This window comes from Ranitomeya imitator, chromosome 8 (assembly GCF_032444005.1).
Source record: "Ranitomeya imitator isolate aRanImi1 chromosome 8, aRanImi1.pri, whole genome shotgun sequence".
Classification (NCBI taxonomy): domain Eukaryota; kingdom Metazoa; phylum Chordata; class Amphibia; order Anura; family Dendrobatidae; genus Ranitomeya; species Ranitomeya imitator.
The window spans coordinates 185,829,746-186,866,600 of record NC_091289.1 but is presented as its reverse complement, the minus strand read 5'-3'; the positions used below and the strand labels follow the sequence as shown (position 1 = coordinate 186,866,600).

Genomic DNA, 1,036,855 nt, shown 5'->3' with positions numbered 1-1,036,855 from the left:
GTGTGAGCTAATATATACTGCCAATTTAGCTTACAAACACTGAGGTAAAAATATTGAGCAAATAACGTGTGAACGAGGTCTAATACAGGAGGAGATGACACACCGGTATATACTATATACAGGAGGAGATGAGACACAGGTATATACTATATACAGAGGAGAGGACATACAGGTATATACTATATACAGGAGCAGATGACACACAGATATATATACTATATACAGGAGGAGATGACACACACATATACTATATACAGGAGGAGATGACACACAGGTATATACTATATACAGGAGCAGATGACACACAGATATATACTATATACAGAAGCAGATGACATGCAGGTGTATACTATATAAAAGAGGAGATGACTTACAGGTATATACTATACTGTATACAGGAGCAGATGACACACAGGTATATACTATATACAGGAGGAGATGACTTACAGGTATATACATGGGAGATTACACAGGTATATACTATATACAGGAGCAGATGACACACAGATACATACTATATACAGGAGGAGATGACCTACAGGTATATACTGTATACAGGAGGAGATGACATACAGGTATATACTATATAAAAGAGGAGATGAAACGGGTATATAGAGGAGGAGATGACATACAGCAGGTACATACTATATACAAGGGAGATGACATACAGGTATATACTATATATAGAAGAGATTACATACAGGTATATACAGGAGGAGTTGACAAGTATATACAATATACAGGAGGAGATGACATACAGCAGGTATATACTATTTACAGGGGAGATGACATAAAGGTATATACTATATACAGGGGAGATGACATACAGGTATATACTATATACAGGAGATGACATACACTTGTATACTATATATAAGGGAGATGACAAACATGTATATACTGAGGGGAAAATGAGGTGTGAGGTGAAAATGAAAAGGTGTGAGTGCAAAATGAGAGGAGTGAGGGAAAATAGTGGAGTGATCGGAAAATGACAGATGTGAGGTCGAGATGACAAGTGTAAGGCTGGGTTCACATTGCATTTAGGCAGTCCGTTAGACGGACTATGTTAGACCGCGGCATAAACGTAGTCCGTTACGGCCGCCATTGACTGCAATGTCGGAAGCATCGCTAGTGGGCGTGCGCTAGGGATGTGCCGTCATTGAGTGGCGGACACGGAGACGCGGGCTGCAGCGTTTCCGGGTCAGTCACTGCTAGTGCAGATAGAGCTAGCAGCTGCTCTATCTGCGCTAGCGCCATTGAACGCCGGCACTTGCGCTAGCAGCAGCCCGTTAGCGTATGTGTTGAATGGGCTGCTGCTAGCGCAATGTGAACCTGGCCTTAAGGTGGGAATGAGAGGAGGGGGGGGGAAATAAGAGGAGTGAGGGGGAAAATGACAGAAGTGAGGTGCTATAACTAACCACAGATATTTGCCATGCCGAGCTCTTCAGGTAATATATATATGTATGTGTATATATATATATATATATATATATATATATGTATATGTATATGTATATGTATATGTATATGTATATGTATATGTATATGTATATGTATATATATATATATATATATATATATATATATATATATATATATATATATATACAGTTAGGGCCAGAAATATTTGGACAGTGACACAAGTTTTGTTATTTTAGCTGTTTACAAGAGCATGTTCAGAAATACAATTATATATATAATATGGGCTGAAAGTGCACACTCCCAGCTGCAATATGATAGTTTCCACATCCAAATCGGAGAAAGAGTTTAGGAATCATAGCTCTGTAATGCATAGCGTCCTCTTTTTCAAGGGACCAAAAGTAATTGGACAATGGACTCTAAGGGCTGCAATTAACTCAAGGCGTCTCCCTCGTTAACCTGTAATCAATGAAGTAGTTAAAAGGTCAGGGGTGGATTCCAGGTGTGTCGTTTTGCATTTGGAAGCTGTTGCTGTGAGCAGACAACATGCGGTCAAAGGAACTCTCAATTGAGGTGAAGCAGAACATCCTGAGGCTGAAAAAAAAGAAAAAATCCATCAGAGAGATAGCAGACATGCTTGGAGTAGCAAAATCAACAGTTGGGTACATTCTGAGAAAAAAGGAATTGACTGGTGAGCTTGGGAACTCAAAAAGGCCTGGGCGTCCACGGATGACAACAGTGGTGGATGATCGCCGCATACTTAATTTGGTGAAGAAGAACCCGTTCACAACATCAACTGAAGTCCAGAACACTCTCAGTGAAGTAGGTGTATCTGTCTCTAAGTCAACAGTAAAGAGAAGACTCCATGACAGTAAATACAAAGGGTTCACATCTAGATGCAAACCATTCATCAATACCAAAAATAGACAGGCCAGAGTTAAATTTGCAGAAAAACACCTCAAGAAGCCAGCTCAGTTCTGGAAAAGTATTCTATGGACAGATGAGACAAAGATCAACCTGTACCAGAATGATGGGAAGAAAAAAGTTTGGAGAAGAAAGGGAACGGCACATGATCCAAGGCACACCACATCCTCTGTAAAACATGGTGGAGGCAACGTGATGGCATGGGCATGCATGGCTTTCAATGGCACTGGGTCACTTGTGTTTATTGATGACATAAGAGCAGACAAGAGTAGCCGGATGAATTCTGAAGTGTACCGGGATATACTTTCAGCCCAGATTCAGCCAAATGCTGCAAAGTTGATTGGGCGGCGCTTCATAGTACAGATGGACAATGACCGCAAGCATACAGCCAAAGCTACCCAGGAGTTCATGAGTGCCAAAAAGTGGAACATTCTGCAATGGCCAAGTCAATCTCCAGATCTAAACCCAATTGAGCATGCATTTCACTTGCTCAAATCCAGACTTAAGACGGAAAGACCCACAAACAAGCAAGACCTGAAGGCTGCGGCTGTAAAGGCCTGGCAAAGCATTAAGAAGGAGGAAACCCAGCGTTTGGTGATGTCCATGGGTTCCAGACTTAAGGCAGTGATTGCCTCCAAAGGATTTGCAACAAAATATTGAAAATAAAAATATTTTGTTTGGGTTATGTTTATTTGTCCAATTACTTTTGACCTCCTAAAATGTGGAGTGTTTGTAAAGAAATGTGTACAATTCCTACATTTTCTATCAGATATTTTTGTTCAACCCTTCAAATTAAACGTTACAATCTGCACTTGAATTCTGTTGTAGAGGTTTCATTTCAAATCCAATGTGGTGGCATGCAGAGCCCAACTCGCGAAAATTGTGTCACTGTCCAAATATTTCTGGCCCTAACTGTATATGTATGTATGTGTGTGTATATATATATATATATATATATATATATATATATATATATATATATATATATATATATATATATATATATATATATATATATATATACACGGTATATGTGTGTGTGTGTGTGTGTGTGTGTATATAGCTACTATATAATTGTCTAAGGGTCACTTCCGTCTTACTGTCGGTCTGTCTGTCATTTTGTCTGTAACGGAAATCCCAAGTCGCAGAGTGGTCGCGGCAAAATGGCCGCTCCTTACTCCCCTGCCGTCAGTGCCCGCTCCTTACTCCCCTCCAGTCAGCGCCCACACAGGGTTAATGGCAGCGTTAATGGACCGCGTTATGCCGCGGTGTAACGCACTCCGTTAACGCTGCTATTAACCCGGTGTGACCAACTTTTTATTATTGATGCTGCATATGCGGCTATGCGTGATCAATCAGTGAAGCCAGGGCCAGCTCCAGGTTTTTAAGGGCCCCCCTCTTTAACACATACCACGATTCATGATGCACAGATACAGCAGAGAAATATAGCACAGCCAAGTAGCGTATAACACAGCCCACATAGTATATTGCCCAGCCACGTAGTAGATTGCCCAGTCACGTAGTATACAGCACAGCCACATATTATATTTCCCAGACATGTAGTATATAGCACAGATACGTAGTATATTGCCCAGCCACGTAGTATGTAGCACACACATAGTATATTGCCCAGCCACGTAGTATATAGCACAGACACGTAGTATATAACACAGCCCACACAATATCTAACACACCCACGTAGTATATAGCAATGTGGGCACCATATCCCTGTTAAAAAGAGAATTAAAATAAAAAATAGCTATATACTCATCCTCCGTCGGCCCCCGGAGCTAGCCGAGGCGGTTACCGATGCTCCTCGCGACGTTCCGGTCCCAAGAGTGCATTGCGGTCTCGCGAGATGATGATGTAGCGGTCTCGCGAGACCGCTACGTCATCATCTCGCGAGACCGCAATGCATGGACCGGTCACCGGAGCGTCGCGAGGAGCGGGAAAGGCCTCGGCTGGATCCGGGGGCCGACAGAATGTGAGTATATAATGATTTTTTATTATTTTTAACATTAGATCTTTTTACTATTGATAGGCAGCATCAATAGTAAAAAGTTGGTCACACATGGTTAATAGCAGCGCTAACGGAGTGTGTTACACCGCGGCATAATGCGGTCCGTTAACGCTGCCATTAACCCTGTGTGAGCGATGACCTGAGGGGAGTATGGAGCGGGCACTGACGGCAGGGGAGTAGGGAGCGGCCATTTTGCCGCCGGACTGTGCCCATCGCTGATTGGTCGTGGCCGTTTTGCCGCGACCAACCAGCGACCTGGGATTTCCGTTACAGACAGAAAGACGGAAGTGACCCTTATTATTATTATTCTTATTATACATTTTTATAGCGCCATTTATTCCATGGCGCTTTACATGTGAATACGAGGCAAATATAGACAAATACATTAAACATGAGCAGATAACAGGCACACGGGTACGGATCCGGGAAATATTTTTGAGTTTGAGACGGCAGGAGGAGGCAAGGGCTTGGATATGTGGCTTGAAAGAGAGGGCAGAGTCGAGGATCACCCCGAGGCACCGGGCGTGTGGGACTGGGGAAAGTGAGCAGCCATTGACATTGATGGATAGGTCTGGTGGAAGGGTAGAGTGAGATGGGGGAAAGATGATGAATTCTGTTTTGTCCATGTTCAGTTGTAGAAAGCGAGCAGAAAAGAAGGCTGAAATAGCAGACAGACAGTGCGGGATTTTGGTAAGTAAGGAGGTGAGGTCAGGTCCGGATAGGTAGATCTGCGTGTCATCAGCGTAGAGATGGTACTGCATACCGTGGGATTCTATGAGCTGTCCCAAGCCGAAAGTCTAGATGGAGAAGAGTAGGGGTCCTAGAACAGAGCCTTGAGGAACACCGACTGACAAGGGGCGAAGTGAGGAGGTGGTGTGGGGGAGGGAGACACTGAATGTCCGGTCTGTCAGATATGACGAGATCCAGGAAAGGGCCAAGTCTGTGATGCCAAGAGATGAGAGAATTTGTAGCAAAAGGGAGTGGTCCACAGTGTCAAAGGCAGAAGACAGGTCCAGGAGAAGGAGGACAGAGTAGTGTCGCTTGCTCCTGGCAGTTAGTAGGTCATTGGTGACTTTAGTTAGGGCAGTTTCAGTTGAGTGATGGGGACGGAAGCCTGATTGTAACCGATCAAAGAGGGAGCAGGAGGAGAGGTGGGAGGACAGTTCAAGATGGACGTGTTGCTCCAGCAATTTGGAGTCATAAGGGAGAAGGGATATCGGGCGATAGCTAGACACAGAGGATGGGTCGAGGGAGGGCTTTTTGAGGATGGGTGTGATCTTGGCATGCTTGAAGGATGAGGGGAAGACACCTGTTGTGAGTGAGAGGTTGAAGAGGTGCGTTAGGGTTGGGATGAAGACAATGGAAAGGTTAGGGATGAGGTGGGATGGGAGCGGGTCAAGCGTGCAGGTGGTGAGGTGTGATCTTGACCGGAGGGTGAAGAGCTGATCTTCTGTCATGGTGGAGAAGCTGGTTATGGAGGAGCAGGGTTGAGCAGCTAAGAGGGGCAGTGGGCGCTGTGTGCCAAAGCTTTCTCTGATCGTATCGATCTTCTGTTTAAAGAAAGAGGCGAAGTCTTCAGCAGAAATGAGGGGGGAGGGGAGGAGGTGCTGGGGGACGGAGTAGAGAATTGAAAGTGTTGAAAAGCTGTTTAGGGTTGTGAGAGGGAGGATATGAGAGATGAGAAGTAAGTTTGTTTTGCGGCAGTGAGTGCAGACTTGAAGCTGGCGAGGGACTGCTTGTATGTAGTGAAGTGGTCGGCAGAGCGGGATTGCTTCCATCTCCGCTCAGCAATCCTGGAAGCCCGTCTCAATTCTTTGGTCAGGCTGGTCAGCCAGGGCTGCCTGTTAATTGTACGAGTTTTACTATGCATGAGCGGGGCGGCAGAATCGAGTGTTGCTGTTATTGTGGTGTTATAAAAAGTGGCAGCAGCATCTGTGTCACGAAGGGAGGCTATGTCTGTGAGAGGGAGAAGGGACCCCGAGAGTGATTGTAAGTTGAGATGTTTGAGATTTCTGCGAGGGAGTTTGTGGAGTGGGGGTTGCACATAAGGAGAGGAGAGGGAAGAGAATGTCAGTAGGTTGTGGTCAGACAGGGGGAGGGGTGTGTTAGTGAGATTAGTAAGGGAGCAGAGGCGGGTGAAGATGAGGTCCAGCGTGTGGCCATCTTTGTGAGTGGCCTCAGAGGACCATTGAGTGAGGCCAAAGGAGGCAGTCAGTGATAGAAGTTTAGAGGTAGCTGAGGTGGAAGTGTCAATGGGGATATTGAAATCACCCATGATGATAGTGGGGATGTCGACAGAGAGGAAATGAAGTAGCCAGGTGGTGAAGTGGTCGAGAAAGGTGGAGATGGCTAGTTCTGGGGGGCGGTAGATGACAGCCAGCTGGAGGTTGGAGGGGGAGTAGATGCGGACAGAGTGCACCTCAAACGAAGGAAGAGAAGCGGAGGGTGGTAGCGGGATTGGAGTAAAGGAGCAGGTGTCGGACAGGAGCAATCCAACTCCTCCACCACGTTTGTTGCTGGGGCGAGGGGTGTGAGAGAGGTGGAATCCGCCATAGGAGAGCGCACCTGGAGAGGCCGAGTCAGAGGGGGTGAGCCAGGTTTCAGTGAGGCCGAGGAAGGAGAGTTTGTTGGTGATGAAGAGGTCGTGGATAAATGTCAGTTTGTTGCAGATGGAGCGTGCGTTCCATAGTGCTCCAAGTAGGGGGAGTGGGGGCTGGATGAATGGGTACGAGGTTGTCGTGGTTGGGAAAACGTGCGGAGGATCGTGGCAGGGGGTTAGAAATGATTGTGGGGATGAGTTGGGGAGGGCCGGGATTTGGGGATATGTCACCAGCGATGAGGAGTAGCAGACAGAATATTAGAAGGTGGGAGCAGGATAGGACATGATGTGGCCGTGTGTGTCTGGAGAAAAAGGATTGTATGTGGAGGAACAGTTCTGAGGAGAAGGTGAGATGGCTGGCGAGGATGGAGGGAGAAATGACTAGTTCCTTACTAGGTGGAGGGATTGCAGGAGATTGTAAGAAGGAAAGTAGTATGGGGGTGAAAGAGAAAAGAAATCGAAACATTGTAGTGGTTGGTATTCTGTTACCTTCCAGTCAATTCCAGTCCAATTCAGTCTAATTCAAAATCATAATTAAAAAGATGGAAGTTAAAAGATGAAATGCAGCAGACTGAGTCTATAGCAGACTCCTGCATGTGAATATATCCCCAGTTAAGGGCAATCAGGTGTGAATGAGGAGGTGGCTGGGTATGGGAGACCAGATGTAGAGAGTTAAGCAAAGGTCATAAAGTGAGGGAGGGGTAAGACTGACCACTCAAAGCGATGCCAAGGTCACACAATGAGATACATGAAAACAGGTCATGGAAAACAAGCTGATAGGTAAGAAAGCATACTAAAAGGATTATATGTGCTGCACCAAGACACTCAGATCCAGGGGAAGCATAGAAAAGCCAGTGCAATATACAGAGACATTCAGAAGCCAGGGAGAGCTGGGGAAAAGTTACTGCATACCATGGAAAATCAATGCAATATATAGAGACAATTATATAGTAGATATATTACGAGAGAAGGGGTTGGGGAGACAAGGGAAGGGGATAGCATATCCGGTAAAGGTGTTTTTACAAGAAATAAAGTTATTCACTGTTTATCTGCAACCCCTTCTGAATAGAGTGGAGGTTGAGCATCCACCTCTCTGCTCCATTTATTGTCTATAGTACTGCTGGAAATACTCGAGCAGTATAACTGGCTATTGTTTTAGTCTGGTGACCCCTTAGACAATCGAACGGAGGTTTGTGTTCGACTTCCTCTCCATTTGGACATGATCTTGCAGAACTGGTAGCCACAATGGTTAGACCCTCAGTAATCAGAATTTTATTCCATTTCCCTTGGAAAACCCCTTTAAGATGGTAATATATTGGGTCAGTGTTTACACTTTGCGTTTGTATTTTTCGCAGCGTTTTTCTGTATCTACAAAGGGCATGGTGTTTTTGAAATCTCCTGCACACGTTGCTTATATTTTACTTGCAGATTTGAAGAAGTTTCAATTCTGCATCACGTGAGTTTTTTTAGCGTCTCCACAGCGTTTTTCACTCATTCAAATAAGTGTGAAAAAATGCCAAAATTTGGGATAAGATTACGCAAAGTTTTTGTTGCCAAGAGCTACTTATTTGGTGCCAAAATGCCTGCTACAAATACTTAAAGGGGTTATCGAAGACCATATACATTTTTTACTGAGATTCTAAGATCTAACAGGTTGTTGCTTATTACCTGCGTATTTTTCCCTGTGCTGATTGCGGTCACTGACCACCTCTGGCTGCTATTCTGCAGCTTCCGCTGACATCACGTCGACCCGGCTTCTCTTCGTGCTCTGTTGACGGGCGTGACTGCCGACGTCATGCTGATTGACAGCCGGCTCCCCACTGCCTAACTGCGGGTATCCGGCTGTTAACCCCTTCCCGACCCATGACGCCACGTAGGCGTCATGAAAGTCGGTGCCAATCCGACCCATGACGCCTATGTGGCGTCATGGAAAGATCGCGTCCCTGCAGAGCGGGTGAAAGGGTTAACTCCCATTTCACCCGATCTGCAGGGACAGGGGGAGTGGTAGTTTAGCCCAGGGGGGGTGGCTTCACCCCCCCGTGGCTACGATCGCTCTGATTGGCAGTTTCACTTTCAAAAGCCAATCAGAGCGATTTGTAATATTTCACCTATTATAACGGGTGAAATATTACAATCCAGCCATGGCCGATGCTGCAATATCATCGGCCATGGCTGGAAATACTAAAGTGCCCCCACCCCACCCCACCGATCGCCCCCCAGCCCTCCGATCTGCCCGGTACACTGCCCCGCTCCCCTCCGTCCTGTGCTCCGCTCCCCCCCGTGCTCTTGTCCGCTCACCCCCGTGCTCCAATCACACCCCAGTGCTCCAATCACCCCCCCCCCCGTGCTCCAATCACCCCCCCTGCACTCCGATCCACCCCCCCCCCCGTGCTCCAATCACCCCCCCCCCCTGCACTCCGATCCACCCCCCCCGTGCTCCGTTCCACCCCCCGTGCTCCGTTCCACCCCCCCCGTGCTCCGTTCCACCCCTCCCGCGTTCCGATCCAACCCCCCCGTGCTCCGATTCCCCCCCCCCCCCCGTGCTCCCCTCCCACCCCATCATACTTACCGATCCTGCCGGGGTCCGTCCGTCTTCTCCCTGGGCGCCGCCATCTTCCAAAATGGCGGGCGCATGCGTAGTGCGCCCGCCGAATCTGCCGGCCGGCAGATTCGTTCAAAGTGCATTTTGATCACTGAGATATAATCTATCCCAGTGATCAAAATAAAAAAATAATAAATGACCCCCCCCCCCCTTTGTCACCCCCATAGGTAGGGACAATAAAAAAATTAAGACATTTTTTTTCCCACTAATGTTAGGGTTAGGGGTAGGGTTAGGGTTAGGGTTTGGGTTTCGGTATGTGCACACGTATTGTGGTCCTCTGCGGATTTTTCCGCTGCGGATTTGATAAATGTGCAGTGCTAAACCGCTGCGGATTTACCGCGTTTTTTCTGCGCCTTTCACTGCGGTTTTACAACTGCGATTTTCTATTGGAGCAGTTGTAAAACCGCTGCGGAATCCGCAGAAAGAAGCGACATGCTGCGGAATGTAAACCGCTGCGTTTCTGTGCAGTTTTTCCGCAGCATGTGTACAGCGATTTTTGTTTCCCATAGGTTTACATTGAACTGTAAACTCATGGGAAGCTGCTGCGGATCCGCAGCGTTTTCCGCAGCGTGTGCACATACCTTTAGAATTAGGCCATGTGCACACGGTGCGGATTTGGCTGCGGATTCGCAGCAGTGTTCCATAAGGTTTACAGTACCAAGTAAACCTATGGAAAACCAAATCCGCTGTGCCCATGGTGCGGAAAATACCGCGCGGAAACGCTGCGTTGTATTTTCCGCAGCATGTCAATTCTTTGTGCGGATTCCGCAGCGTTTTACACCTGTTCCTCAATAGGGATCCGCAGGTGAAATCCGCACAAAAAACACTGGAAATCCGCGGAAAATCCGCAGGTAAAACGCAGTGCCTTTTACCCACGGATTTTTCAAAAATGATGCTGAAAAATCTCACACGAATCCGCAACGTGGGCACATAGCCTTAGGGTTAGGGTTGGAATTAGGGTTGTGGTTAGGGTTAGGGGTGTGTTGGGGTTAGGGTTGTGGTTAGGGGTGTGTTGGGGTTAGGGTTGTGATTAGGATTATGGCTACAGTTGGGATTAGGGTTAGGGGTGTGTTGGGGTTAGTGTTGGAGGTAGAATTGAGGGGTTTCCACTGTTTAGGCACATCAGGGGTCTCCAAACGCAACATGGCGCCACCATTGATTCCAGCCAATCTTGTATTCAAAAAGTCAAATGGTGCTCCCTCACTTCCGAGCCCCGACGTGTGCCCAAACAGCGGTTTACCCCCACATATGGGGTACCAGCATACTCAGGATAAACTGCGCAACAATTACTGGGGTCCAATTTCTCCTGTTACCCTTGGGAAAATAAAAAAATGCTTGCTAAAACATCATTTTTGAGGAAAGAAAAATGATTTTTTATTTTCACGGCTCTGTGTTGTAAACGTCTGTGAAGCACTTGGGGGTTCAAAGTGCTCACAACACATCTAGATAAGTTCCTTTTGGGGTCTAGTTTCCAAAATGGGGTCACTTGTGGGGGGTTTCTACTGTTTAGCCACATCAGGGGCTCTGCAAACGTAACGTGACGCCCGCAGAGCATTCCATCAAAGTCTGCATTTCAAAACGTCACTACTTCACTTCCGAGCCCCGGCGTGTGCCCAAACAGTGGTTTACCCCCACATATTGGGTATCAGCGTACTCAGGAGAAACTGGACAACAACTTTTGTGGTGAAATTTCTCCTGTTACCCTTGGGAAAATAAAAAATTGCAGGCTAAAAGATCATTTTTGAGAAAATAATTTTTATTTTTTATTTTCATGGCTCTGCATTATAAACTTCTGTGAAGCACTTGGGGGTTCAAAGTCCTCACCACACATCTAGATTAGTTCCTTTGGGGGTCTAGTTTCCAAAATGGGGTCATTTGTGGGGGATCTCCAATGTTTAGGCATACAGGGGCTCTCCAAACGTGACATGGTGTCTGCTAATGATTGGAGCTAATTTTCCATTTAAAAAGCCAAATGGCGTGCCTTACTTTCCGAGCCTTGCCGTGCGCCCAAACAGTGGTTTACCCCCACATATGGGGTATCAGCGTACTCAGGACAAACTGGACAAGAACATTTGGGGTCCAATTTCTCCTATTACCCTTGGCAAAATAGGAAATTCCAGGCTAAAAAATCATTTTTGAGGAAAGAAAAATTATTTTTTATTTTCATGGTTCTGCGTTATAAACTTCTGTGAAGCACCTGGGGGTTTAAAGTGCTTACTAGGCATCTAGATAAGTTGCTTGGGGGGTCTAGTTTCCAAAATGGGGTCACTTGTGGGGGAGCTCCAATTTTTAGGCACACGGGGGCTCTCCAAACGTGACATGGTGTCCGCTAAATAGTGGAGCCAATTTTTCATTCAAAAAGTCAAATGGCGCTCCTTCCCTTCCAAGCCCTGCCGTGCGCCCAAACAGTGGTTTACCCTCACATATAAGGTATCAGCGTACTCAGGACAAATTGGACAACAACTTTCGTGGTTCAGTTTCTCCTTTTACCATTGGGAAAATAAAAATATTGTTGCTAAAAGATAATTTTTGTGACTAAAAAGTTAAATGTTCATTTTTTCCTTCCATGTTGCTTCTGCTGCTGTGAAACACCTGAAGGGTTAATAAACTTCTTGAATGTGGTTTTGAGTACCTTGAGGGGTGCATTTTTTAGAATGGTGTCACTTTTGGGTATTTTCAGCCATATAGACCCCTCAAACTGCAAATGTGAGGTGGTCCCTAAAAAAAATGGTTTTGTAAATTTCGTTGTAAAAATGAGAAATCGCTGGTCAAATTTTAACCCTTATAACTTCCTAGCAAAAAAAAAATTTTGTTTCCAAAATTGTGCTGATGTAAAGTAGACATGTGGGAAATGTTATTTATTAACTATTTTGTGTCACATAACTCTCTGGTTTAACAGAATAAAAATTCAAAATGTGAAAATTGCGAAATTTTCAAAATTTTCGCCAAATTTCCGTTTTTATCACAAATAAACGCAGAATTTATTGACCTAAATTTACCACTAACATGAAGCCCAATATGTCACGAAAAAACAATCTCAGAACCGCTAGGATCCGTTGAAGCGTTCCTGAGTTATTACCTCATAAAGGGACACTGGTCAGAATTGCAAAAAACGGCAAGGTCTTTAAGGTCAAAATAGGCTGGGTCATGAAGGGGTTAATCTGCATGATGCTGACAGTCGTACCCTGTCGACAGAGCAGAAGGTATAAGGCTAAGGGGGCTGTCAAATGGTCCCCCCTAAAGAAACAAATCCTCTGGTTTCCTCTAAAGACAAGAAGTGCCAGAGATACCGGGAGACCACTGATGTTTTTATTTTTAGGGTATGTGCATATGTTAAAGGGTTTATCCAGGACTAAATTATATTTTTTTTACTATAAGCCAAAAAAAACCTAACAGGCAGGTTCTGGCGCCGGCTCATCGCAGTCACTGACCACTCCTGCCAGCGATGCAGCTGCCCCAAGTCAACACAGCAGCTCCTGTGTTGACTTGGGGCAGCTGCATCGCTGGCAGGAGTGGTCAGTGACTGCGATGAGCCGGCACCAGAACCTGCCTGTTAGGTATTTTTTGGCTTATAGTAAAAAAAATATAATTTAGTCCTGGATAAACCCTTTAACATATGCACATACCCTAAAAATAAAAACATCAGTGGTCTCCCGGTATCTCTGGCACTTCTTGTCTTTAGGGGAAACCAGAGGATTTGTTTCTTTAGGCTGGACCATTTGACAGCCCCCTTAGCCTTGTACCGGGTCATCTAATTGGGAGGTCAAACCTGTGAATTGAGAAGGGAAAAGCTAGTAAAAAAATATTTACGAGAAGAATTATTAAATGTTCTCTGGTCGCTCGTACATTTTGATCATCCATGTGTTAATGAGCTACTGTATCAAAACAAAAAAAATAAATATAAGGTCCAAAAAGAAAACCCTGAACAAAAAATATTTGTTTTGCAGCTGTGGCACGTTCCATCCCTCCTCCGCTCTCGCTCGCTGGAGTACATCCTGTCCTCTTGGCTGGATGGAGAAGTCTAAAGTTTTCAGAACATTTCACAGCTTTTAAATATCCATCCCGGGTTATGGAGCATGTGTGTTTGATCAAATCTCAATTACGGCACTATACTGCGCTCGGAAAACTTATCTTAACTTTATGAAAGATGACGAAACGCGTTGGCCCTAATTGGTTCAGTATGGCCGGAGCATCGGCCGAGCTCGATGTGATAAATAGCTTCCCGTGTTAAAGGTTTTTAAAGAGTTTATGAGTATCTTGGCTTTACCTCTCGATATGAAGGATAAATATTGGTCCCTGGGAACACTTACATCATTGTCCCTCGTACTTATTCACAGCCCTGGATTTAAAATACTGTAATCATCTTACGAGGGTTTACAATAATGATCGCTGGCGTAGTTTATCATCACGGTGGATATCCATTAACGTCCGGCACGATGGCCCGGCTCATTGTTGGCCTGAGATGAGTAATGGACTTTCGAAGAATAGATTTTTCAATCCTACCCTCCTCTTCTTGAGATTGAGTTATTAAAAGAAGTGTATCTTTTATTTTCCATTTGTATGAGGTGCCGTGATGGAAAGCATTGCAAGACCTACATCTGGAAATGACATGAATTTGGAATGGGGTTGTCGTAAAGCGTTCATCCCGCATGTCCGAGCTTGGCGTAAGCATGAACATCCGGGACCTGTGCACTTCCCATCACTTTGCAGGCCTTGCATTGAGGCTAGCCATTGGGAAAATATGGTGTTTTTAGCAAAATACGCTCAAGTTTTTGAAAACTGATTTATTTAAGGTTTCTCTGTCCTTTCACAGAAAGATGTAGAACGGCTTGTTTTTTTTTTGCCCTTTATCCTTTCACATATGTCATCAATATTTCTAATGTTTTGCTTTGTAACTTGCATCCAACTGCTCTTCGTCAGCATTTTTATAGCACTATAGGTGCTGGAACATTTTTGCTCACTTACTAGTATGCATTGCTTCTGGCATTCTCCATTTTCCCTCTCCTGACTGAAAGCATGTATTTCTGTAATTATTATGTATTATTATTATTATTGCACCATTTATTCCATGGCGCTTTACATGTCACTTCTATTGTTACCTCTATACATTTGTATGCAATAAGCTCCCTCTACCAGTGGCCGTATTTAGTGTATTTAGTTATTTCACAGCACCATTAATTCAAAATTAATCTCATTAATTTTACCGACGTTATCAGCACTGTCCCCACTGGAGCTCACAACCTAGATTCCCTATCAGTATGTCTTAGTGGAAACCAGACAACTCGGAGTAAACCCACGCAAAAACGGGGAGAACATACAAACGCCTTTCTGATATTGTACTTGATGGGAATTGAACCCAGGACCCCAGCGCTACGAGGCTGCAGTGCTAAAAACTGAACCACCGTGCTGCCCAGCTATATAAATCTATGTATTTTGAATGGCGTTGCCGTAGTGGTAGTTGTGTACAGATACAGGGAGCTTCTTCTTATGATGGCTGTATAATCTGTATGTAGTGAGCTCCCTCTAGTGATAGTGGTAGCTGTATAAATCTGTATGTCATGAGCTTCCCCTAATGGTAGTTGTATAAATCTGTATGTAGTGATCTCCCCCTAGTGGTGGCTGTCTACATCTGGTTGCAGTGGACTCCTCCTAGTAGTGGCTGTGTACATCGGGATATACTGAGCTCTCCCTAGTGGTGGTTGTACACGTGTATGTAGGGGTCTTTTTAAAATGGTGGCTGTATACATCTGGATGTAGTGAGCTCCCCCTTGTGGTGGCTGTATACATCTGGATGTAGTGAGCTCCCCCTTGTGGTGGCTGTATACATCTGGATGTAGTGAGCTCCCCCTTGTGGTGGCTGTATACATCTGGATGTAGTGAGCTCCCCCTAGTGATGGCTGTATAAATCTGGATACAGTGAGCTCTCCTTAGTGCTGGGCTTTTTAAAATGGTGGCTGTATACGTCTGGATGCTGTGAGCTCCCCCTAGGATGGCTGTATACATATGGATGTATTGAGCTCCCCCTAGTGGTGGCTGTATACATCTGGATGCAGTGAGCTCCCCCTAGTGGTGGCTGTATACATCTGGATGCAGTGAGCTCCCCCTAGTGATGGCTATATACATCTAGATGTAGTGAGCTCCCCCTAGTGGTGGCTGTATACATCTGGATGCAGTGAGCTCCCCCTAGGATGGCTGTATACATCTGAATGTATTGAGCTCCCCCTAGTGGTGGCTGTATACATCTGGATGCAGTGAGCCTCCTAGTGGTGGCTGTATACATCTGGATGCAGTGAGCTCCCCCTAGTGGTGGCTGTATACATCTGGATGCAGTGAGCTCCCCCTAGTGGTGGCTATATACACCTAGATGTAGTGAGCTCCCCCTAGTGGTGGCTGTATACATCTGGATGCAGTGAGCTCCCCCTAGTGATGGCTATATACACCTAGATGTCGTGAGCTACCCCCTAGTGGTGGCTGTATACATCTGGATGCAGTGAGCTCCCCCTAGTGATGGCTATATACACCTAGATGTAGTGAGCTCCCCCTAGTGGTGGCTGTATACATCTGGATGCAGTGAGCCCCAGCCCTTTTGGTGGCTGTATAGATCTGGATGCAGTGAGCCCCCCCTAGTGGTGGCTGCAGGTAGAAATAATTAAATGTGTGAAGAAAAAGGGCTTATGTAGCTTTATCTGTGAAAAACAGATCTCTAATGGAGGGATATTACTTTGGTTCTTCTATTGTTGGTTAATTAGACTTAGCTAATTCTAAGAAATCTTCCATAGTATTAGCTATCAGTAAGCAACTTTCTCCGCGGTGTCCAGACACTGTTCATATATTAAAAAAAAAAGAAATTAATTTGCCACACAGAAAGTTCTGAAAAGTGCTTTTCATTGCAGATACCTTTACCTTATAAAGCAAATAGAATGTGACTCCAGGCACTTACGCTTAAGCTCTTTTTTGGCAAATCAGCTTTTTTGTATCGAATCTCGCTTGATTGAATAGCACTGGAACTGCCACAGCAAATGCTATTATCTAAGTACAGTAATTAAGAAAATAGTCCTTGTCACTCCAAGTGTATAGGCTACGTCTGTTGTAATAAAGTTAAATGATAAAGGAATTTTTAAATAAAGGGCACCAGCTGATGTGTGGTGACTTCTGACACTGCATAAAAAGCTCCTGGAGTAATTATTCCGTCTAGAGCCACCGATCTCTGCGCATTTCAATAAAAAGTCAAGGAAAGTAAGTGATACAGTGTAAAAGTGCAGCTCACGGAACGAAGATCCGGATCTCTGTAATAAGATCGCATTAAAAATGAACCTTACAAACTCCTATCTGAATGCCAATTTTTTTTTTACATTTTTTTTTCTATATATTATATATACTGGGGTTTTTTTGTGGGTTTTTTTTTTGTCCAGCTCAAGTCCATTGATTTTAAAATAAAATTTTAAAATTGGCCATTAATTATTAAACTATTCCTCCAAGCTTGATACAGTCTCCGTGCTGGTCTATTAAATTTTCACGCACCGTCCTTGCGTTGCTTCTTTGCCGGTATTGAAAGCAAGGATATATTTAATTAATAAATGCGTTATTTAATGCTCGGACAAGAACCCGATTGGCCTTTTGAAAGTTCCGAATTTTAGAAGGTCAACTTTCCGTAAGAGGAAAAAAAAGTCAAGGAGCAAAAATGTTAACTTTTATTCTGCTGTTGTTTTTGTGTTGGGTTGTGTGATTGATGAAGCCGTAGGATTTTCTGCCGTAGGTCTATTATTTGGTAGTTTATTCTGCACTGGGCGCTGTCGAGGCACCCGGAGTAAGGTCGTATTGATAGGATTTTATTATTGGCTGTAAGAGGTGGTCGAGGGTTCCACTTTGAAGAAAAACAGATGAAGTACTTGGTAAAGCAAATTACCTTTTTCATATAAAAATGGCACCTTGCATTTGGTGGTTCCAGTTTACGATGAAAAGCACAATAAGCGCGGTAGTTAAAATAGTCTGTAGGTGGCACAAAAAAGTCTAATGGTTTCTTTAGAAATAAATGAGTAATTCAGAATCCACAGGACATTCTTAAATTGGATCTATAATGTCAATATACTTTAAAGAATTCAAAAGTACAAACAACTATAAGAAACTTTCTAATATAAATATGCTTTTTTTTTCTCCACTTATGAGCCAGTTTTTCTCCAATCATCTGCTTCCTGAATACAGATGAACGAATTTGTTCGGATTCGGTTCCGAATACGATCAGATTTGAATATTTTTTTTGCAATATTCGTCGAACTTCATTAGTCAATGGGAGTAGAAATTGCCGAATATGTTCAGAACCGAACATAAGACGTACATTTGGCCCGAGCAGTTTTCGAATTTGGCTCGAATATGTAAAAATCAGATTCGGGGCCAAAATCCAAACAAATTCGCTCATCTCTACGAGTCCTGAACTCAACAAAACCTGCTAAAATCATTTTCAGTCTAAACTAAAGAGACTGCCAGCTCACTGAAGGATCAGGTTACAGTTGCGTATTAAAATGTATGAAAATCCACCTGTCCCCCCGCTATTCCCCGGCGTCTCCCCTCTGTCAATCCCTTCACTGGCTCCCCATTGCCCAGAGACTCCACTACAAAACCCTAACCATGACGTACAAAGCCATCCACAGCCTATCTCCTCCATACATCTGTGACCTCGTCTCCCGGTACTTACCTACACGCAACCTCCGATCCACACAAGATCTCCTTCTCTACTCCCCTCTTATCTCCTCTTCCCACAATCGTATACAAGATTTCTCTCGTGTATCACCCCTACTCTGGAACCCTCTACCCCAACACATCAGACTCTCACCTACCATCGAAACCTTCAAAAAGAACCTGAAGACCCACCTCTTCCGACAAGCCTACAACCTGCAGTAACCACCGATCGACCAAACCGCTGCACGACCAGCTCTACCCTCACCTACTGTATCCTCACCCATCCCTTGTAGATTGTGAGCCTTCGCGGGCAGGGTCCTCTCTCCTCCTGTACCAGTTATGACTTGTATTGTTTAAGATTATTGTACTTGTTTTTATTATGTATACCCCTCCTCACATGTAAAGCGCCATGGAATAAATGGCGCTATAACAATAAATAATAATAATAATAAAAGGAGAGAGATGTTAAGACACATAAATAGGGTGCTGTATTGTTCTAGTAAGGGTTCATCTCACCCTTGTGCTGGATTCCCAGCTACGCTTCTCAATATTAACTACCGTAACCATTACTACTTCTGAATGAAGAGCAGGAATAGCTGTGTGTGCTGACATCCTAGCAGCTAGTCTGCACTCACAAGCTCAGAGACGACAGAAAATTTAAAATACATGTTACAAAGGAGAAAAATGTATGATACAAGTCATCCAGTGCTCCGTTTGAAAACCAAGATTTTAATCAGTATGTCACTGAACACGAGAACAATTTCTAACGATACTGAGTTTCATAGATATTTTTTTTAACCCATAACATGCAAGTAAGGTTATTAATATAACTTTCATAGCAAAATATTCAATTTTACTCAATTAGTTGATCCATACCTGAGTAAACCCCACATTAAAAACTACCGCATCTATTAGTACGACCTCCATGATTTTTAAGCACAGCGCTGAGTCTTCTAGGCATAGAATGACCAAGTTGACCACAGTTTGAAAAATTGATCTTTTTTTTGCTCTTCAAGAACGAGCTCTTTAATATAACCTGGATGCTGGATGGAGAGTTATGCTTCACTTGTCTCTTGCCCGATTTTTGTTCGGATCAGTAGGCACTTGGCCACTGAGTCACTTTCACCCTGTTCTTCAGTAGTAATACAACAGATGTGTGATTTGGATCATTGTCATTTTGGAAAAATGAACGTCAACCAAGGTCACCGTGTGATGGCGGCATCTTCTGTTCAATGTAGAGCAGCATGTATGTGAATTCATGATCCCATCAATGACATGTAGCTCCTCACACCAGCAGCACTCAAGCCCCCACATAAGGTCACTTCCACTTTCATTGTAGACATAAGGCAGTAAATGTATTTTCTTTCTTTCTCGGGTCTTGTGACATTTCTCTACCGTGTGGTGCCATTGCTGCCTGACAGTATGAAATGGGAAGTTGTTTCCTTTGTTATGCTCCAGTATCTAACTGATAAGTAAAATTTTGTTGATCTTCTTGTAGTCTTAACCTTTGTTGTGTAAATACCTTGTGTTCCCAGGTTTTGTGACATTTCTCTACCAGGTGGAGTCATTGCTGCTGACAGCATGAAATGGGAAGGAGTTTTCTTAAAGGGACGTCCATTTATAGTCCCCTGTGTGCTGGCCACCTTGGTAATGAATAATTACACTTACAGGCTGTTGAATTCTTGTTAATTTAGAATTTTGTAGTCTAAACTTCAGCTTTGTTGTGAAGACTTTACTTTTTGCGTGCCGAGTAACAAATCTTGATTGCAATCAATGGCCCGAGAGTATTTTTTAGCATGGTATTCCATAGAAAATGTTGGTTCGGAATGGAAACTAATGGTTTTCTGACAAATCTGTTGGGGTGTACTCATTTATGTTTAGCATTGTATAATGGTCAGAAATAGTTTGACAGTTTTTAAAAAAAAATAGTCACCTGAAATGACAAGTTTAAACTGTTTCTTGCTATATACCAGGCACTTTTTTAACCCATGTAAGGGTGGTTTCACATTTGCGGGTTTTTTTGCGTTTTTGCGGCAAAAAACGCAAAAAAAACGCATGCGTTTTTCCCCCCTATATTTAACAATAAAAACACATGCGTTTTTTTGTATGCGTTTTGACACGTTTTTTTCTGCATGCGTTGTGTTGCAGAAATGCAACATGTAGTATTTTTAGCTGCGTTTTTTTTTGCCGCAAAAAAATGCATTGCTGTCCGTGTAAACGCATGCGTTTTTAACCACATGCGTTTGCATGCGTTAAAAACGCATGCCTTTTAAAGAAAAACAAAAAAAACCACACTGATAAACACTGATAAAAGGGTAGGGTTAGGGGTAGGGTTAGGGTTAGGATCCCTTTAGGGGTAGGGTTAGGGTTAGGATCCCGTTAGGGTTAGGATCCCTAGCTCTTTCTGTTTATAGTGGGTTTTTTACTTTATTTTGATGATTGGCAGCTGTCACACATTTATCTGCATGCGTTTAAAAAACGCAAACGCATGAAAAAACGCATGTAAATGCGTCAAAACGCCGTGTTTTTTCCCCACATGCAAAAACGCATGCGTAAAAAAAAACGCAGTGTTCGCACGCGTTTACATGCGTTTTTTCACCATGCGTTTTTTTAAAAAACGCATGAGTTTTGAAACGCAAGTGTGAAACCGCATACAGCTCATACTGCTCCTATTAAACTCTAAGGTCCAGTGCTCCCTCTAGTGGTGGCTACAGACGATCAGATTTTTTTTGTTTTAGGACTATGAAGAGGCTCTAACTACTATAAATTAATTAGCACAGAAGGTTAAACTTATTCTGATGTAATATACACAAATATCTGAGACACATGACCGAATAATACAAGACCATAAAATACAGAGGGAAAATAAGAAGGGCTGTCATAAAAAAAAAACCCAGTAAGTAACAAAAACGCCAATTAATGACAAAACACAGGAGACTGCAGCAGAGAGTCGTCTCTACATTGTTAAAGTTCACTCCGTCCTTGACTGTATCTTTGGGTGGGGGGATTTCTTAGCTGCGGAACTTTGTAGGGTGAATTTGCTGATAAGCAGAACTGTGTGATGTATGTAGATGAGATGTGATCAGAAATGTAGTACAAGCAAAAATGTGATATTTGTCATTAGTGCTCGATATAGACTTTGTTCTAAAAATTTTGCAGTATTCACTTGAGTGACTTGTTTATATCCTCCTTAATATTCTTGTTGCATTACTCTGCACATTGATTTATAGTGTAAAAAGCTGCTTTTCCATAAGTACATACTACGAGACATACGTAGTTCTTACTCACTTTATCATGCTTTATGATGTAGGAATTTGCAGTAGTTCTTACATATATGTCGGGATCACACTCAGTCGGAGCAGCCTTTGGAAGTGGGAAATCACCAGAAATAATACACAAGACACGTCTTGTATAGTGTATCACTGGGAAGTCTCTGAAGCACGCCTGCCTTCAAGCTGCTATCCCTTCTTTATATAGTGGTTTCAGTAGGTTTAGTGGTTATACAAGTTTTGCATGTTTAAACAAAGAGACAAAACAGGAAAGAAAGAAAAGAAAAGAAAACAGTTTCGTGGGCGGCAGTTTCACAACAAACAGTACAAAGGCAATTCCACAGACAAGAAAAACAGGATTTCATACTATAGCTAAAATGTCCTTGAATGGACAGGTCAATATTTATCACAAATTCTTTTTTTTATTTTTGTTCATTGAGGTAATCATTTTTGTTCTGCTCTTCACAATCCCCCCTTTGACATATTCCATTCAAAACCTTGTCGATCATTTTAGTCATTCTTTTTGTGATATTACAAAAAAAAAACTTTATATTCTCGCATCCATTACACAAAATTTATTTGTACATACCGAGATACCCTTGAGTACAACCTTGAATAATACATATATAATTACAATAACCATAACTGTATGTATTAGGCTTTGCATAATCCCGGTAACCCACCCACCGATCCCTCTGAACCAATTGGCCGGGTTAAGAAAAGAAAAGGTATCTGACCACCAGCTATCCTTATTTTGGTCATTGTCTTTGTCATACTGATCCCTGAGTCGTTGTACGTCTTTTAATTTAAATCTCATACTCATAGTACTATTCGGGTCTATATAATGACAGCAGGTGGGTCCGATGATTTGACACATACCCCCTTGTGAGGCAGTTAGGTAATCCAATACCAGGGTATGTTGGTTAGTGACTATTATAAGCTGATTCTGTACAGCTATACTAGTATTTAATATGTCCAATATATCCCAAATCTGATCATCTAGATAATCCGTGGCTCTAACTAATTTATCCCACATTTGTGTTAACATAGGATAAATAAAAATGGTACTAGCAATTTTGTTGGGAATTCCCATTTGTACTATATGCGGCCTCCCCGAGGGACGTGGTGAGTTATCTGCAGCTCTTTTATACAGTGTGTGCTTGGGCACGGCTTGCATATTCACTTGTTTATTTGAAATTATGAAAGTAGCCGGGGTTAGGCGTCCTAATGTACAAGTACCCTTTATACGTACGGGAAGCCATTTATATGCTCCTTCTCCGCATATCCAAAATGTACCCTCAGGCAGATCCCACAAAGCTGAGTGCTGCAATACCAATCTGTGAGCCAAATCCACAAAACTAGATACATTCTGAAGCATACACCAAGAGGGTTTTTGTCCCAAGGGGCTACAGTACCCGGCTGCGGGATTCCCACATACATGCATTCCGTTGGCATACTCATTGGATTCATTACAAACCAGGTTCCCCGGCTTACTTGTACAACTGTTTGCATCACCTTGGGGGAACAACTCAGAATGTTCCCATTTTCTATTATGTATGTATCTTTCCAATACTGTAGGTTTGAAAGCATCAGAGGAAGGGGTGGTTGTACTGAAACTGAGCTGTAGATTTTCAGTGGGGACCTGTCCTAAATCAGTTAATCCAGTCTTATTCCTAGGTACCCATTTTCCTCCCTTGAATGCTAAATATTGTAAGTTGTCTATTTTTCCTGTAAGATTGCCCTGCCACCAAGGAAATTCTACCCATCCCACAATTGGTATGGCGATTGTAGTATTCCATAGTCTAGTATTGCCAGGTTGGTTGTTGGCCAGGTTGTCTGAACAATTAGGCCAAGCGAATATTTCTTCAGCTGAAACGGGAACTGCTAGAAAAGGTATACTTGTGGCTGATACTGGTGAATGGGTACAGATCCAACAATCTGCCAGGGGTTGCGTATTATTTAACAAGTCATGCACTAATTTTCTATGATGTTGTACGAATCTATTGTTCAAAGGGGCTAGAGAATTCAGTCTTTCCCATGCCTCCGTTGAGGTTAACATTATTAACATCAATATCATGAGTCTTATATTGCTTTTTTGCAATGGCTTGCATGTATCCATGATGCCTTTCCTTCAAGCTTGACTGCTGTTGGAGTTGTTAACAGGACTTGGAAAGGTCCGTCAAATCTCGGTTCCAGAGTCTTTCTGGTGTGTCTTTTCACGTAGACTTGATCACCAGGTTCCAACTTGTGGCCTCCTTCGAGATTTTCTGGATCTGGAAGGGAAGCAAAAACTTGCGAATGCACTTTAGTTAAACGTTTTTGTAATTCTTGTACATAAGCAGTTAAAGTCTCAGTATTCAACATCAGTTGTTGTGGAAAATAACAACCCAAATTTGCTGCTCTACCAAAAAGAATCTCATGTGGTGACAGCTTAGCCTTCCCCCTTGGGGTGTTTCGGATGGAATACAGGGCAAGTGGTAGACACTCGGTCCAAGGCTTTCCTGTTTCTGCCATGGCCTTCTGGATTTTTAATTTTATTGTCCCATTTAATCTTTCCACTTTACCTGAACTCTGTGGATGATATGGAGTGTGAAACTGGTTTTCTACTCCCAACATTTTCATAACATTCTGGAATATTTCCCCAGTAAAATGGGTACCCCTATCTGACTCTATCACCTCAGGCATGCCGTAACGGGGTATCAGTTCATGTGCTATTTTAATGGCAGTAGTTTTTTCTGAGGCTTTACGAACTGGATAAGCCTCTGGCCACCCTGAGAACATGTCCACACACACAAGCACATATTCGTATCCATTGTACCTAGGAAGTTGGATGTAGTCGATCTGGAGTCTTTGAAAGGGATACAGTGGTCTTACATGATGCTTGGTTGGGGTTTTAATGGCCTGACCTGGATTGTGTGCCAGGCATATAGCGCATGCAGCACACATGTTCCGAGCAAAATTACCAAAGCCTGGAGCCAACCACCTTTCTTTTACCTTGAGCGTCATACCATTTGCCGACACATGCGTGGGTAGGTGGAGGTCACTTGCCACTGCGGGGTACCAGGCTCTGGGTAAACACAACAAAGTTCCTTTTTTCCATAATCCTTGCTGATCTTCTGCCCCTTTTTTCTGCAACTGCCCTCGTTCTTCGTCGTCTACCTGTTTCTGAGCTTCCTTCAATCTTTCCTCATCATCTTCAGAGCTATCTAGTGTGTGGGCATGATGTAAGGGTTTACGTGCTGCCTGTTTTGCTGCCTTATCGGCTTTATCGTTACCCCTGGCTTCCTCGGTGTCGAGTCTCACATGTGCAGCTATCTTTATCACCGCTATTTCTTTAGTTTCTTGTGCTGCCTCCAGAATCTGTCTAATGAGGGAGGCATGTTTAACAGGTTGGCCTGAAGCAGTCATATAACCTCTGGCTCTCCATATTACGCCAAAATCGAAAATAATGCCATGTGCATATCTAGAATCAGTGTATATGTTTGCTGTCTGATCTTTGGCTATTTTTAGAGCTTCAACTAATGCCGTAAGTTCTGCTTCTTGTGCAGACTGATTAGCAGGGAGAGGTTCTGCTTTCAGCACTTCATGCTGAGTTACTACCGCATAACCTGTATGAAATTGTCCATTCATATCTGCATATCTACTGCCATCTATGAAAAGTTCAAATGTAGCATTACAGAGTGGCTTGTCACGTACATTACATAAGCCCTGAGTCTCTTGTTCCATTAATTGTACACAATCATGCATTGACTTTGATGGGTCAAAGGAGTTGGAGAGTGCAGTTTCAAAGGAGTTGGAGAGTGCAGTTGCAGTTTCCTCAGGTATGGTACCCCCCTCAGACTCTAAAGGGAGCAAAGACGCGAGATTAAGAGTCTGAATCCTGGCAAAGGAAATGTTGGGCGGCAGTAGTAGGGAACATTGGAGACGGAGGTGTCTGGCCATTGAAATATGTTTAGGTTGGACCTGGTTAAGGGTACCGTCACACAGTGCAATTTTGATCGCTACGACGGCACGATTTGTGACGTTCGAGCGATATAGTTACGATATCGCAGTGTCTGACACGCTCCTGCGATCAGGGACCCCGCTGAGAATCGTACGTCGTAGCAGATCGTTTGAAACTTTCTTTCGTCGTCTAGTGTCCCGCTGTGGCGGCATGATCGCATGGTGTAACATATATCGTATACGATGTGCGCATAGTAACCAACGGCTTCTACATCGCACATACGTCATGAAATTATCGCTCCAGCGTCGTAGATTGCAAAGTGTGACAGCAGTCTACGACGCTGGAGCGATATTGTTACGACGCTGGAGCGTCACGGATCGTACCGTCGTAGCGATGAAAATTGCACTGTGTGACGGTACCCTAAGAATGCCATGTACATCATGAGTGGTCTGAACTAGAAGTGGGTGATCAAGAACAATCTCAGAAGCTTTATCTAATAACAGTGAAATTGCGGCTACTACTCTTACACAAGAAGGTGCGGCTCTAGCTACAGGGTCCAGATGAGCTGATATGTATGCCACAGGTCTCTGTTTGTTTCCATGTTTTTGTGTGAGCACCCCTGTAGCATGTGAGGATATCTCAGCTGCCATCAATTGAAAAGGTTTAGTGTAGTCTGGGAGTCCCAAAGCCGGAGCTGATACCAGTGCTGTTTTCAAAGAGGAAAATGACTGTTTAGCCTCTTCACTGAGTGAATATGGTGTGTTGGCAATACAGTCATATAAAGGCTGCATGAGTTGACTTGCATGTATGATCCACTGTCTACAGTGTGAAACAATACCTAGGAAAGCACGCAGCTGTTTGTGATTCCTGGGTTCAAGCATGTTACGTATGGCTTCCGTACGTTGAGGTGTGAGGTGTCTGATGCCCTGTGATATGCAGTGACCTAAAAACACGACTGTTTGTTGACAAGCCTGGAGTTTCTGTCTATTTACTTTACAGCCTTCTTGCGCTAGGAAAATTAAGAAATTAACAGTTGAGGTAACTGCCGTCTGCTCATCAGGGCAACAAATAAGTAAGTCATCTACATACTGTAGAATGACTACTCCTGGTTCTGGGATGAAATTTTTTAGCACGGTCTGCATTGCTTCTGAGTACAAAGTTGGTGAGTGTACCATACCTTGTGGCAATCTTGTCCATGCTAATTGTTTACCCTTGAATGTAAAGGCAAACAAATGCTAACAGTTCTTATGTAGTGGCACAGAAAAAAATGCGTTTGATAAGTCAATTACCGTAAAATATGCAGCAGTGCTGGGAATTTGAGACAGTAAGGTATGAGGATTCGGTACCACAGGGGTGACCGGTGCCAAAACCTTATTGATTTCCCGTAAGTCGTGCACCATGCGATATTTCACCATAGTTTCTTTGGAGGACACTTTCTTTTTAACAGGATATAAGGGTGTATTGGCGAGTGACCTGATTTCTACCAAAACACCTTGTAACACATAATCCTGAATTTGTTGAGAAATCGCCTGTTCTTGCTGGGCGCTGATGGGGTATTGCCTAAGCTGAGGTAATATGGTTCCCGGGGCAGTTTCTAACAGTATAGGAGCTACTGATAAAAATCCTACATCAGTGTCTCCTTTTGCCCATAGGCTGTCAGGAACCCGAGACAAGTCAATTTTTGCTTGTTGAGTGTAAATTTCGGGAAAATCCTCCATTGCCTGTATTCTAACATATGGTTCCAGAGTTTCTGCATCTTCAGGGATGGTCAGCATAACTGTGCCATCTTCTCTAAAATGGATGTTTGCATGCATTTTACTTAAGACATCAGTACCCAACAAGCAGGTAGGTGCACCTTTAGCAAATAAAAATTTGGATACAAAAGTTTTAGGGCCAAAGCTCACATTTAAAGGTTTTGTAAAGGGCAACGCCTGAATTTTACCATCATACCCTTCTGCATATGTAACCTTTGAGGATATATTGTCAGGATATGGTAAAAAGTCCTGATTTAAAATGGAGGATGTTGCTCCCGTATCTATCAGAAAAGGTACATTTTTACCCTCAACTTCAACTTGTATTATTGGTCTTCTAGAAGGAAGAGAGACCTGCATAACTTTCAGTCATTCTGAGCTGTCTGTTTGATCAGGCACTGGGTTATTTATCCTATTTTTGGGTACAAAGGTTCCTGAATCTATATCTGTTTTTCTCTTCCTACATTCCCTTTGGAAATGTCCTGGCTTCTTACAGTAATGACAAGTAAACTTTTGATTAGCAGAGCCAGTATTAGCCTGTGCAATTCTTACTGGCTTAGAATTTTCTCTTAAGTCCATTTCTATCCCTACAGCTTTCTGTCTAGCCAGGTGTGGGTCTTCCAAGGTTCTCCAATCAGGGGTTGCGGCCTTAAGCTTTTCCTTCACTTTTGGAGACAATCCATCTATAAAGGTTTTTGTAACTAACCTCATCATTCCTGGAGCGGTTAGATCCATGCCTTCATCTCTGAAATTATTTTCTACACTTAGATAATATTCGTCTACTGATTGTCCAGATTTCTGAGCCACCACTCCCGTTGTTCCTCTCTGCCTCTGTCTCTCCCTCATGAAAACCATTAAGTGATCTACAAATTGTGTACCTGATTCTATCGTTTGTAAGGCACCATCTCCTGCTTGGGGCCTATGTACCTGTAGATTTGCTAATAGCTCCTGGAAGAGTCCAGGAGTCATTTTCATTCTACATAATTCTTCTCCATCTGCCCAAACTCCAGCGTGAGTCTGCATAATTTGCTGTATATATTGTGCAAATCTAACTGGACACTGGGTGGGATCTGGTGCGTTATGCAAGAGAGACATGCCTTCAGCGGGGGACCAAGGGAAATATTGTCGAGTTTGGTGATATCTAGTTCCCATTACTCCGTCAGCACCAGGTTCCCTAAAGGGTCTTGGTACTACCCTAACAGGGGCAAGTACAGCGCCATGTCTAGGTGTACCACAGGCTAGGCAATCATTTCTCCAGTCTGGATTTTGTTGTCCACAGTGCGGACATACCCATCCTCCTGGTCCGGCTAAACTTTGAGGTGGTGTTTGGAGAAAAGATGGGGCATGTGGGTTAAGGTATGGGGGTGGGGTATTTTTAGATTCCACATTTTGTTTTTCTCCACAGCCTGTGGGTCTAATACACCACTTTTTACTCTGTTGATTATATGTCCATCCCTCATTTTCTGCTACCCTAGAGACATCAATCAATGCTTGGATCTGATCTATCCATTTCTTGTCTCTGATTATGCCTTTTTTCCTTTCCTGAATTCCTTCCCATAGTTTTCTACTAAAAGCTTCTGCCCTGGTAACTCCAAACTTACTAAAAAATCTTTTTCAGCCCCTTAGTGGCATCTTCACCACTTCTCTCCTTTATGATAGTATAGATATCTAATTCTTCTGGTTCCGACTTTGTTTGCTTATTCCCCATTTTCTTATCCTGAGCTTTCTTGCCCTAGGTGGCGTTTGGGTATGAGAATACCTCGTTACCTTCTTCCTAAGGAGCTAGGATGTCTTTTTCTTGCCCTAGGTGGCGTTTGGGTATGAGAATACCTCGTTACCTTCTTCCTAAGGAGCTAGGATGTTTAAACTGTGTTGATGTAAGAAAATCCTGATTCCTACACCTATAGCAAACAACACAAATGCAACCAGACAGAAAAAGAACATACAACGTATTCTTGTCCCAGGCTAATTTATCTGTCCTGGGCTCATACTATCATACACTTATCCGTCACCAGGTTTTTGTCAAAGACAGGATCAGAGATTGAACATAGGCGCGGAGGTCTCCCCGAAAGGACGCAACCACGTTGCCCAGTGGGACAGTCACTTCTTCTGTTTCAACCCCCTGGGCGGCTTATAGGGCTATTCCCAACTTCCACACACCTTCTATTCACATTCACTCTCATTCAATGCCGTACTCCGTGAGGTGATCAATTCCTAAATAGTTCAAGAACCCGAGCTATAGGTATCCTCCTCTACTAGAACTACCTGCTAAAGAACACGACACAGAAAATCTTACGGACAGTGCAGGGCAGATATAAGAGATCTAACAGTGTCTCTTACCTGGCCAGGTTTTTGTTCATCTGCCGTCCATTATCCCAGATTCTCTTTTCGTTCGTATTCTGCCGGTGTTCTTGAAGGAATACACAGACCTCGGGTCCCTGTTCGGGCGCCAGGAAATGTCGGGATCACACTCCGTCGGAGCAGCCTTTGGAAGTGGGAAATCACCAGAAATAATACACAAGACACGTCTTGTATAGTGTATCACTGGGAAGTCTCTGAAGCACGCCTGCCTTCAAGCTGCTATCCCTTCTTTATATAGTGGTTTCAGTAGGTTTAGTGGTTATACAAGTTTTGCATGTTTAAACAAAGAGACAAAACAGGAAAGAAAGAAAAGAAAAGAAAACAGTTTCGTGGGCGGCAGTTTCACAACAAACAGTACAAAGGCAATTCCACAGACAAGAAAAACAGGATTTCATACTATAGCTAAAATGTCCTTGAATGGACAGGTCAATATTTATCACAAATTCTTTTTTTTATTTTTGTTCATTGAGGTAATCATTTTTGTTCTGCTCTTCACATATACTTCATATGTCTATGGTAAAAAGAAAGTACATTTCTACTCAAACAGAAGTCAGGTGTATCTCCAAAATGGAAAATATTTAGAATTGAGAGTCCTCAGTGGTTGATACCTTTTAATGGCTAACTTACAAGATGGTAACAAATTGCAAACTTTCTACACTACACAGGTCTCTCCATCAGGCATAGACTAACATAAAATCTGATGAATTACATATTTATCACAGAAATAATGCCATAGATAAGACCGGTGACGTGAAGCAGAACTACCAATATGTGAGAGTGATAAACAGTTGTTCTCAATTCCAAATATTTCTCTATCTACTGGCTAACACGGTACAAAGATATGAATGCATATAATAATATAATAATAATAATAATAATTTTTATTTATATAGCGCCAACATATTCCGCAGCGCTTTACAAATTATAGAGGGGACTTGTACATACAATAGACATTACAGCATAACAGAAATACAGTTCAAAACAGATACCAAGAGGAGTGAGGGCCCTGCTCGTAAGCTTACAAACTATGAGGAAAAGGGGAGACACGAGAGGTGGATGGTAACAATTGCTATAGTTATTCGGACCAGCCATAGTGTAAGGCTTGGGTGTTCATGTAAAGCTGCATGAACCAGTTAATTAATTTTTTTTTTTTTTTTTTAATATAGGCCACACAGGGATCGTTAGGTTAATGCATTGAGGCGGTAGGCCAGTCTGAACAAATGAGTTTTTAGGGCACGCTTAAAACTGTGGGGATTGGGGATTAATCGTATTATCCTAGGTAGTGCATTCCAAAGAATCAGCGCAGCACGTGTAAAGTCTTGGAGACGGGAGTGGGAGGTTCTGATTATTGAGGATGCTAACCTGAGGTCATCAGCGGAGCGGAGGGCACGGGTAGGGTGGTAGACTGAGACCAGAGAGGAGATGTAGGGTGGTGCTGAGCCATGGAGTGCTTTGTGGATGAGGGTAGTAGTTTTGTACTGGATTCTTGAGTGGATGGGTAACCAGTGTAATGACTGGCACAAGGTAGAGGCATCGGTGTAACGGTTGGTGAGGAATATGATCCTGGCAGCAGCATTCAGGACAGATTGGAGCGGGGAGAGTTTGGTAAGAGGGAGGCCGATTAGTAGAGAGTTACAATAGTCCAGACGAGAATGAATAAGTGAAACAGTAAGAGTTTTTGCAGAGTCGAAAGTAAGAAAAGGGCGAATTCTAGAAATGTTTTTGAGATGCAGGTAAGAAGAGCGAGCCAGTGATCGGATGTGGGGGGTGAATGAAAGGTCAGAATCAAGGATGACCCCAAGGCAGCGGGCATGTTGCTTTGGAGTAATGGTGGAACCGCAAACGGAGATGGCAATGTCAGGCAAAGGTAGGTTAGTAGAGGGAGAAAACACGAGGAGTTCAGTTTTTGACAGGTTTAGTTTCAGATAGAGGGAGGACATGATGCTAGAGACAGCGGTAAGACAATCACTGGTGTTTTCTAATAAGGCAGGCGTGAGATCAGGAGAAGAAGTGTATAGTTGGGTGTCGTCAGCATAGAGATGGTACTGGAAGCCAAATCTACTGATTGTTTGTCCAATAGGGGCAGTATACAAAGAGAAGAGGAGGGGGCCTAGGACTGATCCTTGAGGAACCCCAACAGTAAGGGGAAGGTGAGAGGAGGAGGAACCAGCAAAACATACAGTGAAGGATCGGTCAGAGAGATAGGAGGAGAACCAGGAGAGAACGGTGTCCTTGAGGCCGATGGAGCGGAGCATAGTGAGGAGGAGCTGATGATCCACAGTATCAAATGCTGCAGAGAGATCCAAGAGAATTAGCATGGAGTAGTGACCATTAGATTTAGCTGTTAGTAGGTCATTAGAGACTTTAGTGAGGGCAGTTTCAGTAGAGTGTAAAGAGCGGAAACCAGATTGAAGAGGGTCGAGAAGAGAGTTATCTGAGAGATAGCGGGTAAGACGGGAGTGGACCAGGCGTTCGAGGAGTTTAGAGATGAAGGGAAGATTAGAGACAGGTCTATAATTAGCGGCACAGTTTTGGTCGAGGGATGGTTTTTTAAGTAATGGATGTATGATGGCATGCTTAAATGAGGAGGGAAAAATACCGGAAGTGAGGGAAAGGTTGAATATTTTTGTTAGGTGAGAGGTGACAGCCGGGGAAAGGGACTGGAGGAAATGTGACGGAATGGGGTCACTGGTGCAAGTGGTCGGGCGAGAAGATGCAAGGAGCCTGCTTACTTCTTCTTCTGTAACTGGTTCAAAGTCAGAGAGTGAACTAGATGCAGTGGGGGAGGGAGGACAGTGCATGGTATGAAGAGATTGGGAGATGATTTCCTGTCGAATATGGTCAATTTTTTCTTTGAAGTAATTGGCCAGATTGTCAGCACGGAGATCCGTGGTTGGGGCCTGCGCTCTTGGGTTGAGTAGGGACTGGAACGTGTCAAAGAGACGTTTAGGGTTATTGGACAGGGAGGTGATGAGGGTGTTGAAGTAGGTTTGTTTGGAGAGGTGAAGGGCAGAATTGTATGTCATATATGTATGATATATATATATCTCTTTCCTGTCTTCAAAATGAATGTATTTTATATGTAGAGGAATGTTATTACTGTAATGCTGCCCTCTATGTAAGAAAATCAAACTGCTATAATACTGCCTTTCTGTACAAGAATAATACTGCCACCTATGTAGAAGAATAAACCTATGATACCGCTCCCTATTCACAAAAATATATTCACTATAATACTGCTCTTATGTACAAGAATATAACTACTGTAATACTGCTCCTATGTACAAGAATATAACTACTATAATACTGTCCCTATGTACAAGAATATAACTACTATAATACTGCCCCTATGTACAAGAATATAACTACTATAATACTGCCCCTATGTGCAAGAATATAACTACTATAATACTGCCCCTATGTGCAAGAATATAACTACTATAATACTGCTCCTATGTACAAGAATATAACTACTATAATACTGCTCCTATGTGCAAGAATATAACTACTATAATACTGCTCCTATGTACAAGAATATAACTACTATAATACTGACCCCTATGTACAAGAATATAACTACTATAATACTGCTCCTATGTACAGGAATATAACTACTATAATACTGCCCCCTATGTACAAGAATATAACTACTATAATACTGTCCCTATGTACAAGAATATAACTACTATAATACTGCCCCTATGTACAAGAATATAACTACTATAATACTGCTCCTATGTGCAAGAATATAACTACTATAATACTGCTCCTATGTACAAGAATATAACTACTATAATACTGACCCCTATGTACAAGAATATAACTACTATAATACTGCTCCTATGTACAGGAATATAACTACTATAATACTGCCCCCTATGTACAAGAATATAACTACTATAATACTGCCCCCTATGTACAAGAATATAACTACTATAATACTGCTCCTATGTACAAGAATATAACTACTATAATACTGCTCCTATGTACAGGAATATAACTACTATAATACTGCCCCCTATGTACAAGAATATAACTACTATAATACTGCTCCTATGTACAAGAATATAACTACTATAATACTGCCCCGCATGTACAGGAATATAACTACGGCCCTTATGTACAAGCATATAATATAACTACTATATTAGTACACTCTGTGGATAAGAACATGCAATTCTATAATCCGTACGTCTGGGTTAATGTGAGATCGATGTGGATATGTCATGTTTTGCACATTCCTGGCGTTGTACGCAGCACGTCTCTATTTATGCAGTGATAACACTTTACTCTCCGCGTTTCGCTCCACATTCCAGGAGAATCACCCTTGAGCTTTGACTATTATATCTCTAGTTAACATGAACATCAACAGCCAACAATTTATAAGATAGTTTGCAATAAATATCCTCCTGCAATATGTTATAAATAGCTGGAGCACTCTGAAAGCCACAAGCAACCTCTGCTGATCCTCCGTTATTAAATCACGCGATGGCAGATGGGAGGTTTCTTGTTTGTATTAACCAGGGAATGTGTTAGGCTGCGGTTTGACTTTGCTAAAATATACGTTGCGCCAAATATTAACGTGAACAATGGGAAACACAATACATCTGGAAATAGGTATGTTGGAATGAGGTGTACAGTGTAATGCAGATGAGGAATCCATTCTAGGGTCACTAAGGTCATGTGTGCACCGTACAAAGAAAGGAACGGTAATGGGTTACAGAAAGGCACCTGTCTTATCAGGACAGATATTCTCCGAAGCTACACCAACATAAAACACCAGTGTAAAAGTGTATGTACTGTATGTGCATACATGCATACCACCGGAGTAATCCGCCAGCATAAGACATAGCATTAGCATAAAACACCAGTGTAACAGTGTATATATTGTGTGTACATACATGCATACCACCAGTGTAGTCTGCCAGCATAGTACATACCACCAGCATAAAACACCAGTATCATACACTAGATGGTGGCCCGATTCTAACGCATTGGGTATTTTAGAATATGCATGTCCACGTAGTATATTGCCCAGCGACGTAGTATATTGCCCAGCGATGTAGTATATTGCCCAGCCACGTAGTATATTGCCCAGCCACGTAGTATATTGCCCAGCCACGTAGTATATTGCCCAGCCACGTAGTATATTGCCCAGCCACGTAGTATATTGCTCAGCCCACGTAGTATATTGCTCAGCCCACGTAGTATATTGCCCAGCCACGTAGAATATTGCCCAGCCACGTAGTATATTGCCCAGCCACGTAGTATATTGCACAGCGACGTAGTATACAGCACAGAGACACGTAGTATATTGCCCAGCCACGTAGTATATTGCCCAGTCACGTAGTATATTGCCCAGCCACGTAGTATATTGCTCAGCCCACGTAGTATATTGCTCAGCCCACGTAGTATATTGCCCAGCCACGTAGTATATTGCCCAGCCACGTAGTATATTGCCCAGCCACGTAGTATATTGCCCAGTCACGTAGTATATTGCCCAGCCACGTAGTATATTGCTCAGCCCACGTAGTATATTGCTCAGCCCACGTAGTATATTGCCCAGCCACGTAGTATATTGCCCAGCCACGTAGAATATTGCCCAGCCACGTAGTATATTGCCCAGCCACGTAGTATATTGCACAGCGACGTAGTATACAGCACAGAGACACGTAGTATATTCCCCAGGCCACGTAGTATATTGCCCAGCCACGTAGTATATTGCCCAGTGACGTATGTAACAGGTTAAAAAATAAAAAAGAAGCATATACTCACCCTCCGAGGGCCCCTTGTAGTCCTGTCGCCTGTGTGCAGTGCACGCGGCAGCTTCCGGTCCCAGGGTTGGTATGAACGCAGGACCTGTGATGACGTCGCGGTCACATGACCGTGACGTCATGGGAGGTCCTTCTCGCATACCATCTTTGGAACCGGAACCTGCCACTTGCACTGCCGAGGACCGCACGCACGTCAGAGGGTGAGAATAACCTTTTTTTTTTATTATTTTTTTTTTTAACATTAGATCGTTTTACTATTGATGCTGCATACGCATCATCAATAGTAAAAAGTTGGTCACATAGGGATAATAGCTGCGTAACCGGAGTGCGTTACACCATACTCCGGTAACGCTGGCATTAACCCTGTGTGAGGGATGACTGGAGGGGAGTATGGAGCGGACGCTGACTGCGGGGAGGAAAGAGCGGCCATATTGCCGCCGGACTGTGGCCGTCGCTGATTGGGCGTGGCAATGGTCGTGGGCGTTTTGCCACGACCAATCAGCGACTTGGATTCCATGACAGACAGAGGCCGCGACCAAAGACAGACAGAAAGACGGAAGTGACCCTTAGACAATTATATAGTAGATGCATAATAACACCAGTATTAACCATACACCACCAGTATAAACTACCAGAATAATCATACATACCACCAATATTATGCCTGTAAACATCCGTTAAAAATCTGGGCAAAAGGTATTGTGGTACAGACTCTACAAACAATGTACTGCACTGGATCCGATTAAAAATGCATTTTTGATTAGAAATCTCTAAAATATCTTGTAAGATAAGGAAGTCAAAGAAATCCATCACACACACATGGACAGCAAAGCAGAGACCTAATCACATAGTTAATATACATACATAGTAATCTGCAATGGAATATTCCTTATGAACCAAGTACCGGAACTGACAAATGTATAACAAGATATTATTAAACTTTCAACATTCCAGTACTGTATATAAAAAAAGTACTTAACAGATAATTCAATACAAAATCAATAGTTACCCAACCTCTGGCTGCACCGTGTCACATGTTTTGCTTTTTGCTTTGGTCCCCTTGATGAAGCATAAAGCGAAACACTCTTTGGGATGTGGACATCTAATCTAAGGTTAGTAGCTATTGAATTAACTATGTCCTTTTTTTTAATATGATACTGAAATTGGAGGTTTAATATATTTTTATGTATTTTCTTGTACAATTTTGTAACTTTCTATACTTGGTTTATATTGAATATTACATTGTAGATTATTTGGATGTATAGTCAATTTGGGATTGATTGGTAACTTTCTCTGTATAACCCTGTCCCCACCACTGATTGGCAGCTTTGTGTGTATAACCCCCTCCCCCACCACTGATTTGCATTTTTCTCTGTATAACCCCGCCCCAACCACTGATTGGCAGCTTTCTGTTCACAATCTATATTATCAGAAACGGCAAGCAGCCCAGTAAGTGATACATCACTGGAATCACTCTCTGTTCCTACATCATGCTGCTCTCAGATTATAAAAACCTGGTGGCAGATTCCCTTTAAGAATAATGTCTTCTCAGTAGCACTTCTTTGTGTATTTTCTTGGGAGATGCATGGTTTTCGTCACTGGTGCCTGTTAATCTTATGGGCATTGTCATGCGTTTTGCTGGTACGTCGGCAGATAGAGCAGCGCATGATGCAGAATACGCCCCGGGCAGCGCTGTTTGTTTGCAGATAGATGATGTATTTGCAGTTGAATGGATTCTTTTAGCATGGCAGAACTCCGCAGGGACAGAGGAGAGGAGCTCGCCATGCAATACTCAATCACATCAGCACTAGCTGGAGAGGATCTGTAAAATGCTCCTGTAATGGAAGTGAAATCCTGCAAGAGTCACTCTTCCTGCACAATCCACACAAATTACCAGCATTGTATCTAAATGGAGGAAATGGCAGTGAAGGAAGGCCGGGGTCAGCGCGGGACCACCGTACACCGCTGCGCACTGATGCGTTTCACAGATGGTTACTGCAATCCCAAAATCAGCCCTCAGCATTTGCTGTAGCAAAGGTCACTGCAAATCCACACCAGCCTCCAGCTTAAGTAAAGGAAAACTTTCCCCCCCAAAATGGAAGTCAAAATCGTTTTCTTAGACTTTATGTCTGTACCTGGGAAAGCTGGATGACCACTTTATTAGAGGAAATCCTATGTCAGATGCAAAGTCCTAACCTCGGGGGCTCATGAAGGTATTCAGCAAGCGGCTCATTCAGTGCGACTGCCTGTGCTTGTCCGGAGCTGGGGCTGCCATGATCTGCCCAGGAAAGAGTGAAATCTCTGCACATGCACACAGGTTTAGGGCATCGGTGATTGATTTTTTTTTTTTTTAATTTTCTTAGACCCTCCCAAACACAGGTCGAAATAATATTTCACATGAGTGGTGTGGGCATATAGGGCAGGCTCAGGAGCTGAGCCTGCAATATACTCAGTGGAGACACAAAACAGCACAGTGAGGTCAAAAATACTCTGTTGTAAAAAAAATCACATATAGAGCAGTCCTAACTAAAGTGTGTGTGTGTGTATATGTATATATATATATATATATATATATATATATATATATATATATATATATATATATATATATATATATATATATACACCTTGACGATTGGTGGAGCAGCTTAGTATACATTTTATTGCAAAAAAAAGTACCAACTAAATACCCTGTTTTTGTTTTTTTTTTTTCATTTTTTGACTAGCACTTGCTTATTACTGTGATTTTTTTTTTTACAACACAGTATTTTTGACCTCACTGTGCTCTTTTGTGTCGTCAAGTTTCTTGGTGGTGTGTGAACAGGTTCCTACAGACTTGTTCAATGTGCAAGTAGCCCGTGTGTTTCTGGTTGTATAATTGTTCTCTTGTTTCTACAAGACTGGGGAGTCCATCACTCTTCTGTGGGTCATTTGCATCAAAGCTGTTCCATCCAGCATGTCCACATGGATTTTCCTTCTCTGAACCCTGCTTATACAGGTACTATACAGATGATCAGGTTTTTAAATACATCAGATAGGGATTATATACATTAGTTAGGACTGCTCTATATGGGTATACCTTGACGATTGGTGGAGCAGCTTAGTATACATTTTTTTGCAAAAAAGTATCAACTAAATACCCTATTTTTTTTTTCATCTTTTTTACAACAGAGTATTTTTGACCTCACTGTGCTCTTTTGTGTCTTCAAGTTTCTTAGTGGTGTGCGAACAGGTTCCTACAGACTTGTTCAATGTGCAAGTAGCCTATGTGTTTCTGAATATACTCAGTGGGTGCCAGCTGTGTTATACAGCCTCTAAACAGCAGCAACCGGAGCTAGCTTTGTTTGCTGCTGTTGAAACCCCTTAAATATAAATCTCTAAAAGCAGCATTTAAGGCACGAGATCCTGCACATTCAGGGGTCCATTATCCCCATAATGACAAGATTGGAAGGTACCAATGGGTTGCCATTGCAGCCAGAGGCTTTCTGGAGGCCCTTTGTCACCACTAGCTCAGCAACCCTCCGCCACCATCTGAGTCTCATAAGAGACCATCATTTTCACCAAATACTACAATATTTTGCTTTTTTTTTTTAAAAAAAAAGTAAAGTAAAAAGAAACAAACCCACAAAAAAAAAAAAAAAACATATTTGATATCTTCGATTCCGAGAAAGTCCAATCTATCCACATAGAAAGTTATTTAAGTCATATGGTAAGCGCCATAAGGCAAATTGCAGTTTTTGGGTGGCTGGACCTTCTCATTCTCCCCTTCACCAAGTAAATAAGAAAAACAATAAAAGCATTGTGTGTACTGCTAAACAGTAGCAATGAAAACTACAGCCTGGTATAAAAAAACACAAAACACTAAGCTCTCACATGGTGATGGTGTTGAAAAAATAAAATTATGACTCTTGTAAGAAAAAGAGAAAGAATAAAAGGGCAAAAATGAAAATTGGTCACGGCTGGAAAGGGGTTAGCAGAACCCTGTCAATTGTTCCAGGCCTCCGAAACGTACACACCGTGATATAATGCCAAAATTCTGCATTACATTCTCATGTCCTTGATGTCCCATACTTTTTTCAATATGTCTGCAAAAACTCGACACTGCGCAAGCGCGGGATTTTTCAAAATAGATTTGAGTGACATCAGGAACGTCATTCAAATTCCGAGAGCGACAACTGTGACTGAATGAAAATAAGCACACCCCTATGACTAAGTGAGCAGGTACGATCGAATCATATAAAGTGCTTTTTGGATATGATTACAGGGCTGTTTTTAATGAAAATAACATGATGCACATTGCGTCACTAACAACGCACCCGAGACAGTTTACATGCTAAAAATTACATGACGGGTTCCCTTTAAGATGCCCTCCTACTCTGCACTCATACCTCTATTAATTGCACCTGTTTGAACTTGTTACCTGTATAAAAGACACCTGTCCACAAACTGAATCACACTCCAACCTCTCCACCATGGCCAAGACTAAAGAGCTGTCTTAGGAAACCAGGGACAAAATTGTAGACCTCCTCAAGGCTGGGAAAGGCTACAGGACCATAGACAAGCAGCTTGGCGAGACGGCAACAACTGTTGGCACAATTATTAGAAAATGGAAGAAACACAAGATGATTGTCAATCATCTGGGGCTCCATGCAAGATATCGCCTCGTGGGCTAAGGATGATTATGAGAAAGGTCAGGAATCAGTCCAGAGCTAGATGAGAGGACCTGGTCAATTACCTGAAGAGAGCCGGGACCACAGTCTCAAACATTACCGTTAGTAACACACTACGCCATCATGGATTAAAATCCTGCAGGACACACAAGGTCCTCCTGCTCACTCCAGCACATGTCCAGGCCTGTTCATAGTTCTCCAATGACCATCTGGATGATCCAGAGGAGGCATGGGAGAAGGTCATGTGGTCAGATGAGACCAAAATAAAAGTTTTTGGTATTAACTCCTCTCGCCGTGTTTGGAGGAAGAAGGATGAATACAACCCAAAGAACACCATCCCAACCGTGAAGCATGGTGGGGAAACATCATTCATACTTTGGGGTGCTTTTCTGCAAAGGGTACAGGACGGCTGCACTGTATTCAAGGGAGGGTGGATGGGGTCATGTACCGCAAGATTTTGGCCAACAACCTCCTTCCCTCAGAGGATTGAAGATGGGTTGTGGCTGGATCTTCCAGCATGACAGTGACCCAAAACACAAAGCCAGTGCAACTAAGGATTGGCTCCGTAAGAAGCATTTCAAGGTCCTGCAGTGGCCTAGCTGGTCTTCAGACCTAAACCCAATAGAAAATCTTTGGAGGGAGCTGAAACTTAATGTTGCCCAGCAACAGCCCCAAAACCTGCAAGATCTGGATAAGATCTGTATGGAGGAGGGGGCCAAAATCCCTGCTACAGTGTGTGCACACCTGGCTAAGAACTACAGGAAACGTCTGACCTCTGTAACTGCAAACAAAGGTTTCTGTACCAAATATTAAGTTCTGTTTTCTTAGTTTTCTTATTGTATCAAATGCTTATTTCATGCAATAAAATGCAAATTAATTATGAACAAATCATACAATGTGATTTTCTATTTTTTATTTTCAGATTCTGTCACTCAAAGTTGAAGTGTATCTACGATAAAATTACAAACCTCTCCATTCTTTGTAGGTGGGAAAACTTGCAAAATCATCAATTTATCAAATATTTATGTGCTCAGCTGTGTGTGTAGTATGCATGTGTGGATATATATACCGTATATACTCGAGTATAAGCCGAGATTTTCAGCCCAAATTTTTGGGCTGAAAGTGCCCCCCTCGGCTTATACTCGAGTCACGGTAGCGGTGGGGTCGGCGGGTGAGGGGGTGAGGGCGCTGAGGCATACTTACCTAGTCCCAGCGATCCTCGCGCTGTCCCTGCCGTCCCACGGGCTTCGGCGCTGCAGCTTCTTCCTCTCTTCAGCGATCACGTGGGACCGCTCATTACAGAAATGAATAAGCGGCTCCACCTCCCATAGGGGCGGAGCCGCTTATTCATTTCTCTAATCAGCGGTGCCGGTGACCGCTGATAGAGAAAAAAGCCGCGGCACCGAAGACCAGGCAGAGGGACAGCGCGAGGATCGCCAGGACTAGGTGAGTATGTTATATTCACCTGTCCACGTTCCAGCCGCCGGGCGTCGCTCCATCTTCCCGGCGTCTCCATCTTCCCGGCGTCTGCACTCTGACTGTTCAGGTCAAAGGGCGCGATGACGCATACAGTGTGCGCGGCGCCCTCTGCCTGATCAGTCAGAGCAGAGACGCCGGGAAGATGGAGGCGCCGGAACGAGACGCCGGGAGCTGCAATCAAGGGAGGTGAGTATGTGTTTTGTTTTTTTTATTGCAGCAGTAGCAGCGGCAGAACAGATTAATGTGGAGCATCTATGGGGCACAATGAACGGTGCAGAGCACCGTATATGGAGCACATCTATGGGGCACAATGAACGGTGCAGAGCACCGTATATGGAGTACATCTATGGGGCACAGTGAACGGTGCAGAGCACCGTATATGGAGCACATCTATGGGGCACAGTGAACGGTGCAGAGCACCGTATATGGAGCACATCTATGGGGCACAGTGAACGGTGCAGAGCACCGTATATGGAGCACATCTATGGGGCACAGTGAACGGTGCAGAGCACCGTATATGGAGCACATCTATGGGGCACAGTGAACGGTGCAGAGCACCGTATATGGAGCACATCTATGGGGCACAGTGAACGGTGCAGAGCACCGTATATGGCACAGCTATGGGGCACAGTGAACGGTGCAGAGCACCGTATATGGCACATCTATGGGGCACAGTGAACGGTGCAGAGCACCGTATATGGCACACCTATGGGGCACAGTGAACGGTGCAGAGCACCGTATATGGCACACCTATGGGGCACAGTGAACGGTGCAGAGCATCGTATATGGCACACCTATGGGGCACAGTGAACGGTGCAGAGCATCGTATATGGCACACCTATGGGGCACAGTGAACGGTGCAGAGCACCGTATATGGCACAGCTAGGGGGCACAATGAACGGTGCAGAGCACTGTATATGGCACAGCTATGGGGCACAGTGAACGGTGCAGAGCACTATATGGGGCACAGCTATGGGGAAATATGAACGGTGTAGAGCACTATATGGCACAGCTATGGGGAAATAATGATCTATTTTTATTTTTGAAATTCACCGGTAAATGCTGCATTTCCACCCTAGGCTTATACTCGAGTCAATAAGTTTTCCCAGTTTTTTGTGGCAAAATTAGGGGGGTCGGCTTATACTCGGGTCGGCTTATACTCGAGTATATACGGTATATAGATACATACACATACACATACACACACACACACACACACACACACACACACACACACACACACACACACATGTACTTCTCATTAAATTAGAATATCATCAAAAAGTTAATTTCTCATTGGATGCCTGCAAGGTAACATGCATGCTCCCCATTACAACTAATAGGACACGTGCACGATTTTTTTAAAGTGACCAATGGACGTACAGGTGCTTCTAACAAAATTAGAATATCATCAAAAAGTGAATTTATTTCAGTTCAATACAAAAAGTGAATCTCCTATATTATATAGTCATTACAAAACAGAGTGATCTATTTCAAGTGTTTATTTCCGTTAATGTTGATGATTATGGCTTACAGCCAATGAAAACCCAAACGTCATTATCTCAGTAAATTAGAATAGTTTATAACACTGGCTTGAAAAATGATTTTAAAATCTGAAATGTTGTCCTACTGAAACGTATGCTCAGTAAATGCACTCAATGCTTGGTCGGGGCTCCTGTTGCATCAATTACTGCATCAATGCGGCATGGCATGGAGGTGATCAGCCTGTGGCGCTGCTGAGGGGTTATGGAAGCCCAGGTTGCTTTGATAGCAGCCTTCAGCTCGTCTGCATTGCTGGGTCTGGTGTCTCTTATATTCCTCTTGATAATACTCCATAGATTCTCTATGGGATTAAGGTCAGGCGAGTTTGGTGCCAATCAAGCACAGTGATACTGTTGTCTGTAAACCAGGTATTGGTGCTTTTGGCAGTGTGGACAGTTGCCAAGTCCTGCTGGAGAATGACATTTCCATCTCCAAAAAGCTTGTCGGCAGAGGGAAGCATGAAGTGCTCTAACATTTCCTGGTAGACGGCTGCGCTGACTTTGGTCTTGATAACACAGTGGACCTACACCAGCAGATGACATGGCTCCCAAACCATCACTGATTGTGGAGACTTCACACTAGACCTCCAGCAGCTCGGATTGTGTCCTCTCCACTCTTCCTCCAGACTCTGGGACCTTGATTTCCAAATGAAATGCAAAATTTACTTTCATCTGAACACAGCACCTTGGACCACTGATAACAGTCCGGTTCTTTTTCTCCTTGGCCCAGGTAAGACGCTTCTGGCGTTGTCTATTGGTCATGAGTGGCCGGACACAAGGAATGTGACACTTGTAGACCATGTCCTGGATAACTCTGTGTGTGGTGGCTCCTGAAGCAATGACTTCAGCAGCAGTCCATTCCTCCTCTAAATTTTTGAATGGCTTTTTCTTAACAATCCTTTCCAGGCTGCGGTTACCCCGGTTCCTTGTGCACCTTTTTCTACCACACTTTTTCCTTCCACTCCACTTTCCATTAATATGCTTGGATACAGCACTCTGTGAACAGCAGCTTCTTTAGCAATGACCTTTTGTGGCTTCCCCTCCTTGTGGAGTGTGTCAGTGACTGCCGTCTGGACATCTGTCAGGTCAGCAGTCTTCCCCATGATTGTGGAGCTACGGACACATACTAAGAGACCTTTATAAACTCTTAGGGAGACTTTGCAGGTGTTTATTGTTAATTATTCTAATTTACTGAGATAATGACTTTTGGGTTTTAATTGGCTGTAAGCCATAATCATCAACATAAACAGAAATAAACACGTGAAATAGATCACTCTGTGTGTAATGACTCTATAGAATATAGGATTCACTTTTTGTATTGAAGAACTGAAATTAATGAGTACACACACGAGAAAATATGTATACTGTTTTTCATCTGTTTTCTGTCATTGTTTAAAAAAAAAATTTTTTTTGGAAAGGAAAATGTTGATAGGTTACCCTGGAATAAGCCTTTTTCTTTTATTAATCATATTTGGAGCCGGGTTTGATTATTTGTGATCCGTGCAGTTTCTTCCAGCGATTGTTTCAAACAGGCAGAGAAACACGTTTAAGCTATCGTGTAGCACACAGGTTCCCTCTCTCCAGATGATGTGTATTTGTATCAGGTTATTGAACTCCATTAAAAAATAAAAGGGGGGAAAAAGGAGTTTGCTTCAAAGTTTGTCTGTGAAATGCTGACACTCAGACTTCTTGGAGACCCCAGCACACATCCGAGGGTCTTACTAAGCTGCGGTGTACGGCCAACTTTAGTTTGCTATGCTATGGAAGTTGTGGCTCTGTCACTTTATTGCATGATAACTAGTCATTTATGTGCAGTATGTATATACTGTTTATGGATCAAAATGAGTATATATATATACATATATATATATACAGTGGGGCAAAAAAGTATTTAGTCAGTCAGCAATAGTGCAAGTTCCACCACTTAAAAAGATGAGAGGCGTCTGTAATTTACATCATAGGTAGACCTCAACTATGGGAGACAAACTGAGAAAAAAAAAATCCAGAAAATCACATTGTCTGTTTTTTATCATTTTATTTGCATATTATGGTGGAAAATAAGTATTTGGTCAGAAACAAACAATCAAGATTTCTGGCTCTCACAGACCTGTAACTTCTTCTTTAAGAGTCTCCTCTTTCTTCCACTCATTACCTGTAGTAATGGCACCTGTTTAAACTTGTTATCAGTATAAAAAGACACCTGTGCACACCCTCAAACAGTCTGACTCCAAACTCCACTATGGTGAAGACCAAAGAGCTGTTAAAGGACACCAGAAACAAAATTGTAGCCCTGCACCAGGCTGGGAAGACTGAATCTGCAATAGCCAACCAGCTTGGAGTGAAGAAATCAACAGTGGGAGCAATAATTAGAAAATGGAAGACATACAAGACCACTGATAATCTCCCTCGATCTGGGGCTCCACGCAAAATCCCACCCCGTGGGGTCAGAATGATCACAAGAACGGTGAGCAAAAATCCCAGAACCACGCGGGGGGACCTAGTGAATGAACTGCAGAGAGCTGGGACCAATGTAACAAGGCCTACCATAAATAACACACTACGCCACCATGGACTCAGATCCTGCAGTGCCAGACGTGTCCCACTGCTTAAGCCAGTACATGTCCGGGCCCGTCTGAAGTTTGTTAGAGAGCATTTGGATGATCCAGAGGAGTTTTGGGAGAATGTCCTATGGTCTGATGAAACCAAACTGGAACTGTTTGGTAGAAACACAACTTGTCGTGTTTGGAGGAAAAAGAATACTGAGTTGCATCCATCAAACACCATACCTACTGTAAAGCATGGTGGTGGAAACATCATGCTTTGGGGCTGTTTCTCTGCAAAGGGGCCAGGACGACTGATCCGGGTACATGAATGAATGAATGGGGCCATGTATTGTGATATTTTGAGTGCAAACCTCCTTCCATCAGCAAGGGCATTGAAGATGAAACGTGGCTGGGTCTTTCAACATGACAATGATCCAAAGCACACCGCCAGGGCAACGAAGGAGTGGCTTCGTAAGAAGCATTTCAAGGTCCTGGAGTGGCCTAGCCAGTCTCCAGATCTCAACCCTATAGAAAACCTTTGGAGGGAGTTGAAAGTCTGTGTTGCCAAGCGAAAAGCCAAAAACATCACTGCTCTAGAGGAGATCTGCATGGAGGAATGGGCCAACATACCAACAACAGTGTGTGGCAACCTTGTGAAGACTTACAGAAAACGTTTGACCTCTGTCATTGCCAACAAAGGATATATTACAAAGTATTGAGATTAAATTTTGTTTCTGACCAAATACTTATTTTCCACCACAATATGCAAATAAAATGCTAAAAAAACAGACAATGTGATTTTCTGGATTTTTTTTCTCAGTTTGTCTCCCATAGTTGAGGTCTACCTATGATGTAAATTACAGACGCCTCTCATCTTTTTAAGTGGTGGAACTTGCACTATTGCTGACTGACTAAATACTTTTTTGCCCCACTGTATGTATATATATATATATATATATATATATATATATATATATATATATATATATATATATATATATATATATATATATATATATATATATATATATATATATATATATATATATATGTATATATATATATATATATATATATATATGTAGAGTCCTGTGCAAAAGTTTTAGGCAGGTGTGAAAAATATGGTGCATAGTTAGAAGCTTTCAAAAATAGAATTAATTTGTTTTTAGCAATTACCAAAATACAAAGTGAATGAACAAACAAGAAATTAAAATCCCTTGGTGTGAACAACCTTTTGCCTTGATTTAATTCTTCTCTGTAACTTGCACAAAGTTTTTGGAGGAACTCGACAGGAGATTGTCCCAAACATCTTGGAAAACTGACCCCAGATCCTGTGTGAGGCTTGTGCGGATCCTTCATGTGACCCCAGACATACGGGATAATGTGAGATCAGAGGTACGGAGCCGGATGATCACCTCCAGGACTCCTCTTTCTTCTTTACCCTGAAGATCGGTCTTGATGACATTGGCTGGATATTTAAGGTCTTTTTTTTCCAGCTGTAGAATAAATTGGGAACAGAGCATTCACCTCCCCAATGACATTACATAATGGATAAATAAGTACAGCAGTGCTGGAACTTTTAGGAACCTTTCATCATTTTACATATTTCTGCATCAATTTGACATAAAACTACTGGAGATGATCACACAAGTCCTACAAGTAGATAAAGAGAACCAAATCAAATTATGTAAATAAAAAAAAGTTAGAATTTTATTTTATTTTTATTATTTTTGTGGAAAATGCTGCAATGTCTCATCAATCAGTGGCAAAGGTTTGTAATCCGTTAGAATTAGCAGATAATTTGAAGATGAAATGAATTACAGTCTGGCGTTATCAATCAATGGGATGACAATCAGGTGTGAGCGGGGGTGAACTGTTTTATTGAAAGAACAGGGATCTATTAAAGTCTAATCTTGAAAAACATTGTGGAAATATATCAAAGCACAAGCAAAATGGCTTTCTGAAGAGGAGGTTCAGAATCCCAGACAGTAGGCTATGGGACAGGTGAGGTGAGAATTATTAGTTTATTTTATTTTTTTACACCCTACTTTTATTATGCACTGGGGCCTGGAGAAACTCCAAGTCATTTCACTTTGAATATCTTTGATGTGAATCGCATTTCATTGATCAATTCACATGATTTGGCTCAATTGGCAAATCTAGTTAAAATAATCATCATTTTAATATAGAAGATGAAAGTCATTAACTGAAACTGAAACCGCTTTGTAGGTTGCATAAAACCGGCTGAGGTACAGCCAAACTCTGTTACAAATGTGAAGTTCTGGAAGACCGTTTTATGTCCTACACAGGGTAGGACTGAGCACAGCAACCAGACACAAAGTAGTTATACTGCATCAGCAAGGCGCCTCCCAAGCAAAGATTTCAAAGCAGACCAGGGCTTCATGATGTGTGGTTCAAGCTCTTTTGAAGAAACTGCAATAAATGGGAAACGTTGAGGACCGTTTAAGCAGTGGTCTGCCGAGAAAACTTAGTGCAGCAGATGAAAGACACATCTGCCATCTGCTTCCCTTCGAAATGAAGACACAAAAGAGCACAGTGAGGTCAAAAATACTCTGTTGTAAAAAAAAATCACAGTAAGGCTGCCGTCACACTAACAGTATTTGGTCAGTATTTTACATCAGTATTTGTAAGCCAAAACCAGGAGTGGGTGATAAATGCAGAAGTGGTGCATGTGTTTCTATTATACTTTTTCTCTAATTGTTCCACTCCTGGTTTTGGCTTATAAATACTGAAGTAAAATACTGACCAAATATTGCTAGTGTGACTGCAGCCTAATAAGCAAGTCCTAGTCAAAAGATGGAAAAAACAGGGTATTTAGTTGATTTTTTTTGCAAAAAAAAGTATACTAAGCTGCTCCACCAATCGTCACCCGCGTCAAGGGTCCCCACACTTACGAGTCCTAATTCTAAACAAGAGCACAAGAAGAGGATTCAGAGATCCTCCAAAAATTAGAAAAAACAACAAAACGAGGCAGACATGCTTACCTGCCTAGGCCTCTAAACAAATGCACTATCAGGATGCAGTGGACCCATGTGGTTAAGATGGAGACTACACAGGTGCAGCATAACCGATGAGGCAGCCACTCTCAACCTACCAAACTAATGTCTGCCTCGTTTTGCTGTTTTTCTAATTTTTGGAGGATCTCTGAATCCTCTTCTTGTGCTCTTGCTGTTTAGAATTAGGACTCGTAAGTGTGGGGACCCTTGACGCGGGTTACGAGCTTGCGTATTTTGGCCAAAGTATAAACTAATACCTCACAAAAAAAATTTTATATATTTTTTTTGTGTTTTTTGCACTTTTTTTTTTTTCGGGGTGCAGTTGGGCCCATTTTTGTCTTGTAAACTGTGGTGTCTGTTCATATGGGGTGCATTTGGATAGCGCTGGGCAGGCCCGCCTGATCTAATAGAAGGGTGTCACTACTAGGCCTGCCTGGATGCTGTGCATCTCCATTGTGTGAACAGCGCCACATGCAAGTCTTTTATGTGCAGCAATGTGCCAAGCAGCCACCCCCTCCATTAGTTTGGTAGGTTGAGAGTGGCTGCCTCATCGGTTATGCTGCACCTGTGTAGCTGTGTAGTCTCCATCTTAACCACATGGGTCCACTGCATCCTGATAGTGCATTTGTTTAGAGGCCTAGGCAGGTAAGCATGTCTGCCACGTTTTGCTGTTTTTTCTAATTTTTGGAGGATCTCTGAATCCTCTTCTTGTGCTCTTGCTGTTTAGAATTACCACAATTGTACCATCGTCTACCTGCAATTCGCATAGGTTATAGCAAACTATGCAGCCGCCAAGGACTCCGTCTCCAATCTAATAATTTATATGCTAATAACCAGGCAGCTTGGTAGTTGTGCACTGGAGTTTGGTAAGTCTAGTTCTATAGATTAGTACTGCTATCAAGCATGAGACTACATAAATTTTTTTTTTCATTTTTATGTATGTTAAATATTCTGCACTCTCAATATGTCTCCGCACCTCTCCCCGTGCATCGGTCCACAGCACTCGCTGCAGCAGAGCACGGGTACCAGGATCAGGCTCTTTCTGTATAATATTGTGGTTGGTTTATGGCCGGGATAGTGCACTGGAAATTCAATGCTTGTTCCTGAATACTTAACCCGGTCATTGTGGAGATTTGTTTAATATGACTTACATCAGCAGACACAGGAAGAGACAAGCCAAGGATCCCTCCCCGCAGATACACAGCACACGGGATCATGACTCTGCTTTCTGTGCCCATATCTATATAATTTCTATTGAACATAAACTTTATTGTTGGCTTCAAATTTCATATTAAAAATGCACAATACAGAGTTCCAGCACTTTATAGTCAATATATAACATTTATCCACATAAGACGTTAAGTCCTTGTGAAAATACATTACTTGTCCTAAACTGACTCTGAGTTACATCCTCTATTGCACCCCAGAGCTGCACTCACTATTCTGCTGGTGCAGTCACTGTGTACATACATTACATTACTGATCCTGAGTTACATCCTGTATTATACTCCAGAGCTGCACTCACTATTCTGCTGGTGCAGTCACTGTGTACATACATTACATTACTGATCCTGAGTTACCTCCTGTATTATACCCCAGAGCTGCACTCACTATTCTGCTGGTGCAGTCACTGTGTACATACATTACTGATCCGGAGTTACATCCTGTATTATACTCCAGAGCTGCACTCACTATTCTGCTGGTGCAGTCACTGTGTACATACATTACATTACTGATCCTGAGTTGCCTCCTGTATTATACACCAGAGCTGCACTCACTATTCTGCTGGTGCAGTCACTGTGTACATACATTACATTACTGATCCGGAGTTACATCCTGTATTATACTCCAGAGCTGCACTCACTATTCTGCTGGTGCAGTCACTGTGTACATACATTACATTACTGATCCCGAGTTGCCTCCTGTATTATACACCAGAGCTGCGCTCACTATTCTGCTGGTGCAGTCACTGTGTACATACATTACTGATCCTGAGTTACATCCTGTATTATACTCCAGAGCTGCGCTCACTATTCTGCTGGTGCAGTCACTGTGTACATACATTACATAAGGCTGGGGTCACACTGCGTTAGTGCAACCCGTTTAGTGCTAAGCGCTAGCGGGTTGCGCTAACGCAATGTCTTTTTCGGGGTCGCGTTAAACGTCCTCGCTCTCGCAGATCCCCGATCTGCGAGAACGGGGAACGGACCTCGGGCGCGCCGCGGACGCTGCAAGCAGCGTCCGAGGCGCGCTACAAAAGAACGGCACATCGCTAGTGTGTGCCGAAAATGACACGCGCTAGCAATGCGCTTTAACATTGCGGGCAATGGGAGCGCTAACGGACGCGTTGCACGGCGTTAATTTCGCCGTGCAACGCTGTCCGCTAGCGCTCACATTAAAACGCAATGTGAACCTAGCCTTACTGATCCTGAGTTACATCCTGTATTATACCCCAGAGCTGCACTCACTATTCTGCTGGTGCAGTCACTGTGTACATGCATTACATTACTGATCCTGTACTGATCCTGAGTTACCTCCTGTATTATACTCCAGAGCTGCACTCACTATTCTGCTGGTGCAGTCACTGTGTACATACATTACATTACTGATCCTAAGTTACATCATGTATTATACTCCAGAGCTGCACTCACTATTCTGCTGGTGCAGTCACTGTGTACATACATTACTGATCCTGAGTTACATCCTGTATTATACCCCAGAGCTGCACTCACTATTCTGCTGGTGCAGTCACTGTGTACATACATTACATTACTGATCCTGAGTTACATCCTGTATTATACTCCAGAGCTGCACTCACTATTCTGCTGGTGCAGTCACTGTGTACATACATTACTGATCCTGAGTTACATCCTGTATTATACCCCAGAGCTGCACTCACTATTCTGCTGGTGCAGTCACTGTGTACATACATTACATTACTGATCCTGAGTTACATCCTGTATTATACTCCAGAGCTGCACTCACTATTCTGCTGGTGCAGTCACTGTGTACATACATTACTGATCCTGAGTTACATCCTGTATTATACTCCAGAGCTGCACTCACTATTCTGCTGGTGCAGTCACTGTGTACATACATTACTGATCCTGAGTTACATCCTGTATTATATTCCAGAGCTGCACTCACTATTCTGCTGGTGAAGTCACTGTGTACATACATTACATTACTGATCCTGAGTTACATCCTGTATTATCCTCCAGAGCTGCACTCACTATTCTGCTGGTGCAGTCACTGTGTACATACAGGATGTAACTCAGGATCAGTAATGTATTATACTCCAGAGCTGCACTCACTATTCTGCTGGTGAAGTCACTGTGTACATACATTACATTACTGATCCTGAGTTACATCCTGTATTATTCTCCAGAGCTGCGCTCACTAGCCAGTAGTGTCGTTCTTGCACTATATAACTACTCACCTCTGTGCCCCTATGATATAGCACATTTGCCCCTTCAGGTCTCTTCACTGCTGATTTATAACCTTACAAGAAGTACACCGTGAGCAGCCAATCAGCAGAGGCCTCGTGCAGCCATCACTACTTGTTTTGTGCTCTAATGAAAAGATTACAGGTGTGTTGCATTCTGGGAAGGTGTCTGTGATCAGTGCCGGCTTCATACTTTATACTATTATACTTTTGGCTTCTGTAACTTTCTTTTGCCTTTCCAGTAATTTAGAATATTTGACAATGCGCAGCTGGTGAAGAGCTGAATTAAAGGAACTTTTTAGTATTATCATAGTGGTCTGGTCCGGGTGTGCGCTCCTGTTCCACCACTAGATGGCAGCAGATTAACTATTTAAATGCCAGGACTATGCATCTTGTCAATCATTTCAATTGCATGTGTCAGTATGTCAATGATAGATTTGTGAGGTCCCGCAAGTCCATGTACTACATTGAAGCTCAGTCCCAGGATGGGGGAGGGGTGCTGCATATTTATCAAGCCAGAGTAATGAACAGTTCAGCGGGGACATGTATAATCAATTCCCTGGGGGGCACTTTGGAGGTTTCTATATATTTCTTTTAATTGAAGTTAAGTTTATGGCTGTGATTGATCTCTGTACATGAACAAGAGAGCGAAACGTTCCAGCGAGAAGGAAAATATCGTTTGATAAGCAGAATACAATGTTAGTGCCAGTACACAAGTATGAAGAGATCACACTCTAATCGTATGTAACCCAGGGTACGGATACACTAAAGGTAGGGCCCCGATTAGGAGAAATGCTCACGTTATAGATGACTAATAATGATTAATATTTATCTTCACAGTAAATCTAAAATAGTAACAAAGTAACAAAACAATAGTTTTGGCCTATAAATCTTTGGGAATAAAGTCCATTTTTTTTTGTTTAATACATTTTGTTACCCACTTTTAGATTGCCACTGTAACTGGAAAATATCACTACTAATATTAATAAACTGCTATAATACTGCCCTTATGTACAAGAAGATAAGCATTATAATACTGCTCCCTATGTACAAGAATATAACTACTATAATACTGCTCCTATGTACAAGAATATAACTCCTATAATACTGCTCCTATGTACAAGAATATAACTACTATAACACTGCCCCTATGTACAAGAATATAATTACTATAATACTGCTCCTATGTAAAAGAATATAACTACTATAATACTGCCGCTATGTACAAGAATATAACTACTAGTATAATACTGCCCCTATGTATAAGAATATAATTACTATAATACTGCTCCTATGTACAAGAATATAACTCCTATAATACTGCTCCTATGTACAAGAATATAACTACTATAATACTGCCCCTATGTACAAGAATATAACTACTATAATACTGCCCCCTATGTACAAGAATATAACTACTATAATACTGCCCCTATGTACAAGAATATAATTACTATAACACTGCTCCTATGTACAAGAATATAACTATATACCCAGAAAAAGATGATACTAGGTCAAAAAGTATAGGATATAAAAATTGATACTTTATTAATTAAAAATTGACAACAGGTGAATGAAGATAAACAGAGTGATATCTCAAAAAAGTGCCGTAAAACAATGGCAAGAGGCGTGTATACAGGAGGTCAGAGTTTACTACATTATCATAGGCAGATCAATGGTTAATAGAACTGTATTGCACTGATATAAAAAAATAACCGACAATGTACATTTAGAGTTGTATACCCCTAATAATTATTCATTGGTCATTATAGTTGTGGGGTGACAACCAGACATTGTCCCAAACTCCTCGAAGTTACTGCATACAGCAGCCAAATAGCCGCTGAGCAAGACCTACATCGCAGTCACAAATGCATAATCAAGGTAATTAACAATATTTTACCCACCACAGTGCAAGGACACTCCTGAGACGCGCCTCCGCCCCAACGCACGTTTCAGGAAACAACCTTCGTCAGGGAGCATTTAGAATCATACACAAACGTGTCTTAAATAAGGGTAGAAACCGAAGAGAAAAAATAGGAGTAGACGTCCGTAATTTAAATATAAAATTACTTTCCAATTTTTATTACATGAAATAAATATGAAAAAAATCACATAACAATACAAGTACTACAAAGTGAGAAAGAGGGAAAAACTAGAACTCCACTGAAAAAAACAACACACATCCGGGAGGACATCCCAAGGAATGTCTGTATAAACAAGTAAAGTGCCACTAGTGCATATCATACAAATGGGCAAGCAAAAGGGTTAGAGGGAGTAAGCATGCTGTACTAAATACTAATACCCGAAACTGGGGTTACCGTTCAAGTGACATACTAAACGCTCACAATCCCTATCAGACTCTTACCCATTTTCCGGACCACCAAGAGAGACCACCGGAGCCCCAACGCACGTTTCGCGTGGGCTTCGTCAGGGGGCAGTCCACGCGAAACGTGCGTTGGGGCTCCGGTATTAGTATTTAGTACAGCATGCTTACTCCCTCTAACCCTTTTGCTTGCCCATTTGTATGATATGCACTAGTGGCACTTTACTTGTTTATACGGACATTCCTTGGGACGTCCTCCCGGATGTGTGTTGTTTTTTTCAGTGTTGTTCTAGTTTTTCCCTCTTTCTCACTTTGTAGTACTTGTATTGTTATGTGATGTTTTTTTATATTTATTTCATGTAATAAAAATTGGAAAGTAATTTTATATTTAAATTACGGACGTCTACTCCTATTTTTTCTCTTCAGTTTCTATGATTGTCTCTTGGAGTGTCCTTAGCATTAGCATATATGCAGTCTCTTTTTTCATAGTATGAACACATGGCTACATGCATGTGTATGAGATCGCATATTTTTTGGTCCACTGTGGGCTGTATTTATTATCGTGTCTTAAATAAGGTTGACCCCGGAGGTACGACGAGGCTGTGCAGCGGAAGTGAAGAGCGCTGTAATGCCAACCCGAGACGCTAAGCGCACCAAGGTACTACGGACAGAGAAGGGCGATACCCTGATACCAACACCGTTGATTACCTACACAAGGGGACACCAGCATATATGCCCTACATATATAACTCTATAACACATCACATTTAAAGGCATAATTACCCATATTAGAAACAATAATAAATCAGCAACAAATAATACTAAATTAGTACATAAGGTGATAGGCCTCAGGGTGGCCTCGTGTGCGATTATGATCCATAGTTGCAGAAAGGATCCTTTCTTCCATGGATCATGGAGAAGATCCAATTTCTTAGAGATAGCCACCTGTTGTGAATTCTGTGGCAGAGCTCCCTCCTGTGGTCACAAGTGGTACTTCGGCTGATTCTCTCTGGGAGCTTCCGTTTGTGGAGGAAAGTGGTACTGCGGCTTCTGAGTTTCCTCCCTCAGGTGATCTGGTGAGGTCGTTAGGTGCTTCTCTACTTAACTCCACCTAACGCTTTGATCCATGCTTCCTGTCAATGTTCCAGTGTTGGACTTGTTTTTCCCTGGATCATTCCTGTGGCCTGCTGCTCTGCATAGCTAAGTTCTTCTTTGCTATTTGTTTGCTATTTTTTCTGTCCAGCTTGTCTAATTGTTTTGCTGGAAGCTCTGGGACGCAGAGGGTGTACCTCCGTGCCGTTAGTTCGGTACGGAGGGTCTTTTTGCCCCCTTTGCGTGGTTTTCTTTAGGGTTTTGTGTAGACCGCAAAATTATCTTTCCTATCCTCGCTCTGTTAAGAAAGTCGGGTCTCACTTTGCTGAATCTATTTCATCCCTACGTTTGTCTTGTCATCTTAACTCACAGTCATTATATGTGGGGGGCTGCCTTTTCCTTTGGGGTATTTCTCTGAGGCAAGGTAGGCTTATTTTCTATCTTCAGGCTAGTTAGTTTCTCAGGCTGTGCCGAGTTGCATAGGCAGAGTTAGGCGCAATCCACGGCTGCCTCTAGTGTTGTTTGGAGAGGATTAGGGATTGCGGTCTGCAGAGTTCCCACGTGTCAGAGCTCGTTCTATTATTTTGGGTTATTGTCAGATCACTGTATGTGCTCTGACCGCTATGTCCATTGTGATACTGAATTGCCTATCACAACAGCCACCATACCATCACAAACTCGCGGGATCAATAGGTCAAGACCGAAACTAGAACAAAAGTAAATGCAGTTAAAAACAATAAATAAAAAATAATATATACAAAACAACACTCTCAGAGCAACGCTCCGATACGCAACAGAACTACAGTGATCACAGAAATGGGGCTTAGCTCATGTTCTCATTCAAACCTGCTGGGTGGAATGTGTTTAAGGTCCAGATCCACCTTGATTCTATCTGAGCCAGTCGTTGAAATGTGCCACCGCCCCGAATCCCCACCTCCAACAGATCAATGCCCCGAATCTAAGGAGACTGGCATCACAATTATGGAATCTCCTGAAGTGGCGGGGCAATGTCTTTAAAAGGGAGATGTCATCAACACCTGCCGCCGCGCTGATGCCCAACACATGCTCTCTGACTCGTGTCTTTAAATGTCTGGTAGTCATACCAATATAAATCTTATTGCACGGACATACCGCATAGTAGATTACATGTTTGATAGTACATGTAATCCTCTTTCCAATTGTGAATTTGCGAGATCTGTCAGAATTAGAGAAAACATTAGTGCGTTCAATGTTAGGGCAAGCAACGCAGCGGCCACATGAACCACACCCCAGATTTACCGTCACAGAATCCAAAAAGGTTGTCACCTGTGTAGTGGTACCTGTGTAGTGACTATGAACCAGAATATCTCGCAGATTCTTAGAGCGTCTCACCGCAATACCCACACTCTCAGGAATATAACGTGACACTATGGGATCAGCCCTAAGAACGTACCACGATTTTGCCAAAATCTTTTTCATACATGGGAACTGGGAGTGATAATTAGTCACAAACCGGACTATCTCATGGTTTTGACTGCTTTTGGTCTCATATAATAAGGAATGTCTGGAGGTGTGTCTGACCCTATTGAATGCCCTTTTAATGCTGCGGTTACTATAACCCCGTGCCATCAACCTCTCCTTCAAATCCTCAGCTTGTGTCAAAAAGGCTCCTTCAGTCGGGAATAATCTCCGAAGACGGAGAAACTGGCCAGTGGGGATCGCTTGTATGACATGGCCGGGGTGAGAGGAGGAGGCATGCAACAACGAGTTCGTAGATGTGGGCGTACGGTAAATGTCAGTCTGTAATTCGCCATGCCTATCTCTTTTGATCATAACATCTAAGAATTCAATAGTATCCTTGTCATACTTATAAGTAAGAAAGATGTTACGGTCATTGATATTTAGTGATGACATAAAATTCTGTAGGCATTCCTTGGATCCCTGCCAGATCATCAATATGTCGTCAATGTACCGCGCCCAAAAAAAGGACGCGGCCCATTGACAACAGATGATCCGGCAGGGAGAGGTCCCTCTCCCACAGCCCCGGGAACAGATTGGCGTAAGTCGGGGCAAACGGAGCCCCCATGGCTGTTCCCTGGAGCTGCAGGAAGAAGGACCCCTTGAAGACAAAAAAGATATGGGTTAAAGCAAACTCCAATAATTTATAAATCAAATGCACCATTTCCCTAGGTAGATTAGAAGTACCCAAGAAGAAGTCAATAGCCCCCAGCCCATCCTGGTGCCTTATGCTGGTATATAATGATTCGATGTCAGCTGTCACCAACATCTCATCTTCCTCAAGGTTTATACTGTCTATGCGCCTTAATAGATCACCAGTATCCCTGAGGAAGGAGGGAAGGCTTTCCACAAGGGGCTGTAGCTTAGAATCAATCCATTGGTTAACCTTTTCAAGATAGTTACCCTTTCCAGAGATTATAGGGTGACCAGGAGGCTTCTGCATGTCCTTGTGGATCTTCGGGAGGAGGTAAAACATGGGGATCGTGGGCTCTGTGACGACCAAGGCAGAAGCCAAATCGCTAGTAATTGTCCCCTCATCCCTTGCGACTTTAATAATATCATTTAATTGACGGGTATAAGTGGACAAGGGGTTAAACGTGAGCTTCTTATAGCATGTTTGATTGTTTAACTGGCGAAAGGCCTCCTCATAGAGGGTTTTTGGCCAAATCACAACGTCTCCCCCCTTGTCCGCTGGTTTGAATACCACGTCTGGAAGATTACGTAGGACATGCAGACGCCCCCTCTCCTCCCTTGTTAAATTGTCATTATAAATATGATGAGGAATCTCCAAGAATTCCTTTGTCACTAGTTGCACAAATAGATCCACATTCGGACAGGTAGAGAGGGGGGGGGGGGGATTTCTTTGATCTTGGGCGGATTGATGTTGGAATCCTACCTCCTTCAGGGGTATTATGTTCAATGGCAAGTTCCTCCAATGTACGGAAGGCTACCTGTTCTTCCTCTGTAGGGAATAACGCAGCCAGGTTACCGTCAAAGAAATGTTTTTTAAAAACTAAAGCTCTAGCAAACAGATGGAGGTCCTTCACCGCACCGAAAACATCAAAGGGTGCTGCCGGGGAGAATGAAAGACCCCTCTCTAATAGAATATAACTACTATAATACTGCCCCTATGTACAAGAATATAACTACTATAATACTGCCCCTATGTACAAGAATATAACTACTATAATACTGTCCCTATGTACAAGAATATAACTACTATAATACTGTCCCTATGTACAAGAATATAACTACTATAATACTGCTCCTGTGTACAAGAATATAACTACTATAATACTGCTCCTATATACAAGAATATAACTACTATAATACTGCCCCTATGTACAAGAATATCACTACTATAATACTGCCCCTATGTACAAGAATATAACTACTATAATACTGCCCCTATGTACAAGAATATAACTACTGTAATACTGCCCCTATGTACAAGAATATAACTACTGTAATACTGCCCCTATGTACAAGAATATAACTACTGTAATACTGCCCCTATGTACAAGAATATAACTACTATACTATGTACAAGGTGTGGTGCAGTGACCAATGTTACAGCTAGGGGGCGCTGTGTGTGCGCTTGAAGATGCGCTTGTAGGCATAAATGTGATGAGAAAAAGTCCAGTAGGAGTGTAAATGACCGGTGTGTGTGTTGCAGAGGAAGACACTCTGTGCTGTCAGTCTGAAGTTAAGTTGGTGTGCTGTGACCTGTAGTCCCACAAGTAATTGTGTAGTTCTAATGGGAGACTGGCAGGGCTAGTTATGAGAGATGGGAGGGTCAAACTAGCCACACACACCCACACTCCCACCCAGGTGAGTGGTTACAGATCTGTAATGTGACCAGGGTGTGGGTCACAGGGTTCCTGTGTTTGGATCTGAGTGGTCCAAGTGCAAGGCCCTGGAAGCCTGTGTCGGAAATCCTGGGAATTCCTGAATAGCACATGTTTGGGCTTTGGCACTGAGTGGACTGTGTGCTGTAGGTCCTGGATGGTCAATGTTGGAGTCTCCTGGGAGTGGAGATGTCCTGGAAGCACCTAGAGACCGTATACCTACAGAGCCTGGGACGGCTTCTGTGCTGGAGTCAACCTGTGGAGCAGGAGCTCCTGAGAGGTAACCCCTGGTATAGGGAAAAGAACTGTGTGCGCTAACAAAGGACAGTTGCTGAACTGTGCAGTCATCCGGTGACTGGAGAGATACAGGCTTAAATAATGAATGATTTGTAAAGCCATATATGATGAAGTAAAGGACTATGTGAGGTCTGTGATACATAACATGGCCTACAGTGGTTTATGCTGAGAGTATAATAAACCACATGGACTGTTTATCTGAAAAAACCGTGCCTGTCTATGATTATTCTGCTGCCAAGAGAGTGTTCCTCAAGACACGTAGTGGGTGAAACGCTACAAAGAATAGAACTACTATAATACTGCCCCCATGTACAAGAATATAACTACTGTAATACTGCTCCTATGTACAAGAATATAACTACTATAAAACTGCCCCTATGTACAAGAATATAACTACTATAATACTGCCCCTATGTACAAGACTAACTACTATAATACTGTCCCTATGTACAAGAATATAACTACTATAATACTGCCCCTATGTACAAGAATATAACTACTATATTACTGCTCCTATGTACAAGAATATAACTACTATAATACTGCTCCTATGTACAAGACTATAACTACTATAATACTGCTCCTATGTACAAGACTATAACTACTATAATACTGCTCCTATGTACAAGAATATAACTACTATAATACTGCTCCTATGTACAAGAATATAACTACTATAATACTGCTCCTATGTACAAGAATATAACTGTTATAATACTGCCCCCTATGTATAAGAATATAACTACTATAATACTGCCCCTATGTACAAGAATATAACTACTATAATACTGCCCCCATGTACAAGAATATAACTACTATAATACTGCTCCTATGCACAAGAATATAACTGCTATAATATTGCCCCCATGAACAAGAATATAACTACTATAATACTGCTCCTATGTACAAGAATATAACTACTATAATACTGCCCCCATGTACAAGAATATAACTACTATAATACTGCTCCTATGCACAAGAATATAACTGCTATAATATTGCCCCCATGAACAAGAATATAACTACTATAATACTGCTCCTATGTACAAGAATATAACTACTATAATACTGCTCCCTATGTACAAGAATATAACTACTATAATACTGCTCCTATGTACAAGAATATAATACTATAATACTGCTCCTATGTACAAGAATATAACTACTATAATACTGCTCCTATGTACAAGAATATAACTACTATAATACTGCTCCTATGTACAAGGATATAACTACTATAATACTGCTCCTATGTACAAGAATATAACTACTATAATACTGCCTCCTATGTACAAGGATATAACTACTATAATACTGCCCCTATGTACAAGAATATAACTACTATAATACTGCTCCTATGTACAAGAATATAACTACTATAATACTGCCCCCATGTACAAGAATATAACTACTATAATACTGCTCCTATGCACAAGAATATAACTGCTATAATATTGCCCCCATGAACAAGAATATAACTACTATAATAGTGCCCCTATGTACAAGAATATAACTACTATAATACTGCTCCCTATGTACAAGAATATAACTACTATAATACTGCTCCTATGTACAAGAATATAATACTATAATACTGCTCCTATGTACAAGAATATAACTACTATAATACTGCTCCTATGTACAAGAATATAACTGCTATAATACTGTTCCATATGTACAAGAATATAACTACTATAATACTGCTCCTATGTACAAGAATATAACTACTATAATACTGCTCCTATGTACAAGGATATAACTACTATAATACTGCTCCTATGTACAAGAATATAACTACTATAATACTGCCTCCTATGTACAAGGATATAACTACTATAATACTGCCCCTATGTACAAGGATATAACTACTATAATACTGCTCCTATGTACAAGAATATAACTACTATAATACTGCCCCCTATGTACAAGGATATAACTACTATAATACTGCTCCTATGTACAAGAACATAACTACTATAATACTGCCCCTATGTACAAGAATATAACTACTATAATACTGCCCCTATATACAAGAATATAACTACTATAATACTGCCACTATGTACAAGAATGTAACTACTATAATACTGCCCCTATGTACAAGAATATAACTGCTATAATACTGCTCCTATGTACAAGAATATAACTACTATAATACTGCTCCTATGTACAAGAATATAACTACTATAATACTGCTCCTACGTACAAGAATATAACTACTATAATACTGCTCCTACGTACAAGAATATAACTACTATAATACTGCCTGCTACGTACAAGAATATAACTACTATAATACTGCTCCTATGTACAAGAATATAACTACTATAATACTGCTCCTACGTACAAGAATATAACTACTATAATACTGCTCCTACGTACAAGAATATAACTACTATAATACTGCCTGCTATGTACAAGAATATAACTACTATAATACTGCTCCTATGTACAAGAATATAACTACTATAATACTGCTCCTATGTACAAGAATATAACTACTATAATACTGCTCCTACGTACAAGAATATAACTACTATAATACTGCCTGCTATGTACAAGAATATAACTACTATAATACTGCTCCTATGTACAAGAATATAACTACTATAATACTGCTCCTATGTACAAGAATATAACTACTATAATACTGCTCCTACGTACAAGAATATAACTACTATAATACTGCTCCTATAATTCTGCCTTCATATAGCCCCATGCATTGTGGGTGCAGTAAGTGACTGGAGGCTGTGGGACTGTACTGAGTACGGGGTGCCTCTTTAGTGTCTCTCAAGTTCTCTGTAATAACGTTTTATTAGGTTAATTAAAAAAATATATAAAATCAGATTTTCAGTGGTTAGAGGGAGATAAAATGTGAGGCAGAAGATGAGGTGGAGGAGCCTTCTAATGGTAATAGCCGTGCAGCGGGGGACATGTATCACTTTATGAGATGAATGATAAAAGCAGCTGTCTGTACTGACTCTCGGGTGATTTATTGGTCGCAGTTAACCTCTCGTCTCATTCGTCTTTCATTCCAACGTGCTATGACTTGACTACAGCAGATACACAGATATACTACATATACGCAGATAGGCCAAACGCGTCTAACATATGTTCCAATAGGAAATTGTAGCAGTCATCCCCGAGCGATAGGATTTGGACCACACCAGCGCCGCGGTCAGGATGTGGCCAGGAGTAACGTCTACGGTGTGGAGCTGTGACCTGGGGTCAGCCGTTCCTACAGGAGCTGACATCCCATTGTCACACCCTAGTGTGAGCTATAGGAGAGCACTGCCAGCTATGGAGACAGGCGGCCATCACTGATCTCTGCTACACTTGCAATAAAGATCTAATATTTGGCTTTTGATATGGACAACAGTAGTAGAGCTGAAAAATATGACCTTCATCTACCTGTGGTGTATGTACAGAGCGGATGAGCGCCTCCTAGCGTAGACTGTATCTTCCAATCCCATCTACACAGACATCTATGTCTGCCAACCCTCTCCATATACATCTGGCCACATCAGGGGTGGGCAATTCATTTTCTTGAAGGGCCACATGAGACCGTGACTGTTGTAAAGGGCCGAACCAATAGGCTGAAATTCGTTCTGCTCAATGTTATTGTTAAAATATAATTAATTGTGTCACTTAAAGTTGAGCAGAATTAAGTATGCGGACATCCCCCTATATACCATTTGAGCCAACACACAGTCCTCTGTATACAGAATAAGCCCCCATAGACTCCTATATACAATATGAGCCCCCACATATCCTCCTCTATAGATTGAGTCCCCACATAGCCTCCTGTATAAAATGAGCCCCCACATAGCCTCCTGTATAAAATATGATGCTTCACCTAGCCTCCTATATAAAATATGATGCTTCACATAACCTCCTATAGACAATGAGCCCCCACATATCCTCCTATATACATTGAGTCCCCACATAGCCTCCTATATAAAATATGAGCCCCCACATAGCCTCCTGTATAAAATCATGCTTCACATAGCCTCCTATATAAAATATGATGCTTCACATAGCCTCCTATAGACAATGAGCCCCCACATATCCTCCTATATACATTGAGTCCCCACATAGCCTCTTGTATAAAATATGAGCCCCCACATAGCCTCCTGTATACAATATGATGCTTCACATAGCCTCCTATAGACAATGAGCCCTTACATAGCCTTCATATATACAGTATGAGCTTCACATAGCCTCCTATATACAATATGAGCTCTCACATAGGCTCCTATATACAATGAGCCCTCATAGCCTCCTATATACAATGAGTCCTCACATAGCCTTCATATATACACTGTGAGCACCACGTAGTCTCCATATATACACCGTGAGACCCACGTAGTCTCTGTATATACGCTGTGAGCCCCACGCAGCCTCCGTATATTTAGCGCGAGCCTCACGTAGCTTCCATATATTTAGCGTGAGCCTCATGTAGCCTCTATATATACACTGTGAGCCCCACGTAACCTCTGTATATACACTGTGAGCCCCACGTAACCTCTGTATATATACTGGGAGCGTCACGTAGCTTCCATATATTTAGCGTGAGCCTCATGTAGCCTCTATATATACACTGTGAGCCCCACATAGCTTCCTATATGCATACAAATATCCCACACACAAAAAACCACATACTCCCCTCGCTCCTGTTCCCCTGGCGGTCTGCTTCTGTCTCCTGTACACCGGGGCATCACGCCTGCTGTCTCACATGCTGATTGGTGGAGATGGAGCCAGTGGCCCCGTCCTCCACCAATGCAGTGACAGTGAGCGGATGGATGTCGGGCGCAGGAGGGCGTGGTGCGGCCCATGGGCCATTGTTTCAGCCCTTCTACTGTCTCAGTCTGCGAGCCAGACTGGAACAGATAGGCCAGTGGGCCACAGTTTGCGCAGGTCTGGTCTTCATTAGGTGACACATCTTAATCATTGAACCCTGGTTCCTTATTCTGTCCCATTGCCCCCTGTGTGTAACATTTAGACCCTTACCACCCCCCAATGTAAAACATACGGCCCCTCATCCTCAGCGCATAACACCCGGTTACCTGCCATGTCGTCAGCCTTTCATAATATGTGATAGAGCGACCGGTGGTGCAGAGCTATGTGATACCAGCGCGGTCCTGTGATAGGAGCCGCTGGGGTAATAATTAGAGATGAGCGAATATTTCAATATTCGGTTCGGATTACGATCGCCGTATTTGCATTATTCGCTGAACGCCATTGGAGTCAATAGGAATACAGATGAGCGAATATGTTCGGAAACGATCGTCAATTCCGTAAGAATATGGAAAATTCAGATTCGGCGATCGTTTTTCAAACATATTCGCTCATCTCTAGTAACAAGTCCGTTCATGACATTTCTTCCTCCTAAATCTTCCCCCATCACCTGTGAGTTGTCTTACTGAAAAGTGGAAGGAAACGCAGAAACTCAGCCACAAAGTGGAGACCCCACAATGTTACAAAGTGGGGGGTGCAGAGAACTGAGGAACAAAGGGCAGAAAAGTCACCACCGCTCTGCTGACCCCATAAAGGCAGAGTCCAGACCTCCTCTGGTATCAGCACAAACACTGCGCCGCCACCGGGAGCTTCATGGCCGAACAGCTGCATGGAGCCGTACATCACCAAGCACAATGCTGGGCATCGGATGGAGTGGTGTAAAGCCATCACCAACGGACTCTGGAAGAGACGTGTTCTGTGCAGTGACGGATCGCACTTTAGCTGCATCTGATGGAGAAGTCTGCATTTGGTGATTCCAGGAGGATGTTACCCCCTGACTGCACTGTGCCCCCTGTACAGATGGTGGAAGGGGATAATGCTATGGGCTGTTATCAGGGGGCGACCTCGGACCCTCAGCTACAGTGAAGGGAAATCTCTATCTTCAGCACAAAACATTGTGGACAATTGTAGCTTCCAGTTTAATGGGAACAGTTTGGAGAAGACCCTTATCTGTCCCCATGACTGTGCCCAGTGCACAAGCTCCATACAGACATGGAAGGGAGAACATGAGGGGCCGCACAGAGCCCGGACCCCCGCCCCATCAAATAATGGAGATTGTGAGCCTGGCCTCCCCCCAAACATCAGTGTCCAACCTCACAAATGATCTTCTGGATGAAGGGACAAAAATTCTCCTCCAAAATCTAGAAAACCTTCCTAGAAAAGCGGAGCCGTTATATCTACGGGGGGCGACGCCATATTACTGGGAGGTCATGAAAACCCTTGGAGGTGGATGTTGAGGGGGCACATACATTTTTCCATGTAGTGCGTATCTCTACCCTGTCCATACAGAGCCACTTATATTTTCCTATTCCACCCAGACAAAGCCTACTGTATCCATCTATATAGTCCCCGCTCCCAGCTCCTGTTCATATTAATCTGTCTAATTGTCTTCTTTCTGTAATTAGCTACATTTCTATAATATCTGCCATCCCCCTGTGCCCTCTGCACGTCCAGGGAATGACACAATTGCTGGGACTCTTTATACTGGTATAATGTTCCGTCACTTATAGCGGTCACCGTATACTTCCCTGTTTTTCCCCACAGTCCGCAGATAGCCGGTGGCGCGGCTCCAGTAAACATATCCTATATCCCAGCCATGAGCTGTATAAACACAGGAACCCTGCTGGGACTGGACTGACACTTCACCTCTCATTCATGCCTTGGCACTACTGCAGACACTACAAAATCTGGGCTCCCTGCCTCCTGTCCCCATCCCAATGTGCCAGGTTACTCACACCTCTGCTGAGCATGGACCCAGGGGCCAGCCAGTGCCTCCCCAGTACCGAGATGGGGGGGACACAAATGGAACTGGCTGGGGGAGGAAGAAACTGACGCTTGTCCATCACCAGCTTTCACTGCTTTCTTTTTGGAGCTTTGTGTCTTGGTCTTTGTTCTGTATTCCGTGCAATGATACATTGTATCCTCCAAGAAGTAACATTAACGAAAACACTTTTGTTTGTTTTTCACCTCTTGGCATTTCAGTGATCACATTTTTTTTTTTAACGGTTTTAGCTTTTTGTTTGTTTTTGTATAAATATATTTTTTTATATTTGTTTTATTTCCAAATATTTTGGTTACATTTGCTCCAACCTTTCAAAGGAGTTTTCTTTCCACTCGTCTTCCATAAATTATCTTGTGTCTTTCCAATATATTTTGGGCTTCAGTAAATCATCATTTGTTATATGTCTGTTTGCTGTCAGTGAATAAAAACAGTCTTGTTGAAAGCCTGGAAATGGCCCCTGATACTGTAATGACTGAATAGCACTATGATCTAGTCCCGTACCTCAGTATTAGGCTGTTTTCACAGATTAGACTTTTTGGTAACTTGTCTGTTTCTATCTTACTTTTTAATGGGTAGAAAAAAAAAACAATGCAACAATGATTATAAATGCTGACACGTGGGCCAGAATTGGAGCCGGAGAATGAAAAATATGAACTATTTTCCATGTATACGAAATACAGAATTTTGTGAAACCAATATATGGGCCCTGGAGGGGAGGGGAGGGGGGTTTCTGTTCAGCTCTTCATTTCTTGATAATAAAATTATTTGAGAAGCCACTAGGGGGTGCTCACTGCATATAGACTTATTCATAAGCCCCACATTATGAGCTCCCTCTAGTGGCAGCTGCAGGTGGTCAGAATGTTACAATTAAGCTCTATAGCTTGTCGGAGGATTTGGAACTTTGTATCAGAAAAAATTGTCAAAAGAAATGACATTTATCAGCAGAGACTTTTTGACGGATCGCAAAAAGGTTCTGTGTAATTGTGATTAAAGGGATCATACACTACTGGTTATCCCCTATGCAGTCTAAAGTAAAAAAAAAACTCATACCTCCTGGCGCCGATCCTACGATGTTGGCACTGTGACATTTAGACCACTAGTAATAGGCTGCTGGCTATGAATATTTTCACACCTTTTTTTTTATCGTTCTTATGTATCTAAAGTGTAAAAAAATGTGTTTGTAATAATGAACAGTTTTGAATGCAGAGGTTCTAAGCATAAAAATGTGTCTCCATAGCTACAGAGTAAGATAAAATCCAACAAAGTGGCCAACTTCCATCTTCTGAGTGTAGGTTATGAAGAACAGGGTCAGTTTCAGTGAAGTAATGCAGGATCAGACTACAAAGGGATTGTTTGTAGTCTGTAACCATGGAGACATAGAACTTTGCATAGGGGCTGCGTACAAAAAACGGCATGTTAATTTCTCATCAAAGCTAGTTGTAAGGGTATAGAGCCTACTCTCTGGTAGCCGCTGGGGCACCAGGTTTTTTATTAGAGCTGATTCCTTGTTACATTGTATTTACCACGCCGTCGTTCGTCAGTGCTCGCCGACAAGCGTTTGTAAAGGCGCCATCTATTTCTTTGTTGATATGCAAAGGCAGCAAGTAAAATGATTTATTTATGTTATAATTAAAATTTCTGGATGGGCCAGTGAGTCTTAGCTGCACCTTTTTATAATTTGTCGGCTGCAGGAAAAGGAAGAGAAATCAATAATCTGATACCACTTATGTTTTTATGGTTACCTTGGGCTCTCCGTAATGCAAAACTGCCAGTCACCTGCCTCCTGTGCAGAGCGGTATAAATCTGGCACATCAGAGCGGCATTTTTATATCTCCGTCACTTGCACTCTCCTTCCTTCTCCAGATATGTGATGTCCTCGATTCTGGTGTCAGGTCTCACGCTGCACCTAAAAACGGATGATGTAGGGGGATGGGAAACCGCCAGTCAGTCGCAGGTAGAAGCGCCTATGGATTTAAGGCTATGTGCACATGTCGCAGATTTGACTGTGGAATTTTCTGTGCAGATTCTGCATTTCTTGGCAGAAAACGCAGGTCAGAATCTGCTCCTGTAGGGAAGCTGCCGAAATGCATTTCTGAAACGTGATCATCCGATACTTTACATCATCTGTTCTGCTCTAGATACATCCAGAGCAGCATCCAAACTTAATATCTTCTTTGGTACTAGATCTAATAAAGGGTATTTAGTGATCGAAGTGCGATTCCTTCAGAGTTTTTCGACTTTGGTAACTACGGTATAGCCCCAAAATGCTGAGATACAAAGTCCTATATACTGATTGCTATAGGATCGTACATCTGTTACCCCTTCTGGTTCAGGGTCTGAATCAATAGTTATTTGCTGCTTTGTAATGGAGGCATTGAAGAGATTTAACTGCGACCCCTTCCAGTTCAGTGTCTGAAATAAAAGTGGTTTGCTGCATTGCATTGTGGGAGATAAAGGGATGAGACTATGACACTTCTTGTTCAGTGTCTGGACTGAGAGTGATCCTCTGCACTGCATGGACAGAGGGATCTAACTGCAAACTGCTGGTTCAGTGTCTGAGCAGAAAGTGACTTTCTCCTTGCATTGTGGACAATGAAAATATCTAACTGCAACCTCTTCTGGTTCAGTGTCTGCATAGAGATATTTTTTCTGCGTTACATTGTGGAAGACAAAGGGGGTCTATCTTTAACCCCTTCCAGTTCAGTGTCTGGGCAGATAGATTTTTTAGTTTTGTTTGCTACAGTTCATTTTGTTATATGCAGAGTTTGCACCAAACATTTTGACAGCTGCTCCTCCCTAGTATAGTGATCTAGGGGGTGATATTCTGCAAGACAGTGGTCCCCAACTTGTAACTCTGGTTACTACTCTTCTACAACCTGCAACATGCTGGGAGTTGTAGTTATGCAACGCTCTTATTTACGTCCGGAATGTGAAAACACGTCCTGACTTATTCCTTTTCATAGCTGAGGTTTTCTGCAGTTTGTCAAAATGTAAGTGAGTAAGCCAAAATCCTTCTTGGAAAAGCATCTTGTGGACAGATGAGACCAAGATAGAGCTTTTTGGTAAAGCCATCATTGTACGGTTTACTGAAAACCTAATGAGGTCTACAAAGAAAAGAACACAGTACCTACAGTCAAATATGGTGGAGATTCAAAGATGTTTTGGGATTGTTTTGCTGCCTGTGGCATTCAGCGCCTTGACTATGTGCTAGGCATCATGAAATTTGAAGATTACCAAAGGATTTTGGGTTGCAATATAGTGTCAGAAATTTGGGTTTGCGCCCTAGGTCATGGGTCTTCCAGCAGGACAATGACCCCAAACATCCTTTAAGAAACCCCTAAAAATAAATGGAAACAAAGCTCTTGAGAGTCTGAAATGGCAGCAATGAGTGCGGGTCTACATCCCATTGATCACCTGTGGAGAAATCTTAAAATTGCTGTTGGGAGAAGGCGGCTTCACATATGAGAGACCGGGAGCAGTTTACAAATAGTCGTCCAAAATTCCAGATGAGAGGTGTAAGAAACTTGTTGATGGTTGTAGGAAGCGATTGAAAAAGGCACAAATTAAAAGAATAAGGTGCAAATCAAAGTCAGACAAAAAAAAATCACATGAAAAAAATAGACAAAAGGAGTAAATGTGGTAATGAATTCAGCCCTTATCCTTCCTGTGAATTGTCACAAGCAATAATACAGAATTTGACTTGTTTTTGGCATTTAATGGTATCGCTTGTCCAGCTGGCATTGCTATTTTGTCTTCATGTAGCACAATGTGTCCACTTCTTAAGGTACCTTCACACATAACGATATTGTTAACGATATCGTTGCTTTTTGTGACGTAGCAACGATATCGTTAATAAAATCGTTATGTGTGACAGCGACCAACGATCAGGCCCCTGCTGGGAGATCGTTGGTCGCTGAAGAAAGTCCAGAACTTTATTTCGTTGCTGGACTCCCTGCTGACATCGCTGGATCGGCGTGTGTGACACCGATCCAGCGATGTCTTCACTGGTAACCAGGGTAAACATCGGGTAACTAAGCGCAGGGCCGCGCTTAGTAACCCGATGTTTACCCTGGTTACCATCCTAAAAGTAAAAAAAACAAACAGTACATACTTACCTACCGCTGTCTGTCCTCCAGCGCTGTGCTCTGCACTCCTCCTGTACTGGCTGTGAGCGTCGGTCAGCCGGAAAGCAGAGCGGTGACGTCACCGCTCTGCTTTCCGGCCGCTGTGCTCACAGCCAGTACAGGAGGAGTGCAGAGCACAGCGCTGGAGGACAGACAGCGGTAGGTAAGTATGTAGTGTTTGTTTTTTTTACTTTTAGGATGGTAACCAGGGTAAACATCGGGTTACTAAGCGCGGCCCGGCGCTTAGTTACCCGATGTTTACCCTGGTTACCGGCATCGTTGGTCGCTGGAGAGCTGTCTGTGTGACAGCTCTCCAGCGACCAAACAGCAACACTGCAGCGATCCAGATCGTTGTCGGTATCGCTGCAGCGTCGCTTAATGTGAAGGGGCCTTAACCCAAACAAGAAATTACAAGTGGTCTGAATTAATAAAGTCCCATGATTACTGCAGCATCTGCATTTATTCATGCAAATCAGTGTAAAAAAAGAAGGGAGCAAGCAGGAGAAAGAAGGATCATGACCGGCTGCAGCTACAATGTATCTGTAATGTGTCTAAGTGATTTCTTTCTTGGGGTGCATTTACATTGCACGATTATTGGGAGCGAGTGTTCCTAGAAATGCTCAGTTCACAATAATTTTGCAGTTCATTCAGGATGCAAACTGCCTCACGAACAAGGAAAATGCTCATTCGTTGGGTGAAATGTTCTTTAAACCTGCTTTCCAGAAAATGTATCGTTCTCGGCAGCACATCGTTCTCGGCAGCACATGTGATAAAATTATTTTTCGTTATTTTACGCCATTGGCTTTAAATTTCATGGAGATGGAAAACTCCTTTACATCAACCATGTGAGAGGAAGAGTTGGGTCATCTGAGTGACCAAGTGACGAAAAAAACGGCCCCAGGAGAACCAAAATGTCTGTCAATAGGCAGAGACAAGAGAGTGGCTGTAGTTTGCACGGCACGATGACTCCCAGTGACTTCTTGTAAGGAGGCAAGTCTTCATATTTGGCAGGAGGAACGTCTCGGAGTCCATGAGGTTTAAAGATCTAACGGGAAAATGGAAAATAAATGGTCTCGGTCATCAGCTTTTTATCTGTGATTAGATACATTATGTTCATGTTCCACAGCAACTTTCTGATATGTATCTTTACTCCAAGGGGAACCGTGATCTGGAAAAAGGGGGTCTTTTGAAACGGGCAACCCATTTAATGCAAAGCAACTGTCTCCACCAAATGTAAGCGATGGGTCCACTTTAATGCAGACAGAGACGAAGGTCCGATAATGCATTGAGAGCCGAGCGAGCGGGGGACGCAAATAATGTGTCCATTTAAACTTTAGAAGTTACTTGATCTACAGTTATCTTAATCCACGAGAGCCAAAAAAAATCAATACGTTGTAATTACAAAACAGTCATCCATCTGCATTGTAATTGATTTATACGTGGGGCCGGTGTTTTAACATTAAATATATATATCGGCTGCTGTTATGTGGACATTAATAATATACTTAAGCACCACGATCAGGACTGTCCTGTGATGGCCCATGAATCTTCATCAGGTTTCATGTCGATGGCTTCCCGTCCGCTGTCGTAAACCATGAACCTATAGAACCTTTCCTGCGTCTTTATTGCCCGGCGGCTCTGGTTATGACAAGGTTTGTGTAATGTTTATGGCAATGTAAACATAGAAAAGAAATCCATAGTTCAACACAACTTGCGATAGAACATGAGAACTAAATTATTTACAGCACTTAGATCCCGGTCCTCTGGGACCATCTCGGGGTGGATGGTCGGGAAGAACCATTTACTGAAGACTTTGGACATTTCAGATATCAGTGAAGATCTGAGTAAAGTGGTGGCAAAGTAGCGAAATATCATGGGTACAACTCGACTTTGTCCCTTAATAGGTACGCAAAGTATAGATGGCGTTGAACCCTACGGAACATTTCCATAGTCAACCCAAGAGTGGAGGGATTGGGGCTTGTTTTTCTTAATTGTAGGAGGGAAGTGTGGTATGAATTTAGACCAGCTTCTCATTTGCCAGTTTTGTTGAAACTGTGCGCTGGATGACCCCTCTCCATTGGCCCCATTGAAGTGGTCTCCAGTATGGGATTTGTGCACCAGAATATTAGAGGTTCCTCCATTGGAGCCATGCTCTAGCTTTAAAATTGGTCTCAAAAGTCCAGCTAAAGACAGCCCCATTTGGGGGTGATTTTGGGTTCCATCACTTACCCCCCAAGCTCTACTTCTTATAGGATGATTCAGAAGTAGTTAGTAGATCTCATCGGTGGCATGTCCTGTGTGTGTAATGATGGCGACAAAGATTAGAAGTGGACGAGCTCCTGTTCTTTATAGATGGAGAGGGGTAAGGGAATATTTCCTCTGGTGGAGCCAAAGAACCCCAGTTTGGCACTGGCTACTTATAGAGTATATATGAACCCACCAAATATAACTTTCCTCCAGATCCAAACTGAAAACAAACCATATCTACTGCGGGTACAGCCTTGGTGCTCCAGTCTCCTCCGCCCACAAGCCACCAGGTGACATCAGCAATGTTCCCTCGCCTCTTATCTTTCTCCCTTTGTCACAGCCCTGCTGATTCCGGTTGGGAAACACAAGACACCCTGTACCAAGCCAACAGGAGAGGAGGACCAACTGGGTCGTTGATGAATTTGGCTCGAGTCTAAAGGATGATGTATTCTTTAACCCCAACCCAATGCAAAGAGGCACGGACTTTCGAAAAGGAATGAAAACCCCCAGAAAAGTAGCCATTAGCAATGGTTGACTTGTAGGAGGACGGAGGGCACCTAGTTGCAGTATCAAGAATGGGACACATAAGCGGTAGTCAGTGCAAAGGTCAAGGAAGGTAGGGTCAAAGGTCAAGGATGAGCATTAAATAAGACTTGGTCAAGTATGGAATCCTGGTGATGCCAAATGGAACAAGAGCAACCTTTTGGAACCAAGAGAATCCTATGACTTGGGCAAGAGGTCTTTGAGGAATCAGCGGCATTTTGGGCATTGACTGAAGTCATGAGGGATTGGCACCCATTGGGTCTTTAAGAGATCGGAGCTGCTGCTGTTGGCGCAGGTGTGGGACCCACAAGAAGAAAGGGGCAATACACAGTGGTAGCTGGGAACAGAACGCCGCGCACCACCATAGTTCGGCCAGTGCGTTGCTGCACCAAACGTTTTCACTCTCAGCGGCATTCAAACTGTATGGAGACTTTGTCCAGAGACCGGTCCCCTTGGTGTAAGTCTTCATTCTACTTTGTCGCCATTTACGTGCGGTACGCTCTTCTGTTCAGCTGTTCGGCACGGATTACATAACGGGCAGTTGTCCTTGATGCCACCCAGCTCTACACAAATGGGCAAAGCTAATGGCGATGACCCTAAAATATTCTGATCACATTGAAATCCTAACGAAGAAGAAGTAAAGTAGTTCAGATCTTAACTTTCATTCATATTACAATTATTCAATTCATTGCAAAAACAAGAAAAAAAAATGTCATCTGTTTTTGGAAGACACAACAGATGTATAAATTATCATTAATGCCATGAATAGCAGCCGCCCCTCCCCCACCCTGATATCGCTTCCAATACTTGGATACCTCCAACCAATATACCAAATAGAATTATTTTCCCTGATTTTCTTATCATGAAAATTTGGAACATTTGTGGAATTATCAATTCACCAAACTCCATCCTGGGTTTGGCAAGCGGCGCTGATAATTCCAGATACTGACGTCCATTGTAATAACAGCTATGTAATGTTTTTCCTTGACGCGCTTCCATATTGCCCGTGTGCGTAGGTACAAGCGCAGATTGGGATGAGATTCAGTGTTCTTCACACAGCCGTCATATGGTGGCAAACAGATGTACAGCAGTAAATAAAAGGAACTGTCACATATCCAAGACAATAATATATATATAAAAAAGCTCAAACTGCCAAAAAAATATGGAAAATCAGCATGAAAACAAAGTGAAAGAATTCAATTAGGATTGTTTTGGCATCGGGCAAATTTCACTGGGTAGAGAAAAAAAAGACAAATTTAAAATCCATTTGCTCTTGAAGGGGTTGTACAGATTTAGTAAAAGGGTCTTGTGTTTTTTTTCCAGAAACAGCGCCACTCTTGACTGTTGGCTGTACTTGGTATTGCAGCTAAATCAAGTACTGTAATTATTTGGATGGCTCCATTTGTATTATTTAGGTGATGCAAGAACAATATAAGGGCCCTTTCCAGTCCAAGAGCTCCTAAAAATGCAAAATTACACTTGCTTTGGAGGTAGAAATGGGCCCTCTTACCTCTTGGGCGGCTGCACAGGTTGCACCAATGATATGTCCGTCCCGGCCTCCACCTGTGTTTTCAAGTGGTTGGTGCCCATGCTGCTGCTGTGGACGGACTTTCTTGTTTTTACATCCATAGTACTAACTGACAAACCCATCTTTGCTACGTCTCAGGGTTACTCTTTAGCTATGCTAGCTTTTCATTGAACTCTGTGACAAACCCAGCTCTGCTATATCATTGGGTAACTCTGATATACCGCTAGCCAGTTCTGCCTTGGTCTCTGTGGCTAATCAAGCTCTGCTGCATTCTTTTGGAACTTTGCTATACATCTGCTCAATTCTGCCTTGGACTCTGTAACAAACATTTGTATCACTGTGTCAACTCGGAGGTACCTACCCCTGCCAGCTTTACTTAGGACTCTGTGACAAACTCAGCCCTGTTATGTCGCAGAGTAAACCGTGCTGTACCAGTGAAAGCTCTGCACTGGACTCTCATATATCACTCTTCTCTATCGTTCTGCTACTTGGGTCTAATATAGGCTCTGCTACGATGAGTTACTTGAGCTACAGCGCCAGACCAGGGTCTATATAGTACCTGCATTTGTTCACCATATGAAAATTTTCTATAGGAACCATATATTACTGTAATACCGTATAGTGATCTTATTTAGGCACAATCGTATTGTGTGGGCACTGTATGGCAATGTTATCTGTTCACTACAACTAAGTGGTACTATGTGGCACTATAGAATAGTCTACTGGGCAATATTATGTTAGCGTTGTATAGTACTGTTAACCATTTACTATATAGAACTATTATATAGCCACTATATAGTATTATTATTATTACCGTATAGTGGTATTATTTAGGTACCCTCCACTCTGCTATATCTCTCTGGTTTGCATTATTTGTACAGTATTGTATGAGCACTAAATGGCAATACTGTCTGTTCTCTACATGACACAATTATATTTGCACTGTATGGTAGTATTATCCACACACTCTGTTGGGCAATATTATGTGGGCTCTGTATACTACTGATATCCATTCACTTTATGGAACTATTACATAGGTGCTATCAATACTGTATGGCAGTATTATTTAGGCACTATATGCATTATTATTTATGCAGTATTGTGTTGGCACTGTATGGCAATACAATCTGCTCAATTACACAATTCTGTTAGCAAAGTACAGCACTACTAGCGTTGCATGGCGGTATTACTCAGGCGTTTCAATATTAGGATAATATTATTTGGGACTGTTATCTATTCATTCTGTTTGAATAATAAGTAGTAGCTATGCGGTAATATTGTTTGCCACCCTGGCACCCTTTAAGGGTATGTGCACACGTCAGGATTTCTTGCAGAAATTTTCCTGACAAAGAACGGACATTTCTGCCAGAAATCCGCATGCGTTTTTACTGAGATTTTACCGTGATTTTACCGCGTTTTTCACACGTTTTTGACGCGTTTGATGCGTTTTTTATGCGTTTTTTCCAAATGCATAGAATAGCGGGAAAAACACAGAAAATCCACAAAATTAATGAACATGTTGCTTTTTTTACTGCGATGCGTTTTTTTTTGCGGAAAAAAAAGCGTCATGTGCACAAAACATGCAGAATGCATTCTAAATGATAGGATGCATAATGTATGCGTTTTTAATGAGTTTTTATAGCGTTTTTACCGTGAAAAAAAGCGAAAAAAACTGAACGTGTGCACATAGCCTTATTTTAGCATCATGGTGCAGTTATCCCATCACTGTAGCTGCCTATTAAGTTTGCTGAATGCGGTGTTATTATTTGTCACTGTATGGCACTATTATAACCTCATGCAGTCCTTTACGGATCTTTATGAATGCTGCCACATGGAGATCGGAGAATAAGGGTGCAGCATGCGATATCGCTATACCCAAGTAGTAATGGCACCTGGTAAAGCAACGTGGGACCCATAGAAGATAAAGAGAAAACAGATTCTTCATACATCCCGGAGATCTATGTGACCGGTCCATCCCCTTTCCCACCATCGCTCTCAGACACCATGGGCTTCAGCTGCTCCGTCTCACATCTGGGGGAGAACAGATGTTTGGGAAAAGGAGACGTTTCTCCAGATTTAACATATTTCTCATATCAGTATACAATGGGTGTATTTGTTCCACCATAGAAGGTTCAGGGCGAGATCCCTTCTAAGGGCAGATAAGATTTATGGTTGCCTGGCATTGTAATAAAGGACAGGGTCAGATTTGGGGTCTACAAGGGATCGGGTAAAGAAATGATATATTTTCCATCACACACTGCATTTCTACAGTCATAGATACATAAGTAATGCACAGTAATTTTGTAAGTTTGTGCACCCCTGGTCAAAATTACTGTGAACAGTTAAGCAAGTTGAAGATTAAATAATCTCTAAAAGGCCTCAAGGTAAAGAAGACACATTTCCTGTGTATTTTAGTCAAAAATATATCAAATGTTCATCCTTTTACATTTTAAAAATTACAAAAAGGTAAATGGGCTGATGCAAAAGTTTGGGCGCCCATCATGGTTAGTACCTAGTAGTACCCCCTTTTGCAAGTATTACAGGTTGTAAACATTTTTTGTAGCCAGACAAGAGTCTTTCAATTCTTGTGTGAGGGATTTTCATTCATTCTACCTTGGAAAGTTCTTCTCGTTCTGTGAGATTCCTCGGTCGTCTTGCATCCTCTGCTATTTTGAGGTCTAGCCACAGATTTTCAATAATGTTCAGATATGGGGACTGTGAGGGCCTTTGACTCCCCTGGAAGAAGTCCCTGGAGGCAAAACGCACGTAGGGGTTCTGGGCAGCACACTGCACCTCTGGTAATATGATTACTTATGTTATGTACTGATACATACCTTTTGGTTTAGTGTTTTTCATACTATGCCTTGACTGTGAGTTTCTCTATATAGGATACTGATTCATAGTGGTTATTGCACATTATTCAACTACTAGCTATTGAACCCGTTCTACGCTCGGGTGGCGAGCATTTATATTGGTATATGGTCTCCATCCTGTCATGTGCTGCTCCATCCTGCGTCCCCATCCTGTCATGTGCTGCTCCATCCTGCGTCCCCATCCTGTCATGTGCTGCTCCCATCCTGCGCCTCCATTCTGTCATGTGCTGCTCCCATCCTGCACCTCCATTCTGTCATTTGCTGCTCCCATCCTGTGATGTGCTGCTCCCATCCTGCGCCCCCGTTCTGTCATGTGCTGCTCCCATCCTGCGCCCCCGTTCTGTCATGTGCTGCTCCCATCCTGCGCCCCCGTTCTGTCATTTGCTGCTCCCATCCTGTCATGTGCTGCTCCCATCCTGCGCCCCGTTCTGTCATGTGCTGCTCCCATCCTGCGCCCCCGTTCTGTCATGTGCTGCTCCCATCCTGCACCCCCGTTCTGTCATGTGCTGCTCCCATCCTGCGCCTCCATTCTGTCATTTGCTGCTCCCATCCTGTCATGTGCTGCTCCCATCCTGCGCCCCGTTCTGTCATGTGCTGCTCCCATCCTGCGCCCCCGTTCTGTCATGTGCTGCTCCCATCCTGCGCCCTCGTTCTGTCATGTGCTGCTTCCATCCTGCACCCCCGTTCTGTCATGTGCTGCTCCCATCCTGCACCCCCGTTCTGTCATGTGCTGCTCCCATCCTGCACCCCCGTTCTGTCATGTGCTGCTTCCATCCTGCGCTCCCGTTCTGTCATGTGCTGCTCCCATCCTGCGGCACCGTTCTTTAATTTGCTGCTCCCATTCATATGCCCCATACGCTGCTCCATAAGACGCTCCATAGTATATGCCCCGTATCAGGTGGCGTAAGTAACAAATAGATGTGGCATGAAGTGCCACAGCCTCATGCCACAGCAATTTGTTACTTGCGCCACCTGATTCTTTTCCGCCGGCATTTTCTTGGTCCTCCTGCTGGCGGAATCGGCGCCTGCGCAGTCCACGCTTTCCGGCGCGGAAAGCGCGGACTGCGCAGGCGCCAATTCCGGAAGCAGGACCAAGAAAATGGCAGCGGAAAGGAATCAGGTGGCGTAAATAACAAATTGCTGTGGCATGAAGTGCCACAGCTTCATGCCACAGCAATTTGTTACTTACTTGTTACTTACCATTTTCTTCGTCCTCCTGCTGCCGAAAGACACACCTGCAGTGCGCAGGTGCCGCCATTTTCTTTGTCCTGTGTCTTGAAGAAAATGGCGCCGGAAAGCGCGGACTGCGCAGGCGCCGATTCCGGCAGCAGGAATCGGCGCCTGCGCAGTCCGCGCTTTCCGGTGCCATTTTCTTGAAGACACACTGCAGTGCGCAGGTGCCGCCATTATCTTTGTCCTGCTGCCGGAATCGGCACCTGTGCACTGCAGTGTGTCTTCAAGAAAATGTCGCCGGAAAGTGCGGACTGCGCAGGCGCCGATTCCTGCTGCTGGGATCAGCGCCTGCGCAGTCCGCGCTTTCCGGCGCCATTTTCTTGAAGACACACTCCGGCTCCTCTGCCTGTGACTGGTCAGTCAGAGGGCGGCGCCGGCGCGCATTAAGCGCGTCATCGCGCCCTCTGAACTGTGAAGGTCACAGCAGAGGAGCCGGGAGACGGAGCCGCACGCAGCGCTGGAACGGGGGACAGGTGAATATACTTACCCTCCTGGCGGTCCCTGACTCTCCGGTGGAGATCGTGGTGTGCGTTCAGTGTTTACGCATACCGCAATCTCCTGGGAGCGTCACTCTGTGGGGGCCAGACTGCGCCGGCGCTTGCGCTTGCGCAGTCTATAAAGGCTTCGGACAGAGTGACGCTCCCAGCGTTATATTATAGATACTACCTACAGTTGTGGCCAAAAGTATTGACACCCCTGCAATTCTGTCAGATAATACTCAGTTTCTTCCTGAAAATGATTGCAAACACAAATTCTTTGTTATTATTATCTTCATTTAATTTGTCTTAAATGAAAAAAACACAAAAAGAATTGTCCTAAAGCCAAATTGGATATAATTGCACACCAAACATAAAAAGGGGGTGGACAAAAGTATTGGCACTGTTCGAAAAATCACGTGATGCTTCTCTAATTTGTGTAATTAGCAGCACCTGTAACTTACCTGTGGCACCTAACAGGTGTTGGCAATAACTAAATCACACTTGCAGCCAGTTGACGTGGATTAAAGTTGACTCAACCTCTGTCCTGTGTCCTTGTGTGTACCACATTGAGCATGGAGAAAAGAAAGAAAACCAAAGAACTGTCTGAGGACTTGGGAAACCAAATTGTGAGGAAGCATGAGCAATCTCAAGGCTACAAGTCCATCTCCAAAGACCTGAATGTTCCTGTGTCTACCGTGCGCAGTGTCATCAAGAAGTGTAAAGCCCATGGCACTTGGGAGAGTTAGTCAGTATCACAAATAACATTTACATCCAGGTACCTTATAGATGATGTCGCCTCTGGAGTCATTCTCCTTCTTTTCTTCATCTTGTCCACATCCCATGATGAGTTTTCTCATCCATAGCCATCTCTGCAGACTTCCATCTTCTCCGCTCTTTTGCAGAAAATCTCCACATCACACCCTTAAAGATACAAGTGTCATTATAATGCTCCTGAATAAAAAATTGCCCCTCACTATATTGTCGGCACAAAATATGACCCCCACACTGTCCCTCTTATGGTACATGCTCTTTACACTGACCTCTCCTTTCCATACCGGCCCCCTCTTCACACTGTACTCTCATACTGTGTCCCCCTATAGGGCTCAGTATTTATACTGTACTCTCATCACACTTCCCCTCCTTGGTATACTGTCCCCTCCTGGCTGTGCCCTTACACTGTCCCTCCATGCTACGCCCCCACTACTCAGTTTCTATTCTGTGCCCATCACTTTTCTGCCCCCATACTGTCTCCTCTTACTATTCCCCTCCCTCCTCATACTATCTCCTCTCACATCCCACCTGTTCACCTGTCTCCTCATAATAATCTTTATTTTTATAATAATCTTTATTTTTATATAGCGCTAACATATTCCGCAGCGCTTTACACACATTATCATCGCTGTCCCCAATGGGGCTCACAATCTAAATTCCCTATCAGTATGTCTTTGGAATGTGGGAGGAAACCGGAGTACCCAGAGGAAACCCACGCAAACACGGAGAGAACATACAAACTCTTTGCAGATGTTGTCCTTGGTGGGGTTTGAACCCAGGACTCCAGCGCTGCAAGGCTGCAGTGCTAAACACTGCGCCACCATGCTGCTCGCATATATTTACCCCCTCACTTTCTATACTCCCTGCTCACCTGACTCCCCATACTTTGTCTGCACACATCCCATCACCCTCACTCCCCTTACTCTGTCCACATCCATTTTTCACATCGCTACTCATACTGTGTCCACACACATTCCCTCGTTCGCTCCCCATACTGTCTACACCCATCCCCCCATATTGTTTCCTCATATATGCCCCCATTTCCCCATACTGTTTCCTCATACATGCCCCCCATTCCCCAGTACTGTTTCCTCATACATGTCCCCCATCCTCCCATCCTGTATGCATGGCTCGGCTCCCCCATCCTCCCATCTTGGATGCATGGCTCGGCTCCCCCATCCTCCCATCTTGTATGCATGGCTCGGCTCCCCCATCTTCCCATCTTGTATGCATGGCTCGGCTCCCCCATCCTGTATGCATGGCTCGGCTCCCCATCCTCCCACCCTGTGTGCACGGCTCCCCCATCCTCCCACCCTGTGTGCACGGCTCCCCCATCCTCCCACCCTGTGTGCACGGCTCCCCCATCCTCCCACCCTGTGTGCACGGTTCCCCCATCCTCCCACCCTGTGTGCACGGCTCCCCCATCCTCCCACCCTGTGTGAACGGCTCCCCCATCCTCCCACCCTGTGTGAACGGCTCCCCCATCCTCCCACCCTGTGTGCACAGCTCCTCCATCCTCCCACCCTGTGTGTAAGGCTCTCCCATCCTCCTCCCCTGTCATACCTTTCTCTCACCGCGCGGTGCAGAACTTCCCGGCATCTCTGCAGCGTCTTCCTTCCTGTATGAGCGGTCACGTGGTACCGCTCATTAAGGTGATGAATATGCGTCCATATTCATCACCTTAATGAGCGGTACCACGTGACCGCTGAGGACAGGACGAGCTGCCGGCGCTGAGACGGAGTTGCAGCAGGCACCGCTGGAGAAGGGTGAGTATGAAGTGTTCAGGGAGGGGACGGGCGGGAGGTTTTAGGGAGGAGGGTGCAGGAGGTTTTAGGGAGGAGGGGGCGGGCGCTTGACCCTGGACTTTATAAAAAAAAAAACCTTGCTCAAGTGCTCCCCCCGCATCCTACCGCCCTAGGCACATGCCCTCAAGTGCCTAGTTTCAAATACGGCCCTGACTGTACGAGTGCTGCTGTATGTTTGCGGTGTGTACTGTATGGCTGGTATATGTACTGTACGAGTGCTGAATGTCTTCTGTGTGTACTGTATAGCTGGTATATGTACTGTATGTCTGCTGTGTGTACTGTATGGCTGGTATATGTACTGTATGAATGCTGTATGTCTGCTGTGTGTACTGTATGGCTGGTATATATACTGTATGAATGCTGTATGTCTGCTGTATGTACTGTATGGCTGGTATATGTGCTGTCTGAGTGCTGTATGTCTGCTCTGTGTACTATATGGCTGGTATATGTACTGTATGAATGCTGTATGTCTGCTGTGTACTGTATGAATGCTGTATGACTGCTGTGTGTACTGTATGGCTGGTATATGTACTGTATGAATGCTGTATGTCTGCTGTGTACTGTATGAATGCTGTATGTCTGCTGTGTACTGTATGGCTGGTATATGTCCTGTATGAATGCTGTATGACTGCTGTGTGTACTGTATGGCTGGTATATGTACTGTATGAATGCTGTATGTCTGCTGTGTACTGTATGGCTGGTATATGTCCTGTATGAATGCTGTATGACTGCTGTGTGTACTGTATGGCTGGTATATGTACTGTATGAATGCTGTATGTCTGCTGTGTACTGTATGAATGCTGTATGTCTGCTGTGTACTGTATGGCTGGTATATGTCCTGTATGAATGCTGTATGACTGCTGTGTGTACTGTATGGCTGGTATATGTACTGTATGAATGCTGTATATGTACTGTATGAATGCTGTATGTCTGCTGTGTACTGTATGGCTGGTATATGTCCTGTATGAATGCTGTATGTCTGCTGTGTAATGTATGGCTGGTATATGTCCTGTATGAATGCTGTATGTCTGCTGTGTACTGTATGGCTGGTATATGTCCCGTATGAATGCTGTATGTCTGCTGTGTACTGTATGGCTGGTATATGTCCTGTATGAATGCTGTATGTCTGCTGTGTACTGTATGGCTGGTATCTGTACTGTATGAATGCTGTATGACTGCTGTGTGTACTGTATGGCTGGTATATGTCCTGTATGAATGCTGTATGTCTGCTGTGTACTGTATGGCTGGTATATGTCCTGTATGAATGCTGTATGTCTGCTGTGTACTGTATGAATGCTGTATGTCTGCTGTGTACTGTATGGCTGGTATCTGTACTGTATGAATGCTGTATGTCTGCTGTGTACTGTATGGCTGGTATATGTCCTGTATGAATGCTGTATGTCTGCTGTGTACTGTATGGCTGGTATATGTCCTGTATGAATGCTGTATGTCTGCTGTGTACTGTATGGCTGGTATCTGTACTGTATGAATGCTGTATGTCTGCTGTGTACTGTATGGCTGGTATCTGTACTGTATGAATGCTATATGACTGCTGTGTGTACTGTATGGCTGGTATATGTACTGTATGAATGCTGTATGACTGCTGTGTGTACTGTATGGCTGGTATATGTACTGTATGAATGCTGTATGACTGCTGTGTGTACTGTATGGCTGGTATATGTACTGTATGAATGCTGTATGAGTGCTGTATGAGTGCTGTGCGTACTGACTTGATGATGTGTTGGTGTTGAATAGAGACGTGAAGTTAGGAGCCATGGTATAGACTGCTTTGCTGGTTACAGGCCGTCCTCTGGGCAATATGTCCTATGCTCAGACCACAGCTCATTAATAAGGTAAAACAAGTTATTAATGAGCTGTGGTCTGAGCACAGGACATATTGCCCAGAGGACGGCCAACAAGCATCTAGCAGGTAAATAGACTCCATCCTCCTGACGGCCGCATAGACTCCTCTGAGTTATGCTCATGAACTAACAAGCTGCTGAAAGTGGCCATTTACAATTATTTGTGATCCAGACAAGGATATTTCTCCACTAAATTAAGATCCGAATGAAGATGTTATAGGAAGCGGGCTCCGGTTCCTGACACCATATTAGATCTGTGTAACAGACACATCGTTTATGAGTCCAGAATGCTAGAGCCACTAATGTGTAGGCCGTAATTAATGGAAATGTCTCCTGCAGGCTGCCGTCACAGAAATCGGCATATCATAAATCTGTTGGCCGCCTCCTCACATGGTTTGATGGATGCGAACTCTCAGGTTAAATATCTGGCAATCAATAATTCAGATACCTGCCCGTTCTATTAAATGTGTCATGTTTATAAATAGGAGGACGACGCGTTCAAGCCCACGGTACATTTTACTAAAAGGAAAAAAAAAAAACATACAGAGCCCCCCCCCCCCTTCCCCCACCCTAATACATTCCATCTTGTGAAATAAATATGTTAAATTGATCGCTTCCTCTAGATGTCTGGTCTGGAAAAATAATCCCCCCTCCCCGGCTTTGATAATTCTAGAAGAAGTCACTAAGACAACATTAGTGCCACCGCCGCTCTGGTCAAAGCCAAGCTTCCTTATCAAGGCCAGACAGACAGTTTTGCAGATGAAATCTTACACAGTATTGAATGAAACCGTGAATTATTTACATAGAGCCCTCAAGGCTTTTGTGCCACAAGACAAGATCACCTCTCCTCGTGAAATCTTAGACTTTTTTCTCGTCTGCCCCTTGAGAGAATCGAAGTACAGGCTGTAAAAAGAAAAATAAAAAAAAATATTTGGAATACAAAAATATTGAAAAATAGAATTCCTAATCGCTGAGGTTCTAGAATCTTACAGAATGAATGTATCAAAGCTTTGAAACAATGTATCAGTTAGCGGAATGTTTCCCTTGTTTGCCGTCATCACATCGCCTTATCATATTATATAGGAGTTCAATAGGGGCCGGCGGTGTGAAGGATGCGGCTGGGAGGAATCTAGACTAATGCTGTTCTTCTAGCGCAGGCCACAAGGTGACCTTCTGCTAATGAACATGTGAAATAAAGAACCCACTTTTCAATTGATCTAAAAATACCAGCAGTGAGACTGTAAATGGTTTATGGCAGGTCACAGAGAGTTAAAGCAACGCAAGATTTTTTTTTTTATGTCGTTGACTTACTACAGGAAGAATGGGAGATGGGGACATGATGGTATAGGACTGTAAAACCTAATCAGTTGGAGGCACTGGTGAAGCAATACGGCTAGAGAGGTTACAAGTGAAGTCGGGCATCATGCCAAGACACCCTCCTCTAATAATGCTGCTATAAGTGACCAATGCAGAAGTAATGGCTTATCAGGATACCTGCACAAGGATATAGCAGAGCTCATTGTATACATACTGTATATGCTTTATTATAATACTGCAAAACCAAAAAATGAGTAAGTCGTAGTAGTACATGTAAAAATAACATAGGTGTCATGGGTTTACCGCGACGGAGGAGCCAGAAAACCGCAGCATCTGATTTATCCTACTTCTGCACTGAGAAGAAGCACTTCACCTTCATATTAAACAGTGTAAATTGATTTTAACAGTGCAGTGGTTAATCTTCTCAGTTGAGAGGTCCTGGAAGCTTTCCTGCATTAAGGCTCTCAGCTGTTCATTGTTAGCCACTCCCATCTCCCATATATTCTGGGCCCTGGCTAACAATCATAGTCAGAGCTAACTTATGCTGCATGGTTAGAGGTTGTTGGTTGTGTGAAGAATTCGTTTGGTGGATGTATCTGTGTTTTGAGTTTGTGATTCCCTTTCTTCTTCTACTTTGGTTAACCCCATACTCTACTCCCTGCTGCATTCCCATGTATATTTTTGTGTTTGGTATTTTCCTTTATCCCTGTTTGCATTACCTTGTTAGTTTGGTGTATTACAGTACATTACTACTCCGTCTCGAAGGGAACAGACGGAGGGCGGATTCAGAACCTAAGGCAAGGTACATGGTCGCGGCGTCTTTACCATCAGAAGCAATCCAGGGAACAGGGTGAGCTAGGATGCCCTTAGCATTACGGACAGGGAAGAGACCTTGGTCCTGGGACACCCGACAACAAAGTCGTGACAATATGGTACTTGGTAAACACTATTTTGATCAACAAAAAATAAAAGCCATCCCACCACAACAGGGTGTACCCATCAAGATGGTCCTAACCTGTCTAGTATTAAAACCTTACCTTGTGTCAAACCACATCAACGTGAATAATGGCAGAGCAGGACAGGGCCCCGACTGTTCGGACACCCATCCATGAGAAGCTATATAAATGAATTACTTAGCTCAGAAAGGGGGCCATGCTGCTGTTTATACAAAGCAAAAGAAATTATAGCCGAACCAAAGAAATTAGCTAAGTATTTAATCTGCATAGCTTCCCACGGATGGCTGTCTCAGTTGGGACCCTGGTTAGGACCATCCTGATGGGTTCACCTTGTCATGGTGGAATGACTTTTTTTTTTTAATCAAAATAGCATTAACAAAGTACCCGATGCTATTTACATGTGCTATTACTATTTACTTGCTGTTGGGTCTTTGCTCATTTGGTTTTTCTTGGGTTTTGTTCATTATAATACTGTATGTGGAGCTAAAGGTGGTCAGGTAAGATCTTTCTCTGAGATCCAGGAGATCCAAGATATGTCCCTGCAGTTATAGGAATTACAACAATGCCAACCTAGCAAGGGGGTGTAGGTAGCTCCTGGCATGGGATGAGATAGTAAAAAGGGGGCATGTGGCCATTTGGTTGAAGTATAGGAGTGATTAGCCCATGAAACAGGCACTTTGATTTATTGGTGGGTTGGTTCTTCCAAGATGAAAGCTTATGTTCGGAGGTCAAGATTTTATGAAAGTTAAGAATATCTGCCACAAGTGGTCGGGACTCAAAAAACAGCCAAAATGGTCAAGATCAGCATATCCCTTTAAGACTTTATTAAAAAAAAAAAGTCAGGTTGGCCACGTAATAATATTTTGTAATTTCTTACACCCCAGTCAAAAAAGGGGTCAGAAGATGGGACGATGTCCCACCAGCCTTTGTGGTGTTCATAATCAGTCTGAGCAGGATTAAAAACATGATTGTATTCTTCTGTAAGATCCAGCAATGATTTCCTTCCTCCCATATTGGAAACATAATGATATTGGCCGACAGACCAGTAACAGCTTCCAGCCGCAGCGTTGTCCCTTACTGGCCACGGACATATTTTATATTTAGTGCTGGAGCCTTAAATACTTTTTACTAAGGCAATTTATTGTCGACATTCTTTGTGTTCGCTCTGCACAGACAACACTATACCTTTCATGAGATTATAAAAGGGATTTCTCATCCTAAAATGGGACTTTTATGATCCTGACAGCTCATACATAATAATGTCCATAAATAAAGCTCATACGGTTCCCACAACATAACGAGCCGCAGAATGATCTGAAAAGTGAAGACCACACTTCCCCCCCTTATCAGTTTTTAGAGTAGCGGATCAGCCATCGCTCATACAAGTAATTCCAGTTAATCAGAGTAAAGTCCAAAGAATTTATTTTTGATAACCCGATACTTTTTTTTTTTTAAAGCTTGTTAGTTTTACTGTTTAGACTGAGACAGAACAAGCAGAGAGATGTCATCATAGAGTATGGTCATGAGTCATCTCATCATTTGAGTGTCAAACTAAGAGACATCTCATTATCATCAGAGGGCGAGTTAATAACAGAATTTTTGTACTTCTAGAGTCCAGAAAGTAAAACTATACACACAGATAAGTCCCTATACACAGCACTATATATCACTCCCTGGTCTCTGGGGGAAGGATGTTCTCCACAACTTGCTACAAATTGTAATATTCTATTTTATTCCCTTACTCTTAGGCATTGCAGCATACAGGAAGCATACCGCCCAATTATGACAGATGAAAGAGGGACAGACTGGGGCAAGTTTTATTTTACACTAAGCCAGTACCTTAAGTTTGCCTGGTTCTTTACATGTGCTCATGTATACATATTGCTTCTAGTAAAGCCCATTTGTTTCCATACAATATGATATTCCTTTCATGGTTTCCACAGGGCCCACCACATACAGAATGATGCCTCCACAGTACATTCCTGTACACACACTGATGTCCCCACGCACAGTATGATGTCACCATGCACAGTATGATGCTTCCAAAGCTTTCTGTACAGTTTGTTGCTTCTCATACAAAGTATGATGCCCCACAGCCCCCCACATATTATATGATTCCCCCACATCTTCCTCACGCACAGTAAAGGTACCGTCACATTAAGCGACGCTGCAGCGATATAGACAACGATGCCGATCGCTGCAGCGTCGTTGTGTGGTCGCTGGAGAGCTGTCAGACAGACAGCTCTCCAGCGACCAACGATGCCGAGGTCCCCGGGTAACAAGGGTAAACATCGGGTTACTAAGCGCAGGGCCGCGCTTAGTAACCCGTTATTTACCCTGGTTACCATTGTAAATGTAAAAAAAAAAAAAAAAAAACACTACATACTTACATTCCGGTGTCTGTCACGTCCCTCGCCGTCAGCTTCCCGCACTGACTGTGAGGGCCGGCCCTAAAGCAGAGCACAGCGGTGACGTCACCGCTGTGCTTTACGGCCGGCGCTCACAGTCAGTGCGGGAAGCTGACGGCGAGGGACGCGACAGACACCGGAATGTAAGTATGTAGTGGTTTTTTTTTTTTACATTTACAATGGTAACCAGGGTAAATATCGGGTTACTAAGCGCGGCCCTGCGCTTAGTAACCCGATGTTTAACCTGGTTACCAGTGAAGACATCGCTGGATCAGCGTCACACATGCCGATTCAGCGATGTCAGCGGGTGATCCAGCGACGAAATAAGGTGCTGGCCTTCTAGCTCCGAACAGCGATGTCACAGCAGGATCCAGATCGCTGCTGCGTGTCAAACACAACGATATCACTATCGAGGACGCTGCAATGTCACGGATCGCTATCGATATCGTTGTTAAGTTGTTCAGTGTGAAGGTACCTTTAGATGTCCCCCCACAAAGTATAATGCACCACACAGTATGATGCCTCTGCATTCTCCACACACTGTAGGACTCCACAGCTCTGCACACAGCATGATACCCCCACAACTACCCTCACATAGTATGATGCCCCCCATAGTATGAGGTCTTCACATTCTCATGCTCAGTATGATGCCCTACAGTCTCCCAAACAGCACAGTATTATGCTCAACCCTGCCCCATACAGTATTAATGTCATCACAGTGAATTCCTACCAATACTATAGTATGATTCCTCGACAACTTTATCCCATAATGTATGATGACCCACACACTGATAACCCACATCTCTTCACAGTATGATCCCACGTACACCGTATTATGCTCCCACTTCAGGGCTGCCACTAGAAATTTCAGGGCCCCATACTGGCAAAATTTTCATGGCCCCCTTGAGACTCTGCCCAGGCTCCACCCCAGCCCCGCCTCCACGCTCCACCCCTCGAACTGTCCACAGTCCCACCTCCCTCTCTTGGAAAAACTCCACTTCTCACCTATGACACATTGACAGTTCCCATCACCAGATCACACATATAGCCGGCAGCTTTTGTTTTGGCCAAAAGATTTTTTAAGCCACCACCATAACACGGTAGACACATTTGGCTGGGCCCTATTCTGCTGTAACCTATTAAATATTTGTTAAAATATGCAATACAATTCAGGTATATTTTTATTTATTTTTCAATTTTTAAAATGACCAATAATATCACATAAAAAGAACAAATACCGCTACACCATGACCAGATGACATATTACCACCACAGTGATCGAATAATATCACATACAAAGAACAAATACCGCTACACCATGACCAGATGACATATTACCACCACAGTGATCGAATAATATCACATACAAAGAACAAATACCGCTACACCATGACCAGACCACATATTACCACCACATAGTGACTGAATACTACAATTCTGATCAGTAATTAAAAAAAAGCACCATACGATCACCATAAGTGCAATTATGCACAGGAGATCTGTACTTAGTATGCAGTGTCTGTGCACAGATAATACAGTGATCACTAGTGAAATTATACACAGGAGCTCTGTATATAGTATACAGTGTATAGTGTCAGTGTATAGGTAACACACTGACTCACCAGTGACGTCTCTAGGTGAAGTCCTTCATCTTTCATCCAGCACAGACCGCCATCATTTCATCCAGCCAGGACTTCTCTCTGCAGGAAATAACACAGTTATCTCGAGCTCCGCTTGTAGAATACATTACTTAATTTTTCCCAACTTCTACATTACACCACATGAAGAAAAAGAGGCGACATAGTGTCACTCTACACAGTAACAGGACCGCCCCCCCATTTAAAACCGTGTCCTCAAAAAATAAAATAAATACGGTACATCACTGCAGTAATAATATCCCTAAATTAGCCCCTATGGTAATAATATTCCCCATCCTGGCCACCGTGTGTCTCATTCCTGGCGTGAGCCATATGTTCTCCCATCCTGCCCTCATGAGTATCCATTCTGCCCCATATGATCTCCCCATCCTGCCCCATATGATCGCCCCATGTGATCTCTCCATCCTGTCCCATCTGTCTCCATCATATCCATCCTGCCCCAGGATCCTGCACGATCTGTCTCCAATTATGCTCCCAGTGTCTCCAATCATGCCCCATGTCTCCATTCTGCCCATGTCTGCAATCCTGCCACTTGTCTCCAATCATGCCCCCTGTCTCCATTCTGCCCCATCTGTCTCCAATCCTCCCCCATCTGTCTCCAGTCATGCCCCCATGTCTTTCATCCTGCCCATTGTCTCCAATTATGCCCCGTATCTCCATTCTGCCCCGTGTCTCGCATTCTGCCCCAATGTCCAGCATTCTGCCCCCGGGTCTCACAGTCTGCCCCTGTGTCCAGCATACTGCCCCTGTCACTGTGTCCAGCATTCTGCCCCAGTGTTTCCAGCATTCTGCCCCCAGTGTCTCCAGCATTCTGCCCCCAGTGTCTCCAGCATTCTGCCCCCAGTGTCTCCAGCATTCTGCCCCCAGTGTCTCCAGCATTCTGCCCCAGTGTCTCCAGCATTCTGCCCCCAGTGTCTCCAGCATTCTGCCCCCAGTGTCTCCAGCATTCTGCCCCCAGTGTCTCCAGCATTCTGCCCCCAGTGTCTCCAGCATTCTGCCCCCAGTGTCTCCGGTGGTCCCCCGCTGCCACTTGCCTCTTCTCCGCCGTCTGGTCCTCCGCCTGTCCCCCGCTGCCGCCTGCCTCTTCTCCTCCGCCGTCTGGTCCTCCGCCGGATCCCTCATCGTCCGGTGGTCCCCCGCTGCCGCCTGTCTCTTCTGCTCCCTACGCCGTCTGCTCCTCCACCATTCACAGGCACAGCCACGTGGTGGCACATCGCACGCTGCTCTGCTCCGGAATGAAGAAGTGGAGCAGGGCAGCGTGTGACGTCACGAACTTGCGGCCCATGATGCACTGCGGGCCTGACCGCCTTAAAGCTACAGGGCTCATTTGGGCACAGTGGCAGCCGCAGCCTGAATAAAAATGTCAGGGGGGCCCGAGCAGAGCGCGGACCGGACGGCTGCCAGCGTGCTCACTCGGGCCCCCCTTTTTGCTCCTCATCACCGGGCCCCATACTGCAGTGATGCCTGTAATGCCCTGATGGCGGCCCTGCCCCACTTAACCACACACAGTATGATGCCCCATAGCTCCCACACATACTGAGTATGGGGACATCATAGTATGTCTTCACAGCCCCCCTATTGGTATCATGCCTCACAGTCCCCCACACAACACAGTACGATTCCCACACAGCTCCACGCACAGTATGTTTCCCTCACAGCTCCCCACTCATAGTATGATGCCCTCACATTCACTCACACACAGTATGATGTTCCACACAGTGTGATGCCCCTGCATCCACCCACAATATGATAACCCACAGCCCTCGCACACCGAATGATGCCCCAACATCTACCACATACGCAGCATGATGTCCCCACCCACCGTATAATTCTCCCACTGCTCCCCACACACTATTATGCCCCCGTGGCCCTCCACAAAGTATGATGCCACCACAGCTTTGCCACCCAGTGATATGTCCCCACAGTCCTATTCACATATTATGATATCTCACAGCCCCCCCACACACAGTATACCTCCCATGATGTATAATACCCTCACAAAATGATGCCCCCAAAGTGTACACACAGCTCTGCTACATCAATAAACACACACCTACCTTACCTGTGTCCTGCTCCTCGTCCCCTCGTTCTAGTCATGCGACCAGTCTGTACCTACACTGCAGTTCCAACTTCACTTGGTGACCTTCCTCCTTTAACATTTGCCCCACTTCCCACAAAGCAGAGGGGAGAGGATCCTGCTGCAGCCGGCTGTATTACAGTTATATGCAATACAGTAAGGAGGAGGCATGTAGCCGAACTCCCCAGATACAGAGATTTCCAGATAACACCCTGGACCTGGTTTTCGCCCGGCTCTGCTCAATCTCCTACCTAGATAATTCACCGTTTCCCCTCTCTGACCACAACATTCTCTCCTTCACACTCACAAATCCTTGCCCACCCCAGCACCCTCCTACCTACCGCACATTCAGAAATCTACATGCTATTAACCCTCATACACTTTCAGACTCCCTACACTCATCATTGTCCCCAATCTCTTCTTTTTCCTGTCCTGATCTGGCTGTACATCACTTCAATGACACTCTTAGAAGCACCCTGGACCAAGTAGCTGCCCTCACCCTCCAAACACAGAGTGAAACAGCCCTGGCTCACATCACAAACCCGATTTCTCCAGCGATGCTCTAGGACTGCTGAACGCTTATGGAGGAAAACTCGCGCACCAGAAGACTTCATACACTTCAAATTTATGTTAAGGACCTATAATTCTGCCCTTCACCTCGCCAAACAGACCTACTTCACCACCCTGATCTCCTCACTATCCAACAACCCCAAGAAACATTCGACAGAAACTGCACTCATCAAAGTGACCAATGACTTTCCAACAGCAAAACGTAACTGTGACCACTCTCTGCTCATTCTTCTTGACCTTTCTGCAGCTTTCAACACTGTTGACCACCCTCTCCTACTCCTAGGCTCCAGTCACTAGGCATTCAGGACACTGCTCTCTCCTGGTTCTCCTCCTACCTTTCTGAACGCTCCTTCAGTGTTCTGTTCTCTGGCTCCACTTCGTCTCCTCTTTCTCTCACTGTTGGGGTACCTCAGGGCTCAGTCCTTGGCCCCCTTCTCTTCTCCCTCTACATGGCCCCAATTGGACAGACCATCAGCAGATTTGGCTTTCAGTACCATCTTTATGCTGATTACACAATTATATACGTCATCCCCTGACCTTACCCCCGCTGTACTACAGAACGCCACTGACTGTCCGCAGTCTCCAACATCATGTCCGCACTCTACCTGAAACTCAACCTCTCTAAAACTGAACTTCTTCTGCTCCCACCATCTACTAACCTCGCTAAAGCTGACATTTCCCTCTCCGTGGATGGCACCATAATAACACCCCGGCAGCAGGCGCGCGCTGTCTGGGTGTTATGTTTGACTCCGATCTCTCCTTCACCTCCAATATACAATCTCTTGCCCGCTCGTGCCACTTACACCTAAAGAACATCTCTAGAATCCGCCCTTTTCTCACCATGGAAAAAACAAAAACCCTCACTGTCGCCCTGATCCACTCCCGCCTGGACTACTGTAATGCTCTACTAAATGGCCTCCCCCTTACTCGACTTTCCTCTCTCCAGTCTATCCTTAATGCAGCAGCCAGGGTCGTCCATCTGGCTAATCGTTACTCGGACGCTCTTCGCCAGTCATTACACTGGCTGCCCATTCATTACAGGATACAATTCAAAGTACTTGTTCTCACCCACAAAGCTCTCCACAGTGCGGCCCCCTTACATCTCCTCCCTCATTTCTGTCTATTGGCCTAACCGACCGCTGCGCTCTGCAAATGACTTTCGACTAATCTCTGCACTAATCCGTCCCTCCCACTCCCGACTACAAGACTTCTCCCGCGCTGCGCCAATCCTGTGGAATGCTCTACCCCAAGATATTAGGACCATCTACAATTTGCATAGTTTTAGGCGCTCGCTCAAAACACATTTGTTCAGAGCAGCCTATCACATTCAGTAATCAAAGTAATTTCATGTGTGTGTGTAGCCCATTCACTATCTCCATCTATCCCCCACCCCCTGAAGATGGCTGGACCATCATGGTAACTACATCATTGTAAATACACACCTGTACTTTGTATCTCCCCCACCTCATTGTAGATTGTAAGTTCTCACGAGCAGGGGCGGCTTATTGTGCTTTAAATTATTGTATCATTAACGTTGTTACTTATGACTGTTGTGTTTGAAACTGTTAACTGTAAAGCGCTGCGGAATATGTTGGCGCTATATAAATAAAGATTATTATTATTTTGATTTTTTTTTCCTTTTTAATTGAGACACAGCAAGATAAAAGAAATGGTCATTGGAAATTTTGTAAATTATTTTTAATTGTTCCTAAATTCATTTTCAAAGTTCTGCTAATTATCTGCTCGTCTAGTGCAGAACATTGTGGTGGGTGATAGCTACAAAGTTTCTAACCTGTAAAGTAACATGACCAAGAGGTGCAGCTTTGTATGTAAAGAGAGAACAAGTGTAAGATTCGGTGGTACCCCAAACTCTGCTACTATGGGGCTGTACTGAGAAGGGGCCCGGCGTTTACATGCTCACCCCATTACAGATTTTTACAGCGTCCATAGTGTTAAATTCTAGCTATAGACACCAATATTTAATGTGATCCTCCTAGCGGTGACTGGAGACAGCAAGAATTTTAACCATATTGATTGAGTAAAGTTCTACAGTTGAAAAATGCAACTCCTTCCTCCCTATGTGCAGGCAGCATATATACAACAGGACAAGTGGCGCGGACTACATTTCTGCAGAGAAAAATCAGAGTAAACAAATTTATTCCTATAAATCTCTTCTTACTCTGTTTGAGTCCAGTGGGTGGTCCTACTCTGTGACTGACAGCTACAGTATGGAAAATAAGTATTTGATTCACTGACGATTTTGCAAGTTTCCACCTTCAAAGAATGGGAAGTCTGTAAATTTTATTGTAGGTACAATTCACCTGTGAGAGACAGAATCTAACAAATAAAAAAAAATTACATTGTATGATTTTTACATAATTAAATTGCATTGTATGAAATAAGTATTTGATCACCTACTAACCAGCAAGAATTCTGGCTCTCACAGACCTGTTAGTTTTTCTTTAAGAAGCCTCCTACTCTGTACTCAATACATTAGTGTTATTTACACCTGTTTGAACTCGTTACCTGTATAAGACACCTGTCCACACACTCAATCACACTCCAACCTCTCCACCATGGCCAAGACCAAAGAGCTGCCTAAGGACACCAGGGACAAAATTATAGACCTGAACAAGACAATACGCAAACAGCTTGGTGAGAAGCTGATAACTGTTAGTACAATTATAGAAAATGGAAATATATTTAGAATTCAGAGTCCTCAGTGGTTGATACCTTTTAATGGCTAACTGCAAAGATGGTAACAATTTGCAAGCATTCAAGACTACACAGGTCTCTTCCGTTTCCGTGCAGCTCCCCTTAGCACCTCCAGATTTGGATTGTAGGTAACTACTAGAGGTACCCGGTTATTTGCACGGAAATTACAACCTTTACTACAAAAAGATGCCCTCTTAAAATCCATTTTTTCAAGACACCCCACTACTGTGTTTTAGGCAGCCCCCAAAGCATAATTGTCAGAGGCTCCCTGTCCTCTCCAACAGCTGCAGGAACCTTTCCTTGCAACCAGAAAAATGTAAAACCTGTCCGTTTATAATGACCACGGACAAGATAAAGATCCCCAATTCACATCAGGACTACAAGATACCAGGTATCTTCAGCTGCATCACATCTAATGGGGTGTACTTAATTATTTGTACTAAATGTCCAACTGGGGGTCTGTATATTGGGGAGACAGGGCAAAAACTGAGAACAAGGATAAATTCTCACCGCCATATAATAAAAGAAAAAAGAATGGATCTACCTGTGGCCAAACATTTTTGTATGCCTGATCATAGCACCATGGACCTGAAATTACTTGTATTGAAAGGCAGCTTCAAATCTCAGAGAGACGATAGAATCTGCGAGTATAAACTTATGACGACCTTTGACATACTTAGTGCAGGAATGAATGTGTCACATGGATTTATGTCTTTTTACATCAATTAAGGAATTTGCTCTTCAGACCATGTGGGGTCATCACAGCACAGAACCAGACCCCAATCAGAGAACAATAAAGCATTCACTCCTAATCTAGGAACTTTCCAATATTTATGGACACAACTGTTTATCACTTATCACTCTCCCATAATGACAGTTCTGTGCTGTGTTGTGTATAAATATGTGATTCTTCAGAATTTGCTCTAGTCTAGGCCTGATGAAGAGACCTGTGTAGTCTCGAAAGCTGCAATTTGTTACCATCTTTTCAGTTAGCCATTAAAAGGTATCAACCACTGAGGACTCTCAATTCTAAATATTTTTCTAACTACTGGCTAATACGGTACCAAGATATTTATCTTTCCTGTAGAAAATGGAAGAAACACAAGATGACTGTCAATCTTCCTTGGTCTAGGGCTCCATTCGAGATCTTGCCCCTTGTGGGCTAAGGATTAGTGATGAGCGAGTGTAGGGGCAGCACGGTGGCGCAGTGGATAGCACAGCAGCCTTGCAGCGCTGGAGTCCTGGGTTCAAGCCCCACTAAGGACAACATCTGCAAAGAGTTTGTATGTTCTCTCCGTGTTTGCGTGGGTTTCCTCCGGGCACTCCGGTTTCCTCCCACATTCCAAAGACATACTGACAGGGAATTTAGATTGTGAGCCCCAATGGGGACAGCAATGATAATGTGTGTAAAGCGCTGCGGAATATGTTAGCGCTATATAAAAATAAAGATTATTATTATTATTATTATTACTCATTGCTTGGGTTTTCCCCAGCACTCTCGGGTGACCTCCGAGTATTTATGACTGCAACCCCCACATGTACTCAGCCTGGCTAGTAGCTGTAAATCATTCAGCTGCCATGATGAAAACTAAATCTCCGAGCAGTCATAAATACTCGGTCACCCGAGCGTGCTCTGGAACGCCCCCCCCCCCCCCCCCCCCGAGCAACAAGTACACTCCCTCATCACTATCATGATTCTGAGAAAGGTCAGGAATCAGCCCAGAACTACACTGGAGGACCTGGTCAATGACCTGAAGAGAGCTGGGACCACAGCCTCAAACATTACCGTTAGTAACACTGGAGGACCTGGTCAATGACCTGAAGAGAGCTGGGACCACAGCCTCAAACATTACCGTTAGTAACACATTACGCCATCATGGATTAAAATCCTTCAGGACACACAAGGTTCCGCTGCTCACGCCAGCACATGATGGCTCTTCTGACGTTCGCCAGTGACCATCTGGATGATCCAGAGGAGGCATGGGAGAAGATCATGTAGTCAGATAAGGCCAAAATAGAACTTATTGGGATCCACTCCATCAACCGTGTTTGGAGGAAGGATGAGTACAACCCCCAAAACACCGTCCCAACCATGAAGCATGGTGGGGGCAACATACTTTGGGGGTACTTTTCTGCAAGGGGCACATGATGACTGCACTGTATTGAAGGGAAGATTAATGGGGTCATGTATCATGACATTTTGGCTATCAACCTCCTTCCCTCAGTAAGAGCATTACAGATGGGACATGGATGGGTCTTCCAGCATGAGTGACCTGAAATACAGGGCAACTAAGGAGTGGCTCTGTAAAAAGCATTTCAAGGTCCTGTAGTGGCCTAGCCGGACTCCAGACCTGAGCCCAATAGAAAATCTTTGGAGGGAGCTGAAACTCAATGTTGCCCAGCGACAGCCCCGAAACCTGAAAGATCTGGAGAAGATCTGTATGGAGGAGGGGGCCAAAATCCCAAATCCCTGCTGCAGTGTGTACAAACCTGGCTAAGAACGACAGGAAATGTCTGACCTCTGTGACTACAAACAAAGGTTTCTGTACCAAATATTAAGTTCTGTTTTTCTATTGTATCAAATACTTATTTCAGGCAACAAAATGCAAATTAATTATGTAAAAATCATGCAATGTGATTTTCTGTTTTTTTTTTATTTTTAGATTCCGTCTCTCACAGGTGAAGTGTACCTACGATAAAATTACAGACCTCTCCATTCTTTGTAGGTGGCAAAATCGGCGGTGTATCAAATACTTATTTTCCCCACTATATATCTGGAAGCATGTTCACACTGTGAAAGTTGTAGGACCGCCTCCTGGACTCATCATTTATTGCCATAGATCTGCTTTGGGCTTTAAAGTTTTACTGAAACTTTTTCTGCAAAACTATATACTAATTTGCTCAGCTTCTACTGACTTATAACATGTACATCCCTCTTTTCGATTTCACCTAAGTAGGGACATATCATTCAGGTCTTCAGAAAACGTAGGTGACCACCCTCACAGTGTGCTGTCATGGCAGCCATATTGGTTGTTATCAATTTGTTTTTTTTTGTTTTTTTTAATATTTACAAATTTACATTTGAACATTTATGAAAAATTATGTTTATATGTGTAGAAAATTCTTTTTAAGAGTTAAATATAAATAAAATATGACTACTGGGTAAAAAAGGCAAATTTTGCTTTTAACTGGACAACCCCTTTAAATTATAGGATGAAAATTGAAAAAGTCACATCAGCGGAGGGCAAATATAAAAACCATTATTAGGTGCCATTTAATAAAGGTGAGGCATGTCTTAAAATAATCCTGACACAGTTTAATAAAGGGCAGTCTCCCGAAGCAGACAATGCTTCCCATGAGTTACTGATCCGCGCTCAGCCCGAGAGCGCCTACAGGCCACCGCATGACTTACTATGGAATAAATCTCCGACACAAATTTATGGCCACAATCTATCAGCTCATTCTGCTGAACGGCCAAGTAGTTAATTCTAAAATGAAGTGCTGCTATTTTCATTAATACCCAAGTGCTAACTACCCATCAAAACCCTCAACAATTAATACCATGCACCGGACACCTGCAGCCGATAAATACTGCAGTTTTGGCTCACGGTTGGCAGGTAAAATACATTAGGATTTCCCATTCCTTTCATAATGTTTGCCCACTTTGATTGCTGCCATATTGTAAAAGATACTTAAAAAATAAAGATTAAAATGTTTGGGAAATTATATCTTTAGTGCTTATAAGGGTATTCTCACCACTTCATCATTTTATATTTTGTGATAGCACTGAATGATAAATATAGATACAATAAGGATGTTTATATAGTGTTCAATAGAGCATGAGCACAACGAAGCACCAATGACTCAATACAAAACGTAAAGTAACTTTATTTTAAGACATACTACACAGCCGCATTCACTATTCTGCTGGTGCAGTCACTGTGTACATACATTATATTACTGATCCTGAGATACATCCTGTATTATACTCCAGAGCTGCACTCACTATTCTGCTGGTGCAGTCACTGTGTACATACATTACTGATCCTGAGTTACATCCTGTATTATACTCCAGAGCAGCACTCACTATTCTGCTGGTGCAGTCACTGTGTACATACATTACTGATCCTGAGTTACATCCTGTATTATACTCCAGAGCAGCACTCACTATTCTGCTGGTGCAGTCACTGTGTACATACATTACTGATCCTGAGTTACACCCTGTATTGTACCCCAGAGCTGCACTCACTATCCTGCTGGTGCAGTCACTGTGTACATACATTACATTACTGATCCTGAGTTACATCCTGTATTATACTCCAGAGCTGCCCTCACTATTCTGCTGGTGCAGTCACTGTGTACATACATGACTGATCCTGAGTTACATCCTATATTATACTTCAGAGCTGCACTCACTATTCTGCTGGTGCAGTCACTGTGTACATACATTACATTACTGAACCTGAGTTACATCCTGTATTATACTCCAGAGCAGCACTCACTATTCTGCTGGTGCAGTCACTGTGTACATACAGTTAGAGCCAGAAATATTTGGACAGTGACACAATTTTCGCGAGTTGGGCTCTGCATGCCACCACATTGGATTTGAAATGAAACCTCTACAACAGAATTCAAGTGCAGATTGTAACGTTTAATTTGAAGGGTTGAACAAAAATATCTGATAGAAAATGTAGGAATTGTACACATTTCTTTACAAACACTCCACATTTTAGGAGGTCAAAAGTAATTGGACAAATAAACATAACCCAAACAAAATATTTTTATTTTCAATATTTTGTTGCAAATCCTTTGGAGGCAATCACTGCCTTAAGTCTGGAACCCATGGACATCACCAAACGCTGGGTTTCCTCCTTCTTAATGCTGTGCCAGGCCTTTACAGCCGCAGCCTTCAGGTCTTGCTTGTTTGTGGGTCTTTCCGTCTTAAGTCTGGATTTGAGCAAGTGAAATGCATGCTCAATTGGGTTTAGATCTGGACATTGACTTGGCCATTGCAGAATGTTCCACTTTTTGGCACTCATGAACTCCTGGGTAGCTTTGGCTGTATGCTTGGGGTCATTGTCCATCTGTACTATGAAGCGCCGTCCAATCAACTTTGCAGCATTTGGCTGAATCTGGGCTGAAAATATATCCCGGTACACTTCAGAATTCATCCGGCTACTCTTGTCTGCTCTTATGTCATCAATAAACACAAGTGACCCAGTGCCATTGAAAGCCATGCATGCCCATGCCATCACGTTGCCTCCACCATGTTTTACAGAGGATGTGGTGTGCCTTGGATCATGTGCCGTTCCCTTTCTTCTCCAAACTTTTTTCTTCCCATCATTCTGGTACAGGTTGATCTTTGTCTCATCTGTCCATAGAATACTTTTCCAGAACTGAGCTGGCTTCTTGAGGTGTTTTTCTGCAAATTTAACTCTGGCCTGTCTATTTTTGGTATTGATGAATGGTTTGCATCTAGATGTGAACCCTTTGTATTTACTGTCATGGAGTTTTCTCTTTACTGTTGACTTAGAGACAGATACACCTACTTCACTGAGAGTGTTCTGGACTTCAGTTGATGTTGTGAACGGGTTCTTCTTCACCAAATTAAGTATGCGGCGATCATCCACCACTGTTGTCATCCGTGGACGCCCAGGCCTTTTTGAGTTCCCAAGCTCACCAGTCAATTCCTTTTTTCTCAGAATGTACCCAACTGTTGATTTTGCTACTCCAAGCATGTCTGCTATCTCTCTGATGGATTTTTTCTTTTTTTTTCAGCCTCAGGATGTTCTGATTCACCTCAATTGAGAGTTCCTTTGACCGCATGTTGTCTGCTCACAGCAACAGCTTCCAAATGCAAAACCACACACCTGGAATCCACCCCTGACCTTTTAACTACTTCATTGATTACAGGTTAACGAGGGAGACGCCTTCAGAGTTAATTGCAGCCCTTAGAGTCCATTGTCCAATTACTTTTGGTCCCTTGAAAAAGAGGACGCTATGCATTACAGAGCTATGATTCCTAAACCCTTTCTCTGATTTGGATGTGGAAACTATCATATTGCGGCTGGGAGTGTGCACTTTCAGCCCATATTATATATATAATTGTATTTCTGAACATGTTTTTGTAAACAGCTAAAATAACAAAACTTGTGTCACTGTCCAAATATTTCTGGCCCTAACTGTACATTACTGATCCTGAGTTACACCCTGTATTATACTCCAGAGCTGCACTCACTATTCTGTTGGTGCAGTCACTGTGTAGATACATTACTGATCCTGAGTTACATCCTGTATTATACTCCAGAGCTGCACTCACTATTCTGCTGGTGCAGTCACTGTGTACATACATTACATTACTGGTCCTGAGTTACCTCCTATATTATACTTCAGAGCTGCACTCACTATTCTGCTGGAGTCACCATGTACATGCATTACATTACTGATCCTGTATTATACCCCAGAGCAGCACTCACTATTCTGCTGGTACAGTCACTGTGTAAATATATTACATTACTGATCCCGTACTGATCCTGAGTTACATCCTGTATTATACCCCAGAGCTGCACTCACTATTCTGCTGGTGCAGTCATTGTGTACATATATTACATTACTGATCCCGAGTTACATCCTGTATTATACCCCAGAGCTGTACTCACTATTCTGCTGGTGCAGTCATTGTGTACATATATTACATTACTGATCCCGAGTTACATCCTGTATTATACCCCAGAGCTGTACTCACTATTCTGCTGGTGCAGTCACTGTGTACATACATTACTGATCCTGAGTTACATCCTGTATTATACTCCAGAGCTGCACTCACTATTCTGCTGGTGCAGTCACTGTGTACATACATTACATTACTGGTCCTGAGTTACCTCCTGTATTATACTCCAGAGCTGCACTCACTATTCTGATGATACAGTAGTGGTCTGTTTGGCTGTTCTTCTGAGATATGTTGCATCCTCCCGGACGTGTTGAGACTATTTTCTTTGCGGGTATCTCTATAGAATATTCAGCACTATTCTGCATATTTCAATGATTGACTTTAATGGCTTTTTCTGTAGTACATTGTAGGTTGATTTCAACAACAGTTTACTGTACAAACCTGTAAGGCCTGAATCGGTGATGGTGCCAAGACTTTGGTTGAATGGATAGTTTTCATTTTCCGTATAGTAAACAATAACATTGAGCCTTACAACTCTGGAACCATCCATTCAATGTCCATCTCCATATGATGTGCATGCGATGCCATTATAAGTCCCCTTACCTTACTACTGGTATATAATGAATTCTGCATAACTACTGCACCAATCCTCTGATCAAATTAAGAAAACAGTGTCTTCTTGCATCCAGTTTGAAAAATTGAGAAGGAATCTTAAAGGGGGATTCTGATGATATACAACTATAATATGCCGTCACATTCCCAAAGATGGGTCATGACTCGAGTTCAGTGAATATGTTCGGAAACGGTCGCCGAATCTGAATTTGCCATACTCAGAATCTGTGATTTCCACTTCCATTGACTCGAATGACATTTGGCTGCGTTCGACGAATATTGCAAAAACAATATTCGCCTCGTATCATAATCGGAACTGAATTTTGAAAACTTCACTGAACTCTAGTCATGACCGCTCAGATCCTAATGGGAATGTAGCACTTAGGCAAGTTTCACATTTGCGTTTAAAAACGCAGCATTTTAAATGTGAACGCAGGTGGTGAAAAAAACGCATGTAAACGTGTGCAAACGCTGCATATTTTAGACGCATGCGTTTTTGCATGTGGTAAAAAACGCGGCATTTTGACACGTTTACATGCGTTTTTTCCTGCGTTTGCGTTTTTGAAACGCATGATGAGAAGTGTGTGACAGCTGCCAATCATCAAAATCAACAAGAAAACCCACTATAAACAGAAATAGCTAGGGTTAGGGTTAGGATCCCTAGGGTTAGGGTTAGGATCCCTAGGGTTAGGGTTAGGATCCCTAGGGTTAGGATCCCTAGGGTTAGGGTTAGGATCCCTAGGGTTAGGGTTGGGGGGTGGCTTATCAGTGTGTATTCTTGTGTTTTTCTATTAAAACGCATGCGTTTAAAAACGCAAGCAAACGCATGTGCTTAAAAACGCATGCGTTTACATAGACAGCAATGCGTTTTTTTGCCGCAAAAAAAGCATGCGTTTTTTTTTGCCGCAAAAAAAGGCCTCTAGAAATTACTACATGTTGCATTTCCGCAGCAAAAGCATAGAAACGACGCATGCAATGTCAAAACGCAGCAAAACTCATGCAAAAAAAGCATGCGTTTTTAATGTTAAGTATAGAGAAAAAAAATGCATGCTTTTTTTGCGCTAAAACGCAGCGGCAAAAAAACGCAAATGTGAAACCAGCCTAAATCAGTAAATGCGGCAATGGTGAAGTCAGTGATTGGCATTTGGAAAAAAAAAAAAAAAAAAACACATTGACGGACTGTCTAGAGATTTTTAATTCTCGGAATCGGTTGGGAAAACCAAGCAACAGCCATGTCTCTTCCCAACAAATGATATTTGTTTTCCAAATCCCCATAAAGAAGAGAAACAGAATTGTGACTATGCCATTAATGTCAAATAGATGTGTCGAGAATTTGTGTCTCGCCTCCGCTGTTTATATAACTTATATAGGTGTAAATGGTGAGCGTTGCCCACATGCATGGCCACCTCTCCATTCTTTCTCCACTTGGATGCCAAGACCGATGGCCGCCTCGCCATGTGAACAGAGGATGGATGACCCCTAATCTGGACAGAGATGCTGGACCTACAATATTTTCGATAAACCACAAATTTCCCTTCTTGATGAGTACATGCTTGTTCCATTTTTATATAGATACATTTTTGTTTTTTTTCATTCAATATTCGCTAAAAATATTTTTATAAATTTCCTTCCACCAATATAGTCATTTCCACCCATTGGGGAAAAAAAACCCAAATCACCTTCCTGAGAAGGATCTACAGCTACTCCATGTCTAATGTTAAGACCAGTCATTGTAAAAGCCCAAACCATATTTCCAGGAACCTCCACCTTCATTACAAAACCTTGATCCAAATCTTTTTTTTTTTTTTTTTTATTTGTAGTCTTTCACCAAACCTTTAATATTTCCACATTTTTTTTTAAAAAAAGAAAGAACTCCAGGACGAGGCGTTAGCATTAGCAATTTTTTTTATTTTCCTTTTTTGTTGCATAGGAAATGCAGTATTCGTTTCCAGTAATTGTATTGTAATGTAAGAGTTGGTTGCACTAATGGCTGAGTACAAGAGTTAACTAATCCACACACCAGCTCAAAAAAAAAAAAGAAAAAAAAAAAAACCTGCAGAGATTTAGTCGGATAACAATTTATACCCACAGTGATTCTCAACCAATTACATTTTTTTTTTCTTTTTCACAGAACACAGTAAAAAAAGTAAACTGATAACAAGCATGAGTAAATACATGGTAGGATAGGCACGGAGAGCCTGATTCATAAAACAAGTGACTGTATTAACGCAGGCACACAAGGATTTCGCTGAAGATCATAAAAAACACCCATTATGGGGCGATTAATTAAACACAAAGATAAGGGTTTAACATGGTCAAGAGCCAGCTTGGCTGCAGCGCGGCATTCAATGAAGAGCCCGGGATTGTGAGAAATGAAGAGATAAAATAAATGGGGGACAGGAGATTCCCACGGCTACCAAATAGATCCCACCTCGTCCTGCCAACAAAGACCCAATTCCTAGCGCAGTCCCGAGCTTGTAAGGATGCCCGTCTTCACCTGCTGTCTGCACCCTTGACTTATGCCAACAATGTATGGTTGTGTGATTTTGTAAAGAATGGGGGACAAAGAACCCATTCAATGGACTATATGTCCCAGAGCGCGCACAGCTGAAGGGTTGGTGCGACACATGGTGCGATGTGCCGAGTCTGTATTGCATCGTGAGATTAAGGGCTTATTATTAGCATTATTATTACACCGTGCATAAATATCAAATATAAAACCGGACGTGAGTCGCATTAGATAAAAGCCGAACTGCACCCTACAAAGGCCGGGCCATGAGACCTGTATCTAAAATGCACAGATATTGTCCTCAAAAATGTTTGTTCGCGTCCATATTCTGCAATCTTCTGGGTTATAACATAAGATGAAAAGTTAAGATTAAAAAAAATACATATAGAGAACTAAAAACATAGAAAATTGAGGAAACCTGCACTTTTTTTATTACAAAATAAAATTGCACAAAAAATGATTACTTTTTTATTCCGAGTTGCCTAAAGACTAGATAGGATAACGTGCAGATTTCCTCTTTTTAATATATTTTTAATTCCATGCAAACCCCCAAAACAAATTAGGAATAGAATTATGATAAATATATATTTTTCGATCTCTAATTTTTTTTTCAGTGGATAATTAAATGTTGGCTAAATAATTTCCATACCATTTGAGGTTTTATTTTATTTTTTTAAATTTTATAGATATTTTATGAGTTTTCTGAGAGCAGCTGTCAAGACAGGAGCATTTCGGCACTTTAGTGGTGACTTGAAAGCAAAAAAAAACCTAAAAAAAATAATAAAAAAATTCTGAAAGTGATAGTTGATCAAGACCAGCTTGCGCAGACGACAAAACTTGCTAAAGGAACTCTTGTTACAAGCCATAAAATATAAAGCGGTCGAAAATTTGCAGACCCGAGGATTTTCAAACTTAAAATTGATGCCGTACATTAACTTGATCTAGAAAGGTTCACATTAATGTAATCATTATGAGGAAATGAGCTGTGAGATAACACATTTATTAAAAAACACTGATGTCAGGTCCATCCGCCACCTAAATTTCACGGAGGGGAGGAGCAGCATAGAAAAATTTGATCAGGTAGAAAAACCATCACACCCGTGTACTTGCATTGTGTAATGATACATAGGTTCATATATTTCATGAATCAGGCCCAAAAGGTTGTACAGAAGAAAATAATTTGATTAAAAACACACAAGAAAAACAACAACAAAAAAACAGGTACATACAGTATATATAGAGCTTGCATGTGAAACCAATTGTCAAAATATTTTTGTACAGGATTTTTTTTTTTTTTTTAAATGGAAGGTCTGGTGTGAAGATGGGAAATCGTTGGCTCACCATTTGTTTCAACCTAGAAAAATCAAGTTGATGAAATGACCTAACAGCTGATCAAACAACTTTTCCATAATAAGTAATTTTGGGAAAAAATAATTAAAAAAATTTAAAAAAAAATTGTAATACTGAACTTAAGTAAGTTGTAAGATGTATACCTCAAAAAAAATACTGAAATACCCCAGAAGAAAGAAAAATAAAGTTAAAAATTAGAATTTGTGACGTACAATAAAAAGTAATGGGCAAAAAAAAAAAAAATTCAGGCTAAGATAAGGAATATTTGTAAGATGACTGAGCAGTATGGGATTGCATGCATATTTATGGTTATTTTACATCAGACGATTCTGACGGACAGCAGAAGGCTCACGGTGTCGAAATTTCTTTCTTTAGCAGAGCATATAATACAGGTTTCACAGGCACTACAATTCAGAAATCAGATATTTTGCTGGTTTTTATCATATATTTCATTCTGTCCTAAAGCTGGCATCTTAATAAGAATGACTTAAAAAGGCAAGGACTGAAAGTTAACGGAAAAGGTTTCTTTTTGTTTTAAAGTTGATCGTGTCTGGTCTCAGGTAGGGTTAGTGCATAGTTTCCATGCAGAGAAGATCACTGCTATGCATTTACATGGATAAACAGAGGAGCTGATCAGCCGAACTAGATACACAGGCCTCAATCGGTTCGCAGGACTATCTTAGCACCATGTCATGAATTTATTAGTTTTCCAAAACCCAGTGGTGGCATGTTGTTTGGGCCATACACATCAGTCCCTTTATTATCTGCACATTAGAAAAATTCTCATCCATTAGGCTGGGATTTAAAAATCATATACAGATGTGTGTTGAGGCCAAAAGACAACGAAGACCTGGCCTCGACCCACGAGCACTTAGTAGTGGATAGCCCCAGCAAAAAAAAAAGTGGCCATGTTGCCTCACCGATTCCCATGCCACTGGACCTCTCCTTTCTTTGTTCTATGAAGGCTTTGAACCCCCTCCCCACACAAGGAAAAAAAATCCTAGTTTACCAGAGACACAATGCAAAGTACAACATTGATCGACTTTTTGTTAGAGAGTAAAGGCCCCGTCACACATAGCGAGATCGCTAGCGAGATCGCTGCTGAGTCACAAGTTTTGTGATGCAACAGCGATCTCAGTAGCGATCTCGCTATGTGTGACACGTACCAGCGATCAGGCCCCTGCTGTGAGATCGCTGGTCGTGTCGGAATGGCCTGGGCCATTTTTTGATCGTTGAGGTCCCGCTGACCAGGGCCGCGCTTAGTAACCCGATGTTTACCCTGGTTACCATCCTAAAAGTAAAAAAACAAACGCTACATACTTACCTATCGCTGTCTGTCCTCGGCGCTCTGCTTCTCTGGTCTGGCTGTGAGCGCCGGTCAGCCGGAAAGCAGAGCGGTGACGTCACCGCTCTGCTTTCCGGCCGCTGTGCTCACAGCCAGACTAGAGAAGCAGAGCACCGAGGACAGACAGCGATAGGTAAGTATGTAGCGTTTGTTTTTTTTTACTTTAACGATGGTAACCAGGGTAAACAGGCCCTGCGCTTAGTTACCCGATGTTTACCCTGGTTACCGGGGACCTCGGGATCGTTGGTCGCTGGAGAGCTGTCTGTGTGACAGCTCTCCAGCGACCAAACAGCGACGCTGCAGCGATCCGGATCGTTGTCGGTATCGCTGCAGCGTCGCTATGTGTGACGGGGCCTTTATATATGTATGTATCACCACAAGAAAATAAAACTATGAAGCTGAAGCTTTTGTGTTGATCTTAAAGAAAAAAAAACATATATATAACACTGTTACTCCAATCTGGAAAAATTTAAGAAAAGCAAAAATAATAGCAAAGAATAAACTGCCTTGGGATCTGCATATTGTTACCGGTTTGCACAGTAGTGAATAGAGGAAGTCTTGTGTGTGTATCTTTTAATTTCTTTGTTACGGAAGGATAGCTTTAATTGAACAACAACAACAAAAAATACTTAAAAAGTTGCAAAATCTGTCTCGAGTGTGCAGCAACCTGACCAATGAACAATGGACTTGCCATATACCGGTCAATGAGAAGACCTTCCTTCATGACCCTGTTCTTCTTCAGAAAAGTGACATCCTTCTACCTCTTCACGACCAAGGAGCATAGAACGTGTGCTTTTGACAAAGTGCATTTCAGAATAAGGGATCCTAGGCAAAGATCACTATGTAGTGTCGTACTAATCACAGCTTATGATCCAAGGAAGGGAAGAGAAGGTAATCCTTAATTATCAAGATGGAACTAATTACAGGAACACAGTAGACTGGCCCATCCTTTGTAAACCCTGTGCTAGCATGCAAGGGACAAAATGCCCACACTTACTAAATATATGCTTCTTTCTTGGTTACAATACAGATATAAATTAAGGAGATGGAAGAGTTAAACTTTTATAGGGTCAGGAAAGAAAGTCGGGTTCTTCCCTATTTAGTATTTGATCACTTGTTGCAAAATAAATAAAAAATATTGCATTATATAAAGTTTAGAATGTTTTTTAGTGATGGTGAAGACTGGAAAAGGCCAAATTTAGGAATTGAGATCATCGATATACCTTATGCAAATTTTTTAAAAAAACTTATATGAATTAATATTTAAATGAAATATGAACTTTTTAAAATTTGAGGATTTAAAAAAAAAAAATTAAATGGCTAAGAAAAAAATCTACACACTAATTGGACAGGATTCTCTCAGGAGGGAGGAAAAACATTAATGCGGCGTATTTTCTATTACGTATATGTAGAGAGAGAGTGAGGGCGATGGAAAAACAATCAATCAATGGCCACGGTGATATATAATCTACAAAATAAATGTCATTGTTTTTGTTAAATATATATATTTTTATTTAATGATTAAAAATTGTATCAATTTATTGTTTTTGTTACCCCGTCTGCTAACATATGTTACAATGGAGAAGGCCTCGTAGTTCTCATTATTCACACTGCATATTTGAAGTTTGCTAAATTGCACTTAATTATGGATATTTTTCTAGGGTTCTTTATGTATAGTGACATATCTATTATTAAGCTGCACACCCAGCATTGCTGCTCATGTGTCAAATGTTGCAGTTTCTAAAAAAAAATTAAAAATAAAGTGGATTTGAGCTTATATATGATTTCTTGCTGTATATTAAATATGGTGGTCGCGTGAGCGCAAATAAACTTCATGAGTTCCATACTTGAAACAAGTTTTGTTATTTAACATCCTCGACTGCCTACGTCATGTTTTAAAGCCTTTAAAACTTTTTTTTTTTTTTACACTTTATCTGAGAAAGTCTTCAGACATCCTCAACCTTTAGAGTCAGACCTTTAAAGTGATCACTTGAAAATACAGCATACTTTTAATGTCCATTTAAAATGGTTATTTAGTGGCCCATACTTCTCAAGTATAGGAATATGCTATACCGATGCGAGAAGAAACTGACAAGAAAAATCATTGTATTTAAATACATACAAGAAAAAGGAAAGGAAACAGGCAAGTTTTAACTTAAATCCAGTTCCTGGAAGGAAAAAGAAAAATAAAAAATAAAAAAAAAAAACACCGCCCACCCTCCAGCCAAAAAAAAAAAAAAAAAATTCTAAGAGCGCTGCAATTTTAATAAACAATCCGAAAAATCTGCAAAGCTTAATTGACAGAAAATTGTCCTCGTTTAAACAACATTACAAAAGTCCTGCATTATAAAATAGGGTAGAATAAATCAGTGTACTCATTAAAACTATACAACATACAAATTACATATCTGAGCAGGCAGTTTGCTCTTTTTTTTTTTTCGCCATTATGTCTACACAACACAATCAACAAAAAAAAAAACAACAACAACAACAAAAAAAACCCTACAACTGCCCAGATCTATTGCTTATTTTGCATGTTTATAAAAGGGTGCGTTCGTATTGTATGTACAACCAATTTACTGGTAACGCCTTGACTTATAGCAAGGTTCTGACAAAATGTTTGTCTAGGCTTTATTTCCCTTCACTGTGAAGCACTGCAAGCTGCTGTTTTTTTTTTTGTTTTTTTTTTTAGTGCACATATGTCAAAAGGTAATGCCCAGCTAAGTGCTATAGGAAAGGCAAAGGATGCTGGCTACAGAAAAATGGACACGATTCACTAACACTCACACAATACAACTACTCAACCACGTATCAGACACATATGAAAAAATCCAAAAAACATTTGTATTCATTTATTTTATTTTTTTTTTTATTTTTTTTTCTTAAATAGAACCGGTAAACAATGGTTTTTTTTTTTTTGTTGTTTTTTTTTTTCCGGAAGTTGGAAGTTTTAAAAACGTGCATATAAAAAATGGGCGTTAGAACCTTTTCACTATTGAACGTAGGTTGATTGCTGTCTGCTAATAAAAATGGGTTGTGGGGGGAATTTTTTTTTTTTTTTTATTAAGGAAAAAAGTCAGTTTTTTTTTTTTCTTCTTTAAGGCTTGCTTGTGATAGGAACGGTTGTAACACACACACACAAAAAAAAAAAAAAAAAAAACAACAAAATAATAAAGTTGCTCAAAGCAGGGTACAGCTTAGTGCTTCACAGTCTGACTGCTTCTCTAAGAGGCCCCTCCTGCATGTGCATTCGTAGTCACAAAGGATACAATGATTAAACACCTAAACACACTGCGTCAAGTACAGCACCAACTTTGGTCAAATAAAAATAAAATAAAAATAATAACATTCAAAAATAAAATTCTAATAAATTCGCTAAGCTTTGACTACAGGATATAAGCAGGTATTGCATATTTTCATTGATCAGGGAAAAAAATAAAAAAATAATAATAATAAAAGGAAGACTCTACCGTAAATAAATTGTCACAATGCAGCAAACATCCCCCCCAAAATACTGATCTCCTACACAAAAATAGCACAGACACTACACGACTAAGCACACTACTACTACTGGTGGGATATAACTAAAATATCTACCTACATGGTGAAGCCTGCAACGTCTGACGGAAAAGTCACATTTACAAGAAAACAAAAATAAAAAGTGTCTCCAAAAAAAAAAAAACAAAAAAAAACGCGTGACCGGGGGATTCTCTTCCCCCCCCGCTATCTATATAGGAACATGTGCAACAATTTCACAAATAATCGCTATCCAGGGCAAGGCACATTGATATGGAATTTATTTCATCTTCGTGCAAATTAACCTATTGGTTGCTAGAGAGGCCTGCGATGTAACTGCAAATGCATCCCCAAGCCGTCCCCTCGCACCCCAAAAAAGTTAAGAAGAAAATTAAAAAAAAGTATTTATTAAAAATTAAAAAAAAAAAATAAAAAATAAAATAAAATGAGGAGCAAAGTGTCTTCCCAAGAATTTCATGGACTTGATTGTACAGGACAGTAGCAAAAAGCCCTCCAATAGGGCAGAACACGCAGAGTTTAACTCCTTCACTGCCAAAAAAAAAGGGCAAGAAAGCCCCCATTACAGCTGCAAACAGGGGGGGAAGAGGGGAAAAAAAGGCAAGTGCCTGGAATAAGGATTAAAATGTCTTGTCTTAATGCACTCTACTTTATTCTACTTAAGTATATAAAAATGAGATACTAACACTAAACATGCAGAGACGTTTTTTTTTTCTTTTCTAGCGAGCAAATCTGTCCGCCAGAAAGTATATAATATATGTATAGTATAGGAAACCTCCTTTAAAAGTTGCATGCGAAGCAAAGGGATGCTCCGCTGTCTGGTAGAAAATAAATCATGTGAATTCTGTTTATTTTGCCTTTTGACTTTTTTTTTGTCCATTTTTTTTTTTTGCTTTATTCTCCAAGTACATAACATACATAAAATCTATAATTTAATTTCATTTTAACTTTTTTTTTCCCAGCAATTGCTGAAATCCCCTCTAGATTGATCAGTATTTATAGTCCAGAGAATAAAAGTGATGGAATTTAAAAAAAAAAAAAAAAAATGAAAATAATTTTTTTTTTTTTAAATGGATAAAATCTGGACATTTATAAAGATCCTGAGGCGCCCGACTAAATCCTATATTGGGACATTTTAGAATTTTTTTTTCTGAATTGGCATAACCACTAATAGTGACTTTAGCTTATAAAAATTAACAAGTATTATGATTCAGTTTGAGTTATGTGCTTTGATAAAAGAAAATGATTACTTAGCATTTAATGTAGTTAACATATTGTGGTAAAAGCACCATTATGTTTTATAATATATATATATTTTTTTTTTAGATTTTTTTTTTACCTTTTAAGGGATACAAGTTTTAACAATAAAAAACATAAAAAGCAAAAATAGCTCCCCTTTCTTTTGCAAGGCTGTTTTTTTTTTATTTTTTTTTTTAAACCCCCATAATTTAGAGTCCCGGGGTGGTAGGACTTGAAAAAACAAAAACAAAAATAGAATTTTCAACAATCTCTATCTTACAAAGATATTTACCTATCCAATGAAATTGCACTTTACTCAATCCAAACATGATTGTTTTGATTGGTTCCTGTCAGTTTCTGTCAAAACAGACCATCTTCCCCGCTTCTGTGTTTCTGTGTCATTGTTGAAAATTTGTCTCAGAAAAGCTTATTTTTGTAAGTGCAGCATTTTTTTTTTTCTTACATGAATAATAAAAGTTCTGGACAATTTTTTTTCTCTCTTTTTTTTTTTTTTAAACATTGCTTTGCAACTCGGATGAAACTATATGTTAACAGCTTCCTCATGGGTGGGGTCATGGATGTGATTACTCCTTGAAAGAAAGAAGAGCGGACGTGTTGTTGATATGTTAGTGAAGCATCTTGTCGCTGTTGTCTCCTTTGATACAACTTCATCAATCCCGCAGTGAGGTGGGGCGGAGGGGTCGTTAAATTGCAAAAAAAAAGGGGGGGGGAAAAGTGCAGTTTGTGATTATTGATGTTACACATTTCGTGGGTTTTAGCAAATCCTTTTTAGTTGAAGTAGCACTCAAAATATTTGCAAAAAAATAAAAGAAAAATATGGAGGCTCTGGACCACGAGAGGGTAAACTTCCATGCTATCAAACAACTGTAGTGTGGTCTTAGTCATAGTAGTAGAAGGTTCATCTCGCATGTCATTTTGCATGTATGTTTACGAGTGCTTTAAGTCCTTTTTTTTTTTTTCTTTTAAAAGGGGGCTTCTCTTCCAAAACTTCTTGAGAAGTTTCACAACCATGGACGTAAAGGAGTGGCATTGCAGAAAATGCTGGGCTTCATGAAGAATGTGTTTGACAGCAAGTAGGTAAGATAAAAAAAAAATACAAAAAAAAGAAGCATCAGACTAAGGCTACCCAGAACCACCTAATGGTTACACTACCAAGGAAACACTTCAAATGCCACGATGCCCAGCTTTTCCCGGCAAGAACTTTCTTCGGACCCCAAGAAAGTAATCATAAAAAAGTAAGGGAAGTAAGGCTGATTATAGAGGGTCATTGCCATGCGACCACGTAAGATTCTTTTTTTTTTTTTGTTTTTCTTCTCATTCAACGTTGTTCTGCTGTTGACACAAGTCTTCCCCTTCCGTTGGAGCGAAGCAACTACGCCGTGTTCTCACCGGTTTCTTCCATGGTACAGAGACGGGAAGGGCCAGGTGGTCTGTCATGTCTTTGATAGAAATCTGTGACCATTATCCCAGGTACCAGGACTGAAAAGACACAAGAAAAAAAACATATATATATTTTAGATATTTGTTTTTATACTTGCCAATTTGTTTATCACAGTAATTTAATGTCAAAGTCAACCAGCTTGGTAATCTCCAAGACATTTCGATGAGTAGAGGAACATGTTTGAGATGACCACACAGGATGTTATTCTACTCTGATCATTTCTATAACAATATGAATGGGGGTTATATTTTAGTGCCATAAAAAAATTTTTTTTCAGAACTGTTAAAGTATTTTCGATAACGTTTTTCCATTCATTTTAACCCCTTTCTGCCATCGGACGGAATAGTACGTCCGATGGCAGAACCCCTGCTTTGATGCGGGCTCCGTCAGTGAGCCCGGATCAAAGCCGGAACATGTCAGCTGTTTGAACAGCCCGCAATGAAGCAGGCCGAATCGCAATCCGCAAGCACCTATTCACTAGTTAAATACCGCTGTCAAACTGACAGCAGCATTTAACAAGCGCTTCCGGCCATCGGGCTGGAAATGCGCGCACCGGTGACCCCCGTCGCATGATCAGGGGTCATCGGTGCGTCGGCATAACAACCAGAGGTCACCTGCAGACCTCTATGGTTGTTGATGCCGGATTGCTATGAGCGCCACCCTGTGGTCGGTGCTCATAGCAATGCTGCCATTCTGCTACATAGAGGTGATCTGAGGATCGCTCCAATGTAGCAGAGGCTATCGAGTTGTGGGAGATTCTAGCCTCCCACGGAGGCTATTGAAGCATGCCAAAATTAAAAAAATATATTTTTAAAAATATGAACAAAAATAAAAAAATATATAAAAGTTTAAATCACCCCCCTCTCGCCCCATTCAAAATAAAACAATAAAAAAAAAAATCAAACCTACACATATTTGGTATCGCCGCGTTCAGAATCGCCCGCTCCATCAATAATTTTTTTTTTTTACCTGATCGCTAAAGCGAGAAAAAAAGTCAGAATTAGGTTTTTTTTGGTTGCCGCTACATTGCATTAAAATGCAATAACGGGCGATCAAAAGAACGTACTGCACCACAATGGTATCATTAAAAACGTCAGCTCGGCGCACAAAAAATAAGCCCTCACCTGACCCCAGATCATGAAAAATGGAGATGCTACGGCTAACGGAAAATTGTGTAATTTCTTTTTTTTTTTTAAGCAAAGTTTTTCATTTTTTTTCACCACTTAGATAAAAGAGAACCTAGACATGTTTGGTGTCTGTGAACTTGTAATGACCTGGAGAATCATAATGGCAGGTCAGTTTTAGCATTCAGTGAACCAAGCAAAAAAGCCAAACAAAAAGCAAGTTTGGGATTGCACTTTTTTGCATTTTCACCGCACTTGGAATTTTTTCCCGTTTTCTATTACACGACATGGTAAAACCAATGGTGTCGTTCAAAAGTACAACTCGTCCCGCAAAAAACAAGCCCTCACATGGCCATATTGACGGAAAAATAAAGTTATGGCTCTGGGAAGGAGGGGAGCGAAAAACGAAAAAGCAAAACCGAAAAAAGCTCCGGTCATTAAGGGGTTATTTGTCACGGTTTCACTTTTTATGAACCAATTTGGAGTTTAGCTCATGAATTTTTGTACTTTGTGTTGGAAATTTAACTGTACGGTGTTTCCACAAAATAACAGATAACATATGAGGAGCACAAATCTTTTACAACTTAAATTCAACAGTTTTGCAGAATTTTACCCCAAAATTAGAGATTCGTGGCATACTGAAAGTACTGCACAGAATCCATTTGTCATGAAAAGATGAGTGTAACGCTTGGAGTTCCCTAGGACTGTATCCAAACCCTTTCAAGCTCTAACGCAAACAGCAGCCTTGACAATATTCAAGTGACCTCATCATATATGACTACAGGTAAACGGATGGTAACTGTTCTTTTCTGTGCAGTTGCACAGTATTTGTACAGTTTCTACAGTGTTTTATAACTTTTACTTCCTACATCTATAGCTAGTGACATCCTCTCACTATCCGGATTCACTACAAAATGGCTGCTGCATTCCCTACTTCTGCTTTTATACAGGCTATGAATAGTCCCTCCTGATTGGCTGTACTATACCATGTGATGTGATAGCTGTAAAGCATTATAGGAAAACCTGCCTGTTGATGTCGAAGGTCATGTGAGCCTTCTCGGGCTGATCCAATGTTCTACAGTGTGTAAAATAGTGGCGGACATTATAGGCAAATTGCCGGAAGTGAATGACGCATTGTTCATTAAGTTCAGAAAGTTCCTAATAATCTGACCTAAATTTGATTTGCTGGATAAAACAACTAGTTTATAAACAGTCTCTGAGAATACTGAAAATGACATTAGCACAAGTCAACTTCACTACAACACTTCCTGCAAATTCCATCAAACTTTATTATTATTATTATTATTATTATTTATTGTTATAGCGCCATTTATTCCATGGCGCTTTACATGTGAGGAGAGACAGGAGAACAAGCATACAAGACAATGAGTGGGAGTCCAGCGATGGCTCTATCATTTCAAAATGGCCGACTCTAGCTGCCGCTTCCTCTCCCTTGTTATATTGTAAGAAAATTAGCTCTGAAGTACAATCTATAATTCAAATAAGTATCCGAACACTTTGGCTGAAAAAGTTTACAGCAGGCTAAATGTTTCTTTTCCTATAATTTTTATATAACATCGAAAAGATATGGAGTTGACCTAAATTATTCAGTAGCCGATTGTTAATTTTTCTTTTTGTACTCATCTTTCACGGGCCCTAACTGGCGCTGACACTCTGGGTTCAAATCCCACCAAGGACAACATCTGCAAGGAGTTTGTATGTTCTCCCCGTGTTTGCGTGGGTTTCATCCGGGTTCTCCGGTTTCCTCCCACATTCCAAAGACATACCGATAGGGAATTTAGATTGTGAGCGCCATTGAGGACAATGATGAAAATGTGTGCAAACTGTAAAGCGCTGCGGAATATGTTAGCGCTATATAAAAATAAAGATTATTATTATTATTATTACAACCCTAATGGCACCCCACAATTGCGTTGAGGATGAAGGGAGCTCCTGCGGAATCCAAGGCTGTGGAGTCTGAGTCCGTTTTGGGTTTTGCTGGAGGAGGTAGATATATTCCAACGCCAATTATTGTTTCAAAATAAAACTCATTAATATTGTTTTATCCATTTCCTAATTGCATAGCCAGTTGCATATTTACTTAGAAAAGTTGACAAATTTTAATTAAGTAAATATAAGCCAAGCTCTATCAATCTACCGTAATTAACATTTTACTAAGTAGTTATTACTAATTCTTATACATGAGCCATTCAGGAAGTCTGATTGTGGGAAAATAGTCGGAAGTTTGGCCGGGATTGGAGTTATCCATACGCTGCCGATTTCTGCACTTTGCACACGCTCTGCCTATTACTTCTGCTGTACATATATGGCTGATGTCATCAAGAAGTTAACAAAGTTTTTGGGGAGCCAAAAAATATTCACCCTTAAAACTTTGTGCCTTTAGTGATGCCATTCTGGTGGTCCCTGCTGGATAATTTACTTTTGCGGTTGTGATGACACGCCGTTCATCCATGTGAAAACTGCAGCCAATCACTGGCCTCATCGGATGTACAACACACAACAGCTAAGGTCAGTGATTGGCTGCAGCGGTCACAGGCATGTACGTGATGTCACTGCAGTAAAATTAAACACAGATTGACAGAGACCACCAAAGCGTCATCTCACTGCCATCTGGTAACAAGACAGTTACTCTCAATCTTGGTGGATCTACTCGAGACCTCCAACCTTGGGGTAACATATAACCTAAACTACATAGAAATTATTATTTTTTTTTTAAATTCCAAATGTGTTTTTTTGTAACTTTTTCCCCCCAAGCAAAGTTGTAAAGCAATGAGAACAGGATATTCCTCCTGAAAAAGTAACATAACAGTGCTACAATAATGCAAGTTATCATATAACTTTATTGTAATCCCACCAGCCAATCGGAGCAGAAGATTTTTACGATTCCTTTCTTTTGCAGGAAAAAAAAAATAATGATCTGCAATTGGTTGCCATGGGATACAGAACATTTACATCCTGTAATTAGATTTAAAGAGGTTTCTTTCCCAGCGCAGTCAGTCAGTTCTTGGCCCAGGCACCAGACTCTTATTACAGACAATGCTTTTCGGCTACCTTCCGTGACCCAAGTTCCAGAGCAGCTGTGCACATGGCTTATGAATGAACTTGCCATGTGTAAACAGCTGGTGCATTGCCATTCTCTTGCACGGTTTCAGACCTAAAGCTGAGAATTTGCACAATGAAAAAAAAAAAATCCGAACTCATGGCCAAAAAATGCACTAAAAATATATTAAGCACTTACAACTAAAATGCACTAAAAAAAAAAGTTTTCTTAGTCTTCATCTTGAGTCCTGCAGACAAGGTTACCCCAGAGCAGATCTGTAATCCTTCACTGAAATAGGCATTATTGATTACTCTGGTCTATTGTTCCCATTTCAACTCCCCAAGTTCAAGTTCATCGTGGTGTTACATCATGTCTGGTTGTTAGCAGCAACCAGACAGAGCCAGACGTGACTATCATTAGCAAGAAAGTCCCGGCTCCCCTCCCACCAAACCTTCCCCTTTTCTCTGACGTTGCAAATCCACTGCAAACACATTGAAGTATTCATTCTGGGTAATTTATGACCCAACTACGAGAATGGGACCCCACACTCCAAAAACAGTCTTGTGTGTTTAATTAATCGGCCCTTCCCTGGTACTTGGGAAAAAGTTAGACAAAGAAGCAATTATTAGGTTTTTCACTTTGCACACTTCTAATAGTCTGAGGGTTGGGGTGCGATTGCACGAGGATCTTCTTTAAAGATTTCTCCTTCTTATTGACGTTTTTGTGAAATATTCCGGCTGCTTAGGGAAATTGATGAGAGGGTGACGCCTATGGAGTTGGTATTCTGTAACACAAATCAACTTCATGACATGCCTAAATTTAAATGCTAACCACACACTCGGAGAGTTACTTTAAAGGTTAGTTTTTAATCAATAGAAGGTGCTGAGTCGGGAGTTTTATTTTAGCTGTGCAGCAAGACTCTCAAGTCTTTGTCTGGTAATTCAGCTTTCAAACTTTCTTCCCACCTCCCCTCCCCGTCTTGATGACCGCTCTTGCAGTGCTTTGCAGATACAGCTCACTCTTGGAATTTGCCAGTACAGGAGTGAACATTTTATGATGGAAAGCGTGAGCTGCACTCCAGATTTCTGGTTGGAGTAACAATCTTGGAACTGATTATTATAGTAATGGACTGTCTTAATAAATAAATACATAAAAAAATGCAGTAAAAATTAAACAAATTCTCTTCACTGCCCCAACCACTTCCTGCATCAGACTACAGCCATCTACATTTTCCAAATTTAGTTTTTTTTTGTGATAGTTGCATATGACTTAAAGAACCACAGAATAGGTAAAACTTTAAATAGGTGGTAAGACCTTAATATCACGATGTTAAAGGGGCTTTTCCGGGACTGCAAAAGCTAATGGTCTGTCTACAGGACATGCCACCCATGTGAGATGGGGATGGCCCGTACATTTTGTAGTTGCAACGTCCGGTACATCTGCTTTCTTAAAGTTAAGGCCCAACAGTTGGCCAAACCAGCCGAACATTTAGTGCCCAAATATGTAACACAGAGGCCAAAACCATTGACACCCCAAAAATAAAACATGCTGGTTCTTGAGAGGCTTCAGTAATGGTCTAAGGGTAGGTTACCACAGCTTTTTTAAAGAGCATCTGGTCCAACATCTACATAAAAAAAAAAAAAATTACCCTAAGGCAGAATAGAGGATGTCGAACACACAGACACATTAGTGTCAGGTTTTGTTGTTGTTTTTATAACCACTAGGGCTGGGATATTGTCATAACTGGAGGTAGAGCATAATGACTGACATGATTCCTTTCGTGGTCTATAGGGGAGCAGTTAAACACTCGGGGTCTTGACATCTTTTTTTTCCTCCAGTGCCAATAAATATTCAAAAAAAAGATTGACTATAGAATCATTGCTCCACCATTATCTTGGCTACAATCCATCAAGAACCAGTGAGTCCAGAAGGATCCTGGGATGGTCTAAATGGCAACTAAATTCCATGTTTTTTTTGTTCATCTATGTTTTATGCAAAGTAGTGACGAAGGGGATAAGGATTATTTTTGCACTTCATATCAGTCTATTTGAAAAACACTAGCGCAAGCTTCTCCCAAAAGGGTTGTAAGACGTTTAATACCCTTTTTCAAATGACTTATTACAGAATGAAGTTAATTAAGGGAAGTTCCTCTTTTGGGACTTTCATTAATAAGCCAAATTGAAGGGTGGCCAGAGAGAGTGTCTGTCTTTCTGAAAGATCTGAAACTTCCATCATTACACAGAGTATCCATCACTATCATTGAGTTTCATGTAATCTTTCACTGACCTGTGGGAGAAATGAACACTTGCTGACCGATTTCTGTGATTTCTAAGATTGTAGTTGTTGATGGGCTAACTCCTCAACAGATTAGTTGTAGAGGATCCTTTCAACAAATTGTCAAAAGTAGACAAAAGCTTAAATCGGTCATTGCATCTGCAGAACAATAGCTTTTGAAGAGTCCAAATGTCCTTGAATAAAACGGGTTATTGGACCAATGGGATTCTATATTTTTCAATTTTAGGACTCAATTTCCAGAAAGTGGCTTTCTCGCCAATGGTTATACCTTCCTGAAAATTCAGTACCAGGAAATGTTTCTACATTCAGGCTATGTGCACACGTTCAGGTTTTTTCGCGTTTTTAGTGACTACAATCCATAATGGATATCAGTCCATCAGGATTTCTAAATCGCCAAGTGTCATGCTAACGCATTTCACAGCCAATTACTATACAAACTCACTGTGAAGTAAGGTGCTTCAGCATGGTGTCTGTAAAAGACTAATAGGAGTCTTGACACCTTGTTCCATTGTATCACAGCTTGTCTGTCTTTAAGAATTTACCTTGTGTCCTCCATTCATTCTTCAAGGAGAAACATCAGACAGAATTCTGCAGTCCAGTATGAGATCTTCGCTTCCCTTTCTCAAGTCAAATGAAGGAGTAATCACATCAGATTGGAAAGTGCTGACTAAGGATTTAATAAAATGCTTGCAGATGTGTGTCATCTCCAAGGTACGCGACTCATGTAATGCAAAGCAGCCCCACGTAGAAGGCTCTTATAAAATACCATTTAACCACTGCAAAGTGAATGGGGTTTTACTGTCCTCGGAGGAGCATTTTGACACTATTTTTTTCCTTTCTTCCCTAATTTACTGCACCATGAAAGCTGAAACACTGACGAACTGGTGTCGGAGGACAGTAGTAAGACTTTATGAACCATAAACAATATACTCTCGGCTGCATTCTAAACAGGAAGTTTCTCTCATTGATATACCTGCTGATCTGTGACCGTCCCATTGTGATGGACGAATACATAGAAGCTTTTGACAATTTCATCTTCACGACAAAACTGCAGACGCAGCTTTTAACACACCATCTTATAATACCTTCATCATTAACATATTTATCTATGTAGTGTACCCGACCGAACAAAAAGATTCACCAAGGGGCGGACAACCTCAAATAAGGCACTGAAGCTACCTGGTCAAGGTCAGGTGCAATCAGCCAGGGATTGTAAAATGTGCTTTCTTCCTGTTCTGTCTGATTGTAGTCTCAAGCTGGATCAGCCACGGACCACGCTAAATGAAGCTGATCTGCTGTTTAGGCTGTATTCACATCTGCATTGGAGGCTTTAATCAGAGCCACCATCACAGATTTTATAATAAGTGCCAAATCACATTGCACTTTTAATTTTTTTCTGATATGGACTGGATGGACAAATGTCTTTTTTCGGCCTTACTAACTATGTTACTATATAATGACAGACACCATGACCGAAAGCTGACGGACCTGAATAAAGGAAATGAAAATTGCAAATGTGAACACTTCAATGGTGGCAAAACAGTTATTACGATTGCTGGAGTTCTGCTCCAGAGGTCAGAATTTACAATGGGGAAATTGGTTAATATGGTGAAGTACCTTAAGATGTCAAAAGGCTCAGTGTCAAAGTGTTGGGCTCATTAGTTGAGGTGGATCTTGAAAGACCATGGTCCAAGTGGCCACATGGGCATTGGTGCAGTAGGCACAGGAGGTACACTGAAAATTGGATGCAGTGGTACAGGAGACCAAAGACAGACAGGAGTCCAGAAACAGGTAGCAGAGGGCCTGGAGACTGCAGGTAGGTAGCAGAGGTCCTGTAAGCCCTGGAACAAGGAGCAGAGATTCTGAAAGTTGCAGGCAAACAGGAGACATTCTGGAAGCCACATGTGGACACACTGCAGAGGTCCTGAAAGACCTGGAACAGGTAGCAGGGGTCCTCGAAGACTGATAACAGGTAGTGGAATATCTGGAAGCTGCAAGCGGACAGTAGACATCCTGTATGCCACAGGCGGACACATAGCAGAGTTCCTGGAAGACCGGGAATAACTAGCAGAGGTCTTGAGAGCGACAAGTGAAAAAGTCCTGGAAGCCAGAAACGGGCAGGTAGCAAAGGTCCTGAAAGACCGGGAACTCGGAGCAAAGTTACCAGAAAACTGGAAACAGGTAGAAGAGGTCCTGGAAACAGCAAGCAGACAAGAGACGTCCTGGAGGCGGCAGGTGAACACATGGTAGAGGTCCTGGAAGACGGGTAACAAGTAGCAGACAGTACTCTGGAGCAACTAAAGTCTTAATACCAAGGGCACAGGTGTTTGTCTTGGTAGGTCTTATATAGGCCCAGGCAGATGATCATATGGGATCATGTTGGGCCATCTGCAAAGCACGACTTGGAGCACCACAGAGTTCAGTGGACCAGGATGAGGGGAGAAAAGCCCGGATCCAAGATAGATGCGTAACACAAAGTTTACCTTCATTGGTAGATTTGGGCTCTATTTTTGGAATACAAATACTCTGAATTGGGACACGAGTTGAGATTTACCAGTGAACCCAATGATGGCCTATCTTGAACCATTCCACTATTCTTCTGGAAGTTCACACGTAAAATTTAATTTGCATTCCTGAAATCTCCTAATAAATTGCTGTGTGGGTATTAGATCTATGTAGAGTAATTCACTAACACATATAAGAGCAAGCTCACCAGCGGTCAGCCTTCAGCTTAAAATACTTGGTTCACTTTTGACAATGCCCTTTCCTTCTTGGGTATAAGATTAGGAGGGGAAGATGTTCATTCGTAGCTTCCTCACTATCCAAAGCTAAAATTAACATAGTGACAGATTCCTTTTAATACACACAATGTACTAAAAAGTACATATCTTTAAGTAATTTATGCAATTTCCCTTATATTTGCAACACGGTATTTAACTATGAACTTCTGCCATCTTATACTTTAAATACCCAAATATTCTCGGGTGATGGGATTATCCAGGTAGAACTGTAGCTCCATCTTCATTCACCATTTTTGACAAAGCACTGGTCTACAGCGTTCATGTAGGTGACACCCAAGGCTGCGCGTCTTCCCGCTCTCTACGTGTAGGATGCTGGAGCGGATCCCCAGTGATTATGTGAGATTACACTGTAACACATTCTGCTTTTGTGATTCTCTTGGCTGCGGTTTCCTAAACACGCCGGAGTAGGAGGATAGCACTCGCAGGTATGGTTGGAGCTCGCATGTGATTGGCAAGCCAGCACTCTCTGCTTTTCAAATTACAAAGTTAAACAAAAGTTCTGAAGGGCAAAGTTTAACACTGAGGAAGGAGATTGTTAATGTGGAATCCAGAGCAGGGTGTGACACTTGGCGCACGTCTCCAAATCGGGGAGTTATTTGAGGACATGTAAATTCTGTTTAACACTTGGAGAGTTGGGGTTTCTGGATTTTGGCAAGGAAACCTCGCCTAGTGAACAATATATCTATTGGCCTGATCTATCTCCAAATAGATTTTCTTCGTAAAATTGATGAAAATCCAGGTAAAAGCTCAAACTCCAACATTATGTAAAAGCAACGTAAAGTGTGAACGGTCATGTAAATAAACGTTTTATTTAACTTTCACTTGGCAAAGACTTCTGTCATTCATCACGCTATGCAATTCCTATTCTTGTCATTGGTGGAGGACTATTTGCATGTCACAGTATAAATGTGTTAATATAATTTTAATCAAAATATCTATAAACATAACTGTTCTGATGTAGTGAAGGTAATAGTAACACGTGACACCGGTTTCCTAGGACTTCTGCATGGTGAATTATTTGTGGTAGCAGGAGTGAATATAATTGGAACGTCTTCTATTTTCTCGGAGCAAAATCTCTAATCTGGAAGAAACTGGCTGATCCAGACTCTACTAATTAATCCTGATCTATGGACTTGAAGGCTCTTCAGAAGTGTGAAGATCAGAGCTTGTTGTGGCCTAGGCTGGTGGCCAGACGATAAGGGGTTATGGGCTAATATCCAGGTGTTTGATGTCATAGTTAATCACGGACAGGCACTGAGCGGGCAGGAAACACTTCAATCCCTTCTATCTGCTACTGCCCTTAAGTAAAGCCGGCCATACACCTTACATAGCTGATGGCTGACCAACAAATTCATTTTTTTCTGTCCAGATCAGCTCCTTCTCCCCTCTCACAGCTCGCAGTCTCACAGACACTCAAAGAGAAGCTGCATCTCCCTCCTCCCTGTCTTATATTTACTGTTACAAACAATATTTAGGCAATCCTATACACTGAAAGCCACAGCTATTGTGTAAACAACCAATACACGTGCACACTGGACTTGGCTGAGCGTGCATGTGTTCTCAATAGGGAAATAAGTTGCCAGACTTCTTTGGTGGGCATACCTCTTTCTTCAAGAATCAATGGATTGGGCATGTTGAAATTCAACCTCCCTGATCAATTTTTTTCTGACATTTATTAGGGAATTCAAGACAACCCTATTAAATGAGTGGCCATTTACACTGAAATCCATTGGTTCTGACGACCTTCATCTATTGTGCATGGCCTCTGCAATTCTTCTTCCTCGCAGTAAATGAGAACAGTGCCGAACCCTGTGCCTGTATGTTTCATCACAAAATAATTTTTCAAACATGCATTCAATTACTAGAATCGGGGGCAGACGTTAATATTTTATCAGTGTAGACTCAACTTCTGGCAATCAGCTGGACTGATCTGCGTGTCACAACCCTTTCATTGCTTTCCAGGCACCCCAAAATATATAGATAGATATGTAGATGTAAGTTCAAGATGAAGTGGATGGGACTGAGCTGCACTACCAGGCGGTCCAATAACGGTAACTGCTCAAAATGATCTCTCAAATAACGATTGGCAGGAGTGCCAGGAGTCAACTCCAACTGATCAAATCCTAAAGGTCTATCTTAGCATAGGCTGTCAATATTAAAAATCCTCTAAAACAGCTTTAAGGAACTCAACGAGTCTTGGCAGATTTCATAGACTTGTAATTAGTTCTTTCACGTTTCCATCTGGGTTTTGGTGTTTTTACAAACAAGAAACACGTGGTAGCCTCTGTTATTCTTGGCAAAGAAAAAAACCCACTGGAAACCCCAACTGTTCTGAAAAAAAGTTATATGTTGAAATAAACAGAATGCAAGCTATATATCAAATATTGTTTAAAGAAATTAGAGGGATTTTCACCGATGTTAATGCAATGGTCAGTTACATTTTAATTTTATTTATTTTCCATTCCCCCCCCCCCAAAAAAAAATATAGAAAAAGAAAAAAACAAACTAATGTGGACACAGAGGTTGACAGGATTCCCAATAGTATTTTAATGTTTTTTTTCCCCCCTTCTTATTAGGAAATGGCATACTACACAGATCAGAGACTTTTTATACTATAAACCCCACTGTATACAAAGCACAGGAAAAAAAGTGAAAAAGAGAGACGTGAGGAGAGGGGAGCTAAAAGCAGCTTAGTATGTGTTAACTCTGCTATTCTGTCGGCTTAAAGTGTATTTTATGCTTGATCAACAGTCCCCTTTTATTATGCTTTTCTTTCATTCATTCAGGACATCAAAGAGAACACCAGCACAGTACCTGATCTTAAAGAGGAACTTGTGAGGGTGTTCTTAAGAAAAACAGGGTATTGGGAGCCATAGACCCCTGTGGACCGAGCCAGTTCAAAGAGAATATTTCAACAATGATTACATTTTGTAAATCTTTTTACTGAGGACAGCTTGTTTCCTGCTTTTTCATAAAAAATAGATTGCAGCCATTAAAACACAGCCCTGGACAAGACTTTCTTCAGACTTAAGGCTCTGCATTGGGATTAAAGGACACAGGAGTCAGAAAATGTGGAAGAAAAAAAAAAACAAAACAAAAAACCCCGCAGCTTAGATCTTCAGCTCGGTCATTTTGCTTCTTAGAATGTTAATTCTTCTTCTTCTTCTTCAGTTTAAAGGGGATGTGTTTTGAAAGAAAAGTTGGCACAAAGGGAGGGGGGGGGAATAGTTTTTGGAGATGTACATTTTGGAAAACTTTGATATTTTTGTTTCCTAATTTCATTTTTTTTTTCTACAGATTTAAGAAAGGGTTGAAACCCTTTAAAAAAGAGACTTCAAATTCTCCAAAGCTTTATGAAAGCAGATCCCCTGCCAACCCTTCCCCATCCCAACCAAAACAAAGGCAATTTCTGAAAGTAACTGTAGGTGGGATACGGAGCGTTTGACCTTTTCCAACCATATGCTCGCTAAATCAACAATAATGGTTAGGAGCCGGATTCCAAGAGGTTTTCCCACTACATTACAGTGAACATACGATATGGACTTTTTTTTTTTTTACATGTTACTGTCCTATTTTATCAAGAACATATGGGCCTTTTGGATTCAGACAATCGGAACGACATCTGATCGCCCCACAGAACGCACCATTAACGTCTATAGCAGACAATGGAGAGGTGTTGATCTTCGAGATCTTGCCAAATCTCTTTGAAATACCCTTTTTTCTATGTTGGCTCACTGGTGTGTAACCTCGTTGCTAGGCAGCCATGTTTATTTGTCCGGGATTTTTTTTTTTTTTGCCTCGTTTTGCTTCATTTTGGAAATCTGAGAGTATTTGTGAACTTTGCAGTAAGTAACAATTAGTGGTGAGTGCAGATATTTGGGGTTTTATCTTCAATTGTTTCTTCTGCCTTGAAAAACAAAATGTAGGTGGTGTTTCCTGTCTTGCCTCCAGAAAAATAAAAAAGGACCAGAATATTTATAAAACAAGTGGTTTAAGAACGTGTAGGAAAATATTCTTAAAAATGGGGTAAACCTGAAAACAACTAACCATCTGAAGCTAAATGTTGTTCTTTGCCTTCCAAATCCCGGGAAATGGTCAGAAACCTCTGAAGACATTGGAGGAAAATTGGCCAACCCACCAATTGTGGCCGGACTATCCACCTATGGTCTGTTTACAACAGTGTCTCCTGATTCTCTCCCAATCAAAGTTTTTCCACATGCCCGATCCTTTTTTCCTTCGTATTTTCAAGAGGTCTGAGATTTTTCAAGATCTCTGGAAAAATACACTGCGGAGATGGGACCAGTGTCACATATATATGTACAGGGCCGTGCTGAGGGCGTAAAATTAGGAAACAAATGTGATTCTTTATTTCAGGATACGCACAGGATGCTTCTCTATGGCTTGTTGGATCCATTACAGCCAGATTTAAGGAATTTTATTGTATGGATGGTTTGTAAGCAGTCCCATGCAATGCACCTAGTGCTGACCGTCTAATAATACGGTGACACATAACGCCATATTGTTCTATAATCATAGTGGCTTGTAACACCGCTATATAGTGCCTATATAAAACGTGTGTGATTTAACCCCTTTATTGCCATAAAATATGGTGGCTGCGTTTGTCTAACTTTTTTTTTTTCTTTGCCTTCTCACATTCGTAGCCATATTTTTTTTATGAAGTAGAAGCTCATTGTTTCTTTGTGGGACAAGTGGTAGCTTTTAGGCGTTATTTTTCCATATCCAACCGGTAAATTATAATACAGGCGATGTCTTAACATCTTAAAGGGAACCTGTCACCCCGGTTTTTCAGTACGAGATAAAAATACTGTTAAATAGGGCCTGAGCTGTGCGTTACTATAGTGTATTTTGTGTACCCTGATTCCACCCCTAAGCTGCCGAAATAACTTACCAAAGTCGCCGTTTTCGCCTGTCAATCAGGCTGGTCAGGTAAGATGGGCGTGGCGACATCGCTGTATCTTCCCCCAGATCTTGCATATATTTCCGTTGGTGGCGTAGTGGTTTGCGCATACCCATCTTCTGAATCCACTGGGCAGGAGAAGTAAAAACGCGCGATTGGCGCTATTTCCCTGGTGATCTGTGGGGGCGGCCATCTTCCTGAGGCCGCGCGTGCGCATATGGAGTCCTCTGCTGCTCGGGGCTTCAGGAAAATGGCCGCGGGATGCCGTGCGTGCGCAGATGGAGATCGCGGCGGCCATTTTCCTGAAGTTGAGATGCGAACCCGGCTTCAGGAAAATGGCCGCCGCTATCTCCATCTGCGCACGCGCGGCATCCCGCGGCCATTTTCCTGAAGCCCCGGGCAGCAGAGGACTCCATATGCGCACGCGTGGCCTCAGGAAGATGGCCGCCCCCACAGATCACCAGGGAAATAGCGCCGATCGCGCGTTTTTTCTTCTCCTGCCCAGTGGATTCAGAAGATGGGCATGTGCAAACCACTACGCCACCAACGGAAATATATGCAAGATCTGGGGGAAGAACCAGCAATGTCGCCACGCCCATCTGACCTGACCAGCCTGATTGACAGGCGAAAACAGCGACTTTGGTAAGTTATTTCGGCAGCTTAGGGGTGGAATCAGGGTACACAAAATACACTATAGTAACGCACAGCGCAGGCCCTATTTAACAGTATTTTTATCTCGTACTGAAAAACCGGGGTGACAGGTTCCCTTTAAGTGGGTAAAACTGCTAAGTGCTTGTAAGTTTGCAGTTTACCAAAACTCATCTTCGTTCTCAAGAACAAAGTTAGTTTACCACTTGTTGACTAGGTTACCAGCCACCTCTGTGATATATCAAAGGCAGCCGGTTTCCTAAGCGAGGAGTGCACGCTTGGAAGCTTTTTGCTATACAGCTTGCAAACAAAACTCAGAAGCTAGCTGGATGGCTGGATCTGGCCGCCTTCAGGGCATCTGACAGTGCAGCGGAGAGTGCACGGTTCAGACCCATGGTGGGACCATGATGCTGGTTTGCACTGTAAATGTAAATGCACTAGAGTGTATGGAGCGTAGGCTGCGCCCACTGGACGGGGGGGTGTATAACTTATTGATACCCTCCATTCCCTGGTCTGAAACTGGCGAATCCCTACAGCGCACACTACATGCTCTGGGGGGATTCATAAGTCTTCAGTCACACAGAGTGACACACATAGTGGCTGCAAACTTATCGATTTTGACCTTTAGGCCTTTTAGAGAACATTTCATCTTCAACTTACTTAGTAAGTAGTTTTGACCAGGGGTGCACAAACTTTTACATGCCACTGTATATTGCAGAAAATGCATAAAACCTTTGTGCCATTTATTGCAAAAAATTATATTCACTCTATTATATGAATTGTTACAGTTACTAGGATGTCAAATATGTAATTTACTTTATTGAAATTTGTTACAAAGTGTTTGTTATAATAGTTTTGTGCCAAGTTTTTAGCAACTTTATAAGAAAACTATTTTTTTTCTTTCTAATCTTGTTCTTCCTATAATGTAGTGTAATTGCACTATGCAGAGATGTCTAACTATATCTCTATATACAGCACATAACGTAGGTGAAAAAGAATATCACTAAAGTTTTCAGAGAGGATTTTCTAATAGGTGGCAGTGCAATCTATGGCTCACCGCTTGTATTTCTGTCTCCGGTAAAGCACATCCTGACTTTAACTTTTATTCTGCCTCTTCTGTTACAAGGATTCTGCAGGGTGTTAAAGTAAATCTGACGGCTGATACACTGTGCCTGAACATCGGGCAGCATGTGTGCAGCGCTGGCTGGATTATTTCAGCCAGTTATGTTTTACTGTGAAACACTGGTATTTTAGAGAAAAACATACATATAAAGGACTGTGCCGCTCTGCTGACTACTCCAGGAAACCATTCCCCAGCGGTTCTCCCTGCCCTGTTACCTTGAGTGACCGGTCTGTCCCTATGCACACACACATAAGGAAAGAATTGTCACACAAGATACAGCGGGGTAGGAAAAGACATCGGGCACCAGTCTCTTAGACTTGTTTCCAAAGCCACCCTGAATGTGCACTGGCAATTTATAAAGCCACTGGCACATTACTATTTTTCTGGGAGAAATCAGAGGGCAAGCTATAGCCCAGTGCACAGACTTTTTTGTGGTTAAATAGATAATAAGATACACTGCAATGCCCATGGGTGATCCCCATGTACATATATATATTTATATACCGGTATGTGTGTGTGTAATTATATATATATATATGTATATATATATACAGTGGGGCAAAAAAGTATTTAGTCAGTCAGCAATAGTGCAAGTTCCACCACTTAAAAAGATGAGAGGCGTCTGTAATTTACATCATAGGTAGACCTCAACTATGGGAGACAAACTGAGAAAAAAAAATCCAGAAAATCACATTGTCTGTTTTTTTAACATTTTATTTGCATATTATGGTGGAAAATAAGTATTTGGTCAGAAACAAACAATCAAGATTTCTGGCTCTCACAGACCTGTAACTTCTTCTTTAAGAGTCTCCTCTTTCCTCCACTCATTACCTGTAGTAATGGCACCTGTTTAAACTTGTTATCAGTATAAAAAGACACCTGTGCACACCCTCAAACAGTCTGACTCCAAACTCCACTATGGTGAAGACCAAAGAGCTGTCAAAGGACACCAGAAACAAAATTGTAGCCCTGCACCAGGCTGGGAAGACTGAATCTGCAATAGCCAACCAGCTTGGAGTGAAGAAATCAACAGTGGGAGCAATAATTAGAAAATGGAAGACATACAAGACCACTGATAATCTCCCTCGATCTGGGGCTCCACGCAAAATCCCACCCTGTGGGGTCAGAATGATCACAAGAACGGTGAGCAAAAATCCCAGAACCACACGGGGGGACCTAGTGAATGAACTGCAGAGAGCTGGGACCAATGTAACAAGGCCTACCATAAGTAACACACTACGCCACCATGGACTCAGATCCTGCAGTGCCAGACGTGTCCCACTGCTTAAGCCAGTACATGTCCGGGCCCGTCTGAAGTTTGCTAGAGAGCAGTTGGATGATCCAGAGGAGTTTTGGGAGAATGTCCTATGGTCTGATGAAACCAAACTGGAACTGTTTGGTAGAAACACAACTTGTCGTGTTTGGAGGAAAAGAATGCTGAGTTGCATCCATCAAACACCATACCTACTGTAAAGCATGGTGGTGGAAACATCATGCTTTGGGGCTGTTTCTCAGCAAAGGGGCCAGGACGACTGATCCGGGTATATGAAAGAATGAATGGGGCCATGTATCATGAGATTTTGAGTGCAAACCTCCTTCCATCGGCAAGGGCATTGAAGATGAAACGTGGCTGGGTCTTTCAACATGACAATGATCCAAAGCACACCGCCAGGGCAACGAAGGAGTGGCTTCGTAAGAAGCATTTCCAGGTCCTGGAGTGGCCTAGCCAGTCTCCAGATGTCAACCCTATAGAAAACCTTTGGAGTGAGTTGAAAGTCCGTGTTGCCAAGCGAAAAGCCAAAAACATCACTGCTCTAGAGGAGATCTGCATGGAGGAATGGGCCAACATACCAACAACAGTGTGTGGCAACCTTGTCAAGACTTACAGAAAACGTTTGACCTCTGTCATTGCCAACAAAGGATATATTACAAAGTAATGAGATGAAGTTTTGTTTCTGACCAAATACTTATTTTCCACCATAATATGCAAATAAAATGATAAAAAAACAGACAATGTGATTTTCTGGATTTTTTTTTCTCAGTTTGTCTCCCATAGTTGAGGTCTACCTATGATGTAAATTACAGACGCCTCTCATCTTTTTAAGTGGTGGAACTTGCACTATTGCTGACTGACTAAATACTTTTTTGCCCCACTGTATATATATATATATATATATATATATATATATAGTGCTTGCATTATATGCTGTCAATATCAGAGGAACTTATTGATTATCTACCCTCTTTTGTTGTCTCATACAGTGAACCTGATTTATTGATTGATTTTCCCTACAGACCCACATATAGGGATATATAGGGATACATAGGGACAGTCGTCGAGGAGCGGGGGCACCATTTGTTGTATCATTTAGGGTGCCAACCTCCACTGCATGGTGACCCAGAGGATAGGGCTACCTAGGGCACCTTCAGGGAGGATTATCATTGATTACGTATATCTGGATTAATTTCCATTTTTAAGTACGGTATATCTAATTAAATTGATACCTTTTAAAGCATCTATGATTGTTTTGATACAGGGTGTTGTGACTGGGGTCTGTGGATTACCTATGTCACCAGGACGTCCCTCAATGCCACAATTTGTGCTACAATTAGGACTGGCACAAAATTCTGCAAAACCTGCTTGTCGGTGATTAATGTTTCTCTCTGCATCTCTGGGAACAGAAGGGAGAAATCGATGATATTGTCAGGATGAGTTCTGAGCTGTCAGTCAAACAAATGTGATTTGATGGAAGTCTGAAGCTGCGCGCGGCTGACGGGGGAAAGATACAAAACCACAGTCAGGTCTGGATCACCTGTGCCGGATCAATGCTTTCAATGAGACGCCCAACCATCAAGCTCCGGCCATAAATAATGTACATTCTGCTGATTAACGTACGTGCAGAGTAAACACAACAATGTGTACGCAAAATACAGCGACGGAACTAAACGTTATATTTTATTCATTCACATCATCTGGACACGTTCTTTCCATCTCTCCCTTGTAACAATTACTGTACCGACCGCTCTGACAGACAGAGTCAATATATCGATCCTTCAGCCTGATGCAGTAACATGGCGCACTAATTTGATACACCATTATCCGTTATGGATGTGTGACCGGACGCTAAATGGACCTGCAAAAGAATCCGCTAAAACAAATGCAAACGGCGGCAAATTAACAGTTTTACTGTAATAAGTACAACAAAACTGCTCAGGGTCTGTCCACGATCTAGCAACAGAAAACAGCAACTGCAGAACTGGATCATTATACTGTGAGGTTTCTTAAAATCTGGAATTTGATCACGTGGGGTTCTTTCTGCCCCTATGATCTTTTTAAACCCCTGAAGAAGCTGAGATACTGGTGATACACGTGGGGTTCTTTCTATCCTCATGACCTTTTTGAAGACCTGATGAAGCGGAGATACTGGCGATACACTTGGGGTTATTTCTATCCTCATGACCTTTCTAAACACCTGATGAAGCTGAGATACTGGTGATACACATAGGGTTCTTTGTGCCCTCATGATCTTGTAAACCCCTGAGGAAGCTGAGATACTGACGATACACGTGGGGTTCTATCTGCCCTCATGATCTTTTTTTAAATCTTTATTTATAAACCAATAAACATCATGCTTTAAAATGACCAGGTATGTGTTACAATAAACATGGAGAGGCAATTGGGGTCATAGAAATGACTAAATACCTAGAGTCAATCAATAAGTCATTTTAAACAATACAATCTGTCCAAGGTTATGGAGAGAGATTTGGTGGAACTGATATAGAAAGGAAGGATGAAAAAAAGTCTGATATAATCATGCATTTTGGAATATTATGGATCAATTTTTCTTTATTTACTATGTTCCCTGCGTTATCCCTGATGCCGCATTTACTATATTTCACATTGCATTTGTTTCACCCATACACATGGGTTCATAGAAACATATATGGATTTGTCTCTGATATTTGCTTATTTAGACCATTTAGGAGCTGTGTGACTATTATAAGCCGCAGCTCTTTTTTATGCAATTTTAGGTGTTTTTAAAATTGGATTGTGGCGTCTTTGCTATGCATGTTCATTGCTAATAAAGATTTATACTTATCTATTTGTTTGTTGGATGTGCTTTTTTACTGGTGCACGTTTTTGTAATGTATAGAATAGATGCCCTAAATTTCTCACATGAGATACAATGTATCAGTGCTGTAAAATGTACAAACTACAAGGACCGGATAGAGCTTTGTGCTGCTGATATCTAGCTTGCAAAATCTTTTGCTTAAATTGGATACAATTGTGACAAACTCTCTTTGTGAAATGCTAGAATCATGGATAGGCAACCATTTTTTGGGGGAGGACAGTGTAGTGACAGAGGCCAGGCTAGGGTCACATTGCGTTAGTGCAATCCGTTTAGCGCAAGCGCTAGCGGATTGCGCTAACGCAATGTTTTCTATGGGGCTGCGGTCGGGGTCGCGGTAACATCCCCGCTCTTGCAGATCCCCGATCTGCGAGAGCGGGGAACGGACCGCGGGCGCGCCTCGGACGCTGCTTGCAGCGTCCGAGGCGCGCCAGGAATCACCGGCGCGTCGCTAGCGCGTGCCGAACATGGCACGCGCTAGTGAAGCGCGTTCCCATTGCCTTCAATGGGCGCGTTAACGGACGCGTTGCACGGCGTTAATTTCGCCGTGCAACGCTGTCCGTTAAACGCGGTCCCATAACGCAATGGGTCAAGACTACAGAAGCATTACCTGATGGATAGTGCCATCAATAATGACTCTTGATGAATGGATTGCACTGTATTTCAACAACACATTGGTTTAGGGTGCATCTGCCTTCATCATATTGGTGATGGGCACCTTTAAGAGACAAAAATAGGAGCGACAAGCAATGTCCGATGGATTCTAAATCAAATGATTTATGAGGTTTTGGATTCCACACCTGTGGCATTATATCAAGCACTGAGCCGGTGTCGAGTTCGGCCATTCTTGAAATAGCGCGAATCGTCGTTTCGTTAAAAATAGAAACAACAGAGATGATGGCTGTTCAAAAGTGACAGACAAGCAAGAAAAAGCGAGACCGTAGAAAAGAAGAGAGAGAAGCAGCAAACACTCCGGAAGTAGAAGAACTGCTGTCAGCTGGATACCAGTGTGGAGCGGGCACATTCACAGGAAGCCGAGATACATATATATACATATATATATAATACACACAAATACACTCAGTGCTGAAATGGCAACACCAGAAAGAAAAAGTAATGGAATTATGGAAATCATAGAAAGGATAGAGGAGTTACTGATCTGCAAATGATGAAAAAATGGAAACAAATAGTTCAAAACATCTTGATTTATTGAATATTGAGTATGGTGCTACTGTGAGCAGCCCGCATGACCTACATTGCGTGGCCTGACATCTCCGGACTTGTCTCCCATTGAGAACATCAGGGACGTCATTGGTCGGAAATAGCATAGGAGCTGCCAGCAGTGGATCTTGATTATTTACCCAAGTGCATTCAGTGACAGAACCTTCCTGAGACGATCATTAAGAACCTCAGTGGCTGTAAATGCCGGGATTTCTGCACATGGCTCATGCTCTAGACTTAATAAATTGAGATGTCTTAAAGGTTTGTTTCCAGTTTTTTCATGATTTGCAGATCACTACTCTATCTATCCATCCTGTGATTTCCATAACACCACAAATTTTCTTTCTTGGTGCTACAAATTGAACGTTGAAAAGTGTGTATGTTTTGGAAAGTGACGGGAAAAAAAAAAAAAAAAAGAGGAAAGTTGCTCACCACCTTAACAGACCTGAATGAGTGCATTGTAACAAGGTTGCCCTTGTTGGCAACTTTGATGGTAATCCATTTTGGTAATTGTGTTAAAGTGCATTTCTAACGAGGTCCCTGATACTTTAATCCAGGGGTCCCCAACTCCAGGCCTCGAGGACCGCCAACAGTGCAGGTTTTCAGGATTTCTTTTGTATTGCATCGGTGGTAATGTGATCATCTGCACAGGTGATGATTCCAACCCCTGTGCAATACTAAGGAAATCCTGAAAACCTGCACTGTTGGCGGCCCTCGAGGCCTGGGGTTGGGGACCACTGCTTTAATCTGATGGCAGCAGATATAGCTGGCAGATCGGTAAGTCCGATCACTCATGCCACTGGTACCACACAGAAAGACCCTCATTTAAAAATCCTAACAAGGACCCTTCAGTCTCCTGATTCAAATCCATTTAACTCTCTTTTCACAATTTATAAGTTGATGCCATTCTTTTTCTACGTCTTATCAAAAGTTAACATTTGCTGACTGGCCGATTTTCACATGACCTTGTCTACAAGACATTTTGTATGTCTCTATCCAGCGTGTGAACATCACTCCATCTGATTTTACACTTTGTAGCGCTGTTGCTGTTTATAGATGACATTTTGTTTGTTTTTTTTCCATGGAACAGAAAGATGAATGTCAGATCTGATTAATGTTCATAAAGGCAGGGATTATGTCCTATGCTCAACACGACCCAGGTCCATCTGTCACTGTGTATATCTGTATATCCAGGGCAAGGGGACAAGATTGGAGGTGTATCATAATTTGCAAATAACAGAGTTGGAAGGACAGAAGACCAACAACAAGATGGACAGAGACAACCTCAGAAATCATAAGAGACTGACAACACAAGTAAAAGTCAGAACTTCTGTTGGAACCTTGTGCTTATAGCAGTAGGAGCGCCCCCAGACACAGGGCCACGAGTTCTCAGTACCGGGCCTCTCTGGTTCGGTTCTGGGGTTGTCACGGTGGCTAGACCCGGTCCGCGACCCTGCTAAGGGGCGTCCAATAAAGGTGGTACAGTCTGTCAAGGGTTCGTGACGCCACCTGTGGTGTTCGGTCAGGGTGACCGACGCTGCTGTGGGGTCCGCTGGGGTGATGGAATGGCAGCTGGATGGTATACCTTCCCACAGGTGAAGTATGTCCCCAGGGCTTCCCAGTAAGGTGGATGGTGATGGTGTAAGGTGCAGTCAATAACGACGACACAGGGTTGCAATCTCTTTACCTTTTACTGAAGGCTTCAGGATCCTCAATCCAGAGTACGCTTAACAGGGCTCTCTGAGACCGGTCGGTCCGATGGGCACATCCAGAGTTTCCGTCGCAGATGGAAATCGTTGCCTACCACTAGCGCCTGTGTGTTGTAGTCCTACCCTGCTGAGCATTCGGAATAGTCCTCACAACTGCTGTTCTCGTTCGTTCGTTCTCTTACAGCTGTCTCTCTCGTTCTTTGGTTCCAGATGTTACCAGTTTCTAACGTCCCCCAGGTATGTTATGGCTAGGATGCCACCCGTATGACGGGAAGGCTCGGAGCTCTTCCGGGACCCTAGAGACGCCCCTCTCCATGCGTTGCCCCCTATGTCTTCGTAGGTGTAGTAAGGTAGATAGCCAACCTATAATTAACTGTTCTGCAGAGTTCGAAGTAAGGCCTGAAGTCAGTTACTCCCGCGGTGTTCCGGCCACCGGCTACGTTCCTCAGTAAGATGTTGCCTCTGTCTCACGGCACGACTCCTACTGGCTCTCCTTTGTGCTTGATCTCGTTTACACTGTTCCACAATATCCTTCCCTTCGTGTCTCTCTCCTGGATACCGCCGCGGGGTGTGCAGGCGCGGTTCCGATACGTTCTGTTCGCTAGGCACCTGCCAGGTTCCCACGCCTGACAGGGACCCCCCTGTGTCTTCTCCCTGCAACACCCCCTGCCACGGGATGTTGCCTGAATCCAACCCAGTCAGCTTCTGACTAACTTCCTCCCCAACCCCTAGTTTTACCAATGTGAGGAGTGGCCCAATAAATAAAGCCTTTTGCTCCCCCTAGTGGCCGGAGTGTGAATTGTAAAGTGTTCTGGTGATATCTGGTCAGGAGAACTCTTTCAGTGCCATCAGACGTACCATCACTCTCCTTAGCGGCAGAGTGTCATACTGCAACGACCAGGTCTCTGGGGCGCTGCACGAACACCACCTTTATGGCCCATAACCGTCATCATCACCCATGGCATTACTAAACCATGGCATTCCTGCAATAAACTGTGTCATTATTTTTGTCCTCTGGTCTTTTGCTCCAGGGATCTCTATCAAGACACCTACTGCTTTGGTCAGCAGAAACTTTCTTGAACATAGAGGTTTCCTTATTTTTGTAACCCTTTTTTAGACTGTGGACAGGAAAGTTCACGATCTCATTAGCGGTCTTACTTCTGAATCTTTCATGTACGGTACTTTTGGAATCTGAGCACACGTTTAAGCTGCAATCTTCCCACATGGCTTTACCTCCTGTGTGACACCTATCCTGACCTTGAGTAGCTCGACTCCTCCATTACCGCTGCTATTTAATTTAGCCAGTTTGGTCTTATCAACCTTCCGTGCTGAGGTTTCAGATCAACTCTGGGGGACTTCAAAGCACCCGAACAGAAACTACAAGACATATTATCTCTGAAAATAGTGGATTTAATGCTTGATTTCTTGGTATGGTTTAAGTGTTAAAGGGAACCTGTCACCTGAATTTGGCGGGACTGGTTTTGGGTCATATGGGCGGAGTTTTCGGGTGTTTGATTCACCCTTTCCTTACCCGCTGGCTGCATGCTGGCTGCAATATTGGATTGAAGTTCATTCTCTGTCCTCCATAGTACACACCTGCACAAGGCAAGATTGCTTTGCGCAGGCGTGTACTATGGAGGACAGAGAATGAACTTCAATCCAATATTGCAGCCAGCATGCAGCCAGCGGGTAAGGAAAGGGTGAATCAAACACCCGAAAACTCCGCCCATATGACCCAAAACCAGTCCCGCCAAATTCAGGTGACAGAGTCCCTTTAAGAAAAAAAATATAATCCTCTGAGTACAAAATTGGGATTAAAATTCAGGGCAAAGGGATAACCAATTACACTGGGTGGGGCACCTTTTAATTAGGGTAATTCAGGAGGAACCCCAATTTCTACTCTCTTCCTCAATTTAGTACTGACCATGACGAATATAAGGAACTATAAGGGCAGCACGGTGGCTCACTAGTTAACACTGCAGCCTTGCAGCGTTGGGGTCCTGGGTTCAAATCCCACCAAGGACATCATCTGCAAATAGTTTGTATGTTCTCTCTTTGTTTGCGTGGGTTTCCTCTGTGTTCTCCGGTTTCCTCCCACACTCCAAAAACATACTGGCAGGGAATCTAGGAAAATTGCTGTCGATTTGAAGCAAAGCTCAGAAACCTATTCCTACGCATTTCACAACCAAGAAGTTTGCAAAAAAAAATGCTTCCCCTGGCATAATCTGCTCAACACCCCAGTGGTCACAAAACAAGCATGACTCCGTCTTTCTTGTACGTTTGCAGTCACTGTTGCTGCTCTTTTGACAAACGGACGATAATGACGAGATACTAAAACCCTCACAAAAGTGACACATTCAAATATCAAAAACAGTAAAAATGTAACATTTCTATAGAGTGCAGAATTGTGTTAATCACATCCAAGTCTTGGGTTAAGTAATTCTTCTGGTTGTGAGAGTATGGAAGGTCTATCATTACAGTGCGTGGTATCATACCGGTTATACCGTCCACTGCATGAAATATATTACCGCTAAGTGCTTGTTCTTAAAACATCTTCTTACCCACAAGTCATATGTATAATGCATGATGTGTATGGTCCTGCAGGGTGAATGAAACTGCCAATGTAAGTTTCTAACAGTGTGGGCCCAAATCACCACTTTGGGTGAATAAGATAACTTGTAAATTACATTACTTATCCCGAATAACATCCTGTATTATACCCCAGAGCTGCACTCACTATTCTGCTGGTGCAGTCACTGTGTACATACATTACATTACTGATCCTGAGTTACATCCTGTATTATACCCCAGAGCTGCACTCACTATTCTGCTGGTGCAGTCACTGTGTACATTCATTGCATTACTGATCCTGAGTTACATCCTGTATTATACTCCAGAGCTGCACTCACTATTCTGCTGGTGCAGTCACTGTGTACATACATTACTGATCCTGAGTTACATCCTGAAATCTCCCCGCATTCCCTGCTTGTTCAGTATTCTATTAGAACTTCTCACATTAATGTCTGTTAGGAGATATCCGTGGTCTCATACCTGAGTCTGTTGAGGGATATTTACAAAGCTTGGATCTCGTGGTCCAACACTGACAAATCGGTTTGCGGGGGAAGTGCTGGGTGTTGAGTAGGCTGTGGATGAAAAAGATATGTAGGGTGAATACAATGCAGCACGATGGAATACGGCACAATGTGAATATAACAGATCTCTGGTGCAGCTGTAGATACCGAGTCCTAGGGAACCTGTGATGCTGGGGGATTAATCGTCCATCTTATCATTTATACAGGAGGATAATGACAATGGACAGCAAGTTTCCAAATACTTCAGTGACATTTCTTAAATGAAAGCACAGTATGGATTACCCATTACCTATTATCCATCTCTTACCTATTATCCAATTCTATCAATCCTATTTATTACACTAAAACACAGAACAAAAGATTGATAATGAACCACATTAAGTGCGCCCCTTTCTACATGTAGAAGATGAGCGTAAAACTGCGGGCTACATTTTATTTCCAGAGTTCTTGTTTGAAAACTTTCATCCCTGTGCCGAGTCTTTCCTTTTTTTCCCCCGTGCTTATAATGCACTTGCAGGAAAACGAGATTGTGGCTTCTTGTGAAGTCCGCACATTATTTCCATAGTCGGGAGGGGAGAAGCAAGAATCAATTTAAGGTTCAAAGCTAGATTGCAAAGTTGGAGCTTGTCCAAGCCGATGGATATTATTCTGAAGCCTGCAAGTCACAAAATGACTAAAGTACTGTAATAATTATATTATAGGCGAACAAGTCTGCAAATAGAACTGGAGCAAGACCGCAAGCTCACCGAGTCATTTACATTGGGTAAACGGTCCCCATACATCCCTGCAAAGTGATTAACATGTACAACAATTTATCAGGGGTTATCCGCATGATCTATAATGATGGAGGAAGTCGTTAAGGGAGATGCACCAGCTCCACACACATGCTCTGAACAGACACGTCCATTAAATAGGCTAGTAAAAAAAATGCATTCCCCTTTAAGAAACTATTCTGCAGTATTTGCTCTTAAAACTCACTGTTCCTCAGTTATTCCTCCTGGAACTGTGAGAAACGCAGACAAATGGGCATTACCACTACCCTTTATGATATGGGTGTGTCTGATACCATTTAAGTATGACCATGTCAGACTAGCATTGTAGAGAAAAGGGTCTGTAATTCTTAATTATGGTAAATGCAATTGCTTAATAAAACAGACATGTCCGGAGAAGTATCCCTGATGGATGGAACTATTCTCTATCATCCAGGGCCCCCTGGTTCATGAGTACAATGCCAGGACTGCTATGATAAGAACAATGGCACAGTACCAACAGATGGTACTCTATTAGGGGCTCATGTTTGGGGGGTTTTATTATTCTGGGATTGTTACCCTTTAAATATCTCTAGGGTCTATGTTTTAGGATGTCACTTAAAATCTCAGAAATTACAAGAAAAGGAGGGTGATTGACATTTGTTGAGCCGCACGTACCCGGGAAAGAACTAAATATATTGGCAAGTGTTACATCCTCTAAAATGACTTCTGATTAGCCAGAATGACGCTTCCTGGTATAATAGCACGGAAGTCTGCAGGACAGAAATAGTTTCTTCAAAAAGTTCAGAAAACCAGAAAAGTTCTAAAAAGATGATAACTGCAAGTAGAACCAGTAGCTTTGCTGGGGGGGGAAAAAAATGCTAAATTTGGAAGCTGGGCTGCAGTATGAGTGGAATGGACAATTTGGGTATTAGAGAAGCTCGTTCCTAGTGGTAAGGTACCCTAAAATTAATGGGAGTTTCCGTCACTGTGCCCATCATTGTGCCAGGCTGCTAGCCTGGATAGACTGGGATTGAGTCTGGCATCTTCCTGTTCCTCTCCTTTAACCCCTGTGTCCCTATCGCATGACCAGGGCAGATTTAAAATCAGAGGATGTAAACCATTCAATGGCAGCAAGCAGAGATATTGAAAATCATTAGGAATTGCTACAGATAATATATTGCAATTTTTTTAAAATTATACAATGAATTTGTTGAAATTGGAATTTTTTTAAGGCTGGTTTCATAATCAGCATTTAAAAAAATATATATATAGTATAATATATATATATATATATATATATACATATATATATATACATATATATATATACATATATATACACACACACATATATATATATATATATATATATATATATATATATATATATATATATATATATATATATATATATATATATATATATATATATATATATATATAGTGTGCAATTTTTCGTTACCTTTTTACATTTTGTTTTTTAGGCAAAAACATTGCGTTCACTTTTACCTTAAGTTGAACAGGTAATATAAAAAGTGCTACAAATAGTGCTTTTTACTTCTGGTGACTTTTTTTTTAAAGGCAGTATGCTCTTGGTATGGCATTCTTTTATATTCTTAGAAGCTTTTCTATAGGATTGAAAAAAAAGTGTAAAACTAAATGGCACGAAAAAATATATTTTCTGTTTTTTTGTTTTTTATTTTAATTTCTGGTGCAATTTTTCCATTTTATAAGGGGAGTGACAGGCTTATCAGGAAGTAGCATAAGGACTTATTAGGAAGAGGAGTGCCAGGTTTAGAGGGAAGAGTAGTGGTGGGCTTATTTTCAAGGAACTGACAGGAGAGTGTAATTTTCTTATCAGGAAGGGACATGGCAGGTTTATCAGAGAGGAGTGTGGTGGGCTCATCAGGAAGGGGTATGGTGGGCTTTTTAGGGAGAAGCATGGTGGGTTTATTAGGGAGAAGTGTGGGCTTATTAGGGAGGAGCGCGGTGGGCCTATCAAGAAGGGGTGTGGTGAGCTTATCAGGGAGGGGCGCAGTGGGCTTATCAGGGAGGGGCACGGTGGGCTTATCAGGGAGGGGCGCAGTGGGCTTATCAGGGAGGGGTACGGTGGGCTTATCAGGGAGGGGCACGGTGGGCTTATCAGGGAGGGGCACGGTGGGCTTATCAGGGAGGGGCGCTGTGGGCTTATCAGGAAGGGGCGCGGTGGGCTTATCAGGAAGGGGCACGGTGGGCTTATCAGGGAGGGGCGCTGTGGGCTTATCAGGGAGGGGCACGGTGGGCTTATCAGGGAGGGGCACGGTGGGCTTATCAGGGAGGGGCGCGGTGGGCTTATCAGGGAGGGGCGCGGTGGGCTTATCAAGCAGGGGATTGGCAGGTTCATCAGGAAGGGGCGTAATTGGCTTATTAGGGAGCGATATGGCAGGCTTATCAGGAACAGGTTTATCCTGTGATAACCAAATAAATTTACTATACCAGACACCATACATTTTTCAAAACTATAGCTTAAATTTATGTTCACCACAACTAATAATGTAGGGGTGACACATTTATTATGAGGCGTATGATTTGAATCAATTTGTCGGTTTTTACTCTGGTGCTCTCGTCATTAGGACGGTGTATGAAATGATGATCTTAAGTAAATATCCCCCCTTTGTATAAAGAAAAGCCGATGGGAATGTTATAGTCACTTAATGAGCTCAGTCTTCTATTTAAGGTAATAAACTAAGAAATGACTGAAAATCCTAAATGATACTGGAGTATTGGGAGGTATTATTATTCTGCGTCTTGAAAGAAACTAATTGGCTCTTTAACAGGCAAGACGCGAGAGTTCAAGGTGTCAAACGCATTTCCACACAGCTCAGAAGACGTAAATGTGACCACAATCTTCCTTCCATAGACGTCTGCTAGTAAATGTGAGCGCTGCTCTGGAATAATGAAATGGGTAAGTAATGACGGCAAATTATAGCATCTTAGTCTCTTATTTAATTATGAAATAGAACTTAAGCGAGCTCGTAAATATCATTAAATGAGCTGTCGGTACCGCGCCACGGCGACGCTCGCCACCATTTCAATCTTATTTTCATACCATCGACAATATTTCGCCCCGGGGCGCATGCGGAGACGGTCTTAATAATTAGCGCAATGTTTTATCCAATTAAGCATCTAAGCTACATGGTGATTCGTAAAGCGGCAACAAAATGATCGTCTGTCAGAGGCAACGGCTCATATATAACGTGATGTGGACGGGATGGCGCACTGTGTGATCTGGAGCAGATACACCGGGGCGGCTCACGTCTTCGTATCATCCTACTTACACAACGCCCTTTATTCACACCACTCACTGGGCTGCATTACATTTTATTAATTATTCTTTTTCTTGGTTTTATGTAAATAAGGTTTAATCACGCACAAAGGGTTTCTAATCTTCTTTGTATTATCGTTTCTCACCATTTTATGAGCTCCGCTTGCCGTCAGTGAATATGAACATTTGTGTTTTCATCCAGAGACTAAAATCTTATTTCCACTTTACACATCTCACAACTGAGGATTTGCTACAGTTGTGTTCAGTTTTCTGTGGCAGCGATTCCAACCTTACTGCTACCCGTGACATAATGTTTCCAATCCCAGTAAACCCCAAATTCCATTCCAGTTTAGTATAGTTATGGGTAAATCATTCCATCGTTCACATCTTGTCCTATTATTGGGTTCAGAGCTCTGCAAAGCGCTTTTGACCAGACTTTTATCCACATAAAAGTGACAGTGGATTTTACATTGATACTTTAGTTCATTACAATGGATTTCCATGTTTGTGACTTGCTTGTATGTGATTTGCATGCTTGTGGTCGCGCGCCGACTAGTCTCATCCAGGTTCTTTAAATTCATGTCTATTGAGAGAAGCAGAGGGTGTCTACTCAACACGTGAGCACATGTGTAAATCACATACATGCGGACACGTGACTGCCTGTATGCACATTACAAATGCTGTCATAATTCAGCAGCCACTTTGCCCCAAGATTGCACAACCTTTTTAATTGTATATAAAGAAAACAAAGAGATGCAGGAGAAAAACAATCCATATCTCCCCTGCTCACTTTATTTGGTGATCATGATCTAATGCAAAAAGACCAGTTACCTGGATCCTCTAAAAGTAAATGTTGGGATGGACGTTCTCTCTGTTCCCCCAAGTTCCTAATTCTGTCCTGTATTCTGTTCTGTAGACTCATATCCTGTGGCATATTGTACAAACTGTCTACAGCAAGGTAACCAAGTGCTTCGATTTTGTGATTCAATCATTTATTAGTAGTCAGCTTTTTAAGGATGTCAAAGTGAGAATCTCTCTAGGTCTCCAATCTCATAGGATGGGACCTCCAGGTCCATGAAATAATGTCCTCAGTCCGTAGTGAATGAATAGGCTGCATTCTCAGTGATGTAATCTATCCATAGTGAACGGTTAGGCTGCATTCTCAGTGATGTAATCTATCCATAGTGAATGGTTAGGCTGCATTCTCAGTGATGTAATCTGTCCGTAGTGAATGGATAGGCTGCATTCTCAGTGATGTAATCTATCCATAGTGAACGGTTAGGCTGCATTCTCAGTGATGTAATCTATCCATAGTGAACGGTTAGGCTGCATTCTCAGTGATGTAATCTATCCATAGTGAATGGTTAGGCTGCATTCTCAGTGATGTAATCTGTCCGTAGTGAACGGTTAGGCTGCATTCTCAGTCATGTAATCTGTCCGTAGTGAACGGTTAGGCTGCATTCTCAGTGATGTCATCAGTTTCAAGTGAATGGATAGGCTGCATTCTCAGTGATGTAATCTATCCGTAGTGAACGGATAGGCTGCATTATCAGTGATGTAATCTGTCCGTAGTGAATGGATAGGCTGCATTATCAGTGATGTAATCTGTCCGTAGTGAATGGATAGGCTGCATTATCAGTGATGTAATCTGTCCGTAGTGAACGGATAGGCTGCATTCTCAGTGATGTAATCTATCCGTAGTGAATGGATAGGCTGCATTCTCAGTGATGTAATCTATCCACAGTGAACGGTTAGGCTGCATTCTCAGTGATGTAATCTATCCGTAGTGAATGAATAGGCTGCATTCTCAATGATGTAATCTGTCCGTAGTGAATGGATAGGCTGCATTCTCAGTGATGTAATCTATCCGTAGTGAATGGATAGGCTGCATCGCCATTAGTGTCCCCAATCCCTAGTGATGGATAAGCTTCTCCTTCAGTGATGTCAGTAGTTTACAATGAGCACTAAATTCATAGTGAAGTTATGCAAATGTGGGGGAACGACAGGTTCTCCTTAAACAGACTAGCTAAGTATGGAGTCTTACAGGCAATGCTTCATAGGAGAAAAGTATTCAAATTGGCTTTCCCTTAGAAGTCCCAGCTAGGGGAGGTAATGTATCTCCTGCCCTCTAATGATCACCGTTAAGGGTCAGACACTGACTTATAGGAGCGATACCTCTTCCAGGTGGTACGTAAGAGTTTCTTTCATTCTGCTGGAGAGATAATTTGCATACTTTCCACCCATGGAGCATTGCCTGTAAGACTCCATGCTCTCTTTGAGGAGAACCAGTAATCCCCCCATGATGCCACAAGGGCGCTGTACTCGGTCACTCAGACCCTGAGATGTTTTGGTGAGGGGCAAGACCCCAAAACCGCTATCTGTAGAAGAGCTTCTGGCTTGCTAGATAATTTATTTTGTTCTGAGAAAAAAAAAAAACTAATTTGCAAAATTATATGAAAAACTTAGTTAAAAAGTGTTGTCATATTTTTCTAATTACCCAGGGACCCATTTTTTTGTCTATAAGGATGGGGCGCTACACAGCACTATCAGTCTTAATGAGTTGGACCCAACGCGAACCATTTCCTGCTCCCATAGACTTTGAGGATCCTCGTTAGAAGATATAACAGGCAGTTACTGCATCTTCCTGCAAACTCAACTCTGCAGAAAAGACCAGGAACCTGCGAGACATTGGTGCGATATCACACTCTGTCTGGGCTGAGCGAGCCCCATTGGGAATAAAATCATAAACCTAATGCGCGTGAGACGCAGCAGCGCTCCTTTATCTGCAGTTACGAGCTTCCTGTAATCAGGCGAGGCGCACTTATATCTCGGGACCATAACTTATTCATAACCAGGAGAACGTTTTCTGCGTCGTTTGATGCAGGATGTCCCAGCTCGGCTCCATCACCGTCTTGTAGGAAGTTACGAGTCAGCAGCACATTACCAGCGGCACTGATGTAATTTACTGTATGGCGTGATCTTCAGATGAGAAGATGACGGACTGAGATGGCAACTGTTGGCGGAGATCCCATGCCATTCACTTCTATGGGAAACATGGCATTCCAAGCTACAAAGTGCTACTATGGTATAAAGGGGAGTAATTATAAAAAGGTGCAGGATCATCATCCCTGCAGAGCAACGGTGCCTCCTCTTCTGCAAATGAAACTATTGCTATTAATGATGTCATAGGAGCCCCGTTATGGATTTTGCTTTCGGACCCAGGGGCTTTAGGTTACCCCTATATTGGTATGGACAGAGTATTAGCTACCAGCTTTAGCCTGCAGTGCCATACATCACAATTTCTGGTTATTATACCCGTCAGAATACACATGTGACGTAGATAAATGAGAAAATGATAATCAGGACATAGGGGGTCACTGAAAAATAGGAGAAATACCCCCAACTTTATAGTACGGTAAATACAGACATCAAAGTATTGTCCCCTACCTGCTGAATTAAGCAATCCTGTCTGTTCTGCAGGGGCCGCACAAAAGGAGAAATGGAAGATTAGTGAAAAGGAAGACAGAAATGTGAGGAAAAATTATTGTTAGAATGTTATTAAATAGGAATGTTTAAAGAGAGAAATCAACAGAGTTCTTAAATATATGTTATCATAAGGACCTCCGCAATCTAGTGATGGATAGGCTGCATTCTCAGTGATGTCACCGCTCTCTAGTGATGAATAGGCTGCATTCTCAGTGATGTCACCGCTATCTAGTGATGGATATCCTGCATTCTTCGTGATGTCACCGCTCTCTAGTGATGGATAAGCTGCATTCTCAGTGATGTCACCGCTATCTAGTCATGGATATCCTGCATTCTTCGTGATGTCACCGCTCTCTAGTGATGGATAAGCTGCATTCTCAGTGATGTCACCGCTCTCTAGTGATGGATAGGCTGCATTCTCAGTGATGTCACTGCTCTCTAGTGATGGATAGGCTGCATTCTCAGTGATGTCACTGCTCTCTAGTGATGGATAGGCTGTATTCTCAGTGATGTCACCGCTCTCTAGTGATGGATAAGCTGCATTCTCAGTGATGTCACCGCTATCTAGTCATGGATATCCTGCATTCTTCGTGATGTCACCGCTCTCTAGTGATGGATAAGCTGCATTCTCAGTGATGTCACCGCTCTCTAGTGATGGATAGGCTGCATTCTCAGTGATGTCACTGCTCTCTAGTGATGGATAGGCTGCATTCTCAGTGATGTCACTGCTCTCTAGTGATGGATAAGCTGCATTCTCAGTGATGTCACCGCTATCTAGTGATGGATAGTCTGCATTCTCAGTGATGTCACCACTCTCTAGTGATGGATAGGCTGCATTCTCAGTGATGTCACTGCTCTCTAGTGATGGATAGGCGGCATTTTCCGTGATGTCACTGCTCTCTAGTGAATGGATAGGCTGCATTCTCAGTGATGTCACCGCTATCTAGTGATGGATAGTCAGCATTGTCAGTGATGTCACCGCTCTCTAGTGAATGCATAGGCTGCATTCTCAGTGATGTCACTGCTCTCTAGTGATGGATAAGCTGCATTGTCAGTGATGTCACTGCTCTGTAGTGATGGATAGGCTGCATTCTCAGAGATGTCATTGCTCGCCAATCTATGGATAGGCTGAATGAACATTTATGTCATCATTTCCGTTGGTTAATGAATCGCAGTCCTCTTTAGAGATGATGTGATTCATGTCCTAATTTAATTGGATTTCCCTTTCCTTCAGTGCTGAGAGGGTTAAGGACTCTTTCCATGCAGGCTGAGAACATACAGCCTGGTTGTTCTTAGCTGCAGCTCCTTACCCTTTACTCCCTCTATATATACCGACTCTGGGCTCTGTGCTAAAGCTAAGTAGTTGAAGTTTGGCGTTGTGGTGTTCTGTAGTTTGCTGTTGTATGTTTGTGTTTATCTCCCAGTCCCTGTTTCCGTTTAGTTTATTCCTCCCTGTCCCTATCCTCCTCCCTATTGTTGGTTGGTGCTTTTGTATGATAGAGGTTTTCTGTTATCCCTGTTGTGTCTGGTTTACCTTCTATTTCTGTCCCATGCCTCATGGGGTGCAGGAGGGGACAGATTAGGGTTTTTACAGGAGCATAGAGAGGTCAGAGATTCAGGCCTCAGTCTCTACCTTTTAAGATTACCCCCGGGACAGGGATAGTTAGGGTGCCAGCTCCAGGCACAGTTTGAGGCCCCTCTTTCTCACTGAAGACCGTTACAGCGTGACAGTATATCCTTATAATTTAACTACTCTCTAGTGAACGGATATGTTGAATTCACATTTCTGCCATCTGTCTCTAGTGAATGGATAGGTGGCATAGATCTAAACATTGTTGGTACTATGTACACATGTTTCAGTACAGATAAGAAATATACACTCTTCATTTTATATTGTTACCAGTCTTTCATGTCCATTTCTATTATTAATTTCACCTTACTAGGAATCTCTTCTGCAAGTCTAACCTCAGGTATATCTGATAATAAATTCAGGCAGCGTTACGTGAGTGCGGAGAATATGAAAGTCTTCATTTTGTGGAAGCTTTTAAATAAATGATGTGAACTGAGCCCCAGGAAGTTCACTTTCAGCTTTACTAAGAAAAACAGCAGAGTTTGCTCACATAAAATCTATGCGACATGTAATTCTCCCTTCTACAGCGGCTGTCACAGGTGATCTAGTTATATAGCACCTGCTAGTAAAGATATAACATAAACTATAGGGACACGCACACAGATACAGTATGCCAGACTATGGACAGAATGGTCACCGGAGCAAACATCCTGTTTTCTGCAGATCACTTTTCAGCTGTTGTTTATAGACTGGGACAAGATCAGCAGAGCAATTTCATTATCTCATAGAGACTATATTAATCTATGGACACTTTTCTGTCCATTGACTCCCATTCATTACAGCAGTACATACCCTGCGATAGTCTATACGTAAAATATAGGAAGGAGGTGTGTGTCCCCCTAAATAGCCACCCCCCAGTGAAGATTAAAAAAAAGCAGAAATAGCTGCAACATAGTTTTATAGTTTTTCAGGTTGAAGCTAGAGATTAGTTCATCGAGTGCTGTCTATAGCCTAACATGTTAATCCAGATGCCAATGGCCCCATATTACAGGAATAATCCCTTCCCAAACATGATACTATAGTAAGAAAATCTTCTAGGGAGACCCATTTCACTTACTCGGAGAAGTGGGAGATGAGGCTCCTCCATCTGTAGACGTTGTCGGAGGCTTTGTGTCTGGCACTGGCAGGGGCACAGGCCTGGCCATAGGTGGCGGAGGAGGTGGTGGCAACATGGGAGTAGGAAGGAATGGATTGTGCACCTTGCCTTGGCTGCTACCATTGGGCTGTGGGGCAAAAAGAAAAAAAAACACAAAGACAGATTAGAGAGAAACAAAACCGTGTTAAAAGGGGGGAGCGGACTACATTTATTACAATCTACCTGTGGCCCCCATGTCTTACACTGCTGCTGTGCTTCTGATCCTAAAGTCATACTCTGTTCTAGCTGCTCCCCCGGCACTTACGGCCTCGTGCACACATTGTAGATGTGTCGTATTATTTTCTGTGCAGATTTGTTACAAAAACATGAACAGATTCCAGCAAAATGAATGAGAATCCTGAAGTCTTATGCACACATTGCTTATTTTTTTACTAGCAGATTTAGAGAATGTTCACATATTGCAGATTTGTTGCTTTTTTTTCTGCTTGGATTTATCACAAAACCTGAAGGTTTTCCTAATGTCAGTAAAGTGAATGAGAATCCTGAAGTGTGAGGCTATGTGCACACGCTGCGGATTTTGCTGCGGATCCGCAGCGGATTTGGCCGCTGCGGATCCGCAGCAGTTTTCCCAAAGTTTACAGTACAATGTAAACCTATGGGAAAAAAAAAACCGCTGTGCACATGCTGCAGAAAAAGCCGCGCGGAAACGCTGCGGATTATTTTCCGCAGCATGTAAATTGTTTGTGCGGATTCCGCAGCGGGTTTCAACCAGCACCAATAGGAAAGTGCTGGTGAAAACCCGCAGAAGAATCTGCAGAAGAAACCGCAAGAAAATCCGCAGTGAAAACCGCAGTGGTTTTGCACTGCGGATTTTCCAAATCTGCTGCAGGAAAATCCGCAGGAAAATCCGCAGCGTGGGCACATACCCTAAGGCTACCTGCACACATTGAGTAAAATTTCTGCAGCTCAGCAGAAAAACATGTGCATTTTTGCTGTTTCTTTTCCTGCAGTTTTTTTTTTTTACTGCTTTAAGTGAAGGCATTGGTGAAAAAAGCATGTCAAAAAGGCATACAAAATGTGGCAAAAAGTGTGATTTTTCAGCTGCATTTTTCCTTCCAAGAGATGAACAAATATTGCACCAAATACGGTACTTAATGTGTGCACATACCCTTAAGTCGGCAGCATGTCAATCAGTGTTTTTGCTGAAATTTTCACATATACTAAGGAGCGGGGAAAAATCCGCTTCACAAACGCTCTTATTTTACGCAGCGTTTTTCCTGCCAAAAGATGGAAAAATGGGGCAGAAATGTTTGCACCAAATACTTAACGTGTGCACATAGCCTTACAGTCCACAGAAGAGGAGGCAGATGGAAGACGATACGACTGCAGAATCAGACTGCACATGGTGTGATTGTGATCTTTACCCATGGAGACACACAGCTCAGCACGGGAGCTGTATACATCGAAAAGAAGAATATTTTTCATCACTATTATCTGCGGTGTTGCTTCATGCATTATTTTAGATGCAGAGGAGAAATAATTTTCTAGTTGTAAATGCATTCATACCATTTTAGTGTATAAAATCAAATATCTGAAATTGACCTGTAAAGCGCTGGATTATCAAATACTGTGGATTACTGACTGTCAGGTTAAAGGATTTTCACTGTTTAATCAGAAAATTAAAAAAATCCTAATTACTTATGAGCCTATAAAAATCTGCAACATATTGCAGTTCGGTGATGGAAACAAGGACTGGATTATCAGAATTTTTAGATTATTGAATGCTGGATTAACTTTTTTTTTTTTTTTTCCACTATTTAATTACATAAAGTTCTATGAATATCCACAATGTAGCGCACTTCTGTGCTGGATTATCAGATTTTCTGGATTATTGGTTGCCTGAGATCACGGTTTACGATTCTTTTCTACCTGTCCGGGGAGATCATTATGTCTGAGTGATTACCCCAGGACAGTATCTCATGGTCCTCCTCTTGCAGAGGGGTTTGCTGCCTTCCAGTGCAGATTTTTTTCTTGAAACATAAACGTTATCCCTTTACACTATTGTTCACACGTTGCGTTTTTGCAGTGCTTTTTTTAAAGCAAATTTTCAGCAGAGTTTTACAGTACCAGAAAAGTCTGAGATGTCAGAAATCTCATGCATACACACTGGTTTTCTTTTCCTGACTGATTTGGAAAACTGCAGCATGTCACATCTTTCAGTTTTTTTTTTCAGCGCATTTGCAACATTTTTCACCCATAACAAATAATGGGTAAGGCTGGTTTCACATTTGCGTTTTTTGCCGCTGCGTTTTAGCGCAAAAAAGCATGCGTTTTTTTTTCTATACTTAACATTAAAAACGCATGCGTTTTTTTGCATGCGTTTTGCCGCGTTTTGACGATGCATGCGTCGTTTCTATGCTTGTGTTTTGTTGCGGAAATGCAACCTGTAGTAATTTCTAGCGGCGTTTTTTTGCCGCAAAAAAACATGCGTTTTTCTGCGGCAAAAAAACGTATTGCTGTCTATGTAAACACATGCGTTTTTAAGCACATGCGTTTGCATGCGTTTTTAAACGCATGCGTTTCAACAGAAAAACACAAGAATACACACTGATAAGCCACCCCCCAACCCTAACCCTAGGGATCCTAACCCTAACCCTAGGGTTAGGATCCCTAGTAACCCTAGGGATCCTAACCCTAACCCTAGGGATCCTAACCCTAAGGTTAGGATCCCTAGTAACCCTAGGGATCCTAACCCTAGGGATCCTAACCCTAACCCTAGGGATCCTAACCCTAACCCTAAGGTTAGGGTTAGGATCCTTAGGGTTAGGGTTAGGATCCCTAGGGTCAGGATCCCTAGGGTTAGGATCCCTAGGGTTAGGATCCCTAGGGTTACTAGGGATCCTAACCCTAACCCTAGCTATTTCTGTTTATAGTGGGTTTTCTAGTTGATTTTGATGATTGGCATCTGTCACACACTTCTCATCATGCGTTTCAAAAACGCAAATGCAGGAAAAAAACGCATGTAAATGCGTCAAAACGCCAAGTTTTTTTTAACCACATGCAAAGACGCATGCGTCTAAAAAACGCAGCGTTTGCACGCATTTACATGCGTTTTTTGCACCACATGCGTTTGCATTAAAAACGCTGCGTTTTTTAACGCCAATGTGAAACTAGCCTAAGTGAAAAAACGCAGCAAAAAACTGCAGGAATCGTTTTTTGATACAAAAACCTAAGGACTTTAAGGCTATGTGCACATGTTGCGGATTTACTGCGGATCCGCAGTGTTTTTTTCCTCTGCGCAGAAACGCTGCAGATCCGCAAGTGATTTACAGTACAATGTAAATCAATGGGAAAAAAAAATTGCTGTGCTAAACGTGCGGAAAAGGAAAACGCTGCGGATCAAAAGAAGGAGCATGTCATTTATTTGTGTGGATCCGCAGCGTTTTTGTACCCATTCCATTACAGAAATCCGCAGGGGAAAAACGCATGAAATCCGCACAAAAAAACTCATCAAATCTGCACCTGCGTTTTCTGCCAAGAGATGCAGAATCCGCACAAAAATTTCCAGAGGCAAATTTGCAACGTGTGCACATAGCCTTAATCAGGCTTTTTTTAAGCTACTAAACTTTATTAACATGCACAACAAACAGCAAAAATGCTGCAATAAAAACGCTGCAAAAACCTGCTTTTTGTAAGCTGCTTAAATGCAGCAAAAACACGTGTGAACAAAGCCTTAGAATCATTTAGGCAAAAACAAAGAAATGGAATAAACTTTCAGCGCGTCTCCTGCCTGTTTCAGCTGTGCACCAGCGTAACCATATATTCAACATTTTATGAGGCCGAGCAGTAAGTTTAATTTATGGAGCAAGAGAATTTAGGAGGCCGAGCACTCGCACCGTCTGACAATATCAGTTTTGACAACAGTCAACAAATGGATCCGCCATACAGGCATCTTACTCTATATGCAGAGCTCTGGGGGAATGAGAACAGGCATCTTACTCTATATGCAGAGCTCTGGGGGAATGAGAACAGGCATCTTACTCTATATGCAGAGCTCTGGGGGAATGAGAACAGGCATCTTACTCTATATGCAGAGCTCTGGGGGAATGAGAAATGGCAACCGGCGCGACCATAAAATGGGGCTATAGTGGTTGTAAGGAACAATAAAATCCTATAGTGAAGCCTTTATAACGTCCATAATTGTGGCGGTGATGTGTCCACCTCACAGCTTATATATATATATATATATATATATATATATATATATATATATATATATATATCTATAATATAACGCTGGGAGCGTCACTCTGTCCGAAGCCTTTATAGACTGCGCAGGCGCAAGCGCCGGCGCAGTCTGGCCCCCACAGAGTGACGCTCCCCGGAGATCGCGGTATGCGTAAGCACTGAACGCATACCGCGATCTCCACCGGAGAATCAGGGACCGTGGACGCGCCAGGAGGGAGGGTAAGTATAGTCACCTGTCCTCCGTTCCAGCGCTGCGTGCGGCTCCGTCTCCGGCTCCTCTGCTGTGACAGAGTCCAGTCACAGGCAGAGGAGCCGGAGTGTGTGTTCAAGAAAATGGCGCCGGAAAGCGCGGACTGCGCAGGCGCCGATTCCTGCTGCCGGAATCGGCGCCTGCGCAGTCCGCGCTTTCCGGCGCCATTTTCTTGAAGACACACTCCGGCTCCACTGCAGGTGTGTCTTCAAGAAAATGGCGCCGGAGAGCGCGGACTGCGCAGGCGCCGATTCCTGCTGCCGGAATCGGCGCCTGCGCAGTCTGCGCTTTCCGGCGCCATTTTCTTGAACACACACCTGCAGTGGAGCCGGACGATAGGTGAGTATGGTATTTTTTTTTTTTATATGGCAGCAGCATACGGGGGCATATAATACAATAGTGGCGCAGGATGGGAGCAGCACATGACAGAACGGGCGCAGGATGGCAGCAGCACATGACAGAACGGGCGCAGGATGGCAGCAGCGCATGACAGAACGGGCGCAGGATGGCAGCAGCACATGACAGAACGGGCGCAGGATGGCAGCAGCACATGACATAACGGGCGCAGGATGGCAGCAGGATGGGAGCAGCACATGACAGAACGGGCGCAGGATGGCAGCAGCACATGACAGAACGGGCGCAGGATGGCAGCAGCACATGACAGAACGGGCGCAGGATGGCAGCAGCGCATGACATAACGGGGGCAGGATGGCAGCAGCACATGACAGAACGGGCGCAGGATGGCAGCTGCGCATGACATAACGGGCGCAGGATGGGAGCAGCACATGACAGAACGGGCGCAGGATGGCAGCAGCGCATGACAGAACGGGGGCGCAGGATGGGAGCAGCACATGACAGAACGGGCGCAGGATGGGAGCAGCACATGACAGAACGGGCGCAGGATGGCAGCAGCACATGACAGAGCGGGCGCAGGATGGCAGCAGCACATGACAGAACGGGCGCAGGATGGGAGCAGCACATGACAACGGGCGCAGGATGGCAGCAGCGCATGACATAACGGGCGCAGGATGGCAGCAGGATGGGAGCAGCACATGACAGAACGGGCGCAGGATGGCAGCAGCGCATGACAGAACGGGGGCGCAGGATGGGAGCAGCACATGACAGAACGGGCGCAGGATGGCAGCAGCGCATGACAGAACGGGCGCAGGATGGCGGCAGCGCATGACAGAACGGGGGCGCAGGATGGGAGCAGCACATGACAAAACGGGCGCAGGATGGCAGCAGCACATGATGGAGACCATATACCAATATAAATGCTCGCCACCCGGGCGTAGAACGGGTTCAATAGCTAATATATATATATATTAAAGAAAAAGTACTGCAACTTTGCAAACAGTATATACATATATATACAACATATACACAGTGAAGGAAGTAATTATTTGATCCCTTGCTGATTTTGTAAGTTTGCCGATTGACAAAGACATGAGCAGTCTATAATTTTAAGGGTAGGTTAATTTTAACATTGAGAGATAGAATATCAAAAATAAAATCCAGAAAATTACATTGTATAAATTATATAAAATGTGTTTGCATTTTGCAGTGAAAAATAAGTATTTGATCCCTCTGGAAAACAAGACTTAATACTTGGTGGTAAAACCCTTGTTGGCAAGCTCAGCAGTTTGTAGTTGTTGATGAGGTTTGCGCAAATGTCAGGAGGAATTTTGGTCCACTCCTCTTTGCAGATCCAGGGCTGCCACTAGAAATTTCGGGGCCCCATACTGGCAAAATTTTCGGGGCCCCCTTGAGACTCCGCCCAGGCTCCACCCCAGCCCCGCCTCCAGGCTCCACCCCTCGAACTGTCCACAGTCCCACCGCTATCTCTTGGAAAATCTCCACTTCTCACCTATCACACATTGACAGTTCCCATCACGAGATCACACATATAGCCGACAGCTTTTGTTTTGGCCAAAAGATTTTTTAAGCCGCCACCAGAACACGGTTGACACTTTTGGCCGGGCCCTACTGTACTGTAACCTACTAAATATTTGTTAAAATATGCAATACAATTTAGGTATATTTTTATTTATTTTTCAATTTTTAAAATGACCTATAATACTACATACAAGGAACAAATACCACAGCACTATGACCAGATGACATATTACCACCACAGTGACTGAATAATATCGAATACAAGGAACAAATACCACAACACCATGACCAGACCGCATATTACCACGACATAGTGACTGAATACTACAATACTGATCAGTAATAAAAAAAAACAACCACAATACTATTACCATCAGTGCCATTATACACAGGAGATCTGTAATTAGTAAGCAGTGTCTGTGTACAGGTAATACAGTGATCCCCGGTGACATTATACACAGGAGCTCTGTATATAGTATACAGTGTATAGTGTCAGTGTATAGTTAACACTGACTCACCAGTGACGTCTCTAGGTGAAGTCCTTCATCTTTCATCCAGCACAGACCGCCATCATTTCTTCCAGCCAGGACTCGTCTCTGCAGGAAATAACACAGTTATCTCGAGTTCCACTTGCAGAACACATTACTTAATTTTCACAGCCTCTACATTACACCACATAAAGAAGGTGACATAGTATCACTCTGCACAGTAACAGGACCTCCCCCCATTTAAAACAGTATACTCAAAAAATAAAATAAATACATCACTGCAATAATAATATCCCTTAATTAGCCCCTATGGTAATATTCGCCATCCTAGCCCCCGTGTGTCTCATTGCAGGCTCCAGCCATATGTTCTCCCATCCTGCCCTCATGAGTATCCATTCTGCCCCATATGATCTCCCCATCCTGCCCCATCTGTCTCCATCGTATCCATCCTGCCCCATCTGTGTCCAGCACTCTGCCCCATCTGTGTCCAGCACTCTGCCCCATCTGTGTCCAATCCTGCCCCATCTCTGTCCAGCACTCTGCCCCATCTCTGTCCAGCACTCTGCCCCATCTCTGTCCAGCACTCTGCCCCATCTCTGTCCAGCACTCTGCCCCATCTCTGTCCAGCACTCTGCCCCATCTCTGTCCAGCACTCTGCCCCATCTCTATCCAGCGTTTTGCCCCTGTGTCCAGCGTTCTTCCCTGGGCCCCCGGAATGATCGCCGCTCTCAAGAAAAAAAAAAAAAAAGAAGTTCTTCTTACCTGGCCGCGCTCCTGCGGCGGGCGAAGTCTCCACGCAGCTGCAGCGTGCATGCACTCGCCGGCGACTGACAATGATGTCAGACGCCGGCGACATGCACGCATGCTGCGGCTGACGTCAGCGCCTGCCAGCCTCAGATTGGCTGGCGGCGCCGCGGCTGTTAACTATTGACGTGCGGGCCCGCGCCCGCACGTCAATAGCTTTAAACAGCTGCAGCGTCGGCGCTAAGGGCCCGGTTCAGCCTGCGGCTGCCGGTAGGGGCCCGGTGAGCAGATAAGACGGGGCCCGATGCGGGCCCCCTCTGCTCACCGGGCCCCATACGCCAGTCACGGCCGTCATGCCCTGATGGCGGTCCTGTGCAGATCATCTCTAAATTATTAAGATTTTGAAGCTGTCATTTGGCAACTCAGAGATTCAACTCCCTCAATAAGTTTTCTATGGGATTAAGGTCTGTAGACTGGCAAGGCCACACCATGACCTAAATGTGCTTTTTTGAGCCACTCCTTTGTTGCTTTGACTGTATGTTTTGGGTCATTGTCTTGCTGGAAGACCCAGCCACGACCCATTTTTAATGTCCTGGCGGAGGGAATCAGGTTGTCACTCGGGATTTTACGGTACATGGCTCCATCCATTCTTCCATTGATGCGGTGAAGTAGTCCTGTGCTCTTAGCAGAGAAACACCCCCAAAACATAATGTTTCCACCTCCATGCTTGACAGTGGGGACGGTGTTATTCGGGTCATAGGCAGCATTTCTCTTCCTCCAAACACAGCAAGTTGAGTTAATGCAAAAGACCTCAATATTTATCTCATCTGACCACAGCACCTTCTCCTAGTCACTCATAGAATCATCCAGATGTTCATTGGCAAACTCCAGACGGGCCTGCACATGTGCCTTCTTGAGCAGGGGGACCTTGCGGGCACTGCAGGATTTTAAACTTTCACGGCTTTCAATGGTTTTCTTCCTGACTGTGGTTCTAGCGGTCTTGAGATCATTAACAAGTGTCCCCCGTGTAGTTTTAGGCTGATCTCTCACCTTCCTCATGATCAAGGATACCCCACAAGGTGAGATTTTGCATGGTGCCCCAGATCGATGTCGATTGACAGTCATTTTGTATTTCTTCCATTTTCTTACTATTGCACCAACAGTTGTCTCCTTCGCACCCAGCGTCTTACTTATGGTTTTGTAGTCCATTCCAGCTTTGTTCAGATCTATCATCTTGTCCCTGACATCCTTATACAGCTCTTTGGTCTTGCCCATGTTGTAGAGGTTAGATTCTGACTGATGGAGTCTGTGGATAGGAGTCTTTTATAAAGGTGACTATGTAAGACAGCTGTCTTTAATGCAGGTAACGAGTTGATTAGGAGCGTCTAACTGATCTGTAGGAGCCAGAACTCTTAATGGTTGGTAGGGGATCAAATTTTATGTTTTATTATGTATACCCCTCCTCACATGTAAAGCGCCATGGAATAAATAGCGCTATAATAATAAATAATAATAATAAATACTTATTTCTTACTGCAAAATGCAAATAAATTTATATAATTTATACAAAGTGATATTCTGGATTTCATTTTTGATATTCTATCTCTCAATGTTAAAATTAGCCTACCCTTAAACCTATAGACTGTTCATGTCTTTGTCAGTGGGCGTACCTTAGTGCTGGACTCAGCTGACTCTGGGGGACCCAGCAATTATTATTCAGCTGTCAAATAATTGCTCCAAAATGTGCGTCCCCTTTTAATGCTCATTTTGGAGTATTATATCTTAAATAATTCCTATTGACAAACGCTCCTTTGGGGCAAACTGTGCACCTATTCCCTAGTAGAATATACACTCCCTATTTGCAATGCGTTACTCTGCAGCACAGTGATCCCGGACCGTTGTAAAACTACAACTCCCAGCATAAGTAGCGTCGAATGTTTAAGTACAATCGCAGATACATGGCGGGGGAATTTGTCCACAAATATCTCTGACATTTGTATCCTTTTGGTTACCCTCATCCCCAATTTACACCGAACCGCCATCCCTCAAGTCCTGATACTGAAGGCAGTCCATTATATTCAGACCCGGCCTCTGAGAGGTCATTAGGGCTCAGATGCTTTTCTGTACGGCCTTTTTCTGCATGCGCAGATCTCCAGACAGATAAATACCAAGCCTAAGAAATTCGCAGTGTGGTATGCAGGGTTCAAGTACTGGTCAACTAGAACTCAAGTACTTGATATACACGTCTAAATAACATCCAGACCTGGAACATCTGTCTTCTCACAAGTTGTTAAAGAACATTTAGCCGGAGCCATTTCATTTTGTAGTTTTATTTCTTCCTTTACCTAATTTATCCCCCCACAACGTAATAGCTATCAGCTAAATTTCATTTAGAGCCACTGTAAACTATGAGCTCTGCAAAATAGATTTAAAAGGGGATTAATGAACACAGAGCTAAAGCTGCGATAAAACACCAAAAACATTAAAAACTGTATTAAAATCCAATGCCATACCCAGAATGCAGAGGGGATTGAGTAACTGGAAATGGCATCATGTGATCACTAAGTAAAGGTTCACGTCTGAGCATCTTGATACAACATACAGTGAAGACCAAACGTTTGGACACACCTTCTCATTTAAAGATTTTTCTGTATTTCCATGACTATGAAAATTGTAAATTCACACTGAAGGCATCAAAACTATGAATTAACACATGTGGAATTATATACTTAACAAAAAAGTGCGAAACAACTGAAAATATGTCTTATATTCTAGGTTCTTCAAAGTAACCACCTTTTGCTTTGATGACTGCTTTGCACACTCTTGGCATTCTCTTGATGAGCTTCAAGAGGTAATCACCAGAAATGGTTTTCATTTCACAAGTGTGCCCTGTCAGATTTAATAAGTGGGATCTCTTGCCTTATAAATGGTGTTGGGACCATCAGTTGTGTTGTGCAGAAGTCTGGTGGATACACAGCTGATAGTCCTACTGAATAGACTGTTAATACAAGAGAAGATAGTATTATGCTACAGATGGATCTGGATAAGTTGGAAACTTGGGCTGAAAGGTGGCAGATGAGGTTTAACATGATAAATGTAAGGTTATACACATGGGAAGAAGGAATCAATATCACCATTACACACTGAATGGGAAACCACTGGGTAAATCTGACAGGGAGAAGGACTTGGGGATCCTAGTTAATGATAAACTTACCTGGAGCAGCCAGTGCCAGGCAGCAGCTGCCAAGGCAAACAGGATCATGGGGTGCATTAAAAGAGGTCTGGATACACATGATGAGAGCATTATACTGCCTCTGTACAAATCCCTAGTTAGACCGCACATGGAGTACTGTGTCCAGTTTTGGGCACCGGTGCTCAGGAAGGATATAATGGAACTAGAGAGAGTACAAAGGAGGGCAACAAAATGAATAAAGGGGATGGGAGAACTACAATACCCAGATAGATTAGCGAAATTAGGATTATTTAGTCTAGAAAAAAGACGACTGAGGGGCGATCTAATAACCATGTATAAGTATATAAGGGGACAATACAAATATCTTGCTGAGGATCTGTTTATACCAAGGAAGGTGACGGGCACAAGGGGGCATTCTTTGCGTCTGGAGGATAGAAGGTTTTTCCACCAACATAGAAGAGGATTCTTTACTGTTAAGGCGGTGAGAATCTAGAATTGCTTGCCTGAGGAGGTGGTGATGGCGAACTCAGTCGAGGGGTTCAAGAGAGGCCTGGATGTCTTCCTGGAGCAGAACAATATTGTATCATACAATTATTAGGTTCTGTAGAAGGACGTAGATCTGGGGATTTATTATGATGCAATATAGGCTGAACTGGATGGACAAATGTCTTTCTTCGGCCTTACTATGTTACTATGTTACTGTTAGAATTTGTATTATGGCAAGAAAAAAGCAGCTAAGTAAAGAAAAACGAGAGGTCATCATTACATTAAGAAATGAAGGACAGTCAGTCCGAAAAATTGGGCAAACTTTGAAAGTGTCCCCAAGTGCAGTTGCAAAAACCATCAAGCGCTACAAAGAAACTGGCTCATATGAGGACAGCCCCAGGAAAGGAAGACCAAGAGTCACCTCTGCTTCTGAGGATAAATTTATACGAATCACCAGCCTCAGAAATCGCAGGTTAACAGCAGCTCAGATTAGAGACCAGGTCAATGCCACACAGAGTTCTAGCGGCAGACACATGTCTACAACAACTGTTAATAGGAGACTTTGTGCAGCAGGCCTTCATGGTAAAATAGCTGCTAGGAAACCACTGCTAAGGACAGGCAACAAGCAGAAGAGACTTGTTTGGGCTAAAGAACACAAGGAATGGACATTAGACCAGTGGAAATCTGTGCTTTGGTCTGATGAGTCCAAATTTGAGATCTTTGGTTCCAACCACCGTGTCTTTGTGCGATGCAGAAAAGGTGAACGGATGGACTCTACATGCCTGGTTCCCACCGTGAAGCATGGAGGAGGAGGTGTGATGGTGTGAGGGGGCTTTGCTGGTAACACTGTTGGGGATTTATTCAAAATTGAAGGCATACTGAGCCAGCATGGCTACCACAGCATCTTGCAGCGGCATGCTATTCCATCCGGTTTGCGTTTAGTTGGACCATCATTTATTTTTCAACAGGACAATGACCCCAAACTCACCTCCAGGCTGTGTAAGGGCTATTTGGCCAAGAAGGAGAGTGATGGGTGCTACGCCAGATGACCTGGCCTCCACAGTCACCAGACCTGAACCCAATCGAGATGGTTTGGGGTGAGCTGGACCGCAGAGTGAAGGCAAAAGGGCCAACAAGTGCTAAGCATCTCTGGGAACTCCTTCAAGATTGTTGGAAGACCATTCCCGGTGACTACCTCTTGAAGCTCATCAAGAGAATGCCAAGAGTGTGCAAAGCAGTCATCAAAGCAAAAGGTGGCTACTTTGAGGAACCTAGAATATAAGACATAATTCCAGTTGTTTCACACTTTTTTGTTGAGTATATAATTCCACATGTGTTAATTCATAGTTTTGATGCCTTCAGTGGGAATTTACAATTTTCATAGTCACAAAAATACAGAAAAATCTTTAAATGAGAAGGTGTCCAAACTTTTGGCCTGTACCGTATAATATATATATATATATATATATATATATATATATATATATATATATATATATATATATATATATATATATATATATATATATATATATATACATACATATACACTTTCTACACATAAACTTCAGTCACATCCAGAGCTGCACTCACAATTCATCAAACAGCTTCTCAGAATCCATCAGCATTGTACTAAGAAATGATAAATGCCTTATATAACATCAGAGCAGATTTCTGATGCCATTGATCTAGTAATGAATGCTGGCAGATTTTAGTTTTGAAACTTGCAGCATTGTAAATTCAGCTCTTGCAGTATAATACAGAATCACGATCAGTACAGGATAAGTAATGTAATGTATGTTCACAGTGACTGCACCAGCAGAATAGTGAGTGCAGCTCTGGGATATAATACAGGATCAGTAATGTAATGTATGTACACAGTGACTGTACCAGCAGAATAGTGAGTGCAGCTCTGGAGTATAATACAGGATGTAACTGAGGATCAGTAATGTAATGTATGTACACAGTGACTGCACCAGCAGAATAGTGAGTGCAGCTCTGGAGTATAATACAGGATGTAACTCAGGATCAGTAATGTAATGTATGTACACAGTGACTACACCAGCAGAATAGTGAGTGCAGCTCTGGAGTATAATACAGGATGTAACTCAGGATCAGTAATGTAATATATGTACACAGTGACTGCACCAGCAGAATAGTGAGTGCAGCTCTGGAGTATAATACAGGATATAAATCTGGATCAGTAATGTAATGTATGTGCACAGTGACTGCAGCAGCAGAACAGTGAGTGCAGCTCTGGAGTATAATACAGGTTGTAACTCAGGATCAGTAATGTAATGTATGTGCACAGTGACTGCAGCAGCAGAACAGTGAGTGCAGCTCTGGAGTATAATACAGGATGTAACTCAGGATCAGTAATGTATTGTATGTACACAGTGACTGCACCAGCAGAATAGTGAGTGCAGCTCTGGGGTATAATACAGGATGTAACTCAGGATCAGCACAAGACAAGTACATTGTTGGTAAAAGAAGCATTTTAGAAACAGTGGGCCGACACTTCTGTAGAATAAAAAGTAGTCCTTACGTTTAGGAACCCCACCTGTCCGGCCTGCTGACCAGCTTCTGGACAGACAAGTTGGACAAACTCTTTCAGAGTCTCCTGCGGGTGATAGCGGATTGCTGGGTGAGAGAAATACGGTCCAGGTTGCTGGATGATGGGTGATGTCGGGAAATGTAAAGTTGATGGCGTTGCATGCGGACTCACTGTCAGGGAGAGAAGAGAAGCGACTGTTATCTCTGTTTGTTGATAAACATTCACAGTTCACATAAAGGTCTGAAGCATTTTCCAAAAACAAATATCCATCGCAATCATAGTGTAACAAAGAGCACATTGATACGATGTATACGCGCAGTGTGGCGGATACACACTTCCCGTCACAGACAGTTTATTCCAGGGACAATTCACAGTTCTTTTCTGCACTCACTCTCTCCTGGAATCGCCGAAGTAGAACTGTTGAGGCACCAACCCCTCATGGATCCCCCTGATCAAGAGAATAAAAGGGCAGCACTGCTAAATCCCATGCACACTCGCACCGGTCAGTCGCTGGGCTGGCTGCTGTCCTCTGCACCTCTGGGAGGCCAGGAGTGCCGCTGTGTCATAGCTATGCAGGAAAAAACGGCAAAACGGTGCAACATTAAATCAGCATTTCCCCTATTGGTTGGATCTGTGACTCCCCTGCCCCGAAGGAATAGAATCGCTAACAAGAAAGGAGATAGAAAATTGACCCTGGGGTCATGGAAGCAACATGAATATCAGTCTCCATAACAGGGGCCCTACAATGGCACTATTATTTTTTGTATAAATTAGATCTGGTATGGTAATGTCAGCAAAAAATAAATCAAGAAAATATTTCCTAATAAATAAATGGGACACGGCAGATTACAGGACAGATAATCGACCCTCTAAGCTATATACGGTATATATATATTTTTTCACTGAACGGCCTCTTTATGGTGTTGAGTATAATGTTCGCAGTCACGTGCGGCATGAATACAATGCTACTACTGTATTGTTCTTGCACAGAAAGCCAAAGTGTTTAATGAAATCCAATACCCTTCAGGCCAGGTGACGAAATAAGGCCTCATCTCAGGTTCTTGGAGGAAGCAGAGATGTTTGAAGTACAAGATCCACCATACTGGGGAGCTTTATGGAAAGTGCTAATTGGTTTGCTGGGCGGTGACCTCATCATGTGGGCATTTAAGTCTTAACCACAAATCAATCTATCATTGTTCTGCGAGCCTATTATTATCATGTGGTGGCAGTACTTCTTACAATGAAGGACTTGAGATATTGGAGGCGACTAAGATTCTCTCTAACAGAATTTCACTGGAGGGAAAGCTAAGGGTCTATTTTTTTTTATTAATTTCATTTTTGTATACCTATAGATATAGAAACCAACCCTAAGGCCTGAGCTTTTTCTCAGTAACGGGTTGCGTCATGTTGCACGCTACAGATGTATACAGGTCGCACAATATTCAAGATACACCACAGTCAGCTGGAAGCGGTAACAGCCCTCGTCACCCCCTAACAGCCCTGTCCGCTAATAGCAGTTCATGAAAATGTATAAAGCTGGCGGTACACGAGACCGCTGATGGCTGCTGACCCCTCCGAGTGCTCAGCTCAACCCAATGGGAAGAGAGCGGCCATCAGAAACCTCCTATCTCCCCAAAAATAAAATGATTGGGAGTTGAAATTCCAAGTGCCCAAGTTGATGATGTTGGGAGAGAGCAGAAGCCTCCACCCAGTAGATGTTGACCAGTGCTGCCGAAGTTGGACAGTCCAGCCAAATTTTAATTAATGTGTTTGGGGGCGTAAACTGCAATAATTGTGCGGCATTTATATCTATATTTACAGCAATGCAGCACTGAAGTGCAAGACTCCCTATCCATCCTGGGTGATCCATAGCTCGTTTTTCCTTTTCTTGGGAGCAAAAAAAATCAGTTTTGAGTCTAAATACCCTGTGCTTGCTTGCACCAGCCTCGACACTCAACCCCTGCGTCAGGTGCTCAACTAGTTCCCATTCCTAGCTACACATTTTCTGGCACATCATTCAAATGCAATCAAATACCTGCCCAAATCTTAAAATTTTGCTACCTAAAATTGAGAAAAGGCAGCAATGAAAAGTTACACGAGTAATGGTATACACCAAGGAATAATGGGGAAGATTACTAAACTTACTGAATACACCACAATTCTGGTACAGTTTACACGAAAAATTCCTGTACGAGCCGTGCGCCACATTTATTTTGTTTTGACACTTCTTACACCTTTTTTCCACAAAGTAGCTTAGCAGGTAAAAAGCATAACTTAGCGGTGAAGATGGGCTGCGTAAGGTACAACACCATGCACCAACATAACACAAGAAATGTGTCCTAACATTTTGGTAAAAAGACATCTAACTAATTGAAGACTACGCAGACGAAGGGCTCGTGCACATTACCGTATTTTATTTCCAAGTGTGATCCTATAAAACATCAGATCGCACTTGGACCAGTATTATAATGGCGCAGGGCACATATTCAAATTTTTTTTAATTGGACCGAATCAGTCCAGGATAAAAAATTGCAGCACGCCCGAGTTTCATAGGATTATTGGATTGCAGTCGGCCACGCAAGTCAATGAGTCCATGGAAAACATCGGACTGAACAAGGATGACATCTGAATGCAATCTGATTTCTGCGCACAAAGAGAACGGACGAGATGGAAACATTTTTTCCCCGTCTTCTCCTTATTCAAGTAAATCGGATCACAATCTGATTACACTCTGATCAGATTCTAATTGGCATAAAGGACCCGATTCTCTCAAATGAGAGTGTACGCTCACGTGACCTGAGCCTGTGGATGTGTCAAATTCATCAAGCAGCATGAGGGACTGTGATAACCTTGACCATCCATGCACAGTCTAAAAATTAGATAGGATTAGTAAATCTGCTCCTAAATATTATTATCTACACAGAAATATATATATATTTTTTTTTTTTTAAATTGTCATTTGTTTTCCAACAACCTTAGAAAAACTCAGCTGTCCAAATATATTGTATCTTTGTAATAACACCCATTTTTTAAATTATTTTATACACATTTTTTGAGATATATTTAGTAAATTATACAATCTATAACATATAATCTATAACATCAATACATTAACCAAAAATAGAAATACAGATCAAAAATATGTAAACAAAAAAAAAAAGAATGCACAAAAACCTAAATTTGACAAGAGTATAGCAAAGATATAACAGCAATAAATGAAGACATGAATCACAGATGCAAATCCCCCCAAAAATATACATATAAAATTTAAGTGTAAACAACAGCACATAACTGTAGCGAATGATAAAACATGCATAAGATATGCGTACCGTGAAGAAAAGGCCAAGTGTTTGGTGCACATTTGGAAACCCACACCCCTGGTGTTAGGCCACATTACAAAACATCAATCGCCCCGTCTACCCGCTCAATTCATTTGTCTTTTAGATTGACCATATCAGAGCGCTAATTGGAAGCGCCACCAATCCTGCTGATGTGAAAGGCTTTCAAACATCATCTAAGAGCCGTCCTTTATCGGAAATATGAAGAGTGACTCTTTAATAGGGGAGGCTGGCAATGCTCCAGGCTCTGCACGGGACTTGCACCCCTGGTGTCTAATGCAGGATATCAGCAAACAGTCATTTTCTACCTCATCAGATAGTCCGATCAAAGCCGGTACTCAACCAGTCAAGACCCCCCCAATGCACACACACCTGCTGGGAATACCTTAATGGTTTGCATTAGTTAGAAATGCTCAAAAGATTAAACCCTTAAAAAGGACAAGATGTCATCTCTGCAAAGGATGAGTTTAGCTGACACACATTCACAGGAAAGAGCACAATTATAAGAGAGCCATTAGCACCGTGCACTAATTAATCTAGAAAACGCCTGTCAACAAGTCGCTCTTCAAGGATACTTCAACAGTCTCTTTGAAACCTAATGACAGATCGCAGATTTCTGCTATGTTAGCACGATCTGCGCTGCTGACGATTTGCTTTCTGCTAATTATTCACTAACTGCACCCAATTTTTTACGTTTTTTTTTGTATTTTTCTAGCAGCAGAAGTCATCCAGTGACTCCATACCAAAGTTTTAAACTTGCAAAATTTCTCTCAGCAGGGTGATTTTTTCACCCCATCAGGACTGGTGCAATTTTTCATTTTCGCTGCTCCTTTTTTTTTTCCTCCGCTTTTTTTTCTTAAATTTCTGTTGACATTGCCGGATGAGGGCTTGGATTTTTTTTTGTGAAACAAGTGACGCTGTTCATTCGATCATACAATGTACTGAGAAACTGGGGGGAAAATTGAGTGGGATAAAACATAAAAAAGAAAAATCTTTTTTTTTTTTTTGAGAGGGGGGTTATTATTATTTGGTATTCACTGTATGATAAGAATGAGCTGGTAACACAATTCAATTATGGTGCTTCCAAACTTATGCAATTTTTTTTACATTTATTCACCATAAGTAGCTTAGAAAATATTATGAAGTTTCAAAATTACAATTTTTTATTTGTTTCTGTCGCCCTTTTCTGAAACCCGTAACTTTTTATTTTTTTGCTGATGGAGCTGGGGTGACAGCTTGTTTATGTTGCATGGCGAGCTGTAGTTTTCAATGATACCATTTTGGGGTAGATACAATGGTTTGGTTACTTTTGATGGTATTTTTTAGGGCGGCGTGGTGACTGATAAACCACAATTCTGGCATTTCCTATTCTTTTTCTCTCTTTACAGCATTTATCATACAGGTTAATTTTATATTTTGACAGACAAGACTTTCATGGACATGGTGTTGCCATATCTTTTTTTTTTTAATGGGGGGAAAGAAAAGAGGGGGAACTTCACAACATTTTTTTTTAACTTTATTTAATTTAGATCCTGAACTTGAACCTATGATTATTTTCATTGTAGTATTGCACAGGTCCCAGGCTGCCATGGTGACCCATCAGTGCCCCGAAATCGCATTGCAGGGTCTGATAAAGTTGATGTGCATGCATTGGCATCCAGTCAATTTAGATGTCGCTGAGTTTGACATCTTCCTCCACACTTGCGGACCCCAACACTAACATATAGGCAAGTCACTTTAAGGTGCTAGACAGAACATGTCATCATAGAATCATCTGTTCTTAAATCCGGCTTTTATGTTATTTGTAGTGATGTGCAAACCCCTGCATCTCCGGGTCCGGACAAACATTAAAAAAAAAGTTGGGTCCTGGTACCACAATGGTAGCCAAACCCAGACCACATTCAGATGAATGGGGGGCGCGAACAGTCGTTGTTCTGCATGACAGCGCAGCAAACATTGCCTCTGATCGGTGGTAAGATCATTACTGCCGGTCAGAGAGCTGTCACAATCTCATGGCGCTTGCGATGATCTCACTGAGGTCACCACAGTTCATCGTCTCAGTGGGAACGCAGCCTCGGACACCTGCGGTAACCTCGATGATGTCACCGCTAATCACTGAAGCTGCGCTCGCAACACCTCACTCTCCAGTGGTTTTCAGGAGAGGAATATGGTTGTTTATTATTTTTTTTACAGCGGACAAAGTCTTCAATTTAATGGGCGTAAAGGGAGTATAACTTTGCTATTTCTAAAGGTGAAATCAACCCCACAAATTTTACCTCAATGACCGCTGTGACAGGGCAAGTGGGAAGAATTGGCACATCTAAGGCTACGTTCACATTTGCGTTGTGCGCCGCTGCGTCGGCGACGCAACGCACAACGCAAATAAAAACGCACGCAAAAACGCTGCGTTTTGCAACGCATGCGTCGTTTTTTGCCGAAATTTGGATGCAAGAACAATGCAACTTGTTGCGTTTTCTTGGTCCGACGCTTGCAGCAAAAAAAACGCATGCGTCGCACAACGCAACAAAAACGCATGCGTCCCTCATGTTAAATATAGGGGCGCATGACGCATGCGTCGCCGCTGCGTCGCCCGACGCAAACCCGACGCAAACTAGCATAACGCTAGTGTGAACATAGCCTAATAGATGTGCCTTTTCTGGTGTGGCTGTGGGCTGCTATTTTTAGCCTGCGGGGGGCCAATATCCATGGCCCCTTTCCAGCCTGACCAGCTTTAATAATCTTACTGCCGGTGTTCCCCACGCTGTCATGCAGATGACAACGTGGGAAACACCCGATGTTTGGGGTGCCCGAAACCGGACAGTAACACAGAGTTCCTGGAGAAGTCAGTGTTCGGGGTCCTTGCTCCTAACAGTAGGTGTTCGGTACCGACCCCGAAATTTACTGCTCAAGTTCGCCCATCACTAGTTATTTGTACATTAAAAATATTGTTTTTTAACATTCATTTATTCATGAGGATTTAAAAAAAAAAAAAAAAAAAAACAACAAACAACAAAACTTGTTCTTTCTAGCAGCCACGTACACATAGGCAGTAATCTTCTACTATATAAAGCTGAATGTGTGTGTGTGTGTGTGTGTGTGTGTGTGTGTGTGTGTATGTGTGTGTGTATGTCCGGGATTGGCATCTGCACCGTCGCAGCTACAGCCACAAAATTTTGCACAGTCACACGTCTGGACCCCGAGAGCGTCATAGGCTATATTGTGAGGCGAAATTTTAACCCCGCGCGTTCCAATTCACCAAACAATTTTGCCCCTATCTACATAATTGGGAAAAAAGTGAAAGGAAAAGTGTTGGAAGCGTCGCAGCTACAGCAACAAAATTTTGCACTGTCACACATCTGGACCCTGAGAGCGTCATAGGCTACGTTGTGAGGTGAAATTTTAACCCTGCGCTTTCCAATTCACCAAACAATTTTGCCCCTATCTACATAATGGGGAAAAAAGTGAAAGGAAAAGTGTTGGAAGCGTCGCAGCTACAGCAACAAAATTTTGCACAGTCACACGTCTGGACCCTGAGAGCGTCATAGGCTACGTTGTGAGGTGAAACTTTAACTCCGCGCTTTCCAATTCACCAAACTATTTTGCCCCTATCTACATAATGGGGAAAAGTGAAAGGAAAAGTGTTGGAGGCGAATTGACAGCTGCCAGATGTGAACAAGGGGGACTTAAAGAATGAGAGCAATGGCGCCAAAGAGTATATACCGATCAGTTGCTAAGGTGGGGCCCCGACATGGGATACTCACCACACACGGGGATATGAACACACACAAAAAATGCGCCAAACACTACCACGTGCTTGAACACATATACCACCCTCAGCACACATTTCACCACAAATACACCAACCTCGCCACATAAAAGTCGAAACACAAAAGTCGCCACTCAAAACTCACCACGCGCAAAACTCGCCACATGCAAAAACTAGGCTCACGCAAAACTCGCCACAAGTGCAAAACTCACCTCATGGAAAACTCGCCACACGCAAAACTTGCACACGCGGAAAAATTGCCACATGCACAAAATTTGCAACACATGCAAAAGTTGCCTCACACAAAACTTGCACATACTCAAAAGGCACCAGACATAAAACTCACCACGTGCAAAACTCGCCATGCGCAAAACTTGCTGCACACAACTTGCTACACTAACCTGTCACATGCAACTCGACACACAAAAAGTTGCTACACGCATGTTGCCACACAAAAATCATCTCACAAAAGTCGCTACATGCATGTCGCCACACACAACTCAACACACACAAGTTGACAAACGAAACTCGCCCTAAAACACACACAAGTCTGGTATTAGCCTTCAAAAATAAAAATCTGATTAATAAGCAGACAAACTACAAGAGCAACAAATGTACCATATAGGAAATACAGCAGCTGTCAGTCACATGACCTGTCTATTATGTGTATGTGTGAGCTAATATATACTGCCAGGGGGAGGGCTTCCTGTTGGCTGGGGATTTATCAGGCTGCCAATTTAACTTACAAATACTGAGGTAAAAATACTGAGCAAATAACGTGTTAACGAGGTCTAATACAGGAGATCACACAGGTATATACTATATACAGGGGAGATGACACACAGATATATACTATATACAGGAGAGATGACACAGGTATATACTATATATAAAGGAGGAGATGACATACAGGTACATACTATATACAGGAGGAGATGACATACAGGTATATACTATATACAGGAGGAGATGACACAGGTATATACTATATACAGGAGGAGATGACCTACAGGTATATACTATATACAGGAGGAGATGACATACAGGTATATGCTATATATAGAAGATGACATACAGGTATATGCTATATACAGGAGGAGATGACACACAGATATATACTATATACAGGGGAGATGACACACAGGTATATACTATATACAGGAGATGACATACAGGTATATACTATATATAGAAGGAGATGACATACAGGTATATACTATATATAGGAAGAGAGGACATACAGGTATATACTATATATAGGAGGAGATGACATACAGGTATATACTATATACAGGGGAGATGACACACAGCAGGTATATACTATATACAGGGGAGATGACATACAGGTATATACTATATACAGGAGATGACATACAGGTGTATACTATATATAAGGGAGATGACAAACATGTATATACTGAGGTGAAAATGAGAGGTGTGAAGTGAAAATGAAAAGGTGTGAGTGCAAAATGAGAGGAGTGAGGGAAAATAGTGTAGTGATCGGAAAATGACAGATGTGAGGTCGAAATGACAAGTGTTAGGCGGGAATGAGGAGTGAGGGAGAAAATGAGAGATGTGATTGGGAAAATGAGAGGAGTGATGAGAAAATAAGAGAAGTGACGTGCTATAACTAACCACAGATATTTACTATGCCCAGGCAACGCCGGGCTCTTCAGCTAGTAGACTAAATATGACTCATGGAATTATATAGAACTTTTCTTGGTATGTGTTGATCTGAAGAAAAAGCATTGAGCTGGGAAAAAAGGCAGTGAGCCGTAATATCTATTGTGAATGGTGGATCCTGTGTTATCTACTGTATATAGAGGTGTCATCAGTCATTGTACAGGAGGATGAGGAGGTGAGCTGTGATATCACCTATTGTGAATGGTGGATCCTGTGTTATCTACTGTATATATAGGTGTCATCAGTCATTGTGCAGGAGGAGGTGAGCTGTGACATCACCTATTGTGAATGGTGGATCCTGTGTTATCTGCTGTATATAGAGGTGTTATCAGTCATTGTACAGGAGGAGGAGGTGAGCTGTGACATCACCTATTGTGAATGGTGGATCCGGTGTTATCTACTGTATATATAGGTGTCATCAGTCATTGTACAGGAGGAGGAGGTGAGCTGTGACATCACCTATTGTGAATGGTGGATCCGGTGTTATCTGCTGTATATAGAGGTGTTATCAGTCACTGTACAGGAGGAGGTGAGCTGTGACGTCACCTATTGTGAATGGTGGATCCTGTGTTATCTACTGTATATAGAGGTGTTATCAGTCATTGTACAGGAGGAGGAGGTGAGCTGTGACATCACCTATTGTGAATGGTGGATCCTGTGTTATCTACTGTATATAGAGGTGTTATCAGCCATTGTACAGGAGGAGGTGAGCTGTGACATTCCCTACTCTGGATGGTGGATTCTGTATTATCCACAATATATAGAGATTCTGCAAATCATTGTAATTCTGTCTGTGATGATAAAGAGACTTAAAATTAGTTTGAACACAACAGCTAAACTAGTATTAGGCCTTGTGGCCAGTTTGAAAATTGAAAGATTTCAAATTTTATTTTTACATTTAGGCTATGTGCCCACATTGCATTTTTTTCCCCAGAGTTTTTCCGCTGCGGAAACGCTTACAAAATGCATCCCATTATATTTAAATGGCATTCCGCATTGTTGTGCCCATGCTGCATTTTTTTTACGCAGAGGAAACACATCGTGGAAAAAACGCAGCATGTTCATTAATTTTGCGGAATTGCAGCGATTTTGCTGCTATATTATGGTATTAGGACGCATAAAAAACGCAAGAAAAACGTGACAAATAAGCAATAAAAACGCAAAAAAAAAAAGTTTTGATGAGGAAAATTCTGCAAAGATTCTGCAATGTGGGCACAGACATAGCCTTAGACTCCACTATTCAGAAATCAAGGTAGAGATGGGATCTAGCATTGGTATACCATTTGTAGTTTTGTTGTGGGCCCCTCTATGTGTCCCCCTCGATGCTGTAGGATACATGAACACATGAAAGTTCATTTCCCTTAGGGTATGTTTCCACGTTCAAGAAACGCTGCGTTTTTGACGCTGTGTTGAGCCGCAGCGTCAAAAACGCAGCGTCCAGATGTTACAGCATAGTGGAGGAGATTTGATGAAATCTCGTCTCCACTATGCAGGAAAAAAACACACATGCGGCGCGTCTTTTCAGAAAGCAGCATGTCGTTACAATGAGCAAAACACGCAAGAACACCGCAGGTGACCTGCCAGTGACCTCAGGTGCAGATTTGGTCAGGATTTTATGCAGGTAAAATCCTGACCAAATCCTGAAGCAAGCCTGAACGTGGACACACACCCTTAGGGTATGTTTCCACGTGCAGTAAACGCTGCGTGTTTGACGCTGCATAGAGAAGCAGCGTCAAACACGCAGCGTCCAGATGTTACAGCATAGTGGAGGGGATTGAATGAAATCCCGTCTCCACTATGCGTGGTAACACGCATGCGGCGGCCCTGCGACTCCGGACATGCGGCGCGTCTTTTAAGATCGCAGCATGTCCTTATACCTTGCGGCGATGCTGTGGCGACGCAAGATATAACACAGGGCCCTATGGTGGGGTGCGATGATCCCGGATGTGTGCTATGAACACATCCGGCATCATCGCGTCCCAGGAGGGGGCGGAGCTTAGCGCAGACCGGGTTTGCCGCTCCGACTAAACCGCCGGCCATCCTGAAGGTGGACACATACCCTTATGATGATAGAATGAGATAACACTAAGTATTGTACATACATTTGTCTTGTACACATTAAGCACCACTCTGCTCTTATCCCTTCATTGCTGCAGATCTTTACCCTGCCTACTTCTCCTTGATCTCGAGTTCATTCTTCAGAAGCGCACTGCTCCTTGGCCACCCTGCTTCTTGCATGCAGTAGGGCTGATTGGTTACTGAGCCCACGGTACGGATTGGTAGCGCTTTGGACGCAGCTCCGCCCAAAGCGCTGCCGGCTTTTGTACGCGCAGTGATTCCGCATGTGCTCATTGAACACATGCGGAATCACCGCATCCTATACATAGACTGTCGTATTCATCTTGCAGAGACTGAGCGGCTCCGCTAGATAGACATACTGAAGTCTATAAAGACGCGCCGCATGTGCGTATACGCAGGTTTGCCACCTGCGTCTTTGAACACATAGCGGAGATGGGATTTCATAAAGTCCCCTCCACTATGCTGTTACATCTGGCCGCTGCGGTTGTATGCAGCCTCCAATCCGCAGCAAATACTCACTGTGGAAACATACCCTGACAGTTCGGCCTGGTCACACAGCTTGTCCAAACAGTGCGCTCTACTATGCTGCAAGCAAAGACAGCTCGGCCTCTGCAGCATCACAAGAGCACGGACACTGAAGAGCTGGAAGGCTCTAAACCAATGAGCTTGCAAATGTGCACTCCTTACCTAGGAAACAGGCCACCACTGATACACTGCAGCAGTGGCCTATAACAAAGGTAACAGACAGTGCACTGTAGAATTAAAAATCCCTCCGATTTTGAGAAATAGGAAAAATTACTCATTTTTCCAAGCACTTCACAATTTTACCTATTTAGACATCTTTAATCAAATCGTCTATACTTTACTTCCCACTAACCTATGATCTGTACCCAAGCCCATCCTCGTGATCGCATATCTCTACTCTTCCTTCATATTGCGGTCATTCTGTATTGCCCCCTCTTAATCGCATCCGATCTCTACTCCTAGTCACTGCTGATCTGTCCTCCCTCTCTGAAGTGCCACAGATCTGTACTTCTCAATCATCAAAGGCTGATTTATACTCCTCTGAATAGCAGCCGATTTGCACCTACTTAATTGGTGCTGAACTGTAATCTCCCCCCTTGCTCACTGCTGATCTGAACACAGCCATCCTACAGTAATTGGAGCTGACTGCACCCTGTCCCCTTTAATCACTGTTGATCTCTGCTCCCTATTAATTACAGATGGCCCAAGCTCAACCTTAATCACAAGTGACCTGAACTCCACCCCGTTATTCATTGCTAGTCTGTATCTCCATAATCATTATCGCCTCTGATCTGTACCCCCCTCTTACATCCTGCGGATCTGTACCCCCTCCTCCTGATTGTTGCTGATCTCTGCATTCTCCTCTTAATCGCCGCTGATCTGTACTCCCCCACAAAATCACCACTAATCTGTACTCCCCCCGCACAATCTCTGCTGATCTGTACTCCCCCTTAATACCGCTGATCTATACTCCCCCTTAACGCTGATCTGTACTCCCCCCGCACAATCGCCACAGATCTGTACTCCCCCCGCACAATCTCTGCTGATCTGTACTCCCCCTTAATACTGCTGATCGGTTCTTCTCCTCCATAAATACATTTATTTGCCTGTAAAATGAACGTTCCGTGGACTTAACAGATCTGCGCTGAACATGTTAACACTGTTCCTGGTCTGTGCAGCGGGAATTCCAAATTAACTCGGCGTGACTCCCCTCGCATCTATCTACGTGCAAATTATGATTGCAATAGAGCTTTCATTTATACTTGCGCTTAGTAATTATTGAGCGGCTCCACAAAGGGAAGGCGACTTCTCATTGGTCCGGCGAACACAACCCCAGCGTGGGGCGATATGGTTAATTTAAAATACTACGAACCTAAGCTCTTCATTACGGGGGAACGGACAGAGCAATCTCCTGTTTAAATATTTCCTCATCGCGGCTGCGGTCCCCTCCTCTGTACAGTGGCGGTTGCGCTGTAATTACATGCTTTCCGCCTTTAATTGCGCGCTTTTCCGTGCACCTTCACAATAACAATTAGCAGAATCGGGCAAAGACAATTAATTTAAAAAAAAAAAAAACCCACTGGGTTATTATTTTAGGATTTCTTTAGAAAAGTTGCCCATTCCCAGCGGCCGATCTCCAGCCGTTTTATTGTACAGTACAGGGATTATGTGCGAAAACAACCCAAGATCACAGCGACGCTCGAGGACGGGCTATTAAGTGCACAAAACCCCTATTATGTAGAGCGTTTTATAAACACGGCAAGAATTAGCCAACACATACTCTCATTAATGACCCTCGGCTCTCCGGATAATTATATGGGTTGACCATGTTATTTATTAAGTGTCCGGTAAAAACTGAGGACAAATGCCAAAACAAGTGCCAGGTATAACGAAACCCGACGCCCATAGATGTCACTGTGCACTAAAGAGACGTCAGCGCTGCCAAGAAACAGGAGATGGGAGGGAAGGAGGGTATATACCGTACGCGGTGAGGCACCCTATAGATGCCACCATAATGGTGATAGGCAGAGGACATTACTACATAGCCAGCCACAATACCCCCCCATGATAATCCCCAATTATCCACAGTACCCTTATAACAGATCAGCTTATAATGCCACCAAGAGAGTATTGTCCGCAATATCCAAGACCAATACCAGAAACACTATTCCTTAAAATGACCACCAGCCCCATAATACTGCCAAGCACAGTGACCTGTAACCGGACCACCGCAATACCCCTATTACAGCATTACCATACCAGCAGGATGCATTTTGATGGGAGATTTATGTGCCGTGTTACTCAGACTGCTGTACGGTGCCAGCTAGTAACACGTTATTTTACAACTGTATGTTGAAGTGTCAGGAGGGACATGCGAGGTCCTGCTGGAGGCGCAGCTATCGGACGTGCAGGGGCCTCAGACTTCCCAATGGACCATAAGGTCTAACTCTGCACAGGGGCCAAGAAGCTTTAAGTGAAGTCTCTGTTTCTTACAATCTATGGTTTAAAGGGAAACAGAAATTTCAGTTATTTTATGGGTCACATCTATATATTCAGAGCTGCATTTAAAGCGAAGATTCACTTGCAGCAAAAGTTACTTGGCGACTAAAGAACTTTAATGGTGTCGGGAATCTGCTTCACTTCTTTTACCAACATATTCTTAATTATTATATCGGAAAAAGTAACAAGAGAAACAGCACTCATCCGATTCTTCTTTCAAGATCTGATTTTAATCCACAAAATAGGTTACATTGATATTTGCGGAGGTGCAGGTGTCAGGGGAGTTTTTTCATGAAGAGAGAGACTTTCCGGACAAAGGCTATTTCACGCCTTGCTAGCGATTCTACGGGTCCAAGTTTCTTAATGATTAAAGGGAACCTGTCACCCCCAAAATCGACGATGAGCTAAGCCCACCAGCATCAGGGGCTTATTTACAGCATTCTGTAATGCTGTAGATAAGCCCCTGATGTATCCAGAAAGATGAGAAAAACAGGTTAGATTATACTCACCCAGGGCCGGTCCGGTCCGATGGGCATCGCTGTCCGGTCCGGGGCCTCCCATCTTCTTACGATGACGTCCTCTTGTCTTCACGCTGCGGCTCCGGCGCAGGCGTACTTTGTCTGCCCTGTCGAGAGCAGAGCAAAATACTGCAGTGCGCAGGCGCCAGGAAAGGTCAGAGAGGCCCAGCGCCTGCACACTGCAGTACTTTGCTCTGCCCCCAACAGGGCAGACAAAGTACGCCTGCGCCGGAGCGTGAAGACAAGAAGAGGACGTCATCGTAAGAAGATGGTAGGCCCTGGACCAGACCGCGATACCCACGCAGCAGGACCGCCCCTGGGTGAGTATAATCTAACCTTTTTCTTATCTTTCAGGATACATGGGGGGGGGGGGGGCTTATCTGCAGCATTCCAGAATGCTGTAGATAAGCCCCTGATGCTGGTTGGCTTAGCTCATCGTCGATTTTGGGGGTGACCGGTTCCCTTTAAGAAACTTAATAACAGGATCAGTGTAGGATAAGTCATGCAATGTACAAGTGTGTGAAAAAGTGTTTGCCCCCTTCCTGATTTCCCATTCTTTTGCATGTTTGTCACACTTAAATGTTTCAGATCACCAAATATAAATATTAGTCAAAGATAACACAAGTAAACACAAAATGCAGTTTTTAAATGAACGTCTTTATTATTATTAAGGCACAAAGAAATCCAAACCTACAGGGCCCTGTGTGAAAAACTGATTGCCCACTCCACCCTTAAAACAAAGTAACTATGGTTTATCACTTCTTTGGGAAGCGGGAGTTCAAGTTGCCTAGCGACACGCATGCCTCATTACTGTCACACCTGTCCTCAATCAAGAAATCACTTAAATAGGATCTGTCTGACAAACTGAAGTAGATCAAAGGATCATCAAAAGCTAGACATCATGCCACGAGCAAAGAAATTCTGGAACAAATGAGAAACAAAGTAATTGGGGTATATCAGTCTGGAAAAGGTTATAAAGCTACTTCTAAAGCTTTGTGGCTCCAGCGAACTACAGTGAGAGCCATTATCCACAAATGGCAAAAACCTAGAATAGAAATAAACCTTTTCAGGAGAGGCCGGCTGACCAAAATTACTCCAAGAGCGCAGTGACGACTCATCTAAAACAGGGGTCCCCAACTCCAGTCCTCAAGGCCCACCAACGGGTCATGTTTTCAGGATTTCCTTTGCATTGCACAGGTGATGCAATTATTACCTGGGCAAGACTAAGGAAATCCTGAAAACATGACATGTTGGTGGGCCTTGAGGACTGGAGTTGGGGACCCCTGATCTAAAAGATCATAAAAGACTCCACAACACACATCCAAATGACTGCAGACTTCACTTGCTTCAGTTAAGGTCAGTGTTCATGACTCCACCATTAGAAAAAGACTGGGCAAAAATGGCTCGCATGGCAGAGTTCCAAAACGAAGGCCACTGCCAGAAAACACCTTGATGATACCCAAGACTTTTGGGAGAATACTAAGGTGTTTGTCCCATTACATCTGGCGTAGAAGTAACACAGCATTTCAGAAAAGGAATATCATACCAACAGTAAAATGTGGCGGTAGTGTGATAGTCTGGGGCTGTTTTGCTGCTTCAGAACCTGGAAGATTTGCTGTGATAAATTGAACCATGAATTCTACTGTCTAGCAAAAAATCCTGAAGGAGAATATCTGACCATCTGTTTGTGACCTCAAGTTGAAGTGCACTTGGGTTATGCAGCAGGACAATGATCAAAAACACATCAGCAAGTCTACTTTTGAATAGCTGAATAGCTTAATGAAAACAAAATTAAGACTTTGGAGTGGCCTAGTCAAAGTCCTGACCTTAATCTGATTGAGATGCTGTAATGACCTTAAAAAGGCAGTTCATGCTCGTAAACCCTCCAATGTGACTTATTTACAACAATTCTGCAAAGATGAATAGGCCAAAATTCCTCCAGATCTTTGTAAAAGACTGCCAGTTATCACAAACGCTGGATTGCAGTTGTTGCTGCTATGGGTGGCCCATCCAGTTATTAGGATTAGGGACAATCACTTTTTCACACAGGGCCCTGTAGGTTTGGATTTCTTTTTCCCTTACTAATAAAGGTCTTCTTTTAAAAACTGCATTATGTGTTCACTTGTGTTATCTGTGTCTAATATTTACATTTGTTTTGTAATGTAATGTATGTACACAGTGACTGCACCAGCAGAATAGTGAGTGCAGCTCTGGAGTATAATACAGGATGTAACTCAGGATCAGTAATGTAATGTATGTACACAGTGACTGCACCAGCAGAATAGTGAGTGCAGCTCTGGAATATAATACAGGATGTAACTCAGGATCAGTACAGGATCAGTAATGTAATGTATGTACACAGTGACTGCACCAGCAGAATAGTGAGTGCAGCTCCGGAGTATAATACAGGATGTAACTCAGGATCAGTAATGTAATGTATGTACACAGTGACTGCACCAGCAGAATAGTGAGTGCAGCTCCGGAGTATAATACAGGATGTAACTCAGGATCAGTAATGTAATGTACACAGTGACTGCACCAGCAGAATAGTGAGTGCAGCTCTGGAGTATAATACAGGATCTAACTCAGGATCAGTAATGTAATGTATGTACACAGTGACTGCACCAGCAGCAGAGTAGTGAGTGCAGCTCTGGAGTATAATACAGGATATAATTCAGGATTGGTACAATACTTATATGTACACTATTAAAACAAATATTTTGCTTCAAGCAAAAATCTTGGTGCTAAGTTTTAGAAAATTAAGCAGAGCAATGTCAATGAAGCAAGCCTCGCGGATTCCATGGTCAGAAGCCTCGGAAGTGGGTGAGATGTATGGCGCTTCGGGCAGACTGTGACACCTATGGCATAGTGCAGCTCTGTGTTCCCTTGGCTGACAGGAGACTTATACAAGGGATGGCGGTTTTACTAGCTCATAAACCAGGCTGCTTACTGACACAAAACATGCCCAATAATTATTCGGTGTTTTGTGGTTGCATGTATTCCACTCTGTAGATAGGACATGAGGACGAGGCCTGTAGAAAATGCCATTAAAATACTATATAATAATACACTTGTACGAGAAAATATTAATGTAGTCTAAACAAGGGGAGAGGACTGCGCTGAGGGTATACGTGGTCATTGCGAATGTAGTGGGGATCAATTAGGTGGCATCATACGTTCTAGATTTAGGTACGTTGGATCAGTATAAAGTATCTCACAAGGTTGGCTTGGATACACTAGATCAGCAGATACTATCACACATGGTAGATTTAGAAATCATTGAACTTGATATAGTGGCTCAGCTGACAGTATCACACATGATAGGATTAGATACAGGGGCTCAGCAGACAGTATCACATGCTCAGATATACCAGTTTAGTCGTTAGTGTGACACATGATAAGTTTGATATGCTTAGATACACAGCTCAATTTAATGCAAAATATTGTGCTGCGACGTCTTCTCTGTATCAGTATCTCATATGATAAGCTTAGATATCCAACTCTTCAGCACAGTATCACAAAGGATTGATTTAGACATTATGCCATCAGGGCAGCTGTCTAATAGGACTCTCCGAGATCTCCACTTTGGCTGCCCTACTATTCTATGTATTCTAACCATCATGGTAACAGATGATCATACAGCCCTTTAATAAGACAACTTGTCTCCCACCACCCCAACTGTCCATACTGCACCATGACCAAGAAAGGAAAGCAACCTCAAGAACAAACACACTTATCGGGAAGCTGTCATATAGATCACAGCACTACCCTACAGATAAGGAGAGAGGCGCCACTGGGCCACGGGGAGCTGAAAGACACAAAGAAGCTCTTTAACTCCTTCCTCCAAGAGGAATAATCCGGGTGCCCCTAATTATGACCCAGCGCCAATTACTAAACTGCAACTTCTATTAGTAGATACATTGCAGAATATGTTCGGCAATTGCCGTCCTTTCAAAAAACGTTTGCATAAGTCAAATCAATAGTATAAAGTAAATAAAAGAAACTTTGGAATATATCTCATCACAGAATTCTGCTTCTTTCTCCACTTCTTATACCCCTGCCTCTTAAACTCATTATTCACGCTGAAAAAAAAACAAGCTTAAATCCATCATATCGAAAGCAAGAGAGACTGCCAGTTCACTGAGGGATCAATTTACAGCTGCATATTGAAGACTATACAGATGGGAGGAGGGTTGCGGAGTAGCGCGAGAAAACAAGCAGATGCAGAACAAATCTGCAGAACTGCGCTGAAGTTAATGAGTAATTTAGCTTATTTCTGAGCTGGATTCATAGCTACACTACTCAGTACTGCTATATTATGTCCTCCATGCTGCCACTACTTCTGAACGCGTGTTACATAGAGACAGAGCAGGAATCACTCATGTCTGTGTATAAGAGATATCCACTAGCTCAGAGACAACTGAAAATTATAAACAGAGTCCACAAAGGGTGAAAACTGATGAAAATGCAGAATGCAAGTCATATAATGGCCAGAATAGTGGTATTCCTTATGTACACACAAACACACGCCAGCTTATTCTGAACGGCAACCTGAATAGGTGAATACTAGCTAACAGACAATCCCTCCATGTGTTGCGGGTGTCAAACTGACGCGAGACATGCAGCTGTGGGGGCTGAAACATATTTCTTAAGTGCTCCTGCCGGCGATTCAGCTGCTCCACAACAACAGGACAGTTCTTCTGATTTGCTTTGTCGAGACTTCATGCTGTTTGATAGCCGACTCCCCACAGTTAGGCAGGAGGTAGCCGGCTGTCAATGGCATCGGCAGTCATGCCCCATCAACAAAGAAGAGTGGAAAAGGAGCCACTGCACATGTCAGCGGATGCCACTGAATTGCTGGCAGGAGCGGTCTGTGTCCGTATCATGCTGGCAGAAATTGGCACTGGGCATAACAGGCAGGTGGTTAGTAGATACCTGCCTATTAGTTCTTAGGCCCATAGTAACAAAATTAAATCGTTCTAGATAATTCCTTCATCTTGCAACTTTCTGTTTAACATTATTGTTCTAAGAATCTACTTTTAATCCCTTAACCCCCAGAGGTATTTTTGTTTTGCGTTTTCGTTTTTCGCTCCTCTTCTTCCCAGAGCCATAACTTTTTGATTTTTCTGTCAATATGGTCATGTGAGGGCTTGTTTTTTTGCGGGACGAGTTGTATTTTTGAATGACACCATTGGTTTTACCATATCGTGTACTGGAAAACGGGAAAAAATTCCAAGTGCGGTAAAATTGCAAAAAAAAAAAGTGCAATTCCACAAATGGTATTGTTTTGCTTTTTTTTGAATAGGTACACTAAATGCTAAAACTGAAAAACTGACCTGCCATTATGATTCTCCAGGTTATTACGAGTTCATAGACACCAAACATGTCTAGGGTGCTTTTTTTTTATCTAAGTGGTGAAAAAAAATCCAAAGTTTGTTAATAAAAAAAAAAAAAAAAAGAAACAATTTTCCGATACTTGTAGCGTCTCCACTTTTTGTGATCTCGGGTTAGGTGAGGGCTTATTTTTTGCATGCCGAGCTGATGTTTTTAAAGATGCTATTTTGGTGCAGTTACGATCTTTTGATCGCCCGTAATTGCATTTTAATGCAATGTTGCAGTGACCAAATAAACGTTATTCTGGCATTTTGACTTTTTTTCTTGTTTAATCATTTAGCGATTGCGTTAATTCTTTTTTTAAATTGATAGATCGGGCGATTCTGAACGCGGCGATACCAAATATGTGTATGTTTAATATTTTGTATTGTTTTACTTTGAATGGGGCGAAAGGGGGGGTGATTCGAACTTGAAGATTTTTTAAAATATTTTTAAAAACATTTTTTTTTAATTTTTGGCCTGTCTCCATTTGAGACTAAAAGCTGCGATAACCCGATTGGCTCTGCTACATACTGGCGATGATCAGACCGCCTGTATGTAGCAGAATTGCTGACTTGCTATGAGCGCCGACCACTAGGAGGCGTTCATAGCAATCCGGCAGTGATAACCATAGAGGTCTGCCTGCTGAAAACTTCCTGGTTGTCATGCCAACCCATTGGTGACCCACAGTCATATGGCACGGGTGCTGATGGGCGGGATTTCCTGCGCGCTTGCCGGAAGCGCATGTTAAATGCCACTGTCAGAGTTTGACAGCGGCATTTAATGGGTTAACAGTTGCGGGAGGATCGTGATTCCACCCGCGGCTGTTACGGCCACATGTCAGCTGTTCAAAACAGCTGACATGGCTGGAAAAGATGTGGGCTCTCAGCGCTGAGATCTCATCTCCCGAGATCTTGGTGCCGAGATCTCCATCTGCACATGCGTCGCCCAAGGCGGCCATTTTCCTTGAGTCCAGCCACATAGGAAACTATGGAACTGCGGGGGGCTCCGGCCTTTCACAAAATGTCGGCAGAGCCCCCACAGCATCGGAGACCCCCACAGCACCGCCAAACACCCCGTCATCCCAGCCTGCAGCAACGGTACCGGTAAGGTATATCCACATTATAAGATGCACCCTCATATTCCCCCCAAATTTGGGGAGAAAAAAGTGCGTCTTCTAATCCGAAAAATACAGTAAGCCTTCTACTGGATACTACTGTATGAATTATGTCGGTCCATTCTTTTTTGTGGGGAGCACTTCTGGCATCTGTCTGCTCATATGATAATATATGTATTCTAAGAGCTCATTTGCACGTCAGTTTTTCTTGTAAGAGTGCTATCCATTTTTTTGGACGGCACTTGTACCTATGATATTCTATGGGGCTATGAGCAAGTTCAATTTTTTCTTTGGACTGAGAGGTCCTTAGAAATATTGGAGACATGTCTAATTTTATGATCCAAGTGTTGGATCAAAATCAGAAAAGACTATGGGTCCGTGAAAAAAAAAACCTCAGACCGCACTCGCGGACTGTCCGAATGGAGAAGGTGGAGGAACTTTATTTTTTTCTCTTCATGTATGAGAAAATGTAATCCAACTCTGATCAGAATGATCGCTACACATGGAAAATACGGACGTGTGAATGAGGCCTAAGGGTGTATGTCGGAAGCTTTTCAGGTTCATACACTGAACATGGCCCATTTCTGTTATCTGTCGCACTCATTCGTCGTTTTGATTGATAAAATTGGACACAAATTTCTGCGACACAAATGTGAACGCGAGCTTGCCTCCATTATCTATGACTAAGTATATCTAGATAGAATATTAATAACCGCCAAACACACCATTGAAGTTTTCACAAACACTGACACATAACCAAATTCCAGGAGTGAAATGAGTAATCTGGATTTACGTCAGGAATTTAAAAAGAAGGCCAGAAAATGGCGGCGGTGCCGGCGTGAGCTTCCTGCCTGCCGCGCGCTCGTTCTGGCTAATCACTTGCTGGAGTCTGAGGTGTAAACAGTGAGCTAATTTCCTCTGCCTAACGAGACATCTGCTCGGAATCTTTACTCAAGGTTAGCGTGGCGATCTCAGCGGACAAATATGCCACTTTACAAAGGAAGAACGAGTTATTTCTGCTTTAAGGGAGGGACCGAGAAAAAAAAATTATTAAAAAAAAAAGATCCTGTCCGGTAACAATGGAATAATAAATATACGGTGGTCCGCAGCTCTTACGAGCAAATGTGTGTACACAGGCCTGAGGTTAAGCAAAGAAGTGACATCACTTATCCATCACAGGGTGAAGGTAACTACAACTTCTAATATGCCCCAGGGAATAATTTTCCTGCATTTTACTAAAAAAAAAAAAATGTATAAAAAAATTTCTTAACGTTCCTCATATAGATTGTTAAATATATGAAGGAAAAGGGCAACTAAAAATAGGATCGTTCTGTATGTTCTAAAAAGAGGTAATGAATATTAATTAAAATGTGTTTTCAGAAAACTTTATCTGAAGTTTGCTGCTGTTTCTGTCATAAGGGGGATCAGTCTCATCTCATTTCGAGGGGAATATATGAAGATTGATAAACAGAAAGAATCCATGAAGACATAATCTTGATCCCGGTAGGAAATGGCCGAGGATGACCCATTGTGGGACAATGATTTACATGAGTGCCATCTCATGATAAATGTCTTATTGCACTACGTAACATTATTCGTTCACCGTCCTGTCCAATCCATCCAACCACTACCCCGACATTTTACTCCAGGGACACCTGTCGCACAAAATACCCGCCGTAAAGTGGTGACTACAATGTGGTGGCGCAGGGACATTTCCTAATCTGCCTATGAAGAGCATTTCCGCCTAAAGCAGGAGTAGATGCAATCAACAAGTTTTCGCCAATGATGCTCGGCATCATTCAAGCTTTCCCAATTAGGCTCGGTCTTCATCTGTGTGAGAAAGGATTTGACAACTGCTAAAAAAGTGGTGCTAAGGTGAAACTTTTATTGGGCCATTTCCGTGGGAACTCAGAAAGTGCAAGGAAAGAGTTGTGGACAAGGCAAAGTTGTGAGCAAATTATAAAGCAAAAGTATAATAAATGCCGCCATATACTGTCATTGTATGGCAGCATAATCATATGAGAGCCAAATTAAAATCTCTACCAGATGTATATGTAATACAGACATTTGCTGGATGCCTTAGACTTCTTGAAAGGGAAATACAATTAAGGTGTTGGAAATGTAAATTCTCCGCTAGATTTCTGAAACTTAACATGGACAAAACAGAATTCATCATCTTTCCCCCATCTCACGCGACCCCCCCAACGAACCTATCCATTACAGTAAATGGCTGCCCACTCTCCCCAGTCCCACAAGCTCGCTGCCTCGGGGTAATCCTTGACGCTGATCTCTCCTTCAAACCACATATCCAAGCCCTTTCCACTTCCTGCCGACTGCAACTCAAAAATATTTCACGAATCCGTTCATTCCTCAACCATGAATCTGCAAAAACCCTAGTCCATGCCCTCATCATCTCTCGCCTTGACTACTTCAACCTCCTGCTCTGTGGCCTCCCCGCTAACACTCTCGCACCCCTCCAATCTATTCTAAACTCTGCTGCCCGACTAATCCACCTGTCCCCCCGCTATTCCCCGGCCTCTCCCCTCTGTCAATCCCTTCACTGGCTCCCCATTGCCCAGAGACTCCACTACAAAACCCTAACCATGACGTACAAAGCCATCCACAACCTGTCTCCTCCATACATCTGTGACCTCGTCTCCCGGTACTTACCTACCCGCAACCTCCGATCCTCACAAGATCTCCTACTCTACTCCCCTCTTATCTCCTCTTCCCACAATCGTATACAAGATTTCTCTCGCGTATCACCCCTACTCTGGAACCCTCTACCACAACACATCAGACTCTCGCCTACCATCGAAACCTTCAAAAAGAACCTGAAGACCCACCTCTTCAGACAAGCCTACAACCTGCAGCTACCACCAATCGACCAAACCGCTGCATGACCATCTCTACCCTCACCTACTGTATTCTCACCCATCCCTTGTAGATTGTGAGCCCTCGCGGGCAGGGTCCTCGTTCCTCCTGTACCAGTTATGACTTGTATTGTTCAAATTATTGTACTTGTTTTCATTATGTATACCCCTCCTCACATGTAAAGCGCCATGGAATAAATGGCGCTATAACAATAAATAATAATAATAATAATAAAATGTAGAATCTCAGTCTCTGTTCGCAGTGAATGTATTCCAAAATGTGCACTTCCTAAGGAATGCTCAGCCCTTTACTAATAGGTATATATCACCTATTTGCCACAGTTAGAAATGCATAATATACTTTTTTTGTGGTGACCTCCAATTAAAGTTTCATGTGCAAAGTCTCATGACTCCCAATAAAGTCTCATGTGCAAAGTCTCATGACCGCTAAATTAAGTCTTATGACCTCCAAATAAAGACTCATGACCACTAAATGAAGGATCATGAAAGCCAAATGAAGGGTCATGTGTGAAGTCCCATGACGTCCAAATAAAATCTCATGTGCGAAGTCTCATGACCTTCAAATAAAATCTCATGTGCGAAGTCTCATGACCACTAAAAGTCTCATGAGTGACCACTAAATGAAGTCTAATGACCTCCCAATAAAGTCTCATGTGCAAAGTCTCATGACCTCCAACTAAAGTCTCATGACCTCCAACTAAAGTCTCATGTGCAAAGTCTCATGACCTCCAACTAAAGTCTCATGTGCAAAGTCTCATGACCTCCAACTAAAGTCTCATGTGCAAAGTCTCGTGACCTCCAACTAAAGTCTCATGTGCAAAGTCTCATGACCTCCAACTAAAGTCTCATGTGCAAAGTCTCGTGACCTCCAACTAAAGTCTCATGTGCAAAGTCTCATGACCTCCAACTAAAGTCTCATGTGCAAAGTCTCGTGACCTCCCAAAAAAAGGACATGTGCTAAATGTGTTAATGCTATGTGATGTTTTGAGAGCCTTATCTTGCCCCAAAAATCTATTATCTGATGAAGGTTCAACATTACATTTTATGATATATATTTAAAATATTGAGAATGTAAAAACCTAAAAAAAAGTTTTGAGGTCTAGACAGGATCAGAGAACCTCATTATGCATTTATTCTAGTTCTAAATAACTTTTTTTTTTTTAAAGAGCAATACACAAGAGTATAACAAATATCCACTGCGTCTGCTACCAAACACAGCCTGATGGTAACATTCACAGACGTTGTCATCGAAAATATTCAGTTGTATTGTACAGCAAAAGAATAAAAATCTACTAAAACCATAACAAAAATTAAAAATAGGAAAAGGGGAAAAATTAAGGTTATTATAAATTTTAAATACATATATAACAATAAATCCTTAAAAACAAAAAAACAAAACCATGAAACAAATCCAGAACGAATATTCTTACTGACCGAAGCTTATTAAACTTTAGGATAATAAGACAAGCAGAACATGAAGCCGCTCACACATTTTCTGATGTGTTATAGTACAAAAAAAGAGACACAAATGATGAATGCAGAATTATTACTAACAAGGCTAAGGTCTACTGAACAAAGGATACCCTATCTGGAAAAGAGCAGGGCTTAACGCAGTGCTGACGGAATAAGGTATGGGGTGGGGAGGGGGCACGTTCTTCGGTTTTGTCCTCACCTCTGGGTCCTGTAATGACAGGTCGATGATGCTGCGTAAAAGCCGTTCCAAGGGAAGAGGTCTGCGAAGGAGAAGGACTGCTGAAACCAGACTTCTCTGACTTCTTTAAGGTAGTAGGCGATGGCATTCCTGGCAAGAATGATTGATAAGTGCAATTTAATAATGCTAAGTCATGGAACCACAGCCTATGCATTGTGAACGTGGGTGCAAAAGCAGGGTTCATTCAGTGATACTCAACCTCCAGAGGCTGCTCCATAAGCTGCCTGTACTATGGCCAAGCTGGGATTGGACAATATAGGCCATGCCGATCTCATCTGCATGATAAGGTGGCATCACAAAAAGTCCACGAGGGCAACCAATAAATGGCTAACTGTTGCTGGATAGACCTAACATGATTTTTCCCGATCTTGATAAATAATCTTGTGGGAATCGTAATAGACTAAGTTGGATTTTTTCTCAATGCGAGAGTTTGCTGCATGATCAATATATGGGGATTCTGTTGATACCTGAAGTGCTGTCAAAATCGGAAGTGACCCTTTAAATAACGATCTTTCCGTGTTTAGGCTGACTGACTACCATTGTTTTTAGGTCCGGGAGGGCAAATCTTGAAAACCCAGCACAGACACAAATGTAAGCTCCTAATGGTATAAGACTCAATCAGTTTAGTGAAAAATAAAATATCTATTAGATTTTTCTAAAACGTCATTTAAGATTCTAAGATATAATAAAGCAAAGTAAATATTTCCTTGGGCAACAAATGCGTCACACCTGGGTTATTACTGCCTCTAGGTCCAGTCTGGTGACGCCTCAGGAGGAGATTTTTGCATTTAGTGTCTAGATTTTTTTTTAAGGTTGAGTATCACTAAATCGCTCTGAAGGGAAAGTATTAAAAAAAAGAAAAAAAAAGGAAGAAAAAAAAACATAAAAAGCAAAGTTCTTTAATAGATTAGCTGAGAAGTCTTTGTCAGTTTTTATGGTACGTTATGATGTGAGTACTAGACCTATTTGTGGTATTATTATATGGTCACTTGGTGGATCTTTTAGGGATCATGACCCATATGTTCAGATCTAAGGCTGAGGCATTGAACTTTGGTATGAGGAAAGAATAGAATATGGTATTTTAGTAGTGGAAAGTGACTCAAATCACGATCAAATTGCATCATTTGGTCAGTAAGGCAAAGATCTGCACTAGGACTTACACGAATTTCTGGAGTTAATCATGGTAAATTGGATGAACTGTGGTTGATGATGGTCTCTTTGTGGAATTGCACCCTTTCTCTCAACCTTTTTAATAGTGATAAAAGGGGTTAATTTAATTAGTGGCGTGGAGAAATATTTGCAACTGCATTAAAATGGTGTAAATTCCCCCATCCCACAGTGTTTCAACTCCTCACTTTATTTAATAGATCTTTCGCTTGCTGTCAATGATATGGAACATTTTGTTTAGATCCATATTATATACACAAACATATCTATCTACCCATCTATCCATCTGCCTACGTATCCACCCAGCCATCTGCCTACCTATCTACCCATCCATCCTCCCACCCATCCATCATCTACCCATCCTTCTACCTATCCATCCACCCATCATCTATCCACCCATCCATCCATCTACCCATCATCTACCCATCTATCCATCCACCCACCTATCCATCTACCCATCATCTACCTATCCATCCACCCATCATCTACCTATCCATCCACCCATCCATCTGCCTACCTATCTACCCATCCATTCTCCCACCCATCCATCATCTACCCATCCTTCTACCTATCCATCTACCTATTCATCCACCCATCATCTATCCACCCATCCATCCATCCATCTACCCACCTACCTATCCATCTACCCATCATCTACCCATCCATCATCTATCCACCCATCCAGCCATCTACCCATCCATCCACCCATCATCTATCCACTCATCCATCTACCCATCATCTACCTATCCATCCACCCATCATCTATCCACCCATTCATCTGCCTACCTATCTACTCATCCATCATCCCACCCATCCATCATCTACTCATCCTTCTACCTATCCATTTATCCATTCATCTACAGATCCATCTACCCACCCATCATCTATCCACCAATCCATCTACCCGTCCATCCACCCATCATCCATCCATCTACCCACCCATCTACCCATCCGCCCACTCATCCATCCATCCATTCATTCACCCATTCATTCATCCACCCACTCATTCATCCATCCACCCATTCAGCCATCCACTCATTCATTCACCCACTCATTCATCCATCCACCCATTCATCCATCCACTCACTCATTCATTCACCCAGTCATTCATCCATCCACCCACTCATTTATTCATCCATCCATCCATCCACTCATCCATCCACTAATTAATCCATCTATTCAGCCATTCGTCCACTCATCCACCTATCTACCCTCTTACCTACCTATCCTTCCTTCAGTTTTTACTATTGAGAGTTTGCTACTGTTGTATCCATCTAAAGCTGCTACAATGCATTGGATCTGTGCTGCTGAGACCAGGCTTAGTAAAGCTGGTGCTACCGTAACAAACCCACAGGTTTGAGAAGTTTTAGATTTGGATGGGTTTTCAGCTTCTTGAATACAAGAAAAAGCCATAAAGGGGAAATTAGTTATAGATATATGAAGATGACATTGGTGACATCTGTGATCTTAAAGGGGTTTTCTGATTTCAGAAAACCTGTGTCCCTAGGACAGTGTTTTTAAAAAACAAACACTGCTTTGCACTGGACCCAGAGAGGGTGGGCAGAGTACCACTGCTGCTCCTGGTGTCTGTTTGGGCCTGTAGTGCTGACGTCATGTCGACAGTTCTTTAATCACAGCCATTTCATCTCACCAATGTCATCTAACGCCATGTATCTATAGGAATCAGGAGATCACTTTTACTACACGCAGCCCCTTATTCTGCATATGTACCCTGTTCTACCTGGGGGGGGGGGGGGAAGAGGGAGTAATAACTGCAATGAACCCTGAAGTTTGAGGGTAAGGGTTAACGAGGTACTATCCAAACCAAGGATTAGTGATGGCGGGAAAATGTGTGGTCAGAGATATGAGGTTTCCTATAGGATAATACATGGTCTTGTACTTTCAGATTGTGTTCCAGAAATTGGTGGAAGAGCTTGCACTCTATAGGACCACAATGGAAAATTGGAGTTGTAAACTTTATCGTGAAGTCTGTATATATAGGTCTAGTGAACGTGCACAGTACATCTCTTTCTATATGGATATTCTCCCTGGGCCTCCAGCTAACCTTGATCCCTGCCAAAGACAGGAAACCAAGCTGAGCCTGTCTGGCCCGTGTTATCAGTGTTATATATAGAAGTGTGTGCTCGATAAGACCATAAAAACTGACAAATAACAGGCACAGTACACGGCTCCATATAATAACCGGGGATGGGGAGTTCAGTGTTAGTTAGCGCATAGCAGTTAGTTCAGAAATCATGGTGCATTGGCAGGCAGCATTATCGGACAGTGCTCGGTTATTGGTCCCAAAGTAACATTGACGTCCGGTTAGTAGGAGAAGCATGCAAAAACATTCGAACATTGATATGATTTCATACAGTAGCATGATACAACAACATCGTCACTGATGCCACAATTAATGCTTCTCCATCTGGAAATGTGATGGCATGGGCATGTATAAATGTGTATATTACAGATCCTTACAGATCTGAGGCCTTTGTATAGTGAGTGTGTCCATTCAGGGACCTGATATGGCAGCACAATAGTGCCAGCATACAAGCTCTGTACATACCGTGTCTAGGTTTCCCTTAGATATGATACAAGTCTTCTATATCCTTTGCATATAAATACTTTGTGGTTGAGAATGACACCTCGGGTGTGTATACTTTTGCATCTAGATTTGCAAGTCTTCCGTTCTTGGTCTACAGCTCCTATGTACATCTATTCATCACCATGGTTACAGGCTACTACTGCAGCGTGATCATGTAGGTTAGCAAGAAGAGGAAAAGAAGTGTTAGGACTACACAATAGTGAAATTTGTAGTCCATGAAGATACATAGATCTGCATAGGAGCTGTAGACACAAAACGGGAGTAGATTTTTAATCACGCTTTTTTTGTTTTTTGATAAATTGGACCCCCCCCCCAAAAAAAGTGTATATACCCTTTAACATCCTTTAGTATGTAAATCCTTGCTAAAAATGATGGTAATTACAAAGTTAAGCAATGGATTAGTGATACAGGCCACTGACGGTCTAATGGCAGAATCCCCCTTCAATGCAATGTGCTCATTATGAAGGCGCATGCACGCCTTCATCCCCCTATGAGAATATGGACATGTGCTGAGAATGGGTTAAAACATTAAGTGGACATCAGATCGTGGCATTCAGTGATGTGACATAGCGATTCCCAACATTCCAGGGCATGCACAATTCGTGGTCTGCTGAAATGCAAGCGCCATGGCCAAAGTCAGAGATCTCATGTAGCAGAAGTCCATTTATATACAGGAAAGCCCCCCAAAGCTGGACGGCTGCCATGGCCTATAAACTTCGCAAACCTCCCTCCTATCCAGATAATGTAGACATGTGGTTTGGAAGGATTGTATACATGAACCGCAACAAGGTCTCAAAATCAAAAGACACAGAAAGATCACCCGGAACACAGTGACCGGTGACCCCAACACAAATCCAACACGAGAAAAACAGGAATCTTATCAGATAAAAAATAGATTGTAAAACAAATTAGTAATAAATTAGAAATTGACTCAAAACTCAACAAATCACTGAATTGTTACATTTTAGAGTGGCAACGATACAATGTATTTTCCTTGATAACTAAAAGAAAAAGACCTAATTATTCATCACTACAAATACTAATTATTACATATCATTGGTCTAGGCTGAATATCATTCACAAAAGCTTTTGTGTCTCAATAGATAACAAAAATTACACATTTCCCCCAACATTTTATCCTTTTAAATAACACACACAACACATTTTACAAAGTGTGAAATAAGTATTGAACACATCACAAATTTTCTAAGTAAATATATTTCTAAATATTATATATACATGAAATTATCACCAGATGCCAGTAGCAACCCATCCAATCCACACAGGCATAGAAATACCATAGGTGTCCATAAATTACCGTATATACTCGAGTATAAACCGAGATTTTCAGCCCATTTTTTTGGGCTGAAAGTCCCCCTCTCGGCTTATACTTGAGTCATACCCAGGGGTCGGCAGGGGAGGGGGAGTGGGGGCTGTCTAATTATTCTCACCTGCTCCTGGTGCGGTCCCTGCTTCCCAGGAGCTGCAGGTTCTTCCTGTACTGAGCGGTCACATGGTACCGCTCATTACAGTAATGAATATGTGGCTCCACCTCCCATAGGGGTGGAGCCGCATATTCATTACTGTAATGAGCGGTAACGGTGACAGCTCAGTACAGGAAGAACCTGCAGCTCCTGGGAAGCAGGGACCGCACCAGGAGCAGGTGAGATTAACGTGGAGCGCAGCGCTGCGCGATATTCACCTGCTCCTCATTCTGGGTGCCGCTCCGTCTTCAGCGTCTTCTGCAGTGACGCTCAGGTCAGAGGGCGCGATGACGTGGTTAGTGTGCGCCCTCTGTCTGAACGTCAGTGCAGACGATGCTTAAGATGGAGCAGCGCCGGAACGAAGTCAGGTGAATATTGAAAGTGCCGGGGGCCTGAGCGACAGAGAGGTGAGTATGTGATTTTTTTTTATTGCAGCAACAGCAAATGGGGCAAGAGTCTGTATGGAGCATCTATGGGCCCATAACGTTTGTGCAGCACTATATGGGGCAAGTGTCTGTATGGAGCATCTTATGGGGCCATAATCAACGTTTGTGGAGCATTATATTGGGCAAATGTGTCTATAGAGCATCTTATGGGGCCATTATTAACCTTTATGCAGGATTATATGGGGCATATCTTAAAATGGAGCATCTTATGGGGCCATCATGAACTGTATGGAGCATTATATGGGTCTCCTGATTCAATATGGATATTCAAAAACACTTCACCTACTGATGTCTCAATTCATTTTACTTTTATTGGTATCTATTTTTACTTTTGACATTTACTGGTAGCTGCTGCATTTCCCACCCTAGGCTTATACTCGAGTCATTAAGTTTTCCCAGTTTTTTGTGGCAAAATTAGGAGGGTGGGCTTATACTCGGGTCAGCTTATACTCTAGTATATACGGTATGTGTAATAATGAGCAATGACACAGGGAAAAAATATTGAAAACGCTTAATGAAATTTATTTAATGCTTCGCACAAAAACTTTCGTTGGTGGTGAAGTTTCAAGATGCCTCCTGTATGCAGAAAATAGTCACAGACATTGCTCAGGTTTGATTGTGCCCTATTTGTTCCACACAAACACTCATCACATCCTGAAGCTCCTGTGATTCCTTCTATGAACTCTGAGTTTTAGTTAATTCCATACATTTTCTTTTGGATTCAGGTCCGGTGACTGGCTGGGAAATTCTAACAGCTTTATTTTCTTTCTCTAAGACCAATTGAGAGTTCCCTTGACTGTGTGTTTGGGATGATTGTCTTGCTAAAATGTTCACCTTCGTTTCATCTTCATCATCCTAGTACATGGGAGCAGATTTTTATCAAATATGTCTCAGTACTTTTGTCTATTCATCCTTCCTTCAATTACATGAAGTTTGCTAGTGCCCTATGCTGAAAAAAAAACAGCCCACACCATAATGTTCCCACCTCCATACTTCACTGTTGGTATGGTGCTTTTGGAGTCATATGCAGTGCCTTTTCGCCTCCAAACACTGTGTGTATTAAGGCATCCAAAGAGTTCAATTTTGGTCTGATCTGACCAGACTATATTCTCCCAGTATTTCACAGACTTGTCTAAATGTTGTTGAACAAACGTTAAATTAAATTGAACATGCTTTTTGTTCAGCAATGGAGTCTTGCAGGAGGAGCATGCATACAGGCCATCGAGGTTGTGAGTTGAGCATGCGTACAGGTCATGGAGGTCGTTTTATATTTTATAGCCAATGTGAACACGCGTTTATGTGCTGCATGTATACCAACTCAAACCAAGCTCAAATTTTGTGTTTTTTCTTTGTATTTTTGCATTCTGTGCAAGTCGGGTGTGGTCTCCCTTTCCTGAGCTGGAAATTACATTTAAAGGCTTCCCCAGACTGGTGTCCACTGGTTGGGACTTTGTCCTTTTGTCTGCCCTTATTCGCACACGGAGGTCAACTCTACACATGGTAAGGTATTTAATATTAGACATTGTATCACCATCCCGATCAGAGTCACGTTGTCGACGGTGGGATGGCTTTTATGTTATTTTTGATCAAAAACAGTATTACTAAGAATCCTGGGTTATTTAAATGAACTTTTGCTTTTTACTTATTTAGTTACTGCAGCGTTTTTGCTCCATTTGTCTCTTGTAAATTTTGTATGTTTTATGGCCAATGTGAACATGCGTTTATGTGCTGCATGTATACCAACTCAAACCAAGCTCAATTTTTGTGTTTCGTGCATAAAGGCCATGGAGATTGAGTGCATTACTTTGTTTTCTTTATGATGTACAATAACAAATTGTATTGTGGTACCATGTAAGCCATTTGTAATGTTGCCTGAAGAAGGAGCCTCTGTGCTCTGAAAGCTTGCAAACATATTATTTTCTGGTTAGCTAATAAAGGTATCACTCCTAGAATACTTCTGTCATCATTGGGCAGAAAAGTATTCACACCGATTTGTTTTTGTTTTTTTTTTAAACCATTGTGCCTGCTGATTTCAGGTCTTTCTGTAGCTCTCCACAGGTGGTCCTTGGCTTTTGGACAACTCTTCTCATAATTCTTTTAACTGAACTCTTGTCAGAGCACCTGGTCATGGCTGGTTTATGGTGAAATGATGTATTTTCCACTTCCGAATTATGGCTCCAACAGTGTTCACTGGAACATTTAGTAGTTTAGAAATTCTTCTGTAACAAAACCAGTATGTTTTGCAAAAATAAGGTTATGAAGGTCTTGAGACAGCTCACTGGTTTTACCCATCATGAGATGTTTCTTGTGTGGCACCTTGGTAATGAGACACCAATTTATAGGCTGTCAGATGAACCAGCTGATATTATTTTTCACTAAAGGTACCGTCACACTAGACGATATCGCTAGCGATCCGTGACGTTGCAGCGTCCTCGCTAGCGATATCGTCCAGTGTGACAGGCAGCAGCGATCAGGCCCCTGCTGGGAGATCGCTGGTCGGGGAAGAAAGTCCAGAACTTTATTTCGTCGCTGGACTCCCCGTAGACATCGCTGAATCGGCGTGTGTGACACCGATTCAGCGATGTCTTTGCTGGTAACCAGGGTAAACATCGGGTAACTAAGCGCAGGGCCGCGCTTAGTAACCCGATGTTTACCCTGGTTACCATCCTAAAAGTAAAAAAACAAACAGTACATACTTACCTACAGCCGTCTGTCCTCCAGCGCTGTGCTCTGCTCTCCTCCTGCTCTGGCTGTGAGCGTCGGTCAGCCGGAAAGCAGAGCGGTGACGTCACCGCTCTGCTTTCTGGCTGCCCGGCGCTCACAGCCAGACCAGAGAAGCAGAGCGCCGAGGACAGACAGCGGTAGGTAAGTATGTAGCGTTTGTTTTTTTACTTTTTAGGATGGTAACCAGGGTAAACATCGGGTTACTAAGCGCGGCCCTGCGCTTAGTTACCCGATGTTTACCCTGGTTACCGGGGACCTCGGGATCGTTGGTCGCTGGAGAGCTGTCTGTGTGACAGCTCTCCAGCGACCAAACAGCGACGCTGCAGCGATCCGGATCGTTGTCGGTATCGCTGCAGCGTCGCTATGTGTGACGGTACCTTAAGTGGCAGGATTGCCTTCTAATTATTGATAGGTTTCAGCTGCTGTCAGGACTTTACGAGACATTTTGTACCTGTCTTAATATATTCAATACTTTTTCCCAGTATCATTTCTCATTATTACACAACTTGATTTATAGACCACTATGGTGATTTTTCTGCCCATGTGGACTGGTTGTTACTGACATCTGTTGAGCATTTCAAGTCAATATAATCTTTAGAAATAGGTTTACATGGGAAATTGCTGAAGTGATCTATACTTATTTAATATTATATATATATATATATATATTATATATATATATATATATATATATATATATATATATATATATACACATACACATATATACACACACACAGTACAGAGCAAAAGTTTGGACACCTTTTCATTTAAAGATTTTTCTGTATTTTCATGACGATGAAAATTCTACATTCACACTGAAGGCATCAAAGCTATGAATTAACACATGTGGAATTATATACTTAACAAAAAAGGGTGAAACAACTGAAAATATGTCTTATATTCTAGGTTCTTCAAAGTAGCCACCTTTTGCTTTTATGACTGCTTTGCACACTCTTGGCATTCTCTTGATGAGCTTCAAGTGGTAGTCATCGGGAATGGTTTTCACTTCACAGGTGTGCCCTATCAGGTTTAATAAGTGGGATTTCTTGCCTTATAAATGGGGTTGGGACCATCAGTTGTGTTGAGCAGAAGTCTGGTGGATACACAGCTGATAGTCCTACTGAATAGACTGTTAGAATTTGTATTATGGCAAGAAAAAGCAGCTAGGTAAAGAAAAACGAGTGACCATCATTACTTTAAGAAATGAAGGTCAGTCAGTCCGAAAAATTGGGAAAACTCTGAAAGTGTCCCCAAGTGCAGGGGCAAAAACCATCAAGCGCTACAAAGAAACTGGCTCACATGAGAACCGCCCCAGGAAAGGAAGACCAAGAGTCACCTCTGCTTCTGAGGATAAGTTTATCCGAGTCACCAGCCTCAGAAATCGCAGGTTAACAGCAGCTCAGATTAGAGACCAGGTCAATGCCACACAGAGTTCTAGCAGCAGACACAGGAAACCACTGCTAAGGACAGGCAACAACAGAAGAGACTTGTTTGGGCTAAAGAACACAAGGAATGAACATTAGACCAGTGGAAATCTGTGCTTTGGTCTGATGAGTCCAAATTTGAGATCTTTGGTTCCAACCACCGTGTCTTTGTGCGACGCAGAAAAGGTGAATGGATGGACTCTACATGCCTGGTTCCCACCGTGAAGCATGGAGGAGGAGGTGTGATGGTGTGTGTGGGGGGGGGGGCTTTGCTGGTGACACTGTTGGGGATTTATTCCAAATTGAAGGCATACTGAACCAGCATGGCTACCACAGCATCTTGCAGAGGCATGCTATTCCATCCGGTTTGTGTTTAGTTGGACCATCATTTATTTTTCAACAGGACAATGACCCCAAACACACCTCCAGGCTGTGTAAGGGCTATTTGACCAAGAAGGAGAGTGATGGGGCGCTACGCCAGATGACCTGGCCTCCACAGTCACCAGACCTGAACCCAATAGAGATGGTTTGGGGTGAGCTGGACCACAGAGTGAAGGCAAAAGGGCCAACAAGTGCTAAACATCTCTGGGAACTCAAAGATTGTTGGAAGACCATTCCCGGTGACTACCTCTTGAAGCTCATCAAGAGAATGCCAAGAGTGTGCAAAGCAGTCATCAAAGCAAAAGGTGGCTACTTTTAAGAACCTAGAATATAAGACATAATTTCAGTTGTTTCACACTTTTTTGTTAACTATATAATTCCACATGTGTTCATTCATAGTTTTGATGCCTTCAGTGTGAATGTACAATTTTCATAGTCATGAAAATACAGAAAAATCTTTAAAAGAGAAGGTGTGTCCAAACTTTTGCTCTGTACTGTATATATATATTTTTTTTCTATTTATTTATTCACACACACTTCCATACATACATATTTTAATATTTATAAAAAAGAGAAAAAAATACTGCAAAAAATAATCCATACTTATTTACTACAAATAAGTAAAAATTAACATATAAATATATTTAATTATATATTATACCCAAGTATATAGTTACCCAGCTGTTCTAAAAAAAAAAATGAGTGACAGATGTGCTAAATTATGCACAGATAAAACCCTGAGAAAGTTGGGTGACAATCCTGTGGGAAGTAGTAATGCCAAACATACTACAACGCCCACTAGTTGGTAATGTGAATGGACATAGATTACAGTCTGCACACCCTGACAATCAGATGGTTGACACCCAGCTTCTCCATAAACAGTTAAAGAAGAATGAGGATGACTCAAGGAAGTATCTGAGTGGTAAACAGCCTTACCATTGGCTACATATATATACACACATGGTGTATATATATATATGTGTGTGTGTGTGTGTGTGTGTGTGCATATATATATATATATATATATATATATATATATATATATATATATATATATATATATATACACATATATATATATATATATATACACACACATATATATATATATATATATATATATATATATATATATATATTACACACACACACACATATATAATATATATATATTTACACACATACATACATACACACACATCGAGACCCTATAGCTTTTGCAGAACTTCCAGAACCTCCAGCTGTCGCGGCATGCTGGGAGTTGTAGTTTTGCAGTATAGAGCCTCTAGCTGGAGACCCTTGCTCTACAGCTTACAACTGATATCTGTACAGGTTGATGGCCGTCGCAGCAGAGGTGGCCGTTTATCTATACTACTCCTTTCTCACATATCAATCAAATTAATGAAAATGGATGACGCCACAGGAGCGAGACTTTAAGTAATGCAAACTGGGAACAAAAAAAGAATTAATTAGCTCTGACAAATATTCAATATGGCTTTTTTCAGCAGCTGCTGTATATCTTTTACAATGCAGTTACACTAATTACCTCATCCTAATTCTTCATTTCACGTTTTATTAATAGTCCTGTGATTTGTCACATAACACAAACAAATCAGGAGTTATATGGGAGGAAGAAAAATCACCTCGTAAATGTGAAATGAATCCTGTACGACAACTTAACAGCTCGCTCAGGAGAGTAGAGGTGGACACTGAGGAGACGGTGGGGGGAGCAAATAAAAAAAAATAGGGACACCTCTGGATGTCAATAAAATCCCATACTGAAAGTTATTTTTTTTTTCAGTTTTCTATGATTATCTCTGCTTGCTCTCAGTGACTGGAAACATTTTCCAGAGGCTACAAATTTGCACTGATCTACTGTTGGGTTGCTACATTGTTCCTCCAGGTTGATATACATTTAAATCATTATAACTAGAGATTAGCGAATCCAAGAGAGAACAATGAAAGGTGGAAATCCACAGGGCGCCACGCTCTGAGTCAGGGACCACCCAGGTCAGATAAGAGTCGATTTGTTCGTTTCAGGGACGATCCGTCCCCTTCATCAGGTGAGGAAGTGGCTATAGGTGATTAAGGGGACTGATCGTCCCTGAAACGCGTTGTGTGTTGAATATATCAACTTCTCTTATCTGACCTGGGTGGTTCCTGACTCAGAGCGTCCACCACTGCCCACCTTTCATTGTTCGGGTAGAGGGTGCTATAGCTCACCAGGACCGCCGTCATTCACCGCCCGGCATGTACAACCACCAGAGGCGAGTTGACCACCTCTTCCCCCTCCGCTTATGTCCTGACATTCTTCACATGGAGCGCCCTCTCTTTTGGTTCAATTTCCCAGAAAAGACCGTCTGTGTGACTTGTAGATATGACTGTGATCAACACTTCATCAAAACCTCAGGAGGCTTCAACAGCTACAAGTGACTTCACCGTGTCCCCGAGGCCCATAACAAAAGTGAATCTGTTCCATGTGAAGAATAATTCCAGCTGACGGGAGGATAGATTATAAGCCGGGGACATACGAGGGAGATATTATATACCGAGGTGCAGCAGACAATACCCACATGCCGGGGAACTCGAGTTAAAAAAAAATAAGATATATTTTCAAGCCCTAAAATTGCTTGAACTGTGAAATCAAGTAATGAACAATAGAAAAGGTCCTGTCAGCAGGAATCATCGCTACGCAAAGTCAGCAATTTCTGCCGAAACCTTATTATGGCCCCGTATTCGATTCTTCATCTCTGTACTATTTCCCTCCCAACAAATAGACTGACTTGACCTCAGCCTGTTACTTAATGCAAGTTGCCTGTCATCTCTCACTAAGCCCCCATCCTTCTCCTTGAGGGTCCTTTTATCCATATAGAAGAGGAGAGTCGATACGGTCAAGCCCAGGTTTGACATAACGCCGCTAATGCCTGCATTAGTCACTCAGGCTGCTTTTTGGATTTCTTAAAAGAAGTTCTGTATGGTTTTCTGTGCTCAGGGGAAAAGAAGATAAAATAACTAAATATGTTTTGTGCTGTTATTTATAATTCTCTGCTTATTAAAATGGTGTCCTGGAGGAGCAGGACGCCGATCATACGAGCTCCCTACAGGTACAGATGGATGCAGTCAATGTCTCCAATCTACAAGGGGCATGTTATTTTATATATTTAGGGTCCACATCTATAGGGAGCACAGATAGAAATTAGATTTTGGCTCTGATGCCAGAGTCCACAGAAATACATAGGAGAACACATGGTAAGTGGGGGGCTCTGTTACCGATTTAAAATCTCCATACATATTTTTAGGTTCACATTGCGTTAGTGGGTATCCGCTAACGGAATCCGTTACAAGGCGCCACTAACGCAATGTAACGGATCCGGTAGCGCACCCATTGACAGCAATGTATGTAACGCATTCCTAACGCATGCCATTTTTGGCATGCGTTAGCGATGTTCCGCTATTTTGTGATGGACCTCGAATGCTGCTTGCAGCGTTTTTGGGTCCGTTCTCGCTAGCGCAGATCGGGCATCTGCGCTAGCGCGATCGCTAAACGCGATCCCTTTTTGGACATTGCGTTAACGCAGTCCGTTAGCGTATGCGCTAGACGGACTGCACTAACGCAATGTGAACCTAGATAAGTCAGCTAATCAGCTGAGATAAGGTAAGGTCTCTGTGTCACCGTGTATCGGGAAGCCAGGAGAGATAACTGTTAGGCCATGTTCACACGTTCAGTATTTGGTCAGTATTTTACATCAGTATTTATAAGCCAAAATCAGGACTGGAACCATCAGAAGTATAATAGAAAAATGTCACCACTTCTGTATTTATCACCCACTCCTGGTTTTACTGAATACTGAATGTGTGAACATGGCCTTATATGAACGATTATTCATCTGCCCAGCTTTACCATCACAGCCAAGAGGTTCAACTTGTCCCACTGTTAAGAGATACACTAACTCTCATTTTAGAAGTCCAAACATTAACCACTGTGTGCCTAAATAATACTGAAATATAGTGCTCACAGAATACTGCCATATAGTGCCTATGCAATAAATATGGCCATAATCCATACATAGGATTAAAGCCAGGTGAACCTATCCAAAGAACTGTCTGGCCATCTACCCATCTACTGTGTATGAAGGCGGTGATCGGGCAGTTGGATTTCAATATGCTCAGTGTACATGTATGTGGAGGGCTCAGAAGAGGGGTCAAACAGTTCTGGTTTTATGTAAAAAAATAAAAAATACAAAAAAAATAGTATGTCACTTTTCATCAGGATGTTTTTTTTTCTTTAGGCCTCCTTCACGCATCTGTGCTTCAACATGTACATTAATAACCAGTAGTGGCGTCTTCAGTGTTTTCGATCATTGTGTCACCAGTGCGTCTTTTTTTTTCACCACCAGTGTGTCACCAGTGTTTTTCCGGGATGGATAAAGAAATAAATTACAAAGCTTCTCCTATACTAGGCATTGCTAAACACGGACAGGACATGGATGGCACACAGATGACGCCATCCCTGAGCTGTACGTGTTTATCATGGACACATAGACTTGTACTGGCCCTTGTCATCCATGATACCAGAAAAAAAACGAACAGGTGGGCAGCATAGGTTATAATGGGACGTGTGGGATCTGTAGAAATAAAAATGGATGGCACACGTCCTGGAAACACGGATGCGTGAAGAAGGCCTAAGGCCACATTCACACGTTCAGTATTTGGTCAGTATTTCACATCAGTATTTGTAAGCCAAAACCAGGAGTGGAACAAAGACGTCACTACTCTTGTATCTATCACCCACTCCTGGTTTTAGCTTACGAATACGGATGTAAAATACGGACCAAATACTGAACGTGTGAACGTGGCCTAAAGTTGGTGGAAACATCATGTCCACCTGACACAAGTGCGTGACTCCGTACAATACATCTTCAGAGAATTGCAGTTTTTTTTTTATAACGCAATGAATGCTCTTATTCACTGCTAATAATCAGAGATGGCGGGAAATTTAAAGCGCAAAGTCCATTAGAAAGTTGCGTGATTACACTTTTTTTCATACAATTCTGGAAAGTTTACAGTCCGGTCCCTTTTAGATGTCGGTGACCTTATTTTCTGCCATCGCAGTGAAAGACGTGTTTACTTAGAGAACAACCGGGCGCATTGTATACAGCGGAGACCGGTTTAACCTACAGATTGAATTTAAATCAATCGCCCCTCGGGGACCTATTGACAGGACGGAGCTTGTCTCGTGGCGCACGTTACTAGGTAAGACGTCTCGTACAATAATGATACCGTGTATCAGCAGAGGCCCGGTTACGTTCTACCTTCCGATTAACACGGCGCCCAACAAAGAGGATAGTGTGCACCTAAACCGCGCTAACCACTTATCAGCACAGGATTAGGAACATGTGTCTGCTTTCTGTTCCTTCTGCTGACAGCCCCATGACAAGCCCGGCATTTTCCTTAGTTAATTAGCCCAAATGGACCTTTCCCTCCAAATAAGAAAAACTTTCACCATATATCGCAGAAAATATTTTGGTTTTATGAGATAGCTTATCTTCCGTCTGGCTGACGCGCTCTGCAGAATTTCCTCGGTTTGGGTTAAACAAACACAAAGCCGAGGTTTTTACAGTTCCCCCCCGAGTCTCTGGGAGAGATGCAGGAACAGGGGTCTGGAAAAGAAAATAACGGGGAAAAAAAATAATAAGCTGAAATTTTTGCGAGATGAGGTCAGTTTTGTCAAGAATGAAGCTGGGCTTGGAGATCAGCAATTGTTCCGTTGAGTTGTGGGTCAGCTCATGGTGCACGGTGGTACTTGTTTTTTGGAGCCATTTAATGGGACGAGACTGGGGAAATCGATCAGAGATACATGGGACAAGTTCACACTCAGGAGACCACTAATAACCAGCGCTCTATGGAATGATACAACTCCTTTGGCTCCGCATAGAGATTTCTGCTACTTTCACCAAAGTTTTAATCAATCTCTAAACAGTGTTAAAGGGGTTGCATCGCTCCACAGAGCCTTTATTGTGGTATATAAGCACACAGAAGCCAACAGTTATGTATAGTGCACCAAGAGCGATTCCAGGTGTGTACCCTGCAGGTACGCAGCCTAAAATATGCAATATGTTTGTGTACCTGCTATGTCAGAAGGCTGGAGGTTGTATTGTATGTAGCTGGATACCACTGAATTGTTGGATGGGAGCTCATAATGCCATATTTGTGCATCACACTGACAGTATCCATCATAATTGATGCCATTTTGCAATTAATTTGGCCTTTCTGTCAACACCTCCAATATGTAAAGTTGTTAATTAAACATCAGGACTTTTATTATCCCACGGGGATATTCTGGCGTATAAGCATCAGGTACAGAAGAATAATGTCAGAGTCGCTGGGTATTGTGCAATAAGTGACAGGGTAGGTCATCAATATTCACTCGGTGGTGGGTGACTCCCTTCTCATCAGATCAGATCTCTCATTATTAATTGCATTGTCTATCTTGATATATGACTCAGAATTCTCTTTTTCTTGTACTTGGCTCCAAATCTACTTCCCTCTACAAAACTTTCGACTTCAGCGATCAAATCCTGTTTTCTTGCAGCCACCACCAGGGGGAGCCCATTGTATATAGATTTATAAATCTCCCACTGAAATCATTGTCAGATCGGCCTACACCGAGCGCCAACCTCCTTTACTAGTGGCGGTTCAGGCAGAAAGAAATTGAAAGCGTGAACCCAAAAATTGCAAGTTCTTACTTATCCACAATATAGGTGAAAAGTTGCCGATGGGCAGAGAGGTCAGACCCCAGTTCCAAGAACAGGTGCTGTAAAATGCCCTGCGCGTTCACACCCCTGCTCCATTCATTGTTCTTGGGACTGCCAGAGAGCCAACTTGAGCCGTCAGCCATCTCCGACAGTCCCACAGACAATGAATAGAATGTTCTCAGGGATTGGTGAGGGTCCTAGCGATTGGATCCCCACCGATCAGCAAGTTATCGCCTCTTCTGTGGATCGGTGAGAACTAGTAATGTTGGGAACACCCTTAAACATTTGCCGTTCTGGTTCATTATTCTGAAGGGGCTTCATCCTCTTGCTCGTACAGACACAGTGTCATATCTGCGGTTGTGACTATGCCCAGCGCTGCAGCTTTAAGTGGATGTCTAGGATTTTAACCCCTTCATGACCCAGCCTATTTTGACCTTAAAGACCTTGCCGTTTTTTGCAATTCTGACCAGTGTCCCTTTATGAGGTAATAACTCAGGAACGCTTCAATGGATCCTAGCGGTTCTGAGATTGTTTTTTCGTGACATATTGGGCTTCATGTTAGTGGTAAATTTAAGTCAATAAATTCTGCGTTTATTTGTGATAAAAACGGAAATTTGGCGAAAATTTTGAAAATTTCGCAATTTTCACATTTTTAATTTTTATTCTGTTAAACCAGAGAGTTATGTGACACAAAATAGTTAATAAATAACATTTCCCACATGTATACTTTACATCAGCACAATTTTGGAAACAAAATTTTTTTTTGCTAGGAAGTTATAAGGGTTAAAATTTGACCAGCGATTTCTCATTTTTACAACGAAATTTACAAAACCATTTTTTTTAGGGACCACCTCACATTTGAAGTCAGTTTGAGGGGTCTATATGGCTGAAAATACCCAAAAGTGACACCATTTTAAAAACTGCACCCCTCAAGCTACTCAAAACCACATTCAAGAAGTTTATTAACCCTTCAGGTGCTTCACAGCAGCAGAAGCAACATGGAAGGAAAAAATGAACATTTAACTTTTTAGTCACAAAAATTATCTTTTAGCAACAATTTTTTTATTTTCCCAATGGTAAAAGGAGAAACTGAACCACGAAAGTTGTTGTCCAATTTGTCCTGAGTACGCTGATACCTCATATGTGGGGGTAAACCACTGTTTGGGCGCACGGCAGGGCTTGGAAGGGAAGGAGCGCCATTTGACTTTTTGAATGAAAAATTGGCTCCACTCTTTAGCGGACACCATGTCACATTTGGAGAGCCCCCGTGTGCCTAAAAATTGGAGCTCCCCCATAAGTGACCCCATTTTGGAAACTAGATGCCCCAAGGAACTTATCTAGATGCATACTGAGCACTTTGAACCCCCAGGTGCTTCACAAATTGATCCGTAAAAATGAAAAAGTACTTTTTTTTCACAAAAAAATTCTTTTAGCCTCAATTTTTTCATTTTCACATGGGCAACAGGATAAAATGGATCCTAAAATTTGTTGGGCAATTTCTCCTGAGTACACCAATACCTCACATGTGGGGGTAAACCACTGTTTGGGCACATGGTAAGGCTCGGAAGGGAAGGAGCGCCATTTGACTTTTTGAATGAAAAATTATCTCCATCGTTAGCGGACACCATGTCGCGTTTGGAGAGCCCCTGTGTGCCTAAACATTGGCGCTCCCCCACAAGTGACCCCATTTTAGAAACTAGACCCCCCAAGGAACTTATCTAGATGCCTAGTGAGCACTTTAAACCCTCAGGTGCTTCACAAATTGATCTGTAAAAATTAAAATACTTTTTTTTCACCCAAAAAATTTTTTCGCCTCAATTTTTTCATTTTCACATGGGCAATAGGATAAAATGGATCATAAAATTTGTTGGGCAATTTCTCCCGAGTACGCCGATACCCCATATGTGGGAGTAAACCACTGTTTGGGCACACGGCAGGGCTCGGAAGGGAAGGCACGCCATTTGACTTTTTGAATGGAAAATTAGCTCCAATTGTTAGCGGACACCATGTCGGGTTTGGAGAGCCCCTGTGTGCCTAAACATTGGAGCTCCCCCACAAGTGACCCCATTTTGGAAACTAGACCCCCCAAGGAACTTATCTAGATGCATATTGAGCACTTTAAACCCCCAGGTGCTTCACAGAAGTTTATAACGCAGAGCCATGAAAATAAAAAATAATTTTTCTTTCCTCAAAAATGATTTTTTAGCCTGGAATTTCCTATTTTGTCAAGGGTAATAGGAGAAATTGGACCCCAAATGTTGTTGTCCAGTTTGTCCTGAGTACGCTGATACCCCATATGTGGGGGTAAACCACTGTTTGGGTGCACGGCAGGGTTCAGAAGGGAAGGCACGCCATTTGGCTTTTTAAATGGAAAATTAGCTCCAATCATTAGCGGACACCATGTCACGTTTGGAGAGCCCCTGTGTGCCTAAACATTGGAGATCCCCCAGAAATGACCCCACTTTGGAAACTAGACCCCCAAAGGAACTAATGTAGATGTGTGGTGAGGACTTTGAACCCCCAAGTGCTTCACAGAAGTTTATAACGCAGAGCCATGAAAATAAAAAAAAAAATTATTTTCTCAAAAAATGATCTTTTAGCCTGCAATTTTTTATTTTCCCAAGGGTAACAGGAGAAATTTGACCCCAAAAGTTGTTGTCCAGTTTCTCCTGAGTACGCTGATACCCCATATGTGGGGGTAAACCACTGTTTGGGCACATGCCGGGGCTCGGAAGTGAAGTAGTGACGTTTTGAAATGCAGACTTTGATGGAATGCTCTGTGGGCGTCACGTTGCGTTTGCAGAGCCCCTGATGTGGATTAACAGTAGAAACCCCCCACAAGTGATCCCATATTGGAAACTAGACCCCGAAAGGAACTTATCTAGATGTGTGGTGAGCACTTTGAACCCCCAAGTGCTTCACAGAAGTTTATAATGCAGAGCCGTGAAAATAATAAATACGTTTTCTTTCCTCAAAAATAATTATTTAGCCCAGAATTTTTTAATTTTCCCAAGGGTAACAGGAGAAATTTGACCCCAATATGTGTTGTCCAGTTTCTCCTGACTACGGTGATACCCCATATGTGGGGCTAAACTACTGTTTGGGCACATGCCGGGGCTCGGAATTGAAGTAGTGACGTTTTGAAATGCAGACTTTGATGGAATGTTCTGCGGGCGTCACGTTGCGTTTGCAGAGCCCCTGGTGTGCCTAAACAGTAGAAACCCCCCACAAGTGACCCCATTTTAGAAACTAGACCCCCCCACGGAACTTATCTAGATATGTGGTGAGCACTTTGATCCCCCAAGTGCTTCACAGACGTTTACAACGCAGAGCCATGAAAATAAAAAATCATTTTTCTTTCCTCAAAAATGATGTTTTAGCAAGCATTTTTTTATTTTCACAAGGGTAACAGGAGAAATTGGACCCCAGTAATTGTTGCGCAGTTTATCCTGAGTATGCTGGTACCCCATATGTGGAGGTAAACCACTGTTTGGGCGCACGTCGGGGCTCGGAAGTGAGGGAGCACCATTTGACTTTTTGAATACGAGATTGGTTGGAATCAATGGTGGCGCCATGTTGCGTTTGGAGACCCCTGATGTGCCTAAACAGTGGAAACCCCTCAATTCTACCTCCAACACTAACCCCCCCACACCCCTAACCCTAATCCCAACTGTAGCCATAACCCTAATCACAACCCTAACCACAACCCTAATTTCAACCCTAACCCTAAGGCTATGTGCCCACGTTGCGGATTCGTGTGAGATTTTTCAGCATCATTTTTGAAAAATCCGTGGGTAAAAGGCACTGCGTTTTACCTGCGGATTTTCCGCGGATTTCCAGTGTTTTTTGTGCGGATTTCACCTGCGGATTCCTATTGAGGAACAGGTGTAAAACGCTGCGGAATCTGCACAAAGAATTGACATGCTGCGGAAAATACAACGCAGCGTTTCCGCGCGGTATTTTCCGCACCATGGGCACAGCGGATTTGGTTTTCCATAGGTTTACATGGTACTGTAAACCTGATGGAACACTGCTACGAATCTGCAGCGGCCAATCCGCTGCGGATCCGCAGCCAAATCCGCACCGTGTGCACATAGCCTAATTCTAAAGGTATGTGCACACACTGCGGAAAATGCTGCGGATCCGCAGCAATTTCCCATGAGTTTACAGTTCAATGTAAACCTATGGGAAACAAAAATCGCTGTATACATGCTGCGGAAAAACTGCACGGAAACGCAGCGGTTTACATTCCGCAGCATGTCACTTCTTTGTGCGGATTCCGCAGCGGTTTTACAACTGCTCAAATAGAAAATCGCAGTTGTAAAACCGCAGTGAAATGCGCAGAAAAAACGCGGTAAATCCGCAGCGGTTTAGCACTGCGGATTTATCAAATCCGCAGCGGAAAAATCCGCAGAGGACCAGAATACGTGTGCACATACCGAAACCCTAACCCTAGCCCTAACCCTACCCCTAACCCTAGCCCTACCCCTAACCCTAACCCTACCCCTAACCCTAACCCTACCCCTAACCCTATTCAAACATTAGTGGAAAAAAAAAAAAATTCTTTATTTTTTTATTGTCCCTACCTATGGGGGTGACAAAGGGGGGGGGGGGTCATTTGTTATTTTTTTTATTTTGATCACTGAGATATAATCTATCTCAGTGATCAAAATGCACTTTGGAACGAATCTGCCAGCTGGCAGATTCGGCGGGCGCACTGCGCATGCGCCCGCCATTTTGGAAGATGGCGGCGCCCAGGGAGAAGACGGACGGACCCCGGCAGGATCGGTAAGTATGATGGGGTGGGGGGGGAGCACGGGGGGGGGGGGGGGATCGGAGCATGGGGGGGTGGATCGGAGCGCGGGAGGGGTGGAACGGAGCACGGGGGGTGGAACGGAGCACGAGGGGGGGTGGATCGGAGTGCAGGGGGTGTGATTGGAGCACGGGGGGGTGATTGGAGCACGGGGGTGAGCGGACAAGAGCACGGGGGGAGCGGAGCACAGGACGGAGGGGAGCCGGAGCAGTGTACCGGACAGATCGGGGGGCTGGGGGGGCGATCGGTGGGGGCACATTAGTATTTCCAGCCATGGCCGATGATATTGCAGCATCGGCCATGGCTGGATTGTAATATTTCACCAGTTATAATAGGTGAAATATTACAAATCGCTCTGATTGGCTGTTGAAAGTGAAACTGCCAATCAGAGCGATCGTAGCCACGAGGGGGTGAAGCCACCCCCCCCCCTGGGCTAAACTTCCACTCCCCCTGTCCCTGCAGATCGGGTGAAATGGGAGTTAACCCTTTCACCCGATCTGCAGGGACGCGATCTTTCCATGACGCCACATAGGCGTCATGGGTCGGATTGGCACCGACTTTCATGACGCCTACGTGGCGTCATGGGTCGGGAAGGGGTTAATAAAAAGTCCATAATAGCAGCAAATATGATAGAATAAAAAAAAGATAACCAAAACTTATTAAATCCCCCTGACTTTCCAGAATCGATGCTCCGATGGTGTCCAACGAGCTTTCTTTGCTGTTGTGATGAGATCATTTGCATCCATGTGACTACTACAGCCAATCACTGGTATCCACATCAGTACGGGAACCAGTGATTAGTTGCAGCGGTCACGTGGATGTATCTTACATCATCATTGCAGCAAAGATCATCAAGGACCACCGCAGCATTGATGCTGAAGAGGCAGGGGATGGAAAAGGTGAGTATTCATATTTTTTTTATCCTATTCGCTGCAAAATTACACCCTAAGCGTTCTGGAAATGCCTTTCAAAATGGAATTTCTGAGGGGTCCTTTTTGACCCCGGCCACAGCTATCTGTGATTGGTAGGGACTTTAGGATAAGTTCAGATGACCTCTGGTGCAAATTGCGAACATGACTGTCCTCTTGTGCCTGCCCCCATAGTGAATGGACACAGCGGCTATCCATTGTGCACTAGTCTGGTCCGTAAGGGAAATTGCCCATGTCCACCAGCACAAAGGCTAATATAAGTCCACGTGCTGTCCGTGTGTGGCAGCAAATGGTCCCAATTCAACAGTCGTGTGAACATATCCTTACGGGTATATTACAAGCACCCAATCAATGCACAAAAAATGTACAATGTTCAGATCCCAATGTGACGTCAGACATTTCCTGCACTATCTCCGGTTGGGTCTCGGTGACCCCGTCCTGCAAGGCAGTGGGTGCAGGTAGGAGGAGGTATTGTATTGTGTGCGTACTTTCATTTCTTCCCAGGTCCTTATAACAAATGGGGTTTTCATAAACAGTTTCCATCTGTTTCTCCTTTGTATAAAATAAGGGCTTTGTTCCCTACAGGGCTGCAAGCTGTCACTTGGTCCACACGTCTGCGGAGCATGTGGTACCCGAGTGACAGGCCGTAGAGAAAGGTAAAGTTCTGCAGGTAATCCCAAACCTTTCCTTCCTGCGCTCTCCACACCCTCTTCATTTACACCGACCCCATTCTCAGCCGGCAGCCGCTATTTATTTGCCCAGGTGCGGCGTGCATGCTCGGTGAGGTCATGCCGAGATAGAATTACACAGCTGGGTTCACTTCAACATTCAAGGGCAATAGCCCCTCCGCGTTCTCGTCTCTCCACAATGTATATGTTGTGGTCTTCTCATAGCTCCCAATGTTAATGGGATAGGTGGCGAACGTCTGCAAGTGCATTAATGCCGGCACTGACGAGGATGGACAAGGTTTAGGATTGGCGGAGTCGTAGTGTTTATTTTTCAGCCATGAGTCACGCCACATCTGGACCCTATGAGGATACATGGAGCTGAACGAGAAGTATCCCATCACCCACATCAGACCTGGGATGTCAATTAGGGACGTTCTCTCCCCAAAATTCAGCAGTTTCAGATCTATCCTGCCCCCAATACGGGTATCAAGAGTCACAACCACACATGGCAACCAACGTTGTGCCAATTAAAGCTGCCGCCCAACTTCCAAAGATCCTGAATGGCATTGTTCTGTAAGTTTTGATAACTATTGTAATTCTGATGTTCTCAGGATAAGCAGAGCCAGATTGGAAATATTTTAATAATGACTGAACACTTAAACTGACACAGGAACAGCGGTGCTACAGTGCACCTGTATTTATACAAAGGAGAAAGTTCACATTCCCAGGCATCAAGCAATTATCTTAAAAAACGAGCGTTATTAATGGAAGTTTTCTGTTCCCTGAATGCAAGAAGTTATCTTAAAAATGGCGATTCGTCAAGTCTGGCGTTCTGTACACCAGTCTTGATGAAGAGTCCAGTCCATTATTCATTTGTCCACCGCGCTCTCCCAAAACCTTTCTGTTAAAGAGAACCTGTCACCTAAATTTGGAAGGACAGGTTTGCGGTCATATGGGCGGGGTTTTCGGGTGTTTGATTCACCCTTTCCTTACCCGCTGGCTGCATGCGGAAAGGGTGAATCAAACACCCGAAAACCCCGCCCATATGACCGCAAACCTGTCCCACCAAATTCAGGTGACAGGTTCCCTTTAAGCTTTACCCAATTATAAAAAAAAAAGTTTATGGAGCTGGCGAAACACCAAAAAATAACCATAAGTTGCACAAAAACTTTTGCAACACTTTTAAATAGTTTTACGCCGGATTCTGTAGCAAACGGTCTGATAAATCATAGCAAAAGTAGATTAGGAAGTTGCAGAACTTTTTAAATAAGCTTCTCCAACATCAGGCTGTGCGGTTTTTAAAAGGGGCTGTCCACTATTCTGACAACCCCATCTCTATTCCTATGTTGCCCCCTGGTTACATCCTCCAGATGCATGTATTGTCTGAAGGCAGGGAGAGTGTAGCCAGTACTGATTGGCTGCAGGGATCGTGTCACGTAACAATCAGCGCTGGCTTCGCTCTCATTGCCTTCCGACAAATCACAACCATTCGAAGGGATCATGTGATATAACAGTGTTATGTGATCGCCGGGAGAGCCAGTGCCGACACCGCTGGAACAGCGACGGCCCCGGAGGAAAGTATAAGGCTATGTGCACACGTATTCTGGTCCACTGCGGATTTACCACGGTTTTTCTGCGTTTTTTTCTGCGGATTTTACTGTGGTTTTACAACTGCGGTTTTTTATTGTAGCAGCTGTAAAACCGCTACGGAATCCGCAGAAAGAATTGACATGCTTGGAATGTAAACCGCTGCGTTTCCGGGCATTTTTTTCCGCAGCACGTGCACAGCGTTTTTTGTTTCCGATAGGTTTACACTGAACTGTAGACTCATGGGAAACCGCTGCGGATCCGCAGCGTGTGCACATACCCTGAGTGGCATTATTTTACAAGGGGGAAACATCAGCATTGAGATGGGGTTATCGAGTAGTGGACAATACCTTTAAGGGTATGTTCAATTTGTGCACCAGACAGTGTCAGGAAAAAAGTTTGTTGCATTTTATGTGGGGCGTTTTTGCAGAATTTTTATGTGCATTTTTCACCCACTCATTTGTATGGTGAAAAGCGCTGCAAAAACACTGAAAGAAATGACATGCTGCATCTGGAAAAAAAAAATCACCGGAGGGCTTATAAGACATGCAGAAAAAAAATTGCAGCGTGTTTAGGAGACTTTAGAAATCTCATTGATTTTACTGGTACTGAAGGACGTTACGGAAAATACTGCAAAAATGCCACGTGTGAGCATATCCTAAAGGGATTTGGGCGAAAACATACACACATGACAAGTAATAAATGTAAGATCTCTGGGACCCACAATTACGGGGTCTCAAAGCCCCTTGTATGAACAGAAGTGAGCATGTGAGACCACTGCTTCACTTCCATAGGATGGAGATTTCACGTGTTCGGTACAACATCACACAAACACCCACACAAGCTGGCACAGAATTATACAACGCCACCCTTGTCCACAGTTTTAAGTGGCATTGCAGTTCAGCACCAGTCACTTCAATGGAGCCGAGCTGCAATTCCAGACTCAGTCCATAGACAGGTGCGGCACTGCTTCTAGAAATAATGGGGCATGTCTTTATAATCCTATACTAACCCCGTGATCGTGGAAAATCTATTACCAAAATGCTAAGCTCTTCCCCCCATCCGAATCAGCATGAGAAAAAAAAAAATCACAGATCTGAGCTGCCCAATAGAATAACGCAGGTCCAAGTGCTATTTGAAGTTTTATCACATAGAATAACGCAGGTCCGAGTGCTGTCTGAAGTTTTATCACATAGAATAACACAGGTCCGAGTCCTATCCGAAGTTTTATCACATAGACTAACGCAGGTCCGAGTGCTATCTGAAGTTTTATCACATAGAATAACGCAGGTCTGAGTGCTTTGTGATAAAACTTCAGACAGCACTCGGACCTGCGTTATTCTATGTGATAAAACTTCGGATAGGACTCGGACCTGTGTTATTCTATGTGATAAAACTTCGGATAGGACTCGGACCTGTGTTATTCTATGTGATAAAACTTCAGACAGTACTCGGACCTGCATTATTCTATGTGATAAAACTTCGGATAGGACTCGGACCTGCGTTATTCTATGTGATAAAACTTCAGACAGCACTCGGACCTGTGTTATTCTATGTGATAAAACTTCAGAGCACTCGGCCTTGTTATATGCTCGTGTGAGCGAGTCCTAAGACAGGTACTACAAAGGTGCAATGCAAGGACTCATATTGTGAAGTTCATGATAACAATGCAAGACACAATATAACAACGCAGACACACAACGTTGATGAAAAACTGCAGCTAAAATGGTGTGTGAAAAGAAATCTGCAGATCTTTCCTCCCTATTTACCCATAAGACCCCATATGCCGAGTTAAAGTAGAAGAATGGCGCAGATAACTGAAAAAAAATTAAAAAAACAACCTCATTTTAAAGCAGGTTTTAAATATGTCATATTTTGCCTGCTGTAAATGCCGCTGTTCTCCTAAATCTGGCGATGTTTTTATTTTTTTCCTTCTCCTCTCCATTCATGAGATATGACCCCTTCTTCCTTGCACGCAAATCTAATCTTTTTATCCAACTGTGCTTGGTCCTAGTGTAGACGCCTGCAAAATGTCAATGCAACGCCCACTTGGCTAACAAGATTAGATTTATATATAGAAATGAGTGGGCCATATCTCAGGAACGGAGAGGCGCAGAAACAAAAGAAAAACAACGCCGGATTCAGGAAACCAGCGGCATTTACACAGGTAATTTTTTTTTACATATTTATGGCAAGTGACCGGTCTTCTTTAACACACACACAAAAAAAAAGGCAAAAATCTGTGATGTGGAAATCAATAGATGAATCACATGTGATATAATCATACACAGGAGTAGAATATATAGCATGTAACATACATAGGATTGTACTACAGTGACACTTGCAGCGTGCAAGGACAATACAATGATTTTTTTTTTTTCAAACAGAAAAAAACAAATAAAAAGCCAAGGCAATATATACGGGAATAATGGTCTACGTCCCATCGTACAGCCAAAAAATAATGAAAGGATAAGACAAGGCCATGTCTGTGCGCCTGTCTCACATCAGAGCCGTGTGCCGCTCGTTCATTCTTACCTGACATTTTTCTTATCCTCTTATGTGCCTCTTCCATATTCGATGTGAAATGCGTTGGGAACGCCGAAATAAAATAAACATGAGCCTTAAACCATAAATGGCGCGTCCACAGCAATGCATTCGCTGCGCTCACGTGTATCTACAGGGTGCGCACCCAAAAAACGACCTGAACTCCGGGTCACATGTGTATCTACAAGGCGCGCACCCAAAAAACGACCTGAACTCCGGGTCACATTTGTATCTACAGGGCGCGCACCCAAAAAACGACCTGAACTCCCGGGGCCTCATTCATCAAAACTATGAAAAAACAAAGGCTGACCAAGAGCAACCAATCAGATCTCAGCTTACATTATTTAAACTGCCATGGTAAAATTAAAGCTTCACTCTGATTGGTTGCTATGGGTAAAAGACATTTTGATAAAAGAGACCATTTATTGCCGATTATACACATTTAAGCACAATGCTCTCAAAGTTCAGCTCCCCAAGGCTAAACTGACTCATCCACCTCCTTGAAATCAGCCAAAGACATGGGACAGGTTAATTTAAACTGTCTTAATTAAGAATTGTCCTTACTGCCCCCATAGCTACCAATCACAATGCGGCTTTCATCTTGCCAGAGCTGTTTGAAAAATGAAAGCTGATCTCTGATTGGTTGCTAAGGGCAACAGAGATAGTCTTGATAAATGAGGCCTATACTGGGCTTCCAGACCCCACCGATTTACAAACGGTTCGAGTTTCTCCACAGACCGGTAGATCTGTGAACTAAAATCTACAGCTCGATAGATGTAGCAGAGCTGAACCAATCTGGGATCTGCCAAAGTCCATTACACCACAAATGGATTGAAAATGACACCAAAACGTGGCATTATTTGGCGCGACAGACAAGCTTCTGTGTGGAGCATCAAAATGCACCAAATTTAATAAAGACGGATCCAAGTTATTGCCACATGGTGGAAGTGCCGCATTTCTTGAGTGCTGCCCCCCGCCGTAAAAAAATTAGGCACAATTTGCACCAACTTAGTTCCATGTAATATTCCGCCCAATTTCCGTGCCTTCATCATTAGCGCTTTTTACCCTCTTTGATATCCAGACTACACTATACACCAAGTTTTCATCAGCGTCCATCAATCACTGCACAAACCCAAACCACGGGCAACAAAGCAGACGACTCTGGTGGTCATTTATGATGGCGCGGGCAGCACCGCGGATCCTGGCGCTGCCAATTCCTCTGCCATTTGTGAAGAGAAATGGGAAAATGTTACTTGGGAAATGTGTCGGGAGGATTGAAAGCATCAATGGGAAGGGTACGGAGGCAGAAATCACAAAAAAAGATAACAATTAATGTTTTTAAAAAATCATCCAACTGAAAGGGGTCTGTACTAGAGGGGGCTTTACTGAACCAGTTTTTGACTGGATGACAACCCTCAGGAGACACATTTTTCCCCTCTTCGCCTTCCAAAAGCCATAATTTAAAAAAAAAAAAAAAAAATGTTCCCATGCACACAGCAGTATGAGGGCTTGATTTTTTTGTTGGACAAGTTGTAGCTTTGAATTACACCGTTCACTTCACCATATAATGAGCGGAAAAAGGGGAGAAAAGCAAATCTACTATTTTTTGGGTAGTTTCCTTTAATAGCGTTGTGTTGGTTTTTTTTTTTTTTTTTGGGGGGGGGGGAGAAATGACCAAACAGCACAATTCCATGGGTCATTATGACTGCAAAAATACTAAATAAACTTATATGTTTATTTTTTTATTATTGTTTTTGGCCTAAAAAAATTCTAAACTTTGTAAAAAGAAAAAAAAATGGAGTTGTCACCATTATTGTTATTATTTATTATTATCGTCTGAGACATTACGGTATGCGAGACCCCTACTTGTTTAATTGTTTAGTTGATTGTTTGCGTTGCGAGCTGTAGCTGTTATTAGTACTATTTTGGGTTATATACCAGTGTGTTATGCAAGTTTTCATTGCTTTTTATCGCATTTTTGTGGGAGGTGCAGAGAGCAAAAAACAGCAATCGCGGTGTTTTCATTATATTTTTCTTTACGGCATTTACTTTATAGCCTAAATAACTTTATAATTTTATAGACTGAATATTTGCAGATGCAGCAATACTGAATATGCTTATATCTATATATATATTTACACACGCACTTTGCATTTTATTTTTACTCCCTATAGAGGACTTGAATCTGCAATCGTTTGATCACTTGTACTTTATATTGTGATACTTCAACATTGCAGTACATAGTGAAAAATCACAGATGGTGGTAACGGGGGCCTTTAGCAGACCGTGGCAACCTATCGGAATTCACGTCAAGTGGGGAAAGCGCTCGGCTTTGGAAGCGGCTACCCCTCTGTTCGTAATCTCTTAAGCAACCCTTTAACAATTGACAGCACCATCTAAGTTACTCGGTTGTTATCAAGGCTAGTTCTTCCTGTAGCATCTACTCTTTGATGCCATCGGTAAAACTAGTGGTTGACTGTACGTTAATTTATTTTGCAACGCGTTTCAAGCTGCAATTTGCATGCAGCACCCCAAAAAGGGAACCAGACAGACCAACTGTTCAAGAAAGCTTCAGGTGGTTGAATAGGGCAATCAGACGGCCTTGGAAGGAGCATCAGGAACTATGTTTTTAGTCAATAAAATGTAACTGCAATGCGTTTTAGAGCTTCATCAAGCGAAGTAAATCAATTTAAATGAACGTGGACCTAAATTAGAGCGTCCGAGAATTACTAGCTGGGTAAAAAAATTTAGACTCAGTGTCATAAAGAACATGAGGAACCAGTTGTTGACTACACATCCATATATAAGCAACGCGTTTTAGGTCAACCTTGGCCTCTTTATCAGACACAGCCAAAAAAACATACATAGTGTCAGAGTATACAAGAGTCTTATATCTTGCCCTTACTATATTGAGAGACCACCTCTTTGACCAGATTTATGGTCTCTGTATTATACGGATTGTGATATGGAATAAAGTGCCCCCAAAAAATTGAAAATGGATTCTGCAGTGTACCACGCATCGTAAATGACCACCAACAGCTTCTATAGACATTTTATCAACAATGGACGACATTCTCTCGTTGACCATGATGAAGGTAAATTAATATTATTATACATACATAAATCCATAATACCATAAAGAAGGTCACTCGATAAAAAAAGTATCACTGTCGGAGGATCAGACCTTGGTATTCCTTCATATTTGGACATTTCAGTCTGGCGGGAATATTACACCATAATATTGCATGTTATTACCTGGTTCCACGTCATGCCACCCGCTTGACTGACTGCCACTTCCTGGTGAACGCCCCTGGTTTGGGTAAAATGGCTCCTCATTAGGACTGTCCATCTCATCCTCTACAGATTTGAGGCGCTTCGTAGAACTTGCAGAGAGGAAGAAAAAGATGAATAAGGAAGACATAATCCACACAAAATTCATACGAAATATTCTATCTTCAATCATAAAGCCATTACATATTAATAAAAAAGCGCCACCTAGTGGAATAATCTGTATGAAAAAAAAAATGTAATAAATCAAAAGCATATTATGAATGTCTTGTAGCGGCACCACTTGTATTTACCTGGTAGAAGACGTGCTGGGCAACGATCTTCTCATTGCACCTGGGCTCATACTGTAGTATGAAGAACTGTCCAAATCTGAAATGGGGAAATTAGGACCCGTTCCTGCTGCTATGGGTGCTGCAACATAAGAAAAGAGAAAGACATTGAGCTGTGGAAAAAACACTTGGCTTTACAAACATCATCAAACTTAGAACATATAAGGAGATAACAAAAACACTGTGACAAAATTGTCATAACCTGGTATAAACATTAAAGAGAGATAAACCATACAAAAGGTCCAGTGCAATAAAGCATAAGAACATATATAGAAAAATGCACATAAAGAACCAAAGAAGTAATAAAATAATGTTTATTACAAAATATTAAAACAGTGTTAAAAAATGTACTAGAATCCAGAGCAGACGAAAGGGGTGAACAGACAAAGCACCAAACCAAACCACATCATAAAACTAATGTTACACTATGGAGGCAGGAAACCAAACCCAAACTAACTATAACTCCGGAATTAGTGACCTCTCCAAGGTTACATTTTTACATAAACTGAAGTGATGGACCCCATGCAAAAATTAGTAACAGATCTCTACACCTATTGTGGGGCCAATAGGTCTCCTCAAGCGTCAAGGTGATTGGGCTGCTACCTCTGCAACCTCTAGAGAGCAGTCCCTGGGTAGTAGGTCTATAACATAGTAACATAGTAACATAGTTAGTAAGGCCGAAAAAAAGACATTTGTCCATCCAGTTCAGCCTATATTCCATCATAATAAATACCCAGATCTACGTCCTTCTACAGAACCTAATAATTGTATGATACAATATTGTTCTGCTCCAGGAAGACATCCAGGCCTCTCTTGAACCCCTCGACTGAGTTCGCCATCACCACCTCCTCAGGCAAGCAATTCCAGATTCTCACTGCCCTAACAGTAAAGAATCCTCTTCTATGTTGGTGGAAAAACCTTCTCTCCTCCACACGCAAAGAATGCCCCCTTGTGCCCGTCACCTTCCTTGGTATAAACAGATCCTCAGCGAGATATTTGTATTGTCCCCTTATATACTTATACATGGTTATTAGATCGCCCCTCAGTCGTCTTTTTTCTAGACTAAATAATCCTAATTTCGCTAATCTATCTGGGTATTGTAGTTCTCCCATCCCCTTTATTAATTTTGTTGCCCTCCTTTGTACTCTCTCTAGTTCCATTATATCCTTCCTGAGCACCGGTGCCCAAAACTGGACACAGTACTCCATGTGCGGTCTAACTAGGGATTTGTACAGAGGCAGTATAATGCTCTCATCATGTGTATCCAGACCTCTTTTAATGCACCCCATGATCCTGTTTGCCTTGGCAGCTGCTGCCTGGCACTGGCTGCTCCAGGTAAGTTTATCATTAACTAGGATCCCCAAGACCTTCTCCCTGTCAGATTTACCCAGTGGTTTCCCGTTCAGTGTGTAATGGTGATATTGATTCCCTCTTCCCATGTGTATAACCTTACATTTATCATTGTTAAACCTCATCTGCCACCTTTCAGCCCAAGTTTCCAACTTATCCAGATCCATCTGTAGCAGAATACTATCTTCTCTTGTATTAACTGCTTTACATAGTTTTGTATCATCTGCAAATATCGATATTTTACTGTGTAAACCTTCTACCAGATCATTAATGAATATGTTGAAGAGAACAGGTCCCAATACTGACCCCTGCGGTACCCCACTGGTCACAGCGACCCAGTTAGAGACTATACCATTTATAACCACCCTCTGCTTTCTATCACTAAGCCAGTTACTAACCCATTTACACACATTTTCCCCCAGACCAAGCATTCTCATTTTGTGTACCAACCTCTTGTGCGGCACGGTATCAAACGCTTTGGAAAAATCGAGATATACCACGTCCAATGACTCACCGTGGTCCAGCCTATAGCTTACCTCTTCATAAAAACTGATTAGATTGGTTTGACAGGAGCGATTTCTCATAAACCCATGCTGATATGGAGTTAAACAGTTATTCTCATTGAGATAATCCAGAATAACATCCCTCAGAAACCCTTCAAATATTTTACCAACAATAGAGGTTAGACTTACTGGCCTATAATTTCCAGGTTCACTTTTAGAGCCCTTTTTGAATATTGGCACCACATTTGCTATGCGCCAGTCCTGCGGAACAGACCCTGTCGCTATAGAGTCACTAAAAATAAGAAATAATGGTTTATCTATTACATTACTTAGTTCTCTTAGTACTCGTGGGTGTATGCCATCCGGACCCGGAGATTTATCTATTTTAATCTTATTTAGCCGGTTTCGCACCTCTTCTTGGGTTAGATTGGTGACCCTTAATATAGGGTTTTCATTGTTTCTTGGGATTTCACCTAGCATTTCATTTTCCACCGTGAATACCGTGGAGAAGAAGGTGTTTAATATGTTAGCTTTTTCCTCGTCATCTACAACCATTCTTTCCTCACTATTTTTTTAAGGGGCCTACATTTTCAGTTTTTATTCTTTTACTATTGATATAGTTGAAGAACAGTTTGGGATTAGTTTTACTCTCCTTAGCAATGTGCTTCTCTGTTTCCTTTTTGGCAGCTTTAATTAGTTTTTTAGATAAAGTATTTTTCTCCCTATAGTTTTTTAGAGCTTCAATGGTGCCATCCTGCTTTAGTAGTGCAAATGCTTTCTTTTTACTGTTAATTGCCTGTCTTACTTCTTTGTTTAGCCACATTGGGTTTTTCCTATTTCTAGTCCTTTTATTCCCACAAGGTATAAACCGCTTACACTGCCTATACAGAGCTGTACCTGTGTAGTAGGGAGAAGACAGCTGTCACTGGGTACTAGGGCTGTAACAGAACTGCACATTTGTAGTAGGGCTAAGTGAACTGTTTCTGGGTAATGGGGCTCAGAGCTGTGCCAGATCTCAGAGTCCTAGATGGGCTGCTTCCTATGCCAAGTACTGACTGCATCTGCTCTAATTCAAAGATGGAACCAAACAAACATTAATGCTGACTGCGTTCACGTTGTTCACCGTTTGCGATGGCTGACTGCGTTCACCGTTTGCGATGGCTGACTGCGTTCACCGTTTGCGATGGCTGACTGCGTTCACCGTTTGCGATGGCTGACTGAGTGCGTTCACCGTTTGCACTGGATGACTGAGTGCGTTCACCGTTTGCGATGGCTGACTGCGTTCACCGTTTGCGATGACAGTGCGTTCACCGTATGCACTGGATGACTGAGTGCGTTCACCGTTTGCGATGGCTGACTGCGCTCACCATTTGCGATGGCTGACTGCGCTCACCGTTGGCGATGGCTGACTGCGCTCACCGTTGGCGATGGCTGACTGCGCTCACCGTTGGCGATGGCTGACTGCGCTCACCGTTGGCGATGGCTGACTGCGCTCACCGTTGGCGATGGCTGACTGCGCTCACCGCTGGCGATGGCTGACTGCGCTCACCGCTGGCGATGGCTGACTGCGCTCACCGCTGGCGATGGCTGACTGCGCTCACCGCTGGCGATGGCTGACTGCGCTCACCGCTGGCGATGGCTGACTGCGCTCACCGCTGGCGATGGCTGACTGCGCTCACCGTTGGCGATGGCTGACTGCGCTCACCGTTGGCGATGGCTGACTGCGCTCACCGTTGGCGATGGCTGACTGCGCTCACCGTTGGCGATGGCTGACTGCGCTCACCGTTGGCGATGGCTGACTGCGCTCACCGTTGGCGATGGCTGACTGCGCTCACCGTTGGCGATGGCTGACTGCGCTCACCGTTGGCGATGGCTGACTGCGCTCACCGTTGGCGATGGCTGACTGCGTACACCGTTTTCTGCATCATGTCAGATTCCAAGATTGCAGCCGCTCCCTGTGCCTGCTCCGCCCTCTCTGCTAAGCACTGGATGTGTTGACGTAGAAGGCAGCCAATACTTAGTAGATGGGGATAGTGCCATCTTAGATTTTGAGCTACTGTGCAGACTTCAACTCGGTTCTGACCAGCTCTCCTTAAAAGTGAAAGTGGAGAGCAGCTCCTTTTATGTCCTTAACTCACGAACCACAGAGAATGACATGGAGGGATGGATTCAGCCCGCGGGCCTTTAGCTCGTCACCTCTGCAGAGCTACAGTGCACCTCTGCTTACAAGAACATGATCTTGAACAAGGGGTATAAATATTAACACAAAAGTATAACCAAAAAGTATCTTGGCTTAATAACCACTGCCTGACTCTCGCCACTTGCTATGATGGGCATTTCCTAGATGCACAAGACATTTTTACTGATCAGCCTTTGCTAGAGGTATGTAGGCAGACACTACAAGACCATTTTTAAGGTCCTGAATCTAAGATTGTGTAGATAAGACACAAATATTAGATTAGTTGGGCTGGACTGTTGGGATTTTAACTGGTCGTGACACTAGGGTCAACTTTTTACCGATGTTGTACCTTACAAAGCAGGCAGAAGAGAGGACCACCAGCAGTCTATAAAACATATGGGATATTATCGTAAAGCCAACTCAGAGGTCCTCTTCTCGCCTATCATGATTGGTGACACTCCAATATCTGACGGAAATACTATTTATGATAATTTTTGGAATCCCCTTTTAAAGTGACAGCGTTTTATTCTCACATGCTGTATATTAAAGGGACAGAGCAATCTCCTGGATCACACATTGACTATTAAAAGTGAGAGAATTCTCTTGCCTCACTTGTTGTATATCAAATAGACAGAGTATTCTCTTGGATGATAGGTAGTATATTAAAGGGACAGAGCATTCTCTTGGATGATAGGTTGTATATTAAAGGGACAGAGCATTCCTATGGCTCGCAACTTGTACATTTTCTATTAATTTTTCTCCGATTTGCTACAAACTGAAAAACTCCAATTCAGATTTCCACAAAACGACAAATGTTTTTTATTTCAAAAGAAATGTGTCACTTTCTAGATGAGAGTCAGCGGCTTCTGCATCATGTTACCAATTATTTATTATTGAGAGCATTTCTAGCAAACACAACAATGATGTCAAGAGCAGCATTTCTCCGTAGACGGCGGTTTGATACGGAGCAGATGTCAGGCTGTCTACGCACCGGACAGTAAATTTTATCACTGCAAATAAATTAGTCCGGATTTTTGTGTAATGTTATATATTAAATATCAAGTTACATACGAACAGTTTTATAAACTGACTCTGTCACAGGTCACTGCTCCCCGCAAAAATCAGCACATTCCTCTGCTAATACATTCGGTGCTTCAGGAGGACGCTTTGTAAATTTTAGTCTGATACTCGCCTCCATTTCCCTCCTTTCAGCAAGAATCTACCTTTGAAACCTACAATCCTCATTATCATCATCACATGACTTCACAGGTCACTTCTGCTAACAAAATCAACATATTCAACTGCTGAAATACTCGGTGATCCTGAAAAATTGACTCCTTCCAATCTGTCACTCCTAATCTTTGACCTCCCTCTTGTCTCCAATATCCTGGTCACCTGCTGCCCTGTCTTCTCTAACAACATGTCCAGCCAAGTAGATATGGGGTCACTGCCTCCCACAAGATCGGGATCTAAGGGGTAAAGTTTCTCCTTATGGAGAGTGACATACCATCTCTGGCTTGTCAAGGTAAGGAGGTTTATTCGCCGTGCAATGCTCCTCTGGGAAATATAATATGCAAATTGCCTGTTCTGAGAAAAAGAGGACTTAAACTCTATAGCGCCACCTGTTGGAAGTAGCGATCCTACAAGCCACAATCAACCCAACGAGTCGTGCAATATGACTTAGGATAAAAGCCAAATCAGTATCTCAATTTGCAGACACGGTGTTTCGGATGGTATGAGATGGTATGTCACTCTCCATAAGGAGAAACGTTACCCCCTTAGATCCCAGTCCAGAGCCTCTCACCTAACCAAATTAGTTTTCATGCTTCGCACTGACGAGGGCCAACAGCCCGAAACACCGTGTCTGCGAATTGAGATACTGATTTGGCTTTTATCCTAAGTCATATTGCACGACTCGGTTGATTGTGACTTGTAGGATCGCTACTTCCAACAGGTGGCGCTATAGAGTTTAAGTCCTCTTTCTCAGAAGAGGCAATTTGCATCCCACAAGATTAGCACACTTCTCTCCTGCTGCTTGCATTATTGACCGATCTTATTGATGAAAGCAGATGACAACGGATGCTACATCCATAAGAAAGGTTACAAAAATCATCACCCCGACTCTCCTCTGGAAACAAGCTTACAAGGGAGGACTCTGATTCTTGGACCTCCTGACAGCAGATCAAAAGCTGTAAAACGGATGAATCTGCATGGAAGGACCTGAAATATGTCCAGCTATGAGTGCGGCCCCTGCAGATAGCAGACTGCTGCAGTACACACAGTGATGGCTCAGAAAAATGACCACATTGCAGTCAGTCTGACTTGAATGGAAATCAATCATACTGGATCGCTGCAGTATCCCAGCCGCACTACTCCCAACAGACGCCCATCAGTGCAGCTCCGGACTGTCAGCTTCCTAAGGGCACAAACTTCAGCTGAACCACATGGAAAATACCGTACTTCTATCTAAAACAGATCAGCAATGGTTCTATATCTCTCTTTTTCTATCTCACTGTATTTAGTAACAATTGAATATCTATCAAATCAATCAATGTATCGACCTATAACTTTGTATTTCTTGCTCTCTATGATAAGAATATATAACCATTTATCTTTTAAAAATTATTTATTTTATTTGTTTTTTTCAGTACTTTACAGACATAATCACTGTCCCCATTGGGGCTCACAATCTACATTCCCTATCAGAAAGTCTTTGGAGTGTGGGTGGAAACTGGTGCAAACATTGGGATAACATACAAACTCCTTGCAGATGTTGTCATTGGTGGGAGTTGAACACAAGACCCCAGCGCTGCAAGTCTGCAAGGCTAACCACTGAGCCACCACACAGTGCTAACCACTGAGCCACCACACAGTGCTAACCACTGAGCCACCACACAGTGCTAACCACTGAGCCACCACACAGTGCTAACCACTGAGCCACCACACAGTGCTAACCACTGAGCCACCATACAGTGCTAACCACTGAGCCACCACACAGTGCTAACCACTGAGCCACCACACAGTGCTAACCACTGAGCCACCACACAGTGCTAACCACTGAGCCACCACACAGTCTTTATCTCATTTCTATTTAAGCTATCCATCTTTTTCTAATTGAAAATGTATCACCATAGTGATCCCAGATTATAATGAGAGCATGTGATAATCTGGTAATTCTGATACAGAATTTGTCCCACTGATGCGGAGTTAGACAACTTTTATTGCAGGCAGCAGTCATTGACGAGTACAGCAGATCCCTCGGATAATATTAGCAGTTTGCGGTAAATATAACAGCAGCCCATGCTCATCATTGGGAGGTTTTTTTCCGGATAAGTGACACTGACTGTATTAGATAGAAATATTTTAGCAACTCTGTGTCTGCGGATGCGGAGCCCCCCGTCTCTTTAGGAGCAGATGCAGCACCAATGTGACATCTAATTAAAAGAAATAATTTCCTAAAATGGTGAGAATTGATGGGACTATGAAAAATCAGCTGCTAAGGGTATATTACAGCTGCAGGATCGCGGAGGAAATGACGAGAAAACGCTTTATAGCTATTCATAGGCGGCCCGGTGAAGCAGGTATACAGGCTGTTCTGGGGCATCATATAGACCATCATAGAGCCCTCTCTAGTTTACGTCTTTACACCCCTCATTAGCTATGTTCATTCTTCCTTGGGGTGACCTGAGCATTTAAGCAGTGGGGAATCTAACCATTGCTGCTCAGTCATTCATAAAAGTCCATTTGCAGCGGTTACAATGAAACAAATCTGCTTATATGCAATGTTAGTCAACCACAAGTGAATCCAGTTTTGCTCTTTTAAGAGAACTGGTGGCCTTTAGAGGTTCATACTAGCCATGGGAAGTAAGAAGGGCCCTTACTGCCCGTTGGAACCAAAGTCAAAAACCTAACCAACAAACTGGGCCTACCTGTCGCCAACTAATGGTTCTGATGTCACCTTCTGCTGAATATGATGTCACATGTGCTACAACAGAGGTCTCCTAGAATACTAGACCTACCCCTCAACTACCAATAATGTTATTAGCCTCTGTATATAATGTCACATGTTCTATAGAAAGGATCTCCTAGAATACTAGACCTACCCCTCAACTACCAATAATGTTATTAGCCTCTGTATATAATGTCACATGTTCCATAGAAAGGATCTCCTAGAATACTAGACCTACCCCTCAACTACCAATAATGTTATTAGCTTCTGTATATAATGTCACATGTTCTATAGAAAGGATCTCCTAGAATACTAGACCTACCCCTCAACTACCAATGATGTTATTAGCTTCTGTATATAATGTCACATGTTCTATAGAAAGGATCTCCTAGAATACTAGACCTACCCCTCAACTACCAATAATGTTATTAGCCTCTGTATATAATGTCACATGTTCTATAGAAAGGATCTCCTAGAATACTAGACCTATCCCCCTCAACTGCAAATTCTGTCATCGGCTTCTCTATAGGATGATGTCACATGTTCTATAGAAAGGGTCTCCTAGAATACTAGACCTATCCCCCTCAAGTGTGAATTATATCATCGGCTTCTGTATATGATATCATATGTTCTATAGAAAGGGTCTCCTAGAATACTAGACCTACCCGCCATTAACTCTCAGAAATGTGACATCATCATACACAGCAGCAGATGACATCACTCCTTTCTATAGAACATGCGGCTCCATTATACACAGGAGCAGGTGACAAGTTCTATAGTGGTGGCAGGGTCGTAACTATAATAGATGCAGGGGTTGCAATCGCACCCAAGCCCTGGAGCTTATGGGGCCTAAAAGGTGCTGTTGACCCATATGAAAAGACCACTACTATTAAAGACTTGCAATAGTTGGAGGCCCCACTGGATCTTTTGCATTGGAGCCCACAAGCTTCAGGTTATGACACTGAGCGGGGGGTCTTCATCCTGTAACCCTTCAGATGTCGCAGAGCCTCAATGCCCAGCATGCAGAGCCACAGGCTGCTGGCCCCAAGATCTACATAAGACGACTGCTAGAAGTTGAGGGTCAGGTATGACACCCTTGGTATGACAAATCTGCCGTACGCCACATGGTAATCAGAATTCAGAGGAACAGAATGAGGCTGGTGCGCTATGTGCGGGGGTCATCTGATACCAAGGTATGAGGTGAGTTCACCACAGACCAAACCTGGGGCACGGGTGTAAGAATGTGACCATCTATAATTAGCTGGGAACCATAATAAGATGTTTTATGTACAGGGCAGAGGGGAAGTGAAACCTCAGCGAATTATCAGCTTACGCCGAACGAAAAATGCATTCCGACCGGAATTATATGGGGTGAAGGCAACATGGCTTCTGAATACATCTATAACATACTGGCCACTCAGTCCTAGCAGGACAACCCTGCTCCACCAGCCGGATCAAGGCATCTAGAGAGCGGGCTCCCCCACTTACGCTGTCCTCTAACAACCATTGACGCCCTACTCGTCAGTACCCGGGATCCTGCTCTCACAAGGCAGCTTACCTAGGGACAGGGATTATTGCAAGAAAGAGCTGAGATCAAGGGCAGACATATCATTGGTGCCACCTGTGCAGCTGCACAGGGGCCCAAGAGGTAAAGGGGCCACTATCGCCTCCAAAGCAAGGGGAATTATGCATTATGACGATGTATGTTATTTTACGATCCCTGTTTGCACTAATTGAACAACAACCTTAAAAAATTATTCCCATTTTGCCCTTTTATAGTAGATACATGTCTTGGAATGGAGTTGTAACCGTGCATGAGAAAACGTTAATTCTTCATTCTCTACTTCTGCAGAAACAGACAATGTTCTGCTCACGGAGCTGCATGGCTCGCTATGGTAATATTTTATAGTTGTGTCTTGTAATAAGCCATACACCTGTATGATTATCACATAAGATACCAGATCTTGGAGTACTGCAGGAAATGGAGAATCCAGCTTGCTGGAAGTTGTAGCTTTAACACAACCGGAGAGTCCCGACTCTTTCTTTTGCGTTCCTCAGCATCAGAGTCGTAGAAATTTAAGGACAAAGATGAACAGTGATAAGTGTAATCTAATTTTCATGTACTATTTGGGAAATTTATTGGAAGAGAACTGGCTAAATATCATAAATAAGAGCGGCCAGATGGTGTTTTCATTCCCTGGAATACTGCAGAGTTTGATTTACCAACATTTAGTGAAAAGTAAAATAAAACGGCTCTATAAAATGATAAGGCTGCATTAGTAACCTTCCATAAATACTCTCCTCCTAATGTATTCACCCTCCAAGAGACGCGGCATTAGCAAGAAACATTATGTGCCGCTAATAAACTTTTTTTTATGGATCAGGAAAGTAGTAGAAGAAGAGATGTTGGACTTATGGATCTTATGGAGAGCGAACCATTAACCCGGCTGTACTCAACACCGCACAATGGTCAATGTAACTGGAATCACACGTATTCGTACTGACTAGAGATGGGTGAATACATTCGCAGGACCCTGGTGCAACGGTCACGTCAGTATTTTGTGGCAGCTGCAAACCTCTACCTACAGTACATGCCGGCAACTGCGGTTCCTCTTTTGATAAGCCGCCTTGGAGTGACATCCTATGTGCGTCACGCCACAAAGAGGACATCGTGCCAGATCGGCTAATTAAGAGAGGAGCCGTGTTCTTGGGGCTCCTCTCCAGCGTCCACTGAATCAGGGGTGTCAAACTGCATTCCTGGAGGGCTGCAAACAGGTCATGTTTTCAGGATTTCCTTGTACTTCACAGGTGATAATTTAATCACCTACACACATAATGAGTTGGTGATTAAATTATCACCTGTGCAGTACAAGGAAATCCTGAAAACACCCCTGCACTGAATAATGACCTGGCCGCTGGAACGGGGTCCTGTGAATCGATTTGCTCACCTCTAGTTCCGACCCTACTACCTACTACTACTTCCGACCTACTACGTGCCATCAATTTATGATCTGCGGGGGTTTGACTTTAGGGACCACTAAAGATCTTCAGGATGATGGGACACCAGTTTCTTCTAAATAGTCCCTGTGCAGTGACGGTCGCAGACGCCTCTCTGCACAAGGAAACACTGCTGCCTCTATTTACTTGTGATTAGATATGTAACAATAAACTAGAACTCCGACCCTTCATTGTCAACTGTGGAGCCCCAGAGGATTGACCCATCCTCACCCATCCTAAATTGGTGTCATATCCTAGGGATATGCTCCTAAAGACTTAATGACAGTTTTCGCTCTGGAAAAAGATGCCAATTGAGGCGCACGTCACTTTTTTGCATTCCTGCCACTCTCGACAACTTTTTAAAAAGTAGGCATTGCTCAGAGGGAGGTAAGTGGGCCTTCCCTTCCAAAAGCCTGAGACATTTACTATAAATTGCAGCAGAACTTGCTGTAAATGATAAAGCCTATGGCTGACGTAGAATTGCCCCGATGGTGGGAGATGTGCTGAATTTAAGAGGTCGGCACCTTGAAACAAATTAAGTACACGATCCAATTAGCTTGATACTAGGGCCATTTATGGAGTCATTTTTGGGGGGTAAGATATACCGTAAGTTCAAATTAATCTGATTTGGGGCTAAACTTACAAATTGTCGCAGGATGTTTGTTGCAGTTCACACACCGTTAAACAAAATACTTTGGTGTAGTAAAGTAAAATGTTACACCTCCCCTACTGGAGTGAGTTTGCGACTTAAAAAAAAAAAAAAAAGTAGCTCAGTGGTTAGCACCCATCAAAGACCACATCTGCAAGAAGCTTGTATGTTCTCCCTGTGTTTGTGTGGGTTTCCTCCAGGTTCTCCTGCAAAGACTGATAGGGAATGCAGACTGTGAGCCCCAATGGGCACAGTGATGATAATGTCTGTAAAGTGCTGTGGAATATGATAGCGCTATATGAGTAAAATAAATAAATAAAGAAAATTGATGAATCTCGCTAAAAAGAATCTCAATCCGAGACCACTTTGACTAAAAAAAAATGGAAAACTGTCCAACGAGGTGAAAAACAATAGATTTGTAGACTGGAGTATAAAATGCCAGTCTTAATAAATCCCACCTCCATGATATGCTTGAGATAGATAATAGATATATAGATAAATAGATACCGTACTTCTGATTTTGCTCTCCTCACTTCATACAATGGATATGAAACGCGTGGCTCTCACTTCAGAATTACTAGTGCCGCTTTCTATTGACCACCTCATTATGCCGAGTTCCATTTATAAACATGGCTAAACCACTAAGTTTATGGAGACTTTTTGTGCAGCTTTAATAGGATATTGATCGAGAGCACGGTTTGAGTGGACTGCCATTGAATTGTGTAATGGCATACAAAAGGCAAGGTCACTGCGACTGCTCATTCTCGGGCTGCAGGCTATTTTTTATTATAATCTTTTTCTTCCCTCTAATATCCCGGCACAAATAGCTCTCGCTTTCGAGAAGCAGAGCGGAGCTCACAATGTAGCGAGGGAGACATTTCTCACGCCGGACTTAGCGAGATGTTGCGTCTCTACAAAAATACAGGCAGATGCTAGGGTGCAATGTGCACGGTGCATCCATAGTGATTTAGGTAACCGTGTTTTATGCTTGTGAGGACAAAGATGAGCTATAGAGAGGGCCCATTGTGTCTCCCAAGGGCCCACATATACCTGAATCCCTCCCCGCTATGACCTGATCTGATTAAATCCTACAAGATCAGACCTTTTATATATAGATTATATACATTGTAACAAATCTATCAAGACAAAAATATAGATTGCAACAACTGAACTGTTTAGAATGGACACTAATGTAACAAACCTTCAGCTGTGAGAAGCAGAAAGTTTGTTGCAGGTTTGCAGCATCTGAATATAAAAGATGAATTTAATTTCCCAGTTTACTGTCAGTAAGGCTACTTTCACACAATGCGTCGTCTAGGAGAAAAAACGCATCCTTCAAAATTGCTTGCAGGATGCGTTTTTTTCTCCATTGACTAACATTAGCGACGCATTGCGACGCTTTGCCCCCCCCCCACCTTCCCGCAACTCACAATGGGGCAGCGGATGCGCTGGAAAAATGCATCCGCTGCCCCGGTTGTGCGGCACTTGCACAGTATGCGTCGGTACGTCGGGCCGACGCTAGTGTGAAAGTAGCCTAAGCAGAGGTCTTGAAAATGTCCAGGGATTAAAATACAAAAGGGCCTATTAATCAATGATTTTGTATCTTTTTTTCTGGAGTGAAAATGGTTCTAGTAGCGACTTTTTTTTACTGTAACTTTACTCGGTTTTGCCTTTTTTTTTTTTTTTTTTGCATTATGAGCGTGGTTTTGCTATCCACAAATGTTTGTGCGATTGTACTGACAGTGCCCTAGTGGAGCACAAAAAGTGTCTTTTTTCCCTGCCGAGTTGAAAACTAATGTGCAACATTTTAAAGCCACATTGTTCACATATTCAGCATTTGGTCAGTATTTTACATCCGTATTTGTAAGCCACAATCAGGAGTAGGTGATAAATGCAGAAGTGGTGACGTGCTTCTATTATACTAATAATAATAATACTAATAATAATAATTTTCCACTAATCATCGACTCCTGGTCTTGTCTTACAAATACTGATGTAAAATACTAACCAAATACTAATGCGTGAACATGACCTAAAGCTTATTAGTGGAAGTGTGCAACTTTTTAATATAAAAAGGCACATAAAAGCAGAAGAGCCAAAACAATAAGCATCTTTTAACTTACACGGATTCATTAGATATTATGTGCCCATTTGGATGAATTTGGAATAAAATGTACAAGGGCAAAAAGAAAGACATGACGAAAAAAGGAGTTAAAAAAAAAAGCAAATGATGAATCAGTTACAATATAATAATAAATATTTATTTTGATTTGGCCGCTAGGTGTCGCTGTATTATTGCTCCCTGCCTAATGTCCTCTATGAAAAAAAGTGATAAAATACCATATAAATGGCTTATAAATGAGTCCGCTAACCACAAATAAGAACTGGTAAGGTAAAGGACAGGATAACAGAACAGAGCAGGACACGTGGAATACGGCATGCACCTTACTAGAGTTGTGGGTGGCCGGGTACGATGAAGGGGCGTCACACATTTCAGACCTTTGTAGCACATCTGAATCATATCTGAGACATAGCTGACTCATTACTGAAATGTAGCAAGAAAAAAAACGTCTAAATAAGAACCAACTGCTCTCCTGACTGAGCTTGTCCTGACTTGACCGCAAATTCTTTCTCAACATCAGACTCAAAGTTCTGATGGGTTTAATGTATTATCTGCAGCAGAGCTGCGTTATCTTATCTACACTTGGCAATGACTGTGGTGGGGAAGGGGTTAATTCCTGGTACGTAGTTCAAAGACAATCCTACACCTGGGTCGAGTATTTAAAGTGCACCTGTCACCCAAGCAAAAAGTTGTACAGCCTGCTACTGGATTCAAACCCAGGACCCAAGTGTTGACCACCAATCCATGGCTGGATTCTACAGCAAAAGGTATCCAACCTGTGGTTCTTCTAGATGTTGCAAAGTTTAAGTCATGCTGAGAGTTATCATTCTAGAACAGTTGGCAAATCGCAGGTTGGAGACCACCAGTTCAATACGATCTATCCAGGACCTCACTGTCTGCTACGGATCCACCATGTTCTGGTGTCCTGACTAGGCCACCATCTTCTGTGTATGATCTGGGAAATAACCATTTAGGATAACACAAAGGTGCGCAGAATAGGTGTCACCAGAGTTCTTGCCTTTGAAGGACATATTGGATTTTGTTTTGTAATTGTGTCATGCTTTAAATATGTAGGTTTTTTTCTTCATGGACTTCAAAGGAAAAATGCACAAAAAAGCTGATAAACCTCCTTGCTCATTTGTTAAAATGTAGTAACTTCGCATTTTTTCCTAATGTCCTTTGGCATGATCTTGAGCCATGGCAACTTGATGGATGAACATATGAAGGAAGGAAGATGGATCTTGTGAAAGCCTAGAACGGTCCACCAGAGTCTTCTCCGACGTTCTCTTGATAGTATGAAGCCATCAGGTTGCTGGTCTTCCTCTTCGACTTGACCATGTTATCCTTCTCCAGTGATCTCTCTCTTCGTATGATGCATGCAAAGTAGGTAAGTCGTAGCTTCGTGATCCCGGCATCAAGTGACATGTCTGTCTTGATTTGTTCCAAACGTGATTTATAGCTTCTTGCCATCCATGGTATTGATGAGATCTTTTTCCAGCGCCACATTTCGAAAATGTCGATTCTTCTTCTGTCTTGTTAACTTGCCATATACTACTGAAAATCATGTAACATTTTGGGTAATTTTAGGTCCAGCTCTTATACCTCTTTCCCAAGCGACTGGAAAGTGTGTGCATACAGTGTTATAGATGAGACTCCATTGAAGAAATTAGACTTTAGATTTGGGATAACAGTGCCAGCGTGACCTTGTCCATGAATGCTGGAAGTAATAGTCCTTCACCAGTATTGTTTTGGAAACCGTTTTAAGCTCCTCAATGATGGGACTTGTTGTGTTCCAACGCCAATGGTTTGGAAATGCATGGTTTTAGACCTTAGTGGTCAGTGACAGTCCATGCTGGGAACTTGTTGTACTAGGACAGTACATGGTCACCGTTCCAGTTCCTGTAGGTCAGGGGTAGCTCATTTTTCGTTTGGCAGAAATTTGGGTCCAACCCGATTTGAACCCAGTTCTCGAAAAGAATTGACATGGGAAGAATTCTGGGCATAGTGTTCAGTAACAGCCTCTTCTAGAACAGCCAGTATTCACAGTGCTGGACCAGTCCCATTCTGGGACTGAGGGCGTCCCAGTATACCAGAAACGTGTCAGGCCATGAGGTTTCTTCTTTTTTTTAACCATGTCTTAACTTTTTTTTCAATAAAAGCTATTTGATTTTACCTGGACAGCTGTGTGGAAAATCTACCTCTTTCTCCAGGTTCCCCAATGTAAGTGGTGGTGGCTTGGGTATTGGGCATACTCCACATTTTGTAACAGTCACTGGCTTTCTTAGTATGCAGGTCACATGGACCTAATCCGCACATTGCAATCTATTACCCTTTTAGAGACTTCTGCTTTATGGATGGATCTAAAGAGCGGAGATTAGTTTTGGGACCCAGTATTTATACCAGGTATGAGGTCAGACGCTGCGTCCTATCTGCCTCTCTCCTCCCCAGCTCACGCTGTAAATTTCCAAGCAATTATACAAATTGACTTTATACGACATCTGCAGAGGTCACAGCGCAGTCTATACATTACTTCTTCCTGGCACAGTATATACATTACTGCTTCGTGGCGCTGTATCCATAGCACTGTGCACACATGGAGTATACAGCTGATGGGGATGGAGGGAAAATGAATCCTAAGAATTGTTAATAAAGAAACAAACAAACACCGGTATTCACGCTGAGATATCCTTTAAAATAATTACTGTCTCTTTAAATGCTCCAACTTGTGGCAACATAAACAAATACAATGTATCAAAACAACACAAATAAGACAAGTGGTTCCTGCAAAAGAGCAATTTAAAGGGAAAGTGACCTGGAATTGTCCTCGGAATTCTTCTAATGTTTTGTTCCGCCATTTCTCGGTCTCCTACACGGATAGGAGATACTGAGTGATACCTATGGCGTTCATGGCAATAATTTTAGGTGACTTTCTACAATAACATTATAAACAGTCTCTTTTTTTTATATAAAGCTAATATAAGGGCTGACGGTCCAGTTGGTGCATATCAACAGCTCCAAATGTGCCATGGAGCTCGATGGGGGTTATCAGTTATAACTACAGCCAGCTGCATTGTTTCTATTGTTCCTATTAGGGCAAATCTGCAACAACTGAAGCAGTCAGGGCTTTCTGGGAGTTGTAGTTTTGTAACAACCAGAAAATCACAACGAATTATTTTAGTTATGCGACGAAGTTGATGGTTGTATAGGGATATGAAATATGGTAAATTTACACATTCTTTAAAAAAAAATATATATATATATATCATGACAACGCGTTATGACCTGCTGCAATTTTGCAACTGAAGACTGGATAGTTTTTATTAATTTGACCAAGTTTACAGATATTTTGGGAGAAATATTCTTCCTTCCAATTCATCCCTAATCCCTTGCCCCACACTTTCTTCCCGATGCTTTAGGCTAGGTTCACATTGCGTTAGTGCAGTCCGTTCAACGCATAGGTTAAGCGGACTGCGTTATCGCAAGTGCCGAAAAAAATCGTGTTTATGCGATAGAGCATCTGCGCTAGCGCAATCTGTGCTAGCGGTGACAGACCCAAAAAGGCTGCAGACTGCGTCCGAGGGTCCGGCACATCGCTAACGCATGCCGATTATGACATGCGTTGGCGATGCGCTACATAATGGCAGTTAATGGGTGCGCTAACACATCCATTACATAGCGTTAGTGCCACTATGGAACAGATCCTATCAGCGCATTGCCATTAACTCAATGTGAACCCAGCCTTACACATCTTGTAAGGAACATTCAGGAGGTTTGCTCTGGCGCTCAGTGACATAACAACTCGGCTTCCGCACTTGTCTCTCATCCGACACTCAGGCAGAAAGCAATGATCGCTCCTCTAATCAATCGACCAGGATGGTGAGAGCTCCTACTCCTGCTAATTCATTGTGCTTAGTGAATATTGACAGGCTGGTAAAGATCGTGCTGAGCGGTGCCATTCACACGGCCGACATCAGCATCCTCTGAAAGGTCAGACCCAAACTCCTGTGTCTACGGGGCAGAGGGACGGCACATATATAGTACGATAATCAGACAGAATATGAGATGCAAAGTGTGCACGGTGACTGCACATTCCAGATTCATTTGGTATGCCTGGATAAAAAAAAGTCCTACAGTTTACTGTATAAAACTCCTATGCGGACCTGTGCGGCTCCATGGTTACAGACTACAAAAAGTGTAGTCTGACACTGCAGCCACTTCCTCTGCCCCCTGTGTTGCCCTGAGCCTCGGCAATTACTACTGTATAGAAAAAGTACACCCAAAAGCTCTGCTTCTTGCAGATGTTATATTAGGATAAATCTACATAATAAAGTGCAATATTCACTGTAAGTAAAGAGTTGGGCCACACATCACACTAATCCTGCACACTATCACATAGTGCAAAGTTAGACATTCGGAAATGCACTAAATTTAATACAATGGCGCATGACGGATGATAAACTTGGTGCGTCTTTGGAATATTTGCCCATCTACCTATTACTTACGTTGGGCTTTTTTGTGCATAAAATTTTGGCACAATTTGACGTTTTCACACTGCCATGCATCTTACCCATGTAAACTAGGCCTAAAACTTAATGCGACATTATGAGCCCCAAGGTCTAAGTGCAAAACAGATCAGTAGATCTTCCTTATTGCTACCGACTCGTTGGCCAGGAATAAAAAAGTGCATCATGGAAATGATAATACGATGAATCCGTACGGAAACGTCCATACTGCGGAATTTCACCAAATGGTGCGGATTCTATCTGCAAGTCTCACCATTTGCATTGCATTTACGGTAGAAATCCGCAAGACAAGTTGTTATGCTGTGGGGATGAGAAATCCGCAGCTCAATTCGATGTACGCTGCAGAAAACCTGCAAGGATCTGCTGCATATCAAAAACCCAAATGGATGCATCCCCCAAAAATTGTACTTTGTGAGCAAAAAAAAGGAAAAAGACCAATGTGCGGAGATTGCTACTTACTTTGCGACACTCTGACAAGTTCTGTAACACTGAAAACACCTGAAGTCACAAAGCTGTCTTGGAAGCCCAAATGTCCTGCAAAACAGAAACACAAACGCAGCAATTAATATTTCAATCCGCCGCCTATTATCTTCCAGCACTTGAAAGATCGAGCATAACTTTATTGATTTTTATAAATGGACACAAGCGATAAACACCATAAACAGAGCGCTCGGCTGAGTTATTGTGCGGTTTGCGTTTTCAGAAGATGCGAAAAGGGATAAAAGATCGGCACCTGGATGGCTCCATAATGCTCCGGCAACTTAACAGGAAATGTGGAACAGATAGAAACTTAATAACGCGTTACCCCGGATAACCCCGTGTGACTGGTAACACATGAGCAGACCAGGGACGATGTACCCCCCCTCCAGGAGTCAGCACCGAGATCCTTGATAGATTTAAAGCCCTTCTATTAAGTAACATCTGATTGGGATTATCCGGAATCACGTTCCAACCAAACTAAATCGCAAAATCCCGTCTCCCAGTCTAAGGTCTGAGGTTACATAAGGGAAATCTCACTGCAACAGCTGGAAACAGTCAGCGAAGATCGCAGGTACAAACGCTGCAGCATAGGGGATCCCAAATATTTACATACACCCGACTATGGAACCCAACGTCACAGAAAAGTGCCAGAATGAAACGGCAGCTGACAGCAACTGAACCAGGCACAACCGAGATAAATAAGGATCAGTAATGTAATGTATGTACACAGCGACTGCACCAGCAGAATAGTGAGTGCAGCTCTGGAGTATAATACAGGATGTAACTCAGGATCAGTAAGGCTACGTTCACACTAGCGTTCTGCTAGTGTGCGTCGCCTTAGCGTCGGGTGACGAAGCGGCGACGCACGCGTCATGCGCCCCTATGTTTAACATGGGGGACGCATGCGTTTTTGTGTGTTGCGTTTTGCAACACTTGCGTCTTTTTTGCCGCTAGCGTCGGACCAAGAAAACGCAACAAGTTGCATGTTTTTTTGCGTCCGATTTTCGGCAAAAAACGACGCACGCGTCGCAAAACACAGCGTTTTGCGTGCGTTTTGCCGCGTTTTTGTGTGCGTTGTGTCGCCGACGCAGCGGCGCGCAACGCTAGTCTGAACGTAGCCTTATGTAATGTATGTACACAGTGACTGCACCAGCAGAATAGTGAGTGCAGCTCTGGAGTATAATACAGGATGTAACTCAGGATCAGTAATGTAATGTATGTACACAGTGACTGCACCAGCAGAATAGTGAGTGCAGCTCTGGAGTATAACACAGGATGTAACTCAGGATCAGTAGTGTTATGTATGTACACAGTGACTGCTCCAGCAGAATAGTGAGTGCAGCTCTGGGGTATAATACAGGATGTAACTCAGGATCAGTAATGTAATGTATGTACACAGTGACTTCACCAGCAGAATAGTGAGTGCAGCTATGGGGAATAATACAGGATGTAACTCAGGATCAGTAATGTAATGTATGTACACAGTGACTGCACCAGCAAAATAGTGAGTGCAGCTCTGGAGTATAATACAGGATGTAACTCAGGATCAGTAATGTAATGTATGTACACAGTGACTGCACCAGCAGAATAGTGAGTGCAGCTCTGGAGTATAATACAGGATGTAACTCAGGATCAGTAATGTAATGTATGTACACAGTGACTGAACCAGCAGAATAGTGAGTGCAGCTCTGGAGTATAATACAGGATGTAACTCAGGATCAGTAATGTAATGTATGTACACAGTGACTGCACCAGCAGAATAGTGAGTGCAGCTCTGGAGTATAATACAGGATATAACTCAGGATCAGTAATGTAATGTATGTACACAGTGACTGTACCAGCAGAATAGTGAGTGCAGCTCTGGAGTATAATACAGGATGTAACTCAGGATCAGTAATGTAATGTATGTACAGAGTGACTTCACCAGCAGAATAGTGAGTGCAGCTCTGGGGTATAATACAGGATGTAACTCAGGATCAGTAATGTAATGTATGTAAACAGTGACTGCACCAGCAGAATAGTGAGTGCAGCTCTGGAGTATAATACAGGATATAACTCAGGATCAGTAATGTAATGTATGTACACAGTGACTGTACCAGCAGAATAGTGAGTGCAGCTCTGGAGTATAATACAGGATGTAACTCAGGATCAGTAATGTAATGTATGTACAGAGTGACTTCACCAGCAGAATAGTGAGTGCAGCTCTGGGGTATAATACAGGATGTAACTCAGGATCAGTAATGTAATGTATGTAAACAGTGACTTCACCAGTAGAATAGTGAGTGCAGCTCTGGGGTATAATACAGGATGTAACTCAGGATCAGTAATGTAATGTATGTACACGGCGACTGCACCAGCAGCATAGTGAGTGCAGCTCTGGAGTATAATACAGGATATAACTCAGGATCAGTACTGTAATGTATGTACACAGCGACTGCACCAGCAGAATAGTGAGTGCAGCTCTGGAGTATAATACAGTATGTAACTCAGGATCAGTAATGTATGTACACAGTGACTGCACCAGCAGAATAGCGAGTGCAGCTCTGGAGTATAGTACAGGATATAACTCAGGATCAGTACTGTATGTACACAGTGACTGCACCAGCAGAATAGTGAGTGCAGCTCTGGAGTATAATACAGGATGTAACTCAGGATCAGTAATGTAATGTATGTACACAGTGACTGCACCAGCAGAATAGTGAGTGCAGCTCTGGAGTATAATACAGGATGTAACTCAGGATCAGTAATGTAATGTATGTACACAGTGACTACACCAGCAGAATAGTGAGTGCAGCTCTGGAGTATAATACAGGATGTAACTCAGGATCAGTAATGTAATGTATGTACACAGTGACTGCACCAGCAGAATAGTGACTGCAGCTCTGGAGTATAATACAGGATATAACTCAGGATCAGTAATGTAATGTATGTACACAGTGACTGTACCAGCAGAATAGTGAGTGCAGCTCTGGAGTATAATACAGGATGTAACTCAGGATCAGTAATGTAATGTATGTACACAGTGACTGCACCAGCAGAATAGTGAGTGCAGCTCTGGAGTATAATACAGGATGTAACTCAGGATCAGTAATGTAATGTATGTACACAGTGACTTCACCAGCAGAATAGTGAGTGCAGCTCTGGAGTATAATACAGGATGTAACTCAGGATCAGTAATGTAATGTATGTACACAGTGACTGCACCAGCAGAATAGTGAGTGCAGCTCTGGAGTATAATACAGGATGTAACTCAGGATCAGTAATGTAATGTATGTACACAGTGACTACACCAGCAGAATAGTGAGTGCAGCTCTGGGGTATAATACAGGATGTAACTCAGGATCAGTAATGTAATGTATGTACACAGTGACTACACCAGCAGAATAGTGAGTGCAGCTCTGGAGTATAATACAGGATGTAACTCAGGATCAGTAATGTAATGTATGTACACAGTGACTGCACCAGCAGAATAGTGAGTGCAGCTCTGGAGTATAATACAGGATGTAACTCAGGATCAGTAATGTAATGTATGTACACAGTGACTGCACCAGCAGAATAGTGAGTGCAGCTCTGGAGTATAACACAGGATGTAACTCAGGATCAGTAGTGTTATGTATGTACACAGTGACTGCTCCAGCAGAATAGTGAGTGCAGCTCTGGGGTATAATACAGGATGTAACTCAGGATCAGTAATGTAATGTATGTACACAGTGACTTCACCAGCAGAATAGTGAGTGCAGCTATGGGGAATAATACAGGATGTAACTCAGGATCAGTAATGTAATGTATGTACACAGTGACTGCACCAGCAAAATAGTGAGTGCAGCTCTGGAGTATAATACAGGATGTAACTCAGGATCAGTAATGTAATGTATGTACACAGTGACTGCACCAGCAGAATAGTGAGTGCAGCTCTGGAGTATAATACAGGATGTAACTCAGGATCAGTAATGTAATGTATGTACACAGTGACTGAACCAGCAGAATAGTGAGTGCAGCTCTGGAGTATAATACAGGATGTAACTCAGGATCAGTAATGTAATGTATGTACACAGTGACTGCACCAGCAGAATAGTGAGTGCAGCTCTGGAGTATAATACAGGATGTAACTCAGGATCAGTAATGTAATGTATGTACACAGTGACTGCACCAGCAGAATAGTGAGTGCAGCTCTGGAGTATAATACAGGATGTAACTCAGGATCAGTAATGTAATGTATGTACACAGCGACTGCACCAGCAGAATAGTGAGTGCAGCTCTGGAGTATAATACAGGATGTAACTCAGGATTAGTAATGTAATGTATGTACACAGCGACTGCACCAGCAGAATAGTGAGTGCAGCTCTGGAGTATAATACAGGATGTAACTCAGGATCAGTAATGTTATGTATGTACACAGTGACTGCACCAGCAGAATAGTGAGTGCAGCTCTGGAGTATAATACAGGATGTAACTCAGGATCAGTAATGTTATGTATGTACACAGTGACTGCTCCAGCAGAATAGTGAGTGCAGCTCTGGGGTATAATACAGGATGTAACTCAGGATCAGTAATGTAATGTATGTACACAGTGACTGCACCAGCAGAATAGTGAGTGCAGCTCTGGAGTATAATACAGGATGTAACTCAGGATCAGTAATGTAATGTATGTACACAGTGACTGCACCAGCAGAATAGTGAGTGCAGCTCTGGAGTATAATACAGGATGTAACTCAGGATCAGTAATGTAATGTATGTACACAGTGACTGCACCAGCAGAATAGTGAGTGCAGCTCTGGAGTATAATACAGGATGTAACTCAGGATCAGCAATGTATGTACACAGTGACTGCACCAGCAGAATAGTGAGTGCAGCTCTGGAGTATAATACAGGATATAACTCAGGATCAGTAATGTAATGTATGTACACAGTGACTGTACCAGCAGAATAGTGAGTGCAGCTCTGGAGTATAATACAGGATGTAACTCAGGATCAGTAATGTAATGTATGTACAGAGTGACTTCACCAGCAGAATAGTGAGTGCAGCTCTGGGGTATAATACAGGATGTAACTCAGGATCAGTAATGTAATGTATGTACACGGCGACTGCACCAGCAGAATAGTGAGTGCAGCTCTGGAGTATAATACAGGATATAACTCAGGATCAGTACTGTAATGTATGTACACAGCGACTGCACCAGCAGAATAGTGAGTGCAGCTCTGGAGTATAATACAGGATGTAACTCAGGATCAGTAATGTATGTACACAGTGACTGCACCAGCAGAATAGTGAGTGCAGCTCTGGGGTATAATACAGGATGTAACTCAGGATCACTAATGTAATGTATGTACACAGTGACTGCACCAGCAGAATAGTGAGTGCAGCTCTGGGGTATAATACAGGATGTAACTCAGGATCAGTAATGTAATGTATGCACACAGTAACTGCACCAGCAGAATAGTGAGTGCAGCTCTGGAGTATAATACAGGATGTAACTCAGGATCCGTAATGTAATAATATAAACTCCTCAACACTGAAATTGCAACACCAAGAAGGAAAGGTAGTGGAATGATGGAAATCTCAGGATGGATGGACATGTTAATATGCAAATGATGAAAAATGGAAACGAAACTTCAGTCATCATATTTATTCAGTATATGTAGCTATACATTATGGTGACTTATATTATGGTGTCATTGGCTTGATAATGGGATGACTCTGGAGTGACTGATAACATGTCCGCCATATAATATTTCATGTCTTGGCTGTACCAGTAAACCCCGGCGTTTCCTACCAGTCAGGCAGACGTCTATTGTGTGACTTCTAAGACGACCCAAGTCCAGTGCAAAATGTATTCAAAGTAATCTCAGGAAAGAAGAAAAAAAAAAAACCTGTCTTCCCGCAATAGAGGAATGAATTATCCCATCCAGAGCATGTCGTGTTCCTACAATGAGCGAACACTTTTAAGACTCTAAATTCATGTAATACAATTCTTGGCTGAATCTTTCCTGTTGAAAAGACAGAATGGTGGTTATTGAAAAAAAGGAGAAAAGGGGGCAATATTTGACAACTGAAATCAGCATAACCTTTTTAGAGCCGCAGTCATGGATGACTGTCCTCTGACCCCGAGAGATTATGTGGGGATTTCAATAACAACAGCTGGAAGTGGCTATGGGTGAATAGAAAACTCCGCGCTGCGGCTTCCTACAAAGGCCTCCACAATTCCAGGCCAGATCTCTGCTCATTGGGAAGGGTTTCCTGGTCCTGGCCTAATAATGAGACTTCTGTGAACCCACAAGTCTGCAATGTCGCTGCAGTATGGCATTTACCGCTGGGTAAATCATAGGAAAAGAGGCTGGTATTTAACTCTGAAGATCGCCGATATACCATGGGCGGTTGGCCGGAGACATGGGGGCAGACACAATGGAGTGTGACTATAGTTGGCGCCAGGAGCGATAGTTATCAGGACTTTCATCTCCCCCAAGAAATCAGTGGGGCTCATCGTCTTCCTCCTGATGATCGGGTGTTACGCTGCGGATGCAGTCCTGTTGTGTGTGCTCAATATGGCCGACGAACACGCAGGACCAACCGACTGTTCTGCTGGTCATGTTGTGGACCTCTCCCTTTCAGGAAAAAGTCGTACACATGGTTTTGTGTGAAAGTGGTGTAAGAGGATCCATATCCAGTGCCAAAAAAATAGACATCTGCACCTTCAGTTGTTCCAGACGTCCCGGAGAAGATTAGGAGAAGCCTGAGGAAATTGATGTGAAAATGATCCCAGTAGAAGCATCTCAGCAGAACAACATGTCACCAGGCACCTTTCCAAGAAACAGGGTTCTTGTTTGGGGGGATCACTTTGTATACTGAGCAAAATAATTACGGTAGTTGGGGTTGTTTATTAGGGCAAGGGAGGTTGTATTGCCTGGTCTTCGAGTCCCTATATCCTGCCTCAGGCTTGGACTGGCCCCACAGGGGAATCCTCCGGTGGGCCCCTGTGCGAGAGAGGGCCACTATCCTCTTATAAGAGCATCGCTTGGTATAATATACTTGAATCACTGCGTACAGACGAAGCCGGCATCTTATTCATTTAATAATCGTTGTTGTATAAATATGTGATTGAGGATAATGTCACATTTGCATATAAAAGTGGGGCCCCGGAGTTGGTTACCGGTGAGCTTTTGGCCCCCATGTCCGACACTATTCCTTCCTTACCGCTAGAAGGGAAACATGACAAACCAGATCTCCCATAGTGTCCTACAGGAACAGTGTTTTGCATTTTTTGGCGGCAGAGATCATGCCGAGCTCAGCAGAAAAATGTAGTGTGCCATATTTGACTCCATGCACAACAAGGCATATAAGAAGGAGAAATGTCGTGACTTAACCCATTAAGAAAAAAAAAATATTCTGCCTCTCGCAAAACTGTAATCTACACTATGTAATCGATGTCATCTCCCACAACCAAGCAGAAATTATCTGCCCTCCCCATTTTAAGTCCTATATAAAGTATCATTGCTGCATTTAATGACATCAATCCTTCAAGTGGTTAAAGTGAAATATCAGAAATTTGCAAGTTTAAAAAAAAAGCAAAAAAAAATGAAAACACTCAATAAATTTTGCCAGCAACGCGAGCTGACGAGGGAGTAATTATGCACATTAACGAGCCTAAAATTCCCAGTTCAATTTGAATTTCATTTTCCCGTGTCAGTTTATGCAAACACCACAATCTCACAAAACTTCTCCATTTTCAGAAACCAAGTCAGCAAAAGAACGGAACATGGGGGTGTAATGAAATGGCTCGAAAGTATTGGGGAAATATACAGGTGTGTCCTTACTCATCTCTTCTCTTGACACTTTCGTACATGTGTGATATGACCGTCTTTGACTTTTTTTTAATTGTGACACTCTGTTGGGAGATGTTTATGCCAAGTATGTAAATGTAAGCATCAGAAATACCAGACAAAGCCAGAGGACAGGTGTGGTGCACGACAGGAAAAAGCAGCCATTTTATTATTAATCCTGCAAAACCCCCTTTAAAACTTTCCATTACAGAAGGGGCTAAACTATCGAATTACCATTTTACCAATAAATCTGTCACTTCCAGACAAGCAGCTTTCCCAGGTTTGGCTCCCAGTATCTTGAATGCTCAGAGTTTTAGATTTGCTTTATGTATAAACGCCAAGTGCGTGCTGCCAAACAAGTGCCAATTATAATGTTTGGGAGAGGAAAATGGAGAAAGTGAGAAGACTTTAGTGCAGAAAATCATTCTAGCAGCAGAAACACTGGGAGGTTACAGTGAAGGGTTTGCACGGGGTCACTCATTAAATCACAGCGACTGCTGCACTACACGATATTGGCTTTTAATAGCACTGCTGCAAGTCGTGTCCGAGCGCTCCAAAAACTGATAGATTTGTGTAATGCCTCTAAATTGTTAAATTAAAACGGGAAGAAATACAGATAAAATAATGTAAATAGCTGTACAGGACAGGCAAGCTAAGGACAGATACGAGGGGTCACTGCTGAGAAGACCCCGAAGAGCTGGGACATTTTTCTCTCTGGTAATACAGCAATGTCACCAGACTCCATGCACCCAGGAGGAGCTAGGCACAATGACACAGAAATAAGGGACAAAAATGAAGTTACAGCACATGTTGTGATGCCAATATTTAGGGATGTGCTTTACGAATTATAGACATTATATAACTACTATAATACTGCCCCTATGTGCAAGAATATAACTACTATAATACTGCCCCTATGTGCAAGAATATAACTACTATAATACTGCTCCTATGTACAAGAATATATCTACTATAATACTGCCCCTGTGTACAAGAATATAACTACTATAATACTGCCCCTGTGTACAAGAATATAACTACTATAATACTGCCCCTATGTACAAGAATATAACTACTATAATACTGCCCCTATGTACAAGAATATAACTACTATAATACTGCCCCTATGTACAAGAATATAACTACTATAATACTGCTCCTATGTACAAGAATATATCTACTATAATACTGCCTCCTATGTGCAAGAATACAACTACTATAATACTGCCAGCTATGTACAAGAATATAACTACTATAATACTGCCCCTATGTACAAGAATATAACTACTATAATACTGCTCCTATGTACAAGAATATAACTACTATAATACTGCTCCTATGTACAAGAATATAACTACTATAATACTGTTCCCTATGTACAAGAATTTAACTACTATAATACTGCCCTTATGAATAAGATACCGTAACTACTATAATACAGCCCATATCTACAAGAATATAACTACTATAATACTGTCCCCTATGTAGAAGAATATAACTACTATAATACTGTCCCCTATGTAGAAGAATATAACTACTATAATACTGTCCCCTATGTAGAAGAATATACCGTAACTACTATAATACTGTCCCCTATGGAGAAGAAACATTACCTTTTTCTTTGCAGATATGAAAGCATTAAACAATTTGTCCAGCTATTACTAATTTTTGAGCACCATGTTACTGTCTCTGTTCCTCTCATGAAAATTCAGGACTAGGCGTTTTCCATTATCCCCTATGAGGAGCCTTGTACTTGGTAACGACCATCAATGACCACCCGCTGCCGGCTCCAGTTATCATCCTTCCTAATGATGATTTGCAGATTATATTTTGTGCTCTGTAAATCTCCAACAATAACATGCTGTTCCTGTAAGCAGTGATTCTGCATAGTTAGTACAAAGTCAAAATTAATGGAAGACATATGATGGTACTGTTTTTAAAGTCTCTGGTGTCCATCTATTAATGGTAACATCTTGGGAACATACAGATGGTGGAAATTTCTCACATCTGAGATTTTGCGTCAATTGTATTTAGTCTAGACAATTCTCTGTGAGCTAACATTCTGGTTTTCAGCCTGATACAACGTATCGGTGCTGGCAAAGTGTATCAAACTATCAGGACAGGAGAGAGAATTCTGCTTCGGGTATGTTCCCACGTTCAGGATATGCTGCAGTTTTTTTTATCGCTGCGTATATATTCAGTGTCAAAACCGCAGCGGCCAGATGTTGCAGCATAGTGGAAGGGATTTCTAGAAATCCCATGTCACTGTGCGCCTACGTGCACCTGCGGATCACCAGCGGAAACTGACATGCGGCAAGTCTTTCAGATCCGCAACATGTGAATTTCTCTTGCGGGTAAGTATGCAGATTTTCCCAATAGACTTGCATTAATAAGGAAAATCCGCATGTGTAAAAAAAATATACCTAAATGTGTGACCGTTAATTTGCATAACAGATGCAGAAATGGTGTGGAAATACTGCAGCGTCAAAACCACAGCAGATCCAGAACGTGGGAATGTACCCTTAGGCATTTAACGGATAGAGGATTGTCTCGACTGGATACAATTGTAACAAACTGTAAGAAGTTTTAGATGGTGATTGATTGTTTCTCACCCTTTGAGCAATAAGCGGAATATCACCTCTTATGAACAGCAAGCAGATATCTTCAGATTGGTGAGAAATAGAAACACAAAGGAGGAAAATGCCTCTAGTCTACTCTTATGGTGAAAAAAAAAAAAAAGTTGCAAACGACACTTTTTGCACAGATCTTTGCAGCAATTTTTTTCCCCTAAATTGACAGGATTCACTTTTCAAAAATGTGATAGTCGCTTAGCTGGAGTCCAAACAGAATTAACAGATTTTATGCCAGAAATTGTTTGTCCAGGATGCTTTTCGATATGTCAGTCTGGTTTAACACATCCGTGATTCACGGTCCGAGTACGGACCACTACGTCCAGATTGGTCATGGATCTCCTCGTGACATATAGGACTATGAGGCTGTTGAGTTTTGGTCAGGAGACCCGCGCCCAGTCCTGACATCACGGTCCATACTCAGACTGTGAATGCCGGGGTTCCTGCATATGAAAGTATATTAGAAAATTGCAGAATCTTTAGTGATACGATAACTATAATTAATTTACGTAATACTGGAAATCCCCTATATTAATTCCCTCCACAGGTGTAACAGGATATGACTTAGTGTAACGTCTGCTGTACGTAAAATTCTCAGCACACCAGTGTGACCCCAGCGTATGACCTGACATAGGGCGAATAATGTATATGGGGAAGCAACATGAAGACACCTGTTTGAGATTCCTGTCCAATCAGACCGTCCGGGGACAGCTGGGGCTCGTCAGACGTGGGGGTCATTCTGCAATACAATGAAAAACATACAGAACATCCGAGCAGCTGAGCAATAAATCTCGAGTGGGCTACAGAGGGTGTGAATGACGAGTCCCAGATAGTATGCAGCAGCGCTCAATGCCAGGAGGCTGCCCTGCACCTTACAGCTGGATGATTATAGATACATTATGGATATGTTTACAGTACACACTCCGTGTTTACATCACCTCTGCTCCAAATAGTCGCCCGGTGGATGCATTATCGCTTTTAGATTATATATGCACCAGCTGATTAAAGTGACCTTATATCACCCTGAGCAGCTCAGGTTACATGATACAGAGGTAATGAGAGGCTTATAGGTTAAATCACATTCTGCATTTCTCGCTCGCAATAACTCAGGAGCTTCGGGGCTCAATGTCCGGTCAGGGACCACCTGTCGGGGTGGAATCAAAACAAAATACAATGATACAAACCTGAACATGATATTGAAGATAGCTGTGACTGCCACATGTACAAGGAAAATAGAAATATACAGATGCCGGAAATAAACATATAATATAGCAAGCGCCATGACAAGCTATCCGCCTGGCGTAATAAGGCAGAATTGGTTATGTTCACATGGAGTTTGTTGCAGGGGAAAAGCTCCAAAATCCTCTCCAAACACAAACACCACTATGTGCACATGGCATCTTTTCCAGGTGGATTCCGCCCAGATTCTACCTGAAAACGTACTGCAAAAACACCCCATAAAATGAATACAATTTACAGCAACATCAAGATGACATTCCTGTGTGCATGTTCCAACTTATGTCACCTATTTCAACAGATTCAGGGTTCGGAAACTGTGGATTGGTTAAAAAGTGACATGCTCATTCTTCGGGTGGCTTCTGCTCGGATGTCGTCCACTTTCTTTACTTCCCGGTATAGAGTAAAAAAAAAAAAATCTGGCGTCAAACCTCTGCAAGAGCAACGTCAAAACGGGGCAGCAACGCCACTTCTGGAAAATGACTGCCGGGATTGTCCAGAAGCAGCTTTACCTGGGAAAACAAGACGCTTTATGCACATAGCCGGCAGCTTCTTCCTGTAGTGAGCGGTCACATGGTACCGCTCATTACAGTAATGAATATGGACCCGACTCCACTCCCATAGGGGTGGAGCCACATATTCATTACTGTAATGTGCGGTACCATGTGACCGCTCACTACAGGAAGAAGCTGCCGATGCCGGGGAACAGACGCGCAGGGACTGCGCCAGGATCAGGTGAGTATAAATCAGTGTGCTATATTCACCTGTTCCCCATTCCACCGTTGGTGCACGTGTGTCTTCCGCGTCCTCTGCACTGACGCTCAGGTCAGAGGGTGCCATGACGTGATTAGTGCGCGCCGCCCTCTGCCTGAACGTCAGTGCACAGGACGGGGAAGACAACGGCGGTCAGCGGTGGAACGGGAAAGTATAGCAAGTGTCGGGGGCCTAAGAGGTGAGTATGTCATTTTTTAATCGCAGCAACAGCATATGGGGCAAATGTCTGTATGGAGCATCTTATGGGGCCATGTGCAGCATTATATGGGGCAAATATCTGTACGGAGCATCTTATGGGGCCATAATCCACATTTGTGCAGCATTATATGGCTCAAATATATGTATGGAGCATCTTATGGGGCCATGTGCAGCATTATATGGGGCAAATATCTGTACGGAGCATCTTATGGGGCCATAATCCACATTTGTGCAGCATTATATGGGGCAAATATATGTATGGAGCATCTTATGGGGTCATGTGCAGCATTATATGGGGCAAATATCTGTATGGGGCATCTTATGTGGCCATAATCCACATTTGTGCAGCATTATATGGGGCAAATATCTCTATAGAGCATCTTATGGGGCCATGTGCAGCATTATATGGGGGCAAATATCTGTGTGGAGCATCTTATGGGGCCATAATCCACATTTGTGCAGCATTATATGGGGGCAAATATCTGTATGGAGCATCTTATGGGGCCATAATCCACATTTGTGGAGCATTATATGGGGCACATTTTAATATGGAGCATCTTATGGAGCCCATCATAAACTGTATGGAGCATTATATGGGGCGTATTTTGTATGGAGCATCTTATGGGGCCCATCATGAACTGTATGGAGCATTATATGGGGCTCCTGATTCAATATGGATATTCAAAAACACTTCACCTACTGATGTCTCAATTAATTTTACTTTTATTGGTGTCTATTTTTATTTTTGAAATTCACCGGTAGCTGCTGCATTTTCCACCCTAGGCTTATACTCGAGTCATTAAGTTTTCCCAGTTTTTTGTGGCAAAATTAAGGGGTCGGCTTATACTCTGATCGGCTTATACTCGAGTATATACGGTACATCATGCTCTTAAGTTTATTAAGGGGTCTTGTTCCAGCAAACCCCCATATTTGACCCTGTAGCCCTGTGGTCTCCTAGCTCTGTTGGTCAGGCCCGAGTCGCAGTCTCGCTCTTTTGCTGGCTGCATCATTGACAAGAATTCTCTCCAGCTGCCAGTTAATGTTCCTTAATTCTCAGCCCCATGATGATTCCCGACAAGACCCTGCTAACTATGTAAAACTATGCTGATGAGTGACCTGTCTACACAGGGGTCTACTAAGAGCTGAACTGTGCATTAACGGCTCAGACCACAAGTGCATCTGAACAGTAAATTGCAGCTAAATTATGTATCCAGCCCCGAAAGGCGAGTGATGTATCCACTCCGCAGCAGGTGTCTGCAGCGCGTCTCCATCCATTACCAGGCTCCACTAGCAACGAATCTATTGACCAAACCTCTCCTGCACACTAGCACTGACCATCACAAAGAACATGGGGTTACCCACCTAAGGGAATATATTAACCCTTACCCAACTTCTGTAAAAAAAAAAAACATTGCACGATGAAAAACAAACAAAAATGACCTTATATCTGAGAGAGCAGGGTGACAACTACTGCAACAAGGGGTTGTCTCAAGTTCTTAAACAAGTAAAAATGCAAAGCCTTTAAAAAAAAACAAGCAATGTTGCAATCTGCCGCCCATTAAAAATCCCCCCTATTACCAAGAGCAGAGGGATTTTTAATTTTATAATGTACAGCTCGTTGCTTAGGTTACCGGCCACCTTGCAGTCTTAGGTCACGTTCACACATTCAGTATTTGGTCAGAATTTTACAAGTATTTGTAAGCCAAAATCAGGAGTGGAGCAACTGGAAGAAACTATACTAGAAACATGTCATCACTTCTGTATTTCTCACCCACCACTGACCAAATACTGAATGTGTGAACGTGGCCTTAGGGGGGCTGGTTACGCCCCTTGCATATTCTATGGTTTAGAGGCCTGCTCACACTGGGGTAAAGCTTGGCTGGATTTATTATTATTATACATTTTTATAGCGCCATTTATTCCAAATAAGGCACACGGGTACATAAGGAGGGAGGACCCTGCCCGCGAGGGCTCACAGTCTGCAGGGGATGGGTGATGAAACGCTAGGAGAGGGTTGGGCAGGTTGTGCGGCGGTTCAGTAACTTCAGGATCACTGCAGGCTGTAGGCTTGTCGGAAGAGGTGGGTCTTCAGGTTCTTTTTGAAGGTTACTATGGTAGGCGAGAGTCTGATGTGTTGGGGTAGATAGTTATTATTATTATTATTTATTGTTATAGCGCCATTTATTCCATGGCGCTTTACATGTGAGGAGGGGTATACATAATGAAAACAAGTACAATAATCTTAAACAATACAAGTCATAACTGGTACAGGAGGAATGAGGACCCTGCCCGCGAAGGCTAGTTCTGGCCAACTTTGCCACTGGTTGCAGAGAAAGAGCTGCCTCCGCTAGCAGCGTTGGCCTTGTGATCAGTGGTCATGACTCTGGTCCGAAATGTCAGTTTTCAGGAGCGCAATGACCCCGGGAAAGCAGGAAGCTGGTAGCTGTGCGATTTTGAAGAAAGTGCATTAGAACATCCCTTTAAGAATATGTTCACAGGTCAGCAACACGGGCTGACACTTATTTCTACGGGGGAAAAAATCCGAGACTACACTTATGAAGCGGATGAGTTTGGGGAGCACAGAGGATTCAAGTGAGGATTAGCCCTAATATTATTCTATGGGCCTAATCCATGCCAATCTATGAAAAAAATGTTGCACCAGGATTATTTCTGCTGCATATAATTTGATTTGTGTTATGATACCCCATGTCCATGCATGCACGGTCCATGGGTTTTGAAGCGAAACCAAGCTAAACGCTGTGCTAAATCAGGTAAGTGTGAACAGATCCTTAACCAGACGTGGAGCACGATTTTATTTGCGATACAGGTGCAAAACTGGCGCAGTACAAAGCTCATCCGAAACAGGCTCAAGACCTAGAAATAGCTGTAACTGGAACAGGTCATAATATGGAACTGAAGTCAAATGCAACCACAAAACATCCTCCTGGGAGTTAATGAGAGATGCAAAAAAAAAGTATCTTTATTTACATGTGAAAGGGGCAGATACAATGTATAGCTGCAGGAAGATTTGTTCAGCAAAGTAAAACAATGATTAGTAGCTTTGATACAAAGTAAAGCAACATTTTGGGGTGAGTCACTTTGGCAGAGGAACGTAAAGAAGTGAGCAGCAGCCGGCGCCAGGGTCATTAAACAAGATTGAAGACATCTTTTTTTCCCCTTCTTCATACACCAATGTACTTAATAATACACGCTGAGACGCATCACCACTTAAACTTTAGGAAATGTGTCTGTACATTAACAGAGGTAATGCAGAGAGGAAGCAGATCGTGGAGAAAAGCTTTCAGCATCTAGAACTTCAGAAATGAAAAGAAGATGCAATGTAATACCTTCAAGAAATCCTGAAGATGCCCATAGACACACTATATGCCCAGATATTAGAGTCGGACCACAGGGTAAGAGGTGAATCTCCCGCTTGGCCTCTGGGCAAGAGAGGGTCAGCCAGCCCCTGATCTGAGCAGTATTTGGCTCAATCCACCGGATTAGCTCTGCATAGTCAAAGGCAGCGTCTCATCATTCATTTGGCAAACGAGCAATCCAGGTTAATATTACACAGAATCCTAGGTCATTTTGTGAATGAGGATTATGTAATATTTGAATGTGACTGACCAGTGGCCCCCAGAGTCAATGTTACTATTGGGTCTTGGAACCCTAATCAGACACAGCCTGCAGTTACCCATAAAACCCCCACAATTGTCACTTCTGAACAGTCATACGGTTTTAATAAGCAGTAGCCTGAAGAACATAATATGATCAACCTGGTAAACCATAACCCATTGCTACTACAATTCTGCTCTCATGTACAAGAATATAACTACTATAATACTGCTCCTATGTACAAGAGTATAACTACTATAATACAGCCCCTATGTACAAGAATATAACTACTATAATACTGCCCCTATGTACAAGAACATAACTACTATAATACTGCCCCTATGTACAAGAATATAACTACTATAATACTGCTCCTATGTACAAGAATATAACTACTATAATATTGCTCCTATGTACAAGAATATAACTACTATAATACTGCTCCTATGTACAAGAGTATAACTACTATAATATTGCTCCTATGTACAAGAATATAACTACTATAATACTGCCCTCTATGTACAAGAATATACTGCCCTCTATGTACAAGAATATAACTACTGTAATACTGCCCGTACGTACAAGAATATAACTACTATAATACTGCTCCCATGTACAAGAATATAACTACTATAATACTGTCCCCTATGTACAAGAATATAACTACTATAATACTGCCCCTATGTACAAGAATATAACTACTATAATACTGCTCCTATGTACAAGAATATAACTACTATAATACTGCCGCTATGAACAAGGATATAACTACTATAATACTGCCCCTATGTACAAGAATATAACTACTATAATACTGCTCCTATGTACAAGAATATAACTACTATAATACTGCTCCTATGTACAAGAATATAACTACTAGAATACTGCTCCTATATACAAGAATATAACTACTATAATACTGCTCCTATGTACAAGAATATAACTACTATACTACTGCTCCTATGTACAAGAATATAACTACTATAATACTGTCCCTATGTACAAGAATATCTACTATATAATTGTCTAAGGGTCACTTCCGTCTTTCTGTCTGTCCTTCTGTCTGTCACAGATATTCATTGGTCGCAGCCTCGGTCTGTCATGGAATCCAAGTCACTGATTGGTCTCGCCAGCTGCCTGTCATGGCTGCCGCGACCAATCAGCGACGGGCACAGTCCGATTAATCCCTCCCTACTCCCCTGCAGTCAGTGCCCGCTCCGTACTCCCTGCAGTCACCGCTCACACAGGGTTAATGCCAGCGGTAACGGACCGCGTTATGCCGCGGGTAACGCACTCCGTTACCGCCACTATTAACCCTGGGTGACCAAGTTTTTACTATTGATGCTGCCTATGCAGCGTCAATAGTAAAAACATCTAATATAAAAAATCATCTAATAAAACATCATTATATACTCACCTTTCCCGCTCCTCGCGACGCTCCGGTGACCGCTCCATGCAAACGGCAGGTTCCGGTGCTAAGGATGGTATGCGACAAGGACCTGCCATGACATCACGGTCATGTGACCGAACTACAAAGGGCCCTCGGTAGGTGAGTATACGTTTATTTTTTATTTTTTAACCTGTGAAATACATGGCTGTGCAATATACTACGTCGCTGTGCAATATAATACGTGGCTCTGTGCTGTATACTACATCACTGGGCAATATACTACGTGACTGGGCAATATACTACGTGGACGTGCATATTCAAGAATACCCGATGCGTTAGAATCGGGCCACCATCTAGTAACTACTATAATACTGTCCCTATGTACAAGAATATAACTACTATAATACTGCCCCATATGTACAAGAATATGACTACTACAATACTGCTCCTATGTACAAGAATATAACTACTATAATACTGCCCCTATGTACAAGAATATAACTACTATAATACTGCCTCTATGTACAAGAATATACAGTGGGGCAAAAAAGTATTTAGTCAGTCAGCAATAGTGCAAGTTCCACCACTTAAAAAGATGAGAGGCGTCTGTAATTTACATCATAGGTAGACCTCAACTATGGGAGACAAACTGAGAAAAAAAAATCCAGAAAATCACATTGTCTGTTTTTTTAACATTTTATTTGCATATTATGGTGGAAAATAAGTATTTGGTCAGAAACAAAATTTCATCTCCATACTTTGTAATATATCCTTTGTTGGCAATGACAGAGGTCAAACGTTTTCTGTAAGTCTTCACAAGGTTGCCACACACTGTTGTTGGTATGTTGGCCCATTCCTCCATGCAGATCTCCTCTAGAGCAGTGATGTTTTTGGCTTTTCGCTTGGCAACACGGACTTTCAACTCCCTCCAAAGTTTTTCTATAGGGTTGAGATCTGGAGACTGGCTAGGCCACTCCAGGACCTTGAAATGCTTCTTACGAAGCCACTCCTTCGTTGCCCTGGCGGTGAGCTTTGGATCATTGTCATGTTGAAAGACCCAGCCACGTTTCATCTTCAATGCCCTTGCTGATGGAAGGAGGTTTGCACTCAAAATCTCACGATACATGGCCCCATTCATTCTTTCATGTACCCGGATCAGTCGTCCTGGCCCCTTTGCAGAGAAACAGCCCCAAAGCATGATGTTTCCACCACCATGCTTTACAGTAGGTATGGTGTTTGATGGATGCAACTCAGTATTCTTTTTCCTCCAAACACGACAAGTTGTGTTTCTACCAAACAGTTCCAGTTTGGTTTCATCAGACCATAGGACATTCTCCCAAAACTCCTCTGGATCATCCAAATGCTCTCTAGCAAACTTCAGACGGGCCCGGACATGTACTGGCTTAAGCAGTGGGACACGTCTGGCACTGCAGGATCTGAGTCCATGGTGGCATAGTGTGTTACTTATGGTAGGCCTTGTTACATTGGTCCCGGCTCTCTGCAGTTCATTCACTAGGTCCCCCCGCGTAGTTCTGGGATTTTTGCTCACCGTTCTTGTGATCATTCTGACCCCACGGGGTGGGATTTTGCGTGGAGCCCCAGATCGAGGGAGATTATCAGTGGTCTTGTATGTCTTCCATTTTCTAATTATTGCTCCCACTGTTGATTTCTTCACTCCAAGCTGGTTGGCTATTGCAGATTCAGTCTTCCCAGCCTGGTGCAGGGCTACAATTTTGTTTCTGGTGTCCTTTGACAGCTCTTTGGTCTTCACCATAGTGGAGTTTGGAGTCAGACTGTTTGAGGGTGTGCACAGGTGTCTTTTTATACTGATAACAAGTTTAAACAGGTGCCATTACTACAGGTAATGAGTGGAGGAAAGAGGAGACTCTTAAAGAAGAAGTTACAGGTCTGTGAGAGCCAGAAATCTTGATTGTTTGTTTCTGACCAAATACTTATTTTCCACCATAATATGCAAAAAAAATGATAAAAAAACAGACAATGTGATTTTCTGGATTTTTTTTTCTCAGTTTGTCTCCCATAGTTGAGGTCTACCTATGATGTAAATTACAGACGCCTCTCATCTTTTTAAGTGGTGGAACTTGCACTATTGCTGACTGACTAAATACTTTTTTGCCCCACTGTATCTACTATAATACTGCTCCTATGTACAAGAATATAACTACTATAACACTGCCCCTATGTACAAGAATATAACTACTATAATACTGCCCCCGTGTACAAGAATAAAACTACTATAATACTGCCCCTATATACAATAATATAACTACTATAATACTGCCCCCTATGTACAAGAATATAACTACTATAATACTGCTCCTATATACAAGAATATAACTACTATAATACTGCCCCTATATACAAGAATATAACTACTATAATACTGCTCCTATGTACAAGAATATAACTACTATAACACTGCCCCTATGTACAAGAATATAACTACTATAATACTGCCCCCGTGTACAAGAATAAAACTACTATAATACTGCCCCTATATACAATAATATAACTACTATAATACTGCCCCCTATGTACAAGAATATAACTACTATAATACTGCTCCTATATACAAGAATATAACTACTATAATACTGCCCCTATGTACAAGAATATAACTACTATAATACTGCTCCTATGTACAAGAATATTACTATAATTCTCCCCCTATGTACAAGAATATAACTACTATAATACTGCCGCTATGCACAAGAATATAAACTACTATAATACTGCTCCTATGTACAAGAATATAACTACTATAATAATGCCCCTAAGTACAAGAATATAACTACTATAATACTGCTCCTATGTACAAGAATATTACTATAATTCTCCCCCTATGTACAAGAATATAACTACTACAGTCATGGCCAAAAGTATTGGCACCCCTGCAATTCTGTCAGATAATACTCAGTTTCGTCCTGAAAATGATTGCAATCACAAATTCTTTGGTATTATTATCTTCATTTAATTAGTCAAATGAAAAAACACAAAAGAGAATGAAGCAAAAAGCAAAACATTGATCATTTCACACAAAACTCCAAAAATGGGCCAGACAAAAGTATTGGCTCCCTCAGCCTAATACTTGGTTGCACAACCTTTAGCCAAAATAACTGCGACCAACTGCTTCCGTTAACCATCAATGAGTTTCTTACAATGTTCTGCTGGAATTTTAGACCATTCTTCTTTGGCAAACTGCTCCAGGTCCCTGATATTTGAAGGGCGCCTTCTCCAAACTGCCATTTTAAGATCTCTCCACAGGTGTTCTATGGGATTCTGGTCTGGACTCATTGCTGGCCACCTTAGAAGTCTCCAGTGCTTTCTCTCAAACCATTTTCTAGTGGTTTTTGAAGTGTGTTTTGGGTCATTGTCCAGCTGGAAGACCCATGACCTCTGAGGGAGACCCAGCTTTCTCACACTGGGCCCTACATTATTCTGCAAAATTTGTTGGTAGTCTTCAGACGTCATAATGCCATGCACACGGTCAAGCAGTCCAGTGCTAGAGGCAGCAAAGCAACCCCAAAACATCAGGGAACCTCCGCCATGTTTGACTGTAGGGACCGTGTTCTTTTCTTTGAATGCCTCTTTTTTTCTCCTGTAAACCCTAGGTTGATGCCTTTGCCCAAAAAGCTCTACTTTTGTCTCATCTGACCAGAGAACATTCTTCCAAAACGTTTTAGGCTTTTTCAGGTAAGTTTTGGCAAACGCCAGCCTGGCTTTTTTATGTCTCGGGGTAAGAAGTGGGGTCTTCCTGGGTTTCCTACCATACAGTCCCTTTTCATTCAGATGCCGACGGATAGTACGGGTTGACACTGTTGTACCCTCGGGCTGCAGGGCAGCTTGAACTTGTTTGGATGTTAGTCGAGGTTCTTTATCCAACATCCGCACAATCTTGCGTTGAAATCTCTTGTCAATTTTTCTTTTCCGTCCACATCTAGGGAGGTTAGCCACAGTGCCATGGGCTGTAAACTTCTTGATGACACTGCGCACGGTAGACACAGGAACATTCAGGTCTTTGGAGATGGACTTGTAGCCTTGAGATTGCTCATGCTTCCTCACAATTTGGTTTCTCAAGTCCTGAGACAGTTCTTTGGTCTTCTTTCTTTTCTCCATGCTCAATGTGGTACACACAAGGACACAGGACAGAGGTTGAGTCAACTTTAATCCATGTCAACTGGCTGCAAGTGTGATTTAGTTATTGCCAACACCTGTTAGGTGCCACAGGTAAGTTACAGGTGCTGTTAATTACACAAATTAGAGAAGCATCACATGATTTTTTGAACAGTGCCAATACTTTTGTCCACCCCCCTTTTTATGTTTGGTGTGGAATTATATCCAATTTGGCTTTAGGACAATTCTTTTTGTGTTTTTTCATTTAAGACAAATTAAATGAAGATAATACGAAATAATTTGTGTTTGCAATCATTTTCAGGAAGAAACTGAGTATTATTTGACAGAATTGCAGGGGTGTCAATACTTTTGGCCATGATTGTATAATACTGCCCCTATGTACAAGAATAAAACTACTATAATACTGCCCCTATGTATAAGAATATAACTACTACAATATTGTACCCCATGTACAAGAATATACAGGTACATCTCACAAAATTAGAATATCATCAAAAAGTTAATTTATTTCAGTTCTTCAATACAAAAAGTGAATCTCATATATTAGTCATTACAGAGTGATCTATTTCACGTGTTTATTTCTGTTAATGTTGATGATTACGGCTTACAGCCAATGAAAACCAAAAGTCATTATCTCATTAAATTAGAATACTTTAGAACACCAGCTTGAAAAATGATTTGAAAATCCAAAATGTTGGCCTACTGAAATGTATGCTCAGTAAATGCACTCAATATTTGGCCGGGGCTCCTTTTGCATCAGATACTGCATCAATGTGGCATGGCATGGAGGCGATCAGTCTGTGGCACTGCTGAGGGGTTATGGAAGCCCAGGTTGCTCCGATAGCAGCCTTTAGCTCGTCTGCATTGTTGGGTCTGGTGTCTCATCTTCCTCTTGACAATATTCCATAGATTCTCTATGGGGTTAAGGTCAGGTGAGTTTGCTGCCAATCAAGCTCAGTGATACTGTTGTTTGTAAACCAGGTATTGGTACTTTTGGCAGTGTGGACAGGTGCCAAGTCCTGCTGGAGAATGACATTTCCATCTCCGTCGGCAGAGGGAAGCATGAAGGGCTCTGAAATGTCCTGGTAGACGGCTGCGCTGAGTTTGGTCTTGATAAAACACAGTGGACCTGCACCAGCAGATGACATGGCCCCCAAACCATCACTGATTGTGGAGACTTCACACTAGACCTCCAGCAGCTTGGATTGTGGCCTCTCCACTCTTCCTCCAGACTCTGGGACCTTGATTTCCAATGTCTATTGTGAAGTTTCCACAGTCAGTGATGGTTTGGATCACTGTGCTTGATTGGCAGCAAATTCACCTGACCTTCACCCCATAGAGAATCTATGGAGTATTGACAAGAGGAAGATAAGACACCAGACCCAACAATGCAGACGAGCTGAAGGCTGCTATCAAAGCAACCTGGGCTTCCATAACCCCTCAGCAGTGCCACAGGCTGACCACCTCCATGCCACGCTGCATTGATGCAGTAATTGATGCAAAAGGAGCCCCAACCAAGTATTGAGTGCATTTACTGAACTTACATTTCAGGAGGCCAACATTTCAGATTTTAAAATCATTTTTTAAAGCTGGTGTTATAAAGTATTCTAATTTACTGAGATAATGACATTTGGGTTGTCATTTAAGGCCCATTCACATTAAGCGACGCTGCAGCGATACCGACAACGATCCGGATCGCTGCAGCGTCGCTGTTTGGTCGCTGGAGAGCTGTCACACAGACAGCTCTCCAGCGACCAACGATCCCGAAGTCCCCGGGTAACCAGGGTAAACATCGGGTAACTAAGCGCAGGGCCGCGCTTAGTAACCCGATGTTTACCCTGGTTACCAGCGTAAAAGTAAAAAAAAAACAAACACTACATACTTACCTATCGCTGTCTGTCCCCGGCGCTGTGCTCTGCACTCCTCCTGTACTGGCTGTGAGCACAGCGGCCGGAAAGCAGAGCGGTGATGTCACCGCTCTGCTTTCCGGCTGACCGACGCTCACAGCCAGTACAGGAGGAGTGCAGAGCACAGCGCCGGGGACAGACAGCGGTAGGTAAGTATGTAGTGTTTGTTTTTTTTTACTTTTACGCTGGTAACCAGGGTAAACATTGGGTTACTAAGCGCGGCCCTGCGCTTAGTTACCCGATGTTTACCCTGGTTACCAGTGAAGACATCGCTGGATCGGTGTCACACACGCCGATCCAGCGATGTCCACGGGAGATCCAGCGACGAAATAAAGTTCTGGACTTTGTTCAGCGACCAACGATCTCCCAGCAGGGGCCTGATCGTTGGTCGCTGTCACACAACGATTTCCTTAACGATATCGTTGCTACGTCACAAAAAGCAACAATATCGTTAACGATATCGTTATGTGTGAAGGTACCTTAACACTAAGCCATAATCATCAACATTAACAGAAATAAACACTAGAAATAGTTCACTCTGTGTGTAATAACAAATATATGAGATTCACATTTTGTATTAAAGAACTGAAATAAATTCACCTTTTGAGGATATTCTAATCTTGTGAGATGCACCTGTAACTACTATAATACTGCCTCCTATGTACAAGAATAGAACTACTATAATACTGCCCCTATATACAAGAATATAACTATTATAATACTGCCCCTATGTACAAGAATATAACTACTATAATACTGCCGCTATGTACAAGAATATAACTACTATAATACTGCCCCTATGTACAAGAATATAACTACTATAATACTGCTCCTATGTAGAAGATTATAACCACTATAATACTGCCCCCTATGTACAAGAATATATGTACTATAATATTGCTCCTATGTACAAGAATATAACTACTATAATACTGCCCCTATATACAAGAATATAACTGCTATAATACTACCCCTATGTACAAGAATATAACTACTATAATACTGCCGCTATGTACAAGAATATAATTACTATAATACTGCCCCTATGTACAAGAATATAACTACTATAATACTGCACCTATGTAGAAGATTATAACCACTATAATACTGCCCCTATGTACAAGAATATATCTACTATAATACTGCTCCTATGTACAAGAATATAACCACTATAATACTGCCCCTATGTACAAGAATATAACTACTATAATACTGCTCCTATGTAGAAGATTATAACCACTATAATACTGCCCCTATGTACAAGAATATAACTACTATAATACTGCTCCTATGTACAAGAATATAACTACTATAATACTGCCCCTATGTACACCAATATAACCACTATAATACTGCCCCTATGTACAAGAATATAACTACTATAATACTGCCGCTATGTACAAGAATATATAACCTAAATATACATTATATCATTTATAGGTACAATGGATCATCATGCTTTTCTCCGAGTTGTGTTTGCTACTTTTGTACATTTTATAGGGTCTGGCACAAGACTTGTAGTGGAAGAAGCCAGGTGTTCAAATAACAGATTTTCTGAGCCAAAAACTAATTTAAGCTAAAATGAGATTTTCTTGGCCTACGTGCTGGAGCAGCCGGGAATAGATCGCTGTCTTCATTCAGGTGAGCTAATCCATTCATCCTCCTTTGTTCACACAGAGCAGAGTAGTCTAGAGGCTAATGTATGTACAGATTACACATAACACATCAAGAATAGGAATAACTGGATCTAAACTGCAACATTCTGGAATTCTGCACAATCCAAAAGCACAACTGCACTAAATTCTGCAACGTTCTAACATAACTTGGGACGGATTCATCAAGGAGAGTTTGCCAGAAATTACACAAAACTTTACCCGAAGTTGCAAAAAATGTTTTGTCATTTTAACAGCGGTGGCAGCCAGCTCCGCTAACTCTTAGAAAAGTAGGAGAGTTCCGGTGAGATGGGGCATGGACATACGTCCAACGAATTGATCACAGGCCGGTCGAGAGCTCCTGTGTAAGGGAGAGACGGCCGAGGTGGCTGTACGCGGAACACTTGGCCAAAACAGTATTCAGCAGACAGTCAACTAATGTGTATGGAGGCCTTAAAGGGAATCTGTCAGCAGGTTTTTGCTATGTAACAGCAGCATGATGGAGGGACAGAGACTCAGATTCCAGCGATCTATCACTTACTTGGGTGCAACAGTTGTGATACAAACACCCCTTTCTCTACTGCAAATCTAGCAGAGCTCAGAATGCTGAGCTGTGTATAACCCACAACATTGATCAACAGCTCTCTGTGTACACTGTATATTGACAGAAAGTGGCTAATCAGTAGTGGGAGAAGGCACAAGGTACTTAGTACTCTAGTGATAATCTCCTGCTGATAAAACACTGATGTTATTAAAACAGCAAAACATAGCCCACAGTAGACACACATTGCTGGAATCAGGGTCTATGCCCCTACATTATGCTGTATTCAGATTGTATAAAAAACTGCTGACAGATTAATTTGAAATGTACTCTTAATGCCCCCATACATATTAGACTTAAGTTGACTGACTCCCCGATATCGACGGATTCGGCCGGCAGTCTAATGCCGACTGCATTGTTCTCCTTGAGATAAGCCGCCATCCAACATGTAATTTTTTTCAAACTACTTTTCATATTTGTCTTGGGGTATTCCTTGATTTAAAAAAAAATTCTGTTGTGCAAAATTCTGCGGAATCCTCATTACATAGTAACATAGTTAGTAAGGCCGAAAAAAGACATTTGTCCATCCAGTTCAGCCTATATTCCATCATAATAAATCCCCAGATCTACGTCCTTCTACAGAACCTAATTGTATGATACAATATTGTTCTGCTCCAGGAAGACATCCAGGCCTCTCTTGAACCCCTCGACTGAGTTCGCCATCACCACCTCCTCAGGCAAGCAATTCCAGATTCTCACTGCCCTAACAGTAAAGAATCCTCTTCTATGTTGGTGGAAAAACCTTCTCTCCTCCAGACGCAAAGAATGCCCCCTTGTGCCCGTCACCTTCCTTGGTATAAACAGATCCTCAGCGAGATATTTGTATTGTCCCCTTATATACTTATACATGGTTATTAGATCGCCCCTCAGTCGTCTTTTTTCTAGACTAAATAATCCTAATTTCGCTAATCTATCTGGGTATTGTAGTTCTCCCATCCCCTTTATTAATTTTGTTGCCCTCCTTTGTACTCTCTCTAGTTCCATTATATCCTTCCTGAGCACCGGTGCCCAAAACTGGACACAGTACTCCATGTGCGGTCTAACTAGGGATTTGTACAGAGGCAGTATAATGCTCTCATCATGTGTATCCAGACCTCTTTTAATGCACCCCATGATCCTGTTTGCCTTGGCAGCTGCTGCCTGGCACTGGCTGCTCCAGGTAAGTTTATCATTAACTAGGATCCCCAAGTCCTTCTCCCTGTCAGATTTACCCAGTGGTTTACCATTCAGTGTGTAATGGTGATATTGATTCCTTCTTCCCATGTGCATAACCTTACATTTATCATTATTAAACCTCATCTGCCACCTTTCAGCCCAAGTTTCCAACTTATCCAGATCCATCTGTAGCAGAATACTATCTTCTCTTGTATTAACTGCTTTACATAGTTTTGTATCATCTGCAAATATCGATATTTTACTGTGTAAACCTTCTACCAGATCATTAATGAATATGTTGAAGAGAACAGGTCCCAATACTGACCCCTGCGGTACCCCACTGGTCACAGCGACCCAGTTAGAGACTATACCATTTATAACCACCCTCTGCTTTCTATCACTAAGCCAGTTACTAACCCATTTACACACATTTTCCCCCAGACCAAGCATTCTCATTTTGTGTACCAACCTCTTGTGCGGCACGGTATCAAACGCTTTGGAAAAATCGAGATATACCACGTCCAATGACTCCCCGTTGTCCAGCCTATAGCTTACCTCTTCATAAAAACTGATTAGATTGGTTTGACAGGAGCGATTTCTCATAAACCCATGCTGATATGGAGTTAAACAGTTATTCTCATTTAGATAATCCAGAATAACATCCCTCAGAAACCCTTCAAATATTTTACCAACAATAGAGGTTAGACTTACTGGCCTATAATTTCCAGGTTCACTTTTAGAGCCCTTTTTGAATATTGGCACCACATTTGCTATGCGCCAATCCTGCGGAACAGACCCTGTCGCTATAGAGTCTCTAAAAATAAGAAATAATGGTTTATCTATTACATTACTTAGTTCTCTTAGTACTCGTGGGTGTATGCCATCCGGACCCGGAGATTTATCTATTTTAATCTTATTTAGCCGGTTTCGCACCTCTTCTTGGGTTAGATTGGTGACCCTTAATATAGGGTTTTCATTGTTTCTTGGGATTTCAACTAGCATTTCATTTTCCACCGTGAATACCGTGGAGAAGAAGGTGTTTAATATGTTAGCTTTTTCCTCCTCATCTACAACCATTCTTTCCTCACTATTTTTTAAGGGGCCTACATTTTCAGTTTTTATTCTTTTACTATTGATATAGTTGAAGAACAGTTTGGGATTAGTTTTACTCTCCTTAGCAATGTGCTTCTCTGTTTCCTTTTTGGCAGCTTTAATTAGTTTTTTAGATAAAGTATTTTTCTCCCTATAGTTTTTTAGAGCTTCAGTGGTGCCATCCTGCTTTAGTAGTGCAAATGCTTTCTTTTTACTGTTAATTGCATGTCTTACTTCTTTGTTTAGCCACATTGGGTTTTTCCTATTTCTAGTCCTTTTATTCCCACAAGGTATAAACCGCTTACACTGCCTATTTAGGATGTTCTTAAACATTTCCCATTTATTATCTGTATTCTTATTTCTGAGGATATTGTCCCAGTCTACCAGATTAAGGGCATCTCTAAGCTGTTCAAACTTTGCCTTCCTAAAGTTCAGTGTTTTTGTGACTCCCTGACAAATCCCCCTAGTGAAAGACAGGTGAAACTGTACAATATTGTGGTCGCTATTTCCTAGATGCCCGACCACCTGCAGATTTGTTATTCTGTCAGGTCTATTAGATAGTATTAGGTCTAAAAGTGCTGCTCCTCTGGTTGGATTCTGCACCAATTGTGAAACCTGTTGCCTTTATGGGTTTCACAGGTTTCTGTTTCCCAGTTAATATCCGGGTAGTTAAAGTCCCCCATAACCAGGACCTCATTATGGGTTGCAGCTTCATCTATCTGCTTTAGAAGTAGACTTTCCATGGTTTCTGTTATATTTGGGGGTTTGTAACAGACCGCAATGAGAATTTTGTTACCATTTTTCCCTCCATGAATTTCAACCCATATGGACTCGACATCCTCATTTCCTTCGCTAATATCCTCCCTTAAAGTGGACTTTAGACAAGACTTTACATAGAGACAAACCCCTCCTCCTCTCCGATTTTTACGATCCTTTCTCAACAGACTGTAACCCTGTAAGTTAACTGCCCAGTCATAGCTTTCATCTAACCATGTCTCGGTTATTCCCACTATGTCAAAGTTACCTGTAGATATTTCTGCTTCTAGTTCTTCCATCTTGTTTGTCAGGCTTCTGGCGTTTGCGAGCATGCAGTTTAGAGGATTTTGTTTTGTTCCAATCTCCTCACTGTGGATTGTTTTAGAAATGTGCTTACCTCCCTTCTGAGTATGTTTTCCTGGATCTTCTTTGTTCAAGTCTAATGTTTTTCTTCCCGTCCCCTCTTCTTCTAGTTTAACGCCCTCCTGATGATTTTTGTCTGTCCCCTTTTGTGACTCTTCAGCATAAAAAGTCACACGTTTTGCAAAATTACTGAAAATTTGCATAAATAAAATTACACAGGACGTGGGGAGGGCTTGGCAGGTGCACATTAGCTTCAACTTGTATCAACTTTTTAAAAAAAGTCACAAATGATGAATCAGTTAAAAAAAATTTAAAAGGCCCAAACCTGACCCACAATGGCGAATACAAAAAGAGACAGGCGAACACATAAGATGGGCAATAGGAAATTAAAAGAACAATTAGGTTCAAATTAAAACCAAGTGAAAAATACCAAAAACTAATTAAAAAAAAGGCGCAAGTGCAAAAAATAATGGGGCAGAGAAGCGTATTTACAAAACATTTTTTCATATCGCAAGTAATCTTTACTCCGAGAGGTTTCTATTATGACTTCGGGGTGCAGAGTAAACCCCCAGTAATCTGGGGATAGAGGCGAAACGTATGGGTGGGATTAGTGGGTCTACAAAGCAAACTGATGGTTGGAGATTTCTGAATCACAATGGCCGCAGTGAACAGAATATTTAGTTTTAGACTTAACGTCAGAAAATAAAGGAATGTGAGAGATGCATCTGCAAGTTCAGTCTTATAAGCGGAAAGTTGGAAAACCGGTTCCTCAAGCTAAATACTGAGGAGGACAAAAGAGCGCTCTGTGACCGCCGAGCTCCGGGCTCCAAGTTCCTCTAAATGAAATCCCAGGTTTGCTGATTTTAATCTCGCTCACTCTTTGGTTTAGAAGAAACAGCTAAGATGGTTCAGATAATCAAGACGTCGGGGCAAATGGAAATTCAGGTTACAAGTCTCCCGATTGTGAGATTCAATTCCGTAAAATGTCTCTGGAAGTTACACTCATAAGGCCAGAGCTTACTCAGCACACTCAGGTTCGGGGCGGCACGAGACGTAGAACGCCAGGATTTAAATGTGTCGCTTTCAAAATGGAACGTAAATAATGGAATTAATGCAGTCAATAAATTATGAATTAAAGTTGTCAATCAGCAGCAAACATCTCCCTATTATACTCACCTTCTGGGCCATCGCTGCTTCTCCATACTCATCGCTATATATACCACTAGACTGCGGGGATCCACATGAGCGCTGCAACCAATCCAAAAGTGAGCGCTGCAACCAATCAGCAGCGACTGATCAGCTGGAGCATTCACACTTTATATGAGTGGAAGAAGCTAAACATGAGCATGGCAGTCATCGGATGCTGATCCCAATGGGCAATATTATTTTTAATTCTTTTTTCACCTGCCTGGGCCCATTAATAAAGAGTTGAACAGGAGTCAACAATCACTTTAAAGGACTAATATTAAATTACAAGAATATAATACACAGGTCAGATTTATACAAAAACTTATGTTCCGTTATTTGGAACAACCTCTTAACCACAATTTTTTTATACGAACTCCCAAAATTGTACATCACCATGTATAAGAACTGTATGGCTTGTTTAAAGAAACTAAAACCCTATCCCATAAATGTTCAGTCACTTTCTAACCTGTTCGGGTCCTGACTTACATCCTGTATTATACCCCAGAGCTGCACTCGCTATTCTGCTGGTGCAGTCACTGTGTGCATACATTACACATTACTGATCCCGTACTGATCCTGAGTTACATCCTGCATTATACCCCAGAGCTGCACTCGCTATTCTGCTGGTGCAGTCACTGTGTACATACATTACTGATCCGGAGTTACATCCTGTATTATACTCCAGACCTGCACTCAATATTCTGCTGGTGCAGTCACTGTGTATACATTACTGATCCGGAGTTACATCCTGTATTATACTCCAGAGCTGTACTCACTATTCTGCTGGTGCAGTCACTGTGTACATACATTACATTACTGATGCTGAGTTACATCCTGTATTATACCCCAGAGCTGCACTCACTATTCTGCTGGTGCAGCCAGTCACTGTGTACATACATTACATTACTGATCCGGAGTTACATCCTGTATTATACTCCAGAGCTGCACTCACTATTCTGCTGGTGCAGTCACTGTGTACATACATTACATTACTGATGCTGAGTTACATCCTGTATTATACCCCAGAGCTGCACTCACTATTCTGCTGGTGCAGCCAGTCACTGTGTACATACATTACATTACTGATCCGGAGTTACATCCTGTATTATACTCCAGAGCTGCACTCACTATTCTGCTGGTGCAGTCACTGTGTACATACATTACATTACTGATCCTGAGTTACATCCTGTATTATACTCCAGAGCTGCACTCACTATTCTGCTGGTGCAGTCACTGTGTACATACATTATATTACTGATCCTGAGTTACCTCCTGTATTATACTTCAGAGCTGCACTCACTATAATGCAATTTGTGGAGCTGAACTTTCACAGTTTTCCCTGCTTGTTCAGTGTCTGCACAAAGCTTGTACTGATGACTTCCATTAAGTGATTTATACATTTAGCTGTAGACACAGAACACCACTTTTACTTCGGCTTAGCCGTTCGGGGTGCCTGATAACAAGTTTCAGTAAAAATTAGCAAAGTTGCACCTGCATCTCTGGAGTATAGGCTGGATCTGTAATAGGTAATTTCATTTATTTTTTAAAGTGACACTGTTTCTAGGGGTTGTCTAATCATTACAAGTGAAGCCCCACATACACAATAGATAGCTGTCGAACGATGAATAATTTGTCCCATCACCGAACTCCTCCATACACCGAGGCTCCGCTAATCTCACTAAGCAGGTAAGGTTGGCAGCCCAAAACCAGACATGCCGGATCATCGTTCCCCCCCAACATCGTTTGCTGTAGAAGCATCAGGACCCCCAGACACACTAGACTTGCAGATGAGCCTGCTGCAGGGGGGTCAGCCTAATGTATATGGGGGGCCTTTAGCCACCTGGGGGTCATACACAATCCGCTGGAGCTACTGTTTTCTGATGTGTCTAAATCCGAAAGGGGATTCGCTCAAGTAAGGGCTGTGTGTCCATAGTGGAGGATACAAAGTATCAAGTTTCCAGCTACACAGTATACAAAAATAGCTAAACTACTGATAGAATGGAGCCTATAAAGAGCCAGGTTCGCTCCATTCCCACCTCTGATGGGGTCATTTACTTTTCATGCACTGCAGGCATTTCACTGATAGCAGCGGTTTTTCCCCCCTGGTTCGGAGCAGATGTGTATTAGGGCTGGATGACGCCCCATGCAGACACCACTGAGGAACAACTTGTATAAACTTATCACATCTGCAAGAAACATTAGTTGCTATGAAGCCCTGAAGTGGCGCCTTCGGCCCATAGTGGGCGCTGTCGGTCTACTTTTCATGGGTGTGGCCATAATGCCGTTACAGGCATATTTGGAATCTGCCCCCCGAATGTTCCTGTGACTACAAGAGGCGAGAGGTTTGCAGAATAAACAGCCTTCTGCTTTATAAATCACAGGGGAGCAGAATATTAGAAAGTAGCATGCGAGCGCCCGGGGGGCTGTAACAGGCAGAGAATGCTACAATAGCTGCACAGCGAGACGGAGGCGCCGCTCCACACTGCGCACTTCTGCATGGAAGCTGCAAACGGCTGACAACAAATGTCACATGAAAAAAACATTACCGCTGGACAATGACATTGATGAGCTGCAAGCGATGTCTCCGTGTCACTGTTTCCGTAGACTGACGGCATCGAGACGCTACACTGTAACGCACAACCAACGACTAACGCACCCAGGACAGAAACTTACACAACAGGGCAGCGAGCAATAAGAGTCTGCGTGACGGATCACCGCGGGGCCCCGATTCCTCAGGGAAAATCATCATCAGCTAGTTCCTAATATAATATATCTTGTATCTTATAAATCGTTTTTTTTGCAGCATTAAAATAAATTTAAAAAAAAGAAAAGATTGGTGCTTTACACTGCAGGTCATTACTGTTCACTCTACAATTAAACTGCTCATAGAGATTAAGGCCTTGCGCAGTTAGGAATGATCTATGTAGAGGTGGGCACAGACAGGCGAGGGCCCCTGTGGAAAGACGATAAATGGGCCCATTGCAATCAGATAGTTCTTCATAATGCATTAATGTGTCTGTGACAGAAGGGGCTTACTGCCTTAAAGATGGAAGTGAGCCACCGGTATGCACAGGTAGGTCCACCCCTGAATCTATGCATACACTGACTATCAGCAGAATAGTGAGTGCAGCTCTGGAGTATAATACAGGATGTAACTCGGGATCAGTAATGTAATGTATTTACATAGTGACTGCACCAGCAGAATAGTGAGTGCAGCTCTGGAGTATAATACAGGATGTAACTCGGGATCAGTAATGTAATGTATTTACATAGTGACTGCACCAGCAGAATAGTGAGTGCAGCTCTGGAGTATAATACAGGATGTAACTCGGGATCAGTAATGTATGTACACAGTGACTGCACCAGCAGAATAGTGAGTGCAGCTCCGGGGTATAATACAGGATGTAACTCAGGATCAGTAATGTAATGTATGTACACAGTGACTGCACCAGCAGAATAGTGAGTGCAGCTCTGGAGTATAATACAGGATGTAACTCAGGATCAGTAATGTAATGTATGTACACAGTGACTGCTCCAGCAGAATAGTGAGTGCAGCTCTGGAGTATAATACAGGATGTAACTCGGGATCAGTTATGTATGTACACAGTGACTGCACCAGCAGAATAGTGAGTGCAGCTCTGGGGTATAATACAGGATGTAACTCAGGATCAGTAATGTAATGTATGTACACAGTGACTGCACCAGCAGAATAGTGAGTGCAGCTCTGAGGTATAATACAGGATGTAACTCAGGATCAGTAATGTAATGTATGTACACAGTGACTGCTCCAGCAGAATAGTGAGTGCAGCTCTGGAGTATAATACAGGATGTAACTCGGGATCAGTTATGTATGTACACAGTGACTGCACCAGCAGAATAGTGAGTGCAGCTCTGGGGTATAATACAGGATGTAACTCGGGATCAGTAATGTAATGTATGTACATAGTGACTGCACCAGCAGAATAGTGAGTGCAGCTCTGGAGTATAATACAGGATGTAACTCGGGATCAGTAATGTATGTACACAGTGACTGCACCAGCAGAATAGTGAGTGCAGCTCCGGGGTATAATACAGGATGTAACTCAGGATCAGTAATGTAATGTATGTACACAGTGACTGCACCAGCAGAATAGTGAGTGCAGCTCTGGAGTATAATACAGGATGTAACTCAGGATCAGTAATGTAATGTATGTACACAGTGACTGCACCAGCAGAATAGTGAGTGCAGCTCTGGGGTATAATACAGGATGTAACTCAGGATCAGTAATGTAATATATGTACACAGTGACTGCACCAGCAGAATAGTGAGTGCAGCTCTGGGGTATAATACAGGATGTAACTCAGGATCAGTAATGTAATGTATGTACACAGTGACTGCACCAGCAGAATAGTGAGTGCAGCTCTGAGGTATAATACAGGATGTAAATCAGGATCAGTAATGTAATGTATGTACACAGTGACTGCTCCAGCAGAATAGTGAGTGCAGCTCTGGAGTATAATACAGGATGTAACTCGGGATCAGTTATGTATGTACACAGTGACTGCACCAGCAGAATAGTGAGTGCAGCTCTGGGGTATAATACAGGATGTAACTCGGGATCAGTAATGTAATGTATGTACATAGTGACTGCACCAGCAGAATAGTGAGTGCAGCTCTGGAGTATAATACAGGATGTAACTCGGGATCAGTAATGTATGTACACAGTGACTGCACCAGCAGAATAGTGAGTGCAGCTCCGGGGTATAATACAGGATGTAACTCAGGATCAGTAATGTAATGTATGTACACAGTGACTGCACCAGCAGAATAGTGAGTGCAGCTCTGGAGTATAATACAGGATGTAACTCAGGATCAGTAATGTAATGTATGTACACAGTGACTGCACCAGAATAGTGAGTGCAGCTCTGGGGTATAATACAGGATGTAACTCAGGATCAGTAATGTAATATATGTACACAGTGACTGCACCAGCAGAATAGTGAGTGCAGCTCTGGGGTATAATACAGGATGTAACTCAGGATCAGTAATGTAATGTATGTACACAGTGACTGCACCAGCAGAATAGTGAGTGCAGCTCCGGGGTATAATACAGGATGTAACTCAGGATCAGTAATGTAATGTATGTACACAGTGACTGCACCAGCAGAATAGTGAGTGCAGCTCTGGGGTATAATACAGGATGTAACTCAGGATCAGTAATGTAATATATGTACACAGTGACTGCACCAGCAGAATAGTGAGTGCAGCTCTGGGGTATAATACAGGATGTAACTCAGGATCAGTAATGTAATGTATGTACACAGTGACTGCACCAGCAGAATAGTGAGTGCAGCTCTGAGGTATAATACAGGATGTAACTCAGGATCAGTAATGTAATGTATGTACACAGTGACTGCTCCAGCAGAATAGTGAGTGCAGCTCTGGAGTATAATACAGGATGTAACTCGGGATCAGTTATGTATGTACACAGTGACTGCACCAGCAGAATAGTGAGTGCAGCTCTGGGGTATAATACAGGATGTAACTCGGGATCAGTAATGTAATGTATGTACATAGTGACTGCACCAGCAGAATAGTGAGTGCAGCTCTGGAGTATAATACAGGATGTAACTCGGGATCAGTTATGTATGTACACAGTGACTGCACCAGCAGAATAGTGAGTGCAGCTCTGAGGTATAATACAGGATGTAACTCAGGATCAGTAATGTAATATATGTACACAGTGACTGCACCAGCAGAATAGTGAGTGCGGCTCTGGGGTATAATACAGGAGGTAACTCCGGATCAGTAATGTAATGTATGTACACAGTGACTGCACCAGCAGAATAGTGAGTGCAGCTCTGAAGTATAATACAGGATGTAACTCAGGATCAGTTATGTAATGTATGTACACAGTGACTGCACCAGCAGAATAGTGAGTGCAGCTCTGGGGTATAATACAGGATGTAACTCAGGATCAGTAATGTAATGTATGTACACAGTGACTGCACCAGCAGGATAGTGAGTGCAGCTCTGCAGTATAATACAGGATGTAACTCAGGATCAGTAATGTAATGTATGTACACAGTGACAGTTCCAGCAGAATATTGAATGCAGCTCTGGAGTGAAGTAAAGTATATAACTAAGTAATTGAAGTCAAAGTTCATAACCGGAGAAGAATCATAAAATCGTGTTACCTAAGCAAATGATAGGTATACTAGGTTGTATCCTTCAGTTAGGAGACTGTTTTTTATTAGAGAAATACAACAATATATTGTTTACAAAATTAATAATTATTTTCTTAGAATTTAATGTTGTGACCCCCATATAAAGTATCATGTATGGATGGACTCACCATTCTCCGGCTGGTCCTTGATATCAGCCTCGCTGGGCTGGCTGGGACTCTCTGACTGACTTGAATCTGGTAACAGAAAATAATGACTTTTTATAATCTGTTTCTGAGTAAAAATACACCAAATTTATGATTCAGGAACATATAAAAAAAAGTTCATTAGTGTCCACAAAAAATGTGATAAACTATACAGCATTATCAGTGTTACATTCTTGAAGTCTGTAACATCTCTGCTCCTGTGACCCCATGATAACACTTCCAGTTGTGCACTCCCGTTTCTCCCTGCTGCAAACATTGTGTGAATCTAAGGCTACGTTCAGACTAGCGTTGTGCTAGTCTGCGTCGGCACCGCGTCGGGCGACGCAGCGGCGACGCACGCGTCATGCTCCCCTATGTTTAACATGGGGGACGCATGCGTTTTTGCTTGTTGCGTTTTGCGACGCGTGCGTCTTTTTTGCCGCAAGCGTCGGACCAAGAAAACGCAACAAGTTGCATTTTTCTTGCGTCCGATTTTCGGCAAAAAACGACGCACGCGTCGCAAAACGCAGCGTTTTTGCGTGCGTTTTGCCGTGCGTCGCGTCGCCGACGCAGCGGCGCACAACGCTAATCTGAACGTAGCCTAAATAACCTTGTACGTCGCTGTGAACATATACACTCACGGCTGGCAGTAGTGGAGGCAACTCTCCCTATGAGATGAAAGAAGCATTAAAGAAAAACTTCACCCCGTGAACTGGAATATGATGCTGCGCTGATCTGATTTACAAAGACTCCACTTCTTACGCTACTTCTTGCTACAGACAGTAGAAGAGAGGCAAGGCACTGCAGGATCAGACTACATAGGGCTTGTTTGTAGTCTGTAACCATGGAGACACATAGCCTTGCACAGTAGCTGGGTACACAAAACAGAGAGATTTTTAATCTCGTTTATTTGCATTTTTTAAGCGGCGGCAATAAAACATTGGTTGCAAGAGTCTATACGCCTACTAGTTAAGTCAATTCCGTCACGTAGAGTCATTTATATAATGAAGGCTGAATGAGATATGCTGATTATTTTCTCTTTAATTAAACAAACCGCCCCCTCTACTTGTCAGAAGTAAAATATCGCCCTCTAGATAGTAAAAAAAAGCCTGCTTCCACTTCGTACAGATGAACTGAGATGATGAAGGAGCCGTCCGGATTTCATAGTCCCCCTGTGCACTAATGTGTAAAACAGTGAGAGCTGTCAATCATCCGGGGGTAACAGGTAATCCGATGAATAGATTAATATCTGCCCATCTATAATGAATGCAAATGACGGATCCATATTGGAAGCATTTCCATGAAATCAATAGCATTACTTAGTGCACAGACTCGGCCGCTCCCATTGACATTGGGTACAGAGCATTAACTCATTGCATTTCCCAGGAGTCATTGCTTCCCTACAGGAACTGGTTCAATCCCCGACTGCACAGAGCTCTGATTTACGGTATTTATCTGTGATTTGGTTTAATTAATAATCGGGAATATCCAGAAATATCTACAAGCTTGTTTAGGGTATGTGCAAACACTGAGTAGTTGCAACAGATTTTCCTGCACCAGGAAAAATGAAGAGTAAAATACACACGTTTTTATGTGCACTGTTATTTCCACTTTGCTTTTCCTATTCACTTAAATAAGTGAAAAATGCTGAAAGAATTGACATATTGCAGATTTGAATTAAAAGGAAAAATTAAGCAGCACGTGCATGATATTAAAGATGGTTCGTCCACTTTGCTAGTACTGTAAAATGTAGCTTTTTTTTTATACTTCATATATGTAGCGTGTGGACAAGCCCTAAACCAGCAGTTATTGTGCACATTATTACAGAAAACAGCTTACGGTAGTTATTGTGCATGTAAAAGTTCTGCAACTTTCTATTGAACTGTATGTTGCAATTGCACAAAATGAAAACATTATTGCTTGCAGTCAGTGAATGGAAACATTTTTGTTCATTTTCAGAAGCAAAAATCCATCCTAATCATGTCCCCCTGACACAGCTTTAGGGCTCATCACAGTGCATCAGAGACATAGGCCATGCCCACACACTGCGGTAGTACGCCATGCATCAAAACCAAACACTTCGGAATTCTGGAATTATTGGATAAGCAGCAATTTGTTGTAAGAGGCGTATGCTGAATTCTGCCCATGTGGCGCCCAACTAAAACATATGAAACCCGCCAGATAAGGGGTTGTAAAGAACCTGCAGCAGATAGATGTGGTCATAACAGAATTTCTAGGTAGGGATGTAAAGAATTGTCCTACTCATTAACAGCAAGCAGAGATCATGAGAATGGTGGGATTGATAGAGTTAAAGTCCATTGGAACACTGCAGCACATTTGTCTAGACTGGATACAATTGTAAACTGTATATGTACTATGTATGAATGATTCAGGCACTGGATACAAATGGCAATGTGTCCGTTTACTAACAAGAAGCAGAAAACAGCAGGAAATGAACATATTAAGTATAAAATAAAGTATTTATTTTGCCATAGAATCCTCAAATATTTGCTTTGTAGAATATTCAAGAGGGAAGTGAACTCTTGACAGTAAGTTTGGACCGGTGGAGATGAAGATCTGGGTGCGGAGACTCCTCCGAGCTTGGATGAGCTGTAGAGGGGCTGAATATTAAGTTTATGGACCCATCTTCATATATTCTTATGCAATCAATTAAGGCAGCAATCTCCTGATTGCATCTCACTGTCCGGTTGGCATCTCAGCACCCAGATCCCACCAATCAAAACGTGACTTTTTTTTTTTAATTACACTTATAAGGGAAATTACACTTCTTGGTTTAGATTGTTCCAGATAACATCTACATAAAATGTGTAGTTACTTTGTACGTATTTTGCTTTTCTTATCTTGTACGGTTTTAATTATTGCTTTCTACTCCATTCACATCTAAAAGCTAAATCCACAATTCGGCTACTTTCCCGTTACCGGAGAGCAGTGCACTGTGGGAGCTTAGACGACTTTATTAGCGCTAAGCTATTGGCTCACAGATCTGACAGTGGGGAGGAGCTAAACTGCTGTCTATTTCTAGGAGCAGCCAGCAGAAAACGGATTGCAGCTTTGGATGTGACTGGAGAAAAAGACTAGTTCCATACCGAGAGGCCATGATATAAGAATTATACGAAGACTTTGCAGACGTTGTATCATTACGCTTTGGAAGTCTCCTGTATTAGACTACGTGACCTGTGTAGTGTCATGTGACTGGGGATAAGTATACGACACGCGGTTTACTACTCCGCAATCTTCTATGGCCCAAATGATAGTGAATTGTAAACCTTCAGCGACCATTACTTAATCTTGTCCCCCCTGACCATAAATCTCTAGGGTTATTTTGCCATGAACGGCTGAGTTTTGGCATGTAGGCAAGTAGTGGCTTCTGGCCATTTTTTATTGCACGCTGAAAAACCCACATCTTTTGGCCGCTGGGAGCCAGATGGCTGCAGGCCCGGCGGACAGCTGAATCTCCACGGGAAAAAAAAAAATGAATGCATTTAAATTAAATCATTTCATCCTTTCCTGGACTTTAATATCAGATAAAGAACCGCAAACCTATGCACAAAGCCTCACACTGGGGGATTCCAGGTTCCCAGCAGCCATTGGGGCCCCATCTATGGCGTTGTGGACCCTCACAAACCATATAATTTCCTTTGGAAACTAAATAAGGATATATTCACACATTGCGTTTTTCAGCAGGCAAAACCTGCCATCTTGGCAGTAAAAAAAAGCTGCTTACAAAAGGCTGGTTTTGCGGAGTTTTCGCTGCATTTTTATCTCTGCATTTTTGCGCTCTTGTGCAGGTTGATAAAGTTTAGTTTACCCCCAAAAAGCCCAAATTTAACTTCTTTAGGTTTTTCCACCACAAACGCTGCAAAAACCGATAGCTGCTTTTTTTTGCTGTGTTTTTCCTGCATCTTTGCACTTACCCATTGTTTCCTATAGTTATAAAATTGCTGAAAAAAAAACGATGAAAGAAGTGACATGATGCAGTTTGCAAAAACGCAGCAGTTTTCCAAATCAGTCAGGAAAATAGAAACCAACGTGTGTGAATTACCGTAGAGTTCTGAAATCTCATAAAACTTTTGCTGATACTATAAAAAAAAAAAAGCTTTAAATTTGCATAAAAACTATGCAAAAAATGCAACGTGTGAACACAGCCTAAAGCGGTTCTCCAGTTCTAATGCCCAACGCTTGGATCACGGAATGTTCTAATTTTTCCACAGTCTTCAAAAGATCTCTGTATGTCACAAGGGAATGGAGTTGACGATTTACATCCAAAGGCTCCGGCTATGTGCACACGTTGCGGATTTTGCTGCGGATTCACGGCGGATTGACCGCTACGGATTCGCAGCAGTTTTCCCTGAGTTTACAGTACCATGTAAACCTATGGAAAACAAAATCCGCAGTGCACATGCGTTGTTTATTCCGCAGCATGTCAATTCTTTGTGCGGATTCCGCAGCGGTTTACACCTGCTCTATAATAGGAATCCGCAGGTGTAAAACCGCAGGTGGAATCCACAAAAAAAAAAAAAAACGCGGTAAATCCGCGGTTATTATGCAGATAATCCGCAGTGTTGTTTCCCTGCGGATTTACCAAAATCAGTCCGGAAAAATCCGCACCACTTTCCGCAACGTGTGCACGTAGCCTAAAAATTCAAAAGGCTAAATCAGAAATGTCACATCTGAGGGTCTGCTACAATTATATCTCATCTAGATAATCCGCTGAGTTGTAATCATATAAACAATCACACATTCCCTACTTTAATACATTTTAATAGCACTGATACATTGTAACAAAGGGAAGGCGTCAGTAGCATCAACCCTCCTAGTCCGTTTATATGGGCATGCAGGTATTGTGAATAAATTGACAACTTGATGTGTGCGATCCGATGTCTTATTCCAGAGAAATCCACACTTTTTTAAAATATGTAAATGAGCTGTTAAGATCTATGGGCCGGACATAGATCTCCATGAGGCTCCGCCTTCACAGCTTATAATGAGAGACAATGTTACCAGTGTGAGACATGTAGATCAGGAGAGCAGACTGTCAGTAATTACATGTCACCCACTGGTTATGCCACCTTCCATTTACAATAATCTCTGGAAACAGATTGTCAGGGAGATCTATGTCTGGCCCAGAGATCTTAATAGCTCATTTACATATAAGAAAAAAGTGGATTTCTCCGGCATAAGACATCGAATTGCAGATACTCCGGTATCCTTTTTTTCAGCTTCCTATGTCCTGCGTGCTCATGTAGACAGTTTAGGAGGGTTGATCCCACTGACTATTCCCTTTAAGCTGGAGTCCTCTCTGTTCAGTTCACAGATAAGCCATTCTTTGGAAATGCTTACCTACCCCATGGTTTTGTTGATGCAATCAATGTGATTTGCAGTTAAATTATTCTGGTGACTGTATGATTGCAAATAGCTTGTTTACAAGATAGCTTAAGATTTTTTTCTACTACAGAGCTCCAAATCTCCAGCATTTCCAGAGCAATTTAATTAAATCCAGCCCGCCTGCAGCGACCACTAGAGGGAGCTTAAGCACCGACTCCGATACACTGATTTCAGTAAGAGCTGAATGCAGAGAGCTCCCTCTAGTGGTGGCTGCAGGAAGACAGAATTTGATCAAGCCTCTTTATGGTCATGAGTAGGACAATTTGGAGTTTTTGATCGGAAAAAGGATCTATACCTTTATATAAATATTTATTGTTTGAACATAACTGCACAGAATATTGGGCATTAATAAATACATTTAAATACATGATGACTGCAAAACTGGCAATTGATAATATTGATGAAAAAGATAGTGATGGTTCGACAAGCAGGAGAAGGAAAAGCTTTTCCGTACACCTTCTTTTTGGCCCTTGATCCCCTGTGTGATCGGATGCAGTTATGGATACAATGTTTGGATCAGATATACTTTTCCATATAGGCCATTATATATTCCTAGGAGCCGCCAGGACCAGAATGGAGTCAGTGCGTCCTGTCCGGCGAGATGTCTCTTTTACCGTCGCGTATTCAAATAAGAAGCAAACAAAAAAATAACGAGCGATTCAGACAAAAGCTGCGTCCATACAAAAGTGGGGTGGGGTGGGGGGGGACACCCTATGTTGTGCTGCGAGCTGGGAAAATATGGGATGCCTTTGTTACTTTTTATATACTTTCTAAAGGGGGATAAAATCCCCAAAGAGAAGAAAAAAAAAACGTAATTGACTCAACCCTTCTCCCTAGACAAAAAATAAACACCCCCCTTGCTTGTTTGTATGCTTGTCAGTAGCTTTCTATGCAACAGCAGCTAAAAACAAAAGAAGTTTTAGATTCTCAGACAAAATGCAGAATCTCCCCAAACAACGCCGAGGGGGGAGGCCGGAGATGGGGCAGGGGAGTGGACGATGTGGGAAGGGTGGGGGGGATTCTTTCAGACAGTACATTCAATATGGCAGCATCAAAAGTCCCCTCACTAATTAAATATGCATCGGCGTGGAGTTTTTGATCGATGCAAGGCATGGATCCGATGACACACCTGCAGAAAAAAATCCTGAGCTCAGAGCTCCCAGGAAAAGAGGGGGGGAAAAAATTCAAGCTCTCGTCTTATCTCTGCTTTCAAAGGCTCTCGATTTCTTTTTGCGTAGAGATCTAATTTAATTCTCTCACCCCTTCTGCAAAGTGGATTAAAGAAAAAAAAAAAAAGTCAATACCGCCTTTGTGCACCGTGCAGGAACACACTGCGCTCCTCTCATTCGATTTAGGCGTGACCTTTCGACCAAGGTAATGACTACTGTCTGGGAGCACCCTATACATCTGTCCTGCAGAGGTGGGTGACGGTAGGGTGACGGGGAGAGTGAATGGGGAAAAAAACGTAACATAAAAATCAAGAAAAGTTCTGCAACTTTGTGTTTCAGATCCTCTCTGCATGCCGTATGTGAACGGAATCATTCTTATCGACAGCCATACAACAGATACTCCTTTGTTTTTTAAAGAAAATGTCAGTAAAAAAAAAAAAAGATCTTGAATCTGTGAGGCATCAGCGTAGTAGAAAGCTGCCATCAGTGAATGAGGACATTTTTTTTTTTTTTTTTGGGGGGGGGGGTCAAAAATCCTGTTACAGCCCTTCTCATATCTGATGGTGTAATACTATTGTATTCAGGCTAGACAATTCTCATTATCCCCTCCCCATCTCTGCTTGCTGTCATTCATTTTCATATCCGGAGCAGTGTAGATGTCGAGCAACTCAAATTAAGCTACAAATCTATTCATACGGTCTAGACCAGAGCTGGGTAAAATGCGACCCATGGGCCACATCCGACCCTCCGGCTGTTCCAGTCCGGCCTGTAGACCGTGATGGCTGAAGGACTGAAGACAGTGGCCCACAGGTCGCACAATATCTTCACCCACCACCCAGCCACCGCCACCCACTCCCTGATAACACCGCTATCCACCTCCTCAAAATACACACAGTGGTTAATACATTGGTGGAAGGACCGGCAGCTCCGTCCTCCTCCAATCAGTGTGTGAGGCTCATATTGTACATAGGAGGCTATATATACACACTATGTGTGAAACCCCATATAGCTATGATAGCTACAAGTCCCATACAGCACAGAGGCTATGTGTGGGCTAATACTGTATATAGAGGCTATGAGGGGGCTCACACTGTATATACAGAGGCTATGTGGGTGCTCACACTAAATAAAGAGGCTATGCGGGACTCACATTGTATTTAGCAGGCTATATGGGGCTCACACTGTATATAGAGAGGCTATGTGGGGGGCTTATACTTTATATAGGAGGCTATGTGGGGGTCACACTGCATATATGAGGCTAATGTGGGGCTCACACTATATAGAGAGGCTATGCGGGGGGCTCATATTTTATAAAGGAGGCTATGTGGGACTCACACTGCATATATGAGGCTAATGTGGGGTCACACTGTATATAGGAGGCTATATGGGACTCACTGCATATATGAGGCTAATGTGGGGTCACACTGTATATAGGAGGCTAATGTGGGGTCACACTGCATATATGAGGCTAATGTGGGGTCACACTGTATATATGAGGCTAATGTGGGGTCACACTGCATATATGAGGCTAATGTGGGGTCACACTGTATATATGAGGCTAATGTGGGGTCACACTGTATATAGGAGGCTAATGTGGGGTCACACTGTGTATAGGAGGCTATGTGGGACTCACTGCATATATGAGGCTAATGTGGGGGTCACACTGTATATAGGAGGCTATGTGGGGGTCACACTGTATATAGGAGGCTAATGTGGGGTCACACTGTATATAGGAGGCTAATGTGGGGTCACACTGTATATAGGAGGCTATATGGGACTCACTGCATATATGAGGCTAATGTGGGGGTCACACTGTATATAGGAGGCTAATGTGGGGTCACACTGTATATAGGAGGCTATATGGGACTCACACTGCATATATGAGGCTAATGTGGAGTCACACTGTATATAGGAGGCTATGTGGGGGTCACACTGTATATAGGAGGCTAATGTGGGGTCACTGTATATATGAGGCTAATGTGGGGGTCACACTGTATATAGGAGGCTAATGTGGGGTCACACTGTGTATAGGAGGCTATGTGGGACTCACTGCATATATGAGGCTAATGTGGGGGTCACACTGTATATAGGAGGCTATGTGGGGGTCACACTGTATATAGGAGGCTAATGTGGGGTCACACTGTATATAGGAGGCTAATGTGGGGTCACACTGTATATAGGAGGCTATGTGGGACTCACTGCATATATGAGGCTAATGTGGGGGTGACACTGTATATAGGAGGCTATGTGGGGGTCACACTGTATATAAGAGGCTATGTCAGGGTCACACTGTATATAGGAGGCTAATGTGGGGTCACACTGTATATAGGAGGCTAATGTGGGGTCACACTGCATATATGAGGCTAATGTGGGGTCACACTGTATATATGAGGCTAATGTGGGGTCACACTGCATATATGAGGCTAATGTGGGGTCACACTGTATATATGAGGCTAATGTGGGGTCACACTGTATATAGGAGGCTAATGTGGGGTCACACTGTGTATAGGAGGCTATGTGGGACTCACTGCGTATATGAGGCTAATGTGGGGGTCACACTGTATATAGGAGGCTAATGTGGGGTCACACTGTATATAGGAGGCTAATGTGGGGTCACACTGTATATAGGAGGCTATGTGGGACTCACTGCATATATGAGGCTAATGTGGGGGTCACACTGTATATAAGAGGCTATGTCAGGGTCACACTGTATATAGGAGGCTAATGTGGGGTCACACTGTATATAGGAGGCTAATGTGGGGTCACACTGCATATATGAGGCTAATGTGGGGGTCACACTGTATATAGGAGGCTAATGTGGGGTCACACTGTATATAGGAGGCTATATGGGACTCACACTGCATATATGAGGCTAATGTGGGGTCACACTGTATATAGGAGGCTATGTGGGACTCACTGCATATATGAGGCTAATGTGGGGTCACACTGTATATAGGAGGCTATATGGGACTCACACTGCATATATGAGGCTAATGTGGGGTCACACTGTATATAGGAGGCTATGTGGGACTCACTGCATATATGAGGCTAATGTGGGGTCACACTGTATATAGGAGGCTATATGGGACTCACACTGCATATATGAGGCTAATGTGGGGGTCACACTGTATATAGGAAGCTAATGTGGGGTCACACTGTATATAGGAGGCTATATAGGACTCACACTGCATATATGAGGCTAATGTGGGGGTCACACTGTATATAGGAGGCTAATGTGGGGGTCACACTGTATATAGGAGGCTAATGTGGGGTCACACTGTATATAGGAGGCTATGTGGGACTCACTGCATATATGAGGCTAATGTGGGGTCACACTGTATATAGGAGGCTATATGGGACTCACACTGCATATATGAGGCTAATGTGGGGGTCACACTGTATATAGGAGGCTAATGTGGGGTCACACTGTATATAGGAGGCTATATGGGACTCACACTGCATATATGAGGCTAATGTGGGGTCACACTGTATATAGGAGGCTATGTGGGACTCACTGCATATATGAGGCTAATGTGGGGTCACACTGTATATAGGAGGCTATGTGGGACTCACTGCATATATGATGCTAATGTGGGGTCACACTGTATATAGGAGGCTATGTGGGATTCACTGCATATATGAGGCTAATGTGGGGTCACACTGTATATAGGAGGCTATGTGGGGGTCACACTATATAGGAGGCTATGTGGGGTCACACTGTATATAGGAGGCTATGTGGGGGTCACACTGCATATATGAGGCTAATGTGGGGTCACACTATATATAGGAGGCTATGTGGGGGTCACACTATATATAGGAGGCTATGTGGGGGTCACACTATATAGGAGGCTATGTGGGGTCATACTGCTCTTAGGGGCTGTGGAGGCTCATACTGTATATAAAGAAGCTATGTGGGTACTCACTGTATATAGGGGGTGTCAGCATACTTAATTCTGCTCAATATTAAGTGATAATACTAATATAAAATAATTATAAATTTAATTAATATGGTAATATTAATTTTTTAGCAGAAATAATTTTAGCCTATTGATCCGGCCCTCCACAACAATCACGGCCCGTCATTTGGAAAATGAATTGCCCACCCCTGGTCTAGACAATCCTCTGTGCGTTACACAGCAATCCCCTTTTCCTATCCAGATAATTTACAGCAATTTAACAGCCCAGGAAAGATGTATCGGTTTTAAGTAAAGGAAAGAATTAGCTGGACTATACAAAACCATCAGCTGTTATAAATATTAGGCCTGTTCCAGTTTGGATTCTTTGACAACAAGCAGAGATCTTGACAACTTTGAACATAAAGTAAATGGGGAAAGTTGTACAGTGATTAAACTTTATTGAAGTAAAAGCGGAAAATCCAATTTAATGGGAAAAAGTTATAATTTGTTAAACAGAGGAATGAGGATAATCGGAGGAAAGCGCAAATCTGTTTCAAGAAGGAAGAAAAGGGGGGAAAAAAAAGAGTTCAAAAGTGCACGGCCGTCTCCTCATTACAGCTGACAACCGCTGATGTATCAATTACTTTGCGTACTTTTAGCTCTTGAGTCGAGTGTCTCCCTAACAGCCATAGAGGAAGGAAAGAAAACACGCTGCTGCCTGTGTACGCTTTCCTCCCTGGATTTCTGCATTTATTTCTAAGCCTGCTATCTAGCTGTATACAACACCTCTACTGCTATATACACATGTATACATGTGGAATGTCATACAGGGAAATGTGGCAAAATCTTGGTCTTTGAAAATCTAATTTCAAATTGAAGAAAGTCCTATATGATATCAGAAAAGATCCGGAAAATGAAGACGACTAGGTGCCAGATTAGAGGAATTTTACTAAACATGTAGGAGGCAGTTATATAAAATATCATCACAATTGAGAGATATGTAAAAAATGACCATTTTCATGCCACCCGTGTCTGCCAACCGCCTGCAGCAGTTCTTCCGCAATGATATAGGCATGCCAAACCCAATCCGTTTTGCTTAGCCTTGACGTGGATAATGAGATATCAAACTGGTCGATATTTGATAGATGCATTTTTTAAGCATTTATGACATATCCAGCGGTTTCACCTCTGAGACCTTAATTGTGAATACAGGGACATGGTAACCCCCTTCACAGATTCTCAACTGCTCATGCTCTATTTTTGCTCAGCTCATGTTTCCCAGAAAATTAGCCACTTTCTTCCCTCCTTCTCACAACCTCAGATCACACCAGTTACTGGCAAGCCAGGAAACCGCCTGCAGCAGAAGACCTTCCCTATTGACTTAGACATTCTAAGCCCTGTCCCTTTAGCTTACACTTGCAATAGTGTCACATCCTCCTGGGAGATCTGGAGTTAGAAGATCACTACGTATTGTGAATTGCAGGATCTTCCATTTAGCCGATGTGTTTGTGCTTCATATTAAATGGGTTTAGTTTTCTTTGGTGCTGAAAAGGTTAATGGCACTTTCATTGCAGGTTAGAAACTTGCAGCACCATCTCACAGCTGTTCCTGACCTGGTCATTTCCTCTCGCTATAAAATCTGGCCAGACCTTCTCTTCCTTGCCTGTCAAAGTTTTACTTCCTTGCTCCTTGTGCAGAGCTGGAGATTGTTGCTTCTGCTGGAGTTTGTTATATGCTGTTTTTGACTGTATGCTTTCCTCATTGACCTATTCCCATTTGGTTTGTACATATCTATGCTTCCCTATATATTCCGCTCTACCTTTGGTCAGTGTTTTATATGATAGTTACTTTTTGTTATCCCCGTTTGTCTTACATGTTTATACAATAGAATTTCTTTCCCAGGCCTCCTGAGGTAGAGGGATGGGACAGCTTAGGGTATAACAGGAGAACACTAAGGCTGGTGGCCCAAACCTTCTCACCTTTAGAGGTACCTTGGGGACCAATTTTCACAGACTGACAGGATGGAGAAAGTTCATTCTTTTTATTTTTATTTATTGTTCACATCTGAGAAGAATGGATCCCACTCTGATCAAAGATTGATTAGCATAATTGGACCATTTTTCTCGGATGGAACATATGGTTGCGTGACTATAGCCTAACTTTCACATATGTGATCATCTCTGCATTAAACGTAGTGCAGCAACCTGGAAGCGATAGTCACCAGACCCCCAATTGTCCTGATGGATGAGGGTTTCTGTCCATATGCCATAATTAGTAAAAAGATAAAACTACCACTGTGAGATAGTACTTACAATTGTAGTAGCAGAACCACAACTCTTACAGTGCCTCATAGCTCTCACTGCATGCTGGAATATGTAGTTCTGTGCTTAAGAAAAAAAAGCCACAGGTTGGAAACCACTGCATTTTACAGAAAATGATGAGCCTTATAGGAGAACACCGCCCTGAATCTGCAGATCAATCTCATTTCATTGTCCTTTCATAGACTTGCAGGGAAATGTGATTTATGCTCCGCGGCCCCACATTTTATGTCGTGATTGAAATTCATGGGACAATTTCAATTTCAAAGAGACGAGAGCGGAATTCTTGGACATATGCACAGATCCGTTATTTCAGATTAATTGAAGGGAAGTGTAATAATTGTAAATTGCTTCCCACACTAATACTTAAAGCACTTTCCCCATGTTTAATCCAGTCAATTTAAAGCCAACATTTTAAGGATTTGTATAATTTCTGAAATAACTGTCAGGAGATATGAGAGGAGAGATCATATTTTCACACTCCCTCGTCAGCGGCGGCAGAAACTGTAAAACAGACCATCAAAATGAAGCTGAAAATATCTAGATATTCTGCTCAAAGAGCCACAATTTGCAATAAATACAAAAGTGACAAAAAAAATTAAAACTTTTTTTTTCCTTTTAAATGTAAATTGGCTAAAATCAAATCAAACCGCTACATTATTACACTGCGTGCCTGTGATACTACAACTCAGCTGTTTTCTACGTCGCTTTCTTTTCGGACGTGACATATTAATTTCCAATTGTTAATTAAAGTGCAACTCCACCCATATAATGTTAAGCACCCTTAAAGGGAACCTGTCACCTGAATTTGGCGGGACTGGTTTTGGGTCATATGGGCGGAGTTTTCGGGTGTTTGATTCACCCTTTCCTTACCCTCTGGCTGCATGCTGGCTGCAATATTGGATTGAAGTTCATTCTCTGTCCTCCATAGTACACGCCTGTACAAGGCAAGATTGCTTTGCGCAGGCGTGTACTATGGAGGACAGAGAATGAACTTCAATCCAATATTGCAGCCAGCATGCAGCCAGCGGGTAAGGAAAGGGTGAATCAAACACCCAAAAACTCCGCCCATATGACCCAAAACCAGTCCCGCCAAATTCAGGTGACAGAGTCCCTTTAAAGTTTTTGAACCATGACGCATTACCCTTTACTATTCTCAATATAGAACAGAAAAGTATATACGGTACTCTCCATATTTTAAGGGCACCATACCAGGATGGCGCCATCTTTCTTCCCCATAGATGGTGTGAATTGCGACGGCCATTTCAGCAAATAATAGCGGGTTAGAGAAACCCAGGGGTCACCTTGCCTTATTCCTGTACAAGGTGGTCCCTGTTTTTATCAGTGACACAGAGGAAAGTGTAAGGATTAAAAAAAAGGGTGGTGCATGACACAAGGACCGCCCAAGAGGAGCCAGGGAAGACTGGATGAGAAATAGACATTGTTCAAGGAGCCATTATACATGGCAATTTTTATTTTTTATTTTTTTTTTGGGGGGGGGGGGGGGAGGAAGAGAGCATGCACCCTACACTTTCATGGAGACGTGAAGCTCCATATGCGGACACCCCCATTTCCCTGACATGTAATGGTGTGAAATATGAAGAAACTTACACTCTGCATACATGGCCAATTCAGCAAATAAAGGGATGCAGCTATCCAAGGATAACCTTGCTATTTTCTCATAGAAGGCAGTTATTGCTATGATTAATGGCGTAAGTCTAAAATACAAAAAGGGGTGGGGCATGATATATGGCCCACCCATGAGGAGCTGTGCAAAGCCAACAAGGAATATTGCTATATCTTCAGTGAAGAGGAAGGCTTTAGTGTGGGGGTATGTTTTAAGTCTTCTGATGGTTGTTTTCACTCTCAACAGCCCCTTATATCATCTTTCTCTATGTAAGTACCGTAGTTATAGTAATGAAACAAGGAAACCTACTTATTTACTGTTTCTAAATCTACCAGATACTTTGAACGTGTGAGACCTTCCATAAAAGGTCACTCGTATGTCAATAGTAGAGACCAGGGATCAATGTCGGTGCCTGTCACCAGAACACTAATCAAACATATATGGGAAATCTATTCAAGATCCCATAGTTGACATAGCTAAGCACTTTCAAGCCGTGTATAGGCCATACAAACAAAATCTAATTATTTTATGTTATTCCTTTATATTCATGGTGGCAATTTATGACTTGTGCTGATCTGACCCTAAAATTTTAGGATCGAGTCTTTGTAAGAAGATAACCTAGCGATTTACACTACCAGAGCAATTCAGTAAATCGCTGCAGTGCTGAGAGTTGTCTTAGTTTTGCAGAGTCAACAATTCCCAGACACCATCCCAATCTTTTTTCGCAGCTTTTCTATTGGATTTATGTGGCTTTCAAGTTTTTTTTTAACTGACTATAATAATCAGTAGAAAAGAACAGACCCTCGTGTTGTAGAGAGATTTCAGACAACACCACAATGGTTATCGGATGATTTAGTTGATTTACTGACATGATGTGTGCTGGGACACTGTCTGTCCAGCATCTTTCATCTCTGTACATTAAATTTAGTGTATTCCATCTGTACAATGAAAATTCCACTAGAGAATTCTGAGAAAATATGGTAAATGCACATTATTTATTCAACTCTTTACAGGGAATATCAACCTTAAGCAACATGTTCTACTTTTTATATAGAATAACTTTACATAAAAAGTGGACTCACTGTGTACATTCATTACTGATCCCGAGTTGGGTTTTCAGGTTCTGTCTGAAGGATCCGAGGGTGGTGGATAATCGGACGTTTTGAGGCATGGAATTCAAGAGGATGGGGGATATTTGGGAGAAATCTTGGAGGCGGTTGTGTGAGGAACGAATAAGTGTTGAGGAGAGTAGGAGGTCTTGGGAGGATCGAAGATTACGTGAGGGAAGATATTGGGAGATTAGTTCAGAGATATAGGAAGGGGACAGGTTGTGGATGGCTTTGTAGATCAGTGTTAGTAGTTTGAACTGGATTTGTTGGGGAATTGGCAGCCAGTGGAGGGATTTGCAGAGGGGAGAAGCAGGGAAGTAGCGAGGAGAGAGGTGGATTAGCCGGGCAGCAGAGTTGATGCAGACTGGAGTGGTGCAAGAGAGTTAGCGGGGAGGCCACAGAGGAGGATGTTGCAGTAGTCGAGGCGGGAGATGATGGGGGTATGCACAAGAGTTTTGGTAGATTGTGGGCTGAGGAAGGAACGGATTCTGGCAATATTTTTGAGTTGGAGACGACAGGAGGTGGCAAGAGTTTGGACGTGCGGTTTGAAGGACAGGGCAGAATCGAGAGTTACCGCGAGGCAGCGGATTTCAGGTTCGGGAGAGAGCGTGATACCGTTTACCATAATAGATAGATAAGGTAGGGGGGATACGCAAGATGGGGAAAGATGATGAGTTTGGTTTTGTCTACATTGAGTTTTAGGAAGCGAGAGGTGAAGAAGGAGGATATGGCTGACAGACACTTCGGGATTCCGGACAGCAGAAGACAGAGTTACATCCTATATTATACTCCAGAGCTGCACTCACTATTCTGCTGGTGGAGTCACTGTGTACATGCATTACATTACTGATCCTGAGTTACATCCTGTATTATACTCCAGAGCTGCACTCACTATTCTGCTGGTGGAGTCACTGTGTACATGCATTACATTACTGATCCTGAGTTACATCCTGTATTATACTCCAGAGCTGCACTCACTATTCTGCTGGTGCAGTCAGTGGGTACATACATTACATTACTGATCCCGAGTTAAATCCTGTATTATACTACAGAGCTGCACTCAGTATTCTACTGATGGAGTCATTGTGTACATACATCACATTACTAATCCTACAATACTGCCTCTATGTATATAAAACTACTATAATACTACTCCCCTATGTACAAGAATATAACTACGATAATACTGCCACCTATGTACAAGAATATAACTACTATAATACTGCTCCTATGCACAAGAATATAACTACTATAATACTGCCCCTATGTACAAGAATATAACTACTACTAGATGGTGGCCCGATTCTAACGCATCGGGTATTCTAGAATATGTATTTATGTATGTATATAGCAGCCACATAGTATATAGCACAGGTCACGTAGTATTTGTCTATGTGGCTGCTATATACATACATATTGTAGAATACCCGATGCGTTAATACAAGCCACGCAATACATAACAGTGGCCACGCAGTATATAACACAGCCACGCACTATATAACAGCCCACGCAGTATATAGTAGCCACGCAGTATATAACACAGGTGACGTAGTATATAACACTGGCCACGTAATATATAGCACAGCCCACGCAGTATATAGCAGTCACGTAGTATATAACACTGCCTACGCAGTATATAGCAGCCACGTAGTATATAACACTGCCCACGCAGTATATAACAGTGGCCACGTAATATATAGCACAGCCCACACAGTATAGAACACATCCCACATAGTATATAACACTGTCTATGTAGTATACTAGATGGTGGCCCGATTCTGACGCATTGGGTATTCTGGAATATGTATTTATCTATGTATGTATATAGCAGCCACATAGTATATAGCACAGGCCACGTAGTATATAGGAGCCATGTAGTATATAGCAGACAAATACGATGTGGCCTGTGCTATATACTATGTTGCTGCTATATACAAACATACATACATATTGTAGAATACCTGATGCGTTAATACAGGCCACGCAATATATAACACAGCACAAACAGTATATAACACAGCCCATGTACTATATAACACAGCCCACGCAGTATATAGCAGCCACGCAGTATATAACACAGGCGACATAGTATATAACACAGGCCATAACACTGGCTCGCGGTCTCGCGAGTCTGCTAAGTCTTCTGGGTAATTTTGCAATGCATCTCTGGGAACAGAAGATGGCGGAGGCCGCGCGCGGCTCAGCGGACTACGGAGGGTGAGTATAGCAGGTTTTTTTTAATTATTTTTAACATTACATCTTTTTACTTTTGTAAAAAGTTGGGGACACACAGAGTTAATAGCAGTGGTTACGGAGTGCGTTACCCACGGCATAACTCGGTCCGTTACCGGTGGCATTAACCCTGTGTGAGCGGTGACTGTAGGGGAGCATGCGGGCGCCGGCCACTGACTGCGGAGACTGGAGGAGAGCATGCGGGCGCCGGGCACTGACTGCGGTGACTGGAGGGGAGCATGCGGGCGCCAGCCACTGACTGCGGAGACTGGAGGAGAGCATGCGGGCGCCGGGCACTGACTGCAGGGGAGTAGGGAGGGACTAATCGGACTATGCCCGTCGCTGATTGGTCGTGGCAGCCATGACAGACAGCTGGCGAGAACAATCAGCGACGCGGGATTTCCGTTACGGAAGTTGCAGACAAAAACGGAAGTACCCCTTAGACAAATATATATATATATATATATATATATATATATATATATATATATATATATATATATTTGTCTAAGGGGTATATATATATATATATATATATATATATATATATATATATACATATATATATATATATATATATATATATACACACACATATATATATTTGTCTAAGGGGTATGTATATATATATATACACATACATACATACATACATACATACATACATATATATATATATATATATATATATATATATATATATATATATATATATGCGTGCGTGCGTATATACATATATATATATAAAATCAGCCACGCGGTATCTAACACAGCCCACGAAGTATACAGCGGGGTGGGCACCATATCCCTGTTAAAAAAAAATAATTAAAATAAAAAATAGTTATATAATCACCCCCTGGGATCCACCGAAGCTCCAGCGATACGCGCGCAGCTGCAGCCATCTTCCTTTCCCAGGATGCATTGCGAAATTACCCAGATGACTTAGCGGTCTTGCTGAGTCTTCTGGGTAATTTCGCAATGCATCGCCGGGAACGGAAGTTGGCGGCAGGCGCGAGCGCATCGTCGGACGACGGAGGGTGAGAATAGCAGGTTTTTTGTTTTTTTATTATTTTTAACATTAGATCTTTTTACTATTGATGCCGCATAGGCAGCATCAATAGTAAAAAGTTGGGGACGCACAGGGTTAATAGCAGCGGTTACGGAGTCCGTTACCGCCGGCATTAACCCTGTGTGAGCGGTAACTGCAGGGGAGTATGCGGGCGCCGGGCACTGACTGCGGGGAGTAAGGAGCGGCCATTTTCTTCCGGACTGTGCCCGTCGCCGATTGGTCGTGGCTGTTTTGCTGCGACCAATCAGCGACTTGGATTTCCATGACAGACAGAGGCCGCGACCAATGAATATCCTTGACAGAAAGAAGGAAAGACAGACAGACGGAAGTGACCCTTAGACAATTATATATAGTAGATAATACTGCTCCTATGTACAAGAATATAATTGCTATAATATTGCCCTATGTACAAGAATATAACTACTATAATACTGCTCCTATGTACAAGAATATAACTACTATAATATTGTCCCTATGTACAAGAATATAACTACTATAATACTGTCCCTATGTACAAGAATATAACTACTATAATACTGCTCCTATGTACAAGAATATAACTACTATAATACTGCTCCTATGTACAAGAATATAACTACTATAATACTGCCCCCATGCACAAGAATATAACTACTATAATACTGCCCCTATGTACAAGAATATAACTACTATAATACTGCCCCTATGTACAAGAATATAACTACTATAATACTGCTCCTATATACAAGAATATAACTACTATAATACTGCCCCTGTGTACAAGAATATAACTACTATAATACTGCCCCTATGTACAAGAATATAACTACTATAATACTGCTCCTATGTACAAGAATATAACTACTATAATACTGCCCCTATGTACAAGAATATAACTACTATAATACTGCCCCTATGTACAAGAATATAACTACTATAATACTGCTCCTATGTACAAGAATATAACTACTATAATACTGCCCCTATGTACAGGAATATAACTACTATAATACTGCCCCTATGTAGAAGGATATAACTACTATAATACTGTCCCTATGTAGAAGGATATAACTACTATAATACTGCCCCGTTATTTTTAGGGATCTGCAAGCTTAGGATGAATCACATACAAGAGTCCTTCTTTCACCATAATTTCTCATTTTCTTGCTGTACGGCGCCTTTCTCCTTTGATTACAGGAAGAACTTCTTCCCCTTTAAACAAGAAATGTCTGAAGTCACGATTCAGAGACATAAGAGGCCCCTGTCCAGGCTCTTGGTGAGAACTCACAATTAGCGAAAGTCAGTCTGTGGTATTTAAACAGTGCGTATTGTCTCTGCGGCGAGTCAGCTCGTTTCCACTTTACTAACCCAAGCACATTGCTTGAATGGAAAACTCTGTACAACTTCCAGTGCTCCAACAAGGCTCAAAACATAAAAGCCCCATTCAGTCCGCCTGGTCTCTCCCCTCCTCCCCCCCCAAAGGACATTTAATTGGATAATTGCTCCATAAAATCTTCCCAAGTGCATAACTGATAAAGAAACGAGCCCTGAATAGAGAAGCCACCGCTGAGCCTGACGTCGCCTTATTCCAATGTTTGCTGAAACCATATTTTTATTTGCACACATGGTGCGAGTTACGCTCCGTTCCAGTGTGCGCCGGAGGTTGGACCCTGTTGTGGTTACTGCAGGCGCTTCCACTTAGTGCTGGTGAGGAAGAGCATTTACCCGCAGACGTCTCGAGTCGACTCTTCTATGGTGGGGTCCGTGCACCTTGTGAGGACACCGAGGAAACGACCTTCACATGGTGTTTCCTTTGTGTCTCGGAAGACACTCCGCATGGCTATGCGACTCTTCGGAAGAAACGGGAGTGAGGGGAACGGTGACCCCCCACCATAATAATGCAAGGGAGACGTAGAGGAGATTGTGTTCACCCATCTCTATGCTACACACATGCCACTTCTTAGCGGCGGCTTCCCCTTCTGCACGTCCTTCAGGTTGACGAGTCACTTGCGGTTTCCTCCAGATCTAGGGAAATGTTCCAGGTTAGAGTGGTCTCTGGTTAACACTGGAGCTACCTGGCGACCGGTGTCACACGGAGATTGCGGTATCACATTGTCGCACTGCAACCTTTCGCAACTGTGAAACATAGTTGCAAAGGTTTCTTAATATGTTGCATTTTTTTATGCTTTTATGCGACGGTTGTGTCAGAGTTTTCAGCATTAAGGTCAATTGAGAACTTGCACCATTTCTTATCCACTGACTGCAAGCAGAGATCTTGAAAATGATGGAGAAACAAAAGGCTAAGTATATTACAAAGTTAGAAAAGTTGTGACGCAGGTCAAGTTCTGCAACTTTATTATACACTTTGCTTCTAAATTCTATATCATTTTCAAGATCTCTGCTTGCCATCAGTGAACAGGAAACAATGCAAATTCTCAAGTGACCTGTGTGGACGCAATTCCTGCCTTGACTGCGGTTAGGGCTCATTCAGACGACCGTATTCGGGGTCCGAGTGAGATCCGACAAAACATTAGATCGCACTCGGACTGATATTATTCTATGAGGCTGTGCACGTCAGATTTTTTTCATGTCTGAGGAAAGAAATCACAGCATGAACGATTTGCATCGGATATTCGGATCGCACTCGGCCATGTAATGAGCCAGTCGAAGAAAAAAATCGGACAGGACTCGGATGACATCTGAGTGTGGTCAGATTATCACTGATTGACAGAATGGAGAAGATGGAGACATTATGTTTTTCCATCTTCTCCTCATCCGAGAAAATCGGGTCACACAATCGTCCCACTCTGATCAGCGTTTCGTTCACGGAGGATTGTCTGAACTGCACGCAATTGTAACAAACCCTCAGCTCAGACAAGTTTTAGGTCTGTAAAACCGCAAACATTGCTCAGCATGGACACCTGTGTGATGTCTGCACTATCTGAGAATAGGGACATAGTGGACGCTGTGACTGATGGGACGTCCCTTTATCACAAGGGTTAAGTAAAACGCACAATAATTCTTCTCCGTCTTCCCTTTAATGTAGAGTCACGGACCCTTGACAGTTTTCATTAATTAAAAGAGAGGGGCTTTTTTTTATATTACAGGAAATTGCGTACATAAAAAGTCTACAATAGTGGCAGCATCCAGCATCGGTAGACATGACAGCAATTAGCAGTATTTGGAAGACCCCCAAACTCCTCTGATAAAATGATAAACCGATCGGGTTGCCATTATTGCTCTCACGGGAGTATAGGTATATACCAAAATCATGATATTTTATACAGTAGACATTATATGGACAGAAAGCTCAGGTTTGGTAGCCATGTTTGTGGGGCTGAGCTTTGTCGTAGGCCTCAATCCGAAACTGCCTTTGTTGCCCTTAGCAACCAATCAGAGCTCAGCTTTCATTTTTTTATACAGCTTTGGTGCAATGAAAGCTGCGCTGTGATTGGTTGCTATGGGCAACAAATACAGATGTGATAAATGAGGCCTACTTTTTCTATGTACAGTGTTGATATTTGAGTTGACATAGCTCAGTCTAATAAGACAAACATGGGCCCTAAAAATCTACGCTTCCCCATCATGTACAAACTTGATGATCCTGCCTTACTCCTAAATATCCATACATCACCATGTTTCAGCTGTCAAAATTACTCACTTCAGACCAAACTGAACTTTGAGTAATGTGGATCCATAACAAGCATAAGAAATTAATTCTGACCTAGTCCTGCTGACGCAGCCGAGAACGGCAATCTAGCTTACCCAATACTAACACACAGTAACAGAATACACCTATGTGAAAGGGAAAAGTCCCATCGGCTGTACTCCCAATATGAAGGACAGAAAAGAGGGACAGTGGGCTCAACCGAGTTACACCCCTAAACCTACCGACAGAAATAGGGGCCCCTAGTGAAGCCCCTTCATGTTGCCACAGTTTAATACCCCCACCTATATACCCCCCCCCCACATCATTTCCCCCCACAATGCCTTCCACATAATAGGATCTTCACAGATGTCCCCAAGACATATATTTATGCCCCCAAAGTGCCACACATTGCCCCTAATGACACATTTACAGTTGAATGTGCAACATGCCACCGACCTCCTGCGACAGCGGGAAAAGCTCCCCAAAGCTGAATTTCGGGACAGTCAGGAGGCAAGCATTGGTAAACAAAAACGGTGGAGACTCCATAACAAAGTAGTTGTCAGCAGATCCCTTTAACATTGGTAGTACTCAATAACGTCCAAAGGCACAAAGGGGCCCTGTATCCCTATATCTGCTGTTGGAAAGGTCTTGGAGTGAGTTTCTTGGTTTGGGACCCCTAAAAAGTGGAGGCCTTTAGGAAACTGCCCCATTTACTTTCCCCTATAATGCAGCCCAGAAGTAAAGTCTTGTTTTCAACATCTGAAAGCAAGCAGGCATTTTAAAAATGGTGGTAAACTGATACAAAGCATATACACAGAAACCCATAAAAGGGGTTTTCTGGTGATAACCTATTGATTGTGGAGTGTCCGACCGCTGGGACCTGCAACGATCAGCAGAGCAGGGAACTTTTTTTTTGGATACAAGATGGCAGGTTGGACGCCCAACCGCTTCACCATTCCTTCATTATGGGGCTGCTGGAAAAAGCAGCCCCCTAACGAATAAATGGAGTGTCGGAAGAGCACATGCAATGCTGCTCCACTGACAGGGATACAACTGGCCCATTTAGCCTATTGTTGGGGGTACCAGCGGTCAGACCCCAAACTAAGTTACCACCTATCGTGTGATTGCATATCCTATGCGTAGGTAATCAATTGTTTTTACTGGAGAAACCCTTGAAGCTTAAGTTGGGAAATACTGCCCTACTGATTGATAGGAGTAGGATTGTTGTCAATGGTATAATATTGGGAAATAGCTGCGGAATGAGAGGGTCATTTTCCAATTTAAATAGGATTACAAGTAAATTACAGAGTGACTCCACTCAATGCTAATATGGAGGAGGGTTGTCTGGTTTGCCTACTGTGAATTGTAATTAATGAGCAGGGGGTCCTATTATGCTGACAACTGGCGAGAGCACCCCCCGACCAGCAGGTGACCCCAAACATGTCATGAGCCTGAGAGCCTGGTTCCCATTCTCCAAAAATGCAGCCCAAGAGACGGAGAATCCAGAGACCCAAGGGCTGTATATTTCCCCAGATCCCGGGGGAAGCCTGGGACACTCATTCCTTCTGTTTCGCTGGGATGCGGCCAAAATCTTTCCAGAGTCTGAAAGGGGTTTACTAGTATAAAAAAAAATATATATATAGAATCCCCCCCCCCCTGTGCCCCGATCATCCACATGGTAATAAATCTGATGTTTCCCACAGTTTCTTTCAGAGCTGAATGTTGCAGTGTCAGCTCTGTGCGCCGGATCTCGTGCTCGCATTGTTCGAGAGAGCGCGCTACAATTTCAGGGGGGAAGTCGTCTTTTCATAAATAGAAAAATGTGAGCGGAGCGTTTTCATGGGGTTGACGTTAAACAGCAGGAACCGTCCATCAATGGCTGGAAAAAAAAAGGGGGGAAACTGCTGCAAAACGTATCCGATCTTTCCAATTCAAACTTTCTATAAAGCGCAATCTCAAACGGGTCAACAGATTAGTGTCCAGCTCAAGTGATAATTCAATCAAGTAGGGATGAGCAAAATGATTGGCACAATGTAAGATTGGCGCTCCATGCAAGCCTACAGATACGAAAACATTAATCTATCGACCTTAAAGGAACACGGCAGGCAATATTAATACATTATGTTACATCATAAGTGGAGGGTGGCGCATAACACAGAATTTCAGGGGGCACTGAAGACAGAATCATGACTGCCCCCCAAATCTTTCACCAGGAATAATACAGTGTCAGTTCTGGCATGTAACTTTGTGTCGGCCACTCATCCATTATGGATAAAGATTTTGGCACTGTTGATAGAACCATCTATCCCAGATTTATCTAGTAGGAAAAAAATGATAGCAGCACTACCGGTACTGGTACGAAGCCCCCAAGGGCCACTGACTGAGGGCCCTATCCAAAAAATCAAAGCAAGAAAAATGAAATTGCATTTTCTAAGTTTAGTAAAGAAAAAGTCGATCTGTATTCACCCATCTGCAACGTTTCAGCTCCGTTCAACTGAACCAATTTCTCAATTGGGCCTGCTCTATGTCTCTATCTATTGTATATCTTTCTATTAAAAAGTAAATAAATCTTCTTGTTTTAGATTTATCTATATCATATCTACCTATATAATATTTATCTTATATCTTCGATTTATCTTTCCGACATCTATTTACGTATCCATTACAGAAAACTATGATAAATAAATAACTCCTTGTGCCTGATGTCATCTTCTTTCCGCAGATATCCAGCACTCACAGATATTTATCCTAAACATCAAACAAGTCATTATGTGGAAGGGATAACAGCTGAGGCTTTGGACAGGATACAGATGGACAGGAATATAACAGAGAACAAAGCGAAACGGCAGACACAGGAAAACAGCACAATACAGCGCAGTATCTGCAGACAAACACAGTGCAACAAAGTATCGCTTCATGCGCCTAACGAGGCCTCGATTGAGGAGAAACGTTGAAAAGTCGACATTCATTTCCCAGTAAAGTAACAAAGGAGACTGCTGCCAAACTTTTTGGAAATCTAGAAACATATTAAGTAATATTCACATCAAACAACATGATGGACCATCATGGATTGTGACAATTATTGTTAAGCCAACATTGTCAGTCTGGGCTGAAATAATGAGTGCCTGCTCATACTATTTGCCAATAGGCATCAGAAGACATTATAACTCACCATTATAACACATTGTTGCTCCTCACAGTGAAATCTAGACTGACTGTCTTTATTAAAAATAATAAAAAGTTAAAAGGGTTGTGTATTTTTTTTCTTTCCGAGCAGTGACAAAATCATGGATCGTAGTGCAGACAAGGCAGCAGGTCCTTGCAGAAAAGGAGGCCCACCCATTAGACAGGTCCTTCTATATTCAAAGGATATAGCTGCATTATTTGTGTATACAGTATATAGTGGTATAATTTGTGTGTGCAGAATATGGTAACGTCATTCATGTGTTCAGTATTTGGCAGCATTATCTGTTTGTAGTATATGGCGGTTATATTTACATGTAATAGATCTTGGCATTATCTATGCATATACAGGATGGGCCATTTACATGGATACACCTGGATGGGCCATTTATAAAGTTGGATCCAAAATGTCCGACTTCAAAATGGCCGCCATGGTCACCACCCTTCTTCCCCCTCCCATATACTAATGTGCCAGAAACACGAAGTTGATATCACCAACCATTCCCATTTTATTTACGTGTATCCATATCGCATACATGGCCCACCCAGGTGTATCTATATTAATGGCCCACTCTGTAGTATGTGATAGCATCATCTTTGTGCAGAAATGGCGGTACAGTGATCAATACAGTAGGATTACTTGTGTTCATATCATAGCACTATAATTTATATTGACAGTATATGGCTACATTAGTTATGTCTAATAGGATATTTTATTTGTGTCAACCATAGTAAGAGTGGGAGAGGTGACTAAGCTTGGATTTTAGATCAGGACCTTTAGCTATGCCTCTATTTGCAACAAACACATTACAAAACTCTTTAAAAAGGACCATACTATACCACTTAAATTAAACCAAACTGATATTGCTATTCTCACTTTGGATAATGAGATGTTAAGACATGAGGGATGCCACCTAAGCAGTTCAAATCAAAGACCACCTATCCAATGAATGAACATATAGAGGTGGATCGTAAGTGGCGTATCTCCTGATGTTATGATGAGCGTATGCCTTACTAGCACTCTTATATACCCCTTTAAATGCTAATGGACAGTTTATTTAGAGATGGCAGAAAGTCTAGATTCTTTGAAGGCTTCCTGCCCAGATACTATTAGTAGGTTAAGAAGTTTCAAAAAGTTTGTTAGGAAATGTAATAAAGTTAATAAAGTTCCAAAAAGTTTGTTCTATAATTTCATAAAGTTCTTTGTCGTCAATCAATAATACCCTTGGAGGAAAAAAAACAACAAATATTCAAATTCAGGAAGATGTCCTGGAAGGCAAGTCAGAAACAACGTGTAGTAGACGGCCTCATCTCCCCAACTTGGCAACAGCCTTTTTGAATGCTGTCCACCTTCTCTCACCTATCCTGGCAAATACATCTACCTGGCTGTGAAGAAAGCCACAATGTGGAAAGGAAAAGCCGTCAGAAGAATGAAAATAGAACGTGTCTAAGGTTTTGGCAGAAGAATATTAAATAAAATAGAGCGAGGAGAAAGTAGTGACTCATTTTGGCAGTAAATCCACATCAACCCCTTCAAAGGCTTTGGCAAGTGGCCTCAGAGGAGACCCCGTGTTTCTGCCAAGCCACAAAACACCACAATTATTATCTGAACAGTCATCGTGAAAACACATTTAGCAAACTGACTTGTTGGCTCATGGAATAAATCAGCTATTAAAAAAAAATAAAAAAATCGGAATCCCAGCTGTTTTGGGTGTCGGATCAAGGATAGAAAATAAAAATAATATAAAAAACAGCTGAGGTTCTACCTTAAATACCTGTGGGAGAGCACACGGCATGTGCAGTAGTTTTATATACAGCATTCATTACGGTGTTGTGGTGTTTGCAAGCGGAGCAGCTCAGTGGGGGTGGTCTACAGGGCGACTGACAGGTCGGTATTTGGCGATCACCGCACACATCAATCCCTTAAAAATTAAAACGAAGGTTACACTTTATTTTCTACATCTATAATATGCATAAAAATAAGAAACTTTGTAATATATATCATATCAGACATATCTGCTTCTTTCTGCAGCAGGACTGATCATTCATTCTCAAGATTCTCAATTCCAGGTGGAAATCTGTCTTCAGTGAAGGAAGATTATTACATTTCTGAGATAGTAGATGACACTTACTATTGGTAAGATTCTATATAGATGGAAGGGAAGGGTGGGAATAGCTCTGCTTCTAGCTCCTCCTCTACAAAGAAGATGATCGTTGCTACTAATAAGATTCTATCTCCGCCATTTAAAAATCTGCCTTCACTGAATACAGATTTTATCCACAAATTGAGAATTTTGATTAGAATTATCAGTCCAGGTGGAGAAATAAGAAGATATATCTGATCAAATATATTGCAAAGTTTCTTATTGTTATGTGTACTACTGATTTATTAAATAAAAAATAAAACAATGGCTACTCTTTGAAGGCACAGAGTGAAGAAAATGCAGATTTGCACATAATCAGACTGTGGTTCCTTGGACCTTTCAGAGGATTCAACCCTCCACCAAATCAGAACGTCAGTCTGCCGATATGCTAAAACTAGCACAAAGGAAAGGTGTTGGAGTGGCGAGTGCCCAATCAAAATCCTTCTTTCATTTTTAAAGGAACATAAAAAAAAATGAGAGCTGGAATTTGATTGGTTGATGTTGTTGACTGTCTAATTTTTTACAACACCCCCCGATTGTATTGCTATCTTTATTCAGCTCTTCAGTTGTTGTCTATTATACCTATTCTACCATGGGATGCCCTTTTAAATTTACATAAAGGCATAAATAATAATAAATAATAATAAAAATGTCTTAATCGTTGCGTATACATAGCACAAACCCATTCTGCAACCCGTCGTCCCTCACGCAGTCGGAGCTGAAATCCTATAATTATAGAGCTTGTCATTTGCACAGAAAGTAGAGCGATCAGATCACTCTTACCTAGTCCTCTTACCACACGAGAGCGCATCCGAGGATTGGTTATATAATCGGCGTCAGAGCCATCTGTTCCAGTGACCTCTAAATGCCCTATCTGTTATCTGGCTACACGGGATTTGGAGAAGCCAATTGTTTCTGCGGTATTATTCTTCCACAGGAGGGGATTTAAGCTTTATGGCTACTTTATCCAAAAATGGATGATCTACTCACATGGGTCACTGTGCCTTTAAATTACGGAGGCCAGGTAGAAACATCTAGGATATGGAAAATTTGTTCCAACCTTTGTGTTGTATTCATAGGCACAAAGAAATTCAGTAATTGAAAACTCCTTATTCTAGGAAATAATAAACAGGACCCCCATCTATTTGCCACAGTGGAGGGCTTCCTGCCCTGGAGGACCTGCCACAGCCATGCATTACACAGACTGTCCACTGATTTTTATTAAGAATTATGCAATGCTTATTTTCACCTGTGGAGGCACTGTAAGAAAAATGATTTTTTCCCCCCCCAGAGTTGATTGCCGGTGATCCAAGCAGGAAAAGACTGTCTGATAAGCTGTGGGACCAGTCTAAAAAAAAAAAAAACTAGAGCAAACAATAATAAAGGCATTTCTACGTAGGGCCACTTATAATTTCACTAATATTCTGTACATTTTGTCTTTGTGCACAAGGTCAACGTTGAAAACCGCCTACAAACCTATAAAAAAAAATGGGCATAATTCCTATGTAAAAACTACTTGTGCACATGTTCAGGGTTTTCAACATCTTTTGAACGTCACTTCAGGTCTCTAAAAACATCAAAGGGTAAAAGAAGTGACCTGTCCATTGTTCTGATGTTTTCCGCTCAGAAGACGCCCTGTACTTTACATTAAAAGTCAATGGGAAGGTTCAACAGAGGCCATGAAGATGATCAGAGATTTTTGGGAGCCTTTCTTTTTTTGAGCATTTTGAAAATTTTTCCTTGAAATCCGCTAGAGGTTCCTTTGCTATTCATTGAAGAGATTTAAAAAGAACAAAAAAAACACAACAGTAAAAAAATATTTCACAAAAGTCTTCCCAAAAAAAAAGCTGGCTGAAAAATAAATCCCAAAAACTTTCAAGAAACAACTGAAAACACCACAACAAGGAAAAAAAAGCCCTAAAGTTTCCTGGAAAGTTTTTTGATTTAAAAACCTTCATGGGCTCACCTAAATGTAAAAGATGTTGTGTGAATGTCGCCAAAACCTTAAATATTGCAGATAAGCAAACCCTTAAGTATATATACACCTTGTGTTATAGTTTTTCTGTGCGTCAGAAGACAAACGCAACAGGTAATCAAAATGTTATTAAAAATCTCAAATCTTTCAAAATGTTTCGCCCCGTTGAATTTTGTAGTCTTCACCCCCCAAAAAACAGATTGCAATGTTTGTTTTTTCTAGCTCTAGTATATTTTAGAAGCAAAAAGTAGTAAAAATAAAAAAAGTTATTTTTCCTTTAAAATAAAAAAAAATGTGCAAATGCCGATTTTACACCAGAAATCTGATTTTGAGCACAAGCCAAGCTCTGGAGTCCTTGGAGCGTGGACAAAATTTGTAGACTTTCGTCAAATTGTAACCAACGTATTTCCCTGCCATCTTCCAGCAGTGACATTGTAATGGCCAAAGGAAAAATAATATTTAGACTTTTTTTTAATTTGCAAAAGTTTTGTCAGTTTCACTTAATAGATTTTTGGCCATTTTTTGGGTCTCTACCGGTGCCGACAGTGAGAGGTTTCTCTGCTCTGACGCTTCGAGCAGTAGGTGAGCCACAGTAACTGTTCCACGACGTTACCCTCTCTCCTGCGCGGCGGCATCGGCAGCGACAACTTCACCTCTCGCCGTCTCTCTTGGTGGGATCCTGAACATCCCGTGTGCCAAGAAGGACGCTGAAGCAAATCAAACACAGTGACTTCTCTAAGCCTCTGGATGACACTGGAAATGCTCGTGCCAAATTTTTTTTTTTTGCAATTTTCAGTGCCAAGTGCCGAATCTTTCACATCCTGACTGACCGACCGACCGAGAGAAGTTGGTCACCATTTTGAAATGGACGTTTCTTTCTCCTCGATCTCTCTGCACAGACTTTGGCAGCCATCTTACAGCTTGGCAACCATTTTGAGGATTTATCTGGCAGCCTCACACAGCTGCACATTCAGCTCCGAGCGCTCGGTGTATCGGTTCCGCAGTTATAAATAAAACGCAAAAAATGAAAAAGAAAAAAAAAAGTAAATGGTTAACAGTCCTGTAGTAGTCAAGAAGCTGGCAGGGCGATAAGGATATTTTTGCAACGCTTATTTGTTTTCTTAACAATTGGTCTTCCTATGTTTTAGGTTTTGCAAAAAAAAAAAAATCATATCCTCAGGATGGTTAACCCTTTAGGGCCAGATTTCAAGCATCAGTATTTTTGGAAAGCCCAAAATATGTATATATTTGCATACAATGTAAAAATTTTCTCAGTTTTCAGTTTTTGCTCTTGATGAAACTTTGGTGTGTTTTTTTTTGGTGAGAGGTCATCGCAGTCGGAAGCATTTAATGCAATCAGCAATGTTTTGGGGACCAAGAGGAACCCTTAAATCACATGCTTCAATCGACTGGTCTTTGCAAAATTCGCCTTGGAGCAAAATCTAAAAAAAAAAATGAATTAAAACATTTGGGATAAAAGAGCTAAAAGGAAAAATAAAATAAGAGAAGACTTATACCGAGGCTCTAAATAATAGGTCTTGATCTTCTCTAAAGTATAACACCCCTTCGAAATGGGAGTCAAAAAGTCAAGAAAGCCTGATCATTAGATATGAACGAATAAGATCAATGCAAATCCGATTTGTGAAGAATTTTTAGGAAATTTGCTTGATGCAAAAAATTAAAACAAATTTGTGATTTGCACGGGTGTCAGCCTATGTTTTACACATTGCAGAACATTATATCAGCCAGAGAAGGCTATCCTGACCACAAATCATGGTTGGGCAGCTTTTTCCCTCAACGCCTAGCAGCTATCACATCGCACTGTCTAAAAGCCATTACAGGGAATGCAGCAGCCATTTTCTGGTGAAACTGGATAGCGAGAGAACGGCAAATCTCACAACTTGGCAATAGAGATAGGGATATACTGTACAGATAGAAAATTAGTGTCTGACGAAAATAGAGTCATATTTTCTTTTTCGGGAAAGTTTGGAGACTTTCGAGTACTTTTCATTTGTGACAAATCGAATGTCCTGGGAAAATTCAATGAAATTAAATTAAGAAAGGTTTTCTCATTTCTACCAGTGATTGGCCATTCAGAATTAGGGAAGCAAAAAGGGGAAATTACCAGGAAAGTGGAAACAATCAAAAAATATTTTAATGGAGCTTTTTCTTGACCCCAAGGATATTTTTGTTCAAAAACGCTTTTTCTTTTTTTCCACAAAGACACCTACACGTTATGAACTGCTATGAATGTACAGTATTTCTTATTCCATGTATTCTAAAGGGCGCACTGCTAATACAATACACCAAGAGAAGGAAAAAAAAAAACCTGCACGTTGGTTTCCCCTTAAGTAAAACTCCATTGTACAGGGGAGGGCTATGCGCCTCGAGTCAACAAATTAGTTAAATCCATACAGCAGGAAATAAAATATGATGAAATCAACCTGGCAAGCACACTGTGTTCAGCAAACAATATTTGTCTTCAATGTATTAGGGGCGGCACATAAACGGAACAATTGAAGCAGACTTACAAAATAGAGAATACATTGTTCGTGCTTAACGAGGCTGTAACAAAACGTTCAACAGGACACATTTATATATTTAAAAAAAAGTGTTAATAGCTTATTGTTTTCTACGCTATGGACAAAGATCAATGTAATTTAAGGGCAAAACTATAAAATGTTAAGTTCCCATCCGACCAACTCTTGGGAGGTCCCACCATGTGTTAGACAATGGGCAATAATGTCCTCTCCAAGTTGAATTTGAACCTCAATGAACAATATGGAACGATTGAGAGATCATTCAATCAGCTTTTGAAACACTCAAGCCAAATCATGGATGTTTGAAGCATGAAAAATAAGGAAAAATGAAAAAAAGCATATCCAACTTAAACGATTCAATAAGAAAAAAAAACAAATTGGCTTTACTGAATATTCCACAAAGATATGAATAAGACAAGTGCAAAAAAATGCAACGTGTTTCGGACGAATAATGACCCTTCCTCATTGCATGAAAAACAATTTTATAAAAATGCATAAGTGGAACTAACTTTTATAGAAACAATAGTGATGACCCCTATAAGGGCCAAGACTTCCAATGACCATAACTGACCATTTAAAGTAGTATCTGAGATGGTCCCAAAACACAACGCAGTGGGAGAAGTGGCTCCACCAGTAAAACTTCGAAAGAGAGGAGGTTGCTACTTAGCACTATTATCTCCAAATCCGCGCTGACTACAATCTACTTGTGCAAAATAATATACCTAGAATGATCCAAATTGGTCAAGAACTTTGTAACAAGTGATCCTAGAATTGTCTGATTCTGGGCCAGGACATTGTCCATGGAGGGTTAAACGTAAGTTGTCACAAAGTATCACCCTCTTAAACCGATATTACCCCTCCATATGGCTTATAAATTCTTTTATAACTGTATATCTATTAGTGCCCCTTAGTCCAACATACCTTAGAAAAAGCAAATGTCAAAACTTCTCAAACTCTCCCAGAATTCCAGCACATGCGCAAGTTTGTCTTGCTTTGTTCTGGACAGAAGACAGAAGAATCAATCTTTTTGTGCACACGCCAGTCCAGATGTCACTTCATGTCGGTCATGAGCTTCATGCTATATCTAGACCTTTCATAGAGGTGCCCACCAATTAGGTGTAGATGTTGTAGTGGAAGTGAAAACGACGCATGCGCAAATTAGTTTATTTGTCTACCCGGAACAGGGCAAAGAAAACTAGAAATACTATAGAGGGAGATTTCGAGCGGCATTGGGGATCTCATCAACTGCAAACAAAGAAAGGGGGCTGGTTTAGCCTAGATGTTATATGAGGCTTGCATGAACCAGACACTTTAAGTAGAGAGTCAATGCAGACTGCAAGTTGGGAAAGGATTGGAAGAGCAAAACCTGGTGACAGGTTGCTTTTAACCACCACTAGTAACAAATTGGACATCATAGTCAGAAGAATAAAAGGAACAAGGCGAAGAGGAAGACCAGAAACCCAATGGCTTGATACAATCAAGATAAAGGAGGAAAAGACCCTGGTGGACCTATGTAGGCTGCACAAGATCCATCTTTCTACAGAGCTTTCATACATCAAGACACTATGGCTGAAGACCAAGCCGAAGACAGTTAAAAAAAAAAAAAAAAAATGATAAATTGATAATCTAGAGCCATTTCACAAAAATATTATTGTACGACGCATCAGTACAAAACTATTTTCCATTTTTTTAATTGAATATAGGTATAATTCTACCCATCAATGAAAATAATACTGTCCATCTCTCACATATCCCAACATACTGCACCAAGTCTAACCGAAAAAAAAACATTCCCAAGTATGAGTTTTCCAAGTAGTAAACTTCTAGTTACCACGAAGTCATGACCTTGAGGTCTAATATAACTGGAGCAGCAAATCACGGTCTCCGCTTACAGAGCAGACGATTTATTAAGGGAATGAATTGATTGTGGCTAATTTGAAGTGTGATAATAAATAAATGAATGAAGCCGTAAATGACAGGATGACATCTGATATATTCTATAGTGAAAAAAAAACACATCAGTCAACGCAAAAAAATTGTAAAAAACTTTGGGGGATTTTTTTTTATAGTAGCGGAGAGTATTTGCAGCTGTATGACGTAAACTGCGGTACTAGAGGGTAAAGCCCGCTGATAAATTGTTCTATCGATCCTGTTCAGTTTCACTTACCATAATTATAGCACAGTAATGGATGACACGAATGATATATTTTTACTTTAGAGAAAAGCCAAGAGTTTTTCTGTCGCTTTATGAGATTAGACCTAATCCTTTCAATTAATATAGCATGATTGATATCTAAGAGCGCAGTGGAGGAGCATGCATGCGTCGCGCTTTCCTATTAAATATTATTCGTTCAGTATTGATCTACCATCGGGTAGTGGTGGTGGGGGGGTGAAGGGCGCTGGTTTCCAAGTTGTGGTGCAATTTTGTTGATTTGATAGATTGATATCTTCCACCAATTTTCTAAAATGATGAAAATTAGCTTTTTGGTTTCCTCTAATAAATGTAATGCTTTATTGTTATTATTATTGAATGGGTGTAGATCTCATGATCCCATTATCACTCGAGGAAATTGTTTCCTTTGATAAATTGCTTGATTTAATCCCCTCTAATTACATACCAAACCATATACCGGCCCTTTTCATAGAGGCTTTGTGAAAAGAAAGAGCAGCCGCCGCCGCCGCTGCTGGTGGGGGGGTATGCAATATCCTATAATTGACGGACAAGACAAAAAAAAAGAAAAACTCTTTAAGACTCATCAAAAGCAAAATGATAGATTTTCATTTTTTATAATAAAGATTGATAGAAATATATTTGTAAACAAAAACTGTAAACACAATAGTAACATCTTATTCACTGGTGCAAATTTAAAGAGACAGTATGCAGACCCGCGTAGTCAAAAAGTGCAACTGTTTGCCCTAGAATCCAGCTTTCCATCAAATAAGATAAATGTATTTACTATAAGTATTTGATCAGGGATGCGAATGCCTATTGAAACCATTCGTTAATAGGATATTTCGGTCTTGCTTTGGATCATTTATACGTTTTGCATTACAATTAAAGGACATATTTTTGTTTTTTCTGATACATTTTTTTCTCAGAATTGGGAAATTGGCCACAATTCATAAAAAAAATGACCAACAGCAAAAGGAAAAGAAAACGGTTCCATTATCTTCTAGATGCATGAAATGACAAGTCACCCCCCCCCCCCCCCCCCCAAGCAAGCCCTGCTATAATAAAACTTGGGGTGGACCCAAATCTATGAGCACTAACTTTTATATTCGGTTCATATTCAGAATGCAAACCCCATAGTAATTTTTTTTTAATTTTCACCTTGTTCTCTCTGCAGCAACAAAATACAAATACATTTTACCATTTTGATATGTCAGATAGTGAGAGAATAAAAAAAAAATATTAGGTACATTCTCAGATTTCAGAGACCAATGGTATCACATGGAACTTTTTCAAAAACGTTCATTTTTGTCTTCCCAAAAAAACAAACAAAAAACAAATACCTGTGACGTACTAACAATAGCTACGTAGGATCAGGTCCTATAATTACGTCTAATGATGGTCCAAAATAAGACACTGAGGGCAAGAAAATTTGGGCTTCTATCAAAAGAGCTTTAAGGGAATTAAAAAAACAAACAAAAAAAAGTTAAATCCTTAAACAAGGTGTTTGGCTTTAAAAAAAAAAAAAAAAAAAGCTGCAAGAATTGTGCTCAGTGCGTGGGAATTCTGGTTGCCGAATACTTGTCGACATCACTAGCCATGGCGGGCGGTGCCTGTTCTAAATTGCACACTAAATCTCTTTTTCTTTAGTATGATAGCAACAATTGTGGGAAAAAAAACAGGAGAATACAATAATAGTTATACTTTTTTGTCCAAAATTCTTGGGAAAAGAAATGTTTTAAATATTACAAATTTGTGGTAAGTTTCAAAAAGTAACCAACTTTATATAAACTTATTTAATACATTTTTGGAGGATGACATGAGCCTCTATAGCAAGTAGATTAAAATCGGTGGGGAAAAACCACAACTCTTCTGTAAACTTATCTGTCAATAGTCGTGATAATTTTTTTATACTGGAAAACAGACCCACCGCGCAGGGAACACACTGAGAACCCTATATTGATCACGGTATTGATTTTACTATGCGAGAGCCTCAAGTAGGGAAGAAACGGTGAAAGCTAGAATTTCTTTTTTATTTTCTCTACTTCTCTGACTTATTGGCTGCCAAACAGTGTGGCCTTCTCCATCTCCAGGCCTGGAAGGCGGCTTGTGTTGCAGCTATGCAGGATGTCTGCCTAAGATAATACAAGCTGAAGGCAGACGATCTGCACCAGGAGCTGATAAGTCATTGACTTCCAGAATGACCAGCTTAGGTCCCACTCCTTCATAAAAAGACAAGAAAGCTCCACTGTACCTTTTGCGGACGACTGAAATTCTGACATAATGTAACTCTTTCCTCATCAGTAATTATTGCTATGTATATAGCCAATAACAGGTGCGTAACAACCGTGGCTGCAGAGGTCGCAACCACGACCAGGCCCAGTGGGTGAGGGGCCGCCGATGCCAGCAGAAACTTCAACTGGATGTGCGTCCTGAGACACACATTCAGCTGAATTGTATTGCAGTGCAGAGACCCGTCGGGTCTGTGCACGGCAATACACTCTGCCGGCCAATCAGATGCCAGCAGCTGATGTCAGCACGCACGTGGCTAGGTGCGCATGGCAGTGACAACATGAGTTTAAGTCACTTGCACGCTGAAGTCAGCTGCCGACTTCAGAAGAGGATGTCGGGAGGTGGGGGAGCGGAGGGAAGGTGAGTATAATGTTTTTTTTTTTTTTTTTTATTAAAGAACATCGGCAGAACAGGGGACATACACCAGGATGGGGAATATATATACCAGGAAGGGAGCCAGCATAAGGGACATATATACCAGAATGGGAGATACATACAGTACAGACCAAAAGTTTGGACACCTTCTCATTTAAAGATTTTTCTGTATTTTCATGACTATGAAAATTGTACATTCACACTGAAGGCATCAAAACTATGAATTATCACATGTGGAATTATATACTTAACAAAAAAGTGTGAAACAACTGAAATTATGTCATATTCTAGGTTCTTCAAAGTAGCCACCCTTTGCTTTGATGACTGCTTTGCACACTCTTGGCATTCTCTTGATGAGCTTCAAGAGGTAGTCACCGGGAATGGTCTTCCAACAGTCTTGAAGGAGTTCCCAGAGATGCTTAGCACTTGTTGGCCCTTTTGCCTTCACTCTGCGGTCCAGCTCACCCCAAACCATCTCGATTGGGTTCAGGTCTGGTGACTGTGGAGGCCAGGTCATCTGGCGTAGCTCCCCATCACCCTCCTTCTTGGTCAAATAGCCCTTACACAGCCTGGAGGTGTGTTTGGGGTCATTGTCCTGTTGAAAAATAAATGACGGTCCAACTAAACGCAAACCGGATGGAATAGCATGCCGCTGCAAGATGCTGTGTTAGCCATGCTGGTTCAGTATGCCTTCAATTTTGAATAAATCCCCAGCAGTGTCACCAGCAAAGCCCCCCACACTATCACACCTCTTCCTCCATGCTTCACGGTGGGAACCAGGCATGTAGAGTCCATCCGTTTACCTTTTCTGTGTTGCACGAAGACACGGTGGTTGGAACCAAAGATCTCAAATTTGGACTCATCAGACCAAAGCACAGATTTCCACTGGTCTAATGTCCATTCCTTGTGTTCTTTAGCCCAAACAAGTCTCTTCTGCTTGTTGCCTGTCCTTAGCAGTGGTTTCTTAGTAGCTATTTTACCATGAAGGCCTGCTGCACAAAGTCTCCTCTTAACAGTTGCTGTAGAGATGTGTCTGCTGATAGATCTCTGTGTGGCATTGACCTGGTCTCTAATCTGAGCTGCTGTTAACCTGCGATTTCTGAGGCTGGTGACTCGGATAAACTTATCCTCAGAAGCAGAGGTGACTCTTGGTCTTCCTTTCCTGGGGCGGTCCTCATGTGAGCCAGTTTCTTTGAGGTGCTTGATGGTTTCTGCCACTGCACTTGGGGACACTTTCAAAGTTTGCCCAATTTTTAAGACTGACTGACCTTCATTTTTTAAAGTAATGATGGCCACTCGTTTTTCTTTACTTAGCTGCTTTTTTCTTGCCATAATACAAATTCTAACAGTCTATTCAGTAGGACTATCAGCTGTGTATCCACCAGACTTCTCCACAACACAACTGATGGTCCCAACACCATTAATAAGGCAAGAAATACCACTTATTAAACCTGACATCGCACACCTGTGAAGTGAAAACCATTCCCGGTGACTACCTCTTGAAGCTCATCAAGAGAATGCCAAGAGTGTGCAAAGCAGTCAAAGCAAAAGGTGGCTACTTTGAAGAACCTAGAATATAAAAGACATAATTTCAGTTGTTTCACACTTTTTTAAGTATATAATTCCACATGTGTTAATTCATAGTTTTGATGCCTTCAGTGTGAATGTACAATTTTCATAGTCATGAAAATACAGAAAAATAATTAAATGAGGTGTGTCTAAACTATATCAGGATGGGGCAAATATATACCTGGATGGGGGATTATATATATCAGGATGGGGCCCAGGATAAAGGACATATATACCTTGGTGGGGGACATATAACCAGAATGGTGTATTTATTATTATATAAAAATAGTCTGAAGTTATGCCACTGGCCAGTAGCATTAAGCAAAATTAAATTAACATCCAATATTTTTTTACGGTATATATATTTTTTGTAACTAATTTGAAAAAACTAAATGAGAAGAAAAATATAAAATATGAATGAATAAAGAACAAAATGTATATCGTGTTTGTAAATTATTCATCTGGGATCCATATTGAATACTTGTTATTGTTTTAGATAAACATGAACATAGATAAAAATATACACAGACAGTTAATAGAAAGATAATTATTAGATATATAATAGATATAGAGATGATAGATACAGACTGATAGATAAGTAGATATAGATAGATAGATAGATAGATAGATAGATAGATAGATAGATAGATAGATAGATAAACAAGTTAAGTAGGTAGATAATAATAAGACAGACAGAATCTCTACACACATTTTGTTTGACTTGTTTTTTTTATTTACTTTTCACTTTATAATACATATATTTCTTGTTGGATTTCTTATTCTTCAATTGCTCTAGTGGCAGATTTTTTTTTTATTGCACAGTAATAATGAAAGGGAAATACACATGTATCAGTTTGATAGCTCCATGGTGTCCGGAGTATAAAGAGCCGATGTGAAAGGTTTTTGTCCAAACATGGAAACATCAGAGCTGCAGTACACAGCGTTACACAACCGAGGCCGAGTCTGTATATCCTTTCCTGACGAAGATGGAAGAACACGGAATATATCCAGGATGATCGGCTCCAGTTACAAGATATTGATTGATAATCCTGTAAAAAGTCAAATAGTGGTTCTTGAGATAAGGTGGAACTAGAAAAGCTGTCGTGCCTTATCGGCCAAAGCATTCTGGGATCATTTGTTCCAAAGCCTATTAGTGGTGTCCTAATGATGATAGGGAAACTTGCATTAGAAACTTATGGGGAATCCGTTTGTTTTGCTCCAAATCCTTAATAAGGTCTAAGAAACATGGAATGGAGCACTACATACACCAGAAGTTCTGAACCCAAAGCAGCCGCAATGGGCAAAGGATACAAAAGGCCAAAGATGTTCTGCAGCCAACGCGGGATTTACAATGGCAACAGCAACTGATTCAAGAACAGACTACAATGTATCTATTCCATATAGGAAATCTGCAGAAATTTGCTTTTCATGACCTTGGCAGATTCTGCAATTGTAACATTGTTCTCAGGACATTGAAGTTACATCAGCCATCATAAACTTATAAAAAATTGTCAGTGGGTTTATTTTATTTGCAGCCAACCAACTGGACAAAGAATCCATTCTGCTTTTATATATACACAATATATACATATTGTTGTTGTTTTTTTAAGTCACAAGTCATTTTTTTTAAGCCCCTTCTCATGCCCACACACGGCCAAGTCAATGATGCACAGTCTAGAAATCTCCCATTGCAGATGCCCAACTCTGGCCATGGCTGGTTCAACTCTACTGATCCGGTGGAGAGACAAAAGAGGACGTGAGTGGGTGCAGGGGGTGTCTGGCCTGCTCGAGCTTCGCAGTCTGTCTGGCTGCACACATAAAGCTGGCATGGAAGGAGCACAGGGATCCATTATTGGTTCTCATAGTGCATCACACACACAAACAACACATGCGGAAGGTTACGACGGGCTACAGAGAATGGCATACTTGGCTGTATGTTAAGCCAGGTGGCCTGGGCATATTGGCAACCAGCTGGCGCAATGCCCACTGCATATGGCTCTCAGTGCTTTGTGATTCCCATTAAACCTTCTAAGACTCTTAACCCCTTCTATGCCAGATGGGAAAAAAAGGAAAAAACAGCTGGGTCCTCGAAGGGAAAAGCAGGCTATCAATGTGGGGTAAAGGTGGCATGCGGGCATTCAGAAATATCGTCTCCTATTATTACGAGTGCGTATGAGAATTTAAATGGAATTTCATGTTTTAAATATTTTACAGTGAAAATGTCCTGCTGAGCTGTGTATCTAAGCCCATCATGTATGATATCGTCTGCTGAGTAATTGTATCTCATCCTGTGTGATGCTGTCTGCTGAGATGATGCATCAAATTCTATCATGGTCAATACTGTCTGCTGAACCATTGAGTCTTAAGCCCATAACCAATGATACTGTTTGCTGAGCAGCAGCATGTAGGCCTATATAATTAATACTGACGGCTGAGCTACTGTATCTAAGCCTATATATGTGATACTGTCTGCTGAGCATTCCTTATGTGGTATGAACCTATCAGACTATCTGCCAAGATGGAATATAAAGAACCAGCATTTGGGATGCTATTTTCTTAGTTGGGGTACCTAAGCTTATCAAGTGTGATACTTTCTGCTGAAATGATGCATCCAAGCCTATCATTTACACAATGGATGCTGAACCACTGCATCTAATCCTATCATTTGTGATACTGTCTACTGAATTGATGCATCTAATCCTATCGTGTGTAATACGGTTTGCTGAGCTCTGTATCTAAGCCTATCAAATGTGATACTGTGCGTTGAGCCTAGAATTTATACAATGGATGTCGAACCTCTGGATCTAATACGATCGTGTGTAATAGATACAGAGCTCAGCAGAAACTAAACCTAAAATGTGTGATACTGTCTGCTGAGCTGTGTATCTAAGCATATCATGTGTGGTACTGTCTGCTGAGCTTTGTGGTACAGTAGTACTGACTCTGACCGCCGGAATGAAATGTTTTCTAATCCTAAAACTATTTCTAAGTACAGTATATATAATTTAGCGTCTAGGACTGTATCTACATCAGATGACATAAGTCTGTATCTAACCCAGTATCTAAGCCTGTATCTAACCAGGATGTCGTAGAGAGCCCCTTTCTTTACTATGAAGCAGTGACCGCCATCCTAGTCTCCATATTGCCTGAGCGTAGATACGCACAGATGTATCACCATGTATATCTATACACCCAGTGAAAATGGCGGACACCACACCGTATATCCTCCGCTAGTGTCACCGCAGAAATACAAAAGCGGGAAGAGACCATCGGGATTAACCCCAGCAACACACTGACCGTTTTCATCTAGGGTTGGCTTGTGAGGCAGAGAATAAGATCGGCTTCCGGAATAATTCACAAAGCAGAAAGATACGTAGTGGACCGACACAGTCACTTGTAGCAGAGTTTTTAGAGAGAAACCTACAGATCCAAAGTCCAACAAGTAATGGGACGATACAGCGAGAACATTGACGGGCCTAGTACTAGCACCGATGATACCCAGCACAATACAAAAAAATATTTAAAAAATACATAAAAAAAAAATAAGATGGGAAAAAAGCATTTTCTCAGGCTGAGAAAAACTACCGTATATATATTCGTGTACGTGATAAAAAATATCAAAATGAGTTTCCTTATATCCAAAGAAAATTAAACAAAAATTACACAAAAATTAAAATTAAACATAAACTAATCAAAATTAAAACATGAATATATAAAAATAAAAAAAATTGTATAGAGATAAAAAAAATCAAAGCATAACACATAATAAAAAGTAATATAAACTATATTAAAAAGAAGCATATAAAATGGGTAAATAGAAAAAGTAAAAAATAAAATGTTGAAATGTACCAACTGGCCACAGGGGAACAAAAAATAACCACTTGTATCGTCCCAGATTCCCCCCAGACAAAGCCAATATTATTTCTTTTATCTGCCAACAATGGCTAATTTTACATATAACACTTTACCCGACTATTAAATGCAACTTTTCAATGAGAAACTCAATCCGCTGGTAACTGGCGAGAGATTTTGCCCAGCACGAGGCACATTGTATTTTACCAATTTGCAGAAAATTCTCCCAATCCTTTCACAAGATAACGGGAGATTATCAGCAAGGAGCGGCACAAAAATCGCTATTTTCTTATACTGTCCCCAAAATTATTATTTGTTCGTGAATGGCCCCAGGAAAACACAGAAGAATTCAAAAATAGAAAACAACCATCTGAATTTTTCTTCTTTTTTTCGTATTTGCGGTGACTCCCGAGCTCGAGGCTCAAGCGCTCTGCTTAGCGAGGCGACAATGGCCGTCCGTTCTCTTCCAATCTTTTCAGCTTAAAAATTCACAATGTGACATTATTACAAAACCATTATCTTCCTTAGCTCTGACAACAGCATCGTGCGCTCCATGAAAGGCTTCTTTCTTCTCCTGATTACGCTCCAAAACATGACTGCATCTTACAGCGATTTTCTCCCTGCCCACAATGCACCGCTCAATTACCGTGCCAAAATTATCTGTATGTCACCCTTATTTATTGATAAAAAATAATTAGGCGCGTCGAGCCTTAAATCTGACTTGGCCACAATTCCCATATTAAGTTTCAAGCAATTAAAAGAAGAAATTAACTCTTTGAACGCATCGGCTCCATCAACGGCCATAATTTACCATGGGCAACTTACCCTTGGCTCCGCCGAATGACCCTCATAAAGACGACTCGCTTCATAATGTCATATAGTTTTAGGCCGCGCAGGGCCAAGTAAATTAGAAAAAGTTGGAAAGGATTTAATGGATTCCAATTTCTAAATCCAAATATATAGAATTTTTAAAATTCTAGATACAATTTTATTTGTAAAAATATATTAAGGGCAAAAAAATGTAAGGCTGTGCCCTTAGCATACAAGCTATACATTTATTGATAGGTGACTTCCAATTCAGCTTGAATTAATTAACTTTTTTTTAGTTTTTTCTCATTGCTAAAAAAAATAATTAAAAATTGACATAAATTACAAGATATTCACCACGATTTTACCTTTTATAGGAAAACTTGTCATGAATTTCTAAACTACGACTTTATGTAAAAATGTAAAGGATCCACCGCTTAGAAGAGTGGGAGAAAGGACTAAAAAGGTGGGGATCCCATCTCAGCCCATTTACGCCCCATTTTATTCAGGTGAGGTGTCGCCATTCAGATGATTAGCCTGCAACAAAGTTTTTAATATACGGCTTTTGAACAGCGACATCAACAGGTCGGAAAAATAATTACAACCAAATCACCACAATCACAGAGCATGCCCACTACACTCTCCCATTAATGTCAATGAGTTACATTGGAAGAGGTTAAACACTTTCATATACTGTTACACCACTCCCAGTTTGGGCCAAGAAACTTGAAAGAGGGGTTGGGACAACGATGAAGATTAAAGAAATAGTCGACTCTATGGCATGCTTTTACCTATGGCCCAAGGATGTCCTGCTGCCCCAATGTAAAGACCCCCATATACATTCTATTAAAATTGTCCAGAAAATAAGGGCAAATGTTTATGGGACCTCCAAACTCTACACCAACAAATAATGATCGGGGAGAGGAGGATCTGTCTGTTGGAATTTCGAGAGGCAGATACTTTTGTTCAGAAAGGAGATACGTCGCTGCCAGACTTTGGTGATGGCTGTCTCATAGAGCACAAAGGCAAAAAAAATCAAATCAGAACACCCTGTTAAGGTATGGATCATTCTAATAATAATGGTGCGGTGCACGGATAGAGACCTCGGGCCGGCTCCAGGGTGAAAATGACAGGAAGGAAGATATTCTGCAACCACAATGGACAGGACTATAAAAACATTTAGTAACTGCAAAGATGAAAAAAAAAAAGAAAACAAACACACTAGGCCTGCGCGTTTCAAGCACTAAGGCTCAGTCTTAAGGTACCTTTACACTAAACGACTTACCAACGATCACGACCAGCGATACGACCTGGCCGTGATCGTTGGTAAGTCGTTGTGACACAATCAGCACTGCCGATCAGAATTAGGATGGTTACGTTATACAGACCACAATGCTTGGACTGACCCAAATTGACAAGCTCTTATGGGCCTATGAGGCTGACGAGTTCTGGTCCGGAGATTTGGAATGGAGGTCCATATTTGGACCATTACATATGGATGCATGCACCTGACGTAATAAGTTTATTTCTATAGCGCCAACACATTCCGCATTACTTTACAACTCAGTGGGACCTTGTACAAACAATATCAGACATTAAGTAGCACACAATTCAACACATATGAAGAAGAGTGAGATGAGGCTTGCAAGCTGATTATTTAAGGGCTACTGCAGACTATCGTATTTTTATGCCGGGGGTGATCCAACAAAACATTGGACCAGTTAGTCTATGGGACTGTGCGCTTATGTAATTTTTTACCTTGGACAGAGTCTGCCGTAAAAAAATACCGCAACATACTATGATTTGCTTCCGATATTTGGTTCACATTCAGCTCCACAAATCAACGAGTCCTTGGAAAACGTCGGACCGCATTCAGAAGACGATTTTCACGGACCGACACAATGGTGAAGATGGAGAAAACATTTTCCCATCTTCTCCACATCCAAGAAAATGAAATAATATATTTGTCAAACTCAGATCGGAGTGTGATTGGCATAATCGGCCTGATTCTCTTGAATGAGAGAAAATACGGTGTTGTGACCCTAGCGTATGGGTGACACTACACAGACACCTGGATATATATGTCCAAACCTACACCTGCCCACAGTGGTCAGTGGCCAGGTGATTGTGAAGCGTTAGGGGTCGAGTTCCCGCCTCTGCACGGGGGAATCTCGAACCATCTCCGCTGCAGTCTCCCATTCTTCTCCAGCCGCAGTGGAGCCTGTTCAGCGGAGACGTCAGTCCCAGCATCTAGCTCAGCCTGAACCTGTGCGGATGGTTACTGCTGCCTTTCCAGGCTCAGCCATTGTAGCCAGTACGGGTCAGAGGCGAGCAGACGTCTCTGGGACTAAATCCTGCTTTTCCCCTTCTGAGCATGCCCAAGGTAAGACCTCTCATTGGAGGTCAGGGGTCACATGCTCAGGTACTGCAGCAGCTCCCATTGGTCCTCTAGGAAGGTCGTGAAGTTGCTCAGGTACTATGGCAGCTCCCATTGGTCCTCTAGGAAGGTCCTGAAGTTGCTGCAGCTATAAAAGGTTCGCATGCTCGCACGGCCATGCGCTAGTATCACTTCATGTTATGAGCTTTGCTAATTGTGGTCACGTTTGTATGTGGACAGGGTTTGGCTGAAATAAGCCCCTAGAATACCGGCACCTCCGGTGAGGAGTTTTGTATGAATGTATTCAGGATTGGCTCATAGTCTTTAGAATTCCGGCTCCACCGGAGAGGAGTGTTTGTGTGCTCCTCTGTGTGCGTGACCACTGACTGCCATCAGCTCAGCAGTTAGCTGTGTTCCTCTGTGACATTAACAGGGCACAGCGTGTTCTTTTCAGTGCGTCTCTGTGAAATAACAGAGTTCACTTATACCGCCATATAGTGCCGCTATTTTCTAGCAGCAGGTTCCTTTCCTGCACGGTGGACCCCAGGCTGCGAACGCACCAATAATAACATCTATATTTACTCGGAGCGTTCCGCCAGCCTTAACACTAAGCGTGTGGCTACATGTGGGTAGTCTCCATAGACAAGAGGAAAGGTGACACCAAGTAATCAACATTTTCATACATTTCCAATAGGAGGAACAGAGAAACGGCACAATGTAAATTTTATAATAAAAAAATACCCCAGCACTGTTAATTAATAGGAAATACCATTATTATCTATAACTTATATGTCAGTAGAGATGAAGGGATTTTACTTTAATTGCTCACACCTCCTTAAGCTGCAAATGGCGCTGGGCAAAGAAACCAAGGGTCTCATTTCCCGCCTCAGGTTGGCAGACTCGTCCGAGGCAATTTAACTTTTAAGTTTCAGGGCCAGCCGCTAACAATAGAGAACGTTAATCATTCATGCCATATAATTATTGCTCTGCAACTGAGAATTAACAAGTCGCTGGTGTGACGGGCAGGGAGGGACATTGAGGGCTTCCACAAACCACAATATATTTAGGCAAAGCCAACTTGTAACAGTCGCTAGAAGTTGCCAAACCAAGATAAACACACCCCATTACCGGGACTACATAGAAGCCACTGTTGATGGCAATGTGATTAGTCTTAACAGGATAACATTATAATTAAATGAACGCACATGTTTACTGTTCCGGCAATTACAATGCTACAATTCAGTAACTATTCAAAGAGATTAAGTCATTGCAACATTAAACTATGCCGCCATACAATCTCTGCGCTTGACCGGGGCCAGGGTGTGAATAAATGCTTCCTGGCAGACTCACCTCCATATATCAGATTCTATGGGTCTAGTGCAAACAATCAGCTCTAATATTACCTATGGAACCACTTAAAGGAAAAACGAGTAACAAAACAAATGTAGGCAACATACAATAAACCTGAACCTTGCTTTGTATCTGCAGCTCCTGTGTGTCTCCAAAGTTACACACGACAAACCCTAAAAAACGAATTTGGAAAGTTGCTGCATTTTGCATCAGAGCAATAAAGTGGTTAAAAAATATACAGATTCTCAGAATAACTGGAAAGATTACACAGTTCTTTTGCCTCCATGGCTTCAGACTACAAACCCTGTGTAGTCTAATCTTGCAGACATGCGTTACTCCAACCCCTCTCTTTCCTTTTCTATTCTCATCCATAGCAGGGAGAGTGCCGGATCAGGCCACACACAGAGATCGTCTGCTATCATGGAAGTAATAATTGCATAGGGACTGAAGAAAAACAGTAGATTTTCATTCAAGACTATTTGCAAAGTTGCTGTATTCTCCATTAGAACAAAAAAAAGTTGCAAAATATCCAGATCCTCAAAATGACCGTCAATACTCTGTGCTCCGATCCTCTCGCATCAGAAAATCAGAGCACAGGTGCGGAGGAGATGGAGAAAGTAATTTCTCCGTCTCCTCTGCTGCAGGTGTCGGTGGGAATCGCACTGCACTCAGGTGATATTCGAGTGCAATGCGATATTTCACTCGCACCCATAGACTTAACTTCGGCTATGTGCACACCATTTTTTTTTTTTTTACATTTTTTTCTTTTTTAATCTGCGCAGTTTTGCCATAAAACTTGAACAGTTTCCTAATGCCAGCATATGTTGCTTATTTGCAGATTCTTTCAGCGTTTAAGCTGCAGATACCACCCATACTAATGAGTGGGGGAAAATCTGCACCAAAAACTCATGTAAAAGACGCTGCAGAAACATGCATATTTATGATGCGTTCCTTCCCAGAGATGCAGAAATGGTGCAAAAGTGCTGCACCAAATACTTAACGTGCGCACATACCTTTACAAGTTAGGATCCTTCCTACCAAGCAGTCTGTGTACTGTACCTTAGAAATTACTGCTATTTTATTAGGTTTTTACTTTTGATTTTAATCGGTGCATGCTTTACTAAATAGCTTTACACAGACCAGACAAGCCTAAAATCACAAAGGTTTCCAAAAGTATAAAAAAAAGTTTCCAATACAATGAGCTGCAAATGTTAGGATTCTCATTGGGAGGAAAGACCATGTAGTAGTGATCCCCAAACTATATTTTCCGGAGATAGATCGATAGATCGATAGATCATAGACAATAGATAGATTATAGATATCAGGGAATAGATAGATGATAGATAGATGATAGATAGATAATAGGTAGATAGATAATAGATGATAGATAGATAGTAGATAGATAATACAATAGATATATACATACGGTAGATTATAGATAATATACACATAGATGATAGATATTTGAGGATAGATAATATATAATACATAGATGATCGATAGATAATATATAGAATTATACATTCACAACCTTAGATATTACTAGAAGAGTTTATGGGTCACAATAAGGACGATCCCCCCCCCCTCCCCCCCCCCCCACACACACACACACTTCCCTTACCAACCATAAACATTCCCATGGGTTATGGAATATTTAAATGAAGGAAAACGTTATGTAAGGTATTGTAAATTCTGAGTATAAGCACGATGCATAATTAGAACCAGGTTTTCGCTCCAAGCATATCCACTTCTTCTCTCACCTCCAAGTCCTTAACCCATTTGGAGCTACAACATATAAGATGCAACAAAATTATCGAGGCCAATATGCATTTCCAAAACTTTATATAGAGCCTAGGAAGGACACCAGGAGAAATCGAAGGCAGGGGTCCCCAACTCCAGTCCTCAAGGCCCACCAACAGGTCATGTTTTCAGGATTTGCTTTGCATTGCACAGGCGATGCAATTATTACCTGGGAAAGACTAAGGAAATCCTGAAAACATGACATGTTGGTGGGCCTTGAGGACTGGAGTTGGGGACCCCTGATCTAAGGTATGCCTATAAGTAAGGCATGGGACAAAAAAGGAGGTCAAGCACAGATATACTAACATGGATCATATAGAGAGAATGTGCAAACAAGACCAAATTATTAAGTATGAAGACATAATTTCAGTTGTTTCACACTTTTTTGTTAAGTATATTATTCCACATGTGTTAATTCATAGTTTTGATGCCTTCAGTGTGAATGTACAATTTTCATAGTCCTGAAAATACAGAAAAATCTTTAAATGAGAAAGTGTGTCCAAACTTTTGGTCTGTACTGTATAAGTGCAGTACATTGAACAATGAAGTAGTATATAGATAAAATTGAGGCTTCAGTATGTTGGTAATGACAAATATAATAACAATGTATTGATGCCAACAACAAGGCTGCAAAAAAAAAAAATAATACAATTACTAGTCCTTAGATGTACAAAGTAAGAGAGTATAATAAAGTGCATGTGCAAGATGGAGGTAGAAAGAAATAAACGCTTCGTAATTACCCAAGAATGTATCTGTGCAACCGGGTCCCGTATGCAGGCAAGCGCCAAAACATGCGTAGGGGACCCGGCTGCACAGATATTTATTTTGGAATAAACAAACATTAAAAAAAGATATATTTGTAAAGAAAATAATAATGATTTTATTTATTCTATTTTTGTACCATTTTGTATATTTTTTTATTTAAAGAAACCACCGCCAAAAATCCCACCGTTAGTCATTACCTCAGGTAACCCAGGGCCGCTCAGCTAAGCGAGAGTTAATTGGTCGCTGTCCAAACTCATGGTTTTAACATGAAAAATCTTGGCAAAGATGTCTGAACTTGCTGAAGTGAGTTATGGCCCTTACACATGGAGATATCACACAAGTATGTATCCCTTCAACTCTTTTTTTTTCCAGCATACACGCAGTGAGAAAGTGAAATTATTCCCGCGTTTCCTGCATGGAACCGGCAAATGTTTTGGGATATAAATGAAAAGCTCTCAGGTTATGTGCATGACCGCCGCAAATGTCCACCCCAATCTCAGTGTATTTAGGCACAAGTACCAGGTCCTGCCATCTTTTTGGGGGTACATACCGTTTCTATGCATGGTTATATCCTCTCTCTGATAAGGGGTACTCTTATCTGATGCAGGATCAATCTCAAGATTAAGGGTCTCACCGGGGCGTCTAGGTCACAGGAAGCCACCTTTCCCATTCTGATTAATGGAGAAGTAACCCCTCGCTTCGTACCAGAACTTGCATAGACTATAACGGACATAGCCATCTGGCACAGAACTGGAACTTCTCCATTCTCCATTCCTGAGATATGACTTTGTATGTGACTCCAGTCTTGTTAGCCAAAGGGGTGTGGTCCTGAAAAATACACTCCTTATCAGAACCTTCCAAGATCTCAGGTTTGGATGGAAGGGTAACATCTGGTTACGGTGGAAATCTCCTTCAATTGCTTGTTTTGCGGAAGGTAATAGGTTGCAATGATACAAGTAATCAGCTATTATTGTTCATTAAGGCAATATGCAGGTTGGATGGGGCACCGCGCCACCGTCTGTGGCATCTGGGGACGCGGCGTGGTACGGTGGTGCCATTCCTGCACAGGTTAAGAGGATAATACCGCATTGTGTTCTAATACCCTGGAACGATCAAATACTCTGTAATTAGCCCGGTCCCATCCCTAAGGTCACAGAAACCTATACACTACAATTAAGATGGAGACAGCGCAATATCGGCTGGGCGTCAAAATAATTACAGGGGGCCCAGGGGTGAGTTCATCAGCTGTAAAAACCTCCAGTTAAAAGACTTATTATTTGCTATTACAGCCCAATTGTGCAGCACATTCACCAACGTGCCGCAGGCACAGACACAAACAGTCGGGGAGGCGAAGTCTGATAAGTACACGATCAGGGGCTTCAAAGGCTTGTCCGTGATAAGAAAAAATATGGCTGCATGCTTCCACAATCAGCGCCACCTCTGACCATGTATTGCAGCTCAGCATTATTAACATGAATGAAACTGGGATGCAATACCACAAACAACCTGTGACCATGGGTGGCGCTTTTTTTTTAATGAAAGCAACAATGTATCTCTGATAGCAATATCTCCCATCTGAGACAACTCCTGTCACAATGATGTAACGTGGTCCTGCTCTTCGACTTTGCCAGAATAAGCCCTTTGTTGGCCCTGCAGTGGCCACAGCAATGAAAAGCATTTACTAAATGGCGACTTTTTAAATAAATGGCCATCCTTGCAATGCAAAAGTTCACCAGAACAACAGCTGCCCCTACAGAGAGGTCCTTCATTTTGGGACATAGGGTGTCGAGCCCCATACTTGCCAAGTTGGGCTACTAATTACTTTGCGTGCTGTTGAATATTTTCCCATAATCACCCCGATGTGTTTTGGCGGACCGTCGTCACAAAAAACGTTCAATGTAACGTTTTTTGTACGTCACGTCCGCCATTTCCGACCGCGCATGCGTGGCTGTAACTCCACCCCCTCCTCCCCAGGACATAAACTGGGAAGCGGATGCGTTGAAAAACTGCATCCGCTGCCCACATTGTGCACAATTTTCACAACGTGCGTCGGCATTGCGACGGCCCCGTAGCGACGCAAGTGTGAAAGAAGCTTAACCCTAGCCCTAAATTTAGCCCCAACTCTAACCCTAATTTTAGCCCCAACTCCTCTAGCTGCCAGCCAGCAGATCATGGCGGGCGCACTGCGCATGCGCCCGCCATTTTCTTACCGGGTGAAGAAGCCGGCGGGCAGGAGGGGACGCAGGAGGATCCAGGGACACCGGTAAATATAACAGGGTCCCCGAATCCCCCTATTTCTCTGTCCTCTGATGTGCGATCACATCAGAGGACAGAGAATAACAGAATTACACGTCGCTTTTTTCTTTTTTGCGGTTGCCGGTAAACAGTTAATTACCGGCGATCGCAAAACAGGGTCGGTAAAAACCGACCCCGATCATGTTCTTTGGGGTCTCGGCTACTCCCGGCAGCAGAGACCCCAAAGATCTTCAGGGTGCCGGCCGGCGGGCGCGCTGGCCGGCACAAGATGGCAGTGCCCATCGGGAGCCACGAGGAGCAACGGGGGAGACAGTTGAGTATCGGGGGGTGATCGGGGACCCCATTTCTCTGTTCTCTGATGTGCGATCACATCGGACGACAGAGAAATTAAATGGGAAATCGCGTTTTTGGGAGGGGGTTTGCGACCGCCGGTAAACTTAACGGCGATCGCAACCCGGGGGTCGGTAAAAAAAAACCTGAATCGTGTTCTCTGGGGTCTTGGCTACCCCCGGTAACCGAGACCCCAGAGAAATCCGACTCTGGGGGGCGCTATTCAGTTTTTCCCTTAACTGCCGTCGTTTAAAAGGCGTATCGGCGGTCGTTAAGGGGTTAAAGAAGTTGTGTCTGAAGGGCATAAAAAGTGAATAGGAAAGTGCTTGCAGTATTATTCACAGCCACTAGGCAACTTCGGATGGTCTCTTCAATCATCTGATTGGTGGTGATGCCATGGCCACAAATCTTATATCGATGACCTATCCGATGATCAACAAAAAGGTCAGACCATTTGGTAGAAATTAGTACTAAATGTTTTACAGGTGATCGCAATTAAGCCAATCCTTATAGGCCACTAAATGCCACTAATGACAATACATTATAACTTAATACTTTTTTAAATTTTTTTAACTAAACAAGGAAGTCCAAAAAATGTATACCCCACACTTTACATGATAGCCATTTGAGATAAACATTGTTTCAATTCACATCAGATGTGCATAAAATCAATATTTAGGACCTGTGGAAGGAAGGACGTGACGGAACGATATAAATCGTATAACTCAACATTTTCCAGATTAATAAAAGGAAATATTAAAATTAATGGGAAAATCTATGAATTTTATTATTTGTATCATAATTATATATCCTTTTCTGGTAAATGCTGAAATTACTTTCTTGTATTTTTAAATATTTTAAATAAAAGCTTTGCCCATACGTAATTACATTTCGCCGCCACAGTGAATTCTATTAATTTGCTACATTTCAGCATTTGCTTCCAGTTACATTTGGTCATTTTAAAAAGTTACAACGTCCTAAACCCAAAAAAGGTTTTAATTTTGTATTCCGGGAAAATAAGACCTGGCTGTAGTGCTATATGACAGAAAATTAATTTATGGACATTTTTAGCGGCTTTTGGAGGATCTAGGGCCAAGTAAGGCCGGTTTCACACGTCAGTGGCTCCGGTACGTGAGGAGACAGTTTCCTCACGTACCGGAGACACTGACTCCCGTAGACACATTGAAAGCAATGTGTCTCTGCACATGTCAGCGTGTTTTCACGGACCGTGTGTCCGTGTGCAAAACACGGAGACATGTCAGTGTTCGTGGGAGCGCACGGATTACACGGACCCATTAAAGTCAATGGGTCCGTGTAAAACACGTACTGCACACAGGCGCTGTCCGTGTGCCGTGCAGGAGACAGCGCTACAGTAAGCGCTGTCCCCCCCACGTGGTGCTGAAGCCGCCATTCATATCTTCTCTCCAGCAGTGTTCGCTGGAAAGAAGATATGAAAAATCCTTTTTTTTTTTCGTGTTTTAAATAAAGATCCCAGTCCCAAACCCCCTCCCACCCCCTGTGCGCCCGCCCGCTGGTAATAAAATACTCACCCGGCTCCCTCACAGCGTCCTGTCCTGGCCGCACCTTCTCCTGTATGAGCGGTCGCGTGGTGCCGCCCATTACAGTCATGAATATGCGGCTCCACCTCCCATAGGGACAGGGATCTTTATTTAAAACACGAAAAAAAAAAGGATTTTTCATATCTTCTTTCCAGCGAACGCTGCTAGAGAGAAGATATGAATGGCGGCTTCAGCACCAGATGCAGGGGACAGCGCTTATCTATAGCGCTGTCTCCTGCACGCTCCATGTGGTACCCAGTCGGCACACGGGCGGCACACGTGTGCCACACGGATGGCCTACGTGAGCTCAAGGACACGGATAACTCCGGTACCAATTTTTTCGGTCCCGGAATTATCTGGACGTGTGAGATTGGCCTAACGTGGATTTGTGTTGCACTGATTGATAATATAGCACCCATAGATGATAGCAGCTAAACGTTCCCTCAGATGGGTAGAATGGACACTGAACGTTCTAACGGATGAAAATATAGTTTTCACGTTCCGCTGGATAGAAAAAATACGGTAGGTTTCATATTCCATCACATGGAAAAATAGGACCATGTTCCACTGGATAGAAAATTAGGTTCCATGAAATGGAAAAATAGTACCACGTTCCATCAGACAGAACATAGGTTCCACATTCCATCAAATGGAAAAATAGGTTCCACGTTCCATTGGATGGAAAGATTGTACCACGTTGAATCAGATGGGGACAATAGATGTCACATGTTCGACTGGATGGGACCATAAGAACCTCATACTTTTTCATATAGAAGAATAGATCGCACATCGGATGGGACAATGGGCACCTCATGCGCCATAAGATGGGAATATAACGTGCCACGTGGTATAACAATGTTCCATTGGTGGGGAAATCATGCGATTGGGATAAGTGCATCATATTCCGTCAGGTTGGTACAACAGGTGGCACGTTTCACCAGATGGGGGCAATAGTCTCTGCATGTTCCATCAGGTTGTACTAAGGCTGCCACATGTTCCACTGCATGGAATAATATGAGCATCATGTTCCATCGGGTGGGATAATAGGTGCTCTGAAGGATACAATAGGTGGCACATTTTTAATTGGATGGTGACAATAGGTGCCACAAGTTCCATCGAATGGGTACATGGCACAGGAAGTATGTTCCAGGCTATATTACAGACATTTAGGGACAAGTATGACTCAATACGAAAAAGTCTCTCTATGACCTAAACCTGTAAAAAGCAACACATTATTTTCCAGTGTGAAATGCCCATTCTGTTGCATAAATTCACTGCTTTAGTCAATATCAGGACATTATATTAGTGCAAACTTAGCAGCAAAAGGGGAAGTGGGTGACACATAGAAAATGGAATTGGTAAAGTATTATTATATGGCAAATCTGCTATAGTTGAATTATACCAAAATAACTCATTAATTTTACTTTTTGGGTGATAAAAATATCTAAAACATTACTGATCATCCTGTAGAATAATTGTGACGGCCGTACAAGTTGAAACAAATCATTAACTGTAAAAAGTTAATCGAAATGTTTCTAATTATTTGTAATGCTAATTATCGGCGCTGGCACCGTCATCACTTGTCTGCCCCCTAGTCCCGGTAAACAGACCCACTTAATGCACCTGTAATTGCCGCCGTCGGATTTTATCCTTGGCAAAATAAAACTAATCTTTATTAATTTTAATAACAATTAGACAGCAGTTTCTGGCGCTGAGCGGCACTGGGAGACGACTCGGAGCAGACTTCTGCTTCTTGAGGTTGTTAACACTTGTGGTTTTGTGAAATGTCGGTCTCTGTCAGGGACACCGGTGGCCATATACGATCATCACAAACCACAGGGTGGTTGACATCCCCACTCTTAATCTCCCAATCAGGATGACACACTTTACTGGTCAAGTGTGTTCAGTGAAAAATCTAACGACTGTGGGGGATTTGTGGGGGACAAAATATATCAAGACCTACAGAAAAATTCCTTTCATCTGGCATTATTTTTGTTTTTCAGGACATACACAATCCCCAACCTTTCCATCCTCTGGATTTTGGTTTTTTACTTTTCTTTTTGGCCTTCGTTTTGCCATTTCTCGCAAATTTGTCCCCTATTCCTGTTAATGGCAGACCAAGACACAAGCCCTCTTTTTTTTAGGTTTCCTCTTTAAATTAAGACACACGGTATGTCAGTTATTAATATATTCAGTTGGGGCATATGGCATGTTCAGGTCTTCTTCATGGAGCAGTATTTTTAGGTCATGGTGTGTTGGGTGTCAACGTTAGTTTGTCATAAGAACTATTGAGGATCTGGTTCCCTTCTCTTACGGTCCGTCCCAAGGTCTATGGTTGGTTTGTAGCCATCAAGTTCCTTCCCTCCCTGCAACATCTTGTTCCTACTTCAATGAAGACGGACAGACCTCAACTTTAACCCTTCGTCAACACTCCCAAAGCTCTGACTTGAGTGGAATGCCTATCCCCTACTCTTGCCATTGCCTTCTGGTCCAGAGAAATGGGAAAAGGTTTGTTGGGGGCTCTTCTCCTTTCGGAGGAGGTTTGCAATAGACTGCACTTTCTATATGGCACAATGATCTTTTCTTTTTGCACTTGGGTGAATAAAGTCATATTCTTTCTGAAAAAAAAAATACAGTCTTTGCAGAAAGGCGTCTGAAGCTTTGGGCACTCATCCTCCTGCCTCTGAGACATAATGGTTAGCCTCCACCAAAGAGCGTTTCCTTCTCTAGTTGATCGACCCACCCATTTATTTTATCCATGGGCCAATCACTTTACATTTCCCCAGTGGAGACGTACAGCCAGCTGAAGCTTCAAGATCTGGTACCATGGTGAACATCTGAGCACCAAGGAAAATGGCCGATTTCGCGTGACGCCATCATTCATCATTCCTACAATGTCAATAAAGTTGTATTTTTAATGTACGTATTTAAAATGTCTTCTTAAAAAATGAGAACATGTAATTTTTTTTATTTCAAAGAAAAAAAAAATCTTCATTTGCGGATGAGTGTAAGCTACATTACTTATTAGAACAAGATATTCCGGGCCTTAAAAGTGAAAAAAAAAATTCCATCACATGTGATATAGTATATCTTCAACAGGCCAGAACATAAAAAATATTAATTGGAGTTACGTATAATTAATATTGCACTTGTGTTGACTCCTCAGGGCCGGGCCAAGCTACTGTCACGGCAGTAAATTTACTAGCCAGAGAACAGAAATAAGTGGCTAATATCTTTATATTTAAGATTGTAGCATAGTATGTAATTTAAGTGAACGTTCTATTCCAGCCAAAAAAAAACAAAAAATATAAAATGCATAGGATGGAATTTATCAATTATGAATAACAGCTAAAACTGGTATTTTTGGAGTTAAGGACAATAGATCAAAAGTTTCACTTTACAGCAGAATATATATACAGAGAGAGAGAGAGAGAGAGAGATTAAAAAGTGCTGTCAGTTGCTCCAAAACATTTTGGTACATACCTTGTTAAAATCCATGAGCTGCCCTGATTCTGCCACTTTTTTCAGTTTTGCGCTGCGTCAATCCATTGCAGAGATATTCACATTTATTGCTTCAGGAGCGCAGGATGTGAAATCTCTGCTTGCAGTTCTTGTGAGTCTTCTCTCCTTTTCAGATGATGCCAATCACAGCTCAGCAGGATCTGAGGCTGCTAAATTTGTAGATTAGCTGCCAAGCTGTGATTCGCAGCATCTGTGAGGGATGGGTGAAAGTACTCGCCCCCAAAAAGACTCTGAAGAAACACCCAATTGTACTACAAGCAGAGATTTCACATACTGCGGTCCAGAAGAAACAAATGTGAATATCTTTGCAATGGAGCGACACAGAGCAAAATGGAAAAGTGCAGCACAATCAGGGGAGCTCAAGGATTTTTTTTTTTTGCAAGGCATTTAACTCTAGTTTTAAGCAAGTGATAGTTCCTCTTTAAAAGTGTTGTTCACTACTTAAATATACTTTCTTAATAGGGTGGTAAAAAAAAACAAGAACAAAAAAAATTTCAACCTACCTACATTGGATGGAATGTCAATATCAAGGCTAAAACAATCAGTGGCCTCATGTGATCATGATGCCCTCTGCCAGTAGAGGAAGATAGGAGCCCAATTGAGAATGTGGCAGATAAGAAAAGAGGTGCCGGTTCAGTAGGTATGTATTTTTTAACTTTTGCAAAAACATGAATAAAAGTAGTGGGCAATCCTTTATAGTCTAAATAATTATTATTGGATAACGCAGTGAGCATGCTCAGTTACCTGTGCAGAGGTCACTATGCAGAGAGGAGGAGGAGCTGCCCCGTCCTGTTGTTAGTGTTCTTTTCTTCTGCCAGCACTACAGTATTATCTTTCATTGTTATCCTATCCTAAAATGATGAGATAACATCTCCATCTTGCCCGTGATGTGCAACGCACATGCTGACAATTTTTGCAACAGTGAATTCTGATTTGCATAGGCAATTGCCAAAGCAGAAAAGAGATCTGATCAATAAGTTATGGAAAGCAATTAATTAGCATTTTTAGCCCTCTTAATAAACCCCAGAACAACATTCTATTGTGCACAAAAAGTAAATGACCCCTTTGATATTACACAATTGTATTGAGTCATGTGACACGCACGACATCACTGCTTTCCAAGAAAAAGATCCATGACGTCACTAATTCTCCAAATAAATTAATTTGCATCATTGGATCTCGAATATGCAGTCAATGGTGGAAAGCACAAATTATCTTTTAGAATGCAACTTTTGCACGTCCCTGTTGCTTTTTTACAAAAAAAACTTTACATTTTTTTGCTTTACTTCAACATATTTTTTTTTACCGTCGAAGAAAACATCAATCTGAAAAAAAAAATTTTTTTAAAATTTCCAAATTCTGTTTTGAATTGTTTATATTAAACAAATGAGTAAATTGAATGGAAAAAAAAAACATTAGAACACTGTAAATATAAATATATATATATATATATATATTATTTATTTTTTTTTTTTTTAAAGAGGGAATATTTCTTTAATACCTTTGTGAAATTCTCTTGAGAAAGATAAACACCTAAACGGAGTGCGGCGGCAATTATCATGATCTTCCCATTGCACAATAATGTGTTATTTTCTACAATTTTGGCATGGATTTCGCTTGTTTGGTTAGGAGCCAAAACCGTAGAGTGTGTCAGTCCACTAGATTCTGTGTAGACGAGGACTCTTCTCGCCCAGCTCCTTAAGTCTAGACCGGGGCCAGGTAGGGAAACCCATTTTACATACAGAATCTGCGTAGCTCGACTGCTCCGAGACTTTTTACTTACTAAAATAACTTTATGGACAAATGCCAGTCTACTAGACAGCCGGAGCGAGGAGCATCGGAGCATCTGGCATAGAAAACAAGGTAATCCGTAAGGGTAACAAAGTTTTTTTTATTATTTTCCTCCCCGAGACAAGGAAATGCCTGTGACTGCACTCGTGGCACATCACATGACTTGGCACGGTTTACATGATTGGCCGGGAATGCAGTCTATACGGCCGCCATGTAAGGAACTAAAAAAGCTTTGCCTTTTGCAAAATTCTTAAAATGGCGGACACCGAACGCTGCGAGGGAAACAAGTCGAGACCCTTTCCTTAATTTTTTTCTTTTCTCCCCCTCCGCTGCAGTTTTATAAACCTTAACAGATTTGAGTAGAAACAGATTTCTTGCAACTTGCTCTGCGTCTCGATTTCACAGCTCAGCATACACTCAGGCACTGTCAAAAACTTGACTGTGTTCCAGGGAATATATTAACTGTAAACTTTCCAGGCGCGGAAAGCAAAAAGCCATAAAAAAAAAAAAAAAAAAAAAAATTGGAGCTGCGTGCTGCAGAACAGGAAATCCACGTCTTACGCTCATAGTTTGCAGACCATACATGGTTAATTCGGAGATGGCCAGATGTGACTAAGACTAGGTCATACAAAATCATTACAAAAAAAAAAAAACTCTGGCGGAATCGCAGACAGCTCTTTCACGTCCAAGGCCTGGCCAGTCGAACGCTGCACTCAGATGTAAAAATAGTCGCTTGCAGTCTGGCGGAGGTTCAAGCCTACGGTGGTTGCCAGACACAACAGCAAATCAACATTCAAGAGAAAGTGTTTACTCCGGCTGTGGCCAAAGATACAAATGCCAGCAAACAATCAAGGCCGACCGGCCGGGTCTTGCAGCCATTTTATCACAAACTGACTGGCTTCCAGCCACAAGACTGGCCCAGTCTAGATAACCCCTTGTGTGCCAAGACGCTGCGATGCTCTCCAGTGCAGAATCAAACAGTTAACCACGTCTGGGTCAGCTGTTGACTTGTCGCCTGTTGAAAGTTTAGATTTTCCTAAACGGATCAAATTGCAAGCGTGCAATCCTTTTGTTTCTTTTTTTTTTTTTGCTACATTTTGCCACATGCTCCGTTTGACGGAGCTTCCAGGCTCCATAATAGCGGAGGTGTTACGAGCACGTTACCAACTGTAACAACAATGGTAGAATAAAGAAAAATCGCCAGCTCTTCCGTTCATCTGGAAAAAAGCAGCTCACACTTTTCTAATTTAAAGTGGCAACTTTGTGTTGTTTTTGAATGAGACCCGGGGGAAGTTTTTAAAGCTCGGCTTTTTTTTTTTTTTTTAATAATGTATTGTGTGAAAATCAGCCACAGCTACAAATTAGCTTGAGGAAATCTAAAATTAAATAAATCATAAAAAAAATGAATAAGGCTGGCAAAGGTAATGTATATTTTTGGAAGGATCAAAATGGTTGAAAGGGACCGACTGACACTCATTGGGCATTTGAGAATCCCAACATAGCACCATATTAAAGAGAATCCCTATAAAAAAAAAAAAATTTTTTTTTTTTTTGCTTTCCTTGGGGCCAATTTTTTTTTTACAATCTCTAATTTTTCCCAAATGAAAAATTCAAAAAGCTGGCGGTTATCACTTTCTATTCAACATAACACGAGAAGGAGAATTTTGAGTTTAGCAAGTTGAGATTGGACCCAAAATTTGGCCATAAAAAGAGCAAAACTTTCACAGATTTTACATGCATGTCTATTATGTCCATGCATGACTATAAAATAGATGGACAGAGCTGCTTTATAACGTATGTCTGAGGGCCTGTAATCCTCAAGTGAATGGATCAGTGAAGGTTCGTCTCCTTGTAGTCTCCTTCAGGATACTGTTGGACCCATTATAGTGGCCTACTATGACAGGCAAATTATCTTAATATTTATTTACCTCCATAAAATGGACCTTTCAACTGGTCAAAAGTGGCCAGTTTTTGCTCTTACCTTATTATTCCTGGTGATTCCTGACTATTATTATAAACAATTTTTTATCCATCATACCATTCCAGAGATAAAGGCCTTCTTATTTAGTGCTCAGTTTTCTGTTCTTTACAATAGGTCATGGTCAATAAGATCCTCTGGGGCGTGTCTTTAGGAAGACCTGCTTATTATTCTGCAAGCACCACCCCCTGATGAAGACCATAAAATGTGCTACTAACTGAAATGGCTATAAAATAAGAGTGAATACTGGCCACTATTGACCTGGTGACAACTTTATACATGAAATAAGCAAAAATTCAACAAGGCTATTGTGATCGTGGCCCACATTGCCCCTGTGATGTCATTACTGTCTGTCTAGCCCTCAAAGGCCAGGCAATAATCGTATCAAGCCTGGCTCACAGGAATCATATCAAAGAGGATCACCGCAGGAATGTTCTGTTCTCACCGTGAACAAGGCAGAATAAAGCAGGATGAGTTCTGTTACCTTGATGGTCTGAACGTCAGCCGGATTATCTGTGGATCAGACAGAACTGCAGCTGAAGCCACTCCTCCCCCGGCATTGACAAAACCTCAATATTCTACTAACGTACACTGCATCAGATGACTTCTGCGGGAGTGGTACAAACTTTGTGAATGTTGTCAAACCTTTTAGCTTGAACCTCAAATCTGCAACCAAGAATATTGGGAACAGGACTGCAAATGACTCATAGCAGCTGCTGCAGGTACCACCATGTGTCTAAAGTAGAGCAATAGGAAATGCTTACAAAATGGATTTTCGTTATAGAAAGTGACCTGTATAAATTATAACATTTTGGATGCCTGAAGCCACCTCTAGGGGGAGCTTAGAAATGTAATGAAGACAAGTTGTTGTTGTTACAGCATTAAATTAACTATACAAGTTTGTACGTAGTGAGCTCCCTCTAGTGGTGGCAGTATATATCTGTATTCAGTGAGCTCCCTCTAGTGGTGGCTGTAAAAATCTGTATGCAGTGTGCTCCTTCCAATGGTGGTTGTATAAATCTGTATGCAGTGAGCTCCCCCTTGTGGTGGCTGTATAAATCTGTATGTAGTGAGCTCCCTCTAGTAGTGGCTGTATTAATCTGTATTAGTGAGCTTCCTCTAGTGATGGCTGTATATAAATCTGTATGTAGTGCGCTCTCCCTAGTGATGGCTGTATATAAATCTGTATGTAGTGAGCTCCCTCTAGTGGTGGCTGTATAAATCTGTATGTAGTGAGCTCCCTCTAGTGGTGGCTGTATAAATCTGTATGTAGCGAGCTCCCTCTAGTGGTGGCTGTATTAATCTGTATTAGTGAGCTTCCTCTAGTGGTGGCTGTATAAATCTGTATGTAGTGCGCTCTCCCTAGTGATGGCTGTATATAAATCTGTATGTAGTGAGCTCCCTCTAGTGGTGGCTGTATAAATCTGTATGTAGTGAGCGCTAGTGGTGGCTGTATAAATCTGTATGTAGTGAGCTCCCTCTAGTGGTGGCTGTATAAATCTGTATGTAGCGAGCTCCCTCTAGTGGTGGCTGTATAAATCTGTATGTAGCGAGCTCCCTCTAGTGGTGGCTGTATTAATCTGTATTAGTGAACTTCCTCTAGTGGTGGCTGTATAAATCTGTATGTAGTGAGCTCCCTCTAGTGGTGGCTGTATAAATCTGTATGTAGCGAGCTCCCTCTAGTGGTGGCTGTATTAATCTGTATTAGTGAACTTCCTCTAGTGGTGGCTGTATAAATCTGTATGTAGTGAGCTCCCTCTAGTGGTGGCTGTATAAATCTGTATGTAGCGAGCTCCCTCTAGTGGTGGCTGTATTAATCTGTATTAGTGAACTTCCTCTAGTGGTGGCTGTATAAATCCGTATGTAGTGAGCTCCCTCTAGTGGTGGCTGTATAAATCTGAATGTAGCGAGCTCCCTCTAGTGATGGCTGTATAAATCTGTATTAGTGAGCCTCCTCTAGTGGTGGCTGTATAAATCTGAATGTAGTGAGCTCCCTCTAGTGATGGCTGTATAAATCTGTATTAGTGAGCCTCCTCTAGTAGTGGCTGTATAAATCTGTATGTAGTAAGCTCCACCTAGTCGTGACTGTATAAATCTGTATGTAGTGAGCTCCCTCTAGTGATACCCATATAAATCAGTATGTTGTGATCTCCCCCTTGTGGTGGCTGTAAAAATCTGTGTGCAGGGAGCGCCTCCTAGTGGTGGATGTGTAACTCTGCATTAAGTGAGCTCCCCTTAGTTGGTGCTATTTAAAGTTGTATGCCGTGAGCTCTACCGATTGGTTGCTGTATAAATCTGTATGCAGTGTGCTCCCTCTCGTGGTGGATGCAGGCAGACAGGATTTTATAATTTACCTTTATGCCCGTGCATGGGATTTAGAACTTTGCATAATATAAAGATCAGTAGATAAAGTCATAATATAAAATTGCAATATTTAACATTGTTTAAATGTGTTTTTTGCATTTGCATTCATGATGATGTTGGTCTCATTTGCATGGAGTTTTATTTTTGGTTCTTGTCAGTCTGCTACAAATGCCAAGAAGTGGAGATAGTGACATGAACTTCTGGTGTGAGACATCTGAACTGTGATGAGTATCACAGCCCATCCCCCGTCTGGATCTCTCCAAATCCTAAACTTTCCACAGTCACTCACAAGTTTCAGTCTCAGCAGCAGAGAAACTTTTAGAGATAAAGTATAGAATAACTAATTCCTCCCAGGAGATGTTCATAATAACGGGAAATATTTTTCTAGAGCTATAAAGTCTAGAAATAATGATGTGATAAACTTCGGGTAAAAATGACCATAGATAACAGAGGGCAATAGAATTTTTGTTATATACCGCAATTAAAGGGTGTGTCTGGCTTTATTTGAATTTTAAATAAGTTTAACAAAAAATAAATCCTGCAACTTTCTAATGGATTTTTTGTTTTAATTCCTCATTATTTTCAAAATCTCAGCTTAGATCACACATGTCAAACACTGGCCCGCAGGCCAAATCTGGGCCCGCAGGGTGAGTATATTTGTCCTGTGGTGCCAGCCGGGTCCCCAGAGAATATCTGACCTGCGACTTTGACTTTCACTACAGTTGAAAGCAATGATGGAGGAGGGAGCGTCAGCTGACACTACCTCTCCCATCATTTCCCTTTTGCTTCTGACATCTCAGCGCAGCAGCAAGCACAATGACGTCATTACAACATGCTCGATGTACTGAGATGTGTACAGGATCTGAAGACATCATGAAGAGACCGGAGCAGCGTGGGAACAGGCAGAGGGGAGAACACTTTTTTTTTTTTTAATATGGGGCCCATTATACTGTATGGAGCACTATGTGGAGCCATTATACTGTATGGAGCACTATGTGGGTCCATTATACTGTATGGAGCACTATGTGGAGCCGTTATACTGTATGGAGCACTATATGTGGGGTCATTATACTGTATGGAGCACTATGTGGAGCCATTATACTGTATGGAGCACTATGTGGAGCCATTATACTGTATGGAGCACTATATGTGGGGTCATTATACTGTATGGAGCACTATGTGGGGCCATTATACTCCATGGAGCACTATGTGGTGCCCAATATAACTGTATGGAGCTCTATAAGGAGCCATTAAAGTGTATAGAGCACCATGTGCGGCCATAATACTGTATGGAGCACTATGTGGGGCTATTATACTGTATGGAAGGAAATGCAGGTCCCAGTTATACTGAAAAGAGGACTATGTGGGACCCATTATACTGTGTGGAGCATTTTTTGTGGCCATTATACTGTATGGAGCACCATGTATGGCCATTGTACTATCTGGAAGGCAATGCAGGCCCCTGTTATAATGTATGGAACACTTTGTGGCCATTATACTGTATGGAGGGCAGTGTGAGGATTACAGTAGGAGAATCATACTATGATGTGGTCACCATTATTTGTCAGGGGGATTGAGAAAGAGGGGGTACAGTAGGGTCATCATACCGTGCATGAGGAGGAGTTCACTGTGGGGGTATCTTACGGTGTTTGGGGGCACTTTTGTTGGCATCAAACTTTATTATCTGTATTAATCAAGGCTTTTTATGCTTTCGTACTACATATTTCAATTAGGCCATTGCGCCATATGCTTTTTACTACTCCTACATAACATTATGCCAATATTTTATTCTAAAATCTATTCATTAAAATGTACTTTGCGGGACAATCCTTTTAAGTTTGTTTGCATTTGAAAAAAAGTTAATCGTTCTATTTGATGACAAGGAAAGACTTCCTCAAATTGTAGAGACTTTTTTTTTTTTTTTCTTTTAGAAATATCAAGGTTGGCCGTGACTTTGCCCAAGCTCTTACATTTTGTCGCTCTGTGTATTTGAGTTGGACCTCCCTGGTCTAGATGGATGGAAACATTCTTGCTTACATTCATATATGCCAATTAGGAGTATTTTGTATTTATTTTAGAACGTTTACATTTATTTTGCAACGTGGCATATTTTAGTGAATTTGGCATAATTTCACATAAAACAAACACTGCTCTGATCCCGCCATCTCAACAATAACGGTGTCTCGTCACATGCGAGGGATTTTGACTTTACGATGGTCGTGTGAACCAATCAGATCCGCCAGTGCTTGGCCGTAAGAAACATTATGTCAGTAGAACGTATACTTGCAAAGCTCTATTCGCATTGGCTCCTTTTAAAAAGGACGCTGTCCCTTTAAATCCTCCTCATTATGGAATGTCTGCACTCCTAAAAAGAGAAATCCCAGAGAAGCATCTGTCACCATCACCCAGAGGCATTGTATACATCCCGAGCGTGCTGAATTGTGGAAACGAATGTACAGTAAAATCAGGGACGTTTACAAGCGCGGGTCATTCAGCGCTCACTCTCATCGGAGTCGCTGGCAACGTGAGAGCTACGACTAAACTGCCTACAAAGTAAAAAATCTGGAAAATGTAGAACTGGTGACAATTTAAAGGAGAAGGATCATATTTAGTATTTAATGCCTGGGTACTAACAGAATACTAAAAAAAGTCATACATTACTACTACATTTATTTCTTTAGCAATGATGGGAGTCGTGCTTTTTCGAATTGGTTGTGCCTGATAAAAACATTAGCATTTTTTTTATACTTAGATTTAAATAAAAAAATAAAGCAACATTGCAAACTCTTCAGAAAAAAAATTATTCCATTTTGTGTACGCAGCTCTTATGCAGACTTATGTCTGATCCAACAGTTATGTGTTAGTTCACATCCTCTTCTCGAGTCTCTACGTCTGTCACCTCGGTGACACATAGGTCTTAATGGGAGCTGTGTACACAAAACAACAGTTTGTGTTTTTTATTCTAGACTATCTGCAAAGCTGTTTATCCGCCTACATAAGACACAATGAAGCTTGCAAAAGTCTTCATATCCTTTCCCATCCGCTCTCCCACTGGAGTAGCGGCGCCAATCCAGGAGGTAAGTACGGTATTCATTTTTTTATTTTGCTCTGCAGTCTGGTGCAATTAAAGTGAATGTGCTGTCAGAAAATGACCTATTGTTTAAATCAGGCCTTAGTATTGCATGTATTTTTTTTTTATTTAATTTCAAGTTTTGCACAAAAAAAAAAAAAATTACTAATGTTGCAATTTTCAGTTTTTTTTTTTTTTTTTTTTGTTTTTAAATAGTCGTACAGTAACCGTTTTCATCAGTTTCCTTATCAGAGGCAAGATTACAATGACTGGTAACACCTATATACACCGCTTATAAAACGGCATCCACCATTCACAACAGCTGATGTCACAGCTCACCTCCTCCTCCTGTACAAGGACTGATATCACCTCTATATACAGTAGATAACAGGATCCACCATTCACAATAGGTGATGTCACAGCTCACCTCCTCCCTTCACAATGACTGATATCACCTCTATACACAGTAGATAACACATGATCCACCATTCACAATAGGTGATGTCACAGCTCACCTCCTCCTCCTGTACAATGACTGATATCACCTCTATATACAGTATATAACAGGATCTACCATTCACAATAGGTGATGTTACAGCTCACCTCCTCCTTCCCTTCACAATGACTGATAACACCTCTATATACAGTAGATAACAGGATCCACAATAGGTGATGTCACAGCTCACCTCCTCCTCCTGTACAATGACTGATAACACCTCTATATACAGTAAATAACACAGGATTCACCATTCAAAATAGGTGATGTCACAGCTCACCTCCTCCTCCTCCTGTACAATGACTGATATCACCTCTATATACTGTAGATTACACAGGATCTACCATTCACACTAGGTGATGTCACAGTACACCTCCTCCTCCTTCCTTCACAATGACCTTTTCACAAGCTCATTAGATGCTTCAATACAAAAGAAAGGGTCAGAGTGCAGTTAATGTACACGTGAATTTCTTTAAATAACATGAATTATGAGTCTAAAAATCCCCAGCGGTCAGTGTAAAAATTGCAAGTTTTACTACTTTCTGATGATAGCCTCCCTTCATGAAGGGGTGGCCCAGTAGTGGTCAACTCCTTTTAGTAAAAATCTAATCCATGCAGTTTGCAACAAAAGCGCGGCCATATTTCAGTTCCTAGAAAGCGTTCCTCCGAAGTTCTGCTCACGCTGCCATATTCATGACCGAAGAGACGGCTGCACTTACTCTTTAGAAAATCCCATGAAAATGAAATGAGGCCGAGGAGAAGAAGAAGGAAAAAAAAAAAAAAAAAAGGCAGCCGAGCTGTGGAAAGTGTGTGTCGGTAACCTCGCATTACCCACATCCTGTGTGCGATGTGAACTGCAGCAAATTATAGTAATAAAAGAAATGCCACTTAAAGGCCCTGATTCTATCTCCGCACAAAGACTTGTGGGCAATTCCCTCATTGCAGCACAGTACACATTAGCGTCTGTAAGCTGTAATTTGCCATGGCGCATCATTAATGACCTGAAAAGTGGCTGTTTCACACATACATATTTAATTACAACAGCTGAACAAATTACATATTTATGATGTATAAAACGGGGGTTGCCAGTATAATTCATTTGCTATGCATGCAGGTACAAGGCTTCCATCTGTACGAGCATCTGTACAAGAGCTTACAATTAGCCATTGTGTGCAGCCAGACCTGGAAAGGGACGAATCCCATCTATTCCTATAGTGTGTGGCTCAGCCGGCTCTGCAAACTGCTCCGCAATGTATACGGCCCATGCAACGCGCCGCGCTAGTTTACGATATCCCGTAAAGGCTTGTCGGCTTACTTGTTTTATAGAGCGAGATCCATTTATGATAAAGTAATAGAGTGATCAGATAATCTGCCAAGAGATTAATTTCTCCACAGCATCTCCGCAGGACAAACGGAGTATTACACAATTTCCAACTAAGTCCCCAACTGCAGGTCCTCCAAAGTAAGGAATGATATTTTAGCCTTTCCTTTAGACTCGCTTAGTGTCCAAATCAGAAAATTTCATAAAAATTGAAATTTAAAAAAAAAATTGCAAAAATTCCATAAGGGTTCTTAAAGGGGTTTTCCAGAAAGAAGTAATCCTCAAAAAACGTTATACCTGTAAAATAATAGAGAGAGCAGGTATTACTCTACCTAGATTCAGTATTGGCTTTCCGCCACTACTCTGATGACATCACATTACCACTGCAGCTAATCACTGAGTTTGGCAGTTTGTGAGCAGCTGAGCAGAGCGATTGGTTGCAGCGGTGATGTGTATTGTAACGTGCAGGACCCTTTCACATCTTACCACCACTATGGATCCAATCCAGTTGCTTTTGGTGGTCAGTGACGGCTCAAGAATTGTCCGGCTGTCACGGGAATGATGAAGCCTGTGATTGGCTGCAGCAGTCAGGCGACTAGAATACTGCGTCATTGCATATTACTCTGCTGATGTGCTGCTCCAGTCACCTGACAGCTGCAGCCAATCACAGTGTTGGTTTAGGTCGAATACACAACGGCACAAACTATTGTTCTCATTTGTAACTGTTCTAGCTTCTGTGTATTTGGAGAAGACCTGGACCCCACGTTCCTCACCATTTCCCGTGACCGGTAGGCCATTTTCCAGGGAGAAGCTGACAACTGGAGGGTTAAGATATACATTCACCATAAATGAATTTTCAGGAGCCCAGATGTTGTAATTAGATTGGAGCCTCGGACATTCCTCTGACACGCGTCTCCGAGAGAGAGAAGGGAAAAGAATATCTGCTGAAACTTTCAAGAACTCAAAATCAAATCAGAGTTAAGCTCCATTTCTTAAGTGGAATATACAATCAAGGCCAAGTGTATAAACAATTTATAAAAATGTATTCTTCTCCGCTGACCTTGTGTAAACCATCACAGGCTTGTTCCTGTCCCAGCATTCTCCCCACCTCCCGGGGAAAAACAAATACATCTGTTTATATCAACGTCTCAAGAATGCTACTAAGTGATAATAATAAGTGCTACATAGAGTTTACATTGAGCATTCACAATCATGTAGGCTTCAGAGCTTAAATCTTCCAGCAGAATAGTGAGTGCAGCTCTGGAGTATAATACAGGATGAAACTCAGGATCAGTAATGTAATGTATGTACACAGTGACTGCACCAGCAGAATAGTGAGTGCAGCTCTGGAGTATAATACAGGATGTAACTCAGGATCAGTAATGTACTGTATGTACACAGTGACTGCACCAGCAGAATAGTGAGTGCAGCTCTGGAGTATAATACAGGATGTAACTCAGGATCAGTAATGTAATGTATGTACACAGTGACTGCACCAGCAGAATAGTGAGTGCAGCTCTGGAGAATAATACAGGATGTAACTCAGGATCAGTAATGTAATGTATGTACACAGTGACTGCACCAGCAGAATAGTGAGTGCAGCTCTGGAGAATAATACAGGATGTAACCAGTCAGGATCAGTAATGTAATGTATGTACACAGTGACTGCACCAGCAGAATAGTGAGTGCAGCTCTGGGGAATAATACAGGATGTAACTCAGGATCAGTAATGTAATGTGTGTACACAGTGATTGCACCAGCAGAATAGTGAGTGCAGCTCTGGAGTATAATACAGGATGTAACTCAGGATTACTACAGGATCAGTAATGTAATGTATGTAAACAGTGACTGCACCAGCAGAATAGTGAGTGCAGCTCTGGAGTATAACACAGGATGTAACTCAGGATCAGTAATGTAATGTATGTACACAGTGACCGCACCAGCAGAATAGTGAGTGCAGCTCTGGGGTATAATACAGGATGTAACTCAGGATCAGTAATGTATGTACACAGTGACTGCACCAGCAGAATAGTGAGTGCAGCTCTGGGGTATAATACAGGAGGTAACTCAGGATCAGTAATGTAATGTATGTACACAGTGACTGCACCAGCAGAATAGTGAGTGCAGCTCTGGAGTATAATACAGGAGGTAACTCAGGATCAGTAATGTAATGTATGTACACAGTGACTGCACCAGCAGAATAATGAGTGCAGCTCGGGGGTATAATACAGGATGTAACTCAGGATCAGTAATGTAATGTATGTACACAGTGACTGCACCAGCAGAATAGTGAGTGCAGCTCTGGGGTATAATACAGGATGTAACTCAGGATCAGTACAGGATCAGGTCTCTATATAACTCCAATTTCAATACATAACATTAAGGTTAAGACAGAAAAATATTTGTGACATTAACGGAAACTTTGTAATACAGTGCCATATAAAAGGCACAATATGGTGGCACATGGGGCACTGATGCTATGTAGTACAGGTGAATGGTGCTTAAAGTTTAAAAAAGTTTTAGAAAGTTTGATTTGGAAAATCCCCAGATTACAGACTATAAAAATATAGCAAATTAAACAGTATCTGCTCTTTCTGTAAAGCGCATGCATTAAAGTCAATATTTGACCTGGGTTGTCCCCGCTGGCGTGGTCCCGGTGCCTCCTTCTGACAGACTGACTGATGGGTTTGTTTAAATTGTGTTTTGTTTAACATAAATCTCCTAATAAAACATCAATAATTTATAAAACAATTATTCTGTCCAACATGAATTTCTGATAGATGATTGATCCGAGCGTGGTGACTGATGTCTGCTGCAGTGTGATTGATACAGTATCTCTCGTCTATCGCTCTTCCCTTCCATCATGTCCATTTCTTCTCCTCGCACTAAATTATTTATCTTCACTTACAAGCTCCTCACCCTCCGCTGCCTTTTCTTTACCTTCTCTTTTCGGATAGGCGATAGATCTCTATTATTTCCAAGTTCGCCCTATATACAGCTGCAGTTATATAATCGTGAGCTGTTACCTGCTCAATTTACATCCTATTTTCTGGATGAAGTCATTTATCTCAAGACTCGTCCCGAGTTAAATGTTTCAAAATGAATTTAGAAGAGACGTCGGTAGAGTAAAATGACCCAAAAAATCTATAAAAAAAAAAATACTGTGGATGCAAGTAAGAAAAGGGTTAGTATTTTCTATGTGTATGTATGGTGTACAGCCATATGGTCTATAGGCTATAGTTACAGCCAGAACTTTTAAAGAGGTATTCTTAGTTTTTGGGCAGTTTCTTGTGGCTCTTTCCATTTTAATAAGAGTTTTGATAATTTGTGTCTATGCTTTCTTGGTGATTTTCATAATTCCAAGACAAGTAAATGAAGAGAGAAGGTATGTGTGGCCCCTTCTCAATCTAGGGTAGCACAAGACCCCCATTCTTTAGACACCGTAGAAGCTGGTCCCAGGAATGGTGCCAGCACCTATCGATCCCTTTATGGCATTTTTGGAAGCTGGGCGTGGAGCAAGTAGATTTCTACTCGGACTCCAACAAAAATAAAAACAACAACTCCACCTTCACCGCTTGTTCCCAAACGGAAGATATTGGTTATAAGCTGAAGACCATGTAGAACATGCTGGGAGCTGTGGTGGTTCAGCTGCTCTAAGGAATCATTTCTAAATAGGTTTCTGTTGGGCAATGATCACGACGAGTGACTATATTCCACTGCAATCCTCCATCACACAGGTGAGAGTTCTGCATTACCCCCAGGCCTCCAGCACTGGTCTAAACTGGAGAGGAAGAATTTTCTAAAACGTGGATTTGTTACCGGAGGAGACGTGGACTTTGTGCTGCCTTCTAAGAAATTTTCTTCCTAGAAATGACACTAAATCCTGGGGCTTATCTCCCCATATGACTCTCTGTGCAGCAACAATGACCAGATTGCTGAGCTGTTTCTAAATATCAGAGACAACAGCAGATATCACAAGACACAAACACTTCTCATTGTTGTACAAATATCGTGGCTGAAGCTAAACAACGGGAGGGTGTGCGAGAGGCGCAGCGCAGGTCGGGGCGTGCGAGAGGCGCAGCGCAGGTCGGGGCGTGCGAGAGGCGCAGCGCAGGTCGGGGCGTGCGAGAGGCGCAGCGCAGGTCGGGGAGTGCGAGAGGCGCAGCGCAGGTCGGGGCGTGCGAGAGGCGCAGCGCAGGTCGGGCGTGCGAGAGGCGCAGCGCAGGTCGGGGCGTGCGAGAGGCGCAGCGCAGGTCGGGGCGTGCGAGAGGCGCAGCGCAGGTCGGGGCGTGCGAGAGGCGCAGCGCAGGTCGGGGCGTGCGAGAGGCACAGCGCAGGTCGGGGCGTGCGAGAGGCACAGCGCAGGTCGGGGCGTGCGAGAGGCACAGCGCACGTCGGGGTGTGCGAGAGGCACAGCGCAGGTCGGGGCGTGCGAGAGGCACAGCGCAGGTCGGGGCGTGCGAGAGGCACAGCGCAGGTCGGGGTGTGTGAGTGGCACAGCGCAGGTCGGGGTGTGCGAGAGGCACAGCGCTGGTCGGGTTGTGCGAGAGGCACAGCGCTGGTCGGGGCATGCGGGGCTCCTGGCATGGAGAAATAGTCTGTCCAATGTAACGTGTGTCTGCGGAGTTGTGGGCACAGAACCCTGCAACATTGGCCCTTTTCAGATGATAGGGCCCAGGTGCCACTGCTAACTTGCTGCCCCTATAGCTCTGACACTGGTACTACAGAAATCCAATAAATATAGAATATCAATAATGATGACTAGTCATGGACAGCAACGCAACAGTCAAGAACGATGGCCGACAGTCAATCTCAATCATCAGATGAACTAATGGCTGTGGTGGGTGTATACATTACACTGCTGGAAGATACATCCATAATGTGGCTTGTATCATTAGCTGGCAGGTGAACATACACCACAGATAACTATGGGCTTATGGATATTCCTCCTGATCCTCCATACACATTCAGCTTGACTTTGTCTGCATCTGTTCTCAATGGGGAGAGGGGAGTAATCTGCAGCCAGACCTCTTATCCCCCCTTTACTGCTGTTCCTCTAGACACCACTGTCACCTCCAAACCTCCATGTTCCCTCCACGCCCCTCTGTCCCCCTCCGCGCCCCTCTTCAGACCCCATTACAGACCATTTTGTCCCCTGCACATTTATCTGTCCTCTCCAAGCTTCTCTGTTTTTTAGATCTCTGCGTCCCCTCCACACAACTCTCTCACCTCCAGACACCTCTGTCTCCTTCCAGACCCCTCTGTCCCCTCCACACACTTCTGTAACCCTACAGACCCCTCTATAATTCTCCAGATCGATCCCTCTGCCACCCCCAGATGCCGCTGACAGTGTCTTATCTCCCATGAAAACAAATGCTCCGCTATCAGGGGTCAGGACTAGAGATGAGCGAATATTTTAATATTTGGTTTGGATTACGATCGCCGTATTTGCAATATTCACTGAATGCCATTGGTGTAAATAGGGGTACATATGAGCGATTATGTTCGGAAACTATCAAACATAAAATCGGCACGAATCTGGCACATTCAGATTTGGCGATCGGTTTCTGAACATATTCGCTCATCTCTAGTCAGGACACCTCCACACACATTAATGCGAATGACAACTCCTAGGAACGCTCTTTTCATGATAATCGTCCATTGTAAACAGACTGCAAATCACTCGATAAAGAAGAAAAATGCTCATTCACTGGGTGAGATAATTTTTAGGTTAGCTTAAAAAAAAAAAAAAAAAACCCCAAAATACATTCTCGGCAGCACATTGCCCTGTGTAAACAAGATGTGCTGCAGAGAGAAATGATGAACAGAACAATCTTAGAAAGCAATCCTGTATGCATGGAAGTGCAGTCGGTTGGACTAAATAGTTTAATAGACGACCACCGTCTGGTCAACATTTTGGCTTTTCCATTTATATAGAGATGTGGGGGTCTAATCAGAGGGGCCACAGATTCCAATGGGTATGAAAGGGTTCGACAATTAGTCATTACTAGCAATGTGTTACAAGCCCGTTTTGTTTGCAATCAAATATTGGACACCTTAGGATATGAGCACTCGGGAATAGTATACTCGGGAATAGTATGCCCGGCACAGGTCAGTGTCCTCCAGACCACAGGAGCCCGCGGCCAGATCTCAGCACTCCAGTCTGTGACAGGCAGCAGCGGTAGACAGGCAGCAGCGGTAGACAGCCAGCAGCGGTAGACAGCCAGCTCCTGACACCAGATCCCATGTGCTCAGCACATCCCGGGCTGCCTTAGGTAACCTCGTATCTCCGCTATACATTGCTGTTACTATAAAGAGCCGGCGAAGAATGAAACCAGAAGCGGCTGATTAATAAAAGCTGTGATTGTTCCAGGGAAAAATTCCCTTCCTTCAGCAAAGTGCTCCCTGCAGCGCGGATCCCAGAACAGCTACATTGCATTGTCCTGGCAGCCCCACAATACGGCGGCGGGACGAGAGGGTCATTTCTGTCTGTATCTGCCATACTATACAAATAATAATAAATAAATCTATAAATCTTCCATAGAGTCTGATAATACACTTACTTATAAAAAATAAGGGGGTGATAGTTGGGTAAACGGATGCAAGACGGATGGATATATATGATAAGGGACCGGTTAGTTGCTGAAAAAAAAAACTTAACTATCTTGTAAAAATCTCAGTTTTCCTGAATCTGTCGCTCTTTTCCTTTTTTGCTCTCCATTGCTCTGATATTCTACTTTGCGTCTTCTGGAGGTATTACCGTATGTGAAATCTCTGCATGTAGTACAACTGGATGTTCCTTCAGAGTCTTCACTGGGGATGTGACTTTCACACGTTCCTGCCTGATGCAGCCAATCACAGCTTTGCAGCGTCTGGCATCGGTGAAAGTGCACGCCCCCAAAGAAGACACTGAAGAAATGCCTAGTTGTACTACAAGCTGAGATTTCACATACCGTGCGCCAAAAGAAACAAATGTGAATATCTCTGTAATAGAGTGACGTAGCGCAAAATGGAAAAGAGTGACAAAGCCAGAGAAGCTCAGAGATTTTTTTTTACAAGGTACAATATTTATTTCAATATTTTTCAGCAAGTAACAGGTCCTTTTTAAATAGAGTGAATATGGAAAAGAAGATAGCTAACAAAGTCCTCTATTTTGGTGAATATTTTTCAGAGTGCTGTCAACGTTTGGATTCTATGTATTGGAGCCAGTGGTCTAGTGATTAGAGATGTGCACTCGCGAGGATTATACACATACATTATATATATATATATATATATATATATATATATATATATATATATATATATATATATATATATATATATATATATATATATATATATATATATACACACACACATACAGTTAGGGCCAGAAGTATTTGGACAGTGACACAAGTTTTGTTATTTTAGCTGTTTACAAAAACATGTTCAGAAATACAATTATATATATAATATGGGCTGAAAGTGCACACTCCCAGCTGCAATATGATAGTTTCCACATCCAAATCGGAGAAAGGGTTTAGGAATCATAGCTCTGTGTTGTGAATTCTGTGGCTGAATTCACTCCTGTGGTCACAAGTGGTACTGCAGCTTCTGAGCTTCCTCCCTCAGGTGTTCTGGTGAGCTCGTTAACTGCTTCATTACTTAACTCCGCCTGATGCTGCTATCCTTGCTCCTTGTCAATGTTTCAGTGTTGGATCTGAGCTTCTCCTGATTGTTCCTGTGACCTGCTGCTCTGTATAGCTAAGTGCTTTTTGCTTTTTTGTTGCTTTTTTTCTGTCCAGCTTGTCTTTTGTTTTGCTGGAAGCTCTGAGACGCAAAGGGTGTACCGCCGTGCCGTTAGTTCGGCACGGTGGGTTTTTTTTGCCCCCTTTGCGTGGTTTTGCTTTAGGGTTTTTTGTAGACTGCAAAGTTCGCTTTACTGTCCTCGCTCTGTCCTAGAATATCGGGCCCCACTTTGCTGAATCTATTTCATCCCTACGTTTTGTCTTTTCATCTTACTCACAGTCATTATATGTGGGGGGCTGCCTTTTCCTTTGGGGAATTTCTCTGGGGCAAGTCAGGCCTATTTTTCTATCTTCAGGCTAGCTAGTTTCTTAGGCTGTGCCGAGTTGCCTAGGTAGTTGTTAGGCGCAATCCACAGCCGCTTTTAGTTGTGTTTAGGATAGGATCAGGTGTGCAGTCTACAGAGTTTCCACGTCTCAGAGCTCGTTCTTGTATTTTTGGGTATTTGTCAGATCACTGTGTGCGCTCTGATCGCTAAGCACACTGTGTTTCTGGATTGCCTTCATAACACCTGTCATTAGCAAACATAACAGCTCTGTAATGCATAGCGTCCTCTTTTTCAAGGGACCAAAAGTAATTGGACAATGGACTCTAAGGGCTGCAATTAACTCTGAAGGCGTCTCCCTCGTTAACCTGTAATCAATGAAGTAGTTAAAAGGTCAGGGGTGGATTCCAGGTGTGTGGTTTTGCATTTGGAAGCTGTTGCTGTGAGCAGACAACATGCGGTCAAAGGAACTCTCAATTGAGGTGAAGCAGAACATCCTGAGGCTGAAAAAAAAGAAAAAATCCATCAGAGAGATAGCAGACATGCTTGGAGTAGCAAAATCAACAGTTGGGTACATTCTGAGAAAAAAGGAATTGACTGGTGAGCTTGGGAACTCAAAAAGGCCTGGGCGTCCACGGATGACAACAGTGGTGGATGATCGCCGCATACTTAATTTGGTGAAGAAGAACCCGTTCACAACATCAACTGAAGTCCAGAACACTCTCAGTGAAGTAGGTGTATCTGTCTCTAAGTCAACAGTAAAGAGAAAACTCCATGACAGTAAATACAAAGGGTTCACATCTAGATGCAAACCATTCATCAATAACAAAAATAGACAGGCCAGAGTTAAATTTGCAGAAAAACACCTCAAGAAGCCAGCTCAGTTCTGGAAAAGTATTCTATGGACAGATGAGACAAAGATCAACCTGTACCAGAATGATGGGAAGAAAAAAGTTTGGAGAAGAAAGGGAACGGCACATGATCCAAGGCACACCACATCCTCTGTAAAACATGGTGGAGGCAACGAGATGGCGTGGGCATGCATGGCTTTCAATGGCACTGGGTCACTTGTGTTTATTGATGACATAAGAGCAGACAAGAGTAGCCGGATGAATTCTGAAGTGTACCGGGATATACTTTCAGCCCAGATTCAGCCAAATGCTGCAAAGTTGATTGGACGGCGCTTCATAGTACAGATGGACAATGACCCCAAGCATACAGCCAAAGCTACCCAGGAGTTCATGAGTGCCAAAAAGTGGAACATTCTGCAATGGCCAAGTCAATCTCCAGATCTAAACCCAATTGAGCATGCATTTCACTTGCTCAAATCCAGACTTAAGACGGAAAGACCCACAAACAAGCAAGACCTGAAGGCTGCGGGTGTAAAGGCCTGGCAAAGCATTAAGAAGGAGGAAACCCAGCGTTTGGTGATGTCCATGGGTTCCAGACTTAAGGCAGTGATTGCCTCCAAAGGATTTGCAACAAAATATTGAAAATAAAAATATTTTGTTTGGGTTATGTTTATTTGTCCAATTACTTTTGACCTCCTAAAATGTGGAGTGTTTGTAAAGAAATGTGTACAATTCCTACATTTTCTATCAGATATTTTTGTTCAACCCTTCAAATTAAACGTTACAATCTGCACTTGAATTCTGTTGTAGAGGTTTCATTTCAAATCCAATGTGGTGGCATGCAGAGCCCAACTCGTGAAAATTGTGTCACTGTCCAAATATTTCTGGCCCTAACTGTATAAGAGCAAGCTCACCAGCGGTCAGCCTTCAGCTTAAAATACTTGGTTCACTTTTGACAATGCCTTTTCAAAGTTCCCTTTCCTACTTGGGTATAAGATGAGGAGGGGAAGATGTTCATTCATAGCTTCCTCACTATTCAAAGCTAAAATTAACATAGTGACAGATTCCTTTTAATACACACAATGTACTAAAAAGAACATAGCTTTGAGTAATTTATGCAATTTCCCTTATATTTGCAACACGGTATTTAACTATGAACTTATGTGTATAACTGTGTTATAAATGGCACATGGATGATCAGACCTGGTACTGATTTTGCTTATGCATGGCATGTCAGAAGAGCAAACAGAAAGATATATCTCGCTCTCATATTATATATATATATATATATATACACATATATATATATATATATATATATATATATATATATATATATATATATCTATCTACAATTGATGTAGTATATAACAGAACCGACATAGCCACATAGTATATTGGTCAGCCACGTAGTATATAGCACAGAGCCACGTAGTATATTACCCAGCTACATCGTATGTAGCACAGAGATTTAGTATATAACAGAGCCCACGCAGTATGTAACACAGCCCACGTAGTATATAGCAATGTGGGCACTATATTCGTGGTTAAAAAAGACTTAAAATAAAAAATAAACATTATACTCCCCTTCCGAAGGCCCCTTGAAGTCCTGGCGCTTGTGTGCGGTGCACGTGGCAGCTTCCGGTCCCAGGGTTGGTATGAGCGCAGGACCTGTGATGACCGTGACGTCATGGCAGGTCCTTCTCGCATAGCATCCTTGGCACCGGAACCTGCCACTTGCACTGCCGAGGACAGCAGGCGACGTCGGAGGGTGAGAATAACCTTTTTGTTTTTGTTTTTTTAAATTATTATTTGCAACATTAGATCGTTTTACTATTGATGCTGCATACACAGCATCAATAGTAAAAAGTTGGTCACACAGGGTTAATAGCAGCGTTAACGGAGTGCGTTACACCGCGGTCCATTAACGCTGGCATTAACCCTGTGTGAGCGTTCAACGCTGACTGCAGGGCAGTAAAGCAGCGGCCATTTCGCTGCCAGACTATGGCCGTCGCTGATTGGTCGTGGCAATGGTCGTGGGCGTTTTGCCACAACCAAAGTGGAAGTGACCCTTAGACAATTATATAGTAGATATTATATATACGGTATTTATTTACACACATACATATACACACACCCATACGCGCAGATATATACGAGCCTCTTGGAGGCATACACCAATTTTCCAGCACTGCGACTGACAGACGGACCCGTTTTGGGAAGCGTGCAGCTCCTCTCTAGCACTGACCTTGACACTACCTCAGGGGGTTAGTACGGGGATCAGGTTTAGGCAGTGCGGTGTCGTTTCACTGTTCACAAGGACGATTTGGACATGAATGAGGAGTCAGCAGAGGGATCAGTACAATCTCCGACACTACTGGATGCATCTGGTGCACTGAGCTAGCCGGACAGCGGAAGGTAGACCCATAAATTCATCTCTCCAGCCATGCCGGGGTTATTTTATATATTCATCCTGGTTTCTCCATCCTGACCATTATACTGTGAGATCAGATACAATGTTACAACCTGCAAGTCAACTCCACCAGTCTGCAAAAAAAATCGGATTCAATGCGGATTCAAATAAAGATGGGGACACTCATGATGGGGCAAATGTTTAATTTCTCTGCAGCGCCCCTACAGGGGAAACAAAGTATTGCACAATTTTTTATTGATAAACAGGCCCTGAAAAGAGAGAGAGGAGAAAGAATTCAGCATCCAGAGTAAGAGGACAGGAACCCCGCTGCATACACGTGCCAACATTTATTCTAGCATTTAGCGCATTTAATAAAGTGTTTTACCAAACAGACGATACCTTTCAGAAAATCAGGAAGGGGCAAGAAAGTTGTGACTACTGATCTATCCTGTTGTGAAGAATAAGAACAAGCAGAGCTGCAGTGTAAAGCAAGGCGCGGACAATCACTTGACTCCCTCAGGCCCCAATAGACAATGCAGCTCAGCTGGAGCCGCGGACAGAACAGTCAGGCAAGCGATTCCCACAAGGTGCGAGGGGCTGCAGCCATCATTTACCTGCACGGTCCCTACTCCGTCTCCTCCGGTCCCCGGCTCTGCAGTGAGAGCAGCTGCTTAATCCTCGCCTCTCCAGGAATGTGGTGGATTAGGCCACATCTTACAGAGCAAACAGACAATGAGCTCAGAAATAGCGCGCTTACATTATACTCCGGGAGAAATGGCGCTACACGACGTCGCATTATTAACACACGCCGCATACCGTAAAGATTAAGTGCCCCACGTACTTACACGCTATTCCGGAGGCCGCGGGAGCCTAAGTGCCCTCTACAGTCTGATTTCCAATCATTTCAGCAGAAAACGCCATTGTAAGAGGAAGCTTCAAAGAGTAACTCAATGTCTACATCCTCTATTGTTCTCTGTTATCAGCCATTTCTGGAGAGGGAGAGACAGACTGTTTTGCTTCCTCCATGATTATCACTTTATGACCCAAAAGAACCTTCAGAAACATTTACAGGGGTATTTTTTTTTTTCTTATAAAAGTGATGACTTATCACTCAGATTCCATTATGATGCCCTCTGGGACCCCGACTGATACTAAGAATTAAAGGGACACCGCGCTAATTCAGTTCTGTGGTCCCTTTCTAGCAGGAGTCACAAAAGACTGTGCAGGACTAAAGGTACCGTCACACATAGCGACGCTGCAGCGATACCGACAACGATCCGGATCGCTGCAGCGTCGCTGTTTGGTCGCTGGAGAGCTGTCACACAGACAGCTCTCCAGCGACCAACGATCCCGAGGTCCCCGGTAACCAGGGTAAACATCGGGTAACTAAGCGCAGGGCCGCGCTTAGTAACCCGATGTTTACCCTGGTTACCATCCTAAAAAGTAAAAAAACAAACGCTACATACTTACCTTCCGCTGTCTGTCCTCGGCGCTCTGCTTCTCTGGTCTGGCTGTGAGCGCCGGGCAGCCAGAAAGCAGAGCGATGACGTCACCGCTCTGCTTTCCGGCTGACCGACGCTCACAGCCAGAGCAGGAGGAGAGCAGAGCACAGCGCTGGAGGACAGACAGCGGTAGGTAAGTATGTAGTGTTTGTTTTTTTACTTTTAGGATGGTAACCAGGGTAAACATCGGGTTACTAAGCGCGGCCCTGCGCTTAGTTACCCGATGTTTACCCTGGTTACCAGCGAAGACATCGCTGAATCGGTGTCACACAGGACACCTTAAAGGTACTGTCACACTAGACGATATCGCTAGCGATCCGTGACGTTGCAGCGTCCTCGCTAGTGATATCGTCCAGTGTGACAGGCAGCAGCGATCAGGCCCCTGCTGGGAGATCGCTGGTCGGGGAAGAAAGTCCAGAACTTTATTTCGTCGCTGGACTCCCCGTAGACATTGCTGAATCGGCGTGTGTGACACCGATTCAGCGATGTCTTCGCTGGTAACCAGGGTAAACATCGGGTAACTAAGCGCAGGGCCGCGCTTAGTAACCCGATGTTTACCCTGGTTACCATCCTAAAAGTAAAAAAACAAACACTACATACTTACCTACCGCTGTCTGTCCTCCAGCGCTGTGCTCTGCTCTCCTCCTGCTCTGGCTGTGAGCGTCGGTCAGCCGGAAAGCAGAGCGGTGACGTCATCGCTCTGCTTTCTGGCTGCCCGGCGCTCACAGCCAGACCAGAGAAGCAGAGCGCCGAGGACAGACAGCGGAAGGTAAGTATGTAGCGTTTGTTTTTTTACTTTTTAGGATGGTAACCAGGGTAAACATCGGGTTACTAAGCGCGGCCCTGCGCTTAGTTACCCGATGTTTACCCTGGTTACCGGGGACCTCGGGATCGTTGGTCGCTGGAGAGCTGTCTGTGTGACAGCTCTCCAGCGACCAAACAGCGACGCTGCAGCGATCCGGATCGTTGTCGGTATCGCTGCAGCGTCGCTATGTGTGACGGTACCCTGCACAGTCTTTTGTGACTCCTGCTAGAAAGGGACCACAGAACTGAATTAGCGCGGTGTCCCTTTAATTCTTAGTATCAGTCGGGGTCCCAGAGGGCATCATAATGGAATCTGAGTGATAAGTCATCACTTTTATAAGAACAGGATGAGTGGGGATCTCAAAGAGTGGCCCTCCACCATAGTGGATTCACTCATGATTTCTGGGGATCTCAAAGAGTGGCCCTCCACCATAGTGGATTCACTCATGATTTCTGGGGATCTCAAAGAGTGGCCCTCCACCATAGTGGATTCACTCATGATTTCTGGGGATCTCAAAGAGTGACCCTCCACCATAGTGGATTCACTCATGATTTCTGGGGATCTGACCTTTGGGATCCCGACCGATCTTGATCATTTTGGGGACACTGCGCCGATTTGCTTCTTTTGCCCCTTCACCGTTTTTCAGCAGAGACGGTACAGGATCGTTGTTCTCGGGATCTGTGCGGATCTCAGAGGTTGGACCTCCACCGGTTGGTGTAATGGCTGATCACTAGGATCCCTTTATGATTAGTGGGGTCTGAGCTCTGGGACATCGGCCAATCTTAAAATTCATGGGGACACAGCGTTAACCCAATTAAGTGGCCTTTTCACAGCTTTTTGCTAGAGCAGATTGGAAAGACTCAGGATCCAAGAAGCTGGACCTCTCCCAATCATAGTGATGGCTGCCACTAGGATCCCTTTATAATTGGTGGAATCTGACCTTGACCGATCCTGACAATGAGGGGGTGATTGCACCAAATCCTTACGTTTCGTTTTTATATCACATCTGCCATCATTTTGCAAAGATTATCAAGCGATGGCTTATCTGATCTTTTTTATCAACGAGATCTTGTCACCAGTATCAGTGACATATCGGGGGGTCATCTCCCTTGGATTAGATGAATAAGGTTGATTTCCTCCATAGACAGCGCCACCTCTGTCTACAGGCTGTAGGGGGTATTGCAGCTAGGCCCATTCACTTTAATGATGTGGGGTCGCACGCTTTCAGCCGCCATATTTTCCAATCCTGTAAACCCCTTTTGACCAGGCACTATCCTGGCGGTCCTATATAAGAAGTGATGGGATTTGATGTAATCACAGCTCACAATAAATGACATCACTTACTGTATTGAATACATAGGACTTAATGAATCCCCGAAATAAAGACCCAATGAATGAATAAAGCCGCTTTTATGACCAAGCGATAATTTGCTAATGACTGTGAGAGATTACAACCTCGTAATCTTCCGTTCTCCTCCTCTCGCTGTTCCGTAAATGCCCGCCGCCATTACCAATCTTTAAAGCCGACTTTAAGTGGTGCAGATAAACCCGATGGCTTCAAATGAGGGAACATTACAATAATAGACTCATTTGCTAATGACAATAAATTAGGTCTTCTCCCAGCATATTCATTCAAAAATTAATTCTGATGTCGCTCCGCGGCGCAAATGTAAAAATAATTACATTTTACAACACACTTCTGCTAATTGCATCTGATGCTTCCAGCTTCATTATCACAGGCCCGATCCGCACAGCTCCCATGAAGCCGCCATCGCTTCCTACACGGAGCCGGCTTCTCCTCGCTCCACGCCGGGACACAAAACCCTCACGATATATGATGGGCAAGGCCTCTTCTAATTGGAGAAGCGTCAAAATGAAAGGCGCTGGCTGTGCCGTACAGGACGCCGGCTGTGCCGTACAGGACGCCATTCATTCTCATCTATGCCGCACGATGCGCTGCCATAACCATTCATCAGGTCAGAAGAAAAGATCTGACCAATACGGGACACATCCGTAATCCAGAGTGCTCTGCAAGAATAATCCAAGAGGTTATTCAGAATGTTCTGCTACAGTCCAATATTCCAGAATGTACTGCTACAGTCCAATAATCCAGAATGTACTGCTACAGTCCAATAATCCAGAATGTACTGCTACAGTCCAATAATCCAGAATGTACTGCTGCAGTCCAATAATCCAGAATGTACTGCTGCAGTCCAATAATCCAGAATGTACTGCTGCAGTCCAATAATCCAGAATGTTCTGCTACAGTCCAATAATCCAGAATATACCGCTACAGTCCAATAATCCAGAATGTTCTGTTACAGTCCAATAATCCAGAATATACCGCTACAGTCCAATAATCCAGAATGTTCTGCTACAGTCCAATAATCCAGGATATACGGTTACAGTCCAATAATTTAGAATGTATTGCTACAGTACAATAATCCAGAATATATTGCTACAGTCTAATAATCCAGAATATACTGCTACAGTCCAGTAATGCAACATGCTCTACTGCAGACCGATCGTGAAGAATGTTCTTTCAGAGCCCAATAATCCAGAATATAGTATCGGGGCCCAATAATCTAGAATGCTCTCCAACAGTCTAACCATTCAGAATGTACTGCTACTGCCCAATAATCAAGACTCTTCTCCTACAGCAGAATAATCTAGACTAGAATGTTTCCATACATGCTAATAATTCAGAATGTTCTGTTGCAGCACACCTACTGCTCAATAATCCAGAATCATCGAGATCAGAAAAAAAAAACAACGAACCTTTTTTATACCACAATGCTCCTAAACCCAGATGTCGGATTATCAGATTTCTACACCTCATTGTCCATTTGATAATCCAGGACATCATCTAGACACTGGTGGGGCCATGATTATCCTGGAATATTTGATTATATGTAGCACATAGTGCGTAACTCCCCCCTTCACCACGCTGGACACAGCGGCAGAGCGATTAAGACCCGGGATGGGTTGAAACTTCTCCAAATAGTCGCCTATGTCCCCACATAATGCTCCACAACCGAGTGCAGCTGATTCTTCTTCCCTTCCTGGGAGCTGGAAAGCAACTATAAAAGGTGGGTAAATATCCCATCAACAGAACAGGTGAACTCAAAGCTTATTGCCCACAGCTGAGGGTTTGTGACAAATGCAACACAATCCTCTGAGCTGAACACATCATCAGCACTGATGAATCCTGTCCTGAGAGTTGCTACAATGTATCAGTCTGGAGGTCTCGCTCTTTACGATTAGGTCGGGGGTTCTCTGGACAGAATAGAACCGTAACAAACCCTCATGAGAGACTACAAAATGTCGCTAAACATTGAGACACGTGATACTTATTTTATAGCACAATAATAACGACAACTCTCAGGACTTCATTAAAGACTTGATGAGGCTCAGACCGAGATGGAAAATAATGATAATAAATCTCACTGTAAATGAAGAAGTCCCCGGAGAGTCATCCACTCGTGTGTCTCTACTCGTACCTACAGGTCAATGGGGCCGCAGTGTCCACATCACACATAGTGAAGAGACACATAAAAGAAGCACATGTAGAGAACGGCAGCAGAAATCACCCAATACAGCCCAGGAGATGAACGATCGTCATCTGTAATCAGGTCCTCATTATGTATCAGACGTATCAGGAAAATGTTCTATTTAATATCTAATTATCTGCTATCAAACTCAAAGAAGCTTTATCGGCCGGACAAAATACATATTAGTTTTGATAATAGGTATGGGGACTGCAGGAATGATAAATGGGGCACATCCAAGGTGGAGGCTATGGAAGTCCATTGCATATCATAGTTTTCTTTATCGCAGCCTATAGCATGGTTATCTATCTATATATCTATAGATCTATTATATTATCCTCTATTTATTATCTCTATATCATCCATCTATTTATTATCTATCATATATCTATTATCTCTCTATCTATTCATGTATCTATCTCCCGGCCCAGTACAGCAGCCCATCTCCCGGCCCAGTACAGCAGCCCATCTCCCGGCCCAGTACAGCAGCCCATCTCCCGGCCCAGTACAGCAGCCCATCTCCCGGCCCAGTACAATCTCCCGGCCCAGTACAGCAGCCCATCTCCTGACCCAGCACAGCAGCCCATCTCCTGGCCCAGTACAGCAGCCCATCTCCTAGCCCAGTACAGCAGACCATCTCCTGGCCCAGTACAGCAGCCCATCTCCCGGCCCAGTACAGCAGCCCATCTCCCGGCCCAGTACAGCAGCCCATCTCCTGACCCAGCACAGCAGCCCATCTCCTAGCCCAGTACAGCAGCCCATCTCCTAGCCCAGTACAGCAGCCCATCTCCTGGCCCAGTACAGCAGCCCATCTCCCGGCCCAGTACAGCAGCCCATCTCCCGGCCCAGTACAGCAGCCCATCTCCCGGCCCAGTACAGCAGCCCATCTCCCGGCCCAGTACAGCAGCCCATCTCCTGACCCAGCACAGCAGCCCATCTCCTAGCCCAGTACAGCAGACCATCTCCTGGCCCAGTACAGCAGCCCATCTCCTGGCCCAGTACAGCAGACCATTTCCACCCTCGGCCACAGACTGTGCCTGGGATCTGGTCCGGTGGCCTCGCAGGACCAGAACCTCACATTGCCTGTATTCCACCCTGATTAACTCAGAGACTTCACAAGACGTTACTCGTCTGCCGGCGAACTGGACGGTAAACAGAAGAGAAAGTTCAGCCGCCTCTAATAGGATCTGACAGGGAAACTTTCCTACAAGTCCTGGCATTGTGACGGGTTAAGAGACAGCGGGCATTAATCCTATACCATCTATTGCCAAACTTCCTTTTTGTGGTCAGCTGAAAAGCTGTGTGGTCGCCTACGACAGCCCGAAGCGTCGATGTGCGCTCCAACACGGGAAAGTGAGGCCGTCATATGGTGGGGAGAAAAAAAAAGGAAGAAAAACCGCAACCAACCCACTTGCTTCTGCCTTCCTCTCAAATGTAACCTCGAGCTATTCTGCGAGCGCTCCGCTTCTCTTTTTTTTCGGGATAATTTAAACCATACAGAGCTCGCCGCGCTGCCACGTTTCAGCCTGCGCATTCCAATCTAATCTCCGCACTTTAATAACTAACATTTTATATTCCTCTCCTAACACTGACCCCGCAGAGACAACACTGCTACATCCAAACTAATCACTGCAAATGGACAAACACAGAGGAGCGGCGAAAGCAAACCACAAAAAGTCCAGAACATCTTACAGAAAAACATCTGTCTGCTCAAACCATTGCACAACGCAGAAGTTCTGCAGCCGCTGATATCATTCACGTGTCAAGATCTCTACTTGCTGTCATGATTGGAAGCTTTCTAGTCTACAGAGGCAGAAAACCTGGACAAAGCTGAGAATTCTCACAGCTGAGAGTTTGCTACTCTTCTATCCAGTCTAGATAATCTATGAGCTAAAAACTATGAACTCTAGACTGACACATTGTAACAAACTATCAGGACAGCAGAGAGTTCTGTGCTCCTGGGGTGTTTAGCTCACAGAGGATTGTCTACAATGGATACACTTGTAACAAGCTGTAACCTAAAAATGTTCTACAAGATTCTAATGTTTTGTGAAAGAGATTCTCCAGAGTGGACAGGAAATAAAACTTCACGTTTAATATAGAAACATTAAAAGGACATGTAGTGGATAAACTTGGAAGACCAGGATGGCTAGCGACCGACGCGTTTTCACCCGTGAGGTCTTAATCATGATATTCTAAAATTTTGGCCCTTATTCATTATCTGCACGCTTCTTTTTAAGTCACTTTTCTTTCGGTCTTGTGGTATTTCATCGACGTTGTTTGTGTTTTTTGTGTTTTAGAGCAAAAAAGTTGCACGGTTTACAAAATGTGCAACTAATTGTCACAAATTTTGGAAAAGTTGCAAATTATCAATCATGCGAAAACATCTGTAAACCCTAAACAATGAAAAACTTAAAATAAATAAACAAACTCAAATCAAATGAAAAAGGCACAAATGGAAAGATAAATGTGGTGCAGACAAAAAGGCGCAAAACACTAAAAACTTGTCGAAAAACAGGTGCAAATGCAATTACAAATTGGGATCCTTGTGCTTTAAAGTTTCTACAAGCTGTCAGAGAAGAAGATCATCCAAAAAACCTCTACAGACCTTACACTTCTTGTTATAACTGTATCAAGTCAAGGCAATCCTCTGTGAGCTGCTGGTGGGCTTAGCTCACAGAGGATAGTCTAGGATGAATACACCTGTAGCAAACCCTCATCTGTATAACAAATTTTCTGCAAGGATCTAAGATGCGTTCTAGGGTCTCTGCGAGCTGTCATTCAATAGAAACATTCCTTTTAATATTCTAAGTCTGACATCCAGTACAAAGCTAATGCTGAGGGTTTGTTACAATTGTATCCAATCTAAACAATTCTCTGTGAGCTAAACTGGCTGGACTGCAGACTGATACATTGTAGCAAACTATCAAAACTGGGGAAAGATTTCTGCCGCTAATGTAGTTTGCCCATAAAGAATTGTCTAGCCTGGATACAACTGTAGCAAACCCCCAGATGTGAAAAGTATTAGGTCTGTGCAGGTTTTCAGTCTCTGCACGGAGGGAATGGCTGCCGTAATAACATAGGAGCGCTGTCATTGACTCGCCTGACCTGTATACAGCCTGTAATACCGGTTAGCAGATCTCAAAATCAAATAAAACGACAGAACGGCCTCCAGGGCAGGAATATCGAATAAAAAAATGTTCAGCATTTAGCCCCATCCATCAAATACTTGTAAGGACAAAAAAAAGTATTACATTAGGAAAATGAGTGAGATGGCCAACCATCTATCACCAGAGCCAAAAACCTAATCATCATGCCATGGCTGAGGAAAATGGCTCATCCGACATAAAGGATCTGTGGGCAATGTACTACAAGTGTCAGCATGCTCATAGCTGGAAAACCATGGTATGCCTAGACTGACCAGATAAACGCTTCATGTTACGCAGCCAAATCTTCAATTTATCAAAAAAAAAAAAAAACTGAAAGAAGCAATGTTGCAAAAATCTCCCAGCAATTTATGTACACAGCTGTTTCCATGGTTACAGACTACAAACAAACCAGGTGTAGTCTGATCCTACAGTCCCGTGCACTGCACTCACTGTGCCCTCCATTAAGATAGCGAGAGAAGGAGGAAGATGAAGGGCAGTAACACAGGACCCAATGATCAGACTACAAAAGTTCTGTTTGTAGTCTGTAACCATGGAGACACATAGGTTTGCATAGCGGATGCATACATAAAACGATGGAATTTTTCTTTTTGAATCATAGCTATTTGTAAAGTTGCTTGAATTTCATTTTTTTTTTCAGATGTATTGGAGCAGTGGCTGCAGAAGTGAGAGCACCCCTTAATAACCATGAATGGCTGATCATGGGTCGCGTATTAGTCAGGGACTGTTTGCCGTTCTTTATTTGCAGGAAGCCGGGACACAAAGTCCATTCTATTCAGACCTGCAGCCAAGTTCAAAAACAAGGTCACAACCCTACAGGGTGAAGCAAAAGTCACCTAATCCCAGGATTTGCCAATGTGTCTGAAGAGTGGACGGCTTACCTCTGTGACCCCAAGAAACCGGGCGAACGGGGGTCCCCTGAGCTCTAGATAACTACTCTTCCATTAACCCCTTAGTGACAAAGCCAAATTTTTTAAATCTGACCAGTGTCAATTTATGTGGTAATAACTCTGGAACGCTTCAACAAATCCCAGTGATTTTTAGATTGTTTTTTCGAGACACATTATACTTTATGATAATGGTAAATTTAGGTTGATATGTTTTGTGTTTATTTATAAAAAATATCAGAAATTTGAGAAAAATGTTACAAAATTAGCAATTTTCAAACTTTGATTGATTATCCCTTTAATCCAGGTAGTCATACCACAGCAAAACATTAATAAATAACATTTCCCTCATATCTGCTTTACATCAGCATCATTTATAAAATGTTCTTTTATTTTGTTTGCATTTTAGGAGGTTTAAAAATGTAGCAGTAATTTTTCATTTTTTCAAGGAAATTTACAAAATTTATTTTTAACAAACTTATCCATGTTTGAAGTGACTTTAGGGGTACCATATATTGGGAAACCCCCAAAAGTGATACCATTTTAGAAACAGCACCCCCTGACATATTGAAAACTGCAGTCGGGTAGTTTATTAACCCTTCAGGTGCCTTTCAGGAATTAATGCAAAATGGCATGACAGAAATGAAAATGTGTATTTTTACCACCTAAATGCCTCTAACTTCTTAACAGGTTACAACAGCCGTCAGACTCTAAGGCCACTATTTGGTCGTGAATTGCTATGGCAAACATCAGGACCACACAATCATGATCTGAGGGCACCAATTGGGATAAAGAGGAAGCGCTCACACTCTGTTAACCATTTATATTGATGTAGTCACTATTGACAGCAGCATCTAAAGGGTTAAACAGATTTGGACGGTGCAAACACTGATCGTGGCTGATGCAGCAAGTTGTCAGCTATAGTGTACAGCCGACAGCTGATGGATTGTCACCTGTATGGGCACGCTATTCTCTTATATCTCAGGTCAGTTAAAAGACGTATTGGCGGTCATTAAGGGGTTAAAGGGGTTTTCTCCAACATAAACATTTATATCATATTCACAAGTATACCAAAAATGTCTGATTGGTGGTAATCCAGCCTCCTCCGAGACTGGACCAGCACCTATTACATCACGTGAGGGGCGTAACTGTATTTGCTGCAAGGGTGGCAATCACACCCGGGCCCTGCGGCCTGGGGGGCCCAAAAAGTCCCTTTGGCCTATATGTAAAGACCAATACTATAAAAGACTTCCAATAGCACCATTAATTCCATAGACATTACAGACATTATTATCACTGTCCCCATTGGGGCTCACAATCTAGATTCCCTATCAGGATGACTTTGGAGTGTGGGCGGAAATTGGCGAACCCTAAGGAGACCCCCGCAAACACAGGGAGAACATACAAACTCCTTGCAGATGTTGTCCTTGGTGGGATTTGAACCCAGGACCCCCGAGTTGGAAAGCAACAGTGCTAACCACTGAAACACCGTACAGTGCTACCCACTGAGCCACTGGACATTGCTAACCACTGAGCCACTGTGTAGTGCTAACCACTGAGCCACTGTGTACAGTGCTAACCACTGAGCCACTGTGTACAGTGCTAACCACTGAGTCACTGTGTACAGTGCTAATCACTGAACAGCTTACAGTGCTAACCACTGAGCCACTGTGTACAGTGCTAACCACTGAGCCACTGTGTACAGTGCTAACCACTGAGCCACTGTGTACAGTGCTATCCTCTTAGCCACCGTACAGTGCTATCCACTGAGCCACCGTACAGCACTAACCCCTGAGTCATCGTAGAGTGATAACCACTGAGCCACCGTGCTTTCCATCAGTTCTTTATGGCATAAATGTCTATAGGAAGACCCCATTGGTGAGAGTCCCCCCACCCCCCACCCCCCCCCCCCCCACAGCACATAAAGGGTATCCTCCCATAAATGAGTATAGGACAATCTACAGCGAGGAACGTTTCAAATTTCATTGACAGCTTGGTCAATATCGCTGTAATGGAGAGGATCTGACTTTCCCAGTCTTCTGAATGGCAGGGGTATGGCAGAGCGGTGTACTGATGCATACCAGGACAGATCTGCTGCTCAGGATCTCGGGAAAGCTGGATGCTGGCAGCGATACTAGACATCCGGCTGATGGACGCTGCCCCCCGTGCTCTTACCTACATGTTACACCACCTTCTCCGCTCCCCGGCACCAGCAGTGAGGCGGCGGCACGCTGCCATATGGCGTTTGCTATACATTCTCCAACATATCGCTTTTTTTCCTATTGCACATTTCCAGTCGAACAATTTAACAATATGTTACAGAAATCTCAGTTTATTTTGCACGCCCAAGAGAGAAAACAAACTGTACGGATCTGCGCCGACTGCCCCTGCGAGGCCCGACGGGAGCCCTCACCGCAGGCGGCTATATATGTACAATACAGGGTGTGTGCTGGGGACAGATGAGTTCAGATGTCGGCCCTATCCCTGCCCCGGGGCCACAGTAATGCAGCGGACTACCTGGGGGAGAGGAGTAAGGTACCAGATACCGGCCCTGTGACAGAGGGGGCAGGTGGGGTCACCGGATCTCAACTCATCGTGGGGTTTTCCAGTTTTACGTAAAGTTCAATCGTAGTATGGAGAGAAAATCTGCAAAATGTAAAGCGCTGCGGAATATGTTAGTGCTATATATAAAAAAAATATTATTATTATTATCATTATAAAATCTGCAACTTTCCAACAGACTTTGGGCTTCATTTACTTTTCATCTTAAGATCTCTGCTTGCTGTTTCACAGAGGAGGATTCCATTCTAGACAGACAATTCTGTGTTTAGCTAAACAGACAGGAGTCCGGACTGATACCTTGTAATAAACGGTCAGGACAGGAGCGAGAGCTCTGCTTACTGATATGTTCAGCTGGCAAGCTGTCTATTCACTGACAGCAAACGGAGGTTACAGCAGCTAGAAGCACAGTAGGACAGATCACAGGATCCCCTAGACTAGACACAATGGAGACAATTGTATTTACAGATTGCAGAACGGTCCCATATACAGGGATCGATGGCAAGCACTGTTCATCCTGGGCCTCCTGGTGCAGCAGAAAATATAAAATGTCTCAGAGAAGTGGGAATACGGCTTTAAATTGACAGCATTATGTGGACATAGTCTAATATATAATTGCCTAGAATACTACTTCCTGCAATTTGTGCCAACTTCCTGTCCGGAGCTAATGTGCGGAGCTAATGTCCGGAGACAAGTGACGTCAACAGTGTCCAGTGTCTGATTGGTTGCCGCCTGCTGCGAGCGACCAATCAGAAACGTGCCGTACTGTGACACACTCCGCCCGCCATTTTGGTGTGATTTTTGAATTTTTACCTCACAGCAAGTTTCTACTGCGTGGAGGCGGGCCCAGTGACGTTGCTCTTCAAGCTCCTGCCGAATTTCGTCAAAAAAATGATAATACCATTTACCAAAACTATATATATTTAGTTGTGACGTGGTTCAGTGACATTTTCACACCAATTTTGAACTTTTGTTTGGTGTTTTCTCCATATACTGCCTATTATTCACTGACTGTTATACTGAGAGACTGCCGTTTATTAACCTCTTCTTTGCCACATTGGGTATATTGCTCTATTATTTGCCACATAAGGACATTGTCCATTATTGCCCAGCAATTTCTCTGCAATATAAACTGCCTATTTATTAATATCTGCATTCCTGCAAAGAACTATTGCCTATTATTAACTGGCTATTTTCCTACTACCTGACACTGCCTCTTATTAACCTGTTGTTTGCCACCACCACGCTTAAAGCTGTTTAGCTTAGCCAACATGAGCTCTAATAGTAAGGATACTAATGACACAGAGCCCAAAGCTGCTGATGGCGCACGTAAGATTAGGTCTGGTAGAAAGTATACTAATAATGCAGAGCAAAAAGACGCCGATGCCGCACGTAAGCGCAAACAGCGTGCTAACAAGAGTACAGAGGATAGATGCAAGCGCATGGACACTGTTAAGTATACTAATGACACAGAGTCCAAAGCTTATGATGGCGCACGTAAGATCAGGTCTGATATAAAGTATGGTAATGATGCAGAGCGAAAAGCCGCCGATGCCGCATGTAAGCGCAAACAGCGTGCTAAGTCTGATGTCTTTCATCCCTCCCCTCATAAGCATGTTCATGGATCCTGTGTAACTGTACATTAAATAACAAGAATTGTCAAGAGCTGGTGAGTGCAGTCATTTTCTGTTCTTTCTTACTATTATTTATTAATTGTATTATTCTTACATTTGAATAAATAAAGTATATATGGATTCTAGACTCCCGATTCTTTAGAATCGGGCTGCCATCTAGTACTTAATAAATGAGTATGTCTAATAAGACGCACCAGGGCTTAGTGTTCGAAGTGGAGGATAGTGAAAAGGTGGCTGGAGAAGTAAAGGTTAAAGGTCAGTGTGATCCAGAAATCCAGGGCACTTGTACTCATTGACACAGAAGACTAATCACAAGATCAATAGACCATGTGATTAGCTTCTCCTAGAGGGGAGTCTGGGATAAACAGGCTGCAAATGTTCTTCCTACAGAGAAATATATGCATCAATCCCAACAGTGAGGAAGGGAAGAACGAAAGGAAGAAGGAAGGCAGAAAGGTAGGAAGGTAGGAAGGCAGAAAGGAAGGCAGAAAGGAAGGGAGAAAGGAAGGGAGAAAGGAAGGGAGAAAGGAAGGGAGAAAGGAAGGGAGAAAGGAAGGGAGAAAGGAAGGGAGAAAGGAAGGGAGAAAGGAAGGGAGAAAGGAAGGGAGAAAGGAAGGGAGAAAGGAAGGGAGAAAGGTATGGAGGGAGGGAGAGAGAAAGGAAGGAAGGAAGGGAGGGAGGGAGAAAGGAAGGAAGGAAGGGAGGGAGGGAGGAAGGAAGGAAGGAAGGGAGGAAGGAAGGAAGGAAGGAAGGAAGGAAGGGAGAAAAGAAGGAAGGGAGAAAGGAAGGAAGGGAGAAAGGGAAGGAGGGAAGGAGGGAAGGAGGGAAGGAGGGAAGGAGGGAGGGAGGGAAGGAGGGAGGGAGCGAGGGAGGAAGAAAGGAAGGAAGGGAGGAAGGAAGGAAGGGAGGAAGGAAGGAAGGAATGAAGGAAGGGAGAAAGGAATGAAGGGAAGAATGATGGGAGGGAAGAAGGAATGAAGGAAGGAAGGAAGGGAGGAACAAAGGAAGGGAAGAAGGAAGGGAGGAGGGAATGAAGTCACTGTGTACATTCATTACATTACTGATCCCGAGTTACATTCTGTATTGGGGTACATTCCATGGTCAGTAAACGCTGCAGGTTGGACATTGCGTAAATCCACAGTGTCCAACCCACAGCGGACAGATGTTACAGCATAGTGGATGGGATTTCAAGAAATCCCATCTCCACTATGCGTGCAGGGACACCTCTGGCTTCCCTGCGGAGACGGACATGCAGTGCGCCTTTTCAGACCGCAGCATGTCAATTTACCTTGTGGAGAAGCTCAGTCTCTGCAAGATAAATATCACCATCCAATGTATACAATGCGGTGATTCTGTACAGTTCAATGAATACATGAGGACTCACCTGTGTTCAAAAGCCGGCAGCGCTTTGAACGGAGCGGAAATGTGCTGCGTCCAAAGCGCTGCCTAATACTGACAGTGGGGACGTAGCCTTATACCCCAGAGCTGCACTCATTATTCTGCTGGTGCAGTCACTGTGTACATACATTACTGACCCAGAGTTATGTCCTATGTTATAACCCAGAGCTGCACTCACTATTCTGCTGGTGCAGCCTACATACATTACTGATCCTGAGTTATGTCCTATGTTATACTACAGAGCTGCACTCACTATTCTGCATATGAACAATAAATGGTGCTCACAGATAGACATACCCTTTAAGGCCGAGCTGCCTCAGGGGGTCCTAGTGAGAGGAGGCCATAGAGCGCAGCTCCTGTAATGAGTCCGTGTATCCTCCATGTATCTGTCAGCCCTCGGCTATTCCACATCTGAGCACATTGCACAGATAAAAGCTGTTTCGAATTACACTGTACACAATATTTGTATTAATTTTTTATACCCACTTGAGTGAGGGAATGCGGCCGACCTGTCAATGACCCTGGGTGGTCTCGCTCATCTCTGGTGGGTGACGCCTTGACACTGCAGCCTGCAGACTCTGGAGGAACATTGTGCATCGATCGCTGAACTTACATGAACTGGATAATGCCTGATTTTCATGCAGATTATGCTCCGGTGCGGCCGTCGCTCTACAACTTCATACTTTAATTTTAAAGGACCATAAATCTCCTCTCTTTCTGCGCTTACACACTGTGACGACCCCACTGCTGCCCACACTGAGCTCACCTTCAAACGAATACAGCCCGTTTGTAAAATGAGATTGTATGCTCTACACTCAATAATATTATGAATAATAACATTATTTCTTGTTTATTGTAATATTTACAAACCCATATAGTGATAAGAATAAGGTCTCAGAGCAGCACAGAGTATTTCAGAAGAGGCAGGAATGGAGTGCGCCATTCTTGGTGCAGACACTGACCTGGACGGGTTGCATGTGACAAGGGCAGTGGCATCATGAGAAGGGTAATGGAGGTTAGAGAATAGAAGCAGCAGGGTCCCTGAGCAGCACAGAGTATTTCAGGAGATTATGGGACCACAGATTGCTGATTAGATAACAGAAGCGGCAGGATCCCCAGCAGCACAGAGTATTTCAGGGTATATGTGTTCTGATATTATGAGTGATCAGACATGTATGTGACAGTACAGGGTGCTGAAGAGAGTAACAGAATCAATTAAGGGTGCACAGTAATGAGACCACAGACAGAGCATAGTCTCCAGCAGCACAGAGTATTTCAGGGTATATGTGTTCTGATATTATGAGTGATCAGACATGTATGTGACAGTACAGGGTGCTGAAGAGAGTAACAGGATCAATTAAGGGTGCACAGTAATGAGACCACTGACAGAGCATGGTCTCCAGCAGCACAGAGTATTTCAGGAGATAAGTAAGCTGATAAGGGCAGGGACCATGGCAAGATATGTGACAGTATCAAGTTCACATTGGGGAGGATTAGGGGTCAATGATGGGAGCACAGATGAAAAATGTAATCATAGAAAGAGCAAAATGCCCAGCAGCACAGAGTATTTCAGAGGATATGAGCAGATCTCACAAGGCGAGTGATATGGACAGGAAAGTATATGACAGTAACATATTCATGGTGGGGAGGGTGATGGGGTAAATTAGGGAACCTTAGATTGACAATTTGATCATAGAGAGAGCCGGTCCCCCAGCAGTACAGAGTATTTCAGAGGATGTGTGCTGCTGAGCCACCAACAGGTCAGGTATTTAGGATTTCCTTTGTATTGCTCAGGAGATAACTGCAGAACCTGCACAGGCAACAAGTCCATCACGTGGGCAAAACTAAGGAAATCCTGAAAACATGACGTGTTGGTGGCTCTTGAGGGCTGGATTTGGGGGAACACTGGATTAAGGGGTCAATTAGGGAACCATGGATAATTAGATACAAAAAGAAACAGGTCCGTCGCAGCACAGAGTGTTTCAGGAAGAGTTCAAATTTCAGGTCCAAGGCCACTAACTACACCATCTATCATCTGCCTCGGTCATCCTGGAGGAAGATGTCTCCATCCAGTTTCTGGTGCTCCTCAGTAGTCTACGGCGCCTTAGGGTCTTCACACTGCGGTCTGCAGCCCACGGGCGATGGAAACCTGAGCAGGTCTTAAGGGGTTAATCATCAGCTTGACTCCTATCCAGAAAGAAACCCTTCAGATGTGTGCGAGTGGCTGAGGGCTGCGGGATTGGGCAGAATGGGGCAATTCAGGATTACTGGAGTGCGGCACATTTTAGACAACTACTTGAGCATGAGAAGAGGCGACTCCTGCAAACGGCAAATATCGGCTCGGCTTCTTCCTTAAAAGGTGCAACGTGAAACAAATCAACTTTCCTCAAGAATGTGGCCTGCAGTGTAGAAACCCACGGAGGCCTAGCATGAGCCGTCCACCGCCCCAGAGGGCCCACCTGCAGCACATAGCGCAGCACATCGCGCAGCCGTGGTCTTCGCCCTTGTTTATGTAACCCCAGTGAGGGGCTGCGGTCTATGGCGGATGATTGCTAGCAGCTGTATTATGACAGGTTACAGCGAGGTGGTCATCGCTACAGATGTTCCTATAATTGCAGGGGAAGGGGGGATTTTTACTAACAAACAACCTATCAAGTCATAACGTGGAACATGTTACCAAGTCTGACGAGCCGGACGGCGATGGAGCGCAATGTACAGCGAATTCACCATAACGGAAAAAAAGAACAGCAATTTGTGCAGAAGGTCAATCAAAAAAAAAAAAGAGACAAAACCCATTCATAGCTCGATCTGCACCCCTCCCCCCCCAGGAGAGGGAAAATGGAATCTGTTATTGGTGTCATTTGTCACATTGCTGTGGCCCCATAAAATGCCAGAATGGGGGACATGTTTCCTCCATTCTCAAGTGTTGCAAACCCCAGAAAGGAGCAGAAGCGAGAAACTGCCTGAGCATACGCCTACCACTCCATTCACATCTATGGCACCGAGGATATGAAGATAGTCGCATCATAGACCTGCATGAATTGGGAGGGCGCATGCGCAATGTGCAGAACCACTCTAGTCGCCTAGAGAACTATCTGAACACCAACAGAGAACAGGGGACGCATGCGCCCTGCCCCTCCATTCACTTCTATCAGAATACTGCGCAATGCTCAGGTATCTTCTCCAGTGCCATAGACTTGAATGAAGTAGTAGAGCACAGGCGCAATTTGCAGCGCAATTCTATTCCTCCAGGGAATGATCTTGCAATCAGGGAAAAAACAGGGGACACATGCGCCATGCCATACCGTTCACTTCTATCAGATTACTGCGCTCATGTTTCTTTTCAAGTGCCATAGACTTCAAAGAAGTAGTAAAGCGCATGGAAAATTAGCAGCTCCATTCTACTCATCTTGAGAACATTTTTACTACTAGGGAAGAACAAAGGTCAAAGGGAGAATGACAATGAGGTAGTAGGGCGCATGCGCATCTTGCAGCCCAACTCTTTCTCCAGGGTTTGATCTTGCGACCAGAGGAGATCATGGGATGTGCGCATCTTGATGCTCTTTTTTTGGACTATAAGAATGCTGCGCCGTGTGCTCTGCTTTATTCCCAAGTATCATGGTGCATGCACAATCCGTCCCTCTATTTTATTCATCCTGGATGTAACATTTTACTAATCATTGGTCCACTCCATTCAGGACAGCAGCGTGAAGGAGTCAAATGAATCGGAGCATACATCCCCCAGTCATCACCCTGGTGCAAAATTGCAGCCATAGTTAGTTCAATGAAGTGGCAGATGGAGCAAACGCCACACCGATCCATACTACCCTGCAGCCGGACTGGGGCGCATGCGCGATCTGCTGTGCTGACGCATACGTGACTTGGTGCATCACTTTACTTCTCAGGGCTGTGATCTTGCAAAAAGGTGACCGAGACACAAGTCCTTAATTCCAGAGATCATCGTGGACCTACATTAATCAGATATCCAGTAACTAACGCAGACCGAAATCGCCCTTAATTGAGATCATTTTTCAGGAAAACTCTTGCTTCCTCCAAGGAAAATCAAGTTACATAAAACAAGAATGAACCCAAAATCCAAGGAGCCCGTACAGATAAATGAGCAATCAAATGGGGTGTTTGATCTTAGCAAAATATGGCTGCTCTCTTCCAGAAACAGCGCTACTTTAGCCTTAAGGTTATGGGTGGTATTGCAGCTGTCATACTCACTTCAATGCTGCTGAAGTGAGAAATTGGCCTTACTGTGATAGAACCAAAGTCCGGTGACAAAGTGGAGCAAATCTCTCCAGTCGTCCAGCAGGATAAGGAATATCAGAGCAATGGATGCAGAAAAAATGAGAAAAGTCGAAATGGAAAAGTAAAGAGTGAGTAAAAGGTTAATTCTGAGACAGAAGAGGAAACCGAAGACAAACATAACATAAAGGGTAAATCGTCCTTCTAGGGAAACTCTTCCTTTGGCAGCATTAGGCTTTATTTCCCGTTTTATGGCCGGTATAGCACATGGACGAGATTCTCCTGTATATTTACATATCTGGACACCTCGGTGGGAAATCCTACGGCGGGATTCATCAAAGGCGACCACAGATCTTCCCATAGCGGGGGAGGGGCGCACGACACATTGCATCTTCTTCGTCCATCATTGATGTTATTAGTCAGAATCCCACAGATATTTATTCAGCTGCTGCAGTACGGGGACACCGGCTCCTCTACAACGCACAGTATAGCTTTCAGCTTTTGAAATAATTTGGGACTTTATTCTCTGTCAAATGAGGAAGAATTTAGTATATAAAAAAAAAAAAAAAAAAAAACAGGAGTAAAAACAGTGAGACATGATCAACCTGAGAAAAGATAAATATATCCACAATCTCCAGGAAACTTATTCCAAAGTGACCAAACAAAGCAGTGTTATCTAAGGATGCTTTCACACATCAGTTTTTTGCCGTCAAGTCACAATCTGGCGAATTTTAAAAAAAAAAACGATCCAGCAAAAGTTGCCGCCAGATGCGGTTTTTTTTCTCATAGACTTGTATTTCTCCTCTCCTGATTCTTGCTGTTGCCACCTAATACCATATCTAGAGATCCGTTCTATAGCTAAAAAATATCCTAATAAAATCCATTACTAGATGACTGAGGTAGGAAGCCTGCGTCCTTCTCCAGCGGACAGTCAGCGCAGCTGGGGGGCGCACGTAATACTACATTGCCTGTACGCTGAGGTTACCTCCTTTATTCTATTAGTCTCAGCTAAGTGGGATCCTGGGGTCTAATCTGCATCTTCCCTCCACATTAGTGAAGCTATTACTTAGGTCTTAAATGTTTACATATGACGATGTCAGCAGAAAAGGACCGCGACTTCCAGCAGACACTTGCATATGCCATACACAAATACAGCCTGACACGATAGTTAATTACACAGAGTAGTGCGCGCCATGCATGAACGCCGCACTAATGAAACCACTCTGTAAAGTGAAGAAGATCAGCGAGACTTGTTCCAATAACATTCACTTAGGTATATAGATGACTTCATCCAACCCAATTACACTATTGTAGTTCAGATCTTTTGTGTTTTCCTTTTTTTTAGCCATGCAAATAGAAAACAGGTATCCTCTCCCACAATGCGACACACAAAATTACTTATTTTTAATCTAAGTTAATTCATTCCTTTCCAAATCCATACATAGCCAAAGAGATAAATGCTCAAATTCTACCTGCCGGCAGACACCACTAGAGGGCGCTCACTGCAGACAGTTAATACATTGAACTCAATGATAAAACAGTCTGCAGTGAGCTCCCTCTTGTGGTGACTGCAGGAAGCAACATATCACTTTTATTGGGATCTTTGTATCAGAAAAACAGAGCTGTGACAAAAAAAAATAGATTGAAATAATTCCTAAAATACATTCACTTTAAGAGGCAATGTAACATATATTAATGTGGTTTATGCACGAAAACAAACTCTATGCACACATTACTGAAGGAAGGGAGACCCGATTGCTGACTAGGTCCATAATTCTTCATTTTAGTAGTTCCAGATATGGGGTCTTAGAAGGTTTTCCCTGCAGGGTCTGTGATGGTGGCTCCTTAATGGGTACATAAATCAGACTTTTATACTCATTTTAATAGGAGCCACATACAGGTGCATACAAATAGCACCCCCTAGTGGCAGAACATCGGTGCCAATATTTTTGCATACAAGTGTGTTGCAGAAAGCGGCCGTGGTGCTGATACAGTCCTGTCTATAGTAGGTGATCACAGGACCATAACCCTAAGGTTAACGTTCCCTGCGGCCACTACAAGCGGCAGATCTCAGGAGCTCGTACCGGAGGCGTCTCCGTCCGGACACGGCCGCGTTATATTTATCACTTGTTTCTTATGCAAACAGTTTCCAAGTAACAGAATTAAAATAGTCCAATAAGAGAGGCCGAATCTTGCGGCGATAAAGATTATTGTGTATTTCGTTACAGCGATGAATGCCTGACCCAGTTTATTGTGAGTAAAGGAACATTGCCGAAAAAAAAGGGAACAGCGCGAGCGTCTCAGCAGGAAGAGAGTTCTGTAAAAACGGCTCAGTATGTGAGTGAAGGAAAAGCAAAGACGCCGAGTGCCCCCCTCGTCACAGCACTAATGACTACAACTCCCAGCGTGCCCTGGAAATCACAGCTTGATGGTGGTGGGAGTGACAACTCCTCTTGAACATTTGTTTTTACAGAATCTCTATTGATGGTCTATCCTTCCGGTCAATGTGTGCTCGGAGGTGGTCCACTCCAGAGCCCCAACAATCAGTAATGGCTACTACACTGGAGATCCAGGCACTGCGGCTCAGCGCTACTCCAATGAATGAAGCAGAGCTGAGCTGCAGTACCAGGTTCCGACACATTGGCAGCACGGTGGCTCAGTGGTTAGCATTGCAGCCTTGAAGCGCTGGGGTCCTGGGTTCAAATCCCACCTTGGACAACATCTGCAAGGAGTTTGTACTGTATGTTCTCCCCGTGTTTGCGTGGGTTTCCTCTGGGTTCTCCGGTTTCCTCCCACATTCCAAAGACATACTGATTGTGAGCCCCATTGGGGACAGCGATGATAATGTGTGCAAACTGAAAAGATAAGATTTATAATACTATGATAGGAGATTCCTAACTATCAGGATCATGGTTTATTCTAGGTTCTGAAGTTCTAGTGTTCTTTGGTTCTAGGTTTAGCAGTTTTAGATTCTCCCTTCACTCCATTTTATAGTCGTTATCTCAATCACACAATGATAATCTCTTGCCTCCCCTGTACTGAACCCCCTGTAGATAGTAGCAGCATCTCCTCCATTTGTGCAGAGCATTTCATTGATTTATTGATAACTCCCAGGTTCTAGCACCACCCAGAACAATGTGCTCCAGACACGTTCCTGCCTCAGCTCCAGAACACATCCCCCTCCAAACTACGGGGCGGATGAGCTTCTGTAAATACAGAAGTGATGCAAAGAAAAGTTCTGCCACCTCCTAATAAAGTCTGAGTCTCCACTCATTACCATAGTATTTAGGTAAGAACCCTCCTAGATAATCACATCAGTATCTGCATCTCTTCTGTAAAGCCCCCGTCACACATAGCGAGATCGCTGCTGAGTCACAAGTTTTGTGACGCAACAGCGACCTCAGTAGCGATCTCGCTATGTGTGACACGTAGGAGCGATCAGGCCCCTGCTGTGAGATCGCTGGTCGTGTCGGAATGGCCTGGACCGTTTTTTGATCGCTGAGGTCCCACTGGGTAGCACACATCGCTTTGTTTGACACTTTACCAACGACCTCGTTAACAGGACGTCCCATTGAATCGTCATGAAATAGCATCGTTGTACAGGTCGCTACAGGTCGCTGCATCGCTGCTGCGTCGTTGGGGAGATCTCACTGTTTGACATCTCACTAGCAACCACATAGCGACGCAGCAACGATCCCTGACAGGTCGTATCGTTGTCGGGATTGCTATAGCGTCGCTATGTGTGACGGGGCCTTAAGTTTGCAACAATGTATCAGTGCAGGTAAGGTGTCCCTCTGCTCAGCTCACAGAGGATGATCTAGACTGGATACAATTATAACAAAACCACAGTGAGAATGATCAGCCCTTTACATTTGGTGGCTGAAAACCTATAAACAAGACAAGATGGTTCTCATTCCCTGACAGCAAGCAGATCCTGAAAAAGTGAAGAAATTCTAGTGAAAATCTGCATTTCTTCGTTGAGCTGCATTTTGGCTGCTCTGTTCCTGCAGACAATCAGAAGGCGCTGCGGACCTGTCCGCTCCTATTTTCTGCCAGGCTCGGCTGTCGTGTCCGTATATCTTTAAATGTGCGAGTCAGCACTTTCTGAAGCTGAAAGAAAACAAAAAAAAATCCTTCGGCCTAGAAGGTCCTAATAACGATCGGGCCTCGCTCGGCGCGGATGATAGATGGGCCTGGCTGCCTCCCATCAAATTCTGAGGCTCCATTAATAAGGTCACAAGGCGACGGTAAATAAAAATAGGGTAAGAGCGAAAAACATGAGGAAAGAACGTCTGCTAACCTGAGCGAAGCGACAGCGAGCGTCACAAACTGCTGGAAAAAAACACTGTAACCTACATGCACACGTTGAGTATTTGAAGTGGATTTTTCTACATTAAGGTGTTGGCAGGAAAACCGCTGCATAATATAAGCATGTTTTTGATGCATTTTTACTAGCATTTTTCCCCTTCATGTAAATGGGTGAAAAAAGCTGCAAAAACGCTGATAGAATAGACGCTGCTGATTTGAAAACAAAAATGCAATGATGGGGAAAAAAAAAAGCAGCGGGTGCAGAGTTCAGAAATCGTATTCATTTTGCTTGCACTGTAAACTGCAGTTTTCAGCCTTGATAAATGTGCAGGAAAAAAACGTAACATGTGAACAAGCCTGTGTGTTCTAGGAAAAAAAAAAGTGTATCGGAGGCGTAAAGAACACAATGGCTAGATAAATAAATGTATCTCATATCTATGGATCGAATATCTGTTTATCTGTCAAATATTTATCATTCTCAGATCTATTTATCTACAAACAAGAAGATGTGCAAAGAATATATGGAATATAAACTGCATCACAACTATGCAGAATATTCTTATAAAGGGAAGATACTTAGTGCACAAATTGGCCGATTCATGAGAGCCCACCAGCCACGACAAGGCATATGTATAGGGAAGCAAGTTGGCTCAGTGGTTAGCACTATTACTGTGCAGTGCTGGGGTCCTGGGTTCAAATCCCACCAAGGAAAACATCTGCAAGGAGTTTGTATGTTCTCTCTGTGTTTGTGCGAAACATACTGATAGGGAATGTAGATTGTGAGCCCCAATGGGGAGAGTGATGACGAAGTCTGTAAAGCGCTGTGGAATTAATGGCGCTATATAATAATAAATAAAATAATCTTTCTTTCGCACATGAATTGGCAAATTTGTGCACTAAGTGCCTTCACTTAGGGATATGGAAGTAATGGAGTTGACATTTTATTTATTCCATTTTTTGCACATATCTTGGTGCACACAGCGGCTCCTGCACGCGCTGACACTGCAGTTTGCACCTGTTCACATTTGCATCATTCTGTTAGAAGGTGCTGGTCTATCTATATATTCATCCAATATATATCCATCTCACCAAACTCACAAAAACACATTTGTCATTGCCCCCAACACAGTAGAACCCTTCTATATGAGCAGCATTCCTCTGATCATGAAAGTTTTCAGAAGAGTTATTGGAGCAGAACACAGAGGTGGTCCCGAGCCAAGATGGTCCCGGAGACACAAAAGCCTCTAACAAATGAGCGCCCATCGCAGGATTAACCTCCCTCCAGCCGCCATCATCCTCCGCATCCTGGAAAGACCCTTGTCCATCAGTAGAGTCTTCTCTGGGGCTGAGCTGCAATTCCATACACATCCTGTAGAGTAGAGTGGCGCTGTTTCCAGCAGAAGGCAGCCCTATTTCCTGTTAATGCTGTACTTTCTCAAGCCCAAACTGGAAGTTTAATCCAATTTTGATATTCACCTGCATCAAACAAGTTAAAACAATGCAACGCCCCGGACTCCCCCGCTCGCCCCGGTTAATTCCGTGAAATATGCAAAGCTTGCTTTCAGACGCCTTCTTATCTCCCCGCTTCACGTTAATCATCAAGTTCATCTTGGAATTTGGTCGGCCAATTGAATCTCATAACGAGTTGTGGTCACAAGCGACGGCGCAGACAAAGGGCAGAACGCAAGCGTGAACTGTGCTTTAAGGACAATTATGTCAAAAAAGTGCAGGAACCTGAAACATATACAGGGATATCCTGCCCGGGGTAAAAAAAAAATAAATAAATAAGTCACCTCTGCAACAGTTTCCCCGACTCCGGCTGAGCGGCCGAATGAAAGATCTACAGGAAATTAACGGCAGTGGTTTTGCTGCTCTTGCCAAAAGGGAATGGAAAAAACAAAAGACCTCTATTGTCTAAGACGCCGCGACCTCTGAACTGTGCGAGGGGAGTTATTAAAATGCAGACCCCACAACTGGGCCAGAGCGGCCATAAATAAACACAGAGCGCACCAGGGCCGGCCTCCGCCGTACAGAGGAAGCGGCGCAGGAAGGAGGATGCCCTCACCGGGCAGCGAGAGCGGCACAGAGACCGCCGGACAGGAAAAAGGAAAATACTAAGGCTATGTGCACATGTTACGGATTCTCTGCGGATCCGCAGTGTGTTTTGCGGTGCAGAAACGATGCAGATCCGCAATTGATTTACAGTACAATGTAAACCAATGAGGAAAACAAAATGCTGTGCACACTTTGCGGAAAATCCGCTGCAGAAACGCTGCGGTTTAAAAAATGTAGCATGTCACTTCTTTTTTGTGAATCTGCAGCGTTTTTGTACACATTCCATTATAGAAAACCGCAGGGGTAAAAAACGCAGCAAATCCGAAAAAAAATAATGCCGAAAAAACGCACAAAAAACACTGCGGAACCGCACAAAAAATGCGACAAATCCGTAGGTGCGTTTTCTGCCAGGAGAGGCAGAATCCGCACCAGAAATTCCTAAGCCTAATCCGCAACGTGATCACATAGCCTAAATCGTCTCTATTACTCATCCCAAAGCCACAAAAAAAGCACCGTGTGCACCAGGTTTCAGAAATCTTATTGATTATACCGCTGCTGGAAAACGCTGCATATTTTATGCACCAAATACAAAGTGTAAAATGCGCAGCAAAAAGCCATGTGTGAACATTCCCTTACAGACTGTTCTGCTGCTCAGATCACTAATGATCACCTGTTATAAAAGGAGAACATGGAAGCAAATGTTTCAGTTTCAAACAGCGCCCCCTGAGGAGAGTTGAAGTATTACACAGATTACATTGCTATGAGTGGACTGTGCATTTAATGCAGAGAGATACAGCTCAGAATGTAACCCAGGATGTATGTACATAGTGACTGCACAAGCAGAATAGTGAGTGCAGCTCTGGAGTATAATACAGGATGTAACTCAGGATCAGTAATGTATGTACATAGTGACTGCACAAGCAGAATAGTGAGTGCAGCTCTTGGGTATAATACAAGATGTAACTCAGGATCAGTAATGTAATGTATGTACACAGTGACTGCACCAGCAGAATAGTGAGTGCAGCTCTGGAGTATAATACAGGATGTAACTCAGGATCAGTAATGTAATGTATGTACACAGTGACTGTACCAGCAGAATAGTGAGTGCAGCTCTGGAGTATAATAAAGTATATAACCATCATAAAATAGAACTGTTTGGCACAAAAATGCATTTTGCCGTGCTTTTTACATGCGATTTTTGGTGCACCTTTTTCCCCACTGATTAGTATGGGTAAAATCTGCCGCTCAAAAATGCTCAAGGAATTCACACGCTGTATAAGTTAAAACTGCACCAAATCTGCTACAAGCAACGTGTGCACGAGACTTCAGGATTCTCATTCACTTCTGTGGCATCAGGAAAACCGTCTTATTTTGTGACAAATCTGCTTCATGTGCACAGGCCCTAAAAATGGACATTTTTTTTAAGTCTGTCTGTCTAGGAGTAGCCCCCTGAAGATATTTTAAGGGTAGAACCTTCTATTCCCAGGATGTGAAACCACCGTGTCTCCGATTTATTGAATTATTGTCAGATCACAAGTAGAGACGCACTACATACGAGCACTTGACCTTCCTGCACGGCGCCTCCTTCACTACAATGAATATCTGATGGGATAATCTGTGTCGATATCAGTTTATCAATGACAATGGCGCAGTCACACAGCACAATGTGGAGAAAGCTTCCATCAGAGGAGGAGGCCGATATCACAGTACAAGTTCGCTGGGCGAATTCCAAGACTCTACATCTGCTTGGATCGACGCCAAATATGAGATACAGTTACTCTACCAACAGTAAGAGCTTTCCCAGGACTCGGGCTCCGAAAAAAAAAATCACTTGCTTTATATCATGGCAAAAACGGAGGCGGCCCAGCAAAAATTTGCTGATTTAACTCTTGCAGCGAAGTAATAGGGAAGGTTGGAAAAGTCAGGAGCAAATGTAAGATCTGAGAAAAGGATACATTAGTAAAATGTAGCTACAAATTGCTACTTTCTAAAAGGGACCATGTGCAGCTGAGTACAAACTATTGCTCTCTGTTATCAGCTGTTTATGGCTGGATTGAGGTTGACAACAGGGAACTTTTTTTTTTGTTCCACATTCAATCAGCCATTTTAGGCTAGTATTCCCTGTTATCAGCCATTTTGGGCTAGCGTTCCCTGTTATCAGCCATTTTGGGCTAGCGTTCCCTGTTATCAGCCATTTTAGGCTAGCATTCCGTGCTATCAGTCATTTGTGGGAAAGCCTGCTATTGTATTCCTTGATGGGACAATTGAAAAAAAGTCCAGAAATGTGTCCCAAGGATATTTCCAATATCAGAAGAAATTATACAGTAAAAAAATTTTTTAAATGTATCTGTGACTATAACTGAAATTAAAGGGAGGCTCAAGCTTTATTCTATAAACAGGCTAAACAATCACATTCAGAACGGGGCACTTACCCACCGATGGTTTTGAACCAGAATTTACGGTTACTAATACTTTTAAGGTTACAACATTTCCTGCAGAGACAATATTGTCCCTCCCGTCAGTCCCCATCCTCAGAGGAGATTCCAACACATTGGAGTCAATTTTCGTGAGAAGACAATTGATCTGTAAGTGTGGGAGGAAGCGAGGACTCAGAGGAAATCTACGTGATCACATATAGCAAAACTCAATGCAGATGTTCAAGAGTCCAACCCAGAACCAAAAGAATGCAAGGCAGTAGTGTTAACCACTGAGCCACCATAGTGTTCTCCCATAACTACTAATCCACCAGGTGTTCATGTAACAGAGCCAACTATGATATCCATTGTAACCCTTAGCCACTGAGCCACCATAGTGACGATGTAACAGAGTTATGAATCCATCAGTAGCCCATGTGATCCAGAGCCATCTTGCTGCCCGTGTAAACCAGTAGCAATGAGCCACCATAGTGTCCATAGCACCCAAAGCTTTAGCCCGAAGCGATTACTCCAATAGCTGTCCATGTCATCCAAAGTCAGAGCTCGTCACGTGCCAGATGTCTATGCAATCTGGAGCCACCATGGCATTCCTGTAACGCTGGTCAGGTGAGCCAGAGTGATGTCCATGTACACCAGAGACACTGAACCACCTTGGTCCTCTTGACAATCAGTACTACAGAGCCACCATGGTGTCTATGTAACCGAGAAATACCGCATCACTGTGGTGTTCATGTGTCCCAGAGTTACTGAGCCACTGTGGTATTAATTGTAACCCAGAGCTGCTCAGTCACCATTTGTCCATGTAGACAGGAGACAATGAGCCACTATGGTGTCAATGCAACCCAGCACTACTGAGCCACCATGGTGTCCATGGAACCCAGAGCTACTGAGCCACCATGGTGCCCATGGAACCCAGAGCTACTGAGCTACCATGGTGCCCATGGAACCCAGAGCTACTGAGCTACCATGGTGCCCATGGAACCCAGAGCTACTGAGCTACCATGGGGTCCATGGAACCCAGAGCTACTGAGCCAGGATGGGGTCCATGGAACCCAGAGCTACTGAGCCAGGATGGGGTCCATGGAACCCAGAGCTGGTCTGTGTAACCCAGCGCTATTTAGCTACCATGGTGTCCATAGTTTCCAAAGCTACTGACCCAGGATGGTGTCCATGTAAACCCATAGCTACTGAGCCACCATGATGTCCATGGAACCTAGAGCTACTGAGCCACCATGGGGTCCAAGTAACCCAGAGCTACTGAGCCACCATGATGTCCATGGAACCTAGAGCTACTGAGCCACCATGGTGTACATAGAACCTAAAGCTACAGACCCAGGATGGTGTCCATGTAAACCCACAGCTACTGAGCCATCATAATGTCCATGTAACCGAGAGCTACTGAGCGATCATAATGTCCATGTAACCCAGAGCTACTGAGCCATCATAATGTCCATGTAACCGAGAGCTACTGAGCCATCATAATGTCCATGTAACCGAGAGCTACTGAGCCATCATAATGTCCGTGTAACCAAGAGGTGCTGAGCCACCACTGCGTCCATGGAACTCCAAGCAGCCACAGTCTCCAAGCAACTAAGAGCCACAAAGTTGACCATTTAGCCCCAAACAACCGCGGCGTCTACGTAAATTATGGCCACTGAGCCACCTTAGCGTCCATGTATGTTACAGCCAATGATCTATGGTGACATTACTAATTATTTCCCTGGGTTTTTTATACTTGATCCTATAGTCTGACAGAAGTGTCGGGCTGGTAACAGATCAGGAGACGGGAAACCTCAGGACACATGGGCAGGACATGATACAGCTGTGATACATTGTTTCCATTCAGCGACAGCAAGCCAAACTCAAAACAGCGAGCGCATTGCAGAACTTTTTTTATACTTCGCTTTCCCTTTATTTATAGAAAATGTTTTTGATACTATTCTTCAGGCGCCGCAGCCATAACAGGGCGACGAAGGGGTTAAACCTATAGGGTGCATTGTACATATGCAGATCCGGATTTGAGGAGATGAAACCAGAGACTTTAATTCCTGGGCTAACTTTCCTTGTGGGGTACACACAGCTTGATATCAGAGTCCTATTATTCTACTAAATTAAGATCCCCCCCCCCCTCTCTGCCTTCTCCCCGCCATCCTGCCCTGTGAATTTACACAGAATTTACTAAGAAAGGTTTTACAACTCCCTTCTGAGCAGGGAAACTGCAGAATTTCTCCCGCGGGCTGCAAACAAAAGCTCGGATTCAATGCGTTTTTTGTTGGGGCGCATTACAAGTTCAAATTTCAGGGTTTTAATCTACAAAGCAATTAAAAGTCTCAGATTTTAAAACAAACATGAAATGTTACAAGCCGGAGAAGCTCCCATAGGCGCGGATGCACATAATCAGCCGCCATGATGTCGGCGTCAGAGCCGCTTCGTGCAGAGTCGCTTTCCTCTACTATACACAGAATATGGGGGAGGGGGCACGTAATTAGCAAAGTTGGAAAAAGTTCAGTTAGACTGAATAATGTAAAGTAATGCAAGAATTAAAGGAATCTGGAAATAGATGGGAAACTAGCTCTCCCCAATGTTGGCGATTGTGCTCCTCTACCAATATGGAGCGATGGGGGAGAGCTCCTGCAGGTGCCAGAAGCCTCACAGTCACAGTCAGCTTCAGCACCAGATTTCTGAGAAGGTGAGGGGGACGGCGGCCGGTCTCCTGAGACAGATAAAATGTATACATGTGTATGTTCATTACTTATTGATCACTTTTGCACTGAGATAGGATAAGATGGCGGAAAAGAGAGGAGTTGGTATTTTTTTTTGTCGAGAGATATTGCAAAATTCTCTTTGAGTGGCTTGACCACAATGACTATATTTGGAGGAATTCTACGTTATTCCTCCCCCCATATGTTAGCAAATATAGTTTTTCGCCATAAATTGAAACTCTCTTCAGCCCCTCCCCCGCCATTTGAAGTCTTTCAACTCTTCTCTATAGCACAAAAGTTTTGAGCCTCCATAAAGAGCCGGACCCAAATGACCCATCACCCTCTGTGGTCACATCTCTTCTACCTGACAAAATTTACCATTGGTGGGTTAAGTCAATGCGGAGCGAAAACTCCACAGCACTGTGCTTGGCCAGTGGCCATTCCCGGTACTGCAGCTAAGCTTCCATTGAAGTTAACGTGATCTGATCTGCAGGACACGGCAGCGGCCAATACACAGTATACAGAGCTCTGGCCCGTCAGAGGGACCTAGTGCTGATCTGATATCGGACCCCTGATGTCGGACCTCCAATGATCCGATAATGGTGACCAGTCCTGGACAATAATATACCAGCTCTTTCATAATTTCCTTCCAAGATTAAAACACAATTACGATTTAAGTCTATGCAGTTGAGAAAGGGAGGGCACTGAAGATAATTAAAGATACATTTATTATAAGTTGGTTATTATGTTGCAAAATGCATAAAAGGGAAAAAAAAAAAACAACAACAATGCGCTAATGATCTAATCAAAAAATCTTATTCTTGGTCCACTTAATTGTGCGCGTTTCCGATGGCTCTACATTAGCGGTGGCTAATCCGGGGATGTTGTAAAGTCCTGGCTATTCCTGGATTTGCCAGCCTCATGGAAAAGGAAGGGGGGTACCGATGCCACTTTAGAAATGCTTAAGACAACATAATAAGTAGCTATTTTGTCCAAAGAGGGGAAAAAAAATACCCATCATATCCCGTGATTTCATAGTTCTATATTTTGCTCTAGACGTCTTGGCACGTTCATCGAAATGCCAACAGCTGGCACGGCCTTTATGTAAAAAAAAAAAGCAAAAAAAACAACAACTATCTTCACTGGATACAATGTATCAGCTTCGGAGAATTCTTCAGGACGAGTGCAGGATCTTCTTCTTCTGAGGTCATTTTGTATCTCACCGCTCAATAAAACCCACCACGAGAAAATATTGGTTTCCAAGCCAAGGCCCGGTCTGATCCGCCAGTCTCACATTTCCTTTTTTGCACGGCTAGACCAAACACATCCACCCCGCGTGTGCGCAGTCTACCTGCATCCTGCTGCGGCCAGGGCTAGAGAAGCGTCACTGGGAACAAAAACACTTCTAGATCTTATAAAGATTTCTCTTTGGGATATTGAACCCATTAATCATCATTTTCAACAAAAACAACAAACTTTGCCAAAACAAAAACTTGTATCCAATAGGGATAATGTATGCGGGCTCTCGGGGGACCCACACCTGCCATGTGGTGAGAAATGATGCCGGGAGTTCGCTGTAACAGGGGAAGTCTCCAGATACACAGTATACTATACACAGAGATGACTTGGCTTCACTTGTAGCTCATCTATCAGTGGAACATTTTGTCTTGGTTTCCTAATCATATGTTCACTATTAAAGGGTCTTCATAGGGCCTGGGGTATGCAGCACATGTCTGATAGATGCAGGTCCCACCTCCAGAGCCTGCGCCAACTCTCCGGCATCTCCATCCACTTCTCGACAGGACAACTGGTGGTCCACACCGCCACAAGAGGGTCGGGGATTCTGTTCTCTGCATAAGTGTAGTTCCAGAGAAAAAAGTGTCCTCCTGTATATAGAGGTGCTGCCAGTCATTGTACAGGAGGAGGAGGTGAGCTGTGACATCACCTATTGTGAATGGTGGATCCTGTGTTATCTACTGTATATAGAGGTCTTATCAGTCATTGTACAGGAGGAGGAGGTGAGCTGTGACATCACCTATTGTGTATGGTGGATCCTGTGTTATCTACTGTATATAGAGTTATCAGTCATTGTACAGGAGGAGGAGGTGAGCTGTGACATCATCTATTATGAATGGTGGATCCTGTGTTATCTACTGTATATAGAGGTGTTATCCGTCATTGTACAGGAGGAGGAGGTGAGCTGTGACATCGCCTATTGTGAATGGTGGATCCTGTGTTATCTACTGTATATAGAGGTCAAGAGATATTGTACAGGAAGAGGTGAGCTTTGACATCACCTATTGTGAATGGTGGCTCTCATTTTATTTCCTGTATCATCATCACTGGGAATTTTGGGACCCCTGATTTTTTAGATTGGTGGGGTTTCACAGTGACATTACTATTTCACAGGATATACTGGTATTCGGACCGCCCCCTTGCAGCTTATTTTAATACAATTTTTAATAACACCCCTTATTTTTATTTCCCTTCTAGTTCCCACCCCTCACAGTTATCGCTGTTGTAGCTCCATGGTACTTCTGGTTTCCTAAACATCACTTGTATTCCTGTCCGCCATGCAAAATGAACTAAAGTAAGGTTTTTCAAACTCTTTCTATTGGGTTTTCACCTGACAAGTCAAGGTGATGACTCGTCTGTGGTCAAGGTCCATGCCTAAATTAAAAATGTCATTCAATTTTCCTTTCATTTGACATTAAAAGAAGTAAACAATGAGTCAATTAGGCTCCTGAGAGAAGACACAGCAAGTTCTTCCTGCTGTACACCAGAATGCCTCTCAGTGCCAAAAAGACTTGTTTTGAGCCTCGGCATCCCAAAGTTAAAACTTTTGTTCATTTTTTTTTCTTATTTGCCCACTGAACTCTTTAATCCCTTAAAATAAATACACATTGAATCAATTATGCAATAGAGGAAGAACAGGAAATTCTTCCTGCTGTACTATAGACTGCCTCTCAGTGCCACACAGACTTGTTTTGAGCCTTGGCCTTATCAGTGGTCAAGATTCATACCCAAATTTTCTTCAGTTTTCCTTTTTTTTGCGTCCAAAAACAATTTAAAAAAATTACACAATGAATCAATTATGCTCTAGAGAAGACAGAGGAAAATCTACCAGCTGTGCAATAGACTGCCTCTCAGTGCCACAGACTTGTTTTGAGCCCATTTCTCAGGGAAAAAAAAGCATGAAAGGTAAATAGAAAAGGTCGGTGTATACGGGGAGTCTTGGGAAAGATACTATATAGCAGAGATTAATGGCTTATTTTTTCACAATACTGTATATGTCCAAAGTGCAAGAATCCGGGCCGCAGAAACTGATAACGACTGTCGCTTTTAAAATTCTTTAGAGAGGACGATGACCCAATCCAGTTACTGTTTGTTCTGATTACATTCGCTTCCATGCACAGAAACAACACCGGATTCAAAGCGGCTTGTGCAATTTTACAATTATGCAAAAATGAGACATTCTGCAAATCCTAAATTTTTTTATTTATTTCTTCTTTTTTTAGGTGGGGGGGTTAAGGGCTTGAACTTATTATTTTTATTTTAATTATTTTAAATAAATTTAAAAAAAGAAATGTAAAAGATTTTTTGTTGGTTTTTCTTGAGCTAAGGTTCCAGTATAAGATCGGAGACTTCAAAGTCTTTTTTTTTGCCACTTTTTTTTTCCCTTTTTATCTTTCTTCCAGGAATCCCTTTGTTTTATTTGGCTGGAATCACATTCTGGCAACTCCGCTGTTAATGCAATTGATTGGGTATTTTAAAGATGGATGCTCGGTGTCTCTTTGGAGCTGCTTTTTTGGCTGTCTCCATGGCAATTTGCTACATGGGGCAACGAGTCCGCTTTGAAATCGAACCGGGTGGGGGGGGGATGAAGAATTCTCACTTCATATTTTGGATAACACTGAGGGACGGCAGAATCATAAATCACCGTGCAAGGTTTTTGTCTCTCTTTACCGTATATACGGTATTTATTTTTTGTCTGGGTTTCTTTCTTGGAAGTTTCTTGGGAGATATTTTATTTGCAATAACTCGGCCCTTGTGCAAACATCGGGAGGAGAATCACCTACTTCATCAAGCCTAATCGTCTCATGGCGCCGGGCCTATGGATAGGTGGGAAATCCGGGGATGGGCTCACGGATGAGTTCTTACCCCTCTATTTCTCAGTTAATTGACATTATCCCATCATGTGGGTATTTAGTAGAACATGGCACTATGCCCCTTTGTTTTCCGAAGGCTATTTAAGAAAAAAAAAATTTTTTTTGCATGTGAAAATAATAATATAGAACATGAACCTAGATATCGCAAAATCTAAATGTATCAAATATAAACAAAAATACAATTTATATCGATACATAAATCTAATATAAATAGAAATGGTTATTAATTCAACTTATTAATTTATTCAATAATATATTGTAGAAGCTACAAATCGTCAAAAGGTAACTAAAAATTCCCTCTTTTGGCCTAATATGGGATAAAGCAAGTAGCACGAGGTGCAAACATGGAGCCGACACTTCTTCTTGCTCGTTAGATTGTAAGCTCCGATGGCTCGCTGTACCCTCATATCTTGCTGGCGATCATCAATGCCCTGAATTGCACCGAACAACAATATAGAACAGAGGCCGCTGTCACAAATAATAAGTATCGGTAATACAAAGTATCTATAAATAACAGAATTTACATCAACCAGGGGACAAAATAGTCCAGAAAGTCTGACCAGTCAGTCCAGAATCCAATATGTTTTTTTGTTTTTATTAATTTAGATATAAAAATAAATAAATACAAATATTTTGGCTTACAACTTTTTGTAAGTATTATGCATTTTTATTTGAACCTTTTTTACGAATATATCTACACTCACCGTATGTATTCTTCCAGTTAGTACCCCAACCTCTCCAAAAAAAATGTTAAAAAAACAATATATATATATATATACACATACACACACACATTTTATCTCACACATACTTGTATTCGCCCACCAAAAAAAAAAAAAATAATCTGAACAAATAGTATATAGGTAGTACCCATTAGGCCCTTTCCCTCCACCACAACGAATAGCAAAATAATTTACTTTTTAAATTATTATTATTATTTTTTTAATTTTGGTCTTTGCTACTATTTTCCTTAAGGAAGGGTCCAATAATAATAGTAACAACAATAATATATATATATATTTATATATTTATATATATATATATATATATATATATATATATATATATATATATATATATATATATATATATATATATTTTTTTTTTTTTTTTTTTTTTATTATTATTATTTTTTGCTATTATTTTCTTTAGGGTGGGGGAAGGGTCCAGTGGTACGAACTATGGTATAGATAAAAATTTATTGCTTTTTTAATTTTTAGGAAAAAATATAAATATAATATAGAACTATTTGGCATCATAAATAATATAATTTATCATAATACAATAAAAAAATAATAAAATAAAAAATGTAAGTATTAGGCATAAAAAAATAATTAAAAGTATTTAAAACGTTCATAATCTTCTCTGTACCAATGTACTATAGTGCAGGAAGTGATATTCAGACGTGCCGACCCCAACCTTCAGTTCTCTGTAATTCCCCCAGCGCAGACACCCAAACACCAAGGCCAATTTATTCCGAGGCCAATTAACCGGTTGGGATGGAGCGTGGGAGGAATCCCTTGCACCTGGTGGAAACCCCATCACACACAGACACAGCTCACAAATAGCTCCCTGGTAGCAATCCAATACATACCCCAACTCTACCATTCTGCAAGAATAAAAACAAAAACATAACAAAAAAAACATAATTCCAGACTGAATGGAACGCATTAAATCCAGAATTTATTCTAGAAGTGAATTCAATGTCTCCCGCCCCCCCCCCCCCCTTGGGGGAAACAAACAGGGTTAAGCTTCTCAAGCATCTCTTTGTTGTTTTGACTTTGACGATTTATGCAAATCAAATGTTAATTAGAGTAATTGTAGCTAAAATCGCGCTTGTGTAAACCTCGGCCTTTGGTGGAGAGTGTGGGAATCGGACAACTGGTGCTGGTGGCAGCTGTGCTAACTCAATCCCGTGCGCGGAGCCGCATTCCCGGATCACTTTCATGTCTTTACAATTGCTTTTTATGAGGTGATAACATTTTTACAAATACCATCATTTTTGCTTTTTTACATTGTAAGTGACAGTCTGACGTTTTACAACCGGCTTATTGAAAACAAGAATCGAGGACTCCGGCCGTAAAGCGCGTTAAAAACCGCTGAATAGAAATTCACATGGTAATGAGGGAGAGGAAAGGGGGGAAGAAGGGGGTCCAGAAAGTTTTGATAGATGCTACATAAAGTCTAACGAGGGGAAAACATGGGGGGGGGGGGGGGCGACACAGGCCTCGCGCCCCCAGGTTCAATCATATGGCGCCCTTTACATTAATCATACTGGCACTGTTTAGTGGAGCACAAACGACTTCCATTCTCTCGCCCCCTCTCCCTGGCAGAATGGGAGAAGTACGGGACAAGCAGAACGTTTCCACGTTACCCCGCCTGTCAAAGAACGAGGCAAGATGTCACTGTATCTAAGCAGACAGAAAAGTGGCGCATGGAAAAGCTCCCTTTATACTTTTGCCATTTTTGGCGCAACAGAAAAATTAAAATTAATTAAAACATTTTTTGGGTTTTAGATCCGGGACATCCAGGAGATACACTTTTTGGTCACTTGTGATCATCCAGAATATTTGATAATCCAGCACCTGTCAGAATGTCAGAATTAATCCCCGAATGGCGGGAAGAGTTTGGAAAGACACCCGGACCTCCTGTATAATAAAATGCTGAAATGTTACAATTTCATGCTGCATTCTAATCCTGTAAGACAGGGTCTCCCCCCAGCCAAAAAAAACCCCATATGTGGCCCGCTAAGGCTTTCATCTGCGGCCCACGGTGCACAGGAGATCCCAACACATCCTACAGAGAGCAGGCCAAAGGAGGAGTGCCGGCGGCCCTTACTGACATCACGGCAGAGCGCCGTACCTTTCCTGTGCTGCTGGACTATGGAGAGGAGGAGGATTTAATATCCCGAGGAGCGTGCAAGGCGTTTAAGTCTCCTTATACTGGCATGTCACTCTCCACAATGAGAAACCTTACCCCTTAGATGCCAGTCTTAGCCTCTCACCCAGCCAAATCAGATCTCATACTTTGTCCTGACGAGGGGCAATACTCCGAAACACCGTGTCTAGAAAATTAGATTCTGATTTGGCTTTTATCCCAAGTCATATTTCAAGGCTCGTTAAAGAGTCAATATTGACAGTGGTATATAGACGGTTATTTGAGGGATGACGACTCCCTCTTTAAGCCTCTCGGCCCCACCGTGATCTCAGGATCAAAGGAGTCGCAATGGCAACCTGAGGACAAGTAATGGTACTGACACACAAAAAAATGGAATAAAGTGATTGTAAAGTTGTATATAAATATATAGAGCTACTTCTCATAAAGTTAGAATATCATCAAAAAGTTAATTTATTTCAGTTCCTCAATACAAAAAGTGAATCTCATATATTATATAGAGTCATTACACACAGAGTGATCTATTTCACGTGTTTATTTCTGTTAATGTTGATGATTATCGCTTACAGTCAATGAAAACCCAAAAGTCATTATCTCAGTATATTAGAATAATTAACAAAAAACCTGCAAAGGCTTCCTAAGCATTTATAAAAGGTCCCTTAGTCTGTGTCAGTAGCTCCACAATCATGGGGAAGACTGCTGACCTGACAGATGTCCAGACGGCAGTCATTGACACACTCCACAAGGAGGGGAAGCCACAAAATGTCATTGCTAAAGAAGCCGGCTGATCACAGAGTGCTGTATCCAAGCATATTAATGGAAAGTGGCGTGGAAAGAAAAAGTGTGGTAGAAAAAGGTGCACAAGCAACCGGGATAACCGCAGCCTGGAAAGGACTGTCAAGAAAAGGCCATTCAAAAATTGGGGCGAGATTCGCAAGGAGTGGACGCTGCTGGAGTCATTGCTTCACCACACACAGACGTGTCCAGGACATGGGCTACAAGTGTCGCATTCCTTGTGTCGGCCACTCATGACCAATAGACAACGCCAGAAGCATCTTACCTGGGCCAAGGAGAACAAGAACAGGACTGTTGTCAGTGCTCCAAGGTGTTGTTTTCAGATGAAAGTAAATTTTGCATTTCATTTGGAAATCAAGGTCCCAGAGTCTGGAGGAAGAGTGGAGGCCACAATCCGAGCTGCTGGAGGTCTAGTGTGAAGTCTCCACAATCAGTGATGGTTTGGGGAGCCATGTCATCTGCTGGTGTAGGTCCACTGTGTTATCAAGACCAAAGTCAGCGCAGCCGTCTACCAGGACATTTTAGAGCACTTCATGCTTCCCTCTGCCGACAAGCTTTTTAGAGATGGAAATGTCATTCTCCAGCAGGACTTGGCCCCTGTCCACACCGCCAAAAGAACCAATACCTGGTGTAAAAACAACAGTATCACTGCGCTTGATTGGCAGCAAACTCGCCTGACCATAACTCCATAGAGAATCTATTGAGTATTGTCAAGAGGAAGATGGGCTCCTGTCAAACCAATCTAATCAGTTTTTATGAAGAGGTAAGCTATAGGCTGGACCACGGTGAGTCATTGGACGTGGTATATCTCGATTTTTCCAAAGCGTTTGATACCGTGCCGCACAAGAGGTTGGTACACAAAATGAGAATGCTTGGTCTGGGGGAAAATGTGTGTAAATGGGTTAGTAACTGGCTTAGTGATAGAAAGCAGAGGGTGGTTATAAATGGTATAGCCTCTAACTGGGTCGCTGTGACCAGTGGGGTACCGCAGGGGTCAGTATTGGGACCTGTTCTCTTCAACATATTCATTAATGATCTGGTAGAAGGTTTACACAGTAAAATATCGATATTTGCAGATGATACAAAACTATGTAAAGCAGTTAATACAAGAGAAGATAGTATTCTGCTACAGATGGATCTGGATAAGTTGGAAACTTGGGCTGAAAGGTGGCAGATGAGGTTTAACAATGATAAATGTAAGGTTATACACATGGGAAGAGGGAATCAATATCACCATTACACACTGAACGGGAAACCACTGGGTAAATCTGACAGGGAGAAGGACTTGGGGATCCTAGTTAATGATAAACTTACCTGGAGCAGCCAGTGCCAGGCAGCAGCTGCCAAGGCAAACAGGATCATGGGGTGCATTAAAAGAGGTCTGGATACACATGATGAGAGCATTATACTGCCTCTGTACAAATCCCTAGTTAGACCGCACATGGAGTACTGTGTCCAGTTTTGGGCACCGGTGCTCAGGAAGGATATAATGGAACTAGAGAGAGTACAAAGGAGGGCAACAAAATTAATAAAGGGGATGGGAGAACTACAATACCCAGATAGATTAGCGAAATTAGGATTATTTAGTCTAGAAAAAAGACGACTGAGGGGCGATCTAATAACCATGTATAAGTATATAAGGGGACAATACAAATATCTCGCTGAGGATCTGTTTATACCAAGGAAGGTGACGGGCACAAGGGGGCATTCTTTGCGTCTGGAGGAGAGAAGGTTTTTCCACCAACATAGAAGAGGATTCTTTACTGTTAGGGCAGTGAGAATCTGGAATTGCTTGCCTGAGGAGGTGGTGATGGCGAACTCAGTCGAGGGGTTCAAGAGAGGCCTGGATGTCTTCCTGGAGCAGAACAATATTGTATCATACAATTATTAGGTTCTGTAGAAGGACGTAGATCTGGGGATTTATTATGATGGAATATAGGCTGAACTGGATGGACAAATGTCTTTTTTCGGCCTTACTAACTATGTTACTATGTTACTAAGATGAGAGACACCAGACCCCAACAATGCAGACGAGCTGAAGGCTGATATCAAAGCCACCTGGGCTTCCATAACCCCTCAGCAGTGCCACAGGCTGATCGCCTCAATGCCACGCTGCATTGATGCAGTAATTGATGCAAAAGGAGCCCGGACCAAGTTTTGACACGTGAAATAGATCACTCTTTTTGTAATGACTATATAATATACGAGTTTCACTTTTTGTATTGAAGAACTGAAATAAATTAACTTTTTAATGACATTCTAATTGTGTGAGAAGCACCTGTATGTATATATACTGTATATAAAAATGGTAACACTGAAAACATCTCGTCCCGCAAGGATTGCGGCCCGTCAACTTCTTTTTTTGGTATCTGTGACCAATATTCCCGGCCGAGATTAAGACGCCTGCTGTAAGGAAAATGTAAATACTTGTCCAATAATCCAGAATATTTGATAATCCAGCACCTATTAATGGAAGACTTGAAAATTACACTCTATGGAGGATGGAGTGAAACTATAAAATAAATAAATACATTTGTATCAATCCATTTTCCTTAGATACAGAGAGTGGGATTCAGACCCGGGGCCGCGCAGAAAGTTCTGGAGAAAGTAGAACTTCTGCACTGCAGACACTTGGACGTCCTGTTATGTGTCTGCGGGGGAAGCGCTCCGACACTTACATGCCTCGTATTAGATGGGCGCAGCGATTACAATGTTTTCTTTCTTGTTGTTTTGCTACATAGGAGATTATGAAACATCCTAATCTCAATCCAAGAAGAAAAAGGATATTTTCCCTGTAACAGTAAAGCAAAGATACAAGATGTATCCCAGGTCGGCAAAAGTTACAGAATTTTGGAGAATATGGACTCATTTGTCCTTCAAGGGGTTCTTCAGATAAAACTACAGTAATAAGGGTTATTGTGAGGTCACAAGTAGTAATCCTGCTTTATCCTGCAGGATAGATTCACAGAACAGAAAATCCTGCTATAGTGACTGCACCAGCAGAATAGCGAGCGCAGCTCTGGAGTATAACGCAGGATGTAACTCAGGATCAGTACAGGATCAGTAATTATGTACACAGAGACTGCACTAGCAGAATAGTGAGTGCAGCTCTGGAGTATAATACAGGATGTAACTCAGGAGCAGTAATGTAATGTATGTACACAGTGACTGCACCAGCAGAATAGTGAGTGCAGCTCTGGAGTATAATACAGGATGTAACTCAGGATCAGTAATATAAGGAATGTACACAGTGACTGTACCAGCAGAATAGTGAGTGCAGCTCTGGAGTATAATACAGGATGTAACTCAGGGTCAGTAATGTAATGTATGTACACAGTGACTGCACCAGCAAAATAGTGAGTGCAGCTCTGGGGTATAATACAGGATGTAACTCAGGATCAGCAATGTAATGTATGTACACAGTGACTGACCCAGCAGAATAGTGAGTGCAGCTCTGGAGTATAATACAGGATGTAACTCATGATCAGTAATGTAATGTATGTACACAGTGACTGACCCAGCAGAATAGTGAGTGCAGCTCTGGAGTATAATACAGGATGTAACTCAGGATCAGTAATGTATGTATGTACACAGTGACCGCACCAGCAGAATAGTGAGTGCAGCTCTGGGGTATAATACAGAATGTAACTCAGGATCAGTAATGTAATGTATGTACACAGTGACTGCACCAGCGGAATAGTGAGTGCAGCTCTGGAGCGTAAAACTGGCTATTACGTAGCCACTTTATATTCTATGTCAATAATAACACTTATAATGCACGTTATAATCTCCGTATTATTTCTTTCTTACACACAACGCATCAGAAATGTAAGGAGAGTTGCACCATTGAATCATTCTCATGTAAATGTTCATCCTGATCTGTAATTATTTTTCAGCCCTTTATAGACTGTTCTTAGTCGCTTTTCACCCTTCAGTCGGCAATATTTATTATACAACATTTTATGGGAGGAAATTCGAGCTCGGTAAAATGTGGAGGAACGTACACTGCGGCTCTGAAATAGCCATTTAGCCAAATTGCATACCTGTGCTGTGTCAGCTATAACTGAATACATCTCATTCCATTGGTCTAATGGATGGCAATTGAATTTAATTAGCAAAACTACTCTGACTTACTCCGGTGCTCGGCGCAAAGTAATGAAATATTTCTTCCTCTCTCTCCCCCCCTTCCTCAGTAACACAGGGAAAGACCTCGACCGCGTTCCACTTTCAAAATATTAACTGGTGTGGAGTGGCGCTGAGATAACGGACCGGCCACCAAAAGTGTTTACGGATCGAGACAATGATCCGCGGGACGGACGGGGGATTAAAACGATGGTTCCAATGTTAAACACTGCATAGATTCAATTACCAGAATGTCCCCATTAAGAGCACTTTTATGGTATGAATAAATGCAAATCCGCTCTGGCGATCAATACGAGGCATAATTCTATAGTTCACCCACGAACGAAAAAAAAAGGATTCAGAGACTATAAATTATTTTCCTCTTAAGAGAAAAAAAGAATTAGAATTCTTTTAAAATAAGTTGAAAGAAGTCGCTCGTTCCCTGGTTAACCCTTGAAGAATCAGAATGCCCAATGTAGATAAAGTATCAGCTATCCAAGTAGGATAGGGGCCTAGGGGCCAAGTTGCTAATCACCAGGGGTCCGTCCACTGGGACCCCCACCAATGCAGAGAATGGGGCTCTGAAGTGGCCCGTCAGAATGGAGCAATGGCCACAGGTCGGCGATCTCCAGCAGCCCAAAATTCAATGAATGGAGTGGTGGCACATATAATAGGAACAACCCTTTATACAATCTTTCTAAAAGTTACTAGAAGTCATGACAATGACAGTGGGCGCGTTGTTTGGACCCCAGATGTATAGTACACTTTACACTAGAGCCAGTAGGACTTCTGCTGGAGACCAGCGGCCGCCACTGAAATATCCATGGAAGTCAATGGGAAATTTACCCCAAAAAAGTTGATAAAAAATGTATAGGGTATTAACAAATTTAGGAACTTTTTTTTACTTAAATAAATATTAGGGCTAAAAAAAACTTTTCCCCTTTGTATTTTTGGCTGTGGAATCCATCCAAGTTCCATTCTGGAACAGTGGGTGACTACCAATGCAGCCTTTACAATCTCATCATTGCTTCCCTGAATCTGGAACTATCTTCCTTCTGATGATTCCTCTTCTCATGACCTTCTGCATAACAAGGAGGAGTATGGTTGGGCTCGGTGATTACCTACGTGGCTCTAATGGCGGCCATACTAGTTGTCGCTTTTATTTTTTTCAGACACAAAAGTCAATAAGCTGGAAGGACTATTAAGGGGACAATTCAAGGATTTATTATCATCAATGGTGATTCTATTATTCGAGGTGAGAACATTATTTGAAGGACTTCATGATATACACATAGGGATTGGAAAAACCATAAAAGGGGTTTCTGCTTTGGACCACCCTTCAGTTAGAAGGGTCCTCTGACAATCCGATCAAAGGCTATCCTGCCGCAGGATCCTCTATCGATCAGCTGGAATCTCTTTGTAAACCCATCAACAAGCATTCGACATCCTTGCAGCGACACCACTGGAGAAGTGAAGAATTACATAATTTCCATTGAAATCAATAGGCTGCCTGTGCGAATTGTTGGTCCTCCGGCACAAGAAACATTCTGCTCTATAATGGTCCTGAATGGGAAACTCTCTGCTGACTCAGAAGTTCATCACTTGGGTCCTGGCTAATTTGGGAATCTGAAATTGGGTTTCTAAAAATCAGAAAACTACTGTAAGAAAACACAGAGGTATCACTAGAGTAGACTCCGAGAAGAAATATTATCCCCCAGGACTAACGAAAACCTGAAACAGCTATTCCCAAGCCACACGTTCCATCCCTGGCGGTCAGAACTGCAGCGTCATCGATTAATTATTTGTTATCTCGGATTGTAACTGATCTATTTTATCTCGTTCACCGTGACAAATTGGATTTATTTACCAAAGCTCCAGAAAGAGGAGCGAGACCTAAAACCCGAGCGCTGCACAAACAACTCACCACAAATGGCTCTTGTATCTGAGCACAATACCTCATACAGTCATGGAGCACCACAATGACACATAGCAGTCATACACTAACATCGATACAACAGTAAGAAAGGAACACAGTCATACAACAGTAATACAATGATACAATAGCCAGAAAGTAACAGACATACAATACAGTATAGCCATACAACAGTGATACAATCACACATAACAGTCATACAATAACATAATAGTCAGAAAGTAAGAGTGATACAATGTTACAGTACAGTCATACAACACAGTGATACAATGACACAAGAGTCAGAAAGTTACGCAGGGATATAATGAACCAGTACAGTTATACAATAACACGGATACACAACAACCCTATAAAGAACAGAAATGGAACAAAGTGGGTTAACTGTGCTGCTGATGACCAATGGAAGAACCCAGGAAACCAAAGAATTGTCTACGCGGTTTATTATCAATGGGTTTCGAGGTAATCCAACTTCTTCATCAGGACTAACCACTCGTACTTTTGGTTTGTCTTGATGAAGAAGTTGGATTAGTTAGAAAAGTGTTGATAGTAAACCGCATAGAAAATTCTTTGGTCTCCTGGGTTCTTCCATTGGTCATCAGCAGCACAGTTAACCCACTTTGTTCCATTTCTGCTCTTCGTCGGATCTCCATTGTGGACATGTAGCAGCTGATGTTTCTGAGGTACAATAGTCGTTGTGTTTCACACCACCCAAACAGGTGAGCACGTTCTCGCACCCCAATATCCTCCACCACTGGATATGACCCAATAGCGCTCGCTTTATGCTGTTTCTCCAGTCTCCTTCACCTACACAACAATCAAAGTAACACAGTGATACAATAATACAGTACAGTCATAAAGTAACATTGACACAGTACATTCATACAACACAGTCATACAATAACACAGTGATACACAACAGTCGTACAATAACAGTGATACATAACAGTCATACAATAACACAGTGATACACAACAGTCGTACAATAACCGTGATATACAACAGTCATACAATAACAGTGATACACAACAGTCGTAAAATAACAGTGATATACAACAGTCGTACAACAGTGATACAATAACACAGTGATACACAACAGTCATACAATAACCGTGATACACAACAGTCGTACAATAGTGATACACAACAGTCATACAATAACAGTGATTCACAACAGTCATACAATAACAGTTATACACAACAGTCATACAATAACAGTTATACACAACAGTCATACAATAATAGTGATTCACTACAGTGGTACAATAGCAGTGATATACAACAGTCGTACAATAACAGTGATACACAACAGTCGTACAATAACACAGTGATACACAACAGTCATACAATAACACAGTGATACACAACAGTCATACAATAACAGTGATACACAACAGTCACACAATAACAGTGATACACAACAGTCATACAATAACACAGTGATACACAACAGTCGTACAATAACAGTGATACACAACAGTCGTACAATAACACAGTGATACACAACAGTCACACAATAACAGTGATACACAACAGTCATACAATAACACAGTGATACACAACAGTCGTACAATAACACAGTGATACACAACAGTCATACAATAACAGTGATAAACAACAGTCACACAATAACAGTGATATACAACAGTCATACAATAACACAGTGATGCACTGATACTGTACAGTTACCCCAAGATAAAAATATAATTAACCCTTACCATTCAGTGAATAAATGAACAGCAACAATTCATGAAAATAACATTTGGTGCTTAGTTAACAATATTGATTAAAAAAATGCAAAAGCCATCCCACCACGTCACGGTGATCCTATTCGGGAAGGTCCTAACCTCCAACATTAAAACCTTACCATGTGTCCAGTTTACAGTGATGAAGCAATATACAGTACAGTGTATTATCTCTCACTTTTGGGGAGTGTATTATTAGGAGAGATGGAGTTTATCAGAATCTAACGGGCAAAATTACAGAAATCAGAATTGACCTTTACAGAATATTGATTGGATTGTCTCCCAAAGGATCTCTAAAAATGAGATCTGGACTCTGATTGGTTGTTATACGTAACCAGCACATCACCATAATAACCGGAACTGGTAGATACAATATCCCACATAACATATTATAAAGAATACTTTGCTAGATTCTATGAGATGTGACACCAAGTCATAATCCAACGTCAACGCACATTATCCATCTTCTGTCTACGGCCTCGGCTGGGAATTCCTGACTCTTCAGGTGACGGGGGCAGGACTTTGCTAACCTTACTTGGCACAGGTGATGTGTATTTAATTCCCATCTGCTTTGGGCTCTCGGAGGAGAACACACAGTCAAGCTTTGCTCGAAACTAAAAATGGAGCCTTGGGGTTACGCTATTAAGAAATACAGAGCAACAAACAGAAAGACAATTACTGGAGTACGCCGGGGATTTAGATTAAGGTGCCAAACAGTCATTAGAGCGCAATGTTTTTAGTTACCCCCTTCTCCTGCAGAACAAACTGATGAAGGAGACAACGGAGCACTGTCATAGAGGAATTCTCTTATCACATTGCTGAACACTTGCAGCAGCCGGGAGAATAGAGGGGCTTTTGTTGCAGGTTATTCTCAAGGTCAAACACAGACAAGGACCCAGCTGCTGTTCCTGCATTTCAGCTCCTTCTAACATCAATGGAGACCAATGGATCTCTATTATTTTGGATTAAAAGTTGATTTAAAATCGCCAAAGTCTGTGCAAACTTCCCCAAGCATCTCAAAGTGGGAAACTGGCCTATGTGCCATCATCTAAAATAACATCCACGGAGCTGGAGGTCACCAGTTGAGTAATATGACCAGTTTAATGACCACTCAACTGGTGACTTCACTAGCTTAGTGATATCATAAATGTATCGATTCACCAGTTGAGTACTAAGACTAATTTAATGACATCACTTAACCAGTGACATCAATAAACTAGTAACATCACTTAACTGGGGACATCACTAGCTTTGTGTTGTCACCAATGTTTTCATGTGAACAGTAGAATGATGTCACTAGCTGAGTGATTTGACCAATTTATTGATGTCCCCAGTTGATATCAATAAACTAATATCATCAGTCAACTGGTGACATTAGGCAATTGCTGAAATCAATAAACTAGTAACATCACTCAGTTGGTGAAATCACTCAATTGAGGACATCACTAGCTTAGTGATATCACCAGTTGAGCGATTTGACCAATTAAGTGATGTTACTAGTTTATTGATTTCACCAGTTGAGGGATGTTACTAGTTTATTGATGTCACCAGTTGAGGGATGTTACTAGTTGAGTGAGGTCACCAGTTGAGCGATTTGACCAATTGAGTGATGTCACCAGTTGAGTGATGTTACTAGTTTATTGATGTCATTAGTTGAGTGATGTTACTAGTTTATTGATGTCATCAGTTGAGCGATTTGACCAATTGAGTGAGGTCACCAGTTGAGCGATTTGACCAATTGAGTGAGGTCACCAGTTGAGCGATTTGACCAATTGAGTGAGGTCACCAGTTGAGCGATGTTACTAGTTTATTGATGTCATTAGTTGAGTGATGTTACTAGTTTATTGATGTCATTAGTTGAGTGATGTTACTAGTTTATTGATGTCACCAGTTGAGCGATTTGACCAGTTGACTGATGTCACCAGATAAGTGATTTGAACATTTTATTGATGTCACTAATTACGTGATGTCACCAATTGGGTATAATTAAAAAAATAAATTTGTATTTCTGAACCAAATTAATGAACCAATCAGTAATTCAAATAGACCTCTATAGGAAAAGGTTAATTTATTCTAGTTTAAGTGGCTGTCCAGTAGAACAAAAATACATTTGACTATCCTAAGGATATCAAAATATACATTTGATTAACATAGTTCAATTAAAATTGTTCCCCAATCTGCACATATCCCCTCCAATCCACTACAACATTTTCCCAATTACAGTGCTGGCATGTCACCAGTGCAGTGTGTGAAGGGGGCTGGCTGACCTACTCATTTCAATAGCTGCGCCTGCTGCCTTCTCGGCTTCATGTATTGGCTTTGACATAGGAGGGGGCTGGCTTAGCGGATGTAATTCGCAGTAAACCAGCCCCCTTCCCATCTGATGGGCAGGTCAGTGGCTCAGAGGATAGCACTGCAGCCTTGCAGCGCTGGAGTACTGAGTTCAAATGCCACCAAGGACAACATCTGCAAGGGGTTTGCGTGGGTTTCCTCTGGGTTCTCCAGTTTCCTCCCACATTCCAAAGACATACTGATAGGGAATTTAGATTGTGAGCCCCATCGGGGACAGTGATGATAATGTGTGCAAACTGTAAAGCGCTGCGGAATATGTTACCGCTATATAAAAATAAAGATTATTATTATTATCTGACAATGAGCCAACAACTCTAATTTGTCGAACAAAAGTAAGAAGTTCATCTTTCGGGACCAGAATGAATAGCACCTCTGATACTGGCACTATATTAGCAAGTTGCTATTTTAAGCACATTTATTGCTGATTTATAGCAAATGATCGAATAGTGAGTTTTATCTTGTTGTCTTAAAAGGAGGGCAAATTCAGCCAGGAGAAGACCACCAAAGAAAACACAGTAACTCTTCTCTTTTTCTATCAAAATAATTGGAAAGATCACAAAATTTGAGTTAAGTCGGAATTCAGAAAGAGAATGAAAGATTAATCTCAGCTTTTCACCTCAAGGCTTCTAGGGGCTACAGCAGAAAAACAACAATAGGCTTCAGATCTCCTATCCGGAGTCACTGTGATCAATGATAATCCAACATAACACTCCGATCTCCCATCCCGAAACACGTGATCAACAACAATCCAGCATAAGACTCATGTCTTCCATCTCCAGTCACCTTACCAATAATTCTACATAAAACACAGCATGTGATCAATGATAATCCCAAATTATACTCTGGTCTTCCATTTCAAATCATGTGATCAATGATCGGGCAGCATAATACTTCATGTGATCAAAGATGATACAATGTAACACTCGGATTTCCCATCCTGAGTCATGTGACCATATATGATACAATGTAACACTCAGATCTCACATCTTGAGTCATGTGACCAAAGTTGATCATCTTATTGGCCTTTGGAAGGCGTTTCATTTAACTATACCAAATTCTTTAATATTGTTACCACTCTATTACGACTCAATACATACGAAAGCCAATTTCATAGGAAGCTGATTCACCCATCTCAGAGCATTTTGGGGTATAGACAAAAAACTATACACATCAAAATAAAGATTATAAACCTACGCAGCAAAAAAAAAGCAAAATGGTAAATGCAAAGTCAACCACAGCACCCCTAGTGGCCACACAGAGCATAGCACAGTACAATACTTGGAATATTGTAGTAAGCGGCATCACTCAACAAATCATTTTCCACATCAGGGAGCATTATACAGCCATTTCATTGCTTTTCTGCATATGTAATAGTTGGATGTAATGCCCCTTTATGCTCACTCACTACATGGCAAATTTGGGTGTTGAATAAACACTGATTAAGTAGCTAAGAAATGTAATTGTTTCCAAGGATCCCGTTCTGATAAATCATTTCCATTTTAATGACACGTGCCCTTGGTAAAGGCCTTTGGAGAAGGATCGCCCAGTGCAGCTGACTGGTCCTACAGAGCGGCAGCTGGTTCCCCCAGCTGTATCCGCAGATCCACGCTGAACGGAGAGTACAATCCAGGATAAAACCTGTTTTCGGTTATAGCGCACTGGTATGTGCGCTTTCCCTCCAAGCAGCATCATTTAGGGTATTGAGAAAACCACATACCATTTTAGAAGCCGAAGCCATGTGTTTAAAATCTTGAGTGACGTGTTCTCCTTGTGTACACACTGCGGTCTATTATTCCGAGCGCTCACTGAGGGGGACACACTGAGGACAGGAGCGAGAGCCCGTTGTGTCCTGAATGTTCCGTGTTTGTAAATAGAATCATTAGTAACCAAGTTCTGTTACACCGTACAAATAAGGCTCCGTCCATTGTCCGTCCACAAGGGCCGGGAATGGAAGAAAAAGCTGCAGAATCATGGGCAAGGGTGACCCGGGCTGACACTGGTGTGAATGTCGCAATAACACGTGAGAAATTCTTTTCGGCCTCTGTGGTTAGAGAAGAACGTTAAGAAATCTGTCACTCCCCATTCTTAAGACGTGATTCAACCGAATGCCACTTGTTCATTGTGTCCTATGACGATAATAAAGAATATTCACCTGAGCGTCACATACAGCATACAATCCCTCCTCAATGCCATCAGGACCTTGGGCCTCATTAATAATTGTCCGCGTTGCCCAAAACCTGGTCACAATCATAACAATACTGTCACTGGATATTTACTCAAATCGACAGTCAACGCCATGATCCATTTCAGTTTGGTCATGTAAATCAGAAACATGATGCGAGTGTAAGAGTTTACTACATGCAGATACTACTTATCCTGCACCTCAGAGCTGAAATCACTATTCTGCTGGTGGAGTCTCTGTGTATATAAATTACTTATAATAATAATAATTTTTATTTATATAGCGCCAACATATTCCGCAGCGCTTTACAAATTATAGACGGGAATTGTACAGACAATAGACATTACAGCATAACAGAAATATAGTTCAATACAGATACCAGGAGGAGTGAGGGCCCTGCTCGCAAGCTTACAAACTATGAGGAAAAGGGAGACACGAGAGGTGGATGGTAACAATTGCTTTAGTTATTCGGACCGGCCATAGTGTAAGGCTCAGGTGTTCATGTAAAGCTGCATGAACCAGTTATCTGCCTAAGTATGTAGCAGTACAGACACAGTGGGCTATTAACTGCATAAAGTGAATGAGAACATGATGCGAGGAACCTTTTTTTTTTTTTTTTTTAAATAGGCCACACAGGGATCGTTAGGTTAATGCATTGAGGCGGTAGGCCAGTCTGAACAAATGAGTTTTTAGGGTACGCTTAAAACTGTGGGGATTGGGGATTAATCGTATTAACCTAGGTAGTGAATTCCAAAGAATCGGCGCAGCACGTGTAAAGTCTTGGAGACGGGAGTGGGAGGTTCTGATTATTGAGGATGCTAACCTGAGGTCATTAGCGGAGCGGAGGGCACGGGTAGGGTGGTAGTACTAATGATGTACTTACAGTGAGTGCAGCTCTGGAGTATAATACAGGATGTAACTCAGGATCAGTAATGTATGTACACAGTGACTGCACCAGCAGAATAGTGAGTGCAGCTCTGGAGTATAATACAGGATGTAACTCTGGATCAGTAATGTAGTGTATGTACACAGTGACTGCACCAGCAGAATAGTGAGTGCAGCTCTGGAGTATAATACAGGATGTAACTCAGGATCAGTAATGTAATGTATGTACACAGTGACTGCACCAGCAGAATAGTGAGTGCAGCTCTGGGGTATAATACAGGATGTAACCCAGGATCAGTAATGTAATGTATGTACACAGTGACTGCACCAGCAGAATAGTGAGTGCAGCTCTGGAGCATAATACAGGATGTAACTCAGGATCAGTAATGTAATTTATGTACACAGTGACTGCACCAGCAGAATAGTGAGTGCAGCTCTGGGGTATAATACAGGATGTAACCCAGGATCAGTAATGTAATGTATGTACACAGTGACTGCACCAGCAGAATAGTGAGTGCAGCTCTGGACTATAATACAGGATGTAACTCAGGATCAGTAATGTAATGTATGTACTCAGTGACTGCACCAGCAAAATAGTGAGTGCAGCTCTGGGGTATAATACAGGATGTAACTCCGGATCAGTAATGTATGTACACAGTGACTGCACCAGCAGAATAGTGAGTGCAGCTCTGGGGTATAATACAGGATATAACTCAGGATCAGTAATGTAATATATGTACACAGTGACTGCACCAGCAGAATAGTGAGTGCAGCTCTGGGGTATAATACAGGATGTAACCCAGGATCAGTAATGTAATGTATGTACACAGTGACTGCACCAGCAGAATAGTGAGTGCAGCTCTGGAGTATAATACAGGAGATAACTCAGGATCAGTAATGTATGTACACAGTGACTGCACCAGCAGAATCGTGAGTGCAGCTCTGGAGGATAATACAGCATGTACGGTAACTAAGGATCTTCATATTGTAGATATATATATATAATTGTCTAAGGGTCACTTCCGACTTTCTGTCTGTCTGTCCTTCTGTCTGTCACGGATATTCATTGGTCGCGGCCTCTGTCTGTCATGGATTAATTAATTATAGTAGGTCCAATACCCCTCCACATAGAGAGAGAATTTGAGTCCAAGAAGAGGTTTCTACATGTACCCATTCAGATGGAGACGTTTATTCTCAGTGAGGTAGGTCAAACGTAGGACCTCGTATAAGAGAGATGCCTTAACGTGGCTACGAGGTACACATAAAATTGGCCATTTTTGTGCGCTGAGGGCTCTCATTTTTCGTGTTTCTAGTGCAGTGGTGCAGTTCAGATTTCGTTTTTTCAAGTTTGCATGTTTTGGCGCTGCAGTGTGCTGCCCTATTTGTTTAACTGTATACGAGTTGGCGACTCTGGGTTCAGCACCTGTTCACACTCAGTCTATGTTTGGATGTGCAGGTCAGGTTTTTGAAATGTATTCTCTAGCCTTCTGATCGTGCACTCCCCGCCTCCTAGCTTCAGGTGTTTTAATTATAGTAGGTCCAATACCCCTCCACATAGAGAGAGAATTTGAGTCCAAGAAACTGTACCCATTCAGATGGAGACGTTTATTCTCAGTGAGGTAGGTCAAACGTAGGACCTCGTATAAGAGAGATGCCTTAACGTGGCTACGAGGTACACATAAAATTGGCCATTTTTGTGCGCTGAGGGCTCTCATTTTTCGTGTTTCTGGTGCAGTGGTGCAGTTCAGATTTCGTTTTTTCAAGTTTGCATGTTTTGGCGCTGCAGTGTGCTGCCCTATTTGTTTAACTGTATACGAGTTGGCGACTCTGGGTTCAGCACCTGTTCACACTCAGTCTATGTTTGGATGTGCAGGTCAGGTTTTTGAAATGTCTGTCTGTCATGGAATCCAAGTCGCTGATTGGTATCGCCAGCTGCCTGTCATGGCTGCAGCGACCAATCAGCGACGGCCACAGTCCGATTAGTCCCTCCCTACTCCCCGCAGTCACATTCACACAGGGTTAATGCCAGCGGTAACGGACCGCGTTATGCCGCAGGTAACTCACTCCGTTACCACCGCTATTAACCCTGTGTGTCCCCAACTTTATACTATTGATGCTGCCTATGCAGCGTCAATAGTAAAAGGATCTAATGTTAAAAATAATTTTAAAAAATAAAAAATCATTATATACTCACCTTCCGCCGCCTTTCCCGCTCCTCACGACGCTCCGGTAACCGCTCCATGCAAGCGGCAGGTTCCGGTGGCAAGGATGGTATGCAACAAGGACCTGCCATGATGTCACGGTCATGTGACCGCGACGTCATCACAGGTCCTGCGCTACCAACCCTGGGACCGGAAGCTGCCGAGTGCACCGCACACAGGAGACATGACTACAAGGGCTCCCTCGGAAGCTGAGTATGTGTTTATTTTTTAATTTTTTAACCTGTGACATACGTGGCTGGGCAATATACTACGTGGACATACATATTCTAGAATAACCGATGCATTCGAATCGGGCCACCATCTAGTGTGTAAATATATATATATATTTATGTACAATAAATTAAAAAAAAAGATGTCCAGAATGACTGACTAGAGTAACTTTAAGTGGGCCATACTCAGTCCTGCTGTTCCCCATCCTCCGTTGTTTCCCACCATGTGACCCTTCTTTCCCAGCAGACCCTCGCAGCTGTCCTTTCTCACTCTTACCATCACATATAAACACGCTCTCTCTTTTCTGTGCGTCTCCCAACTGTCTCGCATAACTTGCTCTGTGCACACAAAACAGATTTTATTTTGCAAAATTTTGCACAAGCAGAAGGCAGCCGGATGGGGGGCTATTAGGGGCCGCCCCGGCCAGTGCACACAGCACCTCTTGTCAGGAGGCAGTTATGAAGTCAGATTACTTGACAATAAGCGCTGTGAGGCGGCCGGAAAGCTCCAACTGAGTGGAAAACATCATATTGTTTTAATGGTTTCTTATTAAGGGAAAATAATGAACACTGGTCTTAATTAAACAACTGTAACACAATGATCCGGCTCCTCTGTCACATACTGACCCCTGGAACAAGTGCACAGCGTCACATCCACACACGGGTCAGGGACATAGATTTTCTAGATTCCAGAATTTTGATATATTTTATATTTGTATGACCAAAAAAAGGGGAGGAGAAAAAAAATGTATACTTTATTTATAGAGACAGTACAGGCAAAGCTGACAACTGAGGTGTACCTGTTGCAGGGTGTGGGATTCTCTTATAATGGAGCTTTACACCTTGCCCCATAAATAAACTAAGAATAAAGAGATTTATTCATCGTTCGCACTTTTTGAAACTTTTCCTTTTTGGTCTTGTGGTGTTCATTGACTTTTTTGTGCCAATTTCTTCCAAATGAGTCACGAGATTTAACAATTTTGCTCAAACCCAAAAATGATAATTTATTAGTCTTTAATTATTTTTTTTGCACAATTAGTTCTGCTAAAATGTTTGCACAAAATAAAAAACAAAAATGTACAATATATAAAAATCACTTCAAGGGAAGATTGGAGTGATTTTGCGCAAAAAATTTGCAACTTTTTAAAAAGTTGTAATTTTATGAATCAGCCAAAAACATCTGGAAACCCCAAACATAAAGAAAAAAAAAATAAAAATAAAATAAAAAAATAAAAAAATCAGTGAACACATAAAATAGACTTTAAAAGAAAATCAAATTAAATGAAGACTTTGGCACAAATGAAAAACAGGTAAAAATAAAATTAGCTTGGACTGTTCCTTTAAATTACAGACAGAGATGCAGGTAGTATGCAAACTAAATGTTGCAACCCTCTTCAGCCATTGCAGCAATCTCCAATGTAGCGTTCATGGAATATCCATCAACTCTACGGCGCCTCATGCCAACTGAGAATCCGCTTCCCAAGTGTTGCAGGGACTTTCCGCTGCATCATCAGATCGGATCTGGTAATGGCTTGTCTATTGGTAAAGGCTGCAAGGTTTTGCACAATTTCAGTAGATGGTGCGGTCAAAACTCCTGCCACCTCTATATTTCACAATCATGTTATTATTGGCCCGTTGCCCATGGGCACACCTTCATGATGCCACGGGGATTGAAAGAAAAGAAAAAAATCACTGCTCTCTGCAGCGCACCATCCTGTGTGAACAAGACATGTGCTGATATTCTATGCAAGCAGAACAATTGTATTAACAGGGATCTTGTGCGCACAGAGGCCTAGACATTATTAAACCACCACCGATTGGATGGCTTGCATGTAGCTGACAAAAAGATTCGCGGGACCCTGTCGTTAGTCTGCAGTCTCTGGATCAGAGCCCTGCACACCTTCACCTTCTTGCCGATATTCTTGGCGCCTCATCTGATCAGTCGGTTGGGCACAATCTCATGTGTGCGTCATATCACAAAGGCGACACAGCCTGGGAGAGCCGGGCGACGCAGCCTGGGAGAGCCGGGCGACGCAGCCTGGGAGAGCCGGGCGACGCAGCCTGGGAGAGCCGGGCGACGCAGCCTGGGAGAGCTGGGCGACGCAGCCTGGGAGAGCTGGGCGACGTAGCATGGGAGAGCCGGGCGACGCAGCCTGGGAGAGCTGGGCGACGCAGCCTGGGAGAGCTGGGCGACGCAGCCTGGGAGAGCTGGGCGACGCAGCCTGGGAGAGCAGGGCGACGCAGCCTGGGAGAGCCGGGCGACGCAGCCTGGGAGAGCCGGGCGACGCAGCCTGGGAGAGCTGGGCGACGCAGCCTGGGAGAGCTGGGCGACGCAGCCTGGGAGAGCTGGGCGACGCAGCCTGGGAGAGCTGGGCGACGTAGCATGGGAGAGCTGGGCGACGCAGCATGGGAGAGCTGGGCGAAGCAGCCTGGGAGAGCTGGGCGACACAGCCTGGGAGAGCCGGGCGACGCAGCCTGGGAGAGCCGGGCGACGCAGCCTGGGAGAGCCGGGCGACGAAGCCTGGGAGAGCCGGGCGACGAAGCCTGGGAGAGCCGGGCGACGAAGCCTGGGAGAGCCGGGCGACGCAGCCTGGGAGAGCCGGGCGACGTAGCCTGGGAGAGCCGGGCGACGCAGCCTGGGAGAGCCGGGCGACGTAGCCTGGGAGAGCCGGGCGACGCAGCCTGGGAGAGCCGGGCGACGCAGCCTGGGAGAGCCGGGCGATGCAGCCTGGGAGAGCTGGGCGACGTAGCATGGGAGAGCTGGGCGACGCAGCCTGAGAAAGCAGGTGACAAAGCTGATGGCGAAAGCATTCTTTGGCTGATAGCCATCTATTGTGTATGGGGAACCTACGACTTATTGGCTGATACAATGGATTAAAGATTAGGAAAAGTTCTCCTGTTTCCATAAATCTAGAAAAGAATTAACCTCAGTCTATGCACCGATGAAATAGTAACAACCGCGAGGAATAAAAGATTCAAGGTCTGATTGTATCTGTGGGTAACTGTGGGTAGATAGATAGATAGATAGATAGATAGATAGATAGATAGATAGATAGATAGATAGATAGATAGATAGATAGATAGATAGATAGATAGATAGATAGATAGATTCGTGTACACACTTTTCCTATTGGAAGACATTTTCAAATTTAGAAAAAAGGGAAAAAAAAAAAACCCAAACAGCACAATACAGGCATTGCGGTGACGAAATTTTCCCGGCAGGCTCCTAACAATAGCCATCTTGTTAGGAAGCAGCGAACTACAAAAGACCCATTCTCACAAGTTACTTGAAACTGCTTCTCTGCAACAGAAAAAAGTGCAACGCCGCTCCCTTCTACAAAATGTGAGCTTCATCCTATTTCAAACCCAGCCGGGTTCAGGGAACGTCCCGCATTGTGGAATCCGAGACATTAACTCCAAATGCGGCAAAAAAAAAAAAAGGCGAGAGGGACGTGGACTGATTATTTTCGTGAATGAGTTTTATTAGTAGGTTTTCAGTTTCAGTCCGGCTGCATTTGGATTATATGATATTTTCGTCCTAATTTTTTTCTTTTAAATGGGAAAAACGCATTAAAATTCCATAAGGAGTGAAAAAAAAACCACTGTGTAAATACATAGAAGTAAATATTTGTAAATAGTGTGTAAATAAGTATCCAGTATCTAATGCTCTGAAGATGACAGTATCAGCATCTTACTTAAAATGTCAAAAAATGAAATAAAAATGAACCAATATGAGAACATCGTTGTGACTTTTTTTTTTTTTTTTTTAGCAATTTGTCAAAATATACACGGTCCCAGATCTATAAGTTTTGCTAAATAATAACCCCAGTTGCATGCGAAATTTTCCGTGCATAGCAAACAAATTGGGATCTAATTTTCCAAAACACGGCGGCCTCGAGCCAATGACAAAAAGAACAGAAATATCTATAATAAAGATCTGGAAACCTCATCCTCTCGGATCTCCTAATCTTAATCAATACCCAGATCGATGCTATGAAACGCAGCGCTCAGAACTACGAAATATTCCGTTAAACAAATGGGCGCTGATACTAAGTAACTGTTTCATGGAAATTTCTCCCCAAAATGACTCTGCGGAGGTGAAGCAGGTGATTTGCGGATGGCGTCCTGCAATGAATGGTAGCGTAAAGGATGATAACCCAATGCATGAAGTGCCTTTGCAGCTTATGATAAGCCATTTGGCATAAACACGGCAACAGAACCCATTCCCCGGGGTGGCCCCAGCCTGTGCTCATCTGTCACTGGCGACACAAGGACGGCTGATGTGTGTGTGCACAATGCTCCGATTAGCAGGTCTTCCCCAGGTGTACTATGGGTGATTTTGGCTCAGGAAATTCTACGCTTCATTTCCCCAATCAATTTATTAGTAAGGAGGATGATAGCAGGTGCGCGCCTCCATCCAACATCGTGTTCATCACACTTCATGGCAACATTAGAATCGAGGTCCGCCAGGGATTATTATTTTCGGTTAACCCTTTTGACCTGACGAGAGACAAGTCTAAATCTGTCACTTTCAGGAGGTCACCGCTTACTGACGTGTCTTCTTTAAAAAGGACAATCGACCGAAGGAGGACCTAAGCTTAGGAAAGTAGGGGGTCATACAGCTAAAGTCCTAGTCTTAAAGGGGTTGTCTCAACACAGTGGATCAAGAGCGCACTGCACCGCAGCCTCCCAGCTTCCTGTTTGCCGGCAAAACGTTGCACTCCTGATGGTTCAAAGTTTGGATCAGAAGCATAGTTGAGTTAGTGGTCAAAAATGGGCACCTCTTGATTCTGCAGGCAGTAAAAATTTGCATCTACAGCATCAGAAGAGAACAGGGGCACAGATCCCGCAAGCGTCAGAACAGCGCTATAGCAAAGAGCCTGCAAATCACGCACTCCTTGCCTAGCGGACCGACCGCCGATGGTTGAAGATCTAAAAAGGTAAAATAGCAAAGTTGCTTATTTCTACAAGCATTTTTCAATTTTAACCATTTATGACGTAGAGAAAATCCCTTTAACCATTCATATACAGAGATAGAAATGAAATCAAGGTTGACCGACCAAACACGACCCATCTTTTTAGACACTATGTTAATGACTGGGTGACACCTGGGGGGCATATCACATGTTTTTGAGGAGAACAGTCCCGCTATATTGCGCACAGATGTTCTTACAAATTTCCCAGAGGAAATGGATTCTCCCTTTTTCTCAAATTGTCAGTGCATGTCCAATCAAAAGCCACAATATCCTACCTTGCCTATGACCAACCAATGGTTTTTCAATACCCAAGCTGCATTAAAAAACTCAAATTATAGGGTACACAAACTAACAATAACCAAATTACCCCCATTTTAATCTCCGAATTGCCTAAAAAGACCACCCTCCCCCCAAGGTAAGACATAATAATGAGCAGCCATGTTGGACTATGTTCTCCAATGTTTGCTTCCTTAGGGTTTGGAGTTTATTGAGGAAAGATCTTATTTTTTTATTGTGTATTGCTTATATAGCGCCATCTTATTCTGCTGCGCTCTACAGACATTATCGGAACTGTCCCCATTGGGGCTCACAATCTAGATTCCCTATCAGTATGTCTTTGGAATGTGGGAGGAAACCGGAGAACCCGAAGGAAACCACAGAAACACGGGGAGAACAAATTCCTTGCAGATGTCCTTGGTGGAACTTGAACTCAGTACCCCAGCGCTGCAAGGCTATGGTGCTAACCACTGAGCCACCGTACAGTGCTAACCATTGAGCCATCGTACAGTGCTAACCACTGAGCCACAGTACAGTGACAACCATTGAGCCACCGTACAGTGCTAACCAGTGAACCAACATGCTGCCGATGGATAAAGCCCTCAACTGACCCTTGGGTTGTCTTTTATTGACATTGCTTAGCTATAAGTTTACAGAAACTTGTCCATCTACGTGGGATCTACATGATCCAGAAGACACCAAACTAAATCCTAAACACGTAACACTGAATGCCCAATTGAACCATTGACACTGTCCAGGTAATAGACCCCATATTCTTCCAAATACAGATCTAGGAAGAAGCCAGGGAGACCAGTCAAGGGCCGAATTGAGTAATCAGATGTGAATAGTCAAGAGCCAACACCTCAGTCTTCACTGATTTTCTTCACCCAAATGCAAAAAAAGTTCAGCGTGCAATACAAAAAAAATAAGTGCATGATGCCTATTGCAGGACCACTAACAACGACAAACCATTCCTCCCCCCCCCCCCCGGACTGTGCATAACAAACCTCTAGGTCTATCGGGAACTTAATTCCTAGAATTTGGAATCGGGAAGTTCCTTGCACCAAGCAATAGTGTCCCCAATAAAATATTTATAATGACTGGTTATACCACTGATGTGTATCCGAATAATCATCCCCATTAAAAAAAATTAAAGTACGTGCTTTACAAATAGTGATTAAAATAATGTCTTATTATCCATCTATCCATCTATTGTATAACTTGTCACTGAAAATCCTATAACTAGACACTTAAGGAGCAGCGTGACTGAGCAAGGTTCTCCGAGGTTACATCTGCCGGCTCGGGTAACTTTAGGCCCCTGCAAACAATGTGCCGGTTACTTTGTATCTGGTAAATCTGCAGCTTTAAAGCACATTTGTAACTGATTAGAATCTGTGCAGCCAAATAAATGGGACACATATTCCAGTCTGGGAACTTTTAAGTAGCCCAACTACTGGAGTTAAATGAAGTGTCCTTCCCTGACCACAACAGACAGTGCGGTTTACCCTGCGCCTGCCTGACACAGCGTGCCATTAGTGCGACAGGGAACAAGGAATTCTTCTGTAATTTGCCGAACCATGAAAGGTCTGAGGTCCTTATATTACAAGTGTATGACATTCATTAATGTCTTCTCAATAAATTATTCATATCTGACAAGTCGTTACCACTTTTGACACTTGATGGATCCGATATATCGACGACATCGCTTTCTTCAAAGCAATCTGTAGGCCAATCTACATCCATCCATGAACTTAATTATCCCTAAGAAGAGAGCAGCATATCCCCCCAAAAAAATAAATCTTCCATTACATGAAAAAACTCAATATCAAGCATTGGATAGGGCCAAAGTGGAAAACTTCTACCAATACAAGCTCACGTTAGACAAGATCTAAAGGGGTTGTCCACCTTTCTTTATTATTTTTTACTTAAATACATGTATTTGGGGCTAATCATCACTTAACGTAATTGGGTTTCATTCAAAATTTTGCACCGTTGGGGTTTTACAGGCTTTTTCTTATCTCGGCCAAATCAACTTTGATGTTGTCTATGGTAATAAATCAGCATAGAGGAGCTCAGAAGAGGACAGATAAGAGCTACAAACTCAGAGCCTTGAATAGTTTCACCTTCTTGGTCTTGTTCCACCTTCTTGGTCTTGTTCCATCACGTTTTACAATTTGGTGGTAGATATCAGAACTCTTGAAGACCAGGTGGACCTGACACCAGTTTATTCCTATGAAATGTAGTGCAGTAGAGGACTTCTTTAGACAATGCTCGGTTGGAGTTTAAATAAAATGTGCAACATAGAGGTCATAGAAGGCAATGATGCAAAATTTTTTGGATGAAATCTAATTGCAAAAATTATTTTTAGCCCTAAATACATGCTTTTATATAGAAAACAAGGGGTCCTCCCAAAGGGTGACGTTGTGGACCTAACCACCAATGACAAAGAAATTCTCAAAGGGGGGGCGACTTATTAAATACCATTAAAACATACATTTTACATCACAAATAATTTGCAAAAACAAAAAATTTCTATAGTTTAGAAAAGACATTTTGTCACTACGGAAGTTGCGATCAACGGCACTTACTCTCGTTCTTTTGGCATCCACCATATCACCAATAAGTCCATGGTCAACTTTGGGCGGATTACTTCTCTATTGAGGCCTCTTACTTTTACAAAGATCATAAAGACACTTTCTAATCAAATAATTTCCCTATATTTTAGTATAGTGGGTACATAATTCCCGAAGATTACAATTTGAAATATCAAAGTCACCTCTTGAACCCCAAAACTTTTCTATATTCAATGCATATTATGTAATTGGGCCACCCTACGAGTCATGTCCAAGTCTTGAGCCAACAGTAGAGGAGACTTTCTTTCTGCCCAAGACTCCATCAAATATAATTTGCCTTAGGAATGTTGAATATTTGGGACCCCAACCGAGGATTTCCTAAAGAAGCCGTCTACTGTACTAAGTGCAATTCATAGGAATTATCTGGTATCAGGTCCACTTGGTCTTCAAGATTTTACAATCATCTCCAGCACCAAATTGCTCTTAATATTTCAAAAACTTGATTTCCTTCAAACTATATTCTAAAGCAACAAGTCCAAGAAACTATTTCGGGCTCTGGTGCTTAACAACTGGCCGGTATTTTTCCTCTCTTGGAAGCTGGGCTCCAAATTTGGAAAATGGAAGAAGAATGGTCATTATATATATTTTTTAAAGATTAATATCATGCAAGATAGTCTTAAAAAGTACCATGCAAAGTCTTAAAAAGTATTCCAAAAAGTTTTGAGAGTCTATAGATTAAAAAAAAAAAAAAAAGCTAACAACCAAATAGTATCCACATCATTCCAAGTTGTAAATCTTTAATTGCTCCTGAACATTGGTCATTATTGGGATTCAACCCTTTCTTTTTGTATCTATTTTATAAGACTGGCAAGCAACCTAATGATCCGACCATCAACATCCTTTATGACCATTGTCATGCCTATGGCACTAAATCATGAGAAATCAAACTGGTTTACTTTTTTTTTTATATATTGGACTATTAGGATTATTAATTATTTATCTTTTTTTTTTGCCGGGTTGGGTTGTTTGCAATGACAAAAATAAAATAGTAATACATAATTAAATATAGCATATCCAACATGAGTTCACTGAAAACAAGAACTACTGGGAGAATTTTTAGCATTTTTTTTTTTAACACATTTTGGGTATTTTTTCACAGTAACCTATTGCTGTCCATCACATGCACGTAGCATTAGGAGACTTTATTAATTAAAAATTTAAAAAAAAAGGAAAATCCCCAACCCCACACCTGATCTTTAGCTATGGCAAGTAGTTCATCCCGATGTGCCAGCAGGACCATCTGGTCAATCTGCACATTGGGGGCTTTTCAATACCATTTTATGATGAAATTGCAGAAACGCTGCCAAAACTAAACTAAAATTTCGGCACAACCTGCCCAGTCTGGTCTTCGTTTGGCTTAATTTGTATTTAGGACAAAGGGGATATTTTACAGCCAGAAGAAAAAAAAAAAAAAAAAAACACTGCAAATGTCGCTTTGCATGATTCAACTACATATATTGAAATTTACTCGTGCTGAGACCTGACGATGGCACTTTATCTAATTCTTCATCTTATATTAATGACCCGCTTGCAACAATGACCAATTCGGCTTTCCAAGTTGTAACAACAACAAAAATAGATTTTTTTTTTTTTTAAATCATGCAATATACTTTTTTGTTGTACTTTATGCTTTTTTATTTTGCCAATTTTAAAAATATATATTATTTTTATTAAATAATAAATTTATTTCAATATTTTTCCTATCCATATTTTTATGTTACTAAAATGCACTAGTTTGAAATTGCACACCAACTTTTTTTTTTTTTTTTTGTAACTCCGAACATGGCCCTGATACAAGCTGCCTACCTCATTTACAGAAGGGAAAGGCCTCGGAGTATCAGGTGTCAACTCATTGTTCGCTTGCCAGAATATATATCCATCCACTGTCTGCCTACTGCTAACTTCTAACTCTTTAACAAATCTGGCCTCAGACAAAATTAAACCACTTCAAAAAGAAAGTTCCCACAACTTTGCCCACATAAGCCCAAAACCTTGCACCCCAGCTGCAACTCTCCAAACTTTTTTTGTGGTTGACTGCTTACGAATGATCAAAGGTTAAATTTTATCTAAAAGGTCAACTGCCTTGTGGCAAAGGTTACGACCTTAACAACTAAAAAGTGACTTTGCCACGTGCCTGCTTTAACTCCTCGTCTTGATACAGATCGGCCCTTCCTGAGAAGGTTCATAAAATTTCTTTTTCTTTTTTTTTTTTTAATACATATATATTTATACACGATCTCCCCAAAAACATAAGAAATTGCAACATATTTACAAGAATATTTACAAAGTTCCGAGTGTTGTTACAAATTTCTGCAGACATTTAAGAGTATTAAAACTTTACATCTGCAGAGGTTTGAAAAAAATAATATTTCCTACCTAGTCGTTTTTACAGTATATATTTGATCCTTTTCATGAATTGTAGAAATCTGTGTAACGTAATCTATCACTTTATACTAAGAAAAATACCGAAAGGATTTTGTAGATTCTTTACATGTTTTATTTTTAAATTCACTGAAGAATGGCGTCAATATAGATCTCTTCTCATTTCGCCGGATATGCAATACTATGTATCCCTCCCTCAATGTTACTATAGGTATTTCAAGTTCAGGGAGGGAAAAACATAAAGGATTTCTTTATGGTGCTAAGGCATTTTGCTAATTTTAGAAACAAAAAAAAAAACGAGTGAAAAAAGGTGGGACCGCGATGGGCACGAGAGGATATGGAACAGAAGCTATAGCAAAGTGGAGATAAAACCGACTTGGAAAGTAGATCAGAATTTTTCATTTAATAGGTGTGTGTGTGTGTGTGTGTGTGTGTGTGTGTGTGTGTGTGTGTGTGTAAGTAGTAAACAATAAAATATATATTAAAAAAACATATATAAACAGATGAGCTATGCAAATTTATTTATATGAAATGCACAGATAGATATGAGATAGACATTGAATAGATAGATCCATATGATATATTCTACAGATAGATAGGTAGGTAGATAGATAGTTAGATAGTCAGATAGATATCATTACACACTCGGACACGATTTCCCCAGTTTCCTCATGTTCTAAATATCCGAAAACAACAAATAACATTTTACAATCAGCAGATAAAAACTAATCAGAGCAATTAATGCGCAGATAGATATATTAATATAAGAACTGATGATACAGGAGTTTACGGCGCACACAATATACTAACATCTACCCCGAATTACACAACCAGACCCTACCGGCACACACACAGTTAAGTGGTACGGGCCCTGGCAGGTGAAGGGTACTTTTAGTACTTGGCATTCTTGAAGCTCAGGCTCTTAACTGTTCAAGTGCCGAGGAAATACGGATAAGTCACTGGCAGCTCGAGTCAATAAAGGCCGAGGCCTATGAATCAAAGCCTCCACACGGTTACTGCTAATTCCAACCGGTAGAAGTTATCCAAAAATATCCGCAGCATTAAACATATAGAGACAAAGTCTAAAGTCTTCCGAACATCAGGCATGTTAGACGACACGCTCGGAAATACAGATAATACAACTTTTTAAAAAAGAAAAAAAACTTCTACTCTTGTAACAATGTGACATATGGGCTTGGATACATTTTGTGACAAGCAGGACAGCACCGTGGGGTATATAAAAGTAATGTGATGTATAGACTGTTAATCAGACGGCCATTTAATAGGGCTTTAAACTGAAGATTCGAGACCCACAGGGATTTCTAATAGTAAATGGCACTAACGTCCATCATCCGCGTTATTGAAAACCTATCATACATCATCTACGACGTGTCTGCGCCCTTACGTTTTGACTCTTGCAGGCTTTTACATCCATTACCAAGTGCATTTCTATAGATCAGACCGCAATCACGCCTAATGTGCAGAATTAAATATTCAACCACTTCATTACATAATTGCCCATGTATCAGGTAGGTTTCTTGTAGCAGTGTCCCGAGGGTTGGAAACTAAAACCAAAGAGCCACTGTTTTACCATCACCTAGGTAAGGCCGTGGCCGCTGCCAAGAATCCATCGCCACATTTTGGCGCAAGGTCTAGCTTAGAGACTGAAACCACAAAACCGGGTGCCCTTGTTCTACCATCACCTATATAAGCCTATAGGTGACGGGGACAAATCTTGATCACCAGATTGACTATAAAATAAAAAAAGTTACAAAGTTTCCAAAGAGTTGCAAAAAGTCTAAAAAGTTAGAGAAAGTGGACTTACCTGCTGAGTGCACAAAGTATGCCAAGTATAGGTCGAGTTCCTTGACCGAAACTCCTATGTGGTGCGGCTGTACGCACAGCCCGGGGTTAGAACACTGAGGAGATTTTACAAGACGTTCGCCATCAGTACTTTCGAGTGGGATACCTTTAAATAAAATCACCATGACCAGGTCCAGTCTCCAGACCTTGTCCGCTTGTCGGAGGCAGTCAATCCTTCTCATTTTTCCTTTCTGGTCAGGGTTGGAGAGAACGCAACATGCCGGCTTTTTCCCTGTAACGGTGAGTACAAAATCCTCCCGATATTCCGGCCTAATATCTTTTCTCAGCTTGGCCAGGAGCCGCGATGCCCATTTCTGTTTCACCTCTGGTTTTTCGCTCAGTAACTCGTCCTTCACGGCTCTTTCCTCCTCTTTTGACATGCGTTTTTCGTGTTTTTTGAAATATTTTCGCTTTCGGGCTTGGAGGTTGAACCACGTGTAGGCGAAGGCTCGCACGTGCGGCAGAAGTGCTTCGATGAAGGGATGGAATTCATCCTGCAGAAGAGGAAAAACACAAGGAGAAATATTCCTATGAAAAAAGCGTTTTGAAAAGCCAACAAATTCTTATTATTGGCCGGAGACGTAACAGACAAATAATTATATTGTAATGTTAGAGGGACGGAGGCAAAGTCGGAAAGGCTCGCATGGCAGGAAGTCACTCTGGGGAAAGAGAGAGGTGAGAAAAAAATAAACTACAAAAATAAATAAAGCAGAAAAATAGCTATAAAATTCTGCAAAAAAAAAACCACTATAAAAATACAAATATTTAGATTAGTGCTATGGTGGTAATTTCGGACAGTATCTCGCTTCCTACACTTTCTATACCTTTGCTACTACCTTCCAAAAATTCCAAAAACTGCAACATTTTAAGTCGGAGTTGCAGAAAAGTTAGTAAACTCATTGGAAAAGGCCACAAATCAATAAAGCTGTAAAAAAGTTTCATGTTATTATAAAAACTACATATGATCTTTTACGAGGCCAGAGAGATGGGAAGAGACGGATTCTTCGCGCCACATGTACTTGTAGAATTGGCTCTGAATTATGTATTACATAATTAAAACACGTATTTAATTTATACCTGACCAAAGATCACACGTTATCTCCAGATATTGAAACCCGGCGCCGTTCAAAGCGAACCCAAACACTCAGCACCCTTCAAGAGCTGAACAACTCACTTACTTAAAGGGACAGTACACCTTTTTTTTTTTTTTTTTTTTTTTTTAATTTGTCGATGTTACATTTTGTTAAAGTACAGTAATACAAGCCTTCCCGGAACGAGTAAAAAAAATAATAAATTGGGATTAAAAAAATATTTATCCAAAATAGCTGAAACTTAAAGTTCAAAAGGAAATATGGATTTTTAATTATCTATTTTTTTATTAAATTTTTTTTTATTAATTTTACTCTCTATTGTGCGCTCTATTTAATATTGATAAATAATTTTAAAAAAATAGCAGAAAAGGGTTAAGCGTCCAGACCTTCAAGTTTGTCTAGTTTTTTCAAAAAGTATGCAAAAAAACGACGAAGTCTAAACTTTAAACTATTTAATACAAGAAATATTTTTTTAGCTATTAAACCAACTGGTTATGACAATAAATCATATCTGAAAATACGTCCTAAGTATTTTCTGAGCACCTATTAACTATCCGAACCGAAAGTGATTAAATACAAATATTATACCTGCGTGCAAAATGTAACCAACAGTTGTACACTCAGGGAAATTACTATTATTTATTTATTTTTTATTAATTGCAACATTGTTTCCTGCAGGGAAAACTTTTTTTTTTATTGCAATTCTTTTTATTATGCTAGTTCAAGTGCAACCACCTATTCTATGAAGCAGGGCCTTCACTTAGACAAGAAGGACGAAGAGTTTGCACAGGAAATGTTTTATTTACTTCTAGATGAAGCTTCGAAAAGAAGAGAATGAACTCAACTTTGTAACCTAAGCATTAAAAATTCAGCAGCTATGACTAGACAACTGTTCCGACCTTAGTTTTTAAGCTGCCAAAAAAAAAAAAAAAAAAAAAATCAGCAAAAAAAAAAATCTAAACAATTTCTAAGCTTCAGATAAGCAGGTTACACAAACATGCTAAGCTGCGGCTGACCTCGGCCCATTCTCACTGGACTAAAGCCCCAACTAAAAACAAAATTCACTTTCTGCCACATCATAAAAACTTTTCCTTTAGAACAGTGTCTAAAAGTTACGTTCGATGCAAAAAAAATAAAAAATAATCGATACCATCCTGACTGTTTCCATTCCTCCCTATTCAAGTATTTTCCAGCACAATTATTCAGTTTTTAGTAGTTAAAAAAAAAAACAAAAAAAAAAAACAGACACTTCGCAAAACAACATGACACATCATAGAGGCGACCCGGAATAAATGACACCTAGAGAAATATTTAAAGAATTTTTTTTTTTTCACAATACATGGATCCTATGACTATACATATGACTCTTACAAGGTTCGTGTTCCTGACTCCCCCTTCACCTATATACAGAATACAATCTCAGTTTAACCCACCTACTGCCAAAAAAAAAGAAAGCTCTGCAGCTATAAAAATCATGGAGGAGGAAAAAAAAAAAAAAAAAATCACAATATATTTAAATGCAATTTGTATAAAAAGTGCATAAAAGAAGAAATCGTGTAATAAATGCTATTTAATAGAAAAGCAAGGAAAACAATGCAATAAAAAGTAGAAAAAAAAATCCTAAAATGTCAATGAATATACTAAAAGTTCATTTTAGGTCACGTTTTAAGTCGACATGAAAAGAATGAGGAATTAGCACACTCCCAAGTCCGACAATAAAAATCTTACAATATTACACACAAAAAAAAAAAGACGGGTATTTAAGGAGACGATGAAAAATAAATAAAAAAAAAAAAAATTAAATTAAATATAAAAAAATATATAAATGATGTAGCTATAGTAAAATGTACAATACTGCATGGAATAAAAAGCATTAACATTTTATAAAGGATGATAAGACGGTATATCAAGATAATAATAATAATTTAAAAAAAAACTTTTCTAAGGCACGTTGCTAGTTCTTCTTGCGAACATGTGCTGTAATTTCACATGTGCATGTAAGGGTACAGTATTGTTAGGCCCAGGCAGGCAGCACATAAATCACGTTTTACACTAGATTATTTTTTTGCTGCAACTTTAGCTAAAATAACAATTAGGGGTAAAAAAAAAAAAAGTAAAATGATTTTTTCATCACTTATGGATTTTTTTTATATCCCATATATCGAGATAGTGACATAAATGCCATTAAATTCAGCACAGCTCGTCATCGGGGCTCTATACAGTAACATATACTATATGCTCTCGGCAAGTCTGACAATAACTTCCAAAATGCTATTTTATAATTACAGGTTACGCAAAATTATTTCTCTCACACCCCTATCCCAAAGGCTACAAGAACTCCAGACATGGGATAATGCTTCGGCGATATAACAATAAAAAAAAAAACGGACACGAAAAAAAATAATAATTACAAAAACAAAAAAAAAAATAGACATGAATCCACTGTACCCAAACACTTGTAGCTGGCCAACCAGGAGTGACCGGTGGCAAGGATCTAGATCCAGGAATGAAAGTGGAGGCTCCATCTACATCACCTCCTGTGCCCATTGCCAACCCAAGTGCCATGACCCCCCCCAACATTGCCCCACTGCACCCGCCTGAAGGAGAGGAGATACTACCACAGATCTTGAGCCGCATAGGGTGATATCTGCCTGGTAAAAAAAGTTGCACGTAGAATTCATCCCCCTTGTGTGATAGTCAGCGACCAGAGGGGGAGAGAGACAGATCTGAACTGCCCAGAGAACAGAGACAGCACAGCCAGGACCGGCCCCCACACACTGACACACACACACTGACACACTCACTCTGCAAGGAAATCCACCAACATATTTACACACTGCTCTACAGCTAACTAGTCCAAGTAACCAGCTCACTATGGAAACGTGCACCAGTACCGGGCACTACTGTGCCAACGGGCACACACAACTAGCCAGCTCAGAATGGAGATATGCACAAGTGCCAAGCACAACTGTGCCAGTGGGCACACAACTAGCCAGTGACTACACACAACTAGCCAGTGACTACACACAACTAGCCAGTGACTACACACAACTAGCCAGCGGGCACACACACAACTACATGGCACACACAACTAGCCAGTGACTGCACACAACCAGCCAGTGACTACACACAACTACATAGCACACACAACTAGCCAGTGACTGCAGACAACTACATGGCACACACAACTAGCCAGCTCAATATGGAGATATGGACAAGTGCCAAGCACAACTGTGCCAGCGGGCACACACAACTAGCCAGTGACTACACACAACTACATGGCACACACAACTAGCCAGTGACTGCACACAACTACATGGCACACACAACTAGCCAGCTCAATATGGAGATATGCACAAGTGCCAAGCACAACTGTGCCAGCGGGCACACACAACTAGCCAGTTACTACACACAACTTCCCAGCGGTCATGCACACCTACAGTACATGGCACACACAACTTACCAGTCACCCTTATACCCAGCTACCTTGACACCCAGCAAAGTATGACTTTAGTCCCCTTTCACTACCCCCACGCATATTGCAACAAAATCCAAAAACCCAGCACACCCATACAACTGGCCAACTCACATGCCCACTGCAATGCACCCCATGCCAACTATATCCCACTACAACACATGCAAACTAAAAAAAGACACAGCTAGCTACATTGTATCCAACTCTCATCCCCAGCCTGCCCTGCACCCAACACAGGAGAGAAGGAAAGCAAACACTAAGCAATGCCCCTTCACATAGACTGTGCCCTGCAAGCAGCATGACACATGATGCCCATTATACTGCAATCCAGTGCCTGGGCAAAGTGGAGACAGCAACACCCAGACAGCAGGGACAATCCTCAGCAACTATCTGCCATGCTCACACACACAGTGAGTGCCCCCAGGATTGTGCCCCCAGGATTCCTGCACTGTCTGGCCAGCACACTCCTTACAAGCCAATGGCAGCAGCAGCACTGCACTTCATCCCTCCACCAGTGACACTTCCCAGTGCCAATGTCATGGTGTGTGAGGATCATTCACCCTGGAGGTGCTGCAGTCTAACAATAGCCCCAGAGCTGTGCCCACATCCCCTGGCATAGACTGCAGGGCTGCCAGTGCTTGGCATCTCTCCCCTCCAGACACGTGGAGACAGCCCAGGGCAGATCCCTGATGAAAGTGCATTAGTAGCAGAGGCGCCATGAGCCATGTGCCCGCAGGCTGGTAACTCACCTGGGTGAGGCAGAGCGGGGAGTACATGCTGCCGGAGAACACTCGGTGGCCGGGACACGATCAGGCTTCTCGCTGCTTCTCGCTTTCACATTTCCAACTCTGCAAACTGCCGCTGCTCCTCCGCTCCATGAGCTGAACTTTCACCCCCAGCCCGTGCACAGCGCCCCCCGGGGGTGCCCCCCTGGCATTCGGTGCCGCCGGTGCAGGAGCCGCTGTGCCCTGGTCCAGTCCTAGGCTGGGAGCTGCTGGCTGCAAAGCAGGAATAACTTTCCGGATACTGCAGCTCTCAGGCACCCAACCCCCACCCAGTACTGCCCCCCCTCCTCCGATCACAGCACCGGCGTCTAATCATGCAAAAGGGCCGATCAATACATGAAATGGGCTCTATCAGACCTGGGGCTGGCAGTGCCCGGGCCCGGGGCTGCTGGGGGAGGCGTTAACCCGCGCGGTGCCAGGGGCGCTGCGGGGAGAGCGCCGGGAGGGCAGGGGTTAAATGGAGAAGTATGCAGAACTCTCTGCGCTCTCTTTCCGGGACCTGCGCCGGTCCCCTCCCTCCAGGCTCCTTATGAAATAAGATTTCTCACAATGGCACCGGCTCTGGGGCTTCTCCTGTCCAGAGAGGATCGAACAGAACCGCGGATATTGGATGGGGAGAGGCGCAAGGAGCAGCGGCCCAAGGAGCGGGGCGGTGCGGGGGCGCAAAGTGCCGGCAGCGGCCGGGGATTCACCAACACCGCGCTCAGCGATCCATTTACCAGGAAATATTATTCTAAAACAGCCAGAAGAGATTCTACGCTGGAACTTGTAGTTCTCCACCAGCATACCCGACAGCTAAATGTCGCCAGCCTGCAGCACTTTATTGAATATATATATACACACACACACACAGAATATATATATATATATATATATATATATATATATATATATATATATATATATATATTCAGTATTTTTATTTCATAGTTTTTAGTATTTTTAGCTTTGGCACGCTGGTACTTGCAGTTCTACAACTGTGGCAACTGCTACCATCAAGGCAGGAGCGCAGCCTCGGTATATGGCAGCTCGGCTTTCACATGAGCTTATTAGGATGGGAATTATTAGTGGATCTTACAATACGATTCCAACATAGAGGGATGTCACTTCTGCTGCAGTGTGACTCAGCTGTGGGTGGCATGGCATGCTGGCACTTGTAGTTCTACAACTGCAGCACTTTCCATACTGAATGTCAGTGTGAAGTTTTACGCTGTACTACTGCCTAGAATGCTGACACTTTTAGTTCTACAAGTATGGACGTGCTGTCTTTACACACAACAGTCCATGGCACCCAGGATGTTATAATGACTGTTAGGCCACATTCACATGTTCAGTATTTTACATCAGTATTTGTAAGCCAGAATCAGGAGAGAAGGTGAATAGAAACATATTCACCACTTCTGTATTTATCACCTGCTCCTGGTTTCGGCTTACAAATACTGATGTGAAATACTGACCAAGTACTGATAGTGTGAATGTGGCCTTATAGAGTTTCTTCGTTGCATAAGGATCACTTTTCTTGTACCTCAAATTATTGCTCCTAACATCAAGGCCATGTTCCCACGATCTGGAAGTAGCAGCGTATTTTTGCTGCATCCAAAGCGCTGCCGTCTATTGAACGCAGGTGAATCCACGTGTTAATTGAACCGTGCGGATTTACCACATCCAATACACTTCTATTGATTACATTTCTGCTATGGAGACCAGCATCTCCGCAAGAGAAATTAAAACGCTGCAGTCTTGATAGACGCACCGCATGTCAGTGTCCGTGAGTGATCCACAGGCGACTACGCACACACAGTGGACATGGCATTTCTAGAAATCCCATCCACTATGCTGTTACAGCTGTCCGCAGGTTTGACGTTGCATAAATACGCCAAACGCACAGCATTTCCTGGTCGTGAACCCTAAAACTGCAGTTTACATCTGACTTTTTTTTTTTTAAATAGGTTCTACTGCAAAAAAAAAAAAAACAAATAGCAATATGCACAATTTTTGGATACATCTCCTTGAAGGGTAACTATGGAATCAATTCCCACCAGCGTTTTCTTTATCAGGCTGGAAAGAAAAAACGTTGGATGGCCGGATCAATAAAAACAAGGCCACAGTCATGGGCAGTTTGCTAATTATTTTGAGACAACAAAGTATCATGAAACATGTTGAAACGTTATATCCTGTATATGGCAGAACAAAAGATATCTTGATTTTCCATCATTTTTACACTGGCAGCATAGGCATAGCCTAGTATTTCACGGCAATCTGGCACCTGTAGTTCTACCAGTACAATAGGACTCCTTTTTTCTTGATTTTAGGAAGCCATAAGTATTGAGCCAATCAATCATTTCCAATATGGAGCAATGCAATGTGTAGCAAAATGTACGTTGTAAAAAAACATAAGAACCCTGCATTGCAATGCATCACATACCGGCTCATATTCAATATTAACCAGACAGCGGCACCAAACAAAAACTCCAGTCTGCATTTTTTGGCATCCCCGTTCGGGTCACTCCTGTTCATCTCAGGCCTCTTAAACTTGTAGCGATTTTTTTTTTTCTGCTCTCCAGTCTCTTTTCTACTCATTAAACCCCATCTGTTTAACTATTAGTATTTTCAGGAAATCCAGGCGAGGTGCTGGAAGGCCACAGAATTATTTTTGCTTTTGGCTAACACCCCCACAGGCTTTCCATGTTTCCTAGATACTAGATTTTGGCTCTCGTTCTGACTTTTGTCCAAGCCACAGAGAAAAGTTATCACACAAATTACTGTCTAAAGTATACATGAAGTCTTATAAACTCCGAGAACCTCGCTCTGCCCAACTATTAAACACTTGGAAGCAGCAAGCGCCAAAACGAGATCAATGTGTTGTGCACCCAAAAAAAATTAAGGCGGCACTTTAAAAGAAAAAAAAAAAGGCAAAATAAGAACAATGGTTTAGGCGCTTCAGCGAAGTTTCGCCTCCAGTTTGAGGATAGCTTAGTATTATGTTTTTCAAATGTATCAACACTATGGATGAATAAAGAAAAGACAATTTTTCACGTAAAGTTGGAGTGCAGCCTTTTATCCCGTATACATTCTATGTATCTATTCTATATACATATTTATTGTGTGCACCTGTATCCGGGGGCGTAACTACAACAGGTGCAGGGGTTGCAATCGCACCCGGGCCCTGGAGCCTGGGGGGCCCTAAAAGTCTCTTTGGTCTATAGAAAAAGACTATTGCTATTAAAATATTTGGGGGCCCCCGTTGAAGCTTTCGCATCGGAGCCCATGAGTTTCAAGTTACGCCACTGCCTGTATCTATATTTGTACATACACATATATATCTATATATATAATTGTCTAAGGGTCACTTCCGTCTGTCTGTCCTTCTGTCACGATTATTCGTTCGCTGATTGGTCTCGGCAGCTGCCTGTCATGGCTGCCGCGACCAATCAGCAACGGGCACAGTCCGATTAGTCCCTCCCCTACTCCCCTGCACTCACTGCCCGGCGCCCGCTCCGTAATCCCCTCCACTCACCGCTCACACAGGGTTAATGGCAGCGGTAACGGCCCGCGGTGTAACGCACTCCGTTACCACTGCTATTAACCCTGTGTGTCCCCAACTATTTACTATTGATGCTGCCTATGCAGCATCAATAGTAAAAATATGTCATGTTAAAAATAATTAAAAAAAAAAACCTGCTATACTCACCCTCCGCCGCCTTTACCGCTCCTCGGGAAGCTCCGGTGACCGCTCCATTGCAAGCGGCAGCTTCCAGTCCCAGGGCTGGTGTGCGACAAGGACCTGCCGTGACGTCACGGTCAAGTGACCGCGACGTCATCATAGGTCCTGCTCACACCAGCCCTGGGACCGGAAGCTGCCGCTTGCAATGGAGCGATCCCGGGAGCGTAGCGAGGAGCGGCAAAGGCGGCGGATGGTAATTATAGCAGGACTTCAACGGGCTATAGGTGAGTATATGTTTATTTATTTTTTTTAAGTCTCTATACTACTTGGCTCTGTGCTGTATACTCCGTCGCTGTGCAATATGCTACGTGGCTGGGCAATATACTACGTGACTGGGCAATATACTACGTGACTGGGCAATATACTAAGTGGCTGCACAATATACTACGTGACTGGGCAATATACTACGTGGCTGGACAATATACTACGTGGCTGGACAATATACTACGTGACTGGGCAATATACTACGTGACTGGGCAATATACTACGTGGCTGGACAATATACTACGTGGCTCTGTGCTGTATACTACGTGACTGGGCAATATACTATGTGGCTGGGCAATATACTACGTGGCTGGGCAATATACTACGTGACTGGGCAATATACTACGTGACTGGGCAATATACTACGTCGCTGTGCAATATACTCCGTCGCTGTGCAATATGCTACGTGGCTCTGCTATATACTACGTGGCTGGGCAATATACTACGTGGCTGGGCAATATACTACGTGACTGGGCAATATACTACGTGGCTGTGCAATATACTACGTGGCTGGGCAATATACTCCGTCGCTGTGCAATATGCTACGTGGCTCTGCTATATACTACGTGGCTGGGCAATATACTACGTGACTGGGCAATATACTAGGTGGCTGCACAATATACTACGTGACTGGGCAATATACTACGTGGCTGGACAATATACTACGTGGCTGGATAATATACTACGTGACTGGGCAATATACTACGTGGCTGGACAATATACTACATGGCTCTGTGCTGTATACTACGTGACTGGGCAATATACTACGTGGACATGCATATTCTTGAATACCCGATGCGTTAGAAACGGGCCACCATCTAGTATATATACTATATGTGTGCAAATACAGATGTAGCAAACATTATCTTGATATGTAACACACGACGTGCTTCTGAAATGACGGTAGTTTGCTTTATTTGTATATGGATATGTATGCGTACATCTGTGAGTATACATACTGTATACCGTATATGCTTGTGTCTGTGACTGTAATAGAAACATAAATATATTGTATATAAATAGAAAAATATTTAGAATTCAGAGTCCTCAGTGGTTGATACCTTTTAATGGCTAAGGCCGGGGTCACACTAGACCGTAATACGGACGAGTGCAATGCGATAAAAAATCGCATAGCACTCGCCCCAATGTTAATCTATGGGGCAGCTCCCATCATCCGATATTTTCTCGGCCGTATTCAGGATCCGAGTGAAATCGCAGCATGCTGCGATTGTCAGCGTATCTCGGGCGAGACTTGCCAATGAAAGTCTATTGGGGTGAGAAAAAAATAGCACAGCACACGGACCATCAGTGTGACTTGCGAGAAATTCTCAGGCATTGGGCAGGTGACAGGAAAGGCTCAGCCATTATTTGCTCATTTTGCAAGTGTGTGAGAAAATCTCACCATACGGATGTCACACGGATCATTTGATGCGAGAAAATCGCATCCTCGCACTGCACACGGATCACTGTTTTGGGAACATTGGTGCGATTCTCGTCCGTCAAAAACGGAACGTTTATTTATACGTTGTGTGTGTCCCCGGCCTAACTGAAAAGATGGTAACAAATTGCAAGCTTTCGAGACTACACAGGTCTCTTCATCAGGCATGGACTCCGAGTCTTTGCCTGAGGCCGGGGTCACACTAGACCGTAATACGGACGAGTGCAATGCGATAAAAAAATCGCATAGCACTCGTCCCAATGTTAATCAATGGGGCAGCTCCCAACATCCGATATTTTCTCGGCCGTATTCAGGATCCGAGTGAAATCGCAGCATGCTGCGATTGTCAGCGTTTCTCGGCCGAGAATCGCTAATGAAAGTCTATGGGGGTGAGAAAAAATAGCACAGCACACGGACCATCAGTGTGACTTGCGAGAAATTCTCAGGCATTGGGCAGGTGACAGGAAAGGCTCAGCCATTATTTGCTCATTTTGCAAGTGTGTGAGAAAATCTCACCATACGGATGCCATACGGATGTCACACGGATCATTTGATGCGAGAAAATCGCATCCTCGCACTGCACACGGATCACTGTTTTGGGAACATTTGTGCGATTCTCGTCCGTCAAAAACGGACCGTCTTTTTATACGCTGTGTGTGTCCCCGGCCTGATGGAGAGACCTGTGTAGTCTCGAAAGCTTGCAATTTGTTACCATCTTTTCAGTTAGCCATTAAAAGGTATCAACCACTGAGGACTCTGAATTCTAAATATTTTTCTATCTGCTGGCAAACACTGTACCAAGATATTTATCTTTCTTGTATATATAAATAGGAATACAATAATATTTTGACCCCAGCGTTAACGATAACACATTCAGTGACTGCTAGACTATCGTGTAGGGATTTAGTACAGGAATATAGTCACACAATAACTGTGCAGTCCTTCGTCTCCCATCGCCCTGCACACACCCTGCTGCAGTAACTTGCTCCATAGTAAAGTTTGAGGTTAAACTTGCTGTGAGGAGCAGCAGAATATTACATGGAGCTGGGAGGGGTGAGGGGGACGTGGAGGGGCCTGGGCTTTGTCTCTCAGTACAGTAAATGTCTCTCTCCCCCAGCAGCAGTGGCTCTTATTCCCCTCAGACTCTTGTGGTTTCCATATTATGTGAGGGAGGCTTTGGCGCCCTTTGTGCGCCTGTGAGAGGCCTCCATGCGCCCTCTAGGCCGACACTCCAGCCCAGGCTCAGCTCTCTGCTTCCTTCACACTTCTCAAGACACAAACAAAATAGAAAAACAAGGAAAAGTGGAAGCAAGAAAAAAAACAATTGCAAGAAAGAAAAAGAGGACAGGTCTCCTAGATGGTGGATCAGAGTCTGGAGCCACTGTCACGGGAGCTAGGGGGCAGCCATGGCCTAAGACAAGGAGCAAAGAATCAATTGGAAGCAAAAGATACAAATAAAAATGGCCTTTTATTGAGCTGTTTAAAGTGGGAACATGGAGGTGAGTCAGTCAGGAGTTACAGGGAGGCTGTAGCCTTGAATGCCCGCTGGAAATGACTCCTTCCCGGGCTTCTCCTGGCGCCATGCCCAAGAATGCATTTACAATCCGCTATATGGGAAACATATATACACATGCACTAAAGGAGCAGATTTACTGTGTGGTAAATATACACACAAGTGTGAGGCTGTGGCGGAGTATCTGATGGGGCGTCCTCAGTGCACCTCAAATTATCCAACACGTTCCATGGCGCTGCACAGAAAATACACCGATACGTGCAAATCCTTTACGTGATCTCAACCTCAACTCAATCACAGTCTAGAAAAGTGAAACTTTAGGATTTTAGAAATTCTAATATTTTGTATCGGGGCAGTCTAAACAGACGCTTCATAAAATGCAGAAAACCTTGTGATTGCACCTCTAGGTTATCATGTTGGGATTAGGTGGCAACTTTAGAAAGTTGGAAATCTCCAGTGCCATGTAACCCTCTTCTATGGATTTCAGGCCATGCAATGATTAATGGCTGATTTATAGCTGTAAGTGAAAGAATGTGAAGATCACAGTCTGGCTCCTAATTACAGGAGAAGGAGGGGACTGGCTGCCCCCCTCTATAGAGCTATAACTCACTAATGTATGGAGCTCAGACACTTGCCTCAGTCCTGTGTAAGAAGTATCCCATTTACACTGCATGTTACTGCACCAGCCATGACAGATGAGACCACTGAGGACTAGTGGCAGAATATGGATAATAATGTATCGATTGGAAATGTACACACAATGGAGAGATACACTGGAATAAGTCTATACACCCACTGCAAGGTATATATACACATCAATGGCAGTGCTGTCAATATATTCTAAGAAGGGACAAAAAGACTTCGAAATAATGCCACCCCTTCACTCCTGCAATTGATCTAGAGGGGAGGGGGCTCATGGTCACACACCTCACTACTGATATGAATGACCAAGTATACATAGGGTTTAGCAGGTGGGATTGGAGGGCATGTGCCCAGATAGTGGACACACAAAATATGCAGTAGAGCAGGGGCAGATGTAACATTGGTGCAGCCTGGGAACCAACAGGAAAGGGGGCACATTTCTTCTAAAGCAGGTGGGATTGTGAATTATGATGAGCTATTCAACTACAAAGGGCCCATATACTGTTCTTGTAAAGGCAGTGGCGTCACTTGAAGATTGTGGACCCAAATGCAAAAGCTCCAATGGGGCCCCCAATTATTGCAAGTCTTTTATAGTAATGATCTTTTCATATGGTCCAAAAGGACCTTTTGGGCCCCTTAGAGCCCAGTGCCGGGGTGCGATTATAAGGCTACTTTCACACTTCCGTCGGTACGTGGGCAGCGGATGCAGTTTTTGAACGCATCCGCTGCCCATTGTGATGAGCGGGGAGGAAGGGGCGGAGTTTCGGCTGCACATGCGCGGTCGAAAATGGTGGACACGTCGCACAAAAAGTTACATTGAACTTTTTTTTATGCATCGCGTCCGCCAAAACACGACGGATCCGTCGCACGACGGATGCGACGTGTCCCCATCCGTCGCTAATACAAGTCTATGGGCAAAAAAACGCATCCTGCAAGCACATTTGCAGGATCCGTTTTTTTTGCCCATAACGACGGATTGTGACGGAGGAAAAAAGACGGAAGTGTGAAAGTAGCCTAAACGCTGCACCTATTATAGTTATCGGGGCCTTTTTCTGTCTGTGTCTGCCAGTGCAGTACTGTACTTACAAATAAGATAAGGTCAGAAAACAATCCTTGCCTCCGGTGTACAAAAAAAAAACATTTAAAAAAAAATTGCTGGTCATTGCTACAGTGACTCTGTGCTGTAGGTAAGGGGTTAATGAACAGATACAATGTAGCACAGGCTTTATACAACCCACAGATGCACAGTCTCAGTTTTCCACATTAACACCAAACTTCAGCTAAAGTCTCTGCCCCATGCAGAGCACAAGACCCCTCTGCACCCCCTCTCTAAGGAGACCCAGAAGTGGCCTGGAAACGCCTCCAATCCAGAATCCCAGCCGCCCATTGGCTGCCGCCCCCATCCATCATTCTTTCCTGCCGCAGGATTGGTCGGTGCTGATCTGTCTAGACACTTCCTTTGTGTCAGGGGGAGGGGAGCTCACATTCTACATTGTACAGTTCCCTCTTATTTATTTTTTTACTTTTTTTCTCCCCTCTCTCTGGCTGGGATAGAGCAGTCGCAAAATGTGCAGAGCTCAGCGTTTCTCTAAGCTAAGGAAAGGAAGCCCACCCTTCTCCTGGTGCAGGGAGGCTGCAGCACTTCACACATTGCTGCTATTATTCTGCACAATGTACATTTACTACTGACCCCAAAGTCACACTTAGCCCCCAATATCCCGTCCCCAATTCTCAACCTGCACCCACACAACACACAACATAGGAACTAATGCAATGCAAAAGAGAAACTAGTGCGGCCACGTACCATCGTCATGCACCGGAGCACACACAGTACGGGGGGCTTTAAGGGGCTCTGGAGCAGGGCAGCTTCATGACTGGCAAGCTTTAGGGCAATGGGGAAAGTTGCCCCTGGAGAAGTGGGCGCAGCAGAGGGCTGGGCATGGGCTCAGTCCATGGCTGTCACTGCTTCTTCCCCGGCGGGCGGGCGGGCACACTGTGGGGGGCTCCAGCAGCCTCTGCCCGGGGACCTGGGACACTTTGCACAAGTTGCAATCTCTCCGCCAGCTCCGTGTTTATTTCCGCAATTGCTACAATTTGCATAGTTTCCTCGCTCGGCCAATAGGAGAAGAGGAATGGCAGCTCTGGCCGGGGCAACGTTCTAAAGCCCCCGGTGCTAGGCCCGGCCGGGGGAGGAGGGAGCGCCTGCTGCAGACATCATTCATTTATTACTAGTTCACACATTCTGCTGGTGACCCGACCACAGCCAGGACCTGCACTGCACACGTCTGCTGGAGGCATGCTGGGACCTGTAGTTCTCGTGGTGCAATAGCCAGTGAGCACAGTCTTCTGTACTAAACCCAATACAAGTAGAGCCAGCATATGTATCTATTAATCCCTCAGTCTATTTATTATCTATTTATTTATTTTTACTTATACAGCGCCATTAATTCCACAGCGCTTTACAGACATTGTCATCTCTGTCCCCATTGGGGAACACAATCTATATTCCCTATCAGTATGTCTTTGAAGTGTTGGAGGACACCAGAAAACCCGGAGGAAACCCACCCAAAAAGGGGAGAACATACAAACTATGCATTAACCATCATTTATCATCTATCCATTATCTATTATCCATCATCTATCCCATATATATTATCTATCATCTACCATATTTCTATTAGATATCTATCATCTATCTATTATGTACCATCTATCTATTATCCATCATCTATCCCATATATATTATCTATCATCTATCCGTTTATCTATCTCTTATAATCTATGGTCTATCATCTATATCTTATCTAATATGAGAAAATATACAGCATTATCTATGTATCAATTCTATTTGATCATTCTATTATCTACCTATCACAAAGTAAAGGGTTGCAATAGATAGAAAAATTAAAAACTAATGCCGGTATATGGGAACTCAGTGCTGTAGTCACCAGGTTTTTGCTATGTAATTTGAGAGCAGACTGCTGCAGGATCAGAGACCCTGATTCCAGCGATGTATTGCTACAATTTGCATACTTTTCTCACTAGACCAATTGGAAGAGAATGGCAGCTCTGACTGGGGCAACGTTCTAAAGCCCCTGGGCTGTTCGCTGTCATTTTGATAAAATTACTTTTCTTTCTACTGTAGATCTACCAGTTCTCTGAATGCTGAGTTCTGTATAATCCCGCCCACACCATTGATTAGCAGATTACTGTGTACACTGTGCATAGGCAGAAAGCTGCCAATCAGTGGTGGGGGCAGGGTTACACAGGGTAGGAGAACTACACGGCACAAGACAACTATTCATCTTGTGATATTAAACACACAAAATGGAGTTCTATACACATGAAAATGTAAAAAATGCATAAGCTTTATTCAAAAATACAAAATACATCATAATACACATAAAAAATGAAAAAGACGAACTACCTAGTAAGGATATATGTAAAACCTCAGCACAACCTATATATATATATGTGTACTCACACCAAGACCTATAATACATACTGCTCTATAGAGGTCGTATACCATCCAGTTAGTACCTAACAACAATGTGTGTGCAGATCACTGGATGTGCATGTGCATCTGTATGCACTAATACTATGTCACAGTGACCAGCATACATAAAAAAGAGAGAGATAGAGCAAAATTACTGAGTGCAATATAGAGTTGTCTTACCCATGGTGGAGGGAAATAAAGTGCCGAGGTGCCAAATCAACCCCCCTGACGCGCGTTTCGCGTATGCTTGTTCACAAGAGGGAAATATTATGCACATCCAGTGATCTGCACACACATTGTTGTTAGGTACTAACTGGATGGTATACGACCTCTATAGAGCAGTATGTATTATAGGTCTTGGTGTGAGTACACATATATATATATAGGTTGTGCTGAGGTTTTACATATATCCTTACTAGGTAGTTCGTCTTTTTCATTTTTTATGTGTATTATGATGTATTTTGTATTTTTGAATCAAGCTTATGCATTTTTTACATTTTCATGTGTATAGAACTCCATTTTGTGTGTTTAATAGTATTGTAGGAGTATACACTCATTAGTCCTTTTTACATATGGGTTGAGACTTTCAGTCAATTAGACAGTAATTGGCTTTTTAGGGAACCCATGTTTTTCTCTGAGAGTTGTTATATATTCATCTTGTGATAATCTACTGATAAAATAGTGATTTTATTAAAACTACAATAAGCAGTCCAGTAAGTGACACATTGCTGGAATCAGGGCTTCTGCCCCTACATTTTTGCTGCTCTCAGATTACCTAGCAAAACCTGCTGACAGATTCCCTTTAAAGTTTACATCACTATCTGGTCTTTCTACCTAAGTAATATTGTTAGTGATGAGATTCAGCCATCATTAATTACACATTGTACAGATATTTGGGAGGTTCCTGATCATGATCTTATCTAAATATATTCTGATGTTTGCAGGTAATATGTGATTAATATGTAAAGCTCCCGATAGATTTATTGGGCAATCTCCTTCCAAGAACCATTGAAGTACACTGCAGTCAGCCCATCCCTAACATGGCTGATAACAGAGAATGATCATTCATTAACCCTAGAATGCGTAACCTGGACCACTTTTTGCAAACAATTATAAATTACAACGTTGTGCATTTTTCATATCTTACTTTGCAATTTGGAAATAAACTTGTAAACGTTTGAGTTCCTCCATAGATTTGCTCAAGGGCCTAAAATGCCCAGGTTATGTGAAAGTGTATATTTCAGACATCACGCACCATTTGTTTTAGGTTTGTCATGTAAATATGCACATATTAAATGGGTCGTCACAAGATCCGAACCGATCACTAATCCAGAGGATACGAGATAAGTGTCTGATTGGTGGGGATGTGACTGCTGGAACCCCCACCAATAATAACAATATTGGTTCCCAGTTAACCCATTATCTACCAATGTCCTTTTTTTGGGACGCCTAATCTTTAGCTTCTAGCAACTAAGATTTTGTAATTTTTATAATTAGGTCCAATTTCTTGTGTTGTGTTTGTAAAATGAATGTTTTCAAAATAGGAAATCGTGTCATTGTCATTTCTAATTGAATATTGGGACGCCCTTTTCTGAAAAATCCGTAATTTTAAAAATTTTAATTTGGCAAGTAATGGGTTAATAGATTGTCAGTGAAATTGCTCATTGGTCACTCCTTTCAAATGGGGTCTCTTGAGATGGGTGGGTGATAAGCTGTGACTTTGGGATAACCCCTTTAATACAATTTATTACCTCTGAATACTACGGAGCTATAAAAAAAAAAATCACCAAGAGAAGTCTATGATGTATGTCCACATGACACCTTGAGAAAAGTATAAGGCTTATAGATCAATAGCTGTGCCCCATTGGGCTCCAGTTGCCTCCCTACAGGTTGTATCATACAGAGTTTATAAATTAAGATAAGATGGTGGGAGGTCCGGGTCAGGATCCTAATCTCTGCCCAGAAGGGTAACACCTAGTGTCCCTGTCTCTGCAGGTACTGACCTGTATTATGCAGAACAGACACTGGTCTGAAGCTGCTCTATGTAATACTTCATGTCTCCTGTGGTGGCGCTGCAGGGAAATAAAATGCTTACTGCTGAGTTTCACTAGATTCCAACAGGGACTCGCTTGTCAGGAGACCCTTCAAACAAGTAGCAATTGTCCAAAGAGCTTCAAAGCGGGAGTCTGTGACATAGATCTTTGCATCGCCATGGGTGAAATTTGCACCGACCTCCGCAGCATAATGTTTTTCAAAAGGAACAAGCATCAGTCACCACGTGTGTCTTATAGTTTTATTTGGATAAAAAATAGCAGCTATGATACAACGCTTCCTCTGGCCTATATGTATCTGTAGCAAATTGACATTTTGCAGATTTCTAACTTGCAGTCCATGTCCATTTACACCGCAGATAGTTTATTGAGATTTCCTAAAATGTCATGTACTACCAGGGCTGCCATCAGGGCATTCCTGCCCTGACTGGCGTATGGGGCCCGGTGGGCAGAGGGGGCCCGCATCGGGCCCCGTCTCATCTACGCACTGGGCCCCCCCTACAGGCGCTGCGGCACGCTATTGACGTGCGGGCCCACGCCCGCATGTCAATAGTTAACAGCCGCCAGCCAATCAGAGGCTGGCAGCTGACTTGAGCCGCAGCGCGCACTTCGCCGGTGTCTGACGTCATTGTCAGCCGCCGGCGAGTGCGCGCTTCACCTGCGTGGAGGGAGTGAGCTGCACCCGCCGCAAGAGCGCGGCCAGGTAAGAACTCATGTTTTTGGGGTTTTTTTTGAGAGCGGCGATCCAGGGGGCCCCGGGGCACAATGCTGGACACGCTGGGGCAGAGATGCTGGACACGCTGGGGCAGAGATGCTGGACACGCTGGGGCAGAGATGCTGGACACGCTGGGGCAGAGATGCTGGACACGCTGGGGCAGAAATGCTGGACACGCTGGGGGCAGAATGGAGATACGGGCATGATTGAAGACATGGGGCAGAATGAAAGACATGGGGGCATGATTGGAGACATTGGGGGCAGAATTGGAGACATCATGCAGGATCGTGGGGCAGGATGGAGACGGATGGGGAGATCATATGTGGCAGGATGGGGAGATCATATGGGGCAGAATGAATACTCATGAGGGCAGGATGGGAGAACATATGGCTGGAGCCAGGAATGAGACACACGAGGGCCAGGATGAGGAATATTATTACCATAGGGGCTAATTAAGGGATATTATTACTGCAGTGATGTATTTATTTTATTTTTTTAGTATGCGGTTTTAAATGGGGGGGGGCGGTCCTGTTACTGTGTAGAGTGATACTATGTCGCCTTTCTTTCTTCATGTAGTGTAATGTAGAAGTTGGGAAAAATTAAGTAATGTGTTCTGCAAGCAGAGCTCGAGATAACTGTGTTATTTCCTGCAGAGACAAGTCCTGGCTGGAAGAAGTGACGGTGGTCTCTGCTGGATGAAAGTTGAAAGATGAAGAACTTCACCTAGAGACGTCACTGATGAGTCAGTGTGTTACCTATACACTGACACTATACACTGTATACTATATACAGAGGTCCTGTGTACAATGTCACCAGTGATCACTGTATTACCTATACATTATATACAGAGCTCCTGTGTATAATATTACCACTGATCACTGTATTACCTGTACACAGACACTGCATACTAAGTACAATCTCCTGTGTATAATGGCACTTATGGTGATGGTATTGTGTTGTTTTTTTATTACTGATCAGTATTGTAGTATTGAGTCACTTTGTGGTGGTAATATGAGGTCTGGCCATGGTGTTGTGGTATTTGTCCCTTGTATGTGATATTATTCGGTCACTGGTGGTAATATGTGGTCTGGTCATGGTGCGGTGGTATTTGTCCCTTGTATGTGCTAGTTGGTCACTATGTGGTAATAATATGGTGTCTGGTCATGGTGTTGTGGTATTTGTTCCTTGTATGTGATGTTTTTCGATCACTGTGGCGGTAATATGTGGTCTTGACATGGTGTAGCGGTATTTGTTCCTTGTATGTGGTATTATTGGTCATTTTTAAATTGAAAAAATAAAAATATACCTGAATTGTATTGCATATTTTAACAAATATTTAGTAGGTTACAGTAGAGTAGGGCCCGGCCAAATGTGTCTACCGTGTTATGGTGGCGGCTTAAAAAATCTTTTGGCCAAAACAAAAGCTGCCGGCTATATGTGTGATCTGGTGATGGGAACTGTTAATGTGTGATAGGTGAGAAGTGGAGTTTTTCCAAGAGAGAGAGGTGGGACTGTGGACAGTTTGAGGGGTGGAGCGTGGAGGCAGGGCTGGGGTGGAGCCTGGGCAGAGTCTCAAGGGGGCCCCGAAAAATTTGCCAGTATGGGGCCCCGAAATTTCTAGTGGCAGCCCTGTGTACTACGCTTTTATTATATAGGATGCACCCTACTATTTCTTATGGGACACTTGAGAAATACACCACACAGCCAGCACCCCGAGAAAACTAGTGTAACTGCATTCTTGCTCCCCATAAGGTTGTTACTTATAAGGCCATGTTCACACGGTCAGTATTTGACATCAGTATTTCTAAGGCTAGGTTCACATTGCGTTAGTGGGTATCCGCTAACGGAATCAGTTACATAGCGCCACTAACGCAATTTAAAGGATCCGTTAGTGCACCCATTGACCGCAATGTTTGTAACGCACCCCTAACGCATGCCATTTTTGGTATGCGTTAGCTATGTTCCGTTATTTTGTGACGGACCTCGAACGTTGCTTGCAGCGTTTTTGGGTCCGTTCTCGCTAGCGCAGATCGGGCATCTGCGCTAAACGCGATCCCTTTTTGGACATTGCGTTAACGCAGTCCGTTAGCGTATGGGCTAAACGGACTGCACTAACGCAATGTGAACCTAGCCTTAGCCAAAACCAGGAGTGGAAAGGTCAGAGGAAAAGCAATAATAGAAACATATGCACCACTTCTACATTTTTCACCCACTCCTGATTTTGGCTTACAAATACTGGGGTAAAAAAAACTCACCAAATACTGAATGTGTGCATGTGGCCTAAGTTGTGGGCTCCTTAATCCGCAGGACAGAGGACGTTCTCCCGGACACATCAGGGCTCCGGAGTTGCTGTAAGATCAGCATTGTGCTGCTCTGGACTCTTTCCCTCATCAGGGACCTTTGTGCTATTACAGATTAGTTTGTTTTAAGGCATAAATATGGATTAATCATTGTGAAGATCAAACCTCAGTTAAATAAACTCTGCTGTGATTCAGTAAATTAGAGGGAGTGAAAGTTTGGCTCGGGCAGGCACAATGACTAACTGACGAATTGGCAGAAAACCACACAGACACCCAGCAAAAGTCTGCTCCAGCCTGTACATAGTCACCGACAGGAGCACGGTCACCGCGGAGCTCGGGGAAGACTTCTCACTTCTGTCAGGAACTTAGCAAAACTGAATAAGAATATATACAGGAGATTAAAAGTCAAAATTAATTAATTGGTTAAGATATATTTACTGAAACAATCTGCAAATATAAACCTGGGATAGATAGATAGATAGATAGATAGATAGATAGATAGATAGATAGATAGATAGATAGATAGATAGATAGATAGATAGATAGATAGATAGAGGTGTACCTATAGTGGGTGCAGGGACTTGTCAAACCTTGGCCCTGGAGCCCTAAGGGTATGTGCACATGTAGAATGGTCCACTGCGGATTTTTCCGCAGCGGATTTGATAAATCCGCATTGAAAAACCGCTGCGGTATTTACTGCGGATTTATCGCGTTTTCTATGGCGGATTCCGCTGCGGATTTACATCTGCGGTTTTCTATTGGAGCAGATGTAAAAAAAACGCTGCGGATTCCGCACAAAGAATTGACATGCTGCGGAAAATAAAACGCTGCGTTTCCGCGCGTTTTTTTCCGCAGCATGGGCACAGCGTTTTTTGTTTCCCATAGGTTTACATTGTACTGTAAACTCATGAGAAACTGCTGCGGATCTGCAGCAAAATCCGCTTCTTGTGCACATACCCTAAAGGTCTCTATGGCCCATATGAGAAGACCAATACTACACATGAAGTATTTCTGCATATCTTGGCATGAAAAATGCAGCGTAAAATACATGTTTTTTTCCCCGCTGACTAGTTAGGTGAAATCTGCAGCTAAAACACTGAAAGGATCAACATGCTGCAGATTTAAATCTTCTCCAAATCTGCAAGTCAAAAGTAAGGGTACCGTCACACTATACGATTTACCAACGATCACGACCAGCAATACGACCTGGCCGTGATCGTTGGTAAGTCGTAGTGTGGTCGCTGGAGAGCGGTCACACAGACAGCTCTCCAGCGACCAATGATGCCGAGGTCCCCGGGTAACCAGGGTAAACATCGGGTTACTAAGCGCAGGACCGCGCTTAGTAACCCGATGTTTACCCTGGTTACCAGCGTAAAAAAAAACAAACAGTACATACTTACATTCCGGTGTCTGTCCCTTGCCGTCTGCTTCCCGCACTCACTGACTGCCGGCCGTAAAGGGAAAGCAGAGCACAGCGGTGACGTCACCGCTGTGCTCTGCTTTCACTTTACGGCCGGCAGTCACAGTGCGGGAAGCAGACGGCAAGGGACCTGACGGACACCGGAATGTAAGTATGTACTGTTTGTTTTTTTTTACATTTACGCTGGTAACCAGGGTAAACATCGGGTTACTAAGCGCGGTCCTGCGCTTAGTAACCCGATGTTTAACCTGGTTACAAGCGAACGCATCGCTAGATCGGTGTCACACACGCCGATCTAGCGATGACAGCGGGAGATCCAGCGACGAAAGAATGTTCCAAACGATCTGCTACGACGTACGATTCTCAGCAGGATCCCTGATCGCTGCTGCGTGTCAGACACAGCGATATCGTAACGATATCGCTGGAACGTCACGAATCGTACCGTCGTAGCGATCAAAATGGCACTGTGTGACGGTACCCTAAGCAACGTATGCATGAGACTTCAGGATTCTTATTCTCTTTGCTGGCATCAGGAAACACTTCAGGTTTTGTGACAAATCTGTGCAGAAAAAACATGCAACAAAAATGCAACGTGTGCACAGAGCCTTAAAGATCCATTGTAATTGGGGGACCTTGATGGTGATTTTGCATTGCAGCCCGTAAGTTTGAGCCAGTTATAGAAATTAGACAAATATAGGAGATAGATTTGATAATGTAAGATACTTTGTGATAGATAAGAGATAGATAGAAGATATTTACAGTAAATCTGTCTGTTACAAAACTGTAAAAAAAAAATGTACGTGCATATACATAGCAGAGCTGAATTGTCATTTTTGACTTTTTTGGAGTAACATAGTTTGTGCATCCAAACAATGCTTTGGTGTAAGCAAAAGCAAGTAGGTTACTGGTTATTTGTAAATAATTGTAACTTTTGAAGTCAAACTACAAATCTACATCCCCTTCCCAGGCCAAGAGATTACCATGTACTTGCATCTATAATGTATCAGATACGACATGCTGTTAGCTGTCTATATTTATTGCACTTATATTAAAGCGTGGCTATTATTTTTTTACATTATTCTGATCATACGTTTTGCACAAGTTCTGTTCAGGCCTTGAACTTATAATTCCAGCACATGTGATAAAAGTTCCCTAAATTTGACTGATCACCAAGTATAATATGAACAGACGAAACACAAGAGGAACAAAGTTTTAAATGTCATTTTATTGATCTTTGGATTCTGTGCTTTTACCAGAGGAAAAAAAAAAAAATACTGTCCTTTAGCTAGTGAAAGAGCTGCTTTATATGTGATACAATCCGAGGGAGAATTAGATTAATTAGGCTACACTCCCATAATGACCTTTTGGTGATTTTTTTTATATTGGATATTTTTGGCACCATTTCTGCACCCATCTTAGCACCATTACTTGCTTTTTTTTCTCTCAAAAATACACAGCATAAAAAACTTTCCAAAAACTCCCATTGCGGAATGTAGCCTAGGAGTTGATATACCAGAATAGATGGTGCTTTGAATGTTATGTATGTATGAAGAAATATATCAAAATATATTTTTACCACTGCGATAAGTATAAAGATGTACTAGAAAACTTATGTAATAGGACTGCTACAATTGGTGCAGATGTAGAATAAATCAGTTCGATCAAAGACTATAGAAACAAGCCACTCACCCTGATCCCCAATTATATATGCTGAGACCTCAACCTCACTGGACACACACTGAGTCAAAGGAGACCTGTCCTGGGTGGTCCCCCATATTAGTGCAGGGATTGAGACCCCGAGCACTGAAATGTTAGACTATGATAGTAAAAGGTACAATGTCAGTTTCGACAGTATATATATATATATATATATTGACAGGGAACAGACTACATTGGAATTCTTTGTAGAATTCCCAGTGTTACTTTTCACATATTAAAAAATGTAACAAGATACATATACATAAATATGTACAATACTATGGTCTTCAACAACCTAATACAACTACATATGTAGCAGAGCTGAATTTGTTTATTATTGCACAACAGATAATTGGACCTGCCTGGTGGAACATAAGACATTGCAGACAGATTTGGAGCTATTGCACAGTGATCTCATCAGTTCTGCTATATATAGAATATTTATATATGTATACAATGATAGCATTAGAGCAGCTCTCTGACCACTGACTCCGGGCACAGATAACTTCTCCTGCCATCATTGTCTCCCTGGGACTCCAGTTCTCAGTCTCTGTAATTACTGAATTAATCGTTACAATTAAGGCAAAGCCCTGATCGACCTCTCTGGAAGCCCCCGAGCCCCAGCTCTGCCTGTCCTGTGTGTGCCCAGTGCCAGGGGCAGGCAGTGACTGGCAGCGCTCACCTTGCAGGATACTTTATAACTAGATTATTATAAGCAGGATCCACAGCAGTGCTGGAGGCTGCAGATAACACGGAGGTTTCCCTACACGTCCCAGGCAGCTTCACAAGTGGATGGGTCCCTTGTGCAGCAGGATCCGGGCATCAGGTGCACAGCAGCCGGTGACACCGGGCTACACAGCAGCACTTTTGTCTCTGAAGCTCGCTCAGCTCTGCTACATCCTGCCTTGGTGTACAGCTGCGCGCACTATAGGGCAGTCAGGTTCTTAGCTCGGTGCAATGATCCAGGGGCGTTTCAGTGAGCAGCTTGGAGAGGGATGTGAGTGGAGTGAGTCACTGCCAGGCAGGGCAAGGGCACAGGCGAAACCCAGAGAGCAAGAGCAGCCTCTATGGACAAAGCTGCAGCATACACACACAGCTCATCATCATCTGCCCCGGCCGGGACTGCGCAGAGCAGCCACCACCCAACTGTGCTCAGACCTCTCCTGCCAGAGGGCGCTGCACCCTGCACTCACACAAGATGGCCACAGAGCTGCTGCCTGCACCTCTACCTGCACTGCACCCCTCTCTACCTGCACCCCTTCTCTACCCCCACACCTATCTACCTGCACCTCTATCTACCCCCACCTCTCTCAACCCCCACACCTATCTACCTGCACCCCTCTCTACCCCCACACCTATCTACCTGCACCTCAATCTACCTGCACTGCACCCCGCTCTACCCGCACCTCTCTCTACCCCCACCTCTATCTACCTGCACCTCAATCTACCTGCACCCCTCTCTGCCTGCACCCCTCTCTGCCTGCACCCCTCTCTGCCCCCACCTCTATCTACCTGCACCTCAATCTACCTGCACCCCTCTCTGCCTGCACCTCAATCTACCTGCACTGCACCCCTCTCTGCCCCCACCTCTATCTACCTGCACCCCTCTCTGCCTGCACCCCTCTCTGCCTGCACCCCTCTCTGCCCCCACCTCTATCTACCTGCACCTCAATCTACCTGCACCCCTCTCTACCTGCACTCCTCTCTACCCCCACACCTATCTACCTGCACCTCTATCTACCTGCACTGCACCCCTCTCTACCCGCACCTCTCTCTACCCCCACACCTATCTACCTGCACCTCTATCTACCTGCTCTTCTCTCTAAGGCTATGTGCACACGTTCTGGTTTTTTCGCGTTTTTTTTTCACTTTTTGTGTGGTAAAAACGCTATAAAAACTCATTAAAAACGCATACATTATGCATCCTATCATTTAGAATGCATTCTGCATGTTTTGTGCACATGATGCGTTTTTTTCCCGCAAAAAAACGCATCGCGGTAAAAAAAGCAGCATGTTCATTAATTTTGCGGATTTTCTGCGTTTTTCCCGCTATTCTATGCATTTGGGAAAAACGCACAAAAAACGCACCAAAAACACATGAAAAAATGCAAAAAAAAAAAAACGCATGCGGATGTCTGGCAGAAATGTCCGTTTTTTGTCAGGAAAATTTCTGCAAGAAATCCTGACGTGTGCACATACCCTAAGGCTATGTGCACACGTTGCGGATTAGGCTTAGGAATTTCTGGTGCGGATTCTGCCTCTTCTCGCAGAAAACGCACCTGCGGATTTGTCGCTTTTTTTGTGCGTTTTTGCTGTGGTTTACTTGCGGATTGGCTGCGTTTTTTACCCCTGCAGTTTTCTATAATGGAATGGGTACAAAAACGCTGAAGATTCACAGAAAAGAAGTGACATGCTACTGCTTTTAAACCGCAGCGTTTCCACAGCAGATTTTCCGCAAAGTGTGCACAGCATTTTTTTTTCATTGATTTACATTTTACTGTAAATCAATTGCGGATCTGCAGCGTTTCTGCACCGCAAAAAACGCGGATCCGCAGAGAATCCGCAACGTGTGCACATACCCTAACTTGCACATTTCTCTGCCACCAAACCTCTCAACCTGCACCTCTCTCTCTCTGCTGTATCCCTCTCTCTGCTGCACCTCTCAGATCTGCACCTTTCTCTACCCCCACACCTATCTACCTGCACCTCTATCTACCTGCACTTCTTTCTCAAACCTGCACCTCTATCTGCACCTCTCTCTCAAACTTGCACCATTCTCTGTCGCCACACCTCTCTACCTGCACCTCTATCTCTGCTGCATCCCTCTCTCTGCTGCCACACCTTTCTGCGTGCACCTCTGTCTCTGCTGCATACCTCTCTCTGCTGCCACACCTTTCTGCATGCACCTCTGTCTCTGCTGAACCTCTCTCTCAGGGTATGTGCACACGTCAGGATTTCTTGCAGAAATTTTCCTGACAAAAACCGGACATCTCTGCCGGAAATCCGCGTGCGATTTTGACGCATTTTTTGTGCGTTTTTTCCAAATGCATAGAATAGCGGGAAAAACACAGAAAATCCGCAAAATTAATGACCATGCTGCTTTTTTTTACCGCAATGCGTTTTTTTTTGCGGAAAAAAACGCATCATGTGCACAAAACATGCAGAATGCATTCTAAATGATAAGATGCATAATGTATGCGTTTTTAATGAGTTTTTATACCCTCAGACCTGCACCTTTCTCAGCCCCCACACCTATCTACCTGCACCCATCACTCTGCCTGCACCCCTCTTTCTCCTCTTGCTTTCACCCTGTCTCTCTGCCTGCAACTCTCTCCTTTCTCTTGCACTCTGTCTCTCTGTATCCACCTCTCTCTTTGGCTGCCGTCACACGATCAGTATTTGGTCAGTATTTTACATCAGCATTTGTAGCCAAAACCAGGAGTGGGTGATAAATGCAGAAGTGGTGCATATGTTTCAATTATACTTTTCCTCTAATTGTTCCACTCCTGGTTTTGGCTACAAATACTGATGTAAAATACTGACCAAATACTGCTAGTGTGACGGCAGCCTTTGTTTGCACCCTGCTTTTTTTTAATGCACCCTGTAAGTCCTGGCTTCTCCAAAAAACTATGTTTGCATTTTCTGAGTATAATCTAATAGTAATATAAAATGGAACAGACATTCATTAGTGTTACTCTGTAGTGAGCAGTCACTATGATACTTCCACTGGATAATAGGAATATCATAGTAACATAGTAACATAGTAACATAGTTAGTAAGGCCGAAAAAAGACATTTGTCCATCCAGTTCAGCCTATATTCCATCATAATAAATCCCCAGATCTACGTCCTTCTACAGAACCTAATTGTATGATACAATATTGTTCTGCTCCAGGAAGAGATCCAGGCCTCTCTTGAACCCCTCGACTGAGTTCGCCATCACCACCTCCTCAGGCAAGCAATTCCAGATTCTCACTGCCCTAACAGTAAAGAATCCTCTTCTATGTTGGTGGAAAAACCTTCTCTCCTCCAGACGCAAAGAATGCCCCCTTGTGCCCGTCACCTTCCTTGGTATAAACAGATCCTCAGCGAGATATTTGTATTGTCCCCTTATATACTTATACATGGTTATTAGATCGCCCCTCAGTCGTCTTTTTTCTAGACTAAATAATCCTAATTTCGCTAATCTATCTGGGTATTGTAGTTCTCCCATCCCCTTTATTAATTTTGTTGCCCTCCTTTGTACTCTCTCTAGTTCCATTATATCCTTCCTGAGCACCGGTGCCCAAAACTGGACACAGTACTCCATGTGCGGTCTAACTAGGGATTTGTACAGAGGCAGTATAATGCTCTCATCATGTGTATCCAGACCTCTTTTAATGCACCCCATGATCCTATTTGCCTTGGCAGCTGCTGCCTGGCACTGGCTGCTCCAGGTAAGTTTATCATTAACTAGGATCCCCAAGTCCTTCTCCCTGTCAGATTTACCCAGTGGTTTCCCGTTCAGTGTGTAATGGGAATATCAGTTGTACATAAATCCAGGGAATTCTAATATTTTACTATTTATAGAGTTGCCTGTAAAAAAATAAACATCTGACCAAGATAAGTTTTAACCAAGTATAATTTACTTCTACATTTACTGGATAGTTGTCATGTCAGGGTAGAAGATCAGTCATCATCGGGGGAGGGGCTTCAGTCAATCAGAAGGTGGAGCTTCAGTCATTATCAGGAGAGGGGCTTCAGTCATTATCAGGGGAGGGGCCTCGGTCATTATCAGGAGAGGGGCTTCAGTCATTATCAGGGGTGGAGCTTCAGTCATCAGGGGTGGAGCTTCAGTCATTATCAGGGGTGGAGCGTCAGTCATTATTGGGGGTGGAGCGTCAGTCATTATCAGGGGTGGAACTTCAGTCATCAGGGGTGGAGCGTCAGTCATTATCAGGGGTGGAGCTTCAGTCATTATTAGGGGTGGGGCTTCAGTCATCAGGGGTGGGGCTTCAGTCATTATCAGGGGTGGAGCTTCAGTCATTATCAGGGATGGAGCATCAGTCATTATCAGGGGTGGAGCTTCAGTCATTATCAGGGGTGGAGCTTCAGTCATTATCAGGGGTGGAGCGTCAGTCATTATCAGGGGTGGAGCTTCAGTCATTATCAGGGGTGGAGCTTCAGTCATTATCGGGGTGGAGCTTCAGTCATTATCAGGGGTTGAGCATCAGTCATTATCAGGGGTGGAGCGTCAGTCATTATCAGGGCTGAAACTTCAGTCATCAGGGGTGGAGCTTCAGTCATTATCAGGGGTGGAGCATCAGTCATTATCAGGGGTGGAGCTTCAGTCATTATCAGGGGTGGAGCATCAGTCATTATCAGGGGTGGAGCGTCAGTCATTATCAGGGGTGGAGCTTCAGTCATTATCAGGGGTGGAGCTTCAGTCATTATCAGGGGTGGAGCGTCAGTCATTATCAGGGGTGGAGCTTCAGTCATTATCAGGGGTGGAGCGTCAGTCATTATCAGGGGTGGAGCTTCAGTCATTATCAGGGGTGGAGGATCAGTCATTATCAGGGGTGGAGCGTCAGTCATTATCAGGGGTGGAGCTTCAGTCATTATCGGGGGTGGAGCGTCAGTCATTATCAGGGGTGGAGCTTCAGTCATTATCAGGGGTGGAGCTTCAGTCATTATCAGGGGTGGAGCGTCAGTCATTATCAGGGGTGGAGCGTCAGTCATTATCAGGGATGGAGCTTCAGTCATTATCAGGGGTGGAGCATCAGTCATTATCAGGGGTGGAGCGTCAGTCATTATCAGGGGTGGAGCATCAGTCATTATCAGGGGTGGAGCTTCAGTCATTATCAGGGGTGGAGGATCAGTCATTATCAGGGGTGGAGCGTCAGTCATTATCAGGGGTGGAGCGTCAGTCATTATCAGGGGTGGAGCGTCAGTCATTATCAGGGGTGGAGCGTCAGTCATTATCAGGGGAGGAGCGTCAGTCATTATCAGGGGTGGAGCTTCAGTCATTATCGGGGTGGAGCTTCAGTCATTATCAGGGGTGGAGCGTCAGTCATTATCAGGGGTGGAGCTTCAGTCATTATCGGGGTGGAGCTTTAGTCATTATCAGGGGTGGAGCGTCAGTCATTATCAGGGGTGGAGCTTCAGTCATTATCGGGGTGGAGCTTCAGTCATTATCAGGGGTGGAGCGTCAGTCATTATCAGGGGTGGAGCGTCAGTCATTATCAGGGGTGGAGCTTCAGTCATTATCAGGGGTGGAGCTTCAGTCATTATCGGGGTGGAGCTTCAGTCATTATCAGGAGGTAACATTAATGCTGGATTTCTCTCTAGTTCCATATAATATAATTTTGCATAAAATATTTTCATGATAATATTGTCAACACATTGAATGTCAGTGATGGATCCACTACTGATAATCCACATCGTGTGTAACCAGTCATTACATCGAGCATTAATCTAACAGGTGTCAGACATGTGACTGCTCTCCAGCCTGGATCCATCAGTGACACACACTGCTATTAGTGATCAATGATCTCTGCAGGAGCTGCGATCTCCCTATCACACAAGCTTCTCATCAGTCTGTATATAATAACCCGACAATGCGGCATCACAGAGAAGGAACACAAGTACAAGGGTCAGCATTACTAATAGTTTTTTTTTTTAAACTTTATTGTGATTATTTACAGTGATGTTTATATCAGTCGATCTGGGATTATTATAGGAGACTAGAAGTCAATGAGATAAATGTCAGGGGAGAACACAGACAGGTAAAATAATAATAATACTATTAATAATAATATAAATAATAGATCTAATATAATACAATAAAGTGTAATTGATACTGTATAAAATAATAATACCAATAATAAGAAATGCTTAAACATAGCTATGAATAAATATGAATACAAATCATGATTAAAAATCTATTATTGCTATTATTATTATTATTATATAGCTATAAATAATGATGACTATAATATTTACAAACAATAATTAAAACAAATCAAAGATGGTTATTGCAATAATAAGTAATTAAATAAAACAAATAAAGATATAACAAATACAAATAAGATCTAATAATTACTGATATAATCCAATTGAAATAGTTTATAGTCCCTATATCAATTAATCTAACATTCTTTTGATGCACTAAAAGCAGCAAGCTTACTATGGAGGAAATCATTATTACCTGCCTGCATTATTTATATGTAATGGCAATTTTCTTATCATCTATGATGACATCATACAATATTATTAGATAATATTATGGTTCTATCACTTCTGCTACAAATTCGGGTCTTGTTCTCAGACTCTTTAGAAGAAATGTGAACGAACAGAACGAATCAAAACCATAAAATGCTGACGAATATTTGGGGAAAGGTTTCATGACTTGTTTCCTGTGAATATCGAGGCTATTTTTTTTTCTATTTTCGGAGTCTGCAGGATTGAGACATTATATCAGTGTACATGCTGCGAGGACAGAATAATTATGAAGACACGTTAAAAAACACTAAAAAAGGTCAGGAATGTATTTTAAAGTGCAAAGTAAATGTGGCAGTTACAAATACTGCAAGGGCTCCAATGTTAGGGGTAGTAGTATGTAAGATACTGTCAGTTATAACCTGAAAGATACTTTACAGTTAAGAGCAAAGATAAAGTATATATATATAGCAGAGGACATGTAGTTTATAAATAAATAGTAATTACATATATATATATATATATATATATATATATATATATATATATACATATACATACACACACATACATACATACATACACACACAAAAACACTGCAAGGGCTCCAATGCTGGGGTAGTAGTACTCCAATGCTGGGGTAGTAGTAGTGTAATATAACATGATTAAAAAATAATAATAATAATATATACATATACATATATATATATATATATATATATATTAATCTTTATGTTAAATCTTAACCATGGTATGTACTACTACCCCCAGCATGTGTCCTTACAGTGTTTGTCAGCACTTGGTAATCACATGGAGGTGGGACACATGATTGATGGATTTGTCCTTTTGGACACTGGATCTGTTTCACTGTGGAGGATTTTGCTGAGTGAGCAGCAGATGACCCAACAATTCAGACAGTGGGACAGTAAAATCAGCAAACTCTCTGGCCTCTGGGTCACAGTTCTGGACTGGTCAGGGAAAAAACGACAATGGCAAAGTAATGTAAGGTAGAAATGTGCAGTGTGACTAGTGCAGAAATGCCTCCTCAAAGAGACAAATCCAGGCATAAAAAGACCCAGAGGTATAAATAAGTGGTAACATGGAGAAGAGAGAAGACAGGAGAGATAGAACCAGAACCATCACTGACAACCTCTGTGAGAGAAGAGCAGCTCTGCAGCACAAACTACTGCTCTAACAAGTGAAAGACTGTGCAGACTAAATTGGGGTTAGAAACGTTGTCAGCAGTTACCCTCCTTATAGTTTTTGTAGACTAAGTGCATTCCATCCAGGGCTTTATCTGGTTTATACTTTTTTTTTTAGAGGATTTGGAATCTTATAGGAGCCATATTTGTATTTATTTATTTATTTAATTGCATCTATGTTTGTCACTGGTGGACACAGAAAGAAAAGTGCTCCTGTGCAAAAATCTATGGGCCCTTCACAGTCCAATAGCTCCTCATCATAATGCACATTTCTCCCTGCTTTGGAGGTGGCAGTGGCCCTTGCAGCTTCACAGATTGCACCATGGATATGTAGAAGGAAGATGAGGGTTATAATCGCTCCCAACAGAATCAGATTCAGCCAAGAACAAACATTGCAAAACTGAGGCTATAGTGCATTTTTTATCTTTTTTTTTTTTAATAAAGTCTAATTGCAAAAATGATAAATAGCAAGAAAAAAATAGTAATTTGCCCCTGAAGGTGCCCATATCCTTTAATATTTATGATGGAATCAATCAGTTTTTTGGTACAGTTTTTCTTGCATTTTTTTGAGCATTGTGTGGGTTAAAAAGAAATGAGAAATAAAAATGAAGGACTCAGAAGTCTCTTTCCACAGTGGATTTGGATCACAAAACTACATCAAAATCATCACAAAAATCTGCAGGTGTAATTCCAGCCCTATGGTGCATCCTCAGGACAGACTATAAAATAAATAACTGATAGGTGCGAGTCTAGGAGAACAGTATCCAGTGATCCCCATCTACATCCAGAAAAGTGAATGAAAATATTGCTTTATTTCACACTGTCCTGAAGATTGACATCTATGCAGACAATAAAGGGCCCAAATCAGGAACAGTATATGTCCTTCTGCTCTTCAATATCCAATCACAGAACACAACTTTTTTTTTTCTTCTCCACATCCCAGAAAGTTGGATCACACTATGGTCAAGCCGTTAATAAAACTCTGATCAGAGCGTGTTTTGCATAATTGTGCAGATTTTCTCAAACGAGCACATCTTCCCCAGAGTATATGGGAGCAATGGAAAAAGCCCATGCCAAAATATGGTGAATAGGAGTATGTTATGTGGATATACAATACAATTCTAAGATAACAATACCTAAATTATGGAATACAACTTGTCTCTAGTTGGGAGTTATTGTCCTGGACAATCACTAGTTAACCTTAGATAGAACTGCATTTATCAGACTTGTCTTCCAGTCTCTGAATGGACATCAGCAGCAAGAGTGACACCTACAGGTGGGATTTATACTGCAAGCTCTTCATATCAGACAATAAATAAACAAAAGGTTTTAACAAAGTTTCTTCTGGTTTATGTAATTTAATATATGTGGAAAGAAAGAGTAAAGTTTTCCATGAAATTCTTATGTTCTTAAGAGAACATGTTTCTCCATGGATCTGCGACCTACAACCTTCTTTCATTCTACATGTTCCATTGGGAGAGATTTGGGATTCTTACATGAGGCCCCATTCACAAGGGGCGATTAATTTATATATCATTCATGTCCTCGAATTGTGGCTATGACTGGTTCTGTTTGCAGCTCTGTGCACTTGTCTTCATAGCAAATTGCCTGCATTAACATGCACTAGTCTGGTCCATGAATTGCACCAAACTACTCGCCTCTGGCCCACCTAATTCTGCAGGATCAACCTCCATTGATCTATGTGTATAGGCACCTCGAAGCTTTATCCTATAATAGATGCTCTGCTGACCTTGGGGGTCTGGCCTGGTGTTACCCATCCCCCCAGTTTTACCTTTTTTTTATCAATGATGGTAACTTTTTTTTCTCCACTTAAAACCATTTTTAACTCCCAAATACATTTTTTATACATTTCCCAGGACTACCTGTTAGAAAAAAAAAAACCTTTTTCTGCAAATGCAAATGCACCACAGTTCCCAATATACTGAAATACAATGGGGGAAACGTCATTGCAACATTACAAAAAGCGCGGTAAAGAAGTCACAAGTTATGGAACACACCACAGTTTCACACTGTTTTTCTGATACACTGACTGATAAGAGTGCTCCCAATTTGTATCTGTCCCCCCCCCCCTAATAAATCTGGTGCCTCTTATTCCAGTGTAATGATGTCTAAAGTTTGTCGTATAAAAGGTTGTTCTTACTAAATTCCACTCAAAACTTGTCATCTATTAGATATTTTTCAAGAACTTTTATATATCAAAAGATGTAGTAGTCATGGCAACCAGAATGAAAACCCTCTGTTCTTTGCACTGCAGGCTGCATCTAGGAAACTGGAAATAAGATTTATATTACAAAAGGACAGCTGTAATAATAGTATGAAATGATGCCACCCTGCGGAGACCTTAGTAACAAAGTGTAACCTTCTCAAAAACCTGCAGGTTTCTTTCTCCCCAACCAAAAATATTCATGATCCTCCCAAAGAAAGTAACTTCCAAACTTCACTGGAACAGCAGCTAAAAAGTTTTCCGTGTAGGTCAGCGCCAACGTGTGCATTCATTAGTGTCAGATATCTGTAGGTGCCATGTAATAGGAAGAGCGCAGGGACCGTCCCCAAACCAGTTAATGAAAAATTCAACTTTTAACACAAGTTTTAAGAGGAGGCCAAATTTTTGGCTATCCCATAGTTTGTGGACTCGGCATGAACTGGCATCCAAGCAATGAAGGCCCTTGGCCAGGAGCATGACTATGATAGGTGCAGGGGTTGCAATTTCACCCAAGCCACAGAGCATAAGGGGGGCACAAAAGGTTCCTTTGACCCATATGAAAAGACCACTACTAGTGATGAGCAAGTATACTTGTTGCTCGGGTTTTCCAGAACACGCTTGGGTGACCTCCGAGTATTTATGAGCGCTTGAAGATTTAGTTTTCATCATGGCAGCTGAATGATTTACAGCTACTAGCCAGGCTGAGTACATGTGGGGATTCCCTAGCAACCAGGCAACGCCCACATGTACTCAGCCTGGCTAGTAGCTGTAAATCATTGAGCTGCGGTGATGGAAACAAAATCTCCGAACACTAACAAATACTCGGAGATCATCCGAGCGTGCTTTGGAAAACCCGAGCAACGAGTATACTCTCTCACCACTAATAAAGATCTGTCATAATTGGGGACCCTATTGGAGGTTTTGCATCGGTGTCCACAAGCTGCAAGTTTCATCACTGCCATTGGCCCTGTATTAGTGACAATGATGTTCACCATTGTCGCCTATTAAGCTGTGGCTTTACCATTGGGTCTACAAGAAATTCCATAGTGCCCATCTGGTCAGTCTGCCCTGTCTATGGGCCATATCTACACCAAAATATTTGCTACATGGGACTATTTTGTGCAAAAAAAAAAAATTTGCTAAATTTGCTGTTCTCTGTAATGCAAGGGCTCCGCAGGGTGACCCACGAGTTGTGCTAAACTCACGAGATATGTGACACGTGCCCGTATATATAAGATCATTAGTGGATCTATAAAAAAAATGGATAATGAGCCAGGAGTTATGTCTATTCACTGGCAGACACGGGCCCCTGTGCGAGAACAGTATATGGGCCCTTTGCAGTCCAATAGTTCTGCAAGGATTTGCTGATTTGGAGGGGGTAGTGGCCAACTTATTCAATTGGCCCCTGTAAGGCTGCACCAATGATATATTCGCCTCTGCCTCTATCTCCTGTGTTACCAGTGTGGGGTTTAGAAACTTTCCTAAAACTCTTACCCTTATGCTGACTGCAGCCACTAGAGGGCGTTGTGGAAAGAAGAATATAAATCATGTGTATGTGCTGCTGGCTGACTGTGGGCACCAGCAATGGGCAGCAAGCAGCTGCTTCAGATCAGCCATGCTTCAGACCACAAGGATAATTCATTGCAGGCTTCCCTCCCAGCAGCTTTTCAGTGCACATAGAGGGACAGAGAAGTGAATGCATTTTTCTGAGTATTGACATCCAGGTCTCCTCTTCCTGTTCCTCAGGTCTTCCCCTCCGCACAATATTTGGATTATTACTGTAATTATACCGGGGGCATTAATTGTCCAATGTAAATGCAGTAATTAGGATGGGAGGACCCGTCTATTGGAAGACATGCACCTGTCACGGATCATTCAGAGCTGTGCTGTATTAATCGCCGCACGGCGCTGAACTGCTGGGAACCAGATGGTAAAAACAATGATACATGGAACAAGGGGCAGAATGATGATAATTGTGGTACAGTGGCAGCGTCCTGCGAGCAAGCATGGGAAAATGTCTCTGAGACTCGGCCGGCTGCTGAACTACAGCTCCCAGCATGACCAATAAGCGCTGAAAGTAATATGTCGCACAATTAATGGTTTGTTACAATTGTATCCAGTCTAGACACATAGTCTCCGCTTCATCAGTGTGTTTTCTGCAGATTTGGAGTGAATATCTCTCAATCAGTGACTTTTTAATGTGCGACATTTCATCAATCAACTTACGCCTTTTTTCAAGTTGTCTTTTGTCATTTAGTTTTCTGATATTTGCATCAACGTAAATTTCCCAGATGTTGGAGACAGATTTATGAAATGCAACTTTAAAAAAAAAAAAGAAGTCACAAAATTCAGCCCAGCTATACTCCAGTCCCCTCTCCCCCGGAGGGATTTTATTTTGGGCTTTGCGCAGAATTAAATAGATTTTGTGCACTATTTTGATGAATTTAGTACAAAATACGTACGCTACTCACCTGGTAGCAGTGTTTTTTCAGGAGCCATGACAGCACAACGAGAGAGGGGATCCGCCCTTCAGGGACAGGAAACCTCAGACATAAAAGGGCGGCACCTCACTCACCCGCCAGTTGGTTTACAGAGTATGAAAGGACCTTCTAGGTTAGTAGCACGTAAACAATATTAATATATGGTACAATTCACCCAGTGAATAAACTTAGGAATTTTTCTAAAGGAAGTGTTGAACCCATAAACAAAGAGGGTAGGGAATATAAGGGTGCTGTCATGGCTCCTGAAAAAACACTGCTACCAGGTGAGTAGCGTACGTATTTATTCAGTCGCCATGACAGCACAACGAGAGACTTTCAGAGAAGTGAAAAAGTGACTAGGGAGGGATAATAGCTTCCAGCACCCTTCTCCCAAACGTGAGGTCGGAGGAGCCACCTAGATCTAATCTATAGTGTCTAAGAAAGGTGGATGGAGAAGACCATGTGGCCGCCTTACAGATGTCCTCAATCGATACTTCTGCTCTCTCAGCCCAGGATGTGGCTACCGCACGAGTGGAGTGTGCCTTTATACCTTCTGGAATTTCCACGCCACCTGCGGTATAAGCAAGAGATATCGCCTCCCTAATCCATCTGGCTAGGGTATTTTTTGATACTCTAAGTCCCTTCCTAACCCCCTGGTAGGATAAAAATAAAGCGTGGTCTTTTTTCCAGGTGTCTGTTACCGAAATGTATTTGAGAAGGCACCTACGTACGTCCAAACAATGAAATCTCTGCTCCTTATTGTTAGAGGGATTAGGACAAAATGAAGGTAGGATCACCTCCTGGGATCTATGAAATTTTGAGGCAACCTTTGGAAGATAAAGAGGGTCAGGCCTCATCACCACTCTATCTTCCAAAAATTGCATATATGGACGTTGCCTGGATAATGCCTGAAGATCACTAACCCTTCTTGCCGATGTAAGGGCAACTAAGAGGGCTGTTTTGACCGACAGGATCTTGATTGGAACAGAGTCAATAGGCTCGAACGGAGCTTGTGTTAGAGCCGAGAGCACAAGATTTAGATCCCATGGCACTATCTTTTGTTTACCAACCGGCCTGGATCTGGTGACCGCTTTGAAAAACCTTGTTATCCAGTGATTACTGGCTATGTTGGAATTATATAGTGCCCCTAGAGCTGAAACCTGAACTCTAAGGGTGCTGGTGGCTAAGCCTAACTCTAGGCCCTTCTGTAAAAATTCTAGGATTTGAGCAATATCAGGTTTTTGATTGATTTGTGCTCCTGAACTTGATAGGAACTTCCTCCATACCCTAACATAAATGCTAGTCGTGGAGGCTTTCCTACTTTTAAGTAGAGTATTTACAAGATTTTGGGAGAATCCCTTTCCTTTCAGAAGTGACCTCTCAAGTTCCATGCTGTCAGGTGCAAGTTGGTTACTCGTGGATGCAAGACTGGACCCTGGGAAAGGAGGTCCGGTAATTCTGGGAGGATCCATGGCTGGGAAATGGACATGCTTCTCAACCATGGGAACCATGACCTTCTGGGCCAGAACGGGGCTATTAAAATCACTCGGGCTCCGTCTTCCCGAATTTTCCTCAGAACTATAGGAATGAGATTCAGAGGAGGGAAAGCGTAGGCGAGACTGAAATTCCAGGGGATCAGAAGAGCGTCGACTGCGTACGGGTTGTCCCTTGGGTCTAGGGAACAGAATTGATGGAGTTTCTTGTTTCCTCGACTGGCAAACAGATCTATCTCTGGACATCCCCACAACCGTACGATCTGATTGAAGACAGCCGGTTTTAGAGACCAGTCCCCTTGTTTGAGCTCGTTGCGGCTTAAGTAATCGGCCATGGTATTTAGATTTCCCTTTATATGAAGGGCCGTAAGGGAGAGCAGGTGATTTTCGGCCATCTGAAAAATATGATTTGTAACGTTCATTAATGACCTAGACCGTGTACCTCCTTGGTGGTTCACATAAGCAACGGTCACCTGGTTGTCAGAGAGTAGTCTAACATGTCTACCCTGCAGAGGTATAAGGAACCTATCTAAGGCGCGTTCCACCGCCATCAATTCCTTCAAATTGGAGGACGTGTCTCGCTCCGATTGGGACCACAGACCCTGAATGTAATTGTCTTCCCAGTGTGCCCCCCAACCCGTGGGGCTAGCATCAGTTGTTATCACCCGTGTTATCTGATTTGTCCAAGGTACACCTCTACGAAGATTAGGGATGTGCGTCCACCAACTTAGGGAACCCGTGGCGTCTACAGATAGGGAAAATTTTTTATCAAGGTTAGCGCCCAGCCGCCGAAAATTATGCAGAACATCCCATTGCAGAGACCTGGAGTGAAACTGTGCCCACATCACCGCCGGAAAACAAGAAGTAAGTGAACCTAAGAGTGACATAGCGTTTCTTAAGGAGACTACGGGATTATTAATTGCTCTGGAGGCCAGCCGACGAATAGAATCGACTTTTGAGTCTGGCAGGCGACATTCCTGCTGACCCGAATCCACCGTAAGACCCAAAAACTGCTGTGACGTTGAGGGCTGAAGACGCGACTTTTTGAGATTGATAATCCATCCTAAGTTGTGTAATGCTGCTATCACTTTCTCCAACTGCTCTTTACAGTGTGACTCTGAACGCCCAACAATCAATAAATCATCCAGGTAGGGAATTATTAGTATGTTTTGCTCATGAAGGTGTGCCATAACCTCTACCATAATCTCAGTGAAAACCCGAGGTGCGACTGCAACACCAAAGGGGAGTGCCCGATATTGAAAGTGCTCTACTGTGCCGGCAAGAGAAACCGCCACCCTGAGAAAGCGCTGATGAGTTGCATGTATCGGGACATGGTAATAGGCGTCTTTCAGATCTAAGACAACCATGAAGCAATTGTGAAAAAGAAGCTTTATTGCCGACTTCACAGATTCCATTTTAAAGGATGGGACCCGCAGGAATACATTCAGGCCCTTTAGATTGATGATGGTACGATATGATCCATCTGGCTTCTTTATCAGGAATAAAGGGGAGTAAAACCCCGTACCTTGTTCCTTCGTAGGTACTTTAACGAGAACCCCCTTTCTTTGGAGATCTCGAACTTCTGACTCCAATGCCAATTGTTCTGCGGGAGAAGAACGGATAGGGGTTAATTTAAATTTGTCCTGGGGGGTATGGTGGAATTGGAACTTTAACCCCTCTTTAATGATACTGAGTATCCATGGACTATTGGTGATTTTCAACCAGGCTGGGTAGAAGGCCAACAGCCTACCGCCCACCTGGTCCGCCAGTCATTGAGGCTTTTTAGAGTCTCTAGAGGAGTTAAACATATAACCTCTACCTCTTCTTCTATAAGAGTTATATCTGGTCGAATCTCTATTTGAATCTCTGTCCGATCTTCGGCGATACAGCCCTCCTCTGTTGTAGTCTCGTCTATAGAAGGGTCTTGTTAGAAGAGGGAATCGCTTTTTATTGTCACCTGCTTTTTCTAGAAGCTCATCCAGGACTGGGCCAAACAAATGAACCCCCTCACAGGGGATGCCACATAGTTTCGATCTGGCCTGTAAGTCTCCTGGCCAGCATTTTATCCAAAGAGCTCTACGGGCCGCATTAGACAGTGCTGATGACCTTGCAGCTAGCCTAACGGAATCGGCTGACGCATCCGAAAGGAAGGCTGCTGCATCCTGAATCATAGACATAGATGATAGGATCTCGCACCTAGGAACCTTATCCTTGAGCTGGTCTTCTAGATTACCCAACCATACCATCAACGACCGGGCAGTGCAGGTGGCCGCAATCGCCGGTCTCAGGGAACCTGCTGATGTTTCCCAAGCTCCTTTAAGGAATACCTCAGCTTTCCTATCAAGCGGGTCCTTTAGGTTTCCCAGATCCTCAAATGGGAGAGACGTTTTTTTACAAGCTTTGGCCACCGCCGCATCCAGCTTCGGGACCTTGTCCCAGGAGGAAGAAGCCTCTTCCTCAAAGGGATATCTTCTTTTGAATGCTGGTGGGAGTGACCCCTTCCTTTCGGGTTTCTTCCATTCTCTCGTAATCAGTGATTTAACTTTATCAACTACCGGAAATACTCTTTTGGATTTGCGATCTATGCCTTTAAACATTATGTCCTGAATGGAACATTCCGCCTGGGTCTCCTCAATGCCCATGGTGTTGTTGACAGCTTTGACCAAGCGGTTAATCCTATCAAGTGATAGACAGGCTCGACTAGATTCCATGTCCTCTGATGATGATGACGGATGAGAATCCAAGCTTACACCACCCGTGTCTGAATCCACATCTGAGGCTGGGGATAATATCTCCTTCCTCTTTTTTGAAACTGACTTCTGAGACCTCATGGAATCTCTGACCTCCTGTCTAACCAGATCCCTAAGAGTAGACGTAAGGTCAGGGGCCTCGTCCTCAATTAACCGTTGAATGCAGATGCTACACAATTTCTTTTCATGTCCATCTGGAAGTGGCTCCGTACAGATGGCACACTCCCTATGTTTGGATTTGGACACAGATTTCCTCCCCTAATAAGGAGAGAGGGAATACAAGGAGGGACAGCTATCAGAAACGTACTTTCACGAAGCTCACTTACCCATCCCTGCAGCGAGAGGTACCGTGATCGGGGGGTCCTTCTTAGCTGGAGATCTCTTACGGCCTGAGGACTTAGTTGGTTTCTGAGCCTCTTTAGCTCTACCAGCGCGACTACTGCCACTAGAACGCCGCTGGGAGCTGCTCAAAGGCTGTTCAGGTTGCTGCTGCTGATCACCGCCCAGCTGCGGTGTTCCTTCCAGAGACTCCATATTGGAAATGGTGAACAGGAACAAGCTGTGGCTTCAGTACGCCGTTTAAATTCCTCCCCCTGTGTACCACCCCCGGATGGGGGCCAGCAGGGAAATCACTTGCCGACGACCGGTACTGCGCTGGTAGGGTCGTGACCGCTAGGCGTCCGCTTAAAGCGCTGGACCCCTCGTGGCCAGAAAAATCCCTCCTCAGACGCCGGGCGCCGCCATTAGCCAAAAGAAGTCGCTACCGCGCATGCGCGGCCGCGTCATCGCCCCGCGCCGCTCGCGACGTCATCCGGACACGCCTCTTCCGGACGCCGCTGCGGCGCTGAGAGCGGACGCGCCGGACAAGGACGGCAGCTCTCCCTAGCCACCGCAGACCCCGGCGCAAGCGGCGGACCGACCCCGGAGGCCCCAGCAGAAGCGGCACCCTGGAGACCCCCAAGTAAAAAGCAGCTGTCGTAGAAGCAAGGCCCTTAATGCCTCGGGCCGCTTCCTCCTGCCGACACCTACACCAACAGTACCCCTGCCGTGTGGTGCTTCCATCTACCTGACCAGGCCGAGGTAGGGGGACCCCGCTACCTGCATCGGTCTGTCAGGCGTGGGATAAATTCTTTCTTCGACCCTCTTCTCGGGGCCTGTCTGAAGAGGTTCCACTGTCAGGGACAGGAAACCAACTGGCGGGTGAGTGAGGTGCCGCCCTTTTATGTCTGAGGTTTCCTGTCCCTGAAGGGCGGATCCCCTCTCTCGTTGTGCTGTCATGGCGACTGAATAAAAAATGTTAGCGACAACCACAAGTCAAAAAAGAAAAAAAAGCAATTTAAAAAAAAAAAAACACGCAAATTTATTTGGCTCATAGTTTCACTATTCTGGGTTGCTTGTTACAATGTATCAGTGCAGGGAAAATATATCAGCTTGGAGTCCAGAAAATCACACAAGGCACAGAACATCTTGGTTTTGGGGGGCATGATGGTAGGAAGAAGCCATCACCATTCTGCATATGATGAGTGAGAACTTCTAGAATCAGGCACAAGACAAGCGCCACTCCGTTCATCCTTTATGGGACTGCCGGACAGTGAGCTCGGCTTTCTCCAGCAGTCCCATGGCAGCGGCAATCGCTTTTGAGCAATGTGGCTCCATTCTAATTGGAGTAAGAAATGTCAAATTCTAGCAATCTCTGGAGGTCCTATTGGTTGGACCCCCATAATCTATAAGTGACTAGGTAACTTCTACTTTTCAGAATATCCCTTAAAAAGGTTAACATCTCTCAGTTGTAGGATAGGCAAGTGCATTTAGATTTCTGCCTTCTGGTTATTTTACACACAGAGGGTGAAAACCTGTACAGTTTGTAACAATTGTAAAGTCTCCACAATTATCTCTGAGCTAAACACATCACAAACTCCTCTCTTATGTCCTAATAGTTTGCTACAATGTATGGCTGCTGTCACACTAGCAGTATGTGCTCAGTATTTTACATCAGTATTTGTAGCCAAAACCAGGAGTGGAACAATTAGAGGAAAATTATAATAGAAACATATGCACCACTTCTGCATTTATCACTCACTCCTGGTTTTGGCTACAAATACTGATGTAAAATACTGACCAAATACTGATAGTGTGACGGCGGCCTATCAGTGTAGGTAAAATGTATCAGACTAGAGTCCAGGCTGTTTAGCTCACAGAGGATTTTCTAGACTGGATACAATTGTAACAAACTTTCTGCTGCCAAAAGCTAAAGAGGTTGTGATTGTGATCAATTATCTACATTCTCTGACAGCAAGCAGAGATCTTGAAAATTGAGAGTAGTTCAATCACTAAGTATATTAGAAAATCATATAGATTTACACTGACGTCTTTGATCTGTCATCAGTGGTATGTGACATTGACTTTACTGCATTATCAAATATTCTAGATTATTGGATGATTGCAGTACAACATGAAATATCAAATTAGAGAATCATTTCCTAACTCCACATTATAGTTTAGTGCTGAAATCAGGACCAGATTATGAGACTTTCCAGACTACTGGATGCCGATGTAATGCCTGCAGGCAGACACCAATAGGTGGCGAAAGAGTAGTCAGAAAAAGCCGGGTCAGCAACAGATAGGGAACAAAGTACCAGAGGTTAAAGCAATACACGTGGTCAGAAACAAGCCAAAGAAGTCAGAGCCGATCGGGAGCTGGAAAGCCAGAAACGCAAGACAGTCAAACAGGTCAGAGGACAAGCCGAGTCAAATAACCAAGTGCTCACAACACGGAGAGCAAGTACTATCACCAGCGAAGTGACAGGAGAACACAGGAACGGGACCTAGGTAAATGGACAGAGGACAAATCGGGGTATAACGGATCAGCTGCTCAAGCCAGAGGCAGGAACTATAACTGACACAGCTTGCAGGTAACAGCGGACTTAAATAGCCAGAGAGATTCCAAAATGAGGCAAGGAAGATTAACCCCCGCATGACCATCCCAGGGAAATAATAATAATAATAATAATAATAATCAGAAACAAACCCCGGACTGGATCATGACAGCCGGATTATAGAAGGGTAATGCTGGATATGGGAATACATAGTATGAAATATCAATTTCCTAAGTCCACATTATATTTCAGCTCTGTGCTGAAATCAGGCTTCAGTTTATCAGAATGTCCGGATAACTGGCTGCCGGATTACAGAAGGATAACACTGGGTATGGATATTAAGGTGGAGGGTTTATATTAGTGATTCGTCGTGTTTGGTAAGGTACAGTGTGGCACGAGATAAAGGCAGCGGGATGGGATATTTTTATGTCTTTTTTTGCCCCTTTGATTTACCCTCGTGAGCACATGCTCTATTTCTGACAAATTGAGATGTCGTTTCTCAGCAAACACTAAACCAGAACTATTTGGATTTGTCATCAATGTTCTCAGATTCTTTTAAACTCAGAGATTGGAAAAATGAGAACAAAAAAATAATCACAGATTAAAAATATCTGGAGTCTGACAAGACGCTGGCACCACGCGGTTCGCGATTACCCTCCGTGCACGTTTTCTCATTTCAAGCTCATAAAACCATAAATGACGCTATACAAAAAATACTCATAAGCCCCATGAAAATGCTGGGAGGTGATGACTGTTCCTAATGCTCAGTGTTTCTTTACACGGCTGTCCATGTGTATTTATGTAGTGTAACCAAAAATGTGTTTAACTTGCAGATTTTGGGACCGATTCCTTCACTCTCCGAGTCTGCAGACCTTTCCTGATGTGATGCAAGAGCTGAGTTCTGAGCTCTGAACCAATCACACTTCCTTCTACAGACCACTCCCACTTAGCTGCTTTAATAAAAGCTGCAGCTGCATCTCCCTCCTCCCATCCTACCTACCCTCTTCTCCTGCATTATCATAGGTGGATTTTTTTTGTGGTGGGGGGTTGTGAACATATAGCTACAAGAAAGAAAAGGGAAACTAAAGAATGCTGAAAGATGAGGAAGATGCCTAAAGAACATTTCTTTATGCAAAATATATAACAATGGGTACACAAGTGTTACAGCTTCTCACCAATAACACAATACACACTATATTTGTGAGTGGATGTAAAAGATGATAGACAAAGTAAAAAATAATGTATGACCACTGATATATAAATATAATTTTATTGGATATATGAATATCAAATGATATAAAAATACATAAAATCAATTAGGAGCTACACACAATATAAGAATATAAGAATAACATCAGATATGGCAGGTCAAAAGCATAAGATCTTATGGTATATAGAAAATATAGAATGTATATTGTACAGTGTAGATTATATGTGATAAAGAGACTCCAAAAGAATAATGGTAAAAGACCAAGATATATAAAAAAGAATTTTATACAAATATACTCAAAAACATAGCAGGACCTACCAAAAGGTGGAGCGATGTATGTTTCGCTGCAAGCTTTCCCAATAGGTCCTTTCTCCTTGAAAGCTTCAAGCGAAACGTAAAGCAGAGTGAAGGCTCCATCTTTTAGTAGGTCGAGCTATGCTAATGTTATACTTATATGATTTTCACTATCCTTCTTTGCTTGGTACACTCCTTCTCATTTAAAGATTTTTCTGTATTTTCGTGACTATTAAAATTGTACATTCACACTGAAGGCATCAAAACTATGAATTAACACATGTGGAATTATATACTTAACAAAAAAGTGAAACAACTGAAATTATGTCTTATATTCTAGGTTCTTCAAAGTAGCCACCTTTTGCTTGGATGACTGCTTTGCACACTCTTGGCATTCTCTTGATGAGCTTCAAGAGGTCGTCACCGGGAATGGTTTTCACTTCACAGGTGTGCCCTGTCAGGTTTAATAAGTGGGATTTCTTGCCTTATAAATGGGGTTGGGACCATCAGTTGTGCTGTGCAGAAGTCTGGTGGATACACAGCTGATAGTCCTACTGAATAGACTGTTAGAATTTGTATCATGGCAAGAAAAAAGCAGCTAAGTAAAGAAAAACAAGTGGCCATCATTACTTTATGAAATGAAGGTCAGTCAGTCCGAAAAAATGGGAAAACTTTGAAAGTGTCCCCAAGTGCAGTGGCAAAAACCATCAAGCGCTACAAAGAAACTGGCTCACATGAGGACCGCCCCAGGAAAGGAAGACCAAGAGTCACCTCTGCTTCTGAGGATACGTTTATCCGAGTCATCAGCCTCAGAAATCGCAGGTTAACAGCTGCTCAGATTAGAGACCAGGTCAATGCCACACAGAGTTCTAGCAGCAGACACATCTCTACAACAACTGTTAAGAGGAGACTTTGTGCAGCAGGCCTTCATGGTAAAATAACTGCTAGGAAACCACCTCTAAGGACAGGCAACAAGCAGAAGAGACTTGTTTGGGCTAAAGAACACAAGGAATGGCATTAGACCAGTGGAAATCTGTGCTTTGGTCTGATGATTCCAAATTTGAGATCTTTGGTTCCAACCACCGTGTCTTTGTGCGACGCAGAAAAGGTGAACGGATGGACTCTACATGCCTGGTTCCCACCGTGAAGCATGGAGGAGGAGGTGTGATGGTGGAGGTGCTTTGCTGGTGACACTGTTGGTGATTTATTCAAAATTGAAGACATACTGAACCAGCATGGCTAACACAGCATCTTGCAGCGGCATGCTATTCCATCCGATTTGCGTTTAGTTGGACCATCATTTATTTTTCAACAGGACAATGTGTCATGATCCCAATGGCAGGGGATCACTAAAGGACAAGCACAGATACAAACAAGCTCTAGGGCGATGGAACTTGAGCTGACCGCGACCCTGAACCTAACACACAAATAAAAGTAGCCGGGGAACGTGCCTACGATGATCCTAGACGTCTCGCTCCAGCCGAAGATCTAACTTCCCCTATTAGAAGAAACACAGACCTCTCTTGCCTCCAGAGAAATCCCCCACAGAAATAGCAGCCCCCCACATATAATGACGGTGAAATGAGAGGAAAGCACATACGCAGTATGAAAACAGTTTCAGCAAAATGAGGCCCGCTAAAGCTAGATAGCAGAGGATACAAAAGTGAACTGCGCGGTCAGCGAAAAACCCTTCAAAAAACCATCCTGAAATTACTTGAACTCATGTGCCAACTCATGGTACATGAAAAGCAATTTCAGCCCACTAGAGCAACCAGCAGCAAGAATCACATATCTGCAGGCTGGACTAAAAACCAAATAAAGCAAAACACCAAAACAGGAAAATCCAAACTTAGCTTGACCAGAAGGTTCTAGGAGCAGGGAGCAGAGGTAACAAGACACACTGGATACATTGATAACCGGCGAGGAACTGCCAGCAAAGCCAGGTTAAATAGGAAACTCCCATATGCTGATGGAACAGGTGGAACCCAGAAACCCAGGAAAGACAAGTCACCCAGTACCATCAGTAACCACCAAAGGGAGCCCAAAAACAGAACTCACAACAACAATGACCCCAAACACACCTCCAGGCTGTGTAAGGGCTATTTGACCAAGAAGGAGAGTGATGGGGTGCTACGCCAGATGACCTGGACTCCACAGTCACCAGACCTGAACCCAATCGAGATGGTTTGGGGTGAGCTGGATCACAGAGTGAAGGCAAAAGGGCCAACAAGTGCTAAGCATCTCTGGGAACTCCTTCAAGACTGTTGGAAGACCATTCCCGGTGACTACCTCTTGAAGCTCATCAAGAGAATGCCAAGAGTGTGCAAAGCAGTCATGAAAGCAAAAAGTGGCTACTTTGAAGAACCTAGAATATAAGACATAATTTCAGTTGTTTCACACTTTTTTGTTAAGTATATAATTCCACATGTGTTAATTCATTGTTTTGATGCCTTCAGCATGAATGTACAATTTTCATAGTCATGAAAATACAGAAAAATCTTTAAATGAGAAGGTGTGTCCAAACTTTTGGTCTGTACTGTATATATATTATACACACACACCCTTTTTCAATTAAAGTGATTTTCTATATTATACTATGATATTATGTATTTTTATATCATTCGATAGTTATATGTCTATTCAATAATACAATATATTTGTATCAATATGAATGGATGTACGTTACTTTTTAGGTTGTGCAATTTTTCCCAATTAAGAATTTTTCTTGCTGTCAGTGAATGAAAATGTTCCTGACACCTCCTCAAAGAAGTTGCCAATATTTTCTTAAAAACCACAGAGGATCACTGGGGGTCCGACAGGTCAGGCACCCACTTGTTCGACAAATGATAACATATCTTTGCATATGCAATCATTGCGGTTAGTCACTGAAAGCAAGCAGAGATCTTCAAATCAATCAGCGACGATGCACACTGATTATGTCGCATCGTTACCCCATTGTGGGCGTGCCTGACACAGACATGTACACGGGATCTCATACGCTCCCATGGACATAGCAATCTGATGCAATCAGACAGTGCGACGTTTCCAAGAGCGTCACGGAGCCTGCGTCCTCAGGATTACAGATTTTGGAACGAGTTGTAAGATCTGAAGAATAATCTGACGCTTTCTGACGATTACACCTGCGAGGACGGCGGAGTTAATGAGGCAGCTGCGGGCGGACACGGACATTCAGCCCAAGTCAATGGGACTATTTTAAGCCCCTTTATGACAATATTGACAGAGCTATTTCTAGTAATGCAAACTTCCCAGTCATAACAAGGGTCTTATTATGCCGCTCTGAAGCCCCCGTTCTACCATCTCATGGACCGGAGCCAAGATCCGCGCCGAGACTCCAGGTGGACAAATCCAAAGAAAATGCGATGAAAAAGAATAATTAAAAAAAAAAAAAATGTCTGCATGAGTTGCTGAGAACCAAATGTCAAGAGCATGTATCGAGGCTTTTGCACCACACTTTTGGCAACAAAACATTCTATGCACTTTTTCAGCAAATGTGTGACTTTTTTTTTTTTTACACGACTCTCTACAATTTGTAAACAGGAGTGTGGCTAGTAACGCAAACCAGACATTACTGAAAAGCTGCAAACTCGCTCCAGTAACCGGATAATGTAAAAAGAGGAATAAGACAGAAAAGCGATACAAAGTATCAAATATTCATTCCTCCAGTTTAATCAGACGCAGCGTCACAGATCCCCAGAATTAACCAGGAGCTCAGTAAACCCTGCGCGGCCTTCCTGCAGATCCCCAGATCCGGGATTCTTGTCCTGCCTTACAAGAAAATCACTAAACAGCGCAGATTACATCGGTCGTAGAATTACAGTCAATCTGACAATCATTTAACTGGGAGATTAGTGACGCAGCGCGGTAGCGACGGACGATTAGAAGGATCTGTCATTAACTCCCTGGAATTATGTAAGGGGATAGAAGAGTCCGTCCATATGGCAGCAATCCCCATCTATATTATTATTACATTAGTACAAGATGATACAATGTGACAGTAGAAGTACACAGATAAGATACAACTTAACCGTATCTACCATCTCTAGAGCAGAATTCACATAATCCAAAATAATCTCTCTACGCTTACAGTATCGGTGTACTCATCCAGTGATGCCGCTATCAGTCCTGCTGAGACCAGTAGTTCCACAAGCGATCTCCGCCAACAATACTGAATGGAGAAAAAGTGGAAATAGAGCAATTTGCTTCCAATTGGAGTTTTTAGTATACTCACGAGAATAAAAAAATTGGGAAACCCCATGAAGAAGCCGGCAGGCGAAACCTGTATTTGGCGAAAATTGCCATTCTGATTGTTTGATATACTTTTTATCTGTTTTTAATTCATTTATACTTGGGAGTAGAATAAAAAGCTCGATTGGAGGCAAATTGTCTGGCAGTGCTGGTCTATGGCCTCATGACAGTATTGTTTTGTATTGTGTCGCATCTACAGATGGTGCACTGTGGTATCATTACTTATTAAAACCCTCGGACATTGCGTTCTGCCCATGATATATACTCTGCATTGAGATAGAAGATGAACAGTGGGTCGTGTCTTCAGCACTGCTTCAGTGTCCCTATGACAACTCTTCCTACCCAGTCTTCCACCCAATTAGATCGCTTTGCATGTTTGGCATTAAATTCTTCATTGGCTGAAATGTATGATAAACAGGACTATCAATACATATTGAACTTTTCTGTACTTTTTCTCCCTACACTTGTGGTGTTCTCCTTTAAGCAGAGCTATGTCAGGAATGGGGTCTTGCTGCTCTGTCCCCCCCATTTACAACGCTGTATTCCTGGTATTTCCACACTTGCTACGTAGGATGATTTCACGCCACGTTTCTGGTGAGATATTGTTTTCGGCTTCCATTAATTACATAACTTTGCATGTTTGGCTCTTAATTTATCATTTGCTGATGTCACGATGGGTGCGATATATCTGACTCCGTCCTGCACTTTTCCTGCTTCGGTGGAGATGTCAAATCTTCAATAACGCGCTGAGAAAATATTTTGAAAAACCTCCACTGCTGACCTCAACACAATCTATTAAAACTGCATCTCCCGGGGCTGGAAATCTGTCTTAGACTTGGCTCGGCTGAAAACCAGGATTGAGAAATATATACGGTGGAGAGAAAGCCGCAGCCGTCGCCCAGCGCGAGTGTTAAAGGAACCAGAATCAGAAAAATAATGCAGGGGAAAGAATTGGAGATGCTAACTTCATCCACGGATATGAGAGCGATCTGGGATTGCACTAAAAACAACCAAAAATAAGAAGGAAAATATTTACAGGTGTCCGTCCCTAATCCTCTAACCCAGTGCTCCCCAACTCCGGTCCTCAAGAGCCACCAACAGGTCATGTATTCAGGATTTCCTTAAGGCCCCTTCACATTAAGCGACGCTGCAGAGATACCGACAACGATCCGGATCGCTGCAGCGTCGCTGTTTGGTCGCTGGAGAGCTGTCACACAGACCGCTCTCCAGCGACCAACGATGCCGGTAACCAGCGTAAACATCGGGTAACTAAGCGCAGGGCCACGCTTAGTAACCCGATGTTTACCCTGGTTACCATCCTAAAAGTAAAAAAAACAAACAGTACATACTTACCTACCGCTGTCTGTCCTCCAGCGCTGTGCTCTGCACTCCTCCTGTACTGGCTGTGAGCACAGCGGCCGGAAAGCAGAGCGGTGACGTCACCGCTCTGCTTTCCAGCTGACCGACGCTCACAGCCAGTACAGGAGGAGTGCAGAGCACAGCGCTGGAGGACAGACAGCGGTAGGTAAGTATGTACTGTTTGTTTTTTTTACTTTTAGGATGGTAACCAGGGTAAACATCGGGTTACTAAGCGCGGCCCTGCGCTTAGTTACCCGATGTTTACCCTGGTTACCAGTGAAGACATCGCTGGATCGGTGTCACACACGCCGATCCAGCGATGTCCACGGGAGATTCAGCGACGAAATAAAGTTCTGGACTTTCTTCAGCGACCAACGATCTCCCAGCAGGGGCCTGATCGTTGGTCGCTGTCACACAGAACGATTTCCTTAACGATATCGTTGCTACGTCACAAAAAGCAACAATATCGTTAACAATATCGTTATGTGTGAAGGTACCTTTAGTATTGCACAGGTGATGGAATTCTTGCCTTTCCAGGTAATGCAATTATCTCCTGGGCAATACTAAGGAAATCCTGAAAACATGACCTGTTGGTGGCTCTTGAGGACCGGAGTTGGGGAACACTGCTCTAACCAATAGGTCTCACCAGATGCTAACCCAGTAGTGTCTTTATCATAAAACTACAACTACCAGCATGCCCCAACAGCTGTCGCTATTCCGTTCTATCACTTCTTCCTTAGATGTGGGACTCTGATCTGGTCACCTCCAGGATCGGACTGGCCAACTGGAGGACTGGAGAAACCTCCGGGGGGCCGCTAAGCACGAGACAACATAAGAATCCCTATTGCAGAGGTTCCAACTGTGACTGAGCAGAGGCGAGGCTGCCAGTGCCAGCACTATTTTGAGCTTAATGAGATGATACACAATCAGCGGACCCTTCTACCCAGTTTGTAGCAGAGAAGGGAACCAAGATCCATTCTTGTATCTTGCAAGTGTTTCCTCAGGTACAATGTCTGACCAGTGTGGATGCAACGCCCGGCACCTGTGCCGATCGACTGTTCCTGGTGCCAGTGGCGCCGGAATGGCTCAGTTGTGGAGCTGCAGAGCACAGCGCCGTAGACAGTTTAGTGGCCACAGCTGGGTACTGCAGTACGGGGCAGATGTGCAGTACATGACCACAGCCACTATTTCATTGATGGAGCTATGCAGCGCCACAACTGAGTAGTTAATCGGTGTGGGTGACGGGTGTCGGACCCCCGCAGATCAGACATTGATGACCTAAGGATACTCCTTCATTGTTAAAGTCCCAGACAACCCCTTTAATTTTCCTCTGTAACCTGAGATGACTTATAAATGTAAAACAATACATTTATTATGGCAGACATTTATCAATGCATTTATATTCATGCTCTGTACAAAAGATACGGCGCCCTTATGGGCATCCCTCTGAGGAGTCAGAGAGGTCACCAGCTTTCTCCACTCCCATGCCATTACAAAAGTTTGTATGTTCATAAAAAGTTACCAACAACTTTTTTTTCTCTCCCCATGAAAACTTTCAGAATGCGAAAGTTTGAGCTGAGTTCGAATCTAACAAAAATAAATAAGCAAAATAAATAAATCCCCTGAAAATACCCATATAATCAAGACAGGCCAAGACATCCGGCTCGTTTTCAATCCCATCCCATTGTTTAATGTTCTGACGACTTAAAAATTCTTCCTATAAAAAGACGGCGCAAAACCTATTCCCGATTCCTGAAATAAGAAAGTAGAAGTCTTGGCTCAGCGAGACGTGACCTGATCTGAATATTTGAAGTTCATTCAACCAATTTTGTCTATTTGTCTAGTTAAGTGCGTTTCCCGCGATGCAAACAGATGCCAGTTTTAAGACGGCAAAAGGTACAAAACGGCGGGTACACGGGCTGAGCCTTTCATCCTCGAACAAAACATTATCCAAAACATTGAATGTGAGTCAACATCAGTTATGGGAGTCTTGGATGATGAACAGAACAATCAACTCTTTGGCGCGTTTTTTTCCAGTTCTTTGTAGAACTTCTAAACTCTTTAAGTTCTGAGACTTGTCTCTATTTGTTCCGCAGCTGGGCTGTGACTTGTCCAAGAGCAAGGGCCAACTCCATCGCCACACTGACACTGGAATCCAGAAATATGATGACACAATATATCTTATTGTAGCTCCTCGCAGAGGAATCTTCTAGCTACCAGCGCCAAGAGCTCGATACGTTCTTGCCAATAGTTTAACTTCCAATTTCCCATGACACTTTGCCCACTTGGTGTTTAAATTTTGCAAGAAAAGTGCATCGCTGCAAAGCTAAAAATAGAGGTTTACAAAGGCAAGATGGTGCCGATGATGTATGGGAATTGGAAGACACGTCCCATAGTTTAACTTCTATAGATTATTTGCTCACGAAATGTATTAACCCCTTTACCCCCAAGGGTGGTTTGCACGTTAATGACCAGGCCAATTTTTACAATTCTGACCACTGTCCCTTTATGAGGTTATAACTCCGAAACGCTTCAACGGATCTTAGCGATTCTGAGATTGTTTTCTTGTAACATATTGTACTTCATGATAGTGCTAAAATTTCTTCGATATAACTTGCGTTTATTTGTGAAAAAAACGGAAATTTGGCGAAAATTTTGAAAATTTCACAATTTTCCAACTTTGAATTTTTATTCTGTTAAACCAGAGAGTTATGTGACACAATATAGTTAATAAATAACATTTCCCACATGTCTACTTTACATCAGCACAATTTTTGAAACAAACTTTTTTTTTTCAAGGAAGTTATAAGGGTTAAAATTTGACCAGCAATTTCTCATTTTTACAACCAAATTTACAAAACCATTTTTTTTAGGGACCACCTCACATTTGAAGTCATTTTGAAGGGTCTATATGGCAGAAAATACCCAAAAGCGACACCATTCTAAAAACTGCACCCCTCAAGGTGCTCAAAACCACATTCAAGAAGTTTATTAACCCTTCAGGTGATTCACAGCAGCAGAAGCAACATGGAAGGAAAAAATTAACATTTTACTTTTTAGTCACAAAAATGATCTTTCAGCAATAATCTTTTTAATTTCCCAAGGGTAAAAAGAGAAAATGGACCTCAAAAGTTGTTGTCCAATTTATCCTGAGTACGCTGATACCCCACATGTGAGGGGGAACCACTTTTTGGGCGCATGGCAGGGCTCAGAAGGAAAGGAGCGCCGTTTGACTTTTTCAAGCTAAATTTGGCTGGAATTGAGATCGGACGCCATGTCGCGTTTGGCGACCCCCTGATGTGCCTAAACAGTGGAAACCCCCCACAAGTGACCCTATTTTGGAAACTAGACCCCCTAAGGAACTTATCTAGATGTGTCATGAGCACTTTTATCCCCCAAGTGCTTCACGAAAGTTTATAACGCCCGGGCGTGAAAAAAAAAATTCCTATTTTTTCCACAAACATGATCGTTTAGTCCCCAATTTTTTATTTTCTCAAGGGTAAAAGGAGAAATTGGACCCCAAAAGTTGTTGTCCAATTTGTCCTGAGTACGCTGATACCCCACATGTGAGGGGGAACCACTTTTTGGGCGCATGGCAGGGCTCAGAAGGAAAGGAGCGCCGTTTGACTTTTTCAAGCTAAATTTGGCTGGAATTGAGATCGGACGCCATGTCGCGTTTGGCGACCCCCTGATGTGCCTAAACAGTGGAAACCCCCCACAAGTGACCCTATTTTGGAAACTAGACCCCCTAAGGAACTTATCTAGATGTGTCATGAGCACTTTTATCCCCCAAGTGCTTCACGAAAGTTTATAACGCCCGGGCGTGAAAAAAAAAATTCCTATTTTTTCCACAAACATGATCGTTTAGTCCCCAATTTTTTATTTTCTCAAGGGTAAAAGGAGAAATTGGACCCCAAAAGTTGTTGTCCAATTTGTCCTGAGTACGCTGATACCCCATATGTGGGGGGGACCACTGTTTGGGCGCATGGCAGGGCTCAGAAGGAAAGGAGCGCCGTTTGACTTTTTCAAGCTAAATTTGGCTGGAATTGAGATCGGACGCCATGTCGCGTTTGGCGACCCCCTGATGTGCCTAAGCAGTGGAAACCTCCCACAAATGACCCCATTTTGGAAACTAGACCCCCTAAGGAACTTATCTAGATGTGTCATGAGCACTTTTATCCCCCAAGTGCTTCACGAAAGTTTATAACGCCCGGGCGTGAAAAAAAAAAATCCTATTTTTTCCACAAACATGATCGTTTAGTCCCCAATTTTTTATTTTCTCAAGGGTAAAAGGAGAAATTGGACCCCAAAAGTTGTTGTCCAATTTGTCCTGAGTACGCTGATACCCCATATGTGGGGGGGACCACTGTTTGGGCGCATGGCAGGGCTCAGAAGGAAAGGAGCGCCGTTTGACTTTTTCAAGCTAAATTTGGCTGGAATTGAGATCGGACGCCATGTCGCGTTTGGCGACCCCCTGATGTGCCTAAACAGTGGAAACCCCCCACAAATGACCCCATTTTGGAAACTAGACCCCCTAAGGAACTTATCTAGATGTGTCATGAGCACTTTTATCCCCCAAGTTATTCACGAAAGTTTATAACGCCCGGGCGTGAAAAAAAAAATTCCTATTTTTTCCACAAACATGATCGTTTAGTCCCCAATTTTTTATTTTCTCAAGGGTAAAAGGAGAAATTGGACCCCAAAAGTTGTTGTCCAATTTGTCCTGAGTACGCTGATACCCCATATGTGGGGGGGGACCACTGTGTGGGCGCATGGCAGGGCTCAGAAGGAAAGGAGCGCCGTTTGACTTTTTCAAGCTAAATTTGGCTGGAATTGAGATCGGACGCCATGTCGCGTTTGGCGACCCCCTGATGTGCCTAAACAGTGGAAACCCCCCACAAATGACCCCATTTTTGAAACTAGACCCCCTAAGGAACTTATCTAGATGTGTCATGAGCACTTTTATCCCCCAAGTGCTTCACGAAAGTTTATAACGCCCGGGCGTGAAAAAAAAAATTCCTATTTTTTCCACAAACATGATCGTTTAGTCCCCAATTTTTTATTTTCTCAAGGGTAAAAGGAGAAATTGGACCCCAAAAGTTGTTGTCCAATTTGTCCTGAGTACGCTGATACCCCATATGTGGGGGGGGACCACTGTTTGGGCGCATGGCAGGGCTCAGAAGGAAAGGAGCGCCGTTTGACTTTTTCAAGCTAAATTTGGCTGGAATTGAGATCGGACGCCATGTCGCGTTTGGCGACCCCCTGATGTGCCTAAACAGTGGAAACCCCCCACAAATGACCCCATTTTGGAAACTAGACCCCCTAAGGAACTTATCTAGATGTGTCATGAGCACTTTTATCCCCCAAGTGCTTCACGAAAGTTTATAACGCCCGGGCGTGAAAAAAAAAATTCCTATTTTTTCCACAAACATGATCGTTTAGTCCCCAATTTTTTATTTTCTCAAGGGTAAAAGGAGAAATTGGACCCCAAAAGTTGTTGTCCAATTTGTCCTGAGTACGCTGATACCCCATATGTGGGGGGGACCACTGTTTGGGCGCATGGCAGGGCTCAGAAGGAAAGGAGCGCCGTTTGACTTTTTCAAGCTAAATTTGGCTGGAATTGAGATCGGACGCCATGTCGCGTTTGGCGACCCCCTGATGTGCCTAAACAGTGGAAACCCCCCACAAATGACCCCATTTTTGAAACTAGACCCCCTAAGGAACTTATCTAGATGTGTCATGAGCACTTTTATCCCCCAAGTGCTTCACGAAAGTTTATAACGCCCGGGCGTGAAAAAAAAAATTCCTATTTTTTCCACAAACATGATCGTTTAGTCCCCAATTTTTTATTTTCTCAAGGGTAAAAGGAGAAATTGGACCCCAAAAGTTGTTGTCCAATTTGTCCTGAGTACGCTGATACCCCATATGTGGGGGGGGACCACTGTTTGGGCGCATGGCAGGGCTCAGAAGGAAAGGAGCGCCGTTTGACTTTTTCAAGCTAACTTTGGCTGGAATTGAGATCGGACGCCATGTCGCGTTTGGCGACCCCCTGATGTGCCTAAACAGTGGAAACCCCCCACAAGTGACCCCATTTTGGAAACTAGACCCTCTAAGGAACTTATCTAGTTGTGTGGTGAGAATTTTGAACCCCCACGTGCTTCACTAAAGTATATAATGCCCAGGCGTGAAAATAAAAAATCCTATTTTTTCCTACAAAAATGATATTTTAGTCCCCAATTTTTAATTTTCCCAAGGGTACCAGGAGAAATTGGACCCCAAAAGTTGTTGTCCAATTTGTCCTGAGTACGCTGATACCCCATATGTGGGGAGGAACTACTGTTTGGGCACACGTTGGGGCTCGAAAGGGAAGTAGTGACGTTTTGGAATGCAGACTTTGATGGAATGTTCTGCTGGCATCATGTTCCATTTGCAGAGCCCCTGATGTGACTAAACAGTAGAAACCCCCCACAAGTGACCCCATTTTGGAAACTGTACCCCCTAAGGAACTTATCTAGTTGTGTGGTGAGAATTTTGAACCCCCACGTGCTTCACTAAACTTTATAATGCCCAGGTGTGAAAATAAAAAATCCTATTTTTTCCCACAAAAATGATATTTTAGTCCCCAATTTTTAATTTTCCCAAGGGTACCAGGAGAAATTGGACCCCAAAAGTTGTTGTCCAATTTGTCCTGAGTACGCTGATACCCCATATGTGGGGAGGAACTACTGTTTGGGCACACGTTGGGGCTCGAAAGGGAAGTAGTGACGTTTTGGAATGCAGACTTTGATGGAATGTTCTGCTGGCATCATGTTCCATTTGCAGAGCCCCTGATGTGACTAAACAGTAGAAACCCCCCACAAGTGACCCCATTTTGGAAACTGTACCCCCTAAGGAACTTATCTAGGTGTTTGGTGAGAAATTTGAACCCCCACGTGCTTCACTAAAGTTTATAATGCCCAGGCGTGAAAATAAAAAATCCTATTTTTTCCCACAAAAATGATATTTTAGTCCCCAATTTTTAATTTTCCCAAAGGTAACAGGAGAAATAGGACATCAAAAGTTGTTGTCCAAATTGTCCTGATTACGCTGGTACGCCATATGTGGGAAAAAACTGTTTAGGCACACGTTGGGGCTCGAAAGGGAAGTTGTGACGTTTTGGAATGCAGAAATTGTCTGCGGTCGTCATGTTCCGTTTGCAGAGCCCCTGATGTGCCTAAACAGTAAAAAAAAACCACAAGTGACATCATTTTGGAACCTAGACCCCCCCCCAAGGAACTTATCTAGATGTGCCCCCTTTTTGGAACTAATGTACGCTTTCTTGTAAAGTAAATTAGTAGTGCATGGAGGTGTGGTACAATCTGAAGCAATCCTTCATACACAGGCCAGGTTTTTCGGGGCAGGTGTTGCATTGATAAATGGTGTCCTTGCGTATTCCCCTTTTGTAACACACTCGGCACCTTTTTTGCGGCTTACCTTTTCTGCCGGTTGGCGGGACCACCCCCGGAAAATGCTGGCCTGGTACGATACGAGCACCTTCAGTTCCGGAAGTACTGGGGCCCTCTCCTTCCGGAGTACCAAATATCAGGGCCTTAACCACTACCTCCTGGAACTGAAGGTATGACGTATCGGTGTGGCGTGCACATCGTAACAGCAGGAAAGCGTTGAGCATTGCCATTTGTACGATGTGGACGGCCAACTTTTTGTACCACACCTTGGCCTTTCTCAAAGCACTGTATGGTTGGAGGAGTTGATCAGAGAGATCAACCCCCCCCCATGCTTTTGTTGTAGCCCAGTACACAGTCCGGTTTGCAGACCTGTGTAGAGGTACCCCGTACAGTGCTGAGGGCTCTGCCATCACCATGTATGGTGGTCAAGAGAAGGACATCCCTCTTGTCCTTGTACTTGACCACCAGCAGGTGGTCGCTACATTGGGCCTTGCTCTCACCTTTTCTGAGCATCTGCCGAAGTAGCGTCTTTGGGAGGCCTCTCTGATTTTTGCGCACAGTACCGCAGGCTGCGGTACCTCGCGCAGAGAGGGATTTGTAGAGTGGGATGCTGGTATAAAAGTTATCAGTATAGAGGTGATAACCTTTATCCAGCAGTGGGTGCACCAAATCCCACACGATCTTCCCACTCACTCCCAGGACAGGAGGACACTCAGGGGGTTCAATCCTGCTGTCCTTCCCTTCATACACTCTAAACCTGTGGATGTACCCTGAGGCACTCTCACACAGCTTGTAGAGTTTGATTCCGTACCTGGCCCTTTTGTTGGGCAGGTATTGACGGAATCCGAGCCGCCCCTTAAAATGGACCAAGGACTCATCCACGCAGATGTCCCTTTTGGGCACGTACACTTCAGAAAACTTTTTGTTGAAGTGTTCGATGACCGGCCGAACTTTGAACAGACGGTCAAAGTTGGGGTCATCTCGTGCGGGACACTGTGCATTATCGGAATAATGCAGGAATTTATGGATGGCCTCAAAACGTCTCCGAACCATGGCCATTCGGAATACTGGAGTGTTATATAAAACATCTACACTCCAATATTGCCGCATTTCTGGCTTCTTCACGATCCCCATGTGGAGGACCAGGCCCCAAAACTGCATCATTTCAACTGCGTCTACAGGAGACCAGTTGGAAAATGATGTACCGGGGTTTTGCTCCAAAAATTGACGAGCATACAAATTAGTTTGCTCCACCATGAGGTTAATAAAATCCTCAGAGAAAAAGACTTTGAAAAAGTCTGTTTCTGTGAGGCCCGTGGTGTCAAACTTGATTCCTGATTCTGCCACAAAATCAGGAATCAGTGGCTCGTAATTTTCGGGGGCCGAGGTCCATGTGGGTTCCGCAGTGGGGAGCGCTGGTTCAGGAGTGGTGGGGGCTGCCTCATCTTCTGTCCTGGGGCGTCTGCGTGGTGGTTCCGCAGGACCCGAGGAGGAAGAGGAGGAGGAGGAGGAAGAGGAGGAGGAAGAGGATGAAGAATCAGAAAAGTGAAGAAAAGTGGGATCCTCTCCCTCGCTATCAGTGTCGGAGGCAAGGAAAGCATATGCCTCCTCCAATGAATAGCGCTGTTGGGACGAACGGGACGAGCGGGACATTTTTGTGTGAATATGGTGATTGGGTGCACTTTATTGATAACTGTATGTGTATGTGTGGGGGGATAGTGATTTGTGCAAACTTATCTGAAAAGAAAATGCTAAAAGGAGAAGAAAAACCTGTAAAAAAAAAAAAAAAAGGCAGGCACAAACTCTGATAAGAGAACTGCGTCACTTATCAAAGTTTGGCGGCTGCGGGATGTGTGTACGGAGGTTGCGCAAAAAGGCTGAAGGGAAAAAAGCGAGCGCGAGAGTTGATCGGTGAACTGCGTCACCAATCAACGCTCGGCGGCTGTTAAATGGGCGCACGGAAGGAGGTGCAAAGGGGGGTAAAAAGAGGGGGAAGGGAGATGGGGGTGGAAGTGGGGATTGGGCAGGGATCAGTGATCAAAACGTACGGTTGTAGTCAGGTGGCGCAAAAGGGGGGTGAAAAAAAAAAAAAGGAAAACGGCAGGCACAAACTCTGATAAGTGAACTGCGTCACTTATCAAACTTTGGCGGCTGCGGAATGTGTGTACGGAGTTGGCGCAACGGGGGTGAGGGAAAAAAAGCGAGCGCGAGCGTTGATCGGTGAACTGCGTCACCAATCAACGTTCGGCGGCTGTTAAATGGGCGCACGGAAGGAGGTGCAAAGGGGGGTAAAAAGAGGGGGAAGGGAGATGGGGGTGGAAGTGGGGATTGGGCAGGGATCAGTGATCAAAACGTACGGTTGTAGTCAGGTGGCGCAAAAGGGGGGTGAAAAAAAAAAAAAGGAAAACGGCAGGCACAAACTCTGATAAGTGAACTGCGTCACTTATCAAACTTTGGCGGCTGCGGAATGTGTGTACGGAGTTGGCGCAACGGGGGTGAGGGAAAAAAAGCGAGCGCGAGCGTTGATCGGTGAACTGCGTCACCAATCAACGTTCGGCGGCTGTTAAATGGGCGCACGGAAGGAGGTGCAAAGGGGGGTAAAAAGAGGGGGAAGGGAGATGGGGGTGGAAGTGGGGATTGGGCAGGGATCAGTGATCAAAACGTACGGTTGTAGTCAGGTGGCGCAAAAGGGGAGTGAAAAAAAAAAAAAGGAAAACGGCAGGCACAAACTCTGATAAGTGAACTGCGTCACTTATCAAACTTTGGCGGCTGCGGAATGTGTGTACGGAGTTGGCGCAACGGGGGTGAGGGAAAAAAGCGAGCGTGAGCGTTGATCGGTGAACTACGTCACCAATCAACGTTCGGCGGCTGTTAAATGGGCGCACGGAAGGAGGTGCAAAGGGGGGCAAAAAGAGGGGGAAGGGAGATGGGGGTGGAAGTGGGGATTGGGCAGGGATCAGTGATCAAAACGTACGGTTGTAGTCAGGTGGCGCAAAAGGGGGGTGAAAAAAAAAAAAGGAAAACGGCAGGCACAAACTCTGATAAGTGAACTGCGTCACTTATCAAACTTTGGCGGCTGCGGAATGTGTGTACGGAGTTGGCGCAACGGGGGCGAGGGAAAAAAAGCGAGCGCGAGCGTTGATCGGTGAACTGCGTCACCAATCAACGCTCGGCGGCTACTAAATGTGCGCACGGAGGCGGCACAAATGGGGGTGGAGGGGGTAAAAAGAGGGGGAAGGGGGGATTGGGGTGGATGAACGGGGATTGGGGTGGATGAACGGGGATTGGGGTGGATGAACGGGGATTGGGCAGGGATCAGGGATAAAACTTACGTTTAGTTGTCTTCTTTCTTTAGCAGGGATTGTGGTGCTACAGGCTGCTGTGGCACCACAATACCCAGCACGGCAGGGAGATCCAGGCACAAAATCCAGCAGGGAGATCCAGCAGTATGACCGCTCTGTAGGAATCCTCAGCTAGAATGAGGACCCTGCAGAGCGGTCATACACAGGTCAGGCAGGTGACACAGACAGGTCACAGAGCGGTCATGCTGCTGCTGTGACCTGTCATTGGTGGGATCGACCATAACATCGATCCCACCAATCAGAGCTTTCCTGGTGACCTGGCTGTGACCTGCCTAGGATCGGATCTGTTCGCGCCATCCTAGGCAGGTCACAGCCAGGTCACCTGCAGGGCACAGAGCGGTCACAGAGTGATCGCCGCTGCGCCCTGTGATTGGCGCGATCGACGATGACATCGATCGCGCCAATCGGCTCCTGCAGGCCCTGCTGGGCCTGCACTGTGTCCTATCCTAGGATCGGTGCTATTAGAGCACCGATCCACACAGGTTCCGGCAGGGCACAGCGCGGTAATACCGCGCGGTGCCCTGCGATTGGCGCGATCGATGCGATCGGCGATCGCGCCAATCCGGGGTGTTCTTGCCGGTGCCTGGCGTTGCCAGGCACCGGACCTAGGATCGAGTACATCGGTACTCGATCCTAGCCTGTGACCTCATTGTTTCAGCCGCTCCGATTGGCTGAAACAATGAGAATGGCTGTGATTGGCTGTTCAGAATTGAACATCCAATCACAGCGATCGAGAGGGCGGGTGGGCGGCGACAATGCCCTGGATGCCGAGGCCATCTCCCCCCAGGTGAGATGGCGTCGGAATTTTAATGCGATCACCGCGACTTAAGTCGCGGTATCGCATTAAAGGGCAGGACGTACTATCCCGTCAAGGGTCAGATAGGCCCAGGGCACCTCGACGGGATAGTACGTCCAAGGTCACAGAGGGGTTAATGGTTGCAGTCATTTGAACAAACCTTGCTTAAATCAATAGTGCAAGAGAATATAAGAAACGTTATAATGTATCTTATCAGACAAATCTGCTTCTTTCCCCACTTGTGAGCCACTTCTTCTCCCCCATCACCCCTTGAACTCATCACTCATTCTAAAAGCAGATAAAATCCAACTTGGTAAAACTAGAGGGACTGACAGCTGAGTATGTGAATGAGGGATCAGATTATAGCTGCAGATTGAAGGCTAAGTCTATGGAGAACTGTGGGGGAAGGAAGAGAGTGAAAGAGAGGTACAGACTCACGCACAGAAAGTGTTACTGCTGTCAAGGTTTTGATTTCAAATCAGAGCTGAATTCACAGCTGCACAGGTCAGTAATGGTGTATAATACCTTCCAAGTTGCCGCTTTCTAGCAAGTACTCTATTCACAGCTACACTGCTCAGTACTGCTGCATAATACCATCCATGCTGCCACCTTCTAGCAAGTGCACTAGTTACAGTTGCATTACTTAGTACTGTTATATATTCTCCAAGCTGCCACATTCTAGCAAGTGCTCTATTCACATCTACACTGCTCAGTACTACTGTATCATACTCTCCATGCAGCTGCTTTCTATCAAGTGCTCTATTTACAGCTGCACTGCTCAGTACTACTGTATAATGCCCTCCATGCTGCTGCTTAGGAGTATGCACTATATATTGGGACAGGAGGGCAAGTATCCCTCACGTGTGTGTGCTGTGTATGGGAGACATCATAGCTGCTGTTCTCTACCTACTAGCTCAGAGACAACTGCTGAAAAACTAATAGTTAAGTTTATAAGAATAAAAACGGAAACAAGGTGGAAGCCAAAAACCAAAATACTTTTTTTGCGAATGATATAATTTAACAATTAGTTTCCCATGATACTTTGGTGACTTAATGCCTCATTTTGCAGTTACTGTATATAACTGCAAACCTCAAAAATTCCAAGTCGAGACGGCGACCACGAGACCATGATACAGTGTATGACACATTGAACATGACTATTTAACTGATGTAACTGGATATCACCACCCTGGATTCATCCTTAAAGATTGTTTTACTTTCATTTCTCAGCGACACAGGGTTAAAAAAAATAAATTTCCATGTTGAAGATGATTCTATTTCATGATCCTCATATTTTCAGTCAACTACAAAGAGTGTCTCCCTCTGGAGGACCTGTCCTGTCCTCTATTACACAGGCAGCTCATTGACCTGAATGGACAAAGTGTAATACTTAGTTTCCCCCAGTGGTGGTGCTGTAGAGAACGTGAGCACTGACAATGAGGTTTATCCTCAGATCACATCTGATCGCTAAAGATCTGATCAGAGGGACAGCATGTGACTTACGGATTGTCACAGGACCCTTTTACAAGTAGGGATTGTCCTTTGCAAGGGTGCGATATAGCTACAACCCCCAACATAGAGGATGGCAAACAACGCAGAAGATGCAAATCACAATAAGCGGTTTATACCTTGTGGGAATAAAAGGACTAGAAATAGGAAAAACCCAATGTGGCTAAACAAAGAAGTAAGACAGGCAATTAACAGTAAAAAGAAAGCATTTGCACTACTAAAGCAGGATGGCACCATTGAAGCTCTAAAAAACTATAGGGAGAAAAATACTTTATCTAAAAAACTAATTAAAGCTGCCAAAAAGGAAACAGAGAAGCACATTGCTAAGGAGAGTAAAACTAATCCCAAACTGTTCTTCAACTATATCAATAGTAAAAGAATAAAAACTGAAAATGTAGGCCCCTTAAAAAATAGTGAGGAAAGAATGGTTGTAGATGACGAGGAAAAAGCTAACATATTAAACACCTTCTTCTCCACGGTATTCACGGTGGAAAATGAAATGCTAGGTGAAATCCCAAGAAACAATGAAAACCCTATATTAAGGGTCACCAATCTAACCCAAGAAGAGGTGCGAAACCGGCTAAATAAGATTAAAATAGATAAATCTCCGGGTCCGGATGGCATACACCCACGAGTACTAAGAGAACTAAGTAATGTAATAGATAAACCATTATTTCTTATTTTTAGTGACTCTATGGCGACAGGGTCTGTTCCGCAGGACTGGCGCATAGCAAATGTGGTGCCAATATTCAAAAAGGGCTCTAAAAGTGAACCTGGAAATTATAGGCCAGTAAGTCTAACCTCTATTGTTGGTAAAATATTTGAAGGGTTTCTGAGGGATGTTATTCTGGATTATCTCAATGAGAATAACTGTTTAACTCCATATCAGCATGGGTTTATGAGAAATCGCTCCTGTCAAACCAATCTAATCAGTTTTTATGAAGAGGTAAGCTATAGGCTGGACCACGGTGAGTCATTGGACGTGGTATATCTCGATTTTTCCAAAGCGTTTGATACCGTGCCGCACAAGAGGTTGGTACACAAAATGAGAATGCTTGGTCTGGGGGAAAATGTGTGTAAATGGGTTAGTAACTGGCTTAGTGATAGAAAGCAGAGGGTGGTTATAAATGGTATAGTCTCTAACTGGGTCGCTGTGACCAGTGGGGTACCGCAGGGGTCGGTATTGGGACCTGTTCTCTTCAACATATTCATTAATGATCTGGTAGAAGGTTTACACAGTAAAATATCGATATTTGCAGATGATACAAAACTATGTAAAGCAGTTAATACAAGAGAAGATAGTATTCTGCTACAGATGGATCTGGATAAGTTGGAAACTTGGGCTGAAAGGTGGCAGATGAGGTTTAACAATGATAAATGTAAGGTTATACACATGGGAAGAGGGAATCAATATCACCATTACACACTGAACGGGAAACCACTGGGTAAATCTGACAGGGAGAAGGACTTGGGGATCCTAGTTAATGATAAACTTACCTGGAGCAGCCAGTGCCAGGCAGCAGCTGCCAAGGCAAACAGGATCATGGGGTGCATTAAAAGAGGTCTGGATACACATGATGAGAGCATTATACTGCCTCTGTACAAATCCCTAGTTAGACCGCACATGGAGTACTGTGTCCAGTTTTGGGCACCGGTGCTCAGGAAGGATATAATGGAACTAGAGAGAGTACAAAGGAGGGCAACAAAATTAATAAAGGGGATGGGAGAACTACAATACCCAGATAGATTAGCGAAATTAGGATTATTTAGTCTAGAAAAAAGACGACTGAGGGGCGATCTAATAACCATGTATAAGTATATAAGGGGACAATACAAATATCTCGCTGAGGATCTGTTTATACCAAGGAAGGTGACGGGCACAAGGGGGCATTCTTTGCGTCTGGAGGAGAGAAGGTTTTTCCACCAACATAGAAGAGGATTCTTTACTGTTAGGGCAGTGAGAATCTGGAATTGCTTGCCTGAGGAGGTGGTGATGGCGAACTCAGTCGAGGGGTTCAAGAGAGGCCTGGATGTCTTCCTGGAGCAGAACAATATTGTATCATACAATTAGGTTCTGTAGAAGGACGTAGATCTGGGGATTTATTATGATGGAATATAGGCTGAACTGGATGGACAAATGTCTTTTTTCGGCCTTACTAACTATGTTACTATGTTACTATGTTACAATGGATGGATTTGGAAGACAAGACCCAATAAACTTCTGTGTGATCTGGATGGAAAATACTGTGGTGATATAGGACTCCCCGCGGCACAGTACCGTACTGCTGAAGCAATGGCGGCTCGCACAGCGCCCCCAGCAGACACCTGCAGAACACTGCAGTGATGAGATCTGATACCTGTCAGCAAGGAGACGCGTCCATCCCGTGGTTATCATGTCGCCGGCGAGGACTGTACACAGATACCTGGGCAGTAGGGATTGTACCCGTATATCTCTCACTGAATTAAAGATTTTTTCTTAAATTTGAAATAATAACATTGATAATAATGAATCTTTATTACTGTGAATTAAATGAAATGATACATTGTATCGGCTCCTCGACAGACATTATATTTTTAATTATGTGGAATCACTTAATACAGAAATTGGCAGGAAAGTCAAACAATCAATCTGACAAATCTGTCCAGTCATAATAAAAATGAGAATTTTTCAGCCGACACATTGAGCAAAAAATCTATTTGGCTGAGTGAAAATCTATTTGGCTGAGTGAAACTAATCTATCTGTATCTATGTCTGTCTAATCAACCCATCTACCTACCGTATCTATCTCATATTATTACTATTATTATTATTATTATTATTTATATAGCACCATTAATTCCATGGTGCTGAACATGAGAAGGGGGTGACATCAAAATACAAATATCACTTACAGTAAATAAAACTAACAATGACAGACTGATACAGAGGGGAGAGGACCCTGCCCTTGTGGGCTTACATTCTACAGATCTATCCAATATCTATTATCATCTATGATCCATCTATTATATATCTATCATCCATCTATTATCTATCCAATATCTATTATTTATCATCTATTTTCTATCTATTATCTATCATCTCTCTCTCTATTATCTATCTATCATCTATTATCTCTCTATTATCTATCCATCATCTATTATCTATCATCTCTCTCTCTATTATCTATCCATCTATTATCTATGCAATATCTATTATATACCTATTGCCTATCTATCTCTCTATTATCTATCTATCTATTGCTCTATCCATTCATCTACAGTTGTGGTATTGACACCCCTGCAATTCTGTCAGATAATACGCAGTTTCTTCCTGAAAATGATTGCAAACACAAATTATTTGGTATTATTATCTTCATTTAATTTGTCTTACATGAAAAAAAAAACACAAAAAGAATTGTCCTAAAGCCAAATTGGATATAATTCCACACCAAACATAAAAAAGGGGGTGGACAAAAGTATTGGCACTGTTCGAAAAATCATGTGATGCTTCTCTAATTTGTGCAATTAACAGCACCTGTAACTTACCTGTGGCACCTAACAGGTGTTGGCAATAACTAAATCACACTTGCAGCCAGTTGACATGGATTAAAGTTGACTCAACCTCTGTCCTGTGTCCTTGTGTGTACCACATTGAGCATGGAGAAAAGAAAGAAGACCAAAGAACTGTCTGAGGACTTGAGAAACCAAATTGTGAGGAAGCACGAGCAATCTCAAGGCTACAAGTCCATCTCCAAAGACCTGAATGTTCCTGTGTCTACCGTGCGCAGTGTCATCAAGAAGTGTAAAGTCCATGGCACCGTGGCTAACCTCCCTAGATGTGGACGGAAAAGAAAAATTGACAAGAGATTTCAACGCAAGATTGAGCGGATGTTGGATTAAGAACCTCGACTAACATCCAAACAAGTTCAAGCTGCCCTGCAGTCCGACGGTACAACAGTGTCAACCCGTACTATCCGTCGGTGTCTGAATGCAAAGGGACTGTACGGTAGGAGACCCAGGAAGACCCACTTCTTACCCCGAGACATAAAAAAGCCAGGCTGGAGTTTGCCAAAACTTACCTGAAAAAGCCTAAAATGTTTTGGAAGAATGTTCTCTGGTCAGATGAGACAAAAGTAGAGCTTTTTAGGCAAAGGCATCAACATAGAGTTTACAGGAGAAAAAAAGAGGCATTCACAGAAAAGAACATGGTCCCTACAGTCAAACATGGCGGAGGATCCCTGATGTTTTGGGGTTGCTTTGCTGCCTCTGGCACTGGACTGCTTGACCGTGTGCGTGGCATTATGAAGTCTGAAGACTAACAACAAATTTTGCAGCATAATGTAGGGCCCAGTGTGAGAAAGCTGGGTCTCCCTCAGAGGTCATGGGTCTTCCAGCAGGACAATGACCCAAAACACACTTCAAAAAGCACTAGAAAATGGTTTGAGAGAAAGCACTGGACACTTCTAAGGTGGCCAGCAATGAGTCCAGACCTGAATCCCATAGAACACCTGTGGAGAGATCTAAAAATGGCAGTTTGGAGAAGGCACCCTTCAAATATCAGGGACCTGGAGCAGTTTGCCAAAGAAGAATGGTCTAAAATTCCAGCAGAGCATTGTAAGAAACTCATTGGTGGTTACCGGAAGCGGTTGGTCGCAGTTATTTTGGCTAAAGGTTGTGCAACCAAGTATTAGGCTGAGGGTGCCAATACTTTTGTCTGGCCCATTTTTGGAGTTTTGTGTGAAATGATCAATGTTTTGCTTTTTGCTTCATTCTCTTTTGTGTTTTTTCATTTAAGACAAATTAAATGAAGACAATAATACCAAAGAATTTGTGTTTGCAATCATTTTCAGGAAGAAACTGAGTATTATCTGACAGAATTGCAGGGACGCCAATACTTTTGGCCACAACCGTATCTATCCAACCGTCCATTCATCAGTCATAGGTGAGCATACTGTCTTGAACACCCATCTGTCCATTTTCTAACTCATTTTACACCATGGAGCACCTGATGCTATCTCTCTGTTCTATTTGGATATGACTGTCTTTCTTAAAGGGATTATCCAGGAATAATCCTTTTTTTTTTTTCTTATGGACTTAAGAATTTAGGGTGCCGTCTCACAGTGGCACTTTGGTCGCTACGACGGCACGATCCGTGACGCTCCAGCATCGCTCCATTATCGCTCCAGCGTCGTAGACTGCGGTCACACTTTGCAATGTACGACGCTGGAGCGATAATTTCATGACGTATTTCCGATGTAGAAGCCGTTGGTTACTATGCGCACATCGTATACGATATCGTGCACACCTTTGTTACACGATGCGATCATGCCGCCACAGCGGGACACTTGACGACGAAAGAAAGTTTCAAACGATCTGCTACGACGTACGATTCTCAGCGGGGTCCCTGATCGCAGGAGCGTGTCAGGCACAGCGAGATCATAAGTATATTGCTGGAACGTCACGAATCGTGCCGTCGTAGCGATCAAAATGCCACTGTGTGACGGTACCCTAACAGGCAGGTTATTAATTATTTGCCTGTTCTCTGCCAGTGCCGGCACAGGTTGGTCACAGACCGCTCCTGCTGGCAGTTCTGAGGATTTGCATCGACAGAGCTGCGGCTTCTCTTCCGCTCTGCTCTGTTGGCAGGGTGTGGCTGCCTACATCATGCCGATTCACAGCCAGCTCTCTGCTGCCTAACTGCAGGGAGCCGGCTTTCAATGACCATGATGTCAGCGGTCACGCCTCATCAACATAGCAGCCAGGAAGAAGAAGAGCTGCTCTGTTGATGGTTGATGTGGAGCAGCTGTATCGCCGGCAGGAGCGACCGCTCTGAGCCGACGCCTGTTACATTTTCGGTCCATAGTAAATAAAATAAAAAAAAAAAATATCCTGGATAAACTTTTTAAGTTAACCCTAATTAATATAGGGGACAATGTGTCCTGGACAAAATGCGATCTCCACATACTCGGGGGTCATCACTATGCAGCTGGTATTTATTAACTCTATGTGGCGGGTCTGTTACTTAACCAGCTGAACCCCCAGCTGTCCGTCTAATCACAGAATAAAGACACTTGACCCTTTACCTAAATATTACTTGGAATGAAATGAAGACAAAATCAGAACTCGAGGGCAAGACACAAGTGTCATGTCATGGAAGGATCCTAGGTACTGGGCGCTGGGTAAATCCCTGCACCCATGAAATATAATCTCTTCTTGACCACAGGGAACAGAAGATCCAAAAATAAACCATGTAGTCTCCTGTTGTCTTGGCCGTCTGTCCATGGTGCCTTTATTCATTGTTCTGCTGTATTAATCAAATACAAGAAACGCGGTCTCCAACTTGCTGCAAAACTACAAATCCCATACATACATATACTTTGGTAGCCAATGACCGAGCGGAGGCTCAAAATGCTGTTAGAAGGCATGGACATCACTGGGGTCTTTACCTTCCAGACCCCATAGCAAGTAGTGAAGCCTGTAACTATGGCAAGAGCCCCAATTATATGATACTGGGATCATGCCCTTCCAATTACAACTATGCTTTTTGTATGTGGCATCGTATTGTTACATTTTGCTGAATACACATTTTTTGCTTTTTTTTTTTTTTTTAAATTGGAAACTAATTTGTACAGAAATTTGAACCTACTCTGCGATACAGAGCTGTAGCATCAGTCCCTTGCAGGATAATAAATTGGACTGCATGTAGCTTACTACATACTGTACACACAAAACAGCTCCCATGCTCCCCCTGGTGGTGACTGCAGGCAGATATTAATCATTCACTTGTACGTGTTATAGAGGGTTCTTGGATCTGTATCATAAAAACCAAGCTCCAACCTCTATAAAGACAGGTTACAAAATGAATCAGAACAGATGATATATCTTATAAACAGCATTGCAATAAAAAGGGAACATTCCCTTTAAGGTGTGCAGGGCCCGAATTTCTCTCCACTTTCCAGAAATACTTCCGTGAATTATTGATTTCTCCACTAGCGGAGAAGCAGTAATGTGCTGAATTCTTTCTTGGAGTGATGTTTTATCTGAAATATGGATTATCTGGCACCATTTACTCTTGACCTTCTTGCCTCGTCTTTTTTGCTTTTCTTCAATTCTATTGGAAGATCTCAGTAATATTTCTAGAAATGAAGCGCTCAGCGGCAGACATGGGTGAACCCGGGGTCTCCGTATCCCTGCCAGGAGTATCACTGACAAAAAAATAATATCAGACATGAATATCGCGGAGGTTAGGAGTTCCTCTGATCATTTGCTTTGTAATGTTCTCCATCTTCCCCGGAATATTTATTGTAATGTATCGGCTGCCGACTGCTGAGAAATCATTTTTTCGTCTCTTTGGGACCAAGATTTACGAGTCGATAATTGTCGGATTACAGTTAGAAAAAAAAATGGAAGTGGCTGAAGTTTAACCTTATGTCGAAGCTGCAGATAGAAACTAACGCTCTGATGCAGATACAATGTATCGGAAGGGAAAATTGTAGCAAGCAGACTGTGGATTGTTTAGGGTCTGGCTGTTGGGATCTTGAGAGAGATGGGACCGCTGACACTTGTGTCCTTTTTGCACAACGCCACCTTGTACACCTGCCATACATAGAACTGCAACCTGATCCTGGTCCCTTGACATTTATGGACAGTAATAAGGGCAGGATTCCAGGATTACTATCGATCGCGTCTCCATAGATCTCCGCGATCAGTAAATTGAAGGTTTTCTGGAGCCCCTTTACTGTTGTACCCAGATCTGGTGCAGAAGCTCTGACGACTTTCTGCCCCTTTATTCTGCTGACCACCGATTGACCGTAAATGTATGATGACTTATCTGGGAACCGTGGTCTGGTAAGCATTAAGGTGTCTTTATGGGAAACCAGAGTTTTTACTCAATGCTGAATAGATAAACACCCAAGACCAGAACCCCTCAAAAGTATAGAACCCAAAAGTAGACTACCTAAAAAATAAAGACCAGACCCCAAAAATATAGAACCAGAACCCCTAAAAAATACACACCTCAGACCACCTAAAAAATAAATTCCCAAGGTCAGACAGACAATGTAAAAAACCCCACTAAAATATGTCCGAAATACTTTAGATAAGGACTTCAGACCAGAGATCCTATTAGTTATAGACCCCCTGAAACAGAGACCGAAGACCATTCCTCCATAATAAATATGGACATCAGATGAGGCCGCCTAAAACTAAAGACCCAAGACCAGACCTCCTTAAAAAAAGATAATCTAAAAATACAGGCCCAATACAAGATCATGTAATTAAATATGAACTTCAAATCAGAGTTCCAAAACCTACAACACCAGACCCCCTATAAAAATGTACAGACCCAAAACCAGGTCCCTTAAAGAAATACAAATTTCAGGCCAGATGTCATAAAAATTACAAACACCAGACCATGCCCCTCCAAAAGATACAGTTAAGTAAATAAGGCAGCACACTGCAGCGCTAGAACATACGAACTTGAAAAACGAAATTTGAACTGCATTACTGCACTAGAAATATGAAAAATGAGAGCTTTTAGCGCATAAAAATGGCCAATTTTATGTGTACCTGGTAGCCCCGTTACGGCATCTCTCTTATACCAGGTCCTAAACTTGCCTTACCTCGCTGAGAATAAACGTCTCCATCTGAATGGGTACATGTGAAACCTCTTACTAGACTAAAATTCTCTCTCTCTGTGGAGGGGTATTGGACCTGCTGTAATTAAAACACCTGAAGCTAGGAGGCGGAGTGCACGATCAGAAGGCTAGAGAATACAATACCCCTCCACAGAGAGAGAGAATTTTAGTCTAGCCATTTTTATGCGCTAAAAGCTCTCATTTTTTCATATTTCTAGTACAGTAATGCAGTTCAAATTTCGTTTTTCAAGTTCGTATGTTTTAGCGCTGCAGTGTGCTGCCTTATTTACTTAACTATATACGAGTTGGCGACTCTAAGTTCAGCACCTGTTCACACTGAGTCTATGTTTAGATATGCAGGTCAGGTTTTTGAAATGTATCCTCCAAAAGATACAGACCCCAGACCAGTCCCCCTGTTTATATAGCTCCGACAAGACCCCAAACTAGCTCAGACCAGAGAATGAGATACTCCTCCCCTTTGCGGCATCTCCCCCGCTCATGGGTTGCCGCCGTAGGCAATGTCCTGGGAGCAGAAGAAAGGGTTAAGGTTCTTGCATTTCTTCTAGATAGGAGCCTGATTTTCCACTTTTCTTGAAGAAAGTTCTTTTGGCAGCGAATCCCATTAATGCAATGATCCATTTGCCATTTATCACACATGGAAAGTCCCCGCGGATTGTAGGAGCTTACAGCTTCTAATGTGGGACTGTTTACTCAGCTGCATCCGGTAAATATTAGGTGAGCCGCCATTCTCAGCCTCGTACCGGGAGATTAGCGGAGGGAACAATATCACCATTGAATGTTCTGTAATGTGCGAGAGCTGCATATACAACATCTATCAGTGGCCATTAACCCCAAACTACTAGCCAAAGATACAGGTTGTGATCTACGTCCAGAAGGAGCAGGGATTGCAAGCAGAGGTGCATAACCCGCCGACAATCAAAGATAAAGCTCCACATATATTCCATGGACCGGAACACAGAGCCACCGGAACACAGAGCCACCGGAACACAGAGCCACCGGAACACAGAGCCACCGGAACACAGAACACAGAGTGAAGAGAACACAGAGTGGAGACTGACACAGATGAAGCTGAAGTAGCAAATGCGTAATGATGTACATATGTAGACCCATCCCGGGTCTTTCTAAAGCTGCTGACCATAATAATGGGCATTGTTATCACAGGGAAAGATAGGAGTCGACTTTTTACACCACCATCTTACTGGAGTGAGTTTGCAATTTTTTTTTTTTAAGTCACAATTTATTAATCTGGCACAATACACATTGGCATTGCTCACTACGCCCAATTCTGAAAAGCAAAAAGTTGCAAATGTAAAAAATAGGCCATACAAAAAGTTGCTCAGTGGTTAGCACTGTATGGTGGCTCAGTGGTTGGTAGTGATGAGTGACTATGTTCGTTACTCAAGATTTCTGAGCATGCTCGGGTAATCTCCAAGTATTTTGGGAATGCTCGGAGATTTAGTTTATATCGACGCAGCTGCATGATTTGCAGATTGCCTGTTTGTTAGGGAATCCCCACGTGTTCAGGCTGTCTAGCAGCCTCAAATCATGCAGCACGCCCAAAATACTCAGAACACCCGAGCATACGCGCTCATTATTAGTGGTTAGCACTGTTGCTTTGCAGCGTTGGGGTCCTGGGTTCAAATCCCTCCAAGGACAACATCTGCAAGGAGTTTGTATGTTCTCCCCGTGTTTGCGTGGGTTTCCTCTCTAGTTTCCTCCTACACTCCAAAGACATACTTATGTAGGGAATGTAGATTGTGAGCCCCAATGGGGACAGTGATGATAATGTCTGTGCAACGTGGTGGAATATTATGACGCTATATTAGCAAACACTTAGTAAAGAGCGCCGCTCATCCTACTCTCATGACAAGGGGCATCTTGGGATCTGCAGCTTCACAACTTCTGGAGATTGCTCTTCCCGCTGAGTTCTCACCAGGTCACATTCCAGCCATATAGTTATTAAAGCGCCGACATTCCTCCGCTGTTCACTTACATCCTCACTGTCCCGGAGGCAGACATATGGCCGACAACATGGGAGATTCCTCCTCTCCCATCCCAAACTAGATTAAAGTAGAAAGAACTTCAGCTTCATCCAAGCCGAGGAGCCAGAGGTGCCCACAGCCCCTCGTGAAGCCCTAGATGATGCCTACAGCGTGAAACCGCAGCTTGTGATAGTCCAGCAGACGATTGTCACCCCACAATCTGTGCACAACCAGAGATTTATTTCTATAGAACATCTACATTAGATAGATAATATATAGATAGATAATAGATACATACATAATAGATAGATAACAGATGGATCTCTTTCTGGGCATACACTGGCACATCTGTCTGGGCATACACTGGCACACATCTGTATAGAATTGTCCAGTAATCTTTCCCGTATCTATCCGCTAGGTGAAGTGGACTGGACGCTCTTCTGGTCCCTGTGGGGTACTGGAGGCCTATAGATACATTTTCCGTAGATATCTATCCCTGTATCTTGTGCTCTCTTTTTACTGGCTGGTTAATGGCTTCCAGCAGTGTCTACAAGCACAGGGCGTAACGAGAAAGTGGATAGGAAGGATGTAACGTCAGATCATCATAAAAGGTAAACACGCGCTCGCGTTTTAACGAGCTGTAGAGAACGTTCCTTTCTGCGCAGAATTTATTACCTCCTGTACCCAACAACAAATACTGACCCCGGTTCCATCTTTTCCAACCTCTTTTTTTTTTTTTTTTTTTTCGCCACTCGCAGATGATATCTTTCATTTTTATTAACTGGATTTTATGCTTGCTTAGGTAATACCGGCATTTAAAATATTGTGTTTTTACGAGGATTGCCGTGGAACATTAAACTTTAAAATGTTTTAAGTGTTGAAAATAATGCTGCGCTTCTGGAATTGTTAATTAGCCTCATGTGCATGAAAATGAGACAAGATCACCACCTGCTGTAAGAGAGAAAGTTCTACAGCTCGGAAGAAAGCAGCAGTGGCAGGAGACGGGATGTATCTGATGGATATTTACTGAGCAGATACAGGACATGCCCAGGTTATATCAGCATGGAGCAATCACTAAGAAGATGTATAACTTATACCACTTGCACATATAGAGCTATATAGAGATAATGCCAAGGATATACTAGCTGTACATACAGTGGGGGAAATAAGTATTTGATACACTGCCGATTTTGCAAGTTTTTCCACCTACAAAGAATGGAGAGGTCTGTAATTTTTATCGTAGATACACGTATGATTTTTATGTACTTAATTTGTATTTTATTGCATGAAATAAGTATTTGATACAATAGAAAACCAGAACTTAATATTTGGTACAGAAACCTTTGTTTTCAATTACAGAGGTCAGACATTTCCTGTAGTTCTCGACCAAGTTTGCACACATTGCAGCAGGGATTTTGGCCCCCTCCTCCATACAGATCTTCTCCAGATCTTGCAGGTTTCGGGGCTGTCGCTGGGCAACATTGAGTTTCAGCTCCCTCCAAACATTTTCTATTGGGTTCAGGTCTGGAGATCGGCTAGGCCACTGCAGGACCTTGAAATGCTTCTTACAGAGTCACTCCATTGTTGCCCTGGCTGTGTTTCAGGTCATTGTCATGCTGGAAGACCCAGCCGGGACCCATCTTCAATGCTGTTACTGAGCGGTAGGAGATTATTGGCCAAAATCTCGCAATACATGACCCCATCCATCCTCCCTTCAATGCGGTGCAGTCGTCCTGTCCCATTTGCAGAAAATCATTCCCAAAGTATGATGTTTCCCCACCATGCTTCACGGTTGGGACGGTGTTTTTATACTCATCCTTCTTCCTCTAAACATGGAGAGTGGAGTTGATGACAAAAAGTTTTATTTTGGTCTCATCTGACCACATGACCTCCTCCCATGCCTCCTATGGATCTTCCAGATGGTCACTGGCGAACTTCACACGGGCCTGGACATGTGCTGGTGTGAGCAGGAGGACCTTGCATGCTCTGCAGGACTTTATACCATGATGGCGTAGTGTGTTACTAATGGTAATGTTTGAGATTGTGGTCCCAGCTCTTTTCTGGTCATTTCCCAGATCCTCCCATGTAGTTTTGGGCTGATTCCTGACCCTTCTCAGAATCATCCTTACCCCACGAGGCAAGATCCTGCTTGGAGCCCCAGACCAAGGAAGATTGACAATCATCTTGTATTTCTTCCATTTTCTAATAATTGTGCCAACAGTTGTTGCCTTCTCACCAAGCTGTTTGCCTATTGTCCTTTAACCCATCCCAGTCTTGTGCAGGTCTACAATTTTGCCTCATCTGTCCTTAGATAGCTCTTTGGTTTTGGCCATGGTGGGGAGGTTGGAGTGTGATTGAGTGTGTAGACAGATGTCTTTTTTTTCAGGTAACGGGTTCAAACAGGTGCAATTAATACAGGTAATGAGTGCAGAGGAGGAGGCTTCTTAGACCAGGGTCACACTTGCGTATGCAATGCGAGAAACTAGCGCAAGTCTCTCGCATCAATACCCGGCACTGCCGCCGGAACTCGGGACCGGAGTGCTCAGCTGCATAGAAATACATACAGCCGCACACTCCGGTCCCAGCAGCAGTGCCGGGTATTGATGAGAGTTTCTCGCATACCAGCATGCTCCATATCACTGTGTATGGAACATTTAGTAGATGTGTAGGAGAATACAGCATATAGCGGTGGTGTGTGGCTCGGCGTATACCATGCCCGCTGTTAGTGCAGTATACGGTATATATTTCCTGGTGTCTGGAATGGACGCTTCTTGTCACATCAATTATGTACAGGACTCCTCTTCCCTGTGATTCCCCTGACTGTTCACCCTTCTGTTGGAGCTGACAGGAGACTGGCGCACATGAAAGGGGTCTGCAAGGCCTCCGCAGGGTACCGTGGTCATTAACCATTTACAGACTGCTGCCCACCTCTCGCCATTATCTCTCTGTGACGGATATTTTTTTATTTCTAAAAGTTAAAAAAAAGCTTTTTTTTACTTAAATTTAGAAGCCGATCAGAAACCTGCATGTGACCCCAGCCTTGGATTACAGCTCTGACCACTGAGCCTGCAATAACTATTCTAATAATAATCATGATAATAACATTATCACAAAAATCTGATTACCGAATAAGGTGAGGAACGACATGATGTGACAGCTGCCAGACCGCCACTGACAGCAACGACTGTCGATCTGACAGCCTGGCCACTTGGCTTGTCAGGCAGCAAATCCCCGTTAACCAGTCTGTGTCTGATTACTAAGGGCAGGAGTAAGGCTGCCGTCACACTAGCAGTATTTGGTCAGTATTTTGCATCAGTATTTGTAGCCAAAACCAGGAGTGGAACAAATAGAGGAAAAGTATAATAGAAACATATGCACCACTTCTGCATTTATCACCCACTCCTGGTTTTGGCTGAGAAATACTGATGTAAAATACTGACCAAATACTGAACGTGTGACGGCAGCCTCAATCATATAGAAAACTTTGCATCCCAAATAGCAAATTGACGCCATTTTTAGAAAGTCTGGTGGGTGCACTTACTTCCAATCCAGGCACCATGCGGAATCACTTAGTGGGATGGGGTTGTTAATGGCAGATTTACCCGGTGTTAATCCTAACAGTAAATGCCACAATGTTGTAAAAGTCAGGGAAGATTTTATGTGGCCGCCTTCCAGAATGATTTGTTTTCATTTCCTGCCTCCTGCTGGGTAACAGGTTGTCACACAATCACTCCCAGAAGTGCAGCGGGGGATATTCAGGTGGAGATTTTACACTTTTGGTTAAAAAAATTTTTTTTTTTTTTTAAATCACCTGTTTCTTCGGAGTTAATTATTATGAATTTTGACTTATTTGCTTATTTTTAGCTCAGATGTTACATTGTATTCAAGCACATGATCCTGTTTACACAATGTGGCTGGTTACTGTGTAACCTTCAACTTTCTGCAACTTTCATAGACTAATGTATTTGGATTCTTTATCATTTACCATCTCCTAGATTCCTGATAGCTGTCAGTGACTTGGTATCGCCACTGTTTATTTTGGGGCTGAAAACTCCTGACATTCCAGGGAGTCATGGTGCAAAGTATTGTATTAAAGGAGTTTTCTGGTGTCAGTAAATCATTGTTCCCAGGTGCAGTTGAGTGCAAAACCAAAGAACTGGAATTTTCTTATCCTCTCTGATTCCAGCAATTAGTCCCAGCCACTGTTTGTCTGCCGCACTGAAGTAATAATAATCTTTATTTTTATATAGCGCTAACATATTCCGCAGCGCTTTACAGGTTGCACACATTATCATCACTGTCCCCGACGGGGCTCACATTCTAGAATCCCTATCTGTATGTCTTTTTAGAGTGTGGGAGGAAACCGGAGTGCCGGGAGGAAACCCACGCAAACACGGAGAGAACATACAAACTCTTTGCAGATGTTGTCCTGGGTGGGATTAGAACCCAGGACCCCAGTGCTGCAAGGCTGCTGTGCTAAGCACTGCGCCACCGTGCTGCCCAAGTCATGTTAACAACGCTGCAGCCAATCACCGAGCTCAGCGCCGTCTGCTAATGTGGACGGCGCTGATGTACTTGAGGACTGTAGTTTACTAAAACTGAAAACCCCCATTAAACTCCATGATCGTCACATGGGCAGGATGGGGATTGGGTGTCTAAATGTCGGCAATGACAGTTCTCATTCGCCAACAGATATCTTGTGAGCAATTCTAACACTTAGGACGGATTCAGTAATGTGATTGGTGGAATGTTTGGTGCCTTTTGGCAAACAATGTTATATCAAGCTTTAGTTCCAGCTACTAAATCTTGTAGACACTTTTCCCACCTCAATTACATTGGTGAATGTCTAAGAGGAAGGGGCATGGCTTGGGGGAAACAAGTGTGGAATTAAAATGTAATAATGTGCTGTGCACCATAATGAACCAAAATGTAGTCTGCCTCCACTGCAACCATTCCTCCAATCCCTGCAAGAGCAGCATAATGTATAAGGACGAGAGGGGCACAGGGACGATGCCTGCCTCCATGGTTATTATGCTACTAAGCTGAGTTGTGATATCATCAGCTAAGAGTCTATTTATTGGGTAGAAAAGCAGACTTGTGTGATGTCATCAGTTACAATCGCGGATAAGCAGAACTATGATGTCATCATATAGTCTATTAGGTACATAGGCAGACTTGTGAGGTCATCAGTTACAGGTCTATTTATTGAGTAGATAGATGGCTTGATGCAATCAATATAATGGCAGACAAGACCGTGTTGGGCCTATGTAGGCTGCACAAGATCGATCTTCCTACAGTGCATTCATCCATCAAGACACCATAGCTCAAGATAGAGCCAAAAAACGTAAAATTATAATAAGTCAAACCTGTGATGTCATCAGTTACAATGGTGGGTAGATAATGTAACCACTCTGCTGGCATCACGTCATGGCCTCACATCTCTCACACTATCTTACCCACTGCTCCAGGCCATGATGTGGTTTCTGTTTCTTGCCAGCTCCATGTTCTGTTCCTCTGCCCTCTGCATGCTTCCTGGCTATGTGTATAGGGGGCCGGCGCCTGAATTCTCTGGTTCTTATAGGAATCAGGTGCATCTGTCTAATCTGTTCCTGACCAATTACCAAGAGGACTCCAGTATTTAGTGCAGCTCCACCCAGTGGTCTGGGCCTGTGCAATGTGTTAGCTCAGTTTGTGTTTAGCTTCTGAGTTTGCCAGGCTTTGCTCTGAGTTACTCCCTCTCTAGAGGCTTTTCTCCTTGTCTTGCCTTGATCTTGTTGTCCGCCCTCCAGGAAGCAGAATATCCTGGTCCCTGTCTTTGTCCTTGTGTCTTGTTCCATTGCCTTGTCTGTACTTTGTCTTATCTTGGTCTCCTTGTCTGTGGCTTCCTTCCCTGCTGTGTCTTTTCTTGTGCTATTAGTCTGCTTACGCCCTTGCTCTGCCTGCTCTGTACCTTTGTGGCTTTCTCTACTCTGCACTCCTGCGGTTCTGCTCCGTTCTACTCTGCTCTGCTCCCGTTGCTGCAGAAACCTCTTGCTGCAGATCCTCTCCACATTCCTTGTGGCTCCGCTCTGCTTAGCTTCTGCTGCTGCAGTAATCTCTTGCTGCAGCTCCTCTCCACTTTTCTTGTGGCTCCGCTCTGCTTAGCTTCTGCAGAAAACTTTTGCTGCAGCTCCTCTCCGCATTCCTTGCGGCTCTGCTTTGCTGCTGCAGAAACCTCTAGATGCAGCTCCTCTCCACGTTCCTTGTGGCTCCGCTCTGCTTAGCTTTTGTTGCTACACTATCTCTTGCTGCTCTTCTGCTCCTATCTGCAGCCTTGCACTTCTCTCCCGTGTGAACAGGTCCCAACCTCTTCCTTCATTCTCCTTTCCTTCTGGCTTGTTTCCTTTCCTGCACCTCCAGTGTGAACAGGTCCCTACCTGTTTCTTCATACTACATATCCATACCTGCACCTCCTGTGTGAACAGGTCCCTACCTGTCCCTTCATACACCATACCAACCTACCCTGTGTTCTCTGCCAGCCCTGTGTTCTCTGCCAGCCCTGTGTTCTCTGCCGTGCCTCTGCCAGCCCTGTGTTCTCTGCCGTGCCTCTGCCAGCCCTGTGTTCTCTGCCGTGCCTCTGCCAGCCCTCTGTCTCAGCCACGCCAGCCTACTTGTCTGAGTTTCAGCCGTGCTCTTCTCCCAGTCCTGCCTGATGGCTGCACCTATCCTAGTGTTTCTGTTCTCCAAGTGGGATCAGCAGCCACAGCCAGACACCACCCTGGAGTAGCACCTGGCAGCTGCCTGCTGCACAAGCCTGACCTCACCATCAGAGGCTCCAGTGAAAACCCAGGCAGCTGTCATAGTCACGCATCTTCCAGGGTAGCCTGGTTTGTGGCACAGTGGGGCCACAAACCCCCCGAGCTCACACCCACCAGTCAGGGCGTGAGCGCGACAGATAAGCATATGTGTAATGTCATCATCTAGTCTATGTACTGGGTATATATGCAGATGTGTGATATAATCAGCTAGTCTATGTATTGGATATATAGGCAGATGTGTGATGTCGTATATAGGAAAAACACACAAGCGCTAACTCCTGAATGCTACCCTCAGCAGCTAGGTGCCAGAACTGTCGTGTATTGTAAACAATTATGATAGTGAAGCTGAAACTGCGCTTGAGAGCGTGACAACCGTGAAGGGAAATGGGTCAAAGAATGACGGGAAAGGAAGTACACCCACTGGGGGCTTGTGGAGGGGTTTACTGAGCAAGACCCCTTCTGAATAAGGGTGGATGACTCTGTAGAGATACATACATGCTAGCCACCTTAGGGAGAGACCCAAGTTGGGCTAAATGTAGCGGGACGAAAGAGACCGAAAAGCCCTCTACTTAAAGGAAATACATAGTGGATGCTTTCCTGATACTGACCCCATGTATGTATCGCTTGCTCACCGAGCCCCACTCCATACAGCCAACCAATTCCAGCCCTGTGCTGATGAGGGCCTAAAGCCCGAAACACGTGTCCACAGGTAGGAATTGGTTGGCTGTGTAAATTTAGAAACTAATCCGCAGCATTGCACGCTTGGCGGTTCCAAGCGCTGTGGATTAGACTGGGGTGGAAAGAGATGATTTGCATAGCTCCGCCTACTGCAAAGGATTCTGGGTAAACCTGCTATTCTTTGTATTATGCTGCTTGCAAGTACTTTCCGTTTCAGGAAAGCATCCACTCTGTAGAGATAGTCATGTGTTGAGGCTTCCACTGCGTGCACTTAGTGGATCTTGTACCTAGGACAGATGTTGTCGACCCATAGGATATTAACCCAATTGTGACCCAACTAAGATGTCCTGGGTGTGGGGCGTGTATATGTACATAGGTAAATCGTGTAAACCACATACACCGGTAGGACCAGCTGGGGACTCACCAGGATCCAAAGGCATTGTGGATGTAGTGCTGCTTTATGCGTTGCTGCCTGAAAAGATCCATGGTGACGGTCCTGTTATTCAGATGGCAGGGAGGCGGTCTAGTAGTAGCCGCAGGACTGCAAAGAAGCTGCGTAGAGCCAGGGAGAGCCCCGGCCGGTGGCGTCCCTGGTTACGAGCGGGGAAAGAGTGACCGGCGGGAAAGCCTAGCTTATGATGTCACAGGAACTACAGAGTGGTGCTGGGACCAAGAGGGTATCCGACATATTTCGAAGGAACGACGTCCTTCTTCATCAGGGTTGTGTGATGTCATCAACTATAAGTCTAGGTATTGGGTAGATAAGTGTGTGATGTCATCTGCTAGTCTATGTATTGGGTAGATAAGCAGACCTTTGATGTCATCAGCTAGTGTACAAGTGCTTCTCACAAAATTAGATCAAAAAGTTAAATTTATTTAAGTTCTTCAATAATTTAATTATTCTAATTTACCGAGATAATGACTTTTGGGTTTTTATTGGCTGTAAGCAATAATCATCAACACTAACAGAAATAAACACGTGAAATAGATCACTCTGTGTGTAATGACTCTATATAATGAATTTCACTTTTTGTATTGAAGAACTGAACAAGAACTGAAATAAATTAACTTTTTGATGATATTCTAATTTAGTGAGAAGCACTTGTATATAGAGTAGATAAGCGGATGTGTGATGTCATCAGTAACAAGCATCAATTACTATTTTATCTGGCCAATTTTGAACAATTAACCCTTCGGTGCCTTAGAGTAATCATTAGTCACTTCCCCGATTCTCCGCAGTCATCGGAGGGCGAGACGCGGCTCTGTCTGACCGGTTGGGTCAACGTTCTTTATTTCCTCTCCTCCAATTGTTTAATGAAAGGCATATGTGGCCACTAAATCTTCACTTCTCCTTATTAAGCCAGGACATGTTCCTTATTAAGGCCCAGAGTTAGGAGGGTGGGAATCAATAAGATGATTTGTTTTCTAAATCAACATTCTGTCCATAACCGAGCAGGAACGGCCATGATTGGAAGATTACTCGGTGTCCTTCTTCCTTGGGAACTATCACTCCTCCTAAGTAGTGTAGAATCAAAGCAGAATTCTAGTTGTAGACTAGAATAATATATTTAAGCCACCGATCCCTTTGGGTGATACTTTGCTGTTAGTCATTTTCATCATTGTTGGCTGCTTTTTAACAACTTTGATTAGTGATTGATTGAATCTGGAGCTGGGTTTGTTCAGATCGGCTGCTGAGTATAAGCACAAGCTCACAGGAAAGTCAGTGCAAGGACAGAATAATTAGAAAATCACCTCCACCCAATAAATAATGTTGGAAAGTTCTAGATTTGTTTCTTGTATGGTGAAAAGAGATTTTCTGCTTTAGACAATTAGGTTTTTTGTGTTTTTCTTTTTTTTTTTTTAAAGAAGTATTCCCCCAAATTAAGCAGATCATAAGGCGCTCGATTATTGTGATCAGCTGTAATCTATGAGCAAAAAAGACATAAGTGTTCAATTTCACTCCAGCGCCACCATAAGGGGAAATTATGCATTACACAGTTCCCAGCTAAATAGCATATACAGGTGCCAGGTCCTCCAGAAAGAGGGGCGCTCTTCGTAGCTGCTCTCTGTTTAGGAGAAGAGCATAGAATTGGCTTGATCAGGCATTTTTTCAGAACATAAATCAAATAGAATCAACAGTAATGACTTCAGAAAGAAGAATATTGGGGAGCATGGAGCATGTGTATTGGGGGTCCACAACCTTGAAGACTTAGAGGGGTTCCAGTATCCTTCCCATTCACCCTGTATAGCATTTTCAAGTTGTGCCCCTGCTCACCTCTGGACCCCCCTGTTATGATCTGGTGGCCTAGGAGCAGCATGAGACGGACTCTGGAGAAGGTGGTCCCTGTACTGACCGCAAACCCTGAACTAGCAGCGCAACTAAAAGTAGCCGTGGGGGGTACCGAACACTCCCTAGGCCCCTCGGCACAGCCTAAGATCTAACTACCCCTAAAGACAGAAACAGGAAACCTATCTTGCCTCAGAGAAAATCCCCAAAGGATAGACAGCCGCCCACAAATATTGACTGTGAGAGGAGAGGGAAATAACATACGCAGATATGAAATCAGATTTTAGCATAGGAGGCCATACTAGCTAAAAAGAAAGAATAGGACAGAGTACTATGCGGTCAGTACAAAAACACTAGAAAATATCCAATGCAGAAAATACGGATCACCACATCTGACTAAAGACATGGGGGGGTATATCTGCATCTCCAGAGAAATATCTAGGCTGCAAAAAATCCTTCACAGACTAAGCTGGACAAAACAAAAACATGAAAATGCACAGAACAATAGGTCCACAGCAAGTGGACAGCAAAAAACCAAGCAGGACTTATCTTTGTAGAAAAGCACAGCAAACTGGAGAGACCAGCAGGGAAGTGAATCCTTCCAGAACAATGGACAACTGGCACTGACTAAAGGATCCTGCAAAGCTATATACCCCAGTCAGTCCTGCAATTAGTAGATATAGATATACATGTCCACTCCTGCAATCCAGGCACAACTGCATTACCCTCTACAACCACCGGAGGGAGCCTAAAAGCTGAATTCACAACACCCCCCCTCCAATCAGAGGAACAATGGGGTCACCTGATAACTATTCAATAATCCTGCCCAGCGGAGCGGATGTGGAGCGTTGGCCATGCTTGTGTGTGACTCCTTCTTGCAAACTGTTAAGTTGTCCTAAATCGTCCCACAATTTGGATGAATAAAATTTTGCTCCAATTTTGCAAAATCCACACGAGCTGTGAAATCCCCGTGGATTCACCGCCTATTTTACTGCAGCAGAATATTCCGCTATGTGTGGCCCATATCCAACCGTCCTGCACTTGGTTGTCTTAGGGGGGTGTCGGACGGGGTCCAGATCTGAGAGGTTGTATGGGGGTCACAAATGATGCCCAGGGTCTCCACTAGCCAGCTGAGAAGTATTCTACCGTCCCATCATACTACATGACATTGTACGACCGAGTCACCAGTGGAAAGCAGATCTATGATTAATATTCCCCTTCATTCAGTGAAAGCAGGATTCATAGCCGTTTATCTCGCCACATTACACCCTTTATTAACGCACGCTCTGCAGAATTGTCTCTTCTCTGCAATTTACACCTAGCGTGATTGTGTTTCCCCGAAGAACGTCGGATATAATGAGCAATAAACAGAATACAAACATGATTTTTCTGTCAGTCGGCGCACACGCGGGCCGTCTCTGAGCGGATCTGTTGGGAGCAGCGTTTCAGGAAAGTTGTTTAGTGTAAAAACCTGCTGTTATGTGTAGAATGGATAGCATCCAAGAAAAGGCTAGCCCAGGGTACAGAAATATGGCTCCTACAACAGAATTTGGGATTTTTTTTCAGCTGCAGCAGAACATATGCTTTCCGAACGAATAAAACAAGGATTCAGCTGCCCAGCCACGAAGATATGAAGACGGCTCAGGGCCACTTGTAAAATTCTGAGAATACGTATTTGACTTGTATTAGAGGCCACTATCTGGCCAGCGACGTAGCTAAATGAGGTGCAGAGGCAGCTGTGCCACTAAGGTCCCGGTGCCACAAAAGAAGCCACGGCTAATACACATGGATGTGGGGTGTCCTGCGACAGGACCTTCAAATCACATCCCTGCTCCCAGCTCAGAGACAAGAGAATTTGCTAAGACTGTCACAAGTCTTTGGTGCATGTTTTGCTGTAAAATCACAACAAGCCAGACAACAACAAGCCAGATAATTTTTGCCTTGACATTTTCATTTTAGACCCCTGCAGCCATATAATCAATGAGTGTTTTATGATATATTCTTTAAGGATGAACTGTCTTTAGCTATAAATAAGTCGTTTTTTAACCTGGTGTAAAAGCCGCTGTTCTCCTGAATCTGGCGATGTTTCTCTTTCGTTCCTACGACTTTCCTTTCCTGAGATATGACCCTGTAGATAAATCTAGTCTTATTACAAAGTGGGTGTGGCTCTTCACATTCCTCGTGGGCGTCTCCTTGATCACCACACCCAGTTGGACAAAAATACTTGGTTTATTTATATACAAGGAAGAGAGGCCCATATCTCAGGAACGGAGAGGCGCAGGAAGAAAAGAAAAACATCGCCGGATTCAGGAAAACAGTGGCATTGACACCAGGTAAACATATTACAAATTTGTGACACATGACAGGTCCGCCTTAAAGGGTATGTCTAAACAGAAATAACCTGTTTCAAAATGGAATCAGTAGGGCAATCAGGATTCTGACAAATAGCTGATTTTGCTGAGAAAATCCACAGTCATTTCCCTTACAGTGGTCAATAAGTGAAAAAAGTGCTACATGGTGTGGCATCTTTTCAGATGACAACTTGAGTCCACCAGAACAGGAGTCACTTGTATTTAGCAGCTCCCCATTCTGTCTCATGGGCTTTGGGTCATAAAAGGGGGGATCTTCCTTCTGTGAAAACTAGAAAATAGTGCGATACATATGTAATTGTGAAGACACCTAATCTTAGAGGGTCTATATTGCACCCGGTAGATGAATGCCTGAACATTTGGTTTCTCAGTCCAGGACTGCGCACTTTATGGATGATAAACCTGGACAGTAAAGTATAAGGACATGAAAAGTATTGGCACCAGTATTGGTGAAGACCCCAATGGATCATTGACCACTTTAGATCCAATGTTCCACTTGAAAAGAAGCTTATCTCTTATATCAGGGGTGTCAAACTGCATTCCTCGAGGGCTGCAAACAGGTCATGTTTTCAGGATTTCCTTGTACTGCACAGGTGATAATTTAATCACCTACACAAATAATGAGTTGGTGATTAAATTATCACCTGTGCAGTACAAGGAAATCCTGAAAACATGATCTGTTTGCAGCCCTCAAGGAATGCAGTTTGACACCCCTGTCTTATATCATAATGTATGGGAAGTAATAAATGTGTTCAGAAGAGTGGGAAGGACAGGAAGGAATAACAATAAGATGAACGGAGGCAATCAGCAGATCATGGACCGTCACTCAGAAGACCCCACAGAGGACAAGACATTCTGAAATATACTGGACTTAAAGGGGTAGTAGATTATTAGAAAACATTATTACCCATGAACAGCGCCACTGTTGTCCTCTGGTTACATCCGCTATTACAGTTCAGTCCCATTCAGGAACAAGAATGGCGCCGTTTGTGGTAATATAGGCATATCTGTGCTGTAGCTGTTTTTTTGCCGCCAAATGATGCAGCAATGGTGTTTTCATCAAAAGTTTGCAACTAAAATAATACATTTGTATCTGCAAGAAAAGAGTTAAATTCTTGGGATATTTTCGGTTCTCAGCTCCAGTACAGGGATCAGGTTACTCTCTGGTTCTTCCACTTGCTAAAATGGGATCATTTCATTATTAACATGGGAGAAGGAATGTCCTCTCCTGTGCAGGATAAAGGTGCATCTGTTCAGTTCACAAGTTAATACTTATCTTGGCTGCGGACGCATCCCCTCCTACAATAACAATCATCCATAATTGCAAACATTTTTGTATTTATCTAATGGATTTTTTAATTACATTTTTTTTTTATAGAGGAAGTAATATTTCCGCACATTTTTCAGCTGGACGGGAACTGGGGTTCAATATCTTTCTAGAAGATGAACATAAAGAATAGTATGCTTAAAGGGACGGTACCATTCTAGAATGTTATGGAATATCAATAGGACTCACCAGAACTGTACAATCAGTGGGGAAAAGTAAACCTGAAAACTTGGTGATTGATGTTCCTTTGGGCTTTTTTTCCTGCAGATCAAAGATTTGATCCCACCATAGAGCTACACTGGAGTGATCAACAATCATCTGTGTGATCAAAGTGTAAAGTGTTCCATTACCCTGCAGCGCCACCACTGGAAAAATGAAGTATTTCACTGTTCTCATTAACATCAGTGGACTGTTAATCCACTTTTCCAACAGAAAAACTGTTTTTCAAGTGCTTTCTATGGGAGGTCGATATCCTATCAATTTCTGGCACCTTTTGGGGTGATTTTTATTAAGTATTTAATTTTTAAAACTTATATGCATGTATTTAGGGCTTAAAATTATTTTCGCAAATGGATTTAATTTAAAGTCTTGCACCATTTGTTTCCCACATTGCTCTTTGCAAAACGAGTTAACTAAGGATTAGTGATGAGCGAATATACTCGTTACTCGAGATTTCCCGAGCACGCTCGGGGGGTCCTCCGAGTATTTTTTAGTGCTCGGATATTTAGTTTTCCTTGCAGCAGCTGAATGATTTACATCTGTTAGCCTGCTTGATTACATGTGGGGATTCCCTAGCAACCAGGCAACCCCCACATGTATTTATTCTGGCTAACAGATGTAAATCATTCAGCTGCGTCAACAAAAACTAAAGCTCCGAGCACTAAAAAATACTCGGAGGTCACCCGAACGTGCTCGGGAAAATCTCAAGTAACGAGTATATTCGCTCATCACTACTAAGGATCTGTCAGTGAGCTCTTTCTGATAGAAATTTTATAACGCTGTTATTACTCTTTTACTGAGCTCCTCTCGTCAGATTTATGACCACAGAACACATCAAAAGGTGAGATGAACTTTCAGTTTTGGAGACCAAAACATTATAAATGAGGTGCACTGCCCCCTACATATGCACAGTGAAATTGCACCCCCGGTATATATGCTCTGTTCTTGATGGCAGCCTACCATTAATCAAGCAATAAAGTAATGGACATCCTATTAAACTGACGGCTCCTTGCCTATTTGCATGATTGACACTAAAGGAGTTAACGTGTAGAAGGTAATCGATATGGGATTATACTGAGCCACGTTGTATATTCTTCAGTATGGAAGGTCCGGTCGTTGTCAGCGTCTATAGATATCAGTCCTCGGATGTTACTATTGGGTATTGACTCCGATGATGTATTGTGCGAGTGTAGTAGTATAGCTGCAATTTGCCTAATTGTCTGATGTAGAATGTTGCCGAGAGTAATTTCCTCTAAAATGAATAAATTAGTATCTAAAGTAACGCTGTGACTATGCAGAACAGAGAAAACCATCATGGGGGCAAGCAGCGGCAAAGTCCCCTACTTTTACATGATGACCATTAGGCTTACTTTATTCTCTCTTTTGTGGCATTATTTTTTTTTGTTTACTTATTTTTCTATAGAGAAGCCTATGAATAAAGATTGGACAAAAGAACACCTCCTGAATGCTGCATATGGGAAAAACACCAAGGAGGACCCAAAACATATTCACCACAAAACAAAACTGTTGGGCATTTCTTTGACCAAAGAAACAAAGTAAAATAAGTCCAGGAAAAATGTAGCAAAATAATAATAAAAAATAAAAACAAAAAAGTAGCATTTTCTTTTAAACCACACAAACGAGTCATTCTAGTATTGTGGCGGCTGCTGACAACTAGGAGTCAATGAGTGAGCTGACAATCCCAATCTGCTTTCTATAGGGGGACAAACTGTGCACCTGCCTGTTATTCTGAACCAACTTCTGTCATTGTTGCTGCTCCTGTGCTCGCTGAAAGCAGACGAGAAGAAGGAAGGAGGTGAAGCAGGAAAGTGAAGGTGACGTGCAGGGAGCAGTCAGAGGCAGAGCGGTGCATGCGCATATTGTCCGCAGACGGGAAGGAGAGCGGTGCATGCGCATATTGTCCACAGACGGGAAGGAGAGCGGTGCATGCGCATATTGTCCACATACGGGAAGGAGAGCGGTGCATGCGCATATTGTCCGCATACGGGAAGGAGAGCGGTGCATGCGCTTATTGTCCGCATACGGGAAGGAGAGCGGTGCATGCGCATATTGTCCGCATACGGGAAGGAGAGCGGTGCATGTGCATATTGTCCGCATACGGAAAGGAGAGCGGTGCATGCGCATATTGTCTGCAGACGGGAAGGAGAGCGGTGCATGCGCATATTGTCTGCATACGGGAAGGAGAGCGGTGCATGCGCATATTGTCCACAGAGGGAAGGCGAGCGGTGCATGCACAGGTGGAGGAGAAGAGACTGAGCTGGGCAGCTGCACATGCTCAGTGCTGTGGGCTCCTGAGACCAGCAGTCTTACTAATTTAGCCAGCAAAATGTCAGAGCTGCTGAAAATACTTTTTGCTTGGGGTTTCATTGAAATTTTGCACTGTTTGACATTGAGGCTATGTGCCCACGTTGCGGAATCGTGTGCGGATTTACTGTGGGTTTTGTGCGGATTTCACCTGTGGTTTAGCACCTGCGAATTCCTATTGTGGAGCAGGTGTAAACCGCTGCGTAATCCGCACAAAGAATTGACATGCTGCAGAAAATACAGCACAGTATTTCCGCGCAGTATTTTCCGCAGCATGTGCACTGCAGATTTGGTTTTCCATAGGTTTACATGGTACTGTAAACCGCATGGAAAACAGCCACGAATCTGCAGCGGTCAATCCGCTGTGGATCCGGAGCAAAATCCGCAACGTGTGCACATAGCCTGAAGAGCCGGTGCACATGCTGCAGATTTGTTGCGTTTGTTGTGTTTTCTGCACAGATTTGACAGCAAAGTGAATAAGAATACTGAAGTCTCATGAACACGTTGCTTATTTTTGACTTGCAGATTTTAATCTACAGCATGTCAATTCTTCCAGATTTCACGCATACTAATGAAAAATCTGTATCAAATACACATGTAAAAAAGTACCCTATTTTACGCTGTGTTTTTCCTGCCGAGAGATACAGAAATTATTGCACCAAATCCTTAACATGTGCACATACCCAAGCTGCAGAAGATAAATGGTTGAAAAAAAAATGTTTAAAAATCTAAGCTACAATGCTGAAAACTGTGTGCAACGCCTCTGATCATTGCTGTTTATCTAGCAAAGACTGGATACAATTGTAACAAACCCTCAGCTGTGAGAAGAACCAGGTCTGTATAAAGAAGCAACCCCCCTCTCCAAAAAACCTGTACTTGCCTACCGATGCCCTGGTGGTCTTTGTATGCTTCCCTGGTAATCCCTTTGCTTCCTCTTCTGCCCATGGAGGAGCATGTGACTGCTGCGCTCAATTAATGGTTGCAGCGGTTACCAACTTTCTACTGTTTCAACCAGTGATTGGCTGCAGCGTTACATCTCTGTACGACCACAACAGAATATATAGTCCAAATGGGAGCTGATTGTTGGGGCTTGACCAGCAGCAATCACTTGATTATTGGAATTGATAACTATGAAGAAGAAATTATATTTGAAGGGGTTTTCAATTATTGTAACTCCCAGATAAAAGTATCATTTCGGATTAAGAAAATTTTGTATTTTTTTTTTCCAGAACTGGTGCCCCTCTTGTCTATAGGCTATGTCAGGTATTGCAGGTCCTGCCCATTCACATGAGGCTGATCAGCATAGCTTTTGGGCGAGAGCGTGCAGGTGCTGAGAAAGAAATAAGCAGACCCTTTAATTCTATTCTATGAAGATCACAGAGAAATGTTCCTCTTTTTCTGGAGTCTCAGAAAAAAATAAAAAATAAAAAAGACTTTCCATAAATGTTTCATGTCCTCTGTGGTGCCCAAGTCTGGAATATTCAGCTGCGAGGGTGTTTGTATTTGAGGAAATCTCCTGAACATTTGCTGCGGTGCTCAGACAGCTGCTTCTCTGCAGCTCAGGGAATACTGAGGGCATGAATATTCAGGTGTGGGCTCGGCAATAAGCAGCCGCTCCAGAACAAATGCCTAAACTGTGGTTCAAGGCTTATTAAATCCAATCGGGGGCCCTGATAATAAATCCCCCACTATGACACCGTGCGCCGACTGTACTTTATTGTGCGTATTGTGCCGCCTTTTCATAACAGAGGGAAAAATGTGAGACACAATGAAACACCTGGCAGGTTTGGCGCTCGGAGGAAACTTGGCAGCGACGTTTTCCTATGTTAACGCAGTGAAATTATAGCGTCGTTTATTGTGATTGTTGTCAAAGTTAGTAAAACTGTTTACAATCTGGAACCGGCGCCGAAGCCCCATTATGGGAAACCTGCAAAATCTCCTATAGATACATGTACTTGGTGAGATGAAAAAGGACGAGGGCCAAAAAAAAAAAAAGAAGAAACGTGCAGGTATAATATAGGACACAAGTTAGGATGACGGCCAGCTGAACCCGTTCAATACTGGATACATGGTTGGAAAAAAGTAGCACGAACTGCAACATACGGACGTTTTTATCCCCAAGGCCTCATTCACACATCAGTATTTTTGATCATTATTTCTATGCCAAAACCAGAAATGTCTCCAAAACAAAGAACAGGTGTCAATCTTTCAATTATAATTTTTCTCTATAAGTTCCACTTCTGGCTTTGACATGCAAACACTGACACAAAAATACTGATGTGTGGATGAGGCCTTTAAAACTGTTCTGTTCACTATTGAGTTGGTAGAAAAGTTGTGATTTTTGTCTATTTGTCTTTTGACATCCATGGTACAGCGTACTGCATTGGGTGCAAAAAAAAAAAAAAACAATAAAAACAAAAAAAATACAATGCAATAAATAGAGTTAAATATTTGTGAAAAATAAAATTACATAAAAATTAATATCAGTAAGTTAGAGCTTTTATTTTTATAAATGCAGGTGAGTAACCTACATGTGTACAGATCAATAGCTGTGCATCCCCCCTTCTGTAACTACAGTGGTCGGTTTAACCCCCTTAGATGCTACGACAATAGTGACCACAGCATCTAAGCGGTTAGACAAATCTAATTGAAGGACGCATTTGCCATATTCTTCAAATTTGCAATACAAGAGTATTACCAGGTATCATAGCTGTCAGGGTATGTGCACACATTGCAGATTTGGCCCTGCGGATCCGCAGCTGTTTTCCATGGGTTGTAGAGTATCATGTAAACCTATGGAAAACCAAATCCGCTGTGCACATGCTGTGGAAAATTTCACGTGGAAACGCTGCGGATTATTTTCTGCAGCATGTCAATTCTTTGTGCGGATTTCGCAGCGATTTACACCTATTCCATAATAGGAATCCGCAGGTGTAAAAACACAGGAGAAATTCGCACAAAATATGCACAAAATTCGCAAGTAAAACGCATTTCATTTTACCTGCGGTTTCTGCAGAATCCGCGCTTAAAAATCCGCAATGGAATTTGCAACGTGTGCACATACCCTAAAAAAAAATGGAAGCAGTTTAAATAAATTAAAAAAAAAATAACAAAGGGGAGAAAAATTAAATAAAAATATATATTTTTTAATAAAAATAAAGTTATTTTGTATATGACATAAGAGGTAATCCTGAGCAGTAACCACAGAATTGTTTTTTTTTCTCCTCCATTACCCTTTGTTATTTAGTAAATGGAAAGTTATTGTGTCATTGAAAACAACACCCGATCCTGCAAAAATAAGTAACACATGTTGATGGTGAAAGTTACTTTGTTAAACATGTACTGTAGACAAATGACACATATAATCTGCAGCAGATACGCACCAAAAAAAAGCTGCAAAAATGCAGCATAACCTGCTTTTTGAAAGTTTTTTTTTTTTTTTACTGCCAAGAGAACAGGTTTCGCCTCCAGAAAAAAAAAACCTGCAGCAAAAACGCAACTTGTGAACATAGCCTTAAAGAAGTTGGTTTCAGCATCCAATAGTGATGAACTTGCTTTACTAAATTAAAGCAAGTCAACCATTAGTGTATGCTGACACCAACCCTCTCTACTGGGAAAAACAAGAAAAAAAAAAGTTATGGCTCTCAAAATATGGCGATAAATGAATGAACGCAGAAAATAGAAAAAATGGACGGTAACTAATTTTAATATGGATTTTTTTCTGCTTTACATTTTACAAAAATTGTATTTATATCTAATTTACATATTTGTGTTTGGATAATTTATAGTTATTTATCAGTATTAAATGTGACAATTTCTTATTTGTTTATTTTTATTCTCCGTTTATTATCAGAAATGAATTGGACAAGTAAGTGAATCGGTGACGGAATATTGCACAAATTGACTTTTGCAGGATCCAAATTGACATGTTCCCTCCAGATGTTTCCGGCAATAAGAATCAGCATATTGTGCTCAGCCTCGGAGATCTCGCAATTGAAGAGCTGTAGCAATAATACAGATAATTAATCTTTGGCGCATCAGCGGAATCTAATCAGGTTAGATGGGGACCCAAATGGTGATTATTTCATTTATTGCACCTGCAGCGGCTGTACTCCGCTGGTGATTCTGATATTTACCGTTAATCCCTTTGTGATACAATATTGTGACTGTGGATTAATTCTGCTTTAGGCAAACATCTATGATGTGTTATTACATGTAATGTAAGGGAGGCTTAACGCACAGGAGCAGCGCTCATCTGACCCCCAATTCTTCATTATATGCATGGGATGATCATTAGGTTGGGTCCCGGCATTAACAGCATTTAAAGGGCAGTACCCGCCCTGCTTGATGTTAATGTCAGTGATACATTTCTGAATGATACTTTTCCTAAATATTTTATAAACACCAACTTCCTTCCTAATTGTTCTATAGGATATAGCAGTTTTTTCCTATGCTTGTGGCCAAGAGATGGAATGGGCGACAACTGTGTTGAGCATATTTTTTTTAACTCTGAGACATGGTTGTTAGCCAATTGTTCAGCCATTGACTATAACACAAAACTTGATAGGCTTAAATATACTGTTCAGCAGAAAGTATCACACATTATAGGCTTAGATACATGTGCTTAGCAGGCAGTATCACACAATGCGGGCTTGGATATCCTTGCTAGGAAGCAAAAACTATCACTCTTTATGGGGGTAGATACATTTGGTTAGCCATCAGTATCACGGTTTATAGCCATAGATGCACTGGCTCTGCAGAAAATATCATGCTTTAAAAGCTTAGATACACTTGCCAAGTAGAAAGTATCATGCATTTATAGATTTAGATACACTTGCCAGGTAGAAAGTATTACATATTATAGTCCTAGATACACTTGCAAAGTAGAAAAGATCAAACTTTATAGACTTAGATACACTTGCTAAGAAAAAATGATCCCATATTAAGGGCTTAGATACACTTGCTCTGCGAACAGTATCATGCACGATATGCTTAGATACATTGGCTCAGCAGATAGTATCACGAATGAAAGATTTAGACACATCGGCCCAACAGACCGTATCATAAAATAAAGCTTAGATTAATTCTCCTGTGCACAGAATCACACACAATAGCCCTAGACACACTGGTTCAGCAGACAGTATCACACAATATAGGCTAAGATACACTGGCTCAGCAGAAAATATCACACATAAGCTTAGATACACATGCTAAGCAGGCAGTATCACACAATGCAGGCGTAGATAGACTAGCTGAGTAAAAACCATCATACGTTATAATCTTGGATACACTTGCTCAGCTGACATTTTCACGCATTATAGGTGTAGATACACTAGCTCTGCAGAAAATATCACACTTTTAGGCTTAGATACACTTGCCACATAGAAGGTATCACACACTGCGCGCTTATATATACTTGTTAAACACAAACTATCTCACATTATAGGCTTAGATACACGTGCTCTAAAAAACATTATCACACATGATAGGCTTAGATACATTGGCTTATCAGATAGTATCACTCATCTTAGATTTAGATACACAGGCTCAACAGACTGTATCATATAAAATAAGCTTAGATCAATCCTCCTGTGGATAGAATCACACGATAGCTTAGATACACTGACTCAGCAGACAGTATCGTAAATAATAGGCTTAGATACTACAGCTCAACAGACTGTATCATGCTTGATAGAATTAGATACAGCACTTTAGCTCAGGGGACAGCATCACACATCATGGGCTTAGATACTACTACTCATCAGATACTGTCTTGGGTACACTGACAAAGCAGCTCAATCGCAATTATGACCGGCTTAGATACACCGGCTCATTGGCACGCTGACTCTATTATAGAAAGCTGCCAAGTAAGTGCTGTATCTGTGGGGTCAGAGCAGCACGAATGGACAGGGCAAGATTATATATTCCTCAGCGTCAGTGATTCCTGAATGAGAGGAAGTAATTTAAGGTCATATTTTTTTTTATTTGCTTTTTAATCTTTTGCTTTTTTTGTTTCCAAAGATAAAACTTCAGCCACAGAATAAAGATATTTTCTATCTCTATTATGTCCATGTGTTCAACACAGAATCACATATCAACACATCTGTTTTATCTGATCTGAAAAAAAAACCCACGGAGAAATAAAAACATAAAAAAAAAAAAAAAAACACGAATCCCTCAGCTGCAAAAATCACTTCCTGTCTGATTCAATGCAGCCTGTTGTACCTTGGCTTAGTCTGACTTCAGGTGCAACAATGGGAACAATGTTTGTCCCCCAGAGCCGCTTGTATGGTCTCATTAACTGGATGCAGAAAACTGATACTAGTTTCTGTTTTGCAGTTTCACTCACTTTTTTTCCGCTCGACTTTCTTGCTGACAGAGGTCTGGTAATTGCTGATTTCTTTTACCCAATAAAAAATAGTTTGCTCTGTAGCTGATTACATCTCATAATTCTACTAAAGACCACAATTGTTATTAAAGATATAGAAAGTAAAAAATACAATGTTCAAGAGATAATATTATAAAACCTAGAGATTATGAAATGTCTGCATATATCTAAATACAACAATGCTATAATGCTCCTATATACAAGAATATAACTACTACTGTACTAGTTGGCCCATGCAAAATTTTCGCACATTGGTTGTCGGGGGCGCAGGCAATTTCAGGAAAATCAAGCTGGTCAACTGTTAATGTATTTACTGAGATGATGAACACAGAGGTACTGTATTCATATATGTAGATTGGTAATACAATAAATTGGTTTGATAAGTAGAGGCTAAAAAATGTCTTGAGGTTGTGGTGCCACCTGCAGGTTATTGTTTTATTCTGCAGGTTTCTGAAAATGAATGTTTAAACTGTATTTCTTGATCAAATCGTGAATGTGTGGTTTGTTTGTGTCTTTTCTTGCTGAAGGGGGCAAGTTTACCTTTCAAATGGGGTATTATTTGTGTGTGTGGGGCAATGTAATCACTGAAAAAGCAGTGCATGTTTATAAATGTGTTTGCATATGTGACTCACCATTTGTGTGTGGGGCAAAGTAATCACTGAAAAAGCAGTGCACGTTTACAAATGTGTTTGCATATGTGACTCACTATTTGTGTGTGGGGTGAAGTAATCACTGAAAAAGCAGTGCATGTTTACAAATATGTTTGCATATGTGACTCACCTGCAGTGAAGTGTGCAATCCTCGAATTTGCCTGAAATAGAGTGGGCAAGCACTTCAGCAAGCTGGAAAGACACCAAGGCAAATGCCACCTGCAGGTAATTTTGACCTTTGAAATGGTGTATCATTTGTGTGTGTTTTGGAGTATAAACAGAGCAAGTGTGCAATTGAATAGGCAGTGCATGTTTACAAATGTGTGTGCATATGTGACTCACCTGCAGTGAAGTGTGCAATCGTCCAATGTGCCTGAAATCAGCAGGGCAAGGAGTTTGGCAAGCTGGAAAGCCCCCAAGGCAAATATTATTTGTTTATGATGTCTTTGAGCAGCTTTGTGGTAATGTGCTGCCACCTGCAGGTCCTTTTTTCTTACTGCAGGTTTATGAAAATTAATGTTTAAACTGTATTTTGTGATCAAATCGTGGATGGTGGTTTGTCTGGCTATTTTCTTGCTGAAGGGAGCAAGTTTACCTTTCAAATGGTGTATCATTTGTGTGTGTGGGTGCAGTATGAACGGAGATACAAAGTAATCACCGAAAAAGAGTGTTTTGAAATAATATAGAAGGATAATACTGCCCCTATGTACAAGAATATAACTACTATAATACCGCCTCTATGTATAAGAATATAACTACTATAATACTGCTCCTATGTACAAGGATATAACTACTATAATACTTCCCGCTATGTACAAGAATATAACTACTATAATACTGCTCCTATATGTACAAGAATATAACTACTATAATACTGCTTCTATGTACAAGAATATAACTACTATAATACTGCTCCTATGTACAAGAATATAACTACTATAATACTGCCCCTATTGTTATGATCCGGTGACCTTGGAGCAGCATGAAAACTTTCACTGGAGTAGGTGGTAACTATACTGACCGCAAATCCTGATCTTAACACCGCAACTAGAACTAGCCGTGGGATGTGTTATGAAAGGCAATTCAGTATCACAATGGACATGGAGGTCAGAGCACACACAGTGATCTGACAATAACCCAAAATAACAGAACGAGCTCTGAGACGTGGGAACTCTGCAGACCGCAATCCCTGATCCTCTCCAAACACAACTAGAGGCAGCCGTGGATTGCGCCTAACGCTACCTATGCAACTCGACACAGCCTGAGAAACTAACTAGCCTGAAGATAGAAAAATAAGCCTACCTTGCCTCAGAGAAATACCCCAAAGGAAAAGGCAGCCCCCCACATATAATGACTGTGAGTAAGACGAAAAGACAAACGTAGGGATGAAATAGATTCAGCAAAGTGAGGCCCGATATTCTAGACAGAACGAGGATAGGAAAGATAACTTTGCGGTCTACACAAAACCCTAAAGAAAACCACGCAAAGGGGGCAAAAAGACCCTCCGTACCGAACTAACGGCACGGAGGTACACCCTTGCGTCCCAGAGCTTCCAGCAAAACAAATAGACAAGCTGGACAGAAAAAATAGCAACAAATAGCAAAGAAGCACTTAGCCATGCAGAGCAGCAGGCCACAGGAATGATCCAGAGAAACACAAGTCCAACACTGGAACATTGACAGGAAGCATGAATCAAAGCATTAGGTGGGGTTAAGTAGAGAAGCACCTAACGACCTCACCAGATCACCTGAGGGAGGAAACTCAGAAGCAGCAGTACCAGTTTCCTCCACAAACGGAAGCTCCCAGAGAGAATCAGCCGAAGTACCACTTGTGACCACAGGAGGGAGCTCTGCCACAGAATTCACAACAGTACCCCCCCTTGAGGAGGGGTCACCGAACCCTCACCAGAGCCCCCAGGCCGACCAGGATGAGCCACATGAAAGGCACGAACAAGATCGGGAGCATGGACATTAGAGGCAAAAACCCAGGAATTATCCTCCTGAGCATAACCCTTCCATTTAACCAGATACTGGAGTTTCCGTCTTGAAACACGAGAATCCAAAATCTTCTCCACAATATACTCCAATTCCCCCTCCACCAAAACCGGCGCAGGAGGGTCAACAGATGGAACCATAGGTGCCACGTATCTCCGCAACAATGACCTATGGAAGACGTTATGTATGAAAAAAGAATCTGGGAGGGTCAGATGAAAAGACACAGGATTAATAACCTCAGAAATTCTATAAGGACCAATGAAACGAGGTTTAAACTTCGGAGAGGAAACCTTCATAGGAATATGACGAGAAGATAACCAAAACAAATCCCCAACACGAAGTCGGGGACCCACACGGCGTCTATGATTAGCGAAACGTTGAGCCTTCTCCTGGGACAAGGTCAAATTGTCCACTACATGAGTCCAAATCTGCTGCAACCTGTCCACCACAGTATCCACACCAGGACAGTCCGAAGACTCAACCTGTCCTGAAGAGAAACGAGGATGGAACCCAGATTTGCAGAAAAATGGCGAAACCAAGGTAGCCGAGCTGGCCCGATTATTAAGGGCGAACTCAGCCAAAGGCAAAAAGGACACCCAGTCATCCTGATCGGCAGAAACAAAGCATCTCAGATAGGTTTCCAAGGTCTGATTGGTTCGTTCGGTCTCGCCATTAGTCTAAGGATGAAAAGCCGAGGAAAAAGACAAGTCAATGCCCATCCTACCACAAAAGGCTCGCCAAAACCTCGAAACAAACTGGGAACCTCTGTCAGAAACGATATTCTCTGGAATGCCATGCAAACGAACCACATGCTGGAAGAACAATGGCACCAAATCAGAGGAGGAAGGCAACTTGGACAAGGGTACCAGATGGACCATCTTAGAAAAGCGATCACAGACCACCCAAATGACTGACATCTTTTGAGAGACGGGAAGATCTGAAATAAAATCCATAGAGATACAGTGGGGCAAAAAAGTATTTAGTCAGTCAGCAATAGTGCAAGTTCCACCACTTAAAAAGATGAGAGGCGTCTGTAATTTACATCATAGGTAGACCTCAACTATGGGAGACAAACTGAGAAAAAAACAATCCAGAAAATCAAATTGTCTGTTTTTTTAACATTTTATTTGCATATTATGGTGGAAAATAAGTATTTGGTCAGAAACAAACAATCAAGATTTCTGGCTCTCTCAGACCTGTAACTTCTTCTTTAAGAGTCTCCTCTTTCCTCCACTCATTACCTGTAGTAATGGCACCTGTTTAAACTTGTTATCAGTATAAAAAGACACCTGTGCACACCCTCAAACAGTCTGACTCCAAACTCCACTATGGTGAAGACCAAAGAGCTGTCAAAGGACACCAGAAACAAAATTGTAGCCCTGCACCAGGCTGGGAAGACTGAATCTGCAATAGCCAACCAGCTTGGAGTGAAGAAATCAACAGTGGGAGCAATAATTAGAAAATGGAAGACATACAAGACCACTGATAATCTCCCTCGACCTGGGGCTCCACGCAAAATCCCACCCCGTGGGGTCAGAATGATCACAAGAACGGTGAGCAAAAATCCCAGAACCACGCGGGGGGACCTAGTGAAAGAACTGCAGAGAGCTGGGACCAATGTATCAAGGCCTACCATAAGTAACACACTACGCCACCATGGACTCAGATCCTGCAGTGCCAGACGTGTCCCACTGCTTAAGCCAGTACATGTCTGGGCCCGTCTGAAGTTTGCTAGAGAGCATTTGGATGATCCAGAGGAGTTTTGGGAGAATGTCCTATGGTCTGATGAAACCAAACTGGAACTGTTTGGTAGAAACACAACTTGTCGTGTTTGGAGGAAAAAGAATACTGAGTTGCATCCATCAAACACCATACCTACTGTAAAGCATGGTGGTGGAAACATCATGCTTTGGGGCTGTTTCTCTGCAAAGGGGCCAGGACGACTGATCCGGGTACATGAAAGAATGAATGGGGCCATGTATCGTGAGATTTTGAGTGCAAACCTCCTTCCATCAGCAAGGGCATTGAAGATGAAACGTGGCTGGGTCTTTCAACATGACAATGATCCAAAGCACACCGCCAGGGCAACGAAGGAGTGGCTTCGTAAGAAGCATTTCAAGGTCCTGGAGTGGCCTAGCCAGTCTCCAGATGTCAACCCTATAGAAAACCTTTGGAGGGAGTTGAAAGTCCGTGTTGCCAAGCGAAAAGCCAAAAACATCACTGCTCTAGAGGAGATCTGCCCCAACATACCAACAACAGTGTGTGGCAACCTTGTGAAGACTTACAGAAAACGTTTGACCTCTGTCATTGCCAACAAAGGATATATTACAAAGTATTGAGATGAAATTTTGTTTCTGACCAAATACTTATTTTCCACCATAATATGCAAATAAAATGTTAAAAAAACAGACAATGTGATTTTCTGGATTTTTTTTTTCTCAGTTTGTCTCCCATAGTTGAGGTCTACCTATGATGTAAATTACAGACGCCTCTCATCTTTTTAAGTGGTGGAACTTGCACTATTGCTGACTGACTAAATACTTTTTTGCCCCACTGTATGTGTCCAAGGTCTCTTCGGGACCGGCAAGGGCAAAAGCAACCCACTGGCACGAGAACAGCAGGGCTTAGCCCGAGCACAAATCCCACAGGACTGCACAAAAGTACGCACATCCCGCGACAGAGATGGCCACCAAAAGGATCTAGCCACTAACTCTCTGGTACCAAAGATTCCAGGATGACCAGCCAACACCGAACAATGAACCTCAGAGATCACTTTATTTGTCCACCTATCCGGGACAAACAGTTTCTCCGCTGGACAGCGATCAGGTTTATTAGCCTGAAATTTTTGCAGCACCCGCCGCAAATCAGGGGAGATGGCAGACACAATTACTCCTTCCTTGAGGATACCCGCCGGCTCAGACAAACCCGGAGAGTCGGGCACAAAACTCCTAGACAGAGCATCCGCCTTCACATTTTTAGAGCCCGGAAGGTACGAAATCACAAAGTCAAAACGGGCAAAAAACAGCGACCAACGAGCCTGTCTAGGATTCAACCGCTTGGCAGACTCGAGATAAGTCAAGTTCTTATGATCAGTCAATACCACCACGCGATGCTTAGCTCCTTCAAGCCAATGACGCCACTCCTCGAATGCCCACTTCATGGCCAGCAACTCTTGGTTGCCCACATCATAATTTCGCCCAGCAGGCGAAAACTTCCTGGAAAAGAAAGCGCATGGTTTCATCACTGAGCAATCAGAACCTCTCTGCGACAAAACAGCCCCTGCTCCAATCTCAGAAGCATCAACCTCGACCTGGAACGGAAGAGAAACATCTGGTTGACACAGGGGCAGAAGAAAAACGACGCTTCAACTCCTGAAAAGCTTCCACAGCAGCAGAAGACCAATTGACCACATCAGCACCCTTCTTGGTCAAATCGGTCAATGGTTTAGCAATACTAGAAAAATTGCAGATGAAGCGACGATAAAAATTGGCAAAGCCCAGGAACTTTTGCAGACTTTTCAGAGATGTCGGCTGAGTCCAATCATGGATGGCTTGGACCTTAACAGGATCCATCTCGATAGTAGAAGGGGAAAAGATGAACCCCAAAAATGAAACCTTCTGCACACCAAAGAGACACTTTGATCCCTTCACAAACAAAGAATTAGCACGCAGGACCTGAAAAACCGTTCTGACCTGCTTCACATGAGACTCCCAATCATCCGAGAAGATCAAAATGTCATCCAAGTACACAATCAGGAATTTATCCAGGTACTCTCGGAAGATGTCATGCATAAAGGACTGAAACACTGATGGAGCATTGGCAAGTCCGAACGGCATCACTAGATACTCAAAATGACCCTCGGGCGTATTAAATGCAGTTTTCCATTCATTGCCTTGCTTAATTCGCACCAGATTATACGCACCACGAAGATCTATCTTTGTGAACCAACAAGCCCCCTTAATCCGAGCAAACAGATCAGATAACAATGGCAAGGGGTACTGAAATTTAACCGTGATCTTATTAAGAAGGCGGTAATCTATACAAGGTCTCAGCGAACCATCCTTCTTGGCTACAAAAAAGAACCCTGCTCCTAATGGCGACGATGACGGGCGAATATGCCCCTTCTCCAGGGATTCCTTCACATAACTGCGCATAGCGGTGTGCTCAGGTACAGATAAATTAAACAATCGACCTTTTGGGAATTTACTACCAGGAATCAAATTGATAGCACAATCACAATCCCTATGCGGAGGTAGGGTATCGGACTTGGGCTCATCAAATACATCCCGGTAATCAGACAAGAACTCTGGGACCTCAGAAGGGGTGGATGACGAAATTGACAGAAATGGAACATCACCATGTACCCCCGGACAACCCCAGCTGGACACCGACATGGATTTCCAATCTAATACTGGATTATGGACTTGTAGCCATGGCAACCCCAACACGACCACATCATGCAGATTATGCAACACCAGAAAACGAATATCCTCCTGATGTGCAGGAGCCATGCACATGGTCAGCTGGGTCCAGTACTGAGGCTTATTCTTGGCCAAAGGTGTAGCATCAATTCCTCTCAATGGAATAGGACACTGCAAGGGCTCCAAGAAAAACCCACAACGCTTAGCATACTCTAAGTCCATCAAATTCAGGGCAGCGCCTGAATCCACAAATGCCATGACTGAATACGATGACAAAGAACAAATCAAGGTAACGGACAGAAGAAATTTTGACTGTACCGTACCAATGGTGGCAGACCTAGCGAACCGCTTAGAGCGCTTAGGACAATCAGAGATAGCATGAGTGGAATCACCACAGTAGAAACACAGACCATTCAGACGTCTGTGTTCATGCCGTTCAACTCTGGACAAAGTCCTATCGCACTGCATAGGCTTAGGTTTAATCTCAGGTAATACCGCCAAATGGTGCACAGCTTTACGCTCACGCAAGCGTCGACTGATCTGAATGGCCAAAGACATAGATTCATTCAGACCATCAGGCATAGGAAATCCCACCATGACATCCTTAAGGGCTTCAGAGAGACCCTTTCTGAAAATCGCTGCGAGCGCAGCTTCATTCCATTGAGTGAGTACAGACCACTTTCTAAATTTCTGACAGTATACCTCTATCTCATCCTGACCCTGACACAAAGCCAGCAAATTTTTCTCTGCCTGATCCACTGAATTATGCTCATCGTACAGCAATCCGAGCGCCAGGAAAAACGCATCAATATTACTTAATGCAGGATCTCCTGGCGCAAGGGAAAATGCCCAGTCTTGAGAGTCGCCACGCAAAAAAGAAATAATAATTCTCACTTGTTGAGCTGGGTCACCAGAGGAGTGAGGTTTCAAGGCCAAAAACAGTTTGCAATTATTTTTGAAATTCACAAACCTGACTCTATCACCATAAAACAAATCAGGAATAGGAATTCTTGGTTCAAAAATAGGCTTCTGAACCACCAAATCTTGAATCTTTTGTACATTTATAACGAGATTATCCATTGAAGAGCACAGACCCTGAATCTCCATGTCCACACCTGTGTCCTGAACCACCCAAATGTCTAGGGGAAAAAAAAAAGGCAAAACACAGTGCAAAGGAAAAAAAATGGTCTCAGAACTTCTTTTTTTCCCTCTATTGAGAATCATTAGTACTTTTGGCTTCCTGTACTGTTATGAAAGGCAATTCAGTATCACAATGGACATGGAGGTCAGAGCACACACAGTGATCTGACAATAACCCAAAATAACAGAACGATCTCTGAGACGTGGGAACTCTGCAGACCGCAATCCCTGATCCTCTCCAAACACAACTAGAGGCAGCCGTGGATTGCGCCTAACGCTACCTATGCAACTCGACACAGCCTGAGAAACTAACTAGCCTGAAGATAGAAAAATAAGCCTACCTTGCCTCAGAGAAATACCCCAAAGGAAAAGGCAGCCCCCCACATATAATGACTGTGAGTAAGACGAAAAGACAAACGTAGGGATGAAATAGATTCAGCAAAGTGAGGCCCGATATTCTAGACAGAACGAGGATAGGAAAGATAACTTTGCGGTCTACACAAAACCCTAAAGAAAACCACGCAAAGGGGGCAAAAAGACCCTCCGTACCGAACTAACGGCACGGAGGTACACCCTTTGCGTCCCAGAGCTTACAGCAAAACAAATAGACAAGCTGGACAGAAAAAATAGCAACAAATAGCAAAGAAGCACTTAGCCATGCAGAGCAGCAGGCCACAGGAATGATCCAGAGAAGCACAAGTCCAACACTGGAACATTGACAGGAAGCATGAATCAAAGCATTAGGTGGGGTTAAGTAGAGAAGCACCTAACGACCTCACCAGATCACCTGAGGGAGGAAACTCAGAAGCAGCAGTACCAGTTTCCTCCACAAACGGAAGCTCCCAGAGAGAATCAGCTGAAGTACCACTTGTGACCACAGGAGGGAGCTCTGCCACAGAATTCACAACAGGGATGTACCTAACAAACCCTAGACACCTCGTCACAGCCGGAGGATTAAATACCCCTAAAGATGGAAATAGGAATACTATCTTGCCTCAGAGCAGAACCCCAAAGGATAGGCAGCCCCTCACAAATATTGGCTGTGATGTTTTGAATTCTGTTGTCAAGCTCCCGCCTGTGGTCATGAATGGTACTTCGGCTGGTTCTGTCCATGGGCTTCCTCTGGTGGTTGTGAGTGGAGCTGCGGCTTCTGAGTTTCCTTCTACAGGTGACGAGGTTAATTCGTTAGCTGGCTGCTCTATTTAACTCCACTTAGATCATTGCTCCATGCCACCTGTCAATGTTCCAGTATTGGTCTTGCTCTCTCCTGGATCGTTCTTGTGACCTGTCTTCCCAGCTGAAGCTAAGTTACTGCTTGTTTTTCTCTGGTTTGCTATTTTTCTGTCCAGCTTGCTATTTTGTTTTTTGTCTTGCTTGCTGGAAGCTCTGGGACGCAGAGGGAGCGCCTCCGCACCGTGAGTCGGTGCGGAGGGTCTTTTTGCGCCCTCTGTGTGGTCTTTTTGTAGGTTTTTGTGCTGACCGCAAAGTTACCTTTCCTATCCTCTGTCTGTTCAGTAAGTCGGGCCTCACTGTGCTAAATCTATTTCATCTCTGTGTTTGTAATTTTCATCTTTACTCACAGTCATTATATGTGAGGGGCTGCCTTTTCCTTTGGGTAATTTCTCTGAGGCAAGGTAGGCTTTATTTTTCTATCTCTAGGGCTAGCTAGTTTCTTAGGCTGTGTCGAGTTGCATAGGGAGCGTTAGGAGCAATCCACGGCTATTTCTAGTGTGTGTGATAGGATTAGGGATTGCGGTCAGCAGAGTTCCCACGTCTCAGAGCTCGTCCTATATTATTAGTAACTATCAGGTCATTTCGTGTGCTCTTATTCACTAGGTCCATTATTGTCCTTACCACCAGGTCATAACACTGTGAGTAGGAGAGGAAAGACAAACACAGGCAGAAAACAGGATTTAGCACAAGAGGCCACTCTAGCTAAAATAGGAAAGGATAGAACAGAGTCCTGTGCGGTCAGTATTAAAACCCTTCCAAAACTATCCACAGCAGATTATACAAAAAATTCCTCCATCTAACTAAAGACGTGGAACGTATAGCTGCAACTCCAGAGACTCCTACACACAGAGCAGGAATACAATAAAAAAAAAACAAGCACACAGCTTGTGTGCCATAGAAAAAGAAACAGACACTTATCTTTGCTGAATTGGCAGCGCAGGAGAAGCCAGACTGAGATCCAACACTTCACAAGAAACATTGACAACTGGCAAGGACTAATGAGTCCTGCAAACCTAAATACCCCAGTCAGAATTGCAATTAGCAGATACACCTGTCCAGGACTGCAGGCCAGGGACAACTGCATTACCACCTACAACCACCGGAGGGAGCCCAAAAGCAGAATTCACAACACCCTATGTACAAGAATATAACTACTATAATACTGCTCCTATGTATAAGAATATAACTACTATAATACTGCCCCTATGTACAAGAATATAACTACTATAATACTGCTCCCTATGTGCAAGAATATAACTACTATAATACTGCTCCCTATGTACAAGAATATAACTACTATAATACTTCCCTATGTACAAGAATATAACTACTATAATACTGCCCCTATGTACAAGGATATAACTACTATAATACTTCCCGCTATGTACAAGAATATAACTACTATAATACTGCCCCTATGTAAAAGAATATAACTACTATAATACTGCTCCCTATGTGCAAGAATATAACTACTATAATACTACCCCTATGTACAAGAATATAACTACTATAATACTGCGCTCTATATGCAAGAATACAATTAGTATAATACTATTCCTATGTACAAGAATATAACTACTATAATACTGCCCCTATGTGCAAGAATATACGGTAACTACTATAATACTTCCTGCTATGTACAGGAATATGACTACTATAATACTGATTCAGTTCAATGTTTGATATTCCAAATTTTATCCAAAGTGGTTTCAGATCCAGATGAATTCTATTAAGACAATTTTTGGTTATTGTGTAACTTCTCCTCTTTTCGGCATCTGCTCCTTCTGATTTCTCTGCTCAATCATTTCATCCAAATCACCTGCAAGCTCTTTTATGAAGCATCATCAGTCCTAATGACAAAATGAGGCAGATCGCTGCTTGAACACTCAGCTGAGATCTGCAAGGACACTCTCCCATGAAAGTAAACACTTTTTGAGCTTTATGTATTCTTTTTAAAGGGATTGTCCTACAAGGACATTTATTATGTATACTAGATGGTGGCCTGATTCTAACGCATCGGGTATTCTAGAATATGTATGTATGTAAGTATATAGCAGCCACATAGTATATAGCACAGGCCACGTAGTATATAGGAGTACAATGTGGCCTGTGGTATATACCATGTGGCTGCTATATACATACATAAATATTGTAGAATATCCGATGCGTTAATATAGGCCACGCAGTAAATAACACAGCCGACGTAGTATATAACACAGCCCACACAGTATATAGCAGCCACGCAGTATATAACATAGCCCATGTAGTATGTAACACTGGCCACGTAATATATAGCACAGCCCGCATTGTATCTAACAGTGGCCACGTAGTATATAGCACGCAGTATAGAACACAGCCACGTAGTACATAGCACCGCCCACGTAGTATATAGCAGCCATGTAGTATATAACGCAGTCCACGCAGTATATAACACAGCCCACATAGTATCTAACACTGGCCATGTAGTATATAACAGCCACGCGGTATCTAACACAGCCCGCGTAGTATTTAGCAGTGTGGACACCATATCCCTGTTAAAAAAAAAAATTAAAATAAAAAATAGTTATATACTCATCCGGCGGGATCCAGCGTAGATCCAGCAAACTCTGGCGATGCGCGTGCGGCTGTCGCCATCTTGCGTTCCCAGGATGCATTGCGAAATTTCCCAGATCACTTAGCGGTCTCGCGAGACCGCTAAGTCTTCTGGGTAATTTCGCAATGCATCTCTGGGACCGGAAGCTGGCGGCAGGCGCGAGCGCATCGTCGTACTACAGAAGGTGAGAATAGCAGGTTTTTTGTTTTTTTATTATTTTTAACATTAGATCTTTTTACTATTGATGCTGCATAGGCAGCATCAATAGTAAAACTTGGTCACACAGGGTTAATAGCGGCGGTAATGGAGTGAGTTACCCGCGGCATAACGCAGTCCGTTACCGCTGGCATTAACCCTGTGTGAGCGGTGGCTGGAGGGGAGTATGGAGCGGGCGCCGGGCACAGACTGCGGGGAGTATGGAGCGGGCGCCGGGCACTGACTGCGGGAAGTAAGGAGCGGCCATTTTTCCGCCGGACTGTACCCGTCGCTGATTGGTCGTGGCTGTTTTGCCGCGACCAATCAGTGACTTGGATTTCCATGACAGACAGAGGCCGCGACCAATGAATTTCCGTGACAGACAGACAGTGGGACAGACAGAAAGACGGAAGTGACCCTTAGACAATTATATAGTAGATAATGGTCAACGCTGGGACTCCACCACTCAGTTTCCCCATTGAAAATTACTAGAAGGGTCTCAAAAGCTGAGGACAGTGCTGCCCTTGACATTTCCGTCGGGGCACATGTTTAACCCTGATTCCACGGGAACTCTTCATTTCTCCATACGATTAGCAAGGGATCTTGAATTGTAAATCTGTTTATAACGTCCCATCATGTATGACATCAGTTTACACCAAAAGCTCTAGTTATATTGATCATTCAAAGCTTTGAGCTGGATATTATAGATCTGTAGATACAAGTCTAAGGCACAGGAGAGGCTTTAGATTGTGTTTGGAGACCTGAAATACAAACCAGACTTGGTTCCTTTTACCACCAAAATCTTACTTAACCCATACTCACAAGTGTCAAGGAAGCGGAGATACGAGGAGCTGATTGTTAGGTCCATATATTGCTGAGCTGCTTTACATAAGTTGGCCTCTTTGACCCCCATTAGTATATAGTTGCAAAACAAAGTATGTGGAGTAACTGCACTTTCATCTGAATGTTAAAAGTATTGGGTGGTTACTATTAAAGGTCCGGTCCTCCATTGCATTAACTCTTCCTTTTCTGCATTGCTCATGGCTTTATAGGAACATTGACAGTGCTGGGATAATACCGGCTTTGTGTTTAATAACGCTTATACTCAAGAGATACTTGTAAGAAGAGCGAAGAATCAGCAATTTCCAATCACTTTAGCAGCCACAAGTGATGGAAACGCTTCCACTTCAACAACCTCAAGTGGCTTCTGCTCAACTAATTTGTCTCTGAATCTGCAGAATGTAGAAAATTTAAGGGGGTCATTGTATCGCCCGTGCAAACAAAGTTCATTTTAACCTTGAGCAAATTACATGTGCCAATGGGGGACTGAGCACAATATTGGCGGGGTCATCAATTACTAAGTGATGGCATATTCTAGTAATTCAACATCAAATACTGACATGGGAAAAGCCCTTTAAAGGGTTGCCAGTGTTAAAAAAAAACAAAAAACATTTACAGTTAAAAGTGTTCAGGACCCTCCTTGAAGGAAGAACAGCTAAATAGGACATATCTTGGTCTGGAGGACTTGGTACATCGGTTATTGTTATACACCTGTCCCTGGTTTGGCCTTTGCTCCCTAGATTCCGCTCCGCTAAACTTTATTGTGCTCCACAACAGGCTTTGCAAGTAGTCTGGTGTATTTCCTTGTGTAGAACTTCTCAGACCTTCCCAGACCTGTGTCTTGCTATTAAGATTTTCTAGTAAGGCCGGCGTCACACTGGCGTATTGCATCCGATGCGAGATCATCGGAAGCGATATGCTAATGACACTCGGCTCTGCTCGCAGCAGAGCAGGAGCCGAGTGTCAGGCTACTTTCACACTAGTGTTAACTGCAATCCATCACAATGCATCGTTTTGCAGAAAAAACGCATCCTGCAAAAGTGCTTGCAGGATGCGTTTTTTCCCCATAGACTTGTATTGACGACGCATTGCGATGGATTGCCACATGTCGCATCCGTCGTGCGACGGATGCGTCGTGCTTTGGCGGACCGTCGGGAGCAAAAAACGCTACATGTAACGTTTTTTGCTCCTGACGGACCGCTTTTTCCCTCACCTCCCCGCACCTCACAATGGGGCAGCGGATGCGCCGGAGAAATGCATCCGCTGCCTCCGTTGTGCAGTGCGTTAAATGCTAGCGTCGGAATCTCTGCTCGACGCATTGCGACGGGGAGATTCCGACGCTAGTGTGAAAGTAGCCTCATGCGTCTGTGCTCCGATTCTCTCGCACAGGGAGGATCGGAGCACAGCTGCGGAGGAGGCAGAGAAATGAATTTCTCCATCTCCTCCATTGCTGGGGTCCGCTTATAGCGCACATCATTCGGATGATATATGAGTGGTGTGCGCTGTCTCACTCGCACCCATTGGCTTATATGGGTGCGAGTGAGCCGAGAGTTTTCCTCGGTCCGAGACAATCACAGCATGCTGCGATTGTCTTGGACCGAGGAAAACTGCCAACAAAAAGTTGGCTGCTGGTAGCTGCCCCATATGTTAACATTGGTCCGAGTGCAATGCGATTTTTTTTTATTTTTTTTATCACATTGCACTCGGCCGTTTAAAACGCCAGTGTGACGCCGGCCTCAGACTTTTAGTTTGTCTGTGCACAGTTCCTGTCTACAGTCTCCAGGACATCTCCTTTCTGCCTGTGGATTCCAGTCACTGAGTTAACTATCTGCAGATTTTAGTACCACTGCTATCTGTCTGTGGCTTTTAGGACATCTCTTGTCCACTTGCAGCTTCCAGGACTTCATTTAGGCTAGGTTCACATTGCGTTAGTGCAATCCATTTAGTGCATACGCTAACGGAATGCGCTAACGCAATGTACAAAAAGGGATTGCGTTTAGCAAGCAGCGTTCGAGGTCCGTCAGAAAATAACGGGACATCGCTAACGCATGCCAAAAATGGCATACGTTAGCGATGCGTTACATACATTGCAGTCAATGAGTGCGCTAACGGATCCGTTACATTGCGTTAGTGGCGCTATGTAACGGATTCCGTTAGTGGACTGCCACTAACGCAATGTGAACCTAGCCTAAGACTTTTAGTTTGCCTTGCTACATGTCCACCTGCAGCTTTCAAGATGTTGCTGTTCACTTGTGGATTCCAGGAACTCATTAAGACATTTTGTTTTCTTCTGCTACCTGAATGCATGCTCCAGGACATCTCCTATCTGCCTGCAGCTTCCAGTATCTCTTCTACCTGTCTGTGCTCTCCTCGACGTCTCTGGACTGCCTGTGGCTTCCAGTAATTCAGCTACCTGTTTCCTGCATGCACTTCAACTAGTGAGCCTTTTGGTGGGACTAATATTAGCTTCAGCATTTGTAGATCAGGCTCCAATTCATAAAGTGTTAAGTCTGATCCAAACTTTTGAAATCGTTCCTCCAAGATCTCGTATTAAAGCGAGATGTTTCCATTGGGAACGTCAAGGCAAGCTCGCAACTGAATGATTAGTGCTGAATGATCCTCCATATGACAGCACACAACAGGATATTCTCATGGACACAGCAAGTTGACGTTGACATCGATCATATATAAAAGGCGTCATTGCTGGTTTTGCCCGGGGCTGAATAACTGATCTGCTGCCTGCGGTGCCCATCAGTCGAGCTTCGAATAAAACACAAAACACCATGCTGAGTCTTCATAGCTATATAAATAGATCTGCACATGACATTTGCGGCCGCATTGTGACATTCCCATCAGCATTGTTAACGCCTTTCATCCGTCATTAAAAAAATTATTTTTAATGGCCCTTGAGCTTTATTCCCCCTTTCAAAATAAAATCAAGGCTTTTGATACAATTTAATTGCAATGCAATCATTGTCAATACCCACTAACAAATAATTGGCAGCCGCCATTCATCAGATGACAGAGAGCACGACTTTATTTACGGAGTTGATGGTGGCAGCTGATAATTTCCTGGATCATCAGGAAAACGGAAGATATAGATACAAAATAATTGCAATGTATCACTGATTTCTTCTTAATTGGTACTAAAAGAGTACCGTAAGTAAAAAAGTTTCATTGTAGCAATCTTGTTTGTGCCATGTACATGAGCTCAGCCTCGCACAAACCGCACATAAGGCTTGCAGATATAAAGGTGGGGTTTCCACCTTTTTAGCTGCTTATTACTTAGGTATTGGCATTTCTGAGTGACTTAGATCAAAGCTTATAAAACCTATAGAGCCAAATAAGTATTACCCCAAACTGTATTCGGTCATCTAATAATGTTGTACAATGGGAGATGTCATAGATTTTGTTTTCCTGGCCTCACTAGTACAGCAGGGAACATAAGTATTTGCTACACTGCCTATTTTGCAAGTTTTTCCACCTACAAATAATTGGGAGGTCTATAATTTTTCTCGTAGGTACACTTCAACTGTGAGAGACAGAAACTTACAAAGAAATCCAGAATCACATTGTATGATTTATATGTAATTAATTTGCATTTTATCGCATTAAATAAGTGTTTGATAAAATAGAAAAACAGAACTTAATATTTGGTACAGAAACCTTGGTTTGCAGGTACAGAGGTCAGACGTTTCCTGTATTTCTTGACCAAGTTTGCTTTCAGGTTACGGGACTGTCGCAAGACAACATTGAATTTCAGCTCCCTCTAAAGATTTTCTATTGGTCTCAGGTCTGGAGACTGGCTAGTCCACTCAGACCTTGAAATGCTTCTTACAGAGCCACTCCTTAGTTGCCCTGGCTGTGTTTCGGGTCATTGTCATGCTGGAAGACCCAATGCTCTTACTGAGAGAAGAAGGTTGTTGGCCAAAATATTGCGATACAGGAACCCATCCATCCTCCCTTCAATAATGTGCAGTCGTCCTCTCCCCTTTGCAGAAAAGAATCTCCAAAGTATGACGTTTCCCCCACCATACTTCACGGTTGGAACGGTGTTCTTGGGGTTGTACTCATCCTTCTTCTTCCTCCAAACACGGCGAGTGGAGTTGATACCAAAAAGGTTTATTTTGGCCTTATCTGATCACATGACCTGCTCCCATGCCTCCTCTGGATCATCCAGGGCTTCTTAAAAAAAAAAAAAACCCTAACAGGTCTGTGAGAGCCAGAATTGTTGCTGCTTGATCGGTGATCAAATACTTATTTCATGCAATAAAATGCAAATTAATTATGGAAAAATCATACAATGTGATTGTCTGGATTTCATTTTTAGATTCTGTCTCTTACAGTTGAAGTGTAACTACGATAAAGATTACAAACCTCTCCATTCTTTGAAGGTGGGAACACTTGCAAAATCGGAAGTGTATCAAATACTTATTTACCCCACTCTATGCCAACAACCATGAAATAAGAGACATGTGCGTATTGTATGCTAGTAAATAGGGGCAGTATTATAGTAGTTATATTCTTGTACATAGGAGCAGTATTATAGTAGTTATATTCTTGTACATAGGGGCAGTATTATAGTAGTTATATTCTTGTATATAGGAGCAGTATTATAGTCAAGGCCGCCATCAGGGCATTACTGCCCTGACTGGCGTTTGGGGCCCGATCAGCAGAGGGGGCCCACATTGAGCCCCGTCTCTTCTGCTCTGGGCCCCAGCGGCAGGATTCTGCCAGTGCAGTAACTGAACCTGTGTCCGAGATGCAGGTTCAGTTACTCTATTGCCGTGCGGGCCCAATCGGAGGCTGGCAGCTGACGTCAGCGTGCACGCCGCCGACGTATGACATTTGAAATGCCTGGAGGGATCATCGCCACAGGAGCGCGGCCAGGTAAGGAGAAAGGTTGTTTTTTATTTTTATAGAAAGTGGCAAGCTGCAATATGTTTCGCCAGCAGGATGGAGACACATGGAACATGCGTCTCCATCTTGCCTGGGGCAGAATGGGGACACGGGGGCAGAATGGAGACACGGGGCAGAATGGGAGACACGGGGGCAGAATGGTGACACAGGGGCAGAATGGAGACTGGGTAGGATGGGAGACAGGGGGCAGAATGGGAGACACGGGGGCAGATGGAGACACAGGGGCAGAATGGAGACAGGGCAGGATTGGAGACATGGGGGCAGGATTAGAGACATGGGAGCAGGATAGAGATATGGGGGCAGGATGGAGACATGGAGGGAGGAAGGAGACATGGGGCATGATGGAGACACGGGAGCAGGATGGAGACACGGAGGCAGGATGGGAGACACTGGAACAGGATGGAGACATGGGGCAGGATGGAGACACAGAGGCAGGATGGGAGACATGGGGGCAGGATGGAAACATGGAGGCAGGATGGGATACACGGGGCAGGATGGAGACACGGAGGCTTATGGGAGACACGGGGCAGAATGGGGACACGGGGCAGAATGGGGACACGGGGCAGGATGGGAGACACGGGGAAGGATGGAGACACAGGGGGCAGGATGGAGACATGGGGCAGGATGGAGACATGGGGCAGGATGGAGACACAGGTCAGGATGGAGACGTGGTGCAGGATGGAGACAGATGGAGCAGGATCATGGGGCAGGAGATGAAGACAGATGAGGCAGGATGGAGAAAGATGGTGCAGGATCATGGGGCAGGTTGGAGACACATGGTGCAGGATCATGGGGCAGGATCGATACGATGGGGCAGATAGGGCAGGATCATGGGACAGATGGGGCAGGGTCATGGGACAAATGGGGCAGGATGGGGAAGTCATATGGGGCAGGATGGGACATCACGTGGGGGCAGAATCGATACTCATTAGGGCAGGATGGGAGAACACATGGCTAGAGCCAGGAATGAGACACACTGGGGCCAGGATGGGGGATATTATTACCATAGGGGCTAATTAAGGGATATTATTACTGCAGTGATGTATTTATTTTATTTTTTGAGCATACTGTTTTAAAAGTGGGAGGCGGTCCTGTTACTGTGCAGAGCGACATTTTTCTTCATCTGTTGTTGTTTAGAATTTGGGAAAAAATTAAGTAATGTGTTCTGCAAGCGGTGTTCTAGATAACTGTGTTATTTCCTGCAGAGACGAGTCCTGGCTGAGGAAGTGATTGTGGTCTGTGCTGGATGAAGATGAAAAGCGAAGATGAAGGACTTCACCTAGAAATGTCACTGGTGAGTCAGTGTGTTACCTATACACTGACACTATACACTGACACTATACACTGTATACTATGTAAAAAAAGAAAAGCACCGCAAGCAGTTTATATATCCAAAATATCAAACAATGCTTTATTATCATAAAAATAGACAAACAGGTACAAGGAAAGCATGGGGAAACATGCAAGGATGCGGCACAACAAGTGCCCAATGAAAGCCGTGGACGGTATCCATAAAATATAGTAAACACACCAGCGCTTACTGGACCAGAGTAGAACCCTTAGCAGCTGGACTCAGAACCGGGTAGACGCCACCCCTGATATAAGCAATGGATGAGAAAAAGATAGAGACCGCGCATAAGGGAGAAACACTCGGAGAAAGGAGGGAATGTATAAAACCACAGTACACAGAGTCACACAGTAGACCCAAGTATAGACCTGGGTCGCTGTGAGCCCCCCTAGATAGAAACACAGCAACCTAAAAGAAGCCCCGTGAGGTACTAATGCCACGGTGGAAACACATAGACAGCAACGCTGCACTCAGATGAAACCAGCAAGGCCCCCAACCATATAACCAAAAAGTACCTGTAACTCCTGCAAGTAGTAGGTGTACCGAGCAGAGTGGCTAGATGATGGATCAGGGTGAGGCGCCGTAAAGACCAATGCGGAGCCGAGCGTGGCGCTGCAGGGCTTGATGTCCGACGTGAGATGCAGAGTCACGGTGGGGATCTGCCGGCTCCCGGAGCGGTACTGCACGCAGGGGTAGCAGGGAGGCTACGTAGAGCCAGGGAGAGCCCCGGCCGGTGGCGTCCCTGGATACGAGCGCAAGAAAGATGGCCGACGGAGGACTGAGCGTGTGACGTCACAGCTAGAGGGCTACGGAGCGGCGCTAGGGACAAGGTAGAAGCCAACGCGTTTCAAAGGAACAGCGTCCTTCTTCGTCAGGGTTACCCGGCACCGGCGGCTCCGACGGATATATAAGCTAAGCCCCTGTCAGTCACATCTAATCAGGGCCCCGCCCCCCGCCCCATATAAAAATGATGGATACGTGCGTGCAAGCATGAATCTGCATTGTAAAAGATACTAATATATGCGATAACGACCGCTGGGGATACACTGCATGGGAAAAAGACAGAGCTAAAAAACAATAAATAAACTGTTTAGTATATACCAAAACGGCATGGAAATATATGCAAGTGTAAGAGGGGAGTCGCCGATCCTATTAATAATAAAAAAGGAGGACGGAGATAATGTGCAATTATAGTAAAAATACGTCAATATATAAATATCTAAAAACAATTTTAATAATGTTATAGATTAATAAGAGAGAACTCCCACTCTAAACAATAAACAACAGACAACTAAGATACGTAACATAAAACGGCCGTAAAAGAAGGCAAATATAAAAAATGGGAAAAAACCCATATATATATATCTATTTAAAAAGCATATAATTCTAGCCCATGATTAAGGCCTTTTGGTGCAAGACAGTCCAAGGTAAAAATCCATTGGGATTCAATTCTAGACATCACCTGTATCAAATTACCCCCTCTCACGTTTTGTAGGATTTTTTGGATCCCCAGAAAACGTACATTTTTAATTGACTTATTGTGTTTTTTACAAAAGTGGCGTGAGAGGGGATGACCAGGGAAACCCTTCCGGATATTCATCAAGTGTTCCTTAATTCGGACCATTAAGGGCCTCTTAGTACGGCCCACATACAATTTTTTGCATGGACACTCGATGAGGTAAATGACCCTTGTGGTGGAACATGTGATATGTTCTTTGATCTTAAACTCCTTCACAGAGTCTGAACCTGTGAATGTAGAATAGCACGTCTTGTTGAAAGAAGTGTTTTTACACCCAAAACAGTGGCCACAGGGCGTAAATCCAGACCTTACATTTATCTGGGTACCAGGACGTAATCCACGATTAACCCCTTTACCCCCAAGGGTGGTTTGCACGTTATGGACCGGGCCAATTTTTACAATTCTGACCACTGTCCCTTTATGAGGTTATAACTCTGGAACGCTTCAACGGATCCCTGTGATTCTGACATTGTTTTCTCGTGACATATTGTACTTCATGATAGTGGTAAAATTTCTTTGATATTACTTGCAATTATTTGTGAAAAAACGGAAATATGGCGAAAATTTTGAAAATTTTGCAATTTTCCAACTTTTAATTTTTATGCAATTAAATCACAGAGATATGTCACACAAAATACTTAATAAGTAACATTTCCCACATGTCTACTTTACATCAGCACAATTTTGGAACCAAAATTTTTTTTTGTTAGGGAGTTATAAGGGTTAAAAGTTGACCAGCAATTTCTCATTTTTACAACACCATTTTATTTTAGGGGCCACATCTCATTTGAAGTCATTTTGAGGGGTCTATATGATAGAAAATACCCAAGTGTGACACCATTCTAAAAACTGCACCCCTCAAGGTTCTCAAAATCACATTCAAGAAGTTTATTAACCCTTCAGGTGTTTCACAGGAATTTTTGGAATGTTTAAATAAAAATTAACATTTTACTTTTTTTCACAAAAAATTTACTTCAGCTCCAATTTGTTTTATTTTGCCAAGAGTTACAGGAGAAAATGGACCCCAAACCTTGTTGTACAATTTGTCCTGAGTACGCTGATACCACATAAGTGGAGGTAAACCACTGTTTGGGCGCATGACAGAGCTTGGAAGCGAAGGAGCGCCATTTCACTTTTTAATGCAAAATTGACTGGAATTGAGATGGGACGCCATGTTGCGTTTGGAGAGCCACTGATGTGCCTAAACATTGAAACCCCCCACAAGTGACACCATTTTGGAAAGTAGACCCCCTAAGGAACTTATCTAGAGGTGTGGTGAGCACTTTGACCCACCAAGTGCTTCACAGAAGTTTATAATGCAGAACCGTAAAAATAAAAAATATTTTTTGTAAAAAAATGATCTTTTCACCCCCAATTTTTTATTTTCCCAATGGTAAGAGAAGAATTTGGAACCAAAAAGTTGTTGCACAATTTGTCCTGAGTACTCTGATACCCCATATGTGGGGGTAAACCACTGTTTGGGCGCATGGGAGACCTCGGAAGGGAAGGAGCGCCGTTTGACCTTTCAATGCAAAATTGACAGGAATTGAGATGGGACGCCATGTTGCGTTTGAAGAGCCACTGATGTGCCTAAACAATGAAACCCCCCACAAGTGACACCATTTTGGAAAGTAGACCCCCTAAGGAACTTATCTAGAGGTGTGGTGAGCACTTTGACCCACCAAGTGCTTCACAGAAGTTTATAATGCAGAACCGTAAAAATAAAAAATAATTTTTGTGAAAAAAAATGATCTTTTCGCCCCCAATTTTTTATTTTCCCAATGGTAAGAGAAGAAATTGGAACCAAAAAGTTGTTGTACAATTTGTCCTGAGTACGCTGATACCCCATATGTGGGGGTAAACCACTGTTTGGGCGCATGGGAGAGCTCGGAAGGGAAGGAGCGCCATTTGACTTTTCAATGCAAAATTCACAGGAATTGAGATGAGACGCCACGTTGCGTTTGGAGAGCCACTGATGTGCCTAAACATTGAAACCCCCCACAAGTGACACCATTTTGGAAAGTAGACCCCCTAAGGAACTTATCTAGATGTGTTGTGAGCACTTTGACCCACCAAGAGCTTCACAGAAGTTTATAATGCAGAGACATAAAAATAAAACAAATTTTTTTTCCCACAAATATTATTTTTTAGCCCCCAGTTTTGTATTTTCCCGAGGGGAACAGGAGAAATTGGACCCCAAAATTTGTTGTGCAATTTGTCCTGAGTGCGCTGATACCCCATATGTGGGGGGGAACCACCGTTTGGGCGCATGGGAAGGCTCGGAAGGGAAGGAGCGCCATTTGAAATACAGACTTAGATGGAATGGTCTGCAGGCGTCACATTGCGTTTGCAGAGCCCCTAATGTACCTAAACAATAGAAACCCCCCACAAGTGACCCCATATTGGAAACTAGACCCCCCAAGGAACTTATCTAGATGTGTTGTGAGAACTTTGAGCCCCCAAGTGTTTCACTACAGTTTCTAACGCAGAGCCGTGAAAATAAAAAGAAAAATTCCCCCCAAAATTATTTTTTAGCCCCCAGTTTTGTATTTTCTCGAGGGTAACAGGAGAAATTGGACCCCAAAATTTGTTGTCCAATTTGTCCTGAGTGCGCTGATGCCCCATATGTGGAGGAGAACCACCGTTTGGGCGCATGGGAGGGCTCGGAAGGGAAGGAGCGCCATTTGGAATGCAGACTTAGATGGAATGGTCTGCAGGCGTCACATTGCGTTTGCAGAGCCCCTGATGTACCTAAACAGTAGAAACCCCCAACAAGTGACCCCATATTGGAAACTAAACCCTCCATGAACTTATCTAGATGTGTTGTGAGAACTTTGAGCCCACACGTATTTCACTACAGTTTATAACGCAGAGCCGTGAAAATTAAAAAAATCTTTTTTTTCCCACAAAACTTATCTTTTAGCCCCCAGTTTTGTATTTTCCCAAGGGTAACAGGAGAAATTGGACCCTAAAAGTTGTTGTCCTATTTGTCCTGAGTACGCTGATACCCCATATATTGGGGTAAACTCCTGTTTGGGCACACGGGAGAGCTCGGAAGGGAAGGAGCACTGTTTTACTTTTTCAACGCAGAATTGGCTGGAATTGAGATCGGACGCCATGTTGCGTTTGGAGAGCCCTTGATGTGTCTAAACAGTGGAAACCCCCCAATTATAACTGAAACCCTAATCCAAACACACCCCTAACTCTAATTCCAACGGTAACCCTAACCACACCTCTAACCCTGACACACCCCTAACCCTAATCCCAACCCTATTCCCAACCGCAAATGTAATCCAAACCCTAACCCTAACTTTAGCCCCAACCCTAACTGTAGCCTTAACCCTAACTGTAGCCTTAACCCTAACTGTAGCCTTAACCCTAACTGTAGCCTTAACCCTAGCCCTAACCATAACCCTAGCCCTAACCCTAGCCCTAACCCTAGCCCTAACCCTAGCCCTAACCCTAGCCCTAACCCTAACCCTAACCCTAGCCCTAACCCTAGCCCTAACCCTAATGGGAAAATGGAAATAAATACATTTTTTAAAATTTTTTTACTTTTCCCTAACTAAGGGGGTAATGAAGGGGGGTTTGATTTACTTTTATAGCAGTTTTTTTAGCGGATTTTTATGATTGGCAGCCGTCACTCACTGAAAGACGCTTTCTATTGCAAAAAATATTTTTTGCCTTACCACATTTTGAGAGCTATAATTTTTCCATATTTGAGTCCACAGAGTCATGTGAGGTCTTGTTTTTGCGGGACGAGTTGACGTTTTTATTGGTAACACTTTCGGGCACGTGACATTTTTTGATCGCCTTTTATTCCGATTTTTGTGAGGCAGAATTACCAAAAACCAGCTATTCATGAATTTCTTTTGAGGGAGGCGTTTATACCGTTCCGCGTTTGGTAAAATTAATAAAGCAGTTTTATTCTTCGGGTCAGTACGATTACAGCGACACCTCATTTATATCATTTTTTTATGTTTTGGCGCTTTTATACGATAAAAACTATTTTATAGAAAAAATAATTATTTTTGCATCGCTTTATTCTGAGGACTATAACTTTTTTATTTTTTTGCTGATATTGCTGTATGGCAGCTCATTTTTTGCGGGACAAGATGACGCTTTCAGCGGTACCCTGGTTATTTATATCTGTCTTTTTGATCGCGTGTTATTCCACTTTTTGTTCGGCGGTATGATAATAAAGCGTTGTTTTTTGCCTCGTTTTTTTTTTTTTTTCTTACGGTGTTTACTGAAGGGGTTAACTAGTGGGCCAGTTTTATAGGTCGGGTCGTTACGGACGCGGCGATACTAAATATGTGTACTTTTATTGTTGTTTTTTTTATTTAGATAAAGAAATGTATTTATGGGAATAATATTTTTTTTTTTTTTTTCATTATTTAGGATTTTTTTTTTTTTTACACACTTGTAAAAAATTTTTTTTTTACTTTTTTACTTTGTCCCAGGGGGGGACAATACAGATCGGTGATCTGCCAGTTTGCACAGCACTCTGACAGATCACCGATCTGTCTGAGAGCAGTGCAGCGTTACCAAGTGCCTGCTCTGAGCAGGCACTTGGTAAGCCACCTCCCTCCCTGCAGGACCCGGATCCGCGGCCATATTGGATCCGGGACTTGATGCAGGGAGGGAGGTAGGAGACCCCCGGAGCAACGCGATCACATCGCGTTGCTGCGGGGGTCTCAGGGAAGCCCGCAGGGAGCCCCCTCCCTGCGCGATGCTTCCCTGCACCGCCGGCACGTCGCGATCATGTTTGATCGCGGTGTGTCGGGGGTTAATGTGTCGGGGGCGGTCCGTGACTGCTCCTGGCACATAGTGCCGGATGTCAGCTGCGATAAGCAGCTGACACCCGGCCGCGATCGGCCGCGCTCACCCCGTGAGCGCGGCCGATCGGCTATGACGTACTATTCCGTCCTTGGGAAGTAAAGCCCACCCCACATGGACGGAATAGTACGTCTAATGGCAGAAAGGGGTTAATAGACGGTTTAATGGTAGGAGCGATGAGGCTACACAATGAGCGAGCCTTTCTAAATATGAATCTGGGGACATTCGGTAGATAGCCCCCTATAATTTTGTCCCCTTGCAAAATAGACCAGTGTTTACGAATAATGGACCTGAACTTAAGATGGTCCACATGGAATTGCGTAATAAAGGGTAATGTATGAATCTGGTCAGGCATGCTCACAGCAGTTGGATTGGCGGCTTTTTCTCTATACAGCAGGGAATATCTGGAAGTGTCCCTGACCTCCTGTTCAGCTCGTGCCAGCAATGAGCCTGAATAACCTTTATCGAGAAATTGCTGGGTCAGCACCTCTGCTTCCATGTTATAGTTTTCCAGGGTAGTACAGTTTCGTCTAAGCCTAGTATATTGACCTTTGGGGATGTTAGTAAGCCACACGGGCAAGTGGCAGCTAAGAATATTGATAAAGCTGTTTGTACAGGACTTGGGGATCCTAGTTAATGATAAACTTACCTGGAGCAGCCAGTGCCAGGCAGCAGCTGCCAAGGCAAACAGGATCATGGGGTGCATTAAAAGAGGTCTGGATACACATGATGAGAGCATTATACTGCCTCTGTACAAATCCCTAGTTAGACCGCACATGGAGTACTGTGTCCAGTTTTGGGCACCGGTGCTCAGGAAGGATATAATGGAACTAGAGAGAGTACAAAGGAGGGCAACAAAATTAATAAAGGGGATGGGAGAACTACAATACCCAGGTAGATTAGCGAAATTAGGATTATTTAGTCTAGAAAAAAGACGACTGAGGGGCGATCTAATAACCATGTATAAGTATATAAGGGGACAATACAAATATCTCGCTGAGGATCTGTTTATACCAAGGAAGGTGACGGGCACAAGGGGGCATTCTTTGCGTCTGGAGGAGAGAAGGTTTTTCCACCAACATAGAAGAGGATTCTTTACTGTTAGGGCAGTGAGAATCTGGAATTGCTTGCCTGAGGAGGTGGTGATGGCGAACTCAGTCGAGGGGTTCAAGAGAGGCCTGGATGTCTTCCTGGAGCAGAACAATATTGTATCATACAATTATTAGGTTCTGTAGAAGGACGTAGATCTGGGTATTTATTATGATGGAATATAGGCTGAACTGGATGGACAAATGTCTTTTTTCGGCCTTACTAACTATGTTACTATGTTACTATGTTACTATGTATCCACATCCTTACGGTAACATTTAGTGTACAGTTGAGAATTTTCTATATACACAGTAAGGTCCAGGAAATTAACGTTGGTGGCACTAATCGTTGGTGTGAATTCCAGCCCAAATCCGTTGTCGTTCAGGTTGGCGATGAACAGGTCCAGGTCACTCCTCGAGCCATCCCAAATAAACAACACGTCGTCAATGAATCTACGCCAGAGAATTAACCCTGGACGGAGGTGTCCAGAAATGTAGATGTGAGACTCCTCCCACTTGGCTACGAAGAGGTTAGCGTAGCTTGGGGCAAAGCGCGTGCCCATGGCGGTGCCCCAAACTTGTAAAAAGAACTCTCCTTCGTACCAGAAATAATTATGGTATCCATAAAATATATAAATAAGCAATGATAAATCAAGAGGGAGTATCACGGCGTAGCCTGATATAGAGCCATAATTGGCTATCCTGGTGACAGTTTTATGAAACGCATATAACAGTATAGTGTAAAAGCTATAGTAGAAACATACCAGAATATAATGCCCGTCACCACGCCGTCCACCGCTGACCCCGACACGATTTTCGGTTACCTGAGGAAGGTTTCTTAACCGAAACTATGTGGTGTTAATGTTGTCTGGCCATGGTGTGGTGGTATTTGTTCCTTGTATGTGCTATTATTTGGTTACTTTGTGGTGGTAATATGTGGTCTGGTCATGGTATAGTGGTATTTGTTCCTTGTATGTGGTATTATTGGTCACCATGTGGTGGTAATATGTGGTCTGGACATGGTGTGGTGGTATTTGTCCCTTGTATGTGATATTATTCGGTCACTGTGGTGGTAATATGGTGTCTGGTCATGGTGTGGTGGTATTTCTCCCCTGTATCTGATGATATTGGTCATTTTTAAAATTGAAAAATAAATATTATATTGGATATTTTAACAAATGTTTAATAGGTTATATTAGAGTAGGGTCTGGCCAAAAGAGTTTACCTTGTTGTGGTGGCGGCTTAAAAAATCTCTTGGCCAAAACAGAAGCCTGGGTGGACTCTCAAGTGGGCCCCAAAACTTTTGCCAGTGTGGGGCCCCAAAATTCCTAGTGGTAGCCCTGATTATAATAGTTATATTATTGTACAAAGGAGCAGTATTATAGTAGCTATATTTTTGCACATAGGGGCAGTATTATAGTAGTTATATTCTTGTATGTAGGGGCAGTATTATAGTAGTTAAATTCTTGTACATAGGGCCTGTATTATAGTAGTTATACTCTTGTACATAGGGAGCAGTATTATAGTAGTTATATTCTTGTACATAGGGCCTGTATTATAGTAGTTATACTCTTGTACATAGGGGGCAGTATTATAGTAGTTATACTCTTGTACATAGGGCCTGTATTATAGTAGTTATATTCTTGTACATAAGGGGCAGTATTATAGTAGTTATATTCTTGTACATAGGAGGCAGTATTATACTAATTATATTCTTGTACATAGGGGCAGTATTATAGTATTAATATTATATTCTCTTCTGGACTAAACTCACAAGAAAAGCTAGCCAAACATGGCAAGTGTGACCTTACTTTGTTTAGATAAGGCTACATTGTATTTTACATATTATTCAGGGTGAATTTCATGAATTCCCCAATTTAGCCCTCCTGATAACTAGTTATACTCAATTCAACTGGCAATAGCATTGGCTTCCTTCCGTCTGATAAACATTCATATTACATGATTTTTCAGAGTACTGCTCAGTAATGTTTTACAGGCACAGAGAAGGTTGCTGCACATCCTGTATAACAAAACTGTGAGCGGTGTAAGAGTCTGGACTGCAGCCAGAGGGTAATGATTTTTACTTCTGATGAAATGCGACAAGAGGTAAACTACTCGCCCTGTTCACAGGTCATCAAAATGTAACATAGCTTTTATTCAGTACGCAAAGGTTTTGTTTCTGAAACATTGTAGAGATTTCTGTTACTGGTATGAATTTATGTCCTTTACATGAACTAGAAACTAAATAAGAAAAAAAGAGAAATTCCATTATTATACATGAAAAAGGCAGTATTAATGTAGCCATATTCTTGTACATAGGGGTATTATAGTAGTTATATTCTTGTACATAGTGGCAGTATTATAGTAGTTATATTCTTGTACACAGGGGCAGTATTATAGTAGTTATATTCTTGTACATAGGAGCAGTATTATAGTAGTTATATTCTTGTACATAGGGGCAGTATTATAGTAGTTATATTCTTGTACATAGGGGCAGTATTATAGTAGTTATATTCTTGTGCATAGGGGCAGTATTATAGTAGTTATATTCTTGTACATAGGAGCAGTATTATAGCAGTTATATTCTTGTGCATAGGAGCAGTATTATATTGTTATATTGTTGTGCAGAGGAACAGTATTGTGCTGGGATCACACATATGTGAGATACGGCTGAGTCTCGCAGGTGAAAACCCAGCTCTGGCGCCGGCACTCCAGTGCGGAGCGTGCAGCTCCATGTATTGCTGTGCAGCTGCTCTTCTCCGCTCCAGTGTGCTGGCGCCAGAGCTGGGTTTTCACCTGCGAGACTCGGCCATATTTCGCGTATGTGTGATCCCGGCCTTATAGTAGTTATATTCTTGTACATAGGAGCAGTATTATAGTAGTTATATTCTTGTATATAGTGGCAGTATTATAGTAGTTATATTCTTGTACATAGGGGCAGTATTATAGTAGTTATATTCTTGTACATAGGGGCAGTATTATAGTAGTTATATTCTTGTACGTACAGGTGCTCCTCACAAAAGTAGAATACCATCAAAATGTTAATTTATTTCAGTTCTTCAATACAAAAAGTGAATCTCATATATTATATAGAGTCATTACAAACAGAGTGATCTATTTCACATGTTTATTTCTGTTAATGTTGATGATTATGGCTTACAGCCAATGAAAACCCAAAAGTCATTATCTCAGTGAATTAGAATACTTTTTAACACCAGCTTGAAATAATGATTTTAAATTCAGAAATGTTGTCCTACTGAAATGTATGTTCAGTAAATGCACTCAATACTTGGTCAGGGCTCTTTTGGCATTAATTGCTGCATCAGTGCGGTGTGGCATGGAGGCGATCAGCCTGTGGCACTGCTGAGGGGTTATGGAAGCCCAGGTTGCTCTGATAGCAGCCTTCAGCACGTCTGCATTGTGGGGTCTGGTGTCTCTCATCTTTCTCTTGATAATACTCCATAGATTCTCTATGGGGTTAAGGTCAGGCGAGTTTGCTGCCAATCAAGCCCAGTGATACTGTTGTGTGTAAACCAGGTGTTGGTACTTTTGGCCGTGTGGACAGGTGCCAAGTCCTTCTGGAGAATGAAATTTCCATCTTCAAAAAGCTTGTCAGCAGAGGGAAGCATGAAGTGCTCTAAAATGTCCTGGTGGACGGCTGTGCTGAGTTTGGTCTTGATAAAACGCAGTAGATGACATGACTCCCGAAACCATTACTGATTGTGGATTGTGGAAATCTCATTAATGAGATTGTTACGTTTTAGTTTAATAACTTGCGAATATTTTCTATTATGCTTTTCTCTGACACAGGAATGAAGTTGACATTAGCTGTATACAGTATATAGTAAGAATGATGCCAGTTCTGGTCTATAAGATATTCACTTGTTTCAATTATATTGATTGCACAACGATTCATCCACTCTGTTTGCATTTCTAAGGCAAGAAAGAAAAGTTGCCTAGATCAGTTGTTAATGTGACCGGAAATCCCTTTAATCTTGATGCTGTAAGCAAGAAATCCGCAAGATGAAGGAACGAATACGTCTTTGCCTGCGCGGTGTTGTCATATCAGCTTAGAATTCATTTCTGGCCACACAGGCAGATAGATTCAAAACAGATTTCATTCCCTATGTGAACTGGAAAGGTACAGAATAAAACTCAGAAACCACCAACGTTCTGTGTTTCCTACATGTTATCTCAAATCGGCACTGAACTACACACATGCCAAAAACTATACACGTATGGGGATTTTGCATAGGTTGAAATATTGGTTATGTCACTTTAAGAACTAATGGATAAATATTGATTTAAAGGAGTGATTTACACTTGTCTTGATCCCTAATTAATAAAATCTACAAGAATTATTGTATCAATAATATTCATGTAATGCAGGAAATATTTTTTTTTCTTATGGGGCTTAGCTGAGATTGGAACATGGGTTCCTCGTGGGTGGTACATGTGGGCGTTTCCATGTGTAACATTTGCAATCAATGGAATGGAAAACCAGGGGTAATGCTCTTATTGCAATTTTAACGGGGTACGAACAAGCACAATGTCCCTATTTTCTGGAAGGATAGTCAATAAATATTGGACCCCATTTTAATGTCTACAAGGTGCCCTCTGTTGAGCCCTGATGCTAAGCACACCTACTCCCATACTTATTCTACTTCTACCTTACAGAGAAGGCTGGGGTGACCCTTAGACAGGTTTTATTCCTTGCCCCAAGACCTCGCCCCAAAAAGATTGACACCACCCATGAGGAACTGGAATGGATCCAACATGAGTGAATCTCTTCTTTCCATCGACCCCGTAAAACTTGTAAGTACTTCATCTAGGGCAGATGCTTGAGCAGTGCCATGTTATAGTCAGATATTGCCGGGTGACCCAGAGTGGACCCCGGGTGGATTTCCATTTCTTTGTCTTGTATAATAGTGCCACCATCTTGTTTGGGTGCGGTTCTTTTTCTTCTCAATTTATTCTCATTATCTAATTTTTAATGACTCGATCATATGATGCCAGGGTAACTTCATAAATAATCAGGTCACAAAATTATCCCCCTTTAGCAAGCAGCCAAACTCTGCAGAAACACGTCTCGGTGAAATATTCATTGCTAAATGAACTAAACAGGAGAAATACTCGTTATATAAAGCTTATTTAAGCATGCTGCGTTTTAATTAGATTTGTCTTAGCCACAAGTAATCCCAGCAGTGCCAGGACTGGAGGTTCTGCCTTAGCGCCATGCTGTGAGCCCACCTGTTTCTGTCAGCCGCTCTACCCTGATGGCCCTTTAAAAGGTTCATGTTAGTCTGAAGGATCCGGCAGGTCAGGAGGAAACGTGGCACCGATGCCGGAGCGGCCAGAATCGCCTGGATATTTGTCCTGGAATAGGTCAGAATACATCTAATGGCCGGGGAGTTACTATGTACAAATGTGTGCAATGTACAATGTAGCAAAAAATTGTGTATTTTTTGGCCATTTCATTTATATCAATGAGTAGGAATTAGATATATGAGGGCAATTCTCCCACTGTCAGCTCGTCTGTGGATAGTACTGTGCCTTGGATAATGTTGTATTTAGAGATAAGCAAATCAGTTTGGACAATTGATTCCTTCCGAATAAAATTTGCTCCAAAAAGATGTTTATTGTGCACTGGGGTGTTTCCAAACCCCGTAGCATAATACACGGCATCATGAAGTTGTCTGGCTACCGCAGCTCCCCGTCCGGTCTTCTGCTTGCTTCAGACCAGTCTTCTCTTTGGTCTTCGGATCACTCTTCAATCCGGGACTTATGGTGCTGGCTAGACCTCATGTGGCATTGTGGGGTGCCATACACATCATTAACTATAGTGATGTGTGTCGTGCCCCACCTGTCTGAATGAGGCCTGGCCAGCACCAGAAGATCTCTACTAAAGAGAAAACTGATTGAAATTGAGGACTGGATGGAAAGCTGTGGTGATAGGACAGGTGAGGGGTGGACCCAGGACAGGTGAGGGGTGGACCCAGGACAGGTAAGATATGGACTCAGGACAGGTGAGAGGTGGAACCAAGACAGGTAATTGATGGACCCAAGACAGCTGAGATATGACCCAGGACAGGTTACGGATGGACCCAGGACAGGTGAGGGGTGGACCCACAACAGGTGAGGGGTGGACCCAGGACAGGTGAGGGGTGGACCCAGGGCAGGTGAGATATGGACTCAGGATAAGTGAGGGATGGACCCGGGACAGGTGAGATATGGACCCAGGACATGTGAGGGATGGACCCAGGAAAGGTGAAAGGTGGACCCGGGACAGGTGAGGGTTGGACCCAGGACAGGTGAGGGTTGGACCCAGGACAGGTGAAAGGTGGACCCGGGACAGGTGAGGGTTGGACCCAGGACAGGTGAGGGTTGGACCCAGGACAGGTGATTTGTGGATCCAGGAAGGGTGAAGGATGGACCTAGGCCAGGTGAGGAGTGGACCCAAGACAGATGAGGTCTAAACCCAGGAAAGGGGAAGGGTGTAGTCACAACAGGTGAAGGGTGGACCCAGGGCAGGGGGTAGTGGACCCAGGACAGGTGAGGGATGCAGCCAGGACAGGTGAAGAGTGGAGTAAGGACAGGGGAAGAGTTGACCCAGAACAGGTTAAGGATGGACCCAGAACAGGTGGTGAATGGGCCCATTAAGGTGGATGGGTGTAGCCAGGACAGGTTAGGGGTGTACCCAGAACAGGTGAGAGTTGTAGTCTGGACAGGTGAGGAGTGGACCCAAAACAGGAGAGGGACGGACCCAGGACGGGTGAATATAATCCGCTTTTATTTTCTACCCATTCTGGACCAGGGCGTTGGCGTAAGATGCACTACATTCATTTAAAGGTAGGCGATTCTTAATGTATTTGGCGCATCTTTTCTTGCGATGTCACATGGCAATTAATGTTCTGGGGCTGAAGTACATATCTGTCCTAATTTATGACATTATGATGCATTTGCCATCCTTGTTCGGCCAAACCTCCTCCTGGATGAATTCCCTCCATTTTTCAACAAATTGTCAGAGTTGGTCAGGATTATCATAAAAACACCAAAAGTCACAACTTTTTAGTGCTCCTTATATTTTCCGCAAACATTTTGCGACATTTCCGCTGTACATTGCACTGAACACTTTGATTATATTCCCATCATGTGTGACGTTCCCTCGGCCTCCATGTGTTATCCGTGTGTCCGTCTATGACATCTCTATGACATCTGTCTTTATACAACAATTGAACAATGACACAAAGCCAGATACAGTTTTCTAAGTTAATAATTGCAATAGATGTGTAAAAAAATTGATGGTGTCCATGTGGGATCATTTTTTTTTAACGCCACTGTTGATTTTAATAGACAATTTTGATCCTAAAAACAGATTAGATTAGTGCAGGCTGCAATTTTTTTCCAGGTGGACCATCGGTCTAGATGCAATAATATTTATGCAAAATACCCTTTGACTTGCATTGGTCAATGCACTGTCCTCAGATATATAATACAGTCATCTGTATGATCCCCAAGAGTTAAATAGTGGGAGAAGAAACCACACAAGGCTTTTCAGGATGACGATGTGATGATTTTGTGGAAGATCAGACAATGAGTGTTCCACACTGAAAAGAATAGGTACCACCGTAGCACAGAGTATTTCAGGAGAGGACCATGTTGATCTTGTGGGGGATATTAATCTGTCCTCTTATGTGATGATATTAGTAATGGCATGGCTGTATATGACAGTCTAAGTGTCACGGTGTGGAAAAATCACAAACTGAGAGTTCGATAGGAGCAGGGTCTCCAGCAGCACAGAGGATTTCAGAAGAGAAGCATGTTGTTAACCTATTCATTAATAGGACTATAAAATAATAAAGACAGTTTTGCAAGTAATGGGACAGTATGATGATGTGTGGATAGAAATGAAGAAAAGTTATAAGTCGTAGATGGATAGTGTAGGTGGCATTGAGCAGTCTGGCTCCAGTTCCTGCCATAAGTTTGTCGCACGGATTTCCTGAATTCTGCAGCATACAGGATGCTACTATTCTGTCATTTGTCTATGTAAAAAAAATATATATATACCACGCTGTTCTTTAAATTTTTTTTGCTGGATCCCTCAGCAAAGAATAGTCTGTGACACTATTGTATACAGCAAAACAAAGAGTATACTGAAGAGTAGCGGGCCGACAGAGGGGCCAGGAGGGAACGCTTTTGGCATTCGTAGGGAACAGATACTGTTGACATGTTTTTTTTCTGGTTTAAACAGCAAACAGCTCTAACGAGATATCATATGATCAGAGCCTCAGATAAAATACAAATTATATGTCCACCACGGAGCAGAACAGCTATGGGAACCCAAAAATAAAGTTTAGCAGCCCCCATCAATTTTCCAGAAAGCGCATAAAAGCAATCAGAGAGGCAGCGAGAAGGAGCATGATGTGAAAAATAAGGGTAGTAGTCGTTTATAAACATTACACGTTTTAGGTCCTAAACAAATAATATTTACAATAACTTTGCTGGATGAGATGAAACATTGTATCATTTAGTAAATAGTTTATTTTTTTCATTGGCAGAGTTGGGAGATATTAGAGAAATTGGCTCCGCCGTGGTTATATATACGACAGCTGCAAGATGGCTGGAAGGAAATGAATATGAAATTGTTCTGTTGTGAAAATATTATTATGACAAAGTGCAATGAGCAGAGGAGACGGTTATGTGAGGAAAACAGAGTTTCCGATGTATGCGAGCGCAACGCAACAAATGGCTTCCAATTACAGCTAATGACTTGATGGCTACTTTACTGAGACGTTTACTTGGGTGATGATGCTTATTTGTCTCCTACAATCAGACTAAGTTGTTATTGTTGGATAACTCATTAAAGCTCATTGATAAGTAGACGCAAGATGGCAACATATTAAAGGGGTTGTCCACCTTTTGGGGATTTTTTTTTTTGGCTTAAATATAAGTATTTGGGGCTAAGAGTCAACTTTGCAATTGGTTTTCATTAAAAATGTAGCATAGTTTGCTTCCATAGCAGATCTTATCTGGTCATTTTTGGGAAAGTCGGAATTTTATTAGAAAAAATGTTAAAAAAAACTGCTGACATTTAATTGTTCGTAACTCTTTTATGCAAATCTGTTACTAGTCTAATTTGACAGCCGTACAAGCCACAGCTATACTACAGCCTGGCGCCATATTTTGTTTTCTGTACGTGTACTTACCTACTTAGTGTTTCTTATAACGTCCCTTTTGATAATTGTTTTAACATTGTCAAAAGATAATTATAGTGTTGTACAAAGTGTATCGTGAAAGAAAACATGAAAATTACAATAGACGGAGTAGTGTAAAAGTAAAGAAAAAACAGCACACCGTGGCTAAGAATGTGGGCGCCGCTGGCATCAGCAGAAACACCATCACGACACCTGGCACCAGGTGCTCCTCACCAAACGGTCTGCCAAATCACAAATGACTAAAAGGCATAATTTTTGGACCAATTTTGAAAAATAAATACACAATGAAAAGTCTTAAACACCCAGATGAATTCCCTTATTCTATGGAATGAAGTAACTTATCCAACAACTCTATTATAACATATTCTACAATTACCCTTAAGCGTCAATTCAGACAAAAAGGGTCAAAGAGTATTTTTAGATACAAAAAAAAAATGCTTTATTTTCATACAACCAAATAATGCACCACAAAGTTAAAACACAGAATACAGAGCACACTCACTAAGCGGCCAAAAAAGGTGTAGAGGAATCCAATAAGTATAATATAAAAACACCACCTAAAAGACTGATTGATTAGCCACAGGAAACAGAAGTTTATATACTGTCAGTTTTATCCCTTATACCAAGAGATCAAAATCATATGAACCCTAAAGGGAATTCAATTAATACTCAATGGTGATCTGAAGAGAACATAGTATGACGGTGTCTTACACTAGAGGGGAAGCTCTAAGTAAAGTGCTGGATAAGGCACAAAGTGAATGCGTGTAAACAGAAAATCAGACCTATAATCTTCCTACTAGGAATTAAATCAGGACCCAGAATAAATAACCAAGCTAATAAAGTGCAGAATAGTGCGTATAGTGCCAATAAATTATCCCATGACAATGTAAGGGGCGATAAAAAATAAATTAAAATAATACCTGAATGGATTAGGATTCCCCTGGCCTGCCGCCGCTACGCGCGTTTCGCAACTTCTTCATCAGGAGACGATTGTATTGTTTGCTAATATGCTAATGACATGTTGAAACAATGAGCCCCTATGACCTTCCCCCTCCTGACCTGTGAATGAGGAGAGGGACTTCTAAAATATCAGGGAGGTGAGACACAGATCAGTCCTGTGTGGAATGATGATGTGTTCACAGCATCTCAGAGAGAAAGAAGAGTATATGGACTATGTGATCCTCTGTCTGCTGGATTGTTGGACTTTTATCCTGTTACTGAACTGCATTCGTGCTCTGGACTATCTTATCCTTTGTGTGGTGGATCGTATATGGACCTTTCGTATTTTTGCCTATATAAAGGTCTTGGGATTGTTCACTCTTCGCTGGCTCTGTTGATTGTGTGGTACCGGAGAAGGACCCCATGACACTGGCAATTTGGAACTTTTCGCATAATTTGTAGTGAGTTCGACACTTTTCAAAGCAATTTGCTCATCTCCAATCTCCAGTGGTGGATTTACTCCTTCAGACAGATAAATTTGGTATTTTATTGACCCCTGGGCCATTTCCCAATCCCCAGGTATGCTACTAATCCTGTCCTGCAATGGAGGGGAGTCCTGCAATACATCTCAATATGTGCTAGGGGGTCCAGTCCTGGTTAATCCTATCTCCTATTGAAACTTCATATGTCCTTGAATGGTCCCTATGATGCCGAGGCCTATTTCTTTAAACCCTGCATGTTTCCTATTAACCAATGAAATGCAGCCTGACTGTCTTTTCCGAAACACAAAACCGGCAACCGTGAGTTGAAGTCGTAATCATATACTTATAGCTTTGCCTCCAAATTGCCAAAGTGTTTTCAAGTGTTCATTTCCTGTTTTTGGATTAAAGATCACTTAAAATAAACAGTCTTAACGAGAGGCAGATACGTCTCCTCTCCATACGGCAGTGCAATTTAGGGCGCATTAATAAGAGCTTTGTAAATGAGTTCTTGGATAAAGCTAAGGATACCATAATCGTCCTAAATCCTCTTGTGAGAATCGTTCTCCTAAAAATCCTGATTGATTTTCACCCAATAAGCTTATTTTATAGTCTTTTCTTTTAATTGGAATTTTTTTTTTCCATCCTGGATTGATGTCAGGACTGTAATATTATTTCCCGCCGGCTGGAACCCTCAATCATATGGGCTAGCTCTGCCTTGGATCTTGCATGCTCTCACCTTTTTTTTTTTTTTTAATTCTTGGCAATGAAAGGTGCAAGCGGTAAAGTCCCAGGCAGAGTGGTAAAGAATATCTCGTCTCACGTTCCCTACCCTGCGCGTTCCCAAATGCCAGATGGTGTTTTTGGAGTCCGTTTCACGATGTGTGATATGACAATACTTTTGTATATTGGTAAATAATGCATAGCCATTTTAATAGCCTGAGACAAGGCTAAGCCGTGGAAAATAAAATCTTATAGGCGGAGAGGAAAAGACTGAGCCAACACAAAGATTACAAAGGCGCCATTATATTAGTAGTAGTAGTAGTAGTAGTAGTAGTAGTAGTAGTAGTAGTAAATTAGAAGCAAGGTGCACCATAAGGGTTAACTGCTTTTATGGACCTGGATACAATGTTGCGCAGTAAGTGGGTTTGTACTTATAAAAATGTTGCAATTTATAAGTTTTATCCAGATTGCATTAGAGTGGAACTTTTTGTTGGAAAATGTATCCTACGGGAAGAGGAAGACTGCAATAAAGGCTGTTATTTGTGGAATGAAAAGTTTTCCCAATATAATGTTTGTTTCGATTGCTCATGGTTTTCAAGATTACTTTTTACAAGATTTTAATAAGATATAGTTGGTGCACAGGAGCACAACTTGTAAGAAACAGATTCTAAAGTTACATTTAGCCAAAATAATCATCTTTATACAAGTAGCTGGCAATCACTTCTGGTTAGAAAGGCAGACGAAAACTGATGGGAAAAGAACAATTGTTAATACGATTCTTCTGTGCCGGTTGTTGGCTATCTATATGGGCCTTAAAGGGGTGGTTTCATCATCTTACATGGAGAAAAGGGGTAAAAGTAAGCAAATTTGCTTATTAAAAATTCTCTCCATTCTCAAGAATTGAGGGTTTTTAATTCTATAGTTTACTGGTCAATGTCTAGTATACTGGCCACCGCTACAGTCTTGCAGTAGTGAGCGTTTTTCTAGATAACGAGTATAGCGCATGCAAGTGGCTCTTTTCTATAGAGCTTGTGAGCGCTGCTCTGAAATGAAGTCCATCAAACTTCAGTGCCCCTGAGCTCTGCCGTTGTTGAAAAGGAAAAGCTGCCTCTGCTTGCAACATTGGAAAGCACAAAGTTTAATCTCGCAGCCAATCCATGCTGAACTGTCAATCAATCAGGAGCGCACCGCCCCCCAGCAAGCAGGAAGCCGTGCAGTTCTGAACAAAAAAGATGCAATGGACCCATTATTGTTTCACATTTATTGTTCTTTAGTTCTTTCTTATATTTATTTTTATATTAATATTTATATTTTGTCATTTATATATTTATATTCCACTCCTGTTAATAAATATTTCAATACAGGGCTAATTGCAATTTAAAGGGATTGTTCATTTTCAACACCACCCCCAAATCTATTTTTGTCCTTAAAATATAGGACCTTCACCTTTAATGTTACAGGAGAAGGGGCAACTTCTTCATTTGTCAATGACACAGCAGCAAATCCTCTGAGATTATATTTGGGGTCCCCGGAATTCGTAAATGGGTTGAGAAGATGGACATCTCACACAATTTCTCTTTTGGAAAGTGAGTTCTAGAGCCTTAGGCTGAGTTCACATGTCCGTATAAGAAAACCATCTGAATTTCATGCTGAAAAAGCGGGGGCGATTTTTCATCTGTTTTGTCATCCATGCTGCACTCATTTTTACACATCAGCAATTGAAAAAAAATTCCAAGACCAAAGTTAAGAAATGCAATGTAACCACAAAATTGTATGTAATACGGACGGTCCATACAGGATCTGATTTTTTTTTCCGGGACGCTTATAGATTTGAATTAAGTGCAAAAAATAATAATGTGTGCTGCAAGTCTTTTCTTCACAGACTTGCCATCTTCTGATCAGCCCCATTGAATAACATTGGTGTCAGAGCTGTCCATGTGATGTCAGCCTTTTCCATGGACCGACGTTACTGTCATGTCAACATACTCATAAAGAGATATTCCCATCTCCAAGATCCTATCCCAATATGTAGTAAGTGTAATAACAATAATATTATCAAATACTTCCAATTAGAAATGTAGTATAGTTCTTCTGATTCACTATGTCTATTACCCAATGTGTTGCTCATTGCTGTAGCTTAGATATCAATAGTTACGACCACTAACATCTACTTTACTGTGACTATATGAGTGATTGTAACCATAGATACCTAAGCGACTGCAATGCGTGCTCATGGGATAAGCGACATAGCTAAGCAGAAGAACTATACTACATTTCTATTTAGAGATATTTGCTAATATTATTATTTCTCCTACTGCTGGGTTAGGATTTTTGAGATGAGAAACCTCCTTTTAAATAAGTGCTTATTCACACCTCAAACCACTCACATAAATAGTACTGGGAAAGTCTATCAGAGCCAGGCTTAGATTAGCCTGATGCACATCAGAGTAGCATAATGGCCTCCAGTCACATTAACGAGTCCAACAAAATAAAGCGTTAGGGCACGTGTCCACCTTCAGGATGGCCAGCGCTTTGGACGGAACGGAAAAGTCGCTCCACCCAATGCCCTGCCCCCTTCTGGAGACGCGATGATGCCGGATGTGTTCATTGCACACATCCGGAATCATCGCACCCCACACATAGGGCCCTGTGTTTTACCTTGCGGCGCAGCGTCGCCGCAAGGTAAACGGACATGCTGCGATCTAAAAAGATGCGCCGCATGTCTGGAATCGCAGGGCCGCCGGATGCGTGTTACCACGCATAGTGGAGACGAGATTTCATAAAATCCCCTCCACTATGCTGTAACATCTGGGCGCTGCGGATTGAACGCTGCGGCTCCACGCAGCATACAATCCGCAGCTAGTCCGGATGTAAAACGGCCCGTGGACACATGCAGTCATGGCCAAAAGTATTGACACCCCTGCAATTCTATCAGATAATACTCATTTTCTTCCTGAAAATGATTGCAAACACAAATTCTTTGGTATTATTATCTTCATTTAATTTGTCTTAAATTAAAAAACACAAAAGAGAATGAAGCAAAAAGCAAAACATTGATCATTTCACACAAAACTCCAAAAATGGGCCAGACAAAAGTATTGGCACCCTCAGCCTAATACTTGGTTGCACAACCTTCAGCCATCAATGAGTTTCTTACAATGATCTCTGGAATTTTAGACCATTCTTCTTTGGCAAACTGCTCCAGGTCCCTGATATTTGAAGGGTGCCTTCTCCAAACTGCCATTTTTAGATCTCTCCACAGGTGTTCTATGGGATTTAGGTCTGGACTCATTGCTGGCCACATTAGAAGTCTCCAGTGCTTTTTCTCAAACCATTTTCTAGTGCTTTTTGAAGTGTGTTTTGGGTCATTGTCCTGCTGGAAGACCCATGACCTCTGAGGGAGACCCAGCTTTCTCACACTGGGCCCTACATTATGCTGCAAAATTTGTTGGTAGTCTTCAGACTTCATAATGCCATGCGCACGGTCAAGCAGTCCAGTAACAGAGGCAGCAAAGCAACCCCAAAACATCAGGGAACCTCTGCCATGTTTGACTGTAGGGACCGTGTTCTTTTCTTTGAATGCCTCTTTTTTTTCTCCTGTAAACTTTGTTGATGCCTTTGCCCAAAAAGCTCTACTTTTGTCTCATCTGACCAGAGAACATTCTTCCAAAACGTTTTAGGCTTTTTCAGGTAAGTTTTGGCAAACTCCCGCCTGGCTTTTTTATGTCTCGGGGTAAGAAGTGGGGTCTTCCTGGGTCTCCTACCATACAGTCCCTTTTCATTCAGACGCCGACGGATAGTACGGGTTAACACTGTTGTACCCTCAGAGTGCAGGGCAGCTTGAACTTGTTTGGATGTTAGTCGTGGTTCTTTATCCAACATTGGCACAATCGTGTGTTGAAATCTCTTGTCAATTTTTCTTTTCCGTCCACATCTAGGGAGGTTAGCCACAGTGCCATGGGCTTTACACTTCTTGATGACACTGCGCACGGTAGACACAGGAACATTCAGGTCTTTGGAGATGAACTTGTAGCCTTGAGATTGCTCATGCTTCCTCACAATTTTGGTTTCTCAAGTCCTCAGACAGTTCTTTGGTCTTCTTTCTTTTCTCCATGCTCAATGTGGTACACACAAGGACACAGGACAGAGGTTGAGTCAACTTTAATCCATGTCAACTGGCTGCAAGTGTGATTTAGTTATTGCCAACACCTGTTAGGTGCCACAGGTAAGTTACAGGTGCTGTTAATTACACAAATTAGAGAAGCATCACATGATTTTTCGAACAGTGCCAATAGTTTTGTCCACCCCCTTTTTATGTTTGGTGTGGAATTATATCCAATTTGGCTCTAGGACAATTCTTTTTGTGTTTTTTTCATTTAAGACAAATTAAATGAAGATAATACCAAAGAATTTGTGATTGCAATCATTTTCAGGAAGAAAATGAGTATTATCTGACAGAATTGCAGGGGTGTCAATTCTTTTGGCCATGACTGTACCCTAATATGTAGGACTTCACAAACGATCTCCTCTTATTAGGTTTTGTTTACACTGTTTATAACAGTCATCACCATAAGATTTCTGTTGAGATTTTAATATTTTTGATATCAAGATTATTGCTGCTCTATTATTCATCAATGATACAATCCCAGAATGAAAAGTATATAGCACGTATGTGAAATGAGCCCGAGGGTGCCCGTATACGTAAGGGGAAAATTGGCTGAATCTGCCAATATCAATGGGATCAATTGTCTATCTAACGTATATAGGGGTCTCCTGACTCTTCACTGTCAGCATGACAAGCGTTGGGTCAGATGTTGGATTTTTATCCAGAGGCGTTGGACAGCATCCTTATTCAATTAATAAAATAAGATAAAAAATAAAATACAAATATATATATACAACAAAAATAAGAATAAATACGTAAATAATAATAATAAAAATAAGATAAAAATGGAACAAAAGTACACAAAAAACTAGGTAAATAATAATAATAAAAAGATAACATAAAAAAATATACAAATGTAATATATACAGTATTACAGTATATATGTTTGTTATATATTTCTATTCTATTTTTGTATTATTATTAACATATGTTAATAATAAAAAAATAGAATAGAGCTATATATAACAAAAATAACAAATAATAATCAAAATAAAAAATACAATACACATACTGTATGTATACAAAATACCAAATAGGCAAATAAAAATAATAAAATAGAAATATATATATATATATATATATATAATAAAATGATAAATTCTATAATGTAAAATAGTGTAACCATTTATAATATAAATAATCATAAAAAAATATTAATATACAAAACAAGAATGATAAAAAAAATCTGATGATCTTGAGCAGGTTAGAAAACATCAAAGCCAAAGCTTAGCCTCCATATTGACCAGCCTTATCCGGATCACCCTGTCTGATGGATTTTTATTACCCGCTCCTCCTTTTTTGACTTATTGTAACCCCCATGACATTTTCATCCTATTATTATCTACAGCACGTATCAAAGACAGACAATCCTTAGATCATACCGATCAAATGACTGATACATTATTAACACCAACATGGACCCAATGCAATTGTAGAGCCTTAAACGGGTGAGGGATGGGGTAAACTTATGGGAGATCTCGTCTTTGTCATTTTAGAAAGAAGCCCCCATGCTGAGACGCTGGTTGCTGAGTGACGCTTTGTAGTCTATAGCAGACACTTCTACAGGACCAGCTGCTTTGGCAGGTAGCCTACGAGCAAGGAGATAGCTGCCAAACTCTACTATACAATGGATGTGGTGCTGAAGTGAATGGCAGACTTGCAGGGAAAGACCTCTGGACCCGGAGCCAGCATGCATCCCATATTCATGTCTCCCAGACAATCACATCTTTCATTACAGCACATACAATGATTAGAAAGAGGACAGTGCTGCAAGTGTTTGTTAGTTTACGCCACCGCCCCCCCTCACAGAAAAATAATCCCATCTCCATCCTTATATCCCAATCACTTCCTTAGATTTCAAAAAGTTCCAAAACTGCAAATTTAAAAAAAAATTCCCTTTTTTTTTTTTATAAAAAGTTAATATGATCATCTCCTCCTCCCCTGGCACATAACATGGGATAGACAGACAAGAGCAATTCAATGAATTCATCAAGACTTGGGATCAAAGATGAAGGAGAGGGGGAGGGGGGAAGATTTGCCAAGTTTAACTAACTGTCTGAAAACCTGTTATAGACCATATGTCCAATTATATTTGTTTGAAAATGCTGGGGGAAAAAAAGAGAAAAACGTTCGCTATTTATGGGAAAGGATGAAGATGCAAAGATTTTAGAAGTCAGATTTTCCCTTATTTCGCTCCATCATGGCAGAATAAATATAGGTTTATTGCAGCGCTGGAATTATTGGGAATGATATGTAGATTAATACTTTATTTCATATTGAATTGGCTTGTTTTGGGAAAAACCATTCAATGTCAATGGCCCTTGATTGGGGATATGGTGGTAACGATTACATCTGGGTTCTGGTTCTTCGGAGGCCCAAAGCTTTCGCCGTCACATGTGAAGACTCCTGTGTTATCAATTCCACATTGTAGATGGGGGCCAGATTTTGCATTCGGACCCGAGATCTTAGAGCCTGGGAATATCATCTGACATGTCCATAGCACATATCAGAATTTTACATTTTTGTGCACTTGCTCTTTAAGGAATAGGTATCATACCACTGAGGCTGAACCTATAGTTCTTATAGAGCCATATTCCTGTTCAAAGGGCCTATATAAACCTATCTATCCACATGGCAAGAAGGTGGGTGTATGAAGTCATACTGTCCTTCCTCCCTATGTGTGCTAGGAGGCAGTGGTGTAACTTGAAGCTCGTGGGCCCCAATGCAAAACATCCAAATGGGGTCCCTAATTATAACAGATCTTTATTAGCAATGGTCTGTTCATATGGACCAAAGGAACCTTTGGGCCCCCTTAAGCTCCAGAGCATGGGTTCAATTGCAACTTTAGAGTTACGCCCCTGAAAGGAGGATGAGGAGGACGAGTCAACACATGGTAGGTGCTGTTGACCTTGGATTGGGCTTACGGTAGTTATAGCTAGCTCTAAATCAAAAGTTTTAATTAAGCTCTACTTCTCTGCTTAAAGGATAGGAGCTGTCCAAGAGTTGGAAAAATGTGGCTGCTTTTTTTTCTCCGAAAGCAGCGCCAACTCTCTCTACAGGTAGTGTCTGGTATTGCAGCTACACCCCATGCACTTAATGGAGTTGAGCTGCAATACCACACACAACTTGTAGAAAGAGGTGGTGTTGTTTTTTTGGGGGAAAGAAAACATCTGTGTTGTTCTAAACCTGGTCAACCCCTTTAAGAAGTTTGTTTGCAATTTAGGACTGCCAAATAGGGGTTATCATCCACCTTTATTACACTTTGCTAGTGTAACACGCTCGTAGGGTCGGACTGCCTCAATAATGGACTTCAAGTGTCCAGCAATAGACCGCACCATACGGAGGTGACTTGAGCAAACTTTACCATTGGGGTTTATTATGGGATGTTCACAAATATCCTACTATATCTTACTGCTGGTATGTCCTGTGTGAGTAATTATAAGAAAAGATTACAATGTTGTTATAACGGGTGTCACATGTTCTTTATACTTAGAGGAAGTCCAACAATGATCCCCTCTTGTAGTCCCAAGGAGTACCGTCCCATACTGCATCTAATGTCCCTGTTTCATTGCATATATTTCCCATTCTGGACTAGTAAAGCTGCTGACAACACCCATATTTGTACCATATTGGCTGGCACCCAGTTTTGCTAGATACGGAATAACTAAAAAGTGGCTGACTTGTCCAAATCCTTGGCTGAAAAAGATGAAGTTTGACTGTATCCATTTGTGTTTATATTGTACTTATTTTTGCAATATTGTTTCCATTTGTTTATTTACAAGAAATCCAGAAAATCTGCAGTGAAGGCAAACTGCGGCCAAAAGTCTTCAATCTGGCTAATAAACAGAAATTTTTAGGCAAATTGGAAAGGAAACGGATACTTCCGTGCGCTGCCGATGCCGGGGGATTAGTAATATAAGAATATAATGATACAAGAAGTCATTTATCAATCTGCATGCTTCTCTGTGACGGGTGAAAGCCATGCAGTCCAGCACTGAAGTGGTTAAGAAGTCTTTTGTGCTCCGGCTGAATGTAAGCCATGTCTGCTGGGGATTCTTGACAAAGCAGATCTTTATAGAGATCCTCCTTGATCTTTGCTGTGGTCTCTGAGAGACATGAACACCTGAAGGGCTGCACCTGACTGCTGCCGAACCCCGGAGCGCCCGTTCTCTACTTTCACTCTGTAGGAAGTTAATGGAATTTGCAGTTGATTAACCTCAGAAGTAGAGTAATGACACAACCAGGGATTACAGCTGCCTCTTCTCTCACTACATCTCTTTTCTTAATACAGAAGGAGGCGAAAGGGCAATGAACATAGAGACAAAAAAAAATCAACTCTATGATGACAACAATTAGGAACATATATGGGCACCAGAAAGGGGTTTTATGTCAGTAAAAAATTGTCATTGCACAAAGAAAAGTTCTAAAACTTTCTAATATACTCCATGTATCAATTTACCAGTTTCAAGATATCGCTTGCTTTCAGTGAATGAGAGCCTTCTTGTTTATGGTTGGGAAGTAATCTGTGCAGACCTAATACTTCCTACAATATATCAAGTCTAGACAATCCACTGTGGACTACAAGGCTTTGTGCACATGTTAAGTATTTTGTGCAGAAAGTTTTTCACCATTTTTGCATCTATTGGCAGGAAAAACGTAGTGGCAAAAAAGCCACGTTTTTATGCATTTTTTTTCCACTTGTGCTTTTGTTGCAGATTTTCCCCCGCTTATTAGTACGGATGAAATATGCAGCAAAATCATTGACTGAATTGACATGTGTCAGATTTACATCTGCACCAAATCTGCAAGTTACAAAGAAGCAACGTGTGCATGAGACTTCAGGATTCTCATTAACTTTGCTGGCATCAGAAAATCCTTAAGCTTTTGTGACAAATCTGCACTGAAAAAAACGCAGCAAAAATGAAACGTGAGCACAAAGACTTAGGCTCTAAATTGTCCAAAAGGTGATGTTCTCCAGCACCAAAGAAAAGTACGGTAGTTCAAACTTTGGCTTTAAGTTTTAGAAAATTGGCAGAATGTGCAGATATAAAAAACAAAACAAACCATAATGCTTGTACGCCTCAGGTAGAAAGCTCATAGTACTAGCTGAAAGCTTGGTGTGAGGTTCCTCAATGTGTGCACGTACCCATAGAGGGTAAGGGTAAAGCAAGGGGTGAAGAAAACTGTATACATGCAGAGGTGTCCTGAGATAGTAAGTCATTCCCTATCCCTAGTAAATGTGATATTCATTGTCTATGGGAATGCTGGAAAGAACTGTGCAACATTTCTAACAGGGCCAGGGCCGTAACTACAACCGGGGCACTGCCCCGGGGCCCCAACCACCCAAGGAGCCCCAAACTGATGGTAAAAAATTGTATTTTAACCCCTTCATGACCCAGCCTATTTTGACCTTAACCCCTTCATGACCCAGCCTATTTTGACCTTAAAGACCTTGCCGTTTTTTGCAATTCTGACCAGTGTCCCTTTATGAGGTAATAACTCAGGAACGCTTCAACGGATCCTAGCGGTTCTGAGATTGTTTTTTCGTGACATATTGGGCTTCATGTTAGTGGTAAATTTAGGTCAATAAATTCTGCATTTATTTGTGATAAAAACGGAAATTTGGCGAAAATTTTAAAAATTTCGCAATTTTCACATTTGGAATTTTTATTCTGTTAAACCAGAGAGTTATGTGACACAAAATAGTTAATAAATAACATTTCCCACATGTATACTTTACATCAGCACAATTTTGGAAACAAAATTTTTTTTTTTGCTAGGAAGTTATAAGGGTTAAAATTTGACCAGCGATTTCTCATTTTTACAACGAAATTTACAAAACCATTTTTTTTAGGGATCACCTCACATTTGAAGTCAGTTTGAGGGGTCTATATGGCTGAAAATACCCAAAAGTGACACCATTCTAAAAACTGCACCTCTCAAGGTACTCAAAACCACATTCAAGAAGTTTATTAACCCTTCAGGTGCTTCACAGCAGCAGAAGCAACATGGAAGGAAAAAATGAACATTTAACTTTTTAGTCACAAAAATTATCTTTTAGCAACAATTTTTTTTATTTTCCCAATGGTAAAAGGAGAAACTGAACCACGAAAGTTGTTGTCCAATTTGTCCTGAGTACACTGATACCTCATATTGTGGGGGTAAACCACTGTTTGGGCGCACGGCAGGGCTTGGAAGGGAAGGAGCGCCATTTGACTTTTTGAATGAAAAATTGGCTCCACTCTTTAGTGGACACCATGTCGCGTTTGGAGAGCCCCTGTGTGCCTAAACATTGGAGCTCCCCCACAAGTGACCCCGTTTTGGAAACTAGACCCCCAAGGAACTTATCTAGATGCCACTTTAAACCCTCAGGTGCTTCACAAATTGATCCGTAAAAATGAAAAAGTACTTTTTTTTCACAAAAAAAATGTTTTCGCCTCAATTTTTTCATTTTCACATGGGCAATAGGACAAAATGGATCCTAAAATTTGTTGGCCAAATTCTCCCGAGTACGCCGATACCTCACATGTGGGGGTAGACCACTGTTTGGGCACTCGGCAGGGCTCGGAAGGGAAGGCGCGCCATTTGACTTTTTGAATGTAAAATTAGCTCCAATTGTTAGCGGCACCATGTCGCGTTTGGAGAGAACCTGTGTGCCTAAACATTGGAGCTCCCCCACAAGTGACCCCATTTTGGAAACTAGACCCCCCCAAGGAACTTATCTAGATGCATATTGAGCCCCCAGGTGCTTCACAGAAGTTTATAACGCAGAGCCATGAAAATAAAAAATAATTTTTCTTTCCTCAAAAATGATTTTTTAGCCTGGAATTTCTTATTTTGCCAAGGGTAATAGGAGAAATTGGACCCCAAATGTTGTTCTCCAGTTTGTCCTGAGAACGCTGATACCCCATATGTGGGGGTAAACCACTGTTTGGGCGCATGGCAGGGCTCGGAAGGGAAGGCACGCCATTTGGCTTTTTAAATGGAAAATTAGCTCCAATTATTAGCGGACACCATGTCACGTTTGGAGAGCCCCTATGTGCCTAAACATTGGAGATCCCCCAGAAATGACCCCATTTTGGAAACTAGACCCCCAAAGGAACTAATCTAGATGTGTGGTGAGGACTTTGAACCCCCAAGTGCTTCACAGAAGTTTATAACGCAGAGCCATGAAAATAAAAAAAAAATTATTTTCTCAAAAATGATCTTTTAGCCTGCAATTTTTTATTTTCCCAAGGGTAACAGGAGAAATTTGACCCCAATATTTGTTGTCCAGTTTCTCCTGAGTACGGTGATACCCCATATGGATCGGAGCGCGGGAGGGGTGGAACGGAGCACGGGGGGGGTGGAACGGAGCGGGGGGGTGGAACGGAGCATGGGGGGGTGGAACGGAGCACGGGAGGGTGGATCGGAGTGCAGGGGGGGTGATTGGAGCACGGGGAGGGTGATTGGAGCACGGGGGGTGCGGACAAGAGCACGGGGGGAGCGGAGCACAGGACGGAGGGGAGCCGGAGCAGTGTACCGGACAGATCGGAGGGCTGGGGGGGCGATCGGTGGGGTGGGGTGGGGGCACATTAGTGTTTCCAGCCATGGCCGATGATATTGCAGCATCGGCCATGGCTGGATTGTAATATTTCACCAGTTATAATAGGTGAAATATTACAAATCGCTCTGATTGGCAGTTTCACTTTCAACAGCCAATCAGAGCGATCGTAGACACGGGGGGGTGAAGCCACCCCCCCTGGGCTGTACTACCACTCCCCCTGTCCCTGCAGATCGGGTGAAATGGGAGTTAACCCTTTCACCGGATCTGCAGGGACGCGATCTTTCCATGACGCCACATAGGCGTCATGGGTCGGATTGGCACCGACTTTCATGACGCCTACGTGGCGTCATGGGTCGGGAAGGGGTTAATACTTTAATTTCTCATAAAATACCCAGCTCCTATATTCCTGTCAGACAATGTCACCCGGAGGACAGGAGAGACTATCATTTCTACTTAATATTTAATAAACATATACAGTTATTTGAAAATTGTGCAATATTTGGAATTATTCACATTATTAATTTTCCAAACATATTCACTGAATATTTAACTTCTAAAACTTGCATCATAAACAAAATCTATTAAAGGTCTTGCGGAATGTGGTGAAGCCTGTGTATTGTATACAACAATGTGTAGCAGGCTTCATCACGTTCCGCACAACCTCTAGTGATTGAAATGTTGAGGAGCCCCACTATGAAGTTTTGCCCCGGGGCCCCGAAGTTTATAGTTACGGCACTGAACAGGGCCCCCAACTATTGCAGATCTTTAATTGGAATAGTCTTTTTATATGGGCCAAAGAGACATTTTAGGCCCTAGGCTCCAAAGCCTGGGTGTGATTGCACCCTGCACCTGTTATAGTTGCACCCCTGTTTCTAATCTATCCCCGCCTGGTTGAAGCAAAAAGGGTGCTCTGTTGGTCTCTGTCAGGTATATAGGGGTCTATAGACACATTTTTCATGTGAACTAGGAGCTTTCCCAGCACAGACATCAAACAGACGCTGCAGTGTGAAATCAGCGTATTATGCTCTATTTTATGCTTACTCCATATTTGTCTCCTCCAAGACGACCTCTCTGATATCACACTATGTTTGTCTTATTCCCACATTTGGAATTGCATGCTAGGTACCTAAAACAAGTCTGTGCACCCCAGAACGGTAGTCTACTGTACAACGCATAAAACTTTCTAAAAACTTCTTTTAAATTCTAGTTACAAGACAAGAAGACGTGTGCACACTGGTCAAGTGCCTTATGCACCTTGCAAAGATCTGAACTGATAATGATGCTATGTTTATATAAATAACATGGATTCATATAAATAAATCACAGTCTCACCATCAGAGGACTGCTGCAGCTAATCAGAGGCCATTGATTGTCAGCAGCTGTCACCTGACATCTCTAAAGCTCGTTTCCCCAACATGAGAGGAATACAGGAGTGGTGGGGGTCCACTATATAAGAATGTGTTATGTTGGGACCACCATGAGCCCATTTTTTAACATAAGTAAAAGTAGTGGACGACCCCTTTAAGTGCTGCTTTCTAAGTCTGATACATGATATAATCAGGGGAGCTGATCATCTTCACGTAATTCGGGAGACATCTCCTGCCATTCAGTAGAATACATGATAATAGATTTCTCCTTAGAACATATGTCACGTACAAACACATTCATTACAACAAAAGATGCTGCCTGTGTTTGGCTTGTCGCTTTGCGCGGCGCATACATTGCTGACAGCGATTTCTGCATCCGATTCTTCACATATGGTTTGTTTAGAGCATGAAATCTGGCGTCGCATTCTTACTGCTTTTCTGAATCATAATATATTATTAACGGATAATTGAAAACATACTTTTCCAAGATGGATATGTTTATGTACGTGTCAGGCGGTAGACGCGGGACATGAGAGTATGAAATCTGATGAACATACGGGAGCTATAGGAAGGGTCAAAAGGAAGCTAATCTCTCCGGGATGTTGTGACAAGTTACATGCACTTATTGTGGCCTCAGACCTGGTCCTGGCGCTGTCTGCACCTTTGTTGTGTGATGAAGGTTCTCTTGATGCCATGCAGAAAGCCAAATGGCCATATGTGTCCACATTATAAAGTCATGCGCCATCGCTATCTGCCCCCATCAGGCAACGTAACCTATAGAGGCAATACGCTGTAATGTGGCATGTTTAGGAACGTGTCCCAACAATGCGGCACAATAGCAGTCTATAGGTTCTACACTGCAGATCTGCAAGGCATAGATGCATAATACGGCTGTGCCCTTTGGTCGTCGGAGCAGCTATTTTCCCCATACTCTGCCCACGATGCTTCCAGGTATAGCGTTAGTAGATGCCATACAATAGAAAGTCCAACTGAAATGAGCTCCTAAAATGTAATAACAGTTATTATAATCACCAGGGGCGTGCAGTCTGCCCTTTCTAAAGAGGGCATCAATGGATGCAATGCTCGGGGCATCTGGAGTTTACATCCTAGCCAATGCCCAGTCCTGCAGAAGTCAGAGGTGCAGGATAAAGCTTATTGCTTAGGCCTTGTTGTTTAGGCACTATGATGGGATTATTTGGGATTTTTTTTTATTTCATAACATAAAGGGTCAAAGCTATAGATGGCATTACACATGGGATGGGAGGGATAGATGGTACAGGGTGTAAGGGGATGGGAGGGATAGATGGTACTGTACAGAGTATAAGGGGATGGGAGGGATAGATGGTACTGTACAGAGTATAAGAGGATGGGAGGGATAGATGGTACTGTACAGAGTATAAGGGGATGGGAGGGATAGATGGTACAGGGTGTAAGGGGATGGGAGGGATAGATGGTACTGTACAGAGTATAAGGGGATGGGAGGGATAGATGGTACAGAGTATAAGGGGATGGGAGGGATAGATGGTACTGTACAGAGTATAAGGGGATGGTAGGGATAAGTGGTACTGTACAGAGTATAAGGGGATGGGAGGGATAGATGGTACTGTACAGAATATAAGGGGATGGGAGGGATAGATGGTACTGTACAGAATATAAGGGGATGGGAGGGATAGATGGTACTGTACAGAGTATAAGAGGATGGGAGGGATAGATGGTACTGTACAGAATATAAGGGGATGGGAGGGATAGATGGTACAGAGTATAAGGGGATGGGAGGGATAGATGGTACAGAGTATAAGGGGATGGGAGGGATAGATGGTACTGTACAGAGTATAAGGGGATGGTAGGGATAAGTGGTACTGTACAGAGTATAAGGGGATGGGAGGGATAGATGGTACTGTACAGAGTATAAGGGGATGGGAGGGATAGATGGTACTGTACAGAATATAAGGGGATGGGAGGGATAGATGGTACTGTACAGAGTATAAGAGGATGGGAGGGATAGATGGTACTGTACAGAATATAAGGGGATGGGAGGGATAGATGGTACTGTACAGAGTATAAGGGGATGGGAGGGATAGATGGTACAGAGTATAAGGGGATGGGAGGGATAGATGGTACTGTACAGAGTATAAGGGGATGGTAGGGATAAGTGGTACTGTACAGAGTATAAGGGGATGGGAGGGATAGATGGTACTGTACAGAGTATAAGGGGATGGGAGGGATAAATGGTACTGTACAGAGTATAAGGGGATGGTAGGGATAAGTGGTACTGTACAGAGTATAAGGGGATGGGAGGGATAGATGGTACTGTACAGAGTATAAGGGGATGGGAGGGATAGATGGTACTGTACAGAGTATAAGGGGATGGTAGGGATAAGTGGTACTGTACAGAGTATAAGAGGATGGGAGGGATAGATGGTACTGTACAGAATATAAGGGGATGGGAGGGATAGATGGTACTGTACAGAATATAAGGGGATGGGAGGGATAGATGGTACTGTACAGGGCATAAGGGGATGGGAGGGATAGATGGTACTGTACAGAATATAAGGGGATGGGAGGGATAGATGGTACTGTACAGAGTATAAGGGGATGGGAGGGATAGATGGTACTGTACAGAGTATAAGAGGATGGTAGGGATAAGTGGTACTGTACAGAGTATAAGAGGATGGGAAGGATAGATGGTACTGTACAGGACATAAGGGGATGGGAGGGACAGATGGTACTGTACAGAATATAAGGGGATGGGAGGGATAGATGGTACTGTACAGAGTATAAGGGGATGGGAGGGATAAATGGTACTGTACAGAGTATAAGGGGACGGGAGGGATAGATGGTACTGTACAGAGTATAAGGGGATGGGAGGGATAGATGGTACTGTACAGAGTATAAGAGGATGGTAGGGATAAGTGGTACTGTACAGAGTATAAGAGGATGGGAGGGATAGATGGTACTGTACAGGACATAAGGGGATGGGAGGGACAGATGGTACTGTACAGAATATAAGGGGATGGGAGGGATAGATGGTACTGTACAGAGTATAAGGGGATGGGAGGGATAAATGGTACTGTACAGAGTATAAGGGGACGGGAGGGATAGATGGTACTGTACAAGAGTATTAGGGGATGGGAGGGATAAATGGTACTGTACAGCGTATTAGGGGATGGGAGGGATAAATGGTACTGTACAGCGTATTAGGGGACGGGAGGGATAGATGGTACTGTACAGAATATTAGGGGATGGGAGGGATAGATGGTACTGTGCAGGGTATAAGAGAGTAGGTGTAATAGATGGAACTGGACAGAACATCATCCATCCTAAGTTTGGATAAGAGGTGAAGTCTTCTACATACATCCTAATGTTCTATCATATCATCCAAGATTCCCATATCTACGGCTGACTTTGAGTATTGATTCTAATGTGGACCTTGTTGGATGATCTACAAGGATCCAAGAACGAAACTATCAGGGTAGATAAGTAGAGGAGGGCAGCCACACCATGGCCGGGGCAGTAAGGATAATGTGGTGGGATGTTGGATATTTTTTGTTGCAATCCATGTCTATGACCTATCTTCATCCACATTTCCAGATGAGAGGTTTTGGGAGAGTCACAGGAGTAGGATCTGGTGGGTGTCTTCCATGACTTTTGCTATGAAGCCCTCGGATTTAATTCTCCACTTAGAGAGAAAACCAGAAATGTGTCTTTGTGAAGACGGCACAACGTCATCTGTCCCCCGATCATTAGTCTTCCTACCAGTAGACCCTCATTATCGTGCGTCCATTAGGCTCAGACAGATCTGTCTGTAACTGAACACATCCAGATTTCATTTCTCACACATAAAATAAGCTGCATATTAAAACATTTTCAACCACAAATTTCGCGTCAGTTTCCTCCTCATCTGTCATCGACGTGGAGTCTGAGACGGCTGCACATAATGTCTCCTGTTCAATCATTAGAAATTCCCAGGATGGCCGTATAGCGTCAGAATCGTAAATGAGCTTAAAGGTGCAAGAAGAATCATATATTGTCACTGCGGTCACTAAGGATGTTGCAGAAAAGGTCAAGGCCACGTTTAATATCCAGAGCAGACATGTAAAAAAGTGCGGTAGCTATAAAGCACCATCCCAGTATCTAAGGGTAAATGCATTTGGGATGGATATGCTGCAGGTTTGAATGGGGTGATCTTCCAAAACAGCGCCACTCCTATCTACAGGTTTTGTCTGGTATTGTAGCTTTGCTTCATTTTAGTGAATGGCGTAGAGTTGCAATACCTTTCACATACTCCAAATAGGGGTGGCGCTGTTCATGGTTGAAGGTAGCAATGTTTTATTTAATCCAAGATCCCTTTTTTAAAACACTCACAAATTGATGCATAACACTATTTGATGAATAGCAAATCGTGTATGACGGACGCAGTTCCATTGCGTTATATAAGGTGATGCTGTGAATACAGAGGTATGTGTGTAATTCACGTGGAATCACAAGTGAGCTCCTACGGACCGTTTGAAGTACACAGCGATGTCTTGCAACGTCTTGCTTTTCCCAGAAATGCTTTCATCAAGATTTGTCACATCAGTTGCAGCTAATTGAGCAATTACATTTAAAGTGCACGTCGGTCCCTCCTGAATAGATGCACGAGTCAACCAATTACTGTACAATCTCACCAGTCAAACTCCCAGAGTCGCCCGTTTTGATGACTCGCACAGTTAAATGAAGTGGTACGAGCAAATCTGGCAAATGCTGCGCGCAATGCGTTAATAAACGCCAAGCCTGGTTAGGTCATTATATTTAATGCATCCAAATAACAAGGGCAGAAAGAGAAGACAATGACTTGTCTCCATTTACCGCTTCTAATAGTTGGATATGCAACTTTTTGCATTAATGGCTTTTCCATAGGATACAAAATAATTGTCTTATTGGTGGAGATCTGATTTCAGGAAGCCCAACCAATCTTACAGACAGGGTTGTCTGGTCCCCCTCCTCTGCTGGAGAGCTGGACAAGGTGCAAATGATATGCTCCATTATGGTCAGTGGAGGACAGTAACTCCCATATGCTTCAATGGAGAGCAGTCACGTGGCCAACACTCTGTCTTGAACAGGGGGGTTCCCAGAGCTAAACCATAAAAATCCTCGTAATATGTTATATTTAGTATTAATATGGAAAACCATTAAAGGGGTTGTCTCAACACAGGCATCTTTGAGAACAGCATCTCTTACCAGTACAGTGGCCCCAAATACCCCGTTCTGACTGGTATCGTACGTACCAGCTGTGATTGGAGAGGTGGATGCGCATGCGTGACTCTCTCCACTCAATACTTTGGGAGTTCTGAATACACCCAAGCATAGGATTGGCTCATTCTAGACACCTTTTACCAGGACAGGAGGTCCCCAGATCCCTAATTCTGACGGGTGTTGTGCCAGCTTTAATTGGAGAACTAGCTGCGCATGTGCAGTTCTCTCCATCCACAACTAAGGGAGTTCCAAATACAGCACAGTAAATGGTAATGGTGGCCCTCAAACCCCTAAAGGGGTCACCAGTTCCCTAATAATGACTGGTGCCACCCCAACTGTTATTGGAGAAGTGGTTGTGTATGCGCAACTGTTTACAATTCACTAATATGGGAGTTCCAGATACAGCAGAATAAAGGGTGGTCTCATCTCAGACATCTGTCTCAAGAAAGGTGGGTCCATAATGATGACTGATGTCACCCCAACTGTATTTGGAGAAATAGCTGCGCATGCACGACTGTCTACATTCACTACTATGGGAGTTCCAGATACAGCAGAATAAAGGGTGGTCTCATCTCAGACCCCTACCTCCAGAAAGTGGGGTCCATGGATCCCTAATAATGACTGCGGTCACTCCAATTGTAATTGGAAAGGTGACTGCGCATGCGTGACTGTCTATATTCACTACTATGGGAGTTCAAGTTATAGCAATATATAGGGCAGTCTCGTCACAGACCTCTACCTCCAGAAGGTGGGGTCCCCGGATCCCCAATATTGACTGGTGTGACCCCAACTGTAATTGGAAAGGTGGCTGCGCATGCACAACTGTCTATATTCACTTGTATGGGAGTTCCAGATTCCACAGAATAAAGGGTGGTCTCCTCTCAGAAACCTTTCTCCAGTAAAGGGGTTTCCCTGTTCCCTAATTTTGACAGGTTATGCCTCAGTTGTAATTGGAGAAGTGGCTGCGTGAATGTCTGTATTCACTGCTATGGGAGTTCCAAATATAGCTGGGCACAGGGTAGTCTTATCACAGACAGCTATCTACAAAACTGTGGTCTTTCCCTCCTATGGGCACTCTTCTCATAGTATTGAATGTGCAGCCACTTCTCCAGTCACAGCGGCTATGGTTCCAGTTACAAATGGGCATCTGGGGACCCTAATTTAAGAGATAATCTCTTTAAAGGCACCTATCTGCTTTGCAAAATATCTTTCTCTTGGAAGACTTCCCCAAAGAAAGGCCAATAAACAGGTATCCACAGCTGAAATTCCCATAACTTGAGATCTGCAACTAAACCAGGAAGCAAGTGCTCAATTCCATGACAGCACCTCCGCAGGTAAGATTAGGTATTACATGATGCTTATCCAAAAGTCATTAGGCTAGGAATATAATGCGTGGATCTGCAGAGTCTTCCAAAGTGATAGACGCCCTACTGAGAGGTGCAACATGGGCCCCGACATAAAATCTTACCCCAAGTATAATGCCCCATGTCTTCCCTCATATGGGATAAAGCATTCAGAAGGAGAGTATAGATCTGTTTTAGGGCTTCGTATGCCCCCTATGGAACATGTATAGAGACTGTCCACATTACAGGGATCTGTAAGACATATTTGACGGATTTCCGTTCCGTTACAGGCAGTCAAGCTTTGCTGCACTCCCACAGTCAGTGATACATGTTGCAGAACTTTGCTGCACTTTTCACTTGACTGAGGCTTTTGTTCTGTCTCCTCCAAAGAGCGAGTCCCATTTATTCCACAAAGGGTTAAGTTCATTCCAGATGGATCAGCTCTGTGACATAATTGGGGGAGACGTTTCCATTTCATGAGCACGTTATTGCTGAAATTACCAAATGTCACAGCGGTTTTGTACTGCGGACACCTCTGCGCTGGGCTCGGCCATGAGCCCATTAAGTAATTTCACAGAGACCCGCAACGGCTTTCACATGGTGTGTCTCAATTAAGTGCGCCCACCAACCCTCTGATCATGTGACCGTGGACATACTCTGTGGTTTACAGCGTAAAGACCCCGGACGGCATGTGGTTGCTAGATCTGCATGGCATACAATTAGGAACATATGATCCGGGCTTCTAATGTGCATTGTGGCTTTTTTTTTGTGTACGGATGAGACTTGGTTAATGTCAACCACTTTGCTGGTACCGAAAAATGCATAGAAAATCCTCAGCGTATCGGCTCCTTGTGAACTTGCCCTAATATAGCACTGAGACTCAAACGCCTACTTCTTCTCTTCTTCTTTCTTGCTTTATACTGAAGCTCGATCCGTCCGGATCGGCTGTTGCATCTAAGCACAAGCTCAGCAAGAAGTCAATGCACTGGGAACCGATGCTATATGATCTCAGATGTTTTTTCACACGACCATGTTATGCCTCCTTTTTCAACATTTTTGGCCTGATTCATCATTTGTGTCATTTTTTTGTCTTGTGGTATTCGATGATGTCTTTGTTTAGTGCCAAATTATTAAAAATGCAATACACGGTTCATAAGTTTTGCACAAAATCAAAACTACTCTTTCTTAAGCCGGATCTTGGAAGGTAACTGTAAATTATGGTAACACCAATAATAAATCTGGTGCATATTAAGACTCTTTTTAGCAACGTTTCCCTTTCTAGACACTTTTAAAAACTATGCAGGAAGATGCAAGAAAGGGGGAATTTATCAAATATGGCATTTCATGCAGCGGTCCTAAATAGATCGTGTATTATCAGGGGAATTTTTGGATTCACTTTTTGGAGAGCTTTTTGTATCTTAAGTTAAGGAAATTTGTGACAAAACTAAAAACTCGATTCTGGATTTGGTGCAAGTTAAAAAAAAGATGAAAAAGTGTAAATGGAGCAACAAATACATCCACTGACAGTCATCGCGCCTTTGGACAGGAGAGAGGACAAGATGTAATATGGCTACTGACAGCTGATAACAAGAGATGTTGAAAAAAAATGAATTTTTTTTCTGCATCTGTAATGATACAAAATAATACAATACTGCAAACAAACATTGAACACCATAAAGAGAAAACAAAAATGGCATTATTACTATTTTTCTTATATATTGCCCATATAGTATGAATAGATATACTGTATATGGACCACAAAATTACATTAAAGTCCTGATCTCAGCATTAAAAAATGTCATTCAAATATAAATTGTTATATATTAAAAAAAATTCATTAAGACTATGTGGGGAAAAAACCCTGAATGGATAAAAAGACACTTAAACATCTAGTGTAAAAAATCTATTGAGACCTTATTAGTAAATAAACCTCACAATGTTATTAAATAAATGAAGCAAATGTTAATATAGGAATATTTTCTAGATTTGTGTCAAAAGTGTAGTGACTCTTTAACAAGTCATAGATCTGTTTATGAACATTTATAAAGCCAAATCCAATCCACTTTCCCCAACAACAACAAAAACTAAAAGTTTTGCATTAGGCACAAATAGGGTAGAAATGTTGCAAATAAGTAATATATTTGAAGCATGCAATAAATAATACAGCAAATAGATAACATATATTTGATTGAGAAAAGTTGAACTTTATGGACCTGAGTCTTTTTTTCAACCTATGCAACTAATAAAACCAGTGCAAAGGTCACAAGTTACTCCAAATGAAGTAAAAATACACTTCTACAAAGTTGTTAAGAGTTTTGCAAAAGTAAGAAAAAGTCCTTAACATGGTGCAGATATGGCTTGTGCTAGAATGTGTGAGTTTTCTACACCAGAAAACTGGCATGTATAGGGATTATTTTTAGTGGATATATGATAACTTGATTATTGGTAATGTTCTGGGAATGATTTTGAGTACAAGGGTCTGAATAGAGTGGCGAGTGCCCATGTGCTTCCTTGCTCTATTCTTTGTAAATATGCCAGACCCATAGACAAAGATTAGAGAGGTTGCGGCATTCGTAGCATTTTGGTGCTCTATTTTGGGGACTGGTGTCCCAGTGGTCGGATCATTAGTTTTTAGCTATCTTGGAGAAAGGCAATAACTTGCAATGTTGATACGAACCCCAGTTTTTGGTTCCATTGGAGCCACAATTCATGATACTTAGTAAATTTCCTGCATCCTAAGTAATAGTTTCTATTACTACATAATATACCAAAAGGTCACAGAATAGTATGATGTTCCACAAATCTGTACAGTAAGTGATTCCTGCACGTTTCTCCTGGATTTATGACTCTACACAAGTACGAGATGAATGACGGAAGAGAAAGTTTCTCGCAGTTGAATCCCTGCTTTCCTAATCCAGTGTAGGTTACGGACTTGTGATATCTGGAGGAAGTTTAACCAGACAGTTTAATCCTCTAATTTCCTGTCCTGTAATCAGTCCCTGACTGATGCCTCCAAATTAGAACCACACTCACTTCCATATTTGGGACAGGTGAAAGGATTTTCGGCTGCGGAAAATGAAAAAAAAAAAAAAGAACATATTATGTCTCCAGAGCGAGAGATGATTGCATCTCATAAGGTAAAATATACATGGTCATTTACAAAGAAAGCTATTGGCAATGTAAGGTGACTCCTGGCAACTAAGGACACGACTGCTCCAGGAAAAGGAGGGATGCACTTTTCTAGTGGCCGGGGTCGCAATAGGGCACTTTACTTGTTGCTGTCCATACAAAAAAATGTGTATTTGAAAAAAGACGTCCTAGTGTGACAGACCTATCTACTATATAATGGTCTATGGGTCACTGCCGTCTTTCTGTCTGTCCTTCTGTCTGTCTTTTTGTCACGGATATTCATTGGTCGCGGCCTCTGTCTGTCATGGAATCCAAGTCTCTGATTGGTCGTGGCAAAACGCCCACGACCAATCAGCGACGGCCACAGTCCGGCGGCAATATGGCCGCTCTTTCCTCCCCACAGTCAGTGCCCGCTCCATACTCCCCTCCAGTCATCCAGTCAGCCCTCAAACAGGGTTAATGCCAGCGTTACCGGACCACGGTGTAACGCACTCCGGTTATGCAGCTATTAACCCTGTGTGACCAACTTTTTACTATTGATGCTGCTTATGCAGCATCAATAGTAAAATGATCTAATGTTAAAAATAATAATAATAATAATAATTATAATAATAATAATAATAAAAAGGTTATTCTCACCCTCCGGCGGGAGTGCTGTCCTCGGCAGTGCAAGCGGCAGCTTCCGGTTCCAAAGATGCTATGGGAGAAGGACCTTCCATGACGTCACGGTCATGTGACCACGACGTCATCGCAGGTCCTGCGTTCATACCAACGCACTGCACACAGGCGACAGGACTACAAGGGGCCCTTGGAGGGTGAGTATATGTTTCTTTTTTATTTTTTAACCTGCTACATACATGGCTGGGCAATATACTACGTAGCTGGGCAATATACTACGTGACTGGGCAGTATACTTTGTGTCTGTGCTGTATACTACGTGGCTCTGTGCTGTATACAACGTCGCTGTGCAATATACTACGTGGCTGAGCAATATACTACGTGGCTGGGCAATATACTACGTGACTGGGCAATATACTACGTGACTGGGCAATATACTACGTGGCTGGGCAATATACTACGTGACTGGGCAATATACTACGTGGCTGGGCAATATACTACGTGGCTGGACAATATACTACGTGACTGGGCAATATACTACGTAGCTGGGCAATATACTACGTGACAGGGCAGTATACTACGTGTCTGTGCTGTATACTACGTGGCTCTGTGCTGTATACAACGTCGCTGTGCAATATACTACGTGGCTGAGCAATATACTACGTGGCTGGGCAATATACTATGTGACTGGGCAATATACTACGTGACTGGGCAATATACTACGTGGCTGGGCAATATACTACGTGACTGGGCAATATACTACGTGGCTGGGCAATATACTATGTGGCTGGACAATATACTACGTGACTGGGCAATATACTATGTCACTGGGCAATATACTATGTCACTGGGCAATATACTACGTGGCTGGGAAATATACTACGTGGCTGGGCAATATACTACGTGGCTGGGCAATATACTACGTGACTACAGGACTACAAGGGGCCCTTGGAGGGTGAGTATATGTTTCTTTTTTATTTTTTAACCTGCTACATACATGGCTGGGCAATATACTACGTAGCTGGGCAATATACTACGTGACTGGGCAGTATACTACGTGTCTGTGCTGTATACTACGTGGCTCTGTGCTGTATACAACGTCGCTGTGCAATATACTACGTGGCTGAGCAATATACTACGTGGCTGGGCAATATACTACGTGACTGGGCAATATACTACATGACTGGGCAATATACTACGTGACTGGGCAATATACTACATGACTGGGCAATATACTACATGACTGGGCAATATACTACGTGACTGGGCAATATACTACGTGACTGGGCAATATACTACTTGACTGGGCAATATACTACGTGACTGGGCAATATACTACGTGGGCTGTGCAATATACTACGTGGACATGCATATTCTAGAATACCTGATGCGTTAGAATCGGGCCACCATCTAGTTCTATATATTGGTCTGATCTCTAAAGGTTGCACCGTGCTGCATACCAAGTGTCCGCCAAATAATTGCAAGAGCGCTAGTAGGACCAACGGAACTAATACATAGGCAATAAGTCAGTGGAGAGAAAATGACTGGAGCATCCGACTACACAGTGTTTGTTTGTAGTCTGTAGCTAAGGAGACCCATAGGAAAATTATTGGATATTTTTCACCAAGATGATTTGCAGAATTGCTTCACCTTTGGTGGAATATAACATGGATGAAAATAAGCACATAGCACTTAAGAGATGTTTATTGATAAGACAGAGCCACTGTCATCCAACAGCCGGGTCTACCTTGATGATCAAGAGAGTGCTCTACCTAAAATTGGCAAAGCGGCATCATAATACCAACTCCTCTAAGTAACGGAAGCTACCAAGCTACAACTTGCCTACTGTGGACACATCATACAAAGAGAGCATGGACATCATGGTCTGAAGAATAGAAAGAACAAGATGAAGAGGAAGACCAGCAACACGATGGCTGGATACTATGATACTATCAAGTTAATAGTGGAGAAGACCCTGGTGAACCTATCTAGGTTGCACAAGATCCATCTTACATAGTAACATAGTAACATAGTTAGTAAGGCCGAAAAAAGACATTTGTCCATCCAGTTCAGCCTATATTCCATCATAATAAATCCCCAGATCTACGTCCTTCTACAGAACCTAATTGTATGATACAATATTGTTCTGCTCCAGGAAGACATCCAGGCCTCTCTTGAACCCCTCGACTGAGTTCGCCATCACCACCTCCTCAGGCAAGCAATTCCAGATTCTCACTGCCCTAACAGTAAAGAATCCTCTTCTATGTTGGTGGAAAAACCTTCTCTCCTCCAGACGCAAAGAATGCCCCCTTGTGCCCGTCACCTTCCTTGGTATAAACAGATCCTCAGCGAGATATTTGTATTGTCCCCTTATATACTTATACATGGTTATTAGATCGCCCCTCAGTCGTCTTTTTTCTAGACTAAATAATCCTAATTTCGCTAATCTATCTGGGTATTGTAGTTCTCCCATCCCCTTTATTAATTTTGTTGCCCTCCTTTGTACTCTCTCTAGTTCCATTATATCCTTCCTGAGCACCGGTGCCCAAAACTGGACACAGTACTCCATGTGCGGTCTAACTAGGGATTTGTACAGAGGCAGTATAATGCTGTCATCATGTGTATCCAGACCTCTTTTAATGCACCCCATGATCCTGTTTGCCTTGGCAGCTGCTGCCTGGCACTGGCTGCTCCAGGTAAGTTTATCATTAACTAGGATCCCCAAGTCCTTCTCCCTGTCAGATTTACCCAGTGGTTTCCCATTCAGTGTGTAATGGTGACATTGATTCCTTCTTCCCATGTGTATAACCTTACATTTATCATTGTTAAACCTCATCTGCCACCTTTCAGCCCAAGTTTCCAACTTATCCAGATCCATCTGTAGCAGAATACTATCTTCTCTTGTATTAACTGCTTTACATAGTTTTGTATCATCTGCAAATATCGATATTTTACTGTGTAAACCTTCTACCAGATCATTAATGAATATGTTGAAGAGAACAGGTCCCAATACTGACCCCTGCGGTACCCCACTGGTCACAGCGACCCAGTTAGAGACTATACCATTTATAACCACCCTCTGCTTTCTATCACTAAGCCAGTTACTAACCCATTTACACACAATTTCCCCCAGACCAAGCATTCTCATTTTGTGTACCAACCTCTTGTGCGGCACGGTATCAAACGCTTTGGAAAAATCGAGATATACCACGTCCAATGACTCACCGTGGTCCAGCCTATAGCTTACCTCTTCATAAAAACTGATTAGATTGGTTTGACAGGAGCGATTTCTCATAAACCCATGCTGATATGGAGTTAAACAGTTATTCTCATTGAGATAATCCAGAATAACATCCCTCAGAAACCCTTCAAATATTTTACCAACAATAGAGGTTAGACTTACTGGCCTATAATTTCCAGGTTCACTTTTAGAGCCCTTTTTGAATATTGGCACCACATTTGCTATGCGCCAATCCTGCGGAACAGACCCTGTCGCTATAGAGTCCCTAAAAATAAGAAATAATGGTTTATCTATTACATTACTTAGTTCTCTTAGTACTCGTGGGTGTATGCCATCCGGACCCGGAGATTTATCTATTTTAATCTTATTTAGCCGGTTTCGCACCTCTTCTTGGGTTAGATTGGTGACCCTTAATATAGGGTTTTCATTGTTTCTTGGGATTTCACCTAGCATTTCATTTTCCACCGTGAATACCGTGGAGAAGAAGGTGTTTAATATGTCAGCTTTTTCCTCGTCATCTACAACCATTCTTTCCTCACTATTTTTTAAGGGGCCTACATTTTCAGTTTTTATTCTTTTACTATTGATATAGTTGAAGAACAGTTTGGGATTAGTTTTACTCTCCTTAGCAATGTGCTTCTCTGTTTCCTTTTTGGCAGCTTTAATTAGTTTTTTAGATAAAGTATTTTTCTCCCTATAGTTTTTTAGAGCTTCAATGGTGCCATCCTGCTTTAGTAGTGCAAATGCTTTCTTTTTACTGTTAATTGCCTGTCTTACTTCTTTGTTTAGCCACATTGGGTTTTTCCTATTTCTAGTCCTTTTATTCCCACAAGGTATAAACCGCTTACACTGCCTATTTAGGATGTTCTTAAACATTTCCCATTTATTATCTGTATTCTCATTTCTGAGGATATTGTCCCAGTCTACCAGATTAAGGGCATCTCTAAGCTGTTCAAACTTTGCCTTCCTAAAGTTCACTGTTTTTGTGACTCCCTGACAAGTCCCCCTAGTGAAAGACAGGTGAAACTGCACAATATTGTGGTCGCTATTTCCTAAATGCCCAACCACCTGCAGATTTGTTATTCTGTCAGGTCTATTAGATAGTATTAGGTCTAAAAGTGCTGCTCCTCTGGTTGGATTCTGCACCAATTGTGAAAGATAATTTTTCTTGGTTATTAGCAGAAACCTGTTGCCTTTATGGGTTTCACAGGTTTCTGTTTCCCAGTTAATATCCGGGTAGTTAAAGTCCCCCATAACCAGGACCTCATTATGGGTTGCAGCTTCATCTATCTGCTTTAGAAGTAGACTTTCCATGCTTTCTGTTATATTTGGGGGTTTGTAACAGACCCCAATGAGAATTTTGTTACCATTTTTCCCTCCATGAATTTCAACCCATATGGACTCGACATCCTCATTCCCTTCGCTAATATCCTCCCTTAAAGTGGACTTTAGACAAGACTTTACATAGAGACAAACCCCTCCTCCTCTCCGATTTTTACGATCCTTTCTAAACAGACTGTAACCCTGTAAGTTAACTGCCCAGTCATAGCTTTCATCTAACCTTGCTACAGAGTGATCATCCATCTATCGAGATCAAGCCGAAGGCCATAAAATAATAATAGTAATAATAATATATATATATAGTAACGGAAATGTTCTGTTCTGGCAACGTTTATTACCCTTTGCTGTCTGAGGGACTGTTGAAGCAAAATTGGGAATGTTGGCTAGTATTCTCTTTTGAGAGTTCTGGAAGTCTTGCCTTATTTGCTAATGGCCCTGAATTTGCTGGGAGAGTCTTTCAGCCAGAAATGGGGCGAGTCTTTGCAAAGTTTAAAGGGTGATCCTCATTGTTTTGGGGTTATTCTTAGACGGTCACAGGACACAGCTCACCAGGTACGGACTGGGGATGAAATTCAGCCCTGGCATTTGAAATCACACAGGCCCATGGTGTCCCCGTCCCTAAGAACCAGATGGGATATATCACTAATATTACCCTGGATGGAGGAAAGGAAGATTTACTACAAGACCAATATTTCTAATTATACCACGGCATGCTGAGGTAAGTGATGGAGTGACCGGCTTTGTGCTCCATCACAACTGTTAACAGTATGGGTGCCTTGAGAACATTGATTTTGTTAACAACGTAGCACACAAGGCAGCCCACAAACAGACCGGCCCTTCAGGCATTTGCCAGAATTGCCAAATGCCCAGTCCGGCCCTGCAGCTCACAATGTCCAGATGTTCTGGCTATAAATGTAGGTAAAAATAGAAAAATTGGAAAATACCCTGGGCACAAGCTGAAACTTACCAAGATCTCCCTAAAACTACCGGCTTGCTCCATCATCAGCTAGAGCTTTGAGGTCGAAATGCACAGTCAGGGGTTGGGAAATGGAGCGTAGGCTGAGCATGGCAGGAGAGTAAACTAAAATGGTTATTAGAAGAAAACCTTATGGACAAATATTACCAAGAAATGGCAAGTATGACTTGAGCCATGGACAACTGCCTCTGCTGCCTTCATCTCCCCAAGGTCCGGCTGAGCACAAATAGTCGTATATTATTTTTTTAGAAACTTGTATTGTCTTTCCTACTTTGCACATTCATCGCTCTTCAGTCTTCTCATGTAATATCCCTCTGTGAGTCGTACAAGAAAGGGATAAATAATATCAATGCCAGTCTGCAAAGCAAAACCTTGGGGAGAACGACAAGTGTCTTGCTGGTGCCAAGACCTCGGCCTGTGAGTGGTTCTCATCATCGTCAGAGGAAAACCACTGTCCCAGAAGACGCATAGAGATCCAAGAGTTTACAATCTTCCAGAGAGTGGTGGGACGACCAAGGGGAGTCAGTGCTGTAATCTCATCAGCTCTGATGGCAGTCGAGGCTCCTCAGAGACGGATTTAAAGGGATGGTGTCAGTCAGCCAAGTTTTCTATGATGGTGACATTTCTGGGGAAGAATAAAACTGCAAATTACATTTCTGGGAAGTTGACTCAGCCCAGTGCTCCAGAGGAATCAACCACTTAGAGCCAGAGGAGGAACGTGAACTTCTGAGTTCTGAGTCCCAATGTAAAAGGTGCAACAAGAGCCCTAATTGTGTGCATCATTTACAGGTCCTTCTCAAAAAATTAGCATATAGTGTTAAATTTCATTATTTACCATAATGTAATGATTACAATTAAACTTTCATATATTATAGATTCATTATCCACCAACTGAAATTTGTCAGGTCTTTTATTGTTTTAATACTGATGATTTTGGCATACAACTCCTGATAACCCAAAAAACCTGTCTCAATAAATTAGCATATTTCACCCATCCAATCAAATAAAAGTGTTTTTTAATAACAAACAAAAAAACCAACAAATAATAATGTTCAGTTATGCACTCAATACTTGGTCGGGAATCCTTTGGCAGAAATGACTGCTTCAATGCGGCGTGGCATGGAGGCAATCAGCCTGTGACACTGCTGAGATGTTATGGAGGCCCAGGATGCTTCAATAGCGGCCTTAAGCTCATCCAGAGTGTTGGGTCTTGCGTCTCTCAACTTTCTCTTCACAATATCCCACAGATTCTCTATGGGGTTCAGGTCAGGAGAGTTGGCAGGCCAATTGAGCACAGTAATACCATGGTCAGTAAACCATTTACAAGTGGTTTTGGCACTGTGAGCAGGTGCCAGGTCGTGCTGAAAAATGAAATCTTCATCTCCATAAAGCATTTCAGCCGATGGAAGCATGAAGTGCTCCAAAATCTCCTGATAGCTAGCTGCATTGACCCTGCCCTTGATGAAACACAGTGGACCAACACCAGCAGCTGACATGGCACCCCACACCATCACTGACTGTGGGTACTTGACACTGGACTTCAGGCATTTTGGCATTTCCTTCTCCCCAGTCTTCCTCCAGACTCTGGCACCTTGATTTCCGAATGACATGCAAAATTTGCTTTCATCAGAAAAAAGTACTTGAGACCACTTAGCAACAGTCCAGTGCTGCTTCTCTGTAGCTCAAAAGTGGCTTTACCTGGGGAATGCGGCACCTGTAGCCCATTTCCTGCACACGCCTGTGCACGGTAGCTCTGGATGTTTCCACACCAGACTCAGTCCACTGCTTCCTCAGGTTCCCCAAGGTCTGGAATCGGTCCTTCTCCACAATCTTCCTCAGGGTCCGGTCTCCTCTTCTCGTTGTACAGCGTTTTCTGCCACATTGTTTCCTTCCAACAGACTTACCATTGAGGTGCCTTGATACAGCACTCTGGGAACAGCCTATTTGTTGAGAAATTTCTTTCTGGGTCTTACCCTCTTGCTTGAGGGTGTCAATGATGGCCTTCTTGACATCTGTCAGGTCACTAGTCTTACCCATGATGGGGGTTTTGAGTAATGAACCAGGCAGGGAGTTTATAAAAGCCTCAGGTATCTTTTGCATGTGTTTAGAGTTAATTAGTTGATTCAGAAGATTAGGGTAATAGGTCGTTTAGAGAACCTTTTCTTGATATGCTAATTTATTGAGACAGGTTTTTTGGGTTATCAGGAGTTGTATGCCAAAATCATCAGTATTAAAACAATAAAAGACCTGACAAATTTCAGTTGGTGGATAATGAATCTATAATATATGAAAGTTTAATTGTAATCATTACATTATGGTAAATAATGAAATTTAACACTATATGCTAATTTTTTGAGAAGGACCTGTATAGTATTGGTCTCCTTATATGGGGCAAAAGGACCCTTATGTTCCGCCAAAAACTAAAGCTCTTAGTTACTGTTGCAGCATACATATATTTGTATCCACACGGGGTTGACGCTGCTCTGGGGACCAAAAAATGAGAAGTTCTTCTTAACAAGCTTCTCCCCAGGGGTGTAACTATAAGCAGCAGAGGTTACAGGTATATCCTGGCACAACAGGGACGAAAACATTTTTACTTTTTAGAGACCAGTGCATTATAGTTAGGGGGTCCTTTTTATAAGTTTTGCATAGGCATCCAGGAGCTTTGCATTATATCTCAGGCTCCTACCTCCAGTTATGGAGACTGGGAGACTGGTGCACCGGTAAGATCAGGCACAATTTGACTCTGCTCAGGAACCGTCTCTTTTCATGTTTTGTCTCTTCTATGCTTTGAATGAATTGCAGCTTATTTTTTAATTTTGGAAGGCATGGCCAATCAAGGTCATGTAGATCGTGGTTCCAGTTGTGGTGCAACATTAAAGAGGCCGAAGAATTAATCCCGAGGTTGGAACATGTGCACATAAAATTCCTAAGACCGTTACAAAAATACCGTCCCGCGCCCCTGTGAGTAATTGCAGATATTGAGGATATTTTTGGCTATAAAACCTGTTACTTATAATTTGTCATTATCTCTTCTGACCTCAAAAAGCTTCGCTCTCCAGCTGTAGAGATTACTGACACCACATGGAGACTTTTCTATCTTTAGAAGGAAGGATGCAGATTTGGGAATATTGTGAGAGGCCCTTCACATTCACAGCCGCGTCTTACTGACAGCAACATGTGATGTCCAAATCTCACAGGCTTGATTGAGGACGAGTACGAGACATCTCTGTCATGAATAGCAGTAGTTACTGAGAACCCCCAAATATGCTGTACCCCAATAGTCATTAACCTGTTCCTCTAGTGTCAGTGTTATGCTCCTATACCCCAATAGTCATTATCCTGTACCCCAAGTGGCAGTGTTATTATCCTGTACCCCAATTGTCATTATCCTGTACCCCAATAGTCATTATCCTGTACCCCAATAGTCATTATCCTGTACCCCAATAGTCATTAACCTGTTCCTCTAGTGTCAGTGTTATGCTCCTATACCCCAATAGTCATTATCCTGTACCCCAAGTGGGAGTGTTATTATCCTGTACCCCAATGGTCATTATCCTGTACCCCAATAGTCATTATCCTGTTCCTCTAGTGTCAGTGTTATGCTCCTTTACCCCAATAGTCATTATCCTGTACCCCATGTGTGAGTGTCATTATCCTGTACCCCAATAGTCATTATCCTGTACCCCCAAGTGTCAGTGTTATTATCCTGTACCCAAGTGTCAGCTTCATTATCTTGTATGTACCCCAATAGCCATTATCCTGTACCCAAGTGCCAGCGTTATTATCCTGTACCCAAGTGTCAGTATCCTGTACCCCAATAGTCATTATCCTGTTCCTCTACTGGCAGTGTCATTATCCTGTTCCTCTAGTGTCAGTGTCATTATCCTGTACCCCAATAGTCATTATCCTGTACCCCAATAGTCATTATCCTGTACCCCAATAGTCATTATCCTGTACCCCAATAGTCCTTATCCTGTACCCCCAAGTGTCAGTGTTATTATCCTGTACCCAAGTGTCAGCGTCATTATCTTGTATGTACCCCAATAGCCATTATCCTGTTCCCAAGTGTCAGCGTTATTATCCTGTACCCAAGTGTCAGTGTCCTGTACCCCAATAGTTATTATCCTATACCCCAATAGTCATTATCCTGTACCCCAAGTGTGAGTGTCATTATCCTGTACCCCAATAGTCATTATCCTGTACCCCCAAGTGTCAGTGTTATTATCCTGTTCCCAAGTGTCAGCGTTATTATCCTGTACCCAAGTCAGTGACCTGTACCCCAATAGTCATTATCCTGTACCCCAATAGTCATTATCCTGTTCCTCTAGTGTCAGTGTTATGCTCCTATACCCCAATAGTCATTATCCTGTACCCCAAGTGTGTGTCATTATCCTGTACCCCAATAGTCATTATCCTGTACCCCCAAGTGTCAGTGTTATTATCCTGTACCCCAATTGTCAGTGTCATTATCCCCCAAAAGTCATTATCCTGTACCCCAATAGTCATTATCCTCTACCCCAATAGTCATTATCCTGTACCCCAAGTGTGAGTGTCATTATCCTGTACCCAATAGTCATTATCCTCTACCCCAATAGTCATTATCCTGTACCCCAAGTGTCAGTGTTATTATCCTGTACCCAAATAGTCATTATCCTCTACCCCAATAGTCATTATCCTGTACCCCAAGTGTCAGTGTTATTATCCTGTACCCAAATAGTCATTATCCTCTACCCCAATAGTCATTATCCTGTACCCCCAAGTGTCAGTGTTATTATCCTGTACCCCAATAGTCATTATCCTGTACCCCAATAGTCATTATCCTGTACCCCCAAGTGTCAGTGTTATTATCCTGTACCCAAGTGTCAGCGTCATTATCTTGTATGTACCCCAATAGCCATTATCCTGTTCCCAAGTGTCAGCGTTATTATCCTGTACCCAAGTGTCAGTGTCCTGTACCCCAATAGTCATTATCCTGTACCCCAAGTGTGAGTGTCATTATCCTGTACCCCAATAGTCATTATCCTGTACCCCCAAGTGTCAGTGTTATTATCCTGTTCCCAAGTGTCAGCGTTATTATCCTGTACCCAAGTCAGTGACCTGTACCCCAATAGTCATTATCCTGTACCCCAATAGTCATTATCCTGTTCCTCTAGTGTCAGTGTTATGCTCCTATACCCCAATAGTCATTATCCTGTACCCCAATAGTCATTATCCTGTACCCCCAAGTGTCAGTGTTATTATTCTGTACCCCAATTGTCAGTGTCATTATCCCCCAAAAGTCATTATCCTGTACCCCAATAGTCCTTATCCTCTACCCCAATAGTCATTATCCTGTACCCCAAGTGTGAGTGTCATTATCCTGTACCCCAATAGTCATTATCCTCTACCCCAATAGTCATTATCCTGTACCCCAAGTGTGAGTGTTATTATCCTGTACCCCAATAGTCATTATCCTCTACCCCAATAGTCATTATCCTGTACCCCCAAGTGTCAGTGTTATTATCCTGTACCGAAGTGTCAGTGTTATTATCCTGTACCCAAGTGTCAGCGTCATTATCTTGTATGTACCCCAATAGCCATTATCCTGTTCCCAAGTGTCAGCATTATTATCTTGTACCCAAGTGTCATTATCCTGTACCCCAATAGTCATTATCCTGTTCCTCTAGTGTCAGCGTCATTATCCTGTACCCCAATAGTCATTATCCTGTTCCTCTAGTGTCAGTGTCATTATCCTTTACCCCAATAGTCATTATTCTGTACCCCAAGTGTGAGTGTTATTATCCTGTACCCCAATAGTCATTATTCTGTACCCCAAGTGTGAGTGTTATTATCCTGTACCTCAACAGTCATTATCCTGTTCCTCTAGTGTCAGCGTCATTATCCTGTACCCCAATAGTCATTATCCTGTACCCCAAGTGTGAGTGTCATTATCCTGTACCCCAATAGTCATTATCCTGTACCCCCAAGTGTCAGTGTTATTATCCTGTTCCCAAGTGTCAGCGTTATTATCCTGTACCCAAGTCAGTGACCTGTACCCCAATAGTCATTATCCTGTACCCCAATAGTCATTATCCTGTTCCTCTAGTGTCAGTGTTATGCTCCTATACCCCAATAGTCATTATCCTGTACCCCAATAGTCATTATCCTGTACCCCCAAGTGTCAGTGTTATTATTCTGTACCCCAATTGTCAGTGTCATTATCCCCCAAAAGTCATTATCCTGTACCCCAATAGTCCTTATCCTCTACCCCAATAGTCATTATCCTGTACCCCAAGTGTGAGTGTCATTATCCTGTACCCCAATAGTCATTATCCTCTACCCCAATAGTCATTATCCTGTACCCCAAGTGTGAGTGTTATTATCCTGTACCCCAATAGTCATTATCCTCTACCCCAATAGTCATTATCCTGTACCCCCAAGTGTCAGTGTTATTATCCTGTACCGAAGTGTCAGTGTTATTATCCTGTACCCAAGTGTCAGCGTCATTATCTTGTATGTACCCCAATAGCCATTATCCTGTTCCCAAGTGTCAGCATTATTATCTTGTACCCAAGTGTCATTATCCTGTACCCCAATAGTCATTATCCTGTTCCTCTAGTGTCAGCGTCATTATCCTGTACCCCAATAGTCATTATCCTGTTCCTCTAGTGTCAGTGTCATTATCCTTTACCCCAATAGTCATTATTCTGTACCCCAAGTGTGAGTGTTATTATCCTGTACCCCAATAGTCATTATTCTGTACCCCAAGTGTGAGTGTTATTATCCTGTACCTCAACAGTCATTATCCTGTTCCCCAAGTGTCAGCTAACATGTAGCTGTATACAGGATCTAACGTGTAGCCGTATACAGGGGTGACATGTAGGTGTAGCTGTATACAGGGGTGATGTGTAGCAGTATACAGGGGTGACGTGTAGCTGTATACAGGGGCTGACGTGTAGCCGTATACAGGGGTGACGTGTAGCAGTATAGAGGGCTGACATGTAGCTATATAAAGGGCTGATGTATAGCAGTATACAGGGGTGACGTGTTGTTGTATACAGGGGCTGAAGTGTAGCTGTATACAGGGGCTGACGTGTAGCTGTACACAGGGGTGACGTGCAGCAGTATATGGGGCTGACTTGTAGCAGCATACACGGAGACGTGTAGCAGTATACAGGGGTGACGTGTAGCAGTATACAGGGGTGACGTGCAGCAGTATACAGGGGTGACGTGCAGCAGTATACAGGGGTGAAGTGTAGCAGTATACATGGGCTGATGTCTAGCTGTATACATGGGCTGACGTGTAGCAGTATACAGGGGCTGATGTGTAGCTGAATAGGTGTCTCAGTATACAAGGTTGACATGTAGCCGTCTACAGGGGTGACATGTAGCAGTAAACAGGGCTGACGTGTAGCCATATACAGGGTGAGGTGTAGCAGTGTACAGGGTTGACATGTAGCTGTATACAGGGGTGACGTGTAGCAGTATACAGGGATGACCTGTAGCAGTATACAGGGGTGACGTGTAGCCGTATACAGGGGTGACGTGTAGCAGTATACAAGGGTGACGTGTAGCAGTATACAGGGGGTGACGTGTAGCTGTATACAGGGGTGACGTGTAGCTGTATACAGGGGTGGCGTGTAGCAGTATACAGAGGCTGACGCGTAGCTGTATACAGGGGTGACGTGTAGCAGTATACAGGGGTGACGTGCAGCAGTATACAGGGGGTGACGTGTAGCTGTATACAGGGGTGACGTGTAGCAGTATACAGAGGCTGACGCGTAGCTGTATACAGGGTTGACATGTAGCAGTATACAGGGGGTGACGTGTAGCAGTATACAGGGGCTGACGTGTAGCCGTTTACAGGAGTGACGTGTAGCAGTATACAGGGTTGACGTGTAGCTGTATACAGGGATGACATGTAGTAGTATACAGGGATAACCTGTAGCAGTATACAGGGGCTGACGTGTAGCCGTATACAGGGGCTGACGTGTAGCCGTATACAGGGGTGACGTGTAGCAGTATACAGGGGTGACGTGTAGCAGTATACAGGGGTGACGTGTAGCAGTATACAGGGGCTGATGTGTAGCCGTATACAGGGGCTGATGTGTAGCCGTATACAGGGGTGACGTGTAGCCGTATACAGGGGCTGACGTGTAGCCGTATACAGGGGTGACGTGTAGCAGTATACAGGGATAACCTGTAGCAGTATACAGGGGTGACGTGTAGCAGTATACAGGGGCTGACGTGTAGCCGTATACAGGGGTGACGTGTAGCAGTATACAGGGGTGACGTGTAGCAGTATACAGGGGGTGACGTGTAGCAGTATACAGGGGCTGATGTGTAGCCGTATGCAGGGGTGACGTGTAGCCGTATACAGGGGCTGACGTGTAGCCGTATACAGGGGTGACGTGTAGCAGTATACAGGGATAACCTGTAGCAGTATACAGGGGCTGACGTGTAGCCGTATACAGGGGTGACGTGTAGCAGTATACAGGGATAACCTGTAGCAGTATACAGGGGTGACGTGTAGCCGTATACAGGGGCTGACGTGTAGCCGTATACAGGGGTGACGTGTAGCAGTATATAGGGTTGACGTGTAGCAGTATACAGGGGTGACATGTAGCTGTATACAAGGGTATACGTTTACCTCAGACTTCGTGTACTAGTGTAGTATCAGCTCCTACATCATAGATGGGATCAATATTACCTCAGACATTCATGTTCCCTCATGTGGCTGCTAGACAGCTCCTGTGTGACCTCCCTACAGACATGGCTGACATACTACTCCACATTTACCTCAGACTTCGTGTACTAGTGTAGTATCAGCTCCTACATCATATATGGGATCAATATTACCTCAGACATTCATGTTCCCTCATGTGGCTGCTAGACAGCTCCTGTGTGACCTCCCTACAGACATGGCTGACATACTACTCCACATTTACCTCAGATTTCGTGTACTAGTGTAGTATCAGCTCTTACATCATATATGGGATCAATTTTGCCTCAGAAATTTATGTAGTCGCCATGTTCCCTCATGTTTCTGCTACAACTTACCTCACACACTGCAGAGGCCGCTCCTGTGTGACCTCCCTGCAGACATGGCTGTTGTATCACACATTACTGCTGTATTATTCAGAGTCTTCATGAGTTGTGCTGCTGACTGTATAACATGGGGAACAAGGTCTTTGAGCAGATATCTGCCATGGCACTGTGTCTGCCATTATTACTGGAGCTGGGCAGTCACATGTACTGGACACTGATGAGTGGTGAAAGAGGTGAGAGCGGAGCAGTCAGGGGACGGTGTATGTATGATGAGAGTCTGCATGTCACGTCAGTGCATTGTACACTGCCCCTGCTGCTGTGTGCTGATTATCCCCCTTCCTATTTATGGAGTCTGGTGACCTGTATGTGACCTCATCTCTGCTAAATGCTGATGATGCTGGGTATACAGATCCTGTGTAACCAGGTTACTCTCACTATATGTGGCATCTGGGTACAGGCTCCATCCCTGTGCTGTATACTTATCATACTGTATTTACAGATCTGTGGTACAAGTTATCACTCCTCCTCATTATATATGTGGCATTTGTATGTGACCCCCATCTCTGCTATCTACAGATCATGCTGTGTATACAGATCCTGTGTATACAGGTTATTATCCTCGCTGTACATATAATCTGTACATGACTTCCAGCTCAGTGCTTTATTTCTGTAGCAATAGCAGCCTTTAGTCCTCATATGTTACATGCTGTCCTGCCTGATATATCCATCCTGTTTCTGTATATTGTTTGCAGGATCGGTGTACACCCAAAAAGTGCTTATTTTATATTACCTAAGATGGTGGATAGCACAGGCCTGAGTGGATTATCTGGAGCCTTAGCATATATGTTTTATCATATATAAAATAAATATTTGGGGAATAACTCAGCACATGGCGGTGCGGTGAGTGGACACTAATAACTCAGCACATGGCGGTGCGGTGAGTGGACACTAATAACGCAGCACATGGCGGTGCGGTGAGTGGGCACTAATAACGCAGCATATGGCGAAGCGGTGAGTGGGCACTAATAACTCAGCACATGGCGGGGCGGTGAGTGGGCACTAATAACGCAGCACATGGCGAGGCGGTGAGTGGGCACTAATAACTCAGCACATGGTGCGGTGAGTGGGCACTAATAACTCAGCACATGGCAGGGCGGTGAGTGGGCACTAACAACTCAGCACATGGCGGGTCGGTGAGTGGGCACTAATAACTCCGCACATGGCAGGGCGGTGAGTGGGCACTAATAACTCAGCACATGGCAGGGCGGTGAGTGGGCACTACTAACTCAGCACATGGCAGGGCGGTGAGTGGGCACTAATAACTCCGCACATGGCAGGGCGGTGAGTGGGCACTAATAACTCAGCACATGGCGGGGCGGTGAGTGGGCACTAATAACTCAGCACATGGTGGGGCGGTGAGTGGGCACTACAGGGCCACCATCAGAGCATTACAGCCCTTACTGCTGTATGGGGCCCGGTCAGCAGCAGTACACAGAGGGGCCACAGATTCGGGGCCCCACTGTTGTGCTTCTACTGATCGGGCCCCATCGTGCACTAAAATACTGTGCACTGCGGCGCACACGTTGGCGCCGGGAGCCTTCTTTGAGCTGTGCACGGCCATCTACCTAGTCGGCTGCGCAGCTCCTGCTCGGCTGTAGCTAGAATGTATGGGCTCCCTGCAGGTCCTGACTACAGCCCATACATTCTAGCCGTCTCAGTAGTGAAATGTGCTAGAATGTAGGGGCTCCTGTCAGGTCCCCTCAGCAGCACATACATTCTAGCTGCTGCTTCACTGCTGACAACACTAGCCAGCCCGGGAATGACTGAGGTAAGTATAAAAAAACATTTTTGTTTTTTTAAATGAGTGAGGTGGGATTGGAGGGGGGGGGGGGGGGGAAGGGGTGAGACTGCAGGAGTGTGCTTGAGGAGGTACTGCACATGGTGAAATGATAGGGGGCTGCAGATGATGAAATGATAGGGGGCTGCAGATGATGAAATGATAGGGGGCTGCAGATGATGAAGTGTGTTTGAGGGGGTACTCCACATGATGAAATGATAGGGGGCTGCAAATGATGAAGTAAGGGGGACTGCAGATGAAGTGAAGGGGGATAAGGGACTGCAAATGATGAAGTGGGGGTGATGGGGACTGCAAATGATGATGTGGGGATGATGGGGGCTGCAAATGATGATGTGGGGATGATGGGGACTGCAAATGATGAAGTGGGGGTGATGTCAACTGCAAATGATGATGTGGGGGTGATTGGGATTGCAAATGATGTGGGGGTGATGGGGACTGCAAATGATGCAGGGGTGATGGGGACTGGAAATGAGGTGGGGGTGATGGGGATTGCAAATGATGGGGACTGCAAATGATGATGTGGGAGTGATGGAGACTGCAGATGATGAATTGTGTTTGAGGGAGTACTGCACATGATGAAATGATAGGGGGCTGCAAATGATGAAGTAAGGGGGATTGCAGATAAAGTGAAGGGGGGATAGGGGACTAAATGATGAAGTAAGGTGGACTGCAAATGATGAAGTGGGGGTGATGGTACTGCACATCAATTGAATGTGCGGATGGGGACGGCAATTGAATTGAAGGTGGGGGTGGGGAGAGCAAATGTGTATTGAAGGTGGGGGAGAGCAAATAATGAATTTTAAGGGTGGGGAAGAGCAGTTTATAATGAATAGAGAGTGGGATAGAGAGAAGACATGACAATGAATTGATGCAGAAGGGGCATGTGACTATAATGATTCGGGGTAAGGGTTAGAGCGGGAGGTACATAGCGGGGTCGTTGAGGATAAAGTGACTGGTAATAAATGGGGAGAAAGAGTACAGGTGCTAATTAATTTATATATTATATAGGGAAAGTGGTTATGTACAGATAGTTGTGGCACAGTGGCAGATTATAATTTATATTTTGAATGGTGGGTTGCATAATAACCAATTATATATTAATGGTGGGTGAACTTCTGTATTCAGATGTGTAGGAGAAAGGGAAAAAGTGGGGAATGTGCGCTGGAAGCAGTGCTCTAGATAACTGTGTTATTTTATGCAGAGACGAGTCCTGGCTGAAAGACGTGATGGCGGTCTGCGCTGGATTAAAAAGAAACGCAAAGATGAAGGACTTCAGCTAGAGACGTCACTGGTAAGTCAGTGTGTTACCTGTACAATGACACCATACACTGTATACTGTATACAGATCTCCTGTGTATAGTGTCACTGGTGATCACTATATTATCTGTTCACTATACACTATATACAGAGCTCCTGTGTATAATGTCACTAGTGATCACTGTATTACATGTACACGATACCCTATGTACAGAGCTCCTGTGTATAATGTCACTGGTGATTCCTGTATTACCTGTACACTGACACTATATATAGAGCTCCTGTGTATAACGGCACCTGTGACCACTGTATTACCTGTACACAGGCACTGCATTCTAAGTACAGATCTCCTATGTATAATGGCACTTATGGTGATAAAAAAAAAAATACTATTAATGATCAGTATTGTACTATTCAGACACAATGTGGTGGTAATATGATGTCTAGTCATGGTGTGGCTGTATTTGTTCCTTGTATGTGCTATTATTTGGTCACTATGTGGTGGTAATATGTGGCCTGGTCATGGTGTGGTGGTATTTGTTCATTGTATATGCTATTAATCGATCACTGTGGTGGTAATATGTGGATGCTGTGGTGGTATTTGTCCCTTGTATGTGATATTGTTTGGTCACTGTGGTGGTAATATGTGGTCTGTACATGGTGTGGCTATATTTGTTCCTTGTAGATAGTATTATAGGTCACTATGTGGTGATAATATGGTGTCTGGTCATGGTGTTGTGATATTTGTCCCTTGTATGTGGTATTATTGGTCATTTGAAAAATTGAAAAATAAATAAAAATATACCTAAATTGTATTGCATATTTTAACAAATGTTTAATAAGTTAGAGTAGAGTAGGGCCCAGCCAAAAGAATCTACCTTGTCGTCGTGGCAGATTAAAAAAACCTTTTGGCCAAAACAAAATCTGCTGTCTATGTGTGTGATCTGGTGATGAGAACTGTTAATGTGTGATTGGTGAGAAGTGGAGTTTTTCCAAGAGACAGCGGTGGGGCTGTGGACAGTTCGAGGGGTGGAGGCAGGGTTGGGTGGAGCCTGGGCGGAGTCTTAAGGGGGCCCCGAAAATTTTGCCAGTATGGGACTCCAAAATTCATAGTGGCAGCCCTGGGGCACTAATAAATCCGCACATTGGCGAGGAGGTGAGTGGGCACTAATAACTACAAATATTGGTGGGGCGGTGAGTGGGCCATCTCGGGTATGGCCCCTGGTGTGGAGGGGTAACCATCTTGGATATGGCCCCCTGGTGTGGAGGGGTAACCATCTCGTGTATGGCCCCCTGGTATGGAGGGGTAACCATTTTGGGAATGGCCCCCTGGTGTGGAGGTGTAACATTCTCAGATATGGCCCCCTGGTGTGGAGGGGTAACCATCTCAGGTATGGCCCCCTGGTGTGGAGGGGTAGCCATCTCAGGTATGGCCCCCTGGTGTGGAGGGTAACCATCTTGGCTATGGCCCCCTGGTGTGGAGGGGTAACCATCTTGGGTATGGTCCCCTGGTGTGGAGGGGTAACCATCCCAGGTATGGCCCCCTGGTGTGGAGAGGTGACCATCACAGTATGGCCCCCTGGTCTCCAGAAGCATTTATATCCCTGGGGTCATGGCAATCATTCCTACAGAATAAATAGGCTCCTCCAAGCTAAAAACAGTGGCTGAGGGAAGAAGAAGAAAAGCTTTTCAATACAATCTATAGCTTCAATTACCTTCTTTTTCACGTAATTTGAGAATGCCGAGGTGCGTATTTTGACTGTTTATATTGACCAACTCCTGTTTCTTTCAAGGTTGTCGTCTAGACAATGCAGTATTCTAGGGCATTAAACTGAAGAGCAATGTACCTAATGTGGGTGCCCTTGAGTAAGTGGGAGTTACTAAGGGTAAAGTAATCAAGTGCATTAACACGAAGGACAATATGCCTATTCTCGGTGCCCGAGTCAGTGGGAGCGACTAATGGTAAAGTAATCAAGTGCATTAACATAAAGGGCAATATCCCTATTCCCAGTGCACTTGAGCTGATGGGAGTGGCTAAGGGTAGAAATCAAGTGCATTAACACAAAGGGCAATTTGCCTATTCCTGGTGCCCTTGAGCTAGTGAGAGCGGCTAAGGATAAAATCAAGTGCATTAATACAAAGGGCAATATGCCTATTCCCAGTGCCATTGAGCCGGTGGGAGCGGCAAAGGGTAAAGTAGTCAAGTGCTTTAACACAAAGGGAGATAGATATGGCTATCCCCGAAGCCTTTGACTCAGTTGGAGCGGTTAACAGTAAATGTTATCAAGTGCCTGAAAAACAATTAACAGTGGTGTGGCAGAGTTATTAATAATGCCTTAGACGACTTTTTCTGCTATAGGTTTATTTCAATTACTATGTCCAAATATTATGAAAGTTATTTAATGGTCTGTTATAATGTTGATATTATATTGAACTAATCTCCTGATATCTTCCCTCACGTAATCTCCGGTCCTCCCAAGACCTCCTTCTCTCCTCCACACTTATTCGCTCCTCATCCAACCGCCTCCAAGACTTCTCCAGAATGTCCCCCATCCTCTGGAATTCTTTGCCCCAACACGTCCGACTATCAACCACATTCGGATCCTTCTGATGGAACCTGAAAACCCATCTCTTCAGGAAAGCCTACAGCCTGCACTGACCCCGCTGCCTCCTCACCACTACCGGAGATACCGCCTCACCAACACCGGAGCTCCTGCAACCCCTGACCTACTGTCTCCTTCCCCATTACCCCGTAGAATGTAAGCCCGCAAGGGCAGGGTCCTCGCCCCTCTGTATCAGTGCGTCATTGTTAGTTTGTTTACTGTAAGTGATATCTGTAATGTATGTAACCCCTTCTCGTGTACAGCACCATGGAATCAATGATGCTATATAAATAAATAATAATAATTATATTGTATATAGCTTTTAATTACTCCCTATTTATAATATCTTTCTCTTTATATATACTCATCAGTTTTTTGGGTAGTATTAAGTGGGTTTAAGAAATTATTACTGCACAGCTACTGTACATAATGGTGGCTTCTAGAACCCAAAACTGTGAATTGGTGAATTATTAGAGCTGGCTACGACACATGCAGTATAATAGTTTTTGAGGCATGACAGATGTCATTATACAGGTATTCAGAATGTGGCTACCCTCTTTATTACAGATTACTTTCCACATTCCCCATTATGGGATCCTCATTGCAGGATGTTTAGCGCTTGTTGTTTTGTGTTAGTTACCGTATTATCGGTCACAATTTGGTAGTGTTGCATTGATAAAATTATTCTGTTGGAGCTCTGGAATTGTGTTACTTGTATGTGTGGTCTTTCCATAGCATGCAGAATTGGTTTATGGCTTTATTAGGCATGGTTGATGGTGGTCAAGTCCATTTAAGGTGCCAAGTTGCCTCTTTGGTTGCGGGTTAGGAGTCAGGTGGAAGTTGCAGACAAGTTAAGCACAGGAGTGAGGATAACAGGGTCAATGGTGCCCTGAAAGTTTACTGGCTATGCTTGAATGGCCAGCCAGTGCGTGCCGCCCCTTTATGGCTGTCTGTCCTGGTGCTGTATGTCAGACAGCTGGGGATATCGCAGTACTTGTGAATCCCAATGTACTAGCACTTCACCTGACTCCTACTGTGATTTAAATAAAGCTGTGGCCATTTTGACAACCAAAATAATCTGTTTTGAGTATTTATTCCAGTGCCTAGGTTTACTGTAGTTATGGTGGTTTTAAAATGGAGAGGGATCCGTCCCATATCCATAAGTCAAGGGCTGACGTGTAGAGATGAGCGAATTTGCTCGGGATCCCTCTTATTCGGCAAGCTGTAGTGCTTACCAAATATGCCGCAGAGGGAACCCGGCTTCCTGGATCGCGCCGGCCGATCAGCTGATCAGCGCCGCAACTGCATGTGTCGCGGCTATGTGACTGTCACAACACATGCATGGAGAGCCCAACACACAGGCAGAAGTATACAGGGATGGCGTGTAGCTGTATACAGGGGTGACATGTAGCTGTATGCAGGGATGACATGTAGCTGTATACAGGGGTGATGGATAGCTGTATACAGGGGTGATGTGTAGCTGTATACAGGAATGACATGTAGCTGTATACAGGGGTGACGTGTAGCTGTATACGGGGTGACGTGTAGCTGTATACAGGGGTGACATGTAGCTGTATGCAGGGATGACATGTAGCTGTATACAGGGGTGATGTATAGCTGTATACAGGGGTGATGTGTAGCTGTATACAGGAATGACATGTAGCTGTATACAGGGGTGATGTATAGCTGTATACAGGGGTGACGTGTAGCTGTATACGGGGTGACGTAGCTGTATACAGGGGAGATGTGTAACTGTATACGGGGTGACGTAGCTGTATACAGGGGAGATGTGTAACTGTATACAGGGGTGACGTGTAGCTGTATACGGGGTGACATGTAGCTGTATACAGGGGTGATGTGTAGCTGTATACAGGGGTGAGAATGTTCTGTTGCCAGTAATTACAATGAGAAACTAATGATTTTTATGGGCCCCTAATGGTCATTTTTACATTACAATTCATGTAAACTTGTGCCGATAGGCTTCCCAGATTAGATATACTGCTTTGTGCTGAGCCCTGTATCTAAGCCTCTCATGATTTTTTCTGTAGAGCTTCTGAATCTCAGCCTCTCATGTGCAGTTCTGTCTGGTGCAAGTGTATCTAATCTTCTCATTTGTGATATTGTCTGATGGGTCAATGTATCTAAGCTTTTCATGTAAGATTTGGTCTTCTGCCAGTGTACCTAAGCCTTTCATGTCCTATAGTGTCCATTTTGGTGTATCTAAGCCTTTCATACTGTTTGGTGTCATACTGTAGCTGAGCCGATGATGTGTAATACCATTTTCTGACGCAGTGTATCTAATCCTATCATGAGTGATACAGTCTGCTGAGCTGCTGTATCTAAGCAGAACTCTTATTCCATGGCTTGTTCCTGACTATTCGGACTGGGCGGTGTGCCCTCCATGTCTGCCATCTTCCTGGCCTTTTATACGTCTTCCTGACAATTATTATTTTTGGGCTCCAAGCAGAAATCCCTAAAAACTAAACTCCTTAGTGGATACAAGAAGTATCTAATCCCCGGAGACAGGAGAGGAGGGACGGGAGGTGAAGCCGATCTCACCTATGTCTGCAGAGTTTAGGTAAATACATGGGGGCCGACGCTGCTCCTGACAACCCGGTTCTCATCATTGTTCTCTATGGACGGCCGGACAGGGGGGTCGGGGGCTTCTCTTTTTTTAATATGATCCAGATAAAGGAATGTTTTGAAGAATAACACAGCTGCGCTTATCGGAGGTTCTAGTAGGAAGACCGGAGACCAGACCCCGAATATAGGAAGCTATTGGCTTTCACCAAAAGTCTGACTGATAAGAACCCACTGGAGATGCTTCCCCCGAATATTGGAGAACTACAACACCCAACATGCCCTACCAGCTCCGCCATGGTTGTAGCTCTGATACATCTGTGTAATCACATTAGAAATTGTATCATTAAATCACAGGGGCGGATATATCATTGGTGCAACCTGCGCAGACGAACAAGGGCCCCAGAGCTAAGGGGGCCACATCCACCTCCAAAGCAGCAGTACCTTCCATCACAGACCCACCACGGGTGCAGGATGATGGATTATTGGACTGTGCTGCTCATCGGCCCTCTTCGCTCTTCGCCTTCCAACTTGATACATTGTTTAGAATGTGTTTCCTTTTATAACTAGAATTTAAGATGTAGCAGAGCTGACGGTGTGATTTATCGCTTTTGGACGGCTATAAAGTACGTAGTATGGAATGGATATTTATCAGGTCAGGAAGTTTTTAAAGCAGACGTGTAAGCATTAAAGAAACGTACAGATGTAGCAGAGCTGGATTTGTCTTGTATCTCTTTGGTTCTTGGTGCCCTTGTGCTACTTTTCTAGCTGTACTTTAGAATATCTGAACCTACAGACAGCAGGATATATCATCAGCATGGTCAGGTCAGATGATGAGCACAGCTCTGCTACACGGGCACATCACAACCAACGGAGCTCTGCTACATCTATCTACTCGAGTGTGCATGTGTAGTATTAAATGTGCATGCACGTGCAAAAGTTTCATAGCGGGCAGCAGAGTTGGATTTGTCATTTAACCCTCTGGAGCAGTATCGCTCATTATAATTCAGTTGATTTTTCTGCAGTCCTATGTAAAACTACAGAGAACATATAAACCGCTCAGCTCTGCTACATTGCAAATGTATAATAATAGCCGGCATAAAAAAAATAATAACAATCCACAACAATGATAAAACATAAGCGCCAGGGAGCGGAGGGCGGACGGCCATGTCAGCTGCTTTATTAAGCAATTAGTATAATTTAGCTGTGTTTTCTCTCTTGTCACTCACGGTGCAAAAATAAATCTGCCCAACAAAACCACTTATGTGATGCATTAACCCCTCCTCTGCTGCAGGGGGTGTCTTTTTTTTCCCCATATGGCATTCCACATGCTATTTTTATTTCTTTTTAAGTTATGAATACTCAGATGCTGCATATTTAAGGCGTATTAACGAATCTTAACTTGTACAGAAGAAATTGTCTCATGCAGCGCAAACAATGGTTGTATTGTCCTGACGCTTGAAATCGTATTGTACATCCTGACGCATACAATATTGGAAAAAATACACCATTTTTAAATAATGTTGAACCACAGGGACTTAATTTTAATATTATCTATTTATCATCTACCATCTATCTTTTCTCTATCTATTATCTATCTATCTATTATCTATCTATATATCTATCATTTGTCATCAATCTATTATCTATCTATTATCTATCTATCTATTATCTATCTATCTATCTATCTATCTATCTATCTATCTATCATCTATCTATTATCTATCCATCATCTATCTATCTATTCTACTAGCTACTTATCAATCATCTATCTATTATCTATCTTCTATCTATCTATCTATCTATCTATCTATCTACTTATCTATCTATCTATCTATCTATCTATCTATCTATCTATCTATCTATCTATCTATCTATCTATCTATCTATCTATCACACATTTAGGCCGTGATTCATATACATTGTTCCTGCCCCACCAAACTTCTGAGCAGTAGAAGCTAATTACCCCCCTTCCCTTCATCTCCCAATTACAACAGAATAATTTTGTGTATAAAAAGTTTTGTAAGAAAGTTTACAATAAACTCAAATCTTCAAAGTAAACAAGAACTTCTGTGGCCGGAGAATGTTTATTCTGGAGAAGATTGGGGAATATTTTCCATCCTTTTCCCAGTTCTGCACCTTCTCCCACCCCAGTCATTCCCAGAGTCATCTCGTTGGGCACTTACATGTATTCTATGCACCAGACAATGGCAATAAATGGTGTCTAGCAGAAAAAAGTAATCAGTAAGGATGTGAGACTCCTTCTTGGTAGAATAATAAGTGCAAAACTTTTTCACTTATCCCTACATCATATAGTCCGAGTGACACTGAGCTCATAACAGCATTTATTGCATCACACATCACATTCTTCCTCCAGAATGTGACGTCACATATTGTATCCAGATATTTTGGCCTCGTATCTGATCCGGTGATGTCATATTCTCTGCCTTAATACCTCGACTCATATCCTGTATCACTTATTATGTATCGCGTTCTGTCTGCATGTAATGGCATGGATTGTTGTATGTCTCGTCATTCTACTTGAGGACGTCACATATTGTGTATATTGCATTGTGTTACGTATTGTATATTGGCCCATGCATATCATTATCATATCCTATGTATCATGTGATGTCAGATATTGGATGTTAAGTATTGATTTATATACTATATCCCTTTATGTTGTGGTGTGAGATACAACACAACGTGTGATGTTAGATATGTGTACGACATAGAGTATTTCATGATATCACATTGTGATGTCTTGTCCCGTGTCATAGGATGTAGTATATTGTATCATTGAATCCTGTAAAATACCGTGTATCGTATCAAATATTGTATCAATTATATTCCAAACGGATCCGTATACTGCAATACCTGCTTTACCATATCATGTCATATATTGAACCATATATATTGTATCATATGTATCATATATATAAATATATATCATATGAATCATATATTGTATCATATCATATATCGCATGATACACATTATATTTTCTATATTGATTCAGATACTATATTACATGTCAAATTGCATCACATATCACATCCTATCATATCACATATACTGTACTGAATATTGATCTATGTATATATGATATTGTAATTATTGTGTTCTGCATTGATTCATAAATGATATTGATTGCTTCAAATCTCATATCCTATCACATGATGTCACATCCTGTATCGTATAATATATTGAATATTGCATAATACAATATATTGTATGATATTAAATATCATCTCTATTATATCCTATCCTATCCTATCATCTGATGTGATATACTGTATGATATTATGGATTAGATATTGATTAATATGAGATATCATATATAGTATGTTCTATATCGATTCATATACCGTATATTGATTGTTGTATATACTGTATCCTATACATAAGGAATATTGATTATTACGAGATATCATATATAGTGTGTTCTATATTGATTCATATATATTGACTGTCATATGGTGTCACGTATCTTATATTGCATATATGGTATATAAACTTCAATATTCAACCATAATATGATAGCTATGACATACAATAAGATATTAATGTAGGCCCCTTAAAAAATAGTGAGGAAAGAATGGTTGTAGATGACGAGGAAAAAGCTAACATATTAAACACCTTCTTCTCCACGGTATTCACGGTGGAAAATGAAATGCTAGGTGAAATCCCAAGAAACAATGAAAACCCTATATTAAGGGTCACCAATCTAACCCAAGAAGAGGTGCGAAACCGGCTAAATAAGATCAAAATAGATAAATCTCCGGGTCCGGATGGCATACACCCACGAGTACTAAGAGAACTAAGTAATGTAATAGATAAACCATTATTTCTTATTTTTAGGGACTCTATAGCGACAGGGTCTGTTCCGCAGGACTGGCGCATAGCAAATGTGGTGCCAATATTCAAAAAGGGCTCTAAAAGTGAACCTGGAAATTATAGGCCAGTAAGTCTAACCTCTATTGTTGGTAAAATATTTGAAGGGTTTCTGAGGGATGTTATTCTGGATTATCTCAATGAGAATAACTGTTTAACTCCATATCAGCATGGGTTTATGAGAAATCGCTCCTGTCAAACCAATCTAATCAGTTTTTATGAAGAGGTAAGCTATAGACTGGACCACGGTGAGTCATTGGACGTGGTATATCTCGATTTTTCCAAAGCGTTTGATACCGTGCCGCACAAGAGGTTGGTACACAAAATGAGAATGCTTGGTCTGGGGGAAAATGTGTGTAAATGGGTTAGTAACTGGCTTAGTGATAGAAAGCAGAGGGTGGTAATAAATGGTATAGTCTCTAACTGGGTCGCTGTGACCAGTGGGGTACCGCAGGGGTCAGTATTGGGACCTGTTCTCTTCAACATATTCATTAATGATCTGGTAGAAGGTTTACACAGTAAAATATCGATATTTGCAGATGATACAAAACTATGTAAAGCAGTTAATACAAGAGAAGATAGTATTCTGCTACAGATGGATCTGGATAAGTTGGAAACTTGGGCTGAAAGGTGGCAGATGAGGTTTAACAATGATAAATGTAAGGTTATACACATGGGAAGAAGGAATCAATATCACCATTACACACTGAATGGGAAACCACTGGGTAAATCTGACAGGGAGAAGGACTTGGGGATCCTAGTTAATGATAAACCTACCTGGAGCAGCCAGTGCCAGGCAGCAGCTGCCAAGGCAAACAGGATCATGGGGTGCATTAAAAGAGGTCTGGATACACATGATGAGAGCATTATACTGCCTCTGTACAAATCCCTAGTTAGACCGAACATGGAGTACTGTGTCCAGTTTTGGGCACCGGTGCTCAGGAAGGATATAATGGAACTAGAGAGAGTACAAAGGAGGGCAACAAAATTAATAAAGGGGATGGGAGAACTACAATACCCAGATAGATTAGCGAAATTAGGATTATTTAGTCTAGAAAAAAGACGACTGAGGGGCGATCTAATAACCATGTATAAGTATATAAGGGGACAATACAAATATCTCGCTGAGGATCTGTTTATACCAAGGAAGGTGACGGGCACAAGGGGGCATTCTTTGCGTCTGGAGGAGAGAAGGTTTTTCCACCAACATAGAAGAGGATTCTTTACTGTTAGGGCAGTGAGAATCTGGAATTGCTTGCCTGAGGAGGTGGTGATGGCGAACTCAGTCGAGGGGTTCAAGAAAGGCCTGGATGTCTTCCTGGAGCAGAACAATATTGTATCATACAATTATTAGGTTCTGTAGAAGGACGTAGATCTGGGGATTTATTATGATGGAATATAGGCTGAACTGGATGGACAAATGTCTTTTTTCGGCCTTACTAACTATGTTACTATGTTACTATGTATTATATAACATTTAACAATGTAATATATATTCTGTTATTGTATTATGTTCTATATTGATCCGCATATGATATTGACTGTTATATAGTATCACATTTCCTATCACATGATGTCACATCCTGTATCATATCAAGTGTTGAATATGGCATATTACTATATATTACATATTGATTAATCTACTGTATCAAATAATGTCATAGACTGCATCATATAATGGATAGAATATTGATGAATACAACACATCAGATTATTATACTGTCAGATATTGACTGTTACATAGCATTACATATCCTATTATACCACATCCTGTATTAGATATATACATATATAACATTCAATACATAATATGATCATGTTATTATATTGTATCATATTCTATATTGAGCCGTATATGATATTGACTGTTATAAAGTATGCCATTTCCTATCACATGATGTCACATCCTGTATCATATCACGTGTTGAATATGGCATATTACTATATATTGTATATTGATTCATCTACTGTTTTACATTATATCATATAACGTCATATACTATATCATGTTATGCATTAAATATTGATTAATATGATAAATCAGATGATTATATTGTATTATGTTCGATATTGATTCATCATTGTAGGTTCCTGTATCCTATTATATCGCATGGTGTCATATAATGTATCATATGGAATATTGCACAATAACATATTTTATCATATCATGTTCTATATCAATTTGGATATTATAAGGCTTGTTGCATAGTATCACATGATGTTATACGTGGTATGGAGCCATATTCATCAGATCACAGACTACATGACATTATACTGTATATATTGCTTTGTACTTTTTATTATATCATGTCCCATATTCTGTCATATATTGTATTCTAGAATATTTCATATCACATGTATCAGAATGTATCAAGCATCAGACATTGTATTGAACTATTCCTACACATATTGTATCACATCACATGTCGTACAGTAACACATTCACCATGTCTATAAAATCCTGATAACACATCATAAAATAAACAATGGCATAAATAATGAGCAATGATAATAATAATAATGCAGGGAAATCAGAAGAATATGTGAGGCATAGATCATGTTAGGAAGAATACAGAAGGAAAAATAAACACTCCAGTAACTCAAAAAGTTCCTTCGAGTCACAGCAAGACACGAACAACCACCTTATGCAAATGCACAACCCGACAAACCTCAGGGGAACCCAACAGTGAAAAGGAGTCCGATAGCAAAATCATGAAATGACAAAAAATTAAAAAAAATTAAAAAAAACCCCACAAAACTGAAATCGACAGGTTTAAAAAAGAAACAAAACCAAACAACAACAACAACAACAAAAGTTTCCATCTCTTTTATCCTTCATTGTCCCAAAAAAAATGTGAGAAATGAGCTGGATAAGTTGGGTGTGTGTTTGTTGGGGAGGAAGGGGGTTATAAAAAAAATAAAAAATAAAATAAAAAAATGAATAAAAATAAGCAAGCTTTGGAGTAGAGTGGGAGCTGGGCACAATGAGGGTGATCGAGCCTTTCCTTTAGGAATCCCCACTCGCCAGCTCTATTTTAACTGATATCTATGTGAAATGAGCTGCAGTTCACGGTCTAGTTAGGAATGAATAATGCGCTCATTGTCCTGCCTGAAAACTTTCTCTCTCACTGGAAGAATTCACGCTTGCCACAAGAATAATAATTATGGCGAACTCCGAAATGCGCTGTTAATGAATTAATCCCCTAACGGACAACAAGTCTAACGACTACCAGGGGCAGCGATGATTCCAGCAGTGTCGTCCCCTTCCACAACAAGATGTGTATATAGCGCAACAATGGACGATTGTCTGCCCCGATCCTTAAGCTTTTTATATCTTATAGATGGAGAAGTCAAAGGTTACCCGGCCTGAATGACCAAACTATGAGAGTTAACTCAACCCCAAGTGTCGGCACAACTTTTTTTTTTTTTAATTGAGCTAAAGAGCGTATAAAAAAAAAAAAAGATTCCAGATCCGCAACGTTATAGGATTGTAACCTGCTTGAAATGTAAACAAACCCGGTGAGAGACTTTAGGAGAACTTTGGGATGAAAGTCTACAACTTCACAGAAATAATGAGCTATAAAAAAAAAAGTCCTAACGGCAAACAGGTTGAATTCTAGGACAAAAAAAAAAAAGGAAAATAATAATAATAAAATAAGACAAAAATAATAGTAAAAAAAAAGAAATGAAGGACGAATGACGGAAGGATCAACCCAAGACATGATTGCTCGCGTTTACTCCTGTGGAAACATTTAATTCATTCTTATAAAACAGCAGGACAGGGCATCCACTGCTAGACATCAATAGCCCCTTGTTATTGAGTGGCACAGAGGAAATCAAGTGGGGCAACCGTAAGGCGGATTCATTGGAGAGTGAGAAAAAAAAAAATCAAATGTTAATTTGATAAATGTGAGGTCTGGGACATTTTGTCAAAGAGGGAGGGAAAGTTAAAAAAAAAAAAAGGAGAAAAAAAAAAAAAAACAGTCCGGCTGCCAACTTACCATCCACCAAGTTCTGGCCGAGATGTCGTAGCAAAGCTGCCATTTGATGGAGCCGTCAGAAGTTTTCCCTGCCATTATGCTGTCAGCAAGCTTCATCTGATGCTAGCTCACGGGAGATAAGACACCTAATTGAGAAAACATTTGCTATGCCATGTTGGGCAACATGTAGCCGCTTCCATACCATATGGAATCATGGGTAAAAAAAAAAAAAAACTCCTTGACAATGAACCAATCTCTCAGAGACCCAGTGGCAAGGTGAAGTGGAGATGAAAAGTCATCTGCTAACAGCTATGTCTTCTTCCCCGTCCGCGTTGGTTTTTTTTTCTTTCTTTCCTTAAATAAGAGCCCACTGCTCAACATCAAAGTGAGACGCTTAAAATTAGGGCTTCATCTCTCCGATGATTTTACTCTGCAGCGTTCCCCTTCTCCTTTTTCTTTCATGCCCTTTTTTTTTTTTTGTAAGTAGAATGAGGAGATTTTATAGGACAAAGAAGCAGGTAGTGGACTGCGGAGAAAGAGAGAGAAAGAGAGATCGCCACAGGCTATTAGCCTAAAATTTCTGCTTGACAGATGGAATTGCTTAGAGACTATCATGCAATGTTTAGCTTTTTTTTTTTTTTTTTTTTTCTCTCCCGACTTCAGTCTGATCCAGTATCTGTTGTTTTCACAGTCACTTTTTTTTTTATATGTAATTACAAAAATAAAAAGTAGAAAAATATATATATTCCTTATGTAAAAAAATTACGTTTAAATATCTTTTTTAGCTTTATGTCTTTTACGGACATGTGAAAACTGATATAAAATTTGGATTTTTTTATTTTGTAATATAATTTTTTAAACATCTATGTATTATCTATCTTTCTATCTATTTATCTATCTATTATCTATTGTCAATGTATTATCTATCTATTATATATCAATCTATCCATTATCTATCTATCATCTATCTTTCTATTATCTATCTATCTATTATCTAACTATTATCTATCTATTATCTATCTATTATCTAACTATTATCTATCTATAATCTATCTATCTATCTATCTATCTATCTAAAATCTCTCATATTTACTTATCTACCCTCCATATCTTTACATAGTGATATATGAAATATTTGTTACTATTTTACACATATTTATTCTAATATTTTTCAACTTTTTTACAATTTTTTTCATCTAGAAACAGTCCCTCTCCCACTACACATCTTAATTCTTACATTTCCTACCACTGTCATATCTTACTATATAATTTCTTCATAAATTGGACAGAAAATAATTATGTTTTATTTACTAAAATCTACAAAAAGTTATTTGTTTTTTAGCTTAATTGCGCAGATATTTTTTGGAAACGTTTACAAATTTCTATAGGAATTCAGCAGCGTCTCCAGAAATGCGAGAGTTAAATTTTATCACTCAAGAATCCAAGAGGGATCCTGTGCCAGCAATGCCACTGTGATGGTCAGGAAGAATATTAATTGTCTCACGTTACTTATGCTTCGTTAAGAAATCTGCTTTTTTTTTTCTTCCTCTTTACTTTATGAAAAGGAAACTCAAAGAGGAGATGTTTGCAGCTCCTGACTCGAAACTTTATATCAAGTTTTTGTCATTTTTTTTTCTTTTCCTCCTCTTGAATTGTATCTCTCATCAAACACTACTACGCCACAAGTGTTCTTCTCATGGAGTCCAGAGTTACGCCTGCAACGTGAGAAGACCGAGCACATGTTACTATTGTGTCTAATGTTTACTATTCTTCATTGTTCGCCTTGTGCTGTTCACTTTGCCGTACCGGTGTAATTAATTCCATCACTGGTCATTCTTATTCTGGATCAACAGTCAACCAACCTGCAATACACTTTTCTCTGTAGCTGCCACCAAGAATATGGCAGAGTAGAACAATTATTGACTTTCTCTAATGTAGCAACTTTAAGAATTCCATTAGAATGTTCATTAAGTGAATAAAAGCTGGAAAAACAATAGCGCAATAGGGTCTTATCCAACATATAAGGGAGATCAGGGTGCTAGGAATTGCTCACCTGATAGAGTTGTGGGAAACAAAACAACTCAAACCAAATGAAAATGTCAGCTGCTGCAGACCAGCAAGTAAATCTATGGAGAAAAAACAATGGAGATATGGGGTTCACTGAAGAAACAATGGAGAGATGGGGTACGCTGAAGAAACAATGGAGAGATGGGGTTCACTGAAGAATCAATGGAGAGATGGGGATCACTGAAGAAACAATGGAGATATGGGGTTCACTGAAGAAACAATGGAGAGATGGGGTTCACTGAAGAAACAATGGAGAGATGGGGTTTACTGAAGAAAGAATAGAGAGATGGGGATCACTGAAGAAAGAATGGAGAGATGGGGTACGCTGAAGATACAATGGAGAGATGGGGATCACTGAAAGAATGGAGAGATGGGGTTCACTGAAGAAAGAATGGAGAGATGGGGATCACTGAAGAAACAATGGAGAGATGGGGTTCACTGAAGAAACAATGGAGAGACGGGGTACGCTGAAGAAAGAACTGAGAAATGGGGATGACTGAACGAATGGAGAGACGGGGTACGCTGAAGAAAGAATGGAGAGATGGGGATCACTGAAGAAAGAATGGAGAGATGGGGTTCACTGAAGAAACAATGGAGATATGGGGTTCACTGAAGAAACAATGGAGAGATGGGGTTCACTGAAGAAACAATGGAGAGATGGGGATCACTGAAGAAACAATGGAGAGATGGGGTTCACTGAAGAAACAATGGAGATATGGGGTTCACTGAAGAAACAATGGAGAGATGGGGTTCACTGAAGAAACAATGGAGAGATGGGGTACGCTGAAGAAAGAACTGAGAAATGGGGATGACTGAACGAATGGAGAGATGGGGTACGCTGAAGAAAGAATGGAGAGATGGGGTTCACTGAAGAAAGAATGGAGAGATGGGGTTCACTGAAGAAACAATGGAGAGACGGGGTACGCTGAAGAAAGAATGGAGAGATGAGGTTCACTGAAGAGAGAATGGAGAGATGGGGTTCACTGAAGAAAGAATGGAGAGATGAGGTTCACTGAAAGAATGGAGAGACGGGGTTCACTGAAGATACAATGGAGAGATGAGGTTCACTGAAGAAAGAATGGAGAGATGGGGTTCACTGAAGAAAGAATGGAGAGATGGGGATCACTGAAGAAACAATGGAGAGATGGGGTTCACTGAAGAAACAATGGAGAGACGGGGTACGCTGAAGAAAGAATGGAGAGATGAGGTTCACTGAAGAAAGAATGGAGAGATGGGGTACGCTGAAGAAAGAATGGAGAGATGGGGTTCACTGAAGAAAGAATGGAGAGATGAGGTTCACTGAAGAAACAATGGAGAGACGGGGTACGCTGAAGAAAGAATGGAGACATGGGGTTCACTGAAGAAAGAATGGAGAGATGAGGTTCACTGAAGAAAGAATGGAGAGATGAGGTTCACTGAAGAAAGAATGGAGAGATGGGGTACGCTGAAGAAACAATGGAGAGATGAGGTTCACTGAAAGAATGGAGAGACGGGGTTCACTGAAGATACAATGGAGAGATGAGGTTCACTGAAGAAAGAATGGAGAGATGGGGTTCACTGAAGAAAGAATGGAGAGATGGGGTACGCTGAAGAAACAATGGAGAGATGGGGTTTACTGAAGAAAGAATAGAGAGACGGGGTTCACTGAAGAAACAATGGAGACATGGGGTTTACTGAAGAAAGAATAGAGAGACGGGGTTCACTGAAGAAACAATGGAGAGATGAGGTTCACTGAAGAAAGAATGGAGAGATGGGGTACGCTGAAGAAACAATGGAGAGATGGGGATCACTGAAGATACAATGGAGAGATGAGGTTCACTGAAGAAAGAATGGAGAGATGGGGATCACTGAAGAAACAATGGAGACATGGGGATTACTGAAGAAAGAATAGAGAGACGGGGTTCACTGAAGAAACAATGGAGAGATGAGGTTCACTGAAGAAAGAATGGAGAGATGGGGTACGCTGAAGAAACAATGGAGAGATGGGGTTCACTGAAGAAACAATGGAGAGATGGGGTTCACTGAAGATACAATGGAGAGATGGGGTTCACTGAAGATACAATGGAGAGATGAGGTTCACTGAAGAAAGAATGGAGAGATGGGGTTCACTGAAGAAAGAATGGAGAGATGGGGTTCACTGAAGATACAATGGAGAGATGAGGTTCACTGAAGAAAGAATGGAGAGATGGGGTTCACTGAAGAAAGAATGGAGAGATGGGGTTCACTGAAGATACAATGGAGAGATGAGGTTCACTGAAGAAAGAATGGAGAGATGGGGTTCACTGAAGAAAGAATGGAGAGATGGGGTTCACTGAAGATACAATGGAGAGATGAGGTTCACTGAAGAAACAATGGAGAGATGAGGTTCACTGAAGAAAGAATGGAGAGATGGGGTTCACTGAAGAAACAATGGAGAGATGGGGATCACTGAAGAAAGAATGGAGAGATGGGGTTCACTGAAGAAACAATGGAGAGATGGGGTTCACTGAAGAAACAATGGAGAGATGGGGTTCACTGAAGAAAGAATGGAGAGATGGGGTTCACTGAAGAAACAATGGAGAGATGGGGTTTACTGAAGATACAATGGAGAGATGAGGTTCACTGAAGAAAGAATGGAGAGATGGGGTTCACTGAAGAAAGAATGGAGAGATGGGGTTCACTGAAGAAACAATGGAGATATGGGGATCACTGAAGAAAGAATGGAGAGATGGGGTTCACTGAAGAAAGAATGGAGAGATTGGGATCACTGAAAGAATGTAGAGATGGGGTTCACTGAAAGAATGGAGAGACGGGGTACGCTGAAGAAACAATGGAGAGACGGGGTTCACTGAAGAAAGAATGGAGAGATGGGGTTCACTGAAGAAAGAATGGAGAGATGGGGTTCACTGAAGAAAGAATGGAGAGATTGGGATCACTGAAGAAAGAATGGAGAGATGGGGTTCACTGAAGAAACAATGGAGAGATGGGGTTCACTGAAAAAATGGAGAGATGGGTTACGCTGAAGAAACAATGGAGAGATGGGGTTCACTGAAGAAAGAATGGAGAGATGGGGTTCACTGAAGAAACAATGGAGAGATTGGGATCACTGAAAGAATGGAGAGATGAGGTTCACTGAAAGAATGGAGAGACGGGGTACGCTGAAGAAACAATGGAGAGACGGGGTTCACTGAAGAAAGAATGGAGAGATGGGGTTCACTGAAGAAACAATGGAGAGATGGGGATCACTGAAAGAATGGAGAGACGGGATACGCTGAAGAAACAATGGAGAGATGGGGATCACTGAAAGAATGGAGAGACGGGATACGCTGAAGAAAGAATGGAGAGATGGGGTTCACTGAAGAAACAATGGAGAGATGGGGATCACTGAAGGAAGAATGGAGATACGGGGATCACTGAAGAAAGAATGGAGAGATGGGGTTCACTGAAAGAATGGAGAGACGGGGTACGCTGAAGAAACAATGGAGAGATAGGGTTCACTGAAGAAACAATGGAGAGATGGGGATCACTGAAGAAACAATGGAGAGATGGGGATCACTGAAGAAACAATGGAGAGATGGGGTTCGCATAAAAAACATTGGAGAGATGGGGTTCTCTGCGCTGCCGAAGCCACCAGTAGATGAAACCAGGCTTGGAATGATAAAGAAGTTTAACTTTGAAAAGCGTTTACCATAAACCTCACAGAAATATCCTAGGTTTCCTGATTTCATCTACTGATATCTTCACCAGCACAGTGAACCCCATCTCTCCATTGTTTCTTTTCTTCCAATTAAACTTTTCTTCAATTTTTCTTCAAATTTTTTTCTTAAATTCTTAAATAATACATAAAAATAAAAACACGTTTTAACTTCAGAGAACGTAAAATAAAATTCTGTTCTACCACTATGGAAAGCCAACCAATTATCTACCAAACCAGCCATCCAATCAACTAACCAACCAATCGATCCTATATCCAACCAACCATTCATCCATCCTTCCATCATCCATCCATATTTTCATCCATCCTTCCATATTTCCATCCATCTTTTCATCCATCCATCCTACCATCCGTCCATCCATATATCCATCCATCCACCGATCTTTCCATCCCTCCTTCCATCATCCATCCATATTTCCATCCTTCTTTACATCCATCCGTCCTTTCATCCATCTGTCCATCCATCCAACTTTCCATCCATCTTTCCATCCGTCCATCCACCCATCCATCCATCCATCCATCCATCCATCCATCCATCCATCCATCCATCCATCCATCCATCTTTCCATCTGTCCGTTTGTTCACCCATTCATCCATCCAATCAAGTCCTAAAATACTTTAACAGCAATTTTTCATTAATTTCTTGACTTCTTTATCAAGCAGCCCCACCTTCAATTTCAATACAAGGTTTCTCTTTTCCTCTTGGTCTTGAACTATTTGCCAACATTTAATTGTACAGTAATTTCGGCAGATATTGAGAGATCATTTACTAATTATATGGAAAATTGGAAATGGTAAATACACAAATGGGATGGGAGAAAGATTTCACATGAACCATAACAGAGACTGCTGAAATTCCTATTTTATAAATTCCTTTGGAAGTTCAAGAATTTTCCAAAATTTTAAACTAAGAACTAACAAATTAGCAAAAGTATTCTACAGAAAATAAATAAATAACCTGCATTAGTAGTTGACTATATGAATAACATGATTAGAACTTACATGTACAGATAAGTTGTTTTTTTTACTTTTAAAAAACTTTTTTTTTAATTGGAATATATTTTGGAAATCATCAGAAAATATTTTCACCCAATTTTCAAAAGTTTGATTAGGTTGAAACTCTTTTCATAGTTGTGTCGAGTTTCAATTCTCTTCTTTCCAATTGCCGACAGATGCTCCTAAACAAGATTTTATCCCATTGGGCAGAAAATTCTACAGAAATTGCATTTCATGGGGAACATAAGTTTTGCTTGTTTTTGTTTTTTGCACAGAGACGCAATAAAACCGTAAAGTGAATAAACAATGAAGCCGTTATCACTTTTCCTCGCTATCTCGTAGGTGTTTTTGAACTAATTGATGATTTTTCTCATGTGCGGAGGACGAAGGAGCAGCCAATTGTAGCAACATTGTGTCTAAAAATTGGCTTTGTGTGTTTATGTGCCCGGTGATAGATGAAATTATTTATTTTACAACAGATTTCAGCCCTAAGCAACAAAAGGGACATTGTTGCCAATTGCTTTATTTTTCCAATCTTAATTCTAGCACTTTTACCAAATTTAGACTCTTAACTTGTGCCAGAATTTGAATAGTGAATTAATATTCATTTTGCAGACTCTCTTCAATGAAAAATTACATTTTACAAAGTTTCTTCTTTTTTTTTTTTTTACAAATTTTAAGAAATTGTCAATGACATTTATTTGCATTTGTTTTAAATGAATAAATAAATATATATATTTTTGGTTTCTTTTTCTTCTCATGGAGACGATCAAACTTCCTAAAAGCATAATTTCCTTTGCAATTTAATGTACTGTAAATCGAGTTTCCATTTGCTTCATTACAAATGCATGTATGCAATAACATGTTTCACACTTGCCCCGCAGAAATTTTTTTTTGTAGGTGATAGAATGGCTGTGGAGTTTTGTGCATCTGTTGTTGCATTGCCATGTAGCCGATATGACTAAGTCTTCACGTCTTCTGCTCTGTCTTCTAATCTCTGGACACAGAGAACTTACAATTGCAATGTTACAAATGTAAATAATAAAAATTGTATTTGTTTCATTTTCTAAAATATATATATTTTTTGGAACTCTTATCCCCTGTTGTGTTTCCTTTTGTTTTTGCACCCCAGTCTGGATAAAGCGCTGGAGTAAGCTTCGCCAAATTCAAGATATGTCTGCCTCTTAAAGCATTTGGTTCATCTTTTAGCTGTTGTGCAGCGCCGCAAGAAAGGTGAGCCGTGAAGCAACTGTGGCGCATTTTCGTTGTTATTTACACCACTTTTTTTGGCAGCATAAGTTATGATGATTTTATCGGGCACCCACGGTAGTAAATCACCATCCACTTTTTTGTCATTTAAAGCTATTTTTATGCAAAACATATTGTAAAATGCTGGAAGAATTGACCCCTTTATGTGCAAAATTTGTGTTTAGGAAATGAATGTTGCTTCTACTTGATGATCCGAGGGGCTGGGGCCTGACAAGTGGATTCAAAATCCACCAAAAAGAAAACGCGGCATGCCTCTTTTCTCATGCTCAAGCCAAGCATGCATACGTATGGGATGGTCGAGAGGTATTACTAATGGCCATTGCCAGCAATCTTTCACTTGACAGTTATCTAAGGTGTCTTAAAGGGGTTGTCCACACCTACTTTCTTTAACTGGCCCCATCGTGTTTATCTATGACATACCGCTACTCTTCTAGAGCACTATGATAAACACACAGGGCCTGCCAGATGATATTACCAGACCACAGACAATGTATAGTTCAAAAAAATATATATTTTATTTATACAAAAAGGAATAAAAACATCCATATAATGCAATCTCATAAATGTGGAAAAAATTCCTCCGCACCAATGTCTGGTTTAAAGTGCGGTGCATATAAGCTAAACAACAACCCCTCTTGGGGTTGTTATTATTGGGGACGTATTATTAAGTCCATATAAGCTTATGGGCTGGCGCTCAAGTAAATTGTGCTAATACATTGATATACCAATTGACTGAATGTATTGCTTCAGGCTGACCTAGAGATTTGCCTCCAAGTAACAACAACCAGGAATAAAGTTATTTATATTTACCATACAGTACCCAAGAGGGGTTGTTGTTTAGCTTATATGCACCGCACTTTAAACCAGACATTGGTGCGGAGGAATTTTTTCCACATTTATGAGATTGCATTATATGGATGTTTTTATTCCTTTTTGTATAAATAAAATATATATTTTTTTGAACTATACATTGTCTGTGGTCTGGTAATATCATCTGGCAGGCCCTGTGTGTTTATCATTGTGCTCAATGTGTTCTGTTAATTAATTGGACTAATATGTATAAATCTTCTAGAGCACTGCCATAAGCCTCCACCCGTCTACTTGCTTCCTCTTCCCACATGGGCAGCAGGTGACCCCTGCCACTGTTGGCCTACAGATTGCAATGAGTTACAATAGGACAACTGTAGGCTTTTAATATTTCCATACTAATGCTTTTAATGGAGCATTTCTCCACTGAGGACCATTCAGGGGCATGTGGAGGGTCTGGACCCCATAGGGTTTCCCGTCTCTGAACATAAAGTCTTATTGCTGCCCGGATGTTTTTACAGCTATGCTGTCATGCCTACCGTCTATTCCTTCATTCCTAAAAACTACCGTGCCCTCCCCTGAGAACTGTACCTCTGAGTTCATTATTGGTTTGCAAAATTAAAAGATCTCACCCCTGATTAAAGTAAACCAATCAAATTGTACAAAGGTTAATTCATGCTTTCACTGGTTGCTAAGATATGAGAAAAATTTTTTCAAGTGTTTAAAAAATATATACTATGTAATAAAAACATAATGAATCCACTGACCGTACACGATAAATGGATATAATGGAGCTTGAAGATAAATGATCGCTTGGCTGTCAGTAATATAAACCACCAAAGGAAAAATGTTTATCCAACGGTTCATGGTATTGCAATAATAGGAGGGAGGAAAGATGAACCTGCTGTACTAGATGTCTTCTCTCTTTTTTTTGTGATACGTTTAAAAATTCTTCTACGTTTAAAAATGACAAAACATTAACAGATTCATTTACACTACCGTATTATGGGACTGAGCAGTACAGAACTTCGATCCAACACCCACATACTGCTTGCTGTAGCCTGCCTTCTTCTGAGGCATAACCCAAAGAAATGCACATACACAGTAATGGAGCATACACAGGATCAAGCAGTAATGGAGCATACACCAACCCAGGTAGTAATGGAGCATACACAGGATCAGACAGTAATGCAGCATACACCAGCTCACGCAGTAATGGAGCATACACCAACCCTGGCAGTAATGGGGCATACACAGGATCAGACAGTAATGGAGAATACACCAACCCAGGCAGTAATGGAGCATGCACTAGATCAGGCAGTAATGGGGCATACACCAACCCTGGCAGTAATGGAGCATGCACTAGATCAGGCAGTAATGGGGCATACACCAACCCTGGCAGTAATGGGGCATACACAGGATCAGACAGTAATGCAGCATACACAGGATCAGACAGTAATGGAGCATACACCAACCCAGGCAGTAATGGAGCATACACAGGATCAGACAGTAATGGAGCATACACCAACCCAGGCAGTAATGGAGCATACACAGGATCAGACAGTAATGGAGCATACACCAACCCAGGCAGTAATGGAGCATACACAGGATCAGACAGTAATGGAGCATACACCAACCCAGGCAGTAATGGAGCATACACCGGATCAGACAGTAATGGAGCATACACAGGATCAGGCAGTAATGCAGCATACACCAGCTCACGCAGTAATGGAGCATACACAGGATCAGGCAGTAATGGGGCATACACCAACCCTGGCAGTAATGGGGCATACACAGGATCAGACAGTAATGGAGAATACACCAACCCAGGCAGTAATGGAGCATGCACTAGATCAGGCAGTAATGGGGCATACACCAACCCTGGCAGTAATGGGGCATACACAGGATCAGACAGTAATGCAGCATACACAGGATCAGACAGTAATGGAGCATACACAGGATCAGACAGTAATGGAGCATACACCAACCCTGGCAGTAATGGAGCATGCACCAACCCTGGCAGTAATGGAGCATACACCAACCCAGGCAGTAATGGGGCATACACAGGATCAGGCAGTAATTGAGCATACACAGGATCAGACAGTAATGGAACATACACCTGATCAGGCAGTAATGGAGCATACACTGGATCAGATGGTAATGGAGAATACAACAGCAAAGGCAGTAATGAGGCATACACAGGATCAGGAAGTAATGGAGCATACACAGGATCAGGAAGTAATGGAGCATACACCGGATCAGGCATAATAGAGCATACACCTGATCAGACAGTAATGGAGCATACACCAACCCAGGCAGTAATGGAGCATACACAGGATCAGACAGTAATGGAGCATACACCAACCCTGGCAGTAATGGAGCATACACAGGATCAGACAGTAATGGAGCATACACAGGATCAGACAGTAATGGAGCATACACCAACCCAGGCAGTAATGGAGCATACACCGGATCAGGCAGTAATGGAGCATACACCGGATCAGGCAGTAATGGAGCACACACCGGATCAGGCAGTAATGGAGCATACACCGGATCAGGCAGTAATGGAGCATACACCGGATCAGGCAGTAATGGAACATACACCGGATCAGGCAGTAATGGAACATACACCGGATCAGGCAGTAATGGAACATACACCGGATCAGGCAGTAATGGAACATACACCGGATCAGGCAGTAATGGAGCACACACCGGATCAGGCAGTAATGGAGCATACACAGGATCAGACAGTAATGGAGCATACACCGGATCAGACAGTAATGGAGCATACACAGGATCAGGCAGTAATGGAGCATACACCGGATCAGACAGTAATGGAGCATACACAGGATCAGACAGTAATGGAGCATACACAGGATCAGGCAGTAATGGAGCATACACCGGATCAGACAGTAATGGAGCATACACAGGATCAGACAGTAATGGAGCATACACAGCATCAGACAGTAATGGAGCATACACCGGATCAGGCAGTAATGGGGCATACACCGGATCAGACAGTAATGGAGCATACACAGGATCAGACAGTAATGGAGCATACACCGGATCAGGCAGTAATGGAGCATACACCGGATCAGACAGTAATGGAACATACACCGGATCAGGCAGTAATGGAACATACACCGGATCAGGCAGTAATGGAGCACACACCGGATCAGGCAGTAATGGAACATACACCGGATCAGGCAGTAATGGAGCACACACCGGATCAGGCAGTAATGGAGCATACACCGGATCAGGCAGTAATGGAACATACACCGGATCAGGCAGTAATGGAACATACACCGGATCAGGCAGTAATGGAACATACACCGGATCAGGCAGTAATGGAACATACACCGGATCAGGCAGTAATGGAGCACACACCGGATCAGGCAGTAATGGAGCATACACAGGATCAGACAGTAATGGAGCATACACCGGATCAGACAGTAATGGAGCATACACAGCATCAGACAGTAATGGAGCATACACAGGATCAGACAGTAATGGAGCATACACAGCATCAGACAGTAATGGAGCATACACAGGATCAGACAGTAATGGAGCATACACAGCATCAGACAGTAATGGAGCATACACCGGATCAGGCAGTAATGGGGCATACACCGGATCAGACAGTAATGGAGCATACACAGGATCAGACAGTAATGGAGCATACACCAACCCAGGCAGTAATGGAGCATACACCGGATCAGACAGTAATGGAGCATACACAGGATCAGGCAGTAATGGGGCATACACCAACCCAGGCAGTAATGGAACATACACCGGATAAGGCAGTAATGGAGCAAACACTGGATCAGGCAGTAATGGAACATACACAGGATCAGACAGTAATGGGGCATACACAAACCCAGGCAGTAATGGAGCATACACCGGATCAGACAGTAATGGAGCATACACTGGATCAGGCAGTAATGGAACATACACAGGATCAGACAGTAATGGGGCATACACCAACCCAGGCAGTAATGGAACATACACTGGATATGGCAGTAATGGAGCAAACACTGGATCAGGCAGTAATGGAGCACACCGGATCATGGAATTAATAGAGCATACACCAGCTCAGGCAGTAATGCAGCATACACCAGCTCAGGCAGTAATGGAACATATACAGGATCAGACCGTAATGGAGCATACACCAACCCAGGCAGTAACGGAGCATACACAGGATCAGGCAGTAATGGAGCATACACCAACCCAGGCAGTAATGGGGCATACACAGGATCAGACAGTAATGGGGCATACACAGGATCAGACAGTAATGGGGCATACACCAACCCAGGCAGTAATGGAGCATACACCAGCTCAGGCAGTAATGGGGCATACACCAACCCAGGCAGTAATGGAGCATACACAGGATCAGACAGTAATGGGGCACACACCAACCCAGGCAGTAATGGAACATACACAGGATCAGACAGTAATGGGGCATACACCAACCCAGGCAGTAATGGAACATACACAGGATCAGACAGTAATGGGGCATACACCAACCCAGGCAGTAATGGAGCAAACACTGGATCAGGCAGTAATGGAACATACACCGGATCATGGAATTAATGGAGCATACACCAGCTCAGGCAGTAATGCAGCATACACCAGCTCAGGCAGTAATGCAGCATACACCAGCTCAGGCAGTAATGGAGCATACACCAGCTCAGGCAGTAATGCAGCATACTCCAGCTCAGGCAGTAATGCAGCATACACCAGCTCAGGCAGTAATGGAGCATACACCAGCTCAGGCAGTAATGGAGCATACACCAGCTCAGGCAGTAATGGAGCATACACCAGCTCAGGCAGTAATGCAGCATACACCAGCTCAGGCAGTAATGGAGCATACACCAGCTCAGGCAGTAATGGAGCATACACCAGCTCAGTCAGTAATGCAGCATACACCAGCTCAGGCAGTAATGCAGCATACACCAGCTCAGGCAGTAATGGAGCATACACCGGCTCAGTCAGTAATGCAGCATACACCAGCTCAGGCAGTAATTCAGCATACACCAGCTCAGGCAGTAATGGAGCATACACCAGCTCAGGCAGTAAAGATACATATACAGGCTCAGGCAGTAATGGAGCATACACCATCTCAGGCAGTAATTCAGCATACACCAGCTCAGGCAGTAATGCAGCATACACCAGCTCAGGCAGTAATGCAGCATACACCAGCTCAGGCAGTAATGGAGCATACACCAGCTCAGGCAGTAATGGAGCATACACCAGCTCAGGCAGTAATGCAGCATACACCAGCTCAGGCAGTAATGCAGCATACACCAGCTCAGGCAGTAATGGAGCATACACCAGCTCAGGCAGTAATGGAGCATACACCAGCTCAGGCAGTAATGCAGCATACACCAGCTCAGGCAGTAATTCAGCATACACCAGCTCAGGCAGTAATGGAGCATACACCAGCTCAGGCAGTAATGCAGCATACACCAGCTCAGGCAGTAATGCAGCATACGCCAGCTCAGGCAGTAATGCAGCATACACCAGCTCAGGCAGTAATGGAGCATACACCAGCTCAGGCAGTAATGCAGCATACGCCAGCTCAGGAAGTAATGCAGCATACACCAGCTCAGGCAGCAATGCAGCATACACCAGCTCAGGCAGTAATGGAGCATACACCAGCTCAGGCAGTAATGCAGCATACACCAGCTCAGGAAGTAATGCAGCATACACCAGCTCAGGCAGTAATGCAGCATACACCAGCTCAGGCAGTAATGGAGCATACACCAGCTCAGGCAGTAATGCAGCATACACCAGCTCAGGAAGTAATGCAGCATACACCAGCTCAGGCAGTAATGCAGCATACACCAGCTCAGGCAGTAATGCAGCATACACCAGCTCAGGCAGTAATGGCGAATGTGCAAGATCTCAGTCGTCCAAGCCAAATGATCAGAATTTATGCCTTATGAAATGCCAGATTATTAGAATGCATGTTTTATCATATACTGAATGACCAGAATGTATGATTTATCACATACTGGATTATCAGAATGCACAATTTATTTACCAGAATTTATGATTTACCAGATACTGGATTTTGCTATCTATAGAATATCAAAAGCAAGATTATAAAAATGTATGGATTATCTAATGCAAGAATTAAAAATGATGGATTGTGAAATGCCAGATTATCAGAATGCAGATTCTCGGAATTGTAGTCTACAAAAGCAGAATTATTATTTTTCGCATTACTTCCTAAGTCTAAAAAAAGTTGTTTCCACTTGTGTGTTTGGCGGACGGTGATGTTTATCATATGTAAAATATCATTTCTTTTCTGCCCGATGCCCGGCTGACGAGCGGAGGGGTTATTTGTGGAATATTGTTTACATGGCTGTGACTGTGCTTTGGATGTCAGTGTCAGCAGCAGACATAGAGACGTATAGCGAGTGCAGCCGGCAGCAGATCAGAGCTGGCGCTTGATTATTACCTTATTCACACTGCTGAATGCAGGATTTCTGCTCCGGCAGCCAATATGGATTGGTTCAACTTTACTTATCCTCTCCAAACTGGAGAAAAGTGTCCGCAATTTGCTCAGCAATTACAATCTGATCATAATCAGTTTCCATGCAGGGTTTACAGAATTGTAGTCTCTGTTTTATTTGTGCTCATTTTCTTAATTTAACCCCTTTCCGATGTGTATGTGTACGGAGCGGGCTCATTAGCTTCTGGCTATGATACACGGCCATTACCTTCCGCTAACAGCTAGCTCTGTGATTTTTGCTACATATTGCAACAATGTTGCATTGCAGTATATAGAAGAAGTAATCAGAAGATAAAATGTTCTAGTCCCCTATGGGAACTTAAAATAAAAAGTAAAAAAAAAAGTTTTTTAAACGTATGAGGACATTAAAAAAAAAAATTCAAATTATTCTTCTTTTTAAAAAATAAAGGCATTAAAAAATAAATTAAAAAAAACACTCGATATCAGTGCATTTGAAAAGGTCTGACCTATTAAACTCTAAAAATGCTCGCCTTATGTGATATGGGCCAGGAAGCATTAAAAATATTCTTAATACTGGAATTGTTGTTTTTCTATTACCCCACGTCTCCCACCAAAAATGCATTATAAAGTGATCAGATCATTGTTTTTATAACCCAAAATTCAGTCAATACAAAATAAGTTTTGTACACAATAAATAAGCCCAATAATAGAAAAGTAAAAAAAATTGTGGATCTTAGAAATGACAATCACATTTTTTTACTACTTATAAATAAAACAGCCACAATAGGTTAGTATTGATGAAACATCACACAAAAAAAGCCGTAAAACTCCCCCCAAAAATGGAAGAATTGCTTTTTTTTTTACCATTTTACCTCATTTGGATTTTTTTTTTTAATGTTTTTTTCGTACATTTTAGGATAAAGTGAATGGCATAATTCAAAACTACAACCGGAAATAGCAACATCCACCAGCCCTATGCGGCTATGATAATGGAGAAATAAAATAATCTCTCCAAGAAGAAGGGGAGGAATATAACAAGACCTAAAAACAAAAAGTGGGCAAGTTGAGAAGGGATTAGAATGATTGTCCACCTTTTATCATTATGAGGATTTTAGGTTCAATATCCTTCTATATATGCATTTGATCTGTATGTTTCTGATACAGACCTCTAAATTGCTTGCATAAATATAATATTAATTAACAACATTTAGTTTCCTGCAGCCCCCACTAGGGGGAGCTCGCTGCATACACAATTATAATTGATATCAATGTACAATCTGTATGCAGTTATCTCATTGACTCCCTCTAGTGGTTGCAGCAGGTAGCAAGAATTTTATATGAAATAAATATATGCAGCCCTCTTTATTGTGAAAATTATTGGGGTACCGACAGTTAGATCCAAACCTATAAAAAGTGATGGCCATTTCTATAAATATACCATCATAATGAGAAAACACATTTAATTAAACATCTTAATCTGTTTTGAGTATGCAGCTACAATGTGTTTCCATGGATACAGAATTAAACCCATTGTAGACTGATTGTTCATGTGTTGTTTTGCTAACTTACACAATACATCCACGTTTCTCACCAGGAACTTTCTGGCTATTCATCTGTAGGTTACCTGGTGACATAACTTAAAACAAAGGATATTAAATTGGAAAAGAAACAAAGAAGAAGCAATGTCAAGATAAACACAGGGTCACATTACACACAAAAATTGGGCACCATCAACCCGTACTCCGTGATATTTCAATATAAGAGGACTGGATGGTCAGTTTGATGGATCAGTCAAGTTCCCAGATTGTAAATCCATCATCATCATCATCATCATCAACTCCTATAGGAGAAAATAGAGACAAAAATAAAAATGATAAAATATGTATCACACAAATAATGATTTGGGTTGTCTATCAGACTGGGCTGATCTGGTGGACCAGATTGTCAATTTCCGTTGAAGACCCTAAAATGGCCTAAACAGTTGCATACTAGAATGGCCAGACCCTATCCCCCGTATTTTGTACTGCAGCACCCATTTTTATGGTGTTGGTGTGGAAACAGTACATACCAGCAGCCACCATGTCCATGAATCCAAAGATGGAGGTTGTCAGATGATTTACCCATGTGCCGAACTCCAGGGCTGCATCGTCTTCTGTGGCGTTGCAGAAAGCGATCAACGCCTGCTCAAGTACGGGCAGCGTAATCTCCTGTATATGTGCATGGAGTGAATGCTTTCAGTGCCGTGGGCACAAGAGGACGCTGATGAGAAGGCAGTCACATGGGCACATTGAACAATGAGTAGGGACTAGTAGAATGTTATTTAACAAGGAAGGAAATATATCTTGGTACCGTGTTAGCCAGTAGATAGAATTTGTTTTAGTCTTTGCCTGATGAAGAGACCTGTGTAGTCTCGAAAGCTTGCAATTTATTACCATCTTTTCAGTTGGCCATTAAAAGGTATCAACCACTGAGGACTCTCAATTCTAAATATTTAACAAGGAGAAATGCAAAATTCTACATCCAGTAAAAAAAAACGAAAATTACATCTTCAGAATGGGAGAAATAGAACTAAGCAATAGCGCATGTGAAAAAGACTTGAGCATACCAATAGATCACAGACTGCACATGAGTCAACAGCATGATGCAGCAGCAAAAAAGTCAAACACAGTTCTAGAATATATTAAGAGAAGCATAGTCTAGATCACATGAAGGAATTATCTCCCCTACTCCTCCTTGGTCCGGCCTCATCTGGAATACTGTGTCCAGTTCTGGGAACCACATGCTAAAAAGGACATTGCAAAACTGGAGCAAGTTCAGAGAAGAGCTACCCGGATGGTGAGCGAACTGCAAAGTATGTCCTATGAGGAACAGTTAAAGGATCTGGGGGAATGTTTAGCTTGCAAAAAGGAAGGCTAAGAGAAGACTTAGTAGCTGTCTACAAATATCTGAAGGGCTGCCGCAGTGTAAGAGGGATCATAATTAATCTCATTTGCACATGGAAACATAAGAAGCAATGGAATGAAACTGAAAGGGAGAAGATACAGATTAGATATTAGGAAAAAAAACATTTTTGACAGTGAGGGTGATCAATGAGTGGAACAGGGTGCCACCAGAGGTGGTGAGTTCTCCTTCAATTGATGCCTTCAATTAGAGGCTGGACAGACATCTGAGATGGTTTAGTGAATCCTGCATTGAGCCGGGGGTTGGATACGATGACCCTGGAGGTCCCTTCCAACTCTAACATTCCAGAATTCTATGGGTAAGTCATAAGATTGCCCCCATATTGGGGTAGACTGAGTGCACAATGACACCATAGACACATAGATAGATCTGAAATACATAGAGAGGGGCAGAGGTGTTGGTGGTGGACTCCTAGGACTTGATACCCCTCATCACCTTCGAGCATAAGTGCCAGTACAAGTCTACGTTGGCAGTACAGGTAAACAGGGTTTGATCTAATGATAGAACAGACGGAGGAGACATCCTTTTAAAAATCAAGTAATTGCAAAAATCATGTACATCCATAGACGTCCATGCTGCTATTATCCCATCACATCCCCTGTCTCGTATATTGCATTTTTCTTCACTTTTTTTGTTATTTTCGTTATTTAATTTTTGCAGTTGGGATTTGCTTCTTCAGTTAATGAAGTCTGTAAATTGCTTGAGCCCAAGAAAAATCTGAGAACGTAAAGGTTAATATATTCTAAATAGATGTTAGGTATAGAATGTCAGATGTGTCAGACCCGATTACAGCGTGATGCTCAATGAAAAAGATTTGATTCCTTTTGCCACTGTCCTAGAATGTGGAGTGCCAGCAGCAACCAGTCATTCACCACGGGCTGGCACTGAATGTACCCGAGTGAGAAGCCAGCCGCAGCAACCATCTGTTTTGGATTCCTCGCTGAGCCAAGATGTTCAGTGAAGTGCATGGCATTGAGTGCTCCCGCCATCTCCTGCTCAGATTATTAGTGTTACAAGTGAAATTATCTTTCCCAAACAGTGGGGGAGCTATAATCCTTATGGAACAACAAGACTTAAAAAAGAAATTACAAAAAAAAAAAGCCCCACGTTTCCAGCCATCTTTTGTTAAAGTTCTAGAAAAGACGACTTGTAAATGTAATTACGATCTGAATCTAGGGGGATATAACCGAGGTTTTATTAAGCATGAGAATCCCTGGCATACGCCTAATGCTCGTTTTCCTCCCGTACAGACTTGATACAGACTGTTAATCTTTTTGTAGAGGGCTTTAACGATTTTGCAATAAAATGAAATGTAAGACCATTTGTAATAATTTTAGCTAAAATGTCCCAAAATTTATCATGTTCAACTTGACAAATTGGCATTTTGCACAGGTGAACCATGCAGCTGGGGCTTCTCCTTTGTGTCTCCTCCACCTACTTCCATATAGTATTTCCAAATATTTGATCCAAATATTGCTCCAGTCCTAAGCATACTTGGCAAATGTTAAGCTGGCCATACATATGAGACAACGATTGGGCGAACGTTAGCTCGGCACGCGCCAATCTCTCCTGAATCCTCTGTACATATGAACACTCCACTCAACCAGAGATGGCGGCTTATGTTCGCTAAAAAAAAATAGTTGAAATTCAACTAGCCCATCCTTCTCTCCACAACATTATCTGTCATGGAGGCATCAAGAGGCCCTCAGACACATCAGAAGGTCGGCCATTCCATAGAAAATCCATGGTTTGGGCCACTTTTCATCCAATATGTGTGGGTGCCGTTAGGAAAGCAGAAAAAAAGGCAGCAACACTTACCTGCCCACCTGCCCAGATCTTGGAACAAATGCACTGCAGGGTTCAGCCAGCCCATAAAGCAAGATGTTAGCAACACAGGTGCAAAATACCAGATCAACAGCCACTCTCCACATACCCACTCCTGGAGGGAGTGACTGCCCAGTATACAATTGCACAATAAATGCCCACATAGGGCGTTGTTCACAAAATTGTACTGCATAGTGTCTGGTTCACAGCCTATTAGTCACGCCCCTACTTTTCGATTAGGCGGGCTGGCCAGAACACTCTCAATGCATCCCAATGCGAACACCCCTCATTCGAGACCGAACGTGTTTGGGCTTGACTGCACCCCGAAAAATATAGTGCAAAAAATATACAAAAATAGTGAGGCATTGGTTGATATTTTGGCCAAAATACGAAAGCTCGTAACCCACACCAACGATCCCCATGCTTATCTGGGCAGGTAAGTGTTGCTGCCTTTTTTTCTGCTGTTGAAAAATGAATTTTTGTAGACCTTGAGTCTCTAGTGGCTTTGCTATTTAGTGTAGGACTCGTAAGCGTGGGGACCCTTGGCGTGGGTTACGAGCTTTCAACCAATACCAACCAATACCTCACTATTTTTGTATATTTTTTGCACTATATTTTTCGGGGTGCAGTCAAGCCCAAACTCATTCGGTCTCGCATGAGGGGGTGTTCGCACTGGGATGCATTGAGAGTGTACTGGCCAGCCCGCCTAATCAAAAAGTAGGGGCGTGACTAATAGGCTGTGAACCAGACACTATACAGTATCATTGTGTGAACAACGCCCTATGTGGGCCTTTATTGTGCAATTGTATACTGGGCAGTCACCCCCTCCAGGAGTGGGTATGTGGAGAGTGGCTGTTGATCTGGTATTTTGCACCTGTGTTACTAACATCTTGCTTTATGGGCTGGCTGCACCCTGCAGTGCATTTGTTCCAAGATCTGGGCAGGTAAGTGTTGCTGCCTTTTTTTCTGCTGTTGAAAATTGAATTTTTGTAGACCTTGAGTCTCTAGTGGCTTTGCTATGCCATTAAGAAAGATCAAGAAAATGGGTCAACATCACCAAACCCTCGTTAAAGACCATGCAGTGGCCTCCTCCTTCACTCCGTTTTTACGCTACCCTCCATGTCTACTCAGTGCTTAGGACCATAAAAAGCACTGCTTTCTGGGAGCTTTTGGATTGCTGGGAGTCCGGAAAGTTGTTTCTTCCAATTTTCTGGGAAGTCTCCGATTTTTCAGTAATAATTCCAACACATTTAGCGATGCCTTGGCCTGGAAAGTTACAGGATGTGCACAAAATCCAATCACCAAATGGGTGATTCCGGATAGAATTGGGCTGAATGAGAAGATCCGTAATTTGGTAACTTTGCCGATATTGTGGGAGAGTTTACAACTTTGTCCAGGAATGATGTGATGTCTACAGAGACTGGTTGTCTATACCATGTCAAGAGAGAGACAAGAGGGGCAAGCAGAGGCAGTGATTGTAACAGGGTCCTGGTGCATGAAGGTCTGCCATTATTAAAATGGCACATGGTAGGCGAGGACTCTGTTACACATTTTCCATTGGGACCGAGGAGCTTGGCGTTTGACTCCTGGCTTCCATCCTAGGTCTGATGTTTTTGCGTCCAGTTCTGTTCTTTTCCATCTGATTTTTTTAAACTGCTTGTTGAATTCAGCCATCCTGAGACATCGGCCCATGTAGGCTTGGCTAATGTAGCCTCGGCCAATGTAGGCTCTTCCCATGTAGGCTCGGCCCATGTAGGCTTCCCTCATGTACTGTATGTAGGCTCGACCAATGTAAGCTCGGCCCATGTAGGACTTTTATTAACAGCTTCAGACCAATATGCTCCATCCTAATACGCAACTAACAATTAACAAGAGGCTAAAATGTAAATGCATACACAAAAAAATGAAAAAAAAGATCAAAAACAACAATCATTTATATTGTACATAAAAATAGTAAAGTTCCTTTACATCTAGGGCAATAGAATGCTCAGATTCCAAATGATCAGACATTCTGTATCAACGGATGTCTATATTATAGAAATGTGTGCAAAACTCACTTTTTCAAGATAGAAAGACAAGGAGTCCTAAATCTCCTGTTTTGTACTACTGGAGAGATTTCCTAATTCATTGCACCATGTGAAATTGCCGCTTTTGTTATATCTGCCGTGCACCGTAGAAGACATTATTGCAGGAGGTACTGGGTTTCGTCTATGTTTTTTCTAGCTGGTGATGTTAATATTGCTGCAGTCTGAGCCAATGGTGGATGCAGCCTCACGTGGTCACACTTGGTTAATTAAATTCACACATATATTTGATATCTTTTCACAGGTTAGCAGGAACATGCACGCAGAGATGATACCGGTAACTTACACTCAACACGTTTAGAGTATTATGGTGACCCGGTGACCTTATGACAAGACCCATCCAGTCCCAAAACCAATGCACCAGTGAGGCAGACCGTGCAGCTGCTGAGAGGTCCTTAGAGGAGCCATGGTTGGTCCCAATCTCTTTTTATACACAACCTGTTTAAGAGTCCCTGTTACAGATGAATTTATATTTTTGCCCCAGAATCATGCTAAGGTGGCCTTCGGCATCAAAAGCTGGCACCATTAAGGGAGCCCTATTGCCATATCCTATATTAATCATATCAGTGCTTTGTGCTGTCTGCTCCATCTCCCTCTACTCTCTCACAGCATGCACAGAGAGAGAAACTGCAGCTGCATCCCCCTCCTTCTGTTTTATTGAAAAATTGGCTCAAGAGCCATAGAAAATTGGAAATTGTTACCAAACCTGGCACCATAAGGAAAAGCCCAGTTGGGTATTTGTTATGGATTCTCCTCTGTTAATCATATTCATAAAAATCTGAGGCCAGCGCTATGTGCCTTGTGATTCTTCTCCCTCTCGCCTCTCACAACACGCACTCTCAGGCACAGACAGCAATGGCAGCTCCATCCCCCTCCTACCTCTTTGAACTATTGGTAGTCAGTACTAAAATCTGGCACCATAAAGGGAGCCCAGTTGTTATCTTCACTATGTCCTTTATACTCTTGCTCCTTCTCCCCTCTCACACCATTCACTCTCAACACTCACAGAGAGAAAATGCAGCTGCATCTCCCTCCTCCCTCACTTTTGAAAAATGTCCCAAAGGTCAAGGAAAGTTGGAAATTGATACCAAAACCTGGCACCATAAAGGGAACCCATGTGCTGTGCGCTCCTGCTCCCTCTCACAGCGCGCACTCTCAGACACGCAGAGAGAGAAGCTGCATCTCCCTTCTGTCTTATATAAATTGTAACACACTTTTTTTTTATTGATTGGAGGCATTGCTGAACACTTTCAGACGGTAGACTGGAAAGCAGAGCAACACATTGCCAAAAATGTGAGGAAGATGGCAAAAAGTGACAAAACGTTAAATACAACATTAGGCCAGATTCACACATCCACATATCCCGGTCTGAGAATGGGCGGAGATGAACCGACTTGCCGTGGGTCTCCTGACCAGTCTTGGCAGCCTTAAATATGACAACGAGGCCTTAAGTTCGGCTTGGGAGACCCGCCACCGATCCATGAATCACAGGTGTGTGAATGCCGTCTTATACTTAGGCCAAATTTCAGAATGGGTTCGTAGTTAAAAATTGGAATTTTTTGTCTGCCTGTGGTGTAAGATACCGGACTGTGCTGGGAACATAAACTGCAGCTTCGGAACTTTTCAAGACCCGAAAGTCCTTCAATTAATCTCACCTGTCGACAATTTGGTGACAACCAATATTTCTCCCAATATATCTCCCCTAGTTGTCACCCAGGTTTTCCAGATACTTTTCTTAAAGAACAGGCCTCCATCCTTAGGATAGGTCATTGGAGGCCCAACTTGACTTGAGGGACCTGCACCCATCAACGGTGACCGTACCCATATTTGTTACAGATAAATATCCTATACTTGCCACTTCTCCCGAAACATTCAGGAGGTTCCTGCAAAAGGCGGCGACCTCCTGGACTCCCTGAAGAGATGGCAAACCCCAAAATGTCTGGCTGAAACCTTTGCAGAAAGCAGCACATCCTGAACATTTTTGCGTGACGTATTTAGATGGAGCCCCAAAGTCCAAAAGTAGGGCAGTACACGGGTGGACTGGAGAAGGTGGCCAGGTCTGGTGCGCTATAGTCAGAAATGTCCCTATCATCGATCCCTGAAAGCTGCCCCATAAGACAGATCTAACAAAACCTCTTTAACCCCTCTGTGACCTTAGACGTACTATCCCGTCGAGGTGCCCTGGGCTTATCTGACCCTGGACGGGATAGTACGTCATAGCCGATCGGCCGCGCTCACGGGGGGAGCGCGGCCGATCGCGGCCGGGTGTCAGCTGCTTATCGCAGCTGACATCCGGCACTATGTGCCAGGAGCGGTCACGGACCGCCCCCGGCACATTAACCCCTGGCACACCGCGATCAAAGATGATCGCAATGTGCCGGCGGTGCAGGGAAGCACCGCGCAGGGAGGGGGCTCCCTGCGGGCTTCCCTGAGACCCCCGGAGCAACGCGATGTGATCGCGTTGCTGCGAGGGTCTCACCTCCCTCCCTGCTCCCTCCAGCCCCGGATCCAAGATGGCCGCGGATCCGGGTCCTGCAGGGAGGGAGGTGGCTTCACAGAGCCTGCTCAGAGCAGGCACTGTGAAGCCTACAGCACTGTAAGTCAGATCAGTGATCTGACAGAGTGCTGTGCAAACTGTCAGATCACTGATCTGTGATGTCCCCCCCTGGGACAAAGTAAAAAAGTAAAAAAAAAATTTTCCAAATGTGTAAAAAAAATAAAAAAAAATATTCCAAAATAATGAAGAAAAAAAAAAATATTATTCCCATAAATACATTTCTTCATCTAAATAAAAAAAAACCCAATAAAAGTACACATATTTAGTATCGCCGCGTCCGTAACGACCCGACCTATAAAACTGTCCCACTAGTTAACCCCTTCAGTAAACACCGTAAGAAAAAAAAAAAAAAAACGAGGCAAAAAACAACGCTTTATTATCATACCGCCGAACAAAAAGTGGAATAACACGCGATCAAAAGGACAGATATAAATAACCATGGTACCGCTGAAAGCGTCATATTGTCCCGCAAAAAAAGAGCCGCCATACAGCATCATCAGCAAAAAAATAAAAAAGTTATAGTCCTGAGAATAAAGCGATGCAAAAATAATTATTTTTTCTGTAAAATAGTTTTTATCGTATAAAAGCGCCAAACCATAAAAAAATGATATAAATGAGGTGTCGCTGTAATTGTACTGACCCGAAGAATAAAACTGATTTATCAATTTTACCAAACGCGGAACGGTATAAACGCCTCCCCCAATAGAAATTCATGAATAGCTGGCTTTTGGTCATTCTTCCTCACAAAAATCGGAATAAAAAGCGATCAAAAAATGTCACGTGCCCAAAAATGTTTTCAATAAAAACGTCAACTCGTCCCGCAAAAAACAAGACCTCACATGACTCTGTGGACCAAAATATGGAAAAATTATAGCTCTCAAAATGTGGTATTGCAAAAAATATTTTTTGCAATAAAAAGGGTCGTTCAGTGTGTGACGGCTGCCAATCATAAAAATCCGCTAAAAAACTCGCTATAAAAGTAAATCAAACCCCCCTTCATCACCCCCTTAGTTAGGGAAAAATAAAAAAAAATGTATTTATTTCCATTTTCCCATTAGGGCTAGGGTTAGGGCTAGGGTTAGGGCTAGGGCTAGGGCTAGGGCTAGGGCTAGGGTTAGGGCTAGGGTTAGGGCTAGGGCTAGGGTTAGGGTTAGGGCTAGGGTTAGGGCTAGGGTTAGGGCTAGGGCTAGGGTTAGGGCTAGGGTTAGGGCTAGGGTTAGGGTTAGGGTTAGGGCTAGGGTTAGGGCTAGGGCTAGGGTTAGGGCTAGGGTTAGGGTTAGGGCTAGGGTTAGGGCTAGGGTTAGGGCTAGGGTTAGGGCTAGGGTTAGGGTTAGGGTTGGGGCTACAGTTAGGGTTGGGGCTAAAGTTAGGGTTAGGGTTTAGATTACATTTACGGTTGGGAATAAGGTTGGGATTAGGGTTAGGGGTGTGTCAGGGTTAGAAGTGTGGTTAGGGTTACCGTTGGAATTAGGGTTAGGGGTGTGTTTAGATTAGGGTTTCAGTTATAATTGGGGGGTTTCCACTGTTTCGGCACATCAGGGGCTCTCCAAACACGACATGGCGTCCGATCTCAATTCCAGCCAATTCTGCGTTGAAAAAGTAAAACAGTGCTCCTTCCCTTCCGAGCTCTCCTGTGTGCCCAAACAGGGGTTTACCCCAACATATGGGGTATCAGCGTACTCAGGACAAATTGGACAACAACTTTTGTGGACCAATTTCTCCTGTTACCCTTGGGAAAATACAAAACTGGGGGCTAAAAAATAATTTTTGTGGGAAAACAAAAAGATTTTTTATTTTCACGGCTCTGCGTTATAAACTGTAGTGAAACACTTGGGGGTTCAAAGTTCTCACAACACATCTAGATAAGTTCATTGAGGGGTCTAGTTTCCAATATGGGGTCACTTGTGGGGGGTTTCTACTGTTTAGGTACATTAGGGGCTCTGCAAACGCAATGTGACGCCTGCAGACCAATCCATCTAAGTCTGCATTCCAAATGATGCTCCTTCCCTTCCGAGCCCTCCCATGCGCCCAAACGGTGGTTCCCCCCGACATATCGGGTATCAGCGTACTCAGGACAAATTGGACAACAACATTTAGGGTCCAATTTCTCCTGCTAACCTTGGAAAAATACAAAACTGGGGGCTAAAATATAATTTTTGTGGAAAAAAAATATTTTTTATTTGCATGGCTCTGCGTTATAAACTGTAGTGAAATACTTGGGGGTTCAAAGCTCTCACAACACATCAAGATGAGTTCCTTAGGGGGTCTACTTTCCAAAATGGTGTCACTTGTGGGGGGTTTCTACTGTTTAGGTACATTAGGGGCTCTGCAAACGCAATGTGACGCCTGCAGACCATTCCATCTAAGTCTGCATTCCAAATGGCGCTCCTTCCCTTCCGAACCCTCCCATGCGCCCAAACGGTGGTTCCCCCCCACATATGGGGTATCAGCGTACTCAGGACAAATTGGACAACAACTTTTGGGGTCCAATTTCTCCTGTTACCCTAGGGAAAATACAAAACTGGGGGCTAAAAAATAATTTTTGTGGGAAAAAAATTTTGTTTTATTTTTATGGCTCTGCATTATAAACTTCTGTGAAGCCCTTGGTGGGTCAAAGTGCTCACCACACATCCAGATAAGTTCCTTAGGGGGTCTACTTTCCAAAATGGTGTCACTTGTGGGGGGTTTCAATGTTTAGGCACATCAGTGGCTCTCCAAACGCAACATGGCGTCCCATCTCAATTCCTGTCAATTTTGCATTGAAAAGTCAAACGGCGCTCCTTCCCTTCCGAGCTCTCCCATGCGCCCAAACAGTGGTTTACTGCCACATATGGGGTATCAGCGTACTCAGGACAAATTGGACAACAACTTTTTGGGTCCAATTTCTCCTGTTACCCTTGGTAAAATAAAACAAATTGGAGCTGAAGTAAATTTTTTGTGTAAAAAAGTTAAATGTTCATTTTTATTTAAACATTCCAAAAATTCCTATTAAACACCTGAAGGGTTAATAAACTTCTTGAATGTGGTTTTGAGCACCTTGAGGGGTGCAGTTTTTAGAATGGTGTCACACTTGGGCATTTTCTATCATATAGACCCCTCAAAATGACTTCAAATGAGACGTGGTCCCTAAAAAAAAATGGTGTTGTAAAAATGAGAAATTGCTGGTCAACTTTTAACCCTTATAACTCCCTAACAAAAAAAAAAATTGGTTCCAAAATTATGCTGATGTAAAGGAGACATGTGGGAAATGTTACTTATTAAGTATTTTGTGTGACATATCTCTGTGATTTAATTGCATAAAAATTCAAAGTTTGAAAATTGCGAAATTTTCAAAATTTTCGCCAAATTTCCGATTTTTTCACAAATAAACGCAGGTACTATCAAAGAAATTTTACCACTATCATGAAGTACAATATGTCACGAGAAAACAATGTCAGAATCACCAGGATCCGTTGAAGCGTTTCGGAGTTATAACCTTATAAAGGGACAGTGGTCAGAATTGTAAAAATTGGCCTGGTCATTGACGTGCAAACCACCCTTGGGGGTAAAGGGGTTAATGTTGGAAACTAATTACGACCATCAAACAAATCAGTGTTTTAAAAGCTCCAAGACAGAAGGCGTAAGGAGCCCATCAGCCCGTCCCCGAAGTTGTACTTTCAATACGATGCAGCTGTCTGACATAAGTTCACATGGACTTTCCATCCGCCTCCTCTTACAGCGACTACCTGCAGGTTAAATAATAAATCAATGGCCTCTTGTTTTATGGTGTGCCTCATGCCAACAATTAGCAGAAGATAAAAGAAATCCTCATTCATAGAGATGGGTCAGCGACAACCGATGGTGGATAACGATGCGGCTGCAGCTGGAGATTTTAATTGCACAGTTAAAAAACAGAACTGAGAATAATGTGAGCCGGGGAACCCGTATCATTACATCAAAGGGGGCGAGAGCAAAAAAACATGACAGCAGGGTATCTGCCAGACCGCAGCCTCTTTGTAGTCAATGATAAGGTGTGAAGTCTATTGTTAATGTACACAGACTACTGGCTGCGGCTCAACTTCTGTGGGACGAGCAGACATCCCTCCTTATGGGGTTTTTATTAATGGCGTGATGCTATTGCCATGATTGATCCAGTGCTGTCCAATATCCTACTCAGGTCACACAATGCCTAATATCTGGCCTCATGGGCACCCCAGGACAGGATGCATGGAGCCGGCACGACCGCTGCGGCACATGCTGAACTTGCAGGCATGACCATAATTGTAATGAAGACCTCAACGGTCCCCCAAAATCCATATTCTGCACAAGGTGACCCCTAAAATCATTGTTTGCATTGTGCCCCTGGAAAAAAATATTTCTATACATTGTGCCCCCCTGAAAAAAAAAAAAAGTATATATATATATACTGCTCAAAAAAATAAAGGGAACACTAAATTCCCACATCCTAGATATCTCTGAATGAAATATTCCAGTTATAAATCTTTATTCATTGCATAGTGGAATGTGTTCATAACAAATAAAACATAACAATTATCGATGTAAATCAAAATGAATATCCCATGGAGGTCTGGATTTGAAATGATACTCAAAATCAAAGTGGAAAATCAAATTACAGGCTGATCCAACTTCAGTGGAAATGCCTCATGACAAGGAAAAGATGCTCAGTATTGTGAGTGGCCTCCACGTGCTTGTATCACCTCCCTACAACGCCTGGGCATGCTCCTGATGAGGTGGCAGATGGTCTCCTGAGGGATCTCCTCCCAGACCTGGACTAAAGCATCCGCCAACTCCTGGACAGTCTGTGGTGCAACGTCACGTTGGTGGATGGTGCGAGACATGATGTCCCAGATGTGCTCAATCGGACTAAGGTCTGGGGACCGGGCGGGCCAGTCCATAGCTTCAATGCCTTCATCTTGCAGGAGCTGCTGACACACTCCAGCCACATGAGGTATGGCATTGTCCTGCATTAGGAGGAAACCAGGGCCAACCGCACCAGCATATGGTCTCACAAGGGGTCAGAGGATCTAATTTCGGTACTTAATGGCAGTCAGGCTACCTCTAACGAGCACATGGAGGGCTGTGCGGCCCTCAAAAGAAATGCCACCCCGCACCATTACTGACCCACTGCCAAACCGGTCATGATGGAGGATGTTGCAGGCAGAAGATCGCTCTCAATGGCGTCTCCAGACTCTGTCACGTCTGTCACATGTGCTCAGTGTGAACATGTTTTCATCTGTGAAGAGCACAGGGCGCCAGTGGTGAATTTGCCAATCCTGGCGTTCTGTGGAAAATGCCAAGCGTCCTGCATGGTGTTGGGCTGTGAGCACAACCCCCATCTGTGGACGTCGGGCACTCAGACCATCCTCATGGAGTTGGTTTCTAACTGTTTGTGTAGACACATGCACATTTGTGGCCTGCTGGAGGTCATTTTGCAGGGCTCTGGCAGTGCTCCTCCTGTTCCTCCTTGCACAAAGGCAGAGGTAGCGGTCCTGCTGCTGGGTTGTTGCCTTTCTACAGCCTCCTCCACATCTCCTGGTGTACTGGCCTGTCTCCTGGTAGCGCCTCCAGCCTCTGGACACTACGCTGACAGACACAGCAAACCTTCTTACCACAGCTCGCATTGATGTGCCATCCTGGATGAGCTGCACTACCTGAGCCACTTTTGTAGGTTGTAGAGTCCGTCTCGTGCTACCATGAGTGTGAAAGCGCAACCAACATTCAAAAGTGACCAAAACATCAGCCAGAAAGCATTGGTACTGAGATGTGGTCTGTGGTCCCCACCTGCAGAACCGCTCCTTTATCGAGGGAATAAATAATTGCCAATAATTTCCATCTGTTGTCTATTCCATTTGCACAACACCATGTGAAATTGATTGTCAATCAGTGTTGCCTCCTAAGTGGACAGTTTGATTTCACAGAAGTTTGATCTACTTGGAGTTAGATTCTGTTCTTTAAGTGTTATATAAATATATATACTGCTTAAAAATATAAGGTATATATATATATATATATTGTAGCATGGCTAAAGGGTTTGTAGTCGATGGGAGGTATGTGCCACATAAGTGCCTGGTTGCTGTAATGTAGCCCGGAGTATTCCTTTCTTGCACATAATCTTGTATATGTGTTTCAGGACCTGTGGTAATGTCAGACCACATGGCTAATCATGTGATGGGTTACTGGGTGGGGTTAGCTCTTTATAAGACTGGCTAATCCTTTACACAGCAGATATGTGTGGAGGTGAAACCCTCCTGAGTGTGTTACGGCTTCAGGACTGAGCCGGATGAACTGGACACTTGCTTTTCTTTGCCTGAACCAAAGGCCCATTTTGATTTCTGTTATTTGCCACACGGTTTATGAAGCAATAAACCCAGTGAACTTTAAAGGAACACGTCTCCTGAGTGTCAGCCGTCGCAGCTGAGTGAGTGAAATCCTTACAATTGTTGGTAGACGTGCGAGCAGCGTTCCCAGCGGAGACGTGAGTTTATTTTTGAATGTCCTGGGTCAAGGCTGTTGCAAGCCAGCAAGCATTGCCGGAGAAAATGGAGGACCTGCTGAAACACTTGGTCCAGATGCAGTCAAAGCAGGAGAAAAGGCAGAGCCAGCAGGAGCAAAGGCAGCAAGAGACCAACAGGCTGTTGATGCAGCAGATACAACAGAGCCAGCAGGAGCAACGGCAGAGTCAGCAGGAGCAACGGCAGCAGATGCAGCAGAGCCAGCAGGAGCATCAGCAGCAGATGCAGCTTCTGGCAACCGCCATCCAGGGCAAGGCGAGCGCCCCAACCCCAGGTTTGGCTGATGACACCCACGTCCGGAAGACGGTAAGACGCGCATTGCAGAAAATGACTCCCGGGGATGATGTTGAGGCCTTCCTGACGGTGTTTGAGAGGGTCGCTGAGCGGGAAAAACTTCCGCCAGAGCAGTGGGCAGAGGTACTTGCGCCATACCTGACGGGAGAACCCCAGAAGGCGTACTATGATTTGACCTTGCAGGATGCCAAAGAGTATCACAAATTGAAAGCCGAGATTCTCGCACGTTTGGGGGTGACACTGACTGTCAGGGCACAGCGAGTTCACTCCTGGGGCTATCACCGGGACAAACCACCTCGTTCCCAAATGTTTGATCTGTTGCACCTGGTCCAGAAATGGCTGCAGCCAGAATCCTCTGCGCCTGCACAGATGGTAGAACGGATGATGATGGATCGGTTTGTCCATTCCCTCCCGAGGCCTATACAGTCTTGGGTTGCCCAGGGTGATCCCCAGAATGCCGACGAGCTGATCGGACTGGTTGAGAGATACCAAGGGTTGGAAGGCTCCTTCGGGAGGCAGCCCATGCCGTACTGGGGGTCCCAGAAGGCAGCTGAGTCCCAAAAAGGGGTGGTGCGTCCAAGGTCACAAAGGGCGGGGGAGGTGGTGCCCAAGGTCCCCTCGGGTGATATTATTTGTTGGAGGTGCCACAAGCCAGGACATATAGCTGCCCGTTGTTCCCAAACCACTGAGCAGATGGACTGCAGCATGGGACGCCGTTGTTCATACTATGCGTATCCAGCCTGTAGTGTGAACTCTCCATCCAACGAGGGACCTCAAGCGTGTCCCGTAAAGGTGAACGGTCGAGCAGTAACGGCACTGTTAGACTCGGGGAGCCTAGTGACCCTGGTGAGGGCCACTTTTCCTCTCCACCTGCTCCCAGGAAAGAAGGTCGGAGTGCGGTGCATACATGGTGATGCAAAGGACTACCCTATGGCCAGGGTGGACATTGAAACGGCATGTGGCACTGAGTCCCACATAGTTGGCGTGGTTCAGGACTTGTTGCACCCTATAATTATTGGCCGGGATTTCTGTTTGTTTTGGGATTTGTGGGGAAATGGTTCTGAGCTCCCTGGCAGGGAACCAGTGAACCCTGGAAGGGTATCGCCACACCCAGAGGCAGACAGTTTTCCTTTTTGTGTTCTGGTTGGGGATGAGGAGGAAGTATCCCCTACATCTGACATTCTGGAGTTAGAAGTTACCGGTGAAAATTTTGGGACTGCCCAACATAGGGACCCCACTCTGAGGGAAGCCTTTAATAATGTCACAGTTATTGACGGGGTGGTACAGGAGCCGGGGGCAGACACAAGATTTCCCCATTTTCTGTTGAGGGGGGAGTTGTTGTACCGTGTCACGAAAATACGGGAGGAGTTGGTAGAGCAGTTGATAGTGCCGGGTCCGTATAGACGGAAAGTGTTGGACATGGCCCATTCACACATCTTGGGTGGACACCTGGGGGTGGAAAAAATGCAGGAACGGGTTGTGCAGAGGTTCTATTGGCCTGGGTGTCACCGGGAAATAGTGAACTATTGCAGGTCCTGCCCTACATGTCAGCTAACTGCTCCTACTCCTCATTTCCGGAACCCCCTTGTGCCACTGCCCATTATTGAGGTACCGTTCGAGAGAATTGCCATGGACTTGGTCGGTCCCTTAGTTAAATCAGCTCGGGGCCATCAGTATATATTAGTCATCCTGGACTATGCCACACGCTATCCTGAGGCAATTCCCTTGAGAAATTCTTCCTCAAAAAGCATAGCCCGCGAGTTGGTCCATGTCTTTTCCCGGACAGGTCTGCCAAAGGAGATCCTGACTGACCAGGATACACCTTTCATGAGCAAGGTGATGAGGGAGTTATGCAAAGCCCTGAAGATCTCCCAGTTGAGGACCTCGGTGTACCATCCCCAGTCAGATGGCCTTGTTGAGAGGTTTAACAAGACACTAAAGAGCATGCTGAGAAAAGCTATAGAGAAAGACGGTAGAGACTGGGATTGTCTCTTACCCTATCTGATGTTTTCCATTCGTGAAGTTCCACAGGCCTCCACAGGGTTCTCACCGTTTGAGCTTCTATATGGCCGACATCCACGAGGACTCCTGGATATAGCCAAGGAAACCTGGGAGGCCGAAGTCACACCCCACAGAAGCGTCATTGAGCATGTGGCCCTGATGCAGCAGAGGATTGCAAAGGTGATGCTTATCGTGAAAGAACACCTTCTCCAAGCACAAGAAGCTCAAGCCAGGGTCTACAACCGGTCTGCAAGAGTGAGGCAGTTCAATCCGGGAGACCGAGTTCTTGTGTTAGTTCCAACGGTGGAAAGCAAGTTCTTGGCCAAATGGCAAGGGCCATATGAGGTTGTCGAGAAACTTGGTGAGGTAAATTATAAAATTCACCAACCAGGAAGACGGAAACCATTCCAAGTTTACCATGTCAACCTCATCAAGCCATGGCAAGATAGAGAGCCGACAGCAACTCCATCATTGTTAAGCAACCCAGAAGGTGAGGTTGGAGCGGTTACTATAGCAGAGACGCTATCAAAGACCCAGAAACAGCAGTGCCGGGAGTTACTCCAGAAAAACAGGGATCTGTTTTCAGAATTGCCAGGATACACGAAGGTCATAGAGCACGAGGTCCTAACAGAGCCACATGTGCGGGTGAATGTGAAACCTTATCGTATTCCTGAGGCTCGTCGAGAAGTTATCTCCAAGGAAGTGGAGCGTATGTTGAGGCTTGGGGTCATTGAGGAATCCAAGAGCGGTTGGTCGAGCCCAATTGTCCTGGTCCCAAAACCTGATGGAGAGTGGAGGTTTTGCAACGACTATCGGAAGTTGAATGAAGTCTCCAAGTTCGACGCTTATCCCATGCCCCGTATTGATGAGCTCATCGAAAGGCTTGGGCACGCCAGATATATATCCACCTTGGATTTGACAAAGGGGTATTGGCAGATCCCCATGGCACAGGAAGCCAAGGAGAAGACGGCCTTTTCGACACCTGATGGATGCTTCCAATATGCCCGGATGCCGTTTGGCCTACAGGGAGCTCCGGCGACCTTCCAGAGGGCTATGGATAGAGTCCTTGCACCCCATAAGGCCTACGCTGCTGCGTACCTAGATGATATCGTCATCTTTAGCCCGGACTGGGAGAGTCATCTGGAGAAAGTCCAAGCGGTGTTGGATGCTATAAGAGAGGCCGGATTTACTATAAACCCGAAGAAGTGCGCCTTGGGTAAAGAAGAAGCTAAGTACCTTGGATACATAGTGGGTCATGGAGAAATAAAACCCCAAATCAATAAAGTGGAGGCAATCCAAACATGGCCAAAACCAGTTTCCAAGAAACAAGTTAAAGCCTTCCTAGGAATCGTGGGATATTACAGGAGATTCATCCCAAACTTCGCCACGATGGCTGCGCCTCTGACTGACCTGCTAAAAGGGACAAAATCAGTAATGGTTAAGTGGTCCGAAGAAACAGAGTCAGCCTTCCAAGAAATGAAAAACGCTTTGTGTAAGCAACCCGTTCTGATGGCCCCAAACTTCAAGAAAGAGTTTATTCTTCAGACAGATGCCTCAGATGTTGGGGTGGGAGCAGTCCTTTCCCAAGAACTACATGGGGAGGAGCATCCTGTTCTCTATCTGAGTAGGAAGCTGTCCTCATCTGAAAAGAACTACTCAGTCGTTGAGAAGGAGTGCTTGGCCATAAAATGGGCAGTGGACACATTACGGTACTATCTGCTGGGACGTAAATTTAGACTGATATCTGACCATGCCCCGCTTAGGTGGATGAGAGAAACGAAAGGAAGAAATGCTAGAGTCACCCGTTGGTTCTTAGCCCTGCAGGACTTCAGTTTCCATGTGGAACATAGGGCCGGAAAGCTGCACGGTAATGCGGATGCCCTATCGAGAATCCCTTGTTTAGTGGGGGAAAGTGCCAAGCCCCACGGCTTTAGGCAGAGGGGGGAGGTATGTAGCATGGCTAAAGGGTTTGTAGTCGATGGGAGGTATGTGCCACATAAGTGCCTGGTTGCTGTAATGTAGCCCGGAGTATTCCTTTCTTGCACATAATCTTGTATATGTGTTTCAGGACCTGTGGTAATGTCAGACCACATGGCTAATCATGTGATGGGTTACTGGGTGGGGTTAGCTCTTTATAAGACTGGCTAATCCTTTACACAGCAGATATGTGTGGAGGTGAAACCCTCCTGAGTGTGTTACGGCTTCAGGACTGAGCCGGATGAACTGGACACTTGTTTTTCTTTGCCTGAACCAAAGGCCCATTTTGCTTTCTGTTATTTGCCACATGGTTTATGAAGCAATAAACCCAGTGAACTTTAAAGGAACACGTCTCCTGAGTGTCAGCCGTCGCAGCTGAGTGAGTGAAATCCTTACAATATATATATATATATATATATATACACACACACACACACACACACACACATATATATATATATAATATGCCCCCGAAACAATGCTATATGCTGTACTCCTGAAATAATGTAAACACTTTGCCCCCTAACATGAATCATTCTATACATTGTATCCGCTGAAATAATACTGTACATTGTGCCCCCGAAATAAATAATACTATAGATTTTGACCTCTGTAATGAATAATATGCACAGTGCTCACTATAATAAATCATACAACACATGGTGCCATGAAATAAATAGCAATACACACTGCGGAAATAACTAAATCTTTATTCAGTGTCACCTGGAATAAATACTATATACTGCTCCCTAAAATAAAAAAATAAATCTATACTTTGTGCACAATGAAATAAATACTACTGTACATTGTCCCACTGAAATAAACAGTATACAATAAACAGTAACAATAAACAGTAAACAATGTATACTCCATTGTCTGAAATAAAAAATTCTGTACAATGTGCCCCTTAATATCTATATACATAATTGTCTAAGGGTCACTTCCGTCCGTCTGTCTGTCCTTCTGTCACGGTTATTCGTTCGCTGATTTGGTCTCGGCAGCTGCCTGTCATGGCTGCCACGACCAATCAGCGATGGCCACAGTCCGATTAGTCCCTCCCTTACTCTCACTGCACAGCGCCCGCTCCGTAATCCCCACCGCTCACACAGGGTTAATGGCAGCGGTAACGGCCCGCGGTGTAACGAACTCCGTTACCGCTGCTATTAACCCTGTGTGTCCCCAACTATTTACTATTTACTACTACTACTATTTACTATTTACTACTACTACTATTTACTATTTACTAATAGTAAAAATAGGTCATGTTAAAAATAATAATAATAAAAAAAACAAAAACCTGCTATACTCACCCTTTGCCGCTCCTCGCCACGCTCCCGGGACCGCTCCATTGCAAGCGGCAGCTTCCGGTCCCAGGGCTGGTGTGCGGCAAGGACCTGCCGTAACGTCACGGTCATGTGACCGCGACGTCATCATAAGTCCTGCTCACACCAGCCCTGGGACCGGAAGCTGCCGTTTGCAATGGAGCGGTCCCGGGAGCGTGGCGAGGAGCGGGAAAGGCGGCGGAATGTAAGTATAGCAGGACTTCAACGGGCTATAGGTGAGTATATGTTTTTTTTTTTTTTTTTTGAGTCTATACTACGTGGCTCTGTGCTGGGCAATATACTACGTGACTGGGCAATATACTACGTGGCTCTGCTATATACTACGTGACTGGGCAATATACTACGTTGCTCTGGTATATACTATGTGGCTGGACAATATACGACGTGACTGGGCAATATACCGTACTACGTGGGCTGTGCTATATACTATGTGGCTGGGCAATACGTGACTAGGCAATATACTACGTGACTGGGCAATATACTACGTGACTGGGCAATATACTACGTGACTGGGCAATATACTACGTGACTGGGCAATATACTACGTGACTGGGCAATATACTACGTGACTGGGCAATATACTACGTGGCTGGGCAATATACTACGTGACTGGGCAATATACTACGTGACTGGGCAATATACTACGTGACTGGGCAATATACTACGTGCCTGGGCAATATACTATGTGGCTGGGCAATATACTACATTGCTGGGCAATATACTACGTGGCTGGGCAATATACTACGTCGCTGGGCAATATACTACGTGGACATGCATATTCTAGAATACCCGATGCATTAGAATCGGGCCACCATATAGTAATTACAATAAATGGGAAGAACCAGCCACATTGCACTCCTGAGTACAAATCCCAGTATAACCCAATGATGAATAAATACACAGTGGACACAGAAGTACCACAAGTCAAAGCATAATCTAGTAAGAAACAAATGAGGAACACTGCAAGCCCAGCATAATATAATGATATACAAAAACATACTGGAGCGCTGAAGCACTACAAGTGCCAACATAACCTCATTATAAAATAACTGCACAGTGGAGTGCTGGGGCACTTCAAGTCCTAGCATAACCTAGTGGAAAATGTGCTTCTGGGGAAGAGTTGCAGGAGCCTATCAGGGTGGAGGTACAGAAGGAGGAGCTGCTGGAGTCTGTCAGCATGGAGGTACAGATAGAGTAGCTGTCAGAGCCTGTCATAGAATTCTAGAATGTTAGAGATGGAAGGGACCTCCAGAGTCATCGTGTCCAATCAACTGCTCAATGCAGGATTCACTAAACCATCTCAGACCGATGTCTGTCCAGCCTCTGTTTGAAGACTTCCATTGAAGGAGAACTCACCACCTCTCATGGCCGCCTGTTCCACTCATTGATCACCCTTATTGTCAAAATGTTTTTTTCTAATATCTAATCTGTATCTTCTCCCTTTCAGTTTCATTCCGTTGCTTCTCGTGTTTCCATGTGCAGATGAAAAAAATGATGATCCATCTATACTGTGACAGCCCTTCAGATATTCGTAGACAGCTACTAATTCTCCTCTTAGCCTTCATTTTTGCAAGCTAAACATTCCCAGATCCTTTAACCCAGTGTTTCTCAACTCCAGTCCTCAAGACCCACCAACAGGTCATGTTTTTAGGATTTCCTTATTATTGCATAGGTGATGGAATTAATGCTTGTGCAGGTGATGAAATTATCACCTGTGCAATACTAAGGATATCCTGAAAACGTGACCTGTTAGTGGGTCTTGAGGACTGGAGTTGAGAAACACTGCTTTAACCGTTTCTCATAGGACATACTTTGCAGTTCGCTCACCATCCTGTTAGCGCTTCTCTGAATTTGCTCCAGTTTTTCAATGTCTTTTTTAAAATGTGGAGTCCAGAACTGGACCCAGTATCCAGATGGGGCCTGACCAAGGAGGAGTAGAGGGGGATAATTACTTCACATGATCTAGACTCTATGCTGCTCTTAATAGGTCTTAGAACTGTGTTTGCCTTTTTTGCTGCTGCAGCACACTGTTGACTCATGTGCAGTCTGTGAACTATTAGTATTTCCAAATCTTTTTCATACGTGCAGTTACTTAGTTCTATTCCTCCCATTCTGTAGATGCAATTTTCATTTTTCTTGCCCACATGTAGAATCTTGCATTACTCCGTTAAATACCATTCTATTTGTCGTTGCCACTTATTCAAGCTTTTCTAGATCTTTCTGAATCCTTTCTCTGCCTTATCTAGTATTAGCTATCCCTACTAGCTTTGCATCATCTGCAAATTTGATGAGTTTACTTACAGTTCCCTTTATCTAGATCATTTATAAAAATGTTGAACAACACTGGGGCCAGGACAGAGCCCATTGATCCCCAATTGAAACACTCTTCCAATTGGATGTGCAGCCATTTATCACTACTCTTTGAGTACGATCAGTGAACCAGTTATGAATCCACCTTAGCCTTGCTTGTCAATCCCATATTTGGTAATTTTTTCAATAAGGATGGTATGAGATACTTTATTAAATGCTTTGCTGAAGTCGAGATATGCTATATCTATGTATTTGCCTGATCCACCCAGTCAGTGATTCCATCATAGAAGGAAATTAGATTAGTCTGGCATGACTTGTTGCTACAAACCCATGATGGCTCTGGTTAATTACTGTATTCTCATCCAGGTACTTACATACATGCTGTTTAATAATTTGCTCAAAGATCTTTCCTGGTGTACAAGTAAGCAGGCGTGGATTTAGGGGCCCAAGGGGCCCGGGCCCTGGGCCACCCACCAGGCGGGGGCCTCCCACCAACATAGGGATAAATATCTCAAAACATGTAAAATACACGTCTCTTTGCTGTGAACCGTTTCTAATGTTAAGGAACATTTAACAAAAGAGAAACTATTGAAAGTGTAGGGAGCTGGCTACGGTCCTACATCTCAGTGGCTGGCGCAGAGGCGGCAGAGTCATGGCACCTGACCTGCGTCAGCATCCACTGACCTGGCTAGCCTAGCCAGACTTCCTTAGTACCCTCCCTGTACCTAATGCTAGACAGCTTGATTACATGTGGGGATTCCCTAGCAACCAGGCAACCCCCACATGTTCTTATGCTGGCTAACAGATGTAAATCATTCAGCTGCGGAGATGAAAACTAAATCTCCGAGCACTAAAAAATACTCGGTGGACCCCCGAGCGTGCTCGAGAAATCTTGCTCATCACTAATTATGTCCATGCGGAAGAAGTACAACTCAGCCCTTCTGAAAAATACAGACCAGAAACTTTCTTGCCTATCATTGATCAGTTTATCGCTTCTCTTGACCAACGTCTTCAAGCATATAAAGATATATCAAGCAAATTTAGTTTTTTTAGCCATCTGAAAGAACTGTCTTCAGAAGAGCTTAAGGCCACAGCAGAGCAACTCGTCGGGTCTTATTCAGATGATTCGGACATTACATTTATCGATGAACTGTGTAAGTTTGTAACATTTGCCAATTTATTCACAGACGAGGAGCCAAAAGATATCAGCACTGAACTTTTCATGTACAAGCTTATCATGGAAAAGGGTCATGGAAAAGGGTGTGCAGGAAACTTTCCCAAGTATTGAGATAGCTCTAAGGATTTATCTAATTTTGATGGTTACAAACTGCAGTGGTGAGCGTTCCTTTTCAAAACTCAAATTAGTTGAAAACCGATTAAGGACATCCATGAATCAGGAACGATTCCTATTAGGTATATACTCACCCTCGGACGCGCCCTGCTTCTTTCCGGCAGCCTTCCTTCCTAAGAATCAGCGCTTGCAGGACCTTGCGTGACGTCGCGGTGACGTCGCGGCTTGTGATTGGTCGCGCGAGCGGTCACATGGGCGGCCGCGCGACCAATCACAAGCCGCGACATCACCGCGACGTCACCGCAAGGTCCTGCAAGCGCTGATTCGAAGGAAGGAAGGTTCCCGGTTAGTACCAGGGCGCGTCAGAGGGTGAGTATAGCGATATTTTTTATTTTAATTCTTTATTTTACACTTAAATATGGATTCCGATACCGATTTCCGATATTGCAAACATATCGGAACTCGGGATCGGAATTCCGATACCACATTCAGAAGATCGCCGACTTCATGGCCGACCCCACACAGGGGTCGGGTCGGGTTTCATGAAACCTGACTTTGCCAAAAGTCGGCGACTTCTGAAAGTGGCCGACCCGTTTCGCTGAACCCTAGTCATTAGTGATTTTGCAGCACAAAAATCAAGGAAAGAGCCCGGATTGTAAAAAATGAATGATTTTACCTGAATTGCTCTGGGTAAATGATTTTTGCAAATAAACTTGCGTTCGTTTCATTTTGTGTTTTTGCATTACATATTGCAACACCTTGAAAAATGGGCCTCCCTCCAAAATGGGCCCCGGGCCACCCACCTCTTAAATCCGGTGCTGGAAGTAAGGCTCACCGGCCTATAATTTCCTGGCCACTCTCCAATCTTCTGGGACTTCTCTTTTCTTCAGGACATTTCAATGATTCTGGGTAGTGGTTTTGCAATTTCCTCTGCTCACTCGTTCAGTCTCCTAGGATGTAATTCATCTGGACCAGAGGATTTAAATTCATGTAAATTTGCTCAGTGTTCCCTCATCCTCTTTCTGTTTATAGATTGTGTGGATTCTTTTATTCCTTTGGTGGCACCGAGAAGATCAGTTGATGTTACAATTGTTTTCTTAGAGAACACAGATGTAAAATAGGAATCTAAAAGTCCAGCCTACTCAACATCATTTTTTTTATCACTTCACCCTTTTCATCCTGTAAAAATTCTATAGCATCTTTGACATTTTTATTGCTTTTGATCTCCTTTGCAAGTTTCACATCATTGCTGGCTTTAGCACTTCTAGCGCCTGTCTTCGGTGGAAGAAAAGAAAATACAAGGGTTGGGTGAGTTCTTAAGCATCATTTTCCTGATTTTTCTTATGAGTGCTGTGGATCTGATTATTGTGGCAAAAAAAATTAGCAATATGAAGGCAGAGTGTGAGCCACAAAGTATAGCAAGTTTAGATGCCAGGGTTCCGATAACTCTCATTCTTCCCCTAATTGTGGTTGTAATGGTCCATTGCATGCCATAGTGAAAAGCATTAAAGGGGTTATTCCCACTATCGCATTATTTTAATAAAGAACAGTATCTGCATAATTATTATTAATATACACTCTAATCCCAACACTATCTTTCTTATTTGTACCTTTGTGTGTTTTTTTTCTTCTCCTCTGTGTATCCAGCTTCATGAAGCTGGATTGATAATCATCTTGTTATCTGCTAATACTAAATTTCCCAGCAGCACCCTGCTTCTCCTCAGTGCTGCAGGTGCCTCCCTCTGCTCCCCTGTGTGCTCCTGATCAATCTCACGCTGCTCAGACTAAAATCCTAGAACAATAATAAATCAGTAAATAAATGCACATACAAATGCAACAAAGACAATAAATCAGGTAATTTAGTAACAGCAGAAAAAAATGATAAAGCATGAAGACCATAATTGTATATTGAATTTATAGCTCATACAACAAAGAAGTGCTGCAAAACAATGCAGAGCAACTGTTCACATATTAAATTTATTTATATTGGCAAACTAAAAGACATTTTCATGAAAATTATTATGGAAGGACATTATCATTTCTGAAATAATCCTTTAAGATATATTACAAATAGTTATACGATCTGACTATGTGCTCAGCAGATTTCCAATGTATGGTCACGCCTCACGAAGAAGCAGAGTGAAACGCGCGTCGGGGCAGAGGGACAACATCGTATCCTTAGCGATCCACCCTTACAGGTAATACATTTTCTACATTCATGCTCCTTGAGTGTGCACACTAAGCTTCCTAGATAGGAATGCATTTTATAACAGTCACCACATATTAGTCGATTATATTCAACAGGATTCAAACACTAATAGAGTATGCTGATATACCAGCAAAGCAGCACTAGCGTCTTTTCCCAGTGGTTTTTGGACCTGAGAGTGGTGGTTATTGTGAATTTTCATAATACCCATAGGTATGGATTATCCTGATCACAATGTATACCATGGATTAGTGTCCCTTTTTTCTTTTTCAGCTCCTTTCTATTTTAATTGATTTTGTGAGAGTTACAGTGTATTAATAAAATATTATGTTTTATGAAGAAAATTGTACTTAATCTTTTACCTTGGGGAAACTCACCATTAGGTAATATTTCATTGTAAACAATTGATTCAGTTGAAGTATGACCCATTTATTTAGGGTAGTTTGATACAAATGGGACAAAACCTGTGATAATTGCACATATGGCTTAGCATTATGGAGCAGTAGACACTCCACATCCTGCGTCCGAGGGGTATTACCTCCACCACACAAGATCCAATGGAATGAATGAACGTAATTCACATTGACAGGTGAGAATGAGATACTTTCCAACTGTTCAAAGATTGCATATGGGAGAAGAAAAGTGCCAACAGGCTCTGACCTGTCCCTTTATAGTTTGGTTTTAATACTAGGGGTTCGGACCGTCCCGATTGGGTTCACCTTGTCACGGTAGGATGACGTTTACGCTTTTTTGCTCAAAACAGTTTTAACTAAGTCCCCTATGTAATGTACATGTACAATTACTATTTATTACAGGGTATTTTCTCATTTTGTTTTTTTTTTTTTGGTTCATGTCCCTTTATAGGTCACATCCCTAGAAACAATTCTCCAAACTCATATACTCCACCCATCCACTTGACACCTTAATTCCTGCAAATGCAAGATGTTGTGGTGCAAGAAACCTTTTGGAATGACTGATTTTGGGCAGATTTTGTAAGGTGCCATTCTGGGAGAATTGGGGGTAGCCCATTTTTCCAAATTAAAGATCTGATCTGCATTAGAGCCATGTGCATGAGCCTTTCTCAGATTTGGAGGGTGATGATTTCATGTGAGCAGTTTGATTGCAATTAATGGAACCTGCTAATAGAATTATGAATGTTACCTATTCCAGTGCCACCATTGTGACAGAATTTGGTTTTTAGTGAAATGCAAATTTGGTTTGCAAGTGCACTGGTGAATGTATCAGTATCAGAATCTGTGCACTTGTAGTCCATGGCTCCTTTTTTGCTCAACCCTGTTGGCTCTGACCCCACTTCTTGGTTGACAGAAGATGGCCGAGATGACATTGTGCAGCAGAGTTTCTGTCTCTGCTGTCAATCAAGAGCCAAAGACTACAAGTGCACTGATACTGATACGCCACCAATTCACTAGCGGACCTGATTTGCATACCAATAAAAGCCACATTTTGACACATTGGGGCAGAAGATGGTGCCGTAGTATGTATCTTCCGTAATGTTTTACCCTGCCTCATTGTGCACCACCAGGGATAGCATTACTGACAGGTTCCCTTTAAATCATCTGCTCTTTCCTGTGCCATCCATATCTTGTCTAGTGCTTATGTCACTATGTAATAAGGCTATAATGTACAGTATAAACACAATTCCATAATAACCTACTGTACGGTCTGATATAGAATCCGGGTTTAGTCGTCTTCTAATGGTTCAGAGACTTTATTCGCCGACAAGGAAATAAAAAAAAGAGAAGAAAGAAGAGTTTTCTTTGTAAAAACAAAGTATCTTTTATTCTTCTCTGAGCATTGAGGGAGAACTGGTTAGATTGGTAACAAACTGGTCTGGAGAGCTGGACATTAATACAGGAAGTCCTAGAAGGAATGCAGATACACTGTATATTCTGCTCATCGACAATGGGACGCATTGTTCTCCGCAAAGCCTGAACATGAAATAAGATTGGCGGCGATGGAGGGTCTAAGCCGCTCGCGGGTCAGGTTTCAGCCATGTCAGTCTTGTCACCGGTCAGGAAGAGGAGCTGACAATGAGGAATCACGACTGCAAGCGGTAAATGTTTAGACAGTGCTGGAGCGATATAAATATATATATATTCATTATGATCATCAAAAAAAAAGGAAAAGGTCAATTGGAGGCACTTAGGAGATGACTGCAAAATCCTGCCGAAGAACGCGCACCTGAACCCAGTGATAGGCTGCAAGTACAGGGTGTAGCTTATATATACACATCACCCAAGGGGTCCGGACTGGCACGTCCACCCTTTCCCAAAAGCCAGGGCTACTTTATTGTGAATGATAGAGTTTTCCATTATTTTCCATTATGAGATAAATAAGTAAATATACAAATATACATAATGCAAAACACTATAATAATAACAGTAATAATAATAATAGTAATAATAACAGTAGTAATAATAATAGTAATAATAACAGTAGTAATAATAATAATAACAGTAATAATAATAGTAATAATAATATCAGTAGTAATAATATTAATAATAATAGTAATAATAATAATAACAGTAATAATAATAGTAATAGTAACACTAATAATAACAGTAATAATAATAGTAATAATAATAACAGTAATAATAATAATCATAGTAATAGAATACTGCTGTTAATGCAACTTCTGTTACTAATACTCAACCACTACAACCAATAAAACTATATAAATCTATTATTACTACAGGTATCTCTACTAATAATAAACTACAGAGACTGCTATTACCACTGCAACTATATATATACAAGAGCATGAAAAAATCAGGACTTGCCACTTCTACTAGATTAAAGAAAAAAGTAGAGAAAACCGTGCGTCCCGATTCCTTATATAAAAACATCCACCTTTTATCACATCTTGATTAAAAAACAGTATAGCGTCAGGAACTCCTGACGCGTTTCAGGCGTGTAGCCGGCCTTAATAATACCTAATAACAGCTACACTGTATGCCAGAAATGTATCAGATGTTTTCCATAGAGTAAATGCAATACTACGATACACCACCGCTACTAATATACTACAGCGACTAATGATAAAAAAAACTATATAAAACTAGTACAACTGCAGTTATTAGAATCAATATAAAAGGTAGCAATGATAATAAACTGCAGTGACTGGAAGTACTAATAATCTACTACTACTGTTACTGCTAATAAAGCAATATAAAACTATTCCAACTACAATTAATGTCAATAATAATAATAATATACAACTATTAATACTAGTACTACTAATAAATTAAAATGACTACTACTATAATAATCTACCACTCTATTTGCTGCTACTAATATTAATAACAATAAAACAATTTAAAATTGTAACCATTTGAGTTTATACTATTAATAATAATACTCATAATAATAAAAATAAGCGCATAAAAATAAAAAAAATACTGTTATTACTAATAAACTATTATACTACCTCTACTATTAAATAATATGAGACAATTGTTGCTATTATTATTGATAATCATTTTTAATAATAATAATTATAAAGAAATATTACTAGCTATAATAAAGTACAAGAAACGCTACTACTATTAAACTACAGTTATTACAGAAGAAAACTACAGATACAGTTATATGAAAAAGTTTGAGCACCCCTATTAATCTTAAGCTTAATGTTTTATAAAAATTGTTTTTTTTGCAACAGCTATTTCAGTTTCATATATCTAATAACTGTTGGACACAGTAATGTTTCTGCCTTTTAAATGAGGTTTATTGTACTAACAGAAAATGTGCAATCTGCATTCATACAAAATTTGATAGGTGCATAAGTATGGGCACCCTTATCATTTTCTTGTTTTAAATACTCCTACCTACTTTTTACTGACTTACTAAAGCACTTTTTTGGTTTTCTAACCTCATTGAGCTTTGAACTTCATAGCCAGGTGTATACAATCATGAGAAAAGCTACTTAAAGTGGCCACTTGCAAGTTGTTCTCCTGTTTGAATCTCCTCTGAAGAGTGGCATCATGGGCTCCTCAAAACAACTAATGATCTGAAAACAAAGATTATTCAACATAGTTGTTTAGGGGAAGGATACAAAAAGCTGTCTCAGAGATTTAACCTGTCAATTTCCACTGTGAGGAACATAGTAAGGAAATGGAATAACACAGGTACAGTTCTTGTTAAGGCCAGAAGTGGCAGGCCAAGAAAAACATCAGAAAGGCAGAGAAGAAGAATGGTGAGATCAGTCAAGGACAATCCTCAGACCACCTCCAGAGAGCTGCAGCATCAACTTGCTGCAGATGGTGTCACTGTGCATCGGTCAACTATACAACGCACTTTGCACAAGGAGAAGCTGTATGGGAGAGTGATGCGAAAGAAGCCGTTTCTGCAAGCACGCCACAAACAGAGTCGGCTGAGGTATGCAAAAGCACATTTGGAGAAGCCAATTTCTTTTTGGAAGAAGGTCCTGTGGACTGATGAAACCAAGATTGAGTTGTTTGGTCATACAAAAAGGCGTTATGCATGGCGGCCAAAAACCAGCATTCCAAGAAAAACACTTGCTACCCACAGTAAAATTTGGTGGAGGTTCCATCATGCTTTGGGGCTGCGTGGCCAATGCCGGCATCGGGAATCTTGTTAAAGTTGAGGGACGCATGGATTCCTCTCAGTATCGGCAGATTCTTGACAATAATGTTCATGAATCAGTGACAAAGTTGAAGTTACGCAGGGGATGGATCTTTCAGCAAGACAATGATCCAAAACACCGCTCCAAATCTACTGAGGCATTCATGCAGAGGAACAATTACACTGTTCTGGAACGGCCATCCCAGTCCCCAGACCTGAATATCATTGAACATCTGTGGAATCATTTGAAGAGGGCTGTCCATGCTCGGCGACCATCAAACTTAACTGAACTGGAATTGTTTTGTAAAGAGGAATCGTCAAAAATACCTTCATCCAGGATCCAGGAACTCATTAAAAGCTACAGGAAGCGACTAGAGGCTGTTATTTTTGCAAAAGGAGGATCTACTAAATATTAATGTCACTTTTCTGGTGGGGTGCCCATACTTATGCACCTGTCAAATTTTGTTTGAATGCAGATTGCACATTTTCTGTTAGTACAATAAACCTCATTTCAAGGCAGAAACATTACTGTGTCCAACAGTTATTAGATATATGAAACTGAAATAGCTGTTGCCAAAAAAAACAATTTTTATAAAACATTAAGCTTAAGATTAATAGGGGTGCCCAAACTTTTTCATGTAACTGTATTTCTATGGAACCAGAGTGGCTATCACTAATAATAATAATAATAATAATAATAATAAAATAACTGCTCGCATTACTGCATTACTGCACCAGAAGCTGCTTCTACTACTACTAAACTGCTGATTTCTACTAATTATAAAAAATTTAGGTAACTTTCATACTGTAGTATGTTGCTCTGTATTTTGTATTTATATTTGCAAGACAAATCCAGAACGACGTGTACAAATGTTCTCTTATAGAGTTCTGCTGCTGGATGGAAAGTCTGTGGAGTCCGTTTTCCAGTGTGCAGGTGCTCTTGTAGTAGCTGAGCACTTTGCATGGTCTTTTGAGCAATTGTTGGGTTAAAAAAAATCTATTTACATAAAACACTTAAAATTACAAATATAAAGTTATTTTATATTTCCAGATTTGAAGGAAGTTTTTATATAAATCATTTTTTCATATAGTAAATTTTGGGAACCTTTATTCTTCCAAGCCTTTTGTCATGCGTCTGAGTTCAAACCCGTGAGCAAGTTGTTGGTGGTCGGCTTTTCTGACCGCCGAGTCACAGCAGATTCACTTTTTCCCTCAGTGTTTCGTTTCTGTTATTCTTGGTTCAGTCTTTTTAATGGTAACAGGATTATTCATTTACCTATTTTTTTGCCCTTTCACCTTTCGGGTGCAGCTTTGTATACTTTCCTTAAGTCAGTCAGTGAAAGACCAGCTAGGGTTTATCTCTTTGCTGTTTATGCTTTTTACCCTGCACCTATCTTCTGTTTCTTTTTTAGGAAGTAGGCAGCATATTCTCTAACAGTATGTACTCAATCCTTTCTTTTGTATTTCATGACTTGTTTTACTCACTCTGGGATCTCTTTCTATTTCAGCACACTTTTACTTCTGAAGGTAATTTGCACTCTGCTCTGCCCTCCGGTTCTTTAGGAGGAACGTGAAGCGCTTGACGGCCTTTCAGGCAGAATAGGTCTGAGTTGTTACTGCTTATACTGTGGTTAGGACTATATTGGCTCATGCAGGAACCACTAGGGACTACTGGGTCAGGATCTCTAGTTTGTACAAGAACCGGCAGGGTCAGTTGCAGTTTTTAGTGTGTTACCTATTTTACAGAGTGAGTTGCTACACTATAATAACACCTTTATTGATTGTTCCTCTGCGGATGTCCCAAATTGCTAAAGACATTTTAGGTGATGGAACTTTACTGACACTTTATGGCCACAATGATTTATTAAATTACATTTTAAGGGATTGTTCTATAAAATTAAGTATTTTTCCCATTTACACATGTTTTGTTATACATATGTTTATTTCCTTTGTGTGTATTGGAACAACACAAAAAAAAGTAAAAAAAAAAAAAAAAAGGCAAATTTGACATAATTTCACACAAACCCCCCCCCCCAAAATTGTTGGCCCCCTCAGCTTATTATTTGGTTGCACACCTTTTGGAATGAATAACTGCAAGCAATCGCTTTCTATAACCATTAACAAGCTCTCACCTGGAATTTTTGCATCACTCTTCTTTTGTAATTGCAGTCATTTTCTGGGAGAAATAATTTTCTGGAACCATTTCAAGGGTGCCGACACTTTCGTCCATCAGCGTATATATTATTTCCTATTAACTTTGTTCTAGCTTAAATCAAATATAGGAAAGATTAAAAATAATTTATTTGGACTGGAAAAAACATGTTCAAAAGTAACAAATTTAATTCAACTATTGTAAGTATGTGTATATTAATATTTTCTTTATAAATGGGGAACAAAACAAAACATTTATATCTGGCGAACGCCCGGGAATATTTATCACCATATGTATCATATCATTATGGTAATGAGAATTTTTGCACACAAAGACCTTCAACCAATCGGAGGCATTTTCCCACCACACCCCCCATTTCTAACAGAAAGGAAACAGGTGTTGGATGTATATGCAGATATGTAGCACTGTGCATTACAAGCATATGGTAAAGCATATTGTATTAGCTCTTCCTATGAATGCTTGTTTTATATATATCAAGTAGCATAATAAAGTCGTACAGTTGGCACAGACACAAAAACACTTTTCCCCTTCTTCCCTTCTGCACAAAAGACACTTCTGATCCTTCCCTTTTAAGACTTTACCCCGTTCACACTGCTCTTCCTTTGTAAAAGGTTCTTTTCAAGACGACTTTGATAAAAAAAAAAAAAAATCAAAGAAAAGTCTAAATGACCCTCTAATGACCAGAGCTAATAAGGAAAATGCTTCTAAAATTTCTTTTAGCCTGCCATAAAGGAGCCCATTGTTTTACCTCTGAGCGCCATGAGTGGAACCTGTATTTTCCGAGATGACTCGTCTATCTACATAATACCTGAATGTATTTAAAAATCCTTTAATAACTCCTGTTCCCACAGCAGGCTTGTTTGCTACGTCTCTTATGTTCAGTCATTTAATAGGCAGACATGACAGATTGACTTATTTCTCGTTTGTTTAGATGAAGAAAGTAAAAAAACAAACAAAAACAAACAAAAACAATCATGTTCCGACGAGAAAGTTTTTTTAAATATCACATTCTGTTTCATTCATGCAAAATAAGAAACTAATAAATTTAATTAAAAAAATGTCAGATTGGTAAAAAAAAAAACGATTAAAGAGTAATAATCATCTTCATTTTTATTTCATAAATTGCATACATTTTCATAAATCAATTGTATACATCTATATATATAATTGTCTAAGGTCCATTTCCGTCTGTTTGTCTATAATGGAAATCCCACGTCGCTGATTGGCGACCAATCAGCGACAGGCTTTACTATTGATGCTGCCTATGCAGCATCAATAGTAAAAAGATATAATGTTAAAAATAATTAAAAAAATAGTGCTGTTCTCACCTTTCCCATCCTCGCGATGCTCTCAGCAGCTCCGTTCCCAGTAATGCTTTGCGAAATGACCCCAGATGACGTAGGATCACGTGAGACCGCTATGTCATCACGGGTTATTGCCGCAAAGCATCACTGGGAACGGACCTGGCGAGAGCATCGCTAAATCCTGGGCTGGATCCGGGGGCCGCTGGAAGACGAGTATATAACTATTTTTTATTTTAATAATTTTTTTAACAGGGATATGGTGCCCACACTGCTATATACTACGTGGGCTGTGCTATATGCTACGTGGGCTGTGTTATATACTCCGTGGCTGTGCTATATACTATGTGGCTGCTATATACTAAGTGGCTATGCTATACACTACGTGGGCTGTGCTATACGCTACATGGGCTGTGTTATATACTCCGTGGCTGTGCTATATACTACCTGACTGCTATATACTATGTGGCTGTGTTATACACTACGTGGGCTGTGCCTGTGCTATATACTACTTGGCAGTACTATATACTACATGGCTGTGCTATATACTATGTGCACTGTGCTATGTACTATGGATTGTGCTATATACTACGTGGACTGTGCTATATACTAAGTGGGCTGTGTTATATACTACGTGGACTGTACTATATACTATGTGGATTGTGCTATATACTATGTGGACTGTGCTATATACTAACTGGACTATGCTATATACTATGTGGGCTGTGTTATATACTACGTGGCTGCTATATACTACATGGCAGTGCTATACACTACGTGGGCTGTGCCTGTGCTATATACTATGTGACTGTGCTATATACTACGTGGCTGTGCTATATACTACTTGGACTGTACTATATACTATGTGGGCTGTGTTATATACTACGTGGACTGTACTATATACTACGTAGATTGTGCTATATACTACATGGACTGTTATGAACTTGTGATTCAGAACCACAATGGACCTAGTGGTTAAGAGCACACAAAGTGACCTGATAGTTACTAATAACATAGGACAAGCTCTTGAGACGTGGGAACTCTGCTGACCGCAATCCCTAATCCTATCACACCACACTAGAGGTAGCCGTGGAGCGCTCCTGACCAGACCTAGGCGCCTCGGGCACAGCCTGAGAAACTAGCTAGCCCTGAAGATAGAAAAATAAGCCTACCTTGCCTCAGAGAAATTCCCCAAAGGAAAAGGCAGCCCCCCACATATAATGAATGTGAGTAAAGATGAAAATACAAACACAGAGATGAAATAGATTTTAGCAAAGTGAGGCCCGACTTACTGAATAGACCGAGGATAGGAAAGATAGCTTTGCGGTCAACACAAAAACCAACAAACAACCACGCAGAGGGCGCAAAAAGACCCTCCGCACCGACTAACGGTACGTAGGTGCTCCCTCTGCGTCTCAGAGCTTCCAGCAAGCAAGAAAAACCAATATAGCAAGCTGGACAGAAAAAATAGCAAACAAAAGTAACACAAGCAAAACTTAGCTTATGCAGGGCAGACAGGCCACAAGAACGATCCAGGAGAGAGAGCAAGACCAATACTGGAACATTGACTGGAGGCCAGGAACAAAGAACTAGGTGGAGTTAAATAGAGCAGCACCTAACGACTTAACCTCGTCACCTGAGGAAGGAAACTCAGAAGCCCCAGCCCCACTTACATCCACCAGAGGAAGCTCATAGACAGAACCAGCCGAAGTACCACTCATGACCACAGGAGGGAGCTTGACCACAGAATTCACAACAATGGACGGTGCTATATACTACCTGGCTGTGTTATATACTATGTGGACTGTACTATATACTACGTCGACTTTACTACATACTGCATGGATTGTGCTATATACTACGTGGACTGTACTTTATACTATGTGGGCTGTGTTATATGCTACGTGGACTGTGTTAGATACTACATGGCTGTGCTATATGCTACATGGCTGTGCTATATGCTTCGTGGGCTGTGTTGTATGCTACGTGGCTGTGCTATATACTACGTGGGCTGTTATATGCTACGTGGCTGTGCTATATGCTACATGGCTGTGCTATATACTATGTGGTCTGTTATATGCTACGTGGGCTGTGTTATATACTACGTGGCTGTGCTATATACTACGTGGACTGTACTATATACTAAGTGCATTGCGCTATATACTGCATGGACTGTTCTATATACTATGTGGCTGTATTATATACTACATCAACTGTACTATAAACCATCTCTGGTTTCAGTAGTGTAACAATCTGTCTTCTGTGAATACAGATTTTAGAATTTTTAGAATGAATGATTAGTTCTGGAGGAGGAGGAGGAAGAAGAAGATTTCTCTGATAAGACATATTGAAAAGTTTCTTTTTCTCATGTCTACTACTGATTTATGAAATAAAAATTAAAATGACGGTGACACTTTAAACGTAAATATTGATAATTTTAATTAAAAATATAAATGTAACCATTTATAATAGGGATAAATAAGGATAATAGTAGTTTTTATTGCAAAAATGTGATAATTACTGAAATTACATGACGAAAAGGTCGGTCTCATCTTTACAACTACTTGACTTATGGATGTTTCCTTCCCACTATAAGCCAGTGCACAGTCGCTAATAAAGAGAATCTCTTGTCCTGCCAATATGCTACGTCCGTTTATTACATGGCTGACTATTCTTGGGGGGAACTATAACAGGTGCACACATAGAGGGCGTCTGAAGCAGAAGATGCCCATGCATGTTGTAAGAGTAGCCATTGCTATAACAGACACCGAAGACAGTGGTGCACAGCAACATTTCACAGCTTAACAGTCACAGGTAGGGCTCCGCTCCATGGCTGTTAGAAGCAGATGATAGCTGTATAATACAGCTAACATCTCCCGGAAAAGATGCAGGCTCAGCTCCTGAGTCCGCATCAATGTCAGGGAGCCGACATTTGATAGATCATTACAATATATTGTTAAGGAGTTACGGTAAGTTGGATTGCATGCACACTAAAGTAATATCAGTGATACAACGCAGTTGTTTGGAGTGCTGCGGTTTCTTCTAACGCTGATGGTCCATGGACCCAAAAACTTCTAGCTTTGTTTCATCGCTCCGCAGAAAAGAGTCCCAGAACTTCTAGGGCTTAATTATATGAGTTTGAGAATATTGGAGCAAACTTTTCTCTTGCTTTTGGGTCAGTCGATGTGTCATCTTGGAGTTCAGCATGGAAACCTTTGGTGTTTAGAATGTGGCTTCACTACAAACTGATCCCTCAGTACCGGCTGCGGATTTTGATGACCTTCCTCCTCAGGAATCTGGTGGCCACCGGTGACAGCTTCCTCTTTTTTCCACGTCCAGGCAGTGTAGCCACCGTTCTGACAAATTTGGACATATGAACGTTTTCCAGCTCTAAGCTAATTCTCTGTCTTTGTATCTTTATGTATTATTTTTTTCTTGTTTGTACAAAGCAGTGATCTCTTCTCTTCACTTTTTGGACCTCTGTCTTAAAAACACAATAATATTACCGACCTGGAATCTTTTTCCCATGAGGACCTGGCTAAGATTCCTCAGGAACACGGCCAGAAGCTGGTGTTAGACTATGCATCACATTGGCAGCAGGTCATAACAGCCAGAGGGGAAGCAGGTTACAACAGCCAAAGGATAAGCAGGTTATAACAGCCAGAGGGGAAGCAGGTTATAACAGAAAGAGGGGAAGCAGGTTATAACAGCCAAAGGGGAAGCAGATTATAACAGCCAAAGCGTAAGCAGGTTATAACAGCCAGAGGGGAAGCAGGTTATAACAGCCAGAGGGGAAGCAGGTTATAACAGCCAGAGGGGAAGTGGGAAGCAGGTTATAACAGCCAGAGGAGAAGCAGGTTATAACAGCCAGAGGGGAAGCAGGTTATAACAGCCAGAGGGGAAGCAGGTTATAACAGAAAGAGGGGAATCAGGTTATAACAGCCAAAGGAGAAGCAGGTTATAACAGCCAAAGTGTAAGCAGGTTATAACAGCCAGAGGGGAAGCAGGTTATAACAGCCAGAGGGGAAGTGGGAAGCAGGTTATAACAGCCAGAGGAGAAGCAGGTTATAACAGCCAAAGGGTAAGCAGGTTATAACAGCCAAAGGGTAAGCAGGTTATAACAGCCAGAGGGGAAGCAGGTTAAAGCAGCCAAAGGGTAAGCAGGTTATAACAGCCAGAGGGGAAGCAGGTTATAACAGTCAGAGGGAGAGCAGGTTATAACAGAAAGAGGGGAAGCAGGTTATAACAGCCAAAGGGGAAGCAGGTTATAACAGCCAAAGTGTAAGCAGGTTATAACAGCCAGAGGGGAAGCAGTTTATAATGTCCAGAGGGTAAGCAGGTTATAACAGCCAAAGGGAAAGCAGGTTATAACAGCCAGAGGGGAAGCAGGTTATAACAGCCAGAGGGGAAGCAGGTTATAACAGCCAAAGTGTAAGCAGATTATAACAGCCAGAGGGGAAGCAGGTTATAACAGTCAGAGGGAGAGCAGGTTATAACAGAAAGAGGGGAAGCAGGTTATAACAGCCAAAGGGGAAGCAGGTTATAACAGCCAAAGTGTAAGCAGGTTATAACAGCCAGAGGGGAAGCAGTTTATAATGTCCAGAGGGTAAGCAGGTTATAACAGCCAAAGGGAAAGCAGGTTATAACAGCCAGAGGGGAAGCAGGTTATAACAGCCAACGGGTAAGCAGGTTATAACAGCCAGAGGGGAAGCAGGTTAAAGCAGCCAAAGGGTAAGCAGGTTATAACAGCCAGAGGGGAAGCAGGTTATAACAGTCAGAGGGAGAGCAGGTTATAACAGAAAGAGGGGAAGCAGGTTATAACAGCCAAAGTGTAAGCAGGTTATAACAGCCAGAGGGGAAGCAGTTTATAATGTCCAGAGGGTAAGCAGGTTATAACAGCCAAAGGGAAAGCAGGTTATAACAGCCAGAGGGAGAGCAGGTTATAACAGCCAAAGGGGAAGCAGGTTATAACAGCCAGAGGGGAAGCAGTTTATAATGTCCAGAGGGTAAGCAGGTTATAACAGCCAAAGGGAAAGCAGGTTATAACAGCCAGAGGGGAAGCAGGTTATAACAGCCAAAGTGTAAGCAGATTATAACAGCCAGAGGGGAAGCAGTTTATAACGGCCAGAGGGGAAGCAGGTTATAACAGCCAAAGGGTAGGCAGGTTATAACAGCCAGAGGGGAAGCAGGTTATAACAGCCAGAGGGGCTCTACTAAGTAGAAGTACTAAAGACGTTTGTCATGAAGTGGTGAGTAATTTGGAGACTGTAGTAGTTGGTAAAAGTGGCATTTGTGCTGAATTTGGTGAAGCCCCTTGTTTTATCATTTGTGTTGTGTTATTTACATTGTTCTTGTTTCATTGGTTTATTGTAGAGAGCAGAAATATAGTAAAAATTTGCTAATAAACCTAATTTGCAATGAATAATTTTCATTGCAACTGCATCTGCTTGTTGTCAATGAATGAAACATTATTTACAACCAAACCTATCCGTATCAACTTGAAATATAGGAAAGCTCAGATATCTACTGTGTGAAGGGTCAGTTCATGTTTTTAGCTTCTGCATCTAAGAAATAAATATATTTTCCAGCACTTATCAGACTACTTGTGCAGTAAGAGAGAGCGCTCTCTACTGGGAAAGGTAAGGAACAGCATATGGCCATCATTTTCCTTTCCCTCCACCCATAATGCTTAGCTGTTCGGGCATTACATTGAATAATTCAGTTAAAACTTTTTCAATTTGGGCATCAGGGCTTTACAAAACTTTTGTTAGTGTTCATACAAATAATACTTCCATGTTTTTTTTTTATATTTATGGCCATTATGACTTCTTGGTGTAATAGCAAATTGAATTTTTATAGTATTTCTGCCATTAAAGTCTAATATATATATAAGGAGAAAAAAAAAGAATTTTAGAAAAACTATTACAAATGACATTATTACAAATGACAAACATTATGACAAAGACTTGTAATTCATAATGTTTTCCAATAAATCTAATTATTTTTTTTTATTATTATTATTATTAGTCATAAAATACCAGAAATAAGAAGAAAAAAAATTACAAATTTTGGAAATAATTAACCCAATGGTTGTGAGACTTTCATAGGCATTATCTGGACACGTACGCACACCTCACAAAATACCTGTCACGTCTTAAAATTTATAAGAGCCGGCTCGCTCCTATAACCTGTTTTTATTTTACTGTAGGTCTGTAAATCATTTTAAACCGCTGTCGAGCCCATCACCTTTCTTTCTGCTGATGTTGCTGCCTAATAATTCCGAGTGGCTGTGCAGTGTAATGTACGCACTTCATTATATAGACACTTTATTGGCTCCGTGATTTGTGCTAACGGTGACCATCAAATGAGAATATAAGGCCTTGATGCTTCCACTTACACCCAGCTGCTCGATGCCGCCTCACAACTGTTGCAAACCTCCTGGTTGATGTTTTTGCTCTGCGGCAGCTATTGTGTTATACATGTACAAATATATCCAAATAATTCAATTGGCAACATAATAGTAATTACAAAACGCTTTATTAAAAAACGTAAAATAAATTAAATGTCAACAAACTTTCCATAAAGTAATAGTACAAGAAATTATAAGAAACTTTATAATTACTCTTATTAGAGAAATCAACATATTTCTCCACTTATGAGCCACTTCTTCCCCTCTCTTAGGCTTCCTAAATTCATCATTCATTCTGAAAAAAGCTGCTAAAATCTGTCGTGAGCAAAACAAGAACAACAGTCAGATCAGTAAAGGGATCAGATTACAGATGCTTATCAAGGTCTGGGAGAGGGGATGCAGAGAGATGGTGAAATGATACTGCTGCTAATTGTAGTAAACATTTTATATCATGTAGAGTTGGATTCACTGCTACACTGCTCAGTACTGCTGTATAATGTCCTCCATGCTGCAGGTTTCTTATAAGTGTGGTACTTCATCACACTGCTGGATTCATAGCTATACTGCTCAGTACTGCTATATAATATCCTCTGTGCTTCAGGTTTCTGATAAGTTTTAGTTCATCCCACTGCTGGATTCATAGCTCCACTGCTCAGTACTGCTGTATAATGTCCTGCATGCTGCAGGTTTATAATAAGTGTTTTATCTCATCCCAGTGCTGGATTCACAGCAACACACTGCTCAGTACTGCTGTATAATGTCCTCCATGCTGCAGGATTCTAATAAATGTTTTATCTCATCCCAGTGCTGGATTCACAGCTACACTGCTCAGTACTGCGGTATAATGTCCTCCATGCTGCAGGGTTCTAATAAGTGTTTTATCTCATCCAAGTGCTGGATTCACAGCTGTACTGCTCAGTACTTCTGAATAATGTTCTCCATGTTGCAGGTTTCTAATAAGTGTTTCATAACATCCCAGTGCTGGATACACAGTTGCCCTGCTCAGTAATGTTGTATAATGTTCTCCATGCGGCTGCTGCTTTAGGACATGTGCTGCATAGAGACAGGAGAGCAGGAATCCCGCATGTCTCTGTGAGCTGTGTGTGGTCCCATCCCACTAGCTCAGAGACAACTGAAAATTAGGCAAAGAGGCTGCAGAGGGGAAAACTGGTGAAAATGCAGGATACAAGTCATAAATGGCCAGATATAAAATGGAAGTACTATATGTGGGGGCACAAAGGGGACGCTATTAACATATAGTCGCACAACAAAATATTTGTAATATATGGGGGCATTATTAATATGATGGCACAATGAGACATTGATTTTATGGTGGCATAAAGGGGCATTAATATTATATGGTGACACAAGGGGACATTTATAATAAACAGTGGCTCAATGGGGCATACTTAATTTTTGGTGGCACATGGTACCTTAATATATAGCTGCACAAGGGGGCATTAATAATAAATGGAACCACAAAGGGGGCATTAATATTATATGGTGGCACAAGGGAGCATTAATATTATGTGGTGGCACAAGGGGACATTCTTATTATATGGTGGCACAAGGGGGAAGTAATAGTATATGTTGCCCTAAATGGACATTCTAACTATATGGTGGTACATGGTTGAATATATATCTGGGGTTACTAGGTCGGAAGAATATATATATATCATATCAGCATCAATGAGGCATCCAAGCCACAAGCTAGTGGAAGGGGGGCAGGCGTAACGTTGGCTAGCGTCCGTCCGTAGGGCTCTAGTTACCTCCCTGCTGGCACTAATATGGGGACACTGAGGCTATGATCCCACCCCAGTACTGTAGGACATATATACCAGGACATGTTGAGCTATGTTTCCAGCATCTCCACTACATTCCATATTTTTGGATGATTATACCAGTTTGTAGTAAGTCACTTTAATGGGTTAATGGCAGAAAAACTTCATCGGCCAAGTGCCGTTCTCCCAGCAGCTCAATTACAATTTCAAAGTGTACGGTACATGGAGGCCGGGAATATTTCAAAAACTTGGAGAAAAATAAATGTGTTTTCAATTATTGGATCCGTGCAGACAATTTCCTGTCTGAAGCAGGTGTGCCGATAATTAAATATATATGCGCCTGCCAGGACCGCGGTGTTTACACAATGGCGGGTCACTCGTATTTTACTACAGCGAATGTTACTGTCGTTTCAGGAATAACCTGTTACCTCGTACACAATATATATATATTATAGCAGAGCTGTACACACCAGAGCTGCCATCAGCCCCTGGACAGAAGGCGCCAGCCCTGGTCCATCCCATATCCTCTGCCATTGGGTGATAAGAACTCCCCGCCCCAGAGGAACTGAACGTAGGGAAATGGCGGGGAGACCTGCCATCAGGGAATGTGTCACCTACATATACTGTACATTTATCTGTCATTGTACAGGAGGACCCTCCCATAGGGTTACAGTGAGTTTACAATAATTTGGTTTAGACGAAAAGCGGGGTAAGTTTCCGGCACAACCATCTAAGGATAAAATGGATTCTTTATTGGAATGTAGTTAAAACTTGCACCTATTCATAATATTTTGCACCCGTCTTGCCATATGAAAGTTTTAGCACCTTGACTAATAGGAGGAATAGCTGAGGACTAAGAGGAGACATACACATTAGAGGTAAGTTTTTGATGTTTGGCATCCCAGGAAAGTTGGGTTGCAAACTGTTTGGGAGCCATCATAGTTGCCATATTGGTTGGCACTAGTGGTGTAACATAGAGGTGGAGGGAAGAGGGGTGATGGTTCCGGGTGTTACATTTTATGCTGGCACTGTACTTGATTCACTACTGTCTACATTCATTACTAAGAACTGCTTTTATGGTTTTTTTTTTAATCTAACTAGGGTTAGGGATAGATCTGGGGCTAGGTTTAGGCTTATAGCTTGGAATATAGCTAAGGGGGTCATCTGGCCTTAGGGTAGAAGTCTACAGTCACCGTTTGTGCCCATGCTGGGAGGATTCTCCAATGCCGGTGCCAGGAGCTGCGGGCCGTTGACTGCAAGTATGAAAGTTGCATACATGTGGTCACATGCCGACTAGACACGACCTAGCTCTATGTAAGCGTATTAAGCGAGGCTGAGCACGTCTAGTCAGAATGTGGCCGGAAGTATGCAATCACATGATCCGGCGCCGGAAAATCCTCACAGCGTGTGCATATAGAGTGACTGCAAACTTGTGGCATAAGACCGGACAACCCCTTTAAGGCTAGTGTTAGGGCTAAGGATAGGGATTCGGTTAAGGGTGTGGATAGAGTAATATATTAGCTAAGTTAAAATGTAACGGTAGAAAAAGTAAAAGAAACAAATATTGTAACAATGTATCAACTTAATTTTTAAAATGTTGTAAGAGCTCAGCAAAAATCAGAACAAAAACTAGAGGGTCAAATAGGAAACTATAAGAGCATCAGTATTTTCATGACATTCGATACATTTTCTTGGAATGTGAAGGGTTCAGTCCATGCTACCTCTGGTCGTCACCCAGCTTTGTTAGGCTACGTTCACATTTGCGTTGTTGTGTGTTGTGTCGGCGATGCAACGCACAACGCATGCAAAACGTATGCAAAAACGCATGTTTTTGTGACGCATGCGTCCATTTTTGGACGCAAAATAAATGCAACTTGCTGCGTCCTTGCTGCGTCCTCTGCGCCCTGACGCTTGCGCCAAAAAAGACGCATGCATCACAAAACGCAAGACAACGCATGTCCATGCGCCCCCATGTTAAATATAGGGGCGCATGACGCATGCGTCGCCGCGGGTGCGCCCGACGCACCGCTAATGTGAACGTAGCCTTAGATACATATACAACTAAAATTTAAAAAATTGTAACAAGTTGACAGGTCCTAATTTCAAATATCTTTTCGTCAAATTTTTGCTGTTCATATATCCAGAAAAACTGCTGAACATCCCATTTATTAGCCATAATGGGGACCGTATCGATCTCCCAGATACCGGTATGGCAACATTTTGACTGTCCCTTTTTTTTTTTTTTGCTCCTAGTGGTCCGGGGCTCTTTATTTTTTACTTTTTCAATTCCGAATAAAGAAAAATCCACAAGCTTCCCCTGGGTTCACAAGCAGCACTTTCCTTATAAAGACACCAAATGTATCCCCTGTTGTTACTCAATAAATACCGGGATAAAGCGTTTATTATATAATATATCAGGTTATTTAAAATTCAAGTACAAGCCGCAGCTAATAAGAAGCATGTTCTCATTATCCGGTGACAAGCTAAACTATGCACCTGGTCACTGCAAGCGAGATTTGTATAATTTAATATTACCCCGGTAGCTATTTAATTATACAATAAATACTGCAAATGTGGCCGAGGCTGCAGACGAAACTTCATCTCAGGGACTTAACTCGCACCCGGCTCTATTTATTTAAAAACACCACAACGGAGGGTTCAGCCGCTGGCCTCGCAACGCTGACGATATGTGCGCCGGTATTAAGTCAGGCTGCCGCGCATAAGGTGGTCAAAAAACTCTCCATCATTAGGACCTGCTGTTTCCTCTACGGCTCTTGCCTCTCAACGTGGCCCTTGGGTATAAAAAACAGAAACTGCTGCAGACGTTAATTTAATGGAAAAAAAAAAAAAAAAAGAATTGTAAGGCATATAATAGTCCTTTTCATGCAGGGAGGCCGGACATCTATTACATATGCCAAGACGACGTGGTTGCGGGCATAGAAAGAATTTTAATAAATTTGGACCGTAAGAGTTTAAAGGGAATGTATCGTGGGAAAATGACACATTAGTTAAATCAAGTCGCTTTTTATAAACATTTCCTTTAATTATGCGATTTCACACTGGCTAGTCGAGGAATCACAATAGACTGATACTGCCTGTTTACCGCAGCTCACTTATTAGCTTTGCTGTGTATACTTGGACAGGATGTACAGAGTTGTCTCATGCCGAGCAGAAATATCTATGATCTGTGTCATACTCACGCCAGTCATTGTACACTAATCCAATGTCAGAAAAATGACATTATCCCAATGCATTATAGGAGCTGAGCTTAAAGCGGTGATCTGAAGCCCAAATTAATTTTCATCCTAAATCCCAATCTATTTAATTCCATAATCTAAGCTATTTTATAATATACTTGAATAAAAAAATTCCCTATCCTTCCCAAACTACACTATCTGGCAGTTTTTCTTTTTTTCCCACTTCTTTTTTAGTATTTTTTGTTTAAAGGGAACCTGTCACCTGAATTTGGCGGGACCGGTTTTCGGTCATATGGGCGGAGTTTTCGGGTGTTTGATTCACCCTTTTCTTACCCGCTGGCTGCATGCTGGCCGCAATATTGGATTGAAGTTCATTCTCTGTCCTCCATAGTACACACCTGCACAAGGCAATCTTGCCTTGCGCATGCGCAGTATGCTTTGCCCAACTGCGGGCAAAGCTGAAAAGCATTAGTGCGCATGCGCCGGCGCACTATGTCCCGGAACTATTTCGCTGTGTTCTGGGACATAGTGCGCCGGCGCATGCGCACTAATGCTTTTCAGCTTTGCCCGCAGTTGGGAAAAGCATACTGCGCGTGCGCAAGGCAATCTTGGTGTGTACTATGGCGGACAGAAAATGAACTTCAATCTAATATCCTTTCTAGGAGTTTTCCTTCAGTTTCTAATTCCCTGGAGCTTAGACCACGTCCACATGCAGTCAGGTGATTCAGGTCCTGTCAGGCCTGAAGCCAGTCTTGCTTGCTCAGCATTTCTGGGAGTCTGCGGCTCTCTCCAGATCCTGTCTTTCCAGGAATTAGCATCGGTGAGTGTCGCTCATATCTCCCTCTCTGACAATGGATAGCGCCAGGCATCCAACTGTTGTTAAGTTGGAGAGGATAGAATGACCTTACAGTGATGTGAGTGAAGGTGTTCTGTTCGTTCTTTCGCAATGATACAGAAAATATATCTTCCATAAATATTGGATTGATGCAAATCTCAATATTCATCACTGGACTCCAGGGTCTATGAAAGATGCTTTGATGAGAGGTAGCTTATGCCTGGGTAGGCAGTTCTCTTCTGCATAAAGGAACCTCAGACTTAATGTCTCTCCTCAAAGCATTTCTCTATTGTAATTACCTGGTCACGACAGGAGGCCCCTGCTTCAAAGGAGATTGAAGTGACAGCTCTTCCTATGTTTCTAGGTTCCTCAGTTATAATTCGTTTTTCTCACTTCCCCATATGTTCAATGTGAGGGCGATAAGTGCCCTTATCTGGAGATGTCTGTATGGATTTGTAAATTTGTAAATTTTTCCTAATGACAATCAATCTCATAAACTTTGAAAAGATTGTCGTTGCTCCATTCTAACAAGGGACTTGAGACCCACATTCTCTTGATCGGCGGGGTCTTAATGGTGGAAACCTTAGTGAACAGAAAACTGTCACCAAGACTCTAAACATTGCTGGAGTTCCCCTTTAATAAGATACCAGAGCACATTATGAGCGATAGCTGTAACTTTCACTTTTCCCGGCTGTTCTATCGCCGCTGTATGGAGTGAGCTAATATTTCAATGAGCTCTCCGTGTAATTGGTGTGGATGATAAATTAACTTTGTAAAGGTCACTGGTGAAGCTGCTGACAGGTGAGGAAATTAATGGCAGGAGAAGGTACATATCGCAATGACCAAACAAAACATCCATTCTGCAGTTACCCCATGAACGTGGAGGAGGGAGCATCGACTTTTGCACAATATTTATTGAAAGCGCATAATATTACTTGTTAAATTTGTGGAATGTGAAAAATGAAATGATGTGAAATGTAACAGATTAGTCCATAGGAGCTGAATCTGCAACATCATAACAGATGCTTGTATCCATGCTACGGGATGGAATTTATCTTCTGTGAGGAAATGATACAATATATTATGCAATGAGATGATACAATCACACTGGATAGTCTGTTACTGTTATCATCAGCGACTCAGGATCAGCCGCTGTGTCTGTTGGAGTCAATTGTAGTCTGAAATCTTGTCTTACCCAAATGTTATCCCCCTCGTACAACTCCTGTCCATATGACCTTCCAAGACATATAAGAAGGTGTCCCTGCTTGTGACCCCTGTCCTTTAGGAGAACAGTTCGTGACTCAACGAGACTGTATGTTACTTACTCATCCATTAATTTGAGTCTTTACTGGAAGCAAGGTACATGGATGACTAAAGGGTCTTTTCTCATGATGACCTCAGTATGGTAATTCCGGAAGTAATTTTGTTACCCTGCTTTCAGCCTTGCCACGTGCCGCATTTGCCGGTCACGTCCTGTTACATTTCTCCATTGAATGTTTTAGTAACATTTTCCATTAATCAGACATGGCGACGGGCTTTCTCACTGGCGTCATTTACAGGCGGAATAGAGATGATGTAGAAAGCCATTGTCCATGGACTATTCAACGGAAAATGCAGACGACCATAGTTATCCACTGCGCCCATCAGGAATAGGGGGTGACCTGATATTAGGGGGTTTTTATCATAATAGGTCAGATTGTGGTACTGTCCTGATCCTCATGGAGGCACAGGCTATAAGGGTATGGGATTTGGAAGTAATTGTATAGCAGGGTGTTAGCATAAGGCAAAATATGGCCCATACCAGTGCCCTCCTGGTATGGCGAGTCCATGGCCACTTGGGTAAACTGGATACATTCTATGATTTGAAGGACTCCATAATGTGAGGAGGTTTCATGGTGCCGTTCAGCTTTATAAGTATATGGGGTATCCTCTAATTGGTGGGTTTTAAAGCTAACCTGACAGCTGACATATGCTGCCCGATCCGCTGGCAGCATGCATCGAACATTGGCTGTATGACTTCAGCTATCTATATATATAATTGTCTAAGGGTTTTTCCGTCTGTCTGTCTGTCTGTCTGTCCTGGAAATCCCGCGTCTCTGATTTGTCGAGGCCGCCAGGACTCGACCAATCAGCGACGGGCACAGCGACGATGATGTCATAAAGGACGTAGACATCCCGCGTCTCTGATTGGTCGAGGCCGCCATGCCTCGACCAATCAGCAACGGGCAGAGCGACGATGATGTCATAAAGGACGTAGAAATCCCATGTTTCTGATTCAGCGGGCACAGTATCGACGTAGATGTCATAATGGTTGCCATGGCGACGATGATGTCATAAAGGTTGCCCCGACCAATCAGCGACGGGCACAATCTGCCGCGAATTCTGGAATCATCATTGTCCATATACTATGGGGACATGCATATTCTAGAATACCCGATGCGTTAGAATCGGGCCACAATCTAGTATATGTTAATAGTCTAGTTGGACAGGTGGATCCAGTGGCTTCTTCCCGCCCACTCCCTTTGATTGACAGCTCTCTCCCTGCATGCATGTATATTAAGAAACTTCTCAGTCACTGGCAGCGGGAAGGGAGAAGCTGCGTGGGATCCGCTTTTCCATCTAGTCTCCCGTGCAGCTCGGTCCCCTACGGCTTTTGAAGTATGTTTTTCCCTGAAAGAGTTATAAACTCCCCCCTGTTAGAAAAAGGTCACTGATGGTTAATTAGTTAATTCATTTTGCAGCCAGTAATGAGCAGGGAAGCAAAAAGCCTGAAAAAGTCAAATGGTGAAACATTTTTATTGAAACCCAATAGCAAAAAATATTTTTAGTCCAAATACGTGCCCGAAGTAATAAAAAATGAACTTAACTGTAACTTCTTCTTTAAGAGGCTCCTCTGTCCTCCACTCATTACCTGCAGTAATGGCTCCTGTGTGAACTTGGTATCAGTATAAAAGACACCTGTCCACAACAACAAACAGTCACAATCCAAGCTCCACTATGGTGAAGACCAAAGAGCTGTTGAAGGACACCAGAAACAAAATTGTAGCCCTGCACCAGGCTGGGAAGTCTGAATCTGCAATAGACAAGCAGCTTAGTGTGATAAAATCAACTGTGGGTGCAATAATAAGATAATGGAAGACATACAAGACCACTGATAATCTCCCTCGATTTTGGGCTCCACGCAAGATCTCACCCCGTTGGGTCAAAATTATCACAAGAACGGTGAGCAAAAATCCCAGAACCACACGGGGGGACCTAGTGATTGACCTGCGTAGAGCTGGGACCACCGTAACAAAGACTACCATCAGTAACACACTACGCCCCCAGGGACTCAGATCCTGCAGTGCCAGACGTGTCCCCCTGCTTAAACCAGTACATGTCCGGGCCCGTCTGATGCTTGCTAGAGAGCATTTGGATTATTCAGAAGAGTATTGGGAGAATGTCAAATAGTCTGATGAAACCAAAGTAGATCTGTTTGGTAGAAACAAAACTCATTGTGTTTGGAGGAGAAAGAATGCTGAGTTGCATCCAAAGAACACCATACCTACTGTGAAGCATGGGGGTGGCAACATCATGCTTTGGGGCTGGTTCTCTGCAAAGGGGCCAGGACGACTGATCCGGGTACATGAAAGAATGAATGGGGCCATGTATCGTGAGATTTTGAGTGCAAACCTCCTTCCATGAGCAAGGGCATTGAACATGAAACGTGGATGGGTCTTTCAGTATGATAATGATCCCAAGCACACCACCAGGGCAACGAAGGAGTGGCTTTTTAAGAAGCATATGAAGGTCCTGGAGTGGCCTAGATAGTCTCCAGATGTCAACCCTATGGAAAACCATTGGAGGGAGTTGAAAGTCCGTGTTGCCCAGTGACAGGCCCAAAACATCATTGCTCTAGAGGAGATCTGCATGGAGGAATGGGCCAACATACCACCAACAGTGTGCCAACCTGGTGAAGACTTCCAGAAAACATTTGACCTCTTTCATTGCCAACAAAGGATTTATAACAGAATATTGAGATGAACTTTTGTTAATGACCAAATAATTATTTTCCACCATAATTTGCTAAATAAATCTTGCCAAATCAGACAAGGTGATTTTCTGGATTTGTTTTCTCAATGTGACTCTCATAGTTGAGGTCTACCTATGATGCCAATTACAGGCCTCTCTCATCTTTTTAAGTGGGAGAACTTGCACAATTGGTGGCTGACTAAATACTTCTTGTCCCCACTATATCTAGCAATGCTACAGGAGCCCTTACATCTGATCATGGTGGTGTGGTGGGTGCAATCTATAAATCTTACCCTGGGACCATGGGATTTTGACTGCTATACAAGGATAACAGAGAATAATAATAATAGTAATAATGAATACTAAATATAATTACATTATTGCGGATATTTTTGTCAAAGTGAAAAAAGAACAATCTGAGTTTTGCCTTGAACATTCCCTGAGTTATTCTCAGCCATGATCCTCCCCACAGTTCAGCGCTGTCAGACTCGGTTAATTCATTATAAATACTTGTGACATTTATCCTCCGCTGCCACATGGATAACGCTAATGGGCAGCACACACTCATGGAAAGTTCGATCTGCGCGCTCTGCCAGGATCCATGGTCCAGCTGTGCAGAGCGGCCCCGTCATGTGTGCCCCGGTGTCATGCCTACAGCCAGCTTCTGTCTATTAATGGCCACTGATGCTGCACATTGAAAGGGACATTTAATAGAAGTGATGCCATGTGTCTGTATTGTATAAGTCCATCCATCCATTCTAGATTGTGAGCTCCAATGGGGACAGTGATGATGTTTGTAAAGCGCTGGGGAATATAATGGAGCTATATAGGAGAATAAAATACTATAAAATAAATATATGCAATAAATTGATTGATCTATTATAATAGGTAATATGGTTCTGAGACATCAAACTTGACAGTGTTAGAGAAAGCAAACAGTATCAGAAGTGATAGGAAGCGATACATCGGCTCAGCAGCAGTCGCAAGCAGGCCATTGGTTCAAATGGGCAGGTGCAGACCCCCAAGGTTGCAAGCGACTTCTGTAACAGACACATAAAGGGGTGCATTATGTTCAGCTATTGAATAGTGTCACACAATAGGAAGAGATACATCAGATCAGCAGCATACAGTATCACACATACAGAGCTCAGATACACAGCTCTGTAGATAGTGTCACACATGATACGATTTGATACAATAACTTAATGGACCGTATTAAACTTAATTAGCTTAGATACACTATTTCAGAAGAATGCATCACTCCTTATAGGATTAGATACACTTGATATCACATATGGTAGACTAAGATACATCATTTCAACAAAAAGTATCACATAAGATAGGATTGGATACATTGACCGAGCAGACACAAATACACATAATAGGTTTAGATACATTAACTAAGCACACTGTGTGGCACCCCAGGAGTTCGGGTACCACAGTAGTGCTGCCTTCCTCTCGGAGAGGGCAGTGTTATGCCTGGAGACAAGAGGGATCCCTTTGGTAGGTTATCCCACCCACAACAGATTCTGACTCCAGGCCAGGTGGGGGAGCTCAAAACACGGTTTAAGGGGAGTTTCCCTGATAGATATAGATCCTGGCCTGGAAGAGGAGTGAGATAGTCTGAGAGTGAACAGAGACAGGAAAGGAGCAGAAGAGAGATTGAGGGCTCAAGGAGGCTGCGATTGGGCCTCCTGGAAGCCAGAGCACAGAAACCGGGCATCGGGAGCCCGAGATTGTGGATAACTGCAAGGTCCACAGCAGAACCGGAGGGCATAGGACTATACGTAAACTGCCCGTACAACACCTGAGGTACAGCAGCAATTAGAGCCTGGAGTCACCGTGTCTGAGACCCCAAGAGAACGGCTCAAGCTGCCTACCATGCAGGTATTGTCCCAGGACAGGAGAGAAAGGAGTAATTTGCAGCAAACTACAGGGAGCAAGGGACCAGAAAAGCAGCGCATAGTGGAAGGCTCCCAACCTGACCTGCCAAGGGGATTTCCACTTGTTTCTGGGCTGCCTGAACTCCTTCTGTACCTGTTGCCGATACCCTGGACTGTGGCCTGCTACCACCAATAAACCAGGTAAAGACTGCAACCCTGTGTCTTCCGTTATTTACCGGCAACATATCATCCCTGCCATACACCTTGGGAGCCCTGGGGACCCCGCTTCACCTGTGGGAAGCGTCACCATCTTGCTGCCACAACATCACCCCAGAGGACCCCTTTAAGCAGTGTTAGTCCCCAATGACCGAGAACCACAGGTGGCGTCACTAACACTGACTATATTCATCCCTTAAAAGACCTTTCCCCCCTTTACTTGAGCGCCCAGGGCTATGGACCGGGTTGCAGCCACCGTGACATCCCCTTTAAGTGCGACCGGACCCGGTGCCGAGTACCCCAGACCCTGGCGGGCGACTCAACTGTATCATACTTTATATTGTTAGATACTGAAGCTCAGTAGGCAGTATAATGCTATGTTCACATGTCCTGTAATGATCCATTAGAACAGATCCAGCAGCGATCCGTTGTGAAGACACAACTTTTTAGTTCGTTTTTTTTAAAAACTGACCTCTGCTGGATCCGTTTTTTTTTCATTGAAGTTTATGGAAAACGGATCCTTTAATAAGCCATCTACTTTTTTGTATTGATTACAGATCCAGTAAGTAAAACATGGATCCTTTTCAAGTTAAATAAAAATGGTTGGATGATTAACGGTTCCGTTTTCCAAAGACTTCAATGTTAAAAATAAAAATGTTTTTTGCTGACTGATTGCTGTTGTATCCATTCTGATTACTGGACATCTGAACATAGACTTAGATGCAGACGCTTTCCATATAGTACAGCACATGATAGGAAGAGATACATGGGCTCAGCCTACAGTATCACACATGATAAGAAGAGATACATATATTTATTATTATTATTTCTTTATATAGCACCATTAATTCCATGGTGCTGTACATGTGAAAATGGGTTACGTACAGAGTTATAGATATCGTTTACAGTAAACAAATTTACAATGACAGACTGGTACAGAGGGGAGAGGACCCCTTAGTGATAGAAAGAAGGGGGGCTGTAATGGGCGCAGCTGGATGAAAGCCCCCACATGACTGCGTTGCCAAGAAGGGAGTTTTAGAGTTTTGAATAAAAAAAGGGATCTTATAGGTGATTGGTGGAAATTTTTGAATAAGGGGTGGACCTAGTGGGGAAAGGAGGCAGGGGCTGGAGAAGTGCGGGAAGGATCACTTGTGAGGTGAATCATCAGGAGAGAAGAAGTGTGCAGCTACTCACCATGGCCTCCATAGACAGCCTCGTGGAGCAGCTGCGCAGGGAATCCAGGTCCAGGAGCGATGGATGGCTGGAAGAGCAGCTCACCAGGCTGCTGGGCGACTGCGGGAGCCGGGGCAGCAGGACCAGGAGAACCCGGCCCCCAGAAAGATTGTCCCCCGACATGTCACCGCGCGGCAGGCGCAGGCCGCGGAGCCCCTCCGGGGACCCTGCGGGGGCTGCGGGACGCGGCGCGACCATCCTGCCCGTCCCCCCCTCCGGCAGGAATCCACCCGGCGGCTCTGCCGGCGCGAGGCGGCGACGTGGAGCGGCGACCAGCCAGGCACGGCCCGATGCCAGGGCCGCAGCGGAAGCCAGGGCCGCAACGGAAGTGCGGCCTAGTCCGGGAGCGAGCGGCGGTGCGGCGCCCTCTAGCGGTGCCAGAAGCAGCCGGAGCACAGCGCGGGCAGCGGCGGCAGAGTCAGGAGGAGAAGGGAGCACAGCGACGTCAGCGGTGAGGGCCGCACAGGTAGTGCAGCCTAGTCCGGGATCGAGGGGAAGTGCGGCGCCCCCCAGCGGCGCCAGGAACAGCAGACTTACAGCACAGTTAGCGGCGGCGACAACAGGAGGAGCCAGGAGTCCAGCGACGGCAGCAGTGAGGGGGAGCTATGGAGCAGCGGTGACAGCGGCGGGCTCACCTCCCCTAGGTGGGCCTGGCAGCGGCACGAGACGACAGAGTAGGGCGACGGGCAGGCTGGCATCGGTGGTTCAGCTGGGCCCGGGACGCGTTGGTCGTGGGGCAGGTGCCGGTCGGGCAAGTAGGCCAGGAGGCCGAGGTGGATTGCAAACAGCCGTCAGGTCAAGATCCGCCAGGAGGTCCAGCGACAGGAGTGTATCGCCAGTCTCGGTCCCCCCTGGTGACGTGGAGGCCAGGGGCGCGGGCCTGGGGCAATTCAGCGGCAGCGACGACCCCGGATCTGAGAGCGAACATCCAGAAGATGGCGAACAGCGGGATTCCGGAGACACGGCTGGTGGGGACACAGCACCTGCGCAGCCTCGTGAGTACATGTCTATTCCTATTTCGGTGCCGGGTACGGTGGGGTTAGTGGAGGGGGTAGGGGACGCTGGTTCTGGGCTTCCTGGCGTTAGAGAGCTTTTGGCAGGTATGTCGCATATTTTGAGGCGATTGGACGCGGGGCCAGCAAGTAATATGGGAGGGTCACCTGCTGGGGCTTGGTTGGTGGATCCTGTTAGTACAGCCGGGGGAGGGGGCTCCGGTGAATTAGTGAGGTCTGGGGCGGCCGCGTCGGCCCAGGCAGCTGGGGTGTCAGTGTCGGTTCAAACGGAGACGGGTAAGAAGGATGAGATAAAGTTGGATGATCGGGCAAAAGGGGAGGTCTTTGTGTGCTTTGAGGGTCCCCTCGGTGCCCATTTAAAGAAGGAGGTGAAGGAGAAGATCTGGAAGGATGAATTTGTCGAGATTTTCTCCCTCCTCCCTTTGGAAAAATTTAATCTGGACAAAGGGAAAAAAGATGATAGCAAAAAGGAAGAGGAGGAAAAAAGGCGTTGGCGCCTGATTCCGCAAACGTTTGTTAATTGGCAACAGGCTTTTGCTATCTTGGCCAGTGTGATAGGAGAAAAATTCCCGGAAAATTGCTCGGGTCTTTTCTGTTACTTTGATTCTATTGGTGAGGCACATCGTACGTATGGGGGCCAGGCTTGGCAGCGTTACGATGAACAATTCAGGCAGCGGAAGGCGGTTAGGCCTGAGATAAAATGGGAGCATAAGGACATTGGATTGTGGCTGAAGGTGATGGCCCCTGTGAGGTACGGGCAGTCCTTTCAAGGGGGCGCGGGGAGTAGTAGTCAGCAATCAGGACAAGGGGGAGGAGGAGGACAGGGGTATCAAGGGGCGAAGGAAAAAACGGGAACGTGCTGGCAGTTCAACGACGGCCAGTGCAAGTATGGCAATACCTGCAGGTTTAAGCACGTGTGTTCCCATTGTAGCGGAGCTTCACACGGGGCTTCAAAATGTTTCAGAAAAGCAAGGGGCAAGCCAGCAGGGGGTAGCGGTCATGGGGGTGACGCCGGTGAGGCTTCAAAAGATGGCCCCTTATCTAAGTAGATATCCGGACCGGTTGAAGGCGGTGGTGATTAGGGACGGTTTTGCTGAAGGTTTTAGGATTCCTCACCCGAATCATACGGTCCCCTTTTCTACAAAAAATCTGAGGTCAGCAAGTTTACATGCGGATGTTGTTTCGAGTAAGTTAGCAAAAGAGGTGGAGTTAGGAAGAATGGCGGGCCCGTTTAGTTCGCTGCCTATGGAAGGGGTGATCGTTTCTCCATTGGGGGTGGTGCCCAAGAAGGAGCCAAATAAGTTTCGTTTAATCCAGCACCTATCGTACCCAAAAGGTTGTTCTGTTAACGATGGCATTGCGGAGGAATTATGCTCGGTTGTATACACGTCGTTCGATGCGGCAGTGCAATGGGTTCGTATGTACGGAGCGGGGGCCTTGATGGCGAAGACAGACATCGAGTCTGCCTTTCGGCTTCTGCCGGTACATCCGGAGAGCATTCCGTTACTAGGTTGTTTTTGGAATGGAGAATTTTATTTAGACAGGTGTTTGCCGATGGGCTGTTCCATTTCTTGCTCGTTGTTTGAAACTTTCAGTACTTTTTTGGAATGGGTTGTTAGAGACGTTTCTGATGTTGCTTCGGTCATTCATTATTTGGATGACTTCATGTTTGTGGGCCCCCCGGACTCTGCGGTTTGCGGTAATTTATTGGCCACCATGGAATGGGTGTCCGGGCATTTCGGGGTCCCTTTGGCGCAGGAGAAAACAGAGGGTCCCTGTACGGTCTTAAGTTTTCTCGGGATTCTTATCGATTCTAGAAAGATGGAATGCAGGTTGCCCGACGACAAATTGTTGTTGCTGAAGCAGGAGGTGTCCAGAATCGGAAAATTGAGGAAAGTGACGTTGAAGGAGTTACAGTCGTTGCTAGGGCGCTTAAATTTTGCGTGCCGGATCATGCCTATGGGCCGGATTTTTTGCCGAAGGTTGTCCAGAGCTACGGCGGGAGTCCGTGCAGCTCATCATTTCATACGTTTGAGCCGGGAGCACAAGGACGATCTGTTGGTTTGGCAGCGTTTCTTGGAAAATTATAATGGCAGATCATTGATTCAGCAGGAGGATTTGAACGCCTTTGATTGTGAAATTTATACGGACGCAGCAGGGGGAGCCGGTTATGGCGCCTACTGTGCAGGCAAATGGAGTGTCGGAGTGTGGCCGGAAGAATGGCGGCAAAACGGGCTAACCAAAAATTTGGCATTGTTGGAGTTGTTCCCAATTGTAGTGGCAGCGTTTATTTGGGGCGAGAATTTTAAGGATCGTCGGGTACGATTCCATTGTGATAACTTGAGTGTCGTGTCAGTTATCAACAGTTTATCTTCCTCTTCTCCCCCCGTGATTAGGTTGGTTAGGGAATTGGTGTTGAGGTGTTTGGAATTGAATTCGTGGATTTCGGCGGTGCATGTACCAGGTGTCCAAAACAATATAGCTGATGCTTTATCTCGTTTTCAGTGGGACCGATTCCGGGAACTGGCGCCAGATTCGGAACCTACAGGAGCGGGATGTCCTTCGCATCTGTGGCAGATTGTTGCGGAAGGGGAGGTCGCTTGATACAGGCCTCACTGTCGAGCAGGACATGGTCGGATTATGCAGCGGCGTGGGAGATGTGGGAAGGTTGGTTGGTCCAATGCGGCCCAGTGGAATCCGACGGCGATAAGATTATGGCTCTGCTGGCTTTGATGGGTAAGGCGGCCGAATGGGGATGGTCCGTTTCGAGGTTAAACAAAGTTGTTGCGGGTCTGGCCTTTGGTTTTCGGTTGCAAGGTTCAGCTGATCTGACAAAAGATTTTTTGATAAGGCAGGCTTTGAAGGGTTTTCGGAAGGGCAATGTGTCTTTTGATAAGCGTAGGCCGATTTCTTTTGGTATGCTGGAACGGCTTGGGGAGGCTTTGGGCGGTATTTGTAGTTCGCAGTTTGAGGTTGTATTGTTTAGGTTAGCCTTCTCTTTAGCGTTCTTTGGCGCTTTGCGCCTGGGGGAGCTGGTGTCCCCAAATAAAAATAAGGTGGGTGGTCTGTTAGCGGAAGATGTTGACTTTTGGGCAGGAGGTATTGTATTTTGGATCAGGCGTTCTAAGACTGATCAGCTTGGTAGGGGTAGGCGAGTGGTGCTGGGGAGAGTTGACGGTAGCGGGATGTGCCCGCAGCACTGTTTGGAATCTTATTGGCGTCTGTCGGCACTGAGGGCAGGCCCTTTGTTACGACATCAGAACGGGGAATTTTTGTTGCGCTACCAATTTACGGCGCTGTTGAAGAGGGGTTTGGGATCGTTGGGTGTTGACCCGAAGAATTTCGGGTCGCATTCATTTCGAATTGGTGCTGCGTCCGAGGCGGATGGTCTGGGCCTAGGCGTTGATGTTATCAAAAGAATAGGCAGATGGAGTTCGGATCGATATCTGTCTTATATTAGGAATTAGGTCTGTGGGGGAGAGAGCCTTGTTATGGTGTTAATCATTGTTGTGTTTTTTCAGGTCGAACCTCCCTCCTGGCATGGATTATCGGACATTCATTTGTTCATTGGGGTGCGCTTCGTGCGGAGGTCAGGCGAAATGGTAGGCAATTAGGCTTTGTAAGGGATTCGGTGGTTATTAGATGGTTGGGATTTCGGGGTATGTTATGGCGGAGTTTGTTGCCGGCAGTTGCCAACGCCGCTAGATTGGATCGACCCCCGGACATTTTGGTGGTTCACCTTGGAGGAAATGATTTGGGAGTTAGGCCAGTGAGGGAGTTGATCAGAGACATTCGTTTTGATTTTTTACGGTTGTGGGTATCTTTCCCGGGTGTTGTGACGGTGTGGTCGGACATTGTACCAAGGCGGAAGTGGCGTGATGTACGGTCCCATAGAGGGATCAATAGAGCCCGGGTGAAGCTGAATAGGGCGGTGGCAGGATTTGTGTCTCGGAACGGGGGTATTGCCGTTAGACATTTGGAGCTGGAGGATGGGATTGGCAATTATTGGAGGGATGATGGAGTGCATCTTAATGATGTTGGTATGGATTTATGGGCACTCGGGCTACAGGAAGGAGTCGAGAGAGCTTTGGTGGCGGTGGGGCACTCACGAGCCTGAGGTGGTCAGGGCTGTTCGTGTGTGGCGGGGGGTGGGGTTCTTGGAGGTGGTGATGACGTTTTTACGGGGTTGATCTGGCTTTTGTTTACGGGCTCTGGACGGGGAATTTACCTCGGGAGCTTTGGGGTTTTGGTTTGCCCGAAATGGGTTACATGGTGCCCTTGAGCTGGTGGTCACGGCTGAGGGTAAAGAAGTGTTTGGTTTTAAAGTTGGTGGTGGCTTTATGCCTATTTTTGAGCCAGATTTCTTACCCCCAAGAACCCTCCCCTCCAGGTTTTTACATATGGTATATATGTTGTTATTTATGTTATTGTTTGTTTAATAAAATGGCCGCTGTGGCCAAAATTATCCAAAGAAATTTACGTGTTGGTGTTTAATTTAAATTTACAGGAGAAGGGGAGAATGGCCCCCTGGGGATGGGGTGGGGGTCAGGAAGATTGAGTACGGGAAAGACCCTGTTTTGGCGATACGCGGTCAAGAAGGGGGGCTGTAATGGGCGCAGCTGGATGAAAGCCCCCACATGACTGCGTTGCCAAGAAGGGAGTTTTAGAGTTTTGAATAAAAAAAGGGATCTTATAGGTGATTGGTGGAAATTTTTGAATAAGGGGTGGACCTAGTGGGGAAAGGAGGCAGGGGCTGGAGAAGTGCGGGAAGGATCACTTGTGAGGTGAATCATCAGGAGAGAAGCCCACCCTCCCTCCCTTTATTGTGGATTAGTTTAAGTGAACAGTTTGATGGAGGGGTAGCCGGGGAGTTGGGTTTTTTCTCATCTCGGTTTTTTAATCAGTTATTGCCAGAGGGGAGTTTTCGTTATCATTGTCACAGTGGCAGTTTTGGCGGGGGGTGGGGTTCTTGGAGGTGGTGATGACGTTTTTACGGGGTTGATCTGGCTTTTGTTTACGGGCTCTGGACGGGGAATTTACCTCGGGAGCTTTGGGGTTTTGGTTTGCCCGAAATGGGTTACATGGTGCCCTTGAGCTGGTGGTCACGGCTGAGGGTAAAGAAGTGTTTGGTTTTAAAGTTGGTGGTGGCTTTATGCCTATTTTTGAGCCAGATTTCTTACCCCCAAGAACCCTCCCCTCCAGGTTTTTACATATGGTATATATGTTGTTATTTATGTTATTGTTTGTTTAATAAAATGGCCGCTGTGGCCAAAATTATCCAAAGAAATTTACGTGTTGGTGTTTAATTTAAATTTACAGGAGAAGGGGAGAATGGCCCCCTGGGGATGGGGTGGGGGTCAGGAAGATTGAGTACGGGAAAGACCCTGTTTTGGCGATACGCGGTCAAGCAGAGGGTGGTTATAAATGGTATAGTCTCTAACTGGGTCGCTGTGACCAGTGGGGTACCGCAGGGGTCGGTATTGGGACCTGTTCTCTTCAACATATTCATTAATGATCTGGTAGAAGGTTTACACAGTAAAATATCGATATTTGCAGATGATACAAAACTATGTAAAGCAGTTAATACAAGAGAAGATAGTATTCTGCTACAGATGGATCTGGATAAGTTGGAAACTTGGGCTGAAAGGTGGCAGATGAGGTTTAACATGATAAATGTAAGGTTATACACATGGGAAGAAGGAATCAATATCACCATTACACACTGAATGGGAAACCACTGGGTAAATCTGACAGGGAGAAGGACTTGGGGATCCTAGTTAATGATAAACTTACCTGGAGCAGCCAGTGCCAGGCAGCAGCTGCCAAGGCAAACAGGATCATGGGGTGCATTAAAAGAGGTCTGGATACACATGATGAGAGCATTATACTGCCTCTGTACAAATCCCTAGTTAGACCGCACATGGAGTACTGTGTCCAGTTTTGGGCACCGGTGCTCAGGAAGGATATAATGGAACTAGAGAGAGTACAAAGGAGGGAAACAAAATTAATAAAGGGGATGGGAGAACTACAATACCCAGATAGATTAGCGAAATTAGGATTATTTAGTCTAGAAAAAAGACGACTGAGGGGCGATCTAATAACCATGTATAAGTATATAAGGGGACAATACAAATATCTCGCTGAGGATCTGTTTATACCAAGGAAGGTGACGGGCACAAGGGGGCATTCTTTGCGTCTGGAGGAGAGAAGGTTTTTCCACCAACATAGAAGAGGATTCTTTACTGTTAGGGCAGTGAGAATCTGGAATTGCTTGCCTGAGGAGGTGGTGATGGCGAACTCAGTCGAGGGGTTCAAGAGAGGCCTGGATGTCTTCCTGGAGCAGAACAATATTGTATCATACAATTAGGTTCTGTAGAAGGACGTAGATCTGGGGATTTATTATGATGGAATATAGGCTGAACTGGATGGACAAATGTCTTTTTTCGGCCTTACTAACTATGTTACTATGTTACCCTGTCCTTGCAGACTTACATTCTACAATGGGTTAGAGACAGGAGGTCGGTGTGCTGCAGCACTGGTGGTGGTGAGGCGGCAGCTTGGGTGGTTGGTGAGGCGGCAGCTCGGGTGGTGGCAACGCGGCAGCTCGAGTGGTTGGTGACATGGCAGCAGCTCGGGTGGTTGGTGAAGCGGCAGCTCAGGTGGTGGTGAGGCGGCAGCTTGGGTGGTTGGTGAGGCGGCAACTCGGGTGGTTGGTGAGGCGGCAGCTCAGGTGGTTGGTGGGGCGGCAGCTCTGGCGGTGACGATGCGGCAGCTCAGGTGGTTGGAGAGGCGGCAGCTTTGGTGGTCGGTGACGTGGCGGCAGCTCGGGTGGTTGGTGAGGCGGCAGCTCGGGTGGTGGTGAGGCTGTAGGCTTTCCTGAAGAGATGGGTTTTCAGGTTCCGTCTGAAGGAGCCGAGGGTGGTGGATAGTCGGACGTGTTGAGGCGTGGCATTCCAGAGGATGGGGGATATTCGGGAGAAATCCTGGAGGCGGTTGTGTGAGGAGCGAATAAGTGTGGAGGAGAGAAGGAGGTCTTGGGAGGATCGGAGATTACGTGAGGGAAGATATTGGGAGCTTAGTTCAGAGATATAGGGAGGAGACAGGTTATGGATGGCTTTGTAGATCAGTGTTAGTAGTTTGAACTGGATTCGTTGGAGAATTGGGAGCCAGTGGAGGGATTTGCAGAGGGGAGAAGCAGGGGAGTAGCGAGGAGAGAGGTGGATTAGCCGGGCAGCAGAGTTGAGGACAGACTGGAGTGGTGCAAGGGAGTTAGCGGGGAGGCCACAGAGGAGGGTGTTGCAGTAATCGAGGCGGGAGATGATGAGGGCATGCACAAGAGTTTTGGTAGATTGTGGGCTGAGGAAGGAACGGATTCTGGCAATATTTTTGAGTTGGAGGTGAAAGGAGGTGGCAAGAGTTTGGACGTGCGGTTTGAAGGACAGGGCAGAATCGAGAGTTACCCCGAGGCAGCGGATTTCAGGTGCGGGAGAAAGCGTGATGCCGTTTGCCATAATAGATAGATCAGGTAGGGGGGATACGCGAGATGGAGGAAAGATGATGAGTTTGGTTTTGTCTACATTGAGATTTAGGAAGCAAGAGGAGAAGAAGGAGGGCTCCTGGGCTCAGCCTACGGTATCACACATGATAGGAAGAGATACATGGGCTCAGCCTATGGTATTACACATGATAGGAAGAGATACATGGGCTCAGCCTACAGTATCACACATGATGGGAAGAAATACATGGGCTCAGCCTACGGTATCACACATGATGGAAAGAGATACATGGGCTCAGCCTACGGTATCACACATGATGGAAAGAGATACATGGGCTCAGCCTACGGTATCACACATGATGGGAAGAGATACATGGGCTCAGCCTACGGTATCACACATGATGGGAAGAGATACATGGGCTCAGCCTACGGTATCACACATGATGGGAAGAGATACATTGGCTCAGCCTACGGTATCACGCATGATAGGAAGAGATACATAGGCTCAACCTATGGTATCACAGATGATGGGAAGAGATACATGGGCTCAGCCTACGGTATCACGCATGATAGGAAGAGATACATAGGCTCAACCTATGGTATCACACATGATGGGAAGAGATACAAGGGCTCAGCCTACGGTATCACGCATGATAGGAAGAGATACATAGGCTCAGCCTACGGTATCACGCATGATAGGAAGAGATACATAGGCTCAACCTATGGTATCACAGATGATGGGAAGAGATACATGGGCTCAGCCTACGGTATCACGCATGATAGGAAGAGATACATAGGCTCAACCTATGGTATCACACATGATGGGAAGAGATACAAGGGCTCAGCCTACGGTATCACACATGATAGGAAGAGATACCAATGCTGCAACACATACAAGGCTTAGATACAGCAGCTGATAAGCTCAATGTCCCTGAAGTTAACCTTGTGGTTAAATCCAGTGATTCTCCCATGGTGTCTGCTGTCCGTCCTCAGGATCCTCCTGTCACTTATTCATTCTCCTTTTATATTTTATAATCATGTCAGAAAAAAACCTTGGTTTACCAACTTTTTTTAAAAACCTTTTTAGCCTCACGATGGATACAATGTATTGTGTGAAGTTCCTATTTATACTGGATTCATTCTATTTATTAAACACATGAATACATTGCACTGGATTTCAGAACCTAATGATTTTGCCTCTGTTGGTTCATCCGAAATCTTCACATATCACATCCTTCATAAAACCTTGTACATGGCGGTGACACACAAGCCATTTTACAATTATAGATTCTCTGTACGAGCAGTCATAGGACTGGCATCTTCTAGAGGAAAATTAAACCATATGGATGGAAGCATTGGGTGCAATGAGCCCCAGGGTCCCTTTAGCCAGTTCACTTGAAATGTAGAGTCTGTCCTGTCCTATCACCCAGCAGCAATAGAACGATGAAATCCGGAGGGGCCGGCGTTCTGCCAGCAGCAGGTGTTGGTCTGTCCTCTGGGAGGCAGGCAGCAGGCAGGAGCACTGATGTGTGCCCACGACAAGATGCTTCAAATCTGCTCTGGTAGCGACGGCCCTGGCATCTGGGAGAGCGCTGTGACTCACCCTACTGTAACCACCAAAAACCAGTTGCCTTCCTCTTCATGATAGAAATTAAAATATCACTGCGAACAGAGCTGGTTTTCGTAGGGGAAGAAACGAAAATCTCCATTGGAAGCCATATGTTTTCGTATACAATGGGACGCGGTAATTACATGAAGATCCGCAGTCTGACGGTTCATTGTGTGGCTGGATGAGAACAAAAGCAAGAAAACAATGTCTACAACAACCATAAATGTTACAGGCTTGTAGTAGAATCCCAGAGGGCAAATCATCAGTCAAATCTACTATAAGATGCCCATATACTAACAGGAAGGCTCGGACATGCCGACAGGCGGGCAGGAGAATCCTCCGGTAGGCCCCTGTGCTAATGAGTTGTGTAATTATACTTGATTCACAATTTTCAGAAAAATGTAATCATTCATAGAATCATAGAATCATAGAATGTTAGAGTTGGAAGAGACCTCTAGAGTCATCGTATCCAACCCTCTGCTCAATGTAGGATTCACTAAACCATCCCAGACAGATGTCTGTCCAGCCTCTGTTTGAAGACTTCCATTGAAGGAGAACTCACCTTCATTCATTAAATAAGCTAGCCAAATTAATAGTAAGAAGCCAAAGTAAATTTGTGTGCTGGGGTCAGATTATATTTGCATGTAGTTGAGCAGAGGGCCCCAAGGATCAGTGTTTCTGGCAGGCCTTTGCCAGTCCGACACTGAAATCACGGCAAGAGGGTAGTATGGGATGCTAGCGCCTGGAACAAGGCTAACACTAATACCATTCCCAATCTAAAAGACCTTTTATACTGCACACTAGCAACGCTCGTTTAACGATAAAGACTGCCAACGAGTAAGAAAATGCTTTTCCAACGATGGAAATGATCTGTTGGGCTGCACAAAAGATTATCGTTCTCCGCAGCTCATCATTCTGTGTAAGCAGGGCTTGTGCCGCCGACTATTAGAGTACTATAAGCAGACTTTGTACACTGAACGATCAATTTTAGCTAGTTCAGTGCGCATTACAAACAGTCTACCCGGCTAATCAGACTATAAATGACAGCCGCTCAGCAAATAAGTAGCTGGTCCGTGGTCTTTAGTGCTGCCAGTGCTCTAGACTCAGTCCTAACCTTAACCCTGGTCCTAACCTAAGCCTAACCTTGTCCTAACTTAAATTCTAAGCCTAACTTTGGTCCTAACCCTAGCCTAGTGATAGGTGAGGCTGAGGGCTGCGGTAGAGCACAGCACGCCTTTTGTCATCTCAGTTACTGCCTATGCAGAGTGCATCAGATTATAAGCTCATGTTAGCTACTGCACTCTGCATAGGAAGTGACCTAGATAAAATTAATTTCTTCATACTGAAAGCGTTGTTGTTTGGGCGCTACTGTGTAGGGAACAACAGCCAATGACAAACGCATCTCGACTGCTGAGCTCTGCATAGAAACCTGTTGCTCTGTCCAAGATGGCAGAACTGCTGGCAACTTTAATCATCTAGCTCATTGGCCATTGGGCTGGCAGTCACTGAACCCTTGTGCCAACACTGACACTTGGTGTACAGGATAATGACACTGACACTCGGGGTACAGGATAATGACACTGACACTTGGTGTACAGGATAATGACACTGACACTCGGGGTACAGGATAATGACACTGACACTCGGGGTACAGGATAATGACGCTGACACTCGGGGTACAGGATAATGACACTGACACTCGGGGTACAGGATAATTACACTGACACTCAGTGTACAGGATAATGACACTGACACTCGGGGTACAGGATAATGACACTGACACTCGGGGTACAGGATAATGACACTGACACTCGGGGTACAGGATAATGACGCTGACACTCGGGGTACAGGATAATGACGCTGACCCTCGGGGTACAGTATAATGACACTGCCACTCGGGGTACAGGATAATGATACTGACACTCGGGGTACAGGATAATGACACTGACCCTCGGGGTACAGGATAATGACGCTGACACTCGGGGTACAGGATAATGACACTGACACTCGGGGTACAGGATAATGACACTGACACTCGGGGTACAGGATAATGACACTGACACTCGGGGTACAGGATAATGACACTGACCCTCGGGGTACAGGATAATGACACTGACCCTCGGGGTACAGGATAATGACGCTGACACTCGGGGTACAGGATAATGACACTGACACTCGGGGTACAGGATAATGACACTGACACTCGGGGTACAGGATAATGACGCTGACCCTCGGGGTACAGGATAATGACACTGACACTCGGGGTACAGGATAATGACGCTGACCCTCGGGGTAAAGGATAATGACACTGACACTCGGGGTACCGGAAAATCACACTGACACTTGGGGTACAGGATAATGACACTGACACTCGGGGTACAGGATAATGACACTGACACTCGGGGTACAGGATATTGACACTGACACTCGGGGTACCGGAAAATGACACTGACACTTGGGGTACAGGATAATGACACTGACACTGGGGGTACAGGATAATGACACTGACACTCGGGATACAGGATAATGACACTGACACTCGGGGTACCGGAAAATGACACTGACACTTGGGGTACAGGATAATGATGCTGACCCTCGGGGTACAGGATAATGACACTGACACTCGGGGTACAGGATAATGACACTGACTCTCGGGGTACCGGAAAATGACACTGACACTTGGGGTACAGGATAATGATGCTGACCCTCGGGGTACAGGATAATGACACTGACACTCGGGGTACAGGATAATGATACTGACACTCGGGGTACAGGATAATGATACTGACACTCGGGGTACAGGATAATGATACTGACACTCGGGGTACAGGATAATTACACTGATAATTGGAGTACAGGATAATTATCCACTGATTATTGGGGTACAGGGTAATTTCACTGATAATTGGGGTACAGGGTAATTGCACACTGATAATTGGGGTACAGGGTAATTACACAATGATAATTGGGGTACAGGGTAATTACACAATGATAATTTGGGTACAAGGTAATAACACTGATAATTGGGGTACAGGATAATTACACACTGATAATTGGGGTACAGGATAATTACACACTGATAATTAGGGTCCAAGGTAATTACACAATGATAATTGGGGTACAGGGTATTTACACGCTGATAATTGGGGTACAGGGTATTTACACGCTGATAATTGGGGTACAGGGTAATTACACAATGATAATTGCGGTACAGGGTAATTACACAATGATAATTTGGGTACAGGGTATTTACACGCTGATAATTGGGGTACAGGGTAATTACACGCTGATAATTGGGGTACAGGGTAATTACACAGTGATAATTGGGGTACAGGGTATTTACACGCTGATAATTGGGGTATAGGGTATTTACACCCTGATAATTGGGGTACAGGGTATTTACACGCTGATAATTGGGGTACAGGGTAATTACACAATGATAATTGGGGTACAGGGTATTTACACGCTGATAATTGGGGTACAGGGTAATTACACGCTGATAATTGGGGTACAGGGTAATTACACAATGATAATTGGGGTACAGGGTATTTACACGCTGATAATTGGGGTACAGGGTATTTACACCCTGATAATTGGGGTACAGGGTATTTACACGCTGATAATTGGGGTACAGGGTAATTACACAATGATAATTGGGGTACAGGGTATTTACACGCTGATAATTGGGGTACAGGGTGTTTACACGCTGATAATTGGGGTACAGGGTATTTACACGCTGATTATTGGGGTACAGGGTAATTACACACTGATAATTGGAGTACAGGGTAATTACACAATGATAATTGGGGTACAGGATAATTACACGCTGATAATTGGGGTACTGACTGATGGTTCTGATACATTTTGTTCAGTTATGGTTACGTCTCTTTCTAAACTGGTTGTAAAGACTCCCACATCCAGATATTACCTAAATGATGGAAACCAGATTGCAAGCTCCCAGCACCCGAGATCAGTGTGGGTGAGTACAGCCTGTGTCCGGCTCTGCATAATATGTCATGCGGTATAAATAAAGCATCATCATAATGAAATACATTTCCTCTCGATAATAGTCGCTCCATAATACATTGGAGAGGAGAATGAGCAATGTGGTCACGGCTGAATAGATAACCCTGGTTTCACGCTTCATTGACCGAACAGCAAATTCGGTCTCTTCTCGATCTTGATGCGCGTTGCACAATTTATAAGCAAATTCTGCAAAGAAGCCGTGTAAACGTAGCTTAACCTTTTATCAGATGGAGTCGCCGCCGCTGACTGGAGCCGCGCCGTAATAGCCACATTCATGTCCTGTTATTTTTTAATGTTCGACAACTTGTGTCTTTGTCAGATGTCCTAATGTTTAGACTTCTGAAACCCTTGTCATTGTCATTTATTCATTTTGTTGTATTACATGGAAATTTAATACCCCAGAATCAAGATACTCAAGAGCAGGAATATATTTTTAATCAGGAAAATGAAATTCTCGACCTTGAAATTGAATTATAGACGGGGAAGAGGAAAAAAAAAAATCAAACAAACTTATATCAAACATTTTATGTTTGGAAACAAAGTATAAAAAAGTAACAAAGGGAATATGATCTCTGGAGATTAAGTAGCGCAGGGATAGATGATGGTCCATTGACTCTGGGATGTTATCTACTGCCTTGTAAGAATTAAATCCAAGACGTCATTGATATAAGAAAATGAACCAATAAAAAATATAAAAAAAAAAAGAAAATCCAACAAAAAAACCATTTGATGCAATAAATGTCATTGTGGAATGTTTTATTTATTCTGTTACTTTCAACACTATTTGGTCATATCTGCAGTGGAGTCTTCATCGTGGAGTCAAAGAAATGGACAACATGTAGAAACCCAACATACACGTTTATAAATTGATGAGTCCATTGAGCCTCGATGGTATCCATTCGTGAAAATTCCTTCCTTGGTCGCACTAAGAAAGCTTGTCCTGTACTCTTAACACATAGTATTATCATATACTTACATATCATGGCCGACACTGTTACATGGGCATTGGTAGGGCTCGAAATATGGCTGGTAGAAGGTGATATGGCCATTTACAGGGGCTGTAGTATTACACGGGGATGGGAAATTTGCCCTTTTTCAGATTTGTGTCTAAAGGTAAACTACAAAAAGAATCATGTCTAGTTGTTCTAAATTAATTTCAAAAATTTGGGGGAGGGGCACAGTGGCCAGACCCCCAGAGGATGGTAAGCATTCTCCTTTCCAAAGGACAGGTGATAACTTAAAATAGAATGTATCATCAGAAAGTGACCTATTATTTCAATTAGATTTTTGTGCTACATGTATTTTTTTGTAACCCCTTCACAACCTTGGGAATTTCTGTTTTTGCGTTTTCAATTTTGCTCTTCTTCTTCCCAACAGACATAACTTTTTTATTTTTTTCTGTCAATATGGCAATGGAGGTCTTTTTGCGTGTACTTTTGAACGACACCATTGGTTTTACCATATCGTGTACTGGAAAACGGGGAAAAAATACAAAGTGCGGTGAAATTGCACAAAAAAGTACAATTCCACAATTGTTTTTTGGGCTTTTTTTTACCATGTTCATTAAATAATAATAATCTTTATTTTTATATAGCGCTAACATATTCCGCAGCGCTTTACAGTTTTGCACACATTATCATCGCTGTCCCCGATGGGGCTCACAATCTAGAATCCCTATCAGTATGTCTTTGGAATGTGGGAGGAAACCGGAGAACCCGGAGGAAACCCACGCAAACATGGAGAGAACATACAAACTCTTTGCAGATGTTGTCCTGGGTGGGATTAGAACCCAGGACCCCAGTGCTGCAAGGCTGCAGTGCTAACCACTGAGCCACCGTAATGCTAAAACTGACCTGCCATTATGATTCTCCAGGTCATTACGAGTTTTTAGACACCAAACATGTATTGGTTGTTCTTTACTTAAGTGGTAAAAAAAAAGTCAAAAATTTGTAAAAAAAAAAAAAAAATGGCGCCATGTTCACAAACCTGTAGCATCTTCATTTTGCGAGATCTGGGGTTGGGTGACGGATTATTTTTTAGTGCCGAACCGATGTTTCTTTCTATATATTGATAGATCTGGCGATTTTCCATGCGGCGATACCAAATATGTGTATTTTTTTTAATTATTGTTTATTTTAAATGGAGCAAAATGAGGGTGATTTGAACTTTTACATTTTTTTTTTTTAATATTTAAAAAAACATTTTTTTTTCTACTTTTCACTTGCTTTAATAGTCTCCTTAGGAGACTTGAATCTGCAATACTCTGATCACCTGTGCTACAGCGGGGCTTCAGCTCTGCTATGTGTAGCGGAAACTCTAATCTGCTATGAACACCGGCAACGGGGCGACGTTCATAGCAGATCAGCAATGACAAGCACGGGATCTCCTTCAGACCCCAGGTTGTCATGCCAACCCAGCGGCTCCCCGCGACCATGTGACAGGGGGCCAATGGGTGGAGATAGTTACACGCCATGTTAAATGGCACTGTCAGAGATTGACGGCGGCTTTTAGCATGATAACATCCGTGGGTGGATCGCGATTCCACCCGCGCCTGTTAGGGTCTCAGTGTCATGCGCCAGAAAACCCATTGTGGCTAATGTACATGTGTTATTCCATTAAACAACAAAAGTGAGAGTCTAAAAAAGAAGCAGTGGGAAATGTGAACATTGCAAGATTTCTTTTTTATTTTTAACACAGATTGTGAGATGTAAGAAAAATATATATTGCCAACATGAAAAAAAATTACATTTAACTCCAAAATCCAATTTAAACAATAAATCATTTTCAGATGACACGTTCCCTTTAACCTTTTGGGAATAGCCTTTTAAACCTTTGTTATAAAACTGCCCAAAACTTCTTTAGATCTTTCAATCATATTATACAAACAAATCTCCAGATTTAACAATCATGACCTGACCTGAGACCCCTGAACAAGCAGAATTTGATGGTTCAATGATATCGTTCTTTTCCTTAAAAGATCATTAGATAAAAACCAAGGAAATCAGCCTGAGCCTGAATAAGTAACACTGATGTACAATTACAGAGGCACAGCTATAAAACAGCAGCATCATAAGTGGCCCAGGGCAGATGAGGGCCCTCTGGCTGGTATTGCTTTTGGGGGTAATGTTTTTTGCATTGTTTTGGTGGAACTGTGGCTGACACTGCTCCGAGGCACTGTGGTTGATATTCTTCTGAGGTCACCAGGCTGGTACTGTTATAAGCGTACTATTATAAGCGCACTGTTATAAGCACACTGTTATGAGCACCCTGTCATAAGCGCACTGTTATAAGCGTACTATTATAAGCACACTGTTATAAGCGTACTATTATAAGCACACTGTTATAAGCACCCTGTTATAAGTGCACTGTTATAAGCACACTGTTATGAGCACCTTGTCATAAACATACTGTTATAAGTGCACTGTTATAAGCACCTTGTCATAAACACACTGTTATAAGCATACTATTATAAGCACACTGTTATAAGTGCACTGTTATGAGCACCTTGTCATAAGCACACTGTTATAAGCGTACTATTATAAGCACACTGTTATAAGCGTACTATTATAAGCACACTGTTATAAGCACTCTGTTATAAGTGCACTGTTATAAGCGCACTGTTATGAGCACCTTGTCATAAACATACTGTTATAAGTGCACTGTTATGAGCATCTTGTCATAAACACACTGTTATAAGCATACTATTATAAGCACACTGTTATAAGTGCACTGTTATGAGCACCTTGTCATAAGCACACTGTTATAAGCATACTATTATAAGCACACTGTTATAAGCACCCTGTTATAAATGCACTGTTATAAGCGCACTGTTATGAGCACCCTGTCATAAACACACTGTTATAAGTGCACTGTTATAAGCGTATTATAAGCACACTGTTATAAGTGCACTGTTATAAGAACCCTGTTATGAGCGCCCTGTTATAAGCACACTGTTATAAGCACACTGTCATAAGTGCAGTTATAAGCGCTCTGTTATAAGCGCACTATAATAAGCGCACTGTTATAAGCGCACTATTACAGCATCCTATTATAAGCATCCTGTTATAAGTGCCCTGTTATAAGCTCAACTATTATAAGTGCACTGTTATAAGCGTACTATTATAAGCACACTGCTATAAGCATACTATTATAAGCACACTGTTATAAGCACCCTGTTATAAGTGCACTGTTATAAGCGCACTGTTATGAGCACCCTGTCATAAACACACTGTTATAAGTGCACTGTTATAAGCGTACTATTATAAGCACACTGTTATAAGCACCCTGTTATGAGCGCCCTGTTATAAGCACACTGTTATAAGCACACTGTCATAAGTGCAGTTATAAGCGCTCTGTTAGCACTATAATAAGCGCACTGTTATAAGCGCACTATTACAGCATCATGTTATAAGCATCCTGTTATAAGTGCCCTGTTATAAGCTCAACTATTATAAGTGCACTGTTATAAGCACACTGTATTAAGCGCCCTATTATAAGCGCACTGGGGTCGGGTTGTTGCTTGCATTGCTATGGCAGTAGCACTTCTGACATTACGTTGGGGCTCTCTTGTTGGGTTTCTTCAAGCCATCTATGACTGGCCTTGTTTTGGACTCTATCCCTGACAATACTGCAGGGGATCTGTATGGTTGGCATTGCTCTGGGTCACTATGCCTGACATTACTCTAGGACAAACCTTGGCAAAGTGTGACCCGTGGGTTATATCTGGCCCTCTGGCTGTTCCAGTGCGCTTCCTGCAGATCGAGCCTACTGTAGGGTTGAAAACAGTGGCCTATGGGCCACACCATGCTCTCTGCCACTTGTCCGCCATCCCCCCGCTTCCCGTTGTATGTAATACAATGGTGGAGAGAATCCCAGCTCCTTCTTCCACCAATCGGTGTGTGTGACAGCAGACATGATGAAATACTGTCTTTATGTCTCACATAGTGATTGCGGAGAGTGAAGAGTCAGTGCAAAGGAGACCGGAACAGAGTGACGGGGGGATGGGAGAGACTGAAGTATGTTTTGTCCACTTCATATGTGTATGGCATGTTGGCATGTACTGTATATAAGAGGCTATGTGGGGGCTCATACCATATAGAGGAGGTTATGTGGGCTCATACTATATATAGGAGGCTATGTGGGCTCATACTATATAGGAGGCTATGTGGAGGCTCATACCGTATATAGGGGGCTATGTGGGCTCATACTATATATAGGGGGCTATGTGGGCTCATACTGTATATATAAGGCTATGTGGGCTCATACTATATATAGGAGGCTATGTGGGCTCATACTATATATAGGAGGCTATGTGGGCTCATACTATATATAGGGGGCTATGTGGGCTCATACTGTATATATAAGGCTATGTGGGCTCATACTATCTATAGGAGGCTATGTGGGCTCATACTATATATAGGGGGCTATGTGGGCTCATACTGTATATATAAGGCTATGTGGGCTCATACTATATATAGGAGGCTATGTGGGCTCATACTATATATAGGGGGCTATGTGGGCTCATACTGTATATATAGGAGGCAATGTGGACTCATACTATATATAGGAGGCTATGTGGGCTCATACTATATATAGGGGGCTATGTGGGCTCATACTGTATATATAGGAGGCAATGTGGACTCATACTATGTATAGGAGGCTATGTGGTCTCATACTGTATATAGGAGACTTTGTGGGGCTCATACTATATAAAGCAGACTATGTGGTGCTTATAGTGTATTTAAAAGAGTATGTCAGGCTCATACTCTATATAGGTTACTATGTTAAGGCTCATAATGAATATAGATGGCAATCTGGTAGTTAACACGCTACATAGGAGGCTATGTGAGGGCTTATACTGTATACAGGGGGCTATGTGAGGGCTTATACTGTATATAGGGGGCTATATGGAGCTCATGATGTACATATGGGGCTGGATGGTAGTTCACACTGTATATAGAAGTCTACGTGAGGACTCATACTATATATAGGAGTCTATGTGGGGGCTCATACTGTATATATGGGCTATGTGGGGATCATACTGTATATAGGAGGCAAGGTGGGGGCTCACACTGTATTTAGGAGACTGTATGGGGACTCATACTGTATTTAGTGGGATATGTGGAGCCTCACACTGTATATAGGAGGGTATGCAGAGTTCATACTGTTATAGCAGGCTATGTGGGAGCATACTGTATATATGGGCTATGTGGGGATAATACAGCATATAGGAGGCTATGTGGGGGATCATACTGTAAGAAGGGGCTATGTGTAGGCTCACACTGTATATAGAAGGCTATATGGAGATTCATATTGTATGTTGGAGGCTATGTAGTGGCTCATACTGTATATAGGGGCTATGTGTGGGCTTATACTGTATTTTGGGGCCATGTGGAGACTTACACTGCACATACAGGGCTATGTGGAGGCTCATACTGTATATAGGAGGCTATGTAGAGGCTCATATGGTATATAGGAGGCTATGTAGGAGCTCATACTGTATAACGGAGGCTATGTAGGGCCTCATGCTGAGATAGGGGCAGCGTGGGGATCATACTGTATATAGGAGGTTATGTGGGGGCTTATACTGTAATACGGGCAATGTGGATCTTCATGCTGTATATAGGGGACATGAGGGGGCTCACATTGTATGTCGTAGGCTGTGTGTGGGCTCCTATGGTATATAGTGGGATATCAGCATACTTAATTCTCAATTTTAAGTGATACAATTAATATAAAGTAATAATTATAATAAATATGTTAATATTAATATTGAGCAGAATTAATTTCAGGCTATACGATCGGCCCTCCACTACAGTCACTGTCTCTCATGTGGCCCCTGAGGAAAATGAGTTGCCCACCCCTGCACTAGGGAAAGATTGGCTGGTACAAGTAAATAAACAGGAGCACAATGCCTGCCATCCCTCTAGTGACTGGCATTAACACAGCCTGGCATCACTCTGGGAGCATGAGGCCGGCACTGCCATAAAACAAGATTGGCACCATCAACCATTGTATTATGTAACAAATATAATAAATTGATGAAATTCCACAATAAACTTTCTTGCTGATACATATCACATTGTCTTTAGTGTTACTATTATTATTATTATTATTGTTATTATTATTGTTATTATTATACATTCAATTTCCTAAATGCAAAAAATGAGAGAAAAAAATCCCCAAATGTTTAATAAAATTTTTCCTGGCTGAAGTTCAGTATTTGGCTGCAGAACATTTGTTTTTTGATATTTGAGATATGTACAACATGTTCACAGAGAATTCTCCAACAGAAAACACTAAAGTTCAGAGCAAGTCAATTAATTCACAGATTGAATGGATAGAAGCCCAGAATCTCGTGCCTCGTGGAGGCCTCTTTGTATCCGCTGCCAAGAGATATGTGCTTATAAATTCAGTAGACGTAACTATTGGGCACTGGTGACTTCTGTAACCTTATGTGATCCGCACGATGTTACGGTTCGTCACAGATAATTAAGATGCTGGGTTTTTTAAAGGCTCATTCACATTTGCTGCAGGACAACCTGCAAGGGAATCGGTCCGATCTAGAAGCCGCAATAGTTTTCTTCCAGAAATCAGAAAATGTGGGATATTGAAAAATTGTCATCACTCAAATGATTTCCTATTATTTATACACTAGATGGTGGCCATTCTAACGCCTCGGGTATTCTAGAATATGCATGTCCACGTAGTATATTATAAGACACAAAAGAGCACAGTGAGGTCAAAAATACTCTGTTGTAAAAAAAATCACAGTAATAAGCAAGTGCTTGTCAAAAGATGGAAAAAAACAGGGTATTTAGTTGATTTCATTTTTTTGCAAATAGTATATTACACAGCCCACGTACTATATTGCCCAGCCACGTAGTATATTGCCCAGCCACGTAGTATATTGCCCAGTCACGTAGTATATTGCCCAGCTACGTAGTATATTGCCCAGTCACATAGTATATTGCCCAGCTACGTAGTATATTGCCCAGTCATGTAGTATATTGCCCAGCCACGTAGTATATTGCCCAGCTACGTAGTATATTGCCCAGTCACGTAGTATATTGCCCAGCTACGTAGTATATTGCCCAGCTACATAGTATATTGCCCAGCTACATAGTATATTGCCCAGTCACGTAGTATATTGCCCAGCTACGTAGTATATTGCCCAGCTACATAGTATATTGCCCAGCTACATAGTATATTGCCCAGTCACGTAGTATATTGCCCAGCTACGTAGTATATTGCCCAGCTGCATAGTATATTGCCCAGTCACGTAGTATATTGCCCAGCTACGTAGTATATTGCCCAGTCACGTAGTATATTGCCCAGCTACATAGTATATTGCCCAGTCACGTAGTATATTGCCCAGCTACGTAGTATATTGCCCAGCTACATAGTATATTGCGCAGTCACGTAATATATTGCCCAGTCACGTAGTATATTGCCCAGCTACGTAGTATATTGCACAGTCACGTAGTATATTGCCCAGCTACATAGTATATTGCCCAGCTACATAGTATATTGCCCAGTCACGTAGTATATTGCCCAGCTACGTAGTATATTGCCCAGCTGCATAGTATATTGCCCAGTCACGTAGTATATTGCCCAGCTACGTAGTATATTGCCCAGTCACGTAGTATATTGCCCAGCTACATAGTATATTGCCCAGTCACGTAGTATATTGCCCAGCTACGTAGTATATTGCCCAGCTACATAGTATATTGCGCAGTCACGTAATATATTGCCCAGTCACGTAGTATATTGCCCAGCTACGTAGTATATTGCACAGTCACGTAGTATATTGCCCAGCTACATAGTATATTGCCCAGCTACATAGTATATTGCCCAGTCACGTAGTATATTGCCCAGCTACGTAGTATATTGCCCAGCTGCATAGTATATTGCCCAGTCACGTAGTATATTGCCCAGCTACGTAGTATATTGCCCAGTGACGTAGTATATTGCCCAGCTACATAATATATTGCCCAGTCACGTAGTATATTGCCCAGCTACGTAGTATATTGCCCAGCTACATAGTATATTGCCCAGCTACATAATATATTGCCCAGTCACGTAGTATATTGCCCAGCTACATAGTATATTGCCCAGTCACGTAGTATATTGCCCAGCTACGTAGTATATTGCCCAGCTACATAGTATATTGTGCAGTCACGTAATATATTGCCCAGTCACGTAGTATATTGCCCAGCTACGTAGTATATTGCACAGTCACGTAGTATATTGCCCAGCTACATAGTATATTGCCCAGCTACATAGTATATTGCCCAGTCACGTAGTATATTGCCCAGCTACGTAGTATATTGCCCAGCTGCATAGTATATTGCCCAGTCACGTAGTATATTGCCCAGCTACGTAGTATATTGCCCAGTGACGTAGTATATTGCCCAGCTACATAATATATTGCCCAGTCACGTAGTATATTGCCCAGCTACGTAGTATATTGCCCAGCTACATAGTATATTGCCCAGCCACGTAGTATATTGCCCAGTCACGTAGTATATTGCCCAGTCACGTAGTATATTGCCCAACTAAGTAGCATATTGCCCAGTCACGTAGTATATTGCCCAGCTACGTAGTATATTGCCCAGTCACGTAGTATATTGCCCAGTCACGTAGTATTAGTATATTGCCCAGTCACATAGTATATTGACCAGTCATGTAGTATATTGCCCAGCCATGTAGTATATTGCCCAGTCACGTAGTATATTGTCCAGTCACGTAGTATATTGCCCAGCCACGTAGTATATTGCCCAGCCACGTAGTATATTGCCCAGTCACGTAGTATATTGCTCAGCCACGGAGTATATTGCCAAGCTATGTAGTATATTGCACAGCGACATAGTATACAGCGCAGAGCCACGTAGTATACAGCACAGACACGTAGTATATTGCCCAGCCACGTAGTATATTGCCCAGCTACATAGTTGTTGTGAATTCTGCTCTAGGGCTCCCTCCGGTGGTTGTTGATGGTAATGCAGTTATTCCTGAGCAGCAGTCTTGGACAGGTGTTTCTGCTAATTGCAATTCGGACTGGGGTATTTAGCTGTGTAGGACTCATTAGTCCTTGCCAGTAGTCAATGTTCCTTTGGAAGTGTTGGTCCTCTGCCTGGCCCCTCCTGCTTGCTGCCAATACAGCTAAGATAAGTGTTTTCTTCATTTTTTAGACACACTGCTGTGTGTTTATTTTCTGTGCTTCTTGTTTCTATTTTGTTCCTGCTAGACTGTGCTTGATGTTTCTCTCAGTCTAGTTGGACTCGCTGGAGTCGCAGATATACTCTGCACATCTTTAGTTAGGTGGTGGAGTTTTTGTATTTTTCTGCTGTGGATATTTTGTAGTGTTTTATGCTGACCGCATAGTATCCTGTACTATCCTTTCCTATCTAGGTAGAAGTGGCCTCCTTTGCTTATCCCTGTTTTCTGTCTGCGTGTGTCTTTTCCTCTCCTACTCACAGTCATTATTTGTGGGGGGCTACCTATCCTTTGGGGGTCTACTCTGAGGCAAGAGAGTTTTCCTATTTCCATCTTTAGGGATATTTAGTCCTTAGGCTGTGTCGAGGTGTCTAGGTCTGGTTAGGCACACCCCACGGCTACTTCTAGTTGCGGTGATAGGATCAGGGGTTGCGGTCAGTAAAGTTACCACTGCTCCAGCGAAGGTCATTTCATGCTGCTCCAAGGCCACCTGATCATAACACATAGTATATTGCCCAGCCCACGTAGTATATTGCCCAGCCCACGTAGTATATTGCCCAGTCACGTAGTATATTGCCCAGTCACATAGTATATTGCCCAGTCACGTAGTATATTGCCCAGTGACGCAGTATACAGCACAGAGCCACGTAGTATGTTGCCCAGCCACGTAGTATATTGCCCAGCAATGTAGTATACAGCACAGAGCCACGTAGTATGTTGCCCAGCCACGTAGTATATTGCCCAGCAACGTAGTATACAGCACAGAGCCACGTAGTATGTTGCCAGCCACGTAGTATATTGCCCAGCAACGTAGTATACAGCACAGAGCCACGTAGTATACAGCCCAGAGCAACGTAGTATACAGCACAGAGCCACGTAGTATATTGCCCAATCACGTAGTATATTGTCCAGTCACGTAGTATATAACACTGCCCACACAGTATATAACAGTGGGCACGTAGTATATAGCACAGCCTCGCGAGACCGCTAAGCCTTCTGGGTAATTTCGCAATGCATCGCTGGGAACGGAAGATGGCGGCAGGCGCGAGTGGCTCGGCGGACAACGGAGGGTGAGAATAGCAGGTTTTTGTTTTTTTTTATTATTTTTAACATTACATTTATTTCACTATTGATGCCGCATAGGCAGCATCAATAGTAAAAAGTTGGGGACACACAGTGTTAATAGCGGCGGTAACGGAGTGCGTTACCCGCGGCATAACACGGTCTGTTACCGCCGGCATTAACCCTGTGTGAGCGGTGACCGGAGGGGAGTATGGAGCGGGCGCCGGGGACTGACTGCGGGGAGTAAGGAGCGGCCATTTTCTTCCGGACTGTGCCCGTCGCTGTTTTGCCATGACCAATCAGCGACTTGGATTTCCATGACAGAGAGAGGCCGCGACCAATGAATATCCGTGACAGACAGACAGACAGACGGAAGTGACCCTTAGACAATTATATAGTAGATATGTAACACTGCTTAAAGGCAAGTACGAATAATAAGAGGACACTGGGGTATGGAGTATAATACAGGATGTAACTCAGGATCAGTAATGTATGTACACAGTTACTGCACCAGCAGAATAGTGAGTGCAGCTCTGGAGTATAATACAGGATGTGACTCAGGATCAGTAATGTAATGTATGTACACAGTGACTGCACCAGCAGAGTAGTGAGTGCAGCTCTGGAGTATAATACATGATGTAACTCAGGATCAGTAATGTAATGTATGTACACAGTGACTGCACCAGCAGAATAGTGAGTGCAGCTCTGGAGTATAATACAGGATGTAACTCAGGATCAGTAATGTAATGTATGTACACAGTGACTGCACCAGCAGAGTAGTGAGTGCAGCTCTGGAGTATAATACATGATGTAACTCAGGAGCAGTAATGTAATGTATGTACACAGTGACTGCACCAGCAGAATAGTGAGTGCAGCTCTGGAGTATAATACAGGATGTAACTCAGGATCAGTAATGTTATGTATGTACACAGTGACTGCACCAGCAGAATAGTGAGTGCAGCTCTGGAGTATAATACAGGATGTAACTCAGGATCAGTAATGTAATGTATGTACACAGTGACTGCACCAGCAGAATAGTGAGTGCAGCTCTGGGGTATAATACAGGATGTAACTCAGGATCAGTAATGTAATGTATGTACACAGTGACTGCACCAGCAGAATAGTGAGTGCAGCTCTGGAGTATAATACAGGATGTAAGTCAGGGTCAGTAATGTAATGTATGTACACAGTGACTGCACCAGCAGAATAGTGAGTGCAGCTCTGGAGTATAATACAGGATGTAAGTCAGGGTCAGTAATGTAATGTATGTACACAGTGACTGCACCAGCAGAATAGTGAGTGCAGCTCTGGAGGATAATACATGATGTAACTCAGGATCAGTAATGTAATGTATGTACACAGTGACTGCACCAGCAGAATAGTGAGTGCAGCTCTGGAGTATAATACAGGATGTAAGTCAGGGTCAGTAATGTAATGTATGTACACAGTGACTGCACCAGCAGAATAGTGAGTGCAGCTCTGGAGTATAATACAGGATGTAAGTCAGGGTCAGTAATGTAATGTATGTACACAGTGACTGCACCAGCAGAATAGTGAGTGCAGCTCTGGGGTATAATACAGGATGTAACTCAGGGTCAGTAATGTAATGTATGTACACAGTGACTGCACCAGCAGAATAGTGAGTGCAGCTCTGGAGTATAATACAGGATGTAAGTCAGGGTCAGTAATGTAGTTCATTCTCTTATTCAGCGCTCTATGAATAAAATCTATATGTAAACTGTAACATAAGGTAAGTGAGTTATTCATTAATGAGGTTTTGCTATGAGGACAGTCCCTGTGAATTTTCCCATCTATAGATTTTTGATAGTGTAGACAGGAGGACCGGGCTGTTGCGGCTGCTGAAGTGGTGGGTCCGGAACTTATGGGGCCGGACCTCCTGTTCCTGGGGGGAACGAGATTGCATCCGGAGCGAGCCAGTAACCAGGGTGAAAAGGGGCGTGGCCAGTAAGTGTGAGGTAAAATGGGTTGCGTGGCAACGGAAGCGGTCTTCCCGCCAGAAAGCTGATGAGGTACAGACCGCAAACGCTGAGAGGGGAGCGACAGGCCACGGCGTGAAGAGAAAGGGTGGCATAGTGAGGGACTCACCGAAACCGGCGGGTGCGCAGAGGAACATGTGATCAGCGGAGCATCGCAGTACAGCCGATATCCAGAGAGGTGCACGCCGGGTAAAGCCCTTCAGGTCACAGCGGCTGCTCAAGGAGACCCACGCCGAGAGGAATCTTGTGGGGGGGCTCTACTCTCCTACTCCACAAATATATGGACTGGGGGCTCAGCGGGAAAAACCGGAGACCGCCCACTGCAGCCAGAAGAAGGACCGTGTGCTAGGCGAGGACGCCAGCAGACATTACACCGAACACCGCCGGCATTCTGCGATCCATGGGGCCTTCAGAGAGTAACAGGCTACAGAGTCACGATAAGCGGAACCGTTATCAGGAGACTGTCCAACGGTTATTCAGTTTTACCTTTGTACTCTTTGTTTACCCTTCTACCTCCCTGTGAGGCGTTTCCCACTGGTAAATAATATAGTTTATGTTTATCCCTGCATTTGTGTTACCGCATCCCAGTGCCGGCTTATTACAATAACATAGATGACTTGGATGAGCAGCCGCGCTGTCTCCATATTCTCCCTATTTACCTGAATGGTCTCCATGTAGTACTACCTGTTATCTGGTTGTGGTCCCCCTTTACAAACAGCTTTTTTTTGTGTTCTGGACCTGGGCTGATCGGATGATCCCTGCCGATGCTCCTGTAATAAGTGGGTCACCTTTGATAAGACCAAGCCTTCTGGGCTCCTTTCGTGGTTTTGTGTATTTTGCACCGTACAGCATTACACATTTACTCATCGACAGGAAGAGTTAATCATCCCGTGACCTGATATATTTCAGAATTCAGCCCTTGTATTTCCCCTGGACGGCGGAGTCCTATAAACAGTAATGAGCAATGTTTTCTCTGCTTTGGACAGAATCTGCAGTGAGGTCTCCCAGGAGAGGCATGTGGGCTGCTTTGTGTACCGCCATCTCCCTGCTACTCATCCAAGCTCCTTTTATCTCCCCGGAATCTCTGCTGTTGTCTAAACTGGCTGGGGCTGAACTCCAGCTCGCGTTGCCAAGAGGTAGAGAAGGTAGACGCAACATGTAGTTTTAATTTTGACATTAAAGTTACTGCTGAAGTCATGTTTTACCGGAGGCGTTTGTGTTATTTAGATTAACTCAGCCAGCACAAACCAGTCCTTTGACATTCCAAATCCTCCAGTCCTCAGCAGCTGCTCCTGGCAAAGGGCCGAAAACCTTCTTGACTTGGCGAGCACCAAACTTATCCAGTCTGTGCTCTTCTGTTGGCGCAGACATTGGTCCCGATTCATCATTGTCTTTGCACATTTTTTTAATGGAGTAAAATTGGTTCTAATAGCGACTGGTATATTAGCATATTATTGCGCCTTTTTCAAAATAACTTTACTTTCTTTCATCTTTTTTTTCATTTTTGCTCGACAATGTGGGCTTGCTTTTACTTATTCAGATGTTTCAGCCGCTTTTTAATCATTTGTGATTTTTCGAAGCGTTTCATCATTTTTGTGAAATTTGCATTCCCGTACCGTACTGGATTCAAACTTCTGTTTAACTTTATTTTTGTGCAAGGTGAAGGCTAAAGTGCGACTTTTTAAAGGATCATGAGACTTTTTTTTGTCTAAAAAGGCACAAAAAAGTAAAAGACTAGAAAAAAGAAAAACCTTATGAGCCATTTTGAAGGACTTGAAGCAAACTGTCAACTAATTCCTCAAGAGCAAGAAAAAAAATCACATAAAAACCCCGCAAATGTCCTGTTTGGACATGAAGCCATGTGTACAGAATAGACATTAGGTTACAACAGTCATAACGGTTATTGGGAATAATCCACAGCCAATGCAGGCATGGCAGTGTTCAGACTAGGCACCCAAGGGCATTGTAGTGTTGCGTAAGGATTCAAGTAGCCAAAAAATCATTGATAATAGACCCAATGTCCGGACAGATACTACCGTGCTGAACAAGGATCCAAAGTCAACACAGGCATCATGGTGTTAAAATAAGACCCAAGGTTAATGCATTGTTGAGTATGAACCCAAGGTCAGATCAGACATCAAAGTGTTTAGAATTGATCCAAGATGATAGATAGTTCAGGTAACACAATAGAGACAATAGACTAGAGGTCAAGAGACGCAGCACAATGGAGACAGTGGACCCAATGACATATCAGGTACCAAAGTGGAGACAGTGGACCCAAGGATAGGCCAAGTACCATAGTGGAGACAATGGACCCATGGACAGGTCAGGTACTACAGTGGAGACAGTGGACCAAAGGTCAGGTCAGATATCATAGTGGAGACTGTGGACCAAAGGACAGGACAGGTATCATAGTGAAGACAGTAGACCCGAGGACAGGTTAGTATCACAGTGGAGACAGTGGACCCAAGAACAGGGCAGGTACCATAGTGGAGACAGTGGATCCAAGGACAGGTCAGGTATCATAGTGGAGATCGTGGACCAAAGGACAGGTCAGGTATCATAATGAAGACAGTGGACCCAAGGACAGGTCAGGAACCATAGTGGACACAGTGGACCAAAGGACATTTCAGGTGTCATAGTGGAGACAGTGGACCCAAGGACAGGTCAGGTATCATAGTGAAGACAGTGGACCCAATGACAGGTCAGGTACCATAGTGGAGACAGTGGATCCAAGGACAGGTCAGGTATCATAGTGGAGATCGTGGACCAAAGGACAGGTCAGGTATCATAGTGAATACAGTGGACCCAAGGACAGGTCAGGCACCATAGTGGAGACAGTGGACCCAAGGATAGGTCAGGTACCATAGTGGACACAGTGGACGAAAGGACATTTCAGGTATCATAGTGGTGACAGTGGACCAAAGGATGGGTCAGGTATCATTGTGGAGACAGTGGATCCAAGGACAGGTCAGGTCTCATTGTGGAGACAGTGGATCCAAGGACAGGTCAGGTATCATAGTGGAGACAGTGGACCCAAGGACAGGTCAGGTATCATCATGGAGACAATGAACCCAAGGATGAGTCAGGTACCATAGTGGAGACAGTGGACCCAAGGATAGGCAAGTATCACAGTGGAGACAATGATCCCAAGGATGGGTCAGGTATCACAGTGAAGACAGTGGACCCAAGGACAGGTTAGGTATCACATTGAAGACAGTAGACCCGAGGAAAGGTTAGTATCACAGTGAAGACAGTAGACCAAAGGACATTTCAGGTATCATAGTGGAGACAGTGGACCCAAGGATGGGTCAGGTATCATAGTGGAGACAGTGGACCCAAGGACAGGTCAGGTATCATAGTGGAGACAATGAACCCAAGGATGAGTCAGGTACCATAGTGGAGACAGTGGACCCAAGGATAGGCCAAGTATCACAGTGGAGACAATGATCCCAAGGATGGGACAGATACCATGGTGGAGACAGTGGACCATATAATAGGCCAAGTATCATAGTGGAGACAATGAACCCAAGGATGAGTCAGGTACCAAAGTGGAGACAGTGGACTCAAGGACAGGCACCATAGTGGAGACCGTGGACCAAAGGACAGGTCAGGTATCATAGTAGAGACAGTGGACCCAAGGATAGGCCAAGTATCATAGTAGAGGTAATGAACCCAAGGATGAGTCAGGTACCATAGTGGAGACAGTGGACCCAAGGACAGTTCAGGCACCATAGTGGAGACGGTGGACCAAAGGACAGGTCAGGAATCATAGTGAAGACAGTGGACCCAAGGATAGGTTAGGTATCATAGTGGAGACCGTGGACCAAAGGACAGGTATCATAGTGAAGACAGTGGACTGAAGGACAGGCTAGGTATCACAGTGGAGACAGTGGACCCAAGGACAGGTCAGGTACCATAGTGGAGACAGTGGACCTAAGGACAGTTTAGGCACCATAGTAGAGACCGTGGAACAAAGGACAGGTCAGGTATCATAGTGAAGACAGTGGACCAATGACAGGTCAGGTACCATAATGGAGATAGTGGACCCAAGGACATGTCAGGTACCATAATGGAGATAGTGGACCCAAGGACAGGTCAGGTACCATAATGGAGATAGTGGACCCAAGGACAGGTCAGGTATCATAGCGGAGACAGTGGACCCAAGGACAGGTCAGGTATCACAGTGAAGACAGTGGACCCAAGGATAAGGTCAATACTCCAAAGATGAACACACAGATCTATTGGCTCTTTCAAGGAGCTCAAACAAGTCACCTGTAACAGGGGTAAATTGTGTGTAGTTGGGCATCTACCCCATGTGCCCTCTCTGATATTTCCCAATAGAAAAATGCAATAGGTACTTTGTCTTTATGGTGCTGAATTTTGACACCCAGCACAACAGAGCCTGGTGAGTGCTTCCTCCACCATGTCTGCTTTCTCTACAGTGGAAATTCTGGACAGGTTCAAGACACCCAGTAAAAAGAGAATGGGACCAACGATTGCTGGGCACCCATTTCCCAGGGGCCCAATAAGTCTCTGTGGTATTTATGTTCTTACAATGGGCCAAACTAAGCTTTGAAGACTCAAAAAGTCATAAATCCCAGTCGTCTACTTTGGGCAAGTTTCTCATCATCGATGTCCAGTATAAATGTCAAGTGATTAATGTCACCGGTTGCAACATATTTTCCAGGTTGAGAAGATGACGGATTTTTTTTATCATCATTATTATTATTATTGTGTTTTTGGCGCCTTGTAGGTTTAAGAGCAGCTGAATTCTCACTAGGACAAATCTATTAGTGGCAAAAATTTCAGACATGACACAAAATAGCCCGATGTGTGGTCCCCGTCCCTTCTGCTAGAGAATAAATCTTCACGTCAGCTCAGACTCCGAGACGAAGATCCAAACGCGGCGCTCTATCTTTTATTCATTGGCAGCGCCGGGGCTCTAGGAGGTATTGAAATCACACTTTTATTTAAACAAACACAGCTGGACGTGCGCCTCCTAATGTAACTGTTCTCCAGTGAGACATAGCAACACGGTATTCAGACATTTTATCATGGAAATCGCCGAAAATGAGAAGATCGCCTCTTCCCGTTCACACAAGCGCATTGCCGTGGCTGACAAATGGCCAAACTGAAACAGCGGAGAAATCATTTCTAGTTTTGCTGGCGAAATCAGGCAATTGTGTAATGGGGGTTTCTAAAATCAAGGATTATAAAACAGCGCCACACTTGTCCACAGGTTGTGACTGGTATTACAATGCAATCACATTCTGGATACCTGTCTTGGTCACGTGGTGATCTGATAATCTGCATCTACTGTCTATGTGGAAACTGATGTCTCCTTAAAGTGCAAGTAAGGATCAGACACATTGGATTTTTATTTTACCCATTCCCTTTAATTTACCAGGGAACTTGATGACTTTTATACAAAGTTCTTTCATGTTCACTCAAAAGGAAAAAAATATTTTCACGACAGAACTAAGATTTACAATGTAACAGTCCTTTTCAGTCGAATGACACCAATGTTTTTCTATTGCAAAAAAAGTCTATGATGTAACAGTCCTTTCCAGGTGAATGACAATTCATTTTTATCATATGATTTTTCTGTAACGTAACAATCCTTTCCTTTTGAATGACACCAATGTATTTCTATTACAAAAATGTCTAAAATGTAGCAATTCTTCAAGCTGAATGATCAATATATTTCATGTGTGAAGTGCATAATCAGTACTTTAGGTATGAAGTAGTTGCATGAAGGGATTAAAGGATGGTCTATAATGTAACAGTCATTTCCAGTTGAATGAATTCAATGTATAACTTTTAAAATGATTAACTGTAACATAACAGTCTTTTCCAGTTAGATGACAGTAGTATATTTATATTACAAGAAAAGTCTATAATATAACAGTCCTTTGTAGTTGAATGACATCCATGTAGTCCTGTTACAAGAATTGTTTATGATGTAACAGTCCTTTCCAGTTAAAAAACATCAACGTAATTTCTTTTAATAGAACTGTTTATAAAGTAGCAGTCCTTTCCAGTTGAATGATATACGTATATAATGTAGTCCTGATACAAGAATTGTTTATGATGTAACAGTCCTTTCCAGTTAAAAAACATCAATGTAATTTCTTTTACAAGAACTGTTTATAAAGTAACAGTCCTTTCCAGTTGAATGATATACGTATATAATGATATACGTATTTCAATAACAGAACAATTGCCAATAATATAGCAGTCCATTCTAGTGGAATGACATAAATATATATTGTTGAAACAGGAGAATGTGGTCCACTATTTAGTAGTCCTTTCTAGTGGATGTATTGCCAAGAAGAAGGAACATTTATTAAGCAACAGTCCTTTCTAGCAGAATGTCATCAACATATCTCTATGATAGAAGCATTATCTAGTTGAATTACAACAATGTATTTCAATTATGTAAGAATTGTCTATGACATAACAGTCCTTTCTAGCTGAATGACAGCAATGTATTTATTTGATAGAAGAACTATCTATACCGTGGCAGTCCTTTCTAGCTGAATGACAGAATTATGTTTCTATGATAGAAGAATGGTTTATTACCTACCAGTCCTATCTAGTGGAATTACATAATTGTATTTATACACCATGAGAATATTTCTCCTTTTGCTGTATTTGTGCTAATATCATCCTAATGTCAATTGCCTTATTAGAAGAATCTATAGGAACCCCAAGGTCAACAGAAGCAAATGAACTACAAAGTAAGGAGCATCAGCAGATCACAATGACCTAAATTCCCCTCCAGACATTTATGTTACATGAAGGTGTAAAATGTGAATATGAGACTGCGGCCATGTGAGTATGATTACGAGAATGAATGTGCTGGCCAGATACAGCAATGTCTGGAAATCCTATTATCGTCCATATGTGCGGAGGGTTGTAGGTTGGGATCCTTCGGGTTTCCAGCTAACATCAAACATCTTCATGGAGTCTGAACTTTTCAACAAAGTTTCTCATTAGTAAGAGAGAACTTGTTGTACATGTTACCCTCATCCTGCCCACCCACTGCGAGTGCACACCCTGGCCATACAAATGGCGTGACGTGGACGTGAGTCATCCTTCTGCTAGAACGGATCATGCCATGATCAAGCCTGCAAAACAGAGTGGTTGAGGTTGGCAGTGCAGCCTTCGGTGTCTCCACAATGACTGCAGGCGGTTCCGGCGGGTGGATCAGAATTTGGGCTCTGAGTTCTGAATTGGAATTTTTTTATTTTTTGGTTGTTTTCCAATAATTACCCCCAAACTTTCTGGACAAGGCATCGTTTGTGCAGTCCAGAAAGGGATATCAGCTGCGCTTCATAGGAGGGGTACCAAAAATCTGGCACCTAAATCCTGGGACAACCACAAATCACAATATAATATGTATAATTGTTTTATGTAGGCATTGAATGTTTCTCTTGCCAGATTACTTTATGTATCAAGCTTTTATTTGCTCACTGTAGGGTGGTATTATTTAATCACTATATGGCGGTATTATGTGGTACTGTTACTGTGCAGTTTATTTTTTCGGCATTCTATAGCATTGCTAATTATGATATGTGTTATTTGGCCAATTTAAAAGTGCTGTCCCAGAATTGTAAAACATAGCTGCTTTATTCCACTAGGGCCATGTTCACACGTTCAGTATTTGGTCACTATTTCACATCAGCATTTGTAAGCCAAAACCAGAAGTGGCGCAATCAGAGGAAAAGTAGAAACACGTCACCACTTCTGTATTTATCGCCCACTCCTGGCCAAATCCTGAATATGGTAGCATGGCACTACAGCGCCACATCTGTGTGCAGGTTGCATCTGATATTGCAGCTACGGTACATTGATGTGAATTGTCCCGCTTTGCAATACCGCAATTTGGAGACAAGGATTTTGCACATTTTTTTTTTTAAGTAGCCATGTTCTTTTACTCTTGGGCAACCCTTTTGAGGAACTAACATTTGGGTATTATGGATGTTTTTCCTCATGTGCAACTTTGTGCACATCTGGCCCTGAGTACCATGTATATACAGTCATGGACAAAAGTGTCGGCACCCTTTCTGTTGGGAGAAGGCGCCTTAAAATATGAGAGACCGGGAGCAGTTTGCAAAAGAAGAAGAGTGGTCCGAAATTCCAGGTGAGAGGAGTAAGACGCTTGTGGATGGTTCTAAGAAGTGATTCATTGCAGTTATTTATTCCAAGGTGTGCAACCAAATATTAAGTTGAGGGGACAACGATCTTGTCCGGACCATTTTTGGGGTTTTGTGTGAAATTATGTCCAATTTGCCTTTTTTCAAACGTGTGAATTTGTACTAGTTTCCTGGGAGAAATACTTCATTTTCTGGAACAATTTCAAGGGTAATAATAATAATAATAATAATTTTTATTTATATAGCGCCAACATATTCCGCAGCGCTTTACAAATTATAGAGGGGACTTGTACATACAATAGACATTACAGCATAACAGAAATACAGTTCAAAACAGATACCAAGAGGAGTGAGGGCCCTGCTCGTAAGCTTACAAACTATGAGGAAAAGGGGAGACACGAGAGGTGGATGGTAACAATTGCTATAGTTATTCGGACCAGCCATAGTGTAAGGCTTGGGTGTTCATGTAAAGCTGCATGAACCAGTTAATTAATTTTTTTTTTTTTTTAATATAGGCCACACAGGGATCGTTAGGTTAATGCATTGAGGCGGTAGGCCAGTCTGAACAAATGAGTTTTTAGGGCACGCTTAAAACTGTGGGGATTGGGGATTAATCGTATTATCCTAGGTAGTGCATTCCAAAGAATCGGCGCAGCACGTGTAAAGTCTTGGAGACGGGAGTGGGAGGTTCTGATTATTGAGGATGCTAACCTGAGGTCATCAGCGGAGCGGAGGGCACGGGTAGGGTGGTAGACTGAGACCAGAGAGGAGATGTAGGGTGGTGCTGAGCCATGGAGTGCTTTGTGGATGAGGGTAGTAGTTTTGTACTGGATTCTTGAGTGGATGGGTAACCAGTGTAATGACTGGCACAAGGTAGAGGCATCGGTGTAACGGTTGGTGAGGAATATGATCCTGGCAGCAGCATTCAGGACAGATTGGAGCGGGGAGAGTTTGGTAAGAGGGAGGCCGATTAGTAGAGAGTTACAATAGTCCAGACGAGAATGAATAAGTGAAACAGTAAGAGTTTTTGCAGAGTCGAAAGTAAGAAAAGGGCGAATTCTAGAAATGTTTTTGAGATGCAGGTAAGAAGAGCGAGCCAGTGATCGGATGTGGGGGGTGAATGAAAGGTCAGAATCAAGGATGACCCCAAGGCAGCGGGCATGTTGCTTTGGAGTAATGGTGGAACCGCAAACGGAGATGGCAATGTCAGGCAAAGGTAGGTTAGTAGAGGGTACGGACACTTTTTAGTCATGACTGTATATACACACCCTGTAACATTAAAATTGCAGCACCAAGAACGAAAAGTCACAGAATTCTAAAAATCACAGGATGGGGACATTATACAGATCTGCAAATGTTGAAAAAATGGAAACAAAATGTTCAAAACATCTTGATTTATTCAGTCTGTAGTAGGAGCGCCAAGTGCAGAGATTCCGACACTTATAACCTCGGCTGTTATCCCTGAGGTTATTAATGGTCGTCTGAGGAATGTTCTGCCGCACTGAAAGCACTTGTGCAAATCATCAAGATCCGCTGCTGGCAGCTTCTTTTACAATTGCTGACCAACGACTTCCCAGAGGTGAAGACAAGTCCGGAGATGCTGACATCAAACCGCAGCATGAGCAACGTGCAGCTTGACATTGTTGTTTTGAAAAATGGCTCTCGGGAGGACACTTTGGAGTAATGGACATGTTGTACTATGTATTGTCAATTTTTACAAAATTGAAGAAAACTAATTCAAAGAGTGGAAGGAAGAGATGGTTGCAGAGCACCAATCTTGGATTGGCTTCAAGTCCGTCAGCTATTATTCAGTGCTTTGCAGATGGTAAAGGAGGGATGGCGTGACCCTTTGGATATGTTTTATCTCCCTAATTTATATTACGGTTCCAACAGAAAAGATAAGCTTCCACCTCACACCTCCATAGGACTTACAGCAGCCCAAATTGGTTCCCATTGCGAAACCCATGATTGCCTCCTCTTGACTTTTTCACCAAAATTGAAGAAAGATGTCCAATGTTGAAAACTTTTTGAAATCCCTACTACAGCCCGAATCCATTGTCCCAGATACCTCGCTTACTACTCCAACCTTGGCCACCTACCAGCAGATGAACACGTGTAGGCTTATCGACACCGGCTTCTTGCATATTGGTTGACATTAACCCCATTTATGCCAGCTGAGCGGTCTGTCTGAGATTACAAGCCCCGAAGAATGAGCTTGGCTGCTTTAATCAGTGCAGCTGGTAAGCATATTATTAGCGCCCAGATTACGAGGGTCTGGTTGAGTGGTGACGCATTGCGGGAGGCAGCAGACGTGTTGAGTAGGAGAGATACTGGGTGAAATCAAAGGGTGGAACTGAGAAGGCTTAGGAAGAGCACAGAATGAGATGATTGTATTGGAAGAGGTCTGATAAAGAGCTTATAGAAAACCTTGTGAGAGAAGCCAGTGAACTGATAGAAGCAATAAATGATTTGGAGAGGATCGACGACGACGCTCAGAAGAGCTCCATGCAAGAGTAGCCCAGACACCAGACCTACACATGTGCTCACTCATCCTAAGGATCCTCTGCGAATCTGCCTAAATCTGCACACTGCTATACAAAGGTTAACAAATACAAAGGCCGCAATGTCTGGTGGAAACTTTGGATAAAATAAATATTAAAAAAAAAAAATCACTGTACTGGGAACGGCATCTGCTTTGGATCTGAGTCCACAAAGTCTTCCCTGCCGCAGGGTCTTTTTTCATTTACGGAGAGAAGAGAAGCCCTGAGATATAGATATGTCTGGGAAATGGTTAAACATGAAGCTTCCAATATAAAAAGCGAATTCAGATCAGGGTGGGACAAAAAGACAGAAGAGCAAAACCGATATTTATAGATGAAGAGATGCGATAATACTTACTTAGGTCGCAAAGACCAAAAAAAATGAATGTAATTATCTAATTATACTCCTCGCATTGTGTATCAGGTATGGAAAAGCAACTTGTCCTACTGAGTAATACATTCTGTATGTGCTACTAGGAGGAGTGCGGGAAAGGATGGGACTACGGTATTACACTAAAGTTCTGGATCTCGCAATAAAAGTCCATCGATGACCATTATGATACATGGTAACTAATACAGTGACAACTGTTATTACACTTCCCTCTTCAGACAAAAATACAACCCTCTTACTACTGCTCTTACGTACAAGAATATAACTACTATAATACTGCCCATATGAACAAGAATATAACTACTATAATACTGCCCCCCTATGTACAAGAATATAACTACTATAATACTGCCCCCTATGTACAAGAATATAACTACTATAATACTGCCCCCTATGTACAAGAATATAACTACTATAATAATGCCCCTATGTACAAAGAATATAACTACCATAATACTGCCCCTATGTACAAGAATATAACTACCATAATACTGCCCCTATGTACAAGAATATAATTACTATAATACTGCCCCTATGTACAAGAATATAACTACTATAATACTGCCCCTATGTACAAGAATATAATTACTATAATGCTGCCCCTATGTACAAGAATATAACTACTATAATACTGCCCCTATGTACAAGAATATAATTACTATAATACTGCCCTTATGTACAAGAATATAACCACTATAATACTGCTCCTATGTACAAGAATATATGTTGTGTATTTCTGCCTTTAATTGAAAAAATGAAAACAAATCAAACATCCTCATTATTTTATTAACATGTATACACATTTTACGTCTTTGCTGTTTTGTGTTTTTATTCCTGATTTGTTACATTGTTTCATTACAGGTCCCTAAAAGTTATCTTTCATTTTAGAGTTAGGAAATGAAGCATCAAAGTTGAGAATTTTCTGTAGATTGTTCGATTATACAGTACAGGGAATATGGGAGATTTTTGCTATAAAGAATATATTCCATCCAAACTTGTAAGTTATGATATTCATTTTTTATCAAAGGCTGGAGCGAGGGTTGTGCAGATGGAATTAGCAGTGAAATCCATTCTGCATTATCTTAAGAAGACGTCTGGCACTTCGCGAGCAGCCGCTGACCGCTGCGTCTATTCCCAATGGGAGGCCTTTCGACTTTACCCAGGTACATATCACCTGCTTCTGTATGCATATTCTGTACCAAGGATGGATCCAACATATGCTTTGAATGTGAAATGGAAAGCCAGGGCTCGGGGTTAGCAGCCAGACCTGTCAGGTGTTATAGTTGGAAGAAAATCATTTTAACATTATTCTTTTTGATGTTAAAACAAAAGCTTCATGTTCTGACTCTTTCAGAATAAAATCAGTGAAAGGGGAAAAGTAACCAAAGAAAAAGTTAATGATGATTGCCAGTATTCTATTTTAGTGTTAGTTTACTGCCATTGAGAAACTGCGGTGTGCAAAGCTCAATTACTAACATGAAGGGTTCCGCGGGGGCAGGACTTCCTCTCTCGGGTTCCACGGGGGGCGGGACTTGCTCTCTCAGTATTTGAATATTAAAGTGAGAAAATAGAAGGAACAGTTCCAGGAGAGACAGTAGAGGAAACAACGAGTGGTGCTTGTGGGCTTTAGTTCACCAGATGAGCACAATAAATTGAACTTTTTGGAGACAAGAGCAAAGTGTTTCTACCTCGGTTTGAGGTCTTCATCAGACTCTATAAAAGCATCTTAATCTTGGAGCAATGGACGATAAGGGTGTTATTATAGAGCCTGATGAAGACCTCATGCCTACGGTACATAGAAACGCTTTGCTCTTGTGTCAATTAATTCCATGCACTAATTGATATTGTTTTTCTGTTTTTTTAAGGTTCCTATGCCACTCAGTACGCGGTCCTATGTAATTTGTAGTCCGAAAAATAGTAAATGGTAAAAGGGGAAGATTAAAAGTTGATGGTGAAGGTGGAACAAAGAAGGCTGGGATTTGTAGTTTGCTGAAGGTGGAATGGAGGTGCGGAGAATGCAGCACAAGGTGGGGACATCAGAAATGGAGTTGTACGGACGACTGCTAGACGAAATATTGGGGGTGGCGGGCAGTAATATGCATAGAATGGAAGATGGTTTTTTTTTTTAAATTGAACCCCTTTAAATGAACCGGTATTCCAACCACATGAATCCCAGTGCTTTATTTAGGGTGCATTACTTCTATCTGACCATGTTGTGTCTCCTCCATAACTGACAGGTAGAGGGCAAATTAGCATAATGAACTATTTAAATATTCATATTTAAGACGGCTCGGAGGCATTCATTGTCCTCACCAGCTTCCGCCACCACTGACCCTATAGAAAGAAGCCGCGATTGTCATATCCAATTAGGCTGCTGGTTAATTTCCAGACAGTGATGTTCATCTTTTTGATTCTTTCAACAACTCCGGGATAACTTGCTGTGACAAGACGCGGCTGAGACATGAGAAGTGAGTCACTTCCCCCCCCCCCCCCCCGATGCCGCCATTGTCATGAGTCCATGAAACAGAGCTGCAAGGTAAAAGTTGTTGGGTCACTTGAAATGTATGAAAATTTGACATTTCAGTACTGTTTAGCATATCCGCACATCAAACTTTTGGGTGCATCCCCTCCGATTCTATTGGTACGAAAAAAAAAGCTTAAGGTCAGTGGCAAATCCATGAAATATAACGAGATGAGATCGGAGCAAACTTATCGCTAAATATCAGCCCCTCCAGGGTTTTTGGCAGATGCTCAGGTGAAGCTGGAGAGGAGGACATGTTACCTGGAAATACCATCACATATGACAAGATGACAGCCAGAGATGGGAAAAGTTCAGGACATTTATTGTACAAATTCAGGTGAATTTTAGGTTAGTGGAGGCAATCAGCAAGGCGATCAGTGAAGGTTTCCAAAATAAAAAAAGTACACCTGGAATACCTAGGGAAAGACTGCAAGTCCACAAATGCAAGACCACTGGGATACATCATCCATCAACACCATGTCCTTTCGAAGAGGCATACAGGGGTGTTCTGCTACTGTTTTTGCCCACAAATAAGACCTACCCTAAAAATAAGCGCCAGCATGATTTTAAAGGATTTTTGGAATATGCTTGAAATATAAGCGTACTCCAAAAATAAGCCGTAGTTACAATGAGGGCCAGCGTTGAGGAGTGGGGAGGGGAAAATTGGGCAATTGCTCAGGGCCCCCTACTCTCCTAGTGGCTCCCATTGTTTCTATTCTGAGACTAAGACTGTTTAAGGACCTTTGGTGACATCACAGTCATGCGACGACAAGATGTCACCAAAAGATTTCTTAACTACGAGAATCTAGAGAAAGTGAAGAGCAGGAACGCTGGTATGTACTGTATGTCCAGTGCATGTATATTTATATGTATGTATGTGCTGTGTGTGTGTGTGTGATGACATTATTATATTTGAATAAATGCCACTTTTTCTTTGTTCAAGAATAAATGTGGATTGTTGTTCAGGGAAAATAAGACAACCCATATTTCAGAGCAAAAAATAATGTAAGACCCTGTGTTATCTTTGGTGAAACACAGTAGTTGTAGTTTCCCAACAACTTGTGAGCCTCAGGTTATGATCAACGTGATCAAAACCAAATCCCAAAAGGGGCAAGTTTCACAGAGTGAGGGCATAAGTATGTCTATATCACTTATAAAATGCCCTATGCCAGTACAGACACAGCCCAAAAGGAACAAATCTATCTGAAATACGGGTGAATAAATAATAATAATAATAATAATTTTTATTTATATAGCGCCAACATATTCCGCAGCGCTTTACAAATTATAGAGGGGACTTGTACATACAATAGACATTACAGCATAACAGAAATACAGTTCAAAACAGATACCAAGAGGAGTGAGGGCCCTGCTCGTAAGCTTACAAACTATGAGGAAAAGGGGAGACACGAGAGGTGGATGGTAACAATTGCTATAGTTATTCGGACCAGCCATAGTGTAAGGCTTGGGTGTTCATGTAAAGCTGCATGAACCAGTTAATTTTTTTTTTTTTTTTTTTTTTTTAATATAGGCCACACAGGGATCGTTAGGTTAATGCATTGAGGCGGTAGGCCAGTCTGAACAAATGAGTTTTTAGGGCACGCTTAAAACTGTGGGGATTGGGGATTAATCGTATTATCCTAGGTAGTGCATTCCAAAGAATCGGCGCAGCACGTGTAAAGTCTTGGAGACGGGAGTGGGAGGTTCTGATTATTGAGGATGCTAACCTGAGGTCATCAGCGGAGCGGAGGGCACGGGTAGGGTGGTAGACTGAGACCAGAGAGGAGATGTAGGGTGGTGCTGAGCCATGGAGTGCTTTGTGGATGAGGGTAGTAGTTTTGTACTGGATTCTTGAGTGGATGGGTAACCAGTGTAATGACTGGCACAAGGTAGAGGCATCGGTGTAACGGTTGGTGAGGAATATGATCCTGGCAGCAGCATTCAGGACAGATTGGAGCGGGGAGAGTTTGGTAAGAGGGAGGCCGATTAGTAGAGAGTTACAATAGTCCAGACGAGAATGAATAAGTGAAACAGTAAGAGTTTTTGCAGAGTCGAAAGTAAGAAAAGGGCGAATTCTAGAAATGTTTTTGAGATGCAGGTAAGAAGAGCGAGCCAGTGATCGGATGTGGGGGGTGAATGAAAGGTCAGAATCAAGGATGACCCCAAGGCAGCGGGCATGTTGCTTTGGAGTAATGGTGGAACCGCAAACGGAGATGGCAATGTCAGGCAAAGGTAGGTTAGTAGAGGGAGAAAACACGAGGAGTTCAGTTTTTGACAGGTTTAGTTTCAGATAGAGGGAGGACATGATGCAAGAGACAGCGGTAAGACAATCACTGGTGTTTTCTAATAAGGCAGGCGTGAGATCAGGAGAAGAAGTGTATAGTTGGGTGTCGTCAGCATAGAGATGGTACTGGAAGCCAAATCTACTGATTGTTTGTCCAATAGGGGCAGTATACAAAGAGAAGAGGAGGGGGCCTAGGACTGATCCTTGAGGAACCCCAACAGTAAGGGGAAGGTGAGAGGAGGAGGAACCAGCGAAACATACAGTGAAGGATCGGTCAGAGAGATAGGAGGAGAACCAGGAGAGAACGGTGTCCTTGAGGCCGATGGAGCGGAGCATAGTGAGGAGGAGCTGATGATCCACAGTGTCAAATGCTGCAGAGAGATCCAAGAGAATTAGCATGGAGTAGTGACCATTAGATTTAGCTGTTAGTAGGTCATTAGAGACTTTAGTGAGGGCAGTTTCAGTAGAGTGTAAAGAGCGGAAACCAGATTGAAGAGGGTCGAGAAGAGAGTTATCTGAGAGATAGCGGGTAAGACGGGAGTGGACCAGGCGTTCGAGGAGTTTAGAGATGAAGGGAAGATTAGAGACAGGTCTATAATTAGCGGCACAGTTTTGGTCGAGGGATGGTTTTTTAAGTAATGGATGTATGATGGCATGCTTAAAAGAGGAGGGAAAAATACCGGAAGTGAGGGAAAGGTTGAATATTTTTGTTAGGTGAGAGGTGACAGCCGGGGAAAGGGACTGGAGGAAATGTGACGGAATGGGGTCACTGGTGCAAGTGGTCGGGCGAGAAGATGCAAGGAGCCTGCTTACTTCTTCTTCTGTAACTGGTTCAAAGTCAGAGAGTGAACTAGATGCAGTGGGGGAGGGAGGACAGTGCATGGTATGAAGAGATTGGGAGATGATTTCCTGTCGAATATGGTCAATTTTTTCTTTGAAGTAATTGGCCAGATTGTCAGCACGGAGATCCGTGGTTGGGGCCTGCACTCTTGGGTTGAGTAGGGACTGGAACGTGTCAAAGAGACGTTTAGGGTTATTGGACAGGGAGGTGATGAGGGTGTTGAAGTAGGTTTGTTTGGAGAGGTGAAGGGCAGAATTGTATGTCTTTAGCATGAACTTATAATGGATGAAATCTTCGGGTAGATTAGATTTTCTCCACAGACGTTCTGCGCACCTGGAGCACCGCTGCAGGAAACGTGTTTGCAGCGTGTGCCACGGTTGTTGCCGTCTGTGCCGAGTTGTTTTATGTATAGGAGGAGCAGCTTCATCCAGGGCACTTTGCAGGGTTTCATTGTAATGCTTCAGAGCAGAATCAGGACATGAGATGGAGGAGATTGGGGCCAATGAGGACTGCAAGTTCTTCATAAGTTCCTGGGTGTTAATGGCCTGTATGTTTCTATAAGTGTGGAAAGTGGGGGTGACCTGAGCGGGATGGCAGTTCTTGATAGAGAATGAAAGAAGGTGGTGGTCAGAGAGTGGGAGAGGGGAGTTTGTGAAATCATCCACTGAGCAAAGCCGGGAGAAGACCAAGTCAAGGGAGTTTCCATCTTCATGTGTTGGAGAGTTAGTATGCTGCGAGAGGCCGAAAGAGGAGGTTAGAGCCAAAAGGTGAGAAGCAGATGGGGAGAGGGGAGAGGCAATAGGGATGTTGAAATCACCCATGATAAGGGTGGGGGTGTCACAGGAAAGAAAGTGTGGAAGCCAGGTGGCAAAGTGATCCAGGAACTGATGAGAGGGGCCGGGAGGACGATACACCACCACCACTCGCATGGAGAAGGGGACGTAGAGTCTGACCACATGGACCTCAAAGGAAGGGAAGACAAGTGAGGGTACTTGGGGGATAACTTGGAAAGTACATTTTGGTGAAAGGAGCAGACCAACGCCTCCACCTGCTCTGTTGTCCGATCTTGGGGTATGAGAAAAGTGTAGTGCACCATATGAAAGAGCAGCAGCAGCGGTGGTGTCTGACTGCTGGATCCAGGTTTCAGTAAGAGCCAGGAGATTAAGAGAATTAGAAAGGAAGAAGTCATGGATGAAGGAGAGTTTATTACACACAGAGCGAGAATTCCAAAGGGCACAATTCAAAGAGACAGAAGGCATGCAGGGAATATTAATAAGGTTAGAGGGGTTTCTGGGTGTAGCAATTGGGAGGTTTGACTGGCTATAACATGGGGGGCCGGGGTTTGGAGAGATGTCTCCAGCAACTAGGAGGAGGAGGATCGAAAGAGTGAGCAGATGGTTAAGTGATTTGTGAGAGCGTCTCTTGTGTTGTATGGTGGGACTGAATGGATCTGCGCTGCTAAGCAATGTGAACAGAGCATGAGTGCTATACATAGGAGAGGCAAGGACAGAGGGGCCGATATGGATGGAGTGTAGAGAGTTAATGCAAGGGCGGTGAATGTGAGTGAATGCAGCAGCCAGGATATAGAATATGCAAATAAACATGGTGAGTATTTGTGTTGTTTCAAGTGAATAGGGAATAGATTTAGATTGTCTTACCTGTCTCCGGCCCTGTCTAACTGCCATGTTATAACTGCCGAGTACTTAGAAAAAAAAGTACTTTGAATAAAAATACACGAATACAAGTGCACGAATGCACCCCTGCATGAATGCTTCCCCAAGCTAAGTCTACATTTATAGAAGGCTAGCCCTTAGATCTTCCTATTTTTGTTTTTTTTTTGTGTTAAAGCTCGTTAGCAATCAATCAAACTCAGTTGAGACAACAGGACACAATAAATGTAGTGATCAGATAAACAAATGTCCAGGTCTACATGGATCATAGACCACTTTGAAACAGTTATGTGATCTCGCTGAGTAAGGACATGCAAAGTCAGATTAAATATCTATAAACACAAAAAATGCATAATAGGATGACTAACATATATAGATATATGCAGGATTCAATGCCGAAGATGGAATGACTCAGATACCATTCAAGCTGCTTGCTGTCAGGGACTGGAGCAATAGACATGCAGGATATTTCAGCTCAGAGAATGAATGATCTGTTTACCATTCAAGCTGCTTGCTGTCAGGGACTGGAGCAATAGACATGCAGGATATTTCAGCTCAGAGAATGAATGATCTGTTTACCATTCAAGCTGCTTGCTGTCAGGGACTGGAGCAATAGACATGCAGGATATTTCAGCTCAGAGAATGAATGATCTGTTTACCATTCAAGCTGCTTGCTGTCAGGGACTGGAGCAATAGACATGCAGGATATTTCAGCTCAGAGAATGAATGATCTGTTTACCATTCAAGCTGCTTGCTGTCAGGGACTGGAGCAATAGACATGCAGGATATTTCAGCTCAGAGAATGAATGATCTGTTTACCATTCAAGCTGCTTGCTGTCAGGGACTGGAGCAATAGACATGCAGGATATTTCAGCTCAGAGAATGAATGATCTGTTTACCATTCAAGCTGCTTGCTGTCAGGGACTGGAGCAATAGACATGCAGGATATTTCAGCTCAGAGAATGAATGATCTGTTTACCATTCAAGCTGCTTGCTGTCAGGGACTGGAGCAATAGACATGCAGGATATTTCAGCTCAGAGAATGAATGATCTGTTTACCATTCAAGCTGCTTGCTGTCAGGGACTGGAGCAATAGACATGCAGGATATTTCAGCTCAGAGAATGAATGATCTGTTTACCATTCAAGCTGCTTGCTGTCAGGGACTGGAGCAATAGACATGCAGGATATTTCAGCTCAGAGAATGAATGATCTGTTTACCATTCAAGCTGCTTGCTGTCAGGGACTGGAGCAATAGACATGCAGGATATTTCAGCTCAGAGAATGAATGATCTGTTTACCATTCAAGCTGCTTGCTGTCAGGGACTGGAGCAATAGACATGCAGGATATTTCAGCTCAGAGAATGAATGATCTGTTTACCATTCAAGCTGCTTGCTGTCAGGGACTGGAGCAATAGACATGCAGGATATTTCAGCTCAGAGAATGAATGATCTGTTTACCATTCAAGCTGCTTGCTGTCAGGGACTGGAGCAATAGACATGCAGGATATTTCAGCTCAGAGAATGAATGATCTGTTTACCATTCAAGCTGCTTGCTGTCAGGGACTGGAGCAATAGACATGCAGGATATTTCAGCTCAGAGAATGAATGATCTGTTTACCATTCAAGCTGCTTGCTGTCAGGGACTGGAGCAATAGACATGCAGGATATTTCAGCTCAGAGAATGAATGATCTGTTTACCATTCAAGCTGCTTGCTGTCAGGGACTGGAGCAATAGACATGCAGGATATTTCAGCTCAGAGAATGAATGATCTGTTTACCATTCAAGCTGCTTGCTGTCAGGGACTGGAGCAATAGACATGCAGGATATTTCAGCTCAGAGAATGAATGATCTGTTTACCATTCAAGCTGCTTGCTGTCAGGGACTGGAGCAATAGACATGCAGGATATTTCAGCTCAGAGAATGAATGATCTGTTTACCATTCAAGCTGCTTGCTGTCAGGGACTGGAGCAATAGACATGCAGGATATTTCAGCTCAGAGAATGAATGATCTGTTTACCATTCAAGCTGCTTGCTGTCAGGGACTGGAGCAATAGACATGCAGGATATTTCAGCTCAGAGAATGAATGATCTGTTTACCATTCAAGCTGCTTGCTGTCAGGGACTGGAGCAATAGACATGCAGGATATTTCAGCTCAGAGAATGAATGATCTGTTTACCATTCAAGCTGCTTGCTGTCAGGGACTGGAGCAATAGACATGCAGGATATTTCAGCTCAGAGAATGAATGATCTGTTTACCATTCAAGCTGCTTGCTGTCAGGGACTGGAGCAATAGACATGCAGGATATTTCAGCTCAGAGAATGAATGATCTGTTTACCTGTATGAAGAGAGAAGAGATGCTTGATTATATTCTGCCATGTTATAACTGCCGAGTACTTAGAAAAAAAAGTACTTTGAATAAAAATACACGAATACAAGTGCACGAATGCACCCCTGCATAATAAAGAAGGGTTAATATTCATATCAACAAGAAGATTATTACTACAGTAATTTTATTCGTGTGCACCATAGAGAACATTATAGTAGTTATATTCTTGTACATAGGGGCAGTATGATAGTAGTTATATTCTTGTACACAGGGACAGTATTATAGTAGTTATGTTCTTGTACATAGGGAGAGTATTATAGTAGTTATATTCTTGTACATAGGAGGTAGTATTATAGTAGTTCTATTCTTGTACATAGGGGCAGTATTATAGTAGTTATGTTCTTGTACACAGGGGCAGTATTATAGTAGTTATATTCTTGTACATAGGAGCAGTATTATAGTAGTTCTATTCTTGTACATAGGAGGCAGTAGTATAGTAGTTATGTTCTTGTACATAGGTGCAGTATTATAGTAGTTATATTCTTGTACATAGGTGCAGTATGATAGTAGTTATATTCTTTTACACAGGGGCAGTATTATAGTAGTTATGTTCTTGTACATAGGGGGAGTATTATAGTAGTTACATTCTTGTACATAGGAGGCAGTATTATAGTAGTTATATTCTTGTACATAGGTGCAGTATGATAGTAGTTATATTCTTTTACACAGGGGCAGTATTATAGTAGTTATGTTCTTGTACATAGGGGGAGTATTATAGTAGTTACATTCTTGTACATAGGGGCAATATTATAGTAGTTATATTCTTGTACACAGGGGCAGTATTATAGTAGTTATATTCTTGTACATAGGAGGCAGTATGATAGTAGTTATATTCTTGTACACAGGGGCAGTATTATAGTAGTTATATTCTTTTACACAGGGGCAGTATTATAGTAGTTATGTTCTTGTATATAGGGGGAGTATTATAGTAGTTACATTCTTGTACATAGGGGCAATATTATAGTAGTTATATTCTTGTACACAGGGGCAGTATTATAGTAGTTATATTCTTGTACATAGGAGGCAGTATGATAGTAGTTATGTTCTTGTACATAGGTGCAGTATTATAGTAGTTATGTTCTTGTACATAGGTGCAGTATTATAGTAGTTATATTCTTGTACATAGGGGCAGTATTATACTAGTTATATTCTTGTACATAGGAGCAGTATTATAGTAGTTATGTTCTTGTACATAGGTGCAGTATTATAGTAGTTATATTCTTGTACATAGTGGCAGTATTACAGTAGTTATATTCTTGTACATAGGGCAGTATTATAGTAGTTATATTCTTGTACATAGGGGCAGTATTATATTAGTTATATTCATGTACATAAGAGCAGTATTATAGTAGTTATATTCTTGTACATAGGGGCAGTATTATAGTAGTTATATTCTTGTACATAGGAGCTCTATTATAGTAGTTATATTCTTGTACATAGGGGCAGTATTATAGTAGTTATATTCTTGTACATAGGGGGCAGTATTATAGTAGTTATATTCCTGTACATAGGGGAGCAGCATTATAGTAGCTATATTCTTGTACATAGGGGTAGTATTATAGTAGTTATATTCTTGTACATAGGAGCAGTATTATAGTAGTTATATTCTTGTACATAGGAGCAGTATTATAGTAGTTATATTCTTGTACATAGGGGCAGTATTATAGTAGTTATATTCTTGTACATAGGGGCAGTATTATAGTAGTTATATTCTTGTACATAGGAGCAGTATTATAGTAGTTATATTCTTGTACATAGGGGCAGTATTATAGTAGATATATTCTTGTACATAGGGGGCAGTATTATAGTAGTTATATTCTTGTACGTAGGGGGCAGTATTATAGTAATTATATTCCTGTACATAGGAGCAGTATTATAGAAGTCATTCTCCTATATTTAGGGAGCAGTATTATAGTAGAAAAAATAAGATGATCCAACAGTGTGATTAATTTCTTCAATCTTTATTCAGATCATATATTTGAATCCAAAACAAACAGTAGAATTGCCTCTGATGTGAACAATACATTCACGTTATTTCTCATATGCTATGAGGGCATTAAAAATATTTAGACACATATAAGCATCACCTACTTCTTATGTGTCTTTGATGCATGATGATGATGAGCAGTATACATTTGTGTCTGCATCGATATTTGCTGTTATTGATATTTAATACAAATAAACTGAACAGATTTATTTCTTTATCATTAAATATAAGACAGATATTTCCGATGTTCATTGCACAAGCTGCTCAGGTCTCTCTCATGTTGCAGCACAAATGTAGAAAGTCACTAATATTTTGACACTTTCCCTGCCCGGCTCTGATACCAGCTGGCTGTGACTTCCCATCTGCATTTTTCTTCTGTATTTTAAAGACTGGTTTGATGCCAAAGCACTGGATCTCTTCCATTTACTCCTTTTTAAAACTCAAGTTTTAGCCAACTCTAACGGCCATTTTTCATGGGGATGGAGAAGCCGCCGCGGCTCTAACAAGGTTACTGCAGAAAATTAATTCATACATTAGCTGAAGAAGAAACAGCAATTTACATCAAAATTAACTGACTGCTTTATGCCGGGATTTCACAGAAAATCCACAAAAATTCAGCAAGATCTCAATGTACAATGTAATAATAAGAAATGAAATAATTATAAACATTATATTATTTCATTATTATTTGCTATAAAATGCAAAAAAACAACACCTTAGAGACATTGTAAATTAATTTGCCCGATGAATCCTAATAGCTGACACTTTTGACCATTTACATTATTTTTTAATTTTTTAAAGGGACTGTCTAAGAATTTACTTTCAGGAACGCACTGCTCCCCTTTTCTCATGGGTTCCTGTTTGCCGGGAACCATGCACCTCTGATGATTGACAGTTTCCATGTGGCATTGTTGAAACTTTGGCACGAACTGTGCACTCTCAGATGCTGAGAGCAGAGACAGCGCTGCCTCTGCAGGATCGGAGGGTGCAGTGTCACTGAAGCTGGATCTGGCAACTTCAATGCAGCCATTATAAGCTCTATAGCAAAGAGCCTGCAAGCACTGGGCTCCTTACAAAAGTACCTGGCCACCGATGACAGACTAGTGCCTGGCCATCGCTGATAGGCTCACTAGGTGACGTGGTGGGGTCCAATTGGGCACAGGGGCCACTGAGGCATGCGGTTAACAGGTAACCAAGGTCCTGGAGACCTGAGACAGGTAGCAGAAGCACTGGAAACCACAAAAAGGTAGCAGAGGTATTGGAATTCGAAGGCAGAGCGGAGATATCCAGGAAACTGCAAACAGGTAGCAGAGGAACTGGAATCCGCAGGCAGACTGGAGATGTCCAGGAAACTACAAACAGATAGCCGAGGTATGGGAAGCCACAGGCAGATTGGAGATGTCCAGGAAACTACAAACAGGTAGCCGAGGTATGGGAAGCCGCAGGCAGACTGGAGATGTCCAGGAAACTGCAAACAGGTAGCCGAGGTGTGGGAAGCCTCAGGCAGACTGGAGATGTCCAGGAAACTGCAATCAGGTAGCAGGGGCACAGGAAGCTGCAGGCAGATCTGAGATGTTCATAAGGCCACAGACAGGTAGCAGAGGTACTAGAAAATGGAAACAGGTACCAGAGGTCGTGGAAGACTGGGAAAAAGTTGTGATGCACTGAAATACTAAGAGTCTTAATACAATGACCCTGGTGTGTGACTTGGTGAGCCTTATATCAATCAAGGTAGATGATCACATTTCAGCACGGCAGGCTATTTGCAAACGCCATCGGGGAACACAAGAAAGTTTAGCTGACCAGGGTGGAGGGAGCAGAGCCCAGACCAAGGACGGGTGTGTAACACATGTAACTTTGACAAAAAGCAGTAGTCAGAAAAGCTAAAAATACGATTTGAATTGCAAAAATTCTTGTTTGTTCTTTTGTCTTTTTACCCATTTAAGGATATGTGAAACTTTTTTTAATACTTTTAAAACAATTTCTCAAACTTGCTAAGTTATTATCTATTCACAGGAGAGGTAAAAACTTGCTACTGGGTGGGACTGCCACAGTTTACAAAAATGGGGCTCTGTAGTGCCCTTTTTGGAACTATCGCACACGAGCATCACCGCTCCATTCATTGTCTGTGAGACTGCTGGTGATGGACGAGTATAGACATCACATCATTCAACTCTTTTCTCTGGATTGGTGGGGGTCCCAGCAGTGGGACCTCCAGTGATCATCCTAGCATAACCTATCCCAACATCCTAAGTTGGCACAACATCTTTGAGGTAATTAGTTTTCTGAATTCATGCAGCTACAAAGAGTGTCTTCCACTCTGGAGGACCCGACACGTCCTTTGATTACACCAACAGTCCATACATTTCAGTAGAAGGCATGTAATACTTTATTTCCCCACTGGTGACGCTGCAGGGAAATTAAAAACATATTCCAAGGGGTTCTCCAGGATCACAACTGATCGCTCTTGGTCCAAGCAACAAAGCACACTATGACTAGATAATTTTGAGGGAATACAATCAGGGATAGTGCAAAGCAGAGATCCCCAGTAATTGATCAACAAGTTTCATTCCAAACCATTAGATCATAATCTGATGATAAACCGGACATGACACGGACAGACACCATGCCAGTCACTTATCATCCTGGCTTTGGGTGGCTGATGGGTGCAGCAGAAGTGATCGGGAGCCGTGCAATTATTTATTCTTCCCTGTATACGGCTCCTGTATTTCTGTTGACTTGGATATTAATCAAGCCTGCCTGCAAAGTGCCCCCCAGCATGCAGAGGTTTGGACCACCATTGTAATTCAACCCTCTGGCTGTAACCGCGCTGATTAAAAAGCAAACAGCCAGCAGTCGTGCGCCGTCCCCGTCCGATCGCCGGCATCGGGTTTAATTTTCTTGATTGTTCCATACACTATTCATGAGTTCTATAATATTCCAAACTGTAATTTCCACAGATTAATTCTTGATAATTATGCAGCATATGAACCCACGCACGAGAGCCTTTCTTCCGTACGCTCCGTCCCGAGGCGGGGAAGGCAACGTTTTCTGATTTCAACTGGAAAACAAACTAATTATGTGGAAATATGTTAATACATTGTGCTGCGGGGAGCGGCCTTTGTCTGTGAAGAAATGTTCCCTGCACCGGGCGCTCGATGTTATTTCTTCCAGGAGGAGCTGCCCTTTCCTGATACATGAACATTATTGACTGGTCCATGATTCTTTACTTCAAATAAAGACCATTTGCATAATTCGGTATTACTTCCGTCTGGTGAGACTGTACAGGATACCCTGGGAACAGACTGCACCGGCGGCCTTCCGCTGATCGGGGCAGACAAGGCTTGTGTCAGGACGCTGGAGCCTGTTCACTTCTATTTATGTCCCCGTCATCCGAAGTTTTTATTTAGTAATTGTGTCTATGCTATTAGTCCATTACTAGTTATGTGCATCTCATTAGTGCAGCTTATGTGCCACCGCGCCATTGTTAGTGTGGGGTGAATATCGTGTGTGCACCGCCAAGCCACCAGTCACTGCCAATTATCTATTATCTATCATCTATCTATCTATCTATTATCTATCTATTGTTATCTATCTATTATTATCTATCTTCTATTATCAATCAGTTTTGTACTATTTTCTATCTATCTATTATCTATATATCTATCTATTATCTATATATCTATCTATTATCTATCATCTATCTATCTATTATCAATCAGTTATGTACTATCTTCTATCTATCTATCTATCTATCTATCTATCATCATCATCTATCTATTATCTATCATTTATCTTTTATCATCTATCTATTATCTACTGTATGTATCTATCTATCTATCGTTCATCTATTATCTATCATCTATATACTGTATTATCTATCCATCTATCTATCATATATCATCTCTCTATTATCTATATTTATCTATCTATCTATCTATCTATCTATCTATCTATCTATCTATCTATCTATCTATCTATCCTCTGTCCTTGTCCTCCTGGAGCTGTCGGCTGCCTTTGACACAGTGGACCATTCCCTATTACTACAGACCCTCTCATCCCTTGGCATCACAGACTTGGCCATATCCTGGATCTCATCATACCTAACAGACCGGACATTCAGCGTCTCCCATTCACACACCACCTCCTCACCTCGCCCCCTATCTGTCGGAGTCCCACAAGGTTGAGTTCTAGGGCTCCTGCTCTTCTCCATTTACACCTTCGGCCTGGGACAGCTCATAGAGGTGATACTGAAAGCCGTGGGACTCTATGCTGATGACACACAGATCTACATCTCTGGACCAGATATCACCTCCCTACTAACCAGAATCCCACAATGTCTTTCCACTATTTAATCTTTCTTTTCTGCTACATTTCTAAAACTTAACATGGACGAAACATAATTCATCATCTGTCCCCCGTCTCACTCAACCTTCCCAATAGACGTTAAAGTAAATGGCTGCCCACTCTCCCCAGTCCCACAAGCTCGCTGCTTCCGGGTAACCCTCGACTCTGATCTCTCCTTCAAACCACATATCCAAGCCCTTTCCACTTCCTGCCGACTTCAACTCAAAAATATTTCCCGGATCTGCATATTCCTTAATCAAGAATCTGTAAAAACATTAGTCCATGCCCTCATCATCTCCCGCCTCGATTACTGCAACCTTCTGCTCTGTGGCCTCAGACTCTGGCTTATCATGGAAACTTCCAAAAGGAACCTGAACACCTACCTCTTCTGAACGACAAGCCTACAACTTGCAGTAACCCTCGTTCAACCATGCATGACCAGCTCTGCCCTCACTTACTGCATCCTCACCCATCACTTGTAGATTGTGAGCCCTTGGGGGCAGGGTCCTCTCTCCTCCTGTATTATCTATCATCTATCTATCCCATGCTGCACATTGATTCTCTGCACTTAGCTTTCTCCGGCAGTCCCATAGAGAAGCGATTGCGCTCCTGTACGGCCATCTCTCCATTCCAACAGAGCATTTTAGAACCTTCTCTATGGGATCAGAATCAGAACATGATCTTCTGCCCAGTGGATCGATGCTACTGGGATAACTCCAAAGGCGTAGCTAGGGGTTCAGCTCAGAGGGGGCGAAACATGTGAGTGGGCCCCTAACAGGCGGCCATATCATTAGTGCAAACTATGCGGCAGCACATGGGCCCAAAAGTTAAGGGGGGCCTTTTCTACCTCTAAATAAGGTGCAATTTTGTATTTTTAGAAGTTCTTGGGCTGCAAAGGGCCCATATATTGTTCTTGCACATAGGCCCTTTTCTGTGTCCACAGACAAAATAAATCTCTATACAATAACCAGCACTGATATTACCGCCATACGGTAATACCATATAGTGGTAGAGACCAGTCCTGCATGACATAGAGAGATCACAGTACAGTTGTAGATGGTGACTTACAGAGGACGTTCTTTCCGGTGGAGCCATTCACTTTTCCCATCTGTGTATACTATTACTTCAACATTTTTCATTCACCGCTCTGTGCATAGAGAGCGGCGACTGTAACTGATGCCCCGGGACAGACTGACAGCCGGTGCAGCACTATCTGCCACCCAGTAGTTAGGCTTCAATGCTTCGTAAGTGCCTACTTAATATTTAGGAGTGCCCCTATGTACAGTAATAATGGCCCCAGCATCGCTGATGAGAGCAGCAGGACGTCATGTGACAATTTTCTTCTATTGAGAGAAGTCAAACTTATCTAGTCGACACGTGCAAATAGCAAACGTGGTCACATGACCGCCTGATCGCACCAGTGGTCTTGGGGTCTCATGACGGCAGGTGCACCCCATCGTGATTTGGCAGTCTGTAGAGTGACTGCAGACAATTATCCCAAGCCTTTAATAACTTAAAGGGAACCTGTCACCCCCCCAGGGCCTATTAAGGTAAAAGAGCCACCTTCTTCAGCACTAAGGCTGCATTCTGTGAAGGTGGCTCTTATGTTTTTGATCCCTAATAACGCTGAAATATTCACTTTTATAAATTGTGCGCCATACCTGTATTGAGTCCGGGGGGCACGTTTTCTCCCCCTGACTCAGCCGCCTCGCAGCCGTTCATCATCCCACCGAGCACCGCCTCCTCTCTGTCTTGTGCCGTCACCGGCGCTCTGCAATTATTTCTCGGTCATGCGCAGTGCGCGCTGCCCTGGAACTTATATCAAGTGATGTAAGTAGATCGCACCTGCGCACAGCGCCAGATTCCCAGCCCCGCAGTGTGAATACATCATAACACACTGCGGGGCGGGATCTTGGTCCTCCGCTACACGCAGGCGCAATATCAGTACATCAGCTGATGTGAGTTCCAGGGCAGCGCACATGGCGCATGACCGAAAAATGAGAGCCCAGGCATCGGCGCCCGGTGGGATGATGGACGGCTGGGAGGCGGTTGTGTCCGGGGACAAAAGACATATCCCCCAGACTCAATACAGGTATGGCACGCAATTTATAAAAGTGAATATTTCAGCGTCATTAGGGATCAAAAACATAAGAGCCACCTCCACAGAATGCAGCCTTAGTGCTGCTGAAGGTGGCTGGCTGTATTACCTTAATAGGCCCTGGGGGGGTGACAGGTTCCCTTTAATAATTTAATTATAAGCAATTTATTCTTATAACATAGAATGCAGCCCGTGGTTACTGTATTGTTATACTTGTTAGGGGGCAGACAGACGGACGTATTTCTCATGTGAGGATCGCATCGCAATCCTCGGACTGACTGTCGGCTCTCCTGACCTGAGGCTGACAGTTGCATAGTAATCTATCACGCTGTCAAGCTTATGTCAGGAGAGGTGTCAGGGCCAGTCCGAGGATTGCAATGCGCTCATCGCATGAGTTATACAGTGTCTGTCTGCGCCCTTATGTTAATACTTATCCTTGTTATAGTAATATTAACCTTCTTTGCTATGCTTATTTTACTAATACTTATAAAAGACCCAGCTCACAATAATAAAAAGCCCCCGACCTCCCCATCTCCAGCCCCCAAGACAGCAACTATTAGGGTATGTTTCCAAGGGGCGTATTGCTTTGGGTTTTGCTGGGGATTGGACGCTGTGTACATCCACAGCGTCGAAACCGCAGCTTCCAGATGTTACAGTATAGTGGAGGGGATTTTATGAAATCCCATCTCCACTATGCGTACATAGACGCAGGTGGCAGACCTGCGTAACCGGACATGTGGCGCGTTTTTCTAGACAGCAGCATGTCTATTGATCTTGTGGAGATGCTCCGTCTCCACAAGATAAATAAAACAGTCTATGAATAGGATGTGGTGATTCCACCTGTGTTCAATGAATGTATGCGGAATCACCGTGCGTACAACAGGGGGCAGCGCTTTGGGCGGAGCGGGGTATCTGCTGCGTCCAAAGCGCTGCCAATACACCTCGAGGACACGTACCCCCACATATGATGGAGTGAATATCTCATAACATTAAACAGTATAATAATAATCAGCCCCCCAGTGCCCCCTTCAACCACGTCAGCCCTCATAATACCCTCAAACTCTCCCATTCACCCCCACAGTGCCCTGTCTCCCTCCCACAATAACACCACCCTCTCTCATTTACCCCCACAGTGCCCTGTCCCCCTGCACACCCACAATAACCCCCATCGTTTCACATTTACCACACAGTGCCCTGTCCTCCTCTCCCACTTCAGCCCCTACAATAACACAATCCTCTCACATTCACCCCCACAGTGACCATGATATGCCTAAACCGAATTACTCTAATAAACTCCATCCCCACTTAGGCTACGTTCAGATTAGCGTTTCCCGACGCTGCGTCGGGAAACGCAGCGGCAACGCACGCGTCATGCGCCCCTATGTTTTACATGGGGGACGCATGCGTTTTTCTTGTTGCGTTTTCCGACACGTGCGTCGTTTTTGACGCTAGCGTCGGACGCAAGAAAATGCAACAAGTTGCATTTTTCTTGCGTCCGATTTCGTCAAAAAAACGACGCACGCGTCGCAAAACGCAGCGTTTTTGCGTGCGTTTGCACGCGTTTTTTCGTGCGTCGTGTGTTGCGTCGCCGACGCAGCGGCGCGCAACGCTAATCTGAACGTAGCCTTACTGATGAAGTTTTCAGGCAGTGAGGAGAACCAGGAAGTGTCCAGAGAGATGCAGGAGGGCACTAGGACCCTCAGCCAAACCAAGCTTGCACTGCACAGCCAAAAAGTAACTGCAGCTGCTGCTGCCAGCCAGGAAGAGACTCCTCTGGTGAGACCACATGGCACTCTGCACGGAGGGGGGCTCTGCAGCCGGCATTGTACTGCTCTCTCCCTGACACCTCAGACTCGGCAGTGGATCTCCTGGTGGGCCCCTTCAGGTGACTGGGCCCGGGGCAATGGCCCCTTCTGCCCCCCCAATAGCTACGCTACTGGATAACTCTTATTAGTGAGAATTACCCTTATACTATGATTCCTTGTGGTTCAGAGTCACATAGCGTAACTGTATAACCCAATTTCTTGTAGTTAATTTCTGTCCAAAATTTTCAGTGCCATAAATGAAGTATTTCTGGACCTATCAAGAATAAATCCTCGGGTGATTGGCGGTGCAGGGCGGCGGCAGCATGGTGATGTAGCGTAACATTCCCAGATCTCCACCATGATACATAATGGATGGTAATGTGAAGATTACACTCGTTGAAGATGGTTAACATTAAGATGGGGGTAAAGATTTTTTAATTTACACTGTGTCCCTATGATAACACTGAATGGTTAAAGTACTGGGCAGTTGTTTAGTCATTGGGAGGTGGAAAGCTCAGACCTGTCAATGTGAGCATTGATATATCTGGGAATATGGCAGAAGAAAAGTTATGTGTAAATAATAAATGAGGAAGCTACAGATGGTGCAGTAATAGTGACGCCCCAATAAAGGGTTAACAGTATTTATACACAAACATTACAATGTTACTCTGTGTCTTCAGTGACTATGATGCAGAATGATACATATTATCTCTCACTAGTGGACTGTTCTGCTTCTCACTGACTAATATTGTGGTCACGGTTCAGTTTATATTAAGACTTGAGTGTTTTGTCTTTGATCTTGGTGCTGAGTTGAGGGAAAGTATCAAGCAGATATTAGGAAACAAATGCCGGCGATTATATCTCCAGCACGCCATATTGCACCAAGGACGCATCTGCGATATATAACACCTCCTTTAGGAAAAATGCTGCAATCCCATATGTCAGCCAAAACTAAAAACAGCAAACAGACCCTTATCCCGTAGGTTGTATTTCTATAAATGCTGCAGCATTACAGCGTGCATAAATAATGTAATGCTGGGGTCTTCTTATTAATCCTGTATGTTCTGCGGGAGGGGAGATATCTGTTTACTCTGCGCTGCATTGGGGGTTATGATATATAATCATCATCATATTATTTATTGCCCAAAAGTCATAAATATTCCCACCCTGCTGCGGAGCAAGAGACCATTCTGGGTAGAAGGATACCATAATTTCCTCCCTCGTCAATGGATCCCCATGACAAAAATTATGGCATGTACTCAATAACTGCACCAGCAGAATGATGAGTGCAGCTCTGGAGTATAATACAGGATGTAACTCAGGATCAGTAATATAATGTATGTACACAGTGACTGCACCAGCAGAATAGTGAGTGCAGCTCTGGAGTATAATACAGGATGTAACTCAGGATCAGTAATATAATGTATGTACACAGTGACTGCACCAGCAGAATAGTGAGTGCAGCTCTGGGGTATAATACAGGATGTAACTCAGGATCAGTAATATAATGTATGTACACAGTGACTGCACCAGCAGAATAGTGAGTGCAGCTCTGGAGTATAATACAGGATGTAACTCAGGATCAGCAATGTAATGTATGTACACAGTGACTGCACCAGCAGAATAGTGAGTGCAGCTCTGGAGGATAATACAGGAGGTAACTCGGGATCATTAATGTAATGGATGTACACAGTGACTGCACCAGCAGAATAGTGAGTGCAGCTGTGGGGTATAATACAGGATGGAACTCAGGATCAGTAATGTAATGTGTGTACACAGTGACTGCACCAGCAGAATAGTGAGTGCAGCTCTGGGGTACAATACAGGGTGTAACTCAGGATCAGTAATGTAATGTATGTACACAGTGACTGCACCAGCAGAATAGTGAGTGCAGCTCTGGGGTATAATACAGGATGTAACTCAGGCTCAGTAATGTAATGTATGTACACAGTGACTGCACCAGCAGAATAGTGAGTGCAGCTCTGGGGTATAATACAGGATGTAACTCAGGATCAGTAATGTAATGTATGTACACAGTGACTGCACCAGCAGAATAGTGAGTGCAGCTCTGGGGTATAATACAGGATGTAACTCAGGCTCAGTAATGTAATGTATGTACACAGTGACTGCACCAGCAGAATAGTGAGTGCAGCTCTGGGGTATAATACAGGATGTAACTCAGGATCAGTAATGTAATGTATGTACACAGTGACTGCACCAGCAGAATAGTGAGTGCAGCTCTGGAGTATAATACAGGATGTAATTCAGGCTCAGTAATGTAATGTATGTACACAGTGACTGCACCAGCAGAATAGTGAGTGCAGCTATGGGGTATAATACAGGATGTAACTCAGGATCAGTGATGTAATGTAATGTATGTACACAGTGACTGCACCAGCAGAATAGTGAGTGCAGCTCTGGAGTATAATACAGGATGTAACTCAGGATCAGTAATGTAATGTATGTACACAGTGACTGCACCAGCAGAATAGTGAGTGCAGCTATGGGGTATAATACAGGATGTAACTCAGGATCAGTGATGTAATGTAATGTATGTACACAGTGACTGCACCAGCAGAATAGTGAGTGCAGCTCTGCGGTATAATACAGGATGTAACTCAGGATCAGTAATGTAATGTATGTACACAGTGACTGCACCAGCAGAATAGTGAGTGCAGCTCTGGAGTATAATACAGGATGTAACTCAGGATCAGTAATGTAATGTATGTACACAGTGACTGCACCAGCAGAATAGTGAGTGCAGCTATGGGGTATAATACAGGATGTAACTCAGGATCAGTGATGTAATGTAATGTATGTACACAGTGACTGCACCAGCAGAATAGTGAGTGCAGCTCTGCGGTATAATACAGGATGTAACTCAGGATCAGTAATGTAATGTAATGTATGTACACAGTGACCACACCAGCAGAATAGTGAGTGCAGCTCTGGGGTATAATACAGGATGTAACTCAGGATCAGTAATGTAATGTAATGTATGTACACAGTGACTGCACCAGCAGAATAGTGAGTGCAGCTCTGGAGTATAATACAGGATGTAACTCAGGATCAGTAATGTAATGTATGTACACAGTGACCACACCAGCAGAATAGTAAGTGCAGCTCTGGGGTATAATACAGGAGGTAACTCAGGATCAGTAATGTAATGTATGTACACAGTGACCACACCAGCAGAATAGTGAGTGCAGCTCTGCGGTATAATACAGGATGTAACTCAGGATCAGTAATGTAATGTATGTACACAGTGACCACACCAGCAGAATAGTGAGTGCAGCTCTGGGGTATAATACAGGATGTAACTCAGGATCAGTAATGTAATGTATGTACACAGTGACTGCACCAGCTGAATAGTGAGTGCAGCTCTGGAGTATAATACAGGATATAACTTAGGATCAGTACAGGATAAGTAATGTATATTAAAAATATAAAATGTAATTTTAGGACAACCCATTTATGCTTGAATTTTTTTGTGTTGCTAACTTTTTAGAGTAACAAAATAACAATTCTAGATACTCTCAGTGCTCTTCCCATCAGGACCTCAGCCTGTTACTTTCTCTGTGTCTTTAGTTATATCCGTATTTACTCACTAAAGCTTATGATTGTTAGAGGGTTTACAAGGCGATGTTGGGGGAGGGGGGGACTCTGGACACCAAGGAGAACGTCAAGAACAGGAGAAAATCCATCCGGGCTTTTACGCTGGTGATAATGTTGACTTTTTTGAGGTCATATTTTCTTTCTCTGTATAAATCCTGAGTACGTTTCTCCCAGTAGTGCAATTTAGAGCTCAGCGCTTTTCTTCACTATAAATATTACTGGAATAATACCGGCCCAATTGCACAGACATTAAAGCTCTGCCGAGCCGTAGCGGAGCTGGTTTTGTCACATGTAGCAGTGCTGAGTTTGTTATATGTGGCCTGTGGTGTGCACAGCAGAGTGAGGACCACATAGTGAAGATGTAAATGTGTCCCCCATTAAGATGCCACATTTTGCAACCAAGTAGGGGACAGGGGTTTCATTGCGTCTCCATTCCAATCTCATGACTCACAACCAATTTCCCACCCATTATTTAAAAATTTATTTCCAGGGCTTTGAGACTGATGGTCTGTCCTTTGGATAGGTCATCAATATCAGACTGGTGGGGGAGAGACAGACGGGACCACCACCGATCATTGCTAGGTCTCGCTCCAGTAGCCAAAACAGTACAGCGCCATACACCGAGTAGTGGTCATTCTTAGGTATTGCAGCTCATATTGCATCCAAGTCATTTGAAGGGTTATTTTTTTGTAGCGGATTACCCCACATATATCATCTATTGCTGTTTAAAGGGTGAAATACGGTAGTGTAGCAACTCGGGGTGCAGTGGTGGTTGTCGCTTCAGGGCCACTGACTCAGAGGGTCTCACTCATAGCGTCCTCCTCTCTAAGCTGTATTGGTGTGCACATCATACCCATACAGCCAGACCCTGCAGTAGAGCAGAGAACCTTGGCCTCCCTCCCTTTTACTCTCCAAAATCTGTAGGACGTAGATCACTTTAGGACTGTGACCTACAGATTGACCGTTGTGGTGACATTATCATGCCAGGACTCCGATGTTCTGTGCCGCTGACTGTGCCTGTACTGGGATGTTGACTGTACTTGTGCTTGTGGACCTCCCAAAATCCAGGGTTAGGTCGGTGCATGTGTGTCCTTTGCTCTCCTCCCTGGGTCCAGTGATGAATCTCCATCACTGCTCTCGGTGTTACTTATTGCCAGCAGTGATGTCATATGAACCACGCTGCAGCCAATCATTCGAGGGCATGACGCGCTCAGAGCCGATGAGCAGTGGCGTATCTAGGGGGGGGCATCTGGGGCATGTGCTGCGGGCGCAGCTGGCAGGGGGCGCAGTCAGGCCGCCTAAAGTGGCGGTCCGCAGTGTCTCCCCCGGCGGCTGCTTTCTGCTGCCCCCCGGACTGGGAGTCAGCTGTTCTCTGTGCCGACTGTCAAGCTGACAGCCGACACAGAGAACTTGCAGCGCGCCGGCTCCCAGTGTTCAATTGTACTGCATCTGAGATGCGAGTACAATTGAAGCTCTGACTGCCGGGTGAGAGCGACGCCAGCAGCGTGATCAGGTCATGTGATCACACTGCTGATGTCACTCGGCCGCGCTGCAGAGCAGAGGCAGAGCAGCAGAGGCACTGAGACGCAGATCGGTGGTAAGTGCTCCAGTGGAGCTGAAGACACCGAAGGTGCATGGGGGGATTTAATGTGAGTGAGAATGGGGGGATTTATGGTGGGGGGATTCAATGTGAGTGGGGATGGGGGGATATATTGTGGGGGGATTCAATGTGAGTGGGGATGGTGGGATTTATTGTGGGGGGAGATTTAATGTGAGTGAGGATGGGGGGATATATTGTGGGGAAGGGATTTAATGTGAGTGGAGATGGGGGGATTTATTGCGTGTGGGGAGGATTGGAGTGGAGATGGGGGATTAAATGTGTGGGGGGATTGAATGAATGTGTGGGGAGATTTGTCGTGGTGATGGGGGTGTTTAATGTGTGGGAGACTTAAAGTGGGGATGGGGGATTTAATGTTTGGGGGGAAATTTGGAGTAAGGAAGGGGGATTTAATGTGTGGGGTGATATTTGGAGTGGAGATGGGGTTATTTATTGAGTGTGGGGAGATTTGTAGTGGGGATGGGGGGATTTAATGTATGGGGGAGATTTGAGGACACAAAATGAAGAGCAAAGGGGGAGATGGGGGGCATGTATGAGAAAACAGTACGAGGGAAAGGAGAGGTCAGTGTAAAGAGCATCTACTATATAATTGTCTAAGGGTCACTTCCGTCTGTCCTTCTTTCTGTCACGGATATTCTTTGGTCGAGGCCTCTGTCTGTCATGGAAATCCAAGTCGCTGATTGGTTGTGGCAAAACGCCCACGACCATTGCCACGACCAATCAGCGACGGGCACAGTCCGGCGTCAAAATGGCCGCTCCTTCCTCCCCGCAGTCAGTGCCCGCTCCATACTCCCCTCCAGTCAGCCCTCATACAGAGTTAATGGCAGCGTTAATGGACCGCGTTATGCCGCGGTGTAACGCACTCCATTAACGCAGCTATTAACCCTGTGTGACCAACTTTTTCTGTTGATGCTGCATATGCAGCATCAATAGTAAAAAGATCTAATGTTACAAATAATAATAAAAAAACAAAAGGTTATTCTCACCCTCCGACGTCGCGCTGTCCTCGGCAGTGCAAGCGGCAGGTTCCAGTGACAAGGATGCAATTTGAGAAGGACCTGCCATGACGTCATGGTCATGTGACCGCAACCTCATCACAGGTCCTGCGCTCATACCAACCCTGGGACCGGAAGCTGCCGCGTGCACGTCATCACAGGTCCTGCGCTCATACCAACGCAAAAAAAAAAGAAAAAAAGCACGACCGCACAGCTGCTGCCGGATCAAGGACTGGCAGCGGTCCCTCCAGTTATAAGCGTGAGCCTGACATCACAGTAGAGGTGCTCGTATAGAAAAAAGTAAACCATCAGGAAATATGAAGAACAATACGGCAACAGTCACCGGTCCAAGTGTGGTACAAATTCTTTATTGCAGCCTTAAAAAGCCATCTCGTTCACGGCCCGGGACGGTGGAACAGGAAAGGAGGTGAGTAGGATGTGACGATGGACCGGTGAGTGTTGCCGTATTGTTCTTCATATTTCCTGCGCTCATACCAACCCTGGGACCAGAAGCTGACGCGTGCACCGCACACAGGTGACAGGACTACAAGGGGCCCTCGGCAGGTAAGCATATGTTTATTTTTTATTTTAAGTCTTTTTTAACCACGCATATAGTGCCCACATTGCTATATATTACGTGGGCTGTGTTACATACTGCGTGGGCTGCGTTATATACTACATGGCTGCTATGTACTACGTGGGCAGTGTTATATACTGCGTGGGCAATGTTATATACTACATGGCTGCTATATAGTACGTGGGCAGTGTTATATACTGTGTGAGCTCCGTTATATACTAAATGGCTGCTATATACTACGTGGACAGTGTTATATACTATGTGGGCAATGTTATATACTGTTTGGGCTGTGTTATATACTGCGTGCCCACTGTTATATACTGCGTGGCCTGTATTAACGTATCGGGCATTCAAGAATATGTCATGGCCTGTGCTATATACTATGTGGCTGCTATATACATACATATTCTAGAATACCCGATGCCTTAGAATTGGGCCACCATCTAGTGTACCATAAGATGGACAATGTGGGGGTCATATTTTATGCAGACAATATAGTGAGGGGCAATTATTTATTCAGGAGCATTATAATGACACTTGTATCTTTAAGGGAATCGTGGAGATTTTCTGCAAAAGAGCGGAGAAGATGGAAGTCTGCAGAGATGGCTATGGATGAGAAAAAGCATCATAGGGTCTGGACAAGATGAAGAAAAGAAGAACGGCTCCAGAGACGACGTCCTCTATAAGGTACCTGGATGTAAATGTTATGTGTGATGCTGACTAGTTCTCATGTTTTTATTTATGTTAGGAGCATTAAAGGGAATGTCCAGGTTTGTAATGAGTCTGCAGTCATTCTTTGTGACAGCAGACTTATAAGTTCTCACAGTGCGCACTGCACGCTGTCAGGATTCTCTCGTGCTGGGGATTTACATACATGCTGTCACGTGCTGACTAGACATGTGTGGCCTCACTCAATGAAAATGAACTGAGTGAGGCCGGGCACGTCTAGTCGGAATGTGGTCAGAAGTATACAAATCACATGCTTATGCTGACATGACCGTCCACCGGCAAGGGAGAATCCTAAAAGTGTGCAGTGCATTAGTTGTGAGAATTCAGAAGCAGCGATGTCAGGATTCAGCTCTGCAGGTTCCAGTAGTCGTCACATGGACACTTTCATACTTATGGTCCTGTGACAACGAGCTTCTCTTCTGCTTCTCTCAGTTTTTCACTGAACATTGAGAGCATCAGGGAGAGGAGCTCGTGGGTACATGACTAAGTGTGCAAATCACATATGTGTTGGGGGGGGGGGGGGGGCAAAATGAATTCTTGCCCCGGGTGCCAGAAACCCCAGATACACCTCTGCCAATGAGTTCATTAATATAACATTACCACTACAGACAATAACAGAGGGTGCGAGCAGCAACAGAGAATCAGCACGGGACCTGGGGAGGACGGACAAGGAAAGAACAGTTTGTTTTCCTTACCAATGAATCTGTGAAAACTCTGTAGCTCTTATTCATTCTTGTCTGGACTATTGTAACTCTCTACTTATCGGTCTCCCTCTTACCAAACCCTCCCCACTCCAATCTGTCCTGAATGCTGCAACCAGGATCATATTCCTCTCCAACCTTTACACCGATGCCTCTACTCTGTGCCAGTCATTACACTGGTTTCCCATCAGAGTCCAATATAAACTCATCACTCTCACCCACAAAGTCTTCACAACTCAGCACCACCCTACATCTCCTCCCTCCTCTCAGTCTACCACCCTACCCGTGCCCCCCGTTCTGCTAATGATCCAAGACTAACTGTTATGATCTGGTGGTTTAGGAGCAACATGGGACGAGCTCTGAAGGATGTGGTACCTGAACTGACCGCAGTCCCTAAGCTCAACACAACACTAGAAGTAGCCGTGGGATGCTCCTGTCACTCCCTAGGCACCTCGTCACAGCCTAAGAACTAACTACCCCTAAAGATAGAAACAGGAAAACTATCTTGCCTCAGAGAAAATCCCCAAAGGATAGATAGCTCCCCACAAGTAATGACTGAGTGGAGAGGGAAAAGACATACACAGAATGAAACCAGGATGAAGCACAGGAGGCCAGTCTAGCTAGATAGATTAGACAGGATAGAATACTGTGCGGTCAGTATTAAAAGCTACAAAAATCCACACAGAGTTTACAAAAATCTCCACACCTGACTAAAGGTGTGGAGGGTAAATCTGCTTCCCAGAGCTTCCAGCTAAACTGAATTAATCCATACTGACAAGCTGGACAAAACATTGAATGAAATAAGTCCACAACATGTGGACAGAAAAGAGCAAAGCAAGGACTTTTCTTTGCTGAACTGGACAGGATATCAGGGAAATCCAAGAGAGATGTGAATCCAACCAGGAACCATTGACAAGTGGCACTGGCTGAAGGAAAGAGCCAGGCATAAATAGCCGAGCAGAAAGACAATCAGTGGAAGCAGCTGCAGACTGCTAAATCCAAGGAGCAGCCATACCACTTCAAACCACCGGAGGGAGCCCAAGAGCAGAACTCACAAAAGTGCCACTTACAACCACCGGAGGGAGCCCAAGAGCGGAATTCACAACAACTAACATCCTCAATAGTCCAAATATCCCACTCCGCCTCTAAGGCCGAGATCACACATGCGAGAAACACGTCCGTGTCTCGCATGTGAAATCCAAGCTCTGGCGCCGGCACTCCAGAGCGGAGCGTGCGGCTCCATGTGTTCCTATGCGACCGCACGCTCCGCTCCACAGTGCCGGCGCCAGAGCTTGGATTTCACATGCGAGACACGGACGTGTTTCTCGCATGTGTGATCCCGGCCTAAGTCTCCTCCCGTGCTGAGCCAATTCTCTGGAATGCACTACCTTGGACACTTTAATTAATCCCCAATACCCACACTTTTAACCCCTTTATACCCGAGGGTGGTTGCACGTTAATGACCGGACCAATTTTTACTGTTCTGACCACTGTCCCTTTATGAGGTAATAACTCTGGAACGCTTCAACGGATCCTCATGATTCTAAGAATGTTTTTTTCATGACATATTGTACAGTGGTTAAATTTGTTCTATATAACTTGCGTTTACATGTGTAAAAATTGGAAATTTTACAAAAATTTGGAAAATTTTGCAATTTTCAATCTTTGAATTTTTATTTCCTTTAATCAGAGAAATACGTCACACAAAATAGTTCATAAAATAACATTTCTCACATATCTACTTTACATCAGCATGATTTTTTGTTCCCATTTTTTTCATTAGGAAGTTGTAAAGGTTAAAACTTGACCAGCGATTTCTAATTTTCACAACAAAATTTACAAAACAATTTGAAGTCACTTTGAGGGGGTCTATATGGCAGATAATACCCAAAAGTGACCCTTTTCTAAAAACTGCACCCCTCAAGCTGATCAAAACCACATTCAAAAAGTTTATTAACCCTTCAGGTGCTTCACAGGAATTAATGGAACGTGAAAGGAAAAAATGAACGTTTAACTTTTTTTTTCACTAAAATGTAACTTTAGACTATTTTTATTATTTTCACAAGGGTAACGGGAAAAAATGAACCCCAATATTTGTAATGCAATTTCTCCTGAACATGCCGATACCCAACTTATGGGGAAAAAAACACTGTTTAGGCGCAAGGCAGAGCTCGGAAGGGAAGCAGCGCCGTTTGACTTTTTCAAAGAAAAATTAGCTGGAATTGATATCGGACATCATGTTGTGTTTGCAGAGCCCCTGATGTGCCTAAACAGTGGAAACCCCCCACAAATGACCCCATCGTGGAAACTAGACCCTCCAAGGAACTTATCTAGATGTGTGGTGAGCACTTTGAACCCCCAAGTGTCCCACTGAAGTTTATAACGCAGAGCCGTGAAAATAAAAAATCAGATTTTTTTCCACGAAAATGATCTTTCAGCCCCCAATTTTTTATTTTCACAAGGGTAACAGGAGAAACTGGACCCCTAAAGTTGTTGTGCAATTTGTCCTGAGCATGCTCATACCCCATATGTAAAGTTTAAGTAAATTTCTGGTCTAAACTATAGAACATTTCTCGGGAAGGAGGAAGAAGCTCCCAACCCTTCAATAAAACTCCATGTACTTTTAAGAAATGTTCTGAGAATAAATAACAAAAAGTCCCAAATTGCAGCACAAATTTTACACGCCGGAACTGAGCAACTTTTTTTTTCTTTTCTTTTTCAGCCTTTCATATTTTTTTCCAAACAGTGGGTGAAACTTGTTCAAAGGGATGAGGTTATACGTTATCTTTAAAGATGCTCCGAAACGTATCAAACACTTGCAGAAATTTGTCACAAAAATGGCACAGCAGCTACAAGCAAAAGTGACTTCAAAAACTCTTTTTACAATGAATTCCCCCATAATGTCTAATCGGGTATCACAAATTCTAAGTTTTATTCTGAAATAGTCCTATGTAACAGCGATGAACCCCCCCGATAAGTTCTACATTAAATTAACTTTTTTACAAAAATCCTCCTGTGATACAAAGTATGGGTCTGTGTTAATTCCCTGCCCAGATGGTTGTAGACCCTGGAAGTTTTTTCATTTCCTTCCATTAGAAGTCAGGCAGCACCCTCTAGCACTGAATTTTGGCTGCACCACGACGGACGACAAAATCTCGAGCAAATATCAACCTCTGCTGGAGTCCTGGAGCCGCGACTCCTGCGCTGACGACATTACTGTCTCTTTTTCTCTCATTTTTATTATGTTGTTTTTTTTTTCTTTCTAATTTAATCACAGACCCAACTGGCAGTCCTGCCTGGCAAAATGAGAATCCAGAGGGAGGAGGCTCTGAAATATTAAGTCCAACAGAAGCTAATTAGCATTTACTAGCAGCCAACCATTTCTAAGAGGCAGCACAGCTGCGCCACCAAACAGGACATGCTGACTTGCATATTTGCTGTGCCACCTGAGGTGCCCAGGGGCTGACACCTGCTACTTGGCTCCGTCCATGGCTCGGCTTTCCCCCCTTCTTAATATAAAAGAACTGATTTCAGAGCCCTTATTTCTATGGTCTGCGCAGTCAGGAAATAACAGGAAGAAAAGACCCAATAATATCCCAGAGTTCAGGAGAGAGGAAAATTAATGAGTACAAGAGTAATTAGGAAAATCACTCATTTCCTATCCACCTGATATATGGTTATTTACATACATAATATGGAATCTATGAAAAAGGAGGAAAATGCTGGAAAGAGACATAGAGCAGAGAAACCCTTCAGTGCTACTATAATACTGCATGTAATATTAGTGTGTACAACTATAATACTGCTCTTATGTACAAGAATATAGCTACTATAATACTGCCCCTATGTACAAGAATATAACTACTATAATACTGCTCCTATGTTCAAGAATATAACTACTATAATACTGCTCCTATATACAAGAATATAACTACTATAATACTGCCCCTATGTACAAGAATATAACTACTATAATACTGCCCCTATGTACAAGAATATAACTACTATAATACTGCCTCCTATGTACAAGAATATAACTACTATAATACTGCCCCTATGTACAAGAATATAACTACTATAATACTGTCCCTATGTACAAGAATATAACTACTATAATACTGCTCCTATGTACAAGAATATAACTACTATAATACTGCTCCTATGTACAAGAATATAACTACTATAATACTGCTCCTATGTACAAGAATATAACTACTATAATACTGCCCCTATGTACAAGAGTATAACTACTATAATACTGCCCCTATGTACAAGAATGTAGCTACTATAATACTGCCTCCTATGTACAAGAATATAACTACTATAATACTGCTCCTATGTACAAGAATATAACTACTATAATACTGCTCCTATGTACAAGAATATAACTACTATAATACTGCCCCTATGTACAAGAATATAACTACTATAATACTGCTCCTATGTACAAGAATATAACTACTATAATACTGCCTCCTATGTACAAGAATATAACTACTATAATACTGCTCCTATGTACAAGAATATAACTACTATAATACTGCTCCTATGTACAAGAATATAGCTACTATAATTCCGCCCCTATGTACAAGAATATAACTACTATAATACTGCCCCTATGTACAAGAATATAACTACTATAATACTGCCTCTATGTACAAGAATATAACTACTATAATGCTACTCCTATGTTCAAGAATATAACTACTATAATACTGCCCCTATGTACAAGAATATAACTACTATAATACTGCTCCTATGTACAAGAATATAACTACTATAATACTGCCTCCTATGTACAAGAATATAACTACTATAATACTGCTCCTATGTACAAGAATATAACTACTATAATACTGCCCCTATGTACAAGAATATAACTGCTATAATACTGCTCCTATGTACAAGAATATAACTACTATAATACTGCCCCTATGTACAAGAATATAACTACTATAATACTGCCCCTATGTACAAGAATATAACTGCTATAATACTGCCCCTATGTAGAAGAATATAACTACTATAATACTGCCCCTATGTACAAGAATATAACTGCTATAATACTGCCCCTATGTACAAGAATATAACTACTATAATACTGCCCCTATGTACAAGAATATAACTACTATAATACTGTCCCTATGTACAAGAATATAACTACTATAATACTGCTCCTATGTACAAGAATATAACTACTATAATACTGCTCCTATGTACAAGAATATAGCTACTATAATTCCGCCCCTATGTACAAGAATATAACTACTATAATACTGCCCCTATGTACAAGAATATAACTACTATAATACTGCCTCTATGTACAAGAATATAACTACTATAATGCTACTCCTATGTTCAAGAATATAACTACTATAATACTGCCCCTATGTACAAGAATATAACTGCTATAATACTGCTCCTATGTACAAGAATATGACTACTATAATACTGCCCCTATGTACAAGAATATAACTGCTATAATACTGCCCCTATGTAGAAGAATATAACTACTATAATACTGCCCCTATGTACAAGATTATAACTGCTATAATACTGCCCCTATGTACAAGAATATAACTACTATAATACTGCCCCTATGTACAAGAATATAACTGCTATAATACTGCTCCTATGTACAAGAATATAACTACTATAATACTACCCCTATGTACAAGAATATAACTGCTATAATACTGCCCCTATGTACAAGAATATAACTACTATAATACTGCTCCTATGTATAAGAATATAAATACTATAATACTGCCCCTATGTACAAGAATATAACTACTATAATACTGCCCCTATGTACAAGAATATAACTACTATAATACTACCCCTATGTACAAGAATATAACTGCTATAATACTGCCCCTATGTACAAGAATATAACTACTATAATACTACCCCTATGTACAAGAATATAACTGCTATAATACTGCCCCTATGTACAAGATTATAACTGCTATAATACTGCCCCTATGTACAAGAATATAACTACTATAATACTGCCCCTATGTACAAGATTATAACTGCTATAATACTGCCCCTATGTACAAGAATATAACTACTATAATACTACCCCTATGTACAAGAATATAACTGCTATAATACTGCGTCCTAGAGATGAGCGGATCTCCTCACGTTACCCCTAAGCACAGCTCAGGTTAGTGCTCTCTGGCCATGGACAGGAGCTGTACTGTGTTCCTGACCCTTGGGGCCCAGGCTCGGTGATGATTAGCCGCGCTGCTGGGATGTCACCTGTGCACTGTATGCGGCACTGATTTAGGCCGGAGAATCTAGAAGATCAGGAAATCTCCTGTTCCTGGTCAGAGAGCACTGATCTGAGCTGTGGGCCGGGGTTGCGCTCTGCGGTCTGCTCATCACTAATATCTACCTCTTATACCTGGTGTCCATCTTTGTTCCATGTCCTTTTGTATCCTTGTTCTCCCACTAATATTAACACTCGGTTTTTCCGCATTTCCGCCCTCATGATATTTTCTCTTCTGTTTCCAGAATGGCAGCTCGTTGTCTGATTCATTGCTGGATTGCATGCCGTGTCATGGTGAGGAAATCCTTCTCATTTTATTTCTTTCTCACACCGCTATAATTTATTACTCACCATTTTTTGCCCAGATCCATCCCCACATTTCCTGCAGCCCCAGGTGTTGTGTGCACTCAGTGTCGCTGCGGTCTAACATGTCCTCTGTTTTGGTGTGATGGCCAAGACTCACGCTGGCTCCAGTTTCACACAGAAGTGTTTTAAAGGGACTGGAACCTGGAAACGCTGCCTGATTGTGTCTAATAGAGGAATGCATCTGTGAGACATCGTTACTGGCCGCCATCTGTGGAGGTGATGGAGAACGTGGGGGCTGACACCTTGATCCTGCGCCTTGCAATACTTAGAAATATCTCCTCCAGACCTGACTACAACATGGTGACATCACACAACTCTAATTATGTCACGTGCGAACGACTGGGAGTCTCCGACATAATGGTGGCCTACATCTAGACACGAAACCATATGTCACCTCTCAGCAACTGCTTATTTACAGACATTATCTGCATAACATCACTGTGTGCATGAATATCTTATCAATTACTGATCCTGAGTTACATCCTGCATTATACTCCAGAGCTGCACTCACTATTCTGCTGGTGCAGTCACTGTGTAAATACATTACATTACTGATCCTGAGTTACATCCTGTATTATACTCCAGAGCTGCACTCACTATTCTGCTGGTGCAGTCACTGTGTACATACATTACATTACTGATCCTGAGTTACATCCTGCATTATACTCCAGAGCTGCACTCACTATTCTGCTGGTGCAGTCACTGTGTAAATACATTACATTACTGATCCTGAGTTACATCCTGTATTATACTCCAGAGCTGCACTCACTATTCTGCTGGTGCAGTCACTGTGTACATACATTACATCACTGATCCTGAGTTACATCCTGTATTATACTCCAGAGCTGCACTCACTATTCTGCTGGTGCAGTCACTATGTACGTACATTACTGATCCTGAGTTAAATCCTGTATTATACCCCAGAGCTGCACTCACTATTCTGCTGGTGCAGTCACTGTGTGTACATACATTACATTACTGATCCTGAGTTACATCCTGTATTATACCCCAGAGCTGCACTCACTATTCTGCTGGTGCAGTCACTGTGTACATACATTACATTACTGATCCTGAGTTACATCCTGTATTATACTCCAGAGCTGCACTCACTATTCTGCTGGTGCAGTCACTGTGTACATACATTACATTACTGATCCTGAGTTACATCCTGTATTATACTCCAGAGCTGCGCTCACTATTCTGATGGTGCAGTCACTGTGTACATACATTACATTACTGATCCTGAGTTACATCCTGTATTATACTCCAGAGCTGCACTCACTATTCTGCTGGTGCAGTCACTGTGTACATACATTACATTACTGATCCTGAGTTACACCCTGTATTATACTCCAGAGCTGCGCTCACTATTCTGCTGGTGCAGTCACTGTGTACATACATTACATTACTGATCCTGAGTTACATCCTGTATTATACTGCAGAGCTGCGCTCACTATTCTGATGGTGCAGTCACTGTGTACATACATTACATTACTGATCCTGAGTTACATCCTGTATTATACTCCAGAGCTGCACTCACTATTCTGCTGGTGCAGTCACTGTGTACATACATTACATTACTGATCCTGAGTTACACCCTGTATTATACTCCAGAGCTGCACTCACTATTCTGCTGGTGCAGTCACTGTGTACATACATTACATTACTGATCCTGAGTTACATCCTGTATTATACTCCAGAGCTGCACTCACTATTCTGCTGGTGCAGTCACTGTGCACATACATTACATTACTGATCCTGAGCTACCTCCTATATTATACTGCAGAGCTGCACTCACTATTCTGCTGGTGCAGTCACTGTGTACATACATTACATTACTGATCCTGAGTTACACCCTGTATTATACTCCAGAGCTGCACTCACTATTCTGCTGGTGCAGTCACTGTGTACATACATTACATTACTAATCCTGAGTTACACCCTGTATTATACTCCAGAGCTGCACTCACTATTCTGCTGGTGCAGTCACTGTGCACATACATTACATTACTGATCCTGAGCTACCTCCTATATTATACTGCAGAGCTGCACTCACTATTCTGCTGGTGAAGTCACTGTGTACATACATTACATTACTGATCCTGAGTTACATCCTGTATTATACTCCAGAGCTGCACTCACTATTCAGCTGGTGCAGTCACTGTGTACATACATTACATTACTGATCCTGAGTTACATCCTGTATTATACCCCAGAGCTGCACTCACTATTCTGCTGGTGAAGTGTAGTAATTACCTTTTCACCAGGTTTGTAGCATTTGCACACTGCTGACTTAGCGTTACTGAAGCCTGATCTTGCAGCGGACTTTCACTGTCTGAGAGGCAGATTTAATAGTGGTAGGGAGTGTCACCTTTTTTTCCTGCGGAGAGTTGCGGCATTGTTGGATGTAACACTCTGTAGATGTGGCGCCATTTCCATGGTTTTGGCCATTTAATAGCAGCTGATACAATTAAAGACTTGATGATAATTTCATAAGAATTTTCTAGAGTTACTGGAGAGCCCCCAAATGATCCTCCAGGTCCGAACGTCATTCCGCGCTCTGCACCTGCATCAATATTTCTGGCACCGAACATTCGGAGGTCGTGATTAAACCTTTCATCTGTGTCTTGTCTTCTTTGCTTACACGACCTCTACGTGCGTCGTGTTTGAAAGGAAGTTGTCAGATGGGTGAAGTCACGCCATATTGTTCTATACCGACGTGCCACGGAGGTCACCACCTGCGCCGTCACGGGAAGCGGAGCCGAGGACCTCGCGGAGAACATCTGTGCATTCACTAAGCTGTGCAAGAATCCCAGTGTTATATAAGGATAATGGATTATTCCAGGATGAGAACTGTTCCTGGCCATGGACACATTACCTGGACACTGCTGGATTATTCATTATTAGTAGATGAAATATGGCAACGAGATGTGAAATATTACTATTCCGGAACCCTGAAAGGGAAACAATCATCAGGTAGGTCCACTATAAATATGGTTTGTTTCATTTATTTAAAGCAATTCGTTTTCGCTTCAAATTTCACCCAAAAATTCGATTCACCAGAACCGGAATTTTTGGCGACTTGATTTACTGGAATCAAGCAAAATCCTCCATTGGTTGATTCCAGGAAGGGCTTAAAAAATAAAAACATTATACTCACCTCCTCCTCCTCCTGCTGTCCTGGGGAGCAACTCCACTCCTGATCCCCCTTTGGATCGCTTCCTCGCTCCGGTCATCTCTTCCGTCTTCATTTATCCGCGCTGGCTAGATTTCGAGTGATGTCATGACATGGTGCACGACGCACGTCATGACATCACATGAGGACTTGTGCTGCAAAAGAGTCAAGAGGACTAAAGACAAAAATAAAAGACTTGAAACAGAGTGAGGAAGCGAGCCAGCGGAGGACCTGGTGGGACCTGCGGATCCAGAACAGTTGAGCGCAATATATTTTTTATTAATAATATTTGTTTATTATTTAACCCCTTTGTTTATTAAATTGTGTTGTCTCAAGAGACCTCAGACCATAATAAATGCTATTAGCAGCTATCAGTGGAGTAAGTAGAATCTGATGGGCCCAAGAGCAAAATTTGGACCTGGGCCCCCACCTGCATATTGGTCAGATGTATGCACGCTTGTAGCGCTCTAAATCCTATAATGACTTGTGGGTTCACCCTCCATGTGATAATGTCCCATGTCCTGGGTTCTTCCTGTAGTAATGTCCCTCTCCCTGGGCCCCTTCCGATAATAATTTTCTCTTCCTAGCACCTTCCAGTAATTATGCCCCCTGTTCTGGGCTTTTCCAGTAATGCCCCATATCCTATAACAAAATGCCCTACATCCCGTCACAATGTCCTCCGTTCTGTGCCCCTTGCTAGTATAATGCCCCCATCCTTGAACCCTTCCTAGTATAATGTCCCACGTCTATTCTATATGCTGCTGTTACAATTTAACCCTTCATTGTGGCATCTGTAAGATGAAGTCTATTCTGATATGAGGGACAATTTGCAGATGACAAGATCCAATAATCAGGCCATTTTTAAGTAAAAATTAATGTGCTAATTGATTTCTTAATACATCTTCATACAGCGCTCTAAATTCCGTGCAAAAAACATGGATTTATTAAAAGGCACATTAATTACCTGCAGCCACCACTAGAGGGAGCTTGGGAGCTGACTGCATTCTGTATTATCATTGAGCTCCGTGTATGACCAGTATGCAGTAAGCTCACATGCTCCCCCTAGTGGTGGCTGCAGGCAGAAAGAATATTGCCATTTAGTAAAAACCCTGTGCAGCGCAGAGGACGTCCCTAATATTTGTCCCCCAGCGGTCTGCAACCTATGGCTCTCCAGCTGTCATAATGGGAGTTGTAGTTACATGATACCTGCTGATAAGTCAGAATGAGTTCCACTCTCTATGTATTATATAGGTGACTAATCTTCTGAATGTAAATCTGTATCTTCCATGTAGGTGAAAAATTTGGTTCCTGACCCCCCAACTCCCACCTATACCAAAATATGATATAATTTTGCCAAAAACATCTGCTGTCAAGGCATAATATGTCTCGGAAATCCTGCTACAATGTAGAAACCATAGAGTAACACTGAGTATGGCAGACTCATCACTGTGAGTAAGGAGTGGATACTAAGAACCAAGGTTCCGTGTTTGGCCGGGGTTTTCCTTTCATCTTCCTCTTACTTTGTGCTCAGACTCTTTTTCCCTTCCCAGATGCTCTGACCTGGACTGAACTCTGAAAACTGTTATAAAGTTGTTTTTGTTTTCTTTCATCAATTATTAAATTTCCTTCACATCACTGCGGCGGGAAAAAACCAGGAGAACGACAGAGGATCACCCCGGAGGGGCTGGCAATATAAGAAATAAAAAAAAAAAGTTTTTGTTTATTTTTATTTAGAAAATAGCAACATTATCATAATGATACAAATGTTTGTCCGAGGTTACAAGGTGGTAACACCAACAGCAGAACTTCTACCATGGATGTGAATCCATTCAAGTGAATTTCCACTTTTTTGTCATTATTTCATTTTGAGGTCCAAATTTTGGTCTGATTAATTTCTTAATATATTTTAGAGTTGGTTAAAGTTTTCTTTTTCTGATACAACGCTCCAAATCCTATTCAGAAACATAAAACTGAATGATAAAAATCAGGCTGCCTGCAGCCACCACAAGGGGGAGCTTTGGAGTTTCCCGAATACAGTGTTAATAGAAGGCATATTGCTCCCTCTAGTGGTGTTTGCAGGCGGACTGAATTTTATTATGTTTCTTCATTTTATGTCTATCTGTGTCTATCTCTCCAGCTCAGAAAGAAGAAAAGTAAAAGCAGCATTTAAGTGGTCCAATCAAAAAAGTGTGGATCTTTATTAGTCCATCTTTTTACACATAAATGTGTGAATAATCACATACACATTGTTTCCATTTGGACCCCCTTGATCACCTTCTCTGCATTTTCATTTTTGTCTTTTATAAGCTCAGAGGTCTTTATTGGTTACTACCCTAGGAGAGATCTATCTATCACCCACAGTCCTCCATGTAATAAAATGCACAGCCCATAGTCATTCATGTAGTATAATGTACAGCCCATAGTCATCCATGTAGTATAATCATAGTAATCTATGTAGTATAATGCACAGCCCATAGTCATCCATGCAGTATAATGCACAGCCCATAGTCATCCATGTAGTATAATACACAGCCCATAGTCATCCATGTAGTATAATCATAGTAATCTATGTAGTATAATGCACAGCCCATAGTCATCCATGTAGTATAATACACAGCCCATAGTCATCCATGTAGTATAATCATAGTAATCTATGTAGTATAATGCACAGCCCATAGTCATCCATGTAGTATAATACACAGCCCATAGTCATCCATGTAGTCTAATACACAGCCAATAGTTATACATGTAGTATAATGCACAGCCCATAGTCATCCATGCAGTATAATGCACAGCCCATAGTCATCCATGTAGTATAATACCCGGCCAATAGTCATTCATGTAGTATAATGCACAGCCCATAGTCATCCATGTAGTATAATGCACAGCCAATAGTCATGCATGTAGTATAATGCACAGCCCATAGTCATCCATATAGTATAATGCACAGCCCATAGTCATCCATGTAGTATAATGCACAGCCAATAGTCATCCATGTAGTATAATGCACAGCCCATAGTCATTCATGTAGTATAATGCACAGCCCATAGTCCTCCATGTAGTATAATGCACAGTCCATAGTCCTCCATGTAGTATAATGCACAGCCCATAGTCATCTATGTAGTATAATGCACAGCCCACAGTCCTCCATGTAGTATAATGCACAGCCCATAGTCATCCATGTAGTATAATCATAGTAATCTATGTAGTATAATACACAGCCCATAGTCATCCATGTAGTATAATACACAGCCAATAGTCATACATGTAGTATAATGCACAGCCCATAGTCATCCATGCAGTATAATGCACAGCCCATAGTCATCCATGTAGTATAATGCACAGTCCATAGTCCTCCATGTAGTATAATGCACAGCCCATACTCATCTATGTAGTATAATGCACAGCCCACAGTCCTCCATGTAGTATAATGCACAGCCCATAGTCCTCCAAGCAGTATAATGCACAGCTCATAGTCCTCCATGTAGTATAATGCACAGCTCATAGTCCTCCATGTAGTATAATGCACAGCTCATAGTCATCTATGTACTATAATTCACAGCCAATAGTCCTCGATGTAGTATAATGCACAGCCCATAGTCATACATGTAGTATAATGCACAGCCCATAGTCATCCATGTAGTAAAATGCACAGCCCATAGTCATCCATGTAGTATAATGCACAGCCCATAGTCATCCATGTAGTATAATGCACAGCTCATAGTCATCTATGTAGTATAATGCACAGCTCATAGTCCTCCATGTAGTATAATGCACAGCCCATAGTCCTCCATGTAGTATAATGCACAGCTCATAGTCCTCCATGTAGTATAATGCACAGCTCATAGTCCTCCATGTAGTATAATGCACAGCCCATAGTCATCCATGTAGTATAATGCACAGCTCATAGTCATCTATGTAGTATAATGCACAGCTCATAGTCCTCCATGTAGTATAATGCACAGCCCATAGTCCTCCATGTAGTATAATGCACAGCTCATAGTCCTCTATGTAGTATAATGCACAGCCCATAGTCCTCCATGTAGTATAATGCGCAGCCCATAGTCATCCATAAACAGACATTATGAAGCTATCCAGTGTGAAGTTTGTGAAGTTTTAACATTTCTTAAGAGTATATCTTCTATTTCAAATTCTGAAATCAGAGCTTTTGTTTATAAAGTAGAAAATGCAATTATTTGAAGATGAAATAGGGCAAACAATGACTGTATACTTGGCAGCGGAGTGGTTAACAGTGGGCATACTGTGCTACCTGCAATAATAGCCTTAGAGCAGATCATCACGATGAGATTCATTAGCCTTCTCCATTCTTGGTGGATTTGACTAATCGTCGTTCCCTCGTTATGTGAATGTTATTTGCATAGAGGATGGAATTTTTCTTATTATGTTTATTTATCATAAAACAACTTGTCAAGAGTCTCTAATATGAAGGGGTCACAGTCACATCTGCTTTACTATACATGTCGTCAGTGGGAAGCAAAAAACATATTGGAGTGATAAGCCTCATTACATATTACTAGTGACAGCGTCCAACACCGGAGAAGGGAAAACAAACACTGCAGGACGGAAATAAAATATCTACGTATCTATCAGTGATGAGAGAAAGTGCTCAGTTAAGGCGTTATCTGAGCATGCTCGGGTCCTAATCGAGTGGCTTCGGCATGCTCGAAAAATGTGTTTGAGTGCCCGCTGCTCAACATGTCAAGTATCTACTCGTATATATTTCATATATAAAGGCAGCCCAGCAAAATTGTAAAAGACAAAAAAACAAACAGATTATTTATTTGTCCACAATGAGCCTTTTTCTTTTGGCATCCCTATTGAATGCCAAATGTTGGACCCATTTGTGCGGTACCATATAATCCTGATATGCACAATGTTTACACTGTAGCTCGTTACAGAGAATTTTGGGGCCATTTACTAATGAAAATAAACAAATCTTAAAATACGATTTGAACAATAAATATTTAAAGGCGTGAAAGTAAACAAATAAAAAAATCCCAGAAAGTGTTGATTACTAGTTTATACGAGCGTTTTTCATTCTCGGGACAGAGGTGTTTTACTTCTATTCCCAGCAGCACAAGTTCTGTGTAAGGATCTGAGATAAAAGGAAAGGAAAACAAAGAAACAAAATCAATAAGAGAAGGATCCATCGGAGAGCGAATAACCTGCGGCTGTTTGTTTTGTTCCTCTCTTTGTACAATTAGCGACACCTTATGATGCAGAGGAATCGCTAAGAATTTCAGATGATAATAGTCTCGGACTATAATAAACTGGAGGTCCTGGGTGGGAATTGAGCCTCCAGCGTTACATTCTCCTGCAGGATCAAAACCACCGAAGACCTCGACGCCTTCCAGCTTTACCCACAGTCGCCTGAATATGAAATGTGCAGCACAAAAAATGCCCTAAAGCACAGATCAGAGTCACAGCTGTGGCAAACTCCAAGCTGTGGCTGCTGTTAGCAGGTAACGTCAGAGACTCCGGCCTTACATTCCTCTTGTCTTCATCCCGTGTGATTGATCACCGTCGTGGTTTCGTACATTTTTTATAAAAATTGTATCCGCCACAGACAAGACATGGTCCACTTCTTTCCTGTAAATAACAAGGTGTATCTTTTTGCAAAAAGATTCTAAAATAACAAAAAAAATGTATATTTTTTTCTTTTAAATCATCTTCAATTTTTATAGTTGTGTGGAGCAGATTTGTCACCAGATTTCACAATGTAAACTTAATGCATTCTTAAAAAGATATCTTAGACCTGACGAGACTGGTGTACTTACTTTTAGAGTCCATGTCAGAATGGTTGTATGTTCCATTTTCAAAACCTGTTAACAGCTCCTTAGTTTTCTTATATTCTTCTACTGCTGAATCTCTCCTTATATAACCTGATTGACAGCTCCTAAGTGATCTTCCTCCTTGCTCCTGGATTTCCTACCACCTAACCTGATTGACAGCTCCTTAATGTCCCTCATTCCTGCTGCTGCTAGTGACCAGATAACACCACCATACAGTGAGCAGATAACACCAGTGTGACGACACAGTATTTTATCTTAATTAGCCAAATGTCTAATTCAGTAGGCCAGGAAGAATAGACTGTTATCTATATGTTGACTTTTTAATTTATTTGTTTCTTTCTGGTTGATCAAGAAAACAGACTTTTGTTCATGTAACCCTGTAATATTGACTTGTAAGTTGACAGTTTATTATAACATATTGTGCTCTTATCCTTGATTACTAGTAATACAGGGTCATGGAACAATGATGTTAACTGATATGTCAATTACACATTGTCCAGGCCAGCTAGTTTGTTGACTTGCAAAATAGAGGAGGAAACATAATCAAACAATTCGAGTTGGTCTTATCACCATTCTTCCCCTTTACTTGTATATACTGGATGAAGGACAACTATAAAAAGAGGTTACATACCTCTGTAACATGGCACACATATTCATCCAAGACATCCAGACATCCAAATAACCAGAGACAGTCTACAGGACAGCAGCCAAGACATCATGGCTCCATCACGAGGGACACAGATTTGACATTCTACAGGATGCCAGTTTAGGGGACCTCGGCCCTGGCCGGAAGAATACAGATCTTCTCTACTGACCATCAGTGAATCATGGATACGTTTGGAGAAAGCAGGGATTGGGACCCACCAGCCACCTAGCTCCATGGAGATATTCGGAGAGGCCAGGGTGTGGCCCACACTCAACTGGCCTTGTATCTCAATTGACTGTCATCTTCCTAAGCTTGTCGTTACCTCCTCTGTGTGCGTGGCACCGGTGTGGTAGTTGGCCCTGGAAGCTGAAGCCAGGTTGTGACACTCAGGTCACCTGGCCTTGTACCAAAATGAACTGTCATCTTCCTAAGCTTGTCGTTACCTCCTCTCTGTCAGCATGCCTCAGGTAGGGTATTCGGCCCTGGAAGCTCTGAAGTAAAAGCTACTTTCATCGCGGCGAATCAGCGGAAGGGTGAGACTCTGTAATTTGCACCATCTTGGGTATTTTGCTTGGACTGATCTATGTGTTATTTGCCTGTTTGTGGTTCAATATAGTATTGCCGCACTGGTTTACTCTCACTCTGTGTTGTCTGAGTAGTGTGTTGTGAATTCTGTTGTCGAACTCCCTCCTGTGGTCGTGAATGGTACTTCGGCGAGTTCTGTCCATGGACTCCCTCTGGTGGCTGTGAGTGAAGCTGCTGCTTCTGAGGTTCCTTACACAGGTGACGTGGTTTATCCTTTGGTTGGCTGCTCTATTTAACTCCACTCAGATCGTTACTCCATGCCAGCTGTCAATGTTCCTGCATTGGTTCAGTTCGCTCTTGGATCTTTCTGGTGACCTGTCTTCTCCAGCAGAAGCTAAGTTCCTGATAGTTATTATTTGTTCATTGTTTCCTTGTCCAGCTGGTTATCATTATTTTGTCTTGCTAGCTGGAAGCTCTGGGATGCAGAGTGGCATCTCCGCACCGTTAGTCGGTGCGGAGGTCTTTTTGCACACTCTGCGTGGTCTTTTGTAGTTTTTTGTGCTGACCGCAAAGATACCTTTCCTATCCTCTGTCTGTTTAGTAAGTCTGGCCTCCCTTTGCTGAAACCTGTTTCATTTCTGCGTTTGTGACTTTCATCTTTACTCACAGTCAATATATGTGGGGGGCTGCCTTTTCCTTTGGGGAATTTTTCTGAGGCAAGGTAGGCTTTATTTTCTATCTCTAGGGCTAGCTAGTTCTTAGGCTGTGAAGAGGCGTCTAGGGAGAGTCAGGAACGCTCCACGGCTATTTCTAGTTGTGGTGATAGGATTAGGGCCTGCGGTCAGCAGAGCTCCCACATCCCAGAGCTTGTCCTGTGTGAGTTTAACTATCAGGTCGTGCCGGGTGCTCCTAACCACCAGGTCCATAACAGTACAGCTGGCCCAAAGTATTAATGCATCTCAATAGAGGGATAAGAGAAGTTCTGAGACCATTTTTTTTTCTTTGCACTGTGTTTTGTCTTTCTTTTCCCCTAAACCTTTGGGTGGTTCAGGACACAGGTGTAGATATGGATATTCAAGGTCTGTCCTCTTGTGTGGATCATCTCTCTGCAAGGGTACAAAACATTCAAGATTTTGTGGTTCAGAATCCTATGTTAGAGTCTAGAATTCCTATTCCTGATTTATTTTCTGGGGATAGATCTAAGTTCTTGAATTTCAAAAATAATTGTAAACTGTTTCTAGCTTTGAAACCCCGTTCCTCTGGTGACCCCGTATAACAAGTAAAAATCATTATTTCTTTGTTGCGTGGTGACCCTCAAGACTGGGCATTTTCCCTTGCGCCAGGAGATCCTGCATTGCGTGATGTTGATGCGTTTTTTCTGGCGCTTGGATTGCTTTATGATGAACCAAATTCAGTGGATCAGGCAGAGAAAATCTTGCTGGCTTTGTGTCAGGGTCAGGATGAAGCGGAGGTGTACTGTCAGAAGTTTAGAAAGTGGTCTGTGCTTACTCAGTGGAATGAGTGTGCCCTGGCGGCAATTTTCAGAAAGGGTCTTTCTGAAGCCCTTAAGGATGTCATGGTGGGATTTCCCACGCCTGCCGGTCTGAATGAGTCTATGTCCTTGGCCATTCAGATCGATCGGCGCTTGCGTGAGCGCAAAGCTGTGCACCATCTGGCGGTATTCTCTGAGCATAGGCCTGAGCCTATGCAGTGTGATAGGACTTTGACCAGAGCTGAACGGCAAGAACACAGATGTCGGAATGGGCTGTGTTTTTACTGTGGTGAATCCACTCATGCTATCTCTGATTGTCCTAAGCGCACTAAGCGGTTCGCTAGATCTGCCATCATTGGTACGGTACAGTCTAAACTTCTTTTGTCCATTACTCTGATTTGCTCTCTGTCATCCTATTCTGTTATGGCATTTGTGGATTCAGGCGCTGCCCTGAATTTGATGGACTTGGAGTTTGCCTGGCGCCTATGGTTCCCTCCGTTGATCCTCCTGCCCCGGTGTTGGTCGAGGGGGAGTTGGAGTATGTGGTGGAGAAGATTTTGGATTCTCGTGTTTCGAGACGGAAACTCCAGTACCTGGTCAAGTGGAAGGGTTATGGTCAGGAAGATAATTCCTGGGTTTTTGCCTCTGATGTTCATGCTGCCGATCTAGTTCGTGCCTTTCATTTGGCTCATCCTGATCGGCCTGTGGGCTCTGGTGAGGGTTCGGTGACCCCTCCTCAAGGGGGGGGTACTGTTGTGAATTCTGTTGTCAAACTCCCTCCTGTGGTCGTGAATGGTACTTCGGCGAGTTCTGTCCATGGACTCCCTCTGGTGGCTGTGAGTGAAGCTGCTGCTTCTGAGGTTCCTTACACAGGTGACGTGGTTTATCCTTTGGTTGGCTGCTCTATTTAACTCCACTCAGATCGTTACTCCATGCCAGCTGTCAATGTTCCTGCATTGGTTCAGTTCGCTCTTGGATCTTTCTGGTGACCTGTCTTCTCCAGCAGAAGCTAAGTTCCTGATAGTTATTATTTGTTCATTGTTTCCTTGTACAGCTGGTTATCATGATTTTGTCTTGCTAGCTGGAAGCTCTGGGATGCAGAGTGGCATCTCCGCACCGTTAGTCGGTGCGGAGGTCTTTTTGCACACTCTGCGTGGTCTTTTGTAGTTTTTTGTGCTGACTGCAAATATACCTTTCCTACCCTCTGTCTGTTTAGTAAGTCGGGCCTCCCTTTGCTGAAACCTGTTTCATTTCTGCGTTTGTGACTTTCATCTTTACTCACAGTCAATATATGTGGGGGGCTGCCTTTTCCTTTGGGGAATTTCTTTGAGGCAAGGTAGGCTTTATTTTCTATCTCTAGGGCTAGCTAGCTCTTAGGCTGTGAAGAGGCGTCTAGGGAGAGTCAGGAACGCTCCACGGCTATTTCTAGTTGTGGTGATAGGATTAGGGCCTGCGGTCAGCAGAGCTCCCACATCCCAGAGCATGTCCTGTGTGAGTTTAACTATCAGGTCGTGCCGGGTGCTCCTAACCACCAGGTCCATAACAGTAGTGTTACGCCCATGTTAGAAGGAGAGCTGGCGTTAGGTGGGATGATCCCTGGTCCATGCAGTTTTTACTAGCAGACTGGGGCACCCACGAACCGTCCGTGTCTCCACAACCACTGTACAGAAACTGGATAACATCACCATACAGTGAACAGATAACACCACAATACAGTGAATGGATAACACCACTATATAGTGACTGGATAACATCACCATACAGAAACCAGACAACACCACCATACAGTGAAGATACTATAAGTGATTATTGCCAACATACTGAGATTGCTTACAGTGACCACACAGAGTTAAGGTATTAGGCCGGGGTCAGACAAGCGTATGGCATGTGATGTGAGAGCATGTGTCTGTGCTCCGAGGCTCTCGCACAGAGTGGACCAGAGCACAGCTTCGGAGGAGGCGGAGAAATGAATTTCTCCATCTCCTCCATTGCCGGCGTCGGCGTATATCGCACCACACTTGGATGATATCTGAGTGATGTGCGTTGTCTCACTTGCGCCCATAGGCTTATATGGGTGCGAGTGAGCCGAGACTTGTGCGATATACACATACAATCACAGCATGCTGCGATTTCACTCACACGTTGAAACCGGCCGAGAAAAAAAACGGTGATGTGAGCCGCCCCATAGATGAATACTGGTCCGAGTGCTATACGATGTTTTATCGCATAGCACTCGTCCGTATTCATCGCTAGTGTGACCCCGGCCTTAAGCAAGCAGTCTATAGAGTAATACCGCCCTGTAGACTGGACAGAGTAATAAAATAAATGCAAGAGCAGAATACATAATTACACCTAACATAATTGGATTGGAGTCCTTCATTTTTTCTCATAATATCCTTCCAGCCCAGACCACCATAACAACTTCTTCCTGCCATCGTTCTCATACCTTCAGAATTTGACACACATATCTTTGCCTTGTTTAACAAAAAAATTAACAAAAAAAAAAATGCACTTACATTTGATGCCACTGCCTGAAACCTGCCACCCAAGACACTGGACCCGTATTAGTAGTAAGGCAAAAAAAAAAAAAAGTTTTGCCATTAAATACCGAGATTTTTTTTCCATTTGACTTTCCACTTTCCAAAAAATGTACCGTATATTACAAACAAAACAAAATTAAAAAAGTAGAAAAAAAACGAGGAAAAATTGTTAAAAAGTTTTCATTTATTCTACTCTTAAAAGAAGAATTGTAAACCATTCTATGACTGCCCAATGATCCAGAATATCTACGGTAATAATCCAGCACCTATCGAGGCTCACGTATGTCAGATCAGAGGAATTTGCTAAGTATTAAAAAATAAAACCACATAAGTGCATTCCCACCATTGGTAGTGTTTTCCTCTGATTCAGGTATTTTCTTCTGGACAGAGTTTGTAAACTCAGATTTGAATTTCCTTCTTTCTCACTTGGGGTGGATTGTGACGGAGCAGTAACGTTTGTGACTCCGGGGCAGGGGGTGAATACTTAGAGGGTGACTCTCGTTTCCTCCTTTGTTTTGTTGCAGAGCAGACAATTGCAGGGAATGTGCGCGCTTCCTCCATTGACTGTGCGGAGAGAGTGAAGGAGACGTTGGCAGAGTCGTGGAAGTCGTCCTGGCTTAGACATGTGACTAGAAATCTTGTCCTTCAGGTTAGTCCTCGCTGTTGTTTTCCTGCTTTGGCAGAAAGTCTGCTTTTTGCTTGTAAAAGGAAAAAAAAAACGCTGCTTCTGGCGAAAAGCCGGATATTGGGATTTGAGTTTTTTCTCTCTTTTTTTTTGGCAGGAGAAAGAGAGAAATATTTTCAAAGCTGCGTCGTAGTATCTGCCTCTTACAGTAATGCTCTGTGTACTATACTGTACTACGATATCCTTATAGAACCGCGTAATGCTGTGATAAGATATATGGCGGTATTACAGCTTGTAATGAAGTCATAAAAGTACATCCACAGAAACCTGCATCCCATACTGCCCCTCCACAGGAGCCTAAATTGTAATCTTAGCATGCAGAGTAAGGCCCATACTGGGTCAGTATTTGTTCATGTATGTCTATGTACAGGCAGTTCTGCGTAGATTATTACATAAGGGTGTGCAGGGGTGTACAGGGGTGTGCAGGGGTGTGCAGGGGTGTACAGGGGTGTGCAGGGGTGTACAGGGGTGTGCAGGGGTGTGCCCAGACACACCCCGTAGCCACACACCAGAGGAGCTGGGGAATACCAAGACTAGTCCGCATGTGGCTCTTCATTGCAAATTTTCCCATCCAGGATATTATTATTATTAATTTGTTATGCATTACTTATATAGCGCTGTCATATTCCGATGACATCATCATCACTATCCCCAATGGGGCTCACAAATTATATTCCCTGTCTTTGAAGTGTGGAAGGAAACCAGAGAACCTGGAGAAAACCCACGCAAACACCGAGAGAACATACAAACTCCATGCAGATGTTGTCCTTGGTGGGATTTGAACCCAGGACGCCAATGTTACAAAGCAATAGTGCTAACCACTGAGCCACCATACAGTGCTAACCACTGAGCCATCATACAGTGCTAACCACTGAGCCATCATACAGTGCTAACCACTGAGCCATCATACAGTGCTAACCACTGAGCTACTGTCCAATGCTAACCACTGAGCCACTGTACAGTGCTAACCACTGAGCCACTGTACAGTGCTAACCACTGAGCCACCGTACAGTGCTAACCACTGAGCCATCATACAGTGCTAACCACTGAGCTACTGTCCAATGCTAACCACTGAGCCACTGTACAGTGCTAACCACTGAGCCACCATACAGTGCTAACCACTGAGCCATCATACAGTGCTAACCACTGAGCTACTGTCCAATGCTAACCACTGAGCCACTGTACAGTGCTAACCACTGAGCCACCATATCATGCTAACCACTGAGCCATGTCCAGTGCTAACCACTGAGCCACCATCCAGTGCTAACCACTGAGCCACCGTACAGTACAAACCAATGAGCCACCGTATAGTGCTAACCACTGACCCACTGCACAGTGCTAACCACTGAGCCACCGTACAATGCTAACCACTGAGCCAATGTACAGTGCTAAACAATGAGCCAACATACAGTGCTAACCACTGAGCCACCTTGCTGCCCCATTATAATAAGATCAAATGAAAACTAGACTTTCCCTTTTTTTAATTAAAAAAAAAAACTATTTTGTGTGCAAAACTTTAAAAATGAAACAAAATCGTATGTGAAATATATTTTTGGCTTTTCATCTGCAAAGTAAAACTAAAAAGATATTTAAAAGAAAAAAAAACATGATAACAATAAAAACTGGTGTGAAACATTAGTAACATCGCTACGTCATATGCAGAATACAAAAAGAGTAAAAAATATTTACGAAAAATAAATACATAAGAAATTGACATTGTGTAACAATTAAGTGTAAATATTACCGTCTAAATGTTTTACATCATCTACAGAATTTATTTATAAAAGTTCAGTCTCTCGGTGAGCGTTCGCCGCTTTCTGCCGCACCCATTGATATTATGGTGGTTAAAGACGTTCTTCAATGCCAACGTTATAGACTAAGATAGAAGATCTTCTCCAAGTGCCGTCTGAGTAAATTACTGGCACAAATGCAGACGAATCTGAAATCTGTTGCTTTAATATTGAAATTAGCTTTTTGGCAGGTAGAGGCGAGCGCCGCTGTTTTCTATAACAAATGCCTGGCAGTTACTTTGATGCCAGTATTGATAATCTGAATAATCCATTCACTTAATGCCCTGATTGAAGAGGCAGCGTCTTACTTCACTATCAGGTTTCAGACACACCTGCATGCTCCAGGCTGTCAGGTGCTGAAGAATTTCAGGCATTGTGCGGTCATGCAGCCTTATCTCTGGAATTCTGCGCCCATTAACATCGTATACCTCAGCTCTGCTATATAAAGTAACAGGAGTGAGAGAGCAGACATTTCTCTATTCAATCTGCCAACTACAAGAACTATCATTTCACATTTCTACAACATTCCGCAGCTGAGACCCGATACTGCTAATAATAAAATTACACAGATGTCTCATTTCCTCTGTAGCAGCATAAAGATTTCACAAAACAAAGTCTCTAAAGTGTCTTGTATCACATTCTTACAATTACAGGTAAATAATAAAATTCTCAAACTTGAACAATATTTCTATACCTAGGAGCAGTATTATAGTAGTTATATTCTTGTACATAGGGGCCAGTATTATAGTAGTTATATTCTTGTACATAGGGGCAGTATTATAGTAGTTATAGTCTTGTACATAGGGGCAGTATTATAGTAGTTATAGTCTTGTACATAGGAGCAGTATTATAGTAGTTATATTCTTGTACATAGGAGTGGTATTATCGTAGTTATATTCTTGTACATAGGGGCAGTATTATAGTAGTTATATTCTTGTACATAGGAGCAGTATTATAGTAGTTATATTCTTGTACATAGGGGCAGTATTATAGTAGTTATATTCTTGTACATAGGAGCAGTATTATAGTAGTTATATTCTTGTACATAGGGGGCAGTATTATAGTAGTTATATTCTTGTACATAGGAGCAGTATTATTGTAGTTATATTCTTGTACATAGGGGCAGTATTATAGCAGTTATATTCTTGTACATAGGAGCAGTATTATAGTATTTATATTCTTGTACATAGGAGCAGTATTATAGTAGTTATAGTCTTGTACATAGGAGCAGTATTATAGTAGTTATATTCTTGTACATAGGAGCAGTATTATAGTAGTTATATTCTTGTACACAGGGGCAGTATTATAGTAGTTATATTCTTGTACATAGGGGCAGTATTATAGTAGTTGTTATATTTTTGTACATAGGGGCAGTATTATAGTAGTTATATTCTTGTACATAGGAGCAGTATTATAGTAGTTGTTATATTTTTGTACATAGGGGCAGTATTATAGTAGTTATATTCTTGTACATAGGAGCAGTATTATTGTAGTTATATTCTTGTACATAGAGGCAGTATTATAGCAGTTATATTCTTGTACATAGGAGCAGTATTATAGTAGTTATATTCTTGTACATAGGGGCAGTATTATAGTAGTTATATTCTTGTACATAGGGGCAGTATTATAGTAGTTATATTCTTGTACATAGGAGCAGTATTATAGTAGTTATATTCTTGTACATAGGAGCAGTATTATAGTAGTTATATTCTTGTACATAGGAGCAGTATTATAGTAGTTATATTCTTGTACATAGGAGCAGTATTATAGTAGTTATATTCTTGAACATAGGGGCAGTATTGTAGTTATATTCTTGTACATAGGGGCAGTATTATAATAGTTATATTCTTGTACATAGGGGGCAGTATTATAGTAGTTATATTCTTGTACATAGGAGCAGTATTATAGTAGTTATATTCTTGTACATAGGAGCAGTATTATAGTAGTTATATTCTTGTACATAGGAGCAGTATTATTGTAGTTATATTCTTGTACATAGGGGGCAGTATTATAGTATTTATATTCTTCTACATAGGGGCAGTATTATAGTAGTTATATTCTTGTACATAGGGGCAGTATTATAGTAGTTATATTCTTGTACATAGGGGCAGTATTATAGTAGTTATATTCTCGTACATAGGAGCAGTATTATAGTACGGTAGTTATATTTTTATACACAGGGGGCAGTATTATAGTAGTTATATTCTTGTACATAGCAGGCAGTATTATAGTAGTTATATTCTTGTACATAGGGGCAGTATTATAGTAGTTATATTCTTGTACATAGGGGCAGTATTATAGTAGTTGTTATATTTTTGTACATAGGGGCAGTATTATAGTAGTTATATTCTTGTACATAGGAGCAGTATTATAGTAGTTATATTCTTGTACACAGGGGCAGTATTATAGTAGTTATATTCTTGTACATAGGAGCAGTATTATAGTAGTTATATTCTTGTACACAGGGGCAGTATTATAGTAGTTATATTCTTGTACATAGGGGCAGTATTATAGTAGTTGTTATATTTTTGTACATAGGGGCAGTATTATAGTAGTTGTTATATTTTTGTACATAGGGGCAGTATTATAGTAGTTATATTTTTGTACATAACAACATAAACATTGTACGCTGTCGAACAACGCTGTCGAGCTAAACAAATCCGGCCTCACTCAATTCATCTCTATTGAGTGAGGCCATGCACGTCTAGTCGGAATGTGTCTGGGGGGAGTATGCATATCGCCTGTATCCGAACAATCTTGATAGCGTGCAACTTGCGTGCTGTGGGGATTCACAAGTCTGCAGTCACATAGGCTGCAGAGTTTTGTTGCAGACCTGGACAACCTGCTTTAGCTACTTTGGCATGCAGGCGATTTGATTCTATGGGTATTTGTATTAGTATTTCTGCCTGTGATTTGCTTGTTTAAGAAGTCGGAATCTGTTCTTTTAAATGTTCTAACTCCCTCCATATAGCAACCGCCCACATCAGAGATCTTTTTCTCTTCTTCGCTCATTACATTTCCACTCTTACATACTCTAGACCCGTCGCTGTCCGTTGCTGAGCAGAGGTAATACTCTGCCCTGCCACACGACCACATAATCTCATACTGAACATTGAGGCCGTCTAATGGATGTCTCTGTTTTGCATTGGATAACAATAAGTTAAAACTCTGCCCAGGATTTGGCAGTGAGCGCGGAGATGGCAAGTCATTTCATTAGCCCCAATCATTTTTATTGTGCCTTGGACACAAAGCCAAAGAACATGCTGCCATCTTGGCTCCAAATTCCTCCATGAATTGCAAGTAAAGCGTTTTGGTGGGGGGTCGGAGAGACTTAGAACCGATTAAGTAATATTAAAATGACAAGCAATTAACTGAATCACGAGAAAAAAAGAGAATGAGGCAGTAAAATAAGTAAAGAAAGGCGTATTTATTTACCCATTAATCTGACCCTCCGCCGCACAGTCAGCCGGCTACTCATAAAACAAGGCCCCAATCAGACCGGCTCTTGAACACTGGTCAAGAATGATATTTACTGTACTTGACAAATGGACGGCTTATTTTAATTTTATTACTGATTAGTGTTTGGCTTGAAAAATCCAGAAAAAAAAAAAGATTTTAAGATTCATAAGGAAAATGTTCATTATTCTTAATAAATGGAAAATGAATACAAAAAAAAACATAAATGGGTGCACCTGCAAAACATGAGTCTGGGGCATAATGCACTAATCTGGTATTAAACGCTTTTGGGTTTTTAACTGCTGCAAAAGACATGTCAGCACATTGGAGGCCCCATGACTCCCACTGCCCCCCATCTTGTGCGCTGAGGACAAATCCCAGCATTGCAATCTACAAGCCATTGGTGGCCCAAAATGATTGAGGCTTCCTCCACAGCGGACGCAGTTCGATTGATAAGATGTTTCGTCTTCTGTAGTGCGGCTTCTTATTACGTGCTCGGCCACCAGTGGGATACAGCCCCAAGAGAAAATTACACACAGCAGTAATCTAAAATTGCAAAGAAATAATAAATCGTAAAGAGTCAATAGAGAGTGCAACTCACCAAATATGGTAGAAAATTCAAAGAAGATCCCAGAAAAAAGGCGGCCATATTTACCTACCCCAGGACACAGGATGCAGCGGACCTGTGATAAAGGCGCAGGTGCAAAATACTGATTCAACGACCACTCACAAACCTACCAATTCATGGTGGAGGTGGTCGCCTGGCATCACATGGATAGGGCTTGTATAAGGCGCCAGAACCAGAGACCCAAGGAGGGATTATCTGAGGTCTACACATGAGAGGAATGCAAGTGTAAGCTGCAGGAATCAGGTGTCGGAGGACGGAGCGCTGGTATCTCCGGATAGGAAGTAGTTCAATTTCAAGAGATAATTGGAGACCTGTAAGTTTTGAGATGATCCGATACTAGAGACAAGGACAGAACAAGCAGGTATGGAACATAACAGTCTCCTCCTAAAAAACGTCTCCGGCACGTGGAAGACATTGATGGTCACAGACTGCAGATATGAAGGCACTTGGTGCCCACTGGATAATATCTTGTGTGTCCAGATCCCTGAAGTCTAGAACTGATAGAGGTTTTGTAGGAAAGCAATAAGATCTTTTGCCTCTTCTACTCTGAGAAGGAAAGACATAGTTTTTTTTTTTCCAGGTCAGTAAAAACTGTAGTGTTGGAGGGGGGGGGACCAAAATCATGTAAATTAAAGAGAACCTGTGTCTTGAGTGACCCGACCTTAAGCAAAAGTTCTCAAAAGGAGATTTATCCCTGGTAAACTGGAGTCTTCAAGTAAAGTACCATTTCTTTTCTGTAAACTGAAATAATCCTGAACTGTATACAATATTATTAAAGGGAACCAGTATTATACTCCAGAGCTGCACTCACTATTCTGCTGGTGCAGTCACTGTGTACATACATTACATTACTGATCCTGAGTTACATCCTGTATTATACCCCAGAGCTGCACTCACTATTCTGCTGGTGCAGTCACTGTGTACATACATTACATTACTGATCCTGAGTTACATCCTGTATTATACCCCAGAGCTGCACTCACTATTCTGCTGGTGCAGTCACTGTGTACATATATTACATTACTGATCCTGATTTACATCCTGTATTATACCCCAGAGCTGCACTCACTATTCTGCTGGTGCAGTCACTGTGTACATATATTACATTACTGATCCTGATTTACATCCTGTATTATACCCCAGAGCTGCACTCACTATTCTGCTGGTGCAGTCACTGTGTACATACATTACTGATCCTGAGTTACATCCTGTATTATACCCCAGAGCTGCACTCACTATTCTGCTGGTGCAGTCACTGTGTACATACATTACATTACTGATCCTGAGTTACATCCTGTATTATACCCCAGAGCTGCACTCACTATTCTGCTGGTGCAGTCACTGTGTACATACATTACATTCCTTATCCTGTACTGATTCTGGATATTCCCTTTTTGTACTTTTCTTCGCTCGCCCACATCCTTAGTTGCCCCTCTCTTCCCGCTGCTGATGTCTCCACCGCTCGGCCATTACATTATTCATCCTATTAATGCAGGGTGAGTTCTCTATTGATCACATTTGTGGTTACTTGTTACAACTCGAAAGCCAAACCGCTGATGTCGGAGTGAGGTGTAACTGATTTCACCCTGTACAAGTCCAGAATGCCTCTTTATAAATGCCGGGGATGTCACTCATTCAAGCAAATAGGCTGTGTTCAATAATTCATGGCGCTGAGTTCAATAAGTAGACTTCAGGAGATTACACACTAACACTACCCCAAACTCCGGCGAAAAATCAAGGAGCCGTGGCAGTGGCTGCTAATAAATAAATTATTAGTGCATATTTCCAGTGAAATTCAGCGCAGGGACTGGGGCGGACAGCGCGTGCCAGTAAAGGATGTACTGGTTTCCATTCCAGCTGATAATGTAGCTCTGACTGAATTGTTCCATAATTGCTTGCATCTTGGGATCCGAAGAGTCTGCTGAGTCGACTGAGTCACAGCAGAGCATCTCAGAGCAGACTGTGCCTCTGCTGAGCATCACAGACCCGGCTGTGTCACTGCAGAGCATCTCTGCACCGGCTGGGCCTGCAGAGCATCATGTCTCATGCTATAACACAATATACATCAAACACAAACCTATATACACTCTTGAGAAAAGCGTAGTACGCCCTCTTTGAATTCTATGGTTTTATGTATCAGTGAATCCTGTTGCAATTGCTCAGCTCTGCTGAGTCAAGCTATGGGTTACAAAGTAATTTCTGCTATAAAGGTATTTGTTTAATTATTGGTTACTGCTTTCTTGTTGCTATCACAGACTACAATTTTGCTGCTACTGTAGTTAACCATGTCCTTGCTGCAAGATACCTGATTGCATATACAGTATCTATCTACTTTTCCTGTGGTTAACTATATCCTTTCTGCAAGATACTTAATTGCATTTACTGTACTTCTCTGCTGTTCCTGTATGTAACTGCCCTCGAGCTGCATCTTCTACTTGCAGCTTTGCTTGCTTATCTGCCATTCTCTACACCATGTTGTCCTTGTCCTCGCTGTTTGGCAAGCCCATTTCCACAGCATCAACATCTTCTGTGCTGCTCACCTTAGTAACATAGTAACATAGTAACATAGTTAGTAAGGCCGAAAAAAGACATTTGTCCATCCAGTTCAGCCTATATTCCATCATAATAAATACCCAGATCTACGTCCTTCTACAGAACCTAATAATTGTATGATACAATATTGTTCTGCTCCAGGAAGACATCCAGGCCTCTCTTGAACCCCTCGACTGAGTTCGCCATCACCACCTCCTCAGGCAAGCAATTCCAGATTCTCACTGCCCTAACAGTAAAGAATCCTCTTCTATGTTGGTGGAAAAACCTTCTCTCCTCCAGACGCAAAGAATGCCCCCTTGTGCCCGTCACCTTCCTTGGTATAAACAGATCCTCAGCGAGATATTTGTATTGTCCCCTTATATACTTATACATGGTTATTAGATCGCCCCTCAGTCGTCGTTTTTCTAGACTAAATAATCCTAATTTCGCTAATCTATCTGGGTATTGTAGTTCTCCCATCCCCTTTATTAATTTTGTTGCCCTCCTTTGTACTCTCTCTAGTTCCATTATATGATATATAATATATACCTTGATTTATAACTTAGAGCATCTATCTAGTCAATGGAGCCCATAAAAAGAGTAACTAGCTGCTTGACCCTGCTAATCAAATGCACGTGATTAATTGATCATCAACAAGTGTGACCACTTTATAAAAGCAGAAGTTTTTGCAGTTTTCTGGTCTGAAGTATTCAAGCGAATATTAACACGATGAAAAGCAGGAAAAATGAAAGCTATAGGAAGCATTTATTGTTACCCATACCCATCTGTCTGGAAAGGGCATTTCCAAGTTATTTAGAGTCAATTTTAAAGTGGGAAAGATTATTCGCAAGTACAAACCATTCAAGAGAGTTGACAATCTTCCCAGGAGTGGAAATCCCAGCAAAACCACTGCGTAATGCTCATAGGAATTTAAGAAAAAACCAAGAGTTACACCTCAGACTCTAAGGGCCTGAGCATCTAAAGTGTTAGAGAAAGGCTGAACAAGTATAGCTTGTTTGAAAGGGTTACCAAAATAAAGTGTCTTTTCTAAAGGAAAAAAAGAACATAACAGCACGGCTAAAGTGCATCTGAGCAAACCACAGACTTTAGATAAAATGTCCTTAAGAGTCGGACAGACCATATAGAAATCCAAGACAGGTCGGCCCCCCTACTGGTGGTGCATGTAGAAGATAGATAATGCAAGATCAAGTAGGTCCTGTGATTCCATTATGAAAGAAATCAGAGGGAAGACCTATGTGAGTACCGAGACCTACTTAATCTTAGGAAATAGAAGACCAAACGTAAGATATTTGGCCATAATATCCTGAGAAGCATTTGGCGAAAACAATACACATCATATCAGCACAAACGCCTCATACAAACTGTCGAGCATGGTGGTTTTGGGGCGGGGTTTGCAATTTGGGCTTGTTTTGCAGACGTAAAACCTGGCCACTTTGCCATCATTGAGTTGACCATGAACTCCTCTTTAGAGTCACATGTGAGGCCATCTATTCGAAATCTTAAGCTTGTCTCAAGAAGAGGTCACGCAACAGGACAATGTCCCCAAGTAGAAGAGCAAATCTACCTTAGAATTGCTGAAGAAGGAGCCAAGGAGCTGCGATGACCCAAAGTGTAGACCTCAACCAAATAGAAATGTTGTGGCGTGACCTTAACAGAGCAGTGCAGATATGAATGCCCACAATGCTCAATGAACCTAAAGAACTACTCCATCATATATTTTCAGCACTGAAGTGGTGCCTTTAATGTAAGGTTGCTGCCCCCAGTCTTTTACTCACCCACCGGTGTCTTCACCTTTTTTCGGCATTGCTGTGGTCCTGCGGCACCATCTTGTGACTGCAACTTCTGATTGACCGGAAGTCAGAAGTTAAGTCACAAGTTCTTAATGTAAGTCTATGAAAGTCAGAACAAGGTTCTCATAGACACATTACAGTGATGAATATGCGGCTCCACCTCCCATAGGGGTGGAGCCGCATATCCTTTACTGTAATAAGCGGCACCACGTGACCGCTCATACAGGACAAGCAGCAACGCTGAGAGGATGTAAGCGCCGAGGGAGCTGGGTAAGTATTTCAATGCCAGCGGGGGGGGGGGGGGGGGAGGGGGCACACAGGGGGTGGGAGGGGGCAGATTACCGGCAACTTTATTTTAAAAACAAAATTAAAAAAAAGATTATTCATTCCTTCTTTCCAGCGAACGCTCCTGGGAAGAAGGGATGAATACCGGCTTCAGCACCGAACGCAGGGGACAGCGCTTAACTCTAGCGCTGTCTCCTGCACGGTCCATGTGGTCGTCAGTCGGCACCCGGGCGGCACACGGCTGCCGCACGTGTGCCACACTGATGTTCAACGTAAGCACACAGACACACGGACACGGATAATTCCGGTACCGATTTTTCCGGTACCGGAATTATCTGGACATGTGAGACTGGCCTTAGAGACGGAGTAGGAGGTTCGGATTATTGAGGATGCTTACCTCAGATCATTAGCAGAACGGTGGGCATGGGTAGAGTGACAGACTGAGATGAGGGAGGAGATGTAGGGTGGTGCTGAGTTGTGGAGACTTTGTGGGTGAGAGTTATAAGTTTATATTGGACTCTGAAGTGTAACCAATGGGTGCAATATTCTGAGGACGACATGCGAGACTGTGGGTGCAGAGATTGTGGGTGCAATATTCTGAGGAGTAAATGCGAGACTGTGGGTGCAGAGATTGTGGGTGCAATATTCTGAGGAGGAAATGCGAGACTGGGTGCAGAGATTGTGGGTGCAATATTCTGAGGAGGAAATGCAAGACTGTGGGTGCAGAGATTGTGGGTGCAATATTCTGAGGAGGAAATGCGAGACTGGGTGCAGAGATTGTGGGTGCAATATTCTGAGGACGACATGCGAGACTGTGGGTGCAGAGATTGTGGGTGCAATATTCTGAGGAGGAAATGCGAGACTGGGTGCAGGGATTGTGGGTGCAATATTCTGAGGACGACATGCGAGACTGTGGGTGCAGAGATTGTGGGTGCAATATTCTGAGGAGGAAATGCGAGACTGGGTGCAGAGATTGTGGGTGCAATATTCTGAGGACGACATGCGAGACTGTGGGTGCAGAGATTGTGGGTGCAATATTCTGAGGAGGAAATGCGAGACTGGGTGCAGAGATTGTGGGTGCAATATTCTGAGGACGACATGCGAGACTGGGTGCAGAGATTGTGGGTGCAATATTCTGAGGAGGAAATGCGAGACTGGGTGCAGAGATTGTGGGTGCAATATTCTGAGGAGGAAATGCGAGACTGGGTGCAGAGATTGTGGGTGCAATATTCTGAGGACGACATGCGAGACTGGGTGCAGAGATTGTGGGTGCAATATTCTGAGGAGGAAATGCGAGACTGGGTGCAGGGATTGTGGGTGCAATATTCTGAGGACGACATGCGAGACTGGGTGCAGGGATTGTGGGTGCAATATTCTGAGGACGACATGCGAGACTGGGTGCAGAGATTGTGGGTGCAATATTCTGAGGAGGAAATGCGAGACTGGGTGCAGAGATTGTGGGTGCAATATTCTGAGGAGGAAATGCGAGACTGGGTGCAGAGATTGTGGGTGCAATATTCTGAGGAGGACACGAGTTCTGTTTTTCAAAAATGGTGCCACGTCTGTCTACAGGCTGTGTACTACAGCTCAGCCTAAATCATTTTAATAGCGCAAAGCTGAAATACCAGACACAACCCATAAACAGGTGCTTTTTTTGTAAGAAGTCAGCCATGCTTTCGTAACCCTGGACAGCCCCTGTAGCCTAGTGAAGGACATTAAAAGTTAGCAATTTGAGTTCTCTTATCGCAGACAGTGTTTTCTCTGCATGTAAAGTAACCTGTATTCAACACTGAGGCACCAATGTTTTTTGACAGTTCCAGCACTGATAAAATCGCTGTCGCGATTTCACCATGCTGTCAGTGACAGCTCAGCCACTCTATAGGATAGGTGCGTGCTGAGCTGTCAGTATTGTGATTGACAGCCCAGCTGCCCAATCTGGCCGGGCCTGCAGGGTCTTCCAGATTTCACCCGTTCTGGATGATTACTTGGCTATTTAGCTGGCTGGCTATTATCAGACCTTGCCAGTTGTAGCTTTTATCTCAATGGTGTGCTTGCTCTGTTCTCTGATATTCTGATCTTTGTTGCCAAACCTTGGATTTGCCTTTTTAACTACCCGTTTGTATTGTTTCTTTCTGCCTTGACGCACTCTGACCCTGTACTTTGCCTTGGAATATCTGTTTATATTATCCCTTTATCTATGACGTACCCTCCTGGCATTTGACTTCAGACTCCTTGACTTCCCTGCCTCACTGCTTGCCCTTTAGAAGTGACTCAACATGACAATCTCTCTATCATTGTTTATTTTTTTTCAGAAAAACTTGTCATCTTTCAAGTAACTGAAGATGATGTCCTCTGAACCCTTGTGGACAGCACTCGTCTTCCTTCTATGGACTCAAGAACTGGTAGAAGCTTCCAGCCTTGTCTTGACCAACAATGGCCTTCGTGTCGGAAGAGGTCAAACTGTTTACGTCACCGAAAAGGACTTGACTTTCAGTGTCCCACATGATAAAGATTCCTGCAGAGTAGAAGTGGTCCTGAATGAGCCAACGACCCAAAGAGTTGGGACTCTGACTCCACAGGTAGGTGTCCCTACAGCTGTTATAGGGTGCACAGAGCGTGGGGACCCAATATAACTCGGCACCATGTCTCTTCCCAAGTTGTGTCATCCTTGTCTCCACAGGTGCCAACAATGGTAACCAAAGTGGGAATGGCAACCAGAGGGTTCCATGTTAGTCCATACTCTGCTCCTACCATACTTTGTGTTTCTCTCTGAACTAAACAAGTAATGAGTGAATTTCTCAACCTTCTTTTCTTTACAGGGATTTGATTGCCATTTCCTCCCAGATGAAGTGAAATATTCACACAATGGTTCCCCACTGCTGGAGGATGATCACGTCATGCTCAGGGTGTACCGGTAGGTGTAGATAAATCCTTAACTTACATCTATCTTTCTTTTCACGTTGGACCCTTAGATGGTGGCGCTGGGTGCACTATTGGGCTTACTGAAAGGTGCACCACTGGCCCCGATCACCTGGAGCTTGCACTTGAGTAATGGGTCAACAACTCCGACTGCAGACCGAACCCTCTATATATATATATTCAGACCAAATATTTTAATATCAAGCCCCTCTCATTAACAGAGGGAGGTGGTGGAATGGGTCCCTGCATATTTCAAACTTTTAATGGGGTGATCCCTGGAGTTGGATCAATAAATTGCAGGGGTCCTTAAAGCTGACTCCATCATGTGGTTCCTCCTCCATTATGTCTGTATTTTGGACTTGTACCCTATGCTACGCAATTCCCAGAGACCACTCACGTGGACCCAGATCGCCTTTCCCCTAGAGGATTCTCTATCCGCTCCAGATCCACAGCCGCCATCTCCAGTGCTGACACATCAGTCCAGTCACTATACTTGCCTGGTGTATAGAGCGGCACCGAGTCTGTTGGGAAAAGCCGTTCTCGTTTGTATAGATTGGCCATTTTTGTAAAGTTGTGCCCCTTCTAATACTCCACCAGATACAAACCATTTAGGTGAGGATGAATCCCTCCATGGTGAGATGGCTTGTCTGGGACTATCACGTCTTGGTTTTTTGGCTGGTGCAATGCACCCGTATTATGGCCATCAGCCCCCAGCGTTATTACGATTTCTGCCCCCCCCCCCCCCCAAGGTCAGGGGCAGGGTGAGTATCACATCTGGATGTTATATTCCAAGAAAAACAGAAAAACCTAATTTCACAAATGACTTTATTTCCTCGCCCCTTCTTTTGCATTTAACGTCGAATGATAAAAAAAATGTCACTGGAGCCGTAAAGGAAGAAAAAAAAAAAAAAAAGTCGAATTGTTTGTACAGCGAGCAAAGCGATCTCACTTTAAAGCTGATCCAGGATGTTTAAATAAAAGTGTTTCCGTTCTATCAAAGCTGTTTAATTTCCTCCAGGCAGTCGCCCAAGAGATTGGCGCTGAATGGCTGCGCTTGTTATGCAGGTATTTTATGCCCGGCGTCTCAGATCTTTCGCTGAAGGGAAGGCTTTTATGAGCCACTAATGTAAAAGGTTTAGAAGAGAAAGGTGTTTACTAAAGATAGGAAGACGTGGTCTGTAACTGAAAGTTACCTGGTGACGTCTCGCCACATGAAAGCCGCCCGCGCTAAAAGCTTCTCTCTCAGTCCTCGCCTTTGATAGGAATGCGCACATTTTATTGCATGCAGAAGTGTCGCTAAATAGGGTGCAGAAGTAGCAGTTGCACCCGGCCCCAGCGCCTGAGGGGCCCAAGGCTTCCCTGCCTCATCACAAGGCATCACTATTACTTATGAGTAGAAGTGAACCAATCTCCAAAAATTCAATTTGGCCAGATTCGCTCAAATTTCGCAGGCAGATTCGGTCAGTATGAATTTAATCCAAATCCAAAAGTCTCCGATTGGTATGGTGAAGGGGTTAAACTTATACAGCACCCCCCTTTCCTCACCTATTCTCCAACCGCCTCTGCCACAGCAGGCCCCCAGCACTTGCATCCTGTTCTTCTATCATTCCGGCAGTCATGTGGGAGGGGCAATGCATGTTGTGACGTGAGTGGTCCCTCCCACGTGACTGCGTGAAGCCAATCACAAGCCTTAGGTTGAACTCGTGCTCTGGAGTGGAGGAAGAACACTAGACCAGGATGGAGGTCCAGGGATCTGCATAGACTAAGGATAATTTACATCATGTTTTATACTCTGGTACAATGAAAGCTACATTTAAAAGGCATATCTGAGTAGGCTTTGCTATGTAATCTAAGAGCAGCATAATGTAGGAGCGAAGACCCTGATTCCAGCAATGTGTCACTTACTGGACTGTGTGTTGCTGTTTCAATACAGGTTATTATCAGCAGGAGATTATCACTAGAGGACTAGGTGTCTTGTGCCTCCTGGTCCAACCCAGCCCCCAGTACTGATTAGCAGCTTACTGTCAATATACAGTGTACACAGAAATCTGTGGTGTGGGCGGAGTTACACAGAAATCTGCCAATCAGTGGTGTGGGTGAGGTTATACACAGAAATCAGCCAATCAGTGGTGTGGGCGGAGTTATACAGAGCTCAGCATTCCGAGCTCTGCTACATCTGCTGGGGAGAATGATTCTATCACAACTGCTGCACCCAGCAGTGACATCTCTGGAATGAGAGTATCTGTCCCTACATCATGCTGCTGTCCGGGTTCATAGCTAAAACCTGATGACAGATTCATTACAAAGTCTACCTGACATTCCAGGTTAGCTTTTAGTATTTGCTATCATGAGAAATAACACCATTTCTGCGTAATGCATAACTTTATTTTTCACCAATTTTATCCTCAGCGGGCTCTATCTTTTATTTTCAGTTGTCTCTGAGCTGGTGGGTAGACAATAGCTGCTATGACGTCTCCCATACGAAGCACACACAGACACGAGGGATTGCTGTTCTCCTCCCTCCATGTAGCAGAATGAAGGACATTATACCTCGGTACTGAGCAGTGTAGGTGTGAAGCTAGATCTGGCTACTCCCTCCAGTCCTTAATAGGCAGCTGTAATCTGAGCGTGGATTTTAGCAGTTTTTTTTTCACAGATAATAATGAGATCGGGATTCAGGGAGAGGGAAAATGGCTCATAAGTGAAGAAAAAAGCCAATTTATGTGATGTTACAAAATTTCTTGCATCCACTTGTACAATTGATTTGTGTAAAGTTTGTTGACACATCAGTGACCGATTAATATATTCTCCTTTACTGTTAGCTCTCAGGGTGCACATGTAACTGCTATCTGTGTTGGGGAAATTTGCACACAGTATTTTTAGCCCATATGTTCTCCCTTTTTTTAGGTTTTCTGAGCAAGAGACGACTGTGGAAAGTTTTGTCCTTGAAGTAAAAGTTAGTGAACTCACAAACAGCATTGCAGTGGTGCAAAACTCCCTGGAAGTTCCAGAGTTTTATGAGATTTCATCCAAACCACTGGATAAAAACATCCTGACCTTCAAGCTGAGACCTGGAACCAGCTGTGTGGTCAGGACTCATGTGTCTGACCTAAATCTTCCAGGTTTTGGACAAGTCGTGATAGAAGAACCAACACGTGACAGTCGACTTGTGTCCGGGGCGGCAGGGAACCTGCGAGTGAGGAGCTGTGAGTGTAATATTCCCAATGACCAATGAGCCATAATAGACGGGTGAACCCAGAAGGCCAAAGGTGGCCAACTGAAGACCCATGTGTCCACCCAAGGTGAAGGAGGAGAAGCTTTTGTTGCTGGGTCACATACAAATCTCAGTTGATGGATAGATGCCTATAGAGTGCTGAATCAAGCTGATTCATGACCGTATAGCTGGGAATCCACCATGGTGGAGGACTCATAGCAGCCATCTTTGGTCACCTTCCTAACTCCTAACTATTGATATTGTATCTATTCCTCTCAGACAGAGAAGAACGAGTGCGATGTTCTGGGAATAAGGCTTGCCATCCTAGATTCAGGGAGATGAAACTTCTAAAAACCAACTGTGCTGATTTTTTGGAGATGGGAATCAAGTATGAACATCTGAGTCCTCCTTCTCCTGACTTGGATTACATCCCCCTCCAGATAGAATATCGCAGTCAAGACCACAGGAAACAACTGCAGGTGCGATTGTGGTTCCACGGCCATACATCGGGAGGAACATCTATGGCTTCTTTTCTGCCTTATTTACTGTTGGTTGTCTTCTTTGCTCCATGTTTTATGTTGCTTTTCTTCCTCTTATGTCTCTTTCCCAAAATAAGTTTTCTGTTTTCTCTGTAGCATCTTGTTCCTGTTATTATTCTACTGTTTCCTTTTCCTAACCTGCCTGCCTGTTCTTAGGCTTCTTTTTCCTTAGCTTCATCTTTCTCCTCTTTTTTTTCTCTTCTATACAGTATCATACAAGGCCCGATTCATTAAGTCATTTTTACTAGAATTCTGGTGTAAAACTGTTTGAAATGTCGCAACATTTTTTGCATAACTCGAGTTGTGTCTTTAGTCATTTTGTCACCAGTCCTGGTCATCCTCATCAACTTTTTTGAAAAGTGAGTGGAATAGTGATATAAAGTAATGTACAAAAGCCCCTGACTGGAGTAACATTTCTAACAATGGCGTAAAGGTACCTTCACACGTAACGATATCGTTAAGGATATTGTTGCAACGTCACGCTTTTTGTGACGTAGCAACGATCCTGCTAACAATATCTTTAGGTGTGACAGCGACCAACGATCAGGCCCCTGCTGGGAGATCGTTGGTCGCTGGGGAATGATCAGGACCTTTTTTTGGTCGCTGATCACCCGCTGTCATCGCTAGATCGGGCCGCGCTTAGTAACCCGATATTTACCCTGGTTACCATTGTAAAAGTAAAAAAACAGTACATACTTACATTCCGATGTCTGTCACGTCCCTCGCCGTCAGCTTCCCTGCACTGTGTCAGCGCCGGCCGTAAAGCAGAGCACAGCGGTGACGTCACCGCTGTGCTTTACGGCCGGCGCTTACACAGTGCAGGGAAGCTGATGCCGGGGGACGTGACAGACATCGGAATGTGAGTATGTAGTGTTTTTTTTTTAACTTTTACACTGGTAACCAGGGTAAACATCGGGTTACTAAGCGCGGCCCTGCGCTTAGTAACCCGATATTTACCCTGGTTACCCGGGGACTTCGGCGTCGTATCGCTGGTCGTGATCGTTGGTAAATCGTGTAGTGTAACGGTACCTTAAGACATTTGGGAGGTGTGAAAACTGAATTAAAGAGTCGCAAGCCTCTCATTGAATTTAGGACGTCCCACTCCAGCACCTCCTTCATTAAGACGGATGTACAAAATGCCAGTCTAAATGGATCGGGGCCTTTATCGTTCTCTATCATCCACTTTTCTTTCTCCATTTCTTTTTACCCACTTACTATCCTTCATTTACTTATTTTTATCTTCCCCTTCTCCATCTTTTCTTCCCCCCCCCCCTTATTCATTGATTTTTCTATTTTCCATATTTTCTCTTCTTTTCAAAAACCTCTGCACCTTCCCTCCCCCCCCCCCCCCCCCGTATCTCATCTTTCCCTCTTTGCTGTGTTTTGTCTTCCTCTTTTCACATTTCTCAACTTCTTTACATTCCTTTTCAATTGTTTTTTTATTTTTCCTATCCTTTTATTTCCTCATTTTAATTTTTGTTCATCTTTCATGATCATCATCATCATCATCATCATCTTCTTCATCATTTTCCGCTATCCCAAATCTGGAACTTCATTTTCTTTGTTGTTTTATCTTCATCCTTCTTACTCAACTGTTTCCTTTTTTTTTGCAATCTACTTTTCTGTTCTGATTTTATTTTCATATTTCTTTTATCACAATTTTATGTTTCTCTTTTCTTCATGACCCTTGTTTTTCACTTCTTTTTTTGGTCCTTTTTTGTCTTTTTCCTTTTATGCTTACTCACTTTTTTAATTAGCTTTTTATTATTTTCTCTTTTTTTTCCCAACACCTACCGGTTTGTTTTTCTCGTTTTTCCCTGTTTCTCATCATCTTTTGTCATTATTTTCTGTTTTTTTCTTTTTTTCCTTCTTGTCAAATTTTTCATTTTTTTTCATTTGCTTTTTTTCTTTCCCATCTTTTCTCCTTCTTCAACATCTTCCTCTTCTTTAGGCTATGTGCACACATTGAATATTTTCATCAGATTTTTCTGTAACCAAATACCAGAGCAGTAAAAATGCTGCTTAATATAATTGTGTTTTTACACTTTTTTTTATGCATTTTTCAAACTTTTGCCTTGCATTAGAATGGATAAAAAACTCACCTAAAACATTGAAAGAATTGAGGCACTGCAGAAATGAAAAAAAAAAATGCCTTGAAGGTTCAACTATGCAAGGAAAAAATAAGCAGCGTGTGCACAAGATTTCAGAAATCTCACTCACTTTGTTGGTGCTATAAAATGTAACATTTTCACAGTTGAAAAACACGCAAAAAAAATGCAGTATGTGAACAAGTCCTTAGCCTTAGATTTTTTTTTTTTAATTTTTCTTTTCTCTTTTTCATCTTTGTTGTTTTATTTGACTTCTTTCTTTTCTTCTTGTGCAACTCTCTGCTTTTTCGATATTTTTTTCATGTTCATATTTACTTCTCTTTTTAATTTTTGTTATTATATGTCTTTATTCTTTTCCATCCTTTTCTGTCTCTTCCATCTTTCTTCCACTTTCGTCTTCATATTTAATTCTTTTTTACTCATCTGACTCTTCACCGCCCCCATTGTTTTTTTTAACACTTCACCTTCCCCGCCTTCATCCATTCCATGTATACCATCTGCATTTTCCCCTCTTCTTTCTTCATCTCTTTTCGCTTTATTGACCCATATAGGTTGATATTTTATATTATATAAATGGCTATTTCTTGTGATTTAAATTTAACTTCAAGGAAATCACTTCCAACTTTCTTTCAGTCACAAAACGTATGGATTCCTGTAAAAATTTCTGGCGCGGTCCCCAACACGCCTCCCCGCGCGGCCTTCATGCCATCGTTTATTTTGGAAATAGACCAGTTTATCCTAACTCCACTAACCACAGCCTCACTGGACGCTGAAGATGATGAGACTCCTAAGAACAAGCTTATCTTTAAGATTAGTAAGCCTCCGCCATCGGGTTATATCACGCACCTGGATGACCAGACCAAACCAATAACATCATTCACATGGCAGGATCTCCACGAAATGAAAATCGCCTATCAACCTCCGAACACCACCCATCTGGAGAGACGCAACTACGAGGTGGGCCACCTCATACTGGAACACAAGGGTGTATGTCATAAAAGGCCGTCAATATATTATATGGGAGGGGTGCGGAGAAAACAAGAAGCCCAACTCAGGTTGGACAGATCTTCCCTTTACATAATTGGTGTAAATCTGAATTACAACTAAGGGTCTCATCAGTGAATGAAATGTAACTTCATTTTGACTTTTCAGGTTGATTTCCAAGCAATTGACGGTCACTTTCTAACCAGTCCCCCAATAATGGTCCATTTCTCCATAAGGACGGCAGAGACAAATGCTCCAAGAGTGTCTTGGAATATGGGTAAGTATCCATCTCAGAATTAAAACCTTTTCCCCAGGAATTTAGAAAATGAAACCTGGTAATGATGTGTAAGGGTAGCAATCAGTGCAGCAGTGGAGGAGTGTGTTGATCTTGTCAGGGGCAGTGACTTGTCCACCAAAGTGAAGGTGATGATGATGGGCTGCCTATGACAGGTGCAAATGCAACATTTAAAGAGGAGAATGGAAAGTAATAGTTGCTTAACTGGAGAAGTAAAGTTCCCTGCAGCACAGAGTATTTAAGAAGAAACGCACCGATCTTGTGGGTGGTAACAGAGTCAGCGTTATATTAGAAAGAGCAGGAACTCGTAATCACATTGTGCGGTTTTACCCGCTGATCCGGATGAATCTGCTCCGCAGGTCTGAACTTACTGGAGGGACAGTCGCGGCCCATAACCTGGGACGTTTTCCAGATTGTGGATAATGATAATCTTCACGCTGTCCGACTGGTAACTGTAGACGGGCTGCATCATGGACGTCTCACGGTCAAAGGTAAGCGTATTGTCCTTCTAATTCTTGCAACCTCCATGCGTGTGTATGGAGAGCAGAGTAATCGACAGCACAGAGGATTTCAGGAGAGAGTGAACAGACTTTGTAAAAGTCACTAGAGATAAGAGATTCTCCCCAAATTGTCAGCCAGCAGATTCATTTTGGTTCTAATAAATTCATTCCGCAGTGAAAGTGCCTCCTACATCCATGAAAAGACATTTATTATTGTAGGGGGTCTCTCCAAGTCATCATAAACGGAGGGTACAAAAGGGGTTAAAACTGCAAGAAATAAATAACACACAGGTTAGTTACCCGTCCTCAGTGCTCCTTAGGTCAATTTATTATGGATCGATTTGCTGATCTCCAGACTTCTCGAGCGACTTGTCCTCAACTTTCCATCGTGTTCGATTTCTCTTCCTTTGTTCTAACACAACTTCTTCACCTTTACTTTTTTTATTTTTTTTATTGTTTTTTTTTTTATTTCCAGTTCATCGTCTTTGTTTTTTCCCGTACACCTCTCTTTCATTCTCAATCTTTTCCATTTTCATTTTTTTCCTATCCGCTTTCTTTATAGTCTTCCATAATATCTTTCTTTTTCATTTTTTTCTACTTCTACACCTATTCTATTCTATTTCTGCTCTATTATTAGGGGGAGTCATGTATCGATTTATCTTATAAGTAGCCATATAAAGAAGAAGTCTCAGCGTTTTTTTGAATATCCCCTCCTAAATATTTCTGTAATGTAGGGTAAGTATCACCCATCACCATCTTCTTTGGTTTTCAGTGCCGCTCCCATCATCTTCTGGACCACACCGTATGGGGCGGTCGCTGCCTTTATAATGTAAGTGTTAAACAGCTCCATAGACTTACACTGAGAAAGCGACTTCCGGCTCACACCTAAACCCCTGTGTGAGCTGGGTGGTCTGATTTCAAGAAGATGGAAGACGGCACTGGAGATCGGAGAAGATGGTATTTTAATACATTGTGACTAAACTACATACATAATTAGAAGGAATTAAGGACACAAAAATGAGGTCAGACATCTTCTTGAAATTCATTGCGGCGGGAGAAGAGTGTGTTGATCTTGTCGCAGGCAGTGACTTCTTCCACTTATGTAACAGAGAGACACTGGAGATTGGAGTAGATGGCGATTGAGTATTTTAATACATTTTGACTACACTACATAAATAATTAGAAGGAATTAAGGATACAAAAACAAGGTTAGACATCTTCTTGAAATTCATTGCGGCGGGAGAAGAGTGTGTTGATCTTGTCACAAGCAGTGACCTCATGCACTCATATGATGAGGCCAGGGAAGGCTACATGCTAGGCAATGGGGAGATGTGAGGAAAAAGTAGAATTGAAGTAGAAGATGAGACATATGTAATGTGAGGAACAAGGTCCCCAGCAGCACAGAGAATTTAAGAAGAATGTGCAAATTTGAGGGGTCTGCAGTCATCCATCCACTCTTGTGATGATGTAGGGAGAACAAGACTGCATGTGACAGACCCTGAGAGTTACATAGTGGGAGATGCAGGGTCCAAAGCAGCACAGAGTATGTCAGGATTAGTGTCATGATGCAAGGTTATGTTTCTCATTTATTGAGCGGCTTCTTTGCTTTTTCCCTCAGGATCGAAGGCTTTTATATTCACAGTCCAGGACATCCGGGATGGGGCCGTCCGCTACCATCACGACGACAGCGACACAACTAAGGACTACATCGTGTTCCGGATTTTCGATGGCAAACACAGTATTCGCCACAAGTTTCCCATAAACATCCTTCCTAAAGACGACAGCCCGCCATTCCTAGTCAACAACGTTGGGTTCGAAGCCGCGGAAGGCGGCGCCATCGCCATCGAGAGAGACATGTTAATCGCGTCAGATCTGGACTCCAGTGATGACCACATTCTCTACAATATTACCAGTCCCCCGAAGGCCGGAGAGCTGGTGAAGAGATATTCTGCAGAGAGTCCAGGTACATGAAGGATGTAAGAAGCGACCAACGGTGATACCTGCAGGAACAGGAGGAGGGCGGCCATCAGGAACGTCATTCACGTTACCTTAGGGCTTGTTCACACGTTGCAGTTTTTATGGTTTTTTTTCTGTGAGGGAAAAACTCACCATTCTACCATAATAACAAAATGAATAAGCTCTGTAAAATCCTGTTCACACGTTACCTTTGATTTCTTCTCTATGTGGTGGATTTTTTACAAACACAGCATGTCCGCTCTTTCAGGACGTTTATGGCCGTTTTTCCTTATTGACATAAAAATGGGCTAGCGGGAAAAATAGGTCCAAAAAATGCATCAAAAACACCTGTAAGGAAACGAAAAGAGAATATGAAAGCATTCAGACTACGCTTCATTTGTAGTCTGTAACTATGGAGACGCATAGGTCCGCAAAGGAGCTGTAGACACCGAACGGTAGAAGAGTTTTGATTATTTGCAAAAATGTTTCAGCATTTGCTTAGATACATTGTAACTATGAAAATGGTTGAAAGGAGAACAGGATATTATCAGAATATTTTTGGTTTCCAATAATCTTCTTCCCCACTTCTTCTTCTACCTCCAGGCGTTCCTGTAGAGAGTTTCCTGCAGCGAGATCTGTTCCGTGGACTGATTTATTACAGACATTTTGGGGGAGAAATATTCCAGGACACCTTTGACTTTGTGTTATCAGATAGTCACGAACCCCCAAATTATTCAGAGAGACACGTGAGTAGCATTAGTCACCCTGCACCCCCCCGAGGAGGTCAGATGAGAGCTGGCTACTATCCGAAAGGACAGATTGTAATTAATGAGAAAGACTCAATTACCTATCAGGTCTCATTAATAATTATTAGAAGGACCACTTATTAGGAAGACTTACTAATAATCATGGGATGTGACTAATATCTATAAGGACGGGCAACATCCATGAAGAAGGACTTACTAATATTGATGAGGAGGACTTACTAATATTCATGAGGAGGGTTCAGTAATATTTAGAAGGAGGACCTACTAATTGATGAAAGTTGGGGCTAACGTTAATGAGGGGGACCAGTATTCAGGATGAACAACTGACATTCATGGTAAAGGACTAATATTCATGGGAAGAAACTGATATTCATGAGGAGGACTAACATTAATCAGGAAGACTTACTAATATTCACGAGCAGGACTTACTAATATTGATGAGAAGGATTTACTAATATTGATGAGGAGGACTTACTAATGTTGATGAGGAGGACTTACTAATGTTGATGAGGAGGACTTACTAATATTGATAAGGAGGACTTACTAATGTTGATGAGGAGGACTTACTAATGTTGATGAGGAGGACTTACTAATATTGATGAGGAGGACTTACTGATATTTATGAGGAGGACTTACTGATATTTATGAGGACGACTTAATAATATTGATGAGGAGGACTTACTAATATTGATGAGGAGGACTTACTGATATTTATGAGGACTTACTAATGTTGATGAGGAGGACTTACTAATATTGATGAGGAGGACTTACTAATATTGATGAGGAGGACGTACTGATATTGATGAGGAGGACTTACTAATATTGATGAGGAGGACTTACTGATATAGATGAGGAGGACTTACTAATGTTGATGAGGAGGACTTACTGATATTGATGAGGAGGACTTACTGATATAGATGAGGAGGACTTACTAATGTTGATGAGGAGGACTTACTAATATTGATGAGGAGGACTTACTGATATAGATGAGGAGGACTTACTAATATTGATGAGGAGGACTTACTGATATAGATGAGGAGGACTTACTAATGTTGATGAGGAGGACTTACTGATATTGATGAGGAGGACTTACTGATATAGATGAGGAGGACTTACTAATGTTGATGAGGAGAACTTACTAATATCGATGAGGAGGACTTACTAATGTTGATGAGGAGGACTTACTGATATTGATGAGGAGGACTTACTGATATTGATGAGGAGGACTTACTGATATAGATGAGGAGGACTTACTAATGTTGATGAGGAGGACTTACTAATATTGATGAGGAGGACTTACTGATATTGATGAGGAGGACTTACTAATATTGATGAGGAGGACTTACTGATATAGATGAGGAGGACTTACTAATGTTGATGAGGAGGACTTACTGATATTGATGAGGAGGACTTACTGATATAGATGAGGAGGACTTACTGATATAGATGAGGAGGACTTACTGATATTGATGAGGAGGACTTACTAATGTTGATGAGGAGGACTTACTAATATTGATGAGGAGGACTTACTAATGTTGATGAGGAGGACTTACTAATGTTGATGAGGAGAACTTACTAATATCGATGAGGAGGACTTACTAATGTTGATGAGGAGGACTTACTAATGTTGATGAGGAGGACTTATTAATGTTGATGAGGAGAACTTACAAATATCCATAAGATTCGAGCAGTATTCTGAGGAGCCCTCTGCACCCCTGAGGACTTGTCCTGTGTTTTTCTAGACGGTTGTCGTTCACATTTCTTCGGTGAAGGATCTGCTACCACGAGAGGCTTCTGGGGCCAGACGCCATATTTCGGTGAAGGAGAATGAGATCGGGCGCATCACTCGGCAGCACCTCCATTTTACCGACCCCGAGTCTCCGGCCAGCCAGCTCGTGTACACTGTCAGCACACCGCGCTCCTCCGCCACATCTCCGGGGTGAAGGTTTATTACTTGGCTCTTAGGGGTGACGACTGTGGGGTCATCGGTCCGTACAGGATTCCCTGATTCTGAATGTAAAGTTGTTTCTACATTATTGACAACAAGCGACGATCCGTCCCAAGAATCGCAGCACAACTCTATACATATAGACATACATACACATACATACATTTATAGCCATGAACTCTGAACAATCAGTGGTGTCCTCCTTCCTTTTTGTAGCCGTCAAGATGCCGGGAAGCTGATATTTCTGGACACCTCAAACCTGTTAGAAAAGGATCCATCAATTTCCAGCCTCAGTTCCTTCACGCAGGTAAACATGAGGGGTGACCCCATATCTGCATTCAGACACCTCAAAACACTTTAAAGGGGATTTTTTTGCAGCTCTATTCAACGGAGGCTGCGGCCATTCCTGCCTGTCTGGTGGCCTGGAGCCCCTTTGTGCAAGGAAGATTTAGCAGGGGATGCAGTGAATTTCGAAATGAGTAAATGGTTGATTGGAATTTTTGTTTTATTTTTATAACATTTTACAAAAAATCCTTTACTTTATTTTTTAGTCTCCATCGGGGACTTGAATTTGCAATAATTTGATTGCTATATATACATATTGTGGTGCAGCGGGGTTGGTGCAGTGTGACAGATAGGCAGTGACCACAGGAAAGTTCAAAACAAAGTGTGTTTAATGTCCAACGTAAATCACAAATTAAAAACAAATAATATCCTCCAGATTGCAACCGGGAGTCAAGACCGGTTGCCGTGGATGACTGTGCCGCCGTGTCACGCTGAGGGGTGCCAGGCGTTTTGGATTCGCTTGGCTCCATGTTGCTTCACACAAGCCAAATCTTGCAGAGCCACCTGCTCTGCCATTTGCAAAGCAAGACTGACCCACCCAACCCTTTGCTGCGGGGTTTTTAAATGGAATCTGCGGCCATGGGCCCCTTGTAAGACCCGGCCTGGAGAGAGCGAACTGCCCCACTACCACTGATCATAATATTGGGAAATGAACATCACAAAAACAAAACCCCAAAAACGATAATAGCTTTTTTTTTTTCTTCTCACCACTTTACCCCAGTTACATGGTAAAGTGAATGAAGTCATTCGAAACTACAACTCGTCCTGCAAAAAAAAAAGAAACTAAAAAAAGTGCAAAATAAGCCCTCGCACGTAGCTATGTGGGCGGAAAAATAAAAAAAAGGTTATGGCCATGTAATGACCAGAGGTCCGAATATGATCCAGTGAGTCACAAACCAAGACCAAGGCAGAAATCTCCAACGGTATTTACTCAAAGGCAAAATAATCAAGGTAATATGGAGAATATTAAGGCAGATGCACCCCAAAGATACACTAGCTCAGCAGCAGCTAAAATCACTGTGCCACTCCAAGATCTCCTGAGAACTGTATACTACAACAGACTAGTAAGAAATTTACCTAACAGGCAACTAAAAAACAGGAACAAGTGTAAATTGAATGTAGTGTTATTAAGGGAGCCCCTGGAATGGCACATTGAGTATAACTTACACAACTCTAATATAAGATACACCTCTAAAGTAACAACTTAACACTCTGAGCAGAGATACCCGGGTATCTATAACTATGGTACCGTATCCTGAGATAGATTTCCTCTCAGGCAGGAATCCGCACAGGCTGTAGCCAGTTCATATCTTCAGCGCCAATAAGTTACAGCAAGCTCCTCTTGTCTTGTCGGCCGATGCCGAGCCCAAACGCCGGGGACTTAGTTAGGGATCTCACGATGTTGTCTCTGCTTCTGTAGCTCCTAGGAATGCTTCCACGACAATCCGTCCGTCTCTGTATCAGCCGTCTGTCCAGACTTGTTCCTCCACTCAATGCACAGGGAATCCACAGACTTCCAAATTCGTACTGGGTTCTTAGTAAAGTCTCAGTCTTTTCTTAGATAAAGGGTTAGCTCTTCTCCAGGAAACGTTAGCAACACAAGTCTCTCACAGAGTTAAACAAAAGGTTAGCTCTTCTCCAGGGGAACGTTAGCAACAAAAAGTCTCTCAAAAGCTTCTTTTCCTCCAAAAACACTTGCAGTAAATCCACACACAGTCTCTTTTTTTAAGATCTCACAGCAGCTTCTCCTTTGCTTCCCGCCTTTTCTCTCTCAGCTCTCACTTCCTAGTTTCACTTCACACACGAGACACTGGACCCCACCCCCCAGCACACATTGTCTCTGGGAGTTTTGCACTGTCTGTCTTCTGCTGCAACAGGCAAAAACCACAGGGTCCTAGTGCCCTCTCAGTGGGACTACAGTTCACCCTCTTACAGCCATTGGTAGAATGGGAGGAAAAAACTAAATGCAAACATGAAAATTGACCAGGGGTGGAATGGGTTAGGAAGCCGTGGCAATCTGCTTTATGTAGGGCGAGGACAGGGGCAGATACAATGATTTCTCATGTCTGGGGTTTTGTTACATTGTATGTGATACTGTTATATTAATGTCTCCCTGCCCCCAGCACGCCGTGAACCACATGAAGGTGGCCTACATGCCCCCCATAGAGGACATCGGTCCCGATCCTCTGCACGTCCAGTTTGAGTTTTCCGTTAGTGACCAGCATGGCGGACGTCTGACCGGACTCATATTCAACATAACAGTCATTCCTGTGGATGATCAGGCACCAAAGGTGACGGCATTACACTTTCTGTAACCCACATGACATAGTGGCCGGTGGTCCCGTACACCGGTGCGGTCGAGCATGTCCCAAGCTGAAAACGGGGTGGGATTTATGCAAACCCCACATTAAAGCTTAAATTGACTTCTCACAGCTGAGAATTTGCTACAGTATCATCCACACAATCTTTTGCGAGCTGAAAACATTTATCATTCATTTTGTGCCCGTTTTATAAAAAATGGCGCACAGCTGATATACACGTAACTAAGAAGTAAAACAGACACAAAGGGGCAAATAGCACATTTCTAAACTGTCCTACCCCAGATTTCTGGCCCAAACTTTGTAGACAAACTAACCACTTTGCAAAGTTCTTTTTTTCCATAACTTTACAGAATCACAGATCACACAATATTGAAAATGTTTGAAGAAGCCGTTCAATGTGGCGGATATGACGTTGTAGGGGTCACTGGTTCCTCTGAGCTCTGTATGTGCAGCGCGTCTATAGCATATGATGCATTGACGTGATGGAGATTCCTGATTTCCTGGGATCCCCCCTCTTAGGCCCCTTTTACACATCAGTTTTTTGCCATCAGTCACCATCCGGCGAATTTTGAAAGAAACGGATCTGAACTTTTACCAAAGCTGCCGCCGGATCCATTTTTTTCTCATAGACTTATTAACGATGGATGGTCTCACGTTTCATTCGTTTTTCACCGGATGCTTCGAAAATTGTTTATCCGGTGGCCGGAGAATAGGGACATAGTGATGTTTTTTGTGTCCGTCGAAAAAACGCACAGCGACGGATCCATGGCCATCTACCGTTTGCTAGAATGGAAGCCTATGGTGCCGGATCCGTCAAATGACAGAATCCGGCGACGGATTCCGTTTTTTTTAACTGAGCATGCTCCGATTTTTTTAGGATCCAATTAGCTGGATCAGCTAGTCGGATCCGGCAAAAAAACGGATCCGTCTCATCAGTTTTCCATAATCTGCGACGGATCCGTTTTTTTCAAAATTCGACAGATTGTGACTGATGGCAAAAAACTGATGTGTGATAGCAGCCTTACCGGTGTGACCGTTACAATGTATCATTCTATAACATTCCAATGATTCTATTCTTCAGATTTCCACCCACCCTGTAAGGACAGAGGAGGGGGCCAGCTGTCTCATCACTGGTGAAAGTCTTATCATTTCTGATGAAGACACAAAAAGTGAGAATCTGAAAATCAGACTGAAATCTGGACCCCGGCACGGGAATCTGGAGCTTCATGGCGTCCCAATAACTGAGGGGAGCACATTCAGCCTGGAGGAGCTGCGAACCTACAAAGTCCGGTACGAAATCAGCGCAAAAATGCATTAATATTATCAGGAGAGTGAACGACTGATGGAAGAATAACCTTACATTATTATTGGCCTGTACCCCAAGGGTCATTATCCTGTACCCCAAGGGTCATTATCCTGTACCAAAAGAGTCAGCATCATTATCCTGCACCCCAAGTGTCATTATCCTGCACCCCAAGTGTCATTATCCTGTACCCTAAGAGTCATTATCCTGTACCCCAAGGGTCATTATCCTGTACCCCAGGAGTCAGCATCATTATCCTGTACCCCAAATGTCATTATCCTGTACCCCAAGGGTCATTATCCTGTACCAAAAGAGTCAGCATCATTATCCTGTACCCCAAGGGTCATTATCCTGTACCCCAAGTGTCTTTATCCTGTACCCCAAGAGTCATTATCCTGTACCAAAAGAGTCAGCATCATTATCCTGTACCCCAAGGGTCATTATCCTGTACCCCAAGGGTCATTATCCTGTACCAAAAGAGTCAGCATCATTATCCTGCACCCCAAGTGTCATTATCCTGCACCCCAAGTGTCATTATCCTGTACCCTAAGAGTCATTATCCTGTACCCCAAGGGTCATTATCCTGTACCCCAGGAGTCAGCATCATTATCCTGTACCCCAAATGTCATTATCCTGTACCCCAAGGGTCATTATCCTGTACCAAAAGAGTCAGCATCATTATCCTGTACCCTAAGGGTCATTATCCTGTACCCCAAGTGTTTTTATCCTGTACCCCAAGAGTCATTATCCTGTACCAAAAGAGTCAGCATTATTATCCTGTACCCCAAGTGTCATTATCCTGTACCCCAAGGGTCATTATCCTGTACCAAAAGAGTCAGCATCATTATCCTGTACCCCAAGGGTCATTATCCTGTACCCCAAGTGTCTTTATCCTGTACCCCAAGAGTCATTATCCTGTACCAAAAGAGTCAGCATTATTATCCTGTACCCCAAGTGTCATTATCCTGTACCCCAAGGGTCATTATCCTGTACCCCAAGGGTCATTATCCTGTACCAAAAGAGTCAGCATCATTATCCTGTACCCCAAGTGTCATTATCCTGTACCCCGGGCCCAAGAGTCATTATCCTGTACCAAAAGAGTCAGCATTATTATCCTGTACCCCAAGTGTCATTATCCTGTACCCCAAGGGTCATTATCCTGTACCCCAAGGGTCATTATCCTGTACCAAGAGTCATTATCCTGTACCAAAAGAGTCAGCATCATTATCCTGTACCCCAAGGGTCATTATCCTGTACCCCAAGTGTCATTATCCTGTACCTCAAGAGTCATTATCCTGTACCAAAAGAGTCAGCATTATTATCCTGTACCCCAAGTGTCATTACCCTGTACCCCAAGAGTCATTATCCTGTACCAAAAGAGTCAGCATTATTATCCTGTACCCCAAGTGTCATTATCCTGTACCCCAAGAGTCATTATTCTGTACCAAAAGAGTCAGCATTATTATCCTGTACCCCAAGTGTCATTATCCTGTACCAAGAGTCATTATCCTGTACCAAAAGAGTCAGCATTATTATCCTGTACCCCAAGTGTCATTATCCTGTACCCCAAGTGCTATTATCCTGTACCCCAAGAGTCAGCATCATTATCCTGTACCCCAAGGGTCATTATCCTGTACCCCAAGGGTCATTATCCTGTACCCCAAGTGTTATTATCCTGTACCCCAAGTGTCATTATCCTGTACCCCAAGTGTCATTATCCTGTACCCCAAGAGTCAGCATCATTATCCTGTACCCCAAGAGTCATTATCCTGTACCCCGAGTGTCAGTGTCATTATCCTGTACCCCAAGAGTCATTATCCTGTACCCCGAGTGTCAGTGTCATTATCCTGTACCCCAAGAGTCAGCATCATTATCCTGTACCCCAAGTGTCATTATCCTGTACCCCAAGAGTCAGCATCATTATCCTGTACCCCAAGAGTCATTATCCTGTACCCCGAGTGTCAGTGTCATTATCCTGTACCCCAAGAGTCATTATCCTGTACCCCAAGTGTTATTATCCTGTACTCCAAGTGTTATTATCCTGTACCCCAAGAGTCATTATCCTGTACCCCAAGAGTCATTATCCTGTACCCCAAGAGTCATTATCTTGTACCCCAAGGGTCATTATCCTGTACCCCAAGAGTCATTATCCTGTACCCCAAGTGTTATTATCCTGTACTCCAAGTGTTATTATCCTGTACTCCAAGAGTCATTATCCTGTACCCCAAGAGTCATTATCCTGTACCCCAAGAGTCATTATCTTGTACCCCAAGAGTCATTATCCTGTACCCCAAGTGCTATTATCCTGTACCCCGAGTGTCAGTGTCATTATCCTGTACCCCAAGTGTCATTATCCTGTACCCCAAGAGTCATTATCCTGTACCCCAAGGGTCATTATCCTGTACCCCAAGTGTCATTATCCTGTACCCCAAGTGTCATTATCCTGTACTCCAAGTGTTATTATCCTGTACCCCAAGTGTCATTATCCTGTACCCCAAGAGTCATTATCCTGTACCCCAAGAGTCATTATCCTGTACCCCAAGAGTCATTATCTTGTACCCCAAGGGTCATTATCCTGTACCCCAAGTGTCATTATCCTGTACCCCAAGAGTCAGCATCATTATCCTGTACCCCAAGAGTCATTATCCTGTACCCCAAGTGCTATTATCCTGTACCCCGAGTGTCAGTGTCATTATCCTGTACCCCAAGTGTCATTATCCTGTACCCCAAGAGTCATTATCCTGTACCCCAAGTGTCATTATCCTGTACTCCAAGTGTCATTATCCTGTACCCCAAGAGTCATTATCCTGTACTCCAAGTGTCATTATCCTGTACCCCAAGTGTTATTATCCTGTACCCCAAGAGTCATTATCCTGTACCCCAAGTGTCATTATCCTGTACTCCAAGTGTCATTATCCTGTACTCCAAGTGTCATTATCCTGTACCCCAAGAGTCATTATCCTGTACTCCAAGTGTCATTATCCTGTACTCCAAGTGTTATTATCCTGTACCCCAAGAGTCATTATCCTGTACCCCAAGTGTCATTATCCTGTACTCCAAGTGTCATTATCCTGTACCCCAAGAGTCATTATCCTGTACTCCAAGTGTCATTATCCTGTACCCCAAGTGTCATTATCCTGTACCCCAAGAGTCATTATCCTGTACTCCAAGTGTCATTATCCTGTACCCCAAGTGTTATTATCCTGTACCCCAAGTGTCATTATCCTGTACTCCAAGTGTCATTATCCTGTACTCCAAGTGTCATTATCCTGTACCCCAAGTGTTATTATCCTGTACCCCGAGTGTCAGTGTCATTATCCTGTACCCCAAGAGTCAGCATCATTATCCTGTACCCCAAGAGTCATTATCCTGTACCCCAAGTGTCATTATCCTGTACCCCAAGAGTCAGCATCATTATCCTGTACCCCAAGAGTCATTATCCTGTACCCCAAGTGCTATTATCCTGTACCCCGAGTGTCAGTGTCATTATCCTGTACCCCAAGTGTCATTATCCTGTACCCCAAGAGTCATTATCCTGTACCCCAAGAGTCATTATCCTGTACCCCAAGTGTTATTATCCTGTACCCCAAGAGTCATTATCCTGTACCCCAAGAGTCATTATCCTGTACCCCAAGTGTTATTATCCTGTACCCCAGGAGTCATTATCCTGTACCCCAAGGGTCATTATCCTGTACCCCAAGTGTCATTATCCTGTACCCCAAGAGTCAGCATCATTATCCTGTACCCCAAGAGTCATTATCCTGTACCCCAAGAGTCATTATCCTGTACCCCAAGGGTCATTATCCTGTACCCCAAGAGTCATTATCCTGTACCCCAAGGGTCATTATCCTGTACCCCAAGTGTCATTATCCTGTACCCCAAGAGTCAGCATCATTATCCTGTACCCCAAGAGTCATTATCCTGTACCCCAAGTGCTATTATCCTGTACCCCAAGAGTCATTATCCTGTACCAAAAGAGTCAGCATCATTATCCTGTACCCCAAGAGTCATTATCCTGTACCCCAAGTGCTATTATCCTGTACCCCAAGAGTCATTATCCTGTACCCCAAGTGCTATTATCCTGTACCCCAAGTGTCATTATCCTGTACCCCAAGAGTCAGCATCATTATCCTGTACCCCAAGTGTCATTATCCTGTACCCCAAGGGTCATTATCCTGTACCCCAAGGGTCATTATCCTGTACCCCAAGTGTCATTATCCTGTACCAAGAGTCATTATCCTGTACCAAAAGAGTCAGCATTATTATCCTGTACCCCAAGTGTCATTATCCTGTACCCCAAGGGTCATTATCCTGTACCCCAAGGGTCATTATCCTGTACCCCAAGTGTCATTATCCTGTACCAAGAGTCATTATCCTGTACCAAAAGAGTCAGCATTATTATCCTGTACCCCAAGTGTCATTATCCTGTACCCCAAGGGTCATTATCCTGTACCCCAAGGGTCATTATCCTGTACCCCAAGTGTCATTATCCTGTACCAAGAGTCATTATCCTGTACCAAAAGAGTCAGCATTATTATCCTGTACCCCAAGTGTCATTATCCTGTACCCCAAGAGTCATTATCCTGTACCAAAAGAGTCAGCATTATTATCCTGTACCCCAAGTGTCATTATCCTGTACCCCAAGTGCTATTATCCTGTACCCCAAGAGTCAGCATCATTATCCTGTACCCCAAGAGTCATTATCCTGTACCCCAAGTGTTATTATCCTGTACTCCAAGTGTTATTATCCTGTACCCCGAGTGTCAGTGTCATTATCCTGTACCCCAAGAGTCAGCATCATTATCCTGTACCCCAAGAGTCATTATCCTGTACCCCAAGAGTCATTATCCTGTACCCCAAGTGTTATTATCCTGTACCCCAAGAGTCATTATCCTGTACCCCAAGAGTCATTATCCTGTACCCCAAGTGTTATTATCCTGTACCCCAAGAGTCATTATCCTGTACCCCAAGAGTCATTATCCTGTACCCCAAGGGTCATTATCCTGTACCCCAAGTGTCATTATCCTGTACCCCAAGAGTCAGCATCATTATCCTGTACCCCAAGAGTCATTATCCTGTACCCCAAGAGTCATTATCCTGTACCCCAAGGGTCATTATCCTGTACCCCAAGAGTCATTATCCTGTACCCCAAGGGTCATTATCCTGTACCCCAAGTGTCATTATCCTGTACCCCAAGAGTCAGCATCATTATCCTGTACCCCAAGAGTCATTATCCTGTACCCCGAGTGTCAGTGTCATTATCCTGTACCCCAAGAGTCATTATCCTGTACCCCAAGTGTTATTATCCTGTACCCCAAGAGTCATTATCCTGTACCCCAACGGTCATTATCCTGTACCCCAAGTGTCATTATCCTGTACCCCAAGAGTCATTATCCTGTACCCCAAGAGTCATTATCCTGTACCCCAAGAGTCATTATCTTGTACCCCAAGGGTCATTATCCTGTACCCCAAGTGTCATTATCCTGTACCCCAAGAGTCAGCATCATTATCCTGTACCCCAAGAGTCATTATCCTGTACCCCAAGTGCTATTATCCTGTACCCCGAGTGTCAGTGTCATTATCCTGTACCCCAAGTGTCATTATCCTGTACCCCAAGAGTCATTATCCTGTACCCCAAGTGTCATTATCCTGTACCCCAAGTGTTATTATCCTGTACCCCAAGTGTCATTATCCTGTACTCCAAGTGTCATTATCCTGTACTCCAAGTGTCATTATCCTGTACCCCAAGTGTTATTATCCTGTACCCCGAGTGTCAGTGTCATTATCCTGTACCCCAAGAGTCAGCATCATTATCCTGTACCCCAAGAGTCATTATCCTGTACCCCAAGTGTCATTATCCTGTACCCCAAGAGTCAGCATCATTATCCTGTACCCCAAGAGTCATTATCCTGTACCCCAAGTGCTATTATCCTGTATCCCGAGTGTCAGTGTCATTATCCTGTACCCCAAGTGTCATTATCCTGTACCCCAAGAGTCATTATCCTGTACCCCAAGAGTCATTATCCTGTACCCCAAGTGTTATTATCCTGTACCCCAAGAGTCATTATCCTGTACCCCAAGAGTCATTATCCTGTACCCCAAGTGTTATTATCCTGTACCCCAAGAGTCATTATCCTGTACCCCAAGAGTCATTATCATGTACCCCAAGAGTCATTATCCTGTACCCCAAGGGTCATTATCCTGTACCCCAAGTGTCATTATCCTGTACCCCAAGAGTCAGCATCATTATCCTGTACCCCAAGAGTCATTATCCTGTACCCCAAGAGTCATTATCCTGTACCCCAAGGGTCATTATCCTGTACCCCAAGAGTCATTATCCTGTACCCCAAGGGTCATTATCCTGTACCCCAAGTGTCATTATCCTGTACCCCAAGAGTCAGCATCATTATCCTGTACCCCAAGAGTCATTATCCTGTACCCCAAGTGCTATTATCCTGTACCCCAAGAGTCATTATCCTGTACCAAAAGAGTCAGCATTATTATCCTGTACCCCAAGTGTCATTATCCTGTACCCCAAGGGTCATTATCCTGTACCCCAAGTGTCATTATCCTGTACCAAGAGTCATTATCCTGTACCAAAAGAGTCAGCATTATTATCCTGTACCCCAAGTGTCATTATCCTGTACCTCAAGAGTCATTATCCTGTACCAAAAGAGTCAGCATTATTATCCTGTACCCCAAGTGTCATTATCCTGTACCCCAAGGGTCATTATCCTGTACCCCAAGGGTCATTATCCTGTACCCCAAGGGTCATTATCCTGTACCCCAAGTGTCATTATCCTGTACCAAGAGTCATTATCCTGTACCAAAAGAGTCAGCATTATTATCCTGTACCCCAAGTGTCATTATCCTGTACCCCAAGTGCTATTATCCTGTACCCCGAGTGTCAGTGTCATTATCCTGTACCCCAAGTGTCATTATCCTGTACCCCAAGAGTCATTATCCTGTACCCCAAGTGTCATTATCCTGTACCCCAAGTGTTATTATCCTGTACCCCAAGTGTCATTATCCTGTACTCCAAGTGTCATTATCCTGTACTCCAAGTGTCATTATCCTGTACCCCAAGTGTTATTATCCTGTACCCCGAGTGTCAGTGTCATTATCCTGTACCCCAAGAGTCAGCATCATTATCCTGTACCCCAAGAGTCATTATCCTGTACCCCAAGTGTCATTATCCTGTACCCCAAGAGTCAGCATCATTATCCTGTACCCCAAGAGTCATTATCCTGTACCCCAAGTGCTATTATCCTGTACCCCGAGTGTCAGTGTCATTATCCTGTACCCCAAGTGTCATTATCCTGTACCCCAAGAGTCATTATCCTGTACCCCAAGAGTCATTATCCTGTACCCCAAGTGTTATTATCCTGTACCCCAAGAGTCATTATCCTGTACCCCAAGAGTCATTATCCTGTACCCCAAGAGTCATTATCCTGTACCCCAAGGGTCATTATCCTGTACCCCAAGTGTCATTATCCTGTACCCCAAGAGTCAGCATCATTATCCTGTACCCCAAGAGTCATTATCCTGTACCCCAAGAGTCATTATCCTGTACCCCAAGGGTCATTATCCTGTACCCCAAGAGTCATTATCCTGTACCCCAAGGGTCATTATCCTGTACCCCAAGTGTCATTATCCTGTACCCCAAGAGTCAGCATCATTATCCTGTACCCCAAGAGTCATTATCCTGTACCCCAAGTGCTATTATCCTGTACCCCAAGAGTCATTATCCTGTACCAAAAGAGTCAGCATTATTATCCTGTACCCCAAGTGTCATTATCCTGTACCCCAAGGGTCATTATCCTGTACCCCAAGTGTCATTATCCTGTACCAAGAGTCATTATCCTGTACCCCAAGAGTCATTATCCTGTACCAAAAGAGTCAGCATTATTATCCTGTACCCCAAGTGTCATTATCCTGTACCTCAAGAGTCATTATCCTGTACCAAAAGAGTCAGCATTATTATCCTGTACCCCAAGTGTCATTATCCTGTACCCCAAGGGTCATTATCCTGTACCCCAAGGGTCATTATCCTGTACCCCAAGGGTCATTATCCTGTACCCCAAGTGTCATTATCCTGTACCAAGAGTCATTATCCTGTACCAAAAGAGTCAGCATTATTATCCTGTACCCCAAGTGTCATTATCCTGTACCCCAAGAGTCATTATCCTGTACCAAAAGAGTCAGCATTATTATCCTGTACCCCAAGTGTCATTATCCTGTACCCCAAGTGCTATTATCCTGTACCCCAAGAGTCAGCATCATTATCCTGTACCCCAAGAGTCATTATCCTGTACCCCAAGTGTTATTATCCTGTACTCCAAGAGTCATTATCCTGTACCCCAAGAGTCATTATCCTGTACCCCGAGTGTCAGTGTCATTATCCTGTACCCCAAGAGTCAGCATCATTATCCTGTACCCCAAGAGTCATTATCCTGTACCCCAAGAGTCATTATCCTGTACCCCAAGTGTTATTATCCTGTACCCCAAGAGTCATTATCCTGTACCCCAAGAGTCATTATCCTGTACCCCAAGTGTTATTATCCTGTACCCCAAGAGTCATTATCCTGTACCCCAAGAGTCATTATCCTGTACCCCAAGGGTCATTATCCTGTACCCCAAGTGTCATTATCCTGTACCCCAAGAGTCAGCATCATTATCCTGTACCCCAAGAGTCATTATCCTGTACACCAAGAGTCATTATCCTGTACCCCAAGGGTCATTATCCTGTACCCCAAGAGTCATTATCTTGTACCCCAAGGGTCATTATCCTGTACCCCAAGTGTCATTATCCTGTACCCCAAGAGTCAGCATCATTATCCTGTACCCCAAGAGTCATTATCCTGTACCCCGAGTGTCAGTGTCATTATCCTGTACCCCAAGAGTCATTATCCTGTACCCCAAGTGTTATTATCCTGTACCCCAAGAGTCATTATCCTGTACCCCAACGGTCATTATCCTGTACCCCAAGTGTCATTATCCTGTACCCCAAGAGTCATTATCCTGTACCCCAAGAATCATTATCCTGTACCCCAAGAGTCATTATCTTGTACCCCAAGGGTCATTATCCTGTACCCCAAGTGTCATTATCCTGTACCCCAAGAGTCAGCATCATTATCCTGTACCCCAAGAGTCATTATCCTGTACCCCAAGTGCTATTATCCTGTACCCCGAGTGTCAGTGTCATTATCCTGTACCCCAAGTGTCATTATCCTGTACCCCAAGAGTCATTATCCTGTACCCCAAGTGTCATTATCCTGTACCCCAAGTGTTATTATCCTGTACCCCAAGTGTCATTATCCTGTACTCCAAGTGTCATTATCCTGTACCCCAAGTGTTATTATCCTGTACCCCGAGTGTCAGTGTCATTATCCTGTACCCCAAGAGTCATTATCCTGTACCCCAAGAGTCATTATCCTGTACCCCAAGGGTCATTATCCTGTACCCCAAGAGTCATTATCCTGTACCCCAAGGGTCATTATCCTGTACCCCAAGTGTCATTATCCTGTACCCCAAGAGTCAGCATCATTATCCTGTACCCCAAGAGTCATTATCCTGTACCCCAAGTGCTATTATCCTGTACCCCGAGTGTCAGTGTCATTATCCTGTACCCCAAGTGTCATTATCCTGTACCCCAAGAGTCATTATCCTGTACCCCAAGTGTCATTATCCTGTACCCCAAGTGTCATTATCCTGTACTCCAAGTGTCATTATCCTGTACCCCAAGTGTTATTATCCTGTACCCCGAGTGTCAGTGTCATTATCCTGTACTCCAAGAGTAATTATCCTGTACCCCAAGTGCTATTATCCTGTACCCCGAGTGTCAGTGTCATTATCCTGTACCCCAAGTGTCATTATCCTGTACCCCAAATTTCAGCGTTCTTGTCCTGATGTTTTACATGGTGGCCTATTGGATTCGGGTGGCACAGGATAATAGCGATAATGAGGGGCATCTGTCACACTATGTATTAGGGCTTCTCGTGACATTTGGAGCCTCTCCGCTGTTATATGTATCTGGGGCCAGTTCTCTGACACAATACTGAAGGGTCTCCTCCGGCAGTGTAATATGGCGGCACAGTATGGGCTTCTTCTTTCTGTGGACTATATAGGGCTTCTTCGGCATAATTCTAGTGTAGGGGACATAGGGGCATTATTACATGGGGCTTCTCAGGGGCATCTTTGATACCATTCTAGGCATCGCTGGCATCTCCCTCTGTGGCCTGAGTTCTGCATGGTATCTATACGGGCACTCTGGGATCATATGAGACCTTAGTACCTGATTCCCAGGAATTTAGAGTCTAAACGAACTTTTCTTTGGTTTCTACATTTTATATTGTGGTAATTGCAGTGATCATTGGTGTATATAGCATATACTGCCCCCTGAATGATAGGGTGGTCTTTACAAGAGGTCCCCAGTCTCGGAGCAATGTTCCTAATTAATCCCACCATGTAACGAGCGATAGGCTTCCCCCCATCAGACATTAAGACTTTATCAGTTATTACACGATAGCAGACATAATAAAACGCTGCGCAGATGCGGTGGAATCGAACCCTCGCTGCATTACATAAGATAATAAAAATCCCCCCATCTCTGGAGACGGAGGACGTATTGTCTGCGGTGATTGAGCAGAAGGGTCTTCTCGGCCCCATTATCAGGGACCACCACAAAAGAGCAGCAGCGAGTTACGCAGCGGAAGAATGGCAAATCCCATAGGTTCCTTCATCTCACAGCACCGGACCTCCTCTGAGATCAAGAGGGGAAAATATCCCACCCTGAAGACGAGCCGGGGGGCCGAGCTCATCCCTGCCCCTGACTGATAGACCCTTATTCACCGGGACTCACTGCCAGGAGGATGTACAGAGGACATGTTCTGCTGCAGTGATAAGAGTAATGGGAGACTGACGGGAAGGAAATGCTGACATATTAGGAACGTCATATAATATGCATTAAAGGGAATCTGTCTGCAGAATTTCACCCCCAAACCATTTAGCTCCTTAGCCCAGCAACACCTTTACATGACCAGTCCGATCCTCCATTATTGAGAAATCAGTGTTTGAAATTATATGCAAATGAGGCTGAAGGGCTTATGGTAGACCTGAAGCCTCTGTCACTCCAGCTCTATTCCCCGCCCAGCTCCACCTGCTGTTTGATTGACAGCTCCTTTGTCTGAAATCATACAGCATACTGGCTATCAGTCGAAAAAGAGGCGGTGAAACAGGGCAGGGAATAGAGCTGGAGTGACAGAGGCTTCAGATCTACCATAGCCCTTAAGCTTAATTTGCATTTAAAATCAAACGCTGATTTCTCAGTAAGGGAGGAATGGACTGACCATGTAAAAGTATTGCTGGACTGGTCTTTGAAATGGCTACATGCACATAGAAATAGTTTTTTGGGGGGTAAAATCCTGCTGACAGATTCCCTTTAATCAGTAACTCGATGTGTGTGGTCATTATGCTCTTCACCACTAGGGGTGCTGTTCAACAGAAAACTGTCCACTGTTATTGGCAGGTATCAGCATGACGACTCGGAGTCTTTGGAGGACGCCGTCATCTTCACAGTCACAGATGGAGAGAACATGGCAGATGGGGAACTGAAGGTCCAGGTAATTTCATGGCAAATTATTAAACAAAAAGAGGGTGCCCAATTAGTGTTGTTGGGCCCACAAGATGCCATTCCCGAGGCAAGTATACGTTTCTTGGGTAAGTGCATGTCTATTGCTCCCTGTTATCAGCCATTTCTGGGCGATGCCGACTGTAGTTTTCCACAATGGTTTGCCTGACAAGAGTTTGTGCAAAACCATGGTCCCTACTTTATGTCACATAGTGATTCTGGTGCTCAGGAACGTTTTCTACACATCCGCCAGGAAAACTACTGAACAGCTGAAATGGCTGATAACAGGGAACAAAAGACAGTCATTCACATAGGGATCAAATATATGTCCAAAGTGACAGCAGTATTCACTTTCCTATAGGTTTGTAACCATGACGACACATAGGTCTGCATAGGAGCTGCATACACAAAACGGCAGATCTTTTTTTTCAATCCTATGCGCAAAGTTGCTTCACTTCTATCCTTCATTCTATCTAGATGGTTTGGAGCAACCCAAACAAAAGTCTACACACCCTTTAAGTGCAAAGAGTGTAATGACTTCATGTTACTTTTCTATAGTTGTAAATCTGAAGAGTCGTTACTGTATCTAAGCCAGTGTACCCGAAGATTCCGAATCTGCACATTTAGAAGATATACCTGTGTGTTATTTGGTCCTCAGATCTCCCCTGTAAATGATGAGCCCCCGGAGTTACGATCTGACCTGAGTTCCGCCCTGTTCTGTCCTGAGCGCGGACACATCTACATAACTACTGAGAATCTGTACGCAACCGATCCAGACAGTGACGACACGCGGCTCACATACATGATCGCTCGCACTCCCCTGTATGGAATGATCCAGAGAGAAGGAGTCACAGTGGATAAATTCAGCCAACTCGATGTCATCCGGGGGTTAATCTCCTACAGACATGCAGGTAACCTTTTCGGGTTTATATCAGTTTTCATCTTTATCTTTTCTGAGATTTAATTAGCATTTAGTTTGTAGTCAGGTTATGGGACGATGAAAGCAGCAGCAGAGGAGTGTGTTGACTTTGCAGGGACAGTGACTCGTGTGATCAGGAGGACACTAGTTCAGATGACAATCCATCATAGCCATGAAGCTCGGATGGACATGTGGGCATCTAATCTCAGTAGAAATAGGAGAATAAGCCACTGCCTGTCTATTCTGGAGGCTTATCTCCCCAAATAATAGGATAAAGTGGTGGAAATCCAAAAACCCCATCATTACGTCCCCCAACTAAACTGTCTGGACATAAGATGATGGGCCAGCACTGGACGCCTTCACGGTGGGAATCAGTTAGGCTACGTTCACATTTGCGTTGTGCGCCGCTGCGTCGGCGACGCAACGCACAACGCAAATAAAAACGCACCAAAACGCACGCAAAAACGCTGTGTTTTGCGATGCATGCGTCCTTTTTTTGCCGAAATTTGGACGCAAGAAAAATGCAACTTGTTGCGTTTTCTGCGCCCGACGCTTGCGGCAAAAAAACCGCATGCGTCGCACAACGCATGTCCATGCGTCCCCCATGTTAAATATAGGGGAGCATGACGCATGCGTCGCCGCTGCGTCGCCCGACGCAAACCCGCAAAACGCTAATGTGAACGTAGCCTCAGTGAGTTCCTTCTGATGGGGGGATTGTAACTCTTTTTTTCAGTCTTTTTCTGAACTCCTCTCAGTATATTTATAGCCACAGACCATATCGAAGGACGAACGTCACGTGGTTATAAATCAGCTGAGAGAAGCTCAATAAAGACAGATAAGAGAGTTTCTCTGTGTGAAGCAGCTTACTAATACATTCTTAGTTAAAGGGGTTGTCCATTCAGTCTGCAGTCGCTCTTACATGACTGCAGACTTGTGAATCCTCTCAGCGTGCACAGTGCATGATGTCCGGATTCTCCGCCTCTGGCGATGAGCCAAGTGGTCATTTGACCATATTTATGCGTTTTTCCTACTTCCAGCCACATTCTGACTAGGCATGTCCGTCTTCATTTAATTCACTTGTGTTGAGAGAAGTCGTGCACATCTAATTGGCCTGTGACCGCATTTATGCAATCACATACTCACAGTCACACACCCGCTGCTCCTGTAGGCAGCAGTGAAGAATCCTGACAGTGTGCACTGTGCGTGCTGCGAGGAGTTACTAGTCTGCAGTCATACAGTGACTGCAGATTTGAACTCGAAGCCTGGAGAACTCTTTTAACTGCTCCTGCAGCCACCGACAGACAATGGACTTCTAAGGGTATGTGCACACGTAGAAAAATCCGCTGCGGATTTTACTGCGGATTTATTGCGGCTTCTACTGCGGATTCCGCTGCGGTTTTCCATCTGCAGTTTTCTATTGGAGCAGATGAAAAACCGCTGTGGATTCCGCAGAAAGAATTGACATGCTGCGGATTGTAAACCGCTGCGTTTCCCCGTGGTTTTTTTCCGCAGCATGTGCACTGCGGTTTTCGTTTCCCATAGGCTTACATTGTACTGTAAACTCATGGGAAACTGCTGCCAACCCGAAGCTGCGGAAACGCTGCGGATCCGCAGCAAAATCCGCATCGTGTGCACATACCCTTACCCTTTCGCGGTCAGCTCTGTCCCGTGCTTTATTTCATTTTCCTAATTTGTCCATCTAACCATTTTACTGACACACTTGTCAGAAACTGACGTCTAAAATGTTCTTCTAAAAAGAATTGTGATTTACTACATTTCCCTTCCGAGGAGCCGACCCGATGCTCCATAAAGACGAGTTAATGGTACAAAGAAATAATAAGTTTACTTAGAATTCGGAATAATGAAATGCACATAATTAATGGGTGAGATGAGTCTTGTTGGGGCAGGCGTGCACTGGGGTCCTGAAGCCGGGGTCCAGCTTCTCAAGGTAATTTTCAGATTTTGGCGCAGAGGTCACTTGTTGGATTTCCTAGGTACTTACCCTGTTGTCCTGGATTTTCAGGAGGGGAGATCGGTGCCTCTCCGCGCATGGATACGGTTACACTCATCGTGTCAGATGGGGAATCCGTCTCAGCCGACACCTGTTGCATCGAGGGTCCTCCTCCCCCGCCGATACCACTTCACGCCAGCCTCCCCGTCTATGATCTTAATATCACCGTCACCCCCATCAATAATCAGCTGCCGGTGATAATCATTGGTAAGTGCAATGTGACCAATGTGAGAGTGCAAATATTACAGCGTTTATCTCATCACTTTAGATGTAAGTGCCATGTTACCATATGTTCTATTCATGTAAGGGGGCAGAAGTGTCCCAGCAGGTGGCAGCTGGACAGTGAGCGCGGCCCAGGCCCATGGCATCAATGTGCTCCGTGCTCCTGGGGCTTTCTCAGGAATGTGTTCACATATTGCACAATTTTTCATCACCATTACTTTCCATTTCCACTATCTACTTGTGCTACATTACATTTATACTTCTTACCTTGTGCAAGATCTTTGCCTGCTGATATTGAGCTGATTCACTCATATACTCTTCCTAACCTAAAACTGGCTCACAGCTGAGGGTTCGTCACTGTTGGTTAGTTTTGGCAATCCTCTGTATACTAAGGCCGGCCTCACACTCAGCGTATAAAAATACAGTCCCTTATTTACGGCCGTAATACGCAGAAAAGTCCCCAAAATAGTGGTCCGTATCTCCACCGTAGGTAGGGTGTGTCAGCGTATTTTGCGCATGGCATCCTCCATATGTAATCTGTATGGCATCCGTACTGCGAGATTTTTCGCAGGCCTGCAAAACCGACATACGGACAAACAATGGGTCCATGGGCTCAAATAATCGTAAAAACATATATACTGTTATATATATGTATATATATATATATATATATATATATATATATATATGTCAGTGAGACACATATATATATATTAATATATCATACAGCGCTAGATAGCTTAAAGGCCGGTAATTCAATTGCCGGCTTTTCCTTCCTCCTTCCCAAACCCGACATATGGGACATGGTTTACATACAGTAAACCATCTCATATCCCCATTTTTATGCATATTCCACACTACTAATGTTAGTAGTGTGTATGTGCAAAATTTGGGGGCTCTAGCTATTAAATTAAAGGGTTAAATCGCGGAAAAAATTGGCGTGGGCTCCCGCACAATTTTCTCCGCCAGAATGGTAAAGCCAGTGACTGAGGGCAGATATTAATAGCCTGGAGAGGGTCCACGGTTATTGGCCCCCCCCTGGCTAAAAACATCTGCCCCCAGCCACCCCAGAAAAGGCACATACGGTACATTTCATTCATTCGCTGGGTTTTTACAGAAAGGGGCGGCTGCATTAGCAGAGCTTCTGCTTGTAAAATGATTTAACCCTTTCAGATGGATTTACAGCGTGGGACGAGACTAATCGTCGGAAGGTATGAAATATTGTTTGTTTTGTTTACATTTGTTCCAGGTGACAAGGGTCTTCAGGTGGATTACCAGTATATTAAAATATTACAACAACCTGTGTATTTATTTCATTAAAATACTTTGTAATAATGTGTGTGTGTTTTATTAACCATTTCAGACCATTGGATTAATAATGGATAGGTGTCATAATTGACGCCTTTCCATTATTAATCTGGCTTAATGTCACCTTACAATAGCAAGGTGACATTAACCCTTCATTACCCCATATCCCACCGCTACACGGGAATGGGAAGAGAGTGGCCAAGTGCCAGAATAGGCGCATCTTCCAGATGTGCCTTTTCTGGGGTGGCTGGGGGCAGATATTTTTAGCCAGGGGGCCAATAACCATGGACCCTCTCCAGGCTATTAATATCTGCCCTCAGTCACTGGCTTTACTACTCTGGCGGAGAAAATTGCGTTGGAGCCCACGCCAATTTTTTCCGCGATTTAACGCTTTAATTTAATAGCTAGAACGGCCAAATTTTGCAAATACACACTACTGACATTAGTAGTGTGGAATATGCAAAAAAATGGGGATATGAGATGGTTTACTGTATGTAACCCATGTCTCATATCATGTCGGGTTTGTGAAGGAGATAGGAAAAGCCGGCAATTGAATTACCGGCTTTAAAGCTATCTAGCGCTGTGATATATATATATATATATATATATATATATGTGTGTGTTTCACTGACATATATCTATATATATATATATACCCTGCCTACGGATGACATACGGATCACTATTTTGGGGACTTTTCTGTGTATTACGGCCGTAAATAACGGACCGTATTTTTATACGCTGAGTGTGAGGCCAGCCTAAATAATAAATCAGCACAATTAATCTAACTGATGTATTGTAACAAAACCACCACTGGGACCAGATCACGGTCGTTTTTCAGTATTTCAATATTTTCATTCAGTGACAGCAACATTCTTGAAACCGATACTATGGATTATACCATTGAATATTGCAGGAGACGTCTTTGTCGTCCATGAAGGCTCGTCCGCGGTTGTCTCTGTAAATCATGTGAACGCATCGGACGTGGACACCCTGGATGATGACTTAATGTTCCTCATGGAGACACGGCCACAGTTTGGGTATCTCGAGAGCACAATACCCTCCCCGGGGTCAGAAAGGAGCCTCCCTGAGACCGGAATAAGTACGTTACCATTTTGTATTAGTTTAATCCTTTATTTTCTAAATATTTACAAAGTTCAGTTTTAATCAAACAAAGAAACATCGTAGCCTTCACTATTCGTTAGTCTGCAGCATTTTCTCCATGGCGCTGAGACAGTCACAGCTCATAAGTTTCATCTTCAGCTGAAATCGTGCCACCTTTTGTCTCACTGTAAACAGGGCAGTGGGGAGAGGATCCTGCTGCAGCAAGTTGTCTTAGGCTATGTGCACACGTGGAATGGTCCTCTGCGGATTTTTACACAACAGATTTGATAAATCTGCAGGGCAAAAACGATGCGTTTTTGGGGCAGATTTATCGCGGATGTACCGCGTTTTTTGTGCGGATTTCACTGCCGTTTTACACCTGCGGTTTTCTATTGGAGCAGCGGAATCCGCAGAAAGAAGTGACATGCTGCGGAATGTAAACTGCTGCGTTTCACCGCGTTTTTTCCGCAGCATGTGCACAGCGTTTTCTGTTTCCCATAGGTTTACATTGTAATGTAAACTCATGGGAAACTGCTGCGGACCCGCAGCAGCGGAAACGCTGTGGATCCGCAGCAAAATCCGCATCATGTGCACATAGCCTTATACCTCACAGCACAGGGAAGAGAAGTCAAACACAGATTTCTTTATATATTTCTCATTTTTATTGTAATATGTAACTACATGTGATCAAAGAAATAGGGCTCTTGTAAGGAATAATTGTTGGAACATGTTTTATTTTATTTTATTTTTCGTTTTCTGAGTTTACTGTTGCTTAAACAACTTCACACTGCTCACAGCTCTGATTTTCCTATACAGAGGCCTAAACAGCCAGAGGTGAATGATAAAAATGTGGTCACCCTGCAGACACCACTAGGGGGAGCACAGGAGCTAACTGCATACTGTTTATCCCAAATAATAGATTCCCCCCCCGAGGAGCTGCAGGCTGTCAGAATCGTATATTCTTATGTATCAGGGCCTGGGTATCTTATGTGTATAGCATAACCCTAAGAACACTTCTGTGTTGTCAAGTGAAAGTTTTTTTGGGGGGAATACCTCAATCCACCAGCTTCAGTTTAAAAAAACAAAACATATGTGATCTACTTCTCCTCCACGGGTCCAGCGCTGAGACTCCGCCGCTGCTCCCCATGTCTGCAGCCAATAACTGAGCTTGGCGGCTCTACCCAATGCTGATGGCGCGAGTCGCTGAGGTCACTGATTGGCTGCATCAGGGAGAGCAGTGGTGGAGACTCAGATCTGGACCTGGAGAGGAGGAGTAGAGGATATATATATATATATATATATATATATATATATATATATATATATATATATATATATATATACTAGATTGTGGCCCGATTCTAACGCATCGGGTATTCTAGAATATGCATGTCCCCGTAGTATATGGACAATGATGATTCCAGAATTCGCGGCAGACTGTGCCCGTCGCTGATTGGTCGAGGCAACCTTTATGACATTATCGTCGCCATGGCAACCATTATGACATCATCGTCGCTGTGCCCGTTGCTGATTGGTCGAGGCCTGGCGGCCTCGACCAATCGGAGACGCAGGATGTCTACGTCCTTTATGACATCATCGTCGCTTTGCCCGTTGCTGATTGGTCGAGGCCTGGCGGCCTCGACCAATCAGAGACGCTGGATTTCTACGTCGATGCTGTGCCGCTCTCTGATTGGTCGAGGCCTGGCGGCCTCGACCAATCAGAGAGCCGGGATTTCCAGGACAGACAGACAGACAGACAGACAGACAGACGGAAAAACCCTTAGGCAATTATATATATAGATATATTTATTTCTTTAAACCCTTTGAAGGGGCTTCCTGTGTAATGTAAGCGAGGACTGACTGTTACTGCACATTTATTATTGCTGCCCCACATTCACACCAGACTAGCACTTATTAAATCTTTTCACTATGCTGGAAGTTGTTGACTAATTGTGATTCTTTTTATATGAATAAAGCTTAATAATTGCATAATGAAAAGTTATGAAACTTGTTATTTACTTTGCTTTAATTCCTTCCCATCTTCAAGATTTTTACTTGCTGCCAGTGAACGCCCATTCTAATCTACATTCAGAGGTGGGAAAAGTCCATGATTAGCTGTTTGTTACAATTCGATACATTTTATCTGAACTGATACATTGTAACAGGCTATCAAAAGAAGACTTGAGTTCTGAAAAGATAGAGAGAGAGTCCTTTCTGATTGGCTGCGCTATACCGTGTGATCATCACTATTCACATTCACTGACAGCAACCACAGATCTTGAAAATGGCAGAGAATTGAAAGAATCTCTATGTGTTCAGACAGGTATTCTGTGCTCCTCCCAAGGTTCGTTCAGTCTCCGGCACGTGAGCGCCGGTTACATCCGCTACGTCCAGTCACGTCACGAGCGCATCGAGCCAACCTCGGATTTCTTCATGATTTCGGTCACTGATTCCGTCCATAGATCGATGGTTGTCCCGTTCTACATTGTGATCAAGCCCATAAATGATGAGGAACCTCGGCTGCACGTCCAGAACATAACGGTAAAACGCCGCAAAATGCTACAACTTTGGTCAACTCTTAAAGGGGTATGACACAAGTATCTGACATGTGCAAAGGCTCGGTTGCCAACCTCTCCACTGCCCACCGTCAGCGGAGGATTAACCACGTATCTTCTAACTGCCCCGCACCACCAGGGACGTCTTCTGTAATCACTTAACTTTTCAGAACCACCAGGGACTTAATCCCTACATTGCCAGCACCATCATCAGCTTGTGAATCAATAGGGACTTTATTATTTAATCCCTTCACTACTCAGGACCACCAGGGACTTTATCAATAACCCCTTCACTAACCAGGACCACCAGAGACTTTATTATTATTAACCCTTTCATTACCCAGGACCACCAGGGACTTTATCAATAACCCGCTGATTACCCAGGACCACCAGGGACTTTATCAATAACCCCTTCACAAACCAGGACCATCAGGGGGTTTTATCAATAACCCGCTGATTACCCAGGACCACCAGGGACTTTATCAATAACCCCTTCACTAACCAGGACCACCAGAGACATTATTATTATTATTAACCCTTTCACTACTCAGGACCACCAGGGACTTTATCAATAACCCCTTCACTAACCAGGGCCACCAGAGACTTTATTATTAACCATTTCCTTACCCAGGACAACCATGGACTTTATCAATAACCCTTTCACTACCTAGGACCACCAGGGACTTTCTAAAAAAAACACGTTCATTATACTTCGCCAGGACCACTGACCACTAGGGAATTTAGAAGTGACCTCTTTATAGCCGAGGATCAGCAGGGACCTAATCAATAACCCTAACATTTCCAAGCAACTTCAGGGACTTTATTATTTAACCCATTCACTACCCAGGACCAATAGGGACTTCACCAATAACCCCTTCAGTGCCCAGGACCACCAGAGACTTTATCAATAACCCCTTCATTGCCAAGGACCACCAGGGATTTAATATCCCTTACATTGCTGAGCAGTCGAGCATCATCAGGGTCTTTATTATTTAACCCCTTCCCTACCCAGCACCACATGGGACTTAATCAATTACCTCTTTACTGCCCAGCACCACCCCAGACATTTTAAATAACCTCTTCAGTGCCAAGGACCTCCAGGGACATAATATGCTCCTCTTTGGCCTGGAGTGATTTACAGTTTACCCCTTGATGATGTCTCGCATTGTATAGTAGTATTTCAGTATGGAGTAGCCATGTTTTGTGGCAAATATGACAGTATTATGCGTGCACTGTATGGCAGTATTATCCCAAAGCTCTATATACGAGGTATTATTTAGTCACTGCTTAGTAGCGATATTTGGGTATTTAATGGCAGTATAATTATGATTTTCTAAACAATTCAGTCCCATAGATGCTTTCATTGGGGATTTCAGGGCAGAGAAGATGCCTTCACGTTTCTGGTGATTGAGCTGCGCAGTGCGACCAGAGCTGCAATCACCTGCCGAGCGCACAGCGGATTCTCCAGTCACTCTGCACTGCCCAGGACGGCTGCTAATGATTATAGGGAAGGCTTGTGATCATTATATATAATGAGAAATATCTAATGCCCTAAAGTAGCTGAATGTGCGAGATCACACGGCCCGAGAATGCTGCACAGGACACACGTGTTCTATCACTGTGGGGAAGCAATCACAGGGGGGTTACCCTTAAAAATGTATGGACTATGTCTATGTATATCGTCTACTGCTATATTACCAAACATGAGGGGTGACCAGAGAACAGCGACTGGGATCCAGCTTAGGAGATAAGAGGAGCAAGAAGCTACTGCACCAGCAGAATAGTGAGTGCAGCTCTGGAGTATAATACAGGATGTAACTCAGGATCAGTAATGTAATGTATGTACACAGTGACTGCACCAGCAGAATAGTGAGTGCAGCTCTGGGGTATAATACAGGATGTAACTCAGGATCAGTAATGTAATGTATGTACACAGTGACTGCACCAGCAGAATAGTGAGTGCAGCTCTGGAGTATAATACAGGAGGTAACTCAGGATCAGTAATGTAATGTATGTACACAGTGACTGCACGAGCAGAATAGTGACTGCAGCTCTGGGGTATAATACACGGTGTAACTCAGGATCAGTAATGTAATGTATGTACATAGTGACTGCACCAGCAGAATAGTGAGTGCAGCTCTGGGGTATAATACAGGATGTAACTCAGGATCAGTAATGTAATGTATGTACACAGTGAATGCACCAGCAGAATAGTGAGTGCAGCTCTGGGGTATAATACAGGATGTAACTCAGGATCAGTAATGTAATGTATGTACACAGTGACTGCACCAGCAGAATAGTGAGTGCAGCTCTGGGGTATAATACAGGATGTAACTCAGGATCAGTAATGTAATGTATGTACACAGTGACTGCACCAGCAGAATAGTGAGTGCAGCTCTGGGGTATAATACAGGATGTAACTCAGGATCAGTAATGTAATGTATGTACACAGTGACTGCACCAGCAGAATAGTGAGTGCAGCTCTGGAGTATAATACAGGATGTAACTCAGGATCAGTAATGTAATGTATGTACACAGTGACTGCACCAGCAGAATAGTGACTGCAGCTCTGGGGTATAATACACGGTGTAACTCAGGATCAGTAATGTAATGTATGTACATAGTGACTGCACCAGCAGAATAGTGAGTGCAGCTCTGGGGTATAATACAGGATGTAACTCAGGATCAGTAATGTAATGTATGTACACAGTGAATGCACCAGCAGAATAGTGAGTGCAGCTCTGGGGTATAATACAGGATGTAACTCAGGATCAGTAATGTAATGTATGTACACAGTGACTGCACCAGCAGAATAGTGAGTGCAGCTCTGGGGTATAATACAGGATGTAACTCAGGATCAGTAATGTAATGTATGTACACAGTGACTGCACCAGCAGAATAGTGAGTGCAGCTCTGGGGTATAATACAGGATGTAACTCAGGATCAGTAATGTAATGTATGTACACAGTGACTGCACCAGCAGAATAGTGAGTGCAGCTCTGGAGTATAATACAGGATGTAACTCAGGATCAGTAATGTAATGTATGTACACAGTGACTGCACCAGCAGAATAGTGAGTGCAGCTCTGGGGTATAATACAGGATGTAACTCAGGATCAGTAATGTAATGTATGTACACAGTGACTGCACCAGCAGAATAGTGAGTGCAGCTCTGGAGTATAATACAGGAGGTAACTCAGGATCAGTAATGTAATGTATGTACACAGTGACTGCACCAGCAGAATAGTGAGTGCAGCTCTGGGGTATAATACAGGATGTAACTCAGGATCAGTAATGTAATGTATGTACACAGTGACTGCACCAGCAGAATGGTGAGTGCAGCTCTGGAGTATAATACAGGAGGTAACTCTGGATCAGTAATGTAATGTATGTACACAGTGACTGCACCAGCAGAATGGTGAGTGCAGCTCTGGAGTATAATACAGGAGGTAACTCTGGATCAGTAATGTAATGTATGTACACAGTGACTGCACCAGCAGAATAGTGAGTGCAGCTCTGGGGTATAATACAGGATGTAACTCAGGATCAGTAATGTAATGTATGTACATAGTGACTGCACCAGCAGAATAGTGAGTGCAGCTCTGGCGTATAATACAGGATGTAACTCAGGATCAGTAATGTAATGTATGTACACAGTGACTGCACCAGCAGAATAGTGAGTGCAGCTCTGGGGTATAATACAGGATGTAACTCAGGATCAGTAATGTAATGTATGTACACAGTGACTGCACCAGCAGAATAGTGAGTGCAGCTCTGGCGTATAATACAGGATGTAACTCAGGATCAGTAATGTATATACACAGTGACTGCACCAGCAGAATAGTGAGTGCAGCTCTGGAGTATAATACGGGATGTTACTCAGGATCAGTAATGTAATGTACACAGTGACTGCACCAGCAGAATAGTGAGTGCAGCTCTGGGATATAATACAGGATGTAACTCTGGGTCAGTAATATAATGTATGTACACAGTGACTGCACCAGCAGAATAGTGAGTGCAGCTCTGGCGTATAATACAGGATGTAACTCAGGATCAGTAATGTATGTACACAGTGACTGCACCAGCAGAATAGTGAGTGCAGCTCTGGAGTATAATACAGGATGTAACTCAGTATCAGTAATGTATGTACACAGTGACTGCACCAGCAGAATAGTGAGTGCAGCTCTGGGATATAATACAGGATGTAACTCCGGGTCAGTAATGTAATGTATGTACACAGTGACTGCACCAGCAGAATAGTGAGTGCAGCTCTGGAGTATAATACAGGATGTACCTCAGGATCAGTAATGTAATGTATGTACACAGTGACTGCACCAGCAGAATAGAGAGTGCAGCTCTGGAGTATAATATAGGATGTAACTCAGGGTCAGTAATGTAATGTATGTACACAGTGACTGCACCAGCAGAATAGAGAGTGCAGCTCTGGGGCATAATATAGGATGTACCTCAGGATCAGTAATGTAATGTATGTACACAGTGACTGCACCAGCAGAATAGTGAGTGCAGCTCTGGAGTGTAATACAGGATGTACATCAGGATCAGTAATGTAATGTATGCACACAGTGACTGCACCAGCAGAATAGTGAGTGCAGCTCTGGAGTATAATACAGGATGTAACTCAGGATCAGTAATGTATGTGCACAGTAACTGCAGCAGCAGAATAGTAAGTGCAGCTCTGGAGTATAATATAGGATGTAACTCAGGATCAGTAATGTAATGTATGTACACAGTGACTGCACCAGCAGAATAGTAAGTGCAGCTCTGGAGTATAATATAGGATGTAACTCAGGATCAGTAATGTAATGTATGTACACAGTGACTGCACCAGTAGAATAGTGAGTGCAGCTCTGGAGTATAATATAGAATGTAACTCAGGATCAGTAATGTAATGTATGTACACAGTGACTGCACCAGCAGAATAGTGAGTGCAGCTCATACAAGACAAGCTGCGACGCTGAGAGGAAGCATCGAGGGAGCTAGGTGAGTATTTTATTTCCAGCGGGCGGGCGCACAGGGGGAGGGAGGCGGGAGCTGACTGGGAACTTTATTTTAAACTCAAAAAAAATAAAAAAAACACTGATTTTTCATTCCTTCTCTCCAGCGAACACTGCTGGTAAGAAGGAATGAATTCCGGATTCAGCACCCAAAGCAGGGGACAGCGCTTTCTGTAGTGCTGTCTCCTGCACGGTCCGTGTGGTACCCAGCCAGCACACGGGCGGCACACGGCTGCCGCACGTGTGTCACACTGATGTGCCACGTGAGCACACGGACACGGATAACTCCAGTACTGATTTTTCCGGTACCGGAATTATCTGGACGTGTGAGACCGGCCAAATGCACAGAAATAAAGAAACACAAAATGCTGACCTCCCCAAGAACATTTGTCGTGCCCCTAATGAGTGTTTCACCTGAAGCTTTATCAGGGCTGGGGCGGGACACATATCTGTGGGGGTCTATTTTGCTTTACATTATTTTTCGCATTTGGCTGTGCTTATATATCTGTATTTATTCCTGTGTTAAGTTTGTATAATTATATATTTTGCCACTGTGCACATGTTTTTTCTTAGGCTATGTGCACACGTTGCGGATTGGGGTGCAGCATTTTCCCCACAAAATCGGCATCTCCTGGCAGAATGCGCAGGTGCAGATTTGCCGCGGATTTTGTGCAGAATTGATGCAGATTTTGTGCGGATTTTATGTGTTTTTACCCCTGTGGATTTCTATAATGGAAGGGGTCAGAAACGGTGCAGTTCCGCACAAAAGAAGTAGCATGCTACTTCTTTTGATCCGCAGCGGTTTTCATGCGGATTTTTCCGCACCATTAGCACAGCTTTTTTTTCTATTGATTTACATTGTACTGTAAATCACTGTGCAGAACTGCAGCGTTTCTGCGCTGAAAAATCCACTGCGGATCCGAACTAATTCCGCATCGTGTGCACACAGCCTTATACAGTTCTAATATTCATACTCCTCCTGTAATGTTTTGAAATTAGGAGAACCTGAGTCTTTATGTATTAAAAAATAACATTTATTGATACAAAAGCAAAAAATAAAAAACTCAATACAATTATTATATAAATATTACAAGAAAGAAAAAACATTTGTATGGAAAACAAAAAAATATTTTTTTTTATTTTTTGTTTCTGTATCAATAAATGTTATTTTTTAATACATAAAGACTCAGGTTCTCCTAATTTCAAAACATTACAGGAGGAGTATGAATATTAGAACTGCATTACAGTCAGTATATTGGTGAAAGTTGTACTAATTTGTGGCTTTTTTTTTGTATTTTATCCTCCTGTAATGTGTTGTCATCTGAAAAATTGTATCTTCCCTGTTTTTATTTGTTTTAATTGTTATATGACTGAATAAAGTGTTTATATTGATTACGGATGGCCGTTTACCTTATGTGCAATGTTATTCAGTGTATGGAGCCTCGTGTACCCTATGTACGGTATTATTCAGTGTATGGAGCCTCGTGTACCCTATGTACGGTATTATTCAGTGTACGGAGTGTCGTGTACCTTATGTACGGTATTATTCAGTGTACGGAGCGTCGTGTACCTTATGTGCGGTATTATTCAGTGTACGGAGCGTCGTGTACCTTATGTGCGGTATTATTCAGTGTACGGAGCGTCGTGTACCTTATGTGCGGTATTATTCAGTGTACGGAGTGTCGTGTACCATATGTGCGGTATTATTCAGTGTACGGAGTGTCGTGTACCTTATGTGCGGTATTATTCAGTGTACGGAGCGTCGTGTACCTTATGTGCGGTATTATTTGGTGTGCGGAGCGTCGTGTACCTTATGTGCTGTATTATTCTGTGTACGGAGCGTCATGTACCTTATGTACGGTATTATTCAGTGTATGAAGCGCCGAGTACCTTATGTGCAGTATTATTCAGTGTACGGAGCCTCGTGTACCTTATGTGCGGTATTATTCTGTGTACGGAGCACCGTGTACCTTATGTACGGTATTATTCAGTGTACGGAGCGTCGTGTACCTTATGCGCTGTATTATTCAGTGTACGGAGCGTCGTGTACCTTCTGTGCGGTATTATTTGGTGTACGGAGCATCATGTACCTTATGTGCGTAATTATTCAGTGTACGGAGCGTCGTGTACCTTATGTGCGGTATTATTCAGTGTACGGAGCGTCGTGTACCTTATGTGCGGTATTATTTGGTGTGCGGAGCGTCGTGTACCTTATGTGCGGTATTATTCAGTGTACGGAGCGTCGTGTACCTTATGTGCGGTATTATTCAGTGTACGGAGCGTCGTGTACCTTATGTGCGGTATTATTCAGTGTACGGAGCGTCGTGTACCTTATGTGCGGTATTATTCAGTGTACGGAGCGTCGTGTACCTTATGTGCGGTATTATTCAGTGTACGGAGCGTCGTGTACCTTATGTGCGGTATTATTTGGTGTGCGGAGCGTCGTGTACCTTATGTGCGGTATTATTCAGTGTACGGAGCGTCGTGTACCTTATGTGCGGTATTATTTGGTGTGCGGAGTGTCGTGTACCTTATGTGCTGTATTACTTGGTGTGCGGAGTGTCGTGTACCTTATGTGCGGTATTATTCAGTGTGCGGAGCGTCGTGTACCTTATGTGCGGTATTATTTGGTGTGCGGAGCGTCATGTACCGTATGTGCGGTATTATTTGGTGTGCGGAGCGTCGTGTACCTTATGTGCGGTATTATTTGGTGTGCGGAGCGTCGTGTACCTTATGTGCGGTATTATTTGGTGTGCGGAGCGTCATGTACCGTATGTGCGGTATTATTCGGTGTACGGAGCATCGTGTACCTTATGTGCGGTATTATTCAGTGTATGGAGCGTCGTGTACCTTATGTGCGGTATTATTTGCTGTGCGGAGCGTCGTGTACTTTATGTGCGGTATTATTCAGTGTATGGAGCGTCGTGTACCTTATGTGCGGTATTATTTGGTGTGCGGAGCGTCGTGTACTTTATGTGCGGTATTATTCAGTGTACGGAGCCTCGTGTACCTTATGTGCGGTATTATTTGGTGTGCGGAGCGTCGTGTACCTTTTGTGCGGTATTATTGAGTGTACGGAGCGTCTTGTGTACCTTATGTACGGTATTATTTGGTGTGCGGAGCGTCGTGTACCTTATGTGCGGTACTTTTCCTCTAGGTACATAAGTAGATGTTTATAGTTGAGCTTTTGGTGTATAAAGGTAGAACAGTGCGATAAATTAGCAGGACCCGTCCGTCGCCAGCTCTGAAGATGAATGAAGTGCGGAGACAAAGTGAGAGGAGGCTGCGAGACGCCTTCTTGGCAGGTTTCAGGCCGGGTTTGCATTTGATCATCACTAGTCCCCTGTGAACTGTGCAGACCACAAAGTGTAAATAGACGACATGAAAAAACCGTGCGCCAAGCATGGCACAGGATAAAGGGCGGGCAGATCCCGGCATCCATGTGTGGTTCTCAGCTGGTATGAATCGTGATGGCGGCTGCGAGTGCCACACACAGAGGCGCTATATTTAGGCTATTGCATGTTTATAGAGGCAGCGAGGAGCAGGGGATCCGGGAAGAGGCTGCTGGAGCTGCTGGGACTTTCCATGACTAATATTGGCCACTTTGGGACACTCATTGTTTGCTTTCTCATCAGAACATAGAGCCTCTCTGAGCCGGGAGTTCCAATGTTACCAATCTGTCACACTTTGAGTTGGCAACTATGTTCTCATTTCAACCCAAATTTTCACAGCCACATCCCAGCGTGATCCTGCCGCTATCGCCATCCAAGTCGCAAGGTTCAATCCGCGGTCACGCTGCAAATTTTGATCCAATTTTTTTTTTTTTAGGGAAATATTCACCCCCATAGACTCCTGAAGAGCAGAGCTGTGTAGATTTACAGCAATACAACCCACTGTTCTTGTCACATTTGTCATTCCGGGGTCTGAGAAAAGAGGTGACACCTCTAGCTAATCGCCATTTGGGTCGTCACCCAGCTTTCCTTAAGGCTGAGAAGAAACTTGGTCCATATCAGATCAGGGACGCCATCATTAAATGTATTCGAATGAGTCCTGTATGCTTTATATTTCCATGTCTTATCATTCTCAAGATCTCTGCTTGTTGTCAAAGAATAGAACATTCTGGCTTCATAACCTAACACTTCATAACACTTCTTACAGCTGAGAGGTTTGGTACAGTGTCAGTCTGAGAACTTAAACATCCCAGACTTCAAAGACTGATACATTTGTAACAAACCTCCAGGATACATTTTTCTTTGCACTTTTCTTCTAGGTTATTCCAACAACGAATGACTTTGGCAGTGAGTGCACCGTAATATTGCTGCGTTTTGGTGTAAATGATCACATTAGGTTTTAGATCTTTTTATTATGTGGTTTTTAGATACTTTTTACAGCTTATTTGAAAAGAAGACAAAGCACGAGGGACATTGGCGTATTTTATCACACAAACACCCTGCGTCTAATTGAACTTAAATTCAGGTCCCAAAAAAAAGAGAGTGCCACAAATTAGGCCAAATATGGTGTTGCAATTTTAGGTAGAAGGGTAAAAAAATTGCACCAAAATTACCATCCACCAAGAGCCACGTTGATCAATAGCGTTTTAAGACTGGTCTAAGTTCACACTATCATCTCCCCCCTTTGTGTGCAGGCAATAGTTTGCAACAATGTATCAGTGCCTGTAGAATGTATTAACCTGGCTCTGCACGCCTCTGGACCGGACGCAAGGTGTCCAAATAGGTCAGGATGTGAACAAGACTGTTCCCTTTCACTGGCAGCAAGCAGACATCTTATACTGATGAAAAACTGACGCCCAGCAGAGGATGTTGCACGTTGTGTTTGTGCACAAATTGCAACCGTTCATTGTCTTAAATGCTTACGTCAAATATATCTTTTGGTTTCGACATTTATAACTCCATTTTTATATTACACTACTGTAGGGCATAAAGGGCGTCATACTTGTAGTAATAATCTTTATTTTTATATAGCGTTATCATATTCCGCAGCGCTTTACAGTTTGCACACATTATCATCACTGTCCCCGTTGGGGCTCACAATCTAGAATCCCTATCAGTATGTCTTTGGAATGTGGGAGGAAACCGGAGAACCCGGAGGAAACCCACGGAAACACGGGGAGAACATACAAACTCCTTGCAGATGTTGTCCTTGGTGGGATTTGAACCCAAGACTCCATTGTGTCTCTGGCTTCTTTAAGTTTAATTTTGAATTTTGTTTTGCATTTATTTATTTTTTCATGTTCTCCTGTGTTTGTTCTTCTTTCTCACTCAGATAATTGAGGGGGGAAGCTGTGAAATCGGTCCAGCAACACTAAGTGCAGAAGACCTGGATATCCCACCTGACATATTACGCTTCTCTATAATAGCCCCCCCAACACACGGATTATTACTGCACGGCCTGCGTGCTGCAGATGTCGGTCACGCCAATCCTACGGGGACACACGGAGAGGCCCTCATCGACACTTTCACCTTGGATGCACTGAAGCAAGGTCTGTCCTGTATATATCGGCTGTGTAGGTATAATGCTCTCAGGGGGCTTCATCTGTGGACCCCTAAACCTCTGCTTCCTCCATATATCCTGTTGGGCAGATGAGACTTCTGGGATCTGTTCTGTGTTTGTGAAACTTCCTTAATTCCTTCTTGTCCGGGATCCAGCTCCTCTCCCTCATCGGTGTCATATACAGGCCGTGAATGTCCTCTGCTGGCACCGAGGGGTTACTGCAGCCCCCAAAAAAAGAATCAAAAATATAAAAAGGAAAAAAAAATGACATATGAAGTAAGTGAGGAAGTTAAATAAAGAGCCAAAAAGATAAATGTTTCCGCAGTTTTTTTCCAGTAACTAATTCCCTATAAAATAGACAGAAGTTATTGTGAGTTTCCAAACCTTCCGGCAGAGATCTGTCCCATGTTCTATAGATGCGTGTGGACTGTCGTGTGTTTTTTCAGTAGTGTGGAGAGGCTTTGCCCTTGTGTAAAATACATTGATGCTCCCACAAATATGGACGTATCCAAGCCACGGAGCATATAGAGATCGATGGAGATGACGATTTGGATCCGCAAAGGGTCTCAAGTTTAACAAAACGTTTCGGAAAAAGTTCTGGCAAATTTGCAGTTACTGAAAGGGGAGTAAAGAGGGTGCAGATTAAATAAACCTCCCCCACAAATGGATGTTTGAGGGCCGGACTATTCAGAAAAGGGTCCCTAGTGTGCTAACATCGGTATTGGCATCTATGTATGACATCACTGCTCACAAAGCTGATGATGTCATCGGTATATCTCAGTAGTGCAGCCTCCAGTTTTTGGCCGTGATATTTGATCGATCAGATCTCAGGCTGTAAGATATCGAGAAATGGTTTTTACTAGTGAAGACGAGTGAACCTACTGGGATAAGGTGTTATCTGAGCATGCTTGGGTGCTAACCGAGGGTCTTCATCGTGCTCGAGGAATATGTTTTGTCTCACGGGACAGCCGCAACAAATGCAGGGATTGCCTAACCAACAGACAATCCCTGCATGTATTGCGGCTGTCGAACAGCCACGAGATATGCAGCCGCAGGGACTCGGACATATTTTTCGAGCACAATGAAGACTCTCGGTTAGCACCCGAGCATGCTCAGATAACACCTTATCCCAGCACGTTCGCTCGCCATCACTAGTTTTTATACTTCCAATGGCATTTTTTTGTAAGACTCTTTAATTCTGCTGGGCGGATGCTATTCAGCACTTGGCCTCCTCTGAACTTGGACAATTTTGGACATTTTACAAATATGCATTTTATGAAGTGTAAAAAAAATGAGGCACGGCGCTTGTAATAAGGGGGGAGCAGGTAACTGTTCTGTGGCCCTGATGTTCGGCAGCTCCTGTCACGTCCCATCCGTTCCTGGGAGGGATGAATTAATGACTTGTTTTCCTATAGGAATGACCATTGTGTACACGCATGATGACACAGAGACGCGGCAGGACCGATTTCTAGTGCAGCTGACAGATGGCAAACACACAGTCCAGGAGACACTGCATGTTCACATAACGCCAGTCAACGATGAAAAACCGCAGCTCATCAGGTGACCAAAGCGTAATGTCATATTATAGCCATGTCCGCAGCATTGTGGCAGAGCTGGGACGCAGAAGGGCTGCTCATCAGGGGCAGCGGCTGAACTGGGGAAATGACGGCTGAGAGTAATGGATGCGCTGACTTAACCTATAACACATTGCATTAGATGGATTCAGTTTGCAGCGTTTTTATTGTCTTTTTTTTTGCGCTGCAAAGCAATGACGCAAATCCCTGAGCCACCGTGCTGCCCTTAGATATGTGCAAACATTAAATATATAAAATGTCACCATTGTTATCATAAAAAGGGACCAGAGAGAAACATGGCGCCTCCTAGTGCGATGACTTCAAGATGGGTCTGTAGCCCACGGCTGGTCCCATCCCACCAGAATGAGATGATGGACAGAATGAGATGATGGATGGATAGAATGAGATGATGGATGGATAGAATGAGATGATGGATAGAATGAGATGATAGAATGAGATGATGGACAGAATGAGATGATGGATGGAATGAGATGATAGAATGAGATGATGGATAGAATGAGATGAAGGATAGAATGAGATTATAGAATGAGATTATAGAATGAGATGATGGACAGAATGAGATGATAGAATGAGATGATGGACGGATAGAATGAGATGATGGATGGATAAAATGAGATGATGGACAGAATGAGATGATGGATGGATAAAATGAGATGATGGACAGAATGAGATGATGGACAGAATGAGATGATGGATAGAATGAGATGATGGATAGAATGAGATGATGGATAGAATGAGATGATGGATAGAATGAGATGATAGACAGAATGAGATGATGGATAGAATGAGATGATAGAATGAGATGATGGATAGAATGAGATGATGGATAGAATGAGATGATGGATAGAATGAGATGATGGATAGAATGAGATGATAGAATGAGATGATGGATAGAATGAGATGATGGATGGAATGAGATGATAGAATGAGATGATGGACGGATAGAATGAGATGATGGACAGAATGAGATGATGGATAGAATGAGATGATAGAATGAGATGATGGACGGATAGAATGAGATGATGGATGGATAGAATGAGATGATGGACAGAATGAGATGATGGATAGAATGAGATGATAGAATGAGATGACGGATGGATAGAATGAGATGATGGACGGAATGAGATGATGGATAGAATGAGATGATGGATGGATAGAATGAGATGATGGACAGAATGAGATGATGGATAGAATGAGATGATAGAATGAGATGACGGATGGATAGAATGAGATGATGGATAGAATGAGGTGATGGATAGAATGAGATGATGGATGGATAGAATGAGAAGATGGATAGAATGAGAAGATGGATAGAATGAGATGATGGATAGAATGAGATGATGGATAGAATGAGATGATGGATAGAATGAGATGATGGATAGAATGAGATGATGGATAGAATGAGATGATGGACAGGATGAGATGATGAATAGAATGAGATGATGGATGGACAGAATGAGATGATGGATGGATAGAATTAGATGATGGATAGAATGAGGTGATGGACAGAATAAGATGATGGATGGATAGAATGAGAAGATGGATAGAATGAGATGATGGATAGAATGAGATGATGGATAGAATGAGATGATGGATGGATAGCATGAGATGATGGATGGGTAGAATGAGATGATGGATGGGTAGAATGAGAAGATGGATAGAATGAGAAGATGGATAGAATGAGAAGATGGATAGAATGAGAAGATGGATAGAATGAGAAGATGGATAGAATGAGAAGATGGATAGAATGAGAAGATGGATAGAATGAGATGATGGATGGATAGAATGAGATGATGGATAGAATGAGATGATAGAATGAGATGATGGACAGAATGAGATGATGGATGGAATGAGATGATAGAATGAGATGATGGATAGAATGAGATGAAGGATAGAATGAGATGATGGATAGAATGAGATTATAGAATGAGATGATAGAATGAGATGATGGATGGAATGAGATGATAGAATGAGATTATAGAATGAGATGATGGACAGAATGAGATGATGGATGGATAAAATGAGATGATGGACAGAATGAGATGATGGATGGATAAAATGAGATGATGGACAGAATGAGATGATGGACAGAATGAGATGATGGATAGAATGAGATGATGGATAGAATGAGATGATGGATAGAATGAGATGATAGACAGAATGAGATGATGGATAGAATGAGATGATAGAATGAGATGATGGATAGAATGAGATGATGGATAGAATGAGATGATGGATAGAATGAGATGATGGATAGAATGAGATGATGGATAGAATGAGATGATAGAATGAGATGATGGATAGAATGAGATGATGGATGGAATGAGATGATAGAATGAGATGATGGACGGATAGAATGAGATGATGGACAGAATGAGATGATGGATAGAATGAGATGATAGAATGAGATGATGGACGGATAGAATGAGATGATGGATGGATAGAATGAGATGATGGACAGAATGAGATGATGGATAGAATGAGATGATAGAATGAGATGATAGAATGAGATGACGGATGGATAGAATGAGATGATGGACAGAATGAGATGATGGATAGAATGAGATGATAGAATGAGATGACGGATGGATAGAATGAGATGATGGACGGAATGAGATGATGGATAGAATGAGATGATGGATGGTTAGAATTAGATGATGGAGAGAATGAGGTGATGGACAGAATAAGATGATGGATAGAATGAGATGATGGATAGAATGAGGTGATGGATAGAATGAGATGATGGATGGATAGAATGAGAAGATGGATAGAATGAGAAGATGGATAGAATGAGATGATGGATAGAATGAGATGATGGATAGAATGAGATGATGGATAGAATGAGATGATGGATAGAATGAGATGATGGACAGGATGAGATGATGAATAGAATGAGATGATGGATGGACAGAATGAGATGATGGATGGATAGAATTAGATGATGGATAGAATGAGGTGATGGACAGAATAAGATGATGGATGGATAGAATGAGAAGATGGATAGAATGAGATGATGGATAGAATGAGATGATGGATAGAATGAGATGATGGATGGATAGCATGAGATGATGGATGGGTAGAATGAGATGATGGATGGGTAGAATGAGAAGATGGATAGAATGAGAAGATGGATAGTATGAGAAGATGGATAGAATGAGAAGATGGATAGAATGAGAAGATGGATAGAATGAGAAGATGGATAGAATGAGAAGATGGATAGAATGAGATGATGGATGGATAGAATGAGAAGATGGATAGAATGAGATGATGGATAGAATGAGATGATGGATGGACAGAATGAGATGATGGATGGGTAGAATGAGATGATGGATGGGTAGAATGAGAAGATGGATAGAATGAGAAGATGGATAGAATGGGAAGATGGATAGAATGAGAAGATGGATAGAATGAGAAGATGGATAGAATGAGATGATGGATAGAATGAGACGATGGACAGGATGAGATGATGAATAGAATGAGCTGATGGATGGACAGAATGAGATGATGGATGGATAGAATTAGATGATGGATAGAATGAGGTGATGGACAGAATAAGATGATGGATGGATAGAATGAGAAGATGGATAGAATGAGATGATGGATAGAATGAGATGATGGATGGATAGAATGAGAAGATGGATAGAATGAGATGATGGATAGAATGAGATGATGATGGATAGAATGAGATGATGGATGGGTAGAATGAGATGATGGATGGGTAGAATGAGAAGATGGATAGAATGAGAAGATGGATAGAATGGGAAGATGGATAGAATGAGAAGATGGATAGAATGAGAAGATGGATAGAATGAGAAGATGGATAGAATGAGATGATGGATAGAATGAGATGATGGACAGGATGAGATGATGAATAGAATGAGATGATGGATGGATAGAATGAGATGATGGATGGATAGAATGAGAAGATGGATAGAATGAGATGATGGATAGAATGAGATGATGGATGGATAGAATGAGATGATGGATAGAATGAGATGATGGATGGATAGAATGAGGTGATGAACAGAATAAGATGATGGATAGATCGAGATGATGGATAGAATGAGATGATGGATGGATAGAATGAGATGATGGATAGAATGAGATGATGGATGGACAGAATGAGATGATGGATGGATAGCATGAGATGATGGATGGGTAGAATGAGATGATGGATGGATAGAATGAGAAGATGGATAGAATGAGATGATGGATAGAATGAGATGATGGATGGACAGAATGAGATGATGGATGGATAGCATGAGATGATGGATGGGTAGAATGAGATGATGGATGGGTAGAATGAGATGATGGATGGGTAGAATGAGAAGATGGATAGAATGAGAAGATGGATAGAATGAGAAGATGGATAGAATGAGAAGATGGATAGAATGAGATGATGGATGGATAGAATGAGAAGATGGATAGAATGAGATGATGGATAGAATGAGATGATGGATAGAATGAGATGATGGATGGATAGCATGAGATGATGGATGGGTAGAATGAGATGATGGATAGAATGAGAAGATGGATAGAATGGGAAGATGGATAGAATGAGAAGATGGATAGAATGAGAAGATGGATAGAATGAGAAGATGGATAGAATGAGATGATGGATAGAATGAGATGATGGATGGACAGAATGAGATGATGGATGGATAGCATGAGATGATGGATGGATAGAATGAGATGATGGATGGATAGAATGAGAAGATGGATAGAATGAGATGATGGATAGAATGAGATGATGGATGGACAGAATGAGATGATGGATAGAATGAGATGATGGATGGATAGAATGAGATGATGGATAGAATGAGATGATGGATGGATAGAATGAGATGATGGATGGATAGAATGAGATGATGGATGGATAGAATGAGATGATGGATAGAATGAGATGATGGATGGACAGAATGAGATGATGGATGGATAGCATGAGATGATGGATGGATAGAATGAGAAGATGGATAGAATGAGATGATGGATAGAATGAGATGATGGATGGATAGCATGAGATGATGGATGGGTAGAATGAGATGATGGATGGGTAGAAAGAGAAGATGGATAGAATGAGAAGATGGATAGAATGAGAAGATGGATAGAATGAGAAGATGGATAGAATGAGAAGATGGATAGAATGAGAAGATGGATAGAATGAGAAGATGGATAGAATGAGAAGATGGATAGAATGAGAAGATGGATAGAATGAGAAGATGGATAGAATGAGAAGATGGATAGAATGAGAAGAAGGATAGAATGAGAAGATGGATAGAATGAGAAGATGGATAGAATGAGATGTTGGATAGATAGCTGAGTTGGTTGGATGTTGCAGACACGGGTTTGTCATTTGGTACCTCTTGGTGATATTACAGTGTGTGTATACAGTGTCTATATATATATATATATATATATATATATATATATATATATATATATAATCTAGAGAAGGAGCTCCTCTATTGTTCCTTTGAGCTCCATGACTATGGTACTTTGCTATCACCATTTTCAGATAAATGATAACAAACCATAAAGATGTTGAGGAACAGAGGAATGAATATGTGACCCTTCTGTCTGCACAAAGTCGCTCTTGTTGGTGTCTATGACTGTAGTCAGTTACACGCACCCCATAATCAAGCACAAAGCGAGCGGACACATTGCACCCACCAGGAATACGTGAGCGTCCAGAGTTATTAATGGGACCAACGCCATAACATTCCTAATGGTGACTATATCACCCAGCAAGTCCCCGCGGAGAGGTGTGTACTGGGTATAATGGTGAACGTGGAGATAAGGACTCAGGCCAGACCCTCCATTCTCCAGGGGGCGATTACCCTTCAGGCTGGTGAGATGGTAATGATTGGGACCACCATGGGAGGGCATTTGTCTGCCACAGACTCCTGGGCACTAAAGTCCGCAGCTGCCATTCAGTCCCATAGGATATGCGGCCATCAATCACTATTGTACTTCATAAACTGGGAACTGGTTTAAGAAGCTAGACCAGGATTTGGTTTCCCAAGAGGCTCTGCAGCAGCTGAGGTCATTCAGTTTTCATCTAGCTTATCCCAGTGGAGAGGTTTGGCCAGGATTCCTGATCTGATTCCTATGTATTATCCTCGTCACTTTCTATAATTACCTCTAATCTGAGAATGCGGCAATCATTGTCTCGCAGGTCCTCACAGGGAATGTGCGCAGTGACACGGGCGCCGCTGATCTACAGGGCAACAATGATAAAAATGGCTGCTGGTATCATTTCCTAAGAGGTTGTCACTCAGCTTTCCAGAGTCCTGAATGATATTACTTTCTAGTTATACTTTAGGATGGGAACGGGGGGGGGGGGGGGGGGGAGTTCTATCGCTGCTTTAGGAGTCAGTAATCTGTGACAGTGGGGCGTGCCTGTCATATTGGTCGTTATCCAGCTTTCCCAGGAGCAGATAGATCACTATGTCTGTGACCTGGAAACATCCTCAATACTCCGCTTATTCTGCTTGTGTCATATTTAGGAATGGCGGACTGGAGGTGGATGTGGCCGATAACAAAGTCATCTCCTGTCTGGCTTTGGAGGCTGAGGATAAAGATTCCCCAAGGACATCCATTTACTACATTATTAACAACACCCCCATGTACGGGGAGCTGAAGAAAAAGGTCAGTGAGGGAATCGCTATATGGGGTTCATTATAAAGCGCCCCCATATCTCTGCCCATCATAGCACCCCCATAACAAGGCTGTGTAATAGGGTCAGCCACAAAACCCCATAACTGTTCCCATCACAGCGCCCACATAGGGCAGTCACAGGGCTCTTATTACAATACCGGCCACAAAATCCAGAAACTATGCCAGACATAGTGCCCCCATAACAGCGCCCATCACAGCACCCACATAACAGTGCCAGATTTAATACCCCATAACTTCACAGCACCCACATACCAAAACCAGATGTAATACCCCATATCTCTGCCCATCATAGCGCCCAACATAACAGGGCGGTCACAGGGCTCTTATAACAATACCAGCCATAAAATCCAGTCACTGTGCCAGTCATAGTGCCCAGACAACAGTGCCAGCCCCAGTGCCCTCATAATAGTGCCCATCACAGCACCCATATAATGGTGCCCATCACAGCACCCACATAACAGGGCAGTCACAGGGCTCTTATAACAATACCAGCCATAAAATCCAGAAACTGTGCCAGTCATAGTGCCCAGACAACAGTGCCAGCCCCAGTGTCCTCATAACAATGTCAGCAACAATGCCCCCAAACAGTAATACTCACAGCACCCACATAACAGGGCCAATCTTGGCGCTTTAGTCAGTCAGTGTTGTGTCTCTACATGTACATGTGTGTTTGTGTATATATGTGTGTTATTTTCTGTATATGTTATGTGCATATGTGTCTGTATACAGTATATGTGTGTATGTGTCTGTATACAGTATATGTGTGTATTGAGTATGTCTGTATACAGTATATGTGTGTATTGTGTATGTGTGTCTGTGTACAGTATATGTGTGTATGTGTCTGTATACAGTATATGTGTGTATTGTGTATGTGTCTGTATACAGTATATGTGTGTATTGAGTATGTGTCTGTATACAGTATATGTGAGTATTGTGTATGTGTGTCTGTGTACAGTATATGTGTGTATGTGTCTGTATACAGTATATGTGTGTATTGAGTATGTGTCTGTATACAGTATATGTGTGTATTGTGTGTGTGTCTGTGTACAGTATATGTAACATACATAGTAACATAGTAACATAGTTAGTAAGGCCGAAAAAAGACATTTCTCCATCCAGTTCAGCCTATATTCCATCATAATAAATACCCAGATCTACGTCCTTCTACAGAACCTAATAATTGTATGATACAATATTGTTCTGCTTCAGGAAGACATCCAGGCCTCTCTTGAACCCCTCGACTGAGTTCGCCATCACCACCTCCTCAGGCAAGCAATTCCAGATTCTCACTGCCCTAACAGTAAAGAATCCTCTTCTATGTTGGTGGAAAAACCTTCTCTCCTCCAGACGCAAAGAATGCCCCCTTGTGCCCGTCACCTTCCTTGGTATAAACAGATCCTCAGCGAGATATTTGTATTGTCCCCTTATATACTTATACATGGTTATTAGATCGCCCCTCAGTCGTCTTTTTTCTAGACTAAATAATCCTAATTTCGCTAATCTATCTGGGTATTGTAGTTCTCCCATGTGTGTATGTGTCTGTATACAGTATATGTGTGTATTGTGTATGTGTCTGTATACAGTATATGTGTGTATTGTGTATGTGTCTGTATACAGTATATGTGTGTATGTGTCTGTATACAGTACAGTGGGGCAAAAAAGTATTTAGTCAGTCAGCAATAGTGCAAGTTCCACCACTTAAAAAGATGAGAGGCGTCTGTAATTTACATCATAGGTAGACCTCAACTATGGGAGACAAACTGAGAAAAAAAAATCCAGAAAATCACATTGTCTGTTTTTTTAACAATTTATTTGCATATTATGGTGGAAAATAAGTATTTGGTCAGAAACAAACAATCAAGATTTCTGGCTCTCACAGACCTGTAACTTCTTCTTTAAGAGTCTCCTCTTTCCTCCACTCATTACCTGTAGTAATGGCACCTGTTTAAACTTGTTATCAGTATAAAAAGACACCTGTGCACACCCTCAAACAGTCTGACTCCAAACTCCACTATGGTGAAGACCAAAGAGCTGTCAAAGGACACCAGAAACAAAATTGTAGCCCTGCACCAGGCTGGGAAGACTGAATCTGCAATAGTCAACCAGCTTGGAGTGAAGAAATCAACAGTGGGAGCAATTATTAGAAAATGGAAGACATACAAGACCACTGATAATCTCCCTCGATCTAGGGCTCCACGCAAAATCCCACCCCGTGGGGTCAGAATGATCACAAGAACGGTGAGCAAAAATCCCAGAACCACGCGGGGGGACCTAGTGAATGAACTGCAGAGAGCTGGGACCAATGTAACAAGGCCTACCATAAGTAACACACTACGCCACCATGGACTCAGATCCTGCAGTGCCAGACGTGTCCCACTGCTTAAGCCAGTACATGTCCGGGCCCGTCTGAAGTTTGCTAGAGAGCATTTGGATGATCCAGAGGAGTTTTGGGAGAATGTCCTATGGTCTGATGAAACCAAACTAGAACTGTTTGGTAGAAACACAACTTGTCGTGTTTGGAGGAAAAAGAATACTGAGTTGCATCCATCAAACACCATACCTACTGTAAAGCATGGTGGTGGAAACATCATGCTTTGGGGCTGTTTCTCTGCAAAGGGGCCAGGACGACTGATCCGGGTACATGAAAGAATGAATGGGGCCATGTATTGTGAGATTTTGAGTGCAAACCTCCTTCCATCAGCAAGGGCATTGAAGATGAAACGTGGCTGGGTCTTTCAACATGACAATGATCCAAAGCACACCGCCAGGGCAACGAAGGAGTGGCTTCGTAAGAAGCATTTCAAGGTCCTGGAGTGGCCTAGCCAGTCTCCAGATCTCAACCCTATAGAAAACCTTTGGAGGGAGTTGAAAGTCCGTGTTGCCAAGCGAAAAGCCAAAAACATCACTGCTCTAGAGGAGATCTGCATGGAGGAATGGGCCAACATACCAACAACAGTGTGTGGCAACCTTGTGAAGACTTAAAGAAAACGTTTGACCTCTGTCATTGCCAACAAAGGATATATTACAAAGTATTGAGATGAAATTTTGTTTCTGACCAAATACTTATTTTCCACCATAATATGCAAACAAATTGTTAAAAAAACAGACAATGTGATTTTCTGGATTTTTTTTCTCAGTTTGTCTCCCATAGTTGAGGTCTACCTATGATGTAAATTACAGACGCCTCTCATCTTTTTAAGTGGTGGAACTTGCACTATTGCTGACTGACTAAATACTTTTTTGCCCCACTGTATATGTGAGTATTGTGTATGTGTCTGTGTACAGTATATGTGTGTATGTGTCTGTATACAGTATATGTGTGTATTGAGTGTGTCTGTATACAGTATATGTGTGTATTGAGTGTGTCTGTATACAGTATATGTGTGTATGTGTCTGTATACAGTATATGTGTGTATTGTGTATGTGTCTGTATACAGTATATGTGTGTATTGAGTATGTGTCTGTATACAGTATATGTGTGTATTGTGTATGTGTCTGTATACAGTATATGTGTGTATTGAGTATGTGTCTGTATGCAGTATGTGTGTATTGTATATGTGTCTGTATACAGTATATGTGTGTATGTGTCTGTATACAGTATATGTGTGTATGTGTCTGTATACAGTATATGTGTGTATGTGTCTGTATACAGTATATGTGTGTATGTGTCTGTATACAGTATATGTGTGTATTGTGTATGTGTCTGTATACAGTATATGTGTGTATTGTGTATGTGTCTGTATACAGTATATGTGTGTATTGTGTGTCTGTATACAGTATATGTGTGTATTGTGTATGTGTCTGTATACAGTATATGTGTATTGAGTGTGTCTGTATACAGTATATGTGTGTATTGAGTATGTGTCTGTATATAGTATACGTGTGTATTATTATTATTATTATTTATTGTTATAGCGCCATTTATTCCATGTGTATTGTGTATGTGTGTCTGTATATAGTATACGTGTATTGAGTATGTGTCTGTATACAGTATGTGTATTGAGTATGTGTCTGTATACAGTATATGTGTATGAGTATGTCTGTATACAGTATATGTGTATGAGTATGTGTTTGTATACAGTATATGTGTATTGAGTATGTGTGTCTGTATACAGTATATGTGTATTGAGTATGTGTGTCTGTATACAGTATATGTGTATTGAGTATGTGTGTCTGTATACAGTATATGTGTATGAGTATGTGTCTGTATACAGTATATGTGTATTGAGTATGTGTCTGTATACAGTATATGTGTATTGAGTATGTGTGTCTGTATACAGTATATGTGTATGAGTATGTGTCTGTATACAGTATATGTGTATTGAGTATGTGTCTGTATACAGTATATGTGTATTGAGTATGTGTGTCTGTATACAGTATATGTGTATGAGTATGTGTCTGTATACAGTATATGTGTATTGAGTATGTGTCTGTATACAGTATATGTGTATTGAGTATGTGTGTCTGTATACAGTATATGTGTATGAGTATGTCTGTATACAGTATATGTGTATTGAGTATGTGTCTGTATACAGTATATGTGTATTGAGTATGTGTGTCTGTATACAGTATATGTGTATTGAGTATGTGTGTCTGTATACAGTATATGTGTATTGAGTATGTGTGTCTGTATACAGTATATGTGTATGAGTATGTGTCTGTATACAGTATATGTGTATTGAGTATGTGTCTGTATACAGTATATGTGTATTGAGTATGTGTGTCTGTATACAGTATATGTGTATGAGTATGTGTCTGTATACAGTATATGTGTGTATTGAGTATGTGTCTGTATATAGTATACGTGTGTATTGAGTATGTGTGTCTGTATACAGTATATGTGTATTGAGTATGTGTGTCTGTATACAGTATATGTGTATGAGTATGTGTCTGTATACAGTATATGTGTGTATTGAGTATGTGTCTGTATATAGTATACGTGTGTATTGAGTATGTGTGTCTGTATACAGTATGTGTGTGTATTGAGTGTGTCTGTATACAGTATGTGTGTGTATTGAGTATGTGTGTCTGTATACAGTATGTGTGTGTATTGAGTGTGTCTGTATACAGTATGTGTGTGTATTGCGTATGTGTCTGTATATAGTATTCGTGTGTACTGTGTATGTGTCTGTATATAGTATACGTGTGTATTGAGTATGTGTGTCTGTATACAGTATATGTGTGTATTGAGTGCGTCTGTATACAGTATATGTGTGTATTGAGTATGTGTCCGTGGCCCTAGGGGACGTCCGTTAATAAATGGGGGAAAGGTCTTTAACCCCTTAATGACCACCAATACGTCTTTTAACTGACCTGAGATATAAGAGAATAGCCTCCCCATACAGATGACAATCCAGCATCTGTCGGCTGTACACTATAGCTGACAACTTGCTCTACCAGCCACGATCAGTATTTGCACCATCTAAATCTGTTTAACCCCTTAGATGCTGCTGTCAATAGTGACTACATCATTATAAATGGTTAACAGAGTGTGGGGGCTTCTTCTTTGTCACAATTGGTGCCCTCAGATCATGACCAAATAGTGGCCTTAGAGTCTGACGGCTGTAGTAATCTGTTTAGAAGTTAGCAACATTTAGGTGGTAAAAATACACATTTTCATTTCTGTCATGCCACTTTGCATTAATTCCTGTAAAGCACCTGAAGGGTTAATAAACTACCTGACAGCAGTTTTCAATATGTTTAGGGGTGCTGTTTTTAAAATGGTATCACGTTTGTGGGTTTCCCAATATATGGGACCCCTAAAGTCACTTCAAACATGGATAAGTCCCTAAAAAAATAAATTTTGTAAATTTCTTTGAAAAAATGAAAAATTGCTGCTACATTTTTAAACCTCCTAAAATGCTAACAAAATAAAATAACATTTTACAAATGGTGCTGATGTAAAGCAGACATGTGGGAAATGTTATTTATTAATGGTTTGCTGTTGTATGACTATCTGGATTAAAGGGATAATCATTCAAATTTAGAAAATTGCTAATTTTTTTACATTTTTCTCAAATTTTTGATATTTTTTATAAATAAACACAAAAAATGTTGAACAAAATTTACCATTATCATAAAGTATAATGTGTCACGAAAAAACAATCTCAAAATCACTGGGATTTGTTGAAGCGTTGCAGAGTTATTACCACATAAAGTGACACTGGTCAGATTTCAAAAATTTGGCTCGGTCACTAAGGGGTTAAAGGAGAAATGTTCGTGACGCCACCTGTGGTATTCAGTCAGGGTGACCGACGCTGCTTAGGGGTCCGCTGGGGTGATGTTATGGCAGCTAGATGGTATACCTTCCCACAGGTGAAGTGTGTCCCCAGGGCTTCCCAGAGTGTAGATGATGGATAGTGTGAGGCGCAGTAAATAACGAGGACACAGGATTGCAGTCTCTTTACCTTTACTGAAGACTTCAGCGTCCACAGTTCAGAGCACCAGATCACAGGGTAGGCAGAGTCCGGCCAGTCCGAAGGCAAATCCAGAGTCCCCTTATCCAGGTGGAAATCAGTAGCCTTCCTCTAGCGCCTGAGTGTTGTAGTTCCTCCCTGCTGAGCTTCTCGGTGAGGTCCTCACAACTATCGTAGATGTAATGTCTCTTTCTCTCTGTCCCCCTTATGGATAGGATAGGACAAACCCGTATGACTGATGGCCTGAGGCTTTTTACAGGGACCCTACGACGCCCCAGCCCCCACAAGTTGCCACCATGCCTCCTGGGTATAAGGTCGGGCAGCCAACGTGGAATTAACTGTCCTGCCAGTCTCTGAAGTAAAGCATAGAGATCCTTACTCCCTCGGTGTTCTGGCTACCGGCTTCTGCGCCTCAGAGGGAGGCAGCCTATTGCAGGGCAGAACTCCCTCTGGATTCCTCTCCTTGTGCTGACAGCATTTCTCACTCTCAGCAACGCAATTCCCTTCGTGTCCTTTCTTAGGATGCTGCCGCACGTGGGGCAGGCGCAGCTCCGTGAACCCTCGTTCTCCACAGACCTCAGTCTGCATCTGGCTCCCTCTCACTCCAGCCAGCTTCTCCCTCTGACTTCCTATCCAGACTACCAGTTTTACCTAATTGTGAGGAGTGCCCTAATAGATAGAAGCATGGCTCCCCCTGGCGGCCTGGAGTGTGAAGTGTGTTGTGTGGTTTATGATACCTGGTAAGGTGATCTCCTTTATTGCCATCAGACGTAACATCACTCCCCCTGGTGGAAGAATGACATTACTGCGATGACCAGGACCCTGGGGTGCTACACTCCTCTTCCCCGTTAAATCCAGTACTCCGGAACTGGGAAAAGAAAACAACAATCCATTAGCAAAAAGACATACATATTTTTGAAAAACATTTGAACAATTACAAAACTTTGGCTTCCCTTTATGGGAGGTGAGAACACTTGAACGTTGCAAACAATAACATATTTACATTGTGCGTACGACTTTAAAAGGCAAGTTGAAAACAAGTACTATCTATCTATGAAACACAATTACCCATACAGGTATACTATCTACTAAGTGCAGGTACCCTCTAAGGGCATACTATCATTAACCCTCAAAGTGTAAATCAACATTTTCGTTATTAGTCTTGCCTGCGTAGAAGATCTATCAACCCCTTTAAGGGTAACTCAGGTCCTGTTCTGAAGTAGTGCAAAGTATCAATATACAAGTCAATTATCAACTTTAAAACAGCAAAAACTTTCACGATGTCATCAGGAACAGTCTCTTCGAAAAGCTCTTCTTGTAAAATCAGTAGAGAGCACCTTTAAGAAGGTGCAAACTATATACAGGCAGTTTGTGATCATGCACAGTTCATGATTCTGCAGTTCTTTGGTATAAAACAACTTGAGCAACAACAGGTGCCAAACTTGGAATCCTCCTATAACTGAGGACTCCTTTAAGGCATGACCCTGGACGGGTTCAAAGGGCAGGAAAGGAAAGGCAATGTAAATAAGAACTATTTACAATCTTTTTCAGGGATTCGAGGTTTAATGTAGTTCTGGAGGTAGCACTGGTGGGGGTAGTCCGGCTGGAGGCGGGCGACTACCTGGTACTACATAGAGTGCATCTGCACTCCTGATGGGAGTCTGTGTACTGACAGTCCTCCGCCCCACAAAGGTTTGGGTGCAATTAGAGCACATGGTGACTGGTGCAGGGGTCACCTGTTCGGGTGGAGATGTTCCCGATCGTACCAAATCAGGGCTATGAGACGGCGGTGCTGTAGTTTCAAGTTTGTATTTGTAGACAAAGAGGGCGTACAAACCTTATCTCCCCAATGTCGAGTATATGTGACACGGTCACCAGGGTAAAGATCCCGGCCTGGGTGTCCCTCCATGAAGTGCGCCTCCACATCCCGCCGGTTTACAAAAACCTCAGGGTTTACAAAAACCTCAGGGTAGAGGCCGGGCTCCTTAATAAAGCCCCAACCTCCTTGTAAGCGGAAGGTCACAACTGTCCCTGTTATGTTTGCTAATGACAGGTGTTATGAAGGCAATCCAGAAACACAGTGCGCTTAGCGATCAGAGCGCACACAGTGATCTGACAAATACCCAAAAATACAAGAACGAGCTCTGAGACGTGGAAACTCTGTAGACTGCACACCTGATCCTATCCTAAACACAACTAAAAGCGGCTGTGGATTGCGCCTAACAACTACCTAGGCAACTCGGCACAGCCTAAGAAACTAGCTAGCCTGAAGATAGAAAAATAGGCCTGACTTGCCCCAGAGAAATTCCCCAAAGGAAAAGGCAGCCCCCCACATATAATGACTGTGAGTAAGATGAAAAGACAAAACGTAGGGATGAAATAGATTCAGCAAAGTGGGGCCCGATATTCTAGGACAGAGCGAGGACAGTAAAGCAAACTTTGCAGTCTACAAAAAACCCTAAAGCAAAACCACGCAAAGGGGGCAAAAAAAAACCACCGTGCCGAACTAACGGCACGGCGGTACACCCTTTGCGTCTCAGAGCTTCCAGCAAAACAAAAGACAAGCTGGACAGAAAAAAAGCAACAAAAAAGAAAAAAAAAGGCACTTAGCTATACAGAGCAGCAGGTCACAGGAACAATCAGGAGAAGCTCAGATCCAACACTGAAACATTGACAAGGAGCAAGGATAGCAGCATCAGGCAGAGTTAAGTAATGAAGCAGTTAACGAGCTCACCAGAACACCTGAGGGAGGAAGCTCAGAAGCTGCAGTACCACTTGTGACCACAGGAGTGAATTCAGCCACAGAATTCACAACAGTACCCCCCCCTTGAGGAGGGGTCACCGAACCCTCACCAGAGCCCCCAGGCCGACCAGGATGAGCCGCATGAAAGGCACGAACAAGATCGGAAGCATAAACATCAGAGGCAAAAACCCAGGAATTATCTTCCTGAGCATAACCCTTCCATTTAACCAGATACTGGAGTTTCCGTCTAGAAACACGAGAATCCAAAATCTTCTCCACAATATACTCCAATTCCCCCTCCACCAAAACCGGGGCAGGAGGCTCAACACATGGAACCATAGGTGCCACGTATCTCCGCAACAACGACCTATGGAATACATTATGTATGCAAAAGGAGTCTGGGAGGGTCAAACGAAAAGACACAGGATTGAGAACCTCAGAAATCCTATACGGACCAATAAAACGAGGTTTAAATTTAGGAGAGGAAACCTTCATAGGAATATGACGAGAAGATAACCAAACCAGATCCCCAACACGAAGTCGGGGACCCACACGGCGTCTGCGATTAGCGAAAAGTTGAGCTTTCTCCTGGGACAAGATCAAATTGTCCACTACCTGAGTCCAGATCTGCTGCAACCTATCCACCACAGAATCCACACCAGGACAGTCCGAAGACTCAACCTGTCCTGAAGAGAAACGAGGATGGAACCCAGAATTGCAAAAAAATGGAGAAACCAAGGTAGCCGAGCTGGCCCGATTATTAAGGGCGAACTCAGCCAACGGCAAAAAGGACACCCAATCATCCTGGTCTGCAGAAACAAAACATCTCAGATATGTTTCCAAGGTCTGATTGGTTCGTTCGGTCTGGCCATTAGTCTGAGGATGGAAAGCCGAGGAAAAGGATAGGTCAATGCCCATCCTACCACAAAAGGCTCGCCAAAACCTTGAAACAAACTGGGAACCTCTGTCAGAAACAATATTCTCAGGAATGCCATGCAACCGAACCACATGCTGAAAGAACAAAGGTACCAAATCAGAGGAGGAAGGCAATTTAGCCAAGGGCACCAGATGGACCATTTTAGAAAAGCGATCACAGACCACCCAAATGACTGACATCTTTTGAGAAACGGGAAGGTCAGAAATGAAATCCATCGAAATATGTGTCCAAGGCCTCTTTGGGACCGGCAAGGGCAAAAGCAGCCCACTGGCACGAGAACAGCAGGGCTTAGCCCGAGCACAAATCCCACAGGACTGCACAAAAGTACGTACATCCCGTGACAGAGATGGCCACCAGAAGGATCTAGCCACTAACTCTCTGGTACCAAAGATTCCAGGATGACCAGCCAACACCGAACAATGAAGTTCAGAGATAAGTTTATTAGTCCACCTATCAGGGACGAACAGTTTCTCTGCTGGACAACGATCAGGTTTATTCGCCTGAAATTTTTGCAGCACCCGCCGCAAATCAGGGGAGATGGCAGACACAATGACTCCTTCCTTGAGGATACCCGCTGGCTCAGATAAACCCGGAGAGTCGGGCACAAAACTCCTAGACAGAGCATCCGCCTTCACATTTTTAGAGCCCGGAAGGTACGAAATCACAAAGTCGAAGCGGGCAAAAAATAACGACCAACGGGCCTGTCTAGGATTCAAGCGCTTGGCAGACTCGAGATAAGTCAAGTTCTTATGATCAGTCAATACCACCACGCGATGCTTAGCTCCTTCAAGCCAATGACGCCACTCCTCGAATGCCCACTTCATGGCCAGCAACTCTCGATTGCCCACATCATAATTACGCTCAGCGGGCGAAAACTTCCTGGAAAAGAAAGCACATGGTTTCATCACTGAGCAATCAGAACCTCTCTGTGACAAAACCGCCCCTGCTCCAATCTCAGAAGCATCAACCTCGACCTGGAACGGAAGAGAAACATCTGGCTGACACAACACAGGGGCAGAACAAAAATGACGCTTCAACTCCTGAAAAGCTTCCACAGCAGCAGAAGACCAATTAACCAAATCAGCACCCTTCTTGGTCAAATCGGTCAATGGTTTGGCAATGCTAGAAAAATTACAGATGAAGCGACGATAAAAATTAGCAAAGCCCAGGAACTTTTGCAGACTTTTCAGAGATGTCGGCTGAATCCAATCCTGGATGGCTTGGACCTTAACTGGATCCATCTCGATAGTAGAAGGGGTAAAGATGAACCCTAAAAATGAAACTTTCTGCACACCGAAGAGACACTTTGATCCCTTCACAAACAAAGAGTTAGCACGCAGGACCTGAAAAACCATTCTGACCTGCTTCACATGAGACTCCCAATCATCTGAGAAGATCAAAATGTCATCCAAGTAAACAATCAGGAATTTATCCAGATACTCACGGAAGATGTCATGCATAAAAGACTGAAACACAGATGGAGCATTGGCAAGTCCGAACGGCATCACTAGATACTCAAAATGACCCTCGGGCGTATTGAATGCAGTTTTCCATTCATCTCCTTGCCTGATTCTCACCAGATTATACGCACCACGAAGATCAATCTTAGTAAACCAACTAGCCCCCTTAATCCGAGCAAACAAGTCAGATAACAATGGCAAGGGATACTGAAATTTAACAGTGATCTTATTAAGAAGGCGGTAATCAATACACGGTCTCAGCGAACCATCCTTCTTGGCTACAAAGAAGAACCCTGCTCCTAATGGCGACGACGATGGGCGAATATGTCCCTTCTCCAGGGATTCCTTCACATAACTGCGCATAGCGGCGTGTTCGGGCACGGATAAATTAAATAATCGACCTTTAGGGAATTTACTACCAGGAATCAAATTGATAGCACAATCACAATTCCTATGCGGAGGTAGAGCATCGGACTTGGGCTCTTCAAATACATCCTGATAATCAGACAAGAACTCTGGGACCTCAGAAGGGGTGGATGACGAAATCGACAAAAATGGAACATCACCATGTACCCCCTGACAACCCCAGCTGGAGACCGACATGGAATTCCAATCCAATACTGGATTATGGGTTTGTAGCCATGGCAACCCCAACACGACCACATCATGCAGATTATGCAACACCAGAAAGCGAATAACTTCCTGATGTGCAGGAGCCATGCACATGGTCAGCTGGGCCCAGTATTGAGGTTTATTCTTGGCCAAAGGTGTAGCATCAATTCCTCTCAATGGAATAGGACACCGCAAAGGCTCCAAGAAAAACCCACAACGTTTAGCATAATCCAAATCCATCAGATTCAGGGCAGCGCCCGAATCCACAAACGCCATGACAGAAAACGACGACAAAGAGCATATCAAGGTAATGGACAGAAGGAATTTGGACTGTACAGTACCAATGACGGCAGACCTAGCGGACCGCTTAGTGCGCTTAGGACAATCAGAAATAGCATGAGTGGAATCACCACAGTAGAAACACAGACCATTCAGACGTCTGTATTCCTGCCGTTCAACTCTAGTCATAGTCCTATCGCACTGCATAGGCTCAGGTTTAACCTCAGGCAGTACCGCCAAATGGTGCACAGATTTACGCTCGCGCAAGCGTCGACCGATCTGAATGGCCAAAGACAAAGACTCATTCAAACCAGCAGGCATAGGAAATCCCACCATGACATCCTTAAGAGCCTCAGAGAGACCCTTTCTGAACAAAGCTGCCAGCGCAGATTCATTCCACTGAGTGAGTACTGACCATTTCCTAAATTTCTGACAATATACTTCTATATCATCCTGACCCTGGCACAAAGCCAGCAAATTTTTCTCAGCCTGATCCACTGAATTAGGCTCATCGTACAGCAATCCGAGCGCCAGGAAAAACGCATCGACACTACTCAATGCAGGGTCTCCTGGCGCAAGAGAAAATACCCAGTCTTGAGGGTCGCCGCGCAAAAAAGAAATAATAATCAAAACCTGTTGAATAGGATTACCAGAAGAATGAGGTTTCAAGGCCAGAAATAGCTTACAATTATTTTTGAAACTTAGAAACTTAGTTATATCTCCAAAAAACAAATCAGGAATAGGAATTCTTGGTTCTAACATAGATTTCTGATCAATAGTATCTTGAATTTTTTGTACATTTATAACGAGATTATCCATTGAAGAGCACAGACCCTGAATATCCATGTCCACACCTGTGTCCAGAATCACCCAAATGTCTAGGGGAAAAAAAAAAAATGAACACAGAGCAGAAAAAAAAAAAAAATGATGTCAGAACTTTTTCTTTCCCTCTATTGAGAATCATTAGTTAGGCTCCTTGTACTGTTATGTTTGCTAATGACAGGTGTTATGAAGGCAATCCAGAAACACAGTGTGCTTAGCGATCAGAGCGCACACAGTGATCTGACAAATACCCAAAAATACAAGAACGAGCTCTGAGACGTGGAAACTCTGTAGACTGCACACCTGATCCTATCCTAAACACAACTAAAAGCGGCTGTGGATTGCGCCTAACAATTTCCTAGGCAACTCGGCACAGCCTAAGAAACTAGCTAGCCTGAAGATAGAAAAATAGGCCTGACTTGCCCCAGAGAAATTCCCCAAAGGAAAAGGCAGCCCCCCACATATAATGACTGTGAGTAAGATGAAAAGACAAAACGTAGGGATGAAATAGATTCAGCAAAGTGGGGCCCGATATTCTAGGACAGAGCGAGGACAGTAAAGCGAACTTTGCAGTCTACAAAAAACCCTAAAGCAAAACCACGCAAAGGGGGCAAAAAAAACCACCGTGCCGAACTAACGGCACGGCGGTACACCCTTTGCGTCTCAGAGCTTCCAGCAAAACAAAAGACAAGCTGGACAGAAAAAAAGCAACAAAAAAGAAAAAAAAAGGCACTTAGCTATACAGAGCAGCAGGTCACAGGAACAATCAGGAGAAGCTCAGATCCAACACTGAAACATTGACAAGGAGCAAGGATAGCAGCATCAGGCGGAGTTAAGTAATGAAGCAGTTAACGAGCTCACCAGAACACCTGAGGGAGGAAGCTCAGAAGCTGCAGTACCACTTGTGACCACAGGAGTGAATTCAGCCACAGAATTCACAACATGTCCCGTAACGCTGGGGGCCACAATCCTCCTGACTTGTCCGCCTAGCCTGAGCTTTGGCTTGCAGGTCTTTCTTGCGGTCGGCCTGACGTCTGAGCTCCTGGGTATAAGGTCGGGCAGCCAACATGGAATTAACTGTCCTGCCAGTCTCTGAAGTAAAGCATAGAGATCCTTACTCCCTCGGTCTTCTGGCTACCTGCTTCTGCGCCTCAGAGGGAGGCAGCCTATTGCAGGGCAGAACTCCCTCTGGATTCCTCTCCTTGTGCTATGACTTTGTTTCTCACTCTCAGCAACGCAATTCCCTTCGTGTCCTTTCTTAGGCCGGCTTCACACTTGCGAGTTTTACGGACGTAAGAGCGCAGAAACTACGTCCGTAAAACTCGCAAAAAATACGGCACAATTATTCTCTATGCCCCTGCTCCTATCTGCCGTATTTTACTGATCAGTATTATACGGCTTTCTACGGCCGTACAAAATCGCAGCATGCTGCGTTTGTCACCATACTGCGCAAGAAATACGCCAATGAAAGTCTATGGAAGCGTGAAAAATACGGATTACACACGGACAAGCAGTGTGACTTGCAAGAAATACGCAGCGCTGTTAGAGAGAAAAGCCGGTAATTCAGTGCGGTGTACAGTAAAATCCCACTGACAGCTTACAGTAGAATAGGTAGAATAAATGTGTACACATAGAATAGGTATATATATATATATAAATATATATATATATATGTCAGTGAGACACATATATGTATATATATTAATATTTATTCCAGCGCTATACAGCTTGAAAGCCGGTAATTCAATTACCGGCTTTTTCTTTCTCCTTCCTAAAACCCGACATGATTTGAGACATGGTTTACATACAGTAAACCATGTCTTCTCTCCATTTTTTTTGCAGATTCCACACTAATAATGTCAGTAGTGTGTATCTGCAAAATTTGGCCGTTCTAGCTCTTAAAATAAAGGGTTAAATTGCGGAAAAAATTGGCGTGGGCTCCCGCGCAATTTTCTCCGCCAGAGTAGTAAAGCCAGTGACTGAGGGCAGATATTAATAGCCTGGAGAGGGTCCATGGTTATTGGCCCCCCCCTGGCTAAAAATATCTGCCCCCAGCCACCCCAGAAAAGGCACATCTGGAAGATGCGCCTATTCTGGCACTTGGCCACTCTCTTCCCATTCCCGTGTAGCGGTGGGATATGGGGTAATGAAGGGTTAATGCCACCTTGCTATTGTAAGGTGACATTAAGCCTAATTAATAATGGAGAGGCGTCAATTATGACACCTATCCATTATTAATCCAATTGTAGTAAAGCGTTAAATAAAACACAAACACATTATTTAAAATTATTTTAATGAAATAAAAACAATGGTTGTTGGAGTATTTTATTCTACGCCCAATCCAGTCACTGAAGACCCTCGTTCTGTGAAAGAAAAAACATAATAAACCAACAATATACTTACCCTCCGCAGATCTGTAACGTCCAACGATGTAAATCCTTCTGAAGGGGTTAAAACATTTTGCAGCAAGGAGCTTTGCTAATGCAATGCTGCTCCTTGCTGCAAAACCCCGGGGAATGAGTCTAAATATAGATCAATGAGCTATATTTAGCTTCATTTGCGGTGAGGCACCCTCTGCTGGATGTTCATAGATCGTGGGAACTTTCCTAGAAAGCCTTGGAAAGGCTATATGTCTGTGTTTTGTGTCTCTGTAGACTCTGTAGACTATATGTCTGTGTTTTGTGTCTCTGTAGACTATATGTCTGTGTTTTGTGTCTCTGTGGACTATATGTCTGTGTTTTGTGTCTCTGTAGACTATATGTCTGTGTTTTGTGTCTCTGTAGACTATATGTCTGTGTTTTGTGTCTCTGTGGACTATATGTCTGTGTTTTGTGTCTTTGTAGACTATATGTCTGTGTTTTGTGTCTCTGTAGACTATATGTCTGTGTTTTGTGTCTCTGTAGACTATATGTCTGTGTTTTGTGTCTCTGTGGACTATATGTCTGTGTTCTATGTCTTTGTACACTCTGTGGACTATATGTCTGTGTTTTGTGTCTCTGTGGACTATATGTCTGTGTTTTGTGTCTCTGTGGACTATATGTCTGTGTTTTGTGTCTCTGCACACTGTGGACTATATGTCTGTGTTTTGTGTCTCTGTAGACTATATGTCTGTGTTTTGTGTGTCTGTACACTCTGTAGACTATATGTCTGTGTTTTGTGTCTCTGTGGACTATATGTCTGTGTTTTGTGGCTCTGTAGACTATATGTCTGTGTTTTGTGTCTCTGTAGACTATATGTCTGTGTTTTGTGTCTCTGTAGACTATATGTCTGTGTTTTGTGTCTCTGTAGACTATATGTCTGTGTTTTGTGTCTCTGTACACTATATGTCTGTGTTTTGTGTCTCTGTGGACTATATGTCTGTGTTTTGTGGCTCTGTAGACTATATGTCTGTGTTTTGTGTCTCTGTGGACTATATGTCTGTGTTTTGTGTCTCTGTAGACTATATGTCTGTGTTTTGTGGCTCTGTAGACTATATGTCTGTGTTTTGTGGCTCTGTAGACTATATGTCTGTGTTTTGTGGCTCTGTAGACTATATGTCTGTGTTTTGTGTCTCTGTGGACTATATGTCTGTGTTTTGTGTCTCTGTAGACTATATGTCTGTGTTTTGTGTCTCTGTAGACTATATGTCTGTGTTTTGTGTCTCTGTGGACTATATGTCTGTGTTCTATGTCTTTGTACACTCTGTGGACTATATGTCTGTGTTTTGTGTCTCTGTAGACTATATGTCTGTGTTTTGTGTCTCTGTGGACTATATGTCTGTGTTTTGTGTCTCTGTACACTGTGGACTATATGTCTGTGTTTTGTGTCTCTGTAGACTATATGTCTGTGTTTTGTGTGTCTGTGGACTATATGTCTGTGTTTTGTGTCTCTGTAGACTATATGTCTGTGTTTTGTGTCTCTGTAGACTATATGTCTGTGTTTTGTGTCTCTGTAGACTATATGTCTGTGTTTTGTGTCTCTGTGGACTATATGTCTGTGTTTTGTGGCTCTGTAGACTATATGTCTGTGTTTTGTGTCTCTGTAGACTATATGTCTGTGTTTTGTGTCTCTGAAGACTATATGTCTGTGTTTTGTGTCTCTGTAGACTATATGTCTGTGTTTTGTGTCTCTGTGGACTATATGTCTGTGTTTTGTGTCTCTGTAGACTATATGTCTGTGTTTTGTGTCTCTGTAGACTATATGTCTGTGTTTTGTGTCTCTGTAGACTATATGTCTGTGTTTTGTGTCTCTGTGGACTATATGTCTGTGTTTTGTGTCTCTGTAGACTATATGTCTGTGTTTTGTGTCTCTGTGGACTATATGTCTGTGTTTTGTGGCTCTGTAGACTATATGTCTGTGTTTTGTGTCTCTGTAGACTATATGTCTGTGTTTTGTGTCTCTGTAGACTATATGTCTGCGTTTTGTCTCTGTAGACTATATGTCTGCGTTTTGTGTCTCTGTAGACTATATGTCTGTGTTTTGTGTCTCTGTAGACTATATGTCTGTGTTTTGTGTCTCTGTGGACTATATGTCTGTGTTTTGTGGCTCTGTAGACTATATGTCTGTGTTTTGTGGCTCTGTAGACTATATGTCTGTGTTTTGTGTGTCTGTACACTCTGTAGACTATATGTCTGTGTTTTGTGTCTCTGTGGACTATATGTCTGTGTTTTGTGTCTCTGTGGACTATATGTCTGTGTTTTGTGTCTCTGTGGACTATATGTCTGTGTTTTGTGTCTCTGTAGACTATATGTCTGTGTTTTGTGTCTCTGTGGACTATATGTCTGTGTTTTGTGGCTCTGTAGACTATATGTCTGTGTTTTGTGTCTCTGTAGACTATATGTCTGTGTTTTGTGTCTCTGTAGACTATATGTCTGTGTTTTGTGTCTCTGTGGACTATATGTCTGTGTTTTGTGGCTCTGTAGACTATATGTCTGTGTTTTGTGTCTCTGTGGACTATATGTCTGTGTTTTGTGTCTCTGTGGACTATATGTCTGTGTTTTGTGTCTCTGTAGACTATATGTCTGTGTTTTGTGTCTCTGTAGACTATATGTCTGTGTTTTGTGTCTCTGTGGACTATATGTCTGTGTTTTGTGTCTCTGTGGACTATATGTCTGTGTTTTGTGTCTCTGTAGACTATATGTCTGTGTTTTGTGTCTCTGTGGACTATATGTCTGTGTTTTGTGTCTCTGTGGACTATATGTCTGTGTTTTGTGTCTCTGTGGACTATATGTCTGTGTTTTGTGTCTCTGTAGACTATATGTCTGTGTTTTGTGTCTCTGTGGACTATATGTCTGTGTTTTGTGTGTCTGTGGACTATGTCTGTGTTTTGTGTCTCTGTAGACTATATGTCTGTGTTTTGTGTCTCTGTAGACTATATGTCTGTGTTTTGTGTCTCTGTGGACTATATGTCTGTGTTTTGTGTCTCTGTGGACTATATGTCTGTGTTTTGTGTCTCTGTAGACTATATGTCTGTGTTTTGTGTCTCTGTAGACTATATGTCTGTGTTTTGTGTCTCTGTACACTATATGTCTGTGTTTTGTATGTCTGTGGACTATATGTCTGTGTTTTGTGTCTCTGTGATTCCCATGGAATATTTGGTAATTTCAGTTCCCATACTCGGCTCCCACGCACGGATCCAGGGAACCCCGGCCGTTACACAGTGCTGTATTGTATATGGGTATTAGCCATACGGCCCGGACAGATGTCCACATTTTATAGATGTCAGTTGATATTTCTGCATTTTTATAGGTTTGGGAATAAAGGGAGAACATCTGAGATGCAAGGTTCTTTCATATCTTCACTTTTTCTCATAGAGGATGGAATCCCGGGAATGAGCTCAGAGCCGCGGCTCCTCAGCGTCTGTAACTAAATATCACTCTAGTCCTGACATTCACAATTATTTCCATGTTGTATCGGTTCTTGTTTTCACAATCTCTGCTTGCTGTAATGCAATAGAAGGAAACAAGCTTCTATTCATGACTATTGTTAATGTTAGGACCCCTGGTGGTCGGAGGCAATGAAGGGTGTAAGGCCAGTGTTCCTGTTGGCCTAGGGCAATCAAATGGTTAATTTTTCAAGATCCCTGTTTGATGGCGGTGAAAGGGTTATTGCTGTATATCGGGGGGATACCCACTTGCTTGCTGTAACAGGGGGCTGAATACTGATTGTTCAGCTTCTTGTTTCCTTTGTCCACTGATCATAGAGATTAGTGGAGGGAGAAGATAGAAATCACTCCGGTATGATCGGGCAGAACGAGTCAGGAACTCTGCCCCATCATTAGAAAAGCTCGGGAAGTCTGTGTCCCGCTGCCTACAGAAAACAGACAGTGGTACCAGCGCCTCAGCATTACACCTTTGTCCATCATGTGGAAATAAACTACGGTATAAGGTATTGAAGGACAGCAAGCAGAGTTCTTAAAAGCAAGAATCGATACAGAAAGAATATTGAAACACTGTAAACTTTTCCTAATTAGCATATTACCCCTTTAAAGAGGTGGCATGTCCAAATGATGTTCCTTAAACATAGTAACTTGGGTTAGTGTGTAACCTGCTCCTGCAGTGACAATCACTTACCCACCATGGAGGCGCATCGATCTGCATTGGAGCTGAATACACAAAACTGTTAGAGATTTTTAATCAATGACTTGTACTTTTTCTGTTTTTGCTCGCTATGCTTTGGAACAACAAAAAAAGATCTTACAAAAGTGTAGACACCCTTTAATTTCCTTATCATCTGATCTTGCAGTCATGCTCTAGTTTGTTCGTCCTCTCCTGACTGCATACAGTGGGAAATACGGTAATGACGTGATCAGGCGACACATAGTTCTGCCTTGGAGCTGTAAACGTAAAACGGTGGCACATTTTGAAAAACTAGTTGCAAAACTGCTGTTTTTTTTCCTTTAGGCTATGTGCACACGTTGCGGATTTTCTGCGGATCCGCAGTGTTTTTTTCCCGTGCAGATTCGCTGCAGATCCGCAAGTGATTTACATTAGTACAATGTAAATCAATGGGGAAAAAAAAAATGCTGTGCAAATGGTGCCGAAAAATCTGCACGGAAAACGCAGAAGGCTAAAAAAAATGACCATGTCACTTCTGTTTGCGGATCTGCAGCGTTTCTGCACCCTTTCCATAATAGAAATCCACAGGGGTAAAAAAAAAAAAACGTATGAAATCCGCGCACAATCTGCAGCAAATCTACCAAAAAAAAACCGCACAAAATCCGCAAAAAAAAAAAAAAGCGCAGATTTTGACCTGCGTTTTCTGACAAGAAATGCAGAATCTGCAAAGAAAATTCCATAGTCTAATCCGCAACGTGTGCTCATAGCCTTAGTATTATTGGAGCAAAACATATATTGTGGAAGATAAGAAATAAAGAACGTTTAAGGCTATGTGCACACGTAGAAAGCTCCTCTGCGGATTTTTCCGCAGCGGATTTGATAAATCCGCAGTGCAGAACCGCTGCGTTTTTTCCTGCGGATTTATCGCGGTTTCTATTGCGAATTCCGCTGCGGTTTTACATCTGCGTAAAAACGCTGCGGATTCCGCACAAAGAATTGGCATGCTGCGGAAAATAAAACGCTGCGTTTCCGCGCGGTTTTTTTCCGCAGCATGTGCACTGCGGATTTCGTTTCCCACAGGTTTACATTGTACTGTAAACTCATGGGAAACCGCTGCGGATCCGCAGCCAAATCCGCATCGTGTGCACATAACCTTATACTCTCCCTCTTCGGGCTTCAAAAGGGACACATACGATGACATTTTCCACATTATATCCACAAGCTTAAACGTATTTTACGTGATATACCAACGCTAAGTAGCAAGTATTCGCGAAAGTGTAAAAGAAATGATGTATCATTCATAATTGGTGGAAAAGTTCACGGGGTATGAATACTTTTTCAAGGCACTGTAGATGTCAGGAGACAAGACTCGTAGACCCAAGAGTATATACAAAAGTGAAAGAGGAGCTGGATTTTAATCCTTTACATTCTAGAATTGTTGGTTGCAAAAGTTTACACACCCTTTCTTTTTTATTTTGGCACAAATAAAATGGATCCTTCAATGCCCGAGATCGGACATCCTTCTTAATCGAGTTCTTTTTCTCTAGGTGGACTCCTCCTGGGTCACTCTGTACGCCGGTATGAATTTCACGCAGGAAGATATAGACGTGAACCATATCTGGTATTTCCACACCGTAATCCTCGGCTGCAAAGGACATGACGGTTTCCGATATTCCGTAACTGATGGGGAGCACAGCACGGCCCCGAAAACATTTTTCATCTCCATTTTAAACATAGAGAAAGGTAAGTTTTATGGGCCGGGGGCCGATGTGGGCCGATATCGGAGTCAGACGGCGATAATATTGTATTATCCCACGAACACAAGACCATTCTATGTCTCTGCTGAGTGGAACAAATAGCTCGGGAGCCTTCAAAAAACAGTTGTGCTCCGCAGACATGCAAATTACCGGAGCGTCCATTATCCACATAGCTGAATCAAGGAGTCAAGTTTACAAGACGGCCGACAATCGAGTGTCTGTTTTCAATGACCATTCCGACGGGCCATCTGTACTGATGTCATTTCCATGGAGACCAGTCACCAAGTCCAATTATTCGAATAATAGCCCAAAATTTTTCCCACGTGTGTGGCAATTACCCCCTTGTCTAGGAACTGGTATTGAAGTTAAAAAAAAAAAAAAAAAAAAATCTAAATCAAATTAGGATTTTATTTACCAGCAAATATCTATTATTTGTAAATAAAAAAAAAATACAGTAAAATTTAAGAAAATTCTGAAATTGTAGAAATTATTTAAAATCATATGAAATTAAATATTTTAATTCATTCTTAGATGTCATATAATTTCAAAAAAAATATTTCATTTTCCCAAATCTGTAATTTATTTCCTGGCCCGAATAGTATATTTTCTTAAAATAAAGTAGTTTGTGATCTATGAGGTCCTTTATTATGTATTTATTTTGTTATTTATTCTATATAAAAAAAAAAACCTGTATCTGTATTTTTTTACAAGAATATTTTCTTAATATCAATTAGTTTATGATCTACGATGTCCTTTATTATGTATTTATTACGGTATATGTATTTATTGAATGAAGTCGTTTTAATTAAATTACAATTATTTATTTTTAGGAGATTACTGTTATTTTAATTGGTCTTTGAAAATTAAATTTAGATTTTCGTAGTCACTAAAATCCGAATAGGATTTAGTTGATTGAAATAAAATTTAGATCTTATGTGTTTTTTTTTTTTTTTTAAATTAAATTTTATCAGCTAAAAATGTAAAACGGAGCGCACGTAATAATAATTAATAATAATTTTATTTATATAGCGCCAACATATTCCGCAGCGCTTTACATTTTATATTCACGTTGAAATATAACATTTTTTGGAAAACCATGTAAGGAGCTAGAAAGAATATGTTACCAATGAGAGATTGGCACTGGAGAATCAGACGCTGCTAATTCCCATGGGGGGGGGGGGGAGGGGGTGCCTGGCAAAAAAACAAAAATCTCCCCCTATTCATTTCCAATGCAACTTGCGCTTAAAACTACTAAGAATCATCAGCGCCATCTGCAAACTGCGATTCATAAGCACTTTGTCAGGATGCCATGCTCCCTGACATCACAGAAACCCCCCCCCCCCCACAACGTTGTGATAAAGAGAGGTGCTTGTTCTGCCCGGCAATTAAACGCATCTCATTTATTTTTCTTACAGCTGAGGCTTTATTTATTAGTAAACAGCTGCATCGGTAACTTTTTGTTGTGTTTGTTTTTTTGTTTTTTTTTTTTTACCTTTTTTGTTATTTTTTTTTGGCTAAATGATTGCCAACTGGTGCTCCAGATAATCCATTAATTCACGGTAATCGCTGTGCTGCTTTACGCAGGGCAGAAAATAGCAAAATTAAAAAGGGTCACCCAAATTCTAATAAAGGGATAAAGATGAAAAAAAAATTGTCAGGATTTAGGCAAACAAAAAGTTAGGTTGAAAGGAATAATTTTTGTAACAATTTAAGGTTTAAAAATTGCTACAATTGTTTTTATTTATTTTTTTTCAATCATCTAAAGAAAAATAATAAGAATCAACTAATGATTGGGGTTAGATTGCTCATTGTGCGAGGATTTACTCATGCTAGTTCTGTAGATTTATGTCTCTAATTTTTTTTTGCACTTATTGACGTGAGCCGTGCGCTTATCGTCTATTTTTTTTCAACAATGTTAAAGGGGCTGTATCCTCTTTACAATTCCTTTTTACATACAATGTCATGGAATAGAGGTGTTATAGAGAGGAATCTCCCAATTAGGATACCCCACTATGAAGCAGGGCAGAGAACCAACAATAGGCCATGTTCACACTATCTGTATTTGGTCAGTATTTTACATCAGTATTTGGAAGCCAAAATCAGCGTTGGAACATTCAGCAGAAAAGTATAATAGAAACCAGGGCCGGCTCCAGGTTTTTGAGGGCCCCGGGCGAAAGAATCTCAGTGGGCCCCCCCTTTAACACATACCAGGATTCATGATCGCATATAACACAGCCATGTAGTATATAACACAGCCCACATAGTATATAACACAGCCACGTAGCATATAACACAGCCATGTAGTATATAACAGCCCATATAGTATATAGCACAGCCACATATTATATAACACAGCCCACATAGAATATAACACAGCCATGTAGCATATAACACAGCCATGTAGTATATAACAGCCCATATAGTATATAGCACAGCCACATATTATATAGCACAGCCCACATAGAATATAACACGGCCCACGTAGTATATAGAACAGCCATGTAGTATATAGCACAGCCCACGTAGCATGTAACAGCCCATGTAATATATTACACGGCCCACATAGTATATAGAACAGCCATGTAGTATATAGCACAGCCCACGTAGCATATAACAGCCCATATAGTATATAGCACAGCCACATAGTATATAACACGGCCCACGTAGTGTATAGAACAGCCATGTAGTATATTGCACAGCCCACGCAGCATATAACAGCCCATATAGTATATAGTACAGCCACATAGTATATAACACGGCCCACATAGTATATAGAACAGCCATGTAGTATAGAGCACAGCCCACATAGCATATAACAGCCCATATAGTATATAGCACAGCCCACGTAGTATATAACACAGCCATGTAGTATATAACACAGACATGTAGTATACAGCACAGCCCCCCTCCCCCCAAGAATGGCCCCATAGTCCAGTACTCACTGTTAGGCTGCCGTCACACTATCAGTATTTGGTCAGTATTTTACATCAGTATTTGTAGCCAAAACCAGGAGTGAAACTAATAGTGGAAAAGTATAATAGAAACATATGCACCACTTCTGCATTTATCACCCACTCCTGGTTTGGCTACAAATACTGATGTAAAATACTGACCAAATACTGATAGTGTGACGGCAGCCTTATGGTTACAAAAAAAAAAACACTCCTCACCTCTCAACCTGCCCGCGCTGCTCCCTGCTCTGGTCTCGGCGGCTGCCACTGCACTGCCTGACACACAGCGAGTGCGCGATGACGTCATCGCGCACCCACAGCGGCAGTGTCAGAGGCAGAGTGGGGAATGATGGGAGAGGGAGCATCAGGTGACGCTCTCTCCTCCATCATTTGCTTTGAACTTTACTGGCAGACGCCGGTATAGTTCAATGTGGCGCCGGGGGAGTTGGCGCTGGCGACAGGCGGGCCCCCCTGCCTCACAGAGGCCCCATAGTGGCTGCGTGATGTGCCGCCAGCTGAGGGCCCCTGGGGGAGCAGGGGCCCTAGGTAGCTGCCTGCCCCTAACACCGGCCCTGAATGGGCCGCCCTGTCTCGCCAGGGCCCCGGCAATTGCCCGGGTATGCAGGGTGCTGACGCCAGCCCTGATAGAAACATGTCACCACTTCTGCATTTTTCACCCACCTCTGGTTTTGGCTTACAAATACTAATGTAAAATACTGACCAAATACTGAACATGTGAACGTGACCTTAAGCAGTAGCTCTTTCTTCATCCTTCCATGTTTATCTGAATGGTCCCTGTAGTACTACACATGTCCTGTAGTGGCCACTGCAGGAGAAATGTTTAGCCAACTGGATCTTTTCCCTGCAAAATCCGCTGATCGCCGTAGTGGTTCTCATAGGTGTAATTTCTATCATGGAGATTGGAAAGAGCCTTTTTTTCTAAAGCTCTATTAATTACTGATACAAACAAGAGATGGAAATAATCCACCATGATTGATCTCCAAATATGACTCAAATGTCTACGGGCAACGAGAGGGACCAAAGCACATTAAATTGGAGTCTCCCCGCTGGCGTTGGTTCATGCAACAACTCTCTCCCCCTTATACAGGAGTTGCAGGTCAGGAGTCACAATCCTCCATCCTCTTCCTGATAGGACACATTCAGGGCACACGTTTTTGGGTTCCCTAAACCACTCAATAGATGGGATCATCGGACTGGTCTGAACCAGGTCCTCCTCTTCTCACTGTCCTCAAAGTCACTGCATGGTCTGCCCTTCTTAACTCCTAGACCCAATCAGGTAGTCAGTACCTATAAAGAGTAACCATCCTTTTATTTTATATTAGTTTGCATGAAAATAAGCGGCTTTGTAATATATTTTAGCAGAGTTATTTGCTTTTTTTTCTCCTCCTTTTTTATCGATTAATGGTTAAAAAAAAAATGTATTCAGTGAAGACAGATTTTTCCATGACTGAATTTGGAAATGACAGTTGGTGCTTTTAAATTTCTATGGAGAGGGGAGGAGCTAGAGGCTGAGGGGAGGAGCTAGAGGCCAAGGGGAGGAGCTAAAGGACCATCGACATTCCACTGCAAGTTCTTCTGAAATGTCATGGCTGCTGGGCACACATGGATTGGCCAATTTATGCTCTACCGATCTTAATTTTAACCTCTTAGAGCAGTAGTTAAATTCCAATTTCATATATTTCACGTTTGCATGCTCTTACACAGGGCAACTTTATTTCTTAGTTATCCACCAATATAGTCACCACTGCAGCCAATCACTCAGCTCAGTGGCGCTACCATTGGAGTCAACGCTGCAGCTAATCACTGAGCTCAATGGCTCTGCCAGTGTAGTCACCGCTGCAGCCAATCACTGAGCTCAATGGCTCTGCCAATGTAGTCACCGCTGCAGCCAATCACTGAGCTCAATGGCTCTGCCAATGTAGTCACCGCTGCAGCCAATCACTGAGCACAATGGCTCCTTCAATGTAGTCACCGCTGCAGCCAATCACTGAGCTCAATGGCTCTGCCAATGTAGTCACTTCTGCAGCCAAAACACAGAGCACCGAAGCAGAGAACTGGATCTGGATAAGAGGAGGGCAAGTCCTTGTAATTTTACATTACAGAAATCGTTTGGGGTCCGCTTGGTACTTCTGACCCACATCAGTTTCCTTCCATAGTAGAGGTCGGTATGATCAGGATCATACTTTAAAAAGATATATATTTTTTTGCATTATCCCATTTAGAAATAAACCTAGTTTTTATTTGATTTCAGGTGCCGAGTTGCATAGTGAAGGACTGGTAAAAGCATAGACCGTCCTTCAATACTAACGAGGCGCTGTCAGATGCACCCAGCCTATGATGTGCATCGTGACTCCATATGTCATGCACGTCTCCACACGTCTTTCGATCGGGCCCCTGTGATCTGGTAGGAGCCCGAGTTCCGGGCTAATAGGCTGGTCTCAGCGGTGCGCTCCTCCGGGCTCCTCTCCCTACAGTTTGTGTGCTTGTGACCATGCATTCAAATTGGTTTCAAAGGCTTTACAGCAGAGAATACAGCCAAGCACAGCTTGTTGCTCCCTAAGTTCTTTGTCCGTCATCACTTTTAATATAATTAGGATTCCTTTGCCAAAACCAATAAGCTGCGCGACATAATAAAGCCTGTATCTGCTTAACGACGACGTCCAGGCTGGAAGCGAAAGCGTTTAACGCATTGTGTTCCTTTTCTACAGCTCCACAATGGCTGAAATCATCAGAGCCAACAGGAGAAATCTGGCTTCAGATTCACTTAAAAGGCAGAAACCAAATTGAATGTATAAAAGGCAAAAAAAAACAACAAAAAAAACAAAAGAAGAGAACAAAATTAATTTATTTTTAAAAAGCACGGAGATTTTCCTTGTTTTCGTAGACGTTGATAAGAATGGTCGATTTCGACAGAAGTAAACGACCGTCAGCGGAACTGATGAAAAATGAGTTATGACGGACAAGAATCATAATTGCAGATATTTTCAGCCGATGTTCTGCACCATAAGATGCAATGATGCACAATTATTTACAATCATAGAAAAAGTAACACAACAATTATAAATGCAAGGATGCACATGGCAAACGACGATACATAATATTGCACCATGGTCCACAATGCCGCGTCTTGTTCCTGTTAATTTTTCATCATTTCTGCTCCTATTGTGCTTCCTCTCATCCTCTCGTTTCCCGGTTTCCTTCCATAGGTGACATTGTTTTACTCACCAGCCCTGTAACTTTAACAGAGGGTGACAGGGTGACCTTGATGACAGATGTTCTTATGGCAACAGATGGCACGGGAAAACCAGAGAAGCTGCTGTACGCCGTTTCTGTGCCACCTGTTCATGGTCAGATTGAGTACATCAATTTTCCTGGCGTGCCCATTTCCAGTTTCAGCCAGTTGGATGTGGCGGCGCAGAAGGTTCGCTACGTCCACGACAACAGCCGTGAGGCTGGGAAGGACTCGTTCAGGTGAGAAGTTGTATGGGCATCTCGTAAAGGGTTAAATGTGTTGGAATTCAACCATATGCTGAAATGATACATGGGAATACGCAGGATTCCACTCTCCGGGCGGGTTTATAGTATCTGTTGTAAGATATTATTTGCAAATTTGGATGAAAATTTCCCCAAAATTAAAATTTTTACACCCTAATATTGGAAAAATGTAAACTATCGGTCTATATGTCTTGACCCATATCCCCACACCACTGATACATATCATACCTTACTAGACAGGTGAACACAATAGGTTCTTTGTTGGAAAAAAGTATCTGGACCGCTTAGAATTCCACCAAAGGAATCCAGTAGAAGCGGCACTAGATGTGTCTGACGACCACTTATCTCTTTGCCTTCACAGAAACACTGTAGTAGTATGCTACATTGGCCAAGACAAGCCAGGGAACATATCTACCAGCCATTACGTGATTATGTCTGCCTACTTTCCAAATCTCTTGACCCTCACGGAAAGAGGACAGACCTCCTTCATTTCAGTAAGAATTGACAAGTCAAAACCTGCAAAGGAACACCCAAATACTTTCTTCCTCATGACGCTGAGCCCAAATCTGGGGAAAGTAACATGGCGTGGCCTGAAAAATGGGGTGTCCTCTGTCAAAAAGGGGAGGTGTGTTTGTCTGGAAAAGGAAAAAAAAATTGTCAAATATGCCTCATGTGGTTTACATAACCTGGTCACAAGATAAGATATAACTGTACAATCATTACTGGTCCAACTTCTGGGATCCAAACTGGTCACAAGAAGAGGGGGTCCAAAAGTCCATTGTGTGAGCGGAGCAGTTCTGATCTTGTGTGACCACTACGGTCATTGAAATATTTTTTTATTGACACTCGATTTTAAGGCCACATGCCCGTCATTGACACTCCGATTTTAAGGCCACGCGCCCGTCATTGACACTCCGATTTTAAGGCCACGCGCCAGTCATTGACACTCAGATTTTAAGGCCACGCGCCCGTCATTGACTCTGATTTTAAGGCCACACGCCCGTCGTTGACACTCCGATTTTAAGGCCACGTGCCCGTCATTGACACTCCGATTTTAAGGCCACGTGCCCGTCATTGACACTCTGATTTTAAGGCCACACGCCCGTCATTGACACTCTGATTTTAAGGCCATACGCCCGTCATTGACACTCTGATTTTAAGGCCACACGCCAGTCATTGACACTCAGATTTTATGGCCACACGCCCGTCATTGACACTCTGATTTTAAGGCCACACGCCCGTCATTGACACTCAGATTTTAAGGCCACACACCCATCATTGACACTCAGATTTTAAGGCCACGCGCCCGTCATTGACACTCCGGTTTTAAGGCCACACGCCTGTCATTGACACTCCGATTATTAGGCTACACGCCCGTCACTCCCCATTTACCACCTCCTGAATGTGCATTTGTATCCTAGCGCTCCATCTGATGATGATGAAGCATTTTAGCGTTATGCACCAGCTATTTTGCTTTCAGGAGAGTTTCCAAAGACTTCTGCACTGCCAGGGAGTTTTGACAACTTTTCTAGGAGTCCGGATGGTCTCCACTTTATACACTGCCATAACGTATTTTCCAGTGGAAGCCGTCATCAAAATCACATCTTTAATGTTCTGGAACACATGTACCCTCTTCATGGAAGCTTGCCCTGTTGTGCCCACAAATTCACTAATGGTAGAGCAGCGTTAATTAACAATCCCACTGCCACAGTAACTCCCGGGACAGGAGAATCTCTGACCTGAAATATTCACGAATGGCGAAGATTCACTATGCGATCATGCCCACCACTCCAAGAGCACAAGCTTGTCTACTATAAATTAAACGCTAGGTTACACGTACCCCAAAATGGAGTCTAAAAACAATAAGGTCTTCATATTAGTAACTTTGGCGCACTTGGAACTGTCTGGAAGTCAGAAATCTAAATTTGTGCCCGACTTAACCAATTTATGCATAAATGACACATCAGAAAAAAAGTGAATTTTTTTGCAGCACATAGTAATATGGCTGTTGGCAGGTTGCACCAAAAACTGGTACAAATACATTGGTAGATGGGAGCCAAAACAACATGTTACGTTATGTAGACTAACAAATATGAGAAGACAAAAAAGCTAGAAAAAAAAAAAGAAATTTGCATCTAATTAATATTGGGAAAGCCAAAAGTGGCTTTTTCTTTAAAAGGTTCAGAAAATGAGTACTGTCACTGGCACCAAAATGCATGTAGAGTCATTGCTGAGATGTGCTGGCATAGCCTACTACAGTGTGTCACCTCGGCTTTGCTGTATAGATGTTTTATACATTTACAAGACATTGTGGTATTTTTATATGAGTTGTTATACAAGCATTGCTTGTGAGGTGAGACTTATCATCCCAGATGGCGGGGGAGTTGTCAGATAAACATATGTCGTCTATTATTTCGCCTAAACACAATAGTCAACAATGATAAATAGATTATCTCATAGCGTATCTGCTCTTCTCCAGACTTCTCATGTGTCTGTATATAGGCTGGAGATGATGGGGGAGTCCTAGCTGGAGATAATGGGGAAGCCCTGACTAGAGATAATGGTGGGAGCCTTGGCTTTAGATTATGGGAAGGAGATGATGGGGAAAATTTGGCGGGAGATGATGAGGGAGCCCTGACTGGAAATGAAGGAAGGAAGAACCCAGGCTGGAGATGATGGGAGAACTCTGAATGGAGATTATGGGGGACCCTTAGTTGGAGATGACGGGGAGCCCCGATTGGAGATGACAGATGAATTATTGCTGGAGATTATTGAAAAACTCTGTTTGGAGATGATGAGGCCTGGCTGAAGATGATGGTGAAGACTTGGCTGGAGATGATAATACAGCCCTGGCTAGAGTTGATGGTGAAGACTTGGCTGGAGATGATTGGGGGAGCCATGGCTACAGATCATGGGAGAACTTAGGTTGTATATGATTAAAGGACTCTGGCATAAGATGATTGAGGAGCTCTAGCCAGATATAATTGAGGAGCCCTGTCTGGAGATGATGGTGAAGCCTTGGCTAGAGAGGATTAGACGATTGGGGAGTACCAATTAGAGATTATGTGAGAGCCCTGGCAGGAGATGATGGATTAACTCTGGCTGGAGATGATGGGGGAGCCCTGACATGAGATGATGGGAAGCCCTGGCTGGAGAAGACGGGGGAGCCTTAACTGAAGATGATGGAGAAGCCTTGGCTGGAGAAGATTGTGGAGTCCTGGTTAGAGATTATGTGAAAGCCTTGGCTGGACATTATGGGGAACCCTGGCTGGACATTATGGGGAACCCTGGCTGGAAATGATGAAGGGAGCCTTGGCTGGAGATGATGGGGAAGTCCTGCCTAGAGATGTTGTGAGAACCTTGGCAGGAGATGATGGGGAAACTCTGGCTGGAGATGATGGCGGAGCCCTGGCCTGATATGATGGGGGAACCCTGCCTTGAGATGATGGGGGAGCATTGGCTGGAGATGATGGGGAAGTCCTGCCTAGAGATGTTGTGAGAACTTTGGAAGGAGATGATGGGAAAACTCTGGCTGGAGATGATGGTGGAGCCCTGGCCTGAGATGATGGGGGAACCCTGCCTTGAGATGATGGGGGAGCATTGGCTGGAGATGATGGGGGAATCCTGTCTAGAGATGTTGTGAGAGCCTTGGCCAGAGATGATGGTGGAGCCCTGGCCTGAGATGATGAGGGAACCCTGCCTTGAGATGATGGGGGAGCATTGGCTGGAGATGATGGGGGAATCCTGTCTAGAGATGTTGTGAGAGCCTTGGCCAGAGATGATGGTGGAGCCCTGGCCTGAGATGATGGGGGAACCCTGACTGGAGCCTGTCTACCTTTTGAGAATTATTTCCCAATTATAGGGTCAATATTTTTAAGTAAAAGCATCCAACTGCCTAAAAGACCTGAGCTACAAACCTCTTAAAATGGATGTTCCAGAATGGACATATATAAATGTCTGAACGCTGGAGAAGAATAGGCTCCTGACAGGCTTCTACAGTTCATGTGAGACTTAAGAGAAGTTCCTCTTTAGTATCGGGACTCCTGTATAAGAGGTTGCTTTATAGCTGGCAGATGGGCTCATACACTTTCATCAAAATGTGCACTAAAAATTCACTTACAGAGATAGTATGTATTAGTATTCTGCATCACCCTAAGGTGTCATGCTTCTCGTCTCCAAATAATTGCCAACATTTTCAGATTTTCTTCCTTAATTTTGCACTGTATATATTTATTATGATATATTGCATTGTCTTATTTTTTTTAAAGTAGCTTTTTGCTTTTGCGTTTTTATTAATTTTATTGCTATGTTGCCAGATCGTCCATCTCTCCATGATCTGCTTCCCAGCGTGTCATGCCTTAATTTAATATTGACTAAGTCCTAATCTTCGCGCCGGCCTCTGCATGCCTTCCGCGTAAGCGGGCAAGGAACATGTAAAGGATTACTTGTTCAGTGTCTGCCAGAGACGGTGCCATCTGCGGCGCCTGCCCGACACCCTAAGAACCAGTTATATTAACTTCTGCTAAAACTTCCCACTCTCCCAACCGGCCGCAGTGAAGGTGTCTGCCCGTCACCCCATCCAGATTACACATAGGCAGGGAGGCATGAAGGAGCCAGGCCTTTCTTAAATTAATTTCTTGGGGGTAGTCTTTATTGGGTTAAATATCGCCTCGTTATTCTCCTCCACAGCTGAGGCTTCTCCAAATGTTTATCTTGTATTGTAACCGGTACCTTCTGGTGCGGAGCGCTGCCAGCTTCCCCTGCCGCTCTCTGCTATATTTCATTCTCACTATTTTTGGAATTGAGCTTCTGGTTCCAGGTGATTTAATTTTTTATTTTCTTTTCAACTTTTTTTTTTTTTTTCTCTGAAACTCGCCCATCTGCTCGACACATGCAAAACTCACAATCTGCATGCATTAGCTGATAGACAGGCGGCCAATACTGGACAGGTCTCGCCTAAAGTTAATATTTAATGTGATCCAAATTAAATGTGATAAACCTAATACAGCCCTAATTTAATGTCCATATTATGACTTTAACACCCTGTGGTTTTCTGGGACCGGAGTCAACACTTCGGGGTCATCAGATGAAGATAAACTATTACCATATCTAAAAGGATAGGTGATATCTGATAGATTGGTGAGGGTCCGATTGCTGGGACCGTACTGGTCGGCTGAACAGGTCACTTTTATCTCCACGAGAATGAACCAGCATTGCACGTACCCAATGGCTGCTCCATTTATTCTCTCCGGGGCTGCCCAAAAATAATGAGCGCAGCACTCAGAAGCCCCATAGCAAATGAATAGAGCAGCATTTGCGCCCCATTCTGCTGGGGTCTCATCGGTCAGATCCAAACTAATCTACAATATTAGTAAGTGATAACTTATCTTCACTGGAGAACCCCTTTAACGTGACCATACATTACATCAGTGTTCCCCAACTCCGGTCCTCAAGAGCCACCAACAGGTCATGTTTTGAGGATTTCCTTAGTATTGCACGGGTGATAATTGCATCACCTGGACAAGCAAGCATTCAATCACCTGTGCAATACTAAGGAAATCCTCAAAACGTGACCTGTTGGTGGCTCTTGAGGACCGGACTTGGGGAACACTGCATTACATGGACACCCATTCATTTGAATGCCTGACATGTAATACCACATTTCTCCTCTAGTGGCCACTGCAGGATTAGTTTGCAGCTGTGCACAGCCGATCTAAGAGCAGGAGTCGATCACTCCAAGAGGAACGATCCCATTGAAATCTATTTTCAACTAGTCTTTAGTTATATCTGTTTAAAGAAAGGTTGGCGACATGACAAATAACTATTTTTTTATTTTATTTTATTTTTTTTAAATTTTCCCCAGAAATTATAACCCATCATTCTGAGACTACCGATTTGAAAAATCAACTATTTATGCAGGAATTTTCTCTTAGGTACTTTGGAATTGAGGATTATATTAGTATTTCAGGCGTCTGGAAAAGCTGGATGGCATTGTACCTCAATTCATCAAACTGTTTGAAATGTTCCAAAATTTGGGGGCAATATATAGCTGTGCAAAAATGTTAAACTTTGATGTTTTAAAAGATGCCCAGGCATGTTTTCCAGCATTTTGTAGGCATTTTCACCTGAAAACAAAAACCCAAAAAAACATTATTGTTGTCTGTAATAAGGTACTCAAAAAAAAAAAAAACACTGGGGGAAAAAAACATTGAAAAAGAGATCAGAATAAAATTAGAAGTCTGAAACAAAAGATGATTGAGGATTATAAAATTTCAGAGACGAGGAGCTTTCACGAAAAATAGTTTTTGACTGCCAGTAAAAAGCGTATAGTGTGAACATGCCCTAATATTGACAGGTTCTTTTCTAAGGAGAAATATTCACTACTCTCCACGCCTATGGGAGTGGAGAGCAGTGAATATTCATTTCTCTTTAATAGCGGGCACAGTAAGTGCAGCGCCGGCTTCCTTCAGCTGCTGGGCAATCATGTGTGCTCGCTACTTAAGGGAATGAATATTCACTGCTCTCCACTCCCATATGCGAGGAGAGCAGTGAATATTCCTTCCATTTAGTAGCATGTGATTGCCCAGAAATATTAATTTCTCCTTAGCAACGGGCACAGGGGTTAGCCGCCCCAGCCGGCACCTGCCTTCTGTGACCCGCAGCTCCGCCGCTGCTGCTCCCCCACCTCTCCACCACAGGAGATACATTTCAAGTGAATGTGTGTCTAAGGATGCACATTCAGATGAAATAAAGTGCTGCTGTTGGCAGATCCCCTGAGCCAGGCAGGGATGACAAGGGTCTACAGTGCCTAAGGGCCACATGAAGCAGCCTCAGGGGCCACATGCGGCCCACGTGTTTGAGACCCCTGACCTAGGGCAATAGTCTTGTCACCTATACTTTCCATAATAAAAGAAACATGAAATCTATTAAATAAATAAGTTCTATTCATTTTAGATAATGTTCTTATTTTTATTTTTCATCTTCACAGTATTTTTAGTTTATACTTTTAGCAACCTGTGCTGTTCTTAGGGTCAACTGTTTTTGCAAAGTGAGTTCATATTTTGCCTTTTGCTATTTTACGTAGCGCAGTAGCTGACGTGATTTCTCTGCACAGGGCGAGATCATCCAGGAAAGCAGGGCTGGAGCTGTGGCTCCTGGACGCACTCACAGAACATGCTTTTTAAGATCTTTAGAAACAAAAGTATATTTTGTTAACTTTTAAGGTCTCATAAGCCAGACAAGTTTCATAACACAGAGGAGACATGGAGTGCAGCAAAGTAAAAGGCTCCTGTGTCTTAAGACAACTTGCCATTTAAAGGGCAATAGAAGTTCAGAAAATATCAGTTAAAAGTAAGATAAATCAATATGTGTGCACTTAATAGAGCAAATTCTATGTGAAAATACCCCGCTACTATTCATATCTACAGTATACTGCATATAGGGGGCAATATGATAGTAGATGTATTACTGTACATAGGGGTAGTATTATAGTAGTTATATTCTTGTACATAGGGGCAGTATTATAGTAGTTATATTCTTGTACATAGGGGCAGTATTATAGTAGTTATATTCTTGTACATAGGAGCAGTATTATAGTAGTTATATTCTTGTACATAGAAGCAGTATTATAGTAGTTATATTCTTGTACATAGGGGCAGTATTATAGTAGTTATATTCTTGTACATAGGAGCAGTATTATAGTAGTTATATTCTTGTACATAGGGGCAGTAGTATAGTAGTTATATTCTTGTACATAGGGGCAGTATTATAGTAGTTATATTCTTGTATATGGGACAGTATTATAGTAGTTATATTCTTGTACATGGGGGCAGTATTATAGTAGTTATATTCTTGTACATAGGAGCAGTATTATAGTAGTTATATTCTTGTACATATGGGCAGTATTATAGTAGTTATATTCTTGTACATGGGGGCAGTATGATAGTAGTTATATTCTTGTACATGGGGGCAGTATTATAGTAGTTATATTCTTGTACATAGGAGCAGTATTATAGTAGTTATATTCTTGTACATAGGAGCAGTATTATAGTAGTTATATTCTTGTAAATAGGGGCAGTATTATAGTAGTTATATTCTTGTACATAGGAGCAGTATTATAGTAATTATATTCTTGTATATGGGACAGTATTATAGTAGTTATATTCTTGTACATAGGAGCAGTATTATAGTAGTTATATTCTTGTATATGGGACAGCATTATAGTAGTTATATTCTTGTACATAGGGGCAGTATTATAGTAGTTATATTCTTGTACATAGGAGCAGTATTATAGTAATTATATTCTTGTACATAAGGGCAGTATTATAGTAGTTATATTCTTGTACCTAGGAGCAGTATTATAGTAGTTATATTATTGTACATAGGGGCAGTATTATAGTAGTTATAGTCTTGTACCTAGGAGCAGTATTATAGTAGTTATAATCTTGTACATAGGGGCAGTATTATAGTAGTTATATTCTTGTACATGGGGCAGTATTAAAGTAGTTATATTCTTGAACAGAGGAATAGTATTATAGTAAAACAAAGAAAAATATCCAGGATTCTAGATAGCTTTTCTCCTTAAAAGCTTGACAATGTTTCATACAAAAGACACAGACAGAATAGCCTTGTTTCATGTTTTAATCTACAACACAGATCTGTTAATTATTTGACTATGATTAAGATTAAGAACTCTATGCCGTCCTTGTCTTTTGCATGAATCCACATTGTAAAGGATACCTGGCACCATGGACATATTCCTTAGTGTTACAGGGCCCAGCTCTGGTTCTTGTCTCTTGTCCGATGCTGAAGATGAAGCTGAGAATCGTCACTTCTGCGATTACACAATGTTATAGTAGTTGTAATCTTGAACGTTGCGGCAGTATAGTAACTAGGTGGTAGAAGTGCAGTATTTTTTATTCTAGTAAATAATATATCTATAATAATCTTTACTTTAATAATAATCTTTATTTTTATATAGCGCTAACATATTCCGCAGCGCTTTACAGTTTTGCACACATTATCATCACTGTCCCCAATGGGGCTCACAATCTAGATTCCCTATCAGTATGTCTTTGGAATGTGGGAGGAAACCGGAGTGCCCGGAGGAAACCCACGCAAACACGGAGAGAACATACAAACTCTTTGCAGATGTTGTCCTGGGTGGGATTAGAACCCAGGACCCCAGCGCTGCAAGGCTGCTGTGCTAACCACTGCGCCACCGTGTATCTATGTGGATTAGGTATGAAATGAACAAGAGAACAATCACTGTTGTTTACTCGCTTCTTACTTACCAAATTGGGAAAATATTTATAAAATGTTGATATTCATTTTCTTTTTTTCTTAGTTTTACTGTAAGTAATGGATTGAAGGCAAAAGATGGGTCAGTAGTGTTCATCATCGCACAGACGGACAAGATTCCCCCGACTCTCCTGAACAATAAAGGCCTCCAGATCTGGGAAGGAGAAGCCATTGTTATTACAGCCGATGTTCTGCAGATCACGGACCCGGACAGCCCACCAGAGAGGCTCGTGTACACGATCACAGAACCTCCGCGGCACGGGCAGCTCTACCTCAGTGGTGCCGTCTTGCAAGAAAACCATTTCACCCAGATTGACATTAACAGTTTATACCTTTCTTACCGACACTTTGGAGGGCCGACAGAGCGAGACCGATTCTCATTCACAGCCACAGACGAAGCCAATGTTGGATTTTTACTTAATGGTCAGTTAAAGGAGGATTCTGCAGTGTTTGTAATACAGGCAAGTACAATTTGTCATTACTTGAAAACTGATGTGTGTCATTGACATATCTCTCCATAATAGTGTGATCAACAGATCCCACCCCCCCATAATAGTGTCATCAACACATGGCCCAATAAGTGTCATCGACAGATCCCCCCCAATAATAGTGTTATCAACTCATCACTCAATAAGTGTCATCGACAGATCCGCCTATATTAGTGAATCATCTACAGATCCCCCATAATAGTATGTCATCCACAGATCAACGTAACAATGTGTCATCCACAGATCCACATAACAATGTGTCATCCACAGATCCCCCATAACAGTGCGTCATCCACAGATCCCCATAACAGTGCGTCATCTGTTATGAATTCTGCTCTTGGGCTCCCTCCGGTGGTTATGAGTGGTAGTGCTGCTGTCTTTGGATCGCAGCATTTATCAGGTGTATCCATTTTTTGCAATTTGGGCTGGGCTATTTAGTCCTGCTTTATCCTTTAGTCAGTGCCAGTTGTCCATTGTTTTTGGAGGATTCTCATCCATACCTGGTCTCTCCTGTTTAGCTGTTCATTTCAACAAAGATAAGTCCTGGCTTTGTTTTTGCTGTCCACCTGCTGTGGACCTTATAGTTCTGTGCATTTTCATGTTTTGTCTTGTCCAGCTTTGTCTGTGAAGGATTTTTTGCAGCCAAGCTGTGTCTCTGGAGATGCAGATATACCCTCCATGTCTTTAGTCAGATGTGGTGATTTGTATTTTCTGTGGTGGATATTTTCTAGTGTTTTAATACTGACCGCATAGTACTCTGTCCTATTCTTTCTTTTTAGCTAGAATGGCCTCCTATGCAAAATCCTGATTTCATGTCTGCGTATGTTATTTTCCTCTCCTCTCACAGTCAATATTTGTGGGGGGCTGTCTATCCTTTGGGGATTTTCTCTGAGGCAAGATAGTTTTCCCGTTTCTGTCTTTAGGGGAAGTTAGATCTTAGGCTGTGTCGAGGGGTCTAGGGAGCGTTAGGTACCCCCCACGGCTACTTCTAGTTGCGCTGCTAAGTTCAGGGTTTGCGGTCAGTACAGAGACCACCTTCTCCAGAGTACGTCACATGCTGCTCCTAGGGATCTCCCCATAACAGTGCATCATCCACAGATCCCCCCATAACAGTGCATCATCCACAGATCCCCATAACAGTGCGTCATCCACAGATCTCCCCATAACAGTGCATCATCCACAGATCCCCCATAACAGTGCGTCATCCACAGATCCCCCATAACAATTCGTCATCCACAGATCCCCCATAACAGTGCATCATCCACAGATCCCCCATAACAGTGCATCATCCACAGATCCACATAACAATGCGTCATCCACAGATCCCCCATAACAATTCATCATCCACAGATCCCCCATAACAGTGCATCATCCACAGATCCCCCATAACAGTGCGTCATCCACAAATCCCCATAACAGTGCAGCATCCACAGATCCCCCATAACAGTGTGTCATCCACAGATCCCCCATAACAGTGCGTCATCCACCAATCCCCCATAAGGGTGCATCATCCACAGATCCCCCATAAGTGTGTCATCCACAGACCCTCTATAACAGTGCGTCATCCACAGATCCCCCATAACGGTGCATCATCCACAGATCCCCCATAACGGTGCATCATCCACAGATCCTCCATAACAGTGCATCATCCACAGATCCCCCATAACAGTGCATCATCCACAGATCCCCCATAACAGTGCATCATCCACAGATCCCCCATAACAGTGCATCATCCACAGATCCCCCATAATAGTGCGTCATCCACAGATCCCCCATAACAGTGTGTCACCCTCAGATCCCCTATAAGGGTGCATCATCCACAGATCCCCCCTAACAGTGTGTCATCCACAGACCCTCTATAACAGTGCCTTATCCACAGATCCCCCATAACGGTGCATCATCCATAGATCCTCCATAACAGTGCGTCATCCACAGATCTTCTATAACAGTGCGTCATCCACAGATCCCCCATAACAGTGCATCTGAGTCGCCCACCAGGGCAGCAGGGTATTCGGTATCGGGTTTGGTATTAAAGGGGAAGTCACAGTGGCTTCGACCCGGTCCGTGGCCCTGGGCGCCCAATAAAAGGGACGGTCTTTTAAGGGAAAAGTGTTTATAAGTCTGTCGTGATGCCACCTGTGGTGTTTGCTCAACAGTGTGACCGACGCTGCGTTAAAGGGGTCTTCTGGGGGATGTTATTGCAGCACTGATGGTACCCTTCCCACAGGTGAAGCGGGGTCCCCAGGGGTCCTAAGGTGTATGGTGTTGATGACAGTTGCCGGTAAATGAGTAAAGGACACAAGTTGTAAATCTTTACCCGGTTTACTGTAGTTGACAGGCCACGGTCCAGGGCATCGGCAACAGGTACATAGGAGTCCAGGCAGCCTGGAAACAAGCGGAATCCCCTTGGCAAGTCAGGTTAGGAGCCTTCCACTCTGCGCTTGCTAAAGTACCTTGCCTGAAGTGTTCCAAACAAGTTCCTAATTCTTTCAGTTCTTTCTCCTGTCCTAGGACAGGTACCTGTATGGTAGGCAGCTTGAGCTGTTCCTTCTGGGGTCTCCGCACGGTGACTCCAGGCTCCAGGATGCTGCTGTACCACAGGCTTAATTTGGGCAATGTCTGTGTAATCATATGCCCTCCGGTTCTGCTATGGGGCTTGCAGCTCGCCACAGCCCCGGGCTCCCGATACCCGGTTTCTGCGCTTTGGCTCCTCAGAGGCAGACTTGTATCCTCCTTGAGCCCTGAATCTCTCCTCTGCTCCTTTCCTGTCTGTCCTCGCTCACAGTCTGTCTGTACCAACTAAACTGACTGGTCTCCTGGGACCAAATAACTAGCTCCTCCTCCAAACCAGGATCTTTATCCAGGGAAGCTGCCCTAAAACAGGGTTTTAAGCTCCCCCTCCTGGCCTGGATTTGGAAGGTGTTGTGTGTGTGATAACCTACCAAAGGGAGTCTCACTTGTCTCCGGGCATAGCACTACCCTCCCCAAGAGGAAGGCAGCACTACTGTGGTACCCGAACTCCTGGGGTGCCACACATCATCCACAGATCCCTCATAACAGTGCATCATCAACAGATCCCCCATAATAGTGCATCATACACAGATCCCCATAACAGTGCGTCATCCACAGATCCCCCATAACAGTGCGTCATCCACAGATCCCCCATAACAGTGCGTCATCCACAGATCCCCCATAACAGTGCGTCATCCACAGATCCCCCATAACAGTGCGTCATCCACAGATCCCCCATAACAGTGCGTCATCCATAGATCCCCCATAACAATGCGTCATCCACAGATCCCCCATAACAGTGCATCATCCATAGATCCCCCATAACAGTGCGTCATCCACCAATCCCCCATAAGGGTGCATCATCCACAGATCCCCCATAAGTGTCATCCACAGACCCTCTATAACAGTGCATCATCCACAGATCCCCCGTAACGGTGCATCATCCACAGATCCCCCATAACGGTGCATCATCCACAGATCCCCCATAATAGTGCATCATCAACAGATCCCCCATAATAGTGCATCATACACAGATCCCCATAACAGTGCGTCATCCACAGATCCCCCATAACAGTGCGTCATCCACAGATCCCCCATAACAGTGCATCATCCACAGATCCCCCATAACAGTGCGTCATCCATAGATCCCCCATAACAGTGCGTGATCGAGTTTCATCCAGAAATCTTGGACGATTTTTTTCTCGCTTGTCATCACTGTGCAGTCTGTTTTTACAGCAGCTATTAATCATTAACACGGCCATTTACAGTTTCTTATCCTACAGAATTACAATGTATCCATACAAACCACATACTACACTGCGGCTCCATGTGGCATCTGATTATTTTTACTGCACCCATACACTTGGATTAGCGAGCCTCATACGATTTATGGAAGAAACTGGTGCATGCTGCAATTTTTTCCAGAAGCAAATTCAGCTGGTAAAAAAATTACCGTACTCATTTGCACTGCCTTAATGAATTACATTGGTCCGAGTGCTGTCTGTGTTACATATACAGCAGCCGACCAAAAAATGTACTAATGTGAACAAGTCCATAGGGACAGACGACCTGTCAATCTGGCTGAGGTGGTGTGGAGAAGCCCGTGGGCCCATACTGCTTGGACCAGTCACCTCTTCCCGGCCGCACTTCCAGCCATGTAACCCTCTGAAATCATGTGACAGGATCCCTATAATCACTCATATCTTGTCCCCCACAAACTCATACCTGTGGTTTTCTTTAACTTTGGGGTGAAACCCTCCAAGACTGAACCCTTATATGTTTGAGAACTAACAATGTGACCACTGAGTCCCATCGTTGTGCTGGAGATCGACCCCATACTACATTATAAATGCATAAAAAAGAAAAAGTATCAGACAAAACTTTCTTGTAAACCCAGAACAATTTCCACCAAAGTTCCACTTCTTTGCAAAAGTATCATGTGCGTATTTCCAAAAGGAAATTAAATCTTAAGTACACATATTCTTATTTGTGAAAGAGGTTATATTAAGCCTCATATCACCCTCTGCTGCATATTACTTGACCACAAAAGCAACCAGTGTACTGGCCTGGTTATTAACGTGTGGCTTCTAGACCTTTTAAGTAAAACACATGAGAAACCAACATTTCCCTGCAATATACAGAGCTAGTTACAAGCGCATTTACAAAAGTGTAAAAAAAAAAGAAAGAAAGGTATCATATAAAGTGTGAAAATAAACGCAGTCGCTTGTGTAATATCCTAAGTTTTGGCTTGAAATTCCTTTAATCATAATTCTGCTATGACACCAGTTCTAAAAATGAAAACTTTCAAGACTTCTGACCAATGTAGTACGCACTACTATAATAGCAAATATTCCACAACCACATTACAGCTGAAATCCATCTGGTATGCTACCACAATAGTACCCGCTTTATTTAATCATATTACTACTATAATTCAGCCTCTATGTGCAAGAATATAACTACTATAATGCTGCCCCTATGAACAAGAATATAACTATTATAATACTGCCCCCTATGTACAAGAATATTGCTACTATAATACTGCCCCTATGTACAAGAATATAACTACTATAATACTGCCCCTATGTACAAGAATATAACTACTATAATACTGCCCCTATGTACAAGAATATAACTACTATAATACTGCTCCTATGTACAAGAATATAACTACTATAATACTGCCCCTATGTACAAGAATATAACTACTATAATACTGCTCCTATGGACAAGAATATAACTACTATAATACTGCTCCTATGTACAGGAATATAACTACTATAATACTGCTCCTATATACAGGAATATAACTACTATAATACTGCCCCCTATGTACAAGAATATAACTACTATAATACTGCCCCTATGTACAAGAATATAACTACTATAATACTGCTCCTATATACAAGAATATAACTACTATAATACTTCTCCTATATACAAGAATATTACTACTATAATACTGCCTCTATCTACAAGAATATAACTACTATAATACTGCCCCATGTACAAGAATATAACTATTACTAGATTGTGGCCCGATTCTAACGCATCGGGTATTCTAGAATATGCATGTCCCTGTAATATATGGACAATGATGATTCCAGAATTCGCGGCAGACTGTGCCCGTTGCTGATTGGTCGAGGCAACCATTATGACATCATCGTCGCCATGGCAACCATTATGACATGGCGGCCTCGACCAATCAGAGACGCAGGATGTCTACGTCCTTTATGACATCATCGTCGCTGTGCCCGTTGCTGATTGGTCGAAGCCTGGCGGCCTCGACCAATCAGAGACGCGGGATTTCTACGTCGATGCTGTGCCGGTCTCTGATTGGTCGAGGCCTGGCGGCCTCGACCAATCAGAGAGCCGGGATTTCCAGGACAGACACACAGACAGAAAGACAGACAGACGGAAAAACCCTTAGACAATTATATATATACTAGATTGTGGCTCGATTCTAACGCATCGGGTATTCTAGAATATGCATGTCCCCGTAGTATATGGACAATGATGATTCCAGAATTCGCGGCAGACTGTGCCCGTCGCTGATTGGTCGAGGCACCCGCCATGGCAACCATTATGACATCTACGTCGATACTGTGCCCGTCGCTGAATCAGAAACGTGAGATGTCTACGTCCTTTATGACATCATCGTCGCTGTGCCCGTTGCTGATTGAATCAGAGACGCGGGATTTCTACGTCGATGCTGTGCCGGTCTCTGATTGGTCTGCTGTCCACATCCAGGATGAATGACCTCTGGGAGATCAAAAACATCCAACACTGCGGAGACACCATCACGTGTTTCTCAACGCAGTGATCCAGAACACTGCCCCCATCCCTTATGGAAACACGTGATGGTGTCTCCGCAGTGTTGGATGTTTTTGATCTCCCCGAGGTCCTTCATCCTTGTGTGTATAGTCCTTTTACCAGGCATTGCTCCTAATAGCCAGTTTCCTACTCCACACTGATGAGGGGCAAATACCCCGAAACAGCTGTCTGTGGATGGATACCATCTTTTGGCATAGGTGGTTTTCCTTTTTGGATGCTGCCCTTCCTGTGGTTGTTCCTTCCCGGTGAAAGACCTGGCTATTTATTGCGTTGAGAAACACGTGATGGTGTCTCCGCGGCTTTGCTACATGCGTCCACATCCAGGGATATTGGCTTCAGTGCCACGGGTTGTAAGCGTCTTGATTATATTGCGCACCGTAGACAAAGGAACATCGAGATCTCTGGAGACAGACTTTTAACCTTGAGATTGTTGATATAGTTCAACAATTTTGGTTCTCAAGTCCTCAGACAGTTCTCTTCTCCTCTTACTGTTCTCTATGCTTAGTGTGGCACACACAATGCAAAGATAGTCAACTTTCAGGTGTGATTTTCATATTGCCCACACCTGTTACTTGCCACAGGTGAGTGTGAACGAGCATCACATGCTTGAAGCAAAGATGTTTACCTACAATTTTGGAAAGGTGCCAACAATTTTGTCCTGTGCACTTTTTGGGTTTTGTGTGAAATTATATCCAATTTGCCTTTTTTTTTGTCTTGCTTCAATACACAGAGGAGATAAACATAACAAAACAAGTAATCGCAATAATTTTCTGGGAGAAATACTTCCCTTTCTGGAACAATTTCAAGGGTGCCAACACTTTCGGCCATGACTGTATATGTTTCTTTTTTTATCCTATAGCCTTTCAGAAGTGGTTGTCCCATAGCTGATAACCCTTATACTTTATTGATTACCAGTGCCACAACAGGAGGCCCAGAGTTCCATCTCTTTACTCAAAGAGTCATAATATGAACCTTAAAATGTAAATATTTTTTTTTTATAACTTTTGGAATAAACCGCATTATTTGCCAAGATTTCAATCCCTGTCACACACATTGGTTGGAACTTTGCATTTCTATGAATATTCATCAGTTTGCACTGTGCTGACTTATTTTTTTTGTAAGATCCAAGATGCAGCTTGAGAGGGGGCTGAGGCGATATTGAGGTTTGGGATTTGATGGGATCAAAAAATAATGCCATTCGATTGAGAATCCGTGTGTACCTTGTGGGATTTTGTACAAACCGAACATTGTGAGCAGGGTTGTAAAGTTGTGCTGTTGTGCTCCCGGGTGTCGGATAGACCCCGGCATTCATGCAATAAGGCATGTTCAAATAACACATCTTCAGCGTTTCAAATTTACGACCTTTGGATCTTGCAGGCTCCTTGTTGGAAGTTCCTGTGGCTCGCCGGGGGTAAATATGAGGTTTGGCATTTGGAAAGAACCTCAAATCTGCATTCAGGAGGTGTTGGAGCAGTCACTGACCCATGTTGTGATTTCTGTAATGTTGTGTGTGCGTTTAGATTTGTGCGCACTATTAATGAATTTCGGTAAATGACCCCCGGGGCTCGTTAATAGGAAATACTTTATTTGTAGAGCGTTTTTGGAGGTAATTAGATTAAATTAAAAAAATGAATTTATTGCCATCATTTTAACGAGCTTCATCTGCTTCTCTTCAGCATCAGCAGTCCATAAATATCGTCATCACTAGTCCGTCTACCGGAACGTCCTCACTCTTCCTGTCCACTGATATTAGCCAACACTTCTTGATGTTTTTGATTTCTCCCTTTTGGAAGTGGAGCTTGGTTTGACTATATGAGGACATTGGTTTCAACTTCTGGTGACCTTGCGCTTCTCCAGAACTTCTCGTCTTCTGTTTGCGTCTTTGGCTTTTGGTTGAATTACTAAGATCCTTAATGACGAGTTCATAAATGCAGAGATTATCTCCTCTCGTACCTGGAGTTCTTTTTAGAAAACCATTTCTTATTCTCTCTTTTAGGAAATCTACAGTTAAAAAGGGTTTTCCACCTTCAAAAAAATATGGTCCCAAAAACTTGTATACATATAAGACAACAAACACAACAGATCCTCGTTTTCTCTGCATCCAGCGCTGTTGACTGGCTGCAGCGGTGACATCACATCTACAGGGCACATCACCGCTGCAGTCAATCAGCTCTGCCGAGGTAGGTTTCCCAAGCCATTGAGTTCAGTAATTGGTTGCAGGGATGATCTTCACTGTAGAGGCAGCGCAGGACCCGAGGAAGGTACGTACCAGTTCTGTTCGTTATTTAATTTATATATTAGCATTTGGAACCATATTTTTTGAATGGGGGAAACTTCTTTAAAAGTGGGACGTCTTCTATTAAAGAAGCACTCCTCCTCCCATCAAAGTTGTTTTCGTCTTAATTTATTGCATTCATAATATTATGCAGCACTGTGTACTTGCAATTGCTCATTTCTCCTTTCTACTCGGCTCATTTTTTTTAAATTTCCATTAGGACTATATGACATGATCATAAATTGACGAGCTGAATCATTCTAAGCTCTATGTAGAAACAGGAGGTCAATTTTCTCTGCATGAGTCTTAAGTCACTGCAAAAATCTATGGGAAAGGGGAGGAGTGGAGTATCTGTATACGGAGTTGAGTTTACACATTGTTCAGAGAAAAGAGAAGAATTAGATGGGTAGAACTGCAAAATGAGCAATTGTAAGTACACAGTGCTGTATAATATGATAGTGGGGCAGTATTATAGCAATTATATTCTTGTACATAGGGAGCAGTATTATAGTAGTTATATTCTTGTAGATAGGGGTAGTATTATAGCAGTTATATTCTTGTACATAGGGAGCAGTATTATAGTAGTTATATTCTTGTACATAGGGGACAGTATTATATTAGTTATATTCTTGTACATAGGGGCAGTATTATAGTAGATATATTCTTGTACATAGGGAGCAGTATTATAGTAGTTATATTCTTGTACATACGGTACAGTATTATAGTAGTTATATTCTTGTACATAGGGGCAGTATTATAGTAGATATATTCTTGTACATAGGGGTAGTATTGTAGTAGTTATATTCTTGTACATAGGGGACAGTATTATAGTAGTTATATTCTTGTACATAGGGGCAGTATTATAGTAGCTATATTCTTGTATATGGGGCAGTATTATAGTAGTTATATTCTTGTACATAGGGGCAGTATTATAGTAATTATATTCTTGTACATAGGGGGCAGTATTATAGTATTTATATTCTTGTACATATGGGACAGTATTATAGTATTTATATTCTTATACATAGGGGCAGTATTATAATAGTTATATTCTTGTACATAGGGGACAGTATTATATTAGTTATATTCTTGTACATAGGGGCAGTATTATAGTAGATATATTCTTGTACATAGGGAGCAGTATTATAGTAGTTATATTCTTGTACATACGGTACAGTATTATAGTAGTTATATTCTTGTACATAGGGGCAGTATTATAGTAGATATATTCTTGTACATAGAGGTAGTATTATAGTAGTTATATTCTTGTACATAAGGGCAGTATTATAGTAATTATATTCTTGTACATAGGGGGCAGTATTATAGTATTTATATTCTTGTACATATGGGACAGTATTATAGTAGTTATATTCTTGGACATAGGAGCAGTATTATAGTAGTTATATTCTTGTACATAGGGGACAGTATTATAGTATTTATATTCTTGTACATAGGGGACAGTATTATAGTAGCTATATTCTTGCACGTAGGGGCAGTATTATAGTAGTTATATTCTTGTACATAGGAGCAGTATTATAGTAGTTATATTCTTGTACATAGGGGACAGTATTATAGTATTTATATTCTTATACACAGAGGACAGTATTATAGTAGTCATATTCTTGTACATAGGGGCAGTATTATAGTAGTTATATTCTTGTACGTTAGAGCAGTACTATAGTAGTTATATTCTTGTACATAGGAGCAGTATTATAGTAGCTATATTCTTGTACATAGGGGACAGTATTATAGTATTTATATTCTTATACACAGAGGACAGTATTATAGTAGTCATATTCTTGTACATAGGGGCAGTATTATAGTAGTTATATTCTTGTACATAGGAGCAGTATTATAGTAGTTATATTCTTGTACATAGGGGCAGTATTATAGTAGCTATATTCTTGTACATAGGAGCAGTATTATAGTAGTTATAGTCTTGTACATAGGGAGCAGTATTATAGTAGTTATATTCTTGTACATAGGGGCAGTATTATAGTAGTTATATTCTTGTACATAGGGGCAGTATTATCTATATATATAATTGTCTAAGGGTTTTTCCGTCTGTCTGTCTGTCTTTCTGTCTGTCCTGGAAATCCCACGTCCCTGATTGGTCGAGGCCGCCAGGCCTCGACCAATCAGCGACGGGCACAGTATCGACGTGGAAATCCTGCGTCTCTGATTGGTCGAGGCCGCCAGGCCTCGACCAGTCAGCGACGGGCACAGCGACGATGATGTCATAAAGGATGTAGACATCCCGCGTCTCTGATTCAGCGACGGGCACAGTATCGACGTAGATGTAATAATGGTTGCCATGGCGACGATGATGTCATAAAGGTTGCCTCGACCAATCAGCGATGGGCACAGTCTGCCGCGAATTCTGGAATCATCATTGTCCATATACTACGGGGACATGCATATTCTAGAATACCCGATGCGTTAGAATCGGGCCACAGTCTAGTAGTAGTTATATTGTTTTACAAAGGAGCAGTATTATAGTAGTTATATTCTTGTACATAGAGGCAGTAATATAGTAGTTATATTCTTGTACATAGAGGCAGTATTATAGTAGTTATATTCTTGTACATAGGGGCAGTATTATAGTAGTTATGTTCCTGTACATAGGAGCAGTATTATAGTAGTTATATTCTTGTATATAGGAGCAGTATTATAGTAGTTATATTCTTTTACAAAGGAGCAGTATTATAATAGTTATAGTCTTGTACATTAGAGCAGTATTATAGTAGTTATATTCTTGTAAATAGAGGGCAGTATTATAGTAGTTATATTCTTGTACATAGAGGCAGTAATATAGTAGTTATATTCTTGTACATAGAGGCAGTATTATAGTAGTTATATTCTTGTACATAGGAGCAGTATTATAGTAGTTATATTCCTGTACATAGGAGCAGTATTATAGTAGTTATATTCTTGTACATAGGGGCAGTATTATAGTAGTTATATTCTTGTACATAGGGGCAGTATTATAGTAGTTATATTCTTGTACATAGAGGACCGTATTATAGTATTTATATTCTTGTACATAGGGGGCAGTATTATAGTAGTTATATTCTTGTACATAGAGGCAGTAATATAGTAGTTATATTCTTGTACATAGAGACAGTATTATAGTATTTATATTCTTGGACATAGTGGACAGTATTATAGTAGTTATATTCCTGTACATAGGAGCAGTATTATAGTAGTTATATTCTTGTACATAGGGGCAGTATTATAGTAGTTATATTCTTGTACATAGGAGCAGTATTATAGTAGTTATATTCTTGTACATAGGGGCAGTATTATAGTAGTTATATTCTTGTACATAGGGGACAGTATTATAGTAGTTATATTCTTGTACATAGTGGCAGTATTATAGTAGTTATAGTTTTGTCCTTATTCCTACACATTGGTATAGCTGTATAATAGTTGTGTCCTAGCACATTCAGTTGTAGTATGTTGATGTCTTTGTTTATGGTAATTTTTGGAGGCCAACACTTTTTCATAAGAGTTGCTGTGCAGCCTCCAGGTTGCCTCCAGCATAAATAATGTAAGGACTTATAAGTGCTGCATCTTTATATTCCTCCTGTCCTATGATTTACCGCACATACTAAACTGCTTACAGAGAGTTGACTGTTTCACATGTCGGGTAATTCTGCATTCAGAATCACTAGGGAGAGATACCTCTGGCAAAAGTTCAGGAGTCAGTGTTTTGGAAAGATTTGTATGCCCAGCTCCCTTATGGATGGAAGTCCCGTATGATGGATGTGGAATGTTAGAGACGTTAACTCTTACTTTGTTCGTTGTTTACTGTAAAGTACTGATGTGCTCAATGATTTCTATCATTTCAAATTCTGTTTAAAAATAGTTAGGGAGAAATTTACCACCTTAACTTTTAGGATTCTTTTTAGCAATTTTTGAGTTTCCTTGTTCTTCTACATGGGGTACAAATGCTAACTAGACGCCAGTCTTCATAATACCCACTTGGCTTTCTAAAGACCTTGGATAGGTAAAAAAAAAAAATCAATGTCAACCCTTTCCCTTCTCCTTTCTTCCTATTACTCTGCATCTGCATCTGTTCTAATAATTTCTGTTATGAACCAGGAGGCTCAGGATGAACGATGATTTCATATCGGAAATTCCTCCAGTGCACAGAGTTTAATAGTTAACATAATATATTAAAAACACCCCAGTAATAAAAAAATAAAATATTAAAGAGTTGTAAATTTGTTTTTTGTTTTTTTCTATTTTTTCTTCATAAAATGTTACATTTATGCATCTTCGGAAAGCTGCTACATACAGATTCTTTGTCAGGTCATCGGGTAAACAAGGGGTTAACGGGCACGGCAGGCAAGAGTGCTTATTTCTTAAATTCATGGCCTAGTTTACTAATCAGATGTCACAAGATGTCAGGTAAGGAGACATCATTTAAGAAACACAGAATGCAGTTAGTGAAGCAGCTAATGAGCTGGACAGAGGCATGAAGGTGAGCGTCCCCAAGGGTTGTGCAAATTGTCCAAACAGGTTAGAAAAAGAAAAGTTTTACCCTTCACAGTCTCCATTGTATCAATCGCTGAATGTTCTGCATAAGATGCTAAAAAGGAAATATAAGAAGAAAATGATTTGCATATACCCTGCGCATTTATACTTTTTCAAATATTTCCAGGCACTCTGTGGAAAATGTTGTTGCCAAATTTGCACCAGTTTTTTTTTTTCCATAACAAGTCAAAAATTATTGCAGATGGAAAATTTGTGCAAAAATGTGCAACTTTTTTTCCACCTCAATCCAGTTTTGAAAAGTGAAAAGAAAGAAATACAAGTGGGGTTATGAAACACACTTGTCAAAGTTGTGCATAACACTTCAAAGTAGACAATTTACCACAATTTACCCCTCTGCCCGAGGTCCGCAGTCTCAGGTTAAGAAGAGACACCTGCCTTAATTATACTTAAAATATAACATTTTTATTTGAAAATACGTAAAACAAACCTCACATAATAAAAATAAGCAGGGATTTCCCAAATGGAGTAAGCATAGAAAGTGCATATATAGATTGTAGGAGTTATATTTATAATTGAATACATGTACAAAAAAAAGCATAAATATTAAAGTGCCAGTGTAAACCAAAGTTGTTTCCAAATTAAGGCTGAATGCAATCACGCATACGTATTGATAGTCTCAATTAGGTTAAAGTGCAAGTGCTGATCAGAACGCCACTGGAAGAAGCGTGGCAAAATGGCGTCATCAGGGTAGGAACAGCTGGAGGTGCAGACCCCTTTTCCCAAGCTGTAAGTAAACATCTGCTTTACAATACCAATTGAATACTATAATCATGTGCATAGTGATCTCTAACGACACTTAGTCTTAGGTGAAAGCACTCTTTTCAGTTCTGAACAGCACTAGCACTTGAACCTAATTGATTCTATCCATGAGTATTCATGATTACATTCAGCCTTAATTTGGAAACAGCTTTGTGTTAGACTTGCACTGGCACTTTAATATTTATGCTTTTTTTGTACTTGTATTCAATTATAAATATAATTCTTAGTGCAGAAAGTTCATATGCAACTAATTAAAATTACATTTTTTTTTTACATCCAGCCTATACAACTGGGAGACAGTCAAATAAATAAGGCAGCACACTGTAGCGCCAAAACCTGCAAACATGAAACCTGAAAATTGAATTGCATTACTGCACTAGAAATATGAAAAATTGAGAAAGTTTAGAGCATAAATTGGCCAATTCATGTGTACCTTGTAGCCACGATAAGGCATTTCTCGTATACAAGGGCCTACCAATGTCTTTCCTCTCTGAGAATACAGTCTTCATCTGAATGGGAACCTAATGTGAGTCCTCTCTTTGTCTAAAATCTTTCTCTCTGTGGAGGGGTAGTGGTCCTGCTGTGATTAAAAACACCTGTGGCCAAAATAAAAGGAGGAGTGCTCAGTCAGAAGGCTAATGAATACAAATTGTATACGAGAAATGCCTGATTGTGGCTACAAGGTACACTAAACTTTCTCAATTTTTCATATTTCTAGTGCAGTAATGCAATTCAGTTTTCATGTTTCATGTTTGCAGGTTTTGGCGCTACAGAGTGCTGCCTTATTTATTTGACTGTATACGAGTTGGTGATGCTAGGTTCAGCACAGTTCAGCCTACATTATTGGGAGAGACGCACAGATCTCACATCCAACCTGTATTACTGGGAGAGAGACACAGACCTCACATCCAGCCTATATTACTGGGAAAGACACATAGACCTCACATCCAGCCTATATTACTGAGCGAGAAACACACAGAGCTCACATCCAGCCTACATTATTGGGAGAGACGCACAGATCTCACATCCAACCTGTATTACTGGGAGAGAGACGCAGAGCTCACATCCAGCCTATATTACTGGGAGAGACACACAGACCTCACATCCAGCCTATATTACTGAGCGAGAAACACAGACCTCACATCCAACCTATATTACTGGGAGAGACACAGACCTCACATCCAGCCTATATTACTGGGGGAGACACACAGACCTCACATCCAGCCTATATTACTGGGAGAGACACACAGATCTAACATCCAGCCTATATTACTGGGAGAGACACACAGGCCTCACATCCAGCCTATATTACTGGGAGAGACACACAGATCTCACATCCAGCGTATATTACTGGGTGAGACACACAAACCTCACATCCTGCCTATATTACTGGGAGATACACGCAGAACTCACATCCAACCTATATTACTGGGAGAGACACACAGACCTCACATCCAGCCTATATTACTGAGAGAGAAACACAGACCTCACATCCTGCCTATATTACTGGGAGAGACACACAGACCTCACATCCAGCCTATATTACTGGGAGAGACACACATACCTCACATCCTGGCTATATTACTGGGAGAGACACACAGACCTCACATCCAGCCTATATTACTGGGAGAGAGACACAGACCTCACATCCAGCCTACATTACTGGGAGAGACACAGAGCTCACATCCAGCCTATATTACTGGGAGAGACACACAGACCTCACATCCAGCCTATATTACTGAGCGAGAAACACAGACCTCACATCCAACCTATATTACTGGGAGAGACACAGACCTCACATCCTGCTTATATTACTGAGCGAGAAACACAGACCTCACATCCAGCCTATATTACTGGGAGAGACACACAGACCTCACATCCAGCCTATATTACTGGGAGAGACACAAAGCTCACATCCAGCCTATATTACTGGGAGAGACACACAGACCTCACATCCAGCGTATATTACTGGGTGAGACACACAGACCTCACATCCTGCCTATATTACTGGGAGAGACACACAGAGCTCACATCCAGCCTATTTTACTGGGAGAGACACACAGAGCTCACATCCAGCCTATTTTACTGGGAGAGACACACAGACCTCACATCCAGCCTATATTACTGGGAGAGACACACAGACCTCACATCCAGCCTATACTACTGGGAGAGACACACAGATCTCTCATCCATCCTATATTACTGGAAGAGACAAACAGAGCTCACATCCAGACTATATTACTGGGAGAGACACACAGACCTCACATACATCCTATATTACTGAGAGAGACACACAGAACTCACATCCAACCTATATTACTGGGAGAAACACACAGACCTCACATCCTGCCTATATTACTGGGAGAGACACACATACCTCACATCCTGGCTATATTACTGGGAGAGACACACAGACCTCACATTCAGCCTATATTACTGGGAGAGACACACAGACCTCACATCCAGCGTATATTACTGGGTGAGACACACAGACCTTACATCCTGCCTATATTACTGGGAGAGACACACAGAACTCACATCCAACCTATATTACTGGGAGAGACACACAGACCTCACATCCAGCCTATATTACTGAGAGAGAAACACAGATCTCACATCCTGCCTATATTACTGGGAGAGACACACAGACCTCACATCCAGCCTATATTACTGGGAGAGACACACAGATCTCACATCCAGCCTATATTACTGGGAGAGACACACAGACCTCACATCCAGCCTACATTACTGGGAGAGACACAGAGCTCACATCCAGCCTATATTACTGGGAGAGACACACGGACCTCACATCCAGCCTATATTACTGAGCGAGAAACACAGACCTCACATCCAACCTATATTACTGGTAGAGACACAGACCTCACATCCAGCCTATATTACTGGGGGAGACACACAGACCTCACATCCAGCCTATATTACTGGGAGAGACACACAGATCTAACATCCAGCCTATATTACTGGGAGAGACACAGAGCTCACATCCAGCCTATATTACTGGGAGAGACACACAGGCCTCACATCTAGCCTATATTACTGGGAGAGACACACAGACCTCACATCCAGCGTATATTACTGGGTGAGACACACAGACCTCACATCCTGCCTATATTACTGGGAGAGACACGCAGAACTCACATCCAACATATATTACTGGGAGAGACACACAGACCTCACATCCAGCCTATATTACTGAGAGAGAAACACAGACCTCACATCCTGCCTATATTACTGGGAGAGACACACAGACCTCACATCCAGCCTATATTACTGGGAGAGACACACAGACCTCACATCCAGCCTATATTACTGGGAGAGACACACAGATCACATCCAGCCTATATTACTGGGAGAGACACACAGATCTAACATCCTGCTTATATTACTGAGCGAGAAACACAGACCTCACATCCAACCTATATTACTGGGAGAAACACACATACCTCACATCCTGGCTATATTACTGGGAGAGACACACAGACCTCACATTCAGCCTATATTACTGGGAGAGACACACAGACCTCACATCCAGCGTATATTACTGGGTGAGACACACAGACCTTACATCCTGCCTATATTACTGGGAGAGACACACAGAACTCACATCCAACCTATATTACTGGGAGAGACACACAGACCTCACATCCAGCCTATATTACTGAGAGAGAAACACAGATCTCACATCCTGCCTATATTACTGGGAGAGACACACAGACCTCACATCCAGCCTATATTACTGGGAGAGACACACAGATCTCACATCCAGCCTATATTACTGGGAGAGACACACAGACCTCACATCCAGCCTAGATTACTGGGAGAGACACAGAGCTCACATCCAGCCTATATTACTGGGAGAGACACACGGACCTCACATCCAGCCTATATTACTGAGCGAGAAACACAGACCTCACATCCAACCTATATTACTGGTAGAGACACAGACCTCACATCCAGCCTATATTACTGGGGGAGACACACAGACCTCACATCCAGCCTATATTACTGGGAGAGACACACAGATCTAACATCCAGCCTATATTACTGGGAGAGACACAGAGCTCACATCCAGCCTATATTACTGGGAGAGACACACAGGCCTCACATCTAGCCTATATTACTGGGAGAGACACACAGACCTCACATCCAGCGTATATTACTGGGTGAGACACACAGACCTCACATCCTGCCTATATTACTGGGAGAGACACGCAGAACTCACATCCAACATATATTACTGGGAGAGACACACAGACCTCACATCCAGCCTATATTACTGAGAGAGAAACACAGACCTCACATCCTGCCTATATTACTGGGAGAGACACACAGACCTCACATCCAGCCTATATTACTGGGAGAGACACACAGATCACATCCAGCCTATATTACTGGGAGAGACACACAGATCTAACATCCTGCTTATATTACTGAGCGAGAAACACAGACCTCACATCCAACCTATATTACTGGGAGAGACACAGACCTCACATCCAGCCTATATTACTGGGGGAGACACACAGACCTCACATCCAGCCTATATTACTGGGAGAGACACACAGACCTCACATCCAGCCTATATTACTGGGAGAGACACAAAGCTCACATCCAGCCTATATTACTGGGAGAGACACACAGACCTCACATCCAGCGTATATTACTGGGTGAGACACACAGACCTCACATCCTGCCTATATTACTGGGAGAGACACACAGAACTCACATCCAACCTATATTACTGAGCGAGAAACAGAGACCTCAGATCCTGCCTATATTACTGGGAGAGACACACAGACCTCACATCCAGCCTATATTACTGGGAGAGACACACAGAGCTCACATCCAGCCTATTTTACTGGGAGAGACACACAGACCTCACATCCAGCCTATATTACTGGGAGAGACACACAGACCTCACATCCAGCCTATACTACTGGGAGAAACACACAGACCTCACATCCTGCCTATATTACTGGGAGAGACACACAGACCTCATATCCTGGCTATATTACTGGGAGAGACACACAGACCTCACATTCAGCCTATATTACTGGGAGAGACACACAGACCTCACATCCAGCGTATATTACTGGGTGAGACACACAGACCTCACATCCTGCCTATATTACTGGGAGAGACACACAGAACTCACATCCAACCTATATTACTGGGAGAGACACACAGACCTCACATCCAGCCTATATTACTGAGAGAGAAACACAGACCTCACATCCTGCCTATATTACTGGGAGAGACACACAGACCTCACATCCAGCCTATATTACTGGGAGAGACACACAGACCTCACATCCAGCGTATATTACTGGGTGAGACACACAGACCTCACATCCTGCCTATATTACTGGGAGAGACACACAGACCTCACATCCAGCCTATATTACTGGGAGAGAGAAACACAGACCTCAGATCCTGCCTATATTACTGGGAGAGACACACAGACCTCACATCCAGCCTATATTACTGGGAGAGACACACAGACCTCACATCCAGCCTATATTACTGGGAGAGACACACGGACCTCACATCCAGCCTATAGTACTGAGCGAGAAACACAGACCTCACATCCAACCTATATTACTGGTAGAGACACAGACCTCACATCCAGCCTATATTACTGGGGGAGACACACAGACCTCACATCCAGCCTATATTACTGGGAGAGACACACAGATCTAACATCCAGCCTATATTACTGGGAGAGACACAGAGCTCACATCCAGCCTATATTACTGGGAGAGACACACAGGCCTCACATCTAGCCTATATTACTGGGAGAGACACACAGACCTCACATCCAGCCTATATTACTGAGAGAGAAACACAGACCTCACATCCTGCCTATATTACTGGGAGAGACACACAGACCTCACATCCAGCCTATATTACTGGGAGAGACACACAGATCACATCCAGCCTATATTACTGGGAGAGACACACAGATCTAACATCCTGCTTATATTACTGAGCGAGAAACACAGACCTCACATCCAACCTATATTACTGGGAGAGACACAGACCTCACATCCAGCCTATATTACTGGGGGAGACACACAGACCTCACATCCAGCCTATATTACTCGGAGAGACACACAGATCTAACATCCTGCTTATATTACTGAGCGAGAAACACAGACCTCACATCCAGCCTATATTACTGGGAGAGACACACAGACCTCACATCCAGCCTATATTACTGGAAGAGACACAAAGCTCACATCCAGCCTATATTACTGGGAGAGACACACAGGCCTCACATCCAGCCTATATTACTGGGAGAGACACACAGACCTCACATCCAGCGTATATTACTGGGTGAGACACACAGACCTCACATCCTGCCTATATTACTGGGAGAGACACACAGACCTCACATCCAGCCTATATTACTGGGAGAGAGAAACACAGACCTCAGATCCTGCCTATATTACTGGGAGAGACACACAGACCTCACATCCAGCCTATATTACTGGGAGAGACACACAGACCTCACATCCAGCCTATATTACTGGGAGAGACACACAGACCTCACATCCAGCCTATATTACTGGGAGAGACACAGAGCTCACATCCAGCCTATATTACTGGGAGAGACACAGAGCTCACATCCAGCCTATATTACTGGGAGAGAGACACAGACCTGACATCCAGTCTATATTACTAGGAGAGACACACAGACCTCACATCCAGCCTATATTACTGGGAGAGACACACAGACCTCACATCCAGCCTATATTACTGGGAGAGAGACACAGACCTCACATCCAGCCTATATTACTGGGAGAGACACACAGACCTGACATCCAGTCTATATTACTAGGAGAGACACACAGACCTCACATCCAGCCTATATTACTGGGAGAGACACACAGACCTCACATCCAGCCTATATTACAAGGAGAGACACACAGACCTGACACTTGCATCAGGCAGACTGAAACTTCTCAACTGAAAGTGCAGTTTAACCAAAGGTAACTACTAACATATGAAAAAATCCATGTTTTAGGAGTCCTTAACCTATAACAAATGCCACTAGGTTTTAAATATAATTTTCTCCTGAAGAAGAGGCTGCACTGCTCAGAGGTACACAACGTCTCTCATAATGTATTTAAGTGGACATTTTAACTTTTCGGAAAACATCCTCTTGAGAGCGAGGCATTGGCAGAAAAAAAAAACATCATAAAAGTCAACAGAATTCTAATTTCCCTGCCTTCTTTTAGGTAAACCATGTGGATAATACTCCTCCAAAGTTAGTAAACAAGAGAAATCCATCTACTGTAGAGACGATGAAGGATGGAAGGTCGACCGTCCAGATCACATCCTGGAATCTCAGGGCATCAGACACTGATAGCGCAGATGAAGACCTCTTGTATATTATTCTGAGATCTCCACGCTTTGGACACCTGGAACATGCAAAATCGGGTAAAGACAAAGTGACTTTTGTAACATCAAGTTGTTTTGCATTTGGGCCTTCACCCTTCTCACGGTGCAAGGTAGTGATGTTGTTTTTGGTCGTCCCCTTTTTTCCTTTCTCCTTAGCCCAATTAACTTCGACCATAACTTGGACTATAACATGGGCCATAACCTAGACTCTAATATGGACCACAACTTAGACTACAATTTGGACTAGACAAACATTTGATCATGACCTGGGTAATTATTTGATTTGAAAATATTTTCAAGTGTCTTATAAATGATAGGTTTGTGTGTACCCAATGGTTTTGTTACTGGAGTCCTGTGGTTTCACAATAAGATATAATAAATCAATGAGTTTTACTTTTAGGCTATGTTCACATTATGTTCAGGACACAGATTTCTGGTTCCGTTGGGGCTTACGTCTGAAGCCATGTAAAATGGGGATCAGAAGGAACCAATTGCTGTAATGATGCTGAGACACTTTGTGCTCAGTGTTGTCTCTGTTCCTGCAGTTAAGCACATATGTCCCAAGAACAATAACCACAAGGTTCTGGACTCTTGAACACTTAGATATACAGGCATAACAGCCCAGTCTACCACGCATTCGTGCCCGCCTAAAAAAGATGAACCCTGCAGGAACAGACATACAACCAATATCCGTAACAGAGCGTAAATTGGCCACAAGATATAAAGAAATACAAGCTAAATCATAAAAATATATTGTCAGTGAATTAATGTATAAAATAGACAAATTAAAAAGACAGGGATAGGCCTACACAAATGGGGACACAGACCACAAAACAAAGGTCCAGATGAATCAGTTAGATATATAATGTACCGTATATCGAATCAATGGGAAACATGCATACATGTAAACAAAGTGCTAGTGCAAATGCAAGTGTAATAATATTAACAGGAAAAATGCCTTCTAACTATTAAGCTGTATGGGCCAAAATATCATGGCCTCCTAAATGGAGATGCTACTGTAAGAAAAAAGCCCCCGAAAGAAGCGACGTGAAACAGCGTGTTGGTGGTGGGAACACATCACCCGTTATTATCCCTTGGCGGCCTCTACATATAGGTAATACACCATTTACTGTTTACTCTTTATCTGTTGCTACCCTGGGTTTATTGTTGATGTGAGATGCATGCATTTAACTTCATATAGGCACCAATGAATTTATGCCATGATTATTTTTAGCATCTCTATTTAGGAGGCCATGATATTTTAGCACATAAGCTTAATAGTTAGAAGGCTTTTTTTTTCCTTTTAATATTATTGCCTTTGCATTAGGACTAGCACTTTGTTTACGTGCATCATTGATTCTGTATATATGTCCACTTGATTCATGTTTTGTGGTCTGTGTCCCCATTTTTGGAGGCCTATCTCTGTCTTTTTAATTTGCCTATTTTATACATTAATTCAATAAAAATATATTTTTATGATTTAGTTTGTATCACTTTGTATCTTGTAGCCAATTTCCACTCTGTTACCTATATTGGTTGTATGTCTGTTCCTGCAGTGTTCATCTTTTTTAGGTGGGCACGAATGTGTGGTAGACTGGGCTTTTATGCCCGACTAAAAAATAGACCCTGCTAGAACGGATGCCTGAAGGAGCACAAGTTGAGGCCGTCTGCCTCATTATGGTGAACGGCTCTGTTGGTGGTTTCTTCCGAATCCCATTTTTAAGGGCTTCAGACATGTGGCCCAAATGTAATGTGAACCCAGCCTTACAGATTGCTGCCTGATCAATCCATCCTCCTTGTATTAGAGTTTCCCTTGCTGATGTCTTGAGATGCTCGTTGTGCTTAGTGCTGTGGCTGAAGCTCTCTGTTCTGTAGGGGATCACGTTGGACGAACATTTACACAAAAAGACATAAACCAGAGAAGGATTCGCTACATCATAAATCCGTTGTATGAAGTCAATTCTGATAGTTTTGAATTTGAAATTTCTGATCCAACCGGGAATAAGATTTCTCCAGAAACGTAAGTGCAATGTCCACAGTACAAAAGACTGAACTCTACATATATATATATATATATATATATATATATATATATATATATATACACTGTTCATAAAAATAAAAGGAACACTTAAACAACAGAATATAACTCCAAGTAAATCAAACTGTCCACTTAGGAAGCAACACTGTTTGACAATCAATTTCACATGCTGTTGTGCAAATGGAATAGACAACAGATGGAAATTATTGGCAATTATCAAGACACCCTCAATAAAGGAGTGGTTCTGCAGGTGAGGACCACAGACCACATCTCAGTACCAATGCTTTCTGGCTGATGTTTTGGTCACTTTTCAATGTTGGTTGTGCTTTCACACTCCTGGTAGCATGAGATGGACTCTACAACCCACACAAGTGGCTCAGGTAGTGCAGCTCATCCAGGATGGCACATCAATGTGAGCTGTGGCAAGAAGGTTTGCTGTGTCTGTCAGCGTAGTGTCCAGAGGCTGGAGGCGCTACCAGGAGACAGGCTAGTACAACAGGAGACGTGGAGGGGGCCATAGGAGGGCAACAACCCAGCAGCAGGACCGCTACCTCAGCCTTTGTGCAAGGAGGAACAGGAGGAGCACTGCCAGAGCCCTGCAAAATGACCACCAGTAGGCCACAAATGTGCATGTGTCTGCACAAATGGTTAGAAACCGGCTCCATGAGGATGGTCTGAGTGCCCGACGTCCACAGATGGGGGCTGTGCTCACAGCGCAACACCATGCAGGACGCTTGGCATTTGCCACAGAACACCAGGATTGGCAAATTCGTCACTAGCGCCCTGTGCTCTTTACAGATGGAAGCAGGTTCACACTGAGCACATGTGACAGACGAGACAGAATCTGGAGATGCCGTGGAGAGCGATCTGCTACCTGCAACATCCTTCAGCATGACCGGTTTGACAGTGGGTCAGTAATGGTGTGGGGTGGCATTTCTTTGGAGGGCCGCACAGCCCTCCATGTGCTCGCCAGAGGTAGCCTGACTGCCATTAGGTACCGAGATGAGATCCTCAGACCCCTTGTGAGACCATATGCTGATGCGGTTGGCCCTGGGTTCCTCCTAATGCAGGACAATGCCAGACCTCATGTGGCTGGAGTGTGTCAGCAGTTCCTGCAAGATGAAGGCATTGAAGCTATGGACTGGTCTGCCCGTTCCCCAGACCTGAATCCGATTGAACACATCAGGGACATCATGTCTCGCTCCATCCACCAACGTCACGTTACACCACAGGCTGTCCAGGAGTTGGCGGATGCTTTAGTCCAGGTTTGGGAGGAGATCCCTCAGGAGAATATCCGCTGCCTCATCAGGAGCATGCCCGGGCATTGTACAGTAGGGAGGTCATACAGGCACGTGGAGGCCACACACACTACTGAGCATCATTTCCTTATCTTGAGGCATTTCCACTGAAGTTGGATCAGCCTGAAACTTCATTTTCCACTTTGATTTTGAGCATCATTCCAACTCCAGACCTCCGTGTGATATTAGTTGTGATTTGCGTTGATCATTTTTAGGTTTTGTTTTTCTCAACACCTTCCACTATGTAATGAATAAAGATTTACAACTGGGATATTTCATTCAGTGATATCTAGGATGTGGGATTTTAGTGTTCCCTTTATTTTTTTTGATCAGTATATTATGTATATATAACATATACATACATACACACACATATATACAGACACATATATACAGCTCTGGAAATAATTAAGAGACCACGACATCAAATCCCTGGCATGCCCAATCTCCAGACCTGAACCCCATTGAAAACCTTTGGAATGTAATCAAGAGGATGATGGATAGTCACAAGCCATCAAACAAAGAAGAATTGAACCAGGAGGTCACCCAAAAGCAGTGTGAAAGACTGGTGGAAAGCATGCCAAGACACATGAAAACTGTGATTAAAAATCATGGTTATTCCACAAAATATTGATTTCTGAACACTTCCTGAGTTAAAACATTAGTATTGTTGTTTCTAAATTATTATGAACTTGTTTTCTTTGCATTATTTGAGGTTTGAAAGCACTGGGATTTTTTTTTTCATTTTGACCATTTCTCTTTGTCAGAAAAAAAAAATACAAAATTTATTGCTTGGAAATTCGGAGACATGTTGTCAGAATTTTATAGACTAATAGAACAATTTACATTTTACTCACAAATATACCTATAAAGAGAAAAATCAGACAAACTGAACATTTTGCAGTGGTCTCTTAATTTTTCCCAGAGCTGTATATTATACACAAGGGGGTACCCCAAAAAACGAGAATGACTTATTTAATTTTTTTAAATTCCACATAACATCTTGAAAACATTAATCATCTTCAAAATACTGTCCATTAGATGATATTCACTGGTTCCAACAGTTTATTCTCAGGTTTATATTCTTCTGAACGAATGCTGTTAAATGCCCCCAGCTATTTTATTCTTAACCTCTTCTACGTCCTGAAAACACTTTCCCTTTTTTCGATGTTTCTTCATTCTTGGAAAGAAGAAGTCGTCGCAGGGGTCTAGGTTGGGCGAGTAATTTAATAAATAGATAATTGTTTTTTTGGGGGTACTTTGTGGAAAATAATATATATATATATATATATATATATATATATATATATATATATATAGACACACACATACACTTGTATATAAAACTACATTGTGTACCTTTTGGAATAAACTTTTTGATCTATGTTCTGCTGTGTATGGGGTGCGTCCTCTTTCTCTCCGACCCGTCTGTCTGTCTTTCTACCTATCGATCATCTCACTTATCAATGGTTTATTATCACCAATATCTGCAGACTAGGAGTGACATGGTCGGTGTTGGAGCTGCCTGAGTCCTATTACCGTGTGTGTGAGAGCGCTGGGACTCTCGCAGTGAAAGTGATGAGACAAGGGAGCAGTACAGATCCAGCGTTTGTCGGGATAAAGGTAAAATGTCATTGATTTACTAGAAGTTTGTAAAGTTTTGCCAATCACTGGATATTGCTCTACGGAATGTGGCAGCATGAGGTTCAGGGATATTTTACTGAAATAAAACTTGTTCATTGATAAATGAGAACTTCCCCAGTTTTGTGACATCCTTTATCCTGTTTTCGTACTTCAGATTTATTATTTGCTGTATCAGATCTTTCTATTGTTGCATGAGTGATGGGTTTTCCCACCATGAAATCTATTAATATTTCTATTCACTGACACTAAATAAAGATCTCTGAAAAGACAAAAATGACAAAGCCTTGATGATGGGGTATAACCGCTCGTTCAGAGGCCGGGTCAGTGACAGGAAAGCTACCGACAAGTCCTAGCTATGCTACATAATTACAGAGATTGAATAAAAGACTCCGCTCCATCAAGTTCAGCCTTTCTCCATCAATCATATGTTCTCTATCGCTAGATTCTTTATAAGCCACAATGCCATTAATGGTGAGAAAAGTATCAGCCCTTTATAAATGCTGATCTAGTGTCGGCCATTACTGCCTCTTGTGCTCTAACTGGAAAGAACCCTTTCTTACTTAGATGTCAGAATCGCCATTTCCTCCTCACATAGCGAATGTTTCTTGGTTCTTTGTAAGTTCTTTGGAAAGAATAAGTCATTTGCCAGTCCCTTGTATTGCCCACACATGTATTCATGCATAGAAGTGAAATCTCCTCTGAGGCGTCTTTTTTCTAACCTCTCATTATAGGACCGGCCTCCATCCCATGTAATAATCTAGTTGCCATTTTTACATGTCCTACTTTCAAGGCACTGCCCAAACCTGGATCCCATATTCCGGATGTGACATCACAAGTGATTAATAGAGGGGTAATAATACGTTGGAATCACAAGATTTTATCTCTTTATACACCCTAAAATCTTGTTTGCTTTTGCAGCTGCTGCCTGACATTGAGTGCTGCTGCTTAGCTTCCTTGTAACCAGAATCCTCCGTCCTTCTCCTGTTCTGTAGTCCCGAATTTATGTCCATCTACTCTATATGCAGCGATACGATTAGTCTGGCCGCAGTGCTTTATTTTACTTTTATCTACGTTAAAACTCATCTGCCATGAGTTTGTCCATGCAGACATTTTAGCTAAATCTTTTTCTAATAGTATATTGCCAATATCAGTTTTTATTATCCTACAAAAACTACAAAGACAGACACGTTACTCCCAGTCTCACCCACAAAGTCATTAATAAAGCGAATAAAAGGAATTGGGCCTAATACACATCCTTGTGGTCCCCACTACTCAGAGTACAGATCCTCGTGGTCTCCACTGCTCCCAGTATAGATCCTTGTGGTCGCCACTGCTCCCAGTATAGATCCTTGTGGTCGCCACTGCTCCCAGTATAGATCCTTGTGGTCGCCACTGCTCCCAGTATAGATCCTTGTGGTCTCCACTACTCACAGTACAGATACTTCTGGTCGCCACTGCTCCCAGTACAGATCCTCATGGTCTCCACTGCTCCCAGTACAGATCCTCATGGTCCCCACTGCTCCCAGTACAGATCCTTGTGGTCCCCACTACTCAGAGTACAGATCCTCGTGGTCTCCACTGCTCCCAGTATAGATCCTTGTGGTCGCCACTGCTCCCAGTATAGATCCTTGTGGTCGCCACTGCTCCCAGTATAGATCCTTGTGGTCGCCACTGCTCCCAGTATAGATCCTTGTGGTCGCCACTGTTCCCAGTACAGATCCTTGTGGTCTCCACTGCTCCCAGTACAGATACTTCTGGTCGCCACTGCTCCCAGTACAGATCCTCATGGTCTCCACTGCTCCCAGTACAGATCCTCATGGTCCCCACTTCTCACAGTACAGATCCTCATGGTCCCCACTGCTCCCAGTATAGATCCTTGTGGTCTCCACTACTCAGAGTACAGATCCTGGTGGTCCCCACTACTCACAGTACAGATCCTCGTGGTCCCCACTGCTCCCAGTACAGATCCTCATGGTCTCCACTGCTCACAGTACAGATCCTCATGGTCTCCACTGCTCACAGTACAGATCCTCATGGTCCCCACTGCTCCCAGTACAGATCCTTGTGGTCTCCACTACTCACATTACAGATCCTCATGGTCCCCACTGCTCCCAGTACAGATCCTTGTGGTCCCCACTTCTCACAGTACAGATCCTCATGGTCCCCACTGCTCCCAGTATAGATCCTTGTGGTCTCCACTACTCAGAGTACAGATCCTGGTGGTCCCCACTACTCACATTACAGATCCTCGTGGTCCCCACTGCTCCCAGTACAGATCCTTGTGGTCTCCACTACTCACAGCACAGATCCTCGTGGTCCCCACTGCTCCCAGTACAGATCCTTGTGGTCCCCACTACTCACAGCACAGATCCTCGTGGTCCCCACTGCTCCCAGTACAGATCCTTGTGGTCTCCACTACTCACAGCACAGATCCTCGTGGTCCCCACTGCTCCCAGTACAGATCCTTGTGGTCCCCACTGCTCCCAGTACAGGTCATTGTGGTCCCCACCACTCACAGTACAGATCCTTGTGGTCCCCACTGCTCCCAGTACAGATCCATGTGGTCTCCACTACTCACAGTACAGATCCTTGTGGTCTCCACTACTCACAGTACAAATCCTTGTGGTCGCCACTGCTCCCAGTACAGATCCTTGTGGTTCCCACTGCTCCCAGTACAGATCCTTGTGGTCCCCACTTCTCACAGTACAGATCCTGGTGGTCCCCACTTCTCACAGCACAGATCCTCGTGGTCCCCACTGCTCCCAGTACAGATCCTTGTGGTCTCCACTACTCACAGCACAGATCCTCGTGGTCCCCACTGCTCCCAGTACAGATCCTTGTGGTCCCCACTGCTCCCAGTACAGATCCTTGTGGTCTCCACTACTCACAGCACAGATCCTCGTGGTCCCCACTGCTCCCAGTACAGATCCTTGTGGTCTCCACTACTCACAGTACAGATCTTTGTGGTCCCCACTTCTCACAGTACAGATCCTTGTGGTCCCCACTTCTCACAGTACAGATCCTTGTGGTCCCCACTACTCACAGTACAGATACTTCTGGTCCCCACTACTCACAGTACAGATCCTTGTGGTCCCCACTGCTCCCAGTACAGATCATTGTGGTCTCCACTACTCACAGTACAGATCCTCGTGGTCCCCACTGCTCCCAGTACAGATCATTGTGGTCCCCACCACTCACAGTACAGATCTTTGTGGTGCCCACTGCTCCCAGTACAGATCCTTGTGGTCCCCACTACTTACAGTACAGATCCTCGTGGTGCCCACTGCTGACTTTTAAACATTTAGCCAATGTATCATTTACAACTGTTTGTTTCCTGTCCCTTAGCCTTTGTTTTGCCTATGTGCTTATAGTGTCCCTTAGACCCTGCTTCTTTCTGAAGCTTCAGTACAAGGCTGTTGTGCGGTACAGTCACAAATCAGGATACTGTATATCATATCCAGATTTGCACGTATATGGTATACAATTATTATTTTGCCTTATTTAGGCCTCCACCAGAACAATTTACTTATCTACTCTCTAATGATGAGATGACTCTGCTCATTCTGTTCCAGTCAATGCAGCAAAGCTGTCAGGTGAGCTGCAGGAAGTGTCAGGCTATTGTTTGGAAATTGTCACATAAAAATCTAAGATGATAAATGCTAAACACTTAATTTAAAAACGTTCATTTTTAATAATGACTTTAAGCCTCCAGCAATAAAACAGGTTATGCTCAGGTCAAGCTTAGTGCCGGCTGTTCATAAAAATATCAGTCTTCACAATGCGAAGCATCTAAAAGATGCAAAATGTTCTCCAATGACAGTAAAAGCCTAATTAGGTCCTTTGTGAGAAGTGCATACCCTAAAGTTCATTACATTACACCAAACTTACACAGTGAACGGATACTTTATGGCGAGCCAGGGTATCTTTTATTAGGTTTCTGCATTGTGCCATTCCTCTGTGGTTCCTCCTGGAAATATATAAATACATTGATGAAATTAAATGCAACAATTAGTAAAACAGATACAGACACGTGTGCAGAAGTGGACACAGGATTTTTTTTTGCTGTCGTCATAGATGGGTTTCTCTAAGACAGGACAGAGCCACGCAAACGTGGCCAATGCAAATTTCCAACATTCTGTTTTTGCCAATTTTTATATTCCAGAATTCATGTAAATCCAGGTAAAATCTTGGGGATTGTGTGGCTTCAATTAAAATTTTTGTCAGCTTGCACAATTTTAGGGCTTTCCACAGAAGCCAAATCTGCTGCGGCTACAACTTTACCTATTTTTCCTTGCCAAATCCGGAAGGTGTTTAGGCTTTACAGACACATAATTATGAGGGGTCACCTTTGGTGATGGGTGCAAGGAAATGTAAAGGCGAAGATAAGAGGCTGCGAGAACCTGCTCCACGGTGATAAGCCAAGCCAAACGCAACCAGTGTGCAAGCAGATAGCAAACCATGGTCAGGCCTGGATAGATGACCCCTTTAAGAATTGCCCATTTATTTAATTGCCTTGCATTTTTCGGAATTTTTTGCTTATTCAGTTTTTACCCACAGGCACCCGTTCAGTGGCTTATATTCACAGTGACAGGATTTCTTTTTAGAATGTGCTATCAATATAATTATTATTATTATTATATGGTATAATTTTATTTTTATTATTATATTTCTTAGATAGAATTCTCCTGCATAAAATCAATTATTAAATAAATGTTTTATTTATTTTTATTTACACATTTATTAATTTTACTATTTTAATTCTTAAATGTTTTGTGTTTAAAGGCCGCTCAATAAAAGGTGTAACTTTTTCTCTCTAGTTTAAAAAAAATTAAATAAGATATATATATATATATATATATATATATATATACATATATATATATATATATATATATATACACATATATATGTATATATATATATATATATATATATATATATATATACATATATATGTGTATATATATATATATATATATATAATTTTTTTTTTACATATTAAATATTTGACATTGAAATGTCAAGTAAAAAGGAACAATGCAATGTATTAGTGTAATATAATAATATATTACATATAATAATATATATTTTATTCTTTATTTTCAAAGGTTCAGGAGATTTCAGCTAAGTTGGGACTGGATTTCACACACACAAGTGCAAGCCTTGTGCAATTTGATCCAGGTTGGTTTTTTACCCATTTCATTGGTTGATTTTTATTCTTATAAAACCTACAATGAGAATATTATAATTGTGTTAATAAATATATATATATATAGTAAAGTATGTAAATACTTACCGTAATTACTTTTTATATTTATCTTTATAAATCTAAACTAAACTAAAATTGAAAACGTTTTCAAAGTTAATTTTTTTTTTAAAATAAATTTGATATTACAAAGCCAACATAATCATATTGCATGTGTTGGTACAATATAACATAGTAGCATTGTTTTAGCAAATTTAAGACCCAGGAGCAAAAAAAAAATAAATTGAGCTCTGTCTATATAGTGATGGTCAGATAGTGTCAAACACATGTAGACAGAACCTAAATATCAGCCGCACTCTGTTGTTGTATTTATTCCCTTTAAGCCCCAATACCCCTCACCCCCTGGTTTTGGACCATGAACAATGTGAGATCTGTTTACTATATGGGAAACTCCACATTTCAGTTTTCCCTACAGAGACAAAAAGAGCGCAGATGCCGGACTTCCTAAGAGCCGCAGCAATTACATTAAGACAATACCCACAGTGGATAGATGCTCAGAGCTAATAATGAGGCGCGATCACTGGAGATCAAACAATGTGAAAGTCAGTGGGAATATGTTGTATCACCAGCAGTCAGAGCCTTAGAACCATGTATAGGGGGCAAATAAACCACTATAAACAGCGCTAAAGTCATTTCCATGTATAGGGGGCAAATAAACAATTATAAACAGCGCAAAAGTCATTTCAGTCTTTCTACCTATGTATCCATCTAGACATCACTACAGAAACAACATGTTGGATGCAACTTACATTTGAACATTGTATACGTTTCTTGACTTGTTAAAGAGAATTTCCCCCTTCCCATCTGGATAATTTTGAGCTATTACTACAGTATGGGCATACAGGTAATAGAATGGTTTAGTTATTGTTACATGTATGCCTCATAGCTGCAGTATTGAAGAAATCCCTGCCTCCTCTCTTCATTACATTGTCGCCCTCGTCCCATGAACGTCACACTGACCTGCGATATATAGTTGCGGCGCTGCGATACCACACATGTGGACGGCGCATGCGCACGATCACAGCGCCGCAACTACATATCACAGGTCAGTGTGACGTTCATGGGACGAGGGTGACAATATAATGAAGAGAGGAGGCAGGGATTTCTTCTTCCAGACTTCGCACGCCCCGGAGCCTGGAAGAAACATAATTCATTACAACTGCATTTCTCAAGATCTACACCGCAGCTATGAGGCATACATGTAAAACTAACTAAACCATTCTATTACCTGTATGCCCATAGTAATCGCTCAAAATCATCCAGGGTGGGGAGATTCTCTTTAAGTTGTTTCTTTAACATAACGTTTATAGTTAGAAGATTAGGAACCTTGTGTTGATTATATGAAGAGTCAGTAAATAATGTGACACAGGATTGATAAAGAGATGAAGCAGAAGATGTGGAGAAAGTCTCTGCGCCGGCACCAGGTGGAAGGCGTCAGCGCTCACAGGTGGCGGAATGTGATGTGTCACTGGTAGTTGTTGTCCTGGTGGGAGGCTGAACACTTACTGCCCCATTAAAAATGTTACATTACAAGTATATTTTTGATAAATGCAGCAGGTAACAAAAGGGTGAATGTATCACACAAGCCCTAAAACCGGTAAGTAGAGTGTAAGCCCCCGGGGTCGGGGGTCCGATGAATTCATTGTGCGCCTTTTAAATATCTTTCATGAATCTGCAGATTTCAGCGTCTCCCTGTTCTCTCGCTGCCGCTATCGCTCCTCACAACAGTGAACACGTAATTTATAATCCAGTTACCGGTACCAGGCTAATTTATTCATCCAGCAAAATAAAACGTCCCAGTAAATCAAATCCTTGAGACTTACACAGGTCAGCGCTCAATTAAAGGTTGTAGCATGAGAAGGCATTTCATTAGAAATCACATTAAATCTACTTACCGCTTTATACAACTGACATCTGTCCCCTTTACATTTACTTCAATGATTTACTTAATAAATGTAAAATAGATATTTTTTTATGCCCTCCTCCCCCCCCCCCCCCCCCCCCCGCACAACCCGGAAGTTTCAGGTGCAGTTCCTACGTGGCAGATAGATGGCGATGTTCTCTTTCACTCATGAGTTTGCTGCAAAGATTCTGCCAACTTTTATTAAGTTTACCAAGATTTGCATTTTATGGGCCACGTTAAAATTTTTTTACTTTTGTCTCTTTTGTCAGTAAATTGATTCCAGAATATACTGCTGCTGGGATCCAGAGTAATCAACTTTAATCTGCAGAGAAATGTTTTGTTTCCCTACAGCGCCACCACAGGAGAAATTAAGTATTACATAGTCATATTGAGATCAATGGACTGTCAGGGTAAAACACAGGAGTCTGTCGTCTTCGTCAAGTTTTTCTTGTCGTAATTCATCTTAAGTGAGAATTCTGCGCAGATATTAGTACATTTTGGCCAGCAGATTGGTCATTTTTGGTCGGTAGATTTGATTTGACCCGAATAAAATCTTTCTCAAACAAAAGCACCCCAAATGGCTAGAAAAGAAGATTATTGGGCTATGAGGTCTTCTCGGCTTCAAAATGTATTAAAGTGAATGTTGTCTCTGGAACAGCGCCGCTCCAGGAGATGTGTTTTGCGGTTTTTATTTTCGCTTGCGCCCCTATTCATAGGAGACAAACCCCATAACCTGCCTGTCATTTCAGGGGTCTTTTCAGACACTATTTCTGGTCATCGTATGACTCATATTTTGGATTTTTTCCCCTTTGCAGCTTCTGTTTTTATCTTTTCAGTCGTCTCTGAGCTGGTGGGTGGAGACCGGCTGCCATGATGTCTCCTATCCACAGCACATACGGACATAGGGGATTCCTGCTCTACTTTATCGATGGATTTTGGTTCTCTTAATTTCTTTTAGGTGTTTCTACAAAATCTTGGAATATCTATGTGAAGAACGACGGTCTGGAAGAAAGCCACGAGTTCTTAATAGTTATCCTAAGGTCACCCAAGAACGCCGTCCTGGGCAAAATTACCGAGGCCACGATTGAAATAATGGATCCAAGAGAAGGTGAGGGCGAAATCTACTGATCGGTTCACTGATTAGGTCAATTCTGCATGACAATTCACACTTCCTGTGATATGGCAGCTCATTTTTTTTTATTATAAGGACATTGAGTTTTATCAAAGTAAATCAAATTTTATCTTTTCTTCTTCTAACAGATTAAAAAAGCAAATATCTGAATGTGAATTCTAATGTCCCTATGACAACACTTCCTGTGCTATGGCAATATATTCCTATTATCCATACATTATAGGTGAATTTTATAACAATACACTTGAAATGCATTATTATTAGAGAATAAAAGCTAAGTTCTGATTGGTGGCCATGAAGCCAGATTTCCCTATGATAACACTAAAGTGCCTAAATACAGTGACCAGAAGTGTTCTCAGTGTAACCCAGGCTCTAGAACTATTTTGCGGGATATTCGTCCTGCCGGTGATGTGCTGATTTACTCAGGCTGGACATTGGCCTCCCGCACAGCACAGGTTTAGGTTTTCCCATTTCTCATAGTAAGTTCTTATTGCTTTACCATATATAAAATTAAAAAAATAAAGATTATTATTATTATTACTTTTTAGACACTTTTGGTTTATTCCTTAAGGCCAGAATCTGGGTCAAGAGTGACACCTAGTGGACAAATGTGATACCAGCGGAATTGTCCTGATTTGTGGCTGATTATGAGGAGCATCAAGGAGAGCTGCTCTGATAAAGGAGCATTACATCAAGGGTTTCTTTTAAAAATGCACTTATATATTTTTTTTACAGTGAACTGGGACAAGGTACTCCGCTTTGCAGGTGCCCCCATACTAGTGAAGACCACTCTGCTTTAGAATTCTGTAGAAATATCTGGATAGTCCTCTCAACTGTGCTGTTCGTGCACCCGATCTCCAAACCACAAAACAAGATGCAATCCAAAAAGGTCAGATCCGGCACATAGTAAAAATCATGCCTTTTATTAAGTATCCATTATAGAAACATTATAAAACGTTCCATTTCATGCACATTCTGTCCAAAAGAACCACAAGTCCCAGGAGAAGCGTTGCCGGTTTACTCTTTTCCAACCTGAACGTTTCATAACCAGAGTGAGTAAGAAAGAACCATCTAGGTTCAGGAAACGCATCAACCAGTAATGCTTCTCCTGAGACTTGTGGTTCTTCTGGACTGAACGCTGGAACATTTTAGAACACTTTTTAATGGAAACTCCATAAAGATCATGATTTTTACTATGTGCCAGAAACGACCTTTTTGCATCACAATTCTTTAGATAGTTTCTTCTCCAATCCGCCGGGATTGTTTGATGATGCAGCTGTTTAATGACAACCTAGCAGGGGTCACCAAGGATTAGAAAAGCATCACGCACCACTGCTCCCTACAGGTTGTATGGGGTATTGCAGCTCTTCTCCATTAAGTCCAATGGCGCTGCAATAACAGATACAATTTGTAGACATGGGTGGCACTGATTTTGGGTGAAAGCAACCATATTTTTCTAATTCTGAACCCTTTTAATTATGCATTTATAAGACCATCAAGCTATTCAGTAGCATAAAGGACAGACAAATATTTACTTCCACTAATAAAAATAGAGGCTGCCACATTCTGGACAATCCCTTTAATTAATTTCCTTCCAATATAAAAGATAGCGGCTGCCACATCTTGGTCCTCCAATGAAAAGCTGATCACAGTGTGTCTTTTTACTGAGACCTCCAGTGATCTGCTGCAATCTGTGGAGAAACTAAGGGCAAGTATTCATTTATTCTGCACTGCCCTCACAGGAGAAAAAAGGTATTGCACAGATTTTTTTTTTAAATGAAATCCAAGGAGGAACCAAAAGCAAGTTGTTTAGTATTCCTGCAGCGCCCCCGCAGGAGAAATAATGCATTACCGAGTTCTTATTGAAATCAATGGTCTGCCTGTGTAATGCATCAGCATGTTGGGTCCTCCGGAAAGACAGAGCTTCTTTTATAGCTCTTCTACATGTAATAAATGGTCTTGAAGGGTAGACAGCCTCTGTTATCTGTAGTCGTCTCATAAACTGTTCTATTATAATGAAATATTAGAGATGAATATAAGACCTGGGTCCGGCAGTCATATCGACGATCCGTTCAGATATGAGCCTTGCGAGCCTCCTCCTACCTGCCGACATCCCTGATTGATAGGTCCGGTCGTTCCTGGCCTGCCAATCAAAAGAAGCGGCAAGTAGGAAGAGGTTCACAGGGCTCGGAATTGGGCTACCAGTGTGGCCACTGGACCGGGGTCCTGCATATCTTTATGATCCTCTTTGTGAAATATATGTATTCACTGACACAGGTCAATGTCGGAACCAAAATCCGGGATCGGGAGAGATTTTATACCATGCGATCGTCGGCAGCTCCGGAGGAGGGAGCGAAGGAAGACTGGCCACATCTCCCAAGATCACCCAGATCTTACTGCCCAACCCCCGCACGTATGACCGCGCCAGGAGCCGCGTCGCCCACCCCGGCGGCAGGGAGCTGGATCACCACCGGCCCGGACCACAGAGGCGGCTCGCTGGGAACGGCATCCGCGTACGTTAATTTCACTTTCTGCATTAATGACAGTAGGAAGAAATGAGAAGGTATAAGTCATTCTTAATTGATAGTGTTCTTCCCAGCAAATGAAAAACTCCTATGGATTATTGCACAAATCTAATTATCTAATTAAGCTGCTTCAGGTTTGGTAAGTGGTTAAAATAAATTGAGCTCGCCGCTGACATTCCCTCTTAAGAGCGCTCGGTCCTCGGTCGGCTATTTAATTAGCGCAGCCTGATGAAGATGACACGACTCCTGTGATGAGATTAAGACCCTTATTCAGGGCTTGGTAAAAAGCATATTTAGGTCTCAATAATTCAATATTAAGGAGGATGAAGCTTTTACAAGTCGCATCATCCTACATCCAGGGCTGCAGAAACTGACGATCGTGTGCAAAAGTTATTAAAGTAAAAAAAAAGATAAAAGGAACTACTCTTAAAGGGATTGTCCCGGATTAGAAAAACATGGCTGCCGTTATCGAAAAATACAGCATGTCACAACTCCATTGAAGTTGGCTGGGGTTGAGCTGCAGGGACAATTTTTTTCTAAAATAAATGTATGTATTTGGGGCTAAAAATAATTTTTGCCATTGGTATTCATGAAAAAAAAATCTGCATTGTTTGGCTGTTTCAGGCTCTTTGCGTCCCTGCAGTTTCTGTGGACACAAATCGGTTGAAAAAAGCTCAGAAAAGTTTTACAAAGTCTCCTCATAAAGAACTCGCCGATGGATTCTCAGTTAACTCATTCTGCAGCCAGCAATAGCCTGTGCAGCCCTGAGGCTATAGAAGGGTAACGATGCAAAAATTTCAATGAAATCTAATTACAAAAAATAATAAAAAAAGAATATTGTCCCCGATGGACAACCCTGGTGGGGTGCATGAAACAGCCATGCTTTCCTAATTCTGGACAAACCCTTTACGAGAACATTCTAAATGCCCCTGGTGATAATCAATGGTCTGCCCTAGAGGGGTATCTGCATCTACATGGATGTGCCATCACTTCAATGGTTGTGGTCTGAGATCTACGACTCCCCCAATCCGGAGACTAAAGGCCAAATCATTGCTTGCGGCCCCTTCACCTTGTTTTGCTGCACTCTCCAGCTGGCCCCATTCACTTTTATAGGGCTGTGCTGCTGTATCCTGCATAGTCAGGAGGCCGGGGAACAATGGCCAGATGTATCAGCTACTTCAGCTACAGAGTATCTCATCTATCTCCTAGTATCAAGGGGCGACATCACATGGACAGCAGGCCCGCAGGAGAGGAGACGTCTGGCTGGTCGGAGCACCCCTTAACTTCTCCATTTATGACGATGAGCGCCCCCTGCAGGATACGGCCTCAGTGGATTCAGGGCACCGGACAAATAATGCTACACAGAAGGTAACTGCACACATAAGGCAACAAATTACAGGTTTTTGGACTCATTAGCTGATATTTTAGGACATATTAAGGGGCATTTCCAAATGTAAATAAGGGTTTTTCATTCTGCACTAAAAAGTCCTGCACCTTCCTGACCTGTAAGACCTCTGCTTGCTGTCAGTAATTGAGGCCACTCTTCTGCACGTGCTGTGGACTTGTTACAGTGGTTTCCCGCCTTGGCCCGCACCCTGCACACCACAACTAGGAGAGATGGCGCTTGTAGGAACGGAAGTGCTGTGCGGAGTGACCTCCGACATATGTACCCCCCCCACTGAAAGATAGGAGCGAGGGTCATAGGAGACAGTATAAGAGTATGTGCACACGGTGCGGATCCGCAGCATTTTTTGCAGTGCAGAAACTCTGCAGATCCGCAATTGATTTACAGTACAATGTAAATCAATGAGAAAAAAAAATGCTGTGCACACTTTGCGGAAAATCCGCTGCAGAAACGCTGCGGTTTAAAAGAAGTAGCATGTCACTTCTTTTTTGTGAATCTGCAGCGTTTTTGTACCCATTCCATTATAGAAAACCGCAGGGGTAAAAAGCGCAGCAAATCCACATGAAAAACGTAGCAAAACGCACAAAAAACGCTGCGGAACCGCACAAAAAACGCGACAAATCCACAGGTGCGTTTTCTGCCAGGAGAGGCAGAATCCGCACCAGAAATTCCTAAGCCTAATCCGCAACGTGTGCACATAGCCTAAAAGACTAAAAACTGACTGGCACCTCCAGACTAGTGTGAATAGGCGCATACCAGGAGGAGCGACCTCCATATACAATATACAATAAATGGCTGCACTCTATCGTGCTAAAGCATGTCAATGTGGAATATGTGAAATCTGAATAGCAATATGGCTTTGGAGGATTAGGAAAAAATATGAGACGCTTAGCATAAAATTTGGCCAAATATTTTTTCCTAATCCTCCAAAGCCATATTGCTATTCAAATTTCACATATTCCACATTGACATGCTTTAGCACGATAGAGTGCAACTGTTTTTTGTATATAAAATACAGTATGACACCCCTTTCGTGGTCCCAGTACAGTAAGATGCCTCCATACACAGAATGCCAGTCCCACTATGCCCTTCCACAGAGTATAATGCCCCAAAGATGCCTCCCACAGACACAGTATGATTCACCCACAGCCCCCTCATACAGTTTGATACCCCCACAGCCAGTATACCCTCATAGCTCCCTCATACAGTATACTCTCACAGCACTGCACACAGAATTATACCCTTACAGGGCCTCTCATAGCATACTGGCTGCACAGAGCCCTCCCCCACGCAGTATAATGCAGTCACAGTGCACTCCTCCCACAGTATAATGCAGTCAGTGTCCTCCTCCCACAGCTATGCAGTATTGTGACCTCATGGTGCCGGCTGTGCAGTCTAGTGACCTCATGGTGCCGGCTGTGCAGTCTAGTGACCTCATGGTGCCTGCTGTGCAGTCTAGTGACCTCATGGTGCCGGCTGTGCAGTCTAGTGACCTCATGGTACCTGCTGTGCAGTCTAGTGACCTCATGGTGCCGGCTGTGCAGTCTAGTGACCTCATGGTGCCTGCTGTGCAGTCTAGTGACCTCATGGTGCCGGTAGTGCAGTCTAGTGACCTCATGGTACCTGCTGTGCAGTCTAGTGACCTCATGGTGCCGGTAGTGCAGTCTAGTGACCTCATGGTGCCTGCTGTGCAGTCTAGTGACCTCATGGTGCCGGTAGTGCAGTCTAGTGACCTCATGGTACCTGCTGTGCAGTCTAGTGACCTCATGGTGCCGGTAGTGCAGTCTAGTGACCTCATGGTACCTGCTGTGCAGTCTAGTGACCTCATGGTGCCTGCTGTGCAGTCTAGTGACCTCATGGTACCTGCTGTGCAGTCTAGTGACCTCATGGTACCTGCTGTGCAGTCTAGTGACCTCATGGTGCCTGCTGTGCAGTCTAGTGACCTCATGGTGCCTGCTGTGCAGTCTAGTGACCCCATGGTGCCTTCTGTGCAGTCTAATGACCCCATGGTGCCTTCTGTGCAGTCTAGTGACCTCATGGTGCCTGCTGTGCAGTCTAGTGACCCCATGGTGCCTTCTGTGCAGTCTAATGACCCCATGGTGCATGCTGTGCAGTCTAGTGACCTCATGGTACCTGCTGTGCAGTCTAGTGACCTCATGGTGCCTGCTGTGCAGTCTAGTGACCCCATGGTGCCTTCTGTGCAGTCTAATGACCCCATGGTGCATGCTGTGCAGTCTAGTGACCTCATGGTGCCTTCTGTACAGTCTAATGACCCCATGGTGCATGCTGTGCAGTCTAGTGACCCCATGGTGCCTGCTGTGCAGTCTAGTGACCCTATGGCACCTGCTGTGCAGTCTAATGACCCCATGGTGCCTTCTGTGCAGTCTAGTGACCTCATGGTGCCGGCTGTGCAGTCTAGTGACCTCATAGTGCCTGCTGTGCAGTCTAATGACCCCATGGTGCATGTGCAGCGCCCCAGAGACCTGGTCGTTGCAGTATGGCCCCAAGGCGAGTAGCGGTACGTCCGATGGCACTAAAGAGTTCTCCTGACCAGGTATCACCAGAACACATTACACTTCACACTCCGGCCACTAGGGGGAGAAAAAGGCTTTATTTATTGGGCCACTCCTCACACTGGTAAAACTAGAGGCTGGGGAGGAAGTTAGTCAGAAGCTGACTGGGTTGGAACCAGGCAACATCCCGTGGCAGGGGGTGTTGCAGGGAGAAGACACAGGGGGTCCCTGTCAGGCATGGGAACCTGGCAGGCGCCTAGCGAACAGAACAGAACATAACGGAACCGCGCCTGCACACCTTGCGGCGGTATCCTAAGGAAGAGACAAGAGGGGAAGAATATTGTGGAACAGTGTAAACGAGATCAGCACAAAGGAGAGCCAGTAAGAGCCGTGCCGAGAGAGGAAGGCAACATCTTACTGAGGCGCGTAGTCGGTGGCCGGATCACCGTAGGAGTAACTGACTTCAGGCCTTACTTCAAATTCCGCTGGACAGTTGATTATAGGTTGGCTGTCTACCTTTTACACCTACGAAGACATAGGGGGCAACATTGGGAGATCGGCGTCTCTAGGGTCCCGGAAGACCTCCAAGCCTTCCTGTCAAACGGGTGGCGTCCTAGCCATACTTTATCTGGGGGACGTTAGAAACTAGCAACATCTGGAACCAAAGAACGAGAGAGAGAGAAAGCTGTAGAGAACGAACGAAGGAGAACAGCAGTTGTGAGGACTATTCCGAATGCTCAGCAGGGTAGGACTACAACACACAGGCGCTAGTGGTGGGCAACGATTTCCATCTGCGAGGGAAACTCTGGATGTGCCCATCGGACCGGCCGGTCTCTGATAGCCTTGTTAAACGTTCTCTGGACTGAGTGTATTGAAGCCTTCAGTAAAAAGGTAAAGAGACTGCAACCTTGTGTCCTCGTTATTGCCTGCACCTCACACCATCACCATCCACCCTACTGGGAAGCCCTGGGGACATACTTCACCTGTGGGAAGGTAAACCATCCAGCTGCCTTTCCATCACCCCAGCGGACCTCACAGCAGCGTCGGTCACCCTGACCGACCACCACAGGTGGCATCACGAACCCCTGACAGACTGTACTACCACTTTCATTGGACGCCCCTTAGCAGGGTCACGAACGGGTCCAGCCACCGTGACAACCGCATAACTGAGCAGAAAGGACCGGTACCGAGAACACGTGGCCCTGTGTCTGGGGGCGCTCCACATGCTGTGCAGTCTAGTGACCTCATGGTGCCTGCTGTGCAGTCTAGTGACCTCATGGTGCCTGCTGTGCAGTCTAGTGGCATCATGGTGTTGGCTGTGCAGTGTAGTGGCCTCATGGCACCTGCTGTGCAGTCTAGTGACCCTATGGCACCTGCTGTGCAGTCTAGTAACCCCTTGGTGCCTGCTGTGCAGTCTAGTGACCTCATGATGCCTGCTGTGCAGTCTAGTGACCTCATGGTGCCGGCTGTGCAGTCTAATGACCCCATGGTACTTTCTGTACAGTCTAGTGACCTCATTGTGCCTGCTGTGCAGTCTAGTGAAACCATGGCACCTGCTGTGCAGTCTAGTGACCTCATGGTGCCTGCTGTGCAGTCCAGTGACCCAATAGTGCCTGCTGTGCAGTCTAGTGACCTCATGGTGCCTGCTGTGCAGTCTAGTGGCATCATGGTGTTGGCTGTGCAGTGTAGTGGCCTCATGGCACCTGATGTGCAGTCTAGTGACCCCATGGTGCCTGCTGTGCAGTCTAGTGACCCTATGGCACCTGCTGTGCAGTCTAGTAACCCCTTGGTGCCTGCTGTGCAGTCTAGTGACCTCATGATGCCTGCTGTGCAGTCTAGTGACCTCATGGTGCCGGCTGTGCAGTCTAATGACCCCATGGTACTTTCTGTACAGTCTAGTGACCTCATTGTGCCTGCTGTGCAGTCTAGTGAAACCATGGCACCTGCTGTGCAGTCTAGTGACCTCATGGTGCCTGCTGTGCAGTCCAGTGACCCAATAGTGCCTGCTGTGCAGTCTAGTGACCTCATGGTGCCTGCTGTGCAGTCTAGTGGCCTCATGGCACCTGCTGTGCAGTCTAATGACCCCATGGTGCCTGCTGTGCAGTCTAATGACCCCATGGTGCCTGCTGTGCAGTCTAGTTGCCTCATGTACCTGCTGTACAATCTAGTGACCTCATGGTGCCTGCTGTGTAGTCTAGTGGCCTCATGGCACCTGTTGTGCAGTTTATTGATCTCATGGTGCCGGCTGTGCAGTCTAGTGATATCGTGGTGCCTGCTGTACAATCTAGTGACTTCATGGTGCCTGCTGTACAGTCTAGTGACCCCATGGTGCCTGCTGTGCAGTCTAGTGACCTCGTGGTCCCTGCTGTACAATCTAATGACCTCATGGTGCCTGCTGTGCAGTCTAGTGACCTCGTGGCGCCTGCTGTGCAGTCTAGTGATATCGTGGTGCCTGCTGTACAATCTAGTGACCTCATGGTGCCTTCTGTACAGTCTAGTGACCCCATGGTGCCGGCTGTGCAGTCTAGTGACCTCGTGGCGCCTGCTGTGCAGTCTAGTGACCTCATGGTGCCTGCTGTGCAGTCTAGTGACCTCATGGTGCCTGCTGTGCAGCGCCTTAGACTGGGCAGAGGTGAGAAGACTGCTCCCTGCTCCTCCATTATACTTCACCATATATCTGCGCCATACATGTCACCAACCTCCCAGAATATCTCGCTGCTCTCTCCTGCCGTCTCCGGACACTTGGAATATATATATATACCCCCTTCTTTTGAGCCCCATGGAAGCTGCATCATGGATCATGTGTCTCCTCGTTGCTCCATGTGATACATGACGCCTCCCTGTATAATAACTCCTTGTGCGCGGAGGGTCAGCGTGACATTGTATCTGGTGGGTGTCGCTGCATCTTCTCCCATTAGATGATAGTTTGCAGACTGACGTTACTGTGGGAGCAGAACGCGATAAATCTGATTATGTCGCTGAATTTCTTACATTACATTTATCACTATGATTAATTAATCCTTCTGCCTGTCTCATAGGATAAGAAGCCAAGAATATGTCCTGCGCGGTGGAGGCTGCACCAGAAACGCTGCTATCACCTCGACACTCGTCAGAAATCCACCTGGGAGGACGCCGAGCGCCGCTGTGCACGAACGTAAGATGTCCCCGCACTATCACAGGAGAGCGCTGAGATTGTGGGGGACACTGACCGGATCATTCATGTTGGGGTCCCACGTGAATTCATGAATGTTGGGCGCCATCCTAGGTCGTCTGGCAAAGGCCAGAACAAGTTACTACTAGACCGTCTAAGCCAAACTTGGAATAGACCCCACTCCACCATGACCGGCAGCAGCCACTAGTGATGAGTGCAAGTGCTCGTTACTGGAGTTTGCCTAGGGTGCTCGGGTACGCACCGAATATCGTGGGTGCTCGAGTGCAAGCGGATGCATATTGCGCAGCTGTTGGCCACAAAACATGCAGGGATAGCCTGACAAACACGGGCAATCATGGCATGTTTTGTGGATGTCTAACAGCTGCGCAATATGCGTCCGTTGGCACTCGAGGACCTACGATATTCGGTGCATACCCGAGCCCCCTAGGCAAACACGAGTAACGAGCACTTGTGCTCATCACCAGCAGCTATACCCATACTTCTGGGTGACCCTTTACCCATTCCTCCAGGTGCTGGATGGTCCCATCAGTTGGCGGGACCTCTGGGACCCTGAAACCTTCTGCACAGGAGAAACTAGTACTATCGCTGTCTGTCCGCTGACTTTCCTCTTCTACAAACCTGGGAAGTTTGAAGTGGAGTCTCCTAAGCGTAGACATATTGGAAGGTGTCGGGCTCCCAGCAGGGACGAGGAGCATGTTGATTTTGCAGCAAGCAGCAACCCGTCTAATCGTGTGATTACATTAGTGCATGTGAGACGAAAAATCTTCGGCACAAATGAAATCTTGCTGATAATAATTACATTTATTGGGACAGGATTCATGCCAACGTTTCGGCCCTCGGGCCTTCATCAAGGTTATCGGGGTAGAACATAAAACGTATCACTATTTAATATACACAGAGAAACAGAAAATTCATGGACGTCTCCTAGTGTGACAAAAACAAATCACCTTGATAAAGGCCCGAGGGCCGAAACATTGGAGTGAATTCTCTCTCAATAAATGTAACTATTATCAGCAAGATTCCATTTGTGCCAAAGGTTTCTCTTCTCACAATTAATGATTTTTTCTCGTGTCACCCACTGATGGGAGCGGTGTGGAGCCCTTCACGTATAGTATTACATCAGTGCACGCTTGGTGCATACATGACATTATGTATTATGGGAGAAGTCTAATACTTTACTTTTGTACATTTCTAGTGAAGGCAGCCACTTAACCAGCGTGCAGTCGGAGGCAGACATGAGGTGGCTCTGGAAGTTTGCCAACAAACAGCCATTTTGGATCGGTAAGGCTGAGAATAGTAACGAGATTGTACAGAGGGAAGACGGCTGGATTATCGGTCCGAGTGCGATTCAGCAAAACATCAGATCAGATCGTACCTGGACCAATGTTATTTTATGAGGACGCACACGTTTGATTTTTTTTGGGAAAAAAATCGCTGCATGCTCAAGTCTGAGCTGATATTCCGATCGCACTTGACCATACAAGTGTATGGAAATTATCAGACTGCACTCGGATGACATCTGAGTGCAGTCCGATTTCCATGCAGGTGCAGACGGCCGTAGGATTTACCATCCAAGACAATTGGGGCGATTACGCAAATAACACACTGATCAAGTTTGATCAGAGTATCTGAATATTATTATCCAATTTTCTTGGATGAGAGAATCGGAGCACACTGAGGGGAAGATGGAGAGCAAAGTGTCTCCATCTTCTCCATTGTGACAGTGCGTGGAAATCATCTGACTGCAGTCTCATGATTTCCACGCATTAATTGTCTCGCATGGCCGAGTGCGATCTGAGTATCAGATCAATCTGCATGCTACGATCATAGTAACATAGTAACATAGTTAGTAAGGCCAAAAAAAGACATTTGTCCATCCAGTTCAGCCTATATTCCATCATAATAAATCCCCAGATCTACGTCCTTCTACAGAACCTAATAATTGATAGTAACATAGTTCCTTTCCTCAGATTCTCGGACAGACATGTGCACGGGCCCCATAGAATAACATTGGTCTGCGTGTGATCTGATGTTTTGTCAAACTGCCCTTGAACCGATAATACGGCCATCTGCACCTGTCCTTAGACAACCATGGCTGCTTCCTTTCACAAACAGCGCCACCCCTATCTTCAGGTTGTGTGTGGTATTGCAGCTTCATTCCATCGCTGGCAGGTGTGGTCATGCTTCCCTAATTTTGCAAAATCCAAGATTTAGTGATACGGATGTATAAATCTATACCTATCTCTATTTTAGGGCTCAGACGGGCGGGGGATCCCTCCAGCTGGCGGTGGATGAACGGCCAACCGAGGACTTTCAGTAACTTTAAAAAGACTGAATCTGTTTTTGGGGAATCGGACAATTGCGTCCTCGTGGGGAGAAGCAGAGAATGGCGGATAAGCGGCTGCAGCCAGAGACACCGGTACATCTGCTCCTTCGCCTTATAGCACATTGCAGCACGTGAAGGGGCGGTTTACGACTTTCTTATGATCCCTCCCTGAAGCGTCGTCTCATGTCAGCGCACGATACCTCAGTGCTCCATGGACGGGGGACTTTATGCCCTTTTTATGGCAACTCACAAATCTGCCTGATATGATGGAAATGGATAAACGCAGCTGCTCTCTGCAACCAACGGCGCCAATCATTCTCCATGGGGGGCAGGAAAAGTGAGGACAACGCTCAGCGGCCACATAGGGAACGAGCAGATCTTGTAAAATGCTCATTCCCCTTTAATAAAAAGATCGTCTTTTTTAATTCGGATACTTTATGGATATAAATAAAGTGTAATCGTTCTGTAATGAAACGTTCTGCAATGTTACAATTTGCTTTGTCTCACTTTCTCATGACTTTTACATTTTTGCTTGCCGTCAGTGAATTGGGACATACTCAGTAGTATGGGGGTCCGGAGCCCCTTATAAAGACCTGCGCAGTACGGAGACTTATTAGCAAAGCTCCATAGGAAAAACATGCAAATTAGCTCTCTCCTGGAAGGAAAGAAAACTCTTGTCTTGATTATCCGGACTGGCACGACGTCACCTGTGCAATTTACCGCAATTATGATGTCACGCCAAGCCGGCTAATCGCCAGAAGAACCGCGGATGCTGTCAGGTGAGAGGAGGGTCTCACGGCTACCGGTCAGGGGCATCCGACGTGGCCGATGGATCCTATCAATTGATTTGCACCAACTCCAGGAGCCACTTTCCTGCTCCATTCTAGTCTATGGCCCCGATGATTGGGAGGTGAGCGCAGAGCGGTGCTTGGCATCGGCGTCCGTGCGGTAGATTTAGAATGCGACCATCGGCTCCATTGTACGGCTCCTGGTCATAGTATTGAATGGGGAACGCACTGATCTAACAATTATAAATAAGTCTTAATGGACAGGTAAAAGGTCGTCTTAGACCGGAATATCCCTTTAAGGCCGGCTTCACACTTGCGAGTTTTACGGACGTAAGAGCGCAGAAACTACGTCCGTAAAACTCGCAAAAAATACGGCACAATTATTCTCTATGCCTCTGCTCCTATCTGCCGTATTTTACTGATCAGTATTATACGGCTTTCTACGGCCGTACAAAATCGCAGCATGCTGCGTTTGTCACCGTACTGCGCAAGAAATACGCCAATGAAAGTCTATGGAAGCGTGAAAAATACGGATTACACACGGACAAGCAGTGTGACTTGCGAGAAATACGCAGCGCTGTTAGAGAGAAAAGCCGGTAATTCAGTGCGGTGTACAGTAAAATCACACTGACAGCTTACAGTAGAATAGGTAGAATAAATGTGTACACATAGAATAGGTATATATATATATATATATGTCAGTGAGACACATATATGTATATATATTAATATTTATTCCAGCGCTATACAGCTTGAAAGCCGGTAAGTCAATTACCGGCTTTTTCTTTCTCCTTCCTAAAACCCGACATGATTTGAGACATGGTTTACATACAGTAAACCATGTCTTCTCTCCATTTTTTTGGCAGATTCCACACTACAAATGTCAGTAGTGTGTATCTGCAAAATTTGGCCGTTCTAGCTCTTAAAATAAAGGGTTAAATGGCGGAAAAAATTGGCGTGGGCTCCCGCACAATTTTCTCCGCCAGAGTAGTAAAGCCAGTGACTGAGGGCAGATATTAATAGCCTAGAGAGGGTCCACGGTTATTCGCCCCCCCCCCCCCTGGCTAAAAACATCTGCCCCCAGCCACCCCAGAAAAGGCACATCTGGAAGATGCGCCTATTCTGGCACTTGGCCACTCTCTTCCCATTCCCGTGTAGCGGTGGGATATGGGGTAATGAAGGGTTAATGCCACCTTGCTATTGTAAGGTGACATTAAGCCTAATTAATAATGGAGAGGCGTCAATTATGACACCTATCCATTATTAATCCAATTGTAGTAAAGGGTTAAATAAAACACAAACACATTATTTAAAATTATTTTAATGAAATAAAAACAATGGTTGTTGGAGTATTTTATTCTACGCCCAATCCAGTCACTGAAGACCCTCGTTCTGTAAGTAAAAAAACATAATAAACCAACAATATACTTACCCTCCGCAGATCTGTAACGTCCAACGATGTAAATCCTTCTGAAGGGGTTAAAACATTTTGCAGCAAGGAGCTTTGCTAATGCAATGCTGCTCCTTGCTGCAAAACCCCGGGGAATGAGTCTAAATATAGATCAATGATCTATATTTAGCTTCATTTGCGGTGAGGCGCCCTCTGCTGGCTGTTCATAGATCGTGGGAACTTTCCTAGAAAGCCTGGGAGCTTTCTAGGTAAGTTCCCACGATCTATGAACATCCAGCAGAGGGCGCCTCACCGCAAATGAAGCTAAATATAGCTCATTGATCTATATTTAGACTCATTCCCCGGGGTTTTGCAGCAAGGAGCAGCATTGCATTAGCAAAGCTCCTTGCTGCAAAATGTTTTAACCCCTTCAGAAGGATTTACATCGTTGGACGTTACAGATCTGCGGAGGGTAAGTATATTGTTGGTTTATTATGTTTTTTCTTTCACAGAACGAGGGTCTTCAGTGACTGGATTGGGCTTAGAATAAAATACTCCAACAACCATTGTTTTTATTTCATTAAAATAATTTTAAATAATGTGTTTGTGTTTTATTTAACCCTTTACTACAATTGGATTAATAATGGATAGGTGTCATAATTGACGCCTCTCCATTATTAATTAGGCTTAATGTCACCTTACAATAGCAAGGTGGCATTAACCCTTCATTACCCCATATCCCACCGCTACACGGGAATGGGAAGAGAGTGGCCAAGTGCCAGAATAGGCGCATCTTCCAGATGTGCCTTTTCTGTGGTGGCTGGGGGCAGATATTTTTAGCCAGGGGGGGGCCAATAACCGTGGACCCTCTCCAGGCTATTAATATCTGCCCTCAGTCACTGGCTTTACTACTCTGGCGGAGAAAATTGCGCGGGAGCCCACGCCAATTTTTTCCGCCATTTAACCCTTTATTTTAAGAGCTAGAACGGCCAAATTTTGCAGATACACACTACTGACATTAGTAGTGTGGAATCTGCAAAAAAAATGGAGAGAAGACATGGTTTACTGTATGTAAACCATGTCTCAAATCATGTCGGGTTTTAGGAAGGAGAAAGAAAAAGCCGGTAATCGAATTACCGGCTTTCAAGCTGTATAGCGCTGGAAAAAATAGTAATATATATACATATATGTGTCTACTGACATATATATATATATATATATATATATATATATATATATATATATAATTTTTTTTTTTCTTTTTGGGACACATGGATCATTTCTATAGCGGTATGTTGGTTTTGCAAGCCTGCGAGAAAACTACGCAGTACGGATGCCATACGGATTACATACGGAGGATGCCATGCGCAAAAAACGCTGACACACCCTGCCTACGGAGGAGCTACGGACCACTATTTTCGGGACATTTCAGCGTATTACGGCTGTAATATACGGACCGTATTTTCATACGCTGAGTGTGAAGCCGGCCTAAGAGTCGTCCCTCCTCCCCCAGAGCTGCAGGTAATGGCCCCTCATTCAGCCAGCCTGGTCCTGTCTGCTGGGCGGCAGGTACCCCAAAGACGTGTACTTGGAGGGGGCGCCTGACTTTGATTTGTGTTACTAATTATTCTAGTGTCATATTGTGGCTTCTGAAATACCGCCAGACCGTGCACAGAGCGTGTCATACACCACCCGTAATAATATACCACCTGTACAGGTGGGCAATCCCTTTACCCCACAAGATTTACCTCCTTCACTGGTTCTGAGCTCACCTATACTGTCCTGTGCAGAAGAGTCGTTCTGCCCCCTACAGGCCGAGAACGGTAACTCATGCTGCCAGCAATCCCGAAACCAGTCTCTGCAGAGCCCCGTCTCGAAATAACGATGCAGAGATGCACATGCTCGGCCCCCGCTCCAGTCATCGTCTATGGGACTGGAGAGCGCAGCGCTCTGTTATTTCCAGATCAGTCCCGTAGACAATGAATGGGGCATAGGCCGCGCATGGGCATCCCCGCGCCATTCGAGATGGGGCTCTGCATAGAGCAATGCACGGGCTGCAAAACTTCAACGGGGTCCCCAGACTGTCAGAAAGTAGGGGATACCTTACATTTTGGGTACAACCCTTTAACATATACACTGGCCTATGCAATAAATGTAGGATCTGGTGCCCGGCAATAGGATAATGTTTGTCTGGATTGTAAACGGTTAAAATAACCTTTTATCCCCCATGTGTATACATGTGCTGGCGCGGCGTCCGTATATACAGTATATGAAGCGTATAGACCGCCGCGTCCTCGCCGAGCAGTATTTCAGGGAGATCCATACGCTTTTCATTATGTATTCAGCAGGGGACGGTGCGCAGCTCCTCAGAACTGGTGACAATGCAGATTTATGCCTGGTGCATTATAAGAGGTCACCTGAACCCAGAACGGAGAAGTCTTAATCTCATCCTCCTGACTTAATGTATTCGAGGATATTGTATTGTCTAATCAGTGTATTTAATGTAATTATGCGACAAACAGCGACGTGCGGGGGAGGGGGCGGCGGCACGGCGCAAATTTTAATAGCGGCTTTAGGTGCGAAGATTGTGTTGTCTGCACCCAGGATTCTGCTCTGTCGGATCTGAGTATCGTCCCATCAGTCACCTGAGGGCGGAAGCTGCACAAAGAAAAAGCCGTATTGTCAGAAATGATTACAAAATGGTGCAAATCTGGAAAGGAAAATTGACTTCCCTTGGAAAATGCCAAGTAGCTATCACACAATGTCAGTGAGTTCTGTGAAGTCGGACGGCTCTCTGGTAAATCGGCTGCATGCGCTTTCAGGATTCTCCATCACTGCAACTAGTCACATGCCGACTAGACGTGTGCAGCCTCTCTCCATACAAGGGAATTTGGACAGGTCTAGTTGGAATGTGACCGGATGTTTGCAAGTCGCAGCCACATGACCGCCAGCTCTCGGTACCATCACCGGAGAAGACTGACTGTGCACGATGTGAGGATTCACAAAGTCTGCGGTCACAGAGAGTGATTTCTATCTTGAGCCCCAAGTCTGGAAAACCCCTTTAAGTACCCAGCTAAATCAGATTTCCTGCTTTACACTGATGAGGGGCAAACACCCCGAAACACGTAGCCGTAAATAGAGTATCTAGCTTGGCTTATTATGCGGTAAGGCTCATTAGGGGGTCAATATTGACTTGTAGGAGTATTACCCCACCAATAAGAGGCGCCAGAGATCAAGTTTTGCCTATTTCCAAGATGTGTAAATACAGAGGTGTAACAGCGCTCTGCGCATTGTTAGGGGAAGTCCACGTGTTCTCCGTGCAGATTTAGGTGCACATTACATTACCAGCTTAGTCATCCTGTCAATTCTTCGTTCAGACTCGGCGCCAATATTCAACGTTTGTGAAGGAAAAGGGCAAAGCTAGTGATAAAGGATCTGCTTTCTCCTACACAGTGGGGACAATAACTTGGGGAAGTGTCAGCATCGCACGGCGAGGTACGATCTGCTTATTACATCACTGTAGGATGCTATGGACTGAAGAACATCTATGCTCCAGCGCTCTATCCAATGTGTATTGCTGGCACTTTAGCTGTAGTTTTGAGGGTTATAGAAATATAATTAATACACTATGTGATTTTTTTTTCTAGTCTCTGGATGCAAGTTTTATTTATGTTGATACTTATTTGTGTATTTTCAATCTTTGTTAGGATTCCATCTTGCTCTTGCCTGCCCTCTGGTGGTGCCACTTACTTACTTTGGCTCATCACCTCGCACTATATTGGCACTTTTTTAACATTGTTTGTCTTTTAAATTATTTCTAATAAAGTATTGTACTCTTATTGTTCATTTTACGCCTCTCCTTATATGCTCTCTCAGTGGGGAAAATAAGTATTTGATACACTGCCGATTTTGGAGTTTTTAGATTCTGTCTCTCACAGGTGAAGTGTACCTACGATAAAAATTACAGACCTCCCCATTCCTTGCAGGTGGGAAAACTTGTAAAATTGTCAGCGTATCACATATTTAATTTTCCTACTGTATAACTAGGAAGATATTCCATGCAGAAACCTAGTAAAGCTGCATGACATCACTTACAGAGAATAATATGTGCCCCGCTTTCTCAGTAGCAGATGTACCCAGCTTTCCCAGTAACAGATGTTCTAAGCTTTTCCAGAAGCAGATGTGGCCAGCTTTCCCGGTAGCAGTGTCCCCAGCTTTCCCAGTAGCAGTTGTCCCCAGCTTTCCCGGTAGCAGTTGTCCCCGGCTTTCCCGGTAGCAGTTGTCCCCGGCTTTCCCGGTAGCAGAAGAAACAAAGAAAGTCCTAAAAGCCTTTGTAACTTTGCAGGACAACTCAAGACTTTTACTTACTAAGAAATACCTTTAGATTAATGTCGTCTGCTTCTTATAGACAGGTACAGGTAGGTCCATATATATTTGGACAGAGACAACATTTTCTCTTGTCCATGAAATAGCCTTGGAGTCAATTGTCCAATTACTTTTGGTCCCTTTAAAAACAGGGTGGCACATATTAAGGAGCTGAAACTCCTAAACCCTTCATCCAATTTTAATGTGGATACCCTCAAATGAAAGCTGAAACTCTGAACTTCAACTGCATCTGAATTGTTTTGTTAAAAATTCATTGTGGTAATGTCTATAACCAAAATTAGAAAAATGTTGTCCCTGTCCAAATATATATGGACCTAACTGTATATAGCGGGGTAATACAGAGTTACTTTCTATGAGGGGATGATATCTCTCCTCACATTATTCCCCTTAAGTCTGCCTTATATTGCACATTTTCCAGCTCGTCCCCTTTACTATTCCCCCGACGGTGACTCAGGATCACATTTCTCGGCTCCGTCCATTACAGATTACTAAACAGGTCGAATCTGATCCGTATCTCGCCCTACAATCCCACAAAACGCAAATCCTGCAGCAGGAATCGTCATCTGGGGGGTTGTATAAATCTTTGTTTTTGAAGAGGGTCTTAAACTACAATTTAGCAATAGATAGAGGCAAACAGGACATTTTTGTAATCTTCCAGTGACACATTTCCAGGTCTTGATGTAATAAAGGCCTCATAAAAATGTCCGTCACATTCAGATTGCGTAAGAGCTGGAGATGTCACTGATTAAATGCACTGCCAAAGTATTATAAATATTTGTATACCATGAAACCTGATAGTACTACAACTCCCAGCATGGACACACTGCCACAGAACAGACTAAACACCAGACTGATTGACTCTGCTGCCATCTAGTGGTAGGAAATCGTAATATCTATTCCGAACCCATTTATTATTTGCTAACCTGAGGATGAAGAGTTCTTCAAGATGTTTGTAGAACTTATAAGCCTGAAATCCATGCGGGCTGTTATGTTGGTGCCTTCCCTTTATGTACTAGTCCGAATGGATGTGAATGGCACAGAAATACGACTATTAAAGAAATATACACAAGACTGAAGAAGTAGAGAAAAAAGGGGTGAACGGTTGTCAAGAAGATCTATTTCTACAACTTTCAAAAAGGCTTCCTTAAAGGGGTTGTCTAGGATTGGAATTTGATCATAAGGGAACAGCGCCACCCCTCGTCACAGGTTGCGTGTGGTATTGCAGTTCAGCCCCTTTCACTTCAATAGGGCTGAGCTGAAATATTAGACATGAGCCAGGTCAGATGTAGGGTAGCTTCCATGCTCTTCTAAACCTGTGCAACACCTTTAGTGAAGAGCTGCTCTGGGGGCACAAACTTCTGCCCAGAGAAGTGCAATAATGTTCAGGCAGTGATGGAATGAGGTTGTTTTTCTTGGAGCGGAGCAGCACCTTACATTTCTTAGGCTATTCTGATTCTAATCCGGGTATCACTTTACATAGATGAAATCCATTATGGACGTCACTATAAATAATGCTCTTAAGGCTCATTAATCATCCGCATAACACAAGGACACACCTGAAGAATAAACATGTCTGATAGGGAGCCTGCAGCCATCGCTCAGCCGGGCTGTGTTTGCTGCCAGCACCTTAGTTACAAGGAGTGGGAGCTGCACCTCTAGACCAGAGGTCCCCAACTCCAGTCCTCAAGGCCCACCAACAGGTCATCCTCTAGACAGGCGCTCATTACACCTTGGTTATACGGGAATTCTCATCACAGACCATAACGGGGACTGGGAGTGAACGACCGTGACTTTAAGAAGAACCCAGGATCACCGGCGGGAAAGGAGGAGCAGCCATAGAGGTAGAGGAGGCAAAAGGACTATGAATTATCGCACGTTGGGCTTCCTTCCCACCATGAGCGTTTGGTGAGTTTTTGATGTCACAGATTTTCTGCACCCATTTTGTAAGATAGGTTTCCTATCCTATAAGCAGCCTAAAAAACTTCCCAAACACTCACCGCGGGAACGTGGCCTTAGAAATATAGACTGATTAATGAATCTCATTTCCAACACCCTATTGAGGGGGTTATTTCAATAAGGATCATCATCACATATTCAAAGCGACCACAAAGAAGGTTGATCCAAAAGATCCATCCAATATCCATTGATTGCAATAGTGTAACGCAGAGGCGGACATATCATTGGTAGAAGCACAGGGGCCCAAGTGGTAAGGGGGCCACTATCGCCTACCATGCAGGTGGAATGGTGCATAATGGTGAGCTATTGGACTGCAAAGGGCCCATATATTGTCCTTGAACAGGGACCCTTCTCTGTCTGAGTCCTCCAGTGGTGTAATGCCTTATTTTCCCTGTGGAGGCGCTGCAGAGTTCCCCCAGGCAAGTTGGCAGTCTAAGAAGTGGAACATCCTTTGTTCATCTACTGTAAAGGGGGGCATTCTAAGAAAAAAAAAGATTGTAAAACCTAGAGAGCCCCTTAAATGGAATTTTCTGTGGTTTTTTTTTGGTTTGTTTGTTTTTAATCATTTATAGTGAAGTTTCTAATATACCTTGTGGACTAAATCCTAGTTTTGCGAGCACTGTTACTGTCATTGGAAGCATTTTCTTGTTTACACCCAGAAGTGTAGCATATTTTAAGTTATACGTACCTCCAAAAATGACTATGGCCACATTCACACGATCAGTATGTGGTCAGTATTTTACATCAGTATTTGTAGCCAAAACCAGGAGTGGAACAATCAGAGGAAAAGTATAATAGAAACATATGCACCACTTCTGTATTTATCACCCACTTCTGGTTTTGGCTACAAATACTGATGTAAAATACTGACCAAATACTGATAGTGTGAACATGGCCTAATGGAGAGTGAACAGAACAAATCCAACTCCTGTATGAGTCTGGTGTTGAAACTGTTTAGTTAACAGAGTATTATCTGGACTGGATACAATTGTAACAAATCCTCAGCTGTGAGAAGTATTTGGTCAGGATGGGATTTCTGACTATTTAGCAATGTATTGAGTCTGATGAAGTTTGGCTGTTACAATATTCCTGCCACTAGAGCCAATTCCTGGATGTCACCCAGCTTTCTTATATTCCTGAACAGTAAATGTGCAGTTATGGAATAACATCACCGCTGCATTCATGTTCTCTTTTCTAGACACCAAGTCCCTGAAATATTACGATTAACACTTAGATTTCCTGACATCTGAGCAATCTGATGCCTCACGTGAGGAATCCCCAGCCTGTGCGAGAGAGGATGCCGGAAACTATTGTGAAGATTATTGGGAGCAAATATGTCAGATTTCCAGTGGAGAAATCTAAAGAGTAAGTAAAAAAACATGCGAAAGTCAGCGACCAGAAAAGAAGAGTCAGGACTAATAGGCGGCGTAACACCAGCAGCATCGCGCGTACAGTATTACATGAGCAATCGCATCGGGAGGTTTCATTATGGGACTAAACAAAAGAAAAAATATTTACAAATATTTAAAAAAACATCTATCAATTTGAGATCGTACTGATCCGTAGAATAAAGGAAATCCATTATTAACACCACGTGATGTAAAAACAACTAAAACGTTGCCAGAATTTCTGTTTTTGGTTCATCCGGCTGTCCAAAGAAAACAGAATAAAAAAAAAAGATCTATCCCCCTAAAGGGGCGAATTTTGCATTAACATAAAGTACAATGTGTCACTAAAAACAGTCATGGAATGAGTTAGACGAATAAAAACTCTAAAAAGTTATTCCCACAAAAAAGGGAAAGAAGGGGCTGCGGCAGGACGGACAAAAATTGTCTGCGGTGGATAAGGGGTTAAAGGAGAATCTTGAGCTATTTACTTATCTGTTACATTTCTACTGTTGCTACTTAGTAATATTTTATACCATAGAGGCCCAATTATTGATAAGGACACAGAGAGGAACATACAGAGGATCCTCGGGGGAATCCAGGACGCAGAATCTTTCAGACAGAGTTTGCTCAGCAGAGATCGCTCGTCACGTGGTCTTCTCTCGGTCCCGGAGGTGCAGATCCGGGGTTCTGGTTGTGTCAGGTTTTAAGGGATTTAAAGGTGTATTCCCAAAAAGATTGTTGATATTGTGTGTGTGTGTGTGTATATATATATATATATAGTGTGATATATTGTGTGTGTGTGTATGTATATATATATATATATATATATATATATATATATATATATATCTACTATATAAAGCTGAAAGTGTGTGTGTATGTGTGTATGTCCGGGATTGGCATCTGCACCGTCGCAGCTACAGCCACAAAATTTTGCACAGTCACACGTCTGGACCCCGAGAGCGTCATAGGCTATGTTGTGAGGCGAAATTTTAACCCCGCGCGTTCCAATTCACCAAACAATTTTGCCCCTATCTACATAATGGGGAAAAAGTGAAAGGAAAAGTGTTGGAGGCAAATTGACAGCTGCCAGATGTGAACAAGGAGGACTTAAAGAGTGAGAGCGATGGCGCCAAAGAGTATATACCGTACAGTTGCTAAGGTGGGGCCCCGACATACTCACCACACACGGGGATATGAACACACACACAAAATGCACCACACACTACCACGTGCTTGAACACATATCACCCTCAGCACACATTTCACCACACATACACCAACCTCGCCACATAAAAGTCGAAACACAAAAATCGCCGCTCAAAACTCGCCACATACAAAACTAGGCTCACGCTAAACTCGCCACACGTGCAAAACTCACCTCATGGAAAACTCTCCACACGCAAAAACTTGCACACGCGGAAAAATTGCCACATGCACAAAAAATTTGCAACACATGTAAAAGTTGCCTCACACAAAACTTGCACATACTCAAAACGCACCACACATAAAGCTATCCACGCGCAAAACTCGCCATGCGCAAAACTTGCTGCACACAACTTGCTACACTAACCTGTCACATGCAACTCGACACACAAAAAGTTGCTACACGCATGTCGCCACACAAAACTCATCTCACAAAAGTCGCTACATGCATGTCGCCACACGCAACTCAACACACACAACTTGACAGACGAAACTCGCCCTAAAACACACACAAGTCTGGTATTATCCTTCAAAAATAAAAATCTGATTAATGAGCAGACAAACTACAAGAGCAACAAATGTACCATATAAGAAATACAGCAGCTGTCAGTCACATGACCTGTCTATTATGTGTATGTGTGAGCTAATATATACTGCCAGGGGGAGGGCTTCCTGTTGGCTGGGGATTTATCAGGCTGCCAATTTATCTTACAAATACTGAGGTAAAAATACTGAGCAAATAACGTGTGAACGCGGTATAGGTATATAGAGGAGGAGATGACACACAGCAGGTATATACTATATACAGTGGAGATGACACACAGATATATACTATATACAGGAGAGATGACATACAGGTATATACTATATATAGGAGATGACATACAGGTATATACTATATATAGGAGGAGATGACATACAGGTATATAGTATATACAGAAGAGATGACATACAGGTATATACTATATACAGGAGGAGATGACACACAGCAGGTATATACTATTTACAGGGGAGATGACATACAGGTATATACTATATACAAGAGAAGACATAGGTGTATACTATATATAAGGGAGATGACAAACATATATATACTGAGGTGAAAATGAGGGGTGTGAGGTGAAAATGAAAAGGTGTGAGTGCAAAATGAGAGGAATGGGGGAAAATAGTGAAGTGATCGGAAAATGACAGATGTGAGGTCGAAATGACAAGTGTTAGAGGGAAATGAGAGGTGTGAGGGGGAAAATGAGAGGCATGATGGGAAAATAAGAGACGTGAGGTGCTATAACTGAACACTGATATTTACTATGCCCAGGCAACGCCGGGCTCTTCAGCTAGTATATATATATATGTATTTGGGACTAAACGCCTTTTTAGCAATTGGGTGCCATTAAACAATTTGATCTTTTGTTTTTCTGCACATTCAACTTTGATGTGGTCAGAAATCCACTGAGAAGAGCTCAGAAAAAGACAGATAGCAGAGTTACAAACTGCTCTGGCAGAAGTGCCATGCTTTTTTCCTGCCCAGTTACCTTTGCTGTCTCAGTAAAACCAAAACTGTTGGCAAGTTTGCCTCTATTCTTATTGCCTTTTTTTAATAGACCCCACTCCATACCTTGCTTTGGCTGCAATTTTTACTTAAATGTGTGCAAAATAGGTGTCAACATTTTGAGCAGTTGGACTCTATTATTCGCTTTACATTGCAAGCTGTAGAACGAGCTAACTAAGGATCTATAAGTGAGCTCGCTCAGGGTTTACAGCCCTTATCGCTATACTCCTGTGTGCTGATTTATGACCACATCGAGGTTGAGGTGGGTTAATGAATTACCTTATAAGCGATTAGAAGAGGAGATCAGGACTATAAACCCTGCTATCAGAAGAGCTCCCTGAAGGATTTTTAGTTTGCTCGTTCTGCAGTAGGAATTAAAAGGTGCAAAACAAAGGCTACAGAAAGCAAACGGTGCGAACATTTTTTCAAATTTAGTTGAAAGAATTATTTTTAGCCCCAAGTATATGCATATAAGTAATAAAAAAAAAATACCCATGATTGTGTATCTTTGCGATGTATCTTCTGCAATTGGGTTTAGTTCCAAATTTTGCCCCATTTGGCTTCTGCAGCCTCTACGTTGCTTTGTCTGTTGCTGGCTGCAGATTGAGCTAACGGAAAATCTATCAGTAAACTTGTTCTGAGGGTCTAACTGTAGAGTTTGTAACTCTTTTATCTTCTTTTTCTGACCTCCTCTCAGCTGTTTTACGGCCACAGACCAGCAAAATAGTCCTCAAAGGTGGATGACTCCCATGAGGAAAAAATAGAAACAGCATAATGCAGAATATCAGGAACACAACAGACAAAATTGCTACATTGTTATGTCTGCCTGATATCAGATACTTCCCTGCAGTTATTGTGGCTGTGATAGGAAACTGTCAGCATGCCTGATATCAGATACTCCCCTACAGTTATTGTGGCTGTGATAGGAAACTGTCAGCATGCCTGATATCAGATACTCCCCTGCAGTTATTGTGGCTGTGATAGGAAACTGTCAGCATGCCTGATATCAGATACTCCCCTACAGTTATTGTGGCTGTGATAGGAAACTGTCAGCATGCCTGATATCAGATACTCCCCTACAGGTATTGTGGCTGTGATTGGAAACTGTCAGCATGCATGATATCAGATACTCCCCTGCAGTTATTGTGGCTGTGATTGGAAACTGTCAGCATGCCTGATATCAGATACTCCCCTACAGGTATTGTGGCTGTGATTGGAAACTGTCAGCATGCCTGATATCAGATACTCCCCTACAGGTATTGTGGCTGTGATTGGAAACTGTCAGCATGCCTGATATCAGATACTCCCCTACAGGTATTGTGGCTGTGATAGGAAACTGTCAGCATGCCTGATATCAGATACTCCCCTACAGGTATTGTGGCTGTGATAGGAAACTGTCAGCATGCCTGATATCAGATACTCCCCTACAGGTATTGTGGCTGTGATTGGAAACTGTCAGCATGCATGATATCAGATACTCCCCTGCAGTTATTGTGGCTGTGATTGGAAACTGTCAGCATGCATGATATCATATACTCCCCTGCAGTTATTGTGGCTGTGATTGGAAACTGTCAGCATGCCTGATATCAGATACTCCCCTACAGGTATTGTGGCTGTGATTGGAAACTGTCAGCAAGCCTGTTGCATAACAATTTCCGTTATTAACGCTTTGCACTCCTCGCATTGGGGTCTTTACCATGTTGCATGTTGCAGTTTCAGGCGTTGTGCGCGTCTCATGGAGCCCCTCTCGCCCTCTCGTCCCTGACTCCTCTCCTAGAAGACAATGTGTCCAGTCACCAGGGAAGCATCCGGCAAGTTGTCTTTAGATTTAGGTTTCGTTAGATCTCCTCCATCGCTTCATCTCAGCAAATATAAACCTTTTTAAAACCTAAAATTTCAGGGGTGATGACTTCATGTCGCCCCAATATCCCGATCTCCTCCTCCCGCCTCTGTCACAAGAACAGGGGTCTATGAAGCTGAGACATGAAGAGCCGTTTGTGGGGTCCCCAAACTGTAGAGCAGCAGCGTCAGCTCCTCGGGCTTTTATCTGAAATTATAAGATTTCAAGGTTAGATGGGTGCGGAATCTACATACTGAGGGTCTGGGGTCTGTACAAAGGGGGCTGACCTGGGGTCCGTACGCAGGGACATGAGCTGTACACAAAGGGCTTCTGTAGGGTACGTCATAGGTCGCCTCCCCCTGTGTGATACGGGTCCCAGGGATGAGAACGCAACTTTTGCAGCACGTCAGATGATTTCATCAGCTGTCATGTGCCCCTAACAGCCGCGGATGGATTCATGATCCATCCACGGCTGTTGACATTTCAATTTCTGACAGCGGCATTTAACATGATTGCACCAGAAGAGCGCCATTAGCTCTGCCCATCGGCGCCCTTGTCATTTGATCATGGGGCGCTGATGGGTTGGCAGAAGACCCCTGTGGTTGTCATCATCAAACTGCTATGAGCGCCGCCCTGTGGCCAGCGCTCATAGCACATGAGCTGAAGCCCTGCTATGTGTAGGACAAGTGATCGGATGATCGCAGCTTCTAGTCTCCTATGGAGACTAAAACATTTTTAAAAACTTTTTTTTTTTAACATTTTAAAAAATATATATATATAAAAGTTCAAATCACCCCCCTTTTACCCCTATTCAAAATAAAAAAATAAATAAAAAAAATGCAGATATCTGGTATCGCTGAGTTCAGAAGCACCCGATCTATCAAAATATAAAAAGAATTAATCCAACTGGTAAATGGCATAACAAGAAAAAAATCAAAACGCCAGAATTACTTTTTTTTTTGGTCGCCGTAGTATTAAAATGCAATAACAGTCAATCAAAACATCATATTTATCCCAAAATGGCATCAATACAAACGTCATAATAAAGTGATGGAGGAGATCGAATTGACCTTTGGATGGATATACATAAAATTAACAAATTGGGGAGAACCCCGAATGAACCCCCACTAGAAAGCCTAAATTTTAAGTTTTCATTTGATTTTTTTTTTACTTTAAAATTATAAGCAAAAGGGTATAAGGGTATAAAAGTTTCAGTCCCTTGAAGCCTATGTCCCATCCCCTGATGACGCCGATAATGTGGTGAAACATGTTGGGGGGACGTTTGTGCTAAAAATCACTGTCCTATTCTGCCAAATATGTGTTATCATCCCGGCTGCTGTTCACTTCATTAATACAGAGCAGCAGACATTCTGTAAAAATATAATTGAAAAAATAGCGGCAGATTAGGGACTAAAACTTTCATACCCTTTTGATTATAATATTAAAATCTTATTCAAAATTAAAATTTAGGCCTCAAAGTGGGGGTTCACTCCGGGTTCTCCCCAATTTGTTAACAATACAAATGTCCGTTCAGCATGCAAAAAATAAAAACTCACCCAGCCCCAGATCACGAAGGAAAAAAAAAAATGTATATATATATATTTTACAAACCTTTTTTTTCTCCACTTAAAAAAGAACCTGAGAGTTCTATTTTAACCTCATCGGTCCACAGGACTTGTTTCCAAAATGCATCAGGCTTGTCTAGATGTTCTTTTGCATACTTCTGGCGCTGAATTTCATGGTGAGGATGCAGGAGAGGTTTTCTTCTCATGACTCTTCCATGAAGGCCATATTTGTGCAGATGTCTCTGAACAGTAGAACAATGTACCACAAGTCCAGAGTCTGCTAAGTCTTTCTGAAGGTCTTTTGCAGTCAAGCAGGGGTTCTGATTTGTCTCTCTAGCAATCCTACAAGCAACTCTCACTGAAATGTTGCTTGGTCTTCCAGACCTTGTCTTGACCTCCACAGTTCCTGGTAACTGCCATTTCTTAATTACATTTAAAACTGAGGAAAGGGCAACATGAAAACGTTTTGCTATCTTCTTATAGCCTTCTCCTGCTTTGTTGGCCTCCACCATTTTCAGAGTACTCGGCAGCTGCTTAGAAGAACCGATGGCTGCTGTTTTTTTGGCACAAGGTTGGAGGAGGCTGGGTTTTTATAAAGCTGCATAAATTGCATCACCTAACCATTCCTAACAATGATAGTGAACAAGTTATAACTCTAACAGGCTAATTAAGGTCTGAGACCTTGGTCACAGTTATCCGAGCACACAAATCTCCAAGGGTGCCCAAACTTTTGCATCAGACCATTTTCCTTTTTATAATTTTTAAAATGTAAAAAAATGACAATATATTGTTTTCTAAAATACACATGAAATGTGTCATCTGTAACTTTAGGCCTTTTAGAGATCGTTTCATCTTCAACTTGCTTAACTGTTCACAACAACCGTAATATTTGACAAGGGGTGCACAAACTTTTACATGAAGATCTGACCTGGGATTTTATCTGTGATCCGTACACAGGGAAGGGTCTGATTTGGGCTCTGTACACATTTGAGTCTGAATACATTAAGAGCTTTCTGTAATGAGAACGTTCCTTTCCTTTATCCAGGTGGAAACAGATTGTAGATTTGTTACAGGAGGCGGAAAAAGAAAAGAAAGTAACAGGTAAGAAAAGAAAGAAAGCAAAAAAAAAAAGAAACAAAGTAGCAAAATGAATACATTCATGTAAATATTGATGTTGGATGATGTATCAGTTATGCAGTGGATGGAGCAGGATTCACAGCAACACAGAGTATGTCAAAAGGAGCGTACTGATCTTATTGGCGGTTACAGACTGAGTGTTACAGGGTGGTTCAGCAGCACAGAGGATTTTAGCAGACGATTGTGATAATTTTGTGAGATGCAACAAATGGAAAAGTAACTACAACATAGAAATATCAGAGTAAAATGGCCTCTGGCATCGGAATGAGATCAGTCTATTCAGCTCGTAGTCAGTGAGCGTTTCCAGGGAGGAATAAAGCCCCTTCCCTGCAGCGAGTGTCAGCTCCTGGGCCCAGGGCTGCGAGATTAATGGCGGCATTTATGTACCAAGCCTCTGATGTGAACACGTGAACTGCGCCTCCTGTATCAGAACAGAAATATGTTGAGTTCCTTAATGTGGGATTGAACCCGGAGCCATCTGTTAGTGGAGAATGCATCTGTCAAGTGATCTGCGCACGTTCTTCATCGCCGCCGCCGATTTGTGATTCCTGTCATTAAAAATGTATATTGCAATCTGTCCTGCTCTGCATAAATCACACTCACATCTCGCTGGGAAAGCTGCTGACAACTGATATATAAAGTATATGGGTAAATAATATCTAATGCGCGCACATCCGCCATACATTCCCACACTGGAGCGACACGATCGCTGCAGGGACGACTGCCACTCAGGACTCTGGGAAAGCTGGAGTGAGCTCGTACGAGGAAAATGGTGGCCATAACGGTGGTCCTTTATAACCTTACTGCACTGACAGGGACCACCCAATGGTCTTCAAAGCATAAAGAAAAGCTTTTCAACTTTTAAATAAACTTTCCATGTAAAATCTCTGCTTGCTGTTAAGTAAAATGAAACCCTGTTGGTTACAATGCAATGGTGGATGTCCCATCAATGCAGAGGTGGATGTCCCATCAATGCAGAGGTGGATGTCCCATCAATGCAGAGGTGGATGTCCCATCAATGCAGAGGTGGATGTCCCATCAATGCAGAGGTGGATGTCCCATCAATGCAGAGGTGGATGCACCATCAATGCAGAGGCGGATGTCCCATCAATGCAGTGGTGGATGTCCCATCAATGCAGAGGTGGATGTCCCATCAATGCAGAGGTGGATGTCCCATCAATGCAGAGGTGGATGTCCCATCAATGCAGAGGTGGATGTCCCATCAATGCAGAGGTGGATGCACCATCAATGCAGAGGCGGATGTCCCATCAATGCAGAGGCGGATGTCCCATCAATGCAGAGGCGGATGTCCCATCAATGCAATGGTGGATGTATCATCAATGCAGAGGCGGATGTCCCATCAATGCAGAGGTGGATGTCCCATCAATGCAATGGTGGATGTATCATCAATGCAGAGGCGGATGTCCCATCAATGCAGAGGTGGATGTCCCATCAATGCAGTGGTGGATGTCCCATCAATGAAGAGGTGGATGTCCCATCAATGCAGAGGTGGATGTATCATCAATGCAGAGGCGGATGTCCCATCAATGAAGAGGTGGATGTATCATCAATGCAGAGGCGGATGTCCCATCAATGCAGAGGTGGATGTCCCATCAATGCAGAGGTGGACGTGCCATCAATGCAGAGGTGGACGTACTATCAATGGAGAGGTGGACGTACCATCAATGCAGTGGTGGACGTGCCATCAATGCAGAGGTGGACGTGCCATCAATGCAGTGGTGGACGTACCATCAATGCAGTGGTGGACGTGCCATCAATGCAGAGGTGGACGTACTATCAATGCAGAGGTGGACGTACCATCAATGCAGAGGTGGATGTCCCATCAATACAGAGGTGGATGTCCCATCAATACAGAGGTGGATGTCCCATCAATGCAGTGGTAGATGTACCATCGGTGCAATCTGTGCAGCCGCACAGGGACCCAGGAGGTAAAGGGGCCACTACCATCTCCAAAGCTGGTGGAATTGTACATTATGATGAGATAATTGACGGCAAAGGGCTCAGATATTGTTCTCGCACCGGAGCCTCTTTGGTCTGTGTCTGCCAGTGTTACAATGTATCAGTGTAGGCAATCCTTTGTGAGATAAACAGCGGAAAGCATCATTGTGTTTCCATTACCTAACATCTCTGCTTGCTGTCAATGGCAACATGAAGAAAATGGATTGCAGAGATCATGTGGTTTTATGGCTAAAAGAATATGTCCCATATCTTTGCATTATTTATTTTACAAAGAAAAAAAGGAGGAAGCCCCCCGCAGAACAGGAGAAGAGGGGTCCGGACAGTCTCCCCATGGGGTGAGTGAACATTATAGTATTTGGCTTAAAACTGGTCTGCACAGTGCCATTCTGACAGTGAGAGATGGATAACAGACAGATAATAGAAAGATAGATGATAGATAGATAGATAGACAATAGAAAGATAATAGATAGACAATAGATAGATAGATGATAGAAAAATTCTCCATTCGTATTCAATACTGAGTAGTGTTCATTGTCCTGATCACAGAAGCAAAGTTTTTGTGGAACAACGACTGTTCTCTACTTGCTTTAGGCATAATGGGTTAGGAAAACATAAAAAAAAAATACTTTATCTAAAAAACTAATTAAAGCTGCCAAAAAGGAAACAGAGAAGCACATTGCTAAGGAGAGTAAAACTAATCCCAAACTGTTCTTCAACTATATCAATAGTAAAAGAATAAAAACTGAAAATGTAGGCCCCTTAAAAAATAGTGAGGAAAGAATGGTTGTAGATGACGAGGAAAAAGCTAACCTATTAAACACCTTCTTCTCCACGGTATTCACGGTGGAAAATGAAATGCTAGGTGAAATCCCAAGAAACAATGAAAACCCTATACTAAGGGTCACCAATCTAACCCAAGAAGAGGTGCGAAACCGGCTAAATAAGATTAAAATAGATAAATCTCCGGGTCCGGATGGCATACACCCACGAGTACTAAGAGAACTAAGTAATGTAATAGATAAACCATTATTTCTTATTTTTAGGGACTCTATAGCGACAGGGTCTGTTCCGCAGGACTGGCGCATAGCAAATGTGGTGCCAATATTCAAAAAGGGCTCTAAAAGTGAACCTGGAAATTATAGGCCAGTAAGTCTAACCTCTATTGTTGGTAAAATATTTGAAGGGTTTCTGAGGGATGTTATTCTGGATTATCTCAATGAGAATAACTGTTTAACTCCATATCAGCATGGGTTTATGAGAAATCGCTCCTGTCAAACCAATCTAATCAGTTTTTATGAAGAGGTAAGCTATAGACTGGACCACGGTGAGTCATTGGACGTGGTATATCTCGATTTTTCCAAAGCGTTTGATACCGTGCCGCACAGGAGGTTGGTACACAAAATGAGAATGCTTGGTCTGGGGGAAAATGTGTGTAAATGGGTTAGTAACTGGCTTAGTGATAGAAAGCAGAGGGTGGTTATAAATGGTATAGTCTCTAACTGGGTCGCTGTGACCAGTGGGGTACCGCAGGGGTCAGTATTGGGACCTGTTCTCTTCAACATATTCATTAATGATCTGGTAGAAGGTTTACACAGTAAAATATCGATATTTGCAGATGATACAAAACTATGTAAAGCAGTTAATACAAGAGAAGATAGTATTCTGCTACAGATGGATCTGGATAAGTTGGAAACTTGGGCTGAAAGGTGGCAGATGAGGTTTAACAATGATAAATGTAAGGTTATACACATGGGAAGAGGGAATCAATATCACCATTACACACTGAATGGGAAACCACTGGGTAAATCTGACAGGGAGAAGGACTTGGGGATCCTAGTTAATGATAAACTTACCTGGAGCAGCCAGTGCCAGGCAGCAGCTGCCAAGGCAAACAGGATCATGGGGTGCATTAAAAGAGGTCTGGATACACATGATGAGAGCATTATACTGCCTCTGTACAAATCCCTAGTTAGACCGCACATGGAGTACTGTGTCCAGTTTTGGGCACCGGTGCTCAAGAAGGATATAATGGAACTAGAGAGAGTACAAAGGAGGGCAACAAAATTAATAAAGGGGATGGGAGAACTACAATACCCAGATAGATTAGCGAAATTAGGATTATTTAGTCTAGAAAAAAGACGACTGAGGGGCGATCTAATAACCATGTATAAGTATATAAGGGGACAATACAAATATCTCGCTGAGGATCTGTTTATACCAAGGAAGGTGATGGGCACAAGGGGGCATTCTTTGCGTCTGGAGGAGAGAAGGTTTTTCCACCAACATAGAAGAGGATTCTTTACTGTTAGGGCAGTGAGAATCTGGAATTGCTTGCCTGAGGAGGTGGTGATGGCGAACTCAGTCGAGGGGTTCAAGAGAGGCCTGGATGTCTTCCTGGAGCAGAACAATATTGTATCATACAATTATTAGGTTCTGTAGAAGGACGTAGATCTCGGGATTTATTATGATGGAATATAGGCTGAACTGGATGGACAAATGTCTTTTTTCGGCCTTACTAACTATGTTACTATGTTACTTTGGACCCAGGAACAATAAATAAATAATATGTTACATAGTGAATAGATAGATTATTATTTATTATTATAGCGCCATTTATTCCATGGCGCTTTACATGTGAGGAGGGGTGTACATAATAAAAACAAGTATAATAATCTTGTACAATACAAGTCATAACTGGTACAGGAGGAGAGAGGACCCTGCCCGCGAAGGCTCACAATCTACAAGGGATGGGTGAGGATACAGTAGGTGAGGATAGAGCTGGTCATGCAGCGGTTTGGTCGATTGGTGGTTACAGATAATAGATAGATAATAGATAGAGTAATAGATAATAGATATTTTGTGAATTAACCCCTTAGTCCCATATGACGTACTATCCCGTCGAGATGACCTGGGACTTAATTCCCAGGGACGGGATAGTACGGGGGGAGCGCCACCGTTCACGGCTGGGTGTCAGCTGACTATCGCAGCTGACATCTGGCACTATGTGCCAGGAGCAGTCACGGACCTCCCCTGGCACATTAACCCCCGGAACACTGCGATCAAACATGATCGCATCGTTCCGGCGGTACAGGGAAGCATCGCGCAGGGAGGGGGCTCTGTGCGTGCTTCCCTGAGACCCTCGGTACAAGGCGATGTCCTCACCTTGTACCGAGCGTCTCCTTCCTTGCAGTCCCCGGATCCAAAATTGCCGCGGGTCTACATCTGGGTCCTGCAGGGAGGTGGCTTACAAGAGCCTGCTCAGAGCAAGCGCTGGTAAGCCTGCAGCCCTGCATGTCAGATCACTGATCTGACACAGTGCTCTGCAAAGAGTCAGATCAGCGATCTAACCCTATAACATGAAAAAAAAAAAAAATTCCTAAAGAAAAAAAATATATAAATACATTTCTTCATCTAAATAATAAAAAAAACAATAAAAGTACACATATTTAGTATCGCCGCGTCCGTAACGACCCCACCTATAAAACTGTCCTGCTAGTTAACCCCTTCAGTGAACGCGGTAAAAAAAAAAATGAGGCAAAAAAACAACGCTTTATTATCATACCACCTAACAAAAAGTGGAATAGCACGCGATCAAAAAGACAGATATAAATAACCATGGTACCGCTGAAAACGTCATCTGGTCCCGCAAAAAACGAGCTGCCATATAGCATCATCAGCGAAAAAATAAAAAAGTTATAGTCCTCAGAATAAAGCGATGCAAAAATAATTATTTTTTCTATAAAATAGTTTTTATCGTATAAAAGCGCCAAAACATAAAAAAAATGATAAAGTGAGGTATCGCTGTAATCGTACTGACCCGAAGAATAAAACTGCTTTATCAATTTTACCAAACGTGGAACGGTATAAACCCCCCCCCCCAAAAAAAAAAAAAAAAATTGGTTATTCTGCCTCACAAAAATCAGAATAAAAAGCGATCAAAAAATGTTACGTGCCCAAAAATGTTACCAATAAAAACGTCAACTCGGTCCGCAAAAAACAAGACCTCACATGACTCTGTGGACCAAAATATGGAAAAATTATAGCTCTCAAAACGTGGAGACGCAAAAACTATTTTTTTGCAATAAAAAGCGTCTTTTAGTGTGTGACGGCGGCAAACCATAAAAATCCACTAAAAAACCCGCTATAAAAGTAAATCAAACCCCCCTTCATCACCCCCTTAGTTATGGAAAAGTAAAAAATTAAAAAATCTATTTATTTCCATTTTCCCATTAGGGCTAGGGTTAGTGTTAGGGCTAGGGCTAGGGTTAGGATTAGGGCTAGGGTTAGGGTTGGGGTTACGGCTAGGTTTAGGGCTAGGGCTAGGGTTAGGATTAGGGCTAGGGTTACGGCTAGGGTTAGGGATAGGGTTAGCGTTGGGGCAAGGGTTATGGCTGGGGCTAGGGTTAGGATTTCAGCTAGAATTGGGGGTTTCCACTGTTTAGGCACATCAGGGGCTCTCCAAACGCGACATGGCGTCCGATCTCAATTCCAGCCAATTCTGCGTTGAAAAAGTAAAACAGTGCTTCTTCCCTTCCGAGCTCTCCCGTGTGCCCAAACAGGGGTTTACCCCAACATATGGGGTATAAGCGTACTCAGGACAAATTGGACAACAACTTTTGGGGTCCAATTTCTCTTGTTACCCTTGGGAAAATAAAAATTTGAGGGGCTAAAAAAAAAACATTTTTGTGGGAAAAAAATGATTTTTATTTTCACGGCTCTGCGTTATAAACTGTAGTGAAAGACTTGGGGGTTCAAAGTTCTCACAACACATCTAGATATGTTCCTTGGGGGTCTAGTTTCCAATATGGGGTCCCTTGTGGGGGGTTTCTATTGTTTAGTTACATCAGGGGCTCTGCAAACGCAACGTGATGCCCAGAGGCGTAGCTAGAGCTTTTGCCGCCCGGGGCTGTTCCCGAGTTTGGCGCCCCCCCCCCCCCCCCAGCTCAATACACACAAAGGTTACCAAAAATGGTTTTCCTGTTTTGTAGAACTTAAACTGGGCCTAATGGTGTCACCCCCACATGCCACACCTGTGACTTAATACCACCACACCATGACCAGGCCACATAGTGACCGAATAATACTACATACAAGGGACAAATACCACCGCACCATTTCCAGACCACATATTACCACCACATAGTGACTGAATACTACAATACTGATCAGTAATAAAAAAAAAAACCACAATACTATCACCATAAGTGCCAGTATTCACAGGAGATCTGTACTTAGTATGCAGTGTCTGTGTAGAGGTAATACAGAGATCACTGGTGACATTATACACAGGACCTCTATATAGTATACAGTGTATAGTGTCAGTGTATAGGTAACACTGACTCACCAGTGACGTCTCTAGGTGAAGTCCTTCATCTTTTATCCAGCACAGACCGCCATCATTCCTTCCAGCCAGGACTCGTTTCTGCAGGAAATAACACAGTTATCTCGAGCTCCGCTTGCAGAACACATTACTTAATTTTTCACAACTTCTACATTACACCACATGAAGAAAAAAAGGTGATATAGTGTCACTCTGCACAGTAACAGGACCGCCCCCCCATTTAAAACAGTATACTCAAAAAATAAAATAAATACATCACTGCAGTAACAATATCCCTTAATTATCCCCTATGGTAATAATATTCCCCACCCTGGCCCCGTTTATCTCATTCCTGGCTCCAGCCATATGTTGTCGTATCCTGCCCTCATGAGTATCCATTCTACCCCATATGATCTCCCCATCCTGCCCCACCAGCCTCCATCGTATCCGTCCTGCCCCATGATCCAATCCTGCCCCGTGTCTCCAATCATGCCCCGTATCTACATTCTGCCCATGCCTCAAGTCCTGCCCCCAGTGTGTCCAGCATATTACCCCCATGTTGTCCAGCAATCTGCCCCAGTGTGTCCAGCATATTACCCCCATGTTGTCCAGCAATCTGCCCCAGTGTGTCCAGCATATTACCCCCAGTGTGTCCAGCAATCTGCCCCAGTATGTCCAGCATATTACCCCCAGTGTGTCCAGCAATCTGCCCTCAGTGTGTCCAGCAATCTGCCCCAGTGTGTCCAGCATATTACCCCCATGTTGTCCAGCAATCTGCCCCAGTGTGTCCAGCATATTACCCCCATGTTGTCCAGCAATCTGCCCCAGTGTGTCCAGCATATTACCCCCAGTGTGTCCAGCAATCTGCCCCAGTATGTCCAGCATATTACCCCCAGTGTGTCCAGCAATCTGCCCTCAGTGTGTCCAGCAATCTGCCCCAGTGTCCAGCCTTTCCCCAGTGTGTCCAGCAGTCTGCCCCAGTGTGTCCAGCATATTACCCCCAGTGTCCAGCATTGCCCCAGTGTGTCCAGTATATTACCCCCAGTGTGTCCAGCAATCTGCCCCAGTGTCCAGCATTGCCCCAGTGTGTCCAGAAGTCTGCCCCAGGGTCTCCAGCATTGCCTCAATGTGTCCAGAAATCTGCCCCAGGGTCTCCAGTATTGCCCCAGTGTGTCCAGCAATCTGCCCCAGGGTCTCCAGTATTGCCCCAGTGTGTCCAGCATTCTGCCCCATAGTCTCCTGTACTGCCCCAGTGTGTCCAGCATTCTGCCCCATGGTCTCCAGTATTGCCCCAGTGTGTCCAGCAATCTGCCCCATGGTCTCCTGTATTGCCCCAGTGTGTCCAGCATTCTGCCCCATGGTCTCCAGTATTGCCCCGGTGTGTCCAGCAATCTGCCCCATGGTCTCCAGTATTGCCCCAGTATGTCCAGAAGTCAGCCCCAGGGTCTCCAGCATTGCCTCAATGTGTCCTGAGATCTGCCCCATGGTCTCCAGTATTCAGAGTGTCCAGCATTCTGCCCCATAGTCTCCTGTACTGCCCCAGTGTGTCCAGCATTCTGCCCCATGGTCTCCAGTATTGCCCCAGTGTGTCCAGCATTCTGCCCCATGGTCTCCAGTATTGCCCCAGTGTGTCCAGCATTCTGCCCCTAGGTCTCCAGTATTGCCCCAGTGTGTCCAGCATTCTGCCCCATGGTCTCCAGTATTGCCCCAGTGTGTCCAGCAATCTGCCCCATAGTCTCCTGTATTGCCCCAGTGTGTCCAGCAATCTGCCCCATGGTCTCCTGTATTGCCCCAGTGTGTCCAGCAATCTGCCCCATGGTCTCCTGTATTGCCCCAGTGTGTCCAGCAATCTGCCCCATAGTCTCCTGTATTGCCCCAGTGTGTCCAGCAATCTGCCCCATGGTCTCCTGTATTGCCCCAGTGTGTCCAGCATTCTGCCCCATGGTCTCCAGCATTGCCCCAGCCCCAGACAGTCAGAAATAAAGAAAAAAAAAAAAAAAGTAAAATCCTCACCTCTCCCGTTCCTAGCACAGGTCCGGTGCAGTCAGCGTCTCTCCGGCTCTGCGACGCTCAGGACAGAGAGGCAGAGCGGCGCGCACAGTAGTGACGTCATCGCGCCCTCTGCTCTGAGACGTCGCAGAGTCAGAGGACGCTGCAGCTGCCGGCGCCGCAGGAACCAGGAGAGGTGAGTATAGAGTGGGGGGCGGGGGCGGGGGCGGGACCCGGGGGTGGGGGGAGCTGGCCCTGGTCGTGGCGGCGGACGGCGCCGCCCGAAGATTTAAAGGGGCGTCTTTTTTTTTATTTTTTTTTTTTTATCTTCTTCTGCAGCGCCGGCCGCCCCCAGCATTGTGCCGCCCGGGGCGGACCGCCCCCCCCCGCACCCCCCTTCCTACGCCACTGGTGATGCCTGCAGACCATTCCATCTAAGTCTGCATTCCAAATGGCGCTCCTTCCCTTCCGAGCTCTCCCATGCGCCCAAACAGTGGTTCCCCCCCACATATGGGGTATCAGCGTACTCAGGACAAATTGAACAACAACCTTTGTGGTCCAAATTCTTCTCTGACCCTTGGTAAAATAAAAAATTTGGGGCGAAAAGATCATTTTTGTGAAAAAATATGATTTTTTTTTTTTTTACAGATCTGCATTATAAACTTCTGTGAAGCACTTGGTGGGTCAAAGTGCTCACCACACATCTAGATAAGTTCCTTAGGGGGTCTACTTTCCAAAATGGTGTCACTTGTGGGGGGTTTCAATGTTTAGGCACATCAGTGGCTCTCCAAACGCAACATGGCGTCCCATCTCAATTCCAGTCAATTTTGCATTGTAAAGTCAAACGGTGCTCCTTCCCTTCCGAGCTCTGCCGTGCGCCTAAACAGTGGTTTACCCCCACATATGGGGTATTGGCGTACTCAGGACAAATTGTACAACAACTTTTGGGCTCTATTTCTCCTGTTTCCCTTGGTAAAATAAAACAAATTGGAGCTAAAGTAAAATGACTTCAAATGAGATGTGGTCCCTAAAAAAAAAAGCGGTGTTGTAAAAATGAGAAATTGCTGGTCAAATTTTAACCCTTATAACGCCGTAACAAAAAAAAAATTGGGGTTCCAAAATTATGCTGATGTAAAGTAGACATGTGGGAAATGTTACTTATTTAGTATTTTGTGTGACATATCTCTGTGATGTAAGGGCATAAAAATTGCGAAATTTTCAAAATTTTCACCAAATTTCCATTTTTTCCTAATAAACGCACATCTTATCGAATACATTTTACAACTGTCATGAAGTACAATATGTCATGAGAAAACAATGTCAAAATCATCAAGATCCGTTGAAGCGTTCCAGAGTTATAACCTCATAAAGGGACAGTGGTCAGAATTGTAAAAATTGGCCTGGTCATTAACGTGCAAACCACCCTTGGGGGTAAAGGGGTTGAAATACCACAGAAAAATAAGTAATAGAAAATATAACTATTAATGCCGAATACTTATTGTTTCCAAATGGTAGCGCAGTGAAAATCACACAAAAACTGACGCGTAATGCAGTTATTTATGCCGCCCTCATATCATGGTAGAACTAGGGAAATTGACCATCCAGGACTCGGAGTCTACAACATTTGGTATTCTCAGAAAATGTCTAACACTTTGACACCTAATAAGCCAAATATACACAAAGGTGAAAGTTCTGCCTGTATGTGACATCGGCCGCATTATTCACAGGATCTAACAGAAAAGCAAACTTCAGAAAGTTCATTACCGGCCAACAGGAGCGATCACAGGCCGATGTCTGAGCCGGCGCTACATCTCTTTGAACACAGCAGTTCTGACGAGCAGGAAGCCTGGATAGATCGATTCATGAAGCTGGAAAATGTTCTTAGGCTCTGCCAGATAAAAGACACCGGTAATGTACTCACCGCCACTCACTGATGGCCCCTACATGTGTCACTACCACCTCTCAATATAACGATGCAGAAGGTGCTCACTAATTAGTAGGTGCTCTGGAAAAAATTGATAATAATCTGAAAAAGCTCCGGCACACTATTAGATACTAGAAGAGTCTCTTATTCATCCAAAAAATGTTTATTGAATCATCCAAAATATTTATTACAAGAAAATATTGGTGAATTTCAGGATATTTTCAAGATATTCTTATATTTCAAAACAGTAATGGGATTTCCAAAAATACGTTTCTTATACTCCGTATGGACATATAATAAATCATCTCAACGTTTCGGCTGTGAAGCCTTTTTGTGAAGACTGCCTCCCTCCAGCGGTTCGTCTTGTGGTCGCGATCAGCACCGATCAGCACCGATACGACGTTGCTCTATTCCTAAGGGGATTTCCTTAAACCGGCGGTGTTCTTATTATCAAGGAAATTGAATCTCTTGAAAAAGGCTTCACAGCCGAAACGTTGAGATGATTTATTATATGTCCATACGGAGTATAAGAAACGTATTTTTGGAAATCCCATTACTGTTTTGAAATATAAGAATATCTTGAAAATATCCTGAAATTCACCAATATTTTCTTGTAATAAATATTTTGGATGATTCAATAAACATTTTTTGGATGAATAAGAGACTCTTCTAGTATCTAATAGTGTGCCGGAGCTTTTTCAGATTACTACCACCTCTCAGACCGCCTCACCTGTGCTACTGGGTATTATAGCAGTTATATTCTTGTACATAGGGGCAGTATTCTAGTAGTTATATTCTTGTACATGGGGACAGTATTATAGTAGTTATATTCTTGTACATAGGAGCAGTATTATATTAGTTATATTCTTGTACATAGGGCAGTATTATAGTAGTTATATTCTTGTACATAGGGGCAGTATTATAGCAGTTATATTCTTGTACATAGGGGCAGTATTATAGTAGTTATATTCTTGTACATAGGGGCAGTATTATAGTAGTTATATTCTTGTACATAGGGGCAGTATTATAGTAGTTATATTCTTGTACATAGGGGCAGTATTATAGTAGTTATATTCTTGTACCTAGGGAGCTGTATTATAGTAGTTATATTCTTGTACATAGGGGCAGTATTATAGTAGTTATATTCTTGTACATAGGGGCAGTATTATAGTAGTTATATTCTTGTACATAGGGGCAGTATTATAGTAGTTATATTCTTGTACATAGGGGCAGTATTATAGTAGTTATATTCTTGTACATAGGGGCAATATTATAGTAGTTATTGTTATGATCTGGTGGTTAGGACAAATAGTGGACCTGGTAGTTAGAGCACCAGAAAAGACCTGATAGCACATTAATACAGGACAAGCTCTGGGAAGTGGAACCTCTGCTGACCGCAATCCCTAATCCTATCACGCACACTAGAAATAGCCGTGGAGCGCTCCTATCATGACCTAGGCGCCTCGTCACAGCCTCAAACTAGCTAGCCCTAGAGATAGGAAAAATAAGCCTATCTTGCCTCAGAGAAAATTCCCCAAAGGAAAAGGCAGCCCCCCACATATATTGACTGTGAATAAGATGAAATCACAAACACAGAGATGAAATAGATTTAGCAAAGAGAGGCCCGACTTACTAAACAGACAGAAGATAGGAAAGGTCACTTTGCAGTCAGCAAAAAACCCTACAAAAGCCACACAGAGAGTGCAGGGAAAAATACCTTCCGCACCGACTAACGGAGCGGAGGCGCCCCTCTGCATCCCAGAGCTTCCAGCAAGCAAGGCAAAATTCACATAAGCATGCTGGACAGAAAAAATAGCAAACAAGAAAAAAGCAAAGCAAAACTTAGCTTCTGCTGGAGGAAACAGGTAACCAGGAAGATCCAGGAGCGAACTAGACCAATGCTACAACATTGACAGCTGGCATAGGACAAGGATCCAAGTGGAGTTAAATAGAGCAGCCCACTAACGAATTAGCCTCGTCACCTGTAGAAGGAAACTCAGAAACACCCACAGGCATCAGAGAAAGTCCATGAACAGAACCAGCCGAAGTACCATTCATGACCACAGGAGGGAGCCCGAAAACAGAATTCACAACAGTAACCCCCCCCTTGAGGAGGGGTCACCGAACCCTCACGAGAGCCCCCAGGCCGACCAGGATGAGCCAAATGAAAGGCACGAACCAGATCGGCCGCATGAACATCAGAGGCAAAAACCCAGGAATTATCTTCCTGAGCATAACCCTTCCACTTGACCAAGTACTGGAGTTTCCGTCTCGAAATACGAGAATCCAAAATCTTCTCCACCACATACTCCAACTCCCCCTCAACCAACACCGGAGCAGGAGGGTCAACGGATGGAACCACAGGCGCCACGTATCTCCGCAACAACGACCTATGGAACACATTATGGATGGCAAAAGAATCTGGAAGGGCCAAACGAAATGACACAGGATTGATAACCTCAGAAATTTTATACGGACCAATGAAACGAGGCTTAAACTTAGGAGAGGAAACCTTCATAGGAACATAACGAGACGACAACCAAACTAAATCCCCAACACGAAGTCGGGGACCCACACAGCGCCGGCGGTTAGCGAAACGTTGAGCCTTCTCCTGGGACAATGTCAAATTGTCCACCACATGAGTCCAAATCTGCTGCAACCTATTCACCACAGTATCTACACCAGGACAGTCAGAAGACTCAACCTGCCCTGAAGAGAAACGAGGATGGAAACCAGAATTGCAGAAAAACGGCGAAACCAAAGTAGCCGAGCTGGCCCGATTATTAAGGGCAAACTCAGCCAACGGCAAAAAGGACACCCAATCATCCTGATCAGCAGAAACAAAGCATCTCAGATATGTTTCCAACGTCTGATTAGTTCGTTCAGTTTGGCCATTAGTCTGAGGATGGAAAGCCGAGGAAAAAGACAAATCAATGCCCATCCTAGCACAAAAGGCTCGCCAAAACCTCGAACTGAGAACCTCTGTCCGAAACGATGTTCTCCGGAATGCCATGTAAACGAACCACATGCTGGAAAAACAATGGCACCAAATCAGAGGAGGAAGGCAATTTAGACAAGGGTACCAGATGGACCATTTTAGAAAAGCGATCACAAACCACCCAAATGACCGACATCTTTTGAGAGACGGGGAGATCCGAAATAAAATCCATAGAAATATGCGTCCAGGGCCTCATCGGGACCGGCAAGGGCAAAAGCAACCCACTAGCACGAGAACAGCAGGGCTTAGCCCGAGCACAAGTCCCACAGGACTGCACAAAAGAACGCACATCCCGTGACACAGAAGGCCACCAAAAGGATCTAGCCACCAAATCTCTGGTACCAAAGATTCCAGGATGAACAGCCAACACCGAACAATGAAGCTCAGAGATAACTCTGCTAGTCCATTTATCAGGGACAAACAGTTTCTCTGCTGGGCAACGGTCAGGTCTATCAGCCTGAAATTTTTGCAGCACCCGCCGCGAATCAGGGGAGATGGCAGACAAAATTACCCCCTCTTTGAGAATACCTGCCGGCTCAGGAACACCCGGAGAGTCAGGCACAAAACTCCTTGACAGGGCATCAGCCTTCACATTCTTAGAGCCCGGAAGGTACGAAACCACAAAATCAAAACGGGAGAAAAATAACGCCCATCGAGCCTGTCTCGGATTCAACCGTTTGGCAGACTCAAGATAAGTCAAATTTTTGTGATCTGTCAAGACCACCACGCGATGCTTGGCTCCTTCCAGCCAATGACGCCACTCCTCGAATGCCCACTTCATGGCCAACAATTCACGATTACCAACATCATAATTGCGCTCAGCAGGCGAATACTTTCTAGAAAAGCAAGCACATGGTTTCATCACCGAGCCATCAGAACTTCTCTGCGACAAAACAGCCCCTGCTCCAATCTCAGAGGCATCAACCTCGACCTGGAATGGGAGCGAAACATCTGGCTGGCACAACACAGGGGCAGAAGAAAAACGACGCTTCCATTCCTGAAAAGCATCCACAGCCGCAGAAGACCAATTGACCACATCAGCACCCTTCTTGGTCAAATCAGTCAATGGTTTAGCAGCACTAGAAAAATTAGCGATGAAGCAACGATAAAAATTAGCAAAGCCCGGGAACTTTTTGCAGGCTCTTCACAGATGTCGGCTGAGTCCAATCATGAATGGCCTGGACTTTAACAGGGTCCATCTCGACAGTAGAAAGGGAAAAAATGAACCCCAAAAATTAAACCTTCTGAACACCAAAGAGACACTTTGACCCCTTCACAAACAAAGAATTAGCACACAGGACCTGGAACACCATTCTAACCTGCTTCACGTGAGACTCCCAATCATCCGAAAAGACCAAAATATCATCCAAATACACAATCAGGAATTTATCCAGGTACTCTCGGAAGATGTCATGCATAAAGGACTGAAATACTGATGGAGCATTGGAAAGCCCGAATGGCATCACCAGGTACTCAAAATGGCCCTCGGGCGTATTAAATGCTGTTTTCCATTCATCGCCCCGTTTAATACGCACAAGATTATACGCCCCTCGAAGATCTATCTTGGTGAACCAACTAGCCCCTTTAATACGAGCAAACAAATCAGACAGCAGCGGCAAAGGATACTGAAATTTGACAGTAATTTTATTAAGAAGGCGGTAATCAATACAAGGTCTCAGCGAACCATTCTTTTTGGCCACAAAAAAGAACCCTGCTCCCAACGGTGATGACGACGGGCGAATATGACCCTTCTCCAAGGATTCCTTTACATAACTCCGCATAGCGGCGTGCTCTGGCACAGATAAATTGAATAATCGGCCCTTAGGAAACTTACTACCAGGAATCAAATTAATTGCACAATCGCAATCCCTATGAGGAGGTAGGGCACTGGCTTTGGGCTCATCAAATACATCCCAATAATCCGACAAAAACTCCGGAACCTCAGAAGGAGTAGAAGACGAAATTGACAAAAATGGAACATCACCATGTACCCCCTGGCAACCCCAGCTGGACACAGACATAGATTTCCAGTCCAATACTGGATTATGGACCTGTAGCCATGGTAACCCTAAAACGACCACATCATGCAGATTATGTAACACCAAAAAACGGATATCCTCCTGATGTGCAGGAGCCATGCACATGGTCAATTGGGTCCAGTACTGAGGCTTATTCTTGGCCAAAGGCGTAGCATCAATTCCTCTCAATGGAATAGGATGCTGCAAGGGCTCCAAGAAAAAACCACAGCGCCTAGCAAACTCCAAGTCCATCAAATTCAGGGCAGCGCCTGAATCCACAAATGCCATAACAGAGTAGGAAGACAAAGAACAAATCAGAGTAACGGACAATAGAAATTTTGACTGTACCGTACCAATGGTGGCAGACCTAGCGAACCGCTTAGTGCGCTTAAGACAATCGGAGATAGCATGAGTGGAATCACCACAGTAAAAACACAGCCCATTCCGACGTCTGTGTTCCTGCCGTTCAGCTCTGGTCAAAGTCCTATCACATTGCATAGGCTCAGGCCCATGCTCAGATAGTACCGCCAAATGGTGCACAGCTTTACGCTCACGCAAGCGCCAATCGATCTGAATAGCCAAAGACATAGACTCATTCAGACCAGCAGGCATGGGAAATCCCACCATGACATCTTTAAGGGCTTTAGAGAGACCCTTTCTGAAGATTGCTGCCAGGGCACATTCATTCCACTGAGTGAGTACAGACCACTTTCTAAACTTCTGACAATATATCTCTGCTTCATCCTGACCCTGACACAGAGCCAGCAAGATTTTCTCTGCCTGATCCACTGAATTAGGTTCGTCATAAAGCAATCCGAGCGCCAGGAAAAACGCATCCACATCACGCAATGCCGGATCTCCTGGCGCAAGGGAAAATGCCCAGTCTTGAGGGTCACCACGCAACAAAGAAATAATGATCCTTACTTGTTGAGCAGGATCACCTGAGGAGCGAGGTTTCAAAGCTAGAAACAATTTACAATTATTTTTGAAATTCAAAAACTTAGATCTATCACCAAAAAATAAATCAGGAATTGGAATCCTAGGCTCTGACATCGGATTCTGACCCAAAAAATCTTGGATGTTTTGTACCCTTGTAGTGATATTATCCATCCAAGAGGACAGACCTTGAATGTCCATGTCCACACCTGTGTTCTGAACCACCCAGAGGTAAAGGGGAAAAATGAGACAGAACATGCTGCAAAGAAAAAAAAAATGGTCTCAGAGCTTCACTTGTCCCTCTATTGAGATGCATCAATACTTTTGGCCAGCTGTACTATTATGATCTGGTGGTTAGGACAAATAGTGGACCTGGTAGTTAGAGCACCAGAAAAGACCTGATAGCACATTAATACAGGACAAGCTCTGGGAAGTGGAACCTCTGCTGACCGCAATCCCTAATCCTATCACACACACTAGAAATAGCCGTGGAGCGCTCCTATCATGACCTAGGCGCCTCGTCACAGCCTCAAACTAGCTAGCCCTAGAGATAGGAAAAATAAGCCTATCTTGCCTCAGAGAAAATTCCCCAAAGGAAAAGGCAGCCCCCCACATATATTGACTGTGAGTAAGATGAAATCACAAACACAGAGATGAAATAGATTTAGCAAAGAGAGGCCCGACTTACTAAACAGACAGAAGATAGGAAAGGTCACTTTGCAGTCAGCAAAAAACCCTACAAAAGCCACACAGAGAGTGCAGGGAAAAATACCTTCCGCACCGACTAACGGAGCGGAGGCGCCCCTCTGCGTCCCAGAGCTTCCAGCAAGCAAGGCAAAATTCACATAAGCATGCTGGACAGAAAAAATAGCAAACAAGAAAAAAGCAAAGCAAAACTTAGCTTCTGCTGGAGGAAACAGGTAACCAGGAAGATCCAGGAGCGAACTAGACCAATGCTACAACATTGACAGCTGGCATCGGACAAGGATCCAAGTGGAGTTAAATAGAGCAGCCCACTAACGAATTAGCCTCGTCACCTGTAGAAGGAAACTCAGAAACACCCACAGGCATCAGAGAAAGTCCATGAACAGAACCAGCCGAAGTACCATTCGTGACCACAGGAGGGAGCCCGAAAACAGAATTCACAACAAGTTATATTCTTGTACATAGGGGCAGTATTATAGTAGTTATATTCTTGTACATAGGGGCAGTATTATAGTAGTTATATTCTTGTACATAGGAGCAGTATTATAGTAGATATATTCTTGTACATAGAGGCAGTATCATAGTAGTTATATTCTTGTACATAGGGGCAGTATTATAGTAGTTATATTCTTGTACATAGGGGCAGTATTATAGTAGTTATATTCTTGTACATAGGAGCAGTATTATAGTAGTTATATTCTTGTATATAGGGGCAGTATTATAGTAGTTATATTCTTGTACATAGGGGCAGTATTATAGTAGTTATATTCTTGTACATAGGGGCAGTATTATAGTAGTTATATTCTTGTATATAGGAGCAGTATTATAGTAGTTATATTCTTGTACATAGGGGCAGTATTATAGTAGTTATATTCTTGTACATAGGGGCAGTATTATAGTAGTTATATTCTTGTACATAGGAGCAGTATTATAGTAGTTATATTCTTGTATATAGGGGCAGTATTATAGTAGTTATATTCTTGTACATAGGGGCAGTATTATAGTAGTTATATTCTTGTACATAGGTGCAGTATTATAGTAGTTATATTCTTGTACATAGGGGCAGTATTATAGTAGTTATATTCTTGTATATAGGAGCAGTATTATAGTAGTTATATTCTTGTACATAGGAGCAGTATTATAGTAGTTATATTCTTGTACATAGAGGCAGAATTATAGAAGTTATATTCTTGTACATAGGGGCAGTATTATAGTAGTTATATTCTTGTACATAGGGGCAGTATTATAGTAGTTATATTCTTGTACATAGGGGCAGTATTATAGTAGTTATGTTCTTGTACATAGGAGCAGTATTATAGTAGTTATGTTCTTGTACATAGGGGCAGTATTATAGTAGTTATATTCTTGTACATAGGGGCAGTATTATACAGGTCCTTCTCAAAAAATTAGCATATAGTGTTAAATTTCATTATTTACCATAATGTAATGATTACAATTAAACTTTCATATATTATAGATTCATTATCCACCAACTGAAATTTGTCAGGTCTTTTATTGTTTTAATACTGATGATTTTGGCATACAACTCCTGATAACCCAAAAAACCTGTCTCAATAAATTAGCATATCAAGAAAAGGTTCTCTAAACGACCTATTACCCTAATCTTCTGAATCAACTAATTAACTCTAAACACATGCAAAAGATACCTGAGGCTTTTATAAACTCCCTGCCTGGTTCATTACTCAAAACCCCCATCATGGGTAAGACTAGCGACCTGACAGATGTCAAGAAGGCCATCATTGACACCCTCAAGCAAGAGGGTAAGACCCAGAAAGAAATTTCTCAACAAATAGGCTGTTCCCAGAGTGCTGTATCAAGGCACCTCAATGGTAAGTCTGTTGGAAGGAAACAATGTGGCAGAAAACGCTGTACAACGAGAAGAGGAGACCGGACCCTGAGGAAGATTGTGGAGAAGGACCGATTCCAGACCTTGGGGAACCTGAGGAAGCAGTGGACTGAGTCTGGTGTGGAAACATCCAGAGCCACCGTGCACAGGCGTGTGCAGGAAATGGGCTACAGGTGCCGCATTCCCCAGGTAAAGCCACTTTTGAACCATAAACAGCGGCAGAGGCGCCTGACCTGGGCTACAGAGAAGCAGCACTGGACTGTTGCTAAGTGGTCCCAAGTACTTTTTTCTGATGAAAGCAAATTTTGCATGTCATTCGGAAATCAAGGTGCCAGAGTCTGGAGGAAGACTGGGGAGAAGGAAATGCCAAAATGCCTGAAGTCCAGTGTCAAGTACCCACAGTCAGTGATGGTGTGGGGTGCCATGTCAGCTGCTGGTGTTGGTCCACTGTGTTTCATCAAGGGCAGGGTCAATGCAGCTAGCTATCAGGAGATTTTGGAGCACTTCATGCTTCCATCGGCTGAAATGCTTTATGGAGATGAAGATTTCATTTTTCAGCACGACCTGGCACCTGCTCACAGTGCCAAAACCACTGGTAAATGGTTTACTGACCATGGTATTACTGTGCTCAATTGACCTGCCAACTCTCCTGACCTGAACCCCATAGAGAATCTGTGGGATATTGTGAAGAGAAAGTTGAGAGACGCAAGACCCAACACTCTGGATGAGCTTAAGGCCGCTATTGAAGCATCCTGGGCCTCCATAACATCTCAGCAGTGTCACAGGCTGATTGCCTCCATGCCACGCCGCATTGAAGCAGTCATTTCTGCCAAAGGATTCCCGACCAAGTATTGAGTGCATAACTGAACATTATTATTTGTTGTTTTTTTTGTTTGTTATTAAAAAACACTTTTATTTGATTGAATGGGTGAAATATGCTAATTTATTGAGACAGGTTTTTTGGGTTATCAGGAGTTGTATGCCAAAATCATCAGTATTAAAACAATAAAAGACCTGACACATTTCAGTTGGTGGATAATGAATCTATAATATATGAAAGTTTAATTGTAATCATTACATTATGGTAAATAATGAAATTTAACACTATATGCTAATTTTTTGAGAAGGACCTGTAGTAGTTATATTCTTGTACATTGGAGCAGTATTATAGCAGTTATATTCCTGCATATATCGGGCGGTATTATAGTAGTTACATTCTCATCCTATACTTACTGATATTTTGATTTGTGTATTTCTGCTTTATTCCTCTCTCAGGTCTTGTAGACGCAGTCAGAGCCGCGCAGATTATTAAGAAGTACAATGTGATTCACGGTTTATGTCTGAGCGCTGAGAAGATCACTGCGGCTCTGGACACGTTCCGCATGGGGGTGTACATACTTTTGGAGCCTGCGCTGCATTTCCTGAAGGAGCTATAGTGTGGATGTGAGGCAGTGATTGGCGTTGGTTCAGACTGTGGTTTTCAGGTTTCGTTAATTATGTAAATTCAGAGGCTCGTTCTGTAAATTCTGATGGATTCGCACTTTCTCCGTTCATTAGTCGATGTGAGAAGGCGGACAGATTGGAGACATTTTGGTTAAAGGAACAACAAAATCATAGGGAAAAATGTGAAAAATGTTCTATTAACCCTTTAACTGGCAAATCCTAATAAAGTAAATAAATTCCAGACACAGCCGCTGCTGACCTGCTTACTGACTGTCTGCAGAGCTGTGAATGCAGCACATGGTGCGACGCTAAAAGAGGAAAGTACAATAATGTGAGAAATAGTGATGGTCATTAGTCTGAGGGCAGCGGATGGCGGAGACATCTGCAGTCACATCACGTGTCGTCTCTACTGTCAGTGAGAAGAAGCTGTGAGGAGGGCAGCTCTGCCCACAGCCAACATGGCTGACACAAGGCCACGCTCTCCGCCTACTCAGTGACGTCATCGCGTCTCAGGTTGTCGGCTTAGCATACTGAGCATGCGCGGGCGGCCATGTTGGTTTGTGTGCAGTGACTGAGCGCTCTCACCGGTTGTTTCGTTTTCGATCCCGGAGAAGAAAAGCTTAACGGTGAGAACTGAGAGAAGAAGAGTCTGCTGTCCGGGGAGAGAGGAGCGGGGAGAAGGGAGAGACTGAGGGGAGAGGAACCATGACAGTGCGGAATCTACCACTGTCACCACTGCGGGTGCACGGCATGCTGGGAGGAGGACTACTACCTCCCCATAGACGACTACTACCCCCTATAAAGACAGCATCCCCCTATAGACTACTACCCCCATAAAGACTGCATCCCCTATAGACTACTACCCCCATAAAGACTGCATCCCCTATAGACTACTACCCCCCATAGACGACTACTACCCCCTATAAAGACTGCATCCCCCTATAGACTACTACCCCCATAAAGACTGCATCCCCCTATAGACTACTACCCCCATAAAGACTGCATCCCCTATAGACTACTACCCCCATAGACGACTACTACCCCCCATAAAGACTGCATCCCCTATAGACTACTACCCCCATAAAGACTGCATCCCCTATAGACTACTACCCCCATAAAGACTGCATCCCCCTATAGACTACTACCCCCATAAAGACTGCATCCCCCTATAGACTACTACCCCCATAAAGACTGCATCCCCTATACACTACTACCTCCCCATAGACTACTACCCCCATAAAGACTGCATCCCCTATAGACTACTACCCCCATAAAGACTGCATCCCCTATAGACTACTACCCCCATAGACGACTACTACCCCCTATAAAGACTGCATCCCCCTATAGACTACTACCCCCATAAAGACTGCATCCCCTATAGACTACTACCCCCATAGACGACTACTACCCCCCATAAAGACTGCATCCCCTATAGACTACTACCCCCATAAAGACTGCATCCCCTATAGACTACTACCCCCATAAAGACTGCATCCCCTATAGACTACTACCCCCATAAAGACTGCATCCCCCTATAGACTACTACCCCCATAAAGACTGCATCCCCTATAGACGACTACCCCCATAAAGACTGCATCCCCCTATAGACTACTACCCCCATAAAGACTGCATCCCCTATAGACTACTACCCCCATAAAGACTGCATCCCCTATAGACTACTACCCCCATAAAGACTGCATCCCCTATAGACTACTACCCCCATAAAGACTGCATCCCCCTATAGACTACTACCCCCATAAAGACTGCATCCCCCTATAGACTACTACCCCCATAGACGACTACTACCCCCTATAAAGACTGCATCCCCCTATAGACTACTACCCCCATAAAGACTGCATCCCCTATAGACTACTACCCCCATAGACGACTACTACCCCCCATAAAGACTGCATCCCCTATAGACTACTACCCCCATAAAGACTGCATCCCCTATAGACTACTACCCCCATAGACGACTACTACCCCCTATAAAGACTGCATCCCCCTATAGACTGCATCCCCCTATAGACTACTACCCCCATAAAGACTGCATCCCCCTATAGACTACTACCCCCATAAAGACTGCATCCCCTATAGACTACTACCCCCATAGACGACTACTACCCCCCATAAAGACTGCATCCCCTATAGACTACTACCCCCATAAAGACTGCATCCCCTATAGACTACTACCCCCATAAAGACTGCATCCCCCTATAGACTACTACCCCCATAAAGACTGCATCCCCCTATAGACTACTACCCCCATAAAGACTGCATCCCCTATACACTACTACCTCCCCATAGACGACTACTACCCCCATAAAGACTGCATCCCCTATAGACTACTACCCCCATAAAGACTGCATCCCCTATAGACTACTACCCCCATAGACGACTACTACCCCCTATAAAGACTGCATCCCCCTATAGACTACTACCCCCATAAAGACTGCATCCCCTATAGACTACTACCCCCCATAGACTACACTGCATCCCCCTATAGACTACTACCCCTATAGACTACTACCCCCATAGACGACTACTTCCCCCTATAAAGACTGCATCCTCCTAAAGACTACTACCCCCATAAAGACTGCATCCCCTATAGACTTCTACCCCCCATAGACTACTACTCCCCATAAAGACTGCCTTCCCATAGACTACTACCCCCATAAAGACTGCATCCCCTATAGACTACTACCCCCCATAGACTACACTGCATCCCCCTATAGACTACTACCCCTATAGACTACTACCCCCATAAAGACTGCATCTCCTATACACTACTACCTCCCCATAGACGACTACTACCCCCATAAAGACTGCATCCCCTATAGACGACTACCCCCATAAAGACTGCATCCCCCTATAGACTACTACCCCCATAAAGACTGCATCCCCTATAGACTACTACCCCCATAGACGACTACTACCCCCCATAAAGACTGCATCCCCTATAGACTACTACCCCCATAAAGACTGCATCCCCTATAGACTACTACCCCCATAAAGACTGCATCCCCCTATAGACTACTACCCCCATAAAGACTGCATCCCCTATAGACTACTACCCCCATAGACGACTACTACCCCCCATAAAGACTGCATCCCCTATAGACTACTACCCCCATAAAGACTGCATCCCCTATAGACTACTACCCCCATAAAGACTGCATCCCCCTATAGACTACTACCCCCATAAAGACTGCATCCCCTATACACTACTACCTCCCCATAGACGACTACTACCCCATAAAGACTGCATCCCCTATAGACTACTACCCCCATAAAGACTGCATCCCCTATAGACTACTACCCCCATAAAGACTGCATCCCCTATAGACTACTACCCCCATAAAGACTGCATCCCCTATAGACTACTACCCCCATAAAGACTGCATCCCCCTATAGACTACTACCCCCATAAAGACTGCATCCCCTATACACTACTACCTCCCCATAGACGACTACTACCCCATAAAGACTGCATCCCCTATAGACTACTACCCCCATAAAGACTGCATCCCCTATAGACTACTACCCCCATAACGACTGCATCCCCTATAGACTACTACCCCCATAAAGACTGCATCCCCCTATAGACTACTACCCCCATAAAGACTGCATCCCCTATAGACTACTACCCCCATAACGACTGCATCCCCTATAGACTACTACCCCCATAAAGACTGCATCCCCCTATAGACTACTACCCCCATAAAGACTGCATCCCCTATAGACTACTACCCCCATAAAGACTGCATCCCCTATAGACTACTACCCCCATAGACGACTACTACCCCCCATAAAGACTGCATCCCCTATAGACTACTACCCCCATAAAGGCTGCATCCCCTATAGACTACTACCCCCATAAAGACTGCATCCCCCTATAGACTACTACCCCCATAAAGACTGCATCCCCCTATAGACTACTACCCCCATAAAGACTGAATTCCCTATAGACTACTACCCCCATAAAGACTGCATCCCCTATAGACTACTACCCCCCATAGACTACACTGCATCCTCCTATAGACTACTACCCCCCATAGACTACTACTCCCCATAAAGACTGCCTTCCCATAGACTACTACCCCCATAAAGACTGCATCCCCTATAGACTACTACCCCCATAGACTACACTGCATCCTCCTATAGACTACTACCCCTATAGACTACTACCCCCATAAAGACTGCATCCCCTATACACTACTACCTCCCCATAGACGACTACTACCCCCATAAAGACTGCATCCCCTATAGACTACTACCCCCATAAAGACTGCATCCCCCTATAGACTACTACCCCCATAAAGACTGCATCCCCTATAGACTACTACCCCCATAGACGACTACTACCCCCCATAAAGACTGCATCCCCTATAGACTACTACCCCCATAAAGACTGCATCCCCTATAGACTACTACCCCATAAAGACTGCATCCCCCTATAGACTACTACCCCCATAAAGACTGCATCCCCTATACACTACTACCTCCCCATAGACGACTACTACCCCATAAAGACTGCATCCCCTATAGACTACTACCCCCATAAAGACTGCATCCCCTATAGACTACTACCCCCATAAAGACTGCATCCCCTATAGACTACTACCCCCATAAAGACTGCATCCCCTATAGACTACTACCCCCATAAAGACTGCATCCCCCTATAGACTACTACCCCCATAAAGACTGCATCCCCTATACACTACTACCTCCCCATAGACGACTACTACCCCATAAAGACTGCATCCCCTATAGACTACTACCCCCATAAAGACTGCATCCCCTATAGACTACTACCCCCATAACGACTGCATCCCCTATAGACTACTACCCCCATAAAGACTGCATCCCCCTATAGACTACTACCCCCATAAAGACTGCATCCCCTATAGACTACTACCCCCATAACGACTGCATCCCCTATAGACTACTACCCCCATAAAGACTGCATCCCCCTATAGACTACTACCCCCATAAAGACTGCATCCCCTATAGACTACTACCCCCATAAAGACTGCATCCCCTATAGACTACTACCCCCATAGACGACTACTACCCCCCATAAAGACTGCATCCCCTATAGACTACTACCCCCATAAAGGCTGCATCCCCTATAGACTACTACCCCCATAAAGACTGCATCCCCCTATAGACTACTACCCCCATAAAGACTGCATCCCCCTATAGACTACTACCCCCATAAAGACTGAATTCCCTATAGACTACTACCCCCATAAAGACTGCATCCCCTATAGACTACTACCCCCCATAGACTACACTGCATCCTCCTATAGACTACTACCCCCCATAGACTACTACTCCCCATAAAGACTGCCTTCCCATAGACTACTACCCCCATAAAGACTGCATCCCCTATAGACTACTACCCCCATAGACTACACTGCATCCTCCTATAGACTACTACCCCTATAGACTACTACCCCCATAAAGACTGCATCCCCTATACACTACTACCTCCCCATAGACGACTACTACCCCCATAAAGACTGCATCCCCTATAGACTACTACCCCCATAAAGACTGCATCCCCTATAGACTACTACCCCCATAAAGACTGCATCCCCTATAGACTACTACCCCCATAAAGACTGCATCCCCTATAGACTACTACCCCCATAAAGACTGCCTCCCCATAGACTACTACCCCCATAAAGACTGCCTCCCCCTATAGACTACTACCCCCATAAAGACTGCATCCCCTATAGACTACTACCCCCATAGACTACACTGCATCCCCCTATAGACTACTACCCCCATAGATGACTACTTCCCCCTATAAAGACTGCATCCTCCTATAGACTACTACCCCCATAAAGACTGCATCCCCTATAGACTACTACCCCCATAAAGACTGCATCCCCTATAGACTACTACCCCCATAGACTACACTGCATCCTCCTATAGACTACTACCCCTATAGACTACTACCCCCATAAAGACTGCATCCCCTATACACTACTACCTCCCCATAGACGACTACTACCCCCATAAAGACTGCATCCCCTATAGACTACTACCCCCATAAAGACTGCATCCCCTATAGACTACTACCCCCATAAAGACTGCATCCCCTATAGACTACTACCCCCATAAAGACTGCATCCCCCTATAGACTACTACCCCCATAAAGACTGCATCCCCCTATAGACTACTACCCCCCATAGACTACTACCCCCCAAAGACTACTACCCCTATATAGACTGCATCCCCCCATAGACGACGACTTCATACCTCATATAGCTGACTACTACCCTCCATATAGCCGACTGTGTCCAGCCATAGATGACTACTACCCCCCATATCGACTACATCTCCCCATACAATACTACCCCCATATAGCTGACTACTACCCTCTATAGACTACTACCCCCATAAAGACTGCATCCCCCTATAGACAAATATAAAAATAAGCGTCAGTTAATTACATACATACGGCGACTCAATAATAGCTATACTACACCGGAGATACAAGAGTCAACAGATTGCCAAGATAATAATAGTAATAGTAAATAGCAAAACACATTTATTGAAAAATTAATTTTCACTTAATCATACATGTCATACAAAGTAGAAACCAATACATAAAATTAAGGTTCAAATATTATGTGACTACATCCGTGGATCCAACCAATGAACCAGGAGCAACAGACCAGGACACACATAGAGTCAATTGTCATACATAAAAGTGATCATTGTATACACATGAGTGCTCATAGCAGTTGAACTCGGTGTTACATGTGCATAGTAGCACTAGCCATACCGATACAGCTGCCACACATCACCAGTGAACAGATCGCAGCATGTGAAATATAATAAATAAGTAAAGGGGGCCCCCTGAGGAAGCGGCAACACAAACGCGAAACGCGCGTTGGGGTTTAGGACAAGGAGCCAGACGGGACATTGTGTGAATATTTCACATGCTGCGATCTGTTCACTGGTGATGTGTGGCAGCTGTATCGGTATGGCTAGTGCTACTATGCACATGTAACACCGAGTTCAACTGCTATGAGCACTCATGTGTATACAATGATCACTTTTATGTATGACAATTGACTCTGTGTCCTGGTCTGTTGCTCCTGGTTCATTGGTTGGATCCACGGATGTAGTCACATTTGAACCTTAATTTTATGTATTGGTTTCTACTTTGTATGACATGTATGATTAAGTGAAAATTAATTTTTCAATAAATGTGTCTTGCTATTTACTATTACTATTATTATCTTGGCAATCTGTTGACTCTTGTATCTCCGGTGTAGTATCCCCCTATAGACTACTGCCTCCCCATAGACTACTACCCCCATAAAGACTGCATCCCCCTATAGACTACTACCCCCCATAGACTACTACCCCCCCCCATAAAGACTGCATCCACATATACACTACTACCCCCATATAGCTGAATACTACCCCCCGTATAGACTGAAACCAAATATGGACTACTACCCACATATAGGTGACTACTACCCCCCGTATAGACTGCATCCACATATAGACTACTACCCCCATATAGACTGCATCCCCCCATAGACGACTTCATACCTCATATAGCCGACTACTACCCTCCATATAGCTGACTGTGTCCAGCCATAGATAGCTACTACCCCCATAGAGACTGCATCCCCCCATTGACTACTACCCTCCATATAGACTGCATCTCCCCATACACTACTACCCCCATATAGCCGACTACTACCCTCTATAGACGACTACTACCCCCCATGTAGCTGACTGCATCCACCCATAGACACCTACTACCCCCCAAAGATGACGACTGCATCACCCTTAGACACCTACTACCCTCCATATAGCCAACTACTACCCTCTATAGACTGTTTCCTTCCACAGACTACTACTACCCCCCATACAGCCGACTGCATCCCCATGTAGCTAACTACTACCCCCCATACAGCCGACTGCATCCTCCCATAGACTACTACTACCCTCTATAGATGACTGCATCCCCCCATAGACTACTACCCCCCATATAGCTGACCACATCCCCCCCACTGACTACTACACTCTATAGACGAATGTATCCCCTCATAGATTACTACCCACCATATAGAAGACTGCATCACCCAATAGATGACTACTACCCCAATAGATGACTGCATCCCTATTTAGACTAGTAACCCCTCCCTTAGAATGACAACCTCTCTAGTTGATTACTACCCATCCTGGTATAACCACGACCGTCCACTATGACTACGACCCCCATTCTCTGATTTGGTGCCGTTGCCCACCTGTGGTAATCTGACGTAATGTTTTTCTGTCGCAGTGGTCGGAGCCTCAGCTGAAGGTTTTGACGGTTCAGAGAGATCTCAACAATGGTAAGAAGATGGGGCCATAGTGTGGGCGAGGGGATGGGCCGCGGTGTGAGGGCGAGGGGACGGGCTGCGGTGTGGGGGCGAGGGGACGGGCTGCGGTGTGGGGGCGAGGGGACGGGCTGCGGTGTGGGGGCGAGGGGACGGGCCACGGTGTGGGGGCAAAGGGACGGGCCGCGGTGTGGGGGCGAGGGGTCGGGCCGCGGTGTGGGGGCGAGGGGTCGGGCCGCGGTGTGGGGGCGAGGGGACGGGCCACGGTGTGGGGGCGAGGGGACGGGCCGCGGTGTGGGGGCGAGGGGACGGGCCGCGGTGTGGGGGCGAGGGGACGGGCCGCGGTGTGGGGGCGAGGGGACGGGCCGCGGTGTGGGGGCGAGGGGACGGGCCGCGGTGCGGGGGCGAGGGGACGGGCCGCGGTGCGGGGGCGATGGGACGGGCTGCGGTGAGGGGACGGGCCGCGGCGAGGGGACGGGCCGCGGCGAGGGGTCGGACCGCGGTGCGGGGGCGAGGGGTCGGGCCGCGGTGCGGGGGCGAGGGGACGGGCCGCGGTGTGGGGGCGAGGGGACGGGCCGCGGTTGGGGGCGAGGGGACGGGCCGCGGTGTGGGGGCGAGGGGACGGGCCGCGGTGTGGGGGCGAGGGGACGGGCCGCGGTGCGGGGGCGAGGGGACGGGCTGCGGTGAGGGGACGGGCCGCGGCGAGGGGACGGGCCGCGGCGAGGGGACGGGCCGCGGTGCGGGGGCGAGGGGACGGTGCGGGGGCGAGGGGTCGGACCGCGGTGCGGGGGCGAGGGGTCGGGCCGCGGTGCGGGGGCGAGGGGACGGGCCGCGGTGTGGGGGCGAGGGGACGGGCCACGGTGTGGGGGCAAAGGGACGGGCCGCGGTGCGGGGGCGAGGCGTCGGGCCGCGGTGCGGGGGCGAGGGGACGGGCCGCGGTGCGGGGGCGAGGGGACGGGCCGCGGTGCGGGGGCGAGGGGACGGGCCGCGGTGCGGGGGCCAGGGGACGGGCCGCGGTGCGGGGGCCAGGGGACGGGCCGCGGTGCGGGGGCCAGGGGACGGGCCGCGGTGCGGGGGCGAGGGGTCGGCCCGCGGTGCGGGGGCGAGGGGACGGGCCGCGGTGCGGGGGCGAGGGGACGGGCCGCGGTGCGGGGGCGAGGGGACGGGCCGCGGTGCGGGGGCGAGGGAACGGGCCGCGGTGCGGGGGTGAAGGGACGGGCCGCGGTGCTGCTCAGCTCCTCATTCTCTTGTCTCTTCTCTCCAGTCTCGGAGATATGACTCAAGGACGACCATCTTCTCCCCGGAGGGTAGGTTATCGCTCCCCTCACATGCCCGACTCCTACTCCCATCATTGTGCTGCCTTGGCGCAGTCACTTTCTCCTGATCTAGTCTGTGTGTTTCTTGCTGGCATAAAAAAATGGCACAAATGGTGGGAAATTTATTAAAATGGGTCAGCGGGTTTTGAGACTGATGCCAGGTCCTCACTACTATCTCTGCTTGCTGTCACTGACTTGTCCTGTTCCCAGGTCGCCTCTATCAGGTGGAATATGCCATGGAAGCCATCGGACACGCCGGCACTTGCCTGGGCATCCTGGCCAATGATGGCGTCCTGCTGGCGGCTGAGAGACGGAACATCCACAAGCTCTTGGACGAGGTTTTCTTTTCTGAGAAAATTTACAAACTAAACGAGTAAGTTGTGCGGCGGCTTGCTGTCCAAGGTGGCGGCTTGCCCGGTGGTGGCAGAGACACTGACGCCACCCTGTCCTGCTGTCGTTTCAGCGATATGGCGTGCAGCGTGGCCGGGATCACTTCTGACGCCAACGTCCTGACCAACGAGCTGAGACTCATCGCACAGAGGTAAGAGATGGGGAGAAACCGCTATCACATGACGAGCGGCGCCGGGCCCGTGCTCCGCCTGCCATCACTGCGCCGATACATTGTAACAAACCAGGGGAGGGATTTGTGTTCAGCTCAGAGGGTTTTCCAGACTGGATACACTTGCTCTTGCGAGATGTTTTCAGACCAGATTGATAATTAGATGATCAGAGTTAAAGGAATGTCTCTGACTATGGCATACTCCTAGAAATTCATATTTTCCCGGGAGACGGGAAGTAATGGCGCCGATGTTTTAATTCTGTGACCCGAAGATTTATTTTCCTGTTTTTGCCCCCCAGGTATCTGCTTCAGTACCAGGAGCCCATCCCGTGCGAGCAGCTGGTGACCGCCCTCTGCGACATTAAGCAGGCGTACACACAGTTCGGAGGTGAGCACTTTATTATTCGCTTGCACCGATCAGCGGCGCTCTGAGTCTGGGAAGAGACCTCCGACGCTGGAGACGCCGCTGCCCCATTCACGGTCTGCTTAGATGTGGAACTTGGCACGGCGGAGTGTCGCCCTTTCACATGGTAGGGGGTCCACTTTTGTACTGGCGGCAACTGCACCAACCACATTAAAAGAAAACCACCAACCATAGTCTGTTGACTCCCTGCCACTTGCAGGTTGTAGCCCCATTCAGAGTTCCCCTTTAAAGGGGTTGTTCAGCCATAAATCTGCTGAAAACAGCTTCCAGGCCATGTAGCTATGCAATTGCTGCAATGATCACGGGGCTAAATGACACAAAATCATCTGTCTGATAGTACAGAGACTAAGGGGAACCTAGAGGCACTAAAAATGGGGGGGGGGGGGGGATCAATATGCTGTATTCACAGTTTATTTTTAACGTATAGACATCCCCTTTAAGAGGAAATCACAACTTGAATTTGTGAAGTAATGTTGGCCAGTTTGCTCGAATGTTTTTTTGCAGCCGTTTTGTGAATCGCCGTCTCTGAACGGTTTGTGATACGTTTTCTGTGTTCGGCAGGTAAGCGGCCGTTCGGCGTCTCCCTCCTGTACATCGGCTGGGACAAACACTATGGCTTCCAGCTGTACCAGAGCGATCCGAGCGGGAACTACGGCGGCTGGAAGGCCACTTGTATCGGCAACAACAGCGCGGTAAGAATCACTTCTCCCTCCATCGTCGCCGCCGTCTGTGCCAATCCATCACCAGATGAAAGGTTGCTGTTAGTGAATGGCTGTGACCAGAGGCTGGAAATCTGTCCTGATCATATTCGACACTAAGATGACTCCCATTAACCAGGACTGAGCGGTTTCCATTCACTGACAGCAACATATTACACAGCGGCAGCACTTTACATTGTGCTGATGGGGACGTGTCGCTGATCTGCCCGCAGGCTGCAGTCTCCATGCTGAAGCAGGACTACAAGGAGGGAGACATGACGCTCAAGTCGGCGCTGGCTTTGGCTGTTAAAGTTCTTAATAAAACGATGGACGTCAGTAAATTGTCCGCTGAGAAAGGTGAGCTGGGGGGCACTGGGCTGGGGGAGGGGCATGGCGGAGTCGGGGGCTCCTTCTGCTTCGTCACGTCATTGTTAGAGTTTGTTCTACAAGTCTTCGGTGGAGTTACCTGGGGGCTCATCAGTAGCCACGAGTCCAATTACTAAGGACAAATTAAGGCTGTTTCCTCGCGTCCGACATACATGGTCCAAGCGCGGTGTCCAGAACGGCCGCAGCTGCCCGACCCAAACTCAATGCTTTATATACAGTGGCTCAGGACATCGCGCTCCATCATCTGTCTTCAAGCATGTGGCATTGGATTAGGACAAAGAATCCCTTTAACATCTCGATTACCAGACTTTATTTTGCCTTCCACGTTTCAGCAGCCATCATTTTTTTACCTTTTTTTTTTTTTTTTTTTTTTTTAAAGGGAATCTATCAGCAGGTAATCTGAGAGCAGCATGATGTAGGGGCAGAGACCCTGATTCCAGCGATGTGTCACTTACTTGGGCTGCTAAGTGCAGTTTTGATTGAATCTCTGTTTTATCTGCTGTGGATTTAGCAGGGCTTGGAATGCTGAGCTCTGTATAACTCCGCCCACACCTCTTATTGGCAGCTTTCTGCCAATCAGTGGTGAGGGGTGGGGTTCCAGAGTAGCTGGTTCCTGCAGTAATAATCTCCTGCTATTAAAACACTGATTGTATTGAAACCACAGCAAGCTGCTGAGCAAGTGATACATTGATGGAACTGTGGACTCTGCCCCTACATTATGCTTCTCTCAGATTATATTGTAATAACCTTTAACTGTGGCTGAGACTTGTTTTATTTGGAACATCTTTTAATCTTTCTTCAATTTCGTTTTGGTGGACATTATTATTATTTTTTTTTAGCTGTACGTTTCAAATTAAACTGAAACTTAGATTGTTTTCAGTTGAGTGGATTCCTGATTTGAGATTTGTTTTGTTCATATACATGTATGAGTATACTTTTTTTTTTTTTTTTTTTTAAATAAATATTTTTGTGTTTTGTTGAGAGATGGATATATAATTTTATACAAGAAATCATTAAAGATCTCTGGAGAACTTTTTTTTTTTTTTTGAGGAAGACTGCTCCTTCTAGTGACCCATCAGCCATGCGGAGATCATGTGATCAGGTCCATTGCTGATACTTTTATTCTGTAAAGAAAAGACAGAAGCGGTACTATTAAACCACATCTGTCTTCTCTTCTGCACCCATAGGCCATGTCTGTTAGCCGGGAATGAAACCTTCCTCTGCCAGATTGTAGCAGCTTTAAAGGGACTCTGTCACCTGAATTTGGAGGGAACAATTTTCAGCCATAGGGGCGGGGTTTTCGGGTAAGGAAAGGGTGAATCAAACACCCGAAAACCCCGCTCCCATGGCTGAAAATTGTTCCCTCCAAATTCAGGTTACAGTCCCTTTAATCCCGCTCTGTAAATGTATAACGACATGGGATTAAAGCTCACGACCAAGCTCTGTAAAATCCCTTTAACCCCTTCATGACCGGGGGATTTTTCGTTTTTCCGTGTTCATTTTTCGCTCCCCTCCTTCCCAGAGCCATAACTTTTTTATTTTTCTGTCAATTTGGCCATGTGAGGGCTTATTTTTTGCGGGACGAGTTGTACTTTTGAACGATATCATTGGTTTTAGCATGTCGTGTACTAGAAAACGGGAAAAAAATTCCAAGTGCGGTGAAATTGCAAAAAAAGTGCAATCACACACTTGTTTTTTGTTTGGCTTTTTTTCTAGGTTCACTAAATGCTAAAAATGACCTGCCATTATGATTCTCCAGGTCAGTACGAGTTCATAGACACCAAACATGACTAGGTTATTTTTTATCTAAGTGGTGAAAAAAAATTCCAAACTTTGCTAAAAAAAAAAAAAAATTGCGCCATTTTCCGATACTCGTAGCGTCTCCATTTTTCACAATCTGGGGTCGGTGTGGGCTTATTTTTTGCGTGCCGAGATGAGGTTTTTAATGATAGCATTTCGGTGCAGATACGTTCTTTTGATCGCCCGTTATTGTATTTTAATGCAATGTCGCGGCGACCAAAAAAACGTAATTCTGGCGTTTCGAATTTTTTTCCCGCTACGCTGTTTAGCGATCAGGTTAATACTTTTTTTTAATTGATAGATCGGGCGATTCTGAGCGCGGCGATACCAAATATGCGTAGATTTGATATTTTTTTTATTGATTTATTTTGATTGGGGCGAAAGGGGGGTGATTTAAACTTTTACGTTTTTTTTATTTTTTTCACATTTTTTTAAACTTTTTTTTTTAACTTTTGCCATGCTTCAATAGCCTCCATGGGAGGCTAGAAGCAGGCACAGCACGATCGCCTCTGCTACATAGCAGCGATCTGCTGATCGCTGCTATGTAGCAGAATTGCACGTGTGCTGTGAGCGCCGACCACAGGGTGGCGCTCACAGCGACGGGCGATCAGTAACCATAGAGGTCTCTAGGACCTCTTTGGTTACCATCCAGACGCATCGCCGACCCCCGATCATGTGACGGGGGTCGGCGATGACGTCATTTCCGGCCGCCCGGAAGCGGTAGTTAAATGCCGCTGTCTGCGTTTGACAGCGGCATTTAAGTAGTTAATAGGTGCGGGCAGATCGCGATTCTGCCCGCACCTATTACGGGCGCATGTCAGCTGTTCAAAACAGCTGACATGTCCCGGCTTTGGTGCGGGCTCACCGCGGAGCCCTGCATCAAAGCAGGGGAGCCGGCATCGGACGGTATAGTACGTCTGATGCCGGTAAGGGGTTAAGGCTATGTGCACACGTTCAGGATTTCTCGCAGAAAATTCCTGAGAAAAAAAGACATTTTCTACAAGAAATCCGCAAGAAAACCGCGTGTGTTTTGCCGTGGTTTTTTCCGGACACTTCCCAATGCATTTTGTAGTGGGAAATCCACCAAAAAACCCGCAAAATTAATGAACGTGCTGCGGTTTTTACCATGATGCGTTGTTTTTCGTGGGAAAAAAAGCATTATGTGCACAAAACATGCGGAATTCATTCTAAATGATGGGATGCTTATTGTATGTGGTTTTTTTGCGGTTTTATAGTGTTCTTATCGGGAAAAACCGCAACGTGTGCACACAGCCTAAATCTTTAATCTGTCCCGTTTCAGTTGAGATCGCCACATTAACACGAGAGAATGGAAAGACGAAAATCCGGGTGCTGAAACAGAAGGAGGTGGAGGAGCTGATCAAACTTCACGAGGCGGAAGAAGCGAAGATCGAGCGAGAGAAGAAGGAGAAAGAACAGAAGGAGAAGGACAAGTGATGGCGGAGACGCCCGGGCGGGGGATTCTTGGCGATATTTAAATCTCTTGCAGATTCTGCGGTTCTTCATACAAATCCTTATGTCACAGATTTTCTTTTTTTTCTTCTTGAAATAAAATTTAAACTGATTTTTTTTTCTTAAATGTTTCCCGAGAAATCATTCATTATGTTCACTGCAGATTTGTGAGGCCGAGTCTCAACCCAAGGTTCACAGGTGTACAATACTCTAAAGGTACCGTCACACTGAACGATATCGCTAGCGGTCCATGACGTTGCAGCGTCCTGGATAGCGATATCGTTCAGTTTGACACGCAGCAGCGATCAGGATCCTGCTGTGATGTTGGTCGCTGCAGAAAGTCCAGAACTTTATTTCGTCGCTGGACTCCCTGCAGACATCGCTGAATCGGCGTGTGTGATGCCGATTCAGCGATGTCTTCACTGGTAACCAGGGTAAACATCGGGTTACTTAGCGCAGGGCCGCGCTTAGTAACCCGATGTTTACCCTGGTTACCAGCGTAAAAGTAAAAAAACCAAACACTACATACTTACATTCCGCTGTCTGTCCCCGGCACTGTGCTTCTCTGCACTGGCTGTGAGCGCCGGCCAGCCAGAAAGCACAGCGGTGACGTCACCGCTCTGCTTTCCGGCCGCTGTGCTCACAGTCAGTGCAAGAAAGCACAGCGCCGGGGACAGACAGCGGAAGGTAAGTGTTTGTTTTTTTTACTTTTACGATGGTAACCAGGGTAAACATCGGGTTACTAAGCGCGGCCCTGCGCTTAGTAACCCGATGTTTACCCTGGTTACCGGCATCGTTGGTCGCTGGAGAGCTGTCTGTGTGACAGCTCTCCAGCGACACTGCAGCGATCGACATCGTTGTCTGTATCGCTGCAGCGTCGCTGAGTGTGAAGGTACCTTAAATATTTTTCAGGTGTACAAAGCAACTTTACAATTTCATCATGTTTCAAGATCTCTGCCGCCTGTCAGCTACCTGAAGACTAAAAAATCCCCCGTACAGATCTAATCATTATGGGATTGCGACAAAGGCGTCAAAGATCCAGACTGATACAATGTATCGGAACGGGGAGACGTTTGTGCTGCTGATACATTTGGATACACAGAGCGAACTGTCACATCTAGTGATCGAAGGACAGAACTTTAATAAAAAAACAAAACAGGCGTGTCATGGATTTAGGTTTTTGTCATCTGATTTGTATTGGCAAACCTCCCGAGAGACAAGATTGGGAAAGAAATGCGTCCTCATCCCACACCATCCCCCCGAAATAAGTGCAACCATTCTGAATGTGGAATAAAATACTTTCATTGTACAGACATTAAAAATAGATTTGTGATGAATCCCCCCCCTTTATCCAGCGTGGCTGCCGCAGGTAATCAATACTTGTACATATGCAAAATAGATCCATACAATAATCTCTTCTAACCTCAGGTTTTCCCACTATTCATAAAAATACATTGTGCTGAATGTAATGAAAATATTCACCTCTCACCTACAGCCCCATCTAGAATAATCTACAATGAACAACACATCCAGTATTATACTCCAGAGCTGCACTCACTATTCTGCTGGTGCAGTCACTATGTACATACATTACATTACTGATCCTGAGTCACATCCTGTATTATACCCCAGAGCTGCACTCACTATTCTGGTGGCTGCATGTACACAGTGACTGCCCCAGCAGAATAGTGAGTGCGGCTCTGGGGTCTAATACAGGATGTAACTCAGGATCAGTAATGTATGTACAGTGACTGCACCAGCAGAATAGTGAGTGCAGCTCTGCAGTATAATGCTGCATGTAGATTATCTATAATGGACTGGTGATCAGAGGTGCACAGACCCTTTTAACAGTTAAAAAGCAAAACAATTACAATAAAATACCTGCACCAAACTAAGGTAATACTGGAGATTGACAGAAAGCAGCACAAAATAAAACCCGTGTTGTCGCCCGGCGGCGGATTGGTTCACGCCTCTGCAGAGTGATTTAATCAAGATCACTTTCCACAATTTTTTATATATAGTGACGTTATCGGTTCACGTGCTGTTCTGGAAATGCAGAGCATTGGCCAACAAAAAAAAACAAAACAATGCGTCTCCTCCGAGGTGTGAGGCACCAGGTAGCTGATACATGGAGAAGCCACACTAGTAGAGTGCACTGTGGCAGAACAGAGGACACGATGGAGACATAACACGGCTTTTCTACATCTAAAATACAAAGATAAATTCCAGTGAAATCCTTCTATACATCATATGGTGAGACATAAATAAAATCCTCTGTAAAACAAGAAAATAAAACACAAAAAACAGAGACATTGGTTTAGTCAGTGGGCCTCAGAGTCATCCAGAGAAGGTGATGCCAGGTAGTCCACCAGGAGGCGCCCCTGAGCTGATGGCGGCATCTCCACCGCTCTACCTCCGGGGGGTAAATACTTAAGTGCACTTCAGTGTGTGTCATCGGCTGGGCTTTAATTAGGAGCGGCAGAATGGACGGCCACCGCTACGTTCCTCCTGGAGTTGGTGACGTGGCGCTGCTGAGACAGGAAGGATCTTCCCCCAGAATCCTTCCCTCCACGTCCGGCTAAACGAGACTCCATTGCAAACTTCTGGTGCTCCATGCTCTGCAAAAAAGTGATGTGTAAGCGGAGATCTATATCTGTGCACCATATGGCGCTAGGAATTAGTCTCTACTCAGCTCTGTAGTGTTAGGCCGGGGTCATTGGCGAGTGCAATGCCAGAAACTCGCACGAGTCTCTCACCTCAATACCCGGCACTACCGCCGGCTCTTGGGACCGGAGCATGCGGATGCATGTATTTCCATGGTCCCGAGAGTCGGCGGCAGTGCTGGATATTGAGGTGAGAGACTCGTGCGAGTTTCTCGCATTGCACTCGCAAGTGTGGCCCCGGCCTTATAATGAGTCTCTCCTATGTGCTGTGACATATTACATGAGCGCTGTATGGCACTACTACATGGGCGCTGTGTGGCATTATTACATGAGCGCTGTATGGCACTATTACATGAGCGCTGTATGGCACTACTACATGGGCGCTGTGTGGCATTATTACATGTGCGCTGTGTGGCATTATTACATGAGTGCTGTGTGGCACTATTACATGAGCACTGTATGGCATTATCATATGGGCGCCGTATGGCATTATTACATGAGTGCTGTGTGGCACTACTACATGGGCGCTGTGTGGCATTATTACATGAGCACTGTATGGCACTATTACATGACCGCTGTATGGCACTATTACATGAGCGCTGTATGGCACTATTACATGACCGCTGTATGGCACTATTACATGACCGCTGTATGGCACTATTACATGAGCGCTGTATGGCATTATTACATGAGCGCTGTATGGCACTATCACATGAGCGCTGTATGGCATTATTACATGAGCGCTGTATGTCACTATCACATGAGCGCTGTATGGCATTATTACATGAGCGCTGTATGGCACTATCACATGAGCGCTGTGTGGCACTATTACATGACCGCTGTATGGCACTATTACATGACCGCTGTATGGCACTATTACATGAGCGCTGTATGGCATTATTACATGACCGCTGTATGGCACTATTACATGACCGCTGTATGGCACTATTACATGAGCGCTGTATGGCATTATTACATGACCGCTGTATGGCACTATTACATGAGCGCTGTATGGCACTATCACATGAGCGCTGTATGGCATTATTACATGAGCGCTGTATGGCACTATCACATGAGCGCTGTATGGCATTATTACATGAGCGCTGTATGGCACTATCACATGAGCGCTGTGTGGCATAATTACATGGGCGCTGTGTGGCATTATTACATGGGCACTGTGTGGCATTATTACATGAGCGCTGTATGGCATTATTACATGACCGCTGTATGGCACTATTACATGAGCTCTGTGTGGCATTATTACATGAGCGCTGTATGGCATTATTACATGAGCACTGTATGGCATTATCATATGGGCGCCGTATGGCACTACTACATGGGCGCTGTGTGGCATTATTACATGAGCACTGTATGGCACTATTACATGACCGCTGTATGGCACTATTACATGAGCGCTGTATGGCACTATCACATGAGCGCTGTATGGCATTATTACATGAGCGCTGTATGGCACTATCACATGAGCGCTGTGTGGCACTATTACATGGGCGCTGTGTGGCATTATTACATGGGCGCTGTGTGGCATTATTACATGAGCGCTGTATGGCATTATTACATGACCGCTGTATGGCACTATTACATGAGCTCTGTGTGGCACTATTACATGTGCGCTGTGTGGCATTAGTACATGAGTGCTGTATAGCATTATTACATGAGCGCTGTGTGGCATTATTACATGACCGCTGTGTGGCACTATTACATGAGCGCTGTGTGGCACTAGTACATGGGCACTGTGTGGCATTATTACATGACCGCTGTGTGGCATTATTACATGACCGCTGTGTGGCACTATTACATGAGCGCTGTGTGGCATTAGTACATGGGCACTGTGTGGTATTATTACATGAGCGCTGTGTGGCACTATTACATGAGCGCTGTGTGGCATTATTACATGAGCGCTGTGTGGCACTATTACATGAGCGCTGTGTGGCATTATTACATGAGCGCTGTGTGGCACTATTACATGAGCGCTGTATGGCACTATCACATGAGCGCTGTATGGCATTATTACATGACCGCTGTATGGCACTATCACATGAGCGCTGTGTGGCACTATTACATGGGCGCTGTGTGGCATTATTACATGGGCGCTGTGTGGCATTATTACATGAGCGCTGTATGGCATTATTACATGACCGCTGTATGGCACTATTACATGTGCGCTGTGTGGCATTAGTACATGAGTGCTGTATAGCATTATTACATGAGCGCTGTGTGGCATTATTACATGACCGCTGTGTGGCACTATTACATGAGCGCTGTGTGGCACTAGTACATGGGCACTGTGTGGCATTATTACATGACCGCTGTGTGGCATTATTACATGACCGCTGTGTGGCACTATTACATGAGCGCTGTGTGGCATTAGTACATGGGCACTGTGTGGTATTATTACATGAGCGCTGTGTGGCACTATTACATGAGCGCTGTGTGGCACTATTACATGAGCGCTGTGTGGCATTATTACATGACCGCTGTGTGGCACTATTACATGAGCGCTGTGTGGCACTAGTACATGGGCACTGTGTGGCATTATTACATGACCGCTGTGTGGCATTATTACATGACCGCTGTGTGGCACTATTACATGAGCGCTGTGTGGCACTATTACATGAGCGCTGTGTGGCACTATTACATGAGCGCTGTGTGGCACTATTACATGAGCGCTGTGTGGCACTATTACATAAGCGCTGTGTGGCACTACTACATGGGCGCTGTGTGGCATTATTACATGAGCGCTGTATGGCACTATTACATGACCGCTGCATGGCACTATTACATGAGTGCTGTATGGCATTATTACATGAGTGCTGTGTGGCACTATCACATGAGCGCTGTATGGCATTATTACATGAGCGCTGTGTGGCACTATTACATGAGCGCTGTTTGGCACTATTACATGAGCACTGTATGGCATTATCATACGGGCGCCGTATGGCACTACTACATGGGCGCTGTGTGGCATTATTACATGAGCGCTGTATGGCACTATTACATGAGCGCTGTATGGCACTATTACATGAGCGCTGTATGGCACTATTACATGTGCGCTGTGTGGCACTATTACATGAGCGCTGTATGGCACTATTACATGAGCGCTGTGTGGCACTATTACATGAGTGCTGTGTGGCACTACTACATGGGCGCTGTGTGGCATTATTACATGAGCGCTGTATGGCATTATTACATGACCGCTGTATGGCATTATTACATGACCGCTGTGTGGCACTATTACATGAGCTCTGTGTGGCACTATTACATGTGCGCTGTGTGGCATTAGTACATGAGTGCTGTATAGCATTATTACATGAGCGCTGTGTGACATTATTACATGACCGCTGTGTGGCACTATTACATGAGCGCTGTGTGGCATTAGTACATGGGCACTGTGTGGCATTATTACATGACCGCTGTGTGCCATTATTACATGACCGCTGTGTGGCACTATTACATGAGCGCTGTGTGGCATTAGTACATGGGCACTGTGTGGCATTATTACATGAGCGCTGTGTGGCACTATTACATGAGCGCTGTGTGGCACTATTACATGAGCGCTGTGTGGCATTATTACATGAGCGCTGTTTGGCACTATTACATGAGCGCTGTGTGGCACTATTACATGAGCGCTGTGTGGCACTATTACATGAGCGCTGTGTGGCACTATTACATGAGCGCTGTGTGGCACTATTACATAAGCGCTGTGTGGCACTACTACATGGGCGCTGTGTGGCATTATTACATGAGCGCTGTATGGCACTATTACATGACCGCTGCATGGCACTATTACATGAGTGCTGTATGGCATTATTACATGAGTGCTGTGTGGCACTATCACATGAGCGCTGTATGGCATTATTACATGAGCGCTGTGTGGCACTATTACATGAGCGCTGTGTGGCACTATTACATGAGCACTGTATGGCATTATCATACGGGCGCCGTATGGCACTACTACATGAGCGCCGTATGGCACTACTACATGGGCGCTGTGTGGCATTATTACATGAGCGCTGTATGGCACTATTACATGAGCGCTGTATGGCACTATTACATGTGCGCTGTGTGGCACTATTACATGTGCGCTGTATGGCACTATTACATGAGCGCTGTGTGGCACTATTACATGAGCGCTGTGTGGCACTATTACATGAGCGCTGTATGGCATTATTACATGACCGCTGTATGGCACTATTACATGAGTGCTGTATGGCATTATTACATGAGCGCTGTGTGGCACTATTACATGACCGCTGTGTGGCACTATTACATGAGCGCTGTATTTCATTATCATACGGGCGCTGTATGGCACTACTACATGGACGCTGTGTGGCACTATTACATGTGCGCTGTATGGCATTATTACATGACCGCTGTATGGCATTATTACATGACCGCTGTGTGGCACTATTACATGAGCGCTGTGTGGCACTATTACATAAGCGCTGTGTGGCACTACTACATGGGCGCTGTGTGGCATTATTACATGAGCGCTGTATGGCACTATTACATGAGTGCTGTATGGCACTATTACATGACCGCTGTGTGGCACTATTACATGAGCGCTGTATTTCATCATCATACGGGCGCTGTATGGCACTACTACATGGGCGCTGTGTGGCATTATTACATGAGCGCTGTATGGCATTATTACATGAGTGCTGTGTGGCACTATCACATGAGCGCTGTATGGCATTATTACATGTGCGCTGTGTGGCACTATTACATGAGCACTGTATGGCATTATCATATGGGCGCCGTATGGCACTACTACATGGGCGCTGTGTGGCATTATTACATGAGCACTGTATGGCACTATTACATGACCGCTGTGTGGCACTATTACATGAGCGCTGTGTGGCACTAGTACATGGGCACTGTGTGGCATTATTACATGAGCGCTGTGTGGCATTATTACATGAGCGCTGTGTGGCTCTATTACATGGAGGCTGTGTGGCACTTACATGGAGCCTGTATGGCACTATTACATGAGCGCTGCATGGCACTATTACATGGGCGCTGTGTGGCACTATTATATGGGTGAAATATGGCACTATTACATGGAGACTGTGTGGCACTATTACGAAACATAAATTTTTATTTATTTACAAATTGTGTCGAGCATTACATCTTATTGACATTAAATTCTTAATAATTAACACATAAAGGCTGTATGGCTCTATTACATGGGTGCAGTATGGCAATATTAGATGGAGACTGTGTGGCACTATTACATGGAGACTGTGTGGCTCTATTACATGGAGGCTATATGGCTCTATCACATGGGTGCAGTATGGCTCTATTACATGGAGGCTGTGTGGCTCTATTACATGGAGGCAGTATGGCACTATTACATGGGTGCAGTATGGCTCTATTACATGGAGGCTGTATGGCACTATTACATGGAGGCTGTATGGCACTATTACATGGGTACAGTATGGCACTATTGCATGGAGGCAGTATGGCACTATTACATGGGTGCAGTATGGCTCTATTACATGGGTGCAGTATGGCTCTATTACATGGAGGCAGTATGGCACTATTACATGGGTGCAGTATGGCTCTATTACATGGGTGCAGTATGGCTCTATTACATGGAGGCAGTATGGCACTATTACATGGGTGCAGTATGGCTCTATTGCATGGAGGCTGTATGGCACTATTACATGGGTACAGTATGGCACTATTACATGGAGGCTGTGTGGCTCTATTACATGGAGGCTGTGTGGCTCTATTACATGGAGGCTGTGTGGCTTTATTACATGGAGGCTATATGGCTCTATTACATGGGTGCAGTATGGCTCTATTACATGGGTGCAGTATGGCTCTATTACATGGAGGCTGTATGGCACTATTACATGGGTGCAGTATGGCACTATTACATGGAGGCTGTGTGGCTCTATTACATGGAAGCTGTGTGGCTCTATTACATGGAGGCTGTATGGCATTATTACATGGAGGCTGTATGGCACTATTACATGGGTGCAGTATGGCTCTATTACATGGGTGTAGTATGGCTCTAATACATGGAGGCTGTATGGCACTATTACATGGAGGCTGTATGGCTCTATTACATGAAGGCTGTATGGCTCTATTACATGGGTGCAGTATGGCACTATTACATGGAGGCTGTGTGGCTCTATTACATGGAGGCTGTATGGCTCTATTACATGAAGGCTGTATGGCTCTATTACATGGGTGCAGTATGGCACTATTACATGGAGGCTATTGTTGTGAATTCTGTGGCTGAGTTCACTTCTGTGGTCACAAGTGGTATTGCAGTCTCTGGGCTTCCTCCCTCAGGTGTTTTGGTGAGCTCGTTGGCTGCCTTGCTATTTAGCTCCACCTGAGTCTGTCTTCCTTGCTCCTTGTCAATGTTCCAGTGTTGGATCTGAGCTACTGCATCTTTCCTTGGGCCTGCTGCTCTGCTAGATAAGTGCTTCTAGTTTGTTTTCTGTTTTTTCTGTCCAGCTTGTTATTATCTATTGCTGGAAGCTCTGAGAAGCAAAGGGGTGCACCGCCGTGCTGTTAGTTCGGCACGGTGGGTCTTTTTGCCCCTTTGCGTGGTTTTCGTTTTAGGGTTTTTTGTAGACTGCATAGTTCTCTTTGCTATCCTCGCTCTGTCTAGAATATCGGGCCTCACTTTGCTGAATCTATTTCATTCCTACGTTTGTCTTTTCATCTTGCTAACAGTCATTATATGTGGGGGCTGCCTATTCCTTTGGGGTATTTCTCTGAGGTAAGTCAGGCTTGTATTTCTATCTTCAGGCTAGTCAGCTCCTCAGGCAGTGCCGAGTTGCATAGGTAGTTGTTAGGCGCAATCCACTGCTGCTTATAGTTGTGTGAGGATAGATCAGGCACTGCAGTCTACAGAGATTCCACGTCTCAGAGCTCGTCCTATTGTTTTTGGTTATTGCCAGATCTCTGTATGTGCGCTGATTACTGCACGCTGTGTTGCCTGATTGCCAGCCATAACAGTACAAGGAGCCATTCAATGATTTCCAATAGAGGGAAAAAAGAAATCCTGACATCATTTTTTTTTCTTAGCTCTGTCTTCAGTCTTTTTTTTCCCCTAGACATTAGAGTGCTTCAGGACACAGCTGTGGACATGGATATTCAGGCTCTGTGCTCCTCAATGGATAATCTCGTTGTAAATGTACAAAAGATTCAAGATACTATTGATCAGAAATCGATGCTAGAACCAAGAATTCCGATTCCTGATTTGTTTTTTGGTGACAGAACTAAGTTCCTGAGCTTCAGAAATAATTGTAAGCTATTTTTGGCCTTGAAACCTCATTCTTCTGGTAATCCTATTCAACAGGTTTTGATTATTATTTCTTTTTTGCGCGGCGACCCACAGGACTGGGCGTTTTCTCTTGCACCAGGAGATTCTGCATTGAGTAATGTTGATGCATTTTTCCAGGCGCTGGGATTGCTTTACGATGAGCCTAATTCAGTGGATCAAGCTGAGAAAAATCTGCTGGCTTTATGCCAGGGTCAGGATGATGTAGAAGTATATTGTCAGAAATTTAGAAAATGGTCAGTACTCACTCTGTGGAATGAATCTGCACTAGCGGCTTTGTTCAGAAAGGGTCTCTCTGAAGCTCTTAAGGATGTAATGGTGGGATTTCCTATGCCTGCTGGTTTGAATGAGTCTATGTCCTTGGCCATTCAGATCGGTCGTCGCTTGCGCGAGCGTAAGTCTGTGCACCATCTGGCGGTATTGTCTGAGAGTAAACCTGAGCCTATGCAGTGCGACAGGACTATGACTAAAGTAGAACGGCACGAACACAGACGTCTGAACAGACTGTGTTTCTATTGTGGTGATTCTACTCATGCTATTTCTAATTGTCCTAAACGCACTAGGCGGTTCGATAGCTCTGCCGTTATTGGTACTGTACAGTCCAAATTCCTTTTGTCCATTACCTTAATGTGCTCTTTGTCATCATATTCTGTCATGGCGTTTGTGGATTCAGGCGCTGCCCTGAATCTGATGGATTTGGATTATGCTAAACGTTGTGGATTTTTCTTGGAGCCTTTGCGGTGTCCTATTCCGTTGAGAGGAATTGATGCTACACCTCTGGCCAAGAATAAGCCTCAGTACTGGGCCCAGCTGACCATGTGCATGGCTCCTGCACATCAGGAAGTTATTCGCTTTTTGGTACTGCATAATTTGCATGATGTGGTCGTGTTGGGGTTGCCATGGCTACAAACCCATAATCCAGTATTGGATTGGAACTCTATGTCGGTAACCAGCTGGGGTTGTCAGGGAGTACATGGTGATGTTCCATTTTTGTCGATTTCGTCATCCATTCCTTCTGACATCCCAGAGTTCTTGTCGGACTTTCAGGATGTATTTGAAGAGTCCAAGTCTGATGCCCTTCCTCCGCATAGGAATTGTGATTGTGCTATCGATTTGATTCCTGGTAGTAAATTCCCTAAGGGTCGTTTATTTAATTTGTCCGTACCTGAACACACCGCTATGCGCAGTTATGTGAAGGAATCCCTGGAGAAGGGACATATTCGCCCATCGTCGTCACCATTGGGAGCAGGGTTCTTTTTTGTAGCCAAGAAGGATGGTTCGCTAAGACCGTGTATTGATTACCGCCTTCTTAATAAGATCACTGTTAAGTTTCAGTATCCCTTGCCATTGATTTCTGACTTGTTTGCTCGGATTAAGGGGGCTAGTTGGTTTACTAAGATTGATCTTCGTGGTGCGTATAATCTGGTGAGAATCAGGCAGGGAGATGAATGGAAAACGGCATTTAATACGCCCGAGGGTCATTTTGAGTATCTGGTGATGCCGTTCGGACTTGCCAATGCTCCATCTGTTTTTCAGTCTTTTATGCATGACATTTTCCGTGAGTATCTGGATAAATTCTTGATTGTTTACTTGGATGACATTTTGATCTTCTCAGATGATTGGGAGTCTCATGTGAAGCAAGTCAGAATGGTTTTCCAGGTACTGCGTGCTAATTCCTTGTTCGTGAAGGGATCAAAGTGTCTCTTCGGTGTGCAGAAAGTTTCATTTTTGGGGTTCATCTTTTCCCCTTCTACTATCGAGATGGATCCGGTTAAGGTTCAGGCCATCCAGGATTGGACTCAGCCGACATCTCTAAAAAGTTTGCAGAAATTCCTGGGCTTTGCTAATTTTTATCGTCGCTTCATCTGTAATTTTTCTAGCATTGCCAGACCATTGACCGATTTGACCAAGAAGGGTGCTGATTTGGTTAATTGGTCTTCTGCTGCCGTGGAAGCTTTTCAGGAGTTGAAGCGTCGTTTTTGCTGTGCCCCTGTGTTGTGTCAACCTGATGTTTCTCTTCCGTTCCAGGTCGAGGTTGATGCTTCTGAGATTGGTGCAGGGGCGGTTTTGTCACAGAGAGGTTCTGGTTGCTCAGTGTTCAAACCATGTGCTTTCTTTTCCAGGAAATTTTCTGCTGCTGAGCGTAATTATGATGTGGGCAACCGAGAGTTGCTGGCCATGAAGTGGGCATTCGAGGAGTGGCGTCATTGGCTTGAGGGTGCTAAGCATCGCGTGGTGGTTTTGACTGATCATAAGAACCTTACTTATCTTGAGTCTGCCAAGCGCTTGAATCCTAGACAGGCCCGTTGGTCGTTGTTTTTTGCTCGTTTTGATTTTGTGATTTCATACCTTCCGGGCTCTAAAAATGTGAAGGCGGATGCTCTGTCTAGGAGTTTTGTGCCCGACTCTCCGGGGTTATCTGAGCCGGCGAGTATCCTCAAGGAAGGAGTCATTGTGTCTGCCATCTCCCCTGATTTGCGGAGAGTGTTGCAGAAATTTCAGGCTAATAAACCTGATCGTTGTCCGGCCGAGAAACTGTTCGTCCCTGATAGGTGGACTAGTAAAGTTATCTCTGAACTTCATTGTTCGGTGCTGGCCGGTCATCCAGGAATCTTTGGTACCAGGGAGTTGGTTGCTAGATCCTTCTGGTGGCCATCTCTGTCACGGGATGTGCGTGCTTTTGTGCAGTCCTGTGGAATTTGTGCTAGGGCTAAGCCCTGCTGTTCACGTGCCAGTGGGTTGCTTTTGCCCTTGCCGTTCCCGAAGAGGCCTTGGACACATATTTCGATGGATTTCATTTCTGACCTTCCCGTTTCTCAAAAGATGTCTGTCATTTGGGTGGTCTGTGATCGCTTTTCTAAAATGGTCCATCTGGTGCCCTTGGTTAAATTGCCTTCCTCCTCTGATTTGGTGCCTTTGTTCTTCCAGCATGTGGTTCGTTTACATGGCATTCCTGAGAATATTGTTTCTGACAGAGGTTCCCAGTTTGTCTCGAGGTTCTGGCGAGCCTTTTGTGGTAGGATGGGCATTGACCTATCTTTTTCCTCGGCCTTCCATCCTCAGACTAATGGCCAGACCGAACGAACCAATCAGACCTTGGAAACATATCTGAGATGTTTTGTTTCCGCTGACCAGGATGATTGGGTGTCATTTTTGCCGTTGGCTGAGTTCGCCCTTAATAATCGGGCCAGCTCGGCTACCTTGGTCTCTCCATTTTTCTGCAATTCTGGGTTCCATCCTCGTTTCTCTTCAGGACAGGTTGAGTCTTCGGACTGTCCTGGTGTGGATAATGTGGTGGACAGGTTGCAGCAGATCTGGACTCAGGTAGTGGACAATTTGACCTTGTCCCAGGAGAAGGCTCAGCTTTTCGCTAATCGCAGACGCCGTGTGGGACCCCGACTTCGTGTTGGGGATCTGGTTTGGTTATCTTCTCGTCATATACCTATGAAGGTTTCCTCTCCTAAATTTAAACCTCGTTTTATTGGTCCGTATAGGATTTCTGAGATTCTCAATCCGGTGTCTTTTCGTCTGACCCTCCCAGACTCCTTTTCCATACATAATGTATTCCATAGGTCGTTGTTGAGGAGATACGTGGCACCTATGGTTCCATCTGTGGAGCCTCCTGCCCCTGTTTTGGTGGAGGGGGAATTGGAGTATATTGTGGAGAAGATTTTGGATTCTCGTGTCTCTAGACGGAAACTCCAGTATCTGGTCAAATGGAAGGGTTATGCTCAGGAAGATAATTCCTGGGTTTTTGCCTCTGATGTCCATGCCCCAGATCTTGTTCGTGCCTTTCATGTGGCTCATCCTGGTCGGCCTGGGGGTTCTGGTGAGGGTTCGGTGACCCCTCCTCAAGGGGGGGGTACTGTTGTGAATTCTGTGGCTGAGTTCACTTCTGTGGTCACAAGTGGTATTGCAGTCTCTGGGCTTCCTCCCTCAGGTGTTTTGGTGAGCTCGTTGGCTGCCTTGCTATTTAGCTCCACCTGAGTCTGTCTTCCTTGCTCCTTGTCTATGTTCCAGTGTTGGATCTGAGCTACTGCATCTTTCCTTGGGCCTGCTGCTCTGCTAGATAAGTGCTTCTAGTTTGTTTTCTGTTTTTTCTGTCCAGCTTGCTATTGTCTTTTGCTGGAAGCTCTGAGAAGCAAAGGGGTGCACCGCCGTGCTGTTAGTTCGGCACGGTGGGTCTTTTTGCCCCTTTGCGTGGTTTTCGTTTTAGGGTTTTTTGTAGACTGCATAGTTCTCTTTGCTATCCTCGCTCTGTCTAGAATATCGGGCCTCACTTTGCTGAATCTATTTCATTCCTACGTTTGTCTTTTCATCTTGCTAACAGTCATTATATGTGGGGGCTGCCTATTCCTTTGGGGTATTTCTCTGAGGTAAGTCAGGCTTGTATTTCTATCTTCAGGCTAGTCAGCTCCTCAGGCAGTGCCGAGTTGCATAGGTAGTGATAGGCGCAATCCACTGCTGCTTCCAGTTGTGTGAGGATAGATCAGGTACTGCAGTCTACAGAGATTCCACGTCTCAGAGCTCGTCCTATTGTTTTGGGTTATTGCCAGATCTCTGTATGTGCGCTGATTACTGCACGCTGTGTTGCCTGATTGCCAGCCATAACAGGCTATATGGCTCTATTACATGGAGGCTGTGTGGCTCTATTACCTGGAGGCTGTATGGCACTATTACATGCAGGCTGTGTGGCACTATTACATGGAGGCTGTGTGGCACTATTACATGGAGGCTGTATGGCTCTATTACATGAAGGCTGTATGGCTCTATTACATGGGTGTAATATGGCTCTATTACATGGGTGTAATATGGCTCTATTACATGGGTGCAGTATGGCACTATTACATGGAGGCTGTATGGCTCTATTACATGGAGGCTGTGTGGCTCTATTACCTGGAGGCTGTATGGCACTATTACATGCAGGCTGTGTGGCACTATTACATGGGTGCAGTATGGCTCTATTACATGGAGGCTGTATGGCACTATTACATGGGTGCAGTATGGCTCTATTACATGGGTGCAGTATGGCTCTATTACATGGGTGCAGTATGGCACTATTACATGGAGGCTGTGTGGCTCTATTACCTGGAGGCTGTATGGCTCTATTACATGGAGGCTGTATGGCACTATTACATGGGTGCAGTATGGCTCTATTACATGGGTGCAGTATGGCTCTATTACATGGGTGCAGTATGGCTCTATTACATGGGTGCAGTATGGCTCAATTACATGGGTGCAGTATGGCTCTATTACATGGGTGCAGTATGGCACTATTACATGGAGGTTGTGTGGCTCTATTACATGGAGGCTGTGTGGTACTATTACATGAAGGCTGTATGGCTCTATTACATGGAGGCTGTGAGGCTCTATTACATGGGTGCAGTATGGCTCTATTACATGGGTGCAGTATGGCTCTATTACATGGAGGCTGTGTGGCTCTATTACCTGGAGGCTGTGTGGCACTATTACATGGAGGCTATATGGCTCTATTACATGGGTGCAGTATGGCTCTATTACATGGAGGCTGTGTGGCTCTATTACATGGAGGCTGTGTGGCTCTATTACATGGGTGCAGTATGGCTCTATTACATGGAGGCTGTGTGGCTCTATTACATGAAGGCTGTGTGGCTCTATTACATGGAGGCTGTATGGCTCTATTACATGGAGGCTGTGTGGCACTATTACATGGAGGCTGTGTGGCTCTATTACATGGAGGCTGTATGGCTCTATTTCATGGAGGCTGTATGGCTCTATTTCATGGAGGCTGTGTGGCACTATTACATGGAGGCTGTGTGGCTCTATTACATGGAGGCTGTATGGCTCTATTACATGGAGGCTGTGTGGCACTATTACATGGAGGCTGTGTGGCTCTATTACATGGAGGCTGTGTGGCTCTATTACATGGAGGCTGTGTGGCTCTATTACATGGGTGCAGTATGGCAGTGTTATTGCACTATGATTTGCAGCAGTCTCTTACCTTGTTGTACCACGCCGTCACTATCAGCTTCTCCTCGTACTCTCGTAGTTTTGCCATCTGAGACTCGGCCTGTGTGAGGGAGAGGACATATAACCACGAGCACAGGAGTCGCCCATTACCATCAGTCGTATGCACACTCCTCCGGTCACCGCCATACCGCCATGTCACCACTCACCTCCAGGTGCTCGATCCGTCGGTCTTTCTCCGTCAGCTGCTTTCTCAGTAACATGATTTCGGCTGAGGCCGGGTTTAATTTTGGATCTAAAGTCTTTATTACCTACAAGAAAAAACACCGAAGTTGGCATGTGCACTAATGTACAGGACAGTCAGGATCCACAAGGTGGCGCTGCCGCAATTCTAGATGCGAGGCGTTAATTAAAGGAACTGTACATTTTGCTGATATCAGGACCTCACAGTGATGCATCTCTCTCCAGGGTCCACAATCAGGAATATTAGTTAAGTGCACAATGAACTAATGACTTTTACACTCACGTTTCTGGCTTTCTCCAGGTAAATCTTGTAGCGGTCTTCCATGGCTTTCATGTCGTCCTCCTTCTTGCGCAGCGCCTCCTCCAGCTCCACGACGCGCTGGGCTGTATGGGAGAAGAAAGGTTTGATACAAGGCTAAGAGCACGCAGATGTACACCGTGCCCATAACCCCTTCCCGGCACAGACGATTTTTATCTCCATTTTCAATCACGCCTTTCAAAGAAGAAGCCAAGCCCAAACCACAGAGGGCAGATGCCACCTGTGCTATACAGCTGCCATCATAGGAGGACGTCAGTGACTCTATAGTATTTAGAACAAACGATGGCAGGGATAGGTTCCCTATGTGGGCTAAAAAAAAAAAAATTGATTACCCACCCCCCATCCCAATTGAAAAATACTTTATAAAATCCCAATCAATCAAAATATAAAGATAATACACTCATACGGTAAATGCTGCAAAAAAGGAAAAATAAAACACTGCAATTTAGTTTTTTTGGGGTCAGTCGGCACACTAAAAAATGCAATAAAAATGTCTAAATTAATAATAATAAAAAAATCAGCTCTGAAAAAAAAAATCCCTCAAACAGGTCCATCGAAAACTAAAAACTTTACGGTTTTCAATAAATGACAAAACAAACCAATTTTTTTTTTTTATGAAAAACACGTTTCCTGGAAAAAATTGTTACCAGGGAATTCCTTCCACACAGTGAATAGAATAGAGCCAAAAGTAACAAAAACAATTTTTTGTTTTATTTTCACCATTTATTTCCCCTTGGAAATTTGTCTGTTTTTCAGTTCAAAACTACAACTCGTCCTGCAAAAAGGCAAGCGCTCGTACGGCGAGCGGAGAGGAAAAATGAAAAAGTTAGAACTCTGGTAAAAAAAAAAGGGGAGAAAAAAACTAAAGCTCAAAATGAAAATTTGCCACCACAGGAAGGGGCTGAGGCACCATATAATATATTGAAAAATTGTAAATTAAATTTGGACTTTAATTTTAAAAAAAGACTGCAATATTGTTGTTTAGGTTTTATTTTGACAACATTCAATATGCATTAAAAATGACGTGGCAACTTTATTCTGAAGGTCAGAGGGGTTACTACGATACCCAATATACCATATATTATTTCTACTAAAATAAAAAATTGATAGCGTTTCCATATTGCAAAAGACACAATATGTGTTTGCTGCAGGGTGAGCTGTAGATTTACTGGTTTATTTTGGGGTACGTAGAGCATTTTGATTGCTTTTTAGAACTAGAATTGTTTGGGGAAGATTTGTAACCAGTAATACATCTGTCTGCAGTGTGCTCCCCCTAGTGGTGGCAGTGAGCAGCTATAGTTTATTGACTAATATATTGATTGGTATGGCGGCATGTTCGTTTCTCTATTTTTACCACTAGTGGGCACCATCTGCTGCCCTTACCGCTCTGATCTGCTGCCTCGGGCTCAAAGTCTTCCAGTTGTTCTTTCTTGGTCTCTATGGCATCGTGAACCTCCTTTAACTTTTCCCTGCAACATAAATGCTGGTCATAATCCACTCCTGGAAAACTTGTTGGAGATGAAATAGGTAATCAGATACTTACATTTGTGCTTCGATTTTCTTTTTCAATGTGTTGGACTGGAAGATAAAACATTAAGGGTGGTCAGAGAGCGAGTTTTATTGTGATGTTAACATTTACAGGTAATTTTTGCATTAATATTCTGACTTACTCCGGTGCCTTCTGCTTCGCTGTCCTGATTCTGTAAGGACTTCTGCAGATCTGCAATCTGTAGCTGTAACTCTTCCACACGGCCCAGGTTAAGCCTGTGACACACAATATATTTTTGTGGTCATGTAGCAATGCATCAGAACTTTACTAAAACTTTCAACATTTTAAAGGCTATGTGCACACGTTGCGGATTTTGCTGCGGATCCGCAGCAGCTTTCCATGCGTTTACAGTACAATGTAAACCTATGGAAAACGCAATCCGCAGTGCCCATGCAGCGGAAAAAAACGCGCAAAAACGCTGCGGGTCACATTCCGCAGCATGTCAATTCTTTGTGCGGATTCCGCTGCGGTTTACACCTGCTCCTCTATAGGAATCTGCAGGTGTAAAACCGCAGGTGGAATCCGCACAAATTCCGCATAAAAACCGCGGTAAATCCGCAGGTAAAACGCAGTGCCTTTTACCTGCGGATTTATGAAATCCGCAGCCCTCAAAAATACGTGTGCACATACCCTAAAGAGGAACTGTAGTTCCAAATTTTGGTCACTAGATGTCAGAAAAGACCCTAGAACTAAAAAATGCCACCTGCATAGAATGAACGGCAACATCACTTGCACTTTTTACAGACCCCCCCAATATGGACCACCTAGAGGCATTGACAACTTCCTTCACACTGGTTGTAGGATGCTTGGGACGTCATCTCACCGGTTCTCCGTTTCCAGCTCGCTCATCTTCCTCTGTTTTTCTTCAACCTGAACCTGGAGATCTGCGATGCGCTCGTTCTCCGATCCTTCCTGCTGAACCTGGAGCATCTTATTCTCGTGCTGGAGTCTAATGAACATCTCCCTGTGAAGACAACACCACACCATACATTATACACCTATTACATAAGGTTCAATGGCTGCTGTCGGAGGCAGGTGACGGCTGTATGACACAGCCAGGGCCCGCCGTGTATGCAGCGAGTTCAGCTTCTGAGTCTTTATTTGATGTCTTATTTCTTTGCCAGAATACTTTTAATCTATACTTTATTTTATGTTGTTTTTGCACTTGGTATATTAATTGTTGTGGTGCAACTATATTAAAATGATCTTCATTTCCCTTCATTTTCCTTCTCTCCTCTTCCTCCCTGACCCCTATCTTCTTTTCGGTTACCTTCCTTTCCCTTCATTGCTTTCCTGACCCATTATTCCCAGTACTGTAAAAATCCCCTAATAAAAAGAATTTTGAAGATAAATGCGGACATGATGTGCAGTACTCACCGATATTCCACCGGCAGGAGCTCGGCAGCGAGGTTGTCTTTGTTCTTGAATCCAGAATCCTCTATAGAAATACACAGAAAGTAAATGGGAGTAACCAGTAGCGGCCCCCCTGCAGCCATCAGGACCCTCAACCTCAGGACCCAGGGCGTCTGCAAGGGGCCTAAAAAACAAACCTCAATTTTCATGTTGAAAATTCTAGATTTCAATCTCAATTTACCTTTATTTTTTTCTCTACATTTGGAGGAGTACATAGCCTATTCTCTATGTTACCCCTATCTATTGGTGCGAGCAGACAGGAGGGGGTGGGTGGGGGTGTAGCTGCCACTAATCATCTGTCCTCTACATCTTAGGGACATTCCCATACCACCGCTTACTGTGGCATGTAAAAGTTTGTGGCCCCTGGCAAATATTACTGCTATTGTGAACAGTTAAGCAAGCTGAAGATGAAAGGAAAAGGGTTAGAGTTAAAGATGACACATTTCCTTTGTATTTCAGGAAAAAATATATATAAATATTTCCATCTTTTGCATTAAAAAAATTACAAAATAGAAAATTGTCTGAAGAAAAAGTTTGGACTCCCTTGCAAAGCATTTTCAAGTTCCTCAGTTCGAAATCTAATTAAGAAACAGCAGTTATCAAGAACAGTGGAGGTCAAGATAACGTCTGGAAAACCAAGCAACGAGTCATCAGAAGAAATCCTCCCCTGCGTCCTCACCATAAAATTCAGCATCAGAAGTATGCAAAAGAACATCTAAACAAGCCTGATGTATTTTGAAAACACGTCCTGTGGACTGATGAGGTTACAATAGAACTCTATAACCACAATGATCAAAGGTATGTGTTGAGAAAAAAGGACACATAACTTCAGGAAAAGAACATCTGGTCAACCATTAAGCATGGGGGTGGATCAATCATTGTTTAGGTTTGTGTTGCAGCCAATGGCACGGGGAACATTTCACGAGTAGAGGGAAGAATGGATTCAATGAAATTTCAACAAATTCTTGATGCAAACATAGTACTATCTGTAAAAAAGCTGCAGGTGAAGAGAGGAAGAGGAAGAGGATGGCTTCTACAAATGGATAATGATCCCAAACACACATCAAAATCCACAACAGACGACCTCAAAGGGTGCAAGCTGAAGGTTTTACAATGGCCCTCACAGTCCCCTGATCTAAACATCATTGAAAATCTCAAAATAACAGAGGATGCAAGACGACCAGAAATCTCACAGAATGGGAAGAAGTGTCCAAGGAAGAATGGAGGAAAATCCCTCACACAGAATTGAAAGACTCTTGTCTGGCTACAAAATGCATTTACAAGCTGTGATAAAGGGGGTGCTACTGGGTACTAACCATGCAGGGTGCCCACATTTTTGCATCATCCCATTCCTTTTTGCAATTTTTAAAATGTAAAAGATGAATATTTATATTTTTCCCTCTAAAATATAATGTAAACGTGTCATCTTTAACTTTAGGCCTTTTAGAGATCCATTTATCTTCAACTTGCTTAGATGTTCACAATAACAGTAATTTTGACAAGGGGTGCCCAAACTTTTACATGCTACTGTATATATGTGGCACATGTCGCCCTTTGCATCGCACAATGTACAAGCTCGGAGCAGCGCTGACGTTATACAATGTATGTAATGATTAGCGCCCCCATGGACCCCTAGTTCGTCCACCACGGCTCACCAGACTGATTAAGGTGGTCCTGCTGCACCAGGGAACATCGCAGCTCCTCATTGGTCTCCTTCAGAGCATCTCGCTGAACGATCAGTCTCTACATGGAGGCAGGAAAAGGAGAATTCATTAATTTACATGTGAAAATGACATCCAGCACATCCACCATCCCCACGACACGGGACACGAGACCACGGCGACCCCAGTACTGATACCTCTTTCTCTTTCACAAGTGCTTCTTGCTTCTCCCGGAGTCGTGTCATCTCGTAGGCCAGCGTGTCCGCTCGCTTGCTTTCCATAGAGAGCTTGGTGTGCAGATCCTGGACCTGTAGATACGAGAAAAGATGGAAGGTGATAGGAAACCTTGTATGGAAAGATGAAAACAACGACCTAAACCCTTCCCAACACAGGACGCACACGTACAGCAGGGCTGGTGTACCGATGTCATAGACTGAGCCGACGCTGCACAGGTCGGGTGCAAGTTTTTTATACATCCAGCACCAACCTGCGCATCATCGGCACCATTATCCTCCCGATATGGAAGTGCGTGGTGACGGGAGACCCTTCTAACCTCGTGGTTAGTGCCACGTGTCCTCACCTGCCGCTTGTACGTCTCCAGCTGGGCGCGCGCAGCATTGGCTTTCTTCAGCTCCTCCTCCAGGCTGACTGTGTTGTGCATATACATTAAGTTTGTGTCTTCCAGAGACTTCACTTGTCTCCGCAGGTCGTTCAGGTCCTCCAGTTTCTTGCGGTACGACTCCACCGTTGATTCCAGCTTCGTTGCTTTATCAGATGTCGTCCTGCGAGGAGGACATTTGTCTTTGTGAATGAATGCATTTTGTTACAAACCACCTATAAAAAGTATTTACCCCCCTGCGCGGTTTGGTGTGAATATTTTTTGCTATATGTTTGACTCAAGGATACACTCGAAAGTCACCTGAGAACATCGATTTCATCCTTCAGGGCTCGGGATTCCTCAGCCAGGCTGGCCAGCTCATCGTTCCTGTTCTGGGTCTCGATCAGTTGCCGCTCCAGCTCCTCGCAGTGTGCCCGGTAGTCGTCCTTTGCAGCTTCCAATCTGTCAATTAAACCATGAATTGATGAAAGTGATTCTAACATTTTAAAAAAAACAGTCTGCTGGAGACAGACTTTGGAAAGAACCAGTCTCCTTCCCCCTCTGGCAGCTGAATTCCTCTGTACATGGAGCCTTCTTACTTCCCTTGCAGATGGAGTCTTCTCCACTATGGTACGTTGATTCTGCACGATCTCTGCTCCTTTCCTTCCACTGTCTCCTCTGCAATGTGCAGGAGATCACTGTGCAGAGACCCGACTGGGGGAGATGTCCGAGTATGTGTGACCACCAGCAACAGCTCATTAGGACGTCGTGCACATTACTATACTCTCTGAACACCAGGTGGCGCCATATTATGTAAGTAAATGTCAGGTCACTGGATCATTTTCAATGTATGTAGATGCTGAATATAGCTCCTTTTACAATATATGGACAACCCCTTTAAGGTCTCAAGATACACCTCAGTCACGTGCTTGTCCCCCCTGTTACCTGTAGTTCTCCTCCTGCACTTGCTCTAGCTGTATTTGGAGGTATTTCTTGGCCACGGTTGTGGTGGGCTCCTCGGAGGAGTCTAACTGGTTTAGCCTTTCGTTCTGGACTTCGTTTTCGGCTAGGAGGCTGTTTCTTTCTTCCTGTAGACCGGCCACCTAATAATGCACAAAGGTTAGCAATACAGTAAGATACCGTTATGCTCTCTCCCCGTCACATGGCATTAACTCCATTGGGACCCCCCAAAATGAATAATAATAATGTCAGACTACAACTCCCAGATGCAGGCGGTCAGCACATGCAGGGGGTTGTAGTTTGGAGGACACAGGAGGGAGGATTACGGGTATGGAAGGACCTTTCATCAAGTTTAAGGCCTGGGAATAGTTTTATCTCTTACGACACGGACACATGGAGATTGCTCACTGTATATTTGCTCACGAGCTTCCAAGGTAATTCTAAAAAAAAAGCATCAAAGAAGGAGCCAAAGGGGCGAGAGGACACTAGTGGGGCGAGATCTGTATGTCAACGGGGTGGGTGAGATCTCATGGTGCAGAGAAGCCTGTAATACTCACTGATCCAAGTGTTGGATGAAACATATAATCAGCATAAGGAGAAAAGTATGTGCCCCCTCCACATCCTGACCTCCATCCTACATCCATAGACGTTATTATGGAGTCGTCCTCTGCAGATATAATGGCTCCCGCTTCTAGGAATGATTTGTACAAGATTTTGGAGGAGTCTGCGGGAATATTTGCTCACAATCTCCATTACAGGATGGGGCGGAGGTCCGGGCTCTGTGCGGCCCCTCATGTTCTCCCCTCCATGTCTGTATGGACACAAAAGGGTCTTCCCCAAATGTTGCCACAAAGCTGAAGCTACAATTGTCCACAATGTTTTGTGCTGAAGATTTCCCTTCACTGGAACTAAGGAGACGAGGCCGCCCCTTGATAACAAGCCCATAGTATTACCCCCCTCCACCATCTGTACAGTGGGCATAATGCAGTCAGGGGGGTAACGTCCTCCTGGAATCACCAAACCCAGACTCCTCCATAGGATGAAGATAGAGAAGTGTGATCCATCACTGCACAGAACACGTCTCCTCCAGAGTCCAGTGGTGGCTTTACACCACTCCATCCGACGCTCGGCATTGTGCTTGGTGATGTACGGCTGAATGTAGCTGCTCGGCCATGAAGCTCCTGAACTCCAGCACTTCCAGGGTTAACCTGCCTTATTTGATATGTTGGATATTAACAGCTAGGAAGGAAACCTTTATTCTACAAATGTCAAAAAAAGATAAATATAGCAAATGTCAGCTTCTATTGCCATTGCCACGACCAGCCGAACACAAGCCACAAGTGCTGAGCGGGTGCCTGAACCCTGCAGGCAGCTACGGGTGAAGGCTGAGGTGCATTGCATAATTACCAGCACCCCTACATGGAGGGCAATGTTATAAAACCGGTTAACTGGTCGGAGCTTAGAGCCACATGAAGTTCAGTGATTGATCTGCCATGAAGCGTGGGAGCGCGGCCAGCAGTGACGGCCAACGTGATCCTAATGTCTGCTGGCGCGTTACTCATTAACCGTCCGCATGATACAACGCAGGTATGGGACGTGCAGGAGACACCTGCAGAAAGTCCTGTCTGCACACTATCAAAACAATGGGCACAAAAGGGTCCACGGAAAATTTGCGCAGCTCAGAATTTGTTACAACTGTGTCCAGCTTCCACAATCCTCCGTGAGAGCGAGAAGTCTGCACTGCAGATTCACTGGTGTGCTCACCTCAAGGAGGATTGTCTGAATTAGATACAATAGTAACAAACCCTCAGCTGTGATAAGTATTAGATTAGAATGGGCTTTCAGGTCACAGCTGGAAGAATGGCTGCACTCACTGACATTGAGATTAGTAGCTGAGCAGATGTGTCTACATATTTTACATAATTGATGACCCGTGTGAGCCCAGAATCCTCCACCCGACTGCCGCCATTAAGCATGGATGAAGCTGTAGAGATAAGTCTGCAGTCGCAGTCTTGGGTAGCAGGCTCAGGTCGCAGCCTCAGGTAGCAGGCTCAGGTCGCAGCCTCGGGTAGCAGGCTCGGGTCACAGGGTCGGGTCACAGGGTCGGGTCGCAGGCTCGGGTCACAGGGTCAGGTCACAGGCTCGGGTCAGACTCGGGTCGCAGGCTCGGGTCACAGGGTCGGGTCACAGGGTCGGGTCGCAGGCTCGGGTCGCAGGCTCGGGTCGCAGGCTCGGGTCGCAGGCTCGGGTCACAGGCTCGGATCACTCACCTGCAGGTCCAGCTCCTGACATCTTTGTCTCAGTTCTTCCTTCTCCGCTTCTGCCTCCTGAAGTAATTCTAAAGCTCGCTTCAACTGAAAATCATGAAATAAAGTTTAGACTTTTATGGACGTGGAGACACCCAATGTCCTTCTCTTATATTATTTCAATTTCTTTATGTTTTTTAACCCGAGAAAAAGTAGTGGGGGAGGTTCCAACTTTTAAAAACTTTTATCTTTACTTTATATTTTATTTTCTTAGCCTCCCGAGGGGACTTGAACCTGCGATCGCTTGTTCTATATACTGCAATATTTCAGTATTGGAGTATGTAGTGCAAATCAAAGTCCTATGAAGCTCAGCGAACATTTAGGCTCAATAGGAGGCTCCACCTTGGCCTTAATGGAAACCCATCAGCAACCAGAGATCACCTCGCGGGGGAACAACAGGTGCCAGAATGAATGTTGAAGCTGGATTGAGCTGCATAAATGCTGCTATCAAAGACAGAGTGCATTAAGGTGGTTAAACAGAGGCGGATGCTGGCTGTGTAGCACAGCCAGCGCCTGCCCCGTATGAAGCTGAGCTCCTGGGTCCACTCCGTACACCTGCTCCAGCAGAAAGGAGTTATAGTCCAAGGGGGTAATACTTGTATAGAACTGTATATAGGGTAATAACTGGTGAATATATGCAGTTAATACAAAAAGTCTGCACAACCCTATTAAAATACCAAGTTATTTTCTCGTAAAAAAAAAAATCATATCATACCAAGAAGAATCATTTCAGGACTTTTTCCACCTTTAACTTCTCCCAGAAACAAACTGAAATCATTTTGAGGGGAAATAAAAATGAAATGTGTTTGCATAAATGTGAGCACCCTCATATGTTTGGAGATGTAGTTGTGATCAGAATTAGCCAATCATATTTATACTCACGTTACATAGTAGTCAGTGCTCGGCCGCAGTCATGTACAAGGATTTGCTGTTCTAGGAGGATTTTCCTGACATTTTCTTAGCTGAATTTTACAACAAAAGCCATAAACAGCTGACAACAAAACAAAGGGATCAGTTATCCATGGTAGATGTTTTTTTCATTTCCCAGGCATTAAGATCTACCATGGAGAACTGTGAAGATGTCATCAAGAAGGGGCATAAATTAGGCACAACAGTGACAATACCTAGTACTGGATGACCCTCAAACATTGATGGAAAGACAAATAGGAAAATTTGTCCTGGCGGCTGCCAAGAGGCTGATAGCAACATTAAAGGAGCTGCAGGAATACCTGGCAAGTCCTGGTTGTGTCCTGCATGTGACAGCAATTTCCTGTATTTTTGGGATACGTGGCAAGACAGAAGAACAGAGAAAAACATCCAAGACCGAGTATGTTTTACCAAAACCTACATCATGTCTGCCAAAGGCATGAGAGAAACGTGTTCCGGTCTGATTAAGTCCAGGCTAAATGTTTTGGCAATAATTCCTAAAGGTATGCTTGGTGCAAAGTCAACACTGTGCATCACCAAAAGAACACCAAAGCTACAGTGAGCCCCAGAGACCTCCAAATCAACCAAAGGAGATCAGAGTTTTGGAATTGCCTAGCAAGACCCCACACCTGAATCCCAGTGTGGGTGACCTGAAGAGGGCGCTGTATACAGGAGATGCCCCCGCAATCTGACAGATGTGGAGCTACTGCAAGGAAGAGCAGGAAAAGATCGACAATTCTAGAGGTGCTGCGCTGATAGACTCCGACCCAAAAGACAGAATGCTGACAGAAATTGAAAGGGGAATTCAGAAAAGTTTTAGTTTGAAGATTTATGCAAACACAATTTTAATTAACTTTCCACCCCCAAAAAATATCAGTTTATTTTTCAATGGATTTGTACAGATTGTGGGCGACATTAAAGGTGTAATGATTCTTCTTATTATGCTTTTTATTGCATGACGAAAAAATTCTGGAATTTTAACAGGGGTGTGTAGACTTTTTATATCCACTGAACATGAGGTGGCAGCTTGTATAATATTCCTTACTGACATTTTCTCTTTGATATACCTGGGATGTAAAGGCGGGTGCTGGTGACTGATCCCGTGCTGTCACCTCCCCCATTTATCGGCTTGTTGCTCATGAGGTTTACTAGTGGCTCACACATTGGCTTTGGGACGTAGCGACTGTATCAGCAGCCATATAATTTGGATTGACAATGAAGCCGGTGTCGGGGCCCCGTCCTATGAATGGCTTCATGCATCCTAATAAAAATGACATCTGTTTGCCGTCGGACAGCGGCAGCGACTGACACAAAGCTTACCTGGTGACTCAGACGGGGATGTTCGGGGTGTGGCGGGGACATAAATCATCCATAATAAATCACTGTTACCCAACAGGGTGATGAGACTGATACAATGGCCTACCGAAGAGAACTGCTCAACTAGAAATTCCCCAATGGACACTTATCACTGGACTTGTGAAAGTCTTATTTCGCTGAGAAGTGTCGGCCATGACTGGGGCCACTTATTACCTGCTGCTCCAGATCTCCGGACGACTCGATCGTTGGAGAATCCACCACCTCTTTACACATCAGCTGTAAGAGACACGATACAAATGTCATTCATGGCGGACAGTCACTAAACATTCGCTCACTGACACCAGATAACAAATCGCACGGCTATAGCTTCTGTCCAGCAATACTGAGGGGACCGGGGATATTCTCACTGTGATTGACAGGAAGAGCAAGAGAGGGAGGAAATTAACTCCAATGATGGGAGTTAGACAGCTACTTCCTGTCTTCCTGACAGCTACTTTCTGTCAGCTACTTCCTGTCTTCCTGACAGCCACTTCCTGTCTTCCTGACAGCTACTTCCTGTCCCACTGAACGTCCCTTTTTTGTGGTAGGAAAAGAAGAACAACCTTACGTCATATAAGTCAGCTGTAAAAAGCTGGAATACATCCACCATGTGGGCATAAACGCCCATACAGCCCTCTTCGCCTCTTTTGGTGCGGGCTCACCAGATGGACAGGATGAAGCTGTCTGACACCTGCCTGGATGCTGGAGCTCTTGTTGGTGGTATGGGGGGTAGGAAAGCTGTATTTGATCCTCCTGTCCCTTGCCAGTACCTCCTCCTTTACCCCGGACACAGCCTCTGGTTCCTTCACTTCCAGGGGAAGCTCCAGTGACATAAGCGTCCATATATGGATATTTACCATATATGGGTGGTGATGTCACTAGAGCTTCCCCCGTGAGCATATATTACGCAGGTGGGAGACTTATTGACTACTATAGGAAGTTTTCGGCAATTTTTCTGCTACTCTCAGTCACGTGAAAGGTTCAGGAGCTCAGACTCTCAATCACACACACACTCAACATTTTGTATGGTCCCTGGAATTGAAGAGCTACCATCCCACATGAGAGGAGGAATAACATGAAGATGAGAGGGGATGTCACGAGGTGGTCAGTCCCACAGCCGTGTGCCTGGCGTGAGGATGGGGGGCCTCACATGGAGGGATCTATCACGAGGCGAATGTCAGGATTTAGGGGACGATGTTGGGGTTTTGATATACTGGATCTGCGATTGTCGATTTAAACAAAGAAGGGGTTAATTTCTCTTCAAATATATATATATATATATATATATATATATATATATATATATATATATATATATATATATATATATATATATATATATATATATATATATATATATATATATATATATATACACACACGCACATCGGGTGTGACCTGGATACTGTGAGTGTTTTACTGCTGCTTAGCATAAAGCTCATACCAGAGCCGTGATACAACCAGGCAGATGCAAATATCATGTATCATAATATATACAAATCTATGGAAACACGACTGAAATGCACGACCAGGCGTGAAAAAAAGTAAGCTATGCAAAAACGTCTCATCGCAGAGAACGTGATAGCAAAAGAGCTAAATTTTATCTACGAGTGCAGAGCCCGGTGCTCAGAGCCATGTAACGCACAATAAATACACAGTGAAAAACTCAAAATGTAAAGGACATAATATGTAACATTATATATATATATATATATATATATATATATATATACATATATATATATATGTGCAAAATATAATAAAACAATACAAGAAAAGTGAATATTTAGTAAAAAAAAAAAAGTTCGACAAAAAAGCATTTGTATTGTACAAACATTGCATTACAAAACTACTACACATATAAGGCTACTTTCACACTAGCATTGGCGTCGGCCCGTCGCAGTGCGTCAGGCCGACGTACCGACGCATACTGTGGAAGCGCCGCACAACGGGGGCAGCGGATACATTTTTACAATGCATCCGCTGCCCCATAGTGAGTTGCGGGGAGGATGGGGCGGAGTTCCGGCCGCGCATGTGCGGTCGGAAATGATGGACACAACGCACCAAAAAACGTTACAAGAAACTTTTTTGGTGCCGACGGTCCGCCACAACACGACGCAACCGTCGAACGTTGCGACGTGTGGCAATGCATCGCTAATACACACCTACGGAGAAAAAACGCATCCTGCAGACAACTCTGCAGGATGCGTTTTTTCTGCAAAACGATGCATTGCGACGTGCAGTGCACAACTCTAGTGTGAAAGTAGCCCTAGGCAACGACACGGCCAAAAAAGCTGAATACGGTAATTATTTCAACTGGTTATTTAGTTTGAAAGAAGCACAGAGTAATAAAAAAAATATCTAAAAATAGCTTTTTGCTATGTTCTTGAAAAAAAATCTATGTGCATTGCATAATTATGACTAATAATGTTATATGACTACATCTATAATAATATTATATAATAACATAAAGAAGCTGCTTACAAAAAGCAGGTTTTGCTGCGCATTTGCTGCATTTTTGTTCTCTCTTATGCATGCTGATAAAGTTTAGTGTCCCCAAAAAATCATAATGCAATTTCCTTAAGGTTTTCACTCCAAAACCTGATACCTGTGTTTTTTTAGGCTATGTGCACATGTTGCGGATTTTGCTGCGGATCCGCAGCGGATTCGCAGCAGTTTTCCATGCGTTGTACAGTACCATGTAAACCTATGGAAAACAAAATCCGCAGTGCACATGCTGCGGAAAAAAGCACACTGAAAACGCTGCGTTGTTTATTCCGCAGCATGTCAATTCTTTGTGCAGATTCCGCAGCGGTTTACACCTGCTCCTCAATAGGAATCCGCAGGTGTAAAACCGCAGGTGGAATCCGCACAAAAACCGTGAAAAATCTGCGGTAAATTTACGGTAATTCCGCAGTGTGGATTTCCTGCGGATTTACCAAAATCAGTGCGGAAAAATACACACAACTTTCCGCAATGTGTGCACATAGCCTAAAGCGTTTTTTGCTGCGTTTTTGCACTTACTCATTGCTTTTTATATGTGACAAACACTGCAAAAATGTTAAAAGAAGTGACATGCTGCAGTTTGCAAAAAAGCAGCAGATTCCAAATCAGTCAGGAAAAAACTCAACGTGTGTGCATGAAATTTCTGAAATCTCATAGCTTTTGCTTGTGCTGTAAAATGCAGCTGAAAATTTGCATAAAAAATGCAGCAAAAACACACCGTGTGAACATAGCCATATTGGTGTAAATTTGTTAAGGTTTTTACCACTGGGGAGGAAAAACACTAAAAACAGATATGCTTTCCCTTCTTTCAAAGTTAATATTAAAAGAGCCCAGTGGGGTAATAATATATAATAAAACCTATGTCATGGGGGTCATCACGCGGCTGAGAGCAGATCAGCTGCAGCGGTCACATTACATACAAAAAGGAGGAGAGAGGCATCAGCAGATCAACAGTCACTGATTGGCTGCAGTGGTCATGCCAGGAGAATTGCATAGGTATGTCATGCAGAGGAGCAGCACGGGTTAGGTAGGTGAGTAGTTTATTTATTTTTTATTTCTTACAACAGCCTGAGCCCATTAAAGTTAACTTTTAAAGCAGTGGACGACCCCTTTAAGGCTTTTTCAGGCCTGGTAATGTAGAGGTCAATAGTCAGTGCGCCCTTACCTCTTGGATGGCAGTCATTACCATGTGCTGTACGGACTCTTCCAGGGTCATTATGGTCTGGATGTGTTCTGAAATTGAAACAATAGAATGAGATGATGCCAGGTCAGTTTGTATCTATGAAACACGACTCAATGCACAGTCCGTCCATCAGAATGGATTCTCAGTTGATGTAGACTTAGAAGAACTTGTATTTTTTCCAATACCACTATTTAATGTTCCATATAAGTCATGAAAAGAATGGACATTTTTTTTTGGTGAAGTAAAATGATAAAGAACAGCAACTCTGTAATTTTCGGTTATGTTTTTACAGCATTCACTCACTGTATGGTGCAAAAAGCAAAAAAATGAATATTCAAACCAAGCACAGGCGCTCGGTGCTCACTTGACGTGGCCAAATAGTTTAGTGCACTTGGTTTCCATCTACATCTGTTCTTCCTCTGCCTACTATAACACCAGAGCTATCAATCAAGAGAGGAGCGGAGATAGATGGAAAACAGATAGGTGGGAAGGAGCGCTGATCTGCTTGGCCAAACCAAGGGTGCACCGAATGCCTGTGCTTGGTTTGGTCAGTCATTTCAGCTGACGCACTCCTTTTAACTATATTCTGTAGATCAGTACAGATATGGCGAATTAATAAAGTTTATGTAAAGTTTTACATCATTTATAAAAAATAAAAACATTGTATAGCCATTGACACAGACAACTTCATTTTCTATTGATGAAGGTTTGTGAGGGTTTATTTTTGTAGGTGAAAGTAGTTTCATTGGAACCATTTTGGGATATAAGTTACATTCTGATCACTTTGTTCAGTTTTTGGACACTTTTTTGTCTTTTTTTACTACATAGTTTAGATGAAACAATTTTTTTTACATTGCAAATGGAAAAAAAATTTTCTTGTTTGTTTGTTTTTTTTTTACATCTTTTCCCAATAATTAAACCTTTTTTTCACTTTCTTAGTCCAACTTGAGGCCTAAAGTGCTTCTGTATAAAGAGCACTGACCCTGTCAAAGAAGTAAGGGCAGAAAATGTAATCTTATCAGCATGGTAAGACTGTATGTAGGGGCCTTCCATAGGAGTTGTCTCCAATTACTGCCACTGCAGCAAGAAACTGTAAAACACAAGGAATTCACACTGGGTGTGAAGCAGATCAGCACCTAAGCTGCTCCACACAGGTCCTGCCACGTCTGCCCTAAGGCTATGTGCACACCTAAGAAAAGAGGTGCAGAATTTTCTGCACAAAATCCGCATCTCCTGGCAGAATCCGCAGCCGCGGATTTGCTGCGGTTTTTATGCGGATTTTGTGCGGTTTTTATGCGGAATTGATGCGGATTTTCTGCGTTTTTTGCCACTGTGGATTTTTAACATGGAGGGGTGCAGAAACGCTGCAGATCCGCACAAAAGAAGTGACATGCAGTTCTTTGAAATCTGCAGCAATTCCGCACTGATTTTTCCGCACCATCTGCACAGCTTTTTTCCCCCCATTGATTTACATTGTACTGTACATCACAGTGCGGATCTGCAGCGTTTCTGCGCAGAAAAATCCGATGCGGATCCGCAGCAAATCCACATCGTGTGCACTTAGCCTAAATGCTCTGTGATCAGTCACCTTTGGTGCTGTGATCTCACACACACACACGCGCACACACACACAGACACACACGCATTACATGTGTTCGTACCTTGTTTCTTGTCGCAGTTAACAGCGCACCCCAGTATGAGCTGTAGTAAGCGCCCCATCTCTGTGGGATCTGACGTTTCTGCAATGTTACTGCAATCAGGGAGCAAATATTCTGAAATGTGCTGATTTAATACCTGACGAAAAGAAAAGAAACTTTCATAATATATACAGTGACTGCACCAGCAGAATAGTGAGTGCAGCTCTGGAGTATAATACAGGATGTAACACAGGATCAGTAATGTAATGTATATACACAGTGACTGCACCAGCAGAATAGTGAGTGCAGCTCTGGGGTATAATACAGGGTGTAACTCAGGATCAGTAATGTAATGTATGTACACAGTGACTGCACCAGCAGAATAGTGAGTGCAGCTCTGGAGTATAATACAGGGTGTAACTCAGGATCAGTAATGTACTGTATGTACACAGTGACTGCACCAGCAGAATAGTGAGTGCAGCTCTGGAGTATAATACAGGATGTAACTCAGGATCCGTACAGGATCAGTAATGTATGTACACAGTGACTGCACCAGCAGAATAGTGAGTGCAGCTCTGGGGTATAATACAGGATGTAACTCAGGATCAGTAATGTAATGTATGTACACAGTGACTGCACCAGCAGAATAGTGAGTGCAGCTCTGGGGTATAATACAGGGTGTAACTCAGGATCAGTAATGTAATGTATGTACACAGTGACTGCACCTGCAGAATAGTGAGTGCAGCTCTGGAGTATAATACAGGATGTAACTCAGGATCAGTAATGTAATGTATGTACACAGTGACTGTACCAGCATAATAGTGAGTGCAGCTCTGGGGTATAATACAGGGTGTAACTCAGGATCAGTAATGTATGTACACAGTGATTGCACCAGCAGAATAGTGAGTGCAGCTCTGGAGTATAATACAGGATGTAACTCAGGATCCGTACAGGATCAGTAATGTATGTACACAGTGACTGCACCAGCAGAATAGTGAGTGCAGCTCTGGAGTATAATACAGGAGGTAACTCAGGATCAGCAATGTAATGTATGTATACAGTGACTGCACCAGCAGAATAGTGAGTGCAGCTCTGGGGTATAATACAGGATGTAACTTGGGATCAGTAATGTAATGTATGTACACAGTGACTCCACCAGCAGAATAGTGAGTGCAGCTCTGGAGTATAATACAGGATGTAACTTAGAATCATCAAAGCTATTTCTTTTATACAAAGTGTTGAGCATTTCAATTTTTCTCATACCTCGCGATAATAATCCACAATTCCTTGTAGAATCTTCTTTAGATTATTAATCTAGACACAGAAAGGGCAGCATTAAAGTAAATACAATTTCCCGATTTTATTACAAACAGCTCCCGGCTACAACAGAAGCGTATTAGGAGTTGCCCATTCCACTCTGCACTTGTATGACAAACCCGGCATGTGCTTTAAGTCCCCTGAGGATTCTGGATTGATGAAACACGTTGGGTCTCTCGTAGGGATAGTGCAGGACCTCCATAACAGGGTTAGATCTGGATTGCCAATGTCATAGCAGGTGTTGGGGATTTAGTTTTTTTATAGCCCTAATAGGGATCTTTGGGGCTATACCTTTGTCCCTCTCTCCCTGGATGGAATCATCGGGATTGATACACTCCCTGGACCTGACTGATTTCTTCTAATGGGTGAGATCACTCCAGTTTTTCTCCTTTACTAACCATTTGGGAGGTATAAATTGTCTCACCCACATTTGATGAATCTGCATTTATCTGTCACATATTTAAAAAACTTTTAAATATGTAAAAAAAAAAACTTTAAATTTTGTTTGTGACCATGGTCACTTACATTTTCATTCTGATCCAGTCACTGTGTTGTTTCAGAATTGGATGATTCCAAGCCACGTAGACACTAATAGTTATTGTGTACTGTCACTATAGGTGTCTGTGATTTGCGGTATACATTGGTTACCTCAATAGTTTTAGCTCCTTACTGGTATATCTATTTTTATTTAGAATTGGACTAATTACAGCTATAACAGGCCTTTTGTCCTTTCTCTTTTATTATGGCGGCACATATTTTATCTATATAAACTATTAATAGTTAATATGCTAAAAAAGAAATACTGTCAAATCGCATTCAGAGACTCTAGTGGCACGTTGTCATTTGACATTCGGGATAGGATTTCATGTTTCTCAACGGGGATCATTTATTTGATTCGATGTCCGTGTGGAAAACTGTATGTGGGGAGGACCAAGAGAAAGCTAATGGTTCGAATTAAGGAGCACCTGAGAAACATTCAGAAGCGATTTTTGGGCCACCCCCTATCCCGCCACTTCCAAGAGGTCGACAATGGGAGTGTGAGGGACGTGTCATTCTGTGGGATTCAAAAAGTCCACCAAAATATGAGGGGGGGCAATTTTCTGAAACAAATGTCCAAGATTGAGTCAGAATGGATATTCAGATTAGATTGCCTTGCCCCCAAGGGCCTGAATCATGATTTCGAACTATATGCATTTTAAAGGCATAGGTGATATACTATATGCGTTTTTTAGCATAGATTATTTTATTTTAGTTTGATTTTTAATACAAGTACTGCGGCCAGCCTCTTGAGAGGTGATTATGCAGTGAGGTCTTTAAAATTCTGCGCCCCAGTCATTATATATATTAGGCCCGTATATGGTTTTGTAGGGCATATATTCATATCTTATTCTATTTTACTGTCACACTATTCCGTTATGGCGTAACATTTGCGTTTTAGCCATTTTTAGCGTGTTTTTAATATGTCTTAATTATTAAAGATTTAATTTTATGGGTAGTTTTTTCGTTTTTTTTTTTTTTTTATTTCCTGGAGAGTTAGTGGACGCCATCCATATGCATGAATATCGGGGTATGTGCCCAAGCATATTAAATGGTTAGGGTTCGTTTGGACTCCAAATTGAGGGACGAATATTATGATGGGCTGACGTGCGTTTAGTATAGCCGCACGGCTATTCTATTAACTGGGGCGGGTGTTGAGTTCTAGTGGGCGGGCCCATAGCGAGGGCATATATAGAATAGGAGCTGCTGCTGGGCTTTAACCCTGAGGAAGAAGGGCGTTTACCCTTCGAAACGCGTCGGTTAGTCTTTTGGTCCCAGCTAAGCTCCATAGGCCTGTGACGTCACACGCTGACAATCAGCGGCGGCCATCTTTGTTTCCTAGTGCAACCAGGGACGCCTCCGGCCGGGACGTTCCCTGGCTCTGCACTTACTAGCGGCACTGTGCACCGGTATGGCCCGAGTATACTTCAGCATGCCTACCCTCCGGTCACCACCTGTACATCTGCTGCGCTCTCCTATTCGCCACGGTCACATTCATCAGTACCGCACATCTCCCCTGCATCCACTAGGAACAGCTGGGCGTCCGGCCATATTCAGCATAGGGTAAGAGCCATATCTTAATACTGGTATTACGGCCGCCGTGCCTGCTTATATCATTCCTATTGGAGTAGCAAGGGCTGTTATATGCCTAGTGCGCATCTATTGGTATTGTTGGGAGGGCAGTTTGTTGTCCTGCGGTGCACCAAGCACACTATTCGTAGTGGAGCAGTGTAGTTGTTGTATTTCACTGCTGCACTCAGGTTACTGTACCCCTGCAGGTAGGGGCAAGTTACCAGGATCACCTAAGCGCGGTTCCTGTTTTTTAGCATATTTATTTTGTATTTGCAGAATTGGCACATATTCTGAGGTTACCAGCAGCTAGGGGATTTTTTAGTGTCTCCCACACATTCAGTGGTCTTCAGTGTCGAGCGCCAGTGCTATTGTGTTGCATAAACTATTAAAAGTTATATTTTGTATCTCACCTTTTTGCTGTTTACATATTTGCACTGTGAGGGCCTTTTTGAGTGGGCTGCTGTTCCCTCTTATTTGCTGTGTTATCTTATTACAAACACAAAATATTTATGTTTATGAAAATGGGAACTTTATTGGAGATCTTTTAACCCAGGACGTAAGACCAAAGACCATGTGTGACATTTTTGCATGGGCTGACTAAGTTTGGTTCATTAGCTGCCAATACACATGTGGGCTGTCATGTGGCTGTTCCTATTACAACGTGCAACTGTATTTAACCTGTGTACTCATAGAGGAAAAGAGATAGAAGTGTAAGTATAAGGCTGCCGTCACACGATCAGTATTTGGTCAGTATTTTACATCAGTATTTGTAGCCAAAACCAGGAGTGGAACAATTAGAGGAAAAGTATAATAGAAACATATGCACCACTTCTGTATTTATCACCCACTCCTGGTTTTGGCTACAAATACTGATGTAAAATACTGATCAAATACTGATAGTGTGACGGCAGCCAAAGAGGGAACCTGTGCAGTGCTTACCCTGGTGACTTGCATTCAAGGCTGCTGATTATTTCAAATAATTACTGGCAGAATAGTGAGTGCAGCTCTGGGTTTATAATACAGGACGTAATTCAGGATCAGAACAGGATCAGTAATGTAATGTATGTAAACAGTGACTGCACCAGCAGAATAGTGAGTGCAGCTCTGGGGTATAATACAGGATGTAACTCAGGATCAGTAATGTAATGTATGTACACAGTGACTGCACCAGCAGAATAGTGAGTGCAGCTCTGGGGTATAATACAGGATGTAACTCAGGATCAGTAATGTAATGTATGTACACAGTGACTGCACCAGCAGAATAGTGAGTGCAGCTCTGGGGTATAATACAGGATGTAACTCAGGATCAGTAATGTAATGTATGTACACAGTGACTGCACCAGCAGAATAGTGAGTGCAGCTCTGGGGTATAATACAGGATGTAACTCAGGATCAGTAATGTAATGTATGTACATAGTGACTGCACCAGCAGAATAGTGAGTGCAGCTCTGGAGTATAATACAGGAGGTAACTCAGGATCAGTAATGTAATGTATGTACACAGTGACTGCACCAGCAGAATAGTGAGTGCAGCTCTGGAGTATAATACAGGAGGTAACTCAGGATCAGTAATGTAATGTATGTACACAGTGACTGCACCAGCAGAATAGTGAGTGCAGCTCTGGAGTATAATACAGGATGTAACTCAGGATCAGTAATGTAATGTATGTACACAGCGACTGCACCAGTAGAATAGTGAGTACAGCTCTGGAGTATAATACAGGATGTAACTCAGGATCAGTAATGTAATGTATGTACACTGTGACTGCACCAGCAGAATAGTGAGTGCAGCTCTGGGGTATAATACAGGATGTAACTCAGGATCAGTAATGTAATGTATGTACATAGTGACTGCACCAGCAGAATAGTGAGTGCAGCTCTGGAGTATAATACAGGAGGTAACTCAGGATCAGTAATGTAATGTATGTACACAGTGACTGCACCAGCAGAATAGTGAGTGCAGCTCTGGAGTATAATACAGGAGGTAACTCAGGATCAGTAATGTAATGTACAGGTCCTTCTCAAAAAATTAGCATATAGTGTTAAATTTCATTATTTACCATAATGTAATGATTACAATTAAACTTTCATATATTATAGATTCATTATCCACCAACTGAAATTTGTCAGGTCTTTTATTGTTGTAATACTGATGATTTTGGCATACAACTCCTGATAACCCAAAAAACCTGTCTCAATAAATTAGCATATCAAGAAAAGGTTCTCTAAACGACCTATTACCCTAATCTTCTGAATCAACTAATTAACTCTAAACACATGCAAAAGATACCTGAGGCTTTTATAAACTCCCTGCCTGGTTCATTACTCAAAACCCCCATCATGGGTAAGACTAGCGACCTGACAGATGTCAAGAAGGCCATCATTGACACCCTCAAGCAAGAGGGTAAGACCCAGAAAGAAATTTCTCAACAAATAGGCTGTTCCCAGAGTGCTGTATCAAGGCACCTCAATGGTAAGTCTGTTGGAAGGAAACAATGTGGCAGAAAACGCTGTACAACGAGAAGAGGAGACCGGACCCTGAGGAAGATTGTGGAGAAGGACCGATTCCAGACCTTGGGGAACCTGAGGAAGCAGTGGACTGAGTCTGGTGTGGAAACATCCAGAGCCACCGTGCACAGGCGTGTGCAGGAAATGGGCTACAGGTGCCGCATTCCCCAGGTAAAGCCACTTTTGAACCATAAACAGCGGCAGAGGCGCCTGACCTGGGCTACAGAGAAGCAGCACTGGACTGTTGCTAAGTGGTCCCAAGTACTTTTTTCTGATGAAAGCAAATTTTGCATGTCATTCGGAAATCAAGGTGCCAGAGTCTGGAGGAAGACTGGGGAGAAGGAAATGCCAAAATGCCTGAAGTCCAGTGTCAAGTACCCACAGTCAGTGATGGTGTGGGGTGCCATGTCAGCTGCTGGTGTTGGTCCACTGTGTTTCATCAAGGGCAGGGTCAATGCAGCTAGCTATCAGGAGATTTTGGAGCACTTCATGCTTCCATCGGCTGAAATGCTTTATGGAGATGAAGATTTCATTTTTCAGCACGACCTGGCACCTGCTCACAGTGCCAAAACCACTGGTAAATGGTTTACTGACCATGGTATTACTGTGCTCAATTGACCTGCCAACTCTCCTGACCTGAACCCCATAGAGAATCTGTGGGATATTGTGAAGAGAAAGTTGAGAGACGCAAGACCCAACACTCTGGATGAGCTTAAGGCCGCTATTGAAGCATCCTGGGCCTCCATAACATCTCAGCAGTGTCACAGGCTGATTGCCTCCATGCCACGCCGCATTGAAGCAGTCATTTCTGCCAAAGGATTCCCGACCAAGTATTGAGTGCATAACTGAACATTATTATTTGTTGGTTTTTTTGTTTGATATTAAAAAACACTTTTATTTGATTGGATGGGTGAAATATGCTAATTTATTGAGACAGGTTTTTTGGGTTATCAGGAGTTGTATGCCAAAATCATCAGTATTAAAACAATAAAAGACCTGACAAATTTCAGTTGGTGGATAATGAATCTATAATATATGAAAGTTTAATTGTAATCATTACATTATGGTAAATAATGAAATTTAACACTATATGCTAATTTTTTGAGAAGGACCTGTATGTACACAGTGACTGCACCAGCAGAATAGTGAGTGCAGCTCTGGAGTATAATACAGGATGTAACTCAGGATCAGTAATGTAATGTATGTACACAGCGACTGCACCAGCAGAATAGTGAGTACAGCTCTGGAGTATAATACAGGATGTAACTCAGGATCAGTAATGTAATGTATGTACACAGCGACTGCACCAGCAGAATAGTGAGTACAGCTCTGGAGTATAATACAGGATGTAACTCAGGATCAGTAATGTAATGTATGTACACAGCGACTGCACCAGCAGAATAGTGAGTGCAGCTCTGGGGTATAATACAGGAGGTAACTCAGGATCAGTAATGTAATGTATGTACACAGTGACTGCACCAGCAGAATAGTGAGTGCAGCTCTGGAGTATAATACAGGATATAACTCAGGATCAGTAATGTAATGTATGTACACAGTGACTGCACCAGCACAATAGTGAGTGCAGCTCTGGAGTATAATACAGGATGTAACTCAGGATCAGTAATGTATGTACACAGTGACTACACCAGCACAATAGTGAGTGCAGCTCTGGGGTATAATGCAGGATGTAACTCAGGATCAGTAATGTAATGTATGTACACAGTGACTTCACCAGCAGAATAGCGAGTGCAGCTCTTGGGTATAATACAGGATGTAACTCAGGATCAGTAATGTAATGTATGTACACAGTGACTGCACCAGCAGAATAGTGAGTGCAGCTCTGGGGTTATAATACAGGATGTAACTCAGGATCAGTAATGTAATGTATGTACACAGTGACTGCACCAGTAGAATAGTGAGTGCAGCTCTGGAGTATAATACAGGAGGTAACTCAGGATCAGTACTGATCAGTAATGCAGTCTGTACACAGTGACTCCATCCATAGAACCTGCTGAACCTGTTCACGTGTTTCGGGACACCTCAGTACATTCATATTTTAGTCCATTAAGATCAGATAGAACAATGAAGAATAAGTGATAATTACATATTTATTTTCATCTCGTCTAATGATAAAAAATACCTTTATCCTCCGATTGTCTCCAACATCTTCTTTAATACGTGCTAACCAGGACTCATTAAAATAGGAGCCATCTCTATGGGAAGGAGATGAAAAATCAGTGACTTAAACTGAAATCAGTTTTTTAGGCCAATATCACCCATTATCTTAATTGTCGTCAATACCGGAGTAATAACTTTAGTGCTCTTTCCACTCACAACCTGAATGTCTCGTTCACAGGGATCGAGGAGGCTGAGATATGAGGCGCTGTTTGCTGCTTCCTGTGATTTTCAATCCCAGAATAACAAAACGGATACACACCGATGACCATAAAGTTCCTCTTAGGCTGTGTGCACATGTTGCGTTATTTTCGCGGTTTTCCCGATAAAAACGCTATAAAACCGCAAAAAAACGCATACAATAAGCATCCCATCATTTAGAATGAATTCCGCATGTTTTGTGCACATGATGCGTTTTTTTTCTGCGAAAAAAACGCATCGCGGTAAAAACCGCAGCATGTTCATTAATTTTGCGTTTTTTTTGCGGATTTCCCACTACAAAATACATTGGGAAATGTCCGGAAAAAAACGTGACAAAACCGCGGCAAAACCGCATGCAGATTTCTTGCAGATTTCTTGCAGAAAATGTCCGGTTTTTCTCAGGAATTTTCTGCGAGAAATCCTGAACGTGTGCACATAGCCTTAGTGTCACGCAACGAAACGGACAGAAGAGCAGCAAACTCTGCAAACAGCTCCTCAAATCTCAGCTTCCTGGACTGCAGTGGAGTGACATTAAGAAAACAAAAAAAAAAGTCACCCTAGATTTCCCCCATAAAGCGTGCTAGCATTACTCCCAGCAGTGTGCCTGGCATTTACTGCTCAGGCCGTGTGTGTGGCGTCCTGGTATCTCTGCCCGCCTGGGAGTGAATAATTCAGCCGAACAAGTCTGGGCCTGCCAGTGCCGGGAGTCGGAGAAATCGCCCCAGGCCGGCAGATTATTTCCAGTTTTATGCTACGTGTTGTCACTGATGAGGAAAAATTAGGAGATACATTTTTAAGTGCCTCATTAGCGAATCCTGGGGGGTGTCTTCCATTTGGGATCCGAGTCAATTAACCAAATGTGCAGAGAAGTTACAGAGAACGTCTTTCACTTTGGAAGACTGAGTACATTATTATTATTATTATTATTATTATTATAGTACATCCATGTATTACAGGACGCATCAACGATGTCAGCGGGAACCATGCAACACTTTATTCTCCCTGTGGTGGCGCTGCAGGAAAATTGGATTTCTAAAGGTGCCAGCGGTGGTGGGACAGTCTGCGATTATTCCCAGCGAATCTCTCCATCCACTGACAGTGAGAAGAAATAGAGAAATGGTGAAGAATGGAAACATGAAGTAGATTGGAGAGGACCAGGACTTCCCATCAGGCAGGGATTCAGCTACATGGAAGCATGGACACAAATACTTAATGGCGATGATCTGCCTCACAGAGGGACACTTACATCTTGTGAAGAACCTGCGCCATCGGCACGCCACCCGTGAGGTCATCGATCGTTTTACATGGAGCGCTGGTATTAAATGTCTGCAACTGTGGAGAGAAGGCCGAAAATGATCAGTAGGGATAAAAACGAATCTGCTACCATAACCCATTGTGTACCCCCCGATTCCACTCTCCTCTGGTGTGTGGCCTCCTGACAATCTCCCCTGTGTTGTCCAGACACTCAGCTCTGCTGTACCAAGCTGTCTGTCTGCCAACTTGGCCTCTACTATTGTACTGTCTGCAAATTCATCTCTACTGTTCCAAGGTGCTGTTCTCACACTTGGATCTGCTATACCTAGGTGTCTACCAGCATAATAGGCTCTGCTGTTCCAAAGAGTTGTCCACCCACTTGGATACTCTGCATCAAGATACCTGTCAGCATAGCTAATTTTACTATTCCAAGGTGCTGTCCGCACACTCAGCTCTGCTGCATCAAGATACCTGTCTGCATAACTAACTTTACTTTTCCAAGGTTCTATCCGCACACTTGGTTCTGCTCCATCAAGGCACCTGTCTGCATAACTAACTTTACTATTCCAAGGTGCTGTCCGCACACTCAGCTCTGCTGCATCACGGTACCTGTCAGTATAACTAACTTTACTATTCCAAGGTGCTGTCCGCACACTCAGCTCTGCTGCATCACGGTACCTGTCAGTATAACTAACTTTACTATTCCAAGGTGCTGTCCGCACACTCAGCTCTGCTGCATCAAGATACCTGTCGGTATAACTTACTTTACTATTCCAAGGTGCTGTCCGCACACTCGGTTCTACTCCATCAAGATACCTGTCAGCATAACTAACTTTAGTATTCCAAGGTTCTATCCACACACTTGGCTCAGCTGCATCAAGATACCTGTCTGCATACCTAGCTTTACTATTCCAAGGTGCTGTCTGCACACTCGACTCTGCTGCATCACGGGACCTATCTGCATACAAGGCTCTACTGTTCCAAGTTGCCAACCTGCCAATATTCCTCTACTGTTGTAAGTTTTTGTCCACAAACTCAGCTCTGCCACACCGCGGTACCTGCCTGACAACTCAGATCTACTATTCCAAGGTACTGTCAGTACATTCAGCTCTTCTGCATCCAGGTACTTGTTTGCATATCTTGCAACGCTGTTCTACATGCTACCCAGAATATTCAGCTGCTGACCCACAGGCCATTCTCCATTTCCAGCTCCGCTGTTCTACCTGTCGTCTATCTAACCAAGCTCTGCTGAATCTGGCTGCACCAATGCCTCTCTTCTGTGCTGCTCCGCAAACTCAGCTCACCAGATGAGCCATGACATATCTATCTACATAACGGGTCAATCCATTTCATATTTCTAGGATAGGCCGTCACTTTATGATCAGTAGAGGTCTGACTTCTGGGCCCACAAGATGAGAATTAATGGTTTACCCTGCCCAGCAGCTCATGGACAACCAGCAATGCAGACGGGCCCGTTTATTGGGAGTCCATTGGGCCGGCTTCAGTTCCTTTCAGGATCAGTGAAGGCCACACAGGTCAGAATCGAGGATCAGAAAGTGCCATTTATTTATGAGATACTTACGTGTTGCATTTATTGCATTGTATAAACATCCCTGTATTATTATACATAATTATTACACATTTATATTACGATTACATTTTAACAGACGGATCCTCGTCATTTCTCACAATCTACCTCTCATTGCCCGCATTCAGCCCGTAACCAGCGAGCTACGCAGACGTTACACAGCCGTCACGTTTTTCACATCAGGGTTCAAAAGGCAAATATTCCTTATCTTCTGTAACCTACGAGGTCTCAGGACGCAGATGTCAGGAGCTAAGTACATGGGTCTGAGTATAGTCCCCATCCTGGCGGCTCACATGGGCCTGCGATGTGATCCACCGTCCACAGGCTGGAGAAGAATCCGCCATCACATCTCCATTTCTTACAACACTTAAGAACTTTACAAAGACTTTGCGTGTCTTATCTTTCGCAATGTTACATCACGTCTTATCCTCTGGTCACATACAAAGCTGCCTTCACACGTCTTCTACTCTGGTCACATACAAAGCTGCCTTCACACGTCTTCTAGTGGCCACAGTTTATCTGCAGTCATGAGATCTGATTTCCGCTAAGAAGACCTTATATTCAGACTTGCAGATTTCAGCTGCTGTTTTCCGCACAGAATAAAAAGAATCTTTCTCCACAAATATTGTGCAGCAGTTTCAGAATCTGCCTCCCAAAATAATACGAATTACACACAAACGGTACTCGATTGTATGCGACAGGCGTTAATAGAAAAATCCTGCAATTACAACTTATTAAAAGAAGGATTCTGTGTCCCCTCTGGAACAGAGTGGTGGGCACAGATACCGTAGCGCACTCAGCTGTGCTTGTCAGCCTCATAGAGTTTGACTGCAGCGACAGAGCACAGACTATCGCTACAGAACGGGGACGAGGGACCGGTGTTGTCATTATTGCTTGTTTGTCTCTGCGGTAGGACCCCAATAATGGGATGCTTAGCTCATCAATGTTTTCCAAAAAGTGGTCCTACCTCTGGGTCCTCCATCTAAAAGGAGGGGCACTTTAATTCTATACGATACAAATATAAATCTTCTCTGGCGGACACTGGAAAAAGGCACCAAAAATAAAAAAAGTGGGAAAATGCACAGGAGAAGCAGAGGGTGACTTTCTCCTACATTGTATGTCTGTACATTGGCTACTGTTAAGAGCAATTCCCAAAATGTAAATTGGCATGCTGGGAAATTTCAGCTCTGAAGACTTCTGTATTATGAATTCAACTTTAATACAGACTTTACATCAGGGTCAGTACAGGATCAGTAACATAATGTATCTATACAGTGACTTCACCAGCAGAATAGTGAGTGCAGCTCTGGAGTATAATACAGGATGTAACTCAGGATCAGTAATGTAATGTATGTACACAGTGACTGCACCAGCAGAATAGTGAGTGCAGCTCTGGAGTATAATACAGTATATAACTCAGGATCAGTAATGTAATGTATGTACACAGTGATTGCACCAGCAGAATAATGAGTACAGCTCTAGGGTATAATACAGGATGTAACTCAGTATTAGTAATGTATTTACACAGTGACTGCACCAGCAGAATAGTGAGTGCAGCTCTGGAGTATAATACAGGATGTAACTCAGGATCAGTAATGTAATGTATGTACACAGTGACTGCACCAGCAGAATAGTAAGTGCAGCTCTGGAGTATAATACAGGATGTAACTCAGGATCAGTAATGTAATGTATGTACACAGTGACTGCACCAGCAGAATAGTGAGTACAGCTCTAGGGTATAATACAGGATGTAACTCAGTATTAGTAATGTATTTACACAGTGACTGCACCAGCAGAATAGTGAGTGCAGCTCTGGAGTATAATACAGGATGTAACTCAGGATCAGTAATGTAATGTATATACAAAGTGACTGCACCAGCAGAATAGTGAGTGCAGCTCTGGAGTATAATACAGGATATAACTCAGGATCAGTAATGTAATGCATGTACACAGTGACTGCACTAGCAGAATAGTGAGTGCAGCTCTGGAGTATAATACAGGAGGTAACTCAGGATCAGTAATGTAATGTATGTACACAGTGACTGCACCAGCAGAATAGTGAGCGCAGCTCTGGAGTATAATACAGGATGTAACTCAGGATCAGTAATGTAATCTATGTACACAGTGACTGCACCAGCAGAATAGTGAGTGCAGCTCTGGAGTATAATACAGGATATAACTCAGGATCAGTAATGTAATGTATGTACACAGTGACTGCACCAGCAGAATAGTAAGTGCAGCTCTGGGGTATAATACAAGATGTAACTCAGGATCAGTAATGTAATCTATGTACACAGTGACTGCACCAGCAGAATAGTGAGTGCAGCTCTGGGGTATAATACAGGATGTAACTGAGGATCAGTAATGTAATGTATGTACACCGTGACTGCACCAGCAGAATAGTGAGTGCAGCTCTGGGGTATAATACAGGATGTAACTGAGGATCAGTAATGTAATGTATGTACACCGTGACTGCTCCAGCAGAATAGTGAGTGCAGCTCTGGAGAATAATACAAGATGTCACTGAGGATCAGTACAGGATAAGCAACGTAATGTAAATACACAGTGAAAGCACAGGCATATTAATTTTACAAGTGATTACCAGAAAAAAACACTGCTTTCAAATGGCTATTAGCATTAGTTATATATCATAGCTTTTGGGGCCGATGTTGCAGCAGAACTAACAATCCATACTATGAACTGTGCTGGGTCTTGCCGTGTCCTGAATGTCACCACGATGTCACCGGGTCGCACATTCCAGGGTCAGGTCATGCTGCCAATCCAAGGTGTAAATACTCCAATCAAATTGAGAAAGAAAATATTCAAATGATGAAAGCAGTTCACAGTGAGGAATCCGGATACTTTGTAGTTACTAATGGTCTCTTTATGTGGCAGCTTTCTCAGACTGTAAACACACCCAGAGTCTTCAGGACTGGTTCTACTGGTATTCACAGTGAGGACTCTGCTGCGGGGAAGCAGTATGTATGGAGTGAGGTATACCTGAGCTGGAGGAAGCGGGAGACTGATAGATGATGCTCCAAACACCTCGCTGCGCTCACAGAGACTGCTCTAGTGCATGGAAATGGCTAACCTTCACATGGGCCAGATCCATATGATAGCTTTTTATTTTATTGTTTACTCATTCAGCTTACACAATTATTTATCATCCAGGTAAGCTGCAGCAGATGCTTCAGTAAGTACCTGACCCCATAGCCCTGCTCGTCCCGAAGTGGAGTCATCATTGTTATGTAATGCAGTAAAAGATGGAGAAAAGGTGTAATCCAAGGACTCACTTCTCATATCGACCCCCTATTAATAAAATGATTACACAGTATCAATACCAACTCACTATGTAAGACGGCTTCCTGCCCTTTCATGAGAATGTAATAACCCCCCAAAGACCAGCGCTGTCCTCTAATCATTTATAGGAAACCAAGGAAGAGCAAATACCCGGGATTAGGCAGCTCCGCAAATCTGATTTAATTAAGTGAATGACCGATGTCTCACTAAATATAGAAGAACTTATTTACAGAGCAGAAGTAAAGCTGTTCTTCAGGGGTTACCAGCAGCACTGGAGCCACATCCGAGGCTGGCACATCGGGCACAAAATCTCTGACTGACATTATAATACATGGGCAGAATCAATGCACATCAGAAGGTTATCACATTTGTATCCTGCACTGATCCTGAGTTACATCTGAATTATACCCCAGAGCTGCGCTCACTATTCTGCTGGTGCAGTCACTGTGTACATACATTACATTACTGATCCTGAGTTACATCCTGAATTATACTCCAGAGCTGCACTCACTATTGTGCTGGTGCAGTCACTATGTACATACATCACATTACTGATCCCGAGTTACATCCTGTATTATACCCCAGAGCTGCACTCACTATTCTGCTGGTGCAGTCACTGTGTACATACATTACATTACTGATCCTGAGTTACATCCTGTATTATACTCCAGAGCTGCACTCACTATTCTGCTGGTGCAGTCACTGTGTACATACATTACTGATCCTGAGTTACATCCTGTATAATACTCTAGAGCTGCACTCACTATTCTGCTGGTGCAGTCACTGTGTACAGACATTACATTACTGATCCTGAGTTACCTCCTGTATTATACTCCAGAGCTGCACTCACTATTCTGCTGGTGCAGTCACTGTATACATACATTACATTACTAATCCTCTACTGATCCTGAGTTACAGCATGTATTACACTCCAGAGCTGCACTCACTCTTCTGCTGGTGGAGTCACTGTGTACATACATTACATTACTTATCCTGCACTGATCCTGAGTTACATCCTGTATTATACTCCAGAGCTGCACTCACTATTCTGCTGGTGCAGTCACTGTGTACATACATTACATTACTGATCCTGAGTTACATCCTGTATTATACCCCAGAGCTGCACTCATTCTGCTGGTGCAGTCATTGTGTAGATACATTACATTACTGATCCTGAGTTACATCCTGTATTGTACCCCAGAGCTGCACTCACTATTCTGCTAGTGCAGTCACTGTGTACATACATTGCATTACAGATCCCGAGTTACATCCTGTATTATACCCCAGAGCTGCACTCATTATTCTGCTGGTGCAGTCACTGTATACAAACATTACATTACGGATCCTGAGTTACATCCTGTATAATACTCTAGAGCTGCACTCACTATTCTGCTGGTGCAGTCACTGTGTACAAACATTACATTACGGATCCTGAGTTACATCCTGTATTACACTCCAGAGCTGCACTCACTATTCTGCTGGTGTAGTCACTGTGTACATACATTACATTACTGACCCGGAGTTACATCCTGTATTATACTCCAGAGCTGCACTCACTATTCTGCTGGTGTAGTCACTGTGTACATACATTACATTACTGATCCTGAGTTACATCCTGTATTATACTCCAGAGCTGCACTCACTATTCTGCTGGTGCAGTCACTGTGTACATACATTACATTACTGACCCTGAGTTACATCCTGTATTATACTCCAGAGCTGCACTCACTATTCTGCTGGTGTAGTCACTGTGTACATACATTACATTACTGACCCTGAGTTACATCCTGTATTATACTCCAGAGCTGCACTCACTATTCTGCTGGTGCAGTCACTGTGTACATACATTACATTACTGACCCTGAGTTACATCCTGTATTATACCCCAGAGCTGCACTCACTATTCTGCTGGTGTAGTCACTGTGTACATACATTACATTACTGACCCTGAGTTACATCCTGTATTATACTCCAGAGCTGCACTCACTATTCTGCTTGTTTTCTGTTAGATTAAAAGGGAAACAGTCAGCAAGTATTAGGCAATGTTGTGTGTAACACTGGTCACTTTAGTGGTCTGAGGTAGTGCTGCCCTCAAGATGAGTTCTCCCCATAGAGTGAGCACTCACTAATCCTGCCCCTCAAATATTCACGTTTTTGGTAGATACTTAGCCTTGCTGTGAGAGAATGGAAAACTCATCCTAGTTATGTCCAAACAACACAGATACAGCTGCTACTTGCATCTATGGATATAAACAATGTTCCCATTCATTGACAGCAGGCAGAGATCCCATGTACAAACTATGAAGAACATCCACAGCGGAAACTGCCCTGCACTGCAGATCTGAAATCCACAACATGTCAATTAATTCTGTAGATGTTAGTTCAGATATCACGAAGAATATTTCCAAGGCTTTAGGCACCATACACATCAGACTAATGTCACCCTACCCTGCCTATAAGGACGGGTTCGGCCGACGGTCCACGGTGTATGGGGGTGTCAGGCAACTAATGATTGGAGAGATATCGATTGCGCATATCTGATTTTGGACAGTCGATCACTTTGTTCTCCCTGAGATAAGCTGAAGGATGATGTGTCTGTCGATAGCTCTCGCCTAGAGAACACAGGAGCGCTCGTCCGAACGAGTGAGAGAGTCAGCACAGATGGCATCATTCAGCTGACAATCTAATGTACAGTATCTTGCAAAAGTATTCGCCCCCCTGGAACTTTTCAACCTTTTCCCACATATCTTGCTTCAAACATAAAGATACCAAATGCAAATTATTGGTGAAGAATCAACAACAAGTGGAACACAATTGTGAAGTTGAATGAAATTTATTGGTTATTTTAAATTTTTCTGGAAATTTAAAAACTGAACAGTGGGGTGTGCAATATTATTCGGCCCCTATAACTTAATACTTTGCTGCGCCATCTTTTGCTGTGATTACAAGTCGGTCGGTTCTGTCTCTATCAGTTTTGTACATGGAGAGACTGAAATTCTTGCCCATTCTTCCTTGGCAAACAGCTCGAGCTCAGTGAGGTTTGATGGAGATCGTTTGTGATCAGCAGTTTTCAGCTCTTTCCACAGATTCTCCATTGGATTGAGGTCTGGACTCTGACTTGGCCATTCTAACACCTGGATACGTTTATTTGTGAACCATTCCAATGTAGATTTTGCTTTATGTTTGGGATCATTGTCTTGTTGGAAGACAAATCTCCGTCCCAGTCTCAGGTCTTTTGCAGACTCCAACAGGTTTTCTTCAAGAATGGTCCTGTATTTGGCTCCATCCATCTTCCCATCGGTTTTAACTATCTTCCCTGTCCCTGCTGAAGAAAAGCAGGCCCAAACCATGCTGCTGCCACCACCATGTTTGACAGTGGGGATGGTGTGTTCGGGGTGATGAGCTGTGTTGCCTTTACACCAAACATATTGTTTGGCATTGTTGCCAAAAATTTCGATTTTGGTTTCATCTGACCAGAGCACCTTCTTCCACATGTTTGGTGTCTCCCAGGTGGCTTGTTGCAAACTTTAAATGACACTTTTTATGGATATCTTTGAGAAATGGCTTTCTTCTTGCCACTCTTCCATAAAGGACAGATTTATGCAGTGTACGACTGATTGTTGTCCTATGGACAGACTGTCCCACCTCAGCTGTAGATCTCTGCAGTTCATCCAGTGATCATCGGCCTCTTGGCTGCATCTCTGATCAGTCTTCTCCTTGTTTGAGATGAAAGTTTAGAGGGACGGCCGGGTCTTGGTAGATTTGCAGTGGTATGATACTCCTTCCATTTCAGTATGATCGCTTGCACAGTGCTCCTTGGGATGTTTAAAGTTTTGGAAATCATTTTGTATCCAAATCCGGCTTTAAACTTCTCCACAACAGTATCACGGACCTGCCTGTTGTGTTCCTTGGTCTTCTGCTTCACACAGAACCCTGAGACTATCACAGAGCAGGTGAATTTATACGGAGACTTGATTACACACAGGTGGATTATATTTATCATCATTAGGCATTTAGGACGACATTGGATCATTCAGAGATCCACAATGAACTTCTGGAGGGAGTTTGCTGCACTGAAAGTAAGGGGGCTGAATAATATTGCACACCCCACTTTTCAGTTTTTGAATTTCCACAAAAATTTAAAATAACCAATAAATTTCGTTCAACTTCACATTTGTGTTCCACTTGTTGTTGATTCTTCACCAAAAATTTACATTTGGTATCTTTATGTCTGAAGCATGATATGTGGGAAAAGGTTGAAAAGTTTCAGGGAGCCGAATACTTTCGCAAGGCACTGTATATGACAAGCTTAAGAAATCAGCAGTAGACCCTCATATTAAGGGCCCGTTCACAAGAAAGTATTTTTAGTCCGAGTACTGTCTGTAAAATACCAGACACTACTCAGGTCAAAGTTATTCAACGTGGAGGTGCAGATGAGCATATTGGTTTACTGATCAAATCCGCATGTGAAAAAAAAAAAATCACAGCCAGCACCAACTTCTTCTGTAAATCGGATGAGGCTCAGCTAATCAAGTCTACAGGTGTACAAAAAAACAAACAAAATTAAAGCTACAGTACGGCATCCGTTTTTTACGGATACATTGCAATTCTGTAGAATAGGCGACTGTAAATAATTAACAGATGTTGTAAACAAATGGACAACACAGATGACAAGTGAGAAGTAAATCGCACCAGCTTTCTGGAAAGTCTATGACAATATTTATATATGGTTTTGTCACTCTACCCTGAGGCTATGTGCACACGTTGCAGATTATTTGCGGTTTTTTAGTGTTTTTGCGCTATAAAAACGTTATAAAGCTGCAAATAATCTGCATACATTAAGCATCCTATCATTTTTAATGAAATCCGCAATCTCTGTGCACATGATGTGCGTTTTTCCGCATGAAAAACACATTGCGGAAAAATAATGAACCTGCTCATTAATTTTGCGTTTTTTTCGCGGTTTTCCCACTGTCTAATGCATTGGGAAATGTCCGGAAAAAAACACGCAAAAACCGCGTCAAAACCGTGCAAAAAAACGCATGCGGTTTTCTTGCGGAAATCTGGCAGAAATGTCCGGATTTTCACAGGAATTTTCTGCATGAATTCCTGAACGTGTGCACATAGCCTAAGGCTACATGCACACACGTGTGACACATCCTAGAGCGGCACTCTGACCATAGAGCGGCACTCTGACCATAGAGCGGCACTCTGACCATAGAGCGGCACTCTGACCATAGAGCGGCACTCTGACCATAGAGCGGCACTCTGACCATAGAGCGGCACTCTGACCATAGAGCGGCACTCTGACCATAGAGCGGCACTCTGACCATAGAGCGGCACTCTGACCATAGAGCGGCACTCTGACCATAGAGCGGCACTCTGACCATAGAGCGGCACTCACTCATACACATCATGTCTACAAACAGACTCTCAGCAGGTCCTATGCTCATCCAATATGCGGAGCCATTAGAGTGATCCGAAGATGGATCCTAGGACTTCCTACTTCAGAAATCCAACCACGTTTCATCTGTTTTTTACACAAACATTATTAAAAGTTATTGTGTAAATAGGGCCAGATAAACTACACGCTGCCGAGAAAAACAGAAGAGCTGTGCTCACAATTCTGCTGATGGAGCCTCTCTAAACAGATATAACCCAGGACTAGTATAGGATCAGTAATGTAATGTATGTACACAGTGACTGCACCAGCAGAATAGTGAGTGCAGCTCTGGAGTATAATACAGGATGTAACTCAGGATCAGTAATGTAATGTATGTACACAGTGACTGCACCAGCAGAATAGTGAGTGCAGCTCTGGAGTATAATACAGGATGTAACTCAGGATCAGTAATGTAATGTATGTACACAGTGACTGCACCAGCAGAATAGTGAGTGCAGCTCTGGAGTATAATACAGGATGTAACTCAGGATCAGTAATGTAATGTATGTACACAGTGACTGCACCAGCAGAATAGTGAGTGCAGCTCTGGAGTATAATACAGGATGTAACTCAGGATCAGTAATGTAATGTATGTACACAGTGACTGCACCAGCAGAATAGTGAGTGCAGCTCTGGGGTATAATACAGGATGTAACTCAGGATCAGTAATGTAATGTATGTACACAGTGACTACACCAGCAGAATAGTGAGTGCAGCTCTGGAGTATAATACAGGATGTAACTTAGGATCAGTAATGTAATGTATGTACACAGTGACTGCACCAGCAGAATAGTGAGTGCAGCTCTGGAGTATAATACAGGATGTAACTCAGGATCAGTAATGTAATGTATGTACACAGTGACTGCTCCAGCAGAATAGTGAGTGCAGCTCTGGAGTATAATACAGGATGTAACTCAGGATCAGTAATGTAATGTATGTACACAGTGACTGCTCCAGCAGAATAGTGAGTGCAGCTCTGGGGTATAATACAGGAGGTAACTCAGGATCAGTAATGTAATGTATGTACACAGTGACTGCTCCAGCAGAATAGTGAGTGCAGCTCTGGGGTATAATACAGGAGGTAACTCAGGATCAGTAATGTAATGTATGTACACCGTGACTGCTCCAGCAGAATAGTGAGTGCAGCTCTAGGGTATAATACAGGAGGTAACTCAGGATCAGTAATGTAATGTATGTACACCGTGACTGCACCAGCAGAATAGTGAGTGCAGCTCTAGGGTATAATACAGGAGGTAACTCAGGATCAGTAATGTAATGTATGTACACAGTGACTGCTCCAGCAGAATAGTGAGTGCAGCTCTGGGGTATAATACAGGAGGTAACTCAGGATCAGTAATGTAATGTATGTACACCGTGACTGCTCCAGCAGAATAGTGAGTGCAGCTCTGGAGTATAATACAGGATGTAACTCAGGATCAGTAATGTAATGTATGTACACAGTGGCTGCACCAGCAGAATAGTGAGTGCAGCTCTGGGGTATAATACAGGATGTAACTCAGGATCAGTAATGTAATGTATGTACACAGTGACTGCACCAGCAGAATAGTGAGTGCAGCTCTGGAGTATAATACAGGATGTAAATCAGGAGCAGTAATGTAATGTATGTACACAGTGACTGCACCAGCAGAATAGTGAGTGCAGCTCTGGGGTATAATACAGGATGTAACTCAGGGTCAGAAATGTAATGTATGTACACAGTGACTGCACCAGCAGAATAGTGAGTGCAGCTCTGGGGTATAATACAGGATGTAACTCAGGATCAGTAATGTAATGTATGTACACAGTGACTGCACCAGCAGAATAGTGAGTGCAGCTCTGGAGTATAATACAGGATGTAAATCAGGAGCAGTAATGTAATGTATGTACACAGTGACTGCACCAGCAGAATAGTGAGTGCAGCTCTGGGGTATAATACAGGATGTAACTCAGGGTCAGAAATGTAATGTATGTACACAGTGGCTGCACCAGCAGAATAGTGAGTGCAGCTCTGGGGTATAATACAGGATGTAACTCAGGATCAGTAATGTAATGTATGTACACAGTGACTGCACCAGCAGAATAGTGAGTGCAGCTCTGGAGTATAATACAGGATGTAAATCAGGAGCAGTAATGTAATGTATGTACACAGTGACTGCACCAGCAGAATAGTGAGTGCAGCTCTGGAGTATAATACAGGATGTAACTCAGGATCAGTAATGTAATGTATGTACACAGTGACTGCACCAGCAGAATAGTGAGTGCAGCTCTGGGGTATAATACCGGATGTAACTCAGGATCAGTAATGTAATGTATGTACACAGTGACTGCACCAGCAGAATAGTGAGTGCAGCTCTGGAGTATAATACAGGATGTAACTCAGGATCAGTAATGTAATGTATGTACACAGTGACTGCACCAGCAGAATAGTGAGTGCAGCTCTGGAGTATAATACAGGATGTAACTCAGGATCAGTAATGTAATGCATGTACACAGTGACTGCACCAGCAGAATAGTGAGTGCAGCTCTGGAGTATAATACAGGATGTAAATCAGGAGCAGTAATGTACTGATTAATTATAAAATAACAGTATATAACGCTCTGTCAGCCCTCATATACAGTACAGCATTATCTGGCGTCTGATTCTGTACGTACCTCATACGCTTTTATTTCATTCATTTAATACATTTGTACAAAAAATGGTAATAGTAAGTAATAAAAAGTAAATTAATAAATTATTATTTCTTGTTAGCTCGGGTGCCGAGTATCAGGCTTCAGTGTCGTCCTGAGACCTGTAGTTCTACATCTATATATACTAATATATATACTAATATATATATATATATATATATATATATATATATATATATATATATATATATATATATATATATATAGTGTGTGTGTGTTTTTCTTTGCTGATAGTTTTTTTTCCATAATGCAGCGACAAAAGTGTCGTGAAACAAAGTGCGGTGAAGCCCTGATGAAATATTCACCCAGCGGAGCGCGATAACACGACGGCTGGAGCGTTATAATGTGATAATGGTGCAGTAATTCACATTAATAATACATTCATTGGATGCAATCATTACAGAACATCAAACACACAGCTATGACGTCACTGCTGCCCCCTCACCTCCACCACACACCTATGACGTCACTGCTGCCCCCCTTACCCAGATAATGAGGCTCTCGCACAGCTCGTTCTCGTTACCGGCCATCGCTTTCCCGTCACTTCTTCTTTTCCTCCGTCCTCCTGATCCCTGTTGACCTCACCTGGGAACAGAGAAGGAGGGAGCAAGCTAAGAACATCGCCTTCTTCACTATGACGTAACCCCCTATTCATTTAATGGAACCTACGCGAGTAGAATTCCGTAAGTCTCTTCAGTGAATAGGACTTCAGCGCACGCCCCCCAGCGTCTTCGCTAATTAGGCCCTCCCACAACGGATGACAGGTGCACGCCACGCCCCCTTAGTTCGTCGCAAGTGATTGCCTCAAGTGTTCACCAATTAGCACGCAGTTGCCTGAATCTCTTGTTTTCTATTGGTCCTCTTGTTGATGTAGGCGGTGTCCTCTTTGATTCCCGCCTTGTGAAACAATGAGTGACATCTTTTTTTTTTTTCAGTTTACCTCAGTGTGGACGGCGCTACCTCCTGACTGAAATATAGAGAAATTAAAACGCAATACTGTGTAAAAGTAAATAAATTAGGTCTTGTGTGGCCACTCATGCGGTTACCTCATGAAATTGACAACCTGAATAAAATTCTTGTTAAAAAAAAGTGGAAAAAATCGCTAAATATTTCTCACCTGTCCACAATTCACCTTATGAAGTAAAAAATTGGGTTTATGTTGAGTGAAATGCTTATATGAAGCTTCAATAAGGCTACTTGTACTTGTTTTTATTATGTACACCCCTCCTCACATGGAATGCCATGGAATGAATGGCGCTATAACAATAAATAATAATAATAATAATACTGTGCCTCCTAATTAGGCGCCGTTCACATGTGGAAATTTTGGCGCAGATTTCACGCTGTGTGGCAGAATTTTTTGTTTGTCTACATATTAAAAAAAAATCAGAAATAAGTAGAAATGTCTTCTGTTTCAGATAGAAACACCAAGAATTAGACAATGAGAATAATCCTCTGCAGCAGAAAATCCGAGTGTCAGGGTCGGATATAAAAATGTGGAAATTCATGATGGAATTAATGGCGCAAATCTGCTACAAGATCCGCCGATTTCACTCCTGCTATATTGTTGAAGAAGAAAAGAGCGTGTCCATGGAGGAGATCAAAACATAGAAGGACCCTGACTGGCGGCCATGTTGATAGTCCATGGATGCCATAATGGAGCCCTGCGAACCTCCTCTCACATGCTGGCATACAGAAGGCACAATGTCATACATTCGTCACACCTCAGGGATACCTCAATGCCTCATCGGCACCCTACAATCACCAAAACCGCCCTGTCCGCCATATTTGTACACCTACAAAGCCAGTGGCTGGTCTTTACACGTGGTCGGCAGTTTTACAATATATTGTGGCGTTACAGTATTGCCATATATTGTATATGGGATCGCTTCTCTACGTTCCCAAGGGAGGCCAATAAAAAAATGAGAAAAAAAGATGAAAAATGTTTAAAAAAATGCATAAAGTTCTATTTTTTGGTACTTAAAAAGTCACATGAAAAAATGTGCATATTAGACATGCGTAACTTTCTGAATTAATATGATAATATAATATTTATCCCCTATGATAAATACTGAAGTGAACAAAGTAAAGGGGCAGAATCGCTGTTTTTTGGTTTCTTTGACTCCCCCAAAAAAAGGAAAAAAAAAGAGATCAGAAAGTTGTAGGGTAGTGATAAAAGCTACAGCTCGTACCCCAAAGAAAACAAGTCAGGATACAACGCTAACGACAGAAAAAAAAAAGGCTCTTGAAAAGCGAGGAGGAAAAATAGAAACCAAAAACGGGTGTCCATTCGGACTTGTGAATATATGGACTTTGTGGTTTCAGTGTGTCCATATTACTTCCATATTGCTTATAATGACCTCCAAATCAACTTTATGATCATTTTGTATTACTTCACGCCAGCATAACAAATGACCGAGAGGATCCAGCAGCCAGATCGGCAGTGATCGGAACAGCTAAGGGGGTGTACTAAGGAGGCGAACCCCTGTAATGGGCCGGACGGTACTTAACTACAGTATAAAGACTAGTTATAAGTACGGTACGTACTCCCTGTATTATGTATATAAGGCCCTGGGGGTCTCTTGAGTCATACACTCGACTTGCACTGCAAAAACAATCCTGTTGCTGAAACAGGTATAAAAGCAAAATAAATTAACTTCATGTGTTCGTTTCGGGGAATGATCCTCAGTGCAAACGTGGTAATTCTGCGACACAGACAAGTAAATCTGTGCAGCGCCAGCAGGGTTGTTGCACAGGGCTGATAAGGCTGTGGCTAAATGGCGACTTTGGTCGAAATGGTAGTGAATGCCCTATGCAGCATAATGCAGCTAAAACAAGCAAGTCAGAAAAAATTACAACTTGCTTGGCACGGTCTGCATTATTATTATTATTATAGCGCCATTTATTCCATGGCACTTTACATGTGAGGAGGGGTATACATAATAAAAACAGGTACAATAATCTTGAACAATACAAGTCACAACTGGTACAGGAGGAGAGAGGACCCTGCCCGCGAGGGCTCACAATCTACAAGGGATGGGTGAGGATACAGGAGGAGAGAGAACCCTGCCCGTGAAGGCTCACAGTCTACAAGGGATGGGTGAGGATACAGGAGGAGAGAGGACCCTGCCCGTGAAGGCTCACAGTCTACAAGGCATGGGTGAGGATACAGTAGGTGAGGGTAGAGCTGGTCGTGCAGCGGTTTGGTTGATCGGTGGTTACTGCAGGTTGTAGGCTTGTCGGAAGAGGTGGGTCTTCAGGTTCTTTTTGAAGGTTTCGATGGTAGGCGAGAGTCTGATGTGTTGTGGTAGAGGGTTCCAGAGTAGGGGTGATGCGCGAGAGAGAAATCTTGTATACGATTGTGGGAAGAGGAGATAAGAGGGGAGTAGAGAAGG

General features: G+C 43.0%; 6 protein-coding genes and 1 long non-coding RNA gene across 38 annotated transcripts; 4 read left to right on the top strand and 3 right to left on the bottom strand.

Annotated features, from left to right (window-relative positions):
* Positions 1 to 113,769: 113,769 nt before the first annotated feature.
* Positions 113,770 to 613,913, bottom strand: NFIA (nuclear factor I A). 29 transcript variants are annotated; one of them, XM_069738134.1, is made up of 13 exons: positions 613,754 to 613,913; positions 423,314 to 423,845; positions 276,793 to 276,858; positions 239,910 to 239,984; positions 221,143 to 221,260; positions 220,817 to 220,944; positions 189,990 to 190,118; positions 164,517 to 164,695; positions 157,579 to 157,656; positions 150,628 to 150,793; positions 147,902 to 147,928; positions 140,358 to 140,449; positions 114,123 to 114,314 (listed from the first exon to the last, which is right to left on the bottom strand). In XM_069738134.1, exons 1-13 carry the CDS (start codon positions 613,847 to 613,849, stop codon positions 114,297 to 114,299), a joined length of 1,704 nt encoding a protein of 567 aa, XP_069594235.1. In that variant the 5' UTR covers positions 613,850 to 613,913; the 3' UTR covers positions 114,123 to 114,296. The 29 variants fall into 29 exon arrangements, with proteins under 29 accessions (XP_069594250.1, XP_069594257.1, XP_069594235.1 ...); XM_069738161.1 differs by lacking the exon at positions 613,754 to 613,913 and adding an exon at positions 438,088 to 438,228; XM_069738142.1 differs by lacking the exon at positions 613,754 to 613,913 and adding an exon at positions 428,667 to 428,962.
* Positions 613,914 to 623,656: 9,743 nt separating this feature from the next.
* On the top strand, positions 623,657 to 624,649 carry LOC138648143 (uncharacterized transmembrane protein DDB_G0289901-like). Its single transcript, XM_069737647.1, has one exon. It carries the CDS (start codon positions 623,657 to 623,659, stop codon positions 624,647 to 624,649), a length of 993 nt encoding a protein of 330 aa, XP_069593748.1.
* A 33,563-nt stretch (positions 624,650 to 658,212) lies between these two features.
* On the bottom strand, positions 658,213 to 711,881 carry LOC138647558 (uncharacterized). Its single transcript, XR_011314999.1, has 3 exons — positions 711,574 to 711,881; positions 663,138 to 663,271; positions 658,213 to 658,495 (listed from the first exon to the last, which is right to left on the bottom strand). It is a non-coding gene; the product is annotated as an uncharacterized lncRNA (long non-coding RNA).
* Positions 711,882 to 772,071: 60,190 nt separating this feature from the next.
* On the top strand, positions 772,072 to 925,372 carry LOC138648410 (FRAS1-related extracellular matrix protein 1-like). 3 transcript variants are annotated; one of them, XM_069738128.1, is made up of 35 exons: positions 772,072 to 772,215; positions 785,066 to 785,332; positions 785,573 to 785,667; positions 788,580 to 788,878; positions 789,166 to 789,365; positions 792,167 to 792,490; positions 792,686 to 792,794; positions 793,172 to 793,303; positions 794,931 to 795,275; positions 795,872 to 796,014; positions 797,778 to 797,974; positions 798,200 to 798,290; positions 800,452 to 800,619; positions 801,731 to 801,939; positions 813,480 to 813,573; positions 814,240 to 814,492; positions 816,524 to 816,718; positions 818,958 to 819,143; positions 821,490 to 821,686; positions 831,998 to 832,214; positions 833,641 to 833,785; positions 840,327 to 840,468; positions 861,851 to 862,046; positions 868,239 to 868,503; positions 877,874 to 878,288; positions 899,511 to 899,712; positions 901,549 to 901,693; positions 904,506 to 904,635; positions 909,765 to 909,837; positions 912,784 to 912,933; positions 915,235 to 915,470; positions 916,692 to 916,850; positions 922,439 to 922,554; positions 923,768 to 923,853; positions 924,826 to 925,372. In XM_069738128.1, exons 2-35 carry the CDS (start codon positions 785,096 to 785,098, stop codon positions 925,014 to 925,016), a joined length of 6,342 nt encoding a protein of 2,113 aa, XP_069594229.1. In that variant the 5' UTR covers positions 772,072 to 772,215; positions 785,066 to 785,095; the 3' UTR covers positions 925,017 to 925,372. The 3 variants fall into 3 exon arrangements, 2 of the variants coding, with proteins under 2 accessions (XP_069594229.1, XP_069594230.1); XM_069738129.1 differs by lacking the exon at positions 923,768 to 923,853 and having other exon boundaries at positions 924,826 to 925,026; XR_011315101.1 differs by lacking the exons at positions 912,784 to 912,933; positions 915,235 to 915,470; positions 916,692 to 916,850; ... (1 more) ...; positions 923,768 to 923,853; positions 924,826 to 925,372 and having other exon boundaries at positions 904,511 to 904,635.
* Positions 925,373 to 933,077: 7,705 nt separating this feature from the next.
* Positions 933,078 to 963,529, top strand: C8H1orf87 (chromosome 8 C1orf87 homolog). Of its 2 annotated transcripts, none has more exons than XM_069736635.1 (6): positions 933,078 to 933,367; positions 934,617 to 934,783; positions 942,012 to 942,067; positions 944,357 to 944,418; positions 953,120 to 953,300; positions 963,116 to 963,529. In XM_069736635.1, exons 2-6 carry the CDS (start codon positions 934,677 to 934,679, stop codon positions 963,274 to 963,276), a joined length of 567 nt encoding a protein of 188 aa, XP_069592736.1. In that variant the 5' UTR covers positions 933,078 to 933,367; positions 934,617 to 934,676; the 3' UTR covers positions 963,277 to 963,529. The 2 variants fall into 2 exon arrangements, with proteins under 2 accessions (XP_069592736.1, XP_069592734.1); XM_069736633.1 differs by having other exon boundaries at positions 933,176 to 933,303; positions 963,116 to 963,411.
* Positions 963,530 to 963,796: 267 nt separating this feature from the next.
* On the top strand, positions 963,797 to 978,418 carry PSMA4 (proteasome 20S subunit alpha 4). The gene is made up of 9 exons (XM_069738127.1): positions 963,797 to 963,909; positions 971,601 to 971,652; positions 972,902 to 972,944; positions 973,164 to 973,326; positions 973,417 to 973,494; positions 973,812 to 973,900; positions 974,498 to 974,628; positions 974,868 to 974,991; positions 978,122 to 978,418. Exons 2-9 carry the CDS (start codon positions 971,650 to 971,652, stop codon positions 978,274 to 978,276), a joined length of 786 nt encoding a protein of 261 aa, XP_069594228.1. The 5' UTR covers positions 963,797 to 963,909; positions 971,601 to 971,649; the 3' UTR covers positions 978,277 to 978,418.
* Positions 978,419 to 979,409: 991 nt separating this feature from the next.
* On the bottom strand, positions 979,410 to 1,034,082 carry HOOK1 (hook microtubule tethering protein 1). The gene is made up of 22 exons (XM_069738126.1): positions 1,033,946 to 1,034,082; positions 1,020,434 to 1,020,519; positions 1,018,952 to 1,019,024; positions 1,012,142 to 1,012,192; positions 1,010,903 to 1,011,035; positions 1,009,224 to 1,009,291; positions 1,005,728 to 1,005,790; positions 1,003,235 to 1,003,318; positions 1,000,950 to 1,001,107; positions 1,000,326 to 1,000,466; positions 999,987 to 1,000,188; positions 999,604 to 999,714; positions 999,401 to 999,488; positions 997,710 to 997,770; positions 997,156 to 997,296; positions 996,454 to 996,547; positions 996,327 to 996,361; positions 996,167 to 996,252; positions 994,748 to 994,848; positions 994,431 to 994,532; positions 994,256 to 994,324; positions 979,410 to 980,909 (listed from the first exon to the last, which is right to left on the bottom strand). The coding sequence occupies exons 1-22, from the start codon at positions 1,033,988 to 1,033,990 to the stop codon at positions 980,757 to 980,759; spliced, it is 2,145 nt and encodes a 714-aa protein (XP_069594227.1). The 5' UTR covers positions 1,033,991 to 1,034,082; the 3' UTR covers positions 979,410 to 980,756.
* Positions 1,034,083 to 1,036,855: the final 2,773 nt, after the last annotated feature.

Excerpts from the sequence above, each read along its gene's own strand:
- NFIA (XM_069738131.1), bottom strand. The coding sequence starts at position 427,079 with ATGCGGCTCAAGATCTGTGGTAGTATCTCCTCTCCTTCAGGCGGGTGC. Across the intron at positions 276,859-423,313 it reads ATACTTTGTGCACTCAGCAG|ATTCAAGTCAGTCAGAGAGT; the intron begins GTAAGTCCACTT and ends TTCTGTTACCAG. Across the intron at positions 147,929-150,627 it reads CTCATCTCCCACTTCTCCGA|AACAGACAGGATTGCTTAAT; the intron begins GTAAGTGAAATG and ends CGGCCCCTGCAG.
- C8H1orf87 (XM_069736635.1), top strand. The coding sequence starts at position 934,677 with ATGCCTCACGTGAGGAATCCCCAGCCTGTGCGAGAGAGGATGCCGGAA. Across the intron at positions 934,784-942,011 it reads CCAGTGGAGAAATCTAAAGA|GTGGAAACAGATTGTAGATT; the intron begins GTAAGTAAAAAA and ends TCCTTTATCCAG. Across the intron at positions 953,301-963,115 it reads CTGCCAGATAAAAGACACCG|GTCTTGTAGACGCAGTCAGA; the intron begins GTAATGTACTCA and ends TTCCTCTCTCAG.
- LOC138648143 (XM_069737647.1), top strand. The coding sequence starts at position 623,657 with ATGCACATACACAGTAATGGAGCATACACAGGATCAAGCAGTAATGGA.
- HOOK1 (XM_069738126.1), bottom strand. The coding sequence starts at position 1,033,990 with ATGGCCGGTAACGAGAACGAGCTGTGCGAGAGCCTCATTATCTGG. Across the intron at positions 1,000,467-1,000,949 it reads GTGCAGGAGGAGAACTACAG|ATTGGAAGCTGCAAAGGACG; the intron begins GTAACAGGGGGG and ends TTTAATTGACAG. Across the intron at positions 996,362-996,453 it reads GCGAAGCAGAAGGCACCGGA|TCCAACACATTGAAAAAGAA; the intron begins GTAAGTCAGAAT and ends TTTATCTTCCAG.
- LOC138648410 (XM_069738128.1), top strand. The coding sequence starts at position 785,096 with ATGATGTCCTCTGAACCCTTGTGGACAGCACTCGTCTTCCTTCTATGG. Across the intron at positions 797,975-798,199 it reads TCCTCCGCCACATCTCCGGG|CCGTCAAGATGCCGGGAAGC; the intron begins GTGAAGGTTTAT and ends TCCTTTTTGTAG. Across the intron at positions 862,047-868,238 it reads CATTTTAAACATAGAGAAAG|GTGACATTGTTTTACTCACC; the intron begins GTAAGTTTTATG and ends TTCCTTCCATAG.
- PSMA4 (XM_069738127.1), top strand. Across the intron at positions 972,945-973,163 it reads GACCATCTTCTCCCCGGAGG|GTCGCCTCTATCAGGTGGAA; the intron begins GTAGGTTATCGC and ends TCCTGTTCCCAG. Across the intron at positions 973,327-973,416 it reads AAAATTTACAAACTAAACGA|CGATATGGCGTGCAGCGTGG; the intron begins GTAAGTTGTGCG and ends CTGTCGTTTCAG.